Source organism: Triturus cristatus, chromosome 6, assembly GCF_964204655.1.
Source record: "Triturus cristatus chromosome 6, aTriCri1.1, whole genome shotgun sequence".
NCBI classification, from domain to species: Eukaryota; Metazoa; Chordata; class Amphibia; order Caudata; family Salamandridae; genus Triturus; species Triturus cristatus.
In genome coordinates this window covers 1,521,828,569-1,522,982,001 of record NC_140589.1, presented here as the reverse complement: position 1 = coordinate 1,522,982,001, position 1,153,433 = coordinate 1,521,828,569, and the positions used below count along the sequence as shown (strand labels likewise).

The 1,153,433-nt window shown below is 44.4% G+C and overlaps 1 protein-coding gene across 2 annotated transcripts; it reads left to right on the top strand.

Moving 5' to 3' along the window:
• The first annotated feature begins 249,943 nt into the window (after positions 1–249,943).
• PAK5 (p21 (RAC1) activated kinase 5) lies at positions 249,944–1,045,336 on the top strand. 2 transcript variants are annotated; one of them, XM_085612660.1, is made up of 9 exons: positions 249,944–250,239; positions 605,598–605,821; positions 801,541–802,326; positions 919,417–919,908; positions 928,359–928,492; positions 976,751–976,877; positions 1,013,751–1,013,876; positions 1,035,215–1,035,349; positions 1,043,913–1,045,336. In XM_085612660.1, the coding sequence occupies exons 2-9, from the start codon at positions 605,618–605,620 to the stop codon at positions 1,044,066–1,044,068; spliced, it is 2,160 nt and encodes a 719-aa protein (XP_085468786.1). In that variant the 5' UTR covers positions 249,944–250,239; positions 605,598–605,617; the 3' UTR covers positions 1,044,069–1,045,336. The 2 variants fall into 2 exon arrangements, with proteins under 2 accessions (XP_085468786.1, XP_085468785.1); XM_085612659.1 differs by lacking the exon at positions 249,944–250,239 and adding an exon at positions 605,048–605,098.
• Positions 1,045,337–1,153,433: the final 108,097 nt, after the last annotated feature.

Sequence of the window (1,153,433 nt, the reverse complement as noted above, 5' to 3'; positions counted from 1 at the left end):
CCTACTGATTTCTGGAAATGTATTGGGTGGCCTGCTGCTGAGGGAGTTGTACTTTCTAAAAGACTAGCATATAACCTGGTACCTCTCTGTATCGAAGCTGACAAGTTTTCAGATTGCTTATTTGTGACAGATCTACGGTTTAAGTTGGCACATGAGTGACATTCTACTGTCAAATGTGTGACACTTCAAGTGAGACTTTCTTGCAAGTAAATAAAAGCAATGGCTAGGGTTTGTGTGCCTCTCTGTGAAGTTTCTGTTACAGTATCCAGACATACCACAAACAATGCATGTTAGCAGCATTAGGTTCATGTGTAATAATGGATGTACTATAAATACATTGAAATGAATACAGGTAAATTTTGTGAATAGTAGACTGCATTGAATATTACAGTCTCTCACTCTGACAGACACTTTTCTCCTGACAGCTTTCTGAAATTGTGCACTCTGCCACGAAGCTGCAGATTGGATAAACATGCAGTTGAAAGACTTTTATGACTCAGTGACTGGCAATGGGATAAACTCTGACTGACTTCAGTAAAAGTAAAATTAACGACTTAGCTGGGCCCAGGCCAGTTTCCATAGCAACGGGTTACCTCTTCTTGACCTGGGCCCGGCTCATCGCTGCCTGTAGCAGCACAGCAAGAGCCCCTGCTGCCGAGTTCATCTAACTCCACGGAGCTATAGAGTCTTGTCGCAAACAGAGAAGCTAGTAATAATTTATGACATCAGCATTTTTGTGTGGTGATGCGGACACCAGCACTAAAATCCATTAGTCTAACGCCTGAAGCCTGGGGCTTGGCATATTGCTGTATTCTCAGTGCTCTTCTGAGCCCTCTGCGTCTTCAGCATTGTACGGCAGTGAGAACACTAGTGTGTTACCTTAGTCCCTTGGATTTCCTTCCCTTTGGTACCTCCCTCCTGCCATACCCCCTCTTTTGTCCTCACCATAGAACATTCCAACGCTGTTAACTGTCATTGCCTTTGTTCTTCCAGTGGACTTGGAGCTGCTCTCATGACTGGAACTGGCGATGTGTAATAAACGTAATTTACTTCTCACCTTGAATGAAGATTCTTCATTATAACGACAACGACTCTGCACTGCAGAGTACTGCACACCCAGGAGTCAGGGCATCACTTCCTGCTCCAGGTACTGGGTGGGAAGCATGGGCAGGAGCTGGGTACTCTATTGCAGGAAATAGTAGAGAGCATGGGTGGAACCAAGCTCCCCCTGAAGTAAAGGAACAACTAATAAAGAACAATTTAACACTGTACCTATATCTGGGTGGTACACATCTTGCACCATGATAAACAAAAATGGTGAAAACTGTGGACAATGAGCCCATGGTCAGGAGCACGATCCACATGAGGAGTGAAAACGTACAATGATGAACACTTCCGAGTACCTGACCGAGCTTGGAAGCATTTGGTGATAGCATTCCCATATTAATTCCCACATTTGATTCCAACTACACAGTTGCTCCCTGCATAAGCTCCATGTGGGGTTTGGGAGGCTTGCAAGGTCTATTTGAAGTGAGGCACACATTCTCTTTAATTAATTAAGGCAGACTTTGTAGGACCTCGCAAAAGTCTAAAGGAAGCAAAGGAGTGGCCAACTGAAAGACAAGTGCTCCATTGAAATCAGTAAGGAGGCTATTGTAAAGCCAGGTGACCCATAGAAAAGAACAGGGCAATCATTTGGAAGAAACATGGCAGCTATGTATGATGGGCAGCCTTGATATAGCATACACAGAGGAAGGAATGGAAAGGATTTACATCAAAGAAACAAATTCAAGAGTGAAGCAGAAATACTTCGAAACAGTAGGACAAACAGTGATAAAAGAGCGACATTTCATGCCTTAACTTGAAACTAACAAAACAGAGATTTAAGATGGAGACAAATAAACTGCTGTTACAATCCATGAGGTCTAACAAGTGTTAGATTTCAGAAAATAACCTAAAAATCATGTACATGTTAAATAAATTAAAGTCAGAGGAAGCAATAAATAAAGAAGTCTAAGGATACAGAGAGACAAACTAGACTGACAGTTTTTTCCACCGGTCATTTCCTCAGTGGGGTGGAGCTTTTGGGGGCTGTGTTTTTAAGGGCAGGTGGCGCTCCTGGCCCCTCTGTCACTTTATCCAGCTTTCCCAGGTAATGAGGGCAGGCTACTTTTTGCTCCAATTCCAACCCTGTAAACAAATAAGAGAAAACGAAACAAACAACATCAATAACAAAAGCTTGTAAAACGCAATTGTTTTGCATCAAGAGTTCAATGAACCCATGCTGTGACACAAAAGAATAACTTAAAAGAAAAGAGAAAAGGTAAACTTTGGTGATCACAACAGCGTAACAATGTCGTCACAGCAGTAGCTGCACAGTGGATGACGACTGAAAGTGGAAACACCGTGCTTGCATCACAGTCTGTTGAATCAATGGATACACCAAACAAACCCAATCAAGAGAACTCTTTCCTAATACATCACGGGAAGATATGTCAGTCTCTGAGAGTACATCATAACAGCCAACACAAAAGTCACACCAAGGCCAGGAGAACGTCCCTACAGACTAGCATCAACATCTACACAGAGCCAGAGAACCTTCTGCAATCTGAGAGCAGTGAAATATACTCCCATGATTCAATGCAATTGCCAGGCATACAACCCTAGAGGTCGCACAATCTGGTGTCTTGATCATCACATCATCCCTTGTGACAGGAACAGCTTGACTGACTCTGAGTTAGCAAGATCACATACATGGAAAGGGGGGAAATGGAGGGAAAATGCTGTTGTCCTTACTCAAGAAGGGGGCGATATTGATATATATTTTTTCTCTAAGGGAGGGGGAGATGTCAGGTTATGAGGAAACTGGAACCCTGCAGTGCCAAAGTCCTCGCAAGTCCACAGTGAGGACACGGACACCACTTCCTGTCCTAGGGACAGGGCGGGAAGACTGGAGAGGAGTCAAACATTCCAGAGCAAGAAAGCGTAGAGACAGCATAGGTGGAGACAAGATCCCCCAGAAGTAGAGGAACAAGTGATAGAGAGGGAACACATAATTAAAAAACAGTTCAAAACCATACCTGTATCTGTGTGGTCTATATGTCTTGCACTTTGAGAAGACATGACAAGTGTTTATCTTTGTGTAAATCTCGTGCAGCCTCATTGCTCCTCTGAGACCCCTGCAGGCTTATGGCTTCTCTGAGCCCACTGAAGGGCGATTGTTTCTCTGAGCGCGCCTCCTACCAGCAGCATTATGTCTTCTGAGCCCCTCTACAGTGTTGGTGCTCCTCTAAGCGCTCCTCCAGCCCTCCTCCCACCACAGAAGCGCCCCTCCTCCCACCACCTAAGCACCCCTCCTCCCACCTCATCTCAGCCCATGCCCTGAAGTGTTATTGATCCACTAAACCATACCTGAGCATCACTGGTCCTCTGACCTAAGGTGACTAGATGATTCCATGTCAGCGAGGGAGTGACAATGCAGTGCTGGTATTTGTTCAAAAACCTGAAGCATTCTGAGAGATGTAGTCCTGGCTCGCTTCAGGGGATTAAAATGATGTGACAGACCTAAAAACATTGGTGTGTAAAAGAAAATCCAAGACCTGGAGCATTCCATAGAGCCAACTTGTAACCTAACTCTGACTCCCTCTGCTGCTTAGTGCTTCTCTTGGACCTGTGTAATCTCAATGCTCCTCTTAAACCCCTATAGTCTCAGCATATTCTGGTGGACTCTGGGGGTTTAATATTATGCAAGGCTCTTTAACACATGCAATGATGCAATATGTGCAACATGGAACCATTAATGTCTATTTCTAGAACCATTGAAGCATGTACTCTAAAAAAAAAAAAAAGGTTTTTTTTTGCACATTTTATTAGTGCCAAATAACGTTACATATCATTATTCCTTTGTTTTTAATCAGTAAAAATCTTATGGATTTATTTACTGAAACAATAAACTTATCACTTAGTTGATGATCGAACACCTAAATGTCCAAAGAAGTAAGTTTTACTCTATCCCAGAAAGGGAAACACATGGTAGCATATGTAGGCTACACCTACTGCAAAGGACATGCGATCCCAGGACTGCTCCAAATATTATCCTAATGGTTGCTATCAGAGGCTTGTAACTGTAAATTATAAAGAGAACAATGCTGTTGAACCTAGCCATCTGCCAAATATAGAAAGAAATCAAGGTCAGAGATAGAATTCAAGACATCAAATAAGCCTCCCTAAACTTAACTGCTACAAGCGTAGTAGTACTTAAAGAATACACCCACATACTTCCTACACGCTGTATAGTACAGTTACCAATTCTCCAGAACTTAAAATCTATATCTAGAAAAGGAAGATATGAGGGAATAGCAAACCCAAACCCTAAAACCTTTTCAGAAATAAACATCCCATACTAATTTATAATTATCCATAAAATAGATGTTTTCCTGCCGTATAACATAAAAAGCAATTTTAGCAGCCCAGAAAACCCCTAAATTAACACAATGCCCCATGTGACTCATAGATGAGGCATTTAAGACATGCCCACCATCTTTCTACCTACTATATACTGCACATGGGCAAGTCCAAGACAGTAATATACCACTCTTCTTTAGAATACTACGTAGTAATCAAACAAACACCTTCTTTGAGGAGGAATGCAATCATTATGCACAAAATAAAATCATCATAGACTTAGAATTTGTTATGGTACACTCCTTGTCAAAAGTGTATCTAAACACCCGCCACCCACTGCAAGGCTGTGATTTCCACTACAGTAGAGCCATCTGGTACCACCTAAAAAATCCACCTTAAGCACTGAGTATTCTACAAACATCACATTCCAATTACAACTAAAAATAATTTGCCCTGTCATTTGCACCATCCAAGATAGTACAACCTACTAATTGACTCTAAATTTTACAAAGACAATAAGGCTAAATTAAACCCACTCCTGGACTATCTGAGGACACCAGGGTTTCACCTGCACCAATCTGCCAGGTTCCATATTGAGTGGTGTAAGGTATATGTAAGCATTCTAAACAAAGAATCCAAAGCCAACAATGAAGCATAAGGCCAGCAAAATGTGTTCAAAGCCACAACAGTCAGACACCATCCAACTTCTTACCAATTCATTGAAATACAAAAAAAGAACACAGTTACCATGTCCAAAGAATCCAACAATTCCCCTTACAAACCTTAAAACCTAAACTATTCAAACACATCCTATACATGCATGAAATTATTTGTAAAAAGATAAAGCTATCTAAAGAACTACCATCCCTAGGTTATCTTGACTTCCAAGTTGACCCATTGGAAAAGAATCACACATGACACCTAAAACACACAGAAAATGTTACAAACACAATACCATTTTTTTGTTGAGTAAATAAAACAAACAGCCGCTGTCCGTGCAGGTAACAGCGGTGGGGCCGCATGGGGTTATTTCGAGGGACGATACAGAGGGAAAATTAAATGAATAATAAATTTTCCCTCGGCATCGTCCTTTGAAATCCCCCTAATGAGGCCCCACCGCTGTTACCTTCATGGACTGCAGCTGAACACAAATACTGCTCAACAAAAAAACATAAAAATAATGACAATTGAAATAACATACACAAATTAAATGAACAACATAGTTTCAAACATGCCAAGATAAAAGTCAAACAGCACTAAAATAAGACTGCATTGCATACTCTTGAAAACATTCCCACCTACAAATAAATAACATTACAAATATGACATGTGGATGTAAGTATTATTTATTTTCTTAAGCGCTTTTATAGCGATTCTAATGCACATGTACGTTACGGTCTGAAGGGTGAGTGTTCGGCTACTTTCCCAATTAGGAGCGGAGTCAGGCAGGGTTGTGTTCTGGCTCCGTTCCTTTTTAACTTGTACATAAATGGACTTGAGGAAGTTCTGCTTAAAGATAACCAAGACTTTCCCCAAGTAGCTGACCGCCCAATTCCAGCCCTCTTGTATGCAGATGACGCCGTGCTGATGTCTCGCACACAAGTGGGCCTTCAGCGCATTTTGGATAGTTTTTACCTCTTTATGAAAGACTTAGGACTAAGGGTAAATTCTTCCAAAACTTTTATTATGCGCTGTGGCAGGGGTTTTAACACAACTAGAAACATGTTTGTTGCAGGACAAAAGATTGGGGCTACAAATAAATTCTCCTATCTGGGCATTCTCTTTGCCCATAACGATACCTTGACACAAGCTGTGGCAGCCAAAAAATTGGCATTTATACGTACTACATCTGCCCTTATTACCTTTGCCAGGAAACTGGGTAAAAGACCACCAGAGGAAGTTATTAAAGTATATAAGGCAAAGGGTGTTTCTACTGCAGCTTATGGGAGTGGGGTTTGGGGGTTTGTTGACCTCTCCCCTATTCAGTTACTTGAAAATTCCTTTCTAAAATACATCCTAGCTGTCCCGAGAGGTACCTCAGCGTGCATCTGCCATGCAGAGCTTGGTCTCCCCTACATCTCGGATTTAATTAGACTGGAGCCCGTGCTATTATGGCACAGGCTGTGGATGAAAGAGGAGGCCAAACTGAATAGAGATATCCTTTTAGATATTTTAAAATTGGAAGGTGTCATGAGGATTCCATGGCTAAGATATGTTTACAACTTTTTACCAATCCTACCACCATCATGACAGTAACTAGGAAGGAATTGAGAAAAGAGGGTCTCTTGCTATTGGATAATCTCAGAATGTCATCTGAGATTTTAAAGCCCTCAGTCCTGCACAATCAACTGGTTTTAACTGCATTTAACATTCAACCCTATTTAATTTTGGTTGCCGGTGCTTACGATAGGTTCCTATTACCTCGATTTAGGCTGGTGGTCTTCCATAGACTAGTCTCTTTTCCTATTATGAATGACTGGTCACGAGACCTCCAGCTTTGCCCTTGTGATAATATCTCCCCCCAATCCACTATTCATGTTACCCTTTTCTGTAAATTCTATTCTTCTGTAAGGAGTCTGCTTTTGATACCCATTTTAAAACGGTATGGGCTCCGTCAATGCCGTCCTGCCTTTTTGGCATTACAATCCCTAGATAACGAGAATAGTGTCTTAAGGATAACAGTTTTCCTGAAAAAAGTTTAGAGTTTTAGGAAAAGTGTGCCTATTTAATTGATTCTTTTTAATGTAATAAGGGTTTCTGTCAGTGTAAATACTGATTTGTTTAATTGGATTTTTATGTAATATTTTTTTTAATATATGAATTGTGCATATACGTTTAATTGCTTGCTTTTATGATTGTTCTTAATCAATTGAATAAAGCCTTTTTGAACTTGAACTTGAAATATGACATAATTCTGTAGTAGGACATCTTGAATTTTCAAACACAGCAACAAAAATCCACAAACAAGATTAAACAAAAACAAATCCATAAAAAGACACCCCATCCAGTTGAGAAATGCAATAAAGATTCAAAAAAACATTTAAAAAACTGTGAAAGAAAGTCTCAAAAATAGAGAAATTACCTTAAAAATGAAGAGATATTGCAATATATCATTTGCTGTGTGTTTTCGGTGTAGTGTGGGATGTGTGAATGAAGAGATAATTGCAATATATCACCCATAATTCCTTAACAAAAATAACAAAAGTCGGAGATTCTCCTTCATGACAATTCCCCCCCGCCCGGCTTTAGGGAAACAACCTGGCCTCATGGGTTTGCCCTGCCGACTTCCAATGGGTTAGCCGCTAAGAACCTCGGGGTATGGTTGGAGGACAACTTATCCTTTTCCACCCAGGTTATGAAGCTCTCAGGCAGCTGCTTTGGCCTCCTTAAATCTTCAACCCCTTCTTCCAAGGCCTGCTAAAGAGACAGTCAGCCACGCTTTGAAACTCTCCCGCTTGCACTACTCCAATTCTTTGAAAGTGGGCATCCCAGGCCATGCTTTGAATAAGCTCCAGATCGTCCAAAATGTGGGCGCCAGGCTTCTCCTTGGAATTTCCAACAGGAGTAGCGTGCGCTAACATCTACGCACACTGCACTGGCTCCCTGTAGCCGAACAGGTCAAATTTAAATCCCTTGTCATTGCCCATCGTGCCCTCCATGGCCATTGCCCAGCATATTTAAGGAAGCGGTTTTCCTTCTATGTCCTGATAAGACAACTACGCTCATCAGTGCTTCTTTTAGCTAAAGTGCCCTGTTTCTTTCGCCACAGACTGGGCGGATGCTCCCTTGCTGTGAAAGCCGCCCAGGCTTGGAATGCCCTTTCTTTTGCACTTCGCGACACCCAAGACCCTTTGGCTTTCAAGAAACATCTAAAAACCTATCTCTTCCCCTAGTGTTAGTTAGGTGACTCCTCTTGGTTTCGCGCTGGGACACTCCTTGGAGTAGCCGTGCGCATTATAAAACTATATAACATAACAAAAACAAGAAAAATAAACAGACTTGAAAGAAGTTTTCTTCTGTGCTGTAAAAACATATCTAACAACCTTTCAGTCCACTATAGTGTCAAATGTAATAAAAGACATCAATAAAAAAACTATAACTTTAACAAAACATAGTAAGTTTTAAAACCATCATCAGCAGAGAACTTTAGTTCAGCCAAAAATTGCCATAAAAGCACAGATCAAAAAGACTACAATACATTGAGTTACAAACAGAACTAAAATGAGCTACATTGCATTTGTTACATTGTCATAACCATTGCACAGGGAGAGACACCAATGAGCACGGTAGAGATAAGTTTAACAATCATAATCCATTATCATCTCAATTGTCCTTCTAGCCCACCTCACAGCACCACGTTATTGTTTAAGTTAGACACTAATAAAGTTCTTGTGCATCATACAGCCAATCTAGGAGATCATGACTCCATTGTCCCTCTACCTCACCCCGCAGCCCCACGTTGTTCTTTAAGTAAAACAGACATAAAGTGCTTGTGCATCATACAGGCAATCTATGAAATAATAACGTGCTTGTGCATCTTTGGGATTTTTTTATCTGTGGAATTAATTTAATTAAAAAACCTGTTTGTAATCAGAGGGTAGCCATGACATAGGTCTAGCACAGTAGACAACCGTACAGAAAAGAATGAACAGTAGCTTATTTAAGCATTATAGTTAGGCTTTCCTGTTTTCAGTTTCTATTTTCGGTAAATTCTGGTGGTGTTTTTTCAGTGTTTTCCAGTGATTTCAATACCTCCAAAAAACAGTGCTTTTCAGTGATTAATCATTTTCGCGCCAAAAAAAACAACTGAAACTGTGTTTTACCGGTGTTTATGGAACGCTTTGTTTTTATTATTGCTTGCTTTCTTCATTGATGCATGGTATTTAGACAGTGTACGTACAGTGTATATGGGGTCCAAATACGTTTTTACAAGTCGAATTTATTGTAGTAGACCATACAATATTTCTTCAGTGATTCTTTGGTCATTCGTGCTCTCTCTTTCCTTCCCATGTACACTTTTATTTGCGAAAAGGCCTTCTCGACATTGGCACTTGAGACTGGCAACGCCAAAATAGCCAGTACACAATTTGCCAACTCTGGCCTCTGACATAGCTTTCAATGCCAATACTGGTGCACCTCAAGGTTGACATTCTCTGGGCCAGATTCTGCAACATATGCATTGAACTGGGCGCATATGCCCTCAGAGGTATTAAACAAAACCAAAGGAAATGATGGACTGAGTGTTGAACATTGCAAACACTCACCCCCAGTCAACTGATCTGGGTTTAATCCATCACCTTTCCATTTCCTTTGGTTTTTGCTTTGTTCGCCATAAGTTAGCAGGGTATGCTCAGACGTGAGTCCCTTGCTCACTTTGCCACTGGATTCAAGCAAGCCTGGCAGAAGATGGCTGAAATGCTAGAAGCCGGTCCTAGGAAGCTTTTTCCCGGTCCAGGGAAGACATGGTTTGGCAGTTCGGCTGGACTGTTCCCATGAGGCACAGGGTCAGACTGATTTGCATATGGCCATGTCTGAACTGGGGTGGCAGAGTGGGCTAAAGAACGGTGATGTATTAAACCCAGATCAGTTGACTGGGGGTGAGTGCTTGCAATGTTCAACACTCCGTCCATCATTTCCTTTGGTTTTTGCTTTGTTCGCCATAAATTGGCAGGGTATGCTCAGACGTGAGTCCCTTGCTCACTTTGCCACTGGATTCAAGCAAGCCTGGCAGAAGATGGCTGAAATGCTAGAAGCCGGTCCTAGGAAGCTTTTTCCCGGTCCAGGGAAGACATGGCTTGGCAGTTCGGCTGGACTGTTCCCATGAGGCACAGGGTCAGACTGATTTGCATATGGCCATGTCTGAACTGGGGTGGCAGAGTGGGCTAAAGAACGGTGATGTATTAAACCCAGATCAGTTGACTGGGGGTGAGTGCTTGCAATGTTCAACACTCCGTCCATCATTTCCTTTGGTTTTTGCTTTGTTCGCCATAAGTTGGCAGGGTATGCTCAGACGTGAGTCCCTTGCTCACTTTGCCACTGGATTCAAGCAAGCCTGGCAGAAGATGGCTGAAATGCTAGAAGCCGGTCCTAGGAAGCTTTTTCCCGGTCCAGGGAAGACATGGCTTGGCAGTTCGGCTGGACTGTTCCCATGAGGCACAGGGTCAGACTGATTTGCATATGGCCATGTCTGAACTGGGGTGGCAGAGTGGGCTAAAGAACGGTGATGTATTAAACCCAGATCAGTTGACTGGGGGTGAGTGCTTGCAATGTTCAACACTCCGTCCATCATTTCCTTTGGTTTTTGCTTTGTTCGCCATAAATTGGCAGGGTATGCTCAGACGTGAGTCCCTTGCTCACTTTGCCACTGGATTCAAGCAAGCCTGGCTGAAGACGGCTGAAATGCCAGAAACCGGTCCTAGGAAGATTGTTTCCGGTCCAGGGAAGACATGGCTTGGCAGTTCGGGCTGGACTGTTTCCATGAGGCACAGGGTCAGACTGATTTGCATATGGCCATGTCTGAACTGGGGTGGCAGAGTGGGCTAAAGAACGGTGATGGATTAAACCCAGATCAGTTGACTGGGGGTGAGTGCTTGCAATGTTCAACACTCCGTCCATCATTTCCTTTGGTTTTTGCTTTGTTCGCCATAAATTGGCAGGATATGCTCAGACGTGAGTCCCTTGCTCACTTTGCCACTGGATTCAAGCAAGCCTGGCTGAAGTCGGCTGAAATGCCAGAAACCGATCCTAGGAAGCTTGTTTCCGGTCCAGGGAAGACATGGCTTGGCAGTTCGGGCTGGACTGTTCCCATGAGGCACAGGGTCACACTGATTTGCATATGGCCATGTCTGAACTGGGGTGGCAGAGTGGGCTAAAGAACGGTGATGGATTAAACCCAGATCAGTTGACTGGGGGTGAGTGCTTGCAATGTTCAACACTCCGTCCATCATTTCCTTTGGTTTTTGCTTTGTTCGCCATAAATTGGCAGGGTATGCTCAGACGTGAGTCCCTTGCTCACTTTGCCACTGGATTCAAGCAAGCCTGGCAGAAGATGGCTGAAATGCTAGAAGCCGGTCCTAGGAAGCTTTTTCCCGGTCCAGGGAAGACATGGCTTGGCAGTTCGGCTGGACTGTTCCCATGAGGCACAGGGTCAGACTGATTTGCATATGGCCATGTCTGAACTGGGGTGGCAGAGTGGGCTAAAGAACGGTGATGTATTAAACCCAGATCAGTTGACTGGGGGTGAGTGCTTGCAATGTTCAACACTCCGTCCATCATTTCCTTTGGTTTTTGCTTTGTTCGCCATAAGTTGGCAGGGTATGCTCAGACGTGAGTCCCTTGCTCACTTTGCCACTGGATTCAAGCAAGCCTGGCAGAAGATGGCTGAAATGCTAGAAGCCGGTCCTAGTAAGCTTTTTCCCGGTCCAGGGAAGACATGGCTTGGCAGTTCGGCTGGACTGTTCCCATGAGGCACAGGGTCAGACTGATTTGCATATGGCCATGTCTGAACTGGGGTGGCAGAGTGGGCTAAAGAACGGTGATGTATTAAACCCAGATCAGTTGACTGGGGGTGAGTGCTTGCAATGTTCAACACTCCGTCCATCATTTCCTTTGGTTTTTGCTTTGTTCGCCATAAATTGGCAGGGTATGCTCAGACGTGAGTCCCTTGCTCACTTTGCCACTGGATTCAAGCAAGCCTGGCTGAAGACGGCTGAAATGCCAGAAACCGGTCCTAGGAAGATTGTTTCCGGTCCAGGGAAGACATGGCTTGGCAGTTCGGGCTGGACTGTTTCCATGAGGCACAGGGTCAGACTGATTTGCATATGGCCATGTCTGAACTGGGGTGGCAGAGTGGGCTAAAGAACGGTGATGGATTAAACCCAGATCAGTTGACTGGGGGTGAGTGCTTGCAATGTTCAACACTCCGTCCATCATTTCCTTTGGTTTTTGCTTTGTTCGCCATAAATTGGCAGGATATGCTCAGACGTGAGTCCCTTGCTCACTTTGCCACTGGATTCAAGCAAGCCTGGCTGAAGTCGGCTGAAATGCCAGAAACCGATCCTAGGAAGCTTGTTTCCGGTCCAGGGAAGACATGGCTTGGCAGTTCGGGCTGGACTGTTCCCATGAGGCACAGGGTCACACTGATTTGCATATGGCCATGTCTGAACTGGGGTGGCAGAGTGGGCTAAAGAACGGTGATGGATTAAACCCAGATCAGTTGACTGGGGGTGAGTGCTTGCAATGTTCAACACTCCGTCCATCATTTCCTTTGTTTTTTGCTCAGAGGTATTAAAGCGGTCAAAAATCAAACTGTACTTTTCGAAGTCTGGAGAAAATTCTACTTTACGGAAGGGATCTAACACTTGTGCAGAGTACCAAAGTGAGGCTTCATTCACTTCAAACGCCGTGGCTGGTGAAGGGACATTTCTATGCATCATAGCTAGCCATTTCTCATGCATAGTAAAATAACATTTCCTGAATTGGTCCTCAACACTTCTCTGCTTACCAAGTGGCAAGCATTCTAACAGGGAACATGTTGCAGTGCCAAAGTCACTAAAAGTGTCGCCTAGCCTACTCTTGAGGAGATATTTGACATCTACAGCAATTATGCTGAACACTGGGTAGACCAGGGTGTTTTCTGACTCTAGTTTTTTGATTATGTCCACTACAGCAGTCATGTTTTCCTGTAAAAATCTAAGAATGCAGTAGAGTGTACTTTTTTTGACATCACTATCAATATGCATCCGAAGATCCTCACATTTCTTGCCTTTTGCATCATCACTAAGCAAAATTTCAGTAAACGGTCGCCACATAGATAATATTGCATTCACGGCCTCTAGGACTGAAAACCACCGACTAAATGACACAGTTGGGATGACTCTCTCTTTGCTGCCACACAAAACACAAAATGAGACATATTTGCGTTTTAGTTCCCACGCATAACGAAACAGTGCACCTGAATGGACTACAAAATCAATAGCATTCTTCATTAGCTCAGAAGATTGTAGAGATGCTTTCAGCATACCATCTAGCAAGTGGCAAGGATCTCTTACAGGGAAACACTTCAGCTCAGGTATTGCTTTTGACAGGTCATCACATAACTTTTTCATATACGTAGCTGAATCGCTGCAATACAAACAATATCACTCCAATCTTTGTTAAACTTGGTAAGAACTCTCTGCAGCAGCATCCTAAGTGACACTGCGTTGCATGTTTCCAGTACATCTAGATCTGCCATGATGGTACGTCTGTACCATCCATTTTTGCATCACAAAATTTGATTAGCACTGCCACTGCTGGGTCGCCACGCATCTCTGGAGTTTCATCAATGGTAACAGAGATCTCTACATCACCTTGGAGTAACTCTGAAATATGTTCATTGTCTGCAAGGAACACCTCTGGAAGGTATTTCTCATACATTTGTGTTGCTTTTGGTAATGTTTTGCATGCTGGTGCACGCTTGCAGAACAGATTCCCAATCGGTCCATCGGCTTGGTGTAAGCTGGTTCCAGATTGCACTAGGGCACATACAAATTCTTGTGCCACATCCTTTTCTTCCTCACGTTTTCTTTTGAAGCATGTCATTGTCTCAGCAAGAGACATCTGGCATAGGCTGTCGCTATTAGGTGGCTCTTTCAATTTCAAGTGGGTCTTGGTGACAAGATGTTCAGCAACTCGGCTTGCAGTCTTCACAGTTACTATTGGGACAGTCACTCTGCAAAACCTGCAAATTATCATCTTTTGCCCACGCACTTCTTCATCCATGAAATCTTTGTTTTCCAGCACATAATCTTCTGCCGTCTTTATTCTGCGGGGCATGTTGTTCTGCGCAAATTAGATCAATAAAAAAAAAAAAAAAACACTTAGAAACCGGTTGCGTACTGTTGAGAAAATAATGAAAAAGACAACATTTTCATGGTCAGGTGACTGCTGTGCAAACAGGGAAGAGCGCACTTGTGTTGCAATGAGTAACAGAAACAACAAGTTCTGGTCACGGGAGCCAATAGGCTAAAAGCACCCCAGGGCAGGGGCGCGAGGCCTTAATGTCTGTAAGGTTAAGATCAGCACTTTCGAAAATTTGGCTGAAAAGGGAGGCACTTTGCAAGTCACACCTCTTGAACTGCGGGGTACAGAGACAACTTTTTGGAATTGCAGGTTTTGTGACACTCAAGGTATGGGTAATTTATGCAAGATTTTTGGGGGTGTTGGAGGCAAGGCAGGCAGTTCTCATAGTTCATTTAGAATCAATGTGTTGTCATTTGGAGAAAGTGAGAGCTGGGTGACATGTTCATGGTTTTGGGCTAGGCTGCTTTTCACTTCTGTTTTTTTCCCCTCTGAGTTTTATATAGTGCTAACTCGACCTGAAGGTATTGAAGCGCTTCACATGAACACCTGTTGTGTTACACAAGGGCACATTAATTTTTGTTAGGATGGGTAGATTACGTGATTTGTCCAGGTCACTGGATGTTGAGCGTCATTGCCGAGACTCAAACCCTGTTCGCCAGATTTGAGGTCCACCGCCCTAACCATTAGACTACATCCTCTCCTGCTGTTATTTTCAAAGTTTATGGAAGAGTCTATGCCTATTTCCCCGGTGCCCACCCCCACGTTAGCCAGGCAGAGGGAACTTGCTTACGGGCCGCATAACTCAAACAGGCAGAATTTTAAACCCAAGCATGCTGCCTATTTCCCTGGTGCCCACCCCCACGTTACCCAGGCAGGGGGCCCTTGCTCACGGGCCGCATTAAGCAATAGCAGAAGCATTCCAAGCATTTCAAGCCTCGTTGAGTAAACAGTCTTTTTAAAGACCTGTGAACAACAGCTCGTCTCCCCCACATTAGCCAGGCGGCGGGCCCTTGCTCACGGGCCGCATTAAGCAATATGTGCCACCTCTTTCCCCGGTGCCCACCCCCACGTTAGCCAGCGCCCTAATCACCACATATATTACAGATAGCAAGCGCTTTATAGAACTAGCAGTCTGACCAATGGTCAAAGGACACAGGAACCTGAATAAGCGAAGGCGACCGGGCTATTATACTGCTCAAGTACAACACTCACAACATTTACCTTGGATGGTTCAACTAGGCCTTGGAACACTGGCGGTCGTCGTTGGGTCGTCGTCTCGTCGTCGTGGTTGCCTGAAGTGTGGTGAGGTGTATGGGGCCAGACAAACTCCGGACAGTATTTTCAATGGGGCATGGCCACACCCACCAACCTTGCCAACCAATGTGTCTCCACGAATTTAATGGGGGTGACGCACGATGAGAGCTGCTCCCTTCTCGGGCCTAAATTGCAGTTTCGTCTGCAATACTTTGGCTCCATCAAGTGACCAAGTGATGCAACAGCAATGAAAATCAGTGACACTCGGTTTAAACCGGGTCAGCTGATTTTCATCCGGTAGGGTACTGTTGGGCATAGTCGGTTTTAACCGAATTCCGGACAGCCTAATTATAGTTAAAAAGGTTTTTCTTAAAATGGTTCTAAAGTGACTACTTACAGTTTAAAACAGATACCAAAATGCTATTAAGGACGGGTCCCATTGTAATACAGTGGGTTATCCTGTGCTAGGGAGTTATCTTTAAAATGGCACTACGAACTTACATTGAGAATACAAAACGTGAGACAGAAAACACAACGGGTGGGTGTGTCTCATATTTCAATAGCCTGTATGCCTCCCTGCAATGTCTAAATCCCAGATTTCTGCATATCTGGTGGAGCCAGAGGGTCCAGGCCCTTTTATATCCTTGGCAGATGAAAATTACATGGATATCTGTTTCCTATATGTTGGTGCAAGCTGGGCAACCCCGATCCGATGAGTCCGTCCACTTACTGGTGAATGCGCACAATGGGAGCACCCCGTGTCTGAGCCGAAGGTATAGTTTCTTGGCCAAGAGTGGCTGAATGTCATCCAGAGCCGATTTTAGTCTGTATTGGTCTTTGACTTGTACAAACTTGAGTGTTAAACGACCAGCTGAGGGATTCCCTATGGCCTGGGTTCGTTTGTATTACCTATAACTCTCCACTGGGGCTTTCCTAGGTGTTGCAAGGCAAGTTTCTTCTGCATTAGTCCAGAGATTACCTCTCCCTATTGTAACGCAGGTGTTCCTTATATGTACCAGCCAAGCAAGTTTACCCGCCCCCTGTAGTCTCAACACTTCACTCAGCTCTTCCCTATAAGCCGACAGTTCAGGGGTGCTCCACCAAGGGCGCCAGAATAAGAGGGGTCTGAGGGCGGCTTCATCAGAAATTGGCCTAATCCCCAGGTCCAGTCTGAGAGGTGTTAGAGGGGAGCTAGGGGGAAGACTAAGGAGTTGCCTAGCGAAGGAGTTCTCAATATTTGCTAAGGAGCCCATGGTGTTAAATGGTAGCGGCAGTTTCAGTCGATAACCTTTCAAGTATTTGCCCGGCGGTAATCGCCTCTTATACCACTCGATAATTTACCAATGAAAGAGGCAGGCGCCGGAGACTGGAAGGCAGGAAACAAAGTTTTATTCCGTCGGAGCAGAACACATCAGATCAGACAGCAAGGTATCGTCACGAGGTGCTCTAACTGCATCTCTGAGACCTGGTCTCTTATACACTGGTTTATTGCTTTATTACATATAGTACATTCTTGAGATTCCCTTGATGCCTGAAAGAACATCCCCTGAAGCCCCGGCTCAGATCCGATCCCACACATAGATACAGTAGAAGTTCCCACCCTACCCGCAGTGGGAGACGGCTATCGCGCAGCAGGGAATTCCGCTAATTCCCGGGGGTGTGTGCAACTGGCCGGGTCTCAGGGGGTAGGGGCTTTGATCTACTGTAATCCCTTTGATGTGGGGTGTTTCCCTTACAGTAGGGGCAGTAAACTGCATCCGCAGGGCTAGGTGATGGCCTGGGACCAGTTCAGACAATGGGGCGCAGAGGAAGGGGGTTATCAAAGGAGAGGCATGACCATGTATGGGTTGTCGGTTGGAAGTGGTTCCGTAGCAGGGTCGCGCAGAAGGAGAGGGTTTATGGCCTGTATGAGAGAGCGGGGGTGGCCGGCGCGCGGGGGATGCTTGCAGCGCCAGGCGAAAGCGCTGGCGGTCGAGAGTGAGCGGGGAGAGAGCGGGGTGCCTAAAATGGCGGCCGTGCATTCGTTGTGCGTGGCGCTGGGGAGAGGCAAGATGGCGCAGATAATGTTCAGTTTGCACGCTAAATTTCCACAGTCCTCCCTTTTAACATGTCTCGCCAGCTTGCCTAGTTTGGATCTATCCCCATAATACCCCGTACCTCCACCTCGTTCAGAGCTTTCATCCGCTCAGTTTCAAAGTCCAAAGTCTTAGGGCAGATGCAGTTCATAAAAAGCGAACATAAAGGTGGCAGACACTGAATCCCCAAGCAACATCCACATAGTATCACAATCGGTATCAGGATAAATGAAAACAGCCTCCATCCCCAACCTTTAATAGTGTCCCAAAACCAACTCCCCAGTGACCATTCTTCTTGTTCTTGATGAACCTCTGCGGACAGTCTGTGGAGATGTTCAATTGCTTTGTAGACTGAGGGTGAGTTATCCGGTACGTAGGTACAACAGCTGGACCCAATGATGCGGCATGCTCCTCCACGATCTGCCAGAACCACGTCTAGAACAAGGCGGTTCTGGAGAGCCACCAGGCGGACGGCCTGAAGCTCAGCGGTGTTGTTGGCGAGGGCGCCAGCTGTAATGTTCATTGCCGTTTCGACTGCCTGGGTTAAGTGGCGGATGGCACGGCTGTTTGCCATCGGACCCCAGAGTGGAACAAGGCCTTTGACTGCGTCCATGAACTGTGCTCCGGTGGAGTCGGCCTGCACAATGTCTTTGGCCCGTTTCTGTCGGTGATGGGTTGCTGGAGCCACATACGTCGGAGGAAGGACAAAGGCGATGTAGCAGGTGCCTCCCCAACCTTTCGGAAGCCAGGTGTAGGCCTTAGTACCACAGACGAAGTACATATTCGGGGAGGCAACAAAGGAGGGTGGGTCAACTGAGTCCAATGTTCGGGTGATGAGGCAGGAGCTGTGGCCCACCAGCTGTGCCCCCAGGCCTTCGAGGCATACAGACCCAGTGATGTTGATGACGGACAGGGCCACTGTTAGGGTGGCGGCCGTCCGTTTCCGGAGGTAAGAGAAGGTGGGTCTGGCTGGATTGTTGAACACTTGCATTTCAACTCGTTCTTTGGCAGGGATGTCCATGTGAAAGGAAGTGTTCGATCTCAGAGGGCAGAAGAGGGCAGAAGTTCTTCCAGTTTTGTTCAGCCAGAACCCATGGTAAAAGTGTGACATGGTTCTGCCGGAAGTGGCATTGTCCTTGTAGCTTTCTTGCAGGAGGATTAGCCAGGCGAGGCAGGAACCATGGACAGAAAAAGGTGAAGGGATGAAAGGGATAGAGTGTCCAGTGGCATGTGGTAGCAGTCCACAGATCCAGCAATTAGTGGCGTTGGTAGCAAGATTGTGTTGGTGGAGCAACTGCACAAAAGAGTTATTCCAGAACTCCTTACGCCTTTCTCGGAGTTGGGGTGAAAGCGAGATCAGATGATGTTCTTTCGTGGTGGTAGGTTGAACGGTGGTCAGTAATGTCTTATGAGCGGGTGTGCTCTCCTCCATGATCCAGAAGGTGACCACGAGGAGAAGGCAAAAGAGAAGGGTAATGAAAAGTGCAATAGTCTTTAAGCTGTGCATTCGGTCAGTCTTTGGGTTTCTGTAGTGGATCTTCGGACGTCCGGTTGCTTCCATCATCTTCATGTCGGGCGCTTCCATCACCTTCAAGAGACTCGGTAGCGGGCAGAACCACAGACTTTGTTTTAGTTTCTCTCCTGGTGGCCTTTTAGGTGACTAGGCTACCGTTCTGAGATTTCCACTTAGCCGGTGGTCTGCTTAGCCAAAGTTCTCTCCTTTCGTCGCAAGTTATACCCTTCTTTGGATGGCACAGTGGGATCGGGATATTCAATCAACTCAAGTGTCTCTGTATCCGGGCAGCGGTTCAGGGATGGTCGGTCTTTGTCCAGTAGTTCCTCTTGGGCGGTGATGTTGTCCGTGGTTGTCAGGGTCGGTGATACCTTCTTGCAGTGGTGTGCATGCAGCCAATTGCGTTTCCCCTCCACTCGAAGAGCTGTTCGGGTGGTGATCAGGACTTGCAGGGGGCCCGTCCACCGGGGCTCCAGACTCTTGGTGCGCTGGAAGTTACGCACTAAGACGAAGTCACCGGGTTGGATGTCGTGTCCCGGGCCCCTGGAAACATCGGGAATGGCGTGCAGCACCTGCTGGTGGATAACAGACAACGTCTTAGTTAGGTTATACAAATAGTCAGACATGAGGACGTCCGGGACGTCGTGGATGGATGATGGTTTTGGTGCAGTCCAAAGGTTCATGGGCCGCCCAAAGACGACCTCGTAGGGGGTTAAGTGGTGTTTGGTGGGGGTGGAACGCATTGATAGCAATGCTAGTGGGAGAGCGTCTGGCCATCTTAGCCCTGTGGTGGCGACTATTTTTGCTATCTTAAGCTTCAATGTGGCATTGTGTCGCTCAACCAAGCCTGCAGATTGGGGATGGAAGACCGCATGGAACTTCTGTTTTACACCCAACCCTTTTAAGATGAGTTGGATAACTTCGGCTACGAAGTGGGGGCCATTGTCGCTCCACAAAATTCGACAAAGGCCGTATCGGGGGAAGAATTCCTTCAGTAGTACTTTTGCGGTAGTCATAGCGGTGTTATCATGGGTCGGGTAGGCTTCCACCCACTTGCTGAAGGCACATACAACGACAAGCACATACTTTAAACCTTGGCACCTTTCTAGCTGGACGTAGTCCATTTGTAGGACTTCAAAGGGGTGATTGGGGACCCCAAACCCTCCCCGGGGTACAGCAGTTCCTTTCCCAGGGTTGTGTTGGAGGCATACTAGGCATTGTTGGACCAGACGTTTGGCTGAGTCTGGTATTCTGTCGTTGTGCCAGACTTTGGAGATGAGTTCGATCATGGGGGCAGACCCTATGTGTGCGGGGGAGTGTGCCATGGTCAGCATGGGGATCAAGTATGAGTCGGGTAGCAGCCATTTGTTCGAGTCTTTAGTTCGCCAACAACCGTCATCGTCCTTCAATCCTACCCGGGCCCATTCAGTTAATTCGTGTGGTGTGCTGGCTAGTTGGATATCCCTAATCGTTTCCCTAGCATCCTTCCATTTCTCAGTTTGTGACCTGGTCACGTACATGCGGGTCGTGGACCTATTCTCGGCTGTGGTTCGGGCAGTAATGTCAGCTAGTGCATTTCCCTGACCTATAATGTCTGTCACCTTCTTGTGTGCCTGGCATTTGATCACAGCTAACCGTGTGGGGAGGAGGACTGCTTCGGTCAGGGCAGAGACTAGGTCTCCATGCAGGATGGGTGTGCCATGAGAAGTCAAGAATCCCCTCTCTTTCCATAAGAGCCCGAAGTGGTGAACTACCCCAAAGGCATACTGACTGTCTGTGTAAATGTTTGCGGTTGTCCCTGCTGCCAGGATGCAGGCTCGTGTGAGGGCAATTAGTTCAGCCGCCTGTGCGGATCGCTGTGTGATGCGGGCTGTCTCAACAACTGTTCGAGCTGTGGTGACTGCATAGGCAGCTGAGGTGGTGCCATCAGGGAGCTTGATGCATGAGCCATCCACCCACAGTTCTCCGTCAGGGTCCGGGAAGGCAGTATCCCGGAGGTCAACCCTACTCTTGGTTTGTTCGTCGGTGAGGGTCACGCAGTCATGTATAGGGGATGCATTGGGGTCAGCGTCAGGGAGAGGTAGTAGAGTAGCTGGATTCAGAGTGGTGCATCGTTTCAATGTGATATGGGGTGCAAGCAGAGTCAGTTCATACCCAGTCAGTCGTGCGCTAGTCAGGTGTTGAGTCTTGGTTTGGTTCAGGAGGGTATCAACAGCATGGGGTACCAATACTGTGAGGGGGTTTGAGAGCACGATCCCCTCACTTTGTCGGATAGAGACAGCAGCGGCGGCTACTGCTCGAAGGCAGGCGGGCAAGGCTCTGGCTACGGGGTCGAGAGTGGCAGAGAAGTAGGCACAAGGGCGTTGCTTAGGGCCTATGGACTGGGTTAGGACAGACAACGCACATCCCTCCCTTTCGTGGGTGTAGAGGGAGAAAGGTTTAGTGTAGTCTGGGGTTCCTAGGACTGGGGCCGAGCAGAGGGCGTCTCGTAATTCTTTGAAGGAGGATTGGCATTCGGGTGTCCAGGGGAGGGGGAAGGGGACATCCTTAGCCAGCAGGGAAAGCAGAGGCTTTATGGTGAGACTGAAGTTTGGCAACCACTGTCGACAAAAGGAAGTGAGGCCCACTAGGGATCGTACTTGCTTCTGAGTTTTGGGAACAGGGGTTTCTAGGATGGTTTGAATTCGGTCAGGGGTAAGTTTCCTCCCGTCTTTGGATAGTAGGTGGCCTAGATAAGTTACCTGGGGCTGGCAGAATTGCAATTTCTTTCTGGAGACCTTGTGACCGTTCTCCGCAAGGAAGCGGAGGAGGTGAATGGTGGCTGTGACGGCAAGAGGAGTGGTGTCGGCCGCCAAAAGAATGTCATCGACGTACTGTATCAATACCACTCCATCGGGCAGTTGGACTGCATCCAGTTGCCTCTTGAGGGCTTGGCTGTAAATACTGGGACTCTCAGTGTAGCCCTGGGGTGCCCTGCAGAATCTGTACGAACGGGCTTTTAAAGTGAAGCCGAACAGGTAGCGGCTGTCTGGGTGGATGGGGATGGAAAAGAATGCGTTCTTGAGGTCAATAACAGTAAAGATGGTGGCGGTGGATGGAATCAGGGTGAGGATGGTGGTGATGTCTGAGACTACGGGGTACTGGGGTATGACTACTTTGTTAACCTCTCGCAAGTCAACAATGAAACGGTAGGCTTTCTCATCCCCCTCGCCTTGCTTCTTTACAATGGGTAGGATAGGGCTGTTGCAAACATTACTCACTACTTCTTCTACCACTCCTGCCTCGACCAGGGACTCGATGATTTCCACCAATGCCCTCTCGCCTTCGGGTGATATCCGATACTGTGGAAGCTTTGGGAGCACTGCGTCCGGTCGGACGGTTATGTGTACCGGGTCGATCACCATGCGCCCTACATCTGAGTCGGTTTTAGCCCATAGATGTGAAGGTAATGTGTCGAGTAGGGACATATCAGCATCGGTTATAGAGAGCATACGCCGAGTGTGACAGGGTCTGGACAGATCTGGGTTATCGTGTAGGATGACTCGAACTCCGTCTGGGGAGCATCTGATAGTGGCTCGAAAATGTTTTAGCAAATCAAGTCCCATAATAGCATCGGGGGTGTTGGAGGAGAGCAGAAAGGTCGTGTCAGTGGTGTTATCTTCTAAGTCAAAGGAGATTGGTGCTGATAAGGGGTTAGTGGAGGGCGTTCCGTCAAAGCCTATTGAGGTTACGTGTGAGCCAGACAAGGGTGCCCTAGGAATCAGTCGTTTAGATAACGCACTACGTGTCGCCCCAGTATCTACCAGGAATGGAGATTTTGTGCCCAAGACCTTAGCGGTGACGTAAGGACCTTGCTGGTCAACACGGAGTTCGACTGGATCCCTCCCTTGCCCCTGGCGGTCCTATGCGAAGTCATGAGTGCTCTCATAGTCGGACTGCTGACACTGGTTTTGGCGGGGGCGATCAAAGGTGTTTGGTCTGCCTGGCCTGTCGTTGATGGTGTTGTTCGTGTGCCCTCGTCCCTGTCCTCTATTTCTGTGGTCGTATGCTGCGTCTCTGGGGTCCCTATTCTTGTTTATTTCCAGAAGGACCGGGCACTGGGATTTCCAGTGTCCGAACCCTCTACAGAACGCACATTGATTTCCATCTAAGTCTCTCCGTCCGTTGTAGGGTGTAGGTGTATGGTCTCTAGGGGGTAGCTTTCTAGGGGCGGTTGGTTGGTAATTCTCTTTTGGGGGTTCCCTTCCTATGGTCACCCCTTGCAACTGTGCTATCATCACCCTCTCCTTTAATTCCTTTTTCTTCTTCTCTGACGCCCTATCGTTCTCGTTCTTCTGATTTTCGTAGTATTGGGCCATCTGGAGAATTGCTGCGGGTTTGGAGGCTGCCCAACTACTCTCGCTGGTCTGTAGCTTCTGGGAGACTTCTTGAGACAGACCCTTTACATAATTCTGGACAAAGAGGTGGTGTCCGGTTGCGGTGGTCATGTCTTGGCCACTGTAATCGGAAAACACAGTCTTGAATCGGGAGAAGTATTCAGACACATCCTCCTGGGGTTTCTGGCGGCAAGCCGTCACTATCGACCAGTCTACCTTTCTTTCTGGGATTAGAGTCTTCAGCTTTTGTACAATCTTGTCTGGGAGCTCTAAGATGGCTTTCGGGGGTTTCTGTCCAGGTTCTCGCTGCTTGTCTATGGTATCGAGTTGTACCCAGGTATATCCGAACGGCTCGGCGTGGTCAACTTTCCGGATTTGTTTCCACACATCAGCCGGCAGGCATAGCCCAAAGAACAAGTCGATATCTGCCAACGTCATTATCGTTGAGCCTAAGGCTGTACCCAATTCAGTGTAGAAGGCGGTCGGGTTCTTTCTCAAGTCGGGTAGAGTCTTTCTAAAGGTCAAAATATCTTGCCGGTCCCACGGCTGGTAGACCCAGTTATATACAACCCTTCCCTTCGCATCTTGGTGGTTGATGTCGTCGTGTGTTCCCTGACCCCGTGGGGGGACCCAGTAGGGGGCAGCTTCTTTAATGGGCATCATGGCATCGGCCCTTCCTCCCTGGGGCTTGGTTGCTATGGGGGTTTCTGTTTTGGTGGTCTGTCCATGTTCTTTGAGGTGTCGGTAGACCTCGAGTGTACGAGTGAAGAGGTTCGTTACATCGCCCTCTCCTTCTTCCCCAATGTCTACCTTCCTATATAGGGCCGCTAAGCCTTCGGGACCTTTATCGTGGTATCTGTCCTCATATGCATTCAGGGCGTGATAACAGAGCCGTACGACGAAGTGTCGTCTGCGGCTGTCGGCATACGAGCTATACACGTCTGTTATATACTCCTCACTTTCCTTTCGCTCCACCAGCGTCCCTACTATCCTATCGATTCCTGCTCGTTCATCCTTAGTTAATCGATTCATTCTGGTGGACTCTTTCTTTCCCATCTCATGGTCGTCTAGCGTTGTAGTCGACATTGGGTTCAGTACAAGAGGCTCAGCCGGCGCTGAGGCCGTGAGGGCCGAGGCCCCTGTACTGCTTTCGCTCGTGTTCGGGGGTTGTGGGTGTTGCACTACTGATTGGGAGGGTGCATACGGAGGGGGCATGTAAATGATCGGGGGACCTAACAGTAATTCGTCATTCGTTCGCTGCTTGGAGGACAACTCAGGGTAGAGCAAAGAAGGGGTCCTAACAGCGTACTGGCCTGAGGTTTCGGGCTCCTGTCTTAGTTTATTTTCCCTTCTCTCTTTTATGTCTTCTTCTAACTTTTTAGCGGCAAGGTGAGCTGCCTTTCGTAATTCCTTTTCTGCTTTTACTTCTTCCCTCTTTTTCCGTTGCGTTGCTTCTTTGCGCCACATGCCGATACTGTCAAGCATAGTAGGCGTCGTCTTATTGCTACGCAGAGCTATTTCTAGCGCTTCTATCTTATGGTCGTCGAAGGATCCCATCAGTGGCCACTGACTTTCGGGGTCCTTCTTGGTATATTTATGCCACAGCTTGCTATAAGCTACAGCGACTAGTCCATATTTAGTGAACATGTCCTTATTAGGGGTGTCTTCCAGTGGAGCCGGATGGTTCACCTCTAATAAGCGGTCCGGGCAGAACCAACTACCAATCAGTGGGGAGAAGATAGGCATGACGGGTTTCAACGGGGACAAAAGTCAGCACTACCTATCTTTTCACTGCTTGCAAAGACTAGACAGAATATCTCTATTCTTCATTATTTGTAAGCAGAGAATACCTCCAAAGAACCAATATCGAACAACTAGTGTTCGGACAATCAATCAATCAATCAATGGGGAGATAAAGATAGGCACGACGGGTTTCAACGGGGACAAAAGTCTGCGTTACCTACCCTTCACTATTTGCAAAGACTAGACAGAATATTCCTATTCTACGTTATTTGCAAACAGAGAATATCTCAAAAGCACTATTCTTCAAAACAATCAATGTTCGGACAATCAATCAATGGGGAGATAAAGATAGGCACGACGGGTTTCAACGGGGACAAAAGTCTGCGTTACCTACCCTTCACTATCTGCAAAGGGAGAGAGAGAGAGTATTTCTACTCCTCCCCGTTTGTAGACAGCGAATATCTCAAAGAGAACAATCAATGAGCACAATCAATGAGCAATACTAGTATTCAAACAATCAATCAATTATTTCGCATTTTTGTCGTATTTCACGACCTTACCCGGACCGCGTGGACAGTTTCTCGTCTTCCGCCTCCAGCGCCCGATCGTCCTCTATTCTCCGTATTTGCCGCGGCACTCCTGATGGTTCCCAGTCAGGACCGTAGATCACTCGAGAGAGGTCTGCTCGGAACCAGTGAAGTTCGGATGATCGGCTGCCAGACGAGGGTCTATTGGGCAGGAGCTCTCCCGATCGTTGCAGTCGTTCACTCTGTCGTCGGGACCTCTCCCACTGGATCCACGTGTCGCTGATGGGCCCCACGTTTGGGACGCCAATTGTTAAATGGTAGCGGCAGTTTCAGTCGATAACCTTTCAAGTATTTGCCCGGCGGTAATCGCCTCTTATACCACTCGATAATTTACCAATGAAAGAGGCAGGCGCCGGAGACTGGAAGGCAGGAAACAAAGTTTTATTCCGTCGGAGCAGAACACATCAGATCAGACAGCAAGGTATCGTCACGAGGTGCTCTAACTGCATCTCTGAGACCTGGTCTCTTATACACTGGTTTATTGCTTTATTACATATAGTACATTCTTGAGATTCCCTTGATGCCTGAAAGAACATCCCCTGAAGCCCCGGCTCAGATCCGATCCCACACATAGATACAGTAGAAGTTCCCACCCTACCCGCAGTGGGAGACGGCTATCGCGCAGCAGGGAATTCCGCTAATTCCCGGGGGTGTGTGCAACTGGCCGGGTCTCAGGGGGTAGGGGCTTTGATCTACTGTAATCCCTTTGATGTGGGGTGTTTCCCTTACAGTAGGGGCAGTAAACTGCATCCGCAGGGCTAGGTGATGGCCTGGGACCAGTTCAGACAATGGGGCGCAGAGGAAGGGGGTTATCAAAGGAGAGGCATGACCATGTATGGGTTGTCGGTTGGAAGTGGTTCCGTAGCAGGGTCGCGCAGAAGGAGAGGGTTTATGGCCTGTATGAGAGAGCGGGGGTGGCCGGCGCGCGGGGGATGCTTGCAGCGCCAGGGGAAAGCGCTGGCGGTCGAGAGTGAGCGGGGAGAGAGCGGGGTGCCTAAAATGGCGGCCGTGCATTCGTTGTGCGTGGCGCTGGGGAGAGGCAAGATGGCGCAGATAATGTTCAGTTTGCACGCTAAATTTCCACAATGGGGCGGTGGTCTAAGATTTCAGCACCATATAGTGCGGCACCCCTGGCTTGTGCTTTATAGATTTCAACTGCCGGGCTTATAGATTTATTTGTACAGCTCCTGTTTACCCTTGTAAGGCCCCCCCGTTGACTGTGCCAGCTTTAGGCTTGCTTTCTGGATTTGTGCACCCCAATCCAATCTTTCTGTAAGCTTAATCCCGAGGTACTCAAAGATGGACACCCTCTCTAGCCGGTTTCCATCTTAGCGAGGATTGGGCTGGGTACTAGTATTTGCATTAAAACCATGTATTTCGTTTTTTGTAGGTTGATCTCCAAGCCCCGATTCCTACAAAAGGAACTAAAGTTGTTAAGGGCCCTTTGAATTCCCATGAGCGATTTAGACAGAAGGAGAGTATCATTGGCCAACATCATCGCGGGTATCTTGCGATTCGCAAGTTTGGGGGCGTCAGTGTCAATCTCTGAGGTTAGTGACTAAACTAGGCCATTGATAAAAAGACAGAAAGGTGTCGGGACCAGGACGCAAACTTGGCGTACACCTCTTTCTACTGGCAGTGGAGCAGTTAGTTCGCCATTTTTTCAGAACTGGATTCGGGCATAATTGCCTTGATCGAGGCGTTCCAACTGATGACAAAGATATGGTGGAACGCCCATGTCCAACAGGAGTGCCCACAATTTCCTCGTCGGAACCAGATCAAATGCGGACTTAAGGTCCACAAAGATTAAGTAGAGGCTGCCACCCTCTATAAGTACGGACTTCAAGTATAACATTTGAATCCTAAAGATTTGATCGGCTGTTGAAACCTTGCTCTTAACCCAGCTTGGAGGGGGCTAAGTACACTATGCTTGTCCATCCAGCTCTGTAGCCGTCCAAGAAGGACACGGGCAAATATTTTTTGACTTACGTCAATAAGACTAATAGGACGGTAGTTAGCAGAGAGAAGCGGCGATCCCTTTTTGAAAATGGGAATACTTTCAGCCCCAGTCCAGGTGGTGTGAATCGCCATTCCGCTGAGAATGGCGTTGAACAAGAACCAGAAGTAGAGGGTCCAAATGGCAGGTTCAGAGCAAAAAAGATCACCAGGAATCTTGTCAAGCACTGGGGCCTTGGAGGGTAGGATTCTGCTAACTGTTTCTGTTATCTCTTTTAGGGAGATGGGTGGAGCGGTTATCTCATATGACATGAATGTTGTGCCCACTGACTTCTCATTGTTCACCTCCCTCACATATAGTGATTCGAAATGTGCCCTCCATTCGTTCTCTGGTATATTGGGTTCTATGGCCCTTTTAGCTTCCTGTGTGCCCGTGTTAACTATATTCCAAAAAGTTTACATATCGTGCGTACTTAAGGTGTTGTTGTAAGTGTCCCATTTTTTGTTTTCCCAACTTTATTTTGCTTCCATAATGGCTTTACTATGGAGTACCCTTTTCTCTCTGATTGATGCCCTATCGTTGTTTTTAATAGCGGCAATTAGATCTGTCTTAGCCTTACAGCAGCTCTTATTATACCATGGGTGTTGTGGACTTCCAGCCCACTTCGTTCTTTTATTGGGGTTAAGTATATTAGCCAGACTGATTACTAAGGTTTGGTGATTGTTGAAAATTTCAGAGAGGGAGTTAGAAACCCCATCATTCACAGTTAATTGTTACACTGTTAAAAGAAAGGGAATGGTTATTTGGTATAATAGAGCCAGCTTTTCTTCGGTTTGCCAATAATCTCCTCAGCGTACTCTCCTCCTACAGTTGCTCAGTTTTAGCCTATGATCGGGTGAAGATGATACTACAGATGCGTTCTTATCACAATGTGAAATTACCACTAATATAAGAGAGCGTTGTGGTCACTGTCAAGGTGGGGCACGATATTAAAGTCTATCACCCTATGCCATGATTTAGAGTCTACCAAGATATAATTTATGATAGATGCTTGCCCCGGTCTATTAAAGGTGTGATTCCCTGGTGTATCAGATTTAGTGCATCCATTGCATGCTCTCAAAGAGTGGTTGTGTGTGAGAGAGTTCATCTGCAACACTAGTGGAGACCATGCACGTGCTGTGGGGATGTCTGGCTCTGGGATAGCCCAGTGTAGGTCCCCATTACTTGGGGTTCCAGTGACCCAGCCATTCAGTGGTTTATACTGGCAATTAAAATCCCCGCCCATTAGAACCCCAGAGTGTCAGGAATTGATGGAAGAAAGGCTGTCAGTTGGTCAAGGGTTGGTGACTCTAGGCCATAGCGAACCGGACGGGAATAGACATTAATCAAGGCAATTCTGAACTTCATGGGGAAGGTCAGAAAAATGGAGAGGATGTCATGAGATGATGTCTCTATCTCTTTAGCGACACATCCCAAGTGCACACCAACCCAGGTACATACAGGCACATGCATCAACCACAAAACCGGTCGCAAACGGGCAGATTCTCAGAATCTGCCCCTCTGCGACCGGTATTTTTGCATTTGGGATGCATCATCCCAAATGCAAAAATCGCAATTTAAGGAATCTCAAAATAGCGATTCCTTAAATAGCGATTGCATTTAAGGAATCCCTAATTGAGATTCCTTAAATGCAATGCATTAAAGTTTAAAAAATAGTGATTTCGCTATTAGCGGGAGCAAATTACCATGAAGCTGGACTTCATGGTAATTTGCTAAAACTTAGAAAAATGCACTTATTTGCATTCTTCTAAGTTTCATGTTGCGCACACACATGCCCTTAGAGCATGTGTGTATGCAACATGTGTGCAGAGTTCAAATACATGGGTGCAATAGGGTGTCATTTTGACACCCTTGCACCCTAGAAATTGCGGGCGCAATTTGCGAGTACCTACTGGTACTCGCAAATTGCCCCCGCAATCTCCAATGCATTTCTATGGGCCTGGAGGCCCATAGGAATGAATGGGAAGCCATTCATTAATTGCGACTCGCAATTTGTGAGTCGCAATTAATGAATGTTAAGGAATCGCTATTTTAATAGCGATTCCTACATGCATAGGCTTTTGCGAGTCCTTAAGTGCGATTCCTTAATATTCGCAATTAAGGACTCGCAAAAGCTTTTCTTGATGCATGTGCCTGATAATTCCCCCGATTGCCTTCCCCTGACCACAATTGAGGCTGGTATATTGAACGTGGTATAGCCCACTCTATGAATATCCGTCCTAGCCCAGGTTTCCTGGAACATACAGATTTTGTGTTGACCAATAAATGAACCCCATTCTGTATTATCCAGTTTGGAGGCGTTACCTGCTACGTTCCAGGAAAGACACTTAAACCTGGGTGGACCCTTACATGGTTCTGAATTTAAGAGGTGAGCACCCTGCTTCACTGTGAGGCTTTGAGGCAGAGGGCTTATCGCCTTCGACCTGGCTAACTGTGGGCTTTTACTGAGGGTGGGGGGGCCGGTGGTAATATCTGGGGTGTTTACAGACGCCCACTGTTGATCTATAGATGGCCGTGGGGTCTCCAGGGGGTGGTCGGGGCAGTTTGGGTGTTAGCAACCACCTTCCAACCTTTGTTTTCTAGTCCACTCTCTGCCTCCACCTGAGCCACAAGTTCTTCCCCATTCTGCTTGTGGTACCACTGCCCTTATGTCATCAGCCCCTGACAGAATAAACCCCTCATATATTCCCCTTGGAAGACGGAGTTCTCATATGAGAGCCCCATACATATGGGTCAATCTACCAGTTCCAGTGAGACAAATCTATTAGCAAGGGGTAGATTATAGAATAGAGGGCTAGGTTGATTTGCTCCACTAGTGGAATAATGCTTGATCTGATTCCACACCCCCCTCTCATGACCATCTTGCCTATTGATTAATGGGGTAGGACTTGGGGGATAGAAATAACTCAGAGGAAAAGACCCTATACCCCCTGCCCCATTCGATGGTTCCCATCTAAGAGTGTCTGTACCACATTTGGAGACCTAAAATTGATCACAACTCAGTCCCCTGGTACGTCTTTTGGCCTCCAGTCTACACATCCCAGCCTGTGAGTCGTGAGTATATCATCTGAGTTCTTGTAGGGAAAATGTTGATACTTGGCCAACCAAAATATACATTTGTTTTTGAGTGCCGGGTGGGATTCCCTAGCGCCCTTGATCAGCCCTGGAACACCAGTTAGAATATTTAAGTATGGTGTTGAGGGCAGGGGGAGATTAATAAATGGCAAGGCTGGGCTTGCTTCATCACTTTCTGGACATAGAGCGGGATTCGCTCAAGCATCCGGGTGCGAAAAGTGCGGCATTGTTGGTGCCTTCTGGCGCGGCAGAATTATGGGGCTTGCAGTCCCCCCTGGTGAGGCAAAGATGCTGGTGTTGGCAGTTCCCATACTGTACAGCAATTATTACAATATAAAAACTAATATGCACAAAAAATATACAAAATATTCGACTACTACAAAAAGTAACAACACTCATCGTACACTATACACAGGGACACTGCAATTATGCGACTGTGCAGAAACGGTGATTTTCGCATAATTATAGATTTGACTCATTTACCACATAATCCATCATTTGCTGCATAATCTGCAGATTTTAAAATGTTTCTGGCTCAAACGGTTCAAAAGTTACTAAACTGCAGCAACACGTGTTGCCACGCCATGGAAGGCTTTTTTCAAAAGTTGACTAGTCACCTTTTTGTACCTTATTGTTATATTTGGTTGTTAAATTGGTACTAATGAGGTGCAACTAATGCCCAATGTTAACAAGTTTAAACATGACAAAATAATGATGTAATACTAAAAATGTGCTGCATGATGCAGCATAAATTGCCTTTTCTTGTCGCATAATTTACTCAACCCTGACTAGACTACACATCCAAATACTAAACACTAGAACTAAATATAAACTGAAATAAATAATAAAAAGAATCTTACCTTAACCAATGACATGCACAGACACTTCGAAACCACAACTGCCGAAGACACAAACTGAATAAAAAAATTAAATACTAAAATCACATGTCTGCAGAGAAAAAATGTTGTAAAGAAAATACAAAATAGACTGTGTATGCATAACAGTTATTTTTATGTTATAATATGTATAAAGGTGACCTTTCTGCAAATGTTGTTTGTTTTATTATGATTACCTGATACAGACAACTACATGCTGCCTGAGCCTTTTCTGTTTTCCCTTGTTGTGTGAGTTAATGGATACAGGCTTGTCTCCCACTGTAATTAATTCACATGTTTCGCTTGTTTCATTTATGTGCATATTAAATTGCCCTTATCCGGCTGGATAACGGCTACAATATATTACCGACTGGGGCTATATTTATTTCTCTTTTACTCTTTGCTTACTCAGGGACCACTGTCTCTCAAATTATTTAAAAGGAGTATCATTCCACCAATGAGGGTAAAAGAGCTAAACAGAACCTTGCCTTGGCTCACCTTTCCTACTAATTCAGTCAAATGTATTTACAAGCTGACTATTATAGCTTCTAAGTTCTAACAAGTATTTTTTGCTTGGCTTATGACTAAAGACTCTGGAGAGGAAATATGTTTGATGGCTCTTACTTTTACATGGTTCTAGAAGCTGATTATTCAGGTTTGGTTCTCCATTGTCTTGTTCTACTCCTCTTTTTAGGTCATCTGTGAGTTCCTGTCCACCGACACCCTACCAGAAAGGAGAGCTCAGGTAAGTTATTATACCCAGATAAGCGTTTCTATATTTATGTGGGATTGGGAAGTGCTATCCTGCACTTCCTGGTATTAGGTATTGTGGTGTTAATAAAGAAAAGAAAAGTGAACACAGTGCCCAGCCAGACTTAAAGGAAAACGCAAAGAAAAGAGACCCCCGTCCACTGGTCTGTGGTATATTTCTTGAAGTCAAACAAGGAAGAGACAAAAAAGAAAGCAGTTTTGATCAATAATCTGCTTTCTTAGAGCTTTTCCCCTTTTTACAAGGCACCACTCACGAGGAAGATGTCGGGATTACAAAGGGAGGTGTTCCCTGACATGCAGTGTTTTAAATTGCTCCCTCTCCTTCTATGACCCTGAACAGCTCCCGTTGATGCTCCCCATGGCACAAGTCGGGGGTACACGCAGGTACACGTCATCCACCCACTCTTTTTCACAGGGTGGACGCCGTTCCCCCTGCCAAGAAGTTGGGCCCCATCGAAATATGCTGAACTCGTCCCGGTGTAATTTTCAGACACTAGGACATGTTCAGCAGCCCCTATATGTTGTCTGCTTTCCATTCCCAGCAGCAACAAGCAGCCCCGAGGGAGCTTTTTTTAAGCTCCAGCTGGGCTAAAGTTAAGGGGCTATCAGGCCTCCTTTAGTTTAAATATCCTGACTGGAGGCGGCCTGGAACCTCACACTTAAATGTAAATGCCACAGAGGGAAATCAAAGGCACACAGCTTGTTATCTCTTCACAGGTACTTAAGAGAGGCAGCTTTTGCCTTTGTTCAGTCTCTGTATATAATACATGCATGCACTGTAAGAATGTCAGGTGTGTTGGTCTTTCCCAGTATTTGCACAAATAACAATTTCATTAGCACTACTTTATTTCTTTTACAGGGCTATGCAACCCAATGCAGGGTGTGAGAGCTCTTTACTAAACATACACATTCTATATTGACAATAAATCATGTACATGTGTAAATCAATGTGCAAGATGAGTTACATGAGACAGAGAGGGTTACAAGGTGTAGGAGTCACGTCCTTCATACCTCACTGTGGTTTTTTAGAAGGATTCCAATTTATGAACCCCACGTAACAAAAGGGTCCCTGTGTTAAAAGCAGTAACCCACTTTACTATCTACAAAAAATACAAATCTGTCATCTACGTGTTAGATGATGTGCTTTGCAGGAAACACATTTACCTTCTTTACTATTTTGATTCAAATCTGGGACTCAGCAAAAAACAGCTCTCTCCAGCAAGTGCAATTAACCACCAGAGTTATCTCACCATTAATTCTATTACCTGAGATTTGCCGGGCACTTTCACAGTAGATGCCTTAACCCAATCAAATATTTTAAAATGTAGACTTTGGAACCAATTAAGCATAACAGATCTACTACCATGCTTCTTCTTGTTGCCAATTTCTTTGTGGCAGGGTTTAAAAAAAAATAATTTTATTAGTTGAGGCACAGATTTTGCGTCAGGATTGCGCCACTTTTTTGGCACAACCCCAACAGCAAGTCTCATTTGTTAAATCTCATAATGTGCATAAATGTACTCATGATATACCTGAAAACCATATGTGTGAGGTCTTAACATCTGATGTCACTTCTTGTGATGTTACTTCCAGTGAGGTCACTTCCACATGCAATGTTACGCGACCTGACATTATGCGCTGTGATGGCATGCATTATGATTTCACTTGTATACTGCCTAACCTGATAACTCCCCCCACTTCTTTTTTTAGGACTTGTGCCCTGATGCACCCCCTTCATGTCCACGCTCTAGAAAGAAGCCTGGTTCACACCTGGCTAAGCCACACCCCTCCAGGAGCGTACCAATAATATGTGTCCTGCTGGCGGGTCTCAGGCTGCTCGGTGCCTCTCGCTTCTCTGATCTGCGTCTCCCGTAGTCTTCTGGTCCGCTCTCCTGATCCTGCGCTGTCTTCAACGGTGTTTCTTTCCTCTTCCCTCAGCCGGCAGCAACTTTGAGTGAAAGCACGCTCCTCTCTGCTCCAGGTGTCACACAGGTCCTTTGTCTCCTGGGTCCCTGTCCCCAATGCCTGACTTCAGGAGTGGCCTCCTTACAGGTCAAGGGCCTAAAATAAAAAAAGAACACAACTGTTGGTGCCACGGCCCCAGGGAAAAAGTTAAGTAGGGCTTCGTCCTCCCCATGTTTTGACAGAATTAAAACGAACAGTTTTGAAGCTGTTGCTGATGTTTGGAACAAATGCAATTGGGTGGTTATTATCCCATATATCATAATGTTTCCCAACAGAGAAAGTGGAAAAGTTTAAAGAAGCACACACATGGTCTGTGTATGTTTTTCTTGATAAAAGAAGGGGTATTGGCCAGGGTACCTCCTCCCTAAAAAGCATGTGTCACTACAAAATACCTAATACACAACTAAAGATGTGGCCATCAGATAAAAAAAGACATTGGATTTGCAAACCTAAACCTCAAGGCGCTAAACATTAAAACCATATGTCTGGTGTAAAGAAAATAAATGATGGTGCTTTTCAAACCAGGTCTCTAAGCTTCGATCACCAGAGTCTCTTCTCATCTCAATCTCAGCATGTTGCTTGGGTGGGCGAGTTGAATGGTGTCTTGGGCACTTCTCTCTGTACTCGCTATAACAGTGCTGGGCTCCATTCGTCCCTCATGCTTCTCACTCAAGCTCACACTTCTGCTACTGTCACATTAGAGAAGGGAGGATAACAAGCAATGCACACCTGGTTGTAGGAAAAGTAATGGAAATCTAGAGCAGCTAGCGTGGCTAGCTTGGGGATACCAGAAGTGAACAAGACTGCAATGCCTTGCAAGGTGCAAGGCATTGATATCATGCTCTAAATGAGATTGGGCTTTAAGATCTGGAATAATTGGAAAGTCATACATGATATCAGACTTATATAATGTCTTATTGTGTGACACCCAATTATCACCTGGAATTAAACAGTTTGTATTTGGGGCAACCTTCTTTTTGCCCCACCTCACTAGTCTCTAGAAAACCCTTGCCTCTTTTTGTTGTATCACTTGTTGTAAATCTTTCAGTTCTTTCAATAGCTAGGCCCTTTTTCATTATTAGGGACTTATTCTTTTAACGTAGGGCTCTTACTCTCTGGATGTCACACAGTTGGATCCATAGCAGTGTTAAAATAAATTGTAACACGTTGGGAAGCCCAAAATCTAACTTGTGTTTAATGCAAAATAGCAAGTCTTACAGCAACATTATTAGAAGACAATTGCCATTTCAACTGAGCAGAGCTTTCCCCAGAAAATTGTCAGTTGTAGCATAAATACATAATATTTAAGGCAGTTTTTATAGGTGTTCCATCTACACAAGTCAATGAAACCTAATCATGTGTCAAAAACATGATATCTTTAGCAGAAACTTACCTAATGAGTAGGGTTGGGATTTTATACTAGAGGAAGTACAAGACCGCCTTAAGGAGACTATATAATTAATGAATACAATATTTAGCTAATTTGCATCCTAAAATCACTCTTCATACATATAAAACAATGATTCTGTAACAGAAGGAAATGAACAATTATGTTTTCACAGCAGAAGGGCTCATCTGGTCTGCCCACATTCACCATTCTACTAGTTTTTCCTCCTTGTAAGACCATTGAGGAAATTTGTCCTACATCTTGATAGAGTGGGTTGGTGTAACAATGCTTTGCGGCCAGCAGGATTATATTATAATGTTGCCCGAAGCTAAGTTGATTTCCACCTAGGATCTTGAGCAGAAATCCTAGACTACAGATAAGAAACTGTGATGTTACCGAAAGTAAATTTGGTATCATATGTCAAGATGCCATTGCTCATTTTTATTTTGAATCAGAAATGGCCTCTCATGCGCCATGTATATGTTTTAGCTCATTGTGGCAGCATGCAAATTGGGGTCAGTTAAGTTAGGTCATGGTCAAGGTGAAGATGAGACAAGTATGAGTTTGTGATCATTTTTGATCCTCAAAATTACCTTGCAATCCTAATTAATTGAACTCTGCTAAACACAGAGATGTTTTAAGACACAGGCTATGCGGGCGCTGGCCTAGTCCCCCAGCCTTTAAGGTGACCCTGTCTGTTCTGCAGAGAGTGGGTGATATGTGGAAATCTATAGCAGACATTTTGCAGAGAAATGTGTTTATGTTTCAGGCAACATGCATAAAAAATGTTTCTTTTAGATCAAAATAGGACCTTACATATGGAAAATGGAAAGGTGTCACAGAGATTATGTGCAATATTATTAGTCAGTTGTTTCTGTGTTGCAATATTGAAAACACGCACCACTATCCCAGAATATTAGGTGTAAACACATTTAGAATTTGGATCAGCGTGCCTGTGCACTGTCCATGACCTGTCCAAAGAGGGCATGAAACAGCTGAAATTTGATCATAAAGTCAAAGTTGTTTCAAGCAGAGCCCCTAAACCACGTTTTGCCCAGGTCCCCCAAAATCCCTGGTTAAATATTCTCTAGGACATTGTCAATCAGGCAAGAGGTGGATTTTTCCAGGAAAGTCTAATGGGAACTGACCTTTGACATTCCTTACCAGTAAACTGTTCCATCAATAATAAAGCACACTTTTTATCAATTATACTTATCTTATTAGGAACTAGCATGGTATCAAGATTATTGGTTATGCCCTAGAAAGTTGACGAGGTTCGAGTTATTGTAAGTGCCGGTTAAGCTCAATCAGGATGCTCAATTTGTTTAGCTCCTTCAGCATCCAAGTATATATATTGCAGATATGAACCTCAGTTTTCCGTATCCAGAACTTTTCCTCCAGGGTGCTAAACGTTTCAAAGGTGAGTGAGAAAAATTCATTCTTAAGATCAACACAAATCCATTAATGTTTGGTAAAAAGTATGAACAATATGCATTAGAGACAAGAGAGTTTGTTTCAGAAGATGTCACAAGATTAAAAACAATATTTACTAGCCTATAGCCAGGCTGCCAACCAGCCGCGGTCCATGGAGGTCACAGCGGTGGGGACAGTTAAGGGGGGATTTCGAGGGACGATGCAGAGGGAAATTAAATAAATAATTAATTTTCCCTCTGCAGCGTCCTTCAAAATCCCACCTTACACGGCCCCAGCCCCCAACCGCTAGTGCTTGCATGGACCGCTGTTGCTGCCAACTTGTGAAGAGGGCAGCTTTATGCCAGTTGTACAACCCTTGTTTTGAAATAAGCCAATGAAAGTAGATTTTTATGCCAAGTTAAAGCTCTCTACTCACTTCTTCCCATTATTTTACTGTGTGCCGTTGAGGTCATGCACTCATTCTCAAATAACAGTGGCCTACAGAGGGATGCAGCTGAAGAGACCCAGAGGTGTTAGAGTCCATGAAAATACTGGCTGGAACGAATAGTGTGTGAAGAAGAACACAATTTGTTTTTACATGTTATAAGCATCACTCTTAATTAAGTAGACCATGCCTCTTGGGAAGAAATATTGATTATGCTTCTTTGCCCACATCCATTTAGAGACCCCCCACCCACCTTTTTTATCCCACCAAACATACTAAGTTAAGGGGAGAGTTTGAGGCATATTCTATTAAAGAATCTGGTAGCAAAGGTAAATTCTCTTGAGTGTCCAGTGACTACAAATGCCACTGGGGCATTTCCCTATGTTAGAGTATACAGAAACTTTCCTTATACATTACCATAGTGAAATCTCTGCCCCTACTGTGGAGATCTCCCTAAGGTAAAGTACAGTGAAAAGTAAAATGGTTATTAATTTTTTTTTTAAATCATAATTTTTTTTTTTTTTATTGTAAATTAATTCTATATCTTTTAAAAGTAGAGCCAAATAAAAAAAAATTACATTAACTTATTTTGAATAAGAAAATAATGTATATTACATGTATATTTTCTCAAGTTTCAATAAAAAAATAAGTTCTACCTAAAGTAAAAAAAAATTATAACACATTAAAAATGATTAAATGTGTTAAATGTGGTGTATAGAATTAATTCAAAGTAATGTAATTATATTTTATTAAAATGTATTCTTATATTAATTGTTTAATGAAAAAAGAAGCTATTTTCTAATTAAATAATACATGTAAATTATGTTTATATACTTTGTTTACATTAAATATTATTTATACTTTTAACGTGTTGTAATAATTAAAATTCATTTAACATTATTTCCTGTGGGTTTTGTTATAAGTCCATACCTCAATTGATTTCTATGAGAAGGTGCCAGTGGTTGGCCATGTGTGGTACTGGACTAACTTCATATCTGAGCTTGAGTCATTTACTATCATTTTGGCAGTAGTAATTTTAGAAGGGCAGTTTGTGAATATCAATCAGCATACTCTTTTATGGGTGGGTACTCCTCCTTCCCTAAACACTCCTTACTCTTCCGTAAGTCTCTCCCCGTACTAGTAAATCATCCCAATTTTCCAGCCTCTTCCCTCTGTCCCTCCCACTTTTACTGATAAAATATATATGTTGGTGTGTCAGGGGGGAGATTTCCCCATCATAAATATTTAGACTGGTGGAGACAGAAATGACTCACTTTGTTTGTGAATGGTGGCATGTATACATGTATATGTATATATATATCGTCACATGTGGGACCCACTGGGATTAATATGGGATCTAGTCCTGGCCTATAAACTACATGGACTATCAGATCCATAATGCTATGCAGGTCGATGCCCATGATGGGCGGGACTTTTAATGAATAAAAGGTGATTCCAGTCAATACCGCTGTATTGTGTTACATTGCAGCCAGTGATCAAGAACTAAGGAGTTTGAAACACGTTTGGCAGATGCAATTGGAGCGTGCAGAGGCAAGCTGCTGCCACCGCCTCGGAGGCTGTGTGCGTAACCCCTTCAGGCAGTGACACCTCCTTTGGGGCAACCTTGGTGTGAAGATTTTTGCAGCTAGTCAGGTCGAGGAAGTGTCCCACCGCTAAATCAGGTGGGTCCGAGGTGCAGGCAATCGCAGGCACTATGAAGTGGAGGGGGCCTGACCTCCGTTACAGAATTGGCTGTGGGACGGCTTTTCCCTTCATTCTTCCCACCCACTGGGGGTAGAAATTGTTTTTAAACCTTACCGCATTTGCGAGACATTTTCACTTTACATGCGGGATCCACTGGGGTTGATATGGGATCTAGTCCTGGCCTATAAACTACATGGACTATCAGATCCATAATGCTATGCGGGCCGACGCCCATGATGGGCGGGACTTTTAATGAATAAAAGGTGATTCCAGTTAATACCGCTGTAATGTGTTACATTGCAGCCAGTGATCAAGAACTCAGGAGTTTGAAACACGTTTGGCAGATGCAATTGGAGCGTGCAGAGGCAATCAGCTACCGCCGCCTCGGAGGCTGTGTGCGAAACCCCTTCAGGCAGTGACACCCCTCCTTTGGGGCAACCTTGGTATGAAGATGTTTGCGGCTAGTCCGGTCGCGGAAGTGTCCCACTGCGGAATCAGGCGGGTCCGAGGTGCAGGCAATCGCAAGCACTATGGAGTGGAGGGGGCCTGACCTCCGTTACAGAATTGGGTTCCGGACAGCTTTTCCCTTCATACTTCCCACCCACTGGGTGTAGAAATTGATTTAAACCTTACCGCATTTGCGAGACATTTTCACTTTACATGCGGGACCCACTGGGGTTAATATGGGATCTAGTCCTGGCCTATAAACTACATGGACGATCAGATCCATAATGCTATGCGGGCCGACGCCCATGATGGGCGGGACTTTTAATGAATAAAAGGGGATTCCAGTCAATACCGCTGTATTGTGTTACATTGCAGCCAGTGATCAAGAACTAAGGAGTTTGAAACGCGTTTGGCAGATGCAATTGGAACGTGCAGAGGCAAGCTGCTGCCGCCGCCTCGGAGGCAGTGTGCTTAACCCCTCAAGGCAGTGACACCTCCTTTGGGGCAACCTTGGTGTGAAGATTTTTGCAGCTAGTCCGGTCGCGGAAGTGTCCCACCGCTGAATCAGGTAGGTCCGAGGTGCAGGCAATCGCAGGCACTATGGAGTGAAGGGGGCCTGACCTCCGTTACAGAATTGGCTGCGGGACGGCTTTTCCCTTCATACTTCCCACCCACTGGGTGTAAAAAATTGATTTAAACCTTACCGCATTTGCGAGACATTTTCACTTTACATGCGGGACCCACCGGGGTTAATATGGGATCTAGTCCTGGCCTATAAACTACATGGACGATCAGATCCATAATGCTATGCGGGCCGACGCCCATGATGGGCGGGACTTTTAATGAATAAAAGGTGATTCCAGTCAATACCGCTGTATTGTGTTACATTGTAGCCAGTGATCAAGAACTAAGGAGTTTGAAACACGTTTGGCGGATGCAATTGGAGCGTGCAGAGGCAAGCAGCTACCGCCGCCTCGGAGGCTGTGTGCGAAACCCCTTCAGGCAGTGACACCTCCTTTGGGGCAACCTTGGTATGAAGATGTTTGCGGCTAGTCCGGTCGCGGAAGTGTCCCACTGCAGAATCAGGCGGGTCCGAGGTGCAGGCAATCGCAAGCACTATGGAGTGGAGGGGGCCTGACCTCCGTTACAGAATTGGGTTCGGGACGGCTTTTCCCTTCATACTTCCCACCCACTGGGTGTAGAAATTGATTTAAACCTTACCGCATTTGCGAGACATTTTCACTTTACATGCGGGACCCACTGGGGTTAATATGGGATCTAGTCCTGGCCTATAAACTACATGGACGATCAGATCCATAATGCTATACGGGCCGACGCCCATGATGGACGGGACTTTTAATGAATAAAAGGGGATTCCAGTCAATACCGCTGTATTGTGTTACATTGCAGCCTGTGATCAAGAACTAAGGAGTTTGAAACGCGTTTGGCAGATGCAATTGGAACGTGCAGAGGCAAGCTGCTGCCGCCGCCTCGGAGGCTGTGTGCTTAACCCCTCAAGGCAGTGACACCTCCTTTGGGGCAACCTTGGTGTGAAGATTTTTGCAGCTAGTCCGGTCGCGGAAGTGTCCCACCGCTGAATCAGGTAGGTCCGAGGTGCAGGCAATCGCAGGCACTATGGAGTGAAGGGGGCCTGACCTCCGTTACAGAATTGGCTGCGGGACGGCTTTTCCCTTCATACTTCCCACCCACTGGGTGTAAAAAATTGATTTAAACCTTACCGCATTTGCGAGACATTTTCACTTTACATGCGGGACCCACCGGGGTTAATATGGGATCTAGTCCTGGCCTATAAACTACATGGACGATCAGATCCATAATGCTATGCGGGCCGACGCCCATGATGGGCGGGACTTTTAATGAATAAAAGGTGATTCCAGTAAATCCCGCTGAATTGTGTTACATTGCAGCCAGTGATCAAGAACTAAGGAGTTTGAAACGCGTTTGGCAGATGCAATTGGAGCGTGCAGAGGCAAGCTGCTACCGCCGCCTCGGAGGCTGTGTGCGAAACCCCTTCAGGCAGTGACACCTCCTTTGGGGCAACCTTGGTATGAAGATGTTTGCGGCTAGTCCGGTCGCGGAAGTGTCCCTCCGCTGAATCAGGTGGGTCCGAGGTGCAGGCAATCGCAAGCACTATGGAGTGGAGGGGGCCTGACCTCTGTTACAGAATTGGCTGCGGGACAGCTTTGCCCTTCATACTTCCCACCCACTGGGGGTAGAAATTGTTTTTAAACCTTACTGCATTTGCGAGACTTTTTCACTTTACATGCGGGACCCACTGGGGTTGATATGGGATCTAGTCCTGGCCTATAAACTACATGGACTATCAGATCCATAATGCTATGCGGGCCGACGCCCATGATGGGCGGGACTTTTAATGAATAAAAGGTGATTCTAGTCAATACCGCTGTATTGTGTTACATTGCAGCCAGTGATCAAGAACTAAGGAGTTTGAAACGCGTTTGGCAGATGCAATTGGAGCGTGCAGAGGCAAGCTGCTGCCGCCGCCTCGGAGGCTGTGTGCATAACCCCTCAAGGCAGTGACACCTCCTGTGGGGCAACCTTGGTGTGAAGATTTTTGCAGCTAGTCCGGTCGCGGAAGTGTCCCACCGCTGAATCAGGTGGGTCCGAGGTGCAGGCAATCGCAGGCACTATGGAGTGGAGGGGGCCTGACCTCCGTTACAGAATTGGCTGCGGGACGGCTTTTCCCTTCATACTTCCCACCCACTGGGGGTAGAAATTGTTTTTAAGCCTTACCACATTTGCGAGACATTTTCACTTTACATGCGGGACCCACTGGGGTTAATATGGGATCAGGTCCTGGCCTATAAACTACATGGACTATCAGATCCATAATGCTATGCAGACCGACGCCCATGATGGGCGGGACTTTAATGAATAAAAGGTGATTCCAGTCAATACCGCTGTATTCTGTTACATTGCAGCCAGTGATCAAGAACTAAGGAGTTTGAAACGCGTTTGGCACATGCAATTGGAGCGTGCAGAGGCAAGCTGCTGCTGCCGCCTCGGAAGCTTTGTGCATAACCCCATCAAGCAGTGACACCTCCTTTGGGGCAACCTTGGTGAGAAGATGTATATATATACACATTGGAGCAAGATAAGAGACTTTTTAACTTTTACCTTATGTCAATTAATTTTGCACTTTGATAACCTTCACGTTATTTCACTTTGCCAGAACGAGGACTTTTATGAGTAGGCATATGCCGAATTTAGTAACTCTGTCTCCAGTATTTTACTTTATGTAGGCCATTGATTTACGACTCATTGGGTGTAGTAATTTTCTTTCGAGATTTATACACAATATTGGGTACCACATAATATTACCTGAATTTTATGGAGGCAACTTCGAATATAGGTATATTATTATAATCATGTTATGGTGCCCTGACACGAGCTTGTATACTATAGATGTAATTATCATGAACTTAGTATGACATTTTCATAATCTAAAATTTAGATGAATTTATGTGCGCATTTTAATTTTTGCGGCTATCCCACTAGTGCGATAGAAAGTATTATGGTCGCTAAGAATAGTTATACAAATATGGACTATTCAAATTAAGTATGTATACACTTTTATGTAATTTTCTCGAGTAGATAAATAAGAAAAAAAGAAAAAAGGTAATTTATTATTTTGTTATCTACACTTAGGAGTTGACATTTTAGCCACTAGTGCGATATAAATGTAAAGTATTATCTATTCTCATGTTTAATGATATGTAAATAAGTCTGCATTTGATCTTAATCTCTTTGCTTAAATGCAATATGACAGTAACGCACTTATATTTATAAGCATTATTTGAATGTCACAAGATGGCCGAAATTTTGGGACAGATCTTGAGCTCAAACGAATGTAGTCCTTCGTCGCATTTCTTGTTTACATATGCACGCTCATGCTGCTATTCTGTTCAACATTAATTTGTCGAAACACGTAGCGAGCAATAAAGAGTTCTCTTTTGGACCACTGTATACTTTGAGAGTGCGTATATTTGGAAATAAGTTGAATATATATATATTTAGATAGATAGATAGATAGATAGATAGATAGATAGATAGATAGATAGATAGATAGATAGATAGATAGATAGATAGATAGATAGATAGATAGATAGATAGATAGATAGATAGATAGATAGATATAGATTATAGATATATATATATATACACCATCTCATGTATAAATCTTCCACTTTGGTTATGTTAGCCGAAACTGAGGAAAAACACACCGTGGTTCTGATATATTTTGAGTCTGTTTATTTAAATAGGTGCAGGAATGCTACCCAATGCATTGCGAAGCTCACTGCTCCTTGATCACGGGTCAGTTCACATTCAACTTCCTGATTCTTTTACCACCACATGTTAAAACTGATAAACATAAAACACAGACTTTCCGGTGATCCATTATGGTGTCAAATTTAGGCTTTTCATTGTTATCCAAACAGTATATTATTACCATCAATAACAGCAGGTTGAAAACAATCTAATCAAATATTTTACCCATGCATTGTAACATAAGTAAAGAATAAAATAAAAAGAAATGAAATAAAATAATAAGTATTTTTACTATTCTCATAAATGCTTAACATCAATCAATTTTAGTCAGGAAAATTATACAACCTTAAAATACATACACATGTTTGTATGTTTTCAAGTATTTTTAGCTGTTTGACATTAACAATTCCTATTCGAATTCAATGACTTCTTCTTCTATACAATTCAGCCCAAGTAGGCATATCTGAATTCATTATTTAATATGAGTTGCAAAAAATATAAAGAAACACATCATCCTATTTATAACTCTAATCTACTTGAACATAATTCATTTGGACAAAGTTTACAAAAAGATATATAAAAATGTTCTAAACCAAAACCTGCTCACTTAATCAGGCAAAAAATTGAATGAGCCCCACAGAGCTAGATATAGTTAGCTCCCTTGCATCCAATGTTCTCCAAGTAATTTCTGGAAAATATGCAATAAAATGCAGACAGAGCCAATTAAAAAACACAACTTAATTGTGATTAAAATTCAAACGTAACATGATTATTCATTATAAATAGGGCTCCCGATTTTTTGTTATTTATTTTTTTAACATTTCTGTCTGTATTCATGTATATTTATTTTTTGACCATTTTATCTGTATTTATCCGTATTTATTTTGCAGATAAACAAAGTTGTAAAACTGTACATTTCCATATTTATTTAACTGATTGATTCTCAGTTATACTTTGATGTCTGTCGTGCTTTAGCTATTTAAGCTGCCAAATATTCCATAACAATACATGCACTGGTAAATATTAGTCTTATATCTCAAATGAATGATGACATGTGCAGTTATTTAAAGAAATGCAAAAATAACAATGATGGACAGAATGCAGAACAATGTCATACATTCACCCCAGTACAGAGATCTGGGCCTAAATCCATCGTTTTTTTTGCTCACCATGCCATTCCAGTTTGAACCCAGCCATATGCAAATCAGTCTTGACCGTGTGCCCCATGGGAACAGTCCAGCCCGAACTGCCAAGCCAGGTCCTCCCTGGACTGGAAACAAGCATCCTAGGACCGGTTTCGGGCTTTCAGCCCTCATCAGTCAGGATAGCCTGATTCCAGTGGCATGGAGAGCAAGGGACTCACGTCTGAGCATACCCTTCCCACTCAGGGTGACAAATGCAAAAATAACAATGATGGACAGAATGCAGAACAATGTCATACATTCACCCCAGTACAGAGATCTGGGCCTAAATCCATCGTTTTTTTTGCTCACCATGCCATTCCAGTTTGAACCCAGCCATATGCAAATCAGTCTTGACCCTGTGCCCCATGGGAACAGTCCAGCCCGAACTGCCAAGCCAGGTCCTCCCTGGACTGGAAACAAGCATCCTAGGACCAGTTTCGGGCTTTCAGCCCTCATCAGCCAAGATAGCCTGATTCCAGTGGCATGGTGAGCAAGGGACTCACGTCTGAGCATACCCTTCCCGCTCGGGGTGACAAATGCAAAAATAACAATGATGGACAGAATGCAGAACAATGTCATACATTCACCCCAGTACAGAGATCTGGGCCTAAATCCATCGTTTTTTTGCTCACCATGCCATTCCAGTTTGAACCCAGCCATATGCAAATCAGTCTTGACCCTGTGCCCCATGGGAACAGTCCAGCCCGAACTGCCAAGCCAGGTCCTCCCTGGACTGGAAACAAGCATCCTAGGACCGGTTTCGGGCTTTCAGCCCTCATCAGCCAGGATAGCCTGATTCCAGTGGCATGGAGCGCAAGGGACTCACGTCTGAGCATACCCTTCCCACTCGGGGTGACAAATGCAAAAATGCCAGAAACCGGTCCTAGGAAGCTTGTTTCCGGTCCATGGAAGGCATAGCTTGGCAGTTCGGGCTGGACTGTTCCCATGAGGCACAGGGTCAGACTGATTTGCATATGGCCATATCTGAACTGGGGTGGCAGAGTGGGCTAAAGAACGTTGATGGATCAAACCCAGATCTATTGAGTGGGTGTGAGTGTTTGATTGGTTCTGATGCTCCGTCCATCACCACCCCCTTTTGTACCACTTTGTTCGCCATAAGTTGGCAGGGTATGCTCAGACGTGAGTCCCTTGCTCACTTTGCCACTGGATTCAAGCAAGCCTGGCTGAAGACGGCTGAAATGCCAGAAACCGGTCCTAGGAAGCTTGTTTCCGGTCCAGGGAAGGCATAGCTTGGCAGTTCGGGCTGGACTGTTCCCATGAGGCACAGGGTCAGACTGATTTGCATATGGCCATGTCTGAACTGGGGTGGCAGAGTGGGCTAAAGAACGGTGATGGATCAAACCCAGATCTATTGAGTGGGTGTGAGTGTTTGATTAGTTCTGATGCTCCGTCCATCACCACCCCCTTTTGTACCGCTTTGTTCGCCATAAGTTGGCAGGGTATGCTCAGACGTGAGTCCCTTGCTCACTTTGCCACTGGATTCAAGCAAGCCTGGCTGAAGACGGCTGAAATGCCAGAAACCGGTCCTAGGAAGCTTGTTTCCGGTCCAGGGAAGGTATAGCTTGGCAGTTCGGGGTGGACTGTTCCCATGAGGCACAGGGTCAGACTGATTTGCATATGGCCATGTCTGAACTGGGGTGGCAGAGTGGGCTAAAGAACGGTGATGGATCAAACCCAGATCTATTGAGTGGGTGTGAGTGTTTGATTGGTTCTGATGCTCCGTCCATCACCACCCCCTTTTGTACCGCTTTGTTCGCCATAAGTTGGCAGGGTATGCTCAGACGTGAGTCCCTTGCTCACTTTGCCACTGGATTCAAGCAAGCCTGGCTGAAGACGGCTGAAATGCCAGAAACCGGTCCTAGGAAGCTTGTTTCCGGTCCAGGGAAGGCATAGCTTGGCAGTTCGGGCTGGACTGTTCCCATGAGGCACAGGGTCAGACTGATTTGCATATGGCCATGTCTGAACTGGGGTGGCAGAGTGGGCTAAAGAACTGTGATGGATCAAACCCAGATCTATTGAGTGGGTGTGAGTGTTTGATTGGTTCTGATGCTCCGTCCATCACCACCCCCTTTTGTACCGCTTTGTTCGCCATAAGTTGGCAGGGTATGCTCAGACGTGAGTCCCTTGCTCACTTTGCCACTGGATTCAAGCAAGCCTGGCTGAAGACGGCTGAAATGCCAAAAACCGGTCCTAGGAAGCTTGTTTCCGGTCCAGGGAAGGCATAGCTTGGCAGTTCGGACTGGACTGTTCCCATGAGGCACAGGGTCAGACTGATTTGCATATGGCCATGTCTGAACTGGGGTGGCAGAGTGGGCTAAAGAACGGTGATGGATCAAACCCAGATCTATTGAGTGGGTGTGAGTGTTTGATTGGTTCTGATGCTCCGTCCATCACCACCCCCTTTTGTACCGCTATGTTCGCCATAAGTTGGCAGGGTATGCTCAGACGTGAGTCCCTTGCTCACTTTGCCACTGGATTCAAGCAAGCCTGGCTGAAGACGGCTGAAATGCCAGAAACCGGTCCTAGGAAGCTTGTTTCCGGTCCAGGGAAGGCATAGCTTGGCAGTTCGGGCTGGACTGTTCCCATGAGGCACAGGGTCAGACTGATTTGCATATGGCCATGTCTGAACTGGGGTGGCAGAGTGGGCTAAAGAACGGTGATGGATCAAACCCAGATCTATTGAGTGGGTGTGAGTGTTTGATTGGTTCTGATGCTCCGTCCATCACCACCCCCTTTTGTACCGCTTTGTTCGCCATAAGTTGGCAGGGTATGCTCAGACGTGAGTCCCTTGCTCACTTTGCCACTGGATTCAAGCAAGCCTGGCTGAAGACGGCTGAAATGCCAGAAACTGGTCCTAGGAAGCTTGTTTCCGGTCCAGGGAAGGCATAGCTTGGCAGTTCGGGCTGGTCTGTTCCCATGAGGCACAGGGTCAGACTGATTTGCATATGGCCATGTCTGAACTGGGGTGGCAGAGTGGGCTAAAGAACGGTGATGGATCAAACGCAGATCTATTGAGTGGGTGTGAGTGTTTGATTGGTTCTGATGCTCCGTCCATCACCACCCCCTTTTGTACCGTTATTTAAAGAAATGTCATCCGTTTTTTTAATAACCCATATTGTCCATCTGCCTAGCTTTCAGGCTATAACTCATGAAAGACAGAACAGGTAGTCAATTGATAGAAGCCCCATTTTCTTTATTTATGCACTTTTTAAAATGAATGCAGACAAAAACACATTTTGTTCTGTCTGTATTTATCTTTAAAAATCTGTAAGAACGGAAAACTGGGAACTTTAATTATAAATCAGGGACCTAATCATAAGGAACATAACATTAATCTCCATACTTTGTTTTAGCCTAGGTGTTCTGCTAATTCTTCATCAAGGATAAGCCCAGAAGGAGCAGAGTGTTATACCTGATAATCATTTTGGATTCTATTCATCTTAACTCTTGCACTCTATTGCCTCCTCTCTCTCTAATCGGGATCCTGTTCCACACAGCAAATGAAAGCAAATTTGTGTTCTGATAATGTTGCAATTTAAAGTGCCTGGCAATTGGGTACTGTTTCTCATCCTTGTTTATTGGCCCTCAGGAGTTCTATCACTTTTTTCCTCTCTTTATTGATGGTACTTTCAATATAGTATTTGTTACATGGACAGCCTAATGCATAAACTGCATGATCTGAATTATACATTAAATGTGTGGTTATCTTTAATGGTTGCTGATCTGTAGATAACTTGATTGTTTTGCAGTTGTGACTATGATTGCATGCTTTATATGTACCACATTATAAAAGTCCAGCATGGTATTCATTTCAATTTAGATGTTACTAGACTCTAACTTAAAGTGTCTTTCAGGACATAGCCCTCCTAAAGGTAACCTGTAGATTCTCACCTAAATGGTTCACTAAATCAGAGTCAGTTTTTTAATCTTCCCAGTACTTTTTAATACTGCGGTTAACTTCCCATGCTTGACTGTGAAAAGAGGTCAAAAAACCTCACTAGATGTCTTTCTGTTTGACTTTCAGTACACAGAGGTAAAAGTTATGTTCACACACATTTATTCACTTTTTCACATGCCTGCTTGAACTCCTTTTTTGAATACCCTCTTTCCAAAATTCTGCCTAATATAATCGATTTTTAATTTTAAAACCCATCTTCTGAGGTACACTTCCTTTTAGCTCTTAACAGTTCACCAAAAGGGATACTTTGGATCAAATTCTTTTGATGAAAACTTTTTGCATGCAATAGACTATTTCCTGCAGTTTCCTTATGGAACAGATTGCTTTCCAATTCGTTACTATTGACTTTAATCTCAAATCCAAAAAGTCTATTGTGGTCCTGTGCATGTGGTTCATAAATGTAAGATTCAAAGAGTTATCATTTAATTGCTAATACTCGGAAAGGCAGCTGGGTTGTGGATGATTGCACTGCCAGGACTAGTCACAAAGGTAACAAAATATTGCCCACCCCAGATGGTCAGCTGCCACTTGACCACAAAATTAAACATTCATTCAACGGGTATGAAAGGAAACATATATACAAGGTAAATCATATAGTATGCACAAAAAGCAAAAAAAAAGAAGAAGTCCACGTTGCTGTATGTAGCCTTAAGGTGTCTTTATTATAGATGTGCTTGGTTTTCATAAGTGGACAGCCACAGCCAACGCATTTCGCCCAGACATGGGCTTCTTCAGGGCGATTTCAAATGTGGTAATCTCGCCAGCGGAGTTTAATTAGGTCCGAATCTTATTCAAATCCGTGTCGGGACATCCTCCCGCCAGGATGAGACGCCACCGGATATGGCCCGCACACAGAGCTTTTTACACAAATACGTATTGCCTCTAACACGGATCATCATAACTAAAATGGAGACTTGAGGCCTCTCACTAATTGGACTATTAGTGCTTTATTCAAAAGAGGTTAATTCCTCTTTCACCCTATGTCCCGACGCGGATTTGAATAAGATGCGGACCTAACTAAACTCCCCTGCCGAGATTACCGCATTTGAAATCGCCCTGAAGAACCCATGTCTAGACGAAACGCGTTGGCTGTCCACTTATGAAAACCAAGCACATCTATAATAAAGACACCTTAAGGCTGCATACAGCAACGTAGACTTCTATTTTTCGCTTTTTGTGCATACTATATGATTTACCTTGTATATATATTGCCTCTCATACCCTTTGAATGAAAGTTATCAATTAATATATTGACAAAATCACATGCTTTTTCTAGATGTCCCTTCCAAATGCAGAAAATGTAATCATTGTATCGTACCCACAGGACGATGTGGTGATCAAAATGACAGATGTTACTTCTGAACTCCTCCTCCCACCAGCCAAGGTACAATCTAGTAAAACTGAGGATGCAGCAGATCCCCATCACCATCCCATGGGTTTGTCTATAAAATGAAGAAATTGTTGGTGTGGCATATGTGCTTCATATCAAGAAACATGTCAGTATGCAATAGATAGGACAGAGATCTTGTTCTCAAGAAATGCCGGCTAGCTCTGATTCCTAATTCATGAGGAATACATGTATAGACTGCTTACATCTAAACACATTAATATATACTTCTCTTCCCTCTTAATTAACCTTAAAATATCTCCCATGTCTTTGATATACGAAGGGAGAGATTGTACAAATGGCCGCAGAAAAAAATCTACATACCTAGAGGTATTTTCAAGTAAGCTCCCTCTTGAGGAGGCAATAGGTCTACCTAGTGGGTTTGCATTTCCTTTATGTAATTTAGGCAAAAGATACATAGCTGGTAGTTTTGGAAATTTACAGGTTAGGAAGTGATATTCCTCCCATTTTTAGATCGAGCGAGGCATGCAGTAATCGCTTTGTGGGGTTAGACCAATCCCACCACTTTGCATTTGACGTTTAATTTGCCTTTCAAAATTCCTTTCATTTTATTGGGGAAACGCTCGCCTTTGTCCCGCCTTTGGGTGTAATGTGACTTTCCTGGTGTTAGACAACGGGTAGCGTGGTGCAGAGCTGGTGGGCCAAACTCCGGAGGAAATGTGTAAAGCATCCGCACGGCACACACAAGCGACACACCAGGCAGAATACAAAAAGAGACCACACCAGTTTAGGTGAAAAAAACAGTAAGTGTATTATAAAATAAACACAACAAAAGGGAATCACAGGTGCAGATGAGCTGTGCCAGCCGGTACTGGGTAATAATTCACAGGAGGACTATATACAGGGCAGCGCCAATCGGGCCACTGCCAGAACCAACACAAACAATACAGAATAGTAAATGTGGAGTCCATCAAAAAAAAAATGTAACCACCAGTCGCTGCTGGCAAACCCCTGCCCATGGCATAAAACGCTTTAGGCCTATGTCAAATTGGTATTAGGCATAAAACGAAAACACCTCTCTCAGTAGGCATAAAACATATCTGGGTATGAAGCATCACCCATGAGCCTAGAATGAAAACGTCAGCTCAGCATATAAACACATTATGCGCAAGCCTGGAAGGAAAACATTAGGCCTAGGAACATCTACAGTAGGCCTAGATCCGTGGGAATCACATTAAACATGCACATTAGCATAGGCATAGATGCAACATCAGGCAGACCCTCACCCTATGCATAAAAATAGTCCTAGGTAACATTGGGCATAATCATTAAACCAGCAGGGCAAAACTGGTGACGCCTGGAACCTCATAACCTGACGTGAGGCATTTTCATGAGCGTTAAGGCATTAGGCGTAATCATAGTGGCATGGCATGAAACACTAAGCATAAACATTAACACGTCAGTAGGCTTCCAATCCAGTTTAGCATAAGGGGTGACATAAGCCTTAGGTACCATTGGGGCATAAAGCGCATTAGCCTCAAACCTGCAATAAAAACATCATGGCATGAATCACATCCTGCACAACAGTGGGTACGATCATATTAGCAGAGGCATCATCACAAGTAAGCATGAAAACGTTAGGCAGTAGGGCAAGGCTACAGCTATTATCAATGGTCCGCATGCCAACTAGTCCTTGGCGCCAACAATGTGTTCCTGTGAGTCCCCCTGCAGGTCGCTGACTCCCTCAAGTATTGCCCAACGTTGCAGCTGCCCACTGTCCAGCGGGGCAGCTGTGTTCAGCAAATCAGGCCAGGAAGAACGGCCCACGTTGGAACCCCTTCCAGGGCTCTAAAGTCCACAATGTCCCCAGCCATTGCAGCTGTGAGGGCAGACTCGTGGGCGGACCTCCCTGAGTCTCGGGGGCCTTAGGCACTGACAATGTGCCTCGGCCTGCCCGACCGTCCCAGAACTCAGCCCCACTCACCGGCAGTCCAGGGCAGGCTCGGGACATCTCCACGGGCACACAGGTGCCTCCAACGCACGCAAGGCTCTCCCAGCACACCGGAGCCCTTCTTCATGAGGCACCGACTCCGGGACTTCCTCTGGCACTGCAGGGCTCTCCTACCCTCAGGGTGCCCCGCCTAGACGCCAGCAGCCTCCTGCTCCGGCGGCGGCACTCGGGGCTCTCCTCCGCCTCCGGCAGCCCCCACCACGGAGCGAAGTCTCAATCGAGTCTTGGGGGCTGGGCCAGCGCAGGGTAGGCTCCCGCCTGGCTTCCGGATCACTTCTTCCCCTTCCGGGTCGCCACAGGCAGATCGACGACCCGCTTCTTGTCCGCAACCCGGGCGGACGTGGTGATTCCGGGCAGTCTTAAAGCACGGGGTAGGCTCCGGCTTACATTGGCAATACACCCGCGGGGTGGGCACCCGCTGGGTTTCTAAATAGGCTGGAACACGGGGTAGGCACCCGCTTAATTTAAATAAGCCACAGCGTGGCACCAACGCGGGGTGGGCACCCGCCTTCCAAAATATCGCCAATGCGGGGTGGGCACCCACGACAGCCAGTAAAGCGCCGCCATTACGCGGGGTGGGCTCCCGCTTTTCTGTTCAGCAGCGCAGGGGGAATACCCCACACCGGGATTCCCTCGGGACACGTGGGCAGCACTGCGCTGCAGAATCCAGCTCCTCTTCTCCTGGGCAATCGGCATATAGTGCCGCCCTCAACAGGCGCTGGATAGCGGGTAGGATAGGCAGGTAACACTCACAAGGCGCTAGGGTGCAGGTAGGAAAGCACCGACAATTCAAGTTTAGCGCTCCTTTCTTCCTGGGAGTACAGGCCAGTCCACTATATAGCGCTCCCACGGCGCTAGGTCCCACAAAGCAGGGTTGTAGCGCTCAAGAGGCGCTAGGCAGGAGAGCAGCAGGCAATACTGGGTAAGTTCAGCAGGCAGGGGGCACTCATCAGGACAGGACAGCAGTTCTTGGGAACGGTCATCGCCCATCCAGTGGCACTCCTCCTGGCACGCAGTCTTCCCTCCTGCAGAGGCTCTCTCTAGCCCGGTGGACAGCAGAGGGATTACAGTTGGGCACAGGGGCCAGCACACAGGCCCTTGCGGCAGTACCTCCTGGCAGAGTGTCCCCTCAAATTTCAAGTCCACGCTCCGTCTGAGCACATGGAGGCAAAGCACCTATTTATATGCCCCTCACCCCACCTACCAGATGGTGCCAGAAGCTTCTAGAAGCGTCTAGGGAAACTGGTCCTACAACTAGACTGGCAACCCAGCTTCAGCAGACAGGCACAAGAATACAGCAATGGCGTCCATTTTAAAAGAAACCCTTCTGCAAAGGTGAAAATAACTGCGCACGCCATTGCGCAGCATGTGTCACTGCATCTCGCACCACACATGGCCTATACATTCCTCTACCATGGGGGAGATATCATCTAATGGGGGGGAAAAAGTGAAAAAATGTAGGGAAAAAGGGCCAAGTCCAACACATGGTGATTGCCCCTTTTACATAAGTCTTTACTTTGGGGTTTGTTTATCATGTCTTCGGCGCACTATTTTATTTTTTATACATTCAGTGGGCCCGCGACGTTTCGTTTCTCCCCCCGGCCGTTGAGTTTTGTAGCTGCTGCTTCCGGTGTAACCACACCTCGCACCTTTACGTGACTTACGAATATGAGAAGGCGCACTCGTCCACTGAGGTCAGTACTATCTCCCAGCCTCTGCGGCCTTGCACTAGAGCTACTATCTTGGAACAGCGGCCTGCAGTGCTAAGCTAATTCCTGGAGTCTTGCTGTTGCTCGAGGCATGGAGAACAAAACTCCTGTCTGCATGCATTTACACTGTGACAGCCCATCATGCACTATTGTTTTTGGCAACTGTCCCCAGGGTATTTTTGGGTGTTTCATTTGCATGGTTTTCAATGTTTTAGTGCTATCAGTTGGCTATTTAGCGATGGGCTCCTATCATAGTGTAGACACATAGAGAGGATGTTTCTTAACAGTCAGAGCTCCCGACATTAGAGCTGAAGAGCTGGGTTCTCAACTACGCGTTGGCTCCATTGATTCTGGGCAAATAATGTAATCTACCCGAAAATGAATGTGTCATTCTGTAATATGACTGCTGCTCATGTAAAGCGCTCCAATACCTTCGGGGCGAGTTTGCGCTATATAAAACAACAAAAAGAAGCATTAGCATAGCCAATAGGTCTCGCTTTTGGGACCGTATAAGTATTTAGTTATGCAGCACAATATCCTTGGTGTAAAAACATCAACTGTTGCATTGCTGAACACTTATAACGGCCCAAAGGCGAGACCTATTTGCTATGCCATTGCTTGTTTATTGCTGTTGCAGTGGTACAGTATACAAGATCTTCATCTGGGCCAATCCAGTCCTCCTTTCCTACCTTTTTTTTTGCCATATACAATTCTGATAAAAAGTCAACCCAGGCTTCTTCTGAAATCTTAAAACTCAATGCCTCCCTGTTCTTATTAGTACCTTCCTTTACCAGTTCCTTAATTTTCTTCCTGTCCTTTGAAGCCAACATTGCTAATGTCCTATCTCAATTTACTTTGTAGTTGTCCATCTTCCACTTTCTAATTATTTTGGCATACTAAAGTTTAGTGTTTCGAATAAGCCCTTCCCTATCGTCACTTGATTTTACATCTTCATATTTCATAAGTTTCCTCAACTTCCTTTTTAGAAACCAGTGTGTGAAGATCTATATTTGATTATTCGTGGGAATTGAATTTTTCTTTAGTGAAACCAGCAGACAGTCATTCACGTTAGCAAAGGTATCTAACACTGATTAAGAGGATCTAAAGCTAACAACCCAACCAAGGCATGGTGAAGACGATGCTTTATCACAATTTCATAAACTAGCTTGTTTTGTCCCAACACCTGGGATAATGCACACTTGTTTATTATGTGATGTACGCTCTCGGAACTCAATTTGTTTGCTCATTAGACAAACATACTACATAAGGCAATTCAGAGAACGTTATGTTGTAATACAAATGCCTGTTGCTTTACTTTAAAAGTCATGTTTTCGACTAGTTACAACCAGTGCTTAATTTGTAAAATAATGAGTGCCAGGGCCAAAGATATTTCTCAAAAGGCCACTGCTGCTTGTGCCACCTCAGGTCCCTCCCAGCGCTGCCAAATACCAATAACACCTACTTACCATTACTGCAACTGTTACAAGTTACACTCTACTAGGTGATCCAGAGCTGGAAGAATGGGCAGAGCACCCTGGTATTATTATTTTTATGTGTGTACTGAATTATTCAACAATTTGCTCACATGCTTTTTTTGTATTAAACAAAATAGACTGAGAGCGCCACCATGTGGTGAACTGCCATAAATATGTGCTAGTGAAATTAATTTAGTGCTAGTGCCAAGCATCAACAAATACCGGCACAAATTAAGCACTGGTTACAACTTAATAACAGTATATACATTTCATCACACTTTAAATACTTAAAATAGGTCATTTAAACATATGTACATGAAAAATGTTAAAGTTCTAAAGTTGAACTTCTGCATGAAAACTTTTCATCTGCAGCTCTATCATCCTTTAACAATAAGTCATCAAAGCATCACTGTGCACATACATTGTAACATATGCATATTTTGTAACACTGCAAATTTCTTTTATAGCGAATAGACTCACATGGGTTCAGTATTGCAGACCCACAATAAAAGCTGCTGTGTTGCACCTCTTGTTTTCCTGGTCGGCCAATAAATACTACTAACTAACTCGTAAGTCTAAAAGCCAAATTTACAAATCTTTTTTGTGACTTACTCTTGAAGTACCACATAATTCCAGGAGTATGGTAGGAGTAAGTCTGTCTTGCTCCAGAAATTTAACGGTAAGCCAGGAGTCACATCAACTCACGCCTAAATCTTTGTGAAGAAAATCCTAAAGTTAGAAGAATCATTTCCTAATTTCGATGATCAAATTTCAAACAATTTATACATTTCTATTGCTTGTTCTATTCATTCTCTGCTTGCTCTGTGCATTGCTCTTATGCTTTAAATTCAAATTTCCGTAGTTTTTTGTAAGAAATGACAATTATCCCTCTTTTTGCTTTAATAGTGATTTAGAATTAATTTAGACTGCCCTCAAATACTTTTAAAGTATGATATCTTTTCATGTGTTTGCTGCTTTAGATTATTATTAAAAAGAGGAAAATAGTGCATGTCACTGCTTTCCCACATTTTTAGTGGCATGGACATAACAATACAGGTTTGGAAGATAACATATCGGCCTGGTGGCAACACTAGGGTAAACAGTGGAGGAGAATGGGCAGTTCTGTGGTGCTCGCAATACCTGGTGCTTAGATTGCTGTCACTGCATAAGGAGAATCAACAAAGCAGAAGGGGGGCCAAACGGGCTTTTGGAGAGGTCCAGCTAAGTGTGCCCAAAATATGCAATATAAAAGTGACAAAGCTGTTCCTAAAGGGGATGGGAAGAGGACGTACCATGTAAGGAGGTGTCTGTTATGGATATTGGAGCCCTCACACAGCCATCGGGATATTGTGAATCACATACCCTTCAGGATGTAATGTAACATCATCGGGCTGCTCCTACGTCGAGTCGGCTGGTGCAATACCCGACGGCCTCTTGTTTGGAGAGCACTCTTTTGGAGATCTTTTATATCCAAGATAGCCGGTAGTTCAAATGGAAATGTGGGGCTCGATGATAATGTAGATGAATATTAAAAATATATAGGCGAGGGAGTACTATCGCAACAATTTTATTATGATGTCTCCTCACCTAATTAAAAACATGAGGTAAAGTGATAGTAACTCAGGTCTATGTTCTGTGTTATCTACACTGCCTCGTCATGGTCAACATGTTTCTCACTATAACTGAGATATGCTCAAGTGATTCATCAGGACCTAAAAATTCTATCTACAAGTCTATCCCAGGAGGATTATATGATAGACAGTAAGCATTCATATATACAACTGGTATTTTTACCTGCGGCTCGGTCTACCTGTGTGGAAAATGGGAGACCAAAATCATTATAGAACGCTCAATTACAATGACAGTTATCATACACGGTACGGGTGGAACGTGCGTTATTAGTACAAGTGCACATTCTGTGTAGGGAGGGGGGGGTAAATTTATAAAACACACAACAGCCACGTGAAGTGATCACTCAAGAAGTGTTTCAACAGCACTAAATGGACTTACCCTATATACTCCATAGGATAACCACTGCAGTCCCTGGTAGGCTGCGCAAGGAGTTCCTTGCGTTCTGTAGTGGTGTATGGGGGCAGTGCTTAAAAATAGGTTAGATTAATAAATACAATACTCCAGGGTCATTAACACCCCTTCTCTTGAATCCACAACAATTATATATAGCAACTCTAATGAGGATCACTAATGTGTGTGAATAGAGCCAGGGAACGCTAAGAGAGCAACTACTGTCTGTAGTGGTCAGTCAATATAAATACGCGTTCCTGAAGTAATAAAAGTCTCACGTAGAGCGGGAAGCAAGACAAGAAATCGTATCTCAGGGTTAAGTATAAATGCTCATTGTGATGCGTTGTACGGGTCTGCGTGTTCCCGTTTGTGCAGATGAAAAAGGTCTCAAACTTAGTGAACCGGTAGTAAAGGAACTCAAGTATAGTTTGGGTCCTGAAGTGTGGCCTAGCTATGTGAGTCTAAAAAACTCAAAACCTTTTCGCGTTGTAGAGCTAGCAATATTAAATATTCGTAAAAAGCCATGCGGTTTTACTTACTGACACGCCGAGTCCGTGTCGCTCGTCGACCTACCCCGCACTACCAGGACTGGGGGGTGGAGTTCAACGGTCTCGCGTGTGTTTTAAAGGGATACATGTAACCGCTCGTGCGGGATTGACTGCAATGCTACTCGTAAATGTTGCAAGCGACTAAAATGGCCGCCATATTGGAAGAGGAGCGAGTGGCGGAGCGGTCGCTTAGTGACCATGTGGTGGATATAAACATGTTATTAGTGCCTTGTATACGTCGATGTAAGCTATTTAGAGTACGTATCTATTTTGTTGATTATGTAGGGGGATATATTCTGTAATTGTGTTGGAACTACAAAATCTGTTTTATATGACAGTAGTATATCCTCTAATCGCGGTTTGCCAAACTAAAAAATCCGTGGCAACCGGGTCTAGTCAGCCATAGGTATACCCTGTATTAGACTCGCGGGCATCAATAGAATCGATTACCGTCCCCACACTAGTTATTTAATGACCTGAATGTTAATACTACGTCTAGTGGGTGTGGACATAGCTCGGTTATATAAACAAGCTAATCAGATATAGGTGTAGTGGCTCAGAAGTTCAGTGTGCACTATGTCTAGGAGTGGTTTGAGGGAGCACCACGAGAAGGTATCAATGAGTCCTGAGGTGTCTGTGCCACTTATGTATATAAGCAAGTTAGTCAAAAATGTGTGCAGTGACTCAGACGCTTAGTGTGCACTATGTCTTAAGGTGGTTTTAGGGAGCACCACGGGATGGCATCATTGAGTCCTGAGGTGTCTGTGCCACTTTTGTACACCCACCGTTGTTCTTTGATTAAAAGGGCTTCTTTAGTTATGTTCGGAAATGTTTCCAGAATAAGCCATCTGAAGTAATCAGGGGGGTGTCCTTTCTCTACAAAGTGCGCACACATTTTGGTGTTAGTTCTTTTACAGCGAAAATTGCTGCGATGTTCAATAATGCGTGTCTTGACAGGGCGTGCTGTCAGTATTTATATTGACTGACCACTACAGACAGTAGTTGCTCTCTTAGCGTTCCCTGGCTCTCTTCACACACATTAGTGATCCTCATTAGAGCTGCTATATATAATTGTTGTGGATTCAAGAGAAGGGGTGTTAATGACCCTGGAGTATTGTATTTATTAATCTAACCTATTTTTAAGCACTGCCCCCATACACCACCACAGAACGCAAGGAACTCCTTGCGCAGCCTACCAGGGACTGCAGTGGTTATCCTATGGAGTATATAGGGTAAGTCCATTTAGTGCTGTTGAAACACTTCTTGAGTGATCACTTCACGTGGCTGTTGTGTGTTTTATAAATTTCCCCCCCCCTCCCTACACAGAATGTGCACTTGTACTAATAACGCACGTTCCACCCGTACCATGTATGATAACTGTCATTGTAATTGAGCGTTCTATAATGATTTTGGTCTCCCATTTTCCACACAGGTAGACCGAGCCGCAGGTAAAAATACCAGTTGTATATATGAATGCTTACTGTCTATCATATAATCCTCCTGGGATAGACTTGTAGATAGAATTTTTAGGTCCTGATGAATCACTTGAGCATATCTCAGTTATAGTGAGAAACATGTTGACCATGACGAGGCAGTGTAGATAACACAGAACATAGACCTGAGTTACTATCACTTTACCTCATGTTTTTAATTAGGTGAGGAGACATCATAATAAAATTGTTGCGATAGTACTCCCTCGCCTATATATTTTTAATATTCATCTACATTATCATCGAGCCCCACATTTCCATTTGAACTACCGGCTATCTTGGATATAAAAGATCTCCAAAAGAGTGCTCTCCAAACAAGAGCCCGTCGGGTACTGCACCAGCCGACTCGACGTAGGAGCAGCCCGATGATGTTACATTACATCCTGAAGGGTATGTGATTCACAATATCCCGATGGCTGTGTGAGGGCTCCAATATCCATAACAGACACCTCCTTACATGGTACGTCCTCTTCCCATCCCCTTTAGGAACAGCTTTGTCACTTTTATACTGCATAAGGAGTCCACTGGTGGCTGGTGGCAGTGGGAGCTGTTGTACGCACTTTGGTTTGCAGAAGCTCTCAGCAGTACACAAAGGCTTGGGTGCCGTCCCTAGAGGGGGTGAGCCTGGCTTAGTGTGGGGAGCTGCATCGGGTGCTGTGCGTGCATTGGAAGGAGGGTGCTGTCGATGGAGGTTAGTGCAATGGGACGGTGGTGCTGTCAGTTCATCTTGGCAAGGGTGCAGCGATGCGTTCGAGTTTGTAATGAAAGAGTGCAGAATAGGTAGTGTACAGATGCCTCAAGATGTTGAATGGACTTAAGGTTTGGGGGGTGGAGGTGCACTGTGAGATGGTTGCAACCATTTTCAGACTCCCCATTAGAACGTAACTTCACCTGAGCATGCTCTAATTGGTGGGAGGTTGCAGTGATGACTTAGCCCCGGAGCAGTCCCACGCCTCATGTGTGATGGCAGGAGAGTTCCCGTGCTGAGGTGCTCCCAGTACATGAAGCTTAGGTGGTTGGCACTGGAGGGAAGTGCTGTGGTCCAGGAGGCTCGTTGGGATACTGTCAGTTCTCGATGCTATGAGTGCAGTGATAGCTTAGCCCTGGAGCGCGGTCACGCCTCATGCGTGACGGCAGGAGTGTGCCTGTCCTAAGATGCTTCCGATACAGGGAGCTGAGGCTGCTGTCACTGGAAGGAAGTGCAGTAGTCGTTCTGGCAGTTTGAAGTGACATGGATGCAATGATGCAGGTTAAGGGGTAGTAGTAGGTTTAGTCCTGGGGTGTACTGATGGGCAGTGGTGTATGGTGCCTAAGGTACTTGAAGCGAAGACTGCTGTCATTAGAGGGTTGTAGTGAATTAACGTGCCATTGCACTATGGTACTGCGACTGTGAGGTACTGCAAGTCATAACTGAAGCTCAGGGGCAAACTTGGGGGTGAAAGCGGGGGGCATAGAAGAATGCAATCAAGTGGCATGGTGCTGAGGTGCTGCTGAAAGAGCTATGGCGTTAAGATACTGCAAGTAGCACCTGAAGCTCAGAATTCTGTCACTGGAGGGGGTGAGTGCATTAATGAGGGACAGTACTGTGCTACTTCTGGTGTGTGGTGGAGATGTGTCTTTAAGAGGCTGTCAGTAGCACCTGAAACACGGCATGCTCACATCTAAGCTGTATGAGCAGTATGGCATGATGTGTGAAATAATGCTGAAATAATGATACTGCAAGTTCATTGTTGTGGTATGAAGCTGGTAGTGCTACTGCTTTTAAATGCTCTCAGTAGTACCTGTAGCCCGGGTGCTCTCATTGGAGGGTGATAGGTTACCGCTGGTAAAGAGATGGCTTTAAGGCGCTATCACTGCCATCTGAAGCTGAGTGTGCACTCATCCTAGTATGGGATGAGTCTGTTAGTAAGGAGTGCTGCTGTGGCACTGAGGCACACTGCTAGAGCATCCTTCACAGTGTTAGGGCCTTTGAAAGCTGTCAGTCCTACCTGAAGCTGAGGGTGCAGAGCGGCCGGTAGGACTTGTGGCTGCTGTTCTCCCCCATGCCTTTGCCCCAGAAGTCGTTGCTGAAGATGCTCCGGAGCGGAGCCCCGGGCCAGACATCGGGATTGTTAAGGATGGCCCAGACATCATTGTGCAGGGATTCCCCTTGCAGAGCCTGCCGGTAGCACAATGCGCAGACCAGGCACAGGGCAAGTGGCAGCCAGAAGAGCCGGGGCCAGCGCCAGGAGGGCATCACGCCCTCAGCGCTCGGGCATCCCACGGGTCTCAGCTACAGTCCGCTTACGCGACCCCAACCATGCTCCTTAGTTCTTACCACACGCAGACTGACTGCCATTATCACCACAGTGATAGGAACCCAGCAGCACACACAGGCTGCAGGGATTTCAAACATGGCTCGGGCCTCCTCGGATCAGATTTATTTCTAATTACGTCACTCAAAAAACAAGTATCCAGGTTTGATGAAGGAAAACGCTTGCGTTAGGATGGTGGGGGGGCTTATAACATGAATCGGAGGGGAGAACCAATCAAAAAAAGTTGTGACAGGCGGCAAGCAACAATAAAGTAAACAAGTGCTGAAAGACAACCGCGGCCCAGCGGCCGCGAAAGTTAAAGCGAAGCAGGAGCAAGCAGAGGGCATGTACAGCGTTTACCTTGCGGGAGCGAGCAGCAGCGTGCGCGATAATTGCTAACGGATGGCTCCGCTGCTCACTCCCGCAAGGTAAATGTCACATATGCATGAGGGCTCATTGGAAACAGTGCAGTACATGCACGAGTTTCCCAAAAATTCCTGAGCGATTCCAAGAGGTCCCTCCTAAGCAACGCTTGCGCGCTGCGTAGGCGAGACCTAAAAACTACGTTTTATTGCCTTCAGTTATTCAATAAGTGACAGCTAGAGGGTAGTATAGTCTTGTTTATTTGTATTTGCTTCCCTCCTCAAATCCCTCGTATTGGAATTTATGCAGCTTTTTGGCTGTTTTCCAACCATTCATTTCTTTTGCTCTGATAAGGAATGTATTGGCCTCATTCACTTTAATAAATTGCAGATGCACTTTTTGTAAATGCTCCTCTGTGCTTTTATATTGATTTTTACTGCCCTACCCAAACTAGCACTTTCCAAAGGAGACCTCTTCTTTGAAACTACTTGTTTCATCTTTCCATTGAGAAAACGGTTGTTATTATATAAAGCTTCGCACATCCTTTTTCATGTGGCTGAAACTATAAGTGATGTGTTACGGGAAACAGCGTTTACAACGCTGTCTCCACAATGCAATGCCATTGCAACGCGGTTGTTACAACAACCGCGTTGTTAATATTCAATACCATCACATCGCAAGTCATTACAACGACTTGTTGTAGGGGGCGCAGTGGTATTGGATCTAAAATCCAACACCTTCCCTGCTGTTGCACAAACTCGAGTATGAATAGTTAATAATACTATTCCTAAATCCAGCGCGCCCCCTACTGCAAGTCGTTGTAATGACTTGCGATGTAATGGTATTGCATACTAACAACGTGGTCGTTGTAACAACTGCATTGTAATGGTATGCAATCAAATCGCATGCGTTGTAAAGAGCGATATTCTGTGTTACACTTTGTCTTTCATCTATAGGCCTCTCTCTTGGAATTCATTCTATGTAGTGCTGCTTGCCAGCCTTTTCTCGGGATATATAGTGCTTTCTGTCACAATATAATAGTTTTCTATGGTATTCTGTGCTTGAATTTCAGATTTCCTGTGACAGTGATGATGTGGATGTGAGGCACGTTGTGAGGGGGATGGTTCACAAAGTAAAGCAGGCTAACAATGAATTGTTAAAAAAAAAACTCATATCAGCAGAAGTACAAAAATTAAAATGTGTAAAAAGGTGTCAATTAAGAAGCAGCTTTTAAACTTGATTTGTGCATTTCTGAGTTGCTTAAAAGACTGCTCTTGTGGTTTGTATTCTTTAACAGCCTCTTGTCTTAAATGGTGATATTGTCCCAGCCAATCAAAACACCCAGATTGCTGGACCTAGCTCCTATTTGCCTTAGGTCTAGGTTCAGTAAGTGCAAAGCAAGAATATGGAGCTGATGGAGAGAATTGCCATGCTTGAGTGTCTGTGTTTGTTGAGATTATCATAGTGGATGCCAATTGTGTTGTTGCATAATGCTTTTGGACATTAACCACTTTTAATTGCCCATCACTTCATTCTGCATCATCGTCCTCATCTCTGAGCCCATCATTGTGGGGCGATCAGGTACCAGGGACTAACTCCACCTGCCGGTGGTGCTCCCTCCCTCCTCCTCCACACCTCCCTTGGTTTATTTTCCCCATACCCCCTTTTCCCGCTGTCTGTCACTTCTGTTCCCTCCACCTCACCCCTTGTGTCTTCCCCTGCATGCTTTTTTAACACATTGCACAGCAGCACAAGCTGCTGTGCAGCATGCCTTTAAAAAATGTGCTTTGACATGGTCAACACTGGTCGTGTCATAGCCCTTTTTCTCTTCACTTTAAGCCATGTTGCACAGCGCTGCTGTGCAACATGTCTTTAAAAAAATGACAAAGTCAGTAGATCCCACATAGGCGAGACCTATTGGCTTTGTCAATGCCTGTATTAAGTTCTTATCCCTCCATTCAATAATATTTAATTTATATGCTTTGTTTGCATTTACATATTTTTGTCTAGTAGTTCATTGTATCTGTCAGTATCATTCAATTATTTGTGAACTTAATTTAAATACATTTCTATAGTGAGCACAACTACATTTTCACCTTTATCAGACTTTTTAATCACAAGCATATTGTTGCATCTCAACTCAGTTTTAGCATCCAAATGTACTTTTTTCAAATTGTTTTTGACAAAAAAAGTCTTATCAATTCTCTTGAATTCTTTAGTCACACCTCTTTCAAATGTATCAATAGGGTCATTCACCAACTGTGACATAAAAATAGATTTTGGTTTGAATCCACTAGTACAGTTCAAATCCATATTTATATCATCATTTACCAAATTCAAAAAAGGATCATCAATACAATTGTTGTTTCCTTTCAAACCATTCTTGGTATGTAACAACTCAATATCAATTATTTTCAAATGAATTGGTCTTTCAGAAACCTTACTGTTAATTGATGGACATTTGGTAGAATACCATTTTTTTTATTTAAATTTTCTCGCAAAGTGGAACAAATCAATACAGCTTTGAGTGTAATCAAACCGTGAGGTGGGGCCCAATGATAAACCTAAAGATAAAACTTCAAATTGTGGGGTTGTAAGAATAATGTCAGAAACATTTGCCACTTTTTTTCTGTCCATCATTTTACCAATTTCTGCCCTCATGTTTGCATTTCTACGATGTTTTCTGTCTTGTCTTGCTTCTTCACATTTCCTTTGTTGCCTCCTTTGCCTCCGCGACCTTTGTATACCTGTGCGCCTCAGTTTTTTTGTGTTGATAATCTTCCCGGAGCCATCAGGTTGAACTATTTTAAAATTGTGAATTTTGCTCCTGTTGTATCAGATTGTACTGACGCATCACTTTCAATTTGTCACTTGTGGCCTCATCTATTTGAAGAACATCTGTTGCACTTTGCTGGATTCTGGTGCAATATTCCTGGAGGTAGACAGTTTCTGTATATATGATTTATTTTGGGTAATATTTCTCAATTGGTCAAATTTCTTTCCAAATGTCAAAATTTGGCCTTCTTTATAGTCTACCTGGTCTCTATGGAATTTCCGTTGTTTTTCGCTTTCATATCTTCTTCTACTTTTTCTAATTTAGTCTGAAGCTTGGTCATCTCATTGTCAAATTCCTCATTACTGCATTTATCTTTGAGCATCTTTGTACATTCATCTACATCTCACAGTCTTTCTCAGCGTACTTAAATACTCTTAGCATTATTTTAATACAATTGTGATTATTGCCTGCTGTTGGACTTGGCATCGTTGGCGTGGTTTCCCCTGACTTTTTGCCTCTACCTCTTTTTTTTTATGCTGTGCTGGATTTAGTTTTTGCTGGCTTAGATGCTTTGGTCACTTTTCCACTGCTGATCAGAGTGAAAGTGCAAGTGCTCTCTGTGTAAATTGTTATTACAATTGGTTCTCCCTGATTGGCACATTTGATTAACTGGTAATTCCCTAGTAAAGTGCACTGAGTGTGCCAGGGCTTGTAAATCAAATGCTACTGGTAGGCCTGCAGTGTACATTTGATCTTTTGCTCTCTCCCAGTGTGCGGATCTCCTTCTTTGCATCTCTGCACCCCTGCACACTCTATATACTGCTCCAACATTCCCGATAATCTTCCGTTGCGTCCTCAGTCCCACTCTGCTGTCTTTTAAAAAAAAATCCCACAGGTCACCACCACAGATCCTCCATTGCTCTTTTGCATCTCATTGGGGTACCACTGCTAGGTGGTGTTAATTTGCTATCTTAGTTCACACCTCCTTTACTTCCCTGCCACTCCTAGTACCGTTTCTTTTCTTTCTTTCTGGTGAACCCAACAATTTGCTAATGGGCCACCCCTTGATCCATTCCCTAAAAACCTCTCACTTTTAATGGTTTTTTATTTTTTTATTTACCGCTCTAAGAAGTGTGTCCACTATCTTGGACTGGAAAATTCAAAGCATTTTTTAAAAAATGGCGACCGCAGTACTAATGCATGCACGCCATGCATACATGTCATAGCACTGTGACCTGGTCATAAAGTAAAAAATGCCATTCCTCAGAAACATGACGCATACATGTGTGTGAATGGTGAACCATAAAGATGTATGGGGGAGACTTACTAAGATTTTGCCCTGTGTTTGCATCCCAAAAGTGACGCAAATCAGCCAAAATCTTTTTTCCCTAATTTACTTTCCAGCGCTAAACTTGTTTACCGCTGGAAATAATGGAAAAGTAATGCGAAGCACTGCATAGTGCTGCTTCACATTACTTTGCACCATGGGGGCATACCAAGGGTAGTGCATGGGTGTTCCCATGCAACCACGCAAGATTTCTCATGCTAAACCCAATTTACTAAATAAAGTAGATTGGGTTTAGCATGAGAAAACTGCGCCCTTTTCAAATAGGCGCAAGGGAGGAGAAATTAAAGCATTTCTCCTTTTTCGACTTTGCATGTGTGCTGCACTAGACAGCGCACATACAAAGTGGGAAAATGGTTAAAGTGAGTCTGTGCATAGTATTTTGCACTGGAAGGGTTCCTTCCAGTACAAAACCTATGCTAGACTCATGGAGAAGCCCTTGCACCATGGCGCAAAGGTGTGTCCGTGGCGCACGGCACCCTATTTCAGCACTGGCACAAGTGAGAAGGAAGTGCTATATTTTAGTAAATATGGTGCTCTCCTCCTCTCTCCTTTTCACGCAGCGCAGCGCAGCATTTGCGGCAGCTGTAGTGCTCTATATGAGAAAATAGTAAATCTACCCCAAGTGTCCTTGCGCTTAAATTGATATTTTATTTTGTTTTTGTTGTTCAGCATAGGCAACAGCTCACTTTTTTGTTGAAGCTGCTCAGCATTGGGCAGCAAACACTGTCAAATCCAAACGGTCGTTTAACAAAGACCTATTGGTTTTGCGAATAATGTGTTTTTTAAATTCTGGCTGAAATATTTTTTCTTTGCTCTTCCTTACTCTCCTTAAATCTCGTATTTCACGCAAAAACACTAATGCTGTTGTCTTACACTTTATGTTTAGATATGTATTTCCAATCCATTTCCAGAAAGGGTTCTTGAATTCAAAACTGCTTTTTGGTTAATTATGTTACAAAAGTGTTCTTTTGACTAACATGTGTAGCTATGCTGCCATCTACTGGATATATTGACATGTTACCACAGGATGCATGCTCGAAGCCCCTGAGTTGTATAATACACATTTGGTAGTTTAAGACAAGACCGCGTTGAGGCACTGTTTGCTCAATTAATGTTATATAAGCCTTGCAGAAAAAAAATGGCAGATAACTGCTAGCCTAGTTCAGTCCTTGACTAACGGGGCTATTTACAATAAAATGTCGGAGCGCAGTGTTACTCCAAAATTGGTAACGCCACCATCCGACGTTGCGGGACTGATTGATTTTGCGCAGGAAAGGACACCTTTCTGCACAAAATTAATCAATTGAGGCATTTTCCTCTTGCTATGTGTGCAGCACACATAAAAAGAGGAAATGAAAACATATCTCCTTGTTGCGCCTCCCTAATGCCACTCCGGGGGTGGCGTTAGAATCTGAAGCATTCCCAGGTTTACGCTTCCTTGTAAATCTGTGAATGCTTCAGATTCCATGGGTATTGCATGGGAACAGCCACAGCAACGCCCATGGAACGTCCTTTTCACACAGTGTTCTGCCTGAAAGGAGCACATATTTACAATGCTGGGGCATATTGCACCACCGGAGCGTCAAAAAAGTGACGCCATGGCGGAGCAAAAGTGCCGCAAGGGGCCTTGTAAATGAGGCCCTTCATGTGCAGGAAGGCATCTTCCTGCACATAAACAATCTCTAAATGCAATTTGCTGTTTCTATGTGAATGAGCAAAATATGAAGAGAAATTAATAATTTCTCCTTGTAACACCATTCTGAGGCTAGATTCTACCTGGCCTTAGTTTTTGGTGCTGCCCCATCCTTGTAAATATGGTGCAGCATCAAAAAGCAATGGGTGTTGTGGCGGAACACCCCTGCAACACCCATTGCATGCACCGTTCACGCTAAGCTGTGAAAAAGGGCCTTATTTACAAAGCAGTGTAATGTCACATTAAGGGGCATATTATCAAGGACAGCGTTAAAATTATCGCCGGTTTACCGGCAGAAAACTGCCGCTAAAGCGGCGAAAATGGGCTTGATAATATGCCCTTGTGAATTCCCATAGAAGCCCATGTTCTGGTGTGAACATGGGCTTCTATGGGAATTCTCTGCGGCATATTATCAAGCCCATTATCGCCGCTTTGACGGCAGTTTCCTGCCGGTAAACCAGCCATCATTTTTATCGCCGTCCTTGATAATATGCCCCGAAGTGGCTTAATGCTGCTTTGTAAATAAGGAGAAGGGGATACCGACACCAGAACGTCACTAAAAGTGACGTTCTGGTTGCGATATCCCCTTGTAAATATGCCCCTAAGAGTAGTCATATGTGTGTGGGTAAGCCAAACCAGTTAAAAAAATGAAGCTCTAAAAAATGTTCTTCGGTGCAAACATACTAATAAACATATAAATCACCCTACACCTATGCATGTGTGAAGAGGCGCAGAGTGTACGATGCTCTTTATCACCATGCCCGAGTACAGAGGAACAAGCAACACATGCTCAAGGGAGTCATGAAGCAAAGTCAAATAAATGTTTCTATTTAGATCCTTCCAACACCTGTTGGTTGCTTCCAGTCCTTCTAGGGCTAGAGACAGTTGGACTCTTACCTAAAGTTCAATCAGTGTTTCTGAATAAGGTTGTGTCATACATCTTGTATTTAGCTTGGCAGGGTTCAATCAGTTTTCAAATCAATTAAAGAATTTATAGACAAAGGGGCAGATTTATGAGCCCCTTGCGCCACTTTTGCGTCACTTTTAACATGGGAAAAGTGATGCAAAAGTGGCGCAAGGGGCACATAAATCTGCCCCAAATATTTTTTTAAATCGCTCATACAAGTTGACTTACCACATTCAAGTGAGAGGAGCATAAGCGGCGGAGACCTGGGGAAGGAAAGCATGGGATCTCCTGACCTGAGCCTGCCTTGTATTAACAGCAGAGACTTCATGGAATGCCATCAGTCTTTGCCTGAGACATGATTGTCCAATTCCCCTCATATTTATTCCCTTATGGACAATAAGGGGACGCCAGGAAGCGTGACAGGGAGCACGGGAAATGAAAGGGGGAGCAAAGGGATAGGCTTTGGGAATAAAGAGGAAACCTTCAAACTGCTGAAACAGAGGTTGATGATGACAAACGAAGATGCAGGAGTCTTTAAATCTAGAGGTCTCAGCATCTTCGCCAGCCTCAATGCTGGATATTATGCTAATTATGCAAAAAGAAACTGCAAGGAGTTTTTGAGGTTACAGTATTAAACAACAATATTTTAAAATCTCATAAGGCTCAACTGCAGTCCATCCTTTCAGAATTAAAACAAATGAAGGATCATATGCCAAACTTAAGGCCATTTTATCAAGGAACGGCGATAACATTATCGCCGCTTTAGCGGCAGGAAACTGCCGCTAAAGCAGCGATAATGTTATCGCAGTTCCTTGATAATATGGCCCTTAGTAAGGGCAGTAGAGGAAAGCAGTAAAACCATGCCTGAAGAAGCATAAAGGCAGGCTGGAGGGGATGCAGCTAAAGAAGAAAGGGTAACTACAGTTTACATCTCTAGACGCCCGATGCTTTTAAAAAACGGGCCATGCCCAGTGCTTAATTTGAGCAGGCGGTTTCCAGTGCTCTGCACCAGCACTCAGGGGCTCATTAGGATGGCGGAAAACCTGCCACCGCCAACCATGCAGTGGCGGGCCCTCCGCCATCTGAATTCCTATTTCCCCCTGCCACACTAGGATGGTGGGAGGAATCATGCCGCAAGCGTGGCGGGCACAAAGACCGCCCGCCACACTTCCGCCACAGGCAATCGTTACGATTGCCTGGTGGACCGGATAGGACCGGGGAAATGGTGGCAGTGCCTACCAGGCACCGCCCGCCAGATTACAATGCTGGCGTCAGCCAGCCTTTCCATGGCAGTGGAACCCCCATGGAAAGGCTGGTGGAGGCTGGATTCGGGGGGCCGTTGCGGGACCCCTCTGTGTTGGAGGAGGTGTTGCTGAGCTGGGGGGTACCCATGGTACCCCCTGCATTTCCCTGCAATGTGTGGCAGGCACTGTGTTGGCTGCCATGCATTGCAGGGAAATGCACAGCATGACATTTTGACACTGCGTACGGTGCTGCAGCCAGCAGCACCGTCCGCTATGTTAAATGCCTGGGATGCGCCCGCCAGTACGGCAGGCGCATCGTAATTGCAGTGGTGGGACTGCCGCACGTCTGACGGGCGGTCCCAAACACCGCAACGACTCAGGTCCGCCTGCCATCGTAATAAGCCCCAATATTGTCACAGTCTGCCACAAGGTGGGACTGTCTGGCTAATATAGAGATGACCACAACAACAGTCAATTATTAACTCTATATTCATTCAAAATGATTATTACCTGCCAACCAAGCCAAGCAGTTATGGTTTTTGTTACAAATTGAGCACTTGACCGCATAGCCACAATGTGGAGGCAGTACATACCATGCATAAAGGAAATTAGAAAAGGCCAAGGAAGTTGGTATTGAAAGGGAAAAATTAGAAAGAGTGCACAAATACACCAGGAAAGAGAAGGCAACCAGTGAAGGCCCCAAAATAGAGATTATAAAGAAGTATACATGTGGTCTAAACGGGCTGTTCTTGGAAAATGAAATAATAAGTCGATGCCAGGGAGCTGATAAATGGAAGAATCACTCACCTTTAAGGAAAAAGAGAGCCAGCTATGTAGGAAAAAAGGAGAAGGGGTAGAAAAGAAACAGACATGTAATCGAGGGTTGACAAGCCTGAAAGGAGATAATACTAAAGGGGAAGGTAAATTAAGTTAGGACGGCGATTCTGATTGGTTGATTAATGGTGAAGTGTGGGTGGGAAGAAAGTAAACTATGGGTATATTTAGAGCCCATTCAAAGGGAATGTAAAAGAATAAGGAAATCAGTCCCCCTGAATTGTTCTGAGCTACTGTCTTCCCTCTCAAAATGCCCAAGCTTGAAGGCTATAACATCAAAAGATCTAAGACAAGTAGGATTCACCAATAAAACTAAGGGTAATGAAGTAACAAAAGTATTGCTGTATTCAGAAATAGTTATGGCAACACCTGAGAAAGCTGAGGGGCTAAAAGAAGGTATTACATTTGTGCTGGAAAATGGAATCTCAGAAGTAGGAAACAAAGACACCTTTTTGAAACACCATGCCGGTCTAGGATCAGGGCAAGTTTTCTTTGATGAACAGGGCATCATAATTTGAAGTCACGTGGAATGCAGTAAGAAAGGTGCACTAAAAATAATGTTCCCTCACCACACCTAGGAAAGTTGGTGGCAAAGGGAATAATTATGCGGCTCCGGCAACCTCAGCTTCAAATGAGTATGGATGGTTGAGTGATATAGATTAGGACGAAGAGGGGTGACACAGCCCAGGATTTCTATCTTGGAACTTCTGTGGGTTTATAAAAAAGATAAGGCTAGAAGTGTTTAAGGAGATGTTGGGATTATATGATATCATATGTTCACCGAAAACTTGGCTGTGGGACGAATCGCCAGCATTAGACTGTTTATTGTAGGTTAATAGACTGCCGAGAAAGTGGGTCAGGAATGACCTTCTTGGGGGCTGATAATACTTATATCCATTAGGGTAGCAAAGAGGTTTTATTAATCAAAAATAAGAAGCAACTGGATTGTCACCTGTAGAGTCTACCTGTACATTGAAGACACTAAGGGGCCTATTAGGATCAAAGGCGGATCGCCACCGCCGGGCTGGCGGTGGCGATCCACCCGCTAAATGTCCCTGTGTCACCCCACGCCATATTAGTATGGCGAGGGGCACTGCGGCAAACAGAAAGACCATCCACCGCTTTTCTGCCGGTCGGATTGCCGACCGGGTGGAAAAGGCAGACAATATGGTGGCGGTGGCCGCCATCCATATTATCATATGCATTTTTAAAGGCCTTTCCTGAAAGGCCGGTGGAAAATGCTTTGGGGGCCCGTTACGGGCACTGGGGGGGGGGGGTACCTCCCTTCATTGGCATACACAAGGTGGCAGGCACCGCGCGGTGCCTGTGACGTTGTGCATGCCAATGCAACATGCATATTTCACATTGCGGCGGGTGCTGCTTACAGCACCGCCCGCTGCAATGCAAAATATACGGGATGCAACCGCCAGGGTGGTGGTCGCACCCTAATGGGCCTAGCGGGACCGCCGCACCTCTGGCGTTCGGTCCCCTTTACCGTTACGGTGGCGGACAACCACCATAATGGGGCCCTAAGTATAACTGTATGACAATAATTAATGTATACATCCAAATAGGAAATGTGGAAGAGTATGGATCTGAGTAAGAAGATTCAAGGAAGATGTGGAGGGGATCTGTACAAACTACCATATTAACATGATTTTGTTGCTGGGAGACTGCAACCACAGATCAAACCAGAAGAAATCTGACCCATGGTTCAAAGACATACTGTCAGCAGGTAATATTAGTCCTGCTAGATTTCCCCAAGCACGACAGCAACACACAATGCGGAATTTATGAATTATCTAGGCTTACAGGGGATGTTCAGTATAAATGGGCGTCGGGACCCTGAACGCCCGGCAAGACAGACCTTCAAAAATAGAATGCGATTGTGAATGCATGCCTTGTTTTTTGATAAATTTGTAAGCTTTAAGTTGATGCAAAGTGAGGGAAGTGATCATTACCCCCTGTATTTGGAAATAATCATGGGGGTGGCAGAGATAGAGAACCAGTTCTCACCCTAGAGATAGAATATACCAAACATATTCCCACTAGGATTCCTGAGAAACATTTAATAGAACTGACTAATTTCCAACAGATCCAAGATATTAATATTGTCCTGGTGGATTGTATCAGATGGAATGTTAAAATAATTTATCAAGTGGTACAATGCCTAAAGTTGGAGCTCGAAGGCTATTAGGAGGAAGCAGAAAAGGGCTCCTGTATATTGTATGCAGGCAGAATATCGAGTTTAAAATGTCGACTTACACAAATATCAAGTTGGAAACATGACACAGAAATATCGACAACAAGAATATCGTTTTCAAGAATCTCGATTTCAAGGTAAGAAAGCTCATTTTTAAAAATACCGAAGTCATTTGCAAAAATATAGTTGTTTAAAATATCGATTTTTTAATTAGTATTATGTATTTTTAGTATGTATTTTAAAGGTATGTGATCTATTTTTTGTAAAAGTATTGTTTTTGTTTTTTAATATATGTGTTACATTTTTAGTAGTTATCAATTTTATTGTAATTACATTTTGCGTTTTTTAATTAGGTTTATTATGGAGGTAAATATTTTAAAAATGTAAATGTGTGTTGCGAATTGTGCAGTGTTTTAGGGTAGGAAATACAAAAGATTAAATTTATGTAATAAATAATGTTTTTGTTTATAAATAATTTCTAATTAAAAATAGTTATTTTTTTATAAAATATTTTTAAATTCATTCAATATATTATTTCTAGATATTTTTCATATCTATTTAACATTATAATATGTGTCTATTTTTTATATATTTTTAATATTTTTATATATTTTCCATTTTTTTATTTTTTTATATTTTGTGTTGGTGATATTTTGTTTGGTTTTAATTTTGAACTGACTGGAGTGGGAATATTAATGTTTACACCTCTGCTATCCAACACTTTCCCTACTGTTGCACTCACTGGAGTGGCAATGGTATTTTCTATCCCTCCGCTATCCAACACTTTCCCTACTGTTGCATTCACTGGAGTGGGATTAGTCATTTTCTTACCCCTGAACTAGCCAAAACTTTCCCTAGTGTTGCACTCACTGGAATGGGAATAGTAATTTTTACCCCTCCGTTATCCAACACTTTTCCTACTGTTGCACTCACTGGAGTGGGAATAGTAATTTTTACCCCTCCACTATCCAACCTTTCTCTACTATTGCACTCACTGGAGCGGGAATAGTCATTTTTATCCCTCTGCTGTCCATAACACTTTCCCTACTGTTGCACTCACTGGGGTGGTATAGTAATTTTTACCCCTCCACTATCCAACACTTTCCCTACTGTTGCACTTACTGGAGTGAGAATAGTCATTTTTTCGCCATCGCTATCCAACACTTTCCCTACTGTTGCACTCACTGGAGTGGGAAAAGTAGTTTTTACTCCTCCACTATCCAATACTTTACCTACTGTTGCACTCACTGGAGTGGGAATAGTAATATTTACCCCTCTGCTATCCAACACTTTACCTACTGTTGCACTCACCGAAGTTGAAAATGTAAGTTTAAAGACTTTTAAATAGTTTAATATTTTAATTTATAATATATTTTTTTATTAGATTTTATGTTATTGGTGTATGTATATATATATTCACTGAAAAAACCATAGGTTTCACACATGTTATAGTTAGCGGAAATTTTACTGATAAAAAACCAATGAAATTGCCCCGTTATAGTTAGTGCTGGCAACTATAACTCACGCGACCGCAATCCTCTGCTGATGCTAATACTGTATTTAGACACTTATTTGCCCATGTCTTCTTCCATACATTTTTAGCTATACATATATTACAAATATTTTTTTTTCATAAAGACACATATGTCATCAGCAGAAGATTGCGGTCGCGTGAGTTATAGTTGCCAGCACTAACTATAACGGGGCAATTTCATTGGTTTTTTATCAGTAAAATTTCCGCTAACTATAACATGTGTGAAACCTATGGTTTTTTCAGTGAATTTGCAAGGTTTTTTAAATGCTAATTCCTAACTATAACGTGTGTGAAACCTATGGTTTTTTCAGTGAATTTGTACGGTTTTTTAAATGCTAAGTTACTTTACGCCATTCGTGGCGTGCGCGCCCACTTAACGCAGTTCGTTCCGTGCGCGCACGGTGCGCTTCGCGCACCGTGCGCGCACAGTGAGCACGCGGTGCGCTTCGCGCACCGCGCACCCACTTTACGCAGTTAGTGCCGTGCCCACGTTACGCTAGATGGGCCATGTACGCACGATGCGCTTCGCGCACCGTGCGCACATGGAGGACATATTTTGCGCTTCCTTGTGATAGGTAATCTGTTGAAATTTTTTTGGGAATTTCTGTGCTCAGATAAGCCATGCACAAATGGTGGCCTTCGGCCACCATTTGCACACGGGGTGGAGAAAGTGTGGATTTTTTTTTTTTTATAATTTTTTACCGTACGCTTACGGTAAGCGTACGGTAAGCGTACCCCGCGAAATTGCCGAAAAAAAAATAATGCCGTTTTTGCTCTTGGGGGATGTTTGGGGACTCCCTCAACATGACTATGTGAGAGGGAGTTGTCAAAACATCCCCGTAACATGTTTTTGGCCATCATGTTTGATAAACAACACTCAGTGCGAGAGACAAAATGGCGGCCGCCGCTTCCTGGTTTCGGCCGATTCGAATGTTTACTAAGATCTAAGAGCCAATCAGAATCGCGCTCGCGCACGCTACCGTACGCTTACCGTAAGCGTACGGTAAGCGTACCGTAAGCGGGCTCAGATATATATATTGATTTAAAGGCTATTTTCTCAGAATCTACTGAACAGATTTACACCAAACCTACAAAAGGCACTTCCTTGACCTAGGGACTACCTCTCTGCCAAATTTCTAGTAATTCTGTTCAGCCGTTCGGGCTGTAGCTCGTTCTAAAGGTCCTATGGAAAAATGCATGGGAAAAACGCGTTTTGGGACCCCCATTTTATCTCAGCCCCCGCTTGACGAATCGCCCCGAGACTTTCAGGGTAGGAGCGGAGCGTAGCGCCCCACCTATTTTGAGAAATTCGCGAGGATTCGTCGACCGGCGCCAAAGTTATTCAAAATAGAATGTTGAGGTTTTCCTATGGAAACGTGGTCCTAACTATAACTACCTACTGGCGACCGCCAGTAGGTAATTTATTTGTAAATTTTCATATATACAATTATAAAATAAATTAAAATAAATATTTTATTGATTGTTTTAAAGTATACATATATATTACATTTTATATACGTATGTTTACATTTTTTCAAATTAAATGTATTTGTTAAAATGTTTATTAAATCTAATTTATTTCTTTAAAGTTAATTTTATTATTTAATAAATGTAATTTTATTTTTTATACTTATATTAAAATCGATATTTTGTACAACGATATTTTTTACATCGATGTATTTTGTCTTGATATTTTTGTACTTACCATAATAAATATAAGATGTCAATATTTTTTACATCGATATTTATAGCTCGATATTTGTATATGGGGGTATTTTGGGGGTCGATATTCTACCAGTAAACACCGGTAGATATTAGAAAAGATAATGCCTGGTTGGATAGAGAATACAGGCTATTAAAAAGCCTATTAAGGAAAGGGGACATGTTAGAAATTGGGTTTCTGGTTGGCAGAGGTATGCACCCTGTCCGAGCAGGAACTACAATCCTAGTCAAAGTAAGTCACAACACACCATAAATGATCCTGTGCTCATCCTCTGATAGCTTGGCACAGAGCAGTCAGGCTTAATTTAAGAGGTAATGCGCAACATATTTGTGCAACACTTCCAGCAGTAACACAGTGAAAACACCATGAAAAGACTCCACACCAGGTTAGAAAAATGGAGCTTAATTTTATAAATAAAACAAGACCAAGGCAACAAAAATCCAACAAGTAGAATTCAAGAGGTACATTTTCAAAGACTTATTATTATTATTATTGGTCCTTGTTGAGTGCTGCAAATCACCCTGGCAGGGTCTCTAGGCGCTGCTGCTTATTCTCAGACACGAGCTACGGTTATAGATATTTGAATAATGGATAAAAGCATGGCTAAAACATCCATGTTTTGAGAGCTCGTTTGAATTGTACGTAGTCGGTATTAACACAGAGATGTATTGGGAGCTAAACAGTAGCTCTATCTGAGGGAATACTGTAAAATAGTGCTTAGAAGCAATAAGCGCTTAAATGGGTTATCTGGTTGCGCTGGAACAGGGCAAATTAAAAAGTTCAGGCCAACAGCGTTGGAGCATGGGCCGGATACAGGGACCCACTTGGACTTGCTGTACCAAACTTCCTTGATCAGGATGTGTCGTTGAAGATGTGAGGTGCAGCTGAAGTGATGCATTAGTGTTGAGGCACGCAGTGCGCAAGATGTGTTTATTTCCTCCATGGAACTACAGCAATGCGTCAGAGTGTGAAGTGTGAAGCACTGATTCCGAATACAAGGTGCGGCTGCTGCTCCCACAGTAGACCATACGTAAATTCCGAAGGCAACACACTGCTTCTGTTGTTTATATCCTTGAGACTTAGAACAGGAGTCAAGAGAGCAAGCCCCTTGAAGTCATTCTGAGTTCAAGCAGGAGGTCCAGTCCTTCTCACTCAGGCAGAAGAACAGCAGGCAGCAGAGCAGCTCAGCAAGGAAAGAGCACAGCAGAGCAACAGTCCAGCAAAAAAAGCAGTCTTGCAGAGTGGCAGTAATTTCAGCAACACAGCAGTTCTTCCTGGCGGAGCCTTGACAGGTTCAGAAGTGTACTAAATTCATGGTGTCAGATGCCTAGTACTTATATCCAGTAGTGCCTTTGAAGTGGGGGAGACTTCAAAGAAAGCTTTGAAGGGCACAGAGTTCCTCTCTTCCTTCCCAGACTACAGACTCACTACGGGTGTGTATGCAGCCCTTTGTGTGTGGATAGAACACATCCTATTGAGGTGTAAGTGTGAGGCTCTGCCCAGCTCCTCCCTCCCATCACCCAGGATGGCCCATCAAGATACCCAAGCTTCCTTTGTGTGCAGCTGTCTAGAGGGAATATGCAAAGCCCAGCTGGCGCCCAGACTGGATAAAGACAGGCAGCAGGCACTAAGTGGCTAATGTAGGTAGATGGCAACTTTAAATTGTGAGTCTAGTGAAACCAAACTTGAAAAGTCTATCTTTTCACAATTGGGAATTACATTTAAAAGCTGTACAAAGGTAACCACAATATTGACCTATGGGAGAGCTAGGCCTTGCATTAGTGAAAAATGAATTTAAGAGTTTTCACTACCAGGACATGTAAAACTTAAAGAGCATATTCTACTTTTTTAAATACACTGCACCCTGTCCTTGTGCTGTCCTTGTGCTGTCCAAGGCCGACCTTAGGGGTGACTTATATGTATTAAAAATGAAGCTTTAGGTCTGGCAAGAGGTCTAACTTGCTAGGCCAACATGGTAGTATAAAGCTGCACACAAAGGCTTTGTAGTAACAGGCCTGGGACATGGTTAAGGGGCTACTTAAGTAGGTAGTGCAATCAGTTCTACGGGCCCCTAGTAGCATTTAATTTACAGGGCTGGGGCACATGTAGTGCACTTTACTGGGGAATTATAAGTAAATTAAATATGCCAATTGGGTATGTGCCAATTTCACCGTGTTTAGAGGACATGCACTGGTTAGCAGTGGTAAAGAATCCTAAAGCCAATATGAACGAAGTCAGAAAAAGAGGAGGAGGAAGGCAAAAGGTTTGGGGTGACCCTTCAGAGAGGGCCATTTTCCAACAGGAGAACGAAAGATAAAATACCATTTTGAGATGTACTCCAGTATCTTGAACAGCAAAAGAATATATGACAATGGATAAATTATAAAGAAAAAGCCTTTAACAAGAGTTGCACGAACAACATGATGAAATTAATTGAAACAAGAAATACAAAAAGGTTTTGACAGCTGGTGCAACAAGATCGGGGAAGGAGAAGGCGGTTATGAAATGTGTTGTAGTTGAAGAAGCATGGGTAGAATACTTAAAGGAAATTAGGGAATTTATGGAGCTTATTGTTAGGTAGAGGTAGAGAGTACAATAGATTGGACTGGGATGGATGAGGATATTGAAAACCTGTTCTCTTTGCAAAATATCAAGGACACCATAGTGGCTTTGAAATTGACCAGAGCGGCAGGCCCAGAAAATTTACCAGCCGTCATAATTAAAACTAAGGCAGATTGGTGGGCTAAATGTTTCCACTTATTATTTCAAGAAATTCTTTCAAAATGCAAGATCCCTGAAAATTGGAAGGGTGCAATCATAAGACCAATAAATAAGGGAGAAGATACAAAACCCTCCCATAATTATAGATTGATTAACCTCCTTGATGTAGGCGAAAACTGTTAACAAAGATCATCATAGGCACACCTATGGAATGAGCAGAACTACACCTAATTGTACCATTAAAACAAGGGGGAAGAAGGAAGGACCTTCTGTGATAGACCATTGTGGTCACTTGCACCGAAGCCAATGGAACAAAGAAGCAGTTTATTCTGCTACTTTGCAGACTGCCATGCAGTTTTCGGTTTGGTAGATCATAAATCTCTTGGAGAAATGCTAACGTATTTCAAAATCCCAAGGAGCCACTTTAACATTATAATGGGTCTGCAATTACATAACTGGACTCAGGTAATTATTGCTATAGAAGGAAGATTGACCCAGAAAATCCCTGCTTGGAAATGATTACGCCGGGGGGGGGTCCTGCTTCGCCTGCTCTGTTCTCTGTTCATCGCTGACTTATCATCAGTATGAACCGCATCAAAGGACCTTAGGCCAAAAATGGATGGCACCCATATAGCTTGCCTGCTAGATGCAGATGGCCTGGTCAGAATTAACACGACTGAAATAGGTTTTAAAATAAATTGAATACATTGTCGGAGTATAAAAATAAGAAAAAGCTAGTTGTAAATATGGACAAGCCCAAAGTGCTGGGATTGGTAAAAGCTCTGTAAAATTTGAATGGTCCTTGGGGCCTAATAAACTAGAAACAGTGAATAAATATAAGTATTTAGGAGTATGGTTTGAAAAGTGACTAATGCGTAAAGATCATATTGAATCACTTAAAGTGAGAGGCTTGACAGTTTGTTTTAAAAAAAAAAAGTGAGAGCCTTGACGTCAATAAGTGGTCTTACATTTTTCGGTCGAGCATTCAAGACCACTTGTATATATACTTTAGTATATACTTATATGTGTATGTACTTTGTGGGCTCTGGAGATCAGCCCTGGGACTTGTCTGCTTCGGCTTAGGGACTTTCTTTTCTGTTCAACTGCCTCTATTTAACTGTCTTGATAGAAAACGACCAGTAGAGGTCAGTAAAATAGCAGAATTGCTTTCTGCTTGTTCACTGCCTCTATTCAACTGTCTTGATAGAAAACGACCAGTAGAGGTCAGTAAAATACCAGAATTGCTTTCTGCTGAGGGACTTTCTTTTCTTAATTTTTCTGGCAACTGCCTCTATTGAACTTTCTTGATGGGAAACCACCAGCAGAGGTCAATAAAATACCAGAATCACTTTAGCATTCTCTAGATGCCAGTCCATAGAAATTGTCTTCCACAAGCACTCATAGACAATAATAGTTTTTTCAGATCTTGTATTTTCAGTGATATGACAACCAAAGGCCCTGATTTTATATTAATACCAGAGCTTTGGACTATACCATTTCCCTCTGAAAGGCAATATTTCCCTCCATGTGTTCCTATACCTGGAGTGTCACGCAGGTTGGTGCTTACTTTCCCTCCATGTTAAAGAACAGTAGATGTTTTAGCACCCAGGCTAACGTGCTGCATAGCTAAATACATTTAAGGTCCCAAAGGCGAGACCGATTGCATTGCAAATGCTTGTTAAAAAATGCTATAGAGATATGTCCCAAAGAACTATTTTAGCTACATATGTGGCCCTGATCTGCCCGTAATTTCAGTATGGAGTTGGAGTTTTAAACCTAAGTGGCAAATCGAACCGGAATATGAAAAGGGGAAATGTCTGCAAAGCCTACCAAAGTCAGCAATGACCCAGGCAATAAGAATGGGAACAGGAATAACATCCTGGATCTAGCTAGCTTATGCAGAGACTGTAAGATTCTGGAGGCCCTTGGAGACAGAGGAAGAGCAAAAACTGTCATCACTATGCAAAAATTAGATCATGCACGGGGAGTTGAAGTTGACCAAGAGCGCCAGAAAGTATCTGGAGGGAATATCTAGGATGTGAGGTTTAAATATAAGAAGCAAAAATGTTCAGATAGAGACCACAAAGGGCAAACTCCATATACTACTGATTAAAATAAAATCTAGAGAACAGGATATGTAGCACTTGAAGAGAAAGCCATCTAGCCAATTTATGCTGAATTCATGTCAGAATGTAGAACGGTATCCTTATGTTGACGCTATACCAAACCCTACACTTAGATCAGAGATACTAAGATTATGAACAGTTCTAAATCTGTGCTACATCAATAGCAAGGCAAAAGCGGTATCGATGGATGAACATAGAAAATGCACTTGTGGGTTAAAAATAAAGTGTGACAACCTGCACATTCTTTAGACCGTCTAAAGTTTCAGACAACTCACATGGTAACCTTAAAACCTCTTTTTCTTAAATATGGTATCCAAGAACAGCGGCAAGCAGTAGCATTTTTAACTGATATGAAATATTTGGATGTGACATGTGCCTTAGGAAGATTTGCGGTCGCCATTAAAGGAGCTTTATCTGATTTTTAAGTAGACTTTTTAAAGCATTTTTAAGAGTGTGGGCAAAGTATATGTATACATTGTACATGAGATTTTTTTTAAATGCATCTGGATGATTTATTTTAATATGTTTGTATGATGTTTTAAGACTAAATCTTAAAGAAATGTTTCCTGGCTGACTGACGCCATATCATCAATTTCGCCCCTCTGAAAGCTCACAGAGCCATCACACAAAAATCCACAATTTGCCTTCATGGCAATTCATAAACTGTTTGCTGACCGCCTCTGTTTCATTCTAGATTCCTCTAGCTCCTTCAACGCATCATAGACACAACACTGCCTTTCTTTCAATTCTATTTATTCTCTCTTTCTTTTCACTACTTTACTATCAGCTGATTTCTCCCCACCTTTCTGGTCTGAACATTTTCTCTCTTCATCGGTCTCATTCCTTTTACTATCGAGAACAAACAAATCACGTAAACTCCAAAAATAAATATTGGTGCTAATATTGCACCTAAACGTCCATTACCAAGCCCAACAATCCATTTGCCTACAGCAGAAACTCCTTTCCCAGTCGTTAACCAAGCCCCTGTCTCTTCCAGTTTTGTTAAGTCTTTTGATATACTTATACTATTTTTCACATTCTTGTAGATCTCCTTAATCTTATCTGGCACATAACTGCAGCATTGTTGGACAATAAGCTCTGTGCAAACTCTTTCTTGTTTTCCTTCACAATATCCAAAGCTAATCTATTTTGACGAACGATTGGTGTCAATTCTGGATTGATGGTGCTTAATGCACTCACGGTATTAGCTGCCAGCCTGTGAACCAAAGTGGACAACTTTCAAATTTTCACACCATTCTCAATTATTATGGGGTCTCTTCCAGTTAAAATACATGCATTTTTAACCCCTACTCCTTGTACACACCTACTCTAGCCTACCTCTAGGGAATTCTTAACCCATCATTTCGATCTTATAAAGCATAACTTCCCTTCCTTTTCCATATGCAGACTCAATCTAGGATATATTACAGTGTCTTTTAATGCCTGTTCTTCCTTTTTCCAACTAGTAAACTTCCTATTTGCTGACTTCTTTGTAAATTGGCTCCCTTCTTGCCTCAAATTCTTTCATAAACTCCTTTTCATTCCTGCTCATCTCACAAGTTAGATTCCCTTTGTTATAAAACAGCAGTGTACCACCACCCATAAAGTATCCCGTTTCCTTTATAGCTCTAAATATATGTATCTCAGAGGGTTCGCCAGATAGTTTATTGGACCTCTATTTTATCTCCGAGTCAGCGCCGTCAATTCCGTGAAAAGAAAAGCTAAACTACCTTTTTCATAAAATAAACTTGTAATAATGCTACAAGTTAGGGGGTACGTTAGTGGGATATGGTGGCAGTTCACAAAACAAGCAACAGATGTTGGCAAATATGTACACACATAACACCCTTTAGCATTTACTACTTGTGAATAACCATGTGAGAACTTGAAGAAAACATAATTTGAAAAATTGCACTCAGACCCTTTACCATGCAGAAGCTCTAAACTAAAACTAGGCTATGATTGGAGTTTCACTCAAAGCTATCTCTATGTAATAACTTTAAATCAAAAGTAGGCTGCTCTATTACAAGTGCTGGGGTAGATTTAGTTTCAAGAGTAACTGGCGGTTCAGGGGAACTCAAATTTAATAATGAGAATATAAGTAGGATTATAAATACTATTGATACTATGACCACTATTGCTCTACACTGGTTTCATTAAAGGATCAACATGATTTTGCTGGAATTAGAGTGGAAGAATGCAAGGCTCAAAAATAACACAAACAAGCAGCCTACCAGTGTCTTCTTATCCGAGCAAAATTGTTGACTTGTTCATGAGGAATTTCAAGTTCAGCTGCTTCAAAGTCACAAGCAGACTACCAGTGTCTTCATATTTGTGCAATGCAAAGTTCTGCAAAACTGTTGATCTGCCCACGAGGAATATCAAGTTCAGCTTCTTCAAAGTCAATCTCCATCACTATGTCAGTCTTCTTCTAAAATGGCACTCCTACTCCAATACTGAAGGTCATTACAAAGATATACATAAAAGTTCATTTATCCAGAAGTGTCAGTTGATTTTAGTGCAGTCAAAATCAAAATTCAGTCAAAGTCAAAATGTGGCAGTTTTGATCATGGAGGTTTCTCAAAAACAGTCTGTTGGCAATCAATGTCATGAATTCTCAAATCACCTTCACTTTCAGTGAAATATGTCCATTCATGAGCTGAGTACCTTTCAACTAGTCACTTGTGTTCTTCTTGATCTTCTGACTACTGGCTCTTCAATGTCACTGTCACTTTTTGTGACTAGTTTCTGCCTCCTCGTTGATGACATCTGAAATTTGTTCTTCAGACACAGAAACTCTGCTTCCCTCTTTGGCCACCTCTTGGTTCTTGACCCCTCTCTGGTCCCACTGATTGTACCCTCTTCCAACTCAGAGGTGTGGTGCAGCGGCCAGGGCGACTGACTCCGGAACACGGGGGCTCACGGTTCGATCCCCGGTGCCGACGGCAGGTTAGCCCAGCACCTTGTGACTCTGGGCAATAGCTCGCTTAATCTTCCCGATGGCCCCCAGTGCCGGGACACCTTGCCTGAGGCAGCTGTGTGCTTTACAAATGCTGGTATTATTATTATTCTGCTGGAGTCTGTGCTTGTAGCTTCTTCAGTTTGAGTCACTTTGGCTGCTCGTGGCTCATTTACCATAGGCCGTGCACTTGTCTTGGGTTTATTCATCCACATTTGACAGCAATATCTGTGACCAGAATAATTGATAGGGGCACCACCATTTGAATTCAAGCACGATTTCCTCACCTTCACAAAGACCCAGCTGCTAGGACTGACGACATGGCACTTCTCCTCTCTGGAGAGGGAAATCACCAATTTAACCTGACAGAAGACACTACATCAGCCAGGCATTTGCAGTGGTCAAGAACTATATCATCTATAATATTCACAAGCACAGTTGGAGGCAAAGCCAGAAGTCTTGTGGCCCGCCCCATGAGAATTTCATGCCTGTCCCCTGATCTGGAATGTTTCTCAGACACATCTGTACCTATCGAAAGGGCAGGAGGCCATTTCAGAGATGAAGATGCACACACTTGAATACAGAAAGAAATTTTTTAAAAATAGACGAAAGCTATGAGATGCTGGTTTATAACTGTTTATAAACAGTTCTTTGTGGTTCTTATCATGATGCTGCTAGAGCATGGTTCCTCCATTTGTTCAAGCCTCTAACCTTATCCAGGACGAAGGTACACCCTCATAGCTTTGGTCTATTTTTTTAATTCCTTTCTGTATTCATACTTTCTCTTTAAATTGTTCTTTCATATTTTTTTTCATTAATCTTTTGTATTCTATTTTAATTCAGTGCAACTTTTTTCCTTTTGGTGTCTTTTTAACTGGTGTCACCATGGTATCTGTGGTACACAACATTGTTTCTGTAACTATCACACACTTCTGTGGTGTACATCTTTTGGGTTACTCATTAGCCATCTCTTGCTCCGAGATTGATTATTTCTTTATATTTATATGATGTTTTGTGTTCCCACAGACTATTTACATTATATTGCTACTGAGCCCCCTGCGCCACAAATCCGGTGAAAAGTGCATGGTACACAGATGGCTTTGTGCCACTGAATCAGTTATGACTTTTGCGCCCTGATGAAGGAATTGCTTATGTAAATTCCATTTCCGAAATGCGCATCAGCACTTTCCTTTCTGGTTGATCTGTATATTCAACTTACTGCATGATCACTGTATTGTAAATTGGTTTGTATGTGTTTGTTGTTGTATATTATTGTCCAGTTGTCTTGATTCCTATTGTTTTTTTGTCTATCATGTTTTTTTCCATTGATTGTCATATTATGCTTCCTGTTGGTTTTTTATGCTAGTGGGGCTCTTTTCTATTGATGTGTTAATATTTATATTGATGTATATGTTTGTTAAAGTATATATGTGATATTGAAAGTTAACTTATAAATACGATTTATAAAAATAATGTGCATTTTGACAATAAAATTTGAAAACTACGTTTGAGGGACACCTATATGTTTATTCTGGATGTATTACCGAATATTTAAATACTAAGGGGGAAGATTTCATTCTTACAATTGTTATAATTCTTCTGCAACTACACAGAACATGGGGTTGAACCAGTATGTGCAAAAGTGATGAACCATCGTGTATCGGTCTATGTGAGCTATGCCCTGGAAATATTGTGCCATAACAGGCAACATAGAATCAGGCAATGCAGGATGACCATCTGCAGAAACCCAAAATTCATCTTCATCCCTAGTACACCCTGCTTTGAACTGCTACTCCTGTTCACATTCTGGTGCCTCTTTGTGGAATCTCTTCCCCCGTAACAGCAACAGTCAGCAAAAGGCTCATAGATGCTTTATACTTTTGAAGGTGCAAGACCTAAGAGTGCAAGTTCTGGATATATCATTTGCATAATGGTTGGCAGCAGTTACAAAATCATTTTCGCTCCTACGTGCTGCACACTTTACAACAGCTACTTCAGCCGGCATTTGCAGTGCATCAAGACATTGCATAACATAGTGCCCGTTTCTGATAGGGGAGCCAGACAAGGTCATAAAACCCCACTAGGACCTCAACTGCCTGAAATCATGGACCTCGCCAAACCCATACTTACTATCAGTATAGATAGTAATTGTTACATTTTCTGAAACATAGCAGGCTAGTAAGAGCAATTAATTTGGCCACCTGTGCAGAAGTTACATTACACAAACAGGAGGCTTTCACTACACACTTTAAGGTGTAAATGACGTAAGCTGCTTTCAAGATCCTATGTCATCTCTTAGACAAGAGCCACCCTTAAACAACACATAATGCAGCTCTTCCAGAGGGACATCAAGAATATTGTGTCTTGGCATGGTACACAATTCTGTCACATCGAAGCAGTCAAGGTCTGCCCCATAATCATCTTCATTAGCAACAGGTAAAAGTAACATGGTGTTAGGATTGAGACAGGAGCATCTCTGTAGAGTGATGTTTTCTGGAACAAGGATAACCTGCTTGTCCTTTTAAGTCAGCTTTTGGTCATGCGTTGAGTTTGAATGTGGGTCAGTAGGATCTTGACAGAATGGGAGATCATAACTGTAAGAGGTTATCCCAAGACTATGCTCCGACATTGATGAATGCTGATACCAACTGTGGCCACTGCCTTTAGGCATCCCTGTGGCTACAAGGTCAAGAGTGGCTGAAAAGGAAGTAACAGGGCATTTGGAGCTTGGTTTAGTACCGATAGGGATCACCCAGATAACAGAATGAAAGGCTTCTCATAGTAAGGTATTTCTAGTGCTGGGGTGAGGCAGAGACTGTCTCTCAGCTAGAGGAAGGCTTTTTGTATCTTGCATGTACTCCTCTTGTGTTGTCGACACCACCAATATGTTGTCGATGTGTTGAAACAGGACTGAGTTACACAGTAGCTTTAGGGTATCCAGATTATTTTTCCAGATCTGATTAAAGATTGAGTGACTCTCTGTATACCCTTGAGGAACTCAACACCATACCAGAACTTTATTTTTAAATTAGGACGCAAAGAGGAACTCAATGTCTTCTTGCAATGGAATAGAAAAGAACGCTTGGCAGAGGACGATGACTGTGAACCACTCAGAGTCACAGGGAATCTGGAACAGTATTACAGCAGGATTCAGATTGATTCAGTACCACAGGACAACATGGGACAACAGTATTAATAATCTTTTGCAGGTCCTGCATGACCTGCTACATTTTGTTTGATTCCTGTAGACCCATGATTGGGGAATTACAAGGGCTCCCTAAAATCTCTTTTAAAATACCCTGTTCTAGCATGGATTCGATGACAGGGACGATTCTAACCACTTCCTTGGGTGACAGGTTATATTGGGGTGTCCGAGGAAATTCAGCATTCAGCTTAGCTGTGGCCTTTACAGGTCCAACACCTTTGATAGACCAATGACTTTGCCAGAATAATTCCCGATTTCTCTCTCACAGAGTTCTTTAAGTCTGATGGCATGCACTCTTTTGTAAAAGCAGGGAATCGCCCAACAACAGGTTTCTGAGTATTCAATTTAAAAATCAACATCCTCCTTGTGCGTTTGAAGCACAACATGATCAGATGTACAGTAAATCATGCAATAACGTGTACACAAAAGGTCTCTTTCTAACAGATTAATTTGGCTAGAGTCACACATCAAGAACTGATGGCCCTCTGCAAGGGGATCTATATTCACTGGGACCTTGACAGAAACAGGATTCACTATCTGCTTGTTAGTAGCACCTACTGGCCTTTTTTAAGAGAGTGGTAGGTTTGGGACTTCCACTGTCCGTCCAGTAGAACAGCTAGCACCAGTGTCGATCAATAATGACAGGGGTGGCCATTCACCTCTCCTTCTCTATATAGGCCACTGTATTCTACCTCCAAAACTGCGCAAACCACACAATCTTCCTCCCCTCTTAGGCACTGACATTGTGATGGGTCTGACCTAGGATCTAAAAAGGTGATGAAGACTGGAAACTGTTGAAAAGTATCTTGGCTTGGAAATGAGTTCTGTTGAACATTGGAAGTGACATTAGCATTAAATTGCAGGGTATTATGGTTGTGTTGCATTAAAGGGACTTGGGGTATGTTAGGATTGGGAGAGTTCTGTATTTGCATACTTGGAGCTGGCATAAAATTCACATTAGACCTTTGGTCATCAAATTGCAGTCAATTTGGATTCAATCAGCCCTCACGCTTCCAATTACCCAATTTATTACAATAATGACACGGCATAGTTTACTTCAATGTAGACATATCCTTTGCCGAATTCCAATCAACCAGCATTCCCCATCCTCTACCGAATTAGACACTATTTCTACCCTGCATTATATGACCACCACCTTGATATTCAACTCCCTGCAATCCATTGCCGCCACTAGAAGTATTGCCAGAAGGCGCTAGGTACAGACCACTCTAAAATCCCTTCTGGGCTAACTTAATCTAAGCCAGCATTAACTTTTCATTAGTTTTTTTTTGTCTGACTTCCAAATTATCACTGCAGTACCTTGGTACGACAGAATTCCATCCAAAAGCTTTGATTGCTGACAAATCACATTCTGCTAGATGTGTAAACTAATCTCCGGAAGCAGCAGAGAACAAACTGTGACACAATATTGCTGAGATTTTCCTGCTCAGGATTCGCAATGCCACTATGCTGACAAAACACCTGCATTAGTCATTCAAAATATGAATGGACTGTCTCTTTGGACTCTTGTGTAGTCCTCAAGATCTTTAACCAATCAGTATCTTTCTGGGGAACCTTAGTTTCAAAAAGTTAACTTCCTGATCATACTTTTCCATGCCCACAGCAGTCGCAGCATGAGTTTGGGCATCCCTCAGTGGCTCTGCACTTGGCCACTGAACAGCTACTTTACACTCAGCCACAAATCATAGGAGACCAATATATCAAAGAATTTGTTCAAATCCTCCCTGAATCTGTGATTCTGCCATAATTTGAGGTAAATCATAACTACCCAGCCCAGCTACATCCTCTACTACTAGCGTATACCGTGAGCGAAAAGGATGGTGTTTGCACCATGCAAACTCGAATCTCTGCTATGTCTACTGTGATGGACCTTTAGCTCTAACCGAGGCTAAAATCATAAACTCAGCAATACATCAATGACAGTGAAGCAGACTTTTACCACAGGAATGACTGAATTAAGTAATTTTGCAAACCATGAAGGTTTATAAACAAATTAGTAAGGTTACAATCTTAAATCAAATCATTTGAATCAAAAAATGTTAATCACCCGACTGCAGCATATGTGAATCTAGTCCAGGCAAGTCAGTTAGCAAATGCAAGAACAAGTTAAAACAAGCATTTGCAATGCAATAGGACTTGCATTTACGTGAGACCTATTGCATTGCAAACGGTAGTCATCACGGACAACAGGGGGGGAGGCACGGACAACAGGAGTGAGGGGAAGAAGGCACGGACAATGGGAGTGTGAGTGGGGGAGGGAGGTAGAAGGGACAGACAAAGGGAGTGTGGGCGGGGGGAGGAGGGAGAAGGGAACAAGAAGGCACGGACACTGGGAGTGCGGGCGGGGGCAGGGGGTGAGCAGGCACAGACAACGGGAGGAAGGGGGGTGTAGAGAAGGCAGTAGGAGAACCTTATTAAAGAAAATAGTGTTCACAGACTAAATAGCAAGTAGCGCGTATCACTGGAAGTAAAGGGGCAAGTAGCCATGGCAGGATACAAATGACAACATAAGGAGGAACTAAAAAGCCTAGAAACGAATCCAAAGGCAGCATTTATACAGGATAAAGACACAAGCCAATGATAAGTATGGGTGGGGGAGTGGCCGGCGCTTCCCTCCCTTACTGAACTACAGCTGATCTTCACCAGAGCAGCCCTTACATGCTTACTCTAGGCTCAACCTAAAAAGACAAAGTATGTATATACTAAAAATGTCAGTTCTTCTGATGGGAATCTCCCTAATGCTAATTTAAGGTTATGGGTGAATTGATGAAATTCAGAAGCAGCAGGTGTCAGCAGATATAATATCGTAAGTACGTTCCACTCAAGAAAAGGAGAAATGTGCTTGCTCTAAAAGTCGATGAGCAGAAACACAAGGAGCATCAGGTCTCAAAGAAGGGAAAGGAACATCTGCCTGCAATGGTGGACAGAGACAAGTCTAAGTATTTAAAATCAGCTTTACATATAAAATATGAAATGAATTCTAAGGGACACAGCCCACAGGTTCTCACTAAAAAAGAACCAATCAAAAATAAGTGTTCTCCGGACTTGATGTTGGCCTCCTTCTCAAGGAAAGTTCAATGCCATATTCTTTAATTTTTACAGCCTTCATAATATCTCACAAAGGAGTATTCAGCTCCTTTACCTCCCATCTCATGCATGTGCTGAGAATCATTGTCAAACAAGTTATTTGCAACAAACATGACCTTCACACAGTAACCTAACAAAAAAATACATTTAGGCTCATATATAGTAAAGCATTTTCCCATTAACACTTAGGGGCCGATCCATACAAATAGACGCTCTCCATACAAATTGTAAAAAAGACCATACAACTTGTATATACAAGCGATTCCGATTCGGATTGCCCTGTACGCGACGTTCAAATGTATTCCCGGCAGCAGTTTACAACCCGTCAAGTACGATTCGTACAAACGGCACTCCGTACGGCTCTTTTTTTACATGAGCCAAAAAGTGCCGGGAAAACATTGTATGCCCCGAATACAGTACGAGACGGACCCCCCATGTACGCGTCGTACACCCCATGAATACAGGGGTACGGTGCGTATGTACGGTGCGTACAGATGACACGGAAAGTGGGGTATGGTGCGTATATACGCGCTGAAGGGGTACTGGTCGTGTATGCACCGTACAAGCACCGTACCCCAAAATCGCTTGTGTACGCATTGTACCCCATAAGTGCGTATGTACGGTGTGGACCCCAAAATCGCGTATGTACGGTGCGTACATGCGCGATGTTGGGGTACGCTCCATACACACGCCTTGCATGTGGGGGAACCCCTGTACGCCTCATACCCCTATATGACCCATACCCCGGTACGAGTCGTACCCCCAGAACGAGTCATACCAGGGTACGAGGCGTATAGGGGTTCGCTTCGTAGCCCGGTACGAGTCGTGCCCCGTATACAGGCCATTTTCCATACAAATCGCATGCTGACAACCCGGTACGAATCGTACTTGACGGGTTGTACAGCCTTTTTACAAATTGTATGGGCTTTTTTACAAGTCCGTGTCGTACAGCTTTTCCCGATACGATTTGTAAGGATCGGGCCGATCTGTATGTATTTTTCCCGTACGAATCGTACTACACGTGTTGGAAGGGACTTGTACGATTTGTATGGAAAAAATACGGATCCGATTTGTATGTAAAATAAAAGTCCAGGATCAGAATCGGCACCTAAATGGGGAAAACCCTTGGATACATTTGGCTCTTAATGAGAACCCAGTGACTCTGGTGCCTGGAACAGAAAGAGAGTTATGCACTTCAATATTTTCTATATAAAGTCAAGTGCCTAAGGTTTATGTTGACTCATGTCAATTTTAAGACGCACATATTCTAACTATAGTTAACTGAATCCATATAAGCCACTTGGTTAATTAAATCTAAGTGTAAAATAACGTGCACCTATACGAGTAATGATTATGCATGTTACAGGTTAGCATCTCATTAAACACAAATAAATAACGGTGACACTGTGTCACTTGGGGTTGATCTTTCGACTGCTCGTATGGCCGAATGGGCAGAGGTGTACCCACTGATGGACCTGTAACTAGAGGAGGACAAGCCACTGACAGCTTGACGTAGGCTCGAGCCAGAAGCCTGGCTCTGGCTCAGCTCGAGATCCTCTTAAAATCTTAAGCTCAAAAAGAGCCGAGCTTCCACAGAAGGCCATGTGTCCCAATGGCCACACCTGTCAACCTTGTAACATGGGGATCCTAGTTAGAATCCTGGCAAATCTACCAATGCACAAAAAAGGTCAAAGCCTCTGTCTGTCGTGAAGCACCCTTATGTCCTCCAGCAAAATTTACGCTACGTAAACATGGGAAAAATAAAATGTGGATCCTGCCTGTCATTCCCTAAGAATTAAGCATTAATATTCGATGCCAGAAAAAGACACCCATCTAGTGACTGGATTGCACTGTGTGACACTGGAAAATCTGGGGTGAAACCCCGCTTTCCTGTATGTGTGATGCTAGGCAAACACTTTATTTTACCGAACATCCTATGTGTTCATTATCATATATGAGAGAACTTTCAAAAATGCAAATTTAGGATGTGAGCAGCACATAACATCTCTTGTGTTTGACTCATAGTCTATAATGTTAATTTAACTATAATAAGAATTGATGTCACATATAGGGTACACATGACAACTGACTTGCCTCTTAGTTCTATAAAGTCATTGTCATTAGAGTGGGGGCAGGAATGTTTCTCAGTTCATATTTAAAAACTCTCACTTTTATTATAGTGCTAAACAATGAAGAGATACAGTCTGATGTATTAAGGTGAAACGCTTCCACCTGTTGAAGAAATACTTTTTCAAATGTTGAAGACACCTTATCATATTTGAATATAATGTCTTGTGCATGATTTACATGGCAAATTTTTTCAAGGCTCAGCTCACGCATGAGCTGTTGAAGCCAGAGCCCACCCTAGGTTCTGCTCTGGCTTGTTATCCCAGTTAATATGTGACTGCCCACCTATACCCGTGATGCACAGCAGCCTCAGTGGTCACCTTCAGCATGCCAACTGCAGGCCATGAGCATGGGGCCGCTCTTCTCACCTGCTGGATGGTGGACGGGACTGAGTACAGGCCGTGGAGCAAACAGCGGGGTGAAGGTGAAATCGGCCTTCCCCCAGAGGTTCCCGCACCGTAGGGAAGAGTGGGGCAGTTTGAGATCCTTTAGACGTGTAAGGCTTCCATACAATCAAGCATGCTAGTATGTTGGGCTACAATTCAATCTGGATGACTCTCCCTCCCACTGATTGCACTCAAAGTGATTTTGGCTCGCTAAAGGCAGCAGGGTAAGTCCAGTCGGACATCTGATTATTAAAAAAAGTCTACATGTAGCATGACCCCGTTTGTGCAAACCACAGGGAGACCCCCACTGCTATGCGGCTAACCTGGGTTTTATGGAAGGTTGGTTAATCATTGTCAAGGGCGCTACTCTGAGGCCTCTGGCTCTGCCCCTCCCCTTGTTTTGTATTGCTGCTCACCTGTCTCTACCTGGAGTACCCTCCTTGATCACCTTGTAAAGGAGACATTCCGGTTTCCCCAATGTGTGCAAAGGGGGAGGTTTTCATCTTGCAGATGTTCGCTGCTCATTTCTGTCCGAGCCTGAATTATGCCTTGACCTGCTCTGGGTGGTAAGTTGGACCATTTCTTGGCTCTTCACTGTATTATTACTTGAGGTCCCGACATTGTTCTTGATTCGTTACTTCGATAATTGGGCTAAAATGGGCAGAAGCCAACCTGACCATAAGCCCTCTTCTTTGGGCATGGATGATCCGGATAATATACATGTAGCCCCAACGGGATGCTTTGCTTGATCATCTGAAGGAACCCCTAAACTCAAACACAGACCTCTCATAAGTTAAATGTGATACTCCAAGCTATCACTGACACTAGAAGTGGTCTGAAGCTCAAAGTTGACTCTGTTGAGGTAGATTTGGGTCTTTCATGTGAGGACGAGAGGAAGGTCCCAGAGAGGGTCAGAAATACTGAGGGGCATATTCACAAGGACTTATCTCCGATTTATCTCCACCTTAACGCAACAAAAGTGGAGATAGATTTAACACCCCATTCACGAGCAGGTGCAAACTGCAGACATTGCCAGTATTCCTGCGATAACTGCCCCAAAATCTAACACCACGGCAGACACCACCAACTAACTCTAATGAGATGCAGAGTAGGCGTTCCTGTGCAAAAACACACGAAAAAACAACACCACTTTCACAAAGAACTGACAGGACTGCGAAGCGAACCAAAAACAGGTGATAAGCCACTACGGCCTCAGGTATTTAACACCTGCCTCAAGTGTCTGCGTATTAGGGTGCGGTGAGAGACTGTGTCGACTGCCGCTGAGAGGTCAAGGAGGATGAGGGCTACTGTTTCTCCCTTGTCCAGTAGGGTGCGGATGTTGTCTGTTGCATCAAGGAGGGCGGTTTCGGTACTGTGGTTTTTCCTGAAGCCGGATTGGGAGAAGTCGAGGATGTTGTGCTCTTCGATGAATGTGGCGAGTTGGCCGTTGATGGCTTTCTCAATGACTTTCGCTGGGAACGGGAGCAGGGAGATGGGTCTGCAGTTTTTTAGGTCGGTGGGGTCTGCCAAGGGCTTCTTTAGGAGGGGGTTGACCTCGGCATGTTTCCAGTCGTCGGGGAACGAGGCAGTCACCAGGGAGCGGCTGATGGTGTGGCGGATCATGGGTGCGATGGCATCGGCGGCTCTGTTGAAGATGTAGTGGGGCAGGGGTCCGTTGGGGCCCAAGGGTGGATTGACTTCATTGTCTTTAGTGTGTCTTTGATGGTGAGGGCTGCCCAGTTGTCAATCGTTTACTTCAGGGTGTCAGGGGTGGTTGGTGAGGGTTCAGTGTATTGGTTGTCTTCGTCGAAGTTGTCATAGATGCTCTTGATTTTTTTGGTGGAAAAAGGTGCTGAGTTTGTAGCAGAGGTCTTGTGAGGGAGGGATGTCAGTAGACTCGCTGGTTGGTTGGGCGAATTTCTTGATGATGTTGAAGAGTTCGTTGGTGTTGTGTGCATGTGCGGAGATTCTGTCTTCAATCGCTTTTTTCCTCGTTTTTCTGATGAGTTGGTGGTGGGCGTTTGTGGCGGCTCTGAAGTTGTTGTGGGCATCTGTGGATTTGGTGTTCCTCTAGGCCTTTTTGAGGCAGCGGCAAGGGCGTCTGGACTCTGGAAGTTCGGTGGTAAACCATCTGGCTTTCTTGGCCTGTGTGTTGTTGTTTTTCTTGAGGGGGGCTATGGTGTTGGCGAATCACTGACAGGATATCGACCTACAAAAATATCGGTGACAAAATATCGACTACCAGAATATCGAATTCCCATCTACGAACAGGTAAGTACAAAAATATTGAATCCTAAATATCGTTGTAAATAATATAGTTTGCTAAAATATCGATTTTTTAAAATGTCTTAAAAGTAATGTAAAATTAATTAAATAATAAATATAATGAAGTAAAACTTACTTAAAAATACTTAAATAACCTTAAAATTAATAAATAAAAATTGTAAGTGAATAACAAAATAAACATGCATTTACATTTTGTATTACATATATATGAACTTAATAATATTTAAAAACAATCCATATTTTTAATAATTAAATGTTAAAACATAATTTTAAATATAATTACATATATATATATATAAATAAACCTATCATATAAATATAAAAATAAATTATATATAATAAGTTAAAACAAACAAATAATTAAAAAAATAATAATCATTTTTGACACTACATTAAATATAACAATACTAAAACGATTGCATAGCATAAAAGATAAACTTACTGAGCCCGATTCACAGAACTAACTTAAGACAAAATCCTAAACATACTACCATTTTGGTATTCACAGAAGGCACCTACTCATTTTGGTATTCACAGAAGGCCCTTACTCATTTCGGTATTCACAGAAGTTAGGAGTCCTAACTTTAGGACTCCTAAATGCCTTCTGTGAATACCGAAAGTCTTTAAGTTAGGCTTCTCAGTTTAGTAGTAGTAAAGTTAGGATTCCTAACTTTAGGACTCCTAAACTGAGAAAAATCCTAACTTTAAGATTTTCCGTATTCACAGAAGACATTTAGGAGTCCTAAAGTTAGGAGTCCTAACTTTACTACTCCTAAACTGAGAAAAATCCTAACTTGAAGACTTTCGGTATTCACGGTAGGCTTTTAGGAGTCCTACAGTTAGAAGTCCTAACTTTACTACTCCTAAACTGAGAAAAATCCTAACTTTAAGACTTTCGGTGTTCACAGAAGGCATTTAGAAGTCCTAAAGTTAGGAGTCCTAACTTTACTACTCCTAAACTGAGAGAAATCCTAACGGTAAGACTTTCGGTATTCACAGAAGGCATTTAGGAGTCCTAAAGTTAGGAGTGTTAACTTTACTACTCCTAAACTGAGAAAAATCATAACTTTAAGACTTTCGGTATTCACAGAAGGCATTTAGGAGTCCTAAAGTTAAGACTCCTAACTTCTGTGAATACCGAAATGAGTAAGTGCCTTCTGTGAATACCAAAATGGTAGTAAGTTTAGAATTTTGTCTTAAGTTAGTTCTGTGAATCGGGCCCACTATTTTCACTCCAACAAGAGGTACAGTAGGGAAAGCGTTGGATAGCGGGTGGGTAAAAATTACTATTCCCACTCTAGTGAGTGCAACAGTAGGGAAAGCGTTGGAAAGCAGGTGGGTAAAAATTACTATTCCCACTCCAGTGAGTGCAACAGTAGGGAAAGCGTTGGATAGCGGGAGGGTAAAAATTACTATTCCCGCTCCAGTGAGTGCAACAGTAGGGAAAGTGTTGGATAGGGGGAGGGTAAAAATTACTATTCCCACTCCAGTGAGTGCAACAGTAGGGAAAGCGTTGGATAGGGGGAGGGTAAAAATTACTATTCCCACACCAGTGAGTGCAACAGTAGGGAAAGTGCTGGATAGCGGGAGGGAAAAAATTACTATTCCCACTCCTAGTGAGTGCAACAGTGGGGAAAGCGTACATAGACCGGTATATAGTCACAATATTGGAAAAGTTAGGCTTTTTCTGTACGTACTCACGCGTGTACGGGCCATATCACTATAGTTGGGGGTACCGTAGGTCCTAGTGATAGGCACGTACTCACGCGTGTACGGGCCGTACACGCGTGAGTATGGCCCGTATCACTATAGTTGGGGGTACCGTAGGTCCTAGTGATAGGCACGTACTCACGCGTGTACGGCCCGTACACGCGTAAGTACGGCCCGTATCACTATAGTTGGGGGTACCGTAGGTCCTTGTGATAGGCACGTACTCACGCGTGTATGGCCCGTACACGCGTCAGTACGGCCCGTATCACTATAGTTGGGGGTACCGTAGGTCCTAGTGATAGGCACGTACTCACGCGTGTACAGCCCATACACGTGTGAGTACGGGCCCTACAAACACCCTCAGAGCGTGTGTACTGCCTTTCACAGCTTACACTGGTGATAGGAGGCGCACACGAAAGGAATGGAGGCGTCAGACTCGCACAAGGCTGTACATCAAGTCATTGTCAGTGCAGTCCTTCATGTGCAGGGCCTAGGTGTGTCAGGCAGTGATGTGGCACATGTCTCCTCTTGTTGTGGCACAATAGATGTGTGATGAGCTGTTTACACATGTCATGTGTGATGGGGCACTACGTGGCACACTTCCCATTCACACGTTGCACATGTGTGCATGTAGGACACATGTGTCAAGCACTGCATCACTGGTATGGCACAGTCAGCAACACCCGCAACTGTCCCCTGATGCCAGGTACATGGATAATTACACCTCACATGTGACTCCCAGCGTGCCACGATGTGACTATGTCAAGTGTGTGTCATGTGTTCCCATGAGCTTTCCGTTGGTGTTCCGTCAAATCCATCTGCTGTTGCAGCATCCAACATGTGTCTGTGTGCATATGTGCATGACACACATATACGCACACCATGCCACATGTGGACTCACACGTTACATGTGTCATGATGGTTCGAAGATGACTCCCTGACATGAGGCAATATCTGCATTCTCTCAATGTCTGTGTCATCAGTTTTTGACATGTACCCCTTCATGGTAATGTGTGTTGCCTGTCCTTTTCAAGATTACATGTGACCTGTGCGTCTAGACTCTCGCCAGCTGTCTGTATGAGATGACATCCTTCAAATGCTGATATGTGGATGTTTGTCACTCCTGTCATGCGTCTGGCTTTTCACTTACACTGGCCCACAGCTAGTTTCATGGCATGTCGTGTTCACCTTGAGCACCCACGTGTGTAGCTGACTCTTGGTAGGAGTATCACCTGGCTGCCATACATGGCCTGGATGCATTGCACAGAACAGACTAAGTATGTAGCATATGTGTATTAGCTGTTAGACATGTGCTCTGTTCATTGACATTTGTGTAGTGATGTACTCAATCTTCGTTATTCCTTCCAAATTTCTGCAGGGCACCGCCTCTCCCCCGACCAATGCCAGACTTGGCTGCCGTGAGGGAACGTGACTGTATACGCTGCTACCGCTTCTCACAACCGTTGATTGACAACTTGACCGCAAGGCTGGCACCACACCTCCAACCGCTACACAGGTATCCTACTGCACTGACACCCAAGATGAAGGTGATGGCAGCCCTACATTTCTTTGCCACAGGTACTTTTCAATTGACCATAGCTGATGTAGGTGGCATGTCCCAGACCATGTTCAGCCGTGTCCTGCATGATGTGTTAGAGGCCATGTTGTTACACCTGAATGAATTTATACATTTTCCAACTCGTGAGCAGTTGACAGGTGTCAAGGGTGAGTTCCATGCCCTGGGAGGGATGCCCCATGTCATTGGGGCCATTGATGGGACACATGTGGCTTTGGTACCACCACAGGCACAGGAGGTAGCCTTTCGTAACCGCAAGCATTACCACTCCATCAATGGCCTTGTGGTATGTCTTGCTAACATGCTGATATCCCATGTCTGTGCCCATTTTCCAGGATCAGCACACGATGCCTACATCATGAGGCGTAGCAGGGTGCCTGAAATGATGCTGCAGCTGCGCAACGAATGTGCATGTCTTGTTGGTGGGTATACTTGGTTAGTCCAGTGTTTTGCGGTATCTCCTGACCCACTTCTGCCCATGATGTTTCCATGTAGGGGACTCTGGCTATCCCAACATGCCATGGCTGATGACGCCTCTCCGCAACCCCAGAACTGCTGCAGAACACCGGTACAACGACAACCATGGGCAGACGAAGCGCGTTATTGAGAGGACGTTTGGCCTCCTGAAGAGCAGATTCCGGTGCCTCCACAAGACCGGCGGCGCCCTCCCATATGCACCGGTGAAGGTCTGCAAAATCTTCCTTGTGTGCTGCATGCTGCACAACATGGCAGTGGAGAAGGCCGTGCCACTCATCCTGGATCCCGATGAGCAGGATCATCCACCCGTGGAGGATGAAGGGCTTGGGCACGGGGCAAGTGAGGATGAGAAGGAGGATGAGGATGAGGACATCCGGAGTCAGCTTATCCGCAACTTCTTCTCATGATGGTGAGTCCCTGTGTCTGAGTGTGCACGCTTAGAGCCTTGTGTGGCATGTGTTGCAATGTGTGTGTCGAGCTGACTTTGTGCTGACTGACTTGGAGGTGTGTTCTGATGTGTCATTCAAGTGATGATGTCAATCCACACATTTTTGCGGGAACACAAAAATCATTAATAGCATGGTGACGGCATCATTCCTGTAGAGTACATGTACATGTCTGCGGATTACTAGCTCTTAGCTGACTTGTTGTGTGTCTGTCCTCCCCAGGTTTGTGCAGCTGTTGTCTGCTCATGTTATCATTGCCGTCCTGCTATTCCTCATGAGTATTGCAACGTGTGCTGGATCAGAGTGACATGCACAGACATGGTGAACATTCATTTGGGGTAAGGAGTGCAGCAAGGCGTTTTGTGGGTGGTACGTGTTTGTGATTTGTGGGGACTGCTCCTGTGCATGTTGTTTTGCCATGCATACATGCCGAGTCACCATGGGCCACATGACATGTTGCATGGCTCCCATGAATTGATAGTCACCGTTCCTGACAGTCATCTGTCATGGATTGTGGATTCTGATTAAGGCATCAATGTGTGTATAACGTCCCTCAGGTACATACGGGATGCTAATGGTGGACATGGTGTGGGACATCCCCTTGACAGCCTCAATGGGGAATTGCACACTCTCCGTGTGCAGCAAGGGGTGTTAGGCTCAACCCCTTCACTTGTGTGCCAGCTCTGTAGGATTTACCACATCTGTGTGTTGAAGGGGGTGTCCAGTGTAGGTCACACATGTTCAGCCAAATGACCTGTGAGTCTGTTCCAATGGTTGTATTTCCATTAGTGTGAGGCTGAGTAATAAAGGTGTCCGTAACACTCCAAGGTGCCTCATCTCTGTCAATGCAGGTCTCTTGCCACTTAGCATGTGGCATATCTGGCATACTTGTTGTAGATAATGCATAGGAGTCCATGTGTAGTTTAGCGACATGCATGCAGTTGCTCATGGATTAGGCTCCCGATTGGGCATGTAGTACATGGTCGTGTATGTTTTTTTGCTAGGTCGACCACACAATGGGCCATCAACAGCTGCTGAGGGTGTGTCTCCTGTGCGCAGGTCGGCCTTCAGTTTCCTGATCCGGTGTAATGGCTCTTTGGTGATTGTGCATGCATTGTCGCTGGGTGTGCCATGTGACACTGGACACTCCTTACTTTACACCCGCGCCTGTTGCAGTTGTCCGTCTGACATCCTAGTCTTTGTGTGCAAAATGTGGCATATTGAAGGGAGATGGCGCCTGCTGCTGCGGCCCTGCACAAGCACCCAGTGGCCACACACACAAGATGGTGTGCATCATGTTTGGCTGGCTCACATATGCCATGCTAGTCCACAGCATCTGTACCTCTTGCTGCAACGCCCTCTGCATTATGCACTTGATCCACAGATGGATCCACTCCAAGTAAAGACAGACCATCCCCCAGGTCCATGGCAACATCCGTGTCAAATACTGCCCTGCCCTCTATGGAGCAAGTACATCCAAACTCCCAGGAAACTGGTCCACTTCCAGGGGGCATCTGCACACCTCAGCTTCAACACCCTGCGCCCTAGCCACCTCACCGTCCAGCATAGATAGCTGCAATGGATCACTGTCTGCTGCAGGATGAGCTCCACACTCTCCACCCACACTCAGGAGGCAGTCCACAAACCCGACCCCACACCAACCTTGTACGTCTGTCATCCTAGATCCCGTTGGGCCATCTACGTGCATCCAACCTTGCCCTGGGCACCGTTCTTCACATCCACCGTACTCCAGCATACAGGACATTGTTCTCCCACCTGGCCACACATACCTGGGACTCCCTCCCCGGGTACCTCCACATGAGCCATGACCCCTATGCCTTGATGATAATCTCCCAAATAGGTCTCTCCGCACAGTTTAGCAAGCAACCCCTCAGCAGCCAGAGGCCATCACAGGTGAATGTTGTGCTCCATGCCTACATTGTATGATACCTTGTGACCCATGTGTGTCCTGTACCAGACTCTGATCTCAGGGTATGGATGGCTGGAGTTAGTTCAACACTCAGGCATAGTTAGACATTTCCACACACATATGTCGTTGAATAATGCCAAATGACAGTAACATCTCATGTGCAGAAAAATAAGATTTTATTTTTGGTGGGGTGAGTCTTTTGGTAGATGTGCTAAGGTGCACTACCGGGGGAATAGAATCCAAAGTTCACAGGGGGAGATGGCATCCTTGTCAGTTGAGTCATCAGAGTCCAGACCACAGTGTTGGTCATCATTGGTCAGACTGTGACCAGCAAGTCCATGTGGCAGAGAATGTCATTGGGTGTGGTGCTGCTGTTGCGCCAGAGGGCCTGGTGCCAGGCCAGGTCACCTGGGAGATGGGGATGGTCCGCTGACTCTCACGGTCTTTTACGTGGTCGACCCACCTTCCTCCGGGGACCCTCAGATGCAGGCCTTGACGATGGTTGGGACACTCTGTCAGACGAATCCTCCTCCTCCTCGTCCCTCCCTGTGTCTGGTGCAGGTCTACGCCTGGTGGTACAGGGAGGGTTTGCCAGGCTTTGGGCGATCTGACGGAGTGATTGGCTCATGTCCCAGTGCACCGCCAAGACCTCAGCCAGTCTTGCCTCCATCCGTCCTTGGTGTTGTTGATGGCTGGCATGATGCTCGACCTGCAGGTTCTTAATCTCATCGAGGGTCCCCTGCATCCCGGAAAGTCTGGACACGACCTGGTCGATGCCTCTAGTGTCACGCCGGAATGAGTTCAGGATGTTGCGTATGTGTGACATACCGGGGTCCTGAGCTGGCTGGTCAAGTTCGCGCCTCCGCCTGCCTCCACTCCCACCACCCCTGCCCACTTGAGCCTGGCCTGCCCTTGTGGGCACATCGGATCTACGGGACCCCTGAGGGATGGTATTTGCAGGGTTGCCTGCCTCCTCCTGGGTGCCCGCAGAACCTTGACCCTCCTGATCAGACTGGCTCTGTTGTTCAGTGCGAGCAGGGCTCCTGGGTGTGTCCTGGGATGTGGCAGGAATGGGGGTGGTGGTTGGCACAGATGTACCTGACACAGGTGCTGCAGGTGCTTGGGCACCAGAGGGGCCAGGTTGGTCGGGGTCATCCACAGAGTGGTGAGAGTCGTCGCTGCCAGTGGGATCATCTTCACACGGATCCTGGGACAGTGATTCTTCCCCCCCAGTGTTGGGGGGAGATCGACGACGTTGCCCTGTGTGTGAGAGAGAGACAATGTCAATGGTGTTTCCTGCCACATCTATGTTTCATACATATTCAAGTTGACACAGTTCCTCCAGGTAGTTGGTTGTCCCTAGCATTCCTCTCAATATCCACTTGGGTATGGGTATGTTGCAGGGGACATATTGGGATGTTCTCCTGAGTGTTTGACCTGTAGATTGGTGGCTCTGATGCTTATTTGGCTCTGGATTGGTGTAGTTGTGTCACATGTCCATTGTGGGAGTGTGTAAATCCGTTGCCTGCCCCGGGGGTGTGTGCTTGTGTTAGGGGGGGGGGGATGTGACCGGGCGTGCTGTCGTGTGTAGTGTGAGTTGTCATTGGGTCTCCCAGGTGATGTGTCTGTCCCCTCATGGTGCACGCTGGCATGACAGTGAGTGTAAGTTCCTGTGCTAGATACCTGTGTTTGTGGAGTTGGAGTTTGAGTGTACAGTGGCCCCAGGAGGGCCTTGTGCTGCATACAGCAGGGCCCAGTGTCAGCTACCTTGTCAGTAGTTTGCAAGTCCCTGTGCATTGTGCATGGGTATGTACATATGCCATATGGGCTGAGGGCATTGTTGTCTGCGTCTCATTTCCACAATGTGTTGTGTGAAGCCCACCCTCTCAGCCACCCGGACATCCAGTCTTGTGTTTGTGGTTGTTGTAGCCTTGGACATGGCCTTGCCTTGATTTGTGAAGGGTGCATGGAGACGTTAGTGGCATGAGCGTGGTTTGTGAGTGTGGTTGTGTGCGGTGAGTGCTTGGGGGAAGTTGCGTGCATTTGGTGTATATGTTGTGTGGACCCCATTGCCCCCATGTTACGTAAGTTGTTTGTGTACTCACCAGGCTCTGCGACTCCTTCCACTCCGTGTACTCCCACCGGCGGTAGCAGGGCCATCACCTTCTCCTCCCAGGGATGGTAGTGTACGGGTCTGCGGGGCGGCCTACCTCCAGTGATGTTAGTCTGGGCATATTCTTCATTCATTTTCCTCTTGACCGCCCGGCGCAGATCGTACTACCTGGCTTGGCATTCATGCCTGGTCCTTCGGACGGGCGCAACAGCATTCACCTTGTCGACAATCCTCTGCCGATTTGGCAGATTTTGCAGATATGCTGGTCTGTCTGACCAATGTTCCAAACAGCTGTGGCTCGACTCTGATGACTTCATTGACAAGGAGCTCCAGCTCCGCCGTAGTGAACTTTGGATTCTTGTCTGTGGGCATGGTGTGGGGTGTGGGTGTGGGTGTGGATGGTTGTGTGTGTGTGTGTGTGTGTGTGTGAATGTGAAGAGGGGGATGTTTGTGGTGGAGGTTGTGTGAAGGTGTAGTGAAGGTATGAGTGATGTGGAGTTGTTTGTGTGTGGGGTCTGGCAGCAGTGGGTCTGTTGCAAAGGCTCATGGGTTGTGTGTGTGGGCCCTTTTTATTGGTCCATTTTTGAGTGTCGCTGTTTGAATTTTGGTGGGTGTGTTATAAGAGGTGGTTGTGATTTGGGGCCTCTGTTTGGCTGTTTGGATGTGCCAGGTCAGTCATTGAGATGTATTTGGTCGTGTGGATGTGTTTGGTGGTGTTGTGCGAGTCGAATTGACCCTCCTTGTGCTGTTTTACAGTGTCCTGGTTCTGTATGAGTCTTTTTCGCGTAGGTGCGATCCGTACATACGCGATGCTGGGTGTGGGTGCTGGGGTACGGTGTTGGAGTGCGACGCGTACATGCGGTGGGGGTACGGTGCGTACACGGGCAGACCTGGGGTACGGCGCGTGCATGTGGAGGTACTGCACGTACAGGGGGGGACGGCGTGTACATGGGGGGGTGCGGAGCGTACATGCGGTGGGGGGGCAGGGGGTACGGTGCGTACATGCGGTGGGAGGGCGGGGGTTCAGTGCGTACATGCGGTGCTGGTGTACGGTCCGTACATGCGGTGCTGGGGAACGGTGCGTACATGCGGTGCTGGGGTACGGTGCGTACATGCGGTGAGGGGCAGGGGGTACGGTGCGTACATGCGGTGGGGGGGCAGGGGGTTCGGTGCGTACATGCGGTGCTGGGGTACGGTGCGTACATGCGGTGGGGGGCAGGGGTACGGTGCGTACATGCGGAGGCACGGCACGTACATGCGGGGGTGATGCGCGTACAGGGAGGGACGGCGCGTACAGTTGCGGGGCTGGGGTACAGTGCGGACAGGGTGGTGTACGGTGCTGATAGAATTGGGGGTGGGGGGGCTGTACGGCTCGTACACGGGCATAGGTTTACCCGTGTACATGTGTGCTACTGCATTAGCTCCGTACGGGCCTTTTTCCGTGCGATTTTGTATTCGGACAGACGGTCGGGATCGTACTTGCGCGTTCGGACTTGTGTTTTACGATTCGCACGTACAAATGTCCGGCTCACTCTCGTACACTTTTCCCGACGATATTCGGGCGTAAAAAATTTACGCCGCACTCTCGTAGACTTTTCCCGACGCTATTCGGAGATATTTTTCGCGTACAGATCGTACTTGGCCGTTTGTACGGTACTTGTACGACTCATACGTAAAAATATACAGATACGAGTCGTACGGTATGTTTTTTTTACCGGATCGGAATCGGCACCTAAGTGTTGTAACAATTAATTTTATTATTTCTAGGTTTATAATAAATATTTTAAATGAATGTATCTTCATATATTACATTGAAATAGTTGTATTGATATTTAAAGAATGATAATCATTAATATTTTCCATATATTATCCCATGGGGACATCTCTAATTACATAGAAAAGGTCTCAATCCCAGTGACGGACATGTCTGCTAACTTGTCAGAACATAAAATACAGTTGTAAAGCTACTTGTAGTAACTTTACACTCATAAACACATTAATAGAAGGCCTAACCCTACATGTAACTTTCCACATGGAAATAGTGAATTAAAAAAATGTGGAATGTTAAAACTAGGTGCAGGAGTGTATACGCTTGAGTAAATATACATGCGTACATTTACCTTTATCAGTCAAGCCCAATGTGTTTGCCAACCGCCCATACAAATAAAGCAACACATAGACCGAGATAATAATGTTAGAGTTAAGGTGTAAATTGTCATACACTGAAGTCACTGCAGTTGTTTTAGATTGCTCTGGTATGTGCACTGTGTGCCAATTTCATCAAGGAGTTGCATAGTCCTTGCATCACAGAAGGTGACGAAAGACAGAGCATTTTTTTAATTCAGAATTACGAAGCCTTTCAAGGGGTATTTGCGGTACCTTGTGTGGCTTTGTAAAAAAATGTAACTCAACACAGCAGCATGTGCTGCTTTACATTAAATTTTGAGCAGGTAGGCGTCCCATGGGAAGGGCACAGGCATTCCCCTGCATCCACCCATGGATTTGACGCAATTTCAGATTTATATAGCTTTGTAAACCTGGGATTACATCAGATTGGAATGCCTCCTAGAGGATGGCGCAACGAGGAGAAAAATCTTTTTTGTCCTCATTATTTCCTCTTTGTAGGCATGCTGCAGTTTGAAGCACAGCTAGAAAGAGAAATAATCCTTTAAGGATTGTTTTTGCACCAGAATGCCAATTTAAGGATAGAGCAGAAATGCTTAATATCTTTGTAAATATAGAGCATTTCTTCTCTCTCCCTTTCACGCGTTCCCTTGCTGCGCTGTGTTGCATGAAATTATAGTAAATATGCCCCTGTGCGTAGACAAAGGGACGAAGAAATGCTGTACTTTTTCGTTTCAAATGCTTGGACAATTCAAAGTCTGTGTACATTTGTAAATGCTGTGTTTGAAATCTACATATGATGTGAAAGTGCTTACAAACAAATGGTCTGCTTTGTGATATTATTGAAAAGCCAATATTCTAGGTTTTAATTAAATACATATATAAACTGAATAGTTTCCCTACATGTTTGAGTAGAAACATATAGGCAGCAATGAAAAATCTGAATTTGTAATTTGAAATGAATGAGGCTTGGTTTTAGTTTTTATGTTTATTTACTTTGAAAATTGTTTTGTTACAATCATGAATGTATGTACAATCAAATTTGGTTTTGTGTTTTTCCTGGGGATTTTGAGTATTATGTTCGAGTGTTTAGCGTTTTGAATATGTTACTGAAACAGAATCAAATTATGATATGCTCTAATAATTTGCTTTGCAAGAAAAAAATAGAAATTGCCAATAGCATAACGCTGATTGTCTTTGGCATGAGAAAGGGACTGTTTCAGATGAGATGTTCTGCGTTTTTGCTGCCAGCTATATTATGCATGTTGTGTTTGAAAAATGTGTTTATCAATTAGCACTGCATTAATTTTGGGATTTTTTTGGAACAGAAAAGCTTGCTCTCATTACCTGTGACTCCCATTACTTAGAATAATTCTTGCTGTTCCCCTTATCGTTTGTATATTTCAAAGTTTGTGCGGCTCATTGTTTCGTCTATTTGCATCGTTTACTTGTGTGTACCACAAGTAAATATACTGTTAACTTACATGAGACATGAAACAATTGACTTTGCCTAACTTCTGTCATTAAAATATTCTGCAGAGTTACTATTTATGCGATGACGATGAATAAGCTGGTTTCATGAGAGTGGGTGCTTCTTATGTACATTATGTTGAGTCTAGTGTACTAACAAGTACTTAGGTAGTGCTCCGAGTCTAGGTTTTACTCCATTAGCCTGGCAGTGTACCCTGCATGAAGGTAGGCGAAATGATGTAGTGTACCCATAATTGTGGAATGCCATAGAGTATCGGGAATGGTCGAGCACATGCTCATTGTAAAGTTTGTTTTGTGGTGTCATTTGGCTGTTTTGCTGCATGCTGATGTCTACAGTGTATTGCTGACAGGACTTCTCTTCTTTAGGATAATGTAATGTATTAGTACTTGGAACTTAAATCTACCACCCCGACAGGAGGGATTTATGCCACAGTTACACACATACAAAGTCAGATGTGCTCTCTTGCCAGTTGTTTCATTGTGGGATAATACTGGTTATCCTCCTAATACCATTAAGGATTACTTGTTGCCTTGCTGTTGTTTATTTTGAAGTTTACTCAGCGCCCAATTAGAGGTGTTATCCACCCAGGCTGCTGGATAACTTCTCCGTTTTCTTGTCTGTTTCATGCACCTTGGGTTCTGGCTGTTGGCCATGCTTGTGTTTCTTATGTTCAGATGCATGAAGAGGCAACATAGCAGGATGTGTTTGTCCTAATGTTGTTTTATGTTGCCTTTTAAGCATTATGGGTGTTCCTCCATTGTCCATCAGGGGTATTCACCACTTAAAACCTTCCTATCGAGAGGTCTGTAGAATCAGATGAGTCTCTAAGTGCAGATACCAAGTCCATCAGTGTTATTTTGGGGTTTCAAATGAAGATTGTGCCTGCTAAAACCAGACGCAAACTCTATGTCAAACAGCAGGGGAAAACATGCAGAAACTTTCAAACAAAAAACGATTCCTGCATGTTGATCTCAAAAATTTTGTAATCCCCATTTTCCCTGCCCATGGACCTCGGATAATGGTAATTTTGGGGCAGGGAAATAGCAGGTATTACTCTGAGCCACTCATAAGGATAATTATGAAGGGGTGAGTTGTCTCTGCACCTGCTTTCCCATGCCCATGTATATCTTAGCTGGATCACAGGACATTGCTGCTCATGGTAGAGTGTACAATGTTTATAAAATATATTTTAAAAATCCCTTATATAAACCTGTGTCAGCATACCTCATCTGCAAAAACATGGACTTAATACCAAAGTATGTGCACCTTTGTCCAAGCGACTGATCAGTATACTACTCTCTTTAATTAGAATATCCCGTTAATGCTTGTTCAACTACTTTATTAATACAGAATCTATGCACAATATAGAGACGCCGAATAACATGCGACTCCGCCCTTATGAAAGCCGCAAGTGTAGATCTCATTAATCTCATGTGGCTGAATCAAATGTATCAATAATCTTTTTTTATTATTATTTATTTTTATGGCACAGTAACACAAATATAAAGTATATGACACTTTTTAGAATTCATGAATTCATATGATCAGTGAAAACACCCCAAATGCCAAGTCCAATCTTATGTTTCTTAGCCCCTTTTACAGAGTATAAACTCCACTCTAAATGAAATAAGTTGTACATTTTTGCCCGCCAGCATTCAAAAAGAGGAGGTTCAGATTCTAGCCACTCAGCCGCAGTACACAACCGAGCAACGGTCATAGCAATAAAAATAAAATGTCGATGTTTATTCAAAGGAGTCCCCTTGTTAAGTCCAGAACCAATTCCCAAAAGCATAATGGCGGGGGTGATACACATAGGAGTCTCCATTATCATAGACATAAACTTCTCAATCCCCGTAATATATGTTGATAGTTTGGAGCAGCTGAAAAAAACAGGCAAACTATCTGCAGTATCCGCCCCACACCGAAAACATTTGCCATCGTACCCTTCCCCCCATTTGGACATACGTGCAGGCGTATAATACAAATTAAAAACAGTTTTGAAGAATTGCACTTTCAAATTCTCAGAGAGTAAAATTTCCTTAGCTCTCATAATAGCGTCCTCTATACATACATTATCTACCCCCAATATCGTAGACCATTTAGCATTATATTTTCCTAAATCATCTACTCTATAGGATAATAATATCCTATATAGCACCACAATCTTCTCCTGACGCCTAACAGCCTCGACTGCTATATTTGATACAGCTGATACATTTTTCCGATTTATAAAATCTCTAATTTGAAGAAATTTTAAAAATTTACATTTTGACAGATTATATTGTCTAGTTAATTCTTCATAGGACATAAGGGGTCCACCAGAAACAAAAAAGTCCCCTAGTTGAGAGATACCTTTCTTCCTCCAAGTAAGTGCTACACTTTCCCAAAGAATTGGGAGAAGAATTTTTACAACATCAGTGGGGATGTATTGAGATAGTTTCTCTACTAAACATAATTTGCAAATTCTCTTCCATACTTTAAAAGCAGATTCCAAGACTTTAAACCTAGTTCGCTTAAAGTAGCTACCGTCAATTTGTTTAAACAAACATTGTCGTGCCTCCGGCCCTAATAAAATCTGAAAAATCGTAGGGGCCTCTGCCCTGTTAACAATATCCTCCCCCGTCAATAGAACACGCATCTTTGACAAAAAACATACATAAAAATATAGAGCAAAGTCAGGAATGGCTAAACCACCACATTCAACTGGTAACGTCATGAATCTAGTAGCACGTCTATGTTTTCCGGGGGCCCAGAGAAATTTAGCACACATAAATTGTAGATGTTGAAGTTGGGCCCCTGTCACTTCCAAGGGTATTGAACTAAACACATATAATACCTTCGGTAAAACATTCATTTTGATGATGTTGCATCTACCTATTAAAAAAAGTTGTAAACGAGCCCACCTATCTAATGATTCTTTAATATTACGTAACAGCGCAGTCCAGTTAGCATCAACAACTTCCAGCATCGATGACCTTATCTTAATACCCAGATATGTCACTTCTTTTAACACTCTGTCATCAGTGAGTACAAGATCATCAGTGCATAATATTTGAGTTTTAGTGACATTCAATAAGTAACCAGATACCTGACCAAAAAGTGCAGCTAACTGCTCAATCTCTTGGAGAGCAGAATATGGGTCAACCGAAGTCACCAGCGTATGTCATCAGCGTAAGCAAACACTGAATATGGGATATTTTGTACTACAAAGGGCTTGATCAACAGACTATTACCTAGATGCTCAATAAACGGGTTAATATATAAGGCAAAGAGCAATGGTGAACAAGGGCACCCTTGCCTTGTGCCCCTAGTAATAGCAACAGCATCCGATAATAGACCCATTGAGGCGATCTTAGCGAATGGTGAAGTGTACAGTACCTGCAGGGCAGTCATAAACCTTTTGCCAAAACCCATTCGAGACATCAATTCCCACAGGTACTCCCACTCCACACGATCAAATGCCTTCTCCGCATCCAATAGAATTAACCCAAGATCCCGTTTCTCTGTCTGGGCAACATCAAACAATGTCAACACCTTATTTACATGAGTGACAGTCCCTCATGATGGTATAAAGCCATGCTAATTCTGAGAATTTAATGATTTAATAATCTTAGAAAGACGGGAAGCCAAAATCTTCGAATAGATTTTACTGTCAGAGTTTAATAAAGAAATCGGACGGTATGACCCCACCAATTCTGGGCCCTTGCCCTTTTTACTAAAAACCACTATGTTGGCTTCTGCCCAAGATTTAGGGGCATGTCCATCCTGGGCAGCCCTGAATGTAGTCAACATATCATATTTTAATAAATCAAAAAAAAGCTTATAAATCTCCACAGGGAGCTTGTCAGGCCCGGCAGCCTTCCCTGAGGCTAAACTGTTGACTGCGAGTTCTAGTTCTCCCATCGTAATTGGACATTCTAACTGTGCCGCATCAGCAGGATCTAAATGTGAGATAACCCCATCGAAACACCTACCAAAATCGATACCCTTCTCTACCTGTTTCGTATAAAGCTCCGTATAAAACTGATAAAAAATAGCTAAGATACCTTCGGGTTCCTGACATGCTATTCCCGCTTTATCCTTTAAAGCCTTAATACAACATGCAGATTCTTTCATACGCAGTTTTAATGCTAAGCACCTACCTACTGCTTCACCATACTCATGATTTTGTTTTTTATAAACCAAATATTTTCTGGCATTCTCTATATTCCAGATTCCCTGAATTTTTGCCCAGTATCTAGCAACAGCATCTTCTAGCTCCAATATATTGTTGCCTTGCAATGCTATATCCCAAGTTAATTTACCCTCAGCCTCTCTCAGAGCAGAATATAGTGTTTGCATCCCTGATTTTCTCTTCCTTTGCTGATTAAAACTAAAGCTTATTACCTCCCCTCTGAAACATGCTTTAAACGTGTCCCAAACAATTGCGCTATGAGCGGAGTATCTATTATTCAGAAAAATTTATTAATCCAGCAAGACATATGATCTCTAAAATCGTCCTTTAAACATAGTTTCCGATCGAATGAAAACGATTTAGGAGGTACATAACAACCATCAGCAGCAATTTCTAATGCAATTGGTGAATGATCCGAGGATATCCTCGGATAAATTTTAATCGAGGCCCCTGCCAAAGAGACTCTTGGTGCAAAAAAATAATCCAGTCGTACCATCTTTTTATGGGGAAAAGAGTAAAAAGTATAACCTGGGTCCAACGGGTGTAATTTACCCCAAACATCCACAATACCATGATCATTTTCCAGATTATATAGGGTCTTAAATATCCGTGGTTTGCGGCCTTTATACCATCAGGGGGCATTCAGCAACTCCTGATTAGTTCGATTAATATCCCCGAAGATTAACAGCGGGGTCCCCCAAGTTCCTAGCTCTATATCTAGTTCCTCCAAAATAGTTGCTTCATCTAGATTTGACCCATAAATTGTACAAACTGTGTAATTACTATCCGCTAATCTACATTCGGCTATAGCCCATCTACCGAATTTATCTGCCAAGCTTCGTCCTGTGACTTGTATTTTAGATTTAGCCAAAATCGCCACCCCACGAATCATTGAAGCTTGCTGCGAAGACACAACCAACGAATAACCGTGTGTTTCTAGAATTGCCTGTTGACTCCAGGGTATATGTGTCTCTTGGAGACAAACCAAATCCGGATGAATAGTTTGCAGTTCTGCAGCTACCCTATTCCTTTTGTTTCAATTATTAAGGCCAGAGACATTTAATAAACAAATCGTTATCCCCTTAAAAACCACAGTAGCAGCCAAAAACAAAAAAAGTAGCTACTAGTGTATAACATGAGCACCATAGTAGCAGACATACATTCCCGTATGACATACAACATAACAATGCATTGTTCTATATTCTCTCTATTAATTACTGTGGACGTTTTACCCTTTTTACCCCACCAGTGTGACCCCATCCTCCCCGCCCAATGAACCCCAAATAATCTCACCCCCCACCCTCCAGCCCCCCCTGTAACAAGGCTTTAGGGCCAATGGTCCTGTAGATGCAGGCTCCCGATAGCCCCCTGCCATTACTCGCGGATCTAATTCTTTAAAAAAAAAAACTATATCATATATAAAGAGAAGGGAGAAAGCCCTACAGTGACTATCAACCAATAAACTAAAGAGAAGGGAAAAAAAAAACACCTTCCTATATTGACTCAAAAATTCCTTAGCAGACCCTTCACTAGTAAAAAAGCGCGTATGATCCTTACTGATCACTTTTAACTTTGCGGGGTTCAGTAAGTATGCTTGGGTTCCTTTAGCTTGGAATTGTACAATCAACTCCTGCAGCTGCAATCGAAGCTCTACCGACGACCGGCAAAAATCCGGTCGAACAAAAAACTCAAAATCTACCCCCGCTCTCTTTTTGTCGGGTTGTGCTAAGTGAAACACCTCCTCTCGCGCCAAAAAACTATTAAATGAAATTAAAAAAGCTCTTGGTTTATCATTAACTTGGCCAGCTCGAGGGCGAATGGTGAAGGGAAAGCGGTGGGCACGTTCAATCTCTCTATCACAGTCCCACTTAGTTAACTCAGGGAATGCTATTTTAAACAGTTCAACTATAAATCGGCGCGGATCCTGCCCTTCCTTCCCTTCCGTAATCTGAATCACTCTCAGATTGTTCCTACGTGCTCGGTTTTCAATCTCAGCCAGCTTCCATTGAGTATCATCCCTATCCGATTGAAAAGAGGTAATCAGTTCCTTTTGTTGAGCCAGTTCGTCCTCTAAATTGGAAATTCGAGCTTCTGCCTCATTAAATCTTGCAACAAGATCAGCATGAGATTTGGTCATTCGTCGAACTGAATTCTGTAATTTCCGACATATATTTTGAAGTCTCTGGCTTTCTTCCCGTGTTTCAGCACGATGAGACATGATCGATTGGTAAATTAATGAAAGAGAAATATCTTCTCCAAGATTAGGTACATTTTGTGCGTTATCAACCAATAACGGTACCCCCTTACTAGCTTTCAATTCTAATTTCTTCCGACAGTATGGAGGCTACCTTCCATAAGATCCCCAGATTCCTCCAAAAACAAGCTACTGTGATCACTACCGTCGGCAGCGCTTATCTGGACTGTATACTGGTTTGCCAGGTCCTCGCAAGAAGACATTGAATGATCTGATAAGGAATAAAAATCCCCAGACTCCACATCAGGTGCCAACATTGGACCACAGTTTTTAAGCTTGTTGGAGTACTCAAATGTAGGTCCCCCTTACAGCCCCCAGGTCTTTATGAATAAGACTTCCAGAGTTATCGATATTTCCACTGCTATCTTCCAAATTAACCTCATAAACAAACGGGGGACCTACTAAAATCCTGGTCTGTAAATCCATGAAGGAGGTTTACTCCTCTGCCCCAATTTCTGTAACAGGAGTCACATCCGTTACCATATCCTTATCCAGCATATCCACTATGTCCTCAAGATTAGACTGGTCAGCGGAGTTCTGATCTGCTATGTCAAGACTTCCTTCCGTAAGAGGGGCAAGTTGTTTCCCCTTACATTTGTCTTTTACAGCTGAGAAAATCGCCGGAATCTTTTTCTTCTCCATCGGTCCCCCCTTCGTCTTAGAAACAACAACTGCATTGGTACTAACAGTTTTTACCGGTTTTGCCAATTTTTCACATAATGCAGCAGCGCCGTCCCTCACCTCTGTTGCCGGAGCAGCCGTAGTATCCGCATGCGTATGCTCAATATGCTCATTATCCTGACCGCGAGGCCTCCCTCGCGCTCCTTTCGGGGGCATTTCCAATGGTTTCCCCCTCCGCCGCTCACACAGCACAGCCAAAAACAGCCTCCGAGCGTACTGCAAGCTACCAATCGGCAACACCCACAAACCGCGTCGGGTCCGAGTTAGTTCCAGCAGTACTCCAGGAAGAGGCGCCACCAGCATCTGCATTTGCACACTCAGCGTCTTGGCGTCCCAGCTGTCCACACCCCCGAAGGCAAGATCACAGCCCCGGCACGAAGAGGTTGGCTACAAAGTTACAGCCGCTACTTCTCCACCACTACTAGCCGTTTCCAGCAACACCGTATCGCTAATAACTCCGATAATTCTGGCTGGTCGGCATCGCTTCTCCTTCCTCCTTCATTAAACGATCCGCGTGGTCCGGCAGGAGCGGTCAGCCTACACGTCCGCTACTGCGGGCGCCATCTTGCCTCTCGACAGTTCATAGTTTCGAAATGTATCAATAATTATTGTAGAAACGTAGTCATAAAAATGTAGTTTACCAAGATACAAATTCTACTGTGCCACCTTTGACTGCAACAACCAGTTATCCGCTAGCAACTTACAAAAAGTGAGCTTTAATGCTCATGTTTTGTGTCCTTTGTGTTATCATCGTAGGCAGCACATATCCAAATCTGCACTATTGTGTCAAATTACACTATAAATTCGAAATAAAGTTTTGCAAGTGTTGTAAGACATCCTTTCTGATACCTGAAGTGTGCTCATCTGAGGTTATTAGTTTTATTATGTATGTGCATCCCTACCGTTGTACTTGATACCTTCCCTGCCGCAGTATCATGGATATCTGCTAACAAGTCACACAATGCCCACAATTTTCTCTCAAGGTGGTATAACATTCTGTATTAAGTGACCTTAAGAGAAAATGGCAATGGAAATCGATAACATCCCTCAGATGAGAGCCTGAACTCTAGCTGGGAACCTGTCGATAGAAGAAAATAGGGGGCATATTTACAATAACTGGCGCATCCCTGCATATCAGCAGGGATGCACCAGTTATTGTGCGCCACAGCTCCGCCACCATGGATGCGCCGCATTTACAATGCGGCGCACCATGGGGCAAAAACTGCACAGATGCGTGGCGCATCTGTGCCGTAAAAGTGGCGCATTGCTGGAGTTGCAGCTCCAGCAATGCTCTAGGGGGCCCAATCTTGCTAATGCTGAGTCAATCCTTACGCCTGCTTCAGGCAGGCGCAGGGTTTTGACGCAGCATGGGTCTAAAAGTGACTGAGTGAAATCTTGTAGATTTCACTCAGCCACTTTTAGGAGGCGTACCTGCGCTGGAACGCCCCCCCTATGCAGGAACGCCTACATGTGGTGCAGGGCTTTACAACGTGACGCATCTCCCAGATGTGTCACGTTGTAAGTACCCCACACCATGGCGCAGGATTTGCGCCGCCGCTGCGTCACAAAAGTGACGCAGCGGCGGCATAAATGAGGCGCAAGGGGCTTGTAAATCTGCCCCTAGGAGTCTAATCTTTTCTAAAAGATGTCACTGATTTTAGAACTTCACCTACCAATCATGCAACTAACTTACCTTGACTGTGCTACTCTGTATTTAGACTCCTGAAACACACACAGGGCCTCATTTATGAGGTTTTGCCATAGGGAAGCGCAGCAGGCCTTCCTGCTGTGCTTCCCTACGGCAAACGAAAAGGGCAGGATTGCGCCATATCTATCAGATACGGTGCATTCCTGTCCTTTTTTCCTGCGCTGGCGCACAATGGGCTGCCGTGCGCCAAAACAGGCACCTTTGCACAATGCGTTGCGGGGATGATTATTTTTGTACAGGAAGGGAAACCTTTATGTACAATAATAATCACAAGGCTTTTCTCCTTTCTACGTGTGCTGCAGAATGCAGCACACATAGAAAAAGGAAAATCGAGGAGAAATAAAGATATTTCTCCCCGTTGCGCCTCCCTTACGCCTCTCCTGGGGAGGCTGAAGCATTTGGCACTGCCTCAGATTTATGATTTCTCTGAAATCTGGGGCAGTGTCAAAAGGCCATGGATGTTGCTGGGAACGCCCCCAGAAACACCCATTGCCCCAGCAACACCCATTGCACGCCCCTTTAATGCAGAACACTGCGTTAAAGGGACTGATATTTATCAGGCAGCATTAAGCCCAAAAAAGTGGCTTAGTGCTGCCTGATAAATATCACGCAGGCTTCTGCGCCACGGAACGTCACAGAAAGTGACGTTCCGATGGCGCAAGGAGCCTCATAAATGAGGTCCACAATTATTCAATCAAGACTTGAATTGCTAGGTATAAATGTAGTTATGTAAATATCAAAGGGGAGGGAATGAGAAGCAGTGATCCATCCGGCTTCCAGTGGTAGTACAAATAATCAATTGAGGGAAAATGGATCACTTGTCCTGTAGTATCAGGGTCTTTGCTCTTGGGAAACTGTATAAAAAACCCTCATATGAGTACACAGGTCGGGGGCGGTGTATCTTGATTCTCCGCCTTCGTGTACTGTCACAGCATCTTCATTAGGTTTCTTTTGTTTGTATGCTGTCCTCCACCTGGAGGTAGACCAACTGATTTCACAGTAGCGTCCAGATATCAAAAAGAGAAAAGAGGGATGTGCGAGGTGCTCAAAGTGGTGAAGTTAAAATTCCCTACTGCACTCAAAAAACTACAAAATTTTATTAAAGATGCGAGTGGGGTGGGAAATTAAAAACAAAAATGATGGTGTAATAGACAAAGTTACTGGTCTATTGCATCAGTGAATAAGGTCAACATGTTTCAGCCTTCTCTCTCAATCTTAAGGCTTTCGTCAGGACCAGGGTATGAAGGGGGCGTATTCTGCCGCCTTTTCTGAGTGATCAGGTAGTCACTTGTGTTTTAATTCGTTTGAAGAGTCATTATCTCTGTAAATCAATTAGAATTATTTATAAATGTTATAGTTGTTGTGCCCTCTAATCATTATTAATAATATAGTGACCATTTGTCCTACATAATTAAATCAAGCTATGACAGTAGTAACATAATTTGTTATGTATCATGCTATCGAATGAACAATTCAACAGGGAATTTGGCGCGCCAAAAAACATTCTGAGCAATCTTGGGGAGGCTAGCGTGTGTGCTGGTTGGAGACAGGCTGTTAATGAAATTTTCTCACATGCGAATAACAGGCACAATTACGATAGCGCTTTGTTGGACTATGCGTGTGTGCAGGGATGTGAAATCTAGCACAAAAAGTAGGAAAACAATAACTCACTTTGGTTTGAGGCAATCATGCGAATGTCAAAATGTGTGTCATTGAGTCAGTAGTTAAGAAAGTACATTTGCGCTTTCTAATCACGAGGGAAAATATGTGCGCGGTTATCGTAAAGAACATACTGGCAGCTATGCCGTGAGAGCCGTTGCTGTTAATTAAATTGAGCTAGCGTTGTTCAACCTCTATTACCTTTCTGGATGCCTCGTTGTGGCCTCCTCGGGACATCAGAAATCAGGGAACCTGTTCCTGTAGGATTAGATATAATTTAATAAATGGACTCTTACCGCGTTTATCTTCTGCCTCGTGGTTACGAGGAATGAAGGCTTACCGGTTCTTCCTTCCTCGCAACTTGTGCTGACTCTGATCGCGGTGTCCCGGTTAACGCGGGGCCGCGTATCGTTCGTATTTACATATTTTGTCAAAGCTTAAAGACTGAGAAAGGACTTTCATAATCTCATGATGGTTGGCATTTTGGTTGGCAATATGATCGTTTTTAAAGAAATAAAGACTGGAATGGAGGTTACATTTTTCTAGTGATTCTTCTGGATGTAAAAGAAGAATGACAATTGTCGCTAAAATCTCGAGATTTGGCAGTTCATCTAAGAGAGATTGGTTTCTACTCCGATCATTAAACCTGAATTTTGATGGCGATTTAATCGCTGTTGTTTCAATAAAAAGAGACCATATTTCAAAATATAGTATTCAATTGGTTGTTCTTTTGCAGATAGTGAGGGGATGTTTCATCCGATTTATTATCAGCTGACAGGTTCATCATAGGGAGACTGTTCTTCTGTTATCCTCTCTGAAATCGGAACATTAGTTGAATTCGCCTCTCACTAGATATCACGCCAGTGTATGCCATGGAATAAAATCGTTCAACCCTTCTGTATCTGTTTTGAGACGGTGTATCCAACGTTGTTCTTTTTCGAACAAAACGCGTTCAGCATTATTAGTTGTCACGTGTAAGGTTTCCAGAATCACCCACTTAAGATCTTCTGAACTGTGGTTTTTCTCTATGTAGTGCTTGCTCATTTTTGTTGTAGCTTTTTTACAGTTCACATTGCTCTTGTGTTCCCCTATGCGGAGTTTAACTTTTCGGCATGTCATGCCTATATACCTACTTTTGCATGGACAAGTAATCATGTATATCACGTGACTGGTGTTACAGTTCGTGTGATGCCGAAGAGTCCATATGAAATTGGGTAACAATTCAAGTTTTTTAGTGGCTGTTGTAAGCTTGCATACAACGCATGACCCACATGGGTAGTGACCCGTGATGGGACTCATATTCCAGATTGCTGTTATACTCTCTTTATTCTTGATCGAGGTTGGTCTAGTGTGTACCAATTGGTCCTTCAGGTTTCGTGTCCTTTTGTTAGCGAACCTAGGTTTAGGCCATTGTAGGGTATTCGAGGTTAGAATTCTCCAATTGCGATTTATTATTTTCTTCACAGTGTTGGTGGAGGTGTTGTAAGTTGTAACACATGTTAGAAGGTCTGGAGGTGGTGTCTTCGGTATTATTTCCAGAAGACTCTCTCTCGCTTGGTTACGTGCCCTCTTTTGGCACTTTTTGATGATTTTATTTGGGTAATCTCGCTGGTGTAGTTTCATTTCCAGATTTCTGGCTTGATCTTTGTAGTTCTCGATGGTACTGCAGTTACGTCTCAGGCGTAAAAACTGGCTGTAAGGTAAGTTCTCCCTCAAGGGCCGGGGGTGGAAGCTGTTGTACGAGAGTATGCTGTTGCGTGCAGTAGGTTTGTAATATGTTTTGGTCTGCAGAGTGTTATTCTCTGTGTAGATGGTTATGTCAAGGAAGTCAAGTTTTTTCCTGTCTGACGTACATGTGAACCTCAAGCATTCATCCCTGCTATTCATCCATGTTAGAAAGGTATCCAAAGTTTCCTGTGAGTCCTCCCATATCATGATTATATCGTCAATGTAACGACGCCAGAATCGTATGTGTGATTGGTAAGGGTTGCTTTCATTCTGTATGAACTGTTGCTCGAAGGTGCTGACGTAAAGCCCGGCTACACTAGGGGCAAAGGTACTACCCATAGATGTACCGTGGCATTGGCCAAACAGCATCCCTTCATATGCAAAATAGTTCTCTGTGAGTGCCATCCTACAGCATTCCAGTATGAAATGTCTAGGTGTATGGAAGTTCCATGTTCCAGAGAATAGGATATTCTCAAGAGTATCTAAGGTTTCTGTTGAGGTAGGCTAGTGTGGAGACTCTCTACATCGAGTCCTACTAGATACATAGTTGTCTCGTCATATACCTGGCCTTCAAGTAGGTTAAGAAGGTCACGTGTGTCTTTTAGGTATGTAGCAGTGCTTTGTACCAGTGGTTTAAGGAAATGGTCGGAGAATTGCGACAGTGGTTCTAACACCGACCCTATTCCCGAAACAATGGGACGTCCTGGTGGGGGTGTTCTATCTTTATGAGTTTTTGGTAAAGAGTAGAAGTAGGGTACTATGGCACTGTTAGTTCTTAAGAAATCTGCTTCATTTTTAGAGATCCAGTTGTTTATTTCTGCCTCTTCTACCATTAGGTCTATGGTTCTCTTTAATCTTGCAGTTGGGTCAGTAGTGAGTTTCTTATAGAATCTCTGATCGGCAAGTAGTGCTAGGCATTGTTTATTGTACCCCTCTTTACTCAATAGCACTACTGCTCCTCCCTTGTCTGCTGGTTTTATTACTAAGTCACTATTCTTCCGTAGATCTTCGAGGGCTCTCTGTTCTTTCTTGGTCATGTTTACATAATGTTTCTTGTCTGTGGTTTTGATGTTTTCCACCTCTTTCATTACTGCCTGTTCAAATGCTTGTATTTCCACTGGAACCATGTGTGCTGGGGGACAAAATGAAGATTTGGGTCTCAAATTAGTATCGTACTCAGAGGTTTGTTCTTCTTTGTTCATAAAGAATGCTTTTAATTTGATCTTTCTGCAGAATTCTGCTATTTCACAGCGTGTCTTGAAGATGTCTAAGGGTGGTGTTGGGACAAAGCCTAAACCTTTGTTTAGAACTTTTAGTTCTTCACTCGTCAACATTAGATCCGTAAGATTTATTACCAGTGACTCGCTGAGCTCGGTCCGGCTTGTTCCTTCGACATGCTGCGGGTATGTACCTGTCTTTCCTGGTCGTCCCATGTGACTCCCCTTCTTCTTCCTCTTCTTGAATTCTGGCGCCTCCCTAAAAAAGGAGGAGGGGGGGCTGGTATATTCATCATGGGTCCCATTGTTGGAGGACCTGTGTAGTATGGATTCATCCAACCATTGAAATTTGACATGTAGGGTTGGAAATTAGGTTGTGGTGGTTCATAATATCTGGGGGTCTGCCATCTATTCCCTCGTTGACGTTGGTTCCGTTTATAGTGGAATCTACCTCGTCTTTGGTAATTACCCTCATCGCTACTCCAATCTGAATTGTTCCTTGACGAATCTCCCATAGAGTCTTCTTCACTTTGTTCAGGAGCAGTGTAATCTTCCTTTGTGTACGGATGCATTTTTTCTGTTGAGAAACGTTTTAGATCTTTGCTCAATTTCTGGATCGTATTTTGAGTTATATATTCTTTTGTCTCATTCATTTCTCTGTTTATTTCTTCAAGTCTTTTCTTGTAGACCGAGATCTGAACCGTTGTTTTGAGTTTTGCTTCAATTACTTGTATTTTGATTGTCAGTGCTTCAACTAGTCTTGTTGCAGTCTTGATGATAAGTACTAAGTAGTCTCTGGTACATTTCCAAGAGATTAAAGACCAGTCTTTTCTGAAGGAGTAGAAACCAATCTCTCTTAGATGAACTGCCAAATCTCGATATTTTAGCAACAATTGTCATTCTTCTTTTACATCCAGAAGAATCACTAGAAAAATGTAACCTCCATTCCAGTCTTTATTTCTTTAAAAACGATCATATTGCCAACCAAAATGCCAACCATCATGAGATTATGAAAGTCCTTTCTCAGTCTTTAAGCTTTAACAAAATATGTAAATACGAACGATACGCGGCCCCGCGTTAACCGGGACACCGCGATCAGAGTCAGCACAAGTTGCGTGTAAGGAAGAACCGGTAAGCCTTCATTCCTCGTAACCACGAGGCAGAAGATAAACGCGGTAAGAGTCCATTTATTAAATTATATCTAATCCTACAGTAACAGGTTCCCTGATTTCTGATGTCCCGAGGAGGCATCCAGAAAGGTAATTGAGGTTGAACAACGCTAGCTCAATTTAATTAACAGCAACGGCTCTCACGGCATAGCTGCCAGTATGTTCTTTACGATAACCGCGCACATATTTTCCCTCGTGATTAGAAAGCGCAAATGTACTTTCTTAACTATTGACTCAATGACACACATTTTGACATTCGCATGATTGCCTCAAACCAAAGTGAGTTATTGTTTTCCTACTTTTTGTGCTAGATTTCACATCCCTGCACACACGCATAGTCCAACAAAGCGCTATCGTAATTGTGCCTGTTATTCGCATGTGAGAAAATTTCATTAACAGCCTGTCTCCAACCAGCACACACGCTAGCCTCCCCAAGATTGCACAGAATGTTTTTTGGCGTTCATTCGATAGCATGATACATAACAAATTATGTTACTACTGTCATAGCTTGATTTAATTATGTAGGACAAATGGTCACTATATTATTAATAATGATTAGAGGGCACAACGACTATAACATTTATAAATAATTCTAATTGATTTACAGAGATAATGACTCTTCAAACGAATTAAAACACAAGTGACTACCTGATCACTCAGAAAAGGCGGCAGAATACGCCCCCTTCATACCCTGGTCCTGACGAAAGCCTTAAGATTGAGAGAGAAGGCTGAAACATGTTGACCTTATTCACTGATGCAATAGACCAGTAACTTTGTCTATTACAACATCATTTTTGTTTTTTATTTCCCACCCCACTCGCATCTTTAATAAAATTTTGTAGTTTTTTGAGTGCAGTAGGGAATTTTAACTTCACCACTTTGAGCACCTCGCACATCCCTCTTTTCTCTTTTTGATATCTGGACGCTACTGTGAAATCAGTTGGTCTACCTCTAGGTGGAGGACAGCATACAAACAAAAGAAACCCAATGAAGATGCTGTGACAGTACACGAAGGCGGAGAATCAAGATACACCGCCCCCGACCTGTGTACTCATATGAGGGTTTTTTATACAGTTTCCCAAGAGCAAAGACCCTGATACTACAGGACAAGTGATCCATTTTCCCTCGATTGATTATTTATAAATGTAGTTATGACATCAATCTCTAAATTTTCTGTATTACTTTCTTGACATAAGTCGTCAGGAAATGTGACTAATCCTCATTACATTAAAAAAAAATATCTGAATATCAATAAAATTCTGAAGCATGTTTTTCCCACAAATTCTGTTCTAAACAAGATATCCAGAACCTTTTATCTAAACACTTCAGGTTGCACACCATGTAAATTCTCTTAAGACCGTCCTCTTAAAAATTGTACATATTTATTCTAAACAATGAATACTGAATACAGGTTTTCAAATACCCAAACACTCACAAGCAGTTCAGTCCTAATGTGCCCAAATTCAGGATATGTTTTCAAAGCTTTACTTGTCAACCTTCTCTTACACTCAAGTCTGGCCAAATAGTTGAAAAAACTTGAAAATACAAAAATCAAACTTCTGTCATTGCCATTTTTCAGAAACAAATCCAAATACCCAGGTGAAAAGCAGAAGTGGATTGACCAACGAGAATGCTGAAGACGCCAACCTGGGCCGTCTGATAGTGTAAACGATTGAGAAGCATTCCATACAGCTTCCTGATCGCTGAATTATGTTGACTTTTAGTATACAAGAAATGGCTGCATCAATTCCCGCCCGCCTGCTCCTAATGGCTGAATTATTGCAAGACTACACTTTTTTAACCACGGCTGTCTGATTTTCTGTACCTGCTATCTCAAATTAGAATCAATACAGCAGTAAGGGATTCAAATGATCTATAATTCCATATTATAACATAGTGGGAAGCAATATAATACCTTATTATAACATAATGGAAAGCATTCATGACCATAGCCCCTCCTTTTGTCCCTAATCCCAGGGATTGGTTTGAAACAGAATTGTTTATGTAATTCATGTTGAAGAGGAGGAGCATTGGCATTGTCAGCAGGCTTCCATTTTCTTTCCTCTGAACCATACCCCTTCCAATTAATCAAATGTAGCGATTACATTTTGGCCCTGTGAGATTGCATGTTAGACCTGACATCCTTGGTGTGGTATACCCCCAAACTGTTTGCCTTCATGCTTTCACTTTGCTGAGTTTGTTTTTGTTGGCAGTAGATAATTGTCCTTCTTCAGTAGAGAGCAACACTTTTTTGGGGGGTGCTGGAGATGCTGCCCAAAGTCTTCTCAGGTCTCAGTACCACTCGCTGGGCGCAGGTGCATCAACCAGAGCTCATTAGCTCAAGGGAGCCTTTTCAAATAGGAGGGTGTAGGTGCACACTGCTTCACACTCCAGCACTCAGTTTGCCCCGATCCATCATAATAAATGCAGTGCATGATAACACTTTCTTTGGTGCCAGGCTTTAGTTTTTCACCCTTGTTGGTGCAGCCAGTGCTGTGTATCTCTAGACACGTGTTTCTGGATAAATGTCCTTCTTCAGTAGAGAGCAACACTTTTTTAGGGGGTGCTGGAGATGTTTTTACAACCGGGAGTGGTACCGGGACTACACCTAGTTCCGGAGGCCAGAAGAGATCACACCAGGGGCTATTACTTGTTGTAATGATGAGCAATTCGGTCTTATCCGGATTTATTTTCAATGAATTGGCCGTCATCCAGTTTACAGTGAACCTGAGCAACTTTTTGACCGACTCCTGGGCCTGGCGGGAGTTGTTAAGCCGGATAAGCAGTTGAGTATCATCGGCGTAATTAAAAGCCTGACAGTCCATGTGAGTCAGAGTCTCCACAAGAGGTTGCAGATAGATATTAAAAAGAAATGGAGATAATGCAGAGCCCTGGGGTACCCCACAAGCCAGGGAGCCCAGATCCGATATCTGCTCACCCAGCTGAACTCTTTGAGTACGGTCAGACAGAAATGACTTCAGCCATTGATATGCTTGCCCGCTAATACCCAGATTGGTGAGACGGTTCAGCAGTATGTTATGGCTGACCGTATCGAATGCCGCTGACAGATCTAATAAAATCAGGGCACTCGGCTGTTTATCATCGGCCATAACTCTGAGCTCATCCAGAACAGCCAACATCACTAGCTCTGTGCTATGATGAGCTCTGAAGCCCGCCTGTCTAGCTTGGAGTAGCTGGTGGTCCTCCAAATACTTCAAAAGTATCTTTAATATGTGCTGTTCCAACATCTTGGCAAGAAAGGGGAGCTGAGAGATGGATCTATAGTTCCTTAGAGTCAGTGTATCTGCACCAGGTTTTTTCAACAGGGGGGTGACCCTGGCTTCTTTAAAATTTGGAGGTAGATGGCCCATTACTAAAGAATTGTTAAGTAATTCCAGGATCTTCTTCTCTATCCCTGGCAGGGCCATTTGAAAGATCCTTGGAGGACAAGGATCTACCTGGGAGCCTGATTTGGTGTGATTTGCTAATGATGCTAAGGTGACTGAGTCAATCTCAGGGAAATTGGAAAGCTGACTGCTGAGGCAGGGAGAGGGGTAGGTCTGATGGAGGGAACTGGGATCGGTGGGTGTTATAGCAAGTTCCGAGATGATAACTTTCTGAAGTAAGAAATCTTGAAAGGCATCACAGTCCAAAGATGTGATTGAGGATTTCTTCTCTGTTTTTTGACTCAATTCTTTAAGAATAGCGAAAGACTCTCTCTGTTTGTTCTCTGCCAGAACAATCCTTCCCTCATAATACTCCGCTTTCCTTGCTAAGATGGCTGATTTGTAGATGGAAAGAAGGGCTTTATAGGCATTTAGCTCTGCTGGCTCATAGCTTTTTCACCACCGCCTTTCAGCTTGGCGGAGATGTTGTTTTTTCTCCCTCAGTGGTTCATTGAACCATGGGGCCCCCTTTCCTTTATCTCTGACTTTTTCATTCCGTTCTGGTGCCACTATATCTATAGCTTGCTGTAGATGGGTCAGTAAGGCTTCGCTTTCCTGGTCCAAGTTGCTTATTTTCGTCCTAGGGGGCGGAATGGAGTGTAGGGTAGCTGTTAAGTGATCTGCCTCAATATTTCTCCAAATTCTTACCTTTCTCCATAGAAGTGGGGACTGTGATAATTGGCTATCGCTCGGGACCCAGCATCTAAGTAGCAAGTGATTGGACCAAGCACAGGGGCTAATATCTGTTATCTCTGCCCAAGACTGTGAGGTCCAGATAAGATCAAGAGTGTGGCCCTTTACATGGGTAGGACTGTTGACCAATTGCTGAAGGTCCATTGAGAGCATGGCAGTCTCAAATAGACCCGCTGCTGACTCTCTCTGTGTCTTATCCCAATGTTAGTTAAAATCCCCCACTACTAGAAGACGTTTATATCTCAAACATAAATCAGTAATAAGTTCCAAAAAAAGCTCGTTAAAGTTAGGGGTGGTCCTCGGAGGCCTATAAACTACCATAAGTACAATGCAGGATGATTTGAAGGAGATTTTTACCTGCAAGATATCTGCATTATCACAATTTTCTGCTGTTATTTTAGTGACCATTAGGCTCTTTTTAAAAAGGAACGCCACTCCCCCCCCCCTCTAGTGTCCCCTGATCTGTTGTGCCAGAAGGCATCGAAATCTGTTGGGAGTGCTGCAATGATGTCTGGGGCTGACCAGTCCCCTAACCACGTTTTCGTAAGTGCCAAAATGTCTATATCACCATCTTGTAACAAAGAGAAGACCTCAAGATGGTGCCTTTGTAAAGAGCGTGTATTTAAAACAGCTACCTTTAAACCCCATGCTATAGGGGCACTAACATTTTCCTGAAACATTGAGTGAGATGGCCTGGGCATGACCTCAGTCCTCAGTCAGTTTTCAGCCAGCAGCGTCACATGAACATTACCCTCTAAGGTGTGCTTACTCGTAGCAAGGGTCCGTAGCATTTCCACAGTATAAATCAGCGGGGGGACAGGGGTTCTGGCCCCTGGTCCCGGCCGGGCATGGACCGGCGCAGACGGGCTTGCCTTTGGCACACCTTTGCACACCGCCGGCGCGGCCGCTGCATGCGTCCGCTGCGCATCGGCCCCATCAGCTGGTTTTGAAGCTGCGGTGGGCGAGTCAGTAAAAAAGACTAGAGCGCGTCTAAAAATGGCAGTGTGAAGTGTGCTGCCAGAAGTGAATAATTCTAATGAGGCCGTAATCGTCTACTCGTGCTCCCTCCACTCAATCAGCACTCTATAGCTGCGGTGGACCGGGGAGAGGTGATCGGCATGCAGCAAGTGTGTAAAAAACAATTCAATTATGCCCCCAGACGTTTAAAAACACAGTAGCACAACATGCATCAAATTTAAGAAATGATTTTAAAAATTAGGCAGGTTCATTCAAAATGAGGATTTAAAGAGATCCCCAAAGCGCAAGGGCCATCAGCGTTTCCTGATTCCCGGCGCTACCTGTGCTTCTCTAGCATAAATCCAAAAGAAGAAGTTTTCAAAAACATAAGAGGCTCCCCCATCCCTATTGATTTATTCAAGAGTACTTGATGCAGTTGTCCATAATTATTTGTGTCTTTAAAGTGAAAAGCCCAGAATATTGCTATGTTTTGCGTAGATATCCAGAATAGCCACATTAAACACCAAGTGTATCCATAACTGCAGATCTTCAAACCTTATAACCCAAGGGAAAGTATCTTGCAATGTGCCAATGCTGTGGACAAAGCAAATTAATTAGAGAAAGAATGATAATCCTACCTAGGCATTGCGTAGTTCAACTTATTCCAAAATGTAGAATACTCTGTAATGCAGACTCACAAAATTTACGTATCTGTGTATTGCTATGTTGTTAGTGATGTTGGGCAATAGTCCAAGATACAAAATGAAATAAAGAATGTATGAAGGACAAAATGTGCAATAGATTTATATACTACACAACGCATGACCCATCACCCTTGAAAGTAGCTATGTTATGCACAAATAATTTTGATCATCCACATTTACAGTTTGAGAGAACATGATGTTCCCATTCACAAAGGAGAGAACAACATACATGAAAAGTTCCAAACCTGATTGAGGCTACTAAAAACATACCACTATAGTGCTTGATGACTCCATGTTGAGAATAATACACCCTCTGTCCAAGGTGTAACCTCAAGACTACTTCGACTGATTCTCTATGAGTTCAAAGAAAGCAAACCATTTCAATTTTGTCATTTAACCCATACAGTATTAAGGTATTTAAGCGTTTAATCCAAATTGTTTCTCTCTGCGCTAACACTTGATTGATGTTTCTATGTGGTGTAGAGTATTTTATCAAGAATGGTAAATCTAAGTTGTGGTATGGTGTGTTTTTTCTCCAACAAGTGTGTGGCTAAATAGAAATTCATGTTCGCTGTTCTAATCATACTTTTATGTTCTGTAATGATGTTCTGCCCACATAGACCAATCCGCATGGGCATTTGATGGCATAGATTACCATGTCTGCATTGCAGTCCGATGTGTGTGACAATTTCATCTTCTTCCCTGTATGAGGGTGAGTGAATGTGTTCCCTACAATGACATTGCCACAATGGCTACAGTTGAAACATTTTCTCATACCTATTATTTGGACTTTTTGTTTGGACGTTGTACTTCTTTTCAACAACTCTCGCCGTTGTTTTGCCCGAGAGTGCGTAAATAGAGGTTTGGAAAGAAATACATGCTCAAAATCAGGTTCCTGTTCAATGATTTCCCATCTGCGAAAAATACTCCGCTTGATGTCTGGTGCTTCTGTGGAAAATTTCAAGACACGCACCTCTCTCTTAGTGGGGTGTTTAATGGAACTTGCTAGTAGATCCTTCCGATCCATATTTTGAACTTTCAGTCTTGCAGTTGCTAGTATTTCTTCTGGATACCCCTGTTTAAGCACAATCCTCGCCTCTGAGTCCTTAATAGAATTGAAACTTTCCGTTACGATAGCTAGGCAATTTTTCATTATTTAAGGATGGTGGTTGAAAACTCGCAAAATGCAACACATTATTTTTATCCGTAGGCTTTTTATAAATGTGTGTCTGTAGACTGCCATCTCTTAATTCCAACTGTATGTCTAGGAAATTGATAGAGTGTTGACTCATTTGATGTGTGAATTTTATGCGAGGATTCTGTCTGTCAAGGGTTCCAATCAGCTGTTCAAGATTCTGCTGTGTGTCTTTCCATACCAACAGGATGCCATCTATGTACCTCATGTGAATCAGTAAATCGTCTTGCCATGCCCTCTCTCGAAAGATATAGGTGTCTTTGAACTTGGCCATGAAAATATTTGCATATGTGAGTGCCCCTTGAAAACCCATAGATGTACCCGTCTGTTGCAGAAAAAAGTTCTCCTTCCATGAAAAATAGCTATGGTATAAACTAAAGTGCAACAATTCCAACAGAAAAATGTTCTGTGCGTCTTCAAATTTGCCTTTTAACAACATCCATTCAACTGCTTCCAAGCCTTCATTATGAGGGATAAATGTATATAGCGCCACTATATCAATGGTACATAACCACATGTCGTCTTTGATCATAGACTGTATGTCTGCCAACTCATTCAAACCAAAAGTAATATTTTAGCGGGAAAGCCCAGCATATATGCAATTATTGTGCCAGGGACTGCCCAAAGCTCAAATGTGATGGGTGTTAGTAGGAGACTACGGGCCACATGTATGAAAGTATTATTTTGCGATTACCTAATAGCGATTTTTAAGAAATCGCTATTTGGTAATCGCAAAATGCAATGTAACAAAACAGACAGGAAATAGCGATTCCCCAGTTGCGATTTCTTAAGAATCGCAAACGCAATTAGAGAATTGCTATTTATAATAGCGACTCCATTCGTTTCTATGGGCCTCAAGTCCCATGGGTGAGAATGGTCTTGTATTACCCATATTGCGATTACCTAGTTGGTAAATGCAAATTAGGTAATGCAAAGGCAAGAGTGCCTCGGGGTCTAAGGTCCCCCTGAGGCGCCCCTAACAAAAAAGGTACATATGTAAGGCACACACATGCCCCAGGGGCATGTGTGCGCCACATGGCAATTTGAAAAATGCAGTTTTGTGCATTTTTCAAAGTTTGCACATGGTTACCATCAACTGGAAGTTGATTATTAAGCATTTCATAAATGCACAGTTACCAATTAGGAAAGGCTTCTTACATGTATATTAAGGAATCGCAAATTGCGACTCTCTATTTGCATTCGCAATTTTGGTAATTGCTAAAAATCGCGATTACCTAAATTGCGAATCCAAACGACTTTCATACATAAGGAAAGGCCATTTTGCCTTTACAAACGGCCGAATTTTGCGAACACAAAATAGCTTGATACATGTGGCCCCACATCTTCTGCATAGTTTTTCTCTTTCCAGTATTCTTACCTGCCTCGCATGTTCCATTGCATGTGCGATAAGCGAGTTACTTATCCACTCACCATTTCATAGTGACGCTCACCATGTCATAGTTACAATATAGAGTGATAGACTAGGTTCAGCCTAGATTGCCAATGCTTATCCTATGACTTCTTATAAGTATTTTGAATGGTCAGTGCAGCTGAGCTACAAGAACAGAGAGAATAGAGGCAATTGCTGTATTATTGTAGTCCTCACACCTTGGTTTACTTTTGGAACACAGGGAATCACTACCTTATTTCCATCATATGCATGAATACCTTGAACATATGTCTTTCTGTTTGCATGGTAATGTATCTTTTGTTTTCACATGTATCTTTGTAAGAGTGTGTGTGATTGTGTGTTTGTGTGTGTTTTTGTGTGGTTAATGTGGACATGACTTGCAAAAAGTAATGGTATGCATGAACCCAATATAGATGTTCCTTGAATAGCAAAGCGTATCAACACATTTATCCATTTCACTAAGGCTTCCTGTGGTTAAAACACATTTCCTAGCTTGCATCAGTATCTTGGATGGTCAATGCAAACAAAGTTTATGAAATTGCATTATTTGTTGGACTCTCATTGCCACCACTAAAAATAAGAATTTAGAAAGCTAATAGGTCTTACGTTAATATTTTTTTGCATGGAAACAGTATTTTCACAGAACACTGTTTGCATGCAACAGCACATTAATGCCAAACCTACTGGCTTTGCCAATGCTTTTTTCTCTGTTGGTATGGCATGATCTTTGACATTCAGTTAAACCTGTCTCTAGCATTGCCTAAAATTAGTAAAGAGAGACTATACAGAGCAGAGGAGTAAAAGAGGGAAAATTGAGAATATGAAGGTGGAGATTGAAAGCGGACAAGCAGGAGAAAGGAAAGAAGAGGAAGAGGGGGAGCTCCAGCTGTATCGTTCACAAAGAGATGATGTTCACTTCCTGCCCTCATCTGTTCTCTTGCCCTGTACTATTCTTTGCTGTGCTCCTGAAGCTTTCTGAAGTATTCTCTGAGGTGAGCTCCCCATGAAGTTTCTTCCATTGCTTTGCTCATGGGGCTGTGCTGTGTTCTTTCTGAAGGTTCTTACAGAGTGTGCTCCTTCAGGCTATTGATGGAGCAGGAAAAAAACAAAATGTTTGTACCCCCTTCAAAGTTAATGACCTCATAACCTTAAAATTACTAATTGTTTGAATGAATGTACTAATCAATCAATGCAACTTTAATTAGACACTACACGCGGGAAAACTAACTGGCATATGCAAAATCTAATTTACTTACAGATGTGAAATTAAATTAACATAGGTTTGTGTTCCGTGTAGAAAATTGAATGTATTTCATTTGTAGTTAAATATTGTGGCAAATAATGCAGATGGTAAGTAAAATGGCTTTAAATGTCGCCTATGCTAGGTAACACCAAACACAGGTCATTAGAATGGTGGGTGGTAAACAGAAGGGCTTATTTTCTATGTCTAATTTCTGCTATGTTATTTTCACATTAGTTCCGTTCAGGCCTGCTAGGCCTTGCTGAGAAAATGGTCACTGACGAGAGATGTGATCACGTGTAACCAAGATGGCCCCTGCGCATGAGCAGAATAGCAGTTACATTCACGAGTGTGGCCTATGCCTGGAGTGAGAGATGTGAAGGCCGCACTGGCCTAGGACAAGAGTGGATGCCAAGATTCTCTGTACAAAAGCATGGGAACAGATGAAAAACTTGGACTGCAGTATTTATTAATAATAGCAGTTGTTACAAATGTTGGAACATGACAAGTAACGAGGATATGCATAAATATGTAATTTACAGAACCGGTTTAGTCAAGGAGGACAATGAGGTGGTCATCACCACCCCTCCAATGGACCAATAGAAATGAATACAGCCCCTAAAAAATTTCAATTCTGGGTATAGAAAGTTAGTGAAAGGATATAAAAATGGGGCTTATGATGACGTTGTGGCACTTGCTTATTTTTCTATGCAACACGACACGCTGTCTGTTGAGACGATTTTTCTCCCAGATGCTGAAAAGACTTTGACAGATTCTGAATTTCGTACTTTGATGGGGAAAAGGAACGAGATCGTCGCGGGATTCTATCCTGGGAGGGAATACGTCCGAGGAGGTTAGAGGGACAGTCAGTCAGTTTGGGAACCTATCCTGTGATCTGCGGTTCATGCTCTGGTGAACCATTCTCGTCATCGCCCTAAGGCCAAGGGTAATGAGTATTTTCTGTTTCTATTTGAATCTTTACTTGAAACACTTATGAAATTAAGGATTATAATTTTGTCTAATCAATTTTACTTATTCAGTTTATTTAATGAAATCTAGATAAAATGTCATGTTAACTCAAAGTGAGTCTGTGGTTATTAGAATTAAATTTATGATCTATAAAAGTTAATGGTTTAATTGTGATTGAGCTGGACTTAATCACTTTCAACTGATTCTTACTAGTTGGTCCATCGACCCAAAATTAACAGAGTACCGTGATGTGTAATCCAGAAAATTCTAGAGTTAAATGTATATAATGTATATAGTTATTATTTAGGGAAATTAATATTAAGGTACCCCGTGTGTCTTGCAGCGCGCCAGCTTGTCACTTATCCGGAAAAATGAGTGAATGTGTGTTTTCGGTGTTATGTGCCCCACCGATGAATAAGTGGTGTGAGAGTTTTCCTGGGTTGGGTGACATTTGTAAAGGGTTTGTTTTAGCCACGCTGCATCACTATGCTGTACTCCTGCAGCCTGTGCCATGCTCCTACCATCTGTAACATGATCTCTCCATCTCTGCAGTGCTCCTGCAGGATCTCCTGCGCTCCTACAGTCTACTCTGTACTCCTACAGTCTGTATGCCATGCTCCTACCATCTGTAACATGATATCACCATCTCTGAAGTGCCCCTGCAGTGTTTCCTGTGCTCCTACAGTCTACGCTGTACTCCGACAGCCTGTGTTATGCTCCTACCAACTGTAACATGATCTCACCATCTCTGAAGGGCTCCTGCAGGATATCCTGTGCTCCTACAGTCTACGCTGTACTCCCACAGCCTATGCTGTGCTCTCACCATCTGTAACAGTCTGTATGCCATGCTCCTACCATCTGTAACATGATATCACCATCTCTGAAGTGCCCCTGCAGTGTTTCCTGTGCTCCTACAGTCTACGCTGTACTCCCACAGCCTGTGCTATGCTCCTACCAACTGTAACATGATCTCACCATCTCTGAAGGGCTCCTGCAGGATCTCTTGTGCTCCTACAGTCTACGCTGTACTCCTACAGTCTGTATGCCATGCTTCTACCATCTCTAACATGATATCACCATCTCTGAAGTGCTCCTGCAGGATCTCCTGTGCTCATATAGTCTACGCTGTACTCCTGCAGCCTATGCTGTGCTCCTACCATCTGTAAAATGATCTCACCATCACGGAGGTGCTCCTGAGGATCTTCTGTGCTCCTACAGTTTGTGCTGTACTCCTACAGTCTGTATGCCATGCTCCTACCATCTGTAACATGATCTCACTATCTCTGAAGGACTCCTGCAGGATCTCCTGTGCTCCTACAGTCTACACTGTACTCCCGCAGCCTGTGTCATACTCCTACCATCTGTAACATGATCTCACCATCACAGAGGTGCTCCTGCAGTGTCGTCTGTTCTCCTTCAGTCTGTGCTGTACTCCTGCAGCCTGTGCCATGATCCTACCATCTGTAACATGATCTCACCATCTCTGAGGTGCTCCTGCAGGATCTCCTGTGCTCCAACAGCCTACGCTGTGCTCTTATAGTTTCTCCCATGTGCCTGTAGTCTCTCCTGTGCATGTACAATATGTGATGCGATCCTCCACTCAGAATGTGCTTCTGCAGTCTTTATTTTGATGTGCTCCCTTGGTTTTCTGCGGTGCTCCTAAAGTATCTTCTAGCCTCCTACATTCTCCGCTATGAGTTTGGACCATCCTCCTGTAATCTGACTGAGCGGTGACTTGATTGGGGAATTGTTGGGGGAACGATTGATAGAATTGTTTTTTAAGTTCTTTTAATTGCACTCACAATTGTTGCCAACTGTACCCTCTATTTTAAAAAGAAAAACCTATCTTAGCCTTCCTACAAGTATCTGCATTATCCGTGTGGTTACTCATACTTCCTGCTTTAGAATTCTCTCACGCTGATTGGTTGGCTCTTAGCCAATCAGCGTGCAGCACGGGCGGAGTCTGCTGAGCTCCCGTGGCTTTAAATGCGTGCCGCTGCAAGGACGCGCAGCAGACGTGCGCAGCTGGCGCGCCGCTGGCGTGCCTAAGGCGCGCCTAAGGCAAGTCCATCTGCACCCGCCCGTGCCTGGATGTCGCCAGGGAGACTGCCCCTCCTTAAGCCCAAAGATTTAGCTACTCCTGCAAAGAACTACGAGCTCTGCATAGAGAAGATACTTGCGGGACTCATAGCTGGGCCCTAGATGACTGCCCTTCCCTCTGTGAACATTGCACTTTTAGATTGTTTCTCATGAAGCACTCTACACCCCCTGGCCCTAGGATGTCGATATACACTCTTCTGAGCATTAACTGTCGATCACTACCTAAACATCATGCTGAGGTGTTCGATCTTCTTTAGGAACATTCACCTGAGATCCTTTTCCTTATGGAAACTTGGCTATCTGAGTCCCCTGTGGTCATACCAGCACTTGCCCTGCCTACAGGCTATGCCATACGCAGCATAATTGGAGGGAGAGGGGGTGGTATCGCGATCATTTACAAATCAGCCTACTCTTGTAGTCTGTCCCCCTAGATCTCCCCGACTGCGAGAGTGCACTTTTTAAAATCACACTGAGCGCTAACCTCACCTTCTCTGGTCTCCTCATCTATCGACCTTCTGGCCCATCAAAAACCTTCAGGGAAGCCTTGATAAACACTGTCACAGCACTAGCTCTACAGACTGCCAACTTTAATATTATAGGCATCTGAACCTTCACCCAGAGCTGCAAGAATCCTCAGAGACTCTCAGCTTTTTAGGGGAATTGTCAGCTTGTCAGCTGACTCAACTGGCCCCCAGTGCTACGCACAGAGTGGGACATCTCCTTGACCCTATTGTTTCTAACCAAGAGTCATTGGAAGTTCTAGCACCGCTTCCTATGATCTGGACACGGTCTGCCACTGCACCCTAAAGACACGCCTCCAAGAAGCCGGAATCCAAGAGAAGGCCCTTGACTGGACCACGTCCTTCCCAGAGCGTCCGCCTTCCAGCTTTCCGGTCAGAAGCCACCGACATCATCTGCGGCGTCCCCCAGGGATCATCCTTCAGCCCGACGCTGTTCTACATCTACATAGCCCCCCTCGCACAAGTGGCCCGCCACCACAACCTCAACATCATCTTCTACGCCGACGACACCCAGCTCATCCTCTCCCTCACCAAGGACCCTCACACCGCCAAAACCAACATTCACGGGGGTATGAAGGCCATCGCCGACTGGATGAGGAGCAGCCGTCTGAAACTGAAATCGGACAAGACGGAGGTCCTCATCCTCGGACCCACCCCATCAGCCTGGGGCGACTCCTGGTGGCCGATCGCTCTGGGGACAGCACCGACACCCACCGACACCCACCGACACCCACCGACAACCTAGGATTCATCCTCGACTCCTCCCTCTCCATGTCCAAGCAGGTCAACGCCGTCTCCTCCTCCTGCTACAACACCCTACGCACGCTCCGCCGGATATAGAAGTGGATCCCGACCGAAACAAGAAGAACAGTGACACAGGCCCTCATCAGCAGCAGACTGGACTACGGAAACGCACTCTACGCAGGAATCCCAGCCAAACACCAACAGCGGCTACAACGCATCCAAAACGCCTCCGCCCGACTGATCGTCAACGCCCCCTGCCGCAGCCACATCACCCCCCTCCTGAGAGACCTGCACTGGCTCCCCATCGACAAGAGGATCACCTTCAAGCTCCTCACCCACGCACACAAAGCACTCCACAACGCCGGACCAGCCTACCTGAGCAGCAGACTCAGCGTCTACACCCCCACCCGCCAGCTCCGCTCAGCCAGCCTCGCCCTCGCAGCTGTCCCCGCATCCAACGTACGACCGCCGGTGGCAGATCCTTCTCCTACCTCGCCGCCAAGACCTGGAACACCCTCCCAACCCACCTACGACAGACCCAAGACCTACTCGCCTTCAGAAGACTCCTCAAGACCTGGCTCTTCGAGCAGTAGCGGCACCCCCCACCCCCCCCTCCCCCTTCAGCGCCTTGAGACCCTCACGGGTAAGTAGCGCACTTTACAAGTACCCTGATTGATTGATTGATTGATTGATTGACAGACCATTTCCTCATCCTAATACGGTTAACGATAGCTGGCTTTAAGTCCCAGCCTAACCAGCATCCCTCACTAAAACGGCCCTGGCATAAATTGAACCAAGCAGACCTCCTTACAGCCTTGAGCGCAAAGCCACTGGTAAGATCCAACAACATGGAAGAGGCTGACGCGCTCTTCCAAAGGTGGATAACCCAAGCCTTAGACACATGAATTCCCCTCAAACTCACTCATTCTAAAAGCACCCGGGTCAACACCTGGTTTAATGAAGACCTAATCCTTTCCAGGAAGAACTGCAAGATCCTGGAAAGATCCTGGAGGAGGTCATGTGACCCCCAGGCCAAAGTACTATATAGAGCGGCTATTAAATCCTACCATAAGCTGGTGCGCAAAACCAGAGCAGCTCATTACTCTAGCTTGATCACCACAAGCACCAATCGCAGCAAAACTGTATTTTCACTACTGAAGGATTTGTTTTCCTCTCCAGCGGAATCAGGCAATGTTATCTCCTCCAACCAACACTGTGAAGAGCTGGTGATCTTCTTCTGGGAGAAGGTCGAAGATATTTACCAAAAGTTTGATCATGGAACATCCTCCAGTGTTTTTGGGAAGAATGCACACACCGGCCCTGAGACTGTCCTTCTCTCATCACTCTCCTCTATCCCCCTGAATGAATTAGAGAGATTAGTGGTCAAAATCAAATCAGGATCTCCAGACGACTCCCTTAAACCAGACGCTTTCAGGAAAATCCAACAAGGTCTTCTACCTGAGTGTCTTGAGTTACTTAATCTATCCCTTTCCTCAGCGGTGATGCCTAAGTCATGGAAGCATGTAAAAGTGGTTCCTCTACTCAAAAAACCAACGATTGACACCTCCAAACCGGAAAACTATCGCCCGATCTCACTGCTTCCTTTTATCTCTAAAATCCTGGATGCACATGTGAACTCTACGCTAACGTACTTCCTGGAAACCAACCACATACTCGAGAGCTCACAGAACGGTTTCCGACCACAGTACAGTACCGAGTCGGCATTACTGGCTGTGGTAGAACAACTCAAATCTGCGCTGGATGCCGGAAATAAATCTGCTCTCGTGCTATTGGATCTAAGCGCGCCATTTGACACAGTCTCCCACGAAATCCTGCTCCTCCGTCTGGAGGAGATAGGAATTGAAAATAAAGCCTTATTGTGGTTCTCCACCTTCTTGGCCGACCGGACTTTCCAAGTGACATCTCCCCCTTTCTCCTCCCATGTCCACCCTCTCTGCTGCGGGGTCCCTCAGGGCTGTGCACTGAGCCCTATGCTCTTCAATATATATATGAGCCCTTTGGCACGGATAGCCAAAGCACGAGGAATCTCCCTGGTATCATACGCTGACGACACCCAACTGGTGATTGCCTTGTCCAATAATCCCAATCAAGACAAAATAAAATTTAAAGAAGATATCTCTGCTATCGCAGAATGGATGACAGCTAACGTTCTGCAATTGAACTCCACCAAATCTGAGATTCTCCTGGTTGGCAAAGAATCCCATCTTTGAACTAATGAATGGTGGCCCCTGGCACTTGGTGACTCCCCTGACCCTAAACCCGCGGTGAAAAATTTGGGTTTCATACTTGACTAAGACCTTAATCTTGAAACACATGCCAAATCAGTGGCGGGGAAGTGTTTTGGACTACTGCACGGCCTCAGACCGATTCTGGGCCTTTTTGATGCCCAAACACGCCGGTTGATCATTCAAGCCTCTATCCTGGCATGCCTGGACTACTGCAATGTGCTTCTTCTCGGCTCTAATAAATCCGTGCGTAACTGACTGCAGCGGGTCTAGAACGCGGCAGCACGCGCCATCTTCACCCTCCCTAAATGTAGCCATGCCTCTAATCTCCTCCATCGCCTACATTCGCTGCCCCTCGAACAGTGTGTTTGCTTTAAGGCACTCTGCATCATGCACAAGATACTGACAGGAATCACCCCTGACATTCTAGGCAATCTGTGCACCCTGTACACCCTACCGCGTGCACTGCGTTCGGCGAACCAGCGTCTTGCATGTATCCCTCGCATACGCAGAACTAGATCTGGCGGCCGCTCCTTTAGACGCTTGGCCCCCGCCCTATGGAATTCTCTCCCCCTACACATTCGCAGTAACCCTGACCATCAGGCCTTCAGACGTCTTGTGAAGACCTGGCTCTTTTCTCAGGTCTAACCCCTAGGTCTTGTCCCCTGCTTAGTCTTGCTCCAGCGCTGGGACGCCTCTTTGCCGAGGCAGCCATGCGCTTTACAAATATTTTAATCTGATCTAATCTAATTTGTGTTGTGCTCCTTCAGACATCACTCATTTCTGTGCCACTGCAAATAATGCTGTGCTCCAGCTGTCTGTTCATTACTCATTAATGTTCTGCTGTGACCCTGTGGTCTGTGCTGTACTCCTGACGTATGTGCTGTGCTCAGGCAGTCTTGGCACCTACAGTCAATGCTTTACCCTCTTGCATCTGCTGAAGTCATGCAGTCTCTGCTGCGCTCCATCCGTATAATGTACTTCAGTAGTTTGTGCTGTGTACCTACAGTCCTAGTGCTGTACGGCAGCATTCTCTGTTGTGATGTTGCTGAGTGTAGGGGGGTTTGAGATTGATTACATTTATGTCAGTATGTATATATATGACATTTTTAAATAATTATGATAAAATACTTTATTATTGATTTATTTTGTTAATCAATGAATCAACAGGATGATATGAAGAATGAGGAAATAAAGATGGTGAAAAAAAGGTGGGGTCAGCAAATTTATATGAATAATTCTGTTGAGAAGTAATATAGGTTAGCAGGATTGTTTACTGTTTTAGAGGGCTACTGCAGTCTGTGCCATGCTTCTGGAGTTCGTGCTGAGTTCTTTCAGCCTTTGCTGTGCTGATACAGCCAGTTGTGATGTGCCCCTGCAGTGTCCATGCAGTCACCAATATGTTCCAATGTATGATGATACCACGCATACCAACACAACGCGGTATTTTGCATCGTGGTTTTGACAACGCAAGTCGTTACATCGACTTGCGTTGGAGGGTGCTGGATTTAGGAATAGTGTGAATTACTATTCCAACTCCAGTCTACGTACAGTAGGGAAGGTGTTGGAATTGTAATTCACACAATTCCTTACTCTAGAGCGCCCTCCAGTGCAAGTCGAAGTAATGACTTGCGTTGTTAAAACCACGATGTAACCATTATGCGTTGTAATGGTTGCGTGGAAAAGGATGTTTCCCGTATGTTCCAGCAGTCTTTTCTGCACTCCTAGGATCACTGTAAGACTGTGCTGTACACCTGCAGCTTGTTCAATGCTCATGCAGTCTGGACATCTACAGTCCATGCTGTACCTTTGATAGCTCTGCTCTGCTCATGCTGTACAATGGAAGCATTATGCAGGCAGGCGATGACGCAAGATTTAAAAAAATCATAATACACAACACGTTTATTGATTAAAGATGTTAAAAGCTGTAAGGGCACTTTGCACACGCTAGACACAGTGACACATAAAACTGAGACAAGTGTAGTAGAAGTACCATAAAAGCGTGATTTACAATGCTAAATGAAGAAAATATACATACAAAGCAGTACTAATACATGTAAACAAGTTGCACTAATGAGAGTTTCTTATGAACATGTTGTTTATTAATGTGTACTGATAAAAATGTGCTGTTAATAAAATGGCCTAATGTTTCTAATGCTTTCTGTTAGAATGCACCATTTAGAAAAGTCGATGCAAAATATGTAGAAACTAAGGGCCTCATTCCGATGTCGGTCGTAAAGCATTCCGACCGATTCCTTGTTGGGATCGTTTCCGACCGACTCGGGTTCGGGGATGTTTCCGAACACCGTTCGGTCGGGCTCCCATTGACTTCAATGGGAGCCTGTGTTCCGACTGACAACACAGGCTCCCATTGAAAAAAGGGGTGGTTGTGGAAAACCTTGCACCCTGTGGCGAGCACCCCATGGTACCTACCACACTGTGCATGGTAGTTAAGAGGGGTTCCATGGGTACCTCCACGGGCCCTAAACGGAGTCCTCCAGGTGAATGGAGACCTGCTACAGACCCCCAAAGTCAGTTTCTGACAGCCGTTTTGAGTTGGGCGGACAGATTCGGAAAGGCTGTCCGAATATGACATTGTAATACGTCGGTTGGAAACGCGGTCCATAGACCTGTACGATTCGGCTCCGACCGATTCGCAGTCTCCGAATGGTGATTACCTTACCATCGTAATCGGTCAGAAATGTTTCCAAGGCCATCGGAAACATAGGTTCTGACACAGGTTAGGAAAATCTGAATGCCGTTCGGAGCCTTTCTGAGCTTGAAATTTAGCATAATAAATGAAATGTGGAAGTAGGGTATTTCTAACTTTAGCTATTTTCATTTAATAATGTTTGGTGAAAGTTATACATATTCCTATTTAAAATTATTTATTGCATTATCTTTGATATTGATTTAGAGTTTACTTAATTGAAAATGTGTAATGCCAATGTAAAGGCTTTTTTGAAAACGCTGATCTTTCCCCTGACCTAATACAATGGTCCATTTAAAAATAGTGAAATGTTGCTTCATTTCTTCTGTACATGTATCATTTTCGACTTTTCTATATGTTTCTTCAATGTTCATAGTGAAATATTCCTGTGGGAACAGGATTTCAGCTGTTGCTATAGATAGAAACTTTGTATTTCTTTTTCCAGCCAATGTTATGCCTCTGTGAATTTTAAAATCTTTTGTTTCTTATGGCCAGCATGGGAAAGCATCTCACTGTAGCGAGTGTCCTAGGTGACTTTAAGTGAATCTGTGCAAATGACAATCTTTCGATGGTGGTGTGATGCTACATCATTCAAATTCTGCTAGACACTTTATGCAAGAAAAAACCCCAAAGGAGAGGCAACGTCATTGATTTTTACTTCTTGACAAACACCATATTTTTACTTTTCCCCTTGTGAGAGGATACTATGCTGATTGATTATTGATGATTACTAAGAACTATTCTCTTACTTTTGGACTGCTTTGCTGATGCTACAGTTGGTAGCTGATGGACTGAAACCTCATTATAATTTCCTTTTATTTCTTTGTTCTATGCTGATTGGACTCACCCTTAATGGACTTTAAATCTGAACCCTTTCTCCTTCCCCACAGGATTTGAGCTATTAGACATATGATGTATCCTTCAGTATTAATGTTAGTGGGGCTCTGCAACTCTGTAAACTGATTTTTATAAAAATCATCCGATAAAGCCTTGCCTAAATTTTGAGTGCTTTAATGCAAGCTGTGATACTCTTAACTAAAATTCTCAAAACATTGCTTATGGCTACAAATTTCTAATGTTTAACACAATAACCAAATTAATCTAATACCTGTCTGAGTCTATTATTGTCTTTTTAGTTCCTCCATTTTGAACTGTCCAATTCTAGAACTGATTAAATGTGTTTGAGGGAGAATCAGAGAGCTCTTTCAGAACAACAAGTATTATTTCTCTTTTTTCTGTTTTACTGTTGCAGAACTTTTGGTCTGCATAATTCTAGCCCAATTTAACTTCTTCAGGGTGCTGAGTCTTCCCGTTGCTATTCTTTCTTTCTACAGCATGGTCTTGAGATTGGTGTACCTAAATCTGATATCAAATTTGTGATTTAGCTGTCAATTAATGATCTTTATTGGACAGCTAACGTGGTGTTTAGTCACCTTAATTTCCATCCCTCCTATTGGCGAAGAAACGTTCATTAGAGGATCATTCCCTTTGTGGTTATTGGGAATGCTGCAGATTGTCTAATCTTAAAGGGCCCAGTATGGTTAGAGTAGTAAGGAGAGTAAAAGTATAATAACATTTTACCACGCTTGTCCTGCAACACAGGCTAACACAAAGGTTTCCCAATCAAATTCTGATCTGCCATTTTGAGATTGATCAACAAAGTGCCCACGTCAGATAATTTCCTCACTGTGTACATCTTAGTCTGGTACGACATGATCTCTGGCAGTCTAGCCAGACCCATCCAGAGATGGTTAGTAAAACACTGTATTGCATATCTGTTTTATTTATGGCTGTGTCACTTTTGAATATGACCTGATGTACCTGCAATTGTGTAAAGTGCAGAAGGCGGGCTAGCCATGAAACACTCAGGCACATGTACCCAGTTTCTTACTTTACAATGAGGCCTGCTGTGTGCCTATATTGTCTGGCCATGAGGCAAGAATCCATAATTAGGACAAATCTAATTGATTGTAGTTTGAAGGTTTATTTTACAGGAGGGCTCTGAATCTCTTGGGGTTGGTTGCTTGGTAAGATACATGCCACGAGTGCAGGACAGAGGAAGAATGCAGTGTCAAACAGTGCAACACTGGTACAGGTGAGCAGGCAGAGCTGTGTTTCTAGCAAATACATCAGACACTCTCTCCTGTTAACCCCTTCCTCTTCTCTTCACGCACCCTGATTCCCCCCACCCTACCCTACAACAAAGAAAAGGAGTTTCAAGTCTTTAAAGCCCTTTTCTTAACAGATCCACAGTAAATAAAATGTCAACTACCATTATTATTACTGCAAAAGAAGGTCTTAATAAAAAGTAATGGTGCAAATGTATTCCTTGAATGATACATGAAAAATGTATGGTAAACTCTTTTGCAATGTAATTCATCAATAATTTCCTTTCTTCACTGAGAGTTCAAGAGTTCCAGTTATGCATGGACCAGTCAGCTGCAAAATCTCATGCAAAATAACAATGTTTCCTTGTAGATGGCACACAGCTGCACAGAAGCCCTCAGTATATTAGTCAATAGGATAATATTTGCTGAGACAGGACAGTAGATATGCTGGTAGAAGTGTAAAGACCCACAATGCAAAGTGTTAACGAATAAGAAACCTAGGCATGGCTGAAAGTCTCATTTATGACATGAGGCACTTGCAGCACTGGCAATCTGGTCTACAGTAGTTCAAGAAAACACACACACACACACATATACTGCAATTGAAAATCAAAGTGTGTGATTTCAAGTTGAAGTAAGTTGTATGTAGTTTTCAAGCCAAAACTCTTTATTAATATAGTATTTCATACATATTCATATACCAACAATAAAAGGAAACGTGACATTTAGACAAAAGATAATGTTAATCTTTGGTGAATTTGCACAGGTGATTAAAGTGCAGTTGAAGAAGTGAGCTTAGGTGCACTTGTGTGAAGGGGAAAGATTATAAAACTTAAAATGAATACGAGAACAAGCATTTGAAAAATGAAAGCTCTTGTCTCAAGTGGTGTTACCTAACCTTCTGGCTTTGACAATGATTTTTGCTGATTCTGTTTAGCATCGGTAAAAAGAAAAAGAAATGCTTGTTTGCCGATGAAGAAGAGCATCAGTAAACTGAATAAAATGCCACCACACTATGATGACTTATACGGGAGCAGGCTAAACCTTTCGTGAACTTTATAATATGTAGCTTGGCAATCTTTGAAAGACACAATTAAAAACTATGAGACAGATTTACAAGCTCCTTGCGTCATTTTGTGACGCAGCAGCAGCGTAAAAATGCGGCCCATTTACAACGTGACTTATCTAGAGAGATGCGTCACGTTGTAAAGCATTGTGTCACATTATACCTGCGTCAGGTATTATGGGGCAGATTTACAAGCCCCTTGCGGCTCATTTACGCCGCCGTTGCGTCACTTTTGTGACGCAGCGGCGGCGCAAATCCTGCACCATGGTGTGGGGTACTTACAACGTGACGCATCTGGGAGATGCGTCACGTTGTAAAGCCCTGCGCCACATGTAGGCGTTCCTGCGCAGGGGAGGGTGTTCCGGCGCAGGAACGCCTCCTAAAAGTGGCTGAGTGAAATCTGCAAGATTTCACTCAGTCACTTTTAGACCCATGCTGCGTCAAAACCCTGCGCCTCCCTGAAGCAGGCGTAGGGATTGATGCAGCATTAGCAAGATAGGGCCCCTCAGAGCATTGCTGGAGCTGCGTCGCACTTGCGACGCAACTTCAGCAATGCCCCACTTTTACGGCACAGATGCGTCACGCATCTGTGCCGTTTTTGCCCCATGGTGCGCCGCATTGTAAATGCGGCGCATCCATGGTGGCGGAGCTGTGGCACATAATAACTGGCGCATCCCTGCTGATATGCAGGGATGTGCCAGTTATTGTAAATATGCCCCAATGTATGCAGGGTGGGCGTTCCAACGCAAAAAAGCCTCGTAGAAGTGACGCAGTGAAATCTACAAGATTTCACTGCGCCACTTCTAGGACGCCACTGCATCAAGTTCTTAGGCCTGCTTGAAGCAGATGTAAGGAGTGACGCAGCACAATGATGATAGGCCTCCCCCTGCATTGCTGGAGCTGCGTCGTGCTTGCGACACTACTCCAGCAATGCGTGACTTTTGCATCAACAGATGCGTCAGAAATTCTGACGCATCTGTCAATCCTTGCGCCATCATGCACCATATTGTAAATACGGCACATCCATAGTGGCACAAGGGTTTCTAATGGTGGCGCAGGGAAAGTGACACATCTTTATAGATACGTCACTTTCATGTAAATCTGCCTCCATGTACAAAAGAGCCTTAAAACAAAGAAGCATTCCAGTGCAAATCTGAGGTTCATGACCCTCTAAATGTTTTTTTTAAATAGTGAGGGGCTGGAGATCAAGGGAAAAATAGGAGTTTTGGGGCAGATGAGCAACGAAGGAGCTTGGGGAAGGGATAAAAAATAAAGTAGAAAAAGCAGACAGGAAGAGGTGGGGAAATAAGGGATAAGCTGAGTGGAAAAAAGCATCACAAAAATCACAAGGTGGTTTGAGGGAGGAAGTAGCAAAGAAGGGAGATAACAAGAAAACACATGAACTGCCCTGGAGTGCTGAAATGAAAACAAAAAAAGCAGTTCTGTGAATTTAAGCAGCGGAAGGTATAATTCATCCATTTAAAAGGATGGTATAGAATCTACGCACCCAGGGAGTGAGAGAAAGAAAAAACGCATTACAATAATAAGCAAGCAAATATTATTGCCAGAAAGCCAAATGTAAGCAATAGTTAGACCTAAAGTGCATATTTTGGAATTGTCCACACGAGGGGCAGCTTTATGAATATTTGACACCATGTACGCAGCAAGGCAACGCTGTGTGAGAGGAAGAGAGCACAAATGCATCATATCTACTAAGAAATGGAGCACTTCTTCTCTCTCCTAGATGTGCTCAGCCTCTGGTAGCTTGTCACAGAGCATTCAGGCTTATGTAAAGAGGCAATGTGTAAGGTATTTTGCAACACACACAGTAACACAATGGATACATCTCAAAAGGACTCCACACAGGTTTAGAAAGATAGACAATATTTATGTGAGCAAAATAAGACCAAAACAACAAAAAAAATTCAATCAGTAGAAGGCGATATATGAATATTTAAAGATTAAATGCAAAAACAGTGTTCGGAAGTTGCTAGCGGTCAAAATGTTACTTGAGGTCACAAGGGAGCGCTGCAAATCCAAAGTTCAAGCCGACAACGTTGGAGGGCAGGCTGGCTACAGGACACACACAAGGCCCGCTGAGAAAATACCTTGGATGGAGCAAAGCATTAATGATAAGGGCACGATGAAGCAATATTTTCCATGCAGTCTGGTTGCTGTGTCATCGTCTAGCTTTGCTGAGGTGAAAGCAACGCGTCATCGTCAAGCTGCGCAGAGTAGCATTGCCGAGCTGCGCAGGCTGTAGAACTGCTGTTGTCGAACAGCCTCTGCACTGGCGTTGAAGGGTGAAGAGTTGGTTCTGATCGGCGAAACAGTGAAGATGCATCAGTTATGTAGAAAAACAGCTGCGGTACCCATTTCTGAGGCCCACAATTTGGAGAGGGCACCATAGGCAAGGGTTGGACTCACAGATGGCAGAGTCCAGCAGCACCAGCAGGATTGCAGGAAGTCTTTTGTGTCCCTGAGACTTCAGAAATCCGGAGGCAAGCCAGCAAGCCCTTGGAGATAAGTTGGAGGGAAGGTAGGGTCCAGGTCTCCTTCAGCAGAGTCAGGGAGCAGCAGGCAGCAGGGCAACACGCAGAAAAGCAGTCCTTCCAGAAAAGCTGTCCAGTTGAGTCATTTAAGCAGCACAGCAGTCCTTCTGACAGAGGTTCAGCTCAAGATCAAGAAGTGTCTGATTTTAGGGGGTCATAGATCGAGTACTTATACCCAAAAGCGCCTTTGATGTAAGTGGTGACTTCAAAGCAGCAGAAGTACACAAGGGCTCCTTTCAACCCAGTCGTGTCTACCAGGTTATCTGTGGTGGGTAAAGCCGTGCTTTGTGTGTGGACAGGACACTACCTATTGAGGTGTAAGTGTTAGCTCCTCCCATTCATCCCTGACCCTGGTCGGAAAGCTTCCGACTAGCGGTTGGATGCTTTCCGATGACATTGTAATCGGCCTCTTTGTCTACTGTTGTATAAACTGTAGTGGGAAGAGTATATGTATTAATTTCAACATGTTGCAACTTACTTTATATTGTTTAAATGTATATCAATATGTTTTTGGTTATTTAAAATTATAATATTTATAATAATTTGTGTTTTTAATATTTTAATAATTGTGAGGAATTTCAAATGTTTATTTTGTTTCATTTTGTATTTGTAATTAAAATTGTTTGTATGTAAATAAATATATATTAATATATACGTTTGTTTTAATTTTTCAAAATAATTATTAAATATATTTTATTTTTATTATATTAGTATTATTTAATTTAATTAATGTTTACTATTTAAATTTATATATATTTAGAAATCGATATTTTAGACAATTATATTAGTGACATCAATATTTTTTCAATATTTTTGTAATTTTATAGGAAGTTTATATTTCTGACACAGATATTTTTGACTCGATATTTTTGTATGTTGATATTTTGGTAGTCGATATTTTGTCAGTGAACCACAAAACATAACAGTACATGTCCTACCTTTTACTAACATGACATCCTGCCCTTAGGGTTACTTAGGGCCTATTTAAGTGGTGACTTATATGTAAAAAAAAAGGGAAATTTAAGGCCTGGTAAGAAGTTTTAATTGCCAAGACGAAGTGGCAGTAAACTGCACACACAGGGACTGCAGTGGTAGGCCTGAGACAGGTTTGAAAGGCTATTTGTGTGGGGTCACAATCAGTGCTGCAGCCTGCTAGTAGCATTTGAAGTACAGGTCCTAGGTAATGATATACCACTTTACAAGCGATTTACCAGTACAACAGATATGTCAATCAGGTATACACCAATGTCATCAAGTTAAGGGGAGAAGCACATGCACTTTAGCACTGGTTAGCAGTGGTAAAGTGCTCAGAGTCCTACGGCCAACAAAAAGAATCAGCAAAAACGAGAGGCAAAAGGCAAAAAGTCAGGGGAAAGACCACCCTAAGAATGACAGGTCTAACAGTAGGCAAGACCAATAGCAAAATGTTTTAAAGCAGTTTGTAGGAGAGGCTTAAAAATGGCAGCTACAGTGGTATTGAACCACTGCTCATGCAGAAATTGGCAGGATCAATGTAAATATAGGAAAGATGTTTTAAAATATCTTACAATTTTGTAGCAAAAAAGGGTGAGCTAATCCCCTTAGAAAGTTAAATCATCATACAATAGCCTGTAAACTTAGACCCTTAAAATGTGGTATGTTATTTCAGGAGGAATGATCTGCAAACATTATGAAACACGTATGAACTGCATCACCTCCATTCTACCAAAGGTTCAAATGCTTGTGATGAGAAGTGCTAAATAAATATTTCCTTAATCATTTTCCATTGCTGCCCACAATTTTGTGACAATATTGACGTTTTTTGTTCAACAACATTATATGTAAAAGTGGCTCCTGAGGGCCTCTTATTAACATCCGGACAAAATTATATACACAAAACACACAAAATGTAATGGGAGGAATGCTTTCATACTGACCATCCCTCGGGGTAGTATTCCAAACCATTGTTCTTTTGACCACCATACCTCTGAACCCAGCCATATGCAAATAAGCCTTGACTCTGCTCCAGTAGGAACAGTCCAGCCTGAACTGCCAGGTCAGGTTCTCTCTGAACCTGAACACAATCTCCAGTCTGGGAGAAAATCGTTCCAGTGAGCTTACAGCAACAGCCCATTTGAAGATGACAACGGAAAGGTGTTGCTGCTCCCAGACTTTGCAGTGGCTGTTCAAGAGTAGCATATCTATTTTCGCGTAGTGAAGGTGAAGATCCCAAAAATAGGCCTCCACTCCATGCTGTTTTCTGGTGGCCAAATCAAAACATTTAGCGCCAGATATACGACTCTTTTTTTGCGGCTGCAAACGGGAGATCCTCACGTTTGCAACCGCAAAAAAGAGTAATGGCATGTATAAATGCTATTTTGAGACTCCCGCTGTTAGGAAGGGGTGTCACCATGCCATGTACAATTGTTTTGCAACCGTATTTGCGGCCGCAAAACACTCATAGTTTATGTGAGAAGTTGGCCTGATATATGCTGTCCACTAGTTATAGTGGGCACCCTGTATCAGTCCAAACAACCCCTTATGGTGATAGGTTAAAGACAATCTTTATTGAAAGCTATCATAGTGGTAGCTATAGAGAGCAGCCTTCAGGCTAAGTCTTGAAGGAATGTAAAGCAGCTCGTTTTAAAAGTCTATAATCTCTTGAATGACCAAATGAAAGGACAACCACACCAGGTAGATATTTAAAATATATGTATTTAAGATAAAACATATCCCTCTAGTCTCTTTTTAAGAGGCTGGAGTTCGAAGTACTTAAGTTACAAGTCAGCAATCATCAGTAATAGCACAAATACACGTTTGAGCCCTAGGGACGTACCAAACCATATACCAATAAAGCGGTATACGAACCATGACTGAGCTAGACACAAGGCCTAGAGCCTGTAGAAGTGCTTGGACCACAAGGAACCACCCAAGGCAGTGACACAGGGGACCTACGGGGGACGCGTGCAGTGTGAGAACACAGCCGCGAATCGCCGTTTACTTCTAAGGGGAATGTCGCGTTGGAAATTTTGAGTTTAAGGACACTTAGGAGATAGCTACGAGTGAACCCTTTTGGACTTAGAGGTGTCTAGGGCCAACACCAACGGGAGCACCGGAGTACTTGAGTTACCTCACCCAGGGAAGCCGGGTGCATAGGTGTCAAATGGTGTCGGGTCGCTGGTTTCAAAGGAAGCTGCTCAGGAAGTGCTGCTGCCGTGAAGAGGAGAAGTGTCCGGAGAGATCCAAGCCTGGATCTAGGATGGAAGGAAGCTGAAAGCAGAGGGGACAGAGTCTGGGTCACTTACCAGTGACCAAGGGCAGGATAGACCAATGCCCACAGATGTCGGGTGCTTCAGGTGAGTTGACGGGTGTCTTGACTATTCAGCCGCGAGGTCCAGAAGGTGCCGATGACAACCAAGAGCTGGATTTGAGCTATCCCACAGTCTGTCAAGTACTGCCGTGTCGGCGACCAGATTGGACCCAGCAAGCCTTGGCAACGGCAAGTCACTTGGAATCAGAGAAAGGACGTCGGTGCAGACCAGCAAGGTCTGGGGGACTCACCCTGTGAGGGTAAGTCGGGGCACATCTGGAGCAACCAGGAAAGCTCAATCAGAAGAGGAGTTGCCTTTGTGGGGACCCACTAGCCAATGGGCTAGCGATCGCAAAGGAGCCTCAAGCGGTCGCACTGGACACTGGCCCATGGGTCACTCGTGGAGTGGAGGCCAGAAATCTTTGGTGCAGGAGGTGCTCAAGGCTAGGGCTACTCGGACCCCAAAGCACAACTTCGAGGAAGACCAGGAAGATGATGGAGCAGCAAAAGATCACGGTGTCCAGGGATAACAGTTCCACGTCACCCACGATAGCCACAGGCCTCAGCCTCAGCTTTGCTGTGGACTCAGGGTAGCCTCGGGGAAGTCTGGAAATGCATCTCTGGTGATGCAAAGACTTCGGCGTCCAGCGGGAGCTTCAGCGATGCAGACCAGTCAGTTGCTTCTTTGGTGCCTGCTAAGCAGGGGAGTCACTCCTTGACCCCAAGGGAGATTTCTTCAGTCTTCTAAGCAAAGCAGAATGTCAAAGGTCCAGGATATATGTTGCAGAGTTTCGTCCAGGGCAATCTAAAGTCGCAAGGAATGGGTTCCCATACTTATACAAAGTTTGGGGGTTGGACATACTCTAGGGACCCACCTATGGGAGGGTTTGGAAAGAGGGGTGGTTATACCCATTTCCTTTGTCCAGTTTTGTGCCAGAGCAGGGGCAGGTAGCCCCTGCAACTGGTTTGAACTGGACTATGCACAGGGACACCAAGTGTGCCCCCAGTGCAGGACTTCAAAGCACCAGAGAGTGCTCCCGCATAGCCCCAATACACATCTGCCTGTCTGGGGAGGTGGTTACACCTCCCTGGGACAGGAAACCTATTGTCCAGGCCTCCCCTACCGGAGTTTCGGTCAGCAGCAGGAGGCCAGACCCGTGTCTGTGGCATCCATTTTGTGATGCCAGGGCTGTAGAAAGTCTTTACCGGGTTAGACCAGTGTGAACATGTGTCTCCCTCTAGAAGGGTGGAATGCTACCCCTGCTGCCAGAACTGGCGGGGGGGGGGTAGTATTCCAAAGCGTTTGGCACCAATCACGACATGTTTCCGTGCAGCCATCCCAAAGTTAGAATTTACCACAAGGTTAAAATGCACTTAAGAGTATATGGTCCGGTTGCACCACAAACAGCATCAGAATGCTGCAGAAGGGCTCTGCTCATGCAGGGGCACCCTCTCACATAAAAACCAAGCACTCTGCCTTCAGTATTGGTGAGTGACTTATAGGTTTTATATGTGTCTGCAATGGTAGTGATATAAGTAGCCTATACCACTGTAAGGGGTGCAAGCACCACCTTACCCAGGCTGCAGTAGCAGACCTGTGGTGTCATTTTGGAGTGCTTCCCAGGGGTGGCATAATACATGCGTCAGCCTCTGGTAGGCCTCTGAGGTACCTATGCCCTAGGTACAGAGTATACCATATACTAGGGGCTTATAAGACACTCCAGAATCCAATTAGAAATGTACCTAATGTACATGGAAACCATTTTAGAGAGGAAGCAGCTAGGCTGGGGTCCTGATTAGCAGGGCCACAGCCAGACTAGGGTCGAAAAACAGTGAAACACCAGCAAAAAGTGGGGGTACCCATGTGAAGCAGATCCTACTCTCCTACAGTTTACCTCCAACTTCAAGTAGGTGGTAAACCACTCGCAAACGGGAAAGGGGTTCCCCAAGGGACCCCTTTCCCCTTTGTGAGCACGTGAGAAAAATTTTTAAGAGCAGGCAGTGCTCCCAGGGACCACTGCCTGCCCTCAAAAAATGAAACTAAAATGTTTAATTGTTCTTTTATAAATGCAGCCTGTTTTCCTTTAAGGAAAACGGGCTGCATTAAAAAAAAAAGACTGGAATAGGAGACCGGCAGGCGGCGCGTCGGTATGACACGGCTCGGCTAGCCTGGCAGGAGGACCTGCAATTGGAGCTCACAGACGAGATGTGGAGGTATTGCTGTGTTAGCACCAAGACGATATCGCTTAACGGCCGGCACCGGTTAGTGCACTTTAAGTATCTGCAGAGGGTGTACTATACCCCGGAAAGGCTGCATAGGTATGGGCTCAGGCCGTCAGCGGAGTGCGAGCGCTGCCATTCTCGGTGGCTGACTTTATCCACATGGCTTGGCTCTGCCCGGGAACTGCTAAATTCTGGACTGAGGTATTTCTTGAGTTGAGCCGGATCTTGGGCACGGAAATTGCCCCCGACCCTGCTTTGGCGCTTCTGGGGTACTCGCGGTCTCTTCCGGTTGCTCAGCGATGCTTAGTTGACATGGCGTTGCTTATTGCTAAAAGGGTTGTCGCAATCTGTTGGATGAGGGGGCCCCTCCCCACCAAGAAACGGTGGGCTAGTGACATGCTGTACTGCAGTACGCAGGTGGAGATATATAGTGAGTTGCTGCCACCGAAGAGTCGCCCTAAGAATTTCTGGGGGTTATACAGTACGTATCTCACCGCTGAGACCCCGGAGCCGTCGGTTGGTGGTGGCGCGTGGGGGGAGGTTCTCGATGCGCATGCTCCTGCGAAGTGTGCACCAGCTTCTGAGCTGGACCCAGGGTGACTGTGTGGTGGTATGGTGCGGGCTCGTGATTTGGAGTGGCCGCAGGCTCGGGGGGTCGGCGGGAGGGATTACAGTGGGCCCCAGGGGGTCCTGAGAGCGTGGTCCCCGTGAGAGCAGAGGTGCTGTGAAGTGAGGCATGCGGTCTGCCAGTGGTGGAGTGCTGCAGCTCGCTGACGGGAGCTGATGCGACAGCGGACATGGATAGGCTGAGAAGTTTGCCCAGAGGAGAGGGTGCGCGTGCGAGGGGTGGGGGTGGGGGTGGGGACAGGGTTGTGATTGGATTTAATGGGAGAGTGGTTGGGTTCGCCTGTTCGGGTCAACAGACTACGACCCCCCAAGACATACACAGGCTACTATATTGGCCAGATGTGGAGAAGCTGCAGTATGCAGTCAGGCTCGGGACTGTGCGCTTGTCAGGGGTTGGGGTATCAAGACGCCGCCGGTCCTCCGGGATGTCGGCTGAATGGCTGTGTTAGTGACAGTGAGGGGACCCGCCTGTTTGGCGGCGACTGGTTCTTGTTCATGGGAACGGCGGACCGCCGCTCAATGTGTATCCTGTTTGCCAATAAAGGTTTTTGAAACTTAAAAAAAAAAAAAAAAAAAAAAAGACTGCTTTATTTAAAAGCAGTCCCAGACATGGTGGTCTGCTGACCCCAGCAGGCCACCATCCCTGGGAGTGCTTGTCATTCCTAATACGGTCGAAAATTGAGCTTGCCTCATTAATATTCATGAGGCATGCAGTTTGCGACCCCATTAGGAATCGCAAACAGTGTCGGAGGCACTGTTATACATCCCAATTTGCGAGTCGCAAATTGCGAGTCACAAATGCAACGCAATTTGCGGGTCGCAAATTGGTTGGTCGTACATGAATCCTGATGGATGGCTGTGAATCTAGTTGTGCACTTAAACTGAATGCTCTTTCATTGCCTTAGACCTTCTTGTACATAGTGCAGACCTGCATATCCACTAGATTATGCCTTATCTAACATCAATAAGCTCTTCCTGGATATACTAGTGGACCCTTCCCTGTGAATTTAACAAAATGCTTTAGTGTGCATTGACAATTATTGATATTTGAAGAAAAAATCTGTACATACAACTGAATTCCTTAGAAGGAAGCACTAACACCACTGTTACTGCAACCTAGGACAGACAAGTGTATCTTATTCCACTTCATCACAGATCACACAGTAAGCCTGCAACCCCAGAGTCAACCAACTGGGCACTTCCTGAGGCAACTACGTGTCTTCGGAATGCCTAGCACAACTGTTTTTTTCAGAAGTTGTATAAATTATCACCAAAATCCAAACCATCAGAAACAAATATGCCAGAAATTGTGCTTGATGCCATCAGGAAAGAGATAAAGATGAATGGGGTGTTTGTGAGAAAGACCGAACCCAAGGTCTTAAGATTGGTGTCAAGAGGTTGGGCATCTCTGCTATGAATAGACAAAAAAAGAGGATCTTTCCTGTTGTGACAGTGATCGCTTCTATGGGATTCCAGAGCAAATGGAGAAAGATATGATCAGCATCTTTACTGTGAAGCTTCCTGCCACATCCAATTCAGTAAACCTCTGGAATTTCAGAGAGCCCACAGAATCAGAACTGGCATAACTAATAAATCTTAGCCTCGACCTATTGTAGCTTACTTCATCTGACACTATTAGCCCAAACTCTTATTATACAAGCAAAAAAGAATAAAGGTTTTTTTTCAAGTCAAAAGCTATCTCATATCTATTTTCTGTACATTACTCGACTGACATGAATGCATTGCGGAGAAAGTTATAGGCCCTTTATTCATGTTAACACCATTGGGGCAATACATTTCTCTCATTGACCCAGTCCTGATGACTATAACAGTGGATGGAAAGACTACAGAGTGCCCGGAATAGGAGAAACAGGAAAACGTTTTATTAGACCTGCTTGACTATAACTCCATGGAAGTAGTGAAGGGCCCCCATGGACAAACAGGGTATAAATGTAAAATGCTCCCACTGTCCCAGCATGTGCACTAGAAGTAATGATTTTATGACAGCAAAAACTAATAAAAGCGCTTCCTACTTGATGGAACTTAACATGCTTCACATTTTCAAATTACAGAGGAGGCCAAATCCCCTGACCCGCAATTTGAACCCCTAACTCACATAACACATTGGCAAATTGACCAAAACAACCTGGCTCCAACTCAGTGTCCTACAAAAAGTGAAACCTTTTTTTCCAAGAGAAGACTACAATGACAGTTGAAGTTCTAGTCGACTTCTACTTAGAAGCAACGTCCTTCTCAACTACATGCCTAAGATTACCCTCAATCGTGTGAAATACATGCTTCAAGCAGGCATCCTTCACAAGGTACCACATCATCTCAATGCTAGAGGACATATTCTGGTTACCCTTGCCATCCTGGTTCATCTTCACGATCACCTTCATCACTTACAAGGCCGTCTTCATCAAGACCCCTGTCTACCTAAACAGCAAACTAACAATATGTGGTGGTCATATTCAGACAAGGAGATCCTACATCGGCAAACAATACAGTGAGGAGAAAAGAAGCCTTTGCAGCTTGCACCCCCAGGATCTGGAACAACATTCTCTTGACATCAGAACAGCACCAGCCCTCCTACAATTCAGGAAGAAATTAAAAATTCACCTCTTCAAGGTACTGTGTTCTCAACCCCCTTCCACTAGCTCTACCTCCTGCCTCCTTCAATTCACTAATGTATCTCCACTCAGGATAGGCCCCTGTAGAGCACTTTGTTGCTAGCAGCTACATTTGCCCTTTTTATACATATAAGACACTCCTAAGGTAGGCCCTGTGCAACCCAGAGGGCAGGGTGCAATTTATTTAAAAGGCAGGATTTGTACTTTTAAGTTTTGCATGTCCTGCTAGTGACAAACTTAAATTCCTGTTTCTCTACTGCAAGGCCAATCTCTCCCATAGGATAGCATTGGAATTACCTTATTACATTTTATAAGTGTAATCCCAATTGTGAAGAGATAGACTTTTTGAGTTTGGTGTCTCTGAAATCACAATTTAAAATCCAAAGGTATGGTGAAGTTGGATTTTAAATTGCAATTCTGAAATTGCCACTTTTAGAAAGTTGTTACAGCAATCAAATGATGGACGGAATGCTGACAATACAAACATTTTCCCCAAGTTTGGACCCAGCCATATGCAAATCAGTCTTGACCCTGTGCCCCATGGGAACAGTCCAGACCGAACTGCCAGGCCAGGTTCTCCCTGGACCGAAAACAAGCATCCTGGGACCGGTTTCAGGGTTTGTCACCCTTCTTCAGCCAGGCTAGCTTGAATCCAGTGGCACAGTGAGCAAGGGACCCACGTGTGGGCATACACATCCCACTTAGGGCGAAAAGTGTTACAGCAAACAAATTATGGACGGAATGCTGACAATACAAACATTCTCCCCCAGTCAAAAGATCTGAGTTAAATCCATCGTTCTTTTGCCCACTACGCCACCCCAGTTTGGACCCAGCCATATGCAAATCAGGCCCTAAGTGCGCCGCGTATGCCCAGATGTGGGTCCCAGGCTCACTCCTAGGATACTTGTTTCCAGTCCAGGGAGGACCTGGCTTTGCAGTTTGGGCTGGACTGTTCCCATGAGACACAGGGTCAAGACTGATTTGCACATGGCCAGGTCTATACTGGAGCGGCATGGTGAGCAAAAGAATGATGGATTTGACCCAGATCTCTTAACTTGGGGTGAATGTTTTGATTTGTTCTGCATTCCATCCATCAATTGTGTGTCTTTTGCTTTCTCGCCTTAAGTGTGCCGGGTATGCCCAGACGTGGGTCCCGGGCTCACTGTGCCACTGGAATCAAGCTATCCTGGCTGAAGAGGCGTGAAACCCCAAAACCGGTCCTAGGATGCTTGTTTCCGGTCCAGGGAGGACCTGGCTTGGCAGTTCAGGCTGGACTGTTCCCATGAGGCACAGGGTCAAGACTGATTTGCATATGGCCAGGTCTATACTGGGGTGGCATGGTGAGCAAAAGAATGATGGATTTAACCCAGATCTCTTGACTGGGGGTGAATGTTTTGATTTGTTCTGCATTCCGTTTATCAATTGTGTTTCTTTTGCTTTCTTGCCCTAAGTGCGCCAGGTATGCCCAGACGTGGGTCCCAGGCTCACTGTGCCACTGGAATCCAGCTATCCTGGCTAAAGAGGGGTGAAACCCTGAAACAGGGTCAAGACTTATTTGCATATGGCCAGGTCTATACTGGGGTGGCATGGTGAGCAAAAGAATGATGGATTTAACCCAGATCTCTTGACTGGGGGTGAATGTTTTGATTTGTTCTGCATTCCGTCCATCAATTGTGTGTCTTTTACTTTTAGAAAGTTGGCATTTTCTTACTTTAGCCATTTGGTGCCTGTTGACGGGCTCTGATCACATGTCTAGGTTGAGTGACAGGTGGGCTTTGTGTATTCCCCCCAGACAGCCACTCACAATGGGAGCTTAGGTGTGACTTGATGCCCATCCTGGCAGGATGGGATGGACAAGCTGGGCCCAGACTCACTTACACCTGGAGAGGCTGTGTCCTGTCCCCACACAAAGGGCTTCATACCCCCTGGTAGTGAGTCTGGAGCCAGGGCAGGGAGGGAGGACCTCTGTCCATTTCAAAGGCATGTCTTTGAAGTCTTCCCCTCTTCAAGGGCACGCTGGGTGTAAGTACTGGACCACTGACACCACCAATTCATTACACTTCTGGACCTGTGAAGACTCTGCCACAAAGAAGGACTGTTGTGCTACCGAAGGGACTGCCACTTTGCTGGACTGCTGCTTTGTTGGACTTCTGCTTTGCTATGCTGGCCTGCTGGCCTGCTGCCCTCCTGTCTGAGTGAGAAGCACTGGACCTGCATCACTTGAAGTCAGAGTGACTCCAAGGGCTGGTTGGCTGGCCTCCCGATCTGAACTCTCGGTCTCAGGCTTCCAAGCAAACTGCTTCTGCACCTAGACTCTGCCATCTCTGTGTCTACTCTGCCAAGTGGTGCCACCCCAGTCCTTAGACCCTTGGAAGTGGGCCTAAGGTGTTTCTCCAGCAGAACCGATGCATCCTCTGTTAAGCAACGCATCCCTGAGCGGAACCAATGCATCTCCTCAGCTGAGTGGCGCATCTTCGAGCACAACCGAAGCATCTCCCATGTTGCATAAGTTCAACCCATCACAAAAGACTCGCATCATCACAGTCTCCTCCATTTAGGACAAATGCATCCCCTTCGGAACCTCCTCTGCGCTACGCTTTACCCGATGCAAGCTCCTCCCATCCCACATTGGTGGCAGCCTTGACAATGACGAGGGATCTCCGCATCACAGCTCACTGGAACCGATGCATCTTCCCTGCTGCACCTCGCATCCTCAACACCCAACTTCACAGCGCAAGCCCCATCGACAGGATTCTCAACTTTGACACATCAGGACCTTACACTGCAGCCTCGCTGCACTTCAGATCCGAGACATCACCTTGGCTGCATGACGCATCTTTTGCGTGGATCCATGCAGGTGCTCCACAATCAGGATTAAGGTACCTTGGTTCAGTGGACCAAACTAGGTCCCTGCAGCCGGCCCACACTACATCGCAGTCGGTAGGAACATTTGACTTTGTACCGGTCCGGCATGACCATATAGCCCAAATATCGCTTTTTGCTTCTTGGTACTATTTTTACCTAGAATCATTGAAATTCAATATCTCACTTTCTATTTATTGGATTTTTGTTGTTTTAGTGTTGTTTTATTTGTTAAATAAATTTCTATTTTTCTAACCTTGTGTGGGATCTTTTTGTATCGTATTTTCACTGTTTTGATTTTTGAAGTGTTGCACAAATACTTAACACATTGGGTTTAAGTTAAGCCTGACTGCTCTGTGCCAAGCCACCAGATGGTGAGTACAGATAAACTTAGGGGTTGCCTGCTTCCTACCCTGAGCAGGATTGTGGTTGTTGCTTGACTAGGGCTCATACCCCAGTCAACTAAAACCCAATTTCTATCACTTTGTTTTCTGGTACATTTGGCACCATCTGGATCTCAGAGGAGATGACTGCTTAGAGTCACAAAGCAGAAGGAGGACCCTTACCCCTTCCCTCTGCTCATCTGAAAGCTTTCATATGCATGCTCAAGATACTCATAAGGAATTTAATCATCAACTGATCTGGAGTAACTCCTGAAATGAAGTGGGCCAACCTTAATGAACATCTGGGGGAAATCTTACCAGTGTCCTGAATGGGAGCAAACCAGTGTGTCCTTTAATGTTGGGCAATTCTGCCCTCCTTTACTTTCTCTCTCTTAATTGATAGTGTTTAATCCTTTAATAGGTCTTGATTAGTCTACCCACAATGGTACATCTTATAGAATGTTCCACTTGTATAATGTTGTCTACCGTGCCATAGAATCTATTCGTTCATTTTAAATTCAGTGGGGGGGAATTTGGATGTGGGGCATGGCTGTAGTTGCATGCCCTATGCTGCACGATTAAACTTTATACTTCATAAAAATCCTCATACTATTGTCCTGTACACAAAGATAACATTTCCTCACACCATTGAGGAAGAATTCTGTGTTTCAGAAAAGTGATTGGAAGATTGGAAGGGTGGAATTTGTGTATTCTTGTTTATTTTGTAACCACCAGAATATTTGTTGTGCTAACCATGTTACTGCCCCTACGTGATGTTCAACTGCAATGTATAACTCCATCACAAAGGTAAACTACTGGGCTTTGAGTTTGGACAGGTAACCAACAGCCTATGGATCGGAACCCAGAGCAGGATTCAAGTCCTGCAGAAGTTGCACAAGGGAGTATGGAGTGTGCCTATGTCAGGATCTCAGTGGTGCGTGCTATAGGCCACCAACACACTCACACACAAATCTGTGTCTAAGCCGGTGTGGGGAACTTCATGGCACTATGCCTTGTGGAAGAGTGCACATTCAAAGGAAATATGGGCGATCCAATGTATAATCTAGAGGTATGTATTTAAGACCATGTTGTAATATATTATGTGAGGAATTGTCAAACTGTGTTATAAACTCTTTTCTTGAAATCAATCTTTAATACAGGGGAATCACAAATCCTAGGTTCCCTGGTGCTCCCCCAGACTGCTGGCCCATCAGGTGGACATACTTCCCAGGTTCCCTGGTGCTCCATCCAGACAGTATACTTTATTTCCTACAAGAATTTATGATTCCTTTGTTGTAAAAGTAGTTAGTGCCTGTATGCTGTCTTTCTAGAACCAGGGTGATGGAGCCCTGTCCTGCTGCTTCATCTTTGGAGAGAGACAAGAAGACTAAAAGTTCTTGTTTTATGAGACTTAAAGACTAAGATTACTTGTTTAAAAAAGAGGTGTTTTCATTAAGAATTCATAAGGTTTGTTGTGCTATTACAGCAGCTACTCTGAAAACACTGTGAATTGTCCTCACTTCATGATAACCCCAAACACTCCCCCCAGGGATAGGTTAGTAATTTATGTTCAACTTAATTAGTAGTAGTGAAAGAGGGAATTTAAGTGCTGAAGTTTTAAAACATTTAAGGCTTCTCTTTCAAATCTCTTTCCTAGCTGTCCCTTCCCCCAACACCCTTTGCCTCACCTGCCCACTCCAAATCCTCTGTGCCAAAAAGGCAATCAGAGTTGGTGGTGCCTGGAGGACTCCAAAGATCATTATGCAAGCTCAGAGTAATGGACATTGCTAACAGCCTGACTGAGCCACTGACAAAGGGATTTTTTAAGGACATCCGACAGCATGACCTTGAATACTTTATTCACCTCCTCTTTAAAATAAGTCTTCACACTTGTTTATTGCTATTCAATGGATTTGTATTTCTCACCTTTAGCACAAAGAGAATTTGGTGAAGACTATGCTCAGGACTTCCTGAACATTGAATGAATGAATGGATTAATGAATGAACAAAAATAATTTGAATAGTGCAAACAGCTGCTTCCAATGAAGTGTCTCAGTGCTAAAGCAGACAATCAGGATGAAGATTACCTCAATTTCATTCTTCTGAAAACAATCTCTACACTTCTCTTAACAAACATGCTTTTAGATTTTATTTGAGAACAGATTCAGGCGCTATGCCGCAAAGATGCTTGGGCAGGGTGTTCCAAAGAGTAGCAGACTGAAAGGCAAACAACTATTCACCTACTCTTTCCCTATGTCTCCTAGGGACAGAAAGGAGATTTTGACTAGCTGAGCGCAATGTTCTGAGAGGCATATATTTATTCTCTTCTGGATATACAATGGGCCCTTTTTGTGCAAAGCTCTGCGGGTAATCATTAGGGCCTTGAATTCAATTCTTTGCATGACCAGTAGCCAGTGTAAGCATGCACAGCCATTTCGCACTGACTGTCTTTTAGGGATATTTAGAATCAGTCTTTCTGCCGCATTCTGCAGCTTTTGCAGACTGTTTATCAGTTTACTTGTTGCCCTCAGATATAGTCGTTAAATCTAGCCTGGATGTGGTTAGGGCATGTACAATAACTTTCCACGTAGAGACTGGAAGAAATGTTACTGTCTTTCTTAATTTGATAGGGCAAAACAGACTGCTGTAGTTGACTGTACCTGTGGTTGAGACAATAGTTTAGTATCCAGTTTCACCCCTAGATTCTTTTCCACAGGAGTTGGAGTATGTGAATTCCTAAGCTCTACTGGCCATGGCCTCTGTGTGTCCAGTGGGGATGCATTGCCAAAAACTAAAGGCCTGATTTAGATCTTAGGGGGACTCCTGTCGTCCCTCTGCGGCGGAGCATCCAAGTACTCCCCCAAGCTGATGGTATCGCACCCTCCATATTTAGATGTGTGGTAGCTGACTGCCCAGCTGCATCAACAGACTGTTTCCCATCACATAAGGGGCCCACCGTTGTCGAGGCGGTGGGATTTTCTGCTGGCTAACAGTACCACATTGCAATCATATCAACGGGTTTACGCCAAGCCTATTCAGATGTCCCTATTGTGCTGGCGTTGTCCTAGCGGCGGTTTGCTGATGCAGTGATATCCTGGTGTAGAGGAGACGGGTAAGTACTGCTGATTTATGTGTCAATACAAATATATGTTGTGTTTGCTTCTAAAATATAAGCAGGTAATGAGTTATGCCTCTTTTCTTACATATTGCATAGGACACAAACCAAACACACAATACCATCAGCTTGGGGGAGTACTTGGATGCTCCGCCGCAGAGGAACGACAGGAGTCCCCCTAACATCTAAATCAGGCCCTTAGTTTTTGGCAATGCATCCCCACTGGACACACAGAGACCATGCCCAGTAGAGCTTAGGAATTCACATGCTCCAACTCCTGTGGCAAAGAATCTAGGGGTGAAACTGGATACTAAACTATTGTCTCAACCACAGGTACAGTCAACTACAGCAGTCTGTTTTGCCCTATCACTGAATGCACACCCACTGGCACCACAAGCACAACATCCAAAACCACCACATCAAATCATTTTTTTTAAAGTATCAATACAGGTGAGTTAATTTTACTTTGATAAGTTGTAAAATATACACCAATGCAATATACATACAAAAATGACGGTAAGAGCAATGTGAAAATAAACAAGACTACAGCAATTGTCAACACACTATTCATAGTAAGACAAGTGTAAAAGAGGCTTACCTTAGATCCCGGGTGACAACAAAGTTTATTAGTGTTGTGGTCATGTAATAGCAGCACAGGGAGGACCTGGACCAGGGTTCTCCAACCAGTAGCTCTTGAGCTAATGTAGCTCACCAGCTATCTCCCAGTAGCTCACCTGTGTCAGCTCAGCTTATTAAATTAGAAAGCTTTTGCTTGGTTGAACTATTATACATATAAAAATAATTTAGTTATACAACACTATAATATTAGTAGTTCTCAATGCGTTTCATTGAATAAAACATTGGAGATCCCTGAATGGGGTTCAAAATGAAAACTGAGTGGGAAACTGAAAAAATTATGTTTCCACCTCATTTCCTTCGATTCCACAAACTTGAAGTAGGAGGCCTGCTACAGTTTCCTTGATGGAAAGGCACATAGTGACTGGCCCAGCGGTAATCTTGGCTGGACTCCCTTCGGCAGCTGCTTGTGTTTATGATGCCATCAACATGGATGAAAATTCTTGGTGGAGTCGGCATCAATCAGGCGGTCTTCGTCCATGGACTCGCTAATTTCTAAATGGAGTGGGCAGACCGCCAAGTAGGAGGTGGTGAAACCGTCGAAAAAGTGACGGCAGGACCAGATAAGCCAAGACCTAAATCAGACCCTAAAATCTCTGATTTGTCTGAGTACAACCGTAGGCAACTGCTACCCATCCAATGTGCTACTGCTAAAAGACATCCCAGAACGTTTGCAATTTTAGTATTGTCAAGTGGTTGCAACGCTAGAATCAACAGGGTGTCATCTGCATAAAAGACAATATTGAAAGCCCATGGCACCACTTCTAAGGCCAGTACAGCCATATATATATTAAAAAGGGAGGACTAAGGGCCAATCCCTGTGGGAGTACACATCTCTAAAACAAGAAGTGTATAGTGGTAAAGACATTGCTTGTTGCCTATTTGCTAAAAAATCTTTTCTCCACTGCCAGGCCTTTTCTACAATGCCCATGTTCTCCAATCTTTGTAATAGAATGTCGTGGGACACCATGTCGAATGCAGCTGATAGATTAGGAAGGACAACCACAATTTCTTTTTTTGCCCGAGTCTAGATACGTTTGATGTATTCTGTAACCTTGAGAAGTGCTAATTCTGTACTAAATCCTACACAGAAACTGGATTGGGACATGTGAAGAATGTTGTTGTTTTCTATGTATCTGGTCATTTGGATATTCACAAGAGATTTATCATTTTTCTCATTGCAAAAAGTAGTGGTATGGGTCTTTAATTACTTTTGACTTTTTCAGCAATGGCCGAATAAGAGCCTTTTACATACAGAATTGGGAATTTCTCTCGATTGAGTGACAAATTAAACAATACATAAAGGGGCTCATTACGATGTCGCCTATTTACAATTTTTTAATTTTTTTATTTTGAGAGATTTATATAGCGCTGGCTAGACCCGGAGGTATCAGAGCACTTTACATAAGGTTCCACAGAAATTACAAAATTACATCAGTTACACGTTACCTCAGTTACTAGAAGTCACTAGAAGCGCTGGCTAGACCCGTTGGTATCAGAGCGCTTTACATTAGGAATCACATTATTACACAGTTAAAAACAGTTACAGGTTACATCGGTTATATAAAACACATTTAAATAGTATGGAGGAAGGATAAATAAGGCGGGTAGGGGTAAGGGTGTAGGTGGAAGGAGGGAGATAACGGCAGGAGAGACGAAGTAAGGTCTGCCCAATGTCCGGCTGCATAGGTGACGGCCGAGGAGGGAATTCACAGCCCATCTCCCCTATAGCTATCAGGGTAGCTCCACCGGGCAACTGTCAGGTAGCAAGGTCTCAGCGGTCGAGGGAAAGTTCACAGGATAAATGTCCTGAAGGCTGTGCAGGATCCTGGTCTCCGATGTGCTCAAGGAGCCCATCGGCCAGTTGGAGGCCGCACATAATCCCCGCCATGGGGATTATGATGTCAGTTTCTGACAGGCTTTTCATGTTCGGTTTTCCGACATGAAAAGCCTGTCAGAAAGTGACTTTGGGGGCCTCCTCAGTGGCCTCCGGTTGAGGGCCTGGGGTACACCTACGGCGTCCCAATGTTAATCCCTGCACCGTGTGCTATGCAGTATGAGGTGCCTGCCACACGGTGCAGGAATGAACAGAAACTCCAAATTCTCAATGGGAGTTTGTGCTGTGGCCGGTTTCCGACCACAACACTAGTTCTCATCGTAATTGCTGTGTCAGCACCACCGACCGGAGGTTGGTCGGTCTCAAGTCAAGTAATGAGTCCCAAAGTAGGGTGTAAATGAGAATACTGCCTGTTTGAAGATGTAGGGAGGGCACACAATACTAGGGGAGCCTGATTTAAGTTTTAGTACTGTCTGTTGTGATTCTTCAAGAGTATTTGTTCAAAGGCAGTGAGTCGAGATCCAATGTGAACCGTGATAGAGTCATAAGGTGATGCTATTTGTATATTATTTCTTCCTCAGTATAAACTAGAGTGAACATTTTCCACCTTTTCATGGAAAAATATGGAGAGATTATCCACGAGAGCTGGAGACACTCACTCTCATCTCTTGTTTAGTTGCTTTTGACTTTAAAAACATTTCCGCTATCTGAAAAATGGCTCTTGAAGAGTTTTCTGCTTCTGCAATTTGTTTGGTAAAAAAACTCCGCCTTTGTCCTCTTAATATTTTTCCGAAAACATTTTAATGCTGTTTTATAGATTAACTAATCTAGACAGCTGTATTCACGTCTCCAAGCTCGCTCCACTTGTTTACATTTCAATTTTTCAAACTGCACAGATTTTGAAAATGGGACTGCTGAAGGTAATTTTCTTTTTTGGACCTCTTTATTTTGTAGGTGCTAGCCTTTTAAGACCTTGAAACAAGGCAGAGTTCAAAGAGTCAACTGCTTCCTCAATTACCTCAGCTATATTAATGGCAGAGAGTGAGCAAATGTATTCTACATTTGACTCTGATAACAGTACCAAGGGTGAGTGACACTACTTTGCCTGGAAACCTCATGCTGGATATCGAATATTGTCCATTGCGTTGGGACTAAAAAATGATCAATCCAAATTAGCAGATGAGGATCTTTCACAGCTAGCAAGGAAACGTCACTAAAAATAAGATTGTGTGCCCAACATTGTGTGTGGGGCCCTTAACCTTTTGCGTCATCAATATGAAAACTGAAGTCCCCCAAGCACCGTGAAGTTTGCATACTGCATAGAAATTAAGAAATTGCATTTGCTAGCAACTCCATAACGTTTGGGGGATATTTCAAAGGACGGTAAACCAAGGCCCCTGTCATTGAAAAATTATCAGATATTTTAATACAGAAAACGCTATCCTTCGCCAACTCCAGGCCCTCTAATTTAATTATGGAACATTGAAATTTTGAGCAGTAAATTATTGCAAAATCCCCCTCTGGTGCCCAATTATGTATAGGGCGCACTTTCTCTGTTTGCGCCCTGGAGAACCTTAAATCACGTGCGCCAGGCGCAAAGAGGGAAAATGCACCATACCACATAGAATGCATTGCCCCCAGGGCAGCCACAAACTCGTGCTTCCATGGGGGCAGCGTATTAAAGTGAAATACAGAGTGGCTTTGAAGATGCAGCTCTGCTTCACTGTGCAGGTGGCAACCTGCCTGCACTTTTAAAAGCGATTAGAGATCCGCTTGCAAGTGGGTGCAGTGAGTGACTGCACCCACCTGCAAGGAGATGTCTGGGGGGTCCATAGGACCCCCTTTTCTCCCTCCAGAGGGCTGCTATCTGGGGGCGTCCTGACCATTTTAGTTGGCGCACTGTCAGTGCGCCTCCTGAGAGCTTCTTTGCCTTTTTTGCCACGTATATAATATGTCGCAGGCACAGAGGCAAAGGGATTCCCTTGCAAATGAGGGAACGCCCTCTTGAGAAAGTGCTGGTGCTGTATGTGTGCCAGCACTTTCAGTATTACAGAAGGGGTCGCAGAAGCGCCTGCGGCCCCTTCCGTAATACCAAAGTTCACTTGTGGGAGAGCAAAGCGGGGGCAAACGTCTGTTGCACCCCTGGGCGCACTTTGTGTAATAGTGGGAGATAGTGTAACCCTCTATAATGGCCAGAGCTATGTCTGCTCTCAAACAGTTGTTTCTGTAAGAAACATCACATCCCATCTCAACTTCATGTTTTGGCTGTCATCTTGCATTAATTAAACATGCTTATAATTTTTAAATTTTGTCAGAAGTATCAAGAAAACTTCAGTAGCGGCTGCTATTGTGCATCAGTGGTGAGGCGGGCGTAAGGGGGGGGTGAGGGGAGGGTTAAAAAAGAAAAACCGCGAAAAATTTTTAAAAAATAAACATACCTTGCCGGGGGCCGCCTCTCCTCTGTTCTTCTTCCACGACAGCAGGAACAGGAAGCACCCAGTCTTCCAGAGTGCTCTAGCCAATCACGACGCCGCTGATAGCAGCGTCGTGATTGGTCTGAGTGCCGTGGATCGGTGCTCAGATTGGGACTGAGGGCCAGACCATGTTCCGGTGAGGAACATGCACAGTGCGCCTGACTGTTTGGCAGGGCTGAGAGGGCTGGCCAAGCAGTAAGCAGTGCCTACCACTCCTCTCCTGCTCTTTGGGCAATGCAGGCCCACCCGGAACCTGGAGATCCGCTAGGAAAAAATAAAATGATAATAACCTGCCGTTATTCTCATTTTATTTTTCTTGTAGAGTGACGCTACTCCGCCTTAGTGGAGGAGCCGCCACTGGAAAGCTTGCTTCCTTCTTGCTACTTAAAACCTATTTTAACCCTGTACTGACCTCTGGTGTAAAGTTAAATCCATATTTGTCACATTTTGGCAGTTTCACCTGGCTCAGTTCCATTACCAACCCATTCTTCACATTTTAGCTGTTTGAGAGAGAGGAGCAGTTCTGTGGCACATACTAACCTCACCTTTCCCTCTGAAGAAAAAATGAACAGCATGGCTTGTGCTGGTCGCGTTCCGGTCACTGACTGGTTCAGGCAGGCTTGCCTGTGGCGCACCTTAGGTGTGCCAGCAGCACGCCTGCTGCACATCTATGCTAAAGTGCTCATTATAAGGGTGAGTGAGTTCCATGAGTCCTGAAAAACTGCACAAACAAGGGCGTCAAATTTGCCAAGATGGTGTCCCCGAAGGGTACTAAACAGTTTCCATAGTGCTTTTTCCTTCTACTTTGTTCCCAGCACTTCGCTTAAAAAGAAATCCAGATTGAAGCAGTGAATTCTTATGCCCGTGCTAAATTTCTAAATTTGCCCACTACATCAAAAGCAGATTCATAAGAAACGATGGTAAGAACAATTGAACATAGGTTGCCTATGCACACGTTTTACATGTAATACTGTATAATTACAATAAGAAACGGAGAGAACACAAATTCATAAAAACAGTCGATAATTCCAGTAGAACGTATCTTTCTTTTTTTTAATATGGATCCGTTGCCCAGCCAACACGTGTTTCGTCAGGGTATAAACCCACGACTTCTTCAGGGCTACAAAAACGTATAATAATAAAGTGTAAAAACACTAATGCAGAAGCATCCAAAGTCACAAAGTGAATTACACGACACTGAGACTGTGAACAAGTGTACCACTACCCAAGTGACGAAATTGTTCCATAAGTGAGAAGAACGGGCATATGTAGCAGCAGAAAGCAAGTGAAAACACCACTGTGTCGGTGCTAAACAATTATGTGCAGATGATAAAACAGGATGGGGTTATGTTACAATAAATGACACAAACCTGAGTAAGTACATACAGTAAAGCATTGCAACAAATGTAAGTCAAGTAAAAGAATAAGTATGGCCTAAAAGGGCCTCATCTATAATGGAAGATCAGCGTTATGCCTTAATAAGTAAACTATTGAGCATAGTCATAAGTAAAGATATACTGTTTAGTTATTAGATCAATAGTGGGCCATGGTGTACAAAAGGTGAGATCCACCACGACTCAATCAAAGAGAAAAGAGAAGAGGGAGGACGAGGAAATGCAAGAGATAGGTGAAAAAGATGAAGTATGGTGACTACCAATCTGTCATATCAACGGATAGAGAAGATAAATCCAAAACATCTCTTACCTATCGGGCTGACGGGGAAAGAACAATATATCTGAAATCATAACAATTGGGGGATCCTAATCAGTAGGCAAAACAACCTCAAGAACCGTATAGAACATGAAAAATAGCTCCATGGATAACCGGCTCACCTCTCCACCGGTTGTAATTCCGTCCCGGCTGTACGGTAAACATGAATTGTGACACTCTTGTTTGTTAAAGTAAGGTAAGTACCACATCAGATAATGCACCTGAAAAGAGGACATAACGAAAACAGTGAGGACTGTGGATCTCTATATAAATACCATGCAGAGTGTTCAAAACCCGAAAGCGAATTATACTTCAGGTTATTCAATCTTGTAATACGTGAAAGAAGAGATCACACTTCAGTACACAACACCAATACTGGTCCAAATTGTGTTTCTAATTAATCAGGTTATACAGGACAATTCATACGCAACAGCGTGGTCGGAATAGTCAAACATGATAGCAATGTTGCCCCCGCAAAAGTCAAATAGTAGAGTACAGCCTAAGCAATATCCAACCGAAATACCAGAATAATGATTGACGTGCAGAAAATAACATTTCCAAACTTCAAGCTAAGAGCGAGTGAAATCTGAGCTACAGCTCGATGTCTACCAAAGAATTCAGACCCAAAATACCTCAAAGGCGTGTACGCCATGGAGCGAGTGCGCTGTGAATGTCTAAGCGGACCGGAAGTACACGGCCGCTGACGTTCTTATCGTCGAACCCGTCGCGTAAAGACTAGAACGTACCTCGTATTTCCGGTAGTAGTCCCGGAAGCGAGTAAATGAACATAGCAAAATGAGCATTTCAAACATGAGGAATACTATCCATAAGTACCATGGGGCAACAATTAAGTGCCATTGGTCGAAAATGTAGTAGATGGAGGGGTGTCTACATGGTAAGACTGTAAATCACGTGAAACAGGGCTGTAAGGGGGCTCCGGCGCCCAAACACAAGGATTAAGAATACAGAACGGACTAAGGATAATACCATGAAAATGACAGAAACGGTATCATGTAGAGATCACCAAAGGGGTAGGGAAGAGAAGAAAGAATACATTAGAAGAAACACAGGATATATATTAAAAAAACATAACTGTTATAATACAGCTGCATTAATAGTCTTTAGATCAAAAATGCTTGTAAGTGCCACACTTTTTGTGATATGGCGAGCGTTTAGTTTATACAGGGAGACAAATCAAACATATTACTGGTGGCTAAGTAATTCTATACAGATGGAAATCATCCCATACATGGGGCAGAAACGCACAAAGTTGAAGCGATATCTCTTGATGTGAAAATTTGGTACAATTGTGTTGGTAAAAGTATACAGATTCATACGGCCTCATCAAGCAGATTGAATACCTAGGAGGCGTGAGAGGCTACAAAGGGTACAATGTTAACATCACCTTCTAAAACAAATACACATCAGACGAGTCCCATGTGTGTCAAATATCATTGAATATGATTAGGCATGTGTGATCACGAATCCCATATCTTATGGGAGCTGGGAAGGCAGTTCATGGCTAGTTGCCTAAGAAAAATTGAAGCTCATGGTCTGTGTTGAGGCCCAGCTCAACCGCATCTAGACGCATAATCCAAGTGGCTTCTGTGCGACGTAGGGCCAATTCCCTGTCACCTCCCCTGGGGTGTGGTGGGATTTGTTCTATTCCAAAGAACGCAAATTGTTTATATGGGCCCTGTGCATTGCAGTTGTTGGCATGGGTCGCCGAATGGTATCTGCTGTCATTCTGTTTCAAAGCCCTTGCATGTTCACTGATGCGATCCTTAAGCATCCGAATTGTGCTACCTACATATTGTCTCTGACAATTGCAAACAATAATGTATACAACAAAACGTGTAGAGCAGTTTATGTTCTGTTTAATCTTATATTCTTTTCCATTAGGTCCAGAAAATGTTTTGGTGTACTGTGAAGCCCATCTACAGACCCCACAGCTTCCACATTTATGAAAACCCTCTGTGCGTGCGGTGAGCCAGTCACTCCTCTCAGCTTTCTTAGGGACGGTGGGACTCAAGATCGATCTGAGTGTTGTACCTTTCCTAAAGGTGACAAGAGGTCTGTGTGATGTGAAAGATTCAATGGTTTTGTCAGCTCTTAGCGTATTCCAATGTTTGTTCGTGCTTTTGGTCAGAACTTCAGTTTTGTGGTTGTGGTTCGTGATAAGTTTGATTGGTTGAGTTAATGTGTTAGCTAGTCTTCTAGTCTTGAGTGTTTCTGTACGTGGAAGACCCAAAATGCGTTTTTCTGCCCTGTCTAAGGTAGTTTGTTGATAGCCTCGAGCCTTAAACCTATTTTTCATGGAATGCATGCAGGAGTGAAATTCTCTATCTTCACTGCTAATTCGTCTTGCTCTGGTGAATTTTCCGAATGGGATAGCTCTGATCTGGTGCTTAGGATGTGCACTAGTGGCATGCAACACAGCATTGCATGCAGTGGGCTTGCGATGTAATTTGCTATGTATCATGCCATCAATGAGGTACAACTCAAGGTCTAAAAAGACTAGACTAGTTCTACTATGTTGATGGGTAAATTGGACTCCCAGAGTATTAGACTCCAAAAAGCTGTAGAATTCATTTAGTAAGGGTTCTGTGCCAGACCAAAGTAATAAGCAGTCGTCAATGTACCGCCCCCAGTAGACGATATATTGACTGTAACGACTACCCATATCTCCCCATAGCCATTTTGCCTCAAAGTAACCCATAAAGAGATTGGCAAAAGAAGGCGAGAATTTCGAACCCATGGCTACTCCCTGTGTTTGTTTATGCCACTGGCCCTCGAACATGAAACAGTTGTTAGTGAGAATGAGTTCAGTCATGGACAGTAACATTCTTGTGTGTTGCCATTGTGTAGCTGACAGCTTTCCGAAATGCCACTCCATTGCTTGCATACCTAATCTTGGGTCAATGTTGGTGTAGAGGGAGACTATGTCTAATGAGGCCAAAATAATGTCATCTTGCCAGGTTAAATCAGTCAACAGGCTGAGAATATGTTTGGTGTCTTTGATGTAGGCGGGAAGATTTTGAACCATGGGTTGTAAGAATAGGTTCACATATTCAGCCAGTCTCTCAGTGGAGCCCCCTATGCTAGAGACAATTGGTCTGCCAGGGGGGAATGGCAGTTTCTTATGTATCTTCGGCAGTGTGTATAAAACTGGAAATTTAGGTCTATTGACTTTGAGATACATATGTTCTTCTTGGCTAAGAAGTCCCTCTCTGAGCCAAGTCTGAAGATGTTTATTAATTAGAAGGGTAAGCGTGCCAATGGGGTTGCTGGTTAGGGCTTCATAGCATGTATTATCATTCAGTTGACCCTTTATTTCACTATCGTAGTTGTGTTTGTTCATCACCACGATATTACCACCCTTATCAGCGTCTCTAAAGATGATGGATGTATTGGTGGATAGGAGTGTCAGTGCCTTGTGTTCACCTGCGGTGAGGTTACCTTGTGTGTAGACCCTGCCTGATTCTCGCCTGGCCTCCTGTCTGTCAATATCTTGTAGCACTAGTTTGTGGAAGGTATCTATGGTATTACCCCCTGGTAAAATCAGTGTCCATTTGGATTTCGTTTTCAAACCACTGGCTATGGTGTAATCAGTATCAACATTAAGGTCCAATAAGGAGGACATTAAACAACGCAAAGCAAGAAAATTAAAATGGGATGAAATCGACTATAAAGAAGGTAGAGTGTTTACCTTCGCTAAAAAGTATGATGAGATTCTTGCTAATGATCAGAACAAGAACAGACTAGGTAGTCAACATACCACCTCTGTTTCCTCTAGCTCCACCTCCCTCAGTGTGCCAGCATCTAGTGATGGAGAAATAGAGAATGCAATAGCCACCTCCAGTGGAGAGAGAGCAGGTAGTTCTTCTTCTCCTTTTTTGCAGGAGGTACAACACATAAAGAGGGGCAACAGAACACAGCCCAAATCAGGAGAACCAATAAAAAAACTAGGAGAGGCAAGAGGGCAGGCCACAAACGACTACATAAGAAACCTGACGTCAGGGGACAAGAGGAATTAAAACATACACAAGAGATGGGGGTAGAAATTATCAACTTATCTTCCCTCTCCCTCTCCGATGATATGATTTCCCTCCTCAAAAAGGGCTTAGGCGTTTTGCCCTACAGATAGGGGTGATGTGTGTAAAACCAAAGTAGATCTGTTCAAATTTATTATGAATCTGAAACTGAAAAAAAATGTTTGTCAACAATCCTATTGTGAATAAACAAACTAAGAATATTCCCATTTGTGGTGCGTCTGATATTCTCAGTATACAGGATTTGTATGATACTCAGTTACTACTTTCTATCACAAACCAGGAAGCAACGCCAGATGATATGAGCCAACTCTTATTGGACCTTAATGTTGATACTGATTACACCATAGCCAGTGGTTTGAAAACGAAATCCAAATGGACACTGATTTTACCAGGGGGTAATACCATAGATACCTTCCACAAACTAGTGCTACAAGATATTGACAGACAGGAGGCCAGGCGAGAATCAGGCAGGGTCTACACACAAGGTAACCTCACCGCAGGTGAACGTAAGGCACTGACACTCCTATCCACCAATACATCCATCATCTTTAGAGAGGCTGATAAGGGTGGTAATATTGTGGTGATAAACAAACACAACTACGATAGTGAAATAAAGGGTCAACTGAATGATAATACATGCTATGAAGCCCTAACCAGCAACCCCATTGGCACGCTTACCCTTCTAATTAATAAATATCTTCAGACGTGGCCCAGAAAGGGACTTCTTGCCAAGAAGAACATATGTATCTCAAAGTCAATAGACCTAAATTTCCAGTTTTATACACACTGCCGAAGATACATAAGAAACGGCCATTCCCCCCTAGCAGACCAATTGTCTCTAGCATAGGGGGCCCCACTGAGAGACTGGCTGAATATGTGAACCTATTCTTACAACCCATGGTTCAAAATCTTCCCGCCTACATCAAAGACACCAAACATATTCTCAGCCTGTTGACTGATTTAACCTGGCAAGATGACATTATTTTAGCCTCATTAGACATAATCTCCCTCTACACCAACATTGACCCATGATTAGGTATGCAAGCAATGGAGTGGCATTTCGGAAAGCTGTCAGCTACACAATGGCAACACACAAGAATGTTACTGTCCATGACTGAACTCATTCTCACTAACAACTGTTTCATGTTCGAGGGCCAGTGGCATAAACAAACACGGGGAGTAGCCATGGGTTCGAAATTCTCGCCTTCTTTTGCCAATCTCTTTATGGGTTACTTTGAGGCAAAATGGCTATGGGGAGATATGGGTAGTCGTTACAGTCAATATATCGTCTACTGGGGGAGGTACATTGATGACTGCTTATTACTTTGGTCTGGCACAGAACCCTTACTACATGAATTCTACAGCTTTTTGGAGTCTAATACTCTGGGAGTCCAATTTACCCATCAACATAGTAGAACTAGTCTAGTCTTTTTATACATAGAGTTGTACCTCATTGATGGCATGATACATAGCAAATTACATCGCAAGCCCACTGCATGCAATGCTGTGATGCATGCCACTAGTGCACATCCTAAGCACCAGATCAGGGCTATCCCATTCGGAGAATTCACCAGAGCGAGACGAATTTGCAGTGAAGATAGAGAATTTCACTCCTGCATGCATTCCATGAAAAATAGGTTTAAGGCTCGAGGCTATCAACAAACTACCTTAGACAGGGCAGAAAAACGCATTTTGGGTCTTCCACGTACAGAAATACTCAAGACTAGAAGATCAGCTAACACATTAACTCAACCAATCAAACTTATCACGAACCACAACCACAAAACTGAAGTTCTGACAAAAAGCATGAACAAACATTGGAATACGCTAAGAGCTGACAAAACCATTGAATCTTTCACATCACACAGACCTCTTTTCACCTTTAGGAAAGGTATAACACTCTGATCGATCTTGAGTCCTACCGTCCCCAAGAAAGCTGAGAGGAGTGACTGGCTCACCGCACGCACACAGGGTTTTCATAAATGTGGAAACTGTGGGGTCTGTAGATGGGCTTCACAGTACACCAAAACATTTTCTGGACCTAATGGAAAAGAATATAAGATTAAACAGAACATAAACTGCTCTACACATTTTGTTGTGTACATTATTGTTTGCAAATGTCAGAGAGAATATGTAGGTAGCACAATTCGGATGCTTAAGGATCGCATCAGTGAATATGCAAGGGCTTTGAAACAGAATGACAGCAGATACCCTTTGGCGACCCATGCCAACAACTGCAATGCACAGGGCCCATATAAACAATTTGCGTTCTTTGGAATAGAACAAATCCCACCACACCCCAGGGGAGGTGACAGGGAATTGGCCCTACGTCGCACAGAAGCCACTTGGATTATGCGTCTAGATGCGGTTGAGCTGGGCCTCAACACAGACCATGAGCTTAAATTTTTCTTAGGCAACTAGCCATGATCTGCCTTCCCAGCTCTCATGAGATATGAGATTCGTGATCACACATGCCTAATCATATTCAATGATATTTGACACACTTGGGACTCATCTGATGTGTATTTGTTTTAGAAGGTGATGTTAACATTGTAACCTTTGTAGCCTCTCACGCCTCCTACTTATTCAATCTGCTTGATGAGGCCGTATGAATCTTTCTGCTTTTCCAACACTATTGTACCAAATTTTCACATCAAGAGATATTGCTTCAACTTTGTGCGTTTCTGCCCCATGTATGGGATGATTTCCATCTGTATAGAATTACTTAGCCACCAGTAATATGTTTGATTTGTCTCCCTGTATAAACTAAACGCTCGCCATATCACAAAAAGTGTGGCTACTTACAAGCATTTCTGATCTAAAGACTATTAATGCAGCTGTATTATAACAGTTATGTTTTTTTTAATATATATCCTGTTTTTCTTCTAATGTATTCTTTCTTCTCTTCCCTACCCCTTTGGTGATCTCTACGTGATACCATTTCTGTCATTTTCATGGTATTATCCTTAGACCGTTCTGTATTCTTAATCCTTGTGTTTGGGCGCCGGAGCCCCCTTACAGCCCTGTTTCACGTGATTTACAGTCTTACCACGTAGACACTCCTCCATTTACTACATTTTGGACCGATGGCACTTAATTTTTGCCCCATGGTACTTATGGATAGTATTCCCCATGTTTGAAATACTCCTTTTGCTATGTTCATTTACTCGCTTCCGGGACTACTACCGGAAATACGAGGTACATTCTAGTCTTTACGCGACGGGTTCGACGATAAGAACGTCAGCGGCCGTGTACTTCCGGTCCGCTTAGTCATTCACAGCGCACTTGCTCCATGGCGTACGCGCCTTTGAGGTATGTTGGGTCTGATTTCTTTGGTATAAATCGAGCTGTAGCTCAGATTTCACTCGCTCTTAGCTTGAAGTTTGCAAATGTTATTTTCTGCACGTCAATCATTATTCTGGTATTTCGGTTGGATATTGCTTAGGCTGTACTCTACTATTTGACTTTTGCGGAGGCAACATTGCTATCATGTTTGACTATTCCGACCACGCTGTTGCGTATGAATTGTCCTGTATAACCTGATTAATTAGAAACACAATTTGGACCAGTATTGGTGTTGTGTACTGAAGTGTGATCTCTTATTTCACGTATTACAAGATTGAATAACCTGAAGTATAATTCGCTTTCGGGTTTTGAACACTCTGCATGGTATTTATGTAGAGATCCACAGTCCTCACTGTTTTCGTTATGTCCTCTTTTCAGGTGAATTATCTGATGTGGTACTTACCTTACTTTAACAAACAAGAGTGTCACAATTTATGTTTCCCGTACAGCCGGGACGGAATTACAACCGGTGGAGAGGTGAGCCGGTTATCCATGGAGCTATTTTTCATGTTCTATACGGTTTTTGAGGTTGTTTTGCCTACTGATTAGGATCCCGCAATTTTTATGATTTCAGATATATTGTTCTTTCCCTGTCAGCCCGATAGGTAAGAGGTGTTTTGGATTTATCTTCTCTACCCGTTGATATGACAGATTGGTAGTCACCATACTTCATCTTTTTCACCTATCTCTTGCATTCCTTCGTCCTCCCTCTTCTCTTTTCTCTTTGATTGAGTCGTGGTGGATCTCACCTTTTGTACACCATGGCCCACTATTGATCTAATAACTAAACGGTATACCTTTACTTATGACTATGCTCAATGGTCTACTTACTAAGGCATAACACTGATCTTTCATTATAGATGAGGCCCTTTTAGGCCGTACTTATTCTTTTACTTGACTTAAATTTGTTGCAATGCTTTACTGTATGTGCTTACTCGGGTTTGTGTCATTTATTGTAACATAACCCCATCCTGTTTTATCATCTGCACATAATTGTTTAGCACCGACACAGTGGTGTTTTCACTTGCTTTCTGCTGCTACATATGCCCGTTCTTCTCACTTATGGAACAATTTCGTCACTTGGGTAGTGGTACACTTGTTCACAGTCTTAGTGTCGTGTAATTCACTTTGTGACTTTGGATGCTTCTGCATTAGTGTTTTTACACTTTATTATTATACGTTTTTGCAGCCCTGAAGAAGTCGTGGGTTTATACCCTGACGAAACACGTGTTGGCTGGGCAACGGATCCATATTAAAAACAAGAAAGATACGTTCTACTGGAATTATCGACTGTTTTTATGAATTTGTGTTCTCTCCGTTACTTATTGTAATTATACAGTATTACATGTAAAACGTGTGCATAGGCAACCTATGTTCAATTGTCACAGACTTCGATCTACTGAGGGGGTTCAGGTTTTTTTCCCCCTGCCTTTTGCACCGTCAGATACCTGACTGTCTGAACTCTTGCGTACACACTAGTGGGCGCCATCGCATACCAAAATTTATAAAACCCTTCTCTGTTATTCACAGATGGTAAGAACAATCCTAAGAATTATAAAAATGGCCCTCAGATATCTCCAAAACTTCATCAGGATAGAACCAGCATTTCAGTTCAAAAACAGTGAATTCATTCAACAAACAATTAACAACTTCTAAAAGTAGAAAGTGCTCTTGGGCCGTACTGTTTAAGCTCCATTGCATGCAGTTGGTGAAGTAAGGACTAAGGATGTGTCCACGCTTGCAAATGTGTGCACAAACTTTCACCTCAACACCCTAGCTCCTGGTGTTTCTTGCTACTTTGGGAGAACTAGCGATTTATTCACAGAAATGGAAATAGTAAACCATAAGTGAAGAGGAACTTTTTCCAGAAAAGAAAAAATAACCACATTATGCTTCACTCCTTAGATTAAGATCTTAGGCCATTTTGGCAAATTCCAAAAGGAAAAATGGACAAGTAAAATAATTAACTTTCATCATGTTAACAGATTAAGAACTGTATTGCAACCCAAATGTTTGTGTAGCAATCAACAGGTCCACATTTTATCACAGAGAGCAAGGGAAGGAGAAGCTGATGCACCTGGCTCTGCCTTGAAGAAGTTGGCAATGAATTCCAAATTTGGTACACTGCAAGATGAGATGATTAGATACCGGACATTAATTCCAGTAACCCAGGTACAAAATAGATTATGGGTTAACGATAAAGCATTGTGATATGAAGTGATTGCTATAGTCCACAAGGCAAAAGGCAATTAAGGCAGAAGTGAGTGGAGCAGGTAAGAAAACAGAAGACAAATTGATCATTCACACAAAAACAAAAAGCGGTGATGGTGAATTTGACAACAGTTACAATAAAGGTATGTTTGAAAAGAAGCAAGAGTATGACAAGGGTAGCAATTTGTGATGTTACAGATGTACAAGAAGCATTCACCTAACTCACAATGAAAGGTGCCCAGTTATAAACTAAAAACCACAATGAATATTGAACTGTAAGTCATTTTGGTAAGGTATACAGAAAGAAATGGAAGGGATTCAGAGTTAAATGTGTTAAAGGATTTGAGTAGGAAAATAAAAAAGGTGAAAACAGTGATAGAAACAGTTGTGCACTGGATGTAAAAGATAAAATTATTCTAAATGTATATGGAGGGAGATGGGAAATGCAAAAATAAACCAGTATGGTACATGGTCATTGGCGAATTGGTTAACGTGTGGTAGCAGTCTCTAGTTTACTGCAAACAATTGTTGCTGACAAGGTTTTCAGAAACAAATTTAGGGAAAACATTAGTTGCAAATCTGTTCCCATTCAATACACATTCTGAAGGCTAAGTGGTGAGAGAATAGACATGCTAGGACAGAGAACTTACACATTTAGATTTAAAAGTCAGATGGTGGGGCGGGAGCCTATGCAAACATGGTGATGGCTTCATTTTCCTGACACTCCCATTATGGACACAGTAGAATCTCCTGTTGCATGCTGAGGACTCCTGTATGCAGATCTGAGCATCAGAAGAACCTGGGGTCTGATGGTATTGGAGTGACAGGTGAAAATAACCCACAGTGCCAGAAACCAGCAGTATGGAAAATCAAGATAGTAGCTGCCTTGTTGAAGAGGTTGTTACTTTGAGGGGGTACATAGAAGCACGGTGCACCCAAAAGCGCAGAGGCTCAGTGTTATGTTGGTGGGCTGATCCATTGAAGGCCCAGACAAGAGGGGTGTCCTCAGGATGAACCCTCCTACCACAGACAAAATGGTTCATACCGGTGGGTGGGTAAAGCAATAAAGTGCCCGGGGACCCTTGCCTTGTGGTCCATTACCACAAAGAAATTGTATGATTTGTGTGTTTCCAAACCTCTACCCACATCCTGGAGACCTACTCCCTTCAGGAACCTACACTCAGGAGCCGATGGGGCTTAGGTGCCTGGACCAACGAGTGTGACCAAGGAGGCGAGTAGTGGACTTGCTCCTCAAGTAAAAAGGGGCATAGGAGGGCGCCATATGACATACAATCCTGACTTTGCAATTGGAAGGGAGAGGGGTAGAAAGCAGGGAGCAAGCAGGTCCCAAACTGGGGCATCCAAATCAGCAGGTGGATTAAAGCACTGGGGACAATTCTGAATTTGGTCCTCGACAGCGACGGGCCTAAGCAGAAGAACCTGTAATAGCAAGAACAGCCCAGCATGCAATAATTCACCAGTGACTATGGGAGAGTTGACTTGTTTATAATCACTGGACCCAAACCACCATAATAAGGATACAAGTCCATGACATGGGGCAATTAGAAACGGGTAACCCAGTTTTGATTCACCCCTTGGTAAAGCAACCTCAATCTTTGAAGTGAGGAGTGTGGGCTCCTCTGGACCTTTCAAAAGGCATTAATGGAAATTATCCCTCATAAACGTAGTTCCTGTAACAGGCGCCCCTAACAGATAACATTATAAAGGGTTGAATCGGAAAAGGGAAACATAATAGATACAGAAAAGAGAGTTCAGGCTGAAGACAGGGCTGGGACACAAAAGGACCTGCCCGGCTGTCACAGATATTCTGCTTGTAGAGATACCTAGAAAGAAATACACAGAAGTTGGAGAGCAGATCAACTCACAGAGTCATTTATGAATAGATCCTAAAAGAATATTGGAGGTGATTATCAATGATTGTAAACTGGGCATATGAATCTTTGACTGGAATAACAAGACAACATTAAATGTCAGACAGGAGAACAGAAGAGAGTCCGTAGCCTAAGTGAAACTTGCTACTCAGCAGACCCCGGAAACCATAACAGAAACAACACTCCCAAGGTGTCAACCAGCAGGAGTGTATTGGAAAGCAACATCAAAGATCTTCTACAGCAGGGGGCCAGCAAGAAAATAGAGGCTCTACCTCCCCAAGCCAAAATGCCAAAAAGGTTGCACTACATGCAGAGGAAACTGGCTACGATGAGAATTAGATAGTCACAAAAAGCTTCATGAAACAGTTCTTCTCAGAAATCAAAGCAGAAACAGGAGATATGCCGATAGACTTGAAAATTAGCCTAAAAGAATAAGAAGAGAAGTAGAGGAACTGGAAGTAGAATGACCTCTCTGCAAAAATGAAAGAATCCTGGACCTTGAAGCATATAGGGGCTGTTTTATAACACTGGATGAGCAAGTGATTTATCCTCCAGCAAAAGTAGGAGTGCAACCTAAAGAGAAGGGGGGGCAGCACAGACAAAGAAGTAAAGAACATTAGAAAATACATACAATACATACAAGACCACCTCAATGCCATCCTAGAGTGCAGTGGAGAAGAACCAACATGGATAGACAGAGTTCACAGAACAATAGAGGGACACTCAGGAACCAAAGGTTCTCCAGATCATGCAGTCCTGAAGGCGGCACAACAGTGGACATACAGATCTATCAAGGCCTATCATACTGCCTAAATGATGAGCATTCAGGACAGTGACTTCATCCCTAAGTGAAAAAGTGATCAGATACAGGTTGTGCCACGATTCTCCATCAGTTTTGAATAGCAAGAAAAGCAATGGTCCATTAAATCCTTGACGGAAGCTAGTGAATTCCAAGAGCTAAACCTACCCAAAAGTGAAAAAGATGACGATAACCACTTGGATTTCCTCTGCCCTAGAGTCCATAGTTGAGAACTGTTGCTGCAGACAAACCACAAGGAAGAAGGAAATGGTTGAATTCAAGTCGGCATTGGATAATCTCCCAAAAATTTGCAATTCTTCAGTACGAACCAAACCTGGAATGGAAGACACAGAGAACAGAGCTGAAGCTTGCATATAATGCCCAACTCAAGGCAAATTGTAAAATGTGCAAACAGCGAATAAGGAGGGTTCATTTTACTAACAATTTACAAATTAACAAGAGCCCATGCTGAGCAGACCACCCGAGACTACTCAACGGAGGCAAACCCTCTTGGTACCTTTTGACTGCTTTCCAGCTGTTTGGTTGGACCTGCTATTAATAGCTGCAATTCAGAGTTACTACAGGGGATAATGAGGAGAGAGTTTGCACTACAGGTTGGAGAAGTGGAATGAAAAGAAGGGAATGTTCTTAGTTACCCACCACACCCTGGGAAGTGAGAGAGTCTAAAACTAGATATGTGAGTCCCAAAACCACTGGTGATTCTAAGTTCTATAATATAACATGATACTTTCAATTACGGCCTTCAATGTCATAGGTTTGAATAGCCCCATCAAATGCAGAGGTATTTTACATGAATTATTCACCCTGAACAGAAATGTAGCTTTAATCCAGGAGACACTCTTGTTGAAGGCTGACTAGAAACATCTCAAATGATAAATATTTTTCCCACCAGTACCTCTTTATAGGAGAGAAGAAGGAAGTGAGTGTGGAAATCTGTATTGGTCACTGGTATAACTTCTCAGTTGAAGGCCTATTGAAGGACAAGACAGGGACATGATAGCCCCCAAAGAAAGGCATCTATCATTAGCATGCATTTATTGTCCTAATAAGAGTCACAATACATTTTTAGACCACTGTCAGAACCTTCGCTTAGTGGGCCCTAGGCCCCAATAAACATGTGTGGTGATCCAAACATTGTACTAGTTGAGAGCAAGAATAAAACCCAAAATACATATGGAAGGACAGCAGTCATACCAGTATCGGTAAGATCTTTATTAAATGACATGGGCCTTGTGGACGGTGGAGATATAGACACTCTTTACTTGAAGAATACTTACTGTACTCGGTGGTGTCAGGATAAACTATATCTGTCTAGACAAAAAACCTCTGGCAAAGTTAGAAGACATAACCTAGGAGTTGCGTTTTGTGGCTTCTAGCAAAGACTACAGCCAGTGGCGTAACAGGCCCCCGCAGCCCCAACAGTACGGTGGGCCCCGAGCTACAGGCCTGGCCGTCTCTAGGGTGGTGCGATCGGTGCCACCCCCCTGGGTGCTGACTTGGGGTGGGGGTGTCATTTTGTTCAAGTAAATTATCTTTAAGAGCACCTGCTGCCACGTTCCTGGCCTCCAGCAATTAAAATGTCAAGATAACTCCGGTGATTAATTGTCTTCTTGGAAAGAGACCAGAGACATATTTAGAGGAAGTTTTGACTAATCCTACGGTAGATGCAAAAACAACAGTTGATAGACAGAATGCAGAACAATGTCATACATTCACCCCAGTACAGAGATCTGGGCCTAAATCTATTGTTTTTTTTGCTCACCATGCCATTCCAGTTTGAAGCCAGCCATATGCAAATCAGTTTTGACTCTGTTCCTCATGGGAACAGTCCAGCCTGAACTGCCAAGCCAGGTCCTCCCTGGACTGGAAACAGGCCTCCTAGGACCGGTTTCAGAGTGTCAACCCTCTTCAGCCAGGATAGCTTGATTCCAGTGGCATGGAGAGCATGGGACCCACGTCTGGGCATACCCATCCCACTCGGGGTGACAAATGCAAAAACAACAGTTGATGGACAGAATGCAGAACAATGTCATACATTCACCCCAGTACAGAGATCTGGGCCTAAATCCATCGTTTTTCTGCTCACCATGCCATTCCAGTTTGAACCCAGCCATATGAAAATCAGTCTTGACCCTGTGCCTTGTGGGAACAGTCCAGCCCGAACTGCCATGCCAGGTCCTTCCTGGACTGGAAACAAGCATCCTAGGACCGGTTTCAGGGTTTAATCCCTCTTCAGCCAGGATAGCTTGATTCCAGTGGCATGGAGAGCACGGTACCCACGTCTAAGCATACCCGTAATCCTAAAGTAGCCCAGAGGGTTAAAATGCCTGCTGCTAAGAACTTGTACCACACAGCTAACAAACTGCATATAATGTAAATAGGTCAGTGGGTTACTGCTTCTGTAAGAGAGCTCCTTTTGTTACTTCTCGTTTAAAAGTCATAATCCTAATATAGAACATTGAACTATTCACTGTCATCAAAGATCTGCATGCAAACTGCAAGGTATATGTTAGAGCTATGTGTTTTTTGCCCAGTCTTTCATTATCTTACTCTTTCCAAAAGGGTTCATTTGCTTAGAAAACAATTCTTATTATTAAAGAGAACCCCTAACAATGGTGTTACGTTTTATATTCTGAATTTGTGCTTTAAAGAATAGGGACTCTAAAACTATTTTGCCTACCAGTATTGATGGCATGTCACTCCTACATTACACCTTGTAGTCCTGTCTGATGCAACATTTCCTATACACCGATTTACACACATATGATTGGCTCTGTGCAATGTGTGTGTGATGTAAAGTGCTCAGACACCTTACACTGGTATGAGTGGTGCTATGAAACTAAATGAATCTGAGAGACAGTGGATATGAAGAATTGAGGGGCACTGTTAAAGGAAGCTAGTGAGGAAATACGTGGCACAGGTGTTCATGGGGGGGGGGCAACAAGCATTGTCGCACAGGGTGCCATCAATGTTAAAGCTGGCCCTGGCTACAGGGGGGCCTCCTCAGCACAGTACCCTGGCTTGAGCTCTCCTGAGCCCCCCCCCCCCTCAAGTTTTTTTATGCCACTGACTACAGCCTGAATTTTATGAACTCTCAACCCTTCGATAAATACAGACATTGTCAGACTAACAATTCTGCTTGGGAAAACCCTGAGGGCCATATTATCAAGAACAGCTCAAATATTATCGCCGCTTTAGCGTCTGGACACTGCCGCTAAAGCGGCGATAAGGGGCTTGATAATATGCCTAGAGAATTCCAATAGAAGCCCAGGTTGTGGTGTCAAGGACATCCAACCTGGGCTTCTATTGGAATTCTCTAGCGCATATTATCAAGCCCCTTATCGCCGCTTTAGCGGCAGTTTCCTGCCTCTAAAGCAGTGATAATATTTGCGCCGTTCTTGATAATATGGCCCTTAGACTGCAGCCCCGTATCACTATTGCATTTAAATGTGAGCTGTACTTTCTGGTCAACTAAAAATCCTGCTAGACACAAGGTAAATGACTGATTCAAAACCTCTTTTCTCCATAAATAGACAATAGCAGGGAAGACCACTAAAAATCTTTTAAACGACTTTCATATAAAAATCGAACTTTATTTCCTGCTGCATAAAATATGCATAGTTGTAACTTCGATTATAAACAGAACAGTGGAAATTATTCTAATTATTAAACAGAACATTAAGAAAAAATTAAACACTATTCAGGCTTTGATTTTGGGTTTAGGACAATCGGCTGAAACCCCTCCCTCCTGGTCTTTAGCTTCATTATCTGTAGCAACAGATAACAAAGCGTGTCGGGATGTTATATGGTCTCTCATTTGTCCGCATACCTCAAAAAAACAAACAGGAGTATTGTTCTGAGCTGCAGGGAGCCTAGGGTGCCAGCCTGTACATAAAGAGCCAGACCGACTGACTTTGCTCAGGTCCCCTCCAGCGCAGTCACCTCTGCAGATCTTCAACTCACTGGAAACATGAAATGGCATTCTCTCTGTCAATTAATTAGCATGCCCTTATTAGCCCTTTCTTTAGTTTGTTTTTGATACTCAACTATAACTATAAGAGTCTTTTGTTGAATTTTTATAAACATAACTATCAACAATTAAATCAGATGCTCTTTCACCTAGTTTCAGTCCTCCTGTCAAGGCCTTGTTGAATATTTTAGGAAATATCTCTGGGTGAAATAACAATTGCAGAATTAATAAAGGCGACTCTGAGCTCATGGCAAACTTAATGTGTTCACTGTAAAATGCATTCATGAAAAACATGCAGTCACATGTAAATTACTGCATGTATCTCATGATCATATGTCTATATAGTTGAAGCAATGGGGTATACAAACAAGATAAAACACGAGGTTTATGCTACAGGGGCCCATCGATTTCTCAGATCATGGTTCAATGCAATGTATATTGAAATGACCAGAAATGATAAAGAAATGGTGGGCTGGTACAAGGCGCCTAAAATATTCACAATGAAAGGATGCAGTAGTGATTGGTAATATAAAAGACGGTGTCACCAATAAATGGGGGACAAGTTAGTGATCACATGAAGAAATCATTACATCTCATAGATATAGAAAGCAGGGGCAACCAGGAAAAGATCCTAGTTTCCCTTGATGCTGAAAAAGCAGTTGCCTTCAAGCATGATATCATGCAAGGGATATGCTTTGAGGCGCAGATGATGAGATGGATGATTGTGGGATACCGCAAACCTGTAGTGAGAGTGAGAATACATAACACATTATCCAAATGGATCCTGAGAGATAGAGACACTAGGCAGGGGAGTTCTCTATCCCCACTCTAATTTAATCTTACCATAGAACCAATGGTGAAACAATTTAGCAACAACACTCACATTAAGAAGATCACTGGGGGCACAGGAATACAACATGACTATGTTCATGGATGATATTCTGCTTTCATTTACTGAACAATGCAAGGAGGGTTGGGGTCTCCAACTTTCTCAGATATTATCAGGATGCTCTTTTGAGATATCTTCTAGAGTGGGTGAGAAGAGAGACAGAGATAGCTTAGTACATGGTGGACCACATACTTGGATGGGCTACTTGTGGGAAATATCTTAGAAACCTAAGCATATAGAAATCCACAACTATATATTTCTCCTGTTACAGGCGCCACCCTGAAAGTGTGGGACACAGTACAACACAAGTTGGGATGAACATTGCTTCCCTCACACTTTACCGTGGTGTGAGAACACAAAGACTTTAATGCCTCTTAGAAATAGATACACATTTCAAAACTAGATTGGGTGATATAAAAGATTATGGAATATTTTCAGCAGTGGAGGTAATACACCCTTTGAACAGATGATGGAGGAATCAGGGAACACAAAACTGGAATGTATAGGTACATTTGATCCAACATACTCAAGTTAGAGGAGGTGCAACAAGAGCTCTTACCCGCATTGAAAAATACCTTATAAATTATGATGATGAGATACACGTCATATCATGTATCTGGCCAGGTAATCAAAACTATGAAAGAACTGTTAGGTTCTTGCCCAGAAAAGTGCAAGATGTGATATTGCTTGGAAGCCCCTCCAAGGATATATAACCTCTGTAAAATTATATCTCATTTATTGCTGACAGCAAAACAATCAATATGGGGGCTGTTAGGAACAACAGTAGCATCGACAGAAGCTACATGAATGGCTATGTTGTGGTGGGAGCTATGCATAGAAAATATATTTATAGCAACAAGGGAACCCAAAATGGTAAACACGGACCTTGGGTATCAGTAATTTACAAAAACAGTAGTCAATGACATCGAAATGCATACAAGAGAAAAATGAATATAGACTCAAATTAGTACTATATTAACGCTGTCCAGCCGGACAGTAAAATTTAATGATTTGAAGTTATATAGGAGGAAGGAATAAAGTGGGACGCAATCCTGAGTCCAACGCAATACAATAAACACAAAAAAACAAAAACAAATGTTCAGGCAGGGCGAAAGGCTTGTATGTTGTACAAAAAATAAGACAAGCAGAGTTAAACAACAACACCGCATACACAATGTAATTTGTTATTCAGGTGTAAAGGTGTTGTTGTTTAACTCTGCTTGTCTTATTTGTAGTACAACATACAAGCCTTTTGCTCTGCCTGAACGTTTGCTTTTGTTTTTTTGTGTTTATTGTATTGCGTAGGATGTTTACTGTATTGCGTTGGACGCAGGATTGTGTCCCACTTGATTTCTTCCTCCTATATATTACTTAAAATCATAAAATGTTACTGCCCGTCTGGACAGCATTATTATAGTACTAATTTGAGTCTATATTAATTTTTCTCTTGTATGCATTTCCCTGTCAGGGACTACTGTTTTTGTAACATGCATAGAAAAGATGGCACAAACAGTTTGAGGGAATGAGACAGAATTTTTAAAGCAATGGATCATTATATTGCAATATTTGTATAGAGACTTTAAGGAATTACAGTATCTTGTGACTCAGTGTGTTGTGCATCGTAGAGGAATCAAAAGTAGATGACTATCACAAGACAACAATTGAAATGAACACAATTAATCTTGAACATGATGAATGAATAGAAAATATGCAATGTACTGAAGGTCTATGAGTGAAAAGAAAGAGCAAAAAATAATGAGATGACAATTGGGGTGACTGGGTAACTGGAAAAGGGGGAGTGTGGTATGTTTATTGATTGATATGTAAAGAAAAACTTAATACAAATACATTTAAACTAAAAATATGATGGCAAAAAGGAAACTGTATGGGGTAGAAAGGGTCCATCTATTTTAGGACAGAAAGAACAAAGAAACTTATTTTTTATTTTAGACCTAAATATTATAGGTAGCTGGAGTAAGTGAAAACACTGGGAACAAAATCATAGGAATATATTCCAGAGTCATAGTGACAGAATTGCGAAGTTGAGCGGATTCATGCACAGAAGTATATTGTTAGAAATGGGATTTCTGGTTGGCTAGGGCTTGCGCCAAAGCCAGGCAGAAACCACCACTCTAAGTCAGGGCTGGGGAGTTACACGCCAAAGATAACCCCTGCTCACCCCCTTGGTAGCTTGGCACAAGCAGTCAGGCTTATCCCGGAGGCAATGTGTAAAGCGTTTGTGCGCGCACACAGCAACAACACCCAAGGCCCACCACAAAAGGAACTCCACACAAGGTTATATATAAAAATAGCCTTTGTATTATACCAAAACACATTAGATAATATTCACACAATTTACACTGTGCCGACTGGCACTGGCAGAATTTACAGGGGACTATTTACACAAGACAGGGCCACATGGACCACTGTCAGAATTAGCACAAATCACCAATTGTAACTGTAGGAATGTAGAACAAATAATAAATGTAGCGCACAACCAGTACCCACTGGTAAAAGGTAAGTACACCCTACGCAATCCTAAACACCTTAGGCATATATCAATAGGAATAACAATAGCATAAAGGCAATGCACATTGCGCAAACGTACACAGGTAGAAATAACCATGTACCCTAGGTGAGGGCACAACACAGGAAAACTGTCCCCAGGCCAACTTGGCCTCTGAGGGGCTCAAACGCCCTTTGTCCAAAATGTCAGGGCTGGGCTGCGTAGGCAGCCAAGGCAGAAGGCGCAAAAGATCAGGCCTAAACGTTGCAGCTGCCCACTACTTGCTGGGCAGCTGTGCAGGCCGGTATGTCTAAAAGGAGGCCTGGGCTCTCACTGGCCCTTTAACCAACTATGACCCCCGTTGGAGCACACATGCTCTGAACCAAACACTGCGCAGCGCTGGAGCCACCTAGGCTCGGGGAATAACGTGTCCCCCAAATGTTGGAGCCTCTCTGGGCTCTAGACTAAGAATGCCCCCTTTGGTGGAGCCCCTCTGGGCTCTAAAAGAATAATGCCCCCAACGATGGAGCGGCCCTCTGGCAGGCGGGGCCGCTCAAGCACTGTGCCTTCACTGGCACTAAAAACTGAGGGCGCCAATAAATGCCCCCCAAGCGCTGCCCACTGTCAGGCGGGGCAGTGGGAAGGAGGAATGAGCACTGCGCCCGCAGTGCCCGACTTAGTCATGGGGCGGGCACCGAAAAACGTGCCCCGACACGCCCCCAACCACCCTCACACGGAGCCCCACTCACCAAGCAGATTGGGGACGTTTGTAGGCTACTTCAGCCGACGCCGCGTCTTCGCCCAGTCCTAGGACCGGGACTTCACACGGAGCCCGGGAGGCTCCAGCAGATGGAGGCTGCACAGGGATCTCTGTCTCTTTTCCGGGGTCCTGCTTCCGACGACACCACATGCAGGGCTCGCACCGCAGCTGCGGGAGCCCTGCCTTCGCGACTCCTCTCAGCTTCCTGGTTCCCGTCACAGGAGCGCGGGGTAGGCTCCCGTCCACTTCCTGTTCAAGTCCCGCCCACGTCCTCACAAAGGTTGCCTGGCTTCCTGTCTGGGCCGGGCTGCGGCGGTGATCCTCTCTTCTCCCGTCACCGAAGCGTGGGGTGGGCTCCTGCCTTCGTTTAAATAAAGTATCAGGAAATAAGCGGGATAGGCACCCGCAAGAGCACCGCAATGCGGGGTGGGCACCCGCTTTACGATAAGTAAATCTTCAAGGCGGCAATAGTGCGGGGTGGGCTCCCGCTCAAAAGGCACAAATCGGGGGAATCCCTACGTCGGGATTCCCTCGGAAATTAGCGCAGCTCAGCGCTGCTGTTCCCCACGAAGGCGCTCCTCAGGACAGGAATAAAGCGCTTTCCAGGCTGAAAAGTCAAGCGATCACCAAGCCATAGCGCTTCCCAGGCGCTGGAGTTACAGAGTCCAGGGAAAGTCTTTCAGGAGGCAGGGGGGCAAGGGCTGGGCCCAGGGACCAGCTCACAGGGCCCTCCAGGCAGGGAGGCAGTCCCCAGTGGAGGTCTCTCCTGGCGCCCAGCAGCAGCAGCAGGCCCCCCCTCCAATTAGGATCAGAAGAAGAACACTTTACATGGGGTCACAGCACCTTTTTATATACACATTTCCTTTGTTCTCGAGGTACAGGGAAGGGGCGAACCAGATGCAACTGGTTCCTGAGCACTTTGTTTTGCTCAGCCCCTCTCCCTATTCACAGGACAGGCTAGGGACATCAGTCGCACCACAGGGGGCAGAGCCAGCATTGTGTGGGGAAAGCCCAGCACTATTCAGGTCCCAGGTGTACTCCTCCCTGCCATCAGCATGCAGATCTCTCCACCCACCACCGGGGCAGACCCATCCTGACTCCTGGAGCCAGGCACACCAGCCAATCACAAGCCAGACAGTCACTTCACATTTACTACACAGACATGCCAGCTTCTAGAAGTGGCACTTCTACACTAGACACAGTAACGCCACACACATCATCGCGCAGCATTCAATCTCACGAGTTCGCACATACCAAACTCGACCTTGTACTCCCCACGCCTCAGAAACTACCAGGGACACACACATTCCCCATGCATTCCTATGGGAGGGCAGGCCAGTCTCACTAAATGTAACACAGAGCGCACGCACTTTACACGGGGACACCGTGTTAAAGTGCCTAGGGGTCTAAAACTACTTACTCCATAGGGAAAAAGCTAGGATAATTGCAAAAAGTTTTGGGGGTGAACCTGCCAGAAGGCCAAGTCCAACATATATTAATAGAGGTTCCCAGTCAAACAATTCATACAGCTAGAAACACTTCAATTATATCATGGGATAAAGTTACAGCAGAATTAGAAAAGCTAAAAAGAAATGGTGTAACGGAAACTATAACATTTTCAGAACGGCTGGTTCCACTGATAGTGGCATGAAGTATATTAAGATTGTGTGTGGACCTTTGTGACTTAAATAATAACATTTTAGTGGACAGATTTCTCTTACCCAAGTTTGGAGAGATTTTATTTATGGTCAAAGGGATTAAATGGTTTCCTGCACTGAATTTAACATCAGCAGAATACCAAGTTCCACTTCACCCAGACAGCACAATTTTCACTTCTTTTATCACAAATGTACCATGCTTTCAGGTTAATTGCATGAACCTAGGGCATAGCAGTCAATGAAGCATTTTTCCAAAGGCTGGTGTAAGAATTATCTAAGGGCGAAAAAGAGATTATTTTTTCCACATTGATATTCACTGAAGGATCTAAGATTGAACATGAAACTTTATCCTACATATAGGTCTTACACCATTCCAACAATTTGTGTGGGGCAAGGAGTTCACGCTTAAAAGCTTCACAAACTCTTGACATAGCTTCTTACGATTTGTGACATGGTGTGTGCATCAGGGAGAATTGGCAGGTGGTTAAGGGATTTGCATGACTATACTTACAAGGTAACCTATGTGCCTGCTATAGAAAATGTAGCAGTGCATTATTTATCAATTATTTCAATTCTCATGGATGAAAATAGTGAAGACTGGTGGGATGATTGATAAGTTGCACTAGTAATAGGTTACGGTGAACCAGCACTCCTGGATGAATGGAGGGAAAGGCATGGTAAATTGAATTTTACAAGCTACCACAATGTATTGGAAATAGGGTTGGATGAAGAAAGAACAGCTTAAGAAAGATAAAAGACCATTTTGTAAAGTTTGAAATTAATGGACTGAAAATGACAAGCTCCTTACAAGGTGTGATAAATTAATTTACCAACAAAACTTGTAGAGGAAAATAGTTTGTGTGAGTAAAGAAATTAATAAGGGAATAGAGAAGTCAAAGGAAAGGGCTAAGGACAGGCCAGGGTTCGATACGGAAGTTGACAAAAATGCTTTATGAGTGTGTCAAGTTTGAAAATGGAGAGAAAACACAGAAATCACTCATCCCTCCTTTGTGTTGACAATATTGGAAATAAATGCTAACTCAATTTTTTGTGGAAATTATGGATTCTGTTAATGCATTCAGTGTGTTGTATTGTCAAGGTAAGCACTTACTTTGCTTGATTATCTGATACTCACATTCTGGATTGGAACAGCTACCCCAAGCTCCAGGGTGACGGGTTTGTCAGTTGCACTTGAGACTTCAAGCTTGCCTGTTGCGCTCCATGTCATTAGCACAGTATTTGTTAATAAAGCCAATTTCTTGTTCATTTGGCTTTGTCCATTCTTTACAGAGTTGTGAACAAAAGTTTATTATTGTTTTCGATATGGTCACAATTGAAAGTTGTAAAGAGAGCAGATTATGAGACAGTTTGTGTTTTTTTCGACAACATATTTTTGACAGCAGGCACACCAGCATATTTTTATAGCAGTACATAAGCACAATTTAAATCCAACAAGGTTAAAGATTACTTGTGTGACTTAAGGATAGAAATAGAGCAACTGTGTTTTGCCATCCCAGTAGAAATAGTATGATAAAAACATTATAGCGACTCCTAGTGTGAATAACACAGTTAGGTGGCAGATGAGAAAGAATATGAAATATGAGAAACAGGTTACGAAAAACCTTTTGGCATTTCAGAAAATGCACAGATATAACAGAACTAAGCTCCTTTGAAATTATGTGAGGACATATTTCTTGTTCCAAGTTCAACTCTGTTTAGATGGTAAGGGTCTGAAAGGATCCCCAGAAGAAGTCTTTCACCTAGGCTGCTGTCTCTGGGAGAAGGCATTGTGATGTCAGAACTCAACTGTAATGACTTATGATAGTTGAGTTCTGATGTCTTTTCTTTATAATCGGTGACTGGGTATGTCACAAGTAAGACAGATTGGAGCCTTACAAGGGGAAGGGAAAATACTTTCTAGAACCAGATGTGGGAGTAGGTCAGGGAGCCCCCCACAAACAAAGGCTGGCACCAGTTATACATATTGGGCCTTAAGAGCCACTCTTCAAAACCCTCCTAGGCCTGTGGACATTATAGAAGGACTACCCTTCTGCTGAGGACTACCTTGCTGTCTGTGAATAAAGACTGGGCATGCTCACCTTCACCTCAGGTTAACCTGAGTTACTCCAAGGGTCAGCTGACTGGCATCCTGAGTGAGCTATAGGGATATAACAATGCAGAGGCCTCCATTCAGCTGCCGAGTTGGCCTGACTCAACCAAGTCCTCCAACCACTCCAGAGATAGGAATTGTTTCCGTCAGTAAAAGCTCAAATAGGCACACAAATAGAAGCATCTTTTGCCCAAACGCCACTAATTAAGCGAGCAACAAGTATTGATTGATACTCCCTGCATCATTCCCATGAAGGGGGCAGTGGACTAGCTAGCAAACCCAGTAATATCAAATCAGGAGGATTCATCCTTTAAGCAGGCCACAATAACCAAAGCCCTACTCTGGCAATCACAAAAAATGGAGCTCCAGATTGACTTAATTCAGTCGATGGCAACAAGGAACCTAGGAACTAGGCTAACCAGGCTAACTCTGCTAAAACACAAACTCAGCCAGATAGAAGTGGGTCATTTCTGCTCTTGCACCCAATTAATTGACAAACTGACCCCCTTACCAAAAATTCTGTAGGCTTTACGAGATAACGCAACAAAAAAAAATCACAACCATAAATATACATTCCGACAACTCAGTAGCGGTAACTAGAATTCCCATACCCACAGAGGAACCAGCACCGAACACAGCAACTCTTAGCTGCAGTGAAAACCTGCCCTAACACCCTTACCTCGGAAGAATCTACACTTGCCTGATAGGCAAAAAAGAAATTGAAAAAAAACCTCCCAAAAAAGCAGCCTTTACAAAAAAGGCAACCGGTGAAAACAGGCTTATGCTCCGAGGCAGGCACTTCTAAACAACAAGAAAAGACAGTCAAATTCTTTCCAATCTTTAATTAGAGTCTCAAACAAGGAGACAAACAGGGTGTCCAAAGAATGTCAAACACAAATAACTCAGATTACGGCAACCTATGTGTCCCGTTGCCCATCCCACCTCAAATAACGGGAAAGCTATAGCCTATTGCAGAAAAGATAACCGTGCAATAGTCCTGTACAGGAAGTCTGATAATCAATCAGAGAGAACATGATTACTCCAGTCTGGACAAGAGTATCGCCCCAACCATGGTTCCCGGCCTTTTCTCCAATGCAAAAAGTCCCACTAAATGGAGTACACATCACTAACATCCCACTGCCACCCACCCCCTGTGGATCGGCGATGCCTACCCAAACTGAACATCGATGGGGAAAGCCAAAGAACACCACAGAAACCCTGCGAGGTATGACGTACAGGTGCAGGATAATCCAACAAGGGGAGCACGAAAAACTTGAGGTCCCCCTAGAACCATCCCACAGGGTACAACCCCTGGGAACAAATGAATAATCAGTCCACCCCAATACAGCAAATCTACAAAGGAGGACAAGGAAACAAGGGGGAACAGTAACAGCTGCCCGCAATACAAACACAGTAGGGACAGTCACAATCAAGCGCTCATGGCACCCAGGGACATCAAACAAATAGGTCAGTCAGAAAGAGATAGCCTAGTACCCCAACCCATCAACCAGGAGAACCAACACAACCCTGCACAAATGGAGCTGGACGGAAGGGGGCACACAATCTTGGTGCTGGCTTAGCATTTATTCACCATCACGCTTCTAGCGGACCTTTAGATATCCTAAATAAAGGAAACTTCCTACGATTATTCCAACATATACCATTTATGAAGCATCTTACCACAGTCGAACTCCATTAGGCTAAATTTGCCCATATCCTTGACATCTGAATCCACAATTACCAACTGGGACTCAATAGCACCAGGTGCCCCATCCTCAAGGAGGCCCCTACTTTTGAGGAATGGGGCATTGAGCAAGTACCCACTCAGCCATGGAAATACCCTTTCATTCTAATCGAATATAATAGAACACCACACAGAGGAAGTATACTGAAGGGAGCTTGGAGTGCAACCCACGACTGGTTAGTACGCTCCACTATGGCATCAAACCCCCTGATAGTTCACTGTGGCACTAAGGATAGGATCATCAGCTGGCAAACTGCAGCTTTGCGCCACAAGGAGAGAACCCAGCAGCCAACTCCTAGAGGCTGCAATTTTTATCAAGCCACCTAGCAAAATGGAATCCTCCAGACCAGAAAACAGGCACCAAAAGATCAAATCTCTATCATCTCCTGGAATGTGGCGGGACTGGCTTCAATGCTACGATCTAACCAGGGTTGTGAATTCCTTACAAGTAGTGATAGCCTATGCCTTCAGGAGATGTGGGCATTGCATCCCACTGCAATACATGGATTCCATGAAGGCTTTCAATCGGCTACGCAAACAAGCCTATTCGGTCAGCCCTAAGGGGGCCTCTCGATCTTCCAAAATCAATCAGCTATAATTTCGATCTCCTCACTCACACAAACCTACAGGGATCTACAAGCCCTATCCATTGAAGGTTTGAAAATTGGCCAAATGGTCTTCTCCTTGCTGCTTATCAACTGCTATTTCAATCCTCACAAAACCTAAAAAGTGTGAGCCATCGGCTCCTTGTGCTCAAGCATAAAAGAAATCATTGCATCCTATCCCTCTCATGAAATTATGCTGGCAGGGGATTTTAACACCAAATCCCTTGGCAATTAACGTGCAAATGAGCAAGGAACGAGATCAATTCAATGACCTACTCACCACATTTGGGATAAAATCAGCAGACCAGAACCAGGCGTGCCCTGGAGACATGAACAGCCCCACATTTCAGGAAATCTCAACAATTGACTAAATCTTTATGTCAAATTCTTTAATAAATCAGTTTGACATAAGAAATCGTGCAGAAACGACCACAATTAGCACCAAGAGATCCTTGGGTGAATGTGCGCTCTAAAAATACTCAGTAACATAACGTCCTCTGGTTATAAGCTTGGAGTTAAACCATCAGACAGCAGACAATGGCCAGGAGCTAGGCTATTCCACAGGAACCGAAACAAAGACTTTAGGAAAATCAAGTCGCAATCCTTCCACTCACCCCAGGTGGCTAAATAGCTTGACGATGGGAGAACTCTGTACAAGGACCAACCAGGGGATCTACTTTTAACAAACTGGGATCTCATGACCAGAGCTCTGGCAGTGTCACTTCAGGGACACAGGGGTCCCTTAACATGAACAAAGCAGCTACCTAGCCATCCAAATAAATTCCTGCCACAATGGAACATCAACCTCACGCGGAAGAACCTTAGGAAGAGAATTCGCCTGTGCAAACGTAATCCAACATCCAGAAATTTAGCAGCCACAAAAGATGCACGGAAAGCCCACAAAAAAACATCTGGACCCTAAAACAAGCACAACAAGAGGAGGAGTGGAAATTCTTTTTGAAATGCTCAAGGAAAGATCCCTAGCCCGATTCTGGAAGTATGTGAACAGCCTAAAATCCCTTGGGCCACCAAGGGTAAACGCAGTTTAAGCATCAGACTGGGAGAACCACTTAAGGGGCCTGTTTTTTGCTCATAACTCTACAAACACCATGGCGCCCCTCTGGCCGAAGGTAGAAGAACATCAAGACTCAATTTTGCCTTCTGAAATAGTAAAACTAATAAAAACCATGAAGGCCTGGCCCAAACGGGCTCCCAGCTGGGATCTTTCAATCTGTCCTAGAGGACTAAGCAGCACTACTTACTCCGTAATTCAACACCGTTTATACATTGGGCAAAACTCCTGAATCTTGGAGAGGCTCAATACTATGCCTGATCTTTAAAAAAGACGACCTCCTAAAACCAAGCATCTACCGCCTAATAGATCTGCTAGATCTGGAAGCAAAAGCAAACGCCCAAATCCTAATGGAAAAATTTGAAACCTGGGTAGAAGAAAATAAGCTGCTCCCCATTTTTAAAACAGGCTTCCGTGGAGGAGTTGCTACCAGCAACAACATTATAGCATTTTCTGTTCTTTGCCATCAAGCAACCCAGCAGAACCAACCCCCACTTTTCTGCTGCATTGTTGACCCGTCTGCAGCGTTTGATAAGGTTGACAGACAGACCCTCTGGAAGAAACTAGCAAACTGTGGCATCCAATCTTGGCGCCTAATGGCCATAATGTCCCTCTACTCGGAAACCTGGGTACGAGTGAAAACAGGCCCAACATCTCTATCAGCTAAAATCTGTGCCGCAGGAGGTATGAAACAAGGCTGCGTGCTTGCACCCTTACTGTTCAACCTGTACATAGCGGATCTGGGAAAAGCTCTGTCCAACAGCTGTCTGGTTCCAGCCCACCAAGACCACCATCCCCTTCACATCCTTCAATGCGCGGACAATATAGTTATCACAGACCATGCTAAAGTGGGTCTCCAACATGCCTTGACCAGTTTACACAAATACTGTGCAACAAACCACCTTACCATCAACCCAGAAAAGACAAAGATCCTTCTACTCGGACGGCAAAGAACAAAAAACAAATCACATGCACCATAGGCTCTATGACCATCATGTCAGCTCTGAAATACAAGTACCTGGGGGTCTGGTTCACAGAATCAGCCCAACCATCAGCTTGCAAAAAAGACCTGAAGAAGAAATTGATGGCCATTACTTACGGGTTAACCAAACTCAATAACAAAAAAGTCAGTCAGCAGAGGGAATAAGGAAAGTTATTCAGGCATCCTTCCTTCCAGCACTCTCATACGGTCATCAATTGTTCCCCGACTCCTGCTCGGAAATCTTGAAGTGGGTGCAGTGTGTGGGGTACAAAAAGTTCTTCCTATTACCAAAACATCTCTTCAGGGTGAGACTCAGGCTGGAGCTTGGACTGGTCAAACAAGAACTAACCCTTGAGGCTCACCTCCTCAAATACTACATTCGTATTCTGAAATCTCCGGAACAATCCTTAAAGAGCTGCCTCAGGGACACATTTGAAAAAACAGGCTCTCCGATGAACATTCAATTTGAGAGAGCTCTTGTCACCACAAAGATAAGCAACCTAGAAAAAGACCATTAACAAACAAGTGCAATTAGCTTCATTCCAGCAACACCAGGCTACATTAAAAACATAATCTTTCCTGGCCCCGCTAAATGCCTCATACTTGGTAACTAAACCTCAGCCTTACCTCTCAGATTCTCTCGCAACCCTAAAACCAGAAGAGAGATCATGTACATGCGATTGCTGGCCTTGCCGATAGTGGATTTTAGCCGGGCCTGGGTAAACCTAAAAATTGGAGGAGCATGCAGACTATGCGACTACAAACGAGAATCATGGCTGCACCTTTTGTGCTGTTGCCCCATCATAGTGAATGAAAGGAGAATCCTTCTCAGGGAACTAAACCAGAGGGAAAAAGCAAGCACCTGCCTAGAGGCCTCGGCAGTATGTTTTTCACAAAAGGAGCCCTCCATCTTGGCACGTTGAGGAAGATTTATACAAATACTCAGGGACTTTTTCCAGCCCCGCTCTGGTCCCCTACCCCGCCCAGGTATAGTCCAAAAGCTGATTCTGGATTATTTAAAATGGAAGCCAGAAGATGGACTTCTCACCGAACAGAAATGAAATCAAGAAGTCACTGTCACATAATATTAAAAGTACATCCGCAGATAGAGCATACAGCACTCGTCAAAATCCAGAACCTGCACTGAATTAAGTATATCAGTGTCATGGGATATCCAACTATCTTATCCAACAAATGCCTGTGTTACACTTTACGAAGCCAAAACTCACAAGCACTTTACAAGAGAACTAGGACTAAGGTCAGAACACATGGCGCTAAAGGATAAGAGAAAGAAAGGAAGAACCGGAACACTGACGAGTCACTGATGGGCGATAAGTTTCATCGGGCCCGGTCATAGAGTAACGGGCAGTTGTAAATACGAAACCCAAGTCCTTGACTACATGAATAGAATCCCAACAAGGGTTCAAGTTAACACACGTACATCAAATTTTAAACAAAAAATTAAAAAACCTTAAGAAAACATTATAATATGAAAAATATGGAAAATTATACAAATGAAGACACAGAAAAGGAAAAAGGAAAGAGAAAAAGGGGAAAAAAGAGAAAACCCATGTTTAAATATCTACAATTCATAGAAAAAGTTTTAACAATGATAAATAATTCAATCTGAAAACATATAAGACAAAGGGCGCTCAACACAATACAGAAACAAAGACCTATAAACAGTGCAATGTGTAAACAGACAAGTGGCTGAGGAAAACAGGCTTACAAAAATCCGAAGTTCAGGATAAAACTGAAACAACACAAAGCAAACAATGCTTCCTCTTCAATTTCGGTCACATATGCACGTCAACGGCATTTCGACCATAGTGAAACTAAATGGTCATCATCAGGACAAACGGTAATTATATGAGCGTACGTACCAGTTTCAATAAAACATCTATTGTTAAAGTAGACCCAACCGAAGGTGCAACGATCGTATGGAGTCCACCCGGAAAATGACTTTGTAGAATGAAGATCAAGAGGAAATGCTGAATTATATTTGCAGGAGCTTATTTAAACATGGGTTTTCTCTTTTTTCTAATTTTTCTCTTTCCTTTTTTTCTTTTCTGTGTCTTCATTGGTATACTTTTCAATATTTTTCATACTATAATGTTTTCTTTATGTTTTTTTATTTTTTGTTTAAAATTTGATGCATGTATTGTGTTAACTTGTTAGGATTCTAGTATTGTTTGCCCCTGGTTCAGGTTTTCAGGGCTGCCTCTGTTGTTGATAAGTACTGGACTACAGGGCGGCATGTAGCACTTGCACCTTAATACAGAGTCTGATCCATAAGTAAAATCTGCAGTGCTAAAGGGAGACAGTTGCAGAGTCGGAGAACTGACGGGTCATAAAACTGGGGTTTACTGGACATGGTCCGATGAGCAATGTGCACTTTATTGTACATAACCAGAAGTCATCTTGCCAATTTTAATCCTCGACGTAAGGGCCAAGTGCAAGTACTATGGTTTTCTTTTTATAATGTTATTTTATTGTAATGCAATGGTTTTAATTAACTTATGCAAATAAACTTCAATTGTCAAGTAAGTTCCTGATCCCTGAGATGTGCCTGCCAGGTCCTGGACCCTTGGCTAGCATCAGTTTGAGCTCCTCATAAGAAGAAGAGGTGAAATCCTGAAGTTGGAACTCTTCACAACTGCAAATGGGCCACTTCGCATAAAGACTCTGCCCCCTCAACCAATACCCCATTTCTTACAGAAGTAGTAAAAAATGAATAGATAGAAGTGTATGTTTTGCTTCCTTACATTACATTAAAAATTACACCTGTGCATCAGGAGACAATACCAATGCATTCAAACATCTCACATTTTACCATAGTGCTTGAAACCAAGTGAATACGTATACTGATATAATAAGGTTGTTGACACTAGCATTTGTAGATTATTATCTTAGAAATGTCTTCCGTAATTAAATGCATCCATACATGCTCAATTTCTCCTTGTCTTGTTCCCAGGTATGATGCCCTCAGGTGACCAAATGCTCAGCCGCCCAGATATCTGCTCACAGCAACCACAATTCAGTCCTCAAAGCATTACCACACACACCTTTACTCTATTACCTATATTCACCTCTACTTCACTTTATACAGCAGTGGCTTGGTATGCCCAGGCAAAATGTAGGAAATTAGCCGCTGGATGACAGCAGTGCATGCAGTTTGCCCTTAGATCCAGTCTGAATTTGTGCAGTGCTACCAATGAGTAATAAAATTGGTGGAGAAAATGATATAAGGGATGTACCCCATGCTGTACATTATAAGGACATTGCAAGTCACCAAGGAGTTCCATAAACATACAGATGAACAAGGAAAAATGCCAAATTCCTTTATAAGGTTATGGAACTCCAAGATGATTTGCAATATTTTTATCATTTATGCCAGGGGGTACTTTATCCCATGTAATACATGGTCACACCATCACCTTTCCCACAAACCACTTAAAACCTTGTTGTGCAGGTCTTTCATATGAAAGAGGATCATGTTTGCAAACATGGAAAGTAAAAATAAACCCTCTAATGCAAAATTAAACACACCAAAAACCTTTTAGATATTTGTTGCAAACAGGTATTAAAAATAGTTCAATGCAACCCATTTTTTTTTAACCAAAAGCTGCAGTAGCTCGCATGTATAGCAACATGCTGCAAAATTCTAGCTTTTCTCTAACTATCGAGTGCCAAAAAATAAACAGTTCTTATGTATTTTCTTTATAATCCTCAATCGGGTGCATCACAAGTCATGGATTTAAATGAAATCAGGGACAGGTGACTATACAGGGATTACAGAATCTCATGTAATGTAATCTAATAAGTGCCTATGGTTCTTGAATATACCTGTTTGAGCACAGGAGCACCTCCCAGTTAATTTGCGATTTCAATGATTAAATCCTATATGTAGAAATCTGAAATGGCTCGGGCACGATTTCAATCAATCAATCAATCAATCATAGCATTTGTATAGCGCGCTACTCACCCGGAAGGGTCTCAAGGCGCTGGGGAAGAGGGGTCCGTTACTGCTCGAAGAGCCAGGTCTTGAGTTGCTTCCTGAAGGAGAGATGGCCCTGGGTCAGCCGAAGGTGGATGGGGAGGGAGTTCCAAGTCTTGGCTGCCAGGTAGGAGAAGGATCTTCCTCCGGCGGTGGCTCTGCGGATGCGTGGAATGGCGGCGAGGGCGAGGCTGGACGATCGTAGCTGGTGGGTGGGCGTGTAGAAGGTCAGGCGGTTGTTGAGGTACTTGGGGCCCAGGTTGTGAAGAGCATTGTGTGCGTGGGTGAGGAGCCTGAACGTGATCCTCTTGCTGACGGGGAGCCAGTGCAGGTCTCTCAGGTGGCCGGAGATGTGGCTGTGTCGGGGGAGGTCCAGGACGAGTCGTGCGGAGGCGTTCTGGATGTGTTGGAGTCTTTTCTGAAGTTTGGCTGTGGTTCCGGCTTAGAGGGTGTTCCCGTAGTCCAGTCGGCTGGTGACGAGTGCCTGAGTGACCGTCTTCCTGGTTTCGGTGGGGATCCATCGGAAGATCTTACGGAGCATGCGCAGGGTGTTGAAGCATGATGATGAGACAGCGTTGACTTGTCTGGTCATCGAGAGGGAGGAGTCCAGGATGAAGCCCAGGTTGCGTGCGTGGTCCGTTGGCTTGGGAGTGGCGCCCAGGGCAGGAGGCCACCAGGAGTCGTCCCAAGCGGAGGACGATGATCCGAGGATGAGGACTTCCGTCTTGTCTGAGTTCAGTTTCAGGCGGCTGTTCTTCATCCATTCGGCGACGTCTTTCATCCCTTCCTGGAGGCTGGTTCTGGCGGTGGCGGGGTCGTTGGTGAGGGAGAGGATCAGCTGGGTGTCGTCGGCGTAGGAGATGATGTTGAGGTTGTGTTGGCGTGCGATGGCTGCGAGCGGTCTCATGTAGACGTTGAAGAGGGTTGGGCTGAGGGATGATCCTTGTGGTACACCGCAGATGACTTCGGTGGCCTCGGATCTGAATGGGGGGAGGCGGACTCTCTGAGTTCTTCCGCGAGGAACGAGATGATCCACTTCACTCTTGGATCCCGATGTTGCTGAGGCGCTGTACTAGGGTGCGGTGGCAGACAGTGTTGAACGCTGCAGAGAGGTCCAGGAGGATGAGGGCCGCTGTTTCCCCGTTGTCGAGCAAGGATCTGATGTCGTCGGTGGCTGCGATCAGTGCGGTCTCGGTGCTGTGGTTGGCTCGAAAGCCAGACTGCGAGGGGTCGAGGGATCCATTTGTCTCGAGGAAGGCGGCGAGCTGTCTGTTGACGGTCTTCTCTATGACTTTGGCAGGAAAAGGGAGGAGCGAGATGGGGCAGAAGTTCTTGAGGTCGGTGGGGTCCACTGTTGGTTTCTTCAGGAGGGTGCTGAGCTCGGCGTGCTTCCAGCTCTCCGGGAAGGTGGCGGTGTGGAAGGAGGTGTTGATGATGTCCCGGAGTTGAGGTGCGATGATGGAGTTGGCCTTGTTGAAGATGCGGTGGGGGCAGGGGTCGGTTGGTGATCCGGAGTGGATGGTGTTCATCGTGCGGGTGGTGTCTTCGGTGCTGACCGGGGTCCAGGCGCAGAGGGTGGTGGTGGGGGGCGTTGGTTCGACGGTTGGGTGCGTGGTTGGTGCGCTGAAGCTGTTGTGTATGTTGGTGATCTTGTGGTGGAAGAACGAGGCGAGTGAGTCGCAGAGGTCTTGTGAAGGAGTGATGTTGTTGTTTCCGGCGCTGGGGTTGGAGAGCTCTTTGACGATGTTGAAGAGTTCCTTGCTGTTGTGGATGTTGTTGTCCAGTCTTTCTTTGAATGCTGTCTTCTTGGTGGTGCGGATCAGCTGGTGGTGCTTGCGGGTGGCGTGCTTGAGGGCGGTCATGTTGTCTGTGGTCTGGTCGTGGCGGAGGGTGCGGCAGTTCTTCTTGGAGTCCTTGAGTTCGTCGGTGAACCAGGGGGCTTTCTTGTTCCCGGGTCTGCTGGGAGGGTTCTTCAGTGGTGCGAGGTCGTCGGCGCAGGCGGTCAGCCACTGTGTGAGGTTGCTGGCTGCCTTGTTGGGGTCCGTTGTGCTGGCAGGAGGGTTCTGGCTGAGGGAGGTGGTGAGCTGCTCGGCGGTGATCTTGCTCCAGCTCCGGCGAGGAACCTGTTGCGGGTGGTGGTGGGTCGTGGTTCTTCTGAAGCTGAAGTGGACGCAGCTGTGGTCAGTCCAATGAAGTACGGTGGAGTGGCTGAAGGAGATGTGCTTGCTGGACGAGAAGACGGGGTCAAGCGTGTGGCCGGTGTAGTGGGTGGGGGTGTTCACCAGTTGCTTGAGTCCGAGGTTGGCGAGGTTGTCCAGCAGGGTGGTGGTGTTGCAGTCCTTGTTGTTCTCCAGGTGGAAGTTGAGGTCCCCTAGGAGGATGTAGTCAGCGGAGGGGAGGGCGTGTGGGCTGATGAAGTCTACGATGTCTTTGCTGAATTGTGTGCGTGATCCCGGGGGTCTGTAGATGAAGGTGCCTCTGAGGGTCGTCTTGGGGTCGGTGTGTATCTGGAAGTGGAGGTGTTCAGCGGCGGTGAAGGTGTCGTCGGAGTTGGTCGTGATGCGGATGGTGTTCTTGTGTATGATGGCGATGCCTCCTCCAGTCTGGTTGACGCGGTCCCTCCGGGTGATCTTGTATCCGTCCGTGATGGCTGTGGCTATGTCGGGCGCTGAGGAGGCGTTCATCCAGGTTTCTGTGAAGAAGGCGACGTCTGGCGATGTGTCGAGGAGGTTCCAGAGTTCGACGGCGTGTCTGTGGACGGAGCGGGTGTTGAGCAGGATGCACTTGAGGTGGTTGTTGCTGGTTTTTGGCATGGCTGGTGCGGTGCGGGTCCGGAGGCAGGTGAACTTGCAGGTTTGGCAGGTGAAGGGTCTGTGGGTGTGTTTCGGGGTGGCTTGATAGCAGGCGGGGTTCCGTCCGGCGTTGAGTGCGTTGAGGGTGGTGGCATCGTAAGTCCGTCGTGTGGGCTGGCATCCTCGGGGCCAGGGGTCCTGGCGCTGGGCGCGGGCCAGGCGCGGACGGGCGCAGACGGGCTTGCCTTTGGCGCGCCTTCGGCGCGCCAGCGGCGCGGCCGATGCGTGGCCTCCATATGAGGGCCTGTGGGAGGGAGGAGCAGCTGGGAGGCGGGAGCGGGGTGGCGAATGGGACAGCGGGGGGCGGGGCCGCAGGGACGCAGCGGCGGGAATGGACACCAAGGCAAGCAGGGAAGGCGTACAGAATGCAAAAACGGGGAGCGGGATACGGGGCACAAAAGGTCAAACAAGGCAACAATGAGGGGTACAGAATGCAAAAACGGTGAGCGGGATACGGGGCACAAAAGGTCAAACACTGCAGCAATGAGGGGTACAGAATGATTTGGAGTATCAAATGTATTCAACAGTAGCACTTCCTCCTGAAACACTGGGAAGCAAGCTTGTATGTTTTTAAATCTGTGGTGTAAGAAAATATCTAGGCTAGTAGTGTCACTCAGCTTCCAGAACTGGGCAGAGAGAAAAACACTTCTGGTAAAACGTTTATTTTTTATTTTTGGAGAGACTCGGCATCAGCATCTGGAAACCAGTCTTATGTTCTGAGGTGAATGGGATGTATGGGCTATCCAGGAATTGTAGCTCCTGGGAGCATACTAAGTTTATCTGAGTATTTGGACACTTCCATGATGCACATATAGTAGCAGTAGTAGTAGCAATAGTAGTAGTAGAAGTAGTAGACGTGGTAGTAGTAGTACTAGTAGCTGTATGACCAACCATATTCAGTAATGTAAAAGGTCTAACTGCCAAATTGGTGAGCACTGTATTTATTGGGCATCTCTACTGAGATATGAGGTAGATGTGGGACTTGCTTATATCAGTATGTTTTGTTGGTGCACAGAAGCGTGTGCTCTCTCCTACCACTACTCTAACAGCACTGGGCCCTCCTACAATTAGAATAAACTCTTCCACATCCACTTCTGATGCGTTCTTAGTCTATTTAACCCTGTGGTGATGGTCCTCTAGTGGATCTTGTTCCACCGATAGGAGGGGTGGAATCTAGGGTTCCCAGACACATCACTCAGCTGCTCAATGAGGACCATTAATTGGCAGCCAACTTACCAAAAAAGTCCCACATTCAATCTTTCTCTAATTGCACAGTTTCAAGAGACAATCAACAGAATACAATGAGAGTCTCAATCAAGTTCAAGTTTGTTAGGTATTATATTAAAGATTCATAATTCATTATAAAAAGTAATCTCTTTAGCAATTCAGTTAAAAATATCACAGCTTTAATTAAAGCACCCAGCATTTGGGCAAGGATTGTTCTAAATCCACTTACAGAGTTAGAAAAGCCCTGCTACCCACATGGCAGAAGGAAGGTTCTCCAAAATAAAAAAAGTTGATCCTATCAGGCGAGGAGGAAGTAAAATGTATGAGTCTCTAAGGGCGACTCCATTTAGCATAAAGCTTAAGAAAAAGAGGAACGTTCTGGTTCTGCAAGAAAGATCTCAGTCCATCAGCTACCGAATGTAGCATCAATAGATAATCCAAAGCCAAAGGATGGTGTGATACCTAGAAATCAGCAGAAGGATTCTCTGTTTAAGATGATGGCACTTCCCAGATTCTTGTATATATTGCAAAACACACCGTACCCTGTCCTGGCAAACTATTTCAAAGCAATAGAGAGCAAACAGAGAACGCTCCTCTGGAGTGGCGGACCCCCCGCCCCAAAGCTGCCACACAGAAATTGGTGAGGGGATGGTTTGATGGAGGCATTGGACTCCCTGACATGCAGAAATATTATTGGGCTTCACATCTCACGATGATCAGCCTAAGTCTACACACTCCACACGACAAACCAGCTTTTAGGATGGATAGATACGTGCTGCCGAATGGTAGTTATGAAAGAGCACTACACGTCACACCAAAACGACTGCAACTGACGGGCCTGACAAAACACACACTGCAATAAAAGACTAGGCTAGAGCAATAAAATCACACAGGCCACTCCATTATGGGACTCAGGACAACTTGGCACCCTTGGGCTTTGATAAATGGGATCTAATATGTATTTCTCATGTGGAAGACCTATGGGACCGTGGGGGAGCGATTCTTTTTGCTACACTCCAAAAAGAATACGAACTCGCAGATACCTAACAATTTAGGTACATCCAAATTAAACACGCTCTCCAAGCGGCCATCCCGGAGGGGGTGGTGTTCCCTGAATCTTCATCACTGGAAGACAGAATCCTCACTGATTACATGGACCATGGGGGATCTCCCTGACTTCTAAAAAGCGAATCCACAATGCTGCAGATCCCCGTATTCCACTCAAAGAGCGTTGGGAACAAAACGTTGAGGAACTAGAAGAAGAGGAATGGCAGGAGGCTATGTCCTCACCTAGAGTGCTGGCAAGTCCTGCACGACTTAGACTAGTGCAACTTAAGCTATTGCATAGAATGTACTATTCTGGTTGTGCGCTTGCCAAGTTTGACACTGGGATGGATTCGACATGCAGGAGACGATGCGGACAGGAGGGCACTTTTTATCACACAATCTGGCAATGTCCACACATTCTAAATTATTGGGGCCAAGTAACAAATTCTATCAGGGAAACTATGGAGAACAATCTAGAACCTGACCCAAAACACTGCCTACTAAATATATGGGGAGAAACATAGTTGAACAGCAAAGAAAGGACCTGGGCCACCCTGGGTATAATGATAGCAAAACTTAACATTGCAAAACTGTTGGGGGCCCCGGAAGTGCCAACACTTCAGGCATGGGAGCTGGACATGGATTGGTGTATGGTTACTGAGAAAACAATCTACGAAAGTAGGGGCTGCCCAAAAAAGTGGATGCAGATTTTGGGCAAATGGAACTCTTCCACGGGCTATCTATGCACACCGCCCCTAACCATGACCCGAGCTGATGTCGCCACACACCATGCCCAAGAGTTGTAAAATATGGTCTGCAATTGTACTGCTGTTCTTAGTTGTGTCCGATACTTGATTTCCAACTGTAATGTATAACTTCATTGAATTATTGCATACATGATGGTATAACTGCCTTTAATATCAATAAAAATTTATTTTTTTAAAGAAATCAGCCAGAACGAAAGGTTGTTGGTATCACATAAAGTGCTTGCATCAAAGTTCCAGATAGCAGTGAGTGCAGTGCACAACAAAAAGAAATTGAGTGTGGTGTCCCTCTTTTGGGGTTTCTTCTTTTATAAGTTCATGATAACATTTCTGAATGATATGGCATCACACCACCACCGAAAGACCATCATGTGTTCAGGATGTGCATTAAGTCACCTAGATAGTCGTAACATTGGCATGGTTTCCCATACTTGTCATGAGAACCAATAGGTTCACTAGTCCTCACTAGTTATTGATAGGAAAAGGAAACATATTAGTAATACATAGGACAGTAGAAATCATGGTTCTCAGTCTTGCTATTGCCATGGGAATAGTTTTCAAAAAGTAAAAGAATGTACAATTGCGGTACAGGGAATGCAACAATATACTAAATCACTGAGCCTTTGTTAAAATTGGGGAAAAGGTCAATACTAAAAACAATGTCTCAACAAGAAGCCCTTAAGTTGACTTCACATTTTCTTCACTTTAGCCATTCTAAAACATGATTTAATGAAATAAAGATCATAATAACAATGAGAAATAAAATTCATGAATTATTATTACATGACACTAGTTATCGTTAGGAATAGCTGATTTGAGTAAAATTAATTATTTTCATATAAGGGTCCATTTTCTAAGTTTAAGAGAAATAAAATTGTTTGGTAATAATTATAAACTATATCTCTAGTATAAATCTCCAAAGTTTCAGACTCATATCTCATTGTTTGCAAATTATACCACCCATGTTTCTATGCAATGTAGTCCTACAAAAGTATTTCAATAGCACTAGGCCACTTCATGTATAGCATCAAATCTCACCTGTTTCATATGTGTTAGTGTAAATTTACATACGTTTCTGTATATTATGTTTAAAAGCATTCGTTTAAGGTGCTTCTGCTACTCTGGTCTCTTTCACCCGCATCACTATCAAATATGTGTAATGCGAATTTTCAAATTCATGGTCTAAGTACCGCATTTCGTATTATGAATCAAGCCATCATCTTATCTTATCACATGAGATTTCATCACAGATTTGGAGGTGTTGTTTTTAGTCTTCTCCTGCTCTCTTCTAAAGTCTAAACTTCATCATTGAATTTGCATTGTAAATCTTCTAATTCAATATCAGGCCTTTTTCTCTTTACTCCACAATTTTTACTTCTTTGGTATCTGCAAAATGTGATCAACAAAATCAATAGCATTATGTACAAAGATATCACTACTACCAGTCTCAATATGGACATTACTAATCCATTCCCTAAGCTCTCTAACCAATTGCTAGCATTTGATAACCCTTTACATATAGTCTTCAAGATACCATCTGCTTTGAAATCTTTTGAATCCCTATTTAAGTCAGTAATATTTTTGATATACATTTGTAAGTCTTTGCTCCTGTCTGGTATGCATGTGCAGCAATATTTAATCTTCAATTACAACAGACTCTGCCCTCTTTTGAAAGTAATATATCAAGGGCAAGTCGATTTTAAATCACCATCGATCTCATCGATATCATTTCGTCATTCACTACAGAGAAACTTGCAGATACACTGATAGCTAATTTATCCACTATAGTAGACAGCTTTCTAATCGTCTGTGAGTTTAGCACAACTCCTACTGAAGGAATTAGAAATCCAAATATATATCACCTACTATTTCATTTGCACTCCCCCTTCTTTTTATTCTTTTGTCTGTATCTATAATTTCTTTTCACATGATAAAATTACAGGAAAACTATTCCCAAGTTGCAAATTCCATACTATTGTCTCAGTAACATGTAATAAGTGGTCTTTCCCCAAATATAGTGCACTTCGAGGAAAATAGGATCGACTCTTTCTAAGTATCTTCTCCAGTTTTCATACATCTCGAATGTATGTTCGCATTTACTAGTCCCTATGTATACAGTATTAATAATAGACGTGTTTCTATATATACAAAGCTTAGCTTTGTGCTGCCAATCTAAGATTAATTAACCCATTTCCTCCATTACTATGTGCTCTTCTTGTGACAAACTACAAGGAACCATTTTAGAATCATCATTAGTAATTGTTTTATGTCATAGTCTACCCTCTACGGAATTTATAAAAACAAATCAGCTCTCACTAATTTACATGTTAAGTTGTTTCTAAGTGCATAAGCCATGCCAAGAGATTGAGTTCGTCTTAAAATGAGAGGGTGCGTGGCCAAGATGGCGATGAGTGCAGACACACTGTAATCAGCTCCGCGCCCGGCAAGGACCGCCAAGAATCCTGTATGAAACCTGCATTTGCCATCCAAGTACAGAACCTACAAGATACGCAGCACCCCCAGACACTGCGGTGCCCCCCGGTGCACTGAAATAAAGAGCATCGGAGCCTGAGTGCCGTGGCCGATGGAGTGCAGGCCCGCAGCCGCAGTGCCCCCCTGAGCGCGAGCCGACGCTTTGCAACCCGCCATTGGTGGGCGGGATCGCGCACGACCTCTGTAGTGGGTCCTGCAGATCGCAGGGGACTGCAGGACCCCCTGATGTCTCTCCCGGAGGGGAGCTACTGTTGAGCAGACCCACAGCTGGGGCAAAGGCAGGACTACAGAATCGGAGGGCTGCGGACACACGGCACAGAGCCTCCACCAGAAGAACTCAATCGGACTACATCGGTGCCGCGCCAACCATGCCGGCGCCACATTAGAGGTTCGTGCCCCCTCTCACCTGCACCCATCAACAAGCAGAGGCAGTCCCCACTGGCGTGGAGGCCTTGATGCCCTGTGGCCAGCCGCTAATGTGAGGGATTGTGTGTGACCTCCGTTGAGGGCACTGCAGCGCATGGGGGACTGTGAGGCCTCCCGATGCCATTCCTGGTGGAGGATTGCTGTTGGTGAGTCCCACGGGTGGGGGCAAAGGTGGATCTATGGAGTTGGGGGCCATGGACAACCGGTACTGAACCTCCACCAGAGGGCCCGAATTGGAACATAACGCCACCGCGCCCATCACATTGGTGCTACCACAGAGGTTCGTGCCCCCCCCCTCCTCCACATCAACAAGCAGAGGCGGTCCCCGCCGGCGCGGAGGCCTGCCGTGTGGCACCCCCTAGACATTGCAGTGCCCCCTAGTGTACCAGGACAGTGCACATTGGTACCCAAGTGCTGAGTTTGGCGTTAGTAGACCTTGAACCATGGTGTCCCGTTGGCTGCGATCTTCCTCTGTTCCACCAACAAACAAGCACACAGGCCTAAACGCGACCCTCGCAATAGGTGCTCCCGACGGCGACAGACTCCAGGACCCACGAGGACTGCCAACAGAGGAATCTGCCTATGGGAGCACAAGGCAAGCACAGAGGTTGTAGGGCAGGGGGCAACCGGCACAGGGCCTCCATCCAATTAAAAAAAGAAACGAAAAGGAAAAAAAAGGCACTTGACAAAGACTGTTGGGCTATCATGCTCAACAACACTATAATTGAGGCCTGTGCTCCCCCCTACGCCCATCACCAAGCAGAGGCCTACTGCGAGGCGTGTGCGGCGGTGGTGCGGCCTCAGCGGGATTGGTGTCCAGTCCATTGTCACCTGCCTGTAGGGCCCCAGTGTCAGTAACCAAGGGGCATTTGTGTGGCATTATCAGTGTATTCTCCCGCAAAGCATCACATGGTCAGGCCACGAAATGGGTAAAACCAGAACAGACAGGGTGCAACCTAAGCCACCCGATGTAGCAACTCTTGCAGCTAATGCAGAGGGTGCTGTGCAGGCTGTGATCTTGAACCCAGCAGATCATGCAGATCATTCACACCGGTTCGATGAACTGATGGCAGCGATACTTGATATCAAAACTACATCAGGCCTCAAAATCATCTCGCAATGTTTGGAAATGGGATTCCTGGGAGAGCATCACAAAAAAATTGAAGGACAGAGTGGAGAAATCGGAATCAGCACTAGCATCCTTGCGCCCTACTGTATCCATGGCAACGGACCAGATCAAATCCCTCCAACAAGCAGTGGACTACCTGAAGAGCTGGGTGGAGAAGCGGGAAGGTAGATCTTGCAGGAACAATTTACGCATAGTGGGTCTTCCGGAACATATAGAAGGCCACAGCATGGAACTCTACCTGGAATCCTGGTTCTCCACAGATATCTTAAAGGGCAAGATCTCAAAATTCTTCTCATTTGAGAGGGCGCATAGAGTGCTGGGGGGCCCCCGCACCCGAGTAACTCACCTAGGCTTGTGGTAGCGAGACTGTTTAATTACCGCAAAAGGGATCACATCCTTCAGGTTACCGGGGCCTGTGGCCCATGGCAAATTCAGAATGTAGAGGTGCATATCTACCCGGACTACACGCTGTCAGTACAACGCCATAGGTTCTCCTATCGGGAAGTCAAGAAATGCCTCCGGGACCATGAGATACAATACTCGCTGCAATACCCCGCCAAGTTGCGCATCCATTACAAGGACAGTAGCATCTTCTGCTCCACCCGCGGAGAGGCCTGGTCCTGGATAGACCACAACGGGTTCGCACGTGCCCCACCTACCACTTCAGCAGACTCTCGACAGGCATGGAAAGTGGCAGGCCCACGTAGCAATCGAGGCAGGGGCAGAGTGCAATGCCCAACAAAGGCCCAGCTGGCCGGAGAACGGGAACAAGCCATTAAGAAAGCGGTACACCTTGGTAACTCTGCATCCTCTGCGCGATCCGAATCGGATTTGGATATGGCTCCAGATCAAACACTGCAACTTAATGATTCACAATACTCAGCACTGATGGAAGAAAGACCTGTAGTCACCCCATGAACTGCAGATGAGCTTGGATGATGCCAAATGAATGAGCAACGAATGGCCCCAGCGGGATGTTGCACAACCATTACTCCTACAGGGCCTGGCGCATCTACCTTCGGGTGTCAGCCGCAATCTTGAAGCATGAACACAGCAGGCTTGGACTGTAAATGGCGGCCAACTCGCACACGAAGCACAAAACTGACACGCCCCACGTGTTCGATAAGTGGCTGGTAGAGCACCCTCATGTTTTCATCTTCTTTTTTTCTCTACGCTCATTTGCAAATTATCCCTTGCATGATATACTGTTAAGCATTTATTTCCTCCTCTTCTATATTGTTAATTCTAATTTTGACAAACTGCATTTCAGTGGAGATGGCCAATTGTTTATTGGCAAGCCGGCCTGGGGTGGGGAGTTGGGTATTTTTATTGTTTAATATGATCTGTCTGTCGTCCTACAGTGTGCAGGGTGGTCGCTGTTATGGTATCTATGATTGGGAGGTGGTTCGGGTGGGGGAACTTACAAATAAGGGCAGCAGCCTATAGCAGACTCGCTTTCACTCTTATACTCATTGATAATTAAATGACAAGCAATGATTATCTCTTATTAACCTGGAATGAGCGGAGGTTAGCTGGATGTGTTAAGCGTCACAAGGTTTATCAATATTTACGTAGTCATGGGATTTCGTCTGCATTAAGACAAGAAACGCATTAGCAGCAACCTCCTGAGGCGGAAAGCCGGGAGTTTTATTTGAGAATCATTTTAAAATTGTCTGTTTGTTTCGTGCCTGCTTGAACCTCACTCCCCCTCTGGGCATTTCACATTTGTTTGGCCTACCTGCAGTTCCCGCACAGCGTCTCCATCGCTGCCTCGGGGCTGCATTCGCTCCTGACATCACTTCCTGGAACTCCCCGGGAACTCCCCAGGACACGCCCACGAGCGCTGGGCGCGCCCCCTGTAACCGGCAATTGACTATTTAAACGCGCGTCTCGCACTCGCGCTCAGCATTAGCAGCAACCTCCTGAGGCGGAAAGCCGGGAGTTTTATTTGAGAATCATTTTAAAATTGTCTGTTTGTTTCGTGCCTGCTTGAACCTCACTCCCCCTCTGGGCATTTCACATTTCTTTGGCCTACCTGCAGTTCCCACACAGCGTCTCCATCGCTGCCTCGGGGCTGCATTCGCTCCTGACATCACTTCCTGGAACTCCCCGGGAACTCCCCAGGACACGCCCACGAGCGCTGGGCACGCCCTCTCACTTCCTCCTTCTGCCTATAAACAATGTGCCTCCATCAGACGCGCAGCGGACGAGCGCAGCGGGAGCGCCGCTGGCGCGCCGCTGGCGCGCCTAAGGCAAGCCCGTCTGCGCCCGTCCGCGTCCGACCGGGGCCCGGGGCCAGTCATCCTGCCCTTCCCGTTCTTCCAACCCAATATTCTTCTGTGGACATTCTCAAGCTGCACGCCGCCTGGCCGCAGGCCCCCGCTATATATTCACAGCTCAACCTCCTGGGGTTAGCCTGTACTCGTCGCTCCTTTCCCGAGTTAGTTGCTCGTTCACACGCCATCGTCCCTTCTATCTCCCCTCACTCCCCCTCCCGGCGCCCGCTTCCCAATCTGGAACTCAAAGTATGTTACCTCAATACCCGCTCATTAGCAAAGCATCAGACTGAAATTTTTCACCTCCTCGACACCGACAGTCCCGACATTTTATTTCTCACTGAAACTTGGTTGCACGACGGCTCCTCCCCTGACATTCTGGCCGCCATCCCTCTTGGCTACTATATTATTCAAAGCAATCGGGCCTCCGGCAAACCTGGAGGTGGCGTAGCTGCCATCATTAAACACCCTCTCAGGTTTTCCGTCATTACCACCTCTTGCATCCCCCAGGTTGATTGTCTCGTCGTTAGACTGGATTCCTCGGCACCTCCCCTCATTTGCGTCTTAGTTTACCGTCCCCCACAATCTATGCCAGACTTTCCATCCCTGTTTGGAGATTTTCTCTCCCAGATAACTATCAATAACTCCAAAATTCTTATCCTCGGGGACTTCAACTATTGTCCCCTGGATGAGAAGGAAAGCGCCTGTTCGGCAGCCTTCTCTGAGCTATTGCGCAGCCTAAACTGTTGCCAACATGTCAATGCTGCCACTCATACCAGAGGACATATCCTTGACCAGGTCTGGTCCTCCAATCTTGTGATATCGGCCCTTCTCATCTCGCCATGTGCCTGGTCCAACCATTTCTCTATTGTTTTTTCTCTCAAACTCCTTACACCCCCAAGTAATTCCCTTGATTCTAACCACTCAGCCCGTAACTGGAACAAAGCGGACATCGACCACTTCTTTCATTTACTTAGGACCTCCATCCCCTTGGAATCCGACTCTTTGGACACCCATGCTCAGAACCTAAATCTCTGGCTCGAGTTGGCCAGTGACGTGGTTGCTCCCCTCAGACGGATCAAACTTAGACGTCTTCACGACGCACAAAAATGGTTCTCTGAGGACCTAAAAGCCTTAAAACTCGGCCTTAGGTAAGCCGAGCGCCAGTGGCGCAAAAATTACTCCTCCGTAGCAAGGGCAGAGTTCTTGTCCCTTCGTAAAGGATATAAAGCCGCCATTGCGTCCGCAAAAACATCACACTTCTCCAATAAAATCATGGAGTCAGCCAATAAAACAAAAAACATCTTTGCGATCGTCGAGGAACTATCCCATCCTGACAGAGTGTCCATCAAACCCCTCCCTTCCCAGACGCTCTGCGATTCCCTCAACCACTTCTTCATCGAGAAGGTTGCAAAAATCAAAAACAGTATCCAGGCACCGCCCATCCCGTTCCCTTGCCTGTCTCCAGTTTCCCCCTGTGCAGACCCCTCTCTTTCCCTGCCCCTTTCGCGGATCCCTGTCATCACGGAATTGGAGTTTCCCGCCCTCCTCAGCAAAGTTTCCTCTGGATCCCCCACTGACTGCTGCCCCCCAAAGATCTTATGCAAGGCCTTCTCGGCCTGCCCCGCTCCCCCTTTGGCTCTTCTGAATTCCTCCTTCACCTCTGGCCAAGTTCCCTGCATCTTTAAGACAGCAGAAGTGGTACCTATTTTGAAAAAACCGACTGCGGATCCAACAGTTATGAGTAATTTTCGCCCCATCTCCCTCCTTCCCTATCTTGGAAAGGTTCTCGAGACCCACGTCACTAACATTCTGAGCTCCCATGTCGAGCGATCTCATTTTCTTGACCCCCAACAAGCCGGATTTAGGCCTGCTCACTCCACCGAGATGGTCATACTCTCCGTTATGGAAGAACTACGAAGAGGAGCCGACTCTAACATCTGCCAGGCTCTAGTTCTCCTGGACTTGTCGGCCGCCTTTGACACGGTCGACCATGCGATCTTGGTCGACCGTGTCAGACAGGCCGGGATCGAGGGTACTGCCCTTGATTGGGTTCGTTCGTTTCTCTCCCGCCGCCAACAAGCTGTTCGTCTGTCACAGTTCTCCGCAGACAAGGTCGATTTGACCTGTGGTGTGCCTCAGGGATCCTCCTTGTCCCCTCTACTTTTCAATCTTTACCTCACTCCCCTGATCAGCTCTCTTCGAGACAAAAATGTCTCTGCATTTAATTATGCAGACGACATTCAATTAGTCTTCAATATCGACTCCTCGGACCAGTCTGTTACCGATTTTCAAACCACCCTCTGTCACATCAGCAACTGGATGGGGGCTAACCATTTGAAACTGAATCCCGACAAGACCGAACTGGTTCTTGTCGGAGGCCCTTCCAATCCTTGGAACTCTAACTTCTGGCCCATCAGCCTGGGTTCGCCTCCCTGTCCTTCCACCTCGGCTAAAAGTCTGGGAGTCATCATCAGTAAAGACCTCTCAATGAAACCTCAGATTAACGCCACTGTCTCTGTTTCTTTCAGCTGCGTACAATCCGCAAAATTGCTCGCTTTCTCACTACGGAAGCCCTCACTCTGGCCCTCTTAGCTCTAGTGATTTCAAGAATCGACTACGCCAATTCCTTATATGTAGGCATCCCCGACTATCAGCAAAAACGCTTGCAACTCGTCCAGAATCAGGCTGCCCGCCTTATTTTCCATCAACCTAGGCATTGTCACACTCGCCCTTTGTTAAAATCTCTGCATTGGCTCCCTGTCTCTGAACGCTGCAAATTCAAGCTGGGGTGCCTCATCTTCAAATCTTTGGCTGGTCTTAGCCCTGTGTTTATTTCTTCTCTCATCCACCCCTATGTTCCTACCCGCAATCTGCGCTCGGCCCATCTGGCTCTCCTCAAAGTTCCCAGAATTAAGCGCAAGAAATGGGGCGGTCTTAGATTCTCGTTTCTCGCCCCTTCTCTTTGGAACACTCTCCCCTTGGATATAAGATTGGCCCCATCTTATACCCACTTCAGATCTCTTCTCAAGACTCATTTCTTCCGTTTTGCTTACAACTAACTTCTCCCCCTTTTCCTCCTCCCACACCTTCCTCCCCAGGTAGCTGCTTACCTTAGCGCCAAGAAACCGCATGGTGAACGTTGCGCTTTACAAGTTTCTTTTACATTACATTACATTACAAACACACCTTACTACACAAACCCTCACATCACTCCGCAAACGATGGAGGGGCACAGTCATAGGAACCACATACTCAGGGTACACCAGGGGCACCCTTATATGGGTAGCACCGGGCAATCCTCTGTAAATATTACATACCCGGATAGATACCCAAGGCCGCTGTACAGTCTTGGAAGGGCTCTTAGATGGCTTCCCATTATCACTAGTCTCCCTGTACATCCCAAACTCAGGACAATCCTCTTTTTTTGCAATCAATTACACCATCCCTGCTCAGCGACCCCACAGCACCAGCATACTTGGGAGGGGACTATAATTGCGTGCATGATCTTTCCCTAGATCGTTGAGCCCGCGGCTACCAGTGGCACAATCCATCAGCCTGACACAACAAATGAAGAACTGGACTGTGTCAACATGCAATTAGCTGAAGCCTGGCATGGTAAACAACCCACGACGTGTATGTACTCACACTACTCCATGCTCCTCGACCTGCACACGAGGATAGATACGGTATATTGCTCTGCCAATGCTTTGACCAGGGATACACAGGCAGAATACCTGGCCTGCACAATTTCGGACCACAGTCCTTTGCAACTTCAGCTCTTGTGGGGTACACAAAGGGCCAGGATCCTGACCTTGCATCTCCCCCTTGCCGCACTTAGTGATGCAGCGTTTTGCACTTCCCTATCGCAATCCATCACCTGTTACTTTCAGATAAATGTAGACTCTGCCTCAAATGTAGGAGTGGAGTGGGACGCATTCAAGTCTGTCCTCCCTGGGCACGCCATTAAAACAGTCTACGGATCTCGCATGACACTGATGAAAGAACTTCAAAAGCATGAGTCGGAAATGCAGTGCTGTGAACGGCTCTCTCCCACAGACCCACATATTATTCCTTCATTAGCCGAGGCTCGACTCGACTAGCATATAAGGAGATGCTGGATAGTCTTTGCGGGCTGGACTATAAACAATACCTGGCCCGACGACACACCGAAGGAGACAAAGCCGGTAAAATGCTAGCATGGTTACTAAAGACTGACACCTCACAACCCCCCATAACAGTGATACACACTATTGAGGGCCACTTGATGAATACCCAGCAAGCGATTAATGATTCCTTCCACAATTATTATACCTCCCTGTACAAAGGTGCCGATACCGGCGACCCCTCTCTTATACAGCAGTTTTTATCTCACGTCAACTCCAGCAGGTACCGCAAACTGGGGGTGCCGAATTATGAACACTACTATGCCGCAGCACAACTGCAGTGGCCTCTGAGGTGGCTCGCTAGCAGTAACCTCACCGAATTGGCCCATTGGGTTGTAACACTGTGACAACCAGCTGTGATAGAATGGCTGTCAGGATCTACCTCCACTCTGTAGAAAAAACAGGGTAACATTCTAATGGCTAAAACATGTACTACCTAGGGGCTAGCCCACACCATATGCCCCCAATCTGCCACTCGAAGTTCTCCCGGGATCTTACCCCTTTCACAGGCGACCAGAACTTGAGGCCTGGAGTGCGGTGGGTTTGGATGCAGACTCGCAATTACAAGATTTTTCGGGTTTGATGGATGACTATGGGGTGCCACAGGGGCCATTCCTGCTTCACGCATTGCTATCTCAGCAATTGATTCAGACATGGGGTAACACTCGCAACTAGCCAACCATATCCCAGCCGTTACAAACTCTACTAACACATGGGTGGGGCAAGCATGCGATTACTCCACTTTACAACTCTCTTACGTCTGACTCTACGCTTCTGTTGGCAGCACTGCGCGAATACTGGAACACAACACTGACCACTAATATTACAGATAAGCAATGGATTCAATGCATAAGTCATCATAAAGTCATCTCCACGAATGGTAGCCTGAAGTACAAGCAATTCAATTATCTCCATCACAGATACTTAACACCACACAGGCTGGCACATATGTACCCTGCCTCCGTTGATGTCCACCCCAGATGCCTAGCCCCAGAAGCAACGTTCCCCCATATGGTTTGGACATGCCCATGTCTCCAAACGTATTGGAGCGAGGTGGCTGCGATGTTAATGGAGGCAGCGGGCACTCAAATAATAACCTGGGGCCCACACTTTTTGCTTGGAATTAAGAAACGTAATGCCTCACGAAGAAACCTCAACAAATTCTTTGATCCGGCACTGCGGTTGGCAAAACGCAAAATAGCTATGGTTTGGAAATATCAATCAGGCCCCAGTACACAATCATGGCTTCTAGATCTCCGCAGAGCACTAGCAGCAGAGCAGGCAACCTAATTAACCAATGCACCATGTCCACTTTCACGGGTTAATCTTGTACTATGGCGGGAACACCTAAATGTCATAGAGACTAAATTGAACTAGGTAACTCGCACCACAACATAGAGCACATCCTCACCCTGCACCTCCAGCGCATCATGTTGCAACATAGATGCACATAAAGTAAGCCCTCACTGACCACATTCTTATGCCCAGATATGGGCCGGACTGTACTATATACACAACAAAGCGGGTTTTGGGGTCCTCCCCCCAGCACTACCCAAGTTTGCACATAGACGTTTACTCCTGTTCACATAGGGCCGGATTTACATCATAAATGCAAAACAGACAAGATCGAATAACTCCAAACAGATAGCAGTTTACTTGTAGAGTATACAAATTTTACAGACAATGACATACAATGTTAATACTGTTTTAAGAAGAATATTGTATATGTTACTGCTTGGCACCCCACCAAAGCTGCTCTATTGACCGGTATTGTAATACTAAGCATATCAGTGTTGCTAAAGTTTACTTGTATAACTTGCTGGAAACTTATAAAGACTATTAAAAAAAAGAGTTAGGCTGAAAATGTAACCCATTGTTTCAATGTTCGAAACTTCAGAATGCGGATTTAAATTTTTCAACACAGTAATTTCATAAAAGACTCGATCTAGATTAGAATAATGGTATTGCAACTGATCAGTACCATAAAATAAACTAGCTAGCTAGCTACAAGAAATTACATTAGTCAAAGGCAAACTATAACATGTTACACCTTCAGCAACCGATGTAGGTATTTGCATACAGATGTAGCAATCACCAACATCCATAGTATTTACATTTTCACCTAATAATACGGTAAACAGTCCTTCAGTGGGTACTTCCAGGTTAAGGTTCAGATCAACAACACAATTTACTTCATACTTCAGGGAGGTTCAGTTGAACTCATATTGTCAAAACAAAACCGGTAATACTCCTGTTCCCACTCATTAGCGGATATAAAAGTCCACTTTGGTTATGCGTACCTGTGACTAGGCACTTTTGCTCACTTTGACCTTCTCACAGCGGTCTGCTCATCATCATTAGCACTGTTATTCGATTGTTCAGAACTTTCAGAGATCATTTGTGGTACTCTTTGAGCGGTCAGTGTGCACCTCAGGATATCACTTCTGGGGCAACGGTTTACGGGTACCACTCACTTTCTCTCTGCACTATATTTTGTTGGAGTTTGTACTTCTCGTAGTCAACTCTCTTTGCAGTGACCCTTCTGATTGAGCAGTTAACTCTCTCTGACCCTCCTCGGGCCAAGCTAGTGCTGTTGTCCCAGTAGCTTACTGGTCCCGGACAGATTAGCTTGCCTGATCCCTCTGTCTAACTGTCATCACTGGCACATGAGGGATGGGCACTGCTGTATCATTCAGAGGACCTTGAACTTCATGAGTGTATCCGCCATGCACCCGGTTAGAAGACCTCTGCACTTCACAGTGTATTGGTAACCAGGATCACCTAGTATGGGCTCTTCCAGCAAGGTTCCAGGCACGTTTGTGCTTTCCACCATTACCGACTCACCTGGACTGAATTCATGGCACTGCTCCTGTTGGACCGCTTGAGCTGCTTCTCCAACCTGCCAAGAAGCAGAATGTACCACACCAGCAAGACCTTTGCAGATATCCAGTATAAGGTAATGTTTACTAGAACATTTGCAGGAACAGCTGGCAACCACATCACACGTCCCATGATCACTTCCTGAGGTGGCAATCGTGTTCTCCAGTCTGGAGTTCTCATACACAATAACACAAGAGGCAATGCATATAGCAACTTCAAAGATATCAAAACACAAACTTTGGCCAATCTGGATTTCAGTGTGCCATTAATCTGTTCCCCCAGCCCTGAAGCTTCCAGTCGATACCTACAATGAAGCTTCTGCTCAACCTGTAATACTGCACATAACATTTTAAGGACCTCTTTGTCTAAATGAGTTTCTCTGTCTGCCTCAAAAGCGGTCAGGAATCTGAGATGCAGAATCACGCAAAAGCAATTTAACTACAGTCAAACTGTCACATCTGCGAGTAGTATAAGCCTTCACCTATTTAGAGAAGATACAAACAATAACCATCGCAAGGGGGCATCTCAATGAAGTCCATTTACATTTGGTGAAAAAGACCTGCAGACTTTCCAATGTGACTCATAACAACTTGTGTTTTTGCAGCCTGGATTTTGCTGCTGACATATCATACAGCAGTGACACAAAGTTTCTGCTGATACTCTAAATCCTGGATTGTACTTGTTGAAAAAGGTGTGTCATTGCATCTCTCCCACCATGTGCAGGACCATGATAGTGGTATGCTATTGGTGATACCAAGATTTCTGGCAACACTGACCTGCCGTTGACATAAATCCATCCATCATCTTTTCTTTTGGTGCAACCTGCTCACATTCAACCCTGCTATTCTGCCTCACCTCATCCTGCAATTTGCTCACCTCCTCCCAAGTGTCCAAGGCTGAAAACATCAAAGAGCAAATTGTGACATTGTATGTGTTTGACAAGACTTCTTCATTAAATGTGTGTGCATTCAAGGCACAGTAGCATGCCATTTTGTCAGCGTAGTGATTACCTACGGTGACGTAGTCAGTTCCCTGACGATGTGCAACACAATTCAATGCAGCATTTTGGGCACACAACTGTAGTGACTGCAAAAGGTTCCTTACACACTGTCTGTTTCTAATGGGCGAACCGGAGGATGTCACAAACCCACGCTGAGACCACAGCTGCCCAAAGTCATGTACAACTCCAAAGCTGTACCAACTATTGGTGTAAATTGTAACTCGAAACTGTTCTGAAATGGTACATGCTCAGGACAAAGCTATAAGCTATGGCACTTACACAGAAAACACTACTTGCAACCACAATGCTTCCACAATTCCTCCAACCGTGCACACAGCATACTCGGCTTTCTGATTTCCATTGTTCTCTCTAAAACAGGATCCATCAACAAACAGCACATGATCTGATTCAGGCAAAGGCTCTTCGGAGATATTAGGATGGGGCTTAGTACACAACTCAGTCACATCCAATCAATCATGCTCAACTTCATCCATCACACTCTCATTTCCTGACAACGGCATCAAGGCATTCTCTGCACCTATCAAATTTGCTTGTACCTTTTCACCCGACTATTGGTCAAATACTGCGTTCAGGTATGAGTCAACTGTATTTCCACTGAATGGGGTACAAACACTGTCAGTGAATGACCCATAACAATGCTCTCACACTACTCAAGAAACACACACATAGATGGAACCACTTTCAGACATCCAGGCATAGCAGCAGTAACAAGATCAAGAGTTGTTGAAAAGTAGGCAATTGGCCTACTGTTGCTTCCATGCATGTGTGTTAACACGGAAAGAGCTCAGCATTCTCTCTCACTGCAAAACAACACAAAACACTTATTATAGTCAGGCAATCCCAGAGCAGGTGCCTTACAAAGGCATTCTCGAAACTCTGTGAAGGCTGACATACAATCATCATCCCAGGGTACCGGATCTGACACATCCTTGTGCATCAACTTCTGTGGAGGCTTTTCTGTCAGAGAGAAATTTGGGATCGATTGGTGGCAATATCCCACCATTTCCAAAAACATTTGCACTTCCTTTTGTGTGAATGGAGGATTTATATTTATTATTGCTGAGATTCTTTCCTGCAACACTTTCCTCACTCCTTTCTCAATGTGATGTCCTAAATACAAGACTTCACCTTATCAAACTGTATTTGTGTTGCTGGTACCTTGTGTCCTTTTTCTGCCAAATTATTAAGTAGGGCAATAATAGCAATCCTGCATGCTTCTTTTGGGATAGACGCCACCAACAAATCATCAATGTATTGAACCCATACTGAATGATTCGGCATCAACAAAGACTCTGGATTCTTTTTAAGGATCTGTTTGAAAATTGATGGACTTTGCGTATATCCTTCTGGGACTCGGCACCATGCAAAAACAAGACTGCCGAACTGGAAAGCAAATAAAAATGAACTATCTTCATGTAATGGGATCGAAAAGAATGCTTGGCAAAGATTGAGAACTGAAAAACAATCAGCTTCAAATGGAATTTAAAATAAAATCACAGCTGGATTAGATACCATGGGACTACAAGGAATTACAATAGCATTCACCTTGCACAAATCTTGCACTGCACAATGCAATGCTTGCCATTTGGCTTCTGCAAACCCATAATTGGAGAGTTACATGTACTTCCAATTATTTGTTTCAATATTCCCTGTTCGATAATCAAATCAATTAAAGGAGTAATTCCAGCAATTGTTTCTGGAGACAAACTGTACTGTGGAATTCTTGGAAATTCAGCAGTTGGCTTGATTGTATTCTTGACTGGATCAACACCTCTGATTAATCCAATATCTTTAGCTGTAAAGCCCCAAACTACAGGTAATACTGTGTGTCTTAGTTCAATGGGCAAATCTTCACTAGTCAGGAGAGGATACATCCCTACACCTGATTTCTGTTGGTCAACTTTAAAACCATCATTCTCATCATTTGTGGGAAACTCAATTCCTCAAGGAGTGCAATATATTGAACAGTTCAACTTACATAGCAAATCTTGTTCAATTAGGTTCACTGGTCTTGTATCACATACCACAAATCCATGCAGATCCTCAAAGGATCCTATTTTGACACTGAGTACTTTTGAAGTTGGGGTGGACATCTTTTTATTTGTCACTACGACAACTTGGATTCTGTCTCCCAAGAGGGGTCGGTTAGGGACCTCTACTGTTCTTACAGTAAAGCGGATAGCACTAGTGTCCACAAGGAATGAGAAAGTATTCCCATTCACTTCTCCAACCCTTTAGGGGCCACTCTGGTCTACCTCTAGAGCTGCGCCAAGCAGGCAGTCCTCCTCTCACTTTAGGCACCGTCATGCTAAAGGGTCCTGAGCACTGTTACATTCTGGTTCTGGTAAGAATTCGGATTTGCATTGTACCTTTGTACTTGAACATTCTGTTGGGGCATTGGTGCTTGCGGCATTTGCATTTGCTGTGATCCATTAGAAGTTTGTATTCCCTGGCCTTGTACATGCTGAGTCTGGCCCATGTTGTTCCCCTGAGACTGTGCATAATCTACATTCTGCATCTGGTTCCCCATGTTAATTACAACAGCTTTACACTTGTGCCTCCAATGTCCGAGCTTTCCACTAATGTGACAAAGATTTGTCTTTTTCGAAAGTGACACTTCAACACTAGCTCTAGGATCAATAGGACCACTACATCCTTTACCTTGCGGCACAAAATTCAGCTGCTGATTTCCATTTAAGCCCTGCATCATTGGCACCTGATAGTTTCTCTGTATCTGTCGAGACCCTTCGGCATCGACTTTATCTGAGTAATCATCAGCTTCTCCTTAAGCTTCTTTCATCTCATGTGTATGTCATCTGCACAATATTTAGCAGAACGCAGAATTTCAACTACTGATGTGCTTTGCCAACAAAGAATCTGTTGTTGAATCCTTTCAGAAATCTCTGGTCACAATCCCAAGACAAATTTGTCAAACAAACAGTCCTGCATCTCTTTCTGCAATAGTATCTGATTCACTATACTGTTTGAAAATCTGCACCAATCTTTCATAAAAGGTATGCACTAATTCCTTCAGCTCCTCGGTTGTCCTGTCAATCTATACCCAATTGATTTCTTTAGGAGAAACCCTTGTTTTCAAGTACGTTACTACCTTACTACCTGCTGATACTTGTCATTACCTCTGGAGCTGGTGCTCTTGTTCTTGAATCCCTTGGAAGCTTTCCCTCTGGCCATTCCACAGAAATCCTGCACTCAGCCCACAAATCCACAGGTACCACTATTTCAAAAACATATTTAAATCAATCCACAAAACTTTTGCAATTTTCACAAATCGTTCAACTTGCCGATACCATGCCACTGGCTTTTCTCTCAGTCTAGGGAAATCGTTTGTAAATGACAAAATATCTTGCCTATTTCATGGCACATGGACATAGACTCCTCCTGGTACCTCTGTCATAGGGAGCATCTGTACATCCCCTATACAACCACCAAACCCAATTGGTGATGACTGCTCTTGAGCTTTCCTTGCCTCCTTCTTCATTGACCATCTGCCTTTCCGTTTCTCTCAGTCCTCCCATTTTCTAATGAATCCCACTAGCTCCTTTATCTGTTGTTTCTTTCCTGGTTTCCTCATGTTGTCAATGTCTTTGTCAGTAAAAACCATCCTATAACATCTCTACAAACTCTTTGAAGTTCGCATATCTACATCATATTTCTAAGTCAATGCTGTCAATCTTACTTGTAATAATTAAGCCTGGACGAAGTTCGCGGAGTTCCGCGTAGTGACCAAAAAACTTGGCTGCACTACTTAGAGGTACGCAAGTGACGGAGTGCGCTTGGTCACGCCTGTTCACGTTGATTTTCAGTGCTGGGTGTTTGTCCTGCGCTGGAAAATCAACGCAAATGGCACCATGCACAGGACACTGCTTCTTATCTGCCACTCTAGTAGATTTTCTACTCGAGCGGCAACATTCTCAATGCGAACTGAAAGGTTTCTCAGCGCAAACAGTCATGACCACCATGTTTCTTCATGGAAGTGCCTTCTCTAATCTTTTACCCCCTTTTTCTGTGGCTTCCAAAACATGGTGTAAGGGTTGAGATGAGACATTGCTATAACTGCTGCATTGACATTGTTATGTTAAGGAGTTTGCACTGTTGCTTTGTTGTTATTGGGCGTTTACCATGGCCTTTGCTGCTTAGCCCTGCCTCTAAATTTAGTTATTTTTCTTCATTAAAAAGATCTTTAAAAAAGATGTCACTGTAACCTTCATGTTTCCATGCTTTCTTTGCAACCTAAAACGCCATAAGTTGCCACCATCCACGATGCTCCAATCAGTGGTCAGCACCAAACTGCCGGCATGACCATTGGGAACCTGCAGGACAACTGCAGGGTGAGGTATCATCGTGGATTGGCCAGCAATGGGCTGTGCTGCTGTGCTCTGAGCTTCGCCCATGTTCTGGTCGCTTGTGGCCTGTGGGTGATAAACTGGCAGGCCAGCGACTATCGACACCACCTGTGCCGTCAATGATGGCCACTTTACTCTGGTTTAGTTGCTTGGGCTGCTACTGTGCACCTCTCTGTTGGCCAGTGCTGCATCACTCTGTCAGATGGCCCATTTACCCCCTCATGGAGCCCTGTGGCCCTCACCACGACATCCTGGCTGCCTCGGTGGGGGCTAGGTGCACTCAGGGCACCCCGAAGCGATACCTGTGGGGCGGCTAGGCTAGTTTGGCCTGCGGTATGTAGTGCCCACTTCCCTGTACCACTGCTGTATGTCCTTATCATCACAGATACAATTTGGATGTCTGCTCCACACGTGAGAAGCATGCCCTTTGCCTACCATTTGGTGTCCTACATGACAGTAGGACACCCTTCCTTTGAGCTGACCTCCACCAAAACATCACTAACTGATCTCATGATCGTGCTCACTCCGCTCTGTTACTGCCTCCTTGCACAACTTGACAATTACCAGCTGCTGCTGTGTTGCTTGGGCTCCCCAGCAGTCACTCAGGTAATCCATTGTATTCCCTGTGATTCCCTCCTGCTTTGACTTGTAGGAATTGTTCACCTTGGGAAAACAGATTACAAATAACCCAAACTTCACTTTGACAAGCGACAATCTCAGGTGCAAGGCAAACACTCAGCTGCAGACTCCCACGATCCACCAGATTTCAATTTAAAAAGCTATGTTTAGAAAACATAAAGAGGGCTTGTGCTCCACAGATGGCCGCTCGCCTTGATACATTTCAAGAAGGTGCGGACCGACATGACTTTCGATTAACGCAAGTCAAGACTCGAATTTCTGAACTCCCCAATAACAATAGAGGACATAAAAAGTGCTGTCATGGAGCTCCCCTGTAGCCAGGCCCATTGCACCGCCAGACTACCGGTTGGCGTTTACAAAACATTTATAGATATCCTTGCCCCGAGGTCTTTAGATATGTACAATAAAGGGATCACTTGGGGAACCCTCCCACTCTCCAACATGGAAGCTACTATTACGGTACTGTTCAAACCCAATTGAGACCCCAGAAGGTCTACTCGCATAGACTGCTGTCATTGCTCTATATGGACAATAAAATATTGCTGAAATTCTCGTGCAATTTCTGGTTTCATCCTGCAATGCTCTACTTCTTTTAATCACTGAACATTAAAGTCATCCTCCACAGAGTGGACCTACGGCTCCCATAAGTTGCCATTTTACTGAACACTGAGAAAGTGTTTGATTCGCTTGACTGGTCATTTATGATGGAGATCCTCCGTAGACTGGGTCTGGATAAATACTTTCTATTATTTGTAAACGTATTATATACTGCCCCAGGGCTAGAGTCTGTGTGAATAAACTGCACTCTGACATATTTGGGGTGGGCAGACGCGCATCAGTGGTGCCCACTTTCCCCCTTAATCTTCACCCTTGCCATAGAACCTCTGGCCAGCTATTTGCAGCAATTCCACTCACTTTGAGGACTATGTCTTGGAAGTCAATCTCTGATATGTCAATGACATTATCTTATAAGGGCAATGCCCAGAGGTCAATCTTGTTCCCATTATATAGAATATCATTCGCTTTAGGAGATACTCCGACCTCCATATCAATTGGTCTAAATCGGAGGTGTTCCCTCTCAAAGACTAATTGCACTGCACCCTTTCTAGATCACCCGTTGAAGTGGAGACCTGAGGGTGTACGATATCTTGGGATATGGGTCTCTCATGATTACAACAAGCTGATCCACAGCAACTTTGGCACCGCACATGATAAGGTTAAAATGAACATAGAACGATGGATAGGGCTCCCACTGTCTTTGATGTAGAGCATCTCTTTGATCAAGACGGTGGTGTTACCTAAATTCTTATACTTATTTTCCAACCTTCCTGTGTTCCTACCGCTTCACTTTTTTAGCCAACTGAAGAAGGCCCTATCTCTGTTAATATGGCGTAGTGGCCAACATAAAATACACTGGGAAATTTTAGCAAGACCACTGCAATCTGGTGGTTATGCGCTACTTGAAATGTTGAGCAACGACACAGACCCCATCTATGCATGTCAGGTTGGAGTGAGCTATAACTCCATTGGGACAGATTCTGCATGCCACCGCGAGCGGCTCGGCGCAATGTTGACATTCTCTCTGTCACAAGCTGGGCTTGGTGGGTGCTGGCTCGAGGGTTGCAACAGGAACATCTGTCCTGTCCTCTGCTACCCTTTGAAGATAATCCTATGCTTCCCCCTACTAGAAAAAGAGTGTTTAAGAGACTACTTCGACAGATGAGCTTGACCACTATAGGGGACCTCTTTGAGAAAACACTTTCATTTTACAGTGTACTTTCTGAACTCATCAAGGTGCGAACTCCGCTCTCACCATTCTGCTACCTCAGGCAGAAGTCTGCAGCCAAGGCAGCTCTTCCCAAGTTTCCTACAGCACCGCCTGACACCCCACTCCTCACGGACTATATTGCAAGTGCTGATATGGATCAATCGATGTCACACCTGTATACTAACTTCCTAATTAGCACAATAGATACACTTTCCGCACACCAGAGGTAGATGGAAGATCTCCCTGGGCTATCAAATTCCAGATAAAACGTGGGTATATTGCTATGCGCAAGTCCAAAACACACCTATCAATTATAAACACTAATACAGTTTAAATATTTACATCAATACACTTACACCACTGAGCGAATTACAACATTTGGAGGAAATAGCGCTGGCAAAATTGGTAGGTGTGACCTCATGAATGCCCATTTAATTCGTAAGTCCAAGTCCTTGGTGGGCCCGGACCACGCCACTTTCTGGCATGAAATATTCGTAACTTTTTCTGAGATTCTTGACACTCCTGTTCTCCCATCTCCTCCGGTGGCCCTATTGTGTGACCCCTCAGCCCTACCCTCCACCTGCCGCCACCTTTCCTTTCATTCTGATCAAACAAGTTAAGAGATGCGTTGCCATGGGCGGGATGCAGCTTCCTGTCAGGGCATGGTGGACCAAGATAGTGGGTTGGCCCACTCTTTCTCTCGCCCTACTGACATTTGGATCCCGTTTTGAACGTACCTGTGGCACAACACATGGCCATCGTCCCCCCCCCCCCCCCCGCAATCTGTGAGGCCCCTTGCCTCATCCCCCTGATTTCTGCTGCTGATTTGTTTCTTTTCCCCTCGTCTCTTTAAGGTACACTGCTTAGTTCACCAACTTGTTAAGTCTGTATTCCAGATGTAATGTATAGACTATACTGTGATGGCTGCATTTCATGTGGTTGTAATGCATAAAACCTAATAAAGAGAATTAAAAACTAAATAGCATGTGTTCTGCGTCCTTGGGCAGTTCTAACAAAGTTCTGAGTGGGGCTAAACCTAACTTATGAAGGGGCATATTATCAAGCCAGGCGATAAAATTATCGCCGCTTTAGCGGAAGAAAACTGCCGCTGAAACGGCGATAATGGGCTTGATAATATGCTCTATGGAATTCCAATTGATACTCAGGTTAGATGTCCTTCACATCTAACATGGGCTTCAATTGGAATTCCATAGAGCATATTATCAAGCCCATTATCGCCGTTTTAGCGGCAGTTTTCTGCCTGCTAAAGCGGCGATAATTTTAACGCCGGACCTTGACAATATGCCCCTGCGTCACTTCAAAATCTCTCATTTCACTAAACAAGCGTAAGCTTTCACATTATGGGGCATATTATCAACGGCCAGCGATAATTATCGCTGGCCGTTTATAGCGATAGAAAAATGATCGCCAGCTATTGCTGAATATTATTGCCATGATAACGCTATATTTACAACGCATAGCGCTATGGCGATAATATTTCAGCGATAGCGGTGTTTTCAATGGAACATCGCTGGTTTTCCAGCGATGTTCCATTGAAAACAGTGATAACATTGCTGACAGGACCCTGTGGTCCTATCAGCAAAATCCATATCCCATTAAAAGTATGCCTTAGTCAGGAATTTAACAGGTGTTAAATTCCTGAGTTAAGGCTGTGGTAGCGCGATTTTTTTTATCGCTGCACCTCCTTGCTAATATCGCGATGCTGCCTTCACGATATTAACATGTGTTGTTTTCACAGCCACGCCTCTTTTTCATCTCATTAGCGATGCGAGGCGAGGCTGTGAAAAAACGGGCTCTACATCAAGGAAACACGCGCTAGCGTGTCCTTGATGATATTGCGATATAATTATCGCCGCTTTTCGCCCAAAAACGGACGCTAAAGCGGCGATAATTATATCGCCAGCCCTTGCTAATATGCCCCTAAGTTTTTTGTAACAGCCTAAATGTGGACGAAGACATAAATAACTTAAGTCTCCAAGAGCAAGGTACAACAATAAGCATTTCAAGTAAGACATACGCAGATTACAGAGACTCTTAGGTGTGGAGATCCATCTACATTAAGTGCCTTAAGGTATTTTGTTTTGCCATCCTTCATGTTAAGCAGGTTATAATAGATTACATTACTTTATAGGTCTGTTTTAACAGTCTAACTACTATTCATACCTGCACCTGTGACCAAAACTGTGGGAGTCTGAATATAGTTTGAAAAGGTAGACATTGAGTTACGTTCATCCAAGATGATAGCTTCAAAGGTAAGCCAGTAGGGCACATACTAAGGAAAGCATTAACTGAAATAACTGAGAACATGGGTGTCATATTGGGAGAATATAGGAAAGAAGTTTATTAATGGATTTGCCTAGGCTGTTAAGGCACTCAAGAGGGCTAAATGTGACCAGCGTTCTTTAACCCACACCCCCAGATGTTTCTATTTGGAAGTTCTTTCCACCAAACCTTCCCCAATGTGCAACATTACTATATTTCATTGTGATTTATGAAAAGATCGAGAAGGCTGATTTATCGTGCTAATATACAGTTTGAGAATTGAAAACATATAATGAGTTGCAAACCTCCTATTACATCAAAAATAATGATGGTGCACTGTCATACTATAAGGTTTTTAAATACATATGGCCTAGTTTTGGGGGATTTGTACACTTGTGCTGTATAAACGTTAAATAGCATGGCTGTTAAAATGCACCAATTTTTAACCCCGATTGGTGGGTATCTTATTTGTCAGGTGGCCATTTTGTCCTAACTTTACTTGGGCCCAAATAATAAAGTACACACAGCAATTGAATAGCCCAAAACAATATCTGCATAATTCTCCATTTGGATAATTTTGCCATGAAATTGCCCGGTCCAAGTACTCAGGGGCATCTGATAGTGGATGAAACATGCACATAAATTACAATTCATAACATTGCTTTGCTTCAATGCAAGACAAAATGGATAATTGTTAGTAAAACACATTTTTAAAGTGATCGTCCGAATGTGTGCAGTGTTGCTTCTGATACCAATTTTCTTTTATAGCATTGAGTTACCTGTAGTATTGATGATGTTGTTACAAAGTCATCCTGTGCCATGGCCGCCCTTCAACTTTTTGCTGACTGGTACTGGTGGTAACTGACTCTGACTGACCCTGGGCTATGCCTAACAAGGCCCTGGGCCAGTGCTAAGCTGAAAGAGACAGTTAGAATACAGTGAAAACACCTACATACACTGGGGCACACGATGGGTTAGGGTACCCCGTGACTGGTATGACCTCACTTATAAGGCCCTAGTACATAATAGGACAGAGAACTTACACATTTAGATTTAAAAGTCAGATGGTGGGGTGGGAGCCTAGGCAAACATTGTGATGGCTGCATTAGTCTGACACTCCCGACATGGATGCAGCAGAATCTCCTGTCGCATGCCAAGGGCTCCTGGATGCAGATCTGAGCATCAGAAGAACGTGGGTTCTGATGGTAGTGGAGAGACAGGTGAATATAACCCACAGTGCCAGAATCTTGGCTAGAAACCAGCAGTATGCAAAACCAAGATAGCAGCTGCCTTGTTGAAGAGGTTGTTACTCTGAGAGTGCACATAGAAGCACGGTGCACCCAAAAGCACAGAGGCTCAGTATTATGTTGGTGGGCTGATCCATTGGAGGCCCAGACAAGAGGGGTGTCCTCGGGATGAACCCTCCTACCACAGAAGAAATCGTTCATTCTAAAGCAATAAAGTGCCCGGGGACTCTTGCCTTGTGGTCCATTACCATGAAGACATTGTACGAGTTGTGTGTTTCCAAACCCACACCCACATCCTGATAGCCTACTCCATTCAGGAACCTAACACTCAGGAGCCAATGGAGCATAGGTGCCTGGACCCAGGGCCGGCTTTAGCACTGGTGGTGCCCTGTGCAACAATGTTTGTAGGCGCCCCCCCAATGACCACCTCCACCACAGATTCCCTCACTACCACTATTTGACAGTGCCCCTCAAGTCTCCATAACCACTGTCTCTTAGATTAATTTTGTTTTATAGCGCCACTCATGCCAGTTTGAGATGTCAGAATACTTGACATCACACACGCATTGCACAATCAATCATCGCTGTGAAAATCAGTATATAGTAAATGTTACATAAGACAGAGGCCTACAAGGGGTAGGAGTCACATGTCATCCATACTGGTAGGCAGAATAGTTTAAGAGTCCTTGGACTGGATAAGCACAAATTCAGAATTTAAAATGTTACACCATTGTTAGGGTTTTTTATTAATAATAAGAATTGATTTCTACCCAAATGAACCCCTTTTGCAATATTAGGACAACGAAGGTCTGGGCAAAAAATATATAGCTCTAATATTTTCCTTGCAGTTTGCATGCTGCTCTTTGATGGCAGTTAATAGCTCACAGCTCTATATTAAGTGCACTGACCTGAAGTCAGCAGAGGACAGGGACCTTCTGGACTTCCAAGACATCGTACAAAGAATGGTTCAACTGGATCACGCATCTTAGAGGAGCAGACAATATATCCCTACAGAGTTCACCTTGGAAACCAGCCTCAAGAAGGATGTGGGGGTCCCTGGACACGTTTCTAGACTCTTTTGAGCCCCCATGAAAACGTGGTGGGCCGGGGGTGACACATCCTGGCACCCCAAGTGAAGTACCACCCAAACAAGAATGTACCCGGGCTCTAATGGTCAGATCCAATGTCAGACAAAATGTTTATGCACTGTAACTCTCGAGTGCCTGTCTTCTCTCTCTTCTTTCACCCCTAAGCTCTCATGCGCCTTTCTATTTTCCTTTCTCTTTGCAATATTAACACAAGTAGGGTATGCACAGAATTATATGGACAATAGTAATTTGATGTAGCGTTGCATACCCTGTTACAGAACTACTAATGTGTTCCTGTTTCTTCTTTAAAAAATGTGTAATAAAACTTGTTGAAATAAAAAACAGATTTTAACTTATAAACTGCAAGTAAGAAAAGGATCTCTGACAAAACTGGTAACCCATTGACCTATTTATATTATATGCACTTTGAGATGTTAATGGTACATGTTCTTTGCAGCAGGCAAGTTAACCCTCTGCCCTATAATCAGTCAAAACTTTCACTAGACAAAGCTCCGGACTCACTCCAGGAAGAACTTAATCACTGGAGTTGTCATTTTTATTGCGGGGACAAAGTACGCGGCATCAGGCGCTTTAAAAGCATAAACATGGCGCCCCGACCCCAAGTCAGCGCCTGGTGTGGGGGCACCGATCGCACCGCCCTAGAGCCGGCCCTGCCTGGACCAACGAGTGTGGCCAAGGAAGAGAGTAGTGGACTTGCTCCTCAAGTAACAAAGGGCATCAGAGGGCGCCATATGACAACAATTCTGACTTTGCTATTGGGAGAGGGAGGTTAGAAAGCAGGGAGCAAGCAGGTCCCAAACTGGGGCATCCAAATCAGCAGGTGGATTAAAGCACTGGGGGCAATTCTAAATTTGGTCCTCGACAGTGACGGGCCTAAGCAGAAGAACCTGTAATAGCAAGAACAGCCCAGCACCGCAATAATTCACCAGTGACTATTGGAGAGCTGACTACTTTATAATCATTGGACCCAAACCGCCATACCAAGATATGGGGCAATTAGAAACAGGTAACCCAGTTTTGATTCACCCCTTGGTAAAGCAACCTCAATCTTTGAAGTGAAGAGTGTGAGCTCCTCTGGACCTTTCAAGAGACATGAATGGAAATTATCCCTCATAAAGGTAAGTTGCTGTAACAGGCGCCCCTAACAGATAACACTACGAAGGGTTGAATCGGAACAGTGAAACATAATAGATACATCAAAAGGAGTTCAGGCTGAAGACAGGGCTGGGACACAAAAGGACCTGCCCGGCTGTCACAGATATTCTGCTTGTTGAGATACCTAAAAAAGAAATACACAGAAGTTGGAGAGCAGATCAACTCACAGAGTCTTTTTTGAACAGATCCTAAAAGAATATTGGAGGTGATTATCAATGATTGCAAACTCGACATATGAATCTTTGACTGGAATAACAAGACAACATTAAATGTCAGACAGGAGAACAGAAGAGAGTCCGTTGCCTAAGTGAAACTTGCTGCTCAGCAGCCCCGGAAACCAACACTGGATGAGCAGGTGATTTATTCTCCAGCAAAAGTAGGAGTGCTACCTAAAGAGAAGGGGGGCCAGCACAGGCAAAGAAGTAAAGAACATTAGAAAATAGTACAGGGGGGTTGAACCTACCTTTAAATCCCTTGTATAGAATAGGGCAGGGCAGTTTAGAGGCCACCTGCCTTTTCTGCACTTTCATGTGTGCACTGCTGGAGCCTTAGGTCAATTTAACCCCTTCAGTGCCACGCCCTTTCCCCCTCCTGTGCCGGGCGTTGCATTAGTGGGTGGGGTTCATGACGAGATAGTCTCGTCATGGGCACAGCGCAACCGCGCTCCATGACGAGACTATCTCGTCATGGGCACAGAAGAGGTTAAAAGCAGCCCTGAGTTGCAGGACTGCTTTCAAAGGGCAAATTGTGCCCAAACTCGACTTTGGTGTTTGGGGCACTTACAAATTAATAAACTACAATGTATGGGCATATTAGGTACCCCTAGCATCTCCCCTAGGTGTCCCAATGATGGGAGGTCAGGTATTTATAAGGGCTTCACAAAATCACTGTTTGTGCTAGGAGCACTGTGGAGGGAGGATTTGCAATATTCTTTTACATATTCTGAACCCCTAAAGTCCCAACTAGATGTTCCAGGGGTGGAGGTTGGGTCCTATATATATAAGCAAGGTTCTTATAAAATGTGTTTTTAGAAGCCCTGGTATTGGAAAATGGCCCAAGTAATTTTCCCCATTGCAAATCCACTGCTACAAAGGATAAAATGGCAAGAATTTCTTAACTAATAATTCCCGCTAAGAGAATAATAAAATAGCATTCAAGGACTTCCCAGAAGGGTATTGATAAATCCAACAATATGATATTGTTGAATTTCTCCTGAAATATTCAGACAAGAAGTTATAAGACTTTCTTGTCTGCAAGCCAAAATTCAACCTTCCAGTGACCTGGCTGATTGGTCAGAGTTAAGTAGATTAGCCAGGCTCCTTTGATGAGGTGATAAAGAACCCCTGGGGTTAGTCAGCTCTTCTGGGAGGGCAGGGTTCTGCTACACGGGAATGCCAGAGCAGGGGGAGGGGTCAAAAACAATATCCCCCAATAGAAGAATGAGACAGGCAGAAGACACCTGTTTTATTTACAACTCTCCTCTTTGAACCCAGCCAGATGCTAGGCTTAAGTAAGGAATGAGCAGATGCAAGGGGGAGAGATTATGGGGACTAGCCATCCTGGAGGTGTGTTTAGCCAGATCTTTTCTCCCTGCTGAAAATTCTGACTTATTGAATTTTGGAGAAATAGTGCTTTCTGGGATCTCATTGTGCCACACTTTGGAGGAAGCGGTCATGCTTGGCTTGTTGCCCTGCACCTCATTGGACAGTAGTGCCATCCTGCCTGACCACAGAGAACACTAAATAAGTATCTGAGAGGGGCAATGCCCCTTAGATCTGCTGCTTGAAACCTAAGAGAGCAAGAAGTGTCCATGCTGAGGAGTTTGATGTGCATTAACCAGGCCCTGCACTCTGAAGACTGTGCCTCCTGCACCATCCTGGGCTACAGCCCTTTGGACTATCTTGCTTTAAAAGGACTAAGGAGTGGGGGACTCCCTGCAAGCTACGGGTTAACAGAGCTCACCTGGACCATCACCTCAAAGAATCCTCAGCCTAGAGTACTATCAGTGGATTTGTAAGGGTTTTGTCCAAGTGGATTGTGGGAACTGAAATCCCAAACTTTCATGGACCAAATGGGGGTTCCAGACCTCTGGATTGTGATTGTTGTGTTTCAAGAGGAATTTTAGGAAGAAGTTCCTCAATGAATCCGGCCTGCTGGAGGAGGCTGCACGACATCTGGTGATAAATCCTCCAGAAAAGTTGCTAAGTTTGAATTTATCCTTGTCAGATGCAACCAAATGTCCAGAAGTGGCACTGTTGGTTTCTAAGCACTAGAAAGTATCTAATCTGTAAAAATTCATATCTCTGGTTCCCTATAGTGTATTATTTTTGTTTTGTTGTCATTTAAAAGATAAGAATATTTCCTATTTTTATACATTGGTGTTGGATTTTTACTGTGTGTTGTGTCTTAATTATTTACTGAATTGGTGTTTTGAAGGCTTTACATACCTGTCTTTGAAGTTAAGGCTGCCTGAGCGCAGCCAAGCCACCAAGGGTTGGGCATAGGAATACTTTTCTAAGACCTATTATGAGCCCTATATTGTGTTAGTGGTATTATTGCCAGTGGTAAATGCACATCTGCCCCTGCTAATGATCTACATTCCAACATTTCGTGCTCAGCGGTGTGGATGAGGACTTGTGTTTAAAAAGTACACCTTTCAGTAAAGTGAATTAAGATTTTAAAAATCCTCTAAATTACCTTAGAACAGAAGTTTTGAGTTTGATGTTTGGAATTGGGACTAAAACTGTTTTAAATTAATTTTTTTGATTTTCCCAAATTGTTCTAAGTCTGTGTGCCTAGATGTGGTGACCCAAAACTAGGGAACCATGGTGCTGGACCCGGCTACAATGTCTCAGTTCAGGATGGCTGATCTTAGGGTGCTGTGTAGGCTGAGGGCTGAGGCGGCTGCCTGCTTCCAACAAGATTAGGAAGGCAGGGTTGCTTAAGTTCCTAAATGCCTGTGGTGGGGTACTTGAGGAGATTATTATTATTATTATTATTATTATTATACTCATTTGTATGGCGCAACAAATCATTCCCAGGGGGATCTCTCGGCGCCTGAGAGGAGGCCACCCTATGAACAGTATAGTCTTAAAACAGCCAGGTCTAAAGCATTTTCCTGAATCGAGAAAGGTTGGAACAGGCACGGATCTCCTCAGGAAGACTGCTCCAGTGGCTGAGGGTTAGATGGGAGAAGGCGCGACCGCCCATTTTGGCCTTCCTTATTCTCTGCGTGCAGAGCAAATTGCGATTACTGGACGCACGGTTTGATAAAGTTCAAGTTTCTTCTTAAAATAGGCAGGGCCAGTCACCTGGAGAGACTTAAAGACAGTGCATAACAGATTAAAGATGGCTCGTTTCCTGATAGGAAGCCAGTGTAGTTGGCGGAGGAGAGGTAAAGAGGGGGTACACGCCGGTTTACTGAGGGCAAGGCGAGCTGCCGTATTTTGAACCACCTGTAGTTTTGATAACAGGTCTTCCATTATTCCAACCAGCAAAGAGTTACCATAATCCAGTCAACTAACCAAGAATGACTGAATAGGAGTTTTTCTAGCCGTGAGAGGGATCCTAGGGAAGTTCTTTCTGAGCATTCGCATTGTCCCGAAGCAGATGTCCAACAGCGTCTTCACCTGTTCCTCCATAGACAATGTATTATCAATTCTGATGCCTAAATTCTTAGCCCATCTTTTTGGGGAGGGCGCCTCTCCTAGTTCTGGTGGCCACCAATCTGGGTTCCACAATTCCTCCGCTTTACCAAACAGCAATATCTCTGTTTTGATGGTATTAAGCTGAAGGAAGTTCTAATTCATCCATATCGCTATATTAGACAGTTCTTAAATTTTAATTTTGTTGCTGCAGGGCCCTCCTCAATAGGGACTATCACCTGCATGTCACCTGCATACAATATGGTCTCAAACCCACAACTTCTAATAATTGAGGCCAAGGGGGCCACATATACATTAAACAAGGTGGGACTTAGGATGGATCCCTGTGGGACTCCCTTATCCACCAAGGTGGTTTGTGACACAAAGGAATCCAGCTGGACACATTGTGTTCTGTCGGACAAATAATTTTGAATCTATTTAAGGGCCATGCCTTTGACACCAATCTCTCGAAGCCTATCCAAAAGGATACGATAGGAGATGGTGTCAAAGGCTGCCGTCAGATCGAGAAGAACTAACATCGCTTGGGTTCCATTGTCCAATGACATCCTTACAGTGTCAGTGACCTCCAACAGTGCAGCCTCAGTGCTATATGAAGCACGGAGGCCCGACTGAGATGGGTCTAGTAGGTTATTCAGCTCCAAATAGCAAGAAAGATGCTGATTGATTAATGTCTCCATGATCTTTGAACAGCAAGGGAGGAGAGAGATCGGCCTATAGTTTAGTAGGTCAGTAGGATGAGCTAACGCCTTTTTGAGGAGTGGTTTAATGCGTGCGTTTTTCCACTTACGAGGAAATGTAGCTGTGGCTAACGAGATGTTGCAGACTTCAGCAAGCACATCAGCTAAGACCGGGGTTAGTTCTGACATGACGGCAGGCAACACCGGGTCTAGTGGGGATCCAGATTTCACATGAGTTAGCAAGTACCCCACTTGCTAGCCAGAGATGTCAGGAAAACATTCTAGGCTAGGAGGGCAGAGATTTTCCTGGGGTGAAGCCCCCTCGTGGTCTACCTCCTCAGGCCCAAAGGAGCGATATATTGAGTCAATCTTGTGAATAAAATTACTTGCTAGGTCCTCGCATAACTCCTGAGTAGGAGGCGGAAGCGGGGTATTGGCCCTCGGGTTTGTGAACTCCTTAAAAATAATAAAGAGCTCCCTAGAGGAGTTCTTCGCTTCCATAATACAGGAGCCTAGATGTGCTCTTCTAGCTAAATTACAACTATTTAAATAGGCTCTATGTGCCATTCGATAGAGCTATTCATCTCGCTCAGATTTAGATTTCCTCCATTTTCTTTCTTTGACCCTACATAGGGCCTTTTCTCTCTTGAGAGTGTCTGAATACCAAGGGGCTGGGGCTGCCCTATCCTGAATTTTTACCCTCTTAAGTGGTGCAATAGAGTCGAGGGCCTCTTTTATTGATGCCTCGAACCTCACTAAGGCTGTATCACAATCTTCGCAGTTTGTAAAGGAAGGAGGGGTATAGGCCCGGCTAAAGGCGGAAGATGTCACCTTTCTCCAAGATCTGCGGAAGTCTTTGCGAACTTGCGGATGGCCGGACGATTTTGTAAGCGCCCAGGAAAAGCTTAGTGCTGAATGGTCAGTCCAGCCTAATATCTGGGGGGTTTCTACTACTAATTCCGGGATGTTGGTAAAGATAGTGTCCAGCACATGACCAGCGACATGTGTAGGACTAACAACTCTTGAAGAAAGATCAAGTGACTCCATGGCTGCAACTTGGCAGGCAGACTCAGCGTTAGAAAGAGCCTCAAAATGATGATTAAAGTCCCCTACCAGTAGGAACTTACCCGTTTGCAAAGTATATGGGGCCAACCTTTCTAATAATGCTGTGCAAAACTCCTTCTTATTTCCTCCAGGTGGATGATACACTAAAGCACCCTCCCACTCAATCGCTTGGGCTCGCTCCACCCTAAAGATCAATAGCTCTAAATTGGGGGAGAAAACAGTATCCAAGGTCTTAATATGATAAGGAGGACGCGTGGTAATAGCTAGACCTCTGCCCCTCTTTCCTGATCTATCCAGACGGACAGCAGATTATTCTGCAGGGAATACCATTGCCAGTGTCGGCATGGAATCATTGTTCAGCCAAGTCTCCGTAAAGAGGCATATATCTGGTTTTGCCTCATCTAGCAGGTCCCAGATTTCTGCCAAATGTTTCGGGATTGATCTTGCATTGAGATACAGCCCCTGGACGGGAACTATTTGCCCTCCCTTGGTCTGCTTCTCTGTCTCAACATACTGCTCTTTACATGATCGATTGTTACTGGTGCAAGGCAGTAAGCTACAGGGAGTTTGCTGTTGTTCAACCAATGACCAACCACAGTATAGGCATTTCCCCAAAAAGATGGCGTCTTCTACTCGAGGGTTGTCATTACCCCCCCGCACAGGGTGACAGGTATCCAAGCTTCAACAACATCTCTCTAGAGTAAGCCGTCCTGGGTGGAGGAGATGCCTGTGGGCAAACAGGCAGCCTCTCCTGGCAGCTGGCAGTGTCCAGGCACGGACGGGCGCAGACGGGACAAGACTAGAATCAGGGGGGGTGGTGAGTGTTCTCCCCACCCTCATCTGGGAGGTGGGTGAGGATGTTGTCTCTTCTATTTTTTCCAGTGTAAGTCATGCGGGTACAGATGGTGGGTGGAGGGCAGGGTCTCCTACTCAGGAACAATCACTGTCCCTTGCAGAAAGGCAGTTTGAGGCCCAACTAGCTTCCATTGCCTTGGAAAGCGAGAATTTAGAATTAGCTAAGAAGAGATGGGAGAGGGAGGAGAAGGGAAGAAATGGTGGCAGTGAAAATGATGAAGAGTTGTTTGAGATGTCCAGGGGTGGTGGATTTAATCACAAACGCCCCAAGGGTATAGTGCCCAAGTACACAGAGTGAGATGACATTGATAAGTGTCTAGCAGCACTAGGGGGAGCCCTTAGAATGAGTAGGGTCGACTCTAAGTATTGGGGTTCACTCCTGTGGGAATTGATTGCAGTAGCTTGGAGGGATAGGCTCTTGACCCTGAGGGTGGAGGATGCAGAAACATACCAGCAGATGAAGGCATTCTTAGTAAAGAGATTTGGTCTGACTCCAGAGCAGTACAGGGTGAAGTTTAGAGACACCCACAAAATGAGTTCAAAGTCTTGGGTAGACTTTGTGGATGTTTCAGTGAAGGCACTAGAAGGCTGGATTGTTAGTAACAAAGTGGACACATATGGGGGTTGTATAATTTGATTTTGAAAAAACATATTTTGACTCATTGTGTAGAAGAGAAGTTAAGCCAGTATCTAGTGGACTCTAACCTGACAGACCCCAGAGAGCTGGGGGAAGCAGCTGATAAGTGGGTGAGAACCAAGGTTTCCATTCAGCACCAGGGGGGTGACCAGAAAAAAGGAGGACAGGACCCTCCCCAGGGGAAAGCCCAGGGGAAAGAAGGTCAAAAACAGAAGGAGTCCTCCAAAGACCCACAAAAACCTGAACAAGGAAGGGGAGGAAGTGGTAGCCACCCCAAATTCAAAGGGAGGGGGTATCAGGTAAAGAATGGTAGGTTCTGTGATCCCTCACAGGTGGTAAGGAATTTGACTGTAATCAGCCAGGGCACAAAAAGGGAGTTGCTGTCTGTGCTAAGAAGCTTCCCCCTAAGGGGCCATCCACTGGGATTGTCAGTATAAATCTGGGGTGGAAAGTGGTGTCCCAGATAGGGATAGTCAGGTGGTGGATGCCACCTTAGTGTCCCTGGGTTGGGTGAATATTGCCACCCTTATTACCTTACCTCCAAACATGGACAAGTACAGGGAGAGGCCTTAAGTGAATGGGACTGAGGGTGAGGCTATCAGAGACACAGGGGCTAGTGTAACTATGGTCTCGGACATGCTGGTGCCTCGAGGGAGGTTGTTAACTGGTGAGTTTCACCAGGTTACTTATGCAGACAGCACTACCAAACTCCATCCTATGGCTGTGGTGGATTTGGAATGGGGAGGTGTGACAGACCCTATGTAGAGTATCTGTGTCTAAGGTGCTCCCAGTCCAGTGTTTACTGGGCAATTATATTGAAGCCTCTGAGTGGTCAAAGGTGGAGAGAGGACTCCATATGTAAATATGGGAGATCCCTGAGTGGGTATGTGCTGTGACTAGGTCACAGACTAACCCGAAGGGAAGGGCTGGACACTTTGACCCTGGAACAAAGGGCCAAGCACCCAAGGACAAGGGTACTGGGCCTGCTCAGCCAGCCCAGGGAACTCCATAGGTGCAGGAAGAGTCTAACCCTGATGGGGAGGATCTGGCCTCTGAGGGAGGAACTCCATCCCTGCCAGAGCTGTCAGATTTGACAGAACTGACAGGAGCAGGTGGACCCTCCAGAGAGGAGTTTAGTAAGGGACAGAGAGACTGTCCCACCCTTGAGAGCTTGAGGCGGATTGCCTCCAAGCACGAGGAGAGGGATGACAGTGGGTTTCATGGAATCTATTTGGAAGATGGACTGCTTTAAACCGAGGCCAGAAACCTCTAGGAGGGGGCCACCAGGAGGTTGGAGGTGCCCTAGAATTACAGAGAGTTCATCCTGACTTTGGATCATGATATCCCCTTGGCAGTACATTTGGGACAGACAAAGACATGGAACTGGTTGGTGAATCATCTCTACTGGTCCCATATGTCTGAAAAGGTAAAGGAGTTTTGCAGCTCCTGTGTCACCTGTCAGGCCAGTGGCAAGGCGGGGGGCAAGACAAAGGCTCCCCTAATACCACTGCCAGTGGTTGGGGTTACTTTTAAAAGGGCGGGTCCCCTAGACCCACCTACTGCATCAGGGTATCTCTTGGTGGTAGTGGACCATGCCTCTAGATAACCTGAAGCAATCCCTCTTGGAACCATTGATTCTCCTGCAGTGGCTAGAGCACTGCTTGGTGTGTTCACCAGAGTTGGTCTTCCAACATGACAGGTTAGGAGCTGCTAAGTACCTGAGTACTTTTGCTTTGACTCCAGGTTACTGGCAGATTGCCCTCACTGATGGAGCAAAGAAGAGGTCAGCATTCTCCACACCAGAGGGACATTTCAGTTCAAGGTAATGCCCTTTGGCTTAAAGAATGCACCTGCCACCTTCCAAAGGTTGGTGAACAGGGTCTTGTCTGGGTTGGAACAGTTCAGTGCAGCTTATCTGGAGCTGTATACAGTTCTACCTGGGGGGATCACTTAAGTCACCTATGGAAAGTGCTACAGGCCATGCAGTAGGCAGGCCTGACTATTAAGTCAAGTAAGTAACAAATAGGGCAGAATTTTGTGGTGTACCTGGGCCACCTGGTAGGTGGGGCCATGCACAGCCTCTCCAAGCCAAAATCCAAACTATTTTGGATTGGACAGCTTCTGTTATCCAGACTCTGGTCAGGGCATTCCTAAAAAGAGGCCCAAAAAGGCGTATTGCACTCCAGAATGTCAGAAGGCTTTTGATTCTCTGAAAGCTGCTGTGTGTTCATCACCAGTGTTGCTGGCCCCTGACATCACAAATGAATTTATAGTTCAGACAGATGCTTCAGACCAAGGGATTGGGGCAGTGTTGTCACAGCTAAATGAGGAGAACCTTAATCAGCCAGTTGCCTTTATTATCAGGGGACTTCTTCCCGGAAAGCAGAGGTGGAGTGCCAAAGGAAGAGAGAGAGGCTTTTGCAATGTTTTGGTCCCTGAAAAAGTAGAGACCATATTTGTTTGGGACTCACAATTGTTTTGCTCAAACTGACCACAGGCCTCTCAGATGGCTCATGCAGATGAGAGGAAGAATCCCAAGCTATTAGGTGGTCCATTTCCCTACAGGGGATGAACTTTACAGTGGAACACAGACCTGGGGTTGAACATGCAAATGCGGATGGACTTTCCATTTTTTTCCACTGATGTGGACTACCAGGTTATAGGTTAATAACCCATCACCTTCGTTTGAGGGGGTTATGTTGCAAATTCATCCTGTGCTCTGGCACCCCCAAACTTTTTGCTGAGTGGTACTGGTGGTAACTGACTCTGACTGACCCTGGGCTCTGCCTAACAGGCCCAGGGCCAATGCTATGCTGAAAGAGACACTTAGAATACAGTGAAAACACCTACATACACTACGGTACACTATGGGTTAGGGTACCCATGTGATAGGCATGACCTTCCCTATAAGGCCCTAGTACATAATAGGACATGGGGATTGAAACTACCTTTAAATCCCTAGTATAGAATAGGGCAGGGCAGTTTAGAGGCCACCGGCCTTTTCTGCACTTGCATGTGTGCACTGCTGGAGCCTGAGGTCAGTTTAAAAGCAGCCCTGAGTTGCAGGTCTGCTTTAAAAAGGTAAATTGTGCCCAAAGTCGACTTGTTTGGGCCACTTACAAATCAATAAACTACAATGTTTGGGCATATTAGGTACCCCCAGCATCTCCCCTAGGTGTCCCAATGATGGAAGGTCATGTATTTATAAGAAGGGCCCTTATAAAATGAGTTTTATATGATCTGGGTTTAGTGAAATTGCATGTTTCACTCCACCCATTGTGATAAAGTGCTTCACAAAATCGACTTTTGTGCTAGGAGCACTGTGGAGGGAGGATCAGCAAAATTTTCACATATTCGGAACCCCTAAAGTCTCCCCTAGGTGTTCCAGAGGTGGGGGGTCCTGTAGATATAAGCAGGGTTCTTATAAAAGGTGTTAGGAAAATGGCCCATGTAATTTTTCCCATTGCAAATCCCCTGCCACATACAATAACATGGCAATAATTTATTAACGAATAATTCCCGCTAGGAGAATAATAAAAAGCATTCAATGACTTCCCAGAATGCTATTGATATGCCCAATATGGTATTGTTGAATTTCTCCTAAAAATATACAGACAAGAAGTTATAAGACTTTCTTCTCTGTAAGCCAAAATTCAAGCTTCCAGTGGTCTGTCCTGATTGGTCAGAGTTAAGTGGATTAGCCAGGCTCCTCTGATGAGGTGATGAAGAGCCCCTGGTGTTAGCCAGCTCTTTTGGGAGAGCAGGGTTCTGCTACACAGGAATGCCTGGGGGGGGTCATAAACAATATCCTTCAATCTAAGGAGGAGACAGGCAGAAATCACCAGTTTAATTTACAGCTCTCCTCTTTGAACCCAGCCAGATGCTAGGATTAAGGGAGGAATGAGCAGATGCAAGGGGGAGAAACTATGGGGACTAGCCATCATGGAGGTGTGTTTAGCCAGGTCTTTTCTCCCTGCTGAAAATTCTGACATATTGAATTTTGGAGAAATGGTGCTTTCTGGGATATTATTATGCCACACTTTGGAGGAAGTAGTCATGCTCTGGGTTGTTGCCCTGCATCTCATTGGACAGGAGTGCCCTCCTGCTTGACCCCAGAGAACACTGAATAGGTATCTGAGAGGGGAAGTGCCTATCAGATCTGCTGCTTGAAACCTAAGAGAGCAAGAAGGATCTACACTGAGGAGTTTGATGTGCATTACCCAGGCCCTGCACTCTGAAGATTACTCCTCCTATACCATTCAGAACTACAGCCCTGTGGACTACCTTGCTTTAAAAAGACTAAAGAGTGGACTCCCTGCAAGCTATAGGTTAACAGAGCTCACCTGGACTGTCCAAGTGGATTGTGGGAACTGAAGTCCCAAACTTTCAAGGACCATCTTGGAGTTTCCAGACCCTTGGATTGTGTTTTGGACACTTTGGACCCGCAAGACGAACTTCAGGAATGAGTTCCTCACTGAATCCGGCCTGCTGGAGGAGGCTGCATGACGTCTGGTGAGGAATCCTCCATAAAAGTTGCTAAGTGGGAATGTGTCTCTGTCAGAGGCAACCAAATGTCCAAAAGTGGCACTGTTGGTTTCTAAGCACTAGAATGTGTCTAATCTTTAAAAATTCATATCTCTGGCTCCCTGCAGTGGATTGTCTTCATGTTGGTGTCATTTTAAAGACACAAATATTTCCTATTTTTATACATTGGTATTGGATTTTTATTGTGTGCTGTGTCATAATTGTTTCCTGAATTGGTCAGTACAGCTGCAACTTCAAGGGCACTGTCAACTCTCCTGCATTCCTGACATCGGTGGGCATTCGTTTTCTGTGCCTCCTGCTCATTCCTGAGTGGCATAGACTCTGTCTCCTCTGCTTGCAGGTACCTCTCATCTGGAATCCACCTTTGGGTTCCACCGGACACGTTCACCTTCTTCGCCAGCTGCATCTTCCTGAAATCCTCCATTGTGGTCTACAGCGGTTTCCGACGTCACTTCACACCTATGCACCCGGCTTCCCTGGTGTAGATATCCTGGTTCCTGGGGTATCCATGGGTGGGGGGACTCTCCAACCTTCGATCTTCCATGGGGTTTCTCCAGGGTCCACTGGGAAGGGTCCTTCTTCTTTACAATTGCAACCGCAACTTACCCAGAGGCTTCCATTGAGTACACGGTTGTGTTCTCACTCCGCACACGGCCTCCATGGGGTTCCTAAATACTCACCTTGGGTGGTTCCTTGGGTCTCCGACTATTCTACGTCTTCTGGGTCCATCCTCGACTTAAGCCGTGGTTCGCATTCCACTATTTTAGTATATGGTTTTGTCGCCCCCTGGGGACCACTGTGTATTCTGTGCTATTTACATATCCCATTGACAAAGTATCATGTGTATTGTGTTTATATCTCCGGGTAGGAGACATTGCAATGGGCTAGTGAGTGTTTATAATAAATACATATCATCAACACCTCCATAACCACTGCCACCTTCCTGTCTTGCTGGAAAAAGTGCTCAAGTGAATCCTCCTTTCCTGATGGACAGAACATAATGAGTTAGACGCCCCCCCTACACCTCAGAACCCCAAAAATCTGTGGAGTCCCTCTAAGATTGTCACTAACACTCAACGTCTACATGACACCACTCACGGACATCGTCAGAGCCCATGGCATCAGCAAAGTATCCTATGCTGATGACCCACAGCTCATCCTCTCCCTTACCGACTCAACCAGCACCACTAAAGCGAACTTCGCCAATTGCATTAGAAATTTTGCTGTTTGGAAGAAAAAGAACTGCCTCTAACTCAACACAGACAAAACCAAATTCTTAATCTTTGGCAACAACCACTGCCCCTGGGAAGCCTCTTGGTGGTCCTCTGAACCTGGCCTTCATCCCACCCCTGTGGACCATGCCAAGAACCTGAGGATCATCCTGGGCATCAACCTCTCCATGAGAAGATATATCAATGCCAACTTCTCATCATGATTCCACATCCTGTGAATGCTACGCAAGATTTTCAAGTGGATCCCACGGAACACCGGACGAACCGCCACCCAGGTTTTTTTCACAAGTAGATTTGGTTACAGAAATGTCCTCTACTTTGGATTCCCAGCCCATGTCCTCCACCCATCCAGAATGACACTGCTAGACTCATCTTGAGCATTCCACAAAATAACCAGATCTCTCCACACCTAAACAACCTCTACGGACTCCCAGTCCAGGAAAGATGCAAGTTCAAGCTACTCACCCACACCTACAGAGTTCTCCACAACACTGGTTCAACTTACCTCAACCACCGCCTCAACTTCTACAAACCCACCAGACACCATCGATCTGCATCCCAGGCAAGAGTACACCTCCCTCACATCAAGAACACCAGATGCAGAGAACTCTCCTTCTCATACTTTGCAGGCAAGACCTGGATTGACCTTCCGTAACACCTCAGAACCTACCCCTTCCTCATGGACTTCCGAAGGAACCTCATAGACATGATCTCCCTTCTCCCTCTCATGAAAGAGTGGGGTAGGCCGCCGCCCCCTAAAACTTCTGTCGCCAAGCGGGGACCGCCCCCCTTGCTACGCCACTGGTCCAGCGCAATTCAAGGTGTATCATGCCTAAAGCCAAGAACTGAACACTTTCCCAACCTATGGACAGGACCCCGGCAGACAGTGTTGGGAGTCCGTATGCATAAACAAGAGGAGGACTTGAACAAGGAAATGTGCAATATATAGTGTGAGCTGCTTGAGGTGGGCTCAGACACTCTGCCATCAAATGTAAAAGGTACTCGTAGACTGACTCAGAAGCCTCGGGGTAGCAAGAGAGAGATAGGAGTTATGGTGATGATCACAGGAAGATTCGGAGTTGAGAGACAGATTGGTAAGGGCTGAAATTAAAAAAATAGAGTAAAGATGGGGCCTGGTAGACTTCGTTTTTCCCCCAATCTCAGCCTTGAGATGCTACCAAGGAGAGAATTCTTCTGGAATTGAGGTACAAACTGACAGCATGGGTCATTTGGTCTTGGTTGAATATCCAGTATCCACCAAAAATTCAGGTGGAATTAGCCAGGGACTTTTGGGGCAAATTTCCTGTAAGTAGGGCTGGGAAATTATTCCTGAGGGTAGTGTTTTCTGGGTGGGCTGGGACATTCCCTGGAGGGGATGGGGTGCTTTTCCTATTTCTTACTTAGATAAGTGTTTTGCTCCCTACTTTGTTCCCTTCGTTCGTGAGGCCTTTACAGCCAGATGTGTCCAATCGTTCTTTTGGACAGGAAGTGCATAAAGCCCAATAGTAATTTGATGTAGTATGGTTTACTGTGGTGATGCTCTTTGTACAACTGTTGTGATTTTGTAAAATGCAAGTCATTGTTGCCTTTTCTTTATTAAAAAGTTTGAAACCAAAAATAACTATAAAATGCTACATAGTTTTCCGCATAATGTATCTTTTTTTCGTAATTTGATGCATAATTTGCACTTCTCATACACATAAAAGTATAATTTTTACTTGCCACATTTAGTCTAAACGGGCACATGTGTTTACTCTCCCTTGATAAATAAGTCTCTAGGGCCTCTGCATGCGGATATTTCTTGCACAGTGATCCTCAGCAACTTCAGTGCCTCACTCTGAGAGCCATCAGCCCAGTCCTTCACTGTAACGCTCCGGCGCCACACCTTTGCCACCGTTTTAGTTTGATTTTCAGACCCCAAACAACCTTCCATTTTTACCACTTCTCTACAAATATTTCAGTGAGTGGTTGAGTCATCCTTAACATTTTTTTGTGGGAAAAGTATAAAAAGTAAATTGTAGAGACGGCACAGCAAATTACAGACTCACTAATTAAAATGTAAAAGGTCTATTTATTAAGACACGGAATACCCGACCGACCCCACTAATACAAAACCATCACTTACCGCCATTATTCTACCATGGTAACGGCCACCATCTCAAAACAAACTGCCATCAACATTCAAACCTGACAACTTATCCAAAATGCACCCCTCTCCCCGCCAGACTTTTAAGATGAACTTGTCTTGCTCCCCTTAGCCATGCCCTTGAACATGGCCAACTTCTCTGCAGCTAAACACTAGCCAATGCCTTCTCTCCCTGTCCCTCTGAGCCGGATACTCCTGCCGGGCAACGATCCAAACCTATTGCAACTACTGTCTCATCATGCCCTCCTCCGGCAACGGCCTATTCTAAAACAGTAGTAACAACAGTCCACCAACTCAAAAGAACCTCAGTAAAGAGGCCAAGCAAGGCAGCAAAAATACAAAGGAAAAATACCATGCGAAGAAAATTAAAACAGGACATAACTTTCTCTAACTAGTAAGCGTCCCCTCCTAATCCAAGAAACAACTTCGTCATCAAGAATACACCTAAACCGTTGATTGCATTTAATTAAATCTTCAACAGGATCAATGCATCTGCTAAAAAGAGGCCAAGCCAGACACGCAATCAGTCCCTAAAACTCCACAATAAGTCAGTCTCTTTCTATCAGCGGCCTATACCCGGTGCGCTCTCCGACAAAACCGGGGGAGATGACTCTCCCCGGACGCCCCGTTAAACTATATGAGAATTGAGGAAAAATAATTCAAGTAGTAGATGAAATCTCAACATTGTCTATCCCCTCAAGTGTCCGGCTGTGACAACGGAGGTGTGTCCTTGAGTGTGACCCACAGGTGTACCGGCAGTCATGCCGTTTAGAGTGACGGTGCCCCTATAAAGGATGCAGCCCTGCGTGACCCTGTTGGTGGCAGCCCTGCGTGACCCTGCTGCCCTCCCTCCGCGAAGCTTAGCACACACGCCGGTGCTCTGCGGTGGCGTCGGAGAGCGCTGTGCGCCAGTTTGTCCTTGCGCGGCCCTCGCGCATCATCCTGAGTGAAGCCTGCGCGGCGGCTCCGCCTGCAGGAGGCGCGACGGAGGCTGCGCGGGCGCGTCAGGCGGCGCCGCTGTCACCGGGCTGGGGCTGGCGCCGGGGAGGCAGGCAGTGTTGATGCTCTTGTTGTTGTTGTTCTCCCACCCCTGGGCTCGCGCTCTCCCTTCAGGGGGGCAGCACGCGCGGCAGCCCGGCACGAACATGGCGCCGACAGAGGCCAGCATGTGAGCGGCCGCGGACCGCGGCTAAAGCGGGCTGCAGGAGCAGCAGCGCTCTTGAAACCGACCGCAAGAGCAGGTAGGCTGTAATCGCTTCCCGGTATTGAAGGCGCACAGAGCATCCATGGTACCCAGAGTGTCAGGCGCGCTGCAGCCGGCCAGTCCGGGACGGGAGGACTACATGGCAGCAGGTCTGTTTCCTAGGAGATGCTGTGCAGGCTGACAGCAGGCTCCGAGGCATGAACCCGAGCAGACAATGTATGTGTGTGACAGGGGCTATGCACAGCACACCCTCCCCCCCATGTGCCCGTCCAGTGGCTTCATCCCAGAGCTAGACCCTCTGAGCGATGACTCTACTCCCCGTGTGTACTTCCTGTACACACACACACTGTGCGCTATAGAGATAGCGGGACACTGCAACACAGCGCATGTGACAGTGGAAAGCAGCATCACGCTGTTCCATCTATTTATGCAGCAGGCTTTCTGTACTGTATGTCTCGCTATGTCTATATCAAGTCGCATATTCTGTGTATATGTGCCTGGTTTTCCCTTTATTTCTTTTTCCGGAGACACATGTATCTTCAGTAACGTAAAAAAGTGTCAAAAGCTCATCAAACCTTATGCCTGTATCGAGAAGGATGACCAATTTACGTGTCCTTATTATCCGTAGCAATGATGCTAATCTATTTTAAATATTACTCGGTGTCTTTGTGGTTTGAACTCTTGACTAGAGGTGTGATTTTCAACATTTTTAGACGTTCAACTGAAGTTTAAAGGTGTGCTAAGCTGCAAGGCTGGGCGGTAAGTGTATATTGAAAAGTTTTAGGTTAGGTTAGCCATAATAGTATTATGTTGTTGATTGGTTACATGGTTACATCTTCACTATTCTTGCGCTAACGTTGTAAACATTGATGTATTGTTTATTGTCAAAACTTTATACTTGCAATCCCCCACGAAAAAGTTATAGTTACAGACTACCTTACACTTCTTTTTGCATGCTCCCCCTTACGTGGTATCCCTTAGTCTCAGAACACGTGGCTTGCTCTTCAGTTAAACTCTGGGCTCAGTGTGCCAGATGTTAGCACTGACATGTTGTCTGTTTCCGACACAGTACCTGTGTGTTGTGCGTTGTTTTCCACTAGGGTAAATTTTTCACAGATCGCCATTGGTCATTTAACTGTATTCATTATTTCTGGACAGTTTTGCATTCCAGTTGCCCCATGATGCAATCCCCAAGCCGAGCTTTTAGTTCTAAAGTACCCATTCTTGATCTGCTGTATGTTAATCTTTCAGTGCTTCATACTGTCTTCTGATATAGCGCTTCATGCCTTAATGTTTAGGATTCTACCCATAACCATCAGTACTCTCGTCATAAGTGTTTTAGTAGGGGAGGGTTGGCCATATCATTTGGTAAAAAGTTCCAACCAACCACAGTCGCTTGCTAGTGTACTCTGATAGATATCATGACAGGTCCCAGTATCCCCAGGGAGGCTAATAACCTTCTGAAATTTATTTTGTATAGTACTAGTGGTATCAGACGTTTATAAATCATAAAGTGTCTTTTGGTAACCGTGTGGATTTAGAATGAAAGCTATGTGGGAATATCCAAAGATTGGATGTGAGCTGTGACTGAACACACGCACGACCCAAAGAATGCGACCCACAAAGTTAACCTTGTTTCTGTAAAGTATCTCTTAGCTTGAGCTTGGTTTCACGGCTAAGTACCCTTTGAGAAATGTGGGAAGTATGTGTGAAACAACTAGCCAAACAACTTTACCATTAGGATGTGCTACTCTGATACCTGTGGCATCTAGAGGAAATGGGCATGTGTCCTTTTTTCCCTCTAAAGTAGCTAGTGACATCTGCTTACTCCTTCTCTTCCTCATAGCTTTGGCTCACCACCCTTAGCTGCCTAAACTGGCTAAGCTTTCACTAGATTTTTCTTCTCCTTGACCGCTTACAATGTTCCGGTCTCATATCAAAATGTTTCCTTCTATGATCACTACAAATATAAAACTGCAAATGCGCTGTTTCTTTATATTCTCACTCCCTATCAATAATCCAGCCTTTCTTATCTTTTCTTTAAAATCATTATTCGGCACAAAGACAGAAGGCCATAAAAGTGTATGAAAAAGAACCCATCATCAATGATCCTCAGTAAATACACAGCAGTATTAAAAGACAATGATAAAAAGAAAAAAGAACACTTCTTAAAACCCCCACATGAAAATATATTACAGTGCAATACGTTTCCTAAAATATATGTCACCCTATATATAGAGTGCAGTTGTAACGCAAAGCAAGGGATTCTCTAGTGCAAATATACATTTTAAAGCATCTCTCTAATTTATATATTTCCCTTCAGGAAAAGTAGTTTTAGATAATAACTTCTCGAACCCTCATAAAAACTGCAGAATAAAACAAAGTGCCATGTGCTTTGGACTGACAAACCATCACAAGGACAGGGTATTGGGGTTGTTGGGTGCTTTTTCGTTTCAGGGAAGGTGACAAGGTGGTGGACAATGCCCAGTAGTAATCTAGTTAACACAAAGCTTTGCTGAATGGTAATCACCCAAATTAAATAATTTTGACAACCCTCCAACAGATCATGTGATACATAAAAACAACTGCATACTTCTTAGATTCACCAAACATTCTAAGTTCCCATCTGTGGATCAGAAAGGTACTCTTAATTATGCTTTTCTCCAAAGAGGGGCAACTTCCGGGGTTAGTCAAGATGGGCGAATCAATCAGTAATTACATTTTTTTTTATATATAAGACAGCCAAGGGATTTTCAAATATGGACGAGAGCTAGTAAGATATAATTGATTTGGTGAAATTTGTTTCTACTTTTGTCCATATAGACTGCCCAAGCAATAGGAGAAAGCAACCCCTGACCTGAGTTACCATGCTTTGCAGGGGGCTAAGGAGTTAAGTTCAGGCATAGATCATCCTTTAAACAAGCATTGGCATAGCCAATAGGTCTCGCCTTTGGGACCTTATAAGTGCATAACTACAGACTTATAAGGTCCCAAAAGCGAGACCTATTGGCTATGCCAAGCGGCCGTGCGGCCTCGAAAGTGAAAGTGATCGGGATCGCGATCAAACATCAAAGCGGCTGTGCGGCCTCTAAAGTGAAAGTAATCGCGGTAAAGCGTGGCGCGCGCGCCCGCGCACATCCACTGTAGCTCTAGGCTGGCCTGGTAGCACTTTTTGGAGCCCTCTCTATAAGTCTCACCAGACCAGCGCATGCGCTGGGTCAGGCGAGACCTAAAAAGGGGCATTCACTATATTCCAAAAAAGCCTGAATCCTTTGATCATTTGCCTTGGCTAGGTTTGCCCTCGCTTCCTCTCATAAAACCCTTTTCCTGGCTGCAAGTACATGCTTATAGTGCTTCCGCGATTGCTTAATTTTTGGAAAATTCCTGGGTAGACTGTGAAAGACGTCTCTTGAGAGTTTAGATGAGAGTTTAGATGCTTGGGTGCATGATGGATCAAACCACCCTCGTCTCCCTGTACTACCAGATCCAAGAGGTCTTAACAGTAATGAACTGAGGCACTAGTAATTTGACAAACAGCATGTAAGAGCCCCTAATGATCTACCTCGTTGTCCAAGCAATAACTAAATTCATCCAGAGTCATGGTTCGTAAATCCTGCAGTACCTTAAATGGGTCCACCCCAGACCATTTAATCCTAATCCTTCCATCTCCCACAGTACTGGTCACACCACAGACCAGTTTTGCTGGAAGGGAAAATGTCTGGATAATAAATTCACCTAGCCAGACGATAATACAGTTAGAACAGATTGGCTGTATAGACTCTTCCAACCCTGCATCTAGTGCATGCACAACTGAACTGCAGGATGAATCGAAAACGTTGTTGTAAATGTAGATCACAACTAAATTAGGCCCATTTTTCGGTGATGACTAAAGTACCTTTGCATAAGTTACAACCATTGTTACCCTTTTAGTTGTGGAGAATAATGAATTAGATACTAGGATCTGAAGACCCTCTTTGGCCTTGCCTGCTGGAGATGTGTTGGCTTCCAGGAATAACGATTTAAGCCCCTTAACAAAGGTAGACTCCATACACTAGGTTTCCTGAATACAAAGTATATCGGAGTCTAGGGTAGGATTACACCAGTCTGGGGAATTCAATTTACTTCGCAGCCCACACACATTCAATGTGACAAAAGAGTATTTCCCCTATGATGAAAACGATGGAAGACTACAGGAGGGTCAGATTGATTAAGGGCTTCGAAGCTAGTTCGAAAAAGTGGTATAGAGCGTAGGGTGGAAATAGAGACTACAGGATTGAACAAACACAAAGGGTCAATGTCAAGTGGGTTAAGGCACTGATCTTTAACTATTGTTGCCCGTCCACCCTTATTACCAGTACGTATGATGTCAATGTAAAGTCAATCATTCTCCTGTAGTGAGCACAAGCATCCAAATCTATTTGAAAGTGGGATGGCCACTGGGTGTTGGGTATCATGCTGCTTACCACAAAATCGGTCAATAGAGGGCTCAAGTTCATGAAATGCATGGCGATAAAAATATCCTAAGTGAAAAGTATGATGTTATTGCCAGTCCAGGGCAGCTGTAAGGACCTTTTTAGAGTCTCTCTGGCGTAACTGGGTAGTTTAATACAGTCCCCTTTAAACACCCTTTTGGTAGGGCCAATCCATCCCACTCACTGAGTCATCAAAATTTGGTCACTTTTGGAAGTCGAAAATAAAAACTTAGAGTGAAGCCAGTGCAAAACTTTATTCTTTAACTGAAATGGGGTCTCAATTGAACCTGGTTTCGAGGCAGGAACATTTGCCTTGACTGTCACATAGGGGCTACAGGCTGGTGGTAAGTTTATAGTTGTTGTATCAGGCAACCCCTCATTCCCATTATTACTTCCATTTCCTGGGACTTGCTAAAGACTACAGGATGTACTTCCAGGAAGTGTTTCATGGGGGGGCGTGGCCAACTGCAGAGGGAGATGGCCGCAAGTTAGAGAAGCTCCGTCACTCCACTCCTGATCCATCCGTAAATTCCAGCCGTGCCCCAGGCAGAAGTGCCTGAAAGTTGTTCCAGCTGCCCCTCGAGAGGCGGTGAACTGCCCTCCGGTCTGCGGGTCGGATCGGCAGCCCATAACGGAAGATAGCGTACTGGTCCCAGGCCGTGCCCGCCACAGCGAGGGGTGAGGCCTACAACTACGTGCTGGGCGCGGCGTGGAGGCAGCGGCGTGTCTCCCGAGTGCCGCATCACGAAGATTCGGCTCTCCGTCAATGGAGTCTACCCCTCACCGGGCTGCCTCGCTGAAGTTGTGTCCCTTGTAGTGGGGTTCTGACCGAGAGACAAACCCAGCGACTCTCCAGTAGCTGCTCCGGTAATCCCCCTGCAGGACCGGCCCTGATTGTCCCGTGGGGTCCCACCGGGGAATATACCTAAATCAGCGCACCGCCTCTACCCACCCAATCCTTGATCTCGCCGCAGCGTGCCCTGTCTGTTCCGGCGTACCAGCGGGCCCCAGAGGCGGCCTACCACGACTGGAGCAGAAGAGGTAGTGGACGGAGGACGTGGAGGCCTCCGGCTGGGAGTGGCCCGAGCTGAGTCGCCGAAGATCGGGGCAGCCCTGAGTGTTAGGCAATATCCCCCACAGCAATACCCAAGCCTCCTGAATTCAACAAGCAGCAGCACTGTGAGCAGACAGGCATTGGGGATGTGCCCTGCCGCCTATCATCGCAAACACGGCACATCAGGTACAGAGCACCCGACCATAGCGCATCTGGGTTAGACAGGAAGGGGGTGCCCTGTCCAGATATCGACGCTGCCCACCGTAACACACACTTCTCAAATGGAGAACTCTTGTATGGCGCTCCGCATCCAGGGCCCACAGATATACCAGCGCACGGACCGCAACTGACATAACCTATCAGCGTGCCAAATAACATAGCTCTGCCACAGCAGAACCTAATATTCACACAGCTCTGTGACTGCTGCCAGGGGTGCGAGGTAATTCATAGAAACATTTGCGTCTGCAGCTAAGCGGTGCCCCCCCTTACACACTCACCAGTTGGTCCGGTGGAGGTCTGAATTCTGACGTCCCTGTCGCGACCTGGCTGGTGAAACCCAACAGGCCGGTTTGGGCGTTGCACTACACGCAAGCGGCGGTGAGATACCAGCAGGGGTCCCACTCACCTGCTGCTGCCTCCTGGGAACTGCTTCAAAATGGCGAGCGGTCGCGGTGGCCGTAGTGCGCTCCAAACGAAGCTAGAAAAATGTGCATGGCAAAAGGGACAGGAGAAGGCGCAACCTACTTCCAAAAAGGACGGGAGTCCTTCGGAGCCTACGTTGCAGGACATACTAGCTACCATCACGACGGTGCGCACTTCCCACGAGAGTCGCATCGACACTGTAGCAACCGAAGTTGCTCAAGCGCCAAGTGACCGACCTCCAGCTCAGTCAGGAATTGTTGGTGCAGTAACTTGATGACTATGAGGGCCGTATGCGCCACAAAAATGTCCGCATACTGGGCGTGCCGGAGTGGGACCTCTTCATCGAGAAGCTGATAATGCAACACCTCCAGCCTAAGGGACTATCCACCTACTTCTCCATCGAGAGGGCACACAGGGTGCCTGGTGGCAGGCCTAAACCGGGAGCGCCGCCCCGTCCTCATTTGGCACGGGTGTTCAACTATCAGGACAGAGATGTCATACTACAGACGGCGAGAGTGGCTCCCCCAAACACTATAGACAATAGTGCAGTTACCTTCTTTCCCGACTTTAGGCTGAGGGTGCAGAAGCAATGGCGCAGTTTCATAGAGGTGAAGGGTGCCATGCGGGATCGAGAGATCAAATACGCCATGCTCTTCCCTGCAAAACTCCGAGTGGAATCTGAAGGTAAAACATGGTTCTTCTCCAGCCCGAGTATGCCTGGGACTGGCTTGAGGGCTGGCGCACAGCTGAGAAACGAAGGCACAATCCTTATCGAGGAACAGGTCATCAAGATCGCAAGTCACCGCATCATGGATCATCTGTGGGGGACGAGCAGCGGGCGATGCGTCGTCGGAGCGGACTCATGTGGACTGAGATGGAATTTCTGGAACTTTGACTTGGGTGCCCTGCAAGGTGATGTTGCTGCAACCACAGACTTATTCATATCCAGACAACTTGGCAGTGTAACTAGAGATCATCTGCTGACGGTGCAGCGGCTCCAGAGTCATAACTGTATAATCATTGTGAGGCACTGGGAACTTTCTTGTCTATGGCATGTGATTTGATTTCGCCTTTCCCCATGTAGCTATGTCAGGGGCAAGTCTTAATTTCGTATACTTGCTCTAGGCAGTGGGTTTGGCTTGGCTCACACACCTCCTTTCTCAAGGGTGGGCGATAGGCACTCTGCAATTTGGGGGCGGCGGGAGGTTTATGACCTGTTCTGCAGGGAGGCAGGGAAGGGGGACGACAGGGTGGACCTGGGGGGGTTGTTGCTGGGTGTTAAAGTTATACAGCAACATTTTCTTTTTACAGCACTACAAGTCACAATTTCTGTTCCTGTCACAGAGAGGTCGGGGTCACAAGGGACGCCAATTCAAATCTCCCCTGGGCTGCCCACGACTGCTGGAACTGTGGGGACTCCCATACGAACGTACCACACACCCTTCTATCCATGGTGTCACCCAATCCTAATTATGTTCCCCTTGCTCCGATCCCGCTTAAGTAAAACTTCCACAGGTGAATGGGACCAAACATAGACCTTAGGTTCCTCACGTGGAACGTTAATGGCCTTGGGGACAAAATCAAATGGGGGATAGTCCTCCAATACCTGAGGAGGCAAACACCAGACATAGTCCTTCTTCAGGAAATGCACCTAATTGCCAACTTTTGCGGAGCCTTAAATAGGTGGGGATATCGCTCGGTCGCACACGTGGGATTTACATCTGGTTCACGTGGGATGGGGATACTTCTTCGCAGAGGCTGCCCATACATAATACATAAGACATGGACTGATGATAAAGGCAGATACGTAGCGCTCACTGGCATGTGGGAGGGGAAGACACTAAATGTCATATCGGTATATGCCCCCCCCCCCCGGGTCTGCAGCGCCTCGCGTTGCAGGACCTGGGAGCACTCCTCCTTGATCTCCCACTTGGCCTATTGGTGTTAGGGGGAGACTTTAACCTAGCATTAGATGGTGCCAGGGATCGCCTCCCGCTACGCAGAGACCCCCTCAGGGGCTCTCAACTCGCTGAGTTCCTGTCCGCCATGGGCCTTGTCGATGTCTGGCTGCTTCTTAACCCCACCACCGTACAATTTACTTTCCACTCCAGGGCCCACAACAGTCAATCGTGTATCAATCACATATTCACCCTCGCATGAGACATCCACGAGTTCTCTGAGTCCCGCTGTCTTGTACGCACTTTTTCGGACCACTCACCTATCCTCTCCACTATAACCATCGGCTCGTCCCCGCAACGTAAGGCTCTCACCATAAACCGCTGGGCCCTTAAGATACCACAAATTAAAAAGACGCTAATTAAGGAAGTGTTTCATTAGTTGGCTTCTGGGTTACACTTTCAGGGGGATATAGTTGGGATTGTATTTGCAGATCTTGTGATAGACCTCTCTGCGGGGTGTGTATTTCTTCTACGTTGGGTCGCCCTTGGTGTTGAATTTGCTTGCTGTTGGTACTTCCAGTCATATGAACATTCTCGCCCAACCAAGTCAGCTTATCGCAGTTGGTAGATATTGTGGAAACAGAATGTGCACCCTCAGACTGTGGACTAATAGCACCTTCTCCAGCGGAATAGAGACTCCTAATATTCAACAAATAGTTCTCAATTGTTCCTAACTGTTTAGAAATAGGTGCAAGTAAGCCTACCAACAGATTCTCAATGTCACCCCGGTGCTTATAATGTAACGGACCCCCTGCCGCCCAGTGCCCACTTTAGTAGTTAGTACAGTTTTCTTCAGGCCTTGACGCATCTTCTGTTTCACCTGGCGCGTATTATTATGAGGGGACCCAGGCAGAGTGCTTTTATCCTGTGCACCATCAAAGTTCAGAGATGAGGAGGAGTCTGTATGCAGGATTTGCAAGGGTGGCATAGATATTATATCTGAAGTGCACCCATGTGAGTGCCCATTTCCAGCTGCTGATAGACACTAGGGGTGCCAGTGACCCAGGTGTCTGTACAATTGTGATAGATAGCCCTCTTTCCGCGTGGGCAATTTCCTTTTCTAGAGCTCCTCCTGCTTTTCTAATATAGCCATCTAATGTTGAAGGCGCTGCTCTGGGTTTACTAGCTGCTGACGCTTTGCACTTCACCATGAGGTGAATTACAAATACAAAAGGGGCGTGGACGAGAGCATAAAGCACTAAGGTACAATACCTTCAGAAGTTATCAATCCGTAGGGCAAAGAGTGGTGGTCCGGCCTCTTCCAGTCTCTGATGAGCCCGCCCAAAATGAGTCCCGCGCGCCTCCCACGCTGCAGGGATGCAGAGGGCACTTTGAGGCGTTTCTGCACCTGAGCCTCCTAGCACTGAGGCTGATGGTCCATGCAGTCCGCTCGGGTCGCTGAAGTGTGTGAGGGCCAGAAACCCCCTTGCTGGTCCCAATAATGCCCCCTGCTGCAGGGATGCAGAGGGCACTTTGTAGCGCACATCAAGAGGTCCCGCCCCCTTCCTTGAGATGTCTCTGCACCTGAGCCTCGTAGCACTGAGAATGATGGTCCACGCAGTCCGCTGGGGTCGCTGTAGCATGTGGGGGCCAGAATCCCCCTTGCTAGTCACAATAAATATCTCTAAAAATAAACTGTAGTGACCACAGTAAATATAAAACCAAGAGTGTAATATTTTTCTACATTCTCTGAGAAGCTCTCTAACGTACTTCACTGTGTTTGCACTGAAGAAAAACCTCTAATAATTAAGTATGTGTATGTTGGACTTGGACCTCTTTGCAGGGTCACTCCCAAACTGTTTGCTTTCAACCCATCTGAATTCCGTTTTTCTTGGCATTAGGACTCTGTGCACTTTACCACTGCTAACCAGTGCTAAAGTAATTGTACTCACTCCCGTAAGCATGGTAAAATTGGCCAGCACTTACTTGGCACATTTAATTTACTTGTAAGTCCCTAGTATATAGTACTACATGGTACCCAGGACTTGTAAATCAAATGCTACTAGTGGGCGTGCAGCACTCATTGTGCCACCCACTAAAGTAACACTTTAAAATATGTCTGAGGCCTGTTATTGCAGCCTGTAATGCAGCTTAACCTGGCAAAATAAACCCCTTACCAGGCTTAAACCTTTCTTTTTAATACATATAAGTCACCCCTAAGGTAGGCCCTAAACAATCCAATAGGCACGGTGCATTGTATATTCAAAGTAGGGCATGTGTTTTTTGGTTTTACAAGCTCTGGAAGTGAAATACTGAAATTCGTTTTTCACTACTGTAAATCCTACCTCTCTGATAAGATAACATAGGGTTACCACATTATCTTTAATACGTGCTAACTTCTGGTTGGATGGGGGCAGGTAGAAATGTAATGTTTAGACTCAAATGAATTGTAATTTAAAATCCTCTTTAATGGTAATGTCAGATTTAATGTCTCAATTCTGAAAATGTCTCATTTAGAAAGTTGACATTTTCCTACCCTAACCCTTTTGTGCCTGTGCCAGTGTCCTGGGTCACATGACTGTGAATAACTTAGCTGCTGGGGTTTGTGTATTCCTCCCAGACAGCGAGACAAAGCGTACTAGGTTTTGGCAGGATTGTCCACCCTGCCTGGATTGCTGGGGGCAGAGCTAATCCCTGACTCACTTACATTTCAACGGGCTGCCTCCAGCTCCCACACAAAGGAACCTGACACTAGTCTTTTGTCACCGCAGACGTTTTGAAGCCTTGACAGAGGAAGGGAAGAACTTATCAGAACCAGATGTAGGGGTAGCCCAGAAGATTTCCCCACTTCAAAGTTGTACCAGGTATAAATATTGGACCATCAGTGCAACTCCTCTGTACACCTCTGGACCTGTAGACAACAGAAGGATTGCCTTGTTCCCTAGAAAATGGCCCTGCTGCTTGAGGCCTGCCTTGTTCCCCAGAGGAACTGCCCTGCTGCTTGAGGCCTGCCCTGCTCTGTAGGAAGGAAGACTGGGCCTGCTTCCTTCACGGCAGGCTAAACAAAGTGACTCCAAGGGTAAGTTTGCTCACCTCCTTTTTCTGAGCTATAGGGACACAACAAGCTCCAGAGGTTTCCCTGCAATTGCCCAGCTGACCTGTCGCAAATGGACCTGCAACTGGACCTGCCAGAACCTTGCTGATCTCTGGTAGAGCGAGTCCCTGATCACAGGTCCTGGACACTTGGATAGCATCTGAGTGCACTCCTCTGCAAGAAAAGAAGGAATCCTGAAGTTTTGGACTCTATGCAACCACAAACAGACCTGTTTACACCGAGACTCTGCCACCCGCAACAACCGCCAACTCGAAGCTCTGGTGAAGCCGACTCTTTATGCTACAGCAACCTCCAGCTACAACCGGCAAAGCAAGATCTGCACTTTGAGGTACAGCAACAACAGCCTGCACTGACTGCCAGTGCTAAGCTCCATCAACGGCCGTTCACAACGCCCAACTGGATCTTTGTGTTACAGCAACGGCCGTCCACGACACAATTTCTGCCCTTCGTGCTACATGCTCCTCGCAAACACCTCCACCGCAAAAAGAACTCAGTGTGCAGGACTTTAAGAAGGTAAATATTTCTGTGGGACTAACCTATTCCCTGTATCTAGCCAATGCTCCATCGTAGTCTATCTGAACTTGTGATTTTTCCCTGGTTTAGCATGACCAGGTAACCGCAAGGGGTGCTTTGTGCTTTTAGGTACTATACTTACCTAAAACTTTAAACATGCATATCTCTTGTTCTACTGAAAAGATTTTTCCAGTTTTGGTATCATTTTATTTATCACATTTTTCTCTTTTTATGTAAATTGGTGTGTCATTTTTCTTATGTTGTGTTTTTACTTTATTACTGTTTGTGTGCTGCATAAATACTTAACATGGTACCTCTAAGTTAACACTGACTGCTTCTGTGCCGAGCTAACACAGAGTTAAGCACATGTTAATTTAGTGACTTATGTAGTTCATCCTGACAAGAATTGTGGTTGTTGTTTGAGAAGAGTTTCACCCACCTTAACCAGTAACCCCATTTCGTACAACATGTAAGATATTAATCACGGAAATGGGCAAACCAAAATAATTAAAAAATCAAACATCTAAAAAACGAAGAAAAAAATGGTGCAAAAGGTTGTAAATTGTTTATGGAAAACTGATAAAGATGGCCAAAAAATCAAAATAGGCTGTAATAGTCTAAAACAAATCTAAGAATACAGTTACATTTAAAAAGACTGCTCACATTTAAATCAGCAGTTCAAATCTAGTAGTTAATGAAGGCTCGCTTCTTTGCCCTTTATTTATAACAATGGATAGCTATGCAAAGGACGATCCGGCCCGTAGTTTACAAGAATTAAGAATGAGGAGCAGCATCAGCTGTGCTTTTGCAGCAGCTGGAAACTGTCCTGTTCCTGCTGGGGTGAGAGGCCTATTCAGGAAATGGAGGACACTGGTGCCACTCTCCTCCCTTTTCCTAGTTCTGAGGTCCATGCCCAAAATGATGTCCTGCCTGCTTGCTCTCTAATTGCCTGCACCCTTTATGGTTCTGCACACACGCTATTTGAGGTCGTACCACAGTTGATTGGAGGGTGTAGTCTACCTAGCCACCATTTCCTGCTCCAGGAAGCCAATCCAAGCAGGAAATGGCAGGAGGCAGGACAAAACATTTTAACTAGCTGTTTTGTGGTGACAGGAAATTGCTAAACTCCTCCCATAATCCGTTGGCCCAAATGTACCTCCTTTTGCCCAACTACTTGTGCATAATTAACAATACACACAGCTTTGGTTGAATTATGTTGTCTTACTCCTTAAAGTGGTGCCAAATGCATGGGGGTTGTTTTGAAGTTGAGCTATGCCTTGAGAATGTCGATTGGATGACTCAATTGAGTTTAATCATGGAAGAGTTGAAGAAATGTGCTCTAAGTTTGTGGAGTCAGCAGCTTGATGTGGCTTGATGCTGTTGAGGCCATATTGTGATGGAGTTGAATGGTGGGCAGAGCAGGAGAGGGTAGTTGAGCCAAGGAGAGCTTGATACCAGGAGAATATGGGTCAAACAACTTGAACTCTAGGATGTGCTGTATAGAAGTTTCCAGCTGGATCCAGGTACCTCTTGTGACCATGACTCAGTGCTATTTTAGCAAGCTTGGCGTAACTCAAATTATGTTTTGATGCAGATGATCTCCATGGCTTGAAGAATTGTAGGCATAAGTTGAAAGATTCTCTGTACCACTTTCTGGCTACTTCAGAGTGAATTCCACTGAAGTAACCCCTTTTTTTGTCTTTCCAGTCAACTCCATCTGTGCAAAGACACTCAGCTCTCCAGCTTCTTAGGACAAGGTGCTTCTAACTGAGCAGCAGCTTGAATGCTCTGTCTTAACTTAACCCTACAACACCCAAGATTCTTGCAGCAAGCTGCTCCGGTGGGCAGGCTCTGTTTATTCTCAGAATAGGGATAGTTAAATGCCTCTGTGGTTCCTAAAAGCAGAACACTTGGTTTCCCAACTATAGGTAAGTGGTGGAGGCATAACATTACATGAGAGCAGGGAACACACCTCCTGCAAGTCTCTGGCAGTGAGTGAAGAAGTCTTCTTTGATCCAAGCAGGGATATCCTGCTTTCTTTTTCAGCTCTAAGCAGATTTCCTCCTTGCAGTGGCGTAATTAAGAGATTTTACAAGCTAAACAAATTTACTATTAGTGATGGTCTCTAAACCAATCCCAATAAAACTCCAATATGTCCCAGTCCTACCTTTGTAACAGTATGATGTGCTTCTGATATTCGAAGATGTATTGCGGCAAAAATATTTCCCACAGTTCCATGCACCATTTAACATATGTGGTGAGACCTAGTCCCAGTGTACAGAGTGGTTTCGTACTTATTACCATCACCCATGTCCTTTTCATTCTAACTTCCTGAACTGCAAAGGAGATTTATACCTAGCCAACATTTGGCCTAAAGGAAGAGCACCATAAACTCTACTTGAACCTGTATTAAGAGATACAGTTATTACTAGTTCTTTTCATGCACTAATTGTTTCCTGCCAGGCCCAGCTCAGTTTCTTCACTTCTGTCCAGTGCTTGGCGTGAGAGCCATTTGAAGCATGTCCTGGAGAGCTAGCTCAGCCATTATGACTTGTGAAGTGCTGGGAAATCCAAAAACAAATATATGTTTCAGGTGACTACACTGTGGCAAAGTTCAGACAAATATGATTTTATACCATGTTGGATCTGGCCCTTTCTGCAGGGTTATCCCAAAACGTTTTGGCTTCCTCCCCCTTCTGACCTTCTGACCTTCTATTTTTTGGTTTTAGGACTCTGGGCCCTCTACCACTGCTAATGAGTGCTATAGTGTATGTACTATCTCCCCTCTAAACATGGTATGATTGGTTTACACCTGTTTGGCATATTTGATTTACATGCAAGTCCCTTGTACAGTGGTATACACAGGGCCTGTAAACTAAATGATACTAGTGGGCCTGCAGCACTGTTTGTGCCACCCACAGAAGTAACCTTTCAAACCTGTCTCACCTTACTACAAAGCCTGCATGCCCAGTTTACTGCCACTTTGAATTGGCATTTAAAACTACTTGCCAAGCCTTAAATTCTCCTTTTGTTACACATAGGTCACACCTAAGGTAGGCCCTAGTAACCCTATGGGTAGGGTGCTGTGTAAGTAAAAGGTAGGACATGTGCCTTTATGTGAGGCATATCCTGGTAGTTACACACAGCCTATTTTGTTTCTCACTGCTGTGAGGCTTACTCATCTTAAAGGCTAGCATTAGGAATTCCCTTATATATAATTAAGTGGTCATTCTGGATCTGAAAGGTGTAGCGTTGCCATGTTTGGTATGTTTAGAATGGTAGTGATAAATCCTGCCTCCTGGTGGATTTTACATTACTATTTTAGAAATGCCACTTGTAGAAAGTGGGCATTTTTCTGTGCTTATTATTAGTTGTGCTTTGCAGCCTGACTCCAGTTCACGTCTGACCTGCGTGACAGCTACACATGGTGCATTCTTTCCAGACAGCAATAACACAGGAAGGGCTGGGTGTGGGAGGGATTACATCTGCATTCATTTGCATGCTTCTGAATTCCTGGGCCAGGAGAGGAAGAGGGCGTTCACACTTTACAGTTGTATAGGCTGAGTTCTGCCCGCAAACAAAGGGCTTATTTACCCCCTGCTGATAACAGTAACGAGGCTGGGTTAAAATGGGATTGTTGCACACTTATAAAGGTTCTTTTGAAGTTCCCCCCTGAACAAAGACAATTTTGAGTATAAGTACAGGGGCTCTGACCCCATGATGGTAGACACCGTGTGGGACTTGGACCCAGACACTTCTGGCTCTACATTCTGCGCATTACCAGAAAACCACTGTGCTACCAAGAAGAACCATCATTAGGTCTACCTACTTTGTTGTGCTGGCCTGCTGCTTGTTGGGCTGCTGGAGGGACTGACACTCTGCTAGGGGTCTTTGTTTGCTGGCCAGCCTACCTGATGTTTGCTGAGTGCTCCCCAGTGCTCTCAAGGGGCTTGTTGGTTTTCAGTTCCCTCCCTGTACTTTGGAACCCCAGTATCAAAAGATTTCACCAAACCTCGAATCCGCTGTTGGACTTGTGGGTCCGGCCAGTCATCTTTTCAGTCAGCGCCAGACAAGCGCTGGTTAGTGCTACAAAGCTTTATAGGGGGAAGTGTGGGATTTGGGATCGTCGTGTCCCTAGGTTCAATTCACGCCCCCCAGAGTCGGGTTTGGCCACCTTTCTTCCCTTGGACGATGCGTTGCCGGCACAGGCGACCACATGGACCTGATCCATCCCCCTCATTTAGGTAATTGCCTGCATCTGACGAGGCGGACCCACTCTGGAAGCCGCCGACATCATGAATGCCCAGAGGTGCACCCCTCCCTTTCCAGGACGCCGTTAGTCGTGTCGGAAGAGATCGCAGAGGTACCGGGATCAAAAGGGGTTGGGCTGTAGCAGCTGTACCGCACGTTTGCAGGCAGCTGCATTTGAGCACTTAGGAAATGCTGGAGACTCAACAAGGTTGCATTGGTGGCATTCGAATTCAGCCGGCATGACGGGGTGACCCCTTGAAGGAGGTCCTGATTGCCACTAGGATCTTGCTCTATGTGGGAAAGTTGAAATTACCATTTTAAGTGTAGAAGCGCAGGTGTTCTTGGGACCTATGATTTATGTTAGAATTGCTTTTTCTCTGCAATCGCGGTCTGAGAGACCCCGGAGGGCTCCGGATGCACTGAACTTGGGGACATTGTTCTGGTGTGGTATTTTGGGACATTGTTCTGGTGTTGTATTATGGTGTAAAACCTTGACGGTAGCCCCCCGTCACCGCTATGAATCTTCCTGATCGAGGAACTTTGCTAAATTTCCATAGTACGCATAGTAGGCGCACAGGTGGACTGTGCCTTATGAGTTTATGATAATATTTGTTAATTCATGTGCTGATGGTAATGTCTTATGACTCATGTTTTTATTTTATAACCTGTTGCATTTCATGCCCTGATATTATAATGTTTCTTGTTTTGATTCTTGCATTCATTTGGAGAACCTGTGGGGACTATTGAGTATAGAATACGCCGGTAATAATGACCTGGTAGGGCAGGTGATGGGCCCTTGTCTAAATAGAAGCACCAATATTACTAATAAATATTTTAGTAAATATTGTATGAGGAAGAGCCTCTGCTAAGTTGTCCCTGGAAGAAACAAGATGATTAATGAGCTTACTCCCGGAGGCGAGGCTTTTTCTATGTTAACATCCCGTGACAATAGGTCTATGTACACAAAGGCATTTTTCACTACACTTGGTTGTACCAGGGAGGTTAGCGGTCCTGTCTCAAAGGTGATACGTGCCTTGCTAGGATTGTCCCTGGAAGAAACAAGATGATTAATGAGCTTACTCCCGGAGGCGAGGTTTTCTTTACGCTAATATTCTGTGACAACAGGCCTATGTATACAAAGGTATTTTTTCGCTACACTTGGTTGTACCAGGGAGGTTAGCGGTCTAGTCTCAAGGTGATACGTGCCTTGCGGCTCAGTCACGCGTTGCGTGCATCGTCACTCACACGCATCACGTGACATGGCAGCAGAAGTGTAAATACAGAGGGCATGGAAGACAGAGTATCTACACGGCACCAAGAGAGACGGAGTCCGTAGGCGGCGCACCACTCTTGACGAAGTAAGGGGGATTTGGCCATAAACTGAGGGGAGCAAATCACATCTATGCTATAGTCACTCGAGGATACAACTTTGGCACTCGAGTATGCGATATGAATAGAGAAGCCTCATTATAGAAAGTAAATTCCTGCTCCTTTACTATGTGTGGGGGGATATATGTGCATAGCCGGACACACAAGAGTCCTCAGGGTCCTAAGGGGATGTGAAATAGGGTAGCGTTGAGTACTTTCAACAACGAACAAGACAAGAGGTTTGGCAAACACACGATACTGACTGGTTTTTAAAACACGAGTGGGAAACATCATGCGAATATGTGTGTCAGTCGGTATGAATTACGAACTAAAGAATTGAATACACTCTGTGTTTTCCCTCCCGCAGTGTGTGACTACAGAGGGTCGCTCTCTACTCCAGTGTCTTTTCTAGCAACTTGCTTAATAAACTCTGGTAAGCAATGGGAAAGGCTGGATATCGCACGATCCCACATGAATATGTTTAAGATCTTTTCACTAAGATGGGGGTAGTAACACCTGAATACCCTTGGAATACATGTGGGGATGTTGGAGTATGTTTTTCGCATGTGTTTCGGCACGTCATTCCTTGTATGTGATGTACAAAAACATATATACCACTGGGATGGCCATTGTTTGCCCGTTGAAATCATGATGGTGGATTGAGCACCACATAGACTATATTTCTGGCCACACCAAATGGGTGGTTTGTAATTGCAGAGAATCAACAAGAGAGGAAGGGATCTACACGACTAGTCCCCTCAATGATTTATTCAAAATCAACAGAGCCAGTGTAAATTAAGTCAATAGAAATGGGAGGCACTACTGGTAGAAAGAGCACTGGTCCACAAATTCCAAGCAAATCGATCTGTTGTTGAAAAGAGTGTAGACCTCAATGACAATACCCATTTGGTATAATTGCTGCAGTTTGTTTGAGAGCACACGTGATAAAGATTTCGTCTTTTGTTTTAGATGTGGAAGTCATTTTCGCATTTTTATCTTTCAGTTCCTATTTTTGAAAGAGTAAGTTACAAGAGGAACTCCAGACTGACAGGTGGAGTATTACCCACAAGAGTGGGTAGTAACAGGGGTTTGGTAAAAGGGCATAGGGATCTAACATGTCCTGAGGAATGCCGGAGATTTAATTTTGAACCGGCAGAAACATGTCGACTGCTATGCAGAATGGAGGGGTGGTGAGCACTTAACTAACTCACTCCACCACCATCCATTTGGTATATAGTTTCTTCACATATATATATACCTTTTTAATCTGACTGGGGAATCCAGGAATAAAACTATTATAGAGATATCCCTGGGTCAGTTTTAAAATTAATCTTTTCTGCACCAAAGGGTCCAGCCTTTTTTTGTTTGTTTGTATCATTGTTGTACTGTTTACCCCTCCCTATTGCTCCGCCTCTAGCGTTGGTCTGCGCAGAGGCGTTAGTAGCAGCCCGATGATGAAGCATGCCACAACTTGTTGTGGGTGAGGGCAGTTTTCACAAAACATGTGTGCTTTCTTGAAACATTCAGCAATTGCTATTTGATTTAGGCCGTTCTTTCACCCTACCTTCTGTTTTGTGTGTTTTACTTGATTCTTGCATTGACAGGATAACGAGTACTATTACAGTAATTGTATGATATGCACAATACTTATGATTCATGTCGTTTTGGCCTATGTTATATGCACAATATGTACTATACTTTTATAAAACCTTGTGCGGAGTCTCTTTTGTGGTGTATTCATGGTGCTTCTGTGTGAGTGTGTTGTGCATATGCTTTACACATTGCCTGTGATGATAAGCCTGACTGCTCTGGGCCAGGCTACCAGAGGGTGAGCAGAGATTATTTTTGGTGGTTAATTTACCCCGACTAGACTGGTGGGTTCTGCCTGGCTTAAGTGCGTACCCCAGCCAACCAGAAACCCCATTTCTAACATGCAATATATCTATTCATGCAAGGGAACCTTCCATACCATAAGCTGCAGAATAATATTTTATGCTCCATTGTCCTCCGCCCTTTCAGTTGACTTCTAAGTTCCTTTGGCATCTTGCAAAGGAACTATGTAGGGATTATGGCAGTGCAGCGGTGATCTTATCATTTGACTTACTGTGTACTGTGTTACCATGAAATTTGCGGATTGGTATATGGTTGTATTAAGGACCACTACATGAGCAGCATGAAATTGCTGCATGTGTTGTATATCATGCCATTTATTTATAAATGGTAATGTTATTAAACCAGCAGAGGTAAAAGGTAAAAAAGTACATACATCCTTAAACCAAATACTTTTTGTTTTTAAGAAACAGCTGGGTTAACACTATGCTTCAGTTTCACTTAGTTGACCTGCATTTTCACTGAGTCAGTTTTTTTTGCTAAAGTTATATGTATTGCAATTTTGAAAACAAAAGATATATACTTTAGGAAGATCGCATAGCGCAGGGCAAAAACTATAGGTCAGTAGTTCTTTATGTTTTGAATTTTGTGGACCCCCACTTAATCATTACTGGAACGCAGAGACCCCCACTTAATCATTTTTTAAATCCAGGTACCCCTACACCGGGGTCCACAGCCTAGGCAATTTCAATTATTTGAACTGCAAAACAATACAAAAAATAAAATAACTAGGATTCAGCATTCATATACACAAGTGATGAAATATGTGATTTAATTCACAAACAAATATAATAAAAATCGAAGATTTATTTTTAATGGAAAAGTTTGAGTTTTTCTTAATTCAATTAAAGCCACTCATCAGCCATACTATCTTCTGTTTGATGCACTTGCTCTGCTTTCACAAATCAATATGAAGATACCAACTTAACTCAGTTACAGCATGTTTTAAAATTTTCAATTCTATAATTTGTAGACTCCCCGAGTAGGCTTTGCAGACCCTAAGGGGTCCACAGACCATAGGTTAAGAAGTACTTCTATAGGTTGCAATTACACATGAAGGAAAAAGAAACAGATTTCCAGAGCAAAAGAAAAAGAGGAAACATCCCAAAGAGAAGGGATGAGTCAAATCTGTTTTCCTACAGCATTTCCATGAGTTGTGAAAACATTCTCAAATGATCAATTACTTTTGTGTATGACTTATCTTTGGGTAGGGAGAGAATACTAAGTTACTAGAAACAAATTATGTGAGGAAAACAAAGCTATAAGTACATTTACTTGCTAGCTGAGAGTGTTAGTAATGTGTATGTTTAACTTATTCATAGAGAAAACTTCTACCAGGGGGGCTGTAAGGCAACACACAAGGCTACAATGCCAAAATTATACAAAGTAACTGTGGGTACCCCGAGTGAAGGGTGAATTGTGAATTATTTAATAATCAAGTAGTTTACTAAGACTACAAAAGATTTGCCCTGGTTCCCCAGTTGCAAAGTCTGCAGCTCTGCCCCGGCCGTATTGTCTCATCCACTCCCCTAAGCGTACCATATAATCAAGTGATCAACTAGATAAAAAAACATAAAGACAGCACATCATTTAAAAGTGCTTTGTCACTATTTGATAACTGACAAAATATGTCAATTATTTAGAGCATTACATATAATTTATATGGGAATAAGACCCTCTCATTTTTATAATTTCTAAAGGAAATGCTTTAAATATTACAGTTCTGATTACATCAAGATGACGTGAGGCGTGCCACACTTTTGTAGTGAATATAGAATGTTAGAATACTGTAGCGAGGCAGAGGTCAGGGGCATGGACTCAGATAATTGAGGGCAGGGAGAAGGGTGCATAGGCAACAAGTTGACCTCGCTGGGTAGATGGGAGGGACAGTGGTAGTGCACTGAACCATGGAGGGCAGGGGTAAGTGGGGAACCTTGCAGGGCAGGCAAGAGAGGCTGTGGCAATATAGCAGAAAACTGAGGGCAGAAGGGAGAGGCAGTGGGAGTACAATCATATGTGCCAACAGACCCAATTCAGGCAGGAAACTCCTGATCTTTTTAAGCCCAAAAGAGCTTTATTTTATCTTTCTCCTGCCTAAAATATCCTCTTTTTCCATTTGGTCAATGGGGAAAATCAATCAAGTAAGGAGGGAGATGGGCATGGGCACCAAACTGACCTTACAGGTAGGTGCCAGTGAATTGCACAGCACAATACACCACACAGGGCAAGTGGGACGGCAGTGCAGCACAATAGACTACGGAAAGCAATAGGGAGGGGACTGGGCGATGCACATGGACAACAGAGAGCATAGAGGGATGAGGCAATGGCAGCAAGCTGACCATACCGGACAGACAGGAGGGACAGTTGCAGCATAATGGACTATGAAGGGCAGGAAGGAGGGGGCAGGAGCACGACAACAAACCAGACAAGGCAGAAGTGAGGTGATAGGGGCTTGCACATGTAAAACGGAGGGCACAGGGGGCAGGAGTATCAAGCTGACCTTAGAGGGCAGGCGGGATGGGCAATGGAAGCACAACACACCACGGAAAGGAACAATGAGACTATAATGGCATACGCACAGACAACGGAGGAAAGGTGGAAGGGGGTTAGGGGCAACAAGCTGAGCACACAGTGCAGGTGGGAGGGGCAGTGGCAGCACAGAAGATCATGCATGGCAAGCTGGAGGATCAGTGGCAGTACAACGTCCATGGCAGGCAAGAGGGAGGGGGTAGGGGCATGCACAAAGGACCATGGAGAACAGAAGAGATGGGTAGGGGCTGGACACATGCAAGAGAGGGCAGGGGAAGGGGGTTTCACAACAAACCACACAAGGAAGCCCGGAGGAGTAGTTTCAGCACAATAGACCGTGGAAGGCAGAAGGGAGTGGCAGCAAAATGGACCATGGAGGACAGGAGGGAGAGGTTAGGGGTATGGAACTCAGACAGACATGATGGAGGAGGCAGGGACAGGCAGCAGCCATCTGACCATGCTAGACAGGTGAGAGGGGCAGCGGCAGTTCAACAGAGCCCTCAGAGTAGATAGTAGGGGCAGTGGCAGGTCCATGGAACATTGTGGGCAAAAAGGAGGGAAAGAGGACATGCACACAGACATCAGGGCAGGGGGAAGGAGGGTAGGGACAGCAAGTTAAGCACAAAGGTTAGGGAGGAGGGCCATTTTGGGACATACAACTGGGCAACAAAGAGCAGGAGGAGTGGGAAGGAACATCAAGCTAAATGGAGGGCAGTGGCAGCACATCGGACCATGCAGGGCAGGAGGGAGGGGGTTCATGCATGGACTCAGACAACAGAGGGTAGGGAGGAGGTGGATTGGGCAGCAAGCTAACTGTTCAGGGCAGGCAGGAAGGGCAGTAGCAGAACAGCGGCCACACAGGGGTGTAATGAGAGAGCAGGGGCATTAACTTGGACAAATGATGGTAAGGAGGTGGGGGCAGGGGCAGAAGGCTTGATTGTGGACAGCACAATGCCAGGACAGGCCCTGCTTCCACCCCCCCCACCCCAAACCCCGTGTGCATTGCGATGGGCATCTTATTTAACGTTAAAAACTGAATCTAAAACTTCATTGAAAAAATCCAAAAGGTTACAGGGATGTAATAGTTAGGAAATAGAATTTAGAAACACCTTAGAAATTCACAAAAAAATCCAAAGGTTTCAGAGACTTTATAGTTAGGTTTAGGTTATAAATGCACAAAACCATAGAAATTCAGCTGTTATAGTTAGAGGTTTTTCAAGTAACTATAACTCATGTCCTAAGGTAACTATAGCTTGTGCCCTTGCCATGCACTGTTAATTACACTAGATATTACATAACTCATGACATCTTCTATGAAACAATGATAATATCACTGTAACATTTGCAGTAAGGGCACATTTTGCTATAGTTTTATTGATTATTTCGTCTTTTATAAACTTGGTAACACTGTCTGGACATTGGTTGCACTTTATTAGTGCCATTTTAACACTCAAAAATACCAATAAGCAACAAAAGGGTGACAAGTCCAGCTTTGCAAAGAGACGTTCACTGCGGTGCAACACGTGTTACTGCATTTTTGTACCTTTTCAATCATTTGAGCTAGAAACTAAAATTATTTTGTTTGTTAAAATCTGCAGATTATGCAGCAGATGATGGATTATGTGGCATAAGTGGCAAATCTATAATTATGAGAAAATCGCCACAACCGCACAATTACATTATTCTGGTGGCCCCAAACTATAGATAGAATATTCTTTTCCTGGTTGATTTTCACTGAGGGCTTCTTACACATGCGAAGGGTCTATAGGCCAGAAAGGAGATGGGAGACCAAGTCCACATTCTAAAAGGTAAATACTCGGGAAATAACATTAGTGACGAGTAGCAGAAGGAACCGTGTCTAAGCATAGTATTTGAGAAGATAATATATATTACACAGAGACGGTGGCCACTGTGGGCTTGATTCACAAAGGTACACTTAAACTTTTGTGTAAGTGTACTACTTGTAGGTATTCACAAACTATGTGTGGAATTTTACGACGCCGCACTCCTTATACATATGTGCGCGGGGTTCTCTACACCTGGATACTCCGCAATCGGGCGGACAAACTATACAGGTCATCATTATTAAGATGAAAATTAAGACATAGAGAACAAGTGTTAGCCTGAGGGGATGTGTTGTTTTGTCTATTGGCTTGGCGTTTATGGATTGAGAGACATCTCCATCTATAATTATACCCTTTGGACTTGCGTATATTTGAACTTTCAAGAATACTGTAGCTGGAATATGATTCTTACAGTACATTATCATTGTTTGACTAGACCTGTAACCAGCCCTAAATTAAACAATTAATAAAGAGCAATTGATAAAAAAGCACATTCAGCCCCTCTCTGTAAAATGAAGGCCTGAATGAAGCATCCAGCAAAGGAAGTCTATTTGGATGAACAGAGCCATCGGAGTAAACATTTGTGATGGGTTTGGTGTTCTTGACTCTCTTCCATTACTTTCAATCACCCACTGTTTCTCTCATTGTGCAGCTAACAGTCATATTATTAGTCAATATGACCATTATAAGTTAATTCTTATCTTTCATTATTCTCAATTAGATACATTATTGATCAATAGGTTTTAAAATTAGATTGATCATGGATGAATCCCCCACATACTCTGTCTTCAGCATATATATTCTGTTTAGCTGTAGAACACTTTTTCATCTTTTTTTGGACCATCAGTGGCAATAACTTTTATTATCTTTTTATTTCCCTAAAGCGCGTTCTTGTATGCTACAGAGTAGGCTGTGTGCATTACTTGACAGTTACTGCCATATCTGCTTGAGCTGCCTGATCCATCATTCTCAATGTGAGAAATGTGCACAGACTCTGCATACAGTGTTATGAACGCTCTGTGCCCACTGGAAACCTGTTAGCGCAAACCAGAATCGTCTACGCCAAATGTTATTTTTGAAGAATTCTTGTAAATTGTGTTTTTTTTCTCTGCGATGGAAGGTTTGATCTCCATACGGCTTATTAGTCATGATTGAAAATATATTCTTACGGTTGCCTCCGACATATTTTTAGATAGATTTTGTTCCTATGTAATACATAAAGGAGCAAGAGTGGCATGTGTGCAGTTTATTTTAAGAAACATCTCCCCACTCATATGTCTTTTATACCACTTAGAGCAAGATGCCCTGCCGTATGACTGCACTTTTCTATTAAAAAATCAAATCACTCTTTCTATGTTTCCTGAAAGGTTTTTTAACCACCAATGCACTTGATGGTTGAAAAGAACCTCCACTCTACCCCTGGTCACCCCCATTCACTCCCTCTCCATTTGATATCATTAATAGGACCTCCCCTCTACCTTTCAGTCTTTGCAGTGCATGCATACTTAACAGGCTGGTGCCAAGGCTTTTATTCTTTGTGCCGTTTAAAAAGTGAAGCTTTGCAAATCACAGTGTATTCTAGACTTTTGCGTTACAAACTACCCGGTGATTCTCAACCTTGGGACCATTCTATCACATTTTGAACACTCAATAAAAAGGTTGAACCTCAGAAAAGAGAATCAGAGAAGACCACCATCTGCCTACCATATGGTGAGCACATTCTAATGCAGAAGGTTTTTTTATTGGGTGTGGATGTCAGAGCCAGACCTTGATTGAATTTGATAATATTTACATAACAGAAAGCAAGAGATAGAAATTACAATTGCTTTATTAGTGCGGAATACCATAGGACTCCTCCCTCTTCCCTGTGTAATACCTACATTTTTACCATCATGTAATCCTTTAATCTACAGTAGTAAAAGATCCAAATGTCTGCTGATAACTTAAATGTGTCTGCAGGAGCAAGTGTAAATTTCAGAGTGACTAGATTAGATTAACCCATGGAAGAAGGAGGGGTTCCTCTGTCTGCAAGGAGCAAATACTGAAATGTTAATAATAGGAGGGATTGCTATTGCGTCATCGCTTTTGACTGGCTCACTGTTCTGGGCTAAGCTCCACAGTGGGGACAATTTTTGATTGCACCCATCCTGGAATGTCCGTGCATTTTTAAGTTTTCCATTGCCCCCCTCAACATATTGTGTAGATGGGTTTGATTGTCCTCCAATACCATCACTGTTGGTCTACAAAACTGTTTTTATTGGTGCCAACACATTGCATACAAATTTCAGGTGGCTCAGTAGGTTTGCATTGTACATTGTTGTAGATCATATTCTGTCAATCAATCAATCAATCATCACATTTGTAGAGCGCGCTACTCACCCGTAAGGGTCTCAAGGCGCTGGGGGGAGGGGGAGCCGCTACTGCTCGAACAGCCAGGTCTTGAGTTGTTTCCTGAAGGAGAGATGGAGATGGAGAGATTCTGTGTACTCTCCTGCCATCTACTTCGGAATCCAGAATATTAACAACATATTTTTCTTTGAAGTCTAATTTGGTTTTCAGATGTATTTACAGATTTCTGGATTTTTTGAGTGCATAGAGTCACTCTTGGTCTCCAATGCGCTACTAGTATTTTCTGGATTATGATAATTCATGAAACTTAAACGCTATCAAAGAGTTGCAGATGTAGAAAAGATTTCAGACATTTCATGAACTTAAGAAAGACATGCTCCCCCGTAGAAGACAAGTAACACATTTCACAAGGAGGCTGGTATGACAGAATATGCCCTACTACTGCTCGCACACAAGTACACTTGGCCAACCCTGGATTGCAGCAGCTGAAATGATTGGTTAGCAAAGATCATGTTCTGGCACCAGTGCAAAGACCTAAAGTCGGGTGTAATTTTTCTCCTATGAAAGGCACAGTACAAGTCTTTGCTGTGGCATTTTGTATGAGTTGTAATATGCTGGGAGCTGTTTTAAGGAGACCAATGTCAATGGTGTTAAAATAATCCCTCTTGATGATATAAAACCATTTACCATTGTGACCTTGTTTGGAAAGCTAAATAAAACGCGGAAACCTTTTTAAACACATGCTGATGAAAAAACACGAACTAGTTACTTAGATGAACTAGGCATGAAGGTAAAGTTTGTAATCGATTTCCATTCCTTTCTTTTCTCACCCAGGGAGTAGGAGGGTTGATATGAGCTAGGTCTCTGTGCTAGAACTACTTTTGGTAGAGAGAGGTGTGCAAAGTGACTCCGACAATATAGTCTAGTACTCAATTTGGCTGCTCTGTCCATACCCTTACTGAGAAAATCTTTAAGCCGTGTGAGTGGCCATTTCTCATAGGCATGTTTGTCGAAACCCACAATTGCCACATACACAGACGCCACCTTAGTGCAGAAAGAAGGCATAGGACACACTGGATACGGGGACAGTTTTCAACATATAAATTGAGCTTTCACACTCGACTGGATCCAGTCACAGGAGAATGACTCCCAGGTAAAGGCTGGGGCCCAAAATGATAGGAAATGTGCTGTTTTCATTTTGCCCTGCATGGAACAATTATTTCTTTTGAATGTACCTTCTTAAGTTCTGGCTGTAATCTCTGTTTGGCAAGGTATCATAGGGTGTCATGCGTAACGTTTTATAGTGCATGATAACTCTAAATCGTAGAATGGGTAAAGTTTGGGTACACTCCTCAAAAATGGAAGACAGAACCTGTACTTAGTTACCTTAAGGGCATTGAAATAATAATTATTTGAATTCAACACTGTCTGTCATGATGAGGATACAGAATCATTCACGATCATAGACTTGGGCATGGGGGTTCAGAGCTATTTTCCTTCTGAAGCCAAAGGTGCCATTCTGCTCGAGTATGAAGCTCTAAAAACCCCATGGAAGCCCAGAATCACCTGCAGAGATACACATTCTAGGTGACATACATAAAAACACACACATCCGGTCAAAAAAACTCTCCTGTAGTACCTTCTGCCCAAGTATTTGGAAGAGCAGCTTGGAAAGCTAACCAGCTTCTGGTAGAGAATCGCATTTGGAGAATTCAAAGGTCATAAAACGTAGGTCAAATCTGTGAATATAATCATCTCCAACTTAAAGATAAATCTCTAAAAGAAGTTATGTCCAAACAACAGTTTCAGGCTTGAAAAGAGGGTATGTGGACCGAGTGTCTTATCAAGGCAAAGCTGTAAAGAAATTTGAATTGAAAAACAGAAATCTGGCGCTTGCAAGTTGTTTGAGATCAAAACACTTGCAGACTCTTGTGAAATGAATGTGAGAAGAGGAAGATACACGGAGAACACAGACCAGGGCACTTTGAGGCACAGTCTCTACCTTAAGAACCAAGCAATCCACTTTTGTAAGCAATCACTGAAAGAAAATTAAGATTGCATTTCAAGATTTGCTATCAGAAGAACTTCAACAGAATTCTATTCCAAATAAATTGAAGCCTAAAACAGTTTTTAAAGAAGCATCATTCCCACCTCCACATCTAGTCACACTAATTCAGAGAAGGAGAATGAACCAGATGAGCACTTTAAGGATGGACGTAAATATGACACCTGCAACAAGTATGAGATGGAGTCAGATGAGGAGGCTTCTGATATCCGGTTAAAGCATATGCTTCCATGAAAGCTCCTCTAAACGAGAACAACCCGAGAAGTCTTTTCTTCTGCTACAACAGGACAATTTCATGACTATGTTGGATCTCTAAGAAGCATGTTTACGCTTACTACTACATCAAATGAATGAATGAAAGAATGAAATAATATTCATAAACATCTGATTTGACTTTAAAGTAACCTGGTGCTAGAGTGAACAGATAAAGCTCAAGCACGGTAACATATTAAACAGGCAAAAGCCAGAACTTCAAGGCTTTCCTGAAAGTAATTAACTCTTGGCATGATCTGAGCGAAAGAGGCAAGTTGTTCCAGTGTTGGGCTGCTGTTGGACTGTGGTTTATTAGTAGGTGTAGGTAGGGACCGATCACTACTACTAAGGCCACAATCACAATATAAGGCCCAGTCAAGGTCTCAATAAATTATTCCCATGCTCAACCCTTGGTAGCTGGCTACGAGCAGGCAGGCTTTGCTTAGGAGACAGGTGTGTAAAGCATTTTAAAACACCAATACATTAAATAAGTAAGACACAATAAAATCCAAAATGAATTAAAACAATTGGAAATATTTTAATGATTAAATATCACACTAAAATGAAAAAAAACAATGTAGGAAACCTGAGATATGAATTTTTAAAGAATAAACACTTTCTAGTGCCCAAAAGCACCACTTTAGGACATATGGTCACGCTTGACTGGGACAAAGTCAAAGTTTCAGGCTGACTGCAAGAGAGCGTGTATCGGATACACTTAGTGGTAAGCTCTGGTCAAGTTTTTACCTTCTGACATAGTCACTTTTTTTTAGCTTTTCTCTCAACACCCAGCAAGGTTCCTCGTCAGGCCAGGTTTTGAGTCGATGACAGCGGCTTGGTTCAGGACGAGGCCTCAGTGAAATCCTGGAAGTCTTGAGCTCCGGAACTTTCAATGTCACAAACCTGAAATCCAGGCCAGGTTATGGTTCGACGTCAGCGGCTTGCCTCTCATCTACAGGTCGGTCACCTTATGGAGCTTTTTACCAAAAATTCTCCAATCTTCTCCAAATTTCTGGATCTTCTTCCAGAAGGTCCTCTTGGGGTTATAAAGTGCTACAACACTTGAAAAGGTTCAAAGGTTCCAGAAGCTCTGAGTTGCTCCATTGGGGTGTTGAGACTACATCTCCCACAATGCACCTGGCCAAATCCTTGAAAGTCCAGCTGATGGTGGTCAACTGGTTTCTTCTTGCTGGCGATGATGCTTTAGGGCTGTAGTTCACAAAGTGTGCAGCAGGTGCAGTCATTCAGAGTGAATTGCTATTGGTGCAGGCCATGGATCTAGCAGGGCAGTCCTTTTTCTTCTTGTAGTTTCAGGCAAAAATCTGAGTTGTTGGGCAGCTCTCCCATACTTATACAGTATTCTTGGATGGCATTCAAGGGGGCACCCCTGACCAATTGGATGCAGGGTGCCATACTCAGTTGTGACCACTTCCTCCAAAGTGTGGCATATTCTTATCCCAGAAAGCACTATTCCTTTAAAATCCTCTTCTGGAGGTTAAGTTCTAGGTAAGCCAACCCACTGGTGCGGCTAAGTTTCCCTAACACCCCCCTTCCTGCCTCTCTGCTAATTCAATTACTAGGGCTCCTTTCTGGCTGAGGATGCAGGAAGTGGGGGTGAGCCTGTGTCCTGTACTATCATTCCCTCTTTGAAGACCAGTTTGGCTACCCAGCCCCCTTCCTGCGTTTTGCTCTGTAGCTTGCAGATCTCCTCCCACCAGATGTCCTTTGTTTTGTTCAGGCCACTTCACAACTCATCAAAGCAGTTTGGCTCAACCTGCCAAAAGCTGGCCAATCAAGAGAGGCTACTGGAAGACTGAATTTTAGCACATCAGAAAAGAAAGTCCTATAATTTATTTCCTGTGGCAAGTTTTTGGAATTATTCTATCATTTTAATGCTTTGGAGTATATTTTGAGCTCAGTCCTATTAATAGTTATACTTTATTTAAGTATTCCCATGTTTAGCTTATGGAGACAGTGTGCCACAATATGGAAAAATGAAATTGGCAGTTGTTTCCCCGCCAGGGCATATAAAACATCTTTTATAATTTCCCTGCTTATAGTTGCAAGGTGTCGTACTCCTCGGGCAGAAACCTGAGGGGTGATGTATATGTAAAAGTAAGATAGTTTAAGTTTAACACTTTGGAAGTACCTTTAGTTCCAAAGTTGAACATGCATATCATTTAATTTTAATAAGCAGCCTTCAACACAGCAGTGCACACTTAAGTGCATTAAATTTAATGTGCCTCTAAACCTACATGCCCTACCACATACTAGGGACGTACAGGTAGGTTGTTAGTACCAATTGTATTGCTACCTAATTACCATGTGCTTTTAATCAGAGCACAGGCCCAGGGCACAATCAGTGTCAGTAAACCAGCATCTAGTAGTTAAAACGGGGACAAAACATTGGGGGGGACACTGCAAAAAGCCCTGGTTTCTTACACAACCCCCCACCTCCTCAACAGCCTAGAAGACTCAGCCCAACCCAGGGAGAGTTTCCCTGGTCTGTCAGGCAAGGAAGAAAGTCAAGAAACTAGACTGTACAATTGCAGGGCCTACTCTGTCTTACATCCTCCTGCTAAGGTCACTTCCCATGGGAAGTTGACCCATCTCTACAGTAACAGGACCCATTATAACCTGACTCTTCATTACTGCTGTTTCATTTTCTTCCTCTCTTATTAGTTTGGTTAGTGATGTGCTCAACTCCTCTATCCCTATCTTTGCTATGGAAACACCTAACTTACTTTTAACCATAGGGTATGTGTCCCATGGATGAATGAATGATGATTATTTGTATAGCGCATAGCTACTCCAGAAGTGTCCTGGAGCTTGCACATTAGCATCCACTGGTAGACTGAAGACAACACCCGACAAGAGTCCCCTACTCTTAGTTGCCTTTTAAAACTGACCTCCTCAGACATCAGTCTGAAATGTCTTGGCAACTGGTTCACAGGACCATAACCTAAACCATGATCAAAGAACCCCCTCTATGTTGTTTTTTAAAGTGGGCACCATCAATAGCCCCATCTGACTAGAGAGCAGCAGTCTCACAGGATTGTTAACTTTAATCCTTTCATTCAGATACAACAGACCCCTGTTGTACAAGTCTTGATGTGTCAGAGTTAGTGCCTTGAACAACACTCGCTTGCGCACTGGAAGCTTCTCACGAAAAGGTGATACATGTGAATGCCTTGGAAGCCTATACAGTAAATGGACTTCTGTATTTTGCACAAGCATTGGATTAGATATTCAAGAATGCCCAGGTACAGTACATTGACATAATCCAATCATGACAAAATCAGCGCCCTAACCACTGTTACATGTGCTACCTGACGTATCAGGTACAAAACTTTCCTAAGGAGGTGAAGAATCCAAAGCCAGGATTTCACCACCGCTGAGATCTGGGCTTTAGATGATTGATTTGAGACAAACATGACGCCCAGATTTCTAGCCACCTCTGTGGGGGGGGAGGGGGGGGCGAACGCAGTGCAACATTGCTCGGTCTAGTCTCCTTCCATCCTGGAAGAGGATCAGGTCCAAACAACAGGATCTCAGTCTTCTCTGGGTTGCACTGAAGTCTGTTCTGTCTTAGCCACTCAAGAGGCACATTTAGACATTGAGCAAATGTTTCCTTTGCCTTGCCAGAATATCCTTCATAGGTTAATAGGAGCTGAGAATCGTCCGCATAGGAAATTTTCTTAATGCCAAACGATTCCACCAGAAATGCCAGGGGAGACAGGTAAATGTGAAAGAGGGTGGGCTCAGGGCAGAACTATGCGGCACCTCCCATCTCAACTGCTTAGCTTTAGACGAATATGGGTTCATCCATACGACCTTCTCTCTTTCCCCGTGAAATGATCCCAGTCTGCCAAGGGCCATGTTCTTCCACACCGAAATGTTCTAGTCTCTTTAGCAGGATGCTGTGATCCACTGTGTCAAATGCTGCTGACCGGTCCAACAGCACCAATGCCACATTGAGATTGGCGTCCAGACTCAACCATAACGCTTTAGCGACTTTGAGCAATGCTGTCTCTGTTCTGTGTCGAGTGCGAAAGCCGGACTGAGAAGGGTGTAGCAGTTTATTATCAGTCAAAATTTTATGGAGCTGGTGGTTCACACACTTTTCCAAGATTTTAGCAAATGCGGGGAGAAGTGAAACCAGTCGAACCCTTGCTGGTTCTTCTGGATCTGCATTCACCTTGTTAAGATGTGGGAATCACATTTGCTCTCTTCCAGGCATTAGGAATAACACCTGACTGAAGTGAGATAGAAAACAACTCCTCATAGGAAGGGGCAATATGGTCTGCAACCGCTGCCAAAATATGCAGGGGGAATAGGTCGTCTGATGAGCCTGACTAACACAGTGTTAACTGCTTCTTCACGGCCGCTAATTTAAGAGGTACAAAGCATGTCAGCTTTTTTTCTGCAGAAGGCCCTAAAATATTGCTACCTAATGTGACAAAAGTCAATGAATTCGGACTTTCCATATTGGTTTGATTTTTGAGAATCTTATCTTACAAAATGTCACTTAGCCTTGTGCAAATAGCCTGATTAGGCACTGGAAGGGGGGCCTTTGCTTTAGGGGCAAAAAAGCTGGAGATAACTAAAAAAAATCCTTACCATTGTTGTCAGCCTTTCTAATACGTTGAGTATAGATGGAGCTACGTGCTGCTTTTATGTTCTTATGATACAAGTTGGGGCCTGTTTATAATCTACTTTATCCTTCTCTTAGTTGTGGAGCCACCATACTCTCTCAAGCTTTTTGCAAGCAGCTCTCTCCTTGACCAACTAATGGGCAAACCAACTGGCCGAGCGATCCTTACAACCCTTCCTAGTGGTCCTCCTAGGTGCATTCAAATCGTCCATTTTCAGGAGCCAATTTGAAATAATTTTATCACACTCATTTACCCTGCCTGAGAGTAGGGGTTTTGACTCATCAAAAGATTTTTTTTTAAAGATCCGTGAGAGAAACGTTATTCCAGGCTCTGGATCCAAGCTCCTGGATCAAGGCTCCTCTGTCCATTATGCCAAAATATGGCCAGGAAAACCGAACCAGAGGTGGTCAGACCTGCCCATCTGTACTGGGCCCTCACACTGAACTGCTAAATTTGAAATGATACCACCAACAGCGTAACCTGCTGTATTTGTGGGTCCCAGCTCTACCTGTGTTCGATTAAATGAGGCTAAGGTGTCCGAAAGACCGCGAGTAGCATGATCCTTAGCCTTCTCCAGGTGAATATTAAAATCAGCTAGGATCATGGTGTTTGCATAGTTAATACAAGTTTGGGCTTGGGCCTGATCCTGGCAGGCAGTAAATCAATACAGCAGAGAATGAGTGTTCAGCATTAGAGGAGAAGCTACAACCTAGTTATTCTGTGCCTATCAGTTCCTCCAGCTTAAATGTTTTGCATCTAAAACTCTTTCTGAGAATAATAGCATAATCCTATGCCAAGTGCAGTGCTGCCATGAAGGCCGGCACCCAGCAGAGGCTAGTACGGCTGTCAGAATCCATAACCACACGCTAAGTTCTCTACTGACAGGTGGCTGAGCTGTTCTAGGGGCAACTGTGGGTTCCTGGAACTTCTTCTGTTGTTCAGATGGGAGGCTACCAAAATCTGTGGCAGACACCCTTCTTCCACTCTCCTTTCGGTCAGTGCAGGGGCAGCACCTTGCTGTTTGACAACTGCCTGACTAATCAGGACTTCCTTTTGGTCGGGTGAACAAAATTCCCTTGAAAGTCCTATTAAGCACCAACATACGAGTTATACGATGGACTGAATCACGATATCAGCACTAATGGAAAAGCAAATTATAATATAGGAATCATTTTAGAAGTTTACCTGGTTGATGAAAGCACAATCTTTGAAATGTTTAAGGTAGGGATTGGAACAGGTGAACCATGAATACACCCAGGGGAAGGAATTCCAGTAAATATTCAGAGAGGTTTGATATGGAATGCGGGGTGAAGAAAAAGGAGCTTGTAATTGCCCTGGCAAACAGCTGATCTTCAGTTAGTATTGAGGCTTACTTTGGAAAACTAAGGATTAGTTATTAGAAAATATTGAATAAGAATAAACTGGAAGACTAATTAAGGTTGTGAAGTGAACTTCGCATTGCTGCTAAAAAATAAACACTAAAAGACCCTGGGAGCTGGTATCTAGCAATTATAATAGGGGCAAGTAAGTAAGATCACTTTATCGCAGTAAATATCTAAGTCGCACTTTTAAACAATATGCTGCAAATTGGTCAATAGTGCAATCTGCTGATTCAAAGGATAGGCTACAAGCGGAGGCAAGGCCAGATTTGGCAATCTGCATGGTTATCTTATTTTCTGAAGTGGAGAAAGTGATCCATGCACAGAAGGCTTATAAAGCACCCTGTCCATAGTCGGTCTCTGTTCACTTCTTCCAGCCAAATCCCAATTTATGGGCACAGATCGTAGTCACCGTTTATTACTCTGCATTAGCATAAACATATATGCTTCTTTCCTGGTGGTAGGCTATTTCACTTCCACTGCAATAAAAAAGATAGTTGCATGGACCTGACAAATTATATGCAAATATCTACTGGACAGAGTTGAAAATCTCTTTGGGCGGGGTTAATCAATTGTGCGCAAGGCTGGGTTGATAGAAACTGCTAAGATCACATGATTTAATGCTATTTCTGTAAAATATGTTCATATAAAGACCATTCCTTGATATAGGGCCTTTGTTGAAATAAAAGCAGATTTCAAGCTGGTGAGTAGGCCCAAACTCTGAATTACATTGCATCAGTTAAGAATTGACCCAACCTTACAAATGGCCATAAAATGTCCCCATACTAAAACTATAACCCTTGTTTGCTATGGGCAAATGAAAGAATGTAGTGACATCGTTGAAATCCCGTCCGGTGTGAGTCAATGCTGTGTATTAGCCCCTCACTCATTAAACCTGTTTTTTTTAATTAAGTAGTGGCCTACTTGGGAGAATACAATATTGATGTCCTAGAGTTGTAGTGCATGGAAGTAAAACATTTTTACTTTATACATATAATTCAGTTTTGGTACCCTTAATTGAGAATTCAATGCGTAAGCTGATTGATGTATTTGCTAACTTTTGCATGGGAATAGGTTTGACTATTAATGTTTCTAAAGCTTTTTTCTGGTGAGATTCGCCCCTCTCCCCCCCGTTAGGAGGCATCTTTGTGTGAATGGGATGCCACATGAGAGAGTGAGCCGCTTTGACTACCTAGCAATTGACCTCCATCGTAACCTTGATTGGTGCTAACATGTAGGAAAAGTTGCAGTAATACTGAAACAATTCTCCAGTGCAGTTTCGAGATTTGTGAATAAAATTGGTAGCCAGCCACTAAGTATAAATTTTCAAGTATAAAGGCAAAAAGCAATTATTCGGTGCAGATATCTAGGAATACAATAAAGCAAAGTAGCTGCAGATAATAGAGAACAAATTGCTACAATCTTTGCTAAAGCTGGGCCAGGGAACACCTGTGCCTCCCTTGTATGTGAGGATGAGTATTAAGACTATTTCAGAGATGATTGCCCTATGTTCTTTATTACACTGGATGTGATTGAATAGGAACCATCTTGCTAGCTCATATTTAAAATATGTTGTAGAAATTATCTGCCAGAAGGAAGCTGATGGTATTAGATGGCCAAGGCATGTGAAATATTGGCTTTTAGATTAGGCGCTAATGGGATTTAGGGATAATCCTCTTTTAATTGGCATCAATAGTAGCAGGATAGTCAAGGAGGCATATTAGCTATATGAATGTGGTAGCATTGCTAATAAAACTAAAATTGGTCCCTTAACTGTAAACTATCTGGCCTCGAAAATCTTTTGTTGGTGTGAAATTACCTCGATCAGTTGAAGCCAGATACATGTTGCAATTTATATATAAAATGTAAGCTATGGACCCTTCCCACTAGAGAATATTGTGCAAACTGGGATTGGCATCTTGCAAATGCAGATCTTTGAGACTATAGTTGAAAGGACATCACGCTGCATTTATGCTTCTTCCCTACCAGAAGTTATGGCCAAAATGGCTTCTTCAATTATTCAATAATTATGATATAAGATTTCAACTTGACGCCTTAGCTTTATATTACCATATGAATGAAGTGTTGATATTTACATTGGTTGCATCTTTTATTTCGTGCTGGGTTAATGGTGAAGAAGGAAACCAAGACATATTTTTATTAATGTAAATATACCCGTTTTTTTTGTATTCAATCTGTATCTTGTATTTAATAATGTTTATATTTTATGTAGGTACGTAGGTGCATCTCTGTTTAATAGTGCTATGGCTTAGTAAACATGGTATTTTATTCTTAATGTAAATGTTATTCATTTAAGTTATTGGCTAACAGTAAGCACTACAGTGTATTATATGGATATGCTAAGTTTTCTTTTTATTATACAATCTTTGCATAGTTTGGGATCATTTGCCATCAAATAGTTTACCGAGTGATCCACTGCTGCCTCGCTAAAGTGTTTTTTTTCCCACACTTGAAGTCCCACGTGTACTAAGACATGCCCTAAATAACAAAACCTACACGTTTTTCTTTCCTCTCTCCGTCATCTTCTGTTCCTACATTATGTAGATTTAGTTCGTAAGTGCAAACTGTCAGATATGTTATAAAGCATGGGTAATGTGGGCTGTTGGCCAGGGCCAACAAAGCGATACCAAAGGGGATGATGGACGGAGCGCTTGAGCAAATCAAACACTCACCCCCAGTCAACTGATCTGGGTTTAATCCATCATCATTCCTTAGCTCACTCCATCACCCCAGTTCAGACATGGCCATATGCAAATCAGTCTGACCCTGTGCCTCATGGGAACAGTCCAGCCCGAACTGCCAAGCCATGTCTTCCCTGGACCGGAAACAAGCATCCTGGGACCGGTTTCGGGTTCATAACCCTCGTCAGCCAGGCTATTTTGAATCCAGTTTTCTTTTTATTATACAATCTTTGCATAGTTTGGGATAAATTGCCATCAAATAGTTCACCGAGTGACCCACTGCTGCCTCGCTAAAGTGTTTTTTCCCCACACTTGAAGTCCCACGTGTACTAAGACATGCCCTAAATAACAAAACCAACACGTTTTTCTTTCCTCTCTCCCTCATCTTCTGTTCCTACATTGTGTAGACTTAGTTCGTAAGTGCAAACTTTCAGATATGTTATAAAGCATGGGTAATGTAGGCAGTTGGCCAGGGCCTCCACATTCCAAAAGGCTTCCTGGTAAAGTAAGTTAGAAATTGAAAAGTCCTTCCATGCGTAGTGCCGTCCTACACACTCTGTTACCCTATGAACAGCTTTGAGATCCAAGGCTTTTCTTATCTGTAAATCTTTGCCAAAAGTACCAAATTTTCCAGTGTGTAGAAATCTCAACCTAAAAGAGTTCTTTTTCAGAAAATTGCAAGTTTCATTTAAGGCTACTATATTCCAAATAGCTTATTGGTACAATGTTATCCTTCTCAAGCCAAATAACATATCCACCACTCAAATTACTTTCATATTTTCACTATACTAATTCACCACTAATCATTTATAGGTTCCGGAGTAGTGTGCTAGTCGCCGAAAAAGTTCTTCGTCGCCTAGTCATGGGTAGTAAGCGCTACATAAATGCAGTTACAATACAATACAATACAATTTATTTTCATGCCTCATGCTGGTTTGCCAATTGTCTCCAGCCATGAATGTAGTGATCGTAGCACTTCTTTGCGAGAGCCTCCGGATGAAGAGTTATCTTAGTCAGAATGGATTCAGGCAAACAAAATGTACCAATGAACTAAATGGAATATGATGGTCATATATGGAGCTGCTGTAAAAGTACCTCTATCAGTTTTCCTCAGATAATGAAAAAATGGCACTTTTGCTCTAAATTAGCAAATAAAAAAATCATGCTATAATCCGAATCGTCATTCAAAATGTGTTAAAAAGCACAGGGTACCAGTATGGAGAAGCGTACTGTACATGGAGAGACTATTTACAAACAAACCTTGACAGGTGGGTTTGTCCCTGTAGCATGCAGAAAGTTTACCCCAACTTAACCATAGTTACCAAGACTAATTAACAGGGAATGCCTATACGAGGGAAGGTCTTCGCAGAGGCAAACGTTCAGCCATAATAATGGCGTTCATAAAAAAGGTTCTTTTTAATTTGTCAACTGCTCATACTCTCAGGAAATTCATTTTATGGCAATTAAACACTCAAACTCGCTCTGTGTGAGGCCTCTCTCCTAACTTCACATCAGCTCCTCTACCTCACCAGTCTTTCTTTACATCTTTCTCTTCCCCTCCCACTCTCTCCTCTTTCACAGTTCTCATCACTCTCTGTAACTCGCCCCACACTCTCTGCTTAGTGCTCTGTTTTCCATTACACCTCCCTGAATTTTTCCTGTCTACTTTATCTCCCTCAACCTCAGAACTTTCTCCCCTATCTCTCCATATCTTACCTCTCTACACACTTTCTCGGCCATTCTTCTGTCTCACCAATCTTTCTCTCACTTCTGTATCTCATTCCACTTTATTTACCTCTCCATTCATTTGCTACCCCACCTGTCCACCTCTTCTGTCTCTCTCTCTGTCTTTGTTCCCTACACCTCACCTCTCTCACTACCTTGCCCCGTCTCCCTCCATCTGTTTCTCTGCTTTTCCTTCTTTTTATGTATCTGTTATTCACTCACACATCCCGCTCTGCACCTCCTCAATTTAAACCCACCCCTTCTTGCACACCTGTCTCACTCTACCTCTCCTTTCAGAACTTACTCATCTCTGCACCCCACCCTCTATCTATATCTAAATCTACCTCCCAACTCTCTCTACCGCACCCTCTTTTGTTCTACTTCTCACTTCTCTTCTCCCTCACCTCTCTTTCAATACTCAACCTGTGTCTCTATAATGCCTCTTTATGTTGTTATTTCTCTTTCTACCTTTCTTCTCTCTCTCTGCCTCACAGCTTCCTCGCCATATGTCTCCCCTATCTCACCTATCCTTTTACCTCACCTCTATCACTACCTTCATTCTACCTCCTGCTCTTGGCTTTATCTCTCTGTCCTTGCTGTTGTGTTTATCATTCTCCTCCAATTTCTCTCAATCAGCAGAGTCAGCGGTCAGCGGTCACTTTCTAGACAAAGGAGCGCGTGCATACATAGAAATGCTAGAATAGGGCCGAGTCACTGCAGGGGAAATAAGGATGCAATTATCTGGTTTCACCTGATGGCATGATGAAAATCATTAATGCAGTGTTTGGATTTTGACTCTTGTAGCAAGAGCACCAGTAGTGAAGGGAGTTTCTTTATTATCATGAATATCCTGCAACCAAAGTTACAATTTCCAGTGCTACGGGCATGTCTTATTTTATTATGCATAAGTCCACTAAACATTCTCCAACCCACCATCACTGTGTCTTTCTAGCAATGGAGGAACAAGCTGGCAAACTAAAGTTCACATAAAAGGTTGTTGTTGCAAATCAAAACAAGCATTGGCAAAGCCAGTAGGTCTGGGGTGGCTGCCAGCCCTTTGGCTTTGTTAATGCTCATTTTGTTTAGTTGTGGTTTCTGAAAACCTCTATTGTTGGAGAAAAAATGGTTGAAAGCATAAACGTTTTTGGTTTCAGAAAGGACATATTACCATAGTACACACTGGCACAAAAGGAAATTCCTTAATGTGTTGATGTGCTCCTTGAGAAAGGGCAGGATGCCATGACTGACAGTGGAGGTAGCCAATAACTGAAGTGGGCTGACCCTTTGCACCACGCTGTAGTCCTGCCCCCTTGATATACCTCTGTAAAAAAATTGTTGTTCATGAGAATTTAATTTTTGATTTGTGTTTTGTATCATTCTGTACTGTGCAGTTACATATTCCAAAAAGCAGTTGGTATGTTTTGCAAAAAGATAATCGAATTAGTTTACTGCAAGTCAAGTTCATAAATACTGTTGCCCAGGTCCTTGTAGAAACATGTAGAGATTCTGTCTTTGCTGTAATGACCAATAGCGTATAAAAAATAAACATAATCTCTTTTCTGCTGATACTGTTTTTGTTTTAGAAAAATATAGCAGCAGGGAAGGTCAGTTCTTGTTTTTTTCCTTGTTTAAACTGCAGTTGTAATTATGCTCTGTGATCTCCCTTCCACCCTGGCTGTTGGCAGAAAGCATTTCGATGTCAGAACTCAACTAATAAGTTACTCCAGTTGAGCAGCTATGCATTTTTTTATTACATGTGACTGGAGACATCACAACTTGCCTGTAATAAAAAAAAATTAGACTGGCTTTTATGCACGGATTGCAGGTTCCCATGTGTTATGCGCACACTTAAGTCGCACTCATACCTCTTTTGTGAAAGACACATAATAAATGTAGGCATACATTATGACTTTTCCCAGGCAGAACTTGGACCTGAAAAGATTGACCACAATATTTAGAAAGAGAAACTGAAATAAGGCTAGGAATGAAAACTATGCTCTAGAGTCGCAGTCCATATGCCAAGATTTTGCTCCTATGTCTCAGTCGGGTATATTGTAGCACTTTGATTATACTCGTAGCTTAAGAGTGAGTGGTCGTGGTTGCTAACATGTCTGCATTTGCTTTACAGCAGCTGTCTCTCGGCCCTAATACATACATTTGTTGGCATCAATACTGATGATACTGGCAGGTCAAGGGCGAGCTCCATCTGAAGCATGGAATGCAAGTTAGCATTGTCGTTGGCCATGAGCCGCAGCAGATTGTTACATCAGTGTCTTTATCAGTCGAAAAAAGCTATTAAGTTTCTGCTCTATTCAGTAAATAGAAGGCAGAAATGGAGACTGTTCATTTCCATTTTAAACGCTTTACAATTACATTCTGCTTTTGAGCATAGGACTTTCAGGATAAATTAGACCTGTTTTTATTTTCCGATTGGGACAATTTGTTTTATGTGCTATCGTTAGTGAGAAATGCGAAGGCCCCCCTTGCGATTGGAAAAAGGAAAGAAAATACCCATTTTACAAGAAAATCAATATTGGTAGAAGAAGTCACAAACCACAAGGATGGCTTGAGAAATATATTCCTTTTTTAGAGGATTAGTGGCATATTTCTCATGTATCATTATTCTATATCGTATATCTATGTCTGTCTATTCGGCTGCTGGTTTACTAAAAGTGTAGAATTTTGGGAGGTTTGATGCATTATGGATATTATAGATAATTGAAGTGTTAGTGCGAATCTCATAAACAAAGGGTCAAAGGGTAACTAAACTGCATACTCCATGGAGTATGCAAAACGAAATAAACTAAAACAGGTGTGGATGAGCACATGTTGTCCAAAAATACGTAGGTTACTTGTAAAACAACTTTAAAAGGCATAGTCGAGTATCTCAGAAGTTGACCGATGATTGGATGCGATAGGATAGAATTATGTGGCGAGTCCGATTTATTTGTCCATAAAGGGAAGCAAAAAAATCGAAATGGGTAATGTGGGGCAAGCATAAGCGCAGTGAGTTAGTTGTTTAATGAAAGATAGGCTCAAACAATAATAAGCTGTTAAGCAGTTCGTGCATGTAAATAGACCGAAACTATGAATATGATAGCAGAACATTTGTCAGTGTCAGAAAGACAGGGAGTGGGCTAAATGCGATTGATAAAACCAGAGAGGAGGAACCATTGTGTGATGATAAATGTAATAGAATGGAACTCTTTGAACAGTGTTAGTAAGAAGCTAAATCAAAAGACCCTGCTGAGTCAGAGTAGATTAATGAGTGAAACTATCCTAAAAATGAAAAAAGAAGAACTTCAGAAATTTGTCTGGAAGAGGGGAGGTTTTAGCAGCAGGCACCCATGCAACTGCTATCCTGTATACAAATCCACAAAATGCCAAGACTGCAACCAAATGGAACCATGGTTCCCCAATTCTCAGAGGCGTCATTGTGTTGCAGACCGCAAGACCACGATTTGGTTCAAACTCTTAACACTGATCCATAAGAATATCTATAGCAAATGTCCAAAGTACCAGCAAAAGCAGTTTCCATGTGACAAACCCACCAGACAACCAAATTCAAGGTAAACCTTTTTGGGAGAAATACCATTCTTTTTCTGGATTAGATACTGGCGAGTGCAGGCTCGGGTAGTTTTTGTATGAAATCCTGGTAATTGTTGCAACAAGTAAAAAAGAATTACCGGTGCAAGCAAAATGCTAATGAGTTATCAGTACCAACAACCAAGACATACTCTAGTGAATGTGTATGGGTGGAAAAGCGTGAAACTCTTCTAACAAGGTATGGGCCAGTAATGGAATACCCCACATGGCTCAGGCCTTATAATAAAAAGGTTCACACACCATAAAATTATAACCAATTTAAATTTTATAACTGAATGTCAGTAGGCTAAAGCTAAAATAATAGGCACAGAATGTGCTCTGTACATATTATTGCAACTGGCCTTCCTCAACTAAATCTGGGGATTTGGTTCTTGTACCAATCCAAAGTTCGTCGACTTTTGTTTACAACTGGGCCAGAGTGTTGCATCAATATAAAATGATGTGTGGATGCTGGTTCTCTCTATGTCAATGTCCAGTAGCATTGAGATTCTGATGTGAAACCTACTTCTCTTCACTGTTGCTGATATGCAGCTAAAACATGGTGAGATCCAAGGGGGGAGCCGAGAAAAGAGGGCGAGAGTGAGCACAACTTCTCCAGCGTCCTTGGTTTGATTAGTGGCGGGATGATAAAAGAAAACACTTCTTGTAGCAAATGATGTATGTTTGTAAATGATAGAAGCGCATTCCGTAAAAGCCAGCTATTAATCACAGATAAATGGCAAATATTAGGAGGACATAACAGTAACACAATTCACCAGTTGCTTATACTCTTGCCAGTACTTCCACCAATGAGGATGATGTTCACTGTGGAAGACCCAGGGACATTCCCGACAGAGGGTATGAGAGAGCCAGTACCTTCGAAGGGTGGAAGCGGAGACAGTAGAGCACCACAAATCCTTCCTAATCAAGGCAGAAGGAAGAATGATTTGACATCCACAAGCTTTTGAGACGACTGTTCAAATGGATTCTAATAGCTTGGCATAAAACAAAAGTCGTCTCTCATGACTAGTAGACTGGACTGTGGCAATGACCCCTTTGTAGGCTTTGCAGATTATCTGTTCACGAGGTTACAGGTAAACAGAAAAATGCTGCCGTCAAGCTAATCTTTAACATGGACAGATAAAGTTCTGCTTTGGCATGCGTGGCATCCTTACATTGGCTACCTATGTGCAGAAGAGACAATTTCAAAGTTTTGAGCCACAGGCATAAAGCCCTTTGTAATTCAAGACCCGAGATCTCACAGGACAGAGTGGAATTTTATATTCCTGCTCGTGACTTGAGATCTTATAATCTAACCCTCGCAAACCTGGCTTTTTCCAGACTAATGTATTTTAACATAGGCCCAAGCTTAGTGGAGTTCTCTCAATGAACAGGATGGATAGCAACCTAGTGCTGTGGGGATAACAGTTGCACTTTACAAATATGTAAAACATGTAAATATACATAGAAGGTATGAAGAAGCGATAAAGTAAAACCACAACACACATGAAGGATGGAAAGGCTGTATGATAGACTTAAGCAGTAGCCAAAAGCTAGAGGTATGAAGGTGGCGCAACACTGACCCATAAGAAGAAACTAAAGAGTCAGGAAACTTTTTTAAAGGTGTTGGTGCACTAGATCACTAAACTCTCAACCTAGCTGTCATTTCCCTATTCTCAATGACGTCTGTCCTCCCTGTCTGTGTCATGATTCCTGACCCTTTATATTCCTCTCATTTCTGACACTCTACCTGCATTGAAACCTTGGGGTCCTACATACTGGAAATAAATAGGTGTCCTTTGATAATAGCTATGTGGTGTTTAAAACACCCCAACAGTTAAGAGCATTGTGAGAAAACTCAGAGCAAAGACCAGTTAAGACAACATATACCTTAAAGTAGCCTTGAGGGAGGCAGAAAGATAGACCATTAGAAGTAGCAAAAATGTAGAAGTGCTAAAAAGACTAAAGCAGGCTTTAGACAATAGTAACTACAGCCATTTAGCATCCATACAAATAAAGGTAAGTACAAAGAAGTACAAAATTAAGACATTTGAAGTATTTAAACTATAGAATTGCTGCAATAATTTGGAAACACTACAAAAGGTCCTAAGAATGAAATTCTTAGACTGAAGTCCTTCAATTCTTTACTGGATGTTATTAGTTATTATTATGGCCTCGGAATACTTATGTTTTTTTACAGTGTAATAACTGACTGATTGAAGAAATCTAATTTTTCATACAATATTCAAGCACTGCAGTTCTAAATATTGATGATCTCTGATAACACTAAAGACAGGCTAGCAGGAGGATTTAGTGAGTTCTCTGTGCAAAGTAAAACACATTTTAAAATGCTATAAAGATTTGTAGTGTTGTTTTCACTTCTCAAGCCAAAGGCCAGTAGGAGACCCAGCAGCTTCTGGTTGGCTGGGATGCATCGAAGTCAGACAGAATCCACTGTCTTAGATAGGATGAATACGATACACTTGTCCAATAACCTGTGCTCACCCTTTGGTAGATTGCCACTGAGCAGTCAGACTTATCCTCAGGGTCAAATTGTAAAGTATTGGCACAACACCACCCTCACAACATACTGGGTACACTACAAAAAGACTCCACACCATATATATAAAATGCTGGGGTTTGTATTACACACACATTGAAATCAAAATGACATACACATTTGATGCATGCTTTACAGTTATATGCAGTAGTCTAACTCTCCCAGTAGCAGCAGGAATGCATGAACATATATGTACTAGTCATAGGTATTCACTTGCCCTGTTATTCCCTCAGCCTGGTAAGCAACGTACACCCATGTGTGTATTCCCTGAGGGGTTCACGATCCAAGCAATCCCAACGACATCAAAAGCGACAGAAACAGTCTGTTCGTAGGTATTCCACATTCCTGCTAACACATTAGCATAAAACACTACATTCCCAATATTGCATACCCTGTACAGTTGTAATGGTCAAGAAATCGCAGGTTTAACTAAGCCATGTGACACAGCCCCTCAGCCAAACTACACCAGCCAACAATACACCTTGCACCCGCTGGCGACACTTTAATTAGATTGTTGGGACCACCTAAAGCAGAAGGAAACAGTTACTTGGTTTTGTCCCTCAAGATTATGCCTTTAGGCACCCAGGGGCACCTTTACGAGTGCAAGCCCACTATCCCCCTGTAGGTAAAAGACTGTGACACTGGAAGCTGGTGCACTTCCAAATTGGTAGAAATGTTTCTCCTCCGGCAGAGGTGCGAGCTGAAGGTCCTCCAGGCAGCCAGCCCTGGGTCACACAAGGCACAAGTAGACCCCTCAGGTCCTGTCATGATATTCTCAACTACAGAGTGCCTTGTGGAGTGGGTCCGGGGAGAGGGAGCCAACGACATCCGAAGGAGGCCGCGATGTCAGGCACTGTCGTCTGCCCGATCTGAGGTTGAAGACAGTCTAGGCTTCCAGCTCGGGTCCTGCGGACTCCACAAATGTCCCCCAACACTCCTCGGACACTACACGCTACAGAGTGCAAGGTAGCACAGGTTTCCAGGTTGCAAGCATGGATCACTCGGACTCTGCAAACTTCCCAAGCACTCCTCGAACTCCACTCATTCCGGCACCTGATGTGGGTCACTGATCTTTACGAGCACGCCCGTCTGTACAGTATTATTATGCTGTACACCAGGACGGTCCATGTCCCAACCAATGATCACTTCCAACTGTTTCCACCGCACCCTGTGAGGTCCTTACAATCTTGCATAAACGGGGAGGGTGCGGCATGGTTAAAAGGTAGGACAAGTGCCTTACCTGTGTGGCATGTCCTGGTAGTGACAAATAGCCTATTTGGTTTCTCACTGCTGTGAGGGAGAATTCCCTTATATGTGCTTCAGTGGTAAATCCTGACATGAGAGGGGTAGCGTGACTACATTTGGTTTGTTTGGAATAGTAGTGATACATCCTGCTTATTAGTGAAAGCAGATTCATTATTACTATTTTAGAAATGCCATTTTTAGAAGTGAGCATTTATGTGTGCTATGTGTCTTTGTGCCTGTCTGGATGTGTATTGACTATTTGGTTCTGACTGACAGGGGAGAGGGGATCTGCATTCACTCCAGCCAGTCCCTGGGGGGGTTGAGGTGTGCCCTGCCCTGCCTGGGTAACTCAGTGCTAGGCTGAACAGACCTTGGCTGAATTTAGAGTAGCAAGAGGAGTTTTCCCTTGCACCTGAATAGGCCTGGTCTGCATAGGGCTGTGCCTGCTTTCCACAATGCTGTCTCCGCCCCCCATTTTCTGGTATAGGCGGACACGTGACCCAATAGCCTATGGACACCAGATAATGTGTACAAGGAACGCAGGAGCGTGGTCCTAGGGTGTCGCTGCACGTTACATGCCCTGATACTGCGATATATAGGTCGTATTACCTTCCAGTATCTGGAACAGATATTAGTTCAGGAAGTTGCCTGATGTAGGCATGATATTTCCCAAATGTGTGCAAATGGCCAGTGTTTACTCTAGTGCACTGTTGATGGGATGTGGCGTGCTATAGTGCACAGCTGATGTACCTGGTTATTACTATGGTGCACTGTGGATTATGTTTATGCATAATGTGTTATGCTAAGTACAATTCCTACCAGTAGCTACTGGGTTGTGCTAACTGATGTATATGACAGTGGCCCGATTGGCCTAGTGATTTTTGTAATCCCAGTGAATTCATGACGAGTGCCAGGTGGCACAGTGTAAAAATGTGATTGTGATCTAGTGGTTTTTATGGATAATACAAAGGATATTTTTATATAACCTTGTGTGGAGTTTCTTTTGTGGTGTACCTAGTGTGTCACTGCTGTGTGAGTGTGTTGTGCAAACACTTTACACATTGCCTCTGGGATAAGGCTGACTGCTCTGCCAAGCTACCAAGGAGGTGAGCAGAGGTTATCTTAGGTATCTCCCTTACCCTGACTAGAGTGGTGGGTTATGCCTGGATTAGGTACCTACCCTAGCCAACCTGAAACCCCACGGTATCAGACACACCATCCAGTGCCATTCACTACCAGTACTTGTAGCGCACACACGCGCATGCACTGCCTCTTGCCAACACCAAATCCTGCCCTAGGGAGTACTCCAATGTAGTGAGAGACATGTAGAACCTTGGAAAGTAGCTTTTTAAATGCCAACCTGAGTAACAGTAACCTGCACACCCAGGCCCAGCCAGGGCAAACCTATAGCACGTCTGAACAGCTACCTCACTGGGTGGCACAAATAGTGTTGCAGGCCCACGGAGGAGCATTTGAGTTACATGCCCTAGGTATATGTCTTTTCCCTAGACAAGGGATTTTCAGCTAACTCAAATAAGCCAATCATGTTAACATCAGTCACCAGTATGCTTATGACAAGCACAGGGTTTTGGCACTGAATTGTAGTGTCAAAAATGCTTAGAGTCCTAGGGCTAGCACATAGATCAGCTGAAAACCAGGAAGGCCAAAAGCAAAAGGTTGAGGGAAAGCACCATAAAAAGGGCTATTTCCAACGGACAGCAATTGCAGGCACATTTATGTTCAGTTCATTTATTGTATTCCCTAGAGGAAAAATATAATTTGGTTATTGAAGCCAGTATTACTAAATATTTTAAAAAGTGGTCAGACACAAGGGGATGGTGCTGACTCAGTACGTACTTGCACTGTACGATGAGATTCCATTAATACAGGTTTAAGTATTTTTTCTGGATTCCGTGGTTGTTCCACGTACATCTAAAATATGTGTTTTTTGGTCTCAACCTAGAATAATGGGTGAATGATTTAAAGATATTAAACAGTCAAACCATCTTTCTTTATTGTTGTAGGTTTCTGTTTTATTTTAAATAATATAATTTGAGTTTGAAAGAAGTGAGATAATGATTTTCAATGTTTTTCAAAGTCTCCCAAGTCCAATATTAGATCCTGGTTATGCATTTCAAAATGATTATTACTAAAAAACAAGTAAATATCACAGTTTCTAGAATATAGACATGTATCTATAATTCTCTCTCTCTCTCTCTCTCTATATATATATATATATATATATATATTTATATATATATATATATATATATATATTTGATGAATCTTTTCAAAATTTTCAAAACTAGTGGCCCGCTCCGGTCAGCTCCTGTCTTCAACGTTTCGGGGTGATTCATCAAGCGGGGGTCGAGAAAAGAGGGGTGTCCCAAAATGCTTTTTCACCATGTAATTTTACATAGGAAACTTTAGACAAAGCTACAGCCCGAACTGCTGAACGGTATAACACCAAATTTGGCAATAAGGTAGCCCTTGGTTTAGAAAGAGCCCTTTTTGTTAAATGGTGTAAATCCTTTCAGTAGTTCCTGAGAAATTAGAAAAAGAAAAAGTTTCAATATCCATGGCCACGGTGGTTTCGCAATCCCGGGCTTCACTGTGATTGGCTGCCAACACTTCAAACCAGGAAGTGTTGGCAGCCATCTTCTGATCCAATAGAACCGAGTCACAAGAAAACAGTGAAAAAAAGTTTAAAAACAAGAAAAGGGGGCAGGGTAGAAACACCCTGACCCCCTAGGCCTGCTCTGGGTGTCCCTCAATGACCCCCAGGGCCCAAACAAGCATTTTTTTTTTAAAACAGAAGAATTTGCGCTAGGTGCGCGAATCCTGACGATAAAAATTTTTTTTAAACGAAGCAGGCTCGAGCCCCCCCCACACACCCCGGGCACCACCACCTCCCTGGGGCTTTGCACACGTTGGGAGGAGGGCACCGTGGCCCCCCTCCAGGAGCCCTTGATGGCCTTGGGGACCGCCACCCCCCAGGGCCGGCTCCTGCAGTGTCCCGGGGTGCCCACCCCCAGGACACTGCTGTTTGCTATGGCAGGGCAGGAGCCGTGCAAGTTCCGCCCTGTCATAGCAAACTCTAGTTTGGATTTTGGAAGCGAGAGCCAACTAGCCCACCAGGTACCTCCAGTATGTCCCCCAGGGCTGCATTGCAGAGAGGTGGTCTGAGGCCACACCCCTTTTACACCTCTCTGCAACGCAGCTCTGTGGCGCATACTGGAGATACCTGGTGGGCTAGTTGGACCCCAGGGACCTTACGGATTCAAGGGTACTTAATCCCCAACTTAAAACGAGACACGAGGCACGTTTGCACAGTGGTGAAGGCAGGGGGGCGGGACCTGATGTGACAAGTGTGCAAACACACTCCGTGGCACATTTTAAGTTGGGGAATTAAGTCCCCATGTATCCTGAGGGTCCCTGGGGGCCAACTAGCCCACCAGGTACCTTCAGTAAGCGCAACAGAGTAGCGTTGCAGAGAGGTGTAAAAAGGGGCGTGGCCTTGGACCACCTCTCTGCAACGCAGCTCTGTGGTGCTTACTGGAGATACCTGGTGGGCTAGTTGGCCCCCAGGGACCCTCAGGATTCAAGGGGACTTAATCCACCAACTTAAAACGCACCATGGGGCGCGTTTTCACACTAGTCACATCAGGCCCCACCCCCTCCCTTCACCACTGTGCAAACGGGCCCTCTGGCATGATGTAAGTTGGGAGATTAAGTCCCCTTGAGTCTTGAGGGTCCCTTGGGTCCAATTAGCCCACCAGGTATCTCCAGTAATCGCCACAGAGCTGAGTTGCAGAGAGGTGTAAAAAGGGGCGTGGCCTTGAACCACCTCTCTGCAAAGCAGCTCTGTGGCACTTACTGGAGGTACCTGGTGGGCTAGTTGACCCCCAAGGACTCTCAGGATTCAAGGGCATTTAATCCCCCAATTTACAACGTGCTAGGGGACACGTTTGCACAGTGGTGACTGGAGGGGGCAGGGCCTGATATAAGAAGTTAGTAATCCTGCTGTGTGGGACTTACTGGTGGTAATAAAAGGGATAGTTGGCCCCCAACTTTGACGTACACAGTGGGATTGCTAAGAGGTGTTTCTGAGGCCACGCTCACCTTTCTTCACCACTCTGGAAACGCGACTGGTATGTTATAGTTAGAAATTGGCATTCTAGAAACCTTTGAAATTCACTGAAAAAACCATAGGTTTCAGGGACGTTATAGTTAGAAATTAGCATTTAAAAAACCTTTGAAATTCACAGAAAAAACCATAGGTTTCAGGCACGTTATAGTTAGAAATTAGCATTTAAAAATCCTTAGATATTCACTGAAAAAACCATAGGTTTCATTGACATTATAGTTAGTTGGACATTTCACTCGTACAAAGCCAGAGAAATTCCGCCGTTATAGTTGGTTCATTTAACTATAACTTGCGCCCCCTCAATGCACTGCTGATGACGTCACATATTACATCATTCATGACATGGTCAGTGACATCACTGATGAGATCGCTGATGACATCTCAAATGACATCACTGATGACATCATCCACATGAAAATCTGATGCACCTCCTCACACTCTAATATAACCTTTGATACACCCACTGTAAAATACAGACTACCATTTTCGAAACCATCAACACACCAATATACCAGTTACTACATAATCACTCACTGATTCCTAGGTCTACACATACATCCACTCATTCACCCATACAATCATTCATACATGCAGTCACTCATCAAAACAACTCTATCATATGCACTCATACACCTATACAGACACTCACACAATGGCACTCATTCATGGAGTTACTCACACACTTAGCCAGTCGTGCAAAGAATCGATCACACTCTCATTTACTCACCTATACAGTTATGCACACACCACATCACTTATTCATATAGATACTAACGCATACTTACTCTCTTATATAATCACTGATACAAGTACACACTTATCCATACAGCCACTCTCATAATCACTGATTTTCACGTATAGTCATTTATATACTCCAACTCTCACATATACTGCCTTTTACATATGTAGTTACTTGGACATGTATCACTGATATCAATTCACTCACCAACACATCCATACACACACTCACCCACCCATACAGCTGTTTCCACATGCACTCTTGAACCCATACACCCAGTGAATCAACCACTCACACATCTATGCACAGTCACACACCTCCCACCCACCGACCGACACACACACACTCAGTCTCCCATACAAACCCATGCAGCAGCTTACACAACAACAGACAGACTGATACAGACATTCACACAGTTTAGTCACTAACCCATGCATTCAGTAAGACACATTTAATCACTCACTTATACAGTCAGTCACGCACCTACTAAATCCTCCATCAAGACACTTATACACCCACTCATTCTTCAATACACCTTGGCATATATATATAAAGCATATTTAAACCTTAAAGAAACACACAGTCACTGGATGATGTCATCAGTGATGTCATTTGAGATGTCATCAGTGATGTCATTAGTGATGTCAATGACCATGTCATGAATGATGTAATATGTGACATCATCAGCAGTGCATTGCGAGGGCGCGAGTTATAGTTAGCTTAACTAACTATAACGGCGGAATTTCTCTGTTTTTGTACAAGTAAAATGTCCAACTAACTATAACGTCAATGAAACCTATGGTTTTTTCAGTGAATTTCTAAGGTTTTTTAAAATGCTAATTTCTAACTATAACGTGACTGAAACCTATGGTTTTTTCAGTGAATATATATACACACATACATATAAATATATATGTGGATGAATGAATATAGACACACATATTTCTTTAAACATTATGCTACATGATTATTTAACTATGATTTAATGATTGTAATAAAACAAAAAATAACAAAGCTAATGTTTTTTTTTTTTTTTAAATACAGGTACAGCGGTATTGGTTTTGACATTGCTTGTTTGCTTCGACATAGTTTATGGCCAAAAACAGCGTTTCTTAACCTTTTGATTTCTGTGGAAATCCACTTAATCATCACTAGAACCCGGGAGCCCCATTGAATCATTATTGGAATCTGGGGTCCCCCGGGGAATAAAATTACTGGTGGCCACGGAATCCGGCCTAAGCATTTTAATTTTAATGGTAATGTTGGAGCTTTTCTAAATTCATTTGAGGCTACTCATTGTCCATACTATATTCTGTTTGATGCTCTTGCACTGCTCCCATGAATCGATCTGAAGATACTAACTTAATTTCAGCTTCCAATTTCAAATCCCTTACCATTTACAAAATGTTTTAAAGTTTTCAATTATACATTTTTCTTTTTCATTTATATGCACTTTGTTAATCTGAAAATATTATTTAGTTTCCATCAAAACATAATGTCAAGATGAGTTTAGTTGTGTGCACTGATGGCTTACATGAAATGATGTTTGTTATATTTACATTTTCCAAGATGGCTGCTGGCCATCAGCACGCACACACGGCTGGCCAACTTTCTTAAAAAAAAAAAAAAAAGTATAACAAAAATAATTCGAAGATTGCTGCTGGGTATTGCACATATATAAGCATTCCTGCTCATGCATGCTGGCCATCTTGAAAATATTCTTTCCCACGTTAATTATTTTAGAGTTCCTAAATGGCGGATGGAATTCAAATAAAGTTTGCTCAAGGATGCCGCACAAAAATACAGAAATGGGCAGCCAGATAGTGTGCAGGGCCCTCACAAAAAATTATTAAAATAATTTTTTTGTTAAAAGCTTATGTCAAACTGTTGGTGCCTTCTGTTTCTCCCTGTTAGACCTGGCATCCTTGACATGAATTACCCTGTCTTTGTGCCTCTACCTCTACCTCTTGTATTTTTGCCTGCATGCTGGATTTTGTTTTTTGCTGTTCTTTGAACTCTGGGAACTTTACCACTGCTGATGAGTGCTAAAGTGCAAGTGCTCCCTGTGTAAATTATGATTATGTTTGGTTATCCATGATTGGCATATTTGATTTACTGGTAAGTCCCTAGTAAAGTGCACTGTGTGTGCCCAGGGCCTGTAAATCAAATGCTACTAGTGGCCTGCAACACTGATTGTGTCACCCATATGAGTAGCCCTGTACACATGTCTCAGGCCTGCCACTGCAGTGTCTGCAAGTGCAGTTTCAAACTGCCATGTCTACCTGGCAAGTGCACCCACTTACCAGACCCAAATCTTCCCTTTTACTACATGTAAGGCAGCCCTAAGGTAGGCCCCAGGTAGCCCTAAGGACAGGGTGCAGTGTGTGTGAAAGGTAGGACATATACCAGTGTGTTTTACATGCACTGATAGTGAAATACTGCTAATTTCGTTTTTCACTATTGCAAGAACTATTTATCCCATAGGCTATCACTGGAGCTGCCTTGAAACATCTTACAAGTGTAACTTTCAATTGGAAGGAGATGGAGGTTTGGAGTTTGCATTCCTTAAACTCAGAATTTAAACACACATCTTTTCTGTGAAGATGTTTTTTAAATTATTCCACTTTTATAAATTGGGCGTTTTCTTGCTTTACCATCCTGTGCCTCTGCCTACCTGTGGAATCCACGCCTGGTTTAGACTGATAGTTTGGCTGTTAGTGCATGCACTCTAGACATCCACTAAAAGGGAGCTGAGGTGTACCCTGCATGTCCTGATTGCCCATCACCAGGCTGATATGTCTTCCTGAGTTAGTGTGGCGGGAGGGGTTGTCACCGACATCGGAATAGGGCTGTGCCTGTCCTTTCACAATGCTGTCTCCACCCCCTGTAGTGTGATTGGAGCCAGGACACGACAAAGTAGGATCTGTGCACTACAAATACTATCCTTTTGAAGTAGGCCTACTTCAAAGGCAACATGGGGTAAAAGTATTGGACCTGTAACCCCACATTTTTTTAACACTTCTGGATAAAAAGGAGATTCTGCCAAGAAGTTTCAGAGAAGCTGTAAGAGGAGAACAGCCACTCTGCTGTTACTGTGTTCTGCTTGCCTGCTGCTTGCTGCTGCTGTCTTGGGCAGAGGAATGAATGGACTTTCTTATCCTGCTTATCAAGGTTCTTCAAGGGCTTGTGTGTGCTTTCCTCCTATAGAAAGTCTCAGGGCAATGAAAGACTTCATCTGCAGCTCTCCTGAACTCCTCTGCTGGGAGTTCTGACCTGCCAAGTGATGCCAAGGTGGTTTTGCTACCTCAAGAGCTGAAAATCCATGCATCGCCCTTCAGCACTGTTTTTCCCGCTGGAAGCTTGCTGTACTGATGAAAAACCAACTCCCTGTGTAGTGCCGTGTTCTCCGCCTGTGCCCAAATTACAAGTGAGCGTTTCCAGCCAGCCACCTCTGGTGGATCCACATGTTTCCATCTTTTCGTTATTAATCTTTTTGCCGTGATTAAACCCAGATCCTGGAATCTCGAGGTGATCTTATTGTTTTTTGATCTGGTATAAAGTCCCAGTATACAAATCTCCCATGTCAGCGGTAAGGGCATGTCTGTACATGTGGCTAGTGTTGTGACTACCTCTTGCCAGTGTAGGGATACGCACGCCCAAAGCATGTGAAGTAAATCTGCATCTAACTGCTGGCAGCGCGGGCATGCAGAGGCAGCTGTGTGGAAATATCTATTTATCTTATCAGGCGAGAGATACGCCTTTTGTATGATTTACATCTGTATAAGTTTGAATCTGGAATTCCTTGGTATGTGTTTGGGGCTTGCCAGCACAGTATCCCATTCTTTATCAGTCCAGGGCCAGCCTCTGCCTGTCTCCCAATGGACTCTGAGCCGTGCCATCGGCCTGAGAGTGTGTGTAAGGAGCGCTTCCACTAACCAACGCCCACGTGGGAACCCCCCCCCCCATGACATGTAGGAAGTGAAGTAGCAGATGTGTCTGTGGTTCCATCGTCAAGTCTCCCCAGGTGTCTGATAGTGCTTTCATAAGGTGGGTGTGTAAGAGGAATTGGCCTGCTGGCAACTCAGCATCCTCAGCTAGTGTCACAAACGGCAGTAGTGTACCATCACTATAAAGGTCACCCAGCGTGGCTACTCCCACGGCATGCCAGGTCGCCAGAGCTGCCTCCAATGTATCCAGTCTTCCTCGTGGTGTGCCAAGCAGTGCCAGTATAGGGGCATATGGGAGGGTCGCACGGGTAAGATATAAGCTCCTCTTATAATAGTGTATCGCCAAACACAGGTGTAGTTGTTTTGGCCTTGGAAGTTTCGCGACAGAGTGAAACAAATGACAGACTCGCCGTGTCCACCAAATTCTGACCATCGAGCCATTTCGTCACCCATTGAAGTTGGGCAGCCAAATAATACAGTTCCATATTAGGGACAGCCAGCCCGCCCTGATCAGTAGGAGCGTACAGTTTCCATAGAGCTGCTCGCGGTCTCCCGTTATTCCATATGACATCCCGGAACAGCCGTTCTAACTCTCAAAAGAGCTTGGGCGGAACATAGAGTGGGAAGTGATATCTTTTCTTATGTATGTTAGAGATTTTGTCGTTTTGGTCTTGTTTGGTTTAGATAAAGATTGGTTATTTTTTTAACTGGAGTGGTGTCTGTATGTAGAGTTTTCACTGTGTTACTGTGTGTTTTATGTACAAATGCTTAACACATTGCCTCTGAGATAGGTCTTACTGCTCTTACCAAGTTACCAGGGGGTGAGCAGGGGTTATCGTCAGTGTGTAACTTCCTTACCTTGACTAAAAGGAAGGGTCTCTACTTAGACAAGGTATCAATCACTGTTAACTAGAGATCCCATTTCTAACACTCCCGCATGCCATGGGCCTGACAGCTGCAGTGCATCAGAGATTAGTACACTATATTTTACATGTTTGAGAAATGCGTTGTGTTTCCGAGACAATATTAAGGGAATTGAAGAGGCTTCATGTGATGGAGTGCTTTGTGAAGTTATGCAAACGCTTCCTTAGTTGAAGGGGTTTGAGTGGATGGCTGACCTGAAGGGGCCTTTGTTCTTCCTGAAATCTGGGCACATGTCCTGGAAAATGACGAATTAAGTACTCCTCAGAGAAACCTATCAAGCAGTAAAAGAAATGATCTACCTTAGGGGTGAAGAACCATAATTTAGAGTCCACTTATGAAAAGCATGTATTTGGCAGTTTCAACCTACAGAGAATGATGAATGCCCGAGCAAGTGAGTTGTGTTGTATTGGGAGGTGTAATGTTTGCCCTTGAGAATGTGACCGTTCTCTACGTTTCTTCGTGGATATCCCTGTTTGTGTCTCAGAAGTGGAGACATCCCAAAACCAATTCACAGAACGTCTTTAAAGGTTGAATATGGATTATAACATAAGAAAGGGCGTATGCAAGTTAGAATGTGCTGTTCGTAGCTTGCTTGTGATGCATAATTACCGTGGTGTGAGGAATGTTCATCTCAATGCCACCTGGGAAAGTGAAAGTCCTGAGTGGAGTCTGGCTCTGCTTGAGAATGACTCCTGTGCAGGCATTGTTATTGTTTAGTGTGCTTTTGTGGGTCTTCTACTTATATATACTATGCATTGAAGAGGTGTATAGTACAGTCTTTCCTGGTTTCTCTATTTTTTTCGACTCTAGTTGTTTGGGAATTGTTTGCTATCACCTGTGAATAACGCTTTGCTGCCTTCATTTGGCGCATTGTACACATCACGTTTTCAGATTCGCTTCCTCTGAGGAGGGAATTCCGCTTCAGGCACTTGAATAATAGGTATTTAACATAACATAATACTGTATAGTCCAGGGTTCATTTATAATGATAATAAGCGTCTTAAATACAGGAAATTAGCCCGGTATCTAGGGATATTTTTGGGTACATTGTAAACGTGACGGAGGACGTGTAAGCGTTTCAAATGCATCACTTTGTTTATTATTGCACATTTGGTCCAAATCCTCTCCTACATACTGCTACCCACGCTCCTGTGCCATCTGCCTTTATGGCATGTGACGCCAAGCATCTGGCATTATTACTAATCTCATACATATCTGTAATTTTCTTCCTACCGACTCGCAGATCCATTGTTGTTTCAAGTGCCTCAAAAGTTTTAGGCACGGCAGAAATCCTTTTCAGTTTCAATCCGTTGTATAATGCTTTTAGGTTGTTGGAAGTGGACATGCTAATGATTTTATTCTGATGAAGTCCAAACGTTTACTTCATGTTCAAGCGCGGGTGTGAATAATCAATGATTTTTCAGTCTGTAAGGTTAATGTTAACCCCCGAGGATTTTCCATATATCATAATGACTTGTATTTCAAATGTATACAAAAAAGTGATCCCAGAACTGGTTTCGCCCTAGTTAGGGCTCATCAGCCAGGTGTAGCTTAGCTTCATTGACAGTGTACATGGGACCCACGTCTGGCTGAGGAGCCCTAATTAGGGCAAAAGTGGATCTGGGTTACTTGTGTTCCGGTTCAGGGAGGACCTGGCCTTGCGGTTTGGGCTGGACCGTTCCCACTGGAGTAGGGTCAAAACTGATTCGCATATGGCTGGGTCCAAACTGAGAATGCATAGTGTGCAAAATAATGATAGACTGAGATTAATGTATGTATTCTATCTACACTTTTTGTCTACTTTTGTATTACAAATGTTCATTATTTTATCATTGCCTGATCCCACAAAGGAAGTCTGTTTGGTTGTATCTTTTAGTTTAATGTATTATGCATATCAGTTCGTCACATGTTGCTGATGATTGATGCTCATTGTACACTGAGAAGAAAAGATAAAACTTTAAACAGATTTGTTTTATTGAGATAGGGGAGCTTGGTGCAAATCAGAGTGAAATAAGTGAAACAGGAAATGTGAAAGTTAAAAACAAAGTTGTGAACGTTAGACAATAAGTTGCAAGGGCTTGAGGTACCTACGATATTTTCATAAAGTTTAGGATGATAGAACGGGGCTTGACCTCCATACCAATAATACAGTTGGATTTCCTTTTTTTTTTTTAAAGGCAAAAACTCTAAGCTCTGTAGGTACTCTGCCTTAGGTAATGATATGTCATACCCCCTTAACATCCCTCTGCTATGACTGTCATTTAATACTCATACAGTATGCCTCAAATCTTGCATATCTTCACAAAGCACTTTTCGAGCAACTTAAAAATGATTGTAATGTCCTCACTAGCATCAATTTTCTTTAAAAAAAGATTGTTTTTTCAACAGTGGATTGAAGTATATATTTTGTCTTTGTAGTCGTACAGCAAGCTTTGATTTAGCAGATAACTGCTTAAATGAGGTGAAGATATTTTGTGAGAAAATTTACATTGATTAGTGCGAAAGTAGCTGCTTAAAACACCCAACATAGAACTATTCCTCTGAAAACTGTCTTCCCCATGCATGAATGTCAAATGCAAGCAAAACTGTGCCACTTTGCTCATATGGTACATTTATGGATCCCGATGTATTGCCGATTCGTCAGTAACAAAGGATATGGGGCCTAGCTGCTGACTGTATCTGGGGAACCTACTTCGATTCCTGGACAAGGTTCGACACCTAGGGCCAGATGTATCAATCTTGGATTTTGCGAGTCCTTAATAGCGATTTTTAGTGGATTTTTATTAAGGACTCGCAAAATGGAATGTATGTAGGAATCGTAATAATAATTGCGATTTCTTAATATTCCTTATTGCGAATCGCAAATTGCGATCTGCAATCAAGGAATACCTTCCCATTCATTCCTATGGGCCTAGATGCCCATAGGAATGAATTTGAAGACATTCGCAATTTGCGAGTACCCATTAGTTACTTGCAAATTGCGAATGCAATTTCATGGCTGCAAGGGTGCCAAAAGGACACCCTTTAGCACCCCTGAAATATGTATGTGTGCACATGTGGCGCACATACATGCCCTAAGGGCATGTATGTGCACCACATGGCACTTTGAAAAGTGCAAAAAAGTGCATTTTTCAAAGAAATCGCAAATTAACACCAACTTGAAGTTGGTGGTAATTTGCGATTTCTTAGGGCAAAATGGCACAACTTGGGTGCTTCCTGCATTGCATTTAAGGAATCGTAATTTGCGATTCCTTAAATGCATTCGCAAAATAGGGAATCGAAAATTTTGCGATTCACTATATTGCGAGGGCCTTTGGGATGATACATCCCAAAAGGCTTTTTCCCGTTCGCAAAAAGCCGATTCAGAGAATCGGCCCGTTTGAGAACGGGAAAACCATTGATACATCTGGTCCCTAGTGTTTCAGGGCAAATCGCCTAATCTCCCAGGGGCATATTTACAAACCCCTTGCGCCAGCGGGACCTCATCTTTTTAGACACTTTGGGGGTGCACAGTGCACATGGCGTGGCTGTTGGTGGCCTTTTAGATAAGGTGTAAGGCCACCCAGTTCAAGTTGCTGCATTGCCTTACATTGCGGCAGGGAGGCCTGTCATGGGTGTTGCTGTGTGTTTTCCAATGCAGCACCTATGGATTTTGACACTGCCCCAGATTTACAACGTGGTGTGAATCTGGGGACCCGGCTAAAACATATGCCTCCCTAGAGCAGGCGTAACAAAGAGAAATGTTTACATTTCTCCTTGTTTTTCCTTTTTTCACATGTGCTGCATTCTGCAGTACACATAGAACGAGGAAAATGCCTCTCGTGATTGATTTTGTGTAGGAAGGTGCCTCTTCCTGCAGAAATACAATCATGCCAACAACACAGACACATTTGCACCATGCTACAAGGGTGCTTGCATTGGGGCACTGCTGCAATTTCTGTGCCGGCGTTGGCTGAAAAGACAGGAATGCACCATATCTTGTAAATACAGTGCATTCTGTCCTTTCGAATTGGCGTATGGCAGCGCAGCAAAATGACTTACAGTGCTGCCCTACTCCAATTTTTTTATAAATATGCCCCCAGTGTCTAAATAAATATGTGCATCATCTGGTTTCTCTTGTAAGGCCCTCTAATGCCCTCAGGCCAGGTTTCCTCTTTAAAAAAGAAATTGCAAAAGATGTATGTTATCTCACTCCACTGTTTTCCCATTACATTTTTCATTAGTAAAACGAGTTGAAAAAGGCTGAAAAAACACAAGTTTCTGAATTTATCAACTTGAACGGGTGAATACATGAGGTTTTACTTATTTTGAGCTATGAAACTCTGAATGATCTGGGAGTACCACACCCGAGAAATACCAAATGTTGTGGCATTGGTATTTCACTTGTGTGCTATTACAGCATTGTAATGAGTTAGTATACAGAGTTTGACCAGATGTGGTTTGCTCCTGCACAGTCAGACAAATTGTGAGCTTATCAACTAATTTAATAAAAAGGTACTTATTACAGATGACTGTCTTCATTCAAAATAGAAATCTCATTAATTGGAATCAGAGCACCAGACACCTCATCTCCAACCCTCAATCGGTGATCTTCAATTCCTGAAGAAAGATACATCGAGAAGCTGTAGGTATGCACATTCTGAAGAATGACTACACATGTTTTAACAATGATTCCTAGCAGAACCATAAGAGGATGTTACATGATAACCTCAGAATCACATTGAGCCTGACTTTATGACCCATCCCTTATACAGTTTTAACAGTACAGGCTTTATTACAAGTGGGTTGGTTGATTCCGACCAATGGATAAACGCCTGTTTATGCATGGGTCGGAATTACAAGATTGAATGTATTTAATGCATCCGATAATTCTCAGATGCATTAAATACCCTAACCCTAGTTAAATTTGGCAGGTCGAACCTAACAGAGGAAACCATACAGTATTTTCGATAACATGCAGATTTTCGTGGATTAAATGCCAGAATCTGCATATTACCCACACACTCATAATAGGTGTTATTTATCTCACCTTTTAAATAGCATACCCCGTGGTATCGTTATTTATCAGGTGCGATAAATAACCCCTAAACTCGTAATCAGGCCCTAAGACTTGTTTCACCGCAATAAAATCTTGTAGTTTTATGAAATTGGTGGATTTTGGGAGATTGAGGTCAAGGGCTCAGAAGTTACTGAACAACAGCCATTGAAATGTCAGGGCAAGTAAGAGCGCCTGAAAAATACTTTGTTTGTAAGGCATTGATGGAAATAAAACATGTTTGTAAAATAAATTAAAATAATGTTTTTTTGGAATTGTTACATTAGTAAATGTTAATTAGTCCGCAGGACAAGATCAGCTCTCAGCTTGAGGACAAGACACCGCTTCCAAAGATAGGTTTGGTAAATCTCCACTCTGCAAACAACAGTGGGCTGTTTGCAACCAGGTCCTGTTGGAAGGCAGGTTATAAGGAGTGGTAGGTAGGCACCTAACACCAGCAACAAGAACACTAACACGGTACTGGGTCCTAAATTGGGTCTCTATAAATTAGTCCATTGCTCAACCCATGGTAGCTGACACCAAGCAATAAAGCCTAACTTAGGAGACAGGCATGTAAAGCATTTCAAACACCAATACAGTGAATAAGTAAGACACAACACACAATAAAAATTCCACACCAATTTATAAAAATAGGATATATATCTTTAAAATGACACAAAAACCATGAAAATCAAATGTAGGGATCCGGAGATATGAATTTTTAAAGTATAAACACTTTCTAGAGCATAGAAACTAATAGCAGCACTTCTGGACATCTGGTTGTGTTTGACTGTGACTATGTCAATGTTTTAGGCCGACCGTGGTACAGCCTTGCTCGGATACCCCACGCAGTAGGCCTCGGACAAAATTTTACCTTCTGACTTAGAAACTGTTGTAGAGCTTTTTCTACCGTGTGTCCTCGCTACTTTCCACAAGTCTGGATTCAGTGAGGGTTTGCCGGCTTGACTTTCAGGGCACTCCCGGTCAAGCTCTGTAAGTCGTACCTCCGGAGCTCTTCAGCTGGACAAACCTGGCCGGGTCGCGGTTAAAGGTGGCCGGCTTGGCTCTTGCTGTCGGGTCAGTCATCTCCTGGAGCTATTTACAAAAAGTTTCCCAAACTTCTGGAGGTCTTTCCAGAAGGTCTCCTGGTGGGTTCCAAGTGTCCAAAACACAAATCCAAGGGTCTGGAATCTCCTTGGGGGTCCTTGGCAGGCCTGGACTTCACTTCCAACAATGCACTTTGTCAGCCCCTTAAAACTCCTCTGGACACACTCCAGGATGGGGCTCTAGCTAGAGAACAGTCAATTAAGCTCTGATAACCTGTAGTTACAGTGAGTCCACTCTCACACCTTCTTGATGCAAGGCAAAGTCATCAGAGCTGTAGTTCTAGATAGTGCAGCAGACTCAGGATTCCAGCCAGACCATCCTCCTTACTATTTTAGTTTCATGCAGCAGAATTGAGAGGCTCTGCACCTCTCACATATTTATCCAGTGTTCTCTGGCGACAAGCAGGAAAACACCCCTGTCCAATGAGATGCAGGGCAACACCCCAAAGTGTGGCATAGTCCTGTCTCAGAAAGTACTATTCTCTCAAAATCCATCATGGCTGAAATTTCAGCAGAGCAGGAGGAGCTAACTAAACCAAATTCAGAGTATGGCTTATTTCTATAAACTCGTCCCACTCACATCTGTGAATTCTTTCCTTAAGCATCCCATGTGGCAGGGCGAGGGGGTGGCCCTGGCTGACAGGTGTGCTTGACCTGTTCTTCCTTTTTTGGCCCAATCGCCTCCTCTGGCATTCCTGTGCCCCACAGAGCTTTGTCCATTAGATAAACTCTGCCCGGCCAAACCATGTATCGCCTAATCAAAGCCGCCTGGCTAATCCACTCAGGGCTGACGAATCAGGGAAGAGTGCGAGAGGCTGGATTTTTGCTTGCAGAAAAGAGAGTCTTATAACTTATTTTCTGTACAAGCTATGATATATTCAACACTGCCAAGTTGCTGGATTTATCAACACCATTCTGTTCAGTGTTCGAATGATATTTTTTACACTTTCCTAGCAATAGTTATGCGTCCATAACATATTTCCCTGTTAGCCTATGAGGCCAACTGTACTCAGGGAAAAAAAAAAAGTGCAATTTCTTCCTCATCAGGGTTTATACAACCTCTTTTATAATGCCCCTCCTTATAATTGCAGGACCTCCCAACCCTGGAATACCTAGGGGAGACCTGGGGGGTTCCTAATATGCAAAAAAGATGTTGGTTATTTTTCACAGTGCCTACATCACCAAAGTTGAATTTCTAGTGAGTTTCCTACCCAGGGAAACATTAAATTAGGCTGCTTTCACTCACCAGGCTTCATAACTTCACGTTTATAGGGACCCTGCTAATAGTTACATGGCCCCCACCCCTGGAACATCTAGAGGAGACGTTGGGGGTACCCACAATGTAAAAATAAGGTCGATTTTCCCTTTTAAAGTGCCCTTACACCCGAAGTTGAGTTTGCAGTAAATCATACTTTTAAAAGCAGTGCTGCAACACAGAGCTTCTTTTAAAATGACCTCAGGCTGTCAGCAGTGCACACATGCAAGTGCAACAAAGGCTGCTGGCTTCTAAACGGCCGTGCCCAATTATATACTAGGTACTTAAAGTTTGTTTTCATTCCCTGACTCTATTATCTACTAGGGACTTATAGGGTCAGTCATGCCAATTATAAATGTACCTCAGTGTAATGTGTTTGTGTTTAACATCGTACTGGCCCTGGGCCTGAGTAGCAGAGCCCAGTACACAGTTAGTGTCAGCTACCACCAGTTCCACTCAGCACCAAAAAATGGGGGTTAACAGGGCAAAAAGGGTGACTTTCTAACAGGTCCCCTATAATTATCCCGTTTCTGCACAGGTTCTGGTCGGCTGTTGGTTTTTTACCGCTCACAAATCCTTTATACTTGCTTTATTTCTTCAGCTGCTGTAAATGATGTTCTCTTCACTGGTTGAAGTGTTAGCATCCGTGTTAATTGTTTACAGAGTCTCTGTAACCCTCCTGACCACTGTTCTGTGATGTGAACAGTGCCTAATTTAAGGCAGTAGTTCCTAGTGGGGACAACCAGCACTTATTAATGGGGAACAGCACTTATTTCACGCTCTGGCATTTAAACTGCACTGGCCGCGGGCTTCTGAGCAGAGCTTTAGGCACCGGCACTCAATTTATTCAAAAATTCAGCAAAGGGTGTGAAGTACCTGTGATTCTGGTATTCAAGGCTCTTGCTTCCTTTTCCTCTTGTTGATCGCAAGTGCAGTGACTGCACATCCACGTTCCTATGCGTTTTTCCGTATTCACTTGCTTTTGACGTAAAACCTCACCACATGACAACAAATGTCTTGACTACTTTGTTGGAAAGTCCCTGTTGTACTTACTAGCCGTTGCCTGACAAGGATAATTAACTGGTTGTTCATGCTTTTGTTTCTTTGTTCACTTTGGATGGAGCAGTGCCAAATAATGCCAGGGCTTGCGTTAATGATTGACAAACTTGCCTATGGGAAAGGTAATTCATTCGGCTCGTTCATTAACCCTTGACTGAACACAAATAAACACGTACGGTTTGTGTGTCATGCACCAATTCTGCATGTTATGTTTAAGTTTATATCTAGTTTTATTTATTAAAGTCCATAAAAGAAACAATATTTCACCTATTTCAAAATTAGAAATCACCACATTGATTCAAAGCGAATCACCTGTTGGCTGCTCCAGTCGATGCAATTTTCAAAAATACAAGTTCTATCTTTTTTTTGTAATTTATATTAAGAATGTATACTTATGGAGGCCCTCTGTACACACATGAAACTTATTTAATTTATTTGAAGATTTTGTCTTTGGGTGTTGATCTTGTCTCACGTTTGTATTTTGTAAGCTGGAACTGGTAGGGTTGCAAAATTATAAAGCAGGCTACAAAAACCATTATGGTAAAGAACAAGGTACACCTTGAGGTACTGGTGAAGGCTTGTGATGTGTGCTGAATCAGAAAGTTTACGGCTGCTATAAATCGTGGTATGGATTGAACTTGTAAAAGTCCAGTGTTTACATTTATCTTACCCACCATGTAATACCATACTTGGGCCAGTTTCTAACAATTCCCTTTATCAAATGTCAGATATGGAAAGCCAGCATTTGAACCAAGGTGCCCTTGAATACACAGCTACCACTTTAGCTAGTAAACATACCCCCTCCATGACTCATTGAGTTTCATGTCTATATGAGGCCTTTTAGAGAGACTATCTTTGGAGGGACAGTCTTGGCGTGACCGAGCTCACACAAAGCCTAAACAAAAGTGGTAGTTCGAAATGAGCATCTTTTGTGTGGTATTCCCCTAGATTCCTGCCTTCTGTAGCTGAACCTATTTTTGTTGGCCTTAGGACTCTGCACACTTTACTCCTGCTAACCAGTAGTAAAGTGCCTGTGCTCTCCCTTTGAAACATTATAAAATTGGCATATATTTAATTAGCACATTTAATTTACCTATATGTCATTAGTATGTGGTACAACATGTACCCAGGGTGTGTAAAATAAATGCTACTTGTGGATTGCAACACCGTTTATGCCACCCACTAAAATAGTACTGTAAATAAATCCTTTCTACTAATATGCCATAGCAGCCTTGGGTGTGCAGTTCTGCACTGCCATTTCGACCTAGCAAAATAAACCTTTTGCCAGGCCTAAAGCTTTCTTTCTAGTAATTATAAGTCATCCCTAAGGTAGGCCCTTAATGACCCTAGGTCAGGGTGCACAGTGTTTAAAAAGTAGGACGTGTATATTTTAGGTTTTACATATCCTGGCAGTGAAAAACCCCAAAGTAATTTTTCAGTGCAGCAAGGCAAAACACTGGGTTACATTATAGCAACATATACTGACTAATTGGGTGTTGGGAGCTGCTAGAAAAATGATTTTAAGTCTTAGATTAATAGTAATTTGAAATCCAACTTAATAGTAAAGTTGGATTTTATATTTCTAGTTACATATTGACACTTTTAGAAAGTTGTAGATTTCCTGCTTAAGCCAAATGTGACTTTTCAGTCAATGTCACCTGACTGGTGAATTGCTCCCTTGTGGTGAGATGTTAATTGCTCCCAAACAGTGGACAAAAGGCTTTGGTGTGGACAGGTGTTTTTCTTCCTTGAGCAGGATGGCCTGGGGATTGTGACCAGCCCCCCTTCCTGAGCTTCAAAGCGTACCTACCCTGCCACTGATAGATGTAGCTCACACCAAAGCCTGCCTTCCTTTGTCTTCCTACTCCGCTTGGCTCCGGACTCATAGGGAGGGGAAGCTACCCCAGAATTGATTTGGAGTGACCATAAGGGAGGGTTTTCCCATTAATATAGCTAACCATCTGGGTGGGCACAGGGAGCTCGGACCAGAGTAAGAAATCTGCCATGTTGGATTTGGGTGGAGAAGGGCATGAGTGCCCTGTTGTAGCACATTCAGCACTCCCATTCACAGGTGGGAAGTTCCTCAGTAGCAAGGTGGTTTCACTTTTAAGTACATGACCCATGAATCCTCAGGGGCAAGTGTGAGGCAAACCTGTCCTGGAGCAACATTCTGCCCTCAAAAATTCAAGTCAGAGCTCAAGACCTACCTGTTCACAGTCCTTTATCATACATAAATTAATCAGTGAAGGAAGCTGGGAATTTGACTTTTCTTCATCTGTTTTGACAATTCTACCCTGAGAGTAAGTCAAGCAGTGTATTTTAAAATGTGAATCGTGTTAGCTATTGGTGATGACTCCTTAGCAAATAGGATTTAAATTACTGGCCTTCTCTCTCCCACATTTTGTTAGTGTGGCACTGTTTCTCTTCCATGTCTCTTTGAGGCAAAACGGTATGCCTCAGTCACTTAAATCACACAAATTATGATGGATCCTGTGTGCTATTATGCAGAGATCTCCTAGTCGCTTAACTCCAGCCCAGTTACTTCCCCAAGGGTTTAAAAGCAAATCTTTAACTCTCATTCTCACACTTCTCTGGGCCTGTGCCTGTTGCAGTGGACTTCTTCTGCCCTATAGGCTGAAAGAATAATGGCACTGAAAACCATGTCTAGAGGCAGATTGTACCCAGGAGAGCAATGCAGTAAACTTATTTCATGATTCTTACTATTGTGTGGCTTTCACTTGAAGTAGCAGCGACTTGTTCAACTTTGCAGGAGTAATAGTCTGGGTGCAGAGTGACCAGAACTGAGCCAGGAATGTGACTGCCAAGTTTAGTACATTACTTATTTTATGAAGCTGCACATCTAATATTCCCCATGTAATATAACAAGGCTATACTTTGCAGACCAAAGTGTCCATATGGTGCAAAGTATGCTTTGTTTGAATATTCCTACCATAAGATAACAAATTAAAGTTTGAGGCAATTTTATTAATTAGGAATTGACTCAGAAACCTGGTTGCTGTAAACATGGACTTTAGTCATTATATACAGTCATTAACTAGCCAACCTTTGCTGATCTTCCCATTTCTTTCTGCTGGAAATAACTAAAGCCTTAGGTGTGAGGGTCATGTTAAATCTAGTCTGAAATTATTTATCTGCATTTGGATTCCTCTTTAGTTCTTCCACATGAATTGTGCTGATTGACTTTTCTTTTTGACAGAAACCCAATTCACCTAATCCTGATGTCTTCCATCTTTTGAATTGGCAGCAATCCTCAGCTATGCTTCTGATCAGCCACCTCCACAAGTCTTTTGTAACACATCTGTTTATTATTTTGGTGTGTTGCAGATTAAACCGATAAAATGAGCAGAACAAAACTTCAAGGCAAACCCGGAGTATACGTGTATCATAACATAAATGTACATCGTAGTAACCATTCCCCATCATTAGCAAACGGTATTTAAACAGTGTTCAGATACATTAATTGTTGGCATAGGAAGGCCTTGTAAGCCACAGGCTCCAAACCTTTTGACACTTGCTGGCGTTTCCTCTCCATTTGTATATTTCTTTTTCGGCTTTACAGCAATAGTCCATATCATGTAACCAAGTGGACACAAGGAAGGAGGGTGAGTGAGGGGATCTCTAGCCTCTAACAATGTCCCTTTTGGTTATTAGCTAGCCAATGACTGCTAACAATCTCAGGTGTCTGGTGGGGATATATCCCTCCATGATCCCCACTAGGGTCACTTTAGGATCCAGTGCCATGGGGGATTGTATGAAGCATGTAATTGTGCTGTGTATAGAGTGCCAAATAGTTGGCTATGATGGCACAGGCTCAAATAACATGAAAGAAGGACCCCTCTGGGTTCCTACGTCTCAGGCAGTTCACTGACATGGACCACCCTATACTCCACAACCTATCGGGCTTTAATATACTCAGTGGAAACAGTTAAATTGTATGAGTCTGCGGTTAGGACATAATGTTCCACATTCTGGAGGCCATTTTGACTTCGTTTGTCCTCATTGTCAAGTTCCCCTACGTTAGCTGCACAATATGCGCATAGCTTTTGAAGTCAATTGGGAGCATTGAGTAGGAGGGACTTGTATGGGCAGGAAATACCCTTTTGTCCCAAGGGACCCATTGCTAGCTTGGCCACCAGGAGGTTGAAATTCAGAACTCCCTTTAGGAAGCCCTCCAGTTGGGACACCTGTAATAAGTGAGGAAGTATGGGTGATATTGTAACACATAGAAAAAGCAGAGGAGCACCAACATCTTTTTCAATTCAATAATACTTTATTTCGACCTGTTTCGGCCATAAAAGCAGCATTTAAAACACAGTACATTAAAATACACAATAAAAACTTCATCAGTTAAAAAGAATTTTTACAGCTAGCACCCCAAGTTAGTCTAGGCACTGTTTCGAATTAAAAAACTCCTTTTTATCCAGAATGCATGGAGATACTTAGAAAGTGCAAACACAATGTAAGCTGCTGTGTTAGATTTAAAAACTCTAAGTGCATCTGCATATTTGCGGAAGCCCAGGTTCCTACATACAGGTATAATCCAGTGCTTCCGGGCTCTGCTGTACATGGGGCAGAAGAAAAGGATGTGACATTCATTCTCTAAATCCGAGCCGCAGCCTGGGCATTTGGAAACCCCGGAGCTAGACCACTTGTTTGTGAAGCATGCAAGGGGGAGGCAGCCAAACCTCCATTGGATGTATAACTTTCTGGCCAGTACAGGATAAATTACATTTAAATAATCCTCAAGGGAGTATACAGATTTAAACTCTAGAAATGAATTTACCATAGGACCAATGCGTGAGTTATGCAACCATACACTAGTGCATCTAGCTCTATGTGACTGGGTGAGCTGTTTCCCTGAGATCTCACTGCAGGCAATCGCTGGTTGATGCCACAAGACCCATTAACGTTAATTCCTGTTTGACATAGGAGAGCCAGGGGATGTGCACAGCTTGGCTCATATTTAATACTTCCTGCAGTTCAGTTCTATATTGTGTGAGTTTGGGGGTTAGCCATAATCTCCTCCAGAATCTAAGGGGTTTTATAGACAGTTCCTCCTGGATTGGGAGTAAGCCCAGATCAAGCCGAAGAGGAATAAGGGGGGTACTCTGTGGAAGCATTAGCAGCTGCCTCAAGAATCTATTCTCCGCTTTGGTTAATTCGGGACTCACAACGTACCCCCATAGTTCCCCCCATACAGGGCCGCTGATCTTGCCCTGGATTTATAGATTTCTAAACCTGGGCTTATGGGCCTGTATGATGAGGCATTGTTCATTTTCAATATTCCACCCGCTGTTTGAGTCAATTTAAGCTGGGATTTTAGGAGATGTGGCACCCAGGAAAGGTTTTCGCTCAGCGTGACACCTAGGTATTGAAAGGTCTGCACTCTCTCAAACAAAACTGTATCCAATATAGGAGGGGGTCTGGTGCATCGTGGGGGATTAAAAATCATGAATTTGGTTTTGTCTACGTTGATTTGTAGACCATGATCAATACAAAATTCATGAAACCCAACCAATGTGCGCTGTATCCCCATGGGTGACTTAGCTAATAAAAGAGTATCGTCGGCAAACATTATTGCCGCGGTTTTCTTACCTGCCAGCCTGGGTGCATCGTTGTTTGGTACTGCATCCAGGCGAGAAATCAACCCATTCACGTATAGGCAAAACAAGGTGGGGGCAAGGACACACCCTTGCCTAACTCCCTTGTCTACCGGGAACCTTGCGGACAAGACTCCTCCCCTCGCACACCTGACCTGTGCAAAATTTTGTGTATGCAATCTCACTAATATGTTCAACAGAGCATTGGGTATTCCCAGGTCCCGAAGAACAGCCCACAATTTCCCCCTAGGCACGGTGTCAAATGCTGAACGGAGATCAACGAACACCATATAGAGGCTGCCACCCTCTATAGTGACGGTCTTCCAGTATAGCATAGCTAGGCGGAATAGCTGATCCGTGGTGGATGTTTTACTCCTAAAGCCAGCCTGATAGGGTGACAAAATATCATTCTCATTGATCCACTCTTGCAGACGATCTAAAATAAGTCGCGCAAATATTTTTTGGGGGACATCAATGAGACTGATAGGTCTGTAATTTGCTGGGAGCAGAGGTGATCCCTTTTTGTAGATAGGTATAATCTCTGCTCCCAGCCACGACCCAGGAACTTCTGCGCCTCGCAGGATATTATTGAATAGGGCGCACAGATACGGTGCCCAAATCAGGGGCTGGTCCTTAAACATGTCACCTGGAAGTTTATCTAAACCTGGGGCTTTGCCCCACATCAGTTTTCCCAGGGCAAGGGTAATATCATCGTGGGTGAAGGCCAGAGTCTCAACCTCATCATCTCCAGGTATAAGGGGATGAAAATGCAGAACATCTAAGTCGGAGGATCCTGCATAGAGAGACTTAAAATGGGATTCCCAAACCCCTGGGTCTAGGTTTACTTCTATTGCATTGCGGGGTTCAGCAGTCCCATTATTTACGATTGCCCAGAATCTCCGCGATTCCTTACTAGTAAGTGCGGAGGCAAGATCGTGCCAGCGCTCCCAGTCCCAGGCAATTTTTGCCTGTTCCATTACTTCCTTGTAGGAGCGTCTGAGGGCCCGAATAGTTGAACTATCCGTACCATCCTTAATTGCATTTACCAGATTGGTTTTTGACTTCCTGCACGCAGCATTATACCAGGAGGAAGGGCGGGGCACCATAGGTTTATTGGAGGTTACAGCTGGATTAAAAATATCGGCTAACGTGTCCACCAGATCCTGATGGAGAGTAAGCAAGTTCACAGAGGGAACAGAATGCTCTTCCGCGATCAGGATGTCCCTTGCCATGGTGAGGAAGGGGAGAATAGTTAAATATAATCTAGGGAGGGCATCCCTCTTATCTTGCAGTTTCGCCCATTTGACACGCCGCCTGTTATTGGATAAAACAAGGCCAGGGTCAGTTGGCAGTTCGGGTTGTCGCTTTGAAACAAGAGGAGATATCATCTTTAGCACTAGAGCGTTATGATCGCTATCAGTCCTGGACAGTACCTCCAGATCCACGATCTTTGGCCAAAGCCTGGTCTCGACCATGACATAGTCTAGATGAGATTCGTGATCTTTTTTATTGTACGTACATCTAGACGGAATGTCCGAGGGTTTCCTGCCGTTGACCGCCCTAACTGAATTGTGAAGGGTAAGAGACATAATCTGTGTAGCTAGTGGGGACCACGCCTTAGCAGGAGCAGAGTTGCAGGGAGGAATTCCCCAGAACTCATCCTCTTCCAACAGGGCTCCCTCATACATCCCTGGTAGGGGCTCATAATGGCAGTTGAAATCACCTGCAATTATAAACTGGATTTCCCGATTCAAAGAGTCGAGAAAAGCTGAAAGTTCTCTGATGGTGTGAGATTCCCTAGCCAGTGCTATGGGGCGGGAGTAAACATTGATTAGGGCTAGTTTAAAAGAGGATTGCCATGTCAGTAAGACACATAGAATGTCAGCTGAATTGGTCTCAATTAATTCTGCTTTGCAACCCAGGTGGATACCAACCCACGTAGACAGGCCGCCAGACGGCCTCCCAATGCCTCCCCAACGTGCCATGGTATTAAAGGCCACAAACCCCAGTCTGTGGGCTCCCTCCCTAGCCCAGGTCTCTTGAAATAGAATCACATCGTAGGTGTCTACAAAGGAGCTCCATTCAGGGCACTTAAGTTTGGTGCTTATTCCCGCCACGTTCCAGGATGTTATGGTCATGTGCTGGACGTGACTATTGGGTAGAGATAGAAAGACAGTCGAATGGGGTAAACTCTCTGATGGATTGGATTCAATGGGGTCCTCAGGAGCAATGGTGTCATTGACTAAATTTTCTGTAGGGTGTTGCTCACTGAGACTGCAACCAATACTCTCTAGGGAGTGACCAGAGCTGATCCCTCCAGGGGGAGAAGGTGCCTCCCTACTACAGGGAAGCATATTGCCTTCATGAATTGACTCAATCTGGTGGGGAGCCTGGGTCCCGTCTAACGACCTAATCAGTCAGTCCACCTGATCTAACTGGCTATACCTGTTGTAAAGGGGGATAAAAGTGCGGGACAAGGTATGAGCTTCTCGCCTTGGTTGCCCGACACGCCCCCTTCGGGAATGGGGTACAAGGGACCATTCGGTTTCTTGGCTTATCGCAGATTGGCTAGGATAGAAGGAAGAAAGTGGGCATGTTGCGATTTTAGTATCAAGGTGGGAGAATCCCCCCCTGCAAATGTACTCCACTGTTTTGGGGTCCCTAAAATTGACTAAGACACAGTCACCATGTATAGTTTTGGGGGTATGCCCTATCCAGCCCACCCTTCTGACCATAATAATCTCACTGTTGACATGGGGGGGCAAAGGCCTGTGGGTACACAGCCATTGCATCGTCTTATTCTTTAGGGAGATGTAGTCTTCTGTGGTAGCTTCATTTATTTCTGGGACACCTGTGAGAACGACCACAAGGGGGCAAGATTCGGGAGGTAAATCAATTGACAGTATAGGCCCAGGTACCTCTCCCAGATCTCCCCTTCTTGACGAACTTCCACTGACACTGCCTTTTGCCACCAGAGCAGATGCTGGAATAATAGGAGCAGGTAGTTGGGTGTTAACGGCCCTGTCTTCAGATTGGAGGGGTGCTGGGTTAACAATATGGGCAGAAGCTGCCTGATCTGTTGTATGGTGGTTAGACAGTTGCTGAGTGTTTTGATTATTTAAGGGTGCAGCTGGGGTTATCCCATCCGGCCTGTTGTTGTGGTTGCATTTGCAGGAGCATTGCAATTGTGTGTTATTATGGACGTTTCCTTGTGCTCCATTGATAAGAATCTCAAGCTGTGCCAGGTGAGTTGTTATCCTATCTAACCTGATAAGAATGGGATCGAGTAGGGTGTGCAACAATGAGTTAAGTTGCAGCAGTGTTACAACCCCTTCAGTTTGTAGCGGGATGTTGGATGGAGCGCTTGCATCGACCATAACAGTGGGGGCAACTAGGTGCGGGGTGCATGACTCAAGATCTTCACTTAACCTGATAGAAACTTCAGTGGTTGGATTATCCCGGCGCTTTGAGGTTTTCTTACCCCCGGGATGAGTTCTCTTCCCACTAGGAGCTTTAGATTTAGATTTATTCTTCGAGGGCACTATCAGAGTTTTATCCTTCTTGTTGCGCAGGATAGGGCCTGAGCACGGCGGTGGAGGGGATCTAGTTTTCGGTGATGTTATTAGTTCATCGCAACTCATGGTGTCACTTTGTGGAGTGTCATCTATAAATTGGGTCAGTGGGAGTGCAGATGATTTGGCGCCTGTACAGTTAGGAGTACCCTCAATGGCTCGGGGAGTACAAACAGAGGCTAAAGGACCCAGAGAAGAGCGTCTGGCCTGAGCAAGTTCTTGCGAAACCCTACGTTCCATAAGAACTATGCCCTGGTCTATCACTGAGTTAGCTCTGATGATGAAATTATCTAAGGTGCCCGTGAGGTTATCATTGCGAGCAGAAATCCTGCCCGTTTTGGAGGCCATTGCGCTAAGCTCAGAATATGGGGGAAACAATTGCGTTGGAACGTTAGAGCACCCGCAACAATAACAAGCAATGCCTAACACCCACTGTGCCCGCTGAACTCTATCAACCCACAAGCGATGCAACAATATGAATGTAAAGCCCAGTTCAAACCTGCACCCAAGTCCGTGGATGAAAGGGACGTGGCCCGGTCCGGACTCTTGCGGGCTCGAACGGGCTACAACGGGCCCGCCCTTGGCCCGGGCTTCGCCCGCGCTGCGATCCGCGCTGCGGAAAGACTAAGCCGTGAATAAATAATGATGAGGGGGGCGGGGCTATAGGAAGAGGAGCAGGTGAGCCGAGTTAGCGGAGCGCAATGCTCCAAGGTCCTCGCAGTCCCGTCTTCTAGGCAATCCAAGGCCCCCACAAGCAGCGTAGCGTCCAGGGCACAGGGAGCGTGAAAGAAAAAAAGTATTTATTCACTTTCTGTAAATTGTAGCCATATCCACCCCATGAAATCCTGAGCCTTGCTTCACAGGGAATGACTTAACTGCTCTAATACAGTTTCCAGACCCACGCAGCGCGGCTCGGCAGAATCCAGACCTCTGGTGCTCTGCTGCAAAATAATCCAACATCTTTTTGAGAGTCACCCTGCTAAGGAGGTTGAGGGGGACACAAATCCAGGAGTCCAGATCATTAGACATGAGCCTCATACTAGGGAATCTGTCCAGCTCCCAAGTCACCTGCAGGTCAAGGTCTATGGTGATGCCCTGATATTGGAACGGGCTTTGTGTGGCCTGCAGTCTAACGTCTGGCATGGGTGAGGGGCTGTGCCAATATATATTGCGGTTTTTCCCAGTCGACCCACAGCCCTGAAGCTTCCCTGTATATTTCAAGCATTCACATCATGCGTGGCAATGTTGTCTGGGGGACTGTAAGTTTTAGCTTTGTAGCTGGTGGTCAATACTGACCCACACTGCCAGTGTTTCTATTACTACTGTGAAGAGGAGAGGCAACAGGGTGCAACCTTGTTGCATCCCCTACTGAATTGGGAAAAGGACGAAAGAGTCCCATTAACGCATACCTGTGCACTTGTGGAATCGTACAGGGCCTCAACTAGAGTTAGGAATTTGGAACTAAAATTAATTTGATGAAGTATTTGGAAGAGAATGGGCCAGTGGACTGTGTTAAATACCTTTTTGTATTCTACTAGAAGCAGAGCTTTCAGACCCTGTAGGCGATCTAGCTGAGCGAGTGCCACCTGGAGTCTATGTAGGCAGTGGCGTGCCTCTACCTTATATAAAACAATTTTGGTCTTTGTGTATCAGTGATTTGTTAATGCTGGCGAATCTGGTGGCTAACATTTTGGCCAGAATCTTAGATTCTCCATTTAAATGTGAAATTGCTGTATACGACATGCAGAGAATGGGAGGTTTACATGGCTTGAGTATAGTTGTGATTGTAGCCATTCAGAGATCAGATTTAAGGGAGCCAGTATGGCTCACCTCAAATAGATACAGCAAGCATGGCCTGGGAAGGGATGAGAAACACTTATAGATTCAACAGGGAAGCCATTTGGTCCCGGGGTTGTACCTGACAAAAAGCAGAGATAGCCGTCTGAAGCTCCTCTAAGATTAGGGGGGCGTCTGGGTCTACAAGTTATGAGCCTGAAAGAGGGTTTGTACCGCTATTGGGTGGGATAATGTCAGTGGGGGAAGAGAACTACGACTGTATGGGAATGGTCAACTAAGAACTCCTACCTAAGCACTGAGCCGCCAGACTCTGTTTGTACCAGGCGCATCAGCACCCAGCCATACTTCTACTAGCGCATAGTCTGAGAGGCTACAAAATCATGGACAGGAAGTCTGATGGCATGAAAAAGAAGTTGAGTCAGGAGTGGCTTTTATTCGATGCAGAGCAATGAGTGAATATTGTCTCATTGGGGTGCCATCTAGTCCAGACATCCTTCAGCTCCAGGGAAGCTGCCCACCTGCTGAGAGCCAGGCTTTTTTTTGGATGAGGTGGTCGATGTTGTGTCTAAGGATCTCTTCTTTATTCCATTAAAATCCACTCTGAGAATCAGTGTGCCAGTCTGGGCCAGTAGCAGGGTATCAGACAGTGTTTTTAATGATGGTGATCAGTGCATACATACATACATACATAATGCCCACAACCCATTGCCGGCCCTCCAGGGTTCCTTTAAGGAGCATTTATGTGCCCTGTGAGTCTAGATGAGATTTTGTAATAGCATTTGGGCATGTCTTATGCAGAAGTATAGCCACCCCTCCGGCTCCCTGAATGAAGTCAGCGTGGAAGACCCTAGTGTTGCCATATTGACCAAGGAAGAGACAATTCGTTCCCAATAAGTGGTTTTCCGGAGAAGATAAATGGCAGTTGCTAGCCTTTTTACATACCTAATCACTGACCCATCTTACTCCCATTTAAGAGCCCGTTGACATTCGGGGTGAACAACTTAAGTAGCGGACACATGAGGAAAGCCAGAGTAAATCTGGAGGGAATCAGTTGCTGACATTGAAGAAGCAATAGTAGTGTGTGCTTTGTGAATAAGTAAGCAGAATAAAAAAAAGAATCAAAGAACATACCCCCAGCTCACCCCCATACTACACCGGCGCGGGAAGAGATGTGGCGCCGCAGCCAGGGTGATTGACTCCGGAATCTGGGGATCACGGTTCGATCCCCAGCGCCGGCGGCAGATTAGCCCAGCACCATGTGACTCTGGGCAATAGCTTGCTTTATTTTCCCGACGGCCCCCAGCACCTAGAGACCCTTAAGGGTGATTGTTCGTGCTTTACAAATGAGGATTAATATTTTTTATTATTCTCACTCAGAAGCATCTGCCATCCCAACATAGTAAACACACCAACAGTATATGCAGTAACATGGGGAGGCACCTGTATAAACAGTAATTATTGGTCTGATCAGTCTTGAGGAGATTCAGCTGCAGCCTCTACTTGACGCTTCCAGGGTCAGGGAGGATCATGACTCTTTTCAGTGTCCGAGGTCTGGACATGGAAGGCACCTGCAGTGCCTGGTCCATGGCCGGATATCCAGCTTCAAGTCCCCCAATGGGAAGGTTTGTGCCCTTCTGGGCTGGGCCTCTCAGGGTGCCACCACAGTAGCTCCCCATCCAGCTCCCTCCCACCGGTCCTGCCAGGGGGGGTTGCTCCTCAACCCATTTCCACACCCCATCAGTGTGGTAGAAAAAAAGAGTATTTCGCTGGAAGATAACTTTTAGTTTGGCTGGGAATAGGGGGCAAATTTTGAGGTTTATGGTCCTTACCTTCAGCTTGACCTGTTCGAATGGCTGCGTTTTGGTCTGGACCAGTTTGGTGTAATCCAGGAAGATGGGGATCTTAGATGATTCATATAGAGTATTGCCCAAAGATCTTGCAGTGCGTAGGTGCAGATCTCTGTCTCAGTAGCTAAGAAAGCCCGGGAGGGGGTCCAGGGGCAGCTGCTGGACCAGAGCCTGTTGGGCGTGCGCAGTCAGGAAACAGGTAGACAACTGGTCCCTGGGGAGGAAACTGTGGAGCTAGGACTCCAAGACTTCTCATGGCTAGCTCCTTCTGCACCCTCGGGGAGTCCCAGAAAATGGAAGTTATTACAGCAGGAGCGGCACTCTGTATCTTCAAGGCTCTTCATCTTGTCTTGTGCCCTCTGTGAGCCCCTTACCGTCTGCTGTAACTTTTTCATGTGTCCCTCAGGGAGGAGATGCGGCCCTCCACCTATGACAGGCATCTTGTTACGCAGATCTTGTCTGAGGAGCGGGACATCAGCGCCCACCTCCCTGTCCTTTGATTCAAGGGTGAGTCTAGACTCCTGGATGGCTTGTAGGAGGGCTTCATTACTGATGACTGAGCCATTCTCAGGCTCTGCCAGGGTGGAGCACCAGCAGTCAGGGTCCACAAGCAGCCCCTCCCTGATGAAACTGCTTGGCGTATTTGTCAGTTTTTCTCTGTTTAGATAGGGCCTTGTTTTTGGCCTTTGCCACTCCCTCTGGGACGCTTCAGTCTTCGACAATCTGGGCCCCCCAGACCTTTTCCAGGGAAGCCTCACAAACAGCCTGAGTCCAACCGGCATAACACACCGCCCTCCGTGGGGCCTCCTCCTCCAGCCCCCAAACCATACCCACGGATGATCCCAAAGAGGGCAGTGGTGGTCATCTGAATGGGTTCCGTAACCACTCGGGGGTTCCTCTTTGATTGGCCTCAGGCTTCCCCAGGGTAGTGCCGCCTAAAGTACTATGGGGAGCTGCAGCATAGAGCAAAGGGCAACATGGTTAGGACCGTCCAGGCCACCGGGGTTGCCACTGCCTTATCTTCAGGGCACAGGGCACCAGGTAAATCTGTCAATGGTCCTCAGGGACACCCCAGGCCAAGCCGGGTGGGGAGACCGAACACCAGAGTCTGCGGCCTTCACTACTCGAAGGCGGGCCCCAGTGAAGAGGCTCTCAGCTGCCAGATCTCCAGGGGGGCACCTATAGTGGCCCCCACATGCAGATCAGCACAAAGAAAAAGATAGCACAGGCAGCCCACAGCTCTGTGTTTCTGTGGGGCCACTCTTACAACCACTCAGCGGGCCCCAATTACAGATCATGCAAGACAGGGGCAGGGGCACTACCCTTGTGCCGACAGTAAGTACTATTGAAACCTCTAGTCACCAAGCTGTCCAGTGAGTGGAAGAGGGGAAACTCCATGGACGACCGCATTGTCTATGGCACCAGTGCCCGGCCGCCCCCTCTGGCCACACTCATGCGGACATGGACCACCTCCCAAGCATTTCAGCAGTCCACTTGGGCCTCCATTGGGCCTGCCATGCACCAACGAGACACCATGGCTGCTGCATGCAGTGGTCTAGACCCCACATGCCCATGGATCATTACTGGGGCAAGATTGGTCCCACCGAAGCAGTGGATCACCAATTTAGAGCAGGATAGGCAGAATGTCAGGTGCCGGCTGGGAGCTCTAGCAGGGCACGTCCGTTATCTTACTCCGTTGGACATGCCCCTCACAAGCCACTTTTTAAAGCAGGAAAAAGCAATACAGACATTTTCTGAAGTATCCCATGACAGTAGAAAAAGTTGCAGAAAGTACTTTGGTCCTAAAACCTCTCTAAATCAGAGCACAGAGAATGCGTCTAGTCTATGGATCATTGGTAGAGGCCCTATGTCTAGTCTGATCACGTAAGGCAATATTTAAAATGGTGCGAGAATATGCAACACTGCAGCTAATATATCATTTTGCTACTAAAACGCTCCCATTCACTAATATAAAGGCAGTTTTCTTCCCTTTTCCTATAATTTGGGGTCACATCTTGGTTGACTGCTAGGGTTGTTGCATTATTGACCTTTATAATGAGGTGCCAGCCCTGAATGCTCAGTCTGTATCGCCCTGACATTATGGATTGAATGCACAGTTAAGTCAAGGTAAAAGAGCCTGTACTCGAAGATCTAAGGGCTCGATCTGTTTGAAGGTAATGCCAGTTTTGTGATATTTATTAGACACGTGACTTTTGTGGATGGATACATATCTCTTACCTGACAGTATGTATGGTGCACCCATGTCCTGCTTCTCTGATGGACTCTCCTCCAGTCCTTGCTTTCTATAAAGTATTTCTTCGATGATAATTTTACTGTTAAGGTCACCTTCTGCCTGCTGCTATTGCAGAGGATTTGTTGGCAGAGTTATTGTTTCAGCTCCTTTTGGGCATTCCTAGGCAATAGGTTCATTATGTGAATTCAGGAAGGGAAGAGGTGGGATTTAAATGACTTTTTAGACAGTATGATGTCGCTTATTTGTGTTGTATTTTCCATGGACATCGATGACGGGACACCTTCCCTTTTTGGAGTATGCCGCAGTCTTTCTGGACTTGAGATGGAGAGGTCAGAAGATGGGGCATGAGAATTCCAAGTTTCACGATGTAGGCATGGGCACCATGGAGTAGGCAGACATCCTCACTACCAACGTGATCGTAATTACTATTTTAAATTTTTGGGGGACCTGTAACTGCTGACAATTCAAGAGTTTGAAACTGTAGCTATTACAACTGGTGGAAAAAGTGATTAACTTGTTTAACTGAGAATGTTCATTAGCACCCAAAGGGGCGCTAACTAGGGTGTTTTCTGACTGATTGTACATACTGTTCTATAATTGAGTGCTTTTTTCAACGTTCGAAAAGAAACCCTATTTGAACATCAAAAGTAAAAAAAATAAAAATCCTTTAAATTGAGAGTTGTTTTCCTATTGGTAAGACATGAATCAGCCATTGGTTGCTGGTCGATATCTGTTGGTTGTGGTAGTTCATATTGAAGTGTTTTACATTAGTATTAAAAACAGCCTGTCTTGAAAAATGTGTATTTGTTTAATAAAAATTCAAAGGTTTGAAAATTTGTGTTTGAAACAAAGGAAAATAAGAACTTAGTAAACCTACGAACGTGGCGGTTTTACGGACAAACTATTTTTGAAATCATGTTAATTAATGGTTCTTGTTAATTTAGAATCCTTACGTGATAATCTTTTTTAGTTAAAAAAAACCCCTCCAAACTTCTCTCCCTAAACCCTCAGATTCAGCCACATTTCTGTTTACCACGAGCACATTTTAAGTTTAATTGGTCTCATAGCAGCTCCTTAACTTTCATGTACTGAAAAACAGTGTGCTCCCAGGTATCAAACGCCTTGATAATTTATTTATTGTTGACATTTCTGTAGTGCAAGATATCCATGAATGTTGACGTTTACTTTGGAAGAATCCAGCAAATGTTTTATTTTCAGCGACGAAAATTCCCGGATTAGATCATAGCATTTTTTGATACACTTGGCAGCGCAAAATAATAATAGCACACACATCCTCACTTAATGCACACTTTTACCTGTGCTGCAGTACAGACGCTTTGATGTAAACAACAGCCACATCAAAAGGAATACAGTCCTATGTTAGCAACATCCCTGTAACTCGTACTTCACTATGCCTCTCCCCCCGCCGCTCAGTGCAGGTTAGATGTCATTATGTTAATATCATTTTCTTCTTAGCTAAAAAATATGTACATGGTTACTTCCAAACTAATGCCACGTATGTGACTCATTAATAGTGGGAGAACGAAATTGTGATCTAAAATTGACTGCTCAACCTTCATCATAAGGTGATGGGAAGGTCCAAAAGTAACAAATAGAAATTAACATAATCAAAGAGGAGTTTAGCCAATCCTGACAATTGACGCCATATGTAGTCAATGCAGGGTATGGGGCTGATGGGAAAACTGAAGTGGCATGTCATGTTTATTTTTGTATTTTTGTTTTTTAGAGAGTTCAGTTCAAAAGACTTTATTTCGATCACTATAGATCAAAAAAGTATAACATAAAACAAACACTTACAAACACAAAAACATAGACATTTATAGTGCACATTTACGGTCCATTACAATAGCAGCACAATGAAACAGTAAAGGTTACATTTTTAAAAGGCCCAAGAATTCATCATAAAAATACTTTGAAATCAGCCGAAAAATCAATGAATATCTTAAATAGTATTAAAAGAGAGTAGTCCACAAAAAAAAATTAAAGTTACACAGTACAGTTAAGCGAGACCCTTCGATGAGGTAACAGCCTAAGTACTATCAAGGGAACACTTGGCACGTCTGATCCACATTGCCATTAGAAACTTGGCTGTACAGAATACAGTAATACGAGATGTGTCTGACTGCATTATTCTGTACGCCTCCTTGTACTTTCTTACTCCCAAGATTCTACAAAGTGGGGCTATCCATTCTGTTCGAGACTGACTATACAAGGGGCAAAAGAACTTGCTCAATTGACTTTTAGAGTTGTATATAGCGTGAACTAGACCCGACACATCGGGTATCAGAGCGCTTTACATGACTACCACAGCTGAACACATTCATTTTTGTTAGGCACGTTAGTCAGATTTATGACAGATTGGTTACATCTTTTTGGTGGCCTCAACAGTGACTGGGTATTTATGGAGGCAGTAATCTTCACTATTGTATTCTCTGTCCTTGAATTCACTTCCTCCAAAAGCAAGACCCGACCAAACATCTAAAATAAAGCTGTTCCCTTTTGATGCTCAGATGTGGTGTCAGGAGATATTTTTTCATAGAAGAAAGTATTGAAAAGAGAGTGAGCTGCAAGACATAGCTGTATATCAGGAACTGCGGGAACCTCTGCAATTCCCGGCTTGAGGGAGCGTCAGAGCATCCCAGCATAATCTCTGCTCTCTACCGCTCTAGACCAACACAAACAAAAGTCAAAGCAGTTGTTTGAATGAACTACACAGCAGGTTGGCTGTTTTTTGACAAGTTTATATAACAAGCATTGGCATAGCCAATAGGTCTTGCCTTTGGGACCTTATAACGGTTTAGCCAGAGCTATTGGCTTTGCCAATGTCTTTCAGCTATGTTGTAGAGCAGCGTGGCTGCTGTGCAGCATGTTGAAAAGTTATAAGAAAAAAGTCCCCTGAGCTGTGGAAAGGCCAATTACATTTTCAGAACTGAACATGGGCTCTTTGTAGATGTTGGAGAGGGGCATATAGGTTAAAGGTCACGTGCTGTCACTTCTGCTATGGTTTTGGAGAAACAGCGCCCAGTGCTAGGAGCACTCTACACATAACATAGCAAAATTTGTTCCTGTTTATATTTCAGATTTTAGGTATTGATGAAGTGCAACTAATGGACAGATAATGTTATCACGTTTAACAAGGCTTTTTAATGCACAGACAGAAAGACAAGTGCCTCGATGCAAGTCAACAGCACTATAACATTCTATGTGCAACTGCATCACTAGAGTATTGAATAGCCTATCAAAATAAGGCTGGTGGGTCACTGGGGAAAGCTAACTGCTTTTGTGCAATTATCAGGGATCATTGGGCCCCTCAGGACTCTGTACACCCAGTGCACTGTACCTGCTGCGTCAATGGCATCTAAGCCCATATTTAAACTGTAAAGAACTCAGACAGGTACTACATTTCAATAAACACAATTTAGTAAAAATTGATGATTGTATGTAAATAGTCACATGACGTATGTGAAAACATACCGTCACACAACCGAAACACCCAATTCTATTTAGTCGTTTGAGATAGCAGTGTGAATGACAGGAGGACGGCTAAGTGGCTGGTGTGAGAAGCCCTTAGCTTTTGAGAAAGTTACAGTAAAACAGACTTGCAACCGTGGGCGTTTCCCCAATGAGTGCGCAGCTGTTCGGGGGAAATAATATTTGCTGACAAAGGAGGGCAATCACTACCTGTGCAGGGTTTTGTGCCTGATGCAGACACTGGGAGGGAAGCAAATTCCAGTCTCAGCTTGCACTAACCTCCTCTGCCTTGCGTCCACCTGAAACAGGAGCAAAGTGGCGTCCATTCCTGATGGGACCTGCCAAAATCTTAGAATCTATCAGAGCCGTGTCAAAAGCCTTCCAGATTCTCAAGATTGAACAAGTTGCCGGACAGGGGTCATTTTATTTTACTTCTTGGAAATCAGTGTAAAAACCTCTATGCCAGATCTTTACCGGTTAAGTGGTGCATTATATTCCATCTCTTTTCATTTGCTGGAAGCTACCTCACACCAGTGGCTAGCCCTGAGAACTTGTTAAAAGGGAGTCTTTCTTTTATGTCTACAAATCATAAGTCCTTCTACCGGATACTAAACAGCCAGACTCGGAGTCATGTTTTTCTGCAAAAGCACTGCCCACCCCTTTTTGAAGCCATGTATGATTATGTAGAAGCACCGTGGAGCAGGTGCCTTGTTATTTTATTATTTTCTAATTCTACTGAATAAATAGTCTTAAAACCACGGCAGGGAGGGGTCGGGGCTGTGCACGGATGGCCCTGGAGACAGCTGCTGTGGTGTCTGTGGGTCAGTCAAGGGACTAAGGTGCCAGGGATGCGGACATAGCAGAAGGAAGCTATACAAGCACAAATGAGGGGAGGAGCAGGTAAGAGGAAGAATAAATGAGCCAAGGCAAAAGAAAATCAATCAGCAGAGCGATAACATAGAAAAGAAAGATGAGTCCCCCGTGAGCAATTTACAGGTCAGATAATGTTTCTTGAATGCGAACACTGTGTCCTTGGAGCCATCTGGTAACCAAACGTAATACTGCTCCTGTTGTGTGAACGCGTTACGATGGCCGACCGGGAGAAACGGTGAATGTGTTGCAATGACCAACCAGAAGAAACAATGAGTGAGATCCGATAAGAGGGATCCAAGCACCCGAAGGAGAGCCAATTACAACCAATGTACCAAGTAAAAGCCAGCATTTGTGATGGCACAACAAAAAACAAATGGATATCGATGGGCGTGCTTGAAGCCCAAAGACCAGATACAGCATGTCTTGCAGGCAGGGCATGCACGCTGCCTATACACGACCTAAAAATGTGAGGAACACACTGATATTTTTTTCAGCAAATTCCTGTAAATGAGTAGGGCAAGATTACAAGTCAGTCTGTCTACTTTGTTAGTTATCTCTTGCAACAATTTGAAATGAAGTTTCGGAAACAATTACCCATTATTGCCAATCTTAATCTTCAAATATCTCATCAATTAATTTGACACATAGATTTTCATTGGTCCATTCAGGATTGCCTGTCAACAGGAAGAGTGTGACACTTCCCAGTTTATTGCCAGAAGATTGTTTGGGCCAATTGGTTCATATCATGAATGATGGGAGGGGGACTAGCACCTGGCTCTTTAGCATTGGGAAGCATATTTCCAGAATTCCTGGAGCGGACTAGTGCATGTACATACATCTGCATGCCATTATTCATATGCTACTCTCTTAACATGGATACCAATGACTCATTCAATATAGCAAAATAATATACTGACTAAACGGGACACATGCCGGATGCACCATAATCGGGTAAAGTTGTCAGAGTTTCTTCCCTTTGTGCTTGCTTTTACCATGGTGGTTGTATACAGAATTCTCCCCAGTGATACCAAATAGTCTCTCAAACATTTCCTAGCAAGAACAGGTAATTGTAAAAAAAACAATAGGTCACTCAACAACGTCATTCTCTTTCTGTGGCTACCTCAAACCTCAGCTTTGACACCTTTTCTTAGACTAAAAATATGTACATTTGAAACACAATTTATCATATTACTGGAGACCACTTTGAATGGAATCTCTGCAGTCAGCTTATCAAATACTTTTAGCTGATGTGTAACAAAACATCAGTGCAAGAAAGTTGTGCCCTTGATGACATGGAAGAGGCAGGTGCAGGATGAGTGCAAGACACTGTGAGTACAAAGCATGGTCCCTACCATGTTTTTGTCATCAAAATGCGCACAAATGTTGGTGCTCATTGCTAAGCCTTCTGAAGACCATTTGTTCCTCCTGTATTTCTAAATATATTTTGCACTTTAAAATTATAAAAGACAAGTATAACACTTAAATAAAATGAGGACTAAGCGGTCCGCGAGATGCGGCGGTAGCCACCAAATACCGATTCATACAATTCAAATACTTGCATAGGGCGTATTACACTCGGCACCGCCTTTGGCGCATGCACTTAATTGAGTCCCCCACGTGTCTTCGCTGCGGCGACGGGGATGGTACATTTCTCCACACAGTGTGGGATTGTGGTCGGCTACGCCCGTTCTGGGAGGCGGTTCTGTCCTGCTTGGGGGGGGTGCTGGGTTGGGAGCTTCCCCCTGATCCCCGCTTAACACTGTTGCACTGTACCGAGGAGATAGGGGGCAATATCTATAAGCGACACCTCCTGTTTCTGGGTTTGACGCTGGCCAAGCGAGATATTGCCCAGCATTGGAAGTCCTCTGCCCCGCCCCCGGTTCAGGCCTGGCAGAGGGCATTGGATCGCTGCATGTCCGCGGAAGAGGCGGTATTCCTGGCAAGGGGTTGTCCGGCCAAGCATGGTAAAGTCTGGAAGAGATGGGCGCGATATCAGGGCATCGTATTGTCTGTGCGGGAGGGTGCAGTGCCATTGGACCCAATAGAGAGGCTAATCAGAGCCCCGGTGGCTTCCCCTCCGGGGCCCCGGGCCCTAGGACTTGAGGGAGAGTAATCAGAATATGGAGCACATGCTGTTAGGAAATGTTGCATATTTGTGTTGGACTCTGGACTGGTGTGATGTGCGGGCGGGGGGGAGGGTTTGGAGGTCTGATGTTTTGCAGACCAGGGGGGGGTTGAACAAGGATGCCAATTCTCACTGTTCTTCTATCCATATTGGTACCGTGTATGGGGACGAGCTCCCCGGTGTCCTTATAAATGCCAATAAAGTTTGTTGTAAAGAAAAAAATGAGGACTAAGCATGCTAATCACTTCCTTGATATAGTAGCATAGTACAAAACAGTTCTTAATTTAAAAGTCACAAAAAGTTCTTAGAAAGTTAAGATATTGCCTATAGCCTGTACGTAGATTATATTCACATCTCCGTTAGCAGTCAGCCATGCAGTTTAGGAATGTCTGTAGGAACATTGGAAAATATATATATAACATCTTGAGTAACCTATTTATCTTGCTGATGTTGCTCTTGCGTTCCAGTTGAAATTTGGGGAAGGAAATCTGTCCACAATCCTTGTTTATTTTCACTGAGATGGCCACAAATTTAGTATTAGATTGTTGGAACCATCCTTTACCATTTTAATTCCAAAATAAGTGATAGAATAAATGAACAAGTGGTGTTATCTTTTAATCACTTAAAGTCCCACTTATAAGCATAATGTTAAAGACAAGTTATTGATATGAGAAACTTTTTATTTATCTCTTTTTGGACACTTTGTATAACACTGTATCCACTATCTAGGTAGTCTCTTGCCACTAAGTGAATATTGTATTGAACATGAACAAGGATAGCCATTGCGTTTTATCTGTCCCCAGGGACGTAGAAATACTCAGAGTAAAGCAGCACCTGGAGAGATCTACAGCTATGTGGATATAATGCAAAGAGACAAGTTTTTTTATTTTTTCCTGTATCTTATTAATATGGAATTGAACTGTCGAAAGAGTGGTGGCTGATTCTTCAGCTCAGCTGCAGTCACTCAGAAGTCTCTTAACACAAACTTTACGCTTCATTCAGGTACATTCGAACCCTCCCCTCCCTTTTTTTTCTTCTCTTTCCACCCTACCTCCACTTTTCGTGCATGTCGTGTCGCACACTGTTCGTTCCAGCCCCCTGCCCTGTTAGCCCTCCCCGCACGCCTCCTTCGCTCTCACCTACTGTGAAGAATTATTGCCACACCATGTTCAGTTTTAGCTTCATAATTTTACTTGCACTTAGCAAACTTGTGTATGATTTAATACAATTGATCGGGTCTATGATGCTACTTTGATCGCATATTATGTCTTGCTACCTTGTAAGGCCGTGTTTCAAGAGCCACACTTCTTTTGAAACACTTGTGTTCATTCTCACTATTGTAATTTTGATCATTTTACTTGTTGTCATATTCTAATTCTCTGTACTTGTGTTTTTTATAGGTATGTCACTCTTATGTGCGCGCATTCACTATTCTTTCACTCTGGTGTTATCATCTCGTTTTGCTGCGATACAGGCATGCTCTACCAATTATGTTGTCCTTTTCTCCTCTTGGTGAATTTATTTATAATTTATTATCCATTTGTTTTCACCTAGACCAGGTTTGTTTAGGGTTTCCACTGTTAGTTTGGGTGTTGTGTGATGTCACCGCACTATTTTCACTGATTGAACATGCCATACATGTTGAAAAATTTTCGTTTCATATTATGATGGTGTTACATTATATTGTTTCCAGCCCTGAAGAGTCACGGGCATTGACCTGTTGACGAAACACGTGTCGGCTGGTGTTGTTGTCTTTTACACAAATACCTCTTATGTAAACAACTCTAATGAAACTACCGGTGTCGACCTCCAGATAATTTTCATCATTGTAACAAATGTTTATCCATTACGTTTGCCCAGGACTTGTTTTATGTTTTCAGTGTTGAGGGCCTTTTGGCTCATAACTTTTCCAGAGGTTTGGGGTCCACCTCTGCCCTGGTTGCACCGTGAAGCATTAGTTCACTATTACACTATTCTGGTAACCTGCCTGAGCGCCACCGTCTTGCTTTCTCTGAAACCCCTTGCAGAAATTAGACAAACTTCTTGTAATTGAATTTTGGAATGGTGAAAAGGGCATGAGATTGGAACTACATTACCTGGCAAGGGGAGTATTTTGCAAGTTTCCTATTTAGGAAATAGGGCCCAATGTTGTAGATGTCGCCTTTTACATGTTTAGTTTATAGCCAGAAAGTCTGATATATGTGTCAGTTATTTTGGTGCATGGCCTGATGAAATTCCAAGATCCACAAGTTATAGAAGAATATCGATCACATACAGAAGATCTTAATGTTCTTTAACAAAAATAGCAACACTTGTAGCATTTTCACCACTTCCTAAATATTCAATGACTAGGGAAAACGTAAAGGGTAAATAGGGAAACCTATTGTAGTCCCTGTACTAAGGAGCAAAGACTCAAATATATAGTCGTTCATTTATAATTTTTGCTTTTTCTCTTGTATATAGCATGCAAATAAATTCATGAATGCACTCTAAAATCAACCAATTTAGAAGATCAAATGCTTTCTTTCCATTTGAAAATATCTGCAATAAGTTTGTTTTTCCATCTATCCAACTATATTATGTAATTATACGTTGTATATGTGAATTACCAACTCTACATTAGACAAAGCTGCATTGTGAAGGACAAATCAGTTTAGGTATGATGTATTCTGCATGGATTCCTCATTCACTGTAGTAATTCTTGTCAGGATTTTAAACTTTTCATTTAACAAGATGGTAGATGTCTAGTTCCTACATTCTGAAGGACCGTGCGAGACTTTGGGATAAGAGTAATCAATCCTGAGCCCATTGATCTCCTGTGTTTCAATACAATTGCCTTAATAGCAGAGTGAATTTATTAGAAAATTGTCATACACTTCCAGAGGAAAGTCAACCATTCCCAGTGATTTACTCTTTGTTTTAAGAATTTTAAGGGCATATGTAAGTTCTGGTACTGAAACGTCAGGCACTTTAGGGGTTATTGTGAGTCTGGTGGTCCACTGACTCATATATTGTGTGAGTCTTTGAATTCATGCTATTTATAATTGACTCCATCGTATTGCAGATTAGGATTTCATTATATATTCCTTTATGAAAGTAGCCTTTTTTCTAACTAGCCACCCATTTCTTCTAACAAACCACCTATTTGAGCCTCAGGATTCACTCGGACGTTGTATATGTCAAGAAAGTCTCTAAAGGACCTTGCATGCATTAACCTATTGGGGCCTGTTACTTTCCTTGATACTTTGCTTGACACCATTTTATATCAGAAGGTTGACATCACCAACCTATGGCGTTGAAGTAGTAGTAGTCGAAACCTGTCAAATAGTTTGATATTATACATTTCCATAGATAGTTTAGAAATTTTAAAGCATATCACATTAAAAGTAACTCCCAACCCAGAACTCCAGAACAGTGCTTTCCTCCTCCAACACTAATCACCCACAACCATTAGTGAAACACCCCACACAGCCAGACTCAACAAATTCCATACATTTAACTTTATATTCTTGTAGAACTGATTTTTTTCACGCATTTAAAACTCATTTTGGAGAGCTTTCTAGTCTGATGTTTGAAGATCTGTAATCTCTGCAGTGCAATACAGCCAAAAACAACATTAATGTGAAACATCACCTAGTACTAAGTCCAAAATACATCATTTTTGAAAAGCTAACACATTAGGAAATGCAAAATAATGTCTTTAAACAAATGCACAGCTCTTGCATTTAGACCTTTTAAGATGTACAGTTACTCTTGAAAAATGAATTGCTTTGTGGGTGCTGTCTATCAACAGTCTTTTATAGCACAAAGTATTTTAATGTCACAATTCCTCAGCACAGTGTCAAACTGTTTCTGAACACCAGTTTGAACTGTGGATAGCTTGAGACCTTAGACTAGTGTCGATACAATGTATTGTTCTCTCGGGCCATCTTTATCATAAGGCTTCAGCTCTTTTAGTTGTGAATACTGGCAGTAATAGGCCCAGATTGTGTAGCCAGTTCAGATGGACTTTGCCAACAATGAAAATATATTAAACAAACTAAAGTCCTCGGTTGTGACCTAGACATGCCTGCATTGATATGGGCCATTATTGAGAGCACTGCAGCCAATTCTGAACACTCTTTCTGCTTGACTCCATTTTTTAATGTCTCCTTATATTGTGTTTCCTCTGCAGACCCCTAGGGCACTTGTATTGCAAATCTTCTTTCATTTCCTTTTGGGAAATTGAAGGATGGGCATATTACTTCATTTGTCCTCTGTGACTTTATTGCAAGAGATAAAGCCTCCACTGGAGCTCAGCCAGGAGTCATTCATCTTAAGGCTCGTTTGGCTCAGGTTTCACCCTAAATTATTGAAGAAGGTTGTCATCTTCAGGGTTCGTGATGTCTCACGTAATCAAACAAGTGCAATTTCAGCATGTTGATGACATCCAATTCAGATGACATTGTATAATTTATGTGATAATTCCTCATTCTGAGGAGCTTTGGATTGCTTTCATAAAACAGTTATTGTAGTCATAGCATTTCCAACAGACCCATTTTATGTGCAACAACATATGTGTAGGGTTCATCTGGGAATGGATTACAATGGTGAGTTAACATTACCTCAAAGTGTTTACATCAGACTCATTACATTGTGTAAGTTAAATCGGGAGTCTGCATCGCAGGAAAGTGTTCATAGTTTTAGTATGCAAGTCTTTACTTCACATGCAGGTTAGTTTTAGGTGTTCTAACCTTAACGATGTATGTATATATATATATGTGTGTGTGTGAGGTTATGTAGCTTAAAATTGTAAAAGAAAATTATATTTAAGTAATTATTAAGTTAAAACCCTATTTCAAGTAATTACATTAAACAAGTGTATTAAATATTAGGTGATTTGTTTAAAAATGTATCATTAAATATGGGTTAAGTTCAGGGTAGTCATGGGTTTTTAGTGGCTAGGGATGGGTAAACCATAGGGATAGTAAGGACTTTTTAGGATTGGGTGGGGTAGTAAGGGGTTTTAGGGTTCATAGAAGGAGAATGTATAATGTTATTAGGGGTTTTTAAGGCTCAGGGATGGGGAGTGCATACGGATATTAGGTGCGTTTTCAGAGCTCAGGGATGGATAGTGTATGGGGATAGTAGGGAGTTTTTAGGGCTCAGTGATGGGTAGTGGTTTGGGGTAGCGAGGAGTTTTTTGGGGTTATGGATGGGTAGTGGTTTGGGGGTATTAAGGCGTTTTCAGAGTTCAGGGAGAGGTAGTGACTAGTGGTAGAAAGGATTTTTTAGGATTAAGGAATGGTAGTTTAAAATAATACATTTAAATAAATAAAAGTAGCATTAATTTAGCATAAAACAGTTATTACAATTAATAAAATATAGAATTAAATTTAAACAAAGAATCATATTAAATATTCGATTTTAAATGAAATATGTGTGTATTTATTTATATACCGAGACATACTCACATGAGGTGATGGCAGTTGCTGGTAAGTTGCTTCTTTATGAATTACTTGCAGTAAGAGCAACATATATCATGTGGTCTGGATGAATACTTACAAACTGCCCTGCAAAGTAAAGGCCTTCCTGATGTAACGACTACCGATGTAAACACCTTAGAAGTACCAACTGACATTCGATTATGGAACCCAGAATGTGAGGAGAAGATTAGTGGGAAGTGTAACATTGCACCATTATTTTTAGATATTTAGATATTTAAATACGTACATTACGCATAGATTTTCTTTTAAATGTCCGTGTGTATTTCACAATTATCACAAGTCATTATTCCAGTCTGCCCCATTACGTGCTGAACTATTTATGCAAATATGATTTCCTGTAATCCATAATCAGAATGGGAGAATGTTTCTAGTTTTCCCTAACAACTCAAGGTAAAAGAACCACACAAAGATAATATTTTTCCTGACAGCCTGCTCCTTATCTGCGTTCGGTCTGCTGCCTCTGGTTTCTCCAGCCTTCATCTTATTTTTCAGTTTGCTTCTGGACTGAGGGAGTACACCATATATTTTGACTTAACATTGTTTGGACTGCCCCAGTGCTGAAATTGTATAAAAATAAGTGCCAGGGCCCTCGTTACGAGGCACTGCAGCTTGCACCACCCATTGCCCCTGCCAACGCCGCTAATGACAGTACCAACACAACTACTAACAATCACACTCCTACAAGTTTGACAATTCAGACTATTCCAGGCCCCCAAGATTATAAAAATGGCTTAGGCGGCAGATATTAGTACTTTCTAATGGATATTGAAATTATAAACAACTGTTGTGTGCTCATCTCTTAGACAAACAGCGCAACTATGTGGCAGATTGTCAAAAGTGCCAGTGTTGGCAATTAAGTGCCAGTGTCGATGAACAGTAACTACTACAGGCTCAAATTAAGCACTGGACTACCTTTACATTGCCTTCTTCTGGTAAAGCAAGTTACTTGGCATATCTCATTGGGATTGCTGAGTACACTTATTCCCTATTGCACCTGGCGAGGGACAATAAAGAGAGGTTTTTACATTCAGTTTATCAAACCATCTGTGACCTGCATTCACAGATTATTCATTTCTAGAGTGAAGTGTGGCATTTAGTTTTTTCAAAGGTTTTGACTACACTACCCACTTAACATTTTCCTCATGTTTTGGAGTTTATGGTCAAATGTTTCCTATCTTTACTAAAGTGAAAAATTAAAGTCATCAGCTGTGGGCCTATCCAAACCTCAGTTGGGCGCCATTGTTAACAGTACTGCACAAGCCAAGATCCTTCTTTCAGTGACCAGGATATTTGAACTCGAGGCTGAAGTCCCCAGCTTCTGCAATTATCCTTTTTATCATTGAGGGTCAAGGCAAGTTGTTATTCTCATTGGGGCAATTACCACTTTTAGAGCCTGATTCGCAATTCCTTTTCCCAAGAATAGATGGGACCAACTCTTGACAATTGAGGAATAGGCCAGAAGTAAGTCAGCCCTACTAACAAAAACATCCTGCTAAATGGTCTCATTAATGGTCAATGGTCTTTAAAATAATTTTAGTGTGATTTTCCAAGCCCGGTAGAATAGAAGTTCACAAACACTGTGCAAAAGGCAATGCCTTTCAACTGTAACTTTATGCTTCAAATTAATTTTGTAATTTCATGTGGTAAATAATTTAATTACCGGGACTTAATTTGATACAGAAAAATAATAAATATAGCTCAGTAAAATAAGAGGCAGAATCCGTGGTATTAGAGGTTCGGAATGGGCTTTATTCCAATGGACGATTCGAATCGGTGACTCCAAGTTCCATCACCACGGAGGTTCAGGAAGTGAAGTACATACTTTATTGATAAGTAATCACTTTTATACAATAGGCATTACATTGAAGCAAATGCAAGAGGCGTAACAATTGATAGTGTAGATAAAACATACATGCGTAGCAAAAGTGGGCGTAACTGGGTGTGACTAAAGAACGTCATCAGGTGTGATGTCATAATAGGGTGGTTCCATGAAGGAATTTCGCAATGTCAGCAGAAATACTTGGCAGAAATGCGCGCGCAGCAGCATGACGTATGATTGACGTGCAACTAGGGGGTGAAGGGGACTTGACATTTAGCTCTACATGTGGCGACAGATGTCTGGAGGGTCAAGTCAACCTTATCCCAAATCATATCTAACATCCTATGTTTAAAGAACTATGTTATCCAAAAGAGAGGTCTCTTAGAGTAGAATCTTATTCTATACTGACTATACTGACTGTTAGTGCGTGTACAAGCGTCTAAGTGTCTACACTAGATGCGAGGGCGAAAGTCTTCCATAATAATAGGGCTATGAATTACTTGCATAAAGACAGAGAAGCCGGGCCTTTGCTCGGTAGCTGGAAGAATGTTTACTTAAACTACTAGACAGGAATGCATTGGGCAGGGAGCGGAGCAGATAATTTCGAAGGTGAAATACGGTTTTTGGCAGGCAGCGAGCTGATGTCAGGCACCGTGAGCCGCGCAGAGAATGAGGACAAAGTTCATGGATACAGATGCAGGCTCAGACTGGAGCTCTCAGAGGCAGAAGGCAGGGAAAGCTTGATGGCAGAATCAGGGCCTACTCGCCTGAACTGTAAAAATGGCATAAGTGAACCATATAAAGCCGGTGGCCTTTCGTACTTAGGAATGGAATATCCGGCCCATTCATGGCGGATCTGAAAGAGGACATGTTAACGGTGGACGCACATGTATTTGCGTCTTCATAACTGGAACTGGAGGGAACATACATGTACTTGTGATTTATACATGGAACCGTTGGGGTCCAAGATAGGGGACATAACTGATCAGAAAAATCCATATTTCCACATTCCCTCCTTGTCCCCTACTTGCCCGTCAAGAGATATCAATCTTCATCAATCCATTGATCTGTTCATATAGCATCATTTGTTCTTCTTTTTTCTTCTGGGACGAACGAAATCTTGGTGGTGGAATACACGATGTGGCACACAGACCACAGATCGCTGGTCCACATTGTAGACATAGACAGCAACTGAGTAATATGAGAAAGCCAATACCTAGGAAGGATAGGACCTTCCATCCAAAGGTAGATAATACACTCCAAAACCAACCGGACCAAGTCCAGGTGCCTGGATTCTGGTGTATCTGGCTTACAATCTTATGAAGGCGGGTTATGGCTTTATATACAGATGGCGAATTTTCTGGTATGAAAATGCAACAACTTGATCCGATGACCCTACAAGCTCCGCCCCTATCGGCCAGGATGACGTCAAGGACAAGACGATTTTGAAGCACAACAATCCGCATAGCAGACTGCTCTTCTGTTAAATTGCCTAAGGCGGAAATAGTTTCATTCACTACTGCTTCAAGGGTTCTAGTTAATCTACGTATCAGCTTACTATTAGTAACGGTACCTATATAGGGAAAGAGACCTTTATTGAAATCTGTGTATTTTTCCCATGCTGTTTCAGTGTAATCGACTATTGGGAGATCTCTTCTTTCTCTATGGTGTACTAAATGAGTATTTCTGTGATAATCAGGAGGAGCTAGGAAAACAGGTGGCAAAAGGAATCCAATGTAGCAGGTACCATCCCAATCTAGAGGCAAACGTACATATGCCGTCTGACCACATATGAAATAGGAATGGCGGGAAGCTCTAAATGTAGACTTGCCCTGATCACTAAATTCTATTACAGTGGTGCATCTACTATGGCCCATATGTATGGAACCATTCTTTCTTACACATAATTCACCTTTTACTCGAAATACTGACATAGCGGGCAAAATTGGGGTAGCTTCGGATTCGACATTTAGGATCATAAGATTGAGTGTAAAATTACCTAATCCATATACTTCATTTTCTAGATCAGTTCCTGTTCTTTTGGGAAGTCCCTCCTTGTTAGGGTAGCAGACTTTAAGTAAAACTAAGTTCAAATTTCCCCATACCCAGTTGTCTTGATAAACTGCAGAATTCGAATCTTGGGAATTAATTAAACTAAACCATGCTCCACAGGAGCCGTTGTGTGTGAACGGGTATGGAAAGAGAGGTAGAATTCCTTTATAATTCTGATAGGGAGGGAGTCGGCCACAGATCCAACAATTTGTAGCATTGCTAACCTGATGGGAATGATGTAACATACTAATAAACGTGTTATTGCGCAGCGCAAATCTATATGACAATTCATGCGGAGGTAATTCACTAAAAGAATGTTCAGCAGTAACATTATAAACATATCTAGAAATAGGATAATATACGTGCAACAATATACTTGCAGTAATTATTAAAAGACTTAAGAAAAACAGAATTAATAACGTCACTGTGCAATGACTACGCAGTGATTTACAGTATGCATGTCGTTTCAACATTTTTCGGGTTTTTTCTCTATTCAGGTCTAAGGGATACATGTCAGAGACAAATTCAACCGCTTCACCTTGGAGAGGACTTAAACAATCAAATTGCCTGACTGGTTAGACCTGAGTTTCAGTTTATATTGTTCGTGATTACTTGATTCAACCAAAGGAAGTTTTGAGTCAATGGGTGAAGACACACGAGGTGTGGTATTTACATCCGATGGTAGTCCATGAAATTTCTTGATATGACTTGAATGTATCCAGCCTTTTCGACCCTCGATCTTCACGGCTGTCCTCGTCGTTAATAACACGAGCTGAGGCGACCTCCACCTAGGGTCCAGCTGAGACTTCCGATCAAAGTTCCTCACTAAGACCAGGTCTCCTGGAATTACGTCATGGGGTTTCACCTCAGTGTTGTCGGGAAAAGCTGCAGCTACCTGTGAACGACAAGATTGTAGTGCAGACATCAAGGAAGCCAAGTAATCTGTCAGCATATTACAGTCAATATCAGTTATTTTACGTGGTATAGGCGTCCCCCACATATTTGGTGGTCTGCCAAAGATCACCTCATACGGGGATAGCCCTGTTCGAGAGTGTGCTACCATTCTCATGTAAAAGAGTGCAACGGGTAAAGCTACTACCCAGTCGACACCTTTTTCTCTACAAATTTTGGACAATCTAATTTTCAAGGTCTGATTATGTCTTTCCACGAGACCTGCTGCCTCGGGGTGTCGGACACAGTGGAACTTCCACTGATAACCTAACAAAAGTGAAACGTGTTTCATTAGTTCGGATGAGAACGGCTGGCCGTTATCTGAATAGACAACACGTGGTAAACCGTACCGTGGGAAGAATTCTCGAACTAGCTGCTTGGCAGTGGTCGGGGCAGTGTAATCTGATACTGGGTAAGCTTCGGTCCAGCGGGAAAGAGCGCAGACAACTACGAGAACATATTTGAATCCTCGACATCGTTCCATCTGGATATAATCCATCTGGAGGACTTCAAAAGGGTGATCAGGAGGCTGAAATCCACCCTGTTCTACGGGAATGCTTTTTCCTGGGTTGAACTGGCAACAGATCATACAGGTACGAACTTTTTGTTTAGCTGCTGCTCGTAAATGTTTGTTGAACCAAATGTGTTGAATTCTGTCTAGCATAGCTTTTTCCCCTAGATGCGCTGGACTATGTACAGTGTTAATAATGACTTGGACCATTGAATCAGGAAGGAACCACACAGATTTTTCCTTTGTCATCCATCCTTGATCCGTTTGGATCCCTCCTAATTCAGTCCATTTCTTTATTTCGTCTGGAGTAGCATGTGTCTGTATGTCAATTACATCAAGAGCGGGATCCTTAACCATCATGCAATGTGTTGGCGTCGGGACTATTGTCTTTGTCATGTCGGACGTTTGAGTTTGAGCAGTCTGTTTAGCTGTTCTGTCAGCTAGATCATTGCCTTGAGAAATGATATCAGTAACTTTCGTATGAGCTTTACATTTCATAATTGATATTGCAGTGGGTAGATGTATTGCATCTAATAAGGCATGAATGAGGGGTCCGTGCTGAATGTGGGCACCGTGAGAAGTTAAATAACCTCTCTCTCGCCACAGCACGCCGAAGTCATGTACAACTCCGAATGCATAACGTGAATCAGTATATATGTTGACTTTTTTATTTGTGGCTTGAATACAGGCTTGTGTCAGAGCGACGAGCTCTGCTGCTTGAGCGGACAAGGTATTTATGCAATTTGTTTCAATGACTTCAGTGTCTGTTGTGACTGCGTAAGCGGCCACTAACTCTCCTGTACTTGTTCTCATACATGAACCATCTACATACAACGTTAAGTCTGGGTCTGACAATGGGACGTCTGTCAAGTCTTGTCTGGGTTTCGTTGTGATTGTAATAACATCAATACAATCATGAGCTAGTGGGTCTGTTCCGATTACAGGTAAAAGTGTGGCAGGATTCAATGTGTTACAACGTCTAATTTCTATATGTGGTTGGAACAATGTTAATTCGTAACCGGTGAGTCGTGCTATAGTCAAGTGTTGTGTTTGTGTGCGGTTCAAAAGAACCTCTACTGCATGTGGTACTTGTACTGTCAATGGATGTCCTAATACTATGGCATCGCTTTGTCTGATTGCTAAGGCTGTTGCTGCCACTGATTTTAGGCATGCAGGCAAAGCCTGAGCTACGGGATCTAATGTACTAGAAAAATAGGCACATGGTTTGTGTGATCCTGCTTGTTCCTGTGTGAGTACTGACAAGGCAGTACCTTCGCGTTCTGTAACAAAGAGTGTAAACTGTTTATTGTAACATGGTGTTGCTAGGACAGGTGCTTGGCATAAGGCTTTCTTTAGGCTTTCAAAAGCTTGTGCATGTTCCTGAGTCCAAGGGAGTACAGTCGATGTGGCTGCCTCCTGTGTTGTCAATTGAATGAGTGGTATTGCTAGAAATGCATACTGAGGGATCCACTGCCTACAATATGAAGTGAGGCCTATGAAAGCCCGCACCTCCTTTTGTGTCTTGGGTATCGGCATGTTAGCTATTAACTGAATGCGGTCGGGTGTAAGCTGCCTTCCCTCCTTGGACAGCGAGTGTCCAAGATAAACAACTCGCTGGACACAGAATTGCAGCTTAGAAGGGGACACCTTGTGCCCCTTTTCGGCTAGAAATTGTAAAACCGTCAGTGATGCTTTTTCACATTCAGGTTCGCTTCGGGCGGTGATCAGCAGATCATCGACATATTGAAGTAGTGCAGTGTTGACTGGCATGTGGATACTGTCGAGTTCTCGTTTCAGTGCTTGGCTATAGATGCTGGGGCTTTCTGTAAATCCTTGAGGTGCGCGTGTGAATTTAAAGCTACGTCCATTTAAACTAAATCCGAACAAGTATTGGCTTTCCGGATCTATTGGGACGCTGAAAAAGGCATTCTTGAGGTCAATTACAGTAAAGAATGTTGCTTCGGAATCAATAGCTGTCAGTAATGACGAGATATCTGGGACCACAGGGAATTGTGGCACAATGCATTTGTTCAATTCGCGCAGATCAATAACCAATCGATATACTGGCGGAGCCTTTGGATCTGTTCGTTTAAGAATCGGAATTATCGGGGAATTACATACATTGGAGTCTGTTTCCACAACTACTCCTTGGACAATGAGCTTGTCAATAATTTGCAGTAAAGCCACTACAGCATCTGGTGGTAACTTGTATTGTCGCATTCGTGGTAGTACCACTCCTGCCTTTAATGTAACCCGATATGGTGTAATATTCATGCAACCCACATCAGTAGGGCCTTGTGCCCATAAATGTGTAGGTAAAGTCTGCAGTCGGGGATCCATGTCTCGAGACACATAGTGACCTTTGAAATCACGTAAAAACAATCTTACTCCTTCCGGAGAACAACATATTATAGCTCCTAGAGCTTTCAGTGTTTTTATACCTAACAGGTTTTCTGGACATGATTTAGTAAGCAATAAATCTGTAGTTCGGGTTAAGGGTCCTATCGTAAGTGGAAGAGGCTGTGATACTTCATTAACAATAGGTTTTCCTGAAAAACCAAGGGAAATATTCTGTGAGCCTGAGAGGGGTGCCCCTGGAACTTCACTACGTTTTATAGTTGTTCGACTTGCCCCTGTATCAAGTAAAAATTTTCTATCTTGGCCTAATAGTTCACTATGTACATAAGGTCCTTCTTGGTCTACAGGGACCTCGATAAGGGGTAAGTCAACTTCCCTCTCTAGGCTGGTTCATGCGTATCGTTGATAATCAGGATAATCATACTGTGCGGTCTGGTACAGCTGTCGTGTCGTGGTTTGTGTGGCAGCAACAGGCAACGCTGGTGCAGCTGGCACAAACTGTATAGACTGTTGTGGAGCTGACATGGACTGTGCATGCTGTGGTGCTCCTTGTTCATTCTGATCCTGTCTAGGTGGCCGTGGTCTTTCTTGTGTTTTACCTGTGGCGATATTACGCTTCAAGACTGGGCAATCGTGTATGTAATGACCTGGTTGTTTACAATAGTTGCATGTCCCTTTTACAGGTCCTGCTGAATCACCGGACTGTGTCGTACCCCTTTTATGACCTTCAGCTGGAACTGTCTGGGAGACTAGCATTTTCATTTTTGTGTCTTTCATGCGTTTCTGTTCATGTTCTTGTTCCTCTCTAATTCTATTGTAATGGTACTGTAACATTTGTAACATTTGTGATGGGGTATTACCTTGCCAGGTACTCTCGAATTTTAATACTCTATTCTTCACTTGGGGTAAGGAATTTTCAACCAATTTTGTCACAAACAGATGTGGGTATGACTCGCTACTTGCTTTTATACCACTATTTATACCAAAACATTTTTCGAATCGGGCATAGAAATCACTAGTGTCTTCATCTTGCTTTTGTTTACAGGCTGAGATTGCACCCCAGTCTTCCTTTTTCGTGGTTAATAAACGTGGCAGTACCTGTACTAGTAAACCTGGTAGTGCTTTAGTTTTATCCCCAAGCCCCGAACCTGGACCTCGGGCCCTTTCTTCATTTTCTAATGCTGTCCAGTCTATCTTTTGGTCTCCTACCTCCCACTCTTTTTCCTTGAGTTTCTCATAAATGCCAGCAGGCATTAGTACCTTTAATATTGTCATAATGTCGGGATAGGTATACTCTCCCATGAGTAACATGTCTTTAATTTCTCGGTGAAAACCCGCTGGGTCTTTGTCATGACTGGGTACCACTTTCTTCATTTCTAACAATTCTATTTTCGATATGGGCGTATATACATATACACGTTTAAACTGATTGTCCTCGCCCTTCATTGGGTGTACTTCTCGTAAGGGATTCTGTCTGTCCATGTAATACGTCGTTCTTTCCTTGATGGGCAGTGAGACATGTTCTGGGCATACAAAAAGAATGTACTGCTTTCTTGATTCTAGTATTTCTCTAATTAACTTAGTACCTGAACCTCTCCATCTATTCGTGAGTAATTCAGTCAATATATCAGGTAACGGACCAGGATCGGAATGTTGACTTTGATAAAGTATAAGAAGTTGTTGAATCATATAAATCCCAGCTAAACGCTGTTCATCTGGGGTGAGGTTCAAAAATGTGTGTGCTACTGTATCATCACCATATTTTCCGGGACTGTCAGCCCAATGAACGGCTGACCTGGCTAATTCTTGTTCATCCATAGAATCGAGTAAATGATAACCCCTTCGTTCTCGGAGTAATTTGTCAGCGGCTTGGAACGAATGCTCGGGGGACCTTAGATTTATTATAGGTGTTTGGAAATTCCTGTTATTATCTGGACATATCGGACGTATCGGGTCAGTGAAACATCTAGTACTATTACAAGGTCTTCCTCTACCTACATAGGCTATGGTTTCTGACTGTCCTGTGGGCAGTCCTGATCCTTCCTCCTCGCTTTGTTCGAACTGATCTACCGTTAATCTCTCTTCATGTAGGCGTTCTATTTCTCTACGGATCTTTCGACACATGGCTATTATACATTTTTGCTTATCATGTCTCCCTTCTGATATATTCTGGCTCCATCTGGTAAGAATTTGCATTGCTTCCGGGTCTACCCCCGGTCGGTCTTGATTTCTGATCACACAATTTATGAGGAAACGTAACAGTTCCCCCTGTATCTCCACTTTCTGGTATTCCATAGCTCTGTTAATACATTCAGAATCTCGCCCTGTTTGGACAAAATGATATATATTATCTAGATGCACAGTCATTCCTGGTAACTTCCCCAAATACACCGCGGCTCGTCTGATACGTAGTGATGCCATGATCATTTCGTCCTCTTTGCCGGGCACAGGGTCATATCTACAATCTACAAGAAGTTCCTTAAGCGTGCGGGAATTTATGAGTTTGGGGGTACGTGGATGTGCTGTTTCTTGAAAAGTAAGTTTATTTATTCTGGGTGGCGTAGAAAAAATGTTGGTAGCACCTCCGGTAGCCCCGTCTGGGGTATCGGGCGTGAAAGGATTCGTTGAACGCGATACAGCAACTATAGGTGTGGGCACAGCTGTAGAAGCAGCTGTAGGAACAGACGTGGAAACAGATGTGCTTGCCGGAACTTGTGTCAGGATTTGATGTTGTAGGGATACAGATACAGGATCTTGGCGTTGAACCTCCCCGGCAGACGGTCTATGTGGGGCGGGGTTAGCATACTCGGGAGCTGCTTCATCTAAATATGAGGAAAGAAAAACATCTTCTGCTGTTCTAGGATGCCCTTTAGGATGCATTTTTATTGGGAACAATGGGGGTGGCAAGTCTTTTGGTATCTCCGGAGTAGCCTTAGGTAATCCCTCGGCCAGAAGGGGATACATACCATTCATAAGGGCATTTCTTTGTCTGTCTACTTGGTCTGATTTCACTCGTGTACCTTCTTCAATTAATAGATTTTCTCGGACTTTATTTGAATTTTCCTTACTCTTCTCTTCCTGTCTACGTGCTTTTTCTGTACGTCTATACGATTCTTTACGCCATAATTCAATGGCGTCTTTCTGTGATTGTCTAGCTTTCCTTTTCCATAATTCTTCCTCTACTTTCACGATGCAATCTGCATCCCAGGTCCCAGCTGCGGGCCACCTCTGACTTTCTGGTAATTCCTTAGTGTAGTCTACCCATAGATCAAGAAATAATATGGCGTCTAGGCCATGTTTATGATACATGAAGTACCCTGGAGTGTCCCTAGGAGGAATGGGAACAGCTTCTTCGAGTACCCCTTTTCTAGTTGTGATCTGTCTTAGTTTCGAAAAGAGCGGCATACTGAGAACTGATCTGATACTTGGTCTTGAACAAACTTAATACAATAGACACAATGATGAACAGTCATTCACACCACAATATGCAGGACGTATTAACACATTTAACATTTAACATTTAAATGAGCAACAATGATGACGATCTGAGAAAACTTAATCACAAGACATAATCCTCGGCATTTAACTGAATTATTCTGAATTTATATACTTGATATACTAGATATACTGCTAAACAGTACAGATACACTGCTAAAACAGTGCAGACCGGATTTGTGTACCCAAACCCGTCTTGACCGGCACAACCTATGTGCACGTCAGAACGCCTCCCCAGTAATGGTACTCACCGGGTAGCTCGGAACGGAAGGCCTCGGAACGAAACTGAACTGAACTGGACTGGACTCGAAAACTTCGGACACTTCGGGACATCGGAAACCTCGGAACTTGGTGGGCCTCTGTATACCTCGGATCTTGCTCTCTCAGCTAGGCTCTGGTCGGGATACTTCGCACTTCTCACCGCCTCGTCTGGGTGTTGATCGCAGCCTCAGTCACCCCCGCTTGGCCGGAGGGAGATACAGGAAATCCTGCTGGTACGCGTTGTTGTCCGTCCAGCCGTGGCAGGAGACCGGGCCTGCAACGCACCGCCGGCGCGTGAGATGAGAAAGTGTCCCTGTTTGGGCGCCATTCATGTGGTAAATAATTTAATTACCGGGACTTAATTTGATACAGAAAAATAATAAATATAGCTCAGTAAAATAAGAGGCAGAATCCGTGGTATTAGAGGTTCGGAATGGGCTTTATTCCAATGGACGATTCGAATCGGTGACTCCAAGTTCCATCACCACGGAGGTTCAGGAAGTGAAGTACATACTTTATTGATAAGTAATCACTTTTATACAATAGGCATTACATTGAAGCAAATGCAAGAGGCGTAACAATTGATAGTGTAGATAAAACATACATGCGTAGCAAAAGTGGGCGTAACTGGGTGTGACTAAAGAACGTCATCAGGTGTGATGTCATAATAGGGTGGTTCCATGAAGGAATTTCGCAATGTCAGCAGAAATACTTGGCAGAAATGCGCGCGCAGCAGCATGACGTATGATTGACGTGCAACTAGGGGGTGAAGGGGACTTGACATTTAGCTCTACATGTGGCGACAGATGTCTGGAGGGTCAAGTCAACCTTATCCCAAATCATATCTAACATCCTATGTTTAAAGAACTATGTTATCCAAAAGAGAGGTCTCTTAGAGTAGAATCTTATTCTATACTGACTATACTGACTGTTAGTGCGTGTACAAGCGTCTAAGTGTCTACACTAGATGCGAGGGCGAAAGTCTTCCATAATAATAGGGCTATGAATTACTTGCATAAAGACAGAGAAGCCGGGCCTTTGCTCGGTAGCTGGAAGAATGTTTACTTAAACTACTAGACAGGAATGCATTGGGCAGGGAGCGGAGCAGATAATTTCGAAGGTGAAATACGGTTTTTGGCAGGCAGCGAGCTGATGTCAGGCACCGTGAGCCGCGCAGAGAATGAGGACAAAGTTCATGGATACAGATGCAGGCTAAGACTGGAGCTCTCAGAGGCAGAAGGCAGGGAAAGCTTGATGGCAGAATCAGGGCCTACTCGCCTGAACTGTAAAAATGGCATAAGTGAACCATATAAAGCCGGTGGCCTTTCGTACTTAGGAATGGAATATCCGGCCCATTCATGGCGGATCTGAAAGAGGACATGTTAACGGTGGACGCACATGTATTTGCGTCTTCATAACTGGAACTGGAGGGAACATACATGTACTTGTGATTTATACATGGAACCGTTGGGGTCCAAGATAGGGGACATAACTGATCAGAAAAATCCATATTTCCACACTCTCTCTGGCTTTCTCGTCTCTCTCTTTCTCTTGTGGCCTATCTCTCGCTGTCTTTTTTGCTCACACTGTATCTATGTGGTATTTGTATAGTGCAAACCTAGCCACAAAGGCAGCGGAGTGCTGTTCAGGGTCAAAAGCAAGTATGACGTTAATGAGCTGCAGGCGAGTTAGCTGGTTATTGGATTGTTATTGCATTGTGATATAGTGTACTTCAAAGAGATGCATCTTCAATTCTTTCCTAAACTGGAACAGTGCTACAGATCTTGTGTGTAAAGATGGAAAAGTGGGCTCAAGTCTGATCGAGGCACAGATTGTGAACTTTTATGCAAGGTAACCAGGAATGCTGTTCATGATCACTTTGTAAATGATGTAGTGTTTGAAGATGGTGCACGCCAGTAAGGGGAGCCAAAAGGGTTCCATCACGATGGCCGGGTATAATCATACTTCTTCTTCTGTGGGCCTGAACAGAAGTTCTGAAGTTTCCTTCTGGAAGAAATGTTTTCACTTTCTGTATGGTTCAAATCTATTTTTATTATTTCAAAGCAAAATAATACAGAAATACCGTACTCGGCAGGCCCCCATAGCTGGGGTGCTACACAGAAAGAAGAGATACAAAGACAACCCAAACTTTACCCCAACTACTCCCCCCTCCCCTGTCACCACTCCACCCTGTACTTATGCTGACATAATGTGTTTAAGCGTCATGAGACCCTTCTGTGTCTCGTTCCCCATTGTCTTCCCGTAACAGTTGCATCCGGTCATTTAGCACTGTCAGTCACAACAATTTAAATATTTAGGGCATGTCACTTTGTAAGATTCCGAAGAGAGCAGTAATAAGTATGGTTGCCATAGCTCTTGATAGGCTTCTAGCTGTTGAGTCCTTGCAACGGTCAGAGGTTTCATACCCATTATGCGCCATATCCTATGGAGCAATGCGTTATGTGTCTGGAGTTTCTCCATGCCCCAATGCGAGAAAATTGCTTGAAACACTGCTCACAGCACCACGCCAATGTCCTGTCCCCTCCTAGATGTAAGAAGAGTTTCCATAGGATAGGCAACAACGGTATGGTGAATGAGGTCAATTCCTTCCGAGTGACTACTCTGTCCGAAACCCCAAAGGTGGCTCTAATAGTAACAAGGGAGGAATACAGCTGACAGGGGATTTTCCAGAGATGTTTTCTCAATATCGCCATATCCATAAAACAACAATGCTTTCCAGGCTCCTTGCAGTTCCACTCTACCAGAGAGTGAAATTACACAGCCTGGCAATAGTGCAGGAGGCTATGATCCCCTAGATGACACTCCCGGGCCAGGCGATGAATCTGCACAAGGTTCATATGTGGCCCTGTCCCTCCCAAACAAAGCGATTAATTTCCTCAGACAGAAGGTGTCAAATGAAGGGCGTGGAAAAAGAAAAAAAAAGCAGGGTCACTTTCAGAGCTGCCAGCCTCCCAAGCTATGAGAGGTGGTTGTGTTTCCATTGAGCAAGGTCTGTACGGACCTGCTGAAATAAGGCTCTATGATTGATGGCCACTGTATCGCCCACTGTGGTAGCTATCTGTATGCCAAGATATGACACCGAGGTGCCCGCGCACGTTAACGGATATCGGGCTACCAGCTGTTCTTGTACAGGGGGCATAACGGAGAAGTTAAGAGTGTGCATTTTAGGACTGTTGATGCAGAAGCCCAAGGCCCTTCCAAACTGCCCCAGCTCATCCAGGAAGGACGGCTGTCCTTAGGTGCTACTATAACTTAATCTGCATAGAGGCTGATAGTATCCTCTCCCCCCCAAACCACATGCCGGTAATACATGGGTTGTCCCTATCCCTCTGTGCCTATCGGCTCCATGTAAAGAGCAAACAACAGGTGCATTAACTGACAGCCCTGTCTTGCTCCCCTACCAATGGGAAAAGGGGTGGATGCCACTCCATTGGCTCGAACCACTGCTCGAGGCACACTGTAGTTGCTAAGAATCCAGGAACGAAATGTGTCCCCTTTGCCAAAATGGGTCAACGTTGCTTCTAGATTTGGCCACTGAACCCGATCGAATGCTTTTTCAGAGTCAATGGCAAAAAGCCTTATTTCCTGCTGCGAGCGTTTTGCTTTATCCACCAAATGGAGGATGCGCTTAGTGTTCTGCGCACTGGTAATCGGTAGTAAAGCCTGACTAATTTGGATCCTCCAGACCTGGCATTTGGGGCCATAAAAGTGCAGCCTAGAATTCTGGTGAAGAATTTTGCATTCACATTTATAAATGAAATGGGCCGATGCGAGCCACACTTCTGTTTATCTTTCTATACTTGGTTTGAGTGTAACGGTGGTGGAAGCCTCAAACATGGAATGTGGGAGGATGCCCATATCTGCCAGCGAGATAAAGAGTCTAGCGAGAATAGGGGGTGAATGTTTTGCAGAACATTTTATAAAAAAGGGCAGGGAAGCAACCTGGATCCGGGAATTTTAGAAGTTTCTGGCATGCTGCAACGACTTCTTCTATAAGAATGGGATGAACAAGGGAGTCAGCCTGTTAGGGTGTCAGTCGAGGTGTGTGCGTGCCCCGCAGATAAGCCCGCAAATCAACAGGTTGTGAGTCCTCTGCCTAATAGACCGACATATAAAAATCCTTTAGGGCTGCCGTTATTGCTGCATCTTCCGCAACTTCCCTACCATCCCGCTGAAGGAGGGCTTCTACCCTCTAAGCCTGTCATTTAGCTCATAACTTGTTGCCCAGAGCCTGCCACATTTGTCCCCTCCTACATAGAAGGAGTGTTGCAAGCGGAGCATCTAAATCTAAACAGTAACGCTGCACCCTTGCAGTCTCCAGATGCCGCCAGATTTATGGAGTGCCTGTCCTCTTATGGATAGCCTCCAGTTATCTTACCTTCCCCTCTAGTTCCACCCATTTCCCTTGCGCAGCCTATTTTCGTCTTGAGGAAATGGCAATGAGTTCTCCCGGATGACCGCCATTAATGTCTCCCATTGGGTGGCTATGGAAGTGTTGTCAGTATCATTAACTGCTAGGGAGTTAGTAATCATCTGCATGATGTGTCGTACTGTGTCCGGGTGGTTAAGTAAGTGTTTTCGCAGCCACCATGGGAGATAGGCCTGATGAGAAGGGGTCACTTGAAGCAAAAGGATCAAGGGGGTGTGGTCGGACAGAGTCCAAGGTTCAGTCTCAACTGCTGCAATCTGGGTTTGGATGCTCCGTCTGGCCAGAAAATTACCAATACTAGCATACCTTTTATGGGCATGGGAGTAAAAAGTGTAGTCTCTAGTATGCGGGTGTGCTAACTGCCACAGATCATTCAAACTCACCTCTTGCAGCCAGCCCGCTTCCTCGTGTGAGAGTGCTCCAAATTTGCCTTAGCGCTGCCCTGACCTATCAATATCCTTGCTCATCAGCAGGTTGAGGTCTCCCCAATCAAAACTGTTGAGTCTGGGGATGCCATACTATCTATTTTGGCTGTGTTACAAATTGCTCCTGGTTATTATTAAGGGTATATATATAGAGGCTATTCCGCCTGTCTTTGTAGGACTGAAGAAGTACTGGTATTGGAAGTGATGTAAATTCAGTCTGTGCTAGTCAGTTGGGGTGAGGTGTGTCTCTTGCAATAGTCAAACATCCCCACCAGCATGATCTAGGTAAGACAGATTCGCCTTTTGTCTAACCGGGCTGTTAAGCCCTTTCACATTAAGGTTAATAATCTTCAATTGAATTCCACCCACTCCAGCCATATTACACCTGGTGTAAGAGGTACATGAAGCTAGCAGCCCAGTTATGTGAGGGGTCACTCTGAGTGCACCAGTGTCCCTACAATGGAGTGAGTACAAAACGAACATAAACCTCAACTATAAACAAAGATAAATAATAAACAAAGTTTACTGAGTATCCAGTGGTAACCAGGCAAGTCCTGAGGGAGTTCCCGGTCAGGGGCCAGTGAAATCCGCCTCCGATGGTGTGTTATGAAGTCATCTGTCGCTCCGCCGCTCCACCCCACAAGCCAGATATAACCCCACTGGCTTTGTAGGGAGTCCATAGTAGCCGCAGGTCCGGAAGGGGTCTTCCCCGGGTCACCAGAGAGGCTGTCGATGACTGCCCGTCACTCCATGGCTATGGTTGCTGGGTCTGGGCGATGCCCACGCTCTTTTGCAGCTGTTGTGCTGTCTCTCTTTGTGCATGTGGAGCCCACGTGGTGAGCCCCTCCTCCTCCTCCAATTGGATGTTCAGACGTTGTCATGCCTCACCCTGTGCTTTAAGTGGATGGATCTTTTCCTCCCTGCGAAAAATTAGTCTACATGGCTGGCCCCAATTGTAAGAGATCCCCGTGTTTCTAAGCAAGGTTGTAACGGGCGGAAAGGCCCTGCGTTTCTGGAGAGTTTATGCAGGCAAGTTTTGGTATAATGCCAACTTATGGCCTAAGAATTGTTCAGGCTCTGTCAACCACTCAATCATGATTCGTTGAGCATGGCTGCATCACCGGTGAGGTGCTGGGAGATCATGCTGCCTGCACTCCTATTGGTAGACCAACCAGGTCTTGAGGTCCTTCATTAACTGCTGGAGTGATGGTGAGACTCCAAGGTGCAGGGGGAGGATGTTCCAGGCCTTATCCGTCAGGTGGGAGAAGAAACAGCCTCCACTGTTCGTCTGGTGGATGCGTCAGGTGGCTGCCAGGGAGAGGGATTTGGCGCAGAGTTTCCTGGTAGGTTGGTGGTTATTCATTCAGTTGTTAAGGTGCGCCGGTCCTTCGTTGTGTAGTGCCTTGTAAACATGAGTGAGCAGCCTGAACTTGCATCTCTTCATGACTAGTAGCCAGTGGAGTTTCCTGAGGTGAGGGGGGATGTGCGTCTGTCCGAGGATGTTGAGGATTAGTCTGGCTGTTTTGTTCTGGATAGTTTGGAATTTTATCATGAGTTGGGCAGTGATTCCTACCTAGAGGGAGTTGCCATAGTCTAGTCTGATGGTGATGAGAGCTTGCATGACTGTTTGCCTGGTGTTGGGTGAGAACCATCAGAAGACCTTTCTGAGCATTTGGAGGGTGACGAAACAAGTGGAGGAGACAGCGCTGACCTGCTTCTTCATGGATAGCTGGCTGTTGAGGATCATGCCGAGGTAGCGGACATGTTCATTGGGTTTGGGGCTTGAGCCCAGCTTATGGGGCCACCATTCATTGTTCCAGAGGATATCCTTGTCATTCCTGAAGAAGAGTACTTCTGTCTTGTCAGTGTTGAGTTTGAGACAGTTGTTGTTCACCCAGGAGGCTACATCTTTCATGCATCTTTGGAACTTGTCCTTGGTGGACATAGGATCATTGGCCAGGAAGAGGATGAGTTGGGTGTCGTTGGTGCAGAAGATGTTGAGTCTATCGCTCTTGGCGATGTTGTCCAGGGGTTTTATGTTTACATTAAAGAGGGTTGGGCTGAGGGATGAGCCTTGAGGTACACCGCATCTGGTGTTCTCAGGGAGAGAAGAGCAGGGAGGGAGGTTGTGCGCCCCTTGCCCAAAGCAGGATGGCTTCTTTCAGTTAGAAATCATAAACAGGCAAAGATGTTAGGCGGACTGCCCTTTTCGAATCTTGAGAGGTCCACCATATGAACCCTGTCTAGCTGCACATCCGACTCCGCTTGTGGTCAAGTATCTGGTGGAAGAGGGCCTTCACATAGGCCATGATGTCTGTGCCCTCAGCCCAGTGGGTGCTCTTTGAATGCGTATGTTGTTCCTTCGAGAAACCTTTTGTTCAAGCAGTCGCAGGACTTCTTGCTGCAGGTGCTCGATCTCCTCCTCTTGTCCAGTTTCATTGTCCTTGAGTTTGGACACTCTTTTACTCACCTCGGCCAGGTCTCGTCTGACCTTCCTGAGGTCCTGTGTAGGTTCCTGTTTCAACGCTTGGATATCTTCTCTCTGGGACATGAAGAGCACCTCCATAAACAAACTCATCAGGGGGCCTCCCTCCCCTTCTATGACGGGTGCCAATTGTTGAGACTGGTGGCCTTCCTCGACCAGGGCTCCCGCCAGTTTTGTCAGCATGTCTATCAGAAAGCGCTTTTTCTTTCCCCTTGCTGATGTCATGATAGGTCTCTGTTTGGTGTCCGCTGGAAAGCAACACGTGGTGCTGATGTGGCGACGTCCTCTCTTGACCAGAACCTCCAGTCTCAAACACAATGCTCTGTATGCCTTTCGTGTGAGCCAATATTGTGTCTCGGACTCTGCGACATATTGCACTGAGGGGCCAATCTTATGCTCTGCTGACATGTCCCTCCATGCATGGCTACATGGACTCTCTCTCACGGGATGAGAGAGTCTCTCAGGGTCCACGAAGGGCGGAGGGAATCTACGTCCATTGCCCTAGCTACACCAGCCACATAGTGGACCAATTGCGCTGCTACTCGGCTAGAGCACTTCTTCGATACTTGAGGGGGCTAGCGGGCCGTCCATCCTGTATGACCACCCATGGTGGTGTCGACCAGCCGCCCCTCCCACAATCACCCCAAGAGGCCACAGCTGTCTTCGAGAGGCGCCCCTGCCGCTGTCTGCTCCTGTCTGCCGCTCTCTCTCACCTTGCTTACACCAATTGTCTAGGGGGTGAGGGCCCATCCCCCTGGGGCCGTCACACTCTGCATCGCATGGTACTGGAGCACAGCCGATCTACTCCATGGCATATGCAGCCACTCAAGCTTTCCGGTGTTAGCCCAGGCCCAGCTGGTCCTTCAGCACCGTCTCCGCCGGGCTGCTGTTGGGCATCAGGTCCTCACCAGGTCTCAGGCTTTTCAGCCAACTCTATCCGGGACTCCAATATCCCTTGGAGGGACCAATGCGTTCGGATGCACAGCATTCTTGCTGGTGCAGCCTCCGTCTTTTCTGGCAGCTGACCAGCACTACCGCACAGCTGCTGCCATCTTGAAAAGCACAAACACCGGTTGCAGCCTCCAAGGGGGCTTGCATGTGATCGGCTGGACTGCACACCTGATTATTGGTGTCAGCAGTCTCTAAACCAGCAGCCGGTCTCTGCAGTCACCTCTCCGGGCCACGGACTCTGCAATAGAGGGTTTTTGCTGTGGTGGGTTAGCGGAGGAGCAAAGCAATGCATCTGCTATCTTGAACACGCCCTCTGTCTCACTTTTTTAAGAAGAGAGAGCTAACACTAGGCAGTCTTTGTTTTTTTCCCAGTAATATTACTTGAGGGTGATGTTGGTATCAAAGGTAAATCCAAGTGACTTGGCTTATAGTTGAGTCTGAAGCTGTCAGGGTTCACACCACTGAACCAGGTTTGTACTGTTTTGTGCTTGTTGTTCTTGGCAAATAACAGGAATGCTGTCTTAGTTGGGTTGAACTTCAGGTAGGTGCTCAACGTGGAAGACTGGATGAGGTACCGACAGAGCTAGGGGCATTGGATATCTGGAGCAGAGGAGACTTTCAGGTAGAGTTGTGTATTGTTGGCATATTGGTGAATCTTGATGCTGTTATCCGTCCATAGAGCTGCATGGGACTCCATGTATAGGGTGAAAATGGCGGAAGAATGTATGGCACCTTGGGGGACTCTGACTATGATAGGAGTCCTTTAGGACTTGGAGATGCCCAGGTGAACAAACTGTTGTCAATTGGAAAGGTAGGAGGACAGCCAGTGAAGTACATTGCCAGTAAATTACATTTGAGATTCCAGGGTGTGGATGAGGGTTGGATGGTCGAGTGTGTTGAGGTACGAGGTACTACGATATCAAGAGGCAAGGGTTATCTTCATCAGTAGTCTGGAAGGCGTTGCCTTTGATAGATAAGATAGCAGTCTTCATGCTGCAGAATGATCTGAACCCAGATTGGAAGTCATCCAGGAGATGGTTAGCATTGATGTGATAGTGTAGATGAGCATAGACTGTTTTTTGAATGATCTTGCCAATGAAGGGTAGCTGGGTGATATTCTGATAGATGAAAAGGTCATCACAGTGTCTAGTGAAGGTTTCTGTAGGAGCTGGCGTATCTGGCCTGGCTTGAGAATGTCATGAATGATACCTTGATTGAGGGTGGTGTTGACAATAGTGAGTAGGAGTGAGAGAGCTTCCCCAGAGAGCGCTTTGATGAAGGACAAGGGTAAGATGCCATCTTGATAGGAAGTGACATTGAGGAAGTTGAGTGTGTTAGCAAGATTTGTGAGAGTCAGGGCTTTAAAGGACAACTATTTTGGTGGAATTCTACGAGTAGGGGATGGTGTTAGAAGAGAGGTAGCCTTGATGTTGATTTGTTGTCTTATATTTTTTTTTTTGTTCACTGAAGAAGAGGTTGATGGCATTGCACTTTTCTGTGGAGTGTGGAATAGGTGAGGAAGGCAGGGAGTTTCTGCTGTGCTTGTTTAAAAAAAGTATTCCACATCTGTTGGTGACTTCGCTGATGGTGTTGGTGAGTTTTCTGCATGTTTTGTGAAGGGATTTCAGTAAAATTAGGTCACTGGAGTTAGTGTTTTTCTTCCATTTTCTTTCCTGTCTGCAGATGGAACATTTATTGTCAACAAGGTCTTTAGAGTACCATGGTGCTCAAGGCTTCAACTAGCATTTATGTATTTTTGTGGGAGTGTGGATGTGCCCCAAAAAAAGAATGAAGTTATTTAGAAGGGTGTTGGCATCGGACATTGAGCTGGCAGGGTCAGAAATGAGTTCATGTGTTAAGCTTTCGATGTAAAAGTCTTTGAAGGATCTGAATTGTTGGCCTTCCCTTTTCGGTTGTCCTCAGTTTGTTGGTAGGATACTGAGTAGGGAAAATTGAAGAGTGAGGTGGTCCTTCCAGCCTAGGAGTATAGGTGGATTGTATTGGACTGCTGGTGATGTTGAAAAGACAAGTTTTTTTTAGTGTGTTGCTGGGTGATGTGATGTACCTTGTTGAGTGTGTCGATGAGTCTGAAGAGGGTGTCTTTTCTTTTTTTCTTTCCTTTTTAGATTGTTTTGTGAGGGAGGATGAAGTCACCCAAGAAGGTCGTGTGGGTGTGCCAGATAGATGGGTCCTTATTCTACCCAGGAGGTCTGTAGATGAGATGGAAAGTAGTGGTCTGAATTACAGAGTGGCAGGTGGCATGGCATCAATGTGAGTGTTGATTGTTAGGTGCAGGACTAGGAGAATTTACGGATGACAGTAAGAGCTCCTCCCTTCTTATGTTCGTGGTTTACATGATGAATGCTGTAGCCTGTGAAAAAAGGACAGCTAAGTTCATTGAGGATGTGGGTGTGAACCACGTTTCTGTGATGAAGAGAGTGTCAAGTTTGTGGTAAGTGAGGAAGCCTTCGATATCTGGAGCATGAAGTAGTACAGAGCGAGCCTTTATGGGCATGAGTTGGAATGTGTATTCTCTAGTATTAGGGTGCGTGGTAGTTAGAGGCATATGCATGAGGTTGAGTCTGTGTGTCGTGAGGATGCGAAGTGTGTGTTCTATCATCGTAATCTGGGTGCGATTGTGGAGATTGACAGTATGGGGTGCTGGGTGAGCACATGGTAATATCTCACTTTGAAAATTTATGTGGAACAGGCTTTCTGGGCCAATACCCTTCCTGGCACTAACAGATCCAAACAGGTATTGTCCTTGTCTGTGTTCACCCTTTGCTGAGGACACCCTGAGGAGTTGATTGAAGAAGAAAGAAGTCAGCGAGTGATGTCACTTCCTGTGCAGATGGATGATGGGAAATGCAGTGATGTAATTTGCCATTCAGATGGGTGATGGAAAATGAAGACATCTTGTTTGGATTCTTCCTTCAAATAATCTTTTGGCAGGAAACATGTGATGTCACCTCTTACTCTCTTGCTCTATAGTTCCCACTTTCATCTATCTCACCCTCTGCCTTTTTTCCTCTCTCGCTCTTTTCCCAATTTCTATTTTGCCCATCTCTCTCTGCCTCTGATAGTCTCTCTCTCTCTCTCTCTCTCTCTCTCTCTCTCTCGCTTGACTGCTTCTCTGTTTCTTTAGTGTTTTTTTCTAGAAAGAAGCACCCTCAACCATATACAGAGTTGAACCTAAGGGATGGAGAGTTAAGGTTGCTAGTGAGAGTTTAGCTGGAGCCTACAGGTTGAAAATTGAATACTGAACATGCCCCTTTTTGAAAATGACTGTAGATTTCTTCTGTGTCTGGCATTTAATTGATATTCTCAATATTCATATTTTCCACCTAAAACAAGCACAATTTATACATATGAGCACATTGCCCACATATTAATGCCCCTTTATTTTATAGTAATTTATACAGTAGAACATGTACAGTGGACCAGAGAGAAACAGTACGAACCTCAGTTGTCAACTGAGAAGCAAATCAAATTACATCCTGTCATATTGAATATAAGGCATACAGGTCAAAGAAACCAGCCTGTTGTATACATTTCCTTGATCATACAGATATAGTTTTCCAAAAAGCAATGCTTTCAGTATCATTCTGATCACAACAGTGCCTGACAGACGAGAGCACGAAAAGTACAGGACTTGCTGTTCCCAGATCCATGAACGTGCAAGCAAGTATCTCCTTTTCTCAGCAATATGTTCTTTTATGTTTTAAAAATAGCCCATGGAGTGCTATCCTCTGAATGTTTGAGAAAGTAGCTGAAGTAGATGGGTTTGGTACCTGAGATGGTCCGGTGCATTTCCACGATAGACAATGTTATATGAATAGCAAAGAATAATGTTGGTTTCACGTACATATATTGAACTTGGCGCATCAAGCCGACTGCACTGTACTTTCTAAATATGGTAGACTTGAACAGACGTCATTCGGTAATGCGGGTAATCCATGCCAGACAGTGCACTGTTACTTTATCAACTGTGAAGAGAGGGCACTTCCATTCTAACATAACTACATTTTGGTAAACATTCAAGTATTAAGCCATTGTATAACTAGAACATCATAATATGTGGAAATCTCTGGTCTGCTTATTAAAGAATTGCCCCTTATTTTCTTCGGACAAGCGCAGTCTTTCGTCAGAGTGCCTTTAGTGAGCAAAATTATGTCGCTTGTCGTCTGTAATAGTTATTAGCAGATAGTACATCTTCCCTTTTCCTTATTTCATTAAGGTGAAGCACTTTGTGGTGACAGGTTTGCTTACCCCTAATGGAAAGGCATGCATTTATGTATATTTTCTTTGTCTTTTTTGTCTGATTTACTGTTATTAGAAGACATCCCCTTCCCATGACAACATCCTGTTGTTTTCTGTGTTGCAGGCGAGACAAGGACGCAAGTTCCTAGCTGAACGTGTGAATCGATGAAGACCCCATGGTTGTCTATCCCATTCTGTACCTTGTGTTTAGGTCGGAGGTGGTGCGAGTTGTTTAGAGGGAGAAGTGCTGCATTCTCCAAGTCGGAGCAAGGAGCCAAAAAATGGCTTGGATTTGTGGCACCCAAAATAATTTGGGAATAACACATGAAGAAGACTTCTGTGTTAACTAAGAAGTGTTCTTGGGCTCTGCTTCTGATGTTGTGTTTTGAAAATAAGTCTTTAAAAAAAAACGTAAGGTCTCCCCTTTGGAACCAATTTGATTTACTTATGCCTTTTGACAAAAGGAAAAAAGGGGAAAAAAGGGCAATGATGCAGCCGCATCATTTTGTAGACGTGTGCATGCGTGATGACGTCCTTATGCATGCACACCTATAAAATGGCGGCTGTGCCATGGTTTTTTTCTTTATTGAGCTGAGATGTATTGGTAAATATTTTTTAAAAAAGAAGAAGGAGTAGCCTGAAAGTGAGGGGCAATTTGCTGCCTGGTCCTCCCAACTCAAACCAAATAAAGCTGTTTGGTGTGGGGGCAATGGAGGAATGACTGGGGTGAGTGGGAAAGCAGCACATGCGGGAGAGACACAAGGGGGGGTGAGTGAAGACGCACACAAGCAAGAAAACATGGAGCACTGGGGAGGCAGGGAGTTTGACAGGAGGATAAACACATGACAGTGAGAGATTGCAACAAGAGGGATACAGCATCAGCAACATGGAGCGCAGGGACAGGTATTTGGTAGGGGAATAAGCATATGAAGGAGAGAGCGGAAAAACACATGCACTCTCATGTAGTGGTTAAGCAAAAAAAAAATATATAGTTCCCTATAAGGGAGCAGTGGAAGGATATAAGTCAGTCAGTCAGAGAGATGGTTAAGAGGCTATGCTCCTGGAGAGGGGGAGGAGACAAATACAATATAAGATGGAAAATCTGGAACAGCCTCAAAAAGAAGAAAGCAAATGAGTGACTGTAAAGCCACCCAGTGATAAGAAATGGGCCCGCCTATAAGCCTCTGTAAGTTATTGCTAAGCTCACAAGAAGACTTTTGCAAACAGACAGCTTGCAAAGTCCGGGAGACTGGACGTAAAAAATGCTACTAGAGTGGCACCAGCTGCAGGACAGCCTTCAGCACGGGCAAATATTGTTTTTGGTTCACCTGCCTCATCTCCAAAACAAAAACTAACTTTTCGTTCTTGTAAGGGCTCTCTCCTGCAAATCTCCAGGAGATCATAAATCAGGCAGTGGTGGTACCTTTGCAGGAGGAACATCTTATCAAACATGATAGGCAAAGTGATGATGAACCCAAAGGTGACTAACTAGCAGATAAAATGGCATTGAAACTGGAGTGCTGGGGAGGGTTTGTCCATATATCTAATTTTTCAAAAATTCGTAGAGTATCTCTAGAATAACCTACATGTTCCAGGATACTCCACCATGTCAGACTAAGGAAACGTCTGCCATTTCCTGCATATAGTGCACAATGCCTGTTTGGAGTGTACTGTTTAAAGTGGGGTTGAAGTTGGCAGACTTATCATATTACTTGCTGGTTTAGGCAAAGTAAGTAGCTTTTATTCTACATGAGGAAGACTGTAACATCTTGGATACCTGAACGCTCATATTTTGCTGAAGCAGAAGGGACCAAACTGCCAGGGCCACAGCCGTGGACAAAGTAAAAACTATTGTGTAGGGGGACTGGGAATGCAGGCGGCATTAGATCTGCTGCCACTTTCATTAACCAAGGCCTTGCCATCCTAGCAGCCAGAATCAGAAAAGTTGAAGCCTTGGCCACATACTACCTTGAAGGTTCCAAAGTTTCCTGGTCTTTCTTCCAAAAGATTGCCACTTCAATGTGGGATCCCAAAGGGCTCATCATTATCCCTAATTTAGAGTCTAAAAGTATTGGGGTATAACGATTTTCAATGTGTATGTAAAACCTTTGGCCCATGTTATTAAAACATTTTACTTTAGTGTAGTGACCTATACAGAAGACACAATTGATGTCATACATGTGGACAAAACACTAAATCCAGTTTGAGAGACTGATTGTCATTTAGCAAGGGATGAGCCTTAACGTTTTGGATTTCAACAGTGACAAGCATGAACTCCTTTCCATTGGTAATATGAAACCGCGTTGGCATAACACACTCTGCCCCTCTGCGTTAGGTAATCCCCTAAATCATCAATTAAGCTTAATCCCCTGGGTGGAGGAGGCTGTCTCTCTTAAAATTCAGATTAGCTCTGCCTTTGTTTCTTGCTTCCCTGCCCTCAATTTGGAAAGATTCTTTCATTTTTATTGTTAAGACATTAGTCTAAGGTTGTTGCAGCCTCTGTGCTACATGGCCACTGCAAATGTCTCTAACTAGGCATGCCAGATTCTGCAGGCGTGAAGTTGCAGAAGAGCCTGCTGTATTCTGCACTTTTAAAGTTGCACAAGATCCAAAACTTTGTGTCCAGTATGTTTCATCGCTGAAAAAATATGTTTCTGCAGCACGAAAAGCACTAACTTGGTACCAATATGTCAGAGAATGATCTACGAAATCATTAGTTTGATGCACAAGGGTTCCTTTGGTTACAACGTCTCCTCCTGGAGCTGTTTTTATACAGGCCCCTCATACCTCTGTGCACTGGCTCTTTCTTATGGCAAGTACTGAGGGTAAGGCAATCTCAAACAGGTGGTCGCTCACTAAGGTATTTGGGGTCTAAGCTTTGGAGTGATCTTCCAAGCTAATTTCATGGCTCCCTAATAATCTAGCATTCAGGAGAGCTCACAAGTGCTTTTTATTAGATTGATTCTTCTATTAGCAGTTCCTTTGATTTTGTATATTTTATTTGTGATTTATTCTTTTAGCAGCAGGACAGCACCAAGGGTGACTGTGTACACTTAAAAAAAAAAAAATAATAATGTTATCACATGAAACTCCAATCTCAGAGGGTGGCACTGTTATCAAAGGAGGAAAGAACAGCAAGAGAGTGGCCCATGGAATTTGGTTGCCTCGACTATAGTGCTTCCATGGACAAAAATGCATACTATTGTCCCTCTGGTCAACCAGTTTTAAACTGATCATTGACCTCAGGAACTTTCTGTTTTGATGGACAGGTCATTACACCTCTTAGAAGTTGAATCCTCAACATTTTTAAGGCTCATAATAGCGACAAAAGGAAAAGTGGACTCCTCTTTATGGCAAATGATCAATTAGGGTTTGCATAATTAGATAATCCATGTTTAGCCCAGGAAACTTGCAGCATTTCAGAAAGGTCTCCTGGCATGTTGTCCCTAGTGTGGAGATGTACTCAAAAGTGAGCACACTGGTGCAGGGTCACCCTCTTGTCAACGGGTCCAAAGACCAACAAAATAGAGATCGGCACTGGAGTTGAAATAAAATAACAAGTTCATTAATCACTCATGAGTGGGACCACGTCCACACAACACTCTCAAGTGCTGCAGGAGGTAGTACACTGTCTCCACAAATCAATCATCTTCCCTTTTATACCATTTTGTTGCAATGTAAGCATGTGAACAGAAATTGAAAGAACAAGTTTAGAAATAGCTATCAGCAAACAAGGGCAAATAGATGACTACGTGGTCAGCAAAGTGGGAGGGGGAGCAGGAATGCTTATGACAGTAGTAAATGCTTGACAGTTAACATCTGAGACCAGGTGCACTGGCAGCTACAAGCCCCCACCACGTACATTGCTTAGCCATGTCAGGAGGGCAACTAAAATAGATAACACATGCAGAGTGAAAAAGACGAGCAGCAGAGGATGGAAGAATTACGAAGGAAACGAAATGGACACCACAGCTGAAAGGGCTGTCGCTTATGCTAACATCAAATATTACACGTTTCCACACTAGTTGTTCAATCAAACGCTTCTTCTCGTGATAGAGTATAAAGTTGCAAAATCATATATTAGTCAATCAGGGGCAGTCGGATGTTCCAGCTTGGCAGTTCTAACTTACTCATCAAGGCAAGGTGGGGGAAACTACAGTCTGGTGTGGAAGCCTGTTGCACTTTCAGAACATTTAATTTCTTTGAAGATGGTTTCTATTACTTTTATCTGTCTATTGTCAGCCTCTCGTTTCAAGCTCATGGTGTCCAAATTCACTGTAGATCTTACCTCAAACCAATCTGTAATTCATTCTCCTGTCATCTACATTTAAATTCATTGAATAGGTGGACATTTTTGTCTGCAATTGCCCCCCTCAATCCAATACAACTGAGCAGTTTTGTACAACATTACCTGTTGCTGTAGGTTAGTGAACTTGGTGATCTCATATGCCAAGAACCACATTTCTTACCTGTGGTTCCAACCCCTCCATGGACCAAGATATCATCTTAATGGTCTTACTCTCACCCTGTTTCATCTGAAAAAGTATCATTATACACTGGAAGATTGTCAGCTGTAAGCATAGGTTTATGGAAAAAGATGCCATATTTTATGCCTGCCAGGAATTCAATTGTTTTTTTCCAGCCAGGTATAAAGCCTGAATCCCTCACAAGAGATGGGAAATGGGCATTACAAGGCATGGTTAGCCTATATAAAATCCTAAGTAAAATGTTGTCGAATAGATTACTTCCCTTGTTACCGCACTTGGTACACGCAGACCAATGTGGTTTTATTCCCAAGCGTAGCACATCTCTCAATATCCATCGGCTGCACGCTCTAATGCATGCTGCAACAGAGGCACTACCACTTGCAGGATGTTTGTCTTTGGATATATGGCAAGCATTCAACACGCTGAGTTGGTTCTATATGCTCACAGTCCTCACAAAGTTTGGAATATCCCCTGAATATTGTAATTGGATTCAATTATTATATACGAATCACACCGCCCGCGCCAAGACAGGGGCGACTATCTCGCCTACATATTGTATTGAATGAGGGACTCGCCAGGGTTACCCCTTGTCACCCCTATTATTTGTGCTGGCGATGGAACCCCTGGCGCAACAGTTACGTGATATCATGTCCACCTATGGCATCCCACTCCAAGCAACCATCCATTCCGTTTCACTTTATGCAGATGGCATGCTCCTGTATTTTACAGATCTTGGCATGGATATGCACTCCATAGCTTTGATATTCTTGCAATTTGGCGACATATCCGGGCTCCACCTTAATACCATGAAATCTGTGACATACTCTTTTTCTGACACATAAGAAAGAACTCACCTGCAATTCGGTCAGTTACACTTCAGGGTGGAACCCACTACATTTAAATATCTTGGGATACAAATGTACAGATCCACGACTGATACCATAGATGGCAATTTAGTGAGGACTATAAATTCACTCCTCTACCAAGTGATGTTTTGGAACTCCTTGCTGCTGACAATAGCGGGCCGCTTAGCAGTCTCCAAGATGGTAATGCTACCCAGACTCTTGTACCACTTTGTGAATATTCCCGTCGCTGTGCCTGCCTGGATTTTTCGGACGCTTGACACTATGCTGACAGCACTATTGTGGAGAACAGGTGTACATAGACTGGCTCTGTCAAAGATGCAACTTCCACCCACTGCCGGCGGAATGGGAGCACCCGACTTTAAAGCCTATTGCATTGTTGGGCAGCTACATTGGTTAGCGTATTGGTTGGCAGGCCATAACTTATTTGAAATAGGTTATACCACTGCACGTTTACGGAACGGGTCGCTACATACATTGTTGTGTCCTGGAGCAGACTGAGTACGAGATTCCCCCTTTCTCTTATCGATTGCATTACACTACTGGCGACTAGCTCTGAAATATACAAAAGTGCAAAACCCATATGCCCCAAATATTCCCCTCTACGGCTTGCCCCCCCACCGAGGCGTTTTATCCACAGTTCGGGTATGGGATTGGATGCAGGCAGGGACGACCACTGTGGGAGACTTGTTCTTGGATGGAACGTTAATGCCCCATGGGGAGTTCATGCAAACAGATGCAGTACCAGACTCCCTGTTCCTCACACACGCATCGGTCTCACAATATGTCAGACAGCACTGGCTACTAGAACAGAAGGAACCTCCTATGGTTCAATTACTTCAGTCCTTGCATGTGATGGGACAGGGGCGCCACCTGGTTCGCTGGTTATATCATTCATTAGCACTGCTCTGACAGAAGTGGGAAGGGGCTCTAATGAGAGACTTATCAGACAAGGAATGGACCTCTGCAGTGGAGCATCCCCGGGGTGGTGTCCCGGAACTTCTTCCTGAAGACAATTCAATTATTAATATTCCACAGGGCCTACCTTACACCTTTGGCTATTGAAAGGATGTATCCCACGGAATCCACTCTATGCACCAAATGCTCCCATCGACTCGCTGATCTTACACACATGTTATGGCCATGCACTGCATTAGAGACGTTCTGGGCGGAAGTCACTCAGGGATTGTACCGACTAACAGAGTGCTCCCCCTGGTACAAAATGGAGGTATGTTTACTGGGACTTTTCCCACTGCCTAAGAAGGCGAAATCATTGCGTCGCTTTGTGGTCATGGCTTTGATGCTCGCCAAGCGGTTAATAACCCAACGCTGGTAGGCTCATATGTCACCGAGGGAGGGTAAGTGGAAGGATGAGGTTGTTAGATGGACAGTAGCAGAAGGGGAAGTGCTTCGACATGAAGAATACCTCGGGTTACAGAAAAGGCCCATTTCCCTTGAATGGGCTCAATTGATAGAGCAGTTTAAGATACTAACAGTCGACGACGTAATGGAACCCATTGCACCATAGCCGAAGAAGCTTAACTATATCTGGCACCTGACGGGTGCTGGGGTCGGCAGGGGGTCCTTCCATCTTCAGTTCCCTTCCTTCCGCCCTTGCCCCCCCCTTCTTACCTGCCCCCATGCTAGCTCATGACTCCTGCTCTGTCTCTTCTCTCCCCCTCCCCCCCTCACTGAACATTCCCCCCCTTTTCCCCCTCCCCCCCTTTCTTTCCCTTCTCCGTTCCCCCGGAGACTCTATCGTACCATCATTATGTTTGATTCACTGGGGTACTTACCCTGGCAGAACGGAACATTCATAGGTGGCTGTTTTCATAGTTTACTGTTTGTCAGGTGGGAATAGTTGTGGGTGGGATATTTAGGGTGGGAATTTGGGGAGATAAAGAGATAATGTACCGATTTCTCAAGAATACTTTTTCAACAATGTGTTTCTGATTATACGCATCTTTCATCAACACAAATTGTTGTATTTAACTGAGTCTCATGCTAAGGTTTTTACACTGTAAGCTTTGGACATACGTGTAACATATATCAAAATCTACAACACTGAATGATTAATGATGTAGGATGTTTCAACTATTTTTAAGATGAAATCAATAAAACCATGTGTTAAAAAAATAAATACAAGGCATGGTTAGCCTTGTAAGTTTGTGAACGGTCACAAACAAGGGCATTTGTGTGCATGCTCAAACTAAAATCTGACCATTTATCACCCTGAAAATTGGGAGTATCAGAGAGTTAGTCCGGGCTGGTTTAATGACCTGTCCCTTTGGGTAAGGCCCACAAAGATGGTGCGGGGAGATAGAAGAAACAAAGAATCATCTTGTCGTGCACAAGGCTTTTCTCGTGGCCCATTATTCAGTAGAAAATGGGGACTGTCTGCAGTCCGGGAGGATAAAAAGATGGCCTCTTGATCTTCGACAGAGGCCAGAGTCACCCTATAGAGGCATTGAGGAGTGCAAGTCGGATGGAGCCTGTGACTTTCCCCATTCTGGTTATGGACCTTGGCGTGTTGTCAGAAGCACGGATCCAAAGCCTCTCTGCACCGTCTAATGCCATTGACCCAACACAGAGAAAGGAGGATTTGGTGATGATCTTCAGCAAGTTTAGGGCAACAGCACAGCAGATGGAGCCAAGATTCTCTGTCATAATTACATAACCTGCATGTGGTAGCCTCAGTCTGCCGTGCCTAGGCGGTGTTTAAGTCTGAGATTGGGAAGGTGATGAACCTCATGTAGAAGATTTGTCTGTGTACCTGGACTGAGACTGCATGTTGAAAGTAGGGCAGGGCCTTCACTGGGATGTAGGATGCGTTTGATGACTGAGTAGTGGGGCTGGGCCAAAGCCTTTCAATGTCGTGCTCGAATGATGCTTGCATGACCTGCTTCTTCACAGCTTTTTTCCAGTATGAGTATGATATTTCTTGGGGGTGCGAGTTGGCAGCCACAATGCTCAGACTTCTGATTGCCTTTGCTAGCTAGGCTTGCCATGGGGTGCCCTCCCCTTCAAAGACTGATTTAAGGTGGAATTTGAGGAAGAGCTCTAGCCCGCAAGACCCTAATGTGATATTTTATTAAGTCCTCCTGACACACAAGGTCGGGACTCCTGAGACACAGCTCATGTATCAGCCTTGTTCTTCTGGCTTGCTGTGGAGCAAGCAAGATTTTCTTGTACGCCATGATCTGAGAGTTCTGAAGAAATGTATCAAAGGCTCTGGAAAAGTCTAAGCTGCTGTAGTTAAAAGGTTCAATTTTGCCCTCAAAACCTTCAGCATTGGGTCAACAGTTAAACTTTGTAAGTGGTTGAACTTGTTTCTGAGGTGCCTTAGGTGGGCTGCTGGTTTGGCTTGTTCCGTGAACCGGACGCCTAGGCAACTGTAGGTTGGAGTTGTTGTAATTTGTAAGTCTTCTAACTGCTAATGAATCTTTTTGTGTGGGTATTTGCCAAAGATGATGACCTTTGTTTTTCCTTGATTTACCAGGAGTTTGTTCTACTGATTGTAATGATGGAGAGCATTGAGGGTTCTCAGCAGGGCAGCTCTTGAGTGATCCATAATAGCAGTGTCATCTGCATACTGCAAGATGGAAAGGCGCACTCTGCCCAGCTTTGGTGTAATCAAACTTGCGCCTTCCAGTGCATTGCCCTGGTCAGTGGTGCAAGAGTTAAAAAAGAGAAGAGCCAACACCCAGCTCTGTTTAAGCCCCTTATTAGATGGCACCTTGGCGATGGCTGTGGTGGGGCTTGTTTTTATCTTCACCCAAGTTTCTTGATAAAGGGATAATATTGCCTTAAGGAGTGGGGAGAATCCCCCTTGCCGTGAGATTCCCCCATAACCTTCCCCAATCCACCCTATCGGAGCAGTGCTATAGTCAGCAAGGCAGCAGAACATGGAGAGTTGCTTGCTCCTTACAGCTCAGTGTGATAGATGCCCCAATGCTATGATGTTGTATGTCGTGGAGCATTAAAGTCTAAATCCAGATTGGAAGAAAGGGAGGATTCTTTGTTCTGAGGCCCAAGGTTCTAGCGCCTCCAAAAGGATACGGGTGTAGGGTTTAGCTTTCAAATCGAGGCGTTCAATGAGCCGATATTTTGCCAGAATGGAGCGATCTCCCTTTTTATAAAGTGGAAAGAGAATTGACCTCCTCCATAAAGTGGGTGTTGTAGCAGTAAAGGCATGGTTAAAAAGTAGTGTTGAGGTCCTAGCTCAGAAATCTTGTGCAGATCTAAACACGGAAGCAGGGATTCCATTAGTCCCCGGTGCCCCATTGTTCTTTATTTTCTTGATGGTTGCCGTTACTGCAGTCTCTGAGATGGGGATGATATGTTAAGTCCAGGGATCCAAGGCGACGTGGGATGGGAGAGATGTTGTTTCTGCAGCCTGGTCCGTTGCGTATATCTGCTTTACTTGACTGATCCAAATCCTTTCTGCCACACCATTCTCTTGGTCTGATCATCTTCTCTCGCAATCCTGGAGGAAAGCTGGGTGAGCTTTCTCCTTCACATTTCAACGACCGGCCATGACTCTGTGCCTGACCTTAAGCTAAAAAATGCAACGAAACGCTTGCCAGAAAATAAAAAAAAGATATTTAAACAAGAGGTGTACGAAATTCTCCTTGTTGGCAGACTCAAGCGACACAGTGGGGAAATCACTTGTGTGAGATACAACTGTGTTTTCACAGCCTCCGTAATGCAGAACCTCACAAAAGCATAGCATAGGACTCCTTAAAATATCTTTGTCTCAGCCTGTGATAGTGCGAATCAAGCTTGTAGTTTACTCTTAGGGAAGAGGCAAAGTTTCATGGGTAGGACAATTTTAAAAAGAGGTACAGCTAAAAAATAAATAATGGAAGGCCCAAACCAAGTTCATTAAAAGGAAACGTATCGGATAACTTCCAGAAAATATTAAACGAATATCAATAAAGAGAAACTGCAGGAAATAACTTTTATTATGTCTTTGGAGCTACTATTAACATGGAAGAGTGTGGCAAGCAGTGTTATCCTATTGGGAATTGTTACATCAGTAAAATGAAGAACTGTTCTAAAAATCTATTCAGTGTGGTATGGACAAATGTCAAAATGGCCGCCACGTTAGCATTCACCGACAGCAGACCTCACATGGCCATGTAAAATGGTCACGTGGTGTCCCAGCTATCCATTTAAGCAGGGAACACCAGCCGCAGCTCACGTGACCGTGAGTTGGTGAGAGACACTCGAGAATACAGGTAAGGAGACTATGACTGTTGTTGGGATGCGGGTAGACGAGAGGATGTCGTTTTGCACCGCTGAGTGCTTAGTTTCTTGTATTAATTTTATGTTCATGTTGCCTCCAGTGTTGAAGGAGGTTTGGGAAGCAACCACTAATGGACTTTGGCATCAATACATGACGATCTCTGAGGACTGAATACTACTAATACTTTGAACCCCCTGGAGGCCAACAAGCACATCCGGAGGGGTACGTTTCTAAGACCTTACATTGAGGGGTCATCTTCGGGAGTCCATGTGTGGACTTGTGTCACCAAAGGGAGAGGAGTACACTTAGTCTTTCCCTCTCACTACCGGTACACTGCTAAAGGTTGAACAGCTGGTTGATTGGTGAGTACATGTAACGGATGCAGCAATTGCATAGAGTATTAGCTATACACATATAGGGATGCAGATAGTAACTGGCACTCTCACCATTTTGCAGATGAACCTTGAATAAGAGCTCCTTCCGGGGTGAGGGGCATGGCTTGACGGTATGGCCGCGTAGACATGCTTGCTGAGAGCTCCGTGCAGCGGCCCGAACTTTGGCTGAATACTCCAATATCCTGGCTCATATTTACTATAAAAAGGGTCCCCAGAGATCCGTGAGACCCTGTGCCACAGTACCAACGAGAATAATTGTCTGGGAACCCCTGTGCAGTAGCTATGGAGCTTGATGTCGGTGGACTGTCTGCACCATCTTGCCTGCCGGGACATAGCAGGGCTGTACTGCCTATGATACGGAGGGACCACCGGTTTCACTGCGGTGCCACTGCGCTGCGGAGGTCTTCGGGCTGGATGGTCTTTGGACCAGAGTATAAACAGGTGGAAGCGGGAGCGCCCTGACGGCGGTAATACGGCTGGCAACTCTGCACTTGCAGCGGGAGGCAGCTCAGGGGCGAGACCTCTGATAAGCTGATAGATTTACAAAGGAGGTTGCCTCCTGAGATTAAGCTGTCGTCCGCCTGGCAGGTTGCGGATTCTGGTGCTGCCATACGGGGGAAAAGTATTACGTAGGCACTGCCCGGAGTGAGGCAATTAAAGTAAGAGTGTGACGGACTCCGGGGCAGACGGCCCTGAAGGTGGCAGGACGGCAGATTAGAAGGCAGCTCCGGAGGTGATAGGGGCTCCCCTTGGGGTGGTCACCGATTGCTAGACTGGACTGGGTTCGTGGACGCCTCTCGGTGGGGCTGGCAACTGCGTCCAGACTGGTAAGGATCCCATCTGTGAGTATGCGGAGTCATAGCACGGTAGTGTAACTGCACCCAGATTGCGACCCAGAGAAGACAGACCCCCTGTGGGGTACACTTGCGGGGTGTCTCCCCTGGAGAATAGTGGAGGTCTGAAACTGTCCACATTGAACAGATTGCAGTATCTGTTTGGGCAATACCTGACAACTTACGCTGGTCACTATGGGAAAGGACAGGGCACCAAAGGCGCCGACTAATAAGATATCAAACTATGCCCAGCCTATACTTCAAGGACCGGATGTTGGAGGAGGAGATCCCGTGACGGGAAAAGGAGCTGCAGAGGGAGATATAGAGGACCCTCCTACACTGAAAGATGTTATACACGATATCCAGTCGACTAGGGACGATATGGTTAGACAAATCAATGCCGTCGCCATAGATGTTCACTTGCAGTGGTGTGACCTTCGGAAGGTCATGGACAGAGTGACTACTACTGATAAAGACACAAGCGCTTTGAAACTGGAAGTGAAGAATCTTAGTGCTACGGTGGTGGAACTGAAACGTCAGGTCATTAAGTTAGATGACAGGGCAACTGTTTCTTGAGGAGTAGATCATGAACGAAATGGCTCCCAAACAGTTGTCCAAATTCTTTAGTATTGAGAGAGCGCACAGGGCACTGGCAGCCCCCCCCCCCCGACCCTGAGCGCCTCCGCAAGCTATAATTGCTAAGCTCTTTAATTTCAAGGATAGGGACCTTCTTCTCCAGCTTTCACGCAAAGGGCAACGTTTTTTCTTCGAAGGCCATTCAATATCAGTATACCCTGACTATACCCAAAGGGTCCAAGAACAAAGAAAGAACTTTGTTGCCATTAAGCACAGGTTAAGAGACTAGAATTTAAAAAACAGTCTTATGTTCCCGGATCAGTGGAGAATGAAGGGCGTGTGTTGTTTTTCTTCTCGGCAGAGGAGGCAAGAGACTTGCTTGATGCTAGAGCTCCAGGGGGGCAACGCTTGGTACCCTCCACTGCCTCCCCTGAGGCGGCCTCAGCCCGTACATCCCTGAGGGATTGTAATTCCTCCGCACGGCAAGTGCACCATAAACAGACAATGAGCCTGGGCCGTGTCACGGTCCTCCAGGATGGCACGCTGCACTCTTCGGATTCGGAAGTAGTACCTGACTTGATAGAGAGGACACCGGACATGGTGGTTGGAACCGGGGACCATGACAGCAATCGAGAATGAACATTGAGTGCTAGTCATGGAGTGGGGAACAGTACAGATAAGTCTGTTGCGTGTTTGCACTAGGGTGGGATTACCGAGAGACTGCTATGCTGATAACTTGCAGAGATCCTTGGGAGTCCTGTAATTGAGGATCATATTGGTGGACTTCTATGATGCATGGATAGATGCCATGTTAACCATGTACCTATACTATGAGCATGGGCTGTAGCCAGAGTAGCAACGCCCCTATTAGAGTCCGAACCCACCTGGGAAGCTTGAGGGCCATCTTGCACCCCGGCGTGGCCGGTCTCTTGCACAGCATCTAATGAATACTGTTTAGTGTCTGTCAGTTCTGGTGAGACGGGGTATTGGTCCTCAGTTCCATATACAAATGTTAAATGATTTTTTGGGAGGGAGGGGGGGTGGTGTGGGGTGGTATGTGTTGATTCTATTGTGGATCGCAGGGTATACATGGAAGTATACGCAATTGCCCATGGGGTGGGGAGGGAGCCATAGTTGTTTACTTCTCACAGTTCTTTCTGGGTGTTTGGAGGGGTTTTTCCTGGGTCGCATTTGTTTCAGTATACTAAAATGTCTACTAGGTCTGGGGGTCGGGAACATGGTGGACTGGATGGTAAATACGAGGTACACATTCATAAACCAGTATGTCAGTACAAAGATTGAAGATTATAACCTGGAATGTTAGGGGTATGGCTGGTCTCAACAGGCGCTGCAGAGTGCATACGTTTTTAAAACGATATAGAATAGCTATTACAGGACTCCAGGAGACGCACATATGGGGGAACACAATAGCGAGCATACGGAAATGGTGGCGGGGACAGATATATGCTACCTCATACTCTGTCTTTGCCCGAGGGGCATTGGTGTGGGTGGCACCTGGGGTCCCATTTCAACATCTTCATCATGTTTTGGATCCTGAGGAACGTTATTTCATCTTATTTGGGAGGTGGGAAAGTAAGGAAATCTGTTTTGTTAATGTTTATGCCCCTAACTCGGATTGCCCAGATTTTTTCCCGTCAGTTTTAAAAGCGGCAGCACCATACATGGGTGCGAAACTTATTCTTCATGGTGATTTCAACTGCATCTTTGATGCGGAAATGGATAGGGAACCCCCGAGAGAGAACACCATGCCTTGCATGTCCAGGTCACTTGCAACTAAAATGCAGGATATGCAGTTACGGGATGAGTGGCGGGCGCATTACCCAACTAAACAAGAGTTCTCCTCTTACACACCTGCCGCTAATACGTTTACCCGGATTGATCACTGCTGCCTATCCCCAGGTCTGTCTGCCGTTACGGAAGATGTCTCCAACTTAACTAAGTATATCTCTGATCATGCTCCGCTGTTGTTAACTTTGAGAAGTGGGCCAGGGCGGCCGGCCATTCCATTATGGCGACTTCGGGCTGAGGCGCTACGGACCCCTCATATACACAAGTAGTTAAGGAGACTCTGGACCATTAATTTAGGGAAAATTGGAGATCAACGGCCAGCAGGTCTGTAGAGTGGAAAGCCATGAAGGTGGTCATGAGGGGGATATGTATGCGGACCATGTATGGGGTCCAACAGCAGCTTAGTAGCGACATTACTGTCTTGGAAGCACAACTAAAAACCCTGAATGACGCTCTTTATCAGGCGCCTTTGAACTCAGATGAATGAACGCGGGTTCGCGGACAGTTACTTGAGGCCTGGTCCAGCTAAGAGACGCATCAATATACTACCTATAGGCAAAGGTTACACATGGAAGGGGATAGGACAGGGACACTCTTGGCACCACTGCTCAGGACAGAGACGGAACATATACCCATTTTGCAACTCAGAAATACCGATGGGAACATAATATACACACATATACGATTCTTAAGGAATTCCCGGCTCACCTGAGACATACTTGCACAACTGTTACTCAAGCCGGGCCACATGCGATGCAGGATTTCCTGGGCAGGATAACACTTCCGACGCTGATGGAAGAGGAGGCCGAGGCCCTGGGGGCACCAATAAACAAGGATGAAGTTCTGATAATAGTTAAAGGGCTGAAGTCCGAGAGGTGCCCTGGGAGTGATGGGCTCCCAGCGGAGTTTTATAAAAAAAATTGCTCCACAGCTGGTGGACCACCTCTTACAGGTATTTAATGAGGCTCGGGGGGAACTCCCTAACACTATGATGGAGGCGTTGGTGTCTATGATTCCCAAGCTGGATAGAGACCCTCTTTCTCCTGCCTCTTACAGAACCATCTCTCTCCTGAATACCGACAAAAAGATACTGAGTGGCTTGTTGGCGTCACGTCTCATGCCGTATGTGGCCCGATTGGTCCACCCGGACCAGGCTAGCTTTGTTCCCGGGTGAAACACCACATACAATCTGCGTAGACTTGCGCACGTATGGCATGCACCTCAATTACGGGAAGAGGATTGGGACTTATGTCTCCTAGATATTCAGCAGGCTTTTGATTCCGTCAAATGGAACTATATGTGGGAAGTCCTTAGTAGCATGGGGTTAGGGGAATCATATATAGGATGGATAAAATTATTATACACTGAGCCAACGGCTAGGGTGCGCCTACGCAATCAAGTGTCTGATAGGTTGAGCTCCAAAGCGGTACCCGAGGGGTCTGCCCCCTGTCACCGCTCCTGTTCGCCCTCGCGATGGAGCCTCTGGCGATTACCCTTTGAACTGAGATGCGGAACTGGGGAATTCGGTTGGGAGACATTACTCATGTGGTGTCCATGTATGCCGATGATACGTTGGTATACCTGTGAAGTCCTGTGGAATCAGTCCCTGTGCTGTTAGGAGTACTGAATGACTTTGGTGGAATTTCAGGACTGCACCTTAACCCTTGGAAGTCTAACCTCTTTCCTATGGGATGTCTAGCCGCGCGGGAGGAATGTGAATTGCCCCCGGTGAATGTGAGCTGGGTCAGGGATGAAGTGCGCTACTTGGGGATTAGACTGGCGCATACAGAGGACGATTATCTGGAGCGCAATATGGGGAGATGCGTGAACGTTATCCAAAACTCGATTGCGTTTTGGCGTGAGTTGCCACTTTCCTTGATGGGTAAGGTCGCATTAACCAAAATGGTGATTCTTCCACGCTGTGATGCAAAACTCACTTTATCAAATACCACAGGCGTATTTCCGACGCCTGGACCGATTGTTGGTAGAACTGATGTGGGGAGTTAAAAGGAAGAGGGTGAAGCTGGATACATTACAGAGGACATGGGAACAGGGGGGACTCGAAGTACAGCGGCGCAGCATCAACACGCAGTCCAATGGTTTGATGACCACGATAATTGGGAGAGGCGGTAATTGGCGGGTACGCACCCGGGAATTCCCCTTCCTTAACTTTTTATGATGGGGTCGAGGGTCCCGGATCAGCTTCCATACATTATTCGACATGTGGCCACGATTTGCGAGAAGGGCACCTTATGCTCCAGACGGCCCGCTGTGGGTGGTGGTACCATTTAAACAGATAAGCTGTAACATGTCCGTTACTAAATGGGTGGAGGGGGGTTGTCTAATGATGGGGGACTTATATTCTAACCAACAGTTCCTTACCAGGGAGGAAGCAGAGCCCGCGTTTGGGCTGGGTAGGGGGCAATATCTCCAATACGGGAAAAATATCAGTGGTAGCCTGTGGGTTGTGGCTGATGTTCCCACAAGAACCGCCCATCTCGCCTACACTCCAGGCAATTGTGATCTTGACGGGGGGGCGCAGATTAATCTCGCATATATACCGGGCACTTAGGGATGATATTCCAGCCTCCCACCTCCTAGCTCAGGCCAAATGGGATGCGATCCTGGACATACCCTTAACGGTATCTGAGTGGAGGAAGGTGCATGAAAGAGTCAAGCGAATTAGTTCTAATCCTAGGTTTAAACTTACACAGTACAACATCGTGCACCAAACCTATCTGACTCCACAAATCTTACACAAAATATACCCGAAATGATCAGCCCATTGTCCTAGGTGTGGTTTTGAGGATGCCCTTTTCCTACACATGCTTTGGGAATGTGATGATCTGGTTTACTATTGGAGATCAGTGATGGATACCTTACAAGTGATAAGTTAAAAGAAGTTTTCCCTTTGGGTGAATCGAATATTATACATCTGTCATTCACACATCACAGCCAATAAACCGGGAGTTTACACAGAGAATTGATGATTGGGGCACTTATAAATCAACCACAGTCTCATAAAAAGTGTCAGTATTTTTTAATTAATATTCCAAATACAAAAGTGTGAACTCTAAGTATAAGTTCAATCACATTAATCACATTAAAATCTCTCAAAATACATATCACATAAATGCAAAATAGTTTTATCAGACTAAAACATATACATATCAAGCTAATTAAATCAAATTAAAACATATACACATCAACAATCATATGAACATATTAAAAAAGGAAGAATACAAAGAAGCGACAATATACTATGTCATTTAGAGCGTTAATTTGAACCTATGTATAGACAGCATTGAGCATGGGTCTAGATTCCCTGTCTAAAACTGTTTGCTGACTTCTCCAAATTTAACTTAGTATACAGGCGTCGACGCGTTTCGATGGTGAATATGATTAGGTACCATCTTCTTCAGGACAATACTTTTTATCTTCCTCAACTTTTTAAAAAAAAGACCAAATTTCATGTTTGCCTAAACAAAAAATACAAGAATTAAAACCTAAAAGAATTTTTTAACTAACATTCAATAATTCATGTACAAACATTGTTTTTTATAGAAATCAAAAAACCGATTTTAGGAAAAGATATATGCATCACTTCAACGGTTTATTTTAAGAAATATAAGTGCAACAGATGACTGTTGCACTTATATTTCTTAAAACTTGATGTATCTACAAACATATATATACAGGGTCGAAACGTCAACGTACAACTATCTCATGTCCAGGCTTACTATAGCAATTAATTTAAGAAATAGGACTAGCTAAAGTGAAAGACCTGAAAAGGACGGAGAATTTATGTTATTGTCTTGTTTATTGTTTGAATTTGAAAGGTCACCCATTTGCACTATATGTCACCACAGTCACCCATTTGAATTGTATGTGTATTTGTTATTGTGTTTTCTTTGTCAGACAGCCCCATTGGTATTATCTTTTTGTATAAAACTGTTTACACAATTGGTGAGATAAATAGAAAAACAGAACACATAATTTAATAAATATATATTTTTGATAAAAACTTACTGAGGTGTGGTACATTTATAAAAGTTTACTATTGATTGTGAAAGAAATAATCAGGTTCTGAACCAGTACCCCATGGTACTTACCCAACTGAATCACTTGTAGCTTTATAAATAATACTGATGGCAGCACATCCCCCTAAAAATTGTTCCAGCACCACTGTCCATGCCCATGTTACCACAAAACTTGAATAACTAATCCTTGGCGTCTGGAGGGTTACTTGTGCCCCACTATGAAAAGATACAGTATTTGGCTGCACATAGCACCATGGAAATTTGCTTACCCCGCTGTGAGTGTAAAGGATCTGGCAGTCAGTTAGATAGCCCTAGCATTATGTACATAGGGTATCTGGATATAGAATCATCAAACATTTCAACACAGTGTCTATCATCTCTTTCCAATACGTTTGTAACTTGAGACATTCCACAATAAATTTATGAATGTTCCCTTTTCCGTGCATCCCCTCCAGGAAGTGACTGGCATCCGTTTGTCCCTTTACCATAGATTGGTTGCTGTGTGGTACCAGTATGTTGAGAATTTGATTTGGATTTCTCTAGTCCATGTGGATCCAGCTGTGTTACACATTCTTGTTAATATTTCAACCCATTCCTATTCTATTAGGATTCTCTCTAGCTCTCCCTCCCAATGCTTCTTTCCTGGGGAATTCATTGCTTCTTTGGACTTCTTCAGAAAATTGTATAATTGTGACATCAACTTCCTGTCATATTCTTTTCTGATGGTCCACTGTTCATACCTCGTGAGTCTCCTCCCCCTCAGGTGTTTGTTCTCTGGGTGAAAAACCGGGTGTCTCACATGGTGTACTTTTTCTTCAATTCAGGAAGGGCAAAATCACTTTTGAGGGATAAGAAATATCATACACAGTTTTCATTGAACATCACCTACACTCTTTTGCAGCCATATATTGTCGATTGGGCATAAGTCTGTGTTTTCCACCATAGAAGTCAAAGGTTAAGGAAAGGGGTCTAGGCCACCCACTACTGGTACTTTGTCCTAAACACCCATGGATAAAAGCCCCAAGCCCTGTGTTATCTTTTGATCCAAGCAACCTCTTTTATACTCATCCCTGTGATGATATGGCTACTGTTTCTCAAATTCCATTCTTTCCCACTCCACCATATACTGCCATTGTGCCACCTGCAAATATTGTGTAATATCTGGGACTTTCAATCCCATCAGACTCTCTCCTGGGCTGCTTTTGCGTTAGTAATGTGGATAATCTCCTTGTCTTGCCCACTCATATGGCACAGTCTGTTATGTGTTGTAGTTTCCCCGGCATACCCTTTGCCCCTTGAAGTAGTAACATTTGAATGATATATAATATCCTAGGGAGGAACTTCATTTTAATTGCTGCTCTTCTACTGCACTAGGATAATCCTCCCATGTGCCACATTTGCAGGTCATGCTTTAGAGATCACATCACATTATCATAATTAACTATTACTGTTTTCTCTAGCAAGGACGCTATTTGACTCCCCAAGGACATTACATAGTATTTTGTCTACTAGAAGGGGACCACCATCTTAATGAACCTCATCTCCTCCTTAGAGATGGGGAAGATCAGTACTCGTGATCTGGGTAGGTTGGTTTAATGAAACTCAATACCTTTCTGCTTGACTTGGGAATAAGATCATTAAAGGAGGAATTAGGCCAAAAGCCCTTAACCTTTTGGAGGCGTCTTTGGGTAACCCCTGAACTCTACACCTATAGGCAAGAATTTACAGTATTACTAAAATACCCAAATATACGGAAACTTCCATGGCTAAAATATATAAAGGATGAATTTGAGAGGTTGGGTTGTTCTGTTTTGTGGACAAACCCGGAAGTGGCCTGTAGAAATATATCCCGCAAAGACCTGGTCACCATCTATCATGATTGTAACCTGTCTGCTTGTTTATTGAGTGACAAAATGGGGTCATTGACGAGTATGTTCTTAACAATGAAAGATTATTATAAGATGGAGACTGCTCTGGATGATATTAACCGCACCGGTCTTAGAAAATTATTTCTCCAATGGAGATATAACTCCTTACCAATTAGAGCCCTTACTAGTAGATGGCACCCACCAACTAGCAACAATTGTCCTGCTTGCACTGAGGAGTTGGAGAATGATATTCATGTTATGTTTTTTTGCCCTTCTTATATGAAGCCTAGGAAAAAGTGGATCATTCCCATTTGCAGAAATTGGGGGTTTAGGCAGCATTTGCATGCCTATCGAATATTAAAATCTGACTTATCCCCATCAACTATCTTTGCTGTAAGTAAATTCTTAGCTGCTATGTGGAACATTAGAAGAAGCTTCGTGGCAAAATGAGACTTCCCTCCCCTTCATGCTCAGCATCCGAGAGGGGTACCGACGGAGAGAGCGGTGCCTCCATAACCTGAGCAGTTGCCAGGTGAGGCGAGACACATACCCACTACGAATCGGGGTAAACAAGTAAAACTATTCCCTACGGATCTACTTGGCCCAAAAACAGGGTTCAGGTTGTTTCGTAATTGTTTGTTTTTGTTACTTTGGCACAATATCACTTAAGCAGTAGCTTCCTTCTGGTCCTGACGAAAGCTTGGATAGCAATATCCGTGAGCTGAAACATGTAGACCAATTTTCCATGACAGTTATTTGTTGAAACTGTTCTAGCACTGTTTTTATTTGTTGTCATCAAGGTAGCGCTTGAATAAATGACCTTTGTGCCTTGATAGTCAATTTTAAACAGCACATTCTCACTAATATCTATCACTTGCACTGCAGTCATCATCCTGAACTACCACTTTAGTATGTCTCCTTCATCATTAAAAACAACACACGTAGAGGACGGTTCTCTGTTAGGTTCCGGGTTCCCAGATGATGAAGCGAGCCACCTTATGTGGATGATGGGAATCTTCTTCTCCTTTGTGTTCTGTATATGCATACATTCATACATACATATTGCAACATACATCAGTTAACAGTCTGACTCAACACAGCATTCTCTTTGCAATAGTGTTCAGGTCTTACATATTATTAGACTCATAGTTTTCTTTGTGTATTGTAAAATGAGACTTTGTCCACTATACATGAGTCTTCTAATGATGAGCGAGACTCCTTGTTGATACCTTGTAAAGGCAATGAAGATTTGTTTTATGATTGAATCCCTATTGAAAAATGTATTTTTTACTCTAGAAACTTATATCATATTGTGTAATGAGCTGTTTTAAACTGTACTGTGATCTCTTTTATGACGTTTCTTAAGTCGAAATAAAGATAATGAAAAAAAAAAAGAAACTCAATACCTCCCTGTATTCTCTCAGCTTCTCGAGCACTGCAGGAAGCCAACCCATTGGGTGGGTCAGTGTGACCTTGATGTTGCCTGCATACATCAACAGTTTATACTTCTCCCTTCCAATCTTCACCCCTTTTAGTTATTCATTCTGTCAGATTTTTTCTCGTAGGGACTCCATGTGAGGACAAAGAACATGAGGGAAAGTAAAAAATTCTAGCTGGACCTCTTTCCAGTCGTAAATTTACAGAAAAAGGTGCCAAACACCTGGACTACTGCAGTTGGTCCATTGCACCCACTTAATTCCCAGTTTTTTAACCTGTTTCCTCTCTTAAAGGCAGACAAAGTGTGCTCAAGGAAGTGTCAATTGACCATATTAAACATTTTCTGTGTATGTAACATGATTATCAGTGCTTCCTTTTGGGTTCTGTGTACATTATCTATGATATGCAGCAGTTTCTCTGTTATCTTTACGACCCCTGCCCAGGACTGATCTGCTTCCAGAAAGTCTAGTAGCACTATCCCCAGCCTAACCACCAGTATCCCTGTGAGGATCTTGACATCCGCATTTAACAGAGATATGGGTCTATATGATACACATAATGAAAGGTAATTCCCTGGCTCAGGTATCACAGAGATCACTGCTTCTGTCATTGTCTTTGTTGTGCCCTAGGCCTTGTTGAATGTATTAACCAGCCTAGTCAGAAGAAGTGCAATTTCTGTGCAGAAAGTCTTATGAAATATCACACTGTAGCCTTCTGTGCATTGGGACTTACCCACTTTTAGTTTGGCTATACTCAATATTGCTTCTTCTGTTCATTTAGGCAAATCTAATTCTTCCGTCCATTGATACCGTTTCCACTAGCACTTCAGATTTGCTCATTATTTTGTCTTCCTGGGCTTTTCCTGCCATAAGGAGCTTTTCATAAAATTAGCCAAATGCGTTTCATATCCCTCAGTTGTCTTGGCTCCACTCGCCACTCACATTTTGACTTTTTCTTACTCTGTCTTTCGCAATTTTTGCTTGTTTACTTTCCTGTCTTGTTGTTGCCGTCGTAGTATTTCTGCTTGATACGCAGTGTGTGGATATTTTACTTTTTTTTATCTTTCGTTTTCTTTTGGACCCTACTTTTCCATATTTTATTAGAATGGTTTCTAATTCCCTCACTTAGCTTTCAAGGCACTCTCTTTTCTCTTGTCTTTCTCTGTTGAGCTTCGCCAAGATTGACAGGATTTTTCACTCTCACTGCTGCTTTCAGGGCATCTCCTAATTATTTTCTATCATCTACCACACCTTTATTGTTCTCTTCCATAAAGAGCGGCAAAGCTTTATAGTTCCTGGACTATGGGCTTGGAGGGCATGATGTTTGTGTCCAGCATCCACCCCATTTCACTCCCTATTTATCTCTGTATACTAACATCTACCTCACTGGGTGCATGATCTAAAATGATTATGAAGCCAATTTCATGGATTGAATTTTCTGCACAAGTGAGGATGACACCAAGAAATGGTCTAGTCTTGCATAGGTTTAACAAGTATGTAGTATCCTGACTTTGATGTTATTCACGTCAACTCATGCTCTGCCAATAGAATGTTCCATGGATGATGTGTTACCGAATGTTGGGAGCCAGAGATGTCAGCTGAGAAGGGCTAAGCAGCATGCTGGCTGCTCCTGGTGAGGTTTTGTACTGGACTTAACTGCATGACCTGTAACTATCTACAAATAAACATCTGAAGATCCTCTACACTTCTGTACTCAGTTACTACAAAGTTCCTGTATAAAAGGTATAACCTATTTCTTTGGGATGTTGTACTGCCAGATGTCATTTAATCCTACTTGCTTCAGTCATTTAAGCCCGTTCTCTGATATGACTCCTATGCAATGCACTCTTTGTGCTGATCAGGCTCTGGAACTATCCATGATCAGGTTAAGGCAGTCGCCTTTGATCATTTCCCTTGGGCCATTGTCATTATATCAGTTATTGCCTCCCACAAAAACAATCATGGAACTAGTTTGGAGCATAGATTGAGCCAATTGTGTATGATGTCTCTCTAATTCATAACACTTTGGCTAAGGTACTCCTCCTTTTATCCTGCCGTACATGTTGGGCTGCCCCAAGGGATGGTGCTTCAGCAGAATTCCCCCTTACCTCTACTGTCCAGGGAATTCCTTTGATCTCATTCTGAGCCATTTTTTAGGGAAAAGATGTGTCTCCTGTAAGAGGCAAGTGTCCCCTCCCTAATCCATTCATGTTGCCAACTTGGGTTGGAGTATGTGTTTTGGCCCATATCCACCTTTTGTGTGCATTTTGTTGTGGAGTTTAGAAGGCACTCTGAGCCCTTACCCTGGTGTTGTCTAAATTCCCTTCCTGTGAAACTTTCAAAATTAAATTAAGAATTTTCTACCCAAGTAACTGCTCTTTCTATGGAAGATTCCTCCTCCATGTGATCTATATGTTCCACTCCTACCTTCCTTTCACTGTCTATTTAATTTCACTCCCTTTTCCTTCCTTTAGTAATTCCCTCTTCATGAAGACAAGACTTATGGCCTCAGGCTCTCTCCGCATATCAATGAGGCCTTCTGCTGATCACCCCGTCACCTTCTCTGTGTTCCGCCCCCTGGCTCCTCGTATTAATATCTAATCCTTTGTGTGGTATATTTTCTTCTCTCTTTCTGAGGCCATGTGTGATTGATTTGGGCATGCCTTTTGGACTCTTGTCACAGAGTCTTCCAGCTCCCTCTCTGCAGTCTCTCTGAAGTGCATTGAAGTGTATTCGATTCCTCTTTTTCAGGAGTAGTGCTGTCCTTCTCGATGCCTATGATCTGTTTGGCATTACTCTGTGATGTAAGCTGGTTCTTCTACTTGCTCCAGTGAAAATTAACCAGATAGATGTCCCCATCTGTACAAGATTTGTTGGGCTTTTCAAAAGTCACCTCTTGAAAGGAGCACCATTTCTGCAATGTTGTTGAGGTAAAATTTTGAAAGTGAGATAGCTTCTGACCCTCAGTAAATTTTTTTAATCGCCACTCCATTGCAGTTTGGACCCAGCCATTTGCAAATCCGTCTTAATGCTGGACAAACTGGAATGGCGTGGTGAGCAAAAAATGATGGATTTAGGTCAAAATCTCTGACTGGGGGTGAGTGTTTGACATTGTTCAGTATTCCATCCATAAGTTGTTCTTTTTGCATATGTCACCCAGAGAGGGGCAGGTATGCCTAGACATGGGTCCCGTGTTTGCCATGCCACTAACCAGGCCAAGGATGCTTGTTTCCTGTCCAGGGGGTACCTCGCCGTTCAGGAGGGATGTGGAACTCCTATAGCCGGACGCCCAGGACATATTGTTTGGGGCCAAGGGCAACAAGTTTTCATGTGTATTTTGTCCTTGGGACAAGTAGGCCCAACCCCCTACAGCACAAACCCTTTGGCTGACAATTTTCAGTACCACATTCTGGATCAGGGAAAGGCATTGCCTGCAGTTAAGGTAATATTTGTATCTATGTGTTAATGCTGTTCAAACTTGTATTTATGGTTCACTAATGCAAAGCCTTTATTATTAGGGTGAGTGCTCCAAGTACATGTTGTAAGTTCAGACTGCACTACTACTGACAGAGGTTCAAGTATAAAAAGATGTGCACACATTTTCAATGTTTAACAATATGAGGCTATGTATAATGCTCCCAGAATGCTCTCTGGTTAGAAGCTTTAAAGCAAATTAAAATGTTCACAAAAAATGCAAAAACATTTAGCTAAACTACTGTAACATTTTAGGTACCATTTATTTGCAGCATCATTTGGTGAAATGTGTGATGTATGCTAGTATTTCCCAAAAATATTTATAATGGAAAATTTGTGTAACCATTTTTGATAAGATGATGGGAAACATAAAAAATAAACAAGCATTGGTAAAGCCATTAGGTCTGAAATTGTTGGTCAACCTTTTGGTTTTGTCAATGTGCGACTTGTTTTGGCAAGGTTTTTGTAAAATCCCATTGGTGTGAGAGCTGTTGGGCCCTTATAACAAACATTGGCAAAAGCAAAAATAATTTTGGTCTCAAAAATCAATTATTGCCACAGTAGTTCCTGGCACTGAACAAAACAACTGTGTTGATAAGCTCCTTGTGAAAGCACCGAATGCTGCCACTCACAGTGAAGCTAGCCAATAGAGACAGAGAGAATTTTATTTAAAAAAACAAAAGGTAATGGTTAACAGGGCCCCAATTATTACATAAAGTCTCAAAAGTGTACCCATGTCCTTGCATTAAGTGCAGATATACATCTTTCATGAATTCACAAGACTTTACAGAAGTAGAACAAGAAATAGTACTCCTAGAAAATATTTGTGAACTGCATTTTAGCATGAGCAAATATGCAGGTTTAGTTTTGCCCATGCGTAAATCTGAGTGTTTGCAAGTTCACTTTCGCTCCAACCACTTTTCCCCAAAACCCTGGAAGACATTTTATGTCTGCCACTGTCTGGAGTAAATTTACAACTTTTTTCAGTAGGGAAAAAGAATAGAGAAAAGTTGAGAAAAACCCGTAAAACATACAAGTTAGTAGGTTGGCACAGACTCAAAAGGGCATTCCAGCCCGGAACTGTTGCTTACCATTACCTTGAGCCCCCGTATGTAGATCTGCGGAAACGTGGCAACATAATGGAATTGCTAGTATTCAAACACTACTATGGAAGGAGCCCTGACATAATCAGGCAGGCTATTTCAGAGCTCTTATATAATGAGATTGCTGCCATAATTTGTCGCTGCATTACATGGCACAAAAGGGACAAGCGGATGTTGTTACAGGACAAGTAGATTTATGAATCAACCTGCCCGTGTACAAGTAGATATTTTATTAAATTCCACACCCCAGGCTGGACTGTTCCCATGGGGAGCAGGGCCAAGACTGATTTGCATATAGCTCAGTCCAAACTGAAATGGTGTGGTGAGCAAAAAAAGTATGGATTTAGGCCCAGATCTCCAACTTGGGGTGACAACTTAGTGTTTGACATTATTCAGCATTCCATTCAATTGTTCTTTTGCATGAGCCAAGGAGGGCATATGGTTCTGACATTGTGTCTGATTAACAAAGTTAAAGTTATCCTTTTTTATAGTTCTCCTACTTTTCAGTCCTCACAAACTATGTGTGGAGTTTTATGACTCGATTCTCCCTATACTTATTTGTGCAGAGTTCTCTGCACCCAGAGACTACACAATCCGGGCGGGGAACTCCGCACACTTAAATATAGGGAGTGCAGAGTTGTAAAAACCTGCACTTAGTTTGTGAATTGCATTTTGCAGTACTACAAAATGTACTACAAAGGGCAGTTTGTGAATCAAAATGGTTATTTGAATTAGGGCACAGGATAATGCTAAGAGTGTATTTGCATGGTTGTTTGTAGGGATTAGGGTGATTAGTCAGAAAAAACCTGGACCAGTGCTTAAAGTGAAGGGTCCGTATTTACTAGAAGATGATATGGGTTTACATTTGGTTGAAAGAACGTTGGATGGCAGCACCATCAATATTCTCATGCTGCTGGCCTCCTTCCTTCTCATGCGCATCATCAGTAGGTGGATCATTTTCAATTTTGACATGAATACTGTGCCTGGTACAGAGTGCAACACAACGATCGTGTAGAATTTGTTTTCTCCCATCAGCCAAGTGTAGGTGACTAAGCATAGATTTTAGAGAGGAGATTTTAAAGAGACCAGAGGCACATTCCAACCGATGCATGTGATGCATAGTACCTTGTATGTGGCTAGAACAGTATTGGAAGCACGTACACAGATTGTAAAGGGTATTCTGCATCAAATGTGGGTAAGAAGTCAACAGATGCTGTGAGGTTTGTGGCACTTTGAAACTCTCCATTTGTATTTATCAGTACACAAACTTATATGGCATAAAAGCATGGTGTTTGTGACATATACATGTGATTATGTAGATAATGTTGATAGACACTGCATTCCTATGACTCGTGTCCTGGCTAGACTTTTGTCCTAGTGTGGACTATTCTACTATACCTAAAAATTTTAGCTCCATGTGTTGATCAAGGATATGTCACAAAGCACTGTGTGATGCATAGATCTGGATCTCAGGCCATTTGAATGTTCAAAGTTTGTTGCATCATACGATTTCTGTTCGGTTGTTGCTTTTGAGGGGGGCAGTGTGATATTTATATATATGTGCAATGAAAAAAGGACAGGATGTTTTCACTACCAAAATTTAGAAATCTGCTTGTGTTAATGTGGCCCTACCAGAACTGACAATAGGCTGCTTGCTGTGAAAGTACATGCTGATGCCTTTGAAATGGTTCCAATCAACTTTTTTGTGTGATGAGCGTTCATCGATTGCATTTGTGTGCCTAAGCTGTTGGCAATTGCTGTAGGTATTCTTGATTGTTTAATTGGTTTTGATCTGTGAATACCTGTTGCTGGTTTATTTGTGCGTGACATTGCAGTAGCCTCCATCAGTGTGGCCGAGAGCTGGTGGAGTGTATGAAGTTCAGTTTATAAGCCTGCATTCAGTGTCTTTAATGATGAATGAAGGTGTTTTGTCCATGAAACAGTCTAGTTGGAGATTTTTGGGCAGCCTTTGAAACTGTTTACTACTTCTGTTTTACTGGTGATGACTTGTGATACCTATAATGACCCATAGCTTAATGACCTGACAGTGTCCTTTGATGAGACCTTAATTGGAACACATCTTCAGAGATATTAAATGCTAGTACAACAGTGACTCACAAAGTTGCTCTATTTCTGGCTGCAGGCTATGCCTATGGCTTCTCTTGGAAGTACAACCGAACAACATAGTATTATCAAATAACATTACGGAAACTGATGCACATGAAAAATGCACAGATCTATCATCTACTGAGAACCACAATGATACAAAATGCATATGATAAGGAAAAAAAACATAAGAGTTGTGATAAATCACATTAGCAAATATGGTCAAACGCCAACAGTAACAGGATTAATAAATTGTTTGGTTTTTAAAATCCCTTCTTAAGTACATTAAAAGTCTTGTGGTTAACCGGGAACATATTCTGTACATTGTTCCTTCTTTGACTTCATCACATTGACTTCTGCTCAGGATTATCTAAGCAATGAAGGAATCATGCAGAAAGATTGTATGAAAGGAGTTTTGCTAGATGCTTGCTGAAGATTAGTTAAACTGATGAATGAATGAATGGAGTTTTTCTAAAGTGCACTGTCGCTCAGAAATTAGCATCCTGGCGCTGTACTAAGCAGCAGTGTAGACCTTGTCTGTAGCCTAAATTGGGCGATTTACATGAGGGCATGTCAGAGTGCGTCAGAGTCTTAGGAAAGCCATGTCTTCAGTGTCTTTTTAAAAGCATCTGTCATCTTTATAAATCAGAGATCAATTGCCGTTGGTTCCATGCCTTGGTGCCTATCACCATGAAGGATTTTCCACCTCGAGTTTTAGTCTGAAGGAGGGGGGCTTCAGCAGATTTGCATTTGAGGACCTCAGTGTTCTCAGGGTCTTGTTGTGGCTGAATCTGATAGTGAGATATTTCGGACCAGTGGCCTTGAAGTCTTTAGACTAGCATCAGTGTCTTAAACAAGATTCTTTTATGTATATGTAGCCAATGGAGTCTTTTTAATGCAGCTGATGCTGAGCTACATTTAGGGAGCTGTAGGTATTCTGGCTGTTGCATATAGGACCATCTGAAGTATATGTATTAGCTGGTTTACGCATCCTGCATATTATAAGCTGTTACAATAATTAGTCTTGATGTAATGAGTGCAAATGCTATAGCCTTCCCGGCATTGAGAGGAAGAGGGTGAAGACATTTCTTGAGGGATTTAATCAGGTTCTGATCTTAATCCTGGGTGACTATGAGTAAACTTGGTGGTTTAAAATTCTGATGCAGCTTTGTGTCAGAGTATCTCAGATTCCATAGGGTGGACCTTTTTTTAAACATCTGACTCAAATTCATTTAGATAATTAAGGGCCAGATGTACAACCCTTTTTTGCATGCAAAAACATAATGGGCCATGTACAAAGCCTATTTAGTGAGTCGCAAATAGGTTTTGCGACTCGCTATTTGGAAGGGGCGTTCCCTTCCAAATAGCGAGTCTCAAAACCATGCACTAATGTTTTGCGACCGCAATTGCAGTTGCAAAACACTCGCAATTACCACCTACTTCAAGTAGGTGTAATGCATTCGCAAATGGGAAGGGGTCCCCAGGGGACTCCTTCCCCTTTGCAAATGCATGCGAAAATGTTTTTTAAGGGCAGACAGTGGTCTGCCTTAAAAAATGAAACGAAACGAAAATGTTTCTTTTTTTTTTTTTTAAATGCATCCCATTTTCCTTTAAGGAAAACAGGCTTAATTTTTTAAAAAAATTGCTTTATTTCAAAGCAGTCCCAGACATGGTTGTCTGCTGAGCCCAGCTAGTCTCTCATTCATTCGCTCCTCTTTTTACTTCGCTCTCTTTCTTTCTCTTTCTCTATGTGTGCATCTCTGTGGTGAGTTTCTAAATATGACTAAATCTATGAATGATTGTAAAACTAAATACACTACTGTTTGTGTATGTGTGTGTGTGAGCGTTAGCTGTACAGTAGTAACATATTTTTATAAAGTAATAACCAACGAACTGTATGTTGGTTGCTCTGGCAATCTGCACTGTAAATGTGGTGCAGTGCAAATGAGCCTTACCTGAAGCCATATAGTAACAAGCATTGGAATAGCCAATAGGTCTCGCCTTTGGGGCCTTATAAGTGTTTAGCCTGAGCTATTGACTTTGCCAATGTCTTTAAGCTGTGCTGTAGAGAAGTGTGGCTGCTGTGCAGCATGCCGAAACGTTTAATAAAAAATTGTCAGAAGCATTTTTGTTACCTTATATATGACCAAGAAGGCATTATGTACAACTGAATGACCATATTAAAAAAAATATTTACAATAAAAAATCTCCTCAGTTTTCTTTTGTTCTTGCAATGCTGGCAACTTGTGTCTGCCTAGTCCAATGGTTGTTTGTTAAAGCTTTTTTATGAGGGGGCATAAACAATTGGAGGCTGAAGGTTGGGAACTAGTACCTGTAGTATAACACTAGCAGCGGCCAGATGCTAGGGGAGAATCCACAGATGCCAGATTCCGAGAGCAGGCTGAGGTGGTGCTGAGGTGGTAGTGGTGGTGGTGGTGGTGGTGACTGGTGCGGTGACAATGCTGAGGTGATGCTGAATGATACTCAGGTCTTGCTGAGTGTTGATGATGTGGTGGTGTACTAGTGCAAAGGCGATGCTGAGTGATACTGAAGTGGTGTTGAGTGATGCTATGGTGGTGCTGAGTGATGCTGTGGTGGCGCTGAGTGATATTGTTGTGGCCCTGAGTGAGGCTGTGGTGGTGCTGAGTGATGCTGTGGTGGTGCTGAGTGATGCTGTGGTGGTGCTGAGTGATGCTGTGGGGGTGCTGAGTGATGCTATGGGGCCCGGAGTGATGCTGTTGTGGCCCGAAGTGAAGCCGTGGTGGCCCTGAGTGATGCTGTGGTGGTGTTGAGTGATGCTGTGGTGGCGCTGACTGATGCTGTGGTGGTGCTGACTGATGCTGTGGTGGTGCTGAGTGATGCTGTGGTGATGCTGAGTGATGCTGTGGTGGCGCTGAGTGATGCTGTGGTGATGTTGAGCGATATTGTTGTGGCCCTGAGTGATGCTGTGGTGGTGCTGAGTGATGCTGTGGTGCCTTGAACAATGTAGAGGCAATGTATTTATACACAAAAAGTCATGATGTGCACGTGGGGGGCGTGTCGTGAAGCCATATGTTTTGAATAATCGCACCGTGTCTGGGCAAGATAATTCAAAACATATGGCGCCGATGCGGGTAACCGCAAGCAATATTCCACGCTCCTGCATGTGTGGCATATTGCTTGCGTTACCCGCGTGTGGTGAGCTTTTGAAAGCCCCTTACAATAAGTCTCGCAGCGCATGCGCGCTGCAAGGCGAGACCTAAAAAGGAACCTGAGAGTCAAACACCAGGGGCCGTATTACAGAAGGTGCCCCGGGGCGCAACGGGCGTAGCAAGGTGTGGAGATGATGTATGTGATAGGCAGTTAGAGTCCACTTCAAATGCACTTTTGGTTATCGCTTCAGGCTTCTCCAGTCAATACAGCTACTTGCAGCGCAACTGCATTGCATTGCAGTGCCATGAATATAGTTCTTTCTACAAAACTAGTCCACTGTACTCCTTACTGGCCTGGGTGGGGGCTGGGTTTTTACATAATATAATAGTTGGGTTCACCTCGAGAATTATCAATGGTGGTCAATGTGTCTTTAGAAACCCGTGGCTGTCACTTATGCTGTAGACTGCCCTTGGTCCTAGGCTTACGTAAATGTTCTATTTTCGAGAGTATGATGAGGTTTGGGAGGCAGAGCTCTGTTATTAGTCTGGGGTGTAAGGCGTTCCAGAACTGAGGGCTTGAAAATGGAGGTTAAATGGACAACTGGAGGTGAGCCAAGGTTGCTCTCTTTAAGCTGACTTACCTCTGAGAGGGGAGAGGGCAGTTGGGTGCTCGGACACAGATCATGCCTGTGCCCTTACTCCACCATAGCTCACTGGTGCGGTTCATCACACACAGGACTAGTAAAACGCAGTGTATGATACTGTTAGGTGAAGGTGTTTTGGACAACTAGACGCGAGTTAAGCCTCGTACCAACAGCAATGAGATGTTTCTCGTACTACTGATGAAGAGGTGTATCTTATACTAATGTTAATACATTATTGTGAGTGTATTTGTTGTCATAGAATTTGAGGTGTATAACTGATAGGAATGAGGTTTATCTAATGCCACTGCATCTCTGGTGTGTTTGATGACCCTTTACCGTACGTTTCTCACAACAGCTAGTTGTCAGACATGTCTTGTATTACCAGTTCTGAGGTGTGTGTCCTGCTATAGCGTTTGAGATACGGTTCAGCCACGCCATGTCATCAGACAGGAGTTGTATGTCATGCACTACACTTATGGAGTGTTAAATGTCACTAGACATGAAGTGTGCTGTATATTTATAAATGTAAGGTGTGTCTCACACCATTAGACATAAGGAGTGTGTCATACCGCAAGCTAACCATTCATATAAAACAAGCCTCCAGTCGAGATTTGTAATTCATTGAGTGAAACCTGTCACCGAGTAGGTGGGATGCAGAGCCAACACTTGCTATTCAATCTGATTGATTGAAATGTGATTAAAATCTGTCTGAACACTTTTGTAGACTCACCAACATGGGTGTATACAGGAATGGGAAAATACCATTTAGATCAAAAAACGAAAGATGAAAGCGAATCTTTAGAAATGGTGAGAATAAACAAGAAAACATAACTTGCATATTTATCCTGTGTTAGATATTCTCAGATTACAGTTTAACCACCCAATTTTCAGCGTTCTGTTGACCTCATACATACTTGCTTCGATTTTATTGACAGAGTGGTCTGAGGGAGTTAGAAACTGGGGTGAAGTGAAATAAGGAAATCTCAGAAATCCACTTTAGGAAAGCGAGACACCACAGGGATGAACTACTAAGAACCCCAGAAACATTATATGCAATATCAGGCAAACGTTGCAAGCGCTAGATTTATTGAATGGGATTAGGTAATTTGCTACACCCACCTGCACATGTATTACACAGAAGTACCCCTCACTATTACGCATGAGGCTGACATACTCATTGCTTGAGTGATAGTGTCAACAAAGTGGTGTAAATGCAATTACAGGCCCCTCTTCCTGCCCCAGCCCTACCAGAAGAAGAGGAAGGTTGTTGAGGAAGGTTGACGCGCAAGTCAAATTCACTTGATCCCGCAACACTATGGTTGTTTTTCTTTTTAACAAGTCTTCAAACTGACCACTTCTGCAGTATTTTTGCAAATACAACACACTCACAAAGCCTTGGCTTGCCAGCACATCCTAACTTGAACCAGGATGTTCTCACCGTGACTGCATGGCATGCCTTAAACAACGTGTGAATTTGTGTAAACGTGGTTTTCTGTGAGTGCATTTCATGCCTGTAGCGTTATGCAATTAGTATGTCTTTCCACTAGTGCAAAAGGTTTGTGAACGGCCCTCACAGTATGTTTTGTATGCCACTTGCACATGTTCATAAAATGGAATATTTCCTTTTGACAACAAAGTCTTGTGACGTGCAGCCCTCGATCACAATTCTGAATAAAGCGAAGGAATTCAAGTTCTTTCAAGCGCATTCTTAGAAGCAGCACACGCTGAATGCTCCTGGCTGAATCCCTACTTTCACAAAGGCGCGATGATTACAAAATAATAACAAGCGCGCACGCCTCGCGCAAGTAGCAAGTAGGGGGTGGGGGGAAGTGCGGCCGAGAGCAGGCAGCGTTTCCCTTGTGGGAGTGAGCGCAATATTGCTAACATATGGCGCCGCTCGCTCCCGCAAGGAAATCGCCAAGAGTGCACGGGTTGCATTGAAAGCACGTTTTTGCCTGCAAAGCTGAATCGATTTCAAAAGGTCTCTTTCCTACGCAGCGCATGCGCGCTGCGTAGGCGAGACCTAAAAAGACCGGCATTGCAGACCTGCAATTACCCGATAGCACTGATCAGGGCACATATCAAAGAAGCATTGGAAAAGACAGCATGTCTTGCATGTGAAAGGCGATACCTGAGTTACTGGCCATTGCCAATGCTATTTCCCATTGGCAAAGATTCAAAATAAAAAAGGCTGCTGGTGTGTCATGATGCATGCATAAGCATGCATGGACAGCATTTTTGGAATATTTTTTTTATGAGAAACATCATTTGAAGGTGGCCACCAGTATATCATTACACAAGCACACACAATGGTGGACATCGCGTAATGGTTTTCATGGTAAATAAAAAGCATTCCAAGATGGCTGTTGCTGCATATGTATGTATTTGCATATGTCATGATGCACCGGTGACCCTTTGTTCATTTTTATTGAAAGATTAATCTGATCCACAACAAAATGTGTACAGAAGTGTAAAATGAAATAAGTGAGAGTCATGTTCACAATATTCAACTGCTGGTCCCTTGCAAGAATAGTTTTAAACCATTTTTAAACAATCAGGAGGAAGTGGGGGGGGGCAGGGAAGTGGTGGCAGCAGACTAATGAGGCAGTGATGGCCTATGAACTGTGAACTAGGAAAGTCATGTCCTCCAATGTAGTGCTAATTGTTAAGAAGCTGGCTTTATGGGGGATAAAAAGAAGAATTGAAGAAATCTATTGAATCCGGAGCATAGAATTGTGAAAGAAAATTGTGCAATCTAGTCAAAACCAGATCTAATCATGAGTAAGTGCCTGACTTAAAGCTCACTCTAATATTGTATTGTATGCAATAGGTCTTTTACCACAGACAGCTAACTCTCTCCACAGGTGATACCTAAAGCATGTCTGTAGGTAAGACCTAAAATGCAGTGGCAGTTGCCTCATGGCTTGACCAGACAATGAACCTGTTGTAAACTGACTTTATACCTTAACACTGCCTTGGGACAGAAACAGGATGGGTACAGTGGCAGCTCCTCCGCTAAGGCGGAGGAGCGTCGCCCTACTGCTCGGTGAGCAGTGGAAAATAAAAAAAATGATAATACACAATTATTATCATTTTATTTTTCTTTGCGACTCCAGCCAGGTCAGGTGAGGCGGGGCTGGTCTCCCCGCCATCAGAGGGAGCAGGCGTGGATTGCACTCTCTTCCTAAGTGCGCATGATGACTTGGCCGGCCCATAGGGCCGACCAAGCAGTAATGCACTCTTGGCATGTTCTCCACTGGGCTGTGCTCCACATCCCAGGGGAGAACATGCACAACCTCCCAGGTACTTCCTGAGCAGTCAAATAGACCACTCAGACCAATAACGATGCTCCTCATGCAGTGTCGTGATTTGCTGGGAGAGTCTGGGAACCTGGGTGCTTCCGGTGCAGCGGAGAAGAAGACGGAGGAGAAACGTGTGGTGGCAGCAAATAAAAAAGTATGTTTATTTTGTACTTTTTTTAATCCCTTCCCCCTCGCCTTCACCACCTGTGTTCCGAGGCAGCCACCACACTTTGTATGTGATTTGAAATTTGATTGCTTTCATCATTCTCTAATATTTTGAGGACACTGTCTTTTGATCATATGCCAAACAAAGTATCTTTTACTGAGATTGTTCAGTGTCCTTTCTCTTAACTGTTCCAATTGATGCTAAGGCCAGAAGTCTTTTCATATTATAGAAATCTTAGTCCTTCTGACTGATGAAGATGCTCTACGGGTGTCTGGATATGGCTGTGTGTATGTGAAGGAATTACTGATAGATCAAGTGAGTAAGGAAATATTGTACCACTTTGCTGACTTGGACGAGTTGTAATGCTCAGTTAGAAGAGCTTTTGGCCAAGGTCTTTTTTGCAGGGCGGCTAGATCAAGGTGCAGAGCTATCAATCAGGTTCAATTCAGACTTCAGTAACAATATGTTTATGACCAGGCAAGAACTTTTTAGGCCACTTACGTATTCTTAGGCAGTTGGAACCCTTTGCTCCAGAGCCTTCACCCATTAGCTTGAGACATTGTCAATCAAAATTTGCAACTGCTAAATGAATATTTTAATGGTACCGTATTTTTTATTGGATTCTTGGGTTTTTCTTCTGCCTTTTTTTGCAATGCAAGAGTGACTATTTTATATCTGAAATTGGTTGGCAAATGTATTGGTTGCACTGGGGAGTCAGCACTAATAGAAGCATCTAAAAAAAGATGCTACAGAAAAAGCCACACTTTTTCTGTACTATTCAGTCTACAGAGGTTTTTTCAGAACTTTAGTGGAATCGATTTGTCTTTCTTTTTACGGCATGTGCATGCCTGATCCTCAGGCCTTACAAATGTCAAACTTATTGGCTTTGTCGGTGCTTTTTTCCCTGGGCTTTGGCAAGGAGACCAGGTTGAGGGTATGTGCAGTCAAACCTCATAGGTGCCACAAGTAATTACAGCTTCTGTTTTATCTTGTGTCCCTCGAAAGGTAGAGGGTATTTAAGAAGGTTTTACAAAGAATGGAAACAATAAGTTTCATTTTTTCTGCCTAGAGGAAACTAATTTAGTAGGTCTAGAAATTTGGGAAATGATGCACGAGAGCTCAGTGAAGCGGGTTCCTGTGATAGGGCTTTTCCTTTCTATATGATCATGTTAGAGAACAGGCCTTTTTGCAGTGTTCCCCTACGTTTTGCCCCTAGTTGCAATACTAGATGCTGTTTTTTGACTCTGAGAGTGCAGTGAAGCCTGCTAACCAGGCACAAGTGCCAGTGCTGTCTCCCCTAAACTGATATGTGTAAATTGGCAACCCCAACTGACAAGGACTTTATCCCCTTCATAAGTCCATAGCATATGGTACAAGGCGTACCTAGGACTTGGGTGGGGCTTCTAGCACTGTTTGCACCACCCTGAGTGACCCAAGTAAACTACTGACTGCATGCCTGCCATTGCAGACTGCATGAACAGTGTAAACTGCTCCATTTCGACTTTCCCCTCACCATATGTGGCTAAGTCAATGCATTGCTTTAAATATATGTCACTCACTCTTCAGGAAGGCCTCCTGAGCGCTCAGGAAGCAGGGTGCCTTATATTAAAGGTGTGGACATATAAGTGTAAGCTTATATGTCCCTATTGTGGCCTTTGCCATTAAAGTAGAATATATGTGATATCAAGGGCTTGCATCTGGGAAACCCATGGGTTGCTAGCCCCATTTTGGGACCACCTAAATTTGTTAAGTTTAGTTTCAAACAATGCGCTTCATCACCCCTGACACAAATCTCATGTCGAAGGTGATGTGACATGCACCCAGGTTGCTTCCTTATAGGTTCCCCACCTGGTTGCCCTAGCTTTCCTGTGCTCTGGCTGGAAGCTCGTGCTTGAACACTCCCAGGAGCCAGGAACAAAGGCCTAGGCAGGAAGGTGGTACCACCTTCTCCCTCCCAGGAAGGCTAGTGAAGGAGCACATCAAGGCGGTGAGCTTTAAAGGCTATTTTGACTCTGAAATGCATCCAGGCTTTCTCCCAGAGGAGTATATAGTCTTCTCCCTGTCCTAGGCACGTTTGCACCCGGCCAGGCAGAAAAATAAGGTAGTCAGGAGGCGTACAACCCCAGAATGCTAGCCATTCCTCTAGGGTGGGCTATCTGGTCTGCACAGCCAAGGAATACTTCTTCCATTTTTAAAAGTGGTAGAATAGAGAGGAAAAGTGATCTACACCCCTGGAAGTGGTCATTTCAGGGGAGGATTAGCCCCTGAGGCTAGTAGCCCATTGGCCACTTGCACCCACACTCCTAATGTCCCTAAATCTAGGATTTAAGCGCCACCCCTGACACCACGGCGTTAGTTCTGATTCAAATTGCATCAAAGAGGACAAAGACAAGACCTGAGACAAGGACAACAGGACTTGCACCAAGTAAGAGAGGGAAACCCTGCACCTGTGGCAACACTCCTGGAACTGTTGCATCGAGGCTCGTCCTAGGCTAAAGGTCAGTTCCCCCAGACAGATGGCCCCGTTGAGAGCCAGAGGCAACCTCATACGTCCCTGGACTAGTGGCACTAGTCCCCTGAAAACTGCAGGTAAAACAACGCTCATAATCCGAAGAATTGCTGGCTATCGGTTCCTCCGAGGGATCACCCAAATCCAAATGGCTTAGTGCATTGTGGTAAATGTAGTCCTGCCCTCCACAAAGTTTTAGACAGCTACCATGTTCCCCAGGACGACCGGGCATCGAAGTAACCATCTGCTGTGTTCACTGCTGCCAAAGCTTGTTGGTCGTCAGTCTGGCAACCGACCCCTGAACTCGACACTGCACCAAGAGGGAACTCCATCCAACGTTTGTCCGACCACAGCAGCAGCCCCGTGGTTGTGTTTTTGCATCTTGTCCCCCACAGCACTGTGTAAGCGGTAAAAGCAGCTCTCCATTGGCTCCCATTCAGCACCAGGGACAGCCAAGGCAGCTCTGCACCTGGTCTCGAAAAGGCCAGGTAAAATTGAACTGATTGTCATGGCTAGGTCCTGGGACCTGCATCACCTTTACGCTCCTTGGGTTCCACACAACCCGACCTGCAAGTGGCCCATTGTGACTAGTAGTTTTTACGACTGACTACAATAATAAAGTTTCACTGTATTATTTTGATCTGATTTTATATTGCTTCTAAAATCCATAACCCCAGTTATATGTATCTGATCAAGTTCACTTTGGTGTCTAAATTCAAATTGAAATCTGCTTTTTTTTAATGAATTGGTTTCAGATTTCTTTCGAGTCATATCAATTATTTATCGTCCATGTTGGTACTCAAATGCTTAGCACATGTTCCTATAGTAAAGCATGACTGCTCTTTGCCACACTACTACTACTGAGCTAAGGATTGTTTATTGTGAATCCAGGGACCATCTTTGAGGTTTGTGAAAGTATTACATGAAGAAGCCTAACCAGCATCACCACATAATACTAGACCTTCCTACAGATAAGGAAAAATAAGTGCATAATATATTTCATCATTTATTATGTAATAATTTATTCAATATAAATATGCTCCTGAGCGATTTCTGTTTCTGGGTGGAGGAGATGCACTTGCTCTGTGATATTCTCAGGGGGCCCCATTCACAAAGGTGAACTTAGATGTTTGCTCTAAACTTAGACCAAACATCTAAGTTTACGACTTCGGGAACTAACAAAGGGCATTTACCAGTGTTGTCTGTATGTCCATACTCGAGTCTAGAAGTGGGATGTTTAGAAAGGTCAGCAAGTTTCTTATTGTTCGGTTAACCCAGAGCCTTGCTTGAAAAGATGTCCCATTTTCCTTTTGTAGACAGGACTTAGCAGTCTGCGTTATTCTCTTTAAACTGTCTTTCGCGCCTTGATGCTTTACCAAGCTGCATTAGAGCGCAATAGATAACGCATTCAACACGAGACAGTGTGCAAGCGTCAATGTAGCTGGAGCTTCAGAGAGTTGACAACTTTAGGTGTTACTGTATGGATGAGAGAGAAGAACATGTCCTCACAACACTCTTTTTACAAACATTTGGTGTAAGGAAATGTCTGTGCCAGCTGCAGTGGAGGCCTGTTATCCACTACTGTAGATTCAGAACCCTGATAGGTGTGATGATGACTATTTAAAACTCTAACAGCATCAGCATGTCATCTTTACTTGGAGGTGTCCCTGAAACTGAATACCGCACACAGTGTTCTGCTTATGAGTGCTGTGAGAACGAATAGCAGACCTACAAGAAAAGTACATTTTCTACAGTGCTAATATCTGAATAATACTTCCATGTTACAAATACAGGTACAGTGTACTCCAGGGCCTAGCAGCCAAACTTGTTTTGATATCACTGGGCACTGATGATACAAAGTCCCAGCACATTTCATATTATGCTGTATTTACATTAACCCCTTCAGTGCCACGCCCTTTCCCCCTCCTGTGCCGGGCGTTGCATTAGTGGGTGGGGTTCATGACGAGATAGTCTCGTCATGGGCACAGTGCGACCGTGCTCCATGACGAGACTATCTCGTCATGGGCACAGAAGAGGTTAACCTCTCTCCTCTGAAACCTCTCATTTTCCCTGTGAGAACATTTATATGTTGTCTGTTTGTAAACAGCCACTCAGCATCAATCACTTCTATTCTTTACGTACTTTTTCAGCCTAGCTTATTCCAGCTTTAATTAAAATGTACTCAAATATTCATCTACATAAAACATCCACCTTACCCTGTCAGCACCCATCAAAACGATCCTGCAAAATGTTTCCCTCGCACCACACACATACAATCATGCACCCTTTTGATCCCCAGGTCGGCAATCAAAAACAAATAAAGGACTACATCTTCCTCTCCCAAACAGGCCCAACATCTCTTTTTCGCAGAAACAGGGCTGTATCCAGACTGCAACTCTGTCTTGACACAGAGCCAGTTTCTATCTGTAGCCTGACAGAGCAGACTTGGCAAAAGAGGTGAATGCTTGTGATCCATCTTCTAGTCTCACCCGAATCTCTCCAATCCCTCTCCAGAATACATACTGCCATTTATTGAAACAGTCAGGATCTTATTTAGACATGGGCGTGCAAGAGTGCCGCACCCGCCACATAAACTTGCCGCTCCCCCTGCAATGTTTAGAATAAGGAGAAGTCCAGGTTTACACTGACCGAGCATCCGCTGGCTCCGCCATCCTGTTCTCCAAAGGCCCACCAGGTCACAATGATGTCATCCAACCCTATAAAGGGTGGGGCATCCATCATACAGGCAGGAGAAATGTAGAATGACCCTCACGCACAGCATTACTTGCTGTGAGTGAATCCCTGCGTGTCAGTCAATTTTTTGTTCAAGGAAAATAAACTACTGCTTTTGAAGAAAATTTCTTTCATGGGCTGTAATTTTCTGATTACTTTTGTCCAGTTTGGCGTATGTAAGGAGAAGCTAGGTATAGGTTACATTATCAGGATTTGGAGCCAGCAAGAATCCCATAATTTAGGGATAAACATGTCTGATGGTGTACAGTGGGAATTTTATTATAGATTCCTGTTCTTCCTAGACGTGTCCAATGTGGGAGTGGCATATACCTTTAACTGTCTTCACTCCTTAACAAAACAGTAACAATAGCATATTATTTTATTTAACCCTAAAGGGCCCTGAATCTCTCGAAGAAGAGCGCAGCACTGCTTGAGGCACATGGGAGTAAAAGAAACTATATCCGCAGCGGATTCATCCTTAAGAATATAATTTAAAAGCAATGGAAATTAATTAAAGAATAATTTTAGAAAGGGTAACGTAGAGGAATTTATGAAAATGTGAACAAAAAAAATAGTGGATAGAACAGGCCAAGACCTTACAAACGTGCATCAGATTACAAGAAAGGTGTACCATTTATTGTGATAAAGTGGCATGAAAGACTAAGGGCCTGATTACGAGTTTGGCAGTCCTGGAGTGGGCTTCCACACCAGCACCCCGCTCCAAGACCACCAAACTTGAGCGCCGCCCACCCGCCATTTTACAAGTAATTTAGTTGTTGGGCAGGCTGCGTGGCGGTCCTGGGCAGTGCAGTTTAAAGGCTCATAGTAAGCCTTATACCTGCACCGCCACAGGACTGTTAATGGCAGTTCCTGCATGGCATCGACTGAGCAGTCCATTCCGCAGGAACAGGGGTGCATTCACGCAGGGGGCACATCATGTGCCCCCCTGCATGCACCCCCATGTACAGGGCAACAGGGGGCCCTATAGGCCCCCGTTGTTTCCCCATCGCCAGCCTTTTCATTGCAGGCTCACCTCAATGAAAAGGCTGGCGGTGGGAAAACTTGTAATATGCATGGCGGTGCAGCAGCAGCACCGCCATGCATATTGCTTCCCCAGAACACCGTGATCCCTAGCGGTTGCAGCAGTCCCAAAACACTCTGACCGCTGTACTTGTAATATGGCGGTCAGACTGCTGGTGCAGCTGTACCCGACTGCCACCACACCTACACCATGGGCCACCGAACTCGTAATCAGGCCCTTAATCAGCAACCAGATTTTGGTATCCTTTTACCTTTACTTACTATGAGATATGATAAATTGTGTGCCTATGCTAGCCATAGTGAACTGGTCAGCTATTTACATTTGTCAACTAGGATTTAACCCCACTTCAGCTTGGGCATGGCTTTCCCCGTCCATTTGTCAGCTCAAATTCTCAAATGGTTCACACACACATTGCCACTAGCTGAATGGTAGGAACCGACCTGGGCTTGCTGCACTAACATCTGCCATTGAATAATTATGCTATCACTTTGTCCTTTACAAGGGAGAGGGGCTCTCCAGGCTCTGGCTATTCTGCTCATTGGGCTATCCAATGGGGTGCTATCCGAAGGGCCTGGAAAACTCCAGAATTTAACTGGATAGAATAAGTTGTTAAAAGGTAGAGCTAGGATGCTGGTGTGCTAAACAAAGTTCCTTCATGTTGAAAATGTCTCTGGATGATTTTTATTCCTTTAGCCATGTTCCCACATCCGGAAATATCTAACAATACAGTGAAAGGTGTGTGTGGCAACTCAAGGGGTATTGGACCACAGATACCTAATTATGAAAAACTAGATTTTCTCCATAAAAACCCTTTCCTGGCAAACTGGGAAAAGTAGAGGTACCAGTTTCCCACAAAGTCAGGCTAAACCCATTAAGACCATTCCTACAGAATCATAGTTGGCAAGATGGCTTAGTGAGTTAATTCACACTGCTCACATCTGTTGTGATCTGCAAGTAAGATTTTGAATTCCAAAAGGCCAAAGGAATCCTCCATTCTTCAAAGGTTGTTAAATTGAGTACCACGAACTTGGGTAACAGTAACACTTGTCATATACGGAGCTCTGAAAAGACTTACGTTGGATATGAAGTGCTACAGAAAAACAAATCACTTGTTGCATCGCATTATTTTGGACTCCAACAAAGTGACTAGGTCTGAATGTAAAAATCTTCTTGGGGGTCAATTGTTTCACCAAATCTTGCAACAAATGCTTGTCAGCCTCAGTTACATGCCCCCATCTTGCTTTGATCTTCTAGTCCCAGGTGCTCAGCATATACGAACTGTCCCTTTGTCAAATGTTTGACCCCCTTGAGTCTTACCAGTATAAAGGCTTCTTGTTGGCTTTGTTGAGTCTTTCTATTCTAACAGTGATCTGTTTGGGGTGCTTAGGTCCTGGTCAAACTGGGCTAAAACAGTTTCACGTATATGTGTATTTCCTCAGTTGCATACATTGTCAGATTAGTCTTTTTACTTTTATTTTAACTGAAGATTTTCCTTTTTTAGCCTTCATAATTTTCCCATCTGTAATACCCTTCAGTTTTGGGAAGGCCCATTGTTCAATCAAGGCCAGTGTTTATGGAAGCAGTGGCCTTTATACAGACTGTTTGTATGTATTGGAAACTCTAATGCTGGTGCACTAAACATACTTGTGGTAAATGTATTTGGCACAAACAAAAATTAGGGCTACTGTTCCTAAAGAGAAGGAGGAGATATTGACAGGTTGTGCAGGACTCGGGCATATGCACGGTGGCAGTCAGCAGGACTGTTTCATGTTGCCCTCACACATCCCAAAGGGATGTCATGCTTCATCATATGGCTATTGCTCCTCGTTGGGCCGGCGCTGCAATGCCCAACGGGTCTCCTGAAGGGTCACTTTGGCAGAGATCTTTTATTGGTATGCCGTATGATGAATGCAAGGTAGAGTCTAGGTGGGGTGGTATCTCACGTGTGATGATGTGGGTTAAAACTGGTAAGGGAGGCTACCAACTACTTTTAATAACTGGACCGCCCTGTGAGATTAAAAACCTTTATAGGTAAATATTACCAATGGAGTCATAAAGTACCCTGGTCGTCTGATGTGAGTTCCCTCTTTAGGGTCTAACACTAGTCAGTCAATAGTCAACTTCATTTTAATTCCAGGCTGTGGAGAATGATCAGTTTCTGAGCATGATCAACAAGGTAATAGTGTCCAATGCACATACAAACTCCTGCTCATTCTCCTTTTCAAAATAATTTCTTCGCTCCTTCGTGGTGGGTACATCAAACCTGATTAATGCAGCCTTTCACCTGTAACCAGGCTCTCTAAAACACACTGTTATACTCCCTTGTAAATAACGAAAAGCAAACCCAATTACTGAATGATCTCTTATCTACCCCCTCCTCAGTCAGATCATGAAAAGGGAGGCAACATACCAGCTCCCAAGAATGTGTGTACCTCATTCACAACAATGAGCCAGGATCCAGCATTGAAAAGATGACATAATCAGCGTTAGTAAGTGTAAGGGAGGAGCTCCTCCCCTCTATGGAAGAGGGTGAAAAAGAGCTCTTATAATCCTCTCTCAGTCAGTGGAGTGTAGCACCGTCGAACCTAGGTTAACATGTCTAAATTAAAAAGTGAGAAACTAAAATGTCGAATTTTAATGTACTGTGTGAATTAGGCAGCTAGTTTAAACGTTGTAATTGTTAATTTTTCTCTTTTTTTTTCTTACCTGATCTATCTGTTTCTGTAAGGTCCCCTGAACCTAGCTCGCATGCCTAGTCTAATCCTAGCTCTATTATGTACACTTTAGTATTATATACGTTAACAGTAACCCATAAACTGTAGCAATAATACTGTAATTTTCCCATCCATGTACCTAACTCTAAAACTATGCATAATCTAATCCTTCACCCTGTCCCTAACCCTTACATTAACCAATAATTTAACGCTAGACACTTACCTGATATTGAATCTGAATCCTATCACTAAACCCAGCTCACACCATTATCCTAATTCTAACCCTAAACCTAACATTTTACATAAACCTTACTCTAACCCTTGCTCTAATACTAGTGCACAACCTGACATACCTAAAGCTAAACCTTGTAGTCTCTTACACATTTGCATTTATTTTGAGCTTCACGTTTGATGCTAGCATTTAGTTTTGTAACTTTTGTTTTTTCTAACTTTCATTGCCAAATGTTTGTTTTTCTCACTTTATATTTCAAAATGTCAGCTAAATATTGGTCACACCATTCTTCAGGAAAGGCGGGGAGGTAAGAAAGCTTAACAGGACCTGCCTTTTTCTCGGATACAATTGTTCTTCATGGATTGTACTTCAAATATCAGTATAGGGTCTATCAAATCATCTGAATGCATTGTTCCAGCTGTTGTGCCCCATGGAGCACTCCTTTTCTGTGCCTGATATGTAATATCTATGTTTTCCCGTACACAGATTCTAGACAAATATCATAAGATGTTTACTGCTGTTACACAAACCAACTTTTTGGCTGGCTAGCACAGCTAGCAACCCAAGATCCGTCCCCTTATGTCTGAGCTATGTTCTTGTCTGAATGAAGGAGACAGATCACTGCATGAATGGAACGAAAACTGAAAACCTAGTTATGACAGCAACTGAGCCTCATTCCGTGCCCTTCAACTAACCCCCATACCTCTCATTATCATCAATGAATTCATGAAATCTGGGAATCCTCTTTGATTCAGACCAGTGCTTCAGGTCAAAAAAGTAGTTAAAGGTACAGATCTCCACCTCTCTTAATGCCGCAAATCCTACCTCTACTCCAAAGTGACCACTGGTTAGAGTTGACAAGAGGTTTGGTTATGACACACCTTTTTGGCCTCCTAAGAACCTTATCACTAGGTCACAAACCCACATTTTTAGACTCTCTCTAACCACTGGAAGCCATGACCACATCAGAGCTACACTGATAGCTCTCTATTGGCTCCCAGCCGTGGCCAGCAAAAAATTCAAGATCAAGAAGTTCACAAGCTTATTGTGGCAATGGCCCAGGATACATGCAGAGGCTGGCACCTCATTACCCACGTTCCAAAAATATCTGTTTAGAGTCTGCTCTTCTAGTAAATCCAAAAACCTGCAAACCTAAAGATGTCCTACTGTGCAACACCTATCATGATATATGAATTAGATTCATAATGCTGCTGTCCAAATATTTTCAAACACCTATATGTGGAATGACTCAGAATGCACAACACTATGGCAAACTCTTTATACAAAATGCTTTAAAATCTGCTTAGAACTTAGAAGGTCAAATGTAATATGTTGCACAAACAAATCCATAGATAATTAAAATACAAGTGTGACGTAGGTTTTTCCATACCTTAGTGAAATGTGTTATTCATGTTCATGTTATCATGATTTGCATAGAAGCATTCTGATAGTCAATGATACGTTGTTGTCTTTCTTTTATCTGGAACCAATTCTGAAATTGCACTTTGATTTGAATTGACCTGCCTTTAATTGATATGACTGACCTCCAGCTGTTCTAGCGTTTCAGTGCGTCTCAAAATAGGCCAGGACTCGGAGGATTAATATAAAACTGTACTGCAATTAAGCAGCTAGAATATTCAGATGCCGAAAAGTTTTCTCAGCTTTTAACCCTTCCCGCCAAGCCCTCCTTTACAGTATGATACAAAACTGAATAACTTAATATAGTATTTTACATTATCAGTTATTTTAAACTGTTTTTTGCTGCAGACACAGAGCAGGTAGAAATGAAAAATGTATTCTATCCACTAGAGAACCTGTACAATCAGACTAAAAGTGCTGATACATTGTGAACGGTCCAGGAAATAGTACAATGAGGTGCAGAAAAAGAGATCATGCAATAACAATTTAGTTCAAAGAGATTGATTGTACCCCAGTCAATAGAATACAAATTATCAATATATTTCAAAGGGGTAGGAACCAAACCACAAGTGCTTAAATGTCTGCGGAACAGTCCAGAGGTAATCTTGGTCAATCAGTGGATAGCAAATGAGGTATAATAGGGCATGTAGCAAAGTGATTATGCAACTCAGATTGATCCACACAAATATGTATATTTGTACTTTGTAGTACTCTTGATCCAGAGAGGTTGTCTACGCTGGCAGGACCCTTAGAAACAAAAAATGTATGTATGAAATCCAGCATATTGTTGTAAAATGTGGGGGTAGCGAAAGTATGGATGGATGATTGAGAGTAGGGTAAGAATGAAATTCAGCCTTACTCTCTTTGTGGCCTTTAAGTGTATGGCTTTTTTTTTCTCTTTTATAAATTTACAAACACATTTTATTCTCCCTTGTTTACTCTCAGGTCAATACGTGCTTATATCCTTGAACTTTTAAAAGTAATATTCATACTCTGAATTATGGACCTCTTGTCATCTTCCAGAGGTATTTGAAGTCATAGCAGCAGCGGCTCCTTCCCTACGGTAGAGGAACGTCACCCCCTCAAAAACATCAGGAAAGGAAAAATAAAACAACACTTGTTCTATTTCTCCTTTCCTGTCGCCTTGGGGCAGGGCCTGGGAGGTGACAACACTGAGGGGAGTGGTGTGTGCACTCCCTTCACTGCACATGACGGTTTAGTTGCCTGTCTCGGGACGGCCACACCGTCATGCGCAGTGAAGCTCTCTCGAACCCCAGCTGTTGCTGAGGTTGGAGAGAGCAGGCACAGACTCCCACTCTGTCCTGGGGCACTAATCGAGGGCGCTCAGGCCAATCCTGAAGCTGCTTTCATGCAAGAGCCGCTTCAGGATTGGCCACAGAGCAGGCTGTGCACCTGAAGAAGAGGAAGGAGCAGAGTAGTACGACGCTGGATGCGGCTGGCTGAAGGCAAGTTTTTATTTTTTTTATAATAATAATTTTGTATTTCCCCCCTCTCCCTCAGCGACCCCTATGCCCCCCCCCCATCTCTTATGCCCACCTTGCCACTCGTAGCAAACACCGGCCGTTACGAGTCATATTAGTTGGATGTGATTAATTTATTTTTCCTTTTATAAACTTTTATATAGTTATGCTGGTAGGCATTTTTTCTCTTTTGAGACGCAGCTTTAATTTGCATATTACAGTCTTGTTTGGATATACCAAGGCATGTCACATACAAGTACCCCTGTGGCCTTGCAGGGCTAACTATTTGTTCCTACCAAATGCTTACATTTTCACATGTTCACACTAGACCACAAATCACCATCAGACTCGATCTAACTTTCAACTCTTCCCAGCTGATTCCTTGTACCCCTCTCGCTGGCACCCTGCCCCAACTGATGTCCCTCCCTGCCCTTTGCTGCTTCATCTCCTGTCACTCTTCCCTCCACTCAATTGTGTGCCACTGCTGTACTAATGCCTTTATGATGTTAGTAACGGATGTGGTTTTTCTTTTTCCCCTTGTTATTTGCAAAAACACTGCTTGTTTACCTTGTAACTTGATGTGCAAAAATTTCAATAAAGGTCGTTGAAAATTTTTTTTTTTTTAAACTTTCACCCTTTCCCCACTCCCCCGTTTCATACTTTTTTATTAATCCATATTTTTCTTTATGTCTTTTTCCATATCTTACATTCCTCCCACATGCTTATTACCCACATACCTTCCCTGATGATGACCTGAGGATTTTTCCTTTATGATTGATTGTCAACTAAATGCAACTGACTGCATCTAGATTGTTCTATACCCCCTTTTGGTCTGGTTCCCACACCTTGTGGATAGAATATACAGATTGTACATAAACTACTCTGTCTCTCAACATCTTTAAAACTTTTTTTTTTCAAATAACTGCTAAGGTTACCTAACCTAATTCCCTGTCACATGTAATGTTTTCTAAATATCTTGTCATTTATTTATAGGAAGGAACAGTGACATGGATGGAGCCTCTTTGTTCATTCAGAACCAGCCAGCCTTGGTTCAGTAAGGGGAGATGGGAGTGTGATTAAAAAGATTAAATTTAGCCTTTGCAGCAAAGTTTGGCTTTGCTGAGGGTGGCATGAATGTTATTGCACTGATTCATTAAGAGCCAGTTGCAGTAGTCAGTTATGCTTATGAAAAGACTATTAATTGGCGCGCTTGCAAAGAGGAAAGAAAGGTGAGTTGGAATTCTTGGAATGTTCAGTAGTTGGAAGCACTCAGGATTGCTGTGGTGAATATGAATGAATCCAGATTCATATAGAGTAACAGCATCCAGATGTTTCTAGTGGTGAGGAGAGATGGAGCCAAGAATGGTATTGGGAGTGTATGGACATGTTCTTTAATGAGGTCAGCACTAAAGATGCTGAGTAGAATTTAGCATAAGTGAGCTGAGTGCTCTCCGTGTCAGATTTCCAATTCAGAGACAAGACGTGAGAATCTAGGTGGAAAAGAAAGTTAAATAGAATCGCATCCGAGTGTCGTCCTACTCAGATATATCATAATGGCTATGAAAACGGAAGGAGGGTATGTTGTTGTGATGTGATGTATAAAGAGAAATAGTACCCAGATCTGTGACTTATGGATGCACATAGGGAATTTGGCTGGAAGATAAAAAGAGGAGTGCAAGGAAACAGAAAAAGAGTGATCTGAAATGTAAGAGGAAAGGGGGTCTTCGGCTCCTAATTTAGTTAAAATTGTGAAAGATGGGTGTTAGACCTGTCAGCTTAAAGGTGGTCTTCCCCCAAACATTATGCCATTTCTGTTGATCTGGTTTTTGTTGGCCTTTGGACTCTAGCAACTAGTGCTAAAGTGAGTGTGCTCACTCCTTAAAACATGATAATACTGGCTTACACCCAATTGGCACATTTGATTTACTAATAAGTCCCTCGTAAAGTGGTACTACATGTACTCAGGGCCAGTAAGTTAAATACTACCAGTGGGCCTGCAGCAATTATTGTGCCAACCACTTAAGTAGCCTGTCAAACATATCTCGGGTCTGCCATTGCAGCACTTTGGGGAAGTTTTAAACTACCATTTCGACCTTGGAAGATAAACCTCTTACCGGGCCAAAACTTTATTTTTTAATACATATACGTCACTTCTAAGGTACGCCCAATACAACCCATAGGGCAGGGTGCAATGTATTTAAAAAGTTGGACATGTACTTTTAAGTTTCACATGTCCTGGTAACCAAATTCCCTACAGTGGGAAACCTAATAAATTCTCAGACCATATCTCGGCTGTGACGAAAGTGAGAGACCTCTTGGTGAAGAGAATGGGAGCGACAGCCTTTAGACGAGAGAACATTGAACAGATCGTAGATATCTACAGCAAGGGGCCTGTATTTGGCTGGGGCACCAAAGTGATGGCCTAATCTGTCCCTATGCACAATGACTTACCCCAGTTATTACTGCCATGGCCTGGGAATTATGCCATGACAGGCAACGTTTACTAATGCACCTCGTGGTTCCAATCCATACACTCTACCAGTTTCGAGACTTCTCTCACATATGGACTTGATCGGTTATATTACGTCCTTTTTGGCTATGTTTATGCTATCCTGCCAAATCGATGTCCTAATGATACCTTAAAAATTGAAAAATATGAAATAGGCTTGAATGGACTTATACTGCTATAACCACATCAGCTACTGAGGTGCCTCATTACGTTATCAACAACTACTATCTCTGTCCGCACCTATGTTGCAAATGAATCTGATCTGTTGAACCATATACCATGGTCAGCATGGAAACAAGGCAGCACCATCTAAAAATTTGTCAACTGGAATTAAATAATCTAGGTAACAGAAGACGACACAAGTTGATTCTGCTATTGTAGATACACATACCGCACATAAGAACTTCATCAACTTCCTTGTCGCAGATGTGACATGCCAAGAGCAAGGTCCTAAGGGGACAAATGGGAAGAAAAGGAAGCAAAATCTAAGACTGAGGCAAGACGTGATTAAGATCAAGGCCAAATATGCTGAACCTGTTAGTGAAAGGCTGTCATTACAGTGCTTGACAGGCATGCTCCATGGAGAGAAGGTTCTGCCTGCCTCATGACAGGCAACTTCATAAAGAAGAAACTGGGGAAGACTGTGGATAATGCTAATGGAAAAGACTCCTCAGCAGATTAAATTAGTTCAGAAAGTAATCAATTATCGTTGCAATCACTTTCATCTGGGATCTAAGTAGAGATCGAATCCAACACAAAGATGATCATCAAGCTATAATCTACTTTAAATGTGAATGAAGTGAACAGGCCAATAAATCTAAACAGAAAGAAAGGTAATAGAAATTTCAAACAGGATTTTCACCCAGTCACACTTTTAAAGCAATTATTGTTCACATGCAGCACTAGATCTTGGAAATAATCTAATGAGTGACAGAACTTAAAGAGTGAAATATGGAGGCAAAAACTGTCTTTTCAAAAGCAGCAGAAACTACTGAAGCCTTAACTGAGGGTTTGAGGGCAGTGTTCTGAAAGACTGAAGAACTGGAAGATCAACAATGTTATAATCATCTCAACGTTTTTGGAATTAAGGAAGGATCTAACGGCTCAAATAAATTAAATGTATTTCAGAGATACTAACAAAGGTTTTTTTACAGTGCTATAAAAATAACACAGAATGCAATTAATGACCTAAAATGTAGCTATTTCTCTAAGAACATTGACAATCTCACTAGTCTGATGTCCATCCTCTTGGATATGGTTGTTAACATATGATGCAATTTGCTAGTGCCTACTTTAAATTGAAATTTTACTAGGTGCTCACTCATGTCATTGATAGTAGATCTGAACAGGTCAACCCACTCATTAACATGAGATGGGAAAGGTTTTCGGAAAGACTCTATGAGGAGCGTCCCAAAGACTAAATAGTTCAGCTCCCCACTTCCCACTTCCAAATGTTCTTCCGTCTCCCAATTACAGGGCTGATACCACTCTCATGATTAAATGAGAGGTAAAAGAGAGCATCTTCTATGCATGAAATATGTCCAATCAACATGTCCTGAGGGGCTGCGGTCATGGGTAAAATTAGGTCCAGCTTGTGGCCCTTGAGGTGGGTAGTACTAACAACCCATTAATTTACCCCACTGCTGTCAGATGATACAAAGCAGGCTACCTCAAGATTTGTATCTTGGTCAGTCCACATGTTAAAGGCCCCCAAGACTAAAAGGGGATAAAAATGGATAATACCAAAGCACAAATAGTTCCTCTTCAACAGCGCTACCACTGCTTGGTGGACTGTATACTTTGTGGTTGTTAGAATTTTAAATGCTGCTTTTTCAGTTACTAAATGTTTGCTTGTTGGCAATAGAAAAAGGCATATACCATTATTCACTATCAAGGCAACAAGCCTTTCCTTGTAGTTCTGCCACAATTGAGAAAATCTCTGGTAGCATTACATGAATGGGTACATGGCTGATAGTATGGTTTGTACGTCTTAATAGTAAAGCACAGCTGATCTGCTTTCAACGCCACTGCTTTCAGTTAGTCGTCTGATGAAATGTCCTAAGATGAAGCATGCCACCTCAGGGATTGTGAGGACTTTCTTCCTAAAAGCAGCATAGTCTGGTCCTAGATATACAGGAATTAACCCCAAACCATTTCTGGATATCCCTATGTCACTTTAGACAGCTAGCATATGTTGTGTTATTGTGATAGAGAGGGATTTGGCAAGCCTAACGGGATACATGAGTCAAAAATGTTAGTGTCAAACTTAGTCTTTTATTTCTGGAGGTTACATTATTTCATTGAAGCAAGTCAGAATGATGCCATACCTGCAAGGATGCCTCGACGTCAGATACGTTTTTTTTTTTTTTTTTTTTTTTTTTTTTGAAACCGTTTATTACATGTTAAAAAGGGTTAGAAGTATGGGCCTACAACCATCCGGCCGGCCGCTAGAGTGGCAGAAGCATATGACATACCTACAGTAAGAGTCTCTTGGCGGCGCAGATCGGTAAAGCAGGAGATATCAATAGCGCAGGCCACATAACTCCAAGCCCACAATACGGTTTCCTTTTTTCAAAACAGAACAACACAAAAAAAACCACACCCGCAAGGCAACCCGCCATCCAAAGTGACGGCACGTGCTCCTTAAGTGGGGGATCCCAACCAGCAGCCAAACTCTGAAGAGGGGAATGGGAATAAATCAGGGACAGGGGAACCACATGCCCGCGGCTGGGGGAGGGGGTCGGCTAGGGGGACGGAGCTGGTGAGGCGGCCGGTAGCAGTGGCGGCTCACAAATACCCCCGCGATAGGCGTTCCAGGGGCCCCAGATTTTCACCCACGCCCCAGGCTTACCCCTCGCCACATACACTACCTTTTCACGAAACATACACCAATCCATATGTTCTTTCCAGGCCAACACCGCTGGGGGCCACCGGGATCCCCACAATTGAGCAATGGCGCGCTTAGCTATCATGTATCCCAGAGTCACCCACCGCGTCTGCGGGACCGAATAGTCATTTGGTTCCCACACATTCAGCAAGCATCTCCTCGCTTCAGGCAACAGCGCAACACGCGTCACCACACGCAGGACCTCATGCACACCACGCCAGAATCGCTCCACCTGTGGGCATTCCCACAGAATATGCATGAAAGTTGCCAAGGCACCACAGCCACGCTTACACAATCCGTCACCAACAAAGCCCATACGTAGAAGCCTTGGCCCCGTCACGTAAACCCGGTGGAGGATCTTAAACTGGACGAAGCGAAGGCGAGCCGGGATGGCCACCTCCTTCGGAGAGGCCACCGCGGAAATCCAGTCCTCGTCGTCCAGTTCCAGCCCGTCGGCAACCCAGGCCTCGCGGAGACTAGTCAGCAGGCACGATCTGTCGTTGATCAGTTTTTTATATATAAGGGAGATCGTGCTGTCTGGGACATGGCCATCCAGCACTCTGTCCTCCAGGGGGGAAGACTCCGGAATGGACGCGACATCCGGGAAGACGGAGCCCAGCGCGTGGCGGACTTGTAAGTACCGAAAGTACTCACTGCCTTGCAGCTGAAACTCCGTCTGCAGCGTCTCGAAAGTTTTGAATCCCCCCCTCGTCCAGAGATCTCCCACTGTGCTGATTCCGATCGTGTCCCACTTCTCGAAGCCCTTCGATGTCCACAGGGAGCCCAACCTCTCAGACGCATATAGCGGTGACGCCCGGGTCAAACGGTCCTTCCACCCCATAGCTGCATTAGCCGCGTGCCATACACGCACCATGACACGCGTCGGTCCCGTCAGACAGGAGTCGGGCGCGCCAGAGTAGAGCGCTCGATTGTAATCGCCACCGGGCAGGAGCATCTTGTCCATTTCAAATGCCGGGTTCAGGGCGGGCCCGTAAAGGCCATGATTAATCGCAGCTAGCTGGGAGGCCCAGTAATACCGTTTAATGTCCGGGAGGGCGACCCCCCCATCGTACCACGGAAGCGTCAATTTAGCCAGAGCAATACGCGGCCTCCCGTCCCAGAACAGGCGCCGCTGCAGGCTCTCCACCTCACGGAAGTAGCGCGCCGGAACCAAGTCCATAGTGTTCTGAAGCGCATACAGAAAGCGCGGCAAGGACATCATCTTAAACAAGGCCGCTCGGCCAAGCGGCGAAAGCGGAAGACGCCGCCAGCGCGCAACGTCCTCCCGCAAGCGTTGGAGGGGGGGTAGTAAGTTCCGCTCGTAGCGGGCCTCCGGGTCAAGAGTAATATATATACCCAGGTACCGGAACCCCTGGGAGGCAATCTGGATCGGGCAGTCCCGTGGTAGGGCCGGAGCCTCCCCGGAGAGCACATACACGCAGGATTTCGCCCAGTTGATGACAAGGCCTGAGTTACGACCGAAGGAGCGCAAAACATCAACCAGGACAATCAGCGAGTTACGCGGGGAGGCGAGATACAAAAGGATATCATCGGCGTAGAGGGACACACGGTCCTCATGCTCGGGGGTCCAGCGGAGACCACGGATGGAGGGGTGCCACCGCAGCCACTCCGCCAAGGGCTCCAAGGCCAATGCAAACAGGAGCGGTGACAAGGGGCAACCCTGACGCGTGCCCCGCCCCAGCGCGAAGGGGGCCGAGACTCGCCCATTCACCACCACCTGCGCCAATGGGCCCGAATACAACAATTTGACCCAGCTAATGAATCCCGGTCCAAATCCAAATTTCGCCAGCATCGCCCAGATGTATGGCCATTCAAGCGTGTCAAACGCCATGGTGGCATCTAAGGACGCCAAGATGGCCGGCTCCCGCACAAACGGGACACGCGCGAGCACCCCATGCAAGCGTCGCAGATTAAGAGCCGTGTTGCGATGGGGTATAAAGCCAGATTGGTCTTGGTGGACCAAATCGCCCACCACGCCACCCAGCCGGTTGGCCAGTACCTTGGCGAGGATTTTGGGCTCCGCGTTCAAGAGCGAGATAGGCCTATAGGATGTAACCCGCTCACGGGGTCTCCCCTCCTTGTGGATCACCACGATTGTGGCCAGACGCTGGTCCGGCGGGAGGGAACCCTGCGAGTGGGCCGCCAGGAACATGGCGCGCAGGTGGGGCGCCAATACATCCGGTCGCAGCTTGTAGAGCTCGATGGGGATACCATTGGGGCCCATGGCCTTGCCGGATGCGACCGAGCGAATAGCCAGGGCAATTTCGTCCGAGGTGGGAGGAGCGTCCAGCAAATCCCTGTCCTCCACCGTAAGGGAGGGCAGCGCGATGTCCCGAAGCAGGGCATGGGAATCTTCCTCCGAGCAGGGAGAAACCGGGGAGTACACCTCGCGGAAGTAATCCGCGAAGCAGGAGACAATGGCTTCCGGCTCGGTGACAGGCACACCATCCATCCCCTCAATCAAAGGAACCACACGACTCGCTCTCTCCCTCTTGTCCAACCACGCAATCAATTTACCAGCCTTATCACCCACATCATACAGTCGCCCCTGTTGCTCTCTACTGAGGCCCCTGGCCGCCTCCGTGACGAGGGCCCTATAGGCCGCCTGCTTGAGGTGCAGAACATGCAACTTGGCGTCTGTCACCCCGCTCCCCAGGTCACCCTCTAGTTCCGCAATTTCGGCCTCCACCCGGGTTACCTCCTCCCGCTCGCGCCTCCGGGCATGGGAGATAAAGGAGAGGGCCTCCCCTCTGAGAACTACCTTAAAAGCCTCCCACAGGGAGATGGCCGAAGGGACAGACCCCACATTCTCATCAAAGTATCGCTGTAAGGATTTGATCAAGTCGGCACGAATAGTGGGGTCACGCAAGTACCAAGCATTGATTGGAGCCACCCTGCCCTCCCCCCTAGGGAAGACATCGAAATGTAACAGTACTGGGGAGTGATCTGAAATGCCCCGCGCCAGATGGCACACCTCTCCCACCCCCCCAGCATAGGCCGCCGGGACAAGGATGTAATCAAGCCGCGAGAGGCTACCATGGGCACCCGAGTGGAAGGTGTATTGCCGCTGCGCGGGATGCTTTATTCGCCAGCAATCCACCAGGCCCAGAGTATCTAAAAGGCCGGACAGCCAGGCCTGTGCCCGGGGGAGGTCCCTAGGGGGATGGCGATCCATAGACCCAGAAACTACCGCATTAAAGTCCCCCCTAACCACCAGCAGGCCACCCGGGAGGTCCAGGAGGAGGCGCCCCAAATCCGCAAATGTAGTAGATTGTAACCCAGGCGGAACGTACACTGATATAAAAACAAACACTCTACCCTCCATTCTACCCACCAGAACAGTGTAGCGTCCCCTCTCATCATGGCGCACCTCATCAATCTCCAACGGGAGCGAGTTCTTAATCATGATACCCACCCCCCGCGAGCCCGAGGTGAAGCCCGAGTGGGCCACCAAACGATAGCCTCGCCGATTCATGGCATGAAAGGAGTTACCTATAAGGTGCGTCTCCTGCAGGAAGATAACATCTGGTGAGATACGTTTCAGATACTGCAGGACCACACCACGCTTAATCCTGTCCCCCAGGCCGTTAACATTCCATGACAACACAGTCAAATCCCTACCCCCCATCATACGTAGAAGCAATCAGTCGTCCCCCACAGAGCATCTCGAGAGCAACAATACAGTAAAGGGCTTGCCTTGCGGTGCAAACAAACAACACACCCCCCCCACCCCCCCATCCCAACAGAACTCCCCCCTCCCTGCACCCCTGCATGAGCCCAGACAGCCCCCCCAAAGTGCAGTGTGCCTGTCGCCCCATAGAGGAAAAACTAACTAGTCCCCCAGAGGAGGAGGGAAGCCCCCAACAGACCCCACCCGACCTCCATCGGAGGGGAACATAAACGATCAGAAAATGGTAAAGGAATGTTGTCCAGAGCAAGGCCTATTCTTCACCCCTCAGTTCTGATCCGGCGGGCCCTCCCCGCCAACCGCACCCCCCCCACCCCCCCGGCCCCGATCTCCAGGCAGAGTGTCCAACCAGTCCCCAGCCGCCTCGGGTCGGTCAAAAAAGTGCGTGCGCCCATCCACCTCCACCCTTAGCTTAGCTGGAAAAAGCATTGAGTACTTAAGGTTCAGGTCCCGTAGGCGACGTTTAACTCCAAGAAAACTCAGTCTCAGTTTTTGGACCGCCGGAGTAAAGTCTGGGTAGAAATGCACATCCATGTTATCAAGCTTGACCGGTCCCTGTTGCCTGGAGGTCTGCAGGATAGCGTCCCTGTCCCGGAAATTAAAAATCCGGGCAATGAGAGGCCGCGGCGGGGCACCGGCCTTAGGTCTGCCCCCAGGGACCCGGTGAGCACGTTCCACCGCAAAAAGCTTACTCAGCCCCCGGGGCTGGAGATGGGTAAGGATCAATTCTTCCACAAAAAGATCTGCCGCCTCCGCCTCTCGTCCCTCCGGCACTCCCACAATGCGAACGTTATTCCTCCGGGCCCGACCCTCGGAATCCTCCAGTCGCCGGTCCATCAGGGCGCTCGCCTGGCCAAGCCGGCGCACCTCCTTTTGGAGGGCCACCACGTCCGTCGTGAGGCTCGTTGTGGTGTGGGCCAGGGAATCGACCCGGTCATTGGTTTTGGACAAGTCAGCCCTCACAAGGCTAACATCCACCAGGACCGAGTCTATCTTTTGCGCTAGGGTGTCGAAGCGCTGGTCCACTGAGGCCTTCATCTCTGCGATGGCGCCCATGACGTCCCGGAGGGTCAGATCCACCGGTTGAGCAGATGCCTCCGTCGGGCCCGCCGGGGATGTGCGCAATGTCTCCGGAGATCCCTTCTGGAGGGTGTAGCGGTCCATACTGTTGGATTGAGGCGCCGGGCCGCGGCGGGTCGTCTTCACCTTCGCCCGGTCGCCATCTTGTTTGGTGGACATGCCTGCTCTCCCACCGTCGCGCCAATCTCCTCGAAAGGGCCGATAAACCAGTTCACGGGTTCCGGGGGGGGGGGAGGGCGACCACTGGGCCGCAGGACGACTCACGGCCGGCGGGTCAGCCGGGCACCTGGACAAGGCCACACCACCGCACCCCGCTCCGCAACCCTACCTCGCTTGAGGGCAAGGAGAGCGCAAAAGCGAAAGTGAAAGCACGGGGTACGCGAGTCACCCAGCCCTGCCCGCCGCTGTTGTTCGCTTTGTCCCCGGATCGCCCCACTACTCCAATCCGGGGGGCCAGCGCGGAGAAGGCCGCAACCTTCAATCGGTGCTCCCACCGGTGTCCGGGGTCCGATTCGAAAAGGAAAAACGGATGGCGCCTCAGCTCGGGTTCACCGATGCAGTCCCCTCAACAAGGACAGGATATAGCCAGGATTAATTCAGGAGGTCGTGGTGGTCCTCGGGAGCCTCGCACCTACGCGGCCATCTTGGTTGCGCGCTAGGCTCCTCCCCCGTCAGATACGTTTTGATGCCAAAAGCTGTTAATGAAACAAAGCAAGAATTTCATTGCTGCTAAAGTTGCTTTGCCAACCGCTTTTGCTGACTTGTCCTAGTCAAAAGTTTAACCTTTGAACTAAGTCAGTTTTTTGTAGCATGAAATCTTCTAGCTGGACAAAGCTAAATGCTACAGCTAGACAGGGCTGCATGAGGATAGACAATTTCAGTGCGAGGTCCATTGAAGCCTTTTTCTTCACAGAAAAATGTTCTGAGTGGGATGAAGCTGGAAATCTAGTGAGCATTTCCAAAGCTTTGGCACCTTCTGAGGTCCACAAATGATGAAGTCACAAGTTTCTGCAAGGGCTGGAAAATTTCCTCCTGGTCATTGGTCATAAATCCATACTGTCTCTCATAGGGGCAAGGTTTACCTCCAGCAAGAGTGCCTCTAGGGTCCAGTGTAGTCCACTGCAAAATTCATGGTTGGTTTTTTTATAAGGTCACCTAGGCAGCTTTTTTTATTTCTATCATGAGGTGTCAGTCTGCTGCTGCTGTGTGCCTAGGTAGATCTCCTATTCCCGGAGAGGTGAGAAAGAAAGATGAAGTTAATGGCACACTATCCAAAATATGAAAAGTCAGTCGGGGAAGAAGGAAAATGAAAGAGAGAGACAAAGAGAATAGGGAACATGGTGAGAAAGGGGAGAGAAAAAGAAGATGAATGAGAGCGGGAGACAAACAATGAAAGAGACAAGATAGATGAAAGGAGAGAGGGAGGTGATCGGGGAGGAATAAGACAACAAGTGCAAGTGTGACTGAAGGAGCGAGGAAGAAATAAAAAGAGCAGGGAGCGGGAGAGACAAAGGGGAGAAAGCAGGTTAAGCCTAATGTTCCAAGTGCGAGCAAGGGAAAGGAGAGGGGGAAGTGGGAGAATGGAGGCGAGAGAGAGTGCAATACAAAGTTTCGGATACAGAGGAGTGCAATGGGATGAGTAAAAGGCGAGAGAAGCAAGACCCTGGAAAGGAAAAGACAAAAATGTGAAGGGAGAGAGTGAGACATTGAAAAGGAGAGACTCGAGGAAAGACAGAGAAGAGAGGAGAGTAAACCAAAAAAAGTAGCGGAAAGAGGGAGAAGAAAGAAAAGACTACAGGAAGAAGATGGTGGTGAGAGGAAATAGAGGGATTGTAGAGATGCAAAAGATGTAGAAGATAGCGAGAGAGAGGGAGAAAAGGAAAACGGGAAGTGAAAGTGGACAGAAGGGAGATGACAAAAGAAGAGAAAGAGCGGGAGTGCATGGCAAATGAAGGATGTAGGGAGAAAAGCATGGAGAGAGGGAGCGGTGCGTTTCCTGGCCAATGCAATAAAGGAAGATAGCTAGTGCCTCGCATGATGCGCAGTTTTGTTAGTTTACTTTTACAGAATTTGATATAGTGATCTCTTGCAGTGCAGCAGCCTTGAGTCTGATTTGGAGGTGGCTGGTGGTGGACAGTCCTCCAGTTCTTGGTTAAGGTGTTGGCTCTGAGGCGGACCGAAAGCCACCAGTCGACTTTCCTTTCTCTTGCGGACAGTATGGTAGGGAATAGTGTGCCAGTGGGTTCTACTCTGGGTTTTTCACTTCCCAGGGGGTTATTTTTCATTGCTGTTCAGCCCTTCACTTCCTTGTCTCACCTTTGGAAGCATGTGAAGCTGAACACACTAAAAACACAGGGACATCAAGGCACTTTAAGTTCATGGCAAATAGTCTATGTGGAAAACCGTCTACAAATGTTTGCAGATGTCCGGGTTTATTTTGGATAGAAGGGGACTGTCACTGTCACGGTCCTGGTTTTAAATCTGTTACCAGCCCTGTTCCCAGAGGTACAATCAACACATTTAGGTCAGAACTGGTCTGGAGTTCGTTGTGTTGTCAAAGAGAGGGGACCGTGCCTTGCAGTCGGGTGGACTGGACCTTCTTGTGTATGACAAAGACTGATGTGCATACAGCTGGCTTTGTCTAAGGTGGCATGGATGGTGGAAAACAGTGGACTCGAATGTGGCCCAAGCCATTGCCAGTTGGCAAGCATTTCACACATCATCACCTTTGTATTTTACCAACAACATTTAGGTGCCATGGCTGTCAGCTGTTCCGTGTAATGTTTAAAAAAAAGGTAGGTTAGGGACCTAGCTTGCGCACCTCAGAAGCGTTGCAGTTTTTCTAAAACATTTTCTAGACCATTACAGTCCACAAATGCAGTAATTTTTTATATAGATCTCATTACATGACCATAACTGTTTTGTTGTATTCATTGTAAAGTGTCACTCAGAGTGTCACTCATGAGATTGATGGGTCACATAAAAGTTCCTGAAAACTTGGAAATGTCATATATAAGCTAACTGAAACTTGGCAGCTATGCAACCTAGGCAGGCAGTACAGATAGAGAGTGTAGCATTAGCATCAATCTCTGTGGTTGCAAATCAAAAAAGGTCTATGCCAATCCGTCCCTAAGTAAGAACATACAAACCTGAAATAAACTGTATGACCCTTTATTGAATCCAGTAATCAGTTTTGGTAAAAATGTAAAAGCACAGTGGAAATTTTAAAGCAGGCGGCTAAAGCCAGTGCTTGATTTGTAAAAGAATGGGTGCTGGTCCCCAAAGCTTTGCTCAGAAGCCTGTGGCCAGCGTTAACAAATGTTGATGCGCCAAATACCAAAGCTGAGTAGTGTTCAATCCACCTAAGGCCTCTTTAACCCGCTACCTTACATTCTTGCCCCTTCATCTCACTCTTTCAGGTTACTGCCTTCTCTCTTTGTGACGTTTTTTCTGTCTTTCACTTTTGTTTGTTTTTCCCCTCTGTTGCCTCGGTAAACGTCCAAATATGCGCTGCTCACCTAAAATGAAATGCTGGGAAGGCTCACTGGCAACCACCGGCTCAAATTAAGCACTGGGTAAAGCATTCAGTTACCTTTCACAACCCACCAGCATGAATAAGAGAAGCAGTTCAATAAAAAACAAAGAAAACAGAAGCATTGACCCGTCGGGGTCCGCAAAAAAATGTGTGAGAGTGGTGAGCAGGCAACATAAGCATTGAAAAGAGTTGGACTCGAAGACCCATACACAATGACTCACGGGAGCAGCCCTAATACAAAATTCAGTAAGCAAATGATAAAGTGGTGTCTCCTCACTAGAAAACATCTAGTTTACCTTCAGTTTATGGTAACATTTAAGACACTGTTATTTAATAACTATCGTCTACTAGCTTTTTTTTTTTTGGTAAAATATTTTATTGAGGTTTTCCAACCGTCGAACCAATAAACCAATGTTGCATACAATAGCATCCGATATAAGACCCAGTCATCAATGCACATATCAGGAGAAACCAGATCGTCAACATTTGCTACCCTAACTCCCCCCCCTACCACCCTCTCTACCCCCCCCCCCCCTCTGTCAGCGTGCCCGCCTCCAACCCCTGTAAATTGAGACATTCAAGCACCCCGAGGTCCGACACAGCCTAACTCTAAGCAATGGAAAAGACATCAGGAATGATCTCAAAGGTCCTGAGGCTCCATGTCCCCTGCCATATACACTTCATGCTGTCGTCTACTAGCTTTTGACTGCTTTCAGACATAAATTACAGGTCAGTCATTTGATATGCAGATGTGACATAAATAGCCACCCATTCATTTATGTAATTTCCAGTTTATTGTTCCTAGAGTCTAAAATTAAACCATTTAGGTGGAGCCTACCAGACAGTATAGCTTTCTGCTTGCAAAAGACATATTGTGGGTTTGTCAAGAACATAGAACGACTTCTGACCCACCCGTTCCTTACAATTAGTTAGCTTTTCTGTCACTCTCATTTGCAGCCGCCTTATTTAATGGCTTGTCTTGTCTATCTTGTGCCTGTTTCTCCTCTGGATTGTTGCAATTACTTGATTCCTTCCACTGGTCACCTTTAGAGAACTTTTTTCTTTTGCCTTATACATTTCATGAGAGTTCATGTGTTTTCCAGCTGTTCTCCTTGCATGCTTCTCTTCATTCCTCTGTGCTCGGTCTTGCACTCTTGCCCAAGTGCTTCTCACCCATCCCTTTCATGATGCGCTCCCACTCATGTGCTTCTAATCCACCATGTGGGTTTCTCGTTTCTGTGCTGCGCCCCCCAAAGCGCTATATTGCTCTAATTTATCAATTTGCTTTTCTCCACCCCCCACTCGTGTTCCCTTTGTTGCTTCCCCCACCCACTTGCACATTTCTTGTTTTCAATTCACCAATCAGTATATAAAGAGGAAAAAGAACATCCACCTCTTTTTGTAGGCAAATACATTTATGGTGTTCAGGCCTACAAACTGACTCGGGTGGATTTTAAAAAAAAAATCTTCTTTAGCTATGGTGCGCCACATCAAGAATGCTGTTCAGCATGGGTAAAAACCACTGGACTAGAGAATAGACGCCAACGGCGATACCTATTGGCTTTGTCAATGTTTGTTTTGTCGTCGTCGTGACCTGGTCACCTTCTCTTGCGGTCGCAGCTTCTGCCCGAGTGCTAAAACCGGGCCCATTGACATGGTTTAGATGCCACGTGACCCCTCTGAGGAGTCCAGAGGTGTTACTTTTTATAGCCTTGAAAGGCCTGCGAAGTCGAGCACGCAGCTGCCTCTCTCTCTCCCCATCTCCAGCGCGGTCTTTGCGTTTCAGCCCATTAGGTTTTCCGAGTGCTTGTGGAGCAAACATCCATGTTCCTCGACAAGTGAAGTAAAACTGTGTCAAGCCGATTCCGCAGGAGCGAGACTCTAATCGAGTTAATACCCTGAGATTTTTGCTACCGATGGTAGCAGATGTGCTGTCATGCAAATGGATTTAGCCAAAAATAAGATTTGCTCTCAAGAGGGATGCGCTGCAGTGCTTCCGGCTTCCGGCTTCCAGCTTCTCATGTGGCGCACTGTTGCCTTCTCTTCGGAAGTTGCTTTTCGTTTGGTTTCAGTGGCTGAAATCACCCGGTATGGCAAGGCCCTGTGTCAACAAAGTATACAACGCAGCCGACTGGAGCCAGCTAGCAGGAGGAGTGTTCGGCAGTGATTTTGTGAACATTGATGCGTATTGAATAGAAAATCCAACCCACTTTGTCTGCTGTGACTTGCTGGAGTCGGCAGTTTTTTCGTGTCAGTGTTGATAGGGAGTTACCAGACTGTGCAAAGCAGGCTCCAGCGTGAGTCAGGCCTGCATTATTTTCTTTGCACACTCAGATGGTTGGGCAATCTACCCCCCTTCGTTCAAACCCGGGGAGTCCGAACTCGGCGATCCCCCCAATGTTTGTCTGAATACTTGGTTTACACGTGGACGCAAATAGGTGATTTATAATAAGAAAAAGTCTAGGCATAAATTGATCATACGCAAATTTAGCACATCTACAGCCATGCACAGTTCTCAGGGTAAATGGGCACACAGATAATATCCCTGCAAGTTTAATGGTTTTTATAGTTACATTTTTTAAATAAAATAAATGAGAAAGTAGAGTGGCTTCTGTAATAAATATTTGAACATGCACCCCACTTTATTTTGAAAATAATTTTACAATATTGTGTTTTTGAAAATGTGACCTATTAAGTAAATGGTTTTAATTCGTGTAAGTGCCTCGTTGACCTCATCTGAATTTGAATTAAACAAGACATGACATCCACAACTTAAGTAACATGACCAGTAAGATGGCGTTTAATAACTTCTTAATATATAGTGCACGATCATCGTAAAACGATAGGCATGCTTCCTGCTGTAAGGTTTGCTTTACCCTGTAGGTCTCCTGATGTAGGTCTTCGGCCTGCATGATTTGTCAGAGGAGGAAACCAATGGGAAAACTATGACTTCTTAAGTCTCTGACAATCCATGTAACACAATATCTACATACAGGATTTAAAAAATTGTAATCCACCATTAGAGTCCTATTGGCTTTAACATATTATTTCCAAAGTAAATAAGTCAGGCCTACTGTTATTGTAGTAAATCATCATGATAAAAGGGTTTGACTTATGACCTTTGATATTACTTTTTCTAATGAACTAATCAGGCCAGAAATCTTTATCACTGGTTCCTTACCATAATACACTCAGGCCTAATGTATCCGATATAAGCTTTCTTATAAGACAACCATTGGCATACAGTCATAAAATTACGAACATGAACAAAAGTACAGTTGGCAATACAATATACAGCTTTTCCCAAAATAGCATATCAAGGATTCTCTAAGTGCAAACCAGCTACCCTGAGGGTTTGTCACAGGGGTTATCCAACACCGAAGTGCTTGCCTAATATTCTAATAGGCGAGATTCCATCTAACAAAATACCCACTCTCCAGACCGAAAACTCAGTGTAGAAACAATCAACAATTAACCCTTAAAGGCCCATTCGGTTTAACACGTGCCTTTCTCAATAAATAAGTCAAGCCTACTGCCTTTGTCATAACTTTTCATAATAGGTAGATGGGTGCTGTAGCCTTGATCATTGGCTTGTCACCATAACCAACTCAGTCCTGTTGTATTGAGCATCCACTTTACTAACAAGGCAAACAGTGCAATACAAGCTGTCTTTCAGCAGAAGCACACAACTTCAGCCAATCAAAAATCTGTATGTAGGGGAATACATATTTGGGTGGATCCAAAGCTGATCTCTCATTAATGCCTCTTAAAGCTCGTTTTCTGTTGATCACCTAGGATCTGGTGACAGCTGTTCTGCCAGGCCAGACCAGAAAACTGAGGGTTGAGAGGACGGCATGTAGTGTAGAAGGGCTTTGGAGCTAGCAGGTGCTGCCCACCACCTTGTTATGCAGCAGAGGGCTTCAGTTCCTTTCCAGAAGTCCCAGGCCAAATCCCAGACTAATGGTGTGTATGAGCAAAAGCTATTGTGTCCCTCTGCTGCAACTCGTGCGAAAGCTTTGTAACACATGCTCCTGCCAGGGGCGGCTCCTCCACTAGGGCGGAGGAGCGTCGCCTTACTGCTTTTTTGCAGTGCGAGAAGCAGAAACATAAAATGGTAAAACTACCATTTTATGTTTCTGCTTCTCGCACTGCGAGAAAGCAGAAGTGTTTGGTTGGGAGCGGGCGGATGGCAGATCGGGGAGGAGTGGTTTGCCCACTGCTGAGGGTGCTGACTGTTTGGTGGGCCCCAGGGCCGACCAAACCAGTTATACGCACTCTGCATGCAGCCTACATGGAGAAAATGGCCTCCACATGGGCACCTGGCTGGTCGGCGTGCCGACCAATCACAATGCTGCCATTGGCTTATGGGAGGGGAGGGGAGGGAAGCTGCCTGCTTCTTGTCCTTGAGAGGAGCAGAGGCAATGCGTGAACAGGCGGCGAAGGTAAGTTTACTTTTTAGTTTGTTTTATTTTAAATTAAACCACACGCGCGACCCCGTCCCTGTGCGCCCCCCCACCCTTGAGTCATGCCAACTGCTACTGGCTCCTGCAGCTTGATGTTGCATGTTGGACGTGACATCAGCCTTCCAAAAATGTCAGGGTGAGTAAAGTAAGACTGTGCCACCTTTTGGACAATGTGTGAAATTCTCAGATTACCCCTAACTATTGAAGTGTGTGACACTTTTGTCCGTCCTTACCTGTGACCCGCAAGTCACAAGTTTCAGTCTCAGCGCAGTAGTTGCAGTTCACCTTGCTGAGGTCCGTGTCTCTAGCTGGGACTGGGATGCAGTTGCTACGGTAGCCCCACAATGTTCTACTAGGTTGGCTAGGGAATCTCTGCCCAAACCCTGGTTCAACCCAACCCTTAAAGCCTTGAAACATGAGTGTAAGACCCTTAAGCGGGCCTGGCAGAGGAGTGGGTATTGCCCGATTGACAAGCGGAAGCTCAGAGATAAGCAAAAAATATACTATGCAGCCATTACGTTGGCCAAAGGGCAATTCTACGCGGCCCATATTGAATTAGCCAGTAACAACTATAAGGACATTTTCGCTATTGTCTAGAGCTTCACATCCCCTCTGGCCCAAGCTGGTGTGGCGCCATCTTCACCTTTCTGGTGTAACCTCTCTCCTGCTGTTTTAGGGATACGATTCGGTCTATCCAAGATGCATTTACTCCCCGCGACATCAGAATGGAGGCAACTTTGGAGTGTCATCCTGTTGGCATAGCTCATTCCTTGTCGGTATGTAGGCTAGTCGACCCATTGGACTGTCTTAAAATCCTTAAGGGTTTAAAGTCTGGCTCTCCCTCGGACCCATTTCCTGCTAGGATACTGGCAGCAGTTGCAGGGGTCACAAACATAGAAGTGAATACCATTATTAACATGTCTCTCCAGAAAGCGGCGGTACCACTGGCTTGGAAGGAGGCTAAGATCTTGCCACTCCTAAAAAAGCGGTCACTGGACCCTCTTTGTCCAGGGAATTACCAGCATATCTCCCTCCTTCCTGCTTTGGCACAGGTGTGTGAGAAGGTGGTAAATAAACAGCTCACCAATTTTGTGGAAAGGGAGGCGCTCCTGCATCCAGCCCAATCAGGGTTACGGGCGTCCCATAGTATCGAAACAGTGTTGGTTGTGGTGGCGGAGGCCATCCGGGAGTGTTTGGACGCCGGCGGGAGAGCTGCATTAATTTGGTTCCACCTCGGAGGCGTTCGACACGGTCCCGCACTCACTTCTCCTGTCACGTCTGGCCAAGATTGGTCTGTCGAGTGCTGTGTGGGGCTGGCTCCGTTCCTTCCTGGAAGGGCGGGTTGAGCAGATCTGGATTCCACCGTCCTCCTCCTCCACTCAGCCAGTAGTAACGGGTGTCCCCCAGGGTTCCGCCCTTAGCCCCCTCCTTTTCAATATCTATGTCACTCCTCTGATTTTTCTGGCGGAGGAGCTGGGGGCCTAGGTGATGGCTTACACTGACGACAGGTAGTTGTTATGAGGTAGGGGGTGCACTCCTTAAGTAAGTCAAATTATTCAAACTTGTTGTGGTGCTGCAGCAAGCATGAGTTGTCCACTAATGCTGTAAATGACTAGGTAAATTACAAGTTTGAGAACTTGTATGTGCTGCGCACTGTTCACCTGGTGTAAATGCACCGTTACATAAATATGAGTTCAGAAAAGTGTTTTACTTTATTCTCAGTAATACTTTTTCAATTCAAATAATACTTGTATTCCTGTGCAGTTTCACAGAGCATTTTTTCACAAGAACATTTTTACTTTCACAAAGAAACTTATTACATCATGCATCTATTACTCATGGATGCTGGTTACAAAAGGTTCTATACATGTACAATAATATACATAATAGTGTGATCATGCCCAATGCATTTCGGAACCATACGGTTCCTTCCTCAGGGGCAGTTCTGAAATGAAAATAAAACAATACGTTGTCACTTATTTTGTGAATGGAGGCTCAAAAACACAATGTACTGTAGTGTATACAGTCTCATGATTAAACTGAATATGTGAATGTCAACAGGATATTGCCCAAATGTGATGTTGTAAAAAATTGGTATATGGAAAAATTCATACCTTCAGTTAGAAGTCATGATAGTCAATACCTAACCGTCCTAATGGATAAAGACCAAGAGGACTCAAGTGTCACTTTAAGTACAAAACCGGGTGATTAGTATTCTTGCTGAAACGTGCAAACCAATGATCTGTTTGGGTTCATGTGTTTTATGTTTACTAGGGCTTACCTCACTGACGTTTATGTTGTGCAAAGTCTAAAACGTAAAACATCACTAATAACATGTTAGTCTATATCGGAGACATGAATGATAAGTATCTAATATACACGCGAGTCAGCGACCCGATTTTGTAAGAGTTTTAAAAGCGTCCTTACCTTTAAGGTGCCAAATTTAACATAAATCTACAAAACGAGATAAGAAGAACAATATCGGTCAATCAACCCCGTTACGTGGAATACATCGTAACTCAATTGAACAGCGTGCTGCACGAGCTGAGTTCATACCTTATGTGACGTTCTGACGGCAAATGAGTTATCTCCATGTAGTTGATCGGTAAAGGAGACCGCTAGTGCTCACGTTTATCTGCCCTGCGAATACGTGACTGAGCATAAACATAAAAGAAGGACTCAATCTGCACGAGTCAGTCTAGACGCCTAATCCTTGGGCGCCATTTTAACGAGGATCACTGGCTGTAAGATGATGGTAGAATATGTGCAAAGTAATGAATAAACACGAACGCTTTGAATGCTATTAGCATTCTGAATAAAAGGATCAACAAGAATGTTCGTATGTATTTGTTAAAGAATCTGGTCAAAATACCATCTCTCTAAATAATAACGAGTAGAAGGATGTTAGAAACTGAAATTTTTCTGTCAAAATGCGCTGATATAAACCGCGCGTGGAGCCTATGAAATGATACCAGAGATGTTATCAGTATACCAAAAAATCTAAAAAATCTACCTCAACCTGCAAAGTACTAGATGCTCTAAAAAGGGTATTATCAGTCCTTCTGTTAGCTTATATCCATTGTGTTGTGTATACAATGGTTATATGTATGGGAACTTGCTCAGTAGTGTTGTAAGGAACCATTAATGACTGATATGCCTGTGAGATAATGTATTAGGTGATCACGAGGTGCCCATATGATGTGTGGAGCACTCAATGTGTATGCCTGCTTTCATGTCAATCATATTGGTATGATGTTGCCAAACCCAACGTGAAAAAAAAGTGTTATATAAAACATGACATATCTAGTCTGCCGTTCATCCCTTTTGGGGTCATGGTATCCAGAAATTTAATCCAATATACCTCTCCTTGGAGTAATTGACAACAACCAGCTGCTTTTTACTTGTGACAAAGATGCGGACTCTGTACTACTGGTTCATCATTGCCTATCTTCCATCTTTAAATGGCTGGCGGAAGCGCAGCTTAAGTGCAATGAAGAAAAGTCAGAGATTCTGCTATTTGGTAAATTCCCCCTCAACTTCAGAGAGCAGCTCTGGCCTCCTGAGTTTCCATTAACCACCTCGTCAGGGAAGCCTGCCAAAAATCTGGGGGTTTGGTTTGATGACTGTCTTTCCTTATCAACACACATCAAGGAGCTGGTTTGCTGCTGTTTCGGCCTGCTTAAAACTCTCACAAGATTCTTCCCCCTTTTACCTCAGACGGCGAGGAAAACAGTCACCTGTGCGCTGATTCTGTCACGGCTGGACTATGCCAATGCCCTTTATGCTGGTATCCGGGGCTACCTGTTAAAGAAGTTACATGTGGTTCAAAATACGGCAGCCAGACTTTTATTGGGCATGTCGGCTAGGGGCAGTGTTCGTCAACAGCTGCGCTCTCTCCACTGACTCCCCAAGGTAGATAGAGTAAAATTTAAACTACTAGCTTTAGCCCACCGTGCTCTCCATGGTTGTGGTCCTCTCTACTTGCAGAGGCGTCTCTTCTTCTATGTTCACGCACGCGCTCCCTGCGATCCTCGTCCCTATGTTATGCTCAGGTCCCTCGTTTCAAGCTTCAGAGGATAGGGGGCAGTTCATTTGCAGTGAAAGCGGCGGTTGCTTGGAATGCTCTTCCTCTTGCCCTGGGTACCATCCAGGACCCAGTTGTGTTCAAGAGGAAGTTGAAAACACATCTATTTTCCTGAAGCTTTCTGACCACACCCCGCTAGGCTCCGTGCCGGGACACTCATGAGTAGCCACGCGATTTACAAATTCATATAACATAACATAACACCACAGATGACGGTTTTGACCAACTCAGCCTATAGGCTCGTCAAGCAGAATGTATTTGGAAGTGGTGTTAATAAAATTTGGTTCTCGAATTACAAGAAAGGATTTAGGAGACCTTGTGTATTTAACCTGCCCCGCCTAACCTGAACATGAAATTAAATATTATTAAGGGGTTTCACATGGTTTTACCTTTTCTTCTTGGGGAATTGCACACACTTTTGTTGAACATCAAAAGGTAACCTCTGTGCTTGTTAAACGTTGCTGTCAGTGCTTTCAACCAGCAAAAATGTGTGGTATGAAGCTCTGTATAAAAGAAGTTATTGTTATTGTGTGCGGCATATTTCACTTGTGCAATGCCCTCTGTGCTGTTCGGTGGGACTGTATGCTGAGGTCATGACCCCTTTTCAAATGGATGTAGCTCAGGTACAAGTTTATGTTGCCTGGTTTGGTCCTAAACATAAACTGAATGGTCTGGCAGAAAATGGTAAAAAGTAAGCTTAAGCCTAGAAAAAACCGGGTAGACCCTATTACTTAATGTAGTATTTTCTGTAGCTGCCAGTATTTATGTTACATCGGCCGTTTTTAAGTTTTCCCCTTGAGTTCATTGTTGTCCTGTTTTTCCGGGTAGTTGCTTTATTATTCAAGTGCCATTGCTTTTTGTTCTAGCCCATTGTTAGGTCTCGCGAGCCAAAGGCTCGAAGAGACATTTTATATGTGGGATTTTCAAAGTGCTACCCACAGTTTTGGCTGGCCTAAACCTTGAGTGCACGCTGGCGTGCACGTGCACAGCTGCTGCTCACACTCCCTCCTCCCTTCTCACATGAAATTAAACATTATTAAGGGGTTTCACATGGTTTTACCTTTTCTTCTTGGGGAATTGCACACACTTTTGTTGAACATCAAAAGGTAACCTCTGTGCTTGTTAAACGTTGCTGTCAGTGCTTTCAACCAGCAAAAATGTGTGGTATGAAGCTCTGTATAAAAGAAGTTATTGTTATTGTGTGCGGCATATTTCACTTGTGCAATGCCCTCTGTGCTGTTCGGTGGGACTGTATGCTGAGGTCATGACCCCTTTTCAAATGGATGTAGCTCAGGTACAAGTTTATGTTGCCTGGTTTGGTCCTAAACATAAACTGAATGGTCTGGCAGAAAATGGTAAAAAGTAAGCTTAAGCCTAGAAAAAACCGGGTAGACCCTATTACTTAATGTAGTATTTTCTGTAGCTGCCAGTATTTATGTTACATCGGCCGTTTTTAAGTTTTCCCCTTGAGTTCATTGTTGTCCTGTTTTTTCGGGTAGTTGCTTTATTATTCAAGTGCCATTGCTTTTTGTTCTAGCCCATTGTTAGGTCTCGCGAGCCAAAGGCTCGAAGAGACATTTTATATGTGGGATTTTCAAAGTGCTACCCACAGTTTTGGCTGGCCTAAACCTTGAGTGCACGCTGGCGTGCACGTGCACAGCTGCTGCTCACACTCCCTCCTCCCTTCTCCCCTTCCCTTTTTGTCAGCTTTGATCAGGCTCCTCTGTTGCTGGCATTCCCCCCTCCCTTCTCGCCCAGCCCTTCTTGTCACCTCGGCTTGTTTAACACAGCTGCTGCTCGCACTCCCTCCTCCCTTCTCCCCCTCCCTTTTCTTCAGCTTTGATCAGGCTCTTTCTTTCCGTTTGTTTTCTTTCCTTTACCTTCTTGTTTGTTTTACTATTGCATGCATCCTTCTATTCACGTTAACTCTTTACTATTGCATGCGTTTTAACTTTTGTTTACATTTTTTGTTCGCATTTTGAGGCACGTAGGTTTTGTGGTGAATTTTTAATTTTTACAAGGTTGCATGTGTAGGCTTGCGTTTTTGTATCGTGTACGTTAAGGCGCATCGGTCGTGTGGCGTTTTTTTTTTGTTTGCTTGTTTCAATTAGCACTCCCGTTCCCGCTGGGGGCAAGCTAGCACAAGCATGAGTGTTCCACATTGCGCTCTCTCACTCATTTGCTTTTTCTGCTCAGCTTCAAAGTAGGCAGCTTTGGCCATAAGGGCACATTCTTCCCCCTCGCCCTCTCTGCAGCAACAGAAAAAAAAGTGGTGTATGTTTCTAATTAGCGTGGCTGCGTGCCGCTGCTCCCGCTAGCACAAGCATGAGTGTTCCACATTGCGCTCTCGCACCCATTTGCTTTTTCTGCTCAGCTTCAAAGTCGGCAGCTTTGGCAATAAGGCCACATTCTCCCCCCTCGCCCACTCTGCAGCAACAGAAACAAAAGTGGTCTTTCACACTGATGTTTTCTTTAGGCTTGTTATAGGTAAGCGGCTTCACAGACTCCGTCCGCAATATTTTTTAAAATATTTTTTTAGCAAGCTCTCATTAAGTAAAACCAAAGCACCCATGCGCAGAATGGAGTTCATCCCACATTTAGTTCCCGGTTTTGCTTAGAAAGCATAGGTCAAAATCTACTTTTAATCATCCACTCACCCTGTGCCTCCGTTGAACGGCAGGCCCGCTTTGCTGGCAGCAATTTTGTGCTTGGCTGCTAAGGTGAACTATTGCTTCCAAAAAAGAGTGCTCGCCGAGCATGTGAAATCGCCAGTTGTTTTGTAAAATGAAATGCTGCCTCTTAAACTAACCACTCTACATAGCAGGGGTCAGATTGCTTGGCTGATAGGAGTGGCAAATATCACTGTAACAAATTGCCAAGGTGAAAGGTCCCATTACATCTCCCTGCAAGATCATTTTTTAGCCTGCCCCTGCTTCACTGTTCAATCTAAGTGTCAAAATGGAGGTTCCATTTGGCTCATGTGTTGATAATGTCTCCTCTCGCCACATACTGACTTTTAAACTCAGCGTACAGTGAGCGCTCAGAAGCCAGAAGTATTTCAGAAAGTTGCTTCATTTACGAAGTTCACATGAGACGCGTGATTCACTGTAGTCCGAAATGAGTTCTATAAAAACATTGATGGACTATCTTTTCTGCTTTAATCCGGGACATTTATCAAAAGTCCCAAGGCAGACGCAGGATACTGGGCTCAGATTGTGACCATCGGATGTATTTACTATTGTGTTGCGCCGCTTAACCGTACCTTTGAGACGAAAACTGAGCATCAAGTTTACCCCTTGACCCTCAGGCTAGCGAGGCCAAGCACCCCAAGGTTTACTCAGAGACGTTATGTGCAATTAGAAATTTATAGCTCAATAAACAAAGTACTATAGTCAATAAATCAATTTTCAGGCAGATCTTTCACTTCTGCACACAATACAATATGGCAGGTTACAGAGGGCATTTCATGTAGCACACTGATCTCTCATGTAGCATTCACAAAATCTGCGTTTTCCCAAAAGCACCAGAACTAAGCACATTCTGGTGATTTATAACGATGTATTGTAATGTTGCTGGCCATCTACTCTCTCTGCCACTCTCTAGTCTTACCTTTACATCTTTTAAACCCCTCTAGACACTCTGTAAACCTCAACTCTCTCACTACTCTCTAGTCTTACCGTTACATCTTTTATACCTCTCTAGACACTCTTTAAACCTCCACTGTCTCTCCACCACACTCCAGTTTTACCTTTGCAACTTTTAATGCTCTTTAGATATCACTACGCGAGATACATTTGTGATGTGTGTTATCGATCAAGTCTAGTACGGAAGCATTAGCATTGAGTTTTAGGAAACATACTGTCACTCAATAAAAATATATAGTACAATTGAACAGTTAACAAGAAGATGTTTTACACAAGAAGATGTTAATGTAAGTTGTGTGTGACCACCATGTTGCTCTCGCGTTGACTGAGTATAACTTGCAACACATACTTTTGATTGTTGGAAGTGCGCCACAAGCTCATTGCGTGCTTGAGGCTCATTGCGTGATTGAGGCTTTCTCTCGTTTTAATTATTGCTTTGTCCCTGCCTGGGTAATTGGGGCCAAAACATTAAACTAATAGAAATGGGTACACATTCTGATTCTCTGAAAGATTTTTGCTATGTAGATGATTATTTTTGAAGTATTCAAAGTAATACAGGGTACATCAGTTCTCATAACGAAGTCATTAGATGACAATGATGAAACGTAAGTTTACTTTTAACTTCATTCTCGTTTCTAAACACACACTGCTGCACACCACATGCCAAAGCACGCCACACACTGCTGCACGCCGCACAATGCTACATGAAACACTGCTGCACGCCGCACACTGCTGCACGCCGCTGCACGCCACACACTGCTGCACGCCACACACTGCTGCACGCCACACACTGCTCCACGCCTCACACTGCTGCACGCCACACACTGCTGCACGCCACACACTGCTGCATGCCACACACTGCTGCACGCCTCACACAGCTGCACACCGCACACTGCTGCACACCGCACACTGCTGCACGCCACACACTGCTGCACGCCACACACTGCTGCACGCCTCACTCTGCTACACGCCTCACACTGCTGCACGCCGCACACTGCTGCGCGCTGCACACTGCTACACGCCACACACTACTGCATGCCACACACTGCTGCACGCCACACACTGCTGCATGCCGCTGCACGCCACACACTGCTGCACGCCACACACTGCTGCACGCAGCACACTGCTGCACGCCGCACACTGCTGCACGCCACTGCACGCCGCACACTGTTACACGAAACACTGCTGCACGCCACACACTGCTGCACGCCGCACACTGCTGCACGTCACACACTGCTGCACACCACACACTGCTGCACGCCACACACTGCTGCACACCACACACTGCTGCACGCCTCACACTGCTTCACGCCGCACACTGCTGCACGCTGCACACTGCTACACGCCACACACTGCTGCATGCCACACACTGCTGCACGCCACACACTGCTGCATGCCGCTGCACGCCACACACTGCTGCACGCCACACACTGCTGCACGCAGCACACTGCTGCACGCCGCACACTGCTGCACGCTGCTGCACGCCGCACACTGCTGCATGCCACACACTGCTGCACGCCACACACTGCTGCATGCCGCTGCACGCCACACACTGCTGCACGCCACACACTGCTGCACGCAGCACACTGCTGCATGCCGCACACTGCTGCACGCTGCTGCACGCCGCACACTGTTACACGAAACACTGCTGCACGCCACACACTGCTGCACACCGCACACTGCTGCACGCCACACAATGCTACACGAAACACTGCTGCACGCCAGACACTGCTGCACGGCACACACTGCTGCACGCCGCACACTGCTGCACGCCACACACTGCTGCACACTGCTGCATTACTCACTGCTGCATGCTGCACGACACTGCTGCACACAGCACACTGCTGCACGCAGCACACTGCTGCATGCCGCACACTGCTGTACGCCGCTGCACGCCGCACAGTGCTGCATGCCTCACACTGCTACACGAAACACTGCTGCACGCCACACACTGCTGCACGCCACACACTGCTGCACGCCTCACACTGCTGCACGCCACACACTGCTGCACGCCACACACTGCTGCACGCCACACACTGCTGCACCCCTCACACTGCTGCACGCCGCACACTGCTGCACGCCGCACACTGCTACACGAAACACTGCTGCACATCACACACTGCTGCACGCCACACACTGCTGAACGCCACACACTGCTGCATGCCACACACTGCTGCACGCCGCACAATGCTACACGAAACACTGCTGCATGCCACACACTGCTGCAAGCCACACACTGCTGCACGCCGCACACTGCTGCACACTGCTGCATTACACACTGCTGCATGCTGCACGACACTGCTGCACGCCGCACACTGCTGCACGCCGCACACTGCTGCACGCCACACAGTGCTGCATGCCTCACACTGCTACACGAAACACTGCTGCATGCCACACACTGCTGCACGCCGCACACTGCTGCACGCCACACACTGCTGCACGCTGCACACTGCTGCACGCCGCACAATGCTACACGAAACACTGCTGCATGCCACACACTGCTGCAAGCCACACACTGCTGCACGCCGCACACTGCTGCACACTGCTGCATTACACACTGCTGCACGCTGCACACTGCTGCACGCTGCACACTGCTGCACGCCGCACACTGCTGCACGCCACACAGTGCTGCATGCCTCACACTGCTACACGAAACACTGCTGCATGCCACACACTGCTGCACGCCGCACACTGCTGCACGCCACACACTGCTGCACGCTGCACATTGCTGCACACCGCACACTGCTGCACACCGCACACTGCTGCACGCCTCACACTGCTGCACGCCACACACTGCTGCACGCCGCACACTGCTGCACGCCGCACACTGCTGCATCACACTGCTGCACGCCGCACACTGCTGCACGCCGCACACTGCTGCACGCCGCACACTGCTGCACGCCGCACACTGCTGCACTCCACACACTGCTTTGATGCGAGTTTATGCTACTGACATTGTAAATGACAATGGCTTTTATTTGTTTTAAAACCAAAACATAAAGAAAAGGCATTGTAATTTTACAATGCCAATAGCTCAAACTCTTATAAATGCGAGACCTATTGCATTGCAAATGCTTGTTTTTTCTTGGTGTCTAGTATTTTCTGTATCCTATTGGTTGTTCACTGACCCGTGTGTATGAATTACACAGACTGCGGAAAATAATCAGTAAAAGAGAGAAGGCAGTTAAAAAGGGCAACAAAGGAGGGAGATGCATAGGAAAAGGGGGCTTTATGGAATTAATTATTGAGCTGGGTTTTGTAGGGCGAGTTAGTTCACACGCATGGGCATTGTTCCCTCTACCAATAGTGGCCAGTCCCCTGAGTGAAAAAATGGCCACTGGGTAGAGATTAGTTACCTGTTCTCATACATCAAAACTTGGTGCAGCTTGGCCTGCTGTGGGTGACAAACCTGAACATTGATGTCTACTCCGCTGAGGCCTCCCCAGTGCATTCTAGACACATGATAACAACACTGTGCCTCCTCTTGTTGTCTGGCCAGTTGGAGAACTGCTGCAAACATAAGATGTGCCTAGTAGGGGCAGGATATCACTTGATTTGTTGGATTCTTCTCATGCCAGATTTCCAGAGGCCACCATTTTCCTAATCCCTGCAGCATCCCTATCCTAAGGGCTTACCTTTGAGCTAGGGGAATGCAACGAGTCATTAGGGAGCGGCACTGGAGGCCTGCAGTTGTTATGAAATCCACACTCCTTTTCATTCTCCATAGGAATTAATGCAAATGTTGGGAGTTCGGACATGAGACCCCTCAAGCGTGACATCTGACTTGTCTTCTGGCCGACTGCCAAAGCAGGGAACTGATCCTACCCTGGCCAAGATGGCAGTAGATGGCGCCAGTCATTGGCCCACAGCTTTGAAAGCCCTAGTGCTGACCTGCATGGCTGACCCACCTACTATTCTCTGCCCATTCCTCGGCGCCATTTTGCCTGCCGGGTCTAGGCCATCTTGTCCTCTGTAGTGTTTTTAGGGGATCCAGCCAGTGGCACGGGATATGCTTTGTTTATCTGTTCTACTGTTGAGTTACTCCACCCTTTTAGAGGTCATCCACCCTCCTCTATTGTTCTGGACATTCTGGCTAACAACGACTTCACTCACTCCCATTCACATGATCAATCACTTATACCTGTGAGGGGATGTGGAGTAACAGCAATAGCTGCCAACTTTGAAACTGGGGAACCAGTTTTGTGTCTCTGTGTAGGCTTAACATCCTGTGATTCTGGAAAAATCATTTAATTTCCCTGAGCCTGCAAAAAATGAATGCGTCCTTGTGTAATGTAGCTGTTGCTCATTTAAAGCGCTCCAATACCTTCAGGTCGAGTTCGCAGTATATAAAAACTGCAAAAAATAAATAAATACCAAGTACACTGGTCGTCAGGCCCTATGCAGACAGGCCAGACACTCATCCTCCTGTTGGGACGGTTTACCTGTCAGCTGTCCCACCTCCACTGAGCAAAGTAAAGACTGTCACCCAAGGGGTTCAATGAGAGTATGCCCCCTGATCATACCACACACTCAGTAGGAACGGGTTACTATGTAAGTAAACAAGAAAACACAAGTATTCATGCATTCAGGATCAAATGTACTGCAGTTCACCTTGGGGTTGGTCAAGCCCCACACATGGCTGACCACTGATACTGTAACACTCTCCAATAGAAAATAAATGGGGCTAGCAAATAATACAACAGCCCGTAGGAACTAATAGTAAATAAATTAGTTTGATACAAAAAATATACAAGCAGTTTGGGCTAGTGGTGAGGGTTGACTGCGGGCTAGGCTACTTATTGGCTCTAAGGGCGGTATGGGCAGTAGGCAGCTAAGTCCTAGCAGATGTAGCAGGGTGTGTGCAGTTAAGTGTTTCCTCTTTCTTGCCTCATCCTTCACACCCTTATTTATGAGTTACTATCCTGCTGTATCCCTGAAGTGAACTTTTTAAAGAACCACCCTGTAGTACTCACTTCCATGTTCTTTCCTAATTTAGATATTTTTGACACAGAAAAGTCAAAGGGATATTTTAAATGATTCTAAAGTGAATAATGTTTTATTTTGCGACTGAGGCCTTTTCATCCCACTTGGATAAATGCATCCACCACATCTCTACAGTTTCACGAGACTGCTTCCTCGGAGGCAATTTGGTTTTTACAATCTGCTAAGTTAATGTGCAGAAAGAATCATGGCGAAAGACACCCGCCCCACATTACTCTACAAAACGACACCATTATCTTTGAGAAAGGTAAAAACAGGTCCAAAATTACACAAGCTCTAAAAGCACTTTTCCTTTTTTCAGTATTACATGTGAGATAGTTTTGTAACCAGCGCAAACAACAAATTCAATTATTATATCGCTTAAATAAAACGAAAAGAAAGTGCAATTTTACTTTTAAGTATTCATCCTGTTCCCTTATTCGACTCCACTCTAAAATCTTATAGCTGTAGAACGGTTCCCAGAAGCTCTCGAATGTCTTTAATTTGTAATGTGTTTTGCTTTAGACACATACAGTATACCCTTCAGTGGCACACAGAGAGTGAACCCCACGGATATTCGTTAGTTAATGTAAGCCATAGGACTATTTTTGTGTTTTTATTTGAGCACTGCTAAGTTCCAAGTCGTGTCGTGATAGGCTTTTAACCACCTCATAAAGGAGGCTGTTCAAGGACTTATATGATTGCTCTGATGGTTGTAATGTTTCACCCCTATGTAACCTGATTTGTTTTCTTATTCTGCTGGATACATAATGTTGACGTTTTGCTTTATTTTAATAGTTTTCAGCCAACTTTTAAATAAGTCAAATACTAAAAGACTTTAAGGGGCAGGTGTTGCAGTCACTGTGGGCTGTGGGAAGGCCTTGGGGGAAAGGAGGACTAGGGGGGCATGAGCTGCAGGCTGCAGGATTGTGGATGGTGGGGTCATGCCTGAGCAAGGGGGGGTCAGCACAGGCCAGGGGCCCCACTTCTGCACTGGTGGCAACCATGTTGGAGTGGAGTGGGGATGAGGACGAGAAAGAGTTGGGGGCGCAAATTTCTGGGTATGGGAGTTGTGCACCTGGAGTTGGTTGAGTCTGTGGTGAGCAGGTACTCTGGGGGAGATGCAATTGTGTAGACAGAAGGTGGTAGGTGGAGGCCAAGTTGCGGTTGCGGAAGGTGGAGGGAGCTAACACACCAGTTCTGTCATCTTTTTTCCAGGTGGAGGAGCGGCGCCGTTCCAGTCCACATGTCTGACCCCTCAAAGTGTATGTGCAATTGGCTGATACCTGCATCTTTTTTTTTAATAGCGACATTTTAACAAATTTAGTAGTACACAGCTTCATCCACATATAAGTACAATCAAAGAATATCATTCCACTGGATTTGATATTTGTGCACCGACAGTCTTTCAACCAAATTATAACCTTACAGAGGCAGACCATGGTGTGTTCACCGCACCCCCCACATTTTCTTGTATTTCCGAGGGCAGCCGCAGTCCTTATAAATTGGTCGTTCTTGGCATGCACAACAATTAACGCCCTTCCGCCACACCTCTAGGGAGGGGGCCTATGGGTGCCTCCAGGAGTGAGCAATGTCTCTCTTGGCCAATAAGGACACCCCCCCCCAATAAATATCCTTATGCCGTTGGATTCGCCAGTCCCCTCCGTCAACCCCATTAAAGCCTCCCAGGCAACTAACTCAATATTGCGACCCAGGACCTCAGAGATCTCCCGTTTCTCTCCACTCCCGAAGGGTGTTAGGCACGACAGGACCACACCATTTGAAGAAAATCATCATTGGGGCTTGGCAGTATGCACAAACAATTTGCCCTTTCCTGCCCCTCCGCTGCAGTCACCGTGGAGACATGTATCTGTTGTGAAGATAATTGACTTGGACCATCTACAATCTTGAGGAAATATCTAGTTTCCTCGGGGCTAGACAAGCATCCCTCCAGTCCTCGTCCTCCAGTTCTAACACCCACACGGGAAGAGATCCGTGGTGTTGATCATTAGGAAACGATAGATCGTAGAGATTGCACCCCTGCCCTGGCGGCCTGTCATAAGCTTTGCTTCAAGAGGGCTGTATTCAGGGATCTGCATGTCTGCCAGGATGTGAGTTAAGAGGGCATGACACTGCTGTAAGTAACAAAAGAATTGTGCATATGATAACGTATTTTGTTCTTGCAGGTCTTGAGAGGACATTAAGAACCCCCCTTTACGAACGTTACCCAAATAGGTAATGCCAACGTGGTTCCATTGAGGGAACCCTGCAAGGCCAGTCACCTGGTTAAGCCAGGTGTCTTGCCACAGGTGTGTCATATCTGAGAGGCGGTGCATCCAGCGGGCGAGGCTCAAGGCCACCCTCCAGCATAGCACCATCACTCAAGTACAGGACGGATCCATGGAGGACACAAGGGTGCCAAACGTAGATCCTGGAGCCCATTCAAACCCAAAAGATGTAGTTCATGATGATAGGCAGGGTCGGTGCCATGCCCTAGTAAACCACTCATTCACCGGGACCAGGTGGGCGGCGAGATAGTGGCCATTGAGGTCAGGTGCCACAAGGCCTCCATCAGACTTTGATTTTCGGGCCGACGCAAAAGCCACGCGGTGGCGCCCACCCGCCCAGATGCAAGAAGTTAACTTTGAAGTGAGGAAGCAGAACCATATGCAAGGAGCAGGGTAGGGATAGTTTACCAGGACATAGAGGTATTGAGGCAAGCACATCATTTTTAATAAAGCAGCTTGTCCCATCGGATAAAATGGAAGACGGCTCCATTTACGCAAATCTTGGTCCAACGTCCATTGAAGGGGATGCAAATTAAGAGACCAAGCCAGTTCTGGAAGGCAGGAAGTATGGACCCCAAGGCACATAAAGGAATTTGGTCTAGTAGGAATATCGGGGTGCCAGATTCGTCCAATTGCATCACCAGTAACTGATACCAGAACAGATTCGCCAGCCTTCACCCATGGCCCCGACGCCTCAGCGTATAATGGAAGGTTCTCGAGGCACCTAGGACCCATTGGCTGAGGGTTGCGGAGAAAAAGCAGGACATCATCCACATATAAGCCAATACGGTCTTTCAAACCTCCCCCCAGTGCCAAAACTAGACCCGTGCATCACATCGTTCCAGGCCAATGGATTTATGGTAAGAGCAAAGAGCAACCCAAGGGAAAGCCCTGATGCGTGCCCCTGCGAATCAGGAATGGGAAATAGAGAATACCATTGGCCCGGACCTGTACAGAAAGGGCAATATACAACAGTTTCACCAGCTTACCGAAGACAGGGACAAAACCAGCACACTGAAGCACCGCCTCGAGAAAGGACCAAGAGACCGTATCAAAGGCCCGATACCTGCATAATTTACTTACCTATAAGTCACTAGCATATGGTACAAAATATATCCAGGGTTAATAAGTTAAAGTTCACTATTGGACTGCAGCACTTATTGTGCTACTGTTATAGTGACAAGGTGAAAACATGGCACTAGGCCTGCCACTGCAGCCTAGTCAGCCAGCTTTTAAACTGCCAACACAGCATGGCAAAATAAACCCTTTTGCCAAGTCAAAACCTTCTTTTTTAAATATTTATAAGTTACCCCTAGGGAAGACCTCAATATCCATTAAGACAGGGTGCTAAATATTTAAAAGAAGTACATGTTCCTTTTATGTTTTACATGTTCTGACCGTGATATACTCAAAATTGTAATTTCATTGTAGCAAGGCTGGTAGTGTCATTGCCTAACATTGAGCTACACTAGCCTGCAGGCCAAATGCTAACTTCCATTTGGGACCACCAAATATACTACTCCAAAGTATCAAATTAATTGTTACATTAAACCCTACTTATTTCTTTAGTCCGATTTAAAGTAACATTTAATGCAAAGGTGACTTTAGAAAGTCACTACTTCCTTGCCCAAAACTTCTAGTTGCCGTTTCTGTTAAGTACAGCAGCTATCACCCGAGACAGCTTGCTGCCCTCCTGCTAGAAGATGTGAAGCACTCTCAGAAATGGGGTAAAAAAGGACTATTTGGTGGGATGAGGTGTGAACTCCTGCAGCAGGATGGCCAGAGGTTTATGGCCACAGATAGCGTGGCTTCAAAAGGGCTATGACCTCTGAGAGGCAAATGCAAGTCACACTTAGCTTTCCCGCTCCTTTGTGAATGTAGACAGGCTGGCACATATTCTCCAGAAGGAAAATCTATTGCATAACCTGTTTTCCAGGAAGGGGGCTAATTATACTGGACACATCTCAGGGATGTGCCCGTAGCTCTGGCACAGGGAAGAAGAGTCCCAAAATTTTGGATTTGGGCAGAGAGCACTGTAGGATTGTTTAGTGCCTACCCCACAGGAAAAGATGCAAGGCTGGGTAGGGTTGTCCTGTGGAAATTGTAGCCCCACTGACTAGGGAGTCCTCCCCACCACGGAGCTCGCAGTTGGCATAAACCTGGCACCGAAGACTTCCAGCATTAGAACACTGCTGGACTCGGAAAGGACAGAAGATGTATTGCACCTGCTGAAACTGTGGACCTCAGAAAGAAAGTCTGCACCAGCAAAGACTGCACCTGCTGAACCAAGACAAGACTTCATAAAGAGAAAGAGCTTCTCCTACTGTCAAATTCTTTGTGTGAAACCCCAAGGCCTGGACCTGCTCCCACTCGATTCAAGGACCTGTGAGTGGAGTCCAGGGGATAGTTGGCTAGGTTTCTGTTAATCTTTAGGGACATAAAAGCTAAAGAAGTCTATTTGCAAAGTCACCAGCTCACAGGTAGCTCCTGGACTGCCTTTGAAGCAAATTATATTAAAAAAAGATGTGTCATGAATGTATACAATTTAGGCAGGAGAATATCTAATAAATTAACAGAGTCTTATTCTAAGGCAGATCACATCACAGAATTCAATATAAACAGTAGACAGCAAGGAAAAGATGACTGATACCCTCTCTTGGCTGTTCAGTGAAGTCCGCTGTTCCGGAATCAGATCATTAGCTGTTTTTTGTACAAATTGGAGGAAGCAATGACCATCAGCTGTTTCTGAACGCCTTTCTAAAGCTTAGCCCCAATGACTTTCTAGTAATGCTTTTAAGCACTTTGTTGGTTGCAGTTTTTTCGTTGAACTGATTGCACCACAGCATTCAGAACATAGACGGAAATGATCTTCTGCATCTGCAACATAGCACTGGATTGGATCAGTTAATGTACATGTGATAGATTGGGCTGCTGATTGACTGGGGTGTGAGCCGTGGTCAAGCAACAGCCACAATCCCTTGCAGGGCAAGCCAGAATTTTTTTTCTAAATTAACCTGGGTAGCTTGGCACAAAAAGAAGTCAGCTAAGTTTAGAGGTAATGTGTAAAATATTTATGCAGCACGCAAACAGAAATAACGTGAAAACACTACACAAGTTATCAATTTTGTAAGTTTTTTAGCAAAAACTAGCACTTAAAAGATTACATTTCCATCCACATACATCTAGTCACACAAGACCATGTCAGAGTAAAAAAATATGGCTGACCTTGAAGGAGCGCGGTTTGCATGCAAGGAGTGGATTGGGCTTACCTTCGTACTTTGAAAGATTTCTGAGAAAAATGTTCTGAGAAGGGAAAGTTCAGCAGGGCAAGGCAGCAGGAGGTGTCCATGGAGGGAGCATCATCTTCGAATTTCCTTGGGTCGAAGCCGCACTGAAGATTTCTACGTTCGGATATAGTTGCTGCAATGCTAGTCGAAAATCTCCAGCTGGACAAGACAGAGGGCTGTAGCCAAAGACACTTCCACAAGGCCAGATCCCCCTTTAGAGAAGGAACACTGAAAAGGATTTGCTGCTGCAGGGAAGAACATAGCAGGAGAAGTCACAAAGTCAATTTGACCGGCGATGCACCTCGAGTGGATAAGTTAGCTGATTGATCCGGGTGTTCTCCTGGTTCCCACAGCAGTTTTTAGACAAAAAATCTTTTGGATTTAGGCTATCTTGGTACCTTTAGCACTACTTCCAAGGGTCTGGGACTAAAGGAGCACCACTTGGAGGTTCAACACTCACCCAGGTTGGCCCAGGTGCGGGTTCAAGATGGAGAAACCCTTTTGTGTCCCTGTGGCTCTGAACAGGAGGCCATCAAACTAGTCATTGTGAGTAACTCTGGAGGTCCTCAGACAGTTAAAGATCCAGTCCTTGTCTCCAGGCAGAAGGTAGCAGGACAGCATGAAAAACCAGGGCAGCAATCCAGCAGGGCCGCAGTCCTTCAGAGCAGCAGTCCAGCAGAGTGATGGTCCTTCCACCAGCACAGCAATCCTTCTTCCTGGCAGATTATCCACAGGTTCAGAAGTGTACTGAAGTATTGTTGTCTGAGGTGCCCATTTTATACCCTGGTGTATTGGTTGTGGAAGGTGAAAGTAGCTTCTAGACAATGGGTACTCACTAACATTTTACCAGAGGCCACAAAGTATGGTCTGTAGTGTGCCCGAGGGCCGCATTGATGCCAGCACTGTGGGAGTGGGTTTATGGGGGACGTTTAGGAGGACGTAAGGGAAGCAAATCATGTTGTGGTCAATGAATCATTGAGTTAGTTTGAGTGTTTCATCCATACTGTCCTCCAGATGAAGCCCCTAGTCTCTCATTAGTCATAGATTTCACAATACTGTATTATGTTGTCTCTGAATCTCTATCCCTTTACCACACCTTAGGTGTAAGCCTTGAGAAAGTCAATTGTAAAACATCAGTAATTTAATTATTGCATTGGAATAAAATAGAATTACACGATGTGAAACCAAAAACCTAGTATTAATCTAGGTTTCTTCACTTGACTAAATTGTGTGATCCTATGCAATTGCCAAGTTTTTTGCCTCCTTTTTCTTCATTATGACATTTAACAGCACCTTGAAATACATGAGTTAGGGATATATACTGTACAAAACCTTCTTTTGTGTTTGATTTAATAAACTTTAATGTTGCACATGGGTACTAACAACCCATGCCACCCAGGGGGTTTGGTGGGACAACCTAGTTTACTATTGGCATTGGTTTCTGGGTTGGAGGAGGCATGAATGTTTCTACATTCATTTTTTAAAACTATATACATTTTTTTTAATTCTTCAGAATGCACTGATATGATACTGAGGTGGAACACTTTTGCTTGTTAATTAAATACGCCTTTTTGAATGCTTAAAATTTGCACATTTGTTTCAAGATTTATTTAAAAATTAATGTGTTCTTCAAGTTAAGCAGTGTAGGGCACCTTGTTTACTTCTTCTCTTTCACTTCCGTGTTAGAAATGGGGATTTCTAGTTGGCAGTGGTGTGCACCTCTGTCCAAACAGGGACCCTTGCTTCTAGTCAGGGTAAGGGAGTTATGCTCCTGCTCAACCCCTTGGTAGCTTGGCACAAGCAGACAGGCTTACCTCAGAGGCAGTGTGTAAAGCATTTGTGTACACATACATTAATACAGTGAAAACACTACAAATGGACACCAGAACAGTTTAGAAAAACAAGAAATATTTATCTAAACAAAACAAGACCAAAATGACAAAAATCCACCATACATATATCAGATATCATAAAAAAATAGGTTATTCACAAAAATAAAGCTTGTAGTAACAAATAACTCCACCTGGGGCTATTACAACGTCGTGGAAACTAAAAATCCCAAAGCACGGCCCCGACCGTGGGGTGCACGGTGTCCGGCCCAAATTCTCACGGACTCCAAAGAACAGTACCGTAGCAAACGATGAAAACAAAAACGGTGCACAGCATTGGGGAGGTGATGTCACGTTGGTGCCGGGCTTCGTTGGATCCTTACGACCACAGGGGAGGGGAGGCATTGATTCCTTACTGCTATGCAGGGGAGGTGAGGCGTCACTTCCTTACTGTTGCTGGGGAGGTGATGTCACGGTGGAGTCGAGGTGTCAGTTCCTTACGACGATGCGGGGTCGATGGATTCTGGAGGTCACCCATGTCAAGTATCAGCTCCTTGATGATGAAGCACCGGTGTTGGTGAGGTCAGGGCTGCGGTGCGAGTCAGGGCTGTGCATCATGAGCATCATGAGCAATGCCCCCGGCCCCGGTGCAGCTAGGGCCTCGCTGACGGTGTCAGAGTCGGTATGGTGCAGCTTCGGCAAGCGTCAGTGCTGTGGTGTAAGTCGGGGAGTTGCCTCATGCACTTCACGAGCAGTGCCCCGGGCTTCGTTGCAGGTTGCGGCATTGTGCGTCGGTTTTGCTATTTCCCTCTGTGGCAGCTGAAACAGCAGTTCCAGGTGCAGGAGGACAGAGGGAATTAAGTCTTTGTGTCACTGAGACTTCAGAACAGGAGGCAAGCTCTACACCAAGCCCTTTGAGATCTTCATCAAGCAGGATACACAGCAGGCCCGGACTGGCCGTAGCGGGCACCGGGCAATCCCCCGGTACGCCGCACGGGTGTGGCCGGTTTTGGGCCCCTGGGGGCCGTTTTTGTTACAGGACCGTTTTTGCAGCATAGCTGCAAAATCGGCCCTGTATCAAAATCGGCTGAAAACCGGCCCTGGCAAAGAGCTCGGTGGCACCCTCAAGCCCCGGGGGGGCCGGCCGAGCACTTTGCCAGGGCCGGTTTTGGTTCCCAGTCCGGCCCTGATACACAGCAAAGTCTTGGTACTCTCCTTGGCGGAAACAGCCACTGCAGGCCAAACCCTTACAGCACACAGCAAAGGGACAGTACTTTTCCTTCAGTTTTCCCAGCTCTTCTCCTTAGCAGAGGTTCCTCTTGAGTCCAGAAGTAATCTAAAGTTCTGGAGTCTGGGCCCCAATATTTATACCACATTTTCCTATGTTCTCTTGTGGCAGAGAGTCCCTTAGTTCAGTCCATATCAGTTATTTCCTCTCTGGTCCAGCTTCTTGGCTGGCGAAAGAGACAGCATTGTGTAAGGCAGGCCCATTCAGGTGCAAGATAATCTCCTCCCAATACTCTAAATGAAGCCCAGCCCAGATTCATCCAGAAAAGGCAGGACACACCTCAACCCCCAGCCCCTGTCACTCCAAATCCAGACAGTCAATCCCCAACCCAGCAGAGACACACAGGATGGTTAAGCAAGAAAATGCCTACTTTCTAAAAGTGGCATTTTCAAACACATCATTTAAAAAACATCTTTACTAAAAGATGTGTGATCAAATTCTGAGTTCAGAGAGCTCAAACTCCATTTCTCTATCTTGTCCCAATGGGAAGTTATACTTGTAAGCTGTTGCAAAATATCTCCCATTCTATCCCATGTGACAGATAGCCTTTCAATAGTGAACAACGAAATACACTGTATTTCACTATCAGAATATGTCACACACACCTGTACATGCCCTACCTTTCACATGCACTGCACCCACCCTGCCCATTGGGGGTACCTTGGCCCTACCTGAGGGGTGTCTTACATGTAAGGAAAGGGAAGGGTAGGGCTTGGCATGGCACTTGGCAGGCTAACATAGCAGTTTAAAACTTTGCGCAGACACTGCAGTGGCAGGTCTGAGAACCCTTTGCAAGGCTGCTTGTGTGGGTGTCACAATCAGTGCTGCAGGCCCACTAACAGCATTTAATTTACATGCCCTGGGCACACACAGTGCACAGTAATAGGAACTTACCAGTAAATCAAATAAGCCAATCATGGAAACGATAATCCATAAACACAATTTACATAGGGAGCACTTGCCCTTTGGCACTGATCAGCAGTGGCAAAAGGCTCAAAGCATCTAGAGCAACAAAACGAAATCCAGCACTCAGCAAACATACAGGAGGCAGAGGCAAAAATGAATTCAGCAAAAATGCGGGTATAGAGGCAAAATATTTGGGGGTGACCCTGCAGAGAGGTTCAGCTCCAACAGTACACTTAGCACATTATGAGTAATTTTAATGCAGCTTCAACTGATTTTGATGTATTTGACAGTTTGTCTGTAATACTCAGTGCTATAGTACCGCAGGCGTCAGGGACCCGTTGGCCTTTTCAAGAGCTTTTTGTGTTATGAAGAAGGGGCAGATTTTAGTCATGGAATTAGAACCATGGTGTGAGGCTTCAGTAAAAGCATTCACCTGTAACTAATAGTTGCAGGTACTGACAAATGACTCAACATTCCTTACCAACCCCACAGGAAGTGGGACTGAACTGAGTTGTTGGGGTCATTGAATTCAGGGTAAGAGGGAAGGTGCAAGCTTCGGTCCTGTCTCCTTTCAGACAACGCCATTTATCTCGCCTCCTCTACTGCACCACCTGTAAACATCTCACCGTTCTCCCGCCATACTTGCTCATCCAGATTATTTGACTGTGACGATTCCAAAATATAAGTGCAGCCTGGGGAGAGCAGGAAAATGGCTCTTTTAAAAAGGAACCAAAGCCCCTACTTTCAACGCCGTGCCCCCATTTAAGATCCCTGTAACTCTTAAACTGTGGAAAGACTTGCCAGGAAGGTTCACTTTATTCCATGAAATGAGATTGGCCCCCCCCATTTGCCGTCTCTTACTCCTTTGATTACTCAAATGTATGTCCCCTTAGAAAGTGGTTATGATCTGTTAAGTCATCTTTCTGCTTCATTCTTCTGTTGATAAGCTATGAAAGGAGTATAACCTATGTTTAGGGAATTAACCGTTTTTTAACATATAATGTAGGTCTTGTTTACACAATATAAGATTGCTAAGACTGCTGAATAAATCGAAGTAAATGACCAGCCTTGGAAACTTGTGACTTGTGTAGATTTCTGAGATGGTCTCTGATATTATAAAGTGTGAGAAATGAGTAAATGTACTTGAGCTGTAGGTGGATAAAGGAGTAAATCTACGCATATGATGAAGTGCATGTTATGTGGATTTCCTGCTGACGAATGCATAGACATTTATAAGGACATATCGGAAATGGCAGGAGATGGGGGTGAGTAAAGATGCAGCATGGGTATATTTTACGAAGCATATTTGTTACAGTACTGGCCCTACTGCCTGCTGTCATTCTGACTGTTAATATTCTATGACAGCATTTATACGGGTCACTTCCCAGTTCACTCCACACTCTAAGATGGCGCCTGCTCAGCTTTCTAAAAGTGACACATCAAGATGTGTGTGATGCCTGGGTCTTGCAATATGCTTCGATAAAGCTATCAAGCAGGTCTGACCGGTCCATTGTGTTGACCACATTACATGTGTCTGTGTGTGAGTGGTTTTTTTTCAGTCACGTCCCTCATTTTACATCCTGCTGCAGAATGTTGCTTCCTAGAGGCCTTGAAGGAGACTTCAAGGTTGACTTGCTCTGAGGAGGAACTCGTTTAGAAACAATGAAAATGGTCTTGTGCAGGATTAGGGAATGTGTCTAGCACTCTACCAACTGCACTCTACGTTTCAAAGCTTTATGATGTTGCAGGTGAAATATATTTGTTTTTCTTCTGGACGAAAATCATGGCCAGTGCAAAATGTGGGGGCCGTTTGACGCCTACTGTTGCTGTGTAAAAGTGGCTTTTAAAAGGAGTGTTCCAAATGTCGCCGGATATAGTGGTTGGGGTGTACGGATTGCTGGTTTACCATGTGAAAGAGGACAACGGTCCTTGTTGCAAGGAAGTTCGAGCAAGGCAATGAATATAGAACAGAATCAGCTCTATATTGTTCCTATCCAGCCGGATAGTGCGATTTAATCAAGATTAATAATAGGTGTCAAAGCACAAAACAAACAATGTACAGTGGGATACAGTCCTGTATCTAATGACATAGAAGTAAAGCAAAGTAAAGTGACAAGGTGTCTGAGTGCCAAAAAGCAAAAGGCAAATTCAGGCAAAACAAAGGAAAGCTTGTTATATAATAAGAGCAATAAAACAAGCGTGATAACTAAACACAGCCGTTACACATGGTATATAAATAGTTTGTGTGCACGGTGTTTGAGCGGTCGACGACGTTTCAATCCCATTTCCATGAATACCGGGATCATCATCAGGACAAAAATTACTGTTTGCCTGAGCATCATGAGAATTTAAACAACTATCAGCCTCATGCATCAAGCCAAAATCCAGTCGGTAAAATACCGATTCTTTATTAGCTCCCGGTAGCGAGTCTCAAATACCCAATCCCAATGCATCAACCCAAAACGTGAGCAAATAACGAATCGCTAAAGAAATATCCGCTAACATACCGAATCGGTAATACCAAAAATGCTAAGTTACCGAATCGCTAAATACCGAATTAGCAATTACCGAAATCACTATTAGCTCCCGGAAAGTGCCAATAGCAAATAACGAATCGCACCCCAATGCAACAAAACTCGCTAATAACGAAAATCCCAAAAATCGGTATTTTGCAAGAGCTAAATAAGGGGAATCAAACCCTGGAGGTAAAGTTACAAAAAAAAAAAGAGATAATGCAAAAAAAATTTCAACATGTGCAAATGATTGAGGCAATCACTAAACCCTTAAATGTGGCCCAGGAGACCCTGTTGGCTCCCACAAAATGGCTGCCCTCTACGTGCTTGCAAGGAGGATGCGGATCAATGCAGCAGGACAGCGCAGGAGAAGGGTCCAGGAGCGAGTTTTCAGACTGCGCATAACCTTGCTCGGGCAGAATGAGGACGAGGTGTACCAGAAGTATCGCCTCAATCGCGCTATGATCATGCGCCTGATTGCAGACCTGGAACCATTACTGCAGCACCAGACACACCGGACAAATGCAATCCCTGCGCACGTTCAGGTCCTATGCAGCCTGCACCTACTGGCCTCAGGGAGTTTCCAGGGGGTAATTGCGGTGGCCGGAGGTGTTTCGCAAAGCGCACTGTCACGCTTCTTCAAGAAATTCCTAGATGCCATGCTGACAATGCTCCACACACACATCAGCTTCCCCACAACCCCACAGCAGTTGGACCGCACCAAACAGGCTTTCTACCAGGTGGCACAATTCCCACATGTGATTGGATGCATTGACTGCACACATATCCCCATATGTCCTCCCGCAGCAAATGAGTACTTATTCCGGAACCGCAAGTCATACCACTCGATCAACGTGCAGGTTGTGTGCGATGCCAATAACATCATAACGGACCTAGTGGCACAATTCCCAGGAAGCACACACGACTCATACATCTTCCGCAACAGTGGAATGCACAGGCGACTAATCAACGGAGAATTTGGAGAGGGACTCCTGCTAGGTACGTAGAAATACGCTTCCCCACACCAACACCACACATGTATGTACATCACCAATGCTAAGTCTATGCTTCTATCTTCTAGGTGACAGTGCTTACTCCCTGCGGGAATACATACTCACCCCATACTTAAATCCAGCAACCCCGCAGGAACATCGCTACAACGCTGCACACATCAGCACAAGGAATGTGATAGAGAGGACTTTTGGGATTCTCAAGAGCCGCTTCCGTATCCTCCACAAGACTGGCGGCGCCATGCTATACCAACCTGAAACATGCTGTCGGATAATTGCTGTATGTGCAATGCTGCACAACATTGCCACCAGAAGGGGGATACCCATAGAGGTGGACAGGGATGACGACCACCGGGCTGACCAACCACCCGCCCAACAACGACAGGCACACATCCCAAACACAGCAGAGGGCCATAGGAGGCGGACATACATAATGCAAAATCATTTTTGATACTTGGAAAAATGAGACATTACAAGTTGGTTTGGGGTGCAACTGTTTAATGCACAGTAGCACTGAGGATTGTGCAACAAAACTAGCATTGTAAATCATGCTCCAATTGCATTATTGTAAATAAAAGGTGCCTTAAAGTCACGCCTGTGCATACACAGTGATTGGATGGCCATGGTTGCCCCACCATGGTCCTGCATGCATGTCCAACTGTCTAGTGGCGCTTCCCACGTACCCCAAGCCTCCGCTCAGGTGTATCCAAAGCCTCACCACGGCCTGTCCCCGCGGAGGCACGCGAACTGCGGCGCCTGGTGCTGGCCTCTGCCTGTGACACGCTGCTGACACTGGAGGCAGCCTCACTTGTGTCATCCCCTCCCAATGCAGCAGCACTGCATGTACTGCTCTGAAGGTGTTCCACAGCAGTGGTGATGTGTCCTAGTGACTTTGCGACATCCCCGCAGAAGTGCCCAAGGTCCACCTGCAGGGCGACTGAGCGGCGTGCCAACACAGCGGTGCTGTTACTGTGCCGTGTGATGGCCTTGGTAGCGGCGGCGGAACGCAACATTTGCTGCCGGTGACTCCTCTTATGGCACTCATGGCCCTCCCTCGTGGCACGGGTGAGCTCATGTACCTCCTCCCTGAGCTGAGCATTGCCCTCTGCAACCGCTGTGGTCATGTCCCTGACCGCCTTGCTCATGTCCGTGACTGCTGCAGTCATGGCGCGCATCTCCCTAGCAAGGCACACGATATTGCAGCTAATGTTAGCCACATGTCGCCCCTGCATGCGCTGTGTACGCAGCATCCTCTCCTCGATTGCAGAGGTTGTTGGGACATCCTGTTCGGCTGAGGAGACGGAACTGCGACGAGCCCTGTGCCGCCGTGCGCGTCTAGCACCTCCAGGTGTTGCATCAGGTGGTGTGTATGTGCGCTGGCTGGGTGCCAATTGCGAGGTGGGTGTTTCCATCTCCTGCAAGGGCGCAACTTTGGACCTGCGCCTCTGCGCTATTGTGGCTGTAGTAGCTGCAGCCTGTTTGGCTGGTGCCGTAGCTTGTGGCGCTGGTGCCGTAGCTTGTGGCGCTGGAGGAGGTGCCGTAGCTTGTGGCGCTGGTGGAGGTGGTGCTGTTGGGGTGGCAGGTGTTGGCGATGCATGCGCGTCCTGCGCTGTCTCCTGGTCTGACTCGACGGGTGTTTCTGAGATGATCAGCTGGCTGCTGTCGTCCGAATCCCCAGGTGATGCATCTGTGTGTGAAACAGTGCATGGTTAGTGGGATAATTACAACTACATAGTGTTGTACACATGAATGTCCCTCTGTGGTCCACTAAATGAACAGTCTCCATCCATGTTCAACTGATGTGGTGTATGGTCATTGGATATACGCCTGTACATGCACACTGGGCTGACTAGACTACAACTCCCAAGATGCACTGGTGTCATGTGTAAAGCTGTCTGTGCCAGAGCTGCAGACACACTGAGATCGGGCTGGGGGCATGGGAATGGATTTACGCAATGCTGGGTGTGGGCACAGGCATGCATCTTACCTTGGGCACTTGTGGCTGCGCCGGACGTGTCCATCTGGGTCACCCCCACGACGGCTTCCCGCTCTATCGTCCCTTCCACAAGGTCCTCCAGGGCTGTGTTGGCTGGTGCTGTGGATGGTCCGCCTCCAGTCCTGCTCGCCTCCCGGAGCCTCTCCGCAATCCTCTCTTTGGCACGCTTCCGCAGGTCGTACCACCTTTTTTTGAGGTCGTCGATGCTGCGGGTCGTGACGCCAACTGCATTCACCCTCTCACGGATGCGCAGCCATATGCGCCGCTTCTCCTGCTCAGGCACCTTAAGGGACAGCTTGCCAAAGAGGCGGTCGTGTTTGCTGGAGACTCCCTCGATAAGGTACTCGAGCTCCCTGTCAGAAAATTTTCGCTTTCGCTTGCGTGCTGACTCTGCGCTGGATGGCACTTCCTGCGCCATGATGTGTGTGTCTTTGGATTTGCAGAGTCGGTGTGGCCTCACTCTGCACAGGCAGTCTTCCTTCCCAGCTCCTGTCTGCTCCTCTGTCGAGGCAATGTGGGTGGGGCAGCAGTATTTCCTGGTTGGTGATGTCATCTGCACGTTCCCGTAGCGACGCGGCAAATTGCGATTTCGCTAATACCGATTCGGTAATAGCTAACTCGGTATTACCGAACTCGCTATTAGCTAATTCGGTATTACCGAACTCGCTATTTGCTAATGGGAGTTTGCATGCCCCGCTATGTAGAAATCGGTAAATTTAGCGATTTTTAAGGAATCGCTAAATTTTACCGAATCTGTTGATGCATGCCATATACCGATTCCTTAATGGCGATTCCTTATTTTTCGCTATTAAGGAATCGGTATTCATTTGGTTGATGCATATGCCCCTATATACATAATAGAGGGGGGGGGGGAAAGAAAAGGGGGAAAAAATAAAAGTATGGAAATTAGAGTGGGAAAACCTTCCCAATTTAGCATAATGAAGGTGATACATTCAGACCTACGCGAGGTGAGGAGAACGAGTTGTTTAAACGATTGAGGTGGTGAGGAATGAAAGCCAAGGGCTGTGAGAGTAGCGCATAGAAAACGGGGACAATGTTACGTTATGGTGCCCATTGTAATTGCCATGTTGCGCCGCGCTGGAGCGAGTGGTTGAGAACGATATCGAACAATCATCAGAAGTGAATTACTAGAGTCGTGATGCTAGTGAGGATGACCGGTCTCGGCGGGCTGTGATCGCAAGGTATTCAGTTACGGCATGCCGGTGAAAAGATGGGTGGACAGGGAATGCTTACCAAGTTTTTGCGCGCGAAGGGTACAGGGTAAATTCCGGGTACCTAGTTGAGCTAGAACCAAGTATATCTGGACCTGAAAAAGGAAGGTGATATCAGCAACCGCCTATGGAGTGATAGGGGTGAGCGGGGCAGACAGGCTTGCGCTAAACCTTACCTTCATCCGATGCCTGTTAGAAGGTGCCGATAGGCGTGGGGGTCGTGGTGGTGAGACTATGCAGTTAGGCAGTGACAGCAAAGGTAAATATCTGTAAGGAAAGGGAAAGGGAAATTGTTGTCGTGTCTGGCGTTCTCTTGGGGGATTGTACCATTGTTGTTGTGTGCCGCGACCTCGTTTGGGATCGTTTTGGATCTCACCATTCATCATTTCAATGGTGAACTGATTACTAGTCTAGACAGGAAGCCAACAGAAAGAAACGCTTTGCTTAAATATGATAGCAACCATCCACGGGCCCTAAGAGACTCCCTCCCGTACTCCCAATTCCTACGCATCAGGAGGAATTGCTTTCATAAGGAAGACTATTTTCTCTGTACTTTCATCCAAACTTCAAACTCGTGGCTACCCCAGACGTCTGGTACGTAATGCACTTAAAAGAGCATGATATTGCCCTAGAGATGTCCTCCTTTCTCCCAAAATCAAAACCAACCAAGATCGGATGGTATGTGTGACCACCTTTTTTACCTGTCTCTAATGCCATACGGAAATCTGTCCTCAAACATTGGACGATTCTAAATGCAGGCGCATTAACCATGAATCGCCCACTGTTTGCTTTCTGCAAAAGTCGCAAAATAAAGGATCATTTGGTCAGAGCAGCACTTCCTACCTCCAAGCCAGCAGCCACATTAACTGAACTATGTGGCTTCAACCCCATCCAAGGGCACTCTAAATGTGGGAGCTGTAGTGTTTGCGTTTTCACTATTGAAGGTACTGAATTCACATTCAATAATGTCAAAATCACCTCAAAAAGCTTCACCAATTGTAATTCATATAATGGGATTTATGTGATTCAATGCCCTTGCCATAAAATCTATATAGGACAAATGACACAGAAAGCCCGACTCAGGATATGCCAGCACCGCAGCCGTATTCGGTGGAAAACGCCCAATGCACCCCTTGTTGAACATTTCTCTGATGCTGGGCACATCGAAGATGACATCAAATGAACGGTCATCAGCCAGATAAAACCCCCGCCAAGAGGCGCAGACATTGGCAGCTTACTAAACAACGAGGAATTAAAATGGATTTTGCGCACTCAGAGCATAAAAAACTGACTGAACAGAAATGAGGACTGGACAACTCTACTCTGACCCTCCGCAATGCCAAATCTGTTTTATAGACTTCTTTCCTTCAGTAATAAGTGCACTTACTTTCGTAAAACCTTAATATGTTCATAACAAGTTTTCTCCTTTTTCCAAAAAAGTGTTGCTAAATATCTTGCCAAAAATTCAATTCGTGTATTAACTCTTCTAACTTTATGATCATTTCACCGTTTTAAGTACATGAAATTCTTGTTATTCAAAATCTCTCAGAATTTCTAGTTATGCAGTAACTCGCTTATTTCCATGCTTACTCTGCCCTTTTTCCAAACTTCCCCTTTTCACACGTAACCTCACACCAATTTTGATTTTATTTTGCACCGGTTAACTTCATATTGTTTAATCACAAATGCGCGCATATACCCGGGTTTCCCCATAGCCCGCATGTTCCTACTCCTAATCGCAAGTTATTCACTCTTAAACCATTTGGGATCCCTACACCCAACATGGCCGCCTCGTTCACGACACGCATTCCAGTGTTCGCTTCTACTCATGACCTCCCGCGATATTAAAACGGGCTCAGCTCACGTTCCCCTCTAGGATATTCATTGAGCGATTGAGCTTTTACCCAGACGGTATACCACCGATCCAGGACCCCTGGCCCCCCGGCACCGCTACAACCACGGATGATTAGGTAAGGGCGGTACCAACTTCCTACCATCCCTACGACCAGATTACCAACTAGGTCCCTTTCCATACAGGTATTTACCTTTGCCGTCACCGCCTATTCCACGAGCGACTGTGCCTAACTGCATAGTCTCACCACCACGATCCCCACGCCTATCGGCACCTTCTAACAACCATCGGATGAAGGTAAGGTTTGGCGCAAGCCCATCTGCCCCACTCACCCCTATCACCCCATAGGCGGTTGCTGATATCACCTTCCTTTTTCAGGTCCAGATATAATTGGTTCTGGCTCAACTAGGTACCTGGAATTTACCCTGTACCCGTCATGCGCAACCACTTGGTAAGCCTTCCCTGTCCACCCATCTTTTCACCGGCATGCCGTAACTGAATACCTTGCGATCACAGCCCGCCGAGACCGGTCATCCTCACTAGCATCACGACTCTAGTAATTCACTTCTGATGATTGTTCGATATCGTTCTCAACCACTCGCTCCAGCGCGGCGCAACACGGCAATTACAATGGGCACCATAACTAACATTGTCCCCGTTTTCTATGCGCTACTCTCACAGCCCTTGGCTTTCATTCCTCACCACCTCAATCGTTTAAACAACTGGTTCTCCTCACATTGCGTAGGTCTGAATGTATCATCTTCATTATGCTTAATTGGGAAGGATTTCCCACACTAATTTCAATACTTTTATTTTCCCCCCATTTTTTCCCCCCCATCTCCTCTTCTCTATTATGTACATAGTTGTTTAAATTCTCATGATGCTCAGGCAAACAGTAATTTTTGTCCTGATGATGATCCCGGTATTCATGTAAATGGGATCGAAAATGTCGTCGGACGCTCAAACAACGTGCACACAAACTATTTATACCATGTGTAATGGTTGTGTTAGTTATCAAACTTGTTTTATTGCTCTTATTATATAACAAGCAACAAACTTTCCTTTGTTTTGCCTGAAATTGTCTTTTGCTTTTTAGTACTCAGACACCTTGTCACTTTACTTTGCTTTACTTCTGTGTCATTGGATACAGGACTGTATCCCACTGTACATTGTTTGTTTTGTGTTTTGACACCTATTATTAATCTTGATTAAATCGTACTATCCGGCTGGATAGAAACAATATAGAGCCAATTCTGTTCTATATTCATTGCCTTGCTCAAACTTCCTTGCAACAAGGACCTTTGTCCTCTTTAAAAATTGTTACCCAAGGTCCTTGCCTACTTCTAGGCATTCTTCTTTAAACGGTTTACCATGTCAGTCAGTCCCATTGAGAATTTAATTGGATATATTGTAACAAAGACAGCCAGTGATGTTTTAATGGAAAAAAACTGTTACTTTAACACTTGTTTTCTTTTTGTTGTTTCAACAAAACCTTTTTCTTGATGCACAATTCATTTTATTCCATGTGCACAATTTTTAGGAACTGTCGTGCGTTCTTCGTGTGGTACGCATGCTGCTAGCCTGGAAGATACCGTTCATTGGTTTGGTATTTGTCACGGATGCACTATGCACCCGCCCCCACCGCTAGCAAGGTACAGGTAGTCTTACTGATGGACGGCTACTGACGCTGATTTACATTGCTAGCTGGCTTACTACACATTATCAATTTGGCTTTAGCGCGCTACAAGGATAATGCAATCTTTTCAAATATCTCACTCGATACAAGTGAGACTTTGTATTCACTGCACTGACTCATTTTTGGTTTTGCCTCAATTCTGCTGTTTATATGTGTCCCTATTTTGCATATTTCAATTTCTGCATGTAATTAATTTTTATAAAGAATATTCCATTATGAATTCAGCGCATTTTAAGGACCAGTAGTGTCTCCTGGAGGGAGTGCTGCATGGCAGTGGGGCAGGGGAGGGGCAGGGTGGGGGGTAGTAAACTCCGGATTAAGGCCGAACAGAGTTCAGTAACTAAATAAAAAATAAAACTAATTACATTGCGCGCGCTGCAGCGCCAAACCGGCAATGCAGCACGCAATGTAATTCATTTTATTTATTTATTTAGTTACTGAACTCCGTTCGGCCTTAATCCGGAGTTTATTAGCCCCCACCCTGCCCCTCCCCCGCCCCGCCCCACTGCCCCGCAGCACTCCCTCCAGGAGCCGTTACAAAGGACATAAAAAGACATCTCGGATTTAAAAAAAAAGAGTAAAGTGATCTAATCATTCAAGTTTTTTTTTTTTGCAGTAAATTTCGTTTTCTTTCTGTGAGAGTTTCAATAGACTATTTTTATAAACACATTGTAAATAATTGTAAAATTACTTTCAGTAGTGCCCAGCACTCCGGGAAAGAGTTCTGAGGACGAATCTAAACCGAATGCAAGTTCTGATACACAGCTCGCATAAATTAATTGTATAAACGTAATTTACAACCATTATCAAGAAAATGTTTGGCTCTTCAACTGCGTCAGAAGAGGAATACAGTGAAGTCATCTTTCGTTCTTTATAGAGAGGGTAAATACCACCTACCGTACATTATATGAATATTACAAGTCACCTAGGAGTTCCATAACCATATAGAGGAACAAGGCCGAAGCTGAGTCCCTTTATAAGGTTATGGAACTCTGAGGTGACTTGCAATATCCTTTTCATGTATGCGAGGGGGGAGTTTATTTCATATTATACATGGTGTAGGAAAGTGGCTTTATATGGGGTCATAAAAATGCCAGAATGTCATGGAAAAAGCTTAGGAGGAAGCTCCTTAAGGGAGGACTAGCCTTACCTGACATAAACTGGTATCTGATGGCTTTTCAGTTTAAAGGGATAAGAATGCTATTATCTCACCCCGAACAAACATCCTGGGGGAGAGTACTGGGAGAAATGGTTACGGCTGAAGGTGCCAACAGTCAAGAAGGGTTTTTGTACAAATTTGGTACTCCAAGGTTTTTTAAAAAGGTTCGGCTAAAGGTATTGAAATCAGCATTACAAACCTGGTATAATTTAAGGAGGATATGGGGAATTGGATATTTCTCGGACTTTGCTCCAATATGGGACTCGCCTGGGACACCGCCCCTTATGTGTGATAGTCTGGCGATTCCGATCAAAAATTCAGGTATGGAGCGAGGGCTAGATCTAGTGGACTCAGAGGGCATTCTACCGTGGGCAGCTCTATCAGCCAAAATAGGCCCCACCTTTTCAAGGTTTCAATATCTTCAACTGAATAGCTGGTATGAGTCTGAAAAAGGCGATATAGGAGGAAAATGGGAATTAGAACAGCTTTTTCAAGATCCGTCCCCAAAGAAGAAAGAAATAGCCTTATGGTATGCCCAAATCCAAGACGCTGAGGAAGCCAGGATCCCCTCCCCAATTTCAGTTTGGAATGACTCACCTTTGGCCGCCCAAATTGAGGAACTACTCTATCCATCATTAAAGACGCTGTATAAATACATAAAGCCTGCTTCCTTGAAGAAAAAACATTTTTATGTAATAAACAGGCTATACTATACTCCGGCTAAAATTGCCAAATTTGCTCCTATTCCGCCCCCAAGGTGCCCAAGATGTAGTCTCACAAATGCAAACGACATACACATTTTTTTTCAGTGTCCGGTGTTAACCACATTTTGGAAAGGAGTGGGGGAAGTGTTGACATCTATTCTGGAGGTGGATATAGTTGTAGATCTCTCTTTGGTGTTCTTTGGTAAAAATGAGTCTACTGATGGTGTACCTTCACAGAATCATATGGCCTTAATATTATATTTAATCATCTTGGCAAGGAGAGAAATATGTATCAAGTGGAAGGACAAAACCCCCCCTGGTAATGAAGATTGGCTCAGAGCCGCCTTTAAATCGGCACGATTAGACCAAGATACCGGAGTAGACAACCAACCCAGTACTTGGCAACCATTGATACGTTGGGCACAACAAAGGTATTTGATCTGATGGATTAAGGCAATATCCCCAAAAATGTTTCATTTCCCCATGGTCCTATGATTACACCAGTCCTCCAACACGGGAGGAAGGCCATGGGGCCTAGACAGAAACAGTGAGCCAAAGAGGCCCTCAGGAATCGAGAACAAAACCTGGCTTGTCAAATCTGTGGAAGTTTTTGGTGAGATGAGGACAAAAAAAAATAAAAAAATTAAAAAAAAGAAAGTGGGTTTCTGTTGCAGTAACCCCCACACACTTTTGCCTGGTTTTTAATGCAACTTTGACTGTAGAGTACTGGGCCCCTGCCAACCAGGTCCCCAGTACCAGTGTTCTTTCTCTAAAACTGTGCCACAATTGGCACCACTTCAGTTACCTCTGTAAGTCCCTAGTCAGTGCTACCCCTGGTACTTAGGGCATGGGTACTGAAGAGGGTCCTCTGGGGCTGCAGCACTGGTTGTGCCACCCCAGGTACCCCTCACCAAGCCTATGCTCTCTGGCATTTCAGGCTGTGTGTCTTGTTGCAGAGAAAACTGAAGCGACAACATGACACCCATCCCTGTGTGCCATGCCCACAGATGCTGCATGAGATGTAGGTAAGACACCCCTCTGGCAGGCCTTAGCCCTAATGCAGGGTTCACTATATTTCCTGTGAGGACATATCTGCATGAGCAGATATGCCCCTGCAGTATCCTTGTTGATTTCTGGATATTGTAAGAGACTACGGAAGCCATACTAAGTACATAGGTTGGACACTCATCCTTACGAGTTCCCTAGCTCCATGATGGCTTCACTGAAGTATGGGATGTTTGGTACCAAACATCTCATCATAATAAACCTGCACTGATTCCAGTGTCAGATTTAAAAAACATTGCACACAGAAGACCCCTTAGAGGGGTCCCCAGAGCCCTTTCAATCCTTAGTGTGGTCAACGACTGGCCTAAGACAGCCTGCCATCACCAGACAGTTTTCTGACCTCATAGAGTGAATGCCTGCATGCTCAGAGGTCAAGAACAATGCCTTTGCTGGGTGGGGGTGTTCACACCTCCCCCTGGCTGGGAAGAGACATCTGTGGCGGGGAGCTTAAAAGGCTTTGCCGTTGTTAGAGGGAGACGGCCCCCTTCCTGTCCTCATCCCCTTTTTGGCGGGAATACAGGCGGGAAAAAACTAGAAAGATTGGGAGGTGTGTGCCCCTCTGCCAACTCCACCCCTCACACTTTTTAGTGCCAACCATCTTGAAGATGCTAGGACTTATCCAATTAGGGCTAAGTGTATGTCCCCCTCCCAAAGGAATTAGGTATAATAGAGGGTGCAGACACCCCAGGTAAGGGGCCAATTGTCAACTACCTGTCACTTCCTTGAAACACCCCTCAATCTAGTATTTAGGTCGCATCCCCAGACCCCGAACTTCAGTTGCTGACGACTTCAGAAGAGCTGGACACCACAGAGTCGCACCAGCAGAGAAGATTGCAGAGAACTACTGACTTGGCCCCAGCACTACCGGTCTTTCTGCAACCCTCAATGATCCTGCACCAAACGGCGAATCGTCCTGCAGCCCAGCGACCTCCATATCTTTGGGAGGGCTGTCTGCCTTCGATAAAGACCAAGATCTCCCAAAAACAGTGGACCTGTTCACAAAACAACCATCTTAAAAGTAAAGACTCTGTGACCTGATGAACCGCAAAGCCTTTCCCCAGTTCCGCCTCTGCACATGACACCTCTGGCCCGAGTTCAAGTGGCCCACCGGTTCCAGTAAGGTTACCCAGAGCGTTAGTACACCGTGAACTTACCACTCCCAGACTCCTCGACGTCGCCTGTAGCCTCTGCTCGGAGACCTCCTCCGATAAGACGTTTCCGATGCCAAAATACACCCCTGCACCCATCTGCCCTGGGCCTTGGTGAAGAAGACCAAAGATGTCTCTATGTCCCTGGGCATCGCAACTCACCTCTACAGCTGTAGGTTTCTTCAACCGGCCTCCTGGCCTGAGCCTGCAACCCTTTTCCGATTTGGCCTTTCTCCATTGCTTTTCATTGGGCACCCAACATTGTGTTGGCACCCTGCACCCAACCACCCCTGTGCCGCTGGTGGTGTAGTGTTGGTGTTGCGTTGGGCCCCCTCCAGTTTTTGCTTCAACCCCCGGTCCCGGAAAGTGGTCCCCCAAGCCACTGTTACTTACCTGTAAGCAGCCCCTGTCCGATTGCCGCAGTCCCCATTGATTTGTATTGGACGCCCTACCTTGAACTTGCAGCCTGCACCCAGCCGCCCCTCTGCTGCTGGTTGTGCACTGTTGGTGTTGAACTGAACCTTGCCCAATACTAATCTTAACTTCCGAAGACTGGTCTTGTAGGTCAATGTTACCCATGTGTATGCTGAATGTTTTCTTCTTCCCATAAGCTAACATTGCAAAGTTTGAAAATTGCACTAAGTGCCCACTTTTGATATTGAAAAGTATTTCTATTGCAAAACATATTTTTCTAAGATGAAGTTTTGTGGTTCTACAAAATAAATATAACCAAGTATTGTTGTTATAAATTTTCCTTGGATTTATTCGAGTGAGTGTCTCTCATTTATTGCTACTTTGTGTACAACAAATGCTTAACACTGGCCTATGATAGGCCAAACATCTCGCCGACACTACCACAAAAGTGAGCATTAGTATTATCTACTTTAGCCTCCATAAAGCCTTTGGGGATCCATTGGACTCTCTGCATACTATACCTCCTTTTTGCATATTATATAGAGAGCCAGCTTCCTACACATGGTCACACCATTACCTTTCCTGCAAACCACTTAAAACCTTGGTGTGAAGCTCTTTCATATGAAAGAGTTAGCATGTTTGCAAACATGAAGAATGAAAATAAAACCTCTAGCACAAAATTAAACTCATTCAAAACTTGTTTGATATTTGTGGCAAACAGATATTAGAAATAGTTCAATACAAGTCTGGTTTAAAGAAAGCTTCAGTAGGTCAGAATGTGTAGAAACATTCTAGCTTTTCTCCATCTAAGGAGTACTTAAAATAATCAAATTCTCTCTGCTTGTCATTGTAAGCTATTAAAACAGAGCAGAAGAAAGAAAAGCAATGTTCAGTTTTTATTGCTTGAAACAGCTGCTTCTATTATGCTCCTTGACCTGACCTGCCTTTCATCTCCCTGATGACTCTGGCAGCAGGCATTGTGACATCAGAACTCGATTGTAATAACTTATAATAGTCGAGTTCTGAATAGGCGAACGGGTGCATCACAAGTCTTCGATTATAAAGAAGGCAGACACTGCATTTTAGACAGGGATTACAGAATCCCATGTATTATAAACCATATGTGTCGCCAAAAAGGTGGGATTTAAAATAACTTTGGCAGTTTGTAAGATTTGGTAATAGGTGCAGTTGCATCTTCAGTGTCCTCAAGAGATTGGCCAGCTCTTATTAGTTCCCCAGATGTTTTCTCACATTGGCAAATTGTCATTGGCCTGTAAACCCCAACATTTAAACTGGATATAAATTAACGTTTCTTTTGTTGTAGTTGATGGTTATATATTTCTACCTATTATCAGTAGAAATTCCTTCTTATGGAAGCTTAATGTTTTGAATGAGTTTTAATGAATCAGAAATGTTTTACAGAACACTTGTTTGTCACTTGAAATGTGACATCTGCCTTCACAGTCGCAACTTCAATTTACTGATGAACCTGTGAATTTTCTGTGTTTGCCATCTGTAAACACTTTTCCTGAAAGAGTGTATTGTGCCTTATATATTAATGAGGGGTGTTTTACCTTTCCTAAACCTACAACACGGAATCACGCCGCATCTTCTATTTGCTATATTTGTGCCTTGCTACTGCAATGCCTTCGACACAGCATTCCCTGCAAAGACTGTTGACACACTCCATAGGGCCATACACAATGAGATCCAACAAGGCAAAAACTAGTCCGAGGTTTCTTCTAATTCCTTTTAGAGCCGACTTGGCCAGGCAGTTCAGGATGGACTGTTACTACTGGAGTAAGACCATGTCTGAAGTGCACATGACTGGTTCCTGTCTGGAGTGGCTTAGTGGTAAACAAAAAGCAAAAGAACGATGGAATGGAATGTGGGTTTCTTCTACTTCCTTTTAGAGCCGACTTGGCCAGGCAGTTCAGGATGGACTGTTACTACTGGAGTAAGACCATGTCTGAATTGCACATGACTGGTTCCTGTCTGGAGTGGCTTAGTGGTAAACAAAAAGCAAAAGAACGATGGAATAGAATGCGGCCTGAGTGTTTGCGAGTGACTGAAACGTTTGCTAGCTTTCCACCCATCACATTTATGCCCCTGAACTGCGCTGCCCCCATCTCCCCCAGACTGTATTCGATCACAGCAGGGAGAGCTCCTCAACATAACGATTGGCAGTAAATTTAATAATTTAGAAAAATACTTTGATATGCTGACAATGACAAATACAAGTCCGAGGGTCCTCAGGTCAATAAAAAGTTACTGGCTCCCAAGTGTGCAAACTGGGTCTTTCGTTTCTGGTCTTGCCGGACCACCTAATACTGTGGATCCTAGAACTAGGAACTAAAAACCCCTTGTAGTACTTGACTAGCAAGGCAGAGCAGTCCACGGCCTACTCAGGGTTCTGCTGTGGGCTAATAACTCAGAAATCATCACTGCAACAAACAGCACCCAATAAATCAATGCCAAGTCAGTCCTCTTGCTTTAAAAAGGAAAAACAATTTAATGCATTCAAAACGAAATACTGTATAACTAAATGCTACATACAAAATTAAAAAGATATGTAACATGGCAGGTGGAAAAACCAATGAGAATACTCTCTGAGGAACTTCGCAAACAATGTAGGGTGGTCACCAAAGAAAGGTTACAGAAGTCAACTAATTCCATAAATGCCACCTAGACCTTATAGTGCGGAGGCACCTTCAAGTGTTTGCACACTAACACAAACTAAACCCTAAAATCACAACACCCCCAAAGACACCTTTAAAAATCACTTGGTGAGAAGGTCGGCCTACTTGCTTTGTAAAAGGATGTTCACCAAACTTTCAACAATGAGAATGTAGGCACTTCATTAAAATTGAGCCTTTCAGAATCTTAAGGCAAATTTGCATGTTTTGATTCTCACTATTAGAAAGCCATATATTTCAGCCTTGACAAACTTCCAATAACAAAAGAGCCCAAAGCAGTGAACATTTTCAATGAAAGTTTTATTTCGACATACAAATCACTGAGCATCTAGAAAAACCATGGGTACGCACTCCCAAGACACTTCAAAAGGCCACAGGGTCATTCCTGGGAAAGCTTGGAATACACCTAGACCTCTTCAGGTGTCACTAATTTCAAGCTCTGGCAGCGGTGTTGCTCCTAACAGGCTACAAAAGCAAGCCACACATATTTAGGCTGTGCTCCCTGCTGGAGCACCAAACAACAAATCTGGAATTGTCAAGCCCATGCGTGGGATTTGGGGAGCTTTTTATGTCCATGTGCTAAGTCTTTGATCCAGATTATCATTTTTCTTTATTTAACTTATTTCTTTTGTTTAGTAGATTCATTCTATGTACACACCTGGCACTAATATTACACAAGCAAGTGCACCAGCACACATATTGTAAGCAGGTGGGAGTCCCAACTTCCACTCAGTTCAGGCCGGCTCCCCCTGCCCGACCACCATTCTCCTTGCCATGTGGCAGAAGAGCCAGCGCTCTCTCTCCTTCCTCCTGCTTCCCAGTTGACTCTTTGTGAGCTCTGGAGAGAGGTGGGAGTCAACGCACCTGTGCAGTCCATGCCTAAAGAGCACCTTTGCTTCACAGTGCCACTTAGTATTGGCTTGGGTGTTCCACAGGCTTCTGAAAGTTGCTTTTGTGGTTCTCCTATTTATAATGGGGGTACATAGAGATTAGCATGACAGAGCTCCTGGTTCATCTTGGGAATCCAGCCGGTTATGGACTTCCCTGGGGCAATTGAAGATCACGCTTGAGGTCTGATGATGCAGTGGTGTCCCCAAGCCCTAGGACTCTCGGTGGAGGTCTTTCAACGTTGCACATGAGCAGCATTTTTTTTAAATAAAGATACCTCTTGTCAATGTGGCCAGATAAAACATGGTTGGTATAAATCAATTCCTGAAAGTGCCCTTTTGGTGCCTCCTGGCATTCAAAATTTAGATGACTTTAGATGTTTTTTTTCAGTCTCTTGGCACTGTTCCTTCCTTTTACTCAACAGCAGGAAAATGCAAGAGGCTGGACCAGTCCTCTTAACCATCCTTTGGAAGTCTTCTTACCTGAGGTATTCCTACAGAAGCACGTCAGGGACCTCGGGCAGTCCACTCTCCCAGCCTGTCATCCCCAATCCCCCAAGAACGTCTGCCACTTGCCTGGTGCCTGTGTCTCGGCTCATGCTGCCACAACCAAGAATAGCCAATCAAAGTCTGGGGGGACCTTCCTCCAGTATCCCCAGCAAATATACCCTCCATCGGCCCTGCGATCAAAGTGGGGAGCTAGTGCCAATATAACTGGAGACAAAACCCAACTTAAGTGCAAGAAGTACATACCAAGACAACTTCCCCTACAATGGGCTTATTCACAGTGTGGGTCGGCCCTTCTCTTGCTCCTATTATCTGTTCTTCCATGAGCAAAAATGGAGATCTAAGCTCCTCATACCAAGTCTGGTTTATTTCCTACAAGCTGGAGACTGGAATAAAAAGGCTGCCTGCCCTCGCTTTGTCACCTGTGGGATTATCCTGCTGGGGCTTGTCGAGTAAATGCAGTTAGTTACTTCATGGAGGTTTCACTCCGCCCTCTTCCTCTGCCCGCAGCAGAGTCGGTAACATCGCCCAGCAAGGCAGTTCAAAGCATGATTTCCATTAGAACTGTCTCATGGAAACATATCGAAATTTAAAATTACATAATGGACAAATAGAGAATAAAAATAACTCTGGATAAGTGTTCATGACCCAGGAATTTATAGGAAGTGACACAGCAATTGCTTTCTTACCTCATGTCAATCACAAGTTATGTTTTAAACATTTGTTACCCAAAACGCATAACAATCTGTTGAATTTGCAGGACAGACTTAAACAAATAAAAAAGTTACATGAATCTTAAACACAATATTTCAAAGCGTTTTCATGTTGGTAAAACAAATAAAAAAAACTTTCTCAATGGTATTGCTGCTCTTGGAGCATTAATCAGCAGGCTGAACGAGCGCATTCTTACATGCCCAATACTCCCCATTGTGTGAAAGTAAACATTGTAAATGCAAAGCGCTGTTCACAAAATGCTACACTATCCACATTGCACTTAAGTTTCTTTCTTTATAAATGTCTTGTTGCACCTACTCCAAGAAGGGCCCATTTTAGTATGCAGGTTTCTAATTTCCATACAGTGTGCCTTGTATTTGAAATGTGACTTATAAAAATGCTCATTGTTGCATGAAACATCTTCCATATTAGCACATTGTCCTCAACAGAAAACACACATTTCTCAAAACAATGCTGAACATTTCTGCGATCTCAGGCAGGCAATGAATATTAACCAGATGACGCTAAAAGGTCTAGAAAGAGTACTACAATTAATTAATAAATCATGTAATATAAAAATTACACAATGATTAACATGTATAATATGTCATATTATGTTGCGTTATGTTAATGAAATTTATAATGCACCATCTCACCCCATGATGGTTACCTTGGTGCAGTTGCACTCAAAAGAAAAGGAGCTGACTGACAGCTGCCTGGGACAAGCTGACAGAAAGGTTAGGCGCTTTTGAAAGAGGCGGGCATTTAGAAGTGTTTTAAAGGCAAAGAAGTGGGTGGTAAGACAGAGGGACAGAGGGCGGGTGTTCCAATGGTGGACTGCGAGAACGGGAAAGGAGTGATCTCCTGCTTTAGCCAATCTGATATGGGGATAGAAGCCATAGATTGAGTGGAGGATCTAAGGCCCTAAATGAGTTGTAGAAGCAAATTATCCTACGACTATGACACGGCCCAAAAGAATGGATCACTTTATGAGTGAAACAGAGGAGCTGGAAGATAGTGTATGATAGGCAGCTAATGTAGGCTTTTCAGGGTGGGAGTCGAGATAGGCTGGGAGGTTCAACAAAAAGCGAGCTGCAGTGTTTTGGGTGGTGTGAAGTCTTTTAAATAGTTAATCGGCAATGCCCACATTCAGGATGTTGCCATAATCCAACTGACTTGTTATCAAGGCCTGGCTAATGGTTTTACTGCATCTCAGTGGGAGCCATCTGAATATTTTGGACATTATGTGCAGGATGTAGGAGAGTAGGATCTGCTTCTTATAGTTACCCCCACTTTGTTGCTGATGTTTCACTGTTTTCTACTTAGATTGACTGGGATCCTGCTATCCAGGACCCCAGTCTAGCTGCTTTCTCCTCTAAATTGATTGCATGTACTTTAGGTACACTCCAGATTGGATTCTGGGCCTCTCAGGGGCTGCAGCATGTATTATGCCACCCATGGGAGACCATTCAAAATGACACCACAGGTCTGCTACAGCAGCCTGTGTAAGGTGGTGCATGCACCCCTTACTTAGATATAGGTTCACTATATCTATCCTATATCACTGCACATATGAACCTATCAGTCACCCCTATGTTAGGCCTAATCAATCCTGAAGGCAAGTTGCTGGGTTTTATGTGAGAGGTTGTAACTGCATGAGCAGAGCCCCTCTGCAGCCTTCGGAACCTATTTTCCGGGGGTTGTTTGTGATGCAGCCTACCATATATACTTGGGTGCATTATAACCTCACTGTAAATGCTAACTTTAAAATGGCTGCATGGAAACATGTCGTGTTTGGTGTCAAACCCCTTAGAATCATACCTCCCTTTTGGTAACTGGCAGGGAGGTATGATTCCACCCTCCTAGAGGACCAAATGTGACATACAGGGCTACCCGGTACCAGCTTTCTCGACCCTGGCATCACAAAATGGATGCTGACAGCCACAGACACGAGTCTGCCCTTCTGCTGCTAAGCCAAGCTCGAGCAGGGGAAGAGGTGCACTCTGTTAGTGCTTTGATGTCTGCTCTGGGGGCACATTTGGTATCCCTGTGCATAGTCCAGCTCGAACCGGTTGCAGGAGCCATTTGCTCCTGCTCTGGCGTGAAACTGGCAAAGGACATGGGTGTAACCACCCCTCTGTCCTGACCCTCCCATAGGTGGGTCCCCAGAGTTTGTCCCACCCCTTCCTCGGGTGATTAAATTTTGCTTTTTTATGGTCCACTAAACGAATAATTTTTGTTTTTTCTTTGTTTAGTTTGACTTGCTCCTGCTCCAGGTAAGTTGCTAAGTTGTTTATAGATCTCTGTAAACCAATTGGGGTTTGGCTCAGCAATACAATATCGTCTGCGTATTGTAGAATGGCGACTGACTCGTTGACAATTTTGGGAGGATGGCAATCGGCTTTTTCAAGGTGCGGAGCAATGTCTGAAAGAAACAAATTAAAAAGGCTAGGAGCTAAAACGCATCCTTGTTTCAAGCCTTGCTGCGTGTGGATACTAGAAGTTGTACTGTATCCGTCGCCCAACTTAACTCTGACCCAAGTATCCGAATATAAGGTGGTTATGGCATTAAGCATTGTGCTCGGCAATCCCCAAGCCTTAAGTTTCTTCCAAAGATGACCCCTATTGACTCGATCGAAAGCGGATTTAATATCCACAAAGCATGCGAATAATCGCGATTTCTTTTTTTGCGCTTTTTCAATTAAAAGTGCTAAAATAGTCAAGTTAGTTAGGGTGCCCATCACTTGCCTAAAGCCTGTCTGGAACTTTGGGAGTTTATTCTTCTCTTCCATCCAATCTTGAAGCTGGACCAGCAGGCAAGAAGCATAGAGCTTGGCCTCCACGTCTATCAATGAGATCAATCTATAATTACCTGGATTGCGGTGGTCACCCTTTTTAAATATAGGGTGAATAATATTCCCTTTCCAGGAGGCCGGAACGTTAGATCGTGTATAGATCTCATTGAAGACGGGGGTAAGATGGACAGACCAAAAGGCTGGATCGCTCTTGAAAATAGCATTTTGAAGTGCATTGGGACCTGCCGCTCCCTTGGACTTGAGTTTTGATATAAAAGCTCTTAGCTCCTTTACATTAGTTAGCTTGTGGCTAAATACTTCTGGGCTTGCTGCATTATCTTCCAAATTGTCCAGGTCAGGAGCTGATTGTTTCGCCTCCTGATCAGAGAAGTGCCCACTTTGCTCTTCTATGGCACCTGTTGCTGTGTTACTGTACAGGGATTTCACGTGGTGAACCCACGTTTCTTGACCAATTCCCGCTTCTTGCTGTAGTTTTGGGCCCGATGACAATTTGTTTATAATGCCCCAGAAGTCACTGCTGTTGGACTTTTTACTAGCGGTCAGTAGATGTATCCAAATGCCCCTCTTATGCGCTAATTTTGCGCTCTTCAGGTTCTTCCTGTAATTGCTCCTCAGTTGGCACAGCTTCCGTTTTTCTATTCTCCTGCCTGCTTTTACTGCACGTATTTGTGATCGCACCTCTCGTGCGAGCCCTCTTTTTTGTTCTCTTAGCTCGTAATTGAACCAGGGTTTTCTTTTGATGACTATCCTTGAGTTGCGACCCCTTGCAGCTGGGAATCTTTGAACTAATAACTCAACCAGCTGTTCCCAGGTTTTAACGTAGCCGACTTCTGTATGCGTAACCTGATTGCCCAAAAATTCCCTAGCTGTCTCTTGAATAATTTGTGGGCATGCTCCCAGCCATTTGAGTTTTCGAAGATAATATTTTTCTGGGTAATGCACTATGGACTTAAATTTTGGGGCGAGCTTAGCTTTGGTGTTCATTTTTACGACAAGAAGAAGATGATCACTCTCGACTCGAGATATAACTTTAAGGGTATCGACTTGCGAGAGTAGGTTATTACTTAAGATGACAAAATCAATAGTTGAAGCAATATTTCCACTCAGAAATGTGACTGCCGCTGGAATATCACCCAGAGTTTTTCCATTCAGGATTATCAGGCCAAGAGATTCAAGTTGTTTAATTAGCATTCTAGCTCCCTGTTTGTCCTGCCTTTTACTTTCATGCAAAGTACTAGTTATTAAATTACAATTGAAATCACCTGAGATGATCATTTGGCAGTACTGATGACTTTTCTGCAGTGCTTTTATTAGAGTCGTTAGTGTAGTATATTTTTCATTCTGCTCTTTCCTTTCGGGATGGATATAGACATTAATTGCTAATAATTGCCGCTTGCATTCTTCGGGCGAATGTCTGCTTCTTAATTTGGTCACTTGGACCCATGCAGTCCCCGTATAAAGTTCTTCCGATGAACAATCCAACTTTTGGTTTATGAAGGTTGAGAGGCCCCCTTTTGGGTGCCCAAAACTTGAGAGTCTTTCAGCCAGAATGTGGAATTCTATGAATCCTGGGAGAGAAATTGGTGACATGTTCCAGGTTTCCTGAAGAAGGATGATGTCTTGATGAGTAAGAAAAGTTAATGTTTCGTGGTCCTGCCCCATATCTTTGAAGCCATGGACATTCCATGAACAAAACAAAATGTTGACTAAGTGGACTTCTTCCTGGCTGGGGACCGGCCTCCGTATACCTAATTATCAGTGATATGGTGATTGAATCAAGGATATTGCATTGAACATTTTGATTAAAGATAATGGCAGTCCCTCTCCCACCTTGTAAGGGTGGTCAAGTTTGATGATGCTGAAGACCTGGGGATGGTGATTGCTATGTCAGGATTCATAATTAGTAGGTAGGGATATTCACTTTCAGCTAGTAATAATACCGCTGTCACTAATAGGTCCAGTCAGGTCTCAAGAAATTAACCCTTGCTCAGTCCTTGATAGCTCGAAAACAAGCAAAATCTTTACATTAAACAAAAGCTTGGCAGTACAATAACTGATACAATATTTTCATTCGTTCTCCGTGAGGGTAGGCAGGACTTTCTCTCTGTACAATATTGTTAACCAATTCAATTCAACAATCGACTTTTAGACATAGCTGACCATCCCTTTCATCTGGAGGCCCTAGGGACCCATCCCCCCAGCCTATTATCGCTGGCTGCACTGGTTTCGAAAGCCTCTATATTCCTTCCACTTGCTATTTGTACCATTTACTTGCTTTGGAACACCACTTTCTCTGCTGTGCAGCACCAGTCTATATCTTCCACCCACTCTGCAACTCCAGGGGGCTGGGATGCTCCCCACACCCTTGCTACATTTCGTTTGCCCATATTTTAACGTACTTGGACCATTTATCTTCACCTGTCACACAGAGTATGTGCCACTAGTCTTCATCGAGACCTCCTGCTCCACCACTTCTGATATTATCTGTGTTACCTCTCTCCAATACTCTGAATTTGGGAGCATGTCCATAGTATGTGGAAAAAGGTGCCCAATTCGCCGTACTCCCTTGCGCATAGGTCGGTGTTGATGCAGCCTATTCGATTTAACAGTTCCCTTGAGGTATATGACCTATGTAGGATACATAATTGTATAAGATGAAACCTTGTCCAAACTGCATCCTCCCTAGGACTCTGCACATTCTAGTCATTGTCCTCTAGCATCCCCACCTCGGTCTCCCACGTTTCCCAAAGAGTCATTAGTGGATCAGGCACATTATTCAATATTTCTTATGCATCAGGGATTTGGCCTTGTCAATCATAGGATCTAGCAGGAGCCAATTTTCTATTGGAGTGTATTCTGCTAATTGTTCCCCTTCAGTGATATGGCATCGCAGTGCATGTTTTAGATGAATGTATATGAACTGTTCGGAGTCAGTCATCAGATATTCTGTCTTCCATTTTTCAAAATCTATCATCTTATGTCCCCTCCATACGTTCCCTAGGTATTCAAAATCATATTATAGAGTCCTTTCTGCCAGTTTCCCTTCCCAGCCCAGGAATATTGTTATCTCCCTCCGTATACATACTGTTGTCTGCGTGTGCGTTGGCAACTGTCTTTCAGCTAGCCGGCGATAGAGTGCCCCATGATATCTCCTCTGTCCCATTGAGTAGTGGTCGATTCTGTATGCTGGTTCTTCCCGCCCCATGAACACCCACGCATTAATTGTCACCAGGTGGGCTGCCCAGTAGTATTTCCTGATGTCAGGGATCACCAATCCGCCTTCATGCACCCCCTGCAATTTATGTAGGGCTATTCGTGGACTACCTCCGTCCCATAGGAAGAGCCTTATTTATCTATTTTTCAAAAACGTCAGGTGCTATTTCATATTGTACGTTCTGCAGGATATATAATAGTCTAGGAAGCTTCATCATTTTAAACAAAGCCGCTCACCCCATCAGAGACAGTGGCAACTGCCTCCAGTACAGCACATCCCTGTGCAATCTGTCTAATTGAGGGAATAAATTATCCTCAAGGAACTCACTGTCCTTCTTCAAGATTACTATGCCCAGATACTTAAGCCTATTTTTAATCAAAAATCCTGAGCACTGGACAGCAAAGAGAGATCATTCCCGGTCAGCACATATAGGATGGATTCATCCCAGTTTATCCGGTATCCCGAATATACTCCGAACAGCTGGAATATGTGTAGTATCCGACCCATTGAGGACCGTGGGTATGTCGCATACAGCAGTATATCATTGAGCAATATTTTCTCTTCTCATCCATTGCCTCCCGCAATCCCTTTTATTAATGGATTCCGTCGGACCCATGCCACTAATGGTTCCAATGCCACAGCAAATAGCATAGGGGAAGGGGGCATCCCTGCCTCATACCCTTGTGTAGAATCACTGGCTTTGACACCACCCCATTAACTCTCACTCTAGCGAGCGGATTTGTATATAGGAGCCGCACCCAGGCACAGATTTGGGGCCAAATCCAAACCTTTCTAGCACCGCAAACAAATAGGGCCATTCGATATTAATAAACACCATGCAGGAGTCTAAAAGATAGGAGCACTGCGTGGTTGTCTGTCCTCATCTGTATTACGTGCATCATTCCGTAGAGACGCCGTAAATTAAGATGGGTGCTTCTATGGGGCATAACTGGTCAGGGTGAATTATGGACGTATTGACTCCACTGAGTCTGGTTGCTAGTACCTTAGCCAATATCTTAGCCTATACATTAGCCTCAACATTCTAAAGAGAAGTTGGGCAGTATGACCCACACTCATCAGGAGGTTTGCCCTTTTTTAGAATGACTACAAAAGTGGCCAGCCTTTGGTCTTCTGGGAAGCTACCCTGTTCTAATGCCTCTTGAAGCATGTTAAGCATATGTGGGGCTACCATAGTTGTATAACTCGATTAGTATGCCGTTGGGTCTGGCCACCTTGCCTGATTGAATGTCTGTAATGGCCTGTCCGATGTCTTCAACTGATAGGTCCTTCTCTAACTCCTTCCTTTCTTCATGTGATAGTCCAGTATGGCGAGCGTCCATAAGGAGCTCGACACAATCTGACTCCATTCTACTAGAAGTGTACGTATATAGTTGTTCGTAGTGATCTGTGAATATTGTGGCTATTTCTTCTCCCATCCTACTTATCATCCCTTGTGGGGTTCGTACCTGTAGCACCCAGTTTCTCTCTCTATCTCCCTTATCCAACCATGCCAGCAACTTATCAGCCTTGTCCCCCACTTCATATAATCTTCTCTGGGTCGCCCTGGCCTGTGCCCTGGTTGCCTCTTCTGCTATGTCTTTCATTTCCTGCTGCTTAACCCATATGAGCTGTCGGACACCAGCGTTCAGTACTTCTGTTTACGCCGCCCTTGTCTCAAGCCTTGTGATGTCTTTCTCCAGGTTGTCATATTGGAGTCACTGCTCCTTCCTCTTTCCCCCAGCTATGGCTTGGACATACCCTTGCATAACTGTCTTGTAGGGCTCCCGCAGTATACACACCAAATCCACATTACTAGTGTTACCTTGGTAATACTGATCCGTTTGTTCCATTAATTTATGTCTGACTAGTCTGTCCCTAAATAACCAAGGGTCGAGTCTGGGTGGCAGTGTAGTGTCTCCAGTAGGCCCTTGTAGGAGTTCCTCCACTGGCAAATGGTCCGATATTTCCGTTTGCCATATGAGCTACTGCCCTAAACCTATGTGCTTCAGTGTAATGCGTCATCAGGTAATCCAAGCGGAAGAAGCTCCCATGTGATGCCGAATAAAACATATACCGTCTGGCCCCTGGGTTATGTCCCTTCCATAGGTCTACCATTCTGAGAGCTTCCGAAAGGCTCACAGTGGTTTGGCTCCCTGTCCACCCTTGGCAAGTTGTTGGATTTATTGTAACCATTATTTTGATACTTTGAATGAGACGTTTAGCTAGCTCCAATCAAAAGCTAGACTTTATTACTTTTAATAAAGCATTCCAATGTTTGCTTATGGGGCTAGCAGAACTGCAATAGGGAAAATCTACTTTGGCTGTTCTTTCTTACCAGGGCATATAAAGCATATTTTATATTGCCCCTGATTTTTGTAACAATGCACCCTACCCTTGGGGTACCTAGGGCAGACTATAAGGGTGACTGAAAGTTGCTAAAAAGGTAGTTTTGAACTTTGGAAGTACTTTTAAAGTGGAATTTGGACAAACCTTTAGTTTAAAACCAGCCGGCAAGGCAGGCCTGGCTTTAAAATGACATCAGACACGATAGCAGTGCGCACTTAAGTGCATTAAGTCCACTGGGGTCTCTTAACCTACATGTCTTATCATATACTAGGGACTTACAGGTAGGTTGTCTTTGCCAAATAGTATTATAGGGGAAACAGCCTTTACAACAAGGTTTTTACCTTGTTGTGCCTTTACCACATATTTGGTAGCACACATATTTTTAGCGCAAATATGAATTTACAACACATGCCAATACCATGCATTTAAAGTAAGTTGGGAGGGGTGGGGTATCTCGCCCCACAAATACATTGTTTTTAAAGCTAAAAACAATGCATGGTATTGGCATGCATTGTAGATGCATATTCGCAGTAAAAGCATGTGTGCTAAAAAATGTGTGGCAAAGGCATACAATGTATTTACCAGCGCTGTACCATCGTAAAACCGTATTATACCAGTTACTATATACCTTTATAGGACAGAGCACTGGCCCTGGGCCTGATTAGCAGAGCCCGGGGCACTTTCAGTGTCAGTAACCACCACCTCCAGCATCAGTCAAAACAAATGGGGGGACCAGAGCAAACAGGAGGACTTTTTAATTTGTTGTGGCGAGCCATGTTTCAGTGACAAAACATAGATCAGGCTAGGACCTCTGTATCATGTACAAATGTCTGTGCTATGCTTCGGAAGCATTAATATAGAAGCTCTTTTGCTTTTGGTGAATGTCATGCTAAAGGGGAGAGTCCTGTCCCTTCTTGAGAGTGGAGTTGTCCATGAGGATAATGTAAGGTACCCATTGGGCACAACCTTCAACCATGAACATTGTGTTTTTAGTGCAGGGTATCAACTTTTGGCATACCCTGTGCCCAGCCCCGTTCCCCAAAATTGTATGTGACCTTGTTCCATACTCTTCAGGCTCTGAGCACAAAGCATGTCCTTTGGCCACAGTGTTGGTCTGGAGCCTGTACCCATTGTGTTAAAACCACTGCCATGTTTTATCTGTGCCTGTTCTAATTTGAATTTCTTTCACTATTGCCCATTCCAATAAATCTTTCTTCCGTGGGCGGTCTGTTTTTTTCTCTCCAGTTGATAGCAATTCTAAGCTTCGCCATTATCTTCCCTAATGACAGGAATGTCCTCTTTATTCTATTTGATTTCCGTACCTTATATATGCTAAGCAGACAGGTTTTTATAGTTTTATCTATTAAATTCCCTGCCACCAATTTCAAGGCTGCCACTACTTTATCCCAAAATTCCAAAATGCCAGGACAAGACCACATCATGTGATTAAAGTCGGTCCGTTGTTCTCCATACTTCGCACATATGACATCAGAATCCGGGTATATTCTTGCAAGTTTCATAGGTGTGAGATAGTTTCTTTGGACATAATGAAAGTGTATTAACTTAGATCTAGCATCGGTGGTTATCTAACTTATTTGTTCACACAGTCTTTTCTACTCCTCATCTGTTATATGCTCTGCCATGTTGTCCACTCATCTTTCTTGTCTCCCTACACTGCTCTATACAAGTTAGTGATCAGCCTTTTACCCTCAACTATTGTTATTATTGCCTTAGAGCCCACCGTAGCGGGCTCTACTGGCCCTTTAATGCCCACTCCAGCATTAAAGGCCTGAGCTGAGGGCCTTTAACAAGGGAGCAGGCCTTTAATTGCCAGTAGATACCATTACGGTGGGCTCTAAGGCTATTAGACACAGTTCTAATTTATAAAACAAAGGCCTCAGGGAGCCAGAGGAGGTTGAATTCCCCGCGGGCTCTGTGAGTCCTTTGTTCACTACAACAGCTGTGAACAAACATTGGAATGTTGATGCTTCAGGCTTCTACCGGCCATTGGAAGCCCAGAGCACTCCATTGTCTACAATTGAGTGCTCACATTCCAATGTTCTAATAATGCCTGAAGCGTTTGAAAGTCATCTGGAGCATCTAGTGCTAGCCGTACATCTCTTGCTGTTTTTGCCAATTTAGCATATTGCAGGAACTGACCTCTTCCCACCCCAAAATATTCCTGCGCTTCCTGAAAAATCTCTTTTTTTAAATTCCAGTACAAGTCTCCTGCTACTGTTCAGCCTCCCTGCCTCCACTCTCAGATGGCCATGTCTTACTTGATATTTTTAAATGGTTGAAATATCCATATTGGAAGGTCCACTGTATACGGAGCTTACCTGATAATGATCCGTACCACCAGATGCCACTTCCTGGCCACGTGTGTAATTATGTGTGGATAAGTGTCCTGAATTGCATTTCCCATCATCAGTGCCTCCCCTAGTGTACCCTGAGGGTATGACCCCTCCAATAATTGTTATTCCCAATTGCTCTGATCATCAAACCAATAAACAGCATGCTGTAATTAAGCCGCATCATGGTAGCTTGAACCATCCAGCATTTGTGGTTTACGTTTGCTTACCTTGAAATTGAGAAACATCCAGTAAGAGCATTTACATGGTGGCACATAGTCTTGTATTTAAAAAGGGTTGTATGTTTCTATCTCAAATGCCACTGCATTGATCTAACAGTATAAACCTACCTCCATATCAACTAATATATCGTTATTAACCACTATATCAACACTAAAACAAAATGAAAACTGCTCAATTTACCCTAACCCTAATTGTTACCTCACCACTTACGCCTGACCCTAATGCTTATGTTAATACTAGTGCTAACATTCACTAAACCCACTCCTAAGTCAACCCTACTCCTATCCTAGCTTAAAAACGTATGTTAAGCATGTGTATGCTGTTATGATTAGTAATACCTGTTACCCTAAGCCTACTCCTCAGTATAAGCATAAACAATATCCTTCCTCAAACCCTATGCCTAAGGCTACCCTTGCCCCAAAAGTAATCTTAATATGATTGCTGGCCCAGTTACTTACCCCTGCACTAACATTTATCCTAAATGTTACTATATATAAAAGGAGGAGAGGAGAGGAGAGGAGAGGAGAGGAGAGGAGAGAAGAGAAGAGAAGAGAAGAGAAGAGAAGAGAAGAGAAGAGAAGAGAAGAGAAGAGAAGAGAAGAGAAGAGAAGAGAAGAGGAGAGGAGAGGAGAGGAGAGGAGAGGAGAGGAGAGGAGAGGAGAGGAGAGGAATAGCATAGGCATCATAGTTTTGACATAATGGTAATGGCTTGTTGATTCGATCTGTGAGCATTATTAAAATGGCATAAGAGACATTTAAGCCAGAAAATCATTTATTCTCAATACCTGAAGTTTTTCAGGGTTATAAAGAGAGACTGAAAGGTAACAAAGAAGAAAAAACTGAAGATTCACTTGAATGTAGTAGCTTATTTATGTCGAGGTAGAGAACACATAGACAGCTAGCATAGGTACAACACTTTTCAATACTGATTATTCAAATGACCCTCTGAATACCAATGATGATGGCATGAATAGGTTTTGTAGTTACCATATATTACTACAAAACCTAATAATAACAAATTTACAAGTATATAGTAAATACAAAACACTTTTAATCAGCTAAACGCCTTGTTAAATTAATAAGTTATCTATCCAGATCTAGACCAAAGCAAATTATAATTAATTGCTTTTCTCCGGCCATTCACATATCATTTTCCCTGTGAAAGTGACTGATTTATTTATCTGTTTGCAAACACTTTAAGAAATTAATGGTGAAATTCAGGAGGCAGCAAAGCGAAGTGTTGTTGATATAAATTTGCATTGGAAACATGGACATATGGTATAGTCATGGGACACTTTGAATTTTTTCCAGGTAAAAGGTTCCAGCTGCTTCAATTTTGGATCTCACACGAGGTACGTGGGAGCTGTCAGCCGGAGAGAATCGACTGCCTGTCAGGAGATATTTAATTCCATTGTAACAATATCTAATGTGCACCCAAGAAAGGAGTCGCGGGGGGCACATTATATTTTGGAGAAGAATAGGAGAGCATTGAACAGCAGAAAGACACATTTGTTCATTTGGTTTCTTTAGCACTGTTTACCTAGCGTATGTCCAGGGCTATAAGTGCTCTTTGACCCTCCAAGGTGACACATATGTACACTATGTACCTGAAAGTGCAATTATTATTTAATTTGGTAACTCATTGTCTTCATATTTTCAGATCAAAATGACGACCTTGTATATACTGTTCAATGTAGGAAATGCCCACTCTATTTAAGAAGAGTTGGAGGTGGATGGTTGATGGATGGACTTTGTTGAAGTCGTTGTTTTTTTTTTTTTTTTAGATTTGTTGTGTTGTTGTTTGTTATTGTGGTCTTACATTGGTTTGCAGTGCTGTATTTTATTGTCTGGTGTTATGTGTTGTATTTTTTATGTTACACTGGTTTGTGTTGTGTTTCTGTTTTGCATTGTAGTGTTTTTGTCATGCAATATCGCAGTGTTGTAAGTGTTATGCTGTTTTTATTGTACAGTGCTGTCCAGTTGTGTTGTGAAATGGAATTTTATTTATGCCACTATGGTTTGCTGTTGGGGATTGGTTAGAAGGGAAATGTTATCAGAGACTTCAGTGGGTTCATGTTTTTATGTTCTTTGCCCATAAGTTCACACATTTTTAAATAAATATTATCAGGGATCTAGACCAACCTTTTGTTGCAGGAGTCCCAAACCAAATCTTTAGGCACTTATTCTATTTTTTATGAAATATATGAACTTCAAAATACACATACATTTCATCTTGTCAAGTCAAGTCACCAACACTTTATTCGGTTACTGCAATAACCATAAAAGCACATAAGAAACATTTTAAGATTATTAAAAACATTCATAATATTTACAAAAAAGGGACAGAATACATAATCATAAATGTCATTTCTCATTTGTTCACATCGTGATCGATTTCCTACATTTAAAAATATTTTTTTAAAAGACAGTTACAGAAGCTATTACAAATTCGGTTTCTAAATGTTGTGGAACCACAAACGCTGGACAACATTGTTTCCTACCATATGCCTTTAAAACAGAAACAATCCAAAAGCTTCTCTGTTCAGAGTAAAATTTACAAAAAAATTTACAAAAAAATACCACATGAATAGTCGACTGTGCCGATATGTCATCACACGGACATTTACCTAGCTCTCTTGACCCGTTGTTTATCTCTGGGAAGTTAAACGATCTGTGCAGAATACCCAGGCGAAATCGCATTAATAAAAATCTATCATAATCGCCTATTATCAAACAAAGATAAGGCTGCATTCTAATTGTTGTCAGTGTGAGATTAGGTGCCTGCACCGTTACTTTATTCATTTCCAGACATAATCTCTTTTCACTCAGTAAATTTAGACAATAATTTTTAAGGTCTTTCCTGGATATCGTATTCGTTATAAAATTCCTGGTGGCCTAAATGATATAAAAAGGATTTAACATATAACAGCCAACTGACTTGCTTCACCCCATCCAGACCCCTGCTATCTGTTAGTATCCAGCGATTAAACTGCGTCTCCTCTGTGGTCCAAATCCTATGCCATAAAAGAACTGTTCGAATTTTTATGATATCTTCTTAGTATGGCAAACCAAGTTCTGTGTGACATATGAAAGAGGAGGTACAATTTGGGACCATCAACAAGAATCGTAAAAACATATTTTCGGCTGTCTGAATAGAGCCCACATCGGCATACCCCCAAATGCCAGCTCCATAAGCTGTTACACATCTAGCTTTATAAATATTTAAAAGTTGTACCATGGGGAAACTGCCTAATTTCCTGCAAAAATTTGCTAAGGCAGATAAGGTCCTTATAAACAATAGTCTCCTAGTTTTAACTGCCTGTACCCATGACCCTGTACGGTCGAATAAAATTCCAAGGTAGAAAAAAGTCTTTGTGTTTTCGATCCGCTTATTATCAATAGATATAGTTCTGGACTTATTGCACCCTGTACCGCAGTTCATTATAAACGTTTTGGAAGAATTAATAGTAAGGCCCAGGTCTCACATAAAATATGTAAAACTGGTAACAACCTTTTGAAGTCCCAGCGGCGTGCGGGTCATGAGGACCGCATCATCCGCATATAGGAGTGCGGGGATAGGTTGTTTACCGGCTACCGGTAGGTCCTTGCATTCCCGAACTAAAACATTGCCAAGATTATTTATATACAATGTGAAGAGAAAAGGTGCAAGGACACAGCCTTGTCTCACACCTCTCCTCACTCTAAAATGTCTTGTGCATTCCGCCCCGACCCCGAATCGGACCCTCGCCATAGCCCCTGAATAAAGCTGCCTTAGAAAACAAATTAAAACTACGTCTACACCCATCTCTTCTAAAATCATCCACAGTTTATTGTGTATAACACAATCAAACGCTGCTGTTAAGTTGACGAATGCCAAGAATAATGTTCCCCTTTTTGCCTTGGTATATTTATTTAACAAAATGTTGAGGTTAAGGCCCTGCTCAATCATACCCAGACTCTTGCGGAAGCCATATTGTAGGTCGCTTATTATCAACCGGTCCTCTGCCCAGTCCTGTAATCTATTTAATAATACCCAACCTACAATTTTCACTGTTGAATCCAGCAATGATATTGGCTGGTAGCAGGCCGGATGGGCCCTATCTCCTTTTTTAAAAATCGGTACCAAAATAGATTCGTAGCATGTAGGTAAAAAACCAGCAGAGCTGCATGCATTAAAAACTTGCGTTAGCAGAGGGCCCCATAACGCCACGTTTGATTTAAAAAGGTCGACCAAGACGCCATCCGGCCCAGGAGCCTTACTGCCCAAGCGTGTAGTAATGACAGATTTACCTCGCTAAGTTCAAAAGATAGGTGTTTTTGTTGATCTTTTAGCAATTGCTCCTGCTCATTCTCATAATCTGTATTGGCTTGCATCCTTAAAAGTGGATCACTGTATAAAGAGGAGAAATGCTCTATCCACTCTTCCTCAGTAATGGCAATCTCAATAGTGGCTGAATCTCTGTCTATCAGGAAGGGAGTGTTAACTGCCTTCCAAAATTTGCTGGAGTCTGTTAACAGAGGCTTCACACAAAGCAAGCCAGGCTTCTGCTTTTATCGCATTTCGTCTCTCTTTTAAGGCATGCTTATACTCTTTCCGGGCCTCTAAATAAATATTATCAGGGCTCTAGACCAACCTTTTGTTGAAGGAGTCCCAAACCAAATCTTTAGGCACGTATTCTATTTTTTATGAAACTATATAAACTTCAAAATACACATACATTTCATCTTGTCTTTCAAATCACATTAAGAATTGTTTTGTTTACTATTGAATACACTCTCATTATTATATAATAATTCTCCTGTGATCTTTTTATGGTTTTCTGTCGAAATGATTTCAAATATGTATTGACTATTTTTCACTGAAGCTTAATTAGACAACAACAGTGCAACTATGGTCACAGGTCCTAGGCTACAAAGTCAACATGTTTAATGCTCTTTTGCAGTAGGACCTGCATCAGTTGTCTGTAACGATTGTAGTCAAACAAATTGAAATCCTATGAACAGTTTTCTTTCTATTGGTGTGTCTGAAATTTAAATAAATCTTAGTAGACCTTCCAAAAACCCTGCCCAGTACAGTGCACAATATATCTTTAACTGAAGTATGCCAAGCTCTACCTCTGTTGACTCACCCTTCATACTCAGCTTGTAATTTAGGAGTAATCTTCACCACGGACCATTTCTTTAAGAATCATGTGCCCAGTCACCTTTTCTTGTTTTTATCTCCTTACAGTATTTGGAAAGATCCCTTATTTGAGTTAGTATGTAATTCAAGCAATTATATTGAGAAAAAAAACTATTTCAGTTCTCTGTTGTACCATCTTCCTTTTTAACTAATTCAACGTCTCCAGTTGATTCAGATATCTGTAGCATCACTTATGCTTGGCCTCGATCAGCTTTCCCACATCACTGGCCACTCGGTTTGACTTCATGCCTACCTGTGGTCAAGAGGTCTCTTTATGGCTCTTCTGCTTTGCCATAAAACCTTCAAACAACAGATCCTCTCCATATTAGGGCACAATTTACCCATTCCATTGTTGGGTGGACTCTCCGGGGGAAACGTTCTTTAGGAGGAAGCCGGAATCACACTGCGCCTTCACAGCGCTGGCAACAGAACAAATGCGTCTTTAGCACACAGTCAATCTGCACGCAAGTCGTTACAACAACTTGCTTTAGGGTCGCACAATGGTGGAGTGGTGTTGGAATTAAAGTCCAACACCTTCACTACTGTTGCACAGACTGGATTTGAAATAGTAAATGAAACTATTCAAATATCCTGTGCCCCCCCAAGGCAAGTCGTTAAAAGGACTTGCGTGCAGAACAAATGTGTTCTAAAGACGCATTCGTTAAAATGACAGAGTTCCAAAGGCATGCGTAAAAAAAAATACATGCGTAATTCCATCATACATTCCTCTCCAGTCCTTTGGGACAAGTCTTCTGATACTTATAAAGGTTTGTTGGTCATGCCCGGGCAGTCTGGCTATTTATGTTTGATGCTCATTCCTGGAATGCTCTCTGCAAAACTAAGAGCTACAGAAAATAATTTCCTTTTCAGCAAAAGTCCTAATATTGTCCTGTTTTATTACCTTAGCATTAGTTGTAACTTTGGTTTCACGAGTCTGCTATTAAGTTAGCACCCATTCCCTGGAATCTGTGTTCGTCTGCTGCCACTTCCCACTGTCTAGAGCCTGTACTTTCACCTTCATAACAATATAAGTACTGGGGGGGCGGAGCTTACCCGGCTTGGAGATGGCCGCGTCCCGCTAGAGCTCCGCTCTACGCCACCACCATATCTGCACAATCCGTTGAAAATTCGGCAGCAGCAACTCACCCGATGTAGGGACTGGCCCCCTGGTCGACGGCGATCCGGGGATTGACGCCCGCCCGCACCTGTCTCCAGGGACCTGCGGGGGCTGGAGTTTGGGGCTGCCTGGTGCTCCTGTCCTCTGGGCTGCGCTTTTTGGCGCCGTGCTAGGCGCCCCTGCGGCTGAGCTTCCATCGGTGACGGCGGTGGTGACACCTCGGGGGGGGGGGGCGCGGCGGCTCCTCACTGCCTGCTGGCGCTTTCTGAGGCCTGGCTCTGCTCGATCTGGGGCTTTCTGACCTGTAGTTGTCCCCGCCGTTGGAGGAGAGGCCATTTTGACAGCCAGCTTAGAGCACCTGTGGGAAGGTACGTGGCCCTCGCGCTTTGAGGTGGATCACTCCCCTGGCCTTGAGGCAGATTTGAGGCCTTCCTGGTGACTGCCCTCACCTACTGCCCACCTGGGAGCGCTGCAGTAGCCTGGAAAAGACGTTGTCTGGGCATACTGGGGCATAATAGGTGGCCATTACGGACTCTGGTCCCCTGTGGCTGCTGCTGTTTTGGAGACTGTTCTACTCCCCACGGGCTTCCCTCTGCCACCTTTGCCTCAGAATACACTAGGTCACTGTACAGCTCCCCTCGCTTTGGGTCTGGGCAACTGGCCACGTCGTGGAGAACTTCCCTTGTGCCTTGGGGACCCTAACATCTCTGCTGCAGCGAGTACCTACCTGCTCCACTTGCCGACATGGGGAAGGTTGATAGGACCCAACCTAAGCTCCAATTCGAGCAACGCAAATCCAGGCGCAATGAGGAGGGAGCAGAAGGGGGGAACTCCCCCTCCGAAATGGACACTTCGACGGATGACCCGGTTTGGGACATTAAACAGATCATTGCCTCCATGCAACGGGGCCTGACTGCTATTGACACTAAGATAGACTCGCTGGCTTACAGACTGGACCGGGTCTCCGAGCGCGTTGACAAACACTCTGAGCGCCTGGACGTGGCGGAGCGCCGAATCACTGAGGTGGAGGAAGCAGATGGAATGCACCCTCGCGGCACTACGAGACAAGGCTGAGGATCTCGAGGCACGGTCGCGACGCAGCAATCTGCACATCACGGGTCTGGCAGAGTCCACTGCCACAGGAAACATGGAGCAATTCGTGGAGCGCCTTCTGACCTCCTTCCTAGGCATAAAAACATTCTCTCATCTCTTTGTGGTTGAAAGGGCACACCGGTCGCTTGGCCCTCGACCCACCCAGGTGCCCCGCCTCGCCCCATTATCGCAAAACTCCTGAATTACCGGGACAGGGATGCTGCGCTGCAGAAGGCAAGAGAGCTGGGACCCCTGCGGTATGAGGGGTCAGACATCTCTCTGTTCCCCGACTTCACCCTAAAAGTACAGGAGGCGCGGCGGCAGATCACCTCAATGAAATGTAAACTGCGGGACCATCACATCGAATATGCTATATTGTATCCCGCCAGATTGAAAGTCCTCTTTGATGGGAAGCTGCGTATATACCAAGACACGCAATCCCTTCAGAAGGCCTTCCGAGAATGGGAGAGGGCCAACAAGCGGCCGAACAATCAACGAGCCTCCCCAGTACCGAATGCTGACGTTGGAACTATGGATGACAATGACTGAGTGCCTGGTGATATCCCCTTTGTTTGTAATGCTTTATCCTGCTCTTATAGCCAATGGTTTCTAGTCTGGTTGCGGTACTTTCTAATGGCCCACTGGGGCCTTGTGGCGGGTGAGACATACCTGTCCACATGTTGCCCTAGTATATGTTATCTTCTCTGATTTGGAGTTTCTTATTAACATGCCCCTCTGTATACTAGTAGTGTGCGGTCTGGACATCGGCCGTTTCCTAGGGGACTTGCCTCCCTACTGATATCTTGCTTTCCCCAAAACAGAGTTGTTCTGCACGCTCCTTGTACTTACGTAATTATAGATAAGCTGTTGTAGGATTAGTACTTGCATGCGGTGTTTGAGCGGGGGTTGGCTCAGTTTGTGTACCCGGGCAACATCCGCCCCACTGCGTTAACCGCTGTTCTACTTTTTGTTGTCGGGTGTTTCATGGGAGAGATGGGTGGGATTCCCTCACATGTGATTTCTTTCTTAGTGAGGGTTGGGTGGGTGATGGCTTGCCTCTGCAGTGTTGGGGTATGCAGGGCGTGGGTGGGGGGTGGTGTGTGTTTATGAACTGTTTTATTTTATTGCTTAACATTTTACGCTTGGATCATCTTTTTTCGTTTACAGGATGTGGGGGGTGGCGGGCGAGGCTTACCTCTGTACAGTTGTTTTACACTCCTTTCACGTACGCCTTATGCCAAATATGCAACCCAAAGCTGAAGCGCCGCGGCGCCTAACCTTTTTAACTTGGAATGTGAGGGGCTTAAGCGATGGTCGCAAAGTGCGCAAAATCATCGCATACCTGAAGCGCAGGGAAATAGATATAGCGCTGCTGCAGGAGATGCACCTGCGTCTGGGCGGAGCTCTCCCTGCAAAGCACGGGCTAGCGAACACCTCCCATGCGGCTTACTTTACCTTACATGCAAGGGGTGTCCTGACATGGATCAATCCTAAAGCAGGCCTCCGACTCGGACCTTTGCATACAGACACGGCAGGCAGATACACAGTGTCACGGTGTTATGGCCCCCTATGGGAATTCTTACTAGTTAATACGTACGGCCCTAACTATGATGACCCCAGCTTCTATAGATCCCTGTTCACAATACTCCAGTCCCGCAGTCCAGGGTGGTGATTTTAACTGCATCATGGACACAACTCTTGATCGCTCACAAGGCCCTCCTCGCCCGCTCTCTGCTTCAGCCAAAGCTGTGCTAAACCCTACAATTACATGTGGTGAATGTGTGGAGGTCGCGTTCGCAGGTCCAGGGAGGGTATACACACTATTCAGCACCACATGAAGTTTATACCTGCATTGACTATTGGTTTATCCCACGCGACATGATTGCTAGGGTTTTAGACTGCTCCGTCCTTCCACGCACCTTCTCGGACCATTCCCCAGTTTTGTTTTCTCTTGCTGCCCCTCCCCGCACCCTTCCCCCATTTTTATGGCGATTTCCCCCCTACTCTTTATTGGACACTGTTTTCCGCTCTCACCTGCAAGAAGCAATCTCTGAATTCTTTACCAACAACGTGGGCACGGTCGACTCCTTTGCTACGTTATGGGAGGCGTTTAAGGTATATATCCAGGAGTAGCTATAAGTAAACATGCAGAAGTCCTTCGGGCTATCCGGGACCGCTTAACTTTACTGGAGTCCCGTCTGGCCGACCTTGAGGCGCGGCGGACCAGTGCTGATGACACGGTGCTTAATGAACAGTTTAAGTCCACTGTAGCTGAATTCCACGAGGAAGCTGATTGGGAAATCAAACATATGGGCAAGTACGCATCTGCCAGAGCCTATGGTGAATCTGATCGCCCGGGCTCGGTACTGGCGGCATTGGCGCGGCACCGGGCAGGATCTGGGGCAAACGTTGAGATTGAGGACAAGGATGGCTCCTTGCTGACGGAGAACGCTGCGATCAGTGCACGATTCCATTCCTATTATCAAGATCTGTACAGTTCTAAGCTCTCCCCTAGTGATGAGGACATAGCTGACTACCTGGAATATATACAACTCCCATGGGTGCAGAACTGGCATCGTGAATTCTTTTTTTTTTTTTGAAACCGTTTATTGCAATCTCAAATATATACAGGTAGGGGCCTACAACCTTCTGGCCGGCCGCTAAAGTGACGATAACAAATGACATACATACAATGAGGCACTTAGCTTTACATAGACACTAAGGCAGGAGGTATCCACAACGCGGGCCATATGGCTCTGAGCCCACAATACGGTTTCATTTTATACAACACAACAACATAAATAAACACACACCCGCAAGGCAACCCACGATCGAAAGTGCAGCACGTGCTCCTCAAATGGGGGACCCCAAACCATCCACTGAGAACCCCCGAGAGGGGAAGGGAAACAGGTCTGGGACCGGGAGAATACTGTGCTCGGAACTGAGGGAGGGAGCAAACTAGGGGGATGGAGCTGGTGAAGCGGGAGGCAACAACGGCGGCTCGCAGATATCCCCGCGGTAGGCGTTCCAGGGGCCCCATATCTTCACCCATGCCCCAGGCTTACCCCGCGCCACATACACCACCTTTTCTCGGAACATGCACCAATCCATGTGTTCTTTCCAGGCCGACACCGCCGGGGACCTCTGGGATCCCCACAGCTGTGCAACGTCCCGTTTAGCCACCATATAGCCCAGAGTCACCCATCGCGTCTGCGGAACCGAGTAATCGGTCGGTTCCCACACATTCAGCAAACATCTCCTCGCTTCAGGCAACAGCGCGACATGCGTAACCGCTCGCAGGACCTCATGCACACCACGCCAGAATCGCTCCACCCTCGGGCATTCCCACAAAATGTGCAAAAAGGTCGCTGAAGCACCACACCCACGCTTACACAATCCGTCCTCGGCATAGCCCATACGCAGAAGCCTTGGCCCCGTCATGTACACCCGGTGGAGTATCTTAAGCTGGACGAAACGAAGGCGAGCCGGGATGGCCACCTCCTTCGGAGAGGCCACCGCGGAAATCCAGTCCTCGTCGTCCAACTCCAGCCCATCGGCAACCCAGGCCTCGCGGAGGCCAGTCAGTAAGCCCAAACGATCATTTATCAATTTCTTGTAAATGAGGGAGATCGTGCTGTCCGGAACATGGCCATCTAGCACTCGATCCTCCAGGGGGGAGGACTCCGGGATGGAGGCCACGTCTGGGAAGACGGAGCCCAGCGCGTGACGGACCTGCAGGTACCGAAAGTATTCACTGCCCCGCAGCTGAAACTCCGCCTGCAACGTCTCGAATGTTTTAAATCCTCCCCTCGTCCAGAGATCCCCCACTGTACTGATGCCTATAGTGTCCCACTGCTCAAAGCCCTTCGAGGTCCACAGAGAGCCCAACCTCTCAGACGCATACAGCGGTGACGCCCGGGTCAAACGGTCCTTCCAGCCCATAGCTGCATTAGCCGCGTGCCATACTCGCACCATGACACGCGTGGGTCCCGTCAAGCGGGAATCGGGCACACTAGCGTAGAGCGCTCGATTGTAGTCGCCACCGGGTAGGAGCATCTTGTCCATTTCAAATGCCGGGTTTAGGGCGGGCCCATAGAGGCCCTGATTAATTGCAGCTAACTGGGAGGCCCAGTAATACCGTTTAATATCCGGGAGGGCAATCCCTCCGTCGTACCACGGGAGCGTCAACTTTGCCAAGGCTATACGCGGCCTCCCATCCCAGAACAGGCGGCGCTGTAAACCTTCCACTTCACGGAAGTAGCGCGCTGGGACCAAGTCCATAGTGTTCTGGAGAGCGTACAGGAAGCGCGGCAGTGACATCATCTTGAACAACGCCGCCCGGCCGAGCGGCGAAAGTGGCAAGCGCCTCCAGCGCGCGACATCCTCCTTCAAGCGCTGGAGGGGGGGAAGCAAATTTCGCTCGTAGCGGGCCACCGGGTCCAGCGTAATGTAGACACCCAAGTATCGAAATCCCTCCGAGGCAATCTGGATCGGACAGCCCCGCGGGAGGACAGGAGCCTCCCCGGAAAGCACATAGACACAGGATTTGGCCCAGTTGATGACAAGGCCTGAATTGCGGCCAAAAGAGTGCAGAACATCAACCAGGACAATCAGTGATTTGCGCGGGGAGGCTAAGTACAAAAGGATGTCGTCTGCATAGAGAGACACTCGGTCCTCATACTCAGGGGTCCAACGGAGACCTCGGATAGAAGGGTGCCACCGCAGCCACTCTGCCAGGGGTTCCAAGGCCAGTGCGAACAGGAGCGGCGACAGGGGGCAACCCTGTCGCGTGCCCCGTCCCAGCCCGAACGGGGCCGAGACTCGACCATTCACCACCACCTGTGCAAGTGGGTCCGAGTACAACAATTTGACCCAGCTGATGAAACCCGGCCCAAAGCCAAATTTCGCCAGCATCGCCCAGATGTACGGCCACTCGAGTGTGTCGAACGCCATAGTGGCGTCCAAAGACGCCAAGATGGCCGGCTCCCGCACGAACGGAACACGCGCTAGCACGCCGTGCAGGCGTCGCAGATTAAGAGCCGTATTGCGGTGGGGGATAAAGCCGGACTGGTCTTGGTGGACCAGGTCACCCACCACGCCGACCAGCCGGTTGGCGAGCACCTTGGCGAGGATTTTAGGTTCCGCATTCAAGAGCGAGATAGGCCGATAGGATGTGACCCGATCTCGAGGTCTCCCCTCCTTGTGGATGACCACGATGGTAGCCAGACGCTGGTCCGGCGGGAGGGAGCCCCGCGAGTGGGCCGCAAGGAACATTGCGCGGAGGTGGGGTGCCAGTACATCCGGTCGCAGCTTGTATAACTCGATGGGAATGCCGTTCGGGCCCATGGCCTTGCCAGAAGCGACCGAGCGGATGGCGAGGGCGATTTCGTCCGAGGTGGGGGCGGCATCCAGCAACTCCCTGTCCTCCACAGAAAGGGAGGGGAGCGCGATGTCACGCAGCAGGGCATGGGAATCCTCCTCCGAGCAGGGAGAAACCGGGGAATATACCTCGCGGAAATAATCCGCGAAGCAAGAAACAATGCCTTCCGGCTCAATGACACGCACACCATCCGTCCTCTCAATCAGCGGGACCACACGACTCGCTCTCTCCTTCTTATCCAGCCACGCAATCAACTTGCCCGCCTTATCACCCACATCATACAATCGCCCCTGTTGCTCTCTGCTGAGGCCCCTGGCCGCCTCCGTGACGAGGGCCCTATAGGCCGCCTGCTTAAGGTGCAGAACGTGGAGCGCAGCGTCAGTCACCCCACTCCCCAAATCACCCTCCAATTCAGTAATTTCGGCCTCCATCCGGGTCACCTCCTCCTGTGCGCGCCTCCGGGCATGGGAAATAAAGGAGAGGGCCTCCCCTCTCAGCACTGTCTTGAAAGCCTCCCACAGGGAGATAGCCGACAGGACTGACCCCACATTCTCCTCGAAATACCGTTGCAAGGATTTAATCAAGTCAGCGCGAATAGTGGGGTCGCGCAGGTACCAAGCGTTGATTGGAGCTACCCTGCCCTCCCCCCTCGGGAAGACATCAAAGTGCAACAGGAGCGGGGAGTGATCTGAAATGCCCCTCGCCAAATGGCGCACCTCCCCCACCCTCCCGGCATAGGCCGCAGGGACAAGGATATGATCAAGCCGCGAAAGGCTACCATGGGCACCCGAATGGAAGGTGTACTGCAGCTGAGTGGGATGCTTTAAACGCCAGCAGTCCACCAATCCCAGTGTGTCCAAAAGGCCCGACAGCCACGCCTGTGCCCGGGGGAGGTCCCTAGGGGGATAACGGTCCATAGTCCCAGAAACCACCGCGTTGAAGTCCCCCCCAACCACCAGAAGCCCCCCCGGAAGGTCAAGAAGGAGGCGTCCCAGGTCCGCAAAGGTGGTGGACTGTAACCCCGGTGGGACGTACACTGAGACAAAGACGACTACTTTGCCCTCCATTCTCCCCACCAAAACAGTGTAGCGTCCCCTCTCATCATGGCGCACCTCGTCTATTTCTAGCGGGAGCGAGGTCTTGACCATAATGCCCACCCCTCGTGAGCCTGACGTAAAGCCCGAGTGGGCCACCAAACGATAACCACGTCGATTCATGGCACAAAAGGAGTTACCAATAAGGTGTGTCTCCTGCAGAAAGACCACATCAGGCGAAATCCGTTTCAGATATTGCAGGACCACACCCCGCTTAATCCTATCCCCCAGCCCGTTAACGTTCCAGGACAACAAAGTCAGGTCCCTACCCCCCATCACATACAGAAGCCATCATTTGTCCCCCCGAGAGCAACTCAAAAACACCAGTACAATAAAGGGCTTGCCTTGCGGTAGAAACGAACCACACCCCACCCCAACCCACCCATCCCAACAGAACTCCCCCCACCCTGCACCCCTGCATGAGCCCAAACAGCCCCCCCAAAGTGCAGTGTGCCTGTCGCCCCATAGAAGAAAACTAACTAGTCCCCCAGAGGAGGAGGGAGATCCCCCAAGAGACCCCGCACGACCCCCACAGGAGGGGAACTTACCCTAGCAGTCAATGGTGACAATGGTGACAATAACACAGCCCGGAGCAAGGCCTACCATTAGTCCCTTAGGCCTGACCCGGCGGGTCCTCCCCACCAACCGCACCCCCCCCCGCCCCCCCGGCCCCGATCTCCGGGCAAAGTGTCCAGCCAGTCCCCGGCCGCCTCGGGACGATCAAAAAAGTGCGTGCGGCCATCTACCTCCACCCTCAGCTTAGCTGGAAAAAGCATCGAATATTTGAGATTCAGGTCTCGTAGGCGACGTTTGACACCCAGAAAGCTTAGTCTCTGCTTTTGGACCGCCGGGGTAAAGTCAGGATAGAAATTAATATCCATGTTGTCAAGTCTGACTGGCCCTTGGAGCCTAGAAGTCTGCAGGATAGCGTCTCTGTCCCTAAAATTGAAGATCCGGGCGATGAGAGGCCTCGGAGGGGCGCCGATCTTAGGCCTACCCCCGGGGACCCTATGGGCCCGCTCCACTGCAAAGAATTTGCTCAGCCCCCGAGGCTGTAGGTGGGTGAGGACCAGGTCCTCCACGAACAGATCCGCTGCCTCCGCCTCTCGTCCCTCCGGCACCCCGATAATGCGGACGTTGTTTCTCCGGGCCCGACCCTCGGAATCCTCCAGTCGACGATCCATCAGGGCGCTCGCCTGGCCAAGCCTGCGCACCTCCTGTTGGAGGGCCGCCACGTCAGTTGTGAGGCCCGAGGTAGAGTGGGCCAAAGAATCGACCCGGTCATTCGTTTTAGACAGATCGGCTCTCACGAGGCCCACGTCCACGAGGACCGAGTCGATCTTCTGCGCCAGAGTGTCAAAGCGCTGGTCCACCGAGGCCTTCATCTCGGCGATGGCGCCCATGACGTCCCGGAGGGTCAGGTCCGTGGGCGGAACAGGAGCATCAGTCGGGCCCGTGGGGGACCTACGCAGCACCTCTGGAGATCCCTTCTGGAGGGTGTAGCGGTCCATGTTATTGGATTGTTGGGCCGTGCCACGACGGGTCGACTTCACCTTGGCCCGGTCGCCATCTTGTTTTGTGGCCATGGTCGCAATCCCCAAATCGAGCCAATCTCCTCAGAAAGGGGGCAGACAATCCCGTTCAAGGGCTCCGGGGGGGGGCGACCACCGCTCCTCAGGACGGTTCGCAGCCGGCGGGCCGGCAGGGCAGCCCAACGAGGCCACAGCACCGCACACCGCCCCGCAACCCAACCCCGCCTGGCAGCGAGGAGGGCGCAAAAGCGAAAGTGAAAGTGCGGGGCACGCGAGCCACCCAGCCTCGCCCGCCGCTGTGGTTCACTTTGTGTCCGGATCGCCCCACAACTCCAATACGGGGGGCCGGCGTGGAGAAGGCCGCAAACCTCAATCGATGCTCCTGCCGGTGTCCGAGGTCCGATTTAAAAACGGAAAACGGGCGTCACCTCTGCTCGGGCTCACAAATACAGTCCCCTCATCTGGGACAGGATTCTGTCAGGATTTATGCAGGAGGTCGCGGAGGTCCTCGGGAGCCTCGCACCTACGCGGCCATCTTGGTTGCGCGCTAGGCTCCTCCCCGGCATCGTGAATTCTTGATGCGACCAATTGAGGTTGCAGAGGCCCGTCTTGCGTTGGGTTCCAATGCGAGAAGGGAGTGCCCCAGGTATGGACGGCTTAACGGTCGCATTTTATAAAAGCTTCAGCGACCTTCTTATCCCCATCCTATCACTTTATTTTCTGACATTGCCACTGATAGTTCTATGCCTCCTACCATGTGCGAGGCTCTAATTATTACTCTCTTAAAACCCAATAAAGATCCACACAAATGCTCGTCCTACCGCCCCCTGTCACTCCTCAACGTCGACGCCAAATTATACGCCAAAATTCTTGCGAACCGACTATCCCCGCTTCTCCCTCAACTGATTGGTTCTGAGCAAGCCGGTTTTATTCCTGGTCGTACACTCACGCAGAATATCCGTACTGTCTTTGGTGCCCTGCAGCACGTGAGGCCGGAGGTCAAGGCCGCGGCAGTCTTTCTCGATGCCGAAAATTTCCCGGGGCACCCGTCAGGGATGCCCGCTGTCTCCGCTATTATACGCGGTTGCAGCTGAACCACTGCTGCAGGCTTTACGAGAATACCACAGTCACAGGGGACTACGTTTCCCCTGATACAATCTCATAACGACGGCGTATGCTGATGACACCCTCGTATATGTTAGGGACCCCGAAGTCAATTTGTCTCCTGTAATCCGAGAAGTCCTACGCTTTGGTGGCCTTTAAGATCTGTCGATTAACTGGGATAAGTCTCTCAAATTCCCCTTGACACCTGCGATGCAGCAATTCACGTCAGAATACCCACTGCAGTGGACTACGGAGCCTGTGCGATACCTGGCCATCCAAATCCACTCTGATGCGGATGTGATCTTGAGGGCCAACTACGGTACAGCGATAGGGAAACTCACAGACAACACCGATCGTTGGATACGTCTTCCTCTCTCTTTAACGGGCCGTGTTGCACGGATGAAAATGGTTGTCCTCCCCCACCTACTTTTCCTCTTTGGTAATATACCTATAGTCCTCCCGCAGCCAATGTTTCGTAATCTCCGCTCATTAATGACTAAACTAGCATGGGCGGGTGGGACTCCGAGGGTGGGGTTGGACACGCTAATGCTCCCATATTCCTCTGGGGGATTAAACGCTCCGAATCTGGAATAGTATTACAGAGCTGCTCATGCCTCGCATGCTTATAACTGGATACACGGGCCCCAGGAGCTGCCCCATCTTCAGGTGGAGGGGGTTGTGGCTGCCCCGCACCCTCTGCCACGTTTGATAGCGCAGACCCCCTCTCGTAGATGTGGAATACTTGACTCCATCAACTCCGTCTCTCATGCATGGAATGCGCTCCTTGATATGTACAATGGCGCGCAGCTTTATTCCCCCCGACTATGGGTTGAGTGGTGCCAATGGTTTGGACCTAGCTCGGACAGGGGCACCCTTGACTCGCTTTACAAGCTACATATACAGACTATGGGGGATCTATTTCGAGGTGGGCGGGCACTAATGACGAACACTCTTCACTGACTAAATTTCATTTGTTTAGAACTCGTCACGCCTTGCAGGCAGTCCTCGGTGGGGAACTTCAGGAGCCCTTGGACATTCCCCCTCTAACTCTGCTTTTGGGTGCCCAGGGCCTGAACAAGCTGATCTCCAACTTGTACACCTCGGCCCTTGCCACAAAGACACCCCCCTTAACAAAGCACGACAAGCGTGGCAATCTGACATTGACGCCCCTATCACTGACGATGTCTGGTTCCACTGTTGCACGGTAACTTGCCAAATTTCTATAAACGGTCGACATCGACTTGCCCATTTTAAGTTCCTGAACAGGGTGTATCATTCCCCATTGCGCCTGTGCCGGTTCAGACAACGGGATACTGACAGCTGTGAGCGATGTGATGCCCCCCAGGTGGGTTTTTACCATCTGGCTTGGCTCTGCCCCCCGGTGGCGCAGTATTGGGCGGTGATCTTTCACAAACTCAGTGATATCGTTGGATCACCCTTATCCCCGGACCCACTGTTAGCCTTGCTAGGATACACTAAACCTCTTAAAAAGGGAATGCGTAAATTGGTTGCTTTAGGCCTCCTCTTAGCCAAGTGCAGGCTGGCAATGAGATGGATGAGAGGACCACTGCCCACCCTGGTGGAATGGGAGCAAGTTATATTATATTGTCATACTCAATCAGAGGTTTACAATGAGATGAGTCCACCATGTAATCGTCCGAAGAGTTTCTGGGGTCTATGTGCTCAATACTGTGCACGTCAAATGTCTAGTCCTGATGCTTCTGGTGCCTAATTACTGCTAAGGGTTGTTTTCGTTCCAAGCATACTCTGATGTGTGTTGGCCGTTGTTGCTGATCCCCCTTTTCTTGCTGTAGGGGTCTACACGATAGTCTGGCACCCTGCTAACAAATATTTGCTATATTGCCTTCTCACCCCCTGAGCCGCTTCATCACCTAAGGCGCTTTACCTTGCCTGCCTTCTCTTTGCCCCCCAATCCCCTCCTTGTCAGTATTTTTTATTTGATCCAAGAATTGTGATACTAGCGATATGCATTTGTTCTCTATTTTTTATTGTCTTGTCTATTCTTTTCAGATATGTATTGATTTGTGTCTATACTTTTATGTTTTGTATTTGAAAATTCAATAAAAACAAACTAAAAAAACAACAAACAAAAAAACAATATAAGTACAGCACCACATCATTACAATTACAACACTAAAACAAGAGCACCGCAACTGAAAGTCTACAAATGCAACATCGTAACCATAGGTAGAACACTAGAAGAAGAATACTACAACTACAATGCTACATAACACCACAAAGGCTATTACAACTGCTATAGGTACACTAGTAAGACTACAACACTAAAGCTAAAACAATACATCATTACACCTACAGCAATGCATGACTCTGACTTTACTGATACATCTACCCCACGACAACTACAGCAATACTGCACTATAACAGCTAAAACACTGCAATAATTCATTGTGATTTGTGATGCTGTCTTTTCGCTGTTATTAGAGTAAAAATTCTTGCATCACACTGCCCAGTTTGCTTCATCAGAAATAATAGGATTGTATAGTAATATGAATTGGAAAATGTTATACAAGTGAAGTGATTGTGGTAATATTTTGATATACTTTGTGTATTGATTGATGAATTGGTTTTTATTTGATTGTTGCTGTTTCTAATATCTACATGGTTTTTCTCACCCTTACACAAGAGATATACATAGTGATAAAAAACAACAAACCTTGTGTTTGCAGGCTGTGGACTTCAAAAGCTGCAGTCTAGTCACAGTTGGCTACTTTTTGTGTTATTATGACATATGTCCATATAAAGACCAGGGGGTATATTCACAAGAACGTGTGCTAAACATCTCCAAAAAATGTTAACGCAACTTTACACATCGCAGCCTATCACGGGAAAATAACCCTGTGTCAACGTGGAATTCACAACACGGCGGTACCATCCGATAGTCCGCCGAAAAAGCAGCCAATGTCCGCGATACAACCACCTCGACGGAGATAAAAACACAAACCTCAACGCAAAAATAATGCGATGTGCCCAAACGTGATAAGAAAACAGTGACAACCAGCACGAGGCCAGCAATACCCACGCGTAATGCGGGAAAAAGCACAAGAACAGCATACGGAAAATGCCACTAAAAAATGACATCAACTGCGGAGTACCACGGATGCACCCTGACTGACTGCAGAGGACAACATGAACCCCACAATCCCCATGGAGGAACACCCAGGAATACAGGGCCTGTGGAAGGCCAATGAGAAGAGGAAGTGGAAGACTGGGTACAGTCGCCAGGAAAACCCGATTATCGCCACGGATGATCCAGAACACCACCACCAACTGCACGTCAATTCCAACTTGTCATTGGCAACAAAGAGGCAAAGATGGCACACAACCTCATATCATGTGAATGCCGTTGCATGGCACAAGAGGCCCTGGACTGATGTGAATGGCAAAACCAAGCAGAACAAACTGACAATGCAAGAGCCACCACACGACAAGTAGCATGGCTGCAGTCAATCACCATGATAATGTACACGGCACAACAATGAGGTGGCTGAGTGCGGACCACAACCTGAAAGGAGTAGGTCACACTCGGACACAACCACCTGCACAAACAACCCCTGACGTCAATGATGATCACAACTCGACAAAGAGCACAAGTTAGCCAAGTCTGGAACACCTCAGCACCGTGGAAGCACAGAACTGGCAGGCACACCCCTTGAAAGAGACCAGTGGCAGACAAATCAGAGCCGCGGGAGCGAATCACCCACTGTGCAGAATACGCACATAAGTATAAGTGCACTTCGACATTGACAACATCCTGGTACAAACAGCAACACCTCCACAACGGAACACAGGACACAACTGGTGCTGCAAATGTGCACAACATGGCAAATCACATCTGGCAGAGCAGAAAACTGTGACATGACAATGTACAAGTACAACCTGTAACCTGCAAATATGTTTTATGCACACATGCTGTGCTTATGGACATTTAGTACTGTCCCATAATTGCCAGGGACGGCCACATAGTCATGTGCTCATGAGAAGTAATTGTCAATGATGGCGTTCCTACGGGCCATTCCTGCCGCAGCTGCAGTGGGAAGTGGGCCACCTGCCCCATCGTCCCCATCATCATCCGGTACTTCTGGAACTGGGATCCATGGGGGCATTGGTGCGTACACAGATGTTGTGCAACACACAACATGCAACGATCATCTTGCACACGATGTCTGGGCTGTACAGGAGCTTTCCACCCGTGCCATCCAGGCACCTGAAACGTGACTTCAACACGCCAAGTGTGCGTTCAACTATGCCCCTTGTGCGTGTGTGGGCCGCATTGTACTGCCTCTGGGCGTGTGTGTTCGGGTCTCGGAGGGGTGTCATCATCCAAGGGCAGAGTGCATATCCTTAAACACCTGTGACAGTGCAGGGAGAAAAGAGTAAATACTTGGTTCGGCAGGATGTGATGGCAGGCCCACTAATCCAGTGACGCCTGTGCTGGCTGTGTGTGGGGTGAGTGTAAGCCAGCCCTCAGGGGGTAGCTGGTGCTGCCAACTACTCCAACAGTCATCAGGCACACAGAAATGCAATGTCAGAACAGCAAGGGGGGATGACATGAGTGGCACTTGGTTAGTGGCCCCGGATGCACAGCGGCTGACACGGTCCACCGCCACGGGACACTGACCTGTGGGAGACTGGAGTAGGGTCATGAGGGCAGAGTAGCGTCTTATATGTGTCATAGGTGCCTTCTGCGGAGTGTCACGGGGAGAATGGGAGTTCTACCCCCAGGGCATGATGCAGAGGGCACATGCTAGCTGTGTCCGGCAACATGGCGGATATGAATGCCACAGACTCATGCCAGACACCAAGTCCGTACCTGCCCGTTTCTGATGACAACCCACAGGCCACAGGCTCAGACACCAACGATGTTCCGCTGGAGGCTGACGGTCACTCACGGTGCACAGGGTTAGTGGCACCACATGGTGCAGGCTTGCGTTGAACAGGGTTAGTGGCACCATGTGTCGGAGGCTTGCGTTGAAGAGGGTTAGTGGCACCACGTGTCTCAGGCTTGTGACATGGAATCATGCCTCACTGATCAAAGGGAGTCTAGTGCTGTGGCCGCTGCCACGGACTTGGGGTCACTGCCATTCAGGACTCAGGACACAGTTCCACATGTGAGACCTACTGGTACGAAGAGGATGCTGGTGGAGTATGTCAATGAGAAAGGAGCGATGTGGCCCAGCGTCGTGGTGCCAGCGCTGGTCTGCAGAGGGTGCAGAGGTCACGGGACTAAGGCTTGGAGCTTTCCCCGGCACATGGTGGGCCCTCTTTGACACACAACGTTGTCAGCAGGTGAGCAGTGCAGCCTTGGGGCGCTGGGGCGGGCAGGCCTCGTCTGGGTATCAGTGTCCTGGGGTGAAGCAGGCGCACAGGGTTGCAAGCCCCGCTGCTCACAGCGTCGGCCTCGGCCTCATGGCGGACTGCGAGGCGCCGCCCTGTCAGTGACGTTGGCCTTTATGGGAGAGAACCACGCTCTGCGCCACGGGGTTTTTGTCCGCACCCCTGCGCAGCCCTGGCGTACTCAGGACCAACCCACTACGCTCACGCACATGGGGGGGACACAGCGAGCGACATTTCCGCTATCTGACCCACGGCCTGAGGTGACATGGTTGTGTCCTCTGTTCACTACTCTCCAGTCACCAGCAGTTGTGGTCTGCATGGACATATCTGTGGTTTGCATACCCATGTCTGTCCTGCACATCCATGCCTCACTGGTCGTTGTTTCCATTCCCATTCACGGGTCACTTGCATCCTTCGCACATGGCTGCATTCCACATCTACACACGTTCAGCTGTTGTGTGGCTGTGGTGCCATGATATAGCTGTATTGTGTGCAGGGATAGCCCAGGATCACCATGGAGTAGTGTTGTCATATCTGGTAGGTGGGCATGTTGATTGACATGTTGTATGTGGTTTGGTCACGTGTACATTCCCACAGTTGTGCGTTGTGTGATGGCGACTTTGATCTGTGTGGTGTGTTGATTTGGCACTTACCAACGAGCAGTCCAGTTCCATATGTGCCATCCTGGAAGCGCTGGTTGATGATGGACTGTCGGAAGATGTAGGAATCGTGCACACTGCCGGGGCAGTTTGCAACGACATTGGTGAACATTCCCTAGTGGTCAACTATTGCCTGCACATTGATTGAATGCGTGTGCTTTCTGTTGCGGTAGCGGTGTGCAGTATCCGCAGGGGGCACAAGTGGGACATGTGTGCAGTCTATTGCCCCCAACACGGCTGGGAATCCAGCTATGGCATAGAAGCCTTGCTTTGTCTCCTGCTGTTCCTGCGCAGTGTGGGGGAAGGGAAGGTACTGGGGTATGAAGCTGAGGATTGCATCCAGGACAGGTGTGATGAACTTTGATAAGGCTGGCTGTGAGACCCCTCCGTCTTTGGCAGTTGTTGGTTGGAAGGTACCAGAGACAAGAGGTGCAGCACAGCCAGCAGCTTTGTCTGTGGAGGGATGTTGTTTCTCCGCTGTGTTGGGACCGTCAACCTGTCGCCGATGTGGGTCATGATGCGGATGATGGTTGTCCTTTTGACCCTGTAGTGGGCAATGACTTCCTCAGGCGTTAGGTCTGTGAGACTGGTGAGTTTTTGGTAGGTCTGCTGTCTTACTCTGCGCTGCCTCTGTGGTGGTCTGGGGGTGGGGGGGGCGGGTCCGAGTCCTGGGGGTGGTGGCAGTGGGTGTTGTGGCCCAGTTGGGGCTCTGAGCTGCATGATGAGTAGCTCCATGGCGTTGTTTGTTCTTCGGGTGTGGCTGTGTGCGGGGCTCCGTTGCCTACTGCAGGTAGTCGTCCGGCTTTACACCTGCAGGAGGCAGGTGATAAATACCTGCTGCTACCGCAGCTTATCGCGTGGTTTTGACTCACATCGCGAGTTGTGGTTTTATGGTGTGTTTTTGCACGGGAACGCCTACTCTGCATCTCATTAGGGTTAGTTGGTGGTGTCCACCGGGGAGATAAATTTTGGGGTAGTTATCGCGGGAATACTGGCGTTGTGAATGGGGTGTTAAATCTGTCTCCACTTTTGATGCGTTAAGGTGGTGATAAATCGGAGATAAGTCCTTGTGAATATCCCCCCTAGGAGTTGCAATGCCAGCATATTGCAAAAGCAAATGAAATGGAATGCTGGAATGGCGGTTTGCTGTCTCATCCAGTCCTCCATCCCAGCATTAGCTAACTGCTTGCAATTAAGCAACAAACCTTTTTTCATTAATATTAATGAGGTGGGAGTTTGCACCTCAGTGTGAACGGCGACTTTGAACTGCAAAGGTTTAGCCAGTTCCATGCAGCACAGAGATTGATGGTGCTTGCAGCTCAGTTCAGAGCAACCCGTTTGTTCATCAGGGCCACAACAACATGCGTTTTTGATCTTCACAGTGAGCACATTTCTAGTCTTAAGTGTTCTTTTTCTGGGACAGACACATACAAAGCCAATCCTAATGTGTTTGTCAATGTTTTGTTCTCTTTATCTGTCTTTTCGTTGCTCGTCCCATAACTCTTCAAATATTTACTAGGTTAAGTGCTTTTAAGGGCCTCCTCAGGGCCGTGTCCTCCTTTTAGACCCAGCTACTCATTTTTCTCTCTTTTAATGAGCGTTCTCTGCGTTTCCATTTCTTTTCTTCAGCTGTGTAACTTCCTATCACGAGACTATGCGATTTTGAGGGTAGTTAATTTTAACATAATGCAGTCTTAAGAGATGTAAATGGGCAACGTAAAAGGGCAGAAAAAGAGGAGGTAGTTTTCTGAGATTGTTTGAACTCTGGGTTCTAGGACAGTGGGTAACAGGCAAGGGGAGGATATTCTTTTATGAGATGGAATTAGCTACCCACATACCTTCCATTCTCTACTCTTATGCCCATTCCCCCCTCTATTACTCTTGGAATGCTAGCTGTGTCTGTGAATATAAAAGTCCTAAAAGGCACATCAGTTCTTTTACTCTGTTTGGATGGCTGATGACAGCTACAGCACAGCAGCACTCAGGGTGCCGATCTCCAACATATGGTTATAGCCGAAGAGGCACACACCGCAACCCATTGCTCATCCTAGAACCACTGTGGCGCTCTGCCCTGAATTATTCCCCGGACCTTTGTCCAGCCGCGGCCCATGTTGGGTGGAGGGGGGTTTGACAGACGACCACGAGGACAAATTAAATAACTAATTAATTTTCCCTCATGGTCGTATGTCGAAATTGTCCCCGCCCACCACGGTCTTACCGCCCTACTGCTCTAGCTTGCAAGGGCCGTGGCTGCCTTTGTACAGCACTGCCCGGCCCCCATCTAGGTATGTGCCATACACTTAACATATTCATTAATATGCACATACTGACTAATGACAGCATGAGTCAGAAAAACGATAGACATCTTTTTGGTTGCACTTGCGTAACTGAAGCTATACTGAAGCCTAAGAAGATAACATTCATTACTGGGCCTGGAAGAGATCTTCTGGTCACCACAACAAAATTCTCTTGGAGCAATGCTCTAGACTGCAACTGAAGTTCAGTTGTAGTCTAGAGCATTGCTCCAAGAGAATTTTGTTGTGGTGACCAGAAGATCTCTTCCAGGCCCAGTAATGAATGTTATCTACTCAGGCTTCAGTATAGCATCTGGTATTGTTCTGCCCAAAAGACCTGTAAACAAGTTACATTTTCCTGGTCTGCGATCCGTTTTGGTGATCTAGTATGGCTCCAGGGTTTAGTCTGATGGGTGAGTTAAATAATACATCCTTTGCAGGAATCTGTGTTTGACGACATGACTCAGGATTGAATACCACACACAAAAGGGGATGCGAGGAATGCTTGCAATAAGTCTAACCACTGGCAATCGCTCAGGGTACCATTTCAAACTATCATTCTTTTGCCTACAATGCCACCTCCGTTTGTACCCAGCTATATGCAAATTAGTCCTGGTCCTGCGCCAATGGCAACTCTCCTGCCCGAACAGCTAGACCGGGTCTTCACTGAATCCGAACACAAGCAACCCAGAACTGGTTGCACCCTGATTGTGGCTCTTTAGTCCATTGTTGCTTGGTTCCAGTGACTGAGTGAGCCTGGAACCCACATCTGGGCATAACCTTGACCCCTTAGAGCACAATAGCTGATGGGAAGAATGGTTGCAATAAGTCCAACCACTGGCAATCTCTTCACCTTCCAATTAAAATGAAATGCTTACTTATGAAGAGTGAGTTATCAGTAATGTTAAAAGTCTCAGTGACAGTCTAGTTCCCTTATTGTGAGGAGCACACTAGTAGTGAGAACTACAGTGAAAAGCAAAAAACATAATTTGAGCACGTGAGACCGTGACTTGTGTGCAGACCGTCACATTCTTTTTATTCCACCCCTTAATGATTTATCGTTGCATTTGTTAACTGAAATTCAAATTCAAATCTATCACGCCAAATGCTAGTAAAACAGCCGAACTTTGAGAGCGAAAAAATTAGAGGTTTGATTGAGATTGTTCTCATAAATAGATCAGAAAGGCAAAAATGGGAGCAACTGGTAAATAATAAGCATTGGCAAAGCCAGCCAGTCTTCCTGTAATAAACCGGTACAGTCCTATTCGCATAGCCAATCCTTGTTGTCTTTGCAGTCGTGCAATGTGTTAAAAAAAAAAAGATCCAAAATGACAACTGGTGCATCAGGATTTATATTCATGTATGGGTACACATATTGGATTTTTTTTTATATGGAAAAAAACTTCCAATATGACTGCCTATGCGTGCGTATGCTTGCTGACACACTGACAGCCAGCTTGGATTTTTTTTTTAATACCCTTTGTTATTTAATTAAATTATCATCCCAAGATGGTTAATGTCCATTTCCAAATGGTAGATTGAAAAATAACATGTATGAGATGCAGCTCAAGTCTAGAGAGGCTTGCGGCTTGGTGGCAGTGTGCTTTGAAACCCTCTCAAAAACAAGTTTAAAAAAATAGCGAATGAAAGTCGAAAGAAGATTGGTGGGAAGGATTTCAGACAAGGTGGAGGTGTGTGTGGATCAAATTGCAAAGATAAAGTTTTGAAAAAATGAGATGGAAGGCACGGAGAGGGAGATAATTGGACTAGCTGGTGGGTGTGATAGTGAGGGGGTTGGGAAGGGGGACTCAACACAGTGAGGAGGAGAGAGTAGGGAACAGGGCAAGGCACTTTCATGAAGTGCTAAAAAATACTTCCTTTACATCAGCAGTGCAAGAATAAAAGTCATCCAATCAGCGACCGTAATAGCTTTTTTGAATTGATAAAATGAGCCAAGCGAGGCAGTCGACCCTTGCTACACACCATTTGTGGAATATTCATGTGATCTGTTCTGACTCATATTTGATGTTGAGCACCTAAAAGATAATATCTCCATTTAAGGAAAGACTTGTTTACCGTAATGAGTTCTTTTATAATTGTGTTCTAGTGACAACCGCTCACATGAAAAAATGCTATGAAATATGCTTCACTCTAATTTTTAGACTGAATAACAATGGCTCCGATTGCTTTGTCTTGTCTGGTGCATTTCTCTCCACTCTAAAGGGTTTTGTACTGTCAGGTTGAATCAAGACTAGGGCAGTGGTTAATGTGCGCTTTTATTACCAAATACTAGGTCAGCACTGGAATTCCCTTCACATTTTGGACCTCTGATGCAAACTGATGACTATATAACAGTGCTTAATTTGTAAAATATTAAGTGCCAGGGCTCTGACCAGGAGGCCACTGCAGCGTGCACCCAAACAACTACTAACCTTCTCTCTTGCATGTAAATGAGACAGTTCAGATTATTTCAGGTCCCCAAAGCTAAAGGAATGGCTGGGGAGGCAGGTATTAGCAATTTTAATGAATATTGTATTCCTAAACCATTGTTCTGCTCATCTCTAATTCAGATGAGCAGCGCCACCATGTGGTAGATTGTCCTATGTATGGTGTTGACAATTAGGTGCAGGGGCCTCAAATTAAGCTTCTTTGTAAGTGTTCATGCTCCAGAATTTTGTCTTAATATTGCATAACACAGTGGTGTCATTAAACAGAAAATATTTATTTCCTCTGTCTCTGCAGGTGCACTGCAACAAATTGGCATTTCCCAATAATAAAAAAGACCTAAAGAAGAGCTAAAGGGGTTTTCCTTTTACCTCCAGCTCTAATTATTTAGAGATGATAGGCTGCCCATAAATCTCATAATGTAAAATGTGTAGTGCCTTGCAATGACTTTAGAACATCATATATTATGGTAAGAGGGTATCAATCCTTGGCGATACCTTGTTTCTAACCCTTTGAAATATATACAATGTCTCAAATATGAAGAGTTCTTTTAGGGGCAAAAAATAAAGATGTCCTGCTAGTGATCTGTTTGTTGTTTTAAGATTGATTTTCTGATATTCCTGTATTGCCCTCTTTTCTGGTATTTTCAGGGAATAGATCCATCCTGAAGGAATGACCTCATCGGAAAGGTGGTCGGTTTGGCAATCATAGTTCCTATGAGGACATAGTTCATTAACCCAATCTTTTGAAATATGTCCTTTAATTTGTGGAACTTCAGAGTTATATTAGCCATAGAAGCTATTATGGATGATGGGCATATTTCGACTGGACTAAAAGTTTGATTACTTTTTTTATGAGCCAGGATAAAGCAGGAACTCGAAAACTGGAGATGTTGCAGTTGTTAACAAAGTAGTCAAAAGGCAGCAACATGGTTTTAGCATCCAAGTTTATACAAAGGCTGTGTAAGGATAACCAAGAAATACTTAGTTACGAAAACGTGATCCAGGTGTACAGGTGACGGGATATTGGAAACCTGCTCCTTTTAATTACAAGGTGAGACATTTGCCATCTTTAAATTTAGTCACCAAATACCTTTATAACTAGGAAATCACGAAAATATTTCATTTACCTTACAGGGACCGAGGTATATTCCGGCCTTTTTAACATCTCAAATACAACAGTGATAACTAATTTGAACCTATAACTGAGGTGAGGATGTACATAAATGTATTGTATTTAGTGAACAACCACAGATAAAACACGGTTACAGCCCGTACTGCAAAAAAAATTGTACAGTAATAATATTATTGAACTTCGGGCAGTTGATTGGTGAAGTTAATATTTCATATAATCTCCTCTTTTAAATAGGAAATGATGACATTGAAGGAAGATCGAACATTCTACCTAGAACAATAAAAAATAGACATATATTTTTTTTAAATCAAACTACTACAAAATTCTACCTTCAACAAACAAGGTGATAATGATGGGATTTTAAATTAAGGATCTAGTATTTTATAACTAGAATCTAGCATAATTCAAACATGCTCTGTTTACTTTTCTAGCTTTTCTTGAAGCACCATTTATGTACCCCTATTGGCAGGAGATATATTCACCGCAGGCGGTTGCACCAGTGAGTTGAAACAATCAGTATATGAGTGAGGTTGATGGATGAATGTAGAGTTGACTTTGATTAAGAGGATGTGAGATGTATGCTCACGTGGTCTATCCGGAGTGAGTAAAGTACTTGTAGACTTGGCATAAATAATGTATATTGATAAAATCATGTTGGTCGTTATCCAATGGCTTTTGGGCATTAATCAGTTTATCTCTGTTCATGATGTAAATGAAGTTTGACTGAAATGTTTAGGGTGTAAATGAATTTGACTGAAATGTGATATATATTTCTCTCATTTCACAACAGTTGGGACTGTTGCTAAACAAAATACGTTTCTTAAGGAGAAAAAATCAAATTGTCCTGAAGAAGGTGGCCCTATTGTGAATGAGCTACCGAAACGCCCTTTTTTATGTTAAATTTGGTTTCAATTAGTAGTTAGCTTTAGACAGGGATTCGATACCCATGCTTTGTGCTGCTGAAATTGTGTCCAAATTAACTTATACATGACAAATTTATTGTCTTTTTGTATTCTCCTTTTTAGGTACATGATTTATTCCACATTGGAGTAACTGTAGGTTTTATCACTATAAAATAGTTTTTAAATTTGAATCCTCTTTGTGGGATTCTTATACCTGTACAGTTTTATATTTATTAAAATTATTTTGATTATATTAATTTGTTTTGACTATAAGTGCTTTAACATTCTGAGTGGAGTGTGGATGAAAGTGAGGATGTGGTGATACACCTGGCATGAATTGAGATTTTGAGAGTCTCTTCAAAGGGTATATTTATTTTTAACAACTCTTAATTAACAGAGCCACAAGACAGATGGGTTCCATTTACTAACTCTATGAACAATGGCTGCTCTTTGTTGTGAAAGACAATGTAATGTGTATGAAACTAGTGTTTTTCCATATAAATGTCAGTAAGTGGGGATGGCAGACTTGATTACCGCTTCGTAATGGATGAGTGTAGCAATACTCCAAGCCCACTCACACTGAGTTTCTTTTAAGGAAGTAAACGCTGGCTGCCAATCAGGAATATCAGGGTTGTCTGCACTGAGACTACGCATGTGCGAGAATGTGCTATGTGTCAGTGTTCCGACAGTTAACTAAAATTGTCTTGCATATTGTAGAGTGATGGAGGCTACCTTGGATATCTGGGTATAACTTCTATTGTGGCCCATGGCTCTTTGGCATGCAATTGTGATGTAATGTTGCTGCAGTTAGGATCTTGCTAGTTGGATCTTAGATTCTCTAGCCAAGATCTGTTACTTTTCTATGTATAAGTAGTGAAGGACGTTTAGAACACACAGTATGTATTCAGAGAATTGTGTTGTTGATGGAAACAAACTTGGAACACCTTATTGTGCACTTATACATACTGTTTTGGGGATGGGCGTTTTTACATTTGCTAAGGGTTTCCCTGTAATGGAACAAGAAATGTTTTTAGATTGGACTATGTTGGTCTTGCTATGAATGAATGTCAAGTATAGGATATTATAGTTCTAGTATAAACACAGAATTGCGATTAGTAACGAACAACACAGTATTAACATTGTTGATAACCTTACAATTCTTCAAGAGTCAGGTAGAAACCATAACTCCTTTTCCATAGCAAGTGCTTTGTGACCAAGTTTCAGGTAGTTATTTAGGTCATTGGGGAAAGTGTTAGTGGACATATGCATGAGGTACTCATCACTCATTCTTTGTGCATTTAGCATTCAGAAACTGTACATTCCACATAAAACTACAAAGAGTTGGTTAAAGAGAGATATTGCTAAGGTATATCCATTCACCATCACACTTAAGCATCAAACCTACTATGGCAAGTTACTTAAGATTTATCTTGCCTTAGATACACACTACTTTCTGCATACATGCTTGATCAACAGGAGTGTTGGGTGTTTTGCCACATGCATAATCACTACTTCCTCCAGGCATCCTTGATCAACAGAAGTGATTAACCAGAATGTTGAAGTTCAGTGTCTTTGTTTTCTCTCTTATCCCCTTGCCCTTTCGTGTTTCTACCAATGGTCCTCATATTTTTCTGTATGTGGTCATTGCTGGAGGTGGTGAGAGGCAGAAAGGTGTATTGCTTCCATCGGATTCCAAGCACAAAGTTAGTGTATCCTGACAATAAATACCAGATGCACCTGAATCAACCCAAGCCAGGGACTTAAAAGATATGATCTTCCAAGTATAAAATGAAATACAGTAGTATAAAGTTCCCTTAGGAAATAAGGTAAACAAGGTGTTACCTGGCAAGTTGATCTCCCTAGCTATAGCCCTTTTAATTAGTTACACATGACATTATATCTATAGTCATCCTGCTGAATTTCAAGGAATCCTACCTAAGTGGGGCTGTTCCCACCATTGGTAAATCATTTGTGTAAAAACTGTGAGGAAGGTCTTGTAATCATGAAGCAGAAAACTAGACTGAGTGGCCAACTGTGTGGCCCAGGATAAGATGTTTCCAACCATATTAGTAATAAGAAGTCTCCCCTGGGCTGTATTAGTGGGATATTGGTGTGGTTGGAAAGTATAATGAACAAAGTTGGTTTCTAGAAATTCTTGGTTTGCTGGGATTGTCATCAGATTTATTTTTTGCAAATCCAAATAAAGGGAGAGTCGGGAACAATGGAAGATTTGCTGAGTCTTTTCATTACAAAGCACAACATTTTCAGTCATTAATGTGTGCCCTTCAACTGTCAAGTCATTGGCTGCAGTCAGGAGAACCTTTGTTTGATCCATTATTTGTTCAGGCGGAACTTTCTGGCTTCACAACTTGTCATTAGCTGGTTACACAGTAGAAGTTAGGGTCTTTTGTTATAGATAGGGAATGCCATTTCCTTCTACGAGTCAGAAATCCAGGATTGGGCACAGGATTTTTTTGAGTGGGAGGTGAAACACAGACCAAATTTGAATCCAGCCCAGGAGAAAATCTGGAAAGCCAGGGACAAAAACGTCTGGACAGGTTAATATAACCCCGCAGCAATTCGGGCAATGTACCTGAAGAAAACTGCAACAGGCAGGAAGACGGAAGTCTAGTGAGGAGAACACAAAAGAGCGAGAAGAAAGGCGGCCAAGCAATCCAGAGCAAACAGCGAACTGAAGTTATCGGGAGCACAGCAATGCGCTGGCTGACCTGGCTGAGCCTCTTTCATACTCTAGCAGAAAATTGACTTGGGAAAGTAAAGTTAATTGACTTGGAAAGTAAAGATCCACCATTAAGAAATAGTAAAAACAAATAATATGAATCCCAGTGTGTGACCTGATTCCTAAGTAAATGCTGGAATTGGAACCCAAAAGCCAGAAGAATGGGGTACTTCCAGATTGTCAGGAAACAGAAACAATCCACAAACGCTGCAAAATAACTCAGATTAGTATAATGGGGTAAATGGAAAATCAAGAAAATAGAAGCGAAGAAGTGAGGGAATTGTAAGTTTCTGGAAGATAATGTGCAACTGAGATCCGGGCGATAGCCAGAGCAGGATGGCACTGGTGTCAAAACCAGCAATGCATCCACGCTCACCCACCTATAGTGATCAAGCAAGTGTTCAGGAAAGTGATTTATCACAGGCAGAATATGTCTCCCCATGTGCAAAGGTGAAAGTTAAACACTGAGAGCTTTAATAACTTGCAAAGGCTGTGGCTTTCAGGTGCTCCATAGTCTGGCGATTTCAGAAGATGATACAGGAAATTTTAATTTAGTTGGGGAATTGTATTGTGAGAATTTGATATGGCTTTTGATAAACAGAAATAAAAAAGGTGTTTTGCCTTATGTAGAAAATACAGCGCATCACTTGTCCGCAGAAGTATCATTGCATCCTATGCCGTTGTGTGAAAAAAGTCTATGCTATAATCAGACACATACATTTTTACTTACGGAAACATTCAGAGCTTATTTTCTTTTCACAAGTGAAGTCACAATGAGTATATCTTTAGTCAGCTAACTACTGGAAATACCTTAATTTTGATGGGTCCTTGTGATGTGATTAAATTTTCATGCCATAGTGGTTCACTCTGTCACTGTCAGGAAATTGGTTTGCTAGTAAAGAAGGATACCATTGATCTTAAGATGCACAGTTTTTTCCAGTAACTTGACCTACAAGCCACCACGAAGCAGAGATTTGTTTACAATGCCATCAGAAGCAGTTCTCCGGTATGGTGATACTATCCAAAGATGACACTAACATCCTCATATCAAAGCTTAGTTCAGCAAATGCTTTTGTCTCCTTTTAGTGTTTTTATCACTTGCCAGTTTCGATGGATGGGGAGTGATTACAGTTTGCAGAAGAAAATCCTCTTCCACTCATTTTGGCGGGAAAGCAGGCCATGGTCCTAGGGTGTATGTCAGGCAGAGTTTTTCTGCTTGTTCTCTTACCATTTCAGCCTCTTGGTATTCACGCGCCTCCCAGAAGCAGCCATAAATCAAAGCTATCCTAGAAAGCTATGGAACGGCACAGAAATGGGTTAAAATATTAATGGATAGGATAATTTACTGTTCTTTTTAAAGTATTTTTATTGGTCCTTTCATCATGGAACAAACAAACAACTTTTTTCCGTATCAATAGACTGCAACAGGTCAATACAATCTATTATTTCTTTCTTCCATTTTGTTACACTTTCCCACATTACACCATATCAAAAACCACAAACTGCAACCATCCCATCACACTTGCATCTTGTGTTTGTGCATAATATCATCGCTCATGTGGTGTGGCACTGAAAGGCAGGTAAGCTTCAATTGATAAATACCTATCTGGAGTACCAGCGCTCCAGGCGGATCCTATTCTGCATAGTGATTGGCCAACATCCCTATGCTTTGCAACCCTGCTACTAATCACACTGCCTAAAAAATCAGGGGCACTCCCTCTGCTCCCTGCAAATGAATTTCACTGGTGGAAATGATTACTTAGAAGCGTTCTTCACCAATGATATTCTCCAGTTTGCAGACATTTCCTGTCTTCGTCATTTACCATGGAATGAGCTTTCTGTATTGTTGTTTCTGCGGTAGGAAGACTGAAACACTTTTTGGAATGTCACCCCGGGAATTCTGATACTAAATTCAGCTGTACTCATTTTATTCCCAAAGTGCATAATAAAAGTTTAGTATACCTATTGGAGTTGAAACCTGTGGCCTGCAAGTAAATCTGTGATTTCTAAAAAATATTTTTTGCATTTTTACTGTTCTTGTAAAAGGGATGTAGCAAAACTTAGGCAACTATTGCGTCCACAATGACTGGCGAACTGCCGCGGGGTAGGAAAGCAAGGCAGTCCATAATAAAAGAAAGAACCTCCAAACCATGACGCCTACTGAGACTGTGGGAAGAGCAAAGAGTGGTGCTGTCTGTTTCATTCCCAGAACTCCACTACTGCCCCGCATCTGCGGTTCTCGGAAGCAGTGGCTTAATGATGTCGGAGAAAGGTAGGAGTGGTAAAGTGCTACTCCGCTGGAAGAGAGAAGAGCTTCTGGGTCTAATGGTGGAAAGGGCTGTTCTGATGTGGAAATAAGCTGCTGCTGGTCCACTAATGGAAACGTGTTTACAAATAAATATTTCATGAAAAATGAGATAATCTCAAAACTGCGATTAAGGGGACCTATTCAGAATCTGAATTTAGTGGTTTGTGAGTCGTGCTATAGTAATACTGGTTGTGTTCCGCAAAATGCTGGTCACCCACCTCTGCAAAAAGAACAGATGATGGACAGAATGCGGAATTAATCAAACATTCACCCCCAGGCACAGATATCGGATAAATCCATCTTTTTTTGCATGCCACGCCATTCCAGTTTAGACCCAGCCACATGCGAATCAGTCTTGACCCCGTTCCCCATGGGAACAGTTCAGCCAGAACTGCCAAGGCAGGTCTATAGTAGTACTAGTCGTGCACTGCAAAATGCTGGTCACCAACCTCTGGACTGCAAATCTGAGGGAAAATGGGAATGGGTGAAAGCCAATGATGCAGGTGGAGCGAGCTCCTTGCTCTGGATTTTGAGTGGCTCCTGTATTGTGAAGAGCAGGGAGAGCGACCTCACGTGGTGCAGTCAATGCCATCCATCCTGGCTTATAATCTCCTGCAATGAGAGTCACCCTGGGTGTCCAGCGCCTTAACAGGCACAGCACAAGGTAATGTTGCAGACCTACGCGTGTTTTCAATTTATATAGTCTATAAGGGACCTAGAAGTCAGACACGGGCAGTATTCCACAAATGTAGTTAACCTGTTAGATCTTTTTACATGGACTTTACGTTCACACGTCTCTGTAGTGGCATTGTTGATGTAGCTGTGATGATGTTGTGAAAAATGAGTTGTATTAAAATGCTACTTTTTATTGTGCTGCCATCCTTGTGCTGCTATAAAAACACACACGTAGGGAAAAACCATGTCTCTATCCTGTGCTGTGTTTCCTGTGTGCTGGGCCTTCTCAACAGATAAATAGTGCATGGAAGCCAATTGAGCCTGTATAAACTTTGGGGTCATTGGTGCTTCCAATTAACAACAAATGTATCAATATATGATTTTTCCAATTAAACACCTGAAACATATCTTTTGATCACTCACCTGTAATTGACATTGACTTGTCTGGCATATGAACACCTTAAATCGAGGTGCCCGTAAGGTCTTTCCAATGGAGAAAGAAAGTTGCTCTATATTCCCTGTGAAAAGGTCCCTAGGTTATCCAACCTTTTTGCCTCGAGCACCGACAGTTGTGCACAGCAATCTTTTAATACACTTTATTCTTTTTGATCATGGAGACCAGATCAGTGTATCGAAGGTGGTGCAGACCTCACTAGAGGATGTGTGCGGACCCATCCCCCTGCTAAAGTTTTCGCTCCAGGCAGCAAACTATGCACAAAAGTAAGCATATTTGCCAGGCTTGGCCAGCAAATAATATCTGACCACATGAACTTCCATCAAGCCAGTTATTTTCATAGACTTTTATCTTTTTCCCATTGACTTGTAGGGAGTTCCATAAGAGCCCATGTTTGCATTTGCTACTTTTAACTGTGGTTTCTATGGTTAACCCAATTTTTCTCCGACAGATTTTATTATTTTTCTTTAATTATTTTGTGGTAATCGGTTAATATGATTTTGGGTGGAAGTGGGCCACGTGGGCTGGATCTTGGAATAGATAGTGTTACAAAATAACCACAATAGGATCTTACCTTTCTTTATGTTGGAGAGGGCAGGGATACATTAAGCAGTTCCCTTTAGTGATTTAGGCATGCACATATTCCAGCCGGGTCGTTTAAAAGGTACAACATACAGATTTTTTTATTTTTCAAAATACAAATGGAACCACAAAAACCTAAATTTGGGGGAAAAGCAATGCACAATACTTAGTATTACATTTAAAAGGGATCAAGTAAATACTCTGTAGTGCCCTGAGTACAGTGGAAGTGTGTTGCTCATTCAAGTAGTGCCACACAAGAATGCCAGACCTCCCAAAGACATGGAAGGGTAGCTCCAATCGCCATTGGGTAACAATGTAGGAGTCCACCAGGCAGGGACATTTGAGTGGCTCCAGTTTACAATTCACCTTGTGTCACTCCCCACTGTTCCTAATGGCGTGGGCGTTAAACCATACTCTCATGCGAACTTAGTTGAAGGACTGTGGGTTGAGGGGCATGTCCAAGAGATACAAACTGAAACAATAATATTATTAGCAGAAGAATACTGAGAGTTGTCACTGCTCCTACTTAGCCAATATGTTAGGGATCCGTATCCTGTTACCACTAAAATGAAGCTCCTGATACGCATATTCTTAAGATGTTCTCACATTCTTCTATCTTCTAAATCGAGCCATAGACATGAATACATTGGTGATAGGCTCCCCTAAACACTGACAGACTTTTCAGGTCCTACTCCAAATCGGAATTTTCTTCAACAAGCTCTATTAATGTCTAACCTCCGATACTTCTCTTGTCTGACCCTGTGAATGCATTGCTGTGGATGCTTTGGTAGCACAATACATATGACGATTGGTAAGATTTGCAACCATCGCAATGTCCTGCTGCAGGGCCCATATGACTAGGTTTTGCTGGCCTGCAACCATGCCACTCTAATGCCTTTAGACCAGTCAGGAGTAAGGAATAGAAATGTAGTTTATGCAGAAAGAGAAGGGAAGAAGGATAAGGTAAAGGCTAAAGAAAGTGATCGGCTTTTCTCCATCTGCTAAATTGAAAGAAGCAATTCTGTTGGTGGTGATGAGGTAATAAGGATGCTTAGAGTCGGGAGCTGAGGGCTAGCAGTGCTTGGCCCCCACAACACTTTTTCCTGAATATGACGGTGAGAGCCAAGGTGGAAGTCAACTCTGAATCTGTGCAAGGCGTTCTGGAGGTAAGAGGGTTTGAATTTGTTGGTGGCTTTGTTAGTGTGGCAGAAATTCTTGAACTTGATAATTGTTTTTGGGCTGTCGGAGGATGGCCCTTAAGGCAGAGATGATGTGATCAATGCCACATCAGCTGGCAGATCTATTTGTTTTGGTGAGTAGTGGTGATCCGAGGGTCAGATGCTCTAGAAGAGCTGGATGCAATATGAGATAGACCGACAACTCTTTCAAGTCCTTTGTCCATGCTCCTTCACAATCACGTGACCTTCAGCTACCATCTCAGTGGTTAAGACTGAAAAAAATGTGTCCTTGATCAGCACCTGGAGTTAAAACAGTAGGGTGACTTGACGGGTAGGATTTTAGTCACTGTCTGCAGTGGTTGGCTAGAAGTAAGATGATCATTCCTTTCTTGAAAGTTTTTGATTCGGGCACTGTATTTATGTGGCCGCCACACTGGTGTGACATTAGCCCCCGCATCCCTGAGCTCCAGGGGGTCCCCTCCGGCACTATGCACGGGTGGCGGGCCCCTGGCCTGAGAGCTCCTGACTGTGTTCGGAGTGTGGGGGACCTCCACCATATATATGTACAGGGGTGCCCCCTCAAGTTTCATTACGCCACTGCCTAGCCAAGCATGACTACCTAAAAATTATTGATAAAGTGCAGCGGCTACTGTGGGGTCATCACTCCCCACTCCCCTGAAATGGGTGATTACCGATAAAACAAGCCTTACTCAGTTGTGACACATTATGGTTCGTTGGTGTTTATCTAGATGACTCTCTTACTGTGTGTCCTGCTCTATAATCGAATTTCGTTGTTATGTTTGTATAAAACAGGTAATATTAAAGTGGTGAAAGAATATTTTGACCAATAATTGCTGAAAAGCACGTAGGAGAAAATCAGATATGTACTGTAAAGCGTGCTGACCAACGCTCTGTAAATTGTGTTAAAATCTCCGCTGTAATGTTCATGGAAAAAGAGCTGCTTGACAAGCATGTTAAGCAATGATGAATTAGTGTGATATCAGTACCAGCGTTTTGATCTGAAAGTGCAGTGTGGAGAATACAATCAGTATGGCCATGATACATTGCCTGTCAGTGCTCAGATCTCACTGCCATTGTTTGTTCTAATATGTTTTTCTAATATGCTTCTAGTGCGGTTTATCTGAAAAGGGTGCTTTTTTGCATAACGTACGTATGCATTTACAGCTTATCTGTATGCTAGACTACATAAAGTCTGTGCAGAATATTGTTTCCAAGCAAAATAAATGTATCGGTCTATAAATATATAAATATAGAAGACATAGCTCTCCTTATATTTTAGTTTGAGTTTATTTAGAACAATGAACACCACTCAATAGATTACATAAACAAATATAAACAAATAAGGCAGGGATAATAGGTATACAAATACAATACTTAGCAAATGCAATGTTGTTGAAATATGTATATGAGTACAGAGATAAAAGACATGTTATGCTGTAAAACAACATGTAAATATATGAAGTGAATGAAGTGGGAGGAATAACGATACATACAACTATGCAATAAAAGTGACAACATTAATAACAATAGAAACTGGAGACATTATGAAGAAGAGAATAGTGAATATTACTTATACACATTTGTATCACTATACGATAAGTTAATAATATACAAATATAAAAAAGGCAGATGAATGAGTTCAAGGGGGCTTCCTTACTTCAGTAGACAAAGTGATAGTTTTGTTTACAAATGAACTGAGGTGAGATAAATAAGCAGTCATGGGAAGACATAACAAGTCTCTCTTTATAGTTAACGATAAAGGAGAAACATAGCTGGTATCTAATCAATGATGGAAATATTGAGCGTTCCACCATGTTATGATGCTTGTTTCTATTTGGAACTTATTAAATGGAAAGCAACAGCTAATAATAAATCTATCAGCTTATGACTTCGAGTTAAGAGAGGCCATTGAGGAGCTAAATTGTACAGGAAAATATTCATTAAGGAAAATTGAATATTAACCTTGAAAATCTTATTAATCTGGTGCCATACCAGTTTCCAAAACTGGAATATGCAAGGGCATTCGAACAGCAAATGTTTCAAATCATCATTTGAGCATGAACAGGACCAGCAACAGAAGAAAAGGATTTTAGGGTCATGGGAGTAAATAATGAAGGGTGGTAAGCAAAGAAAATAATTTGTGTACTATTTGTAGCTCGAGTGGATTTATGAAGTTTAAGCCATATCTTATCTCACAGAGCAGTTGGCCAACATTCCATCAAATCTTTTTCTCAAGATAACTCAATCTTTGTTTTGGTTCTATCATGGGTATCATGCAGTGACTTATAAATAATAGAAGCCAAGGGGTTGGTACCTATTAAAGGGAAAAGTATAGCTGATGTAGAGAGAAAGGAGGACATGTGAGGTAGCATGGAAATATAATGAGTGTGAGAGGTGCTTAGAAGATCATATTGTGTTCTAGCAGTGAATGGTAGGGAAAATTGAGCTTGGAGATCAAAAAAAGACAGAATTTGTTCGTCCTTAAAAATGTACGATAACCAGCAAAACCCTTCACTTCACCATGCTTTCCAATATATAAAATGATTGTTAATTTGTTGAGATTTATTATGCCAAATAGGTTGTTGTTGAAATGTAGCCACTGAGGGTAAGTAAAAGTTAGAAGAGGCGTTAAAATGTTACGAGAATGGGTAACAACTGGAGTACCTATTTGAAAGATATTAGTTGTGAAAGCGAGGACTTCCTTGAAGTAAAAAGGGGAAATGAGAGTCTTTTCTAGCAATATCCATAAGGAAGGATGTAAGGGGAAGTCTGAAGAAAGGCATTGATTGTATAGTTGTAAAGAAAAAGCATAATGATAATTCTTAACATTTCGAAATTCAAGGCCACCATCGGATATATCCCTTTTTAAAATTGATAGAGCTATATGAGTAGATTTGCCTTTCCAAAGTAATTTTGATGAAAAGGAATCAATTATTTAAAAATAGTAATCGTGAATTGGATTCATAGAGATAATATGTAAAATCAGGGAGTGAGCATCATTTTGATAGAATCGATCCTACCCCACCAAGAGAGAAATAATGAATGCCAACGGGTAATGCTATTGTTTAGTTTCTTAGTCATATAATCGAACTTCAAACTGAGGGTATATTTAATAGTCTGTGAAAACCATAGACCTAAATATTTTATTTCTGTGGGTTACCAAGCAAAGCCAGTATAAGCCAAAAGTTGCTTATTACATAAGACATTTAGAGGTGGTATTTCTGATTTATCAGTATGGAGCCGATAAACTGACAGTTGAGAGAAAGCATGGACGTGTTCAAGGAAAGGAGGGAGGGACTCAGTAGTATTTGAGAAATATAGGAGAATGACATCGGCATAGACTAACATCTTAATTTGTTGTGCCCCAATTTGAAAGCCAGAGATACTTGGGTCTTGTCTGATTTTAATTATAAAGTGTTTGAGTACGATAATAAACAAAAGAGGGATGTTGGGCATCCTTGACGTACACCTCTTAACAGGAGAAACTAATCAGATAGCATACCATTGACAAAAATTGCAGCCTTAGGATATGTATACGACATGGAGATCAAAGTATTTAGTTTGGGAGGAAATCTACCCACTTTAATGCATTAGACATAAAATCCCAACTGATCCTATCAAAAGCTATATCTGCCTCCAAAGCAACAGCAGCAATAGGATGGTCTGTAGAGGATGCTTTTCTTAATATGCTAAAAAAAAGACACAATCATTGTCAGAGGCCAGTCTGCTTTTAACAACTCCTGATTGTCCTGGACCTAGGAGATCAGGTAAGACAGGGTCAAAGCGCAATGCTAAACATTTTACACAGTGCGTGAGATCCTTATTATCTTTCGAAATTAAACAAATCATGGCATCCAGGAGCCTTGACAAAAACTGCTATTAATGAAAGAGTTAAACAAGAGTAGAAGTTTGGAAAGGAGGAATTTTGCAAAGTGACTATAAAATCCGTAAGTAAAACAGGGGCTTTCCCTCTATGTAAGATTGCTACTGCTGGGGTGATTTCTGACAATAGAATATCTGCACCTAACGCACCAAAATCAATATGCTAGATTTAGGGGAGGGGGGAGGGACTGAATATACATGGTAAGATCTGATTGTAATGGTTTTGTCTCTGGGGAGTATAGATTTGTGTAGAAATTAATGAATTAATTTAAAATATCCTTCTCTGTAAAAAGAGTTGTCCCCTCACTTCTCCTTGAAGACTCCATTCTTGTTCTATCCTTTCTAATATTTAAATAGTTCATCAGTAATTTTCCCATTGTATTCTGAACCCCGTAGCACTACTCTTCAATATATATGAAGAGGAGGCATTTGTGGTTAGTCTGTTAAAAGTGAGTTTAGCTTCAATAAGGTGCTTCAAGGAAACTTCCCTTTTTGAGTGATAGTAAGCATACTCTAGTTTTTAAAACTTTATCAAGTAATTGATTTGATTGAGCCTCTATGGATTTTGTCTTTTGTTAAACAAAATTTATTATGAAACCTGTGATGCTGCTTTAAAAGAATCCCAAACCATTACATAGGAGGAGTCAGGAGTGCTGTTGATAGCAAAGAATTCAGAGGCAAAGGCTTCAAATTGAGATGTGAACATAGGGCCTTATTACGATGCCGGTCGCACTGGCTTCGGCCGTCCTGTCAGAGGCAGTCACACCGCTGTGGTCTCATTGGAAGTAGTTGGTCCGACTGCTGGATGACGATGCATGCATCCTGTACTCCGACTGCCCGCTGAAAGACCACCAACTACAACACCTTTACTCTGACCGCTAAGATGGCAGTCAGAGAAAAATAGCATCCTTAGGGCAGTGCAGTGATCTCCTACTGCTGTCCGGATTACGATGAGGGTTTCCGATGACCCGACCATGGCGGTCCGACAGGCTGCCTAGACTCGTCGGAAACAAAGGATTTGGGGTGCATACTCACCCAAATCCGGATCTCTCCAGCAGTCTCCACCGTGGATCCTTTCCTCCAGGTCCCCCCTACACAGCTGGCAGCTGAACCCAATGACTATGATCCTGTGCGCGCTGGAATTCAGGTATGTCCTTATGCAGTATGTATCTCCATTGACTGGACTTTCCACATTCCGCCACACTCCAGCAATTGGGTACATGGTGCAAATACATAAGATTTACTTGCCTTTTTACATGTATGTTCTTTTACAGACACTTTATGGCTTTTGGGAAGTGCTTGATGGCCTCTTCAAAACCGTGAGTTAATTCGTTTTTTTTGCACCTGAGGTTAGGGTAAGCCTTAGCGAGCTTATACCGCCAAGGTGTCTGTTTTGTGGGTTCTGAAGAAAGCTTCGTGTAGTCATGCCTAGAAGCTGAAACATGTCGACAAAGGATTAGGATGTACCTGACCAAATTCAATCAGTGACTAACATCCGTTTTTCACCTGTTTTTATTCAGTGCCAGGCTTGCCACCATTAAAATTGTCTTAGTCTAATCCTGTGCACTTTTTAATTCGGCACTTTTCTCCCCTTTTTTTGACATTTACCACATAAAAAATAGTTTTTTGTCTGGTACAAGATCAATCCTGAGCTCCGCTATAAATAAGCGTTGAAGCACACCAGAGGTGTAGTAGGCATCTTTGGTGAAACCCTATGATGAAGCATGTCACTAACCAGGTTGGTGAGTGAGGGTTCTTTAACTAAACTCAAGTGATTTGTCATTTGCGCACTGATATATATCTATGTCCTATAGTATATATCTATTATTTTTTCCATTCTTTCTTGTCTATTGTGCACTCTTCCGTTGTTTAATGCGCATTGCTTAGGGGGATTAAGAGTGTGTCCTTACCCTCTCTCTCTTGTTGTTTTTCATATTTCAGGCAGCATGCAGCTGTGAGAGATTTTTGATTCTTTTAAACCCTTGACTACATACTTTTTGGCTTTGGCACCAACATGGAGAATACAGGGCTTTCGTACACTGATGATGAGGTTGATGCCCTTTTGGCAGATCCCTCTCTTTTTTCTGACCCTTCAATAGCGCAGACCATTTCTCAGACCACAGAATGGGACAAATTAACCGAACAAAAGCGCAATCGTATTCGTACAATTTTACATGGGACAATATTGACAGAATACTTGCGCAATAACATAGCCCCTAAAGGATTGTTGGTTTTTAATGCTCCTCGCATTTTTTTGGATGATCCAGTTTTTAGAAAGGAATGGGCCCAGATCGCGTGGCATTGCACCCGGGACTGGTTAGTTTTAATTATTAAAACAGCCCTGAGACTCTCAGAAGCACTTATGGTCTAAATACAACTTACAGAAACACATTTCAGAACTACTCTAACTGGCTATAAGAAAAAACTTGAGGAGCTGAATAAGGAAATCAATGAGTACAAAGACACACTGACTCAATCTAAGGCCCTTAAATTCCAGAAAGACTTGAAGCGCTTCTCTTTCACCAAAGTTTATCCTTATGCCCACCCCGATTACATCCCCCCAACTAAAAATGAAGATCAAATTGTAACTTCAGATGAGAATTACTCCTTTTCTAGTGGGTCTAGTGGAGAGAGTTTCAAGTTTAAACAGGGGGGTAGAGGCAGGAATAGACCCTACCATTATCAACCTAACTGGCAAGTTCATCCTCACCAAGGGGGCCTAGGCTATCCCAACCATTTCCAACATCCTCAGTTCCCTATGATGGGTTGGAACCCTGGCTTTATGCCAATTCCTCCTTTTCCTCAGAACACATTTAGCCTTCCTTTTTTAGACAGGGGTCGGCGAGGTCGAGGGAGGAGAAGAGGAACCAACCAAGTCCACTGGGAACAGGAGGAAGCAATAAGGAATCACACACGCAGCAAAGTCGGAACCAGCAATCAAAGAGTTTAGTCACCAATCTCTCTTCAGTAGTACTGACACAGACAGAAAGTGAGGAGCTTGAGAATGGACTAGGTTTTGTCCCTACTGCACGACTAGATAGTTTCCGTTTGCATTGTGAACTATCTGAATTTTTCAGAAAGTTGAAACTTACGTTTTTCTTGGAGAAACGTAAATCTGATGACCCTGTAGATCGTCCAAGTGACACTGGATTCCGTTTAAAGTCCACATTCACACCTCCCCCTCACACGATTCCAGCAGAAATAACTGCCTTTGAGCAAGCTGTTTTTAACGATGTCGAGTCTTTTGAGGACAAAGGAGTATTTAAGAATATGAGTTCTGTAGAATTTCAGGCCCTTCAGTCACTTCATCAGAATTCCTCGATTGTCATCAAACCAGCAGACAAGGGGGGAGGCATTGTGATTCAGGATGCAATTGATTATGATCATGAATGTAGGCGTCTTTTAAACGATCATAAAAACTATACCCCTTTACTTACAGATCCCTCTCCACTATTAAAGCCACTATTCTTAACCTTGTCAAACATGCTGAATCTAGTGGATACATTACTAAACATGAGGCCGATTTTTTGACTAAAGGAGAAGGTATCATTCCTTATTTCTACACCTTGCCAAAAACTCACAAAAACAAGTTACCCCCTCCGGGTCGCCCTATTGTTTCGGGCATAGGGTCTCTTTTAGAACCCCTTTCGACATATTGTGATTTTTTTCTTAAGCCTTTGATTTAAAACACACCCACTTATTTGAAAGACACCAAAAGTTTTTTGGCATCATTACAAGATGTGAGGGTGGATAATTATACAACCTTTCTCGTGTCGTTAGATATTGAGAGCCTCTACACGAGCATCCCCCAAGACGATACCATCAAAGTCCTTGGGGAGGCCTTGAGTTCCACTACGTGGGACTTCCACACACCCAAACAATTTGTCATTGAGTGTGCAACCTTGGCATTAAAAAATAATTTTTTTGATTATCAAGGTACCCTTTACCTTCAGCCCACAGGTACATCGATGGGCAGTACCTTTGCCCCTAGTGTGGCATGGTTATATGTTTATGATTTTGAATGTAAACATATTCTGAGTTCGTCTAATCCTTTCACTTCCAATCTGTTATTTTGGAAGAGGTATATAGACAATGTTTTTATCATCTGACAAGGTTCTGAAAATATCCTTCTCAATTTTTTCACTTGGATCAATACATGTGATCCAAATTTGACTTTTACTCACTCTTATAACAGGGATGGGATGGTGTTTCTGGATGTGGTAGTCACCAAGACAGAAGGGTCGTTATTGACAAAGACCTATTACAAACCTACAGCCAAAAACAACCTTTTCAAGTTTTCATCCAAGACCGTTACGAGAGAACCTCTCTTATGGGCAATTTTTGCGTATTCTACGCAATTGCAGTAAGGTGGAGGACTTTCGAAAACAGTCAAAGGATTTGACGCAAAAATTGAGGAACAGAGGTTACCCCGAAAGAATTTTGAGGAACAGTTGTAAGAGGGCTAGGAATCAACCTAGGGAGGCCCTTCTGGAGGATTTTTGTAAGCAAGTGGCTGACATTCCGCTTACTTGCGTAACCACATACAATGTTACATCTAATGCCATCTCTAACTCTATTAAGAAATACTGGTGGATTCTCAAAAGTAATAACATTAAGTGGGAGAAGCCACTTTTTTCATACAGAAAGGCAAAAAGTATTAGAGATTCCTTGGTGCACACTAGACCTAGGAGCCTAAATAATCCTGAAGAGACTTCCGTCCTTAATGCTTGGGGACTACCTCCCGTTTTGGGGCATTTTCCATGTGGCTCATGTAGTGTGTGCCACCTCACTTCGACTACCAAGGTATTGAATCTGGAAAATGGCAAAACGTGGATCCAACGTGGTCATACCAATTGTAATACCACTAATGTGGTGTACCTAATCACTTGTCCTTGTGAGATGTAATATGTTGGAATGACCACTCGCAAGGTCAAACAACGCATCTGCGAGCATCGTAGTAACATCCGCTGCAAGAAACACACTACGAAACTGACTGAACATTTTTTGCATCTCAATCACACTTCGGACGATATGCAGCCTCATTCATCAAGCCAAAATCCAGTCGGTAAAATACCGATTCGCTAATAACTCCCGGTATTGAGTTAAAAATACCCAATCCCAATGCATCAACCAAAAAGCAAAAATCGCTATTTAAGGAATCCTTAAATAGCGATTCCTTAAATAGCGATAGCATTTAAGGAATCCCAAATAGAGATTCCTTAATTTAAGGAATCTCTATTTGGGATTCCTTAAATGCAATGCATGAAAGTTAAAAAAATTGCGAATTCGCTAATAGGGGGAGCAAATTACCATGAAGATGAACTGCATGGTAATTTGCTAAAAGTTTGAAAAATGCACTTTTGTGCATTTTTCAAAGTTTCATGTTGCGCACACACATGCCCTTAGAGCATGTGTGTGTGCAACATATGTGCACATATCAATTTCAGGGGTGCAATAGAGTGTCATTTTGACACCCTTGCACCCTTGAAATTGCATGAGCAATTTGCGAGAACCTACTGGTACTCGCTATTTGCTCATGCAATCTCCAATTCATTCCTATGGGCCTGGAGGCCCATAGGAATGATTGGGATGGCATTCCTTAATTGCTACTCGCAATTTGCTAGTAGCAATTAAGGAAAGTTAAGGAATCGCTATTTGAATAGCGATTCCTACATGCATAGCCTTTTGCTATTCCTTATTAGCGATTCCTTATTTTTCGCTAATAAGGAATCGCAAATGGCATTGTTGATGCATGTGCCGCTTAGAGTGGACTATTATTGAGCACATTCAATCAGGGTTCAAGTCACCCAATTTACTATTCGAAAAAGAACAGCAATGGATTTATCTCTTGTCTACTCATTTGGTGGGGCTAAATGAAAATATTCCTTGGGGTACTGTGTTGGGGCGCATAGTTTAGTAGCGCGTACTGATCTTAGTTGAAATCACTTCTCTGTGTACACATAGATGCCCCTTACCTTTGATATTTCCTATGCCACCTTGCTGGCCTTCTTTTCTGCACCTGTGAGTCATAAGGATCTGTTTTGTTTTGTTTTTTGATTAAACTCATCAGACAACGTAGGACAATATCTATGAACAACAGTAAATCCTAGACCTAAGTTCTGTGACAGGTACTAATTCTACTAGTTTGGTGCAGTATACATACAAGATCACGGGTACTTTACTCCGGTTTTTTAGCTTAAGATACTTTACATCTTTGAGTCATTAGGATTTGTGTTTTTCTGATTCAGTCCATTAGATAACGTAGGACAATTTCTATGAACAACAGTCAACCCTATACCGAATTTCTATGAAAGGTATTAACTCTATCAACCTGGTGTAATACACGTTTAAAATCATGGGTACTGAAACCCCGATTTTTTATGTTCAAGATACTGTAATTGTGTCTGCGCTTCCGTTATATACCAATAACGTTTTTTCCTCTCCTTGCAGCAGTGAACGAGGTTGGCAGTCTAGTTTTTTTGCTCTGCCAGTCATGTCCTGTTCACGTTGAGATTCACGTGATCGACGCTTGGTCATGTGACAGGCGAACGCTTCTGCTCAATGCGAGCGAGATTTTGCGCCGTCTATTTATACACGGACATGACAACGCCTCCTCGTCTCAGGGCCCGGTGGGATTTAGTAGGTGTTTCTGTTGGGCGGTTGACTCGGAAGAAGTAAGTACCGTTTGCAAACAAGATCGACTATGGTAGCGGTATGATTTGACTATGTTAAGGGACGAGGGGTTTCTGTTTCACTAAGTCTCCCCTGATCCTTTTCCTTTGTAGTTGTTCTGGAGTCCCGCTACCCACCATTTGCCCAAGGAGCAAGATGACTTTTTCTTTAACGTAAGCCCTGTTTTCTCCCTTTTATTCAAAGTTTGTCACTTAACTGTTGGTTTGCCTAGCTATAGCCAGAACAATTATGTTTGGCCTTTGTAGTCATGTTCGTAGAATCACTTCTAACAGTTTATATAAAATTTTAAGAGATAAACTGTTTTAACAAGTAGAGTCACTCGTTTTTCTGACTATTCAGAAGAGTAGTATCTAGAGTTTGGGCTCTCCTCTGTTTTTGTCAAGTTAGGACGAAGACGCAGTAGTGTCAGTTTCCTATGTTAGAATAATGAGTTGAAAAAACTTTATTTGAACATTTGCCCTGTGACTATCTCATTCTTGGATGAAGTAGAAGAATATACTACAACATGTCGTGCAAATACATAAGATTTACTTGCCTTTTCACATGTATGTTCTTTTACAGACATTTTATGGCTTTTGGGAAGTGCTTGATGGCCTCTTCAAAACCGTGAGTTCATTCGTTTTTTTTGCACCTGAGGTTAGGGTAAGCCTTAGCGAGCTTATACCGCCAAGGTGTCTGTTTTGTGGGTCCTGAAGAAAGCTTCGTGTAGTCACGCCTAGAAGCTGAAACATGTGGACCAAGGATTAGGATGTACCTGACCAAATTCAATCAGTGACTAACATCCGTTTTTCACCTGTTTTTATTCAGTGCCAGACTTGCCGCCATTAAAATTGTCTTGGTCTAATCCTGTGCACTTTTTAATTCAGCACTTTTCTCCCCTTTTTTGACATTTACCACATATAAAATAGTTTTTTGTCTGGTACAAGATCAATCCTGAGCTCCGCTATAAATAAGCGTTGAAGCACACCAGAGGTGTAGTAGGCATCTCTGGTAGAACCCTATGATGAAGCATGTCACTAACCAGGTTGGTGAGTGAGGGTTCTTTAACTAAACTCGAGTGATTTGTCATTTGCACACTGATATATATCTATGTCCTATAGTATATATCTATTATTTTTTCCATTCTTTCTTGTCTATTGTGCACGCTTCCGTTGTTTAATGAGCATAAGGCATACCTCCACATATGTCATGCACGTGTGTACAACTCACATGTTTAATGTGAGTTTTGTACGCATTAGAAGCAACATATGTGGGGATATGTGCTCCATCGTAGATGTGACTGCCGCGGTAGCAGCGTAATATGGTGGGGCGAAGCTTCCCGGACTTGGTGGTCGGAAAGGGCTAGCGAGAACGGCCGTTGGTCTGACCAGCATTGAGGCCCTTAGTGTCTAAAAGTAGCGAGTTATTAAAACGCCATCCATCTGCATGTGGCGAAAAGGGTAGAAGGTCAAGATAAGTGCAACCTGGTGCATGGTCTGATATCAAAATCGATCCTATATCGAAGTGAAGGGCGTGTTGAGTCAAGAATTTATTAAGGAACAAATAATCTGTTTGAGATTGAGAATGGTGAGGTGCAGAGTAGAAGGTGTATTCCTGAATGTCTGGATGACATCATCTCCAAATATCACCCAATGTCTTTCACTGGATGGTAGGTTTAAATTGTGAATGCATTTTAGTGTGAATAAATTTGATTGCTGAGTTTCTGTCCAATATGGGATCGGGAATTTGATTACAATTGCCTTAGAATATGATATATTCATCAGCACTTTGAAGTAATTTGTCAGAAATTGTGGTCCAGAAAATGACGACGGAGACTAGGCCCTTGAAAATTGTTATAGGTATATTATCAACAAGGAGTATAACAATAATCTATCGACCTTCAGGATCATGATCTTGGTTAATAACTGTAATGTGTATTTTTTTATGACCGAATTAATACTCCATTATTCTTTCCTTTAGCAGGGGAAGCAAAAACATTTTCTGCCCAGCCTCTTTTTAGTTTGGCCTACTCTAGTTCTAAGAGATGTGAACTTCTGAAGAAGTGCCACATCAGATGAGTTTGGCAAGATGGGATAACATCCTCTGTCGTTTAATAGGGTTACCTAATCCCTTGCTATTCCATCTAGTAATTTGGAATTGAATACTAAAACATAAAGCATGCACATTAAACATGTCTACAATAACCAAATTAGTATAAAACTGAATCAAATATAGGGAAGAATATAAATTAGGTTTAGTAAAACAGAGAAAGGAGGAAGTGGTAGTGAAAAGATTCTTGAGGGCGAGTAGGGGACAGAATATAACCACTGACAGAAATGTGAGCAAGAAAGCACAAGACAAAGAACAAAAAGACAGTACAAGTCATACAAATGACGAATGAAAAACATACCAAATATAGACAGAACAAGAGGGAGGATGGAAACACCAGAAGACGACTGCGACAACACCTGAAACTTCATAAGTCGGCAGGGCAGTCTTGACGTGGGTGAAAACATCACATAATGGTGGGATCAACAGTAAACAAGACATGAGAAACAAAATACATGTATCATAAAAGAAGATATTATAGAATAAAAACTTTAATTATTTTATGAAAAAAAATATCATGTCAGTAAGATTAAGGGTGGGCGGAGCTGATGTAGTGCCTGCACGCGGATCTCCACGGAGTTTGGAAAAAACTCAGTGGAACTCTGCTCCCTCCCCCCTCCCAATTTATTTACACATTTAAAAAGAAGGCACTTACCTGCGTGTCTGCTGCCTCCCCTGCCTGGCCGCTCTCCTTCCTGCTCCTCGCATCCTTCTTCAACAAAAAAACTCCTAGGTTGTACATCTTGCGCGCCTTCTTTTTTAATTTTGAAAGAATTTGGGAGGGTGGAGGGGCTGGCTAACTCTACTCCGCCACCGGGTCGGAGTTTTGCCTACCTCCGTGTTCGCAACGGAGCGCGGAGTAGGCAAATCTGCGCAGACTCCCCTGGTGGAGCGGAGTTACCCGGGCAGGGTTAAGTAAGGCATGAACAAGTCAACTAGTTTAATAAATATAAAAGGAAAACATGCGAAAGAAAGAGATTAATAATCAGGTAATTCTTGAAGTGTCCATATCTTCTCCTCGGTGTTGTTGAATACATTTCTTAAGGCAGTAGGCTCCTTGTAAGTAGTAGTCTTATCTTTGTAAGTCAACTTAAACAGGCAGGGGTGCATTAAACCAAATCGAGCTTTCATGGCTCTCAGTTGAGGACGCATGTCTAGGAACTGCTTCCGATGATCCGCAGTGGCTTTGGCTTTGGCTAGTCTATTTCCAGCCCAGAGGATTTGCTTTTTAGTTTTAACCACAGACAATACTTGTAAGAGATTGGTGTATTGCAAGAAAATTAGTATAACTCCTCTCTGCTTTGTGGAGACTATGGGATCCAGTCTGTGTGCCCTTTGTATATTGGGAGGAGTAGTTGTAGACGAGTCAAGACGTTTTGCTGGAAAAGTTTGAAAGTAGACAGTCGGATTGGAAGCCCTCTGTGTTTTCAGGAAGCCATACATACAAAGATTATTTCTGTGATTTTGATTTTTAAGATCCTCTGTGTGCTTTTTAAGTAGACACATTTCTGACTCAAGATGGGAAATACTTGAAGCTGTAAGCTGAAGATTGTCTGTTTTTAGCTCCACCAGCCAAACTTGTGATTCCAAAGCAGACCATTTATCATCAAGATGTTGCAAAGTCTTGGTAGTCTCTTCCATAAAAGGTTTCAATGTACAGATTTCCTCAAGGATCATATCCATGGAAGCAGGGGCAGATTTTACTGGTGAGGGGGATCTTTTTTTGTCCTCTTAGTTACCCCTAGCGGCATTTTACCTAATGAGGATGTCTTTGGAATTGTGCCTGAGTGAAAGTCAAGTTTCTGAGAATCAGCATCATCCATGTCATTGTAAGTAGAATCAGTTGGATAATGTAACATTGCAGGAGGTACCAGATAACTTAAGGTTTCTTATTTTCCTCATATAAAAGTAATAGAAAAAAACAGTACTCTACTGGTTCCAGACAACCTCCTGAGATAAACAAGTAACCCAAGCACATTAGCGGTATTAAGCTCAGATTGAATATGACCAAAATGAACACGCAGGAGGAGAAATCGCAATGAGAACAACTATGAAAATTATGGTGGGCATCTTCCCTGTGCAGAAAAAAGATAATTATTGAATGAAAACATTAAACTGGGCTTCGGACATCCAAACCTAACAGAGAAATAGGCTCCACAAATTATGCCGGTCATTGTGAGGCATGCAGCCACACCACGTTTATAATTGCTGTTAAAAGTCCATAAAACCAACTGGATAAGTATGACAGGAGCACTGAGCAAACAAACACCTTGTCTGGAAAATAAAGAAACATGCTCTCACCTCCTGAATATAAAAGTGTACAATACTCATAAAATAAGGAGCAGATACCAGAGGACATGAGTCTGGAATGCCAGTCACTTGATGTAGTAGGAGCATAGCTGCTTCTGGAGGCTCAGCATGACGATGTTCACCCTCGCCACCTCACAAAATGGCAGGCACGACCTCAGATTTGAAACTGAGAAATCCCACAGGCCTGGCATGCACAAAAAAGAGGAGTCGATTCAAAACAAAGGGCCCCAACGACTTACCGGGTGCTCAGTAGAAGATACATTGCTGTCTCCTCCACCGGTGAGTGCTGTAGCCGCCTCTGGTCCTGAAAATGCTCCCCACGTCCACCGGAGCGCAAAGGCATGCCACCATGTTGAGCGGTGTCAAAACCATGCCAAGGCATAGCTCTCCTGAGCTTCATTGTACAAGCCATTTTCCTTCATTTTGAAAGCCGTTCACACATTCAGAACAATATGTGTGGAATAAGTGTCAATACATTTGACAAGATTGACAACTGGGACACAAATAAGAAACAGTCAAATGAGATTGACCAGGAATGGTGTGCAGTGGTCGGACTCCATGCTCCTCTGTTTTCTTGGTAAACCACAATAGACCTCATGACAAACAGAGTAAGTGCTGTCTAGTAGGCTTGACCGTAAAATAAATTGTAGAGGGATCAGGGATGCCTCATTGGTAGAATCTCCCATTAGAGATACAGTCAATCATACAACAAAAGTGTATCACTTAATGGTTGTTTTTTGAACAGCCAATGGGAGTAGACATAATTCTGTTTATAAAACAAGAGCCTACAATCCCAGTATAAAAGCTCATCTCCAATTTCCTTATTACAGGCAACTTCTGATGTCTCTAGTTGCCTGTAATAAAGAAATGACGCAGCTGGACAACTGTAATAATTTATTACAGTTGAGTTCTGATGTCACAGTGTCTGCTGCTGAAGCCAGCAATCAATGGCAAAGGCAGGTTACAGAGCATAAAGATGCACTTTAAAAAACACAAAAACGAAAAGGAAAAGACAGAATCTCTCTGCATGTTTCAACACATTCTGAGCTGAAGATTTTTTTTTGTTTTTGTATCTGACTTGTAATAAACTGATTGAAATAGCTTTTTGCAGCAGATATTTAACTGCTTTTTGGTGTTTCCAATTTTGAACTAGAGATTCTAATGTTATCCTTCATATTGACAAACATCCTATATCTTTCATATGAAATACAACACAAGGATTTAAGTACGTTGTGGGAAGAGTGATTGTGTGACCATTTATTATAAGGAATAAAGTATGCCCTGCTGTACATTATAAGGATATTGCAAGTCTCCTCAGAGTTCCCTGACCTTACAAGGAAACTCTGGCTTCGGCCTCATTCTTCTACATGGTCATGGAACTCCATGGAGACTTGCTATATCTCTTTAATACACAGCTTTGGGTACTTTATTGCATACACTCTTTGTGTATGCAGCTGGTGTTATTCACATGCAATGCATATATTGCATATATTGGTGGAAAATGTTTTTTCAAAGTCTTTGTTATTACGAGGTCCTCAGTAACCTCTGCAGTGAGCTGAGTTACCAGGAATTGCAATGGGACCTTGAGGTTCCCACTAGAAATCAGGATTTAACAGCTGAATCAGTAATTCCTGTACTGAGTACCCTGGTTACTCCTCATTTCGCATCAGGTATTTTACCTTGAGACTCTACTTGCCGTTAGCAAGTGGGATCCCTTGGCGACACACACTGGGTGAAAAACATTGGCCCCACAGTGTTCCACGAGTCTGATTGGTTCATAATTGCAATTATCAGCCCTAGCCGAATTAAAACAGGACTTGTAATCGAGCCTTGTTTTCAGTTTCAGCCATGCCTTAAATACCTTCTGATAACGTACCAAAACGCCCTCAATGTTATAAGACATAGACTGAACATAATTTTTTTTTTTTGCCATTGGATCCGGAACTGTATTTCCAAGCTCCTGGTTCAAGATATCTACGTCTTTTCAGTCTTGCACAACACATGGAAATCACTATCAGGTGGAATAGTTAAGGAGACTACCTTTTTTAAAGTTTAGCAATTCACAAGTCATAGTGACTCTTTTACTGGCCATATCTATTCTTCATCCATCCTCTAAGAGTCTACAACACATAAACAAGGAAAATATAGTAAGTTAAATTGGGAAATTGGGTTACTGGTTGAAGGGGTTGAAACCCTCCACAAGCATCAACCACAATTCCTGTTAGGGTGAAATCACAAGGACACCCCAAATTAACCTGTGCTTAACCCTCTTGTAGCTAGACACAAAATCATTCAGGCTTAACTTGGAGGTGATGTGTAAAGTATATGTACAGAGTAAACATTTATTAATTATTTGAGATGAAAACTACAAAAATCCAATCAACTGAATTGGAGATATGCAATTTTAAAGATTTCAGGTAAGTGTAGTGCTAAAAGCCACTCGCAGTTTTCTGGTCATGCCAGACAGGGTGAAAGTTCAGCTGACTATGACATGATGGTGTGCAGTCCGGATACAGGGACCAGGTTAGTTCAGTTGAAAAAGTTACCTTCATAGTCCAGCGCAAAAGCGTTCTGTTCGCGGTGGAAGGGGCCACGAGAAGCAAGGAGAGTGTCCCAGATGGTCATCGATGTAGCGCAAAGACAGGGCGGGCATCATGGACGTCATTGCTGTAGAACAAAGATCCTGTTGGGTCCCACGGATAGTCTTTGCTGGAGCTTTGCATTGGCGAGCTGTCAATGCTGTAGCGTCAAGTGCAGATCTCGCATTGCTGGGCTGTGGCACAATGAGTCGGGTTCACCAGACCTTTGCGTTGGCGAGCAGTGTGGGTAGCAAGATCTTGGCGTGATCTTGGCGTAACTAGTATTGCTACTGCGTGAATGTGAATGAAAAATAGAAAAAAAGTAGGTTTGGACTATTTACAACCTACCAACTTCTCGTGAGTTCTCTGCGACTTGTGGTGTAATGATGACACCTATAGTGCACAAGAGAACAGCCTTGCCTCCCCCAGTAAAAAACTCAGGAAATGAGGCCCCGCTCTGTCCGTCGGTTGTAAATAGTCCAAACCTTTTTCTCTATTTTTCATTCACGTTCACGCAGTAGCAATACTAGTTACAGGTCCTGAAGAAAGCCAAGATTACTTGTAATCATAATGGCTGAAACATGTTGACCTCGTTCCATACTGAGGCAGTTACTTTTTCAAACTGCCCTGTGCACTGATTTTAATCTGGTAATCAATAGATGATGAATAAAAGGTGTTCTCTATTGTTAACCATTTTAGCTTGCACTGCACTTTTCACACATTAGCACTGCGCCCATCACTCTATATACAAGCTTTTCAGTCTTTACATTTGGCAGATCTCACTTGATCCCAGAGATATTCTGATTGAAAACATCCGTGAGCTCCTCCTTCGTAGAGAGGGAGTTGTAGCCCTTATCTGTACCAGGAGATCCCAAATGATGAAGCATGTCACCACGGTGAGTGATGGGATTTCGTCCTCTTAAAAGGACTTTCCACAACCTACACGAGAGGGTTTGATTTCTTTTCTTTTTCTTTTCTCCTTGTCTAGTAGTCAATGCCAGTTGCTCTGCGAGTGATCCTTAGGCTCGCTTAGACCCATGGACACTTTTTGTGTTTGTTATATATAGCTTGGGGAATATGTCCATGATGTGGTCTTAAAAATTTCCCTTAGACCCTCCACTCCTCTGTTCGTTATTGTTGGGGAAAAGATATTGCCTGTTAGTTGCATGCAGTCTGTGTGATGCCTTGCCCGATGCGTTTAGGCAGCGCCATCGATTTTTACCTTTTCAGAAAGCGATAAAAACACATTGTTAACTACTTTGTTTTTCCTTGTGACACAGTACCTACATACCTTGTGGGTTTTCATTGCTGCATAAACTTGCTGTTGATAATAATAATAATTATATCTTGTGCCAGCTGAGACAAAAGCACAGTCACTGTGGTAGAGGGTCTTCGACTGTATATGCTGGGCGAAAGATCTTTGTCGTGAGATCCGAGCAATATAAAACATAGGTATAGCAATAATTCCTACTGCTTGCTCTAGGAGATGCTACCACTGGCTTAAGGATATTTGTACAACACAATGGAACCTAAGAGAGGCAGAAGTGAAGACTTGTGAACAGCCATACTTGAATCTTTGACCAAAACTTGAATGTATTTCTGATGTTGATTTCACTTGTGACCTGAGGGGTGCATGTCTTACAGATATAAAAAGGCCAGTGGTACACCAGGAAATGGTGCATCAGTGAAGCGGTGACTCCCATCTGTTTTCAATGTCCACAACAGTGGAAGGGTTGAAAGTCTTAAGATTTTTCACCTGAAATGGACCTTTCAACGCCACTATTTTTATTCTGAAAGAATGGTTTCCTTCTGCCTCTTGAACGTGGCTAGAGGAAAAGCTAAAAATGTTTATTTAATTTTAAATACTGTCAGCCATCACTTCAGAACTGGTCACCCACTCCGGCCTGAGCAATTGCATATTCTGGTTTGATTTAAAATCTGCTTGAAGAGGGGCGTGGCTTGGCCAGCTGCAAGATGGCCGCACTGTAAGTGGGCTCTGCTGGCCAAGCTTTAAATCGCCATCATCCTGCAGAAGAAGGCGCTAACATTGCTCGGCTCTGGCGCAGTTACACTGACATCAATTTGGGGAATCACCTGCTACCTTCTGCGGCCCCCTCCGGCGCACCAGGGTCGTATTCTGCTGCCTGGGCCTGCTCCTCAAGGCCGGTCCTGCGCGCCGGAGGGCCCTTCTTCTCCGCGGTGCTTGGTGTGCCGTCCCGTCTCTGCCCTCCTTTGATCTCCTGGAAACGCCGGTGAGTGCCACAATTGCTTGGGGCTCGACTGCCGTGCCGCCCGGCCTTGATCTGCTTCGTTGGATGGCACCGCTGAGCAGTGTTCCGGCGCCTGTTCGAGTCGCTACATCCCCACGCAGGCCGGGCGGAGGGGGCAGCACGCCCCCCGCACTTCCCCGCTGCCACTCGGCTCCCTGCGCTGCGGCTCCCAGCCTCACGGGGAGGTCGAGCCCCTCCTCGTGGCACTCACTGTCCTGTGCAGCACCGGACCTGGCTCCAGTCTTCCCGCAGTGGCTGTGTTCCCATACACCGGACAGCAGCGGGGGCCCTCTTTCCTGCGGCTTTATCCCTCAACGCTCCATATATTTACCTGACGCTTCACTTGCCAGCCTATGCCTCAACTCTCCAAGACACAGCACCCTCAGAGGGCGGTGGGTGCGGCTCGCTGTTGTGGGCCGCCGCGGCGGGGCTGATGGGCGTGCACCACATCGCGGGCCCCCCACATGGGAGCACGAACGCCTCCTCTGTCACATCACCATTGACCCCTGGCTCCTTGTGGCGGGACGCGCTCCCTCCGTGCGTCCCCGCCGCCCTGCCTCCGGCTGCCACGGCTACTGCGGAGGCTGTCTTCCATCTTGTGGCCTGGGCCGCTGCCTGCAGCTCACTCCTTTGGGGCTCTGTTTGCCCGTGGGGGACGCGCCCCACTGTGACTATCACCCGTCTCTTGGGGATCTCTGTTGTCGTCCTGTGATGTGGAGGACTTTTGGGTTTATCACCGCTTCCTTGCTACGGTCAACCCCCAGGCATTGCCATCTGCCTCTCCGCCACGTCCTCAACTGTCAGCTCTCTCCTACTAATGGGTTCTGCTGTGCCACCTTCCAGTTGTGCTCCCCGTCTACTCTTCCTACTGATGGTGCTTAATATTGATAAGGCTGACCCCAAGCAACCCCGGCTTACCTTCGACCAGCGCTGCCAGGCGCGCCAGGACGGTGCAGTCGTGGACGGTGGCGACACCACGGCCCCTGCGGAGATGGCCGCCTCCCGGGAGGACGACCTAAAGTCCATTATGCTGGAGGTCAAATCCGCAGTTTCTGGTATCGCTGCTCAACTGGAACAGTTGACTTCGCGCCTGGATGTTGTCAAGTCACGGGTGGACTCACACGACAATCGCCTGCTCCATGTTGAATTTAGGGTTTTGGATGTAGAGGACGCCGCCACACAGGATCGCCAGAAACTCCTTCAAATGGACAAAATACTGGACTTAATACGCACCAAAAATGAGGATATGGAAGCGGGCTCCCGTAGGAGCAACCTACGCATCACGGGGGTGCCTGAGTCTACCAACATCACGCGTATGGAAGATTGTGTGGAGAATTTACTACGTGAACTTTTCGGCGAGATACTGTCTCCGGTTTTTATCGTGGAGAGAGCCCACCGGTCTCTCGGCCTCCGCCCGGGCCACGGGCTGCCGGCTCGCCCAATAATCGCTAAAATCCTCCATTTCCGGGACCGGGATGCGATACTCCATGGGGCGAGGGACAAAGGCAAGAGCCGCCATCAGGGACACTCCTTGTCCTTCTACACCCTAGTGGTACAAGCTGCCCGCCGCGAATTCCTGCCAGCGAAGCGCATTCTTCAAAAACATGAGATCCCCTACTCGTTGGCATACCCAGCCAAGCTACGAGTCCGGCATGTTTCCAAGACTCTCATCTTCTGAGATTCAAAGGCTGCCCTCATGTTCGCCAAGAAGCTTGACCGCTCTCAGCGCTCCACCCCTGCGAACTCTCATGAATTTGCTCCTGGCGACCTGAGCAATAATGACTGACTCGATCTTCTGCAGTGGTACTGCTGATATGTCTTCACTTCTATAGTTTTCTACTCTCCACCCTTCCTTTGATTAAACTCACTTTGCTTGGCTCCCCCATTATAATGCTCCGGAGCTTACCACCACTGTATGTTTGTAAGACTTTAGCTCTCCTGCTGTCTGCCAATATGGTTTGCTTGGCCACCCTGCTTTGTTGGCAGGGGTGTACGCCGAGCTTCACCATGCCCCCGCGGGATAATTCCCACTTCAGAATCTGATTTTCCCCTTCCAAGTTGGGGTTCCCTGGGGTGGTTGTGGGTGGTTTCTCAACCTGTTTGGGGGGTTGGTGTGGGTGGGGGGAGGGTGGCTCTTTGGGATTTGTTGCCTCCTTCCGAGGCTTGGTTGTTTTTGTCAAGATGTATTGCTTTGCCCTTCAGTTTGTCTTGCAACATCATTCTGTACTTGCCCTGCTATGCTACGCCATACTGCTCTGTGCACCACTCCAAGATCTTGCTCCTGGGCATGACACTCAACGGCATCCCACCCCCAGGTTTTGACGCTTGTGGTTTCCTCTTGCAGCCCGGCTATCGGTCGCGGCAAATTCTAGGTTGTCCTTTTTTTTATTCCTCTTGTTGTTGCACTGTTCTTTGCCTTCACTGTTGGATTGCGCACTCACACACACCTGCACGTGGGCCCTTCATCACACTCCACATGGTTATCTTTCCCAATATGACGGTATGACAGACATTATTCTAGGGACATGGAACACTCGTGATCAAAATGACCACCGCAGGGCTCGGCTGGATGGGCAGGGTGTTCTTGTGGATCTGCCGCCTCCTTCTGAGGTGTGTTGGTTTTGGTTATTTTGCATTGCTTTTTACTTCAGCTTGCCTTGCGTTGCCAGTCTATATTGGCTCTGCTATGCCATATTGCGTTGTTCTGCACACTACCCCAAGACTCTGCTCCTGGGCTCGACACTCATCAGCATCCTCCTTTTGGGGTTTACGGTTTGCAGTTCCCCCTGCTGCCCCGCTACCTGTCATGGCAGGCTCTCGGCTATCCTTATTTATCCCCTTCGCTGCTGCATCACTCGTCACTTTTTCAGTTAGTTAGCACCACCATATGCACCCACACGAAGACCCAGGCCATACTCACCACACTCCGTATGATTATTCTTCACAGCAAGACTAAATGACTGATATGACTTGTTGGACATGGAACATTCAGGGCCTCAACGACCACCGCAAGGCTGGACTTGTCCATGCGCATCTGGTCCGGCACAAGGTAGACGTCTGTCTGCTACAGGAGACCCACCTGCTCCCTGCATCTGCCGCCAGACTACACTCCCGGCACTGGGGAGAATCGCACTCCTCTTTCTATTCCAACTACTCTCAGGGGGTCTCTATTCTCTTATGTAGGGGGCTCCCTTGGCAAACCTCCCGCGCTATACCCGACCTCGCAGGGCGCTTTATTATTCTGCATGACCCCCTTCAGGCCCAACCCTTCACAATAGCTGCAATTTACGGCCCTAATAATGATGACCCAGATTTTTTGGCGCTGGTATGGCACCATATTTCATCCCTTGGCCCTGCTGCGCTTCTCTGGGGTGGGGACTTTAATGTTACGCTATCCACCGTCCTGGATCGCTCTGGCCCCCACGCCTCCCACCCACGTGCTGCGGCATTCCTAAACTCCACCCTCGCCGAGAACTTACTGCACGACGCTTGGCGCCACACTCATCCTGATGCCCGCGAGGGCACTTGCGTCACCGGCACACGCGGCTGTTGGTCCCGGCTGGATCTCTGGATCTCCTCTCCTGATGTCCTTTCCTGGCTCACCTCCGTTGATCACATGGCGCGAACTCTTTCAGACCACGCGTCAGTTAAGCTTGGTTTCCGTCTACCTCTGTCCTCCCGACGTGCTTTCTCCTGGCGGCTACCATCTAACGCTCTGCATGAGTCCGTCTTTTGTGACGAGATCCAGACCGCGATCACTAACTATTTTGAGCTCAATGAAGGCTCTGTGGACACTCCTTCCACTCTTTGGGAGAGTTTCAAAGATGTCATTTGCGGCGCTTGTATCTCTAAACAGTCCGGGGTCCTATGCTCCATCTGCAACACTCTTAATAAGCTGGAATCCGAAATTAAATGCTTAGACTCCTCTCAAACTCTGGACACTAGCCCCGTTACACTTGCCCACCTTTGCGAGAAACATACAGAATTCACTGAGGAGGCTAACAAAGAGCTCTCGTTCCTTGGCAGAGTGACCCAGGCACGCCGCTTCGGCGAGGGCGACCGACCAGGTAAAATCCTGGTTAACCTTCTCCATCCGGCCCGTGCTGCATCCTACATCATGGCGCTCAAGGATGGTGGCCCAGCTCGTACCACCTCTCCCGAGGAGATCAAGGCGCGTTTCGCGGATTTTTATATGCAATTGTACACTGCAGGTTCCGCCCCCCAGCAGGAGGTCCTCAACCAGTATTTCGGTACTCTCGAGCTCTTATGGCTCAAACTATCACCGGGAATATCTGGACGAGCCCTTCTCTAAAGAGGAGATACTCGCCGCCATCAACAGAATACCTGGTGACAAAGCGCCCGGTCTGGACGGCTTGCCCGTCTCTTATTATAAGACGTTTGCTCCACTACTGGTGCCGCATCTGGCCGCCATGTATAATGAGTCCTAAGAGAGTGGACAATTTCCACCTTTGCTCCGTGAAACCATGCTGAGCCTTTTTCTCAAGCCGGACAAACCCCCCGAACTGCGCGACTCCTATCGCCCCCTGTCCCTCATTAATATTGATAACAAGATCTTCACCAAACTGTTAGCGTCGGGTCTTCTCCCTCTCATTCAGCTCATCGCTCGCCCAGATCAGTCTGGCTTTATACCGGGGCAGGCAACCTCCCACAATCTTCGGACCATCTTCTCCGTCCTTCACCAAATCATCCCAACACTTCCTGCGGTGGCTGTCCTCCTTGACGCCACCAAGGTCTTCAATACCCTGGAATGGCCCTTCCTATTCTCTATCCTCCCACGTCTCGGCTTTAGTTCGGTTTTTATTCGTAAAGTCTGATTATTGTACACTCTCCACAATGCTCGTCTACGGATCAATGGCATGGTATCTGATCCCATCCCCATCGGACGTGGCACCCGCCAGGGGTGTCTGCTCTCGCCTCTGCTATTCGCTATTGCGATGGAACCACTGGCTGCTAGACTTCGACAACACCACACACAGAGGGGAATCGGGTTTGCGGCACGCACCCTCTTGGTATCTATGTATGCAGACGACATCACTTTGTATGTTCGTCATCCCCAGGAAAATCTAAGTCCACTAGTACATGAGATAATACGATTTGGTGGCTATTCAGTCATACAGGTCAACTGGAACAAGTCGATCCTCTTCCCTCTCACGGACGCCACCACTCCTTTCACCTTGGACTATCCTTTTGTTTGGGCATCAGGTTCCACTCGCTATTTAGGTGTCTGGCTGAGCAGGGACGTGGACGAACTCTGGAGGGCTAATTTCGGTCGTGTGGTTGACTGGCTTGAGTCGAAGATCCCCCTTTGGAGCCGGCTACCCCTGTCGTTAGCTGGTCGAATTGCCATTGCCAAGATGGTCGTCCTCCCAAAATTCTTATATTTATTTCTGAACATACCTGTTCTTCTCACCGCCCATTTTTTTTGCAGGGTTCGCTCGTTGATCATCTCTCTTGCCTGGGCCGGCAGGCAACCCAGGATCGCGTACGACTTTCTCACTCTTCAAGCTCTATGCAATGTGTGCTCAGGCCTGCTTCTTGCACTTTTGGCTTCACCCCACTCCCTTCCAGCTGCACGTGGCGGTCGAGGCTGATCTTGCTGCCTCGTGGCCGCTCACCACTACCCTGTTGGCCCCGGCCAGATGGCCAAGTACTGAAATAGACACAGCGGAGACCTTGCGCTGGGCCTGGGAGGGTCTTCGTCCCTTGCTTTCGGCAAACTCAATGCCGATAGTTCGGCACCCGGCTTTTCCTCCTCTCCAACCATCCGGCATGGCTAAACACACCACCCGCCTGGGGCTGAATACGGTAGCGGATCTCTATCCAGGGAATACGTTTTATTCCCTGGCTGAGGACTCCGGCCCCATGGACACTCTGCTTTTTTATCAGCTACGGGCCATCTGTAAGGATTTACACCCTGTGTTTCCTCTGCCTCCCATCTCGATGACCGCCCTTGAGTTTCTGTATTCATCTTCCTCCCCTCGGAAGTTAGTAACCAAACTCTATGCCCTCACGCTAGCGGCCACCTCCATCTCCACTGATCACGCTCTTGTGGCGTGGGGCGAGGACCTTGGCATAGATATCTCTCAAGCTGATTGGCTATACTGTTGTAAGCAGACTAAGCGATTGTCTCCTAACTATCGCCTGCGCCTTATCCATTTCAAATACTTGCAGAGGCTCTACCGCACCCCCGTTCAGTTGCACAAGCTGGGACTTATTCCCAGTGATAGATGCCTGTGCTGTTCAGCTCCTGCAGCGGATTTTGCTCACCTTGCCTGGTTGTGCCCCAAGGTCTCCGATTACTGGTGCAAGATTTGTTCTGCTATATCCGAGATCACCTCCTCGCCGATTCAGCCTGAACCCCGCTCTGCCACCTCGGCTTTGTTAAATTCTGCCCGTACGCTTCCCGCCGTCTAATTGCCATGCTGCTTGTCCTCGCACGGCGCAGGGTTTCCATGTGTTGGGGACGCAAACCTGCACCTAAATTCGCTCAATGGCTCGAGGATGCATCGCGCTGCCAGACCCTACTGTCTGAATTCTGGGACCTTATGCCAGCTAGATCTCGCCCACTCGACATATGGGGGCCCCTTGTCTCATACCTCCTTGCTCGTTCCCCCCAGCACCCGGCTTCCTCTCCCGCACTCCCCACCGGCACTCCGCCCGCGGCGGTCACCGGGGTAGGATAGTAATTGGCCTCCCCCTTTTTCTTCTCAGCAGGGCCCGCCTCTCCTTCCGAGCCTTGTGCATCTCATACCAATGTCTGTTTCTGTTCCAAATGTGTCTGTGTAACATTTGCTCTGCTGTCGTTATATGATGTTCTGAGCTATTGGTCCCCTTTGTGATCTCTCACTTGTGCTCATATGCATGGTGCATTGATTCAGTGCAAGATTGTAATTTGTCTATGCAACTTTGTTAATAAAGGTTTTTGAAAAATTAAAAAAAGAAAAAGAAAAAAAAAGAAAATCTGCTTGAAGAAACACTAGGCCCTTTCTTACACAGTAACCATAGCAACGCATTTTCTCATTTTCTGGGTGAAGAAGACACTGAATAGGAAACCATTGCTAGAGGACTTGGTGCTGAACAGGCCAGTTTGCCAACTGTCAGCGTAGTCTTTATTAGAAAATCATGTTTGCTTCTCTGAGTTGGTTGTGTTAGCTTAGGAAGCCCCACGCATTCAACAACTACAATCCTTGTGAGGGTGGACCACTAAAAGTCACTAAATTAACCTGTGATTACCCCTCTGATAGCTTGGCACAAAGCAGTTTGGCTTAACTTAGAGTCAAAGGGTAAAGTATGTATGCAGCACACAACCAGTAATAAAGTGAAAACACAGCACAAGAAAAATCCCAAAGCAAATTAGAAGAGTAGAGTACATTTTAATACATAACATGATACCGGAAAAAACAAAAATCCAATCAGTAGAACTGGAGATAATGATTTTTTTTTGGGCTGAATAAAGTGCCAAAAAGCACAAAGTGCAACTTGCGGTTATCTGGTCAGGCTGAACTAGGGAAAAGTCACAAGTTCAGTCCGACCGCGATGGAGCGCAGGTCGGATACAGAAACCAGGTTAGTCCCACTGAAACCTTACCTTCTCAAGTCTGGCTCAGAGTTCCGTTCGCTTTGGAGGAGACCATGAGGAGGAGGATGAGCATCACAGATGGTTTTGTCTGTAGTGTAAAGAGCAGGTTGGGTGTTAAGGGCGGTCATCGCTGTTGTGCGAAGAACGGGTCGGGAATCGCGGACAGTTATTGCTGTACCGCGAAGTGCAGGTCTTGCACTGCCAGTCGTGGTCGACAGTCATCCCGCGACAAGGATGTTTCACCAGAGGTTTGCATTGGTGGTCATCGTGGATGGCAGAGTCTTGGCGCAAATGAGCCCGATTGCATTTGCAAGGAACCCAGACTACAGGATTTTCACCTTTTCTTCTTTGGACGAACCTAGTGTTAGTCAATGAGAAGATAGGCGTTACAACAATGAAAAAAACAACTTAAGGGGTTTTTACTACCAGAACATGAAAAATTAGGTACAGATGTCCTATTTATTTAAATTCAATGCACCCTTCCACAGGAACATTTTAGAACCTACGTTAGGGGTGATTTATCAGTATTAGAAAGCAGTGGTGGCTGGTGACATTTGAAAGTGGTGGGCGAAAAAATTCAGGGTGAGTGCCCTGTGGCAGGCAAGCTTACGTAGTCAACATAGTTACATCCCACGCAATTGTAGGAATGATGTGGAATAATTACATAAGACGACGGAGATAAAAACTGTTCTTGCAGCACTCACCTTGAAATTCCTTTTTTCTTTTTTAAATAATGGGGTTCCCATTTGATCCATTTTATACATTTTTCTATGGGTTTAAACTGAACAGTGCAAATTGCGTTTGAAAAATACATGCTGCTTCTAACTTCATATTCCAGACAGGAGGCAGCAGTCCAACAGAAGCAAAAGTCTTGCCAACTAGTTGTTGCCTCGAAACCACAGGGAATAAAAGTGGCAGACTGGCTACCTAACAAGTAAAAAGTAATAAAAAGGCAAAATAATATACAATTAATGTCCATGCGGTTGTCTTTCTAGAGTACCCCTCCTAAAGCCTGTAGCTTGTAAAGTATTTGCTATTTCATCTCTTTATAAATTCTTTTACGTCACTTTGCCTATAGGTTGTGCTATGCAACTTATTGTACAATATGTTATATGTTGGTGGGTTTCTAAAGGGCCATCACCGCCTAAGCAGTCTCTTGGCACTAGGAAGAGGGCTCTGAGTGGGTTAAAGAATCCAGTCATGTGCACAGGAACTATGAATGGGAATCGACTTGCGTAACTTTTACATCCGTGTGTTCTCCATCTCTCAAGTAGTGTAGGACTAAACTCGATGATGTAGTTGCAATGGCATGAAGAAAAAGATCATCCTCCTGTTTGGAAACACGGACACAATGTTCCAGCAGGATGTGTTCATTTTGCCACACAGACTTCTTGTGATCACTGCGGATAGCCTCTGCTTCATATGCTCAGAAAGAGAGGGCCAGAATCGTGATCAGTGAGCAGGCGCAACTTATTGAACCAGATATCAATCCTATACTTTTTTCAGGTGTTGTAATTCTGCCAGTATGTTCTTGGTAGTGACCAAAGACGTACTACGAGCGAAATCGAGACGGGATAGTTAGAACATAACATAACACATCCATTGTTAGTGTTCCTAATAAGGAAACAAGTAATTCAAAGGTATACTATAAGCAGACATTAAATGCTGTGGGCATCCCTACCTCTGAAGCCTTGAACACCGAGGATTAATACATGGGAGACAGACTTGGAAATGCAGCGCTAACAGGAAACCAGGCAGGATCATTGGGGAGCTTGTGGCAACACATTCTTAAATACATGCACACTTGAATGCCGCGCACAATCACGAGGCCACCTCCTAGTGCTATGGTGCTAAATGCTGTTAGAAAGTGGGAGAGCTCAGCTTGGTGTCAGTGAGGGCGCACTCAAGGTGCGGTGATACTAAGGCTACCTCAGCATCACCGAGTGTGGTGTCATCGAGAGTTCAGCCTCGTGTCAGTTAGTGGTATGAAAGCACAGAAGTCGCCATTTCTAGAGACTAGCAGTTCTATGAACTCTTGAATATGGGGCCCAGGCGCATATTACCAAATGGTTTGGCGCCGCGAGCCAGGTTTCTTTCATCAGAATCTAAATTGTCGGTCAAATTCATTCCCTGGTTTCCCATACAAACCCCATGATTGTGGCATTTAAAACCCCATATTTTTCAGGGTCACGGGTGATGGATATAGTTTCATATCACGAGAGGAGCCTTTCCCGTGAGGATAAATCCTGCTGCAAGAACCCATTTTTGAGAAGTACATTCCTGCTCTGGGAGCTTACAAATATGCCCCCAGTTGCCAAGCATATTCCCGCCCTCAGTCATCTCGAATAGAGATGGAATAACTGCCTAATACCTGAACACGCGTATCCATGCCGCACACACATTGTAGACTGAGAAACTTAAGTAAAAGAAAAACTGTAAGGTCCCTGCCGACTGATTCCTGAAGCGTCTCTTCCCATCTCGCGGATCACGGAAATCAAAGACTTCTGAAAAACAGCTGCCTCCTGCATGTGCATTTCATCGTTCCCCTCACTCCTGCCCCAGGTAAAAATACACAATGGACGCTTGTTTGTAAATAGGCTAGCACTGAACAATCATTAAAAAAGACAGAAGACAGGGTTCTGGATTGGCAAACTAAGTGTTCCTTCGAAACAGTCTTGGAAAGGAGCGACTGCCATATTGGAAACCGCAGTCCTCGCTGCCCTCCTTTGGGAGGGAGGGGTGGAGGGGGGAAGCAGGCCACTGACAAGATTATTGTGTGTAAAAGGCCGCTTTATTGGAAACAGGTGCACATTACAAATTAAAATCCTTGGCCGAAACGCCTTCCAAAACTAGGCCTCACTAAATATAACATGCCTAACCCCGCCCACCGCCCCCTCCCCTAAATACCTTCGAGCCCGCCCCCGCCCGTACATTACAACCTTACAACAATATAAAACATTATAAAACATTATAAAACATTACACTCCTGTATAACCCCCCAACAATCTCTAAATCCAAACCTTCTGTTAACCAAAACTCCCCTGCCTGCCCCTTTTCAGCTATCGGCCCCCAAACTGTGTAACCGAACTAAACTTACCAAACTAACCTTTCCCTGTCGATAACCCCAACTCAACCACAATAACTCCACCAACTTCCGGTCAAACTGACCAGAATTCACCATAACCCCCGCACAGCACCTGCTCCAAGCGACAACGAACAAACATAGCCGAAACCCCTTGCACACCTGTCCCCACAAAAACGCCTGAAAATACGCAAAAGGGGAAAAAACTGGAAAAAACTTACACTGAAAAACCCAGCCCCGAAACGAAAATAATCGAGGGGCCAAAAAACCCCAAAAACGTGTTTTTTGAGGGGGGGTAAGGGTGGGAACAAAAAACACGACACTATCCTAGCTCCCGGCCACCAGGTCACCAAACCTAAAATGGTGGCCGGGGGCGGGCGCCTAAGGTATTTATACCTGCGCAACATTCCGCTACTTTTGGGCTCTAATTGGGCTGCATTTGGGCTACATTTCCCCTACCAGCAAGCCCAAATTCAAAACGGCCGCGCAGGGCCAGCAAACCCCTCCCTCCACATGCCCCCTCCCAAACTGCCCGGGGGTGGGGACTCCCTGCGGTCGCCTCCCCCCCCAAGCCCCCCTTGGGAGGGAGGGGTGGAGGCGGGAAGCAGGCCACTGACAAGATTATTGTGTGTAAAAGGCCGCTTTATTGGAAACAGGTGCACATTACAAATTAAAATCCTTGGCCGAAACGCCTTCCAAAACTAGGCCTCACTAAATATAACATGCCTAACCCCGCCCACCGCCCCCTCCCCTAAATACCTTCGAGCCCGCCCCCGCCCGTACATTACAACCTTACAACAATATAAAACATTATAAAACATTATAAAACATTACACTCCTGTATAACCCCCCAACAATCTCTAAATCCAAACCTTCTGTTAACCAAAACTCCCCTGCCTGCCCCTTTTCAGCTATCGGCCCCCAAACTGTGTAACCGAACTAAACTTACCAAACTAACCTTTCCCTGTCGATAACCCCAACTCAACCACAATAACTCCACCAACTTCCGGTCAAACTGACCAGAATTCACCATAACCCCCGCCACCCAGAAAGAGGGGGGCGGTGCAACTACCCTCCCCTCTTTCTGCCCCCCAACAAAAAAGGGCTTTATACACCACGAGCCTGATTCTGCCCCCTCAAACACCGGGACAAGACCTCCCTGAGCTCCAACAAGTAAAGATCCATGCCCAACCTCGACAAATGTACCCCATCTCCCCGAAAAAACTCTACCGCTTCAAAGCGGATGTCTTTGTGGGTGACTCTCCCGAAGCCCAAATCTCGACAAAACCTGGAGATCTCCAAATTCACTTTCCTCCGAGACCTATCAACCGCCCTGGGCTTCAAAGCCCCTCTCCACACCCTCCGCGGGACCAATTCTGTCCAGAGAACATGACAACCCGACCAATGCTCTTTCAACAACTCCAAGTCTCTTTTCATGGCTCGCAACAATACCACCCCTTTCACACTACAAAGATCATTCTCCCCCAGGTGAATTAAGAGAATATCCGGGCATTGACCCTTCACCATGGCTTTATTCAGACAGGGAATCAGCTCCCTCCAAAGCATCCCCCCCTTACCCTTCCATACCAATCTAAAAAGGCTGCTATTCAAACCCAAACTTTCCCCAAAATAACTTTTGCACGCCTGAACGTGCGCCCACTTGACGAAGGAATGCCCCACAATCCACACCGTCAACTCCCTCGTGTGTGGCCCGGCCACCGAACCTGAAATGAAAAACACATATGAGACTCACACCAAAGCAGTAGACGCAGGCGCCGAAGGAGGATCCTCCCTTACATATTTGTGAAAGCAAGAAGAGGACCAACGCCCCAAGCGCATTATATCGCCCTGCGACCAACCCCGGTTATGTGCCTCAGTCGCTGCCCCAATCCTGAAAGAATGTGTCCCAAACTGAGCGCCATCCAACCCCAACCGCTGCAACCCTTTACGCAGGACCCTACGCAGCTGATAGTCAGAGACGCGCGCCCCGTCTATGTGTTGAAAAACTAACTGGCCCCCCTCCCCCCCTGAGAGCGTCTTCCACTGCCCGGCCAAGCGGAGCGGACATGTGCAACTAGGGGATCCTGCTTCCAACCAAACCCCTTTTCCAACCCCCTTCTGATCTGTTTTGGAACTGGCCAACCAAACGTGTACACCTGTGTCCGATAGGAAAACATCCTGCCAACAAATACCCCACTTCACCTTGGTTCCCAGGAGCTCCGACACCCTGAAAGCTCCAAAAAACATGAAAACCATAAGGGTAGAAAACAATGCAACTTCAAAATCATCAGTGCAAACTGCAGGCAACACAGCCAGCAAACGAGCCAGCGTCTGCCAGGAAATCGGCAAACGGGACACCCCGGAACCGCCCCGTTCTCTCGCCCAACCCTCCAGCATCCTGCGACCTATTTCCCCAGCAGACGGGGCATAACCCCAAAAAAGCTTACCCATGAAAGCAACCCCAGCCAGCTTCCCCGCAATAGTGACCCGTGACAGACCCTTCTCAATGAGGTCAAGGATAAAATGAACCACATCCTCCGAACTGCGCCCCGGCTCCGCCCTCCTACTAGCACCTGACGCCAAAAATTCCTTCCATGCCAGTGTGTACGCCGTACGCGTGGAAACCGACAAAGAACCTACCACCAGTTGAAACACCCTGCGTTGCCGACCGACCAGAGGTGCTCCGGCATCGGGGTCGGTGTCCTGTCCGCCTCTTTGGCCAGCCCATGGAATCTCCCCCACTGTGAACGAGACAAAGCATCCGCAATGTCATTGTCCACGCCTGGTACGTGCAAAGCCCTGAATGAAATGTCATAGCGCAAACAGCCGAGTACAAACACCCTCATTAATTTCAAGATCTGCTCATCCCTGGCCGATTGTCTATTGACTACTTGCACCACCGCCATGTTGTCCACACGGAAAAGCACCCTCTTGTGTTCCAGCTCCTTGCCCCAAATGGTCAAAGCCACCAAAAGTGGGAAAAGTTCCAAAAAAGCAATGCTCCGCCCACCATTCTTCCACTCCTGAGGCCACTGCTCTGCACACCAATGCCCCTGCCAGTAAATGCCAAAACCTTCACTGCCCGCTGCATCTGAAAAAAGCTGCACATCCCACTGTACATCCTCGTCCCTGGCCAAAGGCACCCCGTTAAATGAGTGCAAGAAAAAGGACCACATCCGCAGATCCTCCTTCACCCCTGCCGACAGGCGCACATGATGATGAGGCAAGTGCCGGCCTGCTAAGGCCCGGCCTAGGCGCCGACAGAAAGTCCGCCCCGCCCGAACCACCCTACAAGCAAAGTTCACATGGCCTAGCAACACCTGTATTTCCTTCACCGTCACCTTCGCCCGAGCCAACATCTCGTCCAGCAAAACCAACATTTTGGATTTCTTATCCGCGGGCAACCGAGCCTGCATCGCCACTGAGTCAAGTTCAATGCCCAGGAATGAAATGACAGTATCCGGCCCCATTGTTTTCTCCGGAGCTAAAGGCACCCCCAACTCCTCCATAAGCTCCTGAAACGATTCCAGCGCACGCCGGCACTCCGAAGAGCCCGAAGAGCCCACAAAAAAGAAATCATCCAAATAATGTGTGACCCATCTGTGACCAGTGCGATGTGTGAAAAACCACTGCAAAAAAGTGCTGAAGAGCTCAAAAAGAGCACATGACACCGAGCAACCCATGGGTAGCGCCTTATCCACATACCATTCACCCTCAAATTGTATGCCCAACAAAGGCCAGTCGTCCGGATGAACCGGGAGCAGCCGGAAAGCCGACTTAATATCGCACTTTGCCATCCCTGCAGCTGCGCCCGCGGCCACAACCAGTGACATAGCGACGTCAACTGAGGAGTATGACACCGAAGCAGCGTCTTCATCGATAAAATCATTGACTGACGACCCTTCAGGCCATGACAAATGCTGAATCAGACGAAACTGCCCTTCCTCCTTCTTGGGCACCACACCAATTGGGGAAATGATTAAATTAGGAACTGGCCACTCTCCAAACGGGCCTGCCATCCTCCCCTCATGCACTTCCTTACGCAATTTTTCCCTCACCACCAGCTTGTGCTCTGAGGCGGATTTCAAGTTATCCGCCCACCGTCTCTGCCGGGGCCCGTGGTACCCCAAATGAAAACCCCACCTGAAACCATCCAAAAGAGTCTGCCTTGCCACCAAGTCCCCGTAGCCACCCAATGCATCCTGTAGCCGATCCCACTTAATTGGTGTAGGAGCCCTTGGGCCCAGAACCCTGTGCGCCCCTACCCCCTCGCCCACCCTGTGACTGCTGCGCGCCGCTAGACGTTCCTGCACCTGCTTGCTGCCCTCCTGATGGCCTAACTCCCCAGCAGTTAACGAGGGAGTGCCGCTTGCCGCACTTAGAACACTCGTGCCTGAATTTACAATACTCCCGCGTGCACAGGCCCTTGTTGAAATCCCAACAAGCCCCGACCCCAGACTGTGATGCGGCTGAGCCTCCCACCCCACCCCGGGTGGGCTTTCCCTGAAAGGGCCGGTAAACCAGCGGCAAACCACTAGCCGTAAAAATCGTCTTACCCCCTGGCGCGGCCCCCATAGTATGTTGCCACAAGTCATTATCCAGCTCACCCCATTTAGCTTCAGAATCCCAAGCCATACGGGCCCGAAATTCCTCGTCATACTGAGCCCAAGCATACCCAGTACCAGTGAGTTGAGCCTTTCGTATAACGTCCATATACTTAAATATGGCTACGCAGCGCTCGGGAAACTTTTCGCAGTAGACACTAGCATAAATTAGGAAAGCCGCCGTCCAATTCTCTATCGTCAGCGGCACCTTAGGGCGCTTGGCCAACTCGTATTCCTCCTCTTTCGAACCCTCCTTGGACCTCACCTCCCTGTGCAACAGCTTCAGAATCTCCACATATTCACCCTTCCAAATACGCTCTTTTGTAGCCAGCATCAAATGCGCCCCCAGAGGCTTAGTCACCCCCATATACGGGAGCTTCTTGATCTTCAATTCCTTGCTCTGCGGCTTCTCCTTCCCATCGCCGGCCTCTACCTGAGACCCACCTTCCACCTTGGTCCCCGACAATGTTCCCTCCGTCCCCGTGCCAACCCCCGTGTCCTTCACATACTTGCCTCTATATAGTCTCCCCTCCGACACACCCCCACCCCCATCCTCCCCAGACCCCACAGACACCATAATAGGTTTGGCCTGTGTTTTCGCGCTCTCACCTGGCTCTAAGGAGGGTGTGCGGACCGACTCCGACCGCTTCACCGCCCGTGCCGAAGAATCCCTTGGAGGATGCGCCCTCGCTGACGGGCCGTGCTCTCCTGCCGACTTCACCACCACAGACTGTGCCATGGGTACCACACCCGGAACCTGAAACAGACTACGAGAAGCATGAGAGTGTCCCCCCACCTCATCACCCCGTATCTCCCCTTCCTCGGGGCTATCCTCATCATAGTCGAGCAGTAATGGCTCCTCCACCATCAGCGCATCCTCAGCAAAATCCACCATTCGGGCCTTACCGGACCCTACATTAGCACCAGCGGCCTCCATGGCCTTATAACCACCTTGCGGGGGAGCCGACTGTACTCGCCGGTCCTCCCCTCTACCACGCTTAACACAAGCATCCATATTATCAGAAAAGTCCATCCATCTTGAACGCCGTGACGTTGGGGCCAGCGAGGTCGCGCCTGACCTTCGTGAGCTGACCGCGACGGGATCCCCCGCCGGTACGGAATGTGCCGCGCAAGGCCTCATCCTCCCTTCTCCTCGGCGATAATGGGCCGCACCTCGCCCTACCGAGTCCGCTGCTCTGCCACTTGACCTAACCTGGAAAGAAAAAGTTTGGACTGGTGTACCAGGAGCAACAAAACCACTAGCTGCCCGCGATCCACTACCCCTCAGAAAACCCGAACTTGCCACACCACTACCTGACGGCCTCACTCGTCCCGCTCCCGCATTCAGCGGCGCCACCCTCTCCTCCTCATCCTCGCTCCATTCCAACCGAGCATGACCCAACGCCGACGCCACAACCTCGCTATAACCTCTCCCCCCAGACAGCGACCGAACTGACCTGGCACGGGCACGACCGCTCGCCCCATACACTGCCCTCGTCCTGTCGCCACCTACCGCTACCTGCCCCAGGGCACCTGACCACCCTGCCGCTCCCTCCCCACCCAGGCCCCTGACCCCTTCTGCCCAGGAGGGAAAAATGTCCAGGCCCTCGCTCGCAACACCCCCCCCAATTGCCTCCCCGTCCCCTACAAACCAACCTTCTTCCCTAAACTCCCCTTCTCCAGCCCCCCCCACAAGATCCTCATCTACGGCATGCCAGCCCACCCCTCCTTGAACCTGCCGTTGCTCTGCACTCCCCCGCTCCAAAAACCCCTGCTCCCCAAACCCCTGCTCCCCCTGCCTCCTCAATTCCTGTGCCGGACACCAACCCTCCACCTGCGCCCATTCTCCCTCCCCCAACGAACTCGCCCCCACCGAAAAAACCGCGCCCCCTATGGATGAACCCGGCGAAAACAATAAGGGGCTGACAGGCGCTGCTTCGCCATGCCCCCCGCAGCGCTCGTCCACCACACCCCCCCCTGCATACCCCCCCAGGCCCCTCAACTCTGTCACTGAGCCACGTGACAGCTCCGGACCCGTATTTAACCCCCCCGCCCTCCCCGCGACAAACGAGCAATCTCCGAAGTCAAAACCGGCAGAACCGGCCGCCAGTGCCGACCCCCGCGCCCAACCCGCCCCTTGCTCTCCAACCGCCGGCCCGCCCACACTCAGCAAAACCTCCTCCTCCCGCGCGCTACCTAACACCACCTCCGGCCCAGACGACGAACGACGCTTCGTGCCGCGCCCGCCCCCGCGTTTACCCACCATCGCAGGCGATGACACGGAGCGCGCTGACAAACCCGCCCCAGGCCCCGTCGCAGACACCACACCTGCCTCCCCCGGCACCGTTACCCGACCCGACTGGCCATGACGAGCGGGGACCGCCCTTCTCACACGCGGGCGCCCCCTCTCACTCACCGCAACCTGCCTCGAACGCTTCGGCGAAGTACACGCCGCAACCGCAGCCGCCACTCCGGCCGAGGCCTGCCGCGGAGGCCGCGACGGCCCCGCGACGTCCCCGATCACCAAGTCCATCCTGCCTGCCTCCGATAACAGCCGAAGAGCCTCCAGCACTCGGTAATCCTGGGACGACATCACGACCAACCTACACACAATTAATAGACACCTCACAAAAAACACGACACTATCCTAGCTCCCGGCCACCAGGTCACCAAACCTAAAATGGTGGCCGGGGGCGGGCGCCTAAGGTATTTATACCTGCGCAACATTCCGCTACTTTTGGGCTCTAATTGGGCTGCATTTGGGCTACATTTCCCCTACCAGCAAGCCCAAATTCAAAACGGTCGCGCAGGGCCAGCAAACCCCTCCCTCCACACGCCCCCTCCCAAACTGCCCGGGGGTGGGGACTCCCTGCGGTCGCCTCCCCCCCCAAGCCCCCCTTACGCAGGTTTGCAAAATGTCTGTAAAACCTGGTTTCCGCGCAGATCTAGGCATGGCCCTTAACGCCCTGGAATTAGCAAATCTATGTTAATCGATTTCAGAAGTGTTCTCAACTGGGCCTTCCGATGTGACTACACACTGCACTGCAGTTATACTTTGCACGCCAGTGCTGCTTTCCCTCTCTGAACGATAAACAGCCAACACGAACACCTGCTGTATGCTCATTATCACGGAAATGAAATCGGAGCTGCAAAGACAAACCCTTCTACAGCCCACTCCCCCAGCTTCTGTTGTCCAATAGGAGGCTTAAACAGTGGGGCAAACATGACGGGGGTCCTTCAGTTGTTGCCACCCACTTCACTTTGTCGATGTACGCCAGGCCTGCCCCTTACCATTTAGTTCAATGGCGCTCTGTTGAAAACGCCTGGGCTACAGCGTAAGCGCCCCATTTAAAAGTTAATAATTGTCGCTTCCTCCGGCCACTCCCATCATGCGACATCACTCTCCTTGTGTGTGCCTCGAGGGCGATTAATAGCCCTCGCCCCCGGCTGGCACATGCGCAGGAGGACTCGTCTCAGTCTGACCTCACCCCTTCCTTAAAAATAAAAAGCAAAATAGAATTTGCACGAAGCAGTGAGCGGAGCGCTTTATTTAAAGCTGCTGCTCCACATGGTGTACATTCTCTCTTCTTCTCCCGGCCACTGGTAGGGCAACACCCCTTTCGCCCATTATAACCAGCCGCCACTGTTAGAAAGAAAGGTTTAAGCTTGGCAAAAGGTTTATTTTACAGGTCAAAAACTTCACACACAGGCTACAGTATAGGATGTGTATAAGTAAATTAAATATAGTGGATGCCAATTGTACCATATTTTAGGGAGAAAGCACAAGCACCTTACCACTGGTTAGCAGGGAAAAATTACACAGAGTCCTATCGTCAACAATAATGAGTTCCGCAACAGAAGGCAAAAATATGGGGGTGACCCTGCAAAAAAGTCCAGGTCCACCAATAGGCAAATGGCTCCCTGAGCCGATCCATCAGTCACTACAGGATCTGTAGCTTTGTTACACATTTTCACTTTATAGCATGCAAAGTGTGATCAAAGGGCCAGTTATCTTGAGCTATTCATATTGAGAAGTGCATGCACTGAATCTATCACCTTTTTGGGATCCTTGGAATAGTGTTTAAGGAAAGAAACTGTGTTCAGATAAAACACTGGTCTGGCTGTGGTCCTACCCTCTATAGAAGCTTAAAGGCATTCTCCCCTCAGTCAGGGCCATCTGTGGCGTAGTGAAAACAACCTTTAAGTCAAGGACATTCTTGGGTGCCTGTTTATGTGATTTTGAAATAAGAAAGGATTCCAGCTCTGATATATACATTATTCGGGTTTCTAAAGTGCTGTCACCTTCAGATTAGATGGTAATCATTTTTGTTGACTTTTTTGCATCCAACCCTGTTTATCAACCTTAACTTTCAGCATCATTTATGTGATGTCTTGTGACAGCGCACCAAATTATGGAAAGAGGATTCAGTGCAGAAGTTGCACACTAAACAGCTGCATTTCTTTTTAAACTGGATATGAAATAGCAGGGGATCTTCTCAGGAGTCTTCCCCTTCATCTAACAAAAAATAGTCTCATACTGCTGATCATATTCCACCTTTGATTGACTTAGGAAATTGTTAGCTTTTTTTTAGGGAGCTCTGATCACTTTGTCAGCGTGGGGTAGTGAGAGTAGGAAACATAACAGAGAACAGTCTTTCTGGGAACTAAAAGAAAAGAAAACAGTGTTTTGATGCATAGGCCTTTTGAGATCTTTTGGAAGGTCTTTTATTGTCTCTGACTGCTTCAGCCACAGAATGTCTGAATTTAACGGTGGTATGGACAGATGTGCCTATAAAAGGTTTGTTCTACTGCATTAAATTTCTCTTCAGCCATTCCTGGAAAATGTGATACATTGGTCATTTGGCCCATAATCAAGGAAGACTTGTAAAGATAAAATAAGCTGCCCAAGTGTTAATGCAGAGGCTACTTACAGGGAAGATCCTGTTTCACAATTTAAAATCACCACAGGTTATTTTATGTATGTATGCAGTTATGAGGAACCCACCAAGCCACAAAAAAAAAGAAAACTTCTCAGAACATCACCACATTTCCACGCCGCACTCAGCTGAGACGGCATTTACAAATCCAACATTTTGGGAGCACTTGTGTAGTAATAGTAAGTAAGGTAGCATGGTGTTTCATTTTGTGTAAGCTTGGTTTTGAAATATTCTGTAATAGTTTTTTAAAGTCATCCTCAAATCGCCTATCTGTTTGAAGGATGGAATGTAAGATAGCACAATTATTAGCCTGTGTTACTGGAAGATAATGTGTCTTTGTTTTTATTAAAGAGTGTTTGAGAACATGCTAAATTTCAAATGTTAGACTTCTATTGGGCATCCATTACATGAAAAATATAACCTTTATCTCACAGCACAGATGAGACTTCACTTGAACCTGGCATTAGATGACATTGGATAACATGGACCCAGGAGTCAGTTCAATGTGGTGTAGAATATGCTCTCTGCAATGAAACAGGCTGCATCAGGACCTGAAGCAAGGTAACATGTTTCCCCAGTTTCCAGCATTTGCCAACAAACTGGGTGTGAAAGGTAGTACCAAAAATATTGGATTATTTTTTACGGCACCCAGATTCACCCTTGGCATTCATTCATTTTCAGATAATGACAGACATTTACCTTCATGAATTGATTAGAGGTGGCTTTGCTAGGGAACAGAGCTCTGCTCCCCACTCTCCGGGAAGCGCGTATCCTACCCTCGCCACAGTGTACAAGACCCATGAGATATAGCACAGTGTCGGTGTGCATACTTTGCATGCAGGGGGCGCTGCATAACAGCTGGCAGCTCAGCGCCATATTTAGGTCTCGCCTACGGAGCGCGCATGAGCTGCTTAGGAAATAGACCTTTAGCAATCGAGATGGTTTTGAGGCCAAAAACGTGCACGCGTTGCATTGCTTTCAATGGCAACGCGTGCACGTTTGGCGATTCCCTTGTGGGAGCGAGCAGCGGCGCCATATGTTATCAATTATCGCGCTTTGCTGCTTGCTCCCACAAGGGAATCGTGCAGGCCCCCTCCTCTACCCCCTCCCCCTGCTGCCGCACAAGGCGCGCGTGCTTGTGCTTGTTTGTACGGGCGTCGTGATGTCACACGGGTTTCTTAGTAAAGCATCTCCCGCTGATGCAAAACCCTTTGGTTTGACGTGTTTGCAGGAGCAGTGCGTTCAAGTGTCCAGAGCTTCAGTGAGACCAGGCACAGCCCTTGTAGTGTTGCAAGCGACCCCCCATCCCACAGTGGGGCTGCAGGCTGGGCAGTGCACATTGTGGCAGACCCAGGGCTGATTTTCATGTGGCCGGGTCTGAACTGGGGTGGCATAGTGGGTGAAAAAAGATGGATTGGGATGTGGCCCAAATGATTTCTAGCAGCTTAGACTAATCCAAGTTTTCCTGGGCAGCACCGTTGTCGCTACAGTGAGGAAAGAGTGGAGATGTGTCAATGACAGCAGAGATTGCACCCCCCCCCCATGCTGCTGCCCTCAACTGCCAGTGAGCCTATGTGCCTGTGTTTCCGGTTGTCTGCCTCTGTTGGAGTAAGTGTGAGGCAGGTCCTGGGTGGTGGGTGGCTACAAATGATAAGGGCACTGGAAGGGAGTGGTTGGCCCGTCTGCTGCCCAACCTTTGTTGCCAGTAAGAGATATGTTGAAATATATTTATAGCCCACCCCAAGGCATCAACTGTTGCGTGTGTGGGCCAAGTGCAGATTCTGGCTACACAATTGATTATTGCAAATCTACAGTGAGTTATGTTCTGTTGGGAGACGTGATTTTCTTTACAAGATATTGAGGTGCTTTAACACAAACACCTTCGTACAGACCAATGGATGATCAATGCCACAATATGTAAATCTGAGAAATGCTTTTCCTGTTCTGAATCGGAGTTAGAAATGAAAGATTGAAGGGAACACACACAGACAATTGAAGGAACTCCATGAGGCTTCGCCCTCAGCATGTGTGTAGCATTGTCTAATTAAGATCCCATGCATAATAAGACAAATTTCCCTGCATTTCAGAGATTTTTGAAGATTTAATGCAAACAAGGTTCTGGCAGGTTTATGAGAAGAAGTTTAAAATTCCAGCAAGAACTTTTTCTGTATGTCAGTATATGGATTGTCATCCTGACCAAAGAGTATCCATGTGTTCTGAGTCCAAAGGAGAACCCACAAGCCTTTCCGGGTTCGAAACACTTCGACAAGGGCATGACCCAAAGAGCATGGTCTAAAAGACATTTTGGGCACACAGGGATAATGAGGTTCATGGTGTAAAGAAAACACCCCTCTACCCCTCTTCTACCCCTCTACCCCTCCACTACTCCTCTACTCCTCTTCTACCCCTCTACCCCTCTACACCTCTACCCCTCTTCTACCCCTCTACTACCCCTCTACCCTACTACCTCTTTACTCCTCTATTACCCCTCTACATCCCCTCTACCCCTCTTCTACTCTTCTACCCCTCTTCTACCCCTCTACTACCCCTCTACCACCCCTCTACCCCTCTACTACCCCTCCACCCTTCTACCACCCCTCTACTACCCTTCTACCACCCCTCTACCCTTCTACCACCCCTCTACCCTTCTACTACCCCTCAACCCCTCTTCTACCTCTCTTCTAGCCTTCTACCCCTCTACCCCTCTTCTACCCCTCTTCTAACCACTGTAACTAGCAAAGACACTGTGTCACGGCAGCATCACTCAGCACCACCACAGCATCACTCTGCATTACCACAGCATCACTCAGCACCACCACAGCATCACTCAGCGCAACAGCAGCATCTCTCAGCGCCACCACAGAATCACTCAACACCACCACAGCATCACTCAGCGCCACCACAGCACCACCACAGTATCACTTAACGCCACCACAGCATCACTCAGGGCCAACAGAGCATCACTCGTGGCCAACACAGCATCACTCAGCACCACCATAGCATCACTCAGCACCACCACAGCATCAGTCAGCACCACCACAGCATCAGTCAGCGCCACCACAGCATCACTCAGGGCAACCACAGTATCACTCAGGGCCACCACAGCATCACTCAGTGCTACCACAGCATCACTCAGGGCCAGTACAGCATAACTCAACGCCACCACAGCATCACTCAGCGCCACCACATCACTCATGGCCACCACAGCAACACTCAGCACCACCGCAGCATCACTCAGCAACACCACAGCATCACTCAGCACCACCAAAGCATCACTCACGGCCAACACAGCATCACTCAACACCAACACAGCATCACTCAGCACCGACACAGCATCACTCTGCTCCACCACAGCATCACTAAGCACCACCACAGCATCACTCAGCACCACCACAGCATCACTCAGCACCACCACAGCATCACTCAGCACCACCACAGCATCACTCAGCACCACCACAGGATCACTCAGCACCACCACAGCATCACTTAGCACCACCACAGCATCACTCAGCAGCATCACTCAGCACCACCACAGCATCACTCAGCACCACCACATCACACAACACCACATCAGTATCACTCAGCATCCCCTTTGCAATAGAGCACCACCACATCATCATCACTCAGCAAGACCTAAGTATCATTCAGCATCACCTCAGCATCGTCTCAGCACCAGTCACCACCACAACCACCATTACCACCTCAACATCACTCAACACCACCTCAGCCTGCTCTCGGAATCTGCCATCTGTTGATTCTCCCCTAGCGTCTGGCCGCTGCTAGTGTTATAATACAGGTACTAGTTCACAACCTTCAACCTCTAATTGTTTATACCCCCTCAAAAAAAAACTTTAACAAACAACCATTTGAATAGGCAAAAGCAAGTTGCCAGCATTGCAAGAACAAAAGAATAATGAGGAAAAATTTTTATTGTACATAAATGTTTTAATATGGTCATTCTGTTGGACATAATGCCTTCTTGGTCATATATAAGGTAACAAAAATGCTACGCGCACTTTTTTATTACAACTTTTCAGCATGTTGCACAGCAGCCACACTTCTCTACAGCACAGCTTAAACACATTGGCAAAGTCAATAGCTCTGCCTAAACACTTAGATGGCGTCAAAGGCGAGACCTATTGGCTATGCCAATGCTTGTTATTAAATAGCAGGAAGTATGATTTAAAAGGTTCCCTTCATAAATTCCATGTGTGTGCTATTCATCGTGGTAAGAGCTTGTTTTCAGGGCAACAGAGCTCAGCTCCCAGCACTCCCCAGCAGTGTCATTTAAAGCTCCTTTCCCATAAGAGGACGCTAATGATTCACAGAAACACCAAGAGTGAAGCAGCGAGCCGCAGAAGTGGAGCACTTGATTTGCCTGTGTGCAGACCCAGTTTGATTGACACCATTTCTTATTTAAAAATGTTTTTAAACTTTCATAGATTGTGTGAAAAATCTTATATAGAATTTCGGAAGCAGCAAAACGCGCTTTGGAGGTTTCAACATACACTGAAAAGTGTCTGAATAGATACGGTTATGTATGTGGTGAGGCCATGTTATTCCTTACAGTCCACCATCTCAAGTCCCCCTAACTCTCAGTGAGTTTCTCCTCAGCTATTTATTAATGGGAGTGTCAGCCCTTGTTGTGTAAGTTTGGCCTGTCTCTATAGTGCTTTAAAATCTGTTTGTAACTTTTGGGTGCTATGTTTATTAGCTCTCCTCATCTCTAGACAAGATTATTGGACAAGTGTAATTCAGAGTCTCCAGAATGCTCCTTTCAGTTTAATAAATACTTCTTGAAATCCGATGATTTTACAAATTTGATTTATTTTTTGTTATCTTCATGATAGATGTGAAAGACAAATCGTGACTCACTTAATGTGAGTTCCTGGATGTATTTTAGCCGTCAAGTGTTTCACTTTGGCCTTGTTGTCCCTTGAGCTTTTCGAGGCATAATTTAGGTTTTGGATCTAGAATGCCTTATTCATGGCCGCATTTGGCCTTCTTGACGATCAAAAAAGGACATGAACCTTAGACACTACAAATGTGATACTCGGTGATTCTGAGTGCGTTGTTGCTTGGGATGATGATGAAAAACTATGTGTGGTATTGTGGGATTTACCTCTGCTTAGTGTTTATTCTTAAGCAGCACCATGGAGATGGAACCTGGTGTAAGGGAATGTTGGCCGTCTGGGTCAGTTAGCCAAACTGAGCCTTGTTGGATGGATGGGACTTTTCTACTTGGATTAAATCTTCTTTTCCACCTAATGCTGGACTCTTCATTATTTGAATTTTAACTATTTCACACTGGCGACAAGGATGGGATCCTAGAAAAAGAACTAACCAGTTGTAATGGAATGTTGGGTGTCTGGGTCAGTTAGCCTTGTTACCAATACATAGAACGGTGTATTGATGGTATTAAAGTCCAAGGTTGTTTATTAAAACTCCTAGTGGGTTCAATTTACAGATATAAGAGGCTGCGTTCATGTTTTGAGTCATGTGAGACTCAAACACAAGTTCTTATAGTCAGTGAGAAGTTAATTTTTACCACTTTGTTTGTTCCTTTAGACACAATCTATAGTAATGTTCTCCCAGTACTGAAGCATAAGGACCTGGTGATCAGTAGGACGTTATCGACAACTGTATCACACACCACTGACAACTTGTAGGAAAAGGGGTATTAGGCAGTGAGTCTGGTTAGGCTTCACTATGCAATAACTTCACGTTCCCCCAAATAGGTCCTTTGGATTCATACTAATAAATCCCTAGCTCAGTCCTGGTAGTGTGGCACAGAGCAGTCATGCTTTACTAGAGGAACATGTGTTAAGCATTTCAGAGTACCAACATGGAAGATAAGATAAGTCATTGATATGATTCAAAAGAAATCCTACACCAATTGATAAAACTAAAGCAGCTTTTCATCTAAAATTAGACACCAAACTGAAGATAATTGGATGAATATAACCAGAGTTATGGACTTTTAAATGAGAAATAAATCTGTGCATCTAACTCTTGCAAAACAATAATGTTGCGGTCAATGGGAAAACACACATTTTTCTTTTAAATCTCTTTTATTGATTTTGTTTTATTGCAATAGTAACAACAGCCATCAGCATTACATCTACTGCATTTATAGTTCTTAGGTAACACCTAATAGATACATTCGGGCAATAATAGCATTACAATCACATATACCATAGACATGTAGATACGATAGCTCCATATAAATTGTGCTAAACCAGTGTCTCTGTTTAGTGGCCAGTCTTTATAGATAATTTACGTGAGTATCGATTTCAGTGGGCAACACCAGGAGCCCGGAGATGCCTGGAGAACCATTGTAAGCTGTGGTTTTGGTAACAAGGCAGAGTAGAGGGCGCGGAACTTGGAGTGGAGCACCTCTACTTGCCAGTGTGTATTTGTGAGTTGTTGCTTGTTGTGCCTATTCCCTTAATGGGAAAACACACTAATGACAATTGGTCACTTGCAGGTCGAGTCCAGTGAAAACCACTGGGGGATAAGGTGATGTGGGTCCAAGGACCAGGCTCCGACAGTTAGTTGACTTTTTCCTGGCTCGTAGGGCCCAGGTGCCGAGTGGTCCTGGTTGTCCCTGGTGCTGAACCCAAGAGACTTGGGTTCTGGTTTTGCTGCTTGGACGGAGCTGATGAGGAAAGGGGTGTAAATTCTCAACAACATGGCCACTGGGGCGGCGGGTTGAAGATGCTGTGGGATTCCCTCGAGACACAGCGTCGAACAAAGGTAGTGGTAGCCGGACTGGCCACCAACAAGCCTTGTTAGTAGCAAACACAGCTTTTGGCTACTTTGACGTCCTGGAGACTTAGGGAAAACAGTAGTTGCCTGAAACTTGCTGGAGGTCAGGACTACATTTCCCACAATGCACTACACCATTCACTTCTGGGCGATCCCTCGGCAGACCTGATGGTCAGTGATTCTTTGGTTCTGGGAGTGTGATTTGCCTGTTGGCTGCAGGGGACTAGTACCTCTAGACCAAGGGAGCTCTGGAGTTGCCTATGGCTTGCAGAGAGGTTCCTCTTTCCTTTAGGGCAGATCTCTAGTCCAGGACGAGTCGTGGTCGTGCAGTTGTAGGGTGATGCCACAGGTGCAGATTTTCACACCTTTGTTTGTGCAGGTCCTGAAGTCGCAGTCACAGGTCTCTTCTTTGTCCATGGTAGAAATGCAAGCAGATCTGAGGTTCTGGTGACAAGGAAGCCCCTTTAATCCAGGATGTAGGGGCATTAGGGGTGTGGAAGCTACTAGCCCCAGCAGCTAATGACCACTTCCTGTGGAGTGTGGCACCTTTTCTGCTCAGGAGGCTCCATTCTGCCACTTTTAAAAATGGCAGAACTCTTCTTCCACTGTACAGACCAGGTAGCCCACCTTAGAGGTGTGGGTAGCCTTCTGGGAGTGTACGCCTCTTGACTACCTAGTTTTCCTGGCTCCCTGGGTTGCAAATTTGCTTGGGGCAGGGGGTTGGCTTTTTCCTCCTCTGGGAGGAAGCCTGGCTGCATATCAGAGGTGGTGAGGGTTTTGAAGCTCACCGCATTGATGTGCCACTTCACTAGCCATCCTGCCAGGAAGAGTGGTGACACTTGCCTACCAGGCAGGCCTTTGTTTATGCCTCCTGAGAAAGGTCACACCTCTTGGCAGGGGGTCATATCACTGTCTTGGTGGCAGAAGCCGCATGCTGTCTGCCAGGGCACAGGAAAGGGTGGGGCAACCAGGTAGGCAGCATTTAAGGTAGCCACCTGGGTACATGTCACATTAAATCCAACTTTAGAAAAAGGTTGTGTTTGATTAGACAAGTTGTTTGATACCAAACATGACACTTTTCAGTGGGACCATAATTGAGCTGGTAACCTGGGGGTGCCCGGGTGCTAGCCCATATTATCCTATGGACACTGAACACTTATAATAGCCCTTTATTGAAGGAAGCTATTATAGGGACTCATAAGCTTGCACTTATAGCTCCACACCTTTAATACAATGCACCCTGCTTCCTAGGCTCAGGAGGCCTGCCTTAGGGGTGAATGACATATATTAAAAACTGTGCTTTGACCTTGCCACCCATGGTGAGGGCAAAGTCGAGTTCGAGCAGTTTGCACTGCTCATTAAGTCTGCAATGGCAGGGTTGCTGTAATCTATTTACTTGGGTCACTCAAGGTGGCACAATCGCTGCTTCAGACCCTGGTGACCTCTTTAGCTCCCATGGCCTGGGCTCCACTGGTGCCACTTACAGGGACTTTGAAGGGGTTAGAGTCCTTGCCAATAGGGTTACCAATTCACATTCATCATGTTTTAGAAAGAGAGCACTGCCACCTGGTTAGCAGGCTCCACTGCCGTTTCAGAGTCATTACCATCAGCACTGGAGAAATAAAGTGTGAGGCTGACCATAGAAACAGGGCACTTTCCTACATAACTCCATTAGGGTCAGAAGACACCTGTAGTATCCCTTTAATACAGCATTTGACATGTTGTCAACAATTGCGAGCATAGCCATTTAAGTGTTGTGCCCTGCCCGGAAACCGGACTGAAAACGGCTTAGTCCATTTGTCAAGATTGGTTAGTTGTTTTGCTAGTCATTTTCCCATTATTTCATAGGTTCTTTACCCAGACCAAATTGTGAGTTTCTGCAGAAGTATCAAAACAATGCAAAGATATTAAAGCTTCAGCACATGCATGTGAAACAACATGATTTGTGTGTTTGCTTGTTGCCAGACTTATTTGTTGCTTTTCATGTATCATAAGGTATGGTTCTACAGTTTTCAGCCTTGGCAGTAGTATTGGCAAGTTCAACACACAGTCATGTACTCAGGTATTGTCAGAGTGACCTTGTGTTGACATTGTTGTTTTGTCTCCTGTACTTTTAATGATTTTTGTGTTGATGTGCCGTAAATTGAACGTGTGTATGTGATTCATGACATGACATGACAATGTGCTTCAATGATATAGAGATATCATGAGCATCAATTCACAAAAGCCAAGTCTCACAGACGTGATACTACACACCCTTTATCCCACAAAGTTATCGCAGGTGAGACCCTTTCATCCAAAGCCTTGCCCTTCAAAATCGAATGTCTTTCCTCCTGAGAAGCTAGGGGAAGTGCAAGCAATCGAACCCACATAAATTAAACATGCCTCTTAAACTACATTTTACTGTCGCTTCCTTCTTGCCACCTGATACCAAGACACCAAGGTCAGTGCCTGGGGCACCAAATGAAAAGTCATGAGTGGCAGCTGCTACCCCTTGCTATCTCTAATTGACTTCCACAGGAGTGACTTGTGACATGGTTTCTGTCCCGACATCATTAATGCATCATGCTGTGGTGTGTTTTCTTTGTGATTTTTTTGATATTATATAGTGGGACCTGTCCTACACTTTCTTTTATCCTTCCTTTTAATTTAATGGCTGTGATATTGTGACGTTCGCATCAGATCGCATCATAGCTTTGCATTAGTTATATGTGTCTGAATTGGAAGCTGCTAGGGCAGATCATGTGTGTGTGTGTGTGTGTGTGTGTACACACACGTGTGTGTGTGATCATACCATGCCTGATGGTTAAAACATATCTACAAGCCTTGTATTACAAAGCGTGATTTGTCACAATGGTGTAAATTGCCAGCCTTTTCCTAATGAAGATGGCTGGGCCTGCGGCATCAGTCGGAGGAATGAGACATGCAGAGATTCTCGTCACAGGACATATGGATGTTCAAGAGTACTACCTGTTGCAATTGCGGTGTGACTGTTGCCAGGACCTCTTAGGGAGTTCTTGTGGAAAGTGGGTGCTGTTGATGGCCACTAATATGATGGATCAACCCACAATTGTGTTAAATTGTGTATGTGTACAGTCTTACTTTTAGTGGAGAATGTGATCTGCTGCTCAGCAATACCTCAATAATCATCCAAGAGATTTAGAGAAAGTCTGTTAGATAAACCATGGTCCGTGGTCCCTATATTCTTGAATGCCCTCTCTGAGTTGGTTATCTTAGTCCTGTGTAATAGACAAATGACTATCCAAGCCGACCCCTCGATCACTACTGGATCTACAATCTTGTTAAAAATCCTCACTTTTTATAGCTTGCAAAATCTGATCAAAGAGTCAGTTTTGCACAACACTTGCACAGAAATGTAGCATGATTATTGTAGATAATTGGGTTACTGGTTGAAGGGGGTGAGACCCTACTCAAGCAGAAACCACAATTCCTGCCAGGGTTAAGTCACAAACTACCCCATATTGACCCACTGGTAGCTTGGTACAAAGCAGTCAGGCTTAACTTAGAAGCAATGTGTAAAGTATTTATGCAGAACACCAACAGGAATAAAGGGAAAACACAAAACAAGAAAAATCCCAAACCACTTGAGAAAAATGGAGTAAAATGTAATAAATTATTTTAGATCAAAGCAACAAAAATCCAATCAGTGGAACCGGACATTTTCAATTTTAAATATTTAGGTAAAAAAAAGACAACATTAGGCCCACTGAACTAAGTACCTTTAATCCTGGTTGCGGAGTCCTGTGTTGATGATGCGTCCCGCAGCGGCGGTTCCGATGATCTCTGATCAGCAATGCGAGGTCCTGCGTCGAGGATGTGTCACGCAGTGGTGGATCTGATGGAGCCATAGATGAGGCTTGTGATGTGCGGTCCTGCTTCATCGCTGAGGATACAATCGACAGAGGATTCAGGTTCAAAGTTCTGTGTCGGGGATGCATAGCGGCGGTTCAGAGGAGCTGCAGGCTGCGATGCAGTGTCCTGCATCAGAGATGCATCAGCCAACAGTGGTTCCGATACAGTGCTGCGAGGAAATGTGTTGCACTGCCCCGGTTCTGCCTATAAGACCCCAGCTGGGCTGAGAGCCTTTGAACTCACTTCCAAGGGTCCGAGACTGGGGTGGACTCGCAGCAGACAGAGTCCAGGTGATGGGTTCAATGTAGTTTGAGCCTTTTCTGTCCCTGAGGCTCTGGTCAGGAGGCCAGCCAACTTGGAGTCACTCTGGTGGTCCTGGGTTCAAGATGCAGGTTCAGTCCTTCTCACAAAGGCAGCAGGGAAGCAGAGTAGCAGTCTTTCTTGCAGCAGCATAGTAGTTTTTCTGAGTCTTCTACAGGGCCACAGGTGTACTGAAAAGTTGGGGTTGAGGGGCCAATATTTATACTTGGTGCCAGCTTTGAAGTAGAAGAAGATCCTTGAGGTTTCCACCCTTAGAAGTATTTGGAATTTTCTGCCTTCCTGTCCTGGCCCGACTTGTCTGGGGGTACAACATTGCTGAGGCAGGGCCTTTGTGATGTGCAAGTGTGGGAGGTAACAGTTCCGCCCCCTATCATGTCAGAGATGGCTCCATCCGCCCAACACCTAGCCCCCTTTGTCCACTGTCTGGGAGCAAAACACAAAGATCAACTGCCAGGTATAATTAGTCATGTGACCCAGGATACAGGCTGCAGGCACTAAATGGTTGAGACAAGAGAATACCAACTTTCTCAAAAAGGCATTTTTCTGAATTGTGACTTAAAATCCAACTTTACAATTAAACAGGGTTTTAAATTACAATTCTTTAGACACCAAATTCAACATCACTACCGGCGGCTTTCAATTGAAAGTTAGCACGTAGTAAATGCAATAAGGTAACCCAATGTTATCCTATGAGAGGGGTAGACTGTGCTGTACTGAAAAGCAAATGTAAGAGTTTTTCACTACCAGGACATGTTAAAGTTAAAAGTCCATGCCCAACATTTTAAATACACTGCACTCTCCCCTGTGGGCTGTTTACGACCTACCCTGGAAGTGACATATGAATTAAAAAGGAAGGTTTGGGACTGGCAAAAGGTTTATTTTCCCAGGTCTCAATGGAAGTTTAAAACTGCACACACAGGCAGCAATGGCAGGCTTGAGACATATTTAAAGGGCTACACAAGTGGGTGGCACAATGAGTGCTGCAGGCCCACTAGCAGCAGTTAATTTACAAGCCCTGGATACAGGTAGTACCACTTTACTAGGGACATATACGTAAATTAAATGTGCTAATTGGGGGTAAGCCAATTTCACCATGTTTAAAGGAGAGAGCACAAGCACTTTCGCACCGTGCTCAGGTGCGCAGAACCCTAAAGCCAAGAAAAACAAATTCATCAAAAACAGGAGGAGTAAGGCAAAACGGTGACAGGTCTAACAGTTATCAAGTTCACCACTGGTGCAAGGGCAGTACGAAGTGAACATTTAGACTCTATGTCTTGTCCAAATAGTATCACGATAGCATAGTTGGACCACGATTAGTCAGTACATTCTGAGGTCTTGGATGTCCATCATGTTGATGGAGAGGATGCTTACTGGTCCTACTGGTCCTATGCATCTTCTTCATCCACCTTCTACAAAATATGGCTTTTTGCAGTGACATTCTATATGTTTCTTTTATAACGTGTTGGTGCCAGTGCCTAATCAGAAAAAATATATATTAGTGCAGAGACCCAAAGTTTTTATGTTTTTTTCTAGGTGTCCGCTGCTAGGGCTGTTTAGTGTCTATTACCAGGTTTACCGAATATCAAGGATGCCTACTCTCGATTCCATCTCATGCATCTTTCTTACACTAGCCTGCATCTTGTCTCTCTTTATCTCACTCTCAGTTTCTTTTTCGCACCAGTTTTTTCCCCTTTGATACTGTTTTTTAATGTTTCTCTTCATCCATCTTCCTCTGTTTGCCTTTCTCTCTATTACTGTGAGTCTTAGTTTGACGATGAAAAATAAGTACCGACCGCTAATAATGAGTACCGGTGTCCAACGCCTGCAGCCACCTGCACAAATGAAGCTGTGATTGGAGCTGCATTTGTTTGCATTGCACCAGTGTGCTGCGCCAGATTACAAAAGGTATCAATTTGGGTGCGCATCATACTGATATTAAATGTGTGATTGTTATGTTATGTCAGGTATGCTTATAAAGTGCTCACACGCCCAAAAAGGTGTCTTGGCGCTAACGGAGTGCTGAGAAAATGGAATAGGTAAAACAATTGTTTCGCGAGTGGAAAAGAGCCAAGTTTTTAGCACCTTTCTAAAAGCCAGATGTTTGGGGCTTTAATATGTAAAGGAAGGGCATTCCAAACTTTGGAGGCCCCAAGTTCAAAGCTTCTGCCACCCAGTTAGCATATCTAAGTCTGGGAACTATCAACAATGTGGCTGCTGCTGAATGCAGACATTGACCTGGTGGGTACCAAGTGAAACTTCTCCTCAGGAAGTCAGGGCATATCCCATGCAGAGCGTTTAACACTGTGTACATGGCCTTAAAAGTCACCCTCTGTCTGACAGGGAACCAGTGAAGTTAGGATATGGATTTAGAAGACGGATTGATGTTTGAGAATTTTTGCACAGCAGCCGAGCAGCTGCATTCTGTAAGGTTTGTCACTTGTTAATTACCTGCTGGTGGGCATTGAGATAAAGCCCATTGCAATAATCGACATTTGAGAGAACAAGAGAGGTGACAACTGTTTTCTGGAGATGACCCGGTAAAAAAGGAAAGATTTTCTTAATCATTTTTAGGATGAAAAATGCTCCAGATGTTACAGCATTAGCTTGATCAATGTTAGAGAGTTTATTATTTATTAAAACTCCCAGGTTCTAAACACATCTTATTTATTTTTTTATTGACTTGTAAAGCACCTGAATCACCCCCAAAGGGGTTTCTCCGCGCTACGGGGGTGCAGCAGTCAGGGCATATTAGAAGCAGGTATTTTAGAAAAGCTCGGTTTTGAGGAGCTTTGTAAATGAAACGTAATCTGGGCATTTTTGGAGATGAAGTGGGAACTGATTCCAGTTATAGGAGCTAGGTGGGAGAAGGCTTTCCCACCCAAACTAGATTTCTTAAAACGTGGAACGAGGGGCGAGGATTTTGCTCTTGAGCGAAAAGGTCTGGGAGGCTGGTATTGAGTAAATTTTTCTGCTAGATAACCAGAGCCTCTACCGTTTAGTGCTTTGTGCACAATACAACGTATCTTAAATCTAACCCGCTTACGTATTGGAAGCCATTGTAGACTTTATAATAGTGGGGGAAAGGCTGTTCTGGCAGGAGAGTTCGAGACATCTGACAGGTAAAGGATGGACCAAGCTCTAAAGACCACCAGTCGGGGACCAAAAAACAGAGCTGAGTTCCAAACACCAGTACTTCAGTTTTCACAGAATTCAATTTGAGACAATTCCTTGCCATCCGGTGTCCCACCACTTTCATACAGTCGCAGAATATCAACCCACTCCCCTGTCCTCTGTAGCCAGTGACACAGCAATTTGTGTGTCATCAGCATATGACGTCACTGCAAATCCAAATGATCCTATGAGATCAGCAAAGGAAGTGACTTAGATGTTAAAAAGAATAGGCTGGTAGATGACTCTGGGGGAACCCCACAAGGAAGAGAGAACTGTGGAGAGGAGGGCCCACCTAGACTGACCGATTGCACCCGGCCTGAAAGAAATCAATTCAGTAGCTCCGTTGCTGTTCCAATTACCCCGATCCCACTCAACTGCTTCCTCAGCAGCCCATGATGCACAGTATCTCAGGCTGCTGCTAGATCAAGCAGGATCAGTGCAGCCCGGCCACCCTGGTCAAGAGTTGACCTAATCTCCTCTGTAGCCTTAATAAGAGAGGACTCCATGCTGTGGCCAGCCTGCAACCCAAATTGTGTAGTGTCCAGGAGATTGTTGGTGTTAATATAATCCCCCAGTTGTGCATTCAGCACCTTTTCAGAAATCTTAGCCGGCAGCGGAGACAAGAAATGGGCCAATAACTGTTAGCATCATTAGGGCCGAGAGAAGGTTTTTTAATGAGGGGCAACACTACTGCCTTATTCCAAGAAGAAGGGAAAGAACCCGAAAGGTACATAAGCTGAAATATATCAGAATGCCTGGTTCCAATAGTTTCAGCGGCTAGGCTAGCCACTGAAGGGGGACATCTTGAGAACCTGATCTAGAGGCCTTGAGCAGCTTAATAACTTCAATGGTGGCAGGTGGAGAAAAATAGCTTCATTCAGTGCCTAGATTAGTTGACAACAGAGAAGATGTGTCCAACTGAGGAACAGATGAGAGTGAAGAAAAGGTATTGAAGACATCCTCTGCCTTGATGCGGAAGGCACTTGCCACTGAATTGCAAAAAGATTGCATTTTTTGGGCAGAGCAGCAGTGGCAGAAGTATGTTTTTTAACTGTAGAGAACAATTCCTTAAAAGAATTTGTTGCAAGCTCTATCTTTTTGGTAACGTATTCAGATTTTGCCTTATGAATCGAGGCATTCTAACTAGACAGGCAGATCTTATATTTGTCCTTTTAGCTGCTGCAATAGTTTAAGCGCCAACATGTTTCTTGCCTCCTGCAGGCGCGTTTCAGGATCCTTAACTCCTCGGAAACCCAGGGGCGGTAATACCATGCCTCTTGGTCTTAGCCTTTTTAACCGGTGCTCAGGTGATGGGATCGGCCTCTGGTCAGTGTGTGTAATTATAGACATGACCCTTAGGGCCAGGCGCGGTTTCAATAAGCAATTGAGAGAACTCGTGTCCTTGAAGCCTGTGGCAAGCACGAGAGGAGGTCCAGGGTGGACCAGCCGGGGATACAGGACCTCGATAGATATTTTTTTTAAACGGCGCTGTGATCGGACCAAGGGAGGGGTTGTATTTAAATTACCCAGAGAAGATTTGTTACACAAAATACCGTAACGTGTATGCCCCCAGGATGCGTGGGACTGTCCACCCATTGAGACAATCCCAAAGAGCGCATTGTTTGTAATAGAGCCGCAGGGTGTGGGTCGTCGTGGGCCTCAAGATGAAAATTGAAGTCCCCAAGGGCCGTAAAGTCCTTCCATACAATTTTGCCCTCGAGAAGACGGTTTTGCTTCGTTCTCTATCTTGTGTTGCGAGAGAGAGAGAGAGAGAGAGAGAGCGCGCGCGAGAGAGAGAGAGGTTTGTGTGTGACGGGTGATCTAATTTTAATGTACGCAGATGCCAAGATACTGTGCGTTACTATTTTTAGGTGTTATTTTGGTAGTGTAAGCTTTGGGAAGTGCTGTGCGCTCCAGAATTAAGGCTTTAGTTTATGCAGTCATCACATGCACAGCAGAAAATGACTTTTGCCGTCTAGGTTACACCAATGTCATTAGCGGCGTGGATTGCCTTCACGAAGAAAGCCTATATCTGATTCCAAACTTGCTGGGCACTGCCGCCACCTAGCGGCCAGGTGCTGTCCATACTCGATTCTTCACACTATCCACCCGAACTTCTAGTTTAGCCTTTTTCTGCTGCTGTGATCACTGTTGTAAAACGAGGAAGTGTGCGGCACAGGGAATGCATTTCTGACTCTGACAGCTGCTGTATGCTCTCCATTTTGATCCATTAGGAAATAGATAATTGACAGTCAGTTCCCATTAAATAGCAGAGTATCTGTTTTACTCTGTTATCTCGGTAATTATCGCCACCGTTTGGCGCGCATTTCTGTTGATTGCATTTGAGCCTATTCCCTCGTGAGCCAGAACTTGTTGGTGCGGCTGTCTGTGCGCCTCCTCGGTGGGTCTGTGCGCCTCCTCGGTGGGTCTGTGCAATGTCTGATGACTGCAGGGCAGAAGAGTAAACTCGAAGGGCATTACTTATGCAGCACAGAGCCCAGTGGAGGTAATGAACGTGCTGCTAATGAGTCGAGAGGAGCCACCGACGCCCTGCAGGGAGTTCAGAGTGTGGCTACTTACTCTTCGGGCAAGAAACTAAATTGATGTAAAAGTCTAGGAATGCCATTCCATGTGATTTGTCATGTTTGCATTTGTATACGTTTATTGTTTCTCTAGAAATGTGGAAGCAGGCCCGGCTCCAGGAGTTTTTATTTGGGTGGGCCAATGGCAGAGGCGCAACTAGAACCAAATTTCGGGGGTGGCTTAGAAAGAATTTCGGGGGGGGGGGGGGGGCTGAATCTTTAAGCAGTAGGCAGAGTGGAGCTGATTTCGGGGGAGGGGGGCTGAATCTTTAAGCAAAAGGAGGAGTGGAGCTGCAGGGGCTCTCAGAAGGGGTGAAACAACAGCGAGGCCTCATTAACATGCAAATGGTCTTTTAAAGACCTGTGAAGTGCTCGGGTGCGGCTGTGTGTGCGCCGGGAAGCTGTCTCATCCCGGGCTGACACACACGATGGGGGGGGGGGGGGGGGCTGAAGCCCTTTGAGTCCAATGGGTGTTGCACGCCTGGCCAATGGTGCATTCGGGTGGGCCACTGCGGCAGTCACGGTCGGCATGACTCGCGGGGGGAGAGGGAGGGGGCAGGGGGTTCACGCAGGGCGGGGTCACGCGGGAGGGTTAATTTTATAATATGAATTTTAAAAAATGTAGCTTACCTTTCCGCCAGGAACAGGATGCAGGCAGCCAGGCTCCCTCCCCAAAGCCAATCCAAACGCTGCAAGCAGTGGTGTGATTGGTTGGGACGCCGCCCAGCCAGGGGCTTATGTGGAGGCCATGTTCTCCATGCAGGCTGCATTGCAGACAATGCAGCCTGCATGGAGAAGGGCAGAGTGGTCATGACTAGTTTGGGCGGCCCCAGAGTGCCGACCAAACAGTCTTTGTGCACTCATGACCTGACTGCTAAATAAATAAACAAAAAACAGAAAGGGCATGACAGGGTCGACTTTAGCACTAGTGCAAAGTCTTGACTGGCGCCCCACCAATGACCTCTTTATCCGTAGATACCATTACTACCACCCTCCAACAGTGCCCTTCATCTCTCTATAGCCCCTCTCTCATATGCATTTCATTTGTTGTATAGCGCTACTCATATCAGTGTAGGGTGTCACAGTACTTTACATCACGCACACATTATACAGAGATAATGAATCATACAAGTAGGTAAATCAGTCTATAGGGAATGTCACATAAGCCAATGAGGATTATAAGGTGTAGGACTCACGTCATCCATACTGGCGGGCAGTATATTTTAAGAGGGTGTGGTCTGGAGAAGCACAAACTCAGGATTTAAAGCATACCCCAATGGTTGGTGGGTTGGCTTTACTAATAAAAATATATACCTGCCCAAGCGAACTCTTTTTAGCAACAATAGAATAATGAAAGACTGAGAAAGTTCTAACTATATCGCTAAACACAAAATAATGTGAATTTCTAACTAAACCATTCAGGTTTGTATGCAACTCTTTGATGACAGTTCATAGGTCACTGTCCTATGTTAGGATTGTAACTTCTGAACTGCAAGTAACACAAGAATCACTGTGACAAAGACAGTAACCCACTGAGCTATCCACATAAAATACAGTTTAACTGCATTTCAAAACTACCAACAAAGGATTGCTCTCCAGCAGGATCATTAGTCACCAGTTAACTGGACATTTTTATTGTTGCCTTGCATCCATGGTCACGATAATGATAAAAACGATTTAAATGAAGCATACACAAAGTATGTGCCTTGCTGGGCCTTTGCAGATTTTAAAAATAAGAACAAATTGTCACACATTTTCTTTCCGACTTGGTACGTAGCGGTTTGGCCAAAATAGAAAACCAATTTATGAGAAAGCTTTTGGGCTTACTGTCTAGCACTCCCCTCATCCCACTGTGCCTGGATCTAGGAGTCAAACCCATTGCAGAAGAGATTGGTCTAAGACCACTGACGTTCTGGCACAGACTGTGGGCGACCCCTGAACTAGCATCCTACCAAACTGAACTCAAGGGGGTCCTGGGTCTACCAGGAGTGGGAAAATTGCCATGGTTTAAGTACATCAAAGAAACTTGTGCCAGAATAGGTATGCCCAACCTGTGGATTAATCCCGAGGTAGTGTCTCCAACAATATCTCAACAACAACTTGTTAGAGCTTATAGGGCACTCAAACTAGTTGATCTGCAGGTGAACACTAAAGTTGGGCATTTAACGGCTGAGTTTTTTAACATAAAAACCATGTATCTCTTTGAGTCTTTTCTGGATGACATACAGCCCCCCATGGCAAGGAAGCTGTATATCCAGTTTAGATTAGGAACCCTCCCCGTCAATGCTTTCACAAATAAATGGTTTAAAGATCCCCCTGTTGGTTGCCCTGCCTGCAACAGCCCTGATTAGACCGACAAACATGTTCTCTTTTTCTGCCCTGGCTATAAATCTGCCAGACGGCGTTGGCTCTTACCATTATGTAGAAACATGGGCTGCATGCACACAGTGTCTGGAGTTGTATAGAATTTTAAGATCTGACCCCCCCCCCCCCATAGTCTTTGCCGTGTCCCGCTTTCTTAATTCAAAGTGGCACAGGCGTAGGGCCTTTGTAAACACATCTCTGCAACTGTAAAAAATGTTCTCCGCACTCTTGTCGTTTTCAGACTCAAAATTTTAACAGCTTTTATCTGGTTTTAATCACTCCTGTTTTTATTTGGTGTAAAGATATTGGACAAACTAAAATGTTCTTTTGGATATACTATGAAATATGCAATCAATGAATTATCAAATATTGTCTATTAATGCTATACTTGCATATGAATTTCTACTTTTTATGGCCTTTCATGACCGAAATACAGTTTGTTGAAATGGAAATGGTACATAGAACTCTGCCTCACAGTCCGATCTGATAAGCAGCTGCAGGGGTCACGAAATGTGAATTAGGATAAACAAACTTCTTTTCTCCAGCACAGAATAGAAAAGGAAATATCCAGGCAGCCAGTTTCAAAGAAAGAATTTGTCCCCTTCACCATGCCCATATTGTACCTGCACGACACAGCCCACCTTACTAAAAGGAGATGTGTGATTGGGGGTGTGTTAGACCTGGCACCATTGGCGTGGGTCACCCTTCCATTTTTGTCTGTGCCTCAATGTGTTTTTGTGTTGGTGTTAGCTGCTCAGGGCACTGTGCCACTGCCATCCAGTGCCACAGTGCAAGTGCTCCCTATGGTAAAATGTATTATGTGAATTGACTTCCACGTTTGGTTTATTTGGTTTACTATCAGTCCCTAGTAGAGTGCACCAGGGGTGCCAAGGGCTCGTATATCCAAATGCTGCTAGTGGGCTTGCAGCACTGGTTGTGCCACCCACCGAAGCAGCGGGGTAAAATGTGTCTAGGGTCTGCCACTGCAGAACCTGCGCGCGGTCTGGTACCGTCGCGCTGACTGAGCAAGTGTCCCCACTTACCAGTCCCTAAACCTTCCCTTAACTACATGTTAGTCACCCCTCTGGTAGGCCTAAGCGCAGGGTGCATTGTAGGTATAAGGTAGGACATGCCCTGATGTGTGTGGCATGTCTTAGTAGTGAATTACAGCCATTTTCGTTTTTCACTATTGAAGGCTACCTGCTCTCCAAAGGCCAGAATGGGCTGCTGGGATCGCTACACGCTGTGACCCTTAGTGGACTCAGAGAGCATGGTAGAACGTCATGTTTAGTATGCCTGAACTCGGGATAATAAAATACATCTTTTAGTAAAGGTTATTTTAATATCCTGGGTTTGCAAATGCTACTTTTAGAAAGTTAACCTTTGCGTGCCTGACCATCTCAGTCCGCCTCTGCTGTGTGTGTGTGTTCTGCCTAGCAACAGTACAGGAGCAGGGCTGGGGGGATTCCAGGAGACAGGTTGGCTGCCAGGTGGTGGGTAGAGAGATTACACCAGGATGGGTGGGAGGAGTGCACCCTGACTCTTGAATAGACCTGTGCTCTGCCACCACAAAGCCGGCGCCGCCCCCTGTGGAGCGGCTGATGTCTCTGCCCTGCTGCTGAAAGGAACAAGCCGAGTCACCACAACAGAGTGCTCCAAAACTGGACTGAGCCAGGCCCAGGCCCCCTGGCGCTAAAGAACAAAAGAATCCCTGTATAAAAGTAGGAGCCTGGCTCCTAAGAGATCAGATCCAGATTGAACCACAAAGGAACTCTGCCCGACTAGAAGGACCTGGAAGAAGCTGAAGGAGGAGTAACTTTCCCTGACCTGAGGGACTGGCCTGCAGTAGGTGCCTTGCTGAGGAAGGAGAGGAAAAAGACTGAAAGAGACTTTTGCACTTTGTTCTTCAACTATCTCCAAGGGCTTGGAAGAAGAGCTTGCCCCCTGAACTGAACCCCAGGACCAGTGGGTTCACCGTGTCTCCGCTCGTCTGAGAATTCGAGCCGTGTGCTTTCTCCCGCCAGAGTGCCCTGCGCACCTTCGCATCCCTCCTAGGGCCGTGACACCCAGAAGCCTGGCCGCCTCCACTCGCCGAGAGCCCCGCTCTACCTGAGTCGCTCTGGACCCATCGAGTCTGGCCATCCCGCTTCCCTGTCACCTGCCTGCTACTGGAGCGCGCTTGGTGCCCTCTCGCCCTCCCGCCGGATTTCTAGTGGGGAAGTGAAATCCAGCCTCGGACGGCCGCCCGTACGTCGTAACGTATCCGGCCGCCCCGCTTCACCTCCCAGCCTGAGTCTGACCGTGCCGCCCTCCGCAGTGACCTCCCGCACAGTCCGTGTCGGAGGCCCTGGGCCGCACCTGTCTACCGAGAGCCGCCCTCTGAATTCTTGATCCGGAAGACCCACGAGGTGCAGAACCTGCATCTCCCCCGAAGACTCGTCCAAGCACATCGCACGTTCCCAGGTACAGTGAACTCTCTATCGGACTCGGGGTCCGCAACGTTCTGATTTCCCCGTATCACTGTACCCCGGGTGCACTGCGCATCATCGTGACTGGACCGACTCAACCGAGCCCTGTGAAGCGCTCGTGATCGAATAAGTTACCAAAGAAAAGAACAGTGCCTAATTATCATCTTGTGGCTTCCATTTCGCAACCGTTATTGATGGTCTTGTACATGCCTGCGTAACCAAGAATCTTTTATATAAAGCATCCGTATTTTTTATACAACTTACGCCTGGTGTCCATTTGTGGGGGATCGTTGTGGTTTACTGTGTGTGATCATAAATGCTTAACTGACTAGCGCCCTGAAGTTTAGCCCTGACTGCTCGCGCCACACTACCTATAGGGTGAGCAGGGGTTGTTCTGAAGGGGTAATTCTCTCGCCCTGAATAGAAGAAGGGACCACTGCTTGTCACAAGTACCTACCTGTGCCAACCAGGGGTTCCCCATTCTAACATTGGTGGCAGCGGTGGGATTTCGAATTTGCATTTATGATTTACATACAGTGAATTATTGATCACCACGTAGAGCAGACCTATAACGCAGCCACAGATTAATTGACAGTTGTTGCTAAAGAAGAATCTCCACCTTAAGAAACCATGCCTAGCTCAGTCGGTGGAGGCGGAGCATCCTCTGTATTCTCTGGAGTGGATGACATCGATTGGGAGCCCGAGGCACTGAGGAAGTGCACAAATGATGTCCTGAAAGGATATCTCTCCAAGTACAGAATTAAGCAAAGTGGACTAACGACCAAGGATCAGTACGTGAAGGCGCTGAGAGCCTGGCACGAATCAAAGTTTCCAGAGAATGCACGAGAGGTGATACCCCCAGAAGGTGCTTTTGAGCCTAGCAGAGGCCTGTCGCCCGAGGAGATGGCCGACAGGAGTGCTGCACGAGCACATGAGGTGGAGATGGCAAAACTGCAAATGGAGATGGAAAGGCAGAAACTGGCCATGGAGCATGAGGTAAAAATGAGGGAGTTGGATCTCAAGGCCAGGAGTTTAGACAACTCACCCTCTGGTGGCAGCAATTCAACAGAGTCAAGGGTGCACATTCCTAAAGATGTAGTCAAAGAATATTATAAGCAGGATGATATTGGGCAGTGGTTCAGGGCCTATGAAGTAGCCATGTCCTCCCACCGGGTCCCTGAGAAGGATTGGGGAGCGGGGTTGTGGGGAAGGTTCCTGAGTGAGGGGCGGGACACACTGCTAGACCTCCCCTCTGATGTCCACACATCCTATCCACACATGAAGGAGGCTCTTATGACAAGGTATGGGTTAACTCCTGAATTGTACAGACAGAGATTTAGGGATTGCACCAAGAAACCTGGTACCACTTATGTAGAATATGTGACCTTTTTTTGCAGAGCGCTGGATGGTTGGGTGAAGGGTAGCAAAGTGAACGATTACCAAGGGCTGTTTGATTTAATTGCATGGGAGCACTTGTCGGATAATTGTTTTCCTGAGCTACGCCAGCACCTGATCGATAGCAAGCTGTCCAACCCGAGGAAGCTTGCTGAGGAGGCGGACCGCTGGATCAGCACCAGGGTCCACAAGGGTCCCGTGGGAGGCCCCGCCAAGGGTGTTCAGGGTCCCCAGCAGAAGAGTGGGGGGGACAAGGGTAAACAGAGGGAGTTCTACAGAGGGCCCCAAAGTAATTCCCAAGGGAACCAAGGGAAAGGTTCTCAGCCACCCCCACCCCCGAAGCAGACCGGGGCCCGACAGGTAACCCTGTTCAAAGAGGGCCCCTCAGATGTTACAAGTGTAACAACCTGGGGCACATTTCCGTGGATCCCAAGTGCCCCCTGTATGGTAAACCAGCACCCTCTGGTGCTCCACCCCCCAAGCAGGTGAATAGTGTAGCCTTGGGGAGGGAGATAGATGTCCAAGGGGCGGGGGATCCCGTACAGATGACCCTAGTCTCATTAGGAGTCAGTGAGATGGTCGCTGAGGCCCAGCTGCCCCCCAATACTCAAAAGTATGGGCAGTGGGTGACCATAAATGGCAAGAGGGTGGGGGCTCTTAGAGATACAGGAGCCAGTGTGACTGCTGTCAAGCAACACCTGGTGTCTCAAGAGCAGGTTGTCCCACACGCATTCTGCCGTGTTGTCAACGCCGACAACACAGAGAGTCAGTGTCCAATGGCTCAGGTTCCCTTTGAGTGGGGGGGGGGTCTCTGGTACTCTGCAAGTGGCTGTGAGAGAGGCCATGCCTGTTGATTGTCTCCTAGGTAACGATTTGGAGAGCTCCCCTTGGGAAAAGGTGGAGAAGACAACTCACCTGCGGATGGTGGGCTTGCCTGATTGGGCGTGCGTGACCACCCGGTCGATGGCAGCCGGTAGGGGTGTTGAAGGAACCCTGGAGCCTGAGGGAGAGGCCCAGGAACCGGCCTTAGAGAGAGGGCAAGGGAGGCACGGGAATCCGGCTCCTGAAGTTCCCACGGCCCAGGAGGAAGCAGACCTTGAGGGGGATGCCCTGGAGCCTACCGGGGAACAGATAGCCAAACTGGGGGACCTGCCTGAGCTGACCCATTGGCAGCAAGAAGGAGGCCCCACCAGGGAGGAATTCTGCAGGGAGCAGAAAGAGTGCCCCTCTCTAGAGGGTATGCGGCAGCAGGCTGCAGCCCAGGCCAATGGTGATCAGTCCGGAACTCACTTGATCTACTGGGAGAACGACCTCCTATACTCGGAGCCTAAGGTTGCTGAACCTGGGTCAGCCCGTGCGCTGGTGGTACCCCAGAAGTTCAGAGCCTTCCTACTGGGGCTGGCTCACGACGTACCGTTAGCAGGACATTTGGGGCAGGACAAGACCTTTGAAAGGCTTGTCACCCACTTTTATTGGCCCCAAATGCGCAGGAGTTCTGACACTCACTGCAGGACATGCCAGACTTGCCAGGCAAGTGGCAAGAGTGGAAGGAAGCTGAGGGCTCCACTCCAACCTTTCCCTGTGGTCAGTACCCCATTCCAGCGGGTGGGGATTGACATTGTGGGGCCACTGGACCCCAAGACCGCCATGGGCAACAGGTTTATCCTGGTCTTGGTGGACCATGCCACCCGGTACCCTGAAGCCATCCCTCTGAGGACAGTGACGGCCCCCGTGGTGGGACGGGCACTGATGGGAATTTTCTCACGAGTAGGATTCCCTCTAGAGGTGGTGTCTGACAGGGGGACCAACTTCATATCGAAATATATGAAGTCCCTTTGGCAAGAGTGTGGTGTAACCTACAAGTTCACCACACCTTACCATCCCCAAGGAAACGGGTTGGTTGAGCGCTTCAACCGAACCCTGAAGGGCATGATTATGGGTCTCGAGGAACCCATGAGGCGTAAGTGGGACGTCCTCTTACCATGCCTTCTCTTTGCGTACCGCGAGGTGCCACAAAAGTCTCTAGGGTTCAGTCCCTTTGAGCTTTTGTATGGCCACCCAGTACGAGGACCTCTTAGTCTGGTCAAGGAAGGCTGGGAGCAATCTCCCAGGAAACCTCCTCAGAATGTATACAGTTACATGCTGGCTTTCCGGAACCAGACTAGGCGTTTCAGGCAACTTGCTGAGGCAAACCTGGAAGCCAGCCAGGAGGAAATGAAGCGGTGGTACGACCAGAAAGCCACTCTGGTTGAGCTTCAACCTGGCCAAAAAGTGTGGGTCCTGGCCCCTGTGGAGCCTTGTGCACTCCAGGACAAGTGGACCGGACCCTTTGAGATTGTGGAGCGCAAGAGTTCTGTCACCTACTTGGTGAATTTGCGGTCTCCTAGGAACCCCTTAAGGGTCCTACATGTCAATCAACTGAAGCCCCACTTGGAGAGGTCCGAAGTGGGCATGCTCTTGGCCACCGATGATGGGACGGAAGAGGAGTCCGAGCCTCTTCCTGACCTCTTGGTAGCCTCAGAGCGAGACGGGTCAGTGGATGGAGTTAACCTCTCACCCACCCTGACCCCTGAGCAACAGGGTGACTGTCGCCAGCTGCTGGGGCAGTTCCCTGACCTGTTCTCCCTGGTTCCTGGTATCACAAATTGGTGCGTCCATGATGTAGATACAGGAGACAGCTTACCTGTGAAGCACAAGGCCTACCGGGTAACTGACAGGGTCAGAGCCTGCATCAAAGAGGAGGTCTCGAAGATGCTTGCCCTAGGGGTGGTTGAGTCCTCCAGCAGTCCTTGGGCCAGCCCAGTGGTCTTGGTCCCAAAGGCTGCAGCGCCGGGTGCCACGCCCGAACTCCGGTTCTGTGTGGACTACCGAGGACTCAACTCAGTCACGAAGACTGACGCGCACCCCATCCCCAGAGCTGATGAGCTCATCGATCGGTTAGGGGCTGCACGGTACCTCAGCACGTTTGATTTAACGTCTGGGTACTGGCAGATCGCCTTAACTGAGGGGGCCAAAGAGAGGTCCGCATTCTCTACACCAGATGGGCATTACCAGTTCCGGGTGATGCCCTTTGGGATGAAGAATGCCCCTGCCACCTTCCAGAGGTTGGTCAACCAGGTGTTGGCTGGGCTGACCGAGTTCAGCGCCGCCTACCTGGATGACATCGCAGTGTTCAGCGGCACATGGGAAGAACACCTGCAACATCTCTGGGAAGTGTTGATGGCGCTGCGCAAGGCAGGCCTCACGATCAAGGCAAGCAAGTGTCAGATCGGGCAGGGTTCAGTGGTGTACTTGGGACACCAAGTGGGGAGCGGCCAGGTGGCGCCCCTCCAGCCCAAAGTTGAAACCATCCTGGCTTGGGAGCCCCCAAAGACCCAGACGGAGGTGAGGGCCTTTTTAGGACTCACCGGGTACTACAGGAGGTTTGTCAAGGGGTATGGCAGCATCGTTGCCCCCTTGACAGAGCTGACTTTGAAGAAGCAGCCCAGAAAAGTGATATGGACTGACACCTGTCAGAAAGCCTTCGACACCCTGAAAACTGCCATGTGCACGGCGCCCGTGCTCTTGGCTCCTGACTTCTCCAAAGAGTTCCTGGTGCAGACGGATGCATCAGAGCATGGTGTAGGGGCTGTTCTCTCACAGATCACTGAGGAGGGCTTTGACCAACCCGTAGCCTTTATTAGCAGGAGGCTACTTCCCCGGGAACAAAGGTGGAGTGCGATAGAACGAGAAGCATTTGCTGTGGTCTGGGCGCTGAAGAAGCTAAGACCCTACTTGTTTGGGTCTCACTTCCGGGTTCAGACCGACCACAGGCCCCTCAGATGGTTGATGCAAATGAGGGGTGAGAACCCAAAACTGTTGAGGTGGTCCATCTCCCTACAGGGTATGGACTTTACGGTGGAGCATCGCCCTGGCACAGATCACGCCAATGCTGACGGTCTGTCCAGGTTTTTCCGCCTTAGTGATGAAGAACTCCCTGGGGTAGGGTAGTTCTCCCCACTTTTCAGCTGGAGGGGACACGTGTTAGACCTGGCACCATTGGCGTGGGTCACCCTTCCATTTCTGTCTGTGCCTCAATGTGTTTTTGTGTTGGTGTTAGCTGCTCAGGGCACTGTGCCACTGCCATCCAGTGCCACAGTGCAAGTGCTCCCTATGGTAAAATGTATTATGTGAATTGACTTCCACGTTTGGTTTATTTGGTTTACTATCAGTCCCTAGTAGAGTGCACCAGGGGTGCCAAGGGCTCGTATATCCAAATGCTGCTAGTGGGCTTGCAGCACTGGTTGTGCCACCCACCGAAGCAGCGGGGTAAAATGTGTCTAGGGTCTGCCACTGCAGAACCTGCGCGCGGTCTGGTACCGTCGCGCTGACTGAGCAAGTGTCCCCACTTACCAGTCCCTAAACCTTCCCTTAACTACATGTTAGTCACCCCTCTGGTAGGCCTAAGCGCAGGGTGCATTGTAGGTATAAGGTAGGACATGCCCTGATGTGTGTGGCATGTCTTAGTAGTGAATTACAGCCATTTTCGTTTTTCACTATTGAAGGCTACCTGCTCTCCATACGCCAGAATGGGCTGCTGGGATCGCTACACGCTGTGACCCCAGTGGACTCAGAGAGCATGGTAGAACGTCATGTTTAGTATGCCTGAACTCGGGATAATAAAATACATCTTTTAGTAAAGGTTATTTTAATATCCTGGGTTTGCAAATGCTACTTTTAGAAAGTTAGCCTTTGCGTGCCTGACCATCTCAGTCCGCCTCTGCTGTGTGTGTGTGTTCTGCCTAGCAACAGTACAGGAGCAGGGCTGGGGGGATTCCAGGAGACAGGTTGGCTGCCAGGTGGTGGGTAGAGAGATTACACCAGGATGGGTGGGAGGAGTGCACCCTGACTCTTGAATAGACCTGTGCTCTGCCACCACAAAGCCGGCGCCGCCCCCTGTGGAGCGGCTGATGTCTCTGCCCTGCTGCTGAAAGGAACAAGCCGAGTCACCACAACAGAGTGCTCCAAAACTGGACTGAGCCAGGCCCAGGCCCCCTGGCGCTAAAGAACAAAAGAATCCCTGTATAAAAGTAGGAGCCTGGCTCCTAAGAGATCAGATCCAGATTGAACCACGAAGGAACTCTGCCCGACTAGAAGGACCTGGAAGAAGCTGAAGGAGGAGTAACTTTCCCTGACCTGAGGGACTGGCCTGCAGTAGGTGCCTTGCTGAGGAAGGAGAGGAAAAAGACTGAAAGAGACTTTTGCACTTTGTTCTTCAACTATCTCCAAGGGCTTGGAAGAAGAGCTTGCCCCCTGAACTGAACCCCAGGACCAGTGGGTTCACCGTGTCTCCGCTCGTCTGAGAATTCGAGCCGTGTGCTTTCTCCCGCCGGAGTGCCCTGCGCACCTTCGCATCCCTCCTAGGGCCGTGACACCCAGAAGCCTGGCCGCCTCCACTCGCCGAGAGCCCCGCTCTACCTGAGTCGCTCTGGACCCATCGAGTCTGGCCGTCCCGCTTCCCTGTCACCTGCCTGCTACTGGAGCGCGCTTGGTGCCCTCTCGCCCTCCCGCCGGATTTCTAGTGGGGAAGTGAAATCCAGCCTCGGACGGCCGCCCGTACGTCGTAACGTATCCGGCCGCCCCGCTTCACCTCCCAGCCTGAGTCTGACCGTGCCGCCCTCCGCAGTGACCTCCCGCACAGTCCGTGTCGGAGGCCCTGGGCCGCACCTGTCTACCGAGAGCCGCCCGCTGAATTCTTGATCCGGAAGACCCACGAGGTGCAGAACCTGCATCTCCCCCGAAGACTCGTCCAAGCACATCGCACGTTCCCAGGTACAGTTAACTCTCTATCGGACTAGGGGTCCGCAACGTTCTCATTTCCCCGTATCACTGTACCCCGGGTGCACTGCGCATCATCGTGACTGGACCGACTCAACCGAGCCCTGTGAAGCGCTCGTGATCGAATAAGTTACCAAAGAAAAGAACAGTGCCTAATTATCATCTTGTGGCTTCCATTTCGCAACCGTTATTGATGGTCTTGTACATGCCTGCGTAACCAAGAATCTTTTATATAAAGCATCCGTATTTTTGATACAACTTACGCCTGGTGTCCATTTGTGGGGGATCGTTGTGGTTTACTGTGTGTGATCATAAATGCTTAACTGACTAGCGCCCTGAAGTTTAGCCCTGACTGCTCGCGCCACACTACCTATAGGGTGAGCAGGGGTTGTTCTGAAGGGGTAATTCTCTCGCCCTGAATAGAAGAAGGGACCACTGCTTGTCACAAGTACCTACCTGTGCCAACCAGGGGTTCCCCATTCTAACAGGGTGCCTGTGAGAAAGAGCCCAGGCCCAATCACACAACTTCCAGAACAGGAAGAAATGAACATGGCCATTTTCTATTGGCCTTCAAGCCGTCACTGCGAGGGCCAAGAGTCGGATTGGGACCTGATATAGGCCCGGGCACCCAATAAATTAGTGGCCCACATTTGCGAATTTCAACCTTTTGAGAAGCATTGACTTTTTAGTATGAGGGGGTTAATTTTATGAGACTGTTATGGTAAAGAAAGCCTTCTATTGCTTATGTGGCCAGTGACATTGGTGAGGACTGAAAAGTCCAATATTCCACTGAAACTCTCTCACTCTTCTCCTGACGCTCATCTTGAGGTGCATGAATCACCCGTATCCCATGCTCCCCTTCATATCTCTAATGGCCATTATCCATATACAACCTGATGAAGGCAACAGATGATGAGCCAAAACGTTGTGTACAAGTTGATAATTGTTGAAAAAGTGTCTGGAAAGGAGAGGGAACTGCTGGATCAAATTCAAATTGCTTGGTGTTTTTGTCTCCCCTTATCAGGACTTATTCAGTAGATATGTGTGATTGAGAAGAGGTGTCTGGAATAGTATTTTACTTATTTAAATATTTTCATAGATATGCTGTGTACTAAATGGCATTTGATAGAAAAAGATTATGAAAATGTAAATAGCCAATAACTATTTAAAATTTGAATGGAATGTATTTGTTATTATAGGGCAATAAAGATGCAGTGATATCAATGATTCTCTTCCATTTAATAATGGGGGAAAGGTAGATATTTATATAGCTGAAATTGTGGGCAAGAAATCATCGGTTGCGAAGTAATGATCAGAGTGTTATCACTATTGAAATACGATTTGAAGAAGAGTGACTAGATACTCTCTAGATCATAGGTCTTCAAACTGTGGGGCGCGCCCCCCTGGGGGGGGTGCGCAGCACACCTTCAGGAAGGGCGCGCACTTCACCCCACCACTTCACCTTCTATTGTTGCTTCCAGGCGCGAGTCGTGCCTCTCAGCCCGGGCTGCTGGGGAATCGGCTGAGAGTGTCTGGAGTCACAGGTCTTTAAAGGCCAGAGGCGCAACAGTTTCGGGGGGGGGGGGACTAATTCTTCCAGCAATAGGAAGAGTGGAGATGCAGGGGCTCTAAGAAGGGGTGAAAAAACAACGAAGGCTCGTTAACGCGTAAATGGTCTTTTAAAGACCTGTGAAGTACTCGGGTGCGGCTGGCAGCTCCAAAACTGTCTGTGTGTGTGCCCAGGAAGCTGACTTAACCCATGCTGACACACACAACAGGGGGAGGGGGTGAGGGCGCTGAAGCCCTTTGAGCCCAATGGGCGTTGCACACCTGCCTGATGTGAAGGCATTTGTATCCCCCAGGTCTTAGTCAAAAGCCCCTTTTTTGGGCGGCACCCTTATCAGGTCAAAATACACCACTGGGCCCAGCTGCTACCTGATCCCTCTGGTCTTCGCAACTGCAACTTGTCAAAAGAGTATGCCTTTGTTCCGGATTTCTCTTATCTCTGATCCACACTTTGGGGACCCTCCTGCACCCATAGGGTGTGTCTGAACTGCGACCCTTTGCAAGTCAAAACTGGTCAGACAGGAGTCCTGTATGTTTTTTAAGGCCTTTGACATGGCTGCCGCCACCGATTCAGATACAGTCAATTCTCACATGATGATAAAATCCACGTCCATAACATATCTGACTGTTGTGCCCTGCCCCGCATACCCATGCTCCTCAGCCATGTCTGCGTGGAGATGAGTGACAAAGGGGGACTACGGACTATCAGTATTCAGCAATGCAATCATACCCCACGGCCCTAGCTGCTGTTGAAACATGCAGGGAGGGCAGAGATTGAAATGGGACAGCTCACAGGGGAGACTGCCCACTGGAGCTCTCCTCGATCCATGTGACGTCTATAACCGGAAGCGTGGCCTTCTGCTGCAGCGTGCTGAGGCAGTGGCGCCTGGCACCTGTCGCAGCATCACTGTAGCAAACCACAGTTGCACCCACACAGGCACCACGTCAAAGCGGGTGTTGCACACTGCCCAGAATGAGATGCCAACAAATGTTATTCCAGAATCAAAGATACTTCTTTTACTGATATCTTGTTTAGGGCCAAGGATGTGGCACAACAGCCAGAGCTGATGACTGAAGAGCTGGGAAACCAGGTTCAATTCTTGATGTCTGCTCAACATCCTGTGATTCTGGGCAAATCACTTAATCTCCCTGTGCTTACAAAAAATGAATGTGTGCTTGTGTAATGTAAAAGATGCTCCTGTAAAGTGCTCCAATACCTTTGGGTCATGTTCGCGCTATATAAAACAGCAAAAAATATATTACAAAATTTTATGAGCACTCCTGTTTCCAGGCACTGCTCAAGACTAGAAGTGGAGCACAACCTAAGGATGGCAGAAGCAAGAATCCATCCAAACATTGTCTCTGTGGAGAAAAACATGCACTCCCACACCTGTGTTTTGGGAGTGTTTTTGCTAATCTATCCTAAATTTTGTGTTTTATGTGAAAAATAAAGCACCAATGTAATTTTTTGTGCTAATGTTTTTCTTGGAGACTTTTCATTTGAACTTTAGAATAAGCACATGCACTACAAAAACTTCAGTTTACTAAACACTTTTACTTTATTTAATATTATTTGCTCTATACCACCTGGGCTCTGCAGGAGAGAATGGCCATCAATGATTCAGAATTCCAGCTTCCAGAACTTTTTTGTCAGGTGGTGGTGGCAGTGGGAGGGGGGGTTCGAATTGTAAAAAGGTTTAGATGGGGAGGCTCGACCGACAAAAGTTTGAAAACCTCTGCTCTAGATGCAAATACATACCCAATTTTAATGTAAAAAGAGCAAAGACTCTTACCATGGACAAAAAGATAGAAAAGACAAACTCTGCTCATGGCCTTTGGAATTCAAGAGAAAGATTTTCATTGTGAGTGCTCTGTGGAAGAGACATCATGGACAAAAGTCTGGAAGTAGGCCCTCGCCATTAGCTCTGTAGTAGATGAGGCAAACCTCTAACACAAACAAAATGTCTTGTTTTATACACACACACTTTATATGTGTGTAGGGGCTCAGATTTTCTTTAAGGAGCTCTTGGTCGGAGCTGTTGAATGCAGGGCTGCTCAATACCAAGGCAACCAACCAAAATTTGCTTTCACCTTATCCCGCTTCCTTCCACCATCCTACTCTTCCTGTCTCTTTATTTCACTCTTGTAGGTTCATTTTCCTCTCATTTCTTCCTTTGTCAGTAGTTTCCTATGACTGTTTTCCCCTCATTTTCTGCCTTTCTCTCTATTACACTGGTCAAACTCTCATGTTAAAATGAGGGCTTGTGCCAACCGCTACCAACTACGATCTGCACAAATTAAGCACTGTAGTATTGATGTTGTGATAAAAAAACAGTGATGTGTTCAGTGAGGACAAATAAAGTGAGCTACAGACATTGGTGGAACAGAGTCAAAAGGCAGAGCATTGCTGAAAGAGGCAGAAAAGGAAAGGTGCATACAATTTGAGTTGTTACATAGTGCATTCCATTGAATTTTCTGCCATTCTGTAGCACTCTACTCAACAGGTGTTTTTAATACAACAATCCATTTTTCTAAGAAAGAGGAATAGTTGGGTTGGAACTATCCAGATTGAAGGCTGCAGGTTAGATAAATGCCTACTGGAATTATGTGATTTTGTAGCTGCAGCATTTTTTCCATATAGATTTGTCGCATTTGCCACATAATCCATCATCTGCCACATAATCTGCAGTTTTAACAAAAAAAGTTTGTTCCCAGCTCAAATGGTTAAAAATGTATCCAAGCCGCATATGCACGTTTGACTGCGCAGTAGAAGGCCCTTTGCAAAACTGGACTGGTCACCTTTCTTTTGCTTATTTTTATATTTGAGTGTTAAACTGGTGCTAATGATGTGCAACCAATGCCCAGACACCACTAACAAGTGTAAAATTGAGAAAATATTGAAGTAATAATATAATTAAATTTGCAGCATTACACTGCATAATTTTCCTTTTCTTGCAGTATAATTCACGCAACCCTGCTACATAACTTTGCCCTCTAATGCTGCATAATTCCAGTGGCTCTGGTTATATCAATATACCCCAGCAGGCAGCAGTTAATGACTGTACTGTCTGAACACATAAACTACAGGCGTAAACATTTTCAGTTTCGCTGGTTTTGATTGAAAGGGCTTTATTTTTTTCCAAGGAAGGTGTACTTGATCAAACATTTGGTCTCTCAGAAAAACCATAACAGTTTCTGTGGTGGCCCTCCTTTGACTGAGGTAATTTAAAAGCTGCACTGCGGTGGCACTAGGGCCCAGGAAACTCGATGCCAAGGGCATCTGCTGACAAAGCCTCTAAATTAAGTGCCACATCTGAAAGAGACAGGTAAGGCGGGGGTTGGTTTCTGGGTGAATTCTGAGTTTGTGATTGGAGGTTGGTAGAGCAGTGAGGATGCCTTGCCTGGCCAGCATGAATTGGAGTCAGGCCAGCAATCCACTGCGAGGAGGGAGGGAGCAACACCCTTGTTATTGCCCCCATCACGTCCTGTTCCAAGGGGAGTGAAAACTCTGGCCCGCAGTAGCAGCATCTCCCGTGGTGAGGCCTCACTGTCATACCCTAATGCCAGTGCGGGCGCTCCCACCACCTGCTGTGACTACTGGGTTTGGCCCATTGTCATTCTATATGTGAGAATGGGCCGCAATAATCTGTGCTGGGCTGCACAGAGGCTGCAGCAGCCTCTTGAATTCGGATCAGGAGAGCCAGCCCGAACACTGATGGGGGGAAAAAATCGTCTCGCATCAAGCTTCGGGCACTGGGCCTCAGGTACCGGCCGAATGCCCGCCTTGCCAATCCGACGCCCAAGGCTCATGTTTGGGCGGGCCTGGCTCATGTTTGGGTGGGCCTGGCCCACCCGGCGCACCCGCTAGAGGCAGGCCTGTGTGGAAGGCTTGTTTTGGGGACTATATTAGATCTGTCGTGATCTTGTGTGTGCGTGTTGCGGGGGGCAGGGGGGTAAGTGTGAGTAGCAGAAAAATATCTGGTGGTCGGGTTGTCTGAGAAAATTTACATTCTACAAGACTGCACTTATCTTTGGTAAAAGGAGATGTAAAACCAGGGGAGGGCCCGATGATACCGAGCATCATCAGAGTTGTCAGGTAACGTACCACAGTGTCGCGGTGAGAAGAATATCTTCTGACATAAATATCCTTCACAAAAATATTTCCCCATTACAATGAATAACAGAAAGTCTACGCACAGTGGGAGGCTATTTTTGTAAACTACGTGTAGTCCATGGTATCTATGACAGACAATATTTCAGTCCACAATATTCTGATATTCAACCCTAGAATTGCTTTTTTTCTGCTAGAGAAAGGGTGCAGTAAATAGTCCACTTTTTGTGTTCTGCGCCCATCTTCCTTTCCAGCTGATAAAATCTGCCAAAGCCATCTTCATTAGTTACTGCTGGATGCACAATTTACTCTTGCATCGCCTGGTATTAAGGTTGCATCTCCCAGTAACTATAGAGAATGTATTTAATACTGAGGGTCGGGAAAAGTATATGGTAAACCAATTACTGTACATTTTTCTGCCCTTCTTCTTTACCACTCAGTTTGTTGTAAAGATCCAGTTAATAGTTCTCCGTTGATATAACCCCCTCGTTTTAAACTTGCCGGATATGCTCCAGAAATTAGAAAAATGCCTGAAAATTAGGGCATGACACTATTTTCAATTTCAGAGCCTTGTAATCATTTACATCTGACACCAGGTGGTGTGTCGATTTTGCTGCATACCTCCTATTTGTTTCCGAAAGGGCGTCTGGTATCTCTGACTTCGCTCTGCTGCAGAAGAGTTTTGTGTTAATAATCTTTTAAACAATGATTCATCCATCTGTACATTCAGTCATTCTTTTAAGCCCTTTAGTAACTTTAATCCCTGTATCTTTGCCTTATTATCTCTTTGATTCAGTTCCTAAAATTCCCAAAAGTTTTTTTAGTCTTTTTAAAAAAACACGTTTGCACAAACTTTCAATCTTTTTGTAGTTGTTACAAATTGTATGAAGTTGTTGGTGTGTTTTGATTCTAATAAAATTATCAGCCCTAAATGGGTTTCAAAATGGGGTTCACAATTACATTTTTCCTTGTACCCTTTTCAGTTGGCGGTAAGCATACTCCATCGCAACAGAGTGTGCTTACTGCCACCATAATGGTCTTCCCTCCAAATTTAGATCCCAGCAGACCTTTTGGTTTCACGGCGGAGACTACTCCCTCGCCACCGTGAATAAACCCATCCAACGAGCCTGTGGAATAAAGGCCGTCAATCAATCATTTGTAGATCGCACTACTCACCCGTGAGGGTCTCAAGGTGCTGGGGCAGGGGGTGGGGGGGAGGGGTACTGCTACTGCTCAAACAGCCAGGTCTTGAGGAGTCTCCCGAAGGTCAGTAGGTCCTGTGACTGCCGCAGGTGGATGGGGAGGGTGTTCCAGGTCTTGGTGGCGAGGTGGGAGAGTGATCTGCTGCAGGCGGTCGTTCTGCCGATGCGTGGAACGGTGGCGAGGGCGAGGTCGGCAGAGCGGAGCTGGCGGTTCGGGGTGTAGAAGGTGAGTCGGTTGTTGAGGTATGCTGGTCCGGTGTTGTGGAGTACCTTGTGAGTGTGGGTGAGGAGCTTGAAGATGATCCTCTTGTTGACGGGGAGCCAGTGCAGGTCTCTCAGGTGGGCTGTGATGTGGCTGTGGCGGGGGACGTCGAGGATGAGGCATGCAGAGGCGTTCTGTATGCGTTGGAGTCATTTCTGGAGTTTGGCCGTGGTTCCCGCGTAGAGGGCATTGTCGTAGTCCAGTCTGCTGCTGGCGAGGGCCTGAGTGACTGTTTTTCTGGTTCCGGTGGGGATCCATCTGTAGATCTTGCGGAGCATGCGGAGGGTGTTGAAGGATGAGATGACGTTGACTTGCTGGGTCATTGATAGCGATGAATCTAGGATGAACCCCAGGTTGCGTACGTGGTCGGTGGGTGTCGGTGCAACTCCCAGGGTGGTCGGCCACCAGGAGTCATCCCTGGCGGAGGGGGTGGAGCCGAGGATGAGGACCTCCGTCTTGTCTGAGTTCAGTTTCAGGCGGCTGTTCTTCATCCAATGGGCCACGGCCTTCTTTCCTTCGTGGAGGTTGGTTTTGGTAGTGGTGGGGGCCTTGCTGAGAGAGAGGATCAGCTTGGTGTCGTCGGCATATTGGATGATGTTAAGGTCGTGCGATCGGACGATGTCGGGGAGCGGTGCCATGTAGACATTGAAGAGTGTCGGGCTGAGGGATGATACTTGGGGAACATCGCAGATGATCTCGGTGACTTCCGATCGGAACGGGGGGAGGCGGACACTCTGGGTTCTGTCGGTGAGGAAGGAGGTGGTCCAGTCCAGGGCTTTGTTGCGGATCCCTGCGTTGTGGAGGCGTGTGCGCACGGTGTGGTGGCAGACGATGTCGAAGGTGGCCGAAAGGTCCAGGAGGATGAGGGCTGCGGTTTCGTCGTTGTCCAGCATGGTCCTGATGTCGTCGGTGGTGGCAATTAGGGCAGTTTTGGTGCCGTCAGAGTCAGGCCTCTAATTTAGCCCACTTATTTTAGATCGCCAATTTAAAGGTCAGTGTTCACTGCCCGTCACCTCCAGGAAAACCCTGGCAGTAAGGCGTAGTGAAAACTGCTAAATGCTACCCTTACCATGGGAGCGGACTCCAATTGCATTTGTAAAAGTATTTACTTACACAAGATTTTCAGGCGAGTAAATCTACAAGCATGGTAGGGTGTGCGAATGGTTTAACATTACCTAATTTGCGACCAAGGGTGCCCTGGGGCCTAAGGCCCCCTAAGGCACCCGAATAAAAAGATGTGTGCATGTAAAGCACTCACATGCCCTAGGGGCATGTGTGCGCTTCATGGTATTTTGAAAAATGCATTTTTTGTGAATTTTCAAAAATTGCACATGGTTACCATCAGCTTGGAGTCGATGGTAATAGCATTTCCTAAATGCACAATTTGCATTTAGAAAATGCTTGCTACATGTGCTTAGAGAAACACAAATTACGATTCCCTCTTTGTAGTGGCACATTTAGGTAATCTCTAATGACTCATGTGGCCCCAAGCCTTGCTTGCTAAAGATAAGTACCTTCAAGGTGATGCAATAACGATCTGTGTTTAAATTACTTTCAATGTGACAGGTTCATAAACTGTAGCATAAAAAATGTACATTAATATCATACAGTTTGCCTGATAACCAGCAATCACTTGTCCAACTAAAGCAGTACCTTAGTACAAAATACCTCTACGAAAGGTCAAGGAAGTCTGCACAAGGTGAGGCTGCTTTTTTGCTCCTCTTGTATGCCAATATAGGAATTCATAAATCTTAAGGAATGACTCAAGAAAATAATATTCAATTGCAAAATCTATATCCTTAAACATGATCTGGGCTAGAATACTTCTCTGAGTTTAGTTCAATCTTTTGTAGACTTTCAACCTACGGTCTGCAAAGATTCTGACATTCTGACAACAGAGTCCCTGCTACAGCAATTATATTTCTCCATTGCCCAGCAAGGATGCTTTAGACCACTATAAACTTGTACGCAAAGCACTCAAGATGACCATCACTATTGGAAAGTCTCATGACAGCCCTGTGTCTCCACAGGGCATGTAGTCCTTCTTGTTTTCACTCATGTGTTTAGCGCAGAGAATCATTCAGAAACTTTTGTTTTATTGAATTCAAGCCATGTTTAAATAGAAGTTATGTTATGTTATGTTATAACAATTTATATAGCGCAACAGCTGCCCCAGCAAAGGGGCGTCCCGGCGCTCCTGACAAGGACTAAGCCCTCAAGACACCTTCCAACACAGATTAGACTTTGGGGAAGTGTTAGAAAAACACTCCCACACCGGAAGGGTGGTGGTGTTCTCCCAGACATACACTGTGGTAGCTTGGCTCGAGTGGTCAGGGGTCAAGCACCGTGCTAAGCATACGTCATACCCACACAATAACCATGCGTGCATCCGTTCCAAAAACGACACTACACCTTAAAAATTATACTGAAAATATATCTCTTTATCTTCTTTTCTCTTAGTTGCTGATTAAATAAATAATAATACAATCACAGTACACAAGGCTTTTCCTGTGGAAGGGTAAGTCAGATAAATAATACTTCAACGATTCAATAAATAAGGTCGATCATAAATAATCAAGGCATAAATATAAGTGCATTACATAAAAGGCAATTAAATATTATGGGGCAATAAATACTGCGAGACAATAAATACTGTGCGACAATAAATACTGTGAAACAATAAATACTGTGAGGCAATAAATAGGATGAATACAATAAATACAGTGCTCTCAATAAATAATAAAAGCCAACAGTGACACTTGAAAATCAGTTCACATTCCTGAGGTACTATGGGATGATTTGGCCCAATCCCAGCTTGTAGAGTTTTGGATGACCTGCGGGGTGTACTACCTGGCTTGGACAAGGCTGAGGCCTAAACTGAGGTAGATCAAGGGGGAATCTAGAGTTCTGGCTCTCCCCCACTACACAACCCCTCTGTATTAGTCTCAGCTCACCCCTGGCACTATCAAGCTGGTTCCAGCACCTCTCTAGCCCCTAGGATGGTCTCTTAGGGCTCCACAGGGCCTTAGGCGCCCTCTATTCCACTTACTGCCCTTTTTATGAAGCTCCGATGCCGCTGGAGTCGTGTCGACGCCGTGAGGCGGCTCCGGTTCGATGTCGGCGGCCTCGGCGCAATGACAGTTCTTGACGACGCCGGTAGGCGGTTCCGGTTCGATGTCGGCGGCCTCGGCTCGATGTCGACCTCCGGTTCGATGACGTCGGGCAGTCTTGGCTTGATGTCGGCTTCGGGCGGCTCCGGTTCGATGTCGGCGGCCTCGGCTCGATGTCGACCTCCGGTTCGATGACGTAGGGCAGTCTTGGCTCGATGTCGACTTCGGGCGGCTCCGGTTCGATGTCGGCGGCCTCGGCTCGATGTCGACCTCCGGTTCGATGACGTCGGGCAATCTTGGCTCGATGTCGACTTCGGGCGGCTCCGGAGTGCGATCTCCACTCCCGACCTCCGGTGCTCCTTTCCTCGGGTTCCGGCGACTCCGGAGTGCGACCTCCACTCCCGACCTCCGGCACGCTTCACCTCGGTCTCCGGCGACTCCGGAGGGCGGACTTCACTCCCCCGTCGACGCCGCACACTCGACCTCGGGTGACTTCCTCCTCGAACTCTGGTACTCTCCACGACCTCCGTCGGCGCCCTCTCTCGACCTCTGGCGGCTCCGGGTACGACGTCTGCTTTCCAGTCAGCGCTGCTTCTCCACCTCGGGCTCCAGGTCTCCAGGCTTCTCGACGTCAGACTTCAAGAAGTTACCAGTAACCAGGTCAGGAACTTGCTGTTCTTTACTTTTAAGGCCTGTTCCTGCTGTCCAGGTCCTTAAGATGGTTTCTCTTGCTTTCTCCCACACAGGGCTCCAGGCTGGGCTCAGTCAGTAGGGACTAGTATCAAGGGTGGGTTTATGGACCCCACTCCAGGCACAAGTTTCCACCCCTGCTGCCTCACTCCTTCCTCCTTCAGGTTTCTGCTGCTCTCTCTTCACCAGTCAGGTGCCAACTGCCCACTCCAACTGTCAACTCTGACTTAGCTTCCCAACATTCTAAACCGCCTCCAACTGTCACAGGGTTCCCAGAATGTTGCAGAAGGTTCTAGTAGGTTCCAGTGATGTCACAGGTGACAATGGGTGGCCACCATTTTGTGCTCCAGGCCCTCAGACAGAAGTTCCAGGGGTAGATAAAATGGCTCCCTGAATCTGCATCAATACTAAAAAGTCTGGTGGTTCCCAAAAAGGAAAAATTCTAACAGGGTTTGAGGCAAAAGTGGGACAAAATAAATAATGATGAGGAGGGACCACCCAAAGGGCTGACAGGTCTAACAGGAAGAGATAGGTCTTAAGGGCCTTCCTGAAAGGCAGTTAATCCCTTAGATCACGAATAAATGCTGGGAGAAAATTCCACAACCTGGCTGCCTTATACCTGAAGTAGCAGCTAGGGCAGAGTGGCGGGCGGGGTGGGGGCAAAGGGGGTGAGAAAGGAAGAAGAAAAAAAAGAACTTACCTTCCGCCTGCAGCTCGCCGTACGGCCGGTCTTCCGCTCCTCTCGTGGCTCCACTGCAGGGAGAGGCTCCCAGCCTCCCCTGCGGCCAATCCTGAAGCTGCTCTCATAAATGAGAGCAGCTTCAGGACTGGCCTGAGTACCGATGATTTGCGCTCCCAGGGAGACTGGGAGCCTATGCCTACTGTCTCCAACCCAGCAACACAGCTGGGTTGAGGCAGCTCAGTGCGCATGTGGGTTTGGCTGGCCTGAGCCCCACCCCCAGGATGCAGCACGTAGACGTTGAAAAATACAACAATAATAAACTTGTTTTATTATTGTTGTATTTTTCAACTTTTATAGCTGCTGGCAGGTGGGCGACTCTCCTCCACCATAGCGGAGGCTGCTGCTAAATAGATTGACACTTGTAAAGTGATATACTACTCTGTTGAATATTTCAATCACATTATCCTGTTTCTGTCTCCCTTCTTTGATGTCTACTTTTAATAGTTTGTGGAAACTTTCAAAATTATGAGTAGGCGTTGACTACTCTGATATTTCAAAAACACACTTACAAAGGTGAATATGCCAAATATATTTGAATACATTGTTATTTAAATATATCCCCCTTTGTTATTTAATTTTATTTGTGATATAAGGTCTTGTTTCTGGAAATCAGCACGGGGGCCTCCATTAGTACTGGTGGCACCCGTTTCAACAGTCTTATTTGGCGCACCCCCTATGACCTCTTTCTCCACAAATCACCTCACTCCTACTATTCACCAGTGCCCCTCATCTCTCCATAGACCCTCTCTGACATGCACTTCATTTATTTTATAGCGCTACCCATAGTTCACTCACACTCAGTTTTGTGACCTGCATGGTACACAGTCTTAGCAGCAGGCACATTAACCCTCGGTGCTATTTTATGATGAGTCAAAACTGCCACTAGACAAAACTCAGATCTCTTTCAAGCAGGAGCATTAATCCTAGCGTTATCTCGACATTTTTATTGCTGCCTGAAAAGTGATGGACACACAAGGAACTCTGCAGCACGTGCTATTTAACCCATGAGTTATTTTTTAAACACACTGCCTCCTGAGATTAGTGCCAGGCGCAGCTGCACCAATTGCACCACCCTAAAGCCAGCCATGATCAGCACCATCTTCAGCACTTTGTGCATTGCACTTGTGAAAGCTGCACTTTACAATAACTCAATAACAATCTTGGGCTTATTTACAAGCCCCTTGCGCCATCCGTACGTCACTGTTTCCCATGTTAAAAATGACGCAAAAGAGGCGCAAGAGACTTGTAAATCTGCCCCCTGGTGTCCAAGAAAGAGCTGCAGTTCTAGTTCAGGTTAAAGTAAAGAAGAGGCCGGATGCTCCTCTTAGCTCCACACTGCATCAGATTCCGTGTTTCTTTGTCGACCGCCTCTTTAATCTGTTAGCTCCTCTACTTGTAAATCACATCATTTCTTCATCAAAAGGCCTATGGATTAGTGAAAGTAGGTCGGGGTTAATTGTGAGGTTGCCTTCTACTAGCCGTGGTTGTTAATTTGCAAGGAAAAGAGTGAAGGAAAGTTTGAGGTTCCATTTTTCAAGAGCTGAAAGAGAGGGCAGCTTCACACTAAAACAACAGCCAGAAACGGTGACGTATAACTAAACTGTGTAAGACCTGAAAGCTCCCAGGCACGTGTGCATGTTAGAGGGATTTAAATCGCCTTCGAGTTATCACCACAAATCTCCCTTTAAAGAGATTCTCTTGCTCGCTTCCTCTTTTCGCCATCCCACAATGCCTCTCTCTTGCTTTTCCTTTTGTGATTTTTTGATGTTGTTGAATTTTACTGTATTCTTAACAATTTAAGAAACAACATCCGGATTAGTAAAAGACCCCCCAGCCTGCCCCTTGTTCTTCCTTGTCCCTGCGAGGTGAAAGGGGCTCTGCATTCACAAATCAATGCACTTTGCCCTGGTTAGGAAAGTGCACTTGTGATGTGTGCCTGTTTTGGAAGTGTCTCTGAGTGTTTAGGCAGTGCTATCTGCATTCCATAGTCTGTTTTCATGATAGCTAATTGTTTCAGTAGCTGTTGTCAAAGAATGCCCAAGGTTGCCCGACAGACAGGAGATTAAAGTTACAAGTGGCAAGCGAGGAAAATGTAGCACTCTGGCTTGCCCCTTGCCTGTTATTCACCGGAAGTGTGTGTTTTGAAGATTTGTATTTTGTGGTTTGGCAATAGCCTAGGTTGCTTGCAGCTTATTTACAACTGTAAGCACATTTAAAATGAAAACTGGGTCGCCATATGCCATACCAGGTGCAGTACCAAAAAGTAAACTGCAATCACTTGCAGAAGTCTTCATATACTACTTTTAGTAAAGGAAAAATACACCCAAAGAAGTTATTTTACAAGATGCAAATGAATCATTAATAAATGCTTATATAAAGTATATTTTTTAATTGATTAAATATTATGGGGAAACAATTAAAAAATGTATGGTGTTAGATTGTCGAACCTTTGTGTTGAGATCTCTCTCTGACCTAAATGTGAAGTGTTGTGAATATCACGTCTGTGACATATTACGTGCACTCCCTATATTGATAGATGCATTAACAGTCTTTGCTGCTGTGGACTTTGTTTTGGTATGGGCTGGTGTTGTGATCCCCCATTTGTGTAAGAGTTGGTCTTATAGAGTGTGACTTTAATGTCTTTGCCAAGTGTTTGTTGCCTTCTGATTGTTATGCATCAGTACAGAGACACAGTATAGTTTGCATCTCTGCCTCATTTATATTTTCCTCTGTTATCTTACCTTGCTCTGTGGAGGTGTGCTTTTCTGTGGAACTGTTGCATATAATTATGCGATGAATTATGATCAGCTTGTTAACTTTGGCTATGTGGTTGTGCGTATGTAGCACATTTTGTTCTCTGTGTAATTGTCTTGCATTAGATGTTGGGTTTTAAAAGGAAGGAAGTGTGTTGTATCTTCTTGCTCCTGCTGTCCTTGTAGGTCTGTATTTGTCTGAAGTGGGCGTGTTATGCCCTGTATTAGCTATGATGAGTGTTCATGCTGTAAACTCGGATGCAATGGAATGGGGTCTAGGTGAATGTACTTGGTCCCATACGCTGTGGCCAGAGAGAACGGGATGCAGGCTCTTGGTGGGTCGCGTTAGTGGTAACTCCTGTGTCACCATCTGCTGTATGTTTTCTTATCCCCTATTTTTTGTTCATGGAGTATCAGGGGTGCTGGCTGTTTCACATGTTTGAGAAAGATGTAGGGACTTATGCTCTGTTACATATTGCACGTCACATATTATGAGATTCAGAAGTAATTTAGTGGCGTATCAGGAAGAAGCCAAGTGAAAATTTGAGCTGCTCTTGGCATCTTCCAGTAAACCATCATCTAAGATGCTGGGCTGGATTATCAACAGATTCCTGCGACCAAATCTTTGAAAATCCACCAAATTCACTTCAACAGAATCCGGAAAATACGTTTCATGGTGCAGCATAGCGATGATGAGAGGCAAAACCCTTTAATGCTATGACTGTGCTATTTTATAGAATATTTACCAGACTCTATTTCTGATATTTCTACACAAAATAAATACATTGTCTCACTTTGCAAGTAACTTACAGGTATGTCCTCTTGGTTTCCTAGGTTGCTCAGGATTTCCCATCATGTTTGGAAAGAAGAAGAAGAAGATAGAGATTTCTGGTCCTTCAAACTTCGAACACAGGGTTCATACTGGATTTGATCCCAGGGAGCAAAAGTTCACAGGACTTCCCCAACAATGGCAGAGTTTGCTGGCAGACACGGCCAACAGGCCCAAGCCCGTGGTGGACCCGTCGTGTATCACCCCGATACAACTTGCTCCTATGAAGGTATTGCCGTATCCTGTTTCCAAGCCCTTCCTCTTTTACTTTTAGATAGTAGTACACAATGATGAGAAGGATGTGTGTTTTAAATTCATATGTATCCAACACTGGTGCATTCCACAGTGATCTACTGTAAAATGGATTAGTCGCCTACATACATATTTATCTTTCCTAAGTTATGGAGTCTCGTTTTGAGTGATGCAGCACATGAAAATATTCAGTAATCATTAGATAAATGTTCTGGACCAATATTCCGCCTGAGAAAATATATGCAACGTTCCAAAGTTAACATTTCTGTACTTTGCAATCACCCACAGAAAACAATGTTGTGCCGTCTGTGAGCATTTACCCGAAAAAAGTTTAAAAGTCGGATTAGCATTTTCTATCCTTATAAATGCTCCACCTGTCATTTATGTGAGGAGCAGTGCTTTTAACCAACAAAAGCCAAAGGTGGTGAGAGAGTGGTCCCCTAAGCTCATCTGGTGCTCGACTTGCTCTACTTAACTTTTTTACTGTAATTATTGTGTTTATTATTGGTAAAAGCAGAGTATGTATGCGCACATTGATGAAGCATTCTCATTACAGGTGACTGATGCCGTCAAAACCCCACATGGTAGTGAAATGACAGAAGGTGGGAAACACAGGATAGGGAGCTAAGGATAAGGCATTGAGCCACACAACAGTGCTAAAACACCCCAGTCTAGGTTGTAAAGTCGAAGGTTTTGCAGGTAGTAGGAGGAAGATCTCTATTGGGTGACATGCAGCATGGTGTAAAACGTCAACGGAGAATATATTGTACCACATAATATTTGCCATGGAGCTGAAGCTGACGATGCATGGAGTAAAGAGGTTTCAGTGGGCTGACCATATTGCAATGCCATCCCTGCGAGAAGAGGTCTGGCTGAATTTGGACTACAGATGGACAAATCTGGATGGGAACTTGGGGAAGGGGAGGACTAGGTGTGTGAAGGACTGGCATCATCTGACTTTTAAAGAGGGCAGTAGGGTTGGTTGTGTTCCTTTGATCTACACTTCTGGCATATGGTAAAGTAATTTCTCTAAATAGCTTTTACAAAAACATATTTTCTAAAACATACAATGCACACATGGTTGCATATTGAACAGCCTTGCCAACCGAGTAAAGACCCTGTTCTCCCAAATGTTTTGTCTCTGATCCCCTGACTTGCAGTGAGAATCCACATACCACCACCCCACCCTTGTGTGACCATCTATCATGCCAAACGCTCGTCCTTTCACACACACATCATTTCTAAGCAACATATTTTAAACATATTAAAATTGCAGAAATGACTTTCTATGTTTGAATTACTTTTTTTTTCATATCCGTTTTTTAAATTGCAAAGATATGTGGTTACACATTTTAAAATCACAGGGGCTCGGAGAGAACATGCCATTCAGATGGTCAATGCAATAGTGTGGTATAGATAGGTCTCATCCTTTTTGTCTAAATTTACTTTGGCCTTGATCCACTGTTTTTCTGTCTTTAGGTGCATTTCACTCTTCACTTTGATGTCATGTAGTCTTGCATTTCCACAGTAAGGCACACTTAGTCACGGAGAGAGAAGAAAAAAAAACGTTTTGTGAATCAGGCACTGTGTGTTTATGTTTGTTTCTCTGTATCATGTGAGGGCGGTGGCCTCTGGGCTTCTGTAGCCTTTCACAGCGGCTGCAGCTCCTGGTTCCTTTGCCTTTCCTCCCTTTCACACTGAACGCATTGTTTGTCCTTTCCGGGTTTATCCTTTGCTCACTGCTTAGAGGAAGAAGGACAGGAGAATGTTTGCCGACAAGCTTGTATTTCAACATTTCCAATAGCTATGTGGGTTTGACTCAGAGAGGATCACTGCCCAAAAATGGGGTCCTGGCTCTCACAGGATGGACTGGAATGGAGAAAAAACACAGGTGAGAAGAACCAGGTCTTAAGTGAAGGCAGAAGATAGGAAGGTTTGAGTCGGTATGCAGGGGAAAGGAGAGTGAGTTCAAGTGTTCTGATTCAACGATAATGAAACATTTCCTAGCTTTTATGACAGGGTCGGTTCTATTCAGGACACAGATGTATAGATCCTGTATTTCACTTTGTCCATTTTTTCTTTGTAGACAATAAAAAAAATCTCAGTCTCACGCTTTAAACTCAAGTTCCCTAAGTGGTCCTGAACCGTGTACAGTGTGCACCAACCAAGCATCATTGATCACCAGGCACTAGTCATGCACCAACCAGACCAATTCAGCATGTAATCTTGCACGGGAAGAAAGATCACCTTAACCTGGAATTCCTCCTGTGCATCTGTAGTTGTTTCTGAAAAAATATCCTCTTGACTGGTGCTGAACGGGGAAGAAAGGCCCCTCGGCACCATTGATCTTGGCCCTTCCCTCCCCTGTGGGAAGCTCCTGGAGCCTCTTTTATTGAAGCACCCAGACAGTCACCTCCAACCACGTTGAGCCCACCACAAGCCTCTAGAGTTGCACACTTTGTTAGTTGTGTCTTGGCCATGGAGCATGTTTGAGTCAGATTTTCTGAGGTCCTTCACAAAAGGATCCTCAAAAAGCCAGCCGTGGGCAACCCAACATGTTCCTGAGTTAGCAGTTCCCACACCTTTGAGTCTACTCTTAAGAAAATGGACCTGCACCTCTGGCCGAAATGCTGCAGTTCGCTTTGCTGAAAGGTTAGATGGCCCTTTGCTTCCATCCATATAAAAGATTTGGGTTCACCTGGCCAATGCTTTTTGTGGCCACACTGGTAAGCTTCGTTTGGTAGGGGGCCCAACTAGTACAGAAATTTATTTTGGTATGATGTCCAAAATCTAGCAAACCCCTTCTTGGCTCCCTTATGAAATCACCCATAAATGGGTTTATCGTTGGTTTGATTTTCAAGGTTTTAGATATCTTTAGGTCCACTGAAGGCCTAAGACTCCTATAAAGAGGTTTTCTGAGTTGTGCCTGCACATATTAGGTCACTTTCAGGGCAGGTGTCCCCTGGAAGGCCTCAGATAGTGGAGATAATCAGGGTCACACTTCCTCTCCTCTTCAGGGTAAGTGGCCTGATCTTGGTCCGACTAAAGTTTCCTTTCTTCTTTCAGTTCTGACAGATGCTTCCTCTTCCTGGCTACCGTGCCCAGCCGTCAGTTTCTGCCCCTGTCATGTCCCTCTTCAAAGCCTGAAGACTCCTGCTCCTCAGAATTTTTATCCTCTTAATAGGACAATTCAGAAATGCCTTTATTGGATGCTCTTGGTTTCTCCTTGAACTGACCTGTTTGGTATTCCACGATCCATGAATGCCCGTCTCTAACGTGGCACAACTCTCAATGAATGCTCCTTTCAGTTTTCAAAAACATCTGTTTGCAGAGAAGAGATAGGCTTGCATCCTACCTTCGAATGTGTTTTCTGCATAACCTTTCTCAAAGGTTTTTTGGGTACCTGTAAGTCTTCTTCTATCCAGATGAGGAGTACCACAGGTCTAGTCAGTCACCCATTTTATATGTTGTTTTCCAGTAGGTGCCACCACAGGCGTAACTGCTCTCTGAATCAACTAATGAACTGCTTCATGTGTGGACCCTGTGAGCTCAACACCCAGGACAGCAAAGACCTTCTTTTACTTGACAATTATGTCTCTGAAGGCCCCTTCACCTTCTTTGCCACTCATTGTGTGAATCGACAATTGTGTGCACCACCAACATATGTATCTGTGAATTAGACTACCATCTAGTATCACAGGCGGGGCAGGCAAGAGAAAATTAATCTAAATTTAAATTATTGGTATCAGTGGTCACATCACCTTGATCGCCTAAAGCTAGTTTCAGTAGTTTAAGAAAGAGGCAGGCTCCGCCGCTAACTGAGCCGAGCGGTCTGCGCCTGCACCTCTTCAGGACATGAAAGCCCACTGGCAAACCGGGCATCTGCAGTAGTAAGACAGAGAGTGGGGTAGGACCTAAAGAAAAATACATTTATTAGTCCAGTAGAAAAACCTTAAGACGTTAAAACATAAATTCTACATCGTCAGTCAGTACAATAACTTTAGTACGATTAAATCCAAAGAGAGAGAGAGAGAAAGGAAGGCACTTATCTCAGTCGTTGAGTAGCAAAGAAAGAGCCCAGCAGGGCTTTAAGTGGGATGAAAAAACTGGGAGGTCTCTCATAGGTGCGTGGCTAATGCAATTAAGGGCATGGCTAAAAACACTTAAGCTATCTGTACTTAGCGTAGTGTGCTGCTCCACTGGTATTTTGCTCCTTCTGTCCAATTATCCAGATATCTAACACAACAAACAATATTACACCCACAACCAGTCAGAGCTATTGGCTATGTTAATGTTTTTTAGTTGTATAACATAAATAAGCAACAACTATAGCTTTGTTGTATAGAAAATTGAAAATGCCTCCGTTCTTGATGGCGAGGTTGTGGCGTAAGGCTAGAGCTGCCGACTTTCAAGCTGCGAAAGCAGGCTCGACCTCACTGTAATGAGTCAACATTGTAGTGTTTTGGCCTCAGCGTGGGCTGGATGTGTTGGACCCATGCGCTCGGACCGGCGTGGTCCGGGTGTGGAAATAAAGTGAGGCGTGGTCGCACGAGGCCAGTCTCCATCCAACTATCATACTGTGTGGGTGTGATAATTTATACTCCATTGCGGGCAATGTGATGTGGGCACCCCGCAGTGCTCACATCACATTGGCCTCGAGTGCCAAGCTGGGCTCACGCTCCTGCACAGATTATTGCGGCGCCGGCAGCGCTCCTTTGACACTGGGCGCATGGCTGAAACACGACGAAGAGTGGGCGTTGCCGCCTATATCTGCTGGCCTGCGCTGCATTGAACATCTGCGGAGGGGGTGCCCGCGCGACTGGCAACGCTCCCTGAAGATTGGCAGACAGTCGGTAAGTGCGCACCCCCTGCAGTGACTGGAGGCCCGCCCCTGCATGTGCACGACGCACGGCCGAGCCCGAGGATCATTGGAGTCCCTATCACGCTGTGCAACACGTGGATGACTTGCGCGAGGACTTACCTCCCAAGAGCAGGGAGAAATACCACTTCTGGTATCTGGAGGCTGAAAAACAAAATTTAAAGGGACAAAGATAAGACAGGAGATGCCCCAGCTGAGTACAACCTGCAACACAAGCCTCAAGGGGGACACTAAAGAAACCATGCCATTAAAGGATCTTTTCTGGCTCCCCACGTGTAACCACGCACATACGCGCTACCAGCCACCACCCACAACGCCAAGCAGGTCACCACTACGAGACAGGCGCACCACTCCAGGAAGAGGAAATGGGAGACCCCGAGCCAAATGCAGACCAGCAACCCACACGCGTGATCACACAACACGCTCCAACAGGGTTCCTACCCCCATTCAGCAAAGCAGCCGACCCCACCACTGTGTCCCCACAATGCAAGACCTGGATAGGGTGGCTTGAGAATTATTTTGTAGCGACAAGGGAGACGGACAGAGCTGTAAAGCGGTCATCATTGCTCCACTATGCAGGAGAAGAGGTGTACCTCCTGTTTAAACACCTCCCGAACACTGGTGCACCCACGGACTATGACACTGCGGTAGCGGCGCTCAACTTGCATTTTGACCCACAGCTGAACCCCGATTTTGAACGATTCAAGCTGCGGCAGGTCTAACAGAGGGAAGGGGAGTCAATGGATGCGTTCTACGCACAACTGAGAGAGCTAGCTGGCACCTATATCGCGGATGACCGGGCCACTGAAGAAATTTGCGCCCAAATCATCCAGGGCGTCCGCAGCAAGACACAGCATGGGCTGATACTGAGGCAGCCGAATATACCCCTCAACGACATACTGGTCCAGGCCAGGACACACGACCTCTCGGCTGCCAGAGCCGATGAGATGGATTTAGCCTTGACACGGCCGCTAGAGAAACACACGTCTGTCAATATGGAAAAAGTCAACGCCCTGAGGGCACGAGACCGAGGGAACAAGCTGCAAGGCCATCAAACCCCAACCCGAAAGCCCAGTGTAGGTATTGCAGACGCGGGGAATACCCACCCCACGCATTCCCCGCCCAGGGTCGAACATGCTCAAACTGCGGCATCCCCAAAATTTTGCGTCAGTCTGTCGGAAGAGAAGCCAATGCCAGGACAACAGAGGAGGGAAGCCAATACAGAAGTTGGTACGCCAACCATCGAGCGCCTCATTGGTGACGTCAAGCAGTGCCAAACAAACCGAACAAGCAAACAACCAAGTGGAAGACACATCAACTGAGGATGATGAAGCAGAGACTTACCTGGTGTCCTTCACCAAACAACTGAAAAGGCGGAAAAGACCACAGCACATGTGCACCATAAAGATAGCCAGATCGGAGGTGAAGGCAGTCATCTACATGGTTATACAGCAATACCACAAACTGCGACCCAAGCCAGAACTGACACCATCAAAGACGAAGATCTTTGCATATGAGAGTGACTCACCCTTACCGGTGAGAGGGAAGATGACCATACCACTCTGGTCGGAAGAAAATGAGATCCTCACAGTTGTCCATGTCATCGACCAAGAAGCCGATACACTGGTGACTTTTGCGAGGAGTGTACAAGCGAATCAGATGGCGGAGCTGCTGGACCAGTTCGCAAACCTGTTCAGAGGCCTTAGATGCATCAAGAGAGCACCAGTAACGCTCCACATCGACCAAGCAGTTGCCCCAACAGTCTTACGCTACAGACGAATCCCGTTCCATCTATGACCACTCGTTGAGCAAGAACTCCAAAAGCTTGAAGACCAAGGGGTCATCGAGAAGGTGTTAGGACCAACCCCGTCATAGTCATAGCAGAGAAACCACGGCAACCAGGGAAAATTCGATTATGTATAGACATGCGCCTCCCCAACAAGGCGATTCGGCGGGAAAGCCATATCACACCAACAATGGACGACATAGTGGCCGACGTGAATGGGTCCAGGTGGTTTTCGAAATTGGATTTGAATGCCACCAACTGGTTCTGAATAAGGCAAGCAGATACATCACTACATTCAGCACCCACCTGGGGCTACGTCGATATAAGCGCCTCAATTTCGGGATATCCTCAGCAGCAGAAGTGTTTCAGGATGCGGTGAGAGAGATCCTGACAGGCCTACCTTGAGTGCTGAATGTAAGTGATGATATCCTCATCCACTCAGCCACCACAGATGAACACTATCAGCACTTGAGAGCCACGTTGGAACGACTCCAGGAGCACGGCGTCACTCTACACAGAGAAAAATGTCTCTTTTTTCAGAGAAAAACTTGAATTCTTCGGCTACCTTTTCAATCAGGAGGGAATACAGGAGGACCCGCGGAAATCCCAAGCCATTAAAGAAGCACTTCCCCCTTCAACAGTATCGGAGGTCCGAAGTTTCCTTGGGATGGCCACATACTGTGGCCGATTTATTCCAGATCTGGCCACCATAGGAGAACCCCTCCGGAACCTCACTCGAGCTGACGCCACGTGGAAGTGGGAACATCAAGAAGAAGAGGCGTTCCAGTGGGTCAAGGGTGCCCTCCTCGACCACACCACGTTGGTATACTTTGACCCTGCCAAGCGCACGGAGCTCATTTTGGATGCAAGCCCGGTTGAGCAGTAACCGGGAAGGTGGGCCACATTAGCCTACACCAGCAAGTCCCTCTCGCCCACAGAGAAATGCTATGCACAAATCGAGCGGGAGGTTCTGGCTATCCGATGGGCGTGCCGGTATTTCCAGTTGTATGTCTGCGGCCAACCATTGTCATCATTGACCACCAGCCGTTGGTGCCTCTGTTCAAGGGATCGGTGCCTCACCCACCCCACGGATCGAACGGTGGGCCATCAGACTTCAACAGTACGAGATGGAGGTAGTGTACATGCCTGGTGCCAAAAATCCAGCGGATTTTCTCTCCCGGCAACCACCTCTAAGAGACACTCCAAAAGAAGAGAAGGAAGTTGAAGCACTGTAAGCCCATCCGAATATGATCTCTACATTCACCTGTTCAAAAGCATTGACACTGGCAGAGATCATGGCGGCTGTCAAACTAGACGCAAGCCTTACCAAAGTACGCTGTGCAGTACAAGGGGGCAGCTGCAATCGATTCCTTCAGACGGTCAACAACTGATTGGGGCGGGACAGAGAATACCTCACAAATATGTGGAGGATCCGGCATGAGCTGAGTGCTGCGAGGGTCCCACATCATCATCCCCACCGTACTACAACATCAAGCAACTCAGTTAGCCCACGGGAGACACCAGGAGATGGAAAAAATGAAGGCCAGGATGCGGGAGAAGGTCTGGTTCCCAGGACTCGAAGGCAGGGTGGAGGAAATGTTGAGGAAGTGACTGACGTGCCAGCTGGCCAGTGCGCCAGAACGATCCGTGCCTGTCCAGATGGGAAAACCCGGATGGACGGGCAACCCTAGTCATGTTGGACAGCTTCTCAAAATATCCAGTTGTCGAGGTTGTCAACTCCACGGTGTTTGCAGGGATCACCCCAATACTAGAAAAGATATTCGCGATGTTTGGATGTCCCAACAAGATCAAAAGAGACAATGGACCCCCATTTCAGGGAGGAGATTTCCGCGACTTCATGCAGCATCATGGGATACAACACCGCTGCATCACTCCTCAATGGCCACATGCTAACGGAGAGGTTGAGAGGTTCATGAGGACTCTCGAAAAAGCCTTGCGCATCACCGTGGCTGAAAACGTAGACCCTGAACGCCACCTACAGCTGTTCCTGTGGGAGTACAGAAGCACTAATGTTTAATGGACCCCGCCAGGACACTATCCCTACTTGCCCTGGTTGGACCCCACCTCCGTATAACGAGAACCAAGTTCTAGGGAGAAGGAAACAGCAGAACCTAAGGGCCAGCCACCGAAGGAGGGCCCGACCCTGTGATTTGAATCAAGGAGATCGAGTAACAGTGCGAGACCGTGGGCAAGGAGGAAAGTTCCGGACCCCATATGAACGAGGATACTGGACTGTGGTTGCTGTCAAGGGGACAATGATCACTGCAGAGAAGAACGGAGAGGAAATAACCAGTAATATTCGAGGTTCAAGACAGTGAACGAAACCACACGTGAAGAAGGGGAAGCGGCCGCAGGAGGGGCAGAAGATTAATATTCTTGACCAGAGGACCTGAGCAACCCGCCAAGCGACGACCCAAGGGGATCAAGAGAAACCCATCAGGAAACCTCCGTGGTCTCCCCTGATTCAGGAGGGCAAGCAAGACCGTCGGCGACGCCAGCTGTCTGGACCCCGGTGAGGGGCTCCCACCCCCAGTACGAGCTAAGAGAATTTTGCCAGAGCTCCCGGCTAAAGGATTTTTGCATGTTGAGTGAGCCGGCCAGCCAAGTTGAAGAAGAAAAATAGAACTGAGTTAAGATGGGAAGTAATGAGTCAGCATTGTAGTATTTTGGCCCCAGCGTGGGCCTGATGTGTCGAACCCACGCGCTCGGACCAGATGTGGTCCGGGCGTGGTAATAAAGGGAGGTGTGGTTGCACGAGGCCAGTCTCCATCCGACTATCATACTGTGTGGGTGTGATAATTTATTCTCCGTTGCGGGTTTATTATTAGTGTGAACCAGGTCCCAAGCGCCCCGCAGTGCCCACATCACACTCACGTCAGCTCAACATCCTATGATTCAAACATGAATATTTCCTTGTGTAATGTGGTTGCTCCAAGTTTGCGGAATATAAAACTGAAAAATAAGTCTCTTTGAAGTTGCATCAAAAGCAGTGACAGATGGTACTATTGCAGTTAAGCTTATTTTTTTCTTCCTCACCCTGAAAGTAAAAATGGAGAGCCCAATAGGTACCCGTCTCAGCAGTGGCGTAACGAAACCTGAGGGGGCCCCCCTGCAAAGTACATGGAGGGGCCCCCCCACCCACCGCCCACCACTTTGCCCCACCGCCCAAAAATCTGGTACATTTTGAATTGAAACCTTTAATTAAATGCCTCTATATTCACATACTCAAAGTTCGAATAAGAAAGTAAGAAACACTCTTAACATATAAGCTACGCCATTTGCAATATTATTGTCAAGAGCAGATTATTTAGCTGAGACAGGAATCAGAGCAATGCCAAGGAGCGGTGCTATTGTTTGAGGAACTGCCAATCGCTGAAGAACAACTGCATAGGGTCTGAATTAGAATTGACATTGATGGTAAATAACTTGAAACTCTGAAAGATAAACCCAAATCTGCCATTTAACAGACTCGACTGACAATATACATGAGCGCTACACAGGATATAACCCAGTATCCTGCCAGCTCCAAGAGAAATAAATGAATATGTGATGTTACAACGCGATCAAAATGATTGCGGTATGTTACATCGCAGTTTTTACAACGCCAGTTGTTACAACGACTTGCGCTGGAGGGCGCTGGACTTAGGAATAATGTGATTTACTATTCCAACACCAGTTTACGTACAGTAGGGAAGGTGATGGAATCGTAAATCATACTATTCCTTAGGTTAGAGCGCCATCCAGCGCATGTCGTTGTAACACATTGCGTTGTAATACCCGTGATGTAAAGGCATTGCGATGCAATGCCTGCGTGGTAATGGATGTCTCCCAAAATAAACTGGTGTGAATTATCTGCATGCCACACACTTGCGTCTGTCTGGGATTGTGTATGATATTAACCACTCTATAGTATTTAAAGTGAACTGAGGATGCAATTTCAATAGCTACCATCAGGGCTTTAGTAGTAAGCAGGGCATAAACAGGCTGGCACATAAGGCTGAGGATGAAAACTGCTTGGATGCTTCAGAACATTGATGCAGATGTGTGTCTGTATTTATCATTTCTGTATTGTAAACAAAGCTAATTACACAATTTCAAGTGCACATTGATAGACAAGTGCAAACAACACCATCAATAAAGCATCATGTAGGATAAAAACAAACCATATTAGCAAATACCTAATGACAGAATCTATACTAACTCTAGCTGCTGAAGCAAAGGAAAAAGTGCAAATACTTTCAAAGTGCATATTAAAAGAATCAGCAATCCAGCAATATACAAAACTCAAGCATGTTTTGTAAAGCAATCCCCCTTTCTTCTTGCATCAAGGTGAAAACACTTTCAAAGTACGTGATGTAAACAAATCCAGCATTGTGCAGAAATGAAGCCAGGTTGGTCAAACAATCCTCCCTTTGGTTTGTGTATGAAGGCGTAAATATTTCAAAGTGACTGGTCAAACAATAACAGGCACAGCAGCATACACAAATCAAATCTAACCAGTTTAATCAGACTATGGCCCTTTGGTTTGTGCATGAAGGTGCAGCTATTTCAAAGTCACAGTTAAAACAGTAATAAGTACAGCAGGCAGCAGCATACAAAAATCAAACCAGTTTGGTCAACCAATGCCCCCTTGGTTTGTGCATGAAGGTGCAGATATGTCAAAGTCCCTGTTAAAACAATAACAAGTCCAGCAGGCAGCAGCATACAAAAATCAAACCAGTTTGGTCAACAAATGCCCCTTTGGTTTGTGCATGAAGGTGCAGCTATTCAAAGTCACTGTTAAAACAATAATAAGTTCAGCAGGCAGCAGCATACACAAATCAAACCAGTTTGGTCAACCAATGCCCCCTTGGTTTGTGCATGAAGGTGCAGATATGTCAAAGTCCCTGTTAAAACAATAACAAGTCCAGCAGGCAGCAGCATACAAAAATCAAACCAGTTTGGTCAACAAATGCCCCTATGGTTTGTGCATGAAGGTGCAGATATTTCAAAGTCTCTGTTAAAACAATAATACGTCCAGCAGGCAGCAGCATACACAAATCAAACCAGTTTAGTCAACAAATGCCCCTTTGGTTTGTGTATGAAGGTGCAGATATTTCAAAATCACTGGTAAAACAATAATAAGTCCAGAAAGCAGCAGCACACAAAAATCAAACCAGTTTAGTCACCAATGCCCCTTTGGTTTGTGCATGAAGGTGAAGATATTTCAAAGTCACTGTTAAAACAATAATAAGTACAACAGGCAGCAGCATATAAAAATCCCTGTACTGTACCCATCCCAGGCACACACATATCTAGCGAGAGTCACTGCTACTGCGCAGCACTGAACATCTACCTGAAGTAGGCCAAGGGTGAGTCAGCACATAGCAGTGGAACTTTAAAGTGAGTGAGCCTGTTGGGCTCACTCCAGTGACAGGGTAAAAACTATGGGCCCGATTCACAGAACTAACTTAAGACAAAATCCTAAACTTACTACCATTTTGGTATTCACAGAAGGCACTTACTCATTTTGGTATTCACAGAAGGCACTTACTCATTTCGGTATTCACAGAAGTTAGGAGTCCTAACTGTAGGACTCCTAAATGCCTTCTGTGAATACCGAAAGTCTTAAAATTAGGATTTTTCTCAGTTTAGTAGTAGTATAGTTAGGACTCCTAACTTTAGGACTCCTAAATGCCTTCTGTGAATACCGAAAGTCTTAAAATTAGGATTTTTCTCAATTTAGTAGTCCTAAATTTAGGACTCCTAACTTTAGGACTCCTAAATGCCTTCTGTGAATACCGAAAGTCTTAAAATTAGGATTTTTCTCAGTTTAGTAGTAGTATAGTTAGGACTCCTAACTTTAGGACTCCTAAATGCCTTCTGTGAATACCGAAAGTCTTAAAATTAGGATTTTTCTCAATTTAGTAGTCCTAAGTTTAGGACTCCTAAATGCTTTCTGTGAATACCGAAAGCCTTAAAATTAGGATTTTTCTCAGTTTAGTAGTTGTAAAGTTAGGAGTCCTAACCTTAGGACTCCTAAACTGAGAAAAATCCTAATTTTAAGGCTTTCGGTATTCACAGAAGGCATTTAGGAGACCTAAAGTTAGGAGTCCTAAACTTAGGACTACTAAATTGAGAAACATCCTAATTTTAAGACTTTCGGTATTCACAGAAGGCATTTAGGAGTCCTAAAGTTAGGAGTCCTAACTATACTACTACTAAACTGAGAAAAATCCTAATTTTAAGACTTTCGGTATTCACAGAAGGCATTTAGGAGTCCTAAAGTTAGGACTCCTAACTTCTGTGAATACCGAAATGAGTAAGTGCCTTCTGTGAATACCAAAATGAGTAAGTGCCTTCTGTGAATACCAAAATGGTAGTAAGTTTAGGATTTTGTCTTAAGTTAGTTCTGTGAATCGGGCCCTATCTGTTCACTACTACTGATCACCGTACAGTATGCTGCCACCAGCGCGCTTGTGCTGCTTAACACCTGGCGAAGGCTGTAGCCTTCCACCACTATAAGGATAGCACTTTGGGTGCCCCTCCTGGTCCAACAAGACCGCATACCGTGAAACAGACCTGTGTCATGGAGTACCCACATGATCTGTGCTCACCTATGAGAAAAAAATCAGCATTAGGGATCCAGACAACAGTACAGTAGAGCCATCAGGGCAGGAGTACACGTCTTTAGACATGCAGAGGAATTTTCAGATAGATAGATAGATAGATTCTTTAAGAGGGCAAAAGTTATTTGTATGCAATTATAAAGGCATTTCAAGCCAGGATCAAAATCATGAGTGTAGGCTTCGAAAACCTCTCTGAAATCATAATAGTATAGGTAAAAAGCTTGTTACTCTTCTCTTCAAGACTGAAGGGGGGCATGGTACCATAAATTGAGGTAACACTTCATCCCCTCTTACTTTGTCTATTTTGAGTTCCTGCTTAAAAAGAGCCACAGTAGGAGAGCACTAATATTTCTCTTCAAGATTAAAATATTTAGCAATCTCTTCTGAAAGCTAAAGTGGTATTTCTCACTATGGTTATAAAAGCAGAATATGCAGCAGTCATGGGTCGTCGGGTAGGCACTCAGGGTAAGCCAATTCAAGGTGTCCCCAATACTGGTGCAGAGAAAATTAACGGGTTTAAATTAAAGGAAACATTAAGCTCCCTTACAGGTGGTCTGGATTGAGATGTCAGGATACTATCCAGCCAGAAAGAGAGATTCCAGACAGTATATCCAGACCTGAGTCCTGCTGTTCTGAGTACTGGCCTCTAGAATGGGAATTAACATGTGAACTGGGAATAACCTGGACCAAAACGGCATCTGGAGCCTCCCTTCTGTGGACAAATCTGCTTCGATTCAGCATCAGCTATTAGGAGGTGAGTGCAGGACCAGGTCAGCCTTTGTATGGTGGGTAGGGCTTTAGGGGTATTAGAGGCAATGGGTTCTGATGGTGTAAGAGGGCACCAGAGAATGGGGTGTATTCTTGGGACTGAATTCCAGAAGTAAGCCAAGAGTTTTCCTGGTTTATTAATGAAACTTGGAAGTAAGCCAGGAGTGCTGCAAGAATACATCATACCTACCAATAGCAAACCTTTTGTGAATCAGGCCATATGTGAGTTGAGCTCCATGAGCCAATTCACAAAAGATTTGCTGTGAGTAGGTGAGACTTACACATATAGAACTCCTATCTTACTTATGAATTGTAGAATTAAGGAAGACTGTTCCTAACTGACTCCTGCCTCCCTCACAGAATTCAAGCATTAGCCAGGAGTACTACAAAATTAAGTCATAGCAAAAACCTTTGGAGATTGTGGCCTGTATCTTTCCCTTTGCAATGTCATTACACATAGAAAAACTCTGCAAAAGGTAAACTCGCAGACACATTTTTCATCCTGGCTAGCCTTGTTGAAAGTGAAAAAATATATTGCTATGCAGTAGAAATTATCACACTATGCAGAGACAAACTTTGTTGGATTGCAATGGGAAACTTTGCAAGCTTCGCAAATGGAAATAATTGGGCACTATGTAAATCTTTGCAAGTTAAAAACAGCACCCTTCTACAATCTAACCCTTAAACCTGTTGTGCATCAAATGTCCTCTTTTGGCTGGCGCTATTACCCTACTCGTTCCTTTTTTGTATGTTTTGTAAAATCAATATTAATGCACTCAGAAATGAGAAAAATCAGTGGCATGAGTGTCCCAAACATACTTTCAATGCACATTAAGTAATTTAACTTAAATAAAAAGAGTCAGTACATACAAAAATAAAGTAAAATGAAACTGAAAGCTACAACTGACCACAAAAAAGAAACACTGCACGGTCAAGCAATCCCTAAAGAATACACTCTCTCGATATTCAGAATTTGTATGCATCAAATCTTAAAGGACCTTTAGTACGCCTCATATAATCCAGCCTATTGAAAGACGTTTACATTTTTTTCCAAGCAAAGGTTACCTGACCATTTCATGCTGTTCACAGTGCAGCCAAAATTACCCCGATGAATGGACGATTACCCAGACACTAAGGAAAACAACAGTGCGTAATAAACATCTGGAAATTTCCATAGCACTGTCCATCTTTGCCTTTAGCAACACCTAGATCAAGCCTGGATTTCGAGCCAACATTTACCAAGGCAGTTGATAGGTCTTAAAGGACAATCTTTCTGTGTAGGGTTAGTTAAAGATTCAAATTGTTTTTTATTCAACATGTAAATAGGGGGTTGCTTTCAGTGAGCGCAAGGTGCGACGCGGAGCTGCATGCCGGACTGACATGATGCTTGCATTATGAATGGGTTCAAACTGGAATGGCATGGGGAGCAAAAATACGATGGATTTAGGCCCCGATCTCTGTACTGGGGTGAATGTATGACATTGTACTGCATTCTGTGGATCAATTGTTCTTTTGCATTTGTCACCCCGAGTGGGACGGGTATGCCCATACGTGGGTCCCGTGCTCTCCATGCCACTGGAATCAAGCTATCCTGGCTGAAGAGGGGTGAAACCCCAAAACCGGTCCTAGGATGCTTGTTTCCAGTCCAGGGAGGACCTGGCTTGGCAGTTCGGGCTGGAATGTTCCCATGAGGCACAGGGTCAAGACTGATTTGCATATGGCTGGGTTCAAACTTGAATGGCATGGTGAGCAATGGATTTAGGCCCAGATCTCTGTACTGGGGTGAATGTATGACATCGTTCTGCATTCTGTCCATCAACTGTTGTTTTTGCACATGCATTATGAATGAAGCACTAACGAGTGTAGCTCTATATTCCGGCATTTTTCAAAAATACATATTGTGTCAAATTGTGTAATACAACAGAAAGAGATAACTATATTCATGTGCTGTTTAGAAATATATACATTAACGTCTTTTATTTGTGGTGTTTTTTCTCAAAGCATTTTTTTTAAATATGCAATTCTATTCGGTCACAATTTTCAAAGTATACGATTTGTACGTTTACTTGCATATCAGTAATATGTGCCTTAGCACCAAATTTGAATTTCTGACTATGTGGCTCCGGTGTAATGGAAATATTTTAATGACTAGAGAAAGGATTTTTACCTGAGGAAATGGAAGGAGACGTGACCTAACAGTTGCTTGAAGGCTGCTTCGGTAGTGTCCACGGGAGCAGGCGCAGATGACTGTTGCTGACATGCGTAGTTTACTCTACGTATATGACCCACACTGCAGAGCAATGCGTGGTGGCGCGCAGGCGGCGCACTAAATGTGAACGTGCGGCACTGCAGCCGCGTGAGCCCAGCCTCTGTCTCTGAGGCCGAGGGGCTGTTTTAATAATGGCCTGCTGCCCGTGCATAGAGCCAGAATGCTAGCAAGAGTGTTCTTGCCGCGAGATGCTGTGATATCACCTAACAACAACTGTTTGGGTTTTTGACAAGGCTCGATGGTGCCAGGTGAGCATATCGCCATATAGGCCCGGCTTTTTATGACGTACAATTTCACTGCATTCTTGAGACACTTGGACTGATAATGGCTTTTCAGTAGCTCTGTATGAAAAGGAGGCTTGCACTGCTATACAGGAGGTAGAGGCAAAAAGTGTGTGTGTGTGCGTGCGTGCGTGCGTGCGTGTGCGTGTGTGTGTGTGTGTGTGTGTGTGTGTGTGCATGCGTATGCGCATTTCACTGCCGCTGTCTATTTTGCTTTACTGTATGGGACTAGGAATGAAGCTTACTCCACCTCCTACTTTTGCTGCTCTTCTGTGTTTGTGAAGCTTGGGCTGCCTATTCCGTGTGTCTTTTGTATGCATATGTTGCTATCACTGCCATCCCAGAAGGCCTTTGTGCCCTTCGGGCAGGTCAGGGCCTGGTGCAGAGTGTCAGGCCCAGATCGGTACCGGAGAAGCCTCGGGCTGCCGTCAAGAATAGCGTCAAGGGCTGGGTCATGGTGACAGAAAGATAAGAGGGGCTTTCATTTGCACAGCTCGAGGTCCTGAGGTCGTCGCTCAGTGACACGTAGACAGTACAGTATACATGAGAGTATGGAAGTGTTGTGAGTTCACCACCACTGAAGCACAGAATCCACGTTAAGTAAACTATTAGTGATTGGAAGCATCTCATCAGTCATGCCCTCCGTACAACACTATTCTCTACACGGGTCTCTCACTGCAAAACATTAGACAAGCTGCACTATAAACCATTCTTTCCAAAGATGCAGATAGAACAGGCCTCGGTGTGCTCATGTGAGACATGTTTTGCCACAGATGCACCTTACGGGAAAGAGCTCAGTCAGCCTCTCACACAAACCAGCTGAGCTACTTCAGTTGTTGTAGCTTTAAAGTGACCATCGTCTTTTCATACTTTGTTTTAGCCAGTAGTATCAATAGTCCCAAAATGCAACATCATGTAGGTTAATAAATTAGAACTGTAACAAGGTGTTACACAGGATAAAGAGTAATGTAGGAAGTAAACAATAAATAAGAGTCTTTCAGACTAAAAGAGTCAGTAGCTCTAAATTTGAACAGGAGTCATCAAGACTTGGGAGAGTGAAGGAGAGAGATAGATAAGGGTAAAATGGCGCAACCGGAGGAAGTGCGGAGAAAAGGGAGAGGGTGAAATGAGTGGAGAGAAAGGAGTAATACAAGAGACACAGGGTGATGGGTGGAGAGAGACTGTTTCCCTAGTCTTCATTGCTTGATTTTGCTCGTGATAAAGAGTCACGTTGAAATATCACTCATAATTCCAATGAAATTATGGAAATGTCACACATAGCAATCTGAAACCTTGGCAGCTATGATTAGATAGATCATGATTGTAGGACAGTATTGACACGCAGCAGGACAGAAAGTATAGACCTCTCATGTTTGTTCTGGCACAATAGAAACTTCTCGGAAAGGCGAAATTAAATACTTGAAAAAAGTTTCTCAGAGCACGAAGCAAGTAAATGTGATAAGGATCAGCAAACAAGTGTGAGGCGAGAGGAACCTTAATGAAAAGGAAAAATGGAATACAGAAAATGAAAAAAATGAAAAACCTCAAGAAGCTGCAGTGTCTAGGATGGGAGGTGTTAGGAAAAGGGAGTTCGACCACCTCTGCACCTGTGATTATTCAGTGATCACACGTCAAGGGCGCACTCCTTGACTTCACAATCAGGCCAGATAATTACAGCTGAGTTTGCCACGCGCTGCCGCCCGCATCTACAGTCTGCCTCCTGAAACTGTTATCATGAAATAAATACCTGGGAACGGCTGGCAAGATGTCGAGAGGCCTACTTCGGTAGTGTCCACGGGAGCAGGCGCAGATGGCTCTTGCTGATGTGCGCAGTTTACTCTGCGCAGTGCGCACGTGACCCACACTGCCCCACCCTGCAGAGCAATGGTTGATGGCGCGCTGGCGGCGCACTAAATGTGAAAGTGAGTGTGGAACCAACCTCTGTTTCTGAGGGCCTGTTTTAAAAATTGCCTGCAGCCCATGCACAGAGCCAGCCTTTGTGGTGCATGGGCTGCAGGTCATTATCATGATTAAAATGCTCCTCAGCCTCGGAGACTCTTCCGAGGCGAACCGTGCGAGTTCATATTTATTTGGTCCCGGTGTCAAGCCAGTCTGTATTGTGCTGAGGGGGCCCACTAGACGTGGGGGCCCCCGCACCGCGGGGGCTGCGGGGGCCTTTGTTACGCCCCTGCGTCTCAGCACCTGCTTTTAAGAACTGCCGGTGCTGAGCACCGGTGGAACCTGGCCCACTTAAAGCCCTGAAGCCCAGGTTGGACATGTTGAAAAGGCATCAGATTGGTCCATAGGTGTCACATGAATAGCAAGTTTTTATACTTTACTTAGTGTCTGAAGGTTGGTGGAATATGTAGTGATTTGTTAATTCAGTGTTTTTTAACCTGCAGGGTGAAAGCAAAGGGACTGACATGCACAATCCTCGCCCCGGTTCTGACATAGGAGGATGTAGTTGGTCTAGCAGAAATTGTATGAAATAACCAGTGTTCCCCTCAAATACACAACTGATGATGCTAAGTCTGAAGCTCACAGCTTTGAAATGGGTTGATTAATATGCTTCTTTTCACCAAATCGCTACAAAATATTCCGTATAAGTCCTTTATCCTAGATCTACACTGGCATTCTAATGATTAGGCAGTATATGTCAAAATAATATAATTCTGATGTGTCAATTTGTTCTTTTTTGTATATTGTACTTTTGATCATATGCTCACTGGGAGCGGCTGTGGCAGCCCCTAGTTTTAAGATTCTCCTTTTCAGTGAAACCTAGTGAGCCACTGTTCCTAGTACACCGCTGGCTCTTGTGTTAGGTTTATGGGGATGGCTCTGTTGTATGTTTTTCTCATGTAGGGGCATATCAGCAAGGAACAGCGATGAATAACGCAAAGTGTGTTTAGCTCTTTGTCATTCATCGTCGGCTATCTCTGGAATTTATCGCCCTGGTAGCGCGTTATTAACAACGCGTTACTCCGGGGCAATACAAATTCCAGATATAGCAAGGGAAAGTGCCGTTTTGCAGGGAACATCTCCTGTTTTCCAGCGCTGTTCCCTGCAAAAGGGCGATAACCTTGCTGATACGACCCTGTGGTTGTAGCAGCATAATCCACCCCCTATGTTAGGGATGGGTAAGTCAGGATTTTAGCAGACGTTAGTTTTTGGAGAAAACAGCGTTTTTCTCCCAAAACTAACGTCTGTTAAAATGCTGGGGCAGCCTTGTAAATATCGCGATGTGCACACCAGCGATATTTGATATTTGCAAGGCTGTACTGCCCAGTGACGCCCACTTTGCAGCTCATTAGAGATGCAAAGGGAGGTGTCAGGAAAAAGGGTGGTAACATGCGATTATGCATGTTAGCACCCTCTTGTAAATAGGGCGATAGTTTTATCTCCGCTTTTTTGGCTTTTAAAGCCAAAAATGCAGAGATAAATCCCTTGTTAATATGCCCCGTAATCCTTTGGCATACATTTTCTAAGAGTGACAAATGGTGTCCTTTGTTTTTCGCTTCTCCCCCAAGATTTACTCTGTGTATTAAAGTGCTAATTACGAGAGTGTAGGTACATTCAACAATATTCAAAAAGATGTGTGTGGTGTTAAATGTCTGTTGCTATCTGCAGTGTTTTTCCACAGGCCATTTTCTCTGTAAACGTTGTCAGACCAAAGCAAATATGAACCTTGGCTGACATCTAGAGGCTGGTGTGAGTACACCAGCCAGTTAGACAAAGATGAATGGATGAAGGGAAAACCTTTATTACATTTGCATTTCCTTTAAGCTATTTAAAACATTGGGCCAATTCCCAAAATACTCCTGTTTTATACTGTTTCACGTACACATCAGTGCCTCTGCGGATTTGCTCCATAGTTTATCCTGAGAGCATTTTTGATTTGCAAACAAGACTAGTTGCCTCGAGAGAACGTTCTGCTGGTTTCCCTCCTACATTTCTTAAGGTATAATATTCATTATTTCGCCGAAGAAAGACAATGCAAATGTGCCATCTAGTGTTCATACTGTGCTTAGGCAAGACATGCACATCTAAGGAGCTTGAAGATCACATTCGGGTTTATTTAGCAAACAAATAGGCTTTGTGGAAATCCATCCCCCTCCTCTGCCACTGCCGAAGATACATTTTGGATCTTTTTTAAATGATATAGGTGTTAGAAAATGGTATTCCTATACTAGTGATACAAGTTATATAATAAAGTAAATTATAATATGGTGCGTCGGCTCATGAAAGACTTCTACATAATCATGTAATAACTATACCGTCATTAAATGTGATGCTTTATTTTTTTATTTGTAAGCTACATCACAATAAGGTCCCCCCTCCACAAGGAGGTCCTAATCCAGTGCTTCAACAATGTGTCTATGTCGTCTTTTTTTTTTTTTTAATGTTGCATTATGTATAACAAAATGAATGTCTTCCAGGAACATTAATTCGCCTAATTTGTAATATTAACTCTGCCGCATCTGGGGGTTCTTCGGACTTCCATTTATGAGTACTAATTTTTTTGCGTTTGCAGTTTCCAACAGGTTCTCCTTTAGTTATATACTGATTAAAAATACAATACAACTCACCTAGCTCCACCAGAGATCACCGAGACTGTGTCCATTCGTTTCCCATTGTTACCGCCAGTCATTCAAGGTTATCCAAGATTTTGCAAAACATTTGGAGGTACCCACTCCCATTACATATTTGTTTCCAAACTTAAACATTTTCCCAAAAACCGATCACAAACAAATCAGAGACATTGCATGTGTTAACAACATGTAACCACTTGCTAACTTCCTCAAACCAAAATAAGGCAATCCATATTCTCCCTTGGTTAGGTGGTGCTGGGGCCCAATTTTCTTGTTTACCATTTATCTCCAAGAACCCACTCTGGTCGATTGAACCTTTTTACTTGCCCAATAGCGTGGAGGGAGCAAACACAATTATCAGAGAATACTTTCCGCAATTTGACATAATTAAGGACTCGAAACTCAATCTCTATTGCTCTCGGGATTTTATTATCAACATAAACATCTGCAGATACAAGCATCTTAGCACAAGGCACAACAGGTAAATGGGCACTAACACAAATGCTACTCTACGAAGAATCCGCATTCGACTAAATATAAACAAAAGTACAGCTTCTAAAAGCATGAGGTAGATAACTACCAAGCTAATGTCGATATTAGGAATCATTAAATCAAAGCATCTCTGTCCCTACTCTATGCTAGATGACATCCCTGCTTACCATTCCCTTAAGACCCAAGAAATCGTGAAAAGGTGTCAGAAGTGAGACTCCCTAAGAAGTCCTCACTTAGAGAGATTGATCTAACTTGATCCTTCTAGCCCCTCGCCTACCTCTTCTCTGCTCAACCCACGGGGCGCTGTCCCTAATACAAAACCCCAAATCACCGAACACGCCCTCCGGCACACCTCCTCGACCAGGTCTTCTTCCAGTAATTTTCCATCCAGCTCTGTCCATCTTCCGTCATCCATCAGCTTGGCCTTGAGTCCCAGACACCGTCCGCACTAGGAGTTGCGATTGGCACATTCCAATGCACTCCCATGTCTGGCTTTCCCCATAATTCAACTCTTAGACAAAGACCTTTTCTACTAATGAACCAACTGTCCTTGCACCTGCGGTGAGATCATGGGATGGAGAAATACTTCGCATCTTTTAACTTTACGATTTACTGCAGCCCAAAACCTCTACTAGAATAAATCAATTGCGGCCTACCGCATTCAGCTAACATAAGAAATACCAGGCCTTTCTCCTCGACGATATATGTATATTCGGGCCTCTACTAGGTTAAACACGCTATTAAATCACCTTCTAAACATTAGTGCTTTTACTTTCATATACATGAATAACCGACATACATGAGTAAATTCAATCAGGTTACACATTTAGCCTGATACATTACATTGAACGGGAACTGATCATTATGCATTTTACTAAATACGTTCACAATATGTTTTCACATCTCTAACACTTCAACATTGCGATCTAATCGGTACATTTCTTAATACATTTCGCACGACACATCTAAATATACATTGATTATATGCGGGTGCCAACTAACGGTGAATATGATGCACCCCTACAAATTTCAAACCTTTAGGCGCTACATCAGTTCCCCCCTTTGATGACAACTGTCATGACACCATCATATTCTCATTTCTCCTGGAATAAGAAGCTGATCTAAACTGCAGTTGCTACCATTCTACCATGTCGGATCCCTTCCATCCTTTTAAGATTCTGATATTGACGGTCCTGCAATCTCGCCATTCTCTGCTCATTCGCTCTGAGGGCTCTTTCGACCCTATTCCCTCTGTACCATTTCCAGGCTCTTACGAGTCCCCACAGGCAAATCACACAAACCACAGCAATTATGTTTGGTTTCAACACAGATCCCAGGAATCCCATTCCCAAATTCGCAAACCAAGTCCCCACTCGACCAAAGCCTTGACCAATCTTTTCCCACACATTCTCTTCCGTCAAATCTACTATTTCCTTATGGATTGTGGTAATGTTGTCTATGTATTTCTCCAGGTCCTTACTATTGTCTGGAATATACGTGCAACATTCTTGGACCTTCAACAATTTACAGACTCCGCCCTCTTTTGCCAATAATACGTCTAACGCAAGTCGATTCTGCAAAACCATATTCCGTATCGACAACATTTCTCCATTCAGCAACAGCAATGACTTCGCCGAATTCATTGACAATTCATCCACCACAGTCGCCAATCTTCTTATTTTCACATCATTCAGGACCACACCCAAACTAGGTATTGTCACTCCGAATATATCACCAATCACCATTCCGGCATTTGCAGCTCTACGCACTTTAGAATGACGTCCCGTCTCTAGTAGCTTCAAATCTTCAGTATGATAAATCTTGGGGAAGATAATTGCCAAATAACACGTACCATACCAATTCGCAGGCAATATCACATATGCATTTCTCCCACACACATAATACACACTTGTGCCAGACCTTGCAAGAAGTTCTTAGCAGAGTCCTCCATGGTAAAGGTATGTTCACACGTACTATGCCCCACTGCAACCTTCTCCTTAGGAGTTTGAGGACGGGCAACACACAATTTCCCCTTCTGTACCTCATCTAATGCAATCGGTCCATAACTTCCCTTAGATTTGTGCAGTCTTTCCTCATCCGTCCAATCCACTGGACTACCCCCTGTATTTCGTGTCTGGGTCAATTTTCTATACCTATCCTCTATCTGACCTATGAACTTCTTTTCCGTTTCGGACAACCAACATGTCAAATTATGTCTATGAGCATAAGCTGTATCTAGCTTCACAGTCGGTCTGAAATACTTCCGAACTCTATCCTCTGACTTGTAATAATCGTACTTATTCAAATGCTTGTATGCCGGAACTTCAGGAAGTACTGTATCATAATTTGAAACGAAATACTCAAACTGTCTCCTATTGTTAGATCTGGGGGTCTCTAGTTGGCAGAGGTATACACCTTAGACCAAATAGGGACCCTTGCTTCTAGTCAGGGTACAGGGACACACACGGTAGATAACCCCTGCTCACCCTCTAGGTAGCTTGGCTCGAGCAGACAGGCTTATCCCCAAGGCAATGTGTACGGTATTTGCACGTAGACACCACAATGATCCCCCCTCCGCACACCACAGACTTAGACCACACAGGTGAGTTATATCAAAAATAATATATCTTTATCTAGTTTCCGCAGTTGAAATCAAGCATCACAGGTTTACACCATATTCGTTTTCTTGGTTGGTCGGGATCGTAAGACGATAGTCTCTAGTCTCTTGCGTGATTCGATACTCACTGAGAATGAGTCAGCTTGTAGGCTCTTGATGTTTAGGCAGCTACGTTGCTCCGGTGGTGTCGCTGCGCTCGTTGTAAAAGCGCTCCTCTCGCTGTTCGGTGCAAGGTTCCCACAACTCCCTCGATGAGCCCCCAGTGACGATGTCGATGTCACCGGAGTCAGCCACTCACAGTGCGGCTTCGTAGAGCAGGGAAGTACGACTCTCGATCTGCTTCAGGCCTCCGGGTCGCGGCAAGGCACGTGCCGATGAGCACGTCAGTCTTCTTGATGCGGCAACCGGTGTCAGGCCCGGGTCAGTGCGGCACTCTCCAGCAAGGCAGAGAGTAGCCAGCCCACTTCACAGGCAGATGTTGAGAAGCTTGGTAGAACAGCTCCCGGTCCCTGCAGCACACAGCAGCGCAGGGGGGACACAGCAGAGTCTTGAGTTCTTGGCAACCTTTCTATCCCTGGGTTGCAAAACAGGAGGCCAGCTCTTCTCAGGCCCTTGGAGATTCGGTTTAAGACACAGCACACAGCAAAGTCTTGTTTGGTCAAGTGGGTAAGGTCAGCACACAGCAAGACCCCTTCTCCTCCTCAGCTTCAGTTGTACAGCCGAACAGGTCAGCCCTTCGAGCACACAGCAATGCAATCTTCCTTTAGTTCTTCGGCGGTCCGTCTTTCAGCAGAGGTTCCTCTTGATGGTAGAATCTAAAAATCTGTTGTCAGGGTTCCTTTACTTATACCCCTAAAAGTCTTTGAAGTCTTTGTGCAAGTGGGTCCTGAGCCCGGTCTGATCCAGTTCTGGGTGTTGCTGGAGCACTTTGTTTTCCTGGCTTCTACTTTCTTTTCAGAGTGAGGGGCAGAGTCGTCAGCCACCCAGCAGGGGGTGGAGCCAGCACCGTGGCAGGCAGGCACAGCCCTATTCACTCCGAGGTGCTATCTCCTCCCTCCACTCAGCCAACCTCCCGGGGGATCCCCAGCCCCTGTCACTCTCAAGCCAGACAGTCAACCCACAAGCATGCCCAGGCACACGGAAGGGTCAGACAAGAGAACAGCTACTCTCTAAAAAGTACTATTCTCCAACTCAGGATTTAAAAACAACCTCTCCTAAAAGATGTGTTATTAAATGCTGAGCTCAGGGATATCAAACACTCATATCTTATCTTGTTCCTATGAGAAGATAGGCGGATAGCCATTGGCACCAGCCTCCCCCATGTTAGCCTATGGAGCAAGATAACCTTGCAGCAGTGAGCACACAAAATGGCCATTGTTCACTACCAGAACATGTTACCTGCACTAGTACATGCTCTACCTTTTGCATACACTGCACCCTGCCCAGGGGGGTACCTTCGGCCTTCCATAGGGATGACTGACGTGTATAAAAAGGGAAGGGTTAGGCCCGGTCAGTTTGGACACTGGCCAGGAGGACATGGCAGTCCGGGGACTGCAGGCAGGCCTGCGGTGGCAGGCCTGAGACACAGTTTTAGGGCTACACAGGTGGGTGGCGCAATCAGCGCTGCAGACCCACTAGTAGCATCTGTCATCACCAGCCCTGGCACACACAGTGCACTTTACTAGGGACTTCATGGTGATACAGATATGCCAATCAGGTATATCCAATCAATATTATATTTTACACAGGGAGCACTTACACTCTGGCACTGATTAGCAGTGGCAGAGTGTCCAAAGCATATAAACCAGCAAAAACGAAATCCAGCACAGCATCAAAAATCCAGGTAGTAGAGGCAAAAGATAGGGGAAAAACCCACGCCAAGGATGTCAGGTCTAACACGTGTCCCCTCCAGCTGAAAGTGGGGAGAACTACCCACCCTCTTGGGAGTTCTCATCACTAAGGCGGAAAAACCTGGACAGACCATCAGCATTGGCGTGTTCTGTACCGGGACGGTGTTCCACCGTGAAGTCCATTCCCTGTAGGGAGATGGACCACCTCAACAGTTTTGGATTCTCACCCCTCATCTGCATTAACCATCTGAGGGGCCTGTGGTCGGTCTGAACACGGAAGTGAGTCCCAAACAGGTAGGGCCTCAGCTTCTTCAGGGCCCAGACCACAGCAAATGCTTCCCTTTCAATAGCGCTCCACCTCTGTTCCCTGGGGAGTAGCCTCCTACTAATGAAAGCTACAGGTTGGTCCCCGCCCTCGTCGTCCATCTGTGAGAGTACTGCTCCCACACCTTGCTCTGAAGCGTCTGTTTGCACTACGAACTCACTCGAAAAGTCAGGCGCCTCAAGCACCGGTGCTGTGCACATTGCAGTTTTCAGGGCATCAAAAGCAGTTTGACAGGCCTCGAACCAATTCACTTTCCTGGGCTGATTTCTAGAGGTTAGTTCTGTCAAGGGGGCAACAATGGTGCCGTATCCCTTGATGAACCGTCTGTAATACCCGGTGAGCCCTAGAAAGGCTCTCACCTCTGTCTGCGTCTTGGGGGGTTCCCAAGCCAGAATGGTATCAATCTTCGCCTGTAGGGGCGCCACCTGGCCGCTCCCCACCTGGTGTCCCAAATACACCACCGATCCCTGCCCTATCTGGCACTTACTGGCCTTGATAGTGAGGCCTGCCTTCTGCAGCGCCCTCAACACTTCACAGAGGTGTTGCAAGTGTTCCTCCCAAGTGGAGCTGAACACAGCAATGTCATCCAGGTACGCGGCGCTGAATTGCTCCAGCCCGGTCAGTACCCGGTTGACCAGTCTCTGGAAGGTGGCGGGGGCATTTTTCAATCCAAAGGGCATGACGCAAAACTGGAAGTGCCCCTCTGGTGTTGAAAATGCCGACCTCTCCTTTGCCCCTTCAGTTAAGGCAATCTGCCAGTACCCCGAAGTCAAATCGAAGGTGCCGAGGTACCTGGCAGCTCCCAACCGATCCACGAGCTCATCAGCTCTGGGGATGGGGTGCGCGTTAGTCTTGGTGACCGCATTGAGCCCACGGTAGTCCACGCAAAACCGAAGTTCTGACGGGCCACCGGGTGTAGCAGACTTCTTGGGAGCGAGGACCACTGGGCTAGCCCAGGGACTGCTAGAGGGCTCAATTACCCCTAACGCCAACATCTTGGAAACTTCTTCCTTGATGCTGGCCCTGACTTTGTCAGCTACTCTGTAAAACTTCTGTTTCACAGGCAGACTATCTCCAGTGTCCACATCATGGACGCACCAATTGGTGATACCTGGGGTCAGGGAGAACAGGAAGGCAAACTGACCCAACACCTGGCGACAGTCCCTCTGCTGTTCTGGAGTCAGGGTGGGCGAGAGGACCACACCATCCACTTACCCGTCTTGCTCCTTGGTTGCCAGGAGGTCAGGGAGAGGATCACTATCCTCCTCCCCACCGTCATCGGTAGCCATGAGCATCGTCACTTCAGACCTCTCGAAGTGGGGTTTGAGGCGGTTCACATGCAAGACTCTAAGGGGCTGCCTAGGAGTCTTCATGTTGATCAGGTAGGTCACCTCACTCTTGCGCTCTACCACCTCGTATGGCCCGGTCCACTTGTCACGGAGCGCACAAGGCTCCACCGGTGCCATTACCCACACTTTCTGCCCAGGATGAAATTCTACCAGAGTGGTATTCTGGTCGTACCATTTTTTCATCTCCTCCTGGCTGGCTTCTAGGTTCTCCTGAGCGAGCTTCCTGAAGCGCTGCGTTTGGTTGCGGATGGCCAGCACATAGCTGAACACATCCTGGGGGGTTTTCCCACGGGATTTCTCCCACCCCTCCTTCACCAGTGTGAGAGGTCCTCTAACAGGGTGGCCATACAGCAGTTCAAAGGGGCTGAACCCTAAGGACTTCTGAGGCACCTCCCTGTAGGCAAACAACAGGCATGGTAATAAGACGTCCCACTTCCGTCTCATGGGCTCCGCTAGGCCCATAATCATACCTTTCAGGGTGCGGTTGAACCTTTCAACCAACCCATTTCCTTGAGGGTGGTAAGGAGTGGTGAACTTATAAGTTACCCCACACTCCTCCCACAGAGACTTCATATACCTAGAGATGAAGTTGGTACCCCGGTCGGAGACCACCTCTCGGGGGAACCCCACACGGGAAAAGATCCCCATCAATGCACGGCCCACCACGGGTGCTGTGATTGTCCTGAGAGGGACTGCTTCCGGGTACCGAGTGGCGTAATCCACCAAGACCAGGATAAACCTGTTGCCTAAGGCGGTCTGGTGATCCAGGGGCCCTACGATATCAATGCCCACCCGCTCGAAAGGGGTGCTCACTACAGGAAACGGCTGGAGGGGCGCCACACACTTCCCTCCGCTCTTACCACTGGCTTGACAGGTTTGGCAAGACTTACAAAAGGTACCGACGTGCTTCTTCATCTGGGGCCAGTAGAAGTGGGTGACAAGCCTGTGATAGGTCTTGTCTTGCCCCAGATGTCCTGCGAGAGGCACGTCATGAGCCAGACCCAGTAAGAAGTTCCTGAAGCGCTCGGGTACCACCAGCACACGGGCTGCACCGGGCTCAGCAAACTTAGGCTCACTATAAAGTAAGTCATCCTCCCAGTAAATCAAATGTTCCTTGGACCCTAGGCCCGCTGCCTGGTCTGCAGCCTGCTGCCGCACACCAATGAGAGAAGGGCACTCCTTCTGAGCCTGGCAGAATTCCTCCCTGGAGGGACCACCCTCTTGCTGCCAATGGGTCAGCTCAGGAAATTCCCCCAGTTCAGCCACCCGTTCCCCTGTAGGTTCCAGGGCATCCCCCTCAGGTTCTGCTTCCTCCTGGACCGTGGGAACAGTGGGGGCCGGTTTCCCGCGCCCTCTGCCCCTTCCTCTCTTGACAGGTCCCTGGGCCATTGTTCCAGGCTCCGGTTCTACTAATCCACCCTTACTGGCTGTCATGGCACGTGTGGATACACAGATCCACGCTGGCAGTCCTAACATCTCCAAGTGAGTTCTATGCTCTACGTCCTTCCATGGAGAACTCTCCAGGTCGTTACCCAACAGACAATCTACTGGCAAGGCATCACTGACACAGACTTCCAAGGTACCAGAGACTCCCCCCCATGTGAAGGGAACACGCGCCATCTTGCAGAGGCGCACTGAAGTGTCAGCTGCCACTACTGGGCGGAGCACATTGGGAAAGCTCTTCAGACACCCACTGACACCTGACAGATGTCACACTAGCCCCGGTGTCTCTCAGAGCCTCTATCTCCCTCCCATTTATGGTCACCTTTTGCCCGTATTTCTTAGTGTTAGCGGGTATCAAGGTATCCTGGACCATCTCTTGGTCTCCTAAAGAGACAAGGGTCATCATAGCTAATCCCTCCTCCCCACTGGAAATCAAATCCCCTCCCAAAGCTACACTAGCTAACCCTGGGACGGGAGCAGCAGCTGGTGCTGGGGGTTTCTTGGGACAGTTAGGGGCTATGTGGCCCACTTCCCTACAAGCATAGCAAGTAGGCGGTGGTCTGTTGCCCTTAGGGGGCCAAGACCTCTTAGGCTTGGGGGCTTGGGACTCCTTCTCCTGGGAACTGTTTTGGGGCCCTTTAGAGAACTCCTTACTGTTACCCTTGTCCTCCCCACTTTTCTGCTGGAGACCCTGACCACCCTTGGCTGGCATACTTACCACCCCTTTGTTGACCCTGGTGCTAGTCCAGCGGTCTGCCTCTTTAGCAAGCTCACTGGGATCAGTTAACTTGCTGTCTAAAAGATGCTGGCGCAGCTCTGGAACACATAGACTACTCAAGTGCTCCCAACTAATCAAGTGACACAACCCCACATAATCAGTAACTTTGCTGCCCTTTATCCAACCTTCCAGTGCACGCGTGTACATACTCACACACTCCACCCAAGTACTCGAATCAAGTTTCTTGAAGTTCCTGAACTTCTGGCGGTACTGTTCTGGTGTAAGCCCATACCTGAGGCATAAGGCCTCCTTCATCGTGGGGTCGATTAAGGTCCCTGCTGCTTCTAAGGGTGCTAAGACATCCCTCCCAGAGGCCTCAAAATGTTTCCACAACCCTGCTCCCCAACTCTTCTCAGGCACTTCATTCATCTTCAAGGCAAGCTCATAGGATCTAAACCATGCATAGATATCCTCACCCCTTTGATAATTCTGTACCAAATCTTTCGGTATGTATACTTTACCCGCCTGTACTGGCTGTGCGCTGCCACCATTCGTACTGGACTCCACTTGTTTGGCTTTAATGTCCAGCTCCCTCATGCTCAACTCATGAGCCAACTGGAGTTTTCTCTCTTCCAAAGCAAGAGCATTCCTCCTCTCCTCCGCCTCTTTCTCGCTGTCAAGGCGCAGTTTCCTTTCTTCCGCTTGAGCTTTGAGCTTAAAAAGTTCAATCTCATGGGCCCTAATCCTCTGATTCTCCTCCAGCTCCTCTGGAGAAAGGCTCCTACTGGAATGGGTGCTGCCAGCCCTAGACGCTGGCCTATTCACTGGCAGATCATCGGATCCAAATCCGTGCTCCGGTGTGCCATCCCCTTCAGTAGTTTCCTCGGTTGCGCCATTCTTGGCCTCCCACCAGGCCCTTAGAGCTTTCTGTAGCTCCGTCTTGTTGGCGCTGCCCTTCACTGGGCATCCAAGCTGCTTGCAGAATTGCTTTAGTTGCTCCTTCTTATATTCGAGCAACTTTTTCACTTCGAATTGCAATTCCGACTCCTCACCTACTCCATTCAGAGACATGATGCTTCGTCGATCCTCCAAGAATAGTCTTCGCAAAAACTTCGTGCAATGCAACTGCTTACTAGATTAGTGATGTACGAAGAATCACTGCAGGTCAAGTGCAAATACTGGTTCTAATCCGCACCGCTGACCACCAATGTTAGATCTGGGGGTCTCTAGTTGGCAGAGGTATACACCTTAGACCAAATAGGGACCCTTGCTTCTAGTCAGGGTACAGGGACACACACGGTAGATAACCCCTGCTCACCCTCTAGGTAGCTTGGCTCGAGCAGACAGGCTTATCCCCAAGGCAATGTGTAAGGTATTTGCACGTAGACACCACAATGATCCCCCCTCCGCACACCACAGACTTAGACCACACAGGTGAGTTATATCAAAAATAATATATCTTTATCTAGTTTCCGCAGTTGAAATCAAGCATCACAGGTTTACACCATATTTGTTTTCTTGGTTGGTCGGGATCGTAAGACGATAGTCTCTAGTCTCTTGCGTGATTCGATACTCACTGAGAATGAGTCAGCTTGTAGGCTCTTGATGTTTAGGCAGCTACGTTGCTCCGGCTGTGTCGCTGCGCTCGTTGTAAAAGCGCTCCTCTCGCTGTTCGGTGCAAGGTTTCCACAACTCCCTCGACGAGCCCCCAGTGACGATGTCGACGTCACCGGAGTCAGCCACTCACAGTGCAGCTTCGTAGAGCAGGGAAGTACGACTCTCGATCTGCTTCAGGCCTCCGGGTCGCGGCAAGGCACGTGCCGATGAGCACGTCGGTCTTCTTGATGCGGCAACCGGTGTCAGGCCCGGGTCAGTGCGGCACTCTCCAGCAAGGCAGAGAGTAGCCAGCCCACTTCACAGGCAGAAGTTGAGAAGCTTAGTAGAACAGCCCCCGGTCCCTGCAGCACACAGCAGCGCAGGGGGCACACAGCAGAGTCTTGAGTTCTTGGCAACCTTTCTATCCCTGGGTTGCAAAACAGGAGGCCAGCTCTTCTCAGGCCCTTGGAGATTCGGTTTAAGACACAGCACACAGCAAAGTCTTGTTTGGTCAAGTGGGTAAGGTCAGCACACAGCAAGACCCCTTCTCCTCCTCAGCTTCAGTTGTACAGCAGAACTGGTCAGCCCTTCGAGCACACAGCAAGGCAATCTTCCTTTAGTTCTTCGGCGGTCCGTCTTTCAGCAGAGGTTCCTCTTGATGGTAGAATCTAAAAATCTGTTGTCAGGGGTCCTTTACTTATACCCCTAAAAGTCTTTGAAGTCTTTGTGCAAGTGGGTCCTGAGCCCGGTCTGATCCAGTTCTGGGTGTTGCTGGAGCACTTTGTTTTCCTGGCTTCTACTTTCTTTTCAGAGTGAGGGGCAGAGTCGTCAGCCGCCCAGCAGGGGGTGGAGCCAGCACCGTGGCAGGCAGGCACAGCCCTATTCACTCCCAGTTGCTATCTCCTCCCTCCACTCTCCTTGCAAATGTCACCATTCAGCAGAGGGCTGACTCAGCCAACCTCCCGGGGGATCCCCAGCCCCTGTCACTCTCAAGCCAGACAGTCAATCCACAAGCATGCCCAGGCACACGGAAGGGTCAGACAAGAGAACAGCTACTCTCTAAAAAGTACTATTCTCCAACTCAGGATTTAAAAACAACCTCTCCTAAAAGATGTGTTATTAAATGCTGAGCTCAGGGATATCAAACACTCATGTCTTATCTTGTTCCTATGAGAAGATAGGCGGATAGCCATTGGCACCAGCCTCCCCCATGTTAGCCTATGGAGCAAGATAACCTTGCAGCAGTGAGCACACAAAATGGCCGTTGTTCACTACCAGAACATGTTACCTGCACTAGTACATGCTCTACCTTTTGCATACACTGCACCCTGCCCAGGGGGGTACCTTGGGCCTTCCATAGGGATGACTGACGTGTATAAAAAGGGAAGGGTTAGGCCCGGTCAGTGTGGACACTGGCCAGGAGGACATGGCAGTCCGGGGACTGCAGGCAGGCCTGCGGTGGCAGGCCTGAGACACCGTTTTAGGGCTACACAGGTGGGTGGCGCAATCAGCGCTGCAGACCCACTAGTAGCATCTGTCATCACCAGCCCTGGCACACACAGTGCACTTTACTAGGGACTTCATGGTGATACAGATATGCCAATCAGGTATATCCAATCAATATGATATTTTACACAGGGAGCACTTACACTCTGGCACTGATTAGCAGTGGCAGAGTGTCCAAAGCATATAAACCAGCAAAAACGAAATCCAGCACAGCATCAAAAATCCAGGTAGTCGAGGCAAAAGATAGGGGAAAAACCCACGCCAAGGATGTCAGGTCTAACACCTATCATAAAACAAACTAAGCAGTAAGCTACAAGAAATCCCATATGTCAATGGGAGGTGATGGTATCTAATACCTTTGTCTACTGAAGCAGGCAACTGCATGCACATATAACAATTTTTCGCATCCATCGCATCAACATACTCATACAACAGCTTCGCATAAGCATTAAGTTTAAAATCAGCTCTAGACAAATCTATATGAAACATACGTTTCTCCTCAAGCGTCTGAGCTCTCTGATCTCTAATAGTGACCCCTCCCTGTCCTAGAGTGGTAGGTGTGGGTGTTCCCTGAACCTCCCCCTCCAGTCTATGGGCCACCATGTATGAAGTTACTACTACTGCAAATATAATGGCCATCACTACCCCTAACAGTGTGCCTATCACTATTTTGGCTCTACGGTGTGTATTTACAGGTTCCGCCATCTCTGAATTGTTCTCAATGTTCAGTACAGTCTCTGCTGACACAAGTCTCTTTCTCATCCAGCAAGTTCAGTTCAGCTGCTCTCCTCAACCGGGGAAACCTTTAACAGAGTTCAATTTCTCGTCTCTTTTGATCAGGCAGACTTCCCTAGTTCTTCTTCACCTTCTAACGGAAAAATCCCTAAATTTATTCTTCTTCCTCTCGGGCCTAGGTTATCTTCTTTTCAACCTTTATATACAGCACCGTTTATAATCAGTCCAGAATAACTGCCGGTCCCCACAGCTCTAGGACTGCCTGCAAAATCTCAAGCTTAAGGGTTGTCAGTTCTTGGGGAGCTGGTATGACTGCAAAGGTTGGGAAGTCCAGTGTTTCCAAAATCAGACCACGGATGATACTCAAGAATGGTGGAGTCGGAATATTGATGGTCAATATTCCTTCGATCTCCAATCCTGGAATCTTCAACAACACTTCCACTCTCGGAAACGGGAAACTGTTGACCAGTGTGTTCGATCTCAACCTTCCCGTATTCAGTAAACTTGGCATCAGTCACTGAGTATGCCCACTCTGGTGAGGCGTACTTCTGGCACGGCACTCTTGTTCTCTTTGATCTTCTCAGAGCACCTTGGGGTCGATCTTCGTCACTTTGCTCTGCTTCTGATTCTTCGGAAACTGGGGCGAGATCTGTTCTGGGTGCCGCTCTCGAGTTTACCCGTCTCTGACTCCCGGGCCAAACCCTTTCTGCTTCTGTGGCACCTCCACGCTCCCTACTAATACCCTGTGCACTGCTTCCTTCTTCAGCAGAATTCGACTCGGTATTGCCCACTGCAGCTCTTTCTTCTTCTTCCGAGTCCGTTTCAGTGTTACTTTCACGTTCCCTTTCGGCTTGGTTTAGTGCACAACCAGCTGCGTCAGCAACCCCTACAGCTTGACTTGCCCTCTCAGGTGGCTCTGCCACCTCAGCTGGGTTCTCGTTCTTGAGAGGGGCTGTTTCTTCCAAGGGTGCTGGAACTCTAGGGGTATGGGAGGCGTGTATCCAGTTCGGCAATCCTCCACACTTCACTGCTGTGTTCGTAACTAAAATGATTTGATATGGCCCACGCCACCGAGCATCCAGGCAACTCTTCCTCACGTGTTTGCGCACCAATACCCAGTCCCCTGGGCACAAGTCGTGGCACAGGTCGCTTGCGGCTGGAACCGTTGCTGTCTGCACCTGCTGAGACACAGAACGGACCACGTCAGCCAAGCCTTTACAATAGTCCAAATCATATCATCAGTGATGTTAATCAAAGCAGTGGCAGGTATTGCTGGCAAGCGCATCGCCCGCCCCATAAGGATTTCGTGGGGTGACAATCCAGTCCTCCTATCAGGGACACTACGGAGACTCATGAGAACTAAAGGTAATGCGTCTGGCCACTACAAGGATGTCGAAGAACACACTTTCGCCATTCGGGCTTTCAAAGTTCCATTAACTTGCTCCACAATCCCAGAAGCCTCTGGTCGGTAACTGCAGTGCAATCTTTGGTCTACATTTAAGGCAGCACAGAGCAGCTTCATGATTTCACTGTGGAAATGCTTTCCTCTATCTGATTCAAAAGAGGTCGGAAAACCGTACCTCGGGATTAGTTCTCTCAATGGTAACTTAGCTACGGTGAGTGTGTCACACCTACGTGTTGGGTAAGCCTCCACCCACCTGGAAAAGACACATGGCGGCCAGGTGTTGCAATGGTTCCGCTCCTTTTTAGATGACCGCTCCTTCTGTGTTGCCATCCCTCCCTTCAAGTCCAACTACCAACCACTGGCCATGGGGGTTCCGCAAGGGTCCTCGCTGAGTCCCACGTTGTTTAATCTTTACGTGAGACCGCTGGCGGATGTCGCTAGGCAGTGGGGCCTTACTTTGGTCTCATATGCTGACGACACTCAGCTGGCGGTTACTCTCAGTGGGGATGCGGAGATTGAGGCCCCCAGGTTTCAGTCCGAACTGAAGGCGGTGGCTAATTGGCTGACAGGCAACTGCCTTCAGCTAAACGCCACTAAAACAGAGGTGATGGTCGTCGGGAAGGGAGTGGAGCTGTGGGGTGACCACTGGTGGCCCTCAGAGTTGGGACCTACTCCGATCCCGGTATCGGAAGTGAAAAATCTGGGGGTATGGCTGGATGCGGGCCTCTCCTTTGTAGGCCATACTAAAAGAACCGCGGCCTGTTGTTTCGGTCTCCTGAGGGGCTTGAGACCTGTTCTCAAGTTCTTTGACGCCCCGACCAGGCAGCTGGTGATCCAGGCTACTATTATCTCTCGCCTGGATTACGCCAGCTCTCTCCTGGCTGGGGCTAACCAGGCTGAACTAACCCGCTTACAACGGGTTCAGAATGCTGCGGCGAGGGCGATCGTTGGCTTGCCCAGATTCTGCTCAGTTACAGGTGTTCTTCGCTCCCTACACTGGCTTCCGGTTAGGAAGCGTATCCTCTTCAAGGTATTGTGCCTTGCTTTTAAAATCTTGCGAGGTACAGGCCCGGAAATCCTGTCGAGTTGTCTGTCTTTCTATGTCCCTGCCCGTAGCCTTCGCTCTCAGGGTCTGGCCCTTGCGGTGGTTCCCAGATTCAGGCTTAGCCGCATGGGAGGCCGCTCGTTTAGGGTAGTGGCTGCGTCAGCATGGAACTCCTTGCCTGTTGAAATCCGTTTGCTGGAGGACCTTCTGACCTTTCGGAGGGCTATAAAAACCTTCTTGTTTTAGCTGTCTCTTAGTATCTGTTTTTAGCCTGTGGTTGTGTTACGTGCTACCTTGTCTCTGCGCCAGGACGCTCCTTGGCTGGAGTATCTGTGCGCACAATAAATAGTCGTAACATAACATAACATAACTATAACTAAAATGTACCTCAACCCATTACACTTCGGCATTTCAATAAAATCCAGCTGCATTCTATTGAAAGGTCCACCTGACCTACCTATGTGACTCAACGTCACAGCGGTCCTCTTTCCTACATTCATCTGTTGACATGTAACACACCTCTGGCACACAGCCTCAGCTACCGTCCGAAACTTCGGATTATACCACGTCTGGCGAAACACTCGCATCATTGCATCTCTACCAAGATGTACAGCACCATGTATCAACCTCGCCATAGGATTCAACAAACATTCCGGTAACACTGCTCATCCATCATTCGAAACCCATATATCCGCATCTCCCTTCTCGCATCCCGCTCGTATCCAGCTATCCCGTTCCTGATCAGAGTCTGCCATAGCTAACATCACATTGTAATCTGTTTTTTCTTCGCTTTCCACAACATGGTTCTCAGTATAATTACATCCCTGTTCTGCACAATATCGAGCAACTTCATTTGCATAATTATTTCTCAATGACACAAAATCTTTTCCCTTAGTGTGTGCAGAACATTTAACAACCGCAATTTCGTCTGGGCTTTGCAATGCTTCCAACAATTGTCGTACATAATCCCCATTTCTGATGGGTGAACCAGAAGATGTCATAAACCCTCTCTGGGACCATAGCTGTCCGAAATCATAACCCACACCAAACCCATATTGACTATCCGTGTAAATTGTTACACGGATCTTATCAGCGGCCAAACAGGCACGGGTCAAGGCAATAAGCTCAGCCACCTGTGCGGAGTGGACTCCTTCTAGACAAGCGGCTTCAACCACCCCTGTGATGATACACACAGCAAACGCTGCTCTCAGTCGACCGACACTGTCTCTTAAACATGAACCGTCCACAAAGAAAATCTCATCTGAAACTGGGAGCGGTTCATCGACAATGTCAGGTCTTGGTTTGGTGCATAGTTCCGTCACATCATGGTCCTCACAATCTTCATCATCGTCTACCTTTGGAATAGGCAACAGTGTAGCAGGATTTAAAACAGAACACCTCTTCAGTGTCACATTATCTGCAGCAAGGATGACTTGTTCATAACGAGTCAACCTATTATTTGTGAGGTGCTGTGTTTTAGTCCTAGTCATCAACAATTCAACAGAATGTGGCACATGGACAGTAAGCGGATGACCCATCACAATGCTCTCACATCTTTCGATACTGACACCTGTTGCAGCAACGGATCTGAGACATCCGGGCAACGCCGAAGCTACTGGATCTAAAGTATCTGAGAAATATTCAACTGGTCTACGGACACCTCCGTGACTCTGGGTCAGCACTGCTAATGCACAACCTTCCTTTTCGCAACAGAATAAGGCGAATGCCTTGTTATAATCTGGCATTCCCAAAGCTGGAGCGCTGCATAAAGCCTCTCTCAGCCTCTGAAATGACCTTAAACAGTCGTCATCCCATGGTACCGGATCACTCACATCCTTTCACGTCAGCCGCTGTAAAGGCTTCGCTTCAAAGGAAAAGTTTGGGATCCACTGGCGGCAATAGCCCACCATTCCCAGAAACATTCTGACTTCCCTCTGTGTCGAGGGAATCGGCATTCTCAAAATCGCATCGATACGATCTGGAGACACATTTCTCTTGCCTTTCTCAATTCGGTGCCCCAAATACTGTACCTCGCTCAAACAGTATTGCAGCTTGTTTGGAGACACCTTGTGACCATTCTCTCCCAAGTAATTCAACAGAGCAACCGTATCAATTCTGCAGGCGTCTTCCGTCTCCGACGCAACAAGCAGATCATCAATGTATTGCCCTAAAACAGAGTTTTGTGGCAACACAAGACCTTCGAGATTTTTCTTCAAGATCTGATTAAAGATAGATGGGCTTTCTGTATACCCCTGTGGGATACAACACCATGTTAACACACGATTTTCCAGCCGAAATGCAAAAAGAAATCGGCTGTCCTTATGTAGAGGAATCGAGAAAAAAGCTTGACACAAGTCAATCACCGTGAACCATTCAGCTTCACATGGGACCTGAAATAGGATCACAGATGGATTCGGTAACATCGGACAACATGGAACAACTATTTTGTTTATCTTTCGCAAATCTTGCACAATCCTAAATTTCCCACTTGGTTTCTGTAGTCCCATGATGGGCGAATTACATGGGCTACCCATAATCTCCATCAGTATTCCCTGCTTGATCATGGACTCAATCACAGGTTTAATCCCTGTAATAGTTTCAGGAGATAACTTGTACTGGGGTGTCCTCGGGAACTCTACGTTTGGTTTAATCTGGATTTTCACTGGGTCTACTCCCTTGACTAAACCAATCTCCTCACCACTAAGGTCCCATACGTCAATAGACACTGAGTCCCTCAGATCAAGTGGAAGCTCCTCCACCGTCAAGGCTGGGTACATTTCCACACACACACGCTGATTTGCGACCTTAAATGCCGCGTCATCGTCTCTCGTCTGTACCTCCACTCCCTTCGGGGTACAGTAGATCATGCAGTTGAGCTTGCACAATAGATCTCTTCCTAACAGGCAAACCGGACTAGAATCGCACACCACGAACTGGTGTCGATCACTGAAATTTCCTATCCTGATTGGAATTGGCTCCGTCAGTGGACTAATCAGTTTCTTATTTGCCACACCAACAACCTGGATACTTTGTCCAGAAAGAGCTAGACCTGGAACCACTGTCGATCTTATAGTCGATCTGGTAGCTCCCGTATCAACCAAAAAGGTTGTAGGGTGACCGTCAAGATCTGCATCCACAAAGGGTCCTTTCTGATCTACCTCTAGAATTGCTCTAAGCATGCAATCCTTATCTCCCTTTGACCCTAATCGTGCCAACAGGCTGGTATTGTTTTCCTCACTCACTTCAAACATTGGCATCTGCAAATAAGTTCGAGCTCCCTGCTGTACATTCTGTATTCTGTGTGGCTGGGGAACCTGCACCTGCGGAACACCAGTCCCCCCTTTTATTGTTCTGGGTCTAGTCACTGTTGGTACCGCCTCCGCCCCAGGGACCTGAACTACTTCTCCCTCCGGCTGTATCTGATTCCATGGGTTCAGGGGACACTCGCATCTCCAGTGTCCAACCTGGTGACACTGATGACATGCTGTAGTCTTTTTCAATGTCGCCACATCCATACCTGTTCTAGGGTCTATTGGTCTTGGCCTTCCCTGCCCCTGAACATTTTGATTTCCCGCCCGATAATTTCCCTGTCTCCTTACTAACGCTCCCCCATTAGGCTGTCCCTGAGCGGTTTGCATCTGGACGAGCATCAGGTTATCCTTCAGCTTACTGTTTGGATTCAATCTCATCTGTGCAATATCTGGCGTACCGTAAAATCTCATCAACAGGCTTGTTCTGCCAACAAATCAAATGCTGCTGTATCATGAGACTAACCTCTGGCCTCAGTCCCAACACAAACTTTGAAACAAACTGTCCCATATCTTTCGTGTCCAACGCATCTAGGCCACTGTACTGCTTAAAAGCCTGCAAGAGTCTCTCATAGAATTCATGTACCGTCTCCTTAGGTTCCTGCACTGTCCTATCTATCTTCACCCAATCGATGTCTTGTGGTGAAACCTTCGACTTCAACCAGGCAATCACTTGCTCGTACTTCCTCATCACTATCATTGCCGGACCATTCGTGATCGTGTTCCTATCAGGCTCGTAAGTCGGCCAATCAACGGCAATCTTGCATGCTGCCCACAAATCTCCCGGAACTACAATATCAAATAAGGTATTCAGATCGATCCACAATACCTTCGAAATCTTTACAAAGCGGTCGACCTGCTTATACCACTCTGCGGGCTTTTCCCTAAGCCGGGGAAAATCATTGGTAAACGCCACCAAATCACCCCTGCTCCAGGGCACATGCACGTATCCTCCATTCTGCACTTCCCTCAAAGGGAAATTCCTTATCTCCAATGCCCCTCCACCCGGAGGTGGGGTCTCTCCTGTCGTTCCCCTAGAGCTTTTCTTCTTGGCCCACCTTTCTTCCCACTTATCAAGCATCATCCATGCACGCATGGATGTGATCAGATCTCTACTGTGGGATCTCAATCCAGCAACCCTTTTCTCCTCCAGTTCCTGGTCACTGTACTGCAACCTGTGACCTCCTTGCAATGTTTTCGTTTTGGACAAATCCACCTCATATCGCCTAGCCAATTCTGACAATTTCTCATGCGCAACTCGTGCCTTCCGAGTCACATCCTTCGCTACGAAGAGTAATTCATCTGGTCCATATATTAATATTCTCTCTAGGGGTAAGCTTCCACCTACTATCTCATCCACTTCCGCTTTTAACCTTACTACATCTATCATCATCCCCCCTTTCAGGGCTCCTCTCAGTATTTCTCGGCAGACTGCCCCTTCCCTACCGCTGTCCTCACATTCTTGGTCCTGCGACCTATTCTCTTCTGGTATACCCATTGGAGCGGACCGATCCCTGAAAACGACCCGTTCTCTCTCTGCTGTCATCACTCTTGGGCTTTGGTTCCTCACTGGTGGTACCCATGATCGTAAATCTGATCTTGACTCCATCAGAGACCTCGGCCTCTCTGGTCTCTGCTCTCTTTGTTCCCCAGATGAGTCTGACATGGCTGGCAAGGGTGTACTCCATTCTATAGGGTCCGGAGTTCTAGCCCTTGCACCCACTAGGTCGCTCCCTGCGACCTCTCTCCTTACCCCCTCTGCTGTCCGCTCTGGGTTTGCAACTTCCTCTGACTCTGGGTGGTAAATCGAAACAATAGGTCCGATAGTGACCGGTACCTTGAAAGCGTCCGGTAACCTCACATCTCTCTCAACTTTTACGCTAGCCTCAGACGGGCTCCTTGTACTCTCTGTTCCTATCGAGATCCTTCCTTCTAATCTCATCTCTGGGTGGATTGTTACTCCTCTAGTCTCTTCTATCTGAACCAATGTCCCTTCTGGGACCTCTGGATTATACGGAGGTGGTCTCTCTGACAACAACCTCTCCAATAGGCTATCATCGGTATCACTATCATCCTCGTCTTTTAACTTTACGTTCTTTACCCCCTCCGAAGTGATCAATAAGGGATATAGTCTATCTCCCTCTATCGCCTGTACTCTCCACCTTTTCTCCGCTGCATCCCATCTGGCATCCTGAAATGCCCTGATCGACTTTTTCACCCTTTACTGATTCCTTCCTCTTTCCCTATCATGTGCTGCTCTAATCCACGCATGTAGTGCTTCAAATTGTGTTGGCCTTGGCAAAGGTCGTAAACCCGCCATCACAGATTTCAACTGGCACAACACTGCTAACCTGAACGAGCCATACCTCGGGAATGCTAATTCGATCTCACACCCTGTTTACCTCTTGATGTCGAACCCTCCAATAACAGCGCGACTAACACCAACCAGCCTATCACAGCGCGACACTCTCTGACATCACCTTCCTTCGTTCGCAGCAGTTCCCTTTCCTTACTGTTTACGTCTCACGCCTGCACTCGTCCCATTCATACACTGAAATAACCGTTTGTCCCAAACAAGTTACTTCTCTGGCTGTCCGTCCACAGCCTCTGACTGTTCGTCCACAGTCTCTCGAAATTGTTGACCTCGGTTGGCAACTGTCTGTCCCCGTCCGGCCAGACAGTTCGCCTCTGATAGGTTACAAATACTCAAATCCACATACAGCAACCCACGACCAGCGTCGAGTTGTCATGCACTCACACGTTCGCTCCCCCTATCTCGGTCCAGGTGATCGATGGTACCTCACGATCTCCTTTGGGTGGTCAACAAAATCTACCACGAGTGTCTTCTACACCACAATTCCCGGGCTGCGCGCGCTCACAGCCTGATCTCACAATCACTCAACATTCACTCCAACTCCGCAAGACATCACACAACAAATCAACACCGCAATCTACAACTTCTCATCCTATTCATACTCACTCCACGAACTGCTGCTTCCTGCCGCACTGCTACTCGCCGTCAATGTTCATCATCTGCCGTCGTCTGCTGCTCACCGTCTGATGATTCACCATCACTTATCGTCTATGGGTCTCAAGGATCACTTATCCTATTCTAATCGTCGCCTCGCTATCGAAAGTAACCATCCGACTCTGCTACCAACTGCTGGGGCCCAATTTTCTTGTTTACCATTTATCTCCAAGAACCCACTCTGGTCGATTGAACCTTTTTACTTGCCCAATAGCGTGGAGGGAGCAAACACAATTATCAGAGAATACTTTCCGCAATTTGACATAATTAAGGACTCGAAACTCAATCTCTATTGCTCTCGGGGTTTTATTATCAACATAAACATCTGCAGATACAAACACCTTAGCACAAGGCACAACAGGTAAATGGGCACTAACACAAATGCTACTCTACGAAGAATCCGCATTCGACTAAATATAAACAAAAGTACAGCTTCTAAAAGCATGAGGTAGATAACTACCAAGCTAATGTCGATATTAGGAATCATTAAATCAAAGCATCTCTGTCCCTACTCTATGCTAGATGACATCCCTGCTTACCATTCCCTTAAGACCCAAGAAATCGTGAAAAGGTGTCAGAAGTGAGACTCCCTAAGAAGTCCTCACTTAGAGAGCTTGATCTAACTTGCTCCTTCTAGCTCCTCGCCTACCTCTTCTCTACTCAACCCATGGGGCGCTGTCCCTAATACAAAACCCCAAATCACCGAACACGCCCTCCGGCACACCTCCTCGACCAGGTCTTCTTCCAGTAGTTTTCCATCCAGCTCTGTCCAGCTTCCGTCGTCCATCAGCTTGGCCTTGAGTCCCAGAACCGTCCGCACTAGGAGATGCGATTGGAACATTCCAATGCACTCCCATGTCTGGCTTTCCCCATAATTCAACTCTTAGACAAAGACCTTTTCTACTAACGAACCAACTGCCCTTGCACCTGCGGTGAGATCATGGGATGGAGAAATACTTCGCATCTTTTAACTTTACGATTTACTGCAGCCCAAAACCTCTACTAGAATAAATCAATTGCGGCCTACCGCATTCAGCTAACATAAGAAATACCAGGCCTTTCTCCTCGACGATATATGTATATTCGGGCCTCTACTAGGTTAAACACGCTATTAAATCACCTTCTAAACATTAGTGCTTTTACTTTCATATACATGAATAACAGACATACATGAGTAAATTCAATCAGGTTACACATTTAGCCTAATACATTACATTGAACGGGAACTGATCATTATGCATTTTACTAAATACGTTCACAATATGTTTTCACATCTCTAACACTTCTACATTGCGATCTAATCGGTACATTTCTTAATATATTTTGCACGACACATCTAAATATACATTGATTATATGCGGGTGCCAACTAACGGTGAATATGATGCACCCCTACAAATTTCAAACCTTTAGGCGCTACATCAGTAGTCCATATCTTTGTTGTCCCTTATACACCTCCACCTTATTTTACTATACTACCTCGTGTTCCATTAGTTGTCCCTTCATCTTTTATGGAATGTTGTGTTCTGTGTCAGATGATGAACTGTTTGGAGTTGATCTAGCGTCAAATATATCAGATATATCAGAAACACTGTAGACATTTGTTCTGAGCGCCATCTGAGACACCCTAACCCTCTCCAATTGAGTCATCCTGTCACAGATAACTGCCATCAATTTCTCATCCCTTAAATGAACCACAAATTTGGTCATCGCATGGTCAAGGGGTGAGAGGAAGGAAACGTCCCTCAATGAGCAATAGAGAACTTCGCAGCTAGGATCATATGATTTAGGTACATGGTAGGATGATATTCAGAAGCATCACCCATGTCTCTCAGCACAACATATGGTATATGTTTAATTTGATTTATTATCTCTTTCCAAAATATTGGTACCTTGTTGCAGGACCACCACATATGTCCCTTTGTCGATTTTTCACGGCTTCCTCTCCAGCATAGATCAGAGTGTAGACATGCTGGCACTAAGTACCATATCACCAGGACCCTAAAGATATTTTCTTTTTATTGGCTACTGATGGAGGATTTAGCTATCCTTGACAAAGCATTAATCCAAGTTTCCTCATCTATTTCCACTCTCAGTTCTGTTTCCCATTTTAATGTGTATGTTGGCTTAGGCGTTTCCAAGAAATTACTTAGGTGTGTGTATTTGGTAAGGTTTCGGTGACTGTCACATCTCTAGTAGCTGCTTGTTTGTTGTCTTTCTGATTTGTCCAGTGAATCATTTGTTGATATCTGTATACTTCTTGATGACCAACTTCTCATTTTTTCATGCAAGAGCGCAACAAAATGGGGCAACCTTTTCAAAAAGATGTCCCACTGTTGCTACTGTATGCCCAAACCATCTTATGAATCCTGTGTCTTGGACACCAGGAAAACAATCAGGATTATTCAATATTGGAGACATTGCTGAGGGATATATCATCACTCTTCCCCTTCCCACTAATGCTTTCCAGTAGGATAATGTAATGCGGTGGAGTATAGTAAAATCTGTTCAGCACAGGCTATCGGGTGGGGGCAGCAATGCAGAAGGTGTAATGGCTTAGTTTTCTTTGCTTGTTCCATCTTTTCTCAAGGTATTGGTTGTAGTTAGGTTTATAATCGGTCTGAGTTGGGAGGCATGGATGTTATTCCACACACGGAAGGGCCAATCCTCCCTCATATTTACTTTCAAGTTAACTTAGATATTCAAGGGGATTTTCCTGCCCACAGGAAGGCTGGTAATTTAGGGGCATATCATCAACAACTGTTTTATCGCAGAGATAGCGCGCTATCAGCGACGCATATCTCCAGAGCGATAAAAATAACCGAGTTAACTGCCAAATGTGCCATTATTGCTGGGAGTCCAGTGATAATCGCACAAAGTTTGGCGCTACGTTGTTGATAGGGTAGGGCATACATAACCATGATATCCACCTTCCATTGGATATCATGGCTAAGTCAAACTAAAAGCAGGCGTAAGGACAGTAGCGATAACCTCGGTTAGCGCTACTTTTCTTATCGCTATGCTTGTTAGCATGCCCATTGATAATTGGAGATATGTCGGTTAGCGACATTTCTTCAGTTATTTTGGGAAGGAACGCCCACTTTGCCTCTCATTAGAGATGCAAAGGGAGGCGTAGGGAAAAAGCGTGTTAACATGCAATTATGCATGTTAGCACCCTCTTGTTAATAGGGCGAAAACATTATCTCCGCTTTGCTGGCTTTTAAAGCAAAAAAAGCGGAGATAAGGCCCTTGATGATATGCCCCTTAGTTTGTATCACTGTGATAATATCAGAGTCAAATTTCAGTGGTAATGTTTGGGAATAACAGAGTAATCCAGGTATGAAGTTCATCTACACACGCCAAACAGCCGAACGAGGAACTCTCCAATCTTCCTCAACCGTATACTTCCTGGTATACGGTGCCTGGTAGTGGTGAAGGTGGAATATTGACATCATAAAGTTGATCTAGAGTCACTGGGATTTTAATTCCTGGGTATTCAAGGAGCTCGGAGCAGTGGGTGAAGATGCATGACTGAATTCTTGGAGGAATTTCCAATCCACCCTGTCGAATGCCTTCTCCGCTTCTAGTGAGAAAAGGTCTATTTGTTTGTTTTACTACTGTGTCACTGAAATGTAATGCCAATAGAATATTGCCCATTGCTTGCCAATTCTTTGTAAATCCAAATTGGGCTCGGTGGCTTGATAAGGCCATATATTTCCCAAGTGATTTGTAAATATTTCAGCGGGTATTTTGGCATCTATATTAAACAGGGCTCTGGGCCTATAAGACCCACATATATTTAGATTTTTCTGGGGTTTTAAAATCAAGGGGGATTCGGATTCCTTCATAGTACTTGTAACTTCTCGTGTTTTACAGAATTATTGTAACAGTTGGTCAAGGGGTTTCCCTAGGGCATTCTTAAAGCATTTGTAAACGGAAGGTGTAAACCCGCCTGCGCCTGAAGCCTTGTTGTTTGGGAGCTTTGTTATTGCGTTTATTATCTCTCCTCTTTATCCTCCTTGATTCAAGTGGTGCGTTTGGGAAGGTAATGTTGAATAAATATTTCCTCTGAGTTATGTCTTATTCAAGCTGGTGCAATAATCGTTAAACCTTGTGCTATTTACGGTAATGACTGTTAATTTCTCCTCCTTTCTTTTATTTTGCTTAATGTTGTCGTGTTTTTGTGTTATCTTAAGTTTGTAAGCTAGGAGACTCCTCAGCTTTGTAACCCTATCCATAATATAATTGTTTAGTCCCAGCATTTTCCTCGCTCTTTCGCTCTATAATATTTGTTTAATTCCTCGTGCAATAGTGGGTTGCCCCATAAAGGTATGCAGCTTCTTTATTTCTAAGTTCTAATCAATCAATTAATCAATGAGGGGCTTATAAAGCACGCTACTCACCCGTGAGGGTCTCAAGGCTCTAGGGGGGGAGGGGTGCACCTCCGGATCAGTCGAATAGCCAGGTCTTGAGGCACTTCCTGAAGGTGTGCAGAGTGGGGGAGCATCTGATGTGAACTGGGAGCTCGTTCAAGGTCTTTTCTGTGACCTAGGAGAAGGCTCTTCCGCCTGCTCTGGTTTTTGCAGATGCGTGGGGTCTCTGCAAGGGGAGGCCGGCGGAGGTTCCTTTTGGGTACGTGGAAGGAGACCCTTTCGTTGAGTTATTTGGGTCCGATGTTGTGGACAGATTTGTAGGAGTGGGTGAGTAGCTTGAAGGTCACTCTCTTCTCGATGGGGAGCCAGTGGAGGTCTCGTAGGTGCTGGGTCATGTGCTCGTGTCGTGGGGTTCCGAGGACAAGTCTGACTGCGGTGTTCAGTATGGTTTGTAGCTTGTGTAGCAGGGTTTTGTTGATTCCAGCTTAGAGGGTGTTGCCGTAGTTCAATCTGCTGGTTATGAGTGTGTGAGTGATGGTCTTTCTGCGTTCAGGGGGATCCACTTGAAAGTCTTCCGGATGATGCGTAGGGAGTTGAAACAGGCAGAGACGATTGCGTTGATCTGGTGGGTCAAGGTGAGGGAGGAGTCTAGGATGATGCCGAAGTTCCGGGTGTGGTCCGTCAGGGTGGGTGGGTGTCCGAGGGCAGGGGGCCACCAGGAGCTGTCCCACGCAGTGGGGGTGGGCCCGAAGGACAAGTACCTCTGTCTTCTCAGAGTTCAGTTTAAGGCAGCTGTTGCTCATCCAGGCTACAACATCTTTCATTCATTCTTGGAAGCTGAGTCTGGTGTGTTTGGGGTTCTTTGTGAGAGAGAGGATGAGCTGGGTGTCATCGGCGTAGGATACTATGCTGAGCCCATGTTGTCTGACGATGGCGGTGAGGTGGGCCATGTAGATGTGGAAGAGCGTGGGGCTGAGTGAGGATCCTTGGGGTACCCTGCACTTTTTAGTCATAGTGAGTAGCCCATGAATAAAGCACTGAGTGTCTCGAATTTTTGTTTTTAAAGCATTTTGTGCTGCTAAAGTTGGAGGGTGTTCCAAGGGTCCAGCTCACCTTTAACTGGGATGGTGAGAATAGTTATTATTATTATTATTATGATGATTAAATTTATATGGCGTGCAGCTACCCTAACAGGGTTTCCCGGCGCAGGTGTGTCCACAATATAGACTAAGTAACTGAGCTGATTACTGAGTGAAGAGCCAGGTCTTAAGGTCTCGTCGAAACTTAAGGTAAGAAGATTCCTGTTTCATGAGGTTGGGGAGGGAGTTCCAAAGTCTAGGTCCAAGACACGCAAAGGAACGCCCACCCATTCTGGTCAATTTGAATCTAGGAAGTACTAAGTTACCCAGAGTGGAGGAACGCAGAGCTCGATGAAGAGTATAAGGGCGAATAAGTTCCTGCAAGTATGCCGGAGATGAACCTTGCTTGATTTTGAAAATGTGACATAGGGTCTTAAATTTAATGCGGCTTTCAATACGAAGCCAATGCAGGTTGTGAAGAAAAGGAGAGATGGAAGCTTTTCTGGGAACGTGGCAGAGAAGGCGCGCCGCAGAATTTTGAACCACCTGAAGCTTATTCAAAAGTTCCTTACTGCTTCCCAAATAGAGTACATTACCGTAGTCCAGGCGAGAGATGACAAGAGCCTGGACCACAGTTCTTTGAGTGGAAGCAGGAAGCATCCAGATGATCTTCCGTAACCATCTGAGTATAGAAAAACAGGTGCCGGCGGTGCTAACCGCTTGTTGCCGCATGGATAATTGACTGTCAATGATAAACCCTAAGTTGCGGACCTGAGCAACAGGCTGGCGGAACGGACCCATTTCCTGGGGCCAATGGAGAGGACTCCAAAGATGTTTATCTTTGCCCAGGATAATGACCTCCGTTTTGTCCCCGTTCAATTAGAAAAAATTGGCATTCATCCACTCCGATACTTGACGTAATCCACTCCGCAGAGAGGATACAGGAGCATCTTTAGAAGAAGATAAAGAAAAGATAATTTTTTTTTTTTTTAATTTAATTTAATTTCTTTATTGAATAGAGACCACGGGAACAACAACAAAAAAATAATAATAATAATAATTAAGCAATGCAGGGTCAATTCACAGAGTTTAAATTACAGTAGTATTCGGCATATTTCAGACTAAAAGACAACTTATAATACTGATACATGAAACAGTTCCCTTGTATCATTCATTGCTAACATTGACGTGATCTAGTCAAAAAAACCAACATCAAAACACCTCCATTAGGTCCTACCAGATCACAAACAGATATCTGACTAATCAGTTTATATTAAGTTGTGCTTAAATATTAATGAAGAAGGAAGAAAAAAGAAAGAAAAGATAATTTGTGTGTCATCAGCGTAGGAGTACAAAGAGAGGCCTGCGTCCTCGACGATGGTCGCGAGGGGTCTCACATAGATGTTAAAGAGCAATGGGCTCAAGGTGGACCCCTGGGGAACTCCATACGCAGATGAACGAGAAGTGGATGAAGAACCAGAAGAGAAAACCTGAAAGGTGCGATCACTGAGAAAGGAGGTCAGCCACAAAAGGGCTGAGCCTTCCACTCCTGCTGACTGAAGAGATTTTAACAAAATAGAGTGAGATACAGTGTCAAATGCTGCACTCAGGTCTAATAAAATGAGTGCCATAGTCTCACCATGGTCAAGGCAGGAGCACAGTTTTTCAGTTACCCCCAGTAAGGTGGTTTCTGTTGAAAAATGTGTCCTAAAACCTGATTGGGATGGATGTAAAAAACCAGAATTTTCAATATGAGCGGTGAGCTGAAAGTTAACATGTTTTTCCAGAATTTTAGAAAACACGGGCAGAAGTGAAATAGGGCGGTAGTTGGATAGGACAGATGGATCAGCGTTGGGCTTTTTTAACAGAGGAACTACCATTGCATGTTTCCAGTCTGAAGGAACAAAGGACTCCCGTAAAGAAGAATTAAGGAGCACCTTAAAGATTCCTAAAACAGCTGGAGAAAGTTGTTTCAAAATACTGGCCGGTAAAGGATCAAGAGGAGAACCTGATTTTACCCTAGCTAAGCAGTCAAGGAAGGGAGCATCTTCAAGGAGGGGCCACTGTGAAATTTTTGATATGGCAGTGGGTAAGTCCATATAGATAATATCTGAACAAGATTTATCAGAGTTAGAGGGAACAGAGGAAATTAAGTTGCTATATATTGTCTTCACCTTGGTGATAAATAAGTTAGCAATGTTATTGCATTTAGTAGAGTCGAGAACAGGGGGTAAGGGAAGAGTATTAGCACCTGCCAACTTTTTGACCATAGAAAATAGAACTTGGGGGCAGTTCAATGAATTGTTAATAATGTTAGAGACATAAGTGACCCTTGCAGCCTTGCAGGCAGAGTGATATGTATGAAGGGCGGCCTTATAATCGGCTTTTCAGCTGGGAGCATATAATTTACGCCATTTTCATTCCAAAAACTTGCATTTGGACTTCAAGATCTTCAGGTCATCATTGAAACAGGGGGACGGTGGAAAAAACTGGCTTTCGATGTGAGAGGCAGACAAAGATTAATAGATGAAGATAGCCAATTGGAAACCGCCATATTTAAAGAACGGCGCGGAAGGTTCAAATCTGGGGAATTTGCCTCAAGGAGGCTGTTTAGCAAGTCTAAGTTTAATTCGTGCCATGGTCTCCTGTTCCTGCTACTATGTGTAGGAGAAGGCGAGGTATCTTCTGGGACAGTGAGTTGGAAGTGAATAGCAAAATGGTCTGACCAGCTTAGGGGAAGAGCGGGGGAGTTACAATCTAAGAGAAGATTAGACAGAATAGGGTCCAGTAGATGCCCTGCCTGGTGTGTTGTCCCCTTATTATGGAGTATCAGATCAAGAGCTTCAAGATCAGCTAAAAAGGTAGTACTTTCAGAGTTCAAAGGGTCTTCTAGGTGAAGATTCAAGTCACCCAAAACCGTAAAGTTAGCAGCTTGTAGAATAAAAGGGGCAATTAAATCCGGGAAAGAGGATGACCATTGTCTCGCAGAGCCAGGAGGACGGTAGATGAGCATTCCGGATAGGGTCATTTGAGGAGATATAGCAAGTTTAAACAAGGCAGCCTCACAATCAGGGAAAGATTGAGGTTCTAACTTGCAGGAGTACTTTGATTTAAAGATAATCGCTATCCCGCCTCCCCTTCCAGTGCCTCTGTCGCTCCTGACAATAACATAGCTAGGGGGGAGAGCGCAAGCAATATCCGGGCCAGAGCTAGTGTGAAGCCAAGTTTTGGTAACAAACAAACCATCAGGTTTTTCTGACTGTAGGAAATCGAAAATATGAGCTTTGTTTTTAGGAAGGGAATGACAGTTGAGACTCCAGAAATGTAAGTGGTCGCCTACCTTAGAGGGTGAGTTTTCCTTTAAAGTAGAGGGGGCAGTGGCCCTCAGGGTAGCCGTCGACCGCTTTTTAAGACCACGGCCCAGTGCAAATCTACAATTAGAACAAACAAATCTCTGTGACTGATGTTAGTCTGGAATAACAACTTCTTGGAGATATTGAGTTGAATCAGCAAAATAATACAGCTGAAATCCTAATGTCTACCTATCAACTCGCAGTAAAACAAACATTCGTCATCTTACAAGACAGGGATTGTACTTGTCCATGTTAAAGAGATAAATAATCTATTTAGCTTAGTAGAAACATTTTTTTCTAAACAACAAAGAAGACATTGGAACTAAAATAAACAACGAGGGAGTGTTATAATGTTGACTAGAGTTACTCGTCCAACCAGGTAGAGTGAAGTATGCTGCCTGGTCTGAAAGTCTTTTTATACTTTTAACATCGGAGTGCCATGACTTAATTTGTGCATATTATAAATCTGCCCTCACACCTTGAGCCTGGGATATCGTACTGCCCGCGTTGTAAAAATGTGTTGCTTCTCTTCTGTTGATTTGGATTTTGGATCGTTAATATCAAGTAACTGAAAACTTTTTTGTTACCCTAAATGCTTTTGCCAAATTACCAGGACATTATTTATTTATCATTCCAAAATAGGAACTTGAGTGTAAGGATAGAGATATTTTATTTGTGTTTTTAATTATCCGTTTACGAGTTTACACAACAGAAGTACAAATAAGTTTAAAACACTGGAAAAAGAAGACCTGTCACATTTAGAGGCAGCCGCCAAGGCTATTGGAGATTCTGCAACAAGATGTTTACTGTCATAGTAGGGCCCGGCCGCCTCAAGCGATGTACAAATGTCCATGAAATACTATGAGGTCCTATGAGATTTCTCCCAGCACTTCTAGGACACCTGCAAGAGGTTTTGAAAAAGACCACCATGCACAGTATGGCAGACTTTATAAAGGCTGACAAAAGTCAGCACAGGCACATGGTGCACTCCACATCTCAGCAGTTGAAGGTTCAACCATAGGGCCTGTCACCTGCTTTCTACCACCCTCAGTGGAACATTTTGGCAGAGGTCCCTGTACCTTGCCCTTATAAATGAGGCTTTTAATCTTCCATTGCACCAAATATGTCACAAGGACCTTACCATCTCTTAGTGAATAGCAACAAACCACATCAATCGTTTGTGACAGCTCCTGTGATTGCACAGAATTGAATAGTTATCGACAAAAAAGGGCATGCTGTAATCATTTGCAAAATGGAAGTTTTCCATGACAGCTTCCGTTGTGCGTTTCACAGTTGCCAGTACTGGGAACAGCAGAAGAATATATTTAACTGCTGCATGCTCTCTCCAACTTCTGCCTCAGTCAGCACCACTGTGACATTGTGAACCCTAGATCTTGAAAGTTACTGGGGTTGCAGCGGTGCCAGGTGGCAAAAAAGCTAAAGAGGGTAGAGAGGTCTGCTGTCCCTTGTACACTGACATCCCAGCTGTTATAAATAGGGTCTCTAGTTGGCAGTGGCTTGCTTCCTGTCCAAGTAGGGACCCACCCTCTAGTTAGGGTAAGTGTAGTACACACTAAGTTAACCTGTGCTCACCCTCTGGTAGCTTTGCTCAGAGCATTCAGGCTAAATTAAAGAGGCAATGTGTTAAATATGTTTTGCTCAATCACACAGTAACACAATGAAAACACCACAAAAGTAATCCACACCAGTTTAGAAAAATAGCCAATATTTATCTGCATAAAAGAAGACCAAAACGACAAAAATCCAACATGCACAAATCAAAAATGAATTCTTCAAGATTTAATGCAGTTCCAGAGCTTAGAAACACATTAGCTCCGGCTGGAGCTATAACGACGTGCTTGTCGAAGTTGAATCTCAAAGTTCAGGGCTGACCGAGATGGAGCGCGGTCTGGCTACGGAGTCATACAGACCCCAGTTACAGTACCTTGGAAACTATGATGAAACAAAGCGTTGTGAGACGCCGGGGAGGTGAGGTGTTGCAGAGTCCGGTGTGGCGTTGGTTCCTTAATGTTGATGCAGGTCATTGGCATGTCGGTACTCTGGACCACATGTTGCACAACGGGGCTGAGGTGTCACTGAAGCAACTGAGGCATTGGTTCCTAAAGGCATTGCAGGCTCGTTGAGCTGTTGAAAGCCAGGATGTTGCGAAGTACAGGTGAGATGATGCAGCGTTGGCAGTAAGGCAGGCAGTGCGGGATCAATGAAGCGTCGAGGGTCAGGCCACAAGGCGTCAACTTCACTGTATGATGTCACACCACAGGCCCACAGGTGGTGCGGCGGAGTCGGGTGTCACAGACTTTGGTGACGCGGTGCTTGAGACTCACACTGTGGCGAATCTTCACAGGCGCTGCAATGGCGTCGGGACATGCGTTGCATGTCATGGTCATTGCGTTGAACGTCATGGTCATTGTGTTGAACAGGGACCACGGCTCTGGTGGAGGCAGCGGCGTGTTGTCGGAGAGCAGAGCCCTCTCCAAAGTCACACTCAAAGTCTTGGTACTGGCTTCTTCTTGTTTATCACAGCAAACTCACTTCCAAGGGCCCAGGAATTGGGTTTGGCACCCCTTGGCAGAGTAGGGCTCACAGCAGAAAAGCCCAGGTGCTGCAGGTGAAGTCTTTGATGGCTCTGAGACTTCCTACAGGAGTCAGTCTCAACTCAAGCCCTTAGAGAACTGTAGAAAGCAGGATGCAGAGAGCAAAGTCCAGTACTCTCACTCCCAAGACAGAAGCAGCAGGCAGCAGGCCAGCACAGCAAAGCAATTAGCAAAGTAGCAGTCCTTCCTGGCAGCACACAGCTCTTCTTCTTGGCAGAATGTCCTCCGTCCTAAAGTGTTCTGAGTATATGGTGTCAGAGGTCCAGTGCTTATACTCATTTCAGCCTTTGAAGATATGAGTCTTCAAAGAAAGGTCTCTGTAGTGCACTAGACCCTACCCTTGCTGGCCCTAGCTCCAGACACACTACAAGGGGATAGCCAGATCTTCGTGAGGGGACAGACACAGTCCTATTCAGGTGGAAGTGTCAACTACTCCCACCACTTTAGCTCAAGATGGCCCATCAGCCGTGGGATAAGCCATCAGGCTATGCAGGGCACACCTCAGCTCTCTCTGTGTGTGACTGTCTAGAGTGAATTCACAAAGCCCAAACCAGACGTGTATTTCAGGGACAGTCAAAGGCATAGATTAGTTAAGAAAAAGAAGCCAACTTCCCAAAAGTCCACCCACTTAAGGAGTTGGGCCTTTCAATCAGCTGGGTTGGGCCACTTATTATTGTTTGAAACAGAATTACCCCAGTTGATATTTATGTAGGAGATGATACTTTTCAGTCTGTTAGGTGATTTAATTAAACTCAACACCCTTCAATTTTGAAGTAATACATTTGAACATTAAACACTTACACTAAGCATCATCTTGAAACCACATTCAAACATTTTACACATTATTTTTCAGCCCTTGAAGAATGTTTCTTCCAAGGAGCAGAGGTTGGCTACCTTCATCAGTATTCATCAGTCACTATATCCAATGAGTCTGAGTAACATTTAAAGCCTTGCTTGATATGTATTCATGCATAATGGTAACTAATTATGGAGTAATATTACATCAATATTTACCATTATATTAATCAATCAATCAATCAATCAATATTTCTTTGTTCCATTATTAATTAATAATCATAAAAGTGCAGACTAAAACCATTAACGATACATCTTTCATCATACAAACAACTGTAAATAAATATACAATTATAAAAAAGGAAAAAAGTTTCATATAGCATTATCATTAAAACTACAGTATACAAGGTGTATCATACTTTGGTGCTGTGGTAAAAACAGTTATACATACATAGCAGCATTCAGTTTTAAAGCACATTTTATAGAATACACAACAGCTAAGATAACAGTTGGATCTAACAGTAATTTTGAGTGCAAAAAAGCATGCCTATATTGATAAAAACCTCTAGTCTTTAAAATGGGGAGCAGATATCTTTTTCACGGGAAGTTATCCATCGGGCAGAATAGTACCAAATGGTTCAGAGTTTGTAGGGTAATTCCATCACTTGGGCATATTAAAATGAAATTACTGTTTATTGCCCAGGAGGGAAGCAGAGACTACAGCGTATTGAGGCCATTCTAAACCTAGTGTGCAGGGATCTCTCCCATGGATTTTTAGCCAAGGTGAGAAAAGGCGCAAGACCTGTATTTGTTTCTATTATCTTAAAGGCTGTCATTGTCATTTTTTCCAAGGCCCTTGATTCCTTCGTTTCCACAGTTTATCTAAAATATTTCTCTTTTATCCGCTTCCCATCCTCTTTGACAATAGACTGGGGAGTGTAATACAATTTGGGATGCTCCAATTAATAGCCAAGTTTTCTAAATATTTACCAACCACGGTATCTTATGCCCCTGATCACAGCCAAGACAGTCCTGAATTACTTCCCTATTAAAGGCTGTGTGGTCCCTACACCAAAACAGAAATCAATAAAAGTAATGGGGCTATTTTTACAGAGTCTTACACAAACCCCAACCCCAGTTCATTATGAAAAAAGTGCTCGGCCTTGTGGGACCAACCTCAAGCACTTTTTGGCAAAATCGATTCTCTATTTTTAAATAGTTTTGATATCCCCAAATGGCTGCAAAATACGTGAGTACTGGCAGACATTTCATCCTATAGATTTGGAGAAGAGGAATTATGGGTTTATTGCCTATTGATGCAGAAAACTTAAAGAGGGCACCACAAGCTTGATTAAAACGTTGACCTCTAACAGCCATACATGGGCTCCAGTTGCGATTTTGGTCAAAAGTGACTCCCACGTATGAAAAAGAACTAACCCGTGAGATTACACTGCCCTTAATAGATAGGGGCCTAACTTTAGAAGTAATCTTCCGGCAGATCATTAGATGAGCTTTAGGGATATTAGTGTCCAGGTCAAGATCATTCATAAAGATTACAAACAAGTCCACCAATCCCCTTGGGCTATTGGCTGTGCAAGATAATAAAACTGCATCGTCTGCATACAGCAGAGACGGTATGAAAGCAGAGTTTAACCTAAGCATATCCTTTCCATTATCTATTAAAAACTTATTCAATCCATTGATATGCAATAAAAATAGAAGAGGTGCCAACAGCCGCGGCCCGTGGAGGGAGTTCCGTGGGGCGGTAAGGCGGGGCAGCGGAGGGGCAGGGTGGGGGGGTTCTAAAAACCGGAATATGGATAATTGCAGGTAAGTAAACAATTAAATAAATAAAACGAATTTCGTAGCGCGCGCTGCATCACGGAACTCCCTCCACGGGCCGCGGCTGGGTGCCAATACACATCCCTGCCGAACACCTCTTGGGAGAGTAAGAGAGTCCGTGCATTTCCTTTCTGACCATACCTAACAGTTGCAGCTATCTCCGAATGCATGGCTCATACAAAATCCAAAAGGGTTCTAGGCAATCCCATATCAGCTAATATGGACCACAGCTTTGACCTATCATCTCGGTCAAAGGCACTGCTTAGGTCCATGGACGTTAAATGGATAGTGCTTTCCTTTGCCACCACACATTTACCTATCAACAGCTCTAAGGTTAGGCATTGCTCCATAATTCCCTCCCCTTCCCTAAAACCATACTGAACTGGACTTAACATATTTCTGGTTTGGAACCATTCCTCCAACCTCCCCAGAATAACCCGTCCAGGCACCTTTAGGATTGAATTTAACAAAGAGATTGGTCTGTAACAGCTAGGATTCAGATTGTCTGTTTTTTAAAAAATTGGCACAATTGTGGCACACTTCCATTCCTTTGGCATTTCTCTAGCTGCAGCTGCATTGAGAATTTAAGTTATCAACGGGGCCCAAAATTAAATATTTAATATATATAGATCCATTGGGATCCCATCGGGGCAAGGAGCCTTATTGACTGGGCTGATCCTAATCACCTCTCTTACTTCCTCTAATTTGAATATTAGTGGTATGGGAAACTCAGTTACATCCCCATCGCCTTCATTATGCCTGCTTAGGTCACGCGAGAAAATATCAGAAAAGTGTTTTAACCAGTGTTCTGATGAGATATTATTACTTATATCATTGTCCGCGACTCGAAACATATCCTTACCCTTAACTATTTGCCAAAAGCCCCTAGAATCCCTCTTAGCACAGGCAGTCATTAGTCTATCCCATGTTTCTTCCTTTGGTGTTTACTTCCTATGTTTTATGGTCAGCTTGTATCTTTTTCTTGCCCGAAGAACATCTGCTTTAATTATTGGCCTAGTATTAGGAGTCTCCCTTAGCCTCTCATTTGCAAGTCTGCAGTCTTGATCAAACCACCCAGATTTCTTTGCTTTACTGGGGCAGACAGGCTCTTCATGATCTCCTTAGTGGATTTGTTAAGGGACCTAAAAGCTTCCAAGACCTCACCTGGAGAAGGATCAATCCTAAGCAATGGATTCATAAGTAAATCCATATTTGCGGCAACTAGGGACTTGAATAGCTTGGGAGTATGTATATTGCACCACCTGATTCTACACCCATTATCTACAGTTTTCAGCCCAATTCTGGGCTGGGTTGCTAATTCTTTCTTCTCCTGAGACTATTAATAGTTCAAACACTCTGGGGTTATGATCACTATAACTGGTGGATATAACGTCGCCTGATCTAACCCGTTCTCCCGTTGACCTTAATAAGAAAATTAAATCAATGGTTGTTCCCTTGCCCCACCCTATAAAGGTTGGTTTGCCACTAAAGCCTTGCCCCACTAGCGAGCCTGAATCTATGAGGTCAGTGGGACCTAAAGCTCACATCAGCCGCTGCTCTCTGTCGTCAGCCCCAACTAAATGGCTGTATTGCACTTCCTTCGCAAAAGGATTCTCGTTTAAGATAAGTTGGGCTATCTTAGCATTAAAATCACCCGAGTACTAAGTTAAAGCTCTGCAACCATTGAAGGGCCCTGTTTTCTAGGACGTGCAATACCTTAAATAGTGCAGAAATTTGGCAGACCATATTAACCACTGGGTTATAAAAGTTAACCAAAAGAACATTTTTATTCCGAATTGCCACCACCCATATCACTTGGATCCCCTTATGCTTGACAGGGATAACTGTGTTTTTAAATAAATTTGTTACACAGATCAAGAAAACTAAGCCACCTTGTGCTCTCCGTCCACCCCCACCTATTGCAGGAATGTGGAAGAATTCATATCCATTCACAAAAAAGGGTTCACATGCCCAAGTTTCCTGGAGTAAGATCACATCATATGGGTTAACCAAATTCAGCTGTTCCGTGTCCGTCACTTTTGTAACAACTCCCACAATATTCCAGGAAGCAAACTTAAATATTGAAGGCCTATTTACCAGTGGTTCCAGGATATTATTCTTGTTCATTAGAGTTAGTGTTTGTGGCAATTCCCCTTATTACTTTCGTTTTGCGGAGCGTGGATTTCATGTAGTCAGTCATTACTGTCCAGGCCTGCCAGCGGAAGATGTCAGTTGGCAGTAGGAACAAAATAAATTTTCTCAGTGCTTCTCTGGTAGCTCTGGATATGAATATTTGTTGGCCTCAGGTGACCCTCGAAAAAGCCCAGGGTTTCAAGGCTAATTCCCTCATCTGTCAACCGCTGGGAGTGGAAACTAAGGATTAGCCTCTTTGCCAATGATGGGTCTGTGCAGTTGACCACAATACAGTACCCTTTTCGCTGTTTTCTTCCTGATCCAACCTACCGTACCCTTCAGGCAAAAAGAATATCCTTGTACTCCCTTACCTTACAGGAATCATTTTTACCAAACCAATGGCAAACTTTGTTACATATCCTCACGGTGGTTTCCTTAGAAGATGAAGGTAACTCAGGTACCCCTGTCATTACCAGTACATATGGGCCACATTCAGGAGGGAGGTTTAGTGTAGACAGGTTACCCTTCTGATGTGAATAGGTACCCAAACCTTCCCTGTCATCACTATTATACCTTACTGCATCAGCTGAGCCCCCTTCTGCCTGGACTGGATCCCTATTTATCAACCGGGCGGGGTTTAGTGCTGGATCTGTAACATTACCGATCCCTCCATTCTGCACTTGGGTACTTGGGTTGGTGTTTGGGCGGGGTTAGCCTCATCGCTTAAGACCCTTGTGTAAGTGACCTCAGACCCCATTTTGTGTATATTACTACATCGGACACTTGGTATTTGGTCTAGTTTAGAAGTTAAGACATCCACTATTAGTTCTATCTTACGTATCTTCTCGTACAAGGGAGAAACCAATACATGTATCTATTGATTGCTTAAGATTGACATTGTTCAGTTCCCAGTTGGTATAATCCAAGACCTTGTCAAATCAGTGGCCTTAGGCAGCTTCTTTTTCTTTGCACCCCGTGTGCTTAGTTTTGCTATTATTGGACGTTTGTTTTTGCACTTCCTTTTGACCACTGGTGCACACACACTATCTTTTACACGATCTACCCCACCAATAGTCATTGGATCAACTTTAGATGTGTCAGATACTGAGGGGGAGAGTGATAGCACTGCAGTAGATACACAAGTGTTGCTCTGCTTGTTTAGGAGCTGTGTAGGTGGCTCAGGTGGCCCCCTCCCTCACCCACATTCAGGCGTCTTTCAGCTATGTCTATTTCCTCCGATAATTCCCTCACCACTCTCACCAAATAATTATCCAGTGTAGTCGTAGTCTGGGGCTTGCCGGGGCTTCCCTTGCCCTTACTCTGATCTGGTTTTCTCTTACCCATTTTGTTATCTTCTTAGGCTGTGAACAGATAAAATAGAACAGAAAACCACGTGGGATTGACCCACCCAGCCTCTTCCAGGCTCTGATTGGCATGGACGGGCCCGCTCTTGGCCCGGTCTTGGCTGTGGAGCGGGAGCCCCAGACCAAAGAAATAAGTGCCTCTGGGTGCGAGAGCAACATCGTGGGCAGCGGCAGCCGCAGGTGCCTCTGGGGCTTATGGTTTCCCCTCCAGCTGAGTTCACGGGCACCCCGGCTTAATAATGTGAGACGCTGTGTCCATTCAATAAACCATCATGGTAGTTATCTGTCAGCTACCAGTCTAACCCCTGCAAGCACTGACAGTACACAGTCTATTATTGTCCAGCATGTGGACTTACTGTTCGTTGTGGTGGCTGCCCCTCTACAGGTTTAGTACATCAAGTGGGCCTCAGGAGGCCCCTTATACGCTAAGGATCCAAACCAAGGCCCAGCACCCACTGTCTGCAGGGCAGATATAAAGACAGCCTGATCGAGGGCCCTAACAGCTTGGCGAAATCTGTCCGCTGTGATATAGAGAAGGGGCAGGTTCCAGGGTGGCCTGCAGGATGTGTGCGAGGGCTTCTGCGGTATCCTCAAAGCAGAAGTCTTCTGTAATTGGAGCCCAGCAGTGAGTCAAGGCCAGGCTTCAACTTGCGTTTCTATTTGCAAGCCAGTCATTTTGATCTTGTTTTGGTCATAAAAATATAAGGTATTTTTTTTACCTGGTGTTGAGTCTTTTTGTGATGTTTTTACTGTTACTGTTTGAAGTGTTGCACAACTAATTTACAAATTGCCTCTTAAGTTAAGCCTGCCACCTACTGCCTGTAAATTAAATTCTACAAGTGGGCTGCAGCCCTCATTGTGCCACCCACTAAAGTAGCACAGTAGAACATGTCCTAGGCCTGTCGCTACTGCCCGTAGAGCAGTTTTAAACTGCCATTTCAACCTGGCAAAATAAATCTTGTGCCATGGCTAAACCTTGTGTGGCCTAAACTTTCCTTTTTAATACTTATAAATCACCCAAAGGTAGGCACAAAAGGCAGGCTACATTGTATTTAAAGAGTAGAACAAGTGTACTTAATTTTGACATGTCCTGGCAGTGAAAACCTCCCAAAGTTGTTTTTCACTGTAGCAAGGCAAGTTCTCCCAGAGGCTAACACTGGGTTACCTCATTACAATTAATAATTGATAACATCAGTTTGGAAGCAGATAGAGAAGTAATTCTTCAACTCATTTGAATTGTAATCTAAAATCCTCCTTAATGGTAAAGTTGACTTTTAGATCACTATTCTGAAAATGCCACTTTTAGAAAGTTGGCATTTTTCTGCCTAAAGCAAATGTGCCTTTCTGCCATTGTCCAGTGTCACATGACTGTTAATGACACTGCTGTGGTACGATGTGTATTCCTTCCAGACAGGACACAAAAGGGCCTTTACTGTGGCGGAAGGCTGTTCTTCTTTTGAGCAGGATGGCCTGGGGGTTTGTACACTTTGCCTGAGGTTTAGAGGGTAACCTGAGGGTTGTGCCCACCCCTTCCTAACTTCTGAAGCTACCTCCCCTGTCACTGGCAAATGCAGCCCACATGTTAGCTTGCTTGCCCTTTGTTATCGTAGACAGATTAAAGTCAGACCCAGGGGCAGAGGAAGAACTGTCCAGAACCACTTTGGGGTTAGACAAAGCAGGTAACCCCCACACAGAGACTGGCACTGGGTATAACATTGGCATTCTCAGACACTCTCATCAGAACACTCTTGGACCTGAGAAGATTCAGAAGAACAACTGCCCTGCTGTCTGAGGAAGGACGTCTGGGCTCTGTTTTCTTTTTGCCCAGGATAATAGAAGTGACTCCAAGGGTCAGTTGGCTGGCCTCCTGTTTGAGCTACAGGACACAACAAGCTATCAGAAGCCTTTTCTGCAACTGCCCAGCTGACCAGTGCCAACTAGACTTGCCTTGACCCTGATACTGGCCTCTTCTGGAGTGAGTCCTTGCCCCAAGAGTTGTCTGCCCATGTCCTGGACCCCTGGCTGGTGTCAGATTGTATTCCTGCAATCTGCAAACAGCACACACTTGAGTCCAGGTGAAATTCCAGAGGTCCTGGGCTTTTTGTTAAAAAAACAACTGTCCAGAGTCTTCTCTGGAGCACCAGCAACCAACACCAAGGCTGACGGAAGACCTAATGCCAAATGTAAATACGACCTCCCAAGCTGCAATGTCTGGACTTCACCTACATGATGCTCTTAATTTCAGCAATCACCTCCTGCATTTTCTACTAATGTAATGCTCTGACAGTTGACCAGCTCTTTGTGCCAACAATCATCTCCTTGCAGTCAAATGCCAACCAATAACCAGGTCTTCGAGCCAACAACAATCTCCTTGCGGCCCCGGCAACTCAAAAGTTCAACTGAGGCGCCTCACATGGAAATGGACTGAGGTAGAAGGTAAACTTTCCACCGGACTGTACCTGATCCCTGTATCCAACCCGCGCACCTTCGTGGCCAGCCTAAACTTTTTACTTTGATCCAGTCCAGCACGACCAGAAAACCACGAATGGCGCTTGGATTTTAAGTCATAATTTAAAAGATGCTACTTTTAGAAAATTGGTGTTTTTCTGCCCTCTTTGGTGCCTGGAGCCTGCTCCTGGGTCACATGACTTGGTGTAGTTGGCAATTGAACTTTGTTTATTCCTCTCAGACAGCCACATAATAAATGGATTAGGTGTGCCTGGATAGGCCATCACTGTTAGGATGGGGGACAGGAGCTGGGTACAGCCCCACTAACAAATCAATAAGACTTCACACCACTTCATTGTTCATGCATTCAGACTGGAGCCAGGGCAAGAGAGTCAGGAAACTCCAAGCATTAAAAGGAATTCTCTAGAAACTTCTACTTTCTTCTAAGGCTGAAGGTAAGTGCTTACCGGGTCCAATTCAGTTCTTGTTTCCCGCCTGTGCTTCATTGCCATCAGACACATTTCTCTACATTGACCCAGTCTTGCGTGACTAGATTTCCACGGTTGGTGCTTTGAACTATTAGATGCTAGTTTTTACTACTGCATGCTATTTGCAATTACCCAACACCAAAGATCTGTACTTGTATTCCTTTTCCTTTTTAGGTCCTGCCTATGGACTGTTTTAGTTGACAGGCGTGAGCTTTTCTCATCACACTGGGACATACTCTCAGACACATACACAGAAAAGGACTTTTAAACTGTCTTTTTCAACCGTTGACTACTCTGGTTCAGTCGACTTTGGTCCTAAGCTAATAGTCTTGTCCATTACTGCTGGTTTGAGCTCACAGCATTTCCTTTGCTTATCAGCAGTGCAATGCAGCACTGTGATTGGCCTGAGAGCCGTGGATCGGCGCTCAGCCAGGGAATGGGGGCCTATGCATGTTCTCCATGCCGGCTGCAATGTAGCCTGCATGGAGAACATGCGAAGTGCGCATGACTTTTTGGCACGCCAGAGAGGGCTGGCCAATCAGTCATTGCGCACTTGGAGTGGGCCAACCACTCCTCCCCTCCTCCAAGAGCAGAGCAGACCCCTCCGCCCCGCAAAGCTGCGCAGCAGGAACACATACAATGATAATACCAAGTTATTTTTATTTTATTTGTTCTTTCTTTCACTGCTTTGCAGCAGGAGCCGCAACTGCTTTTCAGTTTCACTCTCTGTGCATTTTCTTGATTTGCATTACTTCTCTGGCACCTTTCTATCTGTCTTCTCTTTTTATCCTATGTTCAGTCTCCTAGGCATTTCTTTACTCTGCCTCTTCTTCTCCTTGTCCTGCATCTACATTGTATGCAATTGCTGTTGTTGCACCTAACTTGTGGGATATTCTTCATGTCCCTACTTATGTCATCTTCTTTGATCATCTTTTCAGAAGATAATTCATGAAATTCTTTACCTAAGTAGTTTCAACACTAGTCACTGTAGATAATGAATGTCTGACCAACAACATAAAACTGTCGTTTTTGACCATTAGCTTCTTGAAACCTTCTGCTAAGTTCACCCATTAAGGCAGTGGAAATGTCCGCTGGTTGTCAGAGAATCTTGCTAACCTGTTTCTGAAATTCTATCTCATCTCTTCCTTCAGATACCATGAATTTCACAGGAGATGCCTTCAAAATTGTCAACACCTGTAGTAAGGAACTTTGATTGGGGCTAAATAGCTCCTCAGTATAACAATTCCCAAAGCTGACCTTGGTGAATTGTATTCTTTGATTAGTACATTTAAGGCTACCACAGTGTTCCAGAACAGTGGACGAACCAGCTTATGACCAGTGGTGTAGGTTAATCAGTGATACATCGGGGGTGAAAAAAAGCAGCGGGCTGCAGGAGTGAGGGTGAGATGACCAAAGCTGATTATCAGGTCACATGAACAACATGGTGAGTACTGATTTGCATTAGGTTGGTCCCTGGTGCTGATTTGGAGTTTGGCGGACAGGGCACTCTGTTGCAACAGCAATGGGGTACCCAGCTTGCCAAACTCAAGGTCCACCTGCCTGATTTTGAGCCAGGTGCACTGCAAATTTGATACCAACGGTGTAAAATGTACCCCATTGTTGTAAAACTTCCTCTAGCAGTTCCAAGGAGAAGGAGCAGTTGAAGGAAAGCTATCCAACTTTCTTTCTTATGTAGAGTGGATGGTTGGATGGCTTCTTTCTATCTGTACGTCACCACCAGATGTATCCTGGTGGTGAGGAACAGTAAAAAAGGAGAAACGTGATCCCCACACCATGGGGAAAACACACATGGTGTGAGGGTCATTAGTGTTTTACTTTTCAAAAACAAACTCCCACTTTAGAAGTTTGTTTATGGAAAATAAAAACTTTTGGAAAAGTTTAATGGACAGCAGTCATGTTTGACGAGTCTGTTCGTTAAACTTTTCCTACATTGAAAGGCATCGCCATAACAGCAGTTACTGCCAATGTATAGAGATGTGCACGGAGCTTACAGACAGCTCTAAATTTGGCATGTGGAGTAATGGCAGGGGGGATAATGTAAAGCTCTCCACCACCCTATCAGCCTTTACTCCGTCTGCCAAACACTGAATCAGGCTCTATCCCTGGAGAGGCACAATTACATTAAATAAATTAGTTGGAATGCAATCCCGAATGATTGCCAGCGGTTAGACCTTTTGGAGGTTTGTTTGCTGGTAGTATGCATGGTAACTTGAGAATGGTGCAGCTGGCCAATGTTTGTGAATTCCAAAAAGTAATACATTTGCTTCCATTAAAGGAGAGCATATATAGGTATAGATTAATGATTGTTTTACAAAACTATATACTCTTATCTTCCTGATTCAAAAAACTTATTTGTGAAATTAGGACGAAGAGAAATACCAACACAGACATAGCAGACGCGACTGAGGGCTCCCAGACCCACCTAGAATTCAATTATATATAGAGGGTATCACACCACAAACACCCACCTGAAGTAACACCAGTTTTTGTGAAATCTATCAACTTCAGCATCATGTGGCTTGTTTTAGTGGCACAATGTATTTGGAGGTCTGCCTTTGGTGTGTGCCAGAGTATGCAATGAATGAAATGACCATGTCTCAGGTGGCGCATATCTGTAACATACGTATGCACCACTTAACAAACTTATACCTCCAGATCATTCACCTATGTGATTGGCATTGCCAATTCCTCCAGATAGTATGTTGGGGTTATGGAAGATCATAACAATTGAGCCATCCACTTCCAATATTAACATTTCAGAAAGAAGTATTTTTGACTACTTTCTACTGTGAAATGGCATACCAATTATAAATCATAATGTCTTTCACTGACTAGTAGTCCTGATTCTCAAATAATGAAGAATGTTAGAGGCGCATTGTAGCAGAGTGCCTGCCTGTACTATCTCACCCATTATAGCAAAGAAAAGACTTCAGATTTAGCCCAGATTCGGAGGCCGTAAACTTAACCAAATTGGTCAGAATTATCCACTATGGGTTATATATATCAGTGTTATAGGTCTTGACTGTGTTCCACATAAGGGACTTTAACAGAAACATATAACATCTCCATTTCTTTTCCCAGCATAGCAGTTCTAACCATCTGTGCCAGCCTTGTTCCATGACTAGTTCAAAGTGGAGTTAAGACAAACAACTAATTTGGTAAAATATGCCTCTAAGAAATTGGGTTGTTGGTTGATCAGGGTATAAGCCCTGGTCAAGCAGCAACCACAATTCTTGTCAGTGGCACAAACAAACCTCAAATTAACCTGTGCTCACCCCCTTGGTAGCTTGTCACAGAGCAGTCAGGCTTAACTTAGAGGCAATGTCCAAAGAAGTTTGTGCAACACTTCAAACAGTAAAACAGTGAAAACACACTGCAAAAGGAGCCCACAATAGATTAAAAACTTAGAGCACATTTTAATAAATGAAGCAAAACCAAAACGACAAAGATCCAATTAGTAGAACTGGGGATATTGAATTGCAAATTGTGCAGTGAAAATAGCGCAAAAAAGCACAAGGTGCCAGATTGGGACAAAGTCACATGTTTAGGCCGACCGCAATGGCATACGAGGCAGCTACGGGGACTCAGTTAGGCCCCCTGAACAGAGTACCTTTATTCCGGGTTGCAGAGCATTGCATGGATCAATGTTGAAGATGCGTCGTGCAGCCGGAGCGATGCAGCAGATCCCAGATGCGGCAAGGCTGCAGGGCGAGGTCATGTTGCTTCATTGTTGAGGGTCCCGTCAACGGGGATTGCAATACGAAGTTCTTTATAGGGAATATGGCACACCAGTGGCAATGTGGTTGTTCAGAGAAGCTGCAAGGCTGCGATGGAGAGTTTGTCATCATCATAGAGGTTGCTGTCAATCAGAGGTGTGAGGACCTGGGCTGTAAATGTGCAGCACCGCCAGGGCGATGCGTCTGTTCCAAGGACTGTGGTGGGCGATGTGCATCTATGCGAAAACTCCAGTCTACGCTGCAGTGGCGATGCGTCGGTTCTTCTCGGGGCTGTGTTGCTCCATCAAGGATATGCGTCAGTTCTGCTCGGGGATGCATTGCTCAGCAGAGAAGATGCATTGGTTTCACTGGCCCACTTCCAAGGGTCCAGGACAGAGGTGGCACCACTTGGCAGGGTAGACTCAGAGATGGTAGAATCCAGTTGCGGTAAGTTGAAAAGCTGTTATGTCCCTGAGGCTTTAGTTCAGGAAGGCAGCCAACTAGCGCTTGGAGTAACTGTGGGTTCAAGAGGTGTAGGTCCAGTCCTTCTCAACCAGGCAAGAGGGTAACAAACAGCAGGACACCACCGCAAAGCAAGAGTCCAACAGAATGCAGTCCAGCAACGTGGCGGTCCTTCGGCAGCACAGCTGTCCTTCTGCTCAGAGTATCCACAGGTCCAGAATTGTACTAAAGTGGTGGTGTCTGAGGTTCTTCTTTTAAACACAGTTGTGCCTTTCAAGTGGGGAGATGCCTCTAAAGGCAAGCCTGTGAAGTGCACAGATGCCTTGCCTGTCCTGGCTCCAAACTAACTACATGGGATATGCAGCCCTTTGTGTGGGACAGGACAGCCTATTTAGGTGTAAGTAGGGCTGGGACCAGCTCCTCACTCTCATCCTGCCAGTGACACCCACTCAGTCACACCTAAGCTCCCATTGTGTGTGGCTATCTAGGAGGAATACACAAAGCTCAACTGCCAACCACACCCAGTCATGTGACCAGAGGCAGGCTGCAGGCGCCAATTGGCTAAGGCAAGATAATGCTTACTTTCTAAAAGCGGCATTTGCAGAATTGTAATTTAAAATCTGGTTTCATCTTAAATTAAGGTTTTAAATTAGGATTCCAGAGATAACAAACTGGAAACAGTATATCTTCTCATTTGGAAATGACACTTATAAAATGTAATAAAGTAATCCCAATGCTATCCTGTGGGAGATATAGGCCTTGCAGTAGTGAAAACAGATTTAAGAGTTTTTCCACTACTGGGACATGTAAAACTTAAAAGTACAAGTCCTGCTGTTTAAATACATTGCACCTTGCCCTCAGGGCTGTCCAGGGCCTACCTACTGACATGTGTATTAAAAAGGGAAATTTGGTCATGGCAGAAAGATGTATTTTGCCAGGTTGAAAGGGCAGTTTAAAAATGCACACACAGGCTCTGCAATGGCATACCTGAGCCATGTTTAAAGGTTGCACCTAAGTGAGTGGCACTATCAGTGCTTCAGGCCCACTAGTAGCATTCAATATACAGACCCTGGACAGATACAGTGCACTTTACTGGAGATTAAGTTAATTTGCCCAGAATCACAGGATGTTCAGCGTCATTACCAACCCAGTTCTCCAGGTCCGAGGTCGAGCGCCCTAGCCGTTAGGCCAACTCCTCTCCCCAATCTCTTATCCATTCTGCTACAGCAACTCTTTTGAAATAAGTGCCAGTCTTGTCTCAGCTTTTTAGAATGACGTATGGTTAGAGATTTTTCTAAACCGCTCTGAATGAAGCTCAGAAATATTCGTCTACAAGAGCTTGCGAGCTGTCTTTTCTCAATAGCCCACGGGTGCTCAATATAGGTCAAGGAAGACATGGTCCATGCAAGATAACACCTGACTATGCAAATGAGATATGTTTACTTATTTCAAGATATTTTTTATGTCCCTGTTCAAAGTTGCCATTGTTCTCCATTGGACACATGTGCAGTAAAATATCAGTTTACGAACCTTCTTACCCTGAACCAACCATTCTTGTGCTTGTCCTGGCCTTACCCCGGAAGCGCATGACGTGACACTCGGTTCTCTGCATAGAACTTAACCTCACATGACTGCAGCTTATCAAGTGTCTCGTGTATGCAGTGAATTTAAGCCAGCGTGGCTCTTTCCTGTGTGTGCATCACAGTGCATTTTCAAGTCCATTCAGAGCATCCCTAGATTTAAGTACTTCAAGCCTGATTGCCTTAATCCTGCTCATCGTGGACGAATATACTCCTCTGATTTAATGCTTAAATGCCTTCCATATTATCCCAACGCTATTTGCTTATCCCTCTTTCCTGCTAAAAAAGCTGTCTAGGTAATCTGTTAATTGTGTCTTAAAAACGACATTAGTCAAGGCGCCTCTCCTAAACATCTATATTCGAGGGCAAGAAGAGCTCCCCAGGAGTTTGCCAAACTTCTTAATAGGAATTTAAAAAGTGTGTTTGAGAGGAAGTATCGTAAACACTTCAATAGTGTAAAAAGTGCTTTTGACTGGAGTTAATGATGTGCTTGCATCAGTCAAATGAAAAAAAAAATGCAAACAGTTCAAAATGTTGTTTGCTACTTTTGTGACCTCGCCACTGTGGACCTGCTCAGGGTATTATCCAGGATATTGTTCATGTACTGATCCAGGTTTGCCAGCCTAGTCAGTACCTGACCTGAATAGCTTTTTAAGGGTCTCAGGAGTCAGTGTTAGGGCAACAGACACTCATAATAAACACCTTTGCATTATCTCCACAGGATCCCTTTTGCTATGATGTGCCTACCATGCGCATCTGTTATAAAGAAACAAGTCAGACACTTCCTGTGCGTTCCGCAAAGTACACCAACCTTCTTGGTGCATGAAGAAATGGGAGTGACCTATTTAATAGACAATTCCGCCTTCCGTCCTCTCTCCCTCTGGATGAATATTTGGACCAGGCCTGGGTTCCAACTGAGTAAAGATAGTATAAAGAATAGTCTATCCCTGGATCACTCCCTTAACATCCCCTGGCTTAAATATATAAGGGACTGGTTTTTGAATTTGGGCATGGGAGATCTTTTTAGGAAAAACCAAAGGAAATGATGGACGGAGTGTTGAACATTGCAAGCACTCACCCCCAGTCAACTGATCTGGGTTTAATCCATCACCGTTCTTTAGCCCACTCTGCCACCCCAGTTCAGACATGGCCATATGCAAATCAGTCTGACCCTGTGCCTCATGGGAACAGTCCAGCCCGAACTGCCAAGCCATGTCTTCCCTGGACCGGAAACAAGCTTCCTAGGACTGGTTTCTGGCATTTCAGCCGTCTACAGCCAGGCTTGCTTGAATCCAGTGGCAAAGTGAGCAAGGGACTCACGTCTGAGCATACCCTGCCAACTTATGGCGAACAAAGCAAAAACCAAAGGAAATGATGGACGGAGTGTTGAACATTGCAAGCACTCACCCCCAGTCAACTGATCTGGGTTTAATCCATCACCGTTCTTTAGCCCACTCTGCCACCCCAGTTCAGACATGGCCATATGCAAATCAGTCTGACCCTGTGCCTCATGGGAACAGTCCAGCCCGAACTGCCAAGCCATGTCTTTCCTGGACCGGAAACAAGCTTTCCTGTTAGCCTACCCTTGTGGGGGGAATAGGGGTGTCAATTTTCCATCCTGCGGCTGCGACAGTAAATATCCGCAGTACAGGTTACATTTTACTATGTTTTGTAGTTTTACACTGCATCTAGGAAACAATTAATCCTCCCAGTACTGAAAAGGGCCAAATTTATCCAGGTTCGACCCGCTCTGATATATCTGCAAATGCTTCCCGTAGACATTATTTTTAATGTTCTCAGTTTAAAAACAAATTGCTGTTAGACTGAGAAATAGTTGAGATTAAACCTCTGGGAAGGGCAGGATAGTTTCTATTGTCTTAGATTTTCATTTACGTCTTTTTTTAGGTCACTTATTTTTATTGTCTTTTAATGTGATTTTATTGAGGATGAATTATATGTGATGTTTTTATTATGGTTTGTACTACTTTTATGGTTTTTATGTCAAAGACTGAATAAAGTTTACATTGAATTGAATTAATTGAGTCAAACTCTATAATTAGCGAAGCAGTCTCCTTACTCTAAATGGGCTGGAGGAGTATGAGGAGCATTACCTGGAGCTTGGCACAGAGGAACTGTGATAGACTATATACATTAGACCTCCTCATCCCTCCAACTGTACTTAGCTCTCAGTTTGCAACCATATGAATTTCCCATCCCCGAACCCCAAACATAAATCATAAATAGCTTTGGAGTGATTTACACACTGGTCATACCTACCAGCTGTTGTTGTGTAGCACCTCATCCCAGTCTCAGGGTTAGAGTGTTGTTCTTCACCCACACCTCCAATTGAGAGTATGATCTTACCCATCCTGGTACCCTTTCTAAACCAACTGTACTATAGATGGGAAATGCTATCATAAGTCTTTGCTGTATGAAAGTTTATTGCCTGATTCTTGTTGCATGTATGATCTGCTTCCCTACATCTAACGTACATTTTCCTCCTCCTATGTTTATTGTTGACTGCCTCCACACCTTCAATGCTTTTCGGTGTCATATCGTATAGACTTAAAGGATCTGGGTAGACCCAACCACTACACAAAAGGCAAACTCAACAATTCTCTCATGGACAGGAGAGCATTATTATAATTCTCCCCGAGTATACTTCTTGTGTTGCAGGAGTTCAGGTAACCGTCCCATACAATGTTAGCTGCCATCAGAACCCTTCCTCAGACATTCCCCCAAATGGAAGTCTAGAAAATGCCGCCCTACGAAGGGATCTTTCTGCAATCTAAGTAGGCCGGGAGTTTTGCTAGTGCCATGTACCAGCCAGGCAGATATCTGCCAAATCAGGCTTCATCAGCCTGCTTAAAACTCCATTCCATTTCTAACTTCACGGTAGGGTAGATTACTCTGGGCATTCCAGTGCACATTACTAGCCAGTGTGCTGCATTTATCATTGTCTCGTCCACCCAAGTGTAATCTCTTAGTCGACACCAACCTATATCACAGGGCTCAGGACTGCTGCCGCCATAGAAGGAACGATCTTCACCACTCATTGGTGAAGGGCAATGAGAACCAGGGTCTCCTCTGCCTACTCTACAGTATTTCAGTTTTTTAACCGGAAGCTCCTCCAACATCTTTACCAGCATTCAGGAGGGTGCTCTATAGATTCTAGACGCATTCAGTGATATATTCAGTGTAGCCTCGCCGCTCACCACAGCAACATTCCGCTCTGATCCCCATCGTGGTCCCAGGCCAACCATTCACTCTTTTGGATCCTTCCTGTGAGGTTGATCACAATACAAGAGCCGCATCAAACTTTGTGGTGTGGCAAACCCACATTTTTCATGCCAGGCTTTCTGCCGCATGTACTTTGTGTTTGCACATACCGTTCCATACAGGCTGTCTTTCAAACTACAGTCCACTCTGCCACATCTAAAGATTATGTTGGAGACACATTTTCCCAATTAGCTCACCAGTCTAGCTAGTGGATTCCTGTGACACCTTTGCATCTTTATCATCTCCATTCAGCACTCTCAGTATTTCACTCCAGTCTCTCAGATCTAAGGTCTGTTGACCATTCTCACTTCAGTCATACGGATTTACTCTGCCACTAACCATTCCCTTACATCTTGTTTCCATGAATCAAAGGGAGGGCTAGACAGACACAGCCAATGTATCACCGGGAAGCTTTTAGCCAAAGAAGCATAAATTGATGTCAGCAAAATCCCTCTTTCAGTCTGGGGTATAGTCCTAAGGGAGTGAGTAATTATGGTTTCCGCTGGACTCCTCAGGGCATTTGTCACCTGCTTCTAAAACTCTACTACTGTTGGACATGACTACATCGTATGGAGAAAATCAATGTAATCCCATTGACATCACTGTCAAGATGCACCCTGGAAATGCCACTGCCAGTGGCCTTCAGCCATTCCCTCTGCAATAATATGCCCGGTTGTAGGCCCCAGGAAGAGGTTGCTGAAATGGTCCAGATATCAGTATCACTCAACCTTGACCCTCGTAAGGGTCATTTTTACGGGGTTGTCATATTAGGTCATGACGTTCTAGCAGAGCTGAAGTTCTTGTGAACCTCATACCCACATTGTTATTCTTTCCAGGTAACTCTCACAATAATTCACTCGCTGTTAATGAAACAACCCCTAATATCCTATTTTCCCTTGGATACTGGTTTCCTTGTTGCTCCAGGTTAACTCTTAGTGCATTAGTTGTCTCATGTATCCATACATGCTATCAACCAAGTGTGCAGAGGACAGAGCTACCTTTCTTCTCCCATCAACAATAAAGGTCCACATCATAATTCGACCTACCTCACAGATTCCTGAGGTCTTCCCTGATGAGGGTAATTCTGTGTCTATCTTGTATTCTAGCACTAATCGAGAATTTTTAACAATTTTCAGTAGTTCACCCGTCGAATGCCCAGCTTTATTTACCACGGGGAGGGTGCAGTCCATCATTGCTTGCAGCAGCATGTCCAGGTGTGTACTAGGCAAATTTGTTTGACTTTGTGACCTTGCATTTTTGTCTTTCGCCATGTTTGCAGTCATATCACAGAATATGGCTGCGCAGTCAGTTGCAGGCATCTGTATTTTAATTGCTTCTAGGTACTCAGTACCCCTTCAAGATGTCACTCAGCTGCAGCCAGGCTCTGCATTCGGCAGTAGCAGATGAGAAGTCCTCCTGGAATAGTCTCAATCGCATGTGTGTTCAGACCTGTCTCCACTAGGCCGTATTGGCTGCTTCTATCTAGCCAGACTCTGGTGGCACTTGGATCCACTCTTTCAGACTCAGTGTGGTGGAGTCAGTAGGCGGCCTTTCATCACAGCTTCACCCATAGCTCCTGAAGCAGGCTGCGGTGACCAGCAAAACCTCCAGTGCCACAACCAGGCTCAGATTGTAGCAAACCCTAGTGAACAGGTCTCCATAGTCAGTGGAGTTCTTATGTCTCTGTGCCCCTGTACCAGACACAACACTGTCCTGGAGTCCCAGAATTGCCTACTCTGCCCTGCTAACAAGCACCTCTGTCACAACTCAGTGTGCATGATGCTGCCGGCTCCACGTGGGTTGTGGTTCCAGTGCACCAACATGAACGTCGCGTGTTTCTGGCATCAGGATCAGCCACCGGGAAGATGGTATATCAGTGGTACTTTACCTGTTATTTCTTACATTTGCTGGATCCAGATGGGGTCGCCATTGCAGTGTCTTTGCGGGATTGTTTTCAGCATTTTACATCTGTTCAGCCAAGTACATGTATAATATTATAATGTTTTTCTTTATTAATAATGAGTCGGTGAACCTGCAGTACCTTAGCTTGCACCAAGAACAGCCAACACAGGTTTTGCCAGTGGGACTTTTTCAAAGCTATGTTTGCAGATTTGAACTGTGAATAATGTTTGAAGGAGTCGTTTTTATGGTAAGTTAGATGCTGTCGCTGGAGTGTAGCTGAAAAGGGGTAGTTGTCAAAAAGGTATGTAACGCCCACTTAATATGAGTATTTGAGGTGAGAGGGTGTCACCAAATGTCTCTCTGGATACTATAACATCACAGACGTAGACTAAGAGAAGAAATTAATCGGTCTATCATAAACCAGAAGGAAGAGGCATTTTCCTGTTCCTGTAGTGTGAATACACAGGATTATCTTTAAGACAGAAAACATAATAAAGTTATACATGCTTTTGAAATATTTATCCTAAGTGGGACAATCTCATTGAATGAATGTTTGTGCGCTCCCATTGCTGTGTTTCCATACGCTGACCCTTATAGACTAAACATAATCCTAAATCTAACCCTGACCATAGTCAAACCCAATGTCTTACCTTAATGTTAACCCTCAACCTATCCCAAAATCTAATTCTTAAGCTAAACTTAACATATCCCTAACCCTTACACTGACATTAACCAAACCGTGCTCAAATTCTTTACCCAGTCCTAACTACACTGATAGAAACCAGTTAACATCAGTGCTAGAGAAAAAAATGAATTGGAATGAGTTACTTCCACTTTTTTTTGTAATCTTTTGATTGTGGGAAAGTCTGTGTAATTGTTTTTCATAATTTCATTTTCCGGATCATGACATTTGTATATAAAAAAGACTGCGGCCCATATCTGGTCTTGATTCAGAGTGTATATGTGTTCCATTCTATTTCACAAAGGATTGCGATACTATCAAGTACTTTCTTCAAACCTGGGTAAGAGACATTCCCCGAAAAGGAAAGTCAAAAAGGTACTCTCGACAGAAAACAGCCTACATGGGGATGATGTCCAAGGGTCCTTGACTCGCCTTCGGTTGTTAGGCCTAAACCGAAATTAAAACCTCAAGGAAATTGTGTGACGTGTTATGGAACATGAAGATCTACAAGAAGTTTAAATAACAAGGAAGCCTTTAAAAAGACAAGAGTAAGCCATAAATGAGACGTTCAATGGGAAATGTGGAAAAAGCCTTAAAAACAAATAGGGATAAAAAAGGAATAGAGTATGTCAAGGAAGCCCTCCAGAAACACCAACTCCAAGCAGCAAATATCATGGGTACAGGCCACCAGGAGGCAAACGAGGTTTCTTAGCTTCTGACTTGGAGTTTCTCTCAGATAGATTCAAACTCCTGTTAATAGATTATGTCATGATAGTGTAAAATCTAGGTGGCATGAAGTTTTGTTGGCACAGGCTCACAGGTGGTTGCAGCTCAGGCTTGAAAATGCGGAAATCTAACTCAAAGAATTTGAGGGTTGAGTGGGTAAGAGCAGATGTGACTGTGGGTCCTGCTTCTTGAACTGCAACGCCGTTCAAGATGAAATTTGAACCAGATGTGGATCAAGCAATCAGCTTGAATTCAAGTTTGTATAAGTCAAACCTGGAGGCGGCCATTATGGATGTAATCGGCCAACTCAGACAGGATGAAGGAGCCTATCTGAGACCATGGCTCAATGCTGATGGAATGGCAGGCATTTCAAATCGATCTTCAGTACAGGACAGTTAATGATATTTAAGATTTGAAAGGGTTTAAGGCAGTTCTACCCCAATCCAGTTCTACTCCAGTTATTCAGGAATGGTTCTAGTGAACCCAGACCACTTACTTCCACCTGCCTGTGATCAGCACCTTCAACCGGCTCCAGGCACTTTTCAGCTTCCACACACAGCTCCTTCCACAGGTTTGTCAAGCGGGTCGTCTTCAAAATCAGATCTAGTTCCAAATGTCCCTGCGGGCCGGATCACACAACTATCACTGGTAAATAAATACCCCTCCACCGGCGCCTTTTTAGCATTGGCCTCTTTTCTGAGTAGCATTTGTTGACATTACCTGTCTCGGTGGCACGCATTTAGGAAGGCTGACTCAACTCCCCTGATATTAAAAACCCTACTATCTCCCTCCACGAACCCCCTAACGTCCTCGCAAAAGGCTAGAATTCCATTGCAATGCTGCTGCAACCCCCTTACCCCAACCCCCCCCCCCCCCCCACACACACACACACACTTCTGCAGTACTGGTCCAGTCAATTGGGCGCTTCTTTTTTCCTTCTCCCTGAAGTCAGTAAGAGACGCCTTCACGTTTATTGAGACTGCATTTTTTTCCTGATATTATTAGAAACCTCCAGCCATTCTGTGAGGTGTGAACTATGCAAGGGTTAACGGTTTCCATTGGACATCTGACAGGCTTGCCTTCTCGTATGACAACACTCAGTAATGTGTTTCATCCGCTTGTGGACTCGGATTTCTAGGTTTGTCTTGAAAACCAGCAGGTGGAGCCAGAGGAAAATCGTTGATACTCAGTCGTTTCCGTCGGTTTATTCCCGCGAGGGAAATCCACAATTCAAGACGTTTAAACATCAACGGGAACCCATTAACTGACACAGAATGCCATTCCTTCTATAGTTGAGAGATGCCCAAGGTTACGCACCAAGTCCTAACTGCATCAAAGATCATTAATAACGGTTATTTTGTGAAAATATTGTAGTTTTCATCTTTTTTGACCTAGTCTCGTGCTTTATGAATATGTGTATTACAGTGTAATAGCGATTGAAAACGTGAGCGCGTTGTAGTTGCGTATGACGTCTTCATACTCGGCGTTAGGTTATCAGAGTTATGCAAACGTCGGTCAAGTGCTCTTTTTCGTACAAACTTTGCTCATTTTAAGTATGTGCCATATTTCCCGTCGGGGTGTCGGCTGCTGTATTCGACCCCCCTTTTCAGGCTTTAATCTTGTTCGGCCCTGAGTGCAGTGACTTCACCAACAGCCCCGCGGTTTGTGGGGGGATGTAGGAGCAGAGACACTGACCAGGACCATGGGTGCAAAGATAGAAAGTCTTTTTCTTTCCTTTTCGCACATCTTAGCCTCTATTCTGATGGTGTCCTGGCTACGGATGTCCTGGCAGCCAAGCAGGGGTGCTGCTGGTCATTATAGCTTTGTAAATGATGCAGTTGGTTGTCAAGATGGTGGGTGGGGCTGGCAAGGGGAGCTGATGGAGGTCAACAGGATGGGGTGATGCCATTATTCTATAGCCTCTGAATAAGAGATACTGCAGTATGTAGGATGCCATTAAGTGGTGCCAATGTAGATTCGGGGAGGCAATGGAGCAGAGCATGGGCACCATCCAGATGTGTCCATATGTATATGTGCTGTGACACCGGGATGTGCCCGAATATCAATAAGCTCTGTAGTTCCTTTGCGTTATCAGAGCACATAGACATTTAGAAGTTTGATGGGTCTGAGCAGAGGTCAGCTCACTGTGTCCACATTTTATGGCCTCCATTTTGGCTACTGCTAACTCATTAGATTCTTCTCCACCTGAGACTTTTTTTGTTATTTGGTTACACAGTGTAGTTCAACAAATACCCTAAGAATCTATACATCTATCCTGGCGGAGATTTAAGCATTCAGTCTCAATAAATGGGGCCGCAAAAGGAGACGTAGACCTATTCTAACTATATATGAGTTAACAAACCCTCCTGTATCTTTAATTAAAACATGCCTTCCTCCAAACCTTAATGCTGGAGCACCAGTTAGAATGACACCAGATGTCGAAAATGAAGCAAGTAGTGTCATAGCAATCTTTAAAAAACATAGAGACGATCTCATCATTGCATAGCTTCATTCAGTGTCATAAGCAAGTCAAACATCTTGCAGTGCACCTCTGTCAATAAATCAATCAATCAGGGGAATTGTAAGCGCGCTATACACCCGTGAGGGTCTCAAAGAGCTGAGTGAGGGGGGGTCCGCAGATCTGTTAGCCAAAGAGCCAGGTCTTGAGAGTCTTCCCGAAGGTGTTCAGGTAGGGGGTGCATCTGATGTCTGCCGGTAGCTCATTCCAGGTCTTTCCTGCAATGTGAGAGAAGGATCTTCCCCCTGTTCTGGCTCTGTGGATGCACAGGGTTACAGCCAGTGCGAGGTTGGAAGATCGGAGGTTTCTTTTGGGTACGTGGAAGTTAATTCTGCCGTTGAGGTATATGGGTCAGTTGTTGTGTTGTGCATTTGTAGGTGTGGGTGAGGATTTTGAAGGTGACTATTTTCTCCACGGGGAGCCAGTGGAGTCTTTGTAGGTGTTGGCTGATGTGTGCGTGCCGGGGGATGCCAAGGACAAGTCTGGTGGCGGTGTTCTGTATTGTCTGGAGTTTGCGGAGTATGGACTTGTTGATGCCGGCGTAGAGTGTGTTTCCATAGTCCAGTCTGCTGGTGATGAGTGCATGGGTGACTGTCTTCCTTGACTCAGGGGGGATCCATTTGAAGGTCTTGCGAAGGATGCAGAGGGTTTTGAAGCAGCTGGAGGTGACGGCGTTGACCTGTCGGTTCATGGTGAGTGATGAGTCGTGTACGATGCCAAGGTTTTTGGCATGGTCTGAGGGGTAGGTGGGCTTCCGAGGGCGGTCAATCACCAGGTGTTGTCATATGCTGAAGGGGTGGTTCAAAGGATGAGGACTTCTGTCTTCTCCGCGTTGAGCTGCAGACAGCTGTTGGTCATCCAGACTGCGACGTCTTGCATTCCTTTCTGGAAGTTGAGTTTGGTGATGTTGGGGTTTCTGGTGAGGATGAGCTGGGTGTCGTCGGCGTAGGATACGATGTTTAGGCCGTGTTGTCGGACTATGGCTGCAAGTGGGGCCATGTAGATGTTGAAAAGGGTCGGGCTCAGTGATGACCCCTGTGGGACTCCGCAGGTGATTTTCGTGAAATCGGAGAGGAACAGTGGTAGTCTGATTCTTTGGCTTCTTCTGATGAGGAATGATTGGATCCAGTCCAGGGTTGTTCCTTGTATGCCGGCGTCGTGCAGTCTGGCGACTAGTGTGCGATGAGAGACGATGTCGAAGGCCACTGACAGGTCAAGCAGAATGAGGGTTGCCGAGTGGCCTTGGTCCATGAGGGTGAGGATGTCGTCTGTGGCGGTGAGTAGGGCAGTCTCGGTGCTGTGGTTCCTTTGGAATCCGGATTGGGACAGGTCGAGGATAGTGTTCTCTTCGATGAATCGTGTCAGTTCCCTGTTGACTGTTTTCTCTACAACTTTGGCTGCAAAGGGAATGAGCGAGATGGGCCAGTAGTTCTTGAGGTCGGTGGGGTCAGCTGTGAGCTTCTTGAGCAGGGGCCTGACTTCTGCCCGCTTCCAGTCATCTGGGAAGGTGCCTGTTTTGAAGGTGGTGTTGATGATGTGTTAAAGTTCGGGTGCCATGACGGCCGTGGCTCTGTGGTAGATGTGAGGAGGGCATGGGTCGGTGTGGGCCCCCAAATGGATGCCTTTCATGGTTGAGGCGGTTTCTTCGGTCGTGATCAGTGTCCAGTTGGAGATGGTGGGATGGCTGGTGTATTTGGGGGCGGGGAGTCGGCTGTGGCGTCTGGTGGATGGTCGATGAAGTTGTCGTAGAGGGGTTTGATCTTGAGGTGGAAGTAGGTTCCGAGCTTGTCGCAGAGGTCTTAGGACGGGGTGATGTCTGTGGCTTCGCTGCGTGGGTTGGTGAATACCTAAATGACACTGAAGAGTTCCTTGGAGTTGGTGTCGTTGGCGAGTATTTTGTTGTGGATGAAGTCCCTTTTGGTGTTTCGGATTTGGTTGTGGTAGTCCGTCATGCGTCCTTGTAGGTGGAGTAGTTTTCAGTTGTCTTGGTGTTTCTCCAGTTCTTCTCCAGGCATCTGCAGGTGCGTCTGGCCTCTTGGAGATCGGTGGTGAACCAGGCGGCTCTCCTGGGGCGCTGTCTGTCGGGGTTGTGTAGCGGGGTGAGCTCGTCTGCGCAGTTGGAGATCCAGGTGTGGAGTCCTCTGGCTGTGATATTTGCGTCGGATGCCCAGGTGTGGTTGTCTCGGGTGAGGGTGGAGTTAAGCTGCTCATCGGTAACCTTGCTCCAGTTCCTTCGTGTTGGGCATGGGGCTGGTTTGGGTGCCTTGGGTTTGCCAATGGCGAAGTGTATGCAGTGGTGGTCGGTCCATGGCGGTTGCATTGTGTGGCTGAGGTGAACGCTGTTTCCTGCAGCGAAGATGGGGTCGAGGGTGGGTCCTGCTCTGTGGGTCGGTGAGGTGACAAGTTGTTTAAGTCTCATGTTGGCAAGGTTGTCACAAAGAATGGTGGAGTTGGGGTTGCTGGGGTTGTCGAGGTGGAAGTTCAGGTCTCCAAGGAGTATGTAGTTCATTGATGTGATGGTGTGGGGTGCGATGAAGTTGGTGATGGTGGTGGTGAAGGATGTCCGGGTGTTGGGGGGTCTGTTGACGAGGGTTCCTCGCAGTGTGGCGTTGGGGCTGGTCTGGAAGTGCAGGTGTTCGGCGGAGGGGAAGGTTTCGCTAGAGGTGGTGAGGCGGAGGGTGCTCTTGTGGGCGATGGCGAGGCCCCCTCCTGGGTGGTTGGGGCGGTCCTTCCTCTGGATCTTGTATCCATCCAGGATGGAGGTGTTGATGTCAGGGGCAGAGGAGGCGTTGGTCCAGGTCTCTGTGAAGAAGGCGATGTCAGCGAGAGAGAGTTGAGTAGGTTCCAGATTTCCAAGGCGTGGAGCAGAGTTGTTGGGAGAGTGTAGGCCTGAGACCAGGTTCAGAGGTCTTACTATCGCTCCCCTGCAAGGGCCGCCATTAAGTAGGGGAGGGACGGCAGCTGGGAGGCAGGGAACAGGCGTGTACATGGGGGCGGGCCACAGGGGCAGCAGTGGCGGGAAGGGAGTGGGGAGAGACGGGCATGAGAATGGGAAACAACGCTGAATGGAAACAACGCTGAACAAAGAGACTGACAATGAGGCTGAACTAACAACCTGGGCCAGCAGAGTGAGGGGTAGGACGTCCGCCGATTATCGGAGTTCACTACGACACTACACTTATAGTGTCTGCACCTGCCGGTATACGTTGATACGCATAGTTGACCCAAATAGGGCTATGTTGTAGATCTACAGGTTCCACTTTTTAGGGTGCTATATGGGTGGTCACGACTATCTTTTACTAAATTCAGACCACCACCAAAAAGTGTAGGTAGATCTCACTCGAGTCCTGAGTAATTGCCATCTAATTGACAATAATTAAGAAACATGTTGACCTAAATCACAAGCGCATAATCCCGCAACATTAGAGCAGGTGTGCGCGCCTCTTCATTTTTAATTAGGTTAGTGGCCAGATTTAATTAAAGTTGTTTTGAGTGGACCACTAATTCCTGTTTTAATCTCACACCCTTTCACATTGATACACCTACACTGACTAAGGACCCTCACATGCACTACACCCTATGGCAATAGGAAAAAAGATCTCCGCCAAGAAAGCCCCATCTTGGGTGCCCATCGGGTATTGCAGCGCCGACCCGATTAGGAGCAGACCCAATGACGGAGCAAGACACCTAGCTGGCTGGGTGTGTGAGGGTCTTTTCCCGAAAGGAGGAAACCTTTCTCCTGTTTTGATTGAGCGCCCCTATGTGTTCTCTCAATATATACAATTACTTGAAACACACCATAGGAACGGCATACTACTTTGGGTTATTCTAAGTTCCGGGCCTGTATGCTGGACCTAGATTAATTGGCCCTCGGTTCCCCTCCTTTGGAAATACTGCTGAACTAACAATGACACTGACAATGAGGCAAAGACACTGAGAGAAAAATAAAATAAAAACAAAGACAGTACCAGTGAATTACGGGCGTAGCAAGGAGGCAGAATCAGGCAGAGTGCACACGGAGGAAGTGCCGATAGCGGTCTCGAAGGAGGGCTCAGTGGTCGACGCCGGTGGAGCGGAGCTGTGGGGAGAGCGTAGGTCTGAGACCAGGGTCAGAGGTCTTACTAGTTCTCCCCCGCAGCGGCCGCCATTAAGTAGGGGAGGGATGGCAGCTGGGAGGCAGGTAGCGGCCGTGTACAGGGGCGGGGCCGCAGGGCAATAAAAGCAGGCCCAGGCCAGCAAAGCTAAATCATGCCCCAACATAGAGCAAACACTGATATTCCATCAAGCACCTCCTGCTGACAAATTCTTTTATCAGAATTGTGGATATAAGTTGCTACTGTTTCGCTGTTAAGGACAGAATTCTGGACTTCGCTTTTGTTGAATTTCGAGTTTCTCAGGGAGGTATTGATCCAGCGGCGCACCAATAACATATACTCCAATATCATATATGCACCTTGGCCCATCAATGACTCTTACTCTCAAATTTCCTTGGTTAACCGCTGGGGTTTATTGCTGACCACTGATCAATAAGTTCTTTCCATTTGGTCGATGAACCAAATTAGTTGAAACTAGTTGATGGTGATGATGCACATTACCTTTCTCACAAATAATTTATCTATATTTAATGATCACAGACTCGGGAAGTTTTCAAAACCTTCATCTAAAGTTTAAATTGTGAGTGAACCATTCAAATACACCACGGACACCATCAATCATTAGGAAGGAAGAATCAGTCAATTCATATATTCTTGCAATTTTAAATAGATTGACGTTGCTTAGAAAGGAAAGGATATAGACAGCAGTACATTAGGATATACACAAATTTATAGTTACCACAGATGGTGTGAAGACCAACCCTCTGGCCAAAGGGCTGGTAAGGGTCCCCTGGGAAAGATCGGACGACAAAGACTTCAGGACAGCTATTAGGACAGGATAGTGGACCTCTCTAGAACCGACGACTCGCCGCATCCCTCGCTGACACTCTCTTCCTCCTCGAGATTCTTTCGCGATCTTCTTCTAATTATTTGCTTAAGAAAAGTAATTCTCTATTTGAATCTTCTTCAGCATCTCACAGCATCAGCATCATCAATAACTCTGACAGCATCTCCCCTCTCAGCATTCTCTCAGGATCACACACACCACACTAACTAAACTACCTTAGTTATACCTTTTGGGATTCATGTACCACCCCTTAAAGTTACAATATCGCAAAATTACGATTTCTTATTGGACAGGCAAGGGCGTTTGGTCATCACACCATGATGGCATAGCACTTTCTTTGTTCCCACACCCACCCCTTTATTAATATTCATTTTATTTTATTCCCACCGAGTTTATTCACAATCGTAACAATTCTATCAATAATGTTAATATGACTTCAGCAACTGCATTCTCATTATCTGTGTTTCACAGGGTTTAGCGGTCGATGGCCTTGGATGTGGTCCAATCATGGGATCATTCTTCCAGGGGAAGTAGAGGTCACTCATGCGCAGTCAGGTTTGCTCATTTACTCTGATTGCGGCAAGAAGGCTCAAGATACGAGCTAATAAAAGGTCAAAAGAATTAATATTAATTCAAGAAATGAATGATTTCACTGTATACCACCTACATCTTCTCTATTCCCCTTTATTTATTTAATACTTCCCTGCATTAGCTCTTAGTAAATAAAGCGTTTTCTAGATAGCAAAACAGGTGCAAGGCATGTGGGTCTTGAAGACGCCATGTTAGTGCGTTCTGCTCATGCGCAGGAATTTCCCTCCAAAGCTTATTAGTCATCACACTACGTAGGTGCAGTCAACGCATGCGCAGTAAGGTTTCTCCCTGTTAGAGCCGCGCTTTAAGTCCGCTATCAGTATTAATGGTTAGTAAACACGTTGGCAAGCTTCACTATCTTATTCATGTAATTGTATTGAGCAAGAATTAATCACAAGACATAATTAATAATTTCATATTAATAAGTGAATAAGTTAAATGAGTGAATTGAATCAGAGCAAGTCTCGCAAAAATGAGTCAGTATCATTTCTTTAGGAAAGCATTAAAGACCTCTATTTTTCTTAACAATTCGTATAGTAGGCAGGACCCAGGGTCCAATTCACCTCCTTTTTAATTTATTTATGAGTCATTAAGGTAGTTTGGTTTATAGCACACAACAATGTAATATGCCTCTGAGAGGACAGTCCGCCGATTAGCCACATGTAGTGTATTGGTTGCAACCATGGATGTTCCCTTCTTGAGAACCCTTTAGGATTGGATCTTTCGAAAGGACCTGGCTGGGACCAAATCATCAATCTAGTGACATGAATTCTGGTACTCAGGGATAGTTGGCCAATTGCCACCTCTGCATTATCATGATACTCGAAAGTGGCTTTGAACATGGACATGACTAGGGAAGTGAGACATGGCCCACCACACGGTTCTGCTCTGCCCCCTCTGTCCCTATCCTCTTTGGACCCTCGTCGTGCCTGATTCAACTTTTCTTATGGCTTTGATTATGAGGACCCTCCCAATACCCACACAGTTATTTTATAGTACCTATTTTTGTCCTTGGCAAAAACTCTTATCCTGCACCCTCATTAGATTTGGGGATTGCCTGTGACAGAAACGCATGCCGCAGAGCACCCAGGGAGGGGGTGTTCATTTAATAATAAGAAAAAAAACAACTTACCTTTCCACCGGCCAGGTCCCGCGTCTTCTCGACTGCCACAGGAGGAAGACAGCCAGGCTCCCTCCCCATAGCCAATCACAATGCTGCAATGGCAGCGCTGTGATTCGTGGGGCTGCCGCCCAGCCAGGGGCTTACAGGGAGGCCATGTTCTCCCTGCAGGCTGCATTGCAGCCTGCATGGAGAAAGGGCAAAATGTGCATAACTCGTTTGGGGGGCCCCAGAGGTCAACCAAACTGTAATTGCGCCCTGAGGAGTGGGCACACCACTCTTTCCCTGTCCTGGTTGCTTGCAGGTCAGCCCCAAGCAACCAAACATAAAATGGTAATAATGGAAAATGATTACCATTTTATGTTTATGCTTCTCACACTGGAGAAAGCAGTGGGGTGACGCTCCTCCGCCATAGTGGAGGAGCCACCCCTGCGAATCGGTGAAAGTGCTTTTAAGGCCCCAGTTGTGCACTTGGAAGGGCCTGCTGTCATGTACTTGCTTCAGTGTTTGGACATCTTACTAGCTTTCTATCTATCTTGTAGCCTGTACTGCTGCGACTGCATCCAGCTTGGATGCCTGTTTTTAAAATGGGATGCTTCTGGTTGTTGTTTGACCTGCCTGGAGTTAAGTGCCTGAAACCACTCAGCTTCAGTTTTCCAAAGGAGTCAGACATATCAGCAATGTTATATCCATCTATCTAGGCTTTTCCTACATTTCTATCCCTGAGTCCCCACCCAACTTTCTGACTTGAAACTGAAGAGATGGCTGTGGAGCAGGGATGTCGCAGAATGTAAAATGTTTCTGGAAATAACACAGAATCATTGAACAAGCAGTCGATGGTTTAATCACAATGCTCCCTTGATGGCCAAAGAATAATATTCACATAGTAAAATAATCACAGCTCACACTATTTCCATAGAACCATCTTTCAGACTTGAAAATCTCCAAATCCCTCGACCTCATTGGTGCCTACTCCCCCTGTTCAAGTGGTCAGTAATTAGATCTCTTACTTCTTTTAAACTAAGTTTCCTAATATAATAGGCAAAAATGGTGTGACTCTGCAATTTGATGTTATCCTAATAGAGCCACCCACCTCTGTTGGGGTGTGAGGGGGCAGGGGCAGGACCAGACTGGGAACTCAAAGCAGCCTGACAATTTTCTCGGACCAGCCCCTGGGGAAGCACTGCCTGGCCTCGGGAGGCTGTCAACGCTTGCTTGCTGCTTTTGTTTCAGGGGGCTGATATTTCAGCACTGCTGCAAAACCTGCCCCTAGTAACACAACCGTCCCCCACAGCTGCAAAAACAGCCCCCACCCTTCCAGCCTCCCGGGGAAATACCTGATGCTCAGTACAGCCAGACCGGCCCTGGCCTGGGGATTGAACCTCCCAAACATGGTCTAAATTCTGATTCCGGACTTTCCTGCATCATTTACAGATGTCACTAATTTAGTTAGGTTTGTAAATTCCACAGATTGCTCCATACATGGTGGCATGGTGACTGACTGACACTCTAAACAAGCATTGGCAAAGTTAAGAGATCTAGCATTGGCTACCAGCCTTTTGGCTTTGTCACTCCTTATATTGTTTTGTCATGTTTTTTGCAAAACTTTATTGTTAAGGAACTACTGGGCCCTCTCTTATATAATAAACAAACATTTGCTAAATGTGCTCTTTGTGAAAGAGCAGAATGTGATCACTCACTGTGTAGGTAGCCAATGACTGAAATGGACTGACCCATTGCTCCATGCTGTAGTGGGTAGAAGAAAAATGTAAAAAACACAAGCCAATAGAGAAAGAGTGCTGACTGGAAGTCCCTGTTAGTATGGATATTATGTACATGATTTTAGTAAAATCAAAAAGTCTTGACTAACGCCAGACCTAAAAGAGAAATAGTGCCGTATTGACTCTTCTCAAGAATTTGGAGTTGAGTCCTGAAGTGTCCGAACTTTTATGAGTTTACCTATGTGGCTAAGTTTCTGAGTTGACTACAGATTAACAAAACTATACCACAGGTGTCCTCTTTGGCCAACATGAATGGTTTGAAGGCACCCTGCCCACTTTTATGTCAGAATATCTTCCATACGTATTAACTTAGTATTGCAAGCATCTTTTTAGATGACGTTTTTGACATTGCTTCAGCAGTTTATGGTTGTTGTTGTATTGTGCTGTTTATTTTTTCCAGTGCTCAAACCAAAGCAAGGGACTTAGCTTCTAGGTGCAGTCAGAATAGGATATACATAAATCAATTACCAAAAATAAATTGTAATTTAAATGAACAAAGAGTAACCTCGAAATAAAAGAATCTTGGTATAGTGAGACTGCAATAAGTGATAAAAAAGATATCAAAGTTATGTACATCATCATTCCATAGAATGGAAATAAATCAGATAATGAACAAGGTTGAAACGTTTACATTGGGGCATAGTGCTTAGAGTTGAAATATTAATCTAATGTATAGAAAGCATGTTTTGAGGTTTGGGGAGTAAGTAACAAGATACAGGAAATTAGATTAGGAGGAATGCGGACAGAGGAAAATGCATGTAGTAGGCATTGAAAAAGGTACCATGCTACTCATTTTTCTTACTTAAGTAGGAGTTTTGTAATTAGTACTTAATAGATTCCTGACCTAATCTAATGCATACTTTGTACAAAAAAAGATGGAATCAATTTGAGGCTTAATAGAGTATGTACTCAGTTCTGGTCAAAAGAGCGCTTGATGAGTTTGAACAACTAGCTCTAGAGAGACATCAGAAAACATTAATTCACAATCTAGCTGCTGCCCATTACAGTAGTTTTATATAAGATTGATGCTATTGCCTTTTCTTAAAGCACCGTCAGTAGCGGGTTGAAGGAATGTCCTCCATAAAGAGCATTAACTCTGCAAAGCATAGTACAAAGCTAATTACCTGACCATGTTTGACTCTCTACACGTATCTCCGTTCAGGGTAGAGGTGAATTCACCATCCAAGTAGGTTTTTTGTAATTGAATTATACGAAATGTGCCTTTGCTGGGTGCTCTCCCCTGATCTTTCACCTTTTGCTGGACTCTATATTGGACTCTATACTTTTGTTGGTTTTGGAACTCTGCACACTTTACCCTTGCTAACCCTGAGTAGATTGCCTGTGCTTACCCTGTAATGTGGTTGAATGAATGAATGAATGCGGATTTATAGAGCGCATAGTTACCCGAAAGCATCCAAGCGCTAAGCCGAAACAGAGAGACCAGAGGGGGTATCAGGGAAAAGGAAGGGGTCAAGGGAAGAGGTAGGTTTTTAGGAGTTTCCGAAATCGCAGATGGCAGGGTTCGATCCTGAGTTTGAAGGGAAGGGAATTCCATAGTTTGGCTGTGTTGACCGAGAATCGCCGTCCTCCTGTACGTGTTTTTTTTACTCTGGGCACTGTGGCTAGGCGTTCATGATCTGAGCGGAGTGGTCTGTTGGCTTTGTAGGGCACAACTATGTTCTTTAGGATGGGGGGGCCCTTATCCTGCAACAATTTGTGTGCCAAACATAGGGATTTAAACTTTACCCTTTCACGTATTGGGAGCCAATGCAAAAGTTTAAGTGCTGGTTTGGCTGATGTTCTGGCTGGGGTGCCCGTGAGAAGCCGTGCTGCAGCGTTCTGGATCTGTTGGAGTTTGTTAAACATGGTTTCCGGTGCCCCAAGGAAGATGGCATTGCTGTAATCCAATCTGGACAGGATAAGTCCTTGGATAAGCAGCTTCCGAGAGGGCTGTGGGAGGAGAGGCAGGACTTTCCGAGCCGATCGAAGGAGGCCGAAGCAGGTTCCCGCCATTTTTTTTGCTTGGGTCTTAAATTAAATGAGAGGTCCTGTTCCATCCAGATCCCCAGACTTTTGATCTCATTTTTTGGGGAGGGGGGCTCCCCCAAACAGGTGGGCCAGATGTATGGAGGGAGGGTGGGTCCTTTATGCCCTAGTAGCATAATCTCGGTCTTAGACCCGTTCAGTTTCAGGGAGGATTCACACATCCAGGTAAATATTTTTGATAGGCAGGTGTGGAGGGAGCCCGGTCCGTGGTCGGGTTGGGATAGAGAGACGACCAGTTGGGTGTCGTCAGCGTAGCTCACGATTTTAACACCAAACGGGGCGACTACCTCCTCCAGTGGGGCCATGTACACATTAAATAATGTGGGGCTTAGGGAGGAGCCTTGTGGTACCCCACACTGGAGGGGGATTGCCGCTGATCGTGAGTTATTTTCCCAAACCTGAAAGGTGTGGTTTCTCAAAAATGACGTGATCCAGGACAAGGCTGTCCCTGTTACCCCTATGTCTGTCAGTCGCTGAATGAGGACCTGGTGGTTAACCGTATCGAAGGCCGCGCTTAGATCCAGGAGGATCACTGCCACTGATCCTCCTGAATCCAAAATGCATCTGGCCTCCTCAACGACTGCCAGAAGGGCGGTGTCCGTGCCCTGTCCCGGGCGAAAGGCAGTTTGCGATTTCCGGAGAAGGCCGCTAGACTCCAGGAAATGGGAGAGTTTTTTATTGACTATCCTTTCCGTGACTTTGCTAAGTCCGGGGAGTAGGGAGATTGGCCTATAATTGGCCAGATCCGCTGGATCTAGGAGCGGCTTTTTAAGAAGGGCTTTGACAATGGCTCTCTTCCAGCCAGGAGGGACTACTCCTTGCAGAAGCGAGGCGTTAATTAGGTCGGTGACAGGTGTGGCGATGGTGGGTGCAATCATTTTTAGGATCCGTATGGGTACCGGGTCGCTAGGAGAGCCACTTTTGATGATGGCCAAAGTTTTGAGTACCTCGTCCACTGACACTGGACCAAAGGTATCCAGCTGAATGGCTGGTTTTGCTGGATGGCAGCTTAAGTCTATTCCATGATTGACTTGGGGCAGGGTAGTTAAGATATTCTGAATTTTGGCATCAAAGTAGTTTGCCAATTTGATGCGTTTGGCCTCAGAGGTGTCTTGAGCCAAAGGGGGGTCCGGCACCTTGAGCAATTCCTTAACGATGAGGAAAGTTTCTCTAGAGGAGTTGGAAGAGTTTTTAATTCTTTCATTGAAGAAATGCCTCTTAGTATTGCGCAGGGCCGTCTTGTATGTTCTCATGGCGGTGCGATATTCATCTTTCCTGGATCTCGCCCAGTCTTTCCTCCAGGAGCGCTACAGTTTTTTACATCCTTTCCTTAGTAATTTCAGCTCGGGAGTATACCAAGGGGCAGAGTCAGCTCTCTTCTCCTTTTTCTGGGTGCTTCTCTTGTGAAGAATAGAGTCGAGTGAATTGGTGAGCCAGTTAGCAAGGTTCGAGTCTGCAGTCACAGGGTCAAAAACAAGGGGGGGTAGGACTGTTCTAGTATGGAGGTCCAGTCTTCAACAGAGAGTTTGGACCAGGCTCTGTCTATAACACGCGTCTTGGGGGGTTGGGGTGGCATGGCTCTAATTTGCCAGAAGAAGGGTACCAAAAAGTGGTCAGTCCATGGGAGAGGGTGGGGAGGTGTGGCTTTAAGCGCATGGATGTTGGTGAAAATCGGGTCAAGCAGATGACCTTTGTTGTGTGTCGCCTCAGAATTGACAAGTCTCAAGTCATAGGAGGTGAGGTCAAGGTGGAGATCAGTCGCCACCGAGTCCTGGGGGTCAGTGAAATGGAGATTGAGATCTCCCAGAATCGCGAAGTTGGGGGTAGAGGCTGCTAGTACAGTGACGGTTTCTATCAGGGCACTAACGAAGCGATTGGGGCATCCCGGTGGGCGGTATACGAGTAGACCAGAGAGGGAGACTGTGGGTGATATTTGTATAGAAAAATGACAGCTCTCGCAGTCTTCTGTGCCGCTATCTTTTGCCCTGCATAAAAATGTATCCCTATATAATATAGCAAGACCGCCTCCTCTACCAAGGGGCCTGTTCTGGAAGTGGATAAGGAATCCTTGGGGGAGGGCACTTACGATATCGGCTTCAGAATTGAGTGTCAGCCACGTTTCCGTAAGGAACAGGATATCTAGCTTGTGGTCCTGGATTAGTAGATTAATCTCTAGGGAGTGTTTCGGGAGGGATCTACAGTTCAGGAGGGCCATTTGAAGGGAGTAGTGCTTATCGGTAGGAGGGGGTGAACTGCATAGGTCGCAGTTGAGGAAGACCTTTTCCCCTTTATGAATATAGTGACAGTTAGAATTTTTAGAGGGTCTGAGTGACATGAGGTCTCTTTGAGTATAGCTGTATCGATCCGATGTGGAATCGGGCATAGGTTCTGGGCCTAGGGCCGGCTGGGCCCGGACGGGCCCAGACGGGCTTATCTTTGGCGCACCTTCGGCGCGCTGCGGCGCGCCCGCAGCGCGCCTCCGCTGCGCGTCCGGTGCAGGCACATTCTATAGGTGGGAAGGGGGGGCGTGGCCTCAGGACGGTGGGCGTGGCCTCACTTCCCTCGGTAATGGCGGCAGAAGGTTTGATAAGACCCGCGGCAGCGTTAATATCGACTGCGCGGTAGAAAGTCGGCGATTTAAGAGGAGGGGTAGTGCTCTAGGCAAAGTGAAAAAAACACAGGTAAGATCACAGTTTTTAAAATTACAGTGCTTTGGATTGTCGAGCGTGACTCCCGGCTTCCGCCTCAGGAGCTGTCTGTGTGGCTAATGCGTGCTGGATCAATAGCGCGTCTTAAGTAGCAGTCGGGGGGCGTGGCCTCAGGACAGTGGGCGTGGCCTCACTTTCCTCGGTAATGGTGGCAGAAGGTTTGATAAGACCCGCGGCAGCGTTAATATCGGCTGCGCGGTAGAAAGTCGGCGATTTCAGAGGAGGGGGAGTGCTCTAGGCAAAGTGAAAAAAACACAGGTAAGATCACAGTTTTTAAAATTACAGTGCTTTGGTTTGTCGAGCGTGACTCCCGGCTTCCGCCTCAGGAGCTGTCTGTGTGGCTAATGCGTGCTGGATCAATAGCGCGTCTTAAGTAGCAGTCAGGGGGGGCGTGGCCTCAGGACGGTGGGCGTGGCCTCACTTCCCTCAGTAATGGCGGCAGAAGGTTTGATAAGACCCGCGGCAGCGTTAATATCGGCTGCGCGGTAGAAAGTCGGCGAGTTAAGAGGAGGGGGAGTGCTCTAGGCAAAGTGAAAAAAACACAGGTAAGATCACAGTTTTTAAAATTACAGTGCTTTGGTTTGTCAAGCGTGACTCCCGGCTTCCGCCTCAGGAGCTGTCTGTGTGGCTAATGGTTGAACTGGCTTGTTCTTAATTGGCACATTTAACTTACCTATCAGTCCCTAGACTATGATGTAGAAAGTGCACCCAAAGCCTGGAAGTTAAATGCCTCTAGTGGGCTGCAGCACCTATTGTGCCACTACAGTGGCAGGGAAAACATGACTTCAGGTTTATCCTGTGACTCCTGACTACTACAGCATTAACCCTGCAGTGCGGCATGTCAAAATAACCCTTTTTGGCAGGAGAAAACATCATTTTACTATTATTAAGTTACCCTTATGTATGCCTTGCAGCCCCTAATGTAAGGTGAACGGTATAAAAGTAGGACATGTATAAAATTAATGTCGCTTGAGACAGTACTGCCACATACTGTCTACTGTGCCATACTGTGATTGTTGCAGGAGAGAGAGATCTGACCAAACGCCAGGAGCTTGTCATGGCTCACCAGTGTCTCCCTAACAGCCCAAGTTTTTTTTTTCATTTGTTGTCCTCTTTTCTGTTAAGACTCTTTTTGTTGGTTTGTAACACTGACCTTTAGACTCTATGTAGTTGGTTGACCATGTTGATCGTTAAAAACAAGAAAACTTCCTGGAAAAATGTTGAAAAAAAGTTATTTTCAGAACTAACCAAACATCTGAAACCATAAAGAGATTGTCTGAAAAATAACCATATTTTCTCAGGTATTAGAAATGCAACATAATTAATATAGAGATAAAAGGTAAGTGGCAGGTAAGTTAAGCATGTGCATTACAGTGACTTCATACCAGATGGTAAATTATTATAGACTACTACTAGAGCAATATCTGATGTTATTATAGTAGAGTGGAGTATAACAGAGTGGAGTTGAGTGTTGTAGAGTGTAGTGGCTTAGAGTAGAGTGGAGGAGAGCGTCACAGAGTAGAGTGTTGTACAGTGGAGTGTCTTAGAGTAGGGTGGCAAAGAGTGGAGTAGAGTGTTGTAGAGTGGAGTGGGGTACAGAGTAGTAGAGTGTGGTACAGTGGAGTGGCATACAGTGGAGTGGCATACAGTGGTGTATAGTGGAGTGGCATACAGTGGAGTGGCACAGAATGGAGTAGTGGAGTACAGTGGAGTAGGGTGGAGTAGTGTGTCATAGAGTGGACTAAAGTGGCTTGGAGTGGCGTACATGGAGCAGCTTAGAGTGCAGTAGATGGCATAGAGTGGAGTAGAGTGGCATACAGTGGAGTAGAGTGGTGTAGAGTGGAGGAACAAAGAGTGCCATAGCCTGGTACAGAGTGGCATACAGTGGAGTGTCATAGAGTGTCATACAGAGGAGATTCATAGAGTGAAGAACTGCAGAATGGAGTGCCGAAGAGTGTAGAAGAGTGGAGTGGCGTAGAATGGAGTAGAGTGATGTAGAGTCAAGTGGCTAACAGTGGAGTAGTGTGTAGTACAGTGAAGTGGTATAGAGTGTCATACAATGTAGTGTCATAAAATAGCATACAGTGGAGTGGTGGAGAAGAGTAATAGAGTACAGTGGAGTAAATAGGAGTACTGTGTCATAGATTAGAGTGGAGTAAAGTGACATTTGGTAGAGTAGAGGGAGTTGCGGAGAGTGTCATGGAGAGGCATAGCGTGGATTAGAGTAGCTCAAAGGGGAGTGGAGTGGAGGAGCATAGAGTGAACAAGACCTGGCTGTTTGAATGAACAGATCACCATGAAGCAGTTAGCAACCACAGCGCCTTGAGACACTCATGGGTGATTTGCCACACTTTACAAATCCCTGATTGATTGGTTGAAGAGGCATAGAGTAGAATACAGTGTTGTAGAGTGGAGTAGTGTATAGTTGAGTTGCGTTTCATAAGGTAGAGTCGAGTGACATGTCATAGAGTGGCATGTTGTACAGTATCTTAGAGTGGAGGAGCATAGAGTGGAGTGGCATGTTGTAAAATTAGAGAAGAGTGGCGTGTCGTAGAGTGGAGTGGCATGGCATGGCGTTCCATACAGCTGAGGGGCATGTCATACAGGTGAGTGAAGGGGTGTGTCATGGAGCGGCATGTTGAACAGTGACTTCAAGCGGAGTAGAATAGAGTTGAGTGGAGTGGCATGTCATAGAGTGGAGTGGCGTGTTGTAGAGTGTTGTGGTGTGCAGTGTCATAGAGTAAAGTGTCATAGAGTGGAGTGGCGTGCCATACAGGGCAGTGGTGTGTTGTACAGTGGAGTGAAGTGGTCTTTCGTAGCGTGGAGTAGAGTGGTGTAGATTGGAGGGGCATAAAATGAAGTAGAGTGTTGGAGATTGGTGTGTCGTTCAGTAGAGTGGAGTGGCATATTATAGAGGGGCATGTCATACAGTGTCTTAGAGTGGAGTGGCATGTCCTACTGTGGATTGGCATCTGGCGGAGTGGAGTAGCGTGTCTTAGAGTAAAGTGGTGTGCAGTATTGTGGAGTGGGGTTTCATGCAGTGCAGTGGCGTCTCAGAGTGGAGTGAAGTGGCATCTCGTAGAGTGCCATAGATTGGAGTAGAGTGGCGTACAGTGGAGGGACATAGAATGGTGTAGAGTATTGTGGAGTGTCGTAGAGTGGAGTGGCATATCATACAACAGAGTGGAGTGGTGTGTCATAGAGTGGCATGTAGTACAGTGTCTTAAAGTGGAGGGGCATAGAGTGGAGTCTTGTAGAGGCGAGTGATGTGTCGTAGAGTGGAGTGAAGAAGAGTGTCATAGAGTGAGTGGAGTGTCGTAGAGTGGAGTGCCATACAATGAAGTGGCATAGAGTAGAGTGTTGTAGAGTGGAGTGGGGTACTGTGTAGTAGAGTGGCGTAGAGTGGAGTGGCATAGAGTTGCATACAGTGGAGTGGCGTAGAGTGGGGTAGTGGAGTACAGGGTAGTAGAGTGGAGTGGCATGTCATACAGGGCAGTGGTGTGTCGTACAGTGGAGTGAAGTGGCATATTATATAGTGGTTTGTTGTACAGTGTCTTAGAGTGGATGGTCGTAGTGTGGAGTGGCATGTCCTACAGTGGATCGGCATCTGAAGGTGGGGAGTAGCGTGTCTTAGAGTAGAGTGGCGGGCAGCGTTGTGGAGTGGCATACAATAGAGTGGCATGTCAGAGTGGAATGAAGTGGCCTCTCGTAGAGTGTCATATATTGGAGTAGAGTGGTGTAGAGTGGAGGGGCCTAGAATAGAATAGAGTGTTGTGGAATGGCATGTCGTACAGTAGAGTGGAGTCAGGTGTCATAGAGTAGCTTACCATGTCTTAGAGTGGAGAGGCATAGTGTGGAGTCTTGTAGAGGCAAGTACCGTGTCGTAGAGTGGAGTGAAGGAAAGTGTCGTGGAGTGTCATAGAGTAAAGTGTCACAGAATGGAGTGTACAAAGGCAAATAGGGAATCGCAAAATGTGATTACTATCTAGTAGAAATCTCAATTTACAATTCCCTAAATAGGAAATCGCAAATCGGGATTTCCTATTTGCGATTTCCGAAGCACATGTACAAATCATTTCCTAATAGGATATGCTATTACTGTCGACTCCAAGTCGATGCTATCCATGTGCAATTTCAAAAAGGCCCCCCAAAATGTTTTTTTTACAATACCATAAAGCGCAAATTTGCCCCTAGGACATTTGTGCGCTTTGCATGTGCAACACTTTTCTTGGAGGTGCGTCGAGGGGGGCCTTACGCCCATAGGCACTGTTGGTTTTGCATTTCCAAATGTGTGATTTCCTATTAAGAAATCGCACATTTAGAAATGCAAAACCATTTAGGAAAACTCTATTTTTGTGCATTCCAGTTTGCATTTCTTAAATAGCCATTTCTTAGGATTCGCTATTTAGGAAATGCAAACTGACCCATAGAGTGTTATACAGTGGAGTGACATAAAGTGGCATACAGAGGAGTGTGGTAGAGTGGAGTAGTGGAGTACAATGGAATAGAAAGGAGTAGTGTGTCACAGAGTAGAGTGGAGTAAAGTGGCATGGGGTGGCATAGAGGGAGCTGCGTAGTGTCGTTGAGTGGGAAAGAGTGACACAGAGCGTAGTAGAGAGCCATAGAGTGGAGGAGCGTAGAGTTAAGAGGCAGAGAGTGGAGTACAGTGTTGTAGAGTGGAGTGGCGTATAGTGGAGTTGTTTGTCATACAGTAGAGGGGAGTGAAGTCTTATAGTGACATTCCGTACAGTGTGTTAGAGTGGAGGACCATATAGTGGAGTGTCATAGAGTGGAATGGTATGTTGTAGAGTGGAGTGGCCTTTCGTAGAGTGGAGTTGCAAAGAGAGGAGTTTCCTTCAGTGGCATGTTGTAGAGGGGAGTGGCATGTCACAGAGTAGAGTGGAGTGGCGTGTGGTGCAGTTGAGTGAGTTGTGTGACGTAGAGTGTCTTACAGTGGAGGTGCATAGAGTGGAGTGGCCAGTCGTAGACTGGAGTGGCGTGTCATACAGTGGAGTAGAGTAGCGTATCATATAAAATTGTAGAGTGCCATAGAGTGGAGGGCCATAGGGGGAGGTAGAGTTTTGTATAGTAGGCTGGCCTGGAGTTGAATGGCAGGTAGCACAGAGTCTTAAAGTGGAGGGGCATAGAGTGACATGATGTAGATTGAAGTGGTGTGGAGTGCCGTAGAGTGGAGTGGAGTCTTGTAGAGGCGAGTGGTGTGTCATATAGTCATGGAGTAGGGGTCATAGAGTTGAGTGTTGCAGAGGGGAGTGCCGTAAAGTGGAGTCTCGTAGAGTGGAGCGGCATAGAGTAGAGTGGAGTGACATAGAGTGTTGTTGAGTTAAGTGGGACAAAGTGGCGTAGAGTGGAGTGAAGTATAGTGGCATGGTGTGTCAATGAATACAGCGGAGAAACGTGGGGTGGAGTAGCATGAAGGGAGTTGCATAGAATGTTTTAGAGTTGAATAGAGTGGAGTAGAGTGCTGTGGAGTGGCATAGAGTGAAGTAGAGTGTTCTAGAGTGGAGGGGAATAGAGAGTCGTATAGCAGAGTAGAGTGGAGTGCTCTAGACTGTTGTGGCATGGAGTGGAGTGGCACGTCGTACAGTAGAGTGGCGTGTCATAGAGTAGAGTGCAGTGGCGTGTCGTAGTGGCGTGTCATACAGTGTCATGGAGTGGAGTGGTGTAAGTGGAATGGCATGTTGTGGAGTGTAGTGGCCTTTCGTAGAGTGGAGTGGCCTGCCATGGAGTAGAGTGGAGTGGCATACACTGGCGTTTCGTAGGGTGGAGTGGCATGTCGTAGAGTAGAGTGGAGTGGCGTGTCATACAATGGCATGTGGTACAGTGTCTTTCAGTGGAGGGGCGGAGGGTAGATTGGCGTAGATTGGAGTGGCCTGTCGTAGACTGGAATGCTGTGTTTTACAGTGGAGAGGAGGAGTGTATCGTAAACTTTCATAGAGTGGAAGGCCATAGAGCGAAGTAGACTCTTGTAGAGTGTACTGGTGTAGAGTAGAGTGTCATGGAGTGTAGTGGCGTAGGGTGGAATGGCATGTTGTAGAGTGTAGTGGCCTGTCGTAGAGTGGAGTGGCCTGCCATGGAGTAGAGTGGAGGGGCATTCAGTGGCATGTCTTAGGGTCGAATGGCATGTCATAGAGTAGAGTGGAGTGGGTTAAAGTGAAGTGGAGTGGCATGTCATAGAGTGACGTTTCATAGACTTAGAGTGGAGGGGCATGGAGTGGCATGTCATAGAGCAGGTGTCTCCAGCCAGTCAATTACGAGTTACCAGTAGCTCACAGACACCTTCAGAGTAGCTCACAGCCTTGAGTTCTTTTTCAAATAAGCACCGGGTCACATGTTCCTTTTATTGTTAAGGGAAGGTTGAGTTTATTTTACATTATTATCTTCAGGCTGCAGATAGCAGGGCCTGATAATGAGCAGTGCTGGAGTCAGATTTATGGCCCAGGGCACAGAGGTGAAGAACTGAAGCAGCAAGATATTTAAAACTTACATAGAAGTCCTTGTCAACTCAATATTGGAGCATGAGAGTTAATGACTAAGTTAACTCTTCATTTTAATTTTATCCATTTCAAAGTGTTGCAGGCCAGCAGGACTCTTGCTCACAGTGGCTAATAGAAACTGTGCCATATTTATCACTGAAAGATACTGTCATTTTTTTCAAATGGGAGAAATTTAAAGGGGATGAAAATATTTTTATTGAGTCAATGTTTTTCTCTACTTTCAATTAAGACAATTACGTCTTAATATTTTAGGGAGCTTATTTATTCACTTTAAATTCATTAGCGATCTGAAGATCACTACACAAAAGGTTGGAGACCCCTTCATAGAGTGGATTGGCATGTTGTAGAGAGAAGTGGAGTAGCAAATTGTAGAGTGCCTTTTGTCATATTTATTTTTTTATTTACGTATGTACCATGGTACTTTCTAGATACTGTCAGGAAAGTACAGCTGTACTCTGTAAACCTTTTAAACAATAAAAATATACATCAACAAAAATTATTTTTCTACCTCTACTGAGTTTCCCAAACTGCCTCATTTCTTCCTATATGTTTCACAAACATTGTTAATCTAGATTTCACATTAAACCCAGAACATAGACAAAGTGTGGTCTAAACAATATGGCTGCCTTTTCATTTTGTGAGGGCTTTCACTACCCAATTATATTGTGCTTCGTCATCACCATGTACCGCGGTATACCGCAGCCCATTAGATCATTAATTTTTGTCCCTTATATCTTAAAAACTACTGTACCAATTCACATTACATAACAAGATAGGGCCCTTTCCACACCATAACCTATATTCCTATCAAATTTCATAAAAATCCTTTCAGCCATTTTGCCGCTACATCTGTGTAAAGAGTCTATGGAGAGAGAGAGAGAAAGACAGAGAATGCATGTTTTTTGAAATTTTTTAAATCTGACTTTGAGTTGATATAAACATGTTAGTAAAATTTAGCCTTGTGTATTGCCAAATCTGACAGAGAACAGATTTAAACATGTTATGAACAACTGTATGACCGAATCGCTAATGATTCTGGGCACTCCGATTTCTACTAACCTACAAGCGAGTAGAGGGAGAGAACTGGGAGAGGGGGGAGGGAGGGGTATTGTCAAAACCTTTGTCTTTGTTGAGTTATACCCTGATGTTCTCCATTTGGGGCTTGTCAATGCATGAAGTCAGCATATCTGTCTCTTGTTTGGAAGTAAACCAATAAAAACAAATTTGCAACATAAACATATTAGTAGTATGTATACTTGTGTATTGCCTCAAACAAACACTGCATTGCAGTGAAATCTAGATGGACAAATAAATGTGTGTGGCAAGTTGAAGTATCATTTTTAGGTTTCACCTGCAAAATCTATTGTATTTATTGTAAATCTTAAAAGGGGCTTACACCCCGCCCCCTTGCTTTCCTTGCTTTTCATTGACTTCTATGCTCGCCACTTATTTTTCCTCTGTTCCAATTGGCTGTAGCATACTGTTTCCTGTTGCTTCCTCGTGCTGTTCCTTCTGTACTTCTCTTATCAGTTTCCCAGCACCGAAGTACTGTTTCCATTCACTTTTGTAGCACTATTTTGTTAAAGTTTTGCCTGCAACAGCACTTGCATTGTGCTTGTTTTTATTTTTAAAGTGCAAGCATTTCTGTGTAATCCTAACTGTTCTCTAAAACAGCACTGTTTGTTTGCCTTTATCTTCCCCAGCTCATGTCTCTGCCCCTCCCCCTGTAAACCCATGCATTGTGGGCAAATTACAGGACACTACTGTAATCAGTAAACAGCTACCAACAGTGTCCGCAATTAGGTGTGCAAATCAACATTCGGATACAATCTTTCAAGTGAACAAGCCGATATTCCAACTGTCCGCCAACATTGAGCTTTTCCCAGAGTATGTCAATGCTATACGCGCAGACATGCACTGGATTCCTTCTACAATGACCGCGAAAATCTCCGCCACATTGGAGATTACACTCTAGACTTCCAAGTGATTGTGATGTGCATGCTTTATGCCGAAATCTCCACCGCTTTGAATTTACACTCCAGACTCTAGGAGATTGTGGCACACTTTCTCTAAGACGCTGCACGGCTTCAGGATCGCATCTTCCACAGAACGTGCAATCTGCCTCGTATGCCTGCCCCCAGCATGTATTCACCACAGCATGAGCACCTGCTGCTGCGAGCCAAAGAAACTAACTGCCAGTCAGCTAAGCTCACTTTTAATGGCTGATTCTGTGCTTATAATCTGTGCACACGTTTGCTCATCAGTTATGATCTGTGTTCATGTTTGTTCCCAACTGGCTTTGTTGTTGCAAACCTGATGCTATAGTCCTCCATCTTGTTCTTCATGGGGCCTACTATATACTTTACATTTTTTATCCTTTCATGAAGTAACAGAGACTGATAAGACATACTCATTTCTTCATGCTGCTTCCAGGGCTGACGATCCTGTTTTTCCTCTCACACATTTTTCTGTCCTTTTATAGGGTTCCTCAGGTTAACACAAATTCTACTACAGTGAATCAACCTTTGCTTGTGCGTTCTCTCTGAACTAAGCGGTAGCGCCCAGGAGTTTTCAGGACTCAGGGTTGTGTACCTCGCCTGTAGTGAACAGAATAGGCCACAGTGCATCTCAGAATCCAGGTCACGTGATGCCTGATGCAGCAGTCATGTCTGCTCTGTGTCCTTATTAAGTACTATGTGTGTTAGAGCCACACCCCTGTATCACATCATTTCACTTCAGTCTTGAACAGACTAGTTCTTTTCAAGGAGCAATACGTTTGACAATCTGGGAAGTGGTGTGGGATTTAGAAATCCACATGTTAGAATTTTTATGTATCGCTGTACAGAGAGGGGTGACGCTAGTAATAAGGGAGCTTAATAAAAAAAAATCACCTGGCTCCATATCCACCCTAAAGCCCATATACATTTAGGAAAGAGTTATTCCTGAGCCCAGCTACTAACTAGTTGTAAGTCTCCTTTTCCAGGGATCACCCGCAGCGAGGCGCACTGACGCCAGAGCAAACTTCAGCTGCATAATTAATATCAGCCTTCCACCGAGCTAAAATGGGATTTGGTCCGCAGCCTGCTACCTCTGAAAAATTTAAATTAGATTGTCTCACTCCACCATAAAATGGCAAATCACCACACAACACAGGTGATCTCAGTGTTTACAGTCATGCCACGCCGTCCTGGTCAACCTGGAGCCCAGCCTCTTAAATGCAATAGGTGGCCAGGGCCGGACTGGGAACTTAAAACAGCCCTGGCAAAAAATTAATGAAGCCCCCATTTGCACCGAGTGAGTGACCCCGACACATTCCTCAGTATGATTTTCCCAGGATAATTTTGGAAGAATAAAACTGAAAGGTGCATGTTAACTGCTCAATTTTTCAATTATATATGCTAGTTTTGTTGGTTGTTCAGAAGGGGATTTAATTAAATATTCAACTACATAAGAGTTTAGCCCAGTACCTCGTAGCGCTATTTCTACACAGTTTCTAACCATGCATGCACCTGTGCCAAAATAGTGTGCCTGACGAGAAAAAGAACATGTTGGTAGCGTTATGGGAGGTTTTCTCCTAATTCATCCATATAGTAGTCTTTCAAACGGGCCTAAGAATCTTATGAAGGGCGCTGGGATCGCGTAACGTGCATCACAACTCCTGGGTGCGCAACCGGCCTCCAGTTGTCAAAACCGGCCTTCAGGGACTCCAGCCTCCAGGGGGATTGCCCGCTTGCCCGGCTGGCCAGTCTGGCTGTGTAGGTGGCCTTGGACCACGTGGTCTCTGTCCCAGCAACCTGTTGAAACTGAACATAAATAATGAACAACGCAGACCACCCGATGAACTGCAGCACACCTTGCTTTCTTACCTTGCCTTGTTGTTTTCCTTGCCAAAGTCATTGCTGCCGGGGGCTCACCTGCCAGCCCCCCCGGATGAAAGGAAATAACTCATTTTCTTACCTACTCCTCAAATGTGTTTGTTGTGAGGGCCATGTGTACACAGTGTCCTGTCCTGGCACACAAAGTAGTACTTGACCCCTTCCCTGCTCATGACGGAACCACTCCGTCATGAGCCACGGTCGCGCTGTGCTCATGACGGAGTGGTTCCGTCATGCTGCGGCCGTGATGGAACCACTCCGTCATGAGCACTGCTCAACCGTGACTCATGACGGAGTGGCTCCGTCATGAGCACAGCGCCACCGCGCTGCCCCCAAACCCCCCCCCAGCGCTGCGGCGGAATTCCTGCCGCAGCCAAGGGGTTAAAAGCGACCTCACCAGCCCACACCAGTCCAGCCACTGTCAACAGCCCTTTGTCCTCCGACGGTAGGAGTTGGTAATCTAATCCAGATACCACATGCTGGTAGTTTAAGCAGTAACTATAAGAGGGAAGCACTGTAAAATGTGTTCTAGAGCTGCATTATTGATCCATGGATGATAATGAAAGTAAACACAGGTGGAAGGGCTATGATAAAAGTGAAGAAAGAGGATTTTATATAAAGTTCAATTTAAGGATAATGTCAGGGCCTTTGCAGAATGGTAAAACATTGACATATGGCCGTTATTTTTATCTGGGAAAGGTGGCAGCCCAAAGTGCAATACAATGAAGATTTGCTGTTTTGCCTCTCATATTTATTCTTTCTAATTGCTCATGATAAAGTGTCACGCAAAACGTCGTCTCATATGCAAAGTGAATACAGGAATGCCACTCAAATGCATGCTGAAAACTTGGCAGCTATGAGACAGTCAGATCTGACCAGTGGCCATTTATGCCTTTTGTAAATTAGCTGCCTTTCATAAGTTGTTCACAGCACGCACACATACACATATCTTACCTTGACCATAGGATAGTGTTTTTTTCCCATTGGATATATGTTTACTTTAGAGTGTGAATATATATATCAGTATTTGGGGACATGTATATCTCCTCACATTTGTGCAGTGTGTTCTGGTGCTCCCTCATGGCACATGCACCATACAAAAGTCAAACTACTTGTCTCTTAATACATTGCAAACTTTCATTTGATCAGTGTGAATAATGCATACAAAAGTGCAGTTAAATTAAGCCAGACGTTGGTGCTAAACATAACTTCTGAAACTAAATGTGCCGTTTCAGTTCGTGGAACTATCACTTTTAATAGATGCCTTTCAATGCAGAGCAAAAGGTAATGACAGGGCCAATAGTCTCAAAGGCAAAACCTATTGGTTTTGCCAATGCTTGTTTTTTTTATGTGTTGCCTCTTGGCACATTCAAGCTCAAGTGGGGCGCAAGGAGAAGGAGCAGGGAAAAACGGCTGGGGCACGGGCCCCATCTGGACCCCGTTCTACAGACGCCACTGGGTTCTTACATGTAGCTTTTCCCTTTAATTGTAAAACTTGTCCCACTGTGTGTAATATTGAAACTTGTGACTAGTTTAATTAAATGCGCTTTTAGCACATATTTCAACTTGTGACTAGTTTAATTAAATGCGCTTTTAGCAAATATTTCAATAACGCTACACCTTCTTCATTTATAGTTCTTTTGTTTTTATCTTGCAACTCCTGACTTCTTTTTAAATGGGAGATAAAGACAAAGCGGCAGCCGTGGCCGGCCTGCTCGCTGCAGGCAGTTTCATTTATCATGGCTGTCAGAGCCAAAGCACAGCTGATAACAGTGGAATCGAAAGCGGATCGCTCCAGTATCTAACCAGTTATCCAAATGGCTGCAGAAGTAGTTCAGCAGATTCATGCAAATTAAAACAGTCAGTAGAACACCGGAAGTGCAGCTGTCGGCGCAGTTGTGCCCAGTTAGGATTTTAAATCCCAATCGTTGTTTCCATGAAGATAAATAAACAGGCTTAGTAAATTTGTAAAGAAGGAAATATCACAAGTGGACATTTATTTTACGAACATTTGGTGGATGTGTGGTACACTCCTTCACATGCACGTGTCAAAACATAATGATACTTGATTTGATTTCAGAAATTGCCGTTTCTAATTTACTAATAATACGTAAATAATTAACTTGTTTTTATATAACGATAAAAATCTGCACGTGTGTCTGTGTAAATAACACAGATGTTTATGTAAATAACATATGTCACTATTACCCAATGTATGATACTTTATTTACCCACCTTGGAAGGATGAAAGGCTGAGTAGTCCTCGCGCCATTCAAACACATGAATTTGAGCATACCGCACTCGTTAGCGACCTGTGTTCAGCTCACTGTTGTATTACTAAACTATCCTCATATATTGCATTTGTTCAGACATGTTGATCAAATGAGTTCATGGTGAGGTTGCTCTAGCTGATACATTTCTCCAGTGGCAGCACTTCACACAGGGAGGCTGGGCTTGCACAGCACCGGATACACATGTATTCAACACCTTTTTTGAAGACGTTGCAACCTGTTGTCTTTCTACAGCATAGTAAAGTTATGTTAAAAAATGTTGTAAAGCGCACGTACACCGGATTGGTTTCATGGCGCTACTCTAAGAGGTACCGGAGCTCTGGGGACTTACTCATAGGCTTGTCTAAACAACCAAGTCTTGAGGAGCTTCCTGAAGCTCAGGAGGTCTGTGTGTGCAGGATCGGATTTCAAAGGGGTGGGAATTCCAGTATCTTGGAGCTAGAACGGCAAACCTAGTGCCGCACAGACGCTTCAGTTTGAAGGAGGGAGTTGACAAAAGGTGCTTCTGTGCTGAGCGCAAGTTGCGCATAGTTGGATGCCTTTGAATAAGGCTATCCACAAATTTAGGGCTCTTTCCGTTCAGAGATTTGAAGATGAGACAGCATACCTTGAAGGCGCATCGCTGTGTGATAGGGAGCCTGTGCAGCTTCCTCGTGAGGGAGGTGACATGTTGTTGCCTGGGTTGCTGAAAAATCAGTCTCGCTGCCTGGTTCTCTACCAGTTGCAGACGTTTGATTAAGTATAGTGGAATGCCAAAGTATAGGAAATTAGCATAATCAATATGGGACATAACCATGGCAAGAACCACCTGGATCAGGGTTTCCTGGGTGAGAAATCTTCTGATCTTTCTTATTTTCCTCAACTGGTAGAAGCAAGTTGATATGATTGTCCCAATTTGGGACTTCATGGTAAGGTCACAGTTTATTGTTACCCCAAGACATTTGGCTGAGGCAGATGGGGAGGGGGATTGGCCCAATTCCCTTGGCCAAAAGTATGGGCTCCATGGGTTATGGGTACCCCCTGTTAGGACTAGCTCAGTCTTGTCCGGATTGAGTTTCAAGTGATTGCTGTTCATACACCCGCTAATGAATATGCTATTCTGAATACATGGACCGAATCGGGGAAGTTGCTGATGGGGAATATTAAAACCTTTTTTGAAGACGTTACAACCTGTTGTCTTTCTACAGCATAGTTACTTAGTCTATGCCTGGGCTGCTCCAAATAACATGGCTTTTTTGGTTTCGGCTTCTTATTTATTTGTTGAAAATCAAGGTATTAGCATAATATTCAGCAATACATAATGGCCCCAGACATTTCTTTGGCTACATTTTCACATCTACGTTTCATCATAAAATCATCGCTATGTTGATTAAATAGGATGTTCTCTGTAGGCTTCATCGACAAGGCCTCTCGGTCTTTTTTTCCTAATTGTGTAGCACAAATTTGTTTTCGCCAGCTTCATTTTCAAAAAGTGATCATTAAACATTTGCACTGGTGATCGAGGAACACAAGAAACACATATATTCTTGAGTGAGGACATTAAGGGCCTTATTATGACATGGGTGGTGCATGGGACCGCGGTAGTCGTGGTGGCGGTCCGACCACCGCCACACTGTGAAACAACCCATCACTGAACTGCCACTGAACCACTGCTACCGCCACAGATCAAGGATCCTGCAGCAGTCTAGCAGCGATTCGAGCCCAAAATATGCTGGTGGTGCTGCAGCGACACCGCCAAGCATATTTTGAGTTGCCTCACCGCAACTCTTTTTATGGCGGTTACACCGGCATGAAAAAGGTGGCTGTGAGTCAACAAAGGAGGCTCCTACAGGACCCCTTGTTTCTCTGTGCACGGAGGTGCATTTAGGAGGGCACATGTTGTGCCCCCCTGTATTTTTGCACCCCCTGTTCCTGCACGGGAAGGAATGCATGTCATGGTGTATTTCTTCTCGTACAGGAAGGTGCACTGGTGGTCCTGTGGCGGTGCTGTTTAAGGCTCACAATGAGCCTTAAAACAGCACCGCCACGGAACCGAAATGCTGCCCGCCTCGCCCCCATGGCCACATTACTTGTAATCTGGCGACCGTGCGGCAGGGAGTTTTGGCATTCTTGAAGCAGAGCGGTGATGTGTCGCCCACTCCAGGACTGCTGAAACTCGTAATAAGGCCCTTAATAAGGAAGAAAGCCTGAAAGAGGGAAAGTGCTTGCGAGAAACAGGAGGTGAGAAAGAGAAGGATATGAGCAAGCGAATATGAGCAAGCGAAGGTGTGGTGTTGTGTAAGGGAGGTTGCGTGTGAAGGGCAAGTAAGAGAGGTTTGCCTGGTAAAGTAGGATTTGAAAGAGGGATGGTAATGTGTGCATCTATGTTTGTGAGAAGAGCATTTAATTGAGAGGTGAGAGTGTGAGTGCCGTCAAGCTAGAATGGGATGTGCTAGAATGGGATGTGCGAGACAGAAAAGGGTATCTTTCAGAGAACGGTGTAAGAAGAAGGTGAGGCTAGAAGATATGTGAAAGGAAGATGTGATACGGAATGTAGGAAATATGATAGTGAGATGACCGTCAAGAATAGTAGTGTGTGAGGGGAAGCTTGAGGAAAGTGAGAGGGTAAGAAAGAGCAGAGTATCAAAGGATGGAAAAATGAGTATGTGTCATATTTCCAGTACATGCAGGAAATATGATATTATTCCTAGAATCGTTGGTACAGAAACATGTACCTTGAACTAGGATGGCAACAATTATTTTGCTGTCCCTATGTGGTGCTTTAGGAGATAGAACTAGTAACGATGACGAAGTAATAGAGAGGGAGGTTAGAGCTAAAATGGGTGAGAGAATGAGAAAAATGAGAAGAGTGTTACAGAAGGTATGTGTAATAGATTCATTTAGGATAGAAGAAGGTGTGACATGAAAATCAGGAGAGATAGAAATGTAAACCAAGATAAGGAGTGAAGGGGAGAAAAGGGAGAGTATGGATGGTAATAGAGACTGGATAGCGAGTGTGAAAGAGAGAAAGAGGCAATATATAATAGATGGAAAGGGGAGGTAGAGCTAGAAAGGGTGATGGATGGAGCAAACGAGAGAGCAGGCTAGAAGCACGTTTTCACCTACTTGTACATGTCTCTATCTCCATCCCTTTGGACACCACAAGTAATGAAGGTCTCTCTATTGGTCTAGCAAGTGCCGGCCTTTGAGATCTAGGTTTCTATTTGGAAGTGTAAATAACAGCAGCTGGATCTATAGGAAGGGATAGCAGCAATTCTGCAGGACTGCCGAAGAGTTACCACAGTGACGGCTGGTCTCCGAGTGACATTTGCATGACTTTCTGGATGCTGACGTGGAATACCACCTAAAACAGATTGGTGCCAATACTTGCATAGTCACTCACTCATCCACTTTTAGATTCCCCTCTGAGTTAAATTCCTGCTCCAGAGATCTGTCTGTCACTCATTCCTGAAGTTTACATGTGCTGCAAACAATGAAAGCTTGTACTGATCTGCCCTGCTGAATCTGGTCTGCAGGGAATTGATGAGTGCACTTGTTGCCTTCTGTGAGAGAGGGAAGCTTCATTTGCTGCTGTCATGCTGTACCTGTTCTGTGAGGAGGCAGATTAGTACATGTCCTATGACAGTCAAAACCTGTGTTGCTGCTGCCCGAGGCTACCTGTTCTATGAAGAAGGGGTGTTTCCACTACTGTTGAACCATCTGATGAAAAAGCAAAGGATTTATTGAATGCACTTGCATAACATGTCCTATGAACCAGGGACAGTTTCTCATTATTTCATGTCTGATACTTGGATCTGTAGTCCTGAGGAAGGCACCCGGTCCCATAGGTGCAATATTGAAGCACCAACATGTGTTGACGGAAATGAAAAGTTGTGCTAGTTACTCAACCCTCCTGTATTTAAACTTGTAGTAGGGAGACACCAGAAAAAAACATTTCTAGATAACCCACTCACAATTCTAAAATATATCTAACAGTATAATAAAGGGAGAACATAAATGCTGACATAAGACACATAAATTCACCCAAACTAGGGAATCAATAACCAGGAAAATATGCAACCAGTGAGCAGTTGCCCTCTAGAAAGCTTTCCAGGGGTACATGTAGAACACATTGGTAAAGCATAACACACTAGCTGAGTTAGGGCACTTCATACTATACAAAATACAGGAACGTATGTTGAGTCCATAATTCCATAAGGGCTGCCTGTGTCATTCAGGGGTGTTGTGCTTCTTGCATGTTATGTCTGCTTTTTGACGGCAAACAACAGTCCTGTAAATCCTCTTACTCATTCTTTAGTATATTGTGTACTTGTGTAGTACCTGTTCTGCATGTGTGAGAGAATTCTTTGATGTTGCTCCTGCTACTGGCACCTGTCCTTTACTCAGTCTTTGTCTTATGGAATGCTAAACTGATGACGCGGGCTAGAGGATTTGCTCCATTTTAAAACATAGCTGACGTGGCTCAATGTCATGTATGTCACCTTCAGCCATTTCTGGCCTTTTAGTCAGAGGCACTTTGCACGCTGAGGTTTTGAGCCGATAAGACAGTGTCAAACACACAATAGGCCTCACAATGCAGCATGCTGATGTCTGATGTCATCTGTCATAGTGCTGCTGTGCAAACTTGTGAAATGCAAAATACAACTGAGTTCCTGCCTCCCTAATATTTGCTTCATGTAGGCCATCAAGGTTTGAACAGCCCAATGAGTGAGAGGGCAAACATAGCTTTCCAATGCAGATATAAGTCTTTTAATTGCTAATAGGTTAAGGACTCCTTGGAAAAACAAACCGTCAAGCTAAAAGCTAGTATTTACCAGGACAATGCCAATAGCAGCAGAGGAACTTGTCTGAAGATACACAGAGAAAGGAAAAGGAGTGTCCTTCCTCCCTCTTACGAATCCCATCCACGGCCTAGAGGTCAGTGTGATATTGGTGGAATGCCTGCAACACCTCTGTGATGATGCACTGCCTTGCAAGGGCAGGACGTGCTGATGCGCTGCGCCGCGAGCGTTGCCAGTGCCCTTATAGTATGTGCTGCAATCTTCCATGGGCACCAGTCGTTACTTTTCATTATTTTCCAATTGATACGCCTCTGGGCGAAAAGTTGTTTGGCTTGGAATAACGATCCTATGCTAAATGTCTACCACTTTGCACACACAAGCACTGGCAGAACCAATTGGTCTGCCTTGAATTGCACATTCTAGGAAGGTTAAAACACATTATAAATGCTTTGCCTTATTATTATTGAATTCTCTCTTGGTTATGCTTGTACCTTTCTAATGTTTCTGTTATGTTACCTTATAAAATGTAAATATTTGAATTGTAATTCTAATTCTAGATTTGTTTGTGGATCGACTTGAACCGAAATAAACAATTTTGACTTGACTTTGAGTCCCAACTAAATCATTAACAAGCATTTGCTAAGCCAGTAGGTCTGGCTTCAGTGTGTTGACACCTGTATTCACTGCCATTTACAAATGCTGTTTGCATCACAATCTGTTTAGTACACAACAAAGCACATTGAAGACAAAGAATGGAATGCAACAAGATGATGATGGAGAGTATTTTCTGATATAAAATCGCCCCCTCCTTGAATCCCAGTGGAAGCATTTTCTAGAAGGCACAATGATACACATAGCAGCCAACAGCACGAGGTGAGAGAGACTTGCTTGTCTAGGGTGGTCAAAGCAAACTCTGGGTATAATTTAAAGAACTGAAAAAAACAATAGGTCAATCCAGACCTCAAAACTGGCTGCTGCAGTAGCAGCTTTGCCATCAAACAGTGGCGTCGTGAACCCCCGCTCCACCAGCTTAAGCGGGGGTACAGGCTGCTACCAGCCCCCAAGGCATCGAGAAATCAACCGAGTGGAGCTTGTCAGAGTGAGAGACAGCCCCAGCTCAGATCCCTCCTTGCGTTGACTAATCTTTATGGGGCCTGTAGTAGACAGGTCTCTTAATAGCGGCCTGCCTGGTTAAAACTACAACCCCCAGTGGGCACTAAGAGCTTGCTTCATCTCCTGCAAAAGTAAGTGACATGGAGTTCCGCCCAGTCAGACCCATTCCCAGTGCCCATCACCCGGTACGACGCCTTTATTCTCTTCAGACAGAAGCTGCATCTAACAGCAGAGCAAGCATGAGATACCTCTGCTGAGAGTGTTTCACCTGCGTTTTCTGTAAGCTCACAACAGCGCTATTAAAATAAAAAGTACCTTTCTGTAATTCAAAAATAAGAACTAGGGATAAGAACCAAAAATATAATTCCATAAGAATTTGAAGACAGCAGGAGGCATGTAAACCATTTTTTTATTATCCAGAATATATTTAGCTTGGTGCAGAGAGCGATGAACGCCATTTATAATTGTAATTTTTTTTTTTAAACCAGGTCACTTTATATTGGCATTTATGAATGTAAAAACAGCAAACATACTGTTTTTGACTGATACTTTTCTTTTGTTAAACGTTTTGATTTTTGGTCCATTTTTGTAATATTTCTGGCACACATCTGGGTAATGTTGACCCCAAAAATGTATTTTGTTTGCCCTAACTAATCTTAACTAAAACCAGTTTATTCTTGTTATGGCAACTGTCCAGGAGACAGAAAAGAAGCGACAGAGAGGGAAAAGAGAGAGGGAGAAAAAAAGGAAAGGAATGAGAGGGAAAGAATAGGGTCTCCAGCCTTTTCACTAATGAGAGCTACTTTTTTTCAACAAAAATTATCCCGAGCTGCCAACAATATCAGTGCTGTATGCATCAGACAAGAGTAGGTTAGTGGCCAACCTATGCAAGGTTACCAGCCATGATTACCCTAGTGCAGGATTGCAAGCAATAATGTAAAAAGGCTTAGTCAGTTTAGAATACCTCTACAAGAGTAATACATAACAGCAACAGCTGCAATGCATCCAAGCACAAAGGGAATAATGTTAGTAATAAGTCTCCCAAAACTGCATGATTTCTCATTCAAATGCCAGCTTTAAATAAATATATTTGTGAAATAATGGGTTTTGAAAATACACCCATTTCCCCCTCAAATACTCACATTTCAATTGTGGTATACATATATTAATTCAGCCAAGCAGAAGCCTCTGGATTTATTATACTGGGCTGCACACAGGGGAGCTACCAGTAGCTCATGAGGCACTTGTTGGAAAAGCCTGGAATAGACAGTAGAAAAAGTGAGGGAGAGAGAAAGGACAAATGGGCAGGAGAGTTAGAAGGGCAAAAGTGATGGAGAGATAAATGGAATAGGGAGAAGATGAGTCATGCCATGATAGAAACAAAGAGAACGTGTGTGTTAGGAGGAGAACGAAAAGACAAGGCTCTGGGGAGACAAGAGAAGAGGGAGGGGAAGTAGGAAAATGGGCAAACAAAGTAAGGAGACGAGAGAGGTGAGGACAGAAGGCAATAAGAGGAGGAAGGGGAGGGTTTTGGAGGAGAGAGAGACAAAGGGAGAAGCGAGACACAGGAGAGAGGAAAGGAGAGAAAAAGGGGCAGAGCAGAGCAAGTGATAGGTTGAAGTTGGGAGAGAATAGAGGAAAGTTAGAGGTGAGATGTAAGGATAGCCCTTAGAGAGAAAAAAGGGCCGCTAGTTCACCACCATTCTGGATGTACATCCAAGTAGGCGGTATTTATTTTTTCTGGTTACTCCTCCACCACCAAACCACACCTTTCACCAACCTTATTGCAACCATACCCTCAAAACACACTACCAATCTGTAATGAACAATCATATTATGAATAATTGTCTTATGTGATTTTAATACAGGGCTTTTCTAAGCTGTCTGTCTTGGTCACATAGAGTAGTTCACCAACATCAAATGACTTCCCTTTGTTAGGCAACAAAATATCGACTCGATGGTAAGTTTCTCATTAGTTCGACCTGAAATTTCTGCCCTGATGCTCTGTTTCATTTGCTCAGTGGATCTCTCCTTGATAGTTTTCCTGAACGCAGCTGCCCTGGTGACGCTTTCCTATTGGCAGACACTAGCCTCTCGGTTGATATTTTAGAGCAGCCGTGGATGCATTCTTCTACTTCTTGTGTTGGCCATACTGTGTATTTTTTCCTGAGAGCTTATATAAATTTGCAAATGGTTCTTTAATACCAGGAAATTGAAATGTCACAGGAAGTATATCACAGTTCACAGTCAGGTCTTTAAAGATCTCAGGAAGTATATTAGTCTTTAATGATGTCAGAGATTTCCAAAAATAGACTTGGCAGTTGAGTCCATTTTGATCAGCTGGTTAGTGTTGCCAAAAATGCAGTGAATGTCAATGAACGGTAGCAAAGCAGACACAGTTTTTAGGCGGTTTCACTGCAAAATGTGCTCCTTCGTCTCATCACTGGTGTCTCTGTGCAGTGCCGCAGCCTTCTGCTAATTGGTAGGGCAACAGTTTCAATTAACTGCACTTTTACCAACTTCGAACCATTGGCACATGTTTATGGTCTTTGCTGTTTTTGACCTAGGGTTTCTCTCTGAGTGTATGTCCCAGAGAATGTGTAGTAACTGTATGCATGCCCCACAACCTAGAGTGGGAAGGGAGATGATAGAAGTAGATCCTGCAGAAAATGTCTCTCCAAGGACATTTACCCTGTGGTTTTCACAAAAAGTGAAGGATGGGGAACAGCACAGGAGCACACAGTTCTCACAATGTTCTGACTTTTCCTGATTGCACCATGATTTGGCTTCATTTAATATAGAAATCATGTCTTTACACAGTACCATGGCAAGTTGTGTACCCCATCCCAAATACACATTCTTTTTATCGTGTGCAGATGCTCATACAATTTCCGCAAATAAAACACCAATCCTGCAATCCTTGTATTGCACCTGGGTATGTCCCGTATCAGCGCATGGAATGCACTGCAGAGGCATAACCACATCTTAGGCATGCACAGGCAAAAGATTTTGAGACAGATTCAGCAAAGGCATTTTGGAAACGGTAAAGTAGTTCTACTTCAGGAAGTACAAAGTTCAATACACAAATCTATGCCTAGAGATGAGATCTCCACCTCCTCCTTCTCGCCTTTCTTTTCCAGAAAGAGATCTACGCTGTTTTTTTCTGTATCACTTTCCAAAATTACTTACCGGAATTAACTTGTGAAAATGACGTTTTGGGATCCCCTTTTTTCTTGGGTCCTCTTGACGGACCACCCCAAAACTTTCTAGAAAGGAGCTGAGAAGGATGAACTTTGTTGTGGGAAAGTTTCGTAAAGGGATGTCAAGCGGAGCAAAAATGTATTATTTTTTAATTTAGTAATAGACTGAAATTTAAAATTATTTTAAACTAAATTTTAACTTAAAATTATTAAAATGAATTACAAATGTAACTTAGAGTCATGTTTGTAACACATTAAATAAAAAGAACATTTTTATTGAGGGTGGTTTATGATAATTTTAAAGTCGAAAATAATGTTTCAAAAGAATTAATTTATATTTCATCATTTTATTCAAAGTCAAGTGTGCTATATCTTTTTCTTTAATGTGACGTAGGTTAAAATTATTTGTTTGAATTATTTTACATTTTTATTTTACAGTCGATTGATTTTATTCAGTTCAATGGAAAAATGAACTTTATTACACTTCCTCGTTTCCCTATTGTATGTATTTTTTATGGTTTACTCAATCTAGTCATGTCAAGTGTATTTCTTTGCCAGTTTACAGTGGGCTAGATATTATAAGAAAACATGAAAATACAGAGAAACACATAGCCTTGCTTTTATCATAGGTTTTGGATGACCTGTAGTGGACAGAATAGTCAGTGTTTGTCATCTCATTCTCTAAGCCTCATATCGGTGATCTATGAATCTTTTTACTTTTCTAGACCCCATATAGTTAAAAAGCAGATGTTAGTCATAAATAAGTGGCTAGATGACTACTTTATAGGAAAGAACGCAGCACATGTACAGTGCTGTTAAGTGAATTGTAAATAAACATTGGAAAATCTAGAAATATACCAAAAGATTATGTCAAGGCAACTATGCTGGACGTTAATTTTGTACAAGCCACATTTGGCTATTACACGTAATGTTACATTGTTTTATTATAATTATTTTTTTATTTGTTTGAACTATTTATTATGATAGGGAATCCTCACAAATGTAGGAGATATGATTGTGTTGTATACATTACATATGTTACATTTGTGGTAGCATTGTTATGGAAAGTACCATAGTAGGAAAGAAAATAATATCGCAATGATATATAGAGGTAGGAATATTTGTTCTTTACTTCATTTTGATTGGATGTCTTGTGCGCTTCTACTCTTTGAATTCAGTGAACAATTTCTTTTCTTTTAGCACACCATGGGAATCCTTGTATTATTTGCTCTTTCTCTCCCACATGTTATGGTATGTTATGCATATCTGTAAAGCGCACTATCACCTGCTAGGCTATCCTGGCACTGAGCAGGTGTGTGTGCCTGGCCCTGCCTAGGGTAGGTTGGTTAATTGAAAAGTAGGTGTTGACGTCTTGCAGAATTCATGAAAAGAATAGGAGGCTCTGACTTGGCATGGGAGGTTGTTCCACATTTTAAGAGTGATGTAAGAAAATGCCTGTTCTCCTGATCTGCTTCTGTGTATGCGTCCAATGTGTACGAGTAGGAGTCTTGCGGAGGGAAAGCTGGTTGGTGGAAGGAAAAGTGTTTGTTCAGGTAGAGACTAAGGTGTGTAGTACGATGAATGTGTCTGTGAGGAGTTTTAAATGAGCATGTTTATGTATCGGTAGCCAGTAGAGCTCCCTAAGGTGATGTGTGATGGGATTTCTGTGTGGGAGGTTGAGGATTAGTCTGGCTAGGTTGTAGTTTTTCCTGGTGAGTTGCTGGGTGATCCCAGCATTTAGGGTGTTCCCGGAGCCCATTTTGCTGGTTGTATCCAAGAGCAGCCTTGGGAGAGGGAGGAGTTAAGCGTATGCGCCCCAGCAAGGAGCCAGATACTGTTCTGTATTCTCTTTAGCCTAAGGAAAAAATCCACTGTCTGAAGCATTTCTGGGGCACAGGCACACACAGTTGTTTCCCAGCAAGTATTCAGAAGTTTGGGGATTTTTTCTTATCTAAGAAAATATCCACATTGACTGGCACTTTGTAGAGGAGCAGACACACAGTTCGGTGCCTCACAGAGGAGTCGGATATTGTTTGGATTTTTTTTTAGCTCCTGAAAAAAAAAACAGAATCCATCACCTTGTTGGAGTGCATACTCACACCTTTGCAACACAGCAAGGAATCTGGGTGCTGTTTGGATTCTTTCTTAGCTTAAGAAAAAGTCCATATAAAACCCAGCCCAATGCTGAGGTGTAAATGCAAAGAGCTGGGCCTGGGGACATCTGGCAACAAGGAAAACCTACCATCTCTCTTTTGCCATTTGCCTGATGTTCTCGACTTTTCTGTCACACAAAAGGGAAGAAAGTATGATTTCTTCTACCCATACTTTGACATTTTCAGGGATTCCGGCTAATAAACCATGTTGGGATTCATGCATGCCACATTACAGTGGATTTCCCTCTTCTTCTAATTTCTTATCTATGTCTTGGAGTGTTGGTGCCTGCTGACCTTGGGCCCAAATATTCCAGACATTCCTCATTGAGTCTCCCCTATCAAAAACATACCCTGGTGTCTAGTGTGTGGCTCCCTGATCAAACCTGTGTGAAACCCACACATGTCTGCTAACTCCACATAAAACGTAGGGGAACACATATTTGGGTCTGTATGAGAAAATCTGAAGGAGTCTAACCATGCTTTGGGAACAAATACAAAAAATATGCCCAATATGCCAAATGTCATATTAATCATAAGTTCTTGGCCGGTCATTCAGTGTGAGGGAGGCCTGGAACCTAGTGATGGACACCTTAAGATATCTCAACATCAAAATATATGTTTGAGGTATGTTTCCATACAGTCCAAGGGTGATATCTGTGACCAAAAGACAAGTATCTTATACTGCAATTTCACTTGCAGCTGGTTTCCAAATTTCCAAAATGCCCTGTCACCTCTGGGCACCCAGAACCCACAGAAAGTCCATATATTTATCATATATTTATCATACCACCACGTTCAGGAGACCAAAAGGAACAAAGTTAGTGGAAAATGAAGGTTTATGTTCCTGCATGAGAAAGGCTGGAGGGAATTACAATAGTTTAGATAGAAATGCTAAAAATTTGACTAATGTCATGTTGAGTTCAATCTTCAAGCCAGTCAATCAGAGAGAGCGAGGAATGACACCTAGCAATAGAAACCTTAGTATGTTTAGATATAAAAAATATATGGTTATTGCAGGGTTCCATACAGCCTATTGGTTGAATCAATTAATAAAAACAGGCACCCTAAACAAGCATTTCTCTTGTAGCTGCTTTCCAGAATGCACAACACCTAATTTAGTGCCAATGGACACTCTGAACATACATAAAACCCATACATTTCGGGTACCACCACAATAAAAAAAAACATAGAAGCAAAGTTGGGGTTCAAGCCTTCGCAAGGGTATGTTCCTGCGCGAGGGAGGCTAGAAAGAACTTCCATGTTTTGAAAACGAAATTATTAAAAAGCTGACAATGGTCATGATCAGAGTGTTCTTCCGGTCAGTCAGAGAGGGCAAAAAAGGTCTGGTGTCCACCAATGTATTAGAGAAATTGCACATAATGCAACAGTTATTGTTTTTATGTGATTCATATTTTCTAGAGTTTCACATTTGTCATCAAATAAACAGTGCACCATAAACAGTGATTCTGTTGTAATTTTGTGATCTGTAATAATATGATTTCATTGATTGTGCAAACTACATTCCTTAGGAAACCCCACAAAAATTGCTATTCCTGGAACATTCAGCCCAACATTTCCCTGCTCAGAATGTCATGTTTATCCAATAGGGAAATTCAGCAAAATATCAAGCAAATGTGATAAAAAAAAGGAAAACATCTCCACCTTTTTAATGAGATCTGCAGGCTACAATCAGCGAGTGGTGCTTGGTGTGTACCAACATACAGCGCTGAATATGCCACAAAATGTATATAGTTTGTATGGGTGGACAAAGAGGCTAAAGAGGTACATGTTCTGGCGCAGAGGTGTATAAAACACACCCTGCCATTGAAAGGGTTAAAGACGTGATACTATGGCTAGTCAGGTATGGAAATGATGAGCTAGGATCACCTACGCTTATAAAGGTGCTGGCCATTTCTCTGTGGTTACGATTCTGATCCGTGAATAAAGTATAGTTGTGTAAACTATTTCAGGGTTGATTATCAAAAATCTTTGGAAATTTCACCAAAGTAAGATTTTAATAGATTGCCTAATGAAACTGAGGCCAGAAGTACGTTTAAATTAGCTGTGAGGGCTCATGATAGCAGTGGCGGCCAGCATAGGGCGTGCTATGGGGCGGCGGGGCGAGGGAGGGGCAGCGTGGGGGGTAGTAAACTCAGACATATGACAGAACGGAGGAACGTAATAATTACTTTCCTCTGTTCCGTCGTATGTCTGAGTTTACTACCCCCCACCCTGCCGCTCCCCCGCCTCACCGCCCGCAGCACGCCCTATGTGAGCTACCACTGAATAATAGAATAGATTTTTTGACCCTTAATGCCTAGCTATATCATGAATGGCAGTGCCCTTCACTACAAAATAATATTCTTAGAAGCACTCGGAAGTCCACAGATCCCTGCAGCAGTCAATCATGCTAAATACTCTTAAAGACGTCATTTGAAGATTTGCATGTTTGAAAGCCTGCAGTGCTGTCTTAGTGTTATTCGAACATTCGTCTCTATAAGATGGCAGATGAAAGGTACTGCTTCTCAGATGGATTAAGGGGGCAGCTCTGCCATCTTTCAGTGTCTTCCTGAGAGCTCAGTCAAATGAGGACCTTAAATCCTTTCCTTAGTTTGGAAACTTGAACTCTATCAGGATTAGAAGTGTTAAGTCACAGGGTTTCTTCAGAATGAGGTCCTCGTGTTAATAAGAAGCACATTATCCGTGGTCTTAACTAAAATAGATGTTTAATTTATACGCACTTGTCCTTGTAACTTGGATCCCCTTAAAAAATGCAGTGTCGTGGCCAAGCAAGTATTTAGCTCTAAGGAGTATGTTGCTATTTTTAAAGCCCTCATAACTGTAAGTAACTTTTTGTAACTTTATGTAGCAAAGGACAGAAAATGCCAATGTAAGTTCCCCGTCTTTCTTTTCTCATTATGACAAAACCGTTAAATCCAAAATTGGGTGGAAACTGAATTGGGGTTATGAGTTGTACGGGAATGCCACACTCCAGAGTTGTTTTCCCCTTGCACAGTCCATCAGTAAAACTTCTAGGGATGCATGTGAGGAAGAGTCCAGAAGGATGGACCAACATGCATGAATCGATGTTCAAGCCTCAGTTCCTGTGATTAGTTCCAATCGCTCAGGGTAAAACTCACACTAGTACTGTAATTCCGCACCCAGTCATTATGATGCCTCGCTGTCTTGGTAATTTAGGTTGCAGTATTACTGAACTTTTTAACCTCAATGTGTAGAATTATAGATGAATTACGGGGATGTTTTTCACCGAGGGGTTCTGAGTAAAGCTCAAGTTGTCTATTATGTCACTTAGAACCCTGAGGTGAAAAAATCCCCGTAATGCACTATTTACCCATCTGTTATGTATAGACCTGCTTTAAACTGCCACACAGTGGCAGAGGAGTGATGGGCGAGCCATACATAACATTTGCTCTGGTGTGTATCCCGGTCCCAAAAGTAAAAACAAAATCCGTAGCTGCCATCGTTGAGCAGCCTGCACCACCGTCCCTGCCTTCCTTCCTCTTGCTTCAGCTGTGCTTTCTGCTTTCAGTCAAAGCAGGCAATCAGCGTTGGGTTAACAGGCTTTCTGACAACCCTGTTAGCCTGCCCTGGAAGGCCTTTACGACATTACAACAGTAGGTAAACAGTTTTGTTATCAACTGTTGCTTTGTCATAGCATTGAGTTATGACATTTATAAAGTGAAATACATTATAGAGGCTCTCTGAGAAATGTCATATTTAGCACTTAATAATGTTCCATGTCTTTTCTTTTTTACGAGAAATGTGTTCTTATGGTTACAGTTACAAACTACATGATGTATAGGTAACTTGTTTCTGAAAGTCAACTCTTTTCACATCGCACAATGAAGAAAACCGCAGATAAACCAAGATCAAGTTCTACTTTTATTGTGCCTGCCAAAAAAAGTCCTGGCTTCTTGTTTTCTTCTTGTTAAGTTTTGACTGCAATTTATTGGGCTATTCTTGACAGCTCTTCAAATCAATCCTGTTGCCTTTCAGTTTAATTGTTTCTGAAGTTGGAAGAATCTTTCTCTTTTTCACTCATCCAAACTGACCCCTAAAGTTCCTGACTTTTGTAATTGGCATCTGTCTGAATGTCTGTCAGTTATGGGACAAGGGATGCCAGAAACAGAATATGAGGTTACAGAAATGTGTGATCCTTGGAATTTTTGAGGTCGTCTCCAGTTTCTGAGCACTGGAAAGGCCTTCCTTCTAATGAGAATCCGGGAAAGATGCTTCTTTGGTGTATGTTTCCTTGTTTGGTTTTTTTTCAATAACACCTGCCAAGCCCAGAGCTTCAGGAGATGGCTGACTGCTATATCCGTGCTGAGACCAGTTTTAACATTTACAGAAGATCATGCACACCCAAGAAGGGAAGCAGGCAGCGAGCTCCTCACACTGCCGGCTATTGTGGTCCAGGACTCAGAGCCCCACTGTCTCCATGCTATGGTCACTTGCAGGGCTGTTCTGCTAGCGCTCTGGAGTGCCAAGCATATAATGTGCTGGGTATGTTTGCTGATGGATATTTTTTGCCTTTAAGGGTTACTCATACCATTAATTTGATGGAGGACCTCAGTATCTTTCATGTTTTTGGGGAGCTCTGTGTAGTTGTGGCTGATTTGAGTCTTAAGTATGAAGTAACCCAGTACATCTTGCTAACAAGTATGATGTTTATTCTTTGTACTTAATTTAGCAGAGAGTTGTTGCAGTATTTGAGTAGCACCATAAAGATCCTCATTCAGGATTTTTTTAGTTTTTTTGTTTCCCAGATTTCTTTCTCCTGATTGAGGTATTATATTACAGTCTGTCTCTGTCTTTTGGTATGTTCTGGGAAAGGTTTAGCTATGGATCTTCCTCTCCTCCCAGCCTAATTGTAGTAGAGTGGGGTTTTCTCCTTTATGGGTTTAATAGTGCTTGTCGAATCAGGTCCTATTTTTCCATCTTTCTAAGGTTCGTTCAGAGGTATGGACCACTTAGGGAAGTCAGGGGCCTGGAAGAAAAAGGGAGCAAGTCCATCCTCTTTCTGTAGGTCCAGGATTACCTCTCCTTTTCTAGTTCTACCTCCACTACACTAGTGTTACCAATTAGGGCCCTTCACATTTCCTTCCTGGCTTTCCTGGAAGAAAAAGGGTACTCCTCCTGTCAGTCCTGGGCCATGTTATGTTATGTTATGTTAAGTGGCATTCGTATAGCGCACAATCACCAACGTTCTCTTAGCGCTTATGAGAGAATTGCAGAACCCTACCAGGAGATACCTATCAGCGCGCCCACCCAGTCAGAGCACATTTTGTCCCCAAGCCTGTGCGAACAACAACGTCTTTGGCTTTTTCCTGAATGGAAGGAGAGAGGCTTCTCTACGCATATGGTCCGGCAACTTATTCTACAGTTGGGGGATCAGAACTGAGAAAACTCGTCCGCCCATGATGGCTGTGTCAAACCGTGGGCAGGACAACAGGCCTGCCTCGGACGAGCAAAGGTCACGTCCTGGCAGGTATCTGCTTAGGCGGTCCTTGATGTATTCCGGTGCCTGCCCAAAGAGAGATTTGTGTGCCCTTAAACCTGGCCCTCTGCTTAATTGGGAGCCAGTGAAGCTGCTGCAGTAGTGGTGTGGCATGTGAACCCCTTGGGAGCTTAAAGATTAATCTCGCTACGTCATTCATTACTACTTGCAGCTTACCTAACAGCTTGTCTGGTAGCCCAATATATAATCCATTGCCGTATTCCAATCGCGACACAATCAGTGCCGTCACCACAGTGCGCAGAGTTGAGAGTGATAGGAGGGATCCAGTTTCCTGAGTTGCCTCAGAAGGCCCACACAGGTCCCTACCATGTGGTCACTTGGTTTGACAAAAATGTCAGGTGAGAGCCATTGTCACAACTCCTACCCATTTCCCACTGTCTCTGTTGGGTTAATTTCTGTTTGGCAGTGATGGAAATATGGATTGGGGAAGGTCTTCTTTTAAATAGTGGAATCCTGTCACCTCTAAGGAATAATATCACATTTTACACACCCTCTTGCTATTTGCCTGTCTAGGTACATCCAGGTAAGGAAAGGGTTTGAGATCTGATTGGAAAGACTGGGGTTGGCTCTTTGCTTTACCCATTTATGCTGCTAACCCTACCCTGCAAGCTAAGATTGTTGGAAGGCCACGCTCCTCTTGTGAAAGACCACCGTTTATCCATCTCTAAGATGGCAGCCGTTGTTATGCATTTTGTAAGCAAGATTATGACCGGCATAGACCAAGGCAATGTGTACTATTAGACCACCTCTCCAAACCATCATGCTGGCCTAACAGTTGTAATTCCACTGTCTCATTGGCTTGTACTCATGACAATGAGCATTTAGCAATTGAACAAGCTCTTTCTTCTGGATATCATCATCAGTCAAATGGTTACGCGGAGCAAGCTTTGCAATGCTTGTAAACATCTGTGATGCGATTGTAACAAAGACAACTTGTTTCTGAAAGTCTAAGCCATTCCAATATTAAGGTGGCGGAGCAAACTGATAAGTTGTGATTACATTATTTTCCTTTTGTTCCTGGAGTTAGTTTTGCTATTGCCTCATTTTCTTCATGTCCATACATTGCCAATCAAATGTCAACCACAACTTTTTATCCCATTTGTTATTAATCATTACATTAATCCTATGGCTTTTCAATTGAACTTGCTCTGCACAAGAAAGATTCATTATGACTTTCACCATTCTCAACTGAAACAATGCTTTCCTTATCCTCATCATTAGCTTCCATCTGAACTTCCATCAATCATGGTGCAAGGACAACCAGCATTGAAGCCTCAAGAAGTTTTTGACTCCTGGATTTGTCCTTGAATGTCTTCTATTCTTGATTCACTGAATTATCCATTTAGTGAGCATTGTTCGAAAGATGCTGCTTTTGTTTAAGCTCCTTTTCTTGTTTGATATTTCTCTCAATGACATCCTGATAAAACCAAAGCTTCAGAAGGCGGGCATACTCTCTCATCTGTGCTGCTAGTTTGCTAGGAGCTGTCCGTAGGGAGAGGGAAACTATGCATTTATCATACACGCAGGTTGCATGTTGAGCGACTGCGCACTCAGCAGCTACCTAGGTGTCTGTGCCCCTTGGACCACAATAAGAATTCCCGAGTACTTAGTGCAAACATACTACTTACATTGCGCATACTTAACCCCAACTGGTTGCTCAATGCAGGACTCCTGGCCAGCCCCGCATGTTTCCGCTGCTCACATGTCCCAGCAGACTTTTTTCACATGACGTGGCCCTGTCCCATCTTAACACGATATCGGGAAACAGTGGCTGCTGAGCATTCCGAAAATATCCCCATTACTGATCCTCTTGGGAGTGATCAATGGTGTCGGGAGTTCCCGTGCGAATAGGGCACTCCTGGGGACAGCCCTGCTGGCTGCTAAGTGTGACATCGGAGCACACTGGAAGGCCTCCATGCCCCCAAGAATATCTAGATGAAGATGGGGTGGACTGGTGCCCCCAGCATGAAAAGCCTGTATATGAGGCACATGGATGGTCTGCTTAATATGCCAAAATATAGAGCAAGTGCTTTGTATGGGGTAATGATATTGTTTCTATTGTATGAGATGTCGACTGCTGTACACACCCATGATGTATTTGATGGCTTTCAATGTGACCTGTATTACTTCAAATAAAACAATAAAAATGTGTTTATATCAAAAATAATTACTGAGTGCTATTCTTCAGTCAGCTCAAATCCTTAGTCAGGTAATGCGGTGTCAAAGCCTCACATTCATTGCAACAGACAGTGATTGGCATACATGGGCTTCTTTGCATGTCAAGCCCACCACATGATTCTGAGAAAAGTGGCATATTTGAGCTTATGAACAGCCCTTTCCAACATTATGATCTGTTCTGAGAACTCTATCAGAGGTTTCCTTTAGAAGATGAAGTTTGAGTAATTCCTCTGATGTCAGTTCTTCATACATGAAGAAGGCAGTCACAAGTGAAAGATGTGCTGATACACATTGGTTTCCTGTTTTTCTTCATTTTCTTTGCTCACTTCCTTCTACTCTTGTCCTGAATTTTGTTCCTCGCAGTTGGATTTCTTTTTAGAATTTGTTGTAGATGACTTGGCTTGGTTCTTTTCTCCTCTTTGATGTCAGGGAGAGTTTACTGCCTGTCTTATCTATTGCTGCATTATTCGTCATCCTCTATGAAGAACTGCCAGATTGCAAAAGAGGATTTATACCCTCCTCCTTTTGGAGATTCTATTAAGGAGACTCATGACACCTTTCTCTTTGTTATTAAGTAGAGGGTAGCCCTGTGGTTACTGGAAGTAGTCTCTCTTTCCTCGGTCAACCAAGAAGGAATCCTAATAGACCTTTATCACATCCAGTTAACATTGAGCCTCAAGGTGATTCTATATACAATGTGGGAGGTACAAAGTCTAGATTCATTTTAATAGATACATTTTTTCAGTAGAGATACTTTAATAGTGACCAGCTTGCATTTTAATACAAACAAAAGTAGATACTCAAGATCAATTAATGTTTTAGCAAAGAAACAATGATTGACTTTAAAGAGCATTGTTACGTATGAAAAGTGCAGTATTTTTGATATTACAACATAGGGTTTGTGGCACATATTCAGAAAAAAATATGGCTTTACCAGCTGTAGTGTAAGCCTCCGATTAGTGGAATGTCTTCCTTAGCCAGGTCTAATAAATACGTAATTTTCCAAATGTGGACAATGCAGAATACTTCACCTAATTTGGAGGTAAATGTTAATGTTGTTAAAAATGCAATGAAAATATCTGTCACAAACATGAAAAAAGAGAATATCAAGAAAAACATCTCAGTTTCACAAGAACCACCAACTAGTAATCTGATGTAATTTGAATCCAGCTACATAGTCTTCACCTCTTCCTACGATTTAAAATCTGTCAAAGTAAACTACTTGAAATTGTAGCATGCAAAGTGCTGGAAGAATAAATTGTGCAGACTTTAAAATAATATTTGGAGCCAGATGTTCAAAGCCATTTTGCAAATTCAAACCCTGCGGTTTGCAAAACCATAAACTTTGCAAACACAAAATGGCTTTGAGGTATGTATTAAAGTGATTTTGCAAGTTGGAAAACGCCTTTCGAATTCATAAAATGGCTTTAGAGTCCCGTACTGATTCACATTTAGGAAGGGCCATGAAATTGGCATCCCCTCCTACTTGTGATTTGTTATGGCATAAATTACTGGTTTATGACCACAGTTGCTGTCGCAAACCATTGATCAGTTTCAGAAACCTCAAAGGAGGTAGTAACTGATTCGCAAAGGGTAATGGTGAATAGTGACCTCAGGAGCAGGCGCGATGCATCCATTGGGGCGTTGGGGCGTTGCCCCCCCCCGCCCACGCCCGAGCTCCCTCGGCGTCTCTGAACTTAGTTTACTTAAGTTCAGAGACGCCCAGGGAGAACTGACAAGGCACGTCAGTCAGCATGACGTCAGACCGTGGGCGGTCCGGTGTCATGTTGACTGACATGCATTGTCAGATCAGGCAGGGACAGGCAGCACTGCAGCACAAGTGCGCATGAGTGGGGACGGTGCGCGAATTTTTCGCCTGTGCCCAGTCATGTGCACTTGTGTTTTCACTGACTTGCGCATGCCCATTAGGAGCCCCTCGGGCTCCTAATGGGCAGGCGGCGGGCGAAGAGTAAGCTGTGCCCTCAGCCAATCCTGGCGCTGCAGCAGCGCCAGGATTGGCTGAGGGGTTGCCACTCCAGTGCTGTTGAACTCAAGAGGCACCATTGCCAACGCGGAGAAGAGGCGGTCAGGTAAGTTTTTGTCTTAATTTTATTCTCCCTGGCCCCCCGCGCGACCCCCCCGCGAGATGTGCTCTTTCGTAAGTCACTGCTTGAGTGCGTTCCCCTACTTTCTTAAACATGCCTTCCCCACGGCAGAATTTGCCATGGGGCAAGGCCGATGGTTAAGGCTCGGCCTTTGGGGACAGGCAAAACGGGCAGAGAAGGAAAAGACCTCTGTCTTTTCCTTCGTGCCCAAAGAAGACAAGGACAGTGTCCAGTTCTCCCGCTGCTGGCAGCTGGCCCCCCCCTCCTTTGTTCCCCCTCTTCCCTCTCTGTCTCACTCCTCCTCATGTAGTAAAAACTGGTCCGAGACTTCAAGAAACAGGTATTACCTTCTCTTTCCTCCTTTCGTTTATTTGCTTCCTTGTGAAATGGATCCAAAAAAGAAAAACACTTGCTGGAAGCGTAGTCTTTTGCTGACATTTTTCAATTTCTAAGTGCAGCCTCAGGGTAGAGAGAAATAAAACATTAAAATTATGAAAAATAACTAACTAACTAAAGCAAGGTGGCCATATTGATTTATTCACACCTAAACACATTAGCACCACATTACAATGTTTGCCAGTGAAGCCCTACTTTTGTCGCCTCCTCGCTCTTTGAACAACCATGTTTTCTCTGGGTGGGTATTCCTGGAGCTACTGAAATACCTGCTTGTTCGGTGCGTGCATTGGAAAACAAAATGCATACTGCTGCTCTGTCTTCACAAACGTGGTCTTTTGAAACCATTCTGCTTTCGTTTTGTAATGATATAAGCAATGGGCATTAGGTCAGCTCCGTTACACTCACAAGTTCCTTTCTGCACCCTCGTTCCCTTATGTCACTGTTTCCTTCTCTTTCTATTCCCCGGTTAACTGACTTTTCTCTCTTGCTCTGGGGGTGAAGGTCGATGATGAGAAATACGCCCGGGACCGGACACCGGACCTTGAAAGAGTGGCAGCGCTAAGCGCCCACCACCTGCAATCACCGGTACATATTAGGCGCTATAGCAGAGTCTAGAGATAGTTCATCCGATTCTTGTGTGAGATGTGCTCTGTCGTAACTACTTGTCATTTGCTATGACGGGGAAATGGAGGTGCGGAGACAGAGAAAGAGACGAGGGAGGAAGGGATACTGAGATGTAGGGAGGGATAGCAAGAAACACAGCATCCAAAGTAGGTTACCTAACCCCTAAGCCCCGAGTTGTTAAATGACCCATAGAAGAGAGTCTTTTAAAGTTGAGCAAATGTGTCCAAATGTAGTTTTGGTAGTGCCATGGAATGATCAGCCAATGAGGTACTCGTTGAGCAGTTTTTTAACTACACGTTCAAAACATACGGTATTGTGGCTGTTGTTTGTTTGGACCCAACCACCTCTTTGAATGTGTTTATTAACACAGAGGTTCATCTACCAGACAGTGCTCACAGAGGGGCAACTAAATCACAGAACAAAATGTATTCATTTATCCTAAGTGTGAAGGCACCCGAAAGGCTTAGGTGCCCGCCCGGAGAGGCTAGGTATCCTAGCGCTTCTACAGACTCTGCCGTGCTCCTCTGCACCAGCATGGCACAGCTCAGAATCTGCCGCTTCTGCTAAGAATAGGTGAGGGGGATGAGGTTGGGGCATGCAGGAGTTGCTGGCAGATTTCCATGTTATTGAAAGTGATGATTCTGACGTGAGACAATGGAGACTGACTTTGTCTGTTTGTCTTCACCAGTCTATTTTTCTACCACCTACCGGGCTCACTGTCATGTATCCATTCATCTCTCTTTGTTAGAGGTGCGCATGCCAATATACTAATTAGCAGGTAGAGCCAGCCGGAGAAGAGCCAAGCGTATACGAGCCAGTGGGCGAGACGTGAAAATGATCGGTATGTTAATCATACAGTAAACATGATGTAAATGTGCGATAATGTCTCTTCAGAATTCAAAAAAGTGCATTTCTTTAGCGCGTCACCTAAGTACACAAGATTATAGCACTGAATTGAGAGGAAGTTATTAAAAGTGCTTGTTTCAAGCATGAGTTAAAACACTGCCGCTCCTCCTGCCCGACAACAATGCCATTTGTGAACTAAGAGGCGTCAGTTGCCATGCATACCCCGAATGTTGCCTAGAGTCTTATTATATTTAGAGTAACATTAAAATCTAGATCATTAAACAAGAGATGTTTTTGTACAGCACGCATCTTCAACCCGCATATTTCAAGGTGGCAATAATAAAGATAAAAACGGAAGTGCCGGCAGGCAAGAAAACATGAACGAGAGTGGGGGGGGGGGGGAGCGGCAGGGGAGGTTGAAAAGTCACAGACTGAGGGAGGGGGTGATGGGGTGCGGAGACAGGAAAGAAAATAGTGTTAGGAGTAAGGGGGCCAATAGCCATGGAAGGATACAAATGATGAATGAGGAGGGACTAAAAAGCCTCAAACCAATCAGAAGGCCGCATTTAAGACAAAAGCCAATGGGCAGAGAGTGGGAGGAGCTTCCACGAAGCTTCCACACCACAGTATATACTACATGCTTTGCAAAGTGATGTCAGCGCATGCGCGCTGCAATGCTAGACGAGACCTAAAAGAAATTAGTGATAGGAGTAAAGGGGCCAATAGCCATGGAAGGATACAAATGATGAATGAGAAGGGACTAACAAGCCTCAAACCAATCAGAAGGCAGTTTTTAAGACAAAAGCCAAGGGGCAGAGAGTGGGTGGAGCTTCCACGAAGCTTCCACACTACAGTATAAACTGCATGCCTCGCAAAGTGATGGCAGCGCATTCGCGCTGCAACGCTAGGAGAGACCTAAAAAGATTACCATATTGAAATACAACCACAGGGATGGTTGTCTGCTGTTCCTTGCTGACGATCATCCCTCTGTTTGTAGCTAGTCATAGAGGATTATGAATAATGGCCTGCCTAATTAATATACATTAGGCGAGTTGTTCTGTGACCCCCTGTGACTGGCGATATTGCTATGTGTCCTATTAGTATATAGATCGCATTGCAAAATTATAGACAAATTGCATAAAGTAGGTGCGAAATTTAGGACCACTTTTTGAGGCCTGTGTCAGAACATCTTTCCCAAACTTCTTTCTACTAGGCAGGAAAATGACAAGGTCACTATATTCCTCCATTCACAGGGATAGCTCTTGGTTCAGTTACAATAACAAAACAAACACACAACTTTCAAATAGTGAGTCGATAAAACAATTAAGCGAAACCCACAAAACTAGTTCTAACACTCACATTCCTTCATATATTTCAGAAAACCAGCATTTTATGGCATGCCTGGTGGATCATATTGTGCACATTTGAAGCATATTGATCACCATGTTCCAACTTTCGGTTTCCAGTTTGAAGAAAACATCTTGGAAATTACTCCCTTGCCACTTTTAAGATGTCTACCATTCTGGGACTTGTGAGAAAGGAGTTGAAGATTATTGTTTCCCTGACTCATGCACTCCAAAGCAAATAAATAAATTCTTGCTTGTTGCATTTTCCTCCTTACTTAGTGGACCGAAGCAGTAGATGTTGTAAATGTATGAGGTTTCTTAGTAGAAATTAATTACTGGATCTAGTTAAACTTGATTAAATTAGAAAAATGAAACAGTCTTCTAAACATATCTGATTACCCACTTTATTTCGGAATAGATACTAAGGGCCCGATTTGGATATCGGGCAGAAAGCCATCCGACAGACTGTCGGAGGCTTTCTGCCCAACATTGGGGGTTCCCTCCAACCGCTGATTACGATGACGGTGGTCGGAGTGAAACCCCCCAGGGGACTCCCCTCCTCTTCTGACGGGCTCACAGAGCCCATCAGAAGAGGAACGGAATTGTAATCCCTTGAATGATAGCGGAGCCAGCCTCGGCTCCGCCTTCGGGATTACAATGTCGGTTTCCGACAACCTTTCCATGTCGGCCTTGGAAAGGCTGTCAGAAAGTGACTTTGGTGGCCCCTAGCAGGGCCCCTTTCCCCCTGGCCGTCCTCTATGGGGCTTGGGGGCAAGGGGGTGAGGTGCCTGCCACACGGTGCAGGGATGGCTACAAACATCCATTTTCCAATGGCAGCTTGTGCTGCGGGCCCTTTCCGCCTGCCGCACAAGCTGCCACTGCAAAATGGATGTTTCCGACATCAAATTATGAGGTCAAAACATCCCACCTATGGTCGGGTGGTTCTAGATCGCTAAGGTCCTCAGGACATCATAATGAGGCCCTTAGATTTTAGAAGTTGCAACATATCGGAGTCAGTGGTCTAGTTTGACAAATCATTTTCAATAAGTTGAATAATCAAGGATGCTCTTCAACTACATCACTGCAAAGCTACTAAACTGGGCAACATCTGTATGTTAACTGACATGCACTACTTATTGGTCTGAGACAGCTCTGATTAAAACATCTTAAAATATAAAAACTTGTCAATTGCAGGGGAACATTAGACCATAAATGTGCTATACTTGGATTAAGAAAACCTGATTGTTGGAAGCCGGAGTCCCAGTCCCGCAATACTGTCACCAAATGCACGACACGCGACTCCCCACTCAAAGTTAGGCCAAGTGTGGACACCGTTTGAGATAGCCCTGCTCACCCCCTTAGTAGCTTGGCATGAGCAGCCAGGCCTATCTCCAAGGCACGAGTGTACAGTATGTCCACCCACGCCCACAGCAACCAACTGGTGACACCACAAATGGACTCCACACGAGTTTGATAAAACGAGTATAAACTTTATTTAAAAAGATATACGATCAGATCACACAATACAAGAATCAACATATAACAAGGGGTATTATTTGTCCCGGCTAGCTGGTAGGTTCAAATCCCCAACACCTCTTTCAAAATGCTATGCTGGTCGTAATGCTAGAATCACACACGTTTCAATGGACAGACAATAGTGCACTGCGTAATGATACAATCCTGTACTGAGCAAAGGAGAAATAATACAATGCGTAATGATACACCCTGGTACCTTGCAATGGGAGAAATAATGCAATGCGTACTGCTACAAACATGTACTGCGAAATGAAGGAATAATGCAATGCGTCACACCCTAATCACGTACTTTGCAATGAAGAACTAATGCAATGCGCACCGCTACAATCATGTACTTTGCAATTAAGGAATAATGCAATGCATAGCTACAATCATGTACTTTGCAATGAAGAAATATTGCAATGTGGGCCGCTGCAATCCTATACTTTGCAAGGGAGAAATAATGCAATGCATAGCGCTACAATCATGTACTTCGTTATGCAGAAATACTGTGTCGTAAGACAGTCCGGCAGTTTGTTAGCAGCAATATTGGCAATGTGTATTACGACAGTCAGCCTCTTCAATAACAGTTGCCCCCACAAGGATCAATAATGACATAAATCACAGATTCTCACTCTGGCACCAGTACTGCCCCTCCTTTGGTCAGTACGGGCCCCGCTCTGAGCCAAAGCAAAGGCTCACATCGCCAGAAGGACTGAGAGGCCAAGGGAGTGTCCCTCCAAGCCCACACCCCGCCGAGGCAGTGTTCCACAATACCTGGGGGCACGACCCCACTCTCCTCTCCTCCTTCCACGGACTGGGCCTTCCATGTAGAACTTCCTCAATGGGCCTCAGTGGCTTGGCCGGGCAGCTCAGCTCCTCCGGGGCTGCTGGTCCGGGCCCCCACTGTTAGGAAGGTCTCAGGCGGCCACAGGGCATACTTACCCCACGCCCCTAAGACTACGTGACTCTGGGTGTACGTTCACCACAGCACCCTCCGGGTAAACAAAAAAGGCAGGGGGGTTACACTAGATACAGACCCAGGAGAGGAAATGATGACCCCCGCCCCATGTCCGGCGTCGAAGGAGGCCATGTGGCAGAGATTAGAAACCCTGGTCTCCACCATGCTAAATCCCATTACTTTGAGATTGAGCCGGATTGAAGGAAAAATAAGCGGCCTGGAATCATAGGCTAAAAACAACTTTCATGCTTTGGAGGCATTACTAGTAAGGAACAGGCCAACTTCAGATGGAGAAACCCAAACTACCCAAGTCACCCAAGAGGCAAGCAAAATAGCCAGAACTGTAAAACCCTCAAAATCTATAATGATGTTGACTGCACCCCAAAATTTGACACCCCTTATAGATATTAACCCCGCTATTACCATTGATGAGACTAACATTCTTATAGCCGACACATCCAGTGAATTTGCGCAAAGCTACCCAAGTCCTCCCTGCACCAAAGAATTGGATAAAGTGGCTGAAAAAACCAATTCACCATCGTATAATCTTAATGGTGCAAAAGTTGGGCAAAGCAGAGCATATCCAGGGAAGGGCAGTCCAGGAGCCAACAAGAAGAATGAAAGATTGGCCCGTGGATTATTGACAGCTGGAACCCAGTCCTTACATTTGCCCCCAGCGGCTGCCTCCCTGGTGGTGGTCTTGGGGAATCTGCCACCTCTGCGGGAGGGTCTGGCAGAATCAACATCGCAACTAATGTCTAAAGCCATGCATTGGGTGGTCCAAAAATTGGAGGGGGAGGGGGTGCTGGGGCGGGAACCTAAAAAAAAAATGATTATGGCTAGAAGAGTTACCTGGGTAGAGCCTACTAGGGAAGAAATGTGGGGAGACTGTGTGGTTTTAAATTTTAATAATGGTTTTATTGTTAGATTCCTTTTGGACACCTTGGGTAACGTCGCTGATAGAAACTCCAATATTATGGTGTTATCATTGGGTTACTTTTATAGACCAAACCCCCGACAAACAACAGGGAGCCGCCCCCAACGGATGGAGAGACAGACACGGGGGGCCTTGTGGGGGATCCCCAGGCTGACAGATTTTGAGACTTGAAAACAGATTTGCTCCCCTCTCTGACCTAGAAGCCTGCAACTGACTACAGTCAGTGAAATTGAGTCATAGAGAGAGCAGTGAGAGTAGTGAAAGCCTCCCCATGTTGCCCCCCGCAATTGGCTATACACAACAGATACCAACAAGACTACAGGGGAAACAAAAAGTGGCCTTAAAATTAGCTTCCTGGAATGTAGCCGGTATTGTTTCCAAACTGAGTGATAATAATTGGCTAAGTGTATGGCAAGAGCATGAAATAGTATGTTTTCAGGAAACGTGGGCTGTGGGGCCAGTGTATATTAATGGCTACCGCTCCTTCCAGACTAAAGCTATACCATCAATTTCCGAGAGGGCAAAAGGAGGCATTTTGACACTAATCAAAAATGATCTAAATATCAACGTGAAAAAGTGTGATTGTACAAATCCAAATTTCCACATCCTGACGTTAGAGATACAACAGGAAGGGACATGGTTACTAGTAAATTTCTACAATAATAGATTTGGCCCAAACATGCATCTAATCGTGGGAGAGTTTCTCAAAGCAATAGAAAACATTACCCATAACCTTAAGGATGTGAATGTCAATATTATTTGGATGGGTGATTTTAACATTCACCCATGTGGTTACAACGCACTCCCGGTTTGCGGATTAGATGATACGGGGGGGTAACCCCATATATCATTTTACTCATAATGAGTATGGTAACTCCCTAAACAGGTTATTAGCCTCTCTGAATATGGATGTAGTCTGTGATATTGATCCTGCCATAGAAAACTTTGGGATGAACTTTCCACTGAAACGGGCAGGAGTCAACGATTGATTATATACTCTTAACGACCCCTCTCAGATTAAGGGTTTCCAGGGTAGGAAACTGTTTTACAACCTTTAGTGATCACTCTATTTTATCTATTGAGATGAAAGTATCTATATGGGACACACATAATCACAAGCAAGCCAGAACCCCAATAGTGGCAAGGAAAAACGGAGTCCAACTGAAATGGGCACATAGTGATAGATTAAAGATATCCTCAGATGTTATAACAAAAACACAAGATAATATATTATTGTGCCTAGATCTAGAGGCTGATGCAGACGGAGTGGTACGGGCTTTTGGTGATATTTTAGAGAAGGTAAAATTGGCCCTTACACGAAAAAAAACAGTCAAAGTAAAGGATAGGGGTTGGTTTGATTCACCATGCTCTAAAGCATGGAAGGCATTAACCCTAGCTTTGAAAACCAGGCCCAGAGCTCCGGAAGAGATAAAAACATTACGTGCCTCATACAAACTGGCACGGAAAAATCGAGAAAGGACCATCAAGGAGGATGTATGGGCAGATCTTCATAAGGCAGCTAGCACAGGAAATAGCCAAGATTTTTGGAAATTGGTAAATGCACCATATTTTAAAAATCATAGTGACCCCACAACAGATACAAATGTGGATGAGGAAACATCGGTCTCACATTTTGAAAACATCTTTGCTTTAAAATCTAATTCTCCAAACCGCTCCACGACTGTAGAGCAAAAGTCTTATGCCCCCTCGCATTTTCACTCAATGAAGTTAAAGTCGGATTAGAATCCTGTAGCAAGGGAAAGGCCCCAGGCCCAGACGGTGTCCCAATCGATTTCTTCCAGAAAAACCTGGACCTATGGGCACCCCTCCTGACAAATGTAATGAACAGCATAGCTATGGTAGGCCCCCCACCATCATGGTCAATAGGTGTGATTGTTCAAATTCACAAAAAAGGAAACAGGAACAATCCAAAGAATTATAGACCGATCTCCTTATTGGACACACCATCTAAATTGGTGGGACGTCTCCTCCTCTCCAGGTTAGAGGGGTGGGCAAAGGAAAATAACATCTTGATCCAGGCCCAGTATGGGTTTCAGCAGGGAAGGGGCACCGTGGATCAGTGCTTAAACTTAGCACTGACCATTGAAAAATATACTAGAATGAAGAGTGAAAAGATTTACATGGCTTTCATGGACCTGACGGCCGCATTCGACTGTGTGATCCATGCTAAGCTTTGGAATATAATGGAGGCGATGGGGGTCGAACAATCAATACTAGACTTCATTAGACAATTGTATATAAATGCTGAGGCAACAGTCCGCTTTACCAAGGATGGAGACTGTACACGCCCCTTTCAAATTGCAGGAGGAGTGAGGCAGGGCTGTATCCTTGCCCCACTCCTCTTCTCCTTATACACTAATGGAGTCGAGAAAGCACTTACTATGGTCTCCCAAGATGTCCCTCTTTTTGACTCCAAACCGCTACCAATATTGGCCTATGCGGATGATGCGGTGTTAATCGCCCGAACTGGACTTGGTCTACAACGTTTGATAAATGCATATGTCTCCTTCATGGATTCACTTAAGTTGAAGGTAAATCAAACCAAGTCCTTTGTAATAATAGCGGGGGTGAAAAACAGGGATAAAACACCCTACCTGCACGCGGATGCCAAGAGAATAGAGGTGGTGGATTCTTTCCCCTATCTGGAGGTCATCTTTGACAAAGGCCTCTCATGGTCTAAATTGATAGAAGGATGGAAGTTGGCAATGGATAGAGGCATCGCTGCTGTTAAATCCTTCGCTCGGAAACTGGGCGCTAAACCTATCCTACCTATGACAAACATCTACCAGGCCAAGGTAAAGGCAGCAGCAACATATGGGGCGGGTATCTGGGGTAAGGTAACACCGACATCACTCCAATCCATTGAAAACGGTTTCTTTAAATCCATAGTGGGACTTCCTCCCTCAACTTCAAATTGCATCCTCCACTCAGAATTGGCTACATCTTATATTTCAGATTCTATACAGCTAGGCCCGATTCTCCTCTGGCACTCAATCTGGCGGAGAGATACAGTGACACTCACCCACACAATAATAAAGAGTTGTCTAAGCATGGATAAGTGGAAAACTTCCAGATGGTTAAATTATGTGGAATCTTCCTTAAAGGAGATCGGCCTCCCTGACTTGTTTTATAATCCACTGGCTTGCCAAAAGGTCTCTAAACAAAAGGTTACAAACATGTTTTTATTAAGGTCTGAATACAAACTAAAGGAGCACCATAAAGAGAAACAAGCGGTCTGCTTATATCGCCAAAATCCCCCATTATTAGAAGAGGGGTTTTTACATTTATTAAATGTTACTTGGCCACAGCACAGATTTATACTGCTGAGATTCTTCTTGAACATGATTCCTCTGATGTTAGGGTACCCAGAAAAAATATACAATCACTCAGACTTAAGCATATGCCCTTGTGATAACCTTTCATCACAGACAGAGTTACAAGTAGTTCTTTTCTGCAGGCTCTGTAAGAAAGAAAGGAATCCATACCTCATTCCAATTTTAAAATAAAGGAATTTTAAACAGTGCCGCGTGGCACTATATTTTTTTTAATCATTATCCGATCCATTGATCTGTTGTTCGGTAGCGACATTCCTATGGGCCTGCATAGGAAAGAGGAAGGGTGGTTTGCCAAGCCAAGTATTGTGAACTTACCTCATGATTTATTCAGCTGTATAGTATTTTTTTAACATATGAAATAATTTTATTGTATTAGGTTTTGTCTTTTTTATTCGAGAATTTATGATGAATTAGAGGGCAGATTCTTTCTCTCCCTTTTATGAAATTATGTTTTTTTTATCTGTGCTTTTATGATCATTTAAACTTGATCGAATAAAGATTGGAATTGAATTAACTAGGCACTCTTCACCAACGCCTCCTGTGCACCATGACACGCACCCAGCGTGTCCGAGTCTCACTTTTCTTCCGTGTGTCCAAGATCACAGGCACACCTTTCGAGGGTCTCAAGCTGCCACAACACGCGCCCACCGCGTTGCTTGAAACTTCTCCGGAAACTTTTATGTTCCTGTATTTCCAAACAGGGAGCCAACTCACCTCGGGCCCTTGGTGTTACAAGACACAGCACAAAGCACAGTCTTCTTCAAGCAGGGGGACACAACCCCCTGCTAGCCAAAAGCCAGGGTAGACCAATCATTACCTTGATAGACTTCCCGGCTTCGGGCGATAGAACCAGGACGCAGGCCCTCTACCACAGGGACACCCTCCTGTTCCACACCTTCCTGACCCCAGGGGGACTTCTTGATCACTACTCCCTGAGCCAACAATGCTGCTCCATGGATCCCTCCCGGCCAGGGGGACCCCTCCAGAGGTGCTGATCGCACGTCAACCCCACCTTGGAGTGATGCCCTGGGAAGGCCCATCGGTCAGGATACTACCTCCAGTCATCCTGCCCTCTAAGTTAAGTGTGAGTCTACCATGGTCATTCCTAGGGGACCCAGCCCGACTGGCTGGACAATGTCCCATTGGTGTCCCCACCGGGGAACACAACCCTCTCTTAATCTTCCATTTAGTCTTCTGGGCCTGCCACTTAGGAATGGCACCCACAAACTTCAGGACTGCAGGAGCTCTGACTACAGACTCCCCACGCCCTCCTGACGCTAGGTGTCCTTCCTCATCCCTCTGACAAGTAGGCACTAGGCCTCCACCCGGGGGCTTTCCTACGGCCCCCCAGTTTCCTGGGTGGTACTGCTGATCCCTGGGGGTGCTGCTTACTGTTCCTCCCCCTCTCTGGAGACAAGGGGCTTACCAGCAACCCCTCCTCCCTACTCTGGGATCTCCTTGCGCCACTTGGCCCCTCTTCCCTCTCTGGGGCCCTTTCAGGCCCCTGGAACCATGACCAGGGGTCCGGTTCTCGTGCAGGCTCCTGGGAATCAAGGAGCCCACACCTTAACCCTGGGTGGTGCAATCCTGGAAAATAATTTCTGAGCCTAGGATCCCTTGGGGCCAGATTGGATAACCCCTCAAAATATTTTACCATGCTAACCACTACCCAATCTTCCAGTGCACACTTGTACTCATCCACACTTGGCTCTGGCTGTGGGCTGCCACCAATCACACTGGACTCTATTTGTTTACCCTTAATGTCCAGTTCCCTCATGCTTAACTCATGAGCGAAGAGAATCCATTTCTCTTCCAACGCGAAAGCGTTCCTGCTCTCCTCTGCTTGAGTTTTAAGTTTTAACACCTCCAACTCATGCTGTCTGACCCTTCTGGTTTTCCTCCAACTCCACTGGTGAAAAACTCTTCCCTAAATGGCTACTACCAGCCCCTGCTGCTGGTCCCTCCCCTGGCAAATACTGTGGACCAAATCCATTCCCTGGGTCATCCTCATCCACCTCAATATCCCCCGTCTACTGAGCCTCTTTGGCTTACCACCAGGCCCTCAAGGCCACTTGCAACTCCTCCTTCTTGGCGCTACCCTTCATAGGACATCCCAAAGCTCTGCAGAATTTCCTCAACTGATCAACCTTTTAGGTAAGCAATGCCTCAATGTTGAACCCTGATTCTGCAGCCTCACCGGCTATCTGGCTCCCCTCCTGAGACATGATGTGTGGTTTAAAGGTTACTCAACAATAGAACCAACAATTCAAAACAATATGTTGTTACGTCGTGGACTGCGATCAATTTATGATGTACACCAATTACTGTGAGTGGTTTTTCACATACGTGTTTCAATCACGTTAGGATCATATCCCACAGCTCTGCCGCCAAATGTTGGAAGCCGGAGTCCCAGTCCCACATTACTATCAGCAAATACGCGACACGGGACTCCCCACTCAACGTTAGGCCAAGTAAGGACACCGTTTAAGATAACCCTACTCTCCCCCTTAGTAGCTTGGCACGAGCAGCCAGGCCTATATCCAAGGCACGAGTGTATACTATGTGCAACCACTCCCACAGCAACCCACTGGTGGCACCACAAATGGACTCCACACGAGTTTGATAAAAACGAGTATAAACTTTATATAAAAAGATATACGATCAGACCACACTGTGTTGCTTTAAACATCTTCGGAAACTTTTATGTTCCCTTGTTTCCAAACAGGGAGCCAGCTCACCTCGGGCCCTTGGGGTTACAAGACACAGCACAAAGCACAGTCTTCTTCAAGCAGGGGGACCCAGCACACACAGCACAGTCCCAACAGCCTCTTCCTTGTTTAAACAGAAAACTGCAGACCAGCCCCAGTTCACGAAGCAAGGATTGGTCCATCCCAGCGGTCTCTTCAGTTGTTCCTTCCTTAGCGGAGGTTCCTCTTGACCACAAAATGGGTCTAAGCCTTTTCAGTCTCAATCCATTTCTATTCCAACGTTCATGGGCCACAGCTCTCATAGTTATACCCCTAAATGTCTTTGAAGTCTGTTGTGCTCAAGGGTCCCTGATCCCTGCCTAAATCAGTTCTGGATGTCCGCCTCCCAGTGTCACCTTTCTCCCTTTGATACTGGGGGTCTGGATCCTTAATCACTCAGAAGGGGATGGGTCAATTGGTTTATAGCACCAGCCCAGGCCTTTTCACTTCCCGGGCTTCTCCTCCCCCTACTCTCCAGATGCAGGGCAGCCTAGTGCCATCTCAACCCCTCCCTGGGTCAAGACCTTCTCCCAGCTCCTTGCACCTCTCAGATCCAGACAGTCAATCCCCATTCAGCAGAGACACACAGAAATGCTTAAAGTACAAAACTCAGCCACTTTCTAAAAGAGTGGTTTCTGAACACACAGTGACAAAACCACTTTTATAGAAAGATGTGTTATGACACTGTAAGTTCATACATACTAAACTTCACCTCTCCATTTTAAACGTATAGGAAACTAGGCTTACAAACACAATACCCAGCCTCCCCAATTCAGTCCTATGGGCAGAATGGCCTTTCACCAGTGAAAAACGAAATGGAGTGTTTTTCACTGTCAGGACATAGCACACACCTCACTATATGTCCTTACTTTTACTTACACTGCTCCCTGCCCAGGGGTTACCCGGGATCTACCACAGGGGTGCCCACTTTGTACGCAAAAGGGAAAGTAAGGCCTGACAAGTGGTTGCGCTTGTCAGGACAACATGCTAACTTAGCACTCTGCGCGCAGGCCCTACATTGAAGGCCTGAGTTCCCTTCTCTGTGCGCCTCTGCATTACTAGCCCTTGCACACAGAGTGCACATCACTAGGGACTTTACTAGTAAGGCAAACATACCAATCATGGCCAACCAATTACCATTACAAATTACACAGGGAACAGTTGTACTTTGACACTGATCAGCAGTGGCAAAGTACCCAAAGCATCTAAATTGGCAACTCTATGTCTAGGGGGAAAGCAAAAGGTTTAGGGAACTTTAGCCAAAAAGTGCAAGTCCTACACTGATTAAATTTGAAGAAACCCAAAACTATAGTTTATCTATCTGATATAGATTTTTATAACACAATATTATTGTCTGGCTACTTACATTGTAGAGATAGCAGTTTCTGGGTGGCAGTGGCCTGGTTTGACAAATCCAATTCAACAACTTATATACTGAATGATCTTCTTCCATCTTAGCACTGGGAACCAGTTATTGGCTTGTTCAATCAACAGAACTGCTTATGTTGACTGAGGGCAACTTCGACAATACCAGCAAGCCCAAAATGGCCAGACTGATCCAGAATTCTTTATCATGTCTAGCTAGCAGGATTCTGAAAGAAGAAAGAAGACTCAAACTAAAGTGCTGCAGTCCATTAGGGAGAGCTGATAGACTCCATCTTACCAAAGATAGGGTCTAAATCAGAGTAAGAGATGAGTGGTCTACAGTGAGTCTCACAATGATATCAATGTTTGTTTGGGAACTTCCATATACAATTTAGTTGAAATTTACAGAAAGCATACTTGAGAATGCCAGAAAAGTGTCAAGTCTGTCAATGCTGTCCAGTGTGGAGAACTGCGTGATATTAAGCACTACACTACATATAATCTTTGCATTGATAATTGTAATATGTGATCATGCCATTTGTATAACCATAATTTTTAAATAACCTGCCTTTTCAAAGCTTTTCAGTAACATCTAGAATTTCACAAAAGAATCTATATTGTGCAGATACAGCCATGTATCAATCATGACAACCTACAAAGACACAATGTAGCAGCTGTAATAGACTTTAGAAGGACTCTGCTCATGTGCACCAATAAACAATTACATATAAATCATTCTCAGATCTTAACCTAATTATAAAATCTGTTGGGTCTAACGAAAATATCTGTTTTTAAGTTAATCTTACTTTATAACTGCAATTAAGATGATTTGAGCTTCCCTCATCCAAACCACAGTCCCCTCTTCTTTCACTTCATCTTCTCCTTCACATCTGGAGTTCTTCTAGCTTCCACTTCCTTGTATCCCAGATTCTTAGGCAAAAGCCAATTTCACTTTTTTTTCTGATACTGAAATTGAAACTCTTGGATGATCTGCTTGTCTTACTGCCACCTTTTCTGATTGTATATAAGTTCCTTTGTTAAATTCATGTATCTGTTATGTTATAATATGCAGATTTGTAGAGCGCACTACCATCCAGGAGGGTATCTTGGGGCTGGGTAGGTGTGAGTCTAGGCACACCGAAAGCCTAGTGTAACTACTTGAAAAGCCAAGTCTTCAACTTCTTGCAGAATTCTAGAAGTGAGGAGGATCTGTAGCGGCATGCTGTTCCACGCTTTAGGAGAATTGTAGGAGAAAGTATGACTGGGATTTGTGCAAGTAGAACTCCAGACAAGCGGAGCTGCCTGCAAGGTTTGAGAAACCAGAAGCAATTGTTCAGGTATGCTGTGCTAGTGTTATATACTGCCTTGAAAGTGTTGGTGAGGAGTTTGAATTCTGCTCATTTGCAAATGGTGAGCCAGTAGAGCTCCTTCAGCTGTGGTGTGATGTGAGTGCTGCATGTGAGATTGAGTGTAGTTATGGCTGCCGAGTTCTGAATGGTCTGCAGCCTTCTGGTGGTTTTTATTTTTGTTGATCCGGCATAGAGGGTTTTGGACTTGATCCTGTCTGCAGGGTCATCTCCAAACCTTTTGCCTTCACCCTCCTGTTTTCTGAACCCATTTTGTTGGCTAACCAGTGCTAAAGTGCTTGTGCTTTCTCTCATAAACATGGTAAAATTGGATTATACCCTATTCACACATTGGATTTACTTGTAAGTCTCTAGCAAGGTGGCATTACAGGACCTGTCAAATTAAAAGCTACTAGTGAGTCTGCAGCACATATTGCGCCACCCACGTAAGTAGCCTTTTAAACATCTCAGGTATGCCATTGCAACCTGTGTGTGCAGTTTTTAAACTGCCATTTCGACCTGGCAAGATAATCATTTTGCCAGGCCTAAGTCTTCCTCCTGAATACCTGTGTCATCTCTAGAGTAGGCCCTAAAAAGCCCATTGGGCAGGGTGCTGTGTATTCAAAAACTTGGATGTGTACTTTTAGGTTTTGCATGTCCTGGTTGTGAAAAACTCTTAAAATTGAATTTCACTACTGTAAGATCTACCTTTCCCATAGGATAACATTGGGTTATCTTATTACATTTTATAATTGATAACTTTCAATTGGGAGCAGGTAGGAATGTCAAGTTTTGTGTCTAAAGAATTGTAATTTAAAACTCTCTTCAATGGTAAAGTTGGATTTTAAGTCACAATGCACAAACTGCCCCTTTTAGAAATTTGGTATTTTCTTGTCCTAACTATTTACTGCCTGCAGCCTGCATCCTGGGTCACATGACTAGGTGTGGCTGGCAGTTGGTATTTTTGTATTGCTCCCTGACAATGAGACAAAGGGGGAATAGGTGTTGTCAGGCTGGGCCATCTCTGACTTGATAGGGGGGCATAGCTGTCACCTATCACACTTACACATCACAAAGCCTCTGCCTCAGCACAGTCTCAAAGGGTTTGACACTAGTCTTTTGTGTCCCTAGACATGCTGGGGCCAGGGCAGGCAGGCAGGAAATTCAAGCATCTCTTTGGGTGCAACCCTCTAGAAACCTCTCCTACTTTAAAGCTGGCACCAAGGATAAGTAGAGAACCCTCAGACCTAACTCTTCAGTACACCTCTGGACCTGGACTACAGAAGGACTGCTGTGCTGCCAGAAGAACTGCTACTCTGCTGTCCGGCTACTTTGCTGCCATGCTGCCTGCTGCCCTACTTGCTGAGAAGGAAGACTTGACCTGGGCCCTTCATCCCAGGCTGAGGTGACTCAAAGGATCAGCTGACTGACCTTCTGTTCTGAGCTACAGGGACATAACAAGCTTTGAAAGGCCTCCCTCCATCTGCCCTGCTGACACGCAACTGCAAACCAGCCTGCTTACGCCAAGATCTTGTGTCACGTGCCGGCCCTTAACGCAAAGCTCTGGCGAACACGACTCTTTGCACTGCAGCGACCTCCCGCGACGACCGGCAATGCAAGATCTGCACTTCATGCTATAGCATCGACGGCCCATCGCAATGCCTAGGCAATGCCCCAGCAACGACTGTCCATGAGAGCCAACAGAATCTTCGTGCTACAGCAACAGCTGTCTGCGATGTCCGGCCTGCAGTTCATGCTACAGTGGCTGTGACATCCGCAACTCATCTCTGCTCCTTGCAGCCCCCTCTACTGTGAACAGAACTCTTTGCGCTGGACTTTACAAGGTAACTTCTTCAGCTGGACTGGCCTGGTTCCTGTATCCGGCCCGCACTCCATCGCGGTGGCCTGAACTTGTGACTTTCGTCCAGTCTCGCACGACCAGAAAACTACAAGTTGTGCTTTCAGGAGCTATATTTAGCTTAAATCTTTGAACGCGCATATCTCTGTGTACACAGATAACCTTGAGCCTCAAGTCATGCAATAACGAATATATTTGCTGTTTTTCTCTAAGAATGTTTGTAAAATGTGTTTCGGATGCGATAACAATGGAATAACTCCAGGTGTTCTGGCCTGTGGTGCTTGTAGTGGCCCTGAATGCTAGTGGTGACATTTTGCAAAAGTAGAGGATAAACAAAAAATGTGTTTATAGTCGTCTGGTCCACTGTCCTAGCAAGAAACTCTACACGGAAGTGCTATGGATAAAAAACACGTACCATGTATTCTTTTTCTAAATATGTACATTATTACATTTCCAAACATGCAATTAAATCCTATCGTTTAGCAAAAAATTAAAATGTCAATATTCTTGAACCGCGTTCAGCTTACATGAAAGGCAATGTCAAATATTTTAAGAAAGTTCTTGCATTTGTATACGCCACAAGAATCATAGGAGGGCCTAATTGTAATAAAATCCTTTTTGCATGTTGTTATGTCTACTGACAATTTAACACTGCACTGACGGACAGAAATTTGGAAATTGCATTTTTGGCAGGTTTTCTGGTTTCAAGTAAACCGGATAATTTCCCTTTTAGCCCCTACTAATTACTTTGTCCAGTGCTAAATAACAGCTTCTTGCGGGAAGTGGAGAGTAGGAAGGTAGGTACCTTGCGGATTACAGTTCAAGCATGAAAACAAAGCCTGGCCAGACAGAACATCTCGCGATACACTTGCCGCCAGAACATCTCGCGATACACTTGCCGCCCGCCGCGTGCACTAGGTTGAGGTTAACGGTTAAGAACCAGTTTCTTTGGCTTTCGTTTCTCCTTTGTTTTTTTTTATTACAGGATTATTATTCGGTGCTTGTCTCTGCCGGCAGCATTCAGCAGTCACCATAAATAAAGCTAGACATCCGCCGCCCAAATGATAAATGTAGATCGCATGTAGATGCTGGTGTGATGACATTGTTTTAACCTGTGCTCAGTTAACACTTTAAAACCGCGCGTGGAACGCGGTATTTGCATCTTCGTATAATACCAGAACGCATTCCAAAACGTGTAAAGTAGAGGCGTTAAAAATGCATGGCGGGGCCTTTTGAAGCCACAACAGTTAATTACTCACTTCATTATTGTCAAGGTTAATATGGTGTTTGAGCGCAGAATCAGTTCTTCGCTTACTCCTAGGAACATGGGGAGGCAGCTGTTCTTACAGACAGATCCATTATAGCTTATCACCGGAGGACAGACCGCGAAAGGAACCAAAGGAACGCGGTGAAATATTGCCACTGTCACCGGAGCCCGGAGCAAACGCGGCAAATGGTCAGAAAGCAAGAGAAAGAAAATGGAGGGACGCGCAAGAAAGTCCGGGCTTTAATTCAAATAGATTGGGTTTCATCGATTTTAATGCGACAGTTACTACAAAACACTCACCAATGCTCTAATTTATCGTCATATTGATCCATCTGTAACTGGGCAGTGTTTTGCATTGATCAATGTGTGCTCTAATAATCGTCTGCTGTTGGTAGCAACATATAATGAGCCAGATCACACAAAGTTAGCCCTAGAAGAGCTAATTTAAGATAGATTTCTGCCACAGTTTTGGACTTTTGCAAAAACCGCAATTGATGGACAGACTGCAGAACAATGTCAAACCTTCACCCCAGTACAGAGATCTGGGCCTAAATCCATCGTTTTTTTTGCTCACCCTGCCATTCCAGTTTGGACCCTGCCATATGCAAATCAGTCTTGACCCTGCGCCCAATGGGAACAGTCCAGCCCGAACTGCCAAACCATTTGTTTGCTGTAACACAGTTTTGGACTGGCATCTGTCTTAAATAGTCAAAGGAATGGAGAAGCAGTATTTCATCACTGTAGAGACTGAAAGTTTAAAGGAATTGGTCCAAAATGTATCAGCATGTCTTGACATCTCTAAAGTACACGACATAACATAGCACACATCAACATAACAACACAACTAAAACATAACAGTGCAAAATACAACAGAACAGTCATAATAGAACACAACATAAAAATCACAGTAGAACCCTACACAATGTAACAATGTTACTTAAAATTTAAATACAAAAATGTAACACAACACATAACAACCACAGCAAAATGTAACATAACAAATATGTTTAAACATACTTATCTCAGGTAACACCTCCAAAAGTCTGCTTTCATATTATTGTGGCATATTTTTGTTTAGATATTTTCACCAAACACTGCCTTACTTAACGCCAGCAAACCAAACATACCATTCTTTTTAAAGTTATCTTAAAGGAAGTCACACCATTTTGGTTTTAATTTTGTACTCAACAAATTTTCTTTTTAAATTTATTTGGATAGGGGCAGAAAGGAAGCAAAGGCACTAATTGTATGGTAAATTTGAATAACATGCATCCCGTGTGATTCTTTTATAGCCGTAGGGCACTCTTCGCCCAAAGCTATTCTGTTCTTGAGTGCAGCATCCAATCATCATAAGACAATAGTTAGTGGCTGTAATAAATTGGGTTGTAGGTCGACTAGGGTGTGAGCCCAGATTAAGCACCGACGACAATCATTGTCAGGGCGAGGCACAAGCCAACCACTATGGCAGCTTGGCATGGAGCAGTCAGTGTGTAAAGATTTACGCAACACTTCAACCACTTCAAACAGTAATAAAGTGAAAATACTACAATAAAAGGATCCCACACCAAGTTTGAAAAATAGAACTTTCTTTAATAAATAAAACAAGATCAAAACAACAAAAATCCAGTCATCGGAACCAGGAATATTCTAGTTTAATGACTTTAGTGAGAATGGTGCCAAAAAGCACACAGTGCCAATTGTTGAGGTCTGGTCGTGCTGGACCAGGACAAATTCACAAGTTCAGGTCAACCGCAATGTAGCCGGTTAGGCCTGCTGAATATAGTACATTAAATCCCGGTTTGCAGAGCATTGCGAGGATGTGCGTCAAAGATGCGCAGCCAAAGTGATGTGTTGTTTCCAAGATGCCGTGAGGCTGCAATGCGAGGATCTCATTGATGGAGCTTGCAGTGCGAAGACCAGCATTTTTTTTTCTTTTTTTTTTTTTCTTTTTAATCCTCATTCGCCTCAGATCAGTTGACAGAATAGGGCGTCACTACCATTACTCAGTGTTAAGGAGACGTAGGCTGTCGAAAGGTGACCAAGAGGCTACGCCCCGCCTACCGGTAGACAACAGCCCTAAACAAGTCACTGGCCCCATGTTGGGAAGGGTTGGTCGCACTCTCCTGCCGTTGAGTATAACCGATGACTGTTGATGTTGGCCTACAGGAAAATGGAACTGGGAGGGTGGGGGGGGGGGGCAAACCAGTCAAAGAGTTTCAAAGAGGCCTAATCATAGGATCCATATTTTAAGTGTGACATCTTAAACCCCTTCATTATAATTCCCAAACACTAACGCTTAGACCAAACTTAAACAATCCCATAGAGCTTTCTTCTTGCTATCCTGCAGTCTATCCCGATCTATCCTGGATGTTTTGAATAAAGAGGAAAGCCACTCTGAGTGTGTAAGGGGTACAACGTCAACCCATCCCTTACAAATTCCTCTCCTAGCCAGCAGGATTACATAGAAAAGGAACCCCCTAGCAGGGCCCGTTATTTCCCTAGATATGCCAAAAATTATCAAAGCTAGAGTAATTTGGACTGGAAATCCCAAAATGTCAGCAATGGTTGCCCCTACTTTTTCCCAATATTCTATTATTGCTGGGCAATCTTTAAACAGATGGATGCCAGAAGCACTTTGACGATCACATTTCTTACATCTGACCGGATGTCTCTTCGATATTTTAGACAATCTTGACGGAGATACGTAGGCCCTGTGGGTGGTAAACAGGTGGTTTCCTCTAAGCCAAGCTGGTTTTACAGCAGCAAACAGAATGTTAAAGGAAGTTTGCCACAGGTCTTCCCACTGTTCATCTGGCATGGAGGGCCCCCACAATTCTTCAGATAATTTGAAGTCTCCATCAATAGCTTCCTCTATAGACCAATAGAGGGAAGAAACCTCTCTTTTCCCCACTGGTCTTGTCAATAACTGCTCTTCGAGAGTGTTTCCTATACCTAGTGGTTTTTTCAAGTTCTGGGCCCAACTCTGCAGCTGTAAATATTTGAACCTGGACATGCCCTCTCCCAACCTATTATGTAATGACAACCATGATGTGAGTGAGCCATCGGATGTAAAGTCCCCCCACACCTTTAATCCCGCTGTTCTGAGTGGTGTAGCTAGTTTGTCTTTCAGACAATCTGGCATCCCTGGGGAGTCCCAAAGGGGGGCCCGACTAGAAAAATAGTTGAGACCGGTACGCTGTTTGATTCTAGCCCAAACTCGAGCCATCCCCAGCAGGACTGTCAGCCTGACCTTTTTAAAAAACTTCTGTTCTCCATATTTGAAAAGAAAGCCCTCTTGTGACAAACCCACACCCTTCAGCATAGCGGAGAACATAGCCTCCACCCCGTATGGTCTGGAGTTTTTAGCAGCATTCTTGAGTGGAACAACTGAAACACCCATGCGTAATACTGCAGGTCAGGAAGAGCAAGACCCCCCTTCTCCCTCCTACGCCTCAGCTTCTTCCAGGCGATCCTTGTGGCTCTATAGGCCCAAACAAATGAATTATTAATTTGCTGGAGCTTATCTATCACTGATTGTTCGAAATGTAAAGGGATATTGTTGAAAAAGAAAGTGATTTTTGGTAATACTGCCATCTTAATCAAATTGGTCCTCCCCAGAATGGTCAATGGGAGATGGGCCCATGATTTCATTAATTTCTGACATTCCCTAGAGACATTTGCCAAGTTGGTCCCCGAGATCTTATCTATGTCTTGGACAATCCTGATCCCCAAGTACCTCATGTTACGCCTCGTCTTGTGTTGGCACTCCGGTAGATTCCAAGACATGACCTCTGTCTTTTCTGCATTGACCTCATAACCGGAAATCTGCCCAAATTCCTGTGCCAACCTGATGACCTGAGGAAAAGACCTCTCTAGATCAGAAGAAAGAATCAAGACGTCATCGGCATACAGAGCTGCCTTCCTCTCCCAAGCCCCAAATTTAAATGGTAGAATACCAGGCTCCTCTCTAAGACGCTGAACAAAGGGCTCAATATATAGATCGAAAAGGAGCGGGGCGAGGGTGCAGCCCTGTCTTGTGCCTCTGGTGATCCTAAAGGGGTTGGTCAATCTACCATTTACCAGGAGTCTCGCCGAAGGATCCCGAAATATAAGCTGAATAACTCAGCAGAATTTTTGGCCAAAAGAAAGAAGACCAGCATTGATCATGTGATGCGCAGTCAGGGTGATATGTCGGTTTCCGGGAGCTGCAATACAGAGTACGGCATGGTTGTTGAGGCTGCCGTTGACGCGGGGTGTTAGGGCTTGTGCCGAGGATTCTTTGTGCAATGGCAGTTCCGATGGGACTGTGGCAGTGATGCAGCCTTCGCAATGGGTCCAATCCACACAGCATCGACAATGTGTCCATTCTGCTCAGGTTTGCACTGTGCAGCAGAGCAGATGGGGATACACAGAGGCTGGCAGAGCACCTTAAGTTCTGCTTCTAAGGGTCCAGGAATGAAGTGGCACCACTTGGGTGGACTCACTGATGGCAGAATCCGTGTGCAGGTGCAAGGTTGTTGGAAGTTTGCTGTGTCCCTGAGGCTTCACATCAGGAGGCCGGTCAGTTAGCCCTGGGAGTCACTCTAAGTTCAAGAGATGCAGGTCCAGTCCTTCTCATTCAGGCAAGAGGGTAGATAGCAGCAGCTCAGCACAGCAGAGCAGCAGTCCTTCAAAGTAGCAGTCCAGCAGAGTGGCAGTCCTTTTAGCAGGACACCAGTCCTTCTTCCTCTACCCAGTTGTACCTTTGAAGTGGGTAGAAGCTTAGAGGCATTCCTTTGAAGTGCACAGGTGCCTTGCCTCTACAGGGGGAATCTAGCCCTTTGCGTGGAGACAGATATAGCTTATTCAAATGTAAGTGTAGCGAGGCCTTGCTCTCCCTCCCATCCAACCAGTGGTGGCCCATCCACTCACACCTAAGCTTCCCATAGTGTGTGGCTGTCTAAAAGGAATACAATTAATCAGGTGAGGGGAGAAGGAAGAGGTTGAGATCCATTCAGCTTCCTTGAAGTAATGTTCAATATCAAATAGGGAATGGATCAATTGACCTGGGTTTGCAATGTGTTCAGATAAAAACCCTCATTCACGTATATAGGTCAGTGGCGGTATATCTTGGTCCTCCGCCAAGTTTAAAAACGTGACAGCGTCATCATAGGGCTTGTTTTTGTATGCTTATGTCCGTCCGGAGGATAAACCACTGGTTATTGCAGTAGTGATCAGAAACAAGTGAATTTCTGGTGCTCTGGTGAAGTGCATTAAAAACACCTCATATGTCCTAGACAATATTTTTAATTGGTCCGGAATAGAGGTGAGTAAAAACAGTGTGGTGCGTGAGTAGACGGATTAGTAGTCTAACACACTCTTAGTGTCCAAAGTAGGTCGACATGTTTCAGCCCTTACTGTTGCCCTTATGGGTCAGTGGGGGCTTTCTTCAGGACCTTGAAAACGTAATGGTAGCTATGTCAATTAGTATAGCTGCCTAAGTAAACGATTTGTAGTTCACTCTTCTTTGGAAAGGTCATATAATACCTGTTAAGTTGAGAGAAGTGGGGAAAAAAATCATAAAGGTTCACAATTGGTATTCATTTTGTATACCTGTTGATTTTCTGATGATCGTGCATGCTGTCTTTAGAAAAAATGCATAAATATGTAATGCACTATAAGGAGGAAGGAAGAAAAAGTAACTACAAAATGGCAATTCTTTATCATTGGTAGGAAGGGGGGGAAGGGAAGGGAGGTGGGGGGCTATTTGTCCAACTTGGGCTGATCTTGTTTGGACCGTCTCTACAACACATAGTGATGTGGCATCAATAGGTATCTTATGGAAGTAGGCACAGGTCAGTTGTACATATCGTGGATTAGGTGAGCGTCTAGTTACAAAAAAGTGTAATTAATTTGCTCCTTATGAGGTTTCATGACCTCGAGGGCACATAGCTATATGGCATATATTAACAGTAGTTGCAAAACTCCGCATACATCACATTCAATATGTGGGTGTGTTTTGTGTGGAGAAGTGTGGCTCAATGATTAGAGCGGCAGACCCGGATGCAGAGGTCTAGCCCGGGACCAGGGTTCAATTCCCCGCCTCGGCGGATCTTGTGCTCAAAAATTCCACGGACCTGATATTTCTCGCCTCGGTGCTTATTCCAATCATGGAGTCCCACTCTCCAACTCTGGGCAATAGCTTGCTTAATATCCGCAACGGCCCCCACAACGCTAAGGATGCCTGGCCTCCACCTTGGGGGTGCCCAGGAGTGGACACCTCACAGGGAAAGCCAGGATGGGTTCCGCAGCGGTATTCGTACAAGCGCCTTGAGACCCTTGTGGGTGAGTAGTGCGCTATACAAGTATCAAATTTAAATTTATTTTGTTCGAACTGAGTCATGGCAGGAAATAAAACAAGAACCGTCAAATATCCGATTGGTGTATTTTTGCCAGATTAAATAACGCAGTAGAGCGCGGCATAATTAATATACAAAGTGGTGCCCTCTTAAAGGATGCAACTGTGGTGCTGAGTTTATCGAGTGAGCAGAGTGATTGATACCAAGCATAGCGCACAAAAACTGAAGTGCACCCACGGTGTAAGGATTTCCAATTCGACATGTTCATAACTGGAGGGGATTTAAACAAAACTTAGCACGCTCTTAGTGTTACGCTGAATGTCTCTTTTACTGGAGCGTTTGTGAATAGTGTTTATACAATTGAGAGATTACAGTCGTATTGCATTTTTTCTAAAGACAGCACGCACGATCATCAGAAAATCAACAGGTATACAAAATGAATACCAATTGTGAACCTTTATGATTTTGCTCCCCACTTCTCTCAACTTAACAGGTACCTTATGACCTTTCCAAAGAAGAGTGAACTACAAATCGTTTACTTAGGCAGGTATACTAATCGACATAGCTACCATCACTTTTTCAAGGTCCTGAAGAAAGCCCCCACTGACCCATGAGGGCGACAGTAAGGGCTGAAACATGTCGACCTACCTTGGACACTAAGAGTGCGTTATACTACTAATCCGTCTACTCACGAACCACACTGTTTTTACTCACCTCTATTCCGGACCAATTAAAAATATTGTCTAGGACATATGAGGCCTTTTTAATTCACTTCACCAGAGCACCAGAAATTCACTTGTTTCTGATCACTAATGCAATAACCAGTGGTTTATCCTCCGGGCGGACATAAGCATACAAAAACAAGCCCTATGATGATGCTGTCACGTTTTTAGGTCTCGCCTGACCCAGCGCATGCGCTGGTCTGGCGAGACTTATTGAGAGGGCTCCAAAAAGTGCTACCAGGCCAGCCTAGAGCTACAGTGCATGTGCGCTGGCACGCGCGCTGCGTTTTACCTCGATTACTTTCACTTTCGGCCACACGGCCGCTTTGATGTTTGATCGCGATCACTTTCACTTTCGCGGCCGCAGGGCCGCTTTGCATAGCCAATAGGTCTCGCTTTTGGGACCTTATAAGTATTTAGTTACGCAACTGTTGCATGGCTAAACACTTATAAGGTCCCAAAGGCGAGACCTATTGGCTATGCCAATGCTTGTTAAACTTGGTGGAGAACCAAGATATACCACCACTGACCTATATACGTGAATGAGGGTTTTTATCTGAACACATTGCAAACCCTGGTTACTCAGGTCAAGTGATCCATTCTCTATTTGATATTGTCTAAAAGGAATAGACAAAGCTCAACTGTCAACTAAACCCAGTCATGTGACTCAGAGACAGGCTGCAGGCACCAAGTGGCAAGCTCCCGGAAGGCTGGAAAAAAGCAGGAAAGCTGGAAACACGCAGAGATCAACGCCCTGCTCAAAAAACCCAAAGCAGACCCAAAGGACCTCAAGAACTTCCGGCCCATCTCCCTGCTCCCTTTCCCGGTGAAGGTCGTCGAGAAGATCGTCAACAGACAACTGACACAATTCCTTGAAGAGAACAACACCCTGGACTCGTCCCAATTCGGATTCCGCAGCAACCACATCACCAAAACCGCCCTCATCGCCGCCACCGACGACTTAGGAGCCCTGCTGGACAACGGCGAAACCGCGGCTCTCATCCTCCTGGACATCTCAGCCGTCTTCGACACGTCTGCAACCGCATCCTGCGCACGCGACTCTACAACGCGGAGATCCGCGACAAAGCCCTGGACTGGATCACCTCCTTCCTCACCGACAGAACCCAGAGAGTCCGCCTCCCTCCATTCCGACCTGAAGCCACCAAGATCACCTGCGACGTACCCCAAGGATCATCCCTTAGCCCGACTCTCTTCAACGTATACATGACACCGCTCGCCAACATCGTACGATCACACGATCTCAATATAGTCTCATACGCCGACGACACCCAGCTGATCCTCTCCCTCACCAAAGACCCCGCCACCGCCAAAACCAGCTTCCACACAGAGATGAAGGCCGTCGCCGAATGGATGAAGAACAGTCGCCTGAAAGTGAACTTGGACAAGACGGAGGTCCTCATCCTCGGTTCCACCCCATCCACCTGCGACGACTCCTGGGAACTGCGCCGACCCCTACCGACCACGCACAGAACCTGGGGTTCATCCTGGACTCAACCCTCTCAATGACCCAACAAGTCAACGCCGTCTCCTCCTCCTGCTTTAACATCCTCTGCATGCTTCGCAAGATCTGCAAATGGTTCCCCAACGAAACCAGAAGGATGGTCAGCGAGGCCCTCGTCACCAGCAGGTTGGACTGCGGCAACCCCCTCTACGCGGGAACCATGGCCAAACTCCAGAAGAGACTCCAACGCATACAAAACGCCTGCATACGTCTCATCCATGACATTCCCGACCCCATCCACATCACCACCCACCTGAAGGACCTGCACTGGCTACCTGTCAACAAGAGGATCACCTTCAAGCTCCTCACCCACGCTCACAAAGCACTCCACAACGCAGGACCAGCATACCTCTACAAGTGACTCACCTTCTAGACCCCCAACTGCCAGCTCTGCAACGCTGACCTCGCCCTCGCCACCGTTCCCCGCATCCACCGAACAACCACCGGCGGCAGATCCTTCTCCCACCTCGCCGCCAAGACATGGAACTCCCTCCCCATCCACCTAAAACAGACCCAGGACCTGCTGACCTTCAGGAGACGAGACTCCTCAAGTCCTGGCTGTTTGATCAGTAGCTGCTCCCTCCCCCCCAGCTCCTTGAGACACTCATGAGTGAGTAGCGCGCTTCACAGATGTTTGATTGATTGATTGATGTAAGTGGCTAAGGCAAATAAATCTCATCATTCTAAAAGTGGCATTTTCAGAATTGTAATTTAAAATCTGACTTTACTATAAGTTAGGATTTTTCATTGCAATTCCAGGGACACTGAACATGAACTAGTTACCTGGTCCCATTGGGAAATTACACATATAAAATGCAATAAGGCAACACCAATGTTATCAAATTGGGGAGGTAGGCCTTGCAGAAGGGAAAATTGAATTTAAGAGTTTTTCACTACCAGGACATGTAAAGCTTAAAAGTGCATGTCCTCCTGTTTTTTTAATACAGTGCACCCTCCCCTCTGAACTGTCCAGGGCTTACCTACGAGTGACTTAAATGCATTTAAAAGGAAGGTTTAGGCCTAGCACAAGATTTCCTTTATATATAAAAAGTGGTATAATGCCCTCTAAATTGCAATAGTCTTCGATAAAGTTCTGTGCAGCTCAAAAGGCAGTATTTACACATGCAACCCTGGAGCATATTAAATTCAGAGTGGAAGCTGGAGCCTCGTCAGGTCCAATGCATTTCAAGCAAACTGCAGTTTGCCTGAAATGCATTGGGTATATATCATCTATGTTGCATTATAAGGAATGGTGAATCTCCATGCATTCTGGAGAAAATCCTGCGAAGGCACTTGTAGTGGAAATATGGAAACATGAAAACATATGGTTTAAAAATGATTAATTCTTGGAATAAACTGGACTAAAATTCAAAGAAACTGTCTAAACGTTATTGGTTTGTCAATTTTCAGTTTTACTTTGCCAGGTTGAAATGGTAGTATAAAACTGCACACACCAGCTGCAATGGCAGTCCTGAGACATTTTTAATGTGCTACTTAAGTGGGTGGCAATATCTGTGTTGCAGGTCCAATATTTACTTTACAGGCCCTGGGCACAGGTTGTGTCACTCTACTAGGGAAGTAAACTAAATATGCCAATTGGGTATATTCCAATCTAACATGCTTTAAGGAGAGGACACAAGCACTTTAGCATGGGTTAGCAGTGGTAAAGTGAGCAGAGTCTTAAAGCCAGCAAAAACAAAGTGATCAAAAACAGGAAGTCTGCTAGGCAAAAAGTTAAGGGACAACCACACCAAGGATGCTAGGTCTAACAGTGGGGAATGCTGATAAAAAGGAAAAGTCAGAATACAACTGATCATAAATTTCCAAAGCGAAATGCTGGTCATAGGACTTTGTAGATAAGGTAATTTATTTAGTCTCCACAGTTTAGTAAAATGTGTGCTTTTGATTCCTTTATTTAATCTCCAAACAAGGAAGAGAATTTCCTCAGCATATTGTATAGTGCTGGTGCCAAGGAAAAGTTTTGTGGTCAAGCACCTGTTGGGCAGTTCCTCAGTAGCACGCCCTAAGGGCTACACATGCACTGGACCTTATGAGAAATTGAGTTGTTGGTTGACTGGGATTGGGGTGATGTAAATTGATAGTATTGACAATAGGACAGAAATGAAAAGACCCACACAATGCTATTGTCATTGATGGATTAGACATTCCCTTGTTGCTTTATTCAGGAGCAAGGATTACCATTATAGCTGTAGATACGTACAAGGAGAAATGGGCTCACAAAGCGTTATTACCCCTGATGTTATTACCACTGCTTTTGAAGGCAATATAATTGACCTACTTGGATCTACATTTGTTTTCAGGATAGGAAAATTAAAGTTATGGTTCCTAAAATCCAGAAGTAGATTAACGTCCTGGGATAGTAGCATCAGGCACATTTTTGCATGGGGATCAGTTCTGGAAGGGAATGTCCATTATCTTTAGAAGACAGTTGTAAGATTTCAGAGCTTGCTTCCGCATACATCATCAGCGGATGTCAAGGATTAATGATGTTTTCAAAGTGGAAATTGGATTGATAAAAAAATGTTCACGTCATCAAAGTGAAAGAATATAATGTCCCTATTAAGCGTAAGTTATGCAATAGTTTGCTCAGTGTGAGGGGGGAAATTTACTGAAATTCTCAGAAAGATGGAGGCTTGGCTTTCCCCAGTGGTTTTAGTTAAAAAGAAAACAGGCAAGTTGTGCCTATGCATCAATCTCAGTTCCTTAATAACAATATTTTGGTTGGAGTAGTTTCCCTTCTGTCACATTGAGGATTTAATAATGTCAGGAGGCCAGTCCAAATGGTTTACTAAGCTTGATCGACATGCAGCCTATTATAAGGTGGAATAACATAATGTTTCATGTCCCCTCGCTGTTTTTTATAACATCTGATGGTACATTTCAGTTTTGCAGAATGCCATTTGGAGTGGCCTCGGCAGCATCTGTAGTTCAGAAGGTAATGTCCAAAATATTAAAAGGAATTCACAATGGTGTGTTTCAAATGAACATATTCATTTTTGCAGAAACATTGGCAAAGCATAATATTGATTTGAATAATGTCGTCAATGTATTATTGGAAAATAGGGTCGCACTGAGAAAGGATAAATGCATATCTGAAGTCAGTAAGTGGAGTACTTTGGGCATATTGTACCTGCTGATGCTGTCAAACTTAAACCTGGACGTGTTGATGGCATAGTAAAGGTTCCACACTCATGTGAGAGAGAACATCTTTGTTCCTTTTTAGGAATGCGTGAGTTCTTTTCTAAGTTCATGAGGGATTACGCCAGTCTAACCGAGTGTTATAGGATTTATCGAAGCACAATACTTATTGTGTATGATCATAGGTATGACAGGACAATGTCAAGCTGATCAAACAAAATGTTGTGTCTGCTTCTTCTCTGCAGCCCTATTTTGAAAGCTGTAAATGTTTGTGATTGTAGACGTTGGTGCATATGGTATGGGGAATGTATTATCTCAGTGGGATTGTTAAAAGGAGGTGACAGTTGGGTTTCTGTCCAGGCGTTTAAAAGAAGTGGAGTCCACATATTATAAGGAGGAGATGCTTGCTTGTACTTGGTGTGTGTAAAAATCCAAACCGTGTCCTTGAGGAAGAGCTTTCTGTCCTTTGGTTGACATGTTGTCTGGTGGAAAAATCCAGAAGTCCACTGCTCTGTTATCTAGATTGTCAACAAAATGTAAGGAATACACTTTTGAGATTGTGTATATTACAGGTGGTAAGAATGTCAAAGCAGATTTCCTGTCAAAGCTACCTGTTGGCGATCAATGTGTTTCTGTTGATGATGAGGTTGAAGAATGTATTAATGTGGAAGCTGAATATCTAGTTGTGGTTGCCAATATAGAGGATAGGTGCACAGAACTGGAATTTAATTAGGCATTGAAGGAGGAGGTCTCTTTCATCATAATAGCCTGCCCTAAAGAAAAATTTCTAAAAGTCAGTCTGCTGTTTTTTTGCAAAGTGTAGGATGAGCTTTCGTTAGAAAGTGATCTTTTGGTAAGAGTTGATAAACTAATTCCACCACTGTGATTTTGACAGTGCATTCTGAAAACTGCACATTCTGCACATCCATGTATGAGTGCAACCAAACGCAGGGTACTTTGTAATTAGGGCTCCCGGTTTTCCGTTTAAATGGATTTTTACATATAAAAACAGGCGGAAAACAATTTTTCCTTTGTCTGTATTTATATGTAAAAACGACAAAAGACGCAAATTTTGCCGCGCTGCCGTATTCGAATCCAGAGTTATCTCGCCATGCCTCCTTCCTGCTGCTGGAAATTCCTTCTAATCCTTCCAACCAGGGTCTTTTAGTGACAAACAAAGATGAGGCGGGGAGGCGCGGCCCATAATTCCTTGTCGATTTCCCAATACCTGCTTTGTGTGCTTTAGGACTGTATGTGGGACTCCGAGGAAGCTGGGGGCACAACATACCGTAAACATGCTTTGAATCACTCCCTGCTGGTGTCACAGTCATCTCTCCTGTCCCTAAAGAAGCAGACAATAAACAACAAAGTGTACACACGACCTGTCAAATGGTACACCACGTTTTTTTAAGAGCACAGAAACCCATCTCCCACTGATATTTAAAGTCTTCGGTTACTATGTGCCAACAGCCATATAACCTGTTTGCACGTTACACGATGACTATGTAGCAGGCACACAACGCCCATAGGGCTCAAAGGGCTTTTGCACCCCCCCCCATCGTGTGTGTCAGCCCGGCTGAGACAGCTTCCCAGGCACACACAACATAGCCGCACCCGAGTACTTCACAGGTCTTTAAAAGACCATTTTTCTTGTTAACGAGGCTTTGTTGTGTTTTCACCCTTTCTTGGAGCCCCTACATCTCTCCACTCTGCTTATTGCTGGAATAATCAGCCCCCCCACAAAATGTTTTGTAGCCCCCACGCCCCCGAAATTTGGCTGTAGTTGCACCTGATACCATCAATCTTATGCGAGGACATTCTGCAACGGAGGTTGCTTCGTAATTCCCCATTGTCTACAAAGGTTCTAACCCGCAATATGAAGGTAATTGTGTTAAAAGGCTATCTGTCTGCTGAAGGGTATTCATTAGCATTCTGAATCACCCCGGGAAGGCAATAGATCACGTTTCGTGCCAAGGAGGATATTTTACTGAGCGAATGAAAAGCAGGCACCTTTTCTATTTCAGGCATTTTGAGATCGGTAATATGGTTTTGCCCACTTGTCCCTAAAGTTTGAGAATGGAAATGCTCCAGAGACCCATGCACAATAGGAGCTTTCTGATAAGCAGTTCTCATTAATTTAGCCACCCAAGCATTACAAACTCTAAAATTCTTAATATAAAACAGCGGGCTATTAATTCTCCTCGTAGAACTGCCTATCCACTAAAAAGTATACATTAGAGCATGGGTACTCACACACTTTCTCTCGGGGGCCGAATTTACAGTGTGGTTTGTGGCCGAGGGCTGCACCGGTGGGGGCGGAGTCAGAGGGGGAGGGGGAGGGGCGGGGCTAAAGCAAAACAAAATTGTGACCATGAGGTTGAACACAGGTCCCTGCAGCAGACGCCTTCGTCCACTGAGCCACCAGACCCAGCATACACACATCTCTCTCTCTCTCCCTCTCCCCCTCGATCCCCCTCCCTCCCCCTCTCTCCCCCCTCCCCCTCTCTCCCCCTGTCTCTCCCCCTGTCTCTCTCCCTCCGTCGCCCTCCCTCCGTCACCCTCCCTCCGTCGCCCTCCTCCCTCTGTCGCCCTCCTCCCTCTGTCGCCCTCCCTCTGTCGCCCTCCCTCTGTCTCCCTCCCTCTGTCTCCCTCCCTCTGTCTCCCTCTCCCTCTCCCTCCCTCTCCATTAATCTCCCTCCCTCTGTCTCCCTCCCTCTCCCTCCCTCGTCTCCCTCCTGCCGTCTCCCTCCCTCCCTCTCCCTCCCTCCCTCTGTCTCCCTTCCTCCCTCTGTCTCCCTCCGTCTCCTCCCTCCCTCCCTCCCTCCCTCCGTCTCCCTCCCTCCCTCTGTCTCGCAACATCTCCCTCCCTCCGTCTCCCTCCCTCCATCTCCCTCCGTCTCCCTCCCTCCATCTCCCTCCATGTCTCTCTCCCTCCCTCTCCCTCCATCTCTCTCCCTCCGTCTCCCTCTCCGTCCCCCCCCTCCGTCTCCCTCCCTGTCTCTCTCCCTCCCTCTCTCTCCCTCCCTCTCCCTCTGTCTCTCTCCCTCTGTCTCCCTCCTTCTGTCTCCCTCTGTCTCTCTCCCTCTGTCTCCCTCCCTCTCTCTCCCTCTGTTTCCCTCTCCCTCCCTCTCCCTCCATCTCCATCCCTCCCTCTGTCTCCCTCTGTCTCCCTCCCTCCCTCTGTCTCCCTCCCTCCCTCTGCCTCTCTTCTCCCTCTGTCTCCCTCTGTCTCCCTACCTCCCTCTGTCTCCCTCCATCTCCCTCCCTCCCTGTCTCCCTCCCTCCCTGTCTCCCTCCCTCCCTGTCTTCCTCCCTCCCTCTGTCTCCCTCCGTCTCCCTCCCTCCCTCTGTCTCCCTCCCTGTCTCTCTCCCTCCCTCTGTCTCCCTCCCTGTCTCTCTCCCTCCCTCTGTCTCCCACCCTCTGTCTCTCTCCCTCTGTCTCCCTCCCTCTGTCTCCCTCCCTCTGTCTCCCTCCCTGTCTCTCTCCCTCCCTCTGTCTCCCTCCCTCTCCCTCCATCTCCCTACCTCCCTGTCTCCCTCCCTCCCTGTCTCCCTCCCTCCCTGTCTCCCTCCCTCCCTCTGTCTCCCTCCGTCTCCCTCCCTCCCTCTGTCTCCCTCCCTGTCTCTCTCCCTCCCTCTGTCTCCCACCCTCTGTCTCCCTCCCTCTGTCTCCCTCCCTCTGTCTCCCTCCCTCTGTCTCCCTCCCTCCCTCCCTGTCTCTCTCTCTCTCTCTGTCTCCCTCCCTCTCCCCCTCTGTCTTCCTCCCTCTGTCTCCCTCCCTCTGTCTCTCTCCCTCTCTCTCTCTCCCTTTGTCTCCCTCCCTCTCCCTCTGTATCTCTCCCTCTGTCTCCCTCTCCCTCCCTCACTCCGTCTCCCTCCCTCACTCCGTCTCCCTCCCTCCGTCTCCCTCCCTCTGTCTCCCTCCGTCTCTCTCCCTCCCTGTCTTTCTCCGTCTCTCTCCCTCCCCCTCCCTCCCTCTCCCTCCGTATCCACCCCTCCCTCTGTCTCCCTCCCTGTCTCTCTCCCTCCCTCTCCCTCTGTCTCCCTCCCTCTGTCTCTCTCCCTCTCCCTATGTCTCTCTCTCTCTCTGTCTCCCTCTCCCTCCCTCTCCCTCTGTCCCCCTCCCTCTGTCTCCCTCCCTGTCTCTCTCCCTCCCTGTCTCTCTCCCTCCCTGTCTCCCTCCCTCCCTCCCTCCCTCCCTCCCTCCCTCCCTGTCTCCCTCCGTCTTCCTCCCTCCCTGTCTCCCTCCCTCCGTCTCCCTGCCTCCCTCTGTCTCCCTCCGTCTCCCTCCCTCCCTCTGTCTCCCTCCCTGCCTCTCTCCCTCCCTCTGTCTCCCTCCCTCTGTCTCTCTCCCTCTGTCTCCCTCCCTCTGTCTCCCTCTGTCTCTCTCCCTCTGTCTCCCTCCCTCCGTGTCCCTCCGTCTCCCTCTCTGTCTCCCTCTGTCTCCCTCCCTCCCTGTCTCCCTCCGTCTCCCTCCCTCCATCTCCCTCCCTCTCTCTCTCCCTCCCTCTGTCTCCCTCCCTCTGTCTCCCTCCCTCTCCGTCTCTCCCTCTGTCTCCCTCCCTTTCCCTCCCTCCCTCTGTCTCCCTCCCTCTCCCTCCCTCCCTCTGTCTCCCTCCATCTCCCTCCCTCCGTCTCCCTCCCTCCCTCTGTCACCCTCCGTCTCCCTCGCTCTCCCTCTGTCTCCCTTTGTCTCCCTCCGTCTCCCTCCCTCCCTGTCTCCCTCCGTCTCCCTCCGTCTCCCTCCCTCTCCCTCCCTCCCTCTCCCTCCTTCCGTCCCCCTCCATCTCCCTCCCTCCATCTCCTTCTCTCTGTCTCCCTCCCTCCGTCTCGCTCTTTCTCCCTCCCTCTATCTCTCCCTGTCTCTCTCCCTCCCTCTGTCTCCCTCCCTCTCCCTCTGTCTCCCTATCCCTCCCTCCGTCACCCTCTGTCATCTCACCCATGTATGTGTCAGCCCTCAGCCTGGCCTGAGACAGCTTCCCAGCGCGCACACACAGCCGCCCTGAGACAGCTTCCCAGCGCACATACACAGCCGCCCTGAGACAGCTTCCCAGCACTCACACACCCGCACCCGAGTACTTCACAGGTCTTTAAAAGACCATTTACATGTTAATAAAGCTTTGTTGTATTTCACCTCTTAGGCCCCTGCATCTCCACTTTGACAATCACTGGAATCCCCCGGCCCCCACAGAGCAGAGTCTCAGATTCCAGGCTGCTGCAACCGGCAGTGTTTGCTAACACTATTGAATTTTTTTTAAAAACACATGTAGGATGTCTGCAAGGTCCGCGGGCCGCCGAGGAAGGCTTGCTGGGCCGCTGGCGGCCCGCGGGCCGTACTATGAGTAACCCTGCATTAGAGCATAGCTTAAAGTTGCAAAAGAGGTAATTTGGGTAGAAATTGATTCTTATTATCCAAGAGAACTCCGAACTATGCTGTTTCTTATACAGTTCTGAGTTTGTGCTTCTCCACACCCAGCACTCCTACAATGTACTGCCTACGAGTATGGACGATGTGCAACTCCAACGGTCTGGAGTCTGTCTTATTGCACCAACACCCGAGTACTTCGCAGGTATTTAAAAGACCATTTACTCTTTAACGAGGCTTTATTGTTCTTTTACCCCTTCTTAGAGCCCCTGTATCTTCACTCTGCCGATTGCTGGAAGAATTAGCCCCCCCAGGCGCCCTGAATTCCACGCATCGCAACCAACCTCCACCCCAGGGCTTTAGATGGAAATACAGAAGCGCTGGCACGTTTGCTCCTGATAAGTGCTTGCTCTCTATCCTAAAGTGTTTTATAGCAGAACTGAGAAGCACAGGTACTCTCCTTTTCAAATTACTCAGTGCCGGACCATTTAAAGCACTGCTAAAGCCACAACAAATCGCTAGTTTAAGTGAGCACATGTGTGCATTGTCAATTTAAATAAATGTGGAAAAATACTAGCTGTAGAGTCTTCTTTTGCTTGTGGCAAAAATAAATATGGATAAATACAGACGGAAATGGCAAGAAAATAAATACCATAAAACCGGGAGCCCTAATTGTAATTTTGGTGACTTGGCTGGATTGTGATGTGAAAGATTGATAAGAAACTGTGTGCAGGGTTCCTGTAGTGACAAACATCTTGACACAGCTGTTCTTGCACTATTGGTATCCCCCTTGTCCTTCAAAGGTATGACAGAAAGTTGCTGTTGGTTTTCTTGGTCCTTTCCAGGTTTTAGCCAACCAGCTGAGGTATTTTCATGTTTTCTGTTGGGGAGAAGTGAAGGGAGTATCTGAATCCACAACTAGCAGTGTTATAGGTTTCTTTAAAGCAGTGTTTGCTAAAGAAGGTGTGCCATGTGAAACGTTAACAGACAGTGGTGTTCAGTTGTCTTCTGCGGTTTTGAAAAACATTCTTCATGAGTGTGGTATTAAACATTCTTACTCTCAATTTAATGATAAATTGGTAAGATTTAATAAAACGTTAGTTGAGTGTGTTCACTGTGCCCTTAGATCAAGAAAGGATGGTTCAGATGCCATTAGGGAATTGTTCTGGCTTATCGTACAACACCAAATTCTGTTACTTGAAAAGTTCAATTTGAAAGGATGAGGGGTAAAGTGGTATCTGATCTTTCAAGGTTTGGATGGGAAATGTCGGGTTTCAAGAAGTAGTGTGAAGTTGAATAATGATGAGCGAAGTGTGACACAGTATGTTCATGAAAGTGTGTCAAGCAAGCAGAAGAGTGCTAAGTTAAATGTTAGTGATTGGGTGTGCATGAAGGATCCTTTGCTGTTAGGAAAAGAGTTGTGCAAATTCATGGAACCTGTACACGTTATTTACGTGTGGGGAAATGCAATGCGTATCTCTAATGGTCAGTGGTAGAATTCTTTGTTGGTTGCCAAAATTGGCAAATGCAGTTTGGCTATTGACTGGAAGAAATGTGATGGGAGAAGCATTGTAGAAATGGAGTAGACTTGGTCGCTCCACATAAGGAAACTTTTCGTCATGATCAGGCTCAACAATTTCTACAGCCTCGTAGGAGGCTTCAAACAAAATATGTTCCTCATAGCTTATTGGCCTGGTGTTCTTGTACTCCATAGCCCTCTGGTAAATGTTAATGAATTGTTCTCCTTTTGTATGTTCATTAGTGTTTGTGGTCTGTGTTTGTAACATAGTTATTGTGTCTGTGTTATGTGGGTAATGTGTGGGTGTTTTGTGCTTTTTGTTGTTTTGTGTGGAAAGGGGAGAAGGGTGGCATTCTGACATTTGTAATGCCTGTCTGTCATTCCTATGTGTATTATCGCACTGGTTATGGTAATATTATTTTTATAGAATATAGAATGTATATGTTTGAGTATGGAGAGCTGTTGATGCGGAGCTCCTGTGCCTCATGTGCATTTACTCTTCTGTATTTAATAGAGTAAACTCGTATTTTCATAAGACTTGATGTAGATTTTTTCAATTCACAGGTCATTATCAGGGAGGGAGGAAGGGATGTAGATACTAGGATTGAGAAGGATAATCGGAAAATTAAGATTACCTGTAAATAATCTGCACAGTACCTCCTCAATCGTACCTCATCCCAGTCCTTTCTATTATGAAGCTGTTGGAACGCTGAATACATAAGGACCTTAAATCAAAAGAAGCTCTCAAGATAATGCAAACACCTCTACATTTTAGGCAGAAATATAGCCGCACAGAAGAAAATAATTGCAATGTGGAATTCAAATTTCTGGTCGCAAAGTAAAAGTCCTTTTGATTCATCAAGTCTAAATGATAGTGTTTTGCAAAGGTCAAAGGAACTGTCCAAGTAGCTACTTAACAAATGTCCTAAATGATGGCCCATTCAGCTTCTGCCCAAGAGGGCACCATACCACAAGTGGAACAGCTCTGAATTGGCTCAGCAATAGAAACCGTCTTCGATCGATAGGTTGTAGAGATGGTTTAATTGACCCACCTACTGAGGGAAAAGATTTAGGTTCCAAGCTTACAACCCTGCTTGAAGGGATCAAAGTTAATAAAAGGATTGTCACAAAGCCTGAATTCAGCTGTGCAAGAAAGATAAATTCAGATGAGGGAGTGTGAAAAAAGGAATAAAACCAATTTCGTGATCCATGTGAAAAGAAGAAGCAACCTTAGGTCAAAAATCTGGACTCAAGCAAAGAACCAGCCTGTCTGGGAAAATCCTGAGCTAGGGAGCTTTCACAGACAAGCATCTCAAATTGTAATAACGGCCACTAAGAAAACCTTAAAGTTTAAAATCTTTAAAGCAACCTTTTCAAGGAACTTAAATGGTGGCAGCTGTGATTCTCTGAAGACTAAAAGAAGATACCAAGAGAAAAACCACTAACCTGCTAAGGGAACTTTGAAGAGAAAAAATCCCCTTACAAATGACTTCCCAACTATTTCATCTCTGAAAGGCCACTCGAAGGACTATGACCACCTTAATTGCTGCCTCTTTACACTAGGGGTGGAACCTGATAGCCTTAAATGGAAATCATCTTCAGGAAATTAAAGAATCCATTTAGGCAAGCATGTACAGGGATCAAAAACATCCTCAGACAAAAAAGAAAAGGATTTCCAATCATGGTCAAACGATTTCCTAGTAGATGGCAGTGAGGCAGCTGACCAGCAGCCTCATTAGAAGACCGAACTAGATGCTGTAAGCCCGTTTACTCACAAATAGACAGGCACAGATAGAGATAATTTACCAGGGACTAGAGCTAATTTTAACATGAGAAACCAACTCATCCGGGGCCAGAAGGGAACTGCTCGAATTATGTCAACTTCTGGAGATGTACTAAATGCCTGGGAATTAGAGGTATCATGAGGGAAGGGCCAGGGAGAAATGAACACATCCACACACCATGCCTTTGGCTCGAAACCCTTGAGATATACAAGGAAGATGAGCAATTCTGCTTTTTTACTTTGTTTGTGACAACACTCCTCTGCTGTTCTATTTCAAACTTTCTCTCTTTACTGACTTTAATTTTCATTTTTCATATTTATATCTCTCCTTTCATATTTTCTCTACGTTTTTACTTATTCTTTTTTCTTGACACTATCCCAAAACTATGCTAATATAGGGGACTTTCACTACCTATCTTGTACTACCTGGTATGTTTTTATGATGTCATTTATGATGTTTAGAAAGTATTACATATGATATCTTACATGACATTTAGTGCACTATGTGCACACATTACCTGTTGTAAGTTGTTCACTGATTTGGAATATGTGTTTTTTTCCATTCGGTTTTTGTGTTTTATGTTTGTTTTTGATTATCATGTATGTTAATCCTTCATTTTCTACTCGCGAGTGTGGTTAAGATGTAATACAACCTGTCTTTTTAACATAGCAACCACATGCTCTGTTTGCTTAATATTATTTCTTACTGTTTGCAGTAACCATCTGATATTTGTATCCATTAATTGTAGCCAATATAAATATTATTTATCTTTTGCTTTACTTTATGTGTTTAATTTTCTAGTTTGTAGCTATGTACTATATTTAAAGATTACGTTTGTTATGTGTGTATTCTTCCCCCTTGTTTGTGTAATATGTGTGTCTCATATGTTGTATGTATTTATTCTATTAACAGCCCTGAAGAAGATGGACGAAATGCATTGGCTGTCATTTCTGTGTATACGTGAAACTTTATTATATATAAAAAGAATTAAGAAAAAAGACAAGAATCATAATTGTGACTGTTGATTATTGGTTTGGTGCATCTCTACGCTTGTTATAGTAATTTGTAACCATTTTTTGGTGGCTGCACCTAGACAGCAGGTGCTTGTGGTGTGTGCACACATTTGTATTTATGCACGTTTAGAGATATTAGTTGGAACAACGGGTCTGGTGTAGTTGGTCTTTTGGTTCACTGTCTTTGTTTTATTTGGTATTTGGATGAGCATTGTCTAGACTGGCAAAGAGGTCCACTCTTGGAGTGCCAGTAGATTTACTTCTGCCCAAAAATAAATGTGGACAACAAATAGAGCAAGTGATGTTGAACCTGTTCCGGATTGATTGAATACATAAGACTTAGCCACTGTATTGTGTGAATGAATATGAACTTACTGACCTTGCATTAGCGGTGATAAATAAAGAACAGCCCTGTGAATTTCTGCTAGTTCGTTCCAGTTGTAGATGTGCTCCAGAGCTGACTGAGATCACTGTATCTGTGCTATAAGAGACCCCAGTCGACTCAGAGATTATATGCAACCTGGAGGTAGCTTGGTATACTGTCGGAGCGTCATTAGGTATGAAAATACAACTTGACCCGATCAATTTGCACACTCCACCACGATCTGCAAGAACAAAATCTAAGGCAACTCGATTTTGTAAGGTTATAAGACGGTCCGCCTGTAGTTCTGCCATGATATTACTTAAGGCTCCTACAGTGATGTCTATTGTGGTCTCTACGACACGGACCAGTTGCCTTATATTTCTGCTGTTGGCCATTGGACCCCAAAAAGGAAGAAATCCTTTGAGGAAATCTCCTCCCTCTTGTCCTGCTGTGTCTTTCGAATCAATAATCCCTCTGCCATATCTGTTCCGATGATAGTTTGCAGAAGCGGTGAATGTAGGGGGAAGAAGGAAAGCTATATAGCAGGTACCAGAAAAACCCGTTGGCAACCACGTGTAAGCCCTATTGTGGCAGATAAAATACGTGCCTTGAGATGGCACTAGAGGAGGCGAGTTCTGAGAGGAGTAAACGTATGTGTGGGAACAGTTGTTTCTTTGTATGGTGTCAGAAGACCGATCATTTATTTGCAGACAGAAATTTCCCTGATGAGGAATAGTCCAAATTGGTGGAGATTTTCTTTGTTTGACCTTATCACTAAGGCTAGTGACATAATGGGTGACGTTCCAGTTTGTATACGCTTTCTTTTCGTCAATGGAAATCTTACTATTTTCCATGATTTTAGCCATAGCTACCATTCCCTTAATTAATGAGCTATGACTAAAATCTGGACCACCAATATAGGAACTAACGGATCGTTTGAACTTGCTTTGGCAGGCATTGGAGAAAATGACAAAATAAGCCCAAGCAGAACCCTCATAAGAAAACGGGAGAACTAAATATGGCATTCCTTTCTCTGTGGTATGTGGCATAAGTCCACACACCCAACAGTCAGTCATATTGACCACTAACTGGTGTTGATGTAATAACTGGACAAATGAATTGTTGTAATATTCGGTTCTTCTAATGAGTTCATGTTGAGGAAGGGTATGAAATAGATGTGGAGAGACAGTAGAAGAAGACGAAGAGGAAGAAGGAGAGACAACTTTTTGCTGCAGAGCATAAATAATCCAACCTATAAACGCCAAAACAATACACAATAATATAATAACACATAAGGTTATATTAAAACGACTGTACATTATTTTACAGGATTCTTTCTTCATTTCATCCTTTCTCTCTCTTTTGCCTAGTGTAGTTTCCATCTTTCTAATGGATGCTCACGGCAATCTTCCTCGATCACTCAATTATGATTATCTGCCATCCTATGACACTGCAAGTCCTGCAGGCCTATTGCCACTACTCAGGTCACAATCAAGACTCCTACCGTGACCCTGAAACCGGGACAGAATACTACACAAGAGAGAAAAAAATCTTAAGTGTTCTTTGATCTAGGTCTCAAATTATAATGTTCTTTATTTGGTACAGTCTGGTCTTGGAACAATGTTCGTGGATTTGTCGTATCCAAGCGACGATGTGGTGTTATCGCTTTCTGCAGAATGTCGTCGTCCTCTTTCTCAGACAGTGTCCCATTCAGGCGTGCATCACTAAAGGGCACAAATCGTGGAACCTTCTCACTCTCAGAGTCACCAATGCCCCTACGCACCCATTGATCGTAAGGTAAAGGCAAAAGCACTTTCTTACAATGCACGCCGTGAATCCAATTTTTCTTTCCTTCGACTTTGACTGCTGTTCTCGTAGTTAAAAGTACTAACCGAGGCTCCTTCCACCTGGGCTCCAAATTTTTCGTCCTTTGGAAATTCTTGGTGCAGACCCAGTCACCTGGTCGGATGGAATGACCTGGATCTGTGGAAGCCTCCGGTAAAGCACTCTGAACCTGTTGATGGAGAACACGCAATTTAGTCGTAAGATCATGCAAGTAGTCGATCAACATTGGATATGGCAAGTCTGAGTATTTCTTAGGGCGAGGGACTCCCCATACATTAGCCGGGCATCCAAAAACCACTTCGTAAGGGCTAAGTCCCAAACGAGAGTGTACTGCAGTTCTGGTGGACAGCAGAGCCAATGGTAAAGCATCGGGCCAATTGAGTCCTGTACTAGCCTGAATTTTCGCTAGTTTTAACTTCAGTGTACCGTTGTAGCATTCTACTAAACCCGCTGACTGTGGATGATTTGCCGCATGGAACTTTTGCTTGATATCAAGACCCGCACAAACTTTTTGCATGACTTGGCCCACAAATTCGCTCCCATTGTCACTCCAGACAATGCGCGGCAAACCAAACCTGGGGAAAAATTCTTTTAGTAAAGCTTTAGCTGTGGATAAGGCTGTGTTGTCTTTTACAGGGTATGCTTCTATCCATCTTGAAAAGGCGCATACTACCACCAGAACGTATTTGAGATTGTTGCATCGTTCCATGTGTATGTAATCGATCTGCAACACCTCAAATGGATATGTTGGAGGAGCAAAGTGACCCGCTGGAGTTGGGGTTCCCTTTCCTGGATTGTACATTAAAGAAATAATACAATGTTTCACCACATTGTCTGCACACTTTGGGATACCTTCATTTTGCCACACTGGAGCCAGAAGTTTGCATATACCTTTTGCACTTAAGTGGGCTGGACCATGCGCCATAGTAACCACTGGGAGTACATAGGCATCTGGTAACAGCCAACGTTGGTGTTCAGATAATTCTACCCAACAACCCATCTCATATAACATTCCCGTACTTTCCTTCCACCTACTTAATTCCTTCTCTGTAGCCTCTTTCTGAATCAATTTTACACTTTCTACTGTATTCTCATACATTCCTCTCTCTCTGACCCAATTCGCAGGACCCGCCACATACATTCGACTTGTAACATCTCTCGGTGTATTTTTCGCTACTTCATCTGCAAATGCATTTCCTCGGCCAACATCATCTGTAATCTTTTTGTGTGCACTACACTTCACGATCGCTATTTGGGCAGGCAAAGAAAGTGACTTAAGAAGATCAGTCACTAATTGACCAAGTTGTATTTTAGTGCCATGAGAAGTAAAGAAACCCCTTTCTTTCCAAAGACGTCCAAAATTGAACGCTACACCAAAGGCGTATTGGCTGTCGGTGTACACGTTCACTCTCTTTCCTTTTGACAACACACATACTCTCGTCAAAGCTATCAATTCTGCTGCTTGAGCTGATTTATGTCTGATACGTGCGGTTTCCACAACTGTATGTAGGTAGTAACAGCATAGGCTGCAACTGTATCTCCATTAGGAAGCTTGAAACAAGAACCATCCACCCATAAAATTCCATCCGGATTTTCTAGCGGTGTATCTTTCAAGTCAATTCTTCCTTTTGTCTCTTCCTCGGTACGGAGGAAACAATCATGTTGTTCTTGGTCATCTTTGTCTACTGGAAGAGGCAACAAAGTAGCTGGATTTAGAGTATTACATCGTTCGATGTGAACGTGACTAGCCAAAAGCGTCAACTCATATCCAGACAAACGAGCACTCGTAAGATGCTGCGTTTTTGTTCGGTTTAGTAAGGTATGCACTGCATGCGGCACCATAACAATAAGTGTGTTATCTTGCACTATTCCAGCAGACTGTCGAATAGAAATGGCTGCTGCTGCTGTCGCTTTGAGACAACTAGGCAATGCTTTAGCTACTGGGTCTAACGTAGCCGAAAAATATGCACATGGCCGCTGTTTGTCTCCAAATCGTTGCGTTAAAGGGCACGCTGTTCTTGAGTCAACACACCTCGACCTCTACCTCTGTTTGCTGACTGGAGGCCAGCACGACCTCGTGGAGCAGATAATGCTCCATTGCGCTGCAATAAAACCGGACAACTACTTTTAAAATGACCTTCCTCTCTACAATAGGCACATTGATTAGGTTCTAACAAAGGTCGCGGAATGTATGGCTCAGGTTTTTGATACAACCTCTGAAACTGCGGAGGCTGTTGAAATTGAGGCTGAGCATGACGAGGAGGATAAGCTTGTTGCAAGAGAACCTTCGTTTTTAATTCTTTCGTCTTTTTCTCTTGCTTTTCTTTTTCTTCTTTATCTCTGTTTTCGTAATATTGTGCAGTAGCCAATATCTGGGCAGAAGAAGAGACAGCCCATGAGCTTTCAGAATCTTTCAATTTGTGTGACAGCTCGGGAAGCAAATTAAATACGAATTTGTCCACAAATAATCGCTGACCACCCTCTGTAGCCATATCTTGACCACTGTGATCAATAAATGTCTCCTCGAAACGAGTGAAGAAATCAGAGACACTCTCATCTTTCTTCTGTTTGCATGCTACTAATTTATCCCAATTAACTCTCAATGCAGGCATCATGGTTTTCATTAATGTAATAATCCTACCAGGGAGTTCCGAAATCAAAGCCTCAGGCTTTGCACCACCCACTTGGTCTCTATCTGTGGCAGTTATAACATCCCAATTAGCACCTAATTCCTGTGCGTGATTCTCTTTACGAATCTTAGCCCATATTGTCTGTGGAATTACATTTCCCATCAACATATCGATATCAGCTAGGTTCATGATGCAAGCATCAACTGTCTGTGATAATTCTTTATAATAACCTGCAGGTTTTTTACGAGGATCCGGTAGAGTCTGTTTAAGGGCCAAAACTTCAGATCTCTTCCAGGGTACATGTACCCATATACGTTGAAAATGAGCGGGAATAACTGGATTATTACCTACTGCTGCAACCTCTTCCTTCCATACTGGAGGAACCTCTCTCATGGGATCATTTTTCAGTGTCAGTTTAACCGACGGATCAGAATCAAGGAAAGTCTGAGAGGATAATAAGTTTCTAAAGGAAATAAGTGTCCTTACAGCATTTTCAGCTTTGGAGCCCACAATAAGTCCCTTATCAAAGTCGGCCTGAACATCTAACAGACCCTGTGGAATCGGACTCGAATTCACATCCTCCCATTCTTTAATGAAAGTATCACACATTACATCGAAAACATATCTTTGCGTGGGCGCATTCCATTGTGAGAAGGTAGGCATAATATCGGGCATACTATACTGAGGACCCTTCTTGATCCATTTACGTGCGAGAGAGTCCAACCTTTCTCGTTCTTCAAAATCTGGGAACTGACTACGGGATTGTCTTCGAGCAAAAGGCGCAGACATATTAAAAGCTTCAAAGAAAGGAGATAGAATACCAGTGACGGTGTCCGTGAGACGCTTACGCACAGACGGAGAATTGGACATAAGAATAGGGGACAAGGTATTAGGCGAACTAGTGGAAGGAGAACCGGTAATTGCAGGAGGAGCAGAAGGCAAAGGAGATCGAAGATCAGGAGATGAGGGCAAAGAAGTTGAAGTTAAAGGCAAAACTGGCAGAGGCGGTAATACTGGAGGAGACAAATGCGGAAGAGCCGGAACAGGCGGAGGTACCACTGGCAGTTGAACAGGCTGTAACAACTGGGGTGCATTAGTACCTAGTACATAGGGCGGAGGCAACCTCAATAAATGGGACATTAGGGGATCTTCTTCTAAATCTTTCTTGTTATCGGAAGGGGAAACAGGCAATACCGGATAACGTTTATCTATCGCCATACGATGCTGTCTTTCTGAAATTTCCATCGCATTATTAATTTCTTCATCTTTGAATTGTTGGGAAGCCTGTATAATTGTCATACCCTGTGCTCTTCTATCTCGTTTTGCTTGCTTAATTTCTTTCTGTTTGGCTTCCTTACGCCAAAGGCGGAAAGAGTCAAACATTGCCGGCCGGGCTTTTCCTTTGAATAGAACTGCTTCTAAATTATCTAGCACATCAGGCTCAAAGCTACCATTTTCTGGCCATTTTAGAACACCATCTTTCTTCGTGTATTGGGTCCATGCCTCGTTAAAGGCAATGGGGCCAACACCATGTTTTGAATAGAGCTCATATGTGGGAGTTCCAACCGAAGGAATCGGACAAGAGTCCTCAAGCCGGGAATCCCTATTACAACCAAAGCAACAAAGTTTTCCAAACTTAGTCAGACCAGGCATCTCGTGATTTCACCTGACTGTTCACAAACTTCAAGGGGGTAAAACTCAGTTTACGCAGCACAAATGCACTTACCCTCGGCTTCGGCTATTGCAATAGTCGAATCTAAGAACCAGAGGTACTACGGAACAAAGGACAAAAATTGTGGGCGCGACCCACGAAAATACTTAACTAAGGACGTCTACTTACACCAACAGAGGCCCGTCTATCGTCTCGCCTTACCATACATCATCAAAGGAAGGGCCAAGGCAGGGCTGCAGTCAGGGCAGCAGTCGTCAGTAGCCGTCAGGAAGGAGTAACTGCGCTGAAAAAGACCTTCGGACCACTTTCGACATACAAGGGTCGCTTGACGTGGCTCGCGATTCCTCCAGAATTTTCTTGCGGGGTTCCTCACGACCTTCGGGCAGAATCGGTACCACTGAAGCCGCCCAACATTGGGCGCCAGTTGAAGAACCAGAACCTTTTGGGCCTGGCGGGGCAGGGTACGCCTTAATCTCCTGGGTTCTCCTGCTCAGCTACACAGAGACACAGGACACTCTGTCGGCGTAAAAGATCAGATTTATTAGCTGCAGCTAGTACAGTTGTCCCAGAAGTACACAAGGTAGGTTGTCAGGAGACTGCCACTTCACTCCGTGGCGCACAATCTTTTATACCATATGGGTAACATATACATTAACCAAATACACACCCAAAATATACAAGAAAGAGCCAATAAGAAAAGTTGAAAAACAGGACAGAACCAATAGGAAAGGTTTGAAAACAAAGTGACAGATGACTCGAAGAAACCTCTCCTCCAACTATGTTTGTCACCCCTCCCTTAAACTAATTCATTAACGGATTCGTAAGTAACTTGCATGTGGCGAGATACGTTTGTGTGTGTTGGAGGACAGTTGTGAAACGAGAGAATGCTAGCAGAGGACAGTGAAGGCCAGAAGATAAGATAAAGTCAGAAAAGAATAGTGTGAACCAACAGATAGTTGAGACGGGGATTAGGAAAACCAGACAGGGATTAGTGTACTCGGCCAGACCTAACACCAGCTTTGCAAATAGAGGCAGAAGGCTAATTTTGACACGAAGCTGCAGAAAAAGCAGAAAAAGACTTCGATCGTCATGCTGCCTGAGTGAGGGCAACACAAGATGGCGGCGGAGCACAAAATGGCGGGTCGATACGATCACAATTGAAAATCGAAGTTCCTCAGTATCACTCCTACCTATTTCACTTGCATCTATAGTAATTATTATAAGGGGTGGGGTGGAGATTGGGGATCTTCTCTTTTAAGTTTTAAAGGGCTTGACCACTAATGACAATTCTGCTTTATTGATGAAGATACGAGAATTGGAAGTTTGGTATTCTGGGAAGAAGGAGGCCAAACCTGAAGCAGATGCCTGACACAATATCCTGTGTGGTAGGTAAGTCACAAACATGTAGGATGCCTACAGAAACAAGTATTACAATATCAAACCCAAACATTAGTGCCAAATAAAATAAAACACCTTTTGGAATAAGTTCCCCTACCAATGGACTTCCGAAATCTCCATGCATTTGTAACCAAAAGGGACTTCCCATGTCTCCTTGTATTTTGAACCAGTCGCTGGCTTGAGCACTGGGTCTTGACAGGAGATTGGATAACTAGAGCCTAAACTTCTCTTTCCCTGCTTCGGGTAGATAGACAATTCCTTTTGCAGTCTGATATCTGGCTCCAATGAAGTTTAGATCTTGAGAAGGAATGCAATGTGACTTTTTTGATGTTGATCAGGAAGCCATGATTGACAAGAAGCTGACCGACCTTGGTTGTGTCCTGACACATCCCTGTTGAAGATCGAGCGTGGATTACCCAGTTGTCCAGGTAAAGGTGTAGCTTGTTTCCGGAATTGTGAACCAGTGCTATTAGTGGAGCCAATACATTTGTGAATATTCTTGGAGCTAAAGTCAGTCCGAAAGCCAACACCTGAAATTGCTAATGTCAATTTTGGGCAAAGAACCTTAGATATTTCTGGTGATTCAAGTTAAATGGAATATTAAGGTATGCATCCTAAAGATCTTTGGACATCATTCCACTCTGGGAGGAACTAATGGGCTACTTTTTTTTTTATCAAAGTCCCGATTCTGAAATGAAGCATATTTAGATTCTTGAGATTGATGAGCAGCCTAAAATCCCCTCAGGAGTTTGCACAAGAAAAATTAAAGAGTACACTCCTTTCCCCTGCTCTGTCTTGGCAGCTGGTACTCCGGCTTTCTTCTCCAGCATGTGTGAAATTCCTTTTAAAAGAGCCCATGCTTGGCTTGATCTCTGGGCCAAGCTGTTGCCACCCCTTCTGAATCTGGAAGCATCTGCAAAAATTCCAGACGGCAGTCAAGGTAAACTACTTCTAATGATCATACCTCTGAAATGTAACCTGCCAAGATCATATCGAATAGAGTGAGCCAAACTCATACAGGGGCATCGAGAAGGGGAGATGCACATTCAAGAATGCTGCCGCTTGGGTTTTGAAGAAAAGAAGGGTTTTGGATTTTTCACCTCTCTTGTTTTGAAAGGAGGATAAATGATACTTTCCTTCACTCATTTGCGGGTAAGAGCTTCTCATGCAAAATGTATTAAAGGAGTGCTTGGATGGTTGAGATTATTAAATTGAATCTTAAATGCCTGAGCATATTTCACATTCTTAAACTCCCTTCTAAGAAGGTCCTCCATCTTGTTACGAAAAAGGTGTGATCCAAGACATTGGAAGGTGTGATAGGCCAAATTCTTACTGCCTTCCGGCCTCTCAAATATGTTGCTTAAAACTCTATCTGTGCCAACACAGTGGAACAGTCTTTACCAGCCTGTGCAGCAGACGCAGCTGTCTGAAAATCATTACTGAGAAGCATACACTACATAAAAACCCTACTCTGGTTGCTAGATTGAAACTAGTAGCTCAATTTAAATGCTGCCTCCACTCTTCTGCCCTTTGCATTCCCCAAGGATGCAACCTCCAAAACCACAGATGATCTGGTGCCAGATTAGGCAATAGGAGGTCCACTTTTATTATTGCAGAAGATAAAGGTCCCCCATGGCCAAGTGATACATCCTGGGCAAGAACCCTGGCATATCTGCTTTAGAAGGACCCTTCCACTCCAGCAGAAGGGGATTCTTATGATAATGAACCTGGAACAAAGGTGAACTGGAAGTAGGCATTATCTCCTCATAACGCAAATGATTGTTCTCGTCCCTGTACTTAAACTGAAGGCACTCCGAACGACCTCACACAAATGGTCCTCTATACTTGAATACAGTACTGGCTCTGAATCAGGAGAGTCTACCTCAAGACAAAACTAACAAAGGAGAAGATGCTGAAGAACTGAAGAGCAGCTTTGAACATACCATGGCATATGGCCCTTCCCTGAAATATTTCCAGATTTCTTTAAATTATAAGAGAGGAAAGAGACTAGAGCCAGAAGGTGGTCAAAATGCACATATAAAGGATAACCAAGGTCTGCCTTGTGAAGTTTAGCAGAGGAGCGTGCCTTTTTGAAGTATGCTTTCTGTGCTCCACAGTGACTTTAAGCACTACACAACTATACTGGGGGGATTGCTTAAATGGATCAAGCCTCAGGAACCCCTAGCCAGCCAGAGTATTTCCTATGGTATAATTTCCATTTTTTTTGCCCATGACAGGCAGTCCAGGCTTGCCTAAATAAACTGGAAGCCACTGCAGCCCCAGGAGAATCCTCCCAGAACACAACAGGAATGATAACCTCTGTTAAATCCCACCCTGAGTACAATTTGGCAGGAAATAAGCTACTCATAGCACTTAATAAAAAGCAAATAGATATGCTACCTCGAGTAACTACTTACCTACTCTGGGTACCAACAGAGAGGATTTGTAACTAAAGATGTGTTTCCAAGGCTGGCACTCAGACTGGAAGCACTGCTTACTCCAGAACGCTGACTCGCAGGACCCCGGTTGCAAGATTACCCTCCTGAAACTTACACTGATACAATAGAGGTGGATTTAAAGATAATTCTATACCTGACTTAAAGAGCAAAAGGAAGCTCTGATCCCCATATATGTACCTTAGTTGTTTTTCTGTGGTAAGCCCAGCTAAACCACATAATGACATCCTTCTAAATACGAAAGAGAGCTTGGTTCCGCACAGTTCTGGTGTTGAAAGGAAGCAAACAAAAGGAGCACATTTTGCATATTTGTATTTATTCCTTAACAATCCACACAACCACACATAAAATTGCCAACAAGTGAAGACACACATATATTTCTTTTTAAAAAGTAAGACCTATCGCCTTTGCCAATGCTTGTTTCCAGGAGGCTGAAATAGGAAAATCATTTGTAAATAAATACCTCATTAAGGTGTCCTCAAGCAACTTCACCCTCTTCGTGTTGTTAAGTGTCTGTTTGAAAACTGTATTGCATTTGAATTCATCTTGCCTGTGTTAAGTGATTGTAGGTGCTTTGGTTGCACACATGGGGTTTACTTAGCTTTGCACATATCCACGAGGGCAGGTGTTTGGTTATTGTTTCTAAATATCGTTCATAGCATGTAACAGAAAGTATTTGTACTTTTGAGGTGTCAACAACTTTCCATCACATATACATGTTAGTTTTTCTTACCAAATGATAGAGGTATGCAGGCACTGGATAGGACATAATTAGGCTGTCATGTTTTAGGTTTAAACCTATAATAACTGATAATACCCCACCGAAAAGCAAATAGCCCTCATCAGTGTAAACATATAAACACTGAAAAAACACCTGCACAAACTAAATGCCATTCAAAGAAAGGAAAAGGAGAGTGAAAGAGTCATTTTTATTTCTTCCTGTAGGGGCCAATACAATGTAACTTTGTTATACAAGGTAGCAGCAATAAAGACTGGGCTAACATTATTCTGCTTGAGTTTTGTTTAGGAATGTCACAAAAATAATGTTTCTTCTTCCTTTTGCTTTTTTTTTGTTTTTTGGTCTTTTGTCTAAAGATGTAGGGTTTAGAAGCATGTTTTAGGTCTTGTTTAATTATTTTATAAACTACAGGAGAATCAGGAAATATCAAAATCATATTTGATATTTTGGCTACGTTTGATTCTTTCACTGATAGATAAAATGGCTGGTTTCATAAGAATATTTCCTTATATATACTATCACATTTACCCACAGAGAATGGCTAAAAACCCTTAATACATCAGCCCCCTTTTCTAGTGAGTCAGTATTGATAGTACGAGAATTGCCAAACACCCCACGCTTTAAACATTCAATGCAAGGTTTAGTGCCAGGTATATGTGAAAAGATTATTGTCACCAAGCATCTGGGATAGTGGTAAAAAAAATGACACCAGACTTTTGGAAAACATGGAATGCAGTGTCACATGGAATGCTGCTGAAAAAAGTTCTTACCAATTTCAAAAGAAATTGGAGGGATATTGCTTGTATTTGCAGTAATTCAGCTACATACATGAAAAAAAGTTTGATGAACTGTCAAATTGATATCGGAGCTGAAGTGCTTCCCTCTAAGAGATCCTTGCTACTTGTTTGATGGTATGCTGAAAGCATATTTACAATCTTCATAGTGATTATGCCAAAGGCAAGAAATGTGAGGATCTTCTGTCGCATATTGATAGTGATGTGAAAAAAGTACATCCTTCTGCATTCTTAGATTTTTACAGGAAAACTTGACTACTCTAGTGAACATAAAAAAAACTAGATTCTGAAAACACCCATGTCTACCAAGTGTTCAGCATAATTGGTGTAGATGTGAAACATCTCCTTCAGAGTAGGCTCCATGTTAGAGTGCTTGACACTTGTTAAGCAAAGACCTGTTAAGGAGCAATTCAGGAACTTTTATTTTGCAATGTATGAGAATGGCTTGCAATGATGCATAGAAATGATCCTTCACCAATCATGGCATTTGAAGTCAATGAAGCCTCACTGTGGTACTCTTCACAAGTTCTAGATCCCTTACGTTAAGGGTAATTTTCTCCGGAGTTTCAGAAGTGCTGCATCATTTTTGACCGCTTCAATAACTCTGAGAGCATATGTGCCCAGTTCAATGCATATGTTGCAGAACCTGTCTCAGAGAATCGCAATTTTCAGGTGCACCAGTATTGGCATGATAAGCTATGTCAGTGGTCAGAGTTAGCAAATTGCGCACTGGCTGTTTTGGCGTTGCCCGTCTCAAGTGCCAATGCTGAGAGGGCCTTTTCACAGATAAAAGTCTACATGGAAAGGAAAGAGCGAGCGTGCATGACCAAAGAGTCACTGAAGAAGTATTGTATGGTGTACTACAATAAGTTTGATTTGTAAAAACTCCCCTGTCTTTTTGCCTCTACCTCCTGTATTTTTGATGTTATGCTGGACTTTGTTTTTTCTGGTTTAGGTACTCTAGGTACTTTATCACTCCTGATTAATGCTAACGTGGAAGTGCTCCATTTAACATTGTGATTCTTATTGGTTATCCATGATTGGTTTATTTAAAGACCTAACATATTTACTCACAGGTTACTGACCATGAATGCAGCATGTTAAGAATATTCGTATTTAATCATTCTTCTGACAAAGAATTTGAGTACAACACCTGGCCTCAAACCTGCTTTTTGGGAAGGCAGTAGCAAGTAGGCTGTTGTGCAGAGTCTCTTTGTATTATGCTTCAGGAGATGCTTCCTACAGCTCAGATAACCAATCCACTTTGTCTACTGTTGATTGTTCTGGGTATAACAAAATATCTCCCATATTTCTAGTAAAATACATGTAGTCTTCCCAAGAGAGAAAGAATGTTACCATTTGTATTCTTGTTGAGAAGGTTTCTCATAAGGCAATAATCCAACACGAATGACCAATGAAGCCTAACTGCTGTGTAAAAGATTGCTTTAAATTCAAAGGGAAATATTTGAACATGACAAACATTTGTCTGTATAAACACACACAGTATTTATTTATTTAGTTAACACATTTGTATAGCGCATTAGGACCCACAAATATTGGGTCTCTTCCCGAGTATCACATTGCATGAAATAGAACAAGGATGATAGTGATGAACTGAAATGTCAAACTGATAGGGAAAATGGAAAAATGCTAGTCATTTTACCTAGTATTCGGGGTGCTAATTTGAATATAATCAGGAACAGAGTAGAAACAAAGGTTTAAAAATTACTTTGAAAGAAGTTTGAAAACTGCCAGACCAAGAGGGTTCTGAGACATTTCCAGTAGTTAGAAATGGAGGCAGCTTTTCTAGTGTGGAGGAGTAAAGTAGTCAGGCCTGGGGTAGCGGCTCCTGTGCTTCTGGGCTGTCATAGTTCTGATCTTGTCGACCTCCAGTTGGAGAGAGTGTCTAGTTTCTGAGCCTGAGGCCTCTCATGTCACCCAAGATTGTAAAATATATATTAAAAGTACTATTAAAAATAATATTCATCAATAATACTAATGAATGTATGTATCTATATGTGTGTGTGTATATATATATATATATGTATTCACTGAAAAAACCATAGGTTTCAGGTGCGTTGTAGCTAGTTGGACATTTCTCTCGTACAAAACCATTGAAATTCCCCCGTTATAGTTAGTTCAGCTAACTATAACTCGCGCTCCCGCAATGCACTGCTGATGACGTCACATATTACATCACTCATGACATGGTCAGTGACATCACTTATGACATCACTGATGACATCTCAAATGACATCACTGATGACATCACTGATGACATCATCCAGTGAATGTGTGTTTTTCTGAAAATCGAATATGCTTTATATATGTATATCTCAAGGTCGATAGAAGAATAAATGGGTATATAAGTGTCTAAATGGATGAATTTTTTGGGGGAATATTGATACAATAACTGACTGATTAAGTGTATCTTAGTGAATACATGGGTTAGTAAGTAATCTTTAAATATGTAAATATCTGTATCAGTCTCTCACTTTGCGTATAAGTGGCTGCATGGGTTGTTGAGTAGCTACATGAGTGTCTATCTAGGTTATTAGTTGGTTTTTTGAGTATCAGTATGAGTGTCTGAGTGTTTGTATGGTTTGGTGGGGGTAATACATAGTGCATAGATGCATGAATGAGTGACTCACTGTTTGTATGTGTTGACGACAGCATGTGTGCAGCACTGTATGAGTGGATGAGTGTGTGTATGGGTGTGTTAGTGAGTGAATGACTGTCTCAGTAGTGTCTTTATGAGTAACTACATATGTTTTAAACTAGTATCTGAGTATTGGTGTATATAAGTAAGTATATGTGAGAGTGAGAGATTGGAAGAGTTCCTGTATAAATTAGTCTGTGTTTCTATAAGTGATTGTTTAAGAGAGTAAGTATGTGTAAGTTTCTGTAGCAGTAAGTGTGGTGGTGTGTGTATATAACTGTATATATGCAATTTAATGGATGTTTGATACTTTGCATGTGTGACTATGTGTCTGAGTAACTCTATGGATGAGTGTCACTGTGTAACAGGATGTATAGGTGTATAAGTACATATGATGAGTGTGTACATGTATGAGTGACTGTATAGGACTGTTGGTGAATGAGTGGATATGTGTGTAGATCTTGGAATTACTGAATTGGTGTGTTGTAAGTAGTATTGCTATGTCCAGTCATTTGAAAATGTTAGTTTCTATTTTTGAATGTGTTTATCAAAGGTTCTATTATGGTGAGAGGAGGTCTGCCACTCTATCACAAGGATGATTTCATCAGTGATGTCATTTGAGATGTCATCAGTGATGTCATGAGTGATGTCACTGACCATGTCATGAGTGATGTAATATGTGATGTCATCAGCAGTGCATTGCGGGCGCGCGAGTTATAGTTAGCTGAACTAACTATAGCGGGGGAATTTCAATGGTTCTGTATGAGAGAAATGTCCAACTAACTATAACGCACCTGAAACCTATGTTTTTTTCAGTGAATTTCTAAGGTTTTTTAAATGCTAATTCCTAACTATAACGTGCCTGAAACCTATGGTTTTTTCAGTGAATTTCAAAGGTTTTGTAAATGACAATTTTTAAATGTATTAATTGTTATATTGATTTTTTTATACTGATTTCCTACATTTTTTAAAACTATTCATTTCTAGATATTTTATTTTTTAAATTACATTATAATTACATTATACATTACATTACAAAATATACTTTCTCAGAATGAATTACTTTAGTTTAAATACTTTGCAAATAAGCAATAGACTTTTAAGTACAGTAGTTACAGTTGTTGCAATGGGCAACACAATTTCAAACACAATGCACCATTGAGCTCAATGTGAATTTCTAGTTAAATGCAATTAGTTACTTTATGGATTACTTTTCTAACCACAGGACTGGATCCTAGATTCAGTCCTTGGACATCTCCTGTAAACAGTTGAGTAAAAGCGTTTTGGTTACAGTAGTGAATTTTAAGGAATATTATTGTATTTTAAAAGTTGACACTTCGAAATCTTTTCACATAGAATCACCATTGTTATCCTATGGCAGGAAATTCACTTAGCAGGTAAGTAGTGTTATCGTCACTTTTTCTTACTCAGTGGTGGATCCTGGATCCAGCACTGGTACATCTCCTGTAAACATTTGAAAGAATGCGTTTAAGTCATACAGGCGATTTTTAAGGAATATTTTTAGTTTGTGAAAATAGACACTTAGAAACTTTTATGCTGAAAACCAGACAATGGATTCCTATGGGAGGAAATACAAGTTACTGGTAAGTACGGATAGAATTACTTTTCAGGGTCAGTGCTGGGCTAAAAGATGCAGCACTGAGGTCTCTCCTGATAACAGGTGAGTAAATCGGAATTCGTAGATCTGCTGATTTTATAGGAATATTTTAAAGTTCCAAAACTCCACACTTAGAAGAATTTCCAAGTGAAACCAGTCAATGTTAGCCTATGGAAGGAAATTCAAGTTACTGGTAAGTTTGGTTAGAATTACTTTTCAGGCTCAGTACTGGGCTCAAAGATGCAGCACTGAGGTCTCTCCTGATAACAGGTGAGTAAATCGGAATTCCAGTAAGCGCCACAGAGCTCCGTAGCAGAGCGATGTCAAAAGGGGCACGGCCTGCACCACCTCTCTGCAACGCAGCGCAGTGGCGCTTCCTGGAAGCACCTGGTGGGCTATTTGGCCCCCATGGTCCCTCAGGTTTGAAGTGGAATTTTTTCCCTAACTTAAAACTCGCCACAGGGCGTGTTTGCACACATCACGTAAGTCCCCGTCCCCTCGCTTCACCACTGTGTAAATGCGCCCTGTCACTGTTCTAAGTTGAGAGATTAAGTCCCCTTCAATCCTAAGGGTCCCTAGGGTCAAACTAGCCCACTAGGTACCTCCAGTAAGCGCCACAGAGCTGTGTTGCAGAGAGGTGTAAAAAGGGGCAGGGCCTCTGAACACCTGTCTGCCATGCAGCTCCCTGGCGCATACTGGAGGTACCTGGTGGGCTAGTTGGCCCCCAGGGACCCCTCAAGATTGAAGAGGAATTAATTCCTCAACTTAAAACGCACCACAGGGCACGTTTGCACAATGGTAAAGGAAGGGAGCGGGGCCTCAGATGACGTGTACAAACACGCCCTGTGGCTCGTTTTAAAATGGGGAATTAATTCCTCTTCAATCCTGAGGTGCCCTGAGGGCCAACTAGCCCAGCAGGTACCTCCAGTATGCGCCAGGGAGCTGTGTTGCAGAGAGGTGTAAAAAGGGGCGTGGCCTCTGAACACCTGTCTGCAACGCAGCTCCCTGGCGCATACTGGAGATACCTGTTGGGCTATTTGGCCCTCAGGGACCCTCAGTATTGAAAAAGTATTAATTGGTGAAGGGAGGGGGTGGGGCCTGAGTTCACATGTGTGCAAACATGCCCTCTGGAGGTACCTGGTGGGCTAGTTGGCCCCAGGGACCCTCAGTATTGACAAGGAATGAATTCCCCAACTTAAACCACGCCATAGGGTGTGTTTGCACACATGCGAACTAAGGCCCCACCCCCTCCCTTCACCACTGTGCAAACGAGCCCCGTGGCGCGTTTTAAGTTGGGGGATTAACTCCCCTTGAATACCGAGGGTCCCTGGGGTGCAACTAGCCCACCAGCTACCTCCAGTAAGTGCAACAGAGCTGCGTTGCAGAGAAGTGTAAAAAGGGGCGTGGCCTCAGAACACCTCACTGCAATGCAGCTCCCTGGCGCATACTGGAGGTGCCTGGTGGGCTAGTTGGCCTACTCCGTTGGGGACCAGGGGGGGTCCCCAATCCCCCCACGGTCCTGCGGGAGCCGGCATTGCTTTTCCACATGGGGAGCAGCTAACATGTGGAAAAGCAATCTGCTTTGCTATTTGGAAGAGAGAGCAGGTTTCCTGCTCTCTCTTCCAAATAGCAAATCAGTTTGCAATGACAGGGTGGGAGCCGCGAGGCTCCCGCCCTGTCATTGCAAACGGCAGTGTCCCGGGGTGGGCAACCCGGGACACTGCAGGAGCCGACCCTGGGCAATCAAGGGCTCCAGGATGGGGGCCGTGCGGCCCCCCTCCCATCATTGTAAAAGCCCCGGGGGCATGTGGTGGGGGCTCAAGCCCCCCCACACAGGTATTTTTTATTTTTAAAAAAGCCCCAGGGGCTGGCGGTCCCCGGGGCCAGGGGGGCTATGAGCCCCCTGCACAATTTACAATAAAGCCCCGGGGGGTGGCATTCCCCGGGGCTGTGGGGCCCCTTTGGGCCCCCCACTTAAACTATTGTATTGCCCCCGGGATTTGGCCCCCCCGGTGTCTAATAAGTAAAATAGCGCGGGAGGCCGCGCTTCGTTTTTTTTTCATCAGCAAGATCCACGCACCCTGCGCGCATTTTGCCGATTTAAAAAAAAAAAAATGTTTAGGGGGGCCCTGGGGGTCCTTGTGGGACCCCCTGAGCAGGCATGGAGGGTCAGGGTGTTTCTACCCTGCCCCCTTTTCGCATTTTGCACGTTTGTTTTTTAGGTTTCTTGTGCCTCGGTTCCACCGATGCACAAGATGGCTGCCAACACTTCCTGATTTGGAGTGTTGACAGCCAATTAGAATACAGCTTGTGCACGGCAGGGTGCGCGCTGGGTACTCTTACGGTACGCGGATCCTCCGAGGCCATAGATATATATGTACTTTTAAATATCATTTTCTCAGGAACTACTGAACGGATTTACACCATTTAAGCAAAACGCACGAGTCTGAACTAAGGATTACCTCTTTGCCAAATTTGGCGTAATTCCGTTCAGCAGTTCAGGCTGTAGCTGCGGCTAAAGGTCCTATGGGAAATTGCATGGGGAAAACACGTTTTGGGACCCCCTTTTTTCTCGGCCCCCACTACACGAATCATCCCGAGACTTTCAGGATAGGAGCGGACCGGAGCTGGCCACAAGTTTTGAAAATTTCGCGAAGATTCGTCAATCGGAGAATGTTGCGGATTTCCTATGGAAAATAGGTCCTAACTATAACTACCTACTGGCGACCACCAGTAGGTAATATATATGTATGTATATATATTATCTATTGTCAAAAAAGTGCATTTTATGTTTACTTTAAGGACAAAATGTATGTTAACAGAGAATTATGTAAAATATGTTAACAAAGCATGTACCATTGTGAAAAGAAACTACACACACACACACATATATATATTATGCTATGTTATCCTGTTTTATAAAGTGCACAGCTGCCCCAGCAAAGAGGCGTCCCAGCGCTGAAAGTAGAAACATATAAGGCTGCTGTCAGAAGAAAAAACTAAAGCGGGGGTTAGAGGTGTGTTTTGATGGCCTTGCAGAATGCCAGGTAGTTATTCATGCCACGGGTGGATATTGGCAAAGCATTCCAAAGTTTGGGCACCAATAAATGGAAAAAGCGCCCACCAGCCCGAACCCTTCTCACCCGGGGAACAGCCGCCAGATGTCCCATTGAACGAAGTTGACGAGAGGGAGAGTAGGGAGACAGCAAGTTCGCCAGAATACCAGGAGAGGATAGGTTCAGGATTTTAAACGAGATACAGAGGGCCTTGAATTCCACGCGGTTGGCCACAGGCAGTCAGTGTAGCCGACGACTAGCGCTGGAGGTGGGGCAGGATCTAGGAAGGCCAAGAACAGATTATGTGAAAACAAAAGTGCATATGTAATTGTACTGTAATGCAGAAATACGATGCACATAAAGCTATGTGGAAAACATAAACTACATAAAGTTATTTGTTTCAATTGCTAAAAATGTGTATTAATAAAATATATCTTGAACACTTGAACAACTATTCAAAGCTACAAACATTTGGATTGGGTTATACATTAAATGATAAAATTAACTATTCCAATGTAAACTGTTTAAGAGTAGGTGTTGGACAGGTAAGATTTACTATCCCAACTCCAACTAAACTACACCACTTCAATTAAGCCATTTTGGGAATGGTGTTGGACATTAATGGGGAATCATTTAAAATTCCAACACCAAACCAAGCTTTTGTGGGGAAGGTGTTTGACATTCAAGGAGTCAGATTTATTAGTTCTAATAAATTCTAAGCCACTTTGGGGAAGGTGTTGGACATTAGGGACAACATTATTAAAAAAATAAAATAAATCAATAGTATAATTTTGAAAGGTCTACATTAAGAATTATAAATAAAAATTAACAATAATAAAAATATTAAATAGGTATGTGTGTTGTTTGCACTTCCAATTATATCAATAAAGATGTTCATAAAAACTATATTTAACATTTCCTTATTAAACACACACATTACCATTTCATTCATAAATGCAATGTAAAATATTAACGTATTTAAAATGTAATATTAGACTTTCTAAAATGGACATTTTAAAGTAAATAAAATTCCAAACATATTCTCAATTTCTATTGGAATTTAAATTTGTCAAGAAATAAAAAAAAAGAAACTATACAACATTACAGTTAAATTAAAAACAAATAATAAACATTTTAACATAACAATTTAAAAAATAAATAGGAACTGAACCATTGCAAAACTATTGGAAAACATATTACAACTATATCTTTCAGCATGAAGTTTTTAATGATATTAAAAACAACACTTAAAAATAATATACTTAACTGCAATATTCCTGTCAATGATATTTTTTACATCCCAATATTTCTTGTGATGATATTCTGGTATCACAATATTTAAAACTCTAATAAAAAATAGTTCCAAACTCCAGTCTTGAAATAATGAGGGTACACACATATTTTTAACTGGTCTGAGGATAGATGATGTCTTGTGTTTTTTCTTTTCTTTTAGGGCACGGAAGTAAAAGTGGGTCAACTTTGTAACCTATATAAAGTGTGTAAAAAGTGTGAAGGGAAGGATCAAGGGTGAAAAACAGGGACTTTACTATTTGGGATAGAGTAAGATAGAGTGGGAGAGAAGCCTGCCAGTTAAAATGAGTTCAGAAGGGCAAACATAGTTTTGATCCTGTGTGAAGAGGTGAAGAGTACAAGTTCATCTTTCTGGGGGTTCGGCATAAGACAGTTATCAGACATTCATCTTGGCAGTCTCTAGTGACTGTGAGGAAAGATGAGACCCAATCAAGGTTTGGGCCACAAAAGCCCATGTAATGCTCCAAGGTTTCTGTTAGCCTGTAGTGAGCAACCATGTGAAAGGACACCACCAAAGGATTAATGAAGCATATCCTCTTGCCAAGATTTGCTACATCTCATCCATTAACTTTAAGCACTCGATTTCCATTGTAAAACCGGACCAGAAAGTGGATTGGTAGTCTGATAACAAATATTCCCTCGCAATGATATTGTTCAGGTGCTTGGCGACATATCTTTCTAATGCTTTTCTGGGTCAAAGCAAGCTTGATGTGGTGGGAAAATTCATGGCTAAATTTGGCTCATGTTTTTTTGGGGGCGGGGTTATGAGTGATTGGGCAATTTTTAAGGAGTCCAGAAAGGATGAACTATGATGTGTAAGAATAGAAATGATACCATATTTGAGGGGGAAGTGATATGATCTTGTATGTATTTAGCTTTGGCCTATAGAATAGCATATTTATATTCATTTTTTGGGTTAGATGAGGGCTGAGAGTTAGTTAATAAACGGATTCTGACAACCTGCACTGACTTTGTCTTTGTCACTGTTCTCTTAATTTAAGTGGGGCAATGGAATAAGGATAAGAAGGCAGATAATTCCTACCCAGGGCAACTTTTACTATGTACTTTCCAGTCCATTAAACAGTTTTACATAATGGCATCATGATACAAACTGCCAGCCTTGTCTCATTTAACTGGATGCTGGACGACACGTTGCAGTACTATTTAGTGTAGAGGACACAATTGCTATAATGTTCAGAAGTCTTAAATCAGACCTTTTTTGATTAGTATCTAATAAAGCAGACTCAACGGTAAGACAGTTTTCAAGTGGGTTGATTTTGCAAACGTTATCTGTGAAGTGATCTCCTAATATCAATCAAGGTATTACATCTGAGGGAATTCTGGAACTGAACGTTTTTACCTATCAGCAAATCTGCAGGCATGTCCAGCCTACCACTGAATTGTATGCAACCTTCAGGTTTCAGTTAGTGTCAATGTTGAATGTTTTATTTGTTTCTATGTTTGTATGGGAGTCACACCCACTAGCTATTAGGATGTATCCATTGTTGTGTTCCCCAAACCAGGAAAGTACCTTATCACCCAATATTTTCAATACATGCAGCTTGTACCAAGTTTTCTAAAGTTCTGGCTACCTGCTTGACAAACGTCCCTCCTAGTAGTAGACAATTGAATTAACTGGTGTATGCTTGGAAAGGATTTATTCCCTCAGGCCAAGATCTTGAATACCATGATTGATATAGTCAAGCACAAGGGAGAGGATGGCAAATATCTATACTAAGCTGAGATGAAAAAACGCCATTTGACTGAGTAGAGTGGGTCTTCCTCTAGACTGGCATGCAGTATTTTGGCAGATATTTTTGATGGTATGTTTTGGTTTTCCTCAAGAGCCATAAAAATTGTGACTGACTAGCATGTTGCCCACTTTTGGATAGAAAGGGACACAAAGAAGGGGTGTCATCTCTTACTTTCTTATTTTTTATGGGGCCTTTAATATATAGTATTTGATCACATCCTCTGCTAAGGGGATTTATATTCAGGCAAAATATCTTCCATTTGCCTCTTTTTGCTGATGGACTAGTTTAGATTTCGTAGGACTATTGGATGTTTACTTTAACCTTTGAACCCTTAACCAAGAAGGACAGATTTCATGGTACTACATAGCTATAGAGAAATCACTGACAACAGCTTAAAGTAACTAGTGGTGCTACTAATATTAAGTACCTCAACATTAACATTTCAGAACCAGTGAGCAAGCAGAGGCAATTGATTCAGGCACCTCTGTGCACAAATAAAAGCAGGCCTACAGACAAGTCAGTTTTTAAACGTTAGTGGGGTAAGTCTTGTTAAAGCAACTGTACTTCCTCATATTCTGTTTTAATATCAGACAATTCCTCTTAAAATAATGTATGAAAATATTGATGAGATGAAAAGACTGATTAACTCATTGTTATAGAGGTTCAAGTTCTCACAACTCACCTAGGATATGTTTGTGAGACCAGCATCTCAGAATTGATGGAGGCTCTTGCACATAAGTTTTTATTCTGAGGAATTTGATAATTGTCGGAAATCTGAAATATATGACTAGCAGTATTTTGTAATTGCTTACAGTTATATTGCCTCCCACATAACTACACTGTTCTATATTTAGATTTGTTCCAGAAAAATAGTTCAGATAAGTGTGATACAAACTGTTGTTAGATGTATTCAAACATGACATGAGAGGACTACAGTTCATGAAATGGCAAAAAATATAGCTTCCATCTTTTGCCCTGACATGAGATAATTAATTATTACCTCTGGTTGTTTTCAAGAACAATTCTTTCTTGACTGTTTATTCTGAGGCACAAGTTTTTAGAGACTTACGGGTGGGAGTCTGGTCATTTGTTGGTCTGGACTTATTTAGGAATGTTATTAAATAGTCGATGCTTTATATGGAAACAATTTAATATAGAAAAAGAAATGCAAAATAATTCCTTATTCCAGCATCATTGTTAAACTGAGCTGAGCATTTATTGCAGTATTTTAAAGTTTAATTATTGACCAGGAATACAAATTGGTGGAGGGTGTAGTTATGTGGCGAATTCAGGTGGCATGTGTAAAGTTTAATCTGAATATGTGTGACCCTTCGTAACTGCAAATGATTCATATTGAAATTGACTCAATTATCATTCAAGCTCAGTAAGGAAGATTATTTTAGTTACATTATACACCAGTTCATGTTCAGCCATTTCTGCTAGCCTCGTGTTGCTATGTTCAAGCTGAAGAAATCTACACATATGTGAATGCAGCTTGTGCCTAGCTCTATGGATTTTAAAATAACTATTTGGGTAGATTCTCTCTGATTATCCTAGTGAACTTATACAGTGTACTTGATTTATTTATTAAGGCACGTCTTTTAGTGCTACAATTAGGAATGTGTTTTTGATTGCTACAATTATAGTTTATTATGGGTCATAAGAACATTCTCATGGGAGTGAGAACTCCTCCCTGTAATATAAGGTAGGTGAGAGGAATTGGTTAGGCTACAGCCGATAAAGAAACCTATGTACTGGCTGAAAGGTGGAACATATAATGATATTTGGACTTTGAAAGCTTTATCAACGGTCATAGATTTGCTTTAGATTAATCCAGTCCTGCTAAAATTTGTATTCTGTATATTTAAATGATACAAATTATTGACTAATTTGTATAGCTGACTTCAAAGATTTTGGTAGTCACACAGAGCTGGACTGTAGGGTAATAGGGCTTTTATTATATTAGTATTGCCTGTGAAAGTCGAGCTTCTTGATCTTATCAACAGGTCTCCTTGGCTCTTCCCAAGGAATAATATTTACAGATCTTCTTGTTCCTTCAGAAGGTATGTTTTCCACAGTCGTTCTTGTTCATTCACATGGCACATTTTTCTTTAGTTCTCCTCATTTCTTCCCAGAGGATGTTTTCTCTAGTCTTCTTTGCTCTTTTACAAGGTGTCGTTTCCTCTGATCTCCTTGTACCTCCACAAAGTCTGTTTTTGTCCCTTTCTATGTTATTCATCTTTGCTTCTACACAAGTGGTGATTTCAGTCATAGTGGTGCAATTGTTCATCCCTCCATTGTTTTTCCTATCCCAAGGGTGCTTCCGAGCTCACTGGTATGCGCGACGAAAGAGTGCCTGTTTTGTAATCCCACTGCTCTTTGCTGAAGGCTTTTGGGAATGTGGCTTTAATAGATGATTACTGGAACCTCCCTCTTCCTGTCATCTTCTAATAGGTTTGGGAAAGAGAGACCACACCTTGGTGTATCATATCCAAATAGGGAAAAGTTTAGTCTGTCTCCATTGGCTCCTGGCTCCTTTAAAAAGGAGACCACTATCCCTTTCTACACCATTCTCTGCACATCGCAGTTAGCATTTCGAGGATGATGTAGACTCTTCTGATTTAACCTTCCAGTTTACTAGAACTGTTCCCTTTAACCTACCGACTGCTTTGCCTTTCCTGCCATGAGAACTGGTACAATGGAGCATGGAACCACTGGTACACATTAGAACAATGTCTTTCTTGCGCAAGCAGCAGCTGGTTCCACCTTGTTCCTCTTTGTTGCACTCTAGGAGAAAAGAGGAATTAGTGCCCTACCCAACCATGCTGAACCATACTACCATCAGTTGGGGTAAAAAAAAGGAATGTAAGTTCTGGTTCAGAAACTCACATAGACTTTGAGTCACTAAGAGTGGTTCGTGCTCTTCGTATCCTACTGAAACTTCTTCACACGTCAATGTGTTATTATGTACTGCAATAAAATGAAATTCTATAACATATCGGAGGGTATATTTCTTAAATAACATATACATTTTGTTTCTAAGACTTGTAACATTTGATCAAATTATAATCAGAAAGACCATGGGCCTCTTGACGATAAACATGTGTATGCTCAAGATGCATTTCTCCAAAAATTAGTAGGAACAGAGCATCACTATGTAACTGGGAGCCAAACATATTTGCTAGGGACTCAGCAAGAGGCCTGTAAAATATTTGCTACTATTAAAGGCTCTTCCCTGGAGATAGCACATCTGACCAGTATGTTTTTTGAGCTTTAGAAAACTAGAGAACTCTGAACAGCTTATCAACATGAGTTTGTGAAAGCCAGCCCCCTTTGGTGGTGATATATTCATCCCACTTGGCAGACTGTTTGTCTATCCTGACTTTCACAAATCAATTTTAAATCCAATGATTACTCTGGCAAAATTAATTAAACTAATCCAGAATTAATAAGAGACCAATACCGGAAGAAATATCTAAGGCTGGAATAAGACAACCAGTATGAAACATCCCATAAACATCATAACTGCCAAAGAATCAGTCCCCCAAGGAAGAAAGATTTTGAGAACTACACCCATTGCACTCCCTCCCTAGGGAGAAGGAGCAATCCATTTTATTGAGCCATTAGGCCGCCTCTGTGGAAAACATAAATGACAGAGTATGGAAAATCACTGCCCCTCATAATGAGCAACACCTACACTGGATAGTTATTGACCAGGCTAGCCTTCGCAATCTAGGCTACGTAAGAACTTGATATTAAAGAAATGTTAGTTGGGATCCTTGGACTGCACTACAGAACAAGCTAAAATACAGTGGAAAACTAAAGCCCATTGAGACAAAATGAGCGTCTTTCTTTTGGACCTGCTTTTCAAGCTTGTGTAGATTTACTGCTACTAGGCAACCTCACCACTCGAGTGTGAGATCTGGAGGAAGTACTGGACAAGACATTGTTAGGGAGCATTCACCAGAGCTTGAAATATGGCTGAAATTATTTACATGCCTTTTTCAGATTGCACAGAAAGGAGAATGCTACTGCTAAATATCAAACCAAAAGTGGCTCTTTATTGCAGAAGGAAAAGAAGTGTCGGTTTTACCCACTTTCATGATTAAACATTTGGAAGGAGCCTTTCCACAGCTCCATGGGTGGGATCTTCCATCAGAAATACATTACAACATGTCCACCGACTGCCCATTCAATCAAACACAAAGTAAAAAACATGAAGAGCCAGGTTTACCCTCATTTGGAATTACTTATCAAGAGGGAAATTGGTTTGGTGTCTAGACCTAATTCGCCCCATCACACACATGGTCTTATATTGTATAGCAGAGCTCTGGCAGGGAAAGGAACACATTTGCAACCTCAGCAATGTTCTGTAACTTTAAAAATGATGGCACTAAAGTTTGTCTTGATGAGCATTTCAAACTCAAGGTACACTATAAATAACAAACATGTATTTGCTGTTATAGTGAGCACACTGGATCACTGCTTCTAGGACATTTGATCTTTCAACCTTTAATGTTAAATTGATGACTCATGCAGAGATAAAACATAAGGTACCATTGGAACTCGTTTATTGCTAATTAATCACGTTAATAGTTTGCTGGTTTCTGTTTTCTTTTATATACCATGCCTAGGGAATTATTTAAGAATCTTTCAGTTGCATCAATTTTTTAGCACTTTGTTTTGCCATGCGGTCATGTTATCCGTGAACTGAAGGGTTCTTACAGCTGCAGGAGGAATGTAGAGCAGCCTGGGAATGAGGGTCATCTCAAATCTTAGCAAGTGGAGCAGTACAGAGATAGACAACATTTGTGCAGCTCATTAGGTGATCAGCAACCCAATTTCCAATTCAATGTTAATAGGTATCTTCAAGGATCTAGCAAACTCTCCTAGCATAACAGAAATAGCAACACATTCTGCCTAAAAATATCAGCATTACATCTTGGAATGTTAACGGTTCGCACAATGCAAATAAGGGAAAGGGGAACATCTCTGCATATCATTTTTGGCAAGATCAGCATGCCTTATAGGGGGACTATCTATCTCTAAATAGTCTGGCTAGATCACAACGGGGCATGTTTACAGGAAGACTATTAGCCTGTGTTAGAAAGATATTGACATAACCCAAACCTCGGCACACAAAAAGGGAAATGTGGGTTTTACTCAAGCCCTATATAAAATCTGCTATATTTAAGCTCTGCCTGATGTATGCACCACAGAAGGATAATACTAATGGCTGTCATGATTGGAAGTTGGAATCGTCCACTTTCCCTCAATCGATGATACAAGACAGACACATTAATATTGTGCTGAATCCTCGTATGGAGTGAACTACTATGACATGAGCTAATAGGGGAGCAAAATGTGTAAAGTATAATTGAAAATGTAATTTAGACATACCATCTTTTAGACGTACAGTGGGTTCAGAATCAACAGGATAATCAATATAGACTTTATAAATCTATTCAACAACATTGTTCTTGTATCCACTTTTTTGTCTTTGAAGTTCCCATCAGTCTTATTTAGTCCTCTTTTATTCTTGTGAGGCTTGGTGTGTGGACTTCCATTAACCCTACAGCCCTTTAACATCTACTTGCAACATATACATTAATTTCTGGCAAAGACATGAATGGAGGTTAATAGCTATGCTGATAGCACTCAACTCAATTATGAACAAAATTCGATGTCCTTGACTAGCTACCACACTGTAATTAAGCAATGTATTGATGATAATGGACTGGCATTAAACATCAGTAAAATTGAGTTAAAAATGTATGGACCTCATTTTGAACCCATAAGTATTTGTAAAGCAGCAGATTAACATGACTACATTGCAAGCTTCAGTCCATGATTCCTGAAATCAATGGAGTTGCAACTTGTGGCTTGTCCTTTGTGTAGCTGTTGAGGAAACTCATTTATGATGCCAGGATTGTGGCAATTATAGTCAAATTTCAACTTAATATTCCCACGCTTCCACAGACTAGTTTGTTTACTGTGGTTGAAATGAATGCACAACAACGATTTTGGCTCTTGGTGAGGTTTTTATTGATGTGCACATTTTTGGATTATTAAGCACACAAATATTGTGCTTCCAAAATATTGTTAAAAGTATATTGACTGCCAAAACAGCATAAACATAATTGTATGTGAGTACATGCAGGCTTAGCATTCTGAACTCCACATCTATGTACCTTGAAATATATATTGTCATTGTTCGTTGACGTGGAGTTAAGTGTAGCGCATCTAGACTTACCTATATGTTCTTGCCTTAAAGATACTTGGGTAGTTGATATTCTTTCTACAATATTTTGGGATCACAATATTTAAAAGTCGATATTCAGATGCTATACCTTTAATTGGCACATAAATGTCACTATGTCCGCGTCTCTGCTTTAAAATTGCTCCCAAATGTCAATTCCATTCGAATTCTGCTTCTTTAAGAACTGCACTCCCTCATTTTTTTTGCCCTGTGAATGGTACCATGGAGTCTGTACTTGCAGTAATTTCTTCTCACTGTGCTGTTCTCTGAGAGTCCCCATTTTGTCAAGGGCCTCTATTTTTAGATTTAGCTTTTCTACTCTTGAGACCATTGGCAGTTCCCGGGTCTCTAGTCTTGCTTCTCCTGGTGCTATCTCCTGCATACGTCAATTGGCTCCACTCCTTTCCCATCCTTGTGTTAGTATTTTCTATTGTTTACTTGTTGAATTTCTCCTCAAAGATTTTGCATTGTCCCTGGTTTATGATAACCCTTTTCGCTAGACTCTGCACTCTTGTCCTGTGATAACCATTTTGTTGAATGTTTCATTTTTCATTGGTGTTTCTCCCTTCTCTCTATGCTCCCTAGGTTTCAGATCACTCCGCTGTGAGACAATAACCTTCTATATTTGTATTTCTTATTATAGGCACTGCCCTTAGTTCTGTAGGCCACACCTATTGTGCAAGTTTCTTAAACACTCTTCCTAGACTGCACCCCTTTTAGAGCATCTCCCTCATGTTTTTAATCCCACTAGAATCAATAGTGTGCTCACAACATACAAGTCGCTGAGAGATTGGCAGTAGCTGCAGTTCTATACCACCACACATACCAGGGCACCGCATAGCACTTTGTTCCTGCCGGAGTTCCTGTCACCAGGCAAATACCCCCAAAATGTTTTGCTCCAAGGATCCCGGGTAGGGCAGAAAGGTCCAGGACCACTGGCAGGTCAGTATCCCCTCCTGCCTGCCCAGTGCTCACAAAATTCAACACCCCTCCAAGGAGTCAGTTCAGTAAATCAGCCCCAATTTTCGGGTAGCCCCTTTACTCTGTCGTCACTAGGCAAATTGCCCAACATGTTTTACTCCAGGCATTTCACCCAAAATGGTAACCTTCAAGCATCCCGGGGTAGGTCAGATATGGCCCAGGACCACCTACAGGTCAGTCTCCCGTCCTGCTTGTCCAGTGCCTACACAACTCAACACCCTTCCAAGGGGTCAGTTCAGTAATTCAGCCTAAATTTTTGGGGTAGCCGCAATTTTCTGCTGCTAGAAATTCCGCCTTCCTCCAGGAGTGGGTGGGTGGATTGTGATCCGGTATGCAAGAGTGCGGTTGAGAGGAAAGAGGCCAATCTCTCGCCTCTCAATGCCCTAAATGTTCCCGTCCCAGGTGCCGGCAGATGACATCATGACTCTCCTCCGTAGCTAAACAAACAACGGACTCCTCGCCTTGGCTCTTGTCCATGGAGTGACAAATGGTGCCCCTCCTCCATTTGCAAGGGGCGCCTGGTTAATAACATTACTCCTTACCTGGGCAGCAGGTGTATAGGTTTGAGGTCAACTGGCCTGTTAGAAGATTGTTAATGAGTGCACAGAGCAGCTAGTGACATAACACCCATCCATGTAATTCATTATTTTTTGACATTCCGTACTTAGAAAGTAATTGCAAAATATGAGATGCTTTATAGCGTTTATCATAACAAAGGCAAACAATAATGACTGGAAAACAAAGTTAAGGTACATATTTATACACAGTATTACACTTGTTTGAATTTGTTGGCATCAGCTAATTTCAACTGTTCTTCTAAGGCTTGGAGAAGAAGCTTCCTAATGTTATTTATTATTGATTGTGAGTATCCCTAAATGAATACATTTTTTTCTTCACCACAATTGAATGTATGCATGTTTATAGCAATAAATATTGATCAATAAGACCCTGAGTCATGTAATATTATTGTGTACCATATAGCATACAGTGTGTGCTTACGGGGATATAAAATGTGCATATCTATGACCCTTTTAGCTAAGGTATTGCTAATAAATTGCATTTAATCGTTTGACTGAATTTGTGGTAATCCAACAGTTTACTTAAAGAGACATGACCAAACTCTGAAATTCACTGAGTTACTTTTATAAAACTACAGTTCAGTACGCCTCTTTTTTGAGTGAAAGAAAAAATAAAATATGAAGGAAATCCCATTTCATAAACTCATTTTCCTTTTCTTTCTCCAGACTATTGTTAGAGGAAATAAACCTCAAAAGGATACTTCCGTCAATGGCCTTCTAGAAGATTTTGACAATATTTCAGTTACACGTTCCAATTCCCTACGCAAAGAAAGTCCACCCACCCCGCGGCAAGGGAATTCCAACCACGCCCAAGGCCACCCAGAGGAAAATGGCTACATCTCTTATGCCCAGTATTCCCGTGAGTCAGACAGAGGTTATGCTTCTGAAAAATGCAGAGAAGGCATCCGCCAGGAAGAAGAGATAGACAGGTTTTGTAAAGGAGGCAAACCTACCAAGCAAAATGGCCATGCCATGAAAATGAAATCGTATGAGGCATATTATCCAGACATTAACCCCCTAAAATCAGATATCTCAAGGTTTTCTCCAGAGTATCGGCCACACACGGAGGATAAAGGCGCTTCATCAGAACGCGGTGGTCTGAAATGGGAGTTCCAAAGACCCAGCTCTGGATCGCCTCTAGTTTACGCAGAACCTTACAAGTGCACTCCTTCTAGAACTAGAATTCTCAGTGAAGGGTCGACAGAAAGACTTGAGCACAATGACTGGGGAGATGGACTTTCCAAGGACGATTATGAAAGGAGACCCAAGTCCTCTTATGTGAGCCAGACAAGCCCACAGCCAGCCATAAGACAGAGGTCGAGATCAGGGTCTGGCCTGCAGGAGCCAGTCATTCCATATGGAGCAAGTGCTTGTAAAATGAACCATCAAGGACACTCGTACAGCTCATATACCTACCCTCGCTTGTCCGAAACAGCAGCGTGCATTGCAAAGGTAAAGTTAACCTCCTGAAAACTAGTGTGCTACATTCGTGACATGAAAATATTGTTGACTGAAATAAAAGAATAAGCTTAACCTAATTTTATAAGTGTAGTTAAATATATCAGATTTGCTGTTGAAGTTAAAATAAAATCCTATAATTATTTTCTACAATGACTGAATTCAGTATACAATTAGAGAGCTGCATATTAAAGCTTCAATAGCTCTGACAACTTCAATTGGGTGCTTTCCAAATTAATAAACGTATATTATGTGCCTAAAAATGTTTCTTACGGTGTTCATGTGCCAGCATTTGGAAACAGCGTTCATGCCTAATTCTTCTTTTAATCTTTTTTCAAACTAAAAATAGTCACCCTTTGTGTTTTTCATGATATTTTGTTTCCTTTACCAATGTACTGAAGCCAAGTTGTATTTTCATGACATAATTACTGGTTATTATGCTAACATTCAGATTTTCATTTTGCATGCCTAAAGCATATTCGCTTATTGTTTTTGGTTTATTCATGTTATTGTTCAGGTTTTATTTCTATTGCTAATCATGGCAAACATCAACGTCAACCACATTTCACTTAACAAAGACCTGAAACCGCAAGAAAGACAGGATGAGCCTGGTCTATTAACTAGTATTAGTATATTAGCCACTTGCCAAGATAAATGTGAGATTCCCTTGTGTAACATTCTAAAAAGTGTTATTTTTCATTAAACAACAAACACATTTTCTATTCGACAACAAATGCAGAATGGAAAATATATTTGCACTTGAATAATGTGAAAGTTCTAGTGGCTGTCAATAATCATCCACCCTGCTAGTAATGGATTACAATGAGAGCAGCCGTCCAGTGCAGGGAAAAAAGTTCCCTTTAACCAGTTTGGCATCTCTAACAATCACCAATAGGCATTTCAGAATGTTCCTTGGTGCAATGATGTCTGCTTTGGTTTTGAGACCTACTGTAGCATCTTTTACTCGCCCACCCCTCTTAAGGGAGAGGAGCCACCTATATCGACCATCGGGTTTCTTTATTTACTACTTGCCCTAAGTGCTCATCTCACCGGTAGCCATCCAATGATATCGCCACCTACCTAACAGGCTAACCTAATGGAAGGCAGATATTCCAGGCTTACTTCTTTGATAAATTCTGAAGGAGGTTCAGCATTCTCCTAGGGATATCAACCGAAGGGCGTACTACAGTCTAAGCTGCAGTTGATCTTACCATGCTCCACAATGTAGTGGTTGTTCTTTAGGAGGATTGGCAGAATAAAACCTTCTCAAAAGAAGGTAGAATAGATTATTCATACAAAAGGACCTGATAAGGGCTGACCACTCTCCCCATTACCATATATCCATGGGATATCCATGTGTGTTAATGCCTTCATATGCAGAACGTCTTTTAAGACACTGGTGGAATGGCCTCAGGGAGTATTATCATGTGGTTGCTTGCCCATTCTGCAACAAACCAGCTGTAAGGTTGTCAAAATGGCTAATGAGTTTGCTTCGAAAAGATGTCCGTGGTCTCTTCGAGCAAGTGGTTTCCATTGTCATAAAGAGAACAAGAAAAGATAGTGGAATATGGCAAAGGCAAATACTCTTTAATACTTGGTCTTTGCCAACTCAAAATGTTGCGCTTAGGTCATTGGGCATTGCAGTATCTAAAATTACCATTTACCAACACCATTGAGAAAGTTAAGGTCCAACATTGTTTGAAGCATGTGATGTTATTTCTATCTCTTGGGCACACGACAAAGCAATACATTTTTGCAAACTGTAAGAAATTGGGCTACTGGTTGAGGGGGGTGAAAACCTTCTCAAGCAGCAACCACAATTCTTCTTAATTCTTCCTTAAATTAACCTGTTCTCAACCCTCAGGTAGCTTGACAGACAGCAGTCAGGCTTAACTCAGAGGCAATGTGTAAAGAATTTGTGCAACACTTCAAACAGTAGCACAGTGAAAACACACAGCAAAAGAGTCCCACAACAGAGTTAGAAAAATAGAATAATTTGTAATAAATAAAAAAGACCAACATGACAAAGATCCAATCAGTAGAGCTGGAGATATGCAATTTTAAAGATGTTATTGAAATTATCACCCCAAAATTGAAAGTGCCAACTGTGGATATGTGGTCGCGCTGGAACGGGACAAAGTCACAAGTTCAGGCTGACCGCAATGGATCGTGGGCCGGCTACAGGGACCCAGTTAGACCCGCTGGACAAAGTACCTTAAATCCTGGTTTGTAGAGCGTCGCGAGGATCCACATCGAAGGTGCGTCATGCAGCTGAAGTGATACATTGTTTGCGAGCTGCAGTGAGTCTGCATAGCGAGGTACTGAATTGTCGTCGAGGATCCTGTCGACGAGGGATTGGGACACAAAGCCCAAACTCGTCGAGGCATTGCGTATTCAAGGAGATGTGTTGCTCTGAGGAGCTGTGAGGCTTTGATGCAGATTCCGTCGTCATTGTCGAGACTGTCGGGGGCAAGGGATGCAAGTGCCTGCGCTGAGTATGCATTGCACAGTGGTGGGTCTGAAGGTGTTGTGGGCTGCCGTGGTGTTGCGGGTCTTTGCAATGGTCCAATCTAGCTGTGGGCAGAACTTGCGGAGTTTCACTTCGTGGAATTCCGCAGAGTTACAGAAAAACTCTGCGGGATTCTGCCGAATTGCACCAATGGGCAGTAAAATTGCAGCCCGCTCTATTTACGCTGCAATTTAGTGCTGGTTGCATGAACATCGCCAAAAATCAGTGTGAATGGCACAAGCGTTGCAAGAGTGCACAGCCATTCAAGTTGATTTTGCTGCCGCTTGAGTAGAAAGGGTACTCGAGTAACAGCTAATCTACATGAGCAGCAGGCCTCTGAGCACAACCGCTAGCGAATGCCGCTGACCCCCCACGTTAGAAAATCGTGGTAGGGAACAGCAAATCTCAGTCACCAGCTCAGTGAATGGTGGAATTTGGCCAGAACTCCACGTTAAGGAGTTACTCGGAGTGGACAAAATACTGCCAGTTCCACAGTTAGAACAGAACATTACACCCACGGCTAGTCCAATCCTCGCAGCAGCAATGATGCGTAAGTTCTGCTTGGGATTGTGCCACTCAGCATAGGAGATGCAATAGTCAATAACGCTGGTACCACCAAATTTGGAAAGGCACCTTAAGATCACTTCCAAAGATCCCAGACTGGGGTGGTACCACTTGGCAGGATAGAATCACAGATGGCAGAGTCCAGGTGCAGGTGCAAGGTTGTTGGAAGCCTGTTGTGTCCTTGAGGCTTCAAATCAGGAAGCCAGAAAACTAGCCCTTGAAGTCACTCTGGAGTTCAAGAGATGCAGGCCCAGAACTTCTCACCCAGGCAACGGGTCAGTCAGCACAGAAGGGCAGCAGTACTTCAGATCAGTAGTCCAGCAGAGTGGCAGTCCTTTCAGCAGTACAGTAGTTTTCCTTCCTGGCAGGGTATCCACAGGTCTAGAAGTATACTCAAGGGTTTGTATCTGAGGTCCAGTATTAATACCCAGTTGTGCCTTTTAAGTTGGGGAAAAGCTTCTGCAGGTTTCCCTATGAAGTCCCCAGGCATCCTGCCATTCCTTCCCTGGCTCCAAACTAACTACAGGGGCTATGCAGTCCATTATGTGGAGGCAGGACACAGCCTATTCAAGTGTAAGTAGGGCAGGATCCAGCTCCGCCCTCCCAGCCTGCCAGTGATGGAACACCTAAGCTTTATATTGTGTTGCTGTCTTGGAGGACTACACAAAACCCAGTTGTCAGCTACACCCAGTCATGTGACCCAGGACAGGCAATAGGCACTGAATGACTAAGGCAGAAAAATCCCAACTTTCTAAAAGTAGCATTTTCAAAATTGTAATTTAAAATCTGACTTTACCATAAGGTAGGATTTCTCATTACAATTTCGAAGACATCAAACATGAGCTGATTACCTGTTCCCATTTGGAAATGATAGCTTATTAAATGTAATAAGGTAACTCCAAAGTTATCAATTTTGCATGGTAGGCCTGGCAGTAGTGAAAAACTAATTTAATAAGACACTTAATAGTACATGTCCCACTTTTTAAATTCACTGCACCCTGCCCTCTGTGCTGTAAAGGGTCAACCCGAGGGATAACATATATGTATTAAAATGGAATGTTTAGGCTTGGCAAAAGACTTATTGTGCCAGGTCGAAATACCAGTTTACAACTGCATACACAGGCTGCAATGGCAGGCCTGAGACATGTTTAATGGGCTACTTAGGTTGGTGGCACAATCAGTGCTGCAGGCCCACTAGTAGAATTTTAATTTACAGGCCCTTGGCACATGAAGAGATTTATAAATAAACTGAATATGCCAATTGGGTATAAGCTAATCACCATGTTTTTAGGAGAGATCAGAATCATTTTAGCACTGGTTAATGGTGGTAAGGTGCACAGAGACCTAAGGCTAGGAAAAACAGAGTCAGCAAACAGTGGAGGGTAAAGGCAAAAGGTTTGAGGGTGACCCTGCATAGATGGCCAGGCCCAACACAAACCCAGAAAGGAACCCTCTGTGTACCTACTACAGCAGCACAACACAGTTAATAAATATGTTGCAGAAATAATCATTAGTAAATTCAGTGCATTTTTATATGACCTTTTCATTACCTGGATCGGAATGGATTTGGTCATTACAGGCAGTTGGTTGCTGTCCCCTGCTCCACTCAACGGGCACTGGGCAGCACAGAACTGACACCATGGTCTGAAGAATGGATGTGTCTAAAATCACTGTGACCTTCCAGTATCCACCTTTTCTCATCAAATTGCAAGAAATTGATGAATTAGACCCACAACTCAATCGAGTTGCTAGAAGTTGATTAATTAGACCCACACTACTCAATCATCATGTTAATTCTTCCAGTATTTATGATGTCATTACTTCACCAAATGAGGCACAGTTTATGATTTTATAATTGTATTGAATACTATGTGAGAATAATGTATGAAAAAATAACCAGTTCAGAAAGAATTGTACAATGAGCCAGGTTGGACAGCTGCCTAACCAAATCATTAAATATTGATTTAAAGATTTTTAAAATGCTCTATTACGCCAATTCCTGGATACTGGAACAAGGGATCGCTGTGCCTAGCTGAGTTGAAAGAAACATACTTCTCCAAAAGTAACTGGAATATATGTAGCCAGTGACATTAGGTATGTGAGCTGGGTAACCTATACAGTCCAAGGTTAACTGGATTATATATGGTCAGTTACATGAGCTTTCTAGTTTGGAGTTACAAGAATTGTATTTTATTAGTTAATTTACAATTGGTTCTTCTAGATGCCCGAGGCTCCTTAGGGGATCCAACAACTGGTCCTGTGTCATATAGTTGTTGTTTGTTTAAGTCTTGTGAGAAGTAAATAATGAAGAACCCACTTGGAGCCTGAAGCTGCTGTGGTGTAGGTTAATCAGCTTTTGTCAGCATGTTTACAGGTCCGTTCTGTTTCTTCCATTCTTACTTTCTGGGAGAAACTGAGTTGTTGGTTAAAGGGTGTGTGAGTCTTTCTCAAGCAACAGCCACAATCATTGTGAACCACAAAAAGTCACTAAATTAACATATACTCAACCCTCTGGTAGTGTGGCACAAAGGCAGTAAGGCTTAACTTAGATGCAATATGTAAAGTATTTGTGCAGGACACAAACAGTAATAAAGTGAAAACACAACACATGAAAATCCCACACAAATTTAGAAACATAGAGCAAAATGTAATACATTACTTAATATCAAAAGAACAAAACTCGAATCAGTAGAACCAGAGATATGCAATTTTAAAAATTTAAGGTAAGTACAGCGCCTAAAATCACAAAATGCCACTTGTGGTTACCAGGTCGGGTGAGACCGGTTGAAAGTCACAAGTTCAGGCCGACTGCAATGGAGCCCAGGTTAGTCCTACTGAAAAAGTTAACTTCTAAAGTCCAGCGCGAAGAGTTCTGTTCGCGGTAGAGGGAGCCACGAGGAGCAGGGAGAGTGCCGTGGATGGTTGTAGCTGTAGTGCAAAGAGCATGCCGGGGGTTGCAAATGGTCAGTCCTGTAGCGTAAGTATCCTGTTGGGCGCTGCGGATGGTTGTTGCTGGAGATTCGCTTTGGCAGTCACCACGAGCTGTCGATGCTGTAGCACAAAGTGCAGACCTCGTGTTGCCAGTCATTGTTGGTGGTCGACATACTATGAAGAGTAGAGTTCCCTGAGTTTCATGTTGACAGTCAGTGCAGGCAGCAAGATCTTGGTGTGAATGGGCCTGTTCGTGGTTGCGAAGAGCCCAAAACTTCAGGATTTCTTCCTTTCTTCAATGAGGAGCTCAACTGATACCATACCAAGGGTCCTGAACCTGAGTGGCGCCTCTTGAGGATCAGGAACTCACTCCAGCAGATGCCAGCAGAGCTCAGGCAGTTCCAGTTGTAGGTCCAGGCATCAGGTCAGCTGGACAGATGCAGAGAGGCCTCTGGAGCTTGTTATGTCCCTGCAGCAAAGAATAGATGGTCAGTCAGCAGACCCTTGGAGTCAGTTCAGCATGGAATAAAGGGTGCAGGTCCGTCCAGTCTTCCTTCTCAGCAAGTAGGACAAGACTCAAGCAGCATAGCAGCAGGGCAGACCTTCATCTGAGGTATCCACAGGTCCAGGAGTGTACTGAAGAGTGGGGCTGAGGGGTCCCATGTTTATTCCTGGTGCACACTGTGAAGTGGGAGAAGATTCTATGGTTTGTCCCTACCGAGGTGTCTGGAATTTCTTTCCTCCCTGCCCTGGTCCCAGTCTGTCTGGGGGCACAATAGGCTAGTGCGAAGTCCTTTGTGTGTGTGTGCTGAGGTATACCCATTGAAGTGCAAGTATGGTAGGTGACTTCCCCCCATTGGGTGGCTGTCTCTGAGGAATACACAAAGGCCAACTGCCAATTGCACCTTTTAAGGAACCTAGGGCCTGATTATGATGTCGGTTGGAATTGCCTTCGACCGACCTCGGGTTGGCGGCACAAAAGTGCCATAATGATGCGAGTGCAAATGGTTCAGTCACAAACTCCCATTTCCCTATGGGAACCTGTGCGCCGGTCAGAAACCAGCCGCAGCACAAGTTCTCATAGAGAAATGGGAGTTTCTGTAAATCGCTGCACTGTGTGGCAGGCACCAGGAGGTGTCTGCCACACATTGCAGGGATTTTCCGGTCCTCAACCGTAGGCTGCGGAGAAAAGGGGGCTCTGCTAGGGGCCCCCAAAGTCGCTTTCTGACAGGCTTTCCAAATTCAGAAAACCCGGCATGGAAAGCTTGTCGGAAACAGACGTCATAATCCTGACGGCAGAAAGGCCATTCGTAAGGGATTATGTGGCGGTTCTGGCTGGTCGACGGGGAACCCAGTTGGATTGGTCGGCCGATTTGGACTCCAACCGCCATCATCGTAATATAGCAGTCGCACTTCAACCAAGAATGTCGGTCGCTAAGCCTCCGACGAGCGGTCGGAGGCTTACAGACACACATCCTAATCAGGCCCCTAGTCAGGAACAGGTCGCAGGCACCAAATGGTTAGGACAGTAAAATGCCAGCTTGTTAAAAGTCGTATTTTCTGAATTGTGACTAAATAAAAGACTTTATCATTCAAGAGAGTTTTAACTTATGTTATGTTATGTTATGTAGTTTGTAAAGCGCATCTGTTACCCGTAGGTGTCCTGGCGCTACGGAATCGTCCTTTTTCAGCAGAGTCGGTTGTCGCAGATACCTACTTGTACGCAAATAAGCAGGTTTTTAGAGCCCTCCTAAAACTGAAATGGTTAGAGATTTCTCTAAGGTGACGTGGCAACGTGTTCCAGGCCTTTGTTGCTCCAACCAGAAAACTCCGGCCACCCCAATTCGTTTTTTTTACTGGGGCAATAGTGGCCAGTTTGGCCTCAGCCGAGCGTAATGCTCTTCTGGGTATATACCAGCGGATGTGCTTGGTCAGGTGAGAGGGTCCCTCACCATAAAGTGACTTATGCACAATGCACATGGCTTTAAACAGGATACGTTTTTTTACTGTGAGCCAGTGCAGTTTTTTGATTTCGGGTGATATGGCAGCGTACTTAGGAATCCCAGAAATGAGTCGGGCGGCTGCATTTTGAAGTAGCTGAAGTTTGTTCAATAGCCCTTCCCGAATATTTAGGTAAAGGCTATTGCAGTAGTCCAGTTTTGAGAGGGCAAGCGCTGAGACCACTGTTCTTAGTCTCTCTTTGGGAAGAAATGGCAGAATTTTTTTGCAGGGTTTTAAGGTAAATGAGGTGGCAGACACCACCGCATTAACTTGGTCTCTATAGGATAACTGATTATCTAATATTATCCCTAGATTTTTAACTTTCCTGTTCGGTATTGGAAGTGGTCCCAAAGAGTCTGGCCACCATTCTGGGGTCCAAAAGTTAAGATCGTTCCTGAAGAGAACCACCTCTGTCTTGTTGAAGTTCAACTTGAGGCAGTTTTGCGCCATCCATTTACCAACCTCAGTCATACAATCATTGAATCCAAAGGAGATGTTCTGCTGTCGTCCCGGAAGCAACGACACAACAATCTGGGTATCATCGGCGTAAGAGGTAAGGTGAAACCCAAATGATTCTACCAGAGGGGCTAACTGCTTGACATAAACGTTAAAGAGCGTTGGACTGATGGAGGAGCCCTGCGGTACACCACAGGGGAAGGAGAAAGGTTTGGCCGAATAGTTGCCTAGAGTAACCGTTTGTACTCTGTCCTTCAGGAAGGAATTAATCAGGTTCCAGGCCATGCCTCGGACTCCAATTTCGTCAAATCGGTCCATCAGCAACCCATGATGGGCCGTATCAAACGCTGCTGATAGGTCCAACATAATCAGTGCCGCTTTTCCTCCCTGATCAAGGGTGGCTCCGATCTCTTCTGTTGATTTAAGGAGTGCCGTTTCGGTACTGTGTCCCGCTCGGAAGCCATATTGAGTGGGATCCAGTGCCTGACTTGTCTCCAGATAATTACTGAGTTGTATATTCATAATTTTTTCCGTAATTTTAGCAGGAAACGGAAGCCTTGATATAGGCCTAAAGTTGTTCGGATCATTATTATCGAGTTGGGGTTTTTTTACAAGTGGGAGGATAGATGCTGTTTTCCAAATTAGTGGGAAATATCCTTTTGTAAACATGGCGTTAATTACAGATGCCAGAAATTTTGTGACTGGTTCGGGTGCAAGTTTCAGCACTGATGCAGGACATGGGTCCAGTGGAGATCCTGATCTAATTTTAGTCATGATATCCCCAATTTCAGGAGCTGTGACAGGGGCAAACTGGAGTAGCTGATCTGATAATAAAGTCTGATTATTTTGACCAGGCATACTCAGATGGGGATTTTTAGGTACTTGTGAGAAGTTGGAGAATATACTATTGACCTTATCAAAAAAATGATTGGCCATCTTGTCACAAAGCTCTTGAGAGAAATTTAGGGGAGGAGGGACAGGATGGGCCAACGCCATAACTGTTTTGAATAGTTCTTTAGATTAATTTTTGGCCTCATGTATCTTGAAGGCAAAGAAATCTTGTTTCGTTTTGAACAACAGATTTTTTTATTCTTTAAGACAATCTTTATATAATATTTTCTCTACTTCCTCGTACTTCTTTCCCCAGTTTCTTTCATACATTTTGCACTGAAGTTTTTTTCCCTGAGTCCCTGCGAATACCATGGAGACGTTGGTCGTTTCCTATTATTCCTACTTTTTTTTAGAGGAGCCAATTTGTTACTGGCGGCTTCCAACCACTTAGAGTAGCATTCAGCGGCCCCATCTAAATTGGTAGGAGGAGTAGGAAGGGTATCAAGTAGGAAATTGTTTAGATCCTGTCCTTTAACCTTATTCCAGGGGCGATATAGCCTATGTACTGTCTTACCCTGTATTGGATTAGAAGGAGGAGAGGAGACAGAGAATATCACTGCATTATGATCTGACCAAATAACAGGATACGTATCGATAAGGTTAAGTTGTTCATTATTAGAGAAGATTCCATCTAAGGTATGCCCTGCTTTGTGTGTGGGCCCCGGAACCAACTGTTTCAGATCAATTGAATTCATTATATCAATTAGTGTACTTGTGTCCGGGTCTCCCTCTTTTTCTAGGTGAAAATTAAAATCCCCCAGGATCGTAAATGAACTAGATCCTAGTTCGTTTTCAATCCAGCTACTAGCTTGGGTAAGGAACCGAGCTTTGGGGCCGGGAGGCCGATAAACTAAGGTCCCTTTAAAAGTATAGCGATGGGAAAGATAAAAGCAAAAATTCAGTGTTTCACATTCTGGCTTGAGGGCACCCTGAAACATGGCGTTCAAAGAATCGTGACAAATTACTGCGAGCCCCCCACCTTTCTTGTTGGCCCTGTTGAGAGAATGGCAGCTATACCCCGGAGGTGTGGCATTAACCAAGTCAGGGCCTGAGGCCTCGGTCATCCAAGTTTCAGTAAAGAAGGCTATCTTGATGTCTTCATTTTCCAGGAGCTGTGCACATTCTAAACTGTGTTTTACTAGAGATCTAGTGTTTAACAGGAGGCATTTAAACGTATTGGGCCCGATTCACAGAACAAACTTAAGACAAAATCCTAAACTTAGTACCATTTTGGTATTCACAGAATGCACATACTACTTCTGGTATTCACAGAATGAACTTACTACTTTTGCGATTCACAGAATAAACTTACTACTTTTGCTATTCACAGAATGGATTTAAGACTACTAACTTTACGTCCGCACTCGGGCCGGAAATTCCGGCCCGGAGGCGGGGCTTCCGGGCCGGAGGCGGAGCTTCCGGCCCGGAGGTGGGGATTCCGGCCCAGAGGTGGAGCTCCGCCACTGGCCGGAATCCCCACCTCCGGGCCGGAAGCTCCGCCTCTGGCCCGGAAGCCCCGCCTCCGGCCCGGAAGCTCCGCCTCCGGCCCGGAATTTCCGGCCCGAGTGCGGACGTAAAGTTAGTAGTCTTAAATCCATTCTGTGAATAGCAAAAGTAGTAAGTTTATTCTGTGAATCGCAAAAGTAGTAAGTTCATTCTGTGAATACCAAAATGGTACTAAGTTTAGGATTTTGTCTTAAGTTTGTTCTGTGAATCGGGCCCAGCATTTTCAGGCTCTCCCCTGATTGTTTTTTGCTGGAACTGTGTATTCAAAGATGCGTGAAAATGATATAATGATATTCTGGCATTACAATTGGGACAGATTATCTGGTCTAATCCTGGAAGTGTTTTCGAGAATAGACCGATACATCCGGAATTGTGAAGCTTACTATTTAGTGCGTGCAGCTGAAGGCTTGAATAAGATAGCTGCATCTCGGTGTTAGTTGTGGGGCCGATATTAGGGCTGGCGCTGGTTGCGGATCGGGCGCGGACGGGCGCAGACGGGCTTGCCTTTGGCGCGCCTTCGGCACGCCGTCGGCGCGCCCGCTGAGCGCGTCCGCTGCGCGTTCGCTCCAGCTTCCGGCCTTAAATAGCCTGATGGAGCGAACCACTAGACCGCTAACCGCTCTCCCTTCCTGTAATGGCAGTCAACCCGGTGCGTGGACCCCCAAGCAGCAGATCGGTAAGCACACAAGTAATCGCGCAATACAGAGGGTGCAAATGGTAATAAAAAGTATTTCTTAAAAGATGTTAAAAGAACTTAAAAACGATACTTTAAAATTGCCTGCAATGCTGTGATGGCGCTTTGGTATAGTCAACCCGGCTCAAGCCTCAGGTGACGTCCGGTCGCGTTCGCTCCAGCTTCCGGGTAAAATAGCCTGATGGAGCGAACCACTAGACCGCTAACCGCTCTCCCTTCCTGTAATGGCAGTCAACCCGGTGCGTGGACCCCCAAGCAGCAGATCGGTAAGCACACAAGTAATCGCGCAATACAGAGGGTGCAAATGGTAATAAAAAGTATTTCTTAAAAGATGTTAAAAGAACTTAAAAACGATATTTTAAAATTGCCTGCAATGCTGTGATGGCGCTTTGGTATAGTCAACCCGGCTCAAGCCTCAGGTGACGTCCGGTCGCGTTCGCTCCAGCTTCCGGGTAAAATAGCCTGATGGAGCGAACCACTAGACCGCTAACCGCTCTCCCTTCCTGTAATGGCAGTCAACCCGGTGCGTGGACCCCCAAGCAGCAGATCGGTAAGCACACAAGTAATCGTGCAATACAGAGGGTACAAATGGTAATAAAAAGGATTTCTTAAAAGATGTTAAAAGAACTTAAAAACGATATTTTAAAATTGCCTGCAATGCTGTGATGGCGCTTTGGTATAGTCAACCCGGCTCAAGCCTCAGGTGACGTCCGGTCGCGTTCGCTCCAGCTTCCGGCTAAAATAGCCTGATGGAGCGAACCACTAGACCGCTAACCGCTCTCCCTTCCTGTAATGGCAGTCAACCCGGTGCGTGGACCCCCAAGCAGCAGATCGGTAAGCACACAAGTAATCGCGCAATACAGAGGGTACAAATGGTAATAAAAAGGATTTCTTAACAGATGTTTAAAGAACTTAAAAACGATATTTTAAAATTGCCTGCAATGCTGTGATGGCGCTTTGGTATAATAATAATCAAACTGGAGGGAGAAGGAAGAACTTCTGATCCACTCAGCTTCCTTGTCACAAGTATACAATAAATCAAAAGGGAGTGGATCACTAGTCCCAAAGAACCAGGGTGTGCAAAAGCAGTAAAGGTACTGTTTTAAAAAACCCTCAATCACGTTATAAACGTTTCGGATGTTAGCGGTATATTTTCATTCTCCGCTTCGTTATTGGTAACGTGACAGCATCATCATTGGGCTTGTTGTAATGCTTTCTCCACCTGGAGATCGTACCACTGGTTTTGTTGGTAGTGATCGTAAATGAAAAAGAGTGAATTTGGTGAAGTGTTCAGTGGTGAAAAAATGGAAGTATTTAAAATCCAACAGAGCTAGTAAAAAATCTTTAATTGTACTAGATGTCGGAGAGTTTTATAGATTCCTCAGTGTGCACTCAGGGGTGAGTTAGGACCCTGTGCATTCTAAAAAAGTGTCATAAAAAAGGTCGACATGTTTTTGCTTCCCCACCTTACTAATTGGAACTACAACTACAGGTTCAAATGAACAGTTACCTTTGGGATTAATTAACCCAAAATCCTTTCACCCTAAAGATCCTGTGAACATTCAGGTCTTTATCTCACCTCCTAGGTCCTGAAGAAAGCCCGTGTGACCCTATGGGCACAACAAGGGCTGAAACATGTCGACCTTTTTTATGACACTTTTTTAGAATGCACAGGGTCCTAACTCACCCCTGAGTGCACACTGAGGAATCTATAAAACTCTCCGACATCTAGTACAATTAAAGATTTTTTACTAGCTCTGTTGGATTTTAAATACTTCCATTTTTTCACCACTGAACACTTCACCAAATTCACTCTTTTTCATTTACGATCACTACCAACAAAACCAGTGGTACGATCTCCAGGTGGAGAAAGCATTACAACAAGCCCAATGATGATGCTGTCACGTTACCAATAACGAAGCGGAGAATGAAAATATACCGCTAACATCCGAAACGTTTATAACGTGATTGAGGGTTTTTTAAAACAGTACCTTTACTGCTTTTGCACACCCTGGTTCTTTGGGACTAGTGATCCACTCCCTTTTGATTTATTGTATACTTGTGACAAGGAAGCTGAGTGGATCAGAAGTTCTTCCTTCTCCCTCCAGTTTGATTATTATAATACTTAGCAGCGTGCAGCTGTGGGAGTTTCCTTTCTCTTCCCCCCCCCCCAAGACATTGCCTGTGGTAGGCCATCATGTCCGAGAATCTAGGCCTGAGCTACTCCACGGAAGAAATTAATGCGATTCTGTCCCTTCCCTCGCTACTACATGACAGAGACATCACACAGACCCTAGCCCAGACTACCGACTGGGATGAGCTATCAGAAACAAAGAAAGAACAAGTACGCACAGCCATCCATGGCGTAATTATGACTGAGTACCTACGCGCCAACGCAGCACCAAGAGGACTTTGGGTAAACAATGCCCCACGTATCTTCCTTCAAGACCTAGTCTTTCGTAAGGACTGGTCTTCCATCTCTTGGAAGTGCACCCGAGACTACCTAGTCCTCATAATAAAAACTGCCACACGCCTCACAGAAGAACTGACGATCAAAATACAAATACTAGAAACGAAAATTAAGAGCATGGTACAATTAACTGTATACAAAAAAAGGTTGGAAGAAATCAATAAAGAAATGAACGAAACAAAAGACTACATTACACAGAACAAGATTCAGAAATTGGGGAAGGATCTGAAAAGATTCTCTATGGAAAAGATGCACCCCTACAGTGCAGAGGATTATAAAATCCCGGATGACACTTTCGACAATTCAAGCAATTCGAGCACAGGCTCGACAAATAATGGTTCTGACTGGAGCGGAGAGGAATCCTATACGCCGAGGAGGAACAGAGGTCAATACAGACGCCAAAACAGAAGAAGACCAAACACCTGGTTTAATCCTTACTTTGGCACACAGACACCCCAAATGCCCTTTACACCATTCAACCCCAACCTTCCAGGCTGGGCTAACCCTTTCTATCCAGGTCCTCCATCTATGGGCCCTCCAGTAATGTCTGACATTGGATCCAACTACACGCATAGACCGCCTTTTTTAGGGAGAGGCCAGACAACCAACAGGTCAAGGCGCAAAGGGGTTACCTGGTCAGACCAGCAACACCAAATCCACACGAGGAGCATGACGGGCGCAAAACCAGGGACCAGCACAACAACCTGATCTTCAACCTCACTAATGTAACACTCACCAAAGAACAAGAAGAAGTTCTTAATAAAGGTCTTAGTTACGTACCGACACCACCCTTAGACATCTTCAGACTCCAGTGTGAAATGGCGGAATTCTGCAGGAAGATCAAGCTGAAAGCCTTCTTCAATGGAAAAGAAGAAATAACAAAGGACGGCGACACGACGCTCCGCCGGAAATCCAACTTCTGTCCACTTAACCACCAAGTACCAGTAGAAGTACTAGCCTTTGAACAGGCCATAATGAAAGAAGTGGGGGATCTGAAAGACCAAACTAGAAGACCTTTCATGAATATATCTAACGCTGAACAAAGAGCACTAGACACATTACGACAAGACGAAGAACTAATAATCAAACCAGCGGATAAAGGAGGTGGTATTGTACTTCTCAGCAAAGAAGGGTACCATCAACAGTGCATTGAATTACTTTCTGACGAAAAGTTCTATGAAATCATCAGGATAGACCCAACCCAACGCTTACAGAACACCATCGCTATCATGGTTGATGAAGCAGAAACCAACAATTGGGTCTCCAAGACTGAAGCAGAATTCTTGATAACCAAGACACCAAGAATGCCTTACTTTTATTCTTTACCGAAAATCCACAAAGAACGACGCCCGCCACCCGGACGTCCGATTGTTCCTGGAATTGGTTCTATTTTAGAACCGCTGTCACAATTTGCTGACCACTACTTGAGACCATTGGTACAGAAAACTCCAACCTATTTAAAGGACACGAAAGACCTCCTGAACCTCCTACAGAATCTACAATACTCACAGAACAGTATGTTACTAGTGGGGCTTGATATCGAAAGTTTGTATACGAGCCTCCCACAACAGAAAACTCTGGAAACTTTAGAGACACTCCTCTTCGACCAACAATGGGAACACAGGACACCGAGACATTTCGTACTTGAGTGCTGTAGGTTAGCACTTACAGAAAACCACTTTGAATACAATAAGATCATGTTTAAACAGCGCCATGGTACTTCAATGGGCAGTACCTTTGCGCCGAGTGTAGCGGGGCTCTATGTCAGCAATTTTGAAACCACCTACATCCATGACCCCTCTAATCCCTTCCTGAGTCACATCGTCTTCTGGAAGCGCTATATAGATGACGTCCTCCTGATATGGGAAGGAGATAATGAAGATCTGTACGAATTCCACCAATGGCTCAATACCAGGGATGACTGTTTGAAGTTTACGTACACAGCAGATCCAAATAAACTGGATTTCCTAGATGTCACTATCTTCATCGAAGGGGACAAATTACAAACAAAGACCTATTTCAAACCTACAGCCAAAAACAGCCTGTTATCATATAAAAGCTTTCATCCACGCCCATTGAGGGAAAACCTCCCGTATGGACAGTTCCTTCGACTCAGACGAAATTGCAGTAACATCAGAGACTACAAAAGTCAAGCAATGAAACTAAGTGATAAACTACAAACCAGGGACTACCCCATGCACATCATTAAAAAATGTCAGAAAAGGGCAAGGAACCAACAAAGGGAGACCCTTCTAGACATCACAACGAAAGAACCCACTATGGATCTAATGACATGCGTGAGCACTTACAGTACTGTGACAAATGATATCAAGAAAATCGTCAACAAGAACTGGCGAATTCTAACTTCTGGAAACTTGAAATGGCCAAAACCCAGATTCTCAAATAAAAGGACCAGGAACCTTAAAGACATCCTCGTACACACGAGACCTTTGGATAAACCAGCTACGAAGACCCAACAGGGCCTTTGGCACAACACACCGGTTACAGGACATTTTCCATGCGGGTCATGCTCAGTCTGCCACCTGACAACGGCAACCAAAAACTTACAATTATCACCCAATCTGAATTGGACCATAAGAACGCACACTAACTGCAATACCACCCACGCTATCTACATGATCACATGCCCATGCGGTTTGCGCTACATCGGAATGACCTGTAGGAAGGTGAAACAGAGACTCTGCGAACATCGCAGTAACATCAAGTGCAAGAAAAGCACTACAAAGATGAGTAATCACTTCCTGGAACAAGGACATACTGTCAACGATCTACGTTGGGTAATCTTGGAAACCCTTACTATGAAGAACAACCACGCTGAGAAGGTATGGTTCGAAAAAGAACAAAGATGGGTCCATCGACTTTGTACGAATACCCAAGGTTTAAATGACAATATACCATGGTTGAGCGTCTTGAGAAAATGACAATCCGATTTTTTTGTTTAAACTTTATTGACAAAAAAACAGACACACCCTATATACAAAACCATGCCAAACATATACCACCCTCATTAATATTCAGGGGATGGTACACCCAATCATTGCACTACCGATGCATTCTGAGATTTTATGTTCCAACTACATACTGTCTTGTCAGAGGATACCTCCTTCTGACAATGAGATACAGGTCACTATCAGGCGTGATTATAGTCCTATTTAGCTTCATTAACTACTTTTTTGCATACATCTAAAGCAACCTGCCTCTATGTCACCATTTCCACTTTGTTGTTTCCATTGAATTGCTGAAGACGACTACATACCGTAAAGGTATTTTCGTTTAACATTTATCATCTCGTAGTGGTCCTTCCACTATTTCCATGCGCACTACATCGCATATAACGCGACCTCCCAGACTCTACCGGCAGTACCGGGTCAACTAGGGCAGAGTCAGCACAGAAGCTTCGTTCAGCGCCGAAGAGGTTAGCAAGATGGCGGACTCAACCTCACGGCAGAACCGTAATGTATTATTTGGTCAAAACTTTGACAATTCCTTTTTCCCTCTGTTTTTCTATTACTTCTGAAGAGCGCGAGCGACCGCCCTACTTTATACCCGCTGTTGCCCACAGAAACGGGAAACAGGTATGGAAGCTCTTTTACATCGCTTTTGGCGTCAGTAACTACTTTTTGCCCCATCCATTCGGCTTAAGCTTTTAACAACTACATTTCCACTTGTGTATCCTTTGTATTTAGAGCATTACGATACTACGCTTATGTAAATGGAGCATATTGTGCCGCTCCCCTTGTTTTAAGAGCCTATCTGCGTTTCTAAGCCACTCATAAACACATAAGCTCTACTGCTCTAAGTAAGAACATAACTGCTGCCATTGTTACGGAAAATACTGTGCCGCCCCCTTTGTTTCAAAAACCTATCTGCTAAAAACACGATGCGTTTTTAAGCCACTCGTAAACACATAAGCTCTACTGTTTCGAGTAAGAAAAAAACCACTGCCATTATTACGCGCTCCTTGCATCTTTTTATGCTAAGTCGTATTTACGCGCGTAAGCTATATTTGTACCTCACAGGCTATCTATTCCATTTAATATTGACACCATTAACATCTACAAACCAGCCTGTCACAATAATGATTATGTTGATACGTTCAGATGCATTTTGCTATTACAAACTGAAAATGGTGTTATTACATATGAGCGCTCAATACACCATATATGACAAGATGGAATGTGGATTCTCTTACTAGTATTTGAAGGAGGGACGAATTTTGCCATATGAGAGACGGGACGCTTCTTAGTGTCTTGACTCCAAACAAATAGAAATTGCCATTTTCCAGTTGCTGCAGACATCCTTATGGTCTGAGGAAAAATCAATAATTTCAGACTGTTTGCTGTCTGTTCTTAATTTAAAGAAAACTGTATTTTAACCTCACTAATAAGTTTTTTGTTCTAACAAGGTCTGTTTTTTTCCCCTTATTTTCCTTCCCCACCTTACTAATTGGAACTACAACTACAGGTTCAAATGAACAGTTACCTTTGGGATTAATTAACCCAAAATCCTTTCACCCTAAAGATCCTGTGAACATTCAGGTCTTTATCTCACCTCCTAGGTCCTGAAGAAAGCCCGTGTGACCCTATGGGCACAACAAGGGCTGAAACATGTCGACCTTTTTTATGACACTTTTTTAGAATGCACAGGGTCCTAACTCACCCCTGAGTGCACACTGAGGAATCTATAAAACTCTCCGACATCTAGTACAATTAAAGATTTTTTACTAGCTCTGTTGGATTTTAAATACTTCCATTTTTTCACCACTGAACACTTCACCAAATTCACTCTTTTTCATTTACGATCACTACCAACAAAACCAGTGGTACGATCTCCAGGTGGAGAAAGCATTACAACAAGCCCAATGATGATGCTGTCACGTTCCCCATAAACGAAGCGGAGAATGAAAATATACCGCTAACATCCGAAACGTTTATAACGTGATTGAGGGTTTTTTAAAACAGTACCTTTACTGCTTTTGCACACCCTGGTTCTTTGGGACCAGTGATCCACTCCCTTTTGATTTATTGTGGCGCTTTGGTATAGTCAACCCGGCTCAAGCCTCAGGTGACGTCCTAAGGCTTACAACTCCTCAGATACCAAACATGAGTTTCCTACCTGCTCCCAATCAAAAGTTCTCACTTATTAAATGTAATAAGGTAACCCTATGTTATCCTATGGGAAAGGTGAGCTTTGCAATAGTGAAAAATGAATTTAGGAGTTTTTCACTACCAGGACATGTCCAACTTTAAATGTACATGTCCAACTTTTTAAACACAATGTACCATGCCCCAATGGCTATTTAAGGCCTATCTTAGGGTTGACATATGTATTAAAAAGGAAGAGTTGGGTCTGGCCAAAGGTTATTTTGCCAGGTCGAAATTGCAGTTTAAAACTGCACACACAGGTTGCAATAGGAGGCCTAAGACATGACTAAAAAGGTTACGTCAGTGGGTGGCACATTGCGTGCTGCAGGCCAACTAGTAGCATTTAATTTACAGGCCACTGTACATGTAGTACCACTTTACTAGGGACTCACAAGTAAATTAAATGTGCCCATTGTGTGTAAGACAATTTTACCTTGTTTAAAGGAGGGAGCACAAGCACTTTAGCACTGGTTAGCAGTGGGAAAGTGCGCAGAGTCCTAGGCCAACAAAAACCAGTTCAGCAAAGATAGGAGGAGTAAGCTAAACATTATTTGGGGGGAGATCAGCCAAAGGCTGACTAGGCTAACAGCCACCCCTAAAGGCATTCTAAATTCTGCAGCGAGATGCATTAAACGTGTGCAGAAGTTCAATCATACCACCTTAGCCATGAAGGAATTGCACTGCCCCCCCCCCCCCCCTTCCAGGCCAGTTCCTTTTCAAGACCTTGTCCATCACATACAACACAAACAGAAGTTTCCATATTGGCACAGCTGGCCAATACAATAACTACACCAAGTTGACCACGCCACACTGAACACCACCTGTCAATATCAAAATTCCCCCAAACCTATAATTACAAAAGGATCTGAAGACTCATCTGTACAAAACATACATCTTCTAACATTGCAAAACACCATCTGCAATATTCTGTTTTGTGTAAGAATGTGATCTAAATAGATTCATGTTCCAATGATACCCATACATAGTTTTAGCATTGAAGACCCCATAATTACTAGCATTGGCGTCAACAGGATATATCAAGGTGGGGAGGGCAGAAACAAGTCCGTAAATAGTAATTGCAATGTAAGGACAGAAACAACTGGACTGCACAACTCATCTTGCGCAATTTTTTGGAAAGAGGTTTGGCATGTTGAGAGGGGGCAGATGCTTGCCTTATTCTACCCCAACCCTACAGCAGGACTTATGCATGTAAGCCATGTGGAGGAAAAGACGAACAACATGGAGTGGGCAGAACAGCAGAGAGGACCTATAAGGAAGAAGAACATTTTGATTTCATTTGAGCGTGTAGTTAACATCCATGTCTTGTGTACATAAGCTTTTCCAATCCTCCTCATTGCTTTTTTGTAATCAAGAAGTTATTGATTTACTAGTTGCATTGGAGTGGTTGGCAAAAACAAAAACAATGACGAAGGAGGAAAAAAGTACTCTTGGATACATCAGCATTAAAAGAGTTACTATAGCCTAACCTGCAGGTGATCATAACGCCAATTACAAAATGGTGGTCCTTCTGTGGTTAAAGATCACAAGAGGTGATAAAAGGATATGCAGGAACATGATTGCCTTTGGAGAGCTTTGCTTCTGTCATATGCACTAATGGTAAACTGGCTAGAATGTGATATGTGTAGGAGATGCAGTGGGTCTAAGTATAAGTTGTTCTGCCCTGTGTTAGTAAGATGACATCTGCTGGTTGATTGTCACTGAGCACGAAGATAGGTTTGTGTATTTCCTGACAAGGTTGGGAATTATGCATTTATCACGGAGTATCATTAGGGTAAGGTTGACCTCGTACCGGGCCAAAAGAATATGCAACACGACAGGAGATCTCCATTTTTCGCCTTCATATGGTGTTTCAAGTTGGAGCCCTGCCCTTGATTCCCGATATGGCTAGGAAGTCTCTGGTCCAGGCTGTTATCACCAGCCACCTGGATTATGGGAACACTTTGCTGACTCGGTAAATGCTAGCAAAACTGCAGGTGGTTCAGGATACTGCTGGCGCGAATAATCTGTAACCTCCCTTCACGCTTGCCTTCTGCTCCGCTCCTCAGAAAGCTGCATTGTCTGCCTGTTAGGAAGCGTGTCATCTTTAAGCTCTGTTGCTTGACACACAAAGCCCTTTTTAAGTCGAGGTCAGCTTACCTGTCATCCCTACTAAAGTCGAGGTCAGCTTACCTGTCATCCCTACTATACCCCTATTTCCCGTGTAGATGCTTGAGATCATCGGACAAAGAGTTTTTGGTGATTCATAGCATCCGTACCTCAAGATATGGGGGCAGATCGTTCTCCTTCATTGCTCCATGTCATTGGAACAAACTTCCTTTTGGCCTTCGCTCCTGCCCAGACTTCACTTCTTTCAATAAGGGGCTTAAGACCTGGCTATTTTAGATTGTCCTCTTTCCTCTTGTGCAGCACAGCGCCGAGATGCTTCTTCGGAAGCGATTCAGCCACGATACTAAGTGTCCAAATCATCAATAAATAAATAAAATAAACTTTGACTTAACTGGCAGAGTTGTTGAAAATTCTCAGCGTGCTACTCAGATGCAAGAGTATAGACTTGCAATCTCTCATTACAAAAGTGGCAATTCTGTCCAGCAAGTATGAACAGTTGTCCTGTTAGCGGCTCTCAATAATACACTCCATTTGAAAATTGTGACATACCGTAATTGCTATCTCTGTTAAGTGTCCTTATCTGAATATTTATGAATTCACCATAATTAAATTTCATTGCAAAAATACACCAAGTAATTGATTGCTCGGTTAAAACAACTTAAAGAAGGAAATGTGAAATAGTAGTTGTCAAGGAACTTAGGCCAGATGTACGACACATTTTACTGGTTGCAAATGGCCCATCAGGCCATTTGTGTCTGGTAACCTATTACCCACTCGCAAAATAGGTGTGCAATTCGCTATTAGGAAGGGGCGTGTAATGGGAGTCCCTTCATAATAGCGAGTAACACTGGTATGTATCAATGTTTTGGGACCATGAATGCAATCACAAAACATTAGCAGAATGCCACCAATTTCAAATTGGTGGTAAGCCATACGCAAAGAGGAAGGGGTCCCCAAGCGACCCCATCCCTTTTGGATATGGGGGCGGCAACATTTTTTCAGCGCAGGCAGTGGTACCACAGACTACTGCCCACTGTAAAAAAATTTAAAGAAAACTTTCAATCTTTTATTTTTTAAATTCATCCCGTTTTCGTTCGAAGAAAATGGGCTGCATTTATTTTTAAAAACTGCTATATTGAAAATGCAGTCACAGACATGGTGGTCTGCTGACCCCAGCAGGCAACCATCCCTGTGAGTGTCAGCCATTCCCAGTAGGTTACAAATTGCCACCTACATCATGAATATTAATGACGTAGGTCCCTTGCGAGCCATTTGGGAATTATAAAAAGTGCCAGAGACACTGTTGTACATCAGTTTTTGCGACTCACAAAATGTGAGTCGCTAAAAACTGCAATTTTCCAGTCGCAAAACCAGACGGTCGTACATATGGCCCTACGTGTCACATGGATTTGTTCATTGAAATGCTATCAAAATCTCTAAAAACATTTTAGGAGGACGGGGTCGCTGTTTCTTTTAAGTCATTACTTTCAGTGTTTTCCAATGATTTTGTGGCTTGTATTCACCTTGTCTGCCTCTCATTTTGGGAAGAGGAACTAATATGTGAGGGTTATATGACTACATCTAGTAGTAGCTAAAACAGTCAGAAGCAGCATCATAAACATGCACTGGAAGGCAAAACAGCGCTCCCCGAAGTATGGAGTGTATTTTCCAAATCTACTATTTGCTCATTCAAACTTCAGTCAAAGAGATGGACGAGGGGAGTGCCATGCTTCAAACTCCAGGTAACATCTACTGGAACAATTTAAAAGGTCTTGATTTTTTGTAGCGATTTTATTCTTTGTTCTCTGCGTGGAGGTGTGTACAAAAAATGTGAATACCCAGAATGGCAATTTGGTGCTTTCTGTTTACATACTAAGGGCAATACATATGGGCCCTGTTGCATCACACTTGCACCACAAAACGTGGTGCAAGCGCAAGACAAACAAAAAATCTGGTTTATGAAGCCACTCAAGGCCACCTTGCGTGGCCCAGAGTGGCTTCATAAATCTAGAGTAACGCAGCGCAAATCACTGCATTGTGTTACTCTGCCCTGGCATGGCGTTCCCATGGTTTTTGACGCATTTTCAGATTTACTAGAACTGGTAAACCTGGGAATGCGCAAAAAAGGTGCACCTTCCTGCACAAAAACAATCCTGCATGCAACTCAGGCAACCTTGCACCACGGTGCAAGGGTGCCTGTATTGGCGCTAGCCGGCCCATTGTGCACTTGGAAATAGACAGGAATGCACCGTATTGTATCAAATGATGTAGCGCAGCAAGGTGACTTATTGTGCCACAACACTCATAAATATTCCCCTAACAGTAATGCATAACAAAGGCACTGACAGAAAGCTTTTCTGTAGTGCTTGGTCGTAATACTTTATTATAGTTAATAAAAGAGTGAACTTTCACAAGACGGAGACTTGGAAATGTACTCTTGTTTCTTTACTTTTGAGACTTGCGGGAAATGCTCTTTGCTGCTAGGAGAATATTGCTTAGATTCGGGTGCCATTTGCAGACATTTACGGGTTTCTCACAGGTTAATTTGCGTTCCTCGTCATCTGGCATGGCTCATTGTTTGCTCATGTTTATGTCTCAGTATAATAAGTGGTCACACCACAAAGGTCTCTAGGCCGTTGCTCCTTCCCATTGGTTGTCTTGATTACTGCTTGAGGAAAGCTATACCTGATTACCCAAACCCCGTTGGTGACGAGTCCGTATCTGTCTCTGGCAGGAACTGCCTACCAACAAGAGACACTGCGCATCGAAACTTTAGTCAAAGGTCTGTGTCTCCTATTTATGGAAGTGTTCAAGCGAGGAGAGGATTACTAATGTGTAGTCCGACTTCTCTACGTATTTTCCACTCTGTGGACTAAAGCACTGCTGCCTTATCACATAGTGAATTAATTACTATAGGATTTAAAGCCCTTTGTAAGTTTAGTTAGCAGACTTGTTCCCGTTCCCCCAGAACATAAACTTTCTTAGGTCTAGATAATGCTACATCTAACAATATTTCTATGTGTTATTGGTTTTAGAACATGGGCGACATTTTCAAGAGTTACGTGTCCCAGTCGTGCCAGTCTTTCACAGTACATCACAGCATTCACAGTAGACTGCAGGGGATACTCCCTTTAATGTTCATTGGTTGGAAGCTTGAGTAATGCACAGCATTGTTGGGCTCAGTAGTATTTCAATTCAGTTTAAAGTGTGGAAGTTCTTGTTTTGTACTAATTGTGGTGGACAAGAAATTCACAGAAGAGTCACTTATATTTAAGGTAAACTCATGTCCATGTTGCATGTATAGCCCCTATGCCAATTGTGTGATTTCATGAAGTGTTGTTTACCACAACTAAAGGACTACAGCAGTATACCTGAAACAGATGTTAAATAAATCGTCCCTACTTATGACCCATAAGAGATCTTTCATTTTCCAATTTTTTATCACAGTTTTTACATACAGAAAGTTCATATTGGTCCCATCACCACAACATGTCTTTGTAAAACATATTTTGTTCCAAACTAGTAGCATTTGTAAGTATTGCATATTAAAGCAGTTTAGTCCAGGACCGATGATGCACATCAGGTCCATTTTCTGGCATCAGTTTGCATTAAAGAGAGATTGCTTTGGTGTGAGGATTTATGTAAGGCTCGCCACATCCCAGATGGCCAGACATATTTTCTTTGGCATCCATTGTGATTCTTCTAACATTCGTCTGCTGTCATGTGTCTTTTAGATATGTTTCACTTTCTGTCACACCCTACTTTAAAAAAGAGCTTTGGGACACCACATGCTTTTCAGATGTTGATGAGAGGCAGGTTACCTTACAAGCATCCTTAGCATGTTGGCTTATTATTGTTATGGCACTAATCATTGTTATGGACAGTGCAGTCTTAGGAATGACTTCCAAATTGTTTCTGAAAACTTAGCACAAGAACTACATGAAGATTCTATTATCTTGAAATTGATGGCCTGCTTTGACTTCTATTGGACTGCATCAATCATCACTAGGCTCATGCTTTTGTCAGCAGGATTGGGAACTTAAGTTGGAGCTTTCTTCAAGATGTTACACATTTCTAGTTAGGAGCTGGCAGATTGAGGTGCACTGGCTTAGAACTGAACGGCAGTTTTTCCCTTTGTTTGTCACCTCTTAGACAGATGTGTCAAAATGGTTCATGCTTCAGCAATGTCTATTCATGCTAAAGAGTAAGAACGAAAGTACTTAGTCACTGTAATCTACGTATTACTAATCATATTATCTGCCCTATACGTATCAAATTGACTTGTACTTGTACAGTCTCATTTCTAAGAGTTTCAGGACTGTGGTACCACTTAACATTTTATTGATTTGGAACAAATCCTCATAAACCTTTGACCAATAATGTGTGCAGCCAGCAAGCACACTTAAACTTGCCTATTGAGAGGCCCTTTCCATAAACACAAGAAACACCTTAAACGATCCTATGTTAATAATAAAAACAATTATTTTAGGATTTCATCATTTGGGTCACAATGTGGTTTGATGTCCAAGGTGGGAAGCCTTTATAGAGCCTTATCCTGATATTGTTCGATGATGATTGAATCCATATTGCTTTTGATGGATTTGTTCATTTGTGTTTTCACATCGTGCTGAAATTGAGTGAATGTCAAAGTGGGTGTCAAGTGATTTACAAAAAGGTGAACATATCATAAACTGTAAAAAGCTGTAAGATGTAATATGTGCATTCAAAATATTTAGATGAAAATTGCAATCAACTTTAAGAAAGATGTCATACTAATCATTGTGGGGATCAGAAAAGTTTGCTGGAGTGGTTGGGAACTTCTTTAAAGACGAGCTAGAAAGAGAAGAATCCAGAATGAAGGTGGGGGAAATAGGAGGGAAGGAGAAATGGAGGGAGTGCTTTAAGTGTTGCAAGCATAGTGGCAAAAGGTAATAGATAAGGTAGAGAAGCAACTTACTAGCCGACTATTTCATTAGAACATTTAATAGTAGTGCATTTAAAGATACTTCAAAAATAGGTGTCCTTTTATTTTGTTTTTGGCAGATGTAAGAAATAGCTGTGAATCTTGAGAAGAAATGGTCTAAGGTGGATGTTTCATATATGTGCATGACAGAAATCAAAGTGAGCAGGAATTACATTTCCTCTTTCTTCTTTCATATGTAATGCTGTTTTTATCTCAACTCAGATACTGGTCTGTCAGTCTTGCCAAAAATGATCCTGTTGAAATATTTAATCCTCAATAAAATCTTCATTAGACTGCTGCTATGCTACATTCGGATTGGTTCCGGTTGCAAGATATTTTGTGATGACTATGCAGATGCAATGGGAAACACACTGCAAGTAAAACAGCCTTCAAGAACATGCTCTGCCACAAATGAGGGTGCCAATAAATAGGCAGGCTACTGAGTGACAGAATTTAAAAACTTCCATATTAACGAATGCCATTAAATCCCATTGCGCAGAGCTGGGATACATTGCTCACTGCCTTACAGACCGTTACCTCCACAATAGTCGATACCGCCACAACAGTTCACCCTTCAGTCTCCCCCTTTCCCAGATAGGTGGAGTTAACATGTCCCAAAGTATGTAGAGCAAATATATGTCCCCCCCCTCTTGTTTGCCATGGATAGTCACCTACATCGCATCTATCCTCAGACACAAAGGCCCTCTTCGTTGGCAAATTACCACGCCTGATGTATGTACTACTTCAACTACCTATCTGATACATGGTTGTATAGAAATGCACCGATAATGCACCTTCATACTCAAACATGCACACTTGATATTGTTCGTATTTAATGGATGGCGGGATTTTCCTTTTTGTATTGTATCTTTTTTTTTAAATGAGACTTATTGGTACTCATTGATGGTCATTGTTTGCACTTTATTATCATTCAAACACCTTCTCCTATTATGCAGTGAACTGTCAAATAAGCTAGAACGGCAATGATTTGCATGTATATGGTATGCATATGCAAGACCCTGTCATAGCTGCACTGATAAGAAATGTTAAGAGTAAAAGGTGGATAGTAATGACACCAATCAACAAACAATGATCTAGTTAAACAGTGAGCAACGGCACGCAGAGGTGCTTGTGCATAAGTTCCTGACGGATTTAAATGTTTATAAGGGTGTACGGAACATTGGTGTTGATTATATATTCTCGCACTAGTTGATACTAGCTAATACATGGGATTTGGATCTCTGTCATGAACCTCTAAATATGTTTGTATGAATATGTGCGGTTAGTCATGTTAAAATAAAGAAAATACCAATAAAGAAATAAAAATAAAAAATCACAAATTCCATTACAAACCATAAAAGGCAAAGTGTATTAATTCTCATTAAGGGGGCAACCAAATACCATTCTCACAGGAATTATCATAACACATGCTGCAAAAAGGAATAAAATATTCAGCAAGCATACTGCAGCAGTGGCATGTGTCTAACCTGCTAGTTACAAATGAAGTTTCAAAGACAATGTGTCTTCTCTTAGTTGACCTTTTGTACTACGTAAGAAATACGATCACCTTTGTACTACATGTTCACCTGAAAGTGGTACAATCTATGATTTTGGATTGCTAACTCCATCTATCTATCTGTCTTGGAATGGTTAATGCAAAATTTGTGTTGACCTGTAAACTCCATCTATTACTGTGGTAATGTCCTCACTGTCCACTAACCAAGTCCCTGCAGACCATAAACCATGTTATTTCTGTTAACCACTTGTGTCCATGTTTAGTAAGCCCATCCAGCTTTGCCCAATTCTGACTTGGGTAAATCCCATGGGAAAACGGTTTATTTTGAGCAGAATGTGGTGTTCTAGCCTGGATAACATTAGTGCCGCTAAAATGTTGATGTAAAAACTGTTTTTCTGATTTCATCACAAGCACCAATGGTAATTTTTCACTCTGATACCAATAGATGTATGCTCTAGCTCAAATGAATTCCAGTATGACAGGATGATATGATTTTAGCAGGTACCTCGGTTTTTCCTTGTCTAAAGGTGATTCGTGCATAAAAGTCAATATTATGAAGCTCTCATATCTTCTCCAATGCATAGGGTAGATGCTTTTTCAATTAATAAAATCGGATTGAGACCATGTGTATATACAATTATATATATTCACTGAAAAAACCATAGGTTTCACACATGTTATAGTTAGCGGAAATTTTACTGATAAAAAACCAATGAAATTCCCCCGTTATAGTTAGTGCAGGCAACTATAACTCACGCGACCGCAATCCTCTGCTGATGCTAATACTGTATTTAGACACTTATTTACTCATGTCTTCTTCCATACATTTTTAGCTATACATATATTACAAATATTTTCTTTTCATAAAGACACATATGTCATCAGCAGAAGATTGCGGTCGCGTGAGTTATAGTTGCCTGCACTAACTATAACGGGGGAATTTCATTGGTTTTTTATCAGTAAAATTTCCGCTAACTATAACATGTGTGAAACCTATGGTTTTTTCAGTGAATTTGCAAGGTTTTTTAAATGCTAATTCCTAACTATAACGTGTGTGAAACCTATGGTTTTTTCAGTGAATTTGTACGGTTTTTTAAATGCTAAGTTACTTTACGCCATTCGTGGCGTGCGCGCCCACTTAACGCAGTTTGTTCCGTGCGCGCACGGTGCGCATGCGGTGCGCTTCGCGCACCGCGCGCCCACTTCACGCAGTTAGTGCCGTGCACGCACGGTGGGCACGCGGTGCGCTACGCGCACCGCCTGCCCACGTTACGCTAGATGGGCCATGTACGCACGATGCGCTTCGCGCACCGTGCGCACATGGAGGACATATGATGCACTTCGTTTTTAAAGGTAATATTTTAATTTTTCGCAGTAGTTATAAGCCATGCACAAATGGTGCCCTTCGGGCACCATTTGCACACGGGGTGGAGAGAGTGTGGATAATTTTTTTTTTAATATTTTTTTTTTTAATCTTTTCGTTTTTTACTTTGGTGATAAGCCATGCACAATTGGTGACCTTCGGTCACCAATTGCACACGGGGTGGGGTTAGTGTGGATATTTTTTTTTTTTTTATATTTTTTTACCGTACGCGTACGGTAAGCGTAATCGGCGAAATTAGCGAAAAAATAAAAATTCCATTTTGGGCCTTGGGGGATCTTTGGGGACTCCCTGTACATGGCTATGTGTGTGGGAGCTGTCAAAACAGCCCCTTTAAATGTTTTTGTGCTTTGTTTGTTAATCATCTCTCTCAGTGCGAGAGAGAAAATGGCGGACGCCGCTTCCTGGTTTCGGCCGATTCGAATGTTTACTAAGATCTAAGAGCCAATCATAATCGCGCTCGCGCACGCCACCGTACGCGTACGGTAAGCGTACCGTAAGCGCACCGTAAGCTGGCTCAGATATATATATTGATTTAAAGGCTATTTTCTCAGAATCTACTGAACAGATTTACACCAAACCTACAAAAGGCACTTCCTTGACCTGAGGACTACCTCTCTGCCAAATTTCTAGTAATTCTGTTCAGCCGTTCGGGCTGGAGCCCTGTCTAAAGGTCCTATGGAAAAATGCATGGGAAAAACGCGTTTTGGGACCCCCCTTTTATCTCAGCCCCCGCTTGACGAATCCCCCCGAGACTTTCAGGGTAGGAGAGGAGCGTAGCGCCCCACCTATTTTGAAAAATTCGCGAGGATTCGTCAACCGGCGCCAAAGTTATTCAAAATAGAATGTTGCGGATTTCCTATGGAAACGTGGTTCTAACTATAACTACCTACTGGCGACCGCCAGTAGGTAATTATATATATTATAAATATATATATATATATAGCTTCACCTTCGAGGTTCTTAAACTCTTGGAGACAACTAAATCTGGTTCCCCTATGGACCCTTGCCCTTTATCCGTACTTAAGCTAGCTCCAGAACCAGTTGCTGAAATCCTTACGTCAATCATTAATACTATATTTGCTAAGGGTTATTTCCCTATGATTTGGAAATCAGCATCCATCCTTCCGCTATTAAAAAAAACCCAGCTGGACCCCATGGACCCAAACAACTTCAGACCAATATCTAGGCTCCCTCTCCCTGCTAAAATAATTGAAAATCTTATGAATACACAACTCAGCAGATTCTTGGAAGATGCCCAGCTATTGGATCCCACACAGTATGGTTTTAGAGCTGGACATAGCACCGAATCCGCGCTAATTAAATCAACGGAGGAAATTAGAACTATTTTAGATCAGGGAGGAAAAGCTGCAATGATCATGTTGGATCTGTCTGCAGCCTTTGACACGGTCCATCATGGTTTATTGATGGACCGGTTACATGACATTGGTGTCAAAGGGAAAGCCTGGAGGTTGATTAAGTCCTTCCTAGCAGTCAGAATACAGGCTGTCACGTTGGGAGACTTTACTGCCAAGGCTTTCTCTTTACCATGTGGGATCCCACAGGGATCTTCCATCAGTCCCACGCTCTTTAATGTGTATGTGAAACATCTTGCACCCCTGGTAGAATCCTTTGGATTCGACCTTACCTCCTACGCAGACGATACTCAGATTGTGGTTTCTATTCTACCTGGAGGAATATCTAACGTAGCAGAAGATTTTAAAGAGTGTATGATGGCAGTAGGCAGATGGATGACCCATAACTGCCTCAAAATGAACTCCAACAAAACTGAGGTGGTCTTGTTTGGAAATGATCCAAGCTTTTGGACTCCTACTTGGTGGCCAGATTCACTAGGCCCTCTCCCTGTACCTTGTAGAAAAGTCAAGAACTTGGGTATTATTATCGACAATAAACTCCTGTTTAAGGACCAAGTCAATGCAGTAATTTCCTCTACATCATTTATCCTGAGATCATGCAAAAAGATACTGCCCCTTCTCCCCAAAGAGTCGCAAAGGATGGTCATTTCTGCCCTGGCCCTATCTAAACTTGACTATTGCAACAGTCTTTACCTTACCATCCAGGAGGGACTCCAGAAAAAACTGCAGCTACTGCAAAATGCTGCGGCAAGATTGATATCTGGTACTCCTAAATATGCCTCTATCTCGGCTGAGATAAAAAAAAACTGCACTGGCTACCAATAAACAAACGGGTACTGTTTAAAGCTCTGTGCATGACGCACAGAGCTTTACATAAAAATGGACCGCTTTATTTAATAAGGCTCTTTCAATGGTACTCACCTGGAAGAAACTTGCGGTCTTCTGAGGCCAGATTGATCTCTAGGGTAAAAAAAGTTAACTGGGAGTTTCCGGGCAAAAGCAACCAAGGCCTGGAACCTACTGCCGCCATGCCTTAGACACATATCTAACCATCTGGAATTCAGGAAGGCACTTAAGACCAGCCTTTTTACATCTTAACTCTGTTACGCCATTGCTCAGACTCAGGATGGATTTCTTCCTATAGCGCCAGGACACCCTCGGGTATTAGTCGCGCTTTACAAAACTGAATAACATAACATGGCAACAGTAAATAACAGGGATATTTTTCACTGAGAAGTTCTAAATGACATCAAATAGACAACAAGAGCGAAGTTTGAGTTGTCAATGATGTCACTCAAAACCAAGAGGTGAAAAGCATCCCCGTTATTGACGTTTTGCCCACTAGAGCAAATAGGTTGCACTCGCTTAATCCAACCAGATTTTTGAACTACTTGGTTTTTGGTTTTTACTGTGAATACATCTCAACAACTAAGTCTCACCCATCGGAAATTCTATGAAAATTGATTGAGAGTGCTATGCGCTAGAGTCTACCCCTTAAGTTATGGTCCTCTACTGCTTAGCTAGGGTTAGAGGCTCTGAACACACGTGAACACATAAGGCTACCTGTGAACACATAAGAATAGGAGTGTACAAATGTGTGGTGGCTAAACCTGTGAGACTACTTTCTAGCTTTGCCTGGTATCTGCACACAGGTAGTGTGTCATATCAGTTACCCTTTACCGATTGATGCTGACCTGGTGTAGGTCTTATAATGCAAGTGGGCATTATAGTGTACATCTGTAATGATTACTGAAAAGGCTGTGTGCCCACTGATTCATTAATTATAGGCAAAATATGCACAAACGCAGTTTCACTCTATATAGGCCTAGTGATACAAGTCCAGTACCAGTCATAGGGTACAAGTGTATCCTGAATGTGGATCCTTTGCCACTTTTGTGATTTCTGTACTCCTTATTGCACATAAAGAGTTGTCATATTTCCAGAGCTTTCTCATAGTCATAATTAGATTCCAGGCTCTTGACCATTCCCCCACTTACTGGGACAAGTTGCACCAGCAGGAGGAGCAAAGGTCTTCCCACACAAAATGCCCATTGGCCAGGTCTTGGTTCTGTTCATGGAAAAGGAAGGGTTGGGGAGGAAATCTGCATGTGCTAATTAGATCTTCACACGGCAACTAGCATGGACAAGCCAAAGCCCACATTAAAAAGGAGGATAGCCAGGCTCTTGAAGCCAATTAAAGGACAGGCCCCCCTTTGACGTTTTAGAGGGAAGGGATCAGGCAGCTGTGGCTGTTGGAGGCAGGGATGAGACTCTCAGGGAAGATTCTTTCACTGACCACTTTAAGCCACCATGATGAAATGTCCCAGAATACTGTGCAAGATGGTTGGGACAGGGATAGAGTGATGATGTCGCCATAGGACTGGCAGAGGTTCTACCTTCTAGATCTTCTCCGCCTCCACTTAAAATCACTGGCACAAGGGAGTTGGAGTGTTTCTTCAGAGCTGTTGGTGCTGGCCGCTGTATACCCTCTGGGGAGCAGTAGACAAATGGGCCTGTTTGGGGAGACCATCCCCTGTATCTCCTGTGAACTGGCCCTGCAGATGGGTAACCTCCATCAGGAAGGAGGGCAACTGACTCCGCTGCTGACACTGGTGCCCTGAAAAATAGCCAAACCATGGGGCCTGGGTAGTGTGACAGGGAAACTAACCTACTTGTGGGCTGCAGAGAGGCCATTGTGGAAGCCCGCAGGCAAAATCATGTGCCAGTAGCCCAGAGAAAAGACAGATCCAGCATCAGGAGCAGCAAAACCCAGCTACAGTAAGAAAAATAATATTTAGAGGCGAGTAGGTCTGAAGCTTGAGCACCAGGAGTAGAACAACACCTTCCCCTGGAAATCCACCCTCTCAGGCCATAGAAAAATAGCTCCAGAAGTTTAGTCCCTGCGGTGTCCGGGTAGAAAACTAGGCACATAGCGCTCCACCATAACCAGGGAAAATGCCCCCAGTGTGGGCCACGACTTTGGGCCAACAAAAGTATGCTTGGGTGGGGAGTGAACATGTGCTCTGGTGACCCTATTCCCTGGAGCCATACTCGGGTAAAAATTGTCCTAATGAACCCCATCCCCGAGGACCCAAGTCTGGGGAGAGCAGGAAGCACGCCACCAGCACCTTCATACTCTCTCAGATGTATGTGGGGAAAACAGAATCATGCCCTCCCCCGAGCCGGCATAGGAATAGTGTCGACTAGACTGGTAAGCCAGCTGAGCAGGGAAAGAGTGGGCTTCCCATGCTGATCAAATGTCAGCACATGCAGGGTGCCCCAAGGGAGTGGCAGGGGCACCCGATCTGAAAATGAAAAGGCAGGGTGAGGCCGCTTTTGATTTTAAAAAAACATTTTTTTTCAAATTTGGAAAACTTCTAAATTATTTAGTCATTGTATCAGGGAACAGAGCACTCCAGAATCCTCTGGGGCACTCAGAAAATGTGCTTATTGGCCAATGTGGTGCCCCAGGAAGGGAAGGGTCACCACCAACACATGTAAAATCATTTTTGGGGAGCCTCCAAAGGTGAACCAGGCACCCTAGAAAAGTTCCTTCAAAACTTGTCCTAGGTCTCCCACTGGATTACATTTAGGATCCTGGGGCAGGTGTTCAATGCCATCCAAGCTGTCTTAGAGTTAAGAGTTGGTGCTTTTTCACAAAGTCTATAGAGTGTCAGGACTTCTGTCCATAGGTGCTATAGCTGCACTTGCAGCATGTTGAGAGTAGTAAAGAAAATCATGTACACTTTTAATTGAACTTGTAAGTCTTCAATAACAATGGGACAATACAATTTTATATAATTTACTCAAGTCATGAAATGGTTTTATTGTCAGTGTAACATTGTTTATTTTATGAATAAACATTAATTGCCAAATGCAAAGTTAACAGCCAGTCATGCTTGGCCTTAATAAATGACTTTGTAAGATGGTACCATCCATAGTGATTTCATTGGTTTTGCATTACTTTTATACAAGTACTTCTGTGTTTTAATAATGTTGTAACACCCTGCCAAAGCCAGTATGCTTGCCTTATTGAAAATGAGACTCCATGATATTGTGTATAGGTGCGAGTATTGTAGTTTTAGAATTCAGGGCTCACTAGAGCTCTAAATAAGGTTGTCACCATAGGTATTTCCATCTGCCAACCTGTACATATATCTTAATGTAGAATTCAGTAGTGTGTGCATGATAAAGTACTTTTCCATTTTATAAGAAAGGGTTTGACTATGATTTATTAAATGTTGTTTATTGCTCACTGGTGAGCTGGAGTACTAGCCCATACCACCTCCCTTAAATAGGCCTTGGACTGCTCAGCTTCCCTATGCTGAGAGATCCAAGTGCTACAGTGGGCTATTTAGTTTTTAGTAAAGGGAATGTTGCAGACTTATTACTAGTGAAATACTTACATGTTTCACAACAAATAACCCACTTTCTTAGACCCCTCCAAAATTTTATGTTATAGGGACCACCCAACTCTTTTGACTCGTTTTCAGCTACTATGCAGGAGCGGAGGTGTATTGGGGGAGCCAAAGATAACCTGGCCTCTCCTTCCTGCCCTCAATGTAAAAAACATCCTACCCACCTGCTATCTGTGCCTTTCTCCCTGCTACACTCTTGAAGCTGTGCTCAGCTCTCCATGGGAGCATAGAGCCAGCGCTGCACTGACAGGCTCACAGAGAACCGCTGTCAGGGAGAGCCAAACATAAGAACAATCTCATTCACACTTTCTGTTTACCCAGTCAGTAGCTAATCAGTAAATTGAGTCCCATTCCACAAAGTATCCCATAGACTAAATGTTAGACAGCAGATTACTCCCTGAAAGTGAAAGGAAGCCAAATAACATTAAGGGGGAGGATGGAAATCAATACTATGACCGCTTCTCTATCATGAAGGCACTGTAACCAACATCCCTCAGCATACCTCTTGCCTGATCTATTAAAGCATACATTATGAAACATAAGGATATTCATCAGTCATTCATTTCAGGAAGGAAATATTATCTATGAGCCTTGACTGCCCTGGCACCTTGTTGTTCTGAAGGATGAAACATAATTTCCTTCTAGTTAAATTATATTTTTCTGAAATATGTGTGAAATGATTTATGTTTTTAATACAATAAGATTTTTTCTACTTTGGGCTTCATCTAGAGTTCATTTTGGGTTTACTGAAAATGCTGTTGTAAATACTGCAAAACACAGTCACCTGCGCAGTGCAATTTAAGCAATTTCTGATTGCACAATCTTGAATCGTTCCCTAAATACACCTCATCCTTTATCATTACGATTGCTCCTGGATTGTATATAGTATCTTTGTACTTCAAGATCAAATTTAGCTACATACCCTCTTACATTCATTATTGTTTACGCTGAGGTAAAAAAAGGAGGGAATTTAGTAATAACTAAGGGCCTGATTCTGATAGTAACAGTTGGACCCACAGCAAGACCTCCGCCAGGATCATAGATCCCGATGGTTCGGTGGTCGGAGTTGTATCACAGAATGAAGGCGGTGCCGAGGCAGGCACCGCTGTCTGGATTCCGATATCCCTTTCTGATAGCCTTTTCATGGCGGAAACCCTGCCATGAAAAGGTTGTCGAAACCGGTGCAAAGGTGCCCTAAACAGGGTTCCTGGGCATTGGAACCCAGAGAAAAATGTGTATGGGGCATGTGGTGCCTCCCTCTCCTGGCACAGTCATATGTGCACTGCATGCCATGCACGACATGGTGCAAGACACACAGTACACAGACGTGTCGGAGGCGCTGCATGGCGGCTGCATCTGCTGTAGCCCTTTACTATGGCTGCGGCATGTCTTCGCCGTGGTACCGCAGAATCCCAACTGCCAACCTGGCGGTCACATCAGAATATGGCAGTCAGACTTCCTACATGACTCCTGACCGTCACAATAGCGACCGGTGGTCTGAACGACCTCCATCGAAATCAGGAACTAAAATATTAACAATCTGTGTTTTTATTGATTCAGATTTATTGCATGCATAAATATCACATGCAGTTAACGCAACACGATGGGATAGCAGCTGAATTGCTAAACCTTCGGCCTATATACACTGCTTGGAAACTACAGGTCCTGTTCCTCAGGTACCACAATAGCTTAGTAGTTCTTCAACAGAGAAATAAGTAACTCTCTTATCTGCAGAGAGTCCAACTACACCCACCAACTCATAAATCATGGCTCCAAAGTTAATATTATGATAGGCTGGTCATCCTTAAGGATTTGGTCATTAAGAAGCTTAAACTGCTTTCTGGCAGTCTTTTGGCAAGTTCCCCATATACAGAAGTACATTTGTTGGAGGTAATCTTAGCAGCCTTCTTCAAGGTCTTTTCAATTGTTTGCAATTGCCCGATCAGGTTAAAAAGCACTAATGATCCCAGAATCCAAATGGGCCACAAAATATTCCAAATCGTGCAGAGCTATAATTTTGTCCACTACTAACAGGATTTACTGCATGATTTACTGCAAACTGATGCTTCAATCAACAAAAGACTAAGTGGAGAACTTGAAGATCTTGAGTTCTGATTAGGAAAATTGCCAGCCTGCCTTTATATACCCCTTGAACTGTATGGATTAAACATAGACAAATGAGACTCACCACTGGCTTACAGTCAAACACTACATGACATATGACAATAGCACAAGAAAGGAAGTATAGTCAACAGTTCCACACGACAAGAGAGTTTAAACTAATGTGTTTGCTAGTTCCTTTACTCTTTCTCTAAATATCAACAACCTGTACAATGAGTTGATGAAAGTAGTGCAAGACATTCCCAAAATGTAATGGATCTTGGTCTTCCTTTTAATATAAGTAGACAAGTCCACGTTGACACAAAACTTAACGTAATGCTGGAATACACCACAGATAAAAATGTATTACTTTGCATTGTCAAAAATAATGAATTCTGGATGAGCATCTACACAAAGGAAAATTGAGGGAGTTCGACCTGGGCAATGAGAAGTTGGAAGAAGTCCAGGTCTTCCATATCTCAGAAGAAAATACCAAAAAAGGTATTTAGGCAACTGCTAGTATCAGTATCTGTAGCAAAGTGAGATGCAGCACCCAATGACAATCTAGTATTTGTGAGAAGACACATAAAGAACTTCTCTCCTCAGAATGACAAAATTATGGAAAACTGCCACTTATCAATCTGCCTAAAAAGCAAAGATCTTTGGTGGTAGCATGCTGGGGCACAGTGACTTTTCACTGTGATGTTACTTGAAGCTTTTTTCACATTTCATTCAGAGAAAAGCAACTTCAGACAAAGATAATGTTTGTTAGTTTAACCTCTGTTCCTAGTCAGTGGGAGCAGCTCCTTTATTATTTCAGAGAGCTTAAGGTATAACTGAAGATGTCCACCCAGACTCAGTTTGAATTTTTCGCCCCGTTTAAATTATTGCTTTCTGTGCTCTCATTGTTTATTTGTCTGCTTCATGAGCTGTGCTTTTCTTTTCGCCTTGTTTGTCTCCATTCATTTCTTCAACTCTATCCACACATCCTGTAATGAAAATAATAAAAAATAGTTCGCTGTTTCGCTCAACCACCAAACTTCCTTTCGACCCCAAAAGCATTGAAGTATGTTTAATGCTTATGATATGTGAATCCCCAAATTAACCACAACCTTGATATCAGATTTCCATTCCTCCTCCTGGCTTCTTGGGGTCCTTTATTTCCTAAATTACTGGCCATTTATTTTGGCCATTTATTTAAGAGTATGTCTCAAAAACCACTCCCTCCCTTGTAATAAAAGGTCAGTCTTGAGGCTGGCCATATTAAATATTTACTCAGGCTTGTCTTGTGATCACTGTCATTTTCAGAGAAAGACCTAGATAAACTTCTTGTGTCAAAGTTATACGGCTCTATCTGTATCATGTGGATGGGCCCATTTCAGCAATGTATCTCATTTGAATGCTATTGGATTGCTACTAGGCCCGATCACCTTCCTGCGTGGGAAAAGGGGTTGCACACATTACCGGAGGTCACAAGTGATATGGACCAGAGAGGTTCACTAATTGATACAGTAGCGTGAGGATTAAACAATGTTTCCAAGACTGATCATTTTGGAATTATATTTTGTTATTTTCTCCAAAGGTGCAGGCTTGAGCTACTTTATTGCTTTTAGGACTTTTATGAAAGTTGTGAGATTGACTGCACTTGTTTAGTACTTTGCCTCCCTTCCATCCTTCCCTCTCTGGGCATCCCCATATCTCTTAAAGCTCACTCTCAATAACGAGTGTGTTGAATGAAGTTCTAGAATTGTAGTTGTGCTTTTGTCTGTTGCCGCAATAATGACCTGCACTTCATGAAGTCTCTCATTTCTTACTTTGAAATCTTAGCGTGCCTCCTGGTTGCTCTTCATACTGCATGAATTGAATCTCATTTTAGTTGCTCTTCATACTTTTTCAGGGTGCTCCTTTTCGAATCAGTGGATGTTCTTGCTGAATTTGTTTAGGGTTTTACTCCTTAGAATCTTGTTTCTTGGTCAGAAGAGCAATGATAGACTTTTTCATGTATGTCTGGATCCCTTGGTTTGTGTCCCCTACTCACTAATTGGGCTTGCTGAGCCGCACAGTCTTGTAAAGTTGGTTATATCTCCATAGGAAGAGAGAGAGGTATCCTGAAAAGCGGAAAGTGGAGAAGGTAGGATGTTACAATCCCAAGGCAAGCAAGATGTAGAGGAAGTTACAAATATTAGCCCTTTATTGTCCCTTTATATGCTCAGTGTGAGCACTGTATAGGTACAAATGCTATGCATCCGAGAGCCAGTATTGCTCCCGTGAGAGCATATGCAACATCTCTAAGTTTTGCTAGTAGTTTACTCTGGGCTTCAAGTATTGGGGTGGGGGGAGGCTTTTCATTGTTACTATGACCTATACAGCCCATACCAGTAGCAGGATACATATGTGGAAATTATACAAAAATGCAAATAGTTTGGCCACGGAACAATAGTGTGCCATGTAATGCGCTGAAGACTCCTACATGCCTAAATTCCACCCTCTTACAGAGTGCCAAATGACAGGTATCAGTTTGACTCTCAGTGCATCAGAGTTTGAAAAGTTTCAACACTCCGTCCATCATTTTATTTTGTGATGTTGCTATGTGCACCATAAGTGGCTAAGGGGATATCCAGGGGTGGGCCCCTTGCTCGCTGTACCACTGGATTCAAGCTAGCCTGGTTGATGAGGGGTGATCCCCCAAAACCGGTCCCACAATGCTTTTTTCTGGTCCAGCGAGGGCCTGGTTTAGCAGTTCAGGCTGGACTGTTCCCATTGAGAGCAGGGTCAAGACCGATTTGCATATGGCTGGGTCCAAACTGGGGTGACGTGGCGAGCAAAATAATAATGGATTAAACCCAGATCTGTGACTGGGGGTGAGTGTTTGAAAGGTTTCAATACTCTGTCCATCATTTTATTTTGTGGGGTAACTTTTTAAATAGACTTCACCCTGCTGTATGGACAGTTTAGGACCCACCCTAGACGGTCACTTATATGTATTTAAAAGGATGGTTTAGGCTTGGCAAAAGGTTTATTTGCAGTTTAAAATTGTACACAGGCTGCAGTGAAAGCCCTGAGGCATTTTTTAAAGGGCTACTTAAGTGGGTGGCACAATGAGGGCTGCAGGCCCACTAGTAGCATTTCATTTACAGGACCTGGATACATGCTGCCTCTCTTTACTAGGGACTTATAAGCAAATTACATGTACCAACTGGGTGTATACCAATTTTACCACATTTCAAGGAGAAAGCACAAACACTTTAGCAGTGGTGAGCAGCAGTAACGTGCACAGAGTCCTAACAAATCTGAGCAACGGGGTGAGTAGGCAAAAGGATTGGGGGAAGACGGCACCAAGGGTGGCTGCTGGGTCTAACAACGCTCATGAGGACCTAAAGTGCCAATACTGGTCTGATTTTGTCCTCTTAGTTCAGTTGTCCATCTTCAGCTGTATGAAGTAATATTAAGCAATAACAGTATGATTACAGGTATCAGGCTGAGGTGGCCACTTTTGTATTCGTATATACCCAGGCCTCCAATATAAAATGAATATGGAATACAGAATCAAATTAAATGTTGCTCTCACAATCCCAACAATCAAAGGAATAGCTAAAAAGGGATATCACAAATTAATAGTGGGGAAGACCAGTCTGTCAAAATGACATTAATTCCACTAATATGCAGCAATACCACAAAGAATGCCCTGATACTTTTTTAATTTAATGAACTACTAAAAGAGAAAAAAAACTGAATTGTGATTGCCAAACTACACTGTACCGATCAGGAGGACCGAGATTTGCATATTCCTATGCTTGCTAAATATCCCTCTTATTATCCAAGGAAACTCAATGGTTGATCTGAGAAAGCAAAAGTAAAGAAGAACCGAAATCCCTAGCCATATAGAGACATCTATTGGGTTTTGATATCCTAATGACTGTAATTCTCAGGCCGTAAAATAAAGCAGATGACTTTGGAAATCGTTAGAGACACAGCACAGATGTGCTTAGGTTGTTGGAAAATAGGTCTAAAATCAAACTAAGTAGCACAATGGTTTCATCCTTATACGGTAATAAAAAAATATGGGTGGGATTTAGTAAACTGGACTTCGTGGAGTGAAGCAGTAATAAATCTAGGTAAAGACTTAATGGCCAGAAATTTCTCCCAGGGTGACACCTCTCCCCAGATCATTAAGGAGACTGTTTCCAGTCCATGCCTTTCCAGTGATAACCCAATGCATTCAAGTAGTTGCAGTCTTGTTGTGGTCTCATGGAGCTAATTAGTCACCTGAAAACACTGGTTTTTGGTTAAAACTTCAGTACTGGAGACAGTGTCCGTAATAATCTATCTTTAGGGTTCCCTTTAAAAAGTTATCCCAAATGTTTGTTCATTTCCTTTAAAAAAAATCTTTTTATTTAAACCAAAAACCAAATTAACACATCACGTAGTGTCATTGTTATAAGTAGATATAGCTCCACAATTGTATTACACATTAGACAAGTGCCCACCCTTTGCCCACCCACCTTCAACTGTATAGGATTGGGGTATATAACCTATGGTGGGGCCGAAATCCATTTTCAAGTGAGGGTGAAACACACAATCCCCCAGGATGTTCATTCTATTTGCCCCATATTTTCTCCCATTTATTTTGACAGCCTCTATTTTTATAAACCACTCTCTCGGCTATCATATTGTTCTTCCAATCTCTCAGACGTGGCTCAATCTCAGCCCCCCAATGAAGGGTAATATTAAGTTTGGATATCGCCAGGCCCAGAGTCATCGAGGTCTGGTCTATACAGTTAAAATCTGATTCGTTCCAAATATTTTGCAAGCACCATTTAACCGTGAGAGGTACAGTCGCTCCACACAGGGTATTCATACAATTTACAACTGCTTCCCAATAGCAGTGTATGACAGGGCATTCCCATATAATATGAGAAATAGTACCTTTCTGACCACATTTTCTGCAACAGGTATCACCTGTTGCTTTGCCCATTTCCACTAATGTGGTACAAGTGAAATAGGTTCTGTGTAGTATTTTGAGCTGCACCAGGTGGAATCCAGCCTTAATTGCTATTTCCTTCGGGGAAGCCGGAGTCTCAGGTCATTCATCATCTTCTACTCCACCCAAATCTAAAACCTATTTTTCACACAAATGTATGATTGTGTCTGGAGTGTTATTCATCAATTTGTGCTATGTGAGGGATGTCGCCTAACGTGTCATATGGTCATCTAGTAGTCTATCCTCTAGTGGGGAGGACTCAGGCAGTTCTTCACCTCTAGGCAGTGCTGTTTGAAGAGTGTGTTGAACTTGGAAATAGCGGTATGTTTCGGTGGGAGCTAGTCAATAGTCCTGCTGCAAGTCGGTAAAGGGAGTGACTGCACCTCCTGGCCAGAGATCCTCCACCCCTTTGGACAGTCCAATGAGATCCCGTTTGTCAAATTCTGGTAGCGTGCCTAGAGTGCACAGCGCACCAGAATCCCACAGGGGAGTAGATTGGGTTAATCTACCTTTCCACCCCAGCGCTGCCAGTGCGGTGTGCCAAAGTGTGATTGTGACAGCTGTGGGACCTTGTATTGCAGATCGTGGGAAAGTGGAATATAAAGCAAGCAAGTACACCCCAGGTTGTATAATCAGGCGATCCATATGGAGCGGTGGTTCATCCTCTAATAGGTGCACCCATTGGTTAATATTGGCAAGCTGGGCTGCCCAATAATACTTCTGTATATCGGGTAATGCTATTCCACCATCGTACTGTCCCATTGTAAACTTACAAAGCACTATACATTCTGATCCCCCCATTTCATAGTTGTTGGTGTAGTGTTGAGTTTATGGTCCTAAAGTATGTCGTTGAAACAGGGTATTGAGAAGAATGTATAGGAAATGGGGCAGTGCCATTATTTTGAAGAGCGCTGCTCTCCCAAGTAGGGACAGGGGTAGCGATCTCCAATGTTGTACATCCTTCTTTAACGTTTCTGGGAGGTGGGGGTAATAGCTTTTTCTCATAGAAGAGATCTTGGTCAGTGGTGGCAAAAATTCCAAGACATTTGAAGCCTTTCATAACCACTCGGACCTCACAGTCTTGAGGTAGCATGGGCGTCGGGCCATGTAATACATAAATTTGTGATTTCACCCAATTTATCGAGTTTCCAGAATAACAGCCAAATAGGGTGAGTATATGCATTACTCTGTTCAAAGAGATTTTGGGGTTCGCCAAATACAACAGGACATCATCAGCATAAGGAGAAATTCTGTCCTCCACTGATCTTTCCAGCAGAGTCTCCGAAGCAGGGGTCCATTCGGATCCAAGCAGCCAGGGGCTTCAACATTAGGGCAAAGAAGAGGGGGGAAAGCGGGCAATCAAGCCTGGTACGACGCTGCAAGTGAAAGGCTCATGAGGTTCCACCATTTCCACAACCTGGGCCAATGGTTCGGTGTACAGAAGCCAGCCCCTGCCAAAAACTCTGGGACAAAGCCCATTTTAGCTAATACTTTGAAGAGGTATGGCCACTCGACAGTATCAAAGGCCATGCGGCCATTGAGAGAGAGGATGCAGGCATCTTCTTGAGTATAGCACGCATGGACCAGTACTCCATGTAATCTTCTCAAATTGAGCGCAGTACTGCGTCCCGGCTTAAGCCAGATTGATCCAGGTGGACCATTGTACTAATGACCTGTATTAACTGGAAAGCCAGGAGGCTGGGCAGAATTTGCTGCTTTGAGGAGTGAAATTGGCCTATATGAAGCACATTCATCTGGCCGTTTGCCCTCTTTGTGTATGACTACAATGGTAGTCACAAGTTAGTCTCTGGGGAGGATCCCCCGCTCCCTACTTTCTTTGAACATCCGTAGCATGTGCAGTGCAGGTCTCTGAGCAATAAATTTGTAAGGTTTGATGGGCATCCCAGTTGAATCATGTGCCTTACGAGAGTTTAATTCTTCAAGCATGCAGACTATTTCTTCTTCTGGAATATCACCTTCCAAGAGGGTATTGTCATTCTTTGCGAGGGTAGGAAGTATTATGTCTGCTAACAACTTACAGGATTCCTCCACTGTTGTGGCATGAGATGGAGAGTAAAGTTTAGAAAATTAGGAGGCAAAAGCTTATGCTATCACCAGTTTTTCAGTCGTCCATTCCCCCTATCCAGAATGAAACTTTAATACCCATCGGCTCGCCCTCTTCTTCTTGTCCAGTCAACCTACCCGCCCTGTCCCCCACCTCATAAACTTGGTTTAAGGTTGCCCTGTGTTTAACCCTGGCCACCTCTTTCTCCATGTCACAATACTCTTGGTTCTATATTGCCAGTTTATGATTGGTATCAGTTTGACTATGGTGCGTCAGTTGTTTCTCCCACTGTAAGATGTCACTTTGGATGGCCTCCATCACGAACACGAACTGAGAAGCAGACAAAGTGCTGCTCAACGAGCATGACCACTGGCCTACAAAGCAGTCCCTCTTGTGGGCTAAAATCAAGGAGAGGCCCTGTCCCCTTTGCATTCCGAAAAGTAATGTTGTCCCTCTCTCACCCTGGGAATTTTAAGTTATCAGGGTTGAGCATTATAGTTCGTCGGATCTCGAGATTATCAAGACTATAGAACGGGGAATGATCGGCGATGCCCCTGGCCAGGTGAAGAACTTCACGAAAGTGGGGGAGGCAATGAGCCAAGGCCAGCACATAATCGATTCTGGAGAGGGTACCATGTACCCCAGAGTGGAAAGTGAAGTGCTGCATCATGGGATTAAGAGAGCACCACATGTCTACAAGACCCATGGCATTGAGAAAGTCTGCCAATGAAGTATGATTTGATGGCACCTATTGCTACCATCTTTAAGTGTCAGGTTGAAGTGTCCTCCCATAAATAGCTCTCCATCCGGGAAACTGAGAAGCAATGAGCTCAAGTCAGGGAGTGTTGTATTGTGAAGTCCAGGTGGGATGTAAGCACTAAGGATATTAATAGTTGCCCCCTCCCATGTACCAGTAATGGCCACGTATCGCCCATACTTATCTGCCCGGGTGTTTTGGATTGTTAAGACCAATGATCTTTTAACTAATATGCCCACGCCCCTGGAGCCTCTCATGTATTCTGTGTGAGCTAACATTCTATAACTCCATCTGTCCATGGCTTTACACTTGGTGTCCACCAGGTGTGTCCCATGCAGTAGGAACACATCAGGAAAATGTCTCTTGATATATTGTAGCACCACTTCCCTCCTGATCTTGTCACCCAGATCGTTAACATTCCAGGACATTAGGCATAGATAGGCATGCCCTATCTGTATTTGCTGTCATGTGCGGTATCTGGGTGTGTATTTAGGGCTGCATTTTTTCAGCCTTGGTGAAACGATCGGGACAGGAGCACTTTCCAATGTTTAATGCTAGTGTGTACATTTGAACGTTGGGATGGAATTATAACCCAATTTTGCATATTGTGATGTTACCAAAACAGTAATATGTTCCCTACAAACCCCTTCTCCTCCCTGCACATCGGATCCAAAACTGCCCGCCCCCCAACATTGCGGAGCACCTGTCATCCCCCCAAAAAATCTGAACAACAATTATAGAGGGGCAAGGCCATCGCCCCTACTGTCTGTCCACATAAGTGTATCATCTTACTGTTCGCAACGATTCAATTATGGTGAGATAGTAAATGGTAGCTACATTCCAGCAGTAGCCTTGGGTCGATGGGACTCAGAGAATCCAGAGGTTGTCGGAAGGGCCTACTGCTTCGTAGGTCAGTGGTCATGTTTGCTCATTCTGAATACAATCTTATACATCGCACTCCATGGTCCCCTCAGAAACATTTGGGGTGGGCTTGGTAGCAAGGGAATTATGCTTGCATTGTGGTGGGAGTTACAGCTCATTGATCCATATATTCAGAAGTGCTAAGATCTCTTGATTTTGATTATCGGTAAACAAGGAATTAGTCTTTTGGTTCTCTGTGTCTTGTACTGGAAAGCTCTTTTCCAATCTGCAGTTCTTGATCCCTATCGTCTCCTAATTCTAGTAGTTCCAATTATCTATTTCGAGGAACATGTTCAACTTCTGCCAGTGTCCACACATTGCTATTTAAAGGCATATGTTAATACTTACAATAATAACTGGTGTTTAGTTTGCTAAAAACAAGGTACGGGGGGTGCAATCAGTGGCGGCTCGCCGAGAGAGTGCTGTAGGGCGGGGGAGTGTCAGGGTGGGGTGGTAGTTGAGTCCAACATACGACGGACAAGAGTAAGGTAAGTAATTAAATAAATACAACTATTTAACTTGCGCTCGCAGCATCGCCAACTCGGCGATGCTACGAGCGCGCGTTAGTTTTATTTATTTAATTACTTACCTTACTCCGTCGTATGTCGGACTAAACTACCCCCCCCACCCTGCCCCTCCCCGTCTCACCGCCCCACAGCACTCCCTCAGTGAGCCGCCACTAGGTGCAATGTTTTTCTAAGCAGTCTGTCTCTTTTCCTGCTGATTTACCGTGTGGCTGAATCACAAGGCTGCTTAGTGTTGATTTAAATGCATTCCTCTTTCTTTCATCACCATACCCTTCCCATCTCCTTATTCCAGTCTTGTGGCTCCTTTCTCACACCTAATTACTCGCATTGTCATTGTTTTTCTATCTTTCTCTTCCTTCTTCTTTCACCCTTTCCTTCCTTTTTCTTTCCTACTCTGGGTCAAAATCTGATTATGAAAAATTGGTCACAGTTCCCAAAAATGAGTGTTGATGCCCTCATCTTCAACCATCAGCACACATAAAGCACAGCATAAGTTAATGAACTCTTATTATTTTAGAGCCAGTGATAATGTTCTGCAATACGATACATGATACAAGATGGAGGTTATCTTAGATTCAGTCAGGAGTGTAAATGCATACAAATAAATAATTACACAGTCTTTAAAATTGGGACCCGAAATTAATATTTTTGGTAACGGGAATACTCAACCTATGGTTCACTATCTTTAATGCTTTATGTTTCTTTGCATAAAAATTCAGACTAAGATTTGAACTTACAAAAGGGCATTACTCCCACCGAATAATCAGACTTTTGGAACCCAGTATCGTTTGATGATATGGTAGAATTGTATGTGCTTTCATATGAAGTGTACCATCACAGTATATTTTGCAAAGGGTGGCAGAGGCGCTAAAACTGATCAAAACCTACAAACCGCTTTTTATTGTTATTTATATTGTTGATGTGGTAAGGTAATTTCTACTTAAAAAGTGTCAGTCTGACCGCACAAGGAATATAGTTAGGTTTACCTAGTTTTCAATATGCAATCCAAACGCTCCATTATGTGGAAGACAGGCTTGCTGTTTCGAGTATGTCAGCCTCTGAGCAACATTTTCCAGAGGGTAATGTGTGAGGTGTGTTTTTGCCTCTATCCCTATTCAGCTACAAATTCCTATGTATCGAAGACAATTTTAAGACTGATTGATTTGAATGTTAATGTATACCACATGTTATTTTTTTAATTGGAAGAATATATTGAAGTTTTTGATTTTTGTTTTAAATATGCCCCTTTTCTTTTCCACTTTGTTCTGGCTTGAGCAATTGTACGCTTTTAAAGATTTTCGAGAAATTGCTGGTTTAATATTTTGGTTTGTAAATGTATTTGTCCAAATTACTTTATTTGTAATAGAAATTCTTCTTTTGATTGTTGGTGCTTCAGTGTTCGTTGTTTGGCAAGCTATGGCAGAGTTTGGGTTTGTGCAAAGTGTTACGAGGCATCCTTTGTTCGCCTCACATTTTTGCTCACTAGCAAATTAGTATTTTTTATGAGGCGTCAGTTTGTTTGGAATATGTGGTCTTATTTTAGTCACATGCAACAAGCTGGTTTTATAACTCTTCAACGTAATAAAATATTTATTCGTAAGAAAGCATGGATGGAAACTAGGCTGTAGCTGCTTTTGTATAAAAGGTCAGTTAAAAAATGTGGAAGAAACTAAGCATGACCTTGCTGTTTTACGCTAAATTGTTTTCAATAGCAAACCTGTTTTGAGCAACTAATTTTAGGATCCTGATACCACGAAGAAACGTTGTACTCCTTGCTTGCAGGTAGATGCTAACCATAACGTTAAATACCATGTGAAACGGCTTAATGTATTTACAAGTCATTCTTTTCTGGAGTTTTGGTGGAATTATATTTTGGTAAAGGTTTGAGCCAATATGTGCAAAGTCATAATCCCCACCTAATGAACCAGGTAAAATGCAAGTCCCAAGAGGCCATAGAAAAAAATGCAGTTTTTTAAATGTACTTCACCTTTTATTGAGCATCCTCTGAATCAAGGTGAGTGGAATTAAACTCGACAGTTAGAATCACAGTGAGTGGTGGGTTACAAGAATCCTTGTCCTCTAGATACTGAGATAAATACTGCAATCAATCTTACTGCTGTTAGGTAGAAGCCCCACTCTGGAGACCGTGTTGTCATTGTGGTTGAAGGGCCTTTGCTAGCATTAGACCGTAAATGCAGATTGTTATGATGTCCTTTTGGGAAAACATGAGAAATGAGGACTATTTTCAGCAGTTAATTACAGCCGAGACCTTGAACACGCCGTTTTTCTATGCAAAGTTGCACCATCCTTGATCCATACATAGGCGAAGAGCAGCCGCTGCCTGTGCTGCTAAGTGCGTTGGGGCGGTGGGTCCGGGTTGGATGGGATTCGACAGATGACCACAAGGGAAAATTAAATAAATAATAAATTTTCCGTTATCTTCTGTCGAAATCGCCCACTACCTCCCGGCCCCACCGCACTTACCCGCACTGGCCGCGGCTGGCAAAGAGTCGCAAACCTCGTACTTTGAGACATTTTGATCACCTGCCGCTCACCAGATCAAAACCCTCTTAAAAATAAAGACTCTTTACCTTTTCCATGTATTAGTATGGTTATTAGTGAACGTTCATGACTTCTCTTCTGCCTCTGGTTCGGTTCCACTTGCCTCTCCATCTGCTTTCTCTCAGCCACTGTATCTGTGGTTATCGTGTTTGGACAAAATATCAGAATAAAAATATCTGGAGGTAGTCATATCAGAAAATAAATATCGGGATACACAAACATCATGATGCACAGATATCTTTGGCAAGTATATTTAGATTTCTTTCGTTAGGAATATATAGTTTTTAATAATATCAATGTGTTGAATATATTTGCTATAATACAGTGGTAAAAAATATAGTTTTTTTTATTATTTGAATGTGTTTTAGTTTATATATTATTGTTATGTGTGTCTATTTTTTTATTATTTTTTTTATAGTAATTGATAGTGGCATAGCAGGATGTTGAGTTTATAGGAGTATATGGTGGGAAGTTAATTGGTTAATTATAATTGTGAATTATTTAACACATTTATTTAATTATATGATTAATATTTATAATGTAAATTAAGTAATATTGATTTATTTTTGTGATATGTTATTTACAGGCTGTTGGGTTTGTAGAGGTATAGGATGAAAAGTAAATTAGGTAATAATTCATAAAAAATTAATTACTAATTGTTAATTAATTATTTAATTGTTTTTAGTTATATAATGTATGGAATACATATTTATTTTACTTATACACATAACACTATAGTTGTGAGATGCTAGGTTTGTACGAGTTTGGGGTGGGAGGTAACTCATAATTATTATTTGATAATAATTTGTAATTCATTTTCAATTATATAAAATATGTATTACGGATTTATAGTACTAATATTTTCATTGCAGGGTACTAGGTTTATAGGAGTATAGGAAGGGTGGTTAATTATTTATGTAATGTATTATTAATTATTCTTTGTGAATTAAATATTTAATTGAATTTAAAATATTTAAATTCTAAAATGCTTAATTATTTTAGTTATGTTTTAGTTGTTGGCTGCTAGGTTTGTAGGGGTCTAGGCAAGGAAGTTAATTAAGTAATAATTACCAGTTAATTATAACATATTTAATAGATTTTCAATGTGTAAATTATGGACTACTTTAAGGTGTGGGCTGTAGGTTTGTACGGGGTATACAGTGGGAAATGAATAAGTGAATATTTATTAATTGATAATTAACTTTTACTATTGGAAAGTAATCCTGTAAATGTATTACTGTTTTTCATTTATTATATATATGCACATATATATATATATATATATATATATATATATATATATATATATATATATATATATATATATATATTCACTAAAAAAACATAGGTTTCAGGGGCGTTATAGTTAGCTGGACATTTCCCTCATACAAAACCCTAGAAATTCCCCTGTTATAGTTAGTTCAGCTAACTATAACTCGCGCCCCCACAATGCACTGCTGATGATGTCACATATTACATCACTCATGACATGGTCAGTGATATCACTGATGACATCACTGATGACATCTCAAATGACATCATGCTATTCTCAGCAAAATACCACAAGATACAAATCACAGATATATAAAATGCTTACATTTTCTAAGTTTAACTTACAAAAACTGTAAATGTTGTCGCTTTAAAATATTCACCGAATCTAAGGATGAATGTTTTGAGGAGGCACCACGCCCACAACATTTTTCTTCAGTGTTGTGGAAATTTTTTACTTTTCCCGAGGGGCAAACAAAGATCAATGCCACCTTGGTCACGTGCAAGATTTGCAAAAGAGTTCTGTTGCGAGGGGATCCAAACAAGAAATACTCGTACGGCACGGCAAGTATGATGAAACACCGAAGGACCCTTCATCCAAACAATCTTGCACAAGAAGAGTGCAAACGGATGAGAAACACTCCTATTCTGTATCTGTAAAAAAGAATCACAAATAAATGTATTTTAATAACTTTCAAATGTATACTATTCCATTACTGTACAAACACATTTTATATAAAAATTGACTAAGAAACTATAACCCTGAACCACAAGTGTGACGATGGTTAAAACACTACATGCATAGTGCATACTACTTTGAAGCAGTTCATGCCCTAAAGCCTACCTCACTAAAAGACTACATGCTAACTGACTGAATAATTACACTACTATAATTAGACACACTTGGTGAGTAACAGGGTGTTTGCTAGAAGTGTATGAATACTGACTGGGGAATTGAAGGTGTGAAAGACAACTGTATAGGTGGTTAAGAGGCCTGCATGCATAGTGAATAGGCATTTGAAGCAGTCTATTTGCTAAGACCTGGCTCACTGCATGAGTACTTGGGAACTGACGGAATGATTAGAGTACAGCAAAGAGAGTGCCTGGGTGAATTTATAAGTGGTTGGCTTTTGACACAGTGAATGGATTAGTACTTGGTACTGAATGGGTCACTAGAGGAGTGCAAAGGGAGTGACAGGATGTTTGCTGGACTGTATGGATACTGACTAGGGAATTGAAGATGTGAAAGACAAGTGTATAGTATGTTAGAAGACTGCATGCATACTGCATATACATTTGAAGCAGTCTATGTGGTAATGTATGGTTCACGGAAAACAACAGGAGAGGAAGGGAACACAAATAGGGAACACTCCTATTCCCCTCAAATAAATCAGACAATCAACAGTCGAGGTCCGTTTAAGAAGAGGGAGTGCTTAGGTCCGTAACGGGTGCCTGGCGGTGTGCCATTTTTGCCACCACCCCCTCACGTGACCTATGGTGCATTGAACCTCTGCACCTTTTAATAAACTCGGTTCCTCTCTATAATTGACGGAATCTATCTTAAGTGTTTTTCGATATTTTTAACACTTACGAACCCATGGTCAGGGTGGGCCCTAGCGCGCCCATACCGCCTGGTTCTTCTCACCTCACACCCGTGGTCCTGATGAAAGCCTGATAAATATTCATGGAGGCAGAAACATGTTGACCACACCTCTGGGATAAACTATGAACTTGTAATCCCAGTTCGTTATCCCACACAAAATTATTTTATTCATGTCTGATTGGCAAAATTAATAAAGGTCTTTTTTGACACAATTGGGCATTTTTACATTACACCAATATCACTTTCACCTTACACGTTTTTTACCAGCTCCGCAGTAAACTGGCGTTGCAGCACACTAGGGTGGCATTCGGCCACTCCTGGTGGGGCCCAATGATGAAGCATGTCACCAGCCAGGTTGGTGAGTGAGGGCTTTTATAAAAAAACGAATGCTTTTTTTTTTTACAATAAGTAATAATCTTATTACAATTATTGGCATGCTTGCTCACTTATTTTGTTACTATACTGATACACTCCTCTAATGTATGGTTCACAACATGAGTACTTGGAAACTGACTAAATCATTAGACGTGCCTGGGTAAAACTTTTAAATTTTCAGTTCTGGCGCACCGAAGAGAATAGTCCATGGTACTGCACTTTAGTGTCAAACTCTGACTCATTTTATCAATGCATATGCAAATAATAACTTCTAAAGTTACTAAAACTTGATAACATGACCGGTTTTAAAACAGTTATCTGTCAGCAAATACACGATGTTACCAAATGCTTCTATCACAATCCTTACCCAAATGCACACAGACTCACAGTGTGATTTTAGACAAGCAACACTATCCTAGGAGTTTACCAAAACTCATTCACTAGTCTAGAAGAGGTAAGGGTACTGCACACAATCTACATATTTAAGTACAGCACATTAGTGTCAAAGCATGACTCATTTAATCAACGCATAAGCAAAGACTGGCTTCTAATGCCACTAAAACTTGACAACATGACAGGTTTTAAAAGAGTTATCTCCCAGAAAATACACGATGTTACCAAATGCTTCTCTCACAGTGGTTCCCAAATGCACACAGACTCACATTGTGATTCTAGACAACAACCACTATACCTAGGAGTTTACCAAAAATCATTCACTACTGTGGAAGTGATAAGGGAACTGCACACAATCTACATATTTCAGGACTGCACTTTTGTGTCAAAGCCTGACTCATTTAATCAAAGCATAAGCAAAAACTGGCTTCTAATGCTACTAAAACTTGACAACAAGACAGGTTTTAAAACAATTATCTGTCAGCAAATACATGATGTTACCAAATGCTTCTCTCACAGTTGTTCCCAAATGCATACAGACTCACAGTGTGATTCTAGACAAGCAACACTATCCCTAGCAGCTTACCAAAACGCATTCACTACTGTGCAAGGGGTAAGGAGACTACACACAATCTACATATTAAAGTACAGCACATTAGTGTCAAAGCATGAATCATTTTATCAATGCATAAGCAAAGACTGGCTTCTAATGCTACTAAAACTTGACAACATGACAGGTTTTAAAACAGTTATCTGTCACCAAATACACAATGTTACCAAATGCTTCTCTCACAGTGGTTCCCAAATGCACACAGACTCACATTGTGATTCTAGACAACAACCACTATACCTAGGAGTTTACCAAAAATCATTCACTACTGTGGAAGTGATAAGGGAACTGCACACAATCTACATATTTCAGGACTGCACTTTTGTGTCAAAGCCTGACTCATTTAATCAAAGCATAAGCAAAAACTGGCTTCTAATGCTACTAAAACTTGACAACAAGACAGGTTTTAAAACAATTATCTGTCAGCAAATACATGATGTTACCAAATGCTTCTCTCACAGTTGTTCCCAAATGCATACAGACTCACAGTGTGATTCTAGACAAGCAACACTATCCCTAGCAGCTTACCAAAACTCATTCACTACTGTGCAAGGGGTAAGGAGACTACACACAATCTACATATTAAAGTACAGCACATTAGTGTCAAAGCCTGACTCATTTAATCAAAGCATAAGCAAAAACTGCCTTCTAATGCTAGTAAAACTTGACAACAAGACAGGTTTTAAAACAGTTATCTGTCAGCAAATACACAATGTTACCTAATGCTTCTCTCACATTATTGATTTATTTTAATGAGCCCCCGGGGTGGGTAGGTCCCAGGGTAATTCTTAAAAAATAATAGCGGGGGTTTACTGGGGCTGCGGGTGACCTCTGTGGTCTCCGTAGTCTCAGGGCTTCACTCATGTTGGGAGGGGAGTTGCGCAGCCCCCCTCCTGGAGCTCTCCATCTGCTTATAGCTTTGGCATTGTTTGTCAATTCTTTACGAAATTTTCCAAAATGTTTCTCTTTTTTGATCAGCTCCTATCTTGAAAGTTTAGGGGTGATTGGTGAAGGGTGGGCTGAGAAAAAAGGGGGGGGGGAAACGTGTTTTCTCAATGGATTTTCCATAGGAATCTTTAGACAAGGCTACAGGTCAAACTGCTGAACAGAATGATGCCAAATTTGGCAGGGAGAAGGACCTTGGTTAAAATGGTGTAAATCTGTCAGTAGATTTTGAGATATTAAGGGAAAATATATATATATATATCTGGTCGGTGCCTTACTCTCGAGCACAAGCTTGCCTCTGATTGGCTGCTAACTCTTCAAAGCAGGAAGTGTCCTCTCATTGCCTGCTAACACTTGAAAACCAGGAAGTCTTAGCAGCCATCTTGTGCCTCGCATCGAGTGAAAATATAAAAGAAAGGTTCCGGGGGCAATTTAATATAGCGGAGCTCTGTGTAATGATGATTGTGACGCAGTGAAGGTTTAACATTTATTAACAATGAAGGAGAAACAGGTGAGCACCAGGCAGCACGACTTGCACTCCAGGACACTAGTAGAAAGATAACCCTTTCACGCTCCCTGTGCCCAACATCACCCCTTTGGAGGTATGCCTTTAGAAGCCAGTCCGTCGGCTCACAGCTGTCTACCTTTGCGAGCTAGTACGCTGCTGTGCCTGTACCTCTGCGAGCTACTGCACTGATGTTCCTTTGGGAGCGGACGGCTCGTAGTTCTGCCTCTGTGAGTTGGGTGGACGGGCCACAGTTGTTCCTCTGCGAGCCTGGGTACGAACTGTTCATAAGTCTTACTATATTGGTATTGAAAAACCATTTTGTGATTCAGTCCGTCAGCTGGCATCTGTCCGAGGCATTTCTGAAAACATACCGGAGCTCTGTTTCTGAGAGATACCCCTTTGATGCTGCCTCTCCCCACATCAGCAGGTAACACACCCTTTCCCACATCACTAGCATACCGTCAACAACCTTCTTGGGCCCGCAAGTCTCCCTCTGCGAACCACTGGTGGGCTCGCAGCTCTTCCGGTGCGACTTCTCGGGCCCGCACTTTTACGAGCCAGTCTGCCGGTTTGCAGATCTCTGAGAAGAGATGCAATGGAGGCAACGATGATGCAGGTCAGACACCCAACAGTACTCCAACATCCCCCAGCAGCAGCTGCTTGTCCCCCATCCCTGCTCACCCCCCACAAACAAATGTGACAGGAACGTTTTTAAATGTGGAGCCTTAGAAATCGCCTGGTGTTGCAGTTTTAATAAAAAAGATGCTTGTGAGGTTGGACAAATAAGAATCTTAGTCATGTATGGGTTTACATATAAAACATTTTATTGAAACAAAACAACAACAAATAAAACTATGTTTGTAAAATATTTTATTAAATGAAAACAACAACAAATAAAACTATGTACAACCATGGCCTCTCATCCCTCGACAATTTGTGAATCACAGCCTGCAAGACAAAAAGACAAATGCGTCCAGCAAAGGAGAGAGAAAGAGCGGGAGAGTGAGATACAAGGAAGATAGAAAGAGAGAAACAGTGTGAGAGAGAGGAAGAGAGAGAAAGAGTGAGAGAGGGAGGAAGAGAGAGCGAAAGAGAGAGAGGAAGACAGAAAGAAAGAGTAAGACAGAGAGAAAGAAAGAGATACAAGGAAGAGAGAAACAGTGTGAGAGAGAAGAGAGGGAGAGAGAAAGAGAGAGAGAGAGAGGAAGACAGAGAGAGAGAGAAAGAGTGAGACAGAGGAAGAGAGAAAGAGTGAAACAGTGTGAGAGAGAGGAAGAGAGAGGGAGAAAGTGAGAGAGAAAGGGTGAGAGAGAGGAAGAGAGAAATATTAAGAAAGAAAGAAAGAAAGAGTGAGATACAAGGAAGAGAGAAAGAAACAGTGTGAGGGAGCGGAAAAGAGACAAACAGTGTTTGAGAGAGAGAGGAAGTGAGAGAAAGAAAGAGTGAGGGAGAGCGAGGAAGAGACAGAGAAAGAGAGAAAGTGGTAGAGAGAGACCACGTGCCGGGACATACTGCACCCTCAAGTTTAGTTATCTGAAAGATAGTATAGAATTAGTAATTGCAGACTACATACAAGTGCACACGCGTAATTCTCTGTTTTGGTTCTGCGCACCCAGGCTGCTGCATCCCATCCACTTCTACTGCCCAGAGGTGTCTAACAGCCGCTGCACACCCAGGGCCATATTATCAAGAACGGCGATAACATTACCGCCACTTTAGCGGCAGGAAACTGCCGCAAAAGCGGTGATAAGGGGCTTGATATTATGCCCTTGTGACTTTCCATAGAAGCCCAGGTTTGATGTTGTTCACACCAGGACCTGGGCTTTTATGGGAATTCTCAAGGGCATATTACCAAGCAACTTATCGCTGCTTTAGCGGCAGTTTCCTGCGTCTAAAGCGGTGGTCATTTTATTGCCGTTCTTGATATTATGGTCCCCAGTCTGCTGTAGCCCATACACTTGCACTGCCCAGAGTTGTATAACAGTCACTGCGCACCCAGGCTGCTGCACCCCATGCACTCCCACTATCCGGAGCTGCCACTGCGCATCCAGGCTGCTGCACCCCATCCACTCCCACTGGCCGGAGGTGAGTGCCCGATGGTGCGCAAACAAGCCTTTCTGCTCACCTTCTGCCACCGGCGTGTGTTGAAAAGAGTCGGCCACGTACCAAAGGAACCTCCTCAGCCTCAGTACACGTGGTCAACTGAGCTCACAATTCAGAATGGGTGTAGATTGCCAGTATGGCCACGCATCATCGCAGGTTCTACGCGTGTTCAGCTCTGGTGGTGTTGGGGGGGACGTCAATTTGTGAATCAGAGTCTGTTAGATAAAATGCAAGATATGATTGTGCGTCATGTGTCCATCAAAGGAGAGAGGAAGAGAGAGAGAGAGAGAGAAAGAGTGAGAGAGTGACACTGGAGAAAATCTTCACAGCTCACCTTTGCCTTTGTGTCACCAGTGTGTCTCCAACCACGTGCGGGGACATAGTGCACCCACAAGCTCCCACATCTGAAAGATAGTACAGAATTAGTAATTGTAGGAAAGACCATTATGCAGGAATGAAGAGATAGAGACGGTAATTCTCTTGATGTGGTTTAATCCTCAGAACATGTTTTGTAAGCAGCAAGTAAAAAGCAAGAATGACTGAACCCCCGTTAACTTCTATCTCCCAACCTTCTCACATCCAAAACATAACATTCCCAAAGCATCACGAGGCAGCCACGAGCTGTGAGAGGAATGTCATGCTCATGTCTGCATGCTTCGTTGCTCCCAACACACCTTACCTCTTTAAAAAAAAAACAGAGAAAGGAAAGTTCGTCAAACTTTGATGGTAAATTTAAGGGTACAAAGTACGAAAAAAGAAATACTCAACTACTTTGCTACAGATGTGGGAGCGACGGACATTTAGCCAACTGTAAAAACTGTCCTGCTATTGGAAAACTTGTTCAAAATGCAAGAAGAATGTGTAATGGCAGGGTATATACGATTGCACACGCCTAAATCTCTGTGCAGCCTTGCTGCATCCAGGCTGCTGCACCACATGCACTCCCACCGCCCAGATGTATCTGCCCGCCGCTGTGCGCCCAGGCCTCACTGCTCACCTTTTCGCGGTCACGGCACCCTCCACATCATGCACCTCCGTTCTGGAAGGTAATAGGTCTCACATTGGGTACTGAGTCTTGATATGGCTATGGCAGAGGACATACTAGTGCACATATCATCATCGCAGGTTGTACACCTGCTCAGTGGTTTCGGTGCTACTAACTCAGTGAGAAGTGAGGCCATGTATTCTAAACTCTAAAATGGTGTAGTGCACGTGCACCCTGTCTTTTATATTAGCAGGGTCACGTGTCCTGTGATGCCTGTGCTGGATGGGTGTGGTGTGGGTGTATACCAGCCGTGAGGGAGTGGCTGTGGCACCAGTGTTGCCCAAATTGGGCAAGATCACGTACAATTGGGCTATATTTTTCCGGTTGTGTGGTAAAATTTTGGTTTGTGCTAGTTGCCAGACTATAAATATATATACAACGCTCCAGCAAAGTAGTATGGTAAAGCGCTTTATTAGACAAATATTTACTTGGCATACTGCTGCAACATCAATTTGAATGCATTCACCACCTGGTTGACGCTGTCCCTGCCCCTCCTTCCCTAAAGTAGCAATATTAGGCTACTTTTTGGTTGGCTTTGGGCTAAAGAAAGCTTAAAAAATCTGACAACACTGGATGCGGGTATCCGTGTTGGAGTGCTACCGTCAATCGGGTTGCAAAAGCCAAAGTGTCACTCTGTGAGCCAAGTCCAACAATATGGCCAACATGGAAGGTACGGGGAATTACTGACCCTATATTCATCGATAGTTCCACACAAGAAAGATGATGGACATGAGACATCTGTGTGGATATGAATGTTTATTGCACATTCAGTGGAGTGTTGCAGCTGTACCAATACAGGGCCATGGAAAGTTGAAGTTTCAGTTTTTGGTACATAGTGGACAGCCAATTCGAGACAAGCTCGTTGTCCGAGTTTGGCTGCGCCAACATATGTACTTACACAATCATTGCGATGATCCTCACACACTTATAAATTCACAAATCACTCTGCTTGCAGTATTCTAATGATGCAGTCTCTACGTACGTACTTGTACAATGACTGAGACAAAGTTACATAACTAAAGTTTTCCCCCACTGTCGAAGGTAAGATGGTTGCATACGCTGTTCAGAGCACTATGTAATGTGAGAGGGCCTAGGGGCAGCATGTTGCATGCAAAATGAACACACGGACACAGATAGATAGTGGAACTGGGTACGGGCATGTGCGCTCGACTCCTTTTTATTATCAGGGTCACATGTCCAGTGACGTCTGTGGTGGATGCGTATGGGGTGATTGTAAGCCAACCCTCCAGGAATGATTGGTGCTGGCAACAAGTACAACAGTAATGATTGGATCAGACACAGAGATTCAATCATAAAGGGTCAATGATTTATGCTGCAGTAAGGGACGGGTACCAGATATGAAATCATACAGAAAAGATTCTATCGTAAAGGGTTCATGACTTGTGATACACTGAGGTAGGACAGCAGATGTGAAATTATACACAAAATATTGTATCAGAAAGGGTGCATGAGTTGTGCTGCACTGAGGTAGGGGCATCAGAAGCATTCAGGGTGTGCGCAGCCAGCGATGATGCTTGGTGCGGGCCGGCCGCACTGGGAGCAATGTCTCTTGCCTACTGGACTGCGTCATCTGCAATCGCGACTTGATCTGAATTGTGAGCCCTGCTGTCCGAAGTGTAGATCGAAGGCAGTAGTCAGCTCAGACATCAAGGAATGCTTTTTGTCACTTCCTCCTGACAAAATCGGAGGACATAGAGTACAGTTCACTCTGCAATTAATAAATCAAAACAGGATTTGAAATATGATCTCTGCAATCCGCATTGTAGACTGCCATTTAGTGTTCATTTGGACTTGCAAGGTGAATTTGGTCATTGTAGTAAAGCTATAACTGATATAAAAGAAGTTCTTGAAGCAAGGATACTAAAAGGATATTGTGTCAGTTTCAGGGACGCTGTAGTTAGTTGCCTACTGGACTCTTGCAATGATGCGTGGTCCGGGCGGTCCGCACTGGTAGCAATATCTTTTGTCTAATAAATTCTGCCTTAATAAGGCCACGTGGCATTGACTTGTGGTGCACTGAGTTAGTGGTACCTCTGGCGCTCAGCGTGTACGCAGCCTGCGATGATGCGTGGTCGGAGCGGGCCGCACTGGGAACAATGTGTCTTGCCTACTAGACTGCGTCATCTGCAATCGCCACTCCATCTGAATTGTGATCCCTGCTGTCTGCAGTGTAGATTGAAGGCAGTAGTCTGTACAGACATAAGTCTGCGGTGCTGTGCCGCTGTGTTCGCAGGGGTCCTGTGTCGAGGAGGCCCGCGGTCCTAGTGGCAGCCACGTGGCAGGGTGAGGCCCTCCGCTCTGGCACACTCGTTGGTCTTCACAGTTCACAAGTGAACCATGCCCAGAGCCCCGGCTTATTTATTCATACTCCTACACTGGAGTGGCGTACGTTGGACCAGCCCACTGCGCTTCCGCTTACAGGGGAAGACGACACAGATACATGACCGAGATCTTCCCCACTGCCTGAGGTAACATGGTTGCATCCACTGTCCACAACACTACAAGCACCAGCAGTATATGTACTGATGGAGAGGTTTATGATCTGTATAGTGAGGTCTGTCCAGCACATTACCGCTACACTTGGCGTTGTGTGCATTATTATTATTGATGGATAAGTTGCGTCCTTCACACATATTTGCTTGCCATATCTGCCAACATTCAAGTATTGTGTGGCTGAGGGACCATGCCATTTTTGGAAGGTCCGCTGTCCTGTTCTGCGCTGCCTCGGTGGTAGTAGGAATGGGGGTGGTCCGGGGGGGAAGTCCTGAGGTTGGTGGCAGTGAGTGTTGTGGCCTTCATGGGTGTTAGAGCTGCATGATCAATAACTCTATGACATAAGTTGCGCTTTAGATGTGATTCTGGGCTGCAATCCCTTTCACATTGTAGGTAGTCGTCCTGGTTTACACCAGTAAAATGCAGATGTTAGATACCTACTGCAAACGTAGCTTATTCCCTGTTTTTGGATTGCACCCCAGATTTGTCTGCTCGGTGAAAATATCAGGAACTGGTGCTTTTGTGCTAATTTTTGCATGGGGACGTCTACTCTGTATATAATTACCGTTAGTTGTTGTTCTCATTTGTGACAAAACATTTTTGGGGGAAGCTATTGCTGGAAAACTGGGGATATTGGCTGTTTTACTTGGTTGAGAATGAAGTGATAATTTGAAATCACTGAAAAAATTATAGGTTTAAAGAAGCATATAATTACAAATTAGCATTTAAAAAACCTTTGAAATTCACTGAAAAAACATAGGTTTCAGGGACGTTATAGTTACAAATTAGCATTTAAAAAACCTTTGAAATTCACTGAAAAAAACATAGGTTTCAGGGACGTTATAGTTAGCTGGACATTTCACTCATACAAAACCATAGCAATTCCGCTGTTATAGTTAGTTTAGCTAACTATAACTCGCGCTCCCGCAATGCACTGCTGATGACGTCAAATATTACATCATTCATGACATGGTCAGTGACATCACTGATGACATCACTGATGACATCATCTACGTGACAATCTGATGCACCTCCTCACACTCTATTATAACCTTTGATACATCCCCTGTAAAATACAGACTACCATTTTCAAAACCATCGACACACCAATACCAGTTACTACAAACGCACTCACTGATTCCTAAGTCTACACACACATTCACTCATTCACCCATACAACCATTCATACATGTAGTCACTGATCAATACAACACTATCATATGCACTCATACACCTATACAGACACTCACACACCACCACTCATCCTAGTCAGTCATGCAAAGAATCAATCACAGTTCCATTTACTCACCTACACATTTATACACACACCACCTCATTTATTCATACTAACGCATACTTACTCTCTTATATAATCACTGATACAAGTATACACTCATCCATACAGCCACTTTCACAATCACTGACTCTCACATATAGATATTTATATACTCCAACTCTCACATACACTGCCTTTTACTTTTGTACTTACTTGGACATCTACCACTGAGACATCCAATCACTCACTAACACATCCATATGTACACTCACTCACCCAAACAACTGTTTTCACATGCACTCTTAAAGTCATACACCCAGTCAATTAAACACTCACACATCTATGCACAGTCACGCACCCCCATCCAACCACACACACTCAGTCTCCCATACAATTACTCAGGAAACTAATCAATAACCCATATAGACACCCGTGGAGCAACTGACCAACTAATGCAGCAGATTATACAACAACAGACAGACTGATACAGACATTCACACAGTTTAGTCACTAACCCATGTATTCAGTAAGACACATTTAATCGCTCACTTAAACAGTAAGTCACACACCTACTAAATCCTCCATCCAAACACTTATGCATCCACCCATTAATCAAATCAGCTTGATATATATATATATAATACAGATTTAAATTTGAAAGAAAAACACATTTACAGTGGGTGTATCAAAGGTTATATTAGACTGTGAGGAGGTGCATCAGATTTTCACGTGGATGATGTCATCAGGGATGTCATTTGAGATGTCATCAGTGATGTCATCATTGATGTCACTGACCATGTCATGAATGATGTAATATGTGACGTCATCAGCAGTGCATTGTGGGGGCTCGAGTTATAGTTAGCTCAACTAACTATAACGGCGGAATTTCTATGGTTTTGTATGAGTGAAATGTCCAACTAACTATAACGTCCCTGAAACCTATGGTTTTTTCAGTGTAAATAATTATATATATATACATATATATATATATATATATATATATATATATATATTTATGTTAATTAATAATTTTTATATTTGTTATCTGTGAGACCTGCACAAATAACATGTCTCATTTGTCCTTCACTGGGAACCAAACACCCTAGTGTAGCGCCTGACTCTCAGAGGGTAGCGTTGCAGAGCAGTCTAAAGCTTACTCAAGGGATGTGGTGTGGGCTAGTAATCGCCATAACAGGTACGCAAAAATAACACTCAATAATTGATTGCCCAGTCTGTACTTTGCTTTATAAAAGTAAGAGTACATTTATTAAACACACACACTACTTAATACTATGCACCAATTTACAAATATACATAGGCTGTTGGAATTACTTTGTGACGTTGCATGACATCTCCACCCCTCCCACGGGGGGGTAATGTCTAGTACCACCACTCCCATGTATGCACATCATCTTGCCCTCTAATGCAGTGGGTTGACACAACCTGGAGCGAGGGCCTGGCCCGCGGGCACCATCCCAGTGGCGACCCACCCCATCATCTCTTCAAGCATTAAAATAGGTACACCTGACCTGGAGACACAGAACCCTGACTGAGCATCTCATACTGACCATACAGTATGCACCTCTACATCTTAGTAGCTAACAGTCTGGGTTGTTCCTCCCCTAACGCAGTAGCAACAATACATATTTGGGCATCACTTTAAATGAAGTACTTTTCATTGCTGATAACAGTTGATAACAGTTGGAATGCATTGCAATCACAGCCTCTAAAAGGCATCACAGGTAAAATCACAGGATTACGCAAATACAGCCAGACACCCTAGCAGGAATATTTACAGATGCAGTGGTGGTTTGATTGGAAGCACATCTATTCTCTTTGTACATTCAATATATACATCCAAGTATTGGTGCCCCTCAAGATTACGATGACTGCACCCCACTACCTAAGGTACCAAAACACTGGAGCTCATTTGGACCCAGTGAAAACGTGAAATAAATATATAAACCGTTGCATGTCGAAACTCGGAAAGACTGCGCCGCGAGGCAGTTTCAATCACAACAGGGGCATATCATAGCCCAAGACCTTGTGACGACTAAAAACTAGTAAATAACCAGTGGACTTAATACGAATAACACGTGACGCGGTCTTCTGTTCTAACAGAGAACTAGAAGACACTTAGGGAAAGACGATTCGTACACTAAAGACTTGGACATTTCTACATAATTACTGTGTGTCGCCCATATGACACAATGACTGAAGCCATGAAAAAGTTTGTAGGAAATGAAACACGTGTCGACTGCCGGTTCAACGCTTAAAAGGAGGATTGTCACACTAAGCTGTCTATTCCCAACCACACTGCTATTGTGTTTTAAATTTGAAATTTGTGATTTAAGATTTTGTGATATATTCATATTAAATTGATACAGCAAGAACTGAATTGATGTCCTGCTGGTACTTTGAATTGATTTGTGCAAAATATTTATATGAATTGATATAATAATTGAACTAGAGTGCCAAGGTTTATATATTTACTTCACCCTAGCAGGAATGTCCAGCAACATAACCCCATTTGGCTTATGACATCACCTTACACAGGTACTTCACATAACACATGTGACTTTCAGTCCCTCTAAAAGAAATAACATTAGTAAATGCATTTCTGGTGGAATTTTTGGATCAATTGTGGGGTCCATTTTGGGCAAGATGTCTGTCTTTCTTTCCCCGCTTCCTTTTAAGGTTCACTACAGTCTTACATTGTTTTCAAACAATACAGATGTGTCACTGGCTTCTATCTTCTGCCCTGTCTCTAAGGGTCAGACATTTTGATTGACCTGCTGTTGAGCCATTGAAAGTGTCCTTCTCTGTAGTCCTTCACTGTTGATCAGCTGTGCATTGCTGTTCTTTCTGCCGTGTCCTGTGCTTCTCACTCTTGGAAGAGGTTTGGTGCTTTACCATCAGGCATTTCACGGAGACTTTCTCCTCCATGTTTAAAATGTGGTGATTATGTGGGCACGGGGCGGGGCGGGGCAACAGTATTAGACATGGAAGAAGCGCAACATCCACTAGTTCGAAAATTAAAAATAGCCTTCTTCCCAGATATAAACAAAAGGGATACATGTCTCTCAGGGGCGTAACACGGGCCCCGCTGCTCCCGCGGTGCGCGGAGGCTCCAGGGGGCTCCCTCAGAACAGTACTCTGGGCGGAGACCTCCCAATTGAGTCCGAAGGGGGCCCCTCCGCGTACCTTGGAGGGGTAACCTTTGTTACACCAGTGCTGTCTCTGTCTCGAGTGAACACTCACCTCAGTATGTAAGGGCTTGGACAAGGACTCAGAATAACGAAGATTACTAGTAAGTAATCATGATATTCCTAGCCACATAACTCATAGAGTCTGAGCTTGCAAAGTCTATGAGCAATTTTGAAGGCTCTCTTCTGTTGACTGTTCTTTCAGGAGGGTTTGTATATGTTTTTCATAATAAGTGGGTGTGGGAACATCCATCTCCTCCCTTAATGCCTGGTTTTAGTGATCTTCCCACCCCTGAGTAAGAATTCCCCTTTACCTGTGTAATTCATTAATAGAGGGCATAGTTATCTTGATTTTCTGAACACACTTCAATTACACCTTTTCAACTCTCCAATTTTTCCTACTCCTTTTATACGATTTTAGCCTTCTGTTGCTGAATCAAGATCTAAAGTAAGGTTGACTTTTTGAAGTGGATATCTGTTCTTAAGCTTGTTTTGATATGTCTTCCATTTCACCAGGAAATTATATTATAAATATTTGCCAAAGTTGAACCAGGATTCTTGGGAATTCACATTGTGAATTGAAGGGCACCATTGCCTTACCTTGAATCTTACCTTGCATCATAGCTAAGTTAATGTAAAGAAGCCCACATTATACTTCTTTGTTGGCAGATAAAACAAGTACATGGACTTACAGTGGTTCATGTTAAAAGCTTAACACCCACACTTGACCTAGTTAAAATGAAATCTTTCTTGCCCAAGTAAGGTTCTGGACATTGATGCTTGTCCAGATCTTGTTAGCTAAGCACAAAAGATAATGCCCATTCTTACTCATTAAATAGAAAATATAGAAACGCCATGTTCACACATCTGTCCGGGGAGACAGTGTAAAGTTCCTTGGGTTAATTTTGCCAAAGTCTTGCCAGTGGTGATATGGCATTTACTATACTATTGGAGCTTTCTTTACTGGCGTATGGATAACCATCACATCCAGAACGAACGTTTCAACTCTCTCTCTCTCTCTCTCTCTCTCTCTCTCTCTCTCTCTCTCTCTCTCTCTCTCTCTCTCTCTCTCTCTCATATTGCTCTCTCTCCATGTCAGATGTTCGCCAGCAGCATGCCCAAATCGTTTTTCAACTCCTGCCTGGGCTTTAGTAGATCAGAGATGTCCTGCACAGTTGGTTAATCATAATTTGTGCTTTGTAGGTTATCTGGCCCTCGGTTTCCATGTAGTGCTCTATGACAGAATGAACCATAGAATTGCAGATCTTACTAGGCAATGCATAGCATTTCCTGGTATGTAGAGCTTCTCATCCACCCAAATCTGCCCTTTGGTCTGTCTTAGTAGACCCATGAAATTATCATTATCAGAATTTTTATCTTCCAAAATGTAGTCTTAGACCACAGTCAACAGCATTTTTAAATACATTCTGGAATTTGTAAACAACCTCTTAAATTATGGCTTATGGTTAGGTGAAGACATCAAGGCATGCATCAGTCTTCTGTAACTTAAACCCAGGGTCATGGTTCTAAAAGTCTTTCTTCCAGTTCTCCAAGCGAGGTAGGTCTTGCCAAGCATCTGGTAGCTGAATTCAAGTTGAAAGTCATCTTTTGCTTTGTTGAAACATTAATAGCTAACAGATGCTTGTTATATATATTACTATTGGTAATGCGGTCTGCTGATTCTGCCGCAGCCATGCAAAATACATCACTGAACCGCCAGCTTCTGACGAGGAGAGCTAGATCCTTCCCACTGCCATTCCTCTCTTCAGAGCTCTTCATTGCAAGCTCGCTTTTTGTCAAATTCTTCCAGCTGAGGACTATTGAGTGCATTAAAAACTCTGAACAAGACCTCTGTAGAAAGAGTACACAATGCAAACCCTAGACTATATTGTATACCTGTCGTTCAAGTGTAATTTGTGCAGAGAATATTGCATTGTTGTAATGTTTGATCCTTCGGTCCTGCAGTGTTACATAATGCCCTGATTGTTTTAGTATATGTCCAATTGCATCAGCTATTTCTCCAATAAAGAAGCTGCAGTCTGGTCTAGTCTGTCACCCAATGCTTATACCCCGGGACTACCACATGTCCCACATGCACAGCAACAGACAGCTCTCAGCAGTCTATTGTCAAAGACCTATTGTGGATAGTAGTAATACTTACAGTGGGCTTTGGGTCATCACGTTGTTTACCATTGGTTGGCTTTTTTGTCAATCTCATTTGCTTGCGTGTTATGCAATGGATTTCCTTCCTTTTCCTGTGTTTGTCCATCCCCTGGAGTATGGCTGATTTACAATCCTTTTGATTGGATGACTTGCTATATTCTTCCTCTACTTACATTCAGCAAGCTACTTTCCTCTTTAATACTCTTTTGGTGCAAATGTGTTTTCTTGCTCTCTCACCCATGTGCTGCTTTCTCCTTCACATGCCTGCCCACGTGATCTCTCTGTTGCCTTCGCTGCCCCTAAGCTCGTTAATTCTTTGCTTTCTATCCCACTCAGCTTTTTGTCTTCTTTTTTAAGTCTCTCTCACCGCCGCCATTGCTCCTTCACCTTGTTGTATATCGCCTCCTGGCAGCCTTTAATTCTCCTCTACCCCCTGTGTGTTCCACTATTGTTTCCCCAACACTTCCTGTTACGTCCAGCTAGTTGCATGTTAATCTCGCCTCTCCTAAGGCGTTCAATGTTTCCCACTCCTCACCTGCTCGTGTATTGCTTTCCCACCCCTTCCCGGGTGAGTCTTCTACCATTTTTTGGCACATGTTCAGCACACAAAAATCTAAATGACTCCTTTAGTTTCCTGCTGTAGTGGGCAATACCGAATAGGGGAATACATTTCCATGTTGCACTGTGGTATTGGAGTGCAGGGCTCTTGCTTGTGTGGATATTGCAGATGCTGACTATAAATGAAAGATCCCTGCTTTACAATACAATCAGCAAGTGAGGAGGCAGAGTTACTTAATGAGATTTCTCGTTTTAACAGCCAGTGAGTGTAGAGCCCAAGCTGTTTTTTTCTTGCAACATTGCATGAAGTCGGTGTACTTCGATTATAGGAAGTGGGTACATTTGGTTCGGTTATTCTGTACTATAAACTTAATCGGCATGTAGCATAATACCAGTTATTATTTTATATAGCACAGCATATTTTACTATTGGCATTTCTAGGCACTGGAAATGTGAATTTGCACTCATAAGTGAATGTACTCATATCTAATCCTATCTCAATCTGGTGAAATATTGCACAAGAGCCTGATGAGATTGGTGAACAGGGTACTCTGTCACAAATGTGACCGAGTACTCTGTCCGTCTAACTCATCTGTTTAACTGCCTCATTTTGAGATGCCTGGCAGTTCGGGCTGGACTGTTTCCGTGGGGAGCAGTGTCGCGATTTGCAAACGGCTGAGTCCAAACCGGAATGGCATGGCAAGCAAAAGAATTGAGGGATTTAACCCAGATCTGTGACTAGGGGTGAATGTTTGATTTGTTCAGCATTCCGTCCATCATATGTTCTTTTTTCATTTTGAGAAGATGGACTGTAAAGTTTCTGTCAACAGAGCCCCAGTTAGCTCTGTTGACAGAAAGCTTCCTCTGATACAGTAGAGGCATTACACCGCCCGCCCAATTTACGGTGAATGGTGTAATGTCCTTTTCTTTCTGTCCCTCAGTACCAGATACAATCTGGTGGTGATGCACAGAGAAAAACAGATATAATGACCACAAAACCTTGGGAGAAAGCTCCCAGGGTGTAGGGACCATTAGTTTTTGTGTTTCAGAAAATAAAATAAATTTATAAATTTGACGAACAGCAGCTAAACCGACAGCAGCCATCCACCACATTTTTTGTAAGGAACTACGATGATGGTGGTTCCTTTCAAGGTACAGAGAAGAACACTGGGCCGATCGTCATCTCTAAATTTGGGTGATGATAGTCCATCACGGTGGCAGAAGTAATGTCCGTCGCCACCCTGAAAGACGGGGTACCATCTGTCAAAGCCTATATGAGGTCTAAGTTGTTTCCAAATACAGAGAAAGCTTAGGCACACCCACAAGTGAATTTGTGGCTATTCACAGATTTTACCATGCCCAGTTCCAACCTTGAAGACAGTCAGAGATTTACTCCTGTAAAGGAGAGGAGTGAATCCGTTTCGAGGGAGGAAATGGGAAATTAATGTAAAAAAAATGTTTGCTTTGGTTGTTTTTTTGTAATGTGCAATAGCTCTAAAATGAAGGCCTGTTTGCATGCACAGTTCTACACTGAACAATTACATATGCAGAATTGCCTTCACATGGACGTCGTCTGGAATTCACACAACCTTTGTAAAAATATATTACAGTTTTTTAAGGCATAGAGCCTTCATATTCTAAATAGGTTATACGCGTTATGGTATATTTAGGTGCTAATTTAACTGGGAAACCACTTGCTTCGCATGTTGCTCAACTCTGAAGCATTTACCAAAAGGTTCCTCCAAGTAGTATTTCTGGGACAATTGTGTGTGGGGGTGGATTTGCCTCCCGATTTTGCAGCTATAGAAATGTGGATAGATTTAGATTCTTCACGCAAATGTGAGCAGTTCAATTTAACTTCCTATTCAAGGTCAGCCAATGTTAAACATGCGGATGCTTATTTACAAGCATCTTGCACCACCGGTACGTCACTTTTTCCCATATTAAAAGTGACACACCAGCGGCGCAAGGGGCTTGTAAATAAGCCCCGCGGGCATTTGGGTCTAAACATTTGTCAGTAGCTGCTGGCTTTCAGTTGTCAATATTATTGTCAGGGCCGGACTGGCTTTAGCGGGCAAATGGGCATTTCCCCGGGAGGCTGGAAGGGTGGGGGCCTGTTTAGGAGCTGCGGGGGACCGGTTTTGTTACTTGGGCCGGTTTCACTGCGGTGCTGCAATATCGGCCCCCAGTAACAAAAGCAGCAGTGCTGGGTGGTGGTTTACTTATTCAGCAGTGCTTCACACTTGCACCCTCGTCCACCCCCTGCCCCCTCCCTCGTCCACCCCCACGGTGGAGCGTACCAATAAAATTGCCAGGGCTGCTTTATGTTCTCAGTCCGAACCTGCTTATCGTCCAGTCTAGCTAAAACTGAGCGCACCGTCCTATGCTTAATTTGTGCGGGTTGTTGTAAATGGTGAGCTCCAGCACTCATTTTTGGAAACCTGGACTTATTTTTCATCATCAGACTTTGACACAAAGCAAAAAAGAGAGGAAGGGAGAAAGGAGAAGGAAGAGAAAGGTAGGAAACCATTGATAAATGGAGAAAGCAGAGACGAATGAGGTGAAAATAAAACTAGGCAGGCTTAGTGTTTGGCAAACTATCTTTCTACAGTGCCGGCAGCAGGCTTCTGAGAAAAACTTTTTTTTAGCAAATGAAGCACTGGTGTCATCAGCAGATTACTGATATGCAGGGCCGGACACAAAACCGGCCCTGGCAAAGTGTTCGGCCACAAGCCGCCCCCCCCCCCCCCCGCCCCCATGCTATGCTGCAAAAACGGCCCTCAGGGGCCCAAAACCGGCCCCCACCCGTGTGGCGCACCGGGGGATTGCCCGGTGCCGCTACGGCCAGTCCAGCCCTGCTGATATGCGCAATTATTGCGCTGAATACTTTATGGTAAAGGTCTCATGTATGTGGTAAAGTGCTGAGGGAACAGAGTGCCCTTCATTTATACTCCACATTAAACTGGGTCAGAAGAGAAACGACCAGAGTCCACACTCATTTGTTGTTGTATGCCAGTAATGAGAGTCTTCAGCCAAGCCCCATCCATACTAAACCAATCAGTTGTACATCTGAGTATCATATTATAGCCTGTAACACTGAATTCTGTTTATAAATCCCCTAAATTGAAGGCCATAGGACTTAATGAATTAAATGAGCATGAAGCAGTGTAACTGCACTTCTCCCTTTGTGTGAAATTAAAATTATTTTTCCTTTTTTTCGTTCTCGAGTTCTATTATTTCTTAAAGCCAAACACAAAGAAGCCCTTTCCATCGCCTGCTGCATTAGCAGAGGGTTTGGTGCTGTTGTACCATAAATACACAGGGCATTTGATTACAGATGGTACATGTCGCATCTGCTCTGACCTCACAGTTGCCGTACACAGTCAGCAGGCTCAAACGGCTTCCGCTGTCTCTTCCCTAAAGCTGAAAGATCTCTCTCCTGGATTGAATTTGTGCTGTACACACTTTCAGCCTTTTCTGAGTCACTGAACCCGCTGCGCTCCCGAAATGGCTGCTGCTTTCCACTGCAGCGCGGTGATGGATTCCATGTCACAGCTTAATCTGCCTCACTGACCCGCTCTCCCTCCGGGAGTTTATTGTACTGCGCTTGAAGGGGAGCCTTCCATACCCATGCACCAAAGGCGCAGAGTAAGCGAATATCACCTTTGGAACGTCAATTGCACTGAAGCATAGTTCTTTCCACGTCTAATACAAATTTGTAGTTCTTTTTATATTTTTATGCTCCTACACGTATTAAAATTTTCGATTTTAGTAGTCAGATTTAATAAGAATGTTTGCAATAAATTGTCTGCATGCTGCAGCTTTGGCAATACATTTGATTGCTTTATCACTTTTTGATAATTTTCTCTCCCGCTTGCCCCAATATCGATAAGAAGCTGATGGTGGGTATGACCACGATCCACGCGCCCAACGGTTGAATGGCCAGGAAATGCAGGGGGCTGCACATTTTAATATTTGAGGTCGGATCTTCCTGACTCTTCCTCTGAAGGGTTTTTTGGGTCTTCGTTTGGGCTGCTGACATTTACATACCGCACGCGGCTCCAAAGTCGTTGACTATCTTGTGGTATACATTGCGTGTAATGTTACTTGAAGATAATGATATCCCAGAGCGAGAATGTGATTTGCTGTTCCAGACTCCCTTCCCACTCTTCTTCTTCAGCAGAGCTAAACCATCAACCCCCTCCTTTTGTGCAGCAGGCTACAGTGACAAATTGACGCTGCGGCAGATTTTTTTTTTTTTTGCAGTCTTAGCATAAAATGGTGAAATGATGTTCCACCGCAGAATTCAATTTCACAGTTCAGTTGGGTCCTTGATTACACTGCCAAATTCAGATTAATGTGCATTTAACTAGTATGGATCAGGGGACCTCTGGCTGACAGCCAGCAGTAATACTAGAAATTGATAGCGGCGTCGGGTTTGATGCCCTGTCCACTTCGGTGCCTCGTGAGTGAAATTGATTGATTAAATTAATTCATCGCTGTAATTATTTGTAATTGTGCGACACACGAGCCCGCGTCTCACTCTTTCCCCTTGTAGATGTCACACACATTTGCCATGAGTTACCTCAGTTATGAGTGTGGAGTGGGAATTAGCCATGTGCTGCTGCTGCGTCATTTCTTTCTTTGGCCACACATTTCAACACATTTCAAGGGAAGGTTTCCTATTTTATTTCCAGGGCATTACAGTATTCTACAGTGCCTTTAATGGGTAACATCCATTACAACGCAGTCATTACAACGATCTACCTTTACAACGCAACTGTTACAACGCAACTGCCAATACATCGCATGTCATTACAATGCATGCCATTACAACACATAACACTACAATGCATGCCATTACAATGCACTCTCTTACAACGCATGCATTACAACACATTTTAAGGTAAGTATTGGAGATTTTTTTTGTATTATGGTGGGTATGGGTTTTGGTGTACATGGGAATAGTAATTTTTACCCCTACACTATCCAACACTTACCCTACTGTTGCACTCACTGGAGTGGGAATAGTAATTTTTACCCCTACACTATCCAACACTTACCCTACTGTTGCACTCACTGGAGTGGGAATAGTAATTTTTCCCCTTACACTATCCAACACTTACCCTACTGTTGCACTAAAAGTATTACGCGTTGTAATGGTATACGTTGTAATAGAATGCGTTGTAATGGTAGTCTTTAAAAATGTGTTATAATGCAATGGAATGTTAGTTGCGATGTAAAGACTGCGTTGTAAAAGCATGCGTTGTAATTGCATGCGCTGTAACGTCATATATTCCCCTAAATCTGTACACACATACATATTGGGTTTCGTCACAAAGTGGCCATGCTACAAATAGGATATCTTTTCTTTGATATCTCATTTCATTTTTTCAGCTTTTCTCCCATTAACAATGGCAGAGGATAGCAATAATATTACTCCCTTCCCCTGCCTCTTTCATAGCAAACCATCAATATTAGGCATATCCAAGGTCATGCCTCTATTGCAAGAGGACATGGCGGTTTGGTGGTGTTGGGGAGCAGGTTGGAATACCTTAAGATGGCATGGGCTGATTTTTGCCTCCCATAACATATACCTTCCGAAAATATGACTTTTAAGGCTGTATGCCTTGTATCCGCCTGATAGTGCATTCTTTCGGAAAGAATACTCTTTGTTTGCGCCTCTCTGATTGGCAACACTACTCGTCATTTGCATTACGCATTATACATAGTAAAGCCGTTCTCTCTTTGAGTTGAGTTGCCCGCTCCATGTTGAATGGTATGACTGTGCTAATGACACACATTGCCGCCTGCTATAAGCATCTGCATCCTTAAAAGCTCTCCCAGCCCCATGAACACTTTTTCATCGCCCTTCTTCCATCTTTACCTAATGAGCTGCGACGGCCCCTGAAACCTCTCTTGTGTATGCGCAGTGTTTGCTCTTCACCATGCTCCACGCGGAATGTCCCACCTTACAGATACATCTCAGGATGTAAGGAGTGATTGGCCCTTCTCTTGTGTATCCCCCCGAACTCATACATTCTTATCACGTATCCGAGTATTGAAAATATATATTTTTTGTGTTCCTGAAGTTTGTAGAGTTAGGCCCTGTCTACAATGGCAGTGCATCACTTCACGGTCCAGCATTACACACAGCAACAGCTCACCTCACAATGCACGCGCTTCCAAGTGTTGGGAGTCATAGATTCAATGCTCATTTCCAGCATTGCCGAGAACATAGAATTCTACATAATGTGAATGATACCCATATTTGTATCTGTCACTCTTGACCTCCCAGACTCCATCTTTTCACAATCCTTGTTTTTTCTTTTACTCTTCATCTCGTCACAGTCACCGTCCCATCCCCCCTTCTCCGTTTCCTTCATCTTCACCCCCGTCGCTCTCATCCTCCCGCATGGTCCCTGGTGTCTCCTCCATCCACAAGCATCTTCCAGTCAGTAGGTTAGTGTCATACGGATGCCACAGCCATCACCTCCCAACAAGCACGTGTCTGATCTGCTGCTTGCAAACCACTCATTCTGTGTTGTCCTCATTAAGGGATCGATTAAAATGCTCCCCTAAAATGCTCCCCATACAACCGTTGTCTACCGCGATAGGGGAAGAACATACAGTATGACAGCGGCAACACAACAACAACGCAATGGGTATCACGTGTTTACCTACTGTGGTCGAGTGCAAAAAAAACTACTAGGCTGGGATATGACAATTATGTCAGTAAGCCCCTATGTGAACAAGTGTGTGCTATTATTAAAATATGTTCTTATCCTGAAGCTTGTGTTCTTTCTTAACACACACTGTGCCATTCAGAGTCTAAAATACAGCCATGCTTGTTCCTGCTTTAGTTTGTTTTAAATATCTCATGGCAGTTATTTACATTTTTCCGTGAGCGTTTGTTATCTTAAATGAGTTCTGAATAAAACCAACCTCAGACTTTGGGTTTTTGTTGTCACAGTTAATAAAAATGAGCGCAAGGCAAGTGTCTATTTTTAACGTATTCATCCTAAATTTATGCAGCTGTAGCGTCCACTGATATCTTTCGGCAAATACCAGTATTTTGCTGCAGCGGGGATTGAATTATTGTGACATTTACAACCATATTTAGTAGTTTCCTTGTAAATATGAGGAATCCAGTGGCAATATGTTCTGGTAAAGTTTGCAGGTAATTACAGCGAGGTGCCATAGTGTCAGGATGAAAGGCAGCTGAGTGGTACATATGTCTTGTCACCCAATCTCCATTCAGTAGGCCTTCTGTCCATATGAACCTAGCATGGAGTCAACATTTTAGTCCTCAGTCTCCCTCATACCACAAAGTTTCTCAGTTGTGTATCATTCGTTTTGATTGTATATAGGATGGTACGGTTAGAATATTAACATACAATATGAACAAAAGGAAAACATGTTCATCTTAATTTGCCTTTTTCTTTATAAATATATAAACACAAACTAAATTATTTAAATTTCTGATATATGAGTAAAGTAAGCATGTCCTTACGAATTTATATACTCTCCAGCTTTCTGTCTCCATACATCCAAATAATTCACTGCTACTATCAAATGCAACTTTGGGAGAATGTAGGTAATCAATAGATGCAGCCTAATTCCTATTGCATTTTCTGTGTTTATTACAAGCTGTTATATTGCTTTCGACAGGTTTGTCCTCCCACTTCTTTCAGATTTCAGAAGTCTGGTTTCAACCACACCCCACCGAATGTAATCGTTTTTTTTAGTTTTTTTTTTTTACAGAGGACCTAGTCTTTGAGATACCCCTGCTACAATAAAATGTTATCTGTAACAGTAAAGATCTTCTCAGGGGCTGGGATTTAGTTTTATGTTATATTTAAACCTAAAATAAAATAGCAAAAAACGCACTAGGGGAAAAATAAAATAACACTGTCAAGGAAGCAGATCCACACGCTTATATAGAGCCATACATCAATTATAAGTTGTTATAGGAAACAAAAGTTGGAGTTTTTGATGCAGAGGAAAGCTTTGAGACACCTCGCGATAGATAGTAAGTAATTATCTTTATTGTTTGATGACCTAAAATCATTTACAAAAACAGTGTGGATTACCTCCTAAAATAAACATCTGATAATCAAAAGATATCTAAAATTGTTAAAAAATGTGTGGCCCTTATAAAGTTAAGAAAAGTGCAGCAGCAAAATGATACAGTTGCAGGAAATAGCTCAAGGTTATTTTGTGTAGTAAATGCAAAAAGGCATCACCAGGCAAAGCTAAAAGGCATAGGTACGTGAACAAGCGATGTTGTGTCATGCAAACATGCATATAATTGTTGTATACGTAAACATGCATCAACAGTTTGCAAGGATTAATCCAGGGTTACTTTGAGGCCCTCTGTATTTTGCCTCCAAACTATTCGTGCATGTATCACAAAGAGACTCCTGCCTAAGAGACAAATGGGTAAGCCTGGTGCATCCAAATGCGGGAGGGAGTATGCATAGGACATATGCTGCTGAGATCTAACCAACAGGAATATTGTAAAAGACATATGATACTAATTAAAAACAATACTCCTCCCAAAAAATAAAATATAAAATGTGAAAGAAAGAACAGTGGTACAGGTGAACACGTACATCTTTGTGACGCGTTATTGTACAGTAATCCCCTCCGGGAAACGTCTCCAGAAATTAAGAATATGCTAGGTGTAGGGACAAACCCACGCCCAGGGCCATCAGATAGTTCAACCTTTATGAGTGATCCTAAGGTGCAAGATGCATGTGTAGAATCATATGGTGCCAGTGTTACTGCAACAATAGATGAACAACAGCTTATATTTTTTTGACTTTCGTCTTTGATTCTTGCATTGTTCGTAGAATCCTTCCACCTACCGCATAAAACTTGCCAACTCGTGCGAGGGCCATCGGCCCCGTGGTTGCGTAAATGAACATTAGGGCCTCATTACATGATCTTACGCCATTTTGCCCGAAATATTGTTCTTAAATATAGTCGCCTCTGACCCAGCAAGACTGGGCAACAATAAATAATGTGCTCAGCTGATTTTGTATGATATCGGCACAAGCAACATCCCCTTTTTCGTGGCATTGTGTTTTTCTAGTGTCCCTATAGTCCCATCTTGGTAATGTTTGGAGCCTGGTTTTCAAAACATTCTATAGGGCTTGCCTTCCCAATCCTGCGTTCAAGTATGGTTGACATGATGTGGCTTTATGTGAATAGACAAGACCCTCTGCACCAGGAATGTATCTGATCCGTTCGAGATCCTCTTGCCTTGAGATGTGCTTGCCCTGTTTCTTTAACAGGCTTTTAAGGACGGCCAATGTTAAGGATGTGTCGGTTATAAGGTCCAGTGGCAGGCACAATGACTTGTAGGCCATCGAAAGATACTTTGCCCAGCAGTTACTGTTATCCTGGAAAACTGTTTGTAATGCTTCCCTGATTGTATCAGGGCCTTCCTTAATCACGCAACAGTAAAATGTGACTTTTATTGTTTTTGCATTCAATGTCCATTGCTGAGATATCGAACTTCAACCGAATCAGTGTGCGCTGTGTTGAATATGCAAGATTGAAAACCTTTCTGAAAGCCATGAAATGCAAGCACTCCAATATTTCGGTAGCAAAACACAAAAAGACGAGATGGCCATAACTCAGTGTTGGAATTAACTTTGCTTGCATTACCTGTCGGATGCCCTCTGCAGAATGACTTTGGAGCTTTTGATTTAGTTTGCATAGTCCATGTGTGACCTTTGACCTCAAGTGCTTTGGCCTGCAATGTTGATCTGCCAGTGTCTGAGAATTGAACTCCCAGATAATTGTAATTATTAGCAGTAGCAATCCATAGCGGGCCGAGATAACATACCAATAATAGTTATTTTAGTTAATGACCAAAAACCAGCACCTTCGTTTTTGTGGCATTGGCTTGAAGTTTGTTTTCCATGTTATATAAATATGTCTCAATGCCCTTTTCATGCCGATTCTGGTTTGATCCAGTAGAACCAGGTCATCCTCATACTGCATGATCGGGAGTCTAAGATTGTCTAATTTGGGCAGCAAAATGTTGATTTTAAAAAGTGCCTCTCCCAAATCCGCGGTGTATAAGTTGAACAATGTAGGGGTGATCTCACTGCCCTCTTTTAACCCTTTGTTCGTATAAATCTTTGCCGTTACACATGTCTGTGTGAGCTTAGTACGAACCCATGTGCCTGTGTGGAGCGTCATGATGGCCTCCAGAAGTTTCTTCGGGATGCCTCACTTTGCAAGTTTTGCCCAAAGTATGTTATGATCAATACTGTCAAAAGCAGCACTAAAATCGATGGAACATGCGTGAAGTGGTGTGAAGGCGACCTCTGTAGCCGTGGTTGTCAGATATGATAAAGCGATAGCGTTGTCCAGCATAGAGGAGTTGGGCTTGAATCCTATCTGATATTGAGGTATGATATGATTTTTTTTTATCCATACCTCTAGCTCTTCCAAGAGCACTTTTGCGAATGCCTTCCCATCAACGTCCAACAGCGCGATCAGTATATAGTTTTCCGGACGAGAGGCGTCCCCTTCTTTATAGATGGTATGCAAGACGGAGCCTTTCCATGAGTCTGGTACCACTGAAGTATTATAACATTGGTAGAACAGACTATGGATGTGAGGGGCCTAAAATGATCGATCATCATTAAAGATGCTACCCGGTTACCCATTAGGCCCAGGAGCCCGTCCTTCCTGATTCCCTAGAGAATAATTAGGGTTTATTTTTCTGTTATGGCAATGTGATCTGCCTCATTCTCGTCAGGATAGTCGCCCTCCGCCTACATAGTTTTGGCCATGAGTTTATCTAGTTGACATAGAGCTTTGGTGCATGGGCTGCCTATTTATTGGCAGATACAGTATTTTCTGTATGGCCTCCACCATTTAGGCCGTAAACATAGCTCCAAAATTCCCTTATCTTATTGGACACTAACAGGGCATATATATGTTTCCATTTTTCTTCCATGTAAATTTGTTTCAGCTGCCAGACTTTTTTTTAATGCAGTTTTCTGGATGTTTTCAGGATTTTTTCCATCTGCGGGCGCTTCTCTCTCCTATACTGTAGCTCTGCCTGACGACACCTGTTTTTGCTCTCTCTGAATTCTTTGTTATCAAGGAGATAAATTGGCCCATTTCCAATAAGGTTACCTTTATGAATGAGTTGCTTTCCTGCACTGATCTTTGAATAGCGAGTCCATTATTTTTGGCCAGATTTTCTGAAGGCCAGTTGTTTGTGTAACCTGTTTCCACTGGTTATATCTGGCCCGGCTTGAAGGGCCCCATTTAATTTGTTTTATCGATGCCAGTACACTGATTGAATTGAGCATTTGACCACTCATGCAGCGTGGCACTTACATTAACAAGGATGGATAATGGATGATGATCGCTTGCAGTAGTATGTTGCACCTTATATTCTTCGCACCTCTTCAATAAGTCCTCAGGAAGATGTAATCTAGCGTGGAGATGTTTTTGAATGTGGGTTGTGGTTTCCTGTTTATCTACCCTATTTGGTTCGCGGACCCCAAATTAAATTCATTAATGCAGGCTCTCATGTACTTCTGCCCACTCTCCCCTTGGCTTTGCTCTGGGCAACACAGATCTCTTGTATTAAAGTCCCCGGTAACAATGCACTCATGCCCTGGGTACTCATAAAGATATTCTCTGATCAATCCGGTGATCATCCTAATGTTCGTGGTTTTTGGCTTCTTTTTTGGGTTAACATAGAGATCGATTACTGCAATGGTAATGGGAGTGCCCTCTAATCCGATTCCTTTTATATTTATGATCTGAATGTCGGGTGAGTACGTGGGCCATTCCTTGACTCGTACTCGCATGTTTAATTCAATAAAAATTGAGACCCCACCAATTGGTCTTCCAAAAATGTTTTTCTTGTTGGCCAATGTGTGGGTCACCTGAAAGTCTTTAATAGAGCTTGGTGTTCTCATCCATGTTTCCTGTAAACATAAAATGTCTCCAGTTTTAAGAAATTTCATGGCTACTTTATTTGCTATGGTGGATTTGAGCCCAGTCACATTCCAGCTTATTATGATCTTGATCTTAGATCTTGTTGTCAGCTCTTTCATACCTTCGATATAGTTTGTTTGGGCTTTCCCTGATGTCCAATGGTGTTGGAGTCCGGGCAAGAATAAGTATTTTCTTGTGCTAGGAATTTGCCCTCCCGTTGAGTGTCGTTGAGATCCTGGCACAATATTCTAATATCCTTGAGTCATGAAATGCTCTTGCCTCCGTGCAGCGTCTAGTAACACCGCCCTTGTAAAGATGGATTTTAATATTATTATCACAGGATTGTTTCGAGGCCGATTTTGTGCCCCTTAGAACACTTTTCAGTGGTTCTTGTGCCACTTGTTTATGCAACCTCTGCGATAGTATGTGGGGGTACTTTTCCATTGGGAAGTTATCTACGCGGATCCCCCAATCCTTAAGTTGGTCTTTTTCTACCATGATGATTTGAGTGTCTAATCTGCTTGTCCACTTTGTCAGGGTTGACTCTCTATGACTTATCCAGGTATAATTTTTGAACTGCACCGATGCTAGTTGAGCTGATGTTAAATAGGCCAGTGAGGGTATGCCATACAGGATATATCAAATATTTGAACAGTTTAGGATATCATCGGGGCCTCTTGTCTCGAATTCAGGCCTTCTGTGTTTTGCACGTTCTGTTTTTTTTTTTTTTAAATGGAAGCTTCCTTGCAGTTTTTCGCCTGGGCCACTTCATCCGTGATACATAGACACATATCCACATTTTTCAAGAATGTTGATCAGCATTGTCTGTCCCCAGTATTTAACTAATGTTTGCTAAGTTTTATGGCAAATACTTCCCTTATTTTCCACTTCAACCCTCCTAACAGTTGCTCTGTACATGGTCTGGCCTTGCCTAAGTCGGTCCAGAAATAAACCATGTGCTCTCAGAGGCCGTATGGGCTTTAAAATAAAATACCATAAGCCTTTCTCCCTTTCATTTTGCAAAAAGAGAGAGCCAGAGAAGAGGTCAGTACTAGCCTTAGTAATGATTTCCGGAGCCTTTTGTTTTTCCTGGATGTACATCAGTAACAAACAGTCCTTTGAACTTGATGGGCATGGTACTGTCAACGTCGTAAGACTAAACACCATGAACAACTTCATCTGCACCGTGATATTGAACGTATGTATTTGTCTATATAAAGGCATGCATACACCCTTACAAATGGGCATGAATGTGGTCATTCCCTTAACGTTGAAATGCATTGGTTCATCCAGTGCAAAACAAGGACCTGGCTAGGACACAGGCCAGAGAATGTGTAAACAAAGCAAAGGCTATTCTGTACAAGGTCGAATTAGCCTTTATCCCCATCATTGATACAGCTGTGAATGTGAGGCTCGTAGAGGTAGGAATTGGAGCAGTCTTGAGAAAACAAGAGCGGCTTTGCAGTACATCCTTCAGACCGGAGGCCCAAGAGAAGAGTGTCATATTATATCATATGATGGAAGGCCCTTCTTGGTAAACATATCAACAGCGCTCTTCAAATAATAAAATAACATACCAAGATCATGTGTCCATAGCAGCTATTCTTTTGTTTAGCAAGTGGAAGAACCCACTTTCTACTGCCTGGGTCTTTCTCGAATCAGTCTTGTGAGTTCTTTCAGCAGCAATCCAATAACAAGTACCAAAGTTATCAATAGCAATGCCAGCTCACCAGGGAGAGCAACTGAAGAAGACTCAAGAGCCAACCAATCCTTAAAGATCTTTTCCACAAGTACATGGGCAGCATCTCATAGCCTGGAAAGCAGTGACAATAAACAGATGAGTACAGGGTATCATTCATGTTGTTCACTACTCAGAATTTGCCAAGACGTTCCTCTTCTCAACAGGTCCTTCTATGATGAGTATAACAAGCATCTGAGAGTGTAGGAGGAGGTACATCCTCAATGGTCCTAAGTAAGACAATAGAACAAGTACCAAAGCTCCAGTGACACTAGTGCTTTGCTTTAGATAATAATAGATAATAGAACAGTCCAAAGGATGGCCTCCCTTCCTGAATCTTTTTTTTCTTAAGACATATATTGGAAGAAATGATTCTCTGGGATGGTAACACGATAAGACATAATCTCTCTGTTTTAATATTATTTTATGGTTTCTATCGGTTTCCAGAAAACACTTTTTTACATCCCAGTCCACCCAAATCATAGTAAATATCAGGGCTTCATTTTCGCTGGTGAATACTCAATTGGTGGTGCTGTCATTCGGTCTCCTATCAGCGCCAAACATCTTTGTGAAATGCATGACACCAGTGGCAGCACATATGGTATAGGGGCTTCACATGTTTGCCAACTTGGATGATTGTCGACTGAAGCTTGCGCAAAATTCATCCTGCAATACAAACAGGTGTTTGCCTGATGGACCGCCAAGGCTTGTTTCTCAGTTTTAAAGAAACCATGCATTACAGCATGACATGACATTTTGTTCCAATGACCATGCTTTGACACACTAAGGGCCCTTTGGTTTTGGAGTTGAGGGCGATTTGCCTGGCTCCACAGTGCTTTTCACCTTCAGTAAAATATTCCACAGGAAGTTCGCACAGACAGCATTACATCCATTTTTTACATCAGAAGAGAAGAAGGTATCCAAGCTCACCTGATTTCCATTGACACCAATAGATTAAAGATGATGTATCCATACCGTTAAACACCTTCTCTGCATATCCAATGACCTAGTAGACATTCTCAGCAGCGACAAAGGAATTTTCCAAAGGTAATAAAATGGATCAATAGCTTTAATTCAACCTTATGCTAATGGGAAGGCCCCCCTGGACTTTCTTGTCACAATTAGCATCAAGAAATAACAATTATTCACCAGCAGGTCTAAGTAGAATTGTATTCTTCTAATTGGACAGGAGACTTTGGTTACACATTTCACCAATTTCTCTAACTTCCTTTTTAAAATGTATTTTATTTTTCGCATCATTAAAAAGGCAAAACAATAATCGGCAAGTACAGTAGCTTATCCATCACTCCAGTAATATAAAGCTTCTGTGTCACATTCAAAGCATCATCACTGTACGTAACAGGCCACAATGATCATACTGTCTTGCAGCATGCATTCACAGAGTATTTCCAGCATAAGTGCCAGTTATCTCCATCAAAATTTGCCAATTCACAGAGTATTTCCAGCGTAAGTGCCAGTTATCGCAATCAAAATTTGGCGATAAATGAAAATAGTTGTAACCTACAAAAAGGATGAATCAGTTATTGCTATCTGTAGGAGTCATTGGGTGGTTATCCAAGCTGTCCTGCTGCAGTGCAAGATCTCAGTGCTGCCCATATATCCCTGAGTCTGGATCTAACAGGCAACATAGTGGCATGCAATCCTGCATTGGTGCTGCAGGTCACCACATAACGAAACGACCCCTCTCTCGTGGGTAGCGGCCTCCTCATCCAGTGAATGGCCACCTCTCTTTTAGCCAATAGTCGGAGACACGCCACCAGCTATCTTGCTGGTTCAGCCAACACTGCAGTCCAGTAAGCAATGATGTAGGGACATTCCCATGCCAGATGAAGAAAGGTAGCTTGCGGTTGACAACAATGGCTGCATTAATGCGGCCTAGTGTTATCAAAATGATGTTGTCTCATAGGGGTTCAAGAACTTGAAGTGTATGAATTTGTGTTTGTAATTCATGGAGATCGTCTCCAGTCTGACACAGCAATAGATCAATTTACTTGTGCCCCACACATCACCCAAATCACTCAAATCCCTCCATAGCTGGGACACAACATAATGGGGATCCTCCTAGTGTAAGTTTATCGATGTGTGAGACCCACCCCATTGAGAGCCCTAGATCCAAATGTTTGGTGAGAGGGATAAAACCCTGGGCTCCTGAGGGAACTCTGGGAGATGCTCCCTGATCGCATGACGCAGTTTGTAACATATGAAAATGTCTAGTGTGGTTGTTGGTGCTCTGTCACTATATTGTTCAAGGGTTAAGCATATTTATTTGTGGAGTGGGTGTCCCAGCTCTTTTATGTTGTCTCTTATAACTGTTGATTTCACTAATGCTTCTGCAGTGGTAGGTATTGTGGGGCCCTGAGAGTGGATAACAGCGGACAACCCACGATAGAACCCAAGCTGTGCCTTACGGCAGTGGTTGTCTCTACATTGTCCAACACTCAAGGTATGAGAGGCTTTAAAAGAGACAAATTTGTAGTGTGCCCGGAGCCACGACCTCCGATTTGACAATTATGTGTGGTATGAGGGCCTGTGGCAGATACCAGTAAATTGCAAACAAAGCTTGGGCAGCTAAGTAATATAGCTCAGGGTCAGGTACAGACAAACAGCCCCTCACTAGCAGAAGTGTCAACAACTGCCAGCACAGCCGTGGCTGTCTCTCCACCCAGATGAGCCTGCTGAGCTCTGATTTCAGTATGTTGAAGAACGTGAATTTCGGGTGTATCTGTATACTCAGGAATAAATAAAGACATCTGTCATTAACACCCTGCCAGCGATGGACAAAGGCAGTTTGGCCCAGCAGCCCCTCTGCATACGCAGCCGGGCCACCGCCGGGACCGCAGTTATCAAGTAACACCATCTCCTTACCTTTATTAATTCTATTGCCCAGGCTGCTTATCGTCTCCTCTCATTAAAAAATTGGGTTCTCCAAAATTACCTCACGGGCAGAGGGATTCAATGGGTAAATTACAGATTTACTCCAATTTATCGTTATGCAGGAGTATCCACCAAATCTGGAGATTTCGTGAAGAACTGGGGACAAGTCCTCCTCCGTATACCCGAGAAACAGCCTTACATCCATGTACATAAATAATATTAAGCGTCGATTCACACATGTCACCCCCTGTGTTCGTGGTGCTACCTCAGTTGCAGTTCTTTTCTTGTGAAGAACCAAAGTCTGCATTTCCAGTCACACAGCGTGCTTAACACAGGTTCGCTTCCTTGGTCTCTTCTGAGTTTAATCAAGTCCACATCCTTTTAAAATCTTCCCACTTGAGCAGGGAAAGCTACTCATTCATTGGGTGTTAGATGATGTCTCAAGTTCTGTCTAAATAGAATTGAATGTTTAGGTAAACCTGACCCCTGCTCCTTTCTTGGGATTAATGTAATAAAATGGAGTCAAAACACTTACCAATTTTGTAGTACTCTGTAAACTTGATTATTGTAACAGCCTCCAAGTGAACATAACATTCAAATTTCTTATCACTACCTCCAACTTATAATCAGTTCATGGTGTCTGTGGATCTTGACACTCAGTTTTTAAGGGCTCCAATGAGAAAATTCAAGTCACATAAAATAGCAATGATGGAGATGTAATACTGGACATAGACCTAAAAAACTAAACCTCTCTCCAAAACAAACCAAAGCTGTGATAATATTGAACAAATATTTCAGTTACTTCTAGTAACACTTTTATTACTACAAATAGCTGGAGATTGGGTCTCGCGTGTTTGCATGACTATTTTGATTCCTAAATTGCAAATATAGCGGCAAAAACCTACAAAAAGAAAATAAAAGGTGTGCGCTATTCAGCATCCACACACGGAAGACACAAAACTACATGCATCTAGGGGACTTACTAGATAGGCACAGCCAAGAATCATTCTGCACCTCCCAGGCATGAAACACAAACCACCTTCCATGATCACTGATACAAAGCTCCTATGCACTCTACAGTATTATGCCACCGGGTTCCTCTGGAGGGTTATTGAACATACCACCAGCATCTTACAACCATCACTCTGCATGGCTGCAGAGAAAGTAGTCATGGATACACTCAAGCCTAATGTGGCCTTTCATATCATCTTTCTACGCAGGACAGCAGATATGAGAAGCAATAAGGGATTTCAACATTAGTGGCTTCCAACTCAATGTGGGATCCATCAATGGTAAACGCATAGCCATCAAGACCCCCCACTTAATCTGCAAATGATTCACCACACTCATTATTCAGTTGGTTTGTGATGTTAACCTTTGCTCCAATATGTTTTCCAAATGCTTCTCAGGTTCATGGCATAATGCGGCAGTTGTGAACGATAGTAAAGTGTCATCGGGGATGCAAAGATAAAATTAATGGACCAAAGTACTTCTAAACAAGTAGGCGACACAAACGGAATTCACCAAGCACTTGAAATCACATAGCTTCATACCCAAGTACCCATGACTTCCTTCAAACCCCTTCAGGTGAGTGTAAATATTCTCTGAATGCATAAAACCCAACTACAACTGATCCAGAAAGCAAATGAGGAAGTCCAGCAGATCATACATTGGGGCTTTATGCAGCATGAAGTGGTTCATTTAGGTGTTCAAACTGAGATTCATTAGTCTGTCTGAAAGCACATGAACAAGCAAAGTGAGGTCACTGCAAGGCAGGGGACCTACCACAGATAGCCTTAAAAACTGCACTCCATGGCGTCAGCCGAGAACTGCCTATCATGGACGACACAGACAGCTGCTGTCGCCACCACAATTGTTAGGTGGTCAAGCAACCAGTGAAACAATGGTGTCTCGGTACAGATGCTGAGTACAGGAGGGCAGCGATAACCCAGAAATAGAAGGCATCTGAAAGCTCTTACTGGAGCACATAACATGGGTATTTGTAAAATGCATGTTTACCCAGAAGGGTATCTTGGCACTGAGTAACAGATGTTTATTGTTTACCAACTCTATGGTACTCATTTGTATCGACCTCAGAAAGAAGAAATGCTGAGTGGATCCGCTGGGATTTGAACCTGTGACCATGAGGTCAAATACAGGCCCCTACAGTAGACTCATAAGTCCACTAAGCCACCAGACCCAGCACAGGGAACACCCTGACCTGGACCTCTAACTGCAGATGGTACAGGTGCGAGAGGAGTGAAGCCAGCATAGCAGTATGTGAAAATTGAGACAATATGGAGGCAGAGCGAGAAAAGACATTCTAAGACACAAGCTGACAACAACTGCTCTCATCACCTGTCAATATCCATGGGACACTTCTGCTGAAGATGTGATAAGTCTTATCTCCCCAGTCACCTGAATATTCAGGACAAACTACTGTGATTTTGCTCACTATCACGTATGTATAACAATGGCAAGACGTTTATGGTTCCAACATCTTATTCATGATGTATTTGTTCAGTTACCATTTGGTATGTGGCTCTCTAATTTTCTTCTGTTGTGCACAATGCGATTCGTTCATTACCACGAAGCTCCAACCTAGTCCATTTCCCTGCCACCTTCTGGGAGTCACAGAGCTCATGTTGACAGTTGCACATTTAACCCAATAAATCAGTTACACTAAACTCACACTCTTTCTGCTTTGCCCCATGTTCACTTCTCAGTTCTGTCAAACCTGTATTGACATGCATGCCTTTTTCACTCCATACTTGTGCTTGAGTCCCTTGAATCCTCTGGACTTTTTCCCCCTATCATTTTATTGTCAGTGTCTATTTTATCTCGTCCCTTGCCCCACTCTGAAAATCTGTGCCACGTTTTCACTGTGCATTTGACACACAACATAGACTTATCCCACTGACATTCTTAAACCCCTTAGGTAGGGCTCGATAATTAGTTCTGCAGTCTTCATGGTTGTCTGCATCTTATCGTCCTCTGACATGGTGTTTTGGTATGTAACTTATGTCCAGCATTATGATGGCAATTTAGATTCGTCACCAGCCTTAGATGGCAAAAAGAATAAAATCTGAAATGCTGTGTGGCCAATTATCAAGATACATAGTGCAGATTACAGGGAATAAGGTGAAGGTGTGATAAAGGAAATACCTCTGTGTGTGGGCTACTTATGCGTGGTACAGTGTTACAGGTACATATGCCTGAAGGGAGAGATGATGAGGCTTGCCCATTCAGGTACATCCAAATAAATAAATTATGGAAGTGCAGGGAGTGGTTGAGGTGACAGCAAGATGTACATAGAAATCTGTAAGTTTAGATCCACAACATAAGCAAGCTAAGGTGTATCCTGCATGATGCAGGCAATGGGTGATATGTGCAGACCTTCTTCTGTCATAGCTTTGTTGTGGTCTGACCTGATAGTTACTGATGTACAGTGGTTGAACTGGGCGGGATCTACCACCATTGCACTCATCACAGGTCCCATACTTTTTTCATGTATACACTTCAACCTCTGCTGATTTGTAATAATTTTCACTGAGAATGTATCTGTAAGGAGATGAACAAAGTAAATCAATGTTGTGGTCACTTCTATGATTATTCACACGTGTGAAGCAATCCAGACTTTATTTGATATGAACATGAATATCATGGACACAAAGTTTTACCTCAGCCGCTGCTGAGCTGTGCTGATGCACTTCATGGAGTGAGAAGGCAATGTAGCATCATTGTTATCTTGTATGAGGGTGTCACCACTGATATGGACCGATGGTTAAGTGGAAAATCTACCCACACAATTCTGTATGTGGTGCAAATATAATTTAATGTTCAAGATCATGAAGTTCTCCCCTTATTTCCTCTATTATGTGTCTGCCCTGTGGTGAGATATTAGAGCTTTCCTTATGCCAGTATACCATGTAAATGGCTTCCAACTACCCCAATGACTCAGGTCAAATGGCCATTCCCTCAGCCCTTTTTTCACAATAAAGAGTTGACAGAAACCTAAGCTTGCTTCTTCTTTCTTTCGTCTGCCTTTGCAATTCCTTTTGACTATTTTTGGGAGATGTACTGTGGCCACAATTATTTTGTATTCCTTGATTTCACTGGAGGTCTCTGGATTTGTCCCAGTATTTGTCTGGTAAGCATATTTCTGAGAAAATGTTTCTTCATTGGCAAATTCATCTGGTAGTTCTTGCCTTTTTGTTGTGCAACTATTTTGTTATCTTGTGCTTGGGTACAAAATCGGTTGTCTGTATGTGAAGCTTTCTGAAATACTAATGCCAGAATGATAGCAAGCTTCAAATTGGCTATATCTCCATGCCCAAGATTACTTTATCTTCCTTGGCGATGTCAGGCATTTTGGTTGTTCCCACCTGTCTGGTTCTGCTCACCTTGGTAGTGCAAACACTCAATTGTGCAGCTGTTCCCATTGATTTCACCATGCCTATTGAACCACTGTAATGTGATTGTCAGTTCCAATGTGGAGATACCTTACAAGCTGCTGCTTGGGTATTCAGACTGGTCGGGTATTGGTGATTTTACTCTACTATCAGGGTCCTATTCTAAGCTAGGGCTGTACTGGTTTCAGATTCATTTTCACTTTGTATGCTATATTGAGAGACCTCCCATTAAAAGTGGCACGAGTTGCTCCATCTGTGCTTGTCTAAGCAAGAGTGGGAATGTGGATATCCCAACTCAGTTGATACTGATAACTATCATGTATGGGGCCTACTGGATATGACTACTTGGCGCAAGCTAGAAGCCTGCCTGTTGTCCATAGGTGGTTTCACTTTGTATGACAGCCAAGTGACTTCTATCTCAGTATTTATTTTTTGGTGTTTTGATGTCGAATCTGGGGGAAGGAAGAGATTGCAGAGCCTGGAATGAGGATAAGCTGTAATTATGTTAGTATTTGGTTTAGATGCAGTTTCTGCTGTGCTTCCTTTTGTTACTTCTTTGCCTAGGATTTATGTTCTCCACCTTTGGATAGGCATGATATACTTCTTGGTCAGTACATTGGGGAAGTTGTGTGTCTGTGTTCATGACCAAGCAGCCTGTTTACATTCAATCATCCATGGCCTGTAGCTCTTTGGAAGTTGTTAGGATTGTCACCTGACAGGTTATGTTCTGGTGAGCAATAATAAGGTAATTAAAATGTGTTGGAGTTGTATACTGTTGATGACTTACAGAGCTATTTGTACTATTTGCACCTGGCTGTTGGTCTGTGGGGTGCTACTCATTTTGCAATGCTGACCTGATTACTCTCCGGCTGCTCCATGTGTGTAGTTGAGGCTCAATAAGGAACTGGTGCCATGCTTGTTTTATGGCCTTAAGGGGATGCACTGCCGAGTTACCTGAGGATGGGTGGCAGTGTAAAGTGGTTTTTAAGGTAATTCTTTTCCAGTTAGCATAATGTATTCCTTAAGCTCATTGGATATTATTAAAAGCTTTAGTCTTGTCCTGTGTGTGAAATGTGCCTCGCAACTGGTATGTATGTGCTTGATCGTTCATGTGGATATGTGTTTGATATTTGTATTCTGAATATTGTCTTTGTGGGTATGTCATTGACCCTGCTTCACATGAGCTATTTATTTTATTTACTCTTCACTTGTACTACTTATGGACTTTGGGCCATACGTATGAAAGGGTTTACCCATTCTGTGTCAGTGGGAAAATGTATTCATACATATGGCCCTTTGTCATTCATCTATTTCTTGATTGAAGCAGATGTGAGTTTCTTCTTCGCCTATTTGAAGAGGTTCATCTGAGCTGCATAAGTATGGTTGTGAACAGTGTTTTCTGGCCTTTCTCATTCAAAGCACAATATTTTCTTTTGTCAATAGTAATGACATAGTCAAGAAACATCTGTTATGTGCCCCTTTAAATGCCACCACAATACCATTAGCTCTATTGTTAGATTCATCTTAACAGATTTCTAGAACTTATATGCGTCTGTCTCCTTACGTGACTCTTTCTACAAAAGCACATACAAACTCCAGAACAATGTAGCCTTTGTTTGCAGGTACCAGTTATATCCCAGCTTGGCTTCTGCTGCTTTGGTTTGTTTTCTTGCTGTTTTATAAGTTTGCTAACTGTTGTACCTTAAGACATTGTAATAACTATGAAGTTCACTGTGCCTTTAAGAACTTTTTATGAGCGAGCAAGCTCCTGCTTTGATGAGCGAGCTCACTCGTCAAAAGTAAGTGCATTCCAGTTGCTGTGTTTCCTTTTAAGTTACTGCCCACGCTGCTGTCCCGCGTTGGTTGCTCAGTCTTCTTTGGGTGTCTGATGCATGAGGAAAGGCTGTGTGTGGGCTTCCTATTATCTTGTACTTGACAAAATAAATGCTGTACTTATCTCCGCTTGGCTCCCGAAGACTCTATGTTACATTTAGTGACAATTTATCACCAACCAGAATTTTTGAGAATATGGAGTCTACAGAGTACCGGATAACCTATGCTAGCATCTGTAGTATTTCACTGGTCAAATCCGTTATCAAGTGAGTGCTTTTCCTGTATTTCTTGGAGCCCACACAGCTCTTTGCATCTTTTTGGCTCTTTCGAGAGCAGCTATGCACACTTCCTCATTTCAGTGTTGTGTGCTTCAATTCTTCCTCAACACAGGTGAGCCGCCAAGATAGCATGCTTGTGCATGCGTTTGATATAATTTCTTCAGCTCACATGCCTGTCCTACAATTATATACCTGGCTGCACGCGCATGTGTGGTTTGGATAGTCCAAGTTTACAGCAAAGTTTCTTTATAACTTGAGAGCCTTTGATTTAATTGGCTCAAGTGAACTTGGCAATACTTATTGACCTATTAGAATTGTGTCATTACCTGTATCAACTCTTCATTCGATGGTGGCATCTTAAACAATTGCTTTCAATGGTTTCTAACAATTTTGGTCATATCTCACAATTTCACAACTTCCTGGCAAGACTTTGATTAAGTGGAATGTTTAGTTAAGATCTTTTGAGAACTATTTAAACTCAGTTGGAGTAGATGGTTTTGAACCTAAAATAAAGGCTGCTATTTTGTTTAGTCACTTGGGAAGTAAAGGGCAGCACGTTTTTGATAATTTGCGACCAGCACATATGGGCTAGAGGTTCTAATGAGTATTCAGAAGCATTTACAAGACTTAGATTCAGATTTTCAGAACAACCTAGCGTACTATTGGAGGGATCTTAATTTTTCAAGACGGAACAAACATCTGATGAAACTGTTGAAGAATTCATATCACCATTTAGGGTATTAGCAGCTACATTCAATTTTGGAGCATCCATTGAACATTGAAGACCAGTTTGTGTATAGCTGCTTGGTAAAAAAGATACAAGAAAGGCTACCAAGTTACAGAGACCCTCCATTGTCTGAGATTGATGATCTGGCCAAAAACATTGAACATTCAATAATCTCCAGTCGCATGATGGCTCAGGAATCCAGTCAGACATCTTCCCCAACTGTTAATTCTGTGGGCTATTCTAAATATGTTGATGCTACACAAATCAAGGGCAAAGTCTTTATGAATGTTCAACATAATAATAATGTTTGTTTCAGGTGCAGATCTAAATTCCATTTGAGCAATTGTATGCAATGTCCAGCAGTAGGTAAACAATGCAATTAGTGCAAGAACTAAGGTCACTTTCACAGTGTTTGCAGATCCTGTAAACACCAACTTAAAGTACACAGTGTTGACTTAAAATAAGGGGACTGTCGTGTGGATATATAAAATATGGTCCTGAATCTGGAGATTGACTCCTTGTCTATTAACAAAATTGAGGAACCATTATATCAGGTAACTTTAGGTTCCCAAAATAGCCCTTAACATGATGTGTAACCCAGGTGTACCTATTACTACTACATTTGACACTTTATTTTACCCACAGTGGGGGTCTAATGTTATCTTGAGCACACCGGACATATATCCTAAAGCTTATAATGCTCAGGATATCGCTATGGTTGCGTTCTTCATAGACACTGTGTCTTGTCTTGGCAGGTCAATGTTAACTAAAAAAATCTACGTTGCAGGCCAAGGTAGAAATATCTATGGCTGGCAGGAACTTGCAAAACGTGGTCTTATGCTGATCCACCTGTCAGGGTTGTAAATGTATCTTTACTCACTATTGATGATTTTAATTCCACTGAAGATATTGTTAAAAGATTTCCTGACATTTTCCTGTTACACACAAAGCTTGACCTGTCCCCTTAAGTTAGGACGTTAGTATATATGTTTAACACCCATAAACGCCTAAAAACACAGACACTCACTTGATGATGTCATCAGTAATGTCACTTGAGATGTCATCAGTGATGTCACTGACCATGTAATGAGGGGTGTAATATGTGAGGTCATAAGCAGTGCATTGCGGGGACGTAAGTCATAGTTAGCTCAGGTAACTATAACTGCTGAATTTCACTGTTTTTTTACGAGTGAAATCTGAGCCTAACTATAAAGACCATGTTTTTTAAGTGAATTTCCTAACTATAACATCCCTATAACCTTTGGTTTTTTTAAGTGAATTTAATTTTTTTAACCTGTAGTCATGTTTGCAGAGTGGTGGAGAAAAGGGGCTTGTCCTCCGACCAGCTCTCAGGAATCCTGCTGTGTCAGACTTACTGGAGGTAGCAGGTGGGCTTCTGGGCCCCCAAGAATCTCCAGCATCCAAGAGGACTTCAACCCCCAGTTGTGTATCAGGAGGAGCTTTTGCAGAAAGGTGGAGAAAGGGGGCGTGGCCTTCGAAGACCTCTCAGCAGTCGTGTTTGGTGGGACTTACTGGAGGCAACACAAGGCCTTGTTGGTCGGCAAGGACCCTCAGCATCCAAGGGGAATTACTCCTACAACCAGCAGTGCACCAGGAGGTGCATTTGAAGAGCGGTAGAAAAAGAGAATGTGGCCTCTGAAGTCCTCTCGACAGTCACACTGCTTTGGAGTAACAGGAGGGCTTGTTAGACCCACAAGGGCCCTCTGCAACCAAGGGATAAAGAACAGCCTGGTAGGGGGGCCTCTCCCAATTCTAAAAAAAGAGGTTGTGGTCCCGGGGAGGGGGGTGCATGAGGCTCCCCCACATGTCAAATATGAAGAGGTGGCAGTCCCCAGGGCTGCAGGGGAGGCCACATGGGCCTCCCCACACTAATTTAAGAAATAGGTTGCTGGGAGGGCTGTGCTGATCTCTCAGTATGAGTTTATTATTGTTTGCCCTGGGGAGGTGGCTGACCCCGGAGCATGAGGGTGCTGCATGGGCACCATCTGCATAATTATAAAACACTGCCCTAGGGATTTGGCCCACCTGGGGACTTCCTATAGAAGATGCGCTGGTGACCTCTCGTCTTTTTTGGTTTCCAATTTTGCAGCAGGTCCTCCCACGAAATTGCAGAAAAATTTAATTTAAAGAAATGCTTTAAACCCTGAAGCAGAGGCCCTGTGGGACTCCCCCACCATATCTGAGGGGTCAGGGTATTCCTACCCTGTCCCCATTTCTTTATGTTTTACATTTTTTGTGTGGCTTCAAGCCGAGTCCCAAGATGGTGGCCAACACTTCCTGGTTGAAGTGTAAGCCCCCAATCAGATTTCAGCAAAGGGAGTGTGGACCCGCGAGTCCACTGAAGGGATCCTAACCCCAGATATCTATATTTTTAACCTTGAATATCTCTAAAACTATTGAACGGATTTTCACCAAATCACAAACACCACATTTTTTGGACCGAAATCTAGCTTTTTGCCAAATTTGGTGTAATTCCGTTCAGCGGTTTGGGCTGTAGTTGTGTTCAAAATCCATATGGGAAAATACATTGGGAAAACGCTCTTTAGTAACGCCCATTTTTCTCAGCTCTCACTTTATGAATCACCCCTAAACTTTCAACACAACAGCTGAACCAAAAAAGGAAAAGGTTTGAAAATTGCGTAAATATTCGTCAAGTGGCAGCCAAAGTTATTGGCAAAACAAAAAATGCATTTTGTATGGAAACTAGGTCCTAACTATAACTACCTACTTGCAACCGAATAGAAATAAAGTGCTTGGAGTTTTTTTTGCACTGGAGTCGTAGAGTTTCTGGTAAAGAAATGTGTTTGGATAAATAGTAGGATTCTTCAGTTCCTACTTGACGAAGCCACCCTGCTTGGGTCTAGGGCTCTTAAACGAGGAAGCATTGTGTTGATTTATGGAGAGGAGCCTGACCCGTCTGCCCCATTCTACAAATAAAACAGGATTGTGCCCAGGAGAAATTGGAAGAGGATATGGCCAAGGGATGCCAGCAGAATATTTCATTGTGCTTGCTTGTGTTTAAAAGATTCAAGCACGCACTTGGAGATTGAAATTACACGAGGCAAGTTTAGCTCACTGATTTATTTGCACATTTTTCTTACATGATTAATGGCATTATGAACTGCAGTTTTAAAACAGCTAAAGTGATTTAACAAGAATGTAGTTTAATAAAATATTTTCAAAAAGTTTGAAAATTTGCTCATCAAACACGGATACAGTAATTGGTGAACTACAACCAATCCGGTAGTCTGACCTATGCTCAATAAGCATGTGACCCTTTTATCAGTTTGATGAATGCCTACCAGTGATCAAGGCTTGGGGGAAAGCCGAATTGCGTAACGACTTATGGCATGTGATTAATAGTGAAGTGCCTGCCTGTCTCCAATGTTTGAAATAAACTCCTCGAGGTTTCTTTTGCACAGTCGTCGTGTTCTGGTAAAGAAATGTGTTTGGATATATATATACACACACACACACACACACACACACACACACCTATATGTATATAAGTATATATAGATTCACTGAAAAAACCATAGGTTTCACACATGTTATAGTTAGCTGGACATTTTACTGATAAAAAACCAATGAAATTCCCCCGTTATAGTTACTGTAGGCAACTATAACTCACGCGACCGCAATCCTCTGCTGATGCTAATACTGTATTTAGACACTTATTTGCCCATATCTTCTTCCATTAAATTTTAGCTATACATATATTACAAATATTTTTTTTTCATAAAGACACATATGTCATCAGCAGAGGATTACGGTCGCGTGAGTTATAGTTGCCTACAGTAACTATAACGGGGGAATTTCATTGGTTTTTTATCAGTAAAATGTCCAGCTAACTATAACATGTGTGAAACCTATGGTTTTTTCAGTGAATTAGCAAGGTTTTTTAAATGCTATTTCCTAACTATAACGTGTGTGAAACCTATGGTTTTTTCAGTGAATTTGTACGGTTTTTTAAATGCTAAGTTACTTTACGCCATTTGTGGCGTGCGCGCCCACTTAACGCAGTTCGTTCCGTGCACGGTTTTTATCAACTTTAATAAGCCCTGTACATTTGGTGGCCTTCGGCCACCAAAAGCACAGGGGGTGAGGTCAATGTGGATAGTGTTTTTTTTATTTCGATTTTATAATTTCATGTTGCCAAAATTACGTTTTTTTTCTCTATTAATAAGCCCTGCACATTTGGTGGCCTGCGGCCACCAAAAGCACAGGGGGTGGGGTAAGTGTGGATAGTGTTTTTTTTATTTTTACTTTTTTACCGTAAGCGTACGGTAAGCTTACGGTAAGCGTACGGTAAGCGTACGGTAAGCGTACCCCGCGAAATTGCCGAAAAAAAAATAAAACCGTTTTTGCTCTTGGGGGATGTTTGGGGACTCCCTCAACATGACTATGTGGGAGGGAGTTGTCAAAACAGCCCCGTAACATGTTTTTGGCCATCATGTTTGATAAACAACACTCAGTGCGAGAGACAAAATGGCGGACGCCGCTTCCTGGTTTCGGCCGATTCGAATGTTTACTAAGATCTAAGAGCCAATCAGAATCGCGCTCGCGCACGCCACCGTAAGCTTACGGTAAGCGTACGGTAAGCGTACGGTAAGCGTACCGTAAGCGGGCTCAGATATATATATTGATTTAAAGGCTATTTTCTCAGAATCTACTGAACAGATTTACACCAAACCTACAAAAGGCACTTCCTTGACCTAGGGACTACCTCTCTGCCAAATTTCTAGTAATTCTGTTCAGCCGTTCGGGCTGTAGCTCGTTCTAAAGGTCCTATGGAAAAATGCATGGGAAAAACGCGTTTTGGGACCCCCCTTTTATCTCAGCCCCCGCTTGACGAATCCCCCCGAGACTTTCAGGGTAGGAGCGGAGCGTAGCGCCCCACCTATTTTGAGAAATTCGCGAGGATTCGTCGACCGGCGCCAAAGTTATTCAAAATAGAATGTTGAGGTTTTCCTATGGAAACGTGGTCCTAACTATAACTACCTACTGGCGACCGCCAGTAGGTAATATATATATATATGTATGTATATATATATTCACTGAAAAAACCATAGGTTTCAGACATGTTATAGTTAGCGGAAATTTTACTGATAAAAAACCAATGAAATTCCCCCGTTATAGTTAGTGCAGGCAACTATAACTCACGCGACCGCAATCCTCTGCTGATGCTAATACTGTATTTAGACACTTATTTGCCCATGTCTTCTTCCATAAATTTTTAGCTATACATATATTACAAATATTTTTTTTTCATAAAGACACATATGTCATCAGCAGAAGATTGCGGTCGCGTGAGTTATAGTTGCCTGCACTAACTATAACGGGGGAATTTCATTGGTTTTTTATCAGTAAAATTTCCGCTAACTATAACATGTCTGAAACCTATGGTTTTTTCAGTGAATTTGCAAGGTTTTTTAAATGCTAATTCCTAACTATAACGTGTGTGAAACCTATGGTTTTTTCAGTGAATTTGTACGTTTTTTTAAATGCTAAGTTACTTTACGCCATTCGTGGCGTGCACGCCCACTTAACGCAGTTCGTTCCGTGCGCGCACGGTGCGCTTCGCGCACCGCGCGCCCACTTTACGCAGTTAGTGCCGTACACGCAAGGTGGGCACGCAGTGCGCTACGCGCACCGCGTGCCCACGTTACGCACCGTGCGCACATGGAGGACATATTATGCGCTTCCTTGTGATAGGTAATCTGTTAAATTTAATTTGTAAGTGATGACAATAATATGCCATGCACAGAGAGTGTTTTTTTTTTTTTATTAAAATTTTTAGCGTAAGCGCACCGTACGCGTACGGTAAGCGTAATCGGCGAAATTTTCAAAAAATAAAAATTTACCGTTTTTGGCCTTGGGGGATCTTTGAGGACTCAACTAACATGGCTATGTGCATGGGCGCTGTCTAAACAGCCCCTTTATATGTTTTTTGCCTTTGTTTACAGCCCCCCCCTCAGAGTGCGAGAGAGAAAATGGCGGCCGCCGCTTCCTGGTTTCGACCGATTCGAATGTTTACTTAGATGTAACAGCCAATCAGAATCGCGCTTGCGCACGCCACCGTACGCGTACGGTAAGCTTACGGTAAGCGTACCGTAAGCTGGCTCAGATATATATATTGATTTAAAGGCTATTTTCTCAAAATCTACTGAACAGATTTACACCAAACCTACAAAAGGCACTTCCTTGACCTGAGGACTACCTCTCTGCCAAATTTCTAGTAATTCTGTTCAGCCGTTCGGGCTGTAGCCCTGTCTAAAGGTCCTATGGAAAAATGCATGGGAAAAACGCGTTTTGGGACCCCCCTTTTATCTCAGCCCCCGCTTGACGAATCCCCCCGAGACTTTCAGGGTAGGAGCGGAGCGTAGCGCCCCACCTATTTTGAGAAATTCGCGAGGATTCGTCGACCGGCGCCAAAGTTATTCAAAATAGAATGTTGCGGATTTCCTATGGAAACAGGGTCCTAACTATAACTACCTACTGGCGACCGCCAGTAGGTAATATATTTTATATATATATATGTATGTATATATATATATATATATATATATATATATATGTATATATATAGAGAGAGAGACAGAGAGACAGAGAGACAGAGAGAGAGAGAGAGAGAGAGAGAGAGAGAGAGAGAGAGAGAGAGAGAGAGGAATTTAGCAATATTGCAGCAATACATACTGATCTTGTGACATCACATCTTTTGAGGTCTGACCTGCGGGGTATTTTCTGATTGATCTATGTGTTACTATTTACATTCTCTTTGTGGCCTAAACATCATATTCCACTTATAGTTTTCCTTGTATAGAAGGTATTCCTGGCTATTATGACAAGCAGGTAGTGGGTAACTTTGTTTACTTCCATTGTGTCTGTGAACAAATACACTACTTACTCTTTTTTCGGTCTTGATTTATTTAATCCTGTTTTGTCTGGAAGAAGCTTTTTTGATTGAACCTATGCTGATTGCCTCATGCTTTTGATGGGATCATAGCCATAGCTGTTACAAATACTTAAAAAAAATAATTGTAGTGTATTTTACATTGGTGTTTATTATGTTAATGAATTTGGTTGTCTTTACTAGTTATGCACTTGTTTTTCTAACTGTATTTCTGCCTATTTTATTTGTCATTTTGATGCTCATATGTAATATCAATATTTTGATCAATGTTGGTGTTCATGCTACTTTTTATTCTTGTCTTTGCAATTGTATTTGCTTGACTCATTTGTTTCCTGCATTCAAGTCATGTTTTACATTGGTTATGTGTACTTATTAATCATCTTTCAGATTTAGGGGGTGATTTATATGTTGGTGGTAAGGATGCCCCGACCAGTATCCTTATCGCCTACATAATCTTCCACTTGCCTGATTTATATGCGAGCGGATCTTTGGTGCAAACATGGCAGAGATTACTCCATCTTTGCCATGAAAACACCCAATGGAGTGATGTCCAATGGACCTTGATCTCTACGTCCACCCACCTGATTTAGATGGGCAGACATACAGGTCAGTTTTCACCTTCTGACACCGACCCTGGTGGTATGGGGCAGTAAAAACTGTCTAATGGAGTCTTCACCATGGGAGATAACTACCATGGCGAGGGGAGAATTGTTTTTAATTTTAAAAAAGAAAAATGTTTGATGGACATTATGCGTCAAACATAAAAAAAGCATTGATAGGAACCACCCTGACAATGGTTCCTGCCAATGTTTCTGAAATGACCATCAGCTTGGTAGTCATTTCTAAATTTGGCGGGCAGGGACTCCATCACTCTGATGGGCTTACCTCCTATCGACAATTTATAAATCAGCATCTTATGAGAGTAGTTTATCTTTCGGTGTTTATGTATGTCATATTTCTATAGTGCAAAACTAATCAAAAGGCAGTGGATATCTATACTGGGTCAAAGACAAGTATAAAGTCAGAAAATGAGAGAAAAGGTAGCTGGTTTGCGGACTGTTAATTAGTTGTGGTACAGTGTTCTTTAAGTAGGTCTGTGATTTGTGCTGATTGATAGTGATGTTGTTCCTGATCCTGTGTGCATAGATAGAAAGGGCTTGCTGACTTGCTTTTTCTTTTTTATATGTTTTATATGCATTCTTGGAAGATGACCTTGTGGGCAAGATAAGCAGTCTTGCTTGTCATAATGTCTTTGTAAACAATGCAGCTGTAGTTGAAGTTAGTGCTGGCTGACAAAGGGGGCCAAAGGAATTCCATCTGGATGGGGATGATGTGACCATATTTCTTCAGGCTCTGCATGAGATGTGCTGTGGTGTGTAGGATGGCTCATGGAGCCAGCCATTGCCCTAAACCAGATGCAAGAGTTCAAGTTTCCGAAATCGCATAATGAAAGAAACAGTTTCACTGTCTTTACGTATAACAATAATTTATGAAGTGTTTAGGATATAAAATGTTGTGCTTGATGCTATGCAGTGTCACAGTATGTAAAAGAGTGCAATAAAATGGTCTAATACAATGCCAACTATCAAAGTCACAGTATAATATGCTGACCAACAAAGGACTGAGGATTGAAACATTTAGAAGAATTAGGCTGGTTGACCACTATGTGTTCTGGTGGGAATATGCCAAGCTCACCCATTATTTTAATGAGCAATCTTGACATATTCCCACCAGAACAATCAGCATACATATAGTGGTCCACCAATGGTTGCAAATAAACAATATCATTGAGTAGTCAATGCATGTTTAAAAATGCAAACTTCTCTCAGATACAAAAAGTACGAATTTGTACAATTCGGGTCAGAAAGGAATGAGTTCCTTCCTGAATCAAAAATGTGTTGTTTGTCTAGCAACTGAAGGTCTAGTCATTTGTGTATTGCTGTTATTAATATCTTGTACCTAGTTCTCATAAGTTAGGGGAGAGGTTTGCCTCCAATTTAATAGGGTGCACAATTCAGCTAAAACAATAGCCACCTCTATCCATCTCTTTAGGTGTTGATTTAAACCAATATCTCATATGTATCATGGAGCAGAATATGATTCAGAGAAAGTCTAAAGGTTCCATTCAGCTGACAGATATTGTGCTTGTATTCTTCTGCCAGAAGGCTCTCAGGGTTTAACAGGAACATACCAAATTTGGCATATCTCAGTCTGGTTACCCACAGCAACAACAATGTAATGAATTAGTCATGTTAGCTAGCTGAAACTTTTGAGGCGACCAGTTCCAACCATGCAAGATTTGGAAAAAACTAAATGTTAGTGTAGCTTCTTGCGGTCAATGGTCATTAGCGACTAGAAGAAAGGACTAGTCTTCATTGGAGTATTTAATGGCCATGGCGTTCTGCCATCTGTCTTTCAAATACATCATAAGGTTTTGTAGTGAATTTCCTCTAGCAACTTGACATACAATCCAGAGTTAACTCCTTTAAAAGTGCTCCAACATTTCAAATATAGATGTATAGGAGAATCAGATATTTAAGTTGAATTAAGTTTCAAAAGAAGATTGTGCTTCAATTGCATACATTTCCATATGTGTGTTGCTCTAGTATGATATTATGTTTGTAGTGTTTCAAAAGATTTAATGTTGTCACAGTCTATTAGTTGGTCAAGTTGATTTATTCCTTTGTCAGACCACCCTTTCTAGAATAGTGTTTGACTTTAATGAGAAAACAACTTTGTTCCAAACTGGTTGTTGTCTCTGTAAGGAGCTATTCATTTCTAGATGCTTGCATGCACTGGTCCAAACATGTTCAGTTTCTTTAATCAGGGGATTCCAATGTATCCAGAGATATGGATATCACAGTGTACACCCACACTGCACCCTGAGTGTTACCTTTCAAATGTCTTTCTGTGCTTAGGCTGTTCACAGTCTCAAGTCCAATAGAAAAGAAAAGAAATATACAAGGTGCACCAAGTGATGGGCTTCCTAGGGCACGTAAGCCATGAAATTAGCATTTTCATTTTCTGTGATGCTCCAGTGAGGATATGGGAACAACAAATGTTCCACCAAGTGTTTTGGGGGCTACCAGAAGCTCTCAGAAGTATTTCCCAAAAGGTCTTCTCCTATGTCTCTCAAGGATTTCCATTAATGGCCCTCAGAGCTGTTTTGTCTAGTTCTAATCCTTTGTGGTGCTGGGGGGGGGCTTTTAGCCCAAAAGATTTGGAGTACATAGACCATGTTGTTGGGTCCCAAGGCTGTGTTGCAGCATGTATAACACTGGAAGAAAGACTCATGCACCCACATTATTGAAAATTGAAATGCTTTATTGACCATGACAAAGTTAAAAGTGAATCATTACATGTCTTACCTGGAGTCATGAAAATGCTTTGACAATCTCACTAAGTTAACTGTTAATCAATAATTGCCCTAATGAATGTCATATTAGATGGTACCATCCTTAGTGATTTTAATAGTACTGCATCGGTTTATTATGACATATTTCTGCTTTTAGTAATGTGGTAAAACCCTGACAAAGCCAGTAGGCCTTCCTTTTGATAACTCCTCCCCCACTGTATTGAGTGTAGCATATGCAGAGGCATTGTGGTTATATGGTTCAAGGCTTGCTAGTGACATGTTAGGAGGGTGTTACCATAGATACTTTTATCTGCCATTAAATATATCTGCAAATGAATGCATAGTATTGAGTAGTGTGTGTCATAAAGTCATTTTCCTTTGACAAGCGAAAGCACTGACTGGACTGTAATCTATTGGTTGTAAATTGATGCATGGCCGCGGACTGTGACACCAGCCTACACCACCTCCACTGAGTAAGCCTTGAACTGCTCTGCCTCACTAACCTGAGAGAGTAAAATACAGCGGGATACTTTTTTTTTTTTTTTAAACAACTTTATTGGGATTTTCAAGTGGGGGTACATCGTAGTACACATTACATTGAGCATTTTAGTTATACAGAGAGCTCAGGATACAATGCAGGCATTATACTACCGCTGTGCCCCATGTGGTGTTGTCATCGAAGCCTATCCAGAATATCACAATACAAATAAGGAGGTCATCAGTTCAACACAGTGTTATGCAGTACATTCCTAGCCTCCAACCTATCGTGCCCAAAGGGAGCAGTGTCCGCTCAACTGACCCCCATCCCACATCCCACCCGGAACCCACCCTCCTTACCCAACTATGCCACGAAGAAAACAATCTTATTCTGGGGGGGACTCAGAGCATATCCTTGGGGGGGGGGGAAGAAGGGGCGGGCAATACAGCGGGATACTTGACTCCTTGGAGACAAGAAGGTTGCATATTATTTGAGAAGGGACCACATCCTTCCCAACTAATAACCCACTTTCTTACAGAGAGTATGCTCTGTTCATTAACTGGATCTGTTTAGAACTTGGGGAAGCCCAGAGCTGTACATGATTCAAAGGTTGGATGTATATGGAGCTGTATGGATGTTAAAGTCCCCAGTAATATTACAAGGTAAGTACCCTAAGAGGAGACTCATTAAGTATTTAAAAAAGTAGAAACAAAACAGGACACTGGACCAGGGTGGCAGTAGACCTGAAGACTAAAGAGTATGCAGGAGGGAGAAATGTTAAACGTATGTCTAAGAAGCTTGTAATGCAAATATGGGCTCGGTTAACTTGAGACCGAGCTAAGAAATTTTAATAGATAGTGGAGGATCATCTACCTTTTCTTTCTGAACAGGGGAGGAGAAGTGAGTTGAAGTTTGAGGGACTGGCTAGTTTGAAATTTGGTGCAGAAGCATCATGATTGTACGTCTGTGGGATAAAATAACATCAAGCTTATTTTTGGGAATTAGACCCTAGATTTTAGGCACATGTTTTTTCTTATAGATTCAGGCATCAATTGGAGGGCATTTAAGTTGGAAGACGATGCAGGAAAAGTCGACATACCCTTTAAATGAATTGAGATTACATACTTGGTCTGCAATTGCGGGGGGAAGTAAATGGAACAATGTGCCGAGTGAATCCAGGGTGGGGCCAATGAAGCCATCCATTGGTCTTAAAAAGAGGGATGCAATTAGAGAAGCTGAGTACGAGAATAAGATACTTAAGATGTAATGGCCAGAAGATTTGGAGGAGATGTGGCAATCGATGTCACATTCAGGGTGCAGAAAAACCAAACCAGGTCCTATATAGTGTGAAGAGGTAGGAAATATGATCCCTCCACAACTACAACGCTGACCAGAATCCACTCTGACACTGAGAAGAACCACCAGACACGTGCTACCATCTTGCTGGGCAGCACCGGGGTCTATTCTGTGGCTGTGCTCACCTAAAGGGCTGCCCAACTTCGAAGAGGTGCTTAGCATGTTCTGTGAGCTGTGGTGTTTGTACACCCTGCTCACTTTTCTGGTCTGCGGCTCCAACAAACTCTTTGTCAGCCACATCGGCTACTTGTGTGTGGCCAAGGTGATGAAGCTTTCATTTACCTTTTTACACTCTCTTGCTTTTTCTCTCTGCCCTTCTACCTCCCTATATTTCGTTGTTGCTTCGTTTGTTTATTTCTTCTTTCTTTCTTTTTTCTTTCTTTTTTCTCCCGTCCCATCACTTGCATATTAAAACTGTGCATGCCTTTGAAGAGACACTTGTTAAAGGTAGCTGATGTCCACAATATATAATCCATGTGCCTGCTTATTTTCTCCATGTGGGACACCACAGTGAGATTACTGCTTCCTTTGAGTGCAGCCTAAAATTCTTGATATTTCTCGACATATGCGTCCAGCCATTAATTTGCATTTCCAGCCCTTGATCTGGTCCACTGACCTAATTGAAACGATGGGCCAACAGTAGCCTAGCAGTGGACAGCCAGATTTCTTGATTCTAGTGTTTGTCAACAATATCTAATATAGCACAGTCTTCACTTGCAAATAATGGTATTTCTTTTTATAGTCTTGCATCCTCAAATTGCATGCTATCTCAAAAATATCCTCTGCATCCCTAAAATATGACTGGAAAAACTGGCCTTTAATAAAAACATCTGATTGTCGCCTCTTTGTTCTTTCAAATGGCCCTCTGTTTCCTTTCCATCCTCTGCATGCCTCCTATCTCTGAGCACAACCTACTCTGCACATACATGTTTGCCTTAATCTACATTATGTTATTTCTATACATTACACCTGTAACCTACAAAAACCTAATCTCCTCTTGCTCATTTATTAATCCCACTAACCATGTGTATGAGCTCACATATCCCCCAAAATAATAGTTACAGCTAAAACCTATTAGATTAATCCACCATAAAGAAACTAGAGTGAATGCATGGAATGGTGTGATTGGGAATACAAGACTTATCACAATAGCAAAAAATAACTAGTGCTCCATTCTTTCTGAAGTGAGCACAGCCATGCCAAGAACATTTGTGACCCTATTGGATCTCTTCAGTTGGGTGCAGCTTGGTTTCAGTGGCACAGTGAGCAAGGGACTTAGGTCTAGCATCTCTATTTTACTTAAAGTGTCACACTGAAGTAAACGGAAACGTGAAATAAGGAGATGGGTGGAATACTTGGATTTGTCCCGACAACTCGTAATTACTCAGGGCTCAGGCTCAATGTGCCACTTGTACTAAGCTGCTCCCAACTAAAAAGCACCAGTTAGGCCAAAACTGGTCTTGTGTTTTTTGTCTTCCGCTGGGAAATTAGGGCCGGACTGCCCCGATTGAACTAACCAAGGCTTATTCTCATATAGCTGGGTGTAATCTGAGGAGGCATTGCGGGCAAAACAACGATGGGTTGGAGTGCTAGCCCAAATGGTTGCCAGTGCTTAGACTATTTGCAAACATTCCTCCTTTCACCTTTTGGGTGTTTGATGTAATGCCCTAAGTGGCCAAGAGTATGCCCAAACGTGGGTCCTGTGCTATCTGTACCACCGAAACACCGCTGCACCCAACTGAAGACACCCAATTAGGCTGAAACCAGGCTTGGCTGGCTGGTGCTCCAGTTCAGAGGGAACCTGGCTTGAAAGTTTGGGCTGGACTGTCCTTATTAGAATAGGACCAAATCTCATTTGCATATGGCTGGGTCTAATCTGAGGTGACATGCTTACAAACATGCAGGGTTGAAATGCTATTCTAAGTGATTGCCGAAGATTAGACTTATTGCAAACATTCCTCCTGTCACCTTTTGTGTGTTTGATGTAATGCTCTAAATAGCCAAGAGTATGCCCAAACGTGGGTCCCTTGCTCACTTTGCCACTGGAATCAAGCTACATCTGACTACAGAGGACCAGTCAGGCCAAACCCAATCTTGGGTTGCAGTTGATCCAGTTCAGAGAGGACCTGGCTCAGCAGTTCAGGCAGGACTGTTTCTATTGGAGGACTGATTTGCATATGGCTGTGTCTAGTGGGGGGCTAAAGAGGCATGAGGTGGAAAGCTGCCCCTAGCAATTGCCAGTGGTTAATCTTATTCGAGCATTCCGCCTGTCACCTTTCGCGTATTTGAGGATGGCAGTAAGTGCCAGACCTGCATTAGATATGACTATACTTGTACAACTGATAAGCATACAACAACTCTACTGCAAAGCAGCACTTATTTCACACAGTGATGGAAAGGTTGCACCTCTGTGTACATACAGCCTCCTCTTCATTATATTTATGTGTTCCGATAGCCCACTGGTCTCATTTCAAATATTGCCGTGTAATGTGAAAAAATACCAGCCATACTATCCGTAATTAAGAGTCAAAGGTTACTTTAAATACAGTGTTAGTGATCCAATCATGGCCAAGATTCTCTGTGGCCCTGTGCCTTCATCACATGACAGTGGAAGGCCATTGTTTTGTATGGTCCACTGATGCTTGCCTTTTACAGATTGTATTGATGTGTTCACTGTTGGATGAGTGCAGGGCTCCAATTCACACAGGATTTTCCATCTTTCAACAAAATTCTTAATGTATAGTACTAATCCGGCTGATTCTTCATACAAAAGAAAGATAATTTTTATGACTATTCTTGGAACAACTGTGAAAATAAATCTTCACATAACATGCAACATTGCACCCCCACTGTGCAGTTTTTTGTGAATTTATTATCCATGTACATTATAGCCTCTCTACATCATCCAATCTGTCTTTAATCCCCGGGACATAGTTCTCAAAACAGGTTTATTCTTCTTACAAGCATGTTGGAGTTCCCCACTAATTTGTAAGTGTTGTTTCCATTTGCAATCAGTAAGAGCAACATCGAATTTCTGATGGATACTTCAACCTGTACGTTTCCCACCTTCTGAATATCTCCAAGCACTCGATCTGTAACTTTTACAATATCTCTCCTGCATCCTTATGTGATTTTGGCTCCATCTCAGCTTTGAACACACCCTACGCATGACCCTACCTGGTGCCTGTGATTAGTTCCCTTCTTCAGAGGTGCTTCAAACAAACTTCCAAATATTTTTCAGTGGTAGGACGTGTCTCCTACAAAAGAGTCAGGATTTCAACCCTGTTACTTCTATCATGGGCAGATGTCTATCTCTGCGGTTTTTGCTCCAGAAGTATGTCACCTTTACGCATTCCACCACCAGCGAAATCTCCCTCTGAGAAGGAGCTGGTGGACATCGATCTGGCTGGAGAACTGACACTGACTTTGAGTCCAGTCCCAGCTCAGGTGCCAGTTCCTGCCCCGATGCAGGGCTTTCTTCCAGCATATCAGGATTTCCTACTTCCAAACCGGAGCAGTTCCTTTCCTTCAAATTAACTAAGATGGGGCTGTTCCATAGCCTTTGCTGGCTGAGTAGCCAGTTGACTCAAGATGTCCACCTCATGGCATGTCTCTTTTGTTCCTGCTGTAATGGCACAGGTTCCCAGGGCCCCTCCAGTAGCCCTTCCACCAAAGCATACCTCGGCACCCGCTCCGCCTTCTAAGCCCATTCCTCAAATTGAAGCCATTCTGACGCATTCTAGGAACTAAGTGCAAGGGTTAATAGAAGAATCCCAAATAGAAATGACACTCAGCCAAAGTCTTTGCACAAGGAGGAATATTGGCAATGATTTCATGACATAATTATGTCAAAATCTTAACACATTCAGGTGCCACAAATAACTGTACAGGGCAAAGAGGACAGCAGTGAAGCTTCCAATTTCCCCTCCAGCAGATGCTTGACATGGACAAGAAATGTCCCTCTGGACCATCACCTGCAATGCTACAAACATGGCTTGGTTCACTGCTGTTATCAAGAAGACTGCAGAGGTACTGATGTTGCCACTTCAAATGGTGGGTATTAAGTTAAACCTCTTAACAGAGATCTTGCACACCAGCCACTGTATCCTCAGACCAGTGCTCCCCTTCAACAAGGCACTCATGACGCTCATCTATGTGGCCTTGGACAAGCCCACTTCTGCATCTAAATAGAAAAGGGTGTGGGTTGATTAAGGGTAAAACATACCCACAGAGTACAGAAACAAGCTAAACTCTTCTATACCCACAGAGTGCCAATGCATTAAATAGAGCCATAAAAATTTACTTTCTTCTGCATTATAAGGGTACATTTACTTGAATGCTGTGTTAGTAGACAAATTTAACAACTGATAAATGGCAGTCCAAAATTTCAATAATCAGTATATCTAGTTTGTTACAACAACATAATGTAGATATAAATTAGTCCCATAGATGAAGCCTATGGACAAACATCACAGAAGTCTAGTTAAAAGCAATTCCTGTTGGGAAATACAGGTCCTACTGCCAGAGAAGATAGCAACAACATAATTCCTCATTAATAGGCTAACAACAGTAGATATATTAAAAACATGGATGCACGTTTTGGTGGAATTCTTCTTGTATTGAATCCAACTTCTTCAAGACTGTTGGACTTGGCCCTTTTTGCAGGGTTATCCCTAAACTTTATGCTTCTTCCTCCTATTTTTTCCTGACCTGTGGTTGTTGGCTTTAGGGCTCTGGGCACATTACTACTGCTAATCAGTGCTAAAGTGCATATGCTCCCTGTGTAAATTGTTATTATGGATTGGTTTCTCCATGTTTGGCAGATTTGATTTACTGGTAAGCCCCTAAAAAAGTGCACTAATTGTGACAGAACCTGTAAATCAAATGCTACTAATGGGCCTGCAGCACTGATTGTGCCACCCACATGAGTAGCCCTGAAAAGGTATCTCAGACCTGCCACTGCAGTGCCTTTGCTCAGTTTGTAACTGCCATGCCGACCTGGCAAGCGCAACCACTTGCCAGGCCTAACCCTCCCTTTTCTTACAGGTAAGGCACCCCTATGGTAGTCTCGAGGTACCCCCTGCTTTGCACTGGGCTCTGAGGCCCTTGCACAAAGCGAACAAAGACAAAATGGGGTATAAGTAGTAGACCTTAAACCCCAGAACTTTAGATTACTTCTAGACTCAAGAAAAACCTTTGTCAAGGAGAAGAGCTGAAGAGCTGTGAGGAGGAGTACTGCCCCTTTGCTGTGTGCTGTGTGGGGTTGGCCTGCAGTTGCTGTTTCTGCCAAGGAAAGGACAAAGACTGGAACTTTGTTGTTAACCTGCTTGAGTAAGATCTCCAAGGGCCTGTGTGTGCTGACCTCCTGTTCTGAAGTCTCAGGTACATAAAAACTTCACCCCAGGTCCCCTGAACTCTGTAGCTGAGAGTTCTAACCTGGCAGGAGGTGCCTATGCCAGTTGTGGGCCTCTGGATGTTGTCCCTGCTGCTGGAAGCTGAAGGAAAAGAAGAACTGAAGAAATTGATGCATCCCTCTTCATGCACCTGTTTTTCCGACGCAGCACCGCTGTGTAAGAAGAATCTCCACGCATCGCCGAGCCGCTGCAGAACTGAAGCAGTGCCTGTCGCGGCTGCAAGAATTGATGCATCGAAGGATCGCGGCTGAAAAAACCAATGCATCACCACTCCACGCCGACGCATCTCGTATTTCCAAGCATCGCATCTGTGTGGCAAGTCTTCCCGACGCATCACCCACGGACCAGAACCGTCTTCCGCCTACAGAGCGGATTTGACCTATCACTTCTTCTGCGTGCAAAGGAGCTGTCGCATTGTCTCCCCAAGGTCTCAGGAACTGACGCATCTCTTTGTTTCTCGTCTCTTCCCCTCTCTGCGGCCTAGTTAATTTTTGACACATCTACAGGTACTTTGCGAGAAATCACACATCCATAGTTTTCTATTGACCAATGGCCAGATGTACGACACACCAATTTCCGACTCGCAAATTGGGATGTATAACAGTGTCTCAGACACTGTTAGCGATTCCTAATGGGGTCGCAAATTTCATGCCTCATGAATATTAATAAGGCTGTCACAATTATCGACCCCATTAGGAATGGCTAGCACTTCCTGGGATGGTGGCCTGCTGGGGTCAGCAGACCACCATGACTGGGACTGCTTTTAAATAAAGCAGTCTTTTTTTATAAAATGCAGCCTGTTTTCCTTAAAGGAAAATAGGATGCATTTATAAAAGAAAAATTTAACTTTTCATTTTTTTAAAGGCAGGCAGGGGTCCCTGGGACCACTGCTTGCTCTTAAAAATATTTTCTCACATACTCACAAAGGGGAAGGCGGTCCCCCGAAGACCCCTTCCCATTTGCGGGTGGTTTACCACCTACTTGAAGTAGGTGGTTTAATGTGAGTGTTTTGCGGCCCAAATGCGGTCCCAAAACACTTGTACATTGCAAGGTGACTCGCTATTAGGAAGAGACGCCCCTTCCTAATAGCGGGAGTCGCAAATGCTATTTTGCAAGTCAGTGTCTTACTGTGTGTTTTGAGTACAGGGGTCTAAAGTGTGTATGCCCCTTACGCTGACTAGAAGCAAGGGCCCCTAATCGGACAAAAGTACCCACCTCATCCAACTAGAGACCTCCATTTCTAACAAAGACCATTTAATTATACTAACCAATAGATTGAGCCCAAAAGAAGAAACATGAATATAAATTAGTCCATAAGCCAAAATCAAAATACAAAAGCAATTGTAAGTCATTCTTCCAAAGCTAAGTGTACTAACGATTCTTTTTCTCTTCTGTGCAAACTAATTCAACTGGCTTCACAATAACTGGAAAATAAAATTTAATTGGAACATATCACATCAGCGATTGTAAAAAATAAATAATTCCTTATATTCCGATCTTAATTAATAGTGATAAGTGTGCAATTTGCCCTAATGTCTAAATAACCTATAGAGACACCAGCATGATTTATTGACTTATCGTAGACAATTTGCTAGTTATGAAATTCATTTCATCGCAAATTGTTAATAATCAATCAACATACATAGCTCATTTATTCCTTGTACCCATACCGAACGAGTTTGGTGGCAAGAAAAAAGGCCTGATAACTGTTAGCTCATTCTGATCCTTTGATATATGAGTCATTTTCAGTTTCATTTCAGTTAATCATTAATGTAATTTTTCAATTACAATGCAACTTGTTATCGACATACAATAGACCACTTAACACCCATGTACTATCTGACTAAATTAATTGGCTTACCCAGAGATGTACTAACAGCTCGATAAAATCACAACATTTAATTATAAGTCAACTGCACAATAATCGTAAAAATAAAGCAGGACTCTACAAACCCTCCTTTTTCTGTTACAGAGGAGACTTGGGCCTATGTATTTCATTTGCCATGGAATATTCCGCTACCATATGCCTTTCTCCCATATCCTTGACCACTTCGGCGTTAAGGAAGTTGTGGCAAGACTGGGTAGAAGTAATTTTGATTGCCATGACTCAAAAAGAGTGGTACTCAAGCCTTCTGAGATTCTCCTTGTGTCCCCCACTTCAGCTCCCGCTCCCGCAATCAGAGGTAGAAAAAGACACACAGATGATGGACTGAATGCAGAGCAAATCAATAGATCAAGGTTAAATTCATCAGTATTTTGCTCACCATGCCACCCCAGGATGCTTGTTTCCGATCCAGGGAAGACCTGGCTTGGCAGTTTGGGCTGGATTGTTCCCATAAGAAAAGGGTCAAGACTGATTTGCAAATGGCTGGGTCAGAACTGGGGTGGCAAAGTGAGCTATAGAAGGATTATGGATTCAACCCAGATCTGTGACTGGAGGTTTCTGAAAAGATTTGCCGCTCCGTCCATCATCTCCTTGTGCTTGCTTTGTTTGCCCCAAGTTGGCATGATATGCCCAGATGTGGGTTCTTTGCTTACTTTGCCACTGGATTCAAGGTTGCCTGGCTTATGAGGGGTGTTACCCCGAAACCAGGTCCCAGGATGCTTGTTTCCGGTCCAGGGAAGACCAGGCCTGGCAGTTCGGGCTGGACTGTCTCCTTAAGGAATAGGGTCAAGACTGATTTGCATATGGCTGTGTCTGACTCGGGGTGGCGAAGTGAGCTAAAGAACGATGATTGATTCAACCAAGATCAGTGACTGGGGGTGAGTGTCTGAAAAGTTTCAGGGCTCCGTCTATCATCTCCTTGTGTTTGCTTTGTTTGCCCTAAGTTGGCAGGGTATACCCGGACCTGGGTCCTTTGCTCATTTTGCCATTGGATTCAAGCTAACCTGGCTAATGTGTGGTGTTACCCCAAAACAGGTCCCAGGATGCTTGTTTCCGGTCCAGGGAAGACCTGGCTTGGCAGTTCAGGCTGGACTGTTCCCATAAGGAACAGGGTCAAGACTGATTTGCATATGGCTGAGTCTGAACAGGAGTGGCAAATTACACTAAAGAACGATGATGGATTCAACCTAGATCTGTGACTGGGGGTGAATATCTGAAAGTTTCGGCGCTCTGCCATTGATCTCCTTGTGTTTGCGTTGATGTCAGAGGGGCAAGTTGACCATCCCAACATCCAGAGTCTCCACCTTCATGCCTGAAGATTGAGTTGGGGCATCTTTGTTTGTTTAATTTGCTGCCGAAAGTGGTCAATTTAGTCTTTCTCCACTTCGCCCCTCTACAAAAGTCAGTTTATGCGGGACAGTGGAAGCATTTTGATGCTTGGTGTCCGGTGGAAAGTTCAACCTTCTAAAAGCACATCTCTTCAATGTGTTGCATTTTGTACTTTTGTTGGCCCAGCAAGGAAACACAGTGAACACAATTAAGGGCTATGTTGCAGACCAGTCAGCCTTTATCTGTTTTCCAGACCAACCCTCTGCATTCAAGCCCTCAATAGTCATGGGTTTTCTGAAGGAGCTGTTATTCCTATATCCCCATTCTCCTTTTCTTATGCCTCAGTTGGTCATTAATCTGGTTCTAATATTCTTGATGCTGGCTCTGTATGAACCTGTATGTCTGCCAGTTGATGTTCAAGACAGTTTTTGGTGGCCAGCATGTTGCTTTGGTGCGTAAGTAAATTGCAAGTGCTGCTTGTCCAGTCTCTCTTCACTTGTGTCTACGCAGACAAGCTGGTCATGAGAACAAAAGCAGCTTTACTTCCAATGGTGGTTACTCCATTCCATATGGGGTAGTCCATTATGCTTCATACATTTTTCCCTCCACCCCATCCCACCAAAGAGAAGGGGAGGCTACTTAGGCTGGTTCCATAGAGTGTAGTCAGCTACAATGTCGTCAGGAACAAGAACTTTCAATCCTATAACCAATGTTTAGTCAGATATGTAAGCAATAAGAAGGGTAAAACAGTCCAGAAGAGGACCCTGTCTCATTGGATTGTACTTTGCATTAAGCCTGTGCCAAAGAAGAATCCCCAGAAGGAACCAAAGCTCATTTGACCAAAGCAAAGACATTTTTTTGTGGAATTAGCAACGGGGTTGCCATTCTAGAAATAAAACTTATGGTGACATGGGCTTCACTTCACACACTGGCCAAGCATTATTGCTTGGACTCAGAAATCAGAATTGATGGCTATTTTGCTCGTTCCATGCTCCAAGACTTTCTGGTGTGACCATTACTTCAGACCCACCACCTGCGATGGCTTTTGCTATGATATCTATTCAAAAGGAGAGGAATCTGCATGCAGAAGTGTCTTTCCGGGAAAAGTAGCTTACCTACGGTAACAATGATTGTGTTTGAAACCCTATCTACCTGCAGATTTCTCATTGATGCTGCTCACCTCCCTTTATCTGAGGAATGGGTCGTACTCATCTGGATAGTAAGGGTCTAAGTTAAATCGTTGCCCTGAAAAGCCACTATTGAATCAATGCTGTCCACATCCTGGTATCTAAGACTCGGAAGAAAATGGATGAGGAACTGACGTTGGGCACAGGAGTGGCACCTTACAGCTCCAGTGTTGTCAAATCTGGGTAAGTGAGGCTGAGACAGGGCTGATGCCACCTACCTGTGCAGTAGCACAACTGCAAAATGTTCAGACCCAATCTCACACCTGATGATATTCAAAAGCATAGAAGATAAAGTTTCCACCAGAAAAATTACCAAAGGTAAGTAAGTTTTCTTTTGGTTTGGGGGAAGATGCACTAAAGGGGAGTTTTGTGAACGAATATGTAAATGCCAGCGGAACAAAATTGCTCAGCTTTAAGTGGATTTTATTCTTAACTTGAATCCTCGGGCCCGATTCACAGAACTAATTTAAGACAAAATCCTAAACTTACTACCATTTTGTTATTCACAGAAGGCACTTACTCATTTTGGTGTTCACAGAAGGCACTTAATCATTTCGGTATTCACAGCAGTTAGGAGTCCTAACTTTTGGACTCCTAAATGCCTTCTGTGAATACCGAAAGTCTTAAAGTTAGGATTTTTCTCAGTTTAGGAGTAGTAAAGTTAGGACTCCTAACTTTACAACTCCTAAACTGAGAAAAATCCTAACTTTAGGACTTTCGGTATTCACAGAAGGCATTTAGGAGTCCTAAAGTTAGGAGTCCTAACTTTACTACTCCTAAACTGAGAAAAATCCTAACTTTAAGACTTTCGGTATTCACAGAAGGCATTTAGGAGTCCTAAAGTTAGTAGTCCTAACTTTACTATCTCATCCTATATGGTAGTTACTGCAGCTAAAAAATCATAATGTGTTGGCTTTTTCGCAGTCACACGTTATGTTATGTTTAACATATGAACAGCACACAACTACCACTAGTGTGAAACCATAGCACTCAGCCTGTCCAAGTAATAACAGATGAACATACATGTTTGTTTGGAAAATGTGTGGTTGTCAGGTCTCCCTTGTGTTAAAAAAAATAGATGAAATTCTTAAGGGCCTAATAAAAGGGCTGATTGGATTTTGACTACCATATACTGCAGGTATGTATGCCATGTGTACAGAGGTACGTTGGAGGTGATAAAGCATGCCATGCAGCATTTATTTTGTGAACCTGACCAATATGTTATCACATGTGAAGAATGGTAGTCTGGCCTCTCTGGTGGAAGTCAGGATATTTTTGTCGTATAGGTTAAAGTAACGTTATAGTTAGGTGAATATGTCAGTGACAACCTTAACATTTTGAACAAAAACACCCCACAGAAATACGCCAGTTATAGGCAGCCGAGCTAACTATAACGTGCCCCTGCCATGCACTGCTTATGACCTCACATATTACATTATTCATAACATGTTCTATGGCATCATTTATGGCATCACTGATGACATCATCCAATGAGTGTGCCAGTTTATTTTATAGTTGACTTAGTGGCAGGTAATTACCATATTACTTTTCTACCTTATTTTGTAAAGCCTGTGTCAAGCTATTGGTTTTAAGTTTGTACAAAACGCATGTGCTTCTAATGCATCATAGATGTGTAGAGGTATAGAACACATTATAAATCTTTGAATTGAAGAGTAACTCTGTACGCAAATGACAATTGATGACTTGTGACTAGCATGTTTCACACATGTTTTTGGTTCTGCAGAAAAATGTTCTAAAAGGGCATAGATTTTATGTAGTAGATACTAAAGGCCTCATTATGAGTTTTGGCTGTGCGAGAGCGGGTGACACGCCACTGCCACGCTCCAGCACTGCCAAAAATTACTGCTCCCCACCTGCCAGATTACAAGTATTTTTGTGATCTGGTGGGCGGGCGGCATGATAGTCTTGCAGTGGTGCAGGTAAAGGCTCATAGTGAGCCTTAAATGGCACTTCTGCGGGACTGCAGATGCACGTTCCTATAGGGAAGGAATGCACTATGTTGTGCATTCCTTCCTGTGCAGGCACAGGAGGTGCAAAAATACAAGGGGGCTCAATAGGTGCCCCACTGCATGCACTCCCATGCACATGGGCAAGAGGGGCCCCTGCAAGGACCTCTTTCTTTCCTCTCTGCCACCAGTAGTTCTAGTGGGAGGATGAAGGGATATGGCCTCCCTATGTTATAATACGGAGCAAACAGGTATCCCTTTTGGAGCGCGAAACAGCTCCTTCAAGGCTTATATACGACCAATGGTACGCCGCGGGATAGCACACCTACTTTTAGGGGTGGGAAGGGAAAAGTTACTATTTTCTTTATATAACCCTCACCCACTCTAGTAGCGGCATGCTTCATCATCGGGTTCACCATGACTCCTAAAGGTCAGGGTGGGCTCTACCATATTTCAGGGAGCACTTATGAAGATAGGGTTTAAGGTGGTGTAACTTTAAAGATAAAGTCAAATTCCTCACCCACTTCAAATGTATTGGTAGCGAGGGAGGGAAGGTAAAGAAATATTATGAGGGTGTAAGGTTGTGATGGTCCTATGACCCTATATCACCAACATGTTTCAGCCCTGCTCTACTGGCATGTGTGAGCTCCTGGGCTTTTGTCAGGATGGGTTAGTAAAGAGGTCACTGAGACAAACGTTCCCACGGGGCATGAGAGTGTGACCCTGTAGTCAAACTTTCGTCAAGGGTCCCACCCCGTCTATATACATATCTTAGGCTCAGCTCCCCTGCTTGTGGTGAGTCGGGGTGAACCGGATGATGAACAATGCCACTACTAGAGTGCTGTTGCTGAACTCAGTGATACACATTGTATTGACCTCAGAAACATGAACACCTGATTGAGACTCACCAGTATCCATGCCTGTGACATGTAGACCACACAAAGATCTGTGCTCCTGGCGCTGTTACCTACTGAGCAGTCTTTCATGTGCTCTTAAGAGTTGCTTTCTCATTTTCTTTCTCTCCATTTTTCACACTAAGGGCCCAATTCCGATTTCAAACAGAAGGGCTCCGAACGATGGTCGGATTCCTTTCCAACCGAGCCATTCCGATGGGCTCAGTCGGAAAGGAATCCGACTCGGATTTCCGGATGGCTTATGATGGGCTCGGAGAGCCCGTCTGCCATCCGGAAAGCCTTCACTACTCCCCCGGCCGCCTCTTTACGACCGAGAGAGTACGATGGCAGTTTTCCACTGCCTTTTTGTGCCGGTGTTTCTGGCACGAAAAAGCAGTCTGAAACTGTCTTTGGGGCCCCCAGTAGGGCCCCCATTGGTGCGATGCTGCCAAATGGTTGCCTGGGGGCACCTATGGTGCCCCTCTGTTGATCCCTGCACCCGGTGGCAGGCACCTTGGGGTGCTGGCCACAGGGTGCAGGGATGAACTGCACCCCTCCATTTCACAATGCGGCCATGCATTCCGCTCAGAATGCATGCTCCTATTGTGAAACATACGAGTGCGACCGAACAGGGTTCGGTCGCATCGTACTTGCAGGGCCATAACCGACGACAGTAGGTCATTCGGTCACTGTTCCTGACAGATGTCGGACGGATTCAGTTCCGCCCGACATCGGAATCGGCCCCTAAATAGTGCGTTTTAAGAATATCTTGCTCTGTATCATGATTCATAGCATTCACTTTCATATCATTCTTATGATGCTCATGAAATTGTGAGGGGAGAAGACAAGTTTACAATACAAAAGTAGTCAAGGAAATACACCATTCAAGATACTGTTGTAAGATACCTTGTACATCTGAAAACAGTCACTGTTCAACAACACATAGAGATTTACCTCTTTTTTTATGTTTTACAGGGGGAATATGACCGAGCACAGAATTCTGCTAGCCCCTCACTGTCTGGATCTGACACCTATCCCAGAGGCACAACCAAACTACCTCAAAGCCAAAGCAAGCCTAGTTATTCAGCAAGTAGTTACCAGTATCCTCCTGTGTACCACAAATCTTCTCACTACAGCCAGCCTTCTCCACCTGCTAGTTCTCATTTCACGTCCACAGCTTCTTACCCAAGCTCCCCCAGTATTACTTCAAGTGCGTATCCTCCTCCTAGCTGGGGTTCATCTTCTGACCAGCAGCCTTCAAGAGTGTCACATGAACAGTTCAGGGCTGCGCTGCAGCTGGTTGTCAGCCCTGGGGACCCACGAGAGTATCTGGATAACTTCATTAAAATCGGAGAAGGTTCCACAGGAATAGTGTGTATTGCGACAGAGAAACATACAGGGAAGCAAGTTGCAGTTAAAAAAATGGATCTCAGGAAACAGCAGAGGCGGGAGCTTCTGTTCAATGAGGTAAGCTGTGTTTCTGTTTCGGACAATGTTGTTGTGGAATGTTTGTGAAGCATGGTAAAATCAACAAGAAATGTTAAGGTGGCAGTCCATTTGAGGCAGCTGTGTACCATGGAAGAATCGCACATCCAGCAGAAGTCAGCGGTCTTACCAATGTGTCTATGGTGGAAGTGGTGAAAGCCTCTTTAATATCAAGGGTGTGGACTGTGCTATGCTGCAGCTAACCTAGTGCCCAGAGGCTTACCCTTTTCACCTTATTTTACTTGTGTGACAAGCTACAGGACTTCAAGAGAGCAGACACCACACCTGCTAGCACACCAACCTGAGTATGAAAATGAAGCCTTGTGTCTATGTCAACCCTCTTATTTTTAGTGGTAGAAAATGCTGCCAGGTCTGATTTCAAATCCTTTTGGCCCACCGTTATTGGAGTTACTCCCTTTGCCCACAGTTATCGAAATGAGTGCGGTCTGTGCAGTGTACCATTGTGGAACAGTACAAATGATTGTAGCACATGGAAAAAGTGGAAAATTGTTGGCCAGGCACCACATAATAGTAAGGTTTCTCTGTTAATTAGATGGCCTCTGGCTAAGTTGAAGAGACTATGTACTATGTGGCAGGCACATGTACCTTGAACACTCTTTACCCAATGCCCTCTTCCTGCTCCCCCTTTCTAAAATGGCCTCCACCTTGTCATTGCAAGGAATCCCAGATTTGTTTTGGTGATGTTCATGTCGAAAGACTGTCTAATCAAACATCTAACCAATGATTCCTTATTGCTAAGACAGATGCCAGTCCCGAAGCTTATGGCGGCATCTGGATATATGGACAAAAAGGAGAGTCTTGAAAAAGACGACAAATATAACACAAGTGCACACACACATACACTGCAGTGTACCGTTGGGTATCCTTCTGTTAATTTATCTATCTATCATTAGAATTCTAGATCAATTCATTCATAGTGGCCAATTTAAGGATGTTGTGCTCCCTTAGTAGCTCGACCAGAGGAAGACTCTTTATGTTAGTTTCCAAAAGGGTCGAAATGCATAGTTCAGTACACAAGGAAGGAGATACATTTAGAGCCCAGTTCAGTATAAGAATTGGGAAAATACTTTCAAAGTTTTCCTTTCCTGCTTCCATGTACATTTGCACTTTTTAGAAGTTCTCAAAACATACCAAGGTTATGCCTGGAAAACTATGCCAGTCACATCTTTTCAGGCATACTCATAGCAAACCCTCGTAAATTCCTTTTTTTGTCCTGGGCAATGCAGTATTGTACACAGGGTACAACATTTTAGCATCCAGCACATTTAATTAGTTTTCTTTATGGGGAAATACATGTTCTCCATGGAAGAATACTATCCCCTGCATTTTTCAATGCATACCATGCCTTGCAATAACCACTCCACACTGATTTGAATGATTTTACTCCTGTGAAAAATTACAGAAGTGGGTGGTAGTTTTCCATAGAAGTAAAAGGATTTACATCTGCAAAATACCCTTTTGCGAATACCATATATTCATAAATGCAGTTTAGCCTTTAAATGTTGATTTAATAGAGCAAATGGCTTTGTGAATCAAGACCTGAACATATTTTGATTCACACAGTCAAAGAAGCCCAAAATAGCTTATAGGTGCAAAGATACATTTAGTTGTAAATGTTTTAAGTTACATTACAAACTAGTGAAGTTGTTAATCTGTCTGAGGTTTTTGGGCAGATTGTTTTTCCTGTTTGCTTCCTGCAACTTTCAGTGTTCTGCCGCCAAATCAGTACAAGTGCCATGGAGGAATTCTCAGATTGTGGTTAGTGCTAGAGCACAATGGTGTGGCAGGTTCGTGACATTGGAAAAGGCCTGATAATTAGTCAGGGATGTTTGCAATTATTTCCAAATTAGGCAGAGGACTCAGAGATGTTTCTGGTGCTCTGTGATTAGGCAGACTAGTTGTGCTCTGAAGGTGGACATATGATTGTTGTTACATAGTCGAAGGCTCAGTCTTTTGCCTGTTGAAGTCTCTGAATAGCTTTACTAATGGAATCCGGCGATATTGTTTGAATTCTGGATATTAAAACTGCCCATGATAGTGGTTATCAGTGTTGGTTACCTACCAGCTTGGCAGATTTTAGATAGGGCATACAGTTGAAATTGGGGAGTGGACTGCATTTGTGCATTGAAAGATATGTGAGGATTGAAAAGTACTGCAAACATCTGCACCACTTCTACAGGGGCTGGCAGTAGATTTAAGTAAGTGTGCCAAAAAGCATCTAGTTTAATGTAGTGTTCATCATTGATGATCAGGATCTCAGTTTAATTGCTGTTTAGTAGAGGCCATTAAGGTTCATCCAGTGTTTGACTGCCATGGGTAGTCTGATTGTTTAGCAATAAGGGAGTTGGTATGTAGTTCAGCTAGGAATTGTCTGTCTTCTGAATGGATCAGACAGTTATGTTTCTTGTCACTGATCAAATGGATTAGGGGACGCATGAATAGATTGAAGAGAATGGGTGCCAGAGTTGAGCCCTGTGGACTCCACACTCTACAGTAATGGGCTCCGAGGAGTATTGATCAGTTTAATTTGTTGTCTCCCCTCACAAAATAAGCATTTGAACCAGACATATAGATCCAGCACTTTTTTCTTGATTTCCATAACAGATTTTGCTCTTTCTAATGAAGGATGCCTGTTTGAGAATTGAATAGCAGGTTTATTTTATTGATGATAGTTTTGTAGCTGTTAGTGTGTGTCAACTTCGAGAAATGGAAACTTGGAGTTGGGCTGCTGCTTACCTGGATAGGAGTAAATCCAGATAGTTTATTTAACATGCAGAGAACAAATGCTTGTTTCATTGCATCAGTGTCATAGCTTTTTTGCAAGGACATATTAAAGAGGCAGAAAATATCACCTGGATTCAGTATGTTATTTTATTAGCTTGGAAGGCTAGGCTTCTTTGAGGGAGTCTGAGGGTCTCATTTTGGCTACAACTTTGATCACATCTTTTCTTGAGATAATATTGAAAGATGAAACTTTCTTTTGAAGCGCTCAGGTGGAAATGGGATGGGTTTGGCATAAAGGTTGAGTTTTGAACATCTTGGGTATTCTTGCAGAAGTAAATAGCTAAAGAGTCGCTTAGGCCTTGGGGAGGGTAAGCTGTATTTTTTAATTCAGGGTTTCGTAATGTAAGCTCTTTATAAATCTCCAAAAACTCCATGTTAGAATGTTTTCTGGTGGCCGTGCTTTCATTGAAGAGTGTGGTGAGATGTGTGTGCTAGCTTGGTGTTCTACCAAAATATTAAATTTTTATATAGATCCACACTCACCTTGATGCCATAGTATCCACTGCCAACATATAATTAAGGTAAGTAGACGTTTAATTAAGAAAATCTACTCTTCGCTATGTAACAATTCCAGAACATGAAATTAGCACATGGTCAAGAGTAGAGTGAAATAAAGCTTCCTTTCTCCAGCAGTTAACATTGTGCAGTTTCACCTGGGGAATAGTTGTCCTTTAAAAAAAAGAAGTCATTTTAAAAAAGAATTCACAATGTTTTCTCGCATTTGCCTAATTAAACTGCCTGACTGGTACCAAGTTGAACAGGTTCACATTACAACAATGAAAAACAATAGTCCTTTTGTTTGGTTATGTGTAACACATAACTTGCTATGTAATTTGCTCCTTTCTGAGTGTAAACCTTTATACAAAATCCCCATGTCAAGATATATGGTAAGCATGGTCAAAGAAATTTATGTGGCTAAACTCTCACAACACCTTTGCCAGGAAGACTCCACAGATGTAAACCAAAGTTCTATTTAAAGCGTTGGTGTGTCACCCCTTAGCAAAGTAGGCAGGGCTGAAGACTTATAGGCTGATTGAGAGCAGAGTCGTGATAAAGAATCCTCCAAAAAAAGCAGATTCCTCATCAACCTCTTAAGCGATATAATCGCCCTATTCAGGGATGCACAAGTGATAGAAATTCTGCAAAGAGAGACTAGATTAGTTAACTTTCATGAAAATGCAAGTGTGGTGTTCCTGTTATTTTGAGGGAAAAGAACATGTTGGGGAAACCAATGTGTGAACACTGACAGTTGCCTCCCAAATCTGGGGGTAAATTTTCAGTCCACACGATTGATGGTGGACATTCTACCATCATGTGACAAGTGGATTTTTCACCATAGTATCTATCTCCAAAGCTGCTTCTCTGATTGCAGATACTGCTATTTTAGTGGAGAAACTGCCACTGCTCTTGAGGAACACTAAACTTGGCAGATTTACTACTATTGCCTTGGCAGAAATCCCATTCCATGTGCAGAAAATCTGCTTCCTCCTCTCTAGAACCAGATCTTATACTGAAGGACAGTCTGTTGGGTGCAAACACCATAAACACAGTCCAAACCTAATGTATACAGGTTCCAACAATTATACGAAAAAATAAGTCTTTAGGCCAACTACAATTATAGCAGTCTAAGAGAAAAAATATATATTCTGAGGGCAATGTGTTCTTAGAGTCTCAATGGATGGAGAGGATGTGAGTCCTCATCAAGTAATAATGTCACAATATGTTATCAGGTTCAGTTAGGTCACAGTGATTTAAACCTGAGATAAACCTGTTGTAGCTGTAGCACAGAGCAAGCAGGCTTAAATTAGGAGAAATGTGTAAAGCATTTACCAGTACCCAAACAGTTAAGAAGTTAAAAACACATCACACTAAAAAGAGCCCTCCAGTTTATAAAAATAGAGTAAACTTTAATGAACAAAATAGATGTTAAAAGGACAAAAATCAGATGTAGAAAACCGGAGGTATGATTTTTAGGAGTTTTAAATAGCAAGTAAAGCGCTAAGCTCCAATCACAGCTATCTAGTCATGCTAGACTGGGTACAAGTCAGAAGTTAAGGCTGACTGCGAGCTACTGCAAGTCGGATACAGGAACCAGGGTCGTCCCAGTGGAAAGTTTACCTTGTGACTTAAAAGATTTTTTGAAGAAAAGTCTTCTTAGATTGGTCGCCTGGATTTTGACTGCAGGCTGGATCCGACGGAGGGCTAAACGACGGCGGCCTGGTGAAGTGCGAGTCTTTGGTGGGAGCCTTGGCTCCAGTGAGAAACTTGCATTGGTTGTTGTTGATGGCGGGAAACCTCCAATTAGGTAAAGTCCAGAATTTGTGCCCAGGAAGGTCTTGTTCGCGGTCGCATGCTGTTCGACGTTTATCTCAATGGAGCCTCTCTACATTCGGACTTAGAAACTTTTCTATAAGTTAAAATCCATTCAGCAGAGGAAGCCTGCAAGTTTGAGTCTGAACAATGGTTCAACTTCCACGACTACGGTTTCAGGGTCAGTCCCGGTGTTCTCTGATTTTCTGGAAGAAAAGTTCTGAAAAGGTTTCTATGAGTCCGGATTTTCAGGTTGTAGAGTCAGAGGAGCACACTTAAACACCCGCCAAGGGTCCAGGACCTTGAGGGCACCATTTTGGGGTTGGAACTGACTCTCCCAAAAGCCACCAGCAGGGTTCAGTAAACATTCAGTTGGAGCTGGTCCGCTGGGCTATTGGAAAGGAGGGTTCTTGTAGCTTTTGTGGCCCTGTAACTTAACATGAGACCAGCCAGTTGACCCTGACCCTTGGAGTCCACTTCTTTGCCCTAAGTGCAAGTGAGAGCAGGTTGAGCCCCTGGCATCTCTCTCCACAGGTTCAACCACAGATGCAGTCTTCTGTCTTTCACAGGTCCATATGTTTTCTGTAGATGTTATCCAGGGATTCCACATTTATGCCTGGCACCAGTTTGTGGGTGAGGGAAACTCCCTGACCAATAGGAAAAATATTTCTAGGGGCAAACATATGCACTTTTACATCACTTCTTGGTGGTTTGGCCCAAAACATTCCCACAGTACACAGCTCTGTCCAAATCCAACACTGCAGGATCTTTCTTCTCCTGGGCAGAGCTTTGAACATGCCCCATAGGTTTTTCTAGGGAAATGAGAACCTCCCCTGTAAACCAATTCCGAAACAGATTTTCCGCCCATTGGAATAGGTGCCATTCTGACCACGTGGACAATGGAAAGGGCAGGCCTAGGTATGAGTTCCTATGCCTGTGACAGGGGATGCCTGTTTGAAGCTTGTGCAGTTGGTGGGCACATCCTGCAGGCAATCCTGTCAGGCTTAAATCACACCTCTTCCCACTCAAGGCGTTTTTGTTCCCTTTTCTGGGAGCCATTCACACCTGCTTGCATGGGGCCAGCAGGCTGCTAGGTGACACTCAGGGATTAAGTCTGAAAAGGCTACCAGAGATTTTAGTCAGAAAAAGTGTGACTTTCTAAAGTCACTATTTCTGAAATAGTTGACAAAATTCTAATTTGGCATTAAGTTGGATTTTGTTTAATTATAAAAATGTGTGTTAGAGTATTTTACTAGCTAGTTTCAATTTGAAGTTATCCTTGTTAAGTGTAATAAATTAATCCAATGTTTTTTATGGCACAGTCAGCTTTGCTACAGTATAATAGAAGTTTGGGGCCTTTTTCATTGTTGGACATGTAAAAACATCAAATACATATGTCCTGCTTTTAAATACTATGCACCCTGCATTAGGGTTGGTAAAGTGTACTTTATTATATGTTATTCTTTTAAATGAAGCGTTAAGCCTGTTAAAAGTGACATTTTAACAGGTCAAAATGACAATTTTAAAACTGCCCATCTAGGCTGCTGTGGCACGCTTCGAGTCATGTTTACATGGTTACTTTAGTGATGGCACAATAAGTGCTGCAGTCCAGTAGTTGTATTTAACGTACAGGCCCTGGGTACACTTAGTACCGTATACCAGGGACTTATATGTAAGTTAAATGAGCCAATCGGGATTTTAACCAATTTGACAAGTTTTATAGGGTAAGTCTTTTTATTATGTTGTGTTGTTGCTGTTCTGATGTGATCATGTGATATTGTGCTGTGGTGCTCTGCTTTCTTGTATTGTTTTTATTTTCTGCCACTGTGTTGTGCTTTTGCGCTATTCAGATGTGTTGTGTGTCTATATTTGTGTCTTGTATTGTTGTACTGTTATGCTGTTGTTAGTGCTGTGGTGTTGTGCTTCTTGTATTGTGCTGTTGAAGATTATTTTGCACCTAGTTATGTTGTTTTTTGTGATGTCCTGTTTTGTGTTGTTGTTCAACTGTGCTGTTTGTGGTGTTTTCTTCTTAGGTGCTGTGCTGTTGGTATGAGAAAAAACACAGTTAAAAACTGAGTTATGGTTCCGGCTTAAACATGAAAAATCTCTGGAATTCATTATTTTGTGGTTCATAATGCAGACCATATACAAGTGCCACCCCTTGCTCTGTGTATCTCATCTCACATAGCATCACTGATGACATGACAACTCACATCATTAATAACATCACCACTGACATCATGTTAGGTTTTCTATTAACGTTGTGCGCAAGATCCAGTGAAAGTGATGTTCTTTTCTATTTCTGACCGTCCCCACCAGTGACCACAAATCCTAAAACACTACAGCGGGTGGTAGAAATGTGGAAGCGGAAATAGGAAAAGTGAAAAAAGACACAACTCTCCACTCTGTCTAATCACTTCTGAGGACAAAGATGCAATGCTTAAGACCCTACAATAATTATACCAATAAGTAACAGGTCAAGGATGCAGTGCTTATGACCTCGCAATGTTAACACCGACTAGTAACACAACATAGAAGCACAGTCATTAAATAACAGCACATACACAACCCAATAATTTTTAGTATGTTCATAGTGCCCTCCTTCGAAGCGTTAAAGGTAATGTCATATTTAGTCTGACCTCTAAGATCATTTATGGCAGTTGTAATTGCATTTGTCATATCAAGAGTTTGGTCATGAGCATTGCATTTATTGTGTGAGATATGGTTTCCAAAGATGTTGTGTGAGTTATGGCTATCAGAGCTCAACATAACTGGTGAATTGCAGTATTTCTTTTGTTATGATATGTAACCATAATTGAACTCTTCGTATCGGTTATTAAGAACATATGGGAGTTTTTTTTTAACATATGTGTTAGAGCCAAGCGGTCAGCAAGGCGATGTGCCCAAATAACAGAGGGGGGTAATCGCACTCCATGCATGGTCTTCGACAACCACTCAGAGGCCTGTCCCCTTTCTTATATATTTTTATTCTTTACCATCTGAAATGTGTGTGGACCCCGATGTGGTGGTTGCAAGCTCTCACAGGCTTGTGGTTCATTGATGGACCTCTCACAGGGTCCATGGACCCGCACGGGTTATCTACATCACACTGACAAGTTGCAAAGAAAAGAAATTGCCGGTGATTGATGTTTCTGCATTAAATTGAGGAGCTGGATGTACTATTAATCAGCATCCTGAGTGCAGACTCTGCCTGGTGAATACTGATCGTGTTCCCCCAGGAGCAGCTGTGTAACTGCATTCATGGTCAAATGCAATAAAGATACTTATATTTGTTTATGTCTATTTTCACCACACAGGTTGTAATAATGAGAGACTACCATCATGACAATGTGGTTGATATGTACAACAGTTACCTTGTTTGTGATGAACTTTGGGTCGTGATGGAATTTCTGGAAGGTGGAGCCCTGACGGATATAGTAACCCACACAAGGTATGTGTGAATCCTATAACCCAGTATTGTTAACCATGTCAAACATGTATCCTTATGCCTGATTTAAGCAACACATTAATTGATTGTGCCTTAATTTATGCTGGTGATTCTGAAAAAAATAAAACCTCAGAGGAAGGCATTATGACATAGGGCCTAACGTGCTCCTACTGTACGTGTCAATGATATTGCAGGTCACTCAGGAGTTCTCTAGTAAAATACAAGGCCAAAGTGGATGGAATTCCGAGGTTACTTTCAATATCTTTTTCAAACATAGACATTTTTAGGCGTGGGCAAAGTGGGCAATTGACAAGGGCCCCCCCTGATAAAGTGAGTGGGACAGTCGTGCTTTCTACCACAATTACCTTACTCATCAAGGACAGTTTCTAATTTGACAGTTGATCATGTTTAACAGATACTTAGCGCCACCTCTACTAAGGGTTTGCCTTTGGACAGAAATGCACAAACCATGCCGAACACTTACAAGTGCATTTACCAGTGGCAAAGCAAGGGGGTGGGGTGGTTCGCCCCGGGCAACACGAGTTTTGGGGGCGGCGGACCGAACCCCCTTGCTCTTACCTGCGGCTGCGGGGCCACGAACGCAGGGACAGTCGCCAGTCCCCCTATCCCCTGCTCTCACCTGCAGCCATCACGGGGTGGCAAACGCCCAGACCGCCACGTGTGGTAAAAGGTCTAGCTAAACCACTGGCATTTACATTCCTGTGCAAAAGTTAGTTTGTGCTGGAAAGATGTAATTTTCTCAGCACATATAGTACTTTGCACCACTTTGTGTCAACAGAGCAGTACTTGAGTGGATTAGTGCAAGCAACCATAATTTTTAATGCAAAAAGCCCACTCTGCTATAATATCCATGCTGGACTTTGCATCAAAACATAAAGGTTACTTGAAGCAGAATCTAATATGAAGTAATGTTTTCTTTTCTGAAAATGTTCCACAAATTGCATGCATGCTGCACGGTACAGCACATATATAATGCTTGATATGCTTAAGAATTTATCTAGGCATAGAATTGTGTACTAGAAGGGTATGCTGCCAGTACAAATCCTGTGCTAGACAGCACACACACCTTTGCACCTTGGGACAAACGTTATGCATCTTGGTAGGTAGCCTGTTAGCAGGCCAGATGTAGTGAGCTGCAGCAGGCCATTTTAATAAATAAGACTTTTCACTGCTTTCTCTCCCTTGAGCAACTTCGTGCAGCAACTTTGGCTGATTACTGCATTGCACTAAAAGTTAAATCTGCCCCTTAGTGGCCATTCTAGCCTGCCCAGCCTTAACCCTTGCACCACCAGGCAGGTGGTGGCAGTTAAATTGAAAGAAAAAAAAATCTGTATCATTTGCCACTTCGTATATCACCTCACCTCTTCTACCATGACAATCTCTGTTAACCTCTCTCACTATCTGAACTACTTTATATACCTTCAACCTCTTTCTCTCTCTCTCTCAGCTCTCTCTACCGCACCTCTCTATCAAGGTACCCAATATAGATCACTCAACTTCATCTCTCTCATTACCTTGCTCAGATAGGAGCCCCCAAAATACCTCATGCCTGGTGCCCCTCAATCCTTAAGATGTTACAGTTTTTAAATGCAGTAGAGGGCATTTGTATCCTCTTAATACATGGCCCCTTCATCACCCACGTGCCACCCACTGCCCTATTAGTTCTTTGGTATCTTGCACCTTCTAAGCAACAATCAGATAAAGTATAATAAAGGTGGAATCTGTAGTGTATTTTGGCCCATCAATAAGGGCTCTATAGTTGGTTTTATGTGAGTCCGTAGCAAAGACACTTTTGTGGGGTGTGAGGGTAACATGCAGTTCCCTGTATTGAACCCCTGCAGTTTAATATACAAATGTTTTAACTAAACCACAAATCACTAGATTTTCAGGAAATCACATTTATTAGAAAGGGGTCTGTAAAGCCCGTTGTTTATTTAATTTTTTATGTCACGTTTAAATGTTCTGCTCCAGTGCCTGCTTTTCACAGAGGTGCTGGTTCTGGCCGCAGAACAACCTTATACAAACAACTGTTGCAATAGAGTAGTTATGTCATCATTTTTACTTTAAGTGATCTCACAATTAGAATGTAATAAATAAAATAGGGAGTGAGCTTTTATACTGGAATTTCTGGATTCCGTGTATTAAAAAACAACTACTGGCAGTAAGACTCTGCTCTCTGGGGCACATGCATCAAAGCTTTTTGCAGTCGCAAACGGTGCAATTTGCAAAAATCGGTCATTTGCGATCGCAAAATGGGCTTTTGCGATGCATGAAACTATTTGGCACGCGCAATTTCGGAAATCGAAATTTTTTGCGATTTTCCAAATTGCGATTGCATTTAAGGAATCGCAATTTGCGATTTCTTAAATGCAATGCAAGAAGCACTGTGAAATAACGATTTTGCTATTTGGGGCCGCAGATTACCGAGCAATTGAACTGGTCGGTAATTTACAAAAACTTTGAAAAATGCATTTTTCAAAGTTTTATGTTGCACACACACATGGCCTTGGGGCATGTCTGTGTGCAACATGGGTGCACATCACAATTTCAGGGGTGCAACAGGGTGTCCTTTTAACACCCTTGAAATTGCATGCGCAATTTGCGGGTACCTCATGGTACTCGCAAATTGCACATGCAATTTCCTATTCATTCCTACAGGCCCATAGGAATGAATGGGAAGCCATTCCTTAATTGCGACTCACAATTTGCGAGCTGCAATTAAGGAATGTTTAAGAATCACTATTTTCATAGCGATTCCTACATGCATAGGCTTTTGCAAGTCCTTAATTGCGATTCCTTAAAAAGCGCAATTGAGGACTCGCAAAAGCATGTCTTGATGCATGTGCCCCTCTGTAGATTATTTGCGGTTGTTGAATTCGCTATTGCTACTCTAATTGAATGCATTTAGAAATGGTGGTAAGTACCTATGGTGCAGATCAGAGCTTCCGAATCCCCTCTACTTCCACGGACGGAATGATTTCACAGTCACACACGCTTACACACATCACACGCTGGTGGGGCCCATTACACCAACATTCACCAACATTCACCCTAAATCACTCTATCCGTGACCTGTAAAGGAGAAACACCTTCTCATTAACTCTTTATCTAATCTGCCTGTACTTTGAGGTCAATGCGACCAGCTAGTTGCTTGTAGATCTAACGAGAACATTTCACAAAATACACCAATAAATTCAATAAACATGACAAGAAATAACCACCCGAGACAGAAATTCAAACAGATTGTTCATTTATCTAAAATTTGTAGGAAAAACCAATTAAATGCAAATTTCATTTCTCTCATATTTACCTATTTACCTATTCTGTCTAAATGTCAGATCCTAAGTCAGAACCGGTCCTCTGTAGAAGAATTAGAGTCTTCTGTCGTCATGTAGAGTCATCGTCCTCTCCATCAGCATAGGGACCTCGCATCATCAGCTCGGGAAGAAGTGGCGCTAGACCTCTCCAGTCTACTATTATTTATACTAAAATTTACATTCTATAAAGTTACATTTCTTTATTCAGAACGGATGAATGGCGGAAATAATGTCATCTTGGTACTTTTTCGATATTATGCGAGATTTTCTCACGCATAGATTGTCCCAAATAATGAATAGCAGAATTGAACGTCCATGACTAATTCGATACTTTTACGGATGTCTCTACTAGGTGAATTTGTTTCAATTGTGAGTTCATTACAAGTTCGTATCAACTTTTCCGTCTTCCAGGGGCTTTTGGCAGATGTCCCGGACTTGTCATCATGCTTATGGCTTTTCAGTTCATCAGAGGTGCAAGGTCACAGGCAGAGCGAAGCCTTTCTGTAAATTTCCATCTACTCGAGTGCAGGCTGTAGATGGCAGCTATTTTCGGGTAGGCCACATTGGACAACTTAAGCAAAAATAAACATAAAACAGAATTACTGCACAGAAATGATTATACAGTGTTAATCCCCTGCTAATACCCTTATGTGTGTGTATTTATCTAGCCATTTGCGACATCAAAAGCCATTATTGCATATTAATTTAAGCGCAAAATACCATAACATCACATAAGCAACATCGTTTTCTGTCAGTTTGCTCACCAACTTAGTTCACTTATTATTGTAGCCATGCAATAGCTTTCCCACGTGTAATTCTCTTGTTAATAAGGTTGATTAGACAACATTCAACAAACTTTCAATACTTAATAATTAATCAGTAGTACTTTTAGTTATAACATGCGAAAATGAAACAGATATTTGGTTTTAAAGTAAAAACCCTGCTCCATGAATCCCCCCTTTGGTGATATATAATCACCACAAAAAAATCAAAACCCCCAAAAAATCAATTTTGTCTCCCCTTTTGGAAGAATTTGAAATATCTTATTGTTCTTATTCATGTTTTAAACCCTAGTTTCCATCTCATCTTCCTTTTTGGTTTCTATATACATGCTTTCTCTTAGCTCTTCTAGTTCTATTTCTTGTGGATCTCTTTCTGGTTTCTTTTGTCTCCTTTTAACATTTTCTTTTGTAATTTTCTTTTTATTTCTTCTATATCTACAACACATACATCCTAATCTAAGGATCAATAATGCAACTATTACACAAGTTAATGGAAATAATATCTTACCAAATATGGTACTACCTATCTTAGCTACAAAGTTCTTAATAGCAATCATCTTGTTAGCCATTTTAGTCCAGATACTTTCAGCTTCCAGTGGTACTAATTCTTCATGCAAGTCAGTAATATTTTTGATATAGACTTTTAGATCTTTACTTTCGTCAGGAATGTAAGTGCAACAATGTTGAACTTTCAGCATTCCACAGATTCCACCCTCTTTTGGCAAAAGAATGTCAAGGGCAAGTCGATTTTGCATTGCCATTGCACGCAAAGCAACCATTTCTGTATTAACCAAAAGAAAGCCTCCAGCGGTGCTTGTTGACAAGCGATCCACCACTGTTGACAGCTTCCGAATGCCAAATGCATTCAAAGAAATTCCCACTGCTGGAATTAAAGCTCCAAAAATATCTCCTACTATTTCTGTCCATGTTTCTCTTCTATAACGTGTTAATGTGTTAGAATGTTCAGCATCATCTGCTCTATCCATGTGAAAAATCTTTGGAAAGACCAGGCCAACATAACATGTACCAAACCAATGGTCAGGCAAACGGTAATAAGCCTTGTTCCCACAAATATAATACACTCCCGGGAAAACTGGATCTTCTCCTCCTCTAAAATCCCATCTGGTTGCAATAAAGTATGTATCATGGCACTCACTAGTCCCTATGAAATAATAATCATATTGGGATCTCTTTCTAGTAATTCACAGTTTTCCTTTCTGTGGGGCATCTATAGCCATAGTTGGACTGGCTCCATCTTTCAACTCCTTTTCTTTTTCAATATCCCACATTGTATCACTCATTTTATGCCCTTTTGCTTTCTTGTGCATGTTCAACCTTCTTCTCTCAACCATGTCTAGAAAATTCTTCTCTTCTCCTTTCAAACTGCAAGTTAAATTATTTCTAAAAACATATTCTAAGGTTAATTCTTTGGTTTCTAAAAAAATCTCACCTAAAGTGTTAGCATCCTTTGCAGGATTCAGTGCTTTATTCATAGGCAACTGCCCAAGAATATTATCTATATTAGACATATTGTAATCTAATTTCCCTAACTGATAAAATATACTAATCAACACACTACAGGAAATTCCATACGTAGCCGGAAGATGATGATAAGTCACTCCTTCCGAAACAGAGGCAGGTAATTGCATGCAGACGTAGCAATCCCTTACTTCCATTGTCTTTACGTACTCATACAACAATTTAGAAAAAACATTGCTAGAAAAATCGTTAATTGACCTATCTTTATGTATATGTACATTACTAGTTCTAGTTGGAACTACCTTTAATGGACTCTTCCCCATATTAGTCTTGTTCTCAGTATGACCTTCTAAAGTGTCTATAGTGACTCTAAATGAAATCAGTAGAGCAAGCACGCTCCAAAGCAGCATTAATAAACCTGTACAGCAGCAGCACATTTTGCACCATCTTTTCAGAAAGGTACATCTACTTTTATTCTCAGTGTTAGCCATTTTGTTAATTTGACCGTGTCTTGACTTAGCCTCTTCTACTCCTCTACTGAACTTTTAAGGGCAGCAAGTACCGACCAGATTATTAAAATCTACTAATTTTAGTATTACTTCTTCTTCTCTTCTCCAAGTGAATTTCCTTTGATTCACTCAATTTGGATTTTCATCACTTTTCACTGTCTCTTCATCATCATCAAACTGTATTAGGTCCTGAACATCCGTCTCTTCTCCAATGTCGGACAAGATAACTCTCAGGATTCCCACAGCTTCTTCTTCAGCAACCTCCTTCAGTAAAGCCTCCTCTGGACTTCCTTGGCTGTCCGCCTCTTCTCCTTGTTCAGGCAGTGCCACATACGTCCATTCCGGTGACTTGTACCTCTGGTTTGGTTTCCTTATTCTTTTAGTTCTCTCAGGTATCTTTGCTTCTTCTTCTTTGGTTGGATTTTGACTAGACACTTCGTTCACTTGTTCAGCTTTCGAAGAGTTAACACGTGTCAGTCTGTACCTTAGTCTCTTTATCTTATTTGGCCAAAGATCTCCTTTAGCATTTCTCTTTTGCTTTCCTTCTTTATTGTTTCTTTCTCCAAGTCAAGTTCTCTTTCTCAGGAGTCATCCTCCATGTATCTCATTGTCACTTTCATCAGACTCTGTTTCAGTTGCTTCTGGTTCGTTAACAGTTTTCTTTTCTCCAACAACTTCCTTTTCTCCAACAGTTTCTTTTTCCACCACTTGAGATTACCCTACTTCTGTACCTCCTCGGGTCTCCGACACGCAATCTTCTTGCTGTCTACTTGTCCCTTCACCTAGCTTGTTGACACCTCCTCTGGGTTTTTCCGCAATCTGTCCCTCTCTGTCTTTGTCTGTCCCTTTTTCTTCAATATTTATCTCAGGTGGAACGTGTCCAATTTCCTCATGTGATTCAGGTGTCTCTTCTGTTGGAATGTTCTTTTCTTTTCTTTCTTTCTTTTTGTGTTGGTCACTGTCAATTGGAACCTCAGACAATTCTTCTGAGTCTGAACTCGCTTCTGCAGTTTGCACTGTTCTCTTCAGAACCTCTTCTGGTGGGATGAAAATTTATCTTGACTCACTTTCCCCACTTTCAGGATTCTTTTTCCTTCTTACTGCCTCACTGTCTGCATCGTCACTGGAATCTGATTCTTCAAAGTATTCTTTTCCAGTACCATCTGTTGGATTTGGAACTCTCAGTGTGTGGCTTACATGTATCCAATTTTTCACACCAGCACACTTCACAGCTGTCGTTGTGGTCAAGATGACTTGTCTTGGCCTTCCCCACCTTGGAATCAGGCAATTCCTTCTTCTGTGGACTTTTATCCTTACCCAGTCCCCTGGGCTCAGATCATGGGCTGGTTTCTTTTCAAGTGTGGTGGCGTCTTCTCCAACCTGGTGAAACACAGAATGAACTGCGTCAGCCTGGCCTTTGCAGTAATCCAAAATCATGTCATCAGTTATAGTCATCAGCTTGTTCACTGGTACATATGCATGCCTCATAGCACGTCCCATGAGAATTTCATGTGGACTCAAACCTGTTGTTCTGTCTGGAGTAGACCTAATGGTCATCAAGACTAGAGGCAAGACATCGGGCCATTTCATTCCTGTGGCTAAGCACATTTTGCCAATTCTGTTTTTGATAGTAACGTTCATCTGCTCAACTACCCCAGAAGCCTCTGGTCGGTAGGCACAATGCAACTTCTGCTGTACACTTAATGCTTCACAAATTAGACCCATGATTTCATATAAAAATGTCCTCCTCTGTCTGATTCAATGGTTACTGGGAACCCGTACCTTGGGATGAACTCTCTTAACAGTAATTTGGCCACTGTTATCCCATCATTTCTTCTTGTTGGGTACGCCTCCACCCACCTTGAGAACAAACAGACCACCACCAGGACATACCTCAATCTGTTGACTGGGGGCATTTCAATGAAGTCTATCTGCATTCTTGTGAAGGGTCCTCCCTCCCTGCCTATTTTTCCTAGGCTCACCACTGTTTTCTTTCCAGGATTGAATTGCTGACATATCAGACATCTCTGGCAGAGACTTTCTGCTATCAGTCTAAACTTTGGACTGTACCAGGTTTGCTTAAAGGCTCTTATCATAGCATCCCTCCCCAGGTGTCCTTGGCCATGATACATCCTTGCCATTGTTGACAACATGCTGTTTGGCATGACTGGTCTTCCATCCCTATAGACCCACACATGATCTTTTTCTCTAGGTGCACAACCTGCCTTCACCCAATCTCTCATTTCATCATCTTCTGCCTCATCCTGCAGCTGTTTTACTTCCTCCCATGTCCCCACTTCATTAGTAAACATTAATGAACAAGAAGACATTTCCCGTTCTTTACTCCTGTTAATTGAGTGATTGTTTCTTGCACAGTATTGTGCAATGTCATTGGCAAATATGTTACCCACTGTTACAAAATCGTCACCATGACCATGAGCAGCACATTTTACAACTGCTAGTTCCTTAGGCAGCTGTATTGCCTCTAGCAGTTTTCCAACCACTTCAGCATTCTTTATGGGAGTTCCACTTGAGGTCAGGAAACCTCTTTGTAGCCATAGCTGGCCAAAATCATGGACAACTCCGAAGCCATACTGGCTGTCAGTCATCACGGTCACTCTCACACTTCTCCCAATCTTGCATGCTTTTGTCAGTGCCACCAATTCTGCCACCTGAGCGGATTTAACTCCTTTCAAGGGTGATGCTTCCGCAACTTCCGAGACTTTGCACCCAGCATATGCAGCACTCAACACTCCTTCCTCTGTTCTCAGACAAGATCCATCCACAAACAACACATGATCACTTTCAGGCAGTGGCAGATCTCTTATGTCTGGCCTTGGCTTTGTGCAGTAATCAAGTACATCCAGGCAATCATAATCAACATCATTTCTTACTCCCACACATTCGGCATCAGGCAACAGTGTCGCTGGATTCACATTCACACATCTCTCCAGGCTTACATTAGTTGCACCAAGAATGACTTTCTCATATTTAGTCAGCCGACTATGAGACATGAACTGTGTCCGGCTCCTTGTTAAAAGGATTGCCACATCATGAGGTACGAATACCTGTACAGGGTATCCCATTATGATTCCCTCACTTTGTTCCAGACTTTTGCAGGTAGCAGCTACTGCTTTTAGGCAACCTGGCAAACCCACAGCTACTGGGTCAAGAGTTGCTGAGAAATAGGCAATTGGCCTTCTCAGACATCCATGTTTCTGGATTAACACTGAAAGTGCACATCCATTTCTCTCACTACAGTACAGTTCAAATTCCTTTTCATAATCAGGCATTCCTAGGGCAGGAGCTTCACAACGTCTGTCTTTCAGCTCTCTGAATGCAGCCATTTCTTCTGGGTTTAGTTCTAATGGGTCTTTCACCTCACTTTTGGTCAATTTAATCAATGGTTTGGCAATCAGGGAAAAATTACTTATCCACTGACTACAGTAACCCACCATTCCCAGGAACATTCTCACCTCTCTTTGTGTCATTGGGGCTCTCATTCCTCTAATGATTTTGATCCTGTCAATAGCCACTTTTCTCAGGCCTTTCTCAATATTGTGTCCCAGATACTGGACTTCTTTCTTACAGAACTGCAATTTGGCTGGAGATACCTTTAATGCTCCATCTGCCAAGTGATTCAGTAATGCAATGGTGTCTACTTCACAAGCTTCACGTGTTTTTGATGCCACAAGTAGGTCATCAATATATTGGACCAAGACTGAATTTTCAGGCATTGTCAGACTTTCCAGAGATTTCTTTAACAACTGATTAAATATTGAAGGGCTCTCTGTATACCCCTGTGGAATTCGGCACCATGCCAAAATCCGTTCTCCAAATCTAAAAGAAAATATTGGCTGGCTGTCATGATGCAATGGGATAGAAAAGAAAGCATGACACAAATCAATTACCGTATACCATTCTGCATCATGGGGAATCTGATACAAAATCACTGATGGATTTGGCACAATAGGACAACATGGCACAACAATCTTGTTAATTTTTCTCAAATCCTGTACTATTCTGAACTTTCCATTAGGTTTCTTCAGTCCCATTATCGGTGAATTACATGGGCTGCTCAATATTTCTCTTAACACCCCTTGCTGGATCATTTTCTCAATTAAGGGTGTTATTCCTTCAATTATTTCAGTTGTCAATCTGTATTGCGGTATATTTGGGTAAACCACTCCCTCTTTTACAGTAATCTTTACTGGATCTACATTTCTCATCAGGCCCACATCTTCTCCAGTAAAATCCCAAACTGCTGCTTTCACTGTCTGTTTCAACTCTGGGGGTAATGCATCTGGATTAAATATTGCATATGTTCCCAAAGCCTCACATTCTCTGTTATCCATGGTCATTCTGTATAGAACATCCTTATCAGGTGTCTCAAAGGTTATTCCATCTGGTGTACAGAAAATAGTGCAATTCATCTTGCACAGTAGATCCCTGCCTAGCAAGTTCACAGGACTTGTGTCACACACTACGAATCGGTGCATCTCTGAAAATTTCCCTATTCTAACCCTTACTGGTTCAGTAAGTAGTGTTTTGATCTGTGTGTTGGACACACCAACCACTTGGATCGCTTCGTCCGAGAGAGGAAGATTCTTTATATCAGCTGACCTGACAGTTGATCTCGTGGCCCCAGTGTCAACTAGGAAAGTGATACTTTCACCATTAATTTTCCCATCTACAAAAGGCCCTGCCTGGTCTATTTCTAGAGTTGCGCCAAGTACGCACTCCTCCTCCTCTCTTCGGCACCGTCAGAAGTCTCCCTCAGAGTCACTTCCCTCATTTTTCAGCCAGTACTGAGATACAGCGCTTGCGCGTTTTGGTTTGATTACCTGCTCTTCATCGTAGAACCCCGATTCTTGGCTGTACTTCTGGGATCCTTTTCTCTGTGGCAAGGGTGGTTTTGGCACCTGATTCTGCTGCTTATCAGCTTTCTGCTGTTGCTGATGCTGACCACACCCCTCACTCTGCACCTGTGAATTCAATGATGAATTATCGTCGTTAGTAGATGGTGGATTCTTACACTCGGATTTCCAGTGCCCTAATTTTCCAAAGTTGTGACACGGGAACTTCTTTTTGGCCTCTTCTATGTTCCCTTTCCCTTTTCCTGGACCAAACTTGGGTTTATTTCCTGGGTTGTTTGCTTGTTCAATCAATTGAGCTTCCTGTGTTTCTGCAACTTTTACCTGTGCCCACATTGCCTTTTCTTTTAACTTCCTCTGGTTTGCCTCAATCTCATCACTGAAGTATTTTGCATGTCTTAGAATCTCATCAATTTTCTTACTCTGCCAGTCTACGGTATGCTGCCTTATCATGTCACTGATTTCAGGCCGCAAACCGTACACAAATCTATACACGAAATGACTCAGATCCTTGTCACCCAAGTGTTCATCTCCACTGGACTGCTTAAAAGCTAGTATCAGTCTTTCATAATAAGCATGTACTGACTCTTTCAATTCCTGATGTGTTCGATCTATTTTAACCCAATCTGTCTCCTTGGGGGGTACTTTCTTTTTCAAAAAGGCCATAACAAGGCCATAACCTGCTCGTACTTCTTCATGACCTCCGGGTCTGGAGCTCCTGTTTTTGGATCTCTCGGGTATTCCTTAGTGGGACAGTCTATGACTATTTTACATTCTGCCCACAGGTCTGCTGGTACAATTATATCAAACAGACTATTCAGGTCAATCCACAGTACTTTTGACAGCTTTACAAATCTGTTTGACTTGTCTGTACCACTCAACGGGCTTTTCCCTTAGTCGAGGGAAATCATTCGTAAATGATAAAATATCCTGTCTGGTCCATGGGACATGTACGTACCCACCTCCTGGAATCTCTCTCATGGGGTAAGCTGTCACTGCCTTCTCTTTTTCTTTCAGGGGAAATGCTGAGTAGGTTCTATCTGCCCCATCCTCTCGCTTTCGATACCATCTGTCTTTCCATTTCTCTACATCTCCCCATTTCTTCAGCAAAGCAATCATTTCCTTAATATGTCCTGTTCGGCCTGCATTGTTTAGATTCTCAATATCTTTGTCTGAAAAATCCACTCGGTAAGGCTTTTGTAACACTTTCACCTTGTCCATGTCAATTCCCAATTCACTGGCTATTCCTTTCAACCTGTCATGTATGTTCTTTGCTCTCCATGTGACACTCTTGCAAAGGAAAAGAATCTCCCCTTCCTGATAATTCTTCAGCGTTTCTGTAGGGAGTGTACGTACAATCATCTCTTCCATTTCCATACGTAGCCTAGCTACATCAATTCCCTGTGATTCTCTTTCTTTCTTCTGCAAGGTCTTCAGCCAATCATTCAAATCTTCAGCAGTTATCACAGATTTTTCTGCACCCCCTGATTCTGTCACTCTTTGTGGTTCTAAAATTGATCCTCTGTTCCCTTCCATACATCCAGAATTCAAACTTGAGTTAGTCTGCACACTCAATTCCTCTCCACATATGGTATGTCTCCACTGATTTTCTCCTGTTCTCCACTGTGTTTCTCCCGCTCTCATTCCTGCCTGCTCCGGAGGTACACTCAGTCTATTGCTCACATATGGCACCGTCAAACCACTTTCGCCCGTCCTCTGCTTGTCAAAAATTGGCATAACCGGGCCTATTGTCACAGGTACTGTAACAGCCTCAAGATTTTTAGTCAGTTTCCTGATTTTCTCTGTTAGTTCAGAAGTAGTTCTCGCTAGTTCTCTGGTCTTTTCATCTTCAAGTTCATTCTCTCTTTCTATCTCTCTTTCTCTCTCTCTTTCTCTCTCTCTTTCTCTCTCTCTCTCTCTTTCTCTCTTTCTCTCTCTCTCTCTCTCTCTCTCTCTCTCTATCTCTCTCTCTTTCTCTCTCTCTCTCTCTCTCTCTCTCTCTATCTCTCTCTCTTTCTCTTTCCGCCAGAGAACAACTGCTTTTTCAACTCAGGGGCTGTAGCCTCTGTCTTTATAATCCGCAGAGTGTTTCTCATTGGGGTAACTGCTGTTCCTACCTCTGGTTCTCGTCTATACGGGGGTGGTCTTTTGTAGAGCATGTCCTCTAAGACATCATCATCAGACTCATTTGCCCCATATCTTCTGGTATCTACATTATGCTCTTTCTCTGTACACTTTCTCCCTCCTGATTCCTCTGCCGTTCTTACGGGATATAATCCCTCGGTCATACTGGCATCACGCCACATTCTCATTCGGTCATGATGGGTTTCGCGATCATATTTCCGCCCAAACATGTACCTGTAACTACCTCCACTTTTCTGCTTTTCTCGTTCATGCATTTCGTCTTCCCACTCGGTCAATGCCTCAAATTGCGTCGGCCTAGGCCGAGGCTCCAGATTCATCATCTGCTCCCGTAAGTTCCTCAGTATGGCCAGATTAAATGAACCATGTTCTGGGAACGCTAACACTCCATCGTCTTTAGTGTACTTTACCCAGTTATCTAACCAAATACAAGTATGATACCCATATTTTGCAACCATGAAGGATGCCGGGGTTCTTATCGGGGGCAATAATTGTCCTTCCCTTGTCACTATGTCTTTATCCTTGTCAAACCAGGTTTTAACCTTACTAAACAAGGATTTTTTCTTCTTTTCCTCAGCATGGTAATACATTTTTCTTATTTTCCACTAGCTGTTTACTCTTTCTACAGCTGTACGATCTTTTCTCCAATTGCAACGCGACTCACACCAACGCACCAATCCTGGAGCGTCTACGTCACCCTGTATGTCTCCCAATCCTAGTGCGGCGTACACTAGCACACCAATCACCGTGCTTCCACTGTTCCAACCCACTGTCCAATCACAGCGCGGTCTCCCTGACGTCAGCAGCCGCTGCAGTCGCTTCTGCTCCTGTCTCCTGTCTCTTTCGTCTACCCTTCCTTTACAAGACCACTTGGTAGACTTTGTTTCAACTTCTACGAGTCTGTTAGTTACAACATACAAACATCTCCATTGTCTGCTTCGCTAGCCATAGAACAGCAAAAGACCTTTCCCACGAGAATTCTGCCTTTCCCGAGAACAACGCTTACCTCTGCCCTACTAGAGAATCGTTACTTCCGTTGATAAAGTAGCACATCCCTCTACTTTACCCTTCTAACAAGCATCAATTAACTCTTTCCCTCCGGAATGCTCCTAAGAGTTTCACAATTAACCAGAATGCCTTCTCATTCACGCACTTACACACCAGAAAATGTAGTACATTCACACAGAATTCTGTCTTTCCCGAGAACAGCGAACAGTCTGTCCTACTACAGAATTATATCACACGTTAACAAAACAGCGCTTACCTCTGCCCTGTCCTTCTAACAAACTCCGAGAATACCTATTACTTCTCCAGCGGTAAGCTTTAACGGAATACCTTACGGATCCCTGGGACTTAAGACCAGAGTTTCACAGATAACCTTCGCTATCATATACACTTCTCTCACACAGAAAATATGTTTCTAATGGCAACACACGGCGATGCTACCTCATCGAACCCAGACAATGTGACGCGCAATTTCAATTGTCACACGTTTTCCCTGTCTGCATACAGGGCCAACAATCCCGCCTTTTCCGAGAGCAACACTCCCTATGCTCTAGTACGGAACTGTCACCGACTCCCTATATCCCAGAAGCCGTTCACAATACATAGAACTCAACACGACTTCAACATATAGTGTTAGTACAAGTATCAATCAATAATCAATAAGCCTATATGCACGCAATTTCACCAGATCAAGACAATAGCTAACCATCATTCTGCTACCAAGAAACTGGTGAAGATCAGAGCTTCCGAATCCCCTCTACTTCCACGGACGGAATGATTTCACAGTCACACACGCTTACACACATCACACGCTGGTGGGGCCCATTACACCAACATTCACCCTAAATCACTCTATCCGTGCCCTGTAAAGGAGAAACACCTTCTCATTAACTCTTTATCTAATCTGCCTGTACTTTGAGGTCAATGCGACCAGCTAGTTGCTTGTAGATCTAACGAGAACATTTCATAAAATACACCAATAAATTCAATAAACATGACAAGAAATAACCACCCGAGACAGAAATTCAAACAGATTGTTCATTTATCTAAAATTTGTAGGAAAAACCAATTAAATGCAAATTTCATTTCTCTCATATTTACCTATTCTGTCTAAATGTCAGATCCTAAGTCAGAACCGGTCCTCTGTAGAAGAATTAGAGTCTTCTGTCGTCATGTAGAGTCATCGTCCTCTCCGTCAGCATAGGGACCTCGCATCATCAGCTCGGGAAGAAGTGGCGCTAGACCTCTATAGTCTACTATTATTTATACTAAAATTTACATTCTATAAAGTTACATTTCTTTATTCAGAACGGGTGAATGGCGGAAATAATGTCATCTTGGTACTTTTTCGATATTATGCGAGATTTTCTCACGCATAGATTGTCCCAAATAATGAATAGCAGAATTGAACGTCCATGACTAATTCGATACTTTTACGGATGTCTCTACTAGGTGAATTTGTTTCAATTGTGAGTTCATTACAAGTTCGTATCAACTTTTCCGTCTTCCAGGGGCTTTTGGCAGATGTCCCGGACTTGTCATCATGCTTATGGCTTTTCAGTTCATCAGAGGTGCAAGGTCACAGGCAGAGCGAAGCCTTTCTGTAAATTTCCATCTACTCGAGTGCAGGCTGTAGATGGCAGCCATTTTCGGGTAGGCCACATTGGACAACTTAAGCAAAAATAAACATAAAACAGAATTTCTGCACGGAAATGATTATACAGTGTTAATCCCCTGCTAATACCCTTATGTGTGTGTATTTATCTAGCCATTTGCGACATCAAAAGCCATTATTGCATATTAATTTAAGCGCAAAATACCATAACATCACATAAGCAACATCGTTTTCTGTCAGTTTGCTCACCAACTTAGTTCACTTATTATTGTAGCCATGCAATAGCTTTCCCACGTGTAATTCTCTTGTTAATAAGGTTGATTAGACAACATTCAACAAACTTTTAATACTTAATAATTAATCAGTAGTACTTTTAGTTATAACATGTGAAAATGAAACAGATATTTGGTTTTAAAGTAAAAGCCCTGCTCCATCACCTTAAGTTGTAATTATCCACAAAGTTAATATCAATCCTGGTGAAACACACTGGATTTCCAGTAGCTTAACAACACTACACAAACTACTCCTCTATCGCACAACACACATTTACGTATTACCCTCTAGTTATAGCTTAATACCAGCTGCAAACCAATATTATGTGGGTGGTATTTTCTAACCCTGTCTAGTTGAATCATATTTTGTTGTGGGGATTACTAGTGGGGGATACTAGTGGTACTGCAATTGCAGTCAACTGAAATTTTGGCACTAATGGCAAACAAAGAAGGGGTGGAGTGGTAATGTTCCCACTTGTGCACTGTATGCTTAACTTGGACAACACTGCTACTTGCAAAGCTAACTACTTTGGGAAGTTTATTTACAGCTTCTTTCACAGCAGGAGAATGTAACTGATAACGAAGGAGTACATAAAAGGGTAATCCTGTAGTACTACTTGCTGTACTCCTAAATGCTTTTGTGCATCGACACCATAAGGTTTTTGGTAATGTCTTAAGCTCCATGTTAGAAATTGGGTTGCTGGATGACAGGTGTGTGAGCCACAATCCCTTGCAGGGTGAACCACAAAAAGTTGCTATAATAACCAGCGATTAACCCTGGGTAGCTTGGCACAAAAAGCAGTCAGTCTTAATTTAGATGCAATGGGTTAAGTATTTATGCAACACACAAACAGTGATAACGTGAAAAAACCACACAAGAAAAATCCCAAGCCAATTTAGGAAAATAGAGAACATTTCATTAAATTAGTTGACATCATATTTACAAAAATCCAATCAGTAGAACTAGAGTTATACATTTGTAAAGATTTCACTAAAAATAGCATAAAACGCGTAAAGCGCCAACTATGAATATCTGGTCGTGCTGGACCTGGTCAAAGTCACAAGTTCAGGCCGACCGCAATGAAGCGTAGGTCAGCTACAGTCACCAGGTAACGCCTGCCAAAGTTTCACCTTCTTAAATTTGTGCCAAGTGTCCCGTTTGCGGTGGAGGGGGCCGCAAGGATCAGGGAGAGCATTGTCCGAGGCTTCCAGAATAGCATGAAGAGTAGGCCAGGCATCGCGGATGGGCGTTGCTGGTGCTTCTCGTTGGTCGTCCTCACGAGCAGTCGATGATGTAGCGCGAAGGGTCAGGCTGACAGTGCTTCACCTAGAATTGCGTTGCGGGCATCAAGGTTTTGCTGCGAACGGTCCCATTCGGGGTTACATAGAACTCAAATGGTTGAATACAGCTCTCTGAGCAACACCAAGGGTCCAGGAACCCAGGAGCAACACTCACTTGGAGGACAGGAACTCACTACAGGTGGTTCCAGGCATTGGTGCGTGACGTTGGGCAGCCTTTTATGCCCTTGAGGCTCAGATTAAGAGGTCAGCAGACTATCCCTTGGACTCACTCTGGTAGTCCTAGGTTCAAGATAAAGTAGCAAGTCCTGTTCTTCTTCCCTGGGCAAGAGGGCAGCAAGGCAGAAAGGCAGGAAGTCAGCGAGGCTACAGAAAGTCAGCAGTCCAGCAGAGTGGCAGTCCCTTCAGCAGCATGCATAGCAGTTCTTCATCCTGGCAGAGTATCCACAGGTCCAGAGGTGTACTGAAGAGAGGTGTCTTAGGGTGCCATTTTATACCCTGGTGCCCTAGATCTGGAATGTGGGAGAAGCTTCTAGACAGTGGCTTTGAAGTGCATGGCTTCCTGCCTTCCCTGCCCTGGCTCCAAGTTGGCTGCAGTGACAATGTGGGGTTGTTACTCCTTTTGTGTGAAGATCAGAGCACATGTTATCCAGTTGCAGGCAGGGCTGTGCTTAACTCTGCCCACCCATCCTGGCAGCAGATGGCCCATTCAGGCATAGCTAATCCTACTATTGTGTGACTGTCTGGGGAGAATTCACAAAGGTAAACTGTCAGTTACACCCAGTCATGTGCCCCAAGGCAGGCTACCGGCACAACAGTGCTAAGGGCAGGAATATACCAACTTTCTAAAAGTGGCATTTTTAAGACTGTATTGAAAATTCTGACTTTACCATTAAAGAGAGTTTATCATTACAATTTCATGGATAACAAACACTACATATTGACCTGCTTCCAATTTGATATTTTAGCTTATTAAATGTAAAAAGAAATGCCCAATTTTATCCTATAGTAGAGGTAGGCCTCACAGTAGTGAGAAACAAATGTAGGAGTTTTTCACTACCAGGACATGTAAAACTTAAAGTTGCATGCTCATCTTTTCATTTACACAACAGCCGGCCCTATGGGATACCTAGGGCTGCCTTAGGGGGGTAAACAGCCATTACAACACAGCTGTTACCCCGCAAGTCATTACATCGCATGCGTTACAACGCATGCGATGTAACAACGCGTAGCCATTACTACACATACTATTACATCGCATGTGCTTTTACAACGCATATGATGTAATGACTGTCCAGATAGTTGTGAGGAAACGGAGGCTGTTCCGTTTCCTCACAATGACGTGCACCGCCCCTCAGATGACACTGGAGCCAGGAGAGAGGAGCCGTGAGGAGAGAGAGGTAAGGGGGATTGCGCTTGGGGTGGGGGTTACTTTTTTGGGGTTTAGGGTAGTGTCGAAGTAGTGTTGTAATGTTTGTGTAGTGTTCGGTTGTGTTTTAGGATTTAGGGTAGTGTCGTGGGGTCCTGCAGGGTAGTGTTACAGTGTAGGGACCGGACTGGGGGAAGGTTGTGCTGGAGGTAGTGTTTTAAGGTAGTGCTGTGGTGTGTGTGAAGTGCAGGGTAGTGTTGTTGGGTTTAGGGTAGTGTCAGGGGCTCGTGCTGGGTAGTCTTAATGTAGGGAGCGTACTGGGGGTCAGGGAGGGTTGTGCAGGGGTACTACATTTACTAAATTAGGGTGCAGGGCAGGGTAGTGTCTCTTACATTGCATTCTTTTACCATGATTATAGCTTTACCACGCATGCCTTTGCGTTGTAATGGTATGTGTGGTAAAAGTATGCGATGTAATGGCATGTCGTTGTAATTGCAACGCGTAGTAATACCCGCGTTGTAATGGCATGTGTGGTATTAGTACGCCTTGTAACGAGTCATATTCCCTTAGGGGTGACTTATATATAATAAAAAGAGAGTTTAAGACTTGGCAAGAAAGTTTAAATGCCAAGTCGACATGGCAGTTTAAAACTGCATTCAGGTTGCAGTGGCAGACCTGGGATATGTTTTGAAGTGCTACTTAAGTGGATGGCACACTAGTAGCATTTAATTTACAGGCCCTGGGTTAATGGTATACCACTGTACAAGACACTTACATGTAAATTTAATATGCCAATTGTGAATAAGCCAATGTAACCATGTTTGAGGGGAGGGGGCACAAGCATGTTAGTACTGGTTAACACTGGTAAAGCATACAGAGTCCTAAGGCCAACAAAATAAGTTCAGCAGAAATGGAGAGTAAAAGACGAAACATTTGGGGGTGACCCTGCAGAGAGTGTCGGGTCCAACATAACCCTCCTCCATCCTAAAGCCAGGGGAGACTTGTCAAAACTTTGATGGACTTCCCTGTACAGGCGATAGAACATGGACACTGGCCCTCTACTGGAGAATGCAAGCTCTATGCCCTTCTGAATTCAGTTGGATCCCTCTATCTAGACTATACTGAGCCACTGAACTGACCCATGGGGCACCATTCTCCTGACTCGTAGACCCCATATTTGCAGCACCTAAACTTAATTTGCTCACATATGCATCTCAGTAGGCAGACAGTACCACTATGGCCATCAAAGTGATGCAGCCCATTCCACCCCTTGGATCAGACGTCTGTCCCCAACCTAAGGAAATCTCTGCCCATAAAGCCAGCAACCAAAATAGACCACTGACAGCTGTCAGTGTCAACAATCAGGCCCCAGGCCATCCAGGGGTCTCTGAACTCTGAAGTTTCTCAGAGTGGGGGGCAACAGCCCCAGGTGTTAGGCACTCTTTTTCCACTCTCTCTCCCACCAGTCCAGGTGTGGCAGCCTATGATTGGTCACCCAGCCCAGGGTCGATACCCTGAGGCTGAACAGAGGTCGGGTGCATCCTTCCTCCCTCTGCTTCTCCATCTGGGTTTCTGTACCCTTCGTTTGGGAGTGTTACACCCAGATGTCTGAGCTTCCGCCCCAATCAGCTCCCCTGACACCGGTGGCAGCTCATTCCCCAGAATACGAGTATATGGGTATCTGGAGACTAACTAAGGCCATTCTCTAGGTCACCTCCCCACCCCACTCCAGGAATACAAGGGCCATGGGGCAGAGATAATCCTGCCCCAGAGCCTGGGTTACCATCCACACCCAACCAGTGTACTGCTCTGGGGAAACCAGCCTTTCCACTACCATTGTCTGGCTGACCCAGTGTCCCTCATAGTAGTGATAGGTTTCCAATTCAACTTGACCTGGTGAAATGATGACTCCTACCTTCATCTGAGTTCACTCTCCAACTGAGAGAGATTAGAGTGTGATCTGCTTCCTGCCCCTGTGGACTATCTACCCATAAGGCCATATTGGCCACCCCTGTAGAGATCCCACAAGATGGTGGTTTCTTTTGATACAGAGTCCCTCAGCCTGTATCCTAGCTGAGAATAGTCAAAGCAGTGAGATTGAAAGTGAGGCACCCTGGGCCACCACCCACCAGAACCTCCCCCCTTCTACTCGGAAGGGGCATGGGAACCCTTTCCTTCCGCCTTAGCCTGGGGCTTGTCTGTTTCTCCCTTGACCTTTTCCTCACTCTGCTGGGGGGAACCTGAACCACCCTTCGTGGGGTAACTCCCAGGTACCTTTTTGGACACTCATGCTGATCAAGAGGTCTGCCTCTTCAGCTAGCTTCATTGGCGCAGCTCTGTAAGACAAGTATTGAGCATGTGCTCCCTCAGAATCAGGTTGTACAATCCAACAAAATCCTTCATGTTACTGCCCCTCACACAACTTTTCGCTGCCTTGCTGGCATAATCTAGGAAATCCACCTAGGACTGGTTTGAAAGAGTATGGTGATCCTCTGACAGTACTTCTCAGGGGTTATCCCAAACTTAGCAACAAGTATGGCCTTCATGGAGCATACCTGGTCTGATTCTCTGCTGTTAGTGTAAGAAGTGTATCCCTTCCCACCATAGGCATATGTTTCTACGAGCTACCCGCCCCCCATGCCCTCTGATTCCTCTGGGGCCTTGTGTACCCTGAGTGCAACTTCATAAACAACAAATCACTTGTCTAGATCACCCCTCCCCACATAGTTAGTGTTAGAAATCGGGTCTCTATTTGTCAGAGGTTTGCACCCTGTCCAAGTAGGAACCACATTCCTAGTCAGGGTAAGTCAGATATACAATGTAAATTAACCTGTGCTCACCCTCTAGAAGCTTCGCACAGAGCTGTCAGGCTATACTTAAGAGGCAATGTGTAAAGTATTTGTGCAGCACTTAAATTACAGTAACAGTGACAACACCACAAAAATATTCCTCCCCAGTTTAGAAAAATAGAGAATATTTATCTGACTAAAACAAGACCAAAGGACAAAAATGCAATCAGTAGAAGTCGAGATATGAATTTTTAAAGATCAAATCCCAAAACAGTGCTTAGAAGTTAATAGTGCTAAAAGGTTACTTGAGGTCACACTAGACCGGGGTAACTCCAAAGTTCAGGCTGATCTTGATGGAGTGCAGGCCAGGTACAGGACAAACGCAGGGCCCACTGATGAGGTATCTTGTACAGAGCAATCGTTGAAGGCTTCACTGCATCAGTTACGATCCATGTAGTCGGGTCAATGAGTTGGAGTCGAGCCTCGCAGTCGGTGTCGAAGGATCAGCGCTGCGACATTGTCGAACCTTGCTGTCAGGACCTGTATTGTCATGGAATCGTCACTGCGTTGGTGTCAGAGGGCACTGAGTCGGTTCCGCTCGATGCAAAGGTGCCACTGTGCTGATTTTTACAAAAACAGCTGCAAAACCCACTTCTGAGGCCCAGGAGTGGAGGGAGCACCTCAGGCAAGGTTAGGACTCACAGGTGGCAGAGTCCAGCAGAATCAGAAGAGCTGCAAGAAGCATGTTGAGTCCCTGATACTTCAGAAAACAGGAGGCAAGCCAGCAAGCCCTCTCACTCCCAGGCAAGAATTAACAGGCAGCAGACCAACACAACAGAGCAGGTAGCAAAGTGGCAGTCTCTCCTCCAGGACAGCAATCAGCAGGCTGCAGGCCAACACAGCAATGCAGGTAGCAAAGTGCAAGTCCCTCCTACAGAATAGCAGCTCTTCATCCAGACAAAATGTCCTTGGTTCGAGCAAAGCTCTGATTTGGTGCTGTCATGGGTCCAGTTCTTATACCCAAATGTGCCTTTGAAGAAGCGGAAGTCTTCAAAGAGGCCTTTTAAGATCACAAGGTTCTTGCCTTTCCTGGCCTGGCTCCATACTCACTACAGGGAGGCATGCAGCTGTTGCCAATGTCAGCTCCTCTCCCCCAAATTACCTCAGGAAGGCCCACCAGCCTAGTGGTGGGCCATCAGGATGCAAATGTCGCACCCCAGGTCCCTTTTTGTGACTGTCTAGAGCAGTGCTTTCCAAAGTGTGTGGCGCGACACAGTAGTGTGTCGCCTCCCATCTGTGGGTGTGTCGCGCGCCGATGATGTCTGCAGCCAGATTAGGGGGAATGCTCTTGCAGTCAGATTCAGTGACGCAGTTCGGCGTAGGCGGAGGAAGAAGCAGCGAGAAGTGTTATCCGAGCGTGAGCCCTTGTTCCCTTTGCGACGGTGACCTCTGCTCCCCAGGTAAATGTTCATAATTTTAGGCCCCAGGATGAAATAAAACACCTTTTCAGATGCACGAGCGCGCGGCCTTGTCCCTTTGCGACGGTGACCTGTTCTCCCCAGGTAAATGCTCAAAATTGTCAAACTTTGCTCAAAATTGTCAAACTCTGTTTATGCCCCAGAATGAAATAAAATCCGTATCAGATGCACGAGCGCGCGGCCTTGTCCCTTTGCGACGGTGACCTGTGCTCCCCAGGTAAATGCTCAAAATTGTCAAACTTTGCTCAAAATTGTCAAAGTCTGTTTATGCCCCAGAATGAAATAAAACCCGTATCAGATGCGCGAGCGCGCGGCCTTCTTCCCTTTGTTATGGTGACCTCTGCCACCCAGATTAATTTTGTAAATGTTAAAGCTATGTTCCTGCTGGAGTGTGCTGGTTTACGAGCTGGGGCTTCAGTTTCCTGCAAAGGTTCACTAGGTTTGTTGCTGGTGAATGTCTGCAGGGCACCGGAGTGCATCTCCGAGGCAGATCTGATCCTGTTCACACGAGGGCGGCAAAGGTCATGTAAAGCGCTCCAACACCGTCCTACTGGATAATGCTTGTCCTTTGGTACAGAACAATTAAAATGTGTGTTCTTTTTATACATTAGGCAGCATTACCATCAATGCAGACTTACTTATTACTTTCTGTTCCTCTCCAAACCCCATTTCCAGACGTCTGTGTTCCTATCTAGGATGCTGCAAAATGTTGATCATAAACATGGCTCTACAAGTCAGACATAGAAAAGCAAGTAGACATGCTTACTAAAACTAATGGTCTCCATATTTGGCAAGCACAAATGAGTTGTGATGGGAGAGATATAGGTTAACCTCCTTTGCCGTCTTTGTCGAAAGTAAAATACAGAGATTGATTTGCTTAAACTTCTAATAGTCATTATTATGTTTATGTGAACAAGCTCACTTCCACTCACACGATTATTTTTTAGTTCCATCTCAAACATATACTTTGAACCTTTATGAATTTTAAACGGATCTAAAACACTATGTAATGAAAGTTCATCTAAAGTTATGGAAATCATTGCTAGATTCAGTTTTCTACTGCTGTAAGTCCTACTTGTCAATAGACTGGATTTACAGATATATTCATAGACGAGGCACTGGTATATTAAAGGAGTTTCATTTAATTCCTTGGATATTCTGTTTTTTTTTCCTTCTCTGAGTAAGCTATGGCGCAGAAAGCTCAACATCTTTCTGAATAATTTATTAATGTCTGTAGATTCATCCTGCATCAGAATGACAAAATGTAACCATATTCTGCTTACTTGAAACTGTGATGTTATGATTCACCTTGACTGTTGTTTAGTTTAGGTGGCTTGCTGAATCAGGGCAGTCTGTTACAAGAAGTTGCTGATCTTCCCTCCAGGGGTGGTTGATGAAAAATGATGTGGAAATGGTTGTAAGCATGTGATATGGTGGCTTTTAATTTTACACGAGTAGCCATATTGTTAATTATTCCCGCAAACTGCCTGCATAAGAGGCAGCAGTTTCTCTCCGGTCTTTGTTTAGTAACACTGAATAGGCTTCTCTCACTCCCTCAATATTGTTCCAGCCATTCCGTTCCAAATGTGACTTTTCGTAAGTTTTATCACTTTCTGTTCAGTACCTATGATTATTTTGTGACGCATATTTGAGAGCTTCTAACCTGCCTGACTGCATTCTGCTCCTTCCATATCTTTGAAAGCAGTTTGTGATGTATCCAATCTACTTTTCTAGCCTGTTCGCTCCATGGCTAATAGTCCACCCAATCACTCATACTGCTGCATTGTCTTTATTGTAATTCTGTTGTTGACTGGTCTAGTTTTGCTTTTATGGGGTCCACTTACTTTACTGTGCCTCCGCTCCACCGATTCCCATGTTTCCCTTACCTTCCCACCTTTGGGTAGAGATTAATATGCCTTGGTATGCTAAACCTGACACAGGGACGCCAGGTTGTTGTGTATCTTCTCGTCCTTTTTTGCACAGACATGTGCCATGGTGACACAACTGACAGAAAAGCAGGAATGTTGTTGATAAATACATCGCTTAACATTTGAAAATGCTTTTAAAATAGAATGTTACAAAGCTTTGGGGATTTGTCAAATTAATATAGTTGTTTTTTTGTTTGTTCTGCTACTCAAAATCACGAGAAGGGGGGGTATGATTTTAATTTAGAAGCCACTTCTGATGGATAATTCTAAACATATATTTATTAGCTTGTTAATATCCCTCAGGGGCCAGACAGGACCTGGAAACTTTTCATAACAAGGCTCCTGTGCGCCTCTATGTTGCGTGGTGCGGCTTATAGTAGACTTTGTGCCACCCCAGCAGTGATAGAGTGGAGCCACATATAAGCGCCACCACTGTAGGCCGACGTCAGTTCCTTTCTTTCTTCTCATTGGAATGTGGTTCTGGAGCTCCGCTCCCCCTTTTGTCAGCCTTTGACTCCTACAATGAAATTCAGTGTGCAAGGGACCAGTGTCTTCTCCTAAAACAACAGGTTTCCAACCATGCTGTGAGTGCAGAAAACATATGAGGCTCCATTGTCTTTTTTGCTCCCACTCTGGCCGGGGCTTGCTGCCATCCATTTGTAGCCCTGGACCTCTTGGATTGATGCACGGTGTTCTCAGCTGCGAGGGGCTATTACAGTCCTCCCAATAATGTCACTACGGTAGCATTACACAGAGTCAGCCATCTATAGTACACAGCATCCTATGACTACTCAGTTATTTGTGCACTAAAGTGAGCCTTACTATATGCTGGATTGAGATGTTTGTGTATATAACTGTAAAACTAGAGTTGGTCAGTTAGCCATCAAGGTAGTGTTGCGCTCTGGTTCTTTGTACGTTCCGAAAGTCACGTTTCAAGCAAGCTGTGTTTTTTTTGCTGTTAAGTAAATGCTTTGTTTATATTTCTAACTTTCAAAATTGGTTGAGATTCCAGCTCTGTGTTTACTGCTTACTCTTCCAGTGTAAATTCTTTGTCATATAGCTGGGTCTGAACTGAGGTGGCACAGTGAGCTAAAGAATGATTATGGATTAAACCCAGATCTGTGACTGGGGGTCAGTGTCTGCAAAGTTTCAGCGTTCCGCCCATCATCTTCTTGTGTTTACTTCGTTGTTTTCTAGTCCAATCTTAAGTCTTTTGATATGATTGACTAGATCAGAACTAGATTATTGAAAGATAACACAGCTCGGGCAACCGTTTGATTTCCTAACCATTTTTGAGGTTTCAGAAACGTGGTTCTCCAACTTAATTAGAACTTCCCATGGGCAATGTTGGCGTGGCTCTTCCACCTTCAATGTCATGTTTTCCACGTGTAAGCAAGGCGTAAGAATGTTAAACTCCGTGTCTCATGTTCTTCCTATCTCTAGATTTCCACATTTCTTCATATTCCCGGAAGGCAAACAGAAGCTCCAAATGGATAAGTTTATAATTAGGAAGCGAAAAGCTGGTGAAGATGGCGTTTGCGAAGAACAACATGTAGCAGCTATTGCACAAAGTACCCAAGAATCAACTGAGCGGTCTGTCTCAGCACGTAAGAAGTGTAAAGGGAAAATCTCCAATCCTCGTTTATATAACAAAGCTTATATGAAACTGGGGTTCACATTTTCTGGTAATGAAAACCATCCTTGCCCCCAGTGTTTAGTTTGTGGGGAAATACTTGCAAATGAAAGTATGGTACCAAATAAGTTAAAACGACATTTTACCACAAAACACAGCCATTTGTCAGAAAAACCAGAAGAATACTTTATTGAGCTTTCTAAATCTACAAGGAAGCAGTCGGCATCATTCACAAAGAGAATGAAGACCTCAGAGAAAGCTCAAAAGGCAAGTTACTTGGTTGCTCAAATAATTGCCAAAAACAAGGAACCACACACTGTTGCCGAAACCACCATAAGGCAATCTTGCTGTGCTATTGTTCGAACAATGTTTGGGGCAGAATTTGAGATAGAAGTTAATAAAATCCCTTTGGCAGATAACACAATTGGAAGACGTATTCAAGACATGTCTGCTAACGTTAAGTTACAAATGAAGGATATTTTCGAAGACGATAATATGGTCTTTACATTGCAATTAGACGAATCTACGGATGTCAGTGGGTTAGCTCAATTACTGGTTTTTATACGTTTCATTTATAGTGACAGAATTATTGAGCAATTCCTGTGTTGCCTAGAACTTCCCTTGAGAACTAGAGGTGAGGATATATTTACATCTTTAGATTGCTTCATGAAGGAAAATAATTTGCGCTGGTTAAATTGTGTCGGGATATGCACGGATGGTGCACCCTCAATGGTTGGCTCAACAAAAGGTTTTATAGCTTTAGCAAAGAAAGAAAATGCAAATATCATATTTACTCATTGCTTTTTACATCGTGAGGCACTAGTCGCGCAAACCATTGGAAATGAATTACGAAAAGTTATGGACAAAGTGATTCAAATGGTCAATTACATTAAAAGCAGACCTCTTAAATCACGAATATTTGCTCATATTTGTGAACAAATGGGGGCAAGGTTTAAAAAGCTCCTACTGCACACAGACGTTCGTTGGCTCTCAAGAGGTCGCGTGCTTTGTCGTGTATACGAATTGCGGGAAATGATGCTGAAGCTTTTTGAGGAAAATCAGCAACACGAATTCTGCGATCTAATTCAAGACAAACTTTGGTGCACAAAATTGGCATATCTTGCTGACATATTTGAACATTTGAATAAAATTAACACTAGTATGCAAGGAATAGGAGAAAATATCTTAACAGCAGTAGATAAAATTTGTGCTTTCAGAGACAAAATAAAAATTTGGGAAAGGAAAGTGAAAGAAGGCAGTTTTGAAATGTTTTCCAAAACTGACGAGTGCCAGCTGAAAAATGAGATCAGCCCGCTGATTGTTGACCATTTAACATTGCTCGGAGAGAAAGTTTCTCATTACTTTCCAAATGTTGAAATCCAAGACTATGATTGGATCAGAAATCCATTTCTTGCAACTGGGAACTTTTCATTAACTGAAGAAGAAGAATTAGCTGAAATAAAAAATGATCGGAGTATGTTCATGATGCATGCAGAGGGTGATTTAGACAGCTTTTGGATTCGTGTTACAAAAATGCATCCAAACATAGGTAGAAAAGCGTTAAATATTCTCTTGCAGTTTTCTACTACATACATTTGTGAAGTATCCTTTTCAACGATGACAAACTTAAAGACACTGAAACGTGGGTGCTTGAAAATGCTTGATGATGAAATGCGAGTGTCTTTATCAAATATTCAACCAAATATTGACCAGCTGTGTTCATCCTATCAGCCTCATATTTCTCATTAAAATAGTAAAACAAGTGCTGTTGGTTTTTATTCAAATTTTATAATTCTTGTGCTATGAGAGACAAAAGAGCAATTTGGAAAAGCAAAGCGCAAGGAGGGAATTTTGAAAGGTTTTCCAAAACTGCTAAGTGCCTGCTGAAATGTGATATCAGCCCCCTGATTGTTGACCATTTAACATTGCTCGGAGAGAACCCTCCTCATTACTTACCAAATGTGTGTTATATTACAAATCTTATTTTTTCTTTTAAAAATCAGTTCAGTTCAGTTTAAAAATCAATGAATGGTTTTCGTGAGATATGTTGTGTCCCCATACATTTTGATATCGTTACAATTTATATGGCATGTAAGTATTTGTCCTTATGTCTTATATCCGGTTAATTTTACCTCAAAGTACTGAATGGAAAAACATATCACTTGTCTTATTTTCTGTTGCCATTTGGCACGCTGCAATGAGGAAAGCGGTCCCACCTGAGTTCAATGCGCAGAGACCGGCTGATAGGTTGAATGATAGTTTTACCACTCACAATTCCCCCTTCCTGAACGGATTTTTGTATAACTCATATTCAGCAAGGCAACAGGTGGACTTTGTGCATCGTTGAAAGGGTTGGCAGTGCGTGCACCCCCCCCCCCCTCCCTTTTTGTGCCCTAAATAACTGGGGCATGTGTCAATGTGTGCATGATTATATTCTTGTTTCAGGCCCAAACCTAACCTTCCTTACAACCAGTTTTGCCAGTCACTGTCTTTGTTAGAACAGATTCACAATTGTTTTATTAACCTTCCTGCTTTCTCAAATTTGCTTGGAAATGCACCATTTGGCCACTAATTTGTCAAAATTTTCTCGGGGGGAGAACCCCCCCGGACCCCCCTGAGGTGGTTTGGGCTCGCTCGCTGCGCTCGCGTTACCGTGTCCCTAGTTGAAGATTCTCTAAAAGGTGTGTCACCACCATGAAAAGTTTGGAAAGCTGTGGTCTAGAGGGTATGCCCAAAGGTCAGCTGTCACCCAGCCCAGATGTGTATTCAGAGACAGGAAGAGGCAGAGAATGGTTAAAGCAAGGAAATGCCAACTTTCTCAAAGTGGCATTTTCAGACTTACAATTTAAAATTTGACTGCACCATAAGTTGTGATTTTAAATTGTGAGTCCATAGACATCAAACTCAAAATCTCTATCTTTTCCCATTGGAAATAACACTTAAAAGATGTTTTAAGGCAATCCCAATGTTAACCTATGGGAGAGATAGGCCATGCAGTAGTGGAAAATGAAATTTAGCAGTTTTTCATTACCAGGTCATGGAAAACTTAACATGACATGCCCAATCTTTTAATAACACAACACCCTGCCCTGTGGGCTACCTAGGGCCTACCTTAAGGGTGACTTATATGTAATAAAAGGGGAGTTTAAGACTTGGCAAGTAGGTTAACTTGCCAGGTCGAAATGGCAGTTTAAACTCCACATACCGGCTCTTCAGTGGCAGTCCTGAGACATGGTTATAGTCCACTGTGGCAGGCCTGAGACATGATTAATGGCTACTGAAGTGGGTGGCACAATCAGTGCTGCAAGCCCACTAGTAGCATTTAATTCTCAGGCCCTGGGCACATATAGTGCACTTTACTAGGGGCTTATAAGTAAATGTAATATTCCAATTGCGGACTAGCCAATGTTACCATGTTTTCTTAGTACAGAGCATATGTACTTCAGCATTGGTTATCAGTGGTAAAGTGCCTAGAATCCTAAAGCTAGCAAAAATGAAGTCAGCAAAACAGGAGGTCAGAAGGCAAAAAGTCAGGGGTAAACATACCAAGGATGCCAGGTCTAACAGTTAGGCTCCAGCTTGCGTGGTATGTGGACTCTCACCTCTCCAGGGGACACTGTTGGTGCACTGCCACCATCACTGTTCGGTCCTGCGTGTAGCCTTGCCTTTAGCTCCAGCTCCCTCATGTTTTTCTTGTGCTCCAACAGTAGTTAATTTTCAGCGAGGACCTTCTCAGCCTTCTCCTCTGCCAAGGCCCTCTCAAATTCAGCCTTCTCCTTATCAGCCATGGCTTCTTCCCTGGCTAAGTCCCGCTCAGCCTTCTTCTCATCCTCCACTTTTAATTTGTCCAGCTAAGCTTGAGCTTCTTACCACCCTCTTCTCCTCCAAGTCCTCTGGTTACCCCCTTGAAAGACACACTATTCCCTGCCCCATCATGGGCATACTGGTTCCTCTCTGGGGGGCAGCGGGGCCCTTCCTGCAGCTCTGGGTCCCTCTCTGGGTCCTGGTCCTCGTCCATACTCAAATCATGATCCCCTCAGTGTCATCATCCACTGTTGTTGGCTGCAGCTTCTTGACTTCCTCAAAGGCCTGGAGGGCTATCTGTAGATCCACCTTGGAAGTTTTCCTAACCTCTCCCCTTGCAGAGCCTTTGCAGCTCAGGCCTAGTGAGGATGTCAACATTAATCACCTCTATCTTCATTGTAGTAGAAGAGGGCAGGGTTATTTAGAAAAAGAAAATCAGCCAATGGAGATTAAGGAGATTTTAAAAAGGCCTGAGTTGGTATCAAATTGTTTACCTGGGATTTTGTGTTACACAAATCACTGTGTGGTACTGCACAAACACAAGTCTTGATCCACACTGCTGAACACCAATGTTAGAAATTGGGTTGTTAGTTGACTGGTTGTGAGACGTGGTCAAGCAACAGCCACAGTCCCATACAAACTGAACCACAAAAAGTCTCTAAATAAACCTGTGCTAAACTATGGATAGCTTAGCACAAGAATCAGTCAGGCTTAGCTCAGACGCAAAGTATTTCTACAGCACACAAGCAGAAATAAAGTGAAAACACCACACAAGAAAAATCCCAACCTAATTTAGAAAAATAGAGTACATTTTAATAAACTATTTGACACCAAAACAACAAAACCCCACATCTATGAATTTTCAAAGATTTTAGTAATAGTAGCGCCAAAAAGCAAACAGCGCCGGATATCTGGTTGTACTCGACGAGTCAAAGTTACAAATTCAGGCCGACAGTAATCAAGCACAAGTCGGCCACAGTCATCCGGTTAGATCTGCTGAAGTTTTAACTTCTTAAATTTGTGCCAAGAGACCCGTTCGCGGTGGACGGGGCCGCGACGAGCAGGGAAAGCATCTCAGGAGGCATTCGGAGTAGCACATATGTACAATGAGGGAAGGTAGGCAACTTAATAACCCTTTGAAGCCTGGGTATCTGTGATATGTGAAGTAAAAAATGCTATAAAGGAGGAATTATTTCAAAGAAGGTCATTTCAGACTGACCTATTCAAATAGTATTATTCTCAAAAACCCGACATCAAAATTGGAACAAGCAGCACAAAACAGCAGAAAAGGGAAAACAGGCATACACAAAATCATATGCGGAAGTAATATTTTTAAATGGAAAACACAAAAATAAGATCAAGGGGACATCCGAAACAAAGAACAAAGAAAACCCTACATACATTAGTCACGCTACTTAAATCACAAATGTTTTGGTTCATAGTTCATAGACTAGTGCATGTTAAAACTACTCTCATAGCAACTGAGCGAAAATCCATAAATTATCTCCAACAGATAAGGATCCAATCTGTTGCAATTGAGAGGTGGAACAGCTTTGACCTTTCGGTCTCATAAGTCATGTGTACTCAAGACCATACTCAGAACCCAAGATGTTAACAGGGTTTAGTAGGACCCAACTAGATAAATACTGTTAAAATATTTATAACAAAGGAAAAAGAAAAATTTAGATGATTAAAGTATGCCTGTTCTATTTAAAGTGGGCTGTGTATTCAAGTGCAATACACAGGTGTTATATTGCAAAACCAATCACTGAAGTGTGCAAATAATATTATTCTCAAAAACCCGTCTTATCTTGGTTTTTAAGTTTTGTTCTTTTACTATTAAGAACTCCGTCGTCAACACGAGTGGCACACTACACTGATTGATTTTGCAATATAACAGTTGTGTATTTCACTTGAATACATGGTCACCTTTAAATAAAACAGGTGCACCTTAATAATTAAATTATTTTCTTTAGATTAAAATGGATGAAAATAATACTGCCAGAGCATATGACACATGATGGCTTTTTTGCTGCATATTTAAGATAACCTTGCTGAATAATTTGGCCCATCATGCTGCATAAGGCTAATAGCCCTAACAATGTTAACTCTCTGCAGAGTATTTTGGGGTCTGTCGTGAGGATGACGATATCTACGATATATGTGTTTTTTTGCACCAGTGCTTTTTAATTGCAATAAAATCACTAAAACTTATAAGTATTCTGGCAGGCTGTATAATAGACCTATATATATATATATATATATATATATAAAAAAAAACTCCCTTGTTTTCATGGAAACGTACTGCCAGGCCCAACTCGCGTCAAGGAGCCTGTGGTGCAGTTTACTTTACCCACCTTGACATGAGTAATTAATCAAATCTTCAGTCACATAGAATAAAACTACTACGTATTCTTTCATATGCAAGGGATGAATGTAAAGCAAGCACAGGAGTGCGAGCTAACTTTGCATTGTTTCTACTTCTTCCTTGTCCCTTGGATAATTTATCTTTTTTGTCAGCATAACAATACACATTTTTGGCTCATGTGTAACTGTTGATTGAGTCAGATTTTGTAAATTACCTTTCTAAAACTGTGCCTTTGATAGTGTAATCCATCACTGCTGCCTTCTGACCTCAGCCGCCACACTTGGTAAAATCTGGATTCATCCTCAAGCAATGTCTGTAACTCTTTATGACATTTTAAATCGCTGATATCTCTCTGCAAGGAGCCACATGAAACCGACCAGCTGATATGGTTTGGCTGTATGATTCGAACATCATCAAAGTGCAATGATAACATGTAATTTGAAAAGCAACATGGGATTTTTTTTTATCACACTGGTAACATCAAACTCTAGGTTGATCTCTTGTAGGCTTTCGAAAATGGATGCCATAGTTTGAGCCAATGTACAGCTGTAATAACTAACTTCCTTCACTTAACTGATCGCCTTACCAATCGTGTTACCCATGTTGACATATAGTAAGGCTAGAAAGGCCAGTTTATAATAATAAAAAAAATAATAAAGAAAAATTTGGAAAGTGCATGGCTACACTAGCTAGTGTGTCCCCGTGCTGCAACAAGAGCCCAATTATGCAATTAAGATTGACTCCGATGATTCCAGTCGGAGCTCTATCGGAAGTTTGTTCCAGTATGAAGCGGAAAGAGCGCCCGCCCATCCTAGCTCTTCTGATGGTCAGAATGCTCACCTGACCCGTCCCACTTGATCTTAAACACTGCATGGAGACATGAGGGGTAAGAAGATTATGCAGATAGGGGGGGCCTTTTTCTGCAGAATGCGGTGACTAATGCACATAGCTTTAAAAAGAACACGTTCCCTCACTGGTAGCCAATGCAGTTTAGTGAGTGAAACGGTATGTGCAAAGGGTTGTAACTGAAAAAACACGTATGAATATGTTTTTTCTTGGCTGCGGTGCGACCAGGAATTGGGAAATCAGTTAACTAGGATGTCATTATAGGTTGAGGGCTAAAGTTCGATCCCTGTGCAAGCAGGAGTTTGCACGCAGATCAGAACTATGAGTTGTGTGATAAATATCACACCCTCGCCAGTGCTTTAAATGGGCCGGTACTCACCGGTACTGAGTACCGGCACTTCTTAGATTTTTCCCTCGGAGTACCGGCACTTCTCTACTTCAGAGGAGAGTACCGGTACTCATGATAAAGTAGGCTCATTGGATCTGCTGGTGAGCAGGAGTGGAATGTGTCTCTGGCAGCCAAGGCACCGTTTCTGCAGCCCCGACCTGAGCCCCAGCTGAGCTATTCAGCAGGGCTCATGTGAATAATGTCCGGGTGCTCGCCATCACGCTGTGCTTGACAAAGCAGGGTCCCTTCAGGCCCTGTACTGTCAATCACATTCTCACTATCATGTGCGTTCGTGCAAGCACAGGAATCATGGCAGTCCCCTAGCAGTGGCAACCAGGCTAAGGCCAGTCCGGTCCTGGTGGCAATTAAAAATGCCATGGTAGGTGACGAGAAAAGATGGCTTTCATCTACCTGAATCTTTTGTGTGTCTACTAAGTTTGTGTGTATGCCTGTTTTTGTACGAAAAAGTGAAAGAAAGAGAGAATCAAGACACTCTCAGGAGGTATTTTAAAGAAAATCTGTGGCACATTGTACATGTCTGCTCTGCCACAAAGATTCATAAATAACATAAAAGGGAGGGTTGGTGGGTGGTTGAGTGGATGAGTGAGTGGATGGATGAGTAAGCATGGGTGGATGTATAGATGGATGGATGGATGATTGAAAGCTTGCATGGGTGAAAGAAGGTGGTTGATTGGATAAAGGGCGGATGGTGAGTGGATAAGTGAAAGTTTGGATGGATGAATCAAAGGTAGGGAGGATGGATGAAAGGGTGGATGATGGATGAGTGAAAGGAGGGATTGAGTGAAAGGGTGGATGGAATAAAGGAGTGAAAGGGTTAATGGATGGATGAGGGAAAGAATTGATGGATGAGCGAAAGGATGAATGGTTAGGTTTGAAGATGGATGGATTGATAGGTTTGGATATGAACGTTGGATAGACGGAATGGTGAAAAACTGAATGATTGATGAAAGACTGAATAGACGATAGAATGTAAAGGTTAAATGGTGGACATAAGCAGGTAAATGGTAGGATGAAAGAATGAATGGATAGATTGATGGAAGAGACAAGAGATATCTTCTGGGGAGGGTCATGATGAGTTGCTTCATTTGCTTGGTGCCATAAGAGCTTTGGTGCGACGTGGGGGTATTTTCAGTTTCTTCCTACTCGCGTGCTCAAAAATATATAGTATTGTGCCAAACGGCAATTAACAGTATGACATTAAGAAGGTGCAACTATGGCAAAAAAAGGAAATGTTAACATATTATTGCATTTCTCTTTCATTTTGTGTAATGAGTTAACCTGCTTTGTTTATATAATCACATTTCTCATGTGTTTTGGTATATGCTGCAACTAATATAGAAGTTGTTAAGTAACATCATGGCTTGGCCTTAGCCCCGCCCCTAGCCCCGCCTCCTCACTATACCTCTAGCTCATTTTAATGAGTACCTGCACTTATTTTTTCCCATTTAAAGCACTGACCCTCGCAGTTTTCTGCTTATAGAATTCGTCAGTTCAAACATGTGTAATTGGGTATTAAATACCGATTCTGCATGCTTTGCCTCATTTCCAAGTTGAAAATTGTAAATAGGAGTTATTTATCGTAAATACCTCACTCGCAGGTGGAATAAATACGTAATGCCTAACTTGTCACGAGGTCCTAAGACTTCCTTCAAAATAGGCCATGATCTTACTGTAAGAATTTTGGATGTATGTCATTACATCGCATAGTAATACCACGCATGCCATTGCAACGCGGGTATTACTACGCGATATCAATGACATCACATGCCATTACATTATTGCAAACTATTACAACGAATATGCCTTTACCACGCATGCCATTACAACGCAAAGGCATGCGTGGTAAAGCTATATTCGTGGTTAGTTTGCAAGGTAAGTGACTACCCTACCCCTACACAACCCTCCCCCGCCCCCCAGTCCTCTCCCTACAATTACATTACACTACCCTACATAACCCCCCGACACTACCCTAAAACACAACACACGCACACTACAGCACTACCCTAATCCCCAACGCACTTCACTACTCAAACTCTACTACACTACCCTAAACCACTACACTACACAAACTCTACAACATTACCCTAAACCCTAAAACACTACTACAGTACCCTAAAACACTACACTACGCAAACACTACTACACTACCCTAAACCCTAAAACACTACACTACCCTAAACCCTAAAACACTACACTACACAAACACTACCCTAAACCGTAAAACGCTACACAAACACTACTACTCTACCCTAAACCCTAAAAAGCTACACTATACTTTACCCCTAAAATACTACACTACACAAACACTAATACACTACCCTAAACCCTAAAACACTACCCTAAACCCTACAACACTACATAATCACTACACTACCCTAAACCCTAAAACACTACACTACGCAAACACTACCACTCTACCCAAAACCCTAAAAAACTGCACTAGCCTAAACCCTAAAACACTACACTACACAAACACTGCTACACTGCTACACTACCCTAAACCCTAAAACACTAAATCACTACACTACACAAACTCTACAACACTACCCTAAACCCTAAATCACTACAACACTACCCTAAACCCTGATACACAACATTACACTACAAAAACACACTAAAACGTTTAAAAAAACCACACAGAACACTACTTTTACTCTACCCTAAACTCAAAAAATTAACCCCCACCCCAAGCGCATACCCCTAACCTCACTCCTCTCCGGCGTCGCTGTCGGATCCTGCTTCCTCCTTCCTGCTTGCTTCACGTCGTTGTGAGGAAACAACCTGAGTTTCCTCACAACGACTTGGATAGCCGCCGCCGCCACATTACATCGCATGCGTTGTAAAAGCGCATGCGATGTAATGGTATGAGTGGTTTTACCACGCATTGTAACATCGCATGCGTTGTAACGCATGCAATGTAATAGCAACGCGTGGTAAACCCGCGTTGTAATGGCTGTTCCCCAAGTTCTTCATCTCCATAGTCAGTTTCCAGTTGTTGTGGTGCACTCTGAATTTTTCACATAGAATTACAAAACTGTTCATTGCCACAAGCTCTCTGATATAATGGTGTGCTTCTCATGGCTGCCCCCACTGCTGTGTACTGGCCCGGCTGCCTGACAGGGAAGCATTTGACTACTTTCAAACTCATTGTGAGGCAACAGTAATGCACAACTCACCTTGCATAGTGCATCTGGGTCCAATATGGACTTGTGAGACATAATGTTTTCCCACAGTTCAAAAGCATTACAACGGAGCTTAAGTATGATGCCTGCCAAGACCACTGATGGGATGTCATTAAAGGCATATCAAGATGTATGCATCTTGAGGAGATTATAAATAAAATTTGGATTGTGGGAATGGTGGCAGGGATTTTGATAAAATCCATCTCTTATATATAACTTGGCCTGTAGGAATCAAACTTTAATAGAAGATTGGAATGTTGGGAGCTCACTTGACAATAATGGAGTGCTCCTGGCTTCTAATGGCCGTTAATTGCCTGGAGCTCCAACATTCCAATGTTGTTGTTCACAAAGGACTAACGGAGCCCAGGGATTTTAATCCCCTCAGGCTCCGTGAGGCCGTTGTTTTATTTGATAGCACATTCTGCCCTTTAGTGGCGTAATGTTCTAATAGCCTTATAGCCATCCGTAGCTGGGCTGTACTGGCATTAAAGTCCCGCTCCCCTGTTAGAAGGCTGAAGTGGGCCTTTAATGGCCGATAAAGCCAGCTACAGTGGGCTATCAAGCTTTAGTAGAACATTGGAATGTGGAGCACTCCATTAAATACTATGGAGTGTTCTGTGCTTCTCCGGGCCGGTAAAAGCCCGCAGAGCAACATTCCAATATTGTTTGAACAAAGCCCAGAGCCGGAGGGAATTTCATTCCCCTTGGGCTCCGAGATGCCTTTGTTTTATTTGTTAGAACATTCTGCCCTCTAGTGGCAGAATGTTCTAATTGCCTTATAGCCCTTCATAGCTGGGCTATACCGGCCATTAAAGTCCTGCTCCGTTATTAAAGGCCCTCACCTTCGGCTCGGGCCTTTAACGCTGGAGCGGGCCTTTAATGGCTGGTATAGCCCGCTACGGCGGGCTATAATGCTATTTTAAACCATTGGAATGTTGAGAGCTCCATTGAACAGAATGGAGTAGCTGTGGGCTTATAATGTCTGGTATAAGTCTGGAGCTTCAACATTCCAATGTTGTTCTCCATGTTTCTCCCTTTTTAATTTAGAACATTTCACCCTTAATGGGTGGAATGTTCTAATAGTCTTATAGCTTCTGCCAAGAACTCTAGTCACCTCCTCACTGTCTACTATACCATATACTTATAGATGCCTCAATAAATAAACAAAAATAAGGCTGCCCTCAGCTACATTGTATTTTTACCTAAACGGGAATCTAGGAAGATGTTAGTGGTGCCAGGAATTATCCAAGAACAGGAAAATATGACACAAAGTAAAATGTAGTGTGAGGAATCTGTTTCAGGGATAGGATTAGGATCATCTACAATAGAAATGCTAGTTTTCATTTTAAAACCCTATGTTTGATTTACCAAGACTTGAGAACTATACTGGAGGAGAGTAAATATGATGTCCTCGGTTGCTCCACTAGACAAATACATGCATGGCTGCCAGAAGAACACTGGAAGCTTTGTTCCTACCTTTGTCTGTATATTTCAACTCCAGAAGCTCTTTCTAAGATATGGAAGAAACTTTTCTGGTGTGGTCTACATAGATATTTGAACTAACTTTTCTGTGGACACCTGCCTTCCTAGCCCTGAAGAACATTAAGTTCATGAATACTGAGAAAGCAAATGGCCAGAGAGGCCCACCAACCAGTTCCAGAATTCCAATTTACACAGGTGCTGCTTGGAAGACTCTGGTAGACCTACATCTGTGCAAGGAGGCCGAACAACTGATTAAAGAGATAAAGGACCCTGTAGGCTATTTTAGAAAAAGCCATCTTGAAAACACCTTTATGAAGTTCATCTTGGATTAAACGCTTTAATTTGTAAAACATGTATAATTTGTGGGACATATTCTCCTGAAGTAGTGCTTGTTCCAGAAGACTGGGGTAAAGCAGGAACCTTATTCCAGCCAAGATGAAACCTTGTTGGATAGTTGCACTCGTTCTGCTATAGACTTTTGGTTTTCTAAAGAAGCTTTTTAGCAGGCTCTCCTGCAAAGTCACACCAATTTTACAGAGCAATTAATGGATACCCCGGTCCCAGTGAACCTGTTTGAGCGCTAAAAAATAGCAAAGTATGAATGTGAAAATCGTGATCAGTACCAATCGATGTATCTGATCCAGATGTGAATGTGTGCCTACCATGCTCACTTAGTTCCCTTGTCCTACTCCAGACTATTTTAGTCTTCGAGCGAGCGTTTATAAAAAAGAACCCTCCAGGATTGTTCTGTTGAATTGTACATGCTTCTAAAACATTTTCAAGTGGAAGGTATAAATCTTAACTTAGCTCAACCACCGACTTCCGTCAGCTTCGAGGTCAGCCTTTCGAGCCATATTGGGTCCCTAGTGGATATGTGTAGAAGACGAGGACTTTGTGGATTATATTTCCAATTTTACATTGACTCTCAATGAATCAGTTTTTGTGTTTACCTTCATTTGGGCATATTGCTTTATTTCTGCACTTCATTTCTGGTTAGCTAATTATCTGTTTTGGTGTGGAACATACAGTCTTTATTTTTTATTGTATTCATTTTATTTGGAATTCAGATTTTATTACAGCTCTCATCATAAATGTACATGCACTTCATGCAAAAAAGGAAACAATTAAATTAGGAAGGGAGATTACTGGGAACTAATTAAACACATTGGGAAATATTGAAAAAGTCTCGTTTTGATTAGATTATTTCCTAGTCAAAATGACTAGAAAAAAATACATCATAAAGAAAGGGTTTCTTCAGATTTGCACAATTTTGGTAGTGGTTCCCTGAATATTAGTGATCTGATATTCCATTAAATACTCCTTATTTATTTCCCTCATGCAGTGAAAAACGGGGTCGATTTGGCCTTTCAATTTCTAACAGGAATATTTCTGCCAATAATAATGGTGTACAGTGCTAATTTATGCTGATGTTGACCACGAAAGTATACGTATGGATTAGGTGCTATAGCACAATTTAGAAGACTACCAAGTATATGGAAAATACTAAATCAGTATTCTTACAATACTGGGGGAGAGGAATTGGCCTTACGGCTAGGACGGTCGACCTCAAATCTGGGGAACCGGGTTTGAGTCTGTCACACTTCGGGCACCACATTGAAATATACAAAAAAGCAATGAGTGGAATGCTTGAATTAATGTCAGCCACTGGTAATTACTTGGACAACATCCCAGACCATCAATAGTTTGCTCATCATGCCACCTTTAGTTTGGACCCCTCAATATACAAATCAGTCTTGACCTTGCTCCAATAGGTGCAGTCCTGCCTGAACTGACAGGCCAGGACCTCCCTGAACTGGAAGGTGGGCATTTGTCTTGAGTAGCATGGTGTGCCTAAAAGGATGGACGACAATACTGCCCGAGTGATTGCCAGTGGTTGAGAATAAGTCAAGTATTCCATTCATCGCCTTGCTGTTGTTGTTGCAGTTTGTGCCCTAAGTGCGACTGGTATGACCAGACGTTGATTCAGTGCTCACTGTGCCACAGGACTCAAGTTATACCTCTCTGATGAGACTTATGTCGGTCAAAGCTGGTCTGGGGTTGCTTGTGGTCCCTTATGGAGGGGGCCTCACCTGGCAGTTCAGGATGGATTGTTATGAAGAGGCTCAAGATCGGTACTGATTTGCAGAAGGCAGGCCTTTGTCTAGAGTAGCATGGTGGGTGAAAAATTGAGACATGAATTTGTAAATCATTAACTGCAATATAGTGCTTTAAAGTCTATAGTGCTTAAGGGTTACCTGAGGTCGCGCTGGCCTGGGGAAAATTTAAAGTTTAGAGCCAACCAGGATGGAGGGCAGCCCGGCTACAGGACTTATGCAGGGCCCACTTTTGCAAGTGAAGCTTCCCCTCCTGGAGAGTCTTTAGAATATGCCTGCAGTATCGAGGCAGCTTCCGCAGTCTTAATTGGTTTCAAAATTGGCCAGTATCAGTAGCATCAGTATCAGTAGCATCCTGTAGTCTGGAGGGCTCCTCCACCTTCTCATTGTCATGGTCTAAATCCACCCCAGGGCAGACTTTACTGCAAATTGCGGGCTCCGTTAGCTGCACAGCTGATGTTAACTAGAGGCGGCGCCATGTAAGCACTTGAGTTGTTTACCCGAAAAAGTAGTAGTCCCAGGGCCTGTTTCACCCAAGAACAAAATGCAGCCACATAAACAAGGCCTGCAAACATCGACTTCCTGAGAGTATCCCAAAACAGAGAGAGAAAAAACCCCTTTGCCAAGACGCTCTGAACCGAAGCAGCCAAACCCGATAATAGCGCCGGGACACCTAGAGTTTTTTTTAATTTATTTATTTAATGCGTTTTTATATAGCGCGGACTTTACCCGAAGGTGTCAGAGCGCTTCACAATAGGAGCAGTAATGATACATAAGGAGAAAAATTACAAGTGAGCATGTTACAAAATCAAACGTTACGTTCCATGAGGCAATAGTGGCATTAGTGCAAGTATCAGGAGCAAATAAAATACGCGCGCTGCTAAGGTAGCGCCCTGCTTGCTTGTTTGTTTGAAACAGTGCTTTTTTAAAAGAAAATGCTCATTCTGTGATTTTAATACTGCTGTGCTGCTAATCGCTGTCACTTCGGTTATATTTTTTTGCTATTTGCACACTTCTTTATTGGCGACCTTTGACCCGCCCACTCCCCGTTCCACCACGGGCTTTCCCGTTTGTTGTGGAGGGAGATAGCGGGAGATTTTTCATTGGTCCTTCCGGGGAGGTGGGACCACACCATCTACGCTGCCACGTGATCTTTGCAGCCTTTATTGGTGATGCCCTGCAACCCGCGCAGCGGACGCGCGCTGCTAAGGTAGCGCCCTGCTTGCTTGTTTGTTTGAAACTGTGCTTTTTTAAAAGAAAATGCTCATTCTGTGATTTTAATACTGCTGTGCTGCTAATCGCTGTCACTTCGGTTTTATTTTTTTGCTATTTGCACACTTCTTTACTGGCGACCTTTGACCCGCCCACTCCCCGTTCCACCACGGGCTTTCCCGTTTGTTGTGGAGGGAGATAGCGGGAGATTTTTCATTGGTCCTTCCGGGGAGGTGGGGCCACACCATCTACGCTGCCACGTGATCTTTGCAGCCTTTATTGGTGATGCCCTGCAACCCGCGCAGCGGACGCGCGCTGCTAAGGTAGCGCCCTGCTTGCTTGTTTGTTTGAAACTGTGCTTTTTTAAAAGAAAATGCTCATTCTGTGATTTTAATACTGCTGTGCTGCTAATCGCTGTCACTTCGGTTTTATTTTTTTGCTATTTGCACACTTCTTTACTGGCGACCTTTGACCCGCCCACTCCCCGTTCCACCACGGGCTTTCCCGTTTGTTGTGGAGGGAGATAGCGGGAGATTTTTCATTGGTCCTTCCGGGGAGGTGGGGCCACACCATCTACGCTGCCACGTGATCTTTGCAGCCTTTATTGGTGATGCCCTGCAACCCGCGCAGCGGACGCGCGCTGCTAAGGTAGCGCCCTGCTTGCTTGTTTGTTTGAAACTGTGCTTTTTTAAAAGAAAATGCTCGTTCTGTGATTTTAATACTGCTGTGCTGCTAATCGCTGTCACTTCGGTTTTATTTTTTTGCTATTTGCACACTTCTTTACTGGCGACCTTTGACCCGCCCACTCCCCGTTCCACCACGGGCTTTCCCGTTTGTTATGGAGGGAGATAGCGGGAGATTTTTCATTGGTCCTTCCGGGGAGGTGGGGCCACACCATCTACGCTGCCACGTGATCTTTGCAGCCTTTATTGGTGATGCCCTGCAACCCGCGCAGCGGGCGCGCCGGCGGCGCGCCGAAGACGCACCAAAGGCAAGCCCGTCTGCGCCCGTCCGTGGCAGTTCGGGGCCAGGGGCCGGTACCCCTGCCCCTTTGTCCTCGTCTGTTTCCCCTAGACTAGTCTACTCCTCATCACAACTTCTTGCCCTACGTCCGACTCGTTTTGCTGACTGTACTTTGTTTCATGCTAACATTACTCCCTCCCTCTCTTGCTCAGGGGCTCATTGCTCCTTTGTCTTATCCCACTCTTTGGAGCCTAACGACCCTACATCTTCGTCGTCTGATAATACTGCTCCTAAGTTTCGTTTTTTGAGCTTAAATTGTCGCTCTCTCCCTAAGCATAAAAATTTCATTTTTGATCTTCTTTTGGAAGATTCCCCTGATGCCTTTTTCCTAACCGAGACTTGGCTTAACAACAGTTCTGGCCCCGATCTAGCTATTGCCCTACCGTCCAATTATGCTATTGCCAGGTTAGACCGAACCTCGGGACCAGGCGGGGGAATTGCTGTTATCTATAAACAAGCTTTTCAATGTCATTTTGAATCCGTCACTCTTCCCAATTGTGAAGCTGCACGCTTTACACTTACACTTACTCCTAATTTCTCCTTTTCTGGACTCCTACTCTACAGACCTCCAGGCCCTTCTTCATTGTGGTCAGCTACTTTGCCTAGTGTGGTCTCTTCTCTTACTCTCACTTCTTCCAATTTCTCGCTACTTGGCGATTTCAATCTCCATTTGGAGGATACCACCAATGTAACCTGCTCCCACTTTATCTCTGATCTTCTAGCACTGAATCTGCCTCTCTGTAATGTCGGTCCTACTCACAACGCAGGCCATCTTTTAGATCCTATCTTCTCCAACATCACATCTATGATGTGTGAACCTGCGCTTCCTGTTTTTTGGACGGATCACTTTCTTCTGAAATTTCAAATCCAGGCCCCGGCCATCTCTCACCTAATTTTCCCTAAGTCCTTGTTCTTCATTAGGGACTGGAAAAAAGTCGATATTAACGCTCTAAATAACATGCTAAGGGAAACTGTACCCCCGGCTACGACTCAGGCACCTGTTTCCGCCGAAAATATCCAAAATTGGCTATCCCATGCTGTTGAATCATGCATTCCCTCTGTAAAAAAAAAGTCAACTTACCATCATCCTCCTGCGCCTTGGTTCACTGATAGTCTCAGAATTGAAAAATCCAAATGCAAAGCACTCGAGAGACGTAATTATGCCCCTGATCTAAAAATAGCTTATAAAACCTCTTTAAAAACCTATCACGATCTGTGCAAAATTTCCCGCGCCGCCTACACTTGTATCATCATTAACACTGCCACTAATCGCCCGAAGACTTTGTTTAGCCTAGTAAAAAATCTGGCTGGCGCCCAGACCTTAGCTAAACCTCCGCCTCTTACCAAGCAATCTTGTGATGATTTGGCTAAATTCTTCTCTGACAAACTCGAAATTATTCATTCTGAAATTGCTAACTCTCTCCTAAACTGCATGATCTCCTCTCCTACCCAGACCAACATTTGTCACGAACTTTCTAGTGATTCTCCCAAATTATCCTGCTGGCCTCCTTTGAACTTAGAAACTTTTATATCCAATCTTGGCATCATTAAATCAGGCTCTCCCAATGATCCCCTACCGGCTTCCATAATGAAATTACTCGACCCCGTCCATCTCCAGGTGATCATGGACGCCCTAAATTGCTCCCTCACAACTTCTACCGTTCCTACTACCTGGAAACATTCCATGGTTGTTCCCTTGTTGAAAAAGCCTGACGCCGATTCTCAAGTTTTGTCTAATTTTCGCCCTATATCTCTCATTCCGATTTTTTCTAAGTTGCTGGAAAAACATATACATACGCATCTTGTCAAATTTGTGGAAACCAATAATCTCCTCCACTCGTCCCAGTCTGGCTTCCGTGCTGGTTTCTCCACTGAAACCACACTTCTTGGAGTGTCAGAACGATTGCGCCACCTATTGGACTCTGGTGAGACAGTAGCGCTCATTCTGTTAGATCTGAGCGCTGCGTTTGATACCATCTCTCACCCTATCCTAATTAACACTCTGGAATCCTTTGGCATCTGTGGTTCAGCTCTTGACTGGCTATCCTCCTTTCTCACGGACCGCACTTTTCAAGTGTTTTCTGCCTCTGACAGTTCTAACACCTTCCCTTCACCATTTGGAGTCCCTCAGGGCTCCATTTTAAGTCCTTTGCTTTTCAATTTATACGTTAGGCCCCTGGCCGACATTGCTGTCAACAGTGGCCTAACTCTATTCACCTACGCTGACGACTCTCAAGTCATCTTCTCACTCTCCAAATCTGATCCCTCCTCTTCTGTTTCTACTCTTCAGTTGGGTCTACGCCAAATTGCTGCCTGGATGAACAATAATTATTTAAAGCTTAATGCAAATAAAACGGAGGTACTTATCCTAGGCAAGCAGAAAGATCTTTGGGGTGCACGTCACTGGCCTAATGAGCTGGGTCCTCTTCCCCGTCCAGTTGACCACGTCCGCAATTTAGGATTTTTCATCGATGACTCTCTGAGAATGCACCACCACGCCACTAAAGTGTCTGCCACCTGTTTTGCTATTCTAAAGTGGCTGCGCAAAATTATCTGGATGCTGCCTAAAGATACTCAAAAAACCGTTGTCCATGCCCTTATTACATCCCGCTTGGACTACGGTAATGTTTTGTTTTTAGGTGCAAACAAAACAGTATCCCGCAGGCTGCAACTCGTGCAAAACTCCGCTGCTCGACTCTTATGCGGAATTCCCAAACACGCTTCCATCTCCCCCCACCTCCATGCTTTGCACTGGCTTCGCATCGATAAGCGTGTTGAATTCAAAGCCCTTTCCTTTATGCACAAAATTAAGTGGGGCCGTGCACCTGACTACCTCCAGTCTCTTGTACGTCAGTATGCTCCAACTCGCACCCTCCGCTCCTCCTCCCTTGAGAAATTTGATGTGCCTCGGTTCAAACTCTCTAGAATGGGAGGTAAATCCTTCGCTGTTTTGGGCCCCTCTCTCTGGAACTCGATTCCTATTGCCTTGCGCAGAGAGCCGTCCCACTCCCACTTTCGCTGTGCCCTCAAAACTTGGCTTTTCATCCAATAAATCTTCTCCTTTCAGCATTGTCGTCCAGGCGCCGGGAAACACCTTTTTGGGTAGCTGTTGCGCCATACAAGTTAAATAAATAAATAAGTAAATAAAATACAAAAGGGAGCAAACGATACGTTACAAAAGGAAAAAAGTGACGTGTGCAGGTTACAAGAGCATACAAAGTACACAGAGGTCAATAAATGGCAGACACTCAAAACACTAAAATAAAAGTTACGTTACATGAGGCAGTGGTGGCCGTTGTGCAAGTATCAAAAGCAAACAAAATACAAAAGGTAGCAAACGATACGTTACAAAGGAAAGGAGACGTCTGCATGTTATACAAGAGTACAAAGTACAAGTAGAGGCTGGATCAGCTGCCAGAAAAGCAGCGAGAGCAGAGCAGAGCAGAGTCAGGCAAGAGCACTGGAATGCGCTGCGGATTCCAGGATGAAAGCCGCCACCAGGATCAGCTGAAGCGTGAGCCAAACAGAGTTAGGTACAAGTGCTGGAATGTGCTGCGGAGCCTGGGATGAAAGCCGCCGCCAGGAGCCGTCGAAGCCGGAGCAGAGCAGAGTCTGGTTCAAGCGTGGACGAAACACGGGGGCGGAGCTCCCAGCGGCGAGATCAACCCGCCATCCTTCCCAGCCCGTGAAATGCTGCAATAGCAAGTTACATGAAGAATAAGTAAGTAAGCAACATACTTTCGATCCGGTGACGATATGCGGGTTCTGTAGGAAGTGGAACTTGACATAAGCAAAATCACAAGCTCAGCCTCACAACAAAATAAAGGAGAAAAGCTAAAGAAATTAAAGATAGTAAAGAAAATGAAGAAAAAGAGGAACCTCTCGCCGTTCACCAACAAGGTGTTAATATATCAGCCAAGTAGAAAAGAAGGTATGTTACATACAGCTATTCGCAAAATACCTCTCTGTAGGTGGATCTCGAGCACAGAGAGGGCAGGACGTAGGCACGATCAGCTAATAGCAGTGCACCACAAACCACGAATGGTTGAGAGCCATTGCATGCACACACATCTTGTAGCTGCCCTCATCTCCTTCAGGTTTGTGCAGTTAGAAAGCACATACACATGGGATAGTTTAGGACCCTCGTGCACGTGGTGCACACTGATTCATATTAATCTCTGCAGAGCTCAAAAATTGATGTGGGGGAGCCCCTGTGGACTGCCCTACTGATTTGACCCTGTGCACCTCAAGGACTGAGGCGTAGATATTTATTTATAAAGTTTTGTGCAGCGCGAACATGACCCTATTGGGTATCAGAGCACTTTACATGAGTATAATTAAGCATCTAATATGATCACCTATATTAATGGTAGGAAAAAGCCTTGAGCATACATAACTTACTACGCTTGTTCTCAAAGATAGTCATCAAGAAAAGGCCAGGAATCATAGAAGAGTCACAAGTATGGATACAATCAGTATACTTAAAGGAAATAGCTTAGGGTAAAAACTTGTCAATCAGAAATGATTTTACTTCTTTTTTGAATGACGTGGTAGATGAAATTAGGTGAACATCTGTTGGCAGAGAGTTCCATATCTTTGGTGCTACACCCGAGAAAGCTCTGTATCCAGTTTTCTTTTTATGGAACCGCTGTGGTTTCAGGAGCAGGGCTCTGGCACTTCGCAATTGTCTGCAACCCACCGATTTTTCTAGTTTTTGAGCCAAATATCTGGAGGTATTGAAATGTAGGGCTTTGTGGGTAGCGACATCTGCTCACTTTCCTCAGATACAGGAGCAAAGCACACACAGTCATCCTCATCTCCCCACATCCAGCCACAGAGGATGCAAAACACCGGTTTGTGAGTGAGTGAGTGACTTGCACATTTACATAAAGGTTTGAAGGATAACTTTAATGACATCATCTTTGCACATTTGTGAATCTGCACTGTATAGTCTTATACTTATACTTATAATGCTGTTGTATGCATTTTGGCTAAACTGTTCATCTTTTCAATTCACTCTTCTGACACTATGTTCATTTGATTGTAACCTTGTTGTTAGATACGTACAGATTCCTTACATTGAAACTCACACATACATCCATTATACTCGAAAGACATCACTGTTGTACTGCCACGTTATAAGTCAATTACTGAATTATTGACATGGTTATTGTCAGGATGTACACAACAGACAGCGCCATTTCCGAAATGCCATCCGATGATCTCTATATTGATTCTAAGTATGTTTCTTTCTGAAGCGCTATACGTGTCTTAATATGCGTATCTAATGCTGTACGTTTCCCTTTTAGAATGAATGAGGAGCAAATAGCCACCGTCTGCCTGTCGGTCCTGAAAGCGCTGTCCTACCTTCACGTTCAGGGAGTTATTCATCGAGACATAAAGAGCGATTCTATATTACTAACTAGTGATGGAAGGGTAAGCTGTTACGTATGTTCTCCTAGTGAAATGGCAGCTTGCATTCTACTCTCACTAATTTCCTTTGCTTGCCAATTTCATTTCAGTTCATCTTAAAGTATGTGCTGAGGTCTTTTAGCACTCCATTGAAAGTATGGCATTATGACTTTTTTTTTTTGCTCCTGCATCTTTAGTACGTTTAATGTTCTGTTTTGCTGTCAGTTTTCAGCTGAAAGTGGATCATAAAACTAAACTTGAGCAAATGAGCAGCAGGTGAGAGGTTTGTGTTTTGGCTCATAACGTGCACTAGAGTAAAACTCGCGAGCACCAGTTTCTTTTAGACAAGTACAGATCTCAAAAGGAGGCCGTATGCACATTCATTTTTCTGCCACATTTCCTTGAAACTTCTTGCAGTGTCTTTTCACGTTGTCACTAAGGATTGTCAGTTACAATGAGCTGCTTTTGTACGTGAGTGAAAAACCTTGTTACATGGCAACATCACAGTTGGTTGCAGCCAGACACTACCGTGGGCTGGCTCCCACTCTTTCCACTCAAGCCTCAATTGAAGTAGACATGTTTTGAATTCTCCCAAAAAAGACGGTTGATGCCACTAACTCTGGGGTTTCCTGTGAAGGCAGTTATAAAATATAGGTATCCTTCCATAAGGGCCTACCAAATGCCACAGTGTGGAATGGGAAGGTGTCCTAAGTAGAATGTCAGCGCCTGGAAGGAGGTAACTCCAAGAAGATTCCTTACTCCGCGGTGTGGTGCCTCTCTTGCTGTTCTGCAGATGCAGCCTTTGAGTGGGGTGATGCTCCTCGTAGCGGGGTAATCTCCAGCTTGGAGCATCCACAACAGAGGCATAAAGAGGTGTGAACTATCTGCACTTGGCTATGAACAGCCAAGAAGACCGTGATCAGGAAAGAGGCAAAAGGCTGATCTCACCTAAAGAATTCTTCACACTCTGAACAACAGAAACTGCACCCCCTCTCCGGCCCCTCCTATATACCAAATGGCATTGCTACAGGCGGAATATTCAGGTTTCCTCTCACCAAAAAAACAAATCGAATTTCTATAGGAGCTCTGTCCTCTCTGTATCTACTTCAGTGTCTAAGTCTCCTCCCTCCTCCTTCAGGAATTTCAGCAATACACTGTCACTGTGTGAGAAACAGGGGTGGCTTCTCCATTAGGGCGGAGGAGCGTCACCCCACTGTTTTCTTGCAGTGTGAGAAGACGAAACATAAAATGGTATTTTAAATACCATTTTATGTTTCTGCTTATCGCACTGCAAGAAAGCAGAAGGGTATGCCTGGTTGGATCGGGTCGGGAGGAGTGGCTTGCCCAATGATGTGGGCCCTGACTGTTTGGTTGGGCCACTGGGGCCAACCAAACCAGTCATGCACACTCTGACTTTTCTCTTTGTAGGAAAAAATGGCCTCCCCATAGGCACCCGGCTGGGCGCCGTCCCCACCAATCACAACGCTGCCATTACAGTGTTGTGATTGGCTTAGGGGAGGGAAGGGAGGCTGCCTGCTTCCTGTTCAGCAGGATATCAGGAAAACGGCGTGCTGAGCCCAGGATTGGGAGTGCGCTGCACAGACTGAGGCCACAGACCACAGGGAGTGAACCGGAGTACACAGACCGCCCGCTGCCTGATCTGGGATTGTGGGACCTGGGAAGGTAAGTTTTTTTATTTTTATTGAATCCCCCCACACCCCTCTGTGCGAACCCTCCTGCGAACTCCCCCGCAAACACCCCCGCAAACTCACCACCCGCAAGTCATACTGGCCGCGACTGGTGAGAAAACAACCTCACCTCCACCTTTTGCACAGGAAAAGGCCAGGGACTTTCAAACTGGAACCCACAGGCCTTCCATCACTCTGTTTTCCTTATGCATACAATGAATACACTATAATGGGCAAATATGCACACATGCACAGCACGCACTTGGGATATTAACTGTAAATACCTTTCATATCAGTGGTTGCTCTGCTGTGCCATAGAAACAACCTAGAATAGGAGTTGGTTGCAAAACAAATGTAATATCTGACTGCACATTAAAAAGACACTCACAACTGATGCCCAAAAACTCCTTTTCATTGAGCTAGTGAAAAATAAAATAAAAACATTATTTTCAATACAGAATAGTGTGGGAAGATGATTAAATGAGACGTTTTCTCTTTTCTGTGCAAACTCCTCTTTTGCAGCGTACAGGCCCTACACTAAGATTGGGATACTCCACACTATGTTTGAAAGGGCTGTCATAGGGTTGGCACACAGCAGACTAATGCTCAATAGTTGTGATGTGTACTCTCGGATTTGCATGCTTTTAGCTGCCTTTCCCGGCTATGGAGCACTATGTATAATGGGTTTTTTTCTACAGCTTTCACCATCAGACTGATTTTCTACAGGTTTACATCCTTAGATCGCCTGCTATCTCAGAAAGCCCTCTCCCATTATACTCCTAAACCCTGCACAAAAAATGGACCTTGACTGACTTCTGCTTGATTCCTCTCCAATCTATCTTCAGAGTGACCCTCTTCTTACCTTCCATCCTTTGCATGCCTTCCATTTCTGAGTATAGCCTCCTCTCACTCTCACACCTGCCTGCCATAATATCTCTTATTATAATTCTGCAATTGGCTGATACCTTATTTCATAGGTCATAACCTCTCTGCTTTAAAACCCTATCCCTCCAAACTAACACTACCTAATCTCCTTCAGCCTATCTGTCTCACAAATCAATCAGCTGAAACCACATAGCTCCCACTAATGATCACAGCTAACTGGTATTAATATAATCTATCACGGGGCATGGACTCGAAGGCCAAGATGGTGGGCGTACTTCTGTGAGCTCCCGCCGCCTGCCACAACAAAGCTGTTCCCCCGGGGTGGTAGCGTGCCCAATCTGGCTAGAGCGTGGCTATTGCGGGCCCTCAACATGTTACAGCGGCAGTGCGGAGCATCCCAAGGCAGTGGGAAGTGCCTGATGAGGTGGGAGCCGCAGCCTTGTGTGGACCACATTGCCTCCAAAGATGACGGGCTGGGGTGGAGCACGCTCTCCAGGTTGCCAGGATTGTTGAGTCTGTGGGGGGATCAGCGCCTCCTCCCGTCTGACAATGAGCCCAGATGGGGACCAGAACTCGGCGTGTTACACCCTGCAGCATCCCGGTAAGGCGGCGGTGCAGCCGCGAATCGTCCTCTCTTAATGGCCCATTCCACGATGATCCAGCTCACAGTTATGACTGCCGGAACACGCGTGGGCTGCGCTGCTGCCAAGGTGGCTACCCAGCCCCGTAAGATTTTGGTGGCTGCTAGAGAGACGAGCTGTGGTACCGCTCCCTGTTGGGCCAGTTCCTGGAAGGCAGGGAAGGTCCGCTGCAGATTTGGTGGAGGAGGACCCCTAGAGGAGGTGATGGGGGTGAACCCAAAGGCCTGAAGGCACTGTGGGTGCGGCAGTTGTTCCCCTTGATCCGGTCCACCCCCTTTGGTAAACAACTCAGAAGCAGACTGGCTGGGGTGCTGGGCCTGCACCATGGAGTGGGTGGCCCCTGGCGGCCTCAGTGACCATACGAGAAACATGATCTGCCGAATGCTGGAATTTCTGATGAACGGGGTTTGGAACAGACTGCTCTCGCTACCCAGATAGGCGTGCCTGGTGCACGGGGGCCAGGTTTCCCCCCTCCCCAAGAAGAGGACTCCCACATTGGCCCATAGGCGGCAATACTCTCCCAGTGGAAACTTACCAGTGACTGCTCACCCCCACACGTTTTGATTGAACGAATTGGCTGGTGGAGGCACTATGGACCACAACAAAGCTCTGCCAGGCCAAAATATCTACATTTACAGTGCCAGTTGGGGGGAGCAAGGGGGCCCCCAGAGGGAGGTCTCAGGACTGGGGCCCCACCAAATAAGGCCACACCTCTATAATTCTCAGGGCTATTTGAGACTTCAAGACTGTACTGGAGACAAAAATAGGGGAGGTTGGTGCGGAGGTGGCCCTGCTGCACTAAGACCTTTGCCATACAGTAGACAGGGTGACTGAATCAGAGCGGAAGATATCAGAAATGTAAGAGACTAAAAAATCTCTCATCAGAAGTGACCCGCCTCTCCCTGGATTCCCTAGGTTCTACAAGACTGCGCCAAAGATGCTGAAAACCGGGCCCGCCAAAATAACCTTCGCTTCATTGGTTTTCTGGAGGGAGCTCCTGAGACCTTTCTTGAGCAATGGATTTGGTCATGGATGGACCCACTAAATTTGTCCTCTTGCTTCATTCTTGAAAGGGATCATCGCTCCCTCAACCAGATGCTCCCACCCAGAGCCCCAGCCAGGCCCTTGATAGCATGTTTCTTAAACTACCAGGACTGAGACTCTGTTCTGAAGGGGGCCCGACTTACGGGAAACTTGATGGTTCAATCAGGTAGTATAATGACCTTTCCTGAATACACCCACCAGGTCCAATCACAGCGTAAATCCTACGATCAAGTGAAATGAAAGTTGCGCACCATGCATATCCCCTATATGCTGTTATATCCTGCCAAATTGCGAGTAATCCATCACTCCAAGTCTGGGTTATTCAAATTGCTGAAGGAAGCATTGACGTGGCTCACCGAACGACTGCTTGTCACGCACCAGCCACCTTCCTGGCATGTGGCCACCCCATCCCTGACATCAGGCACAGAGCTTGAAAAAGTGAAAGGCAAACGTCAGAGGAAATGATTGCGGCAGAGGCATGGTGGGCCGTCTGGTGTGGATGCCTCCACGGACGCTGATGGGGAGAGAGGACGCTGCTGTGGGGGTGCTGTTCCTGTATTCCAGTCACAACCGACCACAGAGGCAGAATCGAACTTTGGTTGAATCCCACATTTTGACTGAAAGATCCTACAATGCACGCCAGCACCATTGTATCCTGAGACAGTGTTGACAAGTAGGGCAACATGGCAACTGCCAACGGGCAGCCTATTCGGCCTGCCTGGGTACATCAACACCCCCCTCCAGTTAGATAGTTAGTACTAAGTCTAAGTTGGGTATGGCCAACAGATGCCTCTACTGGGTGGGAATTAGAGAGAGAGGATAGCTGGGGATGGTGTTCTGTTTTGCATAAGTTCGATTTGCTCTGTCTAATGTTATGCTCTTCACTAATGGGTATGCTACACACTCTGATCCCACTTGTGCATCCGGAGGGGTGGATTTATTGGAGAGGACTCTGCCAGACCAGACTTTAAGGGGGTGGGTAAACAGCATTCAGGGGGTTTCAGTTGGTTCATTCCCTACCACTATGACGGGCCCCATTCAGTCATGACCTGAAACATGAACGGTCTTCTAGACCGCATTAAGAGAGGAGCAGTCTTCCAATTTGTGCAATGGCATAATCCTAAGGTCCTGCTGCTCCAGGAAACCCACTTACAGGGTCACCACTGCAATTTTCTGACCTGCAGGGGATATGACAGAGTATATCACATTGGGTATGTGTGAGGGTGCCCTGGGGTTGCAATCCTTTTGCACAAAACACAGCGTTTAGCTATAACCAAAGTCACACAGGATGATCAGGGCAAATACGTACTCTTTGAGAGAACACTGGAGGACACTACATACAATATCCTCAGCATGTATGGCCCACCGGATATGTACCAGTCCACCCTGGGGGTTCTCAGAAATTTAGTGGCCGTTTTGACCCCAAGGGTGACCATTGTGAGGGGATTTTAAATATGTCATGGGGTGTAAGGGGGTTCCTTGCGAGGGGGCAGAGGCCTGGAGGACTGACAAGGGGGCTCAGCTTTAGCGACGCATGGCAGGTGTGGATCCCTGGGAAATTACAATATATCCATGCATCTGCAGCATATGGGTCACTGTTCCATATAGATTACTTGTTTCTATCAGCTGTTGACCTTCTCCACACCACGGGATTGTATATCCTCCCACTGATCTGTTTAGACTCCAAACATGCAGGAGAGCACCCCATGAGGCGCCTTAATGCTTGGCTCCTCATGGATGACCAGTTTGTGGACTATCTGCTCGAAGAACTAAAATACTTCTTAGATTCAAATAGGGCACAGTTGACACAGCGGGCACCTTGTGGGAGGCTGCAAGGCCTCCATGAGGGGCATTGCATACGCTCAAGGGGCATACTGCGAGAAACACAGCTGCATCACAGACCTGGAAGCCTCAATACTGACCCGAGTGGGAGACTCTGTATAAGCAGACTGAATCAATGAGATGCCAGTTGGAGCTTAATAGAGCAATGTTATGCCAACTCTGCATGACAAAATCTTGCTGGTTTTGTCCCGCCCAGCCAAGATGGGACCTAGGCTCCTCTATATCTTGGAATTCTTCAGGGCAGCCTCTGGGCTCAAGGTCAACTGGGACAAATCCCTGCTGGTCCCTTTGAGGGGCGCCCGCAAAGACGAAGACTGACAATCCTGTATCCCGATATGCCATGTTCACTTCCAGTATCTTGGTATATGCATCTCCTGGGAGCCGGGCCTTACATGGAGCCTGAACCTTTGCCTCGTGCCTCACAAGGGTCGGGAGGACATGGCACAGTGGGACAAACTCCCCCTCAACTCTCTGGGCAGAATAGCGCTTATTAAAATGAGGATCCTCCCAAGGCTTGTGTATGTTCTTCAGAATTATCCCCAGCACATTCCCCAGACTTGGTTCGACGTTGTAATGACAATGAGTCGCAAATGTATATGAGCTGGTAAAACCCCTAGGGTGGCTTTCGGCAAATGTGTTTGTGCGATATAAGACGGGGCCTGGTCATGCCAGACATTTGACTGTATTACTGGGTGACTCAACTCCTGCCCAATTAATGACTGGATGCAAGGGGGTGGGTGGGAAAACCCTGTTTATCAGTGTGAGCTATCATTGTTAGGCCTGGACAAGGTAATAGGTATCCTATACGCCGTTACCATTCCAGCCTCCTTTTGGGAGATGACCCAAGTAGTGTTTAGGGCATGGAGAACCACATTGTGGTGGACCGGGTAGGACCGCAAACTTGCACTGTAGACTCCACTGGCTGCACCAGGTGTTGTACTTCGAGAGCTTTAAAGGATGGGACAGCATAGGTATTCCAAAGGTGAGTGTTGTCTGGGAACGGGACCATGTGTGGGCATTCCTGGACCTGGGTACGGACTTCCAAATGCCAGCCTCTCAGCTCTTCTGGTATCTTCAACTTCGTCATGCACTTGCTGCTTATCAAGAGGAACGGGACAATATCCAAGAGTACAGCCCACTAGACGACAGTCTGATTATGGGCCATTTAGGGCGGGGTGGGGTGTCACAGATCTACAGAACCCTCGTGGGACACTTGTCCGATCAGTTTACTGGGCTCCCTGAGGAAGAAGTGGGAGGGAGGGGTTGGTGAACGAGGCAGACTGGAGGGATGCAGGCATGGCAACCCGCGTACTGGTGACTTCCGCTAGAATCAGCCTAGTGCAATTTAAGTATCCCCACCAGGCCTACCTAACACCCCTCCATTTGTGGAAAGCTGGAATCTGTGACTCCCCAGTCTACTGTCGGTGCCAGGGACCCATATGGTGTGGAAGTGCCCAGTGATACATAATTACTGGAACAGAGTCATGTCCATCCTGCCTGATGTAGTAGGAATTCACATATTTGTCCAGCCAAGGGAAGCACTGCTGGGCATACTGGATTAGGTTGGAGGGCTCTGAGGTGACAGGATGGTGGTTGGCCTGGGAACAGAGATAGCCAAAAGAGATATAGTTAGGCATTTGGACTTCACCCATGGCCCTTTGCGTAGCAGCCTGGATGAAGGGCATGGGCGGTGTGGAAAGATGGAAGAGACCTTTTATGAAGCTAGAGGCTGCCCCTACAAATATAAAAATATGTAAGAATTTAGAGGAAATGGTGGCTACATCATGGTTTGAAGGGATACTAAAGAGTTTGACCGTTAACTTGATTAATTGCGCAGGCAATATTGTGCAACGGGGTGAAGGGCCCAACAGAAGTGAGGTCTATTGTGTAATTGCCTTATATTTGACAAGAGCAATTGCTTTTCTTTTTTGTTATTGTGCATATCAACAAAATAAAAATATTTCTATAAAAATAAAAAAATATAATCTATCACAAAGTAACTGGAGAAAATGCATACCATTTTAATGTGTATTTGTAGAGTGTGCTATCACCAGCAAGAGTGCCCTGGTGCTGAATGACATACCTAGTCACAATAATCAACATTTAACCACTGGATAAACCACTAACCTTGGGTTTTGAAGTAAAGTGCTACTCGTTTTAAAGCGCTTCAACACCTCGTCAGGCATAGTAAATGCTATATAAATGCAATTACAATGTGTGCAGATCACTTGTGTATATAAATTACAAACATTTAAACAGTAAGTTTATTTGCATAAAGAGGCGATCAACACTAGCATATAGTTAGCTGCCATGTGTTCTCTGTAGCAGCCAGAGAGGATAGAGAGCAGACATTTAGGGGCTTAATGGTGACTGTTCTTGTAATCATGATCACATAGCATGTCCTGGAATAGGTTAAAAGAAGGTGATGACAGAAATGTTACCATACATTTGAAGCAGTGGAGTAGTAGACTTAAATACGTGACTGCAACTATTCATTTATTTGACACAAATCACAATAATTTTTGTTTTGCCCCATTTAGCTTTAGTTCTTCCTGTTCGTGTCCATTGTGTGATCTAGCTCCTGTAGTGCAACATGTGTGTGCAGCTTTGTGTAATCACGATCATATGAAAATGTATTTGGAGAGAGAATAAGCAGATGTTTACCTAGAAGATGGCATAGACGTGTGTTCTTAGACATTCCTCATAAGATGGTGATAGTCCCAAAGGCACCTTTTCTAAGGATTATCCTGTTAGATCCCTTTGTTGGAAAGATGCCAATGTTTCGGATATCATTCATTAAAAATTATAGATCACTTTTAATCACTTCATTCATAATTGGCCATACCTTGTTAACTCAAATGTTTTACTGACAAATAACATCAGTTCATTTTAATAATTCGAATTGCAATTGAAGGGTGTTTCATCGAAATTAAATGCAGTGAAACTGTGAAACAAATTACTTCGGGTTTCTTCTCCTACTGATAGGCTAACACTCATTAACATGCATTAAATTAAACATATGTCCTATCCTTACTATATATAGATACAGCAGTTAACTGTACACATTTAACCCTTATACCCAAAACCCTTAAGCCTGTTCCACAAACCCTCTACCCCACACCTGTCACCCTGTACCCAAACCCATTAGCACTATACCCTTAACCATTAATCTGTAACCTCAGAGCCCTAACCCCTATACCATTAACCTATAACCATATACCCCAAACAAAAAATCCTAAACCCTACACCCCAAATCCTTTCCTTATAGTCCTAAGCATTTACTCTTAACCTCTATACCCGAAATCTTTGAACCTTAGCCTTGTTCCCTAAACCCTTAACCCTAATACCTCTATAAACTTATACCCAGTACGCCATTTCTCATCATCCCTATATTTCAAACCCTTATCCTATACCCCAAACCCTTAACCTGGTGTACTTAACCCTTTGCCCTATATCCCTAATTCATAACCTATGCACCCTTGACTCAAATACTGTATACCCTTAACCCTAAACCTGTCTTCTTAAACCCAACCCTTATATGCTGAACCATTAAACATTAAAGCTATGCTTATTAACCATTTACCCTCGACCCCATACCCATGGCCCATATATTCCTAACCCCTCTCCATGCCCTATACCTCAAACCCTTAACCCTGCACCACAGTTCTCTCACCATATGCTTTAAGCTCTATACTCATAGCCTTAACCATACTTTTAACCCTATACCCAACACATAACCCGAATCCTTAAACCATTAACTATTAACTATTAACTAACCCCTATGCTTCAAACCCTTAATCATATCAATTAAACCCTACGGGCCAGATGTACATAGGGAAGGTTTTCAGATTACCAAATAGCACATTTTTGTGATTCACTATTTGGCAATCGCAAACACCCATTTACAAATGTGTGTTTCACACACATTGCGAGTCCCAGGGGGTACTAAATATACCTACCTCATTAATATTCATGAGGTAGGTCTCGGTTTGCGACCTATTGGAAATCGCAAATAGCACATGGATGGTGACTTGCTGGAGTCAGCAGACCACCATGTCTGTGATTGCTTTTCAATAGAGCAATACTTTTTTTTTAAGTGCAGCACTTTTTCTTAAAGGAAAACATAATGTGTTTCAAAAAGAAAAATGGAAAGTTTTCTTTTCATTTTTCAAGAGTAGACAGTGGTTACAAAGATTCACAAAGGAACCCCTTCCCATTTGCGAATGGGTTACCACCTACTTGAAGAAGGTGGTAAAATGCGAATGTTGTGCAACCGCATTTCAGTCGCAAAACATTCACAAATACCACTGCAATTTAGTATTAGGAAGGTACACCCTAAGCACTACCCTTTCCTAATACCGAATTGCAAACCCTATTTGCGATTCGATAATAGGTTACCGAATCACCAATAGGCTTGGTGCATTTTAAAAAGCCTTTTTTCGTTCGCAAACGGCCTGATTCTGTGAATCAGCCCGTTTGGAACGAAAAAATAGCTTTTTGCATCTGGACCTAGATCCTTAACTCTTAACCTTGTATCAATAACCCATACCACTAAACTTCTAACCACTTACCCCTTTCACACTTCTCTTTGCTTCATTAAATTTGGAGACAAACATTTTGGCAAGTGTTCCTTTTAAGTATATTTACTTTTTAGAGCTCTTGAGAAATGTGATTTTTAGAAATATTGCTTTTGAAGTTTTCTGGCAATATATTGTTATCCCCTGCATCAAAGGCAATAGAATGAAGCATTGCTACCCCATGGGCAAACAATCAGATTTCTGCAGCATGTTATCTCTAAACTCTAAAAAATATATTTTAAAAAGTGATGGGTGGAAGATGCAGACTAATTTCAGGCACTAGTAAGCTGGCAGGTTGGGCTGGGCCTTTTCTGTTGAAACCAATGTTGATTTGCATACTGTTCGTCCGTGTCTTTAGTCACATTTTGACATTAATTCAAGCATTGAACCCATCACTATTTTTTACTTTTTGTATTTCTTGATGAGAGCTCTAAACTTTACTGACCACAGTTCTTGTATCTTCTTGAATCCAAGATCAATGAACAAGAACCATCTAAACATCCACGAGTTAATATCATACTCCAGTATTGACCTGCTCACCCTCAAAGAAATGAAAAGATAATTCAGACCCCCAAAGTATGCAAAATACTGATCAGAAATCATTCCAGTTAGAAAGATTGGTGGATGATTACCCATTGTCTCCAAAAACTCTCCACTAACCTAAACCATCTCAAATATCAGTGTGTTGCAATTCTAATTTCTACTCATCTATTGCTTTTCAACAAAAGACTTCCTATTTTCTTCCTATGTATTTGAAAACCATGTCCATTCAGCCTTTAATTCACTGATGCCTTCATGCACTTTGTCTCAGATATCACTTTGCAATGTATCCGTTTCTGCATCTGGAAACACTTCTATACCTGGTCCACAAGCTTGAACTTCATCATACTAAAAGTTAAAGTGCTGTTATAGTTCGTTGAAAATTTCAGTGACAACAAAATGTTCTACACTAAATAAAAACACTGAAATTTACCAATCATAGTTCTCTCTAGTAACTATAACTCATGCCCTAAGGTAACCATAACTAGCGCCCCCACCATGCAGTCTTCACCTCAATGATGTTATTTCAAATGTTGCATTGATATTATCAATGATCTTATATAACATGTCATGAGTGATGTAATATGTGGTGTATTTAGCTATGCATGGTAAGGGTGTGAGTTATAATTATCTTAAAGCGCGAATTATAGTTAGGGATAACTATAACTGGTGAATTTCAGTGTTTTTTTCAGTTTAAAACATTACTTTGTGACTAAAATGTTCACCTAACTATAATGTCACTGTAACTTTTTTTTTCCAGTGAATTTCTTTTTTTTTTAAAGTAATATTTCATTACTGTATGTAAAGTAAACCTCCAACCGCGCATGGCCTGAAGCCAGGCCGTGCGTCTAACTCCCCCTGCACATGTCCTTAAAGCCAACTCCCCCCACATGCACCGCGGGCAACCAGCCTCCTGCTGCGCTCTGACTTCAGTTGTGCTTGTCGGTGGGCTGGCTGCTGAGCAGCCAACCCTACACCACAGACAGCCTTCTGGCATGCGCAACGTGCATTTGGTCTCACACAAGACCTCACCACACTCATGCACATTTGCTGCCTTTGTCAAAGAGTCACAAAACCAAAATATAACAAGTGAGCATATTGGCTTTATCAAGGGTTGAACATATCAGTATATATAAAGCAGATGTAGCATCATTCTTCAAAAATCACCAATAGGTTTAATCTAATGTATATTTCAGTAATGCACAATGCAATGTTTAATAATAGTGAATATTATAGAAATGTTTAATAAAGTTTTAATAAAAAATCTCTATGAGACTTACTTTTAACATGGTTTTTATAGTTGCATTTTGTGTAGTGAAACATGTTAAAAGAAAGACATCTCTGAGACTTTCTTTTAACATTTTTCAGCCCACAAAATGCAGGCTTAAAAACGATCACAAGTGAACTTTGCACTTCAGCTGAAGATCATAGAGCTCCAGCTAAGAGTGCTTTAAAACAAATGGTAAGTTCTCCTGGGATCATGGATTTAATGACCCAGGAGACTTACTGTTTTTTCTAATGTTGCTGAGGGACTGCTTAACTTCCTGCAGCCCACAGCATAAGAAAATGTTTGGTGATGCCCCTACCACTTCTAGGCTCACCAAAAGCATAAAAATGTTGTTTATTATAATGCCCTAGGGCATAATGAGGCACGCCTTCATAGGAGCAGTGAGTAATACATGAGCTGCTCCTGCCTTTCATTTATTATTCACTTTATTTAAAAAAAAGGATATTGGATGTCCCCGTGCCCAACTCGGACACCCATATCTTACTTTTTTCTAAGGGGAAGTGTCACACAGCTCCCCTCTCTGAGCCACTAAAGGCACTATCGACCCCATCCCCTGGGCCTTTTAAAAAAAAAAATTGAGTAGAGGGGGCACACGGCCCTACCTCGGAGATACTAAGGGCCCTGGGGATCACATTCCTGTGTTTTTTCTTTATTAAGCGTAGTTTGTCTTTGCTTCCGTACTTTGTCTTTGCTTCTGGCTGGGCTGGAGCATCATTTGTTATGGCTTCTACCAGGCAGGACCAAAGTGGACTTCCCTACTTGGGAGAGTGAGAGGAGGTTATGCCCACACACCCAGGCATGGAAGCACAGTGTTTCGGCGGTAGGCTCCTGGCAACACTGTGAAGTATCACGCTCCTGGAGATGAGGGTCCCTGGGGCAGCTACCAGAACAGGGAGGTGGGTGCTCGTCCCACCTTCTCTTTTTATACATATTTGGACCCGGGAAATTGAGTTCCAGGGACCCAAGTTCAGCTCAGAGAGGGAGGGCCATGCTCCCCTCACCTCTATTTAGTATTTAGCCCCGGGGGATGGGGTCCCTGGTGCCCATTAGCGGCTCCGGAAGGGGGGCTGCATTCCCCTCTATTTATTATTTGGCCCTGGGGGACGTTATGTTTTTTAATTTGTAACACACACAAATCACCCTGGGAGGGGTATCTTGGTGCAGGATGGGGCCCCGGGCCCAATGGAGGCATAGGGAGGGGGTCCACAATCCTCTGCCCCTTATTCTAGCATTGGATGGGACCCCAGGGCCTAATATTGGCTAGGCAAGGGGGGCCAATCACGCCTCCTCCCTAGATATTTTTTAATAATGACTCTGGCCCAACCCGGGTGGTCAATTTTAGCTGCAGTCCTATGGCAGTCCCACGGGACTTCCACAGGGATTTCAGCTTTAAAAAATAATGATTGTAGCCTCAGGGGGAGTTCCTCTAGGACCTCCCCCCCCCAACAAGGGCTAAAGGAGCAGGGTGTCCCGACCCTGCTCCCTTATATATTTTATATTCATTAAAATCAGTCCCTGAGTCCTGGAATGGCTACTGCAACATTTTTCCTCAAGTTGCAGTCAACCAGTCAGAGCACTCAATTCCGCTGGAGGTTTAATCCTGTACAAGTGTGTTAGCCCACAGGAAAAAAGCCACCTGGACCAATCAGAATGCTCTATTTTTTTTTATCGAGTTTGCAGAGCTCTCGAGAATCCCTCAAACCCAACTGTCCAGATAGAAAATTATTTTAAGCTGAATTTCTCAAAAACTACTGAACAGATTTACACCACATCACAAAAACCACGCTTCCTAGGCCCAAAGCTAGCTTCCTGATAAATTTGGTGTAATTCCATTAAGAGATTTTTGCAGTAGTGCTGTTCAAAGAAGTCTATTGAAAATGCACAGGAATTTTTCTTGGCCCCCACTTCATGGATCACCACGAAACTTTCAATGCACAAACTAGGCAAAAAAGAGCACTTTTTGGAAAGTTTTGTGAAGATTCATTAAACGGCACTAAAGGTACTAGCGAAACCAAAAAGGCATTTCCTATGGATAAGGCTGACCAAAATATAACTACTTAGTGGTGACCACCACTGGGTAATATATATGTGTATATATATATATATATATACATATATATATATATTCACTGAAAAAAACATAGGTTTCAGGCCTGATATAGTTAGGAATTAGCATTTAAAAAAACTTAGAAATTCACTGAAAAAACAATATGTTTTAGGGGTGTTATAGTTAGCTGGACATTTCACTCGAACAAAACCATTGAAATTCCTCCAATATAGTTAGTTGTACTAACTACATCTCGCGCGCCCGCAATCCACTGCTGATGATGTCACATATTACATCATTCATGACATGGTCAGTGACATCACTGATGACAACTCAAATTACATCACTGATGACATCATCCAGTGAATGTGGTTTGGTTCGTTATTTTAATATGTATTATATATATATATAGCAATTTGCATTGAAGAATGAGTGGATATATAAATATAAATATGTGGATGGAGGATTTAGTAGCAGTGTGATTGACTGTTTACTTGACTAATTTATAGTGTCTCACTAAATATATTGCATAGTGACTAAACTGTGTGAATATCTGTATCACTTTGTCAGTTGTTGTGTAAACTGCTGCACCAGTTGGTTACTAGCTACGTGAAAGTCTATATTATTTATTGATAAGTTAACTGAGTATTTGTATGGGAGAGTGAATGTGTGTGTGGTTCGGTGGGGGGTGTGTGACTGCCCAAAGATGTGTGAATAGTTGATTCAGTAGGTATATGAAGTTAAAACTACATGTTATAACAGTTGTTTGGGTGAGTGAATATCTTTATGGGTTTGGTGATGAGCCAATATATGTCTCAATAATACATGCCCAACAAACTAAAAAAATAAAAGCCAGTGTATGTGTCAGTTGTTTTGTATATATATAAGTATACATAAGACTCAGTGGGCCCGATTCACAGAACTAACTTAAGACAAAATCCTAAACTTACTACCATTTTGGTATTCACAGAAGGCACTTACACATTTTGGTATTCACAGAAGGCACTTACTCATTTCGGTATTCACAGAAGTTAGGAGTCCTAACTTTAGGACTCCTATATGCCTTCTGTGAATACCGAAAGTCTTAAAATTAGGATTTTTCTCAGTTTAGTAGTAATAAAGTTAGGACTCCTAACTTTAGGACTCCTAAATGCCTTCTGTGAATACCGAAAGCCTTAAAATTAGGATTTTTCTCAGTTTAGTAGTAGTAAAGTTAGGAGTCCTGACTTTAGGACTCCTAAACTGAAAAAAAGACTTTCGGTATTCACAGAAGGCATTTAGGAGTCCTAAAGTTAGGACTCCTAACTTCTGTGAATACCGAAGTGAGCAAGTGTCTTCTGTGAATACCAAAATGAGTAAGTTCCTTCTGTGAATACGAAAATGGTAGTAAGTTTAGGATGTTGTCTTAAGTTAGTTCTGTGAATCGGGCCCAGTGATTGTATGAGTGACTGTATGGATAACTGTATACTTGTAATAGTGTTTTTATAACACACTATGTATGAGTTATTAACTATATGAATAGTTGAAGTGGTGTTTTTATAAGTGTATAGCTAAGTAAAAGTAAGTATGATCTATTGTTTGCATAAGTGAGTAGGATGACTTCATAAGTGATTAGGATGTGTGCTGGTGTTTAATGTCGATATAGGTGTATAAGTATATTTGATAGTGTTCTATTGATCATTGACAGCATGTATGAGTCAATCTATTGGTAAGTGATTAGATGTGTGTATAGATCTAGGAATCACTGTGTGGGTGTTGAGAAACTTGTATTGGTGTGTCAATGGTTTTAAATCTGGCACTCTGTATTTTACAGTGAGTGATGAACGGTTATACTAGTGTATGATGAGGTGTATCTGATTGTCACGTGGATGATGTCATCAGTGATGTCATTTGAGATGTCATCAGTGATGTCACTGACCATGTCATGAATGATGTAATATGTGACATCAGCAGCCGTGGATTGCGGGCGCGCGAGAAGTAGTTAGTACAACTAACTATATCGGTGGAATCTCAATGGTTTTGTTCGAGTGAAATGTCCAGCTAACTACAACACTTCTAAAACCTATTGTTTTTTCAGTGAATTTCTAAGGTTTTTTAAATGCTAATTCCTAACTATATCAGGCCTGAAACCTATGGTTTTTTCAGTGAATTTCAAAGGTTTTGTAAATGACAATGTATTAATTGTTCTACTGATTTTTTTGATACTGATTTACTACATTTTTTAAACTATTTATTTTTAGATATTTTTTTAAATTACATTATAATTAAATTATACATTACAATACAAAATATACTTTCTCAGAATGAATGACTTTAGTTTAAATACTTTGCAAATAGGCAATAGACTTTTAAGTACAGTAGTTACAGTTGTTGCAATGGGCAACACAATTTCAAACACAATGCAACATTGAGCTCAATGTGAATTTCTAGTCAAATGCTATTAGTTACTTTATGGATAACTTTTCTAACCACAGGACTGGATCCTAGATTCAGTCCATGGACATCTCCTGTAAACAGTTGAGTAAAAGCGTTTTGGTTACAGTAGTAATTTTTAAGGAATATTATTGTATTTTAAAAGTTGACACTTAGAAGTATTTTCACATAGAATCACCAATGTTATCCTATGGCAGAAAATTCACTTAGGAGGTTAGTAGTGTTATCGTTACTTTTTCTTACTCATTGGTGGATCCTGGATCCAGCACTGGTGAATCTCCTGTAAAGAGTTGAAAGAATGTGTTTAAGTCATACAGACGATTTTTTAGGAATATTTTTAGTTTGTGAAAATAGACACTTCGAAACTTTTCTGCTGAAAACCACACAATGGATTCCTATGGAAGGAAATACAAGTTACTGGTAAGTACGCTTAGAATTACTTTTCAGGGTCAGTACTGGGCTAAAAGATGCAGCCCTGGGTTCTCTCCTGATAACAGGTGAGTAAATCGGAATTCGTAGTTCGAGTGATTTTAGAGGAATATTTGTATGTTTCAAAAATGGACACTTAGAAACTTTTCTGGTGAAAACCACACAATGGATTCCTATAGAAGGAAATACAAGTTACTGGTAAGTACGCTTAGAATGACTTTTCAGGGTCAGTGCTGGGCTAAAAGATGCATCCCTGGGTTCTCTCCTGATAACAGGTGAGTAAATCGGAATTCGTAGTTCGGCTGATTTTAGAGGAATATTTATACGTTTCAAAAATGGACACTTAGAAACTTTTCTGCTGAAAACCACACAATGGATTCCTATGGAAGGAAATGCAAGTTACTGGTAAGTACGCTTAGAATTACTTTTCAGGGTCAGTGCTGGGCTAAAAGATGCAGCCCTGGGTTCTCTCCAGATAACAGGTGAGTAAATCGGAATTCGTAGTTCGGCTGATTTTAGAGGAATATTTGTACGTTTCAAAAATGGACACTTAGAAAGTTTTCTGCTGAAAACCACACAATGGATTCCTATGGAAGGAAATACAAGTTACTGGTAAGTACGCTTAGAATTAGTTTCCAGGATCAGTGCTGGGCTAAAAGATGCAGCACTGGGTTCTCTCCTGATACCAGGTGCGTAAATCGGAATTCGTAGTTCGACTGATTTTAGAGGAATATTTGTAAGTTTCAAAAATGGACACTTAGAAACTTTTCTGCTGAAAACCACACAATGGATTCCTACGGAAGGAAATACAAGTTACTGGTAAGTACGCTTAGAATGACTTTTCAGGGTCAGTGCTGGGCTAAAAGATGCAGCCCTGGGTTCTCTCCTGATAACAGGTGAGTAAATCAGAATTCGTAGTTCGGCTAATTTTAGAGGAATATTTATACGTTTCAAAAATGGACACTTAGAAACTTTTCTGCTGAAAACCACACAATGGATTCCTATGGAAGGAAATACAAGTTACTGGTAAGTACGCTTAGAATTAGTTTCCAGGATCAGTGCTGGGCTAAAAGATGCAGCACTGGGTTCTCTCCTGATAACAGGTGCGTAAATCGGAATTCGTAGTTCGACTGATTTTAGAGGAATATTTGTAAGTTTCAAAAATGGACACTTAGAAACTTTTCTGGTGAAAACCACACAATGGATTCCTATGGAAGGAAATACAAGTTACTGGTAAGTACGCTTAGAATTACTTTTCAGGGTCAGTGCTGGGCTAAAAGATGCAGCCCTGGGTTCTCTCCGGATAACAAGTGAGTAAATCGGAATTCGTAGTTCGGCTGATTTTAGCGGAATATTTGTACGTTTCAAAAATGGACACTTAGAAACTTTTCTGGTGAAAACCACACAATGAATTCCTATGGAAGGAAATACAAGTTACTGGTAAGTACGCTTAGAATTACTTTTCAGGGTCAGTGCTGGTCTAAACGATGCAGCACTGGGTTCTCTCCTGAGAACAGTGGAGTAAATCGGAATTCGTAGTTCGGTTGATTTTAGAGGAATATTTGTACGTTTCAAAAATGGACACTTAGAAACTTTTCTGCTGAAACCCACACAATGAATTCCTATGGAAGGAAATGCAAGTTACTAGTAAGTATGCTTAGAATTACTTTTCAGGGTCAGTGCTGGTCTAAAAGATGCAGCCCTGGGTTCTCTCCTGATAACAGGTGAGTAAACCGGAATTCGTAGTTCGGCTGATTTTAGAGGAATATTTATAGTTAGTGAAAATAGACACTTAGAAACTCTTCTGCTGAAAACCACACAATGGATTCCTATGGAAGGAAATACAAGTTACTGGTAAATACGCTTAGAATTACCTTTCATGTTCAGTGCTGGGCAAAAAGATGCAGCACTGGGTTCTCTCCTGATTACAGGTGAGTAAATCGGAATTCGTAGTTTGACTGATTTTAGAGGAATATTTGTACGTTTCAAAAATGGACACTTAGAAACTTTTCTGCTGAAAACCACACAATGGATTCCTATGGAAGGAAATACAAGTTACTGGTAAGTACGCTTAGAATTAGTTTCCAGGATCAGTGCTGGGCTAAAAGATGCAGCACTGGGTTCTCTCCTGATAACAGGTGCGTAAATCGGAATTCGTAGTTCGACTGATTTTAGAGGAATATTTGTAAGTTTCAAAAATGGACACTTAGAAACTTTTCTGGTGAAAACCACACAATGGATTCCTATGGAAGGAAATACAAGTTACTGGTAAGTACGCTTAGAATTACTTTTCAGGGTCAGTGCTGGGCTAAAAGATGCAGCCCTGGGTTCTCTCCGGATAACAAGTGAGTAAATCGGAATTCGTAGTTCGGCTGATTTTAGCGGAATATTTGTACGTTTCAAAAATGGACACTTAGAAACTTTTCTGGTGAAAACCACACAATGAATTCCTATGGAAGGAAATACAAGTTACTGGTAAGTACGCTTAGAATTACTTTTCAGGGTCAGTGCTGGGCTAAAAGATGCAGCACTGGGTTCTCTCCTGATAACAGGTGAGTAAATCGGAATTCGTAGTTCAGCTGATTTTAGAGAAATATTTGTACAGTGGTGGGGTGACGTGTGCAAACACGCCCTGTGGCTTGTTTTAAGTTGGGGAATTAATTCCTCTTCAATCCTGCGGTCCCCTGGGGGCCAACTAGCCCACCAGGTACCTCCAGTATGCGTCAGGGAGCTGTGTTGCAGAGAGGTGTTCAGTGGCCACACCCCTTTTTACAACACTCTGCAACGCAGCTCCATGGCGCTTACTGGAGGTACCTGGTGGGCTAGTTGGCCCCTAGGGGACCTCTGGATTAAAGAGGAATGAATTCCCCAACTTAAAACGCGCCACAGGGCGTGTTTGCACACATTTTACCTCAGGCCCCGCCCCCTACCTTCACCACTGTGCAAACGCGCCCTGTGGCGTGTTTTAAGTTGGGGGATTAAGTCCCCTTCAATCCTGAGGTCCCCTGGCGGCCAACTAGCCCACCAGGTACCTCCAGTATGCGCCAGGGAGCTGCATTGCAGAGAGGTGTTCAGAGGCCACGCCCTTTTTTACAACACTCTGCAACGCAGCTCCGTGGTGCTTACTAGAGGTACCTGGTGGGCTAGTTGGCCCCTAGGGGACCTCTGGATTGAAGAGGAATGAATTCCCTAACTAAAAACGCGCCACAGGGCGTGTTTAAGTCCCATTGAATCCTGAGGTCCCCTGGCGGCCAACTAGCCCACCAGGTACCTCTAGTAAGCGCCACAGAGCTGCGTTGCAGAGAGGTGTAAAAAGGGGCGTGGCCTCATTACACCTCTCTGCAACGCAGCCCCCTGGCTTCATACTGGAGGTTCCTGATGGGCTAGTTGGCCCCCAAGGACCCCCAGTATTCAAGGGGAATTAGATCCCCCTCTGCAAACGCGCCAGAGGGCGTGGCCTCCGGCCCGATCCCATCTTTTTTTAAATTTATTTTTTTGCTTTTTCTAATTTATTGGCCCTGGGGACCCCATCCCCCAGGGCCTGCCCCCAATTTGTTTAAAAAAAAAAAAAAATCGGGAAGGGGGCCGCGTGGCCCCCCTTCCGAGGCCATAATTTGCCCCGGGGACCCCATCTCCCGGGCATGGCCCTTTTTTCAAAAAAAAATATTTTGGAGGGGGGCTGCCTTGCCCCCCTCCTGTGGCCACTTATGTTTTTTTTTTTGTTTGCTTTTTAAAAAAAAAAAAATAGGACGGGGCCACCTGGCCCCCCTCCCGGGCTACTACTAGCCCTGGGGACCCCATCCCCCGGGGCTGGCCCTCTTCGTTGGGGGCCGTGGGGGGGTCCCCAATCCCCCCACGGCCCCATCCGGCTCCCCACGTCCTGCGGGAGCCGGCATTGCTTTTCCACATGGGGAGCAGCTAACATGCTGCTCCCCATGTGGAATAGCAATCTGCTTTGCTTCATTGAAGCGAGAGCAGGTTTCCCTGCTCTCGCTTCAATGAAGCAAAGGAGTTTGCAATGACAGGGCAGGAGCCACGAGGCTCCCGACCTGTCATTGCAAACTACAGTGTCCCGGGGGTGGGCACCCTGGGACACTGCAGGAGCCGGCCCTGGGGGGTGGCGGTCCCCAGGGCCTATACAAGGTCCCAGGAGGGGGGCCGCGCGGCCCCCCTCCCAGATTTTGAAGTTGACCCGGGGGGTAGCGATCCCCGGGGCAAGGGGGCCTGAGAGCCCCCCACACCAAATATTTTCAAGCCCCAGGGGTGGCAGTTCCCGGGGCTGGGGGGACCTGAGAGCCCCCCAACAAATATTAATAAGCCCCGGGGGTGGCGGTCCCCGGGGCTGGGGGGCCTGATAGCCCCCCCAACGAATATTAAGAAACCCCGGGGTGGCGGTCCCTGGGTCTGGGGGGCCTGAGAGTCCCCCCAACAAATATTAAGAAGCCCCGGGGGGTGGCAGTCCCCGGGCCTGGGGGGGCCTGAGAGCCCCCCCACACAATTGAAATAAGTCCCGGGGGTGGCGGTCCCCAGGGCTGGGGGGGCCTGAAAGCCCCCCCACCTAATTAAATAAAGCCCCGGGGGTGACAGTCCCCGGGGCTGGGGGGCCCCTTCAAGGCCCCCCTTTACATAACTATTGCCCCCAGGATTTGGCCCCCCCCCGGGGGCCAATTAGCAAAGAAGCGCGGGAGCCCGCGCTTCTTTTTTTATTTTCTGCCGAAATTCGTGCTGGGTGCAATTTTTTTTAAATGCTTTTTTTGGCCCTGGGGGTCCTTGTGGGACCCCCTGAGCAGGCCTAGGGGATCAGGGTGTTTCTACCCTGTCCCCTTTTTGCGTTTTTCGCATTTGTTTTTTAGGTTTCTTGTGCCTAGGTTCTACCGAGGCACAAGATGGCTGCCAACACTTCCTGATTTGGAGTGTTGACAGCCAATTAGAATACAGCTCGTGCACGGCAGGGTGCGCGCTGGGTGTGCATAGGGTGCGCGGATCATTCGAGGCCATAGATATATATATACTTTTAAATGTAATTTTCTCAGGAACTACTGAACGGATTTACACTATTTAAGCCAAAGGCACGAGTCTGAACTAAGGACTACCTCTTTGCCAAATTTGGTGTAATTCCGTTAAGCAGTTCGGGCTGTAGCTGTGGCTAAAGCTCCTATGGGAAATTGCATGGGGAAAACGTGTTTTGGGACCCCCCTTTTTTCTCGGCCCCCGCTTGACGAATCACCGTGAAACTTTTAGGATAGGAGCGGACCGGAGCTGGCCAAAAGTTTTGAAAATTTCACGAGGATTCGTCAACCGGCGCCAAAGTTATTAAAAATAGAATTTTCAGATTTCCTATGGAAACTCGGTCCTAACTATAACTATCTACTGGCGACCGCCAGTAGATAATATATATATATATATATATATATATATATATATATATATATATATATATATATATATATATTCGCTCCCCTGCACCTTTTGAACGGATCACTCCATGGCGGTGGTGCCCCGTGTATTATATCAAGCTGCAAAGACATCGACATTGACCATGAAATGTACAATATGTAAACAGCAATGTAATATCTACTATGAAACACGTATGCCATAATGAATTGTTCAGCAATATGCTTCAATATAATTGTAAATACGATATATAGGTCAAAATGCTGTTGTTTGCACACTTCAAAATGGCGCCCAATTTGTAGGGGCGGAATAGTCCTTCCTCTGCTCGCACTACCCGGAAATGCTGTGTTTTTATATAAAAAATGATGCCGCGCTACGCGAACTGTAAACACACTGACGAAGGGAGAACCCGAAACGTGTCTGTGAAGTGCCACAAAATAAACTGGCTATCGAACAAAACCCGCAAGTGCTGCCTCTTTCTTCCCGGACGGGAGAGAGAACTTTGGAGCTTGATATATATATATATATATTACCTACTGGCGGTCGCCAGTAGGTAGTTATAGTTAGGACCACGTTTCCATAGGAAATCCGCAACATTCTATTTTGAATAACTTTTGCGCCGGTCGACGAATCCTCGCGAATTTTTCAAAATAGGTGGGGCGCTACGCTCCGCTCCTACCCTGAAAGTCTCGGGGAGATTCGTCAAGCGGGGGCTGAGATAAAAGGGGGGTCCCAAAACGCGTTTTTCCCATGCATTTTTCCATAGGACCTTTAGACACAGCTACAGCCCGAACGGCTGAACAGAATTACTTGAAATTTGGCAGAGAGGTAGTCCTCAGGTCAAGGAAGTGCCTTTTGTAGGTTTGGTGTAAATCTGTTCAGTAGATTCTGAGAAAATAGCCTTTAAATCAATATATATATCTGAGCCAGCTTACGGTGCGCTTACGGTGCGCTTACCGTACGCGTACGGTGACGTGCGCGAGCGCGATTCTGATTTGCTCTTAGATCTTAGTAAACATTGGAATCGGCCGAAACCAGGAAGCGGCGGCCGCCATTTTCTCTCTCGCACTCTGAGTGGGGCAGCATAAATGAAGCCCAAAAATGTGTAAAGGGGCAGTATATTGAGATAATAATCACCCAGCAGTGATATACGGGCCCCCAAACAACCCCCAAGGCCAAAAAAATTTTTTTTTTTTTTTTCGAAAAATCGCCGATTACGCTTACCGTACGCGTACGGTAAAAATTTGTTTAAAAAAAAAAAATTATCCACACTCTCCCCACCCCATGTTCAAATGGTGCCCGAATGGCACCATTTGTGCATGGCTTAACAACTAAACGAAAATAATAAACAAAACATTTCACAACGATGCGCATAATATGTCCCCCATGTGCGCACGGTGCGCGAAGCGCATCGTGCGTACATGGCCCATCCCGCATAATGTGGGCACGCGGTGCGCTGCGCGCACCGCGTGACCACCGTGCGTGCATGGCACTAACTGCGTAAAGTGGGCGCGCGGTGCGCGAAGCGCACCGCGTGCTCACTGTGCGCGCACGGTGCGCGAAGCGCACCGTGCGCGCACGGACTGAACTGCGTTAACTGGGCGCGCACGCCATGAATGGCGTAAAGTAAGTTAGCATTTAAAAAAACGTACAAATTCACTGAAAAAACCATAGGTTTCACACACGTTATAGTTAGGAATTAGCATTTAAAAAACCTTGCAAATTCACTGAAAAAACCATAGGTTTCACACATGTTATAGTTAGCTGTACATTTTACTGATAAAAAACCAATGAAATTCCCCCGTTATAGTTACTGTAGGCAACTATAACTCACGCGACCGTAATGCTCTGCTGATGACATATGTGTCTTTATGAAAAAAAAATATTTGTAATATATGTATAGCTAAAATTTTATGGAAGAAGACATGGGCAAATAAGTGTCTAAATACAGTATTAGCATCAGCAGAGGATTACGGTCGCGTGAGTTATAGTTGCCTACAGTAACTATAACGGGGGAATTTCATTGGTTTTTTATCAGTAAAATGTACAGCTAACTATAACATGTGTGAAACCTATGGTTTTTTCAGTGAATATATATATATATATATATATATATATATATATATATATATATATATATATATATATATATATACACATATAAATATATATATTCACAGAAAAAACCATAGGTTTCAGGGGTGTTATAGTTAGCTGGACATTTCACTCGTACATAACCATTGAAATTCCACCTTTATAGTTAGTTCAGCTAACTATAACTCGCGCGCCCGCAATGCACTGATGATGACGTCACATATTACATCACTCATGACATGGTCAGTGACATCACTCATGACATCACTGATGACACCTCAATTGACATCACTGATGACATCATCCTTGTGATATAGTGGCAGACCTCCTCTCACCCTAATATAACCTTTGATACACACATTCAAAAATAGAAACTAAAATTTTCAAAAAAATGGACATACAACAACCTATTCAGTAATTCCAAGATCTACAAACACATCCACTCATTCACCAACAGTCCTATATAGTCACTCATACATGTACTCACTCTTCATATGTACTCCCGCCCTGCCATAGCAAACAGCAGTGTCCTGGGGTGGGCACCCTGGGACACTGCAGGATCCGGCCCTGGGGGATGGCGGTCACCAGGGCCATCATTGGCTCCGGGGGGGGGCACGCAACCCCTCTCCCACCAATGTCCCCGGGGCTGGGGTGTCTGTCGCGGGCACCCCAATTTACATATTTAGAGCCCGGGGCGGTGGCGCTCCCCGGGGCGTGTGGGGGTGCTTGAGCCCCCCCACACAGGGTATTTTTTCTTTTCAAAAAAGCCCCGGGGGTGGTGGTCCCCGGGGCTGCGGGGGGGCAGAGTACCCCCCCACAATGTAAATTAAATCGAGCCCCAGGGGGTGGCGGTCCCCGGGGCTGCGTGGGGGCCCTATGCCCCCCGCAATTATTCATACTTTGCCCTGGGGTGGCGGTCCCTGGGGCAGTGTGGGGGGGATTGGACCCCCCACACTTTATTTTCAACATGCCCCCGGGATTTGGCCCCCCCGGGGGCTAATTAGCATCAAAGCGCAGGAGCCCGCGCTTCGTTTTTTTTTTATCAGCAGGATCCGCGCACCCAGAGCGAATTTTGACAATTTAAAAAAAACATCATCCAGTGAATGTGGTTTAGTTTGAAATTTAAATATATATTATATTTATACCAATCTGTATTGAAGATTGAGTGGATATATAACTGCCTGGATGGAGGATTTAGTAGCTGTTAGACTGTCTGTTTAAGTGAGTAATTAAAAGTGTCTCACTTAATACATGGATTAGTAACTAAACTATGTGAGTGTGTGCATCACTGTCTCTGTTGTTGTATAACATGCTGCATCAGTTGGTCACTAACTACACAAGTGTGTATATTAGTTATTGATTAGTTGGGTGAGTATTTGTATGGAACACTGAGTTTGTGTGTGGTTGGATGGGGTGTGTGTACCTCTATGCATAGATGTGTGAATGGTTGATTGACTAGGTGTATAGGTTTAAGAGTGCATGTGGAAACAGTTGTTTGGATGACTGAGTATATTTATTTGTGTGTTGGTGAGCGAATATATGTTTTAGTTGTACATCTTCAACAAAGTAAAAAAAATAAAAGGCATTGTATGTGAGAGTTGGTGTATATAAATAAGTATATATAAGAGTCAGTGATTGTGAGAGTAACTATATGAATGAGTGTATAATTGTAATGGCGATTTTTTAACATATTGACTATGAGTTACTATGTGTTTGAATAAATGAGGTGTTGTGTGTATAATTGTGTAAGTGAGCAAATGTAAGTGTGATTAATTTTTTTCATGAGTGAGTAGGATGACTGCATAACCGACTAAGATGACTGCTGATGGGTCAATGTCTATATAAGTGTATAAGTGCATTTGATATTGTTCTATTTATTAGTGACTGCATGTATAAGTGATTCTGTTGTTGAATGGGTAGTTGTGTGTGTAGACTTAGGAATCAGTGAGTGGGTACGTAGTAACTGGTATTGGTGTGTCAATGGTTTCAAATATGGTACTCTGTATTTTACAGTGAGTGATGAAAGGTTATACTAGTGTATGATGAGGTGTATCAGATTGTCACGTGGATGATGTCATCAGTGATGTCATTTGAAAGGCGCTGGAAGTGGCGAGGACGTGGGGGGTGTTGGTGGAAGAGCTGCGATCTTGGGAGACGATGAATGAGGGGGATAGAGATTCTGTAGACATGGACCGGAGGGTGGAACCTGGGACAGGGTCGACTGGGGCTACTGGGGAGTCCATGCAGGACGGGGCTACTTAGGTACACTCATGGAGGATTCAGCATCTGCACTCTACATTGACAGCTGTTGAGTAGCCAGGGTGGGAACAGGGGGCGCAGAGGGAGGTCAATGCGGGACCCTTTCCCTCATGAGAACAATGACAGGGTTTTCTGGTTTGTCTGGCGTTGGGATATCTCAGACCATGGGGCCCGACAGGCAGAGGTTGATGAGGGGTTGCCGTGGGCACACTGACAGGGGGGGCTGGGGGTAGAGAGGGTGGTGGGTGGGGAACCTAAGGCGGGAACATAGCAGAGTTGATTTCTCGTAACGTGTACTTCGATGGTTGGATCTTTATATGATGCTATTGTGTGTAGTATTAGTCTTTGGGACTATGAAAATTCAATAAAAATCTTTACAAAAAAAAAATCAGTGCTGTCATTTGAGATGTCATCAGTGATGTCATCAGTGATGTCACTGACCATTTCATGAAAGATGTAATATGTGACATCATCAGCAGTGCATTGCGGGCGCTCGAGTTATAGTTAGCAGAACTAACTATAACAGAGGAATTTCTATGGTTTTGTACGAGTGAAATGTCCAGCTAACTATAACACCCCTGAAACTTATGGTTTTTTCTGTAAATTTCAAAGCTTTTTTAAATGCCAATTTCTAACTATAACGTCTCTCAAACCTATGTTTTTTTCAGTGAATTTCAAAGGTTTTTTAAATGCTAATTTTTAAGTGTAATAGTAGTTATACCTATTTTGTTGTACTGATTTTCTACAGTTTTTTAACTATTTATTTATTAATATTTTATTAAATAAATAACATTATATATTTTTCTGAAAATTGCTAAAAAAATTTTTTAAAAATATTAAAACTGAAATATTGTTTTTTTTTATTTTGTATTTTATATTATTTTCTTTGTAATTTTTTTTTTCCAATTTTTTTTTCGGAGTCGCGCACCCAAAGCGTACACATCACAGTGGTTGCGCGGATTCTAGTCGCCATTTTAGAAACATCATGAAGGATCCGCATACTGGGGTATTGATTTTCCCCTTTGAGTTACATTGAAAAAGTGGAGATTGTAGACAGGAGACAGATCAAATAAAGCCCATTTGAGCTTAAAAACATTGGACGTTTCCTGGCTGAATCGGGTCTGTTGGCATGTATGGTTGTACTACCACTGCCTCTTCCTTCTGCCCACAATGGTCTATTATATTGCCACAGCCTCTCTTGCCAGTCCTGTATTGTTGGTTTGTTGCCCCTGCCCCCCCTTTCCACTGCCATCCATAGTCTGTTGTGCTGCCACTGCCCTTCCTGCCTGCCCTGTGTGGTCAAATTGTTGCCTCTGCGCCCTCCTACCTGCTTTCAATTTTCAGAGTCCGTGCCCCTGGCCTCTGCCTCTCAACAGTATCCTAATGAACAACTAGATTGATAACATTCTATATTTATTACAAAAGTGTGGAACGCCTGACGTCATCTTGATGTAATCAAAACTGTAATACCTAGAGCATTTCCTTTAGAAAATTACATATATGAGAGGGTCTTATTTGCATCAAAATTATGGTTAGTGCGCTAAAAAACTAAAACAAGGACATATTTTCTGAGTTTTCAAATAGCGACAAAGCACTTTTAAATTATTTGTTATCTTTATGTTTTTTTATCCAGTTGACCACTTGATTAAATGTTGTAGTTAGGGGAGAGGATGTGGTGTTACTTCCAGAGCTGCAGACTTTGCAACTGGGGAACCAGGTTGGAGTTTCTGCTTCAGCTCGACATTCTGTGATTCTGGTCAAATCACTTAATCTACCCATGTCTACAACCAAAATGAATTTGTTCTTGTGTGATGTAACCAATGCTCATGTAAAGCACTCCAATACCTGACAAGTCTGCACTGTATAAAACTGCAAAAACACAAAAAATAAAAAGTGTTTTGCACACTTCTGTCATTGGGCTACAAGTGGGCTACATTGGGTGATATTTGTGCTGCATTTGGGCTCTTTTGTCTCTGGTGGCCGTCTTGGGAGATTTATTTGTTAAGAAGTTTTCTAATTTCCTCATTTTCTGCAGCCTTCTCAGTAGGAAAGCTTTCAGTTTTTTACTTTGGTTCCATCAAGAAGGTATTCAGATATGTCACACATTTGCCATAAATTCTGAATGTTAGCACTCTAGTTGCTCATTAGATCACTGTAGTAAAGCTACTGCTCACCACGGAAGTCTGCTGCTGGTATTAAAAGTGCATGTTTCAGTCTGCATGTCAGAATTTTTAAATGAAATAGAAGAGGATTTGAGAAGTTACTCAAAATGTGCCCTAATTTTTCTTTCTTCAGCACTAATCATAATTTCTATGGCAAAATGAACCCCCTCATTGTGTTCCTTTTTAAATTAAATGTTGTAAGTGTTACCAGTTTATTCCAATCAAGATGGCTTCAGGTGTGCCATACTTTCGTCATAAGTAAGACAGTAAGCCTCTAGTTGTTCTTAAGAACACTCTGGGACATTCTGTCATTGAGCTATACTTGGGCTACATCTGGGTGATATTTGTGCTACATTTGGGCTCTTTTGTCTCTGGTGGCCATCTTGGGAGACTTATTTGTTATGAAGTTTCCTAATTTCCTCATTTACTGCAGTCTCCTCAGTAGGAAATACTTTCAGTTTTTTACTTTGGTTCCATCAAGAAGGCATTCAGATGTGTCACACATTTGCCATAAATTCTGAATGTCAGTACTCTTGTTGCTCATTAGATCACTGTAGTAAAGCTACTGCTCAGCAGGGAAGTCTGCTGCTGGTATTCAAAGTGCATGTTTCAGTCTGCATTTCAGAATTTTTTAATGAAATAGAAGAGGATTTGAGAAGTCACTCAAAATGTGCCCTAATTCTTCTTTCTGCAGCACTAATCATACTTTCTATGGCAAAATGAACCCCCTCATTTTGTTCCTTTTTAAATTAAATGTTTTAAGAGTTACCACTTTATTCCAATCAAGATGGTTTCAGGTGTGCAATACGTTTGTCATAAGTAGGACTGTTAGCGCTCTAGTTGTTCTTTAGAACACTCTGGGATGCTGCAGTAGAACACAAAGGAATCATCTAACAGTCTCTGCCCTTGTTGGATGTACATGTTTTACTGAGAATGTCAGACTTCATTCTCACATGACTGAGAAAGATAATGTGAATTTACAGAAAATATGCTCTCAGTTTAGCTTATAGATCACCTTACAAACCTCTGTGGGAAAAGCATGAGAAAATGGTTTTCTTTCAAGCATGATTCATGATATCCCAGTAGAAGGCTTTGTCACATGGTAAAATCACCTTAGAACACAACACAATTTCTAAAACGAGTATGGTACCATCAACAAATGATTTATAATGTAACCAAAGTCTTAAAACCTTCTATTAACTGCAGTGCTTTTTAATGAGGTGCTATCATGTATATTGGTCCCAAGATGACTGCCAACACTTCTTGGATGAAGTGCTGACAGCCAATTAGATCTCACGATGAGATGTGTGGTTAGGCTCTGCCCAGATATATATGTGATTTTACTTTTGATTTTCTCAGCAACTACTGAACGGATTTACACCAAAAGGCATGAGTGTGAACCAAGGGCTACCTCTTTGCCACAATTTGGTGAAATTCCGTTCAGTAGTTCGGGCTGTAGCTGCGATTAAAGGTTCCTATGGAAAATTACATGGGGAAAACACGTTTTGGTACCCCCTTTTTTCTCGGCCCCCACTTCACTAATCACCCCGAGACTTTAAGGGTAGGAGCAGACCGGAGCGCCCCACCAGTTTTGAAAATTTCGCGAAGATCCGTCAACCGGCGCCAAAGTTATTCTAAATAGAATGTTGTGGATTTCCTATGGATAATAGGTCCTAACTATAACTACCTACTGGCGACTGCCAGTAGGTAATATATATATATATATCATCTCTCAAAGTTTGCCACATGGAAGAAACCACAGGTAGGTGATAGCCGCAATTTTTATTTGAAAGCTGCAACAAGTTGAAATGCACAGTTCTCTTTAATTCTGATGCCAGACGCATTTCGGATGTTAATCCTTCTTCAATGGCATTAGAGTTGTACCAAAGATGGAGTGATGCAGCTCGATGTCTTTTCAATTCGCCTGGTCTCTCCCCAATGGGCGTGGTCCCACTCCTCTTGTCATTCTGGTAATCATAGTTGCATTTGATAATCTCTCAAGTGACTCCGTCACAAGGTGCACTCAATATTTCCAATAAAACCACTGCGGGGTGAGACAAAGTCCATTAAACAAACCAGTTGCACTTTCCTCCTTTCAAATGCACACTACCCCCGTTCACAGGTGGCGCACAGTGGCGTCTCCACGGGTCCGCATTCTCGCGGCGGGATTCCTCCACGGCTTGGCAAGCCTCTAACATCATCTCTCAAAGTTTGCCACAATGGAAGAAACCACAGGTAGGTGATAGCCGCAATATTTATTTGAAAGCTGCAACAAGTTGAAAAGCACAGTTCTCTTTACGGAAACGTAAGAGAGTATATATATAATCTCATCAAGACCCATCCGTGAATAAAGGTAGATAAAGATAGGCTGTGATATATATATATATATATATATATATATATATATATTACCTACTGGCGGTTGCCAGTAGGTAGTTATAGTTAGGACCACGTTTCCATAGGAAAACCTCAACATTCTATTTTGAATAACTTTGGCGCCGGTCGACGAATCCTCGCGAATTTCTCAAAATAGGTGGGGCGCTACGCTCCGCTCCTACCCTGAAAGTCTCGGGGGGATTCGTCAAGCGGGGGCTGAGATAAAAGGGGGGTCCCAAAACGCGTTTTTCCCATGCATTTTTCCATAGGACCTTTAGAACGAGCTACAGCCCGAACGGCTGAACAGAATTACTAGAAATTTGGCAGAGAGGTAGTCCCTAGGTCAAGGAAGTGCCTTTTGTAGGTTTGGTGTAAATCTGTTCAGTAGATTCTGAGAAAATAGCCTTTAAATCAATATATATATCTGAGCCCGCTTACGGTACGCTTACCGTACGCTTACCGTACGCTTACCGTAAGCTTACGGTGGCGTGCGCGAGCGCGATTCTGATTGGCTCTTAGATCTTAGTAAACATTCGAATCGGCCGAAACCAGGAAGCGGCGTCCGCCATTTTGTCTCTCGGACTGAGTGTTGTTTATCAAAGATGATGGCCAAAAACATGTTACGGGGCTGTTTTGACAACTCCCTCCCACATAGTCATGTTGAGGGAGTCCCCAAACATCCCCCAAGAGCAAAAACGGTTTTATTTTTTTTTCGGCAATTTCGCGGGGTACGCTTACCGTACGCTTACCGTACGCTTACCGTAAGCTTACCGTACGCTTACGGTAAAAAAATAAAAATAAAAAAAACACTATCCACACTTACCCCACCCCCTGTGCTTTTGGTGGCCGCAGGCCACCAAATGTGCAGGGCTTATTAATAGAGAAAAAAAACGTAATTTTGGCAACATGAAATTATAAAATCGAAATAAAAAAAACACTATCCACATTGACCTCACCCCCTGTGCTTTTGGTGGCCGAAGGCCACCAAATGTACAGGGCTTATTAAAGTTGATAAAAACCGTGCACGGAACGAACTGCGTTAAGTGGGCGCGCACGCCACAAATGGCGTAAAGTAACTTAGCATTTAAAAAACCGTACAAATTCACTGAAAAAACCATAGGTTTCACACACGTTATAGTTAGGAAATAGCATTTAAAAAACCTTGCTAATTCACTGAAAAAACCATAGGTTTCACACATGTTATAGTTAGCTGGACATTTTACTGATAAAAAACCAATGAAATTCCCCCGTTATAGTTACTGTAGGCAACTATAACTCACGCGACCGTAATCCTCTGCTGATGACATATGTGTCTTTATGAAAAAAAAATATTTGTAATATATGTATAGCTAAAATTTAATGGAAGAAGATATGGGCAAATAAGTGTCTAAATACAGTATTAGCATCAGCAGAGGATTACGGTCGCGTGAGTTATAGTTGCCTACAGTAACTATAACGGGGGAATTTCATTGGTTTTTTATCAGTAAAATGTCCAGCTAACTATAACATGTGTGAAACCTATGGTTTTTTCAGTGAATATATATATATATATATATATATATATATATATATATATATATATATATATATATATATATATATATATATGTATGTATGTATGTATATATATATATATATATATATATATATCACCTACTGGTGGTTGCCAGTAGGTAGTTATAGTTAGGACCTAGTTTCCATAGGAAAAGCATTTTTTGACTTGCCTTTAACTTTGGCATCGTTTGACCAATATTCATCACATTTTCCAAACAATTGTCAAAGTAGGTTCTGTGTGTCATGGAAAGCTTTGGGGTTATCCATGCAGTGGGGACTGAGAAATAGGTGCGCAAAAAAAAGGGTGCATTTGTAATGTTAATTCCCATAGGAACGCATTGTTGAACGTACAGCACAAACCACTGGATGGAATTACAACAAATTTAGCAGAAAGGTAGATGTTGTTATGCAGATTGTGCTTTTTGTTATTTGGTGCAAATCCATCAAGTACTTATTGAGAAATTTGAGCTGAAAATTATAAATATATATCTGGCTGTGTATATTACGCGGTTGTTTCACGATTAATTGTGACTGCACGAGCCAACGTGAATGCTCTGATTGGATGGACGCAACCTGAACAGGATGTTGCAGCTGCCATTTTCTCACCAGGGAATGGTTGCCACTACTGAAAATTTGTGTGAAAGCTAACATAATGGGTCAGGGTGGAGATACTCTGACCCAATGTTTGAGATATAGGTGTGTTAGTGACACAAGTTATGTGTCCAAAATAGATTTTTTTAAATCGTGTGCAATATTTGTGAGGACTCTGCGACTGCCAGTGCGACCCCATGTCCCATCACGGGGACATCATGACTATCGCACCATTATCGTGAATATTGGTGAAAATACAAAAAATAGATATATATTTGTACACACTCACTGGTCACACACTCATGTACGCACTCACAAACTCACTCAGACACTTATACACCCATTCACATATCCACTCACACACTTTTACATCCAGTCACATGCCCACATATATACTCATGCACTCACTTACATACCTATTCAGAAACCTATGCACCCACTTACAGACTTACTCGGAGGTGATGTGCCCATGTACAGACCCACATGGAGACTCATGCACCCACTCACATGCACATGCATGTGCTCACAGACCCACTTAAACACTCATACACTCACTCACATACCCATACAGTTACTCCCACACTCAGTCACAGACCATCTCAGAGACTTATTTACCCAGTCACACAGAAACTCACACACCCACTCAGAAACTCACTCAGATATACACACACCCACTCACTCACCCACTCAAGGCACAGGAATCCACTCACAGACCCACCCAGACACTCATGTTCCCAGTCACAGACCCACTCACACACTCAGGCATGCACCCATTCACTCACCCACTCAGAGACATATGCTCTCACTCGCAGACCCATTGAGACACTCACGCTCCCAGTCATAGATCCACCCAGACACTCATCCATCCACTCACGGACCCACTCAGACACTCACACACCCATACAGTCACTCACACAGACACTCATAAACCCACTCAGAGACATATGCACCCATTTAGTTATACACTCAGAGACTGATATACCCACACATTGTGACACTCACAGACCCACACACCCACTGACAGAACCACTCAGTCACTCACTCTGTCAGTCACAGACCCACTGAGAGACTCATGCGCTCACTCACAATTCCACTCAGACACTCCTGCACCCACTCACTCACCCACTCAGACAGTCATATACTTACAAATCCACAAAGGCACTCATGCACCTACTCATGGATTGAGAGACTTACTCAACCAATCACAGACCCATTGTGACACTGATACACCCACTCAAGGATGTACTGAGGTAGTCACAAATTTCTTTACAGAAGTATTGATAGACTGATGCACCGTCTCACAGATCCTCTCAAATACTTATACAGTGAATGAGAGACTTAGTGATACAGTGATGCATGCAGTCATAGATTACGCTGAAAAAGTTATGCACTGTGTTATAGAGATATTAAGTGAGTTGTACATGCTATTATACAGTCATTTAGATAGTAATGTGTTTAGTGTGTTGGTTATCATCCATTTTGCAGTTTTGAATGTGGTAGTGACTATTGAATGTCTGCTTTTGTTTTGTCATTTCGCAACGTATTCGCGGTGACCGCTGCTACAAATTTCATTGTGATGCTCTGCGTCAACTTGAAAATGGAAAATAGTCTTTGAAGACCAGTTTTCTGGAAAGTCACTACTAAAATATGAGTTTGAAAAATACACTAATAAAGCTCTACTGATTAATGTACTGTAGAATGTGTCTATATATATATATATATATATATATATATATATATGTTTTACACTTTGTACAAACCATGTGCGCTTCGCAACTTCCCGCCATCACCGCGACAACATCGGTACTCGTGCATACAAAATTTTTTTGTAAAGGTGGTTTTCTCCTATATTGATCACAGAAAGAAAAGTTAAAAGAATATTTTACTAAATATTTAGACTTAAACTTTATTTCCGAAAATGTCTTTAAATGAAATTTGATTTCTGGTAAACACACACCAAATCAAAAAATGAGTTGTATATAATATAAATATAATATACAATATCCAATTATAGAAAGAAAATATGAAAATCTCAGTGGCTCACTTTAAAAAAATGGATGTAACAATTAAGAAATAGAATTTTTTTTAAACCTTAGAAATTTACAGAAAAACCGAAGGTTACAGGTGTGTTATAGTTAGGAATTAGCATTTAAAAAACCTTAGACATTCACAGAAAAAAACAAAGGTTACAGGGATGTTCTAGTTAGGAAATAGAATTGTAAAAAAAACCATAGAAATTCACTAGAAAACAAAGGTTACAGGGGCATTATAGTTAGGCTGACATTTCACTTTTACAGAACCAGAGAAATTCAGCAGTTATAGTTAGCTAAGATAACTATAACTCATGCCCCCGCAAGGCACTGCTTATGACCTCACATATTACATCACTCATGATATGGTTTTGTACGAGTAAAATGTCCGCCTAACTATAACGTCCCTGTAACCTTTCTTTTTTTCAGTGAAAAAATATATATATATACATATGCCTATATACACATTTATATATGTATATATATTTATATTATATACATACATATATATATATATATATATATTATATTTACTCAAAAAACAAAGGTTGAAGTAATGTTATAGTTAGGTGAATATGTCAGTGCCAACATTAACATTTTGAACTGAATAAAACACAGAAATTTACCAGTTATATTTAGCAGAGTTAACTATAACTTGTACCCGTATCATGCATTGTTTATGACTTCACATATTACATCACTCATGACATGTTCTATTACATAATTTATGACATCACCGATGACAACATCTTGAATGACATCATTGTATCATTTACAACTTTCCACTGGACCTAGGAGATAATAGCAGCTTTTGGAGTATGCCTCAAGAGAAATGTAATTTTTCTTGCACAAGTTACGTTCCTATAAAGAAGGTGGAACACCAATAGTTTCAATTACAACTTTTTTATGTTGCTAGCAACAGTTCAAATGCTCATCCCTGCAAGTTCACATATAATGTGAAATCTCTACAAGAGATTGTTTTTCTGTAATTTTGATTAAATGTTTTTCTGTTTCACTGTTTAGATAAAGTTGTCAGACTTTGGGTTCTGCGCGCAAGTCTCCAAAGAGGTTCCCAAAAGGAAATCTTTGGTTGGAACACCATATTGGATGGCTCCAGAAGTTATATCAAGACTTCCTTACGGAACTGAGGTATGAGAGTAAGTGATCAGTAGATCATCGTGAGGTATGATTTCTTGTTCATCACTCTCCAGTACATCACTCTTCTCAGCCAAGTTCACTCTGAACAAGCACGTGTGTGGGTGTGTATATATCTGTGTGTGTATATATATATATATCTCAAACAAGTGAAACATTTGCCCTTACTACTAGGTACACTGACGTGCTAGATGAATAAATGAAATATAATAAGTGAATAATAACAAAGCTCCCTCGTTATAGCTGTCTAGAATTCTCGAACGCTACTGGTCTTTTTGGTTTCTCCAGAAGAAACTGGAATCTTTGAGGAAAATTTCGGGAAGCATGAGGAATGTTTTAATGATTTTAAATCCTGGTGTACATCAAAAATACGTCACGTGCTTTGAACGGCAATGGTGTGAAGCAAGGACACGTGGTGGTTGTTTGCGATGCATGTTGTACTAAACGGCATGGTTATTTAAGTCGATATAGTTGCCCTGATTGTCAAAAAAAAAGTAAACAGAAAACAGAAAATATTTGCAATTAATGTCTCCTCTTCTGCTTTGTGGCTTTCAATACAGCTGTGCCTTTTGCACTAAATGGTATATTCATTTTTGCATTATTGGCCACTGAGGTAGAGATGAAAGTTGGAGAGTTTACTTTCAAATAGTTATACCTTTAGTGTGGTTGAGAGGCATGTGCCAGTGAAATAAGTTAACTAGGATCCCAGGTCGTGTACTCCCATGCTTGGACGTGCCTGCAGAGACAGACACAATTTAGCTTTCAGTTACACAGGCAGCTGTCAGTTTAGAGTCAGTATCACAGAAGAGGCCCATCTGTCGTCTTATCCAGCTGTGCCCCTCAGACACACTGTCACACTGGGAGAATCTAAGTTATAAAACCCTCATTACATCACACACATACAGCGGGCCAAGACAAAGCCCGGCAGACAAATGATCTTTGTACACAAGAAACAACACACCACTCTTCTTCATAAACAACCAAACAACAAATCACTTCCCTCACAGCCTCTAAACACAACTTCACTCACAACCTCACTCATCCATTTCTCAACATTGTCACGCATAGACTGTGCTGACATAAAACACAGCGAACACCCTGCACTCTGTCAAGCATGACACAACGTTTAAAACACTGACATGATATTGGACACAGGCATATACAACACCCGATCTCTGCGCAATCATTCAAGGTATATTCTAGGGACCAAAAAAACCTCAAAACCATAAACACAAATCTCATACTGCATGCACCATGCCACACACAGGCCTATTTGCAGAACAGCAGGCTTCCAGGGTCAGTCATACGGGTGCGCGACCACGTGGTGCACACATACAAGACCACATGCAATTAACTACAGACACTCTGATAGGTACCACCCAACAGATACTCACCAGTAGTCCTTAGGAGATGTAAACACCTTCCACCAAAAGCTGCATGTTCCATTATGTCAATGCACCGATTAACATCATATGATTACCACCATGTGTGGTAGAATGGCACAAACACAACAACAATATCGTCACCCCGTGTAATAGACTAGGCACGTGCCATCCAAAAAAGCAAGCATACAACCAAAACGAAACAAAACACCTCAAACTTCCAAAAACCCAGGGACAAACCCTGGCAGACATTTTCCGCAGAACACTGATACCCACACATAAATAGAATCAACACAGAGCGAACTGAACACCTTCAAGCATCATAAATGTCACAAAATCCTCCTTCATCTGTTGTCTACGTCATCAAACGTAAGTCTGCATACCCGTAAGTATGACCCGCCTCCCCTGACATCTGCTACCTCAAAGCACGAGTGGGATGTGTGCTGAGTATCGACGTCATCAAGCGCACTCTTCAAACTATATAGCCTTCATTCAGTAGCACTCCCCACATGTCTAGCCTCTACAGCATTAATCACAAACCTCTCTCGTAATGCATTCAGTTGCAGACATCATGAACAAGCAGCCAGCTAAAAACATTTCAGACTGGCAGGAGTGATAGAACTCTTTCACAACCAAGCACTGGGAAAACATGAAACGCTGGAAGACACATTATAAATTAACTTCACACTCATCAAGTTGCCATTTTTCTAATGGACGCCAATTCCCTCCTATGTTGTAATATGCATGGCACTTTTAATTTTTAGCTTGTTATTTGAAAAGCAACAGTTAGCAAACACAGCTAGTTTGTACACAGGCAACAGAACAGACCTTTAGTTTTCTTTAAAACATACACCTTCACTACGTAAACTAAGTCTTGAGGGCCACTAAAACAACAAAACACATTTTTTGCATAATGCCTTCTACTTCGACTAAATATGTTTCACGAAAAATACATTTGTTAGAGAAGAGCCATTTTCAGGTGGCTACCATGGCAACAATAACTCTTGCAACAAGTACATTTGAATTTCAATAAGAAACAAACCCTGAAAACTTCACAATTGATCTGCATAGCTGCCAAGTTTTCTTTGTCCAGAAGCATGACATTTCCATGTTTTTAGTGTGCTTATGTGTGCCATTTCAATGCCTCAGGTGTGACATTTTGAGTTTCACTTTTTTAGCAACACAGCTGTTTCCATATGACAGGGTGAACATCAGACTGTAGGAACACCGGGAGAGGATTCGATCTCCCCTAACAATTATTAATAAACAAATGGAATTCACCCACAAGAGTTAGGTGATGGATAATGGATAATCAAGGGTCAGATGTGTTTCCTACGTAGGTGGGAAGCACATTGTGTTTCTTAAATACCCCTCACACACCAAAAGGGCCCTTGGTGTCATGCTTCATCATAGGGGTCTTCGCGCCCCTCCAGGGAACGCGGGGTGCTACTAACCAGCGGATACGTGGGAGCACTGATGTTACCACTATGTGTAGTGTGAGAGGGGTGTGAGTGGTAGGGTCTGGAGTGGATAATGAGTGAGTGTTAAAAAATACCTAGCATCTGAGGAGTAGAAATAATTTTAATAGGCCTCAGTGTCGGTATTGTTAAAAAGGTGTGGTGGAGGTGTGTTATATTAATGTATAAAACCTCCTGTGTGTGTCAACATGTTTCGAAGCATGCTGCTTCTTCTTCAGGACGGGTGCACAGATCACTACCCTACTTACATGGACAGTCCCCACCATCCAAAAGGCTCATGACGCCATTGGCTTCTGGACTGCAAGTATGCAATCAGTTTCTTTTGTTGACAACTTTTTCCCATTTGTATAAGTTCCGTAGTCACAACTTGGAACTGACCCCTTTTTTACAGACAATGGCACAGCTTGCTACATTTATTCATTAAATCTACACATAGTATTTCTTGTGTACACACGGTATCACACTGTCCATGTGAGTAGGGTAGGGATCTGTGCACCCGTCCTCAAGAAGAAGCAGTACGCTTCGAAACATGTTGACGCACACAGGAGGTTTTGTACATTAATACAACACACTTCCACCACACCTTTCTAACAATACCGGCACTGAGGCCTATTAAAATTATTTTTACTCCTCAGATGCTAGGTATTTTTTAACACTCACTCATTATCCACTGCTGACCCTACCACTCACACCCCTCTCACACTACACATAGTGGTAACGTCAGTGCTCCCACGTATCCGCTGGTTAGTAGCACGCCGCGTTCCCTGGAGGGGCGCGAAGACCCCTATGATGAAGCACGACACCAAGGGCCCTTTTGGTGTGTGAGGAGTATTTAAGAAACACAATGTGCTTCCCACCTATGTTGGAAACACATCTGACCCTTGATTATCCATTATCCATCGCCTAACTCTTGTGGGTGAATTCCATTTGTTTATTAATAATTGTTAGGGGAGATCGAATCCTCTCCCGGTGTTCTTTACAAGTGTGAGGGGTATTTAAGAAACACAATGTCCTTCCCACCTACGTAGGAAACACATCTGACCCTTGATTATCCATTATCCATCGCCTAACTCTTTGGGTGGATTCAATTTGTTTATTAATAATGGTCTACAAGTGGTCTTAGAAATAAGGCCAGAACACAAATTGCTGTTGGCCAAAACTCCAACATTGACCAAAGGGGTGTTGTGATGTATATTGTACGGCATCTTAGAGTACAGTGTCTCTTTCATTGACAGTCCATTTAGCATGTCTCTCAGACTGTCCCATGGATCTTTCTCTGTGTTGGTGACCTCACTGTATGACTGTGCAGTCTCTGAGCCTGGCAGCTTCTCCCTGAGGTGTGATCTCACAATATATTGTGCTGTGTCTTAGAGCTCTGGACTGTTGAGGAACATCTTAGCCTGTCCTGAAGAGCAGTCTATCCTTGTGATCTGCCTTTGCCTTGTGTAGTGTGTAGTGTAGTGTCTGAACCCATTCTTTGAAGCAGTCGCTGAATAAGTTGGAAATAATTTCAGTCTATTTCGAAGTGTATCTCAGCCTGTACTGTGGGCAGAAGTACTATCTTGAGGTGTGATCTCAGTCTCTAGTGTGCTGTTTAATAGACTGACCGGGAGAGCAGCCCTTCTTGAGATCTCTCCCTAGCTCATGCAGTCTGACAGCCTGTCTGAAGAGCAGTCTCTCCTTGAGTTGTAGATAATCTCAGGTTGTGTTTCGCTCCTAGACTGCCCTTGGCAGCAAGAGTTAGGAAGCCAAAGCAATAAAGGAGAAAAACAGCCATTTGCAGAATGCATTCTATTCCAAATGTACACTTGTTGGGACCAGAATTGTTCATTTGTGTCTCCCTGTCCTGTAGCAGCCAGATTAATACAGAAAAGAAAAGAGATGATGCCAACATAATTTTTAATAAAAATGAAAAAATTAAAAGAAGTATCACTAATAATAATGATGATGATTAGCCAACTAAGACGGGTTTATGGCCATGAGCACACAAATTCCTAAAAATTATTTTCATTTTTGAAATCCAGAATGTATGACTGCTTGAGAATGAAGAATCCTATCTGTGTCACCTTGACTGCTGCCTGAGCCTACAGGATGTTTTGTTTGGGAAACAAAACCGTTTAAATCATGCTCTATGCGTTAGTGACAATAGTTTCTGTAGGCCATGCCACCAAGCACCTAGCATCAGTTGTCAGTGGATTTAGATTCCTCCCAGTCATGCACCAGCCCCTATAACCAAGTCCCTGGGCAGAGTAAGGCATTTCTCAGCCCTGCACCCTAACATGAGTTGTGTGCACAGTTTGAGGTCTCTCCCAGCCCTGAAGCAACGCCACGCCATCCACTGTGCACGCAGTCTGAATCCTTAAACCCAGAAAACTCAAGCAATTTCTCTTTAGTAATTAAGGCATGCTCAGACCTGTATTATGACAGAAGTTGAGTGTACAGATGGCGGTCTCCCCCAGCCCTGCACCAGAGCTGGATTATATAAGAGATAAAGAACTCCCTGCCATACATAGTAAATATATTGCAAGTCACAAAGGAGTTCCCTAACCATATAGAGGAACAAGGCCGAAGTCCAAGTTCCTTTATAAGGTTATTATGGGTGGGCAGAACTGGCAGAGTTTTACTTCTTGGAATTCCTTGGAATAACATAAAAACTCTGCAAGATTCTGCATAGTTCCGCCCACCTTGAAGCTGGGCTCTTTGCTGCACACCCCCTCTTACCGTTCCCACCATCCCAGAGGGGAGCAGGAGACAGATACAGTGCATTAAAGAGCAGACAGGTTGGAGACAGTGTGCCTCCTACCCAAATTCGCAGACCTCTGCTAGATGGAACATCACTTGGTGGGAATAAAGACGCACTGGCGCTCGTGTGACGAACTGCCTTAAGCATTCACAAATGATGGGAATGAACCTCTCCTCTGTGAACCCCAGTCCCATTTATGGTGGGGGCCTAAGATCACAGCTAACTTGATGGTCTTGTGACAGGAATTCCACTGTATTAAGAACTTAACAAAGATGCCGCGAGCTGTGCGCGCCTAAACTGGCATGAATTGTTGTCAGACAGAGAACTTTCCAGTGTGCATTTCTCTCGGACGAGTTTCAATGACGTTTGTGGAAAGCAATGCTGTACAATTATGGGAGAAATTAGGGAACCCAAATGTTAAAAAACATATATTGACGTCCCACTCCGGCGTCCTTTGATATTTTGAGTGGGTCTGTAATGAGTCTGTAATGAGTCTACATATTGTGTTATTAGCTACCTTGGTGAGGGCTAAAAAATCACACTTGACATCATTGTTTCCCTAACCTCAAAAGATGCCTCCAGTTCCTCTACAAGCGTATTTCCTGCATTTTTGGGACTTGGCAGGCTGGACATTAGACTCGAAGGAGGCAGAACTCTGGCAGCTGTACACTGGTACCCTGAGCTGTAAACATCCTCCTTAGAGAATCTGCCATGTTCCATTTGATTTACAAGGCCTAGCTAGCTTTTGCCAGAACAACGCCTTCCTCCGCACGGACACAGCAACACAGCTTCATGTGTCAAAGTGCGCAGGTCATAATATTTTTTCTGATTTATTACTCATTAGTTTTAGTTTTAACAGTAGAAAGCACCTGTTAAAGTTGGTTTTAAAAGAGGGGATACCTATTATGGCTGAGAGAAATGTGAAGAAAGCAAGAAGAGTGACCACTTAGTTTAGCGGTAAACAGTAAAGGGGAAGAGATAGATTGCCTGTAACAGGCGATAGGTGGGCATATATGCCCACTGGCACCGGAGGAGTCTTATCTCAGAGTGGGTAAGTAGTAATCGCAAGTGGGTATGCGAACTAGAGCTCTCTGCTACTCACTTCGGGATAGTTGGCCGTGCAGATTCAGCCAGCTTGCCAGTGCCAAAAAAGTACATTGTCTTTTCTGGAGAACCCTTGAACTGAGTCATGATGATGGGGGATTCCCTGCTATCCTTTAGGTCTCTTTTTGCTCATTAATTCCACCGGAATTTATTAGTAATTCCACATTGAAAGAGCAACGCAGCATTACTAAATTCCTTAAATTTCACCAATTGAATAAAAAATTCCTCTTACCCCTAAATGTTATGAAACTCTTAGGTGACTTACAATATCCTTATCATGTATGCTAGGGGGTACTTTATTCCATATAATACATGGTGCCACCATCACCTTTCCCACAAACCACTTAAAACCTTGGTGCGTAGCTCTTTCAAATGAAAGAGCAAGCATGTTTGCAAACATGAATAATTAAAAAAAACCTCTATGGGGAAATTAAACACATCAAAAACTTGTTAGATATTTGTTCCAAACAGATATTAGAAACAGTTCAATGTAAGTCAGTTAAAATAAAGAAAAAACCTGCCGTAGCTCAGGAAGTGTAGAAACAGGAGTTCAAAAAATAAACATATTCTCTCTGCTTGTCATTATAAACTGTTGAAATAGAGAAGAAGGAAAAGCAATGTTCTGTTTGATGATTTAAACAGCTGCTTTAATTATGCTCTGTGACCTGACCTGCCTTTCACCTCTGCAGCTAGTTCTGGAAGTAGGCATTGTGACATCAGAACTTGAATGCAATAACCTTATAATAGTCGAATTCTGATGTCTTTTCTTTATAATCGATGGACTTGGTGGGTCACAAGTCGTCAATTATAAAGTAATTAGTGACTGCCTTTATACAGGAATTACAGAGTCCTATGTACTGTATAGCTACTGGCTTCTCACACCTTTGCACTCACTGTTTTTGCTGCCTGTCTGGGTGGGTGTCAGCAGGCTTTAAGAGCACAGAGCATGTCTCACCAGCCGAGAAGCTGCGTTGGACCGCCTCAGACCTCAGTGTTTGAACTCAAGCTTCAGCACCACGGACCTGAGCAGCAATGATGGGAGAGTTGCACCATGAATTTGGATGCTGCTGAGGGCACGCTCCCGTCTCAGGCTAGAGCTCAGCAAGCCACTCCACTGACCTCATGAAGAAGAAGCCCTCTCCATCAAGCTCTGAGCTGCAGCTCACAAACACATGCTGCTCTCTGGTGAAGGGGTGTGAAGATTCCTGTGAATAGAGGCAGTGGTATGTCTGGGCAAATGATGTGTGACACTGTACTATAATTACTGAACATGTGTCAACCAAGACCTGAAAAGACTAGTATAGTCTGCTAGGGGCAGTGGGGACAAAGCCTCATATTCAACCGGAAAGACTGCAATTTGGAACGAACACACTAGAGGAGAGATACGCTGGCATGCATGGCAAATTTCAGACCTTATGGTCATGTGAGGATTAAATTAAAATGTGTCAGATGAATCTTGGCAAGACTCTATCCATGCTTTTATTAAATGTTGACCATGTTGTAGTTTAATATGCAGGTTCCCATACAGTCTCAAGCTTCAAGTGTTTCAAGAGCACTACTAGGCTTGAACGAGGACTCGCTTTATCCAATGTTTTCAGTGTTTAGACAGAGTCCATTTTCAGTGTCCATGAAGCTCGCATACATTCACCATTCCTACTCTTTCATCTGTCAAATGTCTTAGCACCGCAAAGAGGCTTGAAACAGAAATATCGAGAAAATGTGTTACAATCAAGGATGTGGTCTTGTAGGTTACAAAGATGTAGGTTTATGAGGTTTAGATGAGGCCAATCAGTGTCTCTAAACACTTACAGCAGGACCAGGGACTTCATACCCCGTACTGCATTCACTCTCATGGCAGGAACAGAGACTCCAAACCCTCTACTGCACTTACACAAAACATATTAGGATCAGGGACCACATACCCTCTACTGCTCTTAAACAGCTCAAGACAGAACCAGGGACTTCATACCCTCTACTGCATCAACTTAACTCATGGCAGGACCAGGGACCTCTTACCCCCTACTGCATCTACCTAACTAATGGCAGAAATAGAGACCTCATACTCTCTACTACACTCTCACAACTGTCAACAGCATTGGGGTATGACCACGTTCCCCCTACCACATACAAATATGGGCTTGCACACTGCTACCTTTACCTCCTTAGGAATGGTGGAACCTTGGGCTAAACACTTTACCTTATACCCTTAACCCCTTAGGAAGGGTATTAAAAATTACACATCAAATCAGTGTCACTCAACCAACAAGTCACAACATGGTCACATTTTAGGACCACCATATCACAGTACACACACTCCCTCTTCTGCATACCCAACATGACTGGGAAGAGAATTAAGCATGGCATTAAAAACATATACTGAGGTAACCCATCAAGAAACCTCCAATCTGGTGAGCAACCTCTCACCCGACATCTAGTCCTGAATACTAACAATAAGACCAACCAGAACAGTTAAATTCCTCCCCAGTTACCACAAGAGGATCAGTAGTTGAGTTCAGCACCTTCCGGTATAAGCCCCACGCACTTATTAACCTCCCTCCTCAGCTTCAAATCGTTGAGCCACCACTGCCCCAAAGTGAGGTAGTTGTGGTGCGATAATCATTCGTCCTCAAAACGTGAAAGTCACTCACTGCTGGACAAAATCCCAGAGGAAATTCAACAAAGTCTCACCACCATAACAGGGAGCTGCTGTAATCTTATCTCTTTCCACTAAATCTGAGCGGCAATTTCCACTGAAATTTCCGATGCCCCCAGGGAATGGTAATCAAACGCTATCCGGTGCTGGCACAAGATACTGATCTTACCATTGTGGTGAGTCAATTTATAGGTAAACAATGCCAGATGGACACTCGTGGCTTCACAGCCCCTCGCACTTCCTCCCCTTGCTGCTTTCAAATTTAAACACACTGTCCTAAATGCCAAAAGTCAGTCACAGCTCGACCCAGCATCTAAACACAGGTAAAACTCACCAGATATATAACATTCCTGATGTCCACCATACACCTTCTGCAGCAGAAACCCTTCCTTAGTGATCACCACGAAGGTTAATTTCATGCTGCCGGTTTGCTCACTTCAGAACTGTCCACTTTATTTGCATCACAGCACTGTCTGTTCACTCCACTCCAGCATGGCTAGTCAAACTCTGAAGTCTTCTTGTACATACCAACTTCATGCTTTTTGACAGCAAAGTACTTTCAACTCAGCAGCCACCCTCTAGATATGCTACACAATTTACACTGGCCTGTGAAAATGCCCTGAACTGCAGGCTGTCAGGTGTAAATGGACACTGGTGGGGCTCCTAGGCGCAATCCTTTCTCACAGGCTTCATACAGGCTTTAATCTCTTTTGTTTTGTAATCCACCTATTTTCTTCAGCAGTTCCACAAGTTTGTTGTTAGTTTCCTGTTCGTCACTCCACTTGTCGGCAGTGTTACAATCAAGGATATGGTCTCGTGGGTTATAAAAGATGTAGGTTTATTAGGTATAGCTCAGGTTACAGGTAAATCATGTAAAGCCCCACCAGGAGCAGCATCCTGCCGCTCAGCCCTTCTCACTTCTACTGTCCACTCATCCACGCACAAACACTCTTTACATTCCAACCATCCAGTGACCTTACTCACTGGCTGAGCAGCAGGGACTTGGAACTTTGGGAAGGATGCATAGTAATCAAAATGTATTTTAGCAATTTTGATATCGATAATTCTAAAACCCAAAGAGGCTGAAGTGCACTGGCTATATATAAACCAGCACGAGGCTAAGTGTGAGGAATTCCTCCTTTTAGACAGTGCAGCATAGTCCATGAGCAGATTGACAGAAGTTATTAGGATCAGGTTGAACACTAGCACTAGGAAGGCAAATCAGGCAGCAAGCTACATTTTTAATACACAGTGCAGCTCATATGCTAGACAACAACACACCCTTGGTTACATATAATTCACTAGAAATAACTGAAGAGCACCCTAATAGCACAGTACAAAGCTGTGGCGATGGAGAAAATCCTATGACTGTACCATACAGAATGTTTTCCACAAAGACAAGGTGCCATAAAAGTGCATAGCCTCATCTGACGACTTATCATACTGCAAGCTCCATTCAAACACCTTTGTCCTTAGCCCCTGTGAAAACTTTATTCCACTTTTCCTCAGGCCTTACACCTCACATATTCTGCAGTGCTGCTTCTGGAGATGTTCTCCTGACCCACCTGCGTCTCTCTCACTGACAGACCAGCAGCAGCCATAATAAGGGAGAGCTATAAGCCTCACAGAAGAAGTGCACCAGGAGTGATGGTTATTGATTAGCTTAGCATGTAAGTATGACTGACTGAGTGAATAGTGACAGTATGTGAGCGAAGTCCAGGGAATACAGATATAGGCAAAAAAACTTCAAGGTGCAACAATACAACCTTGGAGTTTAGATTTAAAATTGAGATTGCAATTATAAGCCTTGTGGTGGTGGGCACAGGGTTTCAGGTTTGATTGCTAGAAGGAAAAGATGCCAAAAGCTACTGGTAGTAAGGTAGGGAGTTAATGAAAATGAGTTGGTGGCATCTTAGCAGCTATAAAGAACACGTATTATAATAAATAATGGCAAAAATGTACGTAAAAACCAAAAATAGGATAAGTGAAACCAGTGTGCTGTCTGAGCAATCACAGATGTGAAAGAGTGCAGTATGGCAGAATACTGTAATAAAATAGAAAAAAGCAACTAAACTGAAGGAGGAGATAGTGTTGAGCAAGATTTGGCAGTCAACAATGTAAAAGGCAACTAAGAGGTTGAGGAGGATGAGTAAGAATCAGTTTAACTTAGATGAAGTCTGTCTCAATGCTTTACTTGGACCTTAAGCCCATCTCGTAGTCATGTATGATGTTGTTTGTGCTGATTTCTTTTTTTAATTTTTTTTTATTTGAAACAAAGAATGACAGTACAAAATAGAACTTCAATTCCAGACCAAAAGAACCCCCCACCCCACATCTGGGAAACCATGGCAATGCATTTGCAAGCAGTTAAATCACTGACGAGATTGACTGGTGATCAATAAATAACGAATAAGTACATAAAAAAATAACGATGCGACACAGGAAAACTCATAGCCAAAGATAAAAAAAGAAAAGAGAAAGATAATGAATCCAGGTGGATGGGGGAAAGGGCGGGAGCCGGGGGGGGGGGGGGGATGGCGGGCGAGTAGGCGGACGGAAGGCGGGAAAAAAAAATAAGTAAATAAATAAATGACGAAGACATTGCTACAAATAACCAGGCATAACTACGCCTCCTGAGTATTCAATGTGCTGAGCCACTTGGTTAGAGGTGCCCAGATCTCTAATCCCCTTTTTTTCCCGACCCTACCTTGTCTAGCATATATAGCTGTCTCAAGTTTGTGAGCAGAGAGCAGTTGAGCCTGCCATTGAGCAAAGGAGGGAGGTTCGGGTCCTTCCAATAAGAGGCAATACAAATCCAAAGAATAGTCATGGCCAGAAACAAGAAGGCACCCCCGGATTTTATATTGAGCGTGTTGTTTAGTCCTAACATTACAGTGAGAGGCAACAGTTGTATATCTTGAAGAAGCACTACTTATAAATAATTGCACCCTTTCAAATAATGGGGCCAATTTTGAGCATGTGGCAAACATGTTTATAAAGTCAGCACTATACACGGCACATCTCGGGCAGGTTGCTCCGCTGCCAGTACTCCATTTGGCCACTCTGCTCGGTGTAATATATAAGAAAAAGCCAGTTTTAAAGAATTGAGCTTGCAGCTTTGATGACAGTAAGTGCGTTTGTGCAAGGCTTAGGGCATGGCAAAAGGTGTTCGGGGGTGCATTCAGTTTCTGCTGCCACTTTTCGTCAATTTTACTAATATCATCGGGCCGATGCTCGTTTAACATTCTATAAATGCTTCCGATCCGTGGTATACTGGGCTCCAGAATTTTATCCATGAGGACCAGCTTAGCGAAACCAGCTGGGATACTGGTTTTGTTAGCTAAATATCTTGTAATTGCATTATACTGAAATAGCTGGCTATTGTCTAGGTTGTACCGGGTTTTCAAAATATTAAAAGGCTAAATGCCTTCTGAAGTAATCAGGTCTCCCAGTTTAGAGAAGCCCACTAGATACCACTGTGGAAGGTATGCATTTTGAAAAATAAGTGGTAAATTGCTGTTATTCCGAGTAGGGGTATAGTAATTTAATTTGGAAAGTCCAAATAATTTACGTATACTAGAAAATACACTATAGGCATTCATAAGAGTCTTAAATCTAACCCGTTTGAAATAGCCATGATCCAACTGATGCCGGAGGCATCCTCTTACCCTTTCCCCTAATAGTATAGTATAGGGAGACGGAAGGCCTGAGGGGTTCTCTATGGGAGAGTCTTGCAATAGTTCAGGACTATAATGCAGAACAGTAGCCCAGTAGTAAAGTTTTAAATTAGGGAGAGACCACCCTCCTCTCTCTCTGGGTAATGAAAGAAGTTTGAAGGCTCTTCTTGGCTGTGCATACGCCCAGATAAACTCAGAAAATATTCGATCGAATGTATGTAGCATTATATTATTGAATTCTAGCGGGATGGTCCTAAAGAAATATAGAAGTTTGGGGGAAAAAGTCATCTTTAAAACATTGCACCTCCCCACTATTCTTAAATGCATGTTGTCAATTCTTTTGAGTGACTTTTTCATATCGGCTGCCAGCGGTGTAAAATTTTCTTTAACGATTTGATCTAGATTCGTGATTATATTGACCCCAAGATATTTAGCCTTCTCTGTTACTCTATCGTCCTTCCAGCTTATATAATCATTTAGCACAATCTGAGTTTTGGTTGTATTGATGGCATAACCGGATATCTTCCCAAATTCTTGGGCCTCCTGTTCAATAGCCCTAATGGCTCTTTCGGGTTCTGGGGTTACTAAGGCTAGATCATCAGCATACGCCATGATCTTTGTATCGATTCCAAACCTGCTCACCGCTACTATTTCGGAATTAAATTCAATTTTTTTGATCAGAGGATCAATATATAAAGCAAACAGTAGCCGTGAGCAGGGACATCCTTGTCTTGTTCCGCGGGTTATCCCTATCTGCCTTGTCATATGTCCATTGATCGAAATTCTAGCAGTGGGGCCCTGATATAGAACCTGTAGTGCCTGCAGGATCCTGGGACCGAAACCTATCCGCCTCATAACCCCCCACAAGTATTGCCAGGAGACCCGATCAAATGCTTTTTCAGCGTCTAAGAGTATTAGTGCAATCGGGTCTCCTTTCACCTTGGCGGCATCAAATAGGGTGATAGTCCGGCGAACGTGTTCAGTGGTGCCCTTTTTCGGTATAAATCCGTGTTGCCAGTTTGTGCTGATTTCTTGTGTAAGTGTGTCATGTTCTTCAAAGGAAAGGGAGAAGGGTAATGGGACAGTTGTGTGCAACATCAGTGTGATCCATATTGCTTGCTTCAGAGGATCAGGTAATGTTCGCTCTTGAGGGAGTCAGGAAAGGAGCCTTGGATATCACATAGGCATTGATAATGTGGTGTGATGGTAATGGTGTTGTTGTCTTTTATTATGAATGATGTCATCTTCATATAAAGTTGCTCTTATAAATTGGAGTGAGTTGACCAGATTGTCAGTAGAGAATGCACTGTAGATGGTCTATTCAGATGCTTGGCTAGGAGTCATGTTAGTGTTGATGTCTGGTCAAGAATTAATTGATGGCTGTGTATTTCTCTATGGAGTAGTGGTGTAGCTAGTGTGGGAAGCATGAAGTATTTTTAAAGGTTTGAAGAGTGCATTGCTCCCATTGGTGACTTAATTGATGGAGGAGGCAATTTATACTTCTTGACTGCTATGATGAACTGTGTTTGGGTGGTGCTTCCAGTGTTAACAGATTTCTTCTTTTTCTGATAGATCATTCTGTTGCCATGCAGTACCAGAGGACCGAAGACTTTGGTTTCTGACAGCAAAGTTTGAAACCCAAAATGGGTGTCTGTTGTTGACTGCAGAACATGATTGAAATTGTGGAGGAGAGCCTCAATATTGATGTTGGGGTGGGAAATGATTGCTATGTTGGATAAAATTTGAGGTAGTGTAGTGGAGAAGACATTGTTGAAGGACCAGTGGGTTGTAGCACTGGCTTCTTTTGTCTGTGATGGGCTCATCAGGAGTGGAGAAGGTCAAATTATGTGGTTGTGTGGCTGGTTTGGTCCACCAGTGGTGGAGGTTGGGAGATCAGTGTTAGGATATCAGTGCTAATAAAGTCAGAGTAGATCTGTTGTGTGTGATATTGGTGTTCCTTAACAGGTTGTTATGGGTGACATTGATGGGTTTGTTTAAAGTGCCAGAGGTTATGAGCGGTGATGAGGTCTGAGGTGTTTTTCTGTGTGAAGAACTGCAGAGTGTGTGTTTATTAGCATGAGGTGTTATGTGTGTTGTGGAAAAGTGTGCTTTCGGTGGTTAGGAGGATGTTTATGCAGTTGGATGCGATGTATATGCTTGTTTAGCATGAGTGTTTGAATGCTTTGCACTGGTATGTGGTGGTAGGCAAGGTTAATTATGGGTGTGGAGTTAGACACATGATCTTTTGGGCACTGCAATGTGTCTTGCAGCTATTCTGACCAAGAGGCCCTTACCAGGCACTAGTAGGTATAGTACTGTATAGGAATGCATAGAGAGTAATGGATTGAAAGGATCGGAGAGAAGCAGAAAGCTGTGATATGCTTAAGGTAAGGATGGTATGAAATTAAAGGCTAGATAGTGTGTGAAAAATATGCAGCCAAACCTTGGGCAGACAAAGTAGAGTATGGAAAAAGGATCAAGAGGATGTGAAGCAAGTTGGTTGCGGCTTAAGGACAATCAGAGAGCTGGTTACAGAAGTGTCATTGAGCCATTCAGATATGCCCAGTATGTTAACCATTTTTTGATGGATAATTATACCTGCAGACCCTCATCTCTTGAATATCCCAGGCAGCTGTCTTGATTTCTAAATTTTCAATACCTTGTCCACATGGGTAGGGGGCTCGGGCTCTCTTTTGGAAACAGGGCATGGTAACATCACTAGAGCCATTAAGTGCCCACCCATTGATGTAGATTAGAAGAGCACTCTCTTGCTCTGAGAGAGTTCTCTCACAATACTCTTTGTGCTAAATAGGTGCAGTGCTAGCAATGTCTCCTTCCAAACATTCAAGTTTTAAGCCTGTAGGAATGGTGAGCATCAGATGTTGATCATGGATCCCCTTGACATTTGTTTTTAGTGCCTGGGATCAAAGCACAATACAAGATCGTGCAATTCGTGGCTCAGTATGCATCCCCAGGCCATTGAGGAAAGGGAAGCTAAGCTCTTCAAGGCCCAGGTGCATGAGGATCATCAGCTGAAGAGTGTTTCTAGCCTAAACCTAATTCACCTTCCTGCCACTCTTCCATGGAGAAATGTCACAAGCACAAGAAAAAGAGGTAGCAACATCATTCCTCCTCGAAGGGTAAGTCTCCTACGTAGTCTCCACCTCCTTTGTATTTGTCTTCTGATTCAGAGTTGGTGAAGTACCCCCCCTGAGGACATGGCACCAGTAATGCCACTAGCCCCAGCTCATCCGCCATGACCTCCTCAAAACGCTTAGTCTTTGGGGTCTTTTCAGTGCCGCCTCAGTACCATACGCTGCTTCAGGCCTACCCTGAGTTTCCGACTTTGGGTATATATCCTGCCTTCTTTCTCAATGCCATGGTTGAGATGACCTGGCAGCAGCGGTCCCCTCTGGTGTGTAGGGGCACCATTTAAGTTCTAACCAGCGGGTCCTTCCATGGTACCATCTATGCCCTCTATGGCGTGAACACCAGGACTCCATTTGGCAGATTCCCCCTGGTGCCACTGCTGAAATCTCCCATGAGGCCTCCAATGGTGATTACGGTGCCAACGCCTGTTCCTCAGATACTAGGTACAATGGGCACATTTGGAGATTAGCCTTTACTGAAATGTCAAGAGATTGTACATAGGTCCAGGAGAGAGGCTCAACACCTGATGGTGGAGCTGCAGTTTAGGAAAGATCAAGCAAAGGAAGCTTGGGAACAATATTGGCACTCAAAGCTCAACACCCATGGGTCAGAATCTGACCCCATCAACATGCCTGAGATGGTCAATCATGGCATAGATGATAGCAGTATGACCGGTAACTTAATGGCCCTCCCCCATCCACTGACACTGTTTACTATTTGGCCTCATCTTCCTTAGGTGGCATAGTTCAACTCGGTCAAACGCAAAGGAGTAGAGGGCCTAGGTCTCCCAATACCCAAAATAAATGACAACGCTAACTTTCTGACAGAGATGTTGCAGCCTTCTCTGCTGTCTTCTGAATCACTTATGCCTTTTAATGAGGCTCTTTTTGACCCAGTGATGGCAGCCAGGGAAAAAACCTGTTTCTACCCCGGGTCTCAATAGGTTGGTGGCTAGAAAGTATAGCCTTCTCGGGGGACCCTGCATTTCTTTCATTTCATCCATCCAGAGAGAGCTTGGTTGTATAGTCCTTGTGCTGTCCAAAGCAAGTTTCCTGAGCTGGACACAGCTGACTCCATGGCAAGAGCTATGGTTGCTTCAGTTTCCTATTTCAGCACTCCTCATTGAGATCATAAGAGTTTCCAAATGATATCCTGGTGACCTTGACAGTGCTTCTTTGGTAACAAAGTGAACTCTGCTTCAGGGAGATTTAAAGAAAGCAGAGCAATGGCCCATTCTCTTGGTTTTCCATCTCCTCAGATGAATATCACCAACACTGCAACATTTGTGACTGTGCTAGAGGGTTTAATGTTTGGCTGCATCATGCCACACAACCTCAGCAACAACCTCAGAATTGACTGCTGAAGCAGCACAGAGGCAGGGTCAACAATATCCAAACAGGAAGCCTCCCCCTCTACTTTTCCTTTTCCTTCATCATTTTGCCAAGAATCAAGCTCTAATGTGATCTTCTTGGAGCATGTGTGGCCCATGGGAGGATGGACGTTAACCTTTCTACTGGCCTGTGCGGTCAAACCTTTAGACTTATGGGTCCTTCACATTCTCAAACAGGGGTTATGTCCTACCCTTCGCAGGTACCTCCCCAGACCTCTCCCCCATAGTTCCTTCAAGCAGAGAATCATCTTTGCATACTGGAGCAGTAGGTGGCATTCCTGCTGCAGAAAAAGAGCTGTGGAGTTGGATCAGTACAAGAATGTGGGCAGGGATGCTATTCTCTGTGCTTCCTAGTTCTCAAAAAAGACAGTGATTTTTGTCCAACAGTAGACCTCAGGATCTTGAATTTGTACCTCCAGAAGAGAAGGTCAAGATACTGTCCCTGGCTCAAATTTGGCTGGACCTAGATGTGGGACACTGGTTGGTGTCCCTCCACTTGTAGGATGTGTATTTCCATGTATTGGTTCTGCAATATCACAGAGGTACATGCGTTTCCGTGGTAGGTTCCACCTACTATCAGTTCACAGTCCTCCCATTTGGGCTGACATGGCCACCTAAGTGTTCAAGAACTTAATGACTGTTTATTATCGCTGCTGAAACACAACTCACTATTGCAACTGCTTGGTTACAACCCGAGGCACCGTGCTTTGATTTATGGCGGGCCAAACTATTTAACTTGTATAATTTGGAAATTAGCTTGTATAGGTTGAAAAAATCACGCAAGAGAAAATTTGGTATCGCTATTTGGCAACCGTTAATTGATCATCTCACCGATGACCTTTTTCTTGCTCTTCCTTTTTTCTTTTTATTGTATAACTGCAAAAATTTAATTTTATTACTACCTTTTTTGTGGATGTCTGTGGAACATTAATAAAAACAAAAATAAATAAAAAAAAGAACTTAATGACTGTGGTAGCGGCATGCCTCAGGAGGGCGGGAACGCCTCCCAGTGTTTCAATACTTGCGCGATTCGCTGTTCAAAGCCAGTTCCCCACAGAGTGTTGCTTCATCTCAAAACAAAAGTGTCACTTAGATCCGTCTCGGCACCCAATGTTCAAAGGGGCAATAGTGAAGACATTGCTTTGAGATTCTTCTCCTCCCCAGAGAGCCTCAGACATTCAAGTTTTGATTCAGGGTTTTTCAGGAGGGAGCTCGCATTCCAGTCCTGATGGTCCTGCGCCTACTAGGTCTTCTAGCTTCTGTCATCCTTCTGGTCACACAGGCATATTGGCACATGAGGGCTGTCTAGGTTGGTGCCTCTGCGTGCAGTGGTTCCATCATGTTAACCTGCTCAAACTGAAGGTGATTTGGCTGGTGCTCAAGGCCTACCTCCCTTAGCTTTGCTGTCAGTCTGTCCAGATCATGATGGGCAATACAACAGCAATGTGGTATGTTAGTAAGCAGAGAGGAGAGGAGTGGTTTTTCACCTTCTGTTTCTGGAAGCATTGAGACTATGTGAATGGGTGCATCAGAATGAAATTTGGCAAATTGCCAACCATCTTGCCAGTTCACTGAGCATCAGGGCCTAAGTCTTGTCATCCAGTGAACGACAAGTGGTGATTCCATCCGGTGGTGCTTCAAAAAATATTTACTCTGGGGTAGAACTCTTTGCCACTTACGCCAAAACCCTTTTCTAGCAGTTCTGTGCCCTGTGTCATCTTCTGCAGAAAGTTTTGGGAAAAGTGTATTGTTTGAGGTGTAACTTTTCACTTAATTGCATGTTAACGCCCATGCTTTTGATTCCTCCAGTCCTGAGCTAAGATTTGTCATGATTGGGCCCTAGTTACCCTTTTGTCCCAGACTGGCCGATAAGGGTGTTGTAAGCATATATCCTGCACCTCACCCTAATTTGACTGCCGCTCAGGGTGGACCCCCTCTCCAGTCAGACTCTGCCCTCCAACCACCAGAGCCTCCACCTTCATGCATGGAGATTGAGCGAGAGCACCTAAGGTATTTTCAACTGCCACCAGAGGCGGTCAATGTCATTTGGTCTGCACCTCCCACCAAGATGGTCTATTCTTGAAGGTGGGATGGATTTGTGGCCTGGTGCGCTAAAGAATGTGGACCCATGAAGGCTCATCCTATCAGAAATCCTTCAGTTTGCACTCCCATTAGCTCCGCAGGGTTGTGCGGGGGGCACTATTAAGGGGTACAGTGTAGACATGACGTTATTTCTCTGCCTTCTAGACCAGCCTTCCCTTTTAAGTCTCCCATCTTGATAAGATTTTTGAAGTGGCTGACAAATTTGTTTATGCCTATGCCATTTGGAATTTGAACTAGGTATTAACTTTTTTGAAAGGTTGTCCATCTGAGCCTCTTCATAGTTGGAAATTAAGATTATTTACATTTAAAACTGCTTTTCTTGTACCATTCGCGTGACGAGCCAGTGAGTTTCAATCACTGAGCATCCGTCCCCCATAGACATGATTTTTTCCAAACAAGGTTGCTCAAACCAGAGCTGCTTTCCTGTCAAAGGTGGTGATCCCTCCCCATCTGTGGCAATCCATTACCTTTCCTTCCTTTTTCCTCCTGCTGCATCCTACCAAAAGGAGGACAGATTACACAGCTGAACCCTAAAAGAGTGGTTTATTAAATTAACCACACTTTGGAGACCAGGTCTGAGGACTAGTTCTTTGTGGGGTCTTCAAGCAGCAAGAAGGGCAAGGCAGACCAGAAGATAACCTTATGCCTTATTTAAAATGTTATGCATCAAGGTGCTTTACACCCTTCCAAAGAAAGAGCTCCCTTAGGGAATGTAAGCCCATTTAATCAAGACATTGTCTTCTGTATAAGCTTTTGCCAGGGGTGTTCACTTGGCTAAGATCTGTCAGGAGGCTACACAGCTTACTCACACATTTGCAAAACATTTTTTGGGGGGAATCGAAGGTGAGAAGGGATGGCCATTTTACATGTACAGTGCTGCAGGATTTCCTTGAATAACCATACCTTCAGACCCACCTTCTAGGGAGGTGCTGCTTTGTAATCTCTTTGAGAGGTGAGGAATCTGCAAATAGAAGTATCTATTAGAAGAAAAAGTTACTTAGCTTCTGTAACAATGCTAATGGGAGATATTCAATCTACCTGCAGATTCCTCACCTAATTTACCCACTTTCCTATTCTGAAGGATGATTAAAGTAAAAAAAAATAAAAAGGTTCCAGTTATGTTGTTGCACTGCACTGTCACAAATTGATGTATTTTTCTGTCTCGCTATTGCTTCGGAGGGCACAGAAAAAATGGACAGGGAACTGATATCAGGGTGCCAAGGTGGACACTTTATGATTCCACTGATATCCCCGAAGAATTGCTTCTGGCAAGAGCACCCCCTACCATCTTTGAAGAGCTACTAAAGGTTTCCAGAACCACTCTGACGATTTCAAGAGGTCACAAATCTGTAGTTGCTTGAATATCTACCAGAAAGACCCGTAGCAAAGGTAAATAACATTTCCATGATAACATTTCTTATGCCTTTGTATTAAGCCTTTGAGACATTGTTGTGAGTTTTATATCAAGTGTTAAGGTTTTCTCATATTACAATACTAGCAAACCTATCTGCCTTCACTGTATGATTTTCCATCTATGCAGAGAATTATTTAAGCATAATTTGCTAATGTGTGCTGTATTAGTATTGTTTTCTGTACACATGGTTTATTTTGAGTAAGAACGTTTTTTGAATATATTGTTATGTACATTGCAGGTGGATATTTGGTCACTTGGTATAATGGTGATAGAAATGATAGATGGCGAACCCCCATACTTCAATGAACCACCACTTCAAGCTATGCGCAGGATCCGAGATAATTTACCCCCAAGAGTTAAAGATGTACACAAGGTTTGTGTTGCTTGTATTTTACATGATATAGCTCTAAATGTATGGATGGCTTCTCCTTAATATATTTATAACATAATGAGATTGCACATAAGTATCCTGCTGTTGTGTGAGGTGGACAATTTCAGCTCTGTTCAACATCCAGGTTTTTCAATCACAACCTGATATTTTATCTTCATCAGTTATACAAGATCATCCATTTTGTTTAGAGATGTAACAGATTAATTAGTTTCTGGAGAAAATAATATATTAGAGAAATTAAAAAATGTTTAAAATACAGAACATGCAATCGGAATTGGCTTACCCTATGGAAACCAAGATATCCCATTTCATATGGGAAGCTATATGTACCTACAGCCCATAATCCATAAATGTGATTCTCAGATTTAGTGATCACATAAAGGTTTCTTTGTTATGCCTCTAACCACAATTGGATCAACTATAAAATGCAGTTTCTGAAATTAATGTCTCTTCTGACTTCAGTTTTATACTTGGAAGAAATGAACTAACGATGGCAGCATTATTTTGCGTATGTGCTCAAGACCGAAGGTAGACCTGGCCACTGAATCTCCCTGTTCGTAGGCTGTCACTGATTGCCTTTAACACATCTATGAAGCTCCCTGTCACATGAATCCTCAGATGAATAATTAAGACTTCAGTGCCAGGAACATCTTTTTTGTAAATCAATGCAATTGCAAAACCTGTCAGGAGTTTTTTTGCAGACTGTAGCTTCCCCATTGAATCCAACAGTCTTAGATCAGTCAAAGGAAGGCTTATACCGGGCCCAGAAGTGAGGCATATTTTTAACTTGATCCCGGGGATGACCCTTTTGGACTCTAACCCCCCACATGGCCCAGGCGGTCAGGGTAACCCTACCCTGCCCCCATGTACCTTATATATTTTTTGATTTTCAGGACACAGGGACTGAGTCCTGTAATGGCGGCAGCAACATTTTTGTTCAGGTAGCAGTGAGCCAACCAAAGCATGAGCCCCTATTGGACTTAAAAGAGAAATGTAACTGACAGGAAAAAAAGCCCCCTCGGCGCACCGGATTGCTCTATTTCTAAACTTTCAGACCTGCTGGACTCCTGCAAGTCTTCCGCATACCTAACCATCCAGATATATATACATTTTGAACCCAGAATTCTCCAAACCTACTAAACAAATTTACACAAAATCACACTTTCTGGATAAAGAACTAGCTTTCTGCCAAAGTTGGTGTAATTGCCTATCAGCCATTTATTTCTGTATCACTGTTCAAATATCCCTATGGAAATTGCATGAGGACATTGTGGTTGGTATCTCCCCCTTTTCTCAGCCGTGCTTGACAGATCAACCCAAAACTTCCCGAGAAGGAGCAAAGGTGAATGAACATTTTAAAAAAAGTGTTTTGTGAAGATTTGTCAAATAATGGCAAATTTATTTGCAAAACAATTTCCTAAGATAACTAGGTCCTAACTATACCTACACAGTTGCAACCGCCATTTTGTAATACATGTGTGTGTTTGTATATGTGCGTGTGTGCATGTGAGTGTGTGTGTGAGTGTGTGAATATGCATATATTACACAGTGGCAGTAATCACTGTGTATTTAGTTAGCCCAGAGTTTTTATAGGAAGAGTGGGTTTTATTTTGGTAATAACTTTAATGCCCTGTGACAAATCTTCATGTCAATTTCCCCAAAAACAAAATGTAGCCACCTTGGCTCCTTCTCGAAACTTTTGCTGCAATCCATCTAGAGGAGGCCAAGGAAAAGGGGGGGGGGGGGTCCCAAAACATTTATTCCCATTTCAATTCTCATAGGAAACTTTGCTCTCTGATGAGAAAGAAAGAGCTGAACGGAATTGCATCAAATTTGGCAGAAATTTAGCACTTCAGTCTGAAAACATGCTTTTTGCAATTTGTTGTATATCCCTTCAGCCATTGTCGAGAATGTAGCATTTAAAGAAGTGCTCAGGTTGTGCTTGAAGTAGTTAAAAAGTTAGGTATATCTGCACAGTTGTTCCCCTGTTAGTCATGCAGTACAAAATAAAAAATAGGAACTTCTGATTGACCAAGAGAGTATTTTCCCCTGAAGGCCATTTCTTTACTGCAGGACCAGTCCAGGTACCAAGCAATCGGATTGGTTGACTGCAACTCAGAAGAAAATGTTGCAGTCACTATTAAAGTTGGGCACTCGTTCCCTTGTCCTGAAAACCTTTTTGAAAAATTGGGGGATGCCTTCACGTACAGGTAGTTATGAAGGGGGTCCCAGATGGAACTATCCCCAGAACCAAAATATAAAAAAACAAATCATTCTACGGGATCCAGTGTGGCCCTCCTGTGAAGTAGCTTCACTTAGTAAGCTTGCATAGTATCATGGAGGTAAAGCTTGCAAAACATTGTTAAAAAGAAGGAAAGAAAATGCGGGTTGGCCCTCGTTGTGTAGGGTGCAGGGCCTGCATCCAATTTACTGCTGTGCACAGCTGTGTGCAGCATGGGTTGTGATACTGCAGTGGAGTTGGATGTAGGGCACTGTCACAGGACAGGCATTGCAGCCAACCCCACACTGCACACAGTCAAAGGACATGCTCAGCAAGGGATTGGGTGTCCATGAGAGTGGGGTACAGGGCATGGCCTGAGGCCATATTATTTGAAAACAAAAAATAAATAAAGAAAGTTAACTGAGCTAACTATAGCGTGCACCCTTGCCATACACTTCTTATGACCTCACATATTACATCACTCATGACATGTTAAATGAAATAATTTATGACACAATGGATGCCATATCAAACAACGTCATTGAAAACATCACTAACAATGTCATACTTTCATTGTGACAGCATCCTATAGGGTTTGTGGACTTAAAGTAATTCTTACCTGTGACCATTTTTTTATTCAATTTAATGGGATTACTTTCTTATAGAGTTCACTTGACCCGCAATTGTAAGTCAAGGGGTTTACAGGTATGAATTTGCAACTGAAAAGACAGCTTTTGCTAGGCCCTATTGGCAACTGTCCGTAGTTTTGTAAAACACATTGCACACATTCCTAAGATGGGCACAATGGCATACAGTCGGAGAGCCATGTTTACAACGCTAATATTAGATAAACCCCCTGTAGATGGGACACCCCTACATTCTGCGTTATTCAAAAATATGCAATGCCTCTAAATCTTCTGGAAATAAACATCCACATAATATAAATGTCCTTGCTACTCATAATGTGGCTGTCTTAATACTATTTAGCACTGGTTCATGTCCAGATATCTACTGGTGTGTGCTCCATTGTCCACAGAAGCTTTGGCCATTCTCACAATTTTGGAACAATCATCGTCTTTAAGCCAAAGTCCCAGAGTTGGCTCAACATCCTGCATTTCTGGGCAAATTACTTAAGCTCCCAGGGCCAAACAAAAAACAATTCTGAACTGTGTTATGTGACTTGCTGCTCATGTAAAGCATGTGATGCCTCTGGGCAAAATTTGCACTATATAAACTACAAAAAATCACAGAGTAATACATGTTTCTCAAATTTAGAGATTTTTTAAATGGTGCGCCTTATATACACAATCTCAATTGCCTCTAGAGCTTAGACTATTTTTATGCTGTGGACCCACATATACACTCATTAACTCATTAACTCTATGATGTATATGACTATGGTGTTATCGATGTCATCAATGATGTATTTTGAAATGCCATTAGTAATGTCATCAAGTGATATTATTTAACATTTCATGAGTGGTGTAATATACATGGTAAAAAGCAGTGCATGGTGTGTCACAAGTTGTAATTAGCTCAGTAAATTATAACTTGTGAATTTCAGTGTTTTTCAGTGTTTCTTTTTGTTTTTAAATGTTAGTTTTCTATTAGTTCAACACCTCACTATAACTGCACTTTAACCTTTGTTTTTTAAGTGAATATATGTATACATATGCTTATATATAGATATAAATGCGAGTCTGTGTGTATAAATTGTGTGTGTTTGTGTGTGTGTGTGCCAATGGAGACAGCAGATAAACTGGACCAATGGAAACAGCAGATCAGCTGTATAAGCCATTGTTATCAGCATGAATAAGATGCAGACTCTTGCCAAAAGCCAGTAGCAATCATTCAAAACAATATTTATTGCTACAATTATATAATACATGTCTGAATTTGGTTTACTTGAAAAGTATAGTTTATTATTTTATTATTCTAAAAAGAAAGTTCATGTAATAGTTACATTTATATATAAAAGGTATTGTTAATTTAAATACATAAGAAGTGTTCCTGTATCAAACAGCCAGATCTACCAGAAGTGTTCATGACTGTCACTCAAAACAAAATAAATTGGCAATAATTAATTTCTGTTTTTAGACAAGTGAATGTTGTCCATTCACCTGTTCTTAGTAAACATGGGCAAAGTATTGGAAGAACATAAATACTAAAAACAAAAAAGGGAGAAATCAAGAGAGAAAAAAGAAGCTGATTTTGATTTCATACAACTTTAATGGTTGCGAATGTGTGCTTCCACTTTCTGAACTGATTCACATTGTACTTTAATGCTATTTTGAATCAATGATTTTGACCCCATTTAATTCTTTAGTGAGTTTACCATTTTTACCCCATACCTTTTTACATCCTACCACCTATTTGTCCCAAGTGTGTACCATTTTTACTTTATTAAATTGATATTTTTTAGGTGCTTTGTATAATTTGCAATATTATTAATTGGTTTGATATTCACATACACCACATACACGTTTCCTGGGGACCACCTTTCTACCTAGGCCATGCTACCAAAGCTCTCTGGTAGAATTGGGATTTCTGGTTGGCTAAGACTTGCGCCAAAGCCAGGCAGAAACCACCACTCTAGGCAGGGCAAGGGAGTTACACGCCAAAGATAACCCCTGCTCACCCCCTTGGTAGCTTGGCACGAGTTGTAGGGCTTATCCCGGAGGCAATGTGTAAAGCGTTTGCGCAACACAAACAGCAACAACATACTAGGCACACCACAAAAGGAACTCCACACAAGGTTATATCAAAAATAGCCTTTGTATTATCATAAAACACATTAGAATAGTAATCACACAATATACACTGTGCCTCCTGGCACTAGGCAATATTTACAGAGGATTATATACACATGACAGCGCCAATTGGACTACTGTCAGAACCATCACAAAAGTGAACATAGTAAATGTAGAACATATAATAAACGTAGACCGCAACCAGTAATTACTGGCAAACACTGTACTCAGCATCATCCTGTAACACAAACCATATTATGCACAGCATCACATCAGGCGAAAATACATTATACGCCAACCTCATAAGCCTAAATATATTATACCATAACCTCCTAAGCATAACTCACATTAGGCATAAATCACAGTATGCAAATAACCTCATACATAAACCACATTTAGAGGCATAAATCAGGGTGCATAAATCAGAGTACATGAATCACATTTCCTGTGCACCACATAAATCACATTAGGGCCTGGCACCCTAGCAAACTAACAGTCCCTCTGGCCAACTGGCTTTCTCAGAGGGCTCAAACGCCCTATGTCCAAATGTCAGGGCGGCTGCCAATGCAGCAGAATCCACAAGTGCACAATTGCGCTGGGGCAGAGGAGTGTATCTCACTTCTATCTCATTAAAAATGCCCCCAAAGAACTAATGGCCTAAACGTTGCAGCTGCCGCTAATTGCCGTGCAGCTGTGATGCAGAACTTGGGCCTGGGCACTCACAGTGCACTGTGAACAAATATGCCCAAAACGTTGCAGCTGCCCGCGCTGGTTCAGCGCAGCTCAGAACAAAGTAAATGGGCCATGGCATGACTGTCCCCTTGGGGCCCCACTGGGGCTCTCTGAAGAAAACCGCCCCCATCGTTGCAGCTGCTCTCTGCCAGGCGGGGCAGCTGTAAAAAGAAGCCATGTAGGAGAAGCACGGGCACCCCTGGACCCTCTAGACCCCCACGGGGCGGGCACTGACAATGTGCCCCAACGGACCCCTCCCATCAGGGACTCTAAGCAAGAATTGTCCCCATTGTTGGAGCGGCCCTCTATCAGGCGGGGCCGCTCAGGAAATGGGCACTGTATACTGTGCCTCGATCGACACAACACTGGACAATGGAGGATCTCCCACTCACCAGATCTGAGGGGGAAATCCTCTTCTGGTGCTCTTCTCCTCCCAAAGCAGCTTAGCAATGCCCGGGGCTCTCTCCTCACTACGAGAGCCCTGCTGACAGCCCCTTGTCGACAATATGGGGTAGGCTCCCATTTTAACTAGGACAATGGTGGGGTGGGCACCCGCCGCAAACAGCACAAACGCGGGGTGGGCACCTGCCTAACATAAAAGCATAAGCGTGGTGGGTACCCGCAATTCACGAATCCGTCAAGCTGGGTAGGGTCACGCTAAGCAGGTGAAATGCGGGGTGGGCTCCCGCTTCCAGCAGCATCACGGGGGAATCCCTCACGGAGGGATTCCCTCTAACAAAGGTGGCAGCTCAGCGCTGCGCAAGCCACGCTCTCCTCTTTCCTTGGGGAATTAAAATATAGTGCTACCCAGGTGCTAGGAAAGCAAAAGGTGTAGCGCTCACAGGGTGCAAGGAGCCAAAGCTCCAACAGCAAAAAGTCCTTAGGGATCAAGGGGGCCCAGGGAGGCCAGCCCTCATGGCGGTTCCTCCTGGGCCCCAGCAGCAGCAAGGTCCCCATCACGTCAGGAACAGAACAACAGCATAGAACCAACATCATGTGGTCACAGCCCCTATATTTATACTAAGCATTCCTTTGTCTGCAGTGCAGGGCATGGGGGAACCAGATGCAACTGGTTCAGGGAGGATTTGGAGCACTTTGTTTTCCAAGCTCCTCTTCCCCTTTATCAGGTGGGGGCTAGGTGATCAGACACACCACAGGGGGCGGAGCCAGCATTGTACAGGCTGGACACAGTCCTATTCAGAGTCAGGGGATTACTCCTCCCACTACTTCCACTGCAGATGTCCCATTCAGCCTAGTGCTGACTCACCCTGCCCCTCCTAGAGCCACACACCTCTCACCCCCTGTCACTCAAAAGCCAGACATGCAATTCACATCAGGCAAGCAGACACATAACACACAGAAATGCAAACTTCTAAAAGTGGCATTTCTCAACCAGTCATCATAAATCTGTGCACACCATTGCGCAGCATTTACTCTTACATATTCATACATACTAAACTCGACCAAGCTGCTCCTCCCATCCCAGGAATTATCACTGACACACTTTATCAGGGAATCCCCAATGTATTCCTATGGGAGTGCAGGCCAACCTTACCAAATGTACACAGAGAGCGCACGCACTTTACACTGGACCACAGTGCTAAAGTGCCCAGAGGCCTAAAACCACCAACACCATGTCAGAAATAAGGCAGGGAGAAAGGCAAAAAGTTTAGGAATGACCCTGTGGAAAGGGTCAAGTTCAACACTCTCCATACAGAAAACTGTTTATCTCTGTGGGTTTCGTACTTGAGCCTCGTGGAAATGCAGTTACTGCTCGCATCAAACATTTGTCCCATACAGGTGACAATGTCTAATCCTCTACAGGAGGACCCACTTATAGGAGGTAGAGTCACCTGATTTCTCAAAGCATGAGTTCCACGTTGAAAATTCAGTAGGATATTTCAGAATATATACCATTCAAATTCTATAATACTCTACGTTTGTCCAGAAAAGTTGAAAGAACATTGTGTTACTCAGTATTGGGACTTGAAGGCCTCCATGTTCAGGGGTCATTTCCCTGGCATTTTGCATTGATAAAAAGAACAGGAGGGCTAAGAACCATTTAACCTAATCTGTTTCATAATGCTGTCAGGACACATTCAGGTCAAGGTAGTGACCTTCACCTATGTTTTCCTGCCACTTTAAAGTATGATTATTGTGTAGTTGTGTTCACTTCTCTATTGCTGCTCCTAGCCCTGTGTACTCATCATCAGTACTGATGGCTTTGAAGTGTTAACTTTACACAAGATGACCCTCTCAAACCACCCTTTCCATGTATATTGTCACTACAGAGGAGGAGCCCAACAAGACAGCTATTATATTCTTTCCTAACCTCTCGTGGGCTAGTAACTTTACAAGATAGGTTTGAGAATGATAAAATGCTTATTGGAGAACTCATTAGTATTATATTACATTGAGAATGAAAGGATTGAAACATCTTTTCTACTTTGGAAATATAAGAAATATACTCTTGACTATACTGTGTGATAACAGCTAACACAGTCTAGCTAGTTCATATCGTCCCCATCCTTAAGAAACTTGCTATTCAGAGTCAGAAACAATTTGCTAAGTACATACCTTTTTATATTATTTAGCAATGGGAGTTGGTTGAAGTTCAAAACACAGCAACCTTGGGCTTTTCTGCTTTTGTTTGTGACATTTCAACCTTTGCATTTACCTAGCTATAAGAGGAAAGAAGAGACATACTCTTTTTTATGAAAATCAGGATTGATAATGTTTGGAGTATGGCGTAGTAATCTTTTGGTTTATGTTCATGTTGTTTGCATTGTTTTATAACATTAACTTTTTTCTCTTTTATTACAAACTCCATGTGATACTACAGGTTTCCTCTATGTTACGGGGCTTTTTGGATTTGATGTTGGTAAGAGATCCTTCACAGAGAGCTACAGCGCAGGAGCTATTGAGACAACCATTCTTGAAAATGGCTGGCCCGCCTTCTTGTATTATACCACTCATGAGGCAGTACAGACACCGCTAATTCCACTGAGTGTTCACGTAGAACAGAGGCAACCGGATGATCTCAGCTCAATGAGTGATTGAGTCACTAACCAGATGTCAAGGTGAATGAAGCAGTGTAGAGGTTTGCTTGGGTATCTGTGTACATACAGCGATATATTGTGTAAGCCTTATATAGCACAATAGTTTTTGGCAGATGTTTTATAGTTTATTCAGGAAAAAAGAAATCAAGATACAAACTCTTTACAAGTTCAACAAAATTACTAGATAATAGCACACAAAATGTTTCTCTTAAATTTTAATCAGAAGGTTATTGAATTGCATTTTTATTTACACTGAGATCTTTTTTTGGCAAAACACCTTTTGGCAATAGTAGCAATGTAATGTATTTTGAAAGAAATTTGTAATTTTCTGTAAACTAATTTTGATAATTTACAGTACTTTGGGGTTATGTAACATTTGTGATAGTCGGAGTATCAGGTGTAACTTGGCAAATGTTTGAAGACAATATTTACTACTTTTGTATCCCTTTTGGAAAGAGAAAAGATCTGTGTCATACTGCAGTATATCAACTTCAGAAAAAGTGGGTCACTTTAGCTTTCTTCTATGAATCAACTGAAATTAAGTAAGCCATAGAAGTGATGGCACATGATAAAACAGGTGCCCTGAATGGCAGAACTTTTGTCAAATTTCAAGAAAATAGTTACTATGAAGATAAACCAGTTATCTATAGCATTTTTTCCCGTGAACATTTGGATTTATATCATAATAAAACATAATCAGGGGTCTAAGTTCAGTTGCAGAGTGTGTGTCGACTGTTCACATATTTATCCTTTTTTAGTTATGATCCAATGAATGTGGAAGCTAATGAAAGAATACAGGGTGTGTATATGAAATAGCATTGAGGAGATGTCTGCGACTGTACATCTTACTGTTACCATCCCAAGCTCATGTAAATCCATACAAGAGATCATAGATGATAGACAACCGAAAGCAGCAGTTTTCTTATGTATGTATTAAAACTTCAGTGTCATAGTATTCATCGCCATTGTTTATGTCATGTGTGTAAATCTCAAATGGCAACAGTGGTCAAACGAAGAAGCGGGTATTGTCAAGATTATAATCATTTCAGAGGTATTTTCATGTAGAAAAAAGTCGTTATGCTGTTAAAACCTTTTTGAATGTTGATCCAATGTCAAAGCAGATGACTACATGTTTTTGCTGCTTGTTGGATGAAATTGCATGTCAAGTGTAGTCCCCACAAGAAATAAACTTTATTTATTAATGAAAGCTGTGTTTTGTGTTTAATTTAGGCAGTGCATTTGTAATTCAATGTATATGTTTCAGAATTTCTTAGGTATACTTTGGCATACTAATTCAAAATAAAGTAGTTGAAATAGAAGGAACCATCAATAGTGATCATGTTATTTATATTTGGTGTTATTGGTCCAATGAACAATGTGATAGCACAGATAGTAAACAGTAAATACCCTAGGCCCAGATTTACTAACTGTTCACGCAATACAGCAAGGCAAGGTAAATTGCTGCTCTGTGTTGCATGAATGGGAGAGAGCTGAATTGCAACATATTTAGAATGATATGATGCCATTCAGCTCTCTCTCTCTGCACTGGTGCACTTGTGGCTGCCTAGTGCTAATGCAGGCAGCCTTGGAAGGAATACTTCCATGCATAAAACAATCCTTAGAGACATATTCCTGTTTGTATGTGTGCTGCAGTAACTTAAGGGCAAGTTGGTCCACAGTTTCATAAATCCCATGGAAACCAGATGGTTGAAACCCCCACTAGGCTTTCAAAGATGTGGCCATTGCAAAGCGAGTACATTTAGCCCAGGTGTCAAAGAATGTGAATTAATTTGGATTAAACAGAAGTGCTATATCACCAAACATATCACTTGTAAAACCAATCATGTAGTGTATGCTATCACCTGCCCCTGTGGTAAATGGTATATTGGGAGTACCATCTTAACTGTTAAGAAACGTATCCTTAAATGCATGAAGGCAATTACCAACTTTGATTCAAATTATAGTATGGCTCAGCACTTTAATGAGGCTCATGGAGAGGACTGGAGTGCACTGAGGATCTTTTGTATTGATTGTGTTCCAAAAACTGCAAGAGGAGATGATAGTGTATTATCCATTTGAAGACTAGAGTCTAAGTACATTTTGGAGGTAGAATGTTTGGCCACCAAGGGGCTGAACCATGATGAGGAATTGTTCATACATCTGTGAAACCGTTGAGGTGAATATAATAATCCCCCTGATCCTTCTGAAAGAGTCTTAATGTAATAAGTATATATAGGTTATTAAATAGGACTGAAGTGAGCTGCTTTTATTTTAGAGTGTATACTAATGAATGATACACCAGTGATATACTATTTCTGAATTTTTCTTAGATAATCAATAACTAATGGGAATGATGAGCAGGAAGAGGATACTTTTGCAATTAATTTGTGAATTGTAAAAAATATCTGTGATTGAAATAAAATGTTATAAGATGTTAACCGCTGAGAATACTAGAGTCTGTAATATTTCCATGTACATCATCCCCATGTAATGAAAGGTTTATCATTCATTTTTGTATGCTAATTAGCGCATTAGGAAATCCCTGCCCATTCCAGTTGATGATATGTAGACAAAGCAGATTTTGTAAATCTGAACACTGGAGAAAGTGATACGATGTAATATTGTATATTTGTAATTGATTGTCGGGTGTATCCATTTCATTATGTGTACATTTGGGTGTTTTCACAAGAATGGGACAAATAGTCCCTTTTCTATGTTGCACATTTGGTAAGGGGTTTTAAATCTCACCTGTACTACTCATTGATCATGTGACCAAGACCCATGTGGGTCGAAAAATAACTGAGGCAGCAACGGCATGGGAGTGGCTTGTGCATTCTGTATCTCCTGAAAAGAGGAAAAGAAATTGCGTGCAATATATATATATTCACTGAAAAAACCATAGGTTCCAGGGGCGTTATAGTTAGCTGGACATTTCCCTCGTACAAAACCCTAGAAATTCCCCTGTTATAGTTAGTTCAGCTAACTATAACTCGCGCCCCCGCAATGCACTGCTGATGACATCACATATTACATCACTCATGACATGGTCAGTGACATCACTCATGACATCACTGATGACATCTCAAATGACATCACTGATGATATCACTGATGACGTCATCCATTGAGTATGTGTTTCTGAACAGTTTTAATATGTTTAATATATATAGGGAAAGACCGGTGGAAGAATGAGTGGGTGTACAAGTGTGTGAATGGATGATTTTCTAGGTGACTGACTCTATAAGTGAGTCATTAAATGTATCTTACTGCAAACTAGTGACTAAACTGTGCGAATGTCTGTATCTGTCTATCTGTTGGTGTATAAACGGCTGCATGGTTTTGTGAATAGCAATATGAGTGTCTCTATGGGTTATTGATTGGTTGTCTGAGTATCTGTATGGGTGCCTGAGTGTATGTGTGGGTGGGGTGTGTGTGACTCTGTGCATAGATGTGTGAGTGGGTGATTCTATGGGTGCATGGTTTTAAGAGTGCAACTGTGATGGACTGTATGGTTGGGTGAGTGTATGGAAGGGTGTGTTAGTGATTGAATCTATATCTCAGTTGTACATGTGACAGTAACTACATATGTGAAACACAGTGTATATGTGTATAAGAGTAAATAACTATCTATATGTGAGAGTGTGTGATTGCGGGACTGGCTGTATGGATGAGTGTGTGCTTGTACTAGTAATTGAAAAAGAGTGTCAACATTTTTTAGTATTTTTATGAGTAAGTGAACTTGAGTGTGTTTAACTGTATAGGTGAGTCAATTGGACTGTGTTTAATTATTTGCACAACTGACTAGGTGTGTCAGTACCTCAATGGATGATTGGCAGTGTGTGAGTGTCTATATATGCATATGATAGTCTTGTACGGAGTGACTGTAAGTATGAGTGACTGTACAGGTGAGTGAGTGCAGTTGCATGTAGACCTAAGAGTCAATGAGTGGGTATGTGGTTATTGGTATTGGAGTATCTATGGTCTTCAAAATGGCAATCTGAAATTTTGAGTTGGTGTATCAAAAGTTATACTACGGTGTGAGAAGGTGTACTAATTTATCACATAGATGACGTTATCAGTGATGTCATTTGAGATGTCATCAGTGATGTCATCAGTGATGTCACTGACCATGTCATGAGTGATGTAATATGTGATGTCATCAGCAGTGCATTGCTGGGGCGCGAGTTATAGTTAGTTGAACTAACTATAACAGGGGAATTTCTAGGGTTTTGTACGAGGGAAATGTCCAGCTAACTATAACGCCCCTGAAACCTATGTTTTTTTCAGTGAATTTCTAAGGTTTTTTAAATGCCAATTCCTAACTATAACGCCCCTGAAACCTTTGGTTTTTTCAGTGAATTTCAAAGGTTTTTTAAATGCCAATTCCCAACTATAACGTGCATGAAACCTATGGTTTTTTCAGTGAATTTCAAAGGTTTTTTAAATGCTAATTCCTATCTATAACTTATCTCTGAAGATATCATGAAAAGCATTCTTTTTTAAAAGTAGGGTGCACATTAGTTTTGTGGCAAAGCATCTTTGTTATTGGTTAAGAAAAAGCAGTTTCAACATGGAGTACATATCAAAGGATAAAATTTGCTCAGATCAACCACACCTGCTACTTGCATTTGGAAGGCACTGTTCAAACTTAAAACAATCGTCAACTTTTAACCTGCATGTGTCGTTAAATATTCAAGAAAATGTTACAAAAAAATATCGTTAAGTTTTAAAAAATTGATGAACTTTTAACCTGCACGTGTTGTAGAATGTTCTAGAAAGTGTGTTGATAGAATACGTTGCACTTCTGACTTCTATGTGTTGTTGAATATTAAAAAAACGGTTCATATGGAAAATTAAAAAGAAACCAATAGAGAAGTTTTGAAACCTAAAAGAATCAAGGAACTATACTAATTTATTCTTTACATGTATTTATGTGTGCAGCAACAAAATTATAGACACAACAGCACTAGAAAGAGGAAGAAGCAGGGAGTGGGGGGAGGGTGGAGATGGGCAGAATGGCACACATGCACAATTAAGTACAACACACATATAGACTAACAATGGCCAAAATGAAACACACCAACAAGCAGCACAAGTCACACAACCCGCCAACATCACACCACTGAACGAGCATAGAAGTGAAAACCACGCTGCATTCATACAGGATGTTTACAAAGGCCAGTCGTAGGTGTTGTGGGATGTCTGCGACCGTGGTCATCATGGATGAGATGCCCAGCATGTGGCACATGGTCGAGTTCACTGTGTGGTATGTTGCCAAACGACTGCACCTCCCTCCCACAAGCCCCCACACTTTTGTACGGTGCGCTGTTGTATCTCGTGCACTCGTACGGCACACCATTGTAATGCCTATTTGCGCATGTTCTGCTACATTCCAAATACAACATCACAGTGCCGTTTGGAGGTGGTGCATGCCAGTTTACAACATCAACTGCTGCGGCTCTTGCAGCAGGCCACACCAGAACACAGAGGTGTGAAAGTTGTGATGTGATTTTTTTCGTGTGCAGAACAATATACGAACTGAGCAGTGTATCTCATCAAGATCCAGCACCTGACACACTATTCCCAATCAATATAAATACAATGAGATTTCTTAATAGATGTTGTGTGTACACTGTAAGTGCAGCCAATACCTCAGTGCAATTCAATACAGGATTTTAGTATTTAGAATAAATCGGAAAGGTGCACCTCATGTCTTTTTGCACGGGAACGGCTACTCTCCCTTTCATTATCAGCACTTTAACAGAAGTAAAGTTGAGATAAATCTAACACACTATTCAGAAGTTGGTGCAAACTGCAGATATCACCAGTATTCCAGCGATAAGTGCCCCAAAATTTAACACCATGGTGGACTCCATCAAATAACAGTAATAAGAACAAGAAAGAGTCACACAGCAGTTAAGAGAACAACCCAAAACGTTATAAAAAATTTTTTCAAACTTTATTTTTTATAATAATAAATATATATACAAAAAACTATTTTCAAACTTTATTTTTTATTAACATACATATGAACAATAAACGAATAAACAAAATGTAACAACAATAATAAAAAACAACAAGGCGGAACACTACTGTGGGGACAATGTATGTCGATGACAGACCTGGAAAATAAGAAAGATTGTTAAAAAAACAACAACATGGTATTCTCAACAAAATACCACAAGAAACCAATCACAGATATATAAAATGCATACAGCTAACAACATTTTATAGGTTTAACTTACAAAAACTGTAAATGTTGCCGCTTTAAAATATTTACCGAATCTGAAGAAAATGTTTTGCAGAAGGCACAACACCAACAACATTTTTCTTCAGTGGTGAGGACATTTTTTACTTTTTCCAAGGAGCAAACAAAGACCAATGCCACCTTCGTCACTCGCAAGATTTGCCAAAGAGTTCTGTTACGAGGAGATCCTAACAAAAAATACTCGTGCGGCACAGCAAGTATGATGAAAAAAACACCTAAGGACCCTTCATTCAAACAATCTTGGATCTGCCATATAATAGGCAAAGTAGGTTTGTCCTGCAATTTATGCGTCGTTTTTATATTTTTATTATTGCTTTTTACCAATACAACACGAGGACATGATGGCCCAGCATACCGATCCATCATGGCGACGTTACTTTCCCTGTCCGTTTTCGCTCTTTTCGACTAGGTTTCCGAGGATCATGTGACCCCTTGCAATTATATGCGCGGTGCCCTTAACTTTAAAATGTTTGGTGTCGACCTCGACAGATTGGTCGCGCATCATTTCCTTTACCTTGGACCATTTGGGACCATGGGACTTCCCGGGTACGTACTTTTTCTGCGCTTTATTTACAGTTTTGTGTTGCGGGTGTGATAATATAACAGTTAAATACTCTACTATGCGTGATTAACGGGGACTGTCCATGTATCGACTGTTCTTTTTTCTAGAAATTATTTTGCGCGGTTCGTATATTGATATATCTTTTAAATATATTACCTTCTTATGCGATATGTTTTGGGCGCTTGTGCTTACTTGGTCAACCCTTGTGACCCTAGATAGCCATATGTTTGTCTTGTATATATGAACGTCTATCTACTTAGTGATTGAGCTATCCTATGGGGTCTCCCCCCTTTTTTAGTCACTTACACGCCTCCTGTTTATTGGACTACAAACCTCATTATTAGGTTAACTTAGCGCGAATGGGCGCTGGTTGTAGAATGTATTTTATTAATACTGCTTTGCACTTGTCATTACTTGCGTTTTTGAGACTTCACGTTACATTAGCATACAGCTGGTCATTTTATATTTATTTATTTTTAGATCACTGGAACCCGCTTATATTTGTTTCTAACTGTGGAGCGCAAGTTAAATATATGCTTGAAGCTCTGGCTATTCTAGACTACCTCATTCTAAGACACACATCACCTTTTGTTTGGGGGTAAGTCGCCTTTCTCATCGATTTCCATCGACTCTATTTAATGATAGATTCTTTTGACCTATATATTTTATCTTGTTCCCTATCTAATTTGGTCTGCATTTAATGAATGTTTGCCTCTTTTAGTGAGACTACAAATTCCCTCTTTATTTTCTATATGGTGGATTAAGTACTGCAATTCATGTATTGCGCGAATGGGGGTTCTTCCACTTTGTTCTGTCATTTCATTTTTTGCTTGTCTTTAGGACACTAATTATCGTTGAGTACCCATTTGTTTATTTTGATAATGGTACCTGCACAACTCGTGTGTACTAAATAGCATATATTTCCTTATTAGATTACGTATTTAGAAAATTTCTATGCATGTGGGATCCTGTCACATTGCATTGTCCTATCCTTTGGCCATAAAGATTTGAATTTGGTGAGTGTTGGAATCTTTTGCATTCAACCAGCTTGCCTCTCGTACATATTTATATATAAAAATATATTATTTTTCCCACTCCCCCCTTGTTGTTCCTTTGGTTAAAACTTATGAATGTGTTGATGGATACCACTGTCGTTTTGACCATTAGTATAAGGTACAATCGATCTATCTTGCCCCATGTACGATCATTTGAAGCCTTCATGTTTATCGTGTGACTTGGGATTATACGTATATTTGAATACACATATAATGGCTTTTAATTACATTGCAATTTATTAATGTGCCCGCACTGAACAACTAAGACGCATGTTTTTGTCATTTATGTTTGATTTGTATATTGTTCTGGATTCTCTATATACATGTTTATTATCTATGACTGGTTTTTATGTCTGTTCCAATCATTGTAGTTGTGATATATTTTTTCAACATGTGCAACTTGTCAGTATGTTTCAAGTTATATATGTTCATCGTCTATATATTATAAATGTTTTTCTATGTTGTGATGTCAATTGTTTGCAGCCTTGAAGAAGTTCCTGGGTGGAACGAAATGCGTTGGCTGAGTCTTTTTACGAAAATAAAGGGAATACCTAAAGATATCGATTTGACTTGGACTCCTCTTGACTGGTGCACCTTCCTTCTTTATTCTTCTCATCTTCATCTGACTCTCAGTGGAGTTCCTCTACGACGCACTCCGGAAGCATTGTGCACAGGATTTGAATACTAAATAAGAAACTTTGGGATTATAAGTGCTAAACCAGTAGTCAGTCGTAGTTTTTTCTCTGTATAGTAATTCAAACAATCTTGCACGAGAAGAGTGCAAACAGATGAGCAACACTCCTGTTCTGTATCTGTAAAAAAGCATCACAAATAAATGTATATTAATAACTTTCAAATTTATACTATTCCATTACTGTACAAACACATTTTATATAAAAACTGACTATGAAACTATAGCCCTGAACCACAAGTGTGACGATCATTAAAACACTACATGCATAGTGCATAGTACTTTGAAGCAGTTCATGCCCTAAAGCCTACCTCACTAAAAGACTACATGCTAACTGACTAAATTATTACAGTACTATAAGGAGACACACTGGGTGACTCACAGGGTGTTTGCTAGAAGAGTATGAATACTAACTAGGGAATAGAAAGTATGAAACACAACTGTGTAGGTGATTAGAGGACTGCATCCATACTGCATAGGAATTTAAAGCAGTCCATGTGCTAAGGCCTGGCTCACTGCATGACTACTTGGGTACTGACTGAATGATTATCGTACAGCAAGGAGGGTGCCTAGGTGAATTTATAAGTGCTAGGCTTTTCGCACAGGGAATAGATTAGTACTTGGTACTGAATGGGTCACTAGAGGAGTGCAAAGGCAGTGACAAGTGCTGGACTGTATGGATACTGACTAGGAAATTGAAAGTGTGAAAGACAAGTGTCTAGGTGGTTAGAAGACTGCATGCATAGTGCATAGGGGTTTGAAGCAGCCCATGTGCTAAGGCCTGGCTCAGTGTATGAATACTTAGGCACTGACTGAATGATTAGAGTACTGCAAAGATAGTATCTTGGTGAATTTATAAGTGTTTGGGTTTTAGTACAGTGAATGGATTAGTACATGGTGCTGAATGGGTCACTGGAGGACTGCAAAGAGAGTGACAGGGTATTTCCTGGAAGTGTATGGATACTGACTAGGGAATTGAAGGTGTGGAAGACAATTGTGCAGGTGGTTAGAGGACTGCATACATAGAGGATAAGGGTTTGAAGCAGTCCATATACTAAGGCCTGGGTCACTGGTTGAGTACTTGGGTACTGACTGAATGATTAGAGTACTGCAAGAAGAGTGCCTGGGTGAATTTATTAGGGTTTGGCCCTTGAATGGATTAGTACATGATGCTGAATGGGTCAGTAGAGGAGTGCAACGGCAATGCCAGGGTGTTTGCTGGAAGTGAACGGATACTGACTGGAGAATTGAAGGTGTGAAAGACAAGTGTGTAGGTGGTTAGAGGACTGCATGCATAGTGAATATGGGTTTGACATAGTCCATGTGCTAAGACCTGGCTCAGTGCATGAATACTTAGGCAGTGACTGAATCATTAGAGTACTGGAAAGAGAGTGTCTAGGTGAATTTATAAGAGTTTGAGTTTTGGCACAGTCAATGGATTAGTACATGCAGTTGAATAGGTCTCTAGAGGACTGCAAAGGAAGTGACAGGATGTTTCCTGGAAGTGTATGGATACTGACTAGGGAATTGAAGGTGTAAAAGACAAGTGTATAGTATGTCAGAACACTTTTATTTGAAGCAATCTATTTGGTACTTAGAAACTGACTAAATAATCAGACTACTTCTAGGACAGTGCTTAGGTAAAACTTTTACATTTTCAGTTCTGCCACAGTGAACAGAATAGTACATGGTACTGCACCTTAGTGTCAAACCCTGACTCATTTTATCAATGCATAAGCAAAGACTAGCTTCTAATGCTACTAAAACTTGACAACATGAGAGGTTTTAAATTGGTTATCTGTCAGCAAATACACGATGTTACCAAATGCTTCTCTCACAGTGGTTCTCAAATGCACACAGACTCACAGTGTGATTCTAGACAACAACCACTATACCTAGGAGTTTACCAAAAATCATTCACTACTGTGGAAGTGGTAAGCGAACTGCACACAATCTTCATATTTCAGGACTGCACTTTTGTGTCAAAGCCTGAGTCATTTAATCAAAGCATAAGCAAAGACTGGCTTCTAATGCTACTAAAACTTCACAACATGACCGGTTTTAAAACAGGTATATGTCAGCAAATACACGATGTTACCAAATGATTCTCTCACACTGATCCCAAATACACACTAACTCACAGTGTGATTCTAGACAAGCACCACTATCCCTATGAGCTTACCAAAACTCATTCACTACAGTGCAAGTGGTAAGGGAACTGCACACAATCTACATATTTCACAACTGCAATTTACTGTCAATGCCTCACTCATTTAATGAAAGCATAAGCCATAACTGTCTTCTAATGCTACTAAAACTTGACAACCTGACTGGTGTTAAAACAGTTATCTGTCAGCAAATGCACAATGTTACCAAATGCTTCTCTCACAGTGGTTCTCAAATGCACACAGACTCACTGTGTGATTCTAGACAAACAACACTATCCCTTGCACTATATCAAAACACATCTAGAAGTAGTACTACATTTTAGTATAGAAACATAACATAACTCATTTCACAAATTCATAAACAATGACTGGTTTCTAATTCTACCAAAATATAAAAACTGCACAGTTATCTGTCTACAAACACATAAAAAACACAAATGCCTATCACAGAATGGTTTCTACATGCACACACATTGTAGAGAAAAAAAGTACTCCCTACACTTTAGCAGGAAAAATACATTAGTCTGATTGAAATCAAAATAGTCTACATACATCCCCTCACAATTAAATAACTCATCTTTCAAGTTCTTTTGTAGATTAAGGAGTATATCAATCACTCACCATATTTTCTTTTACAAAATCTCTGCACTGTGCACCTCTCAGCAAAAGCAGAGAATGGAAAAGTGTCCCTTTCATTTCCCACACATTTACATGTAAACATCAAATCACAATCCTTCGCACATAAACTCAAAAGCAAACACACATTTCTATTGGTTAAACATTTCAACCCTTTCCAACTGAAATACATTTCAACCCTTCCCCCAATCTGCCTTCTGCCTGTTACCATAGAAACAGGTCATGGAACACTGCACTGAGCTCACAGCTCACAAGTTCAGCACACAATGTTCCTACACAAGACAGGAAGTGTGCTTGACTTTTCAACATATCAGGTTATCATATATAATCTTCCTTACAATCTGTTTTTGTTAACCAATAACAATCATACCTTTAAAAAACAAAAATATACACCCTACCTTTCAGTGTAGAAAGTTGTTATACAACCAATGATTTCTTGTCGTTTTTCAAAAAACTTTGCCGTGGATCCGCGCACCCACCGCAAGAGAATCCGTGCATCCAACGTGATAGAATGTGCACACCGTGCGTGCATTTCGCCGCTTTTTTTAAAAAAAAAAAAGGGGGGCCACAAAGGCTCCTTCTGGGACCCCTAAGCACCTCTAGAGGGTCAGAGTATTTCCACTCTGCCCCCTTTATATCTTTTACACACTTATTCCCCTTCCATCTTCAGCCTCGCTTCTACCGAGGCAGAAAATGGCTGCCAACAGTTCCTGGTTTCGAATGTAGAGAGACGCTCGACAGCCAATTAGCATTCAGCGTGCGATCGGGAGGGTGCGCGCTCCGTTCGGGGAGGGAGCGCTTACGGTGCGGGTAGGGGTCCGCGGATCCTCCGCGGCCATAGATATCACTAACTTTTTTACCCTAATTTTCTCAGGAACTACTGAACAGATTCACACCAAATATACAAAAGGCACGAGTCCGAACTGAGGACTACCTCTTTGCCAAATTTGGTGTCATTCCGTTCAGCGGTTCGGGCTGTAGCTGCGACAACAGATCTTATGGGAAATTGTATGGGGAAAACGCGTTTTTGGACCCCCCTTTTTTCTCGGCCCCCGCTTCACGGATCACCGCAAAACTTTCAGGGTAGGAGCGGAGCGGAGCTGGCCAAAAGTTTGGAAAATTTTGCGAATATTCGTCAATCGGCGCCAAAGATATTCCCAATAGAATGTTGCGGATTCCCTATGGAAAATAGGTCCTAACTATAACTATCTACTGGCGACCGCCAGTAGATAATATATTGCAATATATATATATTTATTTCTATGCTTGACCACTTGTTGCACATGTGACTCACAAAGGCAGATATAATTGGTAAACCCGCTGTGATGCGCATCATGTGACCAAGGCCTGTGACGGGCTGAAACGCGTAATGGCGGCGATGGTGTTTTTTATATTTAAATAAATCACTTGGATTCTTCACCGCATTTTGTGTCTGCTTCCGTTTTTTGAGGACATTTTTTAAATTCTGAAACGGAGGGGCTGAAAAAAAAGGGGGGTCCCAAAACATGTTTTCCCCATGCAATTTTCCATAGGAACTGTTAACCGCAGCTACAGCCCGAACTGCTGAGTGGAATTACACCAAATTTTGCAAAAAGGTAGCCCTTGGTTCACACTCGTGCCTATTGCTTAAATGGTGTAAATCCGTTCAGTAGTTCCTGAGAAAGTCAAAAGTAAAATCATAGCTAATTGGCTGTCAACACTCCAAACCAGGAAGTGTTGGCAGCCATCTTGTGCCTCGGTAGAACCGAGGCACAAGGAAGCACAAAAGCGAATGCGCAAAAAGCAAAAAGGGGGCATGTTAGAAACACCCTGACCCCCTAGGCCTGCTCAGTGCGTCCCACAAGGACCCCCAGGGCCAAATTTTTTTTTTTTTTTAAATCGGCAAAATCCGCACTGGGTGCGCGGATCCTGCCGATTAAAAAAACCACAAAAAAACGAAGCGCTGACTCCCGCGCTTCGTTGCTAATTTGCCCCCTGGGAGGCAGATCCCGGGGGCAATGCTAGTATTGGGTTGGGGGCCCGAACGGGCCCCCCAGCCGCGGGGATCGCCACCCCCCAGGGCTTGAAAAATTAATGGGTGGGAGGGCTCAAAGGCCCCCTGCAGCCCCAGGGATCGCCACCCCCTGGGGCTTGTGTATTTAAAAAAATTAAAAATAAAGAAATACCCTGTGTGGGGAGCTCAAGCCCCCCCACACACCCCAGGTACCGCCACCACCCCGAGGCTCTAAATATGTAAATCGGGGGTCCGTGACGGACTACCCCGCCCGGGGACCTCCACCCCCTGGGGCTTTGTAAATTGGTGGGAGGGATGCCGCACGCCCCCCCTGGAGCCAATGATAGCCCTGGGGACTGCCAGCTCCTGCAGTGTCCCGGGGTGCCCACCCCCAGGACGCTGCTGTTTGCTATGGCAGGGCGGGAGCCTCGCGGCTCCCGCCCTGCCATAGCAAACTTGGTTTGAATTTTGAAAGAGAGAGCAGGAAACCTGCTCTCTCTTTCAAAATGCAAACCAAATTGATTTTCCACAAGGTGGAGCTGTATGTTAGCAGCTCCCCATGTGGAAAAGCAATGCCGGCTCCCGCAGGAGGCGTGGAGCCGGCGGGACCGTGGGGGGATTGGGGACCCCCCCACGGCCCTCAATGTAGAGGGGCAGCCCCGGGAGATGGGGTCCCCGGGTGATATTAGTGGCCCAGGAGGGGGTCCATGCGGGCCCCTGCCCCCCCAAAAAGTTTAAAAATAAATACATTTGAAAGGCCGGCCCCGGGGGATGAGGTCCCCGGGGCCTTTAGTGGCCAGAGGAGGGGGGCAACGCAGCCCCCTCCAAAAAAAATAAAAAGGCCATGCCCCGGGGGATGGGGTCCCCGGGGCTGATTAAGGCCTCGGGAGGGGGGCCACGCGGCCCCCTTCCCAAATTTAATTAAAAAAAAAAAATGAGGGGGCAGGCCCTGGGGGATGGGGTCCCCAGGGCCAAAAAATAAGTAAAAGAAGGGGGGCTGTGCAGCACCCTTCTTAGAAAAAAAAAGAAATACCGGCATTGTGCTGGAGGCCATGCCCCCTCGTTTCAGCACTCTGTAAACGCGGCCGCTGGCGCGTTTGCGAATGGGGTACGAATTCCCCTTGAATACTGGGGGTCCCTGGGGGCCAACTAGCCCACCAGGAACCTCCAATATGCACCAGGAGGCTGCGTTGCAGAGAGGTGTTCTGAGGCCCCGCCCCTTTTTACACCTCTCTGCAGCGCAGCTCTGTGGCGCTTAATGGAGGTAGCTGGTGGGGTAGTTGCACCCCAGGGACCCTCAGGATTCAAGGGGGGTAATCCCCCAACTTAAAATGCGCCACAGGGCGCGTTTGCACAGTGGTGAAGGGAGGGGGCGGGGCCTGAGGTGATATGTGTGCAGGGATAATCAAAGGAGGAGGGATCACTTGTTACTGGCACCAGGGTTCAAGTGGTTGTCTCCGATATAGGTAAAAAACCCTCAATCACGTCAAGATATGTTGGGGCGGTATATCTTGGTTCTCCGCCTTTAGATACGTGATAGCATCATCATTGGGTTGATTCCATGCATCCTCCACCCGGAGGGAACCACTGAATTCTCCAGCAGTGATCAGTGAAGAAAAATGATAAAATAAAAAAGTGAAGAGTGCTCAAGTGAGTGATAAAAAGGAGTTGTTCCTCATGCTACCTATAAAAAGTCTTTATTCTGATAGGTGCTGGGGAGACGTTAAAAAAGGTCAAGTTGCAGGTTGGATGTATAATGAACCCTCTGCGACATTAAACGTGGTGATTGGTCGACATGTTTCAGCTCATGTAAAGCCCATAGGTCAGGGAGCTTTCTTCAGGACCACAGGTGAATAAAGTGAATTGAAAGAAATTTATCAATTACAAGTAGAAGTTCCAAGGTTGATTCAGATGGACTTCGTCAGGACTAGTACCTATATACAGAGAAAAACGGGGGAAACTCCTTAATGATTCAAAGGGGTAGAAGGGTAAAATAGGTGCCAAGGGAGCTAAGAAGTGAACAATATGAAAGCAAATATAAATGGCAAGTCTTTAAATACTTATTGGTATACATTTTGATCAGCAAGTGAAGTTTCGAACCATCGCTCTTACTTAGGAGAACACAAAACGCAATGTACCTAGGAGACAACGACTGGTGGAAGAAAATTCAACATACAACAGATATTCAGACATACATCTGGAATTATGGTGTTCAACAAAGATATTAACAAAGATATATTGCAGCGGAGGTGGTTAAGACTGCTCGTAATGTATAATGGATGCGTGTTTAATCCGCAAGGAAACTATTATTTTGAGCCATACCAAAGGTGAGTTGGGAACAGACTGGCTCCTTTTGTCTAAGGTTTGCGGCTGTTAATATGAGAGAGAATCAATGGCGAAGTATGGCGCGCTATTAAGAAAGAAAACATCTTCAAGTGTCCCTCTTGTATAGAATTAGCGTACAATATCAACTGAAGGAAAAATACCTGATAGTTTCAATGTACGAGCTCCGTACGGGGATACAGGCAGCGTTAATACTGAACAAATAAAGACAAGAAAAAACCACACATTACAAGGGGGATTCCCCAGGTTAACGTTACGTGTCTTCCAGATGGTGTTGAGGTAGAGGGCTCCGTACCGCAATGGTCCGCTACGACTTGTGCTGACTCTGGTTTCCTGTATACACACGTAGGCTGGGGGTGTGTCTTAAATAGTGAGTGACGTAGAAATCGTGAAGGGACTGGGGCGGGCCGTGTTGTAGCCTGGAAAACTTTATTGAAATGCTAAGGCAGGGGACGTGTAAAAGGAACCGTTGTCTGTGATTCCCATAAACAGTGTGCGAGCACTGGTTTGCGCAATTGCTTAATTTCGTCAGCGGCCGGATTTGAGGCGATGTGTCTTGGCAGATAAGGAGGACACAGCCGTTTAAAAGCCAAAGTGGTGGTTGCAGAGAGTCCCATGGGGGTGAGCTCCGGGTCTCCAAACTGATGTGCCAATATGACTTAAATGGACACAGATGTAAATGCCAAAATTGTTTGGTACAGGGAGCTCTAGGTGTCATACGAAGGAGAGAAATGAGACTAGTGAAGATTTCTATTTACACGCTCAACCATGGAATATCATCATTCAGTCCTATGATGTTGGTCTGGAGGCGGTGGACCCATCTTTGTTCTTTCTGGAAGAGTAATTTCTCGGCGTTGGGTGTTTTGGATAAAAGTGTTTCAAGGACTATCCAGCTTAGCTCGTTGACAGTGTGTGGATGTTCAATGTAATGTGAGCTCAATTTGGTCGTTCCTCTTCCACATTTGACGTTGCTTCGGTGTTCGCATATTCTCTGTTTAATCTTCCGGCAAGTCATTCCAATATACCGAAGAGTACATGGGCAGGTTATCATGTAGATTACATGTGTCGTGTTGCAGTTGGTATGTTGTCTCATCGTCCAGGTCAATTTTGGTGATAGGATGACACTCTTGGTAATTTCAGTCAGGGAACACACTGAGCAAGAGAGGGAGGAGGAGAGGTGTGACCTGGTTAGACCAAGAAAGGCAAATACTAACACGGAGCATGTCCAACTTGAACAAAGACAAACCGAGCACAAGCACGACTCACTGATCTTCAACATCTCCGGTATTCCACTAACAGAAGAACAAGAATCTGTACTAAACAAAGGCCTTGGCTTCGTCCCAACTCCACCACTGGACATTTTTAAACTACAGAGTGAAGTGGCCCATTTTTGCAGAACACTAAAACTTAAATCTTTCTTTCAGGGTAAAGAAGATAACACTACTAAAGGAGACACCTCGTTGAGACCCAAGTCAACCTTCTGTCCAGCACAACATCAAGTCCCAGTTGAGATTCAAACCTTTGAGCAAGCAGTCAGGAAGGAAATCAATCAACTTGGCGAGACAGTCAGAAAACCATTTATGAATACTACAAACAAGGAGAAAAAGGCATTGGAAGAACTGAAATCGCACCCCAACATCGTCATCAAACCCGCCGATAAAGGCGGAGGCATTGTCATCCTCAATAAAGAAGGTTACCATGCACAATGTCAAGAGCTTCTATCCGATGAGAAATTCTACAAGATAATAACAGAAGATCCCACACCTAGATTACAGCGAACTATCAATCTAATGGTTGAAGAAGCAGAGACAAATAGGTGGATCTCCAAGAACGAAGCTTCCTTTTTGCGTACCACTCTTCCACGAACACCATACTTTTATTCTCTTCCAAAAGTGCACAAGGCAAGAAAACCTCCACCTGGTCGCCCTATAGTATCTGGGATCGGCTCAGTTTTGGAACCCCTGTCCCAGTTTGCTGACCAATTTCTTAAACCCATGGTTCAAAAGACACCCACCTACCTTAAAGATACACGTGATCTTCTGAATTATCTTACAGACAAAAGTTTCTCCAGTGAAACAATGCTTTTGGTAGGACTCGATATAGAAAGTCTTTATACGAGCCTACCACAACAAGCCACCTTAGACACTCTTGAAGATCTACTGTTCCAAGAAGAATGGCTATACCATACGCCTAGACACTTTGTCCTAGAATGCTGCCGACTGGCCCTAACTGAAAACTTTTTTGAATACGAGGGCACTCTATACCAGCAACGCCACGGTACTTCCATGGGAAGTACCTTTGCTCCCAGTGTGGCAGGGCTCTACGTGAGCAACTTTGAGAGTACATACATTTTGAATGACACTAATCCCTTCCTCCCAAGAATCCTTTTCTGGAAAAGGTATATAGATGATGTCATCATGCTCTGGGAAGGTACCAAAACCAACTTACAAACATTTCATGACTGGATGAATATCCAAGACCCTTGCCTTAGGTTTACCTTTGACGCAGATAAGGAACATTTGGACTTCTTAGACCTTACCATCTACGTTGAAAATGACACCATTAAAACTAAGACTTTCTTCAAGACAACGGCTAAGAATAGTCTGCTTTCTTTCAATAGCTTCCACCCGCGTCCACTACGAGAAAATCTGCCCTACAGCCAATTCCTTCGTCTCAAAAGGAATTGTAGTGAACTCAGTGAGTATAAACAACAAGCTCAAGACCTTTCAAACAAACTCAAGAAAAGGAACTACCCTGAAAAAATAATCAAAAAATGCCAGAAACGGGCCCGGAACCAGCCTAGAGAAAGCCTCCTAGAACTAACACCACAAATTACATCTACAGAAAAACTGACGTGTGTCACCACCTACAGTCCTGTCACAAACTCTGTAAAGAAAATCATCAATAAAAACTGGCGCATCATTACGTCTGGAAATCTCACTTGGCCAAGACCTATGTTTGCCAATAGACGAACTCGAAACTACAAAGACATCTTGGTACACACACGTCCACCTGACGCAAAACCGAATCCAAGTCAGAGCACCCTGTGGTCCCTACCCCCAGTAACTGGCCACTTTCCATGTGGCAATTGCTCAGTGTGTTCCCTGACTGAAATTACCAAGAGTGTCATCCTATCACCAAAATTGACCTGGACGATGAGACAACATACCAACTGCAACACGACACATGTAATCTACATGATAACCTGCCCATGTACTCTTCGGTATATTGGAATGACTTGCCGGAAGATTAAACAGAGAATATGCGAACACCGAAGCAACGTCAAATGTGGAAGAGGAACGACCAAATTGAGCTCACATTACATTGAACATCCACACACTGTCAACGAGCTAAGCTGGATAGTCCTTGAAACCCTTTTATCCAAAACACCCAACGCCGAGAAATTACTCTTCCAGAAAGAACAAAGATGGGTCCACCGCCTCCAGACCAACATCATAGGACTGAATGATGATATTCCATGGTTGAGCGTGTAAATAGAAATCTTCACTAGTCTCATTTCTCTCCTTCGTATGACACCTAGAGCTCCCTGTACCAAACAATTTTGGCATTTACATCTGTGTCCATTTAAGTCATATTGGCACATCAGTTTGGAGACCCGGGGCTCACCCCCATGGGACTCTCTGCAACCACCACTTTGGCTTTTAAACGGCTGTGTCCTCCTTATCTGCCAAGACACATCGCCTCAAACCCGGCCGCTGACGAAATTAAGCAATTGCGCAAACCAGTGCTCGCACACTGTTTATGGGAATCACAGACAACGGTTCCTTTTACACGTCCCCTGCCTTAGCATTTCAATAAAGTTTTCCAGGCTACAACACGGCCCGCCCCAGTCCCTTCACGATTTCTACGTCACTCACTATTTAAGACACACCCCCAGCCTACGTGTGTATACAGGAAACCAGAGTCAGCACAAGTCGTAGCGGACCATTGCGGTACGGAGCCCTCTACCTCAACACCATCTGGAAGACACGTAACGTTAACCTGGGGAATCCCCCTTGTAATGTGTGGTTTTTTCTTGTCTTTATTTGTTCAGTATTAACGCTGCCTGTATCCCCGTACGGAGCTCGTACATTGAAACTATCAGGTATTTTTCCTTCAGTTGATATTGTACGCTAATTCTATACAAGAGGGACACTTGAAGATGTTTTCTTTCTTAATAGCGCGCCATACTTCGCCATTGATTCTCTCTCATATTAACAGCCGCAAACCTTAGACAAAAGGAGCCAGTCTGTTCCCAACTCACCTTTGGTATGGCTCAAAATAATAGTTTCCTTGCGGATTAAACACGCATCCATTATACATTACGAGCAGTCTTAACCACCTCCGCTGCAATATATCTTTGTTAATATCTTTGTTGAACACCATAATTCCAGATGTATGTCTGAATATCTGTTGTATGTTGAATTTTCTTCCACCAGTCGTTGTCTCCTAGGGACATTGCGTTTTGTGTTCTCCTAAGTAAGAGCGATGGTTCGAAACTTCACTTGCTGATCAAAATGTATACCAATAAGTATTTAAAGACTTGCCATTTATATTTGCTTTCATATTGTTCACTTCTTAGCTCCCTTGGCACCTATTTTACCCTTCTACCCCTTTGAATCATTAAGGAGTTTCCCCCGTTTTTCTCTGTATATAGGTACTAGTCCTGACGAAGTCCATCTGAATCAACCTTGGAACTTCTACTTGTAATTGATAAATTTCTTTCAATTCACTTTATTCACCTGTGGTCCTGAAGAAAGCTCCCTGACCTATGGGCTTTACATGAGCTGAAACATGTCGACCAATCACCACGTTTAATGTCGCAGAGGGTCCATTATACATCCAACCTGCAACTTGACCTTTTTTAACGTCTCCCCAGCACCTATCAGAATAAAGACTTTTTATAGGTAGCATGAGGAACAACTCCTTTTTATCACTCACTTGAGCACTCTTCACTTTTTTATTTTATCATTTTTCTTCACTGATCACTGCTGGAGAATTCAGTGGTTCCCTCCGGGTGGAGGATGCATGGAATCAACCCAATGATGATGCTATCACGTATCTAAAGGCGGAGAACCAAGATATACCGCCCCAACATATCTTGACGTGATTGAGGGTTTTTTACCTATATCGGAGACAACCACTTGAACCCTGGTGCCAGTAACAAGTGATCCCTCCTCCTTTGATTATCTATGACTAGCCGGAAGCCGGTTGGATCACAGCTTCTCTTTCCCTACTCTGATTGTATCGTGATATGTGTGCAAACACGCCCTGTGGCGCGTTTTAAGTTCAGGAATTAATTCCTCTTCAATCCGGAGGGTCCCTGGGGGCCAACTAGCCCACCAGGTACCTCCAGTAAGCGCCACGGAGCTGTGTTGCAGAGTGTTGTAAAAAGGGGTGTGGCCTCTGAACTCCTCTCTGCAAGGCAGCTCTCTGGATCATACTGGAGGTACCTGGTGGGCTAGTTGGCCCCCAGGGCCCCTCAGGATTGAGGAGGAATTAATTCCCCAACTTAAACCGTGCCACAGGGTGTGTTTGCAGACATGTCACTTCAGACGCCTCCTTCCTTCACCACTGTGCAAACGCGCCCCTTGGCACGTTTTAAGTTGAGGTATTAACTCTCTTTTAATACTGAGGGTCCCTGAGGGCCAATTAGCCCAACAGGTATCTCCAGTATGTGCCAGGGAGCTGCGTTGCAGACAGGTGTTCAGAGGCCACGCCCCTTTTTACACCTGAATGGAACGCAGCTCTGTGGCGCTTACTGGAGGTACCTAGTGGGCTAGTTTGACCCTAGGGACCCTTAGGATTCAAGGGGACTTAATCTCCCAACTTAGAACGCCCACAGCGCGGGTTTACACAGTGGTGAAGGGAGGGGACGGGGCCTGAGGTGACGTGGGCAAACACGCCCTGTGGCGCATTTTAAGTTGGGGAAATAATTCCCCTTCAATCCTAAGGGACTCTGGGGGCCAACTAGCCTACCAGGTGCTTCCAGTAAGTGCCACTGCGCTGCGTTGCAGAGAGGTGGTGCAGGCTGTGCTCCTTTTTGCACCTCTCTGCAATGGTGCTTACTGGTCGTACCTAGTGGGCTAATTTGCCAATAGGGACCCTCAGGATTCAAGGGGAGTTAATCTCCCACCTTAAAATGGCCGAAGGGCGTGTTTACACAGTGGGGAAGGGAGGGGACGGGGCCTGAGGTGACGTGTGCAAAAACGCCCTATGGCGCGTTTTAAGTTGGGGAAATAATTCCACTTCAATCCCGAGGGCCCATGGGGGCCAACTAGTCCACCAGGTGCTTCCAGTAAGCACCACTGTGCTGTGTTGCAGAGAGGTGGTCCAGGCCATGCCCATTTTCTCTGCAACGCAGCTCTGTGGTGCTAACTAGAGATACCTGATGGGCTAGTTGTACCCAAGGGACACTTAGGATTCAAGGGGACTTCAACACCCAAATTAAAACAGCCATAGGGCGTGTTTTCACATGTCAGCTCAGCCCCCCCTCCCTTCACCAGTGTGCAAACGCGCCCTGTGGCGCATTTTAGGAGGTAGTTTTAATACCCCTGCCCTATTATATACTAGGGGCTTACAGAGGAGGTCATGTTAATAACAGGGGTATCCAAACGCATAGTGTTCCCTAGTGTATCTAGGTGTTTTAACTGTTTTCTAAGTGTCTTTTAGCATAGCACTGGCTCTAGGACTGGTTAGTCAGAGTCAGTTACCACCAGTACCCATCTGAAAAAGATGATTTTGAAGAAAGACTCTTTCTGCTCCTCTGTTTGTTCTTTCTGCACGTCTTCCTTCTTCCTGCACTTTTCTTCATCTTTGAGGACTTCTCTAGCTTCTTTCTGCATTTCTTTTTCTTCTTTCTGTGTGTTTTTTCGTCTTTCTTCACATGTCCTACCTCTGTAGGCATAGTTAGAAACTAGCATTTTAAAAGCTTTGAAATTCTCTTAAAAAACCTAGGTTTGAGTTACGTAAAGTTAGAAATTAGCATTTAAATAATCTTTGAAATTCACTTAAAAAACCATAGGTTTCAGGCACGTTATAGTTTGGAATTAGCATTTAAAAAACATTAGAAATTCACAGAAAAAAAACATAGGTTTCAGGGGTGTTATAGTTAGCTGGACATTTCACTCGTACAAAACCATTGAAATTCCCCCATTATAGTTGGTTCAGCTTACTATAACTCGCGCCCCTGCAATGCACTGCTGATGACATCACATATTACATCACTCATGACATGGTCAGTGACATCACTGATGACATCACTGATGACATCATCCATTTGATAATTTGATGCATCTTCGCACACCCTAATATAACCTTTGATACACCCACTCTAAATTACAGTCTGCCATTCTCAAAACCATAGACACTCCAACACCAATAACTACATACCCACTCACTGATTCTTAGGTCTACACACCTATCCACTCACTCACCCGTACAGTCACTCATACTTATGGTCACTCAGTACAGGACTATCATATGCACTCATACACCTATAAAGACACTCACACACCGCCACTCATCCATAGAGGTACTCACACACCTACTCAGTCATGCAAATAAATAATCACACTGCCATTTACTCACCTATACTGTTATACACACACCAGCTCAATTGCTCATACAAATACTAGCACATTCTTCCGCTCTTACACAATCAATGATACAAGCACACACTCATCCATACAGCCACTCTCATAATCACACACTCTCACTTATAGCCATTTATGTACTCCAACACACATATATACTGCCTTTCACATATGTAGCTACTCACACATGTACCACTGAAATATACATTCACTCACTAACACAACCATACACACACTCTCCCACCCATACAGTCCATCACAGATGCACTCTTGAAACCATGCACCCAGTGAATCACCCACTCACACATCTATGCACAGAGACACACACCCCACCCACACAAACACTCTGGCACCCATACAGTTACTCAGACAACCAATCTATAACCCATATAGACTCTCATGACGCTATTTGCAAACCCATGCAGCCGCTTACACACCAACAGACAGACGGATACAGACATTCACACAGTTTAGTCACTAACCCATGCATTCAGTAAAATACGTTTAATCACTCACTTATGGAGTCAGTCACACACCTACAAAATCATCCATTCACACACTTATACACCCATTCATTCTTCAATATGCCTTTCCCTATATATAATAAACATATTTAAACTTTACAGAAACACACAGACACTGGATGATGTCATCAGTGATATCATCAGTGATGTCATTTGAGATGTCATAAAGTGATGTCATCAGTGATGTCACTGACCATGTCATGAGTGATGTAATATGTGACGTTATCAGCAGTGCATTGCGGGGGCGCGAGTTATAGTTAGCTGAACTAAGTATAACGGGGGAATTTCAATGGTTTTGTACGAGTGAAATGTCCAGCTAACTATAACACCCCTGAAACCTATGTTTTTTTCTGTGAATGTCTAAGGTTTTTTAAATGCTAATTCCTAACTATAACGTGCCTGAAACCTATGGTCTTTTACGTGAATATATATATATATATATATATATATATATTTATATACATATATATATTATCTACTGGCGGTCGCCAGTAGATAGTTATAGTTAGGACCGTGTTTCCATAGGAAATCCGCAACATTCTATTTGGAATAACTTTGGCGCCGATTGACGAATCCTCGCAAAATTTTCAAAATAGGTGGGGCGCTCCACTCCGCTCCTTCCCTGAAAGTCTCAAGGGGATTCGTCAAGCGGGTGCTGAGAAAAAGGGGGGTCCCAAAACGCATTTTCCCCATGCATTTTTCCATAGGACCTTTAGTCCAAGCTACAGCCCGAACGGCTGAACAGAATTACTTGAAATTTGGCAGAGAGGTAGTCCTCAGTTCAGGGATGTGCCTTTTGCAGGTCTGGTGTAAATCTGTTCATTAGTTCCTGAGAAAATTGCAGTTAAAAGCATATATATATCTATAGGCGCGCACTGTGCGCGTACGGTAAGCATACCGTATGCGCACGGTGACGTGCGCGAGCGCAATTCTGATTGGTTGTTAGATGTCAGTAAACATTGAATCGGTCGAAATCAGGAAGTGTCGGCCGCCATTTTGTCTCTCGCAGTCTGAGGCAATGAAAAACAAAGGGGGAAAACGTGAGAAGGGGCCAGGATGGACAGGTCCTGACCCCCTAGCCTTTGTCAGGGGGTCACTGAAGAACCCCCCAAGGGTAAAAAAATTAATATTTTTTTATGCGAAAAATCGCGGGGTGAGCGCACCGTACGTGCACGGCACGAACAACGCATCGTGGGCGCTTGGTGCGAAGCGCACCGTGCGCGTACGATACGCGCACAGTGAAAAAACTTACAAAAATACATAACTTAGCATTTAAAAAAACGTACAAATTCACTGAAAAAACCATAGGTTTCACACACGTTATAGTTAGGAATTAGCATTTAAAAAACCTTGCAAATTCACTTAAAAAACCATAGGTTTCACACATGTTATAGTTAGCTGGACATTTCACTCGTGAAAAACCATTGAAATTCCCCTGTTATAGTTAGTGCAGGCAACTATAACTCACGCGACTGCAATCCTCTGCTGATGATTTAAGATATTACATCACTGATTACATATGTGTCTTTCTGAAAAAAAAATATTTGTAATATATGTATAGCTAAAAATTAATGGAAGAAGACATGGGTAAATAAGTGTCTAAATACAGTGATGTAATATCTGACATCATCAGCAGAGGATTGCGGTCGCGTGAGTTATAGTTGCCTGCACTAACTATAACGGGGGAATTTCAATGGTTTTTCACGAGTGAAATGTCCAGCTAACTATAACATGTGTGAAACCTATGGTTTTTTAAGTGAATTTGCAAGGTTTTTTAAATGCTAATTCCTAACTATAACGTGTGTGAAACCTATGGTTTTTTCAGTGAATATATATATATTCCATGCATTTCTATTTCTATGGCTGATTGGCATGCAGGAAGTAACTTGACAAAGGCAAACGCCGAAACGCGTCGTCCTTCTAAAGCTAGCGCACAATAAAGTTTTTGTGCGGTTTCCTGGTGTGCTGTCTTCTCATTCCTGGAATTTATACGGAATGCAAGATTTGGATTATACCACAGTGGCTGCTGCCGCCACTGACAGCACCAATGTTGCAGGCCTGGGGGCTGCTCTTGCAGCAAGCTGACGGACACAAAACAATTGCAGCGGTTCCCGCCGTTCCCGACCTAGAATTTGCGAAGCAAACACCTGTGGGTAAGCCTGTGTATCTGTTTAAGGGGTTTTTGTGGGGGTTAATGGTCCGCGTTGGAGAACGCGGATTGTCCGACTTTACAAATTTCTCTTGATACTCTGCACAGTGCCTCTGCCCCGAAGATAATATCTAGTGTGTTGATTGCAGTACGGGAACAGACGTGATTGCCACAACTCTAGTTGCGTCGTCAGGAAACCAAGGAGTTATGAGTGATTGGGACAATAAAAGAAAGGCAGAGGCCTTTTCTTTGTTTAACGAAGAGCAAGACGAGTTGAGAGTGAAACCCACAACAAGCTCCGCCCCCGTGGGAAGTGATACCACATTGAAACAAAAACTGTTTTTGCTAGAGAAATTGAGCAAACGGGAAATAAATAAATGGTGGGAAGTGGCCTCGCTCACTAACTACGTGGAAGTTGGCCGCGTCCCCAGAGGCCTAAGAATCACAATCGTACCAACATATGATAATCCTAATCCAGATCTTCTTGCAGAATGGGCTCAATTTATGGCCAAAACGTGCAAAGGAATGTTAGAGATGCTCGTTAATTATGCCCAAATAGATCTAGAGACAACTAGAAAGGAATTGATGACATTAAAAGCGGATTTAGAGAAATACAAAAACGATAATATATTGGAAGAATTTCTAAAAACACTCCCAAAGAAACTCAAAGAGTACGAAGATTCAATCAAACAAAAGAAACAACGTAAATTCCTCAGGGATAAGCGTGACTACGCTGAGGGGCGCATCCTAACCTACGCTAAAAAATACGATTGGGCTCAAAGAAACCTTAAAGTCACCACCACCGAACGGACAACTGAATTATTGTCAACGGGTTCCAGCTCAGACATCAGTACTGACTCAGAAGCTTCCAGTGCAGTGATCCCTTTAGCCACACGTCCTCTCACTTTTTTACACAAGTTTCAAATACTAAAGCAGAAAAAGGATCAAACTCAAGTAAACAAGCCCCAAACGAGAGGACAGGCAAGAGGAAAGGGGCAAAGAAGAGGAAGAGGACGAGGGACCACAAAAGAAAAAGATTAAGTAAGAGAAGGTCAAAAAATTCCGACACATCGACTCCTCAACATCAAGATAAGACAACAAATCAAACAGTTATCAACTTATCCACTAGAAGTTTAAGTGAAGTCGAAATCTCAGTCCTGCAATTGGGTTTGTCCTTTTGTCCCAGCAACAACTTAAACTATATGGACACTAGAATTGATTTATTCCTATATATTCGAAAACTTAAACTAATGAAAATGTTCGAGGCACGTTCAAAATCAAAGTCAAAAGAATCAGCAACCAGTTTAGGTGATCCAGAGATACGCAATTTACAAATACAGGACATGGAACTTTTAAGAATCATGCATGACCTAGAAATGGAAGACAACTATCGTGGCAATGATAATTCACTATTGCAATCGTGTGGTGTCACCAGCATACAACACGTACATAGCGGTCTCAAAAGGAAATCAAAGTTCAATCCCAATGTTCCTTTTGACAACATTGAAGCATACAACTCAGCGGTTATTGTTGAACTAAAGAAATCAAGGAAGTCATTCCAAAAATCTAAATGGGACAATCTCACAAAGGAACAACGGGAAGCCATCAAAATCTTGGAGTCTGACGTTAAAATCATAATCAAGCCCTCCGACAAAGGAGGTAATGTTGTGGTGATGGACGTGGAGCAGTACAGATCAGAGGCGATGAGACAGCTCTCGGATGAAACTTGTTATGAACTCATTGACTGGGCCCAATACAAAAAAACTATTCATGATTACCATAAACTATTAAGTGATTGGTATTTCTATGGGCTTATTGACACTGACGAGTACAATTTCTTGAGAACAGACAAACCACGCATACCATGCATTTACTTTTTACCAAAGATCCATAAGCACGCCACTTTACCACCAGGGCGTCCCATTGTTTCATCAAATCGGGGACTACTTGAAAATACATCAATCTTTTTGGACTCTTTTCTGTCTAAATATGTACTTAATTTAGTGTCGTATTGTAAAGACAGTTCAGATTTCTTACGTCAACTCCACGATATGCAATGGGAGGATGGTTACACTATGATTAGTCTAGATGTCTGCTCCTTGTATACATGCATTGATCAACGGAAAGGGGTGGAAGCATGCATGCACTTTCTAAAGAGCAGACACATAGATCTCTGGGAACACAATAAAATGTTAGAGACCATGATGTTATTTTGTCTCCAAAACAACATCTTTCTCTTTGAAAAATCAGTGTATCGCCAGCGGTCAGGTACCGCAATGGGTACTTGTTTTGCCCCTAGCCTAGCGAATCTTTTCCTAGTTTGGTGGGAAGAACAGATAGTGTGGACAGATAAGTTAAAAACATATACCGACCACATACTTGTATGGATCAGGTATATAGACGATCTGTTCCTTATCTGGAATGGCCCACAAAATCTTGCCAACGAATTCATTGACCAATTGGGGATCAATGACCTGAACTTACAATTTACTCACAAGATTAGTTCAACCTACTGCGAATTCTTGGATATTGCAGTCGAAATTAAAGAAAAGAAAATCACAACACGTCTATTCAGAAAACAGACTGCAGGCAACACACTGTTGCACGCAGCCAGTCATCATCCAGTCCCCCTGAAACAAAGCATACCCTATGGGGAGCTTCTTAGAGCACGCCGTGCTTGTAGCACAAACAGGGATTTTGTGAAAGAGCAACAGACTATGCTCACACGTTTCAGAGTGAGAGGATACAAAGAGGAAACCTTAGAGAGAGCTCAAAATAAAGTCAAGGATTTGAAACAACATGACATACTCTTTAAGCCCTCTATGAGTACCATCAAAAGAACCAATAACGACAGTAACCAGACTAACATGCCAAGAATGATAACAAAATTCAGCAGGGGAGCATGGACACTCAATAAAATCATGAAAAAACATTGGAGCTTACTGAGAGCAGACCCCATTATTGGGGAATCCATAGGCACCAGACCACACATTACATACAGAAAGGCTAGGTCACTTAAGGACAAATTAGTCCATAGCTACCGCGATGAGACTACTCAATCACAGTGGCTAGCAATGCCTAACGGTTTCACCACATGTGGAATGTGCAAGGCAGATCGTAATGGCATCAACTGCAAAGAATACAGCATAGGTACTAACCACAAACGGCCTATAAAACACCTAATTAACTGCAACAGCGATTTTACTGTCTACATACTTGAGTGCCCTTGTGGCCTCAGGTATGTAGGCAGTACAAAATTGCCACTCAAACTAAGAATTCTGCAGCATTTACGTGCCATTGCTAACTGTGATCACAACTATCTAGTAGCCCGTCACTACTCTGAATTCCACAACAGTGACAATAGCAGTCTGCGATTCTTTGGAGTAGAGAGAATTCCGAAACATATTCGAGGAGGGGATCGAGAGAAAAATCTAAGAGTACTGGAGTCCAGATTTATCATAGATCTGGATTGTAAAATACCTAAAGGACTCAACAGTAGGGAGGAACTTGCAACTCACATAGGCTTATAGTTACTTACAATATGGCCTCTCAAATAAGTTGATCATCACTATATGGTCTCAAGAACAATATGAGCACTCCCGATTAATCGTTGGGATTTTAAGTTAATTTTGATTTTATTCTCATTTTCTCGCCTTTTACATACTAACTTTTAGTAAGATAGGGATTTAGGTGTACTTGGGATGATACATTATTTCCCAATTGGGATAGCACATAAGCGTTTACCACACTTGTGGTTGCTCCAACTGGAACCCCTCCAGGGCTTTCCCTCTTTTTCATCCCATGTACCCCCCATTACCCTTCCTCTTTCACTTATTCTTATTATATATATCACCATCCTATCACTCCCCCATGTCTAGCACTTAGCAATAGGATACTTCCGAATTTGCCACTCACACAATTAGATTGATATAGGGATAGTTCAGTGTCTAATCTATTGAAAATTATTGACATATCCAGTACCCTCTGTCCATATTATTGGCCCATTACCTAATGGAATAACATTGTGATCTTGGGTCCTAGGTGTATATTAATGCAATGGATGCCGTTGAGATTGTGTATATGGCTATTTGAGCCTACATTGAATTAACTTTTTGCTTTCTGATTAGCGCAATGGCGCACAGCAATCAAAAAATTGTTCCATGGGGCTAATATTGGACAGTCATTATCATAGCGGATATACCAACCCCAATCTTATTATGCCTTAACAATTCCTTTTACATTATGTTCAATTAACATGAAAATGGGCAGCATGCTGCTTTTCATTATTTAAATCCTGTGTTGTAACCATGAATTTGTTAGCTCTCAGTGTTCATAGCGTGTGCTATTCAGCGCAGTTGAAGCGATTCATACCGCTCACATGATTAATTCATCCCACACTGATTCAATTGTATGTATTTTAAGTAACGCTATTACGCAGAGAGTTGTATGAATTATGACGTTTATAATGGGCAGTGAATACCTGCGTTCATATCACTTTCAAACTTTATTGTTTTCGAACAATTCGGACAAATCCTCTTTACAACCATTTAACACTCTGACTTATTTGAAATAGCATGCCTCTTCAAGTGAATTGCCATTTTATTTTATGTAACTGCATTTACCTTTATGCTCGAAGTATTATTATGACAATAATGAATTTATTTTTACATAGCGTTCGCTAGATAATGCAATCTCGAAATATGTTTTCCATGTTTATGAACCATGCATTTGTATTTCTATGGCTGATTGGCATGCAGGAAGTAACTTGACAAAGGCAAACGCCGAAACGCGTCGTCCTTCTAAAGCTAGCGCACAATAAAGTTTTTGTGCGGTTTCCTGGTGTGCTGTCTTCTCATTCCTGGAATTTATACGGAATACAAGATTTGGATTATATATATATATATATATATATATATATATATATTCACTGAATAAACCATAGGTTTCAGGCCAATTATAGTTAGAAATTAGCATTTAAAAAACCTTAGAAATTCACTGAAAAAAACATAGGTTGCAAGGACGTTATAGTTAGATGGCCATCAGTTATGTCATCAGTGATGTTACTGACCATGTCATGAGTTATGTAATATGTGACGTCATCAACAGTGCATTGCGGGGGCACAAGTTATAGTTAGCTCTACTAACTATAACGGTCAAATTTCTCTGGTTTTGTGCGAGTGAAATGTTCTTGAAACCTATGGTTTTTTCAGTGAATTTCAAAGGTTTTTTAATTGCTAATTTCTAACTATAACAGGCCTGAAACCTATGGTTTTTTGAGTGAATTTCAAAGTTTTTTAAAATTCTAATATCTAACTATAACGTCCCTGAAACCTGTGGTGTTTTTCAGTGAATTTCAAAGGTTTTTTAAATGCTAATTTCTAACGTTAACGTCTGTTGGACTTGGCCCTTTTTGCAGGGTCATCCCTAAACTTTTTGCCTTCCTCCTGTATTTTTTCAGACCTGTTGTTGGCTGTTTTATGACTCTGGGCACCTTACCACTGCTGACCAGTGCTAAGGTGCATATGCTCTCCCTATGGTAAAATGTATACATTGATTGGTGTCCATGTTTGGCTTATTCGGTTTACTATCAGCCCCTAGTAAAGTGCACCAGGAGTGCCAGGGCTTGTAAATGCGAATGCTGCTGGTGGGCCTGCAGCGCTGGTTGCGCCACCCACGGAAGCGGCCTTGTAAAATGTGTCTAGGGTCTGCCACCGCAGACCCTGCGTGCAGTCTGGGACTGTCACGCTGACTGCGCAAGTGCCCCCACTTGCCAGTCCCTAAACCTTCCCTTACCTACATATTAGCCACCCCTCTGGTAGGCCCAAGGGCAGGGTGCATTGTAGGCATAAGGTAAGACATGCCCTGGTGTGTGTGGCATGTCTTAGTAGTGAATTACAGCCCTTGTCGTTTTTCACTATTGAAGGCTACCTGCTCTCCATAGGCCAGAATGGGCTGCTGGGATCACGCCAACGCTGTGACCCCCGTGGACTCAGAGAGCATGGTAGAAGTGTCAAGTTTAGTATGCCTGAACTCAGGATGATAAGATACTTCTTGTAGTAAAGTTTATTTTAATATCCTGCGTTTGTAAATACTACTTTTAGAAAGTTAGTATTTACTGACCTGGCCATTTCAGTCCGCCTCTGCTGTGTGTGTGTGTTCTGCCTAGCAACAGTAAGGAGCAGGGTTGGGGAATCCCCAGAGACAGGCTGGCTGCCAGGTGGTGGGTAGAGAGATTACACCTGGATGGGTGGGAGGAGTACACCTTGACTCTTGAATAGACCTGTGCTCTGCCACCACAAAGCCGGCGCCACCCCCTGTGGGGCGGCTGATGTCTCTGCCCTGCTGCTGAAAGGAAAGAGCAGAGTCACCATAACAAAGTGCTCCAGAACTGGACTGAGCCAGGCCTAGGCCCCCTGGCGCTAAAGAACAAAAGAATCATGGTATAAAAGTAGGAGCCTGGCTCCTAAGAAATCAGAATCCGGTTTACCACAAAGAACCTCTGCCCGACTAGAAGGAGAAAAAGACGCCGGAGGAGCTGGCCTGCTGCTTGCCTTGCTGAGAGAGGAGAGGAAGAGACTTACTGAAAAGACTTTGCTACTTTGTGCTTGAACATTCTCCAAGGGCTTGATCTGAGCTTGCCCCCTGAACTGAACCCCAGGAACAGTGGGTTCTCTGTGCTTCTTGCTCATCCTCCAATTCGAGCCGTGTGGGCATCCCGCTGGAAAAGAGACTGCGCCCATCATCGCCCCTCCTAGGGCCGTGACACTCAGAAGCTCGCCTGCCTCAAACCCGTGAGAGCCCCGCTCCGTCCCGAGCCGCTCTCTGTCCCCGGGCCAGGCCGCCTGCATCCCTGTCACCGCCTGCTACTGGAGCGCGCTGACCGCGCTATCACCCCTCCCGCCGGAAGCCGTCCAACGACTGTGATCTACGCCGGGTCATCCAGCTGCACTAACCGTGCCCTGCGACCCCGCTTCGCTATCCCCGGACATCTCAGGCCGCGCCGCCCCCGCTGTGGAGACCCTCCTGCACCGCCGTGCTAAAGGGTCGCTGGCCGCGCCTGCCTACGTGCCCACACCTGCTGATTGAGGACCCAAGAACACTTCTTAAGCCGAGAGTCGCACCGACCTGTGCCGACTCACCACATCACAAAAGAAGTTCCAGTATCGGGCTCGGGGCCCGCAACGCCTTATTTCCCCGTTCGCAGGAACCGATCTCTGTGAGTACTGGAACTACGAGTAAAGAGACTACGAAGTATCCATTTGAAACTACGAACCAAGAACAGTTGTCTGCTGTATAACCTGGTGGCATAGCGAAAACGTTACTGGTCTTGTGATAAGTCTGTTGAGATATATATACCTTATTTTTACATAAAGAATCGTATTTTTATATATATCCAAGTCTGGTGTCCGTTTCTGGGGGGATTAATGTATTTACTGTGCGTACGATTGTAAGTGCTTAACCAACAACGCCTGAGGAATCGCCTTGGCTGCTCACGCCACGCACCTAGAGGGTGAGCAAGGGTCATTCGCGAGGGGTTATCCTGCGCCCTGACGTGGAGGAGAGGGTTCCTGCTTGACACAAGGGCAACCTTGCGCCAACCAGAGATCCCCGACTCTAACATTGTTGGCAGCGGTTGGGATTTCGGATTTGCACTTGTAATTTGCATACAGTGAATTATTAATCACCAGATAGTGAGAGCAGACCAAATAACGCAGCCACAGGTTGGTAATTGTTGAACTTTGTTGAGACATCTGCCATTACTGCAACCATCCCTGGCTCATACTCCGCTGGGAGAGCACTCTCTGTGATTTCTGGAATAGATGAGGTGGATTGGGAGAGACTGGAAGGCTACACGATGGAGCAATTGAAAGGCTACAGTGTAAAATTCCGAGTTCCCCATGCTGGATTCAAGAGGAAGAACCAGTACACCAAGGTGTTGAGAGCCTGGAAGGAGTCAAGAGACCCACGGAATGCGGGGGACATCGTTCCACCCGACAACCTTGGGGAGCCCAGCAGAGTCCTGTCGCCAGAGGAGCTGGCAGACAGGGCAGCAGACAGGGCGCATGCAATGGAGATGGCAAAGTTGGCAAGACAAATGGAAATGGAGAAGCAGAAGTTGGCCTTGGAGGCACAACAACGCCAAATGGATCATGACCTAAAAATGAGGGAGTTGGATCTCAAGATCAAGAGTTTAGACCGCTCTCCCTCTGGTGGCAGCAATATTGAGTTTTACAGTGCTGAGAGAGTAGTACGCACACCCAGAGATGTGGCGCCTGACTTGAAGGAGGGGGTTAACATACACCAGGAGGTGTTCAAGGGCATGAGGTAGCTCCAGTAATGCGCAGTATCCCTGAAGGGAATAGGGTAACTGGCGCAGGGGTTCATAGTCCTAGTGGAGGGAGGGACACTCTACTGACTCTAGCTGAGAGGTACAGGAAGAGGGGTTCCCCCAACATTGAAGTCCTGGTGGGTGAGTGTGAAGACCGCCCAGAAGAGTGTGGGTTGTGGGACAGAGACAGTCAGGTACTGTCTTGCCAGTCTCAGGAGAGTGGTGTGGAGTACGTGTGTGAGGCACTGGATGGTAAGGTGAAGGATAGTTTGGTTAACCCTGCTAGGGGGCTGTGTGATCCAATTGTGGGAGAGCATATTGCAAGTCCCTGTTTTCCAGAGCTATGCCAACACCTGTGTGAGGGTGAGTTCTCTGACCGCAGAGAGCCCACATTGGAGGCAGACCTTTTGGTGGATTCCAGAGGGTCTGGAGAGGCATTGGGGAGTGACCCTGTGGAGAGGGGCTCAGGTATCTTCCAACCCAGAGTGGTGGAAGTGGTGCAGAGTAGCCCAGCTAGGTCCCATGGTAGTGGGAGGGGTGTAGGGGCTCACGTCCTGTCTCAGTGGAGAAGGAGTGAGTGTGGGGCTGCGTGCCCCCAGGTGCCCGAAACCCAGTCTCAGAGCCTGGATGGTTCTTTAAGGGAACACCAGGTGGGGAGCCTAGGCTGTCCTGATGGGCCGCCCGTTGAGGGGGATCCCCTAGTGTCTGGTGAGCTGGGAGTGTCTGTATGCAGGCCTCCATCAGTTCTGGTGTCTGGCAGTACCGCTCCAGTTGGGAGGGTGCAGAGGTCCAGATTGAGGGGTGAGGGGGGGAAAGAGTCCCCAGTGGAAGAACCAGTGGGTCAGGGGTCAGCCAGAAGGGCTGCGTCCCCCGTGAGTGACCATGGTGACACCACTTCTGTCCTGGGGGATCTTCAGGCACTGTCAGATGGACAGGGGTCGGGAGATCAGCGCCAGGCAGACTGTCACACGACACATGAGTTATGTGTCACCCTCAGGGGGGGCATGCGTGCTCCCCGGGAAGTCCTGGTGCGCCAGGCGAGCGTTCAACCGCCTGGGTTGGTCCCAGGGTGGGGAAGCCAGGTTCAGGTGTTGTCTGACCTGGAGGGTGGGACTACTGTAATCAGTGTCCTGACCCATGTTGCTTCGGGGGGTACCACGCCAGTTGGGAGTGGGCAGTACTCTGGAAGGGGGTGCAGAGGGAGGGAGTCCTCGCCTCTGACCCCGGCTCAACTGAAGGGTTTAGACCCCAAGTTGGAGGGCCAGGTTCAGGGTGTCCCCCCTGACCTGGACGCCCAGTTGCAGGATAGAACCCCTGAACTGGTGGGCAAATTGTGCGGGACACCTGCCCCAGGTTCCCTGGCAATTCTGGAAGGGGGTACCACTCCAGGTGGGAGGGTACAGAGCCCCAAGGAGGAGGACCAGGTGTGGGAGAGGCCACCCCAGTCTTTGGTCCAGCCACCGGGTACAGTCTCGGGGCTGGGGGGTCAGTGCCAGGATGTCATACCTGACCTGACAAGGGGGAGAATGGACAAAGGGTGCCAAGCACCTGGGGCTACTGCCCCCCGCTCCCTGGCGCCACCGAGGATTGAGAGCCCTGAGAGGCATACGGCCTGGGTCTCATCCCTGACTACTGTCAGTGGCCACTGTAGCATTTTGCTGTCTGTCTGTTGGGACACACCTGTGGGCCAGTTAAGGTTAGGTGCTGCACAGGTGGTGTCCACAGGTGAGGAGAAGGGTTCCCCATGGATTGGCTTGGTGGGCCCTGAGAGTATGGACAGAGGGAGTCCGATAGGTTCAGATTGGCGTAGAAATGGAGTCTGCCCCTGCAGTTGTGGGCCAGGTCCTTGTTCTATCGCCCCAAGCAGGGAAGACCATCGCGGTGGTGATTGGTCTACCCTGCGTTTTGGCTGGAAGGGGGTTGTGTTGGACTTGGCCCTTTTTGCAGGGTCATCCCTAAACTTTTTGCCTTCCTCCTGTATTTTTTCTGACCTGTTGTTGGCTGTTTTATGACTCTGGGCACCTTACCACTGCTGACCAGTGCTAAGGTGCATATGCTCTCCCTATGGTAAAATGTATACATTGATTGGTGTCCATGTTTGGCTTATTCGGTTTACTATCAGCCCCTAGTAAAGTGCACCAGGAGTGCCAGGGCTTGTAAATGCGAATGCTGCTGGTGGGCCTGCAGCGCTGGTTGCGCCACCCACAGAAGCGGCCTTGTAAAATGTGTCTAGGGTCTGCCACCGCAGACCCTGCGTGCAGTCTGGGACTGTCACGCTGACTGCGCAAGTGCCCCCACTTGCCAGTCCCTAAACCTTCCCTTACCTACATATTAGCCACCCCTCTGGTAGGCCCAAGGGCAGGGTGCATTGTAGGCATAAGGTAAGACATGCCCTGGTGTGTGTGGCATGTCTTAGTAGTGAATTACAGCCCTTGTCGTTTTTCACTATTGAAGGCTACCTGCTCTCCATAGGCCAGAATGGGCTGCTGGGATCACGCCAACGCTGTGACCCCCGTGGACTCAGAGAGCATGGTAGAAGTGTCAAGTTTAGTATGCCTGAACTCAGGATGATAAGATACTTCTTGTAGTGAAGTTTATTTTAATATCCTGCGTTTGTAAATACTACTTTTAGAAAGTTAGTATTTACTGACCTGGCCATTTCAGTCCGCCTCTGCTGTGTGTGTGTGTTCTGCCTAGCAACAGTAAGGAGCAGGGTTGGGGAATCCCCAGAGACAGGCTGGCTGCCAGGTGGTGGGTAGAGAGATTACACCTGGATGGGTGGGAGGAGTACACCTTGACTCTTGAATAGGCCTGTGCTCTGCCACCACAAAGCCGGCGCCACCCCCTGTGGGGCGGCTGATGTCTCTGCCCTGCTGCTGAAAGGAAAGAGCAGAGTCACCATAACAAAGTGCTCCAGAACTGGACTGAGCCAGGCCTAGGCCCCCTGGCGCTAAAGAACAAAAGAATCATGGTATAAAAGTAGGAGCCTGGCTCCTAAGAAATCAGAATCCGGTTTACCACAAAGAACCTCTGCCCGACTAGAAGGAGAAAAAGACGCCGGAGGAGCTGGCCTGCTGCTTGCCTTGCTGAGAGAGGAGAGGAAGAGACTTACTGAAAAGACTTTGCTACTTTGTGCTTGAACATTCTCCAAGGGCTTGATCTGAGCTTGCCCCCTGAACTGAACCCCAGGAACAGTGGGTTCTCTGTGCTTCTTGCTCATCCTCCAATTCGAGCCGTGTGGGCATCCCGCTGGAAAAGAGACTGCGCCCCTCATCGCCCCTCCTAGGGCCGTGACACTCAGAAGCTCGCCTGCCTCAAACCCGTGAGAGCCACGCTCCGTCCCGAGCCGCTCTCTGTCCCCGGGCCAGGCCGCCTGCATCCCTGTCACCGCCTGCTACTGGAGCGCGCTGACCGCGCTATCACCCCTCCCGCCGGAAGCCGTCCAACGACTGTGATCTACGCCGGGTCATCCAGCTGCACTAACCGTGCCCTGCGACCCCGCTTCGCTATCCCCGGACATCTCAGGCTGCGCCGCCCCCGCTGTGGAGACCCTCCTGCACCGCCGTGCTAAAGGGTCGCTGGCCGCGCCTGCCTACGTGCCCACACCTGCTGATTGAGGACCCAAGAACACTTCTTAAGCCGAGAGTCGCACCGACCTGTGCCGACTCAACACATCACAAAAGAAGTTCCAGTATCGGGCTCGGGGCCCGCAACGCCTTATTTCCCCGTTCGCAGGAACCGATCTCTGTGAGTACTGGAACTACGAGTAAAGAGACTACAAAGTATCCATTTGAAACTACGAACCAAGAACAGTTGTCTGCTGTATAACCTGGTGGCATAGCGAAAACGTTACTGGTCTTGTGATAAGTCTGTTGAGATATATATACCTTATTTTTACATAAAGAATCGTATTTTTATATATATCCAAGTCTGGTGTCCGTTTCTGGGGGGATTAATGTATTTACTGTGTGTACGATTGTAAGTGCTTAACCAACAACGCCTGAGGAATCGCCTTGGCTGCTCACGCCACGCACCTAGAGGGTGAGCAAGGGTCATTCGCGAGGGGTTATCCTGCGCCCTGACGTGGAGGAGAGGGTTCCTGCTTGACACAAGGGCAACCTTGCGCCAACCAGAGATCCCCGACTCTAACAACGTCCCTAATAAATCCCCTTGAATCCTGAGGGTCTATGGGGGCCAACTAGCCCACCAGGTACCTCCAGTAAGCGCCACAGAGCTGCATTGCAGAGAGGTGTTCCAAGGTCACGCACCTTTTTACACCATGCTGCAAACGCCGCTTGCGACACACTGCTGCTCGTAGGATGAAGTCCACTTGAATCCTGAGGTCCTCAGGACACAAGATGACCTCATCGGCCCACCAGCAGTGCACCAGAAGCCACGTTTGCAGAGTGGTATAAAAAGGGTTGTGGCTTCGGACCACCTCTATGCAATACAGCTCTGTGGTGCTTACTGGAGGTACTCGGTGGGCTAGTTGGCCCCCAGGGACCCTCAGGATTGAAGGGGACTAAATCCCCCAATGTACAATGCACCGGGGGGGAAATTGCACACTTGTTGTTTCAGGCCTGCCCCCTCGCTGCACGACTGTGCAAACGCGCCCCTGGCACATTGTAAGTTGGGGGATTAAGTCCCCTTCAATCCTGAGTGTCCCTGGGGGCCAACTAGCCCACCAGGTACCTCCAGTATGCGCCACAGAGCTGCGTTGCAGAGAGGTGTAAAAAGGGGCGTGGCCTCAGACCAGCACTCTGCAAAGCAGCAGCAGCTCTGTGGCACTTACTGGAGGTACTTGGTGGGCTAGTTGGCCTTTAGCAGTGTGGGGGGGGTCCCTCCCACACCTTTATTTTCAAAGTCCCGGGGAGGTGGCAGTCCCCGAGCCCCCGCAAACTAAAACCACATTGCCCCTGGGACCTGGCCCAAACCTATGGTTTTTTCAGTGAATTTCAAAGGTTTTGTAAATGTTAATTTGTGACTATGAAGTCCCTGAAACCTATGGTTTGTTCAGTGAATTTCAAAGGTTTTTTAAATGCTAATTTGTAATTATTTTCTTCTTTAAACCTATAATTATTTCAGTGATTTTAAATTATCACTTCATTGTCAACCTAGTGAAAAGAGCCAATATACCCAATATACCCAGTTTTCCAGCAATAGCTGCCCAAAAAAAAAATTGTCAAAATGAGAACAACTACTAACGGTAATAATATACAGAGTAGACGTCCCCGTGCAAAAATTAACACAAAAGCACCAGTTCCCGATATTTTCAACTAGCAGCCAAATCTGGAGTGCGAACCAAAAACAGGGAATAAGCCACGTTTGCAGTAGCTATCTAACATCTGCATTTTACTGGTGTAAACCAGGGCGACTACCTACAATGTGAAAAGGATCGCAGCCCAGAATCACATCTGAAGCACAATATATGTCATAGAGTCACACAGCTCAAACACCCATGAAGGCCACAACACTCACTGCCACCAGCCTCAGAACGTTCCCCCCGGACCACCCCCCTCCCTACTATCACAGAGGCAGCGCAGAACAGGATAGTGGACCTTCCAAAAACAGAATGGTCCCTCAGCCACACAATACTTGAATGTTGGCAGATATGGCAAGTAAATATGTGTGAAGGACGCAACTCATCCATCAATAATAATAATAATGCACACAAAACCAAGTGTAGCGGTGATGTGCTGGACAGACCTCACTATACAGATCATAAACCTCTCCATCAGTACATATACTGCTGGTGCTTGTAGTGTTGTGGACAGTGGACGCAACCATGTTACCTCAGACAGTGGGGAAGATCTCGGTCATGTACCTGTGTCTTCATCCCCTGTAAGCAGAAGCACAGTGGGCTGGTCCAACGTACGCCACTCCAGCGTAGCAGTATGAATAAATAAGCCAGGCTCTGGGCATGGTTCACTTGTGAACTGTGAAGACCAATGAGTGTGCCAGAGCAGCGGGCCTCACCCTGCCACGTGGCTGCCACCATGACCGCGGGCACGCTTCGAACACAGCGGCACAGCACCGCAGACTTATGTCTGTACAGACTACTGACTTTGATCTACACTGCGGACTGCAGGGATCACAATTCAGATGGAGTGGCGATTGCAGATGACGCAGTCCAGTAGGCAAGACACATTGCTCCCAGTGCGGCCCGCTCGTACCACGCATCATCGCAGGCTGCGTACAAGCTGAGTGCCAGAGGTACCACTAACTCAGTGCACCACAAGTCAACACCACGTGGCCTTATTAAGGCAGAATTTATTAGACAAAAGACATTGCTACCAGTGCGGCCTGCCCGGACCACGCATCATCGCAAGAGTCCAGTAGGCAGCTAACTACAGCGTCACTGAAACCTACACAATATCATTTTAGTATCCTTGCTTCAAGAACTTTTTTTATATCAGTTATAGCTTTACTACAATGACCAAATTCATCTTGCAAGTCCAAATGAACACTAAATGGCAGTCTACACTGCGGACAGCAGAGCTCATATTTCAAATTCAGTTTTGATTTATTAATTGCAGAGTGAACTGTACTCTATGTCCTCCGATTTTGTCAGGAGGAAGTGACAAAAAGCATTCCTCGATGTCTGAGCTGACTACTACTTTCCATCTACACTTCGGACAGCAGGGCTCACAATTCAGATCAAGTCGCGATTGCAGATGACGCAGTCCAGTAGGCAAGAGACATTGCTCCCAGTGCGGCCGGCCCGCACCAAGCATCATCACTGGCTGTGAACGCGCTGAATGCTTCTGATGCCCCTACCTCAGTGCAGCACAACTCATGCACCCTTTCTGATACAATATTTTGTGTATAATTTCACCTCTGCTGTCCTACCTCAGTGTATCTCAAGTCATGAACCCTTTACGATAGATTCTTTTCTGCATGATTTCATATCTGGTACCCGTCCCTTACTGCAGCACAAATCATTGACCCTTTATGATTGAATCTCTGTGTCTGATCCAATGATTACTGTTGTACTTGTTGCCAGCACCAAACATTCCCGGAGGGTTGGCTTACAATCACCCCACACGCATTCACTGCAGTCTTCACTGGACATGTGACCGTGGTAATAAATATGAGTCGAGTGCACGTGCCAGTACCCAGTTCCACTATCTATCTGTGCCCATGTGTTCATTATGTATGCAACATGCTGCCCCTAGGCCCTACCACATTACATAGTGCTCTGAACAGCGTATGCAACCATCTTACCTTTGACAGTGGGGGAAAACTTTAGTTATGTAACTTTGTCTTGGTCATTTTACAAGTACGTACATAGAGACTGCATCATTAGAATACTGCAAGCTGAGTGTATAGTGAATTTATAAGTGCATGAAGATCATTGCAGTAATTGTATAAGTACATATGTTGGCGCAGCCTAACTCCGACAACAAGCTTGTCTCTAATTGGCTGCCCTCCATGTGCCAAAAACTGAAACTTGAACTTTCCATGGCCCTGTATTGCTACAGCTGCAACATTCCACTGAATGTGCAAAAAACATTAATATCCACACAGATGTCTCATGTCCACCATCTTTCTTGTGTGGAACTATGGATGAATATAGGGTCAGTAATTTCCCATACCTTCCATGTTGGCCATATTGTTGGACTTGCGTCACAGAGTGACACTTTGGCTTTTGCAACCCAGGTGACGGTAGCACTCCAACATGGACATCCGCATCCAGTGTTGTCAGATTTTTTAAGCTTTCTTTAGCCCAAAGCCAACCAAAAAGTAGCCCAATATTGCTACTTTAGGGAAGGAGGGGCAGGGACAGCGTCAAGCAGGCGGTGAATACATTGGAATTGATGTTGTAGCAGTATGCCAAGTAAATATTTGTCTAATAAAGCGCTTTAACATACTACTTTGCTGGAGCGTTGTATATATATTTATAATCTGGCAACTTGCACAAACCATCATTTTACCAAACAACCTGAAAAATATAGCTCAATTGTGTGTGATTTAGCCCAATCTGGCAACACTGAGGCTGGATGCGGGCCTCTCCTTTGTAGGCCATACTAAAAGAACCGCGGCCTGTTGTTTTGGTCTCCTGAGGGGCTTGAGACCTGTTCTCAAGTTCTTTGACGCCCCGACCAGGCAGCTGGTGATCCAGGCTACCATCATCTCCCGCCTGGATTACGCCAGCTCTCTCCTGGCCGGGGCTAACCAGGCTGAACTAACCTGCTTACAACGGGTTCAGAATGCTGCGGCGAGGGCGATCGTTGGCTTGCCCAGATTCTGCTCAGTTACAGGTGTCCTTCGCTCCCTACACTGGCTTCCGGTTAGGAAGCGCATCCTCTTCAAGGTATTGTGCCTTGCTTTTAAAATCTTGCGTGGTACAGGCCCGGAAATCCTGTCGAGTTGTCTGTCTTTCTATGTCCCTGCCCGTAGCCTTCGCTCTCAGGGTCTGGCCCTCGCGGTGGTTCCCAGATTTAGGCTTAGCCGCATGGGAGGCCGCTCGTTTAGGGTAATGGCTGCGTCAGCATGGAACTCCTTGCCTGTTGAAATCCGCATGCTGGAGGACCTTCTGACCTTTCGGAGGGCTATAAAAACCTTCTTGTTTTAGCTGTCTTTTAGTATCTGTTTTTAGCCTGTGGTTGTGTTACGTGCTACCTTGTCTCTGCGCCAGGACGCTCCTTGGCTGGAGTATCTGTGCGCACAATAAATAGTCGTAACATACTAACATAACATGCCACAGCCACTCCCTCAAGGCTGGCATACATCCACACCACACCCATCCAGCACAGGCGTCACAGGACACGTGACCCTGCTAATATAAAAGACCAGGCGCACGTGCACTACGCCATTTTAGTTAAGCTTTCTATAGCCCAAAGCCAACTAAAAAGTTGGCCAAACTAGCCCAATATTGCTACTTTAAGGAAGGAGGGGCAGGGACAGCGTCAAGCAGGCAGTGAATGCATTGCAACTGATGTTGCAGCAGTATGCCAAGTAAATATATTTGTCTAATAAAGTGCTTTAACATACTACTTTGCTGGAGCGGTGTGTATATATATTTATAATCTGGCAACTAGCACAAACCAAACTTTTACCACACAACCGGAAAAATATAGCCCAATTGTGCGTGATCTAGCCCAATCTGGTAACACTGATGCCACAGCCACTCCCTCATGGCTGGTATACACCCACACCACACCCATCCAGCACAGGCATCACAGGACACGTGACCCTGCTAATTTAAAAGACCGGGCACACGTGCACTATGCCATTTTAGAGTTCAGAATACATGGCCTCACTTCTCACTGAGTTAGTAGCACCGCAAGCACTGAGCGGGTGTACAACCTGCGATGATGAAAGGTGCACTAGTATGTCCTCTGCCATGGTCATATCAAGACTCAGTACCCAATGTGAGACCTATTACCTTCCAGAACGGAGCTGCATGATGGGTGCCATGACCGCGAAAAGGTGAGCAGTGAGGCCTGGGTGCACAGCGGCGGGCAGATACCTCTGGGCGGCGGGAGTGCATGTGGTGCAGCAGCCTGGATGCAGAAAGGCTGCACAGTAATTTAGGCGTATGCAGTCGTATATACCCTGCCATTACCCTTTCTTATTGCCTCATCATCATCATACTTTATTTCGACCATGAGGTCATAAAAGTACACAACACAAGAAGATCAACAATAAAAATAAGCAAAGTGAAGACCAAAGATAAAAAGACAATTCATACCACATATAACCATTTAAAAAAGATAAACATACATTTCAAATAGGGATGGTCTTAAAATAATTGGTTATCATTAAAACTACAATACATACCAATTATTACATCAGTAATCAGGGTCCATCATAATATACATTTAGCCTTTTTCAGCCACAAAGCATGCCAATATCTAAACACTCCAAAAACCACAGCTCTGCTGGTATCCGTGCTCAAAATTCTAAGCACCTCCAGATAATGGCCAGGACCAACAATCTTGCAAAGGGGAATAATCCATTTTTAACTCAGTGATTTGTAGCTAGGGCAGAAAAATAGCGGGTGGACAGTGGATTCAGAGCTTTCACGACAGGCTGGACATAAATCATTGTTGACTACGCCATTAGTCCATTTTTTACAAACAGATTTGATGGGTAATGTTTTATACCGAAACAGAAAGAAAAGTTTCCTGGCCAGGGGAGGGACAACTTTGTCCAGTGTAGCCTCAAAACGGGGGCCACAATTAAAATTAAGGAAATTGGTTGTCAAACTGCCCTCCACCTTGGATGTAGCTTGCACAGATATTATTTCCCAGAACAATGCCTTCAGGGTGGGCTTGGGTACGGAGGACATGTTTCCCGGGTCTGACCAAAAACCCATCATTCCGAGCCTCTCTAGTAGCGCCTTCAAAGCTCTAAACCAAGGGATTGAGGTGACCGAGGGAAGCTTTAATAGTTCTAAGAGAGGTTCCTGATAGGAGCTAAGTTCTTCCACGGTCCACAGTCTATACCAAAACATCAAATGTTTATAGCTAATTTTATGAGCCGACTGCCTGTGTGCTAGATCAAAATAAAGGGGCACCAGTGGAGTACTTGCAGGTAGATCTATCAGGGATCTAAGAAAACGGTTTTCTATTGATGACGGGGAGTTAATTGGACCTGTGCCCCACAGTTCAGCCCCATATAGAGCGCCCCCTAAGATTTTTATATTATAAATTTCAAGGGCAGGTGCAAGCTGCCTTGAAGATGTATTTCTGTGTATTTTACCTAGATTTGCGGTCTGATGTATAGGTTGCATCTTCACCTTTTCAATGTGTGACTCCCACTTGATTGATGGAGTCAGGCGTAGCCTAGATAACCAAAAGCATCAACATGCTCCAGGTTGCTATTGCCAGCTAGCACCTGTCTTTTATTGGGTTTGGCCTTTCCTTTCCTTTCCTTAAAATCATATGTTTTGTTTTAGTTTCATTCAGGACCAGGCCCCACTCGTGACAAAACATAATAAAATCATTTAAAAGCTGCTGAAGTCCCTGTGGAGTCTTTGCAATTAAAAGAGTGTCATCAGTTCTTATTGCATTTTGAACAAGTTTTCCAATAGCAGGACAGTTTTTACAGTCGGCCAAATATCCGTCGCTCCCACATCTGTAGCAAAGTAGTTGAATATTTCTTTTTTCATACTTTGTACCTTTAGATTTACCATCAAATTTTGACGAACTTTCCTTTCTCTGTTTTTTTTAAAGAGGTATGGTGTGTTGGCAGCATCGAAGCATGCAGACACAAACGTGACATTCCTCTCACAGCTCGTAGCTCCCTCGCGTCGCTTTGGGAATGTTATGTTTTGAATGTGAGAAGGTTGGGAGATAGAAGTTAACGGGGGTTCAGTCATTCTTGCTTTATACTTGCTGCTTACAAAACATGTTCTGAGGATTAAACCACATCAAGAGAATTACCGTCTCTGTTTTTTAATTCCTGTATACTGGTCTTTCCTACTCTTACTAATTCTGTACTATCTTTCAGATGTGGGAGCTTGAGGTTGCACTATGTCCCGGCACGTGGTTGGAGACACACTGGTGGCACACAGGTGAGCTGCGAAGATTTTCTCCAGTGTCACTTTCTCACTCTTTCTCTCTCTCTCTTCCTCTCTCCTTTGATGGACACATGGCGCACAATCTTATCTTGCATTTTATCTAACAGACTCTGATTCACAAATTGACGTCCCCCCCAACACCACCAGAGCTGAACACGTGTAGAACCTGCAATGATGCGTGGCCATTCTGGCACTGGCAATCAACACCCATTCTGAATTGTGAGCTCAGTTGACCGCGTGTACTGAGGCTGAGGAGGTTCCTTCGGCACGTGGTCGACTCTCTTTGACAAACGCCGGTGGCGGAAGGTGAGCAGAGAGGCTTGTTTGTGCAGCAGCGGGCACTCACCTCCGGCCAGTGGGAGTGGATGGGGTGCAGCAGGCTGGATGCGCAGCAGCAGCTCCGGATAGTGGGAGTGCATGGGGTGCAGCAGCCTGGATGCACAGCGACTGTTATACACCTCTGGGCAGTGCAAGTGTATGGGCTACAGCAGACTGGGGACCATAATATCAAGAACGGCAATAACATTATCACCACTTTAGCGGCAGGAAACAACCGCTAAAGCGGCGATAAGTGGCTTGATAATATGCCCTTAAGAATTCCCATAGAAGCCCAGGTTCTGGTGTAACCGACATCAAACCTGGGCTTCTATGGGAATTCACAAGGCCATAATATCAAGCCCCTTATCGCCGCTGTTGCTGCAGTTTCCTGCCGCTAAAGCGGCGATAATGTTATCGCCATTCTTGAAAATATGGCCCTGGGTGCGCACTGGCTGTTAGACACCTCTGGGCAGTGGAAGTGGATGGGATGCAGCAGCCTGGGTGCGCAGAGCCAAAACAGAGAATTACGCGTGTGCACTTGTACATAGTCTGCAATTACTAATTCTATACTATCTTTCAGATAACTAAACTTGAGGGTGCAGTATGTCCCGGCACGTGGTTGGAGACACACCGGTGACACAAAGGTGAGCTGCAAAGATTTTCTCCAGTGTCAACACTCCCTCTCCATCTCTTCCTTTCTCTCTCTCTCTCACACTTTCTCTCTTTCTCTGTCTATTCCTCTCTCTCTCTCATTCTTTCTTTCTCTCACTTCCTCTGTCTCTCTCTTCCTCTCTCTCACACTGTTTGTCTCTTCCTCTCTCTCACACTGTTTCTTTCTCTCTTCCTTGTATCTCACTCTTTCTTTCTTTCTTAATATTTCTCTCTTCCTCTCTCTCACTCTTTGTCTCTCTCTCTTCCTCTCTCTCACTCTTTCTCCCTCTCTCTTCCACTCTCTCTCTTCCTCTCTCTCACACTGTTTCACTCTTTCTCTCTTCCTCTCTCTCACTCTTTCTCTTTCTCTCTCTTCTCCCTCTCACTCTTTCTCTGTCTTCCTCTCTGTCTTACTCTTTCTTTCTGTCTTCCTCTCTCTCTTTCTCTTTCGCTCTCTCTCTTCCTCCCTCTCTCTCTCACTCTTTCTTTCTCTTCCTCTCTCTCACACTGTTTCTCTCTTTCTATCTTCCTTATATCTCACTCTCCCTCTCTTGCTCTCTCCTTTGCTGGACGCATAACGCTCCATCTTATTTTTCTTTTTGTCTTACAGGCAGGGATTCACAAATTGTCGAGGGATGACACGCCATGGCTGTACATCGTTTTATTTGTTGTTTTCTTTTAATAAAATATTTTACACACATAGTTTTATTTGTTGTTGTTTTGTTTAATAAAATGTTTTATATGTAAATCTATACATGACTAAGATTCTTATTTATCCAACCTCACAAGCATCTTTTTTATTAAAACTGCAACACCAGCCGATTTGTTAGGCTCCACTTTTAAAAACGTTCCTGTCACATTTGTTTGTGGGGGGTGAGCGAGGATGGCGGGCAAGCAGCTGCTGCTGGGGGATGTCGGAGTATTGTTGGGTGTCTGACCTGCATCATCGTTGCCTCCATTGCATCTCTTCTCAGAGCACTGCAAACTGGAAGCCTGGCTCGTAAAAGTGCGGGCCCGAGAAGTTGCACCGGAAGAGCTGCGAGCCCACCAGTGGTTCGCAGAGGGAGACTTGCGGGCCCAAGAAGGTTGTTTTTTTTTTTTTTTTTTTTTTTAAACCGTTTATTGCAATCTCAAATATATACAAGTATGGGCCTACAACCTTCCGGCCGGCCGCTAAAGTGACAAAAGCACATGACATACATACGATAAGGCACTTGGCTTTGCATAGACGATAAAGCAGGAGGTATCAACAACGTGGGCCACATAACTCTGAACCCACAATACGGTTTCGTTTTCTACAACACAACAACATAAAACCACACCCGCAAGGCAACCCATGATCAAAAATGACGACATGTGCCCCTCAAGTGGGGAACCCCAACCATCTAAAGAAATCCAGAGGGGGGGAGGGAAACTGATCCAGGACTGGGAGAACAATGTGCCCAGGGCTGAGGGAGGGGGTCAACTATGGGGATGGAGCTGGTGAAGCGGGAGGCAACAGCGGCGGCTCGCAAATACCCCCGCGGTAAGCGTTCCAGGGGCCCCATATCTTCACCCATGCCCCAGGCTTACCCCGCGCCACGTATACCACCTTTTCTCGGAACATGCACCAATCCATATGTTCTTTCCAAGCCGACACCGCCGGGGGTCTCTGAGATCCCCACAGCTGAGCAATGTCACGTTTAGCTATCATATATCCCAGAGTCACCCATCGCGTCTGCGGAACCAAGTAATCAGTCGGTTCCCACACATTCAGCAGGCATCTCCTCGCTTCAGGCAACAGCGCGACATGTGTCACCGCTCGCAGGACCTCATGCACACCACGCCAGAATCGCTCCACCCTCGGACATTCCCACAGAATGTGTAAAAAAGTCGCCAAAGCACCACACCCACGCTTACACAATCCATCCTCAGCATAGCCCATACGCTGAAGCCTTGGCCCCGTCATATACACCCGGTGGAGTATCTTAAGCTGGACGAAGCGAAGGCGAGCCGGGATGGCCACCTCCTTCGGAGAGGCCACCGCGCAAATCCAGTCCTCGTCGTCCAACTCCAGCCCATCGGCAACCCAAGCCTCGCGGAGGCCAGTCAGTAAGCCCGAGCGGTCATTTATCAATTTCTTATAAATGAGGGAGATCGTGCTGTCCGGAACGTGGCCATCTAGCACTCTATCCTCCAGGGGGGAGGACTCCGGGATGGAGGCCACGTCTGGGAAGACGGAACCCAGTGCGTGACGGACCTGCAGGTAGCGAAAGTATTCACTGCCCTGCAGCTGAAACTCCGCCTGCAGCGTCTCAAATGTCTTGAATCCTCCCCTCGTCCAGAGATCTCCCACTGTACTGATGCCTATCATGTCCCACCTCTCGAAGCCCTTCGAGGTCCACAAAGAGCCAAGCCTCTCCGACGCATACAACGGTGACGCCCGGGTCAAACGGTCCTTCCATCCCATAGCTGCATTAGCCGCGTGCCATACTCGCACCATGACACGCGTGGGTCCCGTCAAGCGGGAATCGGGCACGCTAGTGTAGAGCGCTCGATTGTAGTCGCCACCGGGCAGGAGCATTTTGTCCATTTCAAATGCCGGGTTTAGGGCGGGCCCATAGAGGCCGTGATTAATTGCAGCTAACTGGGAGGCCCAGTAATACCGCTTAATATCCGGGAGGGCAATCCCTCCGTCGTACCACGGAAGCGTCAATTTTGCCAGGGCTATACGCGGCCTCCCGTCCCAAAACAGACGGCGCTGTAAGCTTTCCACCTCACGGAAGTAGCGCGCCGGGACCAAGTCCATAGTGTTCTGGAGAGCGTACAAAAAGCGCGGCAATGATATCATCTTGAACAATGCCGCCCGGCCGAGCGGCGAAAGCGGCAAGCGCCGCCAGCGCGCGACGTCCTCCTTCAAGCGCTGGAGGGGGGGAAGCAAGTTTCGCTCGTAGCGGGCCACCGGGTCCAGCGTGATATAGACCCCCAGGTATCGAAATCCCTGCGAGGCAATCTGGATCGGACAGCCCCGAGGGAGGACAGGAGCCTCCCCGGAAAGCACATAGACACAGGATTTAGCCCAGTTGATGACAAGGCCAGAATTACGGCCAAAGGAGCGCAGAACATCGACCAGGACAATCAGTGATTTGCGCGGGGAGGCTAGGTACAAAAGGATATCGTCAGCGTAGAGGGACACGCGGTCCTCATACTCGGGGGTCCAACGGAGACCTCGGATAGAAGGGTGCCACCGCAGCCACTCCGCCAGGGGTTCCAGGGCCAATGCAAAAAGGAGCGGCGACAGGGGACAACCCTGTCGCGTGCCCCGTCCCAGCACGAATGGGGCCGAGACTCGACCATTCACCACCACCTGTGCCAATGGGTCCGAGTACAACAATTTGACCCAACTGATGAATCCCGGGCCAAATCCGAATTTCGCCAACATCGCCCAGATGTAGGGCCACTCGAGCGTGTCGAACGCCATGGTGGCGTCCAGGGACGCCAAGATGGCCGGCTCCCGCACGAACGGAACACGCGCGAGCACCCCGTGCAAGCGCCGCAGATTAAGGGCAGTATTGCGATGGGGAATGAAGCCGGACTGGTCTTGGTGGACCAAATCGCCCACCACGCCGACCAGCCGGTTAGCGAGCACCTTGGCGAGGATTTTAGGCTCCGCGTTTAAGAGCCAGATAGGCCGGTAGGATGTAACCCGGTCCCGCGGTCTGCCCTCCTTGTGGATAACCACGATGGTAGCCAGACGCTGGTCCGGCGGGAGGGAGCCCCGCGAGTGAGCCGCAAGGAACATAGCGCGGAGGTGGGGTGCCAGTACGTCCGGTCGCAATTTATACAGCTCGATAGGAATGCCGTTCGGGCCCATGGCCTTGCCAGAAGCGACCGAGCGGATGGCGAGGGCAATTTCGTCCGAGGTGGGGGCGGCATCCATCAATTCCCTGTCCTCCATTGAGAGGGAGGGCAGCGCGATGTCACGCAGCAGGGCATGGGAATCCTCCTCCAGGCAGGGAGAAACCGGGGAATATACCTCGCGGAAATAATCCGCGAAGCAGGAGACAATGCCTTCCGGCTCAGTGACACGTACACCATCCATTCTTTCAATCAGCTGGACCACACGACTAGCTCTCTCCTTCTTATCCAACCACGCAATCAACTTACCAGCCTTATCACCCACATCATACAATCGCCCCTGTTGCTCTCTGCTGAGGCCCCTGGCCGCCTCCGTGACGAGGGACCTATAGGCCGCCTGCTTAAGGTGTAGAACGTGCAGCGCTGTGTCAGTCACCCCACTCCCCAGACCACCCTCCAGTTCAGTGATTTCGGCCTCCACTCGGGTCACCTCCTCCTGTGCGCGCCTCCGGGCATGGGAAATAAGGGAGAGGGCCTCCCCTCTAAGCACAGTCTTGAAAGCCTCCCACAGGGAAATGGCAGACGGGACAGACCCCACATTCTCCTCAAAGTACCGTTGCAAGGATTTAATCAAATCAGCACGAATAGTGGGGTCGCGCAGGTACCAGGCATTGATTGGAGCTACCCTGCCCTCCCCCCTCGGGAAGACATCAAAGTGCAACAGGAGTGGGGAATGATCTGAAATACCCCGCGCCAGGTGGCGCACCTCCCCCACTCTCCCGGCATAGGCCGCAGGAACAAGGACATAATCAAGCCGCGAAAGGCTACCATGGGCCCCCGAATGGAAGGTGTACTGCAGCTGAGTGGGATGCTTTAGACGCCAGCAGTCCACCAATCCCAGCGTGTCCAAAAGGCCAGACAGCCACGCTTGTGCCCGGGGGAGGTCCCTAGGGGGATAGCGATCCAGAGTCCCAGAAGCCACCGCATTAAAGTCCCCCCCAACCACCAGAAGCCCCCCCGGAAGGTCAAGCAGGAGGCGTCCCAGGTCCGCAAAGGTGGTGGACTGTAACCCCGGTGGGATGTACACTGAGACAAAGACGACTACCTTGCCCTCCATTCTCCCCACCAAGACAGTGTAGCGTCCCCTCTCATCATGGCGCACCTCGTCTATTTCTAGCGGGAGCGAGGTCTTGACCATAATGCCCACCCCTCGCGAGCCCGATGTGAAGCCCGAGTGGGCCACCAAACGATAACCACGTCTATTCATGGCACAATAGGAGTTACCAATGAGGTGTGTCTCCTGCAAAAAGACCACATCAGGCGAAATCCGTTTCAGATATTGCAGGACCACACCCCGCTTAATCCTATCACCCAGTCCGTTAACGTTCCAGGACAACAAAGTCAGGTCCCTACCCCCCATCACATACAGAAGCCATCATTTGTCCCCCCGAGAGCATCTCAAAAAATCCAATACAATAAAGGGTTTGCCTTGCGGTAGAAACGAACCACACCCCACCCCAACTCACCCATCCCAACAGAACTCCCCCCACCCTGCACCCCTGCATGAGCCCAAACAGCCCCCCCAAAGTGCAGTGTGCCTGTCGCCCCATGGAAAGAAAACTAACTAGTCCCCCAGAGGAGGAGGGAGATCCCCCAAGAGACCCCACACGACCTCCGCAGGAGGGGAACTTACCCTAACAGTCAATGCTGACAATAACACAGTCCAGAGCAAGGCCTACCATTAGTCCCTCAGTCCTGATCCGGCGGGCCCTCCCCACCAACCGCTCCCCCCCCCACCTCCCCAGCCCCGATCTCCGGGCAGAGTGTCCAGCCAGTCCCCGGCCGCCTCGGGACGATCAAAAAAGTGCGTGCGGCCATCCACCTCCACCCTCAGCTTAGCCGGAAAAAGCATCGCATATTTGATATTCAGGTCCCGTAGGCGACGTTTGACACCGAGAAAACTCAGTCGCTGCTTTTGGACCGCCGGAGTAAAGTCAGGATAGAAATTGATATCCATATTGTCAAGTCTGACCGGCCCTTGTAGCCTGGAGGTCTGCAGGATAGCGTCCCTGTCCCGAAAATTGAAAATCCGGGCGATGAGAGGCCTCGGAGGGGCTCCGACCTTAGGCCTACCCCCGGGGACCCTGTGGGCACGTTCCACTGCAAAAAATTTACTCAGCCCCCGAGGCTGGAGATGGGTGAGGACCAATTCCTCCACGAATAGATCCGCTGCCTCTGCCTCGCGTCCCTCCGGCACCCCGATAATGCGGACATTATTCCTCCGGGCCCGACCCTCGGAATCCTCCAGTCGACGATGCATCAGGGCGCTCGCCTGGCCAAGCCTGCGCACCTCCTGTTGGAGGGCCGCCACGTCGGATGTGAGGCCCGAAGTAGAGTGGGCCAAAGAATCGACCCGGTCATTTGTTTTGGAGAGATCGGCTCTCACGAGGCCCACGTCCACGAGGACCGAGTCGATCTTCTGCGCCAGAGTGTCAAAGCGCTGGTCCACCGAGGCCTTCATCTCGGCGATGGCGCCCATGACATCTCGGAGGGTCAGGTCCGTGGGCAGAGCAGGAGCGTCAGTCGGGCCCGTACGGGATCTACGCAGCGCCTCTGGAGATCCCTTCTGGAGGGTGTAGCGGTCCATATTGTTGGATTGATGGGCCGCGCCACGACGGGTCGACTTCACCTTAGCCCGGTCGCCATCTTGTTTTGTGGCCATGGTCGCGGTCCCAAATCGAGCCAATCTCCTCAAAAAGGGGGTAGACAATCCCGTTCAAGGGCTCCGGGGGGGGGGCGACCACCGCTCCGCAGGACGGACCGCAGCCGGCGGGCCGGCAGGGCACCCCAACAAGGCCACACCACCGCACACCGCCTCGCGACCCTACCTCGCCTGGCAGCAAGGAGGGCGCAAAAGCGAAAGTGAAAGTGCGGGGTGCGCGAGTCGCCCAGCCTTGCCCGCCGCTGTTATTCACTTTGTCGCCGGATCGCCCCACAACTCCAGTACGGGGGGCCGGCGTGGAGAAGGCCGCAAACCTTAATCGGTGCTCCCGCCGGTGTCCGAGGTCCGAATTGAAAACGGAAAACGGGCGTCACCTCAGCTCGGGTTCAGAAACACAGTCCCCTCATCTAGGACAGGATTCGGTCAGGATTTATGCAGGAGGTCGCGGAGGTCCTCGGGAGCCTCGCACCTACGCGGCCATCTTGGGTGCGCGCTAGGCTCCTCCTGCCCCAAGAAGGTTGTTGATGGTATGCTAGTGATGTGGGAAGAGGGTGCGTTACCTGCTGATGTGGGGAGAGGCAGCGTGAAAGGGGTATACAAACAGAGCTCCGGTATGTTTTCAGAAATGCCTCGGACAGATGCCAGCTGACAGACTGAATCACAAAATGGCTTTTCAATGCCCATATAGTAAGACTTATGAACAGTTCGTACCCAGGCTCGCAGAGGGACAACTGCAGCCCGTCCGCTCAACTCACTGAGGCAGAACTACGAGCCATCCGCTCCCAAAGGAACAGCTGCGTAGTAGCTCGCAGAGGTACAGGCACAGCAGCGTACTTGCTCACAAAGGTAAACAGCTGTGAGCCGACGGACTGGCTTCTAAAGGCATACCTCTGAAGTGGTGATGTTGGGTACAGGGAGCGTGAAAGGGTTACCTTCCTACTAGTGTCCTGGAGTGGAAGTTGTGCTGCCTGGCACTCACCTGTTTCTCTTTTATTGTTAATAAATGTTAAACCTTCACTGCGTCCAAATCATCATTACACAGAGCTCTGCTATATTAAATTTCCCCCGGAACCTTTCTTTTATATTTTCACTCGATGCGAGGCACAAGATGGCTGCTAACACTTCCTGGTTTCAAGTGTTAGCAGCCAATCAGAGGACACTTCCTGCTTTGAAGAGTTAGCAGCCAATCAGAGGCAAGCTCTTGCTCGAGAGTAAGGCACTGACCAGATATATATATATTTTTTCTCTTTAATATCTCAAAAACTACAGAACGGATTTACACCATTTTAACAAAACCGCGGTTTTTGTAGCAAGACCTTTCTCCCTGCCAAATTTGGCGTAATTCCATTCAGCAGTTTGACCTGTAGCCTTGCCTAAAGTTTCCTATGGAAAATCAATTGAGAAAACATGTTTTCACTCCCCCCCTTTTTCTCAGCCCCCCTTCACCAATCACCCCTAAACTTTCAAGATAGGAGCTGATCAAAAAAGAGAAACTTTTGGGAAAATTTCATAAAGAATTGTCAAACGACGCCAAAGTTATAAGCAGATGGAGAGCTCCAGGAAGGGGGCCGCGCATCCCTTCTCCCAACATGAGGGAAGCCCTGAGACTACGGAGACCCCAGCGGGACCCGCAGCCCCAGCGAGCCCCCGCTATTATTTTTTAAGAAATGCCCCCGGGACCTAGCCCACCCCGGGGTCTCATTAAAATAAAACACGAACACCAGCACGAATTACGCCTTTAAAAAATTGGGGGCCCTGGGGTTCCTTTTGGCACCCCCTGACCAGGCCTAGGGGGTCAGGGTGTTTCTACTATACTCCCTTCTCTTGTTTTCTACCTTTGTTTCTCTGTTTTCTAGTGAATCGCTTCTACCGAGCCACAAGATGGCTGCCAACACTTCCTGGTTTGGAGTGTTGGCAGTCAATCACAGTGAAGCTTGTGCACGGGACTTAGGCTCCGCCCAGATATTGAATCTTTTATTTTTCTAATATCTCAGCAACTACAGAACGGATTTACACCATTAAAAATAAAATCGCTTTCTGACCCACGCACTACCTTTGTGCCAAATTTGGGGTAATTCCGTTCAGTAGTTTCCGCTGTGGCTTTGCACAAAATTTCCTATGGGAAATTGATTTTTTCACTTAGATTTAGAATTTCTCAAAAAGTACTGAACGGATTTACACAATTTAAAAAAAAAGTCGCTTTCTGAACCAAGCTCTACCTTTCTGCCAAATTTGGGGTAATTCCGTTCAGCAGTTCGGGCTGTAGCTCGTCGCAAAATTTCCTATGGAAATTAACATGGGGAAAACGAACCCCCTTTTTTCTCAGCCGATGCTTGACGAATCACAAGATAGGAGCTGACCTAAAAAGTGCAACGTTTTGGAAAATTTCATAAAGATTCATCAAACGACGACAAAGTTATTAGCAAATCAAAAAATGCTTTTCCTATGGAAACTAGGTTGTAACTATAACTACCTACTGGCGACTGTCAGTAGGTTATATATATATATATATTCACTGAAAAACCATAGGTTTCACACACGTTATAGTTAGGAATTAGCATTTAAAAAACCTTGCAAATTCACTGAAAAAAACATAGGTTTCACACATGTTATAGTTAGCTGGACATTTCACTCGTAAAAAACGATTGAAATTCCCCCGTTATAGTTAGTTCAGCTAACTATAACTCGCGCGACCGCAATCCACTGCTGATGACGTCACATATTACATCACTCATGACATGGTCAGTGACATCACTCATGACATCACTGATGACATCTCCCATGACTATAACTATAACGGGGGAATTTCAATGGTTTTGTACGAGTGAAAAGTCCAGGTAACTAGAATGCCCCTGAAACCTATGTTTTTTTCTGTAAATTTCAAAGATTTTTTAGATGCTAATTTCTAACTATGTGACGTCATCAGCAGTGGATTGCGGTCGCGCGAGTTATAGTTAGCTGAACTAACTATAACGGGGGAATTTCAATGGTTTTTTACGAGTGAAATGTCCAGCTAACTTTAACATGTGTGAAACCTATGGTTTTTTCAGTGAATTTGCAAGGTTTTTTAAATGCTAATTCCTAACTATAACGTGTGTGAAACCTATGGTTTTTTCAGTGAATTTGCAAGGTTTTTAAAATGCTAATTCCTAAGTGTGAAACCTATATCTTCCATAAACTTATAAACAGTTTTTTGTTTTTTAAAAAAAAAGTTTTTCACGGAGCGCGCACCGTCTCCGTGTGCGCATGCGTGCGTGCTCCGTGTGCGCATGCGTACATGCTCCGTGTGCGCATGCGTGCATCCTCCGTGCGTGCTGCGTGCGTGCTCCATGCGCGCGTGCTCCATGCGCGCACGGCAAGTCATGTGATTACGAAACAACACTTTTCATTGGTTCAAAGTAGTTTCAGTTCCAGAATCTTCCAACACCACACCAACTCCCCTCATTAATACTTCTTATTTCCTGGGAGAAGGAGCTGAACAGCTTTTCCTGCACCTGAAAATGGCAGAACAGGAGACTTCTTTAAGGGAGTGAGGAGGAGACCTTTGTGCCCCCAAGGCACAGGAAACAAAAGGACTCATTTATTTGGCAACTTTTTACTTTTCCAGAGGGTCAGAAGAAGGTGAATGCTCCTAAAGTCACCTGCACTGTTTGTGGAGTGGTCTTATCTAGAGGAGACCCTAAAAAAAATACTCCTTTAGTATTTACTTCATGATAAGGCACTTTAAAGCAGTGCATCCTGTGGCTTATGCTCGGGCTGCAAGAGACAACCCTCCAGCAGCTCAGCCGAGCACATCATCTGCAGCCGCAGCTCAGCCGAGCACATCATCTGCAGCCGCAGCTTCACCTGCTTCTAGACCTCTGGATATACACCCTCTGTTCACGAAGGTGCATATACGGTGCAATGTGTGCAATGCTGTTCTCTGGTATGGTGAGAGCAGCATTAACCTAATAGAGAACAAGATACAGCAGCACACATGCTCCACCCCCATAATCTTTTTCCTTTTTTTTATTTTTGTTCCTGGTGAACAGTTTTTGATTTTTTATTTTTTTTTGCTGCTTTGTTTTTTTTTTGCTGCTCGACAAAAAACAACAGTTCTTTTCAGAACTCGCTTCACTTCTCCAAGAAGAGCTATATTCCTAATATACTGTGTTGTAATTTTTAAAGGAATTTTTTGCCACCGTGCGCGCACCGTGCATGCACCGTGCGCGCACGCCGTGATTTTTTGAAAAAAAATAAAATGTTTTTTTACCCTTCGGGGTTAACTATAACTCGCGCGACCACCACTCTATCACAAGGATGATGTCATCAGTGATGTCATGAGTGATGCCACTGACCATGTCATGAGTGATGTATTATGTGACGTCATGAGCAGTGGATTGCGGGCGCGCGAGTTATAGTTATCTGAACTAACTATAACGGGGGAATTTCAATGGTTTTTTACGAGTGAAATGTCCAGCTAACTATAACATGTGTGAAACCTATGGTTTTTTAAGTGAATATATATATATATATTACCTACTGGCAGTCGCCAGTAGGTAGTTATAGTTAGGACCTATTTTCCACAGGAAATCCGCAACATTCTATTTGGAATAACGTTGGCGTCGATTGATGAATTTTCGTGAAATTTTCCAAACTTTTGGCCAGCTCCGGTCCGCTCCTATCCTGAAAATTTCACGGTGATTCGTCAAACGGGGGCCGAGAAAAAAGGTGGGTCCCAAAACACGTTTTACCCATGCATTTTCCCATAGGACCTGTTGACGCAGCTACAGCCCGAAGTGCTGAACAGAATTACACCAAATTTGGCAAAGAGGTAGTCCTCAGTTCAGACTCGTGCCTTTTGCTTAAATGGTGTAAATCCGTTCAGTAGTTCCTGAGAAAATCAAAAGTAAAATCACATATATATCTGGGCGGAGCCTAATTACACATCTCATCTTGAGATCTGATTGGCTGTCAGCACTTCATCCAAGAAGTGTTGGCAGCCATCTTGGGACCAATATACATGATAGCACTTCATTAAAAAGCATTGCAGTTAATAGAAGGTTTTAAGACTTTAGGTACATTATAAATCATTTGTTGATGGTACCATACTCATTTTAGGAATTGTGGTGTGTTCTAAGGTGATTTTACCATGTGAAAAAGCCTTCTGCTGTGATATCATGAATCATGTTTGAGATAAAACTATTTTCTCATGCTTTTCCTACAGAGGTTTGGAAGGTGATCTATAAGCTAAACTGAGAGCATATTTTCTGTAAATTCACATTATCTTTCTCAGTCATGTGAGAATGAAGTCTGACATTCTCAGTAAAACATGCACATCCAACAAGGGCAGAGACTGTCAGTTGATTCCTTTGTGTTCTACTGCAGCTTCCCAGAGTGTTCTAAAGAACAACTAGAGTGCTAACAGTCCTACTTATGACAAACGTATGTCACACCTGAAGCCATCTTGGTTGGAATAAAGTGGTAACTCTTAAAACATTTAATTTAAAAAGGAACAAAATGAGGGGGTTCATTTTGCCATAGAAAGTATGATTAGTGCTGCAGAAAGAAAAATTAGGGCACATTTTGAGTGACTTCTCAAATCCTCTTCTATTTCATTAAAAAATTCGGACATGCAGACTGAAACATGCACTTTCAATACCAGCAGCAGACTTCCCTGGTGAGCAGTAGCTTTACTACAGTGATCTAATAAGCAACTAGAGTGCTAACATTCTGAATTTATGGCAAATTTGTGACACATCTGAATGCCTTCTTGATGGAATCAAAGTAAAAAACTGAAAGTATTTCCTACTGAGGAGACTGTAGTAAATGAGGAAATTAGGAAACATCATAACAAATAAATCTCCCAAAATGGCCACCAGAGACAAACGAGCCCAAATGTAGCCCAAATATCACCCAGATGTAGCCCAAGTATTGCCCAATGACAGAATGTCCCAGAGTGTTCTAACAAACAACTAGAGCGCTAACAGTCTTACTTATGACAAAAGTATGGCACACCTGAAGCCATCTTGAATGGAATAAAGTGGTAACACTTAAAATATTTAATTTACAAAGGAACAAAATGAGGGGGTTCATTTTGCCATAGAAATTATGATTAGTGCTGCAGAAAGAAAAATTAGGGCACATTTTGACTTCTCAAATCTTCTTCTATTTCATAAAAAAATTCTGACATGCATACTGAAACATGCACTTTGAATACCAGCAGCAGACTTCCCTGGTGAGCAGTAGCTTTACTACAGTGATATAATGAGCAACTAGAGTGCTAACATTCAGAATTTATGGCAAATGTGTGACACATCTGAATGCCTTCTTGATGGAACCAAAGTAAAAAACTGAAAGTATTTCCTACTGAGGAGACTGAAGTAAATGAGGAAATTAGGAAAGTTCATAACAAATAAATCTCCTCAGATGGCCACCAGAGACAAAAGAGCCCAAATGTAGCCCAAATATCACCCAGATGTAGCCCAAGTATAGCCCAATGACAGAATGTCCCAGAGTGTTCTTAAAAACAACTAGAGTGCTTACTGTCTTACTTATGACAAAAGTATGGCACACCTGAAGCCATCTTGATTGGAATAAACTGGTAACACTCAAAACATTTAATTTAAAAAGGAACACAATGAGGGGGTTCATTATGCCATAGAAATTATGATTAGTGCTGAAGAAAGAAAAATTAGGGCACATTTTGAGTGACTTCTCAAATCCTCTTCTATTTCATTAAAACATTCTGATATGCAGACTGAAACATGGACTTTTCATACCAGCAGCAGACTTCTGTGGTGAGCAGTAGCTTTACTACAGTGATCTAATAAGCAACTAGAGTGCTAACATTCAGAATTTATGGCACATGTGTGACATATCTGAATACCTTCTTGATAGAATCAATGTAAAAAACTGAAAGCATTTCCTACTGAGGAGACTGCAGTAAATGAGGAAATTAGGAAACTTCATAACAAATAAATCTCCCAAGATGGCCACCAGACACAAAAGAGCCCAAATGCAGCACAAATATCACCCAGATGTAGCCCACATGTAGCCCAATGACAGAAGTGTGCAAAACACGTATTTTTTGTGTATTTGCAGTTTTATATATTGCAGACTTGTCAGGTGTTGGAGTGCTTTACATGAGCATTGGTTATATCACACAAGATCAAATTCATTTTGGTTGTAGACATGGGGAGATTAAGTGATTTGACCAGAATCACAGAATGTTGAGCTGAAGCAGAAACTCCAACCTGGTTCCCCGTTTGCAAAGTCTGCAGCTCTGGAAGTAACACCACATCCGCTCCCCTAGGTGCAACATTTAATCAAGTGGTGAACTCAATAAAAAAACATAAAGATTACAAATAATTTAAAAGTTCTTTGTCGCTATTTGAAAACTCAGAAAATATGTCCTCATTTTAGTTTTTTAGAGCACTAACCATAATTTTTATGCAAATAAGACCCTCTCATATATGTAATTTCTAAAGGAAATACTATAGGTATTACAGTTTTGATTACATCAAGATGACGTCAGGCATTCCACACTTTTGTAATAAATATAGAATGTTAGCAATCTAGTTGTTCATTGGGATACTGTTGAGAGGCAGAGGCAAGGGGCACGGACCCTGAAAATTGAAGGCAGGTAGGAGAGCGAAGAGGCAACAATTTGACCACACTGGGCAGGCAGGAAGGGCAGTGGCAGCACAACAGACTATGGAGGGCAGTGGAAAGGGGGGCAGGGGCAACAAACCAACAATACAGGACTGGCAAGAGAGGCTGTGGCAATATAATAGACCATTGTGGGCAGAAGGAAGAGGCAGTGGTAGTCTAACCATACATGCCAACAGACCCGTTTCAGCCAGGAAACGTCCAATGTTTTTAAGCTCAAATGGGCTTTATTTGAACTGTCTCCTGTCTACAATCTCCTCTTTTTCAATGTAACTCAACGGGGAAAATCAATACCCCAGTTTTTTTCAAAATCTCCCTCTTACCAAGTTCAAAATGTTCGCAAGTATGGTACATTGGATCATGGTAGGCAGGAGGAATTGCGGTAGGGACATGGAGTCGAGGGACATGGAGAGGTGCACCAAACTGACCCTACAGGGCAGGCATCAGGGTTTGCAGCAGCACAATGCACCACACAGCGCATGCGGGACGGGAGTGCAGCACTACAATCCATAGAAAGCAAAAGGGCGGGGAAAGGACCATGCACATGGACAACAGAGAACAGAGGGGAAAGAGGCAATGGTAGCTAGCTGACCATAATGGATAGACAGGAGAGAAAGCTGCAGCATAACAGACCATAAAGGGCAGGAGGGACGGATCAGGGGCATTACAATGGAACAGACAAGCCAGGAGGGAGTGAATAGGGGTCTGCACATGGAAACATAGGGCTGGGGGCAAGGGGGCAGGACAGGAGCAGCAAGATGACCATGGAGGTCAGGCAGGATGGGCACTAGAAACAAGACACACCATGGAGAGCAACAATGAGACTATGATGGCATACACACAGACTATGGAGGGAAGGTGGGAGGGGGTCAGGGCAGCACAGAAGACCATGCATGGCAAGCGGGAGGGTTAGTGGCAGCACAATGGCTATGATGGGCAAGAAGGAGGGTGCAGGGGCATGCACAAAGGACCATGGAGGATAGAAGGGAGGGTCAGGACCTGGGCACAGACAAGAGAGTTCAGGGGAAGGGGCCTCACAACAGACCGCGCGGGGCAGGCAGGAGGAGCAGTTGCAGCACAACAGACCAGGGAGGGCAGAAGGGTGTGGCAGTAAAATAGACCATGGAGGACAGGAGGAAGGGGATAGGGGCATGGCATGTGGACAGGCAGGGTGGAGGTGGCAGGGACAGGTTACAGTCATCTGACAATGCTAGGCAGGTGGGAGGGAAGTGGCAGCTCAACAGAACACTCAGAGTAGATAGGAGTGGCAGGTCCATGGAACATGGAACATGGTGGGCAAAAGAGATGGAGCAGGGGCATGCACAAAGACATCAGAGGGCGGGGGAAGGAGAATAGGGGCAGCAAGCTAAGCACAGAGGCTAAGCAGGAGGTCAATGATGGGCCATAGAATTGGGCAATGGAGGGCAGGAGGAGTGGACTGGTACACCATGCTAAATGGAGGGCAGTGGCAGCACATCAGACCATGCATGGCAGGAGGGAGGAGGCTAGTCCATGGATTCAGACAACAGAGGATAGGGAGGAGATGGATGGGGCAGCAAGCTAACTGTTCAGAGAAGGTGGGTATTAGGAACTTTATTGTTTTTAAATTGTGTGTCTGTGCGAACTACTTAAAATATGAACAAGTGTGCAGCATAATCTCACTTTTATTCAGGAAGAAGAGGACGTTTGTGACTGTGACTCCGGGCTCACTTGGCAGAAACACCCTCTGACCCTCCACCCCCAATCCCAAAATGTAATGCCCGTGAAAAGGGTAGGTGGACGCAGTGTTATATAGAACATAGTCCTGAGAGCACGATTGAAAATGAAAACTAGATATAGTATATGGTATAAACTATGCACCAAAAAGTGTGATATAAGATGAACTGGGGCGTGAAATATAATATGCAATACATTGTGCGCAATGACAGATTCATTGGAGAGCGCGAGATAGCACAGGCACTAGCGCTTGCTATGCGATATGCGCCTTGGAGTGTAATATGCACAGGGCAGTGTTGTGTAACCTAACTAGTCTCTAAAGTTGTAATATAAAATGTGTGCTGGGGAGTGTAACGTTGCATATGCACTGTGACAAAGATATGGATCCCAGATTGTAATATGTATGGCATAGTGCTGTGCGTTATAACATAGGCATCGAGGAAGGCACGTTAGATGGGGCAATATAACCCGTGCGAAGGCAAGTGTGGCATGACGTATTGACGGGGTGGTGTTACAGTGCACATGGGCTAGAGAGTGTCATAGCATACGCACTAGCTGGTGGATTACAACACAGAGGTGTGAGGCACTCTGCGGGCTCTGGTGGGTGTAACACAGCATTGGGCTCAGCCAGGAGCACGCTGTGACTCTCAAGTGAGGTTTGTCTCCTTTGCAGAGAGGAAAATAAAAAGTATTACACATCCGGCAGTGGATGTGTGTTTTATTAACCGTGAGGGGGGTTTATTGCATAGTTTGGTCGAATTTTTGACGAATCCCCTTTGAATGGCTTGGTGTGCGTGTATATTAAATGTGCCCGTCAATAGCTACCCATGTTTGTATAAATAAACGACAAGGGTGTCTACTTGGAGAGTACCCACCGGCGGGGGCGCCGGGATTAGGCACGGTAGGGCGTCAGACACGTCAGAGCTTCACTGGCAGTGTAAATACATTCCATGTGGATTCATTCTATGCATAGTCGCCTTTTAATGAATATCACGCAAATCGTCATGGTGATAGGTACATACGGTTTGTCCAGCATGTCCTAGGTGTTTCTTTAAATATATATTTTTTTTAAATAATAAAAAACAAAGGCCGGCCCGGGGGGATGGGGTCCCCGGGGCCATAAGTGGCCTGAGGAGGGGGCAACGCAGCCCCCTCCTAAAGAATTGAAATAAAAAAAAGGCCATGACCCGGAGTTGGGGTCCCCGGGGCCGATTAAGGCCTTGGGAGGGCCAAATTTATTTTTTGCAACAAAAAAAATTAGGGTGCATGCCCTGGGGGATGGGGTCCCCAGGGTCAGTAAATTAGAAAAAGAAGGGGGGCCACACAGCCCTCCTTCTTAAAAACATAAAATAAATAAAAGACCGGCATCACGCTGGAGGCCACGCCCCCTCCTTGTAGCACTCTGCAAACGCGCCCCCTGGCCAGTTGTAAGTTGGGGAATTAATTCCCCTTCAATACTGAGGGTCCCTGAGGGCCAACTAGCCCAACAGGTATCTCCAGTATGCGCCAGGGAGCTGCATTGCAGACAGGTGTTCTGAGGCCACGCCCCTTTTTACACCTCTATGCAACGCAGCTCTGTGGCGCTTACTGAAGGTACCTAGTGGGCTAGTTTGACCCTAGGGACCCTTAGGATTTAAGGTGACTTAATCTCTCAACTTAGAACGGCCAAGGGGCGCGTTTACACAGTGGTGAAGGGAGGGGACGGGGCCTGAGGTGACGTGTGCAAACACGCCCTGTGGCGCGTTTTAAGTTGGGGAAATAATTCCCTTTCAATCCTGAGGGACCCTGGGGGCCAACTAGCCCACCAGGTGCTTCCAGTAAGTGCCACTGCTCTGCGTTGCAGAGAGGTGGTGCAGGCCGTGCCCCTTTTTACACCTCTCTGCAATGGCGCTTACTGGATGTACCTTGTGGGCTATTTTGCCCCTAGGGATCCTCAGGGTTCAAGGAGACTTAATCTCCCAACTTAAAAAATGGCCACAGGGCGTGTTTACACAGTGGGGAAGGGAGGGGACGGGGCCTGAGGTGACGTGTGCAAACACGCCCTATGGCGCGTTTTAAGTTGGGGAAATAATTCCCCTTCTATCCTGAGGGCCCCTGGGGGCTAACTAGCCCACCAGGTGCTTCCAGTAAGCGCCACTGAGCTGCGTTGCAGAGAGGTGGTCCAGGCCGTGCCACTTTTTACACCTCTCTGCAACGCAGCTCTGTGGCGCTTACTGGAGGTGGGCTAGTTGAACCCTAGGAACCCTCAGGATTCAAATGAACTTAATCTCCCAACTAAAAACAGCCACAGGGCGTGTTTACACAGTGGTGAAGGGAGGGGACGGGGCCTGAGTTAACGTGTGCAAGCAAGCCCTGTGGCGCATTTTAAGTTGGGGAAATAATTCCCCTTCAATCCTGAGGGACCCTGGGGGCCAACTAGCCCACCAGGTGCTTCCAGTAAGCGCCACTGCGCTCAGTTGCAGAGAGGTGGTCTAGGCCATGCCCCTTTTTACATCTCTCTGCAACGCAGCTCTGTGGCGCTTACTGGAGGTACCTAGTGGTCTAGTTGGACCCTAGGGACCCTCAGGATTCAAGGGGACTTAATCTCCCAACTTAAAACGGCCACACAGTGGGGAAGTGAGGGGACGGGGCCTGAGGTGACGTGTGCAAACACGCCCTGTGGCGCGTTTTAAGAGGTAGTTTTAATCCCCTGCCCTATTATATACTAGGGGCTTACAGAGGAGGTCATGCTGATCACAGGGGGACCCCAACGCATAGTGTTCCCTAGTGTATGTAGGTGTTTTCACTGTATTCTGAGTGTCTTTTAACATAGAACTGGCTCTAGGACTGGTTAGTCAGACTCAGTTACCACCAGTATCCGTCTGAAAAAGTTGAGGGTACAGGATGATTTTGCAACAAGGCTTCTTTCTGCTCTTTTGTTTGTTCTTTCTGCACGTTATCCTTCTTCCTGCACTTTTCTTCGTCTTTGAGGACTTCTGTTGCTTCTTTCTGCATTTCTTTTTTTTCTTTCTGTGCGTTTTTTTCTTCTTTCTTCACATGTCCTATCTCTGTAGGCATAGTTAGAAATTAGCATTTAAAAAACCTTAGAAATTCACTGAAAAAACCATAGGTTTCAGGGACGTTATAGTTAGCTGGACTTTTCACTCGTACAAAACCATTGAAATTCCCCCGTTATAGTTAGTTCAGCTAACTATAACTCGCGCGCCCGCAATGCACTGCTGATGACGTCACATATTACATCACTCATGACATGGTCAGTGACATTACTCATGACATCACTGATGACATCTCAAATGACATCACTGATGACATCATCCTTGTGATAGAGTGGCAGACCTCCTCTCCCCCTAATATAACCTTTGATACACACATTCAAAAATAGAAACTAAAATTTTCAAAACAATGGACATACCAATATCAGTTACAACAACCTATTCAGTAATTCTAAGATCCACATACACATCCACTCATTCACCAACAGTCCAAACAGTCACTCATACATGTACTCCATGTACTCACTCATCATATGTACTCATACACCTATACATCCTGTTACACAACGCCACTCATCCATAAAGTTACTCACACACATAGTCACTCATGCTAATAAAGAATCAAACATCCATTTACTTGGATATACAGTTATACACACACCACCACACTTACTTCTACAGACACTTACACATACTTAGTCTTTTAAACAATCACTTATAGAAACACATACTTATTCATACAGGAACTCTTTCAATGTCTCACTCTCACATATACTCACGTATATACACCAATAGTCACATATACTAGTTTAAAACATATGTTGTTACTCATAAAGACACTATTGAGACAGTCATTCACTCACTAACACACCCATGCACACACTCATCCACCCATACAGTCCTGCACACATGCTGTATTCAACACATACAAACAGTGAGTCACTCATTCATGCACCTATGCACTACGTAATACCCCCACCGAACCATACAGACACTCAGACACTCGTACTGATTCTCAAAAAACCAACTAATAACCTATATAGACACTCATGTAGCTACTCACCAACCCATGCAGCCACTTATACACAAAGTGAGAGACTGATACATATATTTACATATTTAAACATTACTCACTAAGCCATGTATTCACTAAGATACACTTAATCAGTCAGTTATACAATCAATTTTCCCAAAACAAATCATCCATTTAGACACTTATATACCCATCTATTCTTCCATCGACCTTGAGATATACATATATACAACATATGTAATTTTCAGAAAAACACACATTCACTTGATGATGTTATCAGTGATGTCATTTGAGATGTCATCAGTGATGTCATGAGTGATGTCACTGACCATGTCATGAGTGATGTAATATGTGACGTCATCAGCAGTGCATTGCGGGTGCGCGAGTTATAGTTAGCTGAACTAACTATAACGGGGGAATTTCAATGGTTTTGTACGAGTGAAAAGTCCAGCTAACTATAACGCCCCTGAAACCTATGTTTTTTTCAGTGAATATATATATATATATATATATATAACCTACTGGCGGTCGCCAGTAGGTAGTTATTGGTACGACCAACTTTCCATAGGAAGAGCATTTTTGTTTTGCTTATAACTTTGGCGTTGTTTGATGAATCGTCATGACATTTTCAAAACTAATTCTTTGTTCATATCAGCTCCTATGTTAAAGGTTTGGGGGTGATTCGTCAAGGGGGGCCGAGAAAAAAGGGGGTCCCAAAATGTGTTTTCTCCATGTTAATTTCCATAGGAAACTTTAGACAAGGCTACAGGTCGAACGGGTGAACGGAATTACCCCGAATTTGGCAGGGAGAAGGTTCTTGGTCTAGAAAGCATGCTTTTGTTTATTTGGTGTAAATCCACTCAGTAGTTTTGGAGAAATATAAAAATTTACAGATATCGATATTTGGGAATTCTGCCTTCTGATTGGCTGAGGGGTTACGAGCACGAGCTTGCTGCTTATTGGCTGTGAGCAGTGCAAGCGGTTGCAACTAGGGAGTGTTGGCAGCCATTTTGTGATTCCGTTGAAGCGAGTAAGGGGAAAAAAGGGTGAAAAGAGTAGGAAAGAGGAGGGTAGGAGTGCTGTGAGGTCTGTGGGGTGGTTAGGGTGTGCTACACAGGGAGTGTGAAGCAATGTGTTCACCCCTACCAGTGTGAAAGTGCTGTTTTGCCCAGTGTGAGATGGTGCTGAGGTGAGGTGCCGGTAGACTCGGGGATGAAACAGTGAGCTGATTGCTGTAAACTGATGTGCTCTGGGCGCTGTAGCATACTGGCTGCTGTAGCATAGCTGTGCAAGTGGTGTTAGTATGGGTTTAGACTATAGCGCTGTGAGTTCTGTGGGGTGGTTGGGGTTTGCTATACAGGGGGTGTGAAGCGAAGTATTCACCCCTAGTGGTGTGAAAGTGCTGTTTTGCCCAGAGTGAGATGGTGATGAGGTGAGGTGCCGGTACACTCGGGGATGAAACCGTGAGCTGATTGCTGTAAACTGATGTGCTCTGGGCGCTGTAGCATACTGGCTGCTGTAGCATAGCTGTGCAAGTGGTGTTAGTATGGGTTTAGACTATAGCAAGAGTGGGAAGCAAACTACTCACCCCTACCGGTCTGAAGACTCGAATGGAGTGTTTTAGCAAGCAGGAATAAAGAAATAATCATGAAGAATATAATGCAGAAGGTTGCAATGCGACAGAAGAGAAATGGTGAAATCCGGTGTGTTTAAGAAAGTGGCTGTGTGGGATAAAGCGATGGAGTCTGCAAGTTATATAAAAAGTGTCTTTATTTAAGTGCCATAAATGAAACCACTGGTGCAAGAGCTAAAGCATCGAGCTGAGGCAAACTCCAACCGCTTCTGCTGTATTGAAACCTAAGCTCCTGCATCAGTAAATTCCACATTACATGTTACAGTTCCATGTGACATAAACAATACCTATTAGACATGAATAACTTTAAATTGTAGAATGAAAATAAATGTAGGATTCGATTACCACACTGTGCCAACCAGTTCCTAAACAATGCCGTATTTTTTGATCTTGATCGCCAGCTCGTGAGCAGAGGCTGAGGATGAGCTAATTTGTGTGAAAGGGCTTTGTGGATAACAGGCAGACAGAGAGACGTGTGTACAAAGAATAGATATGGTTTCAAAATGGATGTCGGGTTTAGGCTAATTTAGCAAGTAAATAGCGTATTTGCATAGGCCATACATCATCCATCCCTGGTTAGTGTGGAGACGTTAGGGCCAATAATGAAAACACAGTTCAAATGCCTACGCATACTTAGAAAGTTAGTATATGAAAATAGTTCAATTGAAGTGTATTAAAAGTTTTTATAGGAAAAAGTCAAAAAAGTTTGAAAAAATCAATCCAAGAATAAAGTGAATTTCTTACAAGTCTTGGAGATTGCAGTCCGGAAGTTCTTCAGCGACTTGAGATGCGTAATGTTCCAAGAGGCGATTGTTGCCATCGTGTGAGAAAAGCGAAGCGATCCAATTCATATCCTCGAAGGGACAGTAATGTTCCTCGAATGTTGGAGCGGCAATTTGAATTGGCAGGCAATCTGCGATGTTGTCACAGGTCGCACACGTTGCAGGAGATGTTTCGTGGCTGCGCAGAAATACCATTCTGCCAGGATACCTTTTTGCAGTGCATCCGCCATTGCGCCACTGCCCGAACAATCAAGTTCATGGTTTTCAAGATACTCCATTACCTGCTGGATATCGGGAGCGTTTCCTGGGATGTTGGCAAGGCATAGATCCATTCGCCAGTTGATTGGGCAAATTTTGCAATAAAAAGATGGTTGCACGCAGATTGTAAATGTGTAAATAAATGTCATGTTGTAGCTGGCTCTGATAATAGATAGAGGCAGGCAGCCGAAAAGTTGTTCCATTTTTTCATGGTATTGATGTAGCTTCGCGTAGAGGCGTATTCTGTCGGACATGCTTGTTACCACAGGGAGCGGAGCCATTTTTGACAAGCTAAAATAGTAGTAGGATGGCCACAAACAGAGCGAGAATTATGGGCACTGATCTTGTTATTCCAGAGATGATGGAATGAATGAAGTCTGGTATTAGACTAAAAACACTTTGAAAGCCTGTGAGGAGACAGTGTTAAAAAAGTGTGCCAGACCTTAAATGTCAGATGTGTTAAAAATTGTGTAACAATTCACAAAGTGTAATGGGAGGTTCGTATTTAAAAGGGAGTGTATTTTACTTGAAGTTCGTGCTATCTGCAGTCGATAAATTATTTTTGGAGAAGTGAGGGACACTTCTGTTTGAAACAAAAACGCTTTCAGTTTGCTCCATTTAATAAAATCTGTTTTCAAAGTAGGCCAAGTTGAACTTTGGGAGTTACTTTGTGTGGGTTGGAATAGAGATTGCCAGAGGAAGTTATCCGGTTTGAAACAGTAAGGACATACGGCATGCCAGCTCACACTGCAAAGCGGTCCATGTTATTAAGAAGCAGATAACTGCCGGTAGAAAGCTGTGTAAATGTTGGTCTGATTGTGGGAGTTGGCGTGCTTTTAAGACAGCACGCAAGATTGGGGGCTGTAAGCTTAGACGCGTTGTGCAGTTGGACATTCTTGCATAGTAATGAATGACTGCCATTGTGGTCCCAATTTTCACCGGTGAGAAAAACTTTGGTATCCTCTTTAAGACAGCGATATGTAAATGGGAGAAACCACTGCTCGTAAATAAACGCGCTACCTTATATAATCACATACAACATGACAAACAACATGTACAGCTAGTAAACACAACGACACTACGTACTGTGGGAACGTGGCTAGCCATGTACACAAAGCAAACATAGCACCTCTGCCACACAATACATAATGCGGGGAGAGATGGGAGCAAAGCATGTGCGAAGGTGGCAAGTGATTCTCGATTATAAAAGTATACAATGCAAAGTGTTGAGGGAATGCGTCGGAGAGACTTGAGTATGCAGAGCGCAGACATGTAGATGTCAACATACACTGATGGTCTATTGAGTGAAGTGGACAGTGGAGGCAACCGTGATAGTACAGTCAGTAGGGAAGATTACGAAAATATAGCGCGTACGTGCCCCCCCCAAATTCTTAGCATAGTGGGCTGGCTCGGCGTACGCAAGGCTAGCGTAGGGGTATGAATAAAAGGCACGTTTCTTTGGGTGTGGTTCTCTTTCGGAATGGCGAACATGTCTGTCAGGTCTGCGCAGCTTAGACCGCCACGAGGGTGACGCTGTGAGCGAAGGTGGCTGAGGGAATAATGCTCTCAGCCTGCTGCTATCCAGAAACCGTCATGGCCGCTGCGACGCACATATGCTCCACAGTTCACCTTTCGACACCGCCGTATGTAAAAGAGGGCCGACCACGTCCCAGCGTAAGCTCCTGGGCCGAGGTCTGCGAGCTGGGAAGGCTTCTGAGATCAACACTGGCCACCGCGACATAGGCAGACAATGCCCAGCCTGAGGCCCAGCACCGTGGAGTGCTCTGTATACTGCTAACACAGTAGTCCAACAGGTACCAACAGTGGAACAGTGTCTTGATCCCACAATGGACGATGTTAGAACTGCATCTGAGAGTGCAGATGAAGGTACTCCTTTCGACCAGCTGTAACCAACTGTAGGTCCCAACAGTGGAACGGTGTCTTGATCCCACAATTATTATTAGCACTTATAGAGCGCACGGCTACTTCCAACGGAAGTGTCCCGGCGCTTGCATCCTATCTAAGGGAGGGGAGAGCAGGAGGATCACTGTATCTAGGGCAGACCAAAAAGCCAGGTCTTAAGAGCTTTCCTAAAAGGCATTTCCGCCTCTATCTTTCTCAAATCAATGGGCATAGTATTCCACAATATAGCTGTTCTAACTGAGAATGCACGGCCGCCAGTCCTTACCTTCCTAAAGCGGGAAGTTACCAAGAGGTTACAACTGTTGGATCTGAGTGCCCTTACTTGATGGTATTTCTGAAGCCTCCGCTTCAGATAATGAGGACCTACCCCTCTTATTGCTCTATGTGCCAGTACCAGAGCCTTAAACTGAACTCTTCTCCTGACTGGAAGCCAGTGTAGACTGTGTAGATGGGGGGTATTGTGATATCGCAGTGGCACATTTCTAATCAGCCTGGCTGCTGCATTTTGAATACGCTGTAGTCTCCTCATCAGATACTCTGGGAAACCAATATATAGGCTATTAGCATAATCAAGTTGGGAGGTAATTAGGGCATACATCACTGACCTCCTACTATCCATCGGCAGAAAGTGAAGAAATCTACGCAAAGCCTTGAGTTTTCAAAAGCACTGAGAGGAGACATGTGTGATCTGAGCCTTGCCAAACCTGAAACCCAAATTCCTCGCCGAGGGCACAGGTAACGTGGGCAGGTTTAGCTCAGCTGGCCACCATAGCTCAGTACATGGAAGAATGTGTTGATTAAAAAATAAGACCTCTGTCTTCTCAGTGTTCAACTTTAGGCAGCTGTCCGTCATCCATGATGGAATATTTAAAAGACACTGCCTAAAGTTGGCGAAGGCCGTCTTGCTTTGTTCTTTAAAAGAGAACACAAGTTGAGTGTCATCTGCGTACGAGATGACCTTCACCCCCCATTTTTCTACAATTGCCGCACGAGGAGTCAAATAGACATTAAAAAGTGTAGGGCTTAAATTGGAACCTTGTGGAACCCCATAAGACATAGAACTAGAGCTGGAGACATAGGGGTGCAGAAATACTTGTTGCAAACTTCCTTCAAGGAATGAGCGAAACCATCGCAAGACAGTCCCTGTTAGTCCTAAATGATGTAATCTATTCAGGAGGATCCTATGGGAAACCGTGTCAAAGGCTGCTCACAAATCCAGCAGCACCAACATTGCACAGCTTCCCTGGTCTAAGGTTTCACAAATTGACTCTGCCACCTCCAGAAGGACTGTCTCTGTACTGTATCCTGTCCTGAACCCAGACTGAGAATCGTGAAGATGGTTATTCGATTCTAAGAAGTCCGAAAGTTGTCTCTGAACTTCTTTTTCTAGGATTTTAGCGGGTGACGGCAGGAGAGAGATAGGCCTGACATTTTTTGGCTCTGCTGGATCAGCATCCACTTTCTTAAGGATAGGTCAAACAAAGGCCTTTTTCCAGCTAGATGGAAAGATCCCCGTATCCAAGGAGGTATTCCAGATTGAATTAAGGATACTATTAAGCCTAGGTGCTAATAGCTTAAAGAGTCTGGCAGGACAGGGGTCAAGAGGAGAACCTGATTTAACATTCATTAGTTCCTTCAATGACACCTCTGTCTCAAAAGGACAAAAAGCTGACCATTTATCTGATGTGTCAGGAATTGCAACATCAGATGTTCCTGATACAGGAAAAGCAGAGTAAATGGTTGAGATTTTATTTTGAAAAAAAACAGCTAGTTCCTCACAGAGAGCCATCGATGGGGGAATCGTGCTCTCCAAGGCCTGAGGTTTCATAAAGTCTTCTACTATCTTAAAAATCTCTCTAGGGGAGTTGTCAGAGTCCCTAATCTGTTTTTCCACATATTCCCTGATAGTCCTACGCTTTCAGGAGCGAAATTTCCTCTGTGCTGCCTTGTATTCAATGGACAATGTTAGAACTACATCTGACAGTGGAGATTAAGACACTCCCTTCGAACAGGTGCAAGCAACTCTAGGTCCCAACAGTGGAACAGTGTCTTGATCCCAGAATGGACGATGTCCGATATTACCTGCTACTTGTTGGTTTTCACAGAACTCCCTGCGTTGACGTGCATCAGACTCTGTGCTTCTGTAGCTAAGTGCTGCACATGATCATTGGGCTTGGCTGACTGCAGTCGCTGGAGTACACCGCGGTACAGCAGGTCCGAACAGTGGAACGGGGTCTTGATCCCAGAATGGACGATTTTAGAACTGCATATGAGAGTGCAGATGAAGGTACTCCCTTCGACCATGTGTAACCAACTCTAGGTCCCAACAGTGGAACGGTGTCTTGATCCCAAAATGGACGATGGACGATACTACGTGCTGCTTGGTTTTCACAGAACTCCCTCCGTTGAGGTGCATCAGACTCTGTGCCTCCGTAGCTAACTGCTGCACATGATTATTATGCTTAGTTGACACCAGTCGGTGGAGTAGACCGCAGTACAGCAGGTCGGAACAGTGAAACGGGGTCTTGATTCTGTGATTGAGAATGTCAGAAGTTAAAGTTTGTGATGATTTCTGTGTACCCCCTCCGATCAGGTGCAACCAACTCCGTGCTTCCGAATCCAACGGCACGTGGCTGTGAGGCGTTAATGACCACTGCCTCTGGCCTACACTGCGGTCAGCAGGGCTCACAATTCAGATCAAGTGGTGATTGTTTAATTACAGAATCCAGTAGGCAACTAACTACAGCGTCTATTGAAATATACACAATAGCCTTTTAGTATACTTGGTTGAAGAAGTTTTTTAAGATGACTTTTAGGTCTAGTACAATGACCAAATTCTTCTTGGTAATGGTAAAGAACACTGAATAACAGTGTACACAGTGGACAGCAGAGATCGCAATTCAAATTTTTTGATTTATTTATTGCAGAGTTTTGTGTAAGTTATGTTGTATTTTGTGAAGAGGAAGTGAGAAAAAGTATTAATGGAAGAATGTGCTCACTACTGCCTTCAGTTTACACTGCAGACAGCAGTGTTCACAATTCAGATCGAGTCGCTATTGTAGATGACGCAGTCCTGTAGGCAAAAGACATTACTCCAGTGTGCTCTTTCCGCACCACGCATACTCATCATCGCAGGGTCTGCACACGGTTTTTGTTGCTTTGCGTACGGCAAACAGGACAGCTCAAGTCAACGCCACGTGGCTGTGGGCCCTTGCTGACCGCTCTCTGGCCTACACTGCAGACAGCAGTGTTTACAATTCAGATCGAGTCGCTATTGCAGATGATGAAGTGTTGTAGGCAACAGACATTGCTCCTAGTATGGCCCGCCCGCAGCACGCATCATCGCTGGCTGTGCACATGCTGTATGCTTTTGATGTGGCTATCTGAGTGCACTAGAACTGATAGGCCCTTTATGATACAATCTTTTTGTGTATTATTTCAGATCTACTGCCTGCATCTCAGTATACCACAAGTTATCGTTCTTTTACGATAGAATCTTTTCTGTATTATTTAACATCTAGTGTCGCTACCTTACTGCAGCACAAACTATTGACCCTTTTATTATTGAATCTCTGTGTGTGATCCAATGATTACTGTTGTAGTTGATGCTAGCAGCAACCATTCCCTGAGGGCTGGTTTACACTCACCCCACACGCATTCAGCACAGATGTCACTGGATATGTGACCCTGGTAATAAAAAGGAGTTGAGCGCACATGCCCGTACCCACTTCCACTATCTATCTGTGTCCGTGTGTTCATTATCTATGAATGATACTGCCCCTGGGCCGTACCACATTACATTGTGCTGTGGACAGCGTATGCAACCATGTTACCTCTGGCAGTGGGGAAAAGTTCTGTTATGTAGCTTTTAGATGCATGGCTAGCACAGGTAGAAGGCCACTTTACATGAATATTGATGAAGATGATGGTTGCATTTTGTGTGTAGTGTCAGATATGTGTATATAGCAAAATGTTTTCAAAAAAGTTCTGTACGCAGAAGAGGAGCCTCTCATCAAACGCTGTAGAGAGAATGACTAAAATGGGTGGGGTCCTCCGACTGTTACAATGGGAAATGTTATGAACCAATTAAATTCTTTTCTTTAAGGTCACATGGGAATCCGCGCCAACGCGATTTTGAGAAAATATATTTACCATAATATAAGTTTATTACAGTTAGAAATATATAATGTTTATAATATTTTAGATTATCGCTTGTTCTCATATACACTTCAAACTTATTTAGCTATTGTCTTGAGACGAAAAAAAAAATGAAGGTATGGCGTTCCCAGCACGACACCATACGTCTATGACGTAACACAGGGCCAGGCAGTGTGCACTCGTCACATACGCAATGCGTAGTGGGCGTGACCCCATACATGTATGACATAAAGGCGCGGCTTGGTACTGCGTACCCGTCGCATACCAAAGTAGCAGCTGGCACGACCACATATGTATATGATTTTACGCGGGATGCGGTGCCACGAACCCATCGGATACGAAATGCACATCATTTAAGAGCTTAGCAATATGGTGGAGAGGATTCGCGTGCTGATGGTGCTTGGTACACTACCGGTACGGGACTTCAGTTTTCTCCCAAAAGAAACCAAACGATATACATACTTTTTTTTGAAGATATAAAACATTACATATTTTTCAAATAAAAAAAAGGATAATAGAGTTCCAAAATCTTACAAAAAAAATAGAAAAAATATAGGTTTTATAAATATTAAAATATGAAATTAACATTTAACAAACCTTTGAAATTCACTGAAAAAACCATAGGTTTTTGCAGACGTTATAGTTAGGAATTAGCATTTAAAAAACCTTAGAAATTCAGTGAAAAACCATAGATTTCAGGGACGTTATAGTTAGTTGGACATTTGACTCATATAAAAGCAGAGAAATTTGCCCGTTATAGTTAGTTGAGCTAACTATAACACGCGCGCCCGCAATGCACTGGTGATGACGTCACATATTACATCACTCATTACATGGTCAGTGACATCTCAAATGACATCACTTATGACATCACTGATGACATCATCCACCTGATAATCTGATGCACATACTGATGGCCTAATATAAACTTTGATACACGCACTCTAAAATACAGGCTACTATTTTTGAAACCATACACACAACAATGCCGGATACTACATACCACCCACTATTTCCTAGGTCTACATTCACATCCACTCACTTATACATGCAGTTACTCATCAATACAGTACTATAATATGCACTCATACACCTATACATACAGTCACAGTCTGCCACTCATCCATAGAGTTACTCACACACCTGGTCAGTCATGCAAAGAATCAATCACATACCCATTTACTCATGTATACAGTTATACACACCAATTGCGTTATTTATACACACACCATATCACTTAATTATGCAGATACTAACACATACTTACTGTCTTATACAATCACTGATACAAGCAGACACTCTTTTATACACCCACACTTCAAATAACTTACTCTCACATATAGTCATTTATATACTCCATCACTGACATATACTGCCTTAAAACATATGTAGTTACTCACACATATACCAGTGAGACATTCATTCACTCACCAACACACCCATACACACACTAACTCACCCACAAAGCCCGTCCCAGATGTACTTTTAAATCCTTACAACCAGTGAATCACCCACTCAGACATGTATAAACAGTCACACACCTTCCCACCCACCCACACAGACACTCAGACACTCATAGAGATATTCAGACAACAAATCAATAACCAATATAGACACTCATGTAGCTACTCACCAACCCATGCAGCCGCTTATACACCAACTGAGACACTAATACCGACTTTCACACAGTTTAGTTACTAACCCATACATTCAGTAACACATGTTCAATCACTCACTTATACAGTCAGTCATACACCTACTAAATAATCCATTCAGGGACTTGTAAATTCACTCTTTCTTCAATACACCTTGGCATAGATATATATGAAAAATATTTAACCTTTACAGAAACACACATTCACTGGATGATGTCATCAGTGATGTCATTTGAGATGTCATCAGTGATGTCACTGACCATGTCATGAGTGATGTAATGTGCTGACTTTGCCCTTGGAGTCTGTTCTTGTCCTGTTGTTGCTCACTTACCGAGGGGTGGGCTGTGCTGCCTGGGAGGGGCCGCTGTGAAGCTTGAGAGGCCGGGACTGCGAGGACCAGGGTGCTGCCTGCCTGCCTAACTTCGCACACCTGGAAACTCTTCCCGGCCCCGCCCCCACTGCCTATATTACTCCTCGCGGCCCCTGCTTCGCGGGAGCCGCTCGCTACTGCTGACTTTGCCCTTGGAGTCTGTTCTTGTCCTGTTGTTGCTCACTTACCGAGGGGTGGGCTGTGCTGCCTGAGGAGGGGCCGCTGTAAAGCTTGAGAGGCCGGGACTGCGAGGACCAGGGTGCTGCCTGCCTGCCTAACTTCGCACACCTGGAGACTCTTCCCGGCCCCGCCCCCACTGCCTATATTACTCCTCGCGGCCCCCGCTTCGCGGGAGCCGCTCGCTACTGCTGACTTTGCCCTTGGAGTCTGTTCTTGTCCTGTTGTTGCTCACTTACCGAGGGGTGGGCTGTGCTGCCTGAGGAGGGGCCGCTGTGAAGCTTGAGAGGCCGGGACTGCGAGGACCAGGGTGCTGCCTGCCTGCCTAACTTCGCACACCTGGAGACTCTTCCCGGCCCCGCCCCCACTGCCTATATTACTCCTCGCGGCCCCCGCTTCGCGGGAGCCGCTCGCTACTGCTGACTTTGCCCTTGGAGTCTGTTCTTGTCCTGTTGTTGCTCACTTACCGAGGGGTGGGCTGTGCTGCCTGAGGAGGGGCCGCTGTGAAGCTTGAGAGGCCGGGACTGCGAGGACCAGGGTGCTGCCTGCCTGCCTAACTTCGCACACCTGGAGACTCTTCCCGGCCCCGCCCCCACTGCCTATATTACTCCTCGCGGCCCCCGCTTCGTGGGAGCCGCTCGCTACTGCTGACTTTGCCCTTGGAGTCTGTTCTTGTCCTGTTGTTGCTCACTTACCGAGGGGTGGGCTGTGCTGCCTGAGGAGGGGCCGCTGTGAAGCTTGAGAGGCCGGGACTGCGAGGACCAGGGTGCTGCCTGCCTGCCTAACTTCGCACACTTGGAGACTCTTCCCGGCCCCGCCCCCACTGCCTATATTACTCCTCGCGGCCCCCGCTTCGCGGGAGCCGCTCGCTACTGCTGACTTTGCCCTTGGGGTCTGTTCTTGTCCTGTTGTTGCTCACTTACCGAGGGGTGGGCTGTGCTGCCTGAGGAGGGGCCGCTGTGAAGCTTGAGAGGCCGGGACTGCGAGGACCAGGGTGCTGCCTGCCTGCCTAACTTCGCACACCTGGAGACTCTTCCCGGCCCCGCCCCCACTGCCTATATTACTCCTCGCGGCCCCCGCTTCGCGGGAGCCGCTCGCTACTGCTGACTTTGCCCTTGGAGTCTGTTCTTGTCCTGTGTTGCTCACTTACCGAGGGGTGGGCTGTGCTGCCTGAGGAGGGGCCGCTGTGAAGCTTGAGAGGCCGGGACTGCGAGGACCAGGGTGCTGCCTGCCTGCCTAACTTTGCACACCTGGAGACTCTTCCCGGCCCCGCCCCCACTGCCTATATTACTCCTCGCGGCCCCCGCTTCGCGGGAGCCGCTCGCTACTGCTGACTTTGCCCTTGGAGTCTGTTCTTGTCCTGTTGTTGCTCACCTACCGAGGGGTGGGCTGTGCTGCCTGAGGAGGGGCCGCTGTGAAGCTTGAGAGGCCGGGACTGCGAGGACCAGGGTGCTGCCTGCCTGCCTAACTTCGCACACCTGGAGACTCTTCCCGGCCCCGCCCCCACTGCCTATATTACTCCTCGCGGCCCCCGCTTCGCGGGAGCCGCTTGCTACTGCTGACTTTGCCCTTGGAGTCTGTTCTTGTCCTGTTGTTGCTCACTTACCGAGGGGTGGGCTGTGCTGCCTGAGGAGGGGCCGCTGTGAAGCTTGAGAGGCCGGGACTGCGAGGACCAGGGTGCTGCCTGCCTGCCTAACTCCGCACACCTGGAGACTCTTCCCGGCCCCGCCCCTACTGCCTATATTACTCCTCGCGGCCCACGCTTCGCGGGAGCCGCTCGCTACTGCTGACTTTGCCCTTGGAGTCTGTTCTTGTCCTGTTGTTGCTCACTTACCGAGGGGTGGGCTGTGCTGCCTGAGGAGGGGCCGCTGTGAAGCTTGAGAGGCCGGGACTGCGAGGACCAGGGTGCTGCCTGCCTGCCTAACTTCGCACACCTGGAGACTCTTCCCGGCCCCACCCCCCTCTTCGTTCCCTCCCCCGATATATCTATTCCACCCCACCGCGCCAGCGGTTCGTGCCCGGGGCGAAGACCGGGCAAAGAGCGGGCCGTTTTTGGCCGTTCGTGGACGAGCGTGGACGGGACGGGCTTCCCCTCTGATATTACTCATTCTGGACACTCATTCATATGGTACCCGCCACCCTGTATCCTGCTCATGTGTGCCACCTGATAGGTTGTCTACTGTCGGTTGTGTAGTTACATTCTTCTAGTTACTGCCTATTAATTATTCTGTAAAGTTTGTAGTTCATTGAGCTATTTGTTGTCTCAAGGTTCACGGTTATTGTACATATCATTCTCCCTGCTCCTGGTCTATCTTCTCCTAAAGATGCCCTCTCTAAGATCAGGTAGAAAGATCATGCAGGGAAACTCTGGGGGTTGTATCTCTGGGACCCTAGACAATTTCATCACCAGAGCTGCCCGGGTCCTTGAACAGGAAATCTCTCTAACTGAAAAGCGCTTGTCACTAGAAATATCAGCCAAAAGATCGTCACTTGGCAATATTATGCTAGCCACATCTCCCGACTGTAGGACTGTTCCAGCAGCCCCAGACATGTTGAATACTATTGAGCCTGGACTACTGAATCCCTCTATACGTAACTCACTAGATGATGTTCTCGGTATTGTTGATATTACTGAAGGTACTGAACTACATGTAACTCCCCATGTAATCCCCACCCCTTTTCCCTCCGAGAAGCCTCGGTTAGTTATCCCGTCATTGGTAAACAAGCATAAGCCGGCCGTTAGGAAAAGGAAATTAGTGGGAGCGCCACCTAGAAGTAAACGCAGTAAAGTCTCTCACAAATCCCAGCTAGCAAAGGCTTGTCCCGATTTTCCCTCAGATTTACCTTCTGTTGCTGAGAGTCCTTTATGTTCCCCTTGCCCTGAAACACTATCTAAGTCTAATTCCCAGCTCTTTTGCCCTCTTGAACCCATAGAACAATTGCTCAAGTCCTTTTTTTTACCTCTTCATGAGAGAATGAAGAAACTTTCTACCACCACAGGGAAATTAGAGAGTTTGGTCCTAACAAATACGTCGCATCTGGAGAAAATAATCATGTCCCGTGCTGACTCTAAGATCCAATCTAATTCAGATGCTTCTGTTCAAATGGGTCTAGCTCCAACTATCTCTACTCTTATGGTTGAAGACCCCCTCCCCCCACCAAACCACAACGAACTGACTGCGGTAGCAAATCATATATCTACCACCGCTGTCCCGTCCTCCCAACAAACCAGCAATTATGCTGCTAGTAAAAGCAAGGACAATCATGCCTCTAGACAGCCATTCTCCTTGGGTGAAGACTTGTCTTCAAATCTTCCTTGTATAAATCTTCCTGAAGAGTCTATACCCTATACTGTTATCTTGATAGGTGTCCCTAGGCTTGCCCAGGAAAAGTTTGAGTCACACACCGAGTTGAAGAATAAAGTAATACACTGGCTAAATAATAACAGACCATTACCACCAAGAACCAGTGCAGAAATTTTGACTGTGCGTAGGGTGGGATGGGTGGGTGTCAGGGCAAAAAATGTGGAGGGTGATTGTGTTATTATCAACTTTCGAAATCCTAAGGTGGTGAGCCATATTTGTTCTGTGTCCAACACTTTGGGTGTTTCTGGTATCTGCTCTGTGGACCTTTCTTATTTCTATCCTTGTGACTCTCGCACTATACCGAGTTTACCATCCACTAGATGGGAAAGGGTGACTAGGGGTTATAGATTTTCGCCAAGATTACCACCCCACCTCCCTTTGTTTAATCATTTTGCACCCTTAAATTCCTTGGAGGAGGTTGATTGACTTCCGATTGCCTCAACCCTTATGGACTACGCGTACTGGAACCCAGTGGGCCACGTTAGCTGCCCTAGAGCGGGGCAGGAAGACTGGGGTGGGCACGGGGGGGCCCCTTGGGGTTTGGATGCTTTCCATACCACCTCTGTTAGTATTTCTCCCAATACACTCTGCAGTAATACCACCCGCTTAGCTCCAGACTTGGATTGCTTGAATATACCCCAAGTCACTGACTCTGTAACTCCCAATCTTCTCCATCTAGACTTGGTCGCCCCCAGCTTACCTGACCCTGTGTGTAGGGATGACGGTCTTACTGAATCCCCTTATGTTGTCCTGGACTCTTCACTTAAGATAGCCTCTTGGAATATCGCTGGCCTAAAGGGACGAACATCCTCAGAAGATTGGATAGACTTCATAGATAACTATGATATCTTACTATTCCAAGAGAGTTGGGCCCCAGAACCGATATTTCGGGAAGGCTTTCTTAATTTTTTTAAACCAGCGAAGAAGGGCACTAAGGGCAGAGCTTCTGGGGGCTTAGTAATCTGGGTCAAGCAATCCATCAGTTATACACCAGTGGAAATTCTTGTTAATAACCCCGATCTGTTGGGAATTAAGCTATCAAAGGTGAAACATCGGGAAATTATTGTTATTAACATTTATGCTCGAGGCCTTCCCGGTGGGCGAAGCCCGGTAATTATAGAGGAGATGGATACCTATCTTGAGCTTATTGGGAGGGATAAATTTATACTTATTGGGGGGGATCTAAATTGCACATTCGAACCCCTGTTAAGTGACGGTGAGGATTTGGGGTTTGAGGAGGATGTTGTGTGGAACATTCCATCCCTGTCATTAACTAATATCAAAAAGGCCACTGAAGCGTCCTTACATTGGGCAGGGTTGTGTTTGGAGTGGGGCTTGAGAGCGGCCAATGGTCGTACGATATCCGACAAGGCTGGTAAACCCACATTTGATAATGGGGCTATCCGAAGTAGAATTGACTACTTTTTGGTTAAAATGGAGTATTGGTCGCTCTTGGAGGACATGGCCGTTATTGACCGTCCCGAGAGTGACCATAACCCCCTGTCCTTAAGCATAAAATTCCCTGATGGACATGATAGATTCCATGTAGCCCCGTGTATTACCGCTGAGGCTTTCTTAACCAACGATAGAAGAAGGGTGAAATGGAGTAGGGTCCTGGAGGACCCCTCCATACTAATTGGCATATCATTAGAAGTGTCATCTACTTTGATCGCCATAGCGAACATATCCTCGAGTGAGGACGGCATCCATCGGATAACCGACTTACACGAGCAGTGTTTCCATAAATTAAAAACCCATCTTACTTTACCACCCAAGACAGGAAAACTGAAAACTCCTAGTCATACTAGGAATTGGTATAATAAAAAATGAAGGGAAGCCCACAGTGAGTTAATTAAAGCCATAAAGTCTCGGGTGTCTACTGACATCAAAACGGCTCGCCAGCGGTACAAAAAGACTCAGTGGGAGGCGAAGAGAGAGACTGGGACGAAGCCCATTGGTCCAACCTGCTTGAGGCCTGTCAAACGTCCAATCAGACTAAGTTTTGGGAAGTTGTGAAATGGGGTAGAAACCCGGATTCCCAAATACCTGCAAATCATGTATCCGTAGAAGCATGGGTGGATTTTTACTCAACCCAGTTTAGGGACCCAGACTTGAAACCTCTTGATGAGCAAGGGATATACGTACCAGTGTCGCTTTCCCCCAGTCACCCTTTGGTCTTCACGAATGACGATGCCAAGATTGCACTTTATTCGGTCCAAGCTGGGAAAGCCCCTGGGATGGACTGTATCCCGGCAGATCTATTCAAAATCGACCCCCCTCTTTGGATTCCCTATGTTACCCAGCTTGCTAATGCTATTGTTAAGGGGGCTAGGATCCCTGAGTCTTGGATGGGGGCGGAAATTCTTCCAATCTTCAAAAAAGGGGACCGCTCGGCCCCCGGGAATTATCGCCCCATCAGTCTCATTGATTCCCTCCAAAAAATAGTTGCTAGGATGGTTCTCACCAGGGTTCAGGGGTGGATGGAATCGGAGAGTATTCTCTCTCCGATGCAGGCTGGCTTCAGGTCAGGCACCAGCACCATCGACCAGGTCTTCAGATTTATTCTGATATACTGGAAGGTGGTGCTGTTGGGCGGCCTGTTGGCTTAGGCATTCCGCAAGAACTCCTCGAGCTCTTGGTGAGACTACACGAGGGCAATTTTGCGAGAGTGAGGTGGGGAGGTCAAGGGCAGGTGACAGACAGTTTCCCCGTTACACGGGGTGTCCGACAGGGGTGTGTTTTAGCACCGACCCTTTTTTTTACTATTTATTGACCAGGTGGTGAAGTTTTTTGCGGATACCCCTACTGATGCACCAATTTTGGGCGGGACTAAATTTCCCTTGCTCATCTTTGCAGATGATACATTAATCTTATCCAAGACGCGTAAGGGCCTACAAACGGCCTTACATAAATTCGAGGATTTTTGTAAACTTAATGATCTGCAAATTAATGTGAGCAAGACTAAATTCATGGTCTTTTCAAAAAACCGCCCAACAAAGAGTTATGTAAGTATGAATGGAGTGGGCCTGGAACAGGTGGAGGTTATGACATATTTAGGAGTAACCCTGGACTCCCGGTTAAGCTGGAAGCCCCAGATCGACATTCTCCGTCTAAAATTTGCACGCCTCACGGGCTGTCTGATCCAGGAGCAAAAAATGTCTCTTACTAAAAGGGTCACGCCAGCACTTAAAATCTATGACGCAAAAATCAGTTCGGCTATTTTGTATGGGGCTGACCTGTGGGGTTTTCTGAATCTATCTCCCCTGATAACAGTCCAAAACAAATTTTTGCGCAACCTCATAGGACTGCCACAATCCACTCCAATAAAACCTCTTTTGTTGGATATGGGTTGTAAATCAATTAAAGACCTGGCACGGTACCGGCTGGTTGCGTTATGGAGACGGATATGGATATCTCCGGATCTAAGTCTCTTTGCTACCGAACTTGCGGAAGTAAGAGCAATCCTGGGTTCTAGAAATATCCCTTGGTTCCGTGAAGTGAAACAAATTCTGGATGAAATGGGTCTTATCCATTTGTGGGACTCTCCGGGGAGCTCTGTTTTCCCTCCCAAGCAGGCCTTTAAGTCACTATATTGGGCATCAGTTAGATTACAATCCGTTGTGTGCTCAAACGGTGCCTCCCTCACTGGTAGATTTTTGGTGCATAAACTAGATCCCTGTTTAGAGAACTATTGGGATGTTATCACCAAGACTCTGGATAACAAATTATACCACCAGTTTAGAGTAGGCTGTTTACCAGTAAGGTCTTTCTCTAAAAAATGGGTTGGTAACTTGAATGAGTATTGCCCATGGTGTGTTGACCAAAAAGAGAGTGTTGGTCACTTCTTCTTTGCCTGTCCTGCCTATTATGCACCAAGGAATAAATGGATTAGGCCCATCTTTCAACGGATGAACATTAGAGGAAGTACAGAGGCATTGTGGGCTTTAAGAACCAACACCACAGAACTGGTTGTAATAGCGGTAGCAAAGTACCTAGGGTGGGCCTGGGCTATTAGAGCCAGATATTTTTAAGTGTTCCGGTTCCCTCTTTCTTTTAAATATGGGTTTTATTTATCCATACTGCGTCTTTAAATACTGTTTACTCCTCTTTTAAAAATGTGTTTTTGGTTAAATTTTAAAAAGATGTTTTAGATAATAGTTGTCCGACTGTTTAATTGTAATATTTTATGTATTTGTCTTTTATGATTCAAATATCGAAATAAAGACGTATGAAACTGAAACTGACATCATCACCAGTGCATTGCGGGCGCGCGAGTTATAGTTAGCTCAACTAACTATAACGGGTGAATGTCTCTGGTTTTATATGAGTCAAATGTCCAACTAACTATAACATCCCTGAAACCCATGGTTTTTTCAGTGAATTTCTAAGGTTTTTTAAATGCTTATTCCTAACTATAATGTCTGTAAAACTTATGTTTTTTTCAGTGGTTCGGGGCTCATTCGGGGGCTCCGTTCAGCAGGAAGTTGCACTCTTATTTAAAGCCGACACTACATTGCCCAGAATACTTTGCTCATCGCACAGGTGACAACCGACCACATGGTATATCACATGGTGCTTTCAGCAGGGAGTGATCGGAGGTGCATTTTTCCACTACCAGCCCTGAAGAGAGGATTGCCTCGAAACGCGTCGGCGTACGTAGTGGGAACTGTGTAAGCAGTAGAGAGACGTTTTCCTTTCCGCTTAATAAAGGTGTCATGCTTGGAACACCTTGGTGCTTGTCGAGTGCTTTTCAAACAAACGACCAACCAAGCACGAGCATGGATATATATATATATATATATATATATATACACACACACATATTTATGCTGCATTAATGCATTATCAACACAATATTACATGGCATATTTCTTTGGCAGTATTATTTTGATCAGTGGTGCTGGAGCAATTTTCTGAGTTTTATATCATTGAAGTCTTAGGGTAAATCTAAGCGTTTCACAAAGAACAAATGAGCTATGCACATTCAGCAGTGGTAAAACTGTGGTAAGTAGCTAGTGTTGCATTTTAGAGTACACAGTTGCAAATATATTACTGATGCATGGTACGGCGGCACGCATACTTCAAGCAGCTATGATTTCGATCCATTTGAGCTAGAAACAACAGTTTTTTTATATCTGCAAATTATGTCGCACTTGTGGCAAATCAGTAATAATGCAGTAAATGCTGCAGTCACAGAATCATATCGTTCTTACGTTTGTCCATTGTTTTATCAATAATCTATTCATTTAGGTTAAATTAAAACAAAATATTCTTTTTACAGTCAGTGTCCATTATTAACCCTGACTCACAAGAAATCAAACTGTAAAATACTGTGTTCCATTCACAACTTCAAATAAACATTTACGTCATTTAACAAACTCATTTTGCAATGTAACGCTCCCAAAATAAACATGTGCTATGCATTAAAAAGTCATAACGCGAAATATGTATAATATGGTCCTATACTGACATCTCAGAGTTTTGGTGACATTTAAAAACCACCGTCCCTTTCGCCTCATTTGTTATGATGACACCAGCACTCCTCAATGGCAAATGCATGGAGATCCGCAATCTATCCTCTCTCTCTAAGCACATTCATATATATTGAAAACAAAATTGCAAAAGCTGTATATACGTTTATTTGCTGAAGGCAATTAAAAACTATGTACAAGGAAGTGGGGGAGAGAGGCATTAGCCTTCCTGGCTTAACGCCTCTCTCTTCCACTTCTGAAACATAAGGCTGCACCATATTTACAAGAATGCGGTGCAGCCTTGTGTTTCCCCCTGCGATGGCATTAAGTTTAGCAACTTAGCGCCACCGCATGCACCCTTGCACCAGAGTACAAGGGTGTCTGCATGCAGGGGAGGATTGTTTATGTGTAGGAAGGTGTCCCAAGGCAGCACACATGGAAAAAGCAAAAACTAGGAGAAATAATGCATTTCTCCTCGTTTTGCCATCTTAAGACCAGTTTTTACCTTGTCTTAATTTTGGCGCTGCCTCCTATGTATGCCTCTGTTGTACATAGGGGGCAGCGTCAAAATGAATGGGTGTTGCGGTGGAAAACCCATGCAACACCCACTGTCCACCCCTCTCACGCTAACCGTAGCATTAAAGGGGGCCTTATGTACAAGGCAGTGTTAAGTGTCTTAACGCTGCCTTGTACATAAGGCGCAGCCCCTATCGCCACCACAACGTCGGCAAAAGTGACGTTGTGGTGGCAATAGGGGCTTGTACATATGCCCCTTTGTGTGATAAATCACTGTATTTGTATTATTTTTGTCTTTCAAAGACTAGAGTTTATCCTGTCTTACACTCAGCTTGTGACATTTACCTATAAATGTGGTGTGTGCTGTCACTCTGTTACATCCCGCCAGACATGATATCATGATATATCCTTTACCATTGTAAAATATGTTTTCTGATATCCACAGTGGGCGCAATCCACAATGTTTTTTTATGAGTAGGAAACAGGCGTGTTTCCTAGAATAAGACATGCTTGCTCATGAAAAAAGGTTGGTTGATTCTAAAAACCTGTTTATCCTACGGTAAGCATTTCTTATTCCCTGAAATACACAAGTAAGCCGCATGTAAATCTTCAGCAAAGCTTATGTACCCATAAAAAGTGCCTGGTGTATCTACAAAGAGGAGTAGTAGAAAGTTTATTGTTGAGTCAGTTAAAACCATAACAAAAATAAGAAGACTGCAATAATACAATTTCTTAATTAAAAGGAGACATTATTCACCATCACAAGAGTGGGCAGGATGTATCAAAAACAATGTCTTAAAACAGAGGTGTTGGGTCACATCATGAATGACCATAAATCCTTATATGCATATAGTCGGAGCTCTTGGTATGGTAACTAGCCAAGGCTAAGGACACAAACGTCTTTCTAAATGTCATTCATGCTACATATTTAACTGAGAGTAGTAAACAGTGTGCAAAAAAGGCCAATTCAATGTGCAAATATGCCCAGCATGCTCTGGCTTGGATTGCCAAGAGTATAACGTGCTTTGTGCTGCCTAGAACATTTTGGGTTCTAATTATTGTTTGAGAGTGTTAAAATGTATAATACAATTCCATTTAAATTACCTTACAATCAGTTGGACCCTTATCTCAAAAATGTATCTTTAAGAACATCAAACTTGTGAATGTTGAGAGAGATTTGAGAAATCCCCTTTGACCCTGCTGTGTTTGTAATTGTTTGTGTATTTGTTGAAGAAACTTTGTTGTCCCACAGTAAAGCTGCAACAACTGGGTATTCAGCAAAGCCATCACAGCGGGTCGGCATGATCTTATATGGATTGACGGAAGAGCCAGAACTAGGAGTTGTCGTCTCAATTGATTAACAGCGGGGCAAATACACAGGAAATGTTGAATTGTCCCTTCCATAATCTTGCAGAGCCGGCAAAGATTCTTCAACCTAGTTTGTTTCCTTGATGGAACCTGATCTTTTGAGGAAAAAGCTCCCAAACGAATGAGAAAAGGAAATGCTGCGTTGTTGGAGAAATAGTGTTGACAAGATATGGCTGTGGCGCCCAGTTCATATCCGATGATAGGACCATCCAGCCATGTTTTTTCCTTGCTGTCGCAGCTTGGTCAAGTGACCATGCATACAGTTTGGCTGCTTTATTAACACCATTTTTGAATGTGGGGAAGCTGATGTTTAGACCCCATACTTCATTCAGATTGAGGGCAGTTAGCTCTTGCTGGAGCACCGTTGGCCAGTCGTTTTTACTTTTGGGCGGATTCTTTAATTGCGACCGACAGACCGCTGATAGGGATTCTGAGTGTGCCGCTCTCATTCTCCAGTACAGTTTAATCATTGCTGCTGACCTAACCGGCAGTTGGTGGTACAGCCCGAATTCCAGTCAGACCTGTGCCTGAGGGATGAATTGCAGGATGCGAAAAATACGTTTAAACTAGGTGCATTGCTGTTGGTTCAAAAATTGTGCGTCTTTACATTTCAGAAGTTCTGAGCAATAGGTGAGTGTTGGAAGGAATCTAGCAGCAATTACTTGTCAAAGGTCAGCATTGGAAGGGCACTCTAGTTTTGTTCATAGTGTGTTCAGTGCGTAGCGTGATTTGTTTGCCTGGGCTCATCTTTTTGTTAGTTGCGCTTTAAATATTAATTTGGAGTCTATGACCATCCCTAGGTATTTGTATGACCCAACCATCTATAATCTGTTCCTTTCTGTGGACCATTTCAGTTTTGAATTATGGCAGTTAGAGTTTGCAGAGAAGCACATCCCCTTTGTTTTATTACAGTTCAAGTTCAATCCAAGCGCCTCAGTGTATTCAAACAATTGAGTTATCAAGCGCTGGAGGCCAATTGGAGTCTGGCTGCATAGTACAATATCGTCCACATATTGAAAGCTTCTGACTGGGTGGATTGCTAGCATGGGTGGATCACTTTGGACTTCGGACAGCCTGGCCTCTAAGTCTGCCATATAGATGTTGAAACGGCTGGGCGCTAGCACACATCCTTGCTTTAGGCCTCTGTGCTTGGGTATCTTCGCTGTGGTTCTCTCGCCATTACCTAGCTTGACTCTGACCCATGTTTGTGAATACAAGTTGACTATGGCACCAAGTAACTTTGACTGGATGCCCCATTTTGCCATCTTTGGCCATAAGTGCTCTCTTGGGAAATGATCGAAGGCAGCTACAAAGAAAACCCGGCAGTTAGTTGTAAATGGAAATGTTGCTGTGGATCCGAAGTGGAGTTATGAGGTGCATTCCAACAAACTGAACACCTCTTGTGGGATAAAAGAACACTTTCCTGAAGGTTTGGAGACTTTTAAAGCACAAATACAGACAATTGCTGGTGCCAGTATAAGGTGTCAAGCTTACCCAAAATAGATATCTATTGCTTCATAACTTCATGTTAGCAGTTAGTCCTGATGTGAGATATTGACTGTGAAGTTCAAAGCCCTGCTTGGCTACAACTTTCAGCCTTGCCCTGCACATTTCCACCTCTGTAAAAATCCGAAGATGACATGTTTGATTGGGATGAACCACCAAAGCTTCCCTGTTATTGCTTAATCTCCAGTCAGCCTTAAGTGTGCCCAGATCATGGTGACTAACATTGACATTTACGTTTTCATTGTATCCTATGGAGATGTTTACGAGCATATGATCAAAATGGCAGAAACTCCTAATTTCTGCCATTTTGATCATATGCTCGTTTTCCTAGTGGGTCTAGACATTGTAAGTAATTTATTTCTTTACTGTAATGTTGCAATGGTGGTGACGCACACGTTCTCAATGCATTTTTCTGCAAGCAAGGTTTTGCTGCTACCAAGATTAAGATAGGCATTCTTTAGAGAAACCATCTTACAAATTTAAATCAGATTTTTTGGTTTTGCGGTAGCTCCGCTGCAGCTCACGTTAAGTCTTCAGCCACCGCCCCCCATGCTTTTGCAATCTGATTACCTAAACGTACTAAGAAGCAATAATGTGGATCAGAATGTATAAAGAAGAAGTATCAAAGCATTACAGCATAGGATCTTATTTATGAGGATGTTGTCCTAATTTTAATCTTACATCCCAGCATTTCAATTGCCATATCAGATAGACCTGGAGACTTTAATTTCAAATGGTCATCTCTGTTGTAAAATATATTCAAATGTTACTGTCTAAAGCAGGAAATGGTCTGACCTTTATGAACATGGCTCTCTTGACATACAGTTTGATGACAGAACTAAATAGATGGTACCTTCTGATATTTGGGCCCAGGGCCAATTTAAATGCCATTATGATTATTGTTATTTTTTTTAATTAAACTTTTTATTGCATTTTAACGCAAACCAAGACCGGTACATACCAAGTCAGGTCACTGTAAGAAATACCACCTCCGATACATACATACAGTATCATAATACCATTCAACCCGTGGTGGGATAGGGATCCACTCAGAACAATATGCTCACACATTTCCCCGGCAACAATAATAAACCAAGATACCCATACAAAATAAACGGATAGCGACAGGCAGTTGGGACTGGGGAGAACAAGAACGCCACACCTAAGGGGGCGAGGCCAGCACTTCTGCTGTCAACTGGGCCATCAGTGTTTGTCGTTCTCTTCGTAGCTCCACCGTCGGGGAAATGCAGATGCACCCTCTGTACTTATTCCACCTCCCCCACTTCCCATCCCATTTCTTGGGGCAACCTCGTCCCTTGAACACTGACTTTTCGGCAACCATGGTGGTGTCCATGTCCTTTGCCCAGTCAAGCAGGCGCGGGACCGTCGCACCCCCCCCAGTGTTGTGCAATATTCCTTTTCGTGATGATGAAGCCCACAGATGCCCATGTCTGTTCAGCATGTGTAGGGTCGGACGCCTCCCAGATATTGAGTAAGCATAGTTGGGGGATAACCCCAGAGATTTGCCTCCCGCCCTTTCAAGTTGACGAGCAATTGCCACCCAATAGTCTTGGGCAGTCCCATACGATATGAAGAAAAGTACCCTCCTGATTGCAGTGCCGAAGACAGAGTGGATTGGGGCGTCTACCTAATTTTAACAAAAGTTTGGCATCAAAATATGTTCGATGGAGGATCTTGAATTGGAGGAGGCGCATGCGCATGGGGGTGGCTATTTCTCGGGGTGAAGCTACAGCGTCTCGCCACCTATTGTCCTCCATCACTCCCAGATTCCCCTCCCACCTCTCCCTCAGTTTCATCATCGGGTCAGCACGGTTGTTGACTATTTTCTTATAAGTAAGCAAGATGGCCTTGCGGTCCATGGGATCCAACAACAGACGGTCTTCCAGAGGGGACGAGTCGGGGAGAGAGCCCTCGTTCGGCAGGGCGAAGGTCACAGCGTGCTTAATCTGCAAGTACCTGAACGTCTCGGAAGGAGCCAATTGGTATTTAGCTTGGAGTTACTGAAACAATGCTAGCCTCCCCTTAACCCAGATGTCTCTAACCGTGGAAATTCCGATTAAATCCCATTGGTCGAACCCTGGACAAGTACTGAGATGACCTAATGTATCAGGTTCCCACAGGAGGGTCGCCTTCATCAGGCCCTTATGCCAACCCAGCCTTTTGGTAACGTCATGCCAAATCTCAACCATGCGCGCCGTGGCACCTGTTAAGTTCAGTTTGCAGGGGTTGGTGTAGAGTGCTCTGTTTTAACCGCCCCGTCCCAGGAGCCAATCATCCGTGTGGAAATTAGGCTCATCATGGGGTTAAAACACCCAGCAATTGACTACACTCAGCTGGTATGCCTGATAATATAATCTGAGATCGGGTAGCCCGATGCCCCCGTCATACCAGCCCATGGTAAGCTTGTTCATGGCGACACATGGCGTACGACCCTCCCACAGCAGTCCCCTCAATACCCTGTCAATTTGGGAAAAGTAAGAACCTGTGATCGGAATAGGGGTATTCTGTAGGGCATAAAGAAAACGCGGAAGTGCTAACACTTTTTGAACAGGGACGCGCGTCCGAGAAGGGTGAGAGGGAGAGAGCGCCAGTGTACCGCGTCGGATTTGAAACTTTGGAGGGGCTTGAGTAAATTGTGTTTGAAAAAGAGATCGGGGTCAGGAGTGATAGAAAGGCCCAGGTATCGAAAACCCTGAGGGGCCACCGGAATATCAAAGCCCTGAGGGCTCACCGGGGGAGGACCCCACAGCGCATACATCTGGGACTTAGACCAATTTATTTGATATCCAGAGTGGGCGCCGAAGATGTGGAAAATGTGGGGCACCCGCCGCAGCGACCGCGCCGGGGAAGCCAAGTATAAAAGGATATCGTCGGCATACAACGAGATACGGTCCTCGTGGCATGGCGACCACTTAAACCCCCGTATCTCCGGGTCAACTCAAACCCATACCGCGAGCGCTTCCAAGACAAGGGCGAAGAGTAGCGGTGACAAGGGGCAACCTTGCCTCGTGCCCCGATGGAGCGAAAAAGTGGCAGAGCGATTAATGTTAACGACAACATGAGCCGTGGGATGAGTGTACAATAGTCGGATCCAACGGATTAGTTTGGGCCCGAGCCCCAGACGAGCCAGAACGGCGAAAAGAAAGTCCCACTCGATGGTGTCAAAAGCCATAGAGGCATCCAATGACCAGAGAATCACGTCTTCCTCTAGGGTGTGGAGTCTGCCGAGGACCCCATGCACACGATGCAAATTTTGGGCCATGTTTCTTCCCGGCATAAACCCGGATTGATCCGGGTGGACCAGGTCAGTGATATAATGGAGGAGGCGATTTGCGAGGAGTTTGGCCAGGATTTTAGCCTCCACCGTCAAGAGAGATATGGTGCGATACGATTTGCACTCCTCAACAGGCTTGTTTCGTATGTGGATGACTACAATCGCTGCAGTGCGGACCTCAGAGGGGAGGACTCCTGATTCGAAGCATTCAGTGTATAAATTTAACAGGTGAGGTGCCAATAGAGTTGACATGGGCTTGAAGAGCTCAATGGGAAGCCCGTTGGGGCCCATCGCCTTCCCGGAGCGAACGTCTTGGATGGCTTTTTGAACCTCCGTTACTGTGATGTCTGCCTCCAAGGTCTCTCTGTCTTGCAGGGAAATGGTGCGGACATCTAGCGTAACCAAGAAGTCAGCAGACAGTGAGGCCTGAGACGTGGGGGAGCTGGTGTATACCTCCTCATAGTAGCTGGCAAATATGTCAGCTATTTGTTGAGGGTCGGTAATAAGAGTGCCCTCCGGATTTGCTATCGCGCAAACCCATCTAGCAGCCTGTTCCGGTCTTTCAAGCCACGCCAAGAGTTTACCTGTCCGTTCACCCTGCTCATAGATCCTGTGTCGGGAGGCTAATGAGCGCGCCATGACGTCTTCAAGGAGGAGCTGTCGATAGTCCTGTCTCGTAAGTGCCAGGCTATGGCGTGTAGTGTGGTCAGGATCCCGAGCCACCGACTCCTCCAACTGCGAGACCTCGGCCTCCAATTCCAATACTCTTGGTTCTCTCCGCCTTATGGCCCACCATGAGTGATAGAGCCCTGCCCTTTATGACCGCCCCAAAGGCCGCCCACAGTGTCACTGCAGAGTCGACTGAACCGATATTTTCAGCAAAATAATATTCATTGTCTTTGCAGAGAGTGTCTCTAATGTGCGGAATTTTTAATGCCCACGGGTGTGGGCGCCCCCCACAGCGAGAACCCAGAGTCACCAGGACGGGAGAGTGGTCAGAAATCCCACGGGCCAGGCAACTGGACCTCGTGAACAGTTGAATGTCTTGGGCATGAGTAAATACATAGTCTATCCTCGACTGACTACCGTGCACCCTAGATTGGAACCTGAAGCGGGTGTACGACGGGTTGAACCACCGCCACACATCCACTACCCCCAGAGCATTCGTAAACTCTAACAGGTGCGACCCTCTTGATGGGTCCTCCCGGGGAGGTAAGTGGTCGAGAGAACCCTCCATCGTGAGATTGAAGTCCCCCCCAACACCAACACCTCAAGTGGCAGGTCAAGCAGCAGGGTCCCTAAATCACGTTGGGCGTTGCAAACCGGGGGGTGCATAAACAGAGATGACATTAACCACCCGTCCTTCCCAAGAGCCCGAAACAGCCGCGTATCTGCCCTGGGGGTCAGTCCAGGTGTTGTGGTTGATGTAGGGACAACCCCTCCGAAGCAAAACCCCCACCCCTCTGGAGCCCGAGGTAAAGCCGGAGTGGACCACCATTTTGTAGCCTTTCCTGTTCAGGGCGCCGCAGGAGTTCCCAATCTGGTGTGTCTCCTGCAATAGGACCAGGTCAAGCTCATTGCGCTTGACGTACTGCATTACAATGCCCCGCTTAATTTTGTCACCCAATCCGTTAACATTCCAAGTGAACAAATTAATTGTCAGTCCTTGTGTCATCACATCCGTCTAATGGGACTCGAGGGGTGTCGGATAGTCAGGCAAGGCTGGGAATAGTCCAGTTGGATACCCCTTACCACAGCAACAGATGAATGGAGCATAAGAGTGGAGAGGTGAGCAATAGCGTGTACCGGTGCAAAACATAACCAAAACAAACCCCATTGGACATGACATATCTGAATTAAAAACAATACCCAAATCAAAACTTCAATGCAAACCCCTCCCCCCTCCCCACAAACCCAATGTACCTGCTCCCAGCCCCCCTCCCTGCCTCCCTGCTTGGCGGTAACAAAACCTCCCACCCCCCAAACTAGCAGAGTGCCTATCGCCCACCCGTCCAAAAAACATACGGGGTCGTAAACCAGACCGAGCATATATGTTTGAGATATGATCACTATATCAGCAGTAACCATAAACGTCTAACATATTTATGCTAGAGCAGTAGCCAGAACCCAGGGTATATCCCACAACGCCCATGCGCTGAATCGGGGAACAAGCAAACACTGGGAGAACAATTCAACCAATTCGTATATGACAGGACAACTCAGAATAGCAGGGTTCGACACTTATGGTGGAAAAAAGTCTATGCTTGCACCCCTCTAAACGTCCGAACCGTTCCATCATCCCCAGTGGATAAACATACAGACCAGTCATTCGGCGCCTCCTGTCGCGCCATGCTAGTCTTGCAGCGGTTAGCCACCGCCAGAAGCTCGGGCGCCACCGTCCCTCCGCACACCACGGCCAGGATTGTCGTGACGGCTCACCGTACGCCAGCCCTCGAGCCAGTCCCAGGTCTCTGGGGAGGAGAAGAACCAGGATTTTCCATCCGATTCCACACGCAGCTTGGCTGGGAACATCATTGCATATTTCAAGTCTTTGTCGCGTAGTGCCTTTTTAACTTCCAAGAAGCTTCGTCGTTGTCTCTGCACTTTGAGGGTAAAGTTCGGCTATTTTGTAATTCAACCGGTGGGGCAGAGCGGGCACATTGCAGAATGACGTCTCTGTCGCGGAAGTTGAAGATCCTGGCAAGGAGCGGCCGTGGGGGGGCTCCAGGCCTCGGCCGACCCCCAGGGACCCGGTGCGCCTGCTCCACCGAGAAGAAGTTGGAGAGACCCCGCGTCTTGCGGTAAGTAGTGATCAGGTCTTCCACGAAAAGATCCCCCGAAGGCCCCTCTGCGCGTTTCGGGACCCCAATAATGAGGACGTTATTGCGCCTCGAGCATCCCTCATAGTCATCCAACTGTGCTTCGAGCTTCGTGGTGTGCTGTTGCCGGTCCTCCACCTTTCTCTGCAGCTCTGATGTGTCCTCAACCAGGGAGATCGCCTTGAGTTCGACATCTTTGAGGCGCGAGTTCATTGATCGCATATCCTCCCTGATGAGAGATACCTCGGTGGACACCGAGTCGATGCGCGATTCCAAAGACGTGCGGACAGTAGTGATGGCTTCTAGAATGTCCTGGAGCGTTGGCTCCTTTCTCTTCGCACCGGACTCAGATTTGTCGGATGTAGAGAGTCCTTCTTTGGGGCTGGCTCCTGGGCCCCCGTCCCAGGCGTATTTAGACAGCTTGGTCTAGAGCGCAGATTCCGAGTTGTGCCCCCCCCGCCATGATCATGGCAGATCTCGCACACGCAGCTGGCGTGCTGTTGGAGCCGGATGTCACACACGGCAGTAGCAGTCAGAGCACCTACGGCCGCCTCCCGACAACAGGGGCACGTGTCTCAAGTCGCCAACCTTCGGGGTCCTCCAGTACCTGGGAATGCCGAGCGTGGGCTAAGGCCGCGCACGGACCGCACCTCCGCCGCGTACCAGAATCCACAACCAGGGCGGGAGGATCTTCACCACAGGAGCAATTTAGTGGAGGTCAATTCACATCCCAAGAGCGACCATGCAGCCAACAAGGTGGTGGCACTAAGCACTGTAGAGATTGCTGTAGCATCGGGGCTAACGAGCCCAGTACATAGATATGCCGCCCAATAAACAATGCCAGGCCTCAGCCAGTCTTGATTGTGGACACTGTGCTGTGCTGTGCAGGTGGATTGGCAGCGCAACAGCGCTTCAACAACGGCCCCGTGCCTGATGCACGGAGCCACGGGACGTCCAATGGCGCAAGGAGCAGTAAAGATCCAGAGACTGCTTTTGGCCGGCGCCGGGCCTTCACCACCCCGTGATCTCTCCGCCGGCGCCGCGCTCCGGTATTATGGCCGATGCGGGCGTCGGCGTCAGACACTGTGGCCGCCGGCCGCTCCGGAGCTCACTCCGCACCAAGTCCGCCGCCACACCGGGGCATCCGTGGCACGCCCCCGATGAGTCGCGGCTCGCACCACAGTCTCACAATTCTTTCGGTGCAGGGATAGGCGCCCCGATGATCATGCACTGTCCAGGGCCCACACAGTCACCAGACCGCGCGGCAGTGTTGCTGTGGCAATGGCAGAGGTCCCGCAGTGAACGTTGTACACCTCCGATCCCGTCGCGGGAGGTAGCAATCGGTTCCGGCACCCTTCCGGTTACAGCTCTGAGAAGAGAAGCCCCAATTTGGGCTAAATGGAATGGATTATATGCGGATTTGATGCTCGGTCGGCAGAGCCGACGGACTACGCGGCCATCTTGATGCTCTGCTTGGCCGCCATTATGATTATTGTGCTGTACGAAATTGGGTTAATTGGGTTATTTGTTTAGGGAGGTTGAAGTCCCTTTTCAGGTTGAACCACAGAAGTTACCAAATTAACCTGTGCTTAACCCTCAGGTAACTTGGCACAAAGCAGTCAGGTTTAACTTAGAAGCTAATTTTAAAGTATTTATGCAGCACGCAAACAGTAATAAAGTGAAAACACAACACAAGGAAAAATAAATCCCAAACTAATTTACAAACATAGATAAAGTTTAATTAATAAAATGATACCAGAGTGACAAAAATGTAACGTTAAAAAAATAACGTTTTTAATTAATATAATGCACATGAAAGCACAAAGAACTACTTGTGGTCACCAGGCCGTGCTATACCAGGGGAAAGCCACACACAAATTCAGGCCGATTGCGATGGAGCATGGGCGAGATACAGGGGCCAGGTAAGTCCTGCTGATAAAGTTATCTTCTCAAAGTCTGAGACCAGTGGAGGAGGCCGCACGGAGCAGGGAGAGCATCATGGATTGTTCTCACTAGCGCGAAGAGCACACCTGGTGTCATGGACGGTCCTTGCTGTTGCACAAAAATCCAGTCAGGCATTGCTCAGATGGTCATTGTTGGAGTTTCGCGTTGGCAGTCATTGTGGGTTATCTATTTTGTAGCACATAGCAGATCTCCGTTACCGGTCTTCACTGGCAGGCACTGTGGGGCAAAGAGACAGGTTCACTGAAGGGGCAGCAGATTGCTACGAACTGGCTCATTTGCGGTCGCGAACAAACTAAACCTTCAGGATTCCACCTTCCTTCACAGTATGAGCTCAACTGATGACAGCCAATAGACCAGGGCCCGGGGAGGCACCTCTTGGGGATAAGTACTTCACTCCAGCAGAGGCCAGCAGAGCTCAAGCAGGTCCACTTGCAGGGCCATACGGGTCCAGTGCAGCAGGGCTGCTCGGCAGTTGCAAGGGGTCCTCTGGAGTTTCTTGTGTCTCTGTAGCTTAGACAAGAGGTCAGTCAATAAGCACTTGGGAGCATATTTGCAAGGGCATATCGCTACCAGACGTCACTTTTAGTGATGTTCTGGTGGCGATTTCTCCTTCTCCTTATTTACAAGGCAGTGTTAAGCCACTTAACGTGACTTAACACCGCCTTGTAAATAAGGACGCTATTCACGCTTCACTTAGATTGAAAGAGGTGTTCAATGGGTGTTGCAGTGGGCGTTCTGACGCAAGACCTGTTGCTTTTTGACACTGCCCCATATTTACAAGGATGGGGCAGTGCCAAAAACTAAGACCAGGTAAAACCTTGTCTTAGGATGGTGATACGGGTAGAAATTATCAATTTCTCCTTGTATTTTGCTCTTTCTATGTGTGTTGCAGCAAATCACCATATCAGATTGTTTATGTGCAGGAGGGTTTTATTTCCTGCACATAAACAATCGCCCCTGCAGGGCAGACAACCTTGAAGCATGGCGCAAGGGTGCCTGTGCTGGCGCTAGGCAGCTTTCTTAGTGCCAGCGCTAGGGGAAATGCAGGGGTGCACTGTATTTTTGTAAATATGGTGCATCCCTGCATTTAAAAAATGTTAGACTACAGCGTTACAAATTTTGGAGTAACAGAGCCCTCTGACATTTTATTGTAAATATCCCCCTGGAGTCACTCAGATTAGCCTGGGATGAAGGGAGCAAGTCCAGTCTTCCTTCTCAGAGAGAAAGACAGTCCTCAAGCAGCAGGGCAGTTCTCTGTTAGCAGCAGTGTAGTCCTCTGGGGGTAAGCAGTCCTTTTTCTGTAACGTTCAGAGTGTACTGAAGAGCTGTTCTGCGGGTTCAAACTGCATACCTGGTGCCAGACTTTGCATGCTGGGGGACACCCTGTCCTACCCTGGCATCTGGTTCTGGAGAGTTCTTTCCTTCCCCTGTCCAGGCTCTGAGAAGTCTGGGTGACAAAAGGCTGGTGTCGGGTTTCTTTGTGTGTGCTGGAGTCAGGGCCTTTGAAGTGCCACTGGGGCAGGGTAGAGCTCCGCCACCAGCCATCCTGGCAGATTTGTTCATCCTGCTCACACTTTGTCCCCTTTCTATCACTGTCTAGGTAAAATAGGAATACCTAAAACCACAGAGCATTCGCAGTTATGTGACCCAGGACACTGACAGAAGGCACAAATGGTGAGGACAAGAAAATGCCAACTTTCTAAAAGTGGATTTTTCTGAATTGTGAAGGGAAATCCACCTTTGCCATTAAAGAGGTTTTTAAATGAAAATGTATTTGAGTCCAAACAGTATGTGTCTGCATGCTCCCAAAACAAAGTTATCCCTTTTTAAATGTAATAAGGTAACTCAGTCATAGTCAATGGGAGAAATAGGCATTGAGGTAGTGAAAAATTACACTAGGAATTTTTCACTACAAAGACATGTAAAACTTAAACCCACATGTCCTACTTTTGACATAAAAGGCACTGTGCCCTGTGAGTCTTTAGGGGCCTACCTTAGGGATGACTTGTATGTATTAAAAAGGAAGGTTTAGAAGTGGTAGCAGGCTTCAAAGTCAATTTATCGAAATCCTTCATCCTAAATCTCACAATCCCTGAAGGAGATGCCCAGCAGCTCCGGAGACAGACCTCCTTTCAATGGGCCAAACGCTCCCTTCAATATTTAGGTATTCAGCTCACCCCGAGGATTGAAGACCTGTATAAGGCCAACTACCCCTCCCTGTTGTCTCAACTCCAACAAGATCTCAAGCGCTGGAAACTGCTGTACATCTCTTGGCTCAGGCGGATAAATGCCATAAAAATGTAAATGCTCCCAAAGCTACTCTACTTGTTCCAGGCACTCCTGGTCGACCTGGATCGCGATCTCTTTCCCAATCTTCGTTCTCTTGTCAATAAATTCATATGGCAGAATGGAAGGGCTCGCCTCCCTTTTCATGCTTTACGGCGCCCAAAGGAAGAAGGGGGAGTGGCGCTACCGGACTTCCCCCTATATTACAAAGGAGCCCAACTAAGGGTGGTGGTAGAGTGGTCCTTGAGTGAGTCTGATAAACATTGGCTCCACATGGACAGGGCAATAGTGCGTAGGTCGAATTGGGACATGCTTTGGAAGCAGAAAATAGATAGGCCGGCTAACGCATACCTTAGCACCCCGACCAGACTATCCTCAAGGTTTGGGACGAGGTCACGAGGGATGGGGGTTGGTCATCCTTCCCTTCACCGTACACCCCTATTCACTTCAATCCAGACTTTCCCCCAGCTCTACGAGAGGGCCCATTTGATGCTTGGTGGGAGGGTGGCTGCTTGATGGTCTCAGACATGTTTCACAATTTTGACGTGCTTACATTTGAGAGCTGCTAAAGAGAGTTTCAAGTTCCAAGTAGCGAGCAATTTTTATTATCTCCAACTCAAACATTGGGTATCCCAGCCTCAGGTAAGGGAAGCCACCACCAGAGAACGCACCCCGATAGAACAGTTGGTACAGAGGGCGGGCACCATGAAAGGGGCGATTTCCTCTCTACGCTTTGTTGCTCTCGACAGTACATGCATCACGGGGACGCTACATGTCTTTCTGCGAACCTGTGGTGGTGAGGGACATTACAGAAGAGGAGTGGAAACACTTATGGTAGGACATAGCCAAGAGCAATCACTCAGTGACCTTGAGAGAGGCCCATTACAAGATCCTTTTTGATTAGTACCTGTATCCCACTAAACTAAAAAAGATATTTACAGAAACCTCCGATGTCTGCTGGCAGGGTTGCGGCCTTCTCGGGGATTTCTGCCACTTATGGTGGGACTGCCCTACAATCCAAACTTTCTGGGAGGAGATCCTAACACACAATAAAGACATGCTAGGCTACCCTATACCGACATCTATAGAGGAAGTACTCTTGGGCATCAGTTATCCAGATCTAGAACACCATACAAAAGCAGATAGGGCAATAATGTAGGGTTGTCTAGGGGCGGCCAAAACAACAATAGCGTCAGCCTGGAAAAAGAGGGAAGCGCCAGCCCTTTTACTGTGGCACTCACGTCTATGGAGAATTCTTACTAAGGAAAGACTAGCAGATATTTTTAGAGATGAGTACAAAACATTTGAATATAAATGGGGCCCGCTGGTTTCCTTTCTCTCGCGTGGCCTTCCCTTGGCAGTATGCCCACCTTCCGTACGAGCCATGCACCTCTTCCAGTTCTAATTTAATCAAGGTCCAGGCCAGAAATGTCCCTTTGCACATGAGGTTCCCCCGGGCGATACGGAGGATGAGTTGCGCTAAAGGAGAGCACTGCCCTACTATCTGTCACATTTCTGACTATCCAACAGTTTATATTAGAGGAACCACCACCACCAGGGAAGGGGAGGGGTGGGAAAGGGACGGTTGGGGTTTGTTTACCCTATTTGTTTGGGTTGGTAGCCCTAATGTTTGATTTAATAAAATGGACATGACTTGAATTAAGGGAGGTGGGCGTTGGGACTTCAAAAAAAAGAGAAGCTGAATCTCTATTAGACACTAATGCTTATACGAAGTTCTGTATGTTTTCAGTGTGTTGCATGTCACATAAAAGTCATGCTGAATAAAAAGATCTTTGACAAAAAAGAGGAAGGTTTAGGCCTTGCAAAAGGTTTACTTTGCTAGATTATAATGGCAGTTTAAAACTGGATTACAGGCTGCAATGACCGTCCTGAGATGTTTTAAAGTGCTTCTTTAGTTGGAGGCACAGGGAGGGCTGCAGGTCCACCAGTAGCATTTAATTTACAGGCTCTGGGTACATGTAGTACCATATACTAGGTACTTATAAATAAATTAAATGTGTCAATCAGGGTTAGGCCAATTGTATAATGTTTTAGGGAGCGAGCATAAGCACTTTCTCACTTTCTCACTGGTTAACAGTGATAAAGTGCACAGACACCGAATGCCAACAAAACCTAACTCAGCAAAGCAGGAGGGGTGAAGGCAAAATATTTGGTGGTGACCTTGCATAGAGGTTACATTTTTTTCCGGGCAGTGAAATATTTCAGCGTGACCCAACTCTTTAATAGAGGTCTCAACATATTTAGCTGAGGAATTTTAGAAACCTATTCTAGGCTTAAAGTCTTTAGGGGCATATCTACAACACAGCGATAGAAAATTATCGCCGCTTTTGCGTCCGTTTTCGGCCGAAAAGCGGCGATAATTTTATCGCCTAATTAGCAAGCTCACGCTAACGCGTGAAAACATGCGTTAGCGCAGGAATTCCTATCGCCCAGCTTTGCATCTCTAATGAGATGCAAAGTGGGCGTTCCTGACCAGACATGACAGGAGAAATGTCGCTAAGCGACATTTCTCCTATCATCAAGCCCCACACCATGAAGCACAGCGGCAAGAAAAGTAGCGATAACCCCTGTTATCGCTACTTTCCTTACGCCTGCTTCAGGACTGACTTAGCCATGATATCCTACGGAAGGTGGATATCATGGCTAAGTTTGTGAGGCCCTATCAACAAGCTAACGCCACATTTCTTGAGATTATCTCTGGGTTTCCAGCGATAATCTCACGTTAGGCAGTTAGCGCTAGGATTTTTATCGCTTTTGAGATAAGCGTTGCTAATAGCACGCTATCTCAGCGATAAAAATCCACGCTAGCCGGCAATAATTATCCTAGCGCTAAGTGCGCTTAGCAATAATTATTGCCGGTTGTTGCTGATATGCCCCTTAGTTATTAATTGATTTAACTCTGTTTCCGACTTTAAGTTAAGGTGCAAACTCAAATACTGAGGAAGTAATTCTAGAAAAAAAAGTGTCCTTGTTATTAAAAGTGGGGACCAACTATTAGAAAAGTCATACACTCATTGGTATGAAAATTAATCAACCCTACTAATCTTATTTTACTCTGAACACTCGGGATTTAGATGAGCTGGAGCCCACCAACTTTACATCTTATAATTGGTACTAAGGACCAGAGCGTCCAAAAATATAACAAACAAATTCAAAAGTCGCTGCAGTTCTAGCGCCAGTCTTCTGATTGGGGCCATTTCTTCAGCATAAAGTAATGCTGGAATAGGATGCGTTTCCAAAAGTGGCATATCTTGTTCCTCAGCGACTAAGGTCTTTTCCAGATGGTTTATATACAACGTGAATAGAAAAAGTGCCAAAATGCATTCTTGTCATATCCCTCACTTTAACTTAAAGGACACAAGAAGCATTAACATCTAACGAATTTGCTTCCCAATCAAGCACTACTACAGGGATTTCTTTTTTAGCACTAGGCCCCACCGACAGAGACGACCCAGGAGGAGCAACAGGAAGAGAAAAAGAGAAACAGCAAGAACAGCCGCAAACACGGACAGTTACAGCCAAGAAGGACAAGACCAAGAAAGGGGGGCATCCAACAACCTAGTGATTAACATATCTGATCACCATTTTTCAGCCATAGAACTCAACACGTTACAGAAAGGAACATCATACGTACCCACCAACCATACTAACGCCTTAGAATTGGATATAAGTTTCTACAAACTAATGAGGAAACTAAGACTTAGACATTTTTTTGAAAATGTCGTAACTGACAAAACCGTCGAGACAATGGACCAGTTAAAGGGATTAAAAACCACCAGTACCTTCATGGCCCCGGTGAGCCACAAGAGTTTGGACATGTTTGAACTATTGGTGCACCAAGATCTGCAAAAACTGGAGTTCAAAACCAAACCCACCCACATCAACATGACAAAAAAGGAAAAAGGTCTACTAAAATCAATAGCCCAAAACCCTGACATAATATGCCAAAAAGCAGATAAAGGCGGCACCTTAGTCATCCTAAACACTACATATTACAACAACCAAATAGAAAGTCATCTTGCAGATAACAACGGCTACATGAAGCTTCACATGAATCCAACGGAACAATTTTCCACAGTACTAAAAACCATTGTACAAAAGGCTTTTGAAGAGGGCACAATCAATGAAAGAACAAAGAAATTTCTAACACCAACGCATCCAAAGAGCCCTATTACATATATGGTGCCGAAAATCCATAAGGATCCTGTTAACCCTCCAATACGTCCGATCGTATCGACAAAAGGAAGCATACACAAGCCATTGGGCAAGCTTTTGGATCGATACCTACAACCATCAGTACAAAAAATGAAAACATTTATTAAGGACACCACAGACTTTCTCAATAAAATCAATTTAATAGAAATCAAGGACGATGAACACATCACAATGTGCACAATAGATGTTAACTCTTTATATTCATCAATTCCGCACCAGCCAGGATTAGAAGCTATTGAGCAAGCTCTGTTGAATACAGTATACAAATATGACTTAAAGGTTTTCCTCATGGAACTACTACAATTCACACTGATGCATAGCTATTTTAAATGGAATGATGAATGGTTTTTGCAAAAGATGGGAACATCGATGGACAATTGTGCCGCACCAGCTTACGTGAATATATTCATGAACAACTTTGAGGAAACAGATATCCTATCTACGTCAGTTTGGAAAACACACGTTAAACTTTTTGTCAGATTTATAGATGACATATTCGTCCTTTGGAATGGATCAAGTGAAGAACTAAATGAAGAATTGAAAAAACTAAACCACATAGATGACCGAATACAATTTACATACGAGATTCAAGAACAGACCATTACATTCTTGGACGTAAGGATAACAAAAGTCCACAAAGGATTTGAAACAGATTTGTTTCATAAAACCACAGACAGGAACAATACGCTACACTATGGCAGTTTCCATCAACCGGCATTAAAACAACACCTACCGTTTTCTCAAATGTTGAGAATCAAGAGAATAGTGTCAGATCGAAAGAAATGCATTGAACGCACCAAAGAAATGGCACAACGCTTCAAAGAAAGAAAGTATCCGGAAGATATCATAAATCAAGCCAAAGAAAGAACCAAAAACTTCACTAGGGAAGAGCTTTTGACACCTAAAGAAAAACCCACAAAAAACCACATGACAGTTATTTCTAAGTTTTCCACCAAAACCACCGAATACAAACGTATCATTAAGAAGCATTGGCCAATTCTATTCCTGGAACCAGATTTTAATCACATCTACGATGAACAGCCTATCTTTGCATACACCGGAGGTAAAAATCTAGGTGAAATCATCAAACATCAAAAAAAGAGAAGATCAATCTACAACATTTAAAGGAACTGTTCCATGTTGGAACTGCAATAATTGCCACAATGTAATCAAAAGTTCTCAAATAACACATCCTATGAGAGGTCATGACATCAAGCTGAGAGTCAACGCCACTTGTGATACAACCAATATAATAATATAATATATATGTTGAAATGCCCATGTGGTAAAGTGTACGTGGGCCAAACCGAACGCAAACTAAAAACAAAAGACACCGAGCATAAGAGCAGCATCAGAACTAAATCATTAAAATCGTCAGTAGCAAGTTACTTTACGGAAGCCCGCCACAACGTCAGTCAGCTAAAACTCTGTGTGCTTGAAACAGTGGTACAACAGGAAGGAAGAGACAATCACAAACACTTGCTACAGCGTGAGAATCACTGGATTCGATTTTTGAATTCTCTTAGACCCCAGTGACTAAATGACAGAATGGAATATCAATGTCATTCATGAATGTGTAATCTCTGATAAGGTCTCCAACTAATGCGCATAATTTACTGCCAACACACATTTTAAGTATTTAATTTAATTTAGGCTTCGCTGTCTAGAGACCCTGTTTGCTGCCTTTGCTCTTTTCGAGGACTCCATTGTCCAGGGGGCCAAGCGGGACGGAATACTCGCCGCACCTGAGTCACCTGAGCCAAGGGATTTAAAAACTACACGCCGCTCCCGCTGCGCGGGAGCCGCTTCGCTGTCTAGAGACCCTGTTTGCTGCCTTTGCTCTTTTCGAGGACTCCATTGTCCAGGGGGCCAAGCGGGACGGAATACTCGCCGCACCTGAGTCACCTGAGCCAAGGGATTTAAAAACTACTCGCCGCTCCCGCTGCGCGGGACCCGCTTCGCTGTCTAGAGACCCTGTTTGCTGCCTTTGCTCTTTTCGAGGACTCCATTGTCCAGGGGGCCAAGCGGGACGGAATACTCGCCGCACCTGAGTCACCTGAGCCAAGGGATTTAAAAACTACTTGCCGCTCCCGCTGCACGGGAGCCGCTTCGCTGTCTAGAGACCCTGTTTGCTGCCTTTGCTCTTTTCAAGGACTCCATTGTCCAGGGGGCCAAGCGGGACGGAATACTCGCCGCACCTGAGTCACCTGAGCCAGGTCTTAAAAACCTTTTATTGATCCCGCTCCGCGGGACGCGCACGGCCGCGTGCCAGGCGAAGCCCGGGCCAAGGGCGGGCCCGTTTGAGCCCGTTCGAGGCTGGAGCAGGCTGGGCTGGGCCCCCCCTCTTTGGTGTACCCCCGCAGGCCTAGCTGCCTCAAGGATTGAGAACACTGGTAAGAGGATATATGCTATCTTTTTGGCCAATACTTGGCTTTGATTCAAGCTGCTCGAGCATCCTCCCATTTGAACACGTACTATGGCTACTGGATCTATGAGGTTGGCCTCTAAGGGGTGAAGTGTGGCAGGGACTCTGGATAATTTTATCACCCGTGCTAGCAACATCCTCGCTTATGAGATTGCCGCTACAGAACGCCACTTATCCATTGATCCACTATTAGGAAAACGCTCTTCTTTGGGAGGTATTATGTCCGCACTTTCCCCTGAAAAGGCCATGAACTTGCTTGCTGATGGCCAACTAGTCGAGCCATTGCTAACAGATTTAGTCTCCACTGTTGGTTCCATGCCATCCAAGCCCACTGATGTAGAACTTATAGAGACTAATGTAATAGGCCCGAGCTTCTCCCATCTGCCCCAATCTTTACAAACTTAGTAACAACAAGGTCTATGACGGACCCGTCTGTAAGAAGCAAGGGGCCAGGAGTGAATTCATCAGTAGTAAAGGGGAAGAAGCGAGAAGGGGGCCCCACGAGGAACTCTAATAATAAAAAACAAAAAAGCACGCCCAGTATAAAACATGGCCCTAACTCTTTAACCCAGGAAAATGGCCTACCCAAAGACTCTATGTTGGACACTATGGCTTCTTTTTCAATTGCACGGATAAGGGAAGAAGATTAGCAGTGTTTAATTAATGATGCTTTTTGGGCAAAAATGGAAACTCTAATCTCTGGGAGTTTAATTAAGCGACTATCCATATTGGAAGAAAAATTAACGCTGACTCTTAATGCAATTGATTTGAATTGTGCAGTGACGGCACAGTTGAGTCAGAAGGCTCTTTGTCAACAAACTGTTTTATCGCGCGTTGATAAACCAAGTGAGATGGGTCAAGATCTAAACCCCCCTAGCAAGCCACGATATTTAGAAAGGGATATAGTATCAAATAAAGATGGAAATGTTGCTTTTCCACTTATCTCCCAAGCCGCGCAGGTTTCTAATGATATGAGTGGATCAGGGCGATCTTTACAACATCATAAACTATCACCCTCCACCCATGTCAGTAAAAACACATCTACAAGACAAAAAGCTATACCGAGAATTGACTTTCCTCCAGAGTGTAGTCCCTATGTCGTAGTCTTAACAGGAGTTCCTGAACTCCCCCCGATAGAGCTGAACCATGCATGTCTTTGAAGCACAAGGTAATTCATTGGTTGAACTCAAACAGACCCTTGCCACCCCAGATAGATGGGAAAATTATGATGGTACGCAGAGTGCCGTGGGTAGGCCGGAGTGTGAAAAGTGTAAGGGGAGACTGCATCATTGTTAATTTCAGGGACAAAATGGTGGTCAAATATTTGGGAGATGGGGGGTGGACTAGAACAGTTGACGGAATTCAAACCTCCTTCCTACCATATTTCTACCCGTTGGAAGTATTCAACCATAGGATGGGCAATGAAAAATTCTATGGGGCCATAGGGGAGATGGGTACGGGGCCGTATGGTTTTGTAGAGGCTCATCCCCACGACCCATGCCCCACTATACCATGTCACAATAGGTACAGCTCGCTCGAATTTGTAGACTGACTGTATCCAGTTGTTGATGCTAGACCCTGTAATGCCACCCAGGGGGAGGCTCTTGACCGGGTGGGTTGGCAGGTAGCCCCCCAGGGACAGGCCATTGCACAGAATGATGGTGCGACAATATGGGAGGAAAGGAATGCCCCAAAAATAGGGGGGGGATTGGAGCTCCCCTGACCCCAGCTTGATTCTTGATCAAGACGAAAGAAGTACAAAAGGGATATATCAACAAACAAGGGTGAATACGCTGGAGGCACGATATTTTAAGATAAACTAGACCCATACTGATATCCTTCCCAACCATCTGATGTCCCCTAGGCTTCCCTTACCACCAGGCACCACTGACAACATTAGGGAAAACATAAGAAACCCCTTTTGGAAACAACACTACCCTGCAAACCATACATACTGATATCCATTGTTTAAAACATGGAGAGGGTTTAAAAATGTTATCCTGGAATGTGGCGGGCCTCTCCTCGCTGATGGTCTCCCCGGACTGGGGGAAGTTCATCGATGAGCATGATATTTGCCTATTCCAGGAAACATGGGCATTGAAGGCTTATCACCGCCTAGGGTTTGTTACCTATTGGGAGCCGGCAGTGAGGGCTACAAGGGGGAGGCCATCTGGTGGGCTGAGCATATGGGTGAGAACACATCTGGCTGCGTAATCAGGAAAATCAACACTGACTCAGCAGATATTATGTGTTTAGCCATGGTTTTTCGTGATAACCATGAGCTGAGTTTGATTAACATTCATTCTCGCCCAGTGAACTATGATCAGGTTTCCAGTA

What these genes read in the sequence shown, in the direction of transcription:
- PAK5 (XM_085612659.1), top strand. An exon ending in TACAACTTGCTCCTATGAAG is followed by an intron (nt 605,822 to 801,540) that starts GTATTGCCGTAT and finishes TTCTTTCTCCAG; the next exon opens with ACTATTGTTAGAGGAAATAA. An exon ending in GGGAGCTTCTGTTCAATGAG is followed by an intron (nt 919,909 to 928,358) that starts GTAAGCTGTGTT and finishes TTCACCACACAG; the next exon opens with GTTGTAATAATGAGAGACTA.